The sequence below is a fragment of the Globicephala melas genome, chromosome 20 (genome assembly GCF_963455315.2).
Source record: "Globicephala melas chromosome 20, mGloMel1.2, whole genome shotgun sequence".
In the NCBI taxonomy this organism is placed as follows: Eukaryota; Metazoa; Chordata; class Mammalia; order Artiodactyla; family Delphinidae; genus Globicephala; species Globicephala melas.
Genome location: NC_083333.1, coordinates 31,661,562 through 32,676,389, shown reverse-complemented (window position 1 = coordinate 32,676,389; position 1,014,828 = coordinate 31,661,562). Strand labels below are relative to the sequence as shown.

Here is a 1,014,828-nt window from a genome sequence, read left to right as displayed (position 1 = left end):
CCGAGTTGGGGTCTGGGAGAGTGGCTGATCGCCACATGGACCCAGCACTGAAGGGTTCTTCAGGGTGGGAGGAAGATGGGGAGGGGGGCCAGCCCACTCAGTACTGTCCTGTTCCTTCTGTCCCTGAGTTTGCTGGGAGCAGTGTGACAGCTGCCTTCTCCACGGATGAGCAAGCAGTCCACCTCCAGCTTCTGCTGGTCCTTAATGCAGCATGGAGGGGAGCTGTGGCCCAGCCAGTGAAGGGCCTGCACCCCCTTAGTCTTGTCCCCAGCTGTTTCTGAGGATCATCTTTCTGTCACCTCCCTGAGTGCCACGGGGGAGGATGGAGTGGCCAGTCCAGCCCAAAGGGACCCCCAAGCACTCTTCCCTGCCTCCCCTCTCCAGCTGCTGCCCCAGGCTGTGCGGGCTCCACTCAGCGATTGTCTGAAGCCAAGTCCACTGTCTGGTCAAGGTCAGCAAACAGGAAACCCCTCCTTGGCACCCTGTGGAGCACCTGAGCTCTGGTGCCAGCTTCTTTCAGGTCAAGAGTGCCCCACAGATGAGCCCCCAACCTTCCTGTCCCATATGCCACCAGGGGGCAGTGCAGACCACAGCTCAGGACAGTCACTCGGTCCCTCTGGGGCCAGGCTCCTGCATCTGGTACTTGCACGGTCAGTTGGAGCCCACTTTGAAGTGTGTTGGCCCATTTGGCTCCCAGCCCTTCTTCATTCCTAAGGTGAGGGGAGGCCAGCAAGGTGGGGAGTCAGCCAAGGGGGGCCCTGGGGAGAGACTGGGGAGGGGTCCTTGCTGGTCTTCCCCACCCCCAGGATGCCTCACCCCTTCCTGTCCTCTCTAGCCATATGTGTCCACTCCCCTCTGGAACCAGCTCTGCACTCCTTCCTTGCTGCCCTCCTTTCCCAAAGTGCCTCACACTGGCCAGACTCACTGGAGGTGGGGCTTCAGGCCCCAGGCAAGGGTGGGGGCTGCCCAGGGTGGGGAGAGGGGTGTGGGCTGAGGGGAAGGGTTCATGAGGTCACCTGTGTCTGTGGTCTCCCCCTACTTCAGGCTCTAGACTGTACCCCCAGCCCTCCATCACCCCAGTCCCCAAGGTCCAGGCCAATCCCTGGGGGCATGCCTCTCACCCCACTCCCACCTCCAATGGTCCAAGGTTACCCAGCTCATAAGAGACACTGCCCTGGGTGGGGGTCCTTGGGGACCCAGGGGTTTTGGGTGCCAGCTGGTTTGGGGAGGCACATGGGTGAACCATGGGCCTTGTCCTGGTCATCCACCCTTCCTAGGCTGGGTGGCAGCAGGCTGGTGCAGAGGCTGAGAAGGGTCCTCTCCCCCATGGCTGACCACACAGCCCTGTTTGGGACAGGTGGGTGTCACTTCTCCATCAGGTGCTTCCAGGATTCTCTAAGACCCCGCCTTTGGGGAAGGGAGCAGTGATGTGCGCTGTGGAGACTCCAAAGACCCTCTGACCTACCTGACTTGCTGGGGCCTAGGACCAGGCTCCTTCCAGCTCCCCCACCCCACCCCGGTCCTGCTGAGTAGAGTGGGGGTCCCCTCTCCCGGGCTTAGGGAGGGACGTGCGCCAAGGAGACACAATCCCGGGGGCAGGGGGCGGACAAGAGGAGGCCCGGGACTGGTTGTCCAGGGTGGGGTTGTGGGACGTTCAATCGGCTGGACCCCCCTGGACAAGCCCCAACCTTGGATTTTCTGGGCATGAGGGATTGGGGGGGGAGGGGGTAGTTGTCCAGCGGCCATCGCAGGAGCCCCAGGGCGGAGGGGCCAGGGACTGCTCCTGTGCAGCACTCTGAGACCAGCGAGCCTGCAGACCCTCCGCGCACACCCTTCCCCACCCCGAGCGGCGCCACTGACCCGCGAGCCGCTGGTCACAGACACGGTTTAATGGGGGACAGGAGGACGGCACTCAGTACTCCCAGAGCGCAAACCCGGCCGGTGCGTCTGCGTCCGCGCGCAGCAGCCCCGAGGCGCCGCCGCGCAGGTACTTTCCGCTGCGGGCGCGGATGGCCAGGCGGCCGCGCTCACGGAACTCAAACAGGAAGTCCTCGGCGCGCTCGCCGTCGCTGCACACGCTGCCGTGGCTGCCGGTGTGCCAGAACCCGCCGCCGCGGCCTGGGGGATAAGGGGAGCGGGGGTCGGCGGGCGGCACGCTCCCGGCCCCGCGCTCCCCCTATCCCCCTCGGCGCCCCCCACTCTCTCAGGGCCCCAGCTCCTCGCGCTCCCCCCGCCCCCATCCCGCACGCCCGCACCTCGGATCTGGTAGGCGCCGTCGCTGAAGCTCAGGTGGAACACGTCGTAGACGGAGCGGTTGGTGTCCAGCTGGTTGGAGCCTCGGCGGTGGCAGACGAAGCCGTCCAGGCCCCGCAGCACGAGGATGGGCCGGTTGATGAGCTTGAGGATAAACTCCTCGTCCTCACCTGATGGCGAGAAAGGGGTTGAGGGGCCTTAACGGAGCTCCCCTGGAAGAGCTCCAGGCCCGGACTCACTGCCCAGCTTGTGTGCCTCAATCTGCCACTGCCATTGCCTTATGTGGCCTTAGCCAGGGGCCTGCGGCCGTTGAGCCCCCGGTTCCCCAGATGTGCAGCAGTGATCAGGGTGCTCTGGATCTGCTCCCCCACGTCAGGAACAATGATCTGGACTAGCAAGTATGACTACTGTCATGGACAGCAGCAGCTTCACGGGGAGGGAGCAGGGCCAGCCCTCGTGGAGACAGGGTCTCCGAGCTGGCCCTGTCCCCAGGCAGAGGGCCCCCACCCCAGTCTCCCCAGGGAATGAGGGGAGTGCTCACCCACAAAATCGCTGATGGCCGCCAGCTGCCCATTCTTCTTCATGCACACATAGCGCCCATTGCTGGCCTTGAGGGCCACCCGCCGACCCCGCCACTCCATCTCAAACATGGTGTTCTCAGAACTGGAAGGGGCAGGTCAAGGTCCCCTCAGAGGAGCAGGACGTGGGGGCTTAGGGTCAGGCCTCCCCATCCCCCTCAAGTCCAATACCACTCCCTCAGGGTGAGGGACGGGCACTTGCCTTCCACTGATACCCCCACCACCATTAAGAGCTGTCCCTCACCCCCGTGGGCATTCTTCCCTGGCTGGGCTGCTGTGTGGTCCCCGTGGTTGAGGTGGAGGTGGTGATGCAGGTGGTAGTGGTAATAGAGATGATGGTGGAGGTGATGATGGTGATGGTGGAGGTGATGATGGTGATGGTGGAGGTGGTGGTGATGGTGGAGGTGATGATGGTGATGGTGGAGGGGGTGGTGGTGATGGTGATGGCAGAGATGGTGATGGTGGAGGTGATGATGGTGATGGTGGAGGTGGTGATGGTGATGGTGGAGGTGGAGGTGAAGGTGGTCACAGAGGTGGGGATGGTGCACTCACACTTGTGTGGCTGTGGCCTGGATCCCCCCGTGGGTGACCAGGGTCCAGTAGCCCCCAGTGCTGGAATAGAAGGTGCACTTCCTTGTCTCCCGGTCAATTTGCATCAGGAAAGTTTCATGATCCAGTTCTTCATCTTGGTTGGCTGAGACATTGATCCCTGGAGGGAGGAGATGGGAAGCCCCTCACGCCTCACCCTGGGTGGGGTGGGGAGCAGAGGGATGGGGAGGCATGCTCTTGGGGCAACCCTGAAGTCAGCGGGGGTCTCATCTAGAACCCTCTGGACTCTAGAAGATTTGGAGCTCTGCCCCAGGGCCAAGTGGGTGCGTCATGGACCAATCCACACTGCTCCCTAAAGGTACTTGCCCAGCTCCCACCGCAGCCCCAGGAACCAGGCCCTTCCGTGCTGGCAAATCCCCTGCCTCTGCTAATCGTCAGGTAATCTGCTTGCTCCTGCTCTCTCGACCCAGGACTTACACCAGCCTCTATTTATAACTCTCCCCTAAGCCACTGGATGGACACTGGGGTCCTGTCCTTCCCCAGCCGTGGCTCAGGACACAGCAGGGGCCTGGGGTTTGCTCCTGGGCGCTGAGCAGGGATTGGACCCCTGTCACCTCCCCAGCCCCTCACTCACATGTGCGTGGTCTCCCAAGAACCCTGAGGGAGGGCAAGTCTACTTGGGGCTCTGCCTGGGGTTCCTGGGAGGGAGACGAAGGGGTCATCCATGACCAGGGTGGGGGCAGCAGGCAGGCCGTGGAGCCTCCCCAGTATCTTCCCTTAAACCACATCCCTGTTCCATCACAACTGGCCACGAGATATGGCAGATCACAGAGGTCCCCTGAGGCTGGGCTCCAGTGGCTCCAGCTAGGGGAGCAGGAGGGAGTGTGGCAGACCCCCGTCAGAGCCTGAGGGTCAGGGCCACATCCTGTCCTGCCCTACCCACAGCAGGTAGAGCCCAGACTGCAGAGGCCAGGACCTGTCACCCTTCATGGCTGTGCCCTCCACAGCCCCCCAGGCTGGGGTCTGTCACCCTTCTTACACAGATCATTGCTCAGAGCCAAAGAAGGTGACCCAGCATTCTCACTGCCAATCCCACCGTCCCATCAGCAATACTGAACAAAGTGAGCGCCAGCTGCCCCTGGGCCCGCGATCAGTAACAAAACAGACAGCGGCCCTTGCCCTCCTAGCACTGGTCCATGGGGGGCGGCGGACAACAAGAATGGTGGTACAGCCAGTGCCCATGAATGCTGTGGGTTTTGGCCAGGGACAGCCTCACTGAAGCAGACCCGAGGAGGTGAGGGAGCCATCCCCACAGGGGCTAAGTGGGGAGTGAGGCTGCACCTCCACCCCCATCTCTGAGGCCAAGCCATTGGTGTCCCCAGCATTGCCCCACACACACCCGTTCCAGACAGGATGCAGCCTAGGGGCTCCATTTCACACAGCTGGCTGCTCCTGCGGCCCCGACCTTGAGGCAGGAGAGGCTCCACGGAGTCCTGGTTGCCCGCAAAGAGTGTGGACCCCACCGTTCCAGGGGGAATTGGTCAAGTGGTGGGTGTCTGAGCAAGAAGGGGTGTCTGAGAGCATTTACAGGAGAACTTTCCTTACTCCTGCGAAGACTCAGAAGAGCCAGTGCCCCTCTTTCCTTTGGACTTTGTCCTGTCTGGATGTGAGCCTGGAACAGCAGCAGCCGTCTTGTGACCACAAGGGCACCAGCGTGAGGTCAGAGCTGTCCTGGGAGAGAGGTTCCTCGAAGAGGAAAGAGTGGAGGACTTTGGTGATGCCACTGAGCTGGCAGTGGTGCCTGCCGGGGATCCCACCACCCCCGTGCCTGCAGACTTCCGTTTAGGTGAGATAATCAGTGTCCTTGTGGCTTAAGCCAATTTGCGGCCATTGTTACTTGCAGCAACGAACACTGCCTGCTGGGCGGCCCCACAGCAATGCCACATCAGTGAGGGACGGCAGCGGGCACAGCAGAAACAGAGCCTGGCTGATAGAGGCTGCAAAAGAAAAATATTGGCAGGAGAAACCAGGGTGCTCACAAACACTCCAGGGGGAAGGAGACGGGTTTGGGGGCTGCCTGACCAGTAGAATGACAGGGACCGAGAAACCACCACTCCACAGATGCCGCCACTCCAGCTACCTTGGAATCTAGTGGCACCGCTCCCCTCCTCCCGCAGCACTGAGATGCCACACTCCACTTGCTCGAATCACTGGTAGCCAAGTCAACATCTGAATAGCTCGGGGCCAGGTCCTATGCCCTCAGGCTTATTGTAAGCAAAGCAGGGAGGCGAATGTGCGGTACCTCTGGTCTCTATAGTGGGAGGCAAATCTGGTCCTTTGTGGGGGACATCCCCCATTAAAGGGATGGGGTCAGATGCAGGGTAGTCCAGAGAATGAAAAATGGTTTGTACAGCTACCATCCCTCACCACCACCATCATCATCACCACCATCATCACCATCTCCATCACTACCAGCACCACCACCATCACTAGCAGAATCACTAGCACCGTCTCTATTACCACAGCCTGTCTTACCATCACCACCACCATCACCTCCAGCTTCAGCGCCATCCCCACTACCACCACCACAAGATTCACAAGCTGAACAGGGACAAATACTTTGTATCCAGCATCTCCTTTGACTCACAGAGAAAGCTTTTTCACACTGCTGCCCACCCTTTAATGACAAACCAAGCATATGGGCCTTGGCCCAGGTCAGAAAGCAGTGTGGCCAGACAGTAGGACCTGACATGGGAAGGACCAGGGCTGTCTGTCTTCCCTCACGCCCCAGGACCCGACCACATGCCGCAAGTGCTTGGGGGTGTTTGCTGAATGCCGGTCCCTGCTCTGCGCTAGCCTTGAAGACCTGGACTACAGGCTGGGGCCCCTAGAGCCACAGCTGGGCCACCCCTCCAGGTGCTCAGGGCCGGGTCTCTCCCTTCTGGACCAGGTGGTGGCAGTGAGCCGGCTCAGGGTATGCCCAGCCACTCCTGGGTGCACAGAGCCAGGAGCCCAAGCAGCTTGGGGCCACTCTGGGACCTCACCTTCTTCGAGGGGAAGTAGGAACTGCCCACGTTCACCCCACAGGCATGTGATCACATGTGGAAGGGCCCACCGGTCACATGAAGCAGGTGACCGATGATCCAGGACTTGGGGGGAGCCACGCCACACCTGTTGGGTAGAGACAGTGTCTCCCCACCAAGGAGTCCAGGCCCTGGAGGGGCCGCTTACATCCCGCTGGGCTGGAGGAACCCCAAGACCTCCCCACTCCACTCTTGCTGTCTCTCCTTGCCCTGCCCTTGGTCGCCTTCCAAACCCTTTAAAGTTCAGAAGTGGGGTGATAGAAGGGAAGGGGAGGGGCGGGCAGGGGGCCAGCCCAGTGTGGGCGGGGCCTGCCCTCCTACCCCTCATAGCAGCTGGCCTGGGCCTCAACCACCTCCAGATGAGCGCTGCCCATCTTGCATCCAGTAGCTGTCCAGCGGGCCCAAGGCTCAGCAGGGACCCCATACGTGGCCCACAGCCCACCCACCTACGCTGTGTGCTGCCACACACATGTCCCCACCCATCAGCCGCAGTGCCACTCGCTGCACGAGCCCCACGCTGAGAGCATGGCCGGCCCCGCAGCCTCATTACCTTGCCGCACGGACACGTAGCGGTGGTTGGCGGCCACCAGCACCACCTGCGGGTGACTCTCCTCCAGGTCGAAGAGCTCATCCTTGCCGGGCCGTGTGTTGCGGCCAGCCCTGAGCGTGCCTGTGGGTCCCACGGGCGCCAGGTAGCGGCCGTCACAGTCCTTGAAGGCCAGCTTGCCCGCCTTGAACTCGAGTGTGTAGCGGGTGTGAGCCTCAGGCTCCCAGACGAGGCGGCCATCGCTGCGCAGGTAGCGGCTGTCGCAGGACTTGAGGCAGTACTGCCGGTTCTGGAAGATGAGCGTGACGAGCGCGTCCACGCCCCACGGTGTGTTGCTGTCCGCCGCGATCTCGTCCTCCTGCGGGCACAGGTGCGCGTAGCGCCGCCGGCTCACACTCAGCAGGTGGGCCTGCGGGTGGATGGCCAGGTGCACGGTCCACAGCTCAGCCGGGGTGATGGCTGTGGCGAAGCAGGACAGCTGGTCCTCAGTGCCGCCGAAGAAGCGGCCGTGCGGCTCCGACTGCAGCGCCCAGCGCCCATCAGGCTGCGGCAGGACCAGGAAGCGGCAGTCGGGGCCCGGCCGCTCCGCCTCGCAGGCCACGCGCCCGTCCTCCTCGGCTGACAGGTAACGGCCCAGATGGCTGCTGCGAAACAGCACAGCTGTGCCCTGGCCCGGGTCTGGCTCCAGCAACCACATCTGCTTCCTCTTGAGGCTGGGTGCTGAGGCGTTGACCTTGAAGCCGAAGCTCTCAGCCGTCAGGTAACGGTCAGTATCATTGACGAGGCCGAACTGGATCTTCAGCACCTGGTGTAGGCCATTGGTGGGCATCTTTGGGCCTGGCTGAGGTCCCCAAGAGGGGCCTGGGAAGCTCTCTCTGTGTGCTCACGGCCCCCGAGGTCCCCCAGAGGCCTGGCGCGACGGGGTCGGCCCGTGGCCCCCAGGCCCAGCCGGCGTCATGGACCTGCTGCCCGCTCGGATGCTGCCTCTGGCCAGCGGTCACGGGCCCAGGCTGCTCTTACATGGCCAGCGGGCAGCAGAGGGCGGGTGGGAGGGCGGATCAGAGCTGTGCCGGCTTAGGAACAGCAGCAGACTTTCGTTACCCCAGCTTGGATTTCAGCCACTCCCGGACTGCCCAGGGGCCAGAGCCCAGGGCCGGCAGGGCTGGAGAGCGCCACCCGCCACAGGGCCGACCACCTCCTTGTCCTCGCTGGCAGCTGCCCGGGCCCCAACGCGGGCTCTGTGCCCCGGCCTCTGGCCACTGCACGTCTTGGCCTCTCTCCTTGCCCCCCACCTCCGGGCCCCCAGACCCACTGCACAGACTCCCCAGCCCAGCCCAGCTCTTTCCTGAGGTAGAGAAAGCCGCCTGGTGGAAAACTTGCATGTGGCCGCAACCCGATCGCAGCCCTCCACCCTCAGCCGCCAGATCCAGTTACCGCTTCTCTGATTCCTGCTGCCAGGAGTGCGGCAAGGCCCCCAACCTGGGCGGCCGCAGCTGAGTCGCATGCCATCCCCCTCAGTGGCCCCTGGGTCACAGCCTGCAGCCCTGAGTCTGATGCTTCCCGAGGGTGGCCTGTGGCTGGGAAAGTGGCAGGCAGGGCTGTTGAGTGGGGCCAGGCGCCCCACCCCCATCCTGGCACCCATGGCACCCAGATCCGAACCAGGTGTGGAGAGGCAGCCGCTTGGCCGAATGCACACTGGCCGGGGAGCCTGGTGCGTTGGGCCCCAGGAAAAGAGCCCTTGGTTTGGGCTGAGGTGGCAGCTGTATGATGGAGAGTTACACCCGCCTTGCAGGTTGCACAGTGGGAGGGTGACATGGGAGCATGAACGTGGAGCAGACATGATTCCAGGCAGCACAAGGAGGTGGCAGGCTGTCAGACTCGGCGTCACGGGGCCAGGCTCTGACCTGAGCCCTGTACCCTGAGCAACTCTCAGGGCCCGTAAGGTTGCTCTGTCTTCTACGGGCGAGATCTGGTGAAGCCAGCCTTGATGGTGGCCTTGGAGACCCCTGATCTGCCGTTCACATTGCCAGAGCGACTGGCCTGACTGCAGGGTCTTTATGGGCTGGGTCCGGGGATCACATAGTGCGAAGCTTTCCCAGCAGAGGGACGAGGCCAGCAGGCTAGGAGAAGCCAGAGCTGGCTACCTCTGACCCGGCATCTCCCAGCCCAGCCTCTGGGGCCGCCCCATTGCACCTCCCCACGCCCCCAACGCTAGGCCTGGGGGGCTGTCTTCGGGAGCTGCAGCGGGCCTGCTCAGCTTTGCCCTGCCTGTCTGTCTCTTGCACCTGCCTCAGGGGCCGGGAGCCAAGTAGTGAAACCAGAGCTGCCTGTCCTGGGCCCGGGCCAGCCTTGGTGTCCTCTTCCTCATCACAGCGTGTGACCCTCAGGCCTCCCTGCTCTGGGGACCAGGACTGGGAGCCACAGGGCACTTCCAGCCACGGCCCCCAGAGTCTTGCCCTTGATGTTCTAGGCATCACCCCTCCATCCCTTTCGAGGCCATATGGGGGTCCAACAGAATGAAGGGGCCTTGGGCCGGGCATGCATAGGCCCCAGGGAGTGGGTGGGGCAGAGGGGCACATGGGTCAGGAGTCGTTCCTCCATTTTCCAGGTCCCGGACAGTGACCTCCCCAGGCACGTGCAGACACTGAGGAGGAGACCAGGAGCCCCGATTCCTTGCTTGGGGGTTTCAGATTGGGGTTCAGGGAGGTAGGCCTGCACACAAATCCCCATGACAGCGTAGTGCCCGCCACAGGTCAGCTGAGCGGGGGGCTGGTCTTGCTCTCCCTGGGGGCTACTGCTGTCCACCTCTGCGACCCACACGTTTATAGGGCATCGACTGGGTGCCTGGCTAGGCTGCGTGCCAGGTACCCCATGGTAGGGAGATGCAGTCTGGGGTTGCACCCCCCTCCCCAGAGATGATGCCCACAAAAAATCCCCCCAAGTTCCTATGGGACTGGGTTGCCCAGGGAAATGTCCTGGTTCGGAGGTACAAGCCATGATGCTGTCCACACTTCAGGCCACATGTGTACGGGGGTGGGGAGGTGGGCTGAGGGGCAGCTGTGCCTATGGCCACCTCCAGGCATGGGCACTGGTCTCTCCTCTGCACCCCCAACTCCCAGTCAGGCTGCAAAGGAGCTGGCCTGTTCCGATTAGCATGACGGCCTCATTAGCGCTGACTGGTGCTGGCAGGGCGCTCATGGGCATCACGTGCCCCACGGGAGGAAGCCCAGCCGCCAGGCGCTAAGTGGGCCTGGCTCCAGGCAGCTTCTCAGCAGCAGAGCCAGAAAGAAGGGCCTGTGGCCTCTCAATTCTAGGGCCCCACAGCCCCAGGTGGGGGTGGGGTGGGGCTCCTTGGCACTAACCCAGGGGTGTGAGCCATGGGCTGGCCTTTCAGGCCCCAGGGGGACTCTGAGAGGCGAGCCTTCCAGCCCAGGCTTCCTCGGAGGGAGGTAGTTTGCACAGATGGTCCCCCCTCCCTCTCTCCCCCTCAGGATCTCAGGCCCTCGTCAGCTGCCTGCTAGGGTCATGGTTCCTTTCTGGATCCCCCGAAAGATTCTGGCACACAGTAGGTACTTAAGAAGTGCCTGTGAATGTTTGATGTGGGATTCTTATGTGATGGGCTGAGCCTCTGCTGATAGATGGGGTGGGGTGCATGGGAGTCTGGGCCCCTCGTGTGTGTGTGTGTGTGTGTGTGTGTGTGTGTGTGTGTGTGTGTTTAAGTACACACAGACAGGAACTGGGCAGAGTGCGCCATGGCCACCTGCTGGGTCAGCCCCAGTCTGGAGATGCTGCTCTGGATCCCAGTCTCAGAGCCCACTCGTATCTGCCCAGCAGGGCGACCAGGCTGCGCACAGCATAAGGGGCGCTCCTCACACCCCAGATGTACACTCCTCATGAGAGCCTGTGGCGGGCTGGCTCCTCAGGCGATAGGGAGCACCCTTCTCACAGAACCCCATCCGCCTGCCAGAACTTGTCCACACAGCCGCCCACTTGGGGCACAAACGTGCCCACCACTGCCCTGTCCAGCCTACACTCTGGGGCATCCAAAGTCCCTGCCACTCTGGGACCCCCATTCACCTGCCCCTGCTCACTTCTGAACCTGACACAGTCCCTTCCCAGGGGTGAGGGCACAAACCCAGTGTGTCCACACCACCCTGGGCTCGCATCTGCAACCTGGACCAGGCCTGGGCACAGACGTCAGGCCACCTGACACACCAACTTTAATATGTTTGACTTGAGGAGGGCACCTTTTCCTAAGGTGAGCAGCACCTCTGGCTCCCTACTTCAGGGAGTGGCCACCTGCAGATGGACACAGCCAGATGGCCCCTTATGGCCACAGCTGGGCCCAGAGGGCAGGGGTGGCCTCAGCTGTCAGAGGCTCCAGCAGAAAAGGCTGGGGCCGATCCTCAGCCTCTTGCCCTCTTAGTGTCCAGCTAGGGCCAAGAGCAGAGAGGGCCTTAGAACCCCCCAGGCCCCTGGCATCCACCCTGGAGCTCTCAGGAAACCGTTCCTTTCCTGGGGTGCTGGGGGATGGGCAGGCTTGGCCATTTGGAGGGTCCACCTCCCACTCCACCCAGCCAGGCCCCTCTGGCGCTACCAGGGAAAGCACACCCACCTCCGCATGTCTAGACAGCCAGCCCTAGATGCTAGAGCCCAGCCTGGGCTCCTGCCAGCACACTACCTGCTGCCATGGTGACCAGCGCATGCACCAGGCTCAGTGCCCGGGCAACACTGATGCTGGTGGTGTGAGTTGGCACAGGTGCTCTGTGTGTGCAGGCTGGGGGAAGGGGCCCTCCCCACCTCAGCTGGCCTGGAGCCTGGAAACTGGGAAATGGCCCAGGATGGAGGCCAGGACAGCCCCACCGGCTGAGGGACCTCCACAGTCACACCTTTCCCAGACTAAAGTCTTGGCCCCCTGCGTTGAGCAATGCCAGATAGACCCATCCCGCAGGGCAGTGAGTCTCTGGGAATTACTCCTCACAGAGGAGATCCCCAGTGCCCCACCCCGCTTTCCAGAGCCTGCGCCTCAGCCCAGGCCCTGCCCAGCTGCTGCTCTAGTTGGCATTCCTCTCCCAGGCCATCCCGGGTACTCTGCCCCTCCCATGGCCAGGCCTCCGCCACCCCTTTGGCCCTCTGCCCCCGAACTTCTTGGCCCCGCAAGGAGGTGAGGGCCACTCTGCTGGTCCAGATGCTGCTGGGCACAGCCTGAGGCCCTGATTTCTTCACTCCTGGGCCCATCACCTTCTCCTGGGGTCCAGCTTGGCAGGCACCCAGGGCCCAGCCTCCTGCATTGTTCCTGAAACAGGCCCACAGCTTGGTGTCCTCATGATTTTTTCATGGCAGAGCTCTCCGCTGCCCCACAGTTCCACTTACATGGGCGGGCGGGGGCCTAGGTTGGTTTACTGGAGGCCTGCAGGCGGTTTAGGGTGACAGTTCCCCTCAGCAGGGCAGAAGGGAGGGGGCTCGCACATCTCAGACTACGCTGTGTGTGCAAACACTGGGGATGCCCAGCCTGTGCCTCCCGCTTGCTCCATGTGAAAATCCACACCCACCACCATCTCTCAAGACCCCTCCCTTCCCCCACCCTATATCCCCCTCAAGACCCTCGTCTTCACACACACGCACCCAGATACACACAGTCTTGGCAAAGCAGCTCCTTGCAAACCTCTCCTGCCTGGTCCCCCCGCCCCGCTTCAAGCAGAGAGCTGCTGGCTGGGCTGGGGAGGCCCCCACTTAGAGCTTTCAGGGTACAAAGCTGGTGCGGTCTCCTGGCTTTTGTCTCTTATAAAACCATAAGGTCAGGGGGCGGGGAGAGGGGGAGATGAGGGCTATATCCAGCAGGAGAGGGGAGGGAGAGACCAGAGGCCTCTGGAACCCAGCAAGGCCGAAAGTTCCCGAAGGGACCACGAGGACAGGACTGAGGGCACCTCAGCAAGCTCAGATGTCCCATGACCACTGGGCCATCTTCCAGCACCCAAACCTCAGGACCTTTGCACATTCCTGGGACAAGAGAGGAACACTTGCAATATCTGAGCGTGAGCCCCGGCTGCATGGGGCTGAGTGAGGACCAGGGCAACTTCATCAAAATGTGCATATTTACTGCCCACCTGGGCTTGCAGACACGCAGGTGCCCAAGATGTGTCAACACCTGGCATGGACGATCAGGAGCTCACAACTCCGCAGGTGACCATGGCAGCCTCTGCCCAGCCCCTGTCTATGTGCGCCTTCACACACATGCCCAGACACACACACACACAGACACACACACACACACACACAGACACCCGTGCACAACGCCAAATCTATCTGCAGAGGCTCAGCGCATCGTGAAAGAACCAGACTCCCCACGTCAAATAATCACAGGCACTTATTAAGTACCTACTCCTGTACCTACACTTATTAAGTACCTACACACTTATTAAGTGTGCCAGAAATCTTGCTGGGGATCCAAAAGGGAATAAACTCCATCTCTGACTGCTGGGCCAAAACAGAAATGGTCCATTGCCTTCTACAGTCAAACAGGCTCTGCACGTGGTCACCTTCCTTTGTCAAATGGCTCCCATGGGGACAGTGTCATGCCACTTAGCTCGAGGCATTAGTGCTGGTCTGCTTCTAATAAAAATCTTCTCACCTATAGGTGATGCTATAAACGGTGCAGAGAACAGGAGAGAGGCCCTGGGGATTAAGTATGTCATAGGTTAGGACAACTAAATGCAATACAGATCCTGGATTAGGTCAGGGAAAAATGCTATGTAGGACATTATTGGGACAACTGTCATCACTGAAATTTAGATTTCAGATTAGATGAACTGTGCCATATTCATGTGAAATTGCCTGATTTTGGTTGCTATACTGTGGTTATATAAGACAATGTCCCTGTTCTTTGGAAAAAGACACTGAAATATTAAGGAGTAAAGGGCAGGACGTCTGAGACTGACTCCCAAATGGTTTAGATAGGAAAAGGGAAAGATAAAAAGATAAGGCAAGTGTGACAAATGGTAAAAATTTATTAAGTTTTTATTAAGTTCTCTAAAAAATTTTAAAAACCATAATAATTAGAATTTAAAATCCCACTGCAGGGTCAGAAGAAGTCAAATATTCCAGGAAGTTAAAAAAGATAAATAGATAGAAGAAAAAATAAGACAATTAAAGGATTCAACTAGGAGATATGACCAGCCACTTAACAGAAATCCCCAAACAAAAGAACAGAAAAAAAATAAAACAAGAGGGAAATTATGAAAAAAATAACACAAGAAAATTCCCAAGAACTGAAGGACATTGAGGGCCTAGGGCCTAGAAGTGACCAAGACAAGAATGAGGTCTTCAGCACGGGTACCCCAGAAATCTCAGATCGACTGGAAAAAAGGGAAAAGCCCAAACGCTTGTGCAGAAACACAAAAAACCATGGACGCTGGATCGGGACTCAAATGACAACCATTTCCCAAGAGCAACAGTAGGAAGAGTTGGGAGTCAAGCCTTCAAAGTCTGAGGGAACATGGGACTTCCCTGGTGGTCCTGTGGTTAAGACTTATTGTTTCCACTGCAGGGGTCACAGGTTTGTTCCCTGGTCAGGGAACTAAGATCCTGCATGTTGCGCGGTGCGGCCACACAGAAAAAAAAATCTGAGGGAACATTATCATCTCGAAACTCCCTCCCTTGTTCCCAGGTAGGTAAAACACAGGCACCTGCAGATATGCAAACTCAACTCCTGCTTACAGACCCCAGGCCTGTCCCTTCCCAGCTGGGTGGCTCCCCACCCCGCCCCCCATGCTCAGTCTGTGCCCGGGCAAAGTGGGGAAGAGAATGTTGGGAGCAGGAGTGGGTGTGTGAGTCTGCTCAGCACTGCTGACCTTGGCTGCAGCTCCTGTGGGTCAGGGCTGCTCCTGGGGGCTGGCTCCCTGAGACGATTCACTCACACAGGCCCTGGTAGACGTACAGGTAGGGCCGACCCACCTGTCACCCAGGGAGGTAGAGGTACAGCTCTGGCCACCAGCCCATGGGCATCCTCTGTCCTTCCCCAGGAATGGCCTAACCCCAACCTGGCTCTCTCTGCCCCCCACCCATCCATCTTCAGGGTGTTCCGTGTCTCTCTGCTGCCCTGGTGTGGCAATCCAGGTCCCCCGGAGGCTGCATCCCTACCGGCTCCCTCTCCCACCTTCCTGGGGCTAGCCCAGTCCCAAATGACCTAGCCCCACAGCTCACAGCCCTTGGGCAGCCCCTGGAGAAGAGGAATGAACTCACACCCCTTTGTCCCCCAACCTCTGCCTCCCCATAGCCAACAGGGTGTGTATAGTTGGGGGAGGGGGCTCACAGTCCCACCCCCTCCAATCCTGCTGTGTGACCTGGAACCAACCTCAGCCTCTCTGAGCCTCCCTCTCCTCTCTGAATTGGTTATCTATGGCCATCTGCCCAGGTGGCCTAGCTGCTGAAATAACCCAGTGTGTCCAATGAGCAGACAGCATGGCAGCTGGCATCTAAACCCTCCCAGGGAACCAGCTGTGTATTCAACAGACACACTCAGGTCCAGGGTCTGCCCTAGCTTTGGGGTCCCTCTGTGGGTGCTGCCCGCTCCCTGAACAGAAGGCACAGGGACATAGGGGGGGGCTGGCCCTGCCTGGCTGAGTGGAGGCCCTGGCCCTCCCCTCTTCCGTTGCCCTGGGTGCTGGCTGACCCCAATCCCACCTTGTCACCCTGTGTCAGCACCGGCTGAGGTCACCGGCCACTCCCAAGCCGCTCCCTGTCACCCTTGGGCGGCAGTGACTCAGGGGCCACTGGCAGCATCCTCCCCAGCCCGAGTCAATGGCTGCGGGGGTCGTCCGGGCTCTGGGGAGGGCCGGGGTAGCTGGGATGGGTCGGCAGGTGCGACCCCGACTCCTCTCCCGGCCCGGGCCGCTTAGCCGCGATACCGGGACCCACCTGGCGGCCCACGTGGGAATGACAGCAGCCTGCTTCAGAGCTGGGCGCTCGGGGCCGCCGCAGCCGGCCAGAGCGCCATCTCCTGGCCCAGGCCGCAGAGCTCTCTCCGCGTGGGAGATGACCCCGCACCCAGCCCGTGCCTGACCGCGAGAGGCGCGTCCTGAGTGTGCGCACTGCGCCCATCTCCCCCGTCCGCAGGGCCCCGTGTGCCGTGCCCTGCCCGCAAACCGCCGGGGCAGAGGAGATGCGGCTTGTGCGGTGCAGGGGAGGGGGCGCTGACCCCAGGTCCGAAACCAGCTAACGGAGGGGGTGCAGAATGGCCGCGGGTGGCAGGGCGCCCCAGGCCTCCGGCCCTGGTTGGCACTGCTTCGGTGGCAGCCTGTTCCGCACCCCCTCGGCCGCCCGCTGGACCTAGTCTCTCCCGGGACTCCCGCGCTGACACCAAAGGGCTCAGAGAAAGCTGGTGCTGGGGTCAGGCTCCCAGAGGTGGAGGCGGGCCGGGGCGCAGGAAGGTGCACGCTACGACTCGTGGCCCGGGAACTGCCCCAGGACCAAATTAGGACACGCGGCCCTGAGCCCAGGGCGGGTGTGAGCACCCGGAGCCCTGCCCCCAGCCCGCCAGGGCGATGCGTCCCAAACCGGCTGGAGCGGGCGGGGCTGAGAGCAGCAGGGCCCGCCCCCTGGGCGCCGCTTCTCTGGGAAGTCCAAAACCCGGAAGGAGAGCGCCGGGAAGGCCTGGGTGGCCGGTGCGGAGCCGGGACTCGACGTAAGCCGTGACCTCACCTCCCTCCACTCTGCCCACTCCAGCTGCAGCCTTTGGAGCAGTGGCGGGGAGGACAGAGCGCCCAGAGCAGCGGCCTCCTGTCCGTGTCTTACCAGGGGTGGGGACACCTGTCACGGCAGCCCTGACCTTGTCCAGCTCAAGAGAGTTTGGCTGGCTGGGCGAGCTCCCCGCAGCACTGTGCCAGAGCGGGAAGGGCAGGAGGGGTGCCCCACCCTTGTCCCCTGCAACCCCCGTGAGCCTACCAGCTTGGGTGCTGGGAGAGGGTCCCTGAGGGCAGTCAGGCCTCTGCTCCCTTCCCTCTCAGCTCTAGAGCTATATCCTCTCTTTGAATATTGGAGTCAGGGTTGGGGGAACAGCTCGGCAGCTCCCCTGTCCCCCTTCTGACTCTCAGGGAAGGCCCTTCCCTCTTTCAGGGCTGGAGCCCTACTCTCTCCATTCCTTCTGCCTACATTCCTGCTTCCTTCCCCTGTATAGGTACCAGGGGACACCAGCTTCACCTTGTGTCCAGAGAACCTACACTCTGGGGCAGAGGGCAGGGACAAACTGAATAACCAACATTCAGGTGGGAGGTGGGGACTTGCCCCAAGGCCAGGGGATGACCTGGAGGCCTGCAGGGAGGAGGTGGCCAACGGGAAAAACTTTCTGGGCAGGTGCTGGTCCTAGGCTGGAGGGCAGTGAGTGAGAGGTATAGTAGGTGAAGGGGTGGAGGATCAGGCAGAGCTTGCCATGAAAACCTCCAGCAATAGAGTAAGGGGTTCAGGTTCTATCGAGGCAGTGGGTGGCATGGGGAGCAGGGTGATGTGATTTGTAATATTAATTGTGGGGAACCAGGAGGCTGACAGCTGGACTGGACACAGGTCAGGGATGTGCAGAGTGTGCCATGGTCTGGTGGGCACCCTGGTTTCTGACTTTTTATTTTTGAGCACACCGTGGGCCATGCGGGATCTTAGTTCCCCGACCAGGGATGAAACCCATGCCCCCTGCATTGGGAGTATGAAGCCTTAACCACTGGACTGCCAGGGAAGTCCCTGGTTTCTGGCTTTAGCCACATGCTGAGGTGGAACTGTCATGAAGCAGCTGGAGGCCTGGCCTCCTGGGTTTAATCCTTGGTTCCCCTTTGCAATCTGTGGACACAGCTCACTAAGAGTAAGAACTATGCAGAGGTGAAAAGTGGTGACCTCTGGGGGCAGGGCCCACACAGGTGGGCAGTGTGTGCAGCAAAGATGAAGAGCAGACTGTGACCATTTCTGGACCACTGTACCAGGTCCAGCAGCCTGCTCAGTGGTGTAGGCAGCACTGTCACTGTCCCCCAAGGCCCAGTGGAACAAGGCCTGGGGGGGTGTGCCCTTGAAAGCAGAGTAAGGAGGCCGCCGCTCCTGGTAATCTCAGGTCTGACACACAGAGGCGCTGAGTGAGTACAGCTTAATCATCATCGAAAACTGAATGCCTGGGGACATTGAGGCCAGAGGTCTGGAAAACCTCAGTGGTGCGGCTTGGGGAAAGTTCACTGGGCCACCCAATGGTCTCCTGTCCCCAGACCTATCATCCAGTGCAGGAGGGGTACCAGCCTCAGAGCCTCTGGTGGGCCACACACCCCTCACATCATTGGCCCATCTTCTTTACAGAAGTTGAGGCTCAGAACTCAGGTCCTGACTCCCAACCCAGTGTTCTTCCAGAGGCCTCCTTGGTTCCTGCTGCACCACAGTGGGGCGATGGGAACCTCCAATAAACTCCAGTGGGGCCTGTCTTCAAAATGCCTGGAGCCCTCCACTGCCGGAGCAGTGAAGCCTTGGCCTGGGTGTCTCTGTGTACCTGACACCCCAACTTCATGTGGGGGCTGCACACTGCGAGCCTCAGTTTCCCTGCCTTATGCAGTGAGGACTGGATGACACACGAAGAGGCCTGGCCCACTGCATGCTGGCACAGAACAAATGGCAGGGTTGAGCACAGAGCACCTGACAACTCACCAATGCCTAAGTGCCCGAGCAGCTGGCCGCCAGGGTGGCTCCGCAGGGCGTGGGGCTGGAGCCCTGGCCTCCAGGGTGCCTTGGGATATATGGACGCTCCATGACTGTCCGTAAAGTGCCGGCAGGAGAACAAGCCCCACTGGACACTTAAGACCAGAGACAGAAATGTGTGGCCCTGACTCTGTTCATTGACCTGAAACTCAGAGGCAGGCTGGCCAAGCCAGCAGTAAGCTGACCTTGCCTACCAGGGCAGCCTGGGGACCCTTGTTCCAAGCAGACAGAGCCACTCCACAGGCTGCCCCTGCCCCAGTGGGAGCCAGCCCAGTGACCTGGAGAAGGTTTTAGGTGGCAGAACACTCATCTTGCATTTGATCCACAAGCCTGAGAGAATAGGACAGTGAGCTGAGGATAGGGAAACTTTGGTTTTCCTTGGCTTTTTTTTTTTTTTTTGGCTGCACTGCTCCGCACGTGGAACTTCCCTGACCAGGGATTGAATCCACACCCCCTGCAGTGGAAGCGCGGAGTCTTAACCACTGGACCACCAGGGAAGTACTCCTTGGTATTTTTAAAATGAAGTTTTTATTATGAGATAATTTTAGATTTACACAAATGTCACAAAGGCAGTATTAGCATTTCTGCAGCCTCTCTACCCGGTTTCCCCTAATGTTAACATCTTACACAGTCATGGTACAATTGTACTGAGAGATTGACTTTGGTACTTAATTAATTAAACTCCAGACTTCATTCGGATTTCACCAGTTCTTCCACTACCGTCTTCTTTTGTGTTCCAGGATCCAACTCAGGATCCCATGTTGTATTTGGAGGGAGGGGAAGGAAAGACATTCCTGGCAGAGGCAAAGGCCCGAAGGGGTACTTGTTACCAAGTTCCCTACCCTGTCTGCCTGGCAAGTAACTGGCTAGTTGGGAAGTGGAGAGAGGCAGAAGGCAGGGGTGGGGTGATGGGCTAGGGGTGAGGCTACCAGGTGCAGAGGTGACCTGGATCCCGGGAAGCATCCCTGGAGGCTGGAGCAAGGAGACGCCAGGCTGGTGTGGGTGTCAGAGGGAGGGACAAGGGAAGGACCCTGAGCTGGGGTTGCCTGGCAGTGTCCAGGGCTGGGGAGGCCTGGGGCTAAGTCTCAGCTACGCCAGACTTCCTTGCAAGGTGATGCCACCTCCCTGCACCACTGTCTTCTCAGCCGTTAAATGGATAGAAGATGAAACGAGATGCAGCAAGGTCACAATAAATGCACCAAACCAGCACTGGGCTAAAAAACTCACATCATTTCTCTGAGCCCCAAGTCTGCATCCTCAAGCTGGGAAGGACACACCCACTTCTGGGCAGAAGTGCAGTTGCTGACTCTCCCTCCTCCCAGGGCCTCCCTGCTGACCCAAGCCAGGGGCTGCCACATCCGTGTGGTCCCCTCCCAAGGGGCTCCAGGGCCTCTCCAGCTTCAGGAGGGGTGGGGGCAGCCGTGCGCTTCCACGAGCACAGCCCTGAGATGACCTTGGGCGAGGCCTCGCACTGCCCGATTGCAAAACAGAAAAATCTCAGCGCAGAATGCGGCTTTCCCCAACCCCCTGTTTGGGGCTTGGAGGTCTCGCTCTATCTGGGGCCCGGTCCCTGGACCCACGGCGTCCACTTACTCCTGGTTCCGGATGGTGCTTCCCAGGAGGGTCGTCGCCCCCTGCCCGCCCCCCCCACCGCCAAGCCTCCAGCTCCGCTTCCCCCCGCCCGGGCCACGTGACCTCTGGGCCCGCGCGCACCCCCACGCTGCACTCTCGCGGCCGGGCGTGACGCGATGCAGCGAGGTCTCCCGGACCCGCGGAGGCCCGCGGAGGCCCGCGGAGGCCCGCGGTGAGGGTGGGAGAAGCTGCCGGTGCCCTCCCCGCCCCGCCCCGCCCCGCCTCGCCCCGCCTCCTCGAAGGCGCCGGGGCCTCCCCGCCCCCCGCCACCGCCCCTTTGTTCCGCCGGCCAATCCGCGGCCTCCTTGACTAAATAAGGCTAGGAGCGCGCCCGGCGCCCCCAGTCCATTACTTCCGCCCCCCGCCCGGCCGGTGACTCAGGGCCGGCGGCGGGCGGGGACGGGGCTGCCCAGGCTGCGGCTTCCCGGGCGATGGGCGGGGCTCCGCCGGCGCCGAAATGGCCAAATATGGCCGCGCCGCGCGCCACCACCCCGCACCCGCACACCTGCGGCCTCACCTTGACCCCCGCCCCACCGCGCCGGGTGACACAGCCGCGGAACTGGAAACTGCTCCCCCACCCCAGCCAGCGCCAGGCCGGCTGAGAGCGCCCCTTGCCCTCCCCCGCAGCCCAGCCCTGCTGGTGGCGGGCTGGCGGCCTACCGAAGGGGGAAGCCCCGGAAATCTCGGGGCTCCCAGGCCCCGCCCCACTTCCCCCCACAACCCTTCGGCCGTGCACCCAGCGCCCTGCGGACTGCAAGGTGAGAAAGAAGGAAGGGGGAACGGGGACAGAGGTTCCAACGGCCTCTGCCCCCTCCCCATCTGTCCCACGAAGCAGCCCGGGCACACCAGACAAAGGAGTGCCAGAGGGAACTGGAGTCCGAGGAGGGGAGGCCCCCGCAGTCGAGGGAGCCTGAGTGGAATGCGGGGTGGGCAGACACAGGACGCGACGCCTTGGATACTGGATACTTCCCACTTCTCGTGTGTGACATCTTGGGACCCCCAAATGTTGCAGTCTTCTTCGCACACTGACGCCCCCACCTGGGGGTTGAAGGCCGGTGGTTGTGCCCAGGAGCGCCTGTAAGGGTGGGTTTTCCGGAGGCCCAGCCCCAAGTTCTTCCATGGGTGGAGCACACACCTGATGAACAGTAGCCTTGCCCTACACCCTTGGAAAGTCTGGGGAGTCTGGGACCCAGCTAGGCCTGGTGGCATGGGTGGCCATAGGCATGGCCTTGGCATCTGGGTGACTGCAGTCCGCAGGTGGGCTGGGCGGCTGCTTTACCTGCCTAGCCCAAGGTAGATGTGGACACCAGCTGACCTTTCAGGGCTCTTGGGGCGCCCGGCCTCGCCCCCCATCAGACATCAGCCCGGGTAGAGCCCAGCGCGCCCGGACCTTGGACGAGTCCCCAGACTCACTCAGTCCGGCACCACTGTCACCCCTCATGGCCAGTGTGCTCTTACACATGACTCCTCTGATGTTTAATTCTGTGCTGAGCAATCCCGAAAGCTTACAAGTAAGTCCAAGGAAACCGTAGTACCTGGTTCCCTCCGGGCATAACGAAAGCACTGGAAGCAGCAGGTGTGACCAGGACCCTGCCAGAGATGACAGGTCTTCAAGAGCAGGCTCCTGGGGAAAAGGACGCGCCCTGGACCCGGGAAAACCACAGCCCCAGGGCTGCCGGGGTCCATTGGGTTTACTTCTAGTGTCATAAACAGAAGAGAGAGTTCCCCTTCTCAAGTTTAGGGGTGAGTTGACAGTTCAAGCAGTCAAAACTACTCTTCCCTGCCTCAGTTTCCCTACGATGCCCAAAGATGACTAAAGTGAAACAAAGCTCCACCCTCTCCCCAACGGACAGGGAGGGGGTGGCCCCAAACCCGGAGTGGAGCCCCCGCCTGGGGACAATCGGGCTTGCGGTTTGAGGGGCAGGATGTATTGGGTGTGGTATAACGGGGCCAGTCTCTGCACCGCCAAGGACCCCGTTTCTGCACCGTCACGGACCCCCGAGCGCCCCAACTCCGGCGGAGGGGACTACGCGGACATGGCTGCGCTAGGGAACGGGCGGCTCCTTTCCATCGTGACAGGGGCGAGGTCACGGCTCCCCGGGACTCCCCCGGACCATGGGGCCCACAATGCCGCATGGGCAGCCGGCGGGGACCACCACCCACCCCTCCCCCAGCCCGGCGCCGGGAACCCGCCTTCGCGGCCTGCAGAGCCTCGGGGAGAAAGCTCGAAGGGGACGCCCGGGGAGCGAAGCCCCCCCCTGCGGGGCCGGCCGCGGGCGCACAACCGGCTCCGAATGCCGCCCAGCCCCGGGCCAGGCAGTTTCGGGGTGCAGCCGGGCCCTCCCCAACAGCGCCCAGCAGTCCCGGGGCGGGGCCGGCGGGTCAGCTCCGCGGCATCCTCTGCACCCCGCCCTGCGATCCCCGGGGGCGCCCACCCACCCCGCCCCCGCTCCGGCCAGCGCCAGCCCGCGCGTGGTCTCGCTCGCAGGGTCTCGGGCGCGCGGGGGCGGCGCGGGCGGGGCGGTGGGGGGCGGGGCGGGTGGGGGGCGGGACCGGGCGCGGGGCCCCACGTGCCCCTGCCGGGCGGGCCAATGGGCGCCCGGCGTTCGGAAAGATCGCCATATATGGACATGTTCTGGGGCCGCGCGCGCCGCCGGCCCGCGCGCGCGCCCCGCTCCGCTTAAATACGGGCGGGGGAGGCCGTGGTCGATCTCACTCGCCGCAGCCGGCTCGCCCTCCTTGTCTTCTCGTCGCTTGCCTGCTCGTTTTTTCGCGTCCTACGGCCGCCTCCTCCGCCGGTAAGTGAGCAGGCCTGTGTGGCCTGGCCCGGTATCCGGGCCCCCGCGCCCCTTCACAGGCCCGCTTTTCGCTCCTGGCCCCAGAGGCCCGGCCGCGCCGACGCCGGGAACAAAGGGTAGCCGGGCGGGGTGGAGTGGGTGAGGTGGGACGCGCCCCAGCGGGTCCATGGAGGACTCAGTGGGGGTGCTGCCGGCGGAGGGGGCAGGGCGAGGGCGGGGCCGGGACCGGACCGCAGTACTGAGAGCACCCGGCCGTGTCTTCGCGGAACAACGCTGCTGGGGGCGTTACATAAAAGCCAGTCTCGGTTCCAGACGGTTACTCTGTTGCCGGGGCGGCTGGTCGGGGGGGGGGGGAGGCGGAACGTCTCGCGGCGAGGGCATTTGTGCAGGGGCTGTTCCTGGGCTCCAGGGCGCGCCTGAGATGGTTGCATTTTTGAGTAGATCGCAATGGAAGAAGAAATCGCCGCGCTCGTCATCGATAATGGCTCTGGCATGTGCAAAGCGGGGTTTGCTGGGGATGACGCTCCCCGGGCCGTGTTCCCGTCCATCGTTGGGCGTCCCCGACACCAGGGCGTTATGGTGGGCATGGGGCAGAAGGACAGCTACGTGGGCGACGAGGCCCAGAGCAAGCGTGGCATCCTGACTCTCAAGTACCCCATTGAGCACGGCATTGTCACCAATTGGGACGACATGGAGAAGATCTGGCACCACACCTTCTACAACGAGCTGCGTGTGGCCCCCGAGGAGCACCCCGTGCTGCTGACGGAGGCCCCCCTGAATCCCAAGGCCAACCGTGAGAAGATGACCCAGGTAAGCGTGGCCGGGTCGATTGGGCCGTTCCATCTGTTTCACAAGTCATTTCATGCTCAGTTTTGATTTTTGAAATTCAAGGTTTTCTTTCACTATTTCCAGGGTTCTGTTCTTCTGGCATTTCCTCCCTGAAGTCTCAAGGTTTCTTATTTGTGTTTCTGCTTGCGTCTTTTTCTTTTCTTCACACATCACATTTGTGGCATGCTGGCATGGTGTGTGAGCATGGGGTGGTCCTGGGTCCTTTCCATTGACTAAGGAGCTGTTGCCTCTTGCAGATCATGTTCGAGACTTTCAACACTCCGGCCATGTACGTGGCCATCCAGGCTGTGCTGTCCCTGTATGCTTCTGGCCGCACCACTGGTATAGTCATGGACTCTGGGGATGGGGTCACCCACACGGTGCCCATCTACGAGGGGTACGCCCTCCCCCACGCCATCCTGCGTCTGGACCTGGCTGGCCGGGACCTGACAGACTACCTCATGAAGATCCTCACGGAGCGTGGCTACAGCTTCACCACCACAGCTGAGCGGGAAATCGTGCGTGACATCAAGGAGAAGCTCTGCTACGTTGCCCTGGACTTCGAGCAGGAGATGGCCACCGCCGCGTCCTCCTCCTCCTTGGAGAAGAGCTACGAGCTGCCTGATGGTCAGGTGATCACCATCGGCAATGAGCGGTTCCGGTGTCCAGAGGCGCTCTTCCAGCCCTCTTTCTTGGGTAGGTGTCAGGCAGGCAGCATGACCTCTGTCTGAGGCTGTTGAGAGCCGAGGTGCCTTTCACCTTGAACGTGACCGCTGAGAGTGAGCTTTGTCTCTTAGGTATGGAGTCCTGTGGCATCCACGAGACTACCTTCAATTCTATCATGAAGTGTGATGTCGACATCCGGAAGGACCTGTATGCCAACACGGTGCTGTCTGGTGGGACCACCATGTATCCCGGCATCGCCGACAGGATGCAGAAGGAGATCACGGCTCTGGCCCCCAGCACAATGAAGATCAAGGTGAGTCAGAGGTGGTTGTGGGCTTGGGCTTGGCGGCCTTTCTGGGAAGACAATGCCACTGACTAAAACCACGTTCTTGTTTTTCCAGATCATCGCTCCTCCCGAGCGCAAGTACTCGGTGTGGATCGGGGGCTCCATCCTGGCCTCGCTGTCCACCTTCCAGCAGATGTGGATCAGCAAGCAGGAGTACGACGAGTCAGGCCCCTCCATTGTCCACCGCAAATGCTTCTAAACGGACTGCGAGCAGATGCGTAGCATTTGCTGCATGAGTTAATTCAGAAGTATAAATTTGCCTTGGCAAATGTATACACCTCATGCTAGCCTCATGAAACTGGAATAAGCCTTTGAAAAGAAATTTGTCCTAGAAGCTTGTATCTGATATCAGCACTGGATTGTAGAACTTGTTGCTGATTTTGATCTTGTATTCAAGTTAACTCTTCCCTTGGTATATGTTTAATATCCTGTGCATATCTTTGATTTAAACCCCTAGTTAACACGCGGCTCCGTCACTTTGTGGCTGAGGTGAGAACACATTTATGGAAGAGAAATCCAATGGCTTGATGAGAATCTGGGAGACCAGGAGTCTCTCGATCTGTGCAGGGTATTAATGTGTCAGAGCTGCCTATTCCAGGATTTCTCTAGAGGCTGGCAGGAGTCCTGAACCAGTTGTCATTTCTGTTTTGCCGGTCTTACGGGGTTGGGAAGGTCTGAGCCTTAGGACTTGCTTTCCTTTCTTACCGAAGTTTTCCCGCCAGAACACCGTGGGTTGTTACTTACCTTGAGTTGGAAAACAGTTTGCATTCACACCTGTAAATTTATTCTTTTAATTTATGTAAGGTTTTTGTACGCAATTCTCAATTCTCTAAGAGATGACAACAGATTTTGGTTTTCTACTGTCATGTGAGAACATTAGGCCCCAGCAATGCGTCATTGTGAGGAAATAAAAGTGCTGCAGTAAACTGATCAGTGCCTCCTGTTTTGGGGAATGGAAGGTTGGGTGAGGGTGGAACAACCTCGGCTCAAATAAGGCAACAGTTTGGTTTCACCCAAACCAGAGGTGAGCAAGTGGTCCTAATGAACATCTCTTCACAGCTGGAATCTGCCTCACGTTGTGGGCTTGGGGGCTTCTAGGGAAAGAACCTGGCTGGGATTGGCCCCCAAGCTGGTGGAAGGAGGAATCTTTTTATACTTGGTGTTCTCAATTTAGCGTAGGGCTGTGCTGCCATAGAAGCACTTGGGGCCACGAAGGGCATGGCTTTCTCCACACACAAGTAGTGGTAGGGTGAGACTTGTTCTTTGGTCAGCATATCAAAGTGGAACAACCGTGGGGTTAATAAAATAGAGCCTGACAGTTGAGCCATGGAACCTGCGATCTGATGATAGAAGTGTCATCTGGTGACATGAACATGACTCTCGCAGGCTCTGAGCTCCTTGATGGCTTCTGCCCCAAAACTTTATGTAAAGGCAGGCAGAGTCTTCCTCGGGTATTTCAGATTTTCAAACAATTCTTTGCAGGTTGGGTCAGAAAGGTAAGCTTTCTTCGCTAGATTGAAAAAGCTTAAGGGTTTGGAAGAACATGTTTTTGAAATCTGGAGGTTTCATGCCTTTGCTGTTGGGAAGCAGGTTTCACCAGTGGGGGCTGGTGGTGCTTTCTAGCTTAACCTCCAGGTAGCTGGGGAGAGGGCTTCAGGGTCCAGGGAGGGAGGCCCTGTTAGGCTGGGCTGGATTGGGAGTAAGGGGCCCCAAGAACATACAACTGAGGGAGATGTGGAGTCTCTCCTTTGGGGGGCAGAAGGTGGACCCTGCCAGTCTCACACCTCCGTCTGCTTTGCCCCTGTCCCCTTGCTCATAACCTCCCTGTGACCACCTGTGGAACGCACAAGAGTGACAGGTCAGAAATCACTGTTTTGCCCTGGGCAGTATTCCGCTTTCAGTCAGGACTAGAAAATCTGATTTGAAGCATGAGCAGATTCAGGGAACAGGATAGACCGGACTGAGGAGAGCCGCCGGGGAGGACAGAACACCTTTAGGAACTGGGAGGAAAAAGGTGGCTGCCTGGGTGGCCACGATCCCAGCTCCATCCACTCTTCTTGCATTGGGCACGGTGGGCAAGGCCCTCTACTCCCGGCCTCCGTCTCCTCTGTCCCCTCTGCAAACTGGAGAGCGGTGCCTGCTCCACGCGGAGGCCAGGACACCCTCCCTGTGCGTGGAAGGGGCATGTCAGCCCACCCTCCTGCTCCTGTGGGGTATAGCAGAATTTCGGCAGCACAGAAGACACTGGCCATTCTTTGTGGTGCTCTGGGGACAGTAACCGGATGTCAAACCCAATGAGTGTACCCACTGGATGACGGCCGTTGCCTGGCCGAGCCTATTGGAGAGCTTGGCATGCTGCCATCCATCAAAAGACACTTCACTGCCAAAGGGAGGCACTCACGGTGACCTCTCCCCTCGGGCCCCTCCTCCAGCCCCTGTGGAACATCTCACCTTTTGTCAGCATCGTTTCTCCGGGTAGCTCTGCGTACTGAATGCACGAAAATGCTAGGCTTTGCAAAGGACACGGAGCTTGAGGAAAAGATTGACTGTAGCCACCATGACTTTCCACACGGAATCTGCTCAAACCAAAGCAAGATGTGGCCAGCTCTGCCTACTTCTACAGAAGGAGAAAGGAGCTTTTCACGGGAGAACGTTATCAACAGGCACTCGGGATGCAGCAGCTTCAAAGTGGAAAACAGGATGAATCTCCAGACCGTGGAAGGACTGGAGATCTGCAAGGAAAAGTTGGGAGAACGTGTAGGCAAATGAGAGAAAAGTATTCAAATGGGCCACTTAGGGAAGATGAAACCTCAAAGGCTGATTGTCTTAATGTTAATCAGCTTAATGAATGGAAGCTTCTGGAAGGGCTGCCTCAGAGAAATGTCTCATATCCTGGGGGACTCCATGATGTGAACCCTCGAGAGGCTCCCCTTCCCCAGGTCCCCCAGGTGTCCTGATGCTGAGACAAGTGGAGGATGCCCTCTGAGTGGAGCAGGAAGCTCATGGGTGCCTCCTTCCTGTAGTGCAAGGAGCCTGTCCACATGCCCAGCGGACAGTCAGCAACCACTCCAACTCAGAGTTACCATACCCTGGCAAGAGGTGGACGTTGTGTTTATTGGATGCAATTTCAAGTTCAAGGCCCTTTCATCCCAAGTGGTCAGTGTTTGAGTAGAGGACAGAAACCGTTTCAAGGAGGGAGTTCAAGGATTCACATTAGAAAGGCTGGTCTCTGGTGACCGAGAGATTGTGGCTTCCCAGGACCCTTTCCTGGTTAGAGGCCCTAAACATCAGACCTGGAGAGCTCCCCATGGGGTGTTCCCCCAAGAAGCACATGAGCCGCCACTGCTGGGGCTGCGTGCTGCACCCAGAGCCCCACATGGTCCCCCACAGCTGTGCTGGCCTGCACCATCAACCCCCAATGACCAATGGCCATCCAAGATGTTCTCTCCTGCAGGAAGCTCTACCTCCCCTTTCAGCTCCCTGCTAGGACCAGGAGGGTGCCCTCCAGGGGGGCCTGCCTCAGTGCACGGTTCTCAGGCGTCCTCTAACACTTGCAAGAGGCTGCCCCTCTCTGGTGCCCGTTCCACTTCCCACCCCACTGATGGCGTGTTTGACCCTGGACACGTAGACAGTGAAATAGGAGTGAAGGGGCTTTAGGAGCCAGTGTGGGAGCCAGCCTACTCTCTTTTCCCTCTGCTCTGGGACCACAGTGTTCCAGAGAAGGGCTTCTCCATCAGCCTGGAGGCCTGAGAGACACCATCAGAGCCAACATGGTCAGACATACAGCCTGAGCAAGAAAGAAATCCTTACTGCTGTAAGTTGATGAGATTGTAGAGTCACTTGTTATGCAGCATAATCAAGCCTCACCTGCTTGATACAGCATCATCGTATATATGAGTGGCAACCCCTAGAGTTGTGCAGTGCACCACCTGTGCAGCTGTCCATGGTATCCCTGCACAGCCCAGCCCTGCCACCTGGTGCACCTATCCCCCCACTTCAATGCCTGTGTTATTTGTCTCCCTCCCTGGTCTGTAAGTTTTTTTAGTTTTCTATTTCTTTCTTGTGGTAAACATATGCATCACATAAAACTTATCCTTTTTACAATAGCATCAAAAAGAATAAAATATTTAGGAATGAATTTCACCAAGGAGATGGAAGACTTGTACAATGAAAACTACAAAACATTGCTAAAAGAAATAAGACACAACACATCCCATGTTCATGGATTGGAACACAATATTGTTAAAATGTCAGTATTACCCAAAGCAATCTGCAGATTCAATGCAATTCCTATCAACATCCCAATGACATTTTTTTTTTTGTAGAAATAGAAAAATCCATCCTAAATTTCATATACAATCTCAGGCACCCTGCATAGCCAAAACAATTTGGAAAGAGCACAATGCTGGAGGGCAAACACTTCCTGATTTCAAAACTTACTACAAAGCACAAGTAAGCAAGACAGTGTGGTCCTGGGACTTCCCTGGTGGCACAGTGGTTAAGAATCCACCTGCCAATGCAGGGGACACGGGTTCGATCCCTGGTCCTGGAAGATCCCACATGCTGCAGAGCAACTAAGCCCGTGCGCCACAACTACCGAGCCCATGCACCACAACCACTGAAGCCTGCACTCCTAGAGCCCATGCTCTGCAACAAGAGAAGCCTCCGCAATCAGAAGCCCACACACTGCAACGAAGAGTAGCCCCCACTTGCCACAACTAGAGAAAGCCCGTGCACAGCAATGAAGACCCAATGCAGCCAAAAATAATTAATTAAAACAAAAACAAAAAAACAGTGTGGTCCTAGCATGAAGACAGACATAAACCAATGGGACAGAACAGAGAACCCAGGGGCTTCCCTGGTGGCACGGTGGTTAAGAATCCACCTGCCAATGCAGGAGACACGGGTTCGAGCCCTGGTCCGGGAAGATCCACATGCCGCGGAGCAACTAAGCCCGTGCGCCACAACTACTGAAGTCCGCGAGCCTAGAGCCTGTGCTCCACAACAAGAGAAGCCACCGCAATGAGAAGACCACACACTGCAACAAAGAGTAGCCCCCGCTCGCTGCAACTAGAGAAAGGCCGCACACAGCAACAAAGACCCAATGCAGCCAAAAATTAAATAAATATATAAATTTATTTAAAAAAAAAAAAGAACAGAGAACCCAGAAATACACCCATATATGGTCAAATGATTTTCAACGAGGTTGCTAAGACCTTTCTTTTTTTTTTAACTTTTTTTTTTTTTTTTGGCCATGCCACATGGCTTGTGGGATCATAGTTCCGCAAGCAGGGATTGAACCCAGGCCCTTGGCAGTGAGAACGTGGAGTCCTATCAACTGGACTGCCAGGGAATTTCCAACTAAAACCTTTCAATGGAGAAAGGATAGTCCTGCCAACAAATGGTGCTGGGAAAACTGGATCTCCACATGCAAAAGAAATGAAGTTGGACCCTTACCTAACACCATATACAAAAATTAACTCAAAATGGATTAAGGGACTTCCCTGGTGGCGCAGTGGTTAAGAATCCACCTGCCAATGCAGGGAACACAGGTTCGAGCCCTGGTCCGGGAAGATCCCACATGCCGTGGAGCAACTAAGCCCGTGCGCCACAACTACTGAAGCCCGCGTGCCACAACTACTGAAGCCCGCGTACCTAGAGCCCGTGCTCCGCAACAAGAGAAGCCACCGCAGTGAGAATCCCACGCACCACAACAAAGAGTAGCCCCTGCTCGCCACAACTAGAGAAAGCCCGCGTGTAGCAACAAAGACCCAGTGCAGCCAAAAATAAATAAATAAATAATAATAAATAAACGAATTTATTTTAAAAAATGGATTAAGGACCTAAATGTAAAACCTAAAACTATAAAACTCTTAGAAGAAAACAGGACAAAAGCTTCATGACATTGGATTTGGTGTGCACACATACATATATATTTCTGTATACAACCATCTGTATCTACATTAAGCTAAACATGAGTTCCTACTGTTGTCCCCAACTCTGATCATTACCATTAGATCAGTCTACACTTTGCCCTTTGTTTATCTGTAAACTCTCACTCTGACAGTGAGAAACCTATCTCCCAGCATCCACCATGCGTTCACTTAATCGTTCAGTTCCAGTGTATATGTTCAGGCAGAACTGAGATATTGCAGGTTTGGGTCCAGACCACCAGAATAAAGCAAATATTGAAATAAAGCGAGTCACATGAATTTTTTGGTTTCCGGTGCATATAAAAGTTATGTTTACACTATACTGTAGTTATTAAGTGTGCAGCATTGTCTAAAAGAAATGTATATACCTTAATTAAATACTTTATTGCTAAAAAAGGCTAACCATCATCTGAGCCTTTAGTGAGTCCTGTAGTAACATCAAAGATCACAGGTCACTGTAACACATACGATAATAATGAAAAAGTTTGAAATATTGTGAGAATTACCAAAATGTGACACAGAGACACGAAGTGAGCGAATGCTGTTGGAAAAGTGGGGCGGACAGACTTGCTCAACACAGAATTGTCAACAAACCTTTGATTTGTAAAAATCGCAATGAAGTGAAGCTCAATAAAATGAGGTCTGCCTGCACAGCGGTTTCAGAATTAACCAGTACCAGTGGGAAACAATTTTACCAACTACAGTATGGGTCTGTGTACTGTTCTTTTGCCTTTAGTCTTAGGGATCCACTCATTCCTGAAGTTACTTAGGTCAGCACCTTTCCCCCAACCCATTTAGTGAGGCGGTTTCATCCGTTTGTAACAGTCTGCATTCCTTCCTGGGATCCCTTGATCTTCTAAATGTTTTTTTTGTTTTGTTTTGCGGTACGTGGGCCTCTCACTGTTGTGGCCTCTCCCATTGCGGAGCACAGGCTCTGGACGTGCAGGCTCAGCAGCCATGGCTCACGGGCCCAGGCGCTCCGTGGCATGTGGGATCTTCGCGGACTGGGGCACGAACCCATGTCCCCTGCATCGGCAGGCGGACTCTCAACCACTGTGCCACCAGGGAAGCCCTAAATGTTTTTTTTAAAGCTTGCATACATCGTGGCTCATTTTTTCTGCTGTAAAGTTCTACGGGTTTTGACATTACATAGTGTCAGGTATCTACTATCACAGAACCATCAGGAATAGCCTCCCCACCCACAAAATGCCCTGTGCCCTCATCTGTTATATCCTCTTCTCCACCCCAAACCCTGGCAACCATGGATTTTTTTTACTGTTTCCGAAGTTTTGCTTTTCCCAAAATGTCGTAAAAATGTATGGAGCCTTTTCACACTGGCTTCTTTCACTTGGTAAACATGCACTAAGATTCTTCCATATTTTTGTACTGGATCAATAGCACCTGACTTTTTTTTTTTTTTGCGGTATGCGGGCCTCTCACTGTTGTGGCCTCTCCCGTTGCGGGGCACAGGCTCCGGACGCGCAGGCTCAGCGGCCATGGCTCACGGGCCCAGCCACTCCGCGGCACGCGGGATCTTCCCGGACTGGGGCACGAACCCGCGTCCCCTGCATCGGCAGGTGGACTCCCAACCACTGCGCCACTAGGGAAGCCCGCATCTGCCTTTTTATCACTGAATAGTAGTCAATCGTCTGGATATTCCACAGCTTGTTTATCCATTCCCCTATTGAAGGACATCTTGGTTGTTTCCAGATTTTGGTAATTATGAATAAAGGTGCTATAAACATTTTTGTGGAGACTTTTGTGTGAACGTAAAGGTTTTAGATCCATCGGGCAAAAATCCTAGGAGCATAACCTCTGGATTGTATGGTAAGATTGTGTTTATCTTTGTAAGAAACAGCCAAATTGTTTTCCAAAGCGGCTGAACCGTTCTGCATTCCTGCCAGCAATGAAAGAGAATTCCTGTTGCTCCACATCCTCGCCAGAATTTGGTGTTGTCAGTGTTTTAAAATTTTAGTCATTTGTTAGATGTTAGTGGTCTCTCAATGTGGTCTTAATTTGCATTTTCCTGATGAATCATGATGTTGAGCATCTCTTTATGTGTTTATCGGTCTATTTTATATCTTCTTTTGTGAAGCATATATTCTAATCTTTTGCCCATTTTTACTGAGTTGTTGGTCTTTTTTATTATTATTGGGTGGTAAGAGTTCTTTATCCTGTATACTAATAATTTATCAGATGCATATATTGCAAATACTTTCACTCTATAACTTGCCTTTTCTTTTTCTTTTCTTTTCTTTTTTTTTTTTTTTTTGGCAGCGCTGCATGGCATGCAGGATCTTAATTCCCTGAGCAGGGAATCTAACCTGCGCCCCCTGCAGTGGAAGCCCTGAGTCTTAACCACTGGACCACCAGGGAATTCTCCCATTTTTCCGTTTATAATTAGTGGGTTTTTAAAAAAATTAATTAATTTATTTATTTTTGGCTGTGTTGGATCTTCGTTGCTGCACATGGGCTTTCTCTAGTTGTGGCCAGTGGGGGCTACTCTTCGTTGTGGTGCGTGGGCTTCTGATTTCAGTGGCTTCTCTTGTTGCGGAGCACCAGCTCTAGGCGTGCAGGCTTCAGTAGTTGTGGCACATGGGCTCAGCAGTTGTGGTGCACGGGCTTAGTTGCTCCGTGGCATGTGGGATCTTCCCGGACCCGTGTCCCCTGCATTGGCAGGCGGATTCTCAACCACTGTGCCACCAGGGATGTCCCTCACTAGTGTTTTTTGCATCCTATTGTAAAGTCATCAAGATTTTCTCCTATGTTTTTTTCCAGAAGTTCTATGGTTCTAACTTTTACATTCATATCTATGATTAATTTAAAGCTGATTTTTGTGAATGGTGTGAGGTAAGAGTTCATTTTTTCCCTCAAAGATATCCAGCTGTTTCAGCACCATTTGTTGAAAAGACTTTCTTTATTGAATTGTCTTGAAACTTGTGTCAGAAATCAACTGACCATATGTGTGGGTCTATTTCTGACCTCTTCCTCCTGACCCACTGGCCTGTATATACATCCTCCTGCTCTCACCACACCCTTGATGACTTCAGCTTTATATTAAGTCTTGAAATGAAGCGGTGTGCATCCTCCACCTTGTTTTTTTGTTTTTTGTTTTTTTTTGCGGTACACGGGCCTCTCACTGTTGTGGCCTCTCCCGTTGCAGAGCATAGGCTCCAGATGCGCAGGCTCAGCGGCCATGGGTCCCGGGCCCAGCCGCTCTGCGGCATGTGGGATCTTCCCAGACCGGGGCACGAACCCGCATCCTCTGCATCGGCAGGCAGACTCCCAACCACTGCGCCACCAGGGAAGCCCCACCTTGTTCTTTTTTTCTTAAAATTGATTTGGCCAGTCTAAGTCCTTTTCATTCCATATCCATTTTAGAATCAGGTTGTCGTTTTCAACAAACAAAAGCCTCCTGTGATTTTGATTAGGACCTGCATTAAATCTACAGTTCAATTTGAGAAGAACTGACGTCTTCACAACACTGTCTTCCAAATTATGAACACTTTCTATCCCTCCATCTATTTAGGTCTTCTTTCACTTCTCTCAGTAAGATTTTAGAGTTTTCAGTTGAGGGGTGGTACATAGATTTTATTCAGTTTATTCTTAGGTATTTGATGTTTGGGGCTATCCTGGTAAATGATCTTGTTCTTTTCACTTTCCAGTCGCTCATTGATAGTTAGAGAAATAGTAACAACTGATTTTTGCATCTGCCCTGGCATCCTGCGATCTTGCTAATTCACCTGTTAATTCCAGAAGCAGGTGTTCTACATGCATGACCAGATCTGTGAATAAGGAATGTTTTAATTTTATTCTTTCAGATGTATTTGCCTTTAATTTAATTATTATTTTTGTCTTTTTGTACTTGCTAGCATCTCCTGTGTGATAATTCAACAGACTGAACAGGAGTGATGAGAATAGTACACTATCTTAGGGGGAAAGCTCTCTGTCTTTCATCATTCAGTGTGGTCAGCTGTGGGTTTTTCATAGATATTTTTATCAGGTTCAGGAATTTCCCTTCTATTTTTATTTTGATATGAGGTTTTTAAAAAATCATAAATAGGTATTGAATTTTGTCAAATAATTTTTCTGCCTCATTGAGAAGACCTTGTGTTCTTCCCCTTTACTCTGTTATCACGGTGAATTACAGCGATTGATTGTTGAGTGTTTTTTTAAAAATAAACTTATTTATTTATTTATGGCTGCATTGGGTCTTCGTTTTTGCACGCAGACTTTCTCTAGTTGTGGTGAGCAGGGGCTACTCTTTGTCACGGTGCACAGGCTTCTCATTGCGGTGGCTTCTCTTGTTGCAGAGCACGGCCTTCAGTAGTTGTGGCATGTGGGCTCAGTAGTTGTGGCTCGCAGGCTCAGTAGTTGTGGCGCAGGGGCTTAGTCGTTCCGTGGCATGTGGGATCTTCCCGGGCCAGGGCTTGAACCTGTGTCCCCCGCATTGGCAGGCAGATTCTTAACCACTGTGCCACCAGGGAGGTGCCAATTGTTGAGTGTTAAACCAATCTTGTATTCCTGGGTTAAACCCCACTTTTTCATGATTCTTTTATATATTTTTGATTTGGTCTGCTAGTATGTTAAGTGTTTCTGAATCTGTGTTTTTGAGTGACATTCATTTGTATACAGTATTCTTGTAGTATCTTTGCCAACTTTTGGTGTCAGGGTTTGTGATTTTTCTCTTTTTTTTTTGATCAGTTTTGTTAGTTTGCTAGAGCTGCCATAGCAGATTACTACAGACCAGGGGGGCTTAACCAATAAACATTTATTTTCTCACAATTCTGGAGGCTAATAGTCTGAGATCAAGGTGCCGGCAGGGTTGTTTCTCCTGAGGCCTCTCTCCTAGGCCGTTTCCTCCCTGGGTCCTCACAAGGTTGCCCTTTGTGTGTGTGTCTGTGTCTTCATCTCTTCTCATAAGGACACCAGTCATGTGGTAGATTAGGGCCCATTCACATGACCTCGTTTTAACTTAATTACCTCTTTAAAGACCCCCATTTCCAAATACAATCACATTCTGAGGTACTGGGGGTTAGGACTTCAACACACGAATTTTGGGGGGGGACACAATTCGGCCCATAACACCCAGTGCAGCTAAAGTTTTATCAAAGTTATTGAAGTTCTCAAAGAACTAGCTTTTGCTTTCATTGATTTTTCTCTCCTGCATATTCACTTTCTATATCATTTTTATTGGTTTTTTCTATTTTCTTTGTCCTTCCTTCTATTTTGGGTTTAATCTTCTCTTTTCTAGGTCTTAACCACAGAAGCATAGATCATGGATTTGGGGCCTTCTTTTTTTATATAAACATTTAAAACTATGTATACCTTCTAATCGCTGTTTTAGCTGCATCCCCAAAATGTTGATATATTGTGTTTTTTCTTCTCTGTGATTTAGTTTGGATAGTGTCTATTGTTGTGTCCTCCAGCTCTTTGGTATTCAGTTTTGCTTGTCTATCTATCTGCTGTTAAGTCCATGTGGTTCATTCTTAATTTCAGGTATTGTATTGTTCAGCTTTAGAAGTTCCATTTGGCTTCTTTTAGATCATCTCTTTCTCTTTATTAGGTTTGTGTTTTGTTTTACGTTTGTGAACAAATATGTGATATCTCTTTTAAAATCCTTGTCTGCTAATTCCAGCGTCTCTCTCATATCTGGGCCTGTTTCTATTGACTGATTTTTCCCTGGTATGGGTCACATTTGCCTGCTTCTACATGTCCAGTAGTTTTTCATCAAATGTTGGACGTTGTAAGTGTTATATTGTTGAGCCTCTGGATTTTATTGTCCTTTTTGTAGAGTGCTGAAGTTTGTTCTCACAGGAAGTCAACTTACTTGCAGAGAAGTTTGATCTTTTTGAGGCAATTTTAAAGCTTTGTTAGACTGAGTCTAGATTAGCCTTTGATTCTGGTTTAGCTCTGCTACTAGTATGACTCTTACGGAATCTCCATGAAATGCCCTGAGTGCTTAATGAGGTCTGTTGGGAACCCAAATGTCTCTGAGCTCTGGGAATTGTTCAGCTTCACACCTCTCCAGGAGTTGTTCTTTGCTGAGTCTCATGGGGTTTCCTGTACATGTGCACAGTTTAACATTCATAATTAAGGGGACCTCTGTATAGATTTCCAGAGCCCATTGTCTGCACAGCTACCTCCTTAGGCACTCTGCTTTGCAAATCCCAGCCGTTTCAGCAGCTCTAAACTCCAGTCTCTGTGTCAGCTCACAAGACCTCTGTGTTCTGTACCTCAGCCCAGAAACTACCTCCAGACAGAAAGCCAAGGTAATCGTAGGGCTCCCATCTGATGTTTCCCTTCTCTTAGGAATCACAGTCCTGGGCTGCCTATTGTCCAATGTCTAAAAACAGTGGCCTCATGTTTTTTCTTTCCAGTTTTCTAATTGTTAATGTCAAGAGGGCTAATTCCATACCAATTATCCCATGATGGACAGAAGTAGAAGTCCCTCCTATACTTTGTAATGTATATATTGACATATTTTTATGCATAAAGTTATATTTTTCCATGACCTGATTTTTCTTTTCTTTTTTTTGGCTGTGCTGTGTGGCATGTGGGATGTTAGTTCCCAACCAGGGATCAAACCCAGGCCCCCTGCAGTGGAAGCATGGAGTCTTAACCACTGGACCACCAGGGAAGTGCCTGATTTTTCTTTTACTGACATGTTAGTGACGTCTTTCCATGTCAATACATTTAAATGTACCTTCCTCACAGCTACATAGTATTCTGCTATGGAAATTTACCATCAGTTAACTACCTCTCTACTGATGGTTACTGAGGTGGCTTTAAATTTATTCCTAATTCACATAACACAGTGACAGCCTTTCTTATTTATGCATCTTTGTGAACTTGTCTGGAAATGCTCACTTTTGCAAACCTCTCAGCCAACCAACCTTGAGCTTTCTTCAAGAGCATTTGCTTTTTAAGACTCTTCCTAATTTTCATGGGGAAATTTCTGTTTAAATGTGGAGACTCTTCCAAAACTTTCTGCCAACTAAATACAAATCGGGCAGGCCCATGCAACTGGTTTCTTGCTTTCAGTAAATAATACTTCATCAGACTTTGCCAAGACAACCACAGGCCCATCCTGCTCTTTTTATTTGCCATTTTAACCCAAGCATCTACCCAGATTATTAAATCTTCTTTGTAGGGATGGCTGGGCCAGGATTCACATACTCTCCCCATTGGAAAAGGTGGCTGCTGCCACGGGTTGTGGTCATAATCCTCCCTGTTGTGATGACACAGGTGTTAGCGCTTCCCCACCATTCCTACCACCATCCTGGAGAGAGATTACCTAACGTGAAAGCACTGGGCCTAACCCTAACCCCAATGCATAGTGGCTAATGGGGGGGGGGCGTGGATGATGGGAGGTCACCCCAACAGGCAGGAAGCAGTGAAGCCAGGGGTAGGGGCACGGCTTCAAAGCCAGCCTGAGGGCCTGAATCCTGGCTCTGCCACGCGACAGCTGTGGGATCTTAGATGGGTTCCTCGGCCTCTCTGAGCCTCAGTCTCAGTAGTAACATTGGAGCACCTACCTTGTGGGGGTTGCAGGGACTATTGTGTGAACCTGTGTAAGTGCTATTATCCTCCTCACCACCTCCGCCTTCTGATGAAAAATAGACTGCAAGTTGCTACTGCCTGCCCCGAGTCAGCAACGTTTATTAAGCACCCACTGTATGCCAGGTGCGGTTCAAGCAGATCCTTGAACTTGGGTAATGCCTGCTGCAGGCCGGGGGGCAGGGGGATGACTCCATGGCGGAGGGAATGCCTGTGCAGGCAGAACCTCCCTGGAAGGTGGGCAGGAGAGGGCCTTCCAGTGCACAGGAGGGCCGAGAACTTTCTGGGCAGAAGGAACTCTATGTGCAAGAATGCCAGGATGGGGAATTCCCTGGTGGTCCAGCGGTTAGGGCTCTGCGCTTCCACTGTAGGGGGCACGGGTTCGATCCCTGGTCAGGGAACTAAGATCTCACAAGCCTGGAGTCATGGCCAAAAAAGAATGCCAGGGTGGACAGCTGACCACAGAGTTGGCCAGCAGCCCCCAGGGAATGGGGACCTGCAAGGCCTGGGCCAGGACTCCACCCCAGGGCTCTGACCCCAAATCCAGGCTCCACCCGCTGTCGCTTGTCAGGAAAAGAAAACCATGTAGCCACGGGGTCCCGTCCCTTCTGTCCTCTTCCGTTTTCATAACCCACTCATCGAGGATGCCGGGCTCTGTCTATGCGGTCTGCTGCTTTTGGTGGTGGGCGGGTCTTCTCTTTGTGTAACCAACTGCCCCAAAACTCAGAGTCTTAAAACAACCATATCCGAGGGTCAGGAATCGGCCTCCCCGGGTGGTCCTGGCTCAGGGTCTCCCACAAGGTTGTGGTCAGGCTGTGGGCTGGGCCCATGGTATCTGAAAACTCAACGGGGACCGGCTCACGTGACTGTTGGCAGGAGACCTGTGTTCCGTGCCGAGAGGAGGAGGTGATGGAGAGAGCCGCGGTCTCACAAGCTGCTCTCAGAAGTGCCATGGCTCCACCCTCCTCTGCTGGCCACCAGATCTGCCCTGGCCCAGTGTGGGAGAGGATGGGGGCTTGAGGACCAGGAGGCGGGGCCACTGGGCCACCTTGGAGGCGGTCACCACAGTTGGCTGCTGTTGCGTGTCTGCCTATCTATGTGTTTGGGTTTTTGTTTTTTCTTTCTTTTGGCCTCACCTCGTGGCTTGTGGGATCTTAGTTCCCTGACCAGGGATCGAACCCAGACCCCCCCGGCAGTGGAAACAGGGAGTCCTAACCACTGGACTGCCAGGGAATCCCCTATGTGTTTGTTTTAAAAGCTAATTAGCCAGTTTTATTCTTAAGACACCTCAAGTCCATCTGAAGCAGGTTAATGCTCTCCTACTGGCATTATTCCAGAATCCTTTCTTGGGAGGTCCTATGGGCTCAGATGGCCTCAGCCTGTCCAGTGTAGGCAAAGAATTACCTTGGATTCCTTCTCCAGACTTCTTTTTGCTGAAAACACTCATTTGCTGCAAATAAATCCCTTTTTGTGATGCTCACAGATCTTGCCTGTCTTGGTGATTTAGGCAAAGAAGTAATCCAAACTGTCCCTGCAGCTTTGTCAGGCCCAAGGAGGGGTCCACACCCCCACCCCTACTCCAGCCCCAAGACCGCCTATCTCCCTGGGAGGCATGGATGAGAGAGGCCCGGTCCAGGAGTGCCGCCTGACAGGGGTCTCCTGGATTTTATGGGTGCCCACAGCTATGCAGAAATGAACCAGCTGCCAAGGACAGCACCAGCTCTGATGTCACTGCACGGGGAGTGGCCCAGAGCCAAACTGAGAAGCGTCCAGGAGAAGGGGGCGGGGCCTTCAGCACAGGGGACCCATTACATCAGTCATCCAGGGTCAGGAGATGACTTGTCCGCTTTTTGCCCCACATGGCCCCTGTGGAAATCAAACAAGCAGTCTTGCCCATTTTTAAAGATAAATTAAATGCATCAATATAGAACGTCAGGCAGCAACATGGAAGGGAGAGGGTAGAGAGGTGGATGGAGTTGTGTGATTTACCGGCTCTTTAATAAGCATTTCTGGGGCTGCTCTGGCAGCCTCCCACCGACCACACAGTGCCCGAGGGCCCCTTCACTGAAGCTGTGAACAGAGCCAACCCCTGGTCTTGGCACCCACTGGCCAGGCCAGAGACGTGTGTGTTCTCTCAGCTGGTGTCTGGGAACATCGAATACAAACTGCATTGGGGAAGAGATGAGAAGGAGCAAGGGGCGGGCAGGCGGGGGGCCATCCTGGCCGGGGAAGGTCTCACCAGCTACCTTGGGGCCAGGCCCGGCTCTCCTGTGTGGTTACACTTTGGGAGCCTTAGCACAGCTGAGTGCCTGTTGGAGCTGGAGCAGAGCGGGCCCCCGCTGGCTGTGCTCTCCGGTGTCCTCAGTGAACCTGCAAGGGCCCTTCGAGAGCTTCTGCCCTCCCTTCTCCTCTCTCCCACCATGGGCACCTTTTCCTCGCATCCCACCAACACCAGCTACAACCACCCAGAAAATGTTTGCCAGTCTGGTAGGTGACAAACGACACCTCCTGGCGCCTGACTGACTTTTGGAGGGCTACAGCATCTTTTCATTTGTTTGGGGCCGTCGTGGAATGTCTTATCGTAACTGTTGCCTATTTTCTATTGAAGTACTGCTGTTGTTCCTTGATGGTTAATGAAGACCCTCTGCTGTGTGGAGAATGTTAATGTTACTCTGTGTATGTTATACACAGTGGCCTGGCCTATTGCCACGGCACTGGCTCTGGTGTGTAGCTGGGAGGAGGGTCGACCTTGATCTGAAAGGTGGTCTGCAGACTTTCTGGGTTTATATTCACTACTTTATTGTCAACAAATACTTAGAGAGGGCCTCCTGGGAGCCAAGCAGGATACAGCCAGAAACGCAACGGGCAGAAAAAACTCACATCCTAGTGGGGTGGTGGTGTGTGTGGGGGGAAACAGACTCTTAAAACAAGAAAACTGCAGTGCATTGGAGGGGATGCTAGCTGCAGGGAAGCAAAGCTGGGGGACTGGGGAGGGGGTGAAACTTTAAGGGGGGTTAGAGGAGGCCCCTCTGAGAAGACAACATTTGAACAAAGGAGGAGATGGCGGGCAAAAGAACAGTCCCCAGAGAGATGGACAGTGCAAATGCCCTGGGATAAGCGCAGGCCTGGGTGTATTCCAGGAACTACAGGGAGGTCAGTGCATCTGGAGGCCTAAGAGTCTGGGGTCGTGAGATGCTGGTGGACAAAGCAGGGAGTTCAGATTAGGCAGGGCCTGTGGGTTCTCTCAGTGGTGCGTGGGCGGGCTGTCAATCCTCTGCAGGGCAGTACAGCTGGGGGAGGGGGCATTATGCACAGGGCCGAGGGGCTGCCTGCCCTGCTACCCATGTCCTTCTCCACAGGGCTCCCCAACCAAGCTGGGTTCCCCGGAAGGAGTGGGGCAGGGCACATGCTCGCCAGCCCTCTCACTCAGCCCATTCTCCTTTCTGGAGGCGCCACTGGCCTGGAGGGCCCCCTGTGGTCTGCCCTGGGGCCTCACTCTCAATCATCTGGGACCAGGTCACACGCGAGGGCCTGAGGTCGCCGGTCCCAGCAGCCTTTGTGCAGAGCCCCGCCCTGGCCACCTGGGCTGGCCTGAGGCGGAAGCAGTGGCGCCCTCCGCCCCGAGACCTAGCTTGCCCGACGGGTGGAGAGGGGGCGGGGGCCCGCGAGGGGCCAGGCTCCCAAGGGAAGGGACAAGATCCTGTCCAGGAAGTGCCCTGTTTCCCGAGGGCCCTTCAGAACCCCTGATAAGTTATCTTCACAGAAGGGGAGGGGGTCGCGGCCGCCCTTGATTCTACTAGTTATTCCCTGAATCAGAGCTGACTTAACGAAAATTCTCCTGAAGCTTTTTCTCTTAACCTTACCGCTCGGCTGCGGGGCTGGGGGGAGGGAAGGGAGGCGAGCGGAGGGAGGGGAGGAAAAGAGGGAGGGGAGGAAAAGAGGGAGGGGAGAAGGGGGGAAAGGGCGGGAGAGGCGGAAAGGACCTGGAAGGAATGGGAGGGGGAGGGGAAGGGGGAGGAAGGAGGGGAAGCAAAACGCGGGGGTGGGGGCAAGCCCGCCCTGAAGTCGAGGTGGGGGAGTGGTGGGACGCGATCCGCCACCAAGAGCCCCCGCCACCCCCAGGTGCCGCCTACCCGCGCCCGCCCGCAGGACTGACAGGGGCCCCCCGCCGCTGCGGCCTCGCAGGCCCGGGGGCTCCTTTGTCTCTGGATAAAGGGACACTTCTCGCAGCCAGATGTCGCCCACGGGCTCTGAGGGGGCCATCTCATAAATTCTGCGTCTCCCTTTTGTACTGAAGCGTTTATTCTTTTACAGTAACGACAGTTCTGCAGCAAAAGAGGCTTCCACCTCCCGGTCCTGGTTAGAGGGTCCGGGGGATGCGTGGCCCCCGGAAGGGGAAGGGAGCCCGACTCTCGGTCAGGGCGGGGGCCTCCATACGGCCGGGGAGGGGCGACGCATCTGCAAGACTCCCTGCCCGCGCCCCCCAGGTCTAAAGCCTGGAGGAAAAACTGGTTAACACGCGGCGCGAGGACCCTAAGATAGCGACCCCCGAGAGGCGGGGGCGGGGCCGCGCTCAGGGCCCAGTGCGCACGCGCCCGCTGCCGCCCGCCAGCCTCGTCCGCACTGGGCGAGCCGGGCCGCCGTCCCCGTGATTGGCTCGGGCGGCCGCGCTCTCCGCCAATGGGCGCGCGGCTCCCGGAGCTCGGCCGTAGAAGAGATGGCGGCGGGGGCGGGCAGGGGGTTCAGCCTGGCGCCACCTTCCCGGGTTCTCGGGTCTCTCCTTAACCTTTCTCCGCCGCCCTTCAGTAAGGGAAACGAGGCTGCGAGCGAGCTCTCGATCCTGGTCGCCTCCAAAGGTCGCCTCTCCTTTGCACAGAACTGCAGTCTGCCGGATGTGAAGACCCCGTCCCAACCCACGCTGGCAGCGGGTTGCCCTCAGCCTTAGAAAATTAGCAAACGAGCCTACACTTGTAAAAACCGACAGTATCACCCAAAGTTAGCCGTGGTCTTCTCTAGGTGGTGGGGTTGGAGATGAATACAAAGTGTTTTTCTTCTTTGTAGTTTGTAAGTTATTTTCAACAAATAGATATTTTGTAATGAAAACATTACTTAAAAAATTCATTTGTTTAATGATGAAAGTAACAAGTGTTGGTGAGATTGTAGAGAAATTCGAACCTTCATACAATGCTGGTGCAGCCTTACGGAAAACAATTTGGTCACCCTCAAAAAAATAAAGATAGATTTCCTTTCACTCCTAAGTACACACTCCTGAGCAGGGGCTGGAACAGATACTTGTAGGCCAGTGTTCCTTGTAACATTATTCACAATGGGGAAAATGTCCACAAACAGATGAATGGATAAACAAAATGTGGTCTATCCAGACTAAGGAATACTATTCAGCCATGACAAGGAATGAAGTTCCGCCATACACAGCAACATGGATGGACCTTGAAGACATGCTGCGTGACATAAGCCAGACATAAAAGCACAAATATTGTATCATTTCACTTATATGAAACATCTAAAATAGGCAAATTCATAGAGACAGATTAGAGGTTATGAGGTACGGGAGGAGGGAGGAATGGGAAGTTATTGCTTAATTGGTACAGAGTTTCTCTTTGGGATGATGAGAAAGCTCTGGAAATGGATAGCGGTGGTGGTTGCTGAACACTGTGAATGTATTTAATGCCACTGACCTGTACACTTGATAATGGTTTTATTTTTTTAATTATTATTTTAAAAATTAATTTATTTATTTCTTGCCGTGTTGGGTCTTTGTTGCTGTGCACGGGCTTTCTTTAGTGGCAGCGAGTGGGGGCTACTCTTCATTGGGGTACGCAGGCTTCTCATTGTGGTGGCTTCTCTTGTTGCTGAGCTCGGGCTCTAGCTGCGCGGGCTTCAGTAGTTTTGATGGGAAGAACTCTAGAGCGCAGGCTCAGTAGTTGTGGTGCAGGGGCTTAGTTGCTCCACGGCATGTGGGATCTTCCCCGACCAGGGCTCGAACCCGTGTCCCCTGCATTGACAGGAGGATTCTTAACCTCTGCACCACCAGGGAAGTCCTGATAATGGTTTTTAGTGTTTTGTTTTGTTTTTTTGCGGTACGCGGGCCTCTCACTGCCGTGGCCTCTGCCGTTGCGGAGTACAGGCTCCGGACGCGCTGGCTCACATAGCTCACGGGCCCAGCCGCTCTGAGGCATGTGGGATCTTTCCGGACCGGGGCACGAACCCGTGTCTCCTGCATCGGCAGGCGAACTCTCAACGACTGCGCCACCAGGAAAGCCCCTGATAATGGTTTTTAAATGACATATTTTGTTACACATATTTACCACAATTTAAAAATTTAATATACCCAAACTATGTAATTGTACACTTTAAACGGGCGAATTGTATGGGGTGTGTGTTATATTGGAAACAGTGCTCACCGTCTCTTTGCTCCGAAAGTGCTCTGGGCCTAGGTGTGGCAGGATTTGAGTTCGGAGGTGTTGATTGTTCCTGGCTGGGCTAGGACCCGCTGCTTTATTAGGTGAGTGTGCTACTACTCTTCTCCACTCCACCTGGTGAGCTGCGAAGGGCAGAGTGCCTCATGGGGTAGCTCCCTTTTTAGTTACCAAGTTACCTGCGATCCAGTCAAGAATACTGGGCGCCGAGAGGGGCGGGGGCGCTGGGGTGCGGAGGGGCTCCTCAGGCTGGATCCGCGAGGGCCGCCAGCGTCCCCCGCAACCGGTGCGCTCCCTGAGCCGCCCGCTCTTCGGGTCCTTAGGTCGGCCGCCGTCCCGGCCTCAGCCGCTGGAGGGCGCCCCCGCACCGCCCCTGCCGGCCGCCTGCTCCCCCGAGGAGAGCCCTTGAGGGCGCCGGAGATTGATCTCTTGGTTCACACGAGGATTGGTAGACCGAGGGTGGGAGCGGGCGGGCGGCGACTTCCCGCCCCGAGGCTGCACCGCAGCTGGCGAGGTCGGGGCCTAAAATGCAGCAAAGGCTCAGTGGAGGAAGCAAGCGCAGTTCCTTCCTTCCAGGGCCCCGTGCCTCCCTGTTAACTGCTCCTCTGCAAGCAAACCTGCACTAATCCCACCCTCCTGAGGGGGTGCCTGCCAGGAGGCCTGAACACTCACTTCCCTTAAGACAAGGCACTAGATGGCCAAGACCTGATATCCCTCTCGGGTTCCTGTGGCCCATCCTCAACACCTCCATGCCTCAGAACTCTATCCATGGGGGAGGTGACGGGGGTCTGAGTTTGGGGGTCCTCAGCAGGTGACATGCAAGCAAAAACCAGGAAATCGATTGCCACCTTCTCCCCCCCTCTCCTCCCCTGGCAGGACCCTTGGCTATAGCAGTTGGGCCCAGGATTCGGCCTGTGTCCCTGTGGCCTCGCCGGAAAAGGGCAGCATCCACACTGACAGCTCTGGCCAGGGGCTGTGGCAGCTGCAAGAGTCTCCTCTTCATCTCCCAGTGAATTAACCCTGGTCCCAGGCTAATTTATGGAAGTGGGACTCTCAGCCAGTCCCCGGCCCAGACACTGGTCAGTGCCCTTTCTCAGCCTCTGCCCCGTGAAAGTCTCCCAATGACCAACCCCTCTGTAGAAGTTTGCTGATGAGACACCGTCTATCTCAGGTGGCCCAGTAATGGTCATTTGACATCAAGGGTCAGATGTCTGGCTGTCCAGAGTGACAGTGAGATCATCACCACCGTGGCATTTGAAGAGCAGGGCAAACGTACTTTGGCGAGTGCCTGTACCAGGGTGGCAGCTGGGGGTGGGTGGGTCCTGGCCCAACTCACAGAAACCCTGCCCCTGCAACAGCAGCCGGAGGAGACAGCACCCACCCCAGGACTCTGGGGAAGGGCATTTGAGGAGATGGCTCTGCTGCCCTTGCTAGAGTTAGGGAATGGTGCAGCACTGGCAGGGGGACGCTCCAGCAGCTGCTTGGCCTCCCAAGCGCTGGCCAGCCCTGGGTCAGCTGGGTCACAGAGCAGCCGGCTCCTAAATCATTCTGGGCCTGCCCAAGGGGAGGCTTCCGCTCCAGGTGGGTGACCAGCTGCCCTTGCTATCACCTCCAAAGTCTGTTTCCTCTTCCCTCTGCTGGCTCCTCCAACCTCCCTGGGCAGCCTCCTCTCTCTTGGGTAGAGCCTCCAGCTCCCGGAGGCCTCCATGTGAGAGCAACAAAATGCCATTGAAAGGAGCCTGTGGTGTTGGGGAGCTCTGGTGCCCCAAGGATCTGTAGGGCAGATGGCTGAGAAGCCCAGAGGGCCTACATCCTGGATGGAGAAATGGGCCAGTCCCTGCTGAGTTTCCTCCCTGTCACCCCCTCGTAACTTGCTCCAGCACCCCTGGCTGGCTTTTGCTTTTGCCCCATGACCCTCCCTCCCTGTGGTCTGCATAGAGGGTCCCTGCCCCCAAACAGCCAGAAAGGGGGTGTGTTCCACTTGCCTCTTCACCCTGAACCCTCACTGGCGAGATGCCCCTGAGATGGGCCGTGTTGCCCCCTTGCCTCTGCTCCTCTCTCCTTCCCATTCACTGGGCTCCCGGCCACCCCGATGGGGCCTGTTTCATTGATTCAATTTGTCCAACAGTGAAAAACAGTCCGCAGATGTTAGGCTCCCAGCACCCCACCCCCAGGGAGCCAGCAGACACCTGCCAAGGCCCTGAGGCTGGGAGTCCTTCCAGGGGCCACTATAGCCAGGCTGCGGGGAAGGCCTCTGACCCCCATGCTGCTTGCTAGGAGCTGGAGCGGGTGGCCCAGCACACCAGAGAAGAGGAGTCACAGTGGCTGAGGGACTGCTCCATTGATGGCATGAAGAGGCATTCTGACCCTGATCAGATTCGAATCTGTCTTCCTCAGGGAATTACATTTTTACAGACTCTTAGGTCCGGGGTGGTCTTGGAGGTGACTCCCATTTTGGTCAAGCTGCTGTCCCTGAGCCACCATCAGGGCTCCATCTTCTCCATCAACACTGGTTTGGGGGCTTTTCCAGGTTAATGGGGGTTGGGAAGGGTGCTGAGGAATCCCTGGGGCCTGTTCCTCCTGTCATTCAGTGGTCTCCTTGGTTACCACCTCATGGAAGGAAAGGGGCTGAGACTCCGGGCTCCCAGGGGTCGGTACGGGACCCTGAGCAGGAGGGGGCCTCAGGCCCCAGTCTAGAGGTCGGGGCCCTGTGTCCACAGCCTGGGCAGCAATGCAGCCTGGCTGCCTCCAGAGATTTGTATGTGGCCACCATCTCACTGGGAATTGCCGCCAGGCACTTTCTGGGGGAAGGTGTTGGGCTGGGTGGGAAAGGGACCAGACCTGAACCTCTGACCCCCAGCCCAGCCCAGGGCCCTCTCTCCCTGCAAGGGCCCCTGGCTCCCGGGGCCACCACTTTCCACCCCAGAGGGAGGCCACTGTGAAGTGATGGAAGAGGGAGGATGATTTAGGGAGAGTTTGCACAGCTGGCCAGGCTGAGGCAGGGTCTTCTGCCCCATCCCCCACCCAGCCCCTCTGATTAGGAAAGGACTGTCACTCTGAATACAGTCTCAAGTTAGCAACATCCGGACACTTCGTCTCCTCTCCTCGACCATCTTCCCCTCAGAAAAAATCAGAGACTTTCTATCACTCACTGGGTACATTTTAGCGAGAGCCTGAGCTCTTTTTTTTTTTTTTTTAATTATTTATTTATTTTTGGCTGTGTTGGGTCTTTCTCAACTAGGGCTTTCTCTAGTTGCAGCATGCGGGGGCCACTTTTCATCGCGGTGCGCGGGCTTCTCACTATCGCGGCCTCTCTTGTTGTGGGCTCCAGACGCGCAGGCTCAGTAGTTGTGGCTCAGGGGCCTAGTTGCTCCGCGGCACGTGGGATCTTCCCAGACCAGGGCTCGAACCCGTGTCCCCTGCATTGGCAAGCAGATTCTCAACCACTGTGCCACCAGGGAAGCCCCTAGCTCATTTTTTATGGGCTCTCCTTGTCCACAAGTCCTCTGAGACAGAGAGAAAGCAAGGGTAAGGGAACCGAGGGAGAGGGACAGAACTGAAAGGGCTTGTCCAAGGTCACCCCTGGGCAGGCCGCGTTTCAGGCGGCTGGTTCTTTCTCCTGTGTATGAGCAAGTTGTGGGTGGGGAGGGGGCTGAAGGGGGGCCGTCCCCCGGAGCGGTCAGCTAGGAAGGGCCTCGGCTGCTGCCTGCAGCCCCCCGGCAGCACCCGACGGCCCCAACCCCGGCTCTGGGGTGGGGGCACCCGCGGCGTGCAGCCCAAGCAGCAGGGGACCCCGAGGCGGGGCTCGTGGTGCCGCGGAGGAAAGAACAAAAGGAAGCCCCGCCCCTCCCTGGCCCGCTCCCCTCAGCCAATTGGCGAGGCAGCTGCTGACAACGCCCTCTGATTGGCTGCTCTTCGGCCAATCGGGCGCCGGGGTCGCGAGCCCGTACGGCCCCACGTGGGGCGCAGTGCCCGGCGGTTCTCTGGCCGAGATGGGCGGGGCGCGTACACTTTGGTGCGACGGGGAGATAGGAGAGCGACCCGATCCCTCGCATCGCGCCGCGCCGGGGACCCCCGCCCCGAGGACCCCCGGTCGTCCCCGAGGGTCCCCGAGTGCCCTTTGTGCGCAAAGCCCTGTGCCATCTTCTGGGTCATCTGCTGTGCGGGGCCGGGGTCGTGGCTGCTCCCTTTGCACACGTGAAGTGACAGCCTCAAAGCCACCCAGCCTGTTAGGGTGAAGGCCCCTGGAGACCCGGTTCCCGATGCCGCTGCTCGGCCGCGGGCCCTCGTCTTCCCTGGGGGCTTGGGCACAGGGCTTCTCCACTCACCCACCGCTGTATCCTGCCCCCTGCCCTCAGGAGATGAGGAAGGAAGGGGCGTTCCATCTGGGCTTGGCCGTGGAGGCTGAAGCGGGTTGGGTGGAAGGAAGGAAGAGGCAATCTGCTGTTGGTGGTGGAGGGACCAGGTGGGATCAATTCATTCATTCATTGAGTCAGTTATTGACACCTCCTGCTGTTATCCTGGGGACACAAACAGCGGTGGCCCCAGGGGAGGCTTGGAGGCTAACCTCCCCCTAGTTTCCATTAGTCTCCCCTCTGAGCTACTCCAAGTGGAACATACAAAAGTGTTCTTTATGGGCAATTGACGTGGTCTTAGTCTTACATTTTTATGGCACCCTCAGACAGGGTATTTGAGGAGAGTTGAATAAATGGAAAATGAATGAATTAAAGGAGAGGTGGTGCAGCCCAGGGCCAGCAACAAAGGGGAGCTATTACCGCTTTGAACTGAAGGGTAGCTGTAGCCATAGGAGAGGCCCATCCAGCATGAGTCCTGACCTTGGAAGGAGGGACACAGCAACCTGGTTGGGAGGAGCCTGGTGATATATATACCGACCTCACTTTCCTCCTGCCTGCTCCTCTCATCTGCAGGCTCCTTTTTGGCTGAATTCCTATTAACACTGTGCCCACAGGTCAGCCTCAAGCCACAAGGTAGGGCAGCTGGGGCAGAGAAATGAGGAGGTGTCCAGCACCTGTTCTGAAGTGTGAATAAAAGCATCTTAGAAACATTGCTGTTTTGTAGGCAGTGACATAGGCTGTAAGTGAAACCCCTGTGTAATCCTGTGCAGAGGTAGTTGAGAAATGAAGGGGCCAGTGTTGGGCTGAGCCCCTCCCTCCCTGGTGCAGAACCATTCCAAGCCTTTCAGGAGTGGGAAGACAACATGCAAGTGGTGAGTTGAACACAGAGACAGAGCAGTGGATGTGGAGCATGCCTGTCAGTGCACGTGGGCCGTGCAGTTCAAGCGCCTCCTCCTCCTCCAGGAGCTCTCCCTGATGCTCCGTTTCCATAAGCAGTTGTCACAGGGCACTGTTGGGACCGTAAGTTCCAGGGGCAGGGACTGGTCTTGCTCACTGTTGTCTCCTCCTGGTGCCTGCACCCATCCACAGGTGCTCAGCACACACTGGAGATGGATGGCCCATGTGTTTTGCCTTGGCGAGGTCTGACAGGCTTCCCTCTGAGGCAGGGAGCGTTTATGCACTCAATACATCTTTTCAGGGGGCCTTTCTCTGCCAGGCCAGGTCTCAGCCCCAGGAGGCTCCAAGGAGGAAAGGATGTGTTCCAGGTGTGTTCATGGTCCAACAGATACAGCCAGAACAAATTCAGGATGAGGCGCCCCGAGCCAAGGACCCCTGGGAGGTTCGGGAGGGAGGGGACTCCTTGCAGAATGGAGATGAGGGAAGGAGGTGGCGCTTGAGGTGGCTTTGAAGGGCAGGTGGGAGTTGGAGCACTGGAGAAGGTGAAGAAAGGCACAGGGCACAGAGGTGAAACCTCGAGGTCCAAGGATGTGGCTCTGGGGAGTCTGGCTGTGTGCACACCCCACTACGTGGGAGTCAGGGGACCCGGACCAGGTACCCCCACCTTGGTTTCCCACCTTGGTTTCCCACCTGTCATATGGTCATAATAACAGGATTATCAGGCAGGTTGAAAGAGAATCTACGTGATGTGCTTAGCAGTCTTGTACTTGGTAATTATGGGCTCAATAGATACACGTGCGCTGTCATTGTAAGCATTCGTTGTTGTCAGGGAGGTGGTGGGTTTGGTGGGATTCAAGGAGCCTGTATGGGGGGCAGTGAAGATGGCCCTCAGGGACAGCAAGGTTGCCTTGCATTCCTCCATCACATATGGCAGATGTCACTAATCCATCAGCCACTCTTTTCTGAGGAGCCCAGAGGTGGCCTCAGAATCCTTCTCAACACATTCTCCGGGCAGCCCTCTAATCAGCACATTCTCCGGGCAGCCCTCTAATCAATCGCAGCTGGCACATAAGATGACATAAGATGACCGATTTGCCATCCCTGACTTGGCCGAGATCAGAAGTTGGGATCTGATGGCCTGGAATCAGGAGTGCCAGTTTCAGACCTGGGTTCTCCCACTGTGTGGAAGGAAGCCAGGGCAGGTGGACGGGATACTGCTCAGGAGTGGGGAGGGTGTGTCCTTAAGAGCACGAGCACCTTCTGGCGTGCAGGGTCAGGATGTGCATGTGCCCTTGGCTCTGTCAGAACAGCCCCGACCCAAGGCCAGGGAGGCCAGTGTGGTGGTGCCTGTCAAGGTCAAAGAGAGAGAACGGATCGGAAGGAGCATGAGAGCACAGAAGCACACGGCTGCTGGGAGTGTGGGGCTTGGCTGGGGGACTGTGCAGAGTCCAGAGCCTCAGGGCGGGAGACCAGCGAGTCCTGAACAGAAGAGGGGATAGAGGAGGAGGAGGAATGAGGGCTGGTCTGGGGGGTTACAGTGACAAGACTGTCCTGTGGACCCATGTTCTGTGTCCCCAGACCATGCCTCCTCTTTTTAGAAATTCATCTATGGACTTCCCTGGTGGTCCAGTGGTTAAGACTCCGCACTTCCACTGCAGGGGCACGGGTTCGATCCCTGGTCTTGGAATTTCTGCATGCTGCGTGGTGTGGCCAAAAAAAGAAAATTAAAAATCAATCAGGGACTTCCCTGGTGGCGCAGTGGTTAAGAATCCTCCTGCCAATGTAGGGGACACGGGTTCGAGTCCTGGTCCGGGAGGATCCCACATGCTGCGGAGCAACTAAGCCCGTGCGCCACAACTACTGAGCCCACGCGCCACAAGTACTGAAGCCCTGGCGCCTAGAGCCCGTGCTCTGCAACAAGAGAAGCCACCGCAGTGAGAAGCCAGCACACCGCAATGAAGAGTAGCCCCAGCTCGCCACAACTAGAGAAAGCCCACGTGCAGCGACGAAGACCCAACATAGCCCCAAATAAACAAATTTATTTTTAAAAAATCAATCAATCAATCAGTTCATCTAAAAATCCTGAGGTGAGAACACGAATCTCAGATTTACGGGTGGATGGACTTTCCATTTGTGTTCACCATGCAACCACCATCCCACCCAGATAACTGCCCACCAGAGGCTCCGTGGTGCCCCCTCTCATCCCAAACCCCAGAAGTGCCCCCTAGAGATAAGTTTTGCTTGATCTTTATATTCCTGTTAATGGAGCCACACCGCCTGTCCTGAGGCTGGCCTCGTTCCTTTCTCCCATGCTGGGTGTGTCCGTGCTGTGTTCTTTTGCACTGCCGGGTTGTATCCTGTTGTATGGGCATGCCAGTTTATTCGCCCAGTCTCCTGTTAATGGACATGCAAATAAATCTCCAAAGTTTGCAAACAGTGCTGCTGTGAACATTCTAGTGCACATCTTCTGAGTTTGTGCCTGGCAGCGGGGTTGCTGAGGAGGCAATATTTAACTTTAGTGGATGCCACCAGTTCTCTAAATGTCAGTCCTGACCGCCTCTCTTACCAGCGGTGTGGGTGATTTCTGGTAGCCCCACGCCTATGTCAGCACTTGAGATTGTCTGTCTTTTACTGTTAGCCATTGGGGTTTGGGGGAACATGTTCCACCTCCTCATCTTCCTAATGCCCCTGTAAATAGGATGCTTACCTGGGTGGGGGTGGTATTATCCCATTGATAGGACAGGAAGAGGGGGAGGGCCTGAGAAGTGAAGCCACACCACCAGTAAGCACTGGATCTGCTTCTGGAGTTCCAGTGTCAATTCTTTCCTCACCTCTGAAACCAGAACTCAGAAACTGAAATGTGGCTGATGTGGATAGCTGGAAGGCCCTGGGGCTTGGAGATCCAGTGCAAGATCAGGACTGGTGCAGAGCAAGGAGAGCTGTGGAGGGAACTCTGGGCATTGGGGGAGGGAGGGCAAGGGAGGATGGTGGGAAGCAGTAGGGGCTGTGGGTGCTGAGGAGTGGGGGTGGGGAGGACAGTGGTGTCAGCAGGGCCAGCACCCACCTGGTGCACACTTGTGCCCAGGCCCTGAGCTGGGCACAGGGACATAATGTTGAACCCACACAGGCAGGGGCCCTGCCCTCACATTAATGACAGTCCTGGGAAGCAGGCAATCAAGGAAATCCACAATAAATACATAATTACAGGCTGTGATGAGCGCTCTGTGCTGTGAGAGGGCCCGAACTGGTAGTGACGTCAGGACTGAGAATGAACCACATCAGAGATCACATTGCCCGAGGGACTCTTAAAAGAGGTGTCCCAGCAGAATGGGGGTGGGGGGTCTGGGAGGGAATGGCAGCAGGAGGTGGAAGTGGAAGTCCTCAGCACTGACAGAGAAGCAGCAAGAAAAGGAGAGCCCGAGAGATGGGTGGTGGAGTGAACCAGATCCAACACTCAGTGAGGATTAGATTTCATTTCCACAGAAACTCCAAAATAACAGTGACTTAAAACAATGGAGAGATTTCTTTCTCTTTCACATAAAGCCTCCAGGGCAGCTTTGGAGGCTCCAGAGTCATCCACAGTTCCTCCACAGAAGGAACCCAGGCTCCTTCTCCTTCTGTCTTGTTGCTCTACTGTTCTCAAATGTAGCTTCCTCCTCATGATCCAAGATGGCTGCTCAAGCTCCAGCCATCACATGTACATTCTAACCAGCAGGAAAGGAGAAAGGACAAAGAAGAGCACAGCCCCTATGTTAAGGACACATCCCATTGCACATGATGTTGCTGTTCACCCTCATTGCCCAGAACTCAGAATAGCTGCAAGGGAAGTTGGGAAATGTGATCTTGACTCTGGACAGCCAGGTGCCCAGTTACAAGTGTGGTTCTATTACTGAGGAAAAAGGGGAAGACAGATATTGGAGCAACACAGTCTCTGCCTCTTCTGGTAACTGGAAACGAGGAGATGATGCTGAAGACAAGAAATGACCAGTGGACTGTACCTCTGTTCCTCCCTGCAGATAGTGTCATTGTTTAGGCCCAGCAGCTCAGAGACCATGGGGTACACAGAGCATGCAGGAGTCTCCACCAATGAGCTGTCCTGTTGGCCTCACATTTCATCTCATTTTCACAGACAGGAAAAGTAGGTCTCAGGCAGGAAAGTGGCTTGTCCAAGGGTCCATAGCTGGGACACAGGCCAAGAGAAACAGACCCTGCTAAGAACTTTGCAAACTTCCACCCATCTGGTGAAGGGGGCTCAAGACCATGGAGCTCCCATCACTTCCTTCCCCGAGATGCCCAAGGCTGTCCCCCTACTCTTTAAGTAGGACACAGGAGTGGCCATAACCACCCCCCTTGCCCCCATCTTCCCAGAGCATAGGAGGCAAGGCAGGGACTGGAGGCAGGTGGCCAAGCTCTGGATGACTGATGTGCCCTTGGTGCTGGAGAGGAGCACAGGCAGAGAGGGGAGGACATGGGAGCTGCCCCTCTTAGTCCCAGCACACACCCCAACCCTGGCATTAGCCCCTCATTTGGGCTGGAGGGCGGTGTCCTCCCCCTGCCAGAACTGGGCTCTTCTTCCTTAGTCAGCAGACCATAGGGCTCCACGGAGGCCATGGGTTTTAGGCAGGAGCAGAGGCTCCAGTGGCTCCTGTTCCTTCAGGGCTTTCCTGGCCTCCTCTGTGTGCACCCTTCCTGTCCCATGACGGACAGCTGCTGGGTACACCTGCTTATGGCCAGGTGGGCTGGGGAGCACCCAGTTTATATTGAACAGTTGGGTTTCAAGTTCAACCCATTGTCCCGCAGTAGCAAATAAATATATGATGTCGGGTTAAATTTATTATTTATTTATTTAAAAAAAAAATTTTTTTTTGACAGTGCCACGCGGTATGCAGGACCTTAGTTCCCTGACCGGGGATCCAACTTGTGCCCCCTGCAGTGGAAGCATGGAGTCTTAACCACTGGACCGCCAGGGAAGCCCCAGGATGTTGGGTTAAATTTAAATCTCAGACAAACATTGAATAATTTTTAGTATAAGTATACCCCTATTACTGCATGGACCATACTTCTACTAGAAGTTATTTGTTTATCTGAAAGTCGAATTAAACTGGGCGTCCTGTTTCTTATCCAGTGGCCAGATCAGGTCAGGGGTTGGTTCTGCAGGAGGCTGGTCCAAGCCAGGAGATAGAGGCTTCACCTGCGTTACCGTGGGCTCATGCACCCCACCTGGCTTTCGAAGCAGGGCTGTGCTTACATCTCCAGCTCACCTGAGAATCCCAGGATTAGACCCTGATTGGCTCAGCTTGGGTCACATACACACTTCCAAACCAACCACTGTGGCAGAAGCACCCTGATTGGCTAGGCTGAGGTTATATGACTAGAGTGTGGCCTGGCTGCCCGCGTGACCTCATATGTGCTGTGTGATGCAGTTCTCCCTGGTCGTCTGGGTGTGGACTGCAGAGGAGGCTCTTCCTGCTAGGCCAGGGGCTTCTGGGCCCCTGGGACAGTGGCCTTGGGCAGCCTCCAAGTGCTTTGGCTTTCAGCATGCACGGGTGGCCTCAGGAGGGAGTCCCGTGGGGCTGGGGCGGCGTGGTTTCCCTGCTGATCCCACGGAATTTTTGGTGGCTTGAGCAGAGGCTGCCCTGGCGCTGTCCTGTCCTTGGCAGTGGGCTAGTGTCCCCTTCTTGCTGGGTCCCTCCACACCCACTTCCAGCCTGCGTCCAACGGGCACCCCAAGAAGGGAGACATTGCAGGAACCTTGGGGAGCCCCAGGGCCGGGATGCTTTGCCCAGGATCAGAGGGGTCGGCTGAAGGACCTGGTGGAGAAAAATATAATTGCCCTGTCAGTGTGGAGTCTCCTGACACTCCCCCTGCTCACCGGTGGCCCCCGAGTCTGTTTTTTATAAGTGAAAACAGATTTCCTGACAAGGGGCAAGATCTTAAACTTGTTCAAAAGCTCCCAAATAGGGACTTCCTTGGTTGCTCAGTGGTTAAGAATCCGCCTGCCAATGCAGGGGACACGGGTTCGAGCCCTAGGTCCAGGAAGATCCCACATGCCGTGGAGCAACTAAGCCCATGCGCCACAACTACTGAAGCCTGCGCGCCTAGAGCCTGTGCTCCGCAACAAGAGAAACCACTGCAATGAGAAGCCCGCGCACCGCAATGAAGAGTAGCCCCTGCTCGCCGCAACTAGAGAAAGCCCACACACAGCAACGAAGACCCAACACAGCCAAATAAATAAATAAAATAAAAAGTACTCTGCCCTTAAAAAAAAAAAAAGGGTGGCTTTAACTTTCCCCTCTTAGCAAACCAAATTGTGAGGAGGCCTCTGGACCATTCCATCACTGCGGGTAGGACTGGGGAGCCTGAGGCTCCTGACTGCTGGGAACCTTGGGGCAGAGGGGCTGTGGGAGGCCTTGGGTTTAGCCCACCCCACTGCCATCTGGAGCGCTTTTCCTCAGTGGAGCCCCAGTCTCCACTCCCAGGCTCAGGAAGAGCAGAGCTCCTGCTGGCCTCAGGGCCAGGCTACCCCAGAGCTGAGAACTCAGGCCTAGAGTTGTTCTCCGTGTCACTGTTTTCTGGGGTGATGCCAGTGGAAGATGGTTCCCACCCAGCAAACCCCTAGTCCTGCCGTCCCCTGAAAGCTGCTTCAGCTGTAATTTTTTTCTTCAGATTAAACCAGTTAAAGGAAGCAGCTGTGGATGCCCCTAGAAGCACTTCTGTCAGGGGCTGAGTTTCCTGGGAGAGGAGCTCCCCTCCCCCGCACCGGGTCCTTGACCTGGATTTCTCGGCCCTGCAGCTGCTCTGTGCTAAGGAGGGCCCTGCACAGCTTCTGAGTTCACTGGATGCCGTGGTTTCTGTGCCAGCCTTCTTCCCTGTTGAGCTCAAGCTCTTGGAGGGCGGGGATTTGGGGTAATGCCCTCGACGCTTCATTCTGGTGCCTGGCACAGGGCCCAGCACACAGTAGGTCTTCAGCACATACTTGTTGAAATAATAGACGGATGGATGGATGAGTGGACAGATGGAAACAAGTTGTGCTCTTGCCAGGAACAGATCACATCTGCGGGAGTTGAGAAATGATGTAGGCCATGTCCTTCTCTGATGGGCAGGATGGCTGATTCTAGGATGTTTGGAAAGGGCGGGAGGCGTTGGCTGTTCTCCCGCTAGCCCTGGGTATCACCAGGGGCCCCTGTCCTCCATCGAGGGAGTTAGGACTGGTGAAGTTTTTCCCCGAACAATAGTCATTGGCCCAGCAAGCGTAGGGTGCTGGGTCAGTCTCTTGCCTTTTCTTTCTGAAGATGGATGCAGTCTGCCTCCGGAGCCCCACAGTCAGATGGGAAACTCATTCGAGTAGGCCCCGCTGACCCTGAGCTGGGGTGGCTTGCGACGGAGAGCGCCTGAAAGCTCAGTTTAAGGAGAGGAAGGGGGCAAAGGATGCTGTCAGGGGAACTTGGAACCTAAGAAAATAAAAGCTTTGCCAAGCTCTGCAGTGGCATTAGGTGCCCACAGCTGTGTGGCAAGCTTGTTCCAAGCCCTTCTCTCGGTTCTGAGTTGCTCACTCTCGGTCAGCAAAGTAACAGGACAATTCTTCGACTGCTCTTCCGAGATGGCTGGTTCTAGACGCTGCTTCTTCCTCTTGGGGAGGGCCTTCTCCCCAGCCGTCGAGATTCGAGTTGGCCGAAGACGAGTTGAAACGTGTCTGAACTTCAGAGCTGATGTAAGGCCCGGAGAGCTCTGGCTCCAGACTCGATTCCTTCAATATGGCACCAAACACAGAGGAGTAGTTTGGAGACCAGCCTGTCCTCTTTCTGCCTGAACTGGGCCCTCCCAGGTCTCGTGAGGGTGTGGGGCGGGGACAGGAACCTCTGAGGAGGGGGCGTTAAGACAGCAGAATGTGGAGTCAGGGAGCCGGACAACTCAGGGGCCTGCCCCTCCCAGGCTGTTCGGTTTATGGCCTTGGTTTCCATGTCCTGCAGCGGCCTCGCGCTGTGCTGGCCAGCCTATCTAGATGTGACCGAATCTGCCATGCCTTGAGTAACCGACCTGCTTTCTGTTCTCACCAGAGCTGGTCTGGGCTCCTGGTGAGGGGGGTGAAGGAAGGTGCCCCATGCTGTCCGTCAGGGCCCACACCACCGTCCAGCACCACAGCTCCCAGGGGGCTGGTCCCTGGCAGATCTGGTGGAGGCTGTCCCTGGGGCCTGGGCTGGCCTCAGAAGGACACAGAGTTTGACAAATGAGCAGCGCACCTGTCAGGCTGAGTTCTGGGAGCTGGAGCCTGGCGAAGGGGCAGCCGGTAGGTGGAAGGGGGCCAGGCAGGAAGGAGGAACATTGGCCCCCAGCCCAGTTTGCTGCTCAGAGCGCTCCCACCCTCGGTCCCTCTGCTCACCCCGTTTCTCTCCCTCGGGTCCTCTTTGTCCCAGAGCGCTGTTCCCAGCAGCCCCCACGCTCCTGCCATCTTCAGGGCTGGGCTGGGGGCTGCACGGGGGCCCTGGGGTCCCAGGATAGCGCGGAGGGAGGGAAGTGTGGCTTTGGGGACCCACCAGGCGTCCCCTCTCACATAGGGCAGCGAGTGGGTGCATATCTGACATCTAGATGGCTCCGTGAGTATTTGTTGGGGAGGGTAGGCAGTGCCCCCAGGGCAGCCAGAGGGGAGCCCCATCAACCCCCAGCCAAGCCCCTGGGGAGGCCGGGGGCTCCTTGGTGGAGTTGCTGGGGCAGCTTCCTGGGTGTTGAGGCATCCCCAAGTGGGGGAGAGCCAGGCCCCTGAGGCAGACAGTGGGTGGAATCCAGCTCCACTATGTCCAGCCCGGGGCCTGCGTGTGTCCCCACACTCTGAGCCTTGTCACTGCCAGCCAGGAGGGCATAGAGGGGTGGCGTGGCAGACAGTGTGAGGCGCCCGGCCCAGGGCCCTGACGGTCACTCTCTTCCTACCTGGGCAGTGGCGTGTGGCCCACAGAAAGGGCTCTGCCCACATGTGGATCCAGAAATCCCTTGCTATCTCCCATGAACCTCACCCCGTTCCCATAAGCGGGCAAGCGTCAGGGACCCGGTTCACAGACTAGGACTCTGCGCTCCCACCGGCCACCTTGCCCAGCCCGCTTCCTCCCGTCCTTCTCTCCAGAGGCCCGAGTCACTCGGGCCTCTTCTCGCCCCTGCTAGTGGCACTCTGGTCCCGGAGGCCGCGCTGAGTGGGGCCTCACCTTGGTGATCCCTAGCCTGTCTGTCTGCCTGGACCTTGTGCACCGAGCAGCCCTGCTCTCGTCACTGTCCTGGATCTCAGAAGGTGGCCTGACTTTTAGAGCAGAAATGGCTTGGAAGGGGTGCTAGCTTGTCACCGGGAGCCCTGGGGAATGGGGTGGGTGGCAGCAGAGGGCGGGGGCATGGAGGTTGGAGGTCCGGACCCCAGCTTCTCTCTGGGAGCCAGGGAGCCCTTAGGGTCACCCTATTTGGTGCTGCCCTGGTCCACTTCCTCACTCAGGGGCCCCAGAGGTGGGTCCCTCCTAACCTGGTAGGGCCTCTGCACAGACTCAGGAGGCCGCCCAGGGCCTGGCTGGTCATCGGCCTTTGGCTGGCTGAGTGCCCAGGTGACCTCTTAATGGCTAGGCTGCAGAGTCGAGCTCCCCCATCCCTGGCCTGGGTCTAAGCTCCCCACCCAGCCCCCAGCCACCTCGCCCCAACCAGGCACGAACATTTCAACCCCTGTCCCCGGTTGGTTTGTGGTATTAAAAACAAATTGTGATCAGCCAGATTGTCATTTCTACCTGATAAAACATCACTTTTATTGATCTCACTCACCCAATGCCATCACTTATCTTGCTTCAGCGTTTCACATAATGGCTCGTTTGTCTTGATTCAAGTGTAGTCCCGTGTGTTTAACCCTTGGGGCTCTGCAGCCTCACGTGCCCACCGCCGTCCCTTGCCCAGGCCCTATTCTGGGAGGCAGGAGGTTCTGGAAGGCAAGGGCCACCCTGTCTGAGTTAAGGTGGGAAGAGGGGGTGGGTGGGGGAAGGGAGGAGGAGATGGGGCCGCTGGGGATGGACCCCTGGGGGCTCACCTAATCCTGCTGTGGTCCTCACTTGCTGTGACCCAGTAGTCACCTGCCTCCCAGCTCACCCCCACCTGCCCACATTCCTGGGCCCATTGGCACCCCTCCCTGGTTTCTGGCCCTCAGGGCCCCCTTACCCCCCAGCCTAAAACTGTGCACCTGCGCCCACCCCAGGCCCTTAGAGTCTCTGGTGTCAACTCCTCCCTCAGGTGCTGGACAAGCCCCTGTAACTCTGACTCTGGGGTCACAGAGGGAGTGGTCTCAATCTGATTTCGGACTCTGCCTAGAGCCTTCGGTGTGTCCCGTTGTCCAGCAGACAATGCAGACCCTGTCTAGGCCCCTCAGGGTTTAGCCTCTGCCACAGTCCGGCTCCAGCTTCCGGCCCTCCTGGCCACCAGCTGTGCTCCTCACCTATCCTCTTCCCTGCTCTGGCCCAGGTCCTGCGTGGACTCTGCTGCAGCACGTAACCGAAGGTACTGAAGACGGGTCTTCCATGCCCACAGGGGGTCTCTGCCCCCTTTCCCCCCGACAGAGGGGCTCTGAGCCAGAAACCCTGGTCCGCAGGCATTCCCTTCTCAGACCTCTTCTGTCACTCGTCTTGGTCCCAAGGCCTCCTCTGGACCTACTCGCTCCCTCTCCCTGCTGCAGCCCTTGGAATTGGGCTTCCCTCCTGAGCAGCTGGAGGGCTGCACTTTGTGCAACTCACCTGCACAAAGTGGAGGCTGCTGACTCACGGACGGAGAATCCAAGGGCTAGGTCGCCTGCCTTCAGGCGCAGCTGAACCTGGGCACTCAGACTGTTTGTCCCAACGCCTTGCGGCCCCAGGCGGCCGGCTCAGGAGTCTCGCTCTAACCACTCTCGCTTGCTGGGCTCGGAAGGGGCCAAGGGAAGAGACTGTCAAGCCTCGCCTGGCCTCGGTCCCCATGCTCTGGGCCCTGGCCTGTCCTTTTGCATCCCAGGGAGGGGTTTTGCCCCTCTGTTCTCTCGGAGGAAAGGGGCGTGGTCAGGGCTGGCCCGGGACAGCCCCCGAGTGGGTGGGCTGGCAGTGTTGTCTGTGCATATGTGAAAATGGCCCGCAGCTCCTGACACGCCAGCGGGGGTGGGTGGTGGTGGTGGGGGGTGGCGGTGGTGGGGTGGGGGTGGGGGGGGTTGGTGAGTGCCGGTCACACTGGTCACAGCCCCACGCCCCATGCTTATCTGCCCTGACCTAGGGTCCCCTCATCAGGGTCCCCAATCCCAGCTGAGGGGGTCACTCCCCAGGGGGTCCTAGAGGTGGAGGAAAAACAGCACCCCCCCCAAATTGGTAGGGTTCCTGGAAAGCCCTCGGGGCTGCAGCCTCACTGGGTGGGGCTCTCTGGCTGGGGGATGCATTGAGATGGACCCCCGCCCAACACCCCTCAGGCCCTGGGGGGCCAACCTGCTGTTGAACGATCAGGACTGCTGTTTACTCCTGCACAGCTGAAAATGTTTCTCAAATGAGTCAATTCATGCCTTCCTTGAGGAGGGCGTCTGCTGTCTGGTCTGCACAGACCCCTCCCCTGCACTGTGGGGACCACCCTTCCTCCTGTGTCTGGGCCCTCCACTCCTCCCCTCCAGGGGCACCCGGCCTGGCCACGTGGACTGGTTCAGGCTGAACATCTCACCCACCGTGGGGGAGATCTACTAAGATAAGGGACCCTCATCCTGGGGGGTTTCAAAGGCCAAGGCCACCCCAAAATCATTCTGGTTGCATGTGCCTCTCACGGGCCCAGCACCCCAAGGGGCTCTGCTCGGCTGCCGCAGCCGACGTAGCCCTGACCCAGATGTCCCAGTCCCTCCAGGGAGTCCCCATGGGACACGCACACGGACACCGGGGTGAAGTTAGGATTCCGGACCATTGAAAACCTGCACAATAGTTCATATATTTATTCTTAAGCAAGTTATCAATAAAAAATTTAATACTAAAATGCCTTTACATAGAGTTTGCTGTTCATAAAACCTTTGTGTTTTTTTTGTTTGTTTTTAGTGTTTACATTGAAAAACAATTCAACCGTCCTCTTAGTTTACACATGTACAAGAGTCGTGCTTTTGCCAGGTTTAACCATGGTGGGAAGGGCCGCGCTGTCCGCACGCACACGGACAGAGGGGGATGGGAAGAGAAAAGCAAAGGACAAAAGTCCATGGACTAGGGAGAAGAACCAATGGGAGGGCGGGAGGCCAAGAAAAGGCTGCCTGTTCGTTCGCTCCTGCCTCGGTGCTTGGGGTTGGAAGTAGCCTCAGGTTCTAATTTCTGTGGTTGGGGCTTCCCCACACACGCCTTGGCACTGGCCGCGTCGCCCCACAGCGTCTTGCCACTTCCCCAGCCGCCAGCAGGACCTCAGCCGCCTCTCCAGGACGACCACCAGAATGAAATATTGCACTCGAGCCGAGACAAAGTGGAGAGTTGGGGTGGGAGAAGAAAGCTGCGGTGCAGGGGAATCCCTCCATGTCCCTATACTTCCCGTGGAGCCACCAGGAGCGGGGGAGGGGTGATTTCCTGGTTGGAAAGAAAAAGGGGCCCGGGCACCCACTGACATCCCTTATTTCCCAGGTACCTGGCCTGTGCCTGTGGGTCACACAAGAGCCCGTCCTAAGGAGCAGTGGCTAACTTGGGAGGCCTTCCTGGGGCTCCCATTGTGGCCAGGGGAGACTTAGCATGGTGAGACATGGGAGCACGTGGCCCTCAGTGCGTATTTTCGGGGACAAGGGCTGCTGGGCCACGGGTCTGGCTTGCCCTGCTTGTCCCTCTTGGCCTCAGGAGAAGTGGAGGTGTGATGAGTTCTCCAGGATTACGGGGGTGGTGCTGAGGGTCTGGGACACCCACACGGCACAACGGTAGCCAGGGCGCTGGGCAGAGGGCTGCTCCGTGCACCTGAGGCTGGGTTGTAGGCAGGACGGAACCCTGCTCTGTGCCCCAAGCACTACCCTGCCAGGCCAGCGGCCCTGCCAAGTGGCCGCAGAAAAGTCCCAGAAACCTCCACATGAGTTGGCGGGGGCCAGTTCCTTCCTTGCTCTGAGTGAAGGCTGGACAAGCTGGCCATTGAGACGGAAATCAGAAATAACTTGGAACATTCAGGAAATAAAATCAAAACATCACTTTTTCTTATCGATAGTTTAAAATATTTGTTCATTTTTGCTTTGTTTTAAACAGAGGTAAGATACACATATGGCTGCCGTCACACTCTCGGGCTGGGGAGCCTGCTCTGGTATCCCTTCTCTCCCCGAGGGACCCTTATCGTCAAGCCCGCCCCCCAATCCTTTTTTTCCCAGGAGATGAATTAAAAGGAAATAAACTTGAGTGTGACTTCCATATTAGACAGTCCCCCCAAGATATCAACAGGTGTAACCTAGGGTCCTGTCTGACCTCTCCTGTGCCCTCCGGCCCCCCTGCCCCCACCCCCAGCTGCCTCTGTCGTCACAGACGCCCCAGTTGGAACTCAGCTAGGCTGAGGAAAACAGTGCATTTTCAAAGAAACCCACCCCCCCCCAAGAACAAAATCTCTACACACACACACACACACACACACACACACACACACACACACACTCACGCACGCGTACCCTCGTTACGCATGTGAGGAAAAAAAAATCCTTTTCGGCTTTTTTTCCATAAAACTTTCCCGCAGAAATACAATATTTACATAGAGAAATAAATAGACAACACACCTGATTTCTGCTTTCCCTGGTGGGAGACAGTCGGAGGTACTAGGGAAAATATGGCTTGGATTCTAATCTCTCGTGAACTGCCGATGTGGGAAAACAGAGAGGGCCGGTAGGTCCCAGTCGGGGCACAGCTGACCCTCCGCAGCAGACGGATGAACTGGGTTCTGATGCCCAAAAGCTCTCTCTCCTTCCAGGGAAAATAATAAAAAAGCCTGGATCTTGCCTTGGTGGGTTTGCATATTTGCTCAGACCTGCCCCTCCGAGGTGTGGGCCAGCCTCCCGCTCGGAGGCATGGGGCTGGGTCCTCACGTCCTCACGTCCCTGTGGCTCTGTCACTGGGCATGGCGGGGCAGGTGGGTCACCTGCAGCCGGTCTGTGCAGGCTCAGCACAGGATGGGCACACCATCGGCCGTCACCAGGCGCCCGGTGGTGGGGTCGTAGGTGCCCGCCAGGTAGTAGAGGTCCCGCCGGTCCTGGCACTTGCGGCTCCGTGTCATCTGCTCATACTGCTCGCGCCCCACTACCTGGCACTTGTGGGAGATGGTCTGCACGTCGTTCTCATCCTCGTGGCAGGACTGGTACAGCGCGTTCTGCTGGGGAAGGGGGCGAGGAGCGCTCGGCGTCAGGTCTGGCCTTGGCCAGCGGACCCCACCTGACCCAGGACCCTCAGTTCTGGACAAGCTCTTAACTGTGTGGCCGGGGTCTGCGCCCGGACCCCCAGCAGGCTGGCAGAATTGGAGGAACACTTGTTTCTGCATCGTCTGCAAACATGGTTCTCAGGGAAGACTGGAGAGTGAGCTGGGGGCATTTTCTGTCTTGGGTTGACCTTGGGAGGCAGGGATCAGCAGGCCCGTGGTGGGGGACATGGGCTGCTGAGGGCAGGTGCTACAGGCTGCTGTGGGCCACAGCCCCCCACAAGGTGAAACTGTCACCCATTGCGTGGGGAGCCACAAAGGCCCAGCTGGGGAGGGATCCAGGTGGCCTGGCTCTGGGGCCTGAGTCCTCAGCTGTGTTACTCTCTGTGGGGCCCACGGCACCCTTGGGCCGGGAGGCCTTGAGGTGTGGGAACCGGGGGCGAGGGATGTCCATAGATGACCACTCCCCTTCTGGCTGCTGGTGCCAGTTGCTGAGATACCCCTTCCCAGGCCCCCCACTCTGAGCCTGCCCATACCCCCGGACCCCCTGCCCCACCCCGGTCCCCACCTTCCCGTCGCTCTGCCGCTTCCCCAGCTTGGTCTCCTCTGGGTGGTAGAACCACTTGACCTTCACCACCATGTTGCTGCCCCACGACTCCCACATGCTCTCAATGCGGCCGATGTAGGGCAGGTTGGGCCGCCCAGCTGACAGGAAGACGGCACAGTCCCCGATGCGAAGCGTCTCCTTGCCCCGGACGATGGCCTTGTAGAACAGCTTCCTGGCCTTCCCCTTCATGCCGCGTCTCTGTAGGAGACAGCCAGGGGCAGAGGGCAGTGAGGACAGGAGCCTCGGGGACAGGCGGCGGGCAGGGGACACAGGACAGAATGACAGAGACAGACGCAGGGAGTGTGTAGGAGAGAAAGATGGTGTGTCTTGTGTGTAAGTGTGCATGGTCGGGCCCACCTACCTGTGTGGGGTTCCCCGACCACTTCCAGAGCTGCCGGGCAGGCAGGAAGGCTGAGATCTTTGGCCGGTTTTCCACGGAGGGCAGCCGCTGCCTCCGGGACAGCTCTTTGGCTTTGGAGAAGCTCAGGGCCTCCTTGCGCTTGAGCCTGGGTCTGCCACTGCTGGGGCCCGCGCCCACGCCCCCACCGGCCACCGCGGCCCTGGACAGGAAGCAGCGCTGGGCGTGCGGGTGTGGGCCAGCCCCCTTGGAGCGCAGGGCCTCGGGCTGGGCCAGGAGGGCGGGCACCGGGTGGGTGAGGCAGGTCTGCAGCAGCAGGGCTGGGTCCTCCTCGTCTGAGCTGTAGGAGGAGCCCTCGTCATCCGAGGAGCAGAGGCTGGAGGTGGACAGGGAGCCAGAGGAGGAGGAGGTGGATGAGCCCGAGGAGGAGGAGGACACGGAAAGGCGGGCGAGGAAGCGGGAGGGCACGCCGGGGGCCAGGCCAGGCCCGTCCTCCTCCTCGTCCGAGTAGGAGCTGTGGCAGTCACTGTCGCAGGGCAGCGGGTACTCGGCCTGGCCTGCGAACTTGCGCAGCGCCAGCCCCATGGGCAGCGGGTGGACAGGCGACCGCCCCTTCCTGTCCTTGCCCACAAGGGCCGGGTGCCCATAGCTGGGGCCGGGCAGGGGCCTCCCTGGCCTGGGCCCCACATCCTTGTCACCCGCGTGCAGCGCCTTGCAGTTCTTGCTCTTGGGGGAGGTCACGCCCTCATGGTCCAGCTTGACCAGGAACTCGCCGCCCGCCCGCCGCCGCCCGCCCTTCTCGGCCTCCGCCCGCTCGGCCTTCTTGGCCCGCAGCAGCTTGTGGGCACCCCCGGGCAGGCCGGGCCCGGCCCCGCCGACAAAGGGAGCGTAGGAGCTGGCCAGGCTGCTGAAGGAGTCGGCGCGGAAGCCGTTGCCAAACACGGGAGCAGCCACGCTGTGGACGGGGAAGAGCGCCTCGCGGGCCCGCAGCTTCCTGGCGCTGCCGTTGAGTTGGAAGAGGTTCTGCAGCACGCCCGGCCCCTTGCCACCTGCTGCGGCCGTGGCCACCGCCTTCCGCTTGGTCTGCGCCACCGCGGACCAGCTCAGCAGCGGGCTGCCCCGGCGGCCCAGGAAGTGGTCTGAGGCCCCCGCGGAGGGCTTGGTGCCAGAGGCCAGGAGCTCCGCTTTGCCTGGGGAGAGGCCAGGGAGAGTCAGAGGAACTACCTGCCCGCCCCTTCTGGCCCCCCACTCCCGAGGGTGCCTCCCCACCCGAGGTCCCCGCAGTCCCGCGAGTACCAGCTTTGTCTTTGCCTGCGGATTTCTTCCCGGGGGTCTTTGAGGCTTCAGGGCCATCGTGTGCCTTGGGAGACAGGCTGGGAGCGGCGGCCTCACCAGGTGGGGGCGCCTCGCAGGAAGATTTCTTGGTCCTTCGGCAGCCGCTGGACACCAGCAGGGCTGGCGAGGGCTCTGTGCCTGCAGAGTGGACCAGTGGCCTCAGCGCCGTGCTGCCAGGGTGACCGCCTCCCCTTGCTCCCTCCTTGGGAGACTGTCAGCCCGACTCCAGCCATAGGGGCCGACCCAGAAAGGTAAGGACCCCACGCTGGAGGGCCCTGGGGCTCACACTGGATCTTGAAGTCCGGAGGCAGCAGCCTGATGTTGGAGACAGCAATGTGGCCGGTGTCCCCATCGTCAAACTCCACCACCACGGAGTCCAGGTCGTCTTCCTCATCACTGGAGGCGCCTGGAGACAGGGCCCACCTGAGCACGGGGCCCTCTGCTCGGGGCCCACGGGGTTCTCCCTGGTGGCCGGGTGGCCAGGACGGGAGGATGACAGGATGGGCTCCGTAGCGCCTGACAGATGATGCTGGGATATTCTGCTCCCTGATCACATTTGACCTTGGAGCTGCCATGGCAGCTGGGAGCAGCCTGCCTCCCCTCCACCTCCTGGAGTGCGGCCGGAGAGGCAATATTACCGCCATCCATCACCCGCATCCCAGGGCACACTCACAGGGACGTGGGGCCCCGACCTCCCCCTATGCACACGCGCATGTGTGCAAACACATGCCTGGTTGAGGCCTGCCCGCCCCCCTGCCCCCGCACCTGTCAGACCGCAGGGTCCCCACGTCCTGTGCCTGGGGGAGGGGGCAGAAGGATTTACCCCAGGAAATCTGGTGCCCAGGTGACCAGTTTATAACCCCCAGGTCTGGGGCTCTGGGGCCCCTTCTCTGCTAGGCCTTCTGGATAGCCAGAGGCTCCACCCTGTCCTCACCCCAGGTCCCCCCTCGCCTTTTCCTGGCGACCAGGGAGCTGATGTTATCATCTGCTCTGTCTGACCCGCTCCAGCTTGGGAAGCAGGGCTGGCGGGAGGCCCTCCTTGAGAGACAGGGTCTTCTCCCTGGCACTCGGGTCTCTCATCTTCAGCTTCGCCTAAGGGGAGGGGCTGATGGGCCTCCCTGGGGGTCCTTGGGCGGGGCTTACCTCGCACTACGCTGCCTGGGTACAGGCAGCGGGACTTCTGGCTCCAGTAGGCACAGACCCTCGTGCCGGGCGGGAGGTACCTGCTGGACTGTGGCCGGACATCAAGAACCTGCGGGACCAGTGGGGGCGGCGGCCGTGAGTGGGCGGGGCTGGCCAAGGGGTGCCCGGGAGGGGCTGGGCGCAGCCAGGTCCACCTCCCTGGGGTGGTGAGCCGAGCGGGGGCTGTCCCCTCACCGCCTCCTGCAGCAGCTGCTCCAGTGAGTAGATCCTCTGCCGGTTGCCTCTCTCACCCTCGATGACGATGCTGTAGCTGAGGGGCATGGGTGGGGGAGCATGAGACAGGCCTGCGCATCCACCACCTCCCGCTCAGGCCTCAGCCCACACCCCTCCCTGCGCATGCCCAGGCCTTACATGTCGGGGGGCTGCAGGGTCCTGACGCTGCCTGCGTATAGCAGACTGTCCTCTTTGGGGATGAGCACGGGCAGCCCGTCCTGTAGGTCCTCCTTGTGGATGGTGCATGAGCGTGCTGGGGAGATGGGGGTGTCAGCACCTGGCCCTTCTCCGCCCACTGCTGGCCCCAGATGCTCGGCATCCCCTCCTGGCCGCTCACCCAAGGCGGCGCTCTGCTCGGCGCTCAGGGGGCCCCTGGCCTCCTCCTCCTCTGAGAGGCTGCTGCTGTCTTCAAACTCAAAGTCGTCTTCCACTGCGAAGCTCTCCAGCAGCCGGCTCACCGCCCGGCCCTTGCCCTGGGGGGTCAGAAGTGTCAGCTCTCTTGGGAGGGGCAGGAGAGGTCAGGGCTGGCTGGGTCCCAAGGTCGGGGTGGGGATGCTACCTGTTTGCCGGCAGCCTTGGTTTTCACCTTGCCCGCTTTCCTGCCCCTCCCCAGGATGGCCTTGGCGTTGCGGGGCGACAGGGCGATGGACAGGGCCCCGTTCTTCCGCTGTCGGAGGGGAGGGGCTGAGGTGAGGGTGGCACCAGCCTTCCTGCCCCCAGCCTGACCATGGTGTGACTCAGGCCGACCCTGAGTGTGACCCTGAATAGGAGTCCCAGAGTGTGACTTGGTGTAGCAAGTGGAGAGAAAGAGTGGAGTAAATGTCCCCGAAGGCCCTTCACATCTGGCACCCACCCTGCTGGGCCCAGGACCCTGGGGTGCCCGCTGGCCCTCACCCGCAGCCCTGGCTGGAGCACCGTGCTCTTGCGCGTGGCTCTCTTGAGGCGCTCACTGGCCAGCCTGCTGCCCTCCTCGTGGCAGGTGAAGGCCCGGGTGGGGCTGCAGAGGGCTTCCCTGCCGGGTGTGGCCCCCGGCTCTGCCCGCAGGCTGCCCTTGGCCTTGCCCTTGGCTTTCTTCTTGCCAGGCCCACCTGGGGGCCTGCGCCCCGGGGCCCGCTCCAGCTTGCCGCCCACCTTGGCCTTCACCGTCCTCCTCTTGACCTTGACCTCACTCTCGGGGCTGGACAGGCGGCAGGCCCCTGGGGAGGGAGGGAGGGAAGCCGTTGCAGGAGCCCCAGCTGCCTGCTGGGGCCCTCGTCGGCCAGGCCTGCCCCAGCCCGCCTTCACCCCCTGGGTACCTAGCAAGCCCTGCCTCTCCTTCTTCTTCTTGGCCTTCTGGTTGGCCTCCATCTTGACCACGGAGGAGGGCGAGGGCCCCAGCACGGCCACGCGGGCCCCAGCGTGCAGTGCCAGCCCGGGCTCCTTGGGAGGTGCCTCTGTTTCCAACAGACCCTCGCAGTTTTCACTGTCCGAGCCGCTGCCTGGGGAGAGGCGGGTGGTCCAGGTGATTTGGCACCAGAGCAGTGCCATTTTGGGGTGGGTTCGGGGGGGCGGATGTGTTGGGGGCTGAGTGGAGCCCGTCACTGTCATCCCGGGGCTGCTTCGAGGGCAGGCACCTGGGCCAGGTGTCCAGGTGAGGGTGTTTGGACCAGAAAGGAGAAGGGGCTGCCTCTGACCTCCCTTTTTCTGCCTCAGTTTTCCTTTCTTATGCGCTGGGCAGTGGAGCACCCGCCTTGCAGGGCTGGGGACCCCCTTCCCCAGGGCAGCCCCTTCCCCTCCCTCGTCCCCCTGCCAGATGCCCTCCTGTTTCCTGCTTCCTCTTCCCTCCCTTTGTTCTTTCTCAGTCGGGACCTGGGGGAGGGGGCAGGGGCTGGCAGGGAGGAAGCATCTATTTTTCCAGGCTCCTGTTTCTGGACATGTGTGTTTGCTGGGGGCCAGATAACCCCTCCAGGTCACCGGGCCAGACGCTGCAGGAAGGCAGGCTGGAGCAGGCAGAAGGGCTATTTTTAGCCCCTCTTTCCAGGATGCATCCAGCAGCCTCTTTTCTCCCTGTGGCCCCCCCCGTGTGGGGGTGGGGCACGGAGAACCCATCCTGGGCCAGTGAGAGCTTCTCCCTGTGTCCGGCATACGCAATGAGCCCTGACCAGGCTCTGATGGCTGTCCCAGCTCCCGCCCTCCCACTCCCCCAGCCTCCAGTGACCGTGGAGGTCCTGGCTGTGCAGCTCAGACCGACAACTTGCCTGCCTCATGTGTTGTGGCCGCTGCCGGCTGGGCTGGGAACTTAGGTGTCTCCCTGCCAGCAGCACCACCATCTGGCTGTGGGTGCCGGGCTGCCCCAGACACCTTGGCGCTCTTGGCTCGCGACAGCTTCTTCCGGATGCGACCCCCTGGGGTGGCCTCCTTCCGCCGGAAGGGGCTGAGGCTGGTGGGCAGCCCCTTGCTCTTGACCTTCGGCTTCAGCTGGGCCACCTTGTGGGCCACTGCAGATGCCAGGTCGCCCTGACCGCTGCTCTTCTTGCACCGAACCTTCTCCTGTAGTAAACGGGCAGGTGGAGGCTGCAGTCACCGGGTCCCCCGCCCTGAGCCACGGCCCTGCGGCCTTCCGCCTCCCCTCTGCCAGCGCTGGGCCTGGAAGGTGACACTTCGCTGGCCTTGCCCTCCAAAATGCCCGAGAGGGAATCTGGCCCCGGGGCACAGGGCCTGCCCACTGGAGCCTAAGCTTGTGCCTGTCCTGTCCCCCATGGCACAGCCTCCCCGGACGGCCCAGCCTACTCAGCTTGGCGGAGGGTGGCCAAGGGCCCAGGTGTTTGTCATGTCCTAGAGAGAGGGACCAGCGTCCTGCTCCGGGAGGGACAGGCAAAGTGACAACAGACTCAGACCCACCTCTCACCTGTCCCTCCCAGGACCCTAGAATAGGTGAGGGGTGGGAGGCACCCACTGTACTGAGAAGGAATGGGGTGCTGGCACCCCTGGGGAAGCCTGTCCCAAGGGAGGGGCAGTGCCCTCGGTCCACCCACTACACCAGGTATGCACCTGACATGGTGGACATCGTGAGCCCTCCCTCCTGTGACCTGTGATGACTGTGTGTTGCTTTCCTCCCGCTGGACTGAGCAGAGGAAAGCGAGGGGTCGTGGAGCATAACCAGCCCCGGGTCATACCTGCAGCCTCACAGGCTCGCCTCTGTGTGACGCACACGAAGCTCGCCGGACCTTGTCTGCTCATCTGAGCAGTGGGGCCCCAGCCGGATGGTGACACGGGGCAGGGCGGGGTGGCAGTGTTTGGCCTGGGGCTGGTCTACCGCCTGCCCCCTGTCCTGTCCATCTGACATCCTGCCCCCGGGCTTGAGGGTGAGGCTGCTGTGGGACTCACCGCAGATGCGGGTTGCAGGCCCGCGTAGGTGCCCTTCTCCAGCCGGCCTCGCTTCTTCGAGGGCTCATCATCGCCGCCCCGCAGCTCGGTGCACAGCAGGCTCAGGCTGGACCGCACTGCCCTGGGAGCACGGGGGGCGCGGGTCACACCTGCGCACCTGGGCCTTGTCCCCGAGACAGTCCCTGTGGCAGCAGCCAGGGCACTGCGGTGGGTCGTGTGGTGCAGCTGCATGTCTGGGAGACCCACTTGCCCCTGTAAGGGCCCTGCTTCTTTCCTGGCCAAGGCTGTGCCCCTGGGCCAGTCTCCTCTAAGCACACAGAGCTGCTGGGAGGCCAGGGGGGCCAAGCCAGTGCTGAGCCCCCTGGCCCCCGCTACCTAGCTAGCCCCCTCTGCCCACTGACTGGGGAGGGGCAGCCCACTGCTCGGGGGCCAGGGCTCTGTGGCCAGCTGGGCCACTGTGTGACCTGGGCTGTGGCCTCAGTCTATCTACCTGGAAAATGGGGATGCTTTAAATTGTGCCTCTGTGCAAGGCTGGGGTGGGATCATGCTGGCCTTTGCACTCACTGAGGTCACTTAGTGAGTGCAAAGGCCAGCAGCTACCTCAGTTAGGAACAAAAAGGGCATCAGGAGAGGCACCTGAGAAAGGGATCCACCCCAAGCATCTTTGCCACCGCCAGGAAGAGGATGTGGGGGACAGCGGCCAGAGAAACTCGTGCCCAGGCTCTGCCTCCTAGCCCCCAGGGACCCCCAGTGCTGGGCTCAGACCCCTCAGAGCTTTGTCCCCTGCCCTCAATTCTCCGTCTCAAAGGAGAAACTCTGCACCCCCCCCCCCCCAGCTCCCAGATGGGGCCCTGGAAGCTGCTGACTCTGAGCCTGTTTCCCTGTGTCCCACAGGTGTGAGGCTGGGAGCTTGGCTGCCTGTCCTTTGCCAGACAGGGGCTGGGGGCTAGGCCTCTCACCTACTCCCTCCCTTACCCACATAGCATTAATGAAAATGAGTCACAGATGGAGGCTGAGGGCCCTGGCCCGGCCCTGGCCTTGTGCGGCCAGACGTCAACTTTTACCTTCCTGCCCAGAGAGGCCAGGCAGGAAGCCAGCCCGGAACCATGCTTGGCCCCCGGGCCTCGGCCCTCCCACTTCCTGCCTGGGTCCAACTGTCAGCAGCTACTGAAGGGCAGGGGCCCCCCAGAGGGATGGAGAGTGGGCAGGAGCCTGAGATGGGGAGAGGGCGGGAGGGAACCCCGATCCTTAGGAAGGGAGGGCCCTGGCCTTGGCTTCCTTCCTCGTCCAGCCAGGGTCTGTTTTCTCAGGTCAGTGGAGAAAGTGGCCACAATGCAAGCACCAGGATGGGGCTTCCAGGGTCAGGCAGGGGCTCGGCGCCAGGCGGGCTCGAGCAAAGCATGGGGCAGCTTCGCCAGGGGCTCCCCAACAGGGCCCCCTGCCAGGCCCTGGTCTTAGCCAGCAGCCCCTACAGTTCTGGCTGGTCCTCAAAGGGAGGCCCCTGGAGCCCCCGCCGGGTGACACCTGGGCAGGGCGGAGGGACAGCCTGGGGAGGCCCCCCAGCCATATGGTGCATCCCCTCCCCGTCCGCAGCAGCCTACGCGAACTCCCCTCCCTGTAACCTTCTCCGCGTTTGCTAATGTTTTGTGACATAAAGCCCTGAGATTAATTTTTTGCCTCTGTCTTAATTGAAGGAACCATTTAGTGCCGATTTAACTATTATTACCAAATCATCAGGATTGATGCAGTGCGCACACGCCGCGCCAATCGTGTTTGGAGGAGCTCGAGGATTTATGCAAATGAGCCTGCCGGGAGAGGCAATTTGTAGCCGAGAAGGACAATTATACCAGGCCCGGGAGTGCGCCAATGACTGCGCCGGGCGGGTAATGGATAATAACCGCGCGCCGGCAGCCGTGCGCAGCACCGCAGCGTGACCAACGACTCTATACGGTGCAGATAAAGAGGCTTTTACGCAACGCCGCCTCGCACTCGTGGGGCCGGGCTGGGGCTGGGGCCTGGCAGGAGGGATGCCACGGCCCCAGCCGGCCACGGCCAGGTGCGTGGAGCTGGTGCGGCCATGCCCCAGGCCCAGGGGGAGGGGCTTGTCTGCTACGGGCTCAGTGCCCCAGACGCTCCCCACCGCGGCTGGTCCGGGGTTCTGGATCTTCAGGAGAAGCTGTGACGGAGGCCCAGCGGCCACGGAAGCCAGAGAGGAGCCCAGTCCCCACTGCCCGGGCCTCAAGGGCACCTGGGCCAGCCCAGCGCCACTGAGTAACCTCCGGCCCCACGCACCCCACGGGGCCCATGCATGCAAGACTCACTTGACTTTCTTGCCTTCGCTGGGTCGCAGGGCAGGCAGCAAGCTGGAGTATTTGCGCTTCCGTGGCCGGCCGGGGCCTCGCCTGGCAGGGCTCCGCGAGCTCTCGTCTCTCCTGGGAGCCACAGGAGGGGTGGTCAGAGGCTGACGCCTGTCCTGGCTCCCTGACAGGGGTCCAGGAGAGGGCAATACCCTTGGGGGCTGTGGCGGGGGGCGGGCCCTCCCAAGATTTGGCGGGAGCCTGGTCCCCAAACGGAGGGCAAGGCTGAGCCAGTGTCCCGGCTGCCCCCACCATCCCTGCTTCCCAGTTTCAGCCGTCCTGCACACTCTAGTCAGGTGAGCTCCCCGCACTGCTACGGCAACTTTAGGGGCTCCCTCTGCCCTCCCACACCCCAATCCTGCCCCGGCCTCCCAGCCCCCTCTCAGATACCACTATTCTCACCCTTTGCCCCCCTATCATGAGGACCGGCCTCTGCCTCGCACCAGTCTCTGTTGGGTGGTCCTTCCACCCCTCCACTCTCCCTTGGTTTCTCCACTGAGTGAACGCCTCAACCTTCCACTACCTCTGGGGACCCTCCCAGGCCCCCACTTCTGGCCCAACTAATCCCAGCATACACAGGTTGACCTCTTCCCACAAGGCGGTGGCCCTGGGCTGGGCTGTGCCCACATCTGCCCCAGTGCCTGAACTGGGGGTGTCTCCACAAGCCACACTCCAGCCCTCCCCACCCCACTGCCAGCCTGGGCCATACTCATGGTCATGCCTGCGCTGCAGCCGGGCCAGCTCCCGCTGCTTCTCCTTGTAGCGCCTCTGCAACTCCGCCAGCTGCACGCGCATCTCTACCTCCTGTGTGTCCAGCCGGTCGATGGCAGCCTTCAGTGGGCATACCTAGTAGGCAGGGGCACAGGGGCCTGTGAGCCCAGCTAGGGGACCAAGATGGGGTGGGTAGGTGGCCAGCCTGGGCACTCGAGGCCTCCCCCAGGTCACGGCACTGGGCCATGGGGGCGACCAGGGCCCCCCACTCACAGGCTTGGTCTTGGGGGTCCAGGTGTCCTTGCGCTGCAGGATCTGCATACGGGGGGTGAGCGTGGGAGCCCTGCAGGAGTCGGCAGTGGAGGGCTGGGCCAAGGAGGCGGGGCTGTCCAGGCCAGCAGCCTCTACCAGGGACCAGGCTGAGGCCAGCGTGGCCAGGCGCTGCAGGTTGAAGGCTAGCACATCCTCCTCCTCTGCAGGGGACATGAGGGTCAGTGTGTGTGCAAGAGGCTCCTGATGTCAGCCTGCATCTCAGCACAGCCCAGACTACTCCCTCCTACCCCATGTACCCACCCCCACCCCCAGACGCCCGGAGGCAGCCGGACTCCCTGAGACATGCAGGGCGAGGCGGCCTGGAACAATGAGATGGGCACCTAGCACTCGCCTCTGCTCTGGGTGGGAGAGATGTCACCCTTGGTTACTGTGGGCCAGGCCGGTTGGGATGGCACAAGTCCTCAGGACAGTGCCCAAACCATTCAGGCACGTGGCTTGCTATGCTCGTAACAGAAACTGCCTTGCATTTTTGCCCTCTTCCAGATCCATGAAAACCCGGAGAGTCAGCCGGTGGGTGGGGAGGGATGGCCCAGTGCAGGGTCAGAGCCGAGCCAGTGGAGGGCAGTGTCCATCCAGGGGACAGGCCTGGAGTGGAGACTTGGGACTGAGCGCAACCACGGGGAGAGGGTGGTGGCAGAAATGGGGGTTGGGCATGCACAGGTGGGCTGATCGTACGAGGAGTTACAGCTGGGGAAGGAATCAGCCAGGATGAGCCCTGTGGGGTCAGACAGGGTGCCTAGAGCTGGAGGTGTCAGTGGGCAGTCGTGATTTCTAGAACACACAGCCAGCTCTGCCCTCTGAGAAGGCCTGAGAGCAGTAACACCCCAGTAGCAACGAGCACACCTAGCACCCTGAACTTGGCTTCTAAAATTCTCTGAGGAAGCGAACTGGGCTCCTTGGAGAAATGGCTGATTCCAGGGACTGGGACGTTCGGGGTGAGCTGGGAACACAGGAAGTTCTCAGAGGATGATCCAGCTGAAGGGGCCAAATCTGAGATAATTCAATCACCAAAATTAAATAGTGACAGTGACAAATTATAAGGGATTGAAGCGAATAAAACTCCACAAGTCACACTGATATAGATAAATGAATCCAATGTTTGAAGGGGAAGGGGATATCACACCATTTCAAAGTCCCTCCCCACGAAATACTTAGTAACTACAAAAGGGGAAGTGCCCAGCCATAGCCTTGATGGAGTTATCACAGTGACCCACCCTCAGTAATGGGACAAAGCACAGGTGGACACCGGAAGTTCAACCCTCTGTACGCAGTGCTGGGTCAAGGCCAGAGGTGGGTTGCTGGGTCAAAGGTGCCCTGGGAAGGTGGGGGAGGCGCTGAGGGGGCTTCCTCCTCCCATCTCCAGCTGGGGCAGGGATATCTGCAAGCCCCATTTCAGCTAAAAGTTCCACAGGGTCTCCTCATCTCTTGGGGTCCCTGTGACTGCTAGGAAGCCCCTCTGTTCCTCCCTGAAGCCCCCCCACCCCGGCCCCCACTCCTCAGGCTAAGCCTGCTGAGACTGCAAAGTCCTGCAGGGTGAGCTCTGCGAGGGGATGGTGGGCTCGGGGAGATGGCGGGCGTGGTGGTGCTGCTGGGCTCTTCTCTGGCCTCCAAACAACCGGCCTTGCTCTCCAGTTCAGGGAGCTGTGCGGCAGACAATAACAGCCCCACCCCCAAGCCTCGGGGGTCTATAATCCCTGTCCCGGAAGAGATGTAGGGCTGGGCTGTCCAGGCAGATTGAGGGCTCCACAGGCACAGAAGAGGCCGAAGGCTTGGACTTCCCCCAACCAGCCAGGCCGGTAGAAGCTGTTGGGGCCAGGAGAAGGTGGGAGGAGGGGTGCAGGTCAGCAGGGAAGTTCAAAAGGGGGGTCTGGGATCTTGACTCACCTAAACCAGGTGGGTCACTCAGGAACAAGGGGCAACCATACTCCGGAAGGGACAGGGCCTGGCCTTCCCAAAATTCCAGGGTGGATGGGAAGCCCAGTGGGCACCATGCCCCCCAGTGGCCCCTCCAAATGCAGAGTGGAGCATTTTGGGTGTCTTGGGGATGGGCCCTTGCAGGCAGGCCCCAGCATCCACGCCAGCCAAGTGAATGGCCAGAGAAGTGTCCGACTCCCTCCCACCCCAGGGCTCCATCTGGGGCCTGAGTCCCTGCCCCCCTGCGATGGCAGTCCGCGGGCTGGGCAGCCTGCCCACTGAGCTCCCTAGACTTGAGCCCAGGTGGGGGATAAGCCAGGGTCCTGCGGCCAAGTCCTACTGGTGCGGGGTGTGAGGGCTCTGGACGCCCACATCAGTGAGGGTGGGGCTGGCCCCAGCCTGGGAGCAAAGAGCCCAGGACCTGAATACCAGCTCCACTCGGCCCGGCTATGGGAGTTGGGGGCCATGTCACCTTTCAGAACCTGGTTACCTCCTCACCCCCACTTCTCAGGGGCCGCCACCTGGCCTTTCACCAGCTCTGCCTGGCCTGGGAGGTACTTCAGGGGGTCTCCTCTGGGAGGAGGGGGTAGGAGGCCCCGATGTCCCTCTGGATCTCTACCCCTCCCTCTCCCCTCTGTACCCGGGCCCGTTCCCGGCATGGTCTTCTCCCGCCTCCTCTGTCTGTGAGTCCTGCCTTTTGCTCAGAAAATGAACTGATTTCCTAAGTAATTTCAGGCAAAGCAGTCACTGAGCTTGTAGGGAACGGCTCTAGAGCTGAGAGGCTGCGCAGACGGGCCAAGTAACTGGGACAGAGGGAGGGTGGGGGCCTGGGAGCAGCAGGAGGGGAGGGTGAAGGCCTGAGGGCTCCAAGAGGGGAGGGCGGGGGTTTTGGGAGAAACAGGAGGGGAGAGGGGGGTTTGGAGGTTCCAGAAGGGAAGGGTTGGGTGGAGACCCAGCAGTGGCAGCAGGGCCTGGCCTGGGCTGGCAGCTGCAATACCCACAATGGGACACACGTGGTCTACACGTGAGCATCCATTCAATGAACGGGCACGGGTCCAGCAGGCATTCACGTGCACAGACCGGTGGCCACACACATGGCGCCCGGCAGCCTGCTCGGTGCACCCGCACGCCAGCCACACTCGCTCGGTGGCTCTGGGCAGCAAGGCCCTGACTGGGGCAGCCCCGCCTCACGCTACAGCTCCAGGCGAGGCCCTCCCAGAGTTCCTGACCGGCAAGGGCCCCCCGGCTTACTCTCTTCAGCACAGTGGTGGCCCCTCTGGTCAGACAAGAGAGGAGTGACACAGAGACCTTCAGGGAAATTAACTTTACAAGAACCTTCCCGTAGCTCCACGCAGCACAAGAGGCGCTGGTGGCTGGCAGTGGGCAGTGGAGAGCTTCACGCGGTGGGAAAACGAGTGGGCCAGCTGAGGACTTTGTTGGGTTCTTTCTATAAGTATCAACGGGGCACAAAGCCTGGCTGGGGGTGCTCCCCTCACCGCCTGAGGGGTTCCGGCAGGGAGCGCCTGGGAGGGGTCCCTGTGGGGGACCTAAGTGCTAGAGAGGCCTAAGCAAACACCTGGCCCTTGGGCTCTGGTCCGAGTCAGGGCGGCACCAGCCCTGGGCTGGCACCCTGGGGACCTTGGGCAGGGTGCAGGGAGCCCAGGAGCATCTTGTCCCACAGGTCAGCCCCAAGGCCTAGTGAGGCTGAGGGGGACGTGGGGGGTGCCACCTCCCTGGGGCCTGGGAGGCGAGATTGCCACGTCCTGAGCTGGGCCCCGTGCAGGCTAGGTTCGGAAGCTGCAGAACCCAAGGAAGTGAAAGCTTATAGCGAGAGCACCGTCTTTCCTACCGCTTCCTGGCTGTGAGGCCGTAGTTTAGTGACCTGACCCCCCCCACCCCCACCCCTGTGGGCCTTGGCATCCTTGTGTGTAAACTGGAGACACCCTCAAGCCCCTTCAGGGCACCGTGAATACACACAGCCACCTTTCTGACACCATCGTCAGGGTGCAGGCCTGGCCCTGAGGCCCTACCCCATGGCTCACCCTGCAGCCAGGGCTGGGGGTAACACCGTGTGGGCACACCTGCCTGGTTTCCTGACAAGGGGCCACATTGTGGGGACAACGGAGCAGGGCTGAAGGCCACTGGCCGGCTGACCCTGAGCCTATGCCCAAAGGTCCAGCTCCTGGGGCTCCGGAGGGATGGGGCTTACCTTGTAGGTCTGGCTCAGTCCTCTGCTGCTGGATTTCCAGGTCGGCCAGCTCGCTGAGCAGGGCAATGCCATGAATCCCTGAGCTACGGGGCAGGGGAGCTGTGCTGGGTGGCCCAGGGACAGTGCGGGGCTGAGGGTCCAGTGGGCTGACAGCGGGCAGATCCCCCAGGTTGATGGTGGCTGCCACCAGGGCGTCCAGACCCGGCAGCTCCCTGGGCGGCTGGCTGTTTTCGGGAGTCAGCCCCCAGTCCTCCTCCTCCTCCTCCTCCAGCTCGGCCTCCTTGAACTTGGCCGCCTCCTCCGCCTCTGCTTCTGCAGGGGCCTGCTGCTCGCCCGGCGTGGCCTGATCCGGGGCACCCAGGCTCCTTGCCGGCTGCTCTGTGGCCTGGGGGCTGGCCCCCAATGAGGGCCCCTGCTCTCCCTCCTCCCGTCCCTCCTCTGTGGTCCTCTCCTCTTGGGCCCCTCCCTGAGTAGAATCAGCCTGGCCAGTGGCCTCAGGTCCCCCTCCCTCGAGGAGGGCCCCACACTGCAGTTCTCGCAGCCCCTCCAGTGGGCTGGGGTCCGCTGCCTTCCCCGGGGGTCCCCGCTCGGCAGGGTTGGGGTGTGCGGCAAGGTCCTGGGTGGCCTCCCTGGCCCCTGAGGGCAGCCCAGGCTCCTCCAGGTTCTGGGGGCTGTGTGGGCCCAGCTCCCCGGGTGGGAACGTCCTGGCCAGCTCAGGCTGGGCCCCCGGCGGGGCGGTTTGCATAGTTTCGGGGTCCGAGAGGTCAGATGAGTGCACAATGCGGGGCAGGGAGAAGCCCGAGCCCGCCGCAGGGCACGTGTATCCGGGAGGCAGGTCTGCAAAAGAGGGCGCTGTCAGGAGAGAGCAGCTGGGGGTGAGGGTGACCTCAAACACCTCAGACCCACACCTGACGGGGAGGGTCCCCAGCCAACCCTCTGCCTGTGAAATGTGTGAGGCAGGAATGGGGACGTGGTATGTCGAGGGGGGCAGCAGGGGAGCACCGGGTGCAGGAGGGGAAGCCCCCAGGCCCTCCTCCTTGGCCAGGACAGCTGTGTGCTCCCCAGCTCGAGCCACTGCCTCGTGCGGGGGTGGGGCGGGGGTGGGGGGGTTCATGGCGGTCCCTGGAGGCCATCTCTGGTCTGTGTGGTGTGGCTAACCAGAAAAGGGGGATTTTAAAACAAGATACTTGAATCAGGGCTTTCCCTGAACCAGAACGAGCTGGCAGCCTGTCGGAGGCATTATGCCCCATTAACTACAATAAAAGAAAAAAAAAAAAGGAAAAAAACTCTGAAAAAAAAAACCCAACAACGTCGGATGGCTTCAGCCTCCTTCTTGTGGAACTGGGACGAATTTTATGTTCGCCACACGGGCTTCCCGTGTACACGCTCAGCCTAATTCAGAGAGAATCGAATAGCTGTGGAGGAGCTGTGGGGCGGAGGGTGGGAGGGCAGCTGCAGAGGCCGAGGCTGGGCCTGGACCCTCCACCACAGGCTGCCTCTCCTTGCCTTGGGCCCAAGTGGTGGCATTTCGGGCCCTGACAGTGAGGATGAGCTCCCTTGCCCAGCTTCGTGCCTGCTGCCCTGTGGTCCTGCCACTGTCCCCGGCAGGCCAGGCGCTTCCTTATCCACAAGGCTCCAGTGCCAGCCGGCTGGGCCTGACCTTCATCCTGCCCCATCTGCCAGGGGCGGGGGCCCTGAGTGCCTCCCCTGTGGGTCCCCCAGAAGGACTGTGGAGAAGAAGGAAGAGAAAGAGCAGAGGGACAGGCGACCTTGCCCCAGGCCCTACTGGGGGGACTGGGTCTGTGAGGACACCCTTGAAGGTGCTAAGCCAGGCAGCCCTGCCCACCAGACAAGTGACAGGCCTGAGTGGAGGGGGGCAGGCCAAGGCCAGCCCAGTGCCGCCCGCTCTCACCTGGTTCCAACGTGTTGAGGTCGGCTCCGGGCCGCTGGCCCTCCCCACTCTTCTCCTCGGCGCTGGGCAGCTTGGAGCCTGGCCCGGGGCTGCCGGTGGGGCAGACGGATAAAGTGCACGGGGCGCCAGGATGCGGCGGTGGTGTAGGGCAGCTGGCGGCGGGGGGCTTCGGGGCGGGAGAGTGGCAGCAGGGTGACAGCTTGGCAGGGCCTGCGGTGGCGGGTGAGGGGGTGCCCTTGGCCGTGGGGGTTAAGGCAACTGGCTTGTGGGTGGACTTCAAGGCCTTCTCCTGGGCGGGCTCCTCCAGCTCCAGGTGGCGGTCCTCAGGCTTCTGCTGTTGGGTTGGGGCAGAGGCTCAGCCCGGCTGGGCCCCCTGCTCAGGGCATCACATTAGCGTGGGGCAGGGGTGGGGGGAGTGTGCAGTGGGGACTCCTGGGCCAGGCCAGGTTGCAGCAGAGAGGCAGCCAGCAGTGTCCTGGGTCCCAGCTGGGTGTGGCCGAGGGGGCAGGTACCTGGAACTGGGTGGCCCGCTGTTGCTCCAGAGCCTGAGCGGCCCGCTGCTGCTGCTGCTGCAGGGCGTAGAGCTCCTGCTGCCGTAGGAACTGGGACCGCGAGTAGACAGGGAGCTGGCCTGGGTGCTGCATGTGGGAGGCAGGGCCCCGGCCCCCGTACATGGGGGGCCACAGTGAAGCCTGGTCCATGACATCAGCTGTGGGCCGGGCCAAAGGGCTCGTCAGCCCCCGGCGGCGACAGAGCGCCGGGCTGCATCCCAGCCACCGAGCTGGCCTCTGCCAGCCCTCACCTCCCGCTCGACCGCCTCGCACCTGCCTCCCGGGCTCTGGCCGGGTGCCTGCCTCCCTGTCCCTTCCCCTACCCCCGTGGGGGGCTGCTCCCTTCCTCAGACCCACTTCTGACAGCCGCACACGCGAATAGCCTGGCCCGGGGGGCCCTTACCAAGCGCATGGGGGGCGGCGTGGGGCGTGGGCTCAGGAGGCAGGATGACGAGCTGTGTGGGGGCATCCTGGGAGAGGGGGAAGACGGGGGGCATGGAGCCAGGCACGGACGCAGGGAAGCCGGGGGGCAGGTTCTGGTGCAGGGCAGGGTGCCCGAGGCCTGGGGAGACAGGGCACTGAGGTCAGGCAGTGCGGGGCAGGAAGCAGGGCTCCAGGCTGAGGGCTGTCAGCCCCAGGCCAGCAATGGCCACCACGCCCGGCCAGGACTCTTGTCCTGCCCCATGCACCCCTACCTGCCCTCAGAGCACTGACCGTAGGAATGTCCCCCCATCCACAGGGAGGGGCTGCGGGTGCGGGGCAGCCAGGGGGGGTGGGCAGGGTGGGGATGGGGGGCTGGGTCCCCGCCCAGCTGGCTGCTCTGCAGGGAGGAGCCCCCGGCGATCATGAGATGGGGGGCCAGGTCTCCAGGGCAGCCGCTTGACGGGTGGATCCGGGCGAACTCCACGAGGTCCTTGTTGTCCCTGTACGTCACGGGGGATGGGTGGGGGGCTCAGCACAGCTGCCATCCCTGGCCCAGCTCCTCCACCTCACCCCTCGGGGTCACGCTCAGCGCCAGAGGTATCTGTCCCAGCAGCAGTCCCCCAGCAGAAGGAGAATTAGCAGAGGAGGGAGGGGGAGTTAGCAGAACTCCCTCCAACAGCGACAGAAACGCCAGCAAAGCCTGGGGTGGGTGCACAGCTGTGCCTGAGACAGGCCACAAAACCTGACACAGCGGCCACTTAATCCCACACGGCAATATCGGGTGAGCCCAGAGGCACGGCCCGGACCCCACCCCGAAGGCTGCAGCCCGGTTCTTACTGCAGCAGCAGCTCACGGCCGGCGAGCCCCAAGCGGTCCTCGCACAGACGCACCCTTTCCTCCTCGGCCTCCAGGTCCAGAGCGTGGGCGGAGCGGGGCCCACCGCCAGCTGCACAGGTTAAAGATGGTAGAAAGGGGCGAGGGTTGGGGCGGCTGGGGAGCCAGCAGGAACCCTACTTCGAGCCAGGGGGGCCGATGAACTAAGAGAGGGTTTTCTGCCCCGTGGCCCTCGCAGGGAAGGGGCAGGGCAGGGCAGCCCTGGGAGGGCCTGGAGACATGGGGAGGTGATGGGCACAAAGGCCCAGGGCACAGCCCTGGGAGCCTCAGGTGCGTGGATGAGGGCAGGTCAGCAACACAGCCCCACGCCTCCCTCTCTGTGGAGGGGCCATACCTTTGAAGGCGGGGGCTGCCCGGCCCTGCCGCCCTGTGTTGGCACTGTAGGCTGACTCCGCCCGGCTCACCGTGTCCTTCTGCCGGGCCAAGGCCACCGCAATGCCCACAGGCGGCTGCCGCACCTCCCCATCGCCATGCGGAGCGTCGTGCTCTCGGCTTCGGGCACAGTCGGGCCTTTCCATGTCGCCGGGAGCCTGGCCCGTGCCCTTGGAGGCGGGGAACTTCCCGTCCTGCTGGGCACAGCTGGCCTTCAGGCCCCCCAGGCCCACGAAGGGCACCTTCTGGCCGACGACCAGTGCTTGGTTGCTGTACTTGAGCAGGTTCTTCATGGCCGAGACCTCGTCAGGCGGGGCGGGCAGGTCCTGAGGCAGGAGGGCGGCCTGCTGCAGGGTGCCGCCAAAGGGGTCCAGGTAGGCGCCAGCCTTGCACTCCTCGCTGATGGCCACGGCGGCCCCCTGGCCCGACTGGACACTCCAGGGGTGCGGGGGCGGCCCGCCGTAGCCCAGAGACGCCAGCTCCAGAGACTTGCGCTTGGCCTCAGCCCCGCTGCCCCCCGGCTCTACCTCGGGGGCCACCGACTGCTGCTGATGCCGGATACGAGCCACCTTCTGGGCCCCGGGGGCACCCACAGGGGTCTCCTTGCTGGCAGTCTTGTCTAAAGTGCAGCAGGCCTGGGTGACTTTCCCGCCCAACGGGTCCTGGTGACTTGGCCGGGCGCAGTCCTGTGAGGGGGCGGGTAACTCAAAGTAGCCGCTTTTGTCCAGACCTGCTTTGGGGAGCCCCGGAAAGGGGGCCTCGGGGCCTGCGCTGTCCAGGTACTCCAGGCCCTTCAGCCGGGGGTTGAGGGCCGCCTCGAAGCTCCCGGGCCGCCGCTCGCCCTTGCCCTCGGCCTTCAGGTGGGCATAGGAGACCCCATAAAGCGCAGCATGGTCAGGCACTGCAGCCCCATCCAGGTGCCGGTCCTTGCCCTCACCCGCCACGGCACAGGCCTCGGCCACCTGGAACGGGCGGCTCTTGTCGGCCAGGTGTCCCACGGAAGGCACGAAGGTGGGCCCGCTGGCCTTCGGGTCCCGGGGGACTTTGTCCTGCAGGGGGCAGAGCCCATCCGGGCCCCCATGCAGCTGCAGGCAGGGGAAGGAGCCGGCGGCCGTGCTGAGGGGTGGGGGCGGCCCGGCGGGCAGGCCAGACGGCACCGTGTAGGGCACGGCATGGTGCAGCAGCTGCCTCCGCTCCAGGCACTCGCCGAAGGCTGGCCCAGGCTCCACGGGGCCGGCTGCCTCCTTGGTGCAGCGTCCGGAGGCCGGCACGCCCACACCCGGCCGCCCCAGCACACCCCCCGCGCAGCTGGCCAGCGCGGACCTGCCCAGCTCACCGTCGAGCACCTTGGTGTTGAGAAGGCAGGAGGCCAGGTGTTTGGGGCGGCCCTCGCAGGCACCCCGGGCCACGCCACCCTCCTTGCAGTGCGAGTCCCCCGGTATGGGCAGCACCAGCTTGTGCCGCCCCCTGACGACGTCCTCCTCCACCGCCGGCCGCTCCTTGCCCTCGGCCGCCTTGCCGGCTTTCTCTTTGCCCATGAGGAAGCGGTCGAACTCCTTGGCGCCCTTCTGCAGGTGGCCGGCCTCGCCCCGGTCGCGGCTGCAGGAGCCGATGGGGTGGCCGGGGGCGGCCCGGGCCACGCTGGGGAAGTTGTGGTTGGCGGGCAGGAGCGTGGGCTGGGGCGGCAGGTTGCGCAGGTAGAAGTTATCTGTGTGCCGAGAGAGCTGAGGTCACCGGGAAGCCTGGGGCAGGGGCTGGAGGGCTCAGTGCCCCCAAGACACTGTGCCAGGTGCCTCCCCACTGCCAGCTGACACTGACCCACTGGCACTTTATGAGGAAGGTTTATAATTGTAAAATACACGTGATGTAAACCTCACCACTTTAACCATTTTTAAGTGTGCCGTTCAGTGGTAATTAGTACACTCGTGTGATGCAGCCTTCACCACTGTCCATCTCCGGAATTCTTCATCGTCCCAATCTGAAGCTCTGTCCCCATTAAACACTGACTCCCCATGCCCCAGAGCTTTTGACTTATGTTCAGCCCCTAGGAGATGGGAGCTGCAAAGAGCCCAGCCCCTGTGCCCGGCTGTACCCATGGAGATTAGTGAAGGGAAGGCAGGAGCGGGCGGCAGTGTGCCCTGACCAGAGCCAGGGGGTGAGGTCTGGGGCCACGGGCCTCTCCCCCAACCCCACACGATGCTGGGGGAGTGTAAACTGGTTGGGTCTCTACAAACAGCTGTCAGAACCTTAAAAGCTGCGGAGGCTGTGGGCTCACAGTTGGGGAATGGCTAAGTGCACAGCACACAGCTCAGGATGCCCAGCCACGTGGAGAGTTGCCTGAGAGACGCCCCTGTAAGCAGGACCGTGCACTGTGGACAGTAAAGTGGACAGCCTTTAGTAGCCCCCTGTAAGTGCTAAGACCCCCAGGAGGAAGTGAGGCCCAGGGCAGGTATGTGTCTGAGAATGGGCCGGGTGTGAAGGACCGGGCCCACCTACCTCCTGAATACCCTGGGAGGCCCCCAGCCAGGCTGGGGGCCTAGGATCATTTAAAGAAAGGAAAATGGTCCCAGATGGCCGTCCCCACCTAGTCCACTATGGGCTCTCAATGCCTCTACAGCTCTGGGCCCATCCAGCTTGGGTGGGTGGCAGGTGTACCCCAGCTCCCTGCGCTGGGCCACGGCTTGCTGTCCAGCATGGCCCCTCAACCTGGGGTGCCTTGCTCTCTACCTGGGTCCCCAGCCCGCCCTGGGGACACCCACAGCTCCCTAAGCCTGTCTCTGGGGACCCTGGAGGGCCAACCCCATCTACACCCAGCTGGCACCCTGGATGGCATGGAGCAGAGAGGGAACAAAAGAAACCTTCAGAACTTGTAAAACCGTCCTGAGTCATGTAAATTACTTGTCAATTTCCTGCTAATTAAAGCAAGGGGGAAGAGTGTAGCTAAACCTAATTAGCTCAATTTCCAAAACCGAAGTGTTCTTGGGTGGGGCTCCACCACAGCACTGTGAAAGCAGGAGGCCACCAGCCAGTGAGTGCTCCTGGAAGCCAGGGGCCCACACCCTGGAGGGGGTCCCTAGCTGTGGGTCCGATTTCTGGGGCTGGGACCACCTGCTTGCTCCTGACAAGCACTGTCAGCAGCACACAAGCGGCTGATGTGGGAGTTTGAGGTGCTCAGCCTGACGCCTGCGGGGGGCTGTCCTCTGGGCAGCAGTGCACCTGGCCTCCAGCCCCGAGGAGACTTGGTTCCCTGGGAGCGTCCAGCGTCCATCCCTACCCTTGATGGGGCTGGGGAGCTCTCCTGGCCCTGTCTGTAGGCGGGGTCTTACTTGCACCCATCAAAGCTGGCCAGCCCTGGGCTGGGCCAAGGCCTTCCCTAGCCCTGCCTGGACAAAGATGCAAGATGGGCTCCAGGACATAGACAAGCTGAGGTCACAGAGTGCGAGGCTGTGAGAAGGGGCTGGGGACGGCGGTGGAAGGGCAGGAGGGCTGGCCACAGGCCCGCCGCCAACCTGCCTCGCAGGGTCACCTCTCTGGGGTCCCCTTCCTTCTGTGAGACCCTTCAGGACTCTCTTCTGCTTAGCTGCTGCCACCTGAAGCCAACCCCCACTCAGAGCCCTGATCTTGGGGATCCTTGGGCTCCCCGGAGCTGCTTCTGTCCTTATCCACCCTCCTTACCCAGGTGGTCCCTCTCCTTGGCCTGGGTCAACCTCTTAACCTGCCCCTCTGGCACTGACCCCCCACCATGAATGTCCAGTCACCCCTGGGAAGGCAGGTCCCCCAGTCCCTCTGCAAGGAAGCTGAACTCACCCCTCCCCTCTGAACTGCTCCTCTGCAGGTGCGCCGCCCTCCTACAGCCTGGGCCATAAATGGCTGGTTATCTGGGAACCCCCTGACCCTCATGCCCATTTCAGGTCTCCCATGGGATCCCATGTCCCCATTCAAGTCCATTATTTGTCATCTAAACACAGTAACTAACCGAAAAATCTCTCTGCCCCAGCTTCTTGGGCACCACCCCCAGAAGATCTTTATAAAATGCAAATGAGACGTCACCCCACCAAGGAAAATCCTGCAGACAGGGCAGCAAGGCCTCATGCCACTCCCCACACCTGTCTCATCTCCAGGTGGCTACATCTCCCACGGGCTCCTTGAGGCTGGGCCTTTGCACGCAGACGTGTGAGTGTGTGTGCATGGCATGAGCATATGCCCTCTTCACGGAATGCCCTACTTTGCACGCAGACGTGAGTGTGTGTGTGCATGGCGTGAGCATGCCCTCTTCACGGAATGCCCTCCTTTGCACGCAGACGTGTGAGTGTGTGTGTGCATGGCGTGAGCATATGCCCTCTTCACGGAATGCCCTCCCCATGGCTCCACCAACCCCGCCTTCTCATCAGCAAAGCCTCAACCTCAGCATCCCCTCTCCAGCGACACCTCCTGCCAACAGGGTAGATGTTCCTCTGTCTGCTGGGGGCACGCTATTGCCCCCCTTCCCTGCTGCCGCCCGCCCCCCCCCCGCCACCCGTCCCCTGCCCTGTCTTGACCTCAGGCCCAGGTGTGGGGTGGGTCCTGGGCCTCGTGTTGCCTAGCTTGGTGAGGCACGAAGTACAGGCTTCTGGGGGGCCTTCCCTACTCCCACCCGATGTCCCTGGGACCCCTGTTGGGGCGGGGCGGGGGGTGCTACAGCAAAAGGCCAGGTGCTGAGGGACCTGGGTGCCACCCCTCAGGGCCACGGTTGTTTGCGATGCTTCCATCTGAGCCACGAGAGCTCAGGGAGCTCGGCTGTGTTTTCAGCGAGCTCGCCTGACCCCGGCATGTAACCTGCTGCTTGGCTGTGGTCCTGGGCCCTGCAGTTCAAAGTCTCCAGTGGCCTGAGAAGCAGGCCCACCCTCCTCCAGCCCCTATCCCTGCCGTGGCCTGAGACCTGGAGGTGAGGGTTCACCCAGGCTGGCCACGTTTACCTGGCACCCCAGAAGCCCCCAGCCCTGCCCTCCACCCCTCCAGGATGACCTGTGCCCCAGGCCCCACGCAATCCCTCACGGCCCCACACCAGCACTTGCCTTTTTGGGTTCCATAGAAACGATGTTGCCCATAGAGAACATTGCTGTTTCCATGGTGATCCAAGTGGCTCATGGGTAGGAAGGTAGATGCCAGACTCCCTGAAAATCTGGGGTACCCTGGAGCTAGAGAAGCAAGGAGACAGCTGTAGAGGCACCTCCAGGCCCCAGGCTCGCACCCGCCCTGACCCCAGGGAGGCGAGAAGCTGGCGGGTGGCCCGGGAGCGATGCCCCGTGGAGCCTGGTGCGTGCAGCCCGCCGGTGGGAAATCAACCCATCAATACATCATATTAACTCTGACTCGACTAATACCATCCCTCCGGTGTGGCACAAATTGAATTGCTGATGGGCTGGGGAGAGAGTGGAGGATGGAGGAGGGAGCCTTTGATTTCTCACCCAGCAGCACTTAGCAGTGCGGGAGCTTTGAGGCAGGGCAACAAAAGGGGCTCTGAAGAGCGTCCTGGGAGGAGGGAGACGCGGTGGTCACACACAGTGGACAGAGGCCCTTGCAGCCCTGGCTGAGCGTCTGGCCAGGAGGGGCAGGGCTGGACACGACCTGGGCCTGCACCACCCATAGCCTCCAGGTGAGCAAGCGGCTCTGGGGTCAGTGACCCACACCCCGGGGCTGACTTAGTTGGGTGTGACAGGCTTCTGCCTTGCTGGAGGCCGCAGGTATGGGGCTCTCCACCAGCCGGGCCTCCTCTGTGCTGTGAGATCTGCAAAAGGAGCTGGTGCCCAGCCGTGGCAGCATCGCCCCCAGGAGAGTTCCCTGCATTGGTCCCCAGCCTGAGACCCTCCCTGGAGCTTCCCAGTCAGGTCAAGCAGGCCCCTCTCTGTCCCTCTGAGGGGCCTGGACTTGTCCTCCTGGCCTGGCCCTGCCCAGCACAGGAACACCAGCCACACCCTGGACCTCGCTCTGGCCACCTGGGACACACACCCTGCCCCCCAGAAGGGATGAAGACAGACAGAACTAACACTTGGCCGGGGAGGCCCATCTGGGCACTGGCGTCCTGGCCAGGCACATCCAGGGGAGGTGTGTCTGCTGGACGCCCAGAGCTACCAGCCACTTGGAATGTGGCTCCTCACAGCTGGTCCTTCCCCACCAGGCCCAGCAGTGAGGGGGCAGGGGTGGGTGGAGGGCCTGCAGCTGGGATGGCCGAGTTGGCTGGGCTGGGGTGGGCAGGACGCTGTCTTACTCCACAACTCATGCTTTGAGCTAATGCTCTGAACATTTTCCCCATGGAAAATGAGTTTGTCTTGGGGACCCCATGATTGTCCCAAGAGTGACCGGCTGCTGGGAGCGGCTTCCCACCTGACTTCTGGGGCTCCTGGGCTTTGACGAGGGAGTAGGAGTCACCGGGTCTCCCCAGGGAGCAGTGGCCTCAGGGACAGGGAGAGGGAGGGGCTGGAGCAGGGCCCTGAGGCAGCAGTCCCCGAGGGGAAGGCGCGGGCCGCAGGGCAAGTGTTTGAACAAGGTCATGACTGTGCCTTGAAACAAGGGAGCTGCGAGCCCCATGCCTGGGGAGCAGGGGTGCCAGCACCCCACTTAGTGCGTCGTGTTGAAGTCACGGACGAGTCTGAGTCAGGGAGTTCCGTGTGAACCTGCTCATTAACTGTTTTCCAAACTCCTTTTAGGACAGAAGCCCTTTGCCGTTTCAGTGGAACTCCTTGTGGCAACTCATGGCCGCACGCTCCGCTCCGCTCCACAGAATACACGAGACAAACACCTTTCCAGAAGGGGAGGCTCAGAGCCATAGCACAGACCTCCAGGCCCCCAGGCGCTCAGAGGCCTGGAGGCCGGCCTGCCACGTTGCTGCAGCTGTTGAGATGGAGAGTGAAGGCCGGCTCTGTCTCAGCGCGGGGGGCATCTGTGGGGGCATGGGGGGCAGCCCTGGAGCTCACCGTGAGCGTGGGGGGCCCAGAGGCCCCTTGGCAGGTCTGAGGCTGAGGGGGAGCTATGCCAGCGTGGGTGGGGCTGTGGAACCCAGCTCAGAGGGAGGGATGGACAAGGAGCCCCAGGAGTACCACTCAGAATGGGAAATGGGCAGGCATCCAACAGGGACACTCTGGGATGCCCCAGGATCAAGGCCCCCAGTCCAAATGGCGCACCCTGCACCCTGCTCCTGGCAGCCCCCTCGGCAGTAGCCACCGTTCAGCCCTAATGACGCAGTGTCACGTTCTCTAGCCCAGGGGATCTGAGGTCAAGCTCTGGAACGCTATCCCCAAGAGGTGCTCCACGCAGAACACGGCCCGTGCCAGCCCCATTCGGAGGCTCTCCACCAGCGTGCACGTTGTGAAAGCTCTGAGAAGTCCCAAGACGTCTCCCCACTGGGGGTTCACATCCCAGGCCCATCTGAGGACGCAGGGAAGGTGCCCACCGCCCCCCAGGCCTGTCCCCCTGCAGCCCCCTCCTGCGAGGGCACGGCTGAGTTCGGAGAGCCTGGCCAACTGGCCTGGTTTGTGTGCAGAGACACATCTGGAGCAGATGTTCCCTAGATTAAACGCAGCTCCTGGAAGACTTGACAAAAGCAGAGAGCCGGACGGGGGTGGGGCGGGCCGGGGCAGGGGGGCAGAGGCCTGTGTGTGTAGTATGGGGAGCGGTTAAACCACCACAGCTGTCCTCCTTTAATTGGCTGCTGTTAAATGTTTTACGGGGCCTCGTTTTGGTAAACAGAAGTCTGTAAATTCCTCCTTCCCAGACGCCGTTTCCCAGGCACAGACCCCCATGACCCCTCGGGAGGTCTGGGCCTCCCGCCCACCCGCCCTCCGGGGAGCAGGCATTCAGCTGGCCAAGTGGTGGGCTCCTTCCTGCCGCACCCTTTGGGGGCAGTGGGAGGGCGATGGCCATGCACGTCCTTCCACTTCTGACCCTGAGATGGTGGCCAGGGATGAGGGGACAGAAATCTACCAGGGGCCCTTCCCCCATCTCCAGCCTGCCTGAAGCCCCACCCTCTGGGACCCCAGAAGGGGAATTAAGGTTCAGGGAGGAAGGAGGGAGCAGCTGGGGGAGACGGAAGAAGAAGCAGAGGGGGTATGGGCCAGGGCTGAGTGGGGTGGCCGGGGCGAGTGTGAGGAAAGAGGCCCGGACGGGTGGGTATCTGGGGTGGGGGGCAGCGAGGGAGGAAGGGGAGAAGTCCTTCCAGCCCAGCCACAGAAAGGACCCTTTCTTTTCCCAACAAGACTGTACTCTCTGAACTGAAGAAGAAAATAAAAAATGATTTTCATGAATCAGAGCAGCTGTTCTGAAACCAGAAGCCAGGGCCGCTGCGTCCAGCCTGGGAGAAGGGGCTTCTGCAGAGGAGAACGTGGTGGTAGTGCAGGGCTCTCGAGGGGGCTCAGGGAGCAGCGGACGGGTGTCAGAGTTCCTCTACCCAGTACTCTTTCAGGGGTGGTGTGGTCCAGAACCCCGTCATTCCCAGGCCCTCACACCCCTTGAGGTCGGGCTACTGTGATCACCCCAACTGACACGCGAGCCCACGCTGTATCCCTGGGCCCTGCTGCCCTCGGAGACCTGGAGGCCCCTGGTGAGCTCCGGGGAGAGGCCCTGGGCCTCAGGGAACACCTCACTGAGGATGCCCCCCATCCTGGCCCCACGCTCTGAGTCGCCAGGAGGCAACCCAATCCTGTGACATAAGTGGCAACGGAGGACAAAAGGTTGACGCCATCAGCACCTAATGAGGTGCAGTGAAGTGGAAGCAGTCTTGAACGGGGCAGGGGCAGCACAGACCAGGTCCTTGGGCTGCTGGGACGCCCCGGCACCCCGCCCCCAGCATCCCCTATGGTGGGAGTGCTCCTGGCCAGGTCCTGGGGGAGGGGTGCATGGCCAGCCAACAGAGGACCAGAATCCCCGGAGCGGGGTGGGGGTCAGGGGTCCTCCCACCACAGGGTCCCTCGAGATCCCCACCCCCAGGCCCACAGAGCTCAGTGCAGACACTGAAGGCTTAGCAAACTCTTCCAGGGGCCTGACGCACAGGGCTCTGATCACCCCCATGCTACCAGGGTCCTGCCCCAGCTCCCTGTACGCACACCCACGAGGGCAAGGCCTTCTGCAACGGATGCCCCCTGCCCCCCATGCCACCTTGACAAAGGCATTGCCACCTCTCTGGAGGCTCAAGTTGCTAGAAAGTTCTCCCCACCACTGAGCCCTGAGTTAAGGCCAGGGGCTGCCAGCAGGGTTCTGGCATCAGGTCCCAAGGGCAGCTGCCCACAACATGACTGGCTGAGCCCCCAACCCCTGGGACCAGGAACCATCCTTTTACATAGCCAGCCATTCTGGGCAGGCTCTGGGAAACCTGGATCGGACCATCTCAACTACCCATCTCCTCTGGGTCGGGGCCACCCTCCAGGGCTCAGCAGAGGCTAAAGTCCCTCTGGATAGAGCCCCACCAGACCACGCCATCCCTGCACCCATGTCCTGCCAGCCCTGAGAGATCCCATCCTTTCTCGACCCACAGCAATCCCTGCAGACAGCTAGGCAAACCACCCTTGCTCCTGGGGTCCTGCACACTCCTGTCATTTTGAATTCTGCCACACGTGCCAGGCTAGGGGTCCCAACCCAATGCCCAACACTAACTGGGTGCTGGCTCTCTCCCATGTGACACCCCTTTCACTCAGGGTGCCAATGGGTTTCGACTGTGGTGCGTAAGACTACTAAACGATAGTGACCACCCAGAATGCTGGATTAAGAAGGATTCTGAGGCTGCATCCACATGCAGTTTAGAAAGTGCTGCGATTGACTAATAATGTCTGCCCTGGGTACAGGAGGGGCATTGGCAACAAGTTGGGAGGACGCTTGCCACCACCCCGGCTCTAGTATCTGAAGTGGGTAACCTTGCAACAGCCCCCTCCCCATGTCCTCCCTCTTCCTTGCCAAACACTCCGGCTTCTGTCCATAAGCCCTCTCAGGTTTACAGTGGTCAGAACCCATGGGTGTCCAGGCCGTGCATCAAAGTGCAGCTCCCAGGACCAACCACCCTGGGCTTTGCTGGGAGGAGCCTAGCGAGACCCCTTCTGGGGCTGAAGGTGGCTTTGGAAGCTGGGCCCCTCAGGGAGTGGCCAGGCCTCAGCCTCTCACAGTTGGGGGCTGGGGTGGGGGCCCGAGGGCGGCACAGGATGATTCCTGTTCCACTCCATCCCATCAGAGTTGGCCCACCACGCACGCACACTGACCCCCAGTCACCCCAGGTTTGGGCCTGGCAGCCTCGGTCTGTTCCCAGGCCGGGAGGAGTGGCTCAGAGCCGGGGGAAGGTGCCAGGCTGCCGCGGGCACCTCTGGAACAAAAGCAGCGGGCAGCTAGCCCAGGAGCCAGGCGGTTGTGGACAGTCCTGGGCTCCTGGCACGTGCTGCGCAGGGAGGAGCTGGGCTCAGGCCGCACAGAGCAGAGATGCAGGGCTCGGCAACAGTCCCTGCGAGGGAGCAAGGCCTGCGGGCTGGGGAGGGTTGGGTCCCAGGGCTCGCTGCAGGACTAAAGATGGAGAAGATAACAGAATCTCAGAGCTTGGAGCTGGGAACAAGCTGGCACGACCTCCCAAACCCTCACGAACACCCCATCCGGCAGCTCTGACTGCCAGGGAGCTCAGCTGGAGGGAACCCTTGCACCGCCCCTGCCCAGGCCTCCTGCACCCGGCTCCGCACGCTGCCTTCTTGCACACTCCAAGCCTCGCCTCCCCCCGCCACCACCCCGGGGTGTCTAAGACACGGGGCGTGGGGCCACAGGAACAATGCAAGCCAGCCCCACACCCGGATGTGACACCAGGCCTCTCCCCAGCCCTGTCAGGCCCAGGGCTGCCCACACACACCCCTGCTGCAATGTCAGCGCAGGAAGGCACCACGGCCCCCGGCCCAGCAGTGGACAGTTGCTACAGGGGACCTGCAAGGACAGAGGGGTCCCCAGAGGCTGAGACCCTGATGAGGAGGCGGGCTGACGCAAGGCCAAGTGAGGGGCCAAGGTCACAGGGAGGGCTGGCCCAAGAAGGCTCTGGAGGGGGTCAGAGGTCCGGACGGGACAGGCCTCCTTCTGACTAAGATGAAGCTGGCGGGAGAGGGCCTGTCTGGCAGGGCAGCCCTGATCCCCACATCTGGATCTGGGTAGCTCGGGCCCTTCCCCCATGCTGTCCAAGATCTCAGAGGAGCCAGCTGCTCCCACTGACCCAGCTCCTCGCCTCCAGCATGGGCAGGGCCAGGTGGGCAGAGTGAGGGGTGCCGCTGAGACGTGGGGGCATCTTCACTGGGCGGGGGGCAGGGATCGTCAGCGGTCCTGTGGGGGCCGATTCAGAGGCCATTTTGGCCACCAAGAAAACTGAGGCCAGGAGAAGGGGTTGGAGCTGCCAGGGTCTGGGGGAAAAGGACCAGGTCCAGGGCAGGGACCTGCCTCAGAGAAGGGCTGGTGGAGGGCTTGTCTAGACGGTGTCACCACACACAGATGGTGACACTGGCTGGGACCTTTGTCCCTCACACAGACATGCTCCCAGAAGCCCTGGTGAGCCCTGAAGCCTCAGAGGGGACAGAGGGGGACAGAGGGACAGCTGACAGGGCTCAGGGAAGCTGGGGCGCCAGGAACGGCAGGGGGTGCCCAGTGGCCCTTTGGTGCAGCCCCTGCCCCCACGGGAGGTCAGCCCAGCCTTGGATGGAGAAGTGGCTGCCGGGGTGGGTGCGGCTCTGACAAAGAGGTCAGGCAGGCTAACGGCCAGCGCTGGCACATGTGCCTGCTGCCTCTCGAGGCTCCCCCTCCAGGTGGCACAAGAGACCATAAGTAGCCCAGGCTGTGGGAGCACAGCAGCTCCGGCCCCCATCCCTCCCCAGCTGAACCCCCAGGAACAGAATCCCCTTTCATGGCCCTGTGGGTGGTCCCACCAGGCCGCCGGGGGTGGGGTAGGGAGGGAGGGGGCCAGGCTTGCTGACAATAGGACCAGCTGTGCTGCACCCCACCCCCGCTAGGACCCACCCAGGACAGGCTGGCTGGACACTGGTTCACCCCTGCCTTGGGCCAGTTCCGCCGCCCACCCCACCCCAGGCCCCAGAAGGGAAAGTCTAGTCTCTGGCAGGACCCCTCACTTGGGTGAACCTGGGGGGCCAGGAGGCCCGAGGGCTGCACAGACGAGCTCTGCCCCAGGCCAGATGTTCCTGGGCGGCTCCTCCAGCTCCGGGGTGCTTCTCCTGCACCCCAGCTGCTCCACCAGGGAACCAGGAAGCTCTGGCCCCTGCTCTAGCAGTTGTCCCACAGATGGTGGACTGGGTCCACCCACGGAGAGCTGGGGGGCCCTGCCTGGAGTGGAAAGGCACCTGGGCCCATACCCCTCCTGGCCCACGCTGACAATCCCCGAGCCCATCCTGGTCTCCTTGCCCTTAAGCTAAGAACCCCTTCAAGGGCCTAGCCCTGACCAGCCCCAGGCTGGGGAGGGGGCGGCAAGCAGGCTTTGCCAGGCACCTGTCTTCCCACCCATCCCGGGGGTGGTGAAAGGATGAGGGTGAGGTCAGACCTCTGAGCAGCCCGCCCAGGCAGCCCACCGTGCCTGCCGGCCCCCGCTCTCCAGCCATGTCGCGTGCCCCCCGCCCACCTCTCCCCCCTTTCCCCTGAACACACACGGCAGAGAAACAGGCCCCGGCACGCAGGGAGCCAGCTGGCACCCAGTCAAACTAGCAGCCCGGCAAGCTGCCAGGGCAGCCCGCCAGCAAGCACTGCCACTCGGCCCCGCCCGCCCGCCCGCCGGCCTCTACGCCGGGAGCTCACAGCGAGGCAGCCACACCACGTGGCCTGTCGGAGCGAGGCTGCAGAGGGCGGAGGGCAGGGGAACCCCGTAGGAAGGGGATCCCAGGCTGGGCAGCCTACCCGGAGGCAGAGAAGGGGGGAGTGTGAGGGGGAGACCGAGGCACAGGCCTGGGAGGTGGTGTGGTCCCCAGGACAGATGCACTAGCTACCTCAGGTGGGACCCGGCAGGTTGGGGTGCTCTCCCCAGGGGCTGCTGCTCTCCCACACTCATCTTTAGCCCCGGATGGGCCCTGCTCCCCACCCACCCCGTGTTGCAGAGGCTGTGTTGAGGTGGGAGGCTCGGAGGCCCCATCTGCTTCCCCTTGTCCTGCATCCACCAGTGTTTGCCCACTGAGCCCAGTGCCCCACACGCGTGCCCTCCCCCGTGAGACCATGGGCACGTCCAGCCTGAGGAGGACCCGGGGCTGTTTCAGGGCTGCTCAAACTGCCCTTGCCTCGAAGTAGCTGCCTCCCCAACATGCAGGATGGGCAGGGTGGGTAGGGGGCCGGCACAGCCAGGGTGCTACCCCCACGCTGGTCCCATCCCACTGGGTGGTGACAACTGTCACTGCCAGGTGGCTCTGAGGCTGTGGCTGTGGGCGGCGGGGTGTCCCACAAGCAGCTCCGCCGAGGCAGCCGTTGGCCGGGGGAAGTGAGTGTCTGGAGGCCGTTGAGGGTGCTATCTGCAGGCTGCCTCCCACCCGCCTCTCCCCAGCAGTCCCCAGAGGGGCAAGACAGGGGCACCTTCTCCCCGGGCCCCAGGGCAGGTGGCACTGCCCACAAACTGCCCTCCTTGCCGGCAAGGTCCCCAAGGGTGGGCCGGAGCGGCGGGGGATATATGTCTCCTGACGCAGAGCTCTGCCATCCTGACCCTGACCGGGGCCACCGTTGCAGCCAGCCTGGCTGTGCCCACACACCTGTGGCTGGGCCAGGGCAGGGCAGCGGCCGTTAGTTCGGTCGAGGTGGTCCCACATGGCTGCTGTGGGTATCCCCTGCCCTCGCCACAGCAATCGGCCCTCCCCTCCCTCCCACAGACGTCCTGGGAGCCAGATGCTCCCACCAGGGCCAGGAGTGTGCCTGACAGCCACAGAAGGCGGAAGGGCTGGAAAGAGCAGGGGAGCGAGGGGTGCCACGAGCCTGTGGGGTCCACCCATGGCCGGCCCAGGAAGCCCCGAACCAGGGCCTGGCACTGTTGCACCAGGTCTCCCCCGGGGAGGCTGCTAAGAGGCAGGGGTGGGAAGCAGGCTGCAGAGGTGTCTCGGCCAGGGAGCCTGCTCTGCCCACCTGGGTCCTCAGGGCCAGCCCAGCCTCCCCTCCACCGGGGAGGAGAACTGCTCCTTATCGCCTGCCCAACATGTGCGCTCCACACGGCGCTTAAAGCCCAGATTATTTTAACAACTGTCCCTCACTCGTCACCTGTCCTGTTTGGAAAACAGCCCCTTTCTTGTTGCACAAAGAGAAGTTTCTCTCGCTCTCCAGCAGCACTGGGCGCTAATCTCCCCGCCTGGAACGCGGGTGGCAGCGGGCGCGGTGTGTGGGTCCACGTGCTCTGCAAACACAACGCCCGCTGCTCAGCAGTCATTGAGTTACGGCGGTGCCGGTGCCAGGAGCGGAGAGCCCTCTGTGCCCGCTGCCAACTGCAATTACCTCTCCGTGTGCCAGCCGCTGGCGGGTTTAACCCTTCCCACGCTGTGGTGGCCAAGCCAATACCAGGAAGCTCGGGTGGGGGACACTGGGGCCCAGGGCCTCTGCCCACGTCACAGTGCCCAGGGGCTGAGCGGACAGTGGGGAGCTGGGCGGTGCGGAGCTCTGTCCCTCCGTGGGCAAGCCAAGGGGACCCCCAGGGTCCTAGAAGGGTCTGCAGGGGCCCTTCTCCAGCTACGAGGCCTGAGACACATGAGGCACCTACTGTGTGTGTGAGGCTGCAAGCGAGGGGGAGGAAGGGGCCGGGAGGGGCTCTGTTCTCGGCCAGGCCCCCAGGGTGGCAGCTGGAGTCTGCTGACAGCTCTCTCCTCCCCACCCCTCCCTCCCAGCTGACACATCTGGAGCCCATGCCTCCCCGAGTCTAGGAGGTGGGCGCAGCCCTGCCCGGCCAGCCCAGCTGTGTTCCACATTTCCTCGGCTCCCCAGAGCCTTCCTGGCCCCACCCCCTTCTTCCCTCTCTGACCATCTCTGGTGCACATCTGGCCAGGATCACTGACTGGCGAGACTGGCCCCCTGTTTCCAACCAATTACCACCTCCCCCGTGGGGGCTTCCTCAACAGGGAGGCAGCCCCTCGCCAGAGTGCTTGGCATGGTCTGCCAGCTGGCTCTTGCCAGCCACAGCGGGGGAGCCCTTTGCCTCACCACTGGCCCTGGGCACCACAGTCAGTGGCTCCAGCCGCGCGGTGCGGCTGGGAGCCCCGGCCCCGACTTACCTTCGTGGGAGTGGGAGAACCAGATCTGGGAGGTGGTGGGGTGGGAGCCACGGTAGGCCTGATCCGAGGGGGAGGGGTTGGGGCCACTGGGATGCGCGGAGGCCGCTGAGCCCAGACTGCTGGTGAGGAAACTGCCCATGAAAGAGGAGGCCGGAGAGTTCCCCATCAGGCGGCTGCTGGCTGTGGACACAGGGGGCAAGAGTGAGTCTGGGCAGGGACAGCGCTAAGGAGCCCTTCTCCAGGGCTGACTATCAGGTCCCAAGCTCCCTGGGCTTCTGTCTTCAAACAGCCAAGAAGCCAAGGTGGGAGAAGCTGCCCGCTCAGGCCCCTGAGGCCCTGACACCCTCTCGTTACTGCAAAACCCCCAAGAATGGCACTTTTGCCGAATGATCCACCTTCACCCCCACCCCCATCAGCCAGGTGCCACGTACTGTGGGCCCCAGGCCTGTAGGAAACAGGTGGCCCTGTGGGCGGGCCTTCGACTCGGAGGCTCTGACTCTGACTCTCGCAGGCCAAGGCCTCTTAGCTGCCGGCAGACCTGCTAGAGTAGATATCTCCTGGATAGGTCCAGGAGCAGCAGGTGCACGGCAGTCTCTGCCCACCCCCTGGGTGGCACTGGGAGGGCCGGCCTTTCCCCCAGGCAGCATCTTCAACCTTCTCCCCAGGTCCAGTTAACCACCTCATCAGACTGGGGTGCCCTCTCCCAGGTGACCAAGAAAAGGAGCCAAGACAGAGGAAGACAGACATGCAAGAGGAGCCCGAGGATGGAAGTGTCAGCATCTGCTTTAACGCCCCCAGGGTTTCTCAGGGTCAGGCCCTGACCGGCGGCAGCGGGATGCAGGCAGTCACTTATGGTCCAGGACACTCCTGGAGTTTCCCCTGGCAGCCAGCCTCCGTAGCCTGCCCACCTGCACCCTCCGACACTGTATACCCTATCTGCCCAAGCCCAGTGGCCAAGGCCAGGATGATCAAGCCTCCTCAGGTTACCGTGGCGACCAGTGGATCGCATAGGAAGGATGTACACAGAGTACTCCGCGCAGAGCAGCACCCGGTGCCTGGTGGGTGGTCTGGGCTGCACTGCTCAGCCCCCACCCCAGCAGGGCCCCCGGCACCTTGTCTCCTCTACTCCATGGGCAGAGAGCCTAGCTTGGGACCATCCCAGGGGACAGGGAACTGGAACCTGGGGGCCCACCATCCCATTAGGCTGAGTGTAGGGGCCTGGCGGGGTTTGCAAGGGTTTTGGGGGCCCCAGAAGGCTGCAGGCCCGGCCCAAGGTGAGTCAGGGCAGCTGTTTCCCTGCCCGGGAGGCAGGGGGAATTTGTGAATTTGTGATGCCTCATCCAGCCTGGCTTGGCCCTGGGAGCTTCCCAGACACCGGGTGACTCAGCAGAGAGGCAGCACGGCCCTGAAGCGGGGGAGAGGGAGGGGCTGCCCCGCGGGGACCCTGGCAGCTCCCCTCCCCTTCCCTCCACTCCCGTGCGGGAATGGGACATGTGGACGAGAGAGGCCTCTCCTGGCCACGGGCCTCAGAGGAAGAGTCTGTGAGAACTGCCGGGCACCAAGGTGTGAACTGACCTCTGTGGTGGGTATCAGGCCAAAGGGAGACCGTGCGAGGACCCAGGGGCAGGGAGCAAAGGTGCCCAGGAGCCAGGGACTTCCCAGACCGCAAGGCTGGGACTTCCATGGGCCCCAGCCAGACCACAGGCATGTCCAGCCAGGGGAGGGGACTCTGGGCTGGGAAGGGAAGTGCTGGACTCCCAGGCGGGCGGGTAGAGCCTGCAGGAGATGGAGGGCGGCCCCTGCTGTGCTCCAGGGACCCTGGAGGCAGAGGGCCATGCCTGTGGGATGACTGAGGCCTCTTCCTGCCTCGCCCGGGCCCACCCCATGTCCCCCAGGCCTTCCCACCCCCGCACCCTCCCAGGGAAGTCCCTCCGCCCTGCCCTTCCCGGGGACAGTGGGAAGCAACTGAGTCCAGGAGTCGGTCTGGATAAAGGATTTCTCCAGGAGCTTGGCCTGAGAACCTTGAGTTCTCCCACACCACGGTGGGTGGGGGCCGTGGGCAGGCCCCAGGCTGGGTGGAAGAAGCGGCCTGGCGTCCCATAGGGCCCTTCCGGTTTGAGGATCCAGGAAAACCGAGGCTCAGAGGCTCAGAGGGTCTCCCACACCTGGGGGCCCTGCACGGGCAGCAGGCCACCTCTGCAGACCCACCACCCACACCCCCAAGGACCACCCACCTGGGGCAGGGGCAGGTAGGAAGCAGGCCTGAGGCTCAGAGGGGTGTCTGACCTGACTGGTCCCCTAAGCTGGAATTGGGGTGGGGGTGGGGGAGGCATGGGACTTCATGCCCTCCTCCCCCGGGAGACCGATCCTGGCCCTGGGTGGGGACTCTCAAGGGTGCCTGTTTTGACACCATCCCAGAAGGGGGTCCCACTGCATGGGAGATTTGTGGGGGGTGCTGCAGCTCAGCCGGCCCCAGTCCCGGCTCCACGGGGCAGGGGACAAACCAGTAACAGGCAGAGTTTCCTGCTGTGTGCCTACCTTGCCCCATGCCAGCCAGTCTCCCAACTTGGGGCACCCTCTTGGGGCCCTTCCTGAGTCCATAATGAAGGAATCTCTGTCCCAGAGTGTGGTAAGTGAGCAAATGGGACAGCGCTCCAGCCCTGCCCTCTGGCCTCGGTTCTGGGCTCTCCAGGGCCCCCCTTTGCTCCGAGCCTTCTGGGCTGCCCCTGCCGCTCCACCTCTCCCAGCCTCGTGGGCAGCTTGCAGCCCCCTGTGTCCTGCCTCAGTCTGGGCCATTTGTCTGGGGTGTCTTTTCCTTCCTTTTTCCTTTCATGTTGAAAACGGAAGAGGCTTGTCACATGAATATTATGTCTTTATATCTTCACTGTAAGACGTTCCAGTGATAGACACAGCAAGGAAGAAAACAGAGGTCACGGGAGACCCCACTGCCCTGGGGCAGAGCCACACACGTGTCCCAGGGACCACCTTCTGGGCACTCACCCACTCGCCCTGGTGGGAGACCTGTGCAGGTACCCAGGTGGCCTCTCCTCTGAAAACCCCAGCCCATGGCAGCAGGTCCTGCCAAGGGCTCTCATACTCTCTGACCAGCAGGCCAGCCCTGGGGGATGCACGCTGGGCAGGTGCAAAGACAGCTCCCTGATGGGGCCCCCAGCCTGGGCCCGCACGATGGGGCTCCATGAGCCTTGCTCGGAAGGGGTCCGTTTCTCCCCCGCCATCCTGGGCTAGAAGTTTGGAAGCAGACAAAGTCCTACAGGCTTTGCTGGGCGGGCACTGCCATGGTGGGTGTGGGGGAGGGGACTGCTGGTACCCAGAGTCCCCCCATCCCCCCCAGCTGGCCCCTGACCCTCAGACAGAGCGTGCGGGCTCCTGTGTCACTTCCACCTCCAAGGAGTTTGGCCATGGCACCGTGCCCAGCCAGCAGAGGCGTGGGCAGACCTGGCTGCCACCTCCCCAGCCCCCGCCCGCCGACCAGCAGCCAGGCCCAGACAGAGCCTGAGCAGAGGCGGCCTGGGCCCTGGCCAGGGCTGGAGCTGCACGGCCAAGTCTGGCCGGGAACTGGGCTGGAGGCTTCTTTCCTCTTGGCAAGGTCCTTGCCCACGGAGTGCTGTGGTTAGCAACCTGGGAGGGGACAGTGGGAGCCCCAAGCAGCAGGGAGGGCCAAAGGGGCTTTCAGCTCAGAGCCCCCGGGCTGGGAGCTCCGAGCCTGGCACCATCTGCACTAGCCCTTCTCTCGGCAAGGGCTTTATGAACCTTGTATCAATTCAGGTCTTCGCAATCCCAGGTGGCGGTCCCACCACGGGGCTGACAAAGGAATGGGCATCATCAGTGCTGGCCCCACGGCCCCAAGTGCCCGGGCTGGGGTTTGGATGAGGCTTGTCCACTCCAAGGCTGCCCTGGCCCCTCCAGTGAGCATGGTCACGGTGGCCAGTGCCCTGCATCCTCTGCAGGCTCTCATCACAGCGATCTGGCCAAGGTTAGCATCGTCTTGGGACAGGGACCCGAATGCGGTGTGAGGTGTCAGGCTGTGTGAGGCAGGCCGTTCTGTACTACGCACCAGCCCCCAGCTGGCCATCCCCACTGCCCGGCTGGCCCAATCCAGGGTTTGCGGCCCCAGACACAGGGCTCCAGCCCCAACTCCAGCGCTGCCTCAGCTCTGCCTAGGACACCACGGAGGCCTGGCCCGGGTGCCGGGCTGGCTGAGAAAACCACTCCGGAAGCCAGAATGCCCAGGAGGGCTGGTCGACATCCCCCACCCACTGCCATGGCCCAGTTCCTCAGGCCAGGCCCCACCCCCAGAGGCCCAACCTTTCCCACGCTCCAAGGCCCAGACAACCTGGACCGGGAGACAGGCCGTACCTGGACCCTGGCTGTGTGGCTACTTCCCTCCCAGCTGCCCCAGCTGGACGGAGCTGGGCGGGAATGCCCTGACCACTAAGCCCAGCCTTTGCTCACAGGGCCTCTATGTGCTGGCCGTGGTAGAGGTGACCGCACATGCCCAGGCAAAACCAGGGGAGGGGCCTTCCTCTGTCAACCTGTGCCAGGCCCACCTGCTGCAGCCGAGACGGTCAACAGATGCTGGGCGGGCCCGAGGGGTGCTGAGGGCATTCCTGGAGCCCACGTGCTACCCCAGGGAGCCTCCAGTCCAGGGAGGGGCTGACCGGCAGCAAAGCCCCAGAGCGCGAGGGGCTGGCACACCAGAGGCCAGGTCCGGAGCCCTGGACAGCCAGGTGCGCACCGCGCCTGCTCACCCCCTCTCCCTCCAGCCTCCACCTTCATGCCAGGCTGACAGAGGGACAGAGAAGGGCCTCGGAGAGCTGGGGAGAGCGAGCGGGAGCGCAGAGCTACAGCAGAACGAGCATTTGTTTTGACTTAAGTGAGCTACCTTTTCTGGAAACGGTGAAACGGGTTGTAAAAAACAAAAAGGGCCTCGTTGCGACGGCTGGCGGCCGCTGCTGAGAAGCAAGCCCCTTCCCAGGCTCTCCTGATGCTTCTGGAGGCCCAGCTGACAGGCTGCTGGCACCGGGCTCCCCAGCTCTGCGTCTGGCGGCTGCACCCTCCGCCCGAAACAGCTCCCGCCCTCCTGCTCACACCTGCTCAGGCTCCCCACGGCCTCCAGCCCCCTGCAGAGCCTGCCTGGGCGTGGGGACACCCAGCTCCCCTGAGGCCATCCCTGGGTCTCCCTCAGGACACCAGGGGCGGCCTGCCTAGGAGGCCAAAGTGCCCCTCCAGTGCTGGGCCAGGCTCCAGAGGGAGCGGACTGGAGAAGAGGAGGCAGGAAGGATAACAGCCCACTGTGTGGACCCGGCCCACATTCCTCTCATTCCAGGAGAGGGAAGGGGAGGGAGGATGTCCACCCTGGGTGTCCGCGTGGACGGGGGTGGAGAAGCTTCAGTCCAGCCTGCTCGAAGGCAGGTGGGTGTCCATCTGTCTGACCACCCAGGAGCAGAATGGGGGGAGGGGGACAGGGATGGGGATACCAGGCCCTGGTGGGAGGGGCCGCTTTGGACTGCCCCACAGGAAACCCAAAGTGGCCACAGCAGGGGCCACAGAGGCTGCACCACACCACCGGCCACCAGACCCACTCTAGGTGTACACGAGTTTGCAAGCTCAATTCCTGATGCCACCAGGGACACTCCCTGCTGGGCTGGAACCCACCAGTGGCCCAGGCATGAGATAATGTGTGTGCCTGGGTGTGTGTCTGTGTACAGGGGCACAGAGGCAGCGATGGGACTATGTGTGGGCACTCAGGGTGTGTCTGGGTGTGTGTGCATGGCTGAGTGTGCATGTGGGCAATGGCCGTGCACACAGGCACAGATGTGCATGCAGGTCTGGGGCAGAGGCTCCGAGGGTGCACTCGACGTGGGTGTGCACACCTGGCTCCAAGTGTGCGCAAGGTGGTGACTTGTTCTTGTGTGAGGGAGTCACACACGGGTTGGGCCGGCCCTGAGGGATGCTGCTTCCCAGGGTCACACTGCCACCAAACCGGTCTCCTTCCTGGCCCAGACTCTGAAAAAGGCTCCTGGCCTTTAATTCTGCCTGATGCCTGTGGTGGCAGGCGAGAAACAACAGGACACCCCCCTCCTTCTCCACCCTGGGGGGCACATCCAGCTTACTCACGGTGGAAGGGGAACTCTAGTCTCAAGCCTGTACCGAGCGGCAGCACCAAGACCCCCGACCCCCTCCTGCCTGGGAGTCGGCCCCCTCCCCAGCCCAGCTGCTCAGCCCCCAGCCACCCGGACCTGAAAGCGGGTCCAGCGGTTGTGTGGATTCTGGGGGCAGTTGGCAGGTCACGTGGCTGGGGCCATCTCCCCACAGACAGCCTGATTCCTCTGTGGTGGAGAAGCAGCTCAGAAGCCCCCTCCGATCTGGGACCCGCTCCGGGCAGGCCCAGCCTCACCAGGCAGGCTCTCCAGGACACAGAAATTATCGGGATCTGCGGCAGTCCCCTCCAGCCACAAACCGGTGGCCTCCAGATGTCGGCCTGTCTGACCCCCCTCACTCACTTGGTCTCACCGGACATGGAGCCTGCCCTGCTTCAAGCCACCCCCTGCTGCCACAGTCCCAGAATCCCTGAGGATGCCACCCAATGACCCCAGCTGCCATCCACAGCCCCGAGAAGACAGGGGGACAAGAAGAGGAGGCCGAGACAGGCACGGGGAGGAAGGAAGGACAGAAGAGAAGGAGGAGGCTGGAGGCAGAGAGAGACAGCTGCAGCCGTGGGAGAGGGGGTGCTGGTGGGGGAGGGGCGTGGGGGCGGCAGCAGTGGGGGCAGAACGCGAGCCTCCGCCAGCCCGGCCGTGGGACGCAGGGGCAGCCCCGGTGAGGGGTGCCCGCCCAGAAACATGAGTGCGTCACAGGGGAAGCCCCTCTCTGCTGGTCCAGGAGAACCTTCTAGAAGACCCGGTTGGCCCAAAGGCCGTGTCTCACAGGCCATAATAGGAAAACTCTGTGGTTGCTGAGCCACCAGGCCCACAAATATAGAGGCAACGATGACAGGGGACGGGCCCAACCACCAACAGCCCAGAACTAATAAAAGAAAAGGAAAACCGGATATAAGTCTGGTTCTTATTAAAAGGGTAAATTTAGTCTTTTGGCTAGGCGGGGAGCGCGGGGTGGCCAACACTCCCCACCAGGGCCGCCTCGGACTCTGGCCGAGAGTGACTCAGAGGGCTGCCCCCCACCCCCTCCTATTCTTCACACCTTCTGTGGTCTCCGCCTCCCTTCCCTCTCACACCCTCCCTGGCGAATGACCAGCACTCCCCCTCCAGGACGCCCCTGAAGGCCAGCAAACAGGCGGGGGGCGGGGGGGCGCGGGGAGGTGACCAGGGCTGGTCGGCGCCACCCCCTCCAAACCCCGCCAGCTGGAGGAGCGTCTCCAGCCAAGGCAAGGCTTCCCTTCACACCATCCTGAACTAAGCCAGCTGCAGGGAGACAAACGCCCTAGTGGTTGCAGTCCAGTGCAGACGGCAGGGTGCACACTCACGCCCTAGCCCCACCGGTCCCCTCAGAGGGAGAGCCCATCTGGACAGGGTCGGAGGGGCCCACCCCGCTCTCCTGCATCCCATCCCCTGGACCCAGGCACCCAGCACCTCGAGCTGGCCTGAACACGCCTCTTTCTCAGCTGTGGGCAGGCAGGGGAAGAGGGCACCCAACACTCCCAGTTCATTCCCAGCAGATGGGGGGGTACCCTGTGCTTCTCCCGGCAGAGCCTTCCAGGGAGCCCACATTCTGGAATTTCTGACAGGCCACCCTCTGCACCCCATCCCTGCCTTCTGAGGCTCTCAGCAGACCTGCCCTCCCAACCCGACTCTAATGTCTGTGACCAGAAGCAGGGAAAGGCCTGGCACCGCGGCTGCCCACGGCTCCTGGTGGGAGGAGCATTTGGGGGGCAGCCCGCTGGGGAGCAGGGATCCCCCCCAGTGTGCTCCTGGGGGCAGCGCTACACCCCCATAAGAAGGGAGATGGGGTGGGGGCAGGACGCACCCAGGGCTCTGTATCCTTGTAGTTTCTTCTAACAGCGCCGCTTTGACAAACCACCCCACTTCCTTCGAAGAACGGAGAGAAAGTATTTTAATTTCTAAAGACGGTGAGTATAAGTAGGGAGAAAACCTCAATTCTCTGACGTAAAACTCCGGTGTTTCTGGGAACTCTTGAAGTGAACAGGGCAAGGAGAGCTGTTTCTGGGGTGAAGTGCACCCCACTGGTCTGGGGGTCCCAAATGGGGATGGAGTGCCAGCCAGCCCAGGGGAGCCAGCGGGGAACCAGCCTCGGGGCGGCCCAGCAAGAGCTCCCAACGGAGGGAAGACCCCTGCCCCGTGCAGCTCACCCACAGCCTGGGGCACCCAGCCCTGTGCTCCCCCAGCCCCACCCCATGCCAGGGGCGGGGGGCTCAGGCAGAGAACCAGCCTTGGACCTCCAGCCCAGAAGCCTGTGCTCCTGGGTGGCTCCCGATGTGACCACAGAGCAAGCACGTGGCCTTGCTGAGCCTCCACCTGGACCCCACCTGCCTCAGGACCAGGGGGCAGCAGGGGACTCAGCCCTGAGCCTGAGGACTGACCCCTCGCCCGATTCACATGCTGGGCTCCGACCAAGTGTCGTGTGTGGAAAAGGCTCTGCTGCCAGACCAGGGGAGGGGGCTCTGGGCTGGGCTGCCCGGGTGGAATGAGGTCTCCAAAGGGTGCCCCCCACACAGTCTAGAGACCTCAAGATGCACCATGCCCTCCGGCCACCTGGTCCAGCGGCCCTCGGGAGCCAGGGCCTGGTGGGGCTGCCCTGAACCTCCATCGGCTCCAGGCAGTCCAGGAGGAGTGCCCAGGTAAGCCCGGGGCACTTGCTGACCTCACTAGGGCAGGCAGCTGGCGTGGGAACATCGGAAGAAAGTGCTGTCCAGACCGGACAGCACAAACGTCCTTGTCACCCAAGCCACAGACTGGGCCCTGAGCCCCGTCCAGAGAATGGAGTTCTAACCCAGCTCACTCGTTACACAAACAGTTACTGAGTGGCTGCAGCGTGCAGGGTCACTCACCCTCACCCTGGAATCCCAGGAAGTCGCGGGCTGCCCGGGCACCCTGGCTTCCAACAATGGCCCTCGGACCTCTTGGTGACCCACAACCTTGCGCAGCTGCTTGGGGCCGTCTCACTGGCCTGTGTCTTGGAGCAGATGTTTGACAGGTGGAAAGATGACGCTGCTCGTGTGCACCTTCCCAACTTTTCTTGATTTTATCTGTATTCACACTCGTTAAGGGCTTTTTAAGAGTTCGCCTAAAGATGCATTGCGATTTAATTTAGATTTAATTTTAATATTAATTTAAAACAAATTGAAAGCTTATTTTTAGGAGACCCAAAGGGATGCAAAATGTCTCAAAAAGGGGACTGGCTTCAGGCAAACTGCCCTCAGGTGACCTGCTGGCCAGGCCTGTGGGAGGCCAGCTGGACAGGGCAGCTGCCTCACCAGGCAAACAGGCAAGTCCTGGGGGGTCACAGGTCCGGCTCCTTCCCCGGCATCCTGTGTAGGGTGAGAAAGGCTGTGCACACAGGCCAGGCACAGAGGGATCTGCTGGCACCCTTCTGCACGGTGCTGCTGAGGCCAGGAGGCGGGCGGGAGCCCCGGTCCTGCCCTCCCCACGTCCATGTCCAATACTGGGTCCTGAATCCCCACCTGCCGGCCGCCAGGACCCTATAGGGAGTGATGGGAAGAGGCATCAAGGGCCTGTGCCCCACTGAGTACAAAGTGCAGGCGTGTGAGCGCTGCCTGGGGGAGAGAAGCGACCAGGATCTGGAGACTCAGGGCTTGTGGGGAAGAGCCGCCACGAGATGTGCAGGCAGGGGTGTGCCACTAACTGGCACCAGCCCCGGGCAGCCACGCACCCCTCCCAGACCGGGCACTGGGGCCCAAACCAGGAGCGGCTCCGAAGCCTCCTGGTGTGTAAATGCTGGAAAGCAGAGTGGTGCGGCGAGCGGGCCCCACCTGGCAACTCAATGCTCCAGTGCCTGCAGCCCCTCGCTGCCATGCCTGACTGCCCGGGATGGAGATGGAGCAGACGGCGAGGGGCCACAGCCCTGCTCCCTCATCTCTCCTGTGCCCTCATTTCCCTTTTGTTGGTTGTCCACCCCCCCCAGCCCCTGCCTATGCAGCCACCCACACAGCCACCACAGAAGGGAGAGGAGGGGAGCGGGCAGCTCTCCCCCAGCGTCTGTCCCCCCTCGCCCACCAGGCCCTAAGGCCCAGGTGAAGCCGCTGGCTTCTGTCCTCCAATCTATCGTAGGTGCCCCACCACACATGTTGACGGTTAGGGAGTCACCTGCAGGGGCCAGTCAGGGGACAGGCAGAAAGTGGTCCCACCCGGTGCCCAGCTCCTGCACCACCAGGTCCCTCCCTTACTGCAGGGGGAGGGGGTAGCGGTGTCTCCGCAGGGACAGTCCCATCCTGAGCCTTGTTCTATCTCCACTGGTCCCCCTCTCCACTGCACAACCTCACACGTGCGCCCAGAGGCCAGCCCGCATGCCACAAGGATGACGCTGGGCTGCACTGCCCAGTGGACCTCTCACTGCCACCCCCTCACCCCGTCACTGGGTGTGACACTAAGAAGGAGGGGATTGTCCTCTCTGCCAATCTTTTTAGCTCTGACACCTCTTTTAAATGGAGTGCACAGAGTCTGGGAGCCTCTGCGGACGAAAGAAGATGCTTCTGGAAGGTAAGGAGATGCTGACCTGGCCCCTGGGAGGTGGCCACACAGGCTGGAGATACTGCCCACGTGAATGTCCCCATGTATGTGTGGTCGGGTGTCGGGCGGGCATCTTGGTTTTTAGTGAAGAGACCAGGGCCAATTCAGAATCCGGTGTCTCCTGCCCTTCTCTTCCTCGTGAGGTTCTCCCAGAGGGTTATCGTCTCGATTTTCCAGTGTGGGGTCAAAATTGCAGGAGAAAAAAAACGAACAGGGCTCTTTTCATGTCCACAGGCATGTGTGTGCCTTACCCAAGTGTGGACAGGCACGCACACCCCGTCTCGGCCCCAGCCATCCTGCACGGGAGGGAGGCCAGCAACGGCCAGGCCCAGCTCTGGGGGAACCAAGGGATGGAGGGCACAGACACCCAGACTCAGGACGCTGGGGTCCCACGGGGAAGATGGCCCCGCGTGGAGAAGGGCGGGGGTGCTGCAAGGCCTGGGGGGACAGACTGCCAAGGGCGGTCAGGGCCGGAGGTCACGGACCATGCGGGTGGAGCCTGGGCACTGGTGGCTGTAGGGGCTGCCCAGGTGGGGAGACTCCAGGAGAGACAGGGGAAGGGGAGCAGAGGAGGTACCTGGGGCAGCAAAGAGGGGAGTACAGGTGGCCAGAGCCTGTGGGTGGCTTGGCACATGTGCTGAGTGTTGGGAACCTTCGGGGACAGTGATATGACAAGGGTGGTAGGTGGGAGCTGACCTACGGTGTAGGGGGCTTGGGTAAGGGAGGCCCCAAGGGAAGGAGAAGCAGGGCTGAAGGCTCAGACAGGCTTGGGGCTGACCTGCAGGTAGAGGCAGAGCAGGGAAGCTGACCGGCACCTCCTGGAGGAATTGGACGTGGGGATAGCTTCATTCGAAGCAGAAGCCTGGGGCGGGTGCTGGGAAAGGACCAGCTCCAGTTCAGCAGAAGCCAGTGACACAGTGAAGAAGGGGGCTGAAGCGGGGGTGGGCAGCTCACCAGCACCAAGCTCTGCACATCAGGCCCTCAGTCTGCCACCGAGGGTCACTGGGGACCTGCAGGCTCCATCCCCGGCAGGTGGCCAGGAGCTGAAGGATGGAGCAGGTGGCGGGAACTGGAGACAGATCAGAAAGCACATTCCGACTGCGGGGCGGGCTGGCTCTCCCAGGGGCCAACCGGGATGTGACTCCTTGAAGGCCAGTTGTGAGTGTCCGTGAGCGAGTGTCTGCATGAGTGTGAGCAGGTGTGGGTGTAAGGACATGCCTGGGGGTGTGAGCACACGTGAGCAGGTGTGACGTGTGTCCATTCACTGTGGGCTCATGTGAGCTCAGCCAGTTAATGCCCTGGAGGGCCTGTGGGGACGTTGGGGTCTGCAGGGTAGGTCTGTGCCTCTGCCCCCAAAGGGGACACGGGCTGAGCCAGGCAGCAATGCCTGTGCTGAGACGGAGCCTGCCACAGGGTGCTGTGAGATGCTCGTGAGATGCTGGTGGACAGCGGCCTGGGAGCGCAGCCCCTTCCTTACACCCCCACCGCGTCCCCACCCTGGGTTCCGCCCCTTGGCTGTTCCCAAACTGCCTTCTTTTCACCCCCATCCAGCTGTGCTCCCAGCATGCCTGCCTTGATGGTGGGGGGCCCTGCCTGGTCTGGCTCTGTGATGATGGGGCCATGGTGCCCTCCCCAGAGTTGCCTTCAGAAGGAAGTCCCAGGGAAGAAAGGCTCTGGCTTCCCTGAAGGAGGAGCAAAGGGATCCAGCCAAGACTGCCTCTTCCCAAGAAGATGGCAGAGCGTGGTTTAGTTAGTAAACCGCCACTAAAATGTGTCTGATGGGTCTGTCTTACTTGGCGAGGCTCCCCAAGAAGACACCACCCCAGGCCACCCTTGGGGACCCCAGCCTACTGCTCAGAGGCCTCTCTCAGCAGCACACCTATCCTCTGCCCCTTCCCTGCATTTCTGGTAATTTCTAGAGGAAACCAAGTTCCTATACTTAGATGAAGCAGGGCTGCTTGAACTTTCCTTCCGGTTCCAGGCACACAGTGGGTCCCCCCTTCCCCAGCCTCAAAAGTCTCTGGATCTAAAAACACTGGACTCTTTGTTGGGGGCCCCGGGGGAGGGGAGAGGGGGCAGGGAACCCAACCCACCTGTTCATTCCCTCCTCCCCCTCCCCCACCCTAGGTCAGAAAGAAAAAAAAAAGCTTCCTGGCTGATCCAATCTGGAACCTAATCGTCTGGACAGCTGCAGCAGCCCTCAGATGCCAGCCCGGCTGGCTCCCAGCTTGGGCACTGGATGCCTCTCCGCCAGGCCCGCAGCCTACTGCAAACCCACACCAATCCCATAAGCGGGGAGGGGGCAACTCCCACCCGGCGCCCCCCTACCTCCTCTAAGCCCACACCCAGTTCCCACCGACCGGTCCCCGTCCTCCAGTGGCAGCTGCTGGCAGGGCCACAGGAGGCAGTAATATTATATATTACAACAAACAGGGGCGGCTCACTGACAAATAGGCCTGCATGATCCAAATGGTATATTATCCCATAAAAACGTCATCAGGCAGGACGTCAAAGCCGAGACGGAGCAGCAGTCTTGGAGTGCGGGCTGCAAAACCCGAACCTTCCTTGGCGTGGCCCGGGGCTTTGGGGACATGTTCTAGACAGTGCATGCTGGTTGTAATTTTGTTGTTTGCTTTTAATCTGGAGTCTTTGGTGGGAGAAAGGAGGTCCCAGAGGTTAATGGGGACAGGGGAACCCCGGGGAGCCATCCCCTGGCGGGCAAGGCAGGAGGAAGCCCTGCAGTGCAAGTTACCTACTGCCAAACAGACAGGGCACATGCTGCACCCCAAAGCCCTGAGGTCGGCCTCAGCTCGAGAGCTGTGGCGCAAGTCCCAGCAAAGACCTCCAACGAGGGCCTTTCCCAAGGCGTGCCCACCTCTCCAGGAGGCTGTCGGGAGCGGCAGGAGTGAGAACTTTCTCTGGATGGGTGATGATGGGCTAGGCCTTCCTTCCAGAGGGGCTAGGGCAGCACCCCCGTCCTGGGGGGATGGTTTCTGTTCATCAGAAGTCATCCAGGTGGATACTGGTCAATACGGCATTGATAGGGTTTACTGCCGCCTGTCAGTGGGAGGCTGGGGAGTGGGGCGCTGCCCCAAAGTCTGTGCAGGGTTTTCTCATGGGACTCTCTAGGCAGAGATGCCCTGATGCCACCCAGGTGGAGTCCCCACGTCCCTTCCAAGCTGACCCTTTGCCAGTGTGACCAGGGCCCCTCTGAGAAGGCCACGTGCAATGGGCTGGGATCAGGGCATATGGTGGGAATCCCCCTGGGACTCTGGCCACGCCAATCAAGGCAGCTGCCCTCTGCACAGGGTGCCCCTGGGGCAGAGGGGCAGCTCCCATCTTTTGGGGCCTATATTCAGATATTTATGGTAGGGAGGAAGCCAAGCAGGGCCCAGAGGCCTCTTTCAGGAGGAAGGGCAAGGGGTTACTGGAGGTGGCAACCAAGGCCCCCTTCCGCCCAGAAAGCACTCATTCCCAGTGGCACTGGCTGAACTCTATCTGAGCTTGGGAATTCCCAGCTCAGGGCCGGTCCCAGGCTCAGACCCTGGAGCTAGACCAGGAGCATTCTGGGAAGTGTAGTCCTTTGGGAGTTGGGAGGGCCTGCTGGGATTTCCAGGGGCGTCTCATCAAGAGCAAGCAAGAGGACAGAGCGAAGGAGGTTACCCTGACTGTAATCCCAAGGTGGAAGTTTGACATTCCTGGGAAATGGCTGAACTTAAGACATCTGCTCCCTGAAAAGATACCAGCCAACGCTGGATTCCAGCCTCAGATCATACCTGCAGTGGTCTCTCTGAGCAAGCCATCTGGAGCTCTTATTTTGGTGGGAAGACCTGGGAACTCCCCAGAGGGAAAAAAACCCTGCCTGAAGTGCCCCGACTTCTATCCTCCTCTGGCAGCTGCCCCCAGACAGCAGGAGAGACAAGGGTGCTACCTGCCGGGCTCCTGGAGAGGCTGTAGCGCATCCCGCACACTCTCGCACATTATTTATGCTCACAGCCCCCGCTGATGACATATGTAAGTTGACAGCGAACATCCTATCAACTTGCTGGAGTGTATCTTGATTGTTAAAACACACTCTTAAAGGTATACGATCATTTATCAAATTAAAATAGCGGCGCCTTGCCTGTCCTCTTTTCTGCCTTCCCTGACCACTCCCCTGCAGCCTCCCTCCTCTGGCCTCCTGGGCATCCTGCCCTTGCACCCAGGCCCTGCTCCTCGGGTTGGTGGGGAGACACTGCCCTGCTTCCAGGGACCCAGACTCAGCACCCCATCCCCACCCTACCCCAGGCCAGGGCAAGCCCACTAATCGCCAAGAAGTGACAAATGCCAGAAGCCCCACCAATTAAATCTAAACTCAAGCAAAGCTCAGTGGCCAGTAAATTATTATTTTTATTAGCTTGAACCAAGTTCCCGTAAGAGAGAAAGTCAACTTGCTCCCATGAATGGCTCTTGTATAATTTATTTAACTCTGTGCTCTTTGCCAAAGCCTGGAATATTTTTAGCTCGTTCTGTTGTTGGATTTGGCTTTTTTATGTGTGTTTCTGAGGGGTATTTTTAGCTCCCTCCATGTTATTCTAACAGCCTCCTGTGCGTTTTGTCCTGTCTGTGCGGGCTGTTGAACCCAGTCTCACAGCAGACGAGGGAGATTTCTAAGAATACACGGGAGTGTTTGGGGGTGATGAGGGATGGCACAAGGCTGCTCCCTGCCTTGCTGGCTAATTTGCCTTAGTGCTCACATGACCTGGATATTCCTATAGGAATATCCTTGTAGGAAAAATCAGACATGGGGGCAGTACAAGCCCCACTGAGAAAAAACCCACATTCCAAAAATGGCTTCACTGGGGTGGGCGAGGCGGCCACAGCCTGGCCGATACACGAGGCCACTGGATTCCTGGCTCCGCAGGGCAGCCTTGGCTTTGATGTCTGCTTCTGTCACTTAACAGAGCAGGATGGGTAGAGTCTTCGGAAAGTAACTCTTTTCACACCTACTTAATGTTGGTAACTGTTGCAGAAACACTCCACCGTGTCACTGAGTTAATGAGGTATTTACGAAAATGTATTTTTTTTCCTTTACAAAAAAATATCCCATGGGGGGGGGGACCCTTTGATGGGGTCTTTTTACACCCGGAAATTATCTTTTTTTCCTCTGCATTTTTCTTTTCTTTTTCTTTTCTTTTCTTTTCTTTTTTTTTTTGAGATTGGCAATCAGAAGCACTGTTAGCAGGAGAGAAGTTTGTGGTTCTCCCACCAGAAGGAACGTGCCGTCCTGTTTACTCCCAACAACCGCAGGCCCAGGGCACCTGGCTTCCAGGCCCGGCCATTTACACCCCAAAGAAGCCGGGAGAAGGGGCGGAGAGGAGAACCCACCCGCTGTCACATTGCTGAAACCAAGACTTGATCGGCTCCTCCGCCTTCCTCGGGTGGAGACCCGGTGATTCTCGAAGGTTCAGCCCTGAGGGGGACGTACAGAGAAGGATGGAGGGCAGGAGCTGACCGGCTAGAAGAGGGGGCGGGGACTGGGCTTCTCCCAGGCCGGGCTGCCTCCTACTAAACGCGCTCGGAGGAGAGGCGCGATCCCCAATCGCTCCAGGCAGTAGCGCTGATGAAAAATCTTGGGTTGGTGCGTTGTTGATTTTCCTTTTTTTTCCCCTAGATTTCACAGCTTTGCCTCCGGACCATCTGTATTAGAGACAAAATCTAACACTGCACTAAAAATAACGATTCCAAACATTCTAATTACACCTTTTGGTGACAAGGTTACTGGAACAGCACTTTACCATAAAACCCTTCAGCCCGATGGTAAAGCTATCGGCACTTTCAGTTTTAGAAAAACAATGGAAGGAGCCCTGGAGCCCAATATCCCATCGGGGTCCCTCAAGCTGACATTTTGAAAGCACTGGGTGGGGACGAGGAAGGGCAGCACTGGCGGAGGGCAGGGAGGGAGACCCTTGGCCAGGCCGTGTGTCTGTGCCAGGGACGAGCAATCCTCAGAAGCCAGGGACTCAATCTCCGGTGGCTGGATCTTACTCCCATGTTAGAGCCGGACAAATAGGAAGAAGCTCGGAGCAATTTTCCTTTCAGCAGGGTAGTCAGTGCAGGGAGGGGCGGGATGGGCTGCTGCAGCCGTGGCCTGCGGACCCGAGGCCATCCGCGAAAATGGAAGAAAGTCTGCCAAACTGGCCGTTTTGAAATCCATACAAGAGATGCAAAAAATATTTGAACTTAATTATACCTTTTTCTTTTTAAACTAGATCATATACAGATACAGACCAAAGCAAAGTAGTCTGGGGTATAATTCCTTTTAAAAAAAATTGATGTAGCTATATTTTAAAACCAATACAAGATACTGGCTTTCAGCAATTTCAAAAGGCTTTCAGCGGCAGATGTTTCTAGCTGGACGCCCTGTAGGCCAGCCTTCCCGTCACAAATGGGTTGAACATCTCCAAGCACAATAGGTCTCTTTGGTCCCCCGGGAGGTGCAAACAGCCTCCAGGAGCAGGGGACACGTGGCCCTCCAGCTCCCCCCCCCAGGGTGCCCTGGGGACCTCCAGCGCCCCCTAGAGCACCCTGCATATGGGGGAGGTGGGTAGGGTCTGGGTCAAGGACACAGACCAAGCCAGCACCCATCCAATTTCTCCAAACCCTCCATGGCCTACGATCCAAGAACCACGTGGTCAAACTTGGAATGAACAAGACAATGGTTTGGGCCACCCAGACCACGTTCCCACCTGACTCGGTGGTGCGGGCATCTGGATATAAGAACAGAAAGGGGAAATGGCGGCTGACCAGGACCTGGGGAGGGCCGTGGGCTGTTGAATGGGGACGAGAGAGACAGCAGTGACCTGAACTGACGGGGAATCTGGTCTGGCCCTGCCCCACCCCATGGGGGGCACAGCCCCAGCCTGTCTGTGTACTACTGGGAGAGCCTTGGTGTCGGGGGCCCTTCTGGACCGGTTTCTGTACCCTCCAGGCTAGAGGGTATGGCATGTGCGGGGTGTGTGTGTGTATGTGTGTGTGTGTGCAGCCAGAAGGGGCTAGGGAAACTGTAGCACTGTCCCTGCTGCCACCACAAGCCCCCAACCTCAACCCCCCAGTGTGGGCTGAGCTGGGCGGGCAGCATCTCTAATGCAGGGGCAGGAGAGACAACCACAGGAACAGCAAGGACAGATATTTAAAATCACCAATTGCCCAGGCAAGTACTTTTGCTTTTTTGAGTTATAAATCTATAAGAGAAAAAAGCAAGGGAGAGGAAGAAGGAAGAGCAAGGAAGAGAAAAAAAGCAGCCTTGCAGAAGGCTCGCACTGGAACAGGAAACGCGGGCGAAGGGCTGATTCCAGGAGAGTGCTGAGTCCAGCCCCTCTACTCCCAGCGTGCTCGAACTTTTCGTATCTCACGTTGTAAATGCTAAATGCCCATTAGTAATCAAGCAATTTCTCGTATTTTTTTTCTTTTTAGGTAATTTATGTTTTTCTTTCTGACTGCCCTCCCTTCTGACATTTTCCCTTTTAGCCTGACTCTGCCATCCGTTTTAATCCACACACTAATTGTAATCCCATTAAAGCAGATATAATTTTATTAGTATTCACAGTTCATCAAGCTAGCAATAACTGTTACTGCCAAATTAACAACAACAAAAAAAGCGGCAAACAACATTTCTGATGTTTAGAACAAACTGTAAACAAAAGCAAGCCAACCTTTCAGGGTGACCAGCGGGTCCCCATACGCGCAGCCCCTCCAGCTTCCTGCAAACTCAGCCGGCACTGGCCAGTAACCTCCAGGGTCTCAGGCGAGATCGCGGCCCCTTCGCCACCCTCTGCCCGGCCCTGCTTCTCTTCTGACCTGGCTCGACAGTAATATCAAAGCCACCCGAGACGGGGACTGCTCTGGAGGCCTGGGTCAGCTCTGCCAAGGAACAGCTCTCTCCGGGAGAGAACTGGAGAAGACCCGAGTGCAGGGCGGCCCCAGCTCTCTCCTCCTGGAGCAAATTTGCTGCGAACTCGCCTGCACCGAAATCCGTCGGCGGCCCCCGCGCCGCCCCCAGCCGAGCCGGCGCCGGCGCTGCGCTCCCCCAGGGCGCAGGCCGCGGGGCTGGGCCGCGATCTGGCCACGCTTTGTCCGGCTTTAGCAGGATACCAGAGGCACTTGTTAAAGCAAATGCATCCCCTGCAAACCCATTCTCGCCCTGACACTTCAAGGCTTTATATAGAAACAGGATTTGCTCGTCTTACACCAGCAGTCCCTATTAACGCTCACCCCGCGCACACACCGCCCTAATCCGAGAGACCGCGGCACCCCCCCCCCACCTTCACAACGGCCGTTTTGTTCCCGCAGAATGTGCCTCGTTGTCCCAGCCCCGGAATGTTTTAAGGATGTGAATGCAGAATGCAGAATGCAGAAATGAGGTTTCCGCGGAATTTAGTTCTTTTGCAGGAAGGGGTGGGGGAGGGTGGCAGGAGGGGAAAGGCTTTATTTTTAGCCGGCTCCGAGGCTGCCCCTCCGAGACACTGGGGGACCCTGGGGAAGGCCGTTCTAAACCGCGATGATCCGGCTCGGGGCGCCCATAGGATGCGCGGGCCGCCACCGGTGCCGGTGCAGGGAAATGAAACCGAAGGCTTCTCCGCAAATGCTCCAAGGAGAGGAGGGGCAGGCTCCCGTACGACCCTCGACCGTGCCCACCTCGCGGCAGGGCCTCCTCTCCCGCGCCCACCCGGCCGGCACTGACCTGTGTGCGAAGCCATGGGCAGCGGCGACGGGAAGTACTTTCCGGGCTGGAAGTGCGCCGGGGGCTGCGCAGCGGGCCCGGCCGGGGCGAGGCGCGCGGCAGCGGCGGCGCTGCGGTGGCCCAGGCTCCCGCGGTCCGACAGCAGATGCGGCGGCGGTGCGAAGTCGCGGCCATCCATGCCGGGCCCCGGCCCCGGCCCCGGCCCGCCGCCGCCTCCCGGGAGCAGCGCGGCCGGGGCCCGGGGGCGGCTCGGCGCGCGGACGGCGCGCGGGAGGCGCGGAGGAGGCGGCGTCCGGGGTCACTGGCGGCGGCGGCGGCGGGGCCGGTCAGCACGCCGGCGGACTGGTCTCCTCGGCGGGCGGCCGCGTGCCGAGCCGGCGGCCGCCGTGCGGGTCCATAGTCTGCGGAGGCAAGCAGAGGAGACTTGGTGACTCTGGGGCTCGGCTCGCCCGGGGGTCTCCGCCCCGCCCGCCCCCCACCCCCCCACCCCGTCGGCCCGAGCCTCGCGGCCAGGCCCGGCGGCCGGGTCCGGAGAGCTCCGCGCGTCTCCCCGCTGCACGCGCGCGCGCTGGCCACCCGGGCCGCCCCGATCCCCGCGCGCACACGCACCGTCCCGGCCACGCTCCGCCCGGAGGAGCCTGAGGGAACCCGGCCGTACAGCTCGACGCTTCCCCTTCGCGGATCCCTGCGGCGAGGGCGCCTCGGCGAAAGGCTGCTGGCTCCTCTGGGTGATAAAAACCCAAATCTGCGAAGCCATCACGCACGCACACACACACACACACACACACACACACTCACACGCACACCCTCTCCCCTCCCCCGCTGCCCAAAGGTGTCTCTGAGGGAAGGCCTGGGGTCGACGCTAGCTTTTTTCCTCTCCCCCCATTCCGAGGTTCAGCTTTTACTGCATTCTGCTTAACCGAATGACCATGCTAATTAAGCGAGTAATTTTATTGATTGTAACTCAAGAGTTGTTTTTTTTTTTTAATAACCTTCATTTTCTCCCCTCTCCCATCCCCCTCATGCGTCTTTCGGCCCATTCTTTTGAACCCGCCGCGCCCCCCCCAACATCCCTAACGGGACCAGGCCCCCACTCCGCATTGCCGAGCCAGGACCCCGGGCCAGCTCCCCGGAGCCCCAGGGGTCTACGTCCGCCGGCGGCGTCACCTGGGCCGCCACGCCGCAGTGCCCGGTCGGCCGTCCCGGAGCCGGGAGCTTCCTGGAGAGCCTGGAACAATCACCCTGCCCCCCAGTCAAATTCGCCCAGGATCTTCCTCTGAGGATTGGAGGTTTGGAGAGGGGCGATTTGAGAGTCAGAAATTGTTTTCTCTCAACGCCCCAAATCGGCCACATTATTTCTCCCTTCAGCGCCTGCCCCGGGTCGCCGAGCCGAGGCCTGTCTCTGCACGGCCGGGGGACGTGGGGTTTGCGACGCTGGGCTGGGCCCTGGGGAGGCGGACAAGTGCCCGGGCCCAGCGCAACCTTCACCGCTGCCCAGGTCCCAGCAGACCCCCGGCCTCCGTCGTCCACCTCCACCTCCTGGCTGGGCACTTAATGCCCCCCACCTCCCTTCTCTTCCACCCCCACCTAACGCCGAGAGTCCACTCGGAAGCGAAATTGGGGGTAATTTCAGACGCTGAGCGCGGAACGGCGGAGCAACACATAGACTGGACGGCTGTGCGCCCGCGTGGAGGACCGCTTTCATTCGACACATTTCTCCTCATTTCCTAAATCTGCATTGTTTTAATGTTTGATATCACCTTAACAACAGGGAGATGGGTAGGCTTAATATTCTTCACTGTGAACTTTGCAGAAAGTCTTCTGATTTTTTTTAGCCGTCCCATCGTGACAATAAAGCGATTAAGATGTTTTCCATTTTGTGAATACCATTTTAAATTGCTATATTTAATGTTACAGGTTCTACACGTCTTATTTGCAGATTATTTTGTGTTTGATTTAATCTACAACCGAAAACATAATGTATTAAGTGAATACATATTTGCTCAGCTGATAAGCTTTTTAATATTTATTCGGAGAGCTTTTGCATTGTAAATAAACGGAACCTACACAAAGAGTTTTCTTTGTCTCTCAACTTTATACAAAGGGGTTTGGGGCTTCCTCCCTCTGGGGATCGTCAGCTCTCTACCCCGGTCTAACAAATAACTCGGCTCGCCGCCGCTCCGGCCTGCAGAGCAAGCGCCCGGCCACCAGGGCCGGGGGAGCGCCGGGCGAGGGGGCTGCCCGCGCCGGGGTCAGGGGAGGGAGGGGCTGCCCGCGCCGGGCTAGGGGCCGGGGGGCACGGGGAGGGACAAAGGGAAAGGAGGGGAGGGAGGTCGGGAACCTGCGGCTTCAAAGGCGCGGAGGGCCCGGGGCTGCGCGCGCGGGGGGTGGGGGGCTTCCCGGCGGCCTCCGGGGAGCCGTGTATGCTATGCTTTTGTTTTGTGGGGTTTCTTTTTACCGATAAGAAATTCCAAAATTGTCGAGAAAGAAAGAGTTGCTCTCGATTCTCGGGACGCGGGCTTGGTTACCAGCAGCAATTTTAATCTTCACCTTCAGCGGGTGGATCGCGGGCTGGATTGATCCTTCCCCACTAGCCCGCTAGACTTTTTACGCGGAAGGAGGTGGGTTATTGTCGCTCGTCTGTGCCGCAGAGATTCTTACCAGGTCGGAGGGAGCTTTTCTTTGTGTTCTTTGCTCGCGGGGAGAGGCCGCGCTGCGCCTCACCGCCCGCCAGAGAGCGGCTCCTGGGTGCCTGCGGAACACGAGCCAGGCAGGGAGCGGGGCGGCGACGCACGGCCGCCCCGGCCTGGGCCCGGCGCCCCGAGCCCGGAGCTCAGGCGCCGCCATTCGCGAGTCCTAGGGCTCCGAGCCCCCTCCCCCCAGCTCCAGGAGAGGCCGCAGAAAAGGACAGCTCCAGCCTCGGATCGAGCCGGACTCAGAGAGGAAACGGAGCGAAAACGGTGGCGGGCACGGGGCCCCATGCCGGCTGGAAAATCGCTGACAAGGGTATTTTGGAAACAGCCGAACCTCGGAAAGCCGGGCTCTTCCCCAGGACCCCGCGGCGCGGTCCCTGGAGCCGCCCGTTCCTCTGCGCGTGGCTCAAGCGCTCCAGGATGTGGGGCTCCTTCGGGTTTCCTTCGGTTTTAACTTATACACGGAAAAACCTGCCCTTGCTTCGGCCTCCCGCATCCCCCGGCGCCGTCTCCGAGTGCGCTGGCGTTGTGGGACCTGCAGGCTGGGCTGGGGCCCGGCGCGCGCGGGGCGCGGGCTGCTCGGGCGCCGCCACAGAACCCGCTCCCTGCGAAACGGTCGCGCCCGACACCATCCCCCCCGCACGCCGGGAGAGGACCGAGGCCCTGGGCCGCGCCGGACTCCCGCACCCCAGGGCGCACCCGCCCGCAGACCCCGCCTCACGGGCGGTGGCCTGAGCCCCGCACACCGCCCGGAATGCGCGCGGGGAGAAAGCCCCGCTGCGCTAGCCTCGCTTGGCCACCTACCTCCTCCACCCCCACCCCCCCCGGAAAAAATTTTCTGAAATGCCCTAAAATGAATTAGGCTCTGGGAAACGAACCCCCCAAAACCTCGCGGTTACCCCTTTCCGCCCGGTCCCTCGCCCCGCACACGGCCGGCGGCCGGCAAGCCCCTCTGTTAGGCGGCTCGGGCCGCCTCGGCCAGCGCGAGCCAGCCGGTTCCCGGCGCCGCGGAGCGACCGGGCGGGGCTGACCCGAGGCTGCTCGGGGGAGGGGAGCAGGGTGTGTGTGGGCCGAACAACTGGGGTTCGTTCGTGGTGCCGCCAGAGCCAGGAGCGCGTTGGGTGCGTCGGGGACCTCGCCGACTGTCCACCCGGAGCCGCCCGCGCGGCTTGCGCCAGACGCAGCCTGGCGGTCCCTGTCCTGTCGCGATCATTTATTTTTAATGCTGGGTGTCGATCGAGACAACAAGCGCTCAGAGCAAAGCAAGGACGCATTACGGGGGGAATTTTAAAGCGATCGATAAGATTTTTCAAAGGGAGAAAAAATCGCTCTTATATATAGTCCATCTTTAAAAAAAAAAAAAGCCTGCTCGACATTATAACGGATTTTTTAAAAGGGAAGATATATACTTCTTAACATCGCAACCCTGAATTTCTCTTACTAAAAAAATTGTAAATCCCCAAAGCCAAAATAAAAAATAAAATAATAAAAATACAAAAACAAAAAAATGAAAGCAATTTCAGTTACTTACTGGAGGCTGTTTCCTGGATACAATTGAATGCAATACAATTAAACCAGTAAATGTGACTTTGTTTTGTATTCCTATTGGTATTTTCAATGTGCTGACTGTTGCACTGTAAATGCACCGCTTCCACAACAACGACTCTAGCGAGCCCATCCAGAGCGGCTCTCAAACCTGCAGCCCGGCGCGGCGAGCCACGGGCCCTGCATACTAATAAGCTCGTGCCACTCAGCCCCGAGCAGCCTGCGCGCTGATTGGCCGCGCGGCCCTCCTCTGCCGGGAGCTCATGCCACTCATTCAGCGTAAACAGGCCTCCCAATAGGCTGGCGCCGGGCCAGGGAGCTGCCAATCAGGGAGCAGCAGGGCTACTACTGAGCCCGATGGCGCCTAATTCAAGCCCGGCGACTGCGCAGCTCCTTTGCGCAGATCGTTGCTGCTGAATGGGAATGTGTTGGCGCAGGGCGGGAGAGGGAGCAGGGGCGAGTGGGAGCCCGTGTCCACGCCGAGGGGAAGGTTTTTGCTTTTTTTTTTTTTTTTTTAATTTAACCCAGCAGGTATAAAGTTTGGCGTCTGGAGCACAGAGGCCAGGAGAAGAAACAGCAACACGCGTTGAAGCAGATGCTCTTTAAAATACCTGGGATCTGTCTGGCAGGTGGCTGAACCCGGCACAGGTAGGCCCGAGTCCCAAGCATGGAGGCCTCCCCGGGTTGCCCGGCCCTTCCACCACTCCGAGGCCTCCGCCTGCTCTGACCGAGCTCAGGAATGTCCCATGCCCACAACCTGGGTATCACGGGCTCTAGAGTCGCCTGCCTGGTCTTCTCCTCCCCCTGCCCCAGGAATCAGACCCTGGGGAGAAGGGTCTCCCTGTATCTCTGGCCACCTATCTGCGGAACCTCAGTTTTTATCTCTCTTGGCTACATTTTGCAACGCAGCACCGATCAAAATGAAAATCGGGGGTTTATGGCCATAACAAAGATTTCCCCTTCTTCATCTGCAACTAGATTTTTAAAATATGTTCACCTTGATACCCACGGTGTGGAAACCATGCATGGTATTTTTCAATGTTGCTTTCCTGCATATCTGCTAAATTCTATGTTGCTTTCCTGCATATCTGCTAAATTCTCGCCTCAATTAAAAGAGCCACGGAACGAATATCTTCATCGTAATCAGATGCAAACTACTTTTAAAGATATTCTCCAAATATTTCTGTTAGATTTGGTTTCCCAACAATATGCTATTTATTCTCTGGAGTCAAGGCGATGCCTTAGTGGCGATGGCTACATTATTTTTACTTCTCTTTCTCCACGTGAAGCTCTGCCTGCCCCTCTGGGGGACCAAAAAAAAAAGGTATTTATACTAGATGCCAAGCAACACAGGCACACGCGTTAGAAATTCTCCGCCGGCTCATTCCGGTAGGGACACGAAGGGGTTAAGCCGGAGGCCTTCTGTTGTCACCTTCCTTTCCCCGCCCCCCCGCCCTCTCCCGCAGGACCTCCGGGATTGGCTGGCACTCCGCCAGTAGGCTGTCAATCACCGAGTGTAAACAAGGCGCTGATTGGCTGTTGTCTAGTCCGCACAGGGCCTCCTGAAAAAAGCAATTACTGGCTCCGCGGTTTCAAGGCGGCCCGAGGCCGCTTGATGAAAGGAGATAAGCTGGGGACCGTTTCCAGGACCCCCGCGGGCCGACCCCGGCAGCCCCGGAGCCGAGGTGCTGCAGAGAGCCAGAGGATCAAAGGAATTCAGAGAGAAAGGGGAAGCGGGCGCACGGCCCCGGCCGGCCTTTCCCTGCGGGTATCTCTGACCTGGGTGGGGGCTCGGGCCGCGGGCGGGGCTCCGGAATTGGGAGCCCGCTTCGGGCGGCACGGCCGGCGGGGCAGCTCCGGAGAGCCCGGGGCTGGCAGGTAAGCGCCGGGCTCCGCGGGCCGGGGCCGGGGACTCAGGACAGGGCGCGCGGCCCCGAGTCCCGGCTCCGGCGACACCCCTACCGGGCGATGAGGACCCCCGCCCCCCATGGCCCGAGCTCCTGGCCAGTCCCACTTGGTGCCTTCGGAAGCGACCCCGGGTGGTGCGCGTCGGCCGCGAGAGGAGAGGCGGCACGCATAAATTCATAAGCGTTCGGAGATCTGATTAGCGCACGGCTATTCATTAGGCCGGGGGCGATTGAATTAGGTCCCGGGTGCGGGCCCGGGGGGGCCGGCGCGGGCTGGGCGCAGCCTTCAGGACAAGGAGGATGCGGTTATGGCGCGGACCACCGGGCTTGTGCCATGGCTTCCGGAGGAAGAAGTCAAAGCATCGGCCCCGGAGTGAGTGTTGAGGGGACGGGTTCCTCCAGGTCCTGCCCTAGCGGGTGCGTGCGGAGGCCGCCCGCTTCCCACGCACACCAAGGAAAGCCAGCCTGAGCCTGGCCCGGCTCCGGAGAAATCGCGCCCTCGGAGGGGTGGGTGGGTGGCTGGCTGGCTGGCTGGCTGGCTGGGTGGGCGGGGGCGGCCTCGGCTCCTGGACCCAGCGCAGGACCAGGTGGGGCCGGAGCTAGGCCTGGGAGCAGCTAGCTGTGCCGTCCCTGAGCTCGCTGGGCTCCCACCGCCCCTGATCCGGTGGCCTGGCGCGCCGAGGCGGCCGGGTCCGCACGCCCAGGGGCCCCGCCAGCTTCCCTCAGCCCTCGGAGTTCCGGCCCCCAGCAGGGCGCCCCTAGCCCCCGCACGTTTCCCACTCTCGTTTGGAAGCGGAATTCCCCATTACTTCTCCGATGAGCTTGTTTTCTGGCCCAGAAACTTTTTTTTACCTTAAGTTTTAAAGCTCCATTTGAAATTTTAAAAAATTATAAAAAGTGTATAAGAGAAAAATCCTCCATCCAAGAGAAAACACCTTGGCAACCCGCGGCGTCCCTGGAGTTACGCCGAGTTCCCGGAGCGCGCGCCGCTGCTATCCCGCCGGCGCGCAAGAGTCAGGAAGGGGCTCCAGCCTGTGACCGCCAGGTGGGGGCGGGGCCTCCAGACTCCCACTCTCCTTCCGAGTGTGTGAGGAGGGGCATCCGCTGCGAGGCCCCTCCGGGGCCCCCAACCCTGTCCCCATCCCCCGCGGGCAGTATTGTCCGAGGGTCCTGGAGCCTGGCTGATGGGCCCCACCCCAGACACAATCCAAGACACGCAGGGTGCCAGCGAGATGGGAGGACAGAGGACGGCAGGGGTTCGGGTCCGCCCTCCCCTGCGAAGGCTGCCTCAGATCCTTCCAGCTCGCCTTTGCCACATTCCTAATTCAAGGGGTGAGAACTTGCTTTCAGAGCCCCCAGTTCTGTCTCCTGCCCCTCCTGTCGCATCCTGAGAGAGAGGCTGCCCGCGTGGGGAGGGCGAAGCGCAGCCCCCTGTTCACCTGGCTTCCCCCCTTCTCTCCCCAGTGTCACTTGAAAACAAATCTAGTGGGATTTTTTTTTTTTAATACTGTTTCAAAACAGTTGTTACAGCAAATAGCTGCAGACGGGCCTGCTGGATGTGGCAGGGGCTGGCAGCTGCCCAGCGCAGGCGCCTGGCCGCTCGGCAGCTCCCGCAGTACCAAAATAAGCTCCCCGTGTTCCCCCTCGGAAGACGCGGCCTACCGAGGCTCCGGCCGGCCGGGGCATGTTTGGCTGGGCGCACTATCAGGTCAGAGAAAACCTCCCTGGTTTCCTTTTTTACTCTCCCTGCTGTCCAGAGCTAACAAATGTTTTTAATTTTAGAGGAACATGGTGTAGGGATCTGCAGACCAGCCTTCCACTGGGGAGGGAGAGAGAACCAGGGTGGGGAAGGAGAAAGGAGAGGGGATAGAAATGTGAGGTCAGGGTTGAGCTGGGGTGTCCAGGTTTCTGCAGTTGCCCACAGTTTCACAAATGAATGGGCTCCCAGTCAGGCGAGGCCCACCCACCCTGGCACACTACCTGGGTGTCCTTGAACCCCCAGCTCTCTTTTTCTCTGGCAGGGCCACAGGCCTGGCAGGTACCTGAGCTTGGCCTATGGCTCCACGCAGCCAGCTGTACCCTGACACCTGGGCATGCACCCTTGCAGATCACCCATCCACACTCCACTCTCTCACATGCACACACATACATACACAAACATCACATGGGCACATCACACACCGACACGTTCACAGCACACACTGGCACCAGTGCTCTGGAGAACCTGCCTTCCCTCGCCCAACCTATCCCCAGCCCTAGGGCCCCTCCCCGAACTTGCCCCCGCACACTGTTCCCCTGAGAGCAGCAGCAAATCCAGGGCTCCTCGCTCCCGCTCCCGAAAGACCACCATCCCGCTCTGTCTGAAATCATGAAATTAATCATTTTTTAACGCAAGGGGGTGGAGGTGTTGGGTGAGTTACATAAAATTGTGAATTAGTCGCCGCTCCGAATAAACGCCTGCTTGGGCCAGAGAGCAGCAGAGCTGCGCTGGGTAATTGTGTGTCGGGTGTCTCTCCATTGTTCCCTGGGCCATTAGTCAAAGGGCAAATTAGAAACAATTTCTTGACAAAGATTGACTCTTAATTTTTCCCACCAGAGGCACAGGGGGCGAGGTTCAGAGGCTGGGCCAGGGCGCAGGCAGGCCCATCCGGAGGGGCTCCGGGATCACTGGTTTGCACTTGCCCAGCCTGCAGCACGGGGAACTGGGGCCCCAGTGTGGTTCATGGTACCCCCCACCCTCCCTCAGCTGGAGGGCAGCGTTACCCCACCCCACATGGCATCTGGTGCAGGGATTAGGGGTTTGCTTCTCCCTCTCAAGTAAGTGGGGTAGAAGAAAAAATAAAATGCACTCCCAGAGGTGCCTGGGCTGGAGGAGCTCAGCCTCAGCACCACTCCAGCTCCAGGAAGCAGGGCTGGGCCCCACCCCATCCCCTGAAGGAGGTCTTCTGCCACCAGATGTGGGAGGTGGTTCTTTTCACTGAGGCCTTTGGCTGATCGACTGAAGGGGGCAGGGGTGTGGGGGGAAGGTCTGAGGGTGCCAGCCCAGACCAGGCCCCAGAAGTCCCCACGTCCCACCCTGGCTCCCACTCACTAGGCACTCATTAGAGCAGCCTGCGCCCCTGCCTGCCCAAGTGCCCTCAGCTCTGGCTATGAGTGGGGTTGAGAAGCCACCACCCCATCCCCGAGGGTCCTCTCCAAGGTGCTGCAGGGGGAATTTGTGCCTAGACCGGGGGTGGCCTTCTTTTCGGCCCATCTTCTGTCTGCGGGCTTAAGCTTTGTTGGGGCAGGCCTATGTTGGAGGGGAGAGGAAGGCAAAGATCTCCCAGACACCCCCTACCAAGGGAAGGGGGCTGCCCCCACTGAAAACAAAGCCTCCAGTCACAGCCTCTTCATTATCTAGCAGGGCCTGCAGGGACCCAGGGGGCTAGGTGGCAGGGGAGGGGGCCGCTCTGAGGCCCAGGGTCAAGGGGAAGCAGCCGACAGAGGATGAAGAGTTGTCAGGAGCCAGGCCAGGCGGGAGGGTCCTCCAGTCACACAGCCCGCCCACCAGGCCTTCCTCCAGCATTTCCCAGGCCCTGTGCGCTGGGCTGAATCCCTTCCTAGAGGTCCCAGCTCAGGCCCGAGCAAGGGGCCTGCATGCTGAGGCCTGAGCCCTGCTCAGTTGGAGCCCCCGGCATGTCAGGGAGGCACAGCTGGTCTCTGCAGGCCACAGACAGGCTCCAAGACAGACTTGGGGATGTGGCTGGAAGTTTTAAAAGGCAACAAGAGCAGCAGGGGAGCCAGACTTTGAAGGCAGATGAACAGCTTTCCCCGGGCCCCGCCCTCCTGGGGGGGGTGTGATTCTGTCACTGGTTTGTCCAACCAGGTCAGGAGGCTGCCCAGCCCCCTCCGCTCAGGAAAGGTTAAACACAGAGTCGTAACTTGCGGCTGCTGCTTTAAATATAAGCCGGTGTGTTCACACGGAAAGTATAATTCAGGGTGCTGGTTGTGTGAGGTTATCAACCAGGAGGCCCATCTGGGTTAAATTGAAGTGATTTTCATAAATGGGTAGGAGCACCCCATTGCCAGGCTCCTCCCTGACCTTTTATTAGTGACAGGGTGATTGTTATTAGTGTTAAAGGGGATAATGGGAGTGGGGGACTCCTGAGACCCCAGGGGAGGGGGAAGGGGAGCCCCCCACTGCCCTCCCTACTCCCCTCTGTCCTGTCCCTCCAGCCTCCCAGTCACTTTCTCATCTAGGCCGGAGGAAGGCAGGGGACTCGTCAGGGAGTCTTGAAAAGAACCAATGGTGCCAGGCTGCCCTCCCCAAAGGCCAGCACTGCTCCTTCCCCACAGGAAGTCTGGGGGTGGCCGCGGAAGGCAATGGGAGGGAGAGGGAAGCAGGTTCTCTGGGGACCTATACTCACCCTCTAATGCTGAAATTGGGGGTGATGCACTGAGGCATCTCCTCGCAGGCGGCTGACCCAAACTGGGCCCTCTGTCTTCCTGCTTGTAAGGAAGGACCCTACTGCCCAGAGCCCAGACCCGGCCTGCGGGTATAGGGGCAGATGGCAGTGGCTGGAACTGCCCCTCCTGGGGACAAAAGCTCTGCAGGGCCTAATGAGGGGTGGGTTACAGGTTACTTGGTGCTTCCAGGCACACCCCCAACCAGACCCTGGCTGCCGCCCTCCCTGGAAAGACACCTGCCTCCCTCCAGACCCGTCCTCGGAGCCCAGCCACAGGAAGTGCCGAGTAAGCATTGCTGCCCAGGCTGCTCTGCTCATTCACGGCTGTGTTTGGGTGTGTTTACACGTGTCACTGTCAGAGTATGTCTGGACAGGGCCTCCAGGGCTGGACTTCCCAGGCCTGGTCTCACACTGGCGGGAGGGCCCTGGGAGAGGGGCGCAGGCTGGGTGTCAGGGTCTCCCCTGATGAAATCCAGCTGGCCCCGGCAGAGCCAGAGCAGGCCAACCGGGCCAGGAGTAGAACCTAAAGGACAGGGACTGGGACTGGCAACCCCTAATCTGCTGGGCCACAGCTCATCAGCTCCCACCCCCACCACTCTGTCCAGCAAATTCCTCTAAGCACCAATTTCAGAGCCCAGGCGGCAGGAGCGGCATCTGCCCCTTCCACCTCGAAGTCAGCTTCCCCACTGGATTTCTTCAAATTCCCAGACTTGGAAAAGCCCCAGCCCCCAGCAGACTCCCCCTCCCAAATCTGCCCCAGCAGCGGGCTCCAGAGGGTAAAGGGCTGCCCATTCAGACTTGCTTCTGACACGCAAAATGGAGGCCTGGGCGGTTCCTGTCTCAGGGGCCACACACTCCACCCTCCAGTTCTCATCCTGCTCTAAGGTTGTGCCTGCCAAGCTCCCCACTCACACCCGGGCCCAGCAATCTGGGCCCCCACCCCACAAACCTGCCCTTGGGCTGAGTCACACCCCCATCCTGTCCTGTAGCCCTAGGACTTTCTCCTGTGTCTGATGACCAAGTCTGGGGGCTCCCTCCCCAGGCTGCCTTTGGGAAGAACCCAGGGCTGGGCATGAGGGCTGGGAAGGCGACAAACACACCTTTTCCTCCTGTCTCTTATTTCTGGGGAAGGTGGGTGTTGAGTCCTTGGCCTGGTTACCTGCAGCATATATAGACCAAAAATAAATTACTCCCATCAAAATTCCCACAGAGCAGCCAGGGCCTGCAGCAAAGCCCTTTCCCCCCAGTCCTCAGAGGCAGGTAGCCCGTCTGGTGGGCTCAGCTACACCACCACTGATCAGGCCTGGCCTAAGCACGGCCACCGCCTCTGGCCACCGCCTCTTACAGGACAGTCGAACCATTTAATTAAAAATCATTCAATAGGTCTGTTTTCTTCTGACCTCTACAAATACATATTCCACCCCAATTCATGATTCATCAATACCCGCTACAGGCGGTAATGGGGGGGGCAGGAAAGTGTCCCAAAGGGTGACTCCCCAGAAAACTCCCTCTTCCAACGATTCAAACCAGGATGGCCAGAGGAGTCTACCCTGGGGCCAGCACCAAGCCGGGCTCTGTGCTGCCTGCCCCCAACCCCCCCGCCCCCCCCCCCCCGCCCCCGCCGCTTCTGCCAGAGCCTTTCTGACCACCTTCCACCAGGACTGGGTCTCTGGCAGGCTCTGGGCCCAGGTCCATCTCAATAAGCACTCCCCAAGGCTGGCCGGCCGATTTCTGCTCTTGCGGGTGGAAGCGCAGACGCAAACATGGGTTTTTCTTTCCACCAGAACTGATTTTGTTTAGTTTGCATTTGTATTTTTTAATAGGAGGAATTTTCGATGCAAAAACCCTCCCGAGGCGGGTGAGGAAAAATCAGCGTCCGTACATCCCAGCCAGAAACAAAAGCCCTTTGGAACTGCGCCGCAGGGCGGGCGGAGCCGGGCGCCCCTGACCCGCGTCAGGAGAAGCGGCGCACAGCACCTACCGCTCGGCGGCTCCAAAGCGGTTCCGGCTCCGGTCCGGGCAGCCGGTGTCCGATCTGCTCGCCCGAGTCCGCCCGGTCCCTAGAATGGGAGGGCGGCCGGAGGCGCCATAATCGCAAATTTATGGCCTGGGTGACGTGCTTCCCTCTCCCACAATGGGGCCCGGTGACATTAAACAGAAAATTGATGAGAGCGGAGCGAAATCTAATCTCTCCCCCCCACGCCGGCTCTCCGCGCCTTCGGGGAGGGGCTGGGGGACAAGAGGCCGAGTGGTCGCGTTAGTTGGTGCGCTCGGAAGCCCCGCGCCAATGCTTCCTCCCGAATTCAGGCTCCTGGCCGGCGTACTGGGGGAGGGACCGCGACCCTCGCCCCGGCCCCCATCTCCCGCGGCCCGCCGACTCTCCGCCGGGTTTCGGGCGGAATCTCCGCTCCTTTCCACGCGCCCCGGGCAGAGCGGAGAGCGAAGCACCTCGTTCTCTCCTGCTCGGAGGGCCCCGGGCCGGGATAGGGGCGCCAACGCGCCCCCGGCCCTCCCCACCCCTCGCATCCAGCGCGGAGCTCCCCGCCCCCACCAAGACGAACCGGCGCCGGGAGAAGAGGGGAGGACCCCGGCCACCCAGCCCCCACTCCAAGGAAGTGGGGAAAAGAGGGCAAGCGACCACGCAGGGCACTCCTGGGGCCTCTGGCCGAAAGAGCCCGCTCTCCTCCGCCCGCTGCACAGTACCCGCCGGGACGCCCCGGGCCCTTTCAGTCACTGACCCCGCCGCGCCACGTCCTTAAAGGCGCCGCCAGTCCTCCCGGCCTTTGTCCCCTTGGCTGGGAAGGTCACGCCAGGGACTCTGGGCAGCCGCATGGCCCCTCGAAGCACTTGCCCCCCACCCTCCTCCACCTCCAAAATTTACACCATGGCCCTCCCTGCCCTGCCCGCTGGCCTGGAGGAGGTCCCCACTTAGCAACCACCTGGCCACGTGCTGCCTGAGACCTCCAGGCTTGGACAAGTTACGTTGTCCTGCTGGGGTACACAGCTGGGGCTGAGGAGCTGCCTTTTAACAAGTGGGGGTTGAGGGGGGTGCTTCTCAGAGAGAGAATGAATGAGGGACCCCCAGTGGGGCCAATGGGAGAAAGAACTGCCAATATTCCCAAGAGAGAACACAGCCCCACCAGGTAGCCTTGCTGCCTTGCTGCCCACCTCCCCCATAAGGGGCAGCCCCAGGGGATGGACAGAGTCCTGGTTGGGGGCCCAGACTTGGATTCAGAGGGCAGGCTTTGGGCAACTCTACTGGTCTACCTCTTTGGCCTAGATGACAACATGTGCGTTGGGGTGCCAGATGGTGTCCTTAACACCCACTTAATCCTCTGGACAGACTGGGATGCAGATGTAGTGATGATCATGCCCATTTTAGAGATGGGCAAACAGACTGAGACAGTGAATAACTCTCCTATGTTCTCACCCAAGGGCTAGGTACCTGTGCCCCAGGTTCTTCTGCAAAGTCAGGACATGGTTGGCTGGTCTTGGATCCCTGACAGCCCCAAGACTCATGGGGGCAGACTTGTGTCCTGACTTCCACATGCCTCCTACCCTTGTAGATGGAGAACAGAAAAATGTGGGCCTCATGACCACAGTTGGGTGCTTTGGGTTGCAGCACACACAGAAGGGTGCCACCAGGGCCCTGTTTTCCCTGGAAAGCCCCCTCTGCAGGCTCTGCCAGGCCAGCCTGTCTGAGTCACTGGGATGAAGGTACAGCAAGGCAGGTCATCATTGCTGCAGCTGGGAAGAGCTGCTGATATATGGCAAGAGTCTGGAAGCCAGATTCCAGAAGGTCACATTGGACTGAAACCAACAAGATTACGTTTAACAGGCTGGATGTGAACCTCCACTTTTAGGTTCAAAAATCAGTTGTAAAAATGCGGGCAGCTTCCCACTGAAGACGTGATGAGCCGACCTGCAGCTGTCTTTACCATTCAGGCAGAACGGGCTCCCCAGTGCAGGCCCCTTGTGAATTTCCTGGAGCCCCAGCAGCTGAGCCTGCACCCTCAGGGGCCCTCCCGGGATGTCAGGCTCGCTGGGGAGGGAATGCAGCTGGGGACAGCAGAGAATGGGGTCCTTGTGCTGCTATCATCAAACCCAGGGCTGGATGAACACAGCTTTGTCTGCACCAACACTCCCGTGGTGACCACGGGACCAGGGATCAGCGCCTGGGGCTGGGGGCGCTTCAGAACTAGAGTGGCTGCTTTTTGGCCTCCGTTAACCCTGGAGTGGGTGTTGGATGCACTGTCTTTCCCCAATTCTGTGGCTGGGATCCAGGGGGCACAGAGGACCAGGGTTAAAAATCCGTGTCAAGTCCCAAGGTTCAAAACAATGTTGTTAAACCCAATATTTTCCCGATTTAAATAGTGGCAGTCTTTGGGGGAGATGAGAGGGTGGCCCTGGGTGAGGGGACCCAGGTGGGGGGAAGGCTGAGAAATACTCAGCCTTCACCACAGAATCCCCGTCCCACACCAGGTCCAGCTGGGAGCAGGAGCTGCACGTGGCAGCATCCCAGTCCTGGCCTGGCTCTGGCACGCGCTTTGCTTCTGAGGAGTTTTGGGTCATCCAGAGGTGGGCGCCGCATACTAGGCATCCATTGGCCAGGTTTGGATCTCAGCCCCGCTGGGGACAGCAGGGAGACCCAAGTACAGAGGGGAGAATTGCTAGAGAGCCTCCCCTGGAAGCCGGAGGACCTTGCAGTGACTCCACAGCAAGCGAAGGCGTGGGTCAGGAGGGACTTCCAAGAGGCAGGAAGGGCAGATGGAGGTGGGGAGGGCCGAGGGTTATTTGCGGGCCTGATGGCTGGAATCCGCTGCAGTGGGTCTGGGCTAGGCAGTGACTAAGCATTGTCCCTCTCAGTGAGCAGTGGAGGCGACAGTGGGGCCCACAGAATGCCGTCCCGCAGCCACTCTGTTGGGGAGACCTGGGGCGCCCACTCCCTCACTGGCTGCCCTGTGAATCTGCCCTGGCTCAGCGGTCATGGTTCTCCCGAGGCCCCGGCTTCGCCCCACAGGTCATAGGCCCTGGGGTGCCTCAGTTTGCCCTACCTCTTCCCCCAGGCCCTATGGAGGCTACCAGCTGGACTCAGGGAGGGCACCATCTGCTCTAGCTCTGTGCTCCTCAGTCCACAGCATCCAGGGGAAATGCAGACCAGCCCCCAGAAGTCCTTCCCACTCCCCCAAAGCTGGGGTGCAGCTGGTGACTGAGCGCTTGTCTCCTGAACACCCACAGTATGGTGAGCCCTGGGCGGCTAGGCCCCTGCCCACCAGAGGCCCACACCCCGAACATGCTATGCCATGGCCGAGGGCACTGGGTGTCCAGTGATGGTGGGCTATGTGGGACCCAGTCCCTTGGGCTGAGACCAGGCTCCCCCGCAGGGTCAGGGGCCTCTGGAAAGGCTCACTCAGGAGTCAGGATCCACCGCTGGGAGGCACGCAGGGCACAGCGCTCCCCCAGCCATCTGGTTGGGTTGGTTGCTTCCCCCTCTCCCCATCCATATCCCCTCTCCCGCTCACACAGGCAGAAAGGAGGGGAGCCAGCACTCGGACGCAGGCCATCTGTCCCAGCCTGAGCTAAGGCTGCTGCCCACCTGACCCCCAACCCAGCCCCACAAACCTCAGGAAATGCAGGATTTGGGTTCTGGTGGACGAGCCTCAGAGAGGGCCGCTACTGGCCTCTGGCTCAGGACAAACAGAGTGGACCAGACGTCCACATGGCCAAGGGGGGCTCTGAGAAGTGTTGGGGGGCTGTCCCCCTCCTCGCTGGGCCCAGCCCTTAGAAGCAGGTAGGGTGGGACGGGGGGGAGGGGCTCTCACCTTCCATCTACCTTGGCTCCAGGTGCCCATGGCCTTCCTCACCTGGGAAGGCCTCTGATGGGGAGGCCAAGGTTGAGCAATGGGGTCCCTGGGGAATGGGCTGAGCCAGAGGCAAGGGTGCCTGGGAGAGAACAGGGTTGGGGTCCCGCCCTAGGGTGGGGGGCAGGCAGATGGCACACCTGGCAGGCCAGGCCCAGCCCAGTTCCTGCTTCTTTCTCCTGTTGGGTGATTTACATTATTAATGAACCCGAGGTCCAAAGTTCAAAGGTTTGAGTGGCATATCTGCAGCAAAAAGGCCAGTGGCTCCCAGGCCTTGCCTGCTCGATCCATCCCTCGCTGATCAAGGAGAGAGGCGTCCCCAGGCCCCAGCCAACCCTGCCCTCCTCTGTGTGGCCAGGAGGTTGACCCCATACACCCCTCATGTCTCAAGCTGTCCGGGCCATATGTGGCCCCCGTGGGCACCCACACCTGTGCCCCTTTCTCCCATCGAACATCGTGCAAGACCACACCCAGGTCCCACACCACACCAGACACCCACAGGCCTGCCGTGTGCCCTGGATCCCATTCCTGCTGGGACACTCCTGAGGCCCTTCCTGCTCTAGTTTCTAAGGAGCAGCCTAGCATCCACAGGGCCCAAGCCCTCCAATGACATGCGAAGGGACCCTTCACTTCCTGTGTGCCCAGCGGGAGCTGCAGGGCCTCCACCCCCAGACAAATGCCTCTTTGGTGTCAGGAGGCAGCAGGGCCCCGGGTTCAGACAGACCCAGGCCCAAACCCAGGTCTGCCAGGTACTGGCTGGGTGAGCCAGGCAGCTCACTTCACCTCTCTGAGTCCACCTGTCCCCCCACGATCACGGGGAAGACTCTCTCTAGGTGGGGATTAGAGGAGCCAGGTGGATGTTGGGGCGGCCCTGGTGACACGGGGCGGCCCTGGTGACACAGGGAAGCCTGGAGGCGGGGAGTGTCTGTGGACGAGGGCCTCCCATGTGCTCATTCTCCTCACTCTCCTTCTCGGTCAGAACCACAGTCATGGTCGCTGAAGGGCCCCCTGGGCCAGGCTCAGCCCCCACTGCAGGCTTGTTCACGCCTGGCATTTTGGTTAAGGAATTTGGTGGCTTGCCCACAGCTCTCAGACCCCACACCACACATTCTTCTTTTTTTTTTAATTAATTTATTCATTTATTTATCTTTGGCTGGGTTGGGTCTTCATTGCTGTGTGTGGGCTTTCTCTAGTTGCAGCGAGCGGGGGCTGCTCTTCATCGAGGTGCACGGGCTTCTCATTGCTGTGGCTTCTCTTGTTGCGGAGCACGGGCTCTAGGCACATGGGCTTCAGTAGTTGTGGCGCGTGGGCTTCAGTAGTTGTGGCTTGTGGGCTCTAGAGCGCAGGCTCAGTAGTTGTGGCGCATGGGCTTAGTTGCTCCATGACATGTAGGATCTTCTTGGACCAGGGCTCGAACCCATGTCCCCTGCATTGGCAGGCAGATCCTTAACCACTGAGCCACCAGGGAAGTCCCCACAGCACACATTCTTAACCATATGGCCAGGAGCAGCTCTGTTCCTGAGCCTGTGATATCTTGGTAATCCCACTGCAGTGGGTTGGACGGGGGCACCCCAAAGATGTGTCCACCCAGATCCTGTGAATGGCACCTTGTTTGGAAAAAGGCTCATTGCAGATGTAACTGAGGTGAAGCTCTCAGGACAAGATCATCCTTCATGAGGAGGGGCCCTAAATCCAATGACAAGTGTCCTTTCAAGAAAGAAGCAAAGAGGGACTTCCCTGGTGGTCCAGTGGTTAAGGATCCGTCTTCCAATGCAGGGGATGTGGGTTTGATCCCTGGTCGGGGAACCAAGATCCCATGTGCCACGGGGCAACAAAGCCCATGCGTTCTGGAGCCTATGTGCCACAACTAGAGAGCCATCGTGCCGCAACTAAGACCCGACGCAGCCAAATAAATATAATTAATTAATAAAAAAGAAAGAAGCAGAGGGAGATTTGGGAGGCAGGAGAAAAAGGCCATGGGAAGATGGGGGCAGAGGTTGGGGTGATGTGGCCACAAGCCAAGGGACTTGTGGGGCCCCCAGAAGCTGGACGAGATGAGGAAGGACGTGCCCTCGCGCCTTCAGAGGGAGGTGGTCCTGCAGACACCTGGAGTTCGGACTCCCAGCCTCCAGGACTGAGAGAATCCATTTCTGCTATTTTAAGTCACCCAGTTTTTGGTCATTTATTATGGCAGCACCTGGACACCAACTCCCTCACTGGCCCTCGCAAGTGGGCTGCTCTCCCCATCTTGGGTGGAAGGCGAGGACGCAGTCTGAGAGGGCTCATGGAGGCAGAGGGGAGCACACGCTGTGGGGGAGCGACCACCAGCCAGTCAGGGAGGATGAGGGTCCCAGACCTGCTCCGAGGAGGAGAGGGGCTCTGAGTTGTGGTGAGGTCTGGCTGCGTTTGCGGCAATTCAGATTGGGCTCAGACAGCAGTTGATTTTCTCCCTGGAGAAGGGCTGTTCTTTCCTCTGGTCACATCCTCATCCTGTCCTCCTGCTGCTGGTCTCCTCCCTGACTCATCTTTTAGCGCTGTGCCATCCGACAGGAATATTACGTGACCCACACCTGGGAATTTAAGCATTTCTAGTGGCCACAGGTCTCCATCTCCCCCTTCCCAACATTAATTTCCAGTTAAAATATTCACGCATGTGCACACATGAGCACGCGTGCTTACATGTGCACACTCATGCATGCACACCTGCAAATGCTGGTTTCGGCCTCCTGCCTTAACCTGGCCCTGGTCCCTTCCCCGGAGCAGATGGAGTTAGAGGCAAACACTCTGTGTGCACCTGTGGGAGTTGCCATCTGTGAGGCAGGGCTCACACGCCCATTTGACTGATGGGGAGACGGATGTTTGAATGGTAGAGGGAAGTGTCTGAGGCCAAGCTTTGAACAGCAGAGTCACTGACTCTCCCCCCCTCCCCTGGGTGCTCAGCTCCTGTCCAGTCTTAGGGGCTGTGAACGTCCTTGCTCCACATCCGGGCTCCTGGTGGGCTCAGCTACTGGGAAAATCCCTGGAAGCAGAGTTGCTAGTTAAAAGCACTCCCATTTTGGGGACAACTATTGCTAAATGACTCTCTAAGAAGGCTGTCCCAATTCTCAGTCTCTCCAGCAAACACTGAGGGTGCCCCACATCTGGGCCACTTCTCAGGAAGGTTTGGAGAAGGGGGCTCTGGAGCACGGTGGGCCATGAGGTGTGGCTCTCTGGGGTGTGGACATGGCCGGGAGGCTCACACAGCTGAGCCACCAGGGCTGGCCCGGCCTCCCCACACCAAGGCTAGGCCCACGCGTGAGCTCGAGCCACATGGTAGGGAGGCCACCTCCGCAGGCGGGTTGATGGACGTGCAATTAACCTGCCTGTGGTTATGTTGGCAACTGAGCTGGAACAGGAAGTTAGTGTTATAAACCAGAGCCTTTCAAGTTATGACAAATTCATCAAACAAATGAACCCATGAGCACAGAGGGCAGGCGCCTCCCTGTGTCGGGGATGAGGAGTGCTCCAGCCATTTCTAGTCCCTTCCCCCGAATCCAGGCCCCAGAAAGAACCATGAACTGGGCAGAACATGGGGCTGGTCCTGGTGTCCAGACTGGCAGTGATCTCGCTCTGACCCCATCTCTCTGGTGAGAGCCCCCTCCCCCACAAATGGCTCAGCATCTGGTTTCCTTCTTGAGCTCCAGATGCCACTAACACCTGAACACAATCCCCACCCCCGACACACACGTGAGAGCAAGTTCTCTTGTTCCGGACCCCCCAGTCTCTCCAGGGGCTGGCAGCGCTTAGCAGTGCCTCTGGGGAGCACCCCTGCTTGACCTCCAGACATACGGTCCTCTCATCCCCAACAGGCCTGAGCAGCCGACATCTTTCTGCTCAGAGCACGTGCTCATTTGGCCAAGGCTATCTTTTAAGTTTTAGGCCCTGGATGGGTTTCAAAATGGCCCTGATGCCACCACAGAGCCTGAATGCGGGGGGAGGGGGACACGGCAGCCGTCCAGGTTAGGGGCCTCAGGTCCAGCCCCTCATCTTACAGGTAGGAATCTGAGCCAGGGAGGGTTTGGCTCTTGTCCAAGGCCACTCAGCTGTCACACCTGGGGGCAGACCTAGGACTGAGAGAACCTGCAGAGACCCCCTCGGCCAGCATGCTGCCCACCTCTCCCCCAGCCCAGGAAGAACCTCTCGGGCCTGCCCTGGCCCATCCAGACCCCAGACCTTAGGCCTCTGCAGCGCCGAGGCTGAAAGAACCAAGACACAACCTCCCTCCTGGGGCTTGGGGCTCAAGGCGGGCTGCGGAGTGGAGGGTCCCCGAGCCAGCACTTCCCAGGCTACAGGCAGAGTGATCAACGTTGTCCCAGACGGGACTCCCACGCCCTGCCCGCCCTGCCCACAGCCCACCCCATCCGTCTCCAGCGCTCCAGGTGGGCGCTGCCCGTGGTTCCTCTGGCTCCTCCCAAAGCCCTGCCCCAAGGCTCCCCCTCTGCCCTCTGGTTCCAGGGCCTCCTCCTACTGAACTCGGACACCAAGCCCAGGAGTCCTGCGAGACTGTGCAGCAGTGAGCCCCTGGGCTTCTCACAAATACAGGTTCCACCGTGCTGTGGGCTGAACTGTCCAAGTCCTAAACCCCCATACCTGTGAATGTGACCTTACTTGGAAATAGGGCCTTTGCAGATGTGATCGAGGTAAGATTAGCTAACCTGCCTGTGATTACGTTGGCGACTGAACTAGAACAGGAAGTCAGTGTCATAATCCAGTGACTGGTGTCCTTATAAGAAGAGGGATTCTTCATGCAGACACACAGAGGGGAGAAACCATATGACGATGGAGGCAGAGACTGGAGTGACGTAGCCACAAGCCAAGGAACACCAAGGGTTGTCAGCAGCCAGCAGAGCTGAAAAAGGTACGGAACAGACAGATTCTCCCTCAGAGCCTCCAGAAGGAAGCAACCTGCTGACACCTTGATTTTGCACCTCTGGCCTCCGGACTGTGAGAGAATAGACAGACTCCTGTTGTCCTAAGCCACCCAGTTTGCGGTAATTTGTTACAGCAGCGGCAGAAGGGTAATACCCTCTCCTCTGCTTTGCTCTTCACTTTTTCTTTTCCATTCCTTTCAGTCGGGGCCAAGGAACTGGCCCACGCAGGCATGTGGTTGGAGAGCTAGACACAGGGCAGAACGGTCATTGGTACGTGTTTTGAAGATGAGAAGCCAGGCTTCTCACCTTTGGAGAAGGGAATTTCAAATGTGGGAAGGAGGAAGCCTAGAGTCAGTTCCATGGAGCTAGATTACAATTGCGGTATTGGTATGAACTCATGTTTTTTAATATAGATGTAGTGGTGTGTGTGTGTGTGAGTGTGTATGTGTTTCTTGGCTCTGTTTGCCAAAAGGACCCAGAAACAGTGAAATCACAATAGCAACGAGCACACCTAGTGCCCAGATCTTGGTTTCTAAATGCCCTTATCCACTAGAAGGAACCAGTGCTTTTTGGAGAAATGGCTGATTCCAGGGCTGGGGCAGGGAATCTCCAAATGGAATGTCTTGGGGTGGCAGAAGGTAAGGAAGCTTCAAAGAACGATGGGGGTCAAAAGGTGGGAAGTAGCTTGAAAGGGCTCCTGCTGCCCAAATCGAGAACAATCTGAGCAACAAAATAAAGAGAGTCATGGATCGTTATCTTTATTTATGGTATAAATAACTCATGATATAAATGAATGAATGAATACATAAATGGGAGAAAAAGCTGACTCTTAAATGTAGAAGGAATAGTGGAATTAGAAAACTTCCATTTGGCAAACAGCACATTAATAACTGATTCAGGGAAGAATCAATGACAAAGGCTCAAACCGCTGGTGAAAGGCTGATGGGAAACAGGATATTTACATAGAGTCCACTTTTCTCCTCACCGACTGTTTACTAATTATCCCTTATTCACTAGTGAGTTCAAATTCTTATTGATTAGCTTTACAATGGAGAAACCTGGCAGACGCGACCTTACCTGAGTGATGAACGTTACTGCCACCAGCGCTGGAACTTCAGATGTTGCGTGCCTCCAGATATGATGCACCGAGGAGAAAGCGGCATAACTTCTGATATAGTCCTGCCAAAAGCGAAGAAGCGGAATCCAGGCACTGACCCAAACTAAGGGATATTTTACAAAGGCACTTCAAAAATATCATAGTCATGAAATATAAAGAAAGACCAGTTCTAAAGGTAAAGTTTTTTTTTTTTTGCGGTACGCGGGCCTCTCACTGTTGTGGCCTCTCCCGTTGCAGAGCACAGGCTCTGGACGCGCAGGCTCAGCAGCCATGGCTCACGGGCCCAGGCGCTCCGCGGCATGTGGGATCTTCCCAGACTGGGGCACGAACCCGTGTCCCCTGCATCGGCAGGCGGACTCTCAACCACTGCGCCACCAGGGAAGCCCTAAAGGTAAAGATTTTTAAGATCAGATTTTTAAAAATAAATTTATTTATTTATTTGGCTGCACTGGGTCTTCGTTGCTGCGTGTGGGCTTTCACTAGTTGTGGCGAGCAGGGGCTACTCTTCACTGCGGTGCGCGGGCTTCTCATTAGGTGGCTTCTCTTGTTGAGGAGCACAGGCTCTAGGCGCGCAGGCTTCAGTAGTTGTGGCACTTGGGTTCAGTAGCTGTGGCTCGTGGGCTCTAGAGTGCAGGCTCAGTAGTTGTAGTGCACGGGCTTAGTTGCTTCATGGCATGTGGGATCTTTCTGGACCAGGGCTCAAACCCGTGTCCCCTGCATTGGCAGATGGATTCACTGCACCACCAGGGAAGCCCTAAAATCAGGTTTTAAATTAGATTTTTCAAAAGTGATCCTCTCGTCTTCTGACTTTCTGGGTTGCCTTATCAGCTGACAGAGATATTCAGAGTCCTAGCTTGGGATCTATGTGGTCTTGGGAAGGGGCTAGTGAGCCTGGAAACCGCACTGTTGGCCAGTTGTACCATTCGGACTGAGCCCCTCCACTTGCCCACCTCAGTTTGCCCATCTGATACACGTGTTTTGTTTGCTCTGTCTTCCTCCCTGAATTCCAAAGTGCTGACCCTGACCATCAAACCAAAGTGTGGAGGGCTTCCCTGGTGGCGCAGTGGTTGAGAGTCCACCTGCCAATGCAGGGGACACAGGTTTGTGCCCCTGTCCGGGAAGATCCCACATGCCGCGGAGCGGCTAGGACCATGAGCCATGGCCGCTGAGTCTGTGCTCTGCAACGGGAGAGGCCGCAACAGTGAGAGGCCCGCGCACCGCAAAAAAAAAAACAAAAAACCAAAGTGTGGAACAAAAGCTTTCTCAAGCCTAAGTGACAAAACCACAAAGAAAGACTTTGATTTTGAAATTAAGTAGACTAAGGACAAGTGACAACAATCCAACGTGTAATCCTAGATTGGCTTCTGGATAAGACATTATTGAGGCAATCTGTGAAACTCTTCTGGGGTCTGTGAGTAAAGGGCAGTATCATATAAATATTAACGTCCTGATTTTGAACATTATGTGGGTGCTTGTTTCGGGAAATACACAGGTGAGCATTAAGAGATAATGGGCAGGGGCTTCCCTGGTGGCACAGTGGTTGGGAGTCCGCCTGCTGATGCAGGGGACACGGGTTCGTGCCCCGGTCTGGGAAGATCCCACATGCCGCGGAGCGCCTGGGCCCGTGAGCCATGGCCGCTGGGCCTGTGCGTCCGGAGCCTGTGCTCCGCAATGGGAGAGGCCACAGCAGTGAGAGGCCCGCGTACTGCAAAAAATGGTTCCAAAAATTAAAAACAAAAACTAGAATAAGAAAACATGGTAAAATGTTAATACTTGGGGAATCTGGGTGAGCAGTATCTAGGGACTCTTTGTACTATTCTAGCAACTTCTGTAAGTTGGAAATTATTCAGAAGTAAAAAGTTTAAAAAGAGAAACAAACCCAAAACCCACCCTGTTCAGAGGCCGAAAAGACGAGCTGCAGGCTGGGGGAAGAATTCTGCAAACCGCAAATCCAACCAAAGACTAGTATCTAAAATATGTAAAGAATTCTTAAAGCTCAGTAGTAGAAAAGCAAACAATTGAATTAGAAAATGGGCAAAAAACATGAGCAGACATTCCCTGAAGAGGCCACACAGATGGCAACTGAACACAGGAGGGGATGGTCCAAATCCTCGTCAGAGATGCAAATTAAAACCACAGTGAGAGGGACTTCCCTGGTGGCGCAGTGGTTAAGAATCCACTTGCCAATGCAGGGGACACGGGTTCAAGCCTGGTCTGGGAAGATTCCACATGCCACGGAGCAACTAAGCCTGTGCACCACAACTACTGAGCCTGTGCTCTAGAGTCCGCGAACCACAACTACTGAGCCCACGTGCCGCAGCTACTGAAGCCTGCGTGCCTAGAGCCTGTGCTCTGCAACAAGAGAAGCCACTGCAATGAGAAGCCCACGCACCGTAACCAGGAGTAGCCCCTGCTTGCCACAACTAGAGAGAGCCCGCGCACAGCAACAAAGACCCAATGCAGCCAAAATAAATAAATAAATTTATATATTAAAAAAAACAACACCGTGAGACGTTGGTACACACCTATCAGAATAGCTAAAATAAAAAACAGTCAGAAAAGCAAATGCTGGTGAGAATGTGGAGAAACTGCATCACACGTGCATTACTGGTGGGAACATGACATATACAGCCTCCCTGGAAAACGGTCTGGCAGCTTCCTTACAAACTAAATATACAGGACTTACCTGGTGACACAGTGGTTAAGAGTCCGCCTGCCAATGCAGGGGACATGGGTTTGAGCCCTGGTCCGGGAAGATCCCACATACTGCGGAGCAACTAAGCCCGTGCGCCACAACTACTGAACCTATGCTCTAGAGCCTACGAGCTACAACTACTGAGCCCGTGTGCCACAACTACTGAAGCCCACGCGCCTAGAGCCTGTCCTCCGCAACAAGAGAAGCCACCACAATGAGAAGCCTGCGCACCGCAATGAAGAGCAGCCCCTGCTCGCCACAACCAGAGAAAGCCCGCACACAGCAACAAAGACCCAACGCAGCCAAAGATAAATAAATAACTAAATAAATACACAGCTACCTTAAATCCTGCAGTTGCGTTCCCGGGCCTTTGTCTCAGAGAAATGAAAACTTACGTTCACACAAAATCCTGAACTTGAGCAGCTTTATCTGTAAGGGCCAAACGTAGGAAACAACCCAGATGAACTTCCAGGGGTGAATGGTTAACCAAACTCATCTGTCCACACTGGGGACCGAATCCTTCTTGGCAATAAAGAGGAAGAGCTGTCCACACGTCCAGCAACCCGGATGAATCTCGTGAGAAAAGCCAGTCCCAGAGGTCACATTCTATAGGAGCCATATACCTAACATTCAGGATATGACAAAATTATAGAATGGAGGAGAGGATGGTGGGGGGAGACTGAGGTGGGGGAAAGAGGGGAGTGGACGTGGCTATAAGAAGGCAACTAGGGGGGCTTCCCTGGTGGCGCAGTGGTTGAGAATCTGCCTGCCAATGCAGGGGACACGGGTTCGAGCCCTGGTCTGGGAAGATCCCACATGCCGCGGAGCAACTAGACCCGTGAGCCACAGCTACTGAGCCTGCGCGTCCGGAGCCTGTGCTCCACAACAAGAGAGGCCACGACAGTGAGAGGCCCGCGCACCGCGATGAAGAGTGGCCCCTGCTCGCCGCAACTAGAGAAAGCCCATGCACAGAAACGAAGACCCAACACAGCCAAAAATAAATAAATAAATAAATAAAAAGGCAACTAGGGGATCCTTATCGTGATGGAATGTGCTGTATCTTGACTGTATTGATGCCAAAATCCTGGTTGTGATATTGTAGTATAATTTTGCAAGATGTACCATGGGAGGAAACCGGGTGAAGGGTGTGTTGGATCCTTCTGTGTGTTATTTCTGATAACTGCATATGAATCTATAATTCAAAATAAAAAGCTTAACCAAGAAAAATCCTGATTTTTTGTTTGTACATATAATGTTTATGTATAGTATAATATTATATATAATAATATAATGTGATTTTATATGATTGCTAAATATATATTGCTGTATTTATTACATACATTTGCATACACTTAAATAAAATTATAAATGTTTAGAAAAAAGGGCTGGTCCCCCATCCTCCAGAGCCCCTAGACTGGAATCTCCAAAGGTCTGGACTCTGTGTGTCAGCAAGTTCCCAAGTCGATTCTGATTCACACTCAGACAGAACCATGAGAGCTCCAGGGTCTGCAGAAAAGAAAAATGTCATCACAAGCCCTCAACCTCCATTAAGTCACAGGCCACCATTCCAGTCCACTCACATTCTCTAGAATGTGCTATGAGAAGGCACTGGGCTAGAGCTGGGTTCCAGAAACCTGCCCTTGGCTCACAGGCTAGGAGGGGAGGTAGGTGTGGTTAATTCACAAAAACAACCAGGAAGCAAGGCCAGTAGCCAAGGACCAACGGCCCTCTGCCCCAGCTCCCATGTCTCCCATCTCACACCTATGCTCTGTACTCTCATGGACCCCTTGTTCACACTCCACTCACCAGTCCACCCTACCCAACCAGGTTCTGAGAGCCACCCTTCAATCACTCATCTGTCCAGCACTGCATGAGGGGTTGGTGTGGCAATCTTGACCACTCACGGATTGGGAAAAAACAGAAGACGCTGATGTTTCTCAAAGTGAGGTTCCTCTGGGAATCTTCATCAAAATCACTAAGGGAGCATGTTACGTAAGCTTCCCGGATCCCACCCCAAATTCATAGACCAAATTTTAAATGAATTTTACATGAACTCTCCTGGGAATCCTTCTGCACATGGAGTAAATCTCAGCAGTTAGACTCTTACTCGCTGGAATTTTGACTCTTGTGCAATGACTGAAATTTGGACATTTCCCTCGTGTGTTGGTTTGAAAAAAAACAGCATGTTCACAAATTCTCTGATACTCCTTCCATGGGTCTCTGTCCCTTTGCCCCTCAATCAGGGCTGACTCTGCAGACAGCCTTTGCTCATTCAGAAAAGCCTTGTGCTTCTACCCAGTTCTCTTGGGAGAACTTTTGGAGCTTTTGGAGCCCTGAGCTAGGATGTAGGAAGTCTGACACCCCTGAGGCAGCCATGCTGTGAGGAAGCCCAGGCCATAAGGAGAGACCACAGCCAACAGTGGGCATCAACCACCAGACATGTGACTGAAGGTGTTTCCAGATGATTCCAGTCTCCAGGCCCTTCAAGTCATGCCCAGCTATTTTCTCAGCTGGCCTGAGACATCATGGAACAGAGACAAGCCATCCCCACTGTGTCCAGTCCAAGTTCCTAACTCACAGAATGTGTGGGCATCATGAAATGGTGGTTTTAGCTGCTGAGTTGAGGACTGTTTGTTATGCAGCACTAGAAGCTGGAAAACAGATGATACATCCTGTGATGAAGCCCAAGCAGAAGACCCACAGGTTCCTGCTACTTGGATTTCAGGAACACCCCTGCTTCCTGTTCTGTTGGAAGCCTGGGTGTACAGCTCTCTGCTCCTGTCTGTCAACCAACCTACATCTTTCCAAGTTAGGCCCAAGAATTCTAACGATGCAGCCATGCTGACCATGAGGTGCTGTGAACATCCGAGTGGAGGTGACCAACAGACCAGGTGGTAGTGAAAGTGGCGGGAGTACAAATTTGGGAATTCTCAGCTCATAGGTGTGGTCAAAAATGCAACCTGCAATGTGAAGATGCAGAAAAAGCATGCGGAGAGAGAGAAAATGGGTCCATGGTACCACATTTCAAAGGGTGGGCGGAGGAAGAAGGACCCATGAAGGACATCAAGCTGGGGAGACAGGAGAGAACAGTTCGTGAAGAAAGGGAGCCCAAATGGACAGGGAATTGTCCGGGGAGATAAGGGCTGAGAAGCCACAGGAAGTATTTGGAGACTTTTGCCTGAGCAAGGAGGGCGGAAGCAGAAGCCAGATGGTGGTGGACCCGAGAGCCTGTGGGTGGCTGCTGAGTGGGCAGCACCCTCCACGTGTGGCCGCAAACCAGGGCCCCATGTGGGCTGCATCCACGTTGAGATAAGTACAGAAATCGAGAGGGAGCGTTTAGCAACATTTATAGCAGTCGGACAATAATTTATGTCTGTTGAATCCAACAATAAAAAATTAGGGCCTGCCTTTTGGATGACTTTGGGCTTTTAATTTCATTTTTCTAGTAATTAATTTTATTATATTTTACAGAAGTATTAGTCTGCATAGAATTGGGAAAACAAAACAAAACAAAACGAAGCACTGGCGTAGAGAACCCTTGCCAGATGTTTTGCCGGGAAGAGAGCGAAAGAGCATCAGCTGAAGGGCGTTCAGTGTTAAAGGAGGGGTTTTGGTTGGCTGGTTTGTTGTTGATGATGAAGTTTACTTTTAGGATGAGAGGAATTTGAGCACGTTTACACACTGAAGATAAAAAGCCAGTTGAGAAAGAAAGAGATGACAGGATATAGCCTATATGACAGGGAAGATATAATTGATGGAGTGAGGTCACCTCTTGAGCTAGTGGGAAGAAGAGAAATCAAGAGTGTGCACACACACACACACACACACACACACACACACAGAGTAAGAAAAGCGACCAAAAATACAAGTGCAGAATTTATTTTATTATTATTGTTATTATTATTTGCCACACCACTCAGCTTGTGGGATCTTAGTTCCCTGACCAGGGATTGAACCCAGACCCTCGACAGTGAAAGTGTGGAGTCCTAACCACTGGACCTCCAGGGAAGTCCCCAGAATTTTTTTTTAAATTATGATAATGCTAAGTACACCTCTGCACCAACAAAATAAAAAGAAATCTAGATTAGATTATTTTCTAGGGGAAAAAAAAGCTAAAATTGACTCAAGAAGAAGTAGAAACAACCATTGGAAGTTGGAAAGGTGGTCAAGAATCAATCCATTAAAATGTGACCAGGCCCAGATGGTCGTAAGGCAAGGCTTACCAAATTCTCAAGGAGTAGACAATCACCACGTATGTAAACTCCTCCAAAGCATAGAATAAGACAGGATACTTCCCAACTCTTCTACAGACCCAAAGTGGAAGCATAAAAAGAAATCTGTATCTCAACTTCCTTTATGAACAGACAGAAAAATTCTAACTAAAACGTTGGGATTTGTCCTTTTGTTCACAAGCTTCACCAGTTGAAAGCTTGGTTTGTTCCTCTTCAATTTTTCTTGATTTCCAATAAATGTACTTAATGGTATACATTTTCAATTCTCACTTTGGGATATCCCACAAGTTTTCTTTTTTTTTTAATTTCTTTTTAAAAAATTAATTAATTAAGTTATTTTTGGCTGCGTTGGGTCTTTGTTGCTGCACGTGGTCTTTCTCTAGTTGTGGCGAGTGGGGGCTACTCTTCCTCGTGGTGCGTGGGCTTCTCATTGTAGTGGCTTCTCTTGTTGCGGAGCACAGGCTCTAGGTGCACACGCTTCAGTAGTTGTGGTGCGTGGGCTCAGTAAGTGCAGCTTGTGGGCTTAGTTGCTCCATGGCACGTGGGATCTTCCCGGACCAGGGATTGAACCCGTGACCCCTGCATTGGCAGGTGGATTCTTAACCATTACGTCACCAAGGAAGTCCCCCCACAGGTTTTCGGATACAGTATTCTCATTGTTTCTTCATTTATAAACAGTTGGCAATTTCTGTTTTGATTTCCTTCTTTTTTTTAAAAAAAATATTTATTTATTTGGTTGCACCTGGCCTGTTGCAGCAGGCGGACTCCTTAGTTGTGGCATGCGTGTGGGATCTAGTTCCCTGACCAGGGATCAAACCTGGGCCCACTGCATTGGGAATGCAGAGTCTTATCCACTGTACCACCAGGGAAGCCCCTGATTTCCTTCTTTGGCCAAGAGTTACTTAGAAGGGTGTCCTTAAATGAGCAAATGACTAATTTTTATGTTATCTTCTTCCTCTTAATTTCTATATGATTTCATTGCAGTCAAGGAATGTGAATTGTATGTTTTTTGCTCTCTTAATCTATCAGATTTCTGTCGCCAAGTGAATGGTCAACTTTTTGTGATTGGTCCACATGTATGAAAATAATAGAGTCTCAGTTCATTAATTACAAGGTTCCACTATATGGATCTGTTGGATCAAGTTTGTTAATTGCGCTTTTGGAATCTGCTACATCCTTATTTGTTTTCTGTCCACGTGGTCTCTCAGCTTCTGAAGCTGATGTGTTAAGGTCTTCTACTAAATGTGGATTTGTTAATACAGGCAGGTTGTCATTTTTTGCTCTATACATTCTGAAGATATATGTTGGTTGGTCCATAGCAGTTCACAATTGGTGTGACAGGCTATAGAAAGAGGTTCGTTACCTACTCCAACCCCTTCTCTTTTGCCTTCCTCTCCTCTATTGAAAGGAAATACCCAGATTCCTGGTGTCGCTGGAAGACAAAGGGTGACCATATGACCTAGTCCCGGCCGAGGAGATGTAGGCGGAAATCTCTGAGGACTTCTCTTCCTAAAAATGAAGGACCAGATTTGTGGAGATAAGGCTTAGGCTTTATCCCTTGGCCCTTCCCCCTTCATTTTTTTGAAACAGGACATAACTAGAGGTGCAGCAGCCATCTTGCAACCATGAGGACAAAAGCCAGATGCCAGCAAAAGCCGGACTCTGTATCTCTGATGAGTTCCTCCAACAGCTGTATTAATCTTGGACTCCACCTTCTATACTTCTTCCCGCTTGAGACAAACTCTGCTTGTGCCGCTCATTATCTGTTGTCTGGTCTCTGCAACTGAAGCTACAGAAACAGCTACTACAGAGGGCCACATATCTCTGTGATGGCTGCAAATGAAATACAGTGGGGTGTTTTTTGGGGGAGGGTCTCTTTAAGTGCTTTTTGCCTTGAGTTCTTTTCGTCTGCTCTTTTTTTCTTAGCATTGTCTGATATAGCACGTCTTTTGTAATCCTACAAATTTTGTTTGCTTTTTGTTGTGGTAAAATATACATAAAAATTTATCATTGTAACCATTTTAAAGTATGCAATGCAGTGACATTCAGAACATTCACACGGCTGTGCAACCATCGCCACTGCTACAGCACTTGAAAACTTTGTATTGAAGTACAACATACACGTATGTAAAAATGCACCTACGTTAAAGGTGCAGCCCTACGGATTCTGGAATATGAACACACTTGTGCAATCCACACCCAGACCAAGAAACAGAAGCTTCCCCTGGTGTCACCTTTTCCCCTTTTTCTGGGGTGTTTTCTTTTGGGTGGGTGTGCTGGTAGCAGAAACACTGCCTCAAACTGGAATCGACAGTAATGGAGTTGAATGTTTTGCAGGACAGAGGTGGGCAAGTGCCGGACTTGGCAACTCAGAATCCAACAGTGTCTCCCAGAACCAGGGCCCTGCTCCGACTCAGGGAAGTGGGGAGGCGTCGGTTCTGGTCTTGGCCTGAGCGAGGTGCCTGGAGTTGCAGGCTTCCTGCCCAGGTCGGACAGGATCCGGGAAGACCAAGGCATCTCCTCCTGCAGCGCGTGCAAAAACCAAGAGCTTGGGCTTCCCTGGTGGTGCAGTGGTTGAGAGTCTGCCTGCCGATGCAGGGGACACGGGTTCGTGCCCCGGTCCGGGAAGATCCCACATGCCGCGGAGCGGCTGGGCCTGTGAGCCATGGCCGCTGAGTCTGCGCGTCCGGAGCCTGTGCTCCGCAACAGGAGAGGCCATAACAGTGAGAGGCCCGCGTACCGCAAAAAAACAAACAAACAAAAAAACCAGGAGCTTGCCCTGGAGTCCTAGCACACGTCCCCTTGCACGTGCTGTGCCCCCCCTACCCCCCCAGCCCGGCTCTAGCTTCAGCAGTGGAATCACCATGATGGGCCTGGGCCCTTCCTGGCACCTGGTGAAGTCTATGGACCCCATCTTTGAATAAGCGTTTTTTTTTAAAAAATATCTATTTATTTATTTATTTGGTTGCACTGGGTCTTAGTTGCTGCAGGCGGGCCCCTTAGTTGCAGCATGCAGGCTCCTCAGTTGTGGCATGAGAACTCTTAGTTGCGACATGCATGTGGGATCTAGTTCCCTGACCAGCGATCAAACCCGGGCCCCCTGTATTGGGAGTGCAGAGTCCTAACCACTGCGCCACCAGGGAAGTCCCTAGAATAAGGTTTTTAAATATGTAAAATGCATAGGATTATAAAGGAAACCAACTATATGATAAGACAACAATCAAAGTCTTTACATGACTTGTGTATGTTTTGTACACATGTATTACTATATCACAAAAATTGTGATATTTGTGCTTCCTCGTTAACACATTAAATAACTACCAAAATTTTGAAGTACTGATGACAGAAACAGTACTTTAAGATACCTGGAATCATTGCAGTGTGATTTGAAAATAACTGTCATTTCAGTTGAGCCATGGATTCATGATAGAAGGAAATGCCAAATTGTAGAGATTAGAGAAAAGAAAGGGGTGATAATGTGGTTCTATCGAAGGTCATGGACGCCCCCAGACTCTGTCCATGAGCCTAGATTAGGGACCCCTGGCCCAGACCAGTCATTGTTGGGGGTCAGCCTCATTGACAGCACCCTCTAGATGTCAAATTTTAATCTATTCCAAGTGTTTCTGTCTTTTAATGCAAGACTTTTAACTTATTAGTATTTATCATGATTACTGATATACTTAAACCTGTTCCTGTGACCTGGTTTCAGGTTTTCGTTACATGTTTCCTGCTGTTCCTATGCCCTCTGCTCCCATTTCCTGCTCTTGTTAGATAAGTCAAGATGTCTTCCTTCCAATTTTTCCTTCTTATGGTTCAGAAGTTTTACTTTATATTTCTATTTATCTAGTAGTTACTTAAAATTTTTAACATGCATATCTGAACTTAGCTTTCCCCACCCATGTCTGTCCCCATGAACAAGACACACCATTTTTCAGTTTTATTTCTCTCCCTCCTCTTCCCTCCACTGCCCAGGATGAGATCATTTGGATTTTCCTCCCAGACTGTTGAGTGTATTTTCCAGCCTGCGTCCCCTGATAAAAATAGTTTCACTGGCTCCCGGAGCCTGTGCCTTCCTCTCGGATTTATTTTTCGTTTTGCTAGAGTCTATAAGCTAGTAATTATTTTAGATGGTATTTGTTGGAAATAAACTCTCTTAACACTTGGCACGACCCAAAAAAGTGTTTGTTTTCCCTCCCAACTGAATGGCTGTTAGGCCTGGCGGAGAATTCAGGCTCAAATCATTTTCCCTCCGAACTGTGAAGGTACCCCTCCATTGCTTGGAAACAGAAGTTATCTGATGTCAGGCTTATCCTCTTCTTTTTCTTCTTTTTTTTTTTTTGCAGGTAAGGTGTTTTTTCCCCACTGGGAGCTTTTCTTTGATACCTCTCTCTGCTGTGTTCTAAAATGTCCTCCTGTGTCCTCTTCAGCCCAGGGCTGTTCCTGAGTATTCTTTCCTGAATCATTCCTTTCCTTCTTGTCTCTGTCCTTCGGAATTCCTTTTCAATAACTGAATGCAGAAAACTGTGGGCTTATGTCCCATGTTTCTTAACGTTTCCTTCCTACATTATAACTTTTTGTCTCTGACTCTGTGTTCTGGAGAATTCCACAGCTTGACCTTCCAGCTCACTAGTTTACCACTCAGCTGTGTCCATTCTACCTTTCAGCCCACCTATTGAGTAGTTTTTATTTCAGTGTCCAAATTTTTTTATGTCCTAAGATATCTAGTTGACTTTTGGTAAGTATCTTTTTAATTTTTTTTTTTCACTTACATTCTGGCTCTTTCCTATCACCTCCCCAGTTTTCCCAAATGTTTAGCCATGGCATAACAAGGGAAGCACGTTATTATTTCCAGCTCACCATATCCGTTTCCCTGCCATCCACAAGCCAACCACTAAGCTAACGCCACATATTTTAGGGTTTTGTCACATCGGCTCCCTGGGTACACATTTCTGCATTAGTTAGGCTGGGCGTATTAGTCAGCTGTTGCCACAACAATGCTGCATAACAAACCACTCCAAAGTTCCGCGGCTTAAGCAACAGTCACTGATGCTCACACTCATGGCTCTGAGAGTGGATGCGGGTGTGTTCAGGTCTGCTTCGGGGCTCCCTCATCCTCCTTGGACCAGTGGCTTCCCATTAGCACATGGGAAGGAATTTGGGAGGAAGCGGGGTGGACAGCTGCAGTCTTGGCCCTGCCTCATGGGAAGTCCTTCATGCGTGGTGTTTGGTGCTGCTTCCTCTTCGTATGCAAGGTTTCCTATTTGTCCATCAACAAGTGGTCAGTGGCCTTGAGACTGTGGAGGGTCCAGCCGACTGCTGGGGGCATCAGTGACCGCTCTGGGGACGTGGGGCTCCCTGCTCTTCTACGTGTTGTTCATCAGTGGGATTTCCCCTCTGTCCACTGCCTGCTGATTGGCACAGCCAGGGTGGGGCTGACCCTGGACACCCCTGTGCATCACCCTGACAGTCGCCCAGGGCCCTTCAGCTGCTGCCTTCGAGCCACCATCACCTGCCAACAGTTTCTTCCCTCGAGCCAGAGCAACAACCCTCCACCCTCAGGATTTCTGCTCCCCAAGGGCACCCTTCTTGTTCTCCTAGTTATAGTGGGTCTTTAAATTTTTCTGTCATTTCCAGGCATTGAGGGTGGAAGTATAGGCTGTTAGGAAACACCTGGATCATCAACTTGATTTAATCTCTTTGAGGCATCTAAACCTGTCCAGTTCTCAGGCCTTGGACGCTTAGTCCCTGGGAGTAGAATTTCCAAGGACCTGTTGATGGGGACTGGGGGCTACAACCTGGCCTGGACCAGGGCAGGCTGCTGGGAGGGGATACCTGCTCCCACCTGGCTGCTGCTGGCCTCCTGGGGCCTAGCTCAGGATCCCCATGACCCCTGCCTGTAGGGAGTAACTCCAAGGTGGAGCCTTGGAGGTCACTGTCTAGTGGCTTTAGCAATGGGGAACTGGATCGTGACTTCGGTGGCAGCAGCTCCAGTGACGTGGACACCGAGAATCCTCAGGCCAAACCCGGTAGTTCCTAGGACATGTGTAACATGGCAGGTCCCTCTGCCATTGGCACCTTACTCACGTACAAGGTTCAGCTCACCCCTGGATGGACAGGGTCCTGCAGGGAGGTCCTTCCCTCATCTTTATGTCCAGTGCTTCCACTGACAGTTTTGCTAGGGTTTCTACTTTATTTGTGATCAAAATTTGAGTGGAGGTTTGGAAACCAATGGAAGTTTGTAAGCCGCCCTCCCTAGGCCTGGGACCACGTGCTGTGGTTCCTCATCCTCAGGTAATAAGACGGACCCTGTCTGCTGCTTTTAAGGAAAGTGCAGGACTGGGGTGGGCACAAATTCTCCTCTAGAAGCAAGCCAACCTGCTTTTTGTGAAAAGATGGGAACTAGCAATTTGGGGTCCAAAAGAGGATTTATCACTGTCCCTCTTCCTTGGGAGGCAGCAATGAATTAAAGGGTCAGAACCCTGCTCATCTCCACAAGGCTGAGGTGAAGGCACCTCTGGGCAGGGTGCAAAGAGCAGCAGAAGTGCAGCCCCAGCCGTGGAGGCTCCATATCTCAGAGCCTGGGGGCCGGCTTTTCCCCCTCAGTATGACTCAGCCCAGGGGAACAGGGGGCCACTCCTCATTCGGGGTGACCCTGAGACAGTCACCAGGCAATAAGTGCGGCCAGGACTGGCTCCTGGGCCCCAATCCCATCCCAAGGGACTGTTCGGGGCGAAGACGCCCCTGAGCAGCGCCTCCCTCCGGGGCTCCGGAACGCTCCCAGGGCATCCTTCCGGAGTGCTGCATTTCTCTGCAAGTCCCCGGAGAGATGCGCGGGGCGGCCCCAGGCGCTGGACGCGACGGGCGGTTCTTAACCAAATCCCCAGGGTCCCTGGGGTCCCACTCCGCCGCCGCCACGAGGTGTCATCCCCACCCCCTCCACACTCCGGGGCGTTTTTCCGGACAGCGGAGGACGGTTTCCGACAGGGTAGAAAGCGCGGGGTGCTGGGGCGGTGAATCACCCGCTTCTCAAGACCGTGCGGTCCGCGTGAGCACGCCCGCCCGAAGGCGCCCGCCGGCGCACGACTCCTGAGCTGCGGTGTCTTCCCTCTCGGCCCGCCCGACCCGCCCATTGGCCCAGATGCGCACCGCCCGCGACTCCGCGAGCTCCCATTGGCCTGCGGCTGCGGCCTAGACAAAGGAAGCGGCGGCGGCGGGCGGCGATTGGGCAGGGCTCAGAATGAGGGGAAAGGCGAGAAAGGGGCGGGGTGGGAGGGGAGAAAGAAAGCCGGGGCGGAGGCGCGGGTAGCGGGGAAGACACGCACAGGAGGGGGCGGGGTCGCGGAGTGGGGGCCGGACTGAGGGGAGGGCGGGAGGAGAGCGAGTGGGGGAGGGGTAAAAGAGAGCGGGGAGTTGCGAGAGCAGCGAGGAAGGGGTGGGGGTACGGAGCCGCGCGGGCGGGGTAGGACCGCGGGGCTCTAGGTCCGGGGTAGAGGCGAGGGGTTTAACGAGTGGAGGGTGAGAGTGCGGATGTTCGAGAGGGAGGACTCCAGTGCGGGCGGAGGCGGGGCGTCGGGGGCGGGGCCTGTCCTCGGGGGCGGGGCCGGGCGCCCCTGGAGGGCGGTGGCCGTGGGGCGCTGGGCGACTGGAACCCGCCCGCCCCTCCGCCTAGCACCCCTCCCGCCCCGGGGCTTCTGCCCGGACCACGGCCGCCGCTGTTTCCTCGTCTTCCCCAAGGGCTTCGCGTCCGTCTCCGCTGCTCGGCCGGGAACGTGGGAAGGCAGGATCCCGGGCCGAGCAGGACGCGCCCGGGCCCAGGTCTGGACCTGCAGTCGGAGCCGCAGCCCAGCGGCGGAACGCGCCGCCCCTCGGCCTCGGAGCCCTTCTCCGGGACTGCCGGCCCGCGGGGTTCCTCTGCGCGTCCACGCATAGGGAGGAGACGCGGGCCTTGGCTCTGGAAGATGTACCCGACGCCCGGACAGGAAGCTCCTTGCGCTTCCTGGAGAGTTGGCTCGGCGGGGCGCGTCGCCGGGGAGGGAGGGACGGGCCGTGGGGCGACCGGCCGGGCGGGGAGTGGCTTCTGGGGGCCCCCTCGCCAGCGGCGGGCCCGCGAGGCCGCCCTCGGAGCGTCGCCAGGTACGTGCGTTTTCCTTTTTTCCCGCTCCCCCAAAGCACACTCCGGGTAGGGAACGAATAAACCCGGCTGGTGTGTAAGAGCCTTTCGCTGCAAACGTGTCTTTCTGTAGGGCTCAGGGAGGGACGCTAAACGCGGGGTGGACACTGGCCCAGGATGTGCCTGCGGCCTCGGCCACAGGACTGTCCTCCACTCCATCTCGGGGCTCGGTGCAAATGCCCCTTTGGAAAAGCTTGTCCCTTTTCTCCAGGTTCCGTTTAATTTGCCGAGGAGTCCATGCGCCCTTCCTCCGCCCCAGAGCTGGGACGATGGGGCTTTGTTCGTGCAGTCTCTCCCACCCCTACTCTCTGGAACCCCGAGGATTTTCGAGACGGGACGCTCAGTACTGAGGGAGGATCGCGGGAAACTCGGTATGGGGAGACCAGACCTTGGTCCCGGGGTGGGCGGGCAGCTCCCCTTGTCCTGTAGTTAGCCCCACGAGCCCCGGACTTGCCGGTTAGGGGAGGCCCTTAGGCTTTGTTTTTTGGGGGTGGTTTGGGGAGGCCCGGTAGCCAGCCTGGAGCGGGCTCCTTCCCCTCCCCCATGACCACTTCAAACAAAAGAAGTCCTCGGAGAATCGTTTCCTGGGGAGAACTCTTCTGAATGTGAACGTGTATTTCCCCCCGCTCCAGTTCTTAGGATGGCACAGTCTTTACAACAAAGGGGAAGGTTGGAGAGAGTTGAAGGAAAGGGCGCGCTTTTATTTAGGGAGACTTTGAGAGAGAATGCACATTCACTTTCTCCCCATTTTCTTACTTGATTAATGGGGCTTTAGGTGATGTTTGCATTTGGGGTGTTTTTGTTTGGAGACTTTTTCCGGAAAGGAAGAGTGCCAGATAGGTGGGAAATTGGTAATTTGGTCTCTACCCGGTAGGGAAAAATCCCCTATGGAGTGAAATATATTCCTTGCCATTTTAGGCGAGACTGAAAATTAGGGATTCGGTGGTTAAAGGGGAGGGGGTGATTTTGTGTAATTTTCTACCGCCCCCCCCCCGCCGTAAGTCAGAACAAAGGGCCGAGGTGAAAGGGGCAGAATGGGGTCGGGGTTCAAATAGGGCACGCTGTAAAAACCTCCCAGTCCCCGCGCACCCCCGAATATTCTCATTAGAGTTTGGGTTGGAAAGAAAAGGAGGCAGCCCCCCAGAGTCGGGATCTGTACATACCCAGCTCCCGAGAGCCTCCCCATCTTTTCCCGAGTCCTGGTTACCGGGCTGGGGAGCAGGGGCCCCGAGGGCGGGAAAGAGCTCTCCTTGGGGTAAAGCGCGCAGTTTCGGTTTCCACCTTCCCGGGACGAGCCGAGAGGTTCTTGGTATCCTGGCTGCGCTTGTACCCGTTCGTCCCGGCGTGGCGCTCCCGACGCAGACCCGCATCCACCAAAGCCCCGGACCTCATTTCTCTCGAAATAAAACAAAACAAGCCATAAAAGGCTCCCGATTCCAGTGGAAAAGGCGCCGAAGATATATGGTCCCCCGAATTACTCACACTCTAATTATCCCTGTTTTTAGTTGACTTATGGGTGGGTGACCACTAAAATCATTTTCCATTTTGGATTCTTTTTTTTTAAACGTGAAAAATGCAAGCTTCACTCTTTCTTACCCGCTTGGGCGGGCCTTTTCCGTGCGGGAAGAAAAATCCGGCCTCCCTCTGCCTTCTCTGCCGCCTCGGGCTGGGCGTACCGGACCTGTCGAACTCCTCCACGGCCCCCTTAATTGCAATTTAGGGAAAAGTATTTTTTCTTTCTCCCTCCGCCCAAGGGCGTTAACAAGGCTTCTTCCCTAGAAGCACTGCCCTGTGGCGCGCTAGGTTCGGTGGGGGGACTACGTGGGCCTCAGAACCCCACTCCCGAGCATCCGCTCCCGCCCTGGCCCAGCGGCTGGGGGTGAGCCGAGCTGGAGAGTGAGTCCCCTCCTGGTCCCAGCCCCAGTCTGGTCACCCTCATCCTTCACCCTCTTGGGAGCCCGCGCAGGACAGGAGCCTGGGACGTTGAAGGACCCCACACACACACACTGTTCTGGGGGGGCGATCCCAGACCAATTCCATGCCACTGACTGGCGGCCCCATCCCCCATCTTCTTCCCTTTGTTCGCCTCACCGGACTCTGAGTTGAAAGTGGCAGGAAAAAAATAATTACATGGAAATCAAAGATTAGACGGGGTGCGCTGGCGGCCTCCACGAGGCCTGGCCCACACTCCGACCGACAGCGCCTGCGCCTCATAAATCTTCGCGGGACTGACAAAAGCTGCGTCCTCCGGTTACCTGGGAATTTGGGAACTATGGATCGCCTCCTCCCAGTCCCCCAACACGCCTCTTCAGGGGCGAGAGTGAAGAGTCCTTGGGGGCCTCAATTTCTGGCCAGTGCAGAGGCTTAGTTCTCAGAAACGGAGGAAGGTGTTGTAGGGGGAAGGGGTAGTCTGGCCAGGGAGTGACTAGGGTCCAAGACCCCCATCCAAGGAAGGGCCACAAATACCCTCACCCAGTTTGCTAACCAAATAAATATTACTAGGGTGCTGCATTTCCCTATCCGAACTGCCTTAGGAGGGTGTGGTGGGGAGGACTAAGAAGGGGGGGCGGGTGGCGGCGGCCGTTAACCCCTCGCTGGTGACTCCTTTGTCTGGCCTGGCCACTGCTGAAGCAAGCGCCCTGGCCTGAGGGCGGGGTACCGAAGCTAGAGAGCCAGCCTGGCTTCCGAGGACCCCTTCCCTGGCTCAGGTGTGCAGGCTGTGGGTGAGGACCTCTGATGCAGGTTCAGCTGAGCCAGGAAGTCTCCGCGCCCTTCTCCAGAGGTCCTGGGGCCCACCTGCGATCATCCACCCAGGAGCTGCGCCCCAGACCAGCCTGGGCAGGAGAGAAAGTGAAAGAAGTCTTGGCTCGTTTAGATTGTTTTAAAAACTCGCATTAATTGGGAAAATAGTAACTGGCTTCCCAACACAGAGAAGAGGTTGAGAGAGGTGTCTTTTTTTAATTATACCCCCTTGTTGTGGCGGTTGTTTCTGACCCTTTCATAGAGTTAGAAGAAATGTTGCCACATTTAATTTCTGTTGCCGTTGGATATGGAGAGGGTAGTCCAACATTTTGAAGTAATTTGATAAGGCTTCGAGTAGCAAATCCGAAAGGGAGGCTGGTGGCCCAGGTATAGTTTCTTTATAACCTGAATTTACAATGAAAGCATTCTCCTTTATGGATATAATAGATTAGATTTCACAACTTAATTCACCGGAATGGCTCCGTTTAAGGGAGCTCCGGCTGATTTTATTACGCCAAGCCAAATTGGATGTTTGTGGTCTTAACGAAAAGTGATTGTGACATAAAACATAAAATTTTTAAAGTAAAAAAACCAACGGGTTCTGCCCTGTCCCCTCCTCTCTCCGTTCTTCTTCCTCGCCCCCGGTTCCCCAGTTTGGGAAATACCGAGAATTATTTGTTAATTTCTGCGGGAGAGACACGAACTCACACCCGGGAGGGGGTGGTCCGGGAAGAGACACTCGGGCCGAGCGGGGGGCTCCGCGGAGCAGCGGGCCTTATCTCCCCGGCTCCGGCCCGTTGGCGGCCCTCACCACGCCGCGCAGGCCTCGGCAGCGGCGCGCACGCGGTGCCATTTCCCCGAGAAGCCTTGGGGTCCTACTCCTTGGGGTCTTTGGAAGAGTCGAAATGCCCAGCCAGGCTCCGGAGTCTCGGGGCCGTCGGAGCACCCACCGGGGCCGAAGCCTTTGACCGCCCTCGGCGCCGTACAGCTTCCCCCGGCAGCGCGGGTGGGATGGAGAAGGCGCGCCTCTGAAAGCCAGGCGCGCGTTCCCCTGGTAGGGCCCTCGGCAGGACACCGGGAATGGAGCAGGCTCGCGCTACTTTGTGCAAAACAACTGCGCTCCCGCTGGGTGTGCTCCGCGCCCGCCTCGACCAAGAGGGCTCGCCCCGACCGTGAGGGTTCGCCCAGGGCGACCGCAGGAGCTGGCCCCAGGACCCGCCTTGTCCTCCACCTCGTGGCCCGTGGGGAGTGGGCATCACGCGCGGAACTGCCCAGGGCCGGTCAACCCCCGCCTCTGAGCTTATCCCGGAGGCCGCCCTCTCCGCGCTCAGCGGTTGACAGTCCCTCCCGGCGGCGGAGAAAGGCGCGGCCCGCGAGGCCAGCGGAAGACCGAGGGGGGGATGGGGGACTCAGTGGCCCTGCCCGGGCCTGGCCCGCCAGCGCCCGCGGCCCATTCTACTGTCACTTCCGATTAAGGTCGGGCTCAATTCTCCAGACTGCGACGTCCTCCCACTTCTCTCTCGCCCCTCCCCCATTTAGTGGGCGGTTTGTTGAAGTCAGATTTAGCCCCCAACCCCTCCCTGAGCATCCGGGGCCGGTAGGCAGCCCCAAGTGCGGTCCACCCTTTCCCAGGTAGGACTCCGACCCGACAGCCAGTCTGCGACGGGGGAGCCAGGCGCGAGCCCAGGACCCCGGAGCTGAAGGTCCAGCCGGACGCTCCACGTGGCGCCCGCGCGGCCGGGAACCCCGCACCCAGCACTGGGAGGACCGCATGCATTCCAGTGAGCGGCTGGCGGGCTGCGGGTGCGCTCCTTAAATTGAATCTTCGCAGCGCCTGACCTTGTTTTTTCCTCGGCCCGATAGCGGCAGCAGCTGTTTTTTCCAGAATTCCTGCTGCTGGGGGAGGGGCGTTATTATTATTATTTTTGGTTGTCACAACCTCCTGGAAAAATTCCCTGGTCTCGGAAAGCGTAACAATAGCCCAGCGGATTTCTGGAGGAAGCGCCCCCTGCCCTAATTTCTCCTGGGACGCTTCTGCCCTCAGGCAGCTGCGGGCATCTCAGCTGGGGACCACCTCCCCTGCTCTGGCCCCAGCCCCCTCCTCGGCCTTCAGAACCTTCCAAATCTACCTCGGGTCTGGATCCCAAACCAACCTCGCCTTTGGGGTCTTGCCCCTGCCCCCATCACCCCTGGGAGAGGTCTCGTCTCTCCGAACTGGGGAGATGTAGTTTCCTCCAGTATCGGTGGGGGTGGGGCAAGAGGTAGACCTTTCCGCACCACCTCACCCCCACCCCCAGCCCCTCCAGGCGACCCCTCACCGGGGTGTCCCTTCCCCTGGAATCCTACCCCTGTTTGCTTTGGGTGTCGGCTCTATACCAGAGACAGTTAAAGATTAATGGGCCTGGGCCCTGGGGGATGGGATGAGGGGGCTGGGGAGGGAGGCTGGCCCCTCCCTGGGCAGTCAGGCCCCTGCTGTCCTCTGCACTCTCTGTTGGGCACATAGTCCTGTTCCCTAATGCTGCCCCCCCCACCCACAGGGCTGAACAGTGGCTTCGAGCCGGCAGCAGTTGGTGGGCCCACCTGTCTGGCCGGGGAAGAGGTCGGGTGACTCTGCTGGCCAGCTACACACAGGGCCCGGCTTCCAGCTTCTGCCCTGGGGACTCCTGCTGAGGAGGGGACTCTGGCCCTCCTGGCCCCCTCCCCCAGTGGCGCGAGAAGCCCAGAAAAGTGGCCATGGCTGCGCCCAGGAGGGGGCCAGGGAAAGCCAGGCTGGCCAGCTGGTCTTGCAGCGTGTGACTGGTCTGGGCCTCCCTGTGTCAGCCTCACCAGTCTTCTCTGTCCCTGGGGGAGTGCTGGTGAATGTACAGGGCCTTCTGGGGGCCTTCACACAGCCCAGCCTGGGCCTGCCTCTCCTTGCCCGCCCTCTGTGCGCCCTCCTCGGTTAGGAAGGGGAGGGGGGCAGGGGAAGAGGCCTCTTCGCGTCCATTCGTCCCCAGGAACCCCTGACCCCTCACTCAGGAGGCAGGGCCTCCACCACGGAGTCCTTGGGAGCTTCCCTGAAGCTCCTCATCCTGCCTGTAAATGTATTTACACTTGTGTTACGCCAGTGCGTGGCTGTGACGCACAGGTCCCGGGCCTGCACTCCGACAGGAATTGAACTTTAGTCTCCAGGCAATTAAGGTGGCAGGGACTATACTTCATTAATGGTTGTTATGCAATAAAAATGATAAAATGGCCCCTATTTTGTGATTTACAAATGCAATTTATTTTAATTTACGTTTCTAAGTACTTCTGGGGTTTGATGGGGGGGCAGCAGCTAGGGCATAAATTGAGGGGGTTAGGGGCCGCAGCTCCTAATTTGGAGGATTAGGGAGTGGCCGAGGTGAAATGGGATGTGGAGCAGCAGGAAATGCAGAGGACACGGCCGTGGCCTTAGGCTGGCAAGAGATGGACATTCTGGGCTGCCTTTTTTTTTTTTGCGGTACGCGGGCCTCTCACTGTTGTGGCCTCTCCCGTTGCAGAGCACAGGCTCCGGATATGCAGGCTCAGCGGCCATGGCTCACGGGCCCATGTGGGATCTTCCCGGACCTGGGCATGAACCCGTGTCCCCTGCATCGTCAGGCGGACTCTCAACCACTGTGCCACCAGGGAAGCCCTGGGCTGCCTTTTAAAAAGCAATGAAAAGTCACTCCAAGGCCTTGCCCTTCTGTCCCTGGCTGCTGCAGAGTGGGCCGGGGAAGAATTCCTGAGCCAGCTATCCGGAAGCCTGCTGGGCAGGACTGTCTCCTAGGACCCTGGGACCTTTGGCACAGCGGCTTCCCTTACCCCACCCCACCCCACTGTCAGTTGGGCAGGTTCCTCAGGTCCCGAAGCAGCCTGTCTTTGGAGACTCTGTGTCAGGATCCCTGCTGTGGCTCTGTCCCCCTTTTCCTGGCCTTGTGTGTGGATCAGATGTCCGTTTCTACAGCCTCTGGAGGGTCCAGCTGTCCCGTCGTCCCGGCGCTGTGTGCTTAACCGGGACACCATGTGCACTGCCAAGGCCTGAGGGCCCAGACCGCCTTGCAGGTGTGTCTCCCTGGTTTCCTTCTGCGCTCCTCCCCCTCCCCCTCCCCAACCCACAGACAGACCTCGGGCACTTGGAGAACCCAGGATCAGAACAGCAACATTCCAAGCCCAGCCACAGCCCACAGTGGGCACGGGCACTTGAGAGGTCGAGTTGCCTGTGGGAGAGTTGGAATCCAGCCTCGAAGGTGGAGGGGTCTGGCTTCGGACAAAGAAGGGAAAGAAAGTGCGGGAAAGACCAGGGCGGAACATCGGAAAGCCTGAAACACACTTCAGCCCTGGTCGTCACAGGATCCTCCGCCACCAGCTCCTGCCTTTCAGACCCAGCGTTAACTTTGTCGGGCACTGTCAAAGCCAGGGCTCCCAGCCCAGCCTGTCACCCTTCCCCCAACAACACACAACACCCCCCCACACACACACACCCTGACATCTTGCAGCCCCAGCCAGAAAGACCAGGACTGAAGCAGCCTTGACCTCTCCTGCGCTCGCTGCCACGGGTGGGCTGGGCTGGGAGCAGCCTCCTAACTCCTCCTCACCCTCCAAACTCCTGAGGAGCATGGAATCTACACCTGATGCCCCCCTCACTTCCCGAAAGGACTGTCCCAGGCCTCCTCCCTCTCCCTTTTATTCTGGGCACCTTGGCATGCCGACTTAATTGGCAAACTTTCCCAGAAGTAAACTTGATGAATGGAAATTAATAATTTTCCCAACGACGCACTCATTGCTAATCATGCCGGCTGGGAGGAAGGGGCAGGGGGTGCCTCACTCAATTTAGGGGCTCTGCAGCCCCAGTGCTGGGTGCAGTGATGGCGGGCTTGGTTGAGCCACCCCTGCACTCCCACTCGGGTCTCTTGCCATGTGACCTGGGCCCCATGGAGTCCACTGGGGTGCTTCCAGCTGGGGTCTCTTACACAATAGAGGTGAGGGAAGGGGGAGCCCTGACGGCATACATGGAGACCTGTGGGGGGATGGGGCCCTTGGGATCCTTAGAGGAGGGGCAGGAGAGGATGGCCGTGGGGGCCACGTGCGTCATCAGGGCCACCTCCCGGCTTTGGAGCTCTTCTTCTGGAAACGAGTGACCAGGGTCTCGCTGGTCCACCCAAAGCAGAGGGTACCTCATGCTTGGGGACCTTGTTCCCGGGACTCCAGTCCTATAAAGAGGCACAGCCCCGCATCCCCATCATTCTAGAACCCTGGTCCTGTTGGGGCTGAGTGGAGAATCAGCGCTTAGACAACACAGGCCTCTGCTCAGGCCTTTGCGTCCCCGGGAGCAGCAAGGGCACAGCGCACAATGGCTGGGTCCCCAACAACACTTCGCCACAGTGCAGGGGTACTCAGGGGCCCCCAGCAAAAACCCATGCTAGAGAGTGGCCTGGGAGGTATGGGTGTGACCAGCACGTACCCCAGATGATTCTGACTCCGGCAGCCCAACTACTGCCCAGGAGACCTAGACCGGCTACAGGGTCAGTGATGGGAGGCAGGCAGAGTGGGGCGGGGTGGGCAGTCTTCACGGAGGAAATGTTTTGTTGAATGAATGGTGGATGGATAGATGGATGATGATGTTTCACTAGGTGCAAAGATGATTTCCTTGGCCCTTTTAGTGTCTGCAGCCCGTTTGTGGCGGAGCTGACCTCAGTGGTTCCACCCAGAAATTTTCTTTGAGGATGAGATTAGATCAACCCCCTAGGGAGACAGACAGGGGTTGGGGGAGGGGGGAGAGGGCTTCCTGGCCTCTTCCCTGCAGTGACCAAGCTCACAAGGGACACAAGAAAAACCTTGCCTTGACAAGGGCAGGGGCATAGCGGGGCCTGGAATGCAGTCCAAGCCAATCTAGCACCCCTCCCCACCCCGCTACCCCAGCATTCCCATGCTGGTGAAATGTGACCAAAATGAAGCTGGAGGAGCCGGGATATGACTAAGGAGGGAGGGGTGGTGAAATTAGGGGCTGATGAAAGGAGGAGAGGCGGGTAGGACCCACTTGTTCTGGTGGAATCGGCTCCTGGCTGACTGCCATAGCTGGACAGGGCCTTTCTGCCCACCTGGCAGGTGCAGACCCCCCCCTTGGGCTTGGTGGACTTGTGCTGGCCTACACTGCCAGCCCCAGGCACCATATGGGGATTGCCAAACAACTTTGTCCTGAGGCTGCAGGAACATGGGGGAGGAGGGAGAGGAGAAGGAAGAGAAAGAAGCTGACTCTGCTGGCACCCGTACTCAGGCCACTTACAGCCTTAGCATGTTAAAGATGAAAACAAGAGGCAGAGGTTCACTCACTTGCCCAAGGCCACACAGCAGGATTTGAACCAAGCCTGTCTGGCTGGGAAGCCCGCCTTTGTCCAAAACATGACATATTGCAGATTAATTAAAGTGGTCACTCCAGCTGGGCACCTAACGGTGCCCCACCCCACCCCACCCCCACCTGAGACTGTGCCCATGGCCCCGAGCCAGACAATTGACCCAGCTTCCTGGGCTGGGCAGCTTCTGAGGGGGAGGGGCTCACGCCTCACCACATAGCTCTGGGGCCTGGAGCTGGCCAGGGCCTTGGGGTGGGGAAGGTGGGAGGCTCCACCTTGAGGACATCCCTAGGAAAGGGGGTGCCTCCCCTCCAGGACCATATCTCCCTCTTCACACTGACCACCCCCCCTCCTGCGGAGCCTTGTTAGGTGCCTGGGTTAGATTAGCGTGGGACTCACTGGTCTGATGCTTCCTTTACACCCTTAACTTGGGAACGTGGCCCTTTGGAGCAGACACGCTCAAGCTCTGGCGTTCCAGCTCTGGTTGAGGTCACATCGGACCTGTTTGCTTTCTAAGTTTTGCCGTGACCCTTTGGCCATTCGGCTCTGATCTGGGTCCCCTCCTCTCCCCTCGCCGCCACCACCAGCATGACTGGAGGCCTTGAGCACCTGGGCTGGGCCCCTGTCCTGGTCCCTGCAGGTAATGGTGTCCTGGCCTAGGGAAAGCTGAGGGAAGTTTCCATGGACTTAGGCATATGTTGCAGATGCAGCCATCCTGGCGTGGTCCCTGGTCCTGAAGACATTCCCTCCCGGGCGCCATGGGGGTGTGGAGCAAAAGCATGGAAGCAAAGGGGTGTCGGCTCTCTCTCGAGTTCTGGTGGCCCCCCTCTCCTTGCCCCTGACCTTGGGTTTCACTGAGTCCTGCCCTTTCTGTCCCCTGATATCTTGTCTCTAGCTCAAGGTCTCTCTCTCAGCCTGGTCCTTTATGTGTCACTAGGTCACTGCCCTCCCCCCACCCTGGCCTCCTTCACCCAGCCTTTCTCTGCAGTGGTCCTTGTCCAGCCAGAGCACCTTGACAACCCACAAACCATTCCCAAGCTCCTGACGCAGAGTTCCTCTGTCCTCCCTGGCCTTACCTGCCCAGCCCAGCCTAGGATAGCTGTTCCTACGTTGCAGCACCGTGGGACACTGAGAGGGCGCTGCTGGCCTGGTGGGAAGGCCTGGGACCGGGGTGGACAGTGGAAGACACAGGCTCCTCCCCTTCCCATCAGCCGGGATCCTAACAGGGGTGTGAGTGGCCCCAGGTGGGGGCCCTCAACTCTAGGAACGCCAACCTGGGGCTTAGGAATCTGCTGTTTGGTGATGTTTCATCAAAATGGAATTTGTTCTATGCCTGTTTATTGATTTGAGTCAATTGATGGGAGTGGCTTGCTGGCGCTGGACCCGCTGGGCGCAGAGCCCCACTCCGTGCCCTGATCTGACCTGGGGGCTGATCCTGTGGCCTCCTTGCCCTCTGGCTTCTGGGCGGGTGCGGCTGGGGGAGATGCAGGCTGGAGAGCTGAGGGCAGGAGGGTGGGGAGAGCTGTGTGCACCCCACCTACGTGCACCCAGGCTCTGGGCCACAGTGCCCTCTATGTGCTCTCCCGCCAGCTCCAACAGCACCTTCTCTCCTGCCCTTCCTCCCAGGAGGGTGAGGGTGCCTGGCCCTGCCCACCTCTGTGCACTAGGTCCTTCAGCAAGCTCTCGCTCCCCTCGTCTCGCTTTGGGTGGGTCTGCGGGGCCCTGACAGACCCAAACCGCACACCTGCCTGATGACCAGAGGCCTGCTTGGGAGCAGCAAGCCCTACGCACTTGGACTGCCTTAGAGACAGCACCGTGAAGGTGCCCCAGAGGCCTCAGACCCCCCACAATGAGCTGACAGGGGTCCCTCCTCTTCCAGCCACCTTTGGGATTCTGCCTTCGTGGGAGAAGATCTTGGGAAACTGGTGATGCCTTCCCCCCCTCCCACCTCCTTTCTGGGCACTGGGGCTGCAGAGGGAGGAATGCAGGCTGGTCCCAGCCAGACTGCGGGTCCACCCTGCGCCCCAGGGGCCTCAGCCTGGGCCCTTTGCATCCTTCTTGAGACTTCTCTTAGGAAAAGGATATGCAGATTCCAGTCTGGACTTTTCCTGGCTCTGCTCTGCCCCCAGTCCTCCAAGGAGCTCTGGCTTGAGCCCCAGATGCTTTGGTCTGAGGATCAGGTGCCCTGGGGGTAACCTTGACGAGCTCCTTGGGCACCCCACCCCTTACTGCCAGCCATCCCAGGTCCTTTCTGCTCCCTGCTGGCTCTGGGCCAGCTCAGAGGTGAAGCAAAAGACAGGTGCCAACTCAAGGAGCCCCAAGTCCACAAAAGGGATAGATATGTGAGCAAACAGCTACTGTTCCAAGTGGGAGCCCTGCCATCCAGGCCTGCAGGTGGCGGACAGCACCCATCGGAGCGCCCGCAGCAGCAGGTGGGGGACCAGGCCCAGTAGTGGTGACTGTGTCACTCCAGCTCTCTGAGCCTCAGTTTCCTCCAGGTAGTTCACGGTGCCACCTGTGTGATGCTCTTGTCCAGGACGCTTAACCTGAGTCAAGCCACAAGGGAAGAATAAAGGAAACCCAGAATGAAGGACATTCAGCAGAACAAGTGCTCTGGATGCTTTGAAGTGATCATTGTTAAAAAAGACAAAAAGAGGGCTTCCCTGGTGGCGCAGTGGTTGAGAGTCCGCCTGCCGATACAGGGGACACGGGTCCGTGCCCCGGTCCGGGAAGATCCCACATGCCGCGGAGCGACTGGGCCCGTGAGCCATGGCCGCTGAGCCTGCGCGTCCAGAGCCTGTGCTCCGCAACGGGAGAGGCCACAACAGTGAGAGGCCCGCTTACCGCAAAAAAAAAAAAAAAAAAAAAAGACAAAAAGAGGTGATACATATATATGATGGAATATTACTCAGCTATAGGAATGAAATAATGCCATTTGCAGTGACATGGATGGACCTAGAGATTGTCATACAGAGTGAAGTATGTCAGAAAGAGAAAGATGAATATCATATAATATCACTTATATGTGGAATCTAGAAAAATGATACAGATGAACTTATTTGCAAAACAGAGTCACAGATGTAGAAAACAAACTTATGGTTACCAAGGGGGGAAGGGAGGGGTGCGATGAATTGGGAGATTGGGATTGACATATATACACAACTATGAATAAAATAGATAAATGAGAACCTACTGTTTAGAATAGGGAACTCTACTCAATGCTCTGTGGTGACCTAAATGGGAAGGAAATCTAAAATAGAGTGGGTATATATGTATGTATAACTGATTCACTTTGCTGTACAGCAGAAACTAACACACCATTGTACAGCAACTATACTCCAATAAAAATTAATTTTAAAAATAAAAAATAGTAAAATGAACGCTTCTAACGCTACTCTTATATACAAATGTTTGCTGAAGATTTTTGGTAGATACTCTTTAATAGGCTAAGGAAGTACAACTTTTCGTTAAAAAAAAAAGACGAAAAGGTGAGGTATCTGTTCTAGAGGAAAAGAGGTTAGTGCGAGACCCTGGAGAGGCTCCAGACGCCACTAGGCATGGGGGTTCGGCTCTGAAGGATTTCAGAGAGAACTGGGGAGTTTTGCACAGGGGCTGCGTGGGATCTGAGAGATGGTGCCAGCTACATTTCCGGGGCATGATGAAGTTAGAAAGACCTTCTTGGACTTGAAATGCTGAAATAGTTAGGAGTGAAGTGTCATGGTGTCTGCAACTCACTCCCAAGTGGTTCAGCAATTTTGTATAAAGGGAGAGAAACAACAAATGCAACAGTATTGCTTAAAAAAGAGCTGTTGGGTACAGTCAATATACACAAATACATTTTATTTATATATATTTAAAAAAAGATGCCTTCCGAGGCCTGGAGGGGCCAGATCCCAGATGCTTCCGCAAGACCCCATGCCACTGTTGCCCTGCCCACGGGACCTTGGGAGGTGCCCAGAGAGGACAAGAGAGAGCCACGCACAGCCCAGCGCTGTGCTGGTGTTTGCACTGTTCGTGGCGGGGCAGGGTGAGGGCAGGGTCTGTTTGCTCAGATGCTCCTGGAAGGAGCGCTTGCATCTCCCTGGGTGCCTGTCCTTGCACCCTGAGACACAGAAAGGCTCCTGGGGCTTACAGGAAGGTGCTGGAAGAGGAAACCAGTCACGAAGTCTGGTCGCAAACGCTGACATGCTAGGTCCCCATGGCCACTGGGAGTTTGCTATTATTAAGCCATTTTTAAATAAGGAAACTGAGGCTAAGAAAGAGTAAAGCTCAGGGGAAAGGACAGAGCAGCTGGCGTTGATTTAAACTTCACTGTGCACAGGGCCCTAAAACAAGGCTGCAGACACGCGGCCTCTTCCAACCCTCACAACAACGCCGTGAGAAAGGTGTTGAATACTGATCCCATTTCCCAGATGAGAAAGTTGAGGTGTAAGGAATTTAAACGCCGAGCCCAAGGCCCCAGCCAGGGAAAGGGGAACCGGGCCTGGGCACTCCAGGTCTCAGCTGCAGAGACACAGACTTGGGGACATTCCCACAGGTCAATGCCCACAGACCTGGCACCACACAGGGGCACCCACGCCTCCAGGAGGAGGTAGAGGGAGCCTGCCCAGGGGGGCTTGCTCTAGGCCCTGTGCTGGGCTGAGTGCGTTACCGCCATGTGCACACGGCATCTCATGCTGGCAAAGTGCAAACCACAGAAGAGGAAACAGGCTTGTTGGGCTGAGGCGGATTCCCCGGAACCTCGAACACGCCCTGCGCTCCGCAGCTCCGGGCAGGTTCCTATAACCCAACTGGCCATGGGCCACTAGGGACTAGGGTCCGTCCCTGTGAGGAGGGCGCGGTGAGCCAGCTGTGGCTCGGGCAGCCCGGGCCTTCTGCATTTTCCTAAGGCCCATGCAGAGTCTCCTCACCACCTTTGTTCATTAGAGCTTGGAGCCTCCCTTCTCCTGCTCCTCGGGACCCCAGTCAGCCTGCAGAGACCCCGCAGCCTCCCCAGGGCAGCCTGGAGGCCAGGGTCCCTCCTTTGATTTGCTTTCATATGTGTGAATGAAATCTCTGCCCCTGCAGGTAGCTGTGGGACCTTGTGGGGAGGCCAGGGCAGGGGAGGGGAGGGAGAGAAGGAGGGGAGGGAGAGGGGAAGGAGGGGAAGGGAGAGGGGGAGGGGACGGGACAGAGGCTCTGAGTCCAGCCTCCAGGCCTGGCTCATTCACTCTCTGCAGCCCCTGCTCTGCATGAGGTCAAGGAGCTCCACAGGGCCGGTGTGGGGTGGGGGGTGGGGGTGGCGGAGGGGGGAAGGTGGGGGGGTGGACAGCTCAGAAAGCCGTCCCAGTGCCCTTCTCTGGGTAGGTGAAGGGGTGGGCCCCGGCCCCCAGAGCTCACATCATAGCCCCTGTCCAGCTCCAGGCTGGTGGCTGCCCCAGGCCCTGATTCTGCCAGGCACACCTGAGGACGTGGCCATGGCTGGCCACACTGACCTGCCCCTCCTCAGCCTTCTTCCTGGTCAGGACCACCCTCCTCTCCTCCCTCCCTTGACGTCCATTCCTGGGCACCCCTCTAGCCAGTAGGCACCCCTGCATCTGTGGCAGTGGTCAGTGGGCCCAAGACGAGAACCCGTACTCTCTGAAGATGCTGGGTGGGCCTGAAACCCGGGATACTTGCTATAAATTCAGATGCCCACCTGCACCTGCCAACTGGGACCTCTCAGCCAGGGCTTTTGGCAGCACCCCCCAGCTGGGGGTGGGGGGAGACTCTAAGCCCATCCCCCATCTCCTGGGTCTCGCCTCTCTCCCCATCAGGACTGCTAATACCGTGGCACCCTCAGCCCTGAGGACAGGAGTGGGGCCCCCAGCCGGAGACGGAGGCAGGCAGGGGGCTTGGCACCAGTGGGTGCTGGCCGCCCCCCACCCTGCTCCCTGCAACAGCTCCCACATCCTCGTTCTTAGTCACCCCCCTCCCCCATCTGCGCCGTCCTGCCTGGGAGCCTTTGCTCTGCCAGGAGTCTGTTCCATGCCCTCCAATAGCACCTCCTTTGTGAGTCCTCGGCTGCTTGGAGAGGCTGGGTGTCCTCGTGCTGCTGGGCCTCCCTTGCTGCTGCCGGAACCCTGCCCCACCCTCCCCGCGTATCCCCAGTGTCAGCGTAGTGCCCGCAACCAGTGGAGGAAGAAAGGAGTAAAGGGGGGACCTCAGCGGCACCAGGCCTGGCCCTGCCCTGGGCTCTCAAGGCAGCTCCCGTGGGAGGGGTTCCCGGGTGGGAGGCCACCCAACTCCTGCGTGGTCCTGGTCCCTCCACCAGGGAGGGTGTGGGAGAGCTGTGACTGTGAAGACCCTGATCCCGGCCCCCCTCCCTCCTGGTGCTGGAACACCTGGTCCCTGAGACATAGGGGGCAGAGGGGAACAGGGCGGGCAGCCTCCAGGTCTCAGGAGCCTGAGGAGGTCACCTGTAAATGCCTGTTGAGCAGGTGACCCATCCAGAGACAGACACAGAGGCCCAGAGAGACAAAGCAACTTGCTTGAGACCTCACAGCTAACTGCGGATTCGGGTGGGAAACCCGGTTCCTCAGGCCTGCCATCAGAGCAGGTGTTCCCTGCCCAGGGCAGAGCCCCCGAGCCAGAGCGCGAGCTCACCGGGAAAGCGGCCTGGATCCTGGGTTCCAGGCCTGAGGAGCTGCAGCTGCTGTGTCAGCGTGGGGACATTGCCAAGCTGGGCTCAGACGCCCTGGCCCAAGGCCTGTGTGGGCGTGGGAGGGAGCCCGCAGCCCAGCCACACCTGTCCCGCTGCGGGCCCTGCGGTGGGGTTTCCCATCTGTGCTGGAGCCTGATCAGGTTTCTCACCTCACCCCGAGGCAGGGTGCAGGGCAAATAGTCTCCGGCCAGCCGTGAGTCATCGCCCAGCCTGCGGCCAGCCTGCCAGGGCTCCTGACAGACGGAAAAACCTGTAGGGAGGGGCCATGCTGGGAGTATCCTCGCTGGGCCTGGGGCGGTGGCGGGGTGGGGGTGGGGGGCGGGGGGGCGCGGGGGGGCCCTCCCACCCAGCCCAGTATCTCCCTCCCTCCCCAGGCCCCTGCGTGGTGGGAAAGGGGGACCTCCCAAACCTGAGTCAGTCAAGGCCCGACCATCGCCAGACCTTGTACCACTGCTTACTCAACAGAGTTCTGTAAGTTCACCTGATCTTGTCCCAAGTGTTAAGATCTGTGAAATCGCGGGCTTGATCTGTTGGTTTTGCTTTTTTTAACAGACGCTAAAAGAAATCACGTGTTTTAAAAAAGTTTGTCGGGACCATCTGTGGATCAAGTAAGGCACAGCTGGCCTGGGGGAAGGCCAGCTCCTCCTTTGGAAACGCAGAGCCCAGAGGGGGTCTGGCTGCAGCTGAGATGATCTGGGAAGGGGTTCTCCCCAGGGCAGCCCCAGAGCGTGGAGGCTGTGGTCTTGAGTCCAGTCCAGAGCCCCTCCCCGCTACACACACCTTCCACAGGCCTGCCCAGAAGCAGCCTCTCCAGGCAGCCTGGGGTCCCCTCCGCCCTGGGAACAGTGGGCAAGGTCAGGTACACTCCAAGCAGGCTCCCAGTTGGCCTCACACACACTCACATCTCCCTTCGGCTCACCCCTCTGGGCTGCACCCCTCCTTCATCTCCAAGCCCCTGCCTTCCAGGCACCTCCTCCTGTGCGGGATGAGGCTTCAGCCCCTGAGAACCCTGCAGCTGGGAGAGCCCCCACATGGCCAGGTGACCAGCTTTGTACTGGCCCTACCCCTGGCCTGCCCCAGGCCACTGCCAGCTGATAGAATCACTAGACCGAGAAAGAGTCCCTGCAGCCCCTCAGGAAAAGCAAGGGTGAGGCCGAGATGCAGAGCGCACCCCCTACTGGAGAGACCCTGCATGGCATGCAGCCCCCCCAGCCCTTGGCCACTGTGAAAGCAGAGGACGGAGGAGGCCCCTGCCCCATCTGCTCACAACCTTGCCCCCAGGGTCCCTCCTCCGGGTGGCAAGTAGGTCTTCTTTCTGGGGGTTAGTGAGCTCAGTCCCTGCCCTGGGGTCCTGGAAGCAGTTTAGAGGCAGGAAATGAGCTGATGAGGTCCTTGAGACACAGGCCGGGTGCAGGGTTGGCTAGACCGGCCCACCGTGGTCTGTGTCCCCAAGAGCGAGGCTGTGGGCAGTGAGGGCTGATATTACTGGGGGCTCACGACATACCAACGCTGGCCTCCACGCTGTACCTGGCTTCTTGCGCTGAGCCTACTAAGAGGTGGGTGCTGTTCTATCCACCTTTGACAGACGAGGAAACTGAGGCACTGAGTGACGGAGCCACCCACTCAGGCCCTGCAGAAGCCCCGGAGGGTCAGAGCTGAGACTCAGAGGTAGAGCCCACAGGGCCTGGGCTGCTGGGGTCCCCCTGCTGGCCTGGGTCCTGGGTGTGCGGCCTTCCAGGCCCCCTTGCCCACCTGCAGCAGCTCCCCAGGCATTTCTCACCCTCACAGATTCCCCTCTGGCCCAGGGGAGGGAATGGAGACAAAATGTTTTCCTCTAAAAGGTTAAAATCTGGGTTAGGGGACTTCTCTGGTGGTTCAGTGGTGAAGACTTTGCCCTCCAATGCAGGGGTGCAGGTTTGATCTCTGGTCAGGGAGCTAAGATCCCACATGCCTCGTGGCCAAAAAGCCAAAACAAAACAGAAGCAATATTGTAACAAATTCAATAAAGACTTTAAAAATGGTCCACGGCAAAAAAAAAAAAAAAAAAAAAAAAAAAAGAAAAAAAAACCATGTTAATAAATAAATAAGAATCTGGGTTGAAAAAGGGAGGATTGTCTGGTGGTTCCTCGAACATAGAATCACCATGTGACCCAGAAATGCCACTTTGGGGTATATTCCCAAAAGAACTGAAAGCAGGGACTCAAGCAGATATTTGTTCACTGGTGTTCACAGCAGCCGAAAGGTGGAAACAACCCAGGGGTCCACTGATGGAGGAAGGACAAACAAAATGTGCTCTGCTCCATACAATGGAATAGCATTCAGCCTTAAGAAGGAAGGGAATTCTGACACATGTCACAACGTGGATGAACTCGAAGACATTATGCTTGTGAAAGTGGTCAGACCAAAAAGGACAAATATTGTATGATCCCACTTATATGAGGTTCTTAGAATGGGCCAATTCATAGAGACAGAAAGTAGAATAGAGGTTACCAGGGGCTGTGGGGAGGGGGGAAAGGGGAGTTATTGCTTAATGAGTAGAGTTTCTGTTTGGGATGATGAAAATTTTAGAAATTGATAGTGGTGATGGTTGCACAACATTGTGAATGTAGTAAAAGGCACTGAATTGCACACTTTATTATTATTTAAAAAATTTTTTTTGCCATGCCACGCAGACTGAGGGATCTTAGTTCCCCAACCAGGGATCGAAACTGTGCCCCCTGCAGTGGAAGCGTGGAGTCTTAACCGTCGGAGTGTCAGGAAGTCCCTGAATTGCACACTTTAAAAAAATACTTAAAATGGCTAATTTTATGTTATATGTATTTTTCCACAATAAAAAGAAAGATTCTTTTAGAAGGAAGGGGCCCAGTGAAAGACATGTAGGCGACCCCCTGGGGCCTCCCCGTCCCTGTCCCATCCCTCTGAGAGTCAGAGTCCACCTCCCTGGCAGCTCCCCTGCCAGGCAGGTCCAGCTTAACCGGAGATAAAAAGCAGTTCTGGGGCTTCCCTGGTGGTGCAGTGGTTGAGAGTCTGCCTGTCGATGCAGGGGACACGGGTTTGTGCCCCGGTCCGGGAAGATCCCACATGCCGCGGAGCGGCTGGGCCCGTGAGCCATGGCCACTGGGCCTGTGCGTCCAGAGCCTGTGCTCCGCGGCGGGAGAGGCCACAGCAGTGAGAGGCCCGTGTACCGCAAAAAAAAAAAAAAAAAAAAAGTGAAAAAGCAGTTCTGTCCACTTTGCTCCTTATTTAAAGACAGATGGAGGAGAAGTTGACACCATCGGCACATATGAGGTTTGGGGATCTTGTGTGGATGTCTCACGTCCTGCACCCATAGCAGGAGTAGCTGCCAGGAGGCGGCATTGCTGCCACCATCCTCTTTGCCTGGTTTCGGGGGTGGTATCCTCTCTACCATCCCCCCCTACCTCTGTCGCCAGAAAACCTGTCCTGGGGGACCTGATGCTGCGGTCAGTGTGATCCTGAGTTAGGACCTCTTCTGCGACTGCCAGCTGTGTGGCGTTGGGAACACCTGCAACCTTTCTGGGCCGCTGATTCTACACGGAGTCACCCACGGAACATGCAGGGAATAGTCATCTCCGCATGTGAATGGGAGTCACCGGCTTGTGGTGGTGCGTGGTGGCACTCAGAGACGCTGCTCCTCCTCGTGGGGTGTTTCGGTGTGTGTTCAGCGTCTTCTGTAACGAGGCCTTATTGCCATTTTTCAAGCTTTATTCTGTAACAGAGCACAATATCCTGTAGAAAGAGCACAGGCCTTGTTAGAATAGGCTCCACTGTTTCCAAGCTGTGCCATTTCCAGGAGGCTGCTTAACATCTCTGAGCCTCATTTTTCTTATCTATAAAGTAGGATAATAACATCTGCATCCCAGAAATATTGTGAAAATGAATGTGGGAAAGCGCTTATTTGCATGGTACTTAATATAGACTGTGCTCTCAAGGGTGGTTACAGGTGAGGCTGTCACTGTGTTGGGGGTTGAATGGTAGGTATCAGCCCCCCCAAGAAAAAAGCTATGTCCACCTGGAACCCGTGACTGTGACCTTATTTGGAAAGAAGGTCTTTGCCAGCCTCCCCCCAATACCCCACTGAGGGTGGGTTTGTGGAGCTCACTCTTGCGCTGTCTTTCCTGCCCATGGACACAGCGTTTGCCCTCAAGGCTGAGCTCAAGGGCTGCTATGGGGGCCTTCCAGCCTCCCAGGAAGGGATCAGAGCTGCCTGCTACTCCAGCACTCAGATTCTGCTTTGTCCCCTCCCCTGGAGCTCAGGACCCAGGCCCTTCCTGGAGGGCCTGTGTCCAGTCCAACTGGCTGGCAGTGTGCAAGGTGCCAGCAGGGCAACGAGGACCTAGGGAAGAACCGGGGGTGGGTGCCCCAGCCCGCCAGCAACGGGCCCTGGCACATCAGGGGTCCTCTGTGAGCTTCAGTCTCCTGGTCGGCTAATCGGAGGGTATCCTCGGCTCATGTGAGTGTTGGAGGAATCTCTCAATCGTATTTACCAAAAGACCTCAGTGCCTTCAAAGGCAGTTGTGTTACTGCAGTGGGCATGCCAGTATTTCCCAAAGGGGTGAAGTCCCCAAGGCCCCAGTCTTGAGATGGGATGGTCAGGGAGCAGAGAGGATGCTGGGGACTCCCTGGGCCCTCGAACCATGGGAAGACCTTGGCTTTAGCCCCAGTGTGGCCCCAGCTCCCTGGCTGACCCTCTGGGGTCTGGACGGGTGTGACAGGAGGGGCTGGCCCTTCCAGCTCTGCCCTCAAGAGTGGGATGGGGGTTGCAGAGAGAGGAGGAGCCCCCTGACCGTTCTCACCCCCCACAGGAAACAGGCCCTGGCGGCGGTGGCCTTGGCCTGGGCGCCTGGGTTCACGCGCCAGGCTGCCCGGCCCCACGGGTGTGGAACCGATTTATTCGGTAGCTTTGCCGCTGATTAGTTGCAGGTGAGTAGATGGCACGTGGTTTCTGTTGTAACAATATTTTGGGACAATTAGATTGAAACCACATTGTCTCGGCCCTGGTGGTGGCTCGCCCCAGCGCTGCACTCTCCATGCCCTTTGAGGCTCCCGGGCTGGCCAGGCCACCCCAGTCTTCCTGGGGCCCCGGGGCGCAAGGCGAGGGGCCGGGGGCCCTTCTGCTGGGGAGCAGGGCCTTCCATCCTCACCCTCACCAGGGCTCTTCCCACTGGCCTCCCACTGACCGCAGCCTCTAGTTGTTCCAGAAAACAGCTGCTGGGAGGCTTCCCAGGGCAGGTAGGGAGGGGGCCCTGGGGGGCCCAGAGTGGGACTTCTAGGCTGGAAGGCCACCCCCTTCCCCCCAACATTATCTCAGGACATCCCTGTCCCCACCCCGCAGAGGAATGCACTAAGCATCCCCTCGCCCCCCCTCCAGCCAACAGCACCCCCAGACTGCATGCTCCAGGAGCGAAACCCAAACCCAGTGACCCCAGGGTGGGAGGGGACAGCCAAGGCCAGGTCGGCCCAACTCCTGGGTGGGGGTCTCTTGTCCTGCCCACCCCCCTAGCACCACACCATGGGCAGAGAGGCCTGGATGCCAGGTTATTCCTCTCACTTTTGGGGAACCACACTCCCTACCCAGCCTCTCGGGAAATGCTGAGGGCTCAGCGTCCATCTACAAGGGGTGAGGGGATGCAAGGGGGCCCCTGGGGCCAGGCCCAGGCTTAGGAAGGGGATAGCTGACAAGACCCAGGCACAGGGAGCAGAGTGGGACCCAAGGCATGCTCCCCTACAAACAGCCAGCAATACCCCGGGCAGGGCCACGTAGAAGGGCTGGTGACTGCAGGTGAGGATTTTATTTTATTTTTATTTATTTATTTTATAAATTTATTTATTTATTTTGCTTATTTATTTTTGGCTGCGTTGGGTCTTCGTTGCTGCGCACGGGCTTTCTCTAGTTGTGGTGAGCAGGGGCTACCCTTCATTGCGGTGTGAGGACTTCTCATTGCGGTGGCTTCTCTTGTTGCAGAGCACGGGCCCTAGGTGCACAGTCTTCAGTAGTTGGGGCTCGTGGGCTCTAGAGCACAGGCTCAGTAGTTGTGGCGCACGGGCTTAGTTGCTCTGCGGCATGTGGGATCTTCCCGGACCAGGACTCGAACCCGTGGTCCTGCATTGGCAGGCAGATTCTTAACCACTGTGCCACCAGGGAAGCCCCAGATGAGGATTTTTAAATTCAGGTGTTACCCGAAACCAGTTTGAGTCTGGGGACTTGTGCAGAATGGGAGATGGGGGTGATGGGGGTGGAGGTGTGGTACCTCCCTCCCTTCAGGAGGAGCTCAGGTCACACTATAGGCAACAGTTCTGGCACAAAGCATTCTGGGACAGCCTCTGGGGTGAAGTTGGAACCAGGCTGGGACCCTGGGGTGGGGGCGGAGCCAGGCTGGTAGCAGGGCTGCCCCAGTTGGGTGGGCAAGTGTCACTGGGGCTCCGCTTCTCAGCCCCCCAAATCCCCCCAGCTCTCAGACAGTGGTGTTCCTGCAGATAGGATCTTCCAGCCTGCTGGAGGCCCTGCCCCGGGGTGTACCGGGGCCGTTCCCTGCCTCCCGCCTGCATCTTTGGTCAGGACCTGTGTTGAGATGGGCATGTGGGTGCCCCCACACTGGAGAACAGAATTAAGGGGAGGATTTGCCTTCTGCAACAGGATCACAGTATCTATCAGGTTTCCAATTTAATTCTGATAACGCTCGTTTGCCGTTGGAATGTTTCTAATGCTTCCTGAGCACTTGAGGGAAATTTTTCTGCATGGGATTTTCCTGGAATTCTGCTCACTTGCCCACTTCAGCCCGTGCTGTTCCTTCGCCAGAACTGCAGCTCTCTGCCCGGCCTCTACTCCAGCCCGGGGCAGCTTCATGCTTCCCAGTGACTCTTGCCTTATGACACGAAACAGAAATACAGGTCCAGGAGCTGAAACCTCAGGTGTGCCTGGCAATGGGGAGGCTACCTGGCTGGGCTGGGAGTTGGTGAGTGGCCTGTGGGCCCCAGCCCAAGGCACATGATGTGGAAAGCTACCTCTCCCATCCTCCCCAGCATTTCTGCTTCTTCAAGCCCCACCCCCGCCCAATCCATTCTGGGAGGCCCAGCTGTGCTCTCTGGGCACTGGCACTCTGCTCTCCTGGCCTCGGGTCCTGTGCCCATCTCTCAGAGGGACACTGCCAGGTCTCTGTGTCTTTGCCTACCACAGCCCTTCCTGGCCCAGGTTTGCAGAGGGGAGAGGGGGCGTGAGGGCCAGGGCATGGCCTCTGACCCTGTCCTGTTCAGCCCTTGTTCCCACCAGGCAGAGGCCTCTCCGAGCCTTCTTCCCTGAGGCTCTCTGCTCCGTACAGTAAGGACGGTGGCCAGGGGTGGTGTGCCTGTGCCCCATGACCCTCTTCAAACCCTTTTCCAGGTGAGGACCCTAAGGCAGAGGAAGACTGAGCAGCTTGCTTGGTTCTTGGGGAGATGGGGGGTTTTTGAGCCCGGGTGTCAGTTCCATCACTTTGGAAACTCCTAAAAATAAGTGGGATCAGCCTGAGGGGACAATTTCTGGGGACTGAAACCATCACACTTGGGGTATAAAAGGAAAATGTGATGAAACCCCAAAACCACAAACAGAAAAAGAAATTTCTCACACAAAATGTTTGAAATTTCTCCATGATAAAAACATCGTTATTGACAAATGTCAGACAGCAGACTGACCCAGGAAATGCAAGTTATAGCCACAAAGAGTTGCCGCTGCGCACCTCCCCATGTGAACAAATGCCAGAAGCAGTCGGTATCAGATGCTGGTGAGGGTGTGGAAGGCTGGGCCTCTTGCTCTGCCTGAGGCAACGGAAAATGGTGCAGCCTGGTGGGCGGAGGGGGGGGGGAGCAGGTGACAGCGCTGGAAAAGGTCACATCCATCTGCCCTGTGACCCAGCCGTTCTGCTCTCAGGTGTTTGCCCAGGAGATGAAACACGTTCACATACAGCCTTGTACTTGAACGTGTTCCTAGCAGCCTGGCTTATTTATAGCCCCAAACTGGACCTGCCCAAGTGTCCAAGCACAGGTGAACGGTGCAGACACGGCCACGAGGCCGTGGACGCTACCTGGCAGTGAAGAGGACACACACAGCAATGGCCTGGTTGAGTCTCAAAGTCATTTGCTGAGCAAAGCAGCCAATACATTCTGCATGGTTTCTTCATTTATCTGAAATTCTAGAAAAGGTGAAACTATTCCGCAGGGGCAGAAAGAGCAGGTCGTGGTGGCCCGGGGTTGAGATTGGGCAGGAGATGGGGATTGACCAGGCGCCTGAAGGAAGATCCCTGGGCTGCTGGGAAGTTTTGTATCTTGACTGTCGGGGTGGTTACACGACTGTACCCATGTGCCAAAACTCATCCAACTGGACACTTAAAATGGGCACTTTTATTGTATCTAAGTCATAACTTAAAGCTGATTAAAAAAAAATCCTACCAGACACTATTTGTCACCTATCAGATGACAGAGGCCAAAATGACCGATCATCTCTAGCTTTGCCAGGGACGCAGGGAAGCGGAAGCTCTCACACTTGGTGGGTATATATTGGCACACTTTTGCCCAGAAGTTTGGCAATAGTAATCCAAATTTGAAATATGCATGCTTTTCACCTAGCAGTTTCTCTTCTAGGAATTTTATCTTCCAGACACATGTGCATAAGGGCACAAAGATATGTGAACAGAGATGTCCTTCGTTAGGTTGAGAAACTAGCAACAACTGAAGCATCCAACAGTAGCCGCTGGCTGAATACATGGAAGCTGACCCATCCTAACCAACCGTCTCAGTTTCCCTGGCACTAGCACTGACAATCCCACGTCCTGGGACCCCAAGCCCCCTCATACCAGGACACACCACGGTATAGACAAGCTAGGGAGTAATACAAAGTCAGGAAAAATGACAGGTGGGTTTACGTGTGCCTACGGGCGAGGTGTCCGAGAGCCTCTGTGAGTGAGATCAAACAAACAACCAAATGGCAGGTGGCGTGGGGCCGTCCACAGATGCCACCTCTGGAGAATGAGGCTCCGGAAGATACTACTTTCGCTTTGTATCCTTCGTGCCGTTGGCTTCATTTGTTTTGTGCGTGTATGGGTTGTATAATTTAAAAATAGATTCTAAAGGACATGTGACCTTGGTCTGTAGTCAAAGGCAGGTGGGTGGGGCCTCTGAGTTACAGCCACAAGGAGGCAGGTACAGGGCGAGGGAGGGGCCCGAGGCCTCTTCAGCAGCGGAGGAAGTTCTGGAGGGGAGGGGGGAAAGAGGCATCCCTAGATCAGGGCTTAGAAGATCCCTTCGGTCCTCCGGGCCCCTCACCCAGGACCCGCCTCCCGGAAACTGACTCAGCCCCTCTTGCTGCCTTTGAACCCCTTGCCATGAGCAGGCAGCCCCTGGGCCCCAACCAAAACACAGCAGCCCAGGGTTGTTACGCAAATGGACTGGTGGGGCCCTGAGCCTAGCTAATTCCTGTGTCTTAATGAGTGGGAAGATGAGGTTTTTATTCATCACTGGGGCTTTAAAAATTGCAGTAAAGTGGCCCAGTTTATAAAGAAAAAAATCAATAGCTAAAAGAAAACAGGAGTATGTAAATGGACAGAGTGACAAAAAACAGGCCAATTACCCCCAAAATGAGACACAGTTATGGGTCCATTAACTCAATTAGATTTTCAAAAGGATTTCTTACGTGGGCCCCACCCCACCCCAACCTCACACGCCTGTAATTTTTACATCAACTTCAAGCCATTAAGTTGCATTAAATTATTTTGTGGGAGAGAGAGGTGTGTTTGGGAAAGGGGAGCTGTGGTCCTGCCCGGCTTCCCTGGGGGCCCGGGGTCAGGTGTGACAAGTCGAGCCTGGGGGAGGGACTCCTGCTCTCAGCCCTGAGAGATAGTGAAGAGGAACCGCAGACTTCCCCCACGTAGCAGGACCAGCCTGGGAGTCCCCAGCCCCAAGGTCCCCTATGCATGCCCCCCGCCGAATTTTTATTCCCAGATGATTCACTGCTCTGTAACTACCCCCCACAGTGGGACAGTGGGTGGCCCTGCAGGTGCCAATCCAGATGTGGGCACCTAATCCCCTTGGCTCTGTGAGTTTTCTCTTTGTCTCTTTACAGTTAGGAAACAAGTTTTTGAAGGCATGGGAAAATACAGTGTATTAAAAGCAACCACACCACCAAAATTGGGGCCTAAACGGGGATATATTCGATGCCTGCTCTTCATGCAGCCCTTTGCAGGCCCAGAGCCCCTGGATGAGAGGATCCTAAATGACACTGGGAATTGTTTATTCAGCTGCCCCGAGATGCCAGGGAGGCCCTGGAGGCCTGACAGTGCCCACCTGCATTTCCTGATGCTTTCTTAAGAACGTGCCGGCCCTGAGGCTCACTGGCTGTAACCTGCTTTTCTGAGTCTGCTGCCCCCCGGGGAGCCGAGGCCTGTCCTACATAAGCCTGTGCCTGGGCCGCCCAGGACCCAGCACTTAATATCAAGGATTTCAGGCGGAGGCGAGGAAGAGGAGGAGGAAGGGCTGGGGCCCAAGGGCTGATCAGACAGGCTGTTGCTGGGCAGAATGACCAGGGTCACTGGGCCAGGTCGCTGGCCAGAGAATATAAAACCAGCCAGTGGACAAATGGACGGGTGGAGACTCAGGCTGAGCAGCAGGGGTGGGGGCGACCCTAAGGCACAAGCCAGGGCCCCCCACTTCCAGGACTGGGGCAGTGAAGGGTTAAACTACAATACAGACACAAAAAAACAAATAGAATCAACACCCCTCTGCCCTTTGGGGTATCAGACCCAAGACAGGCTGAAGAGAGGGCCAATCTGGGCATGCTGTACAGAGGGGTCCTCAGAGGTTCCAAAGGGCTGTAGGGGGAGGAGAAATGAGGGAGGGGGTCCCCTTCGACCTGGAGAGGGACCATCGCAGGGTGACCTGTAGGGAAGATGGCACCATGGGGGGTGTGAGTGAACTTTAGGCTCTCATAACCTCCATCACCCCACGAGCACCCCAAACTTGCTGTGCCCATGCACCTGGGAGACAAGCCCTCACTCCGTCGGGCCCTCAGCCCCGTTTGAGAGCCTGGGGCAGGAGATTAACGGGGGCACTTCCCTGGTGGCGCAGTGGTTAAGAATCCGCCTGCTAATGCAGGGGACACAGGTTCGAGCCCCGGTCCGGGAAGATCCCACATGCCGCGGAACAGCTAATCCCGTGCGTCACAACTACTGAGCCTGCGCTCTACAGCCCGCGAGCCACAACTACTGAGACTGTATGCCACAACTACTGAAGCCCGCACGCCTAGAGCCCATGCTCTGCAACAAGAGAAGCCACCTCAGTGAGAAGCCCGCGAACCACAACGAAGAATAGCCCCCGCTTGCCGCAACTAGAGAAAGCCCGCGTGCAGCAATGAAGACCCAACAGCAGCCAAATATAAATAAATAAATTTATTTAAAAAAAATAAAAGAGAGACTGATGGGGAGGATAGGAAGGGGCCACATTCCTGGATGCAAGTGTGTGCACACGTGTACATGTGTGTGCGGCTGAGACAGGATCCACGCCGACTCCCACTGCCTGCCCCCATGTCCTTGGGAGCCTGAGGCTGGGGCAGCATGCGCTCCCAGGCCCAGAAGTGGGTGTGCAAATGAGTGGTGAGGCTGCTTGGAAACGGATCATCACCTCCATTTAGGGTGTGATCTTGGGGCTTCAGCAACAACAGGAAGGAGTCCCAGGGAGGGAGAGTAGGTGCAATGGCTGGGGCCACAGCAAGCCTGGGAGAGCCCAGGAGAGGGAGACACAGGGCTGGGAGGGTAGCTGTGGAGGCCAGCAAGCAGACCTCTGGGCAGTGGAGGGGGGCAGAGACTCAGCCCAGGGGAGCAGGGGTTGACGGGCCGCCTGAGTGCTGGGGAAGGTCCTACAAAGAGGGCGTTGTGATGTTGGGAGAGCCCCATCCCCACCCACGGCTCTGCCCTACACCAATGCTCCCCAGCTTGTGCCTTTTCACCCACCACACCAGGGCCCTCGGGCTCACCAATCCTCATGACCCTCGGGGACACCCCTTAAGCCCCCCAAGCCCTGAGGATGGAGAGTGGCTCAGAGGGAGTGGCTGAGCCCAGGCCTCTTTAGCTGCCCTCCAGGCTCCAGGTGCCCACCATCCCAGGGGTCTGGGGGAGTGGGGGACCCCGCCTTCCCTGGGAAGGTATCTTCCGGTATCTTCTCACTCTCTCTTATCTTATCGATCATCTACCTGCTCACTGCCAGGCCCCAGGGCCGGCCCCCAGGCCCCCAGCCAGGCCTGCCTCTGCCAGTGAGTGGCCTCTTGCCCACATGCTGAAAGAGCCATTGTTCCAGACGGGATGAAGGGGAAGGGCATGGGGACACATCAGCTGTCGGCCAACCAGTCAGGGTCAGACTCAAGGGCCTGGGCTAGGCCACACTCAGGAGACTCCCCAGGACCAGCCATGCCTGGGCAACCAACGGGGACCCAGGGACAGTGCTTGGAGTGAGGCCTGAATTCAGGGGCTGCCTTTCCTGTTCTCTGCCTCTTCATCCCCATCTCTGCCTGAGGGAGATTTGGCTGCTGTGGCAAGTTGAGGGCCCAAGTCCCCTGGAGCCTCTGGTCCAGCCGAGACCCTGGGGGAAGAACCTAAGATTACTGACTTCCCCGGCAGCGCAGGGCCAGGATGGGGCAGGGGTGCTTTCTGCCTGGCTCTGCTCAGTGCACAGCCATCCGGCCTCTGCCCTCTGCCCTCTGCCCTCTGCCCTGCCCGGTGTTCCTCCTGTTGGTCTCTCCCTCCTGTCTCTCTGTCTCTGGATATCTCTCCATCTCTGCACCCCCTTCCCACACTGCACCCCAAAGCACATCCTCCAGGGCAGTCAGTCTGCTGGAGGGACAGAGGGAAAGCACTGCCTAGAGATCCGCGCCCTAGGTGACAGTTTCCCACTGGAGGCCTGGCCCCTGATTCTTGGCCTATGTGGCCGCCTGCCCATCCCCCGCACCCTGACCTGCTCCCCAGCCTTCAGGTCTCTGTGCCCACCCCACCCCCAGACACCTAGGCACCTTCCAGAGAACCTCGAAGGCTTGTGCTTACTTAGACCCTTCGCTCCTAGGGGATGGGGATGTTTGCACCTTTTTCAGTCCCTTGTTGCAGGAAGATGTGTGTGGCTCTCCTGCTGTCTTCTCCCCAATCCTGTGGGAGGCTGCACAGTGCCTCAGGACGAGGCCCCTCCCTTAATCTCTCCTGGCTTTTCCCCTCAGAGAACAAGTGGCCATTCCCCCCGCCCCCCATCACAACTCTAGCAGGTGATGGAGTCCCCAGGAGCCATTAAACAGTTGCCCGAGACCCGTGGCTACAGGGTGGGGCTGTGGGAGGAGGCCAGAGTGCCCCCTGCATGGTTCCCAGGAGCAGACGGCCGCCAGTCTCCTGCCTTTTCCTGGAGATGGCATCCACGGGGCCCAGGTCCCACATCAGCCCAGGGCAGCCAGAGTTGCAGGTGGTGGGGTCACCTTGGAGCTGGGTTCTGCTCCCCCCCAACCTTCCACGTGCTGGCTCGCTGGCCAAGCTCTTCTCAGCTTGGAGCTCCTCAAGGTGAAGAGGGCATCCTTGAAGGCTCTGGCGGCCCCACGCCAAGGTCCAGGCACCAAGGTCACTGCCAGCCCACACCGCAGGAAGGGAGAGGGGTGATCAGGAGGTTACAGCGAGGGAGGAGGGGGCCGGGGGAGGGGAAATAAAAAAAGATTACATTTTTTTAAAAGGCACTCTAGCTGTCTGCTGACACCATCTCTGGTCTCCATCTGTTTTATAGCCTGACGGCTCAGGCCGCTGGGCTTTGCCGTCAGGGCGTGTGTGTGTGTGTGTGTGTTGGGGGGCGGTGAGGAGCCAGACCCCCACCAGCCAGACCAGGCGTCCTGGTAGACGCACCTCCTTTCTGCTCCCGCCCCCATCCCTGGCTTCTGCTACGGGACTGCTCCAGCCACGGGCACCCAACCCTTGGCAGGGTGAAGGGCATCCGGTGCAGGTGAGATCCCAAGGGTGGAGGGGAACCTGGCCCCTGGCTGGCGGCCACTATCGCTGCCCATCTATCCCCCTGACAGGTCAATTTTCTCCCGTGTTTTACAGGACCTTTCAGAGCAGGAAATGTGATCTGGCGGCTGATTTATGTCTTTACCTGGTCTTTGTTCACAAGCCTGCTCTGCGGTCCCCTGCTCTGCAGTGCTGCGCCTGTGCAAGTGTCCAGGCCCTGAGTTCCTCCGCAGGGGTCCCCACCCTCGGCTCCTCCTAGGGACTGGGGCCGACTGTGCCCAGCCTGAGCTCGCCTCTGACTTGGGAAGAGGGTCCGAGCGGCTTGTTTCCTGGGAAAGGGGTGGTCTGGGGGCACTTCGAATTTCCTGGCAGAGGGGCTGCCCTCTGGGGGAGGGGAATGGTGATGTGGGGAGAAGGATGGGGAACCACATCTGGGGAGGGCCGTGTCCCTTAGCAACGCTTCCCGGGTTTGGAAGGAAGGGACGGTTAGGGTAATTGTGTTCTTTACATGTTAAGTTGACTTTTGTTTCTCAAACTGAGTTCTTCCCTGGTGTCATAGTGCACATGGGGCCAAGGTGGGATGCGGGCCTCTCCCCTGGTGTCCTCTCGGGGGGGCAGCAGTTGGAGGATTTTAGCAGCCACCTTCTGAAATAATGAACATCTTTTGTGTATAATTGACAAACTCTCAGTCTTTTAGAAAGTGGCGCAGAGCACGTTTAGAAAACTTGCAGCGGACATTCCAAGTGAAAACAGCTCTTGGCTCCTGCCCCGCCTCCACCTCCCCCAGGTGCCACCCCCCACCCCTTCCCAAGAGGATTCTGGGAACCTGAGACTGTGGTCTCTTCCTCCGCACCATCCACAGGTTCCGTGTGGTTTTGTCACATACTCCGGGTGCTAACCGAGGTGACCACTGCTAACAAACAAGCTGGATGCCACCTTCCTCCTGTTTCCACCAATGCCCAGGTCTCGCCCCCAAGGCGCTGCCACCTAGCACCCAGGGGCCCACGATATGATGATCACTCGATCGGTGGTCAAACAAGTAAGTGGATTAAGATCCTCAACCCAGAGTCTGTGTGGGTGTCTCCAAGAAGAGGGTGAGTCCTGCCCTGACCACCAGGGCTCCCCGAGGTGGGGAGATGCAAACATGGCACACTGGGGGGCCCGGCATGGGCAGATGGCCTCCCAGCAGACCCCACTCCTGAGCAGTGGGCTCTGCCTCGAGATTAGCAGGGGCCATGCATGATTCTTGCTGAGGTAGGACCCCCATGGCCATGTGGTCTCTGCCCCCACAGGAAGCCCAGACACACATGCCCAGCCAGGACCTGTGTGTGACCCAAACCTTGGCCAGCAGACTCTCCCTGGCTCTTGGTGTTGATGCCTGACCGAGTCACCAGGTAAAGGGACAGGTAGAATCTGCGGGTGTGGCTGACCAGGTGTCCTGGCCCGACTGTACCTGACCAAAGGTGAGTAACGTTACTCCTGCTTCCCGCCTCCCCAGGAGGCCGTTTCCCCACTCCACTTTCCAGCCACCTGTTTCAACTGTGAGATCCTGTTATCCTTCCAAACTTATCCTGTTTAAATGGTGAGAACAGTGTTGGTTTTTGTCTCCAAAAACTGAAAGTATTTTGCTGATTCAAGACCCACCAAGATGAAATTAACAGGGTTGGGACTTGCGGTTCCACTTGGAAAGGACTATAGTCCAGGTCACGCCCACCAACCCACCCATTTATCTCTCCATCCATCCATCATATGTACATTTACTCACCCATCTGTCACCCACCCACCAATCCACCAACTCTCCCCTTCCATCCACCCATCTACCCATGATCCACTTATTCATTCATTCACCTGTTCACCCACCCACCCGTCCATGTGTCCATTCATTTGCTCATCCATCCTTTATCTATCTAGTCCCCACTCCAGCAAGCCACCTTTCTATGAGGAGCACTGACAATATTCCAGGCCTGGTATCAGGTACCAGGGCCACAACAGTACATGAGACCTTGCATTAGTCCCAATCTTGTGGAAGAAATAACATGTAAATCCAGGGGGCTCTGGGGCACGTGAGCAGGGCATGTATAACCCAGTTGGGGGAAAGAGAGGGCCAGGGAGTCTTCCAGGAGGAGGAGTCTGTGGAGCTTCAAGATGGGTAGTGAGGAAGGGCCTGCTGGGCAGAGGCCAGGAAAGGTGGGTGGCTTGAGAAGCCTGAAGAACAGAGTAGGGGGCCGGAAGTACAGCAGGATGCGAGCTGGAGCTGCAGAGCTGATGTGGCGGGCCTCATTCCCAGGCCATTTGGGAAGGGCAGAGGCGTGACCACCGACCAAGGAACCCATCATATCCTTCCTTCCTGGTGTTCCATCTCAGTATCAGCCAACCACTCACGCTGGAAATGATGACATGGAAGGAAAGAGGGGCCACAGCCCCTCTTCCGATCCTTCCCCCATCAGTTTGCTGGAGGAGAACTCGGGCACAGCAGGAAGTGAAATAAAGACAGCAGAGTTAGTTTTGTGGCCTGTCTGTACTGTGTTCATAACAACGGAATACGAGAGCAGGTACCAGCTACAAAATACGAGTTGTGTGATTTCAGTGATTCAGCCTATATTTGTGTTTCAAACGGGCATCACACATTATAAAGATGAATGTTAAACGCATGCTAATAATTTAAAGTTTTCTTTACTTAGAATGACATTACATAGCAACTAAAAAACACCATGACAAGTGGAGAGACCATGGAAGAAAGAGAAAACGTTTATGCTTTCCCTCCTTTGATGGAATTTTCCGTGACTTTTGAGCAGGGTCCACACTCTCCTTTTTTTTAAAAAAATTATTTTTTATTTTTTAATAAATTTATTTTATTTATTTATTTATTTTTGGCTGCACTGGGTCTTCGTTGCTGCAGGCGGGCTTTCTCTAGTTGTGGCGAGAAGGGGCTACTCTTCGTTGTGGTGCGCGGTCTTCTCATTGCGGTGGCTTCTCTTGTCGTGGAGCACAGGCTCTAGGCGCGCGGGCTTCAGTAGTTGTGGCATGTGGGCACACTCTCCTTTAACTGGGCCTCATAGGTTTTGTAGCAGGCCCTGCAGATGACGGAAGGGACTCACTTTTCCCTGTGGGTTTTGGGTGCAGTGTTAGGAAGGCCTGGCCTGCTGGGGCAACTCTCCCCCCTTAGCCTCAAACACAGGTGACTTCAATCTCTGTCAGCGCGAATTGAGGTGACTGTGGCCCAGCTCCCAGGGAGGAACTCACCAGACAAAAGGGCCCTTTCAAGACCCCTGCTTGGAGCTAGGGGACCCCAGGAAGAGTGGGGGCAGCATCCTGCAGCTCCGTCCTGTGACTGCCTTCCCCAGGGGCTGGAGGATGGGAATGAGGCCAGAGGCTTCTTGTCTGCTTGGGCTTCACCCCCAATCGCCCCCCCACTCCCCCCCACCGTGGTCTTGGCTGCTTCCATCCCCAGGGATGCTGAGCACAGGAGTCGTCTGTGTGAAGCCTGGACGGGTTGGGGGCTGGGCTGATGTGTGACCGAAGGCTGTGCGCTCTAAACCCTCCTGGATCCGTATGCGGCCAGTCCGACTGCCTGCCCTGCGCAGAGGGAGGAGGCCACACCCCCAGGTAGTGTGGGGACAGCTGGAGGAGCCCGGGCTGGAATCTGAGCCTGGTGGCCCTTGTCATCATCACCAGTCCCTGATGGGCCCTGGACGTGCAACGGGTGCCTGGCTTGGGGCTCAGCACCTGCTAGCCTGGAATTTCATTGGCTCTCCTGTTATCTGAAAACTCGGCCTGTGTTTGGGCACCCAAACAACGGTAATAACACTAGCGGGTAGTGACAGCGCCCACGTCCCATGCATATCTGCTGCTTCCCAAACACGTGGCCCACTCCACCTCCATGGCACCTGACAGAGCAGGCGTGGTGACCACCTCTCCATCCCCGGGGTCGAAGGCCTGTGAGCTGCCAAGTGTCCACAAGCGGAGGCCGGCCTTTCACCTGCGGAGGTGGTGGCAGGGCCCACTGTGGCCACTTCTAGAGGAAGCGGTGGGCAGTGCTGCAGCGGAGGCGGCTCCTCACTGATTAAGCACGTGCTGTGTACCAGGCCCTCTGTGGGCCTCACTTAATTGACTGCTATGGCTGTGGGCGGTGTGTGTGTGTGTGGTTAGCGCTATATTTCGGTGAGGAAACCAAGGCCAGATGAAGATGATTGTCCAGCCCGATGGCTGGAAGATGGGGAGAGGCTTTGAAGGTCGCCTGGTGGCTACAGCCCTGTCAGCAGCAGCTCTTCTGAAGGAGAGACGAAGAGTGAGTCTACCCTCGGGCCAGGCTCCAGGTGGGGCTCCTCCAGGTCCTGTTGGAGCAGATACTGTTCCTCACCCTGCGAGGGGGTCTGAGGATTTGACAAAGCCTGGGCGCGGATCCAGAGGGCCCGGCCAGGCCCCCTGCCCTCAGCCCTGCCCCCCCGCCATCTGTAGCCTCCCTGCCCGGGACCACTGCCTTCGTGAAGGCTGTTGTCCCCTCAGGCCCAGCTCCGGCCCTCTGCCTGGGGAGTGGAGGGGGCTGTGTCCCCAGGGACAGCCCGTCCTGCGCTCCCTGTCTCCATCAGCTCTCGGCTGTCACCGGCTCTAATTACCCAGGCTCCATCTGCCTGGGCCTCTGCACAGCTGGGGAAGCTCTCAGAAGCTGCACCCCACGCCCGGGCATGTCACATTCCTGTATACCTCCCCACCGCCCCGCTGTCCTGCCCAACTGCAGGGCAGCCACGGGTGCAGGGAGCCTGGGGCGGGGGGTGGGGGCTGCCGCTGCTGGATGGGGGAGCCTGAATGCGGCCCAACTGTGCCCCAGGTCTCCCAGCTGTGTCTCCCTCCCCCCCCACCCCACCATCCTAGTCCTGTCCCCCGACCTAGCAAAGAGAAGTCAGAAATTTATCACTCTGGGTCTGTTGGGGCCACCTGGCGGAGCTCAGTGTTCTAATGGCGAGGGCAAGGGCAGGACTTCCCCACATGAAGGGGACCGTCTGACCTTCCAGGTTTGCCTCCCACCCTGTGGGTCACAGCCTTCCCTGGAGCCCGAGCAGGGCCCATGGGCCCTGTGGTGCCTGGGCAAGCCGTGTTTGGGGCACACCTTTTAGGAGAGATAAGTGACACTTTTGATCCCAGGGACGCTGCCCTGGAAGGGGGCCCATCCTGGGGAGATCTCCCCGCTTCTGTGGCCTGGGAGGACCAGATGCAGAAGGGGCTGAAGAAGGCGGGCATTTGCCGGGCTCCGGCCACCATTGCTGGCTCCTCCCTTCTGGAGCATGAAATGACAGTTTCCTGCCGGCTCACAAAACCTTCGAGGCATTTCACCCTGGCAAGCCTGGGGCACGCACATCTGTAGCCAGAACACCCCACCCTTTGTCCCCACTCCTCAGATGTAGCCTGGGGAGCAGGCGTGAGGCCTCATGCCTCTTGCTGGCCTGCTCCACAGAGGGTCCATGGGGCAGGGAGGAGGGTGAGCTGAGTGCATGCTGGGATCTCAGCCCGGCTCTGCCCCAATCTGCCAGGCTGAGGCTGAGCGGAAGGTGGCTATGGTACAGCCTGGCATCCTGGCTTAAGGAGGATGGAATCCCAGAGCAGGCGGAGCGAGCACATGGCCTGCTGGTTAGGGGTTGACCACTGCTGGGGTCAAGTACCAGCTCCTAATCTGCTTGGTGCGCCAGGAGAATGAGCTCAGACATGGCCCTGACTTTCCTGCACCCCCAGATCTGCCTCCAGCCCCAACAGGAAGGGAAACACCTTGTGAATTTCCCAGGGACCTAGGTAGGGAACCCACCCGCCCATGCAGGGCCTGCAGGGATGGTGCCTGGGGGTCCCTGTGTCCAGACGTGCGACTCTGCACCTTATGTGCCCAGGCAGCTCTCGCCTCGTGTCTGGAATTTTTTTAAAAAGGTGGGGGGGGGAAGATAAAGTAGATGAAAGCAGTTTTTCCATCTTGTCAAATTCTCAACCACCCCCTCTAATTACAACATGATAATGAGATTCAGGGGAAGTTTTCTCTTGGTGGCCAAGATTACAATCTGAAGCTTTTGTCTGAGCCCCGGGACATCATAAAGGTCACACTGTCTCTCCAGCTCAGCCTGGCTGCACAGAAGGCTCTCCCTGGTGGGCCTGGGGACACACTTCCCATTCCCCGCTGCTGGATAGGACCTGGCCAAGGGCTCCCCCCTCAGACCAGGGAAAGGGGAGGCCCCAGGGTAGACCAGGTCTACAGAGGCCACATGAGGCCCCAAAGCTTAAATGAAGGCGAGCTTGGAGACGGGTCTGGAGTGGTGCAGTAGTGTTCTCTGTGTCTCCTTTCCCCTAACGTGGCCTAAAGCATCCCCAGGAGCCAGTCCCACAGGCAAGGTGCTGGACTCCACCACCCGCTAGAAGATGCTGCCTCCCTTGTCTCAGCTCAGGGGGCAGAGGCTAGCAGCCCCTCATGCAGGGAGCTTGGAGCCACAATGACCTGTGCCCAGGCACTTGGCCTCCTGTTACGTGGCCTTAAGCAAATCGCCTTGCCTCTCTGAGCCTCAGTTTCCCCATCTGTAAAATGGAGAGGGTAACAGTTAGGGACTACCATTGGCTGCCTCTAGTAGGAAGTCGAGAAGTTTGCCCTGGCCAGGCTGCTACCAGGACCTGGGCTCTACTCTGAGTGAGAAGAGTTGGAGCTCTGACTTTCTGCCTGCCATGTGATGAACAGACTGCGAGGAGGCCAGGAAGTGCCAAGTGAGGAGAGCATTGCAGTGGTCCAGGAAAGAGATGATGATGACCGGGACCATGGTGGAAACAGAGGAAGTGGTAAGATTCATGGGTATCTGAACATGGACTCAACAAGATTTCCTGACAGATTGGATTAGGGTTCTGACTGAAAAGGAGAAGTCAAGGATGGGTCCAGGGCAGCTGCAGGAGTTCCAGCCATCACATCTGCATTCCAGGCAACAGGAATGAGGCAGGGAGAGATAAAAAGGACCATTGAAAAGGCTTTCCTGAAGTTCACCCAACACTTCTGCTAACATTGGTCAGGTCTTAGTCACATGACTGTCCTGACTGCAAAGGGGGGATGGGAAGAGTAATCTCTTTGCTGGGTACAATGCCATTGACAAGGACAGAGAGATGTTGTTAATAGGGAGAAGGACAGCATGGACACTGGTCAGGAAGCCGCTTGGAGATGCTGATCACTATACACTTAGCCCAGGGTCAGTTCCCAGTGGGCACAGGTGATGCCCTGAGCGCTGACAACCTGGGCCAGGTGGCATGTCCCACGGACCCTCTCCACCTGCAGGAATTAGGCGGGAGTTTCTGTGGTTCTCCAGATGAGCACTGCAAATTAGGTGGTGTTGTGAACTTGGCCCCATAGGAGGACATGGATGGCTTGGGCAGCGAGGGGTGGCCAGGAAAAAGGAAGAGACAGGGCCAAGGCAGGGTTGCGGGGTGGCTGAGAAGGGCACCAGGGAACCATTGGCCAAGGAGGGGAAGGATGAACCTGTCAGACGGAGCAGGTGAGGCCGTGGCAGGGGCTATGTCTGCGGGAGGCCTGCTGTGTGGACACTGAGGGGCCTGAAACCCGGGAGTGTCCAGAATGGGCAGCATGGTAATGTTCGTGTCCTAGGGCTGCTGTAACAAAGTTCCAGAAACTGGGGTACTTAACAAATTTATTCTCTCCCAGTTCTGGGACCAGAAGTCTGATATCAGGGTGTCAGCACAGTCAGTTCTTTCTGAGGGAGAATCTGTTCCACGTCTCTCTTCCAGCTCCTGCTACTGCCGGCCATCCTTGGCGTTCCTTGGCTTGCAGGTGAATCACGCCAATCTCTGCCTCTGTGTTCACAGGTGTTCTCTCTGTGTGGGTGCCTGTGTCCAAATTCCCCCTTTTTGTAAGGACACCGGTCATATTGGATTAGGGCCACCCCCATATGCTGAGGGACTGGGGTTAGGAATGCACACATGAATTTGGGTGGGGGGGTCACATCCACCTTAAACCTGCAGGGTAGGAAGGTGAGGGTGGAGATTGCAGCAATGGCCCCAGGCTTGGGAGGTCACAGGCCCTCATTAGCGGATGTGTGGGGTCCTGGGACATTGGGAGGCAGCTCTGCTGATGGCAGCTTTCTCAATTTCTTGTAGAAAACACCCCTTGGCCCTCTCCCTCCCCCACCAGGCATCCTGGGATGGGTCTGTCCAGTGAGGTCCCTGGGGAGGGCTGTGGGAGGGCATCTGGGCCAGGCTGTTGGCTGGGAGAAAATGTAGGTGCCTCTCCCCCGTACCCCATTCTGGCTTCCTGCCTTCCAGGAAAGGGAAGAGGGGGGCCTCCCTGGGTGCCCCCTTGGGTCCCAGAGCCACCTGAGGAGGGGAGACCTGGTCTACCCTTGGCCCAGCTGGCTACTGGTCTCCCTCAGGTCTGGGTCAGCTGGCTGGCCCCTGGTGTGGACAGGGTCTGCTTGCCTCCTGGGCTTCTGGCCTTCCCAGTCTCCAGAGATTTGGGACCTGCATGGGGGGCCCTGGAGGACTGGATGGTTAGTCTGTGGTTTTTCCAACAGAGGGTCTCATGGCTGCCCCTGCTCCAGACAGAGGCCCCTGGAGGCAGAGGGAACCAGTGTCAAGACCACTGGAAGACCCTGCCAGCCCCCAAGGCTCTCCCAGGCCCACTCAGCCCAGGTGCCCATGAGCAGCTCCTCTCCTGTCTTCCTCTCCCGGGCTGCTGGCCCCTAGCCCTCCTCCCAGAGCCCGAGCCAGCATTGGTCACCAACAGCTTGAGATCTGGGAAAAACCCTTGGTCCGTGGCTTTAGGGGCTGGGGCCAAGGATGGACTCTCAAAACTGGGCCCACTCAGTGGGGGGCTAAGGGTGGCCCACCCAGCTCCCCCTTGTCAGCCCCAGCGAAGCTCCCTTGCACCTGGGCAGCTCCCCAGGCATCTCCAACTTGGGCAGCCCCTGACAGAGGAGGAGGGGACATAATCATTATCCTCCAGGCCACAGTGGGGCCAGCCCCTGCCTCCCCACCTCACATGCTCCCCTCTCCCAACACAAAGGGGCCTATGAAATGAACTGAGCAAACGTACTTTGGAAAACACCAGGGCCTCCCCTCTCCTCTCACACCTCATTAAGACCTTACCACCCCCACCCAGAAAACCAAGGTCACGGCCAAGTGTGTGTGGGGGGCCAGGGGGCGGGGTGGGGGGGGGCGGCAGTCACGAGGTTCCCTGTGAATGCAGTCACTCCACGTGGTTCCAGCACTGCCCCTTCCTCTGAGGAGGAGGCCTGGCGGTAGGACGGGGTTGGTGGATTCCCCCAAGCATGTGATCTAATTGCACCCCGCCCAGCGGATGCTAAATGAAATCCATTCCTGTCTGCTGGACCTGTTGTCAGTTTTATGGCTCTGGGGTTATATAAACAGCGGGAGGAGAGTACAGGGAGTCAGGGCCAGGGGCCTAACAGGCCTGGGCTCCCTCTTCTTTCCCTCGGCCACCTCCCTGGGCTCAGGGCAGCCTCCAGGCTCTGCTCGGACACAGCCTGAAAGAGGGAGAACCCAACCAGAGAGGGGGATGGGAACTTGGATATCTGGACAGTTCAGCCACTGGGCTGGCATGAACATTTAACTCCTGCTTGCTGGGGTGATGAAAGCCCAGACCCCATGCCAGGGTCCCTGACGCTCAAGCCCCCCCAGGGCCCCTAGTATTCATTTCCAAGGGACCTTCCTGGCCCCCCATCATGCCTCTGGTTTAGAAGCTAGAGACACAGATGAAAAAGCAGAGGATTGCCGTAAAACAATGATGCTCTCCAGGAGAGAAGGGACCAGCCCTCACTGGGGCTTATACCTGTGACCTCACAGAGAATCGGAGAGCAGGGTCATCAGCCCCATTTTACACCTGAAAACACTGAGGATTGATCCGGTGTCCTGGTAGCCAGGGCACAGCCAGCTCCATGGCCCTGGCTCTGCTTACCACCAGCTCCTGGGGCCCAGGCCACATTCTCCAAGAGCCCTTCTCTGAAGCAGCCACAGCTCTCATGTGGATTTAACCCAGGCTGGGTCCCTGCATTTCTCTGGTGAGGACTGAGGTGGGGGAGAGGGAGGGGAAGGGGAAGGAGGTGGTAGAGGGGCTCACCCTTGGTAAAGCAGGCACCACCTCCAGCCCCCCACCCCAGTGTGGGAGAAACAGGATCCTTCTCCTCACTACAGACGTGCCAGGTGGGGTCAGCATGCCCCTCTGTTTGACGACCTAAGTCGCCAGCCTCCAGAGATGGGACCCTCATCCAGCCCCCTTCCCCTCCTTCCCCCGCTGGTGCCCATGGCTGTCACCTCCAGCAACCAAATGGAAAGTTGCTGCCACTTTCAGTGATGGGTGCCCCAGGTGCCCCAGAACAGGCTCAGAGCAGTTCATTAACATGCCAGGTCACAAAGCCTTGGTGCTCCAGAAAGCTCCCATGGAACAGTGGTGTCCTGTCAGCTCTGCTGATTGAACTCATGTGTCGCTATCGAGAATGGAGGGGGTGTAGGTTCAGAAATAGCTACAGCCCTGCCCTTCCCTGCTTTACACTTCAGTCCCTAAACCTTTAGGTGGTGCAGGGCGAGGTGAGTGACTGTGTCAGTGGGAATTGCAGGTGGGAGGCCACTCAGAACCAGAGTGGGAAAGAGAGGGAGTCCGGGATGGGGGTGGGGCAGCCCAGGGGAGGGTATTGGAGCCCAACTAAGGTGGGGGAGCATCAACTCGGGCGTTACAAGTATGGAAAGGGAGAATACCAAGATGAAGGCTGTGGACCTGGACCCTCAGGGTTATTTGGCGATGTTACTGTGAAAGTGTGGCTTTCAATATACTTAGATGGATGTTGGAAGAAGCCTGTATGTGAGCGTGGTACACACATGTGTCTTCTAATTCTGTCCATTGAGGGACCAGGAGCAGTGGCATCCCAATGGCTGAGCACACACCCAGGGCCCAGATCTTGGTCTCTATGACTAGTCTCCCACTGGAAGGACCCAGGGCTCCTTGGAGAAATGATTGATTCTGGAAAAGTACAGGATGAGCTAGGAACATCTAATTGTGCAGGAAAGCAAGGAAGTGCTCAGAGAATGATGGGGACGCAGCACAGGACACAGGAGCCAGCTGAAGGGGCTCTCACCGTCCAAGTCTGGGAAATTTGAGCATCAGAATAACTAGTGATAGTAATGGATGATAACCCATTGAATACAATAGGAAACCACAGTGATATCGATACATTAGTACGTTGCAAGTTTGACAAGGAGAAGGACAGTTAGTTTCAAAGTACCTCCCCACAAACCACTCATTTTTTATAAAGGAGAAAGATGTAACTTTAATGTAACTATCTAATCAAGCAATCAGAGAGAACATCACCAGTAATGGGACAAATCAAAATCATCCGGCACCTGATAGGATTCAGTGGAAACGCAGCAGCACATCCATGATATTCCTGCCAAAGAAACGTAACTTGAATTTCATCATGGGTGTGGGTAGGCAGAATACTGGCTCCCCACAAAGATGTGCACCCCTTAATCCAGGGAACCTGTGAATATGTTACCTTACATGGCAAAAGGGACTTTGCAGCTGTGATTAAGGTTACAGACCTTGCGATGGGGAGATTATCCTGGATTATCCGGATGGACTCAATCTAATCACTTGAATACTTAAAATTGGAAAACTTTTCCTGGCTGGGTCAGAGATGTGAAGCGAGAGGGAGCTGACCCCCTCACCCTGTTGCCAGATTTGAGGTTGGAGGAAGGGGGCCATGAGCCAGGGAATGCAGCCTCTAGAAACTGGGAACGGGCCTCAGTTTTCAGCTGGCAAGAAAACGGGGGCCGTGCTCCTACCACCCGAAGGAACTGAATACTGCCAGCCACCCAATGAGTAGGAAATGGAGTCTGAACGAGAGTTTCCAGAAAGGGGGCGACCTGCTCGCATCTTGATTTCAGTCCGGTGAGATCCATTCTGGACTTCTGACCCCCAGAACGGTAAGAGCAGATTTGTGTTGGTTAAGCTGCTAAATTTGTGGTGATTTGTTACGACAGCAATGAAAAACTAGTATAATGAGGAGACATCAGACAAACTCCAATTGAGGGACACAGGGCTACTTACTAAGCACATTGAAAGAACGCAAAATTCGTAAGATCAACAGCTAATTAGAAAAATGGGCAAAAATGAATAAGCATTTCAAGAAGAAATGTGAATGGACAGTAAAAATATGAGTAGATGATTAACCTCATTTGTAATTAGGCAGAACAAATTAAAAACCACAGTGAGATTCCATTTTATTCACCATATTGGCCAAACTGATGATACCATATGTATGTGACAATGGAACTCTCAGGGTCGAGTTCCTTGTGCTCCAGGCCCGGAAAGACACGGCTCAGGATCCCAGGTCCACAGGAGGATTAGCGGGGCGCTGGGACAGGTGAGCGGCCGCCCGGCCCCGCCCCGCATGCCCTAGCCTGCAGACCCAGCCCCCACCTCTCATTGGTTTGCGCCTCGTCAAGCCCCGCCCCCAGGCCTCGCCCTCCCGCCTTCCCCAGGCCCCGCCTCCGCAGGCTCCACCCAGGCCCGCCTCTCGTCTTGAGCGCCTTGCCCGAGCCCCGCCTCCTTGTCGTCACTTCCGGGAAGAGGAGCCCACGGAAGGCGGAAGTGTGTGTGCCAGGGGGGCTGCGAAGCCGGGCTGAGGGGTTCCTGGCTGGCACCCCGCGGCTGCTCTGGGTCTGGGCGTGGGGACACGCGGGTGGTCAGCGAGAGCCAGCGGGGAACGAAGCCATGAGGCGGCCGCGGGGTCTGGCGGGGTCTGGAGGTTGACTGCTCCCGCCGCCTTCCCGCGAGGCCGCCTCTTCCAGGCAGCCACCCGTTCCCCTCAGGGTCTCGCGCCCCGCCGTCGTCCCGGCGCCTTGGACTGGGGCTCCCGGGCCCCCAGCCCCCACGCTATGACTGCGGCCGCCGCCTCCAACTGGGGGCTGATCACGAACATAGTGAACAGCATAGTAGGTGTCAGTGTCCTCACCATGCCCTTCTGCTTCAAACAGGTGAGTCCAGTGGGCAGTGGTCGCCGCCCTCGCCGCCCCGGGCTCATCCCCTCACGGGAACTAGGGCTGGGGGAGGCGGCCCTGCAGCTCTTCCGCCTCGGGACTGCAAGAGAAACCGAAGGAATTTCCTCAGTGAAAAACTTAAGCACAATTAATAACAGACCGAAGTGCAAGTGTAGCAAAAGAAAATGATCCTTCAAAAATGGAAAGTGACCACAGGATTCAGTGTTCTTTTTCTTTACTATTATTTTTTAAAACTCTGACCTGACTGCACTTGTATTCAGAAGCACACAAGTCAAACCCCCAGGCCCTGGAACTAGATTGGGATGTTGGTTACAAGGTGATTACTAAATTCTCCAGAGTGTACGCTTAAGATCTCTGCGTTTCACTGTATGCCAATGTTACCTTGATTGAAAAAATCTGAAATGTTAAAAAATTGGTGTCATCCCAACATTAAATACTGCATGAAAGAAACTCACCTTTTTTTTTTTTTTTTTGAAACTCACCATTTTTGAGGTGTGAATTCATTTGGCTTCTGTTTAATTCACAAATAGACAGGCATTTGGTACGTTAGAAAAGGGAGATTGATGGAATTATCAAATTGGGTAACCTCTTTCCTAAAAATGAACTTCTTAGCTTCCTGTGTGCCACGGTGGAGGTGCCGCTCCACCTGCCTCCTAGGACAGGAGCTGTCCACTACCTGGGTTGCTTAAAGCTGGGGGAGGAGGAGTGGGACACCAGAGAAGAACAGGTGGCCAGCAAGGCTTCAAAGACCAGTCTTATATGATGAAACCAAATAGGTGGAAAAAAGTGAAAATAAGATGGACATTTTGGAACTGAAAATGGGCACCAGTCGTTTAGTTTTAGATTAAGACTTTGCATTTTTCATATTTAGCATCTTTTGGATAAAACTAGCAAAAAGAAAGAAAATGAGTTTATGGTTCCCATGTGAGTGGTTGATCTGACTTGATTGGTGAGCATGTTGGCAGGAGGACAGAGACTGCAGGCCTATGTGGAAGGCCACGCTGGCGGCTTCTAGAAGCCCTGGGGCAACATCTGTGTCTCGGTATGTGAATCCCAGTGTGAGCCGGCCACCTCTGTTTCTGGAAGGACTACATGTCCCAGCGTGCGTTGCGACTTGCCTGGGGCAGAACTGCATCCTGGGATGTGTAGTTGGCTGGTCCTGCGTCTGTAAATGCAGTGCTGTCATCCTTGATGCCTGTGTGTCAAGTGCCACCATGGTAGGGCTCTGGTGATTCAGATTTGAGTATCTGCCATGTGCTGGGCACGAGGCCCCTGCCAGAGCATTTAAACATGGGCCAGGCTGACTTGCCTGGGGAAGAGCTTAGAGGTGGGGGTCTGCATGCAAGCCAAGACCTGGAAGTGGTTTGCCCTGCCCCGAGGGCCTGGCTGAGTTAGGACACTCTCACCCATCTCTCAGCATCTTCTCCGTGAGAAGCCGTCAGCCAGAACACAATGTGAGGCCAATGGGCAATTTGGAGATGTGTGTTTTGATCTGGCAGCCAGGTCATTTAAAAAAAGTTTTGGTTTGCATTTTTTGTTTGTTTGGTTTTAGTAATTTGGGTACTTTTCCAAAAGAATTAACATTTTATTGAAGTGTAACATGCGTATAGAAAAGTGGACACATTTTAGGTGTACTCTTGATGGATTTTCCTAACGTTAACAAACACATGTAGCCAGTTCCCAGCTTAAGGAGCACAGCATTGCCAGCACCCTCCAGCCCTGCCTTCTTACTGAGGGTCCCCCTCCTACCCCCAGTACCACAGGTCAGTGTTGCCAGATTTTAACTTTACGTGAATGGGTCATGTTGGTACATTTCGATGTCTGGCTAGCATTCCTCAATTTATCTGTTTTTTAACCTTTACTAGGCAGGCATGGTGTTTCCTATTTGGAGTGCTTTGGAACTTGTGCACAGGCTTTGACCCCGTGGACGCATTCTGTGGGGTGGTGACCTGCGTGCAGGAGAGCTGGGTCGTGGGCTGTGTGTGCGTTCCGCTCTGCTAGATGCTAGTAGGACAGTTGGTTGTTTCTTCAGTTTTTGGATTACAGATAAACCTGCTGTAAACATTGGCATGCAGGTTTGTGCATGAACACATGTTTTCATTTCTTTTGGGTAAATACCTAGGAGTGCAATTGCTGGTCAGATGGTGAGTGTCTGTTTAACTTATAAGAAAGGCGTAAATGTCATTTTTAATCTCTTCCTTCCAGAATGTGTTTATCACTCGTAGCTGTTGATCCAAGTGGCTGGAAGGTGGTTTGCTGTAGGGTGTCTGCAGGGAACTGGGGAGACTGGCAACCCCTTGCTGTTCCTTGAGACTCTGGGAGGGGCTGGGAAGGAACCAGTGTCCCTGGTGCTCTTTTGGGGTCATGCACAGGCTTTATGTCTTTGGACAGAACCTGTGGCCACCACATCCAGGAAATTGTCCTTTTAATGCTAGGAACCGCTGCCCATAGGCACGGGAACTAAACAGAGCTGGGGTCTCGTGTCTAGGGGGCGGGGGCCGTGGGGAGGGCTGTTGGTCGTAGCACATGCTGTTCAGTGTGAGAGGTAAAGATGCCGGGTAGCTTTATTTTGTTAACATCTCTTTCTCTCCCAACCCTACAGTGTGGCATCGTCCTGGGGGCCCTGCTCTTGGTCTTCTGTTCTTGGATGACACACCAGTCGTGCATGTTCCTGGTGAAAGCCGCCAGCTTGAGCAAGCGGAGGACGTACGCTGGCCTGGGTGAGTGCTGGACCAGGGAGCGCTGGACCTTTCTCAGTACCTTCTTAAGAAGTGCAGTGGTTTGGGCCTTATTTTTTTTTTTTTTTTTTTTTTGGCCGTACATGCGGCACGTGGGATCTTAGTTCCCCGACCAAGGATTGAACCTGTGACCCTTGCATTGGAAGCATGAAGTCTTAAACACTGGACCGCCAGGGAAGTCCCTGGGTCTTATTCTTTTAATTACTTTTCTTCCACTTTATTCTTTATTCCTTTGAACAGCAGTTTCTTATTTTAAAATTTAATGCAATTAAAAAAAAACTGTTAACATCAACACACATTTTAAAATTGAGGTGATACTCATTCTCCTGTCTCCCCTTTATGCATATCCACACAGAGAGCCCTCTCTCAGTTCAGGCAGCCTCAGCAGCCTCCGCTCCTGTGCCCAAGAGTCCCCAGAACCTTCCTTCCGAGCTGCCTGACTGGGATCTTGCTGCACATCCCCACTTTGAATGCCATGGGCACACTGTCCTTGGGCTCGGGTTTGTAGCTGGGAGCAAGTCACCATCTCCTCAGTGCCGTCCTCTGTTTCCTGTTGTTAGTTGCAATTTCGTTTCCTCTAGATTTTTCTTGCTTCCTTTGATTTCAGCCGAGGCAGAGAAGGCTGTGCTTTCCGCCTCCTTTCAGTTTGACTATTTCCTGGGAAACTTGGCTCTGAGGGCAGGGTCCCTCATTCTCCTGCCCACCTCAGGGTGATGTGTGCAGGCTGCATTCTCTCCACTGCCTCGGAACTTTCAGCTCTGCACTCCATTCTGGGGATACGTGGTGTGGGTGTTGAAATACCAATGCACGTGGTCTCAGGAGCCGGCCCTGAGCACTTCTAGGGAAAATTCCTGTCCTCTGGCTGGAAGTCTCTGACCCTCCAGCTAGTGTGTGGCCAGGATGCTGCGTCCACTCGTGGAGGGCCTGGTTGGGCCCTCAGCTCACAGCTCTCACGGCAGAGAGGAGGCAGCAAGAGGAAATGGTGTGCAGAGTTCCAGGGGCCAAACAAAATAAAAACATCTGCAGGCCCCACATGTGGGCTTTTGGCAGCGTGACCTCTGGTTTCCTTCCAGTCTGCCTACTTTGCATTGGCATGGAGGTACTTACATTTGTTCTGACCTCAAAACTGAAGGGCTGCTTCCTTCTCTCTCCGTTCTGATGAGAATGGTGATGTCAGACCTTTTTTATTCTTTAAGTTTTTTTTTTTAAGTAATCAATTTATTTATTTATTTTTGGCCATATTGGGTCTTTGTTGTTGTGTGCAGGCTTTTCTCTAGTTGCAGCAAACGGGCTACTCTTCGTTGCAGTGCGTGGGCTTCTCACTGCGGTGGCTTCGCTTGTTGCAGATCACAGGCTCTAGGCGCGCGGGCTTCAGTAGTTGTGGCATGTGGGCTCAGTAGTTGTGGCTCATGGACTCTAGAGCACAGGCTCAGTAGTTGTGGCGCATGGGCTTAGTTGTTCCGTGGCATGTGGAATCTTCCCGGACCAGGGCTCGAACCCGTATCCCCTGCATTGGCAGGCACATTCTTAACCACTGCGCCACCAGGGAAGTCCCTGTCAGACTCTTATATTGCTATTGGAGTCATTTGGGGAAGTGAAATTTATCAGCTAAATTTGCGCCCCGCCCCACCCCACACATGAGACCAAATTCTACTTGGGATTAAATGTGCTCCTGGGCAGGTTCCTTCCTCCGTCTGTGGGGCCATGGCCTTTAGGGTGACTCTTTCTCCCCACTGAGGGTTCCTGTAGCAGACATCCCACGAAGTGCTTGGCTGTGCCCTGAAAGAGGATGGGTGACCCTGGCCTGGGCAGGCCGTGGTTTTTGACAGCTGCCTGTCTGAGTATTCTTAGAAAGTCCCTGAGAAGGCAAACTGGTTTGGCTAGTTGTGAAAGATTGAAGAAAACTATCCATGGACACCCTTCTGCATGGCTGGCTGGGGCTTCTACCTTTAACTGCTTGTGGTGACTGCAGCCCAATTCTAACTGCTAGAAGCAAAAAGGATCAGAAACCACCAGTGGTCTCTGGTTATGTCTTTGGTACCAAACAAGATGGCTCAGTTGTGTGAACTTCCACAGTCCCCCAGGCAGGCCCAGCCTGCAGCATGAGCTGCCCTTCATCTTGGCTCTGTCTTGGCATAGTCTCAGAAATGGACAGGCCCCACCGCTTGGAAAGGAGCCCTAGACAGGAAGAGATGGGAACCTCTCGGACCCTGTGGGCCAGCAACCCTCCCACACTTCCTGAGCCACCTCCTGCTGCCTGCAGGCCTTTCTCTTGGCCTCTGCCTTCTCCTGGCCCAGAGCTTGCGCTGCAGCCAGAGAAGGTGGCCCAGGAGGAGAGTGCTCACTGCATCCTCGTGCCTCGGGCCTGGGGAAATACAGTCTCTGTCAACGGAGCCCCCAACACATGTTGTCTGCTGGGCCCATGGGCATCAGGCAGGTGGGGGTCAAGGAGATGGACAGACCTGGAGACAGTGCAGGCCATGGTGCGGAAATTCCTAGAAAGGCTGTCGCAGCTTGAACAAATAACCTTTTTAAACTGTCCACGCTCCAAGGAACGGGTCGGTGGTTTTCTAGCGTTTGAGTTTGCGATATTTCTGTTTGGTCCCTCCCTGGAAATAACCATAGCTCTGCTCACTCCGCTCTGGCCAGTGCGTAGGCATCGCTGGAGAATGGACTTTGCCAGTTTGGGGAAATAAACACTGGTGGATTTTTTATTGGTGTTTTGTGTGTGTTTTTGTGGTGTCTTGTTTGCTGCTTATGGGCTGGTCCACTTCTTACCTGCTCCTCCTTTGCCCTGCATGGCCTACTTTTGAGTGGACTTTTCAAACCCCATTTTCAGAAGATATACAGCTATGTCAGATAGTCAACTGCCCCTAGAAGTCGTGGCCCCCTCGAGGCCACTCTGACCCGGGCCCTGCCCGAGGAGGGTGGCCGGGCCTCGCCGCCACCTCGGAGTGCTCAGTTGTGCGCAGCAGATGCTCTGGCACCATGTCTGTGGTCCTGTCAACCGCCCGCCTGGGTTTCTGTGGCCCTGGTCAGCCTGCTGCCCGCTCATGGGTTGGGTGGGGCCTGCAGAGGACCTGTCCCTCCCTACCTGTCTGCGGTTGCGTGACCTGTACCTGTGGATACTTGGCTTGGGAAATGAGGGTCGTAAAACCAACCTTTCTAACACCCAGGATTCTCTGCACCCCCTACCCCTCATTTATCCAGCAAATGCTCATCACCCCCTGGCGGATGGCCTGGCTCTGGGGAGGGCTGGGTTGAGGTCATCACCCTCAGCTTGAACAGCACGATTTGCTGCGTGCTTCCCCGCTCTGCCTGCCGGGCAGGAGGCTTTGGACTGTGGGTGGTGAGTATGGGAGTGGGGCTGGGGTCCCACACTCAACGAGGTGGGCTAAGAGTCAGTTCTGTGTGCACAGCGGCCATGGAGCCATGAGCGAGGCCATGGCCCCAGGAGGACGAGCTGAGCCAGCGTCTCCGGGGAGACTGGAGAGCCCCTCCTGACACCAGTCCTGGCTCCGCACCTGGTGGGAGTGCCGGCTCCTGGCCCCCGTGAGGCCTGGCCCGTGAGCCGCAGCGAGCCTATCACAGATGGAGAGGGAAGGCCCGACCCAGGAGCGTGGGGAAGGGACGCACCTTCTCAGAGACCACCCCGCACACTCCTCCCAGCCTCTCGGGGCAGGTCTGGTGCTGTGGTTCCGGCCCAGAGGGGCAGGAGGGCAGTCCCCGGCTTGCCAGGCAAGAGGCTGAGGGCCGGGGGGCTGCCAGGGATTTGTACCTGTGACTCGGGATTAGAGATTACTGAGGGATGGACACTTGAAATGGTGGGTGGGGTGTGTGTGGGGCTGGCCCAGGTGAGGAAAGGGCGAGAACGGGGCTGGAACCACAGGCCGTCTCAGCACAAGCAGCAACTTGGGGGCAGCCCTGTGAGGGTGTCGTTCTAGGAACCAGTCGAGTCTTTCTGGGTGACGAGGTGCCACCTCCCGACTTGACCTCTGGCTTCCTGGAGCAACATTAGCTTCCTCTGTCCAGAATGCAGGTGTGTTCTGGAACTTTCTGTGGCAGGGTGCTCTGAGCATTTGGAATACACTGAGATGCTCAGCTTCTTTTTGGAGAAGGAAAAGGAATGGGATGGCTGGGCCCCAGGCACCTTCACGGTTGGGGCACCGGGCTCTGTGTCTTAGATGACCCTGAGGTGCGAGTGTCTGTGCAGTAGTCAGACAAGCTGGGAGGCTGGAGTGACCTCCCCAGCAGAGTGACCCCCTTTGCTTCTCAAGGCCACCTGCCCTGTGGCTGTGTAGCCCGGGTCAGGTGCCACGCTCACTTGCTTTTGGCAGTGTCATGCCTTTTCCTAAGTAATTTGAAAGTAACAAGCATCTTTGGACTCATTCATATCAGTCGGCCTTCATGTTCCCTACTTTCCCAGTCTCCTGGGTGGCCCTGGCGCTGTGTGAGGGAGGGACAGGGGCAGGAAGCTGGGGCTGTGCTGTCACACGCACCCCCTTCTGCTTGCTCCTGGGAGACCAGAGCTTCTCTCTGCTCTCGTCCTGCTGGACTGTGGGGATGGGACACAGGGGTTCCCGGCCACTGTTAGGTCCTGGGAGGGACCTGCTGAGTCAGCTCTTAATCTCGCTTCTGCTAGAAGCAGCTCCACTGTCAGGAAGGAAGGGCAGAGGGGCTCCTCTCCGCTGTAGGCCGCACTGTTCACCAGCAGAGCAAGTGGGGGCAGGCCCGAATGCACTTGTCCCGTCCTGTCCCAAAGTACCACATCTGAGATTTTCTTCTGAAATCACAGAGGAGACATAGCGGCCCTTAGCCAGGTCCCCTTGGTGTGGCTGTGAAAACCAGATGTACTGGGGCTAGGCTGAAAGCCCTCCTGGGCACCCCCTACCCCTGTGCAGCTCCTGCCCCAGGCAGGCCTCTTTCAGCTTCCTTCACAGCTGCCCGGCTTGCCCAGAGATAAACTGTTACTTCGCTGGGATCGTTTTTCTTGTCTTTTTTTCTTTCCTTTTCTTTTCTCTCCTTTTTTTTTGTGTGTGAGAAAACCAACCCACACGGGCTTTGTTCTTATTTGCTGTGATTCTTGTTTGTTGAAGGTAGATCTGAAAAAGAGTATGGGACCAAGATTTTAAAATACCCCCTTTAGGGCTTCCCTGGTGGCACAGTGGTTGAGAGTCCGCCTGCCGATGCAGGGGACACGGGTTCGTGCCCCGGTCTGGGAAGATCCCACATGCCGTGGAGTGGTTGTGCCCGTGAGCCATGGCCGCTGAGCCTGCGCGTCCGGAGCCTGTGCTCCACAACGGGAGAGGCCACAACAGTGAGAGACCCGCGTACCGCAAAAAAAAAAAAAATAAAATAAAATAAAATATCCCCTTTACATCCATGGAACTCCAGACGTGCAGGTTTTTGTCAAATTGCCTTTCACAGCTTTTATTGGTAACATTTTTACTGATGTGCTTCTCCCACTGTTGGACTGAGCCGTTCATTTTCTCCCCCACCCTCCGCCCACTAGCGTTGCACGCCTACGGAAAAGCAGGGAAGATGCTGGTGGAGACCAGGTAGGTGGTGCCATTCTGTTGGGGTAATTCTCTCTGTTCTTCACCTGTGGCCAAAGAGAAACTGGAGGATTGTTACACAATGAGCCGTATGTTTTAGATGCGGATTGGTTCATAGCTTAAAATATTTCTCTGAAGTGTTACTTACTAAATAGCTGAAAGTTCAGTTTATTGTACTCTTAAAATGATTAGTGTCAAGGCTGAAAGCCTTATTTAAGTCTTACTAAGAAAAATATAAAAATGGAAAACCCAGGGAACATAGCGAGGGGGCGCTCCCACGGCTGCACTTCATCTCTTGGTTCTGTTCCTGAAGCTCGTACGCACCCCCCACCCCGCCCCCTGCCCCGGACACTGTTGCATAAAGGTGGCATTAAACTCATATTCTCCCTTTGGAGTAAAATTTTATGAGATGAAAAAATGGCTGGGAAATTGCACTTTTAGGCTTCTAAATTAGGGAATTGCAAACTGAAAAGGATAACCTTTTCTAAAGCAGTCGATTGTTCTTTTAACTTGTCTAACATCACAGTGCATTTTTGTAGCACCTGAAAGAACTTTTAGAACCTCCTGTAGAGAGAAAAATGTAATGCCACATAAAGAAGAGTTCAGTGTTACTCAATATTCATTCTGAGTAAAATAGCAAACTCCACAGCCAAACCCTGTAAACCGCTGAATGTTGATACCACGTCTCCCACTCCGCCCCTCCCTTGGGTTGTTGCGTGTCAGCGGTCACCCAGCAGGGATGGGGGCACGTCTGGGGCTCCCCGGGACCCTGGTGCTCAGCTCTCAAGCCCGCGCCTGCCTTCCTTGCAGCATGATTGGGCTGATGCTGGGAACCTGCATCGCCTTCTACGTTGTGATTGGCGACTTGGGGTCCAACTTCTTTGCTCGGCTGTTTGGGTTTCAGGTAAGGACATCTGCAGGTGCGTTGGAAGGCTTGTGGCTGCTTGCGTGGCAGCCCAGGGACACTGTTTAAGTCCACATCTCAGACGGGTAGTGGGAGGGGGGCCGAGGCCAGCATGCTGTGTGGTGAAGGGCCTTGGGTCAGTTCCGGGGCTCTGGGTGGGAAACCCAGGGATTAACCGGGGCAACGCCTGGCGCCCCCTGCAGGTCACGGGCACCTTCCGCATGCTCCTGCTCTTCGCAGTGTCCCTGTGCATCGTGCTGCCACTCAGCCTGCAGAGGAACATGATGGCCTCCATCCAGTCCTTCAGCGCCATGGCCCTCATCTTCTACACCGTGTTCATGTTCGTGGTGAGTGTTGGGCTGCCAGCTGCCTTCCAAGGATGACAGGAAGGTGCTGCAGAATCGTCCACAGGGGCGCGGTGGATAGACAGGGCCGGCAGGGGAGGGGAGGCCTCCAGGGCAGGGAGTGAAAGTGTGATGCTCCTCAGTTCACGAAAGACCTTTCATATGGGGTTTGTGGCCAGGAGTCAGGAGGCCAGCCTTTTGTCACAAGGGGGCGAGCAGCTGTTTTCCAGTGAGTGTTTATCACAGGCTGGGGGTGGGATACAGCGTGGAGTTGACACTCAGGGTGCCCCTTTCCTCCCAAGCCTGGGAGGCCCTCAGTGGGAGCCCCTGGACCTGAGCCCCTGATCAGTCCTGCGGGAGCAGAACGTGAGAATCTGTGCAGTGGGCTTTCCTTAGAAGACCAAGCACCCGGCGGTGTTCCCAGCGTCCCTTGGCTGTGAGGGCCAGCCCAGTGACCATTCCCCTCCTTTCCAGACAGCCCTGTCCTTGATGGGTTTGTCTTTTTTTTTTTTTTTTTGATGGGTTTGTCTTTTAAATCATGTCCGTGCAGGACTGGCGAGGACCTGCCAGGTTGGGGGACTGTCCTGTCCCGGAGGCGACTGGGGCCCACCAAGTGGGCCTCGTTGCTTACCGTCTGCGCTAAGCAGCCCTGGACAGGCAGCTGCCCCCGATGTCAGGAGGCCCTGCAGCATGCGCTTCTCTGGGCAGCACCCGGCCAGCTTGCAGCACAGCAGAGGGCGGTGGCCCCGGGACCGTGCACCACCCCCGGCCCCTCCAGCTGGTGGCACCAGGCGGCACTGTGCCAGAGGCTGCAGGCTGTCTCTTTCCCACTGTGGTGCAGGCAGCATCCATTCTTTGCCTGGCTCTGGCCTGAGTCCCACCTGTGTCTGCTGTCTGGTGCCAAGCTCCGCTTTCTTCTCCTCACAGATCATGCTCTCCTCCCTCAAGCACGGCCTCTTTGGTGGGCAGTGGCTGCGGCGAGTCAGCTACATCCGCTGGGAGGGTGTCTTCCGCTGCATCCCCATCTTTGGCATGTCCTTTGCCTGCCAGTCGTAAGTACTGCCTGCTCCCAGGGCCCCGGGTGTGAGTGTGTTATGAGGTGGGGCTATGATCCTGGGAGAGGGAAGCACTGTTTTGTTCAGTGGTTGATCCAGGCCACGAGGAGTAATGTGTTCTTCACCGTGGCCTTCCTGCTTTGGGTTCAGGGTGGGAGTTAGATGTTTAGTGAGGGAGAAATCGACTTTATTCCCAAGATGTGTTGCCGGCACGTTGGTGAGACCGCCGAGTTTGCCAAATCCCCCACGAGTAGAGTTGGCTGTGGGGAACACAGAACAGCCCCAAACCATCTGACTCACAGAGTCCCGAGCATTTTGCCAGAATTTAGCTGCTCGTGTGAGAATATTTAAGAGGAAATTGCACAAACATTGACTTCAGACTGCCGCTGGGATGCTTTCGGAGGCCTGTGTGTGTATGTGCGCGTGCACGTGAGCAGGCGTGCGCTCTCTGGCACGCAGGGCTTTGTAAATGCAGAGCAGCTATTTCCTTAATTCCAGCAGCCTTATCTTCTCTACCAAATGACAGGAGCCTGTGATTCATGCCCAGTCAGGTGGTAACCCGCTCAAAAGAGAGGCATAAATCCGGCGGGGATAGGAAGGGACCATCGGTGGCGGGGGGCTGGCAGAGCAGCCCCCCACAACTCTACGGGCATCAACTGTGCCAGTCGTAAACTAATGTGACAGATGAGACTGTTCAGACTGCTGTGTTTACACCCACACGCGAGATCCAAATCATGGTTTCCCACTTCTCGTCTCTCTTGGCAGCTTGGTTTCCACCAGAACACTCTCCACTCTTGCTGTTTAATGTCCCCGTTACAATCAGTGACAGAAGTTACATCCTTTTGCCATGTACCTAGTTACCGGTTGTCCTTTTTGTCTGAGTTTGCTTCTTTGAAAATAAACCCTGGTCGGGCTTTTGGTGGTGGCTGCTCTGTAGTCAGGCACGTCTGCTGGGTTTGGTTCTCAGGTGGAATTATGGGTTCCGGAGGGGTTGTGAGCACATGTCCCGTCTGCTGCTCATGGAGGGCACGGGGCCTGCAGAGGCACTCACGTTCCCTAGGGAGCGGTGCTGAGGGGTCCAGAGCTGGGGGCATCCAAGGGCAGAGACGGCTCTTCCCTCCCCTGCAAGTCTGCCCCAGAGCACGTGTGGGGCGGGGACCTTGCTGCTCTTGCCGAGTGACCACGGGCCCGGCTGTGTGGCTGGTCTCCCCATCCTGGACAGGCCGTGCCTCCACTGTGCCATCACTGTATGGCCCTTTCTGGTCTGACTTCGCAGTAAATGAGTACGTGTTGGTACAGGACCACTTGGCCCTGCGGCCCAGAGAAGCTCGGAGAGAGCACTGAACACATGGAGGCCCAGGCTGTGCAGGGAGACAGGTGGACTCCTCTGACTCAGGTAAACTGAGTCACAGGGCTGCTCAGCGAGGTGGGCAAGTGCTCTGTGGGTGCTGGGTTGGCCCACCACGGGGGTCTGGCTGCCCCCATCAGGGGTCCTTGGGGCCCAGGCAGGATGGGAGCAAGGCGGGGACCGTGGTCGTTCCACACACATCCATCCCCACTTTCAGGGCACAGCCGCCTCCCCTCAGTGTCAGCGGCTCTTGGGCAGGGACTTCTCCCTGTGTGCTGGGGGCTGGGGCTCCCTGGCATGGACCCCACTCTGGTGCAAGGAGCTGGTCAGCACCCAGATGATGGTGCCAGTTCCCCTGCAGGTCCTCTGCCGCCTCCCTGGGCTGCATGGGCGTGTGGCCACCCGCTGCCCTCTGCCGGGCCGAGGTGAGGACAGCTGTCTGCTGTGACCCCTGCCCACTGGGGGTAGCTGATGGGATGGTGTGCAGGGCCGGGGGATGGTGCCAGCTTCTGCCGGCCAGGCCTCCCCCATCCTCATCCTTGTCGTTTGCTGTTAATAACGTTAGCGGGTCCTCTTTGTTCTCCTTTCACTTTTTTAAAGGCGGTTTTGGGATTTGGCTCCACTGACTATTGTTTCATTTATGTCCTGACGCGCCCCCTCCCGGCCTCCCGCGTGGCGTGACCGCTGGCCCCGTCTCCCTTGGTGCTGAGCCTGAGCTTTCAGCATAGCGTCACCCTGCTTTCTCCTCTCAGGGCTGCACAGGAGACCCCCGTCCCCCCCCCCGCCCCTTCCTGTTTGCCTCCGTGGGGCCCACGTCTCGCAGGTGCAGGGTCCCTGCCTGCTGTTTGCAGAGAGCCTGCATGGACGCATCCCTCCCAGGCCTGGCGGCACTGCCCTGCTGGCTGTGGGCCGTGGGACTGAAGCCACTCTTCCCGTCGCAGAGCTGGGTCCACGCCGGCTCTGAGCCCCTCGCTGAGGCGCTGAGATGGGCAGGCAGCCCGGCTTGTTTGTTTAACTTTCCATTCTTTTGACAGCGATGCTCTGAACCGCTTCCTGCTTCCCCTGTAAACACGGGGTGCTTCAGCCCAGCCCGGAGCGGTCACGCTCCTGCTGCAGTGGAACAAACGGCCTTTCATCCTGTGGCACTTCTGAAATGTTTACAGAGATCACGTTCAGGGAGGGCTCTGAGTACTGTCTGTAGTATTGTGAGAGCTCGGCCTCGGCTCCAGTGGTGGCCAGCGTGGTGGGAAGGCAGGTGTTGGAGACTCGGCTGGGGCTCCGGGGGAGGTGTGTCTGTCTCTGGAATCGGCTCCGTGAAGTCGCTCATTTTTATACAGCCAGGTCCTGCCCACCTATGACAGCCTGGATGAGCCATCAGTGAAAGCCATGAGCTCCATCTTCGCCTCCTCCCTCAATGTGGTCACCACCTTCTATGTCATGGTAGGAACCCTTTCACACCCCACCCCCTTGCACAGTTCCTCCAGTCCCCCAGCGCAGGCCTGCCCTCTCTCCTTCCCATCCCAGTGCCCGCTCAGCTCCAGGGCCACCTGTGAGCCCGCTCCCCAGGTGGTGGTGTTGTCCCCATCCCGGGAGGAGCGTGGGTGCCTCAGCGCAGGGCCTGGAGCCTCCCCAAGAGCTCTGCTGATGTGCTGTAGAAAGGTGGTCCATCAGTGAGAAGTGGGAGACAGTGAAATAGCAGAGAAAGGATATCACAGGTTCCAGCCCACAGATGCAGATACAGTTCATGTTTTGGGAGATTTTCCCTCCAGTCTTCTTAATTCTCCTCTTTGTTGTTGTTGTTGTTTTTTTCCCCCCGGTACGCGGGCCTCCCACTGCTGTGGCCTCTCCCGTTGCGGAGCACAGGCTCCGGACGCGCAGGCTCAGCGGCCATGGCTCACGGGCCCAGCCGCTCCACAGCATGTGGGATCCTCCCGGACCGGGGCACGAACCCATGTCCCCTGCATCGGCAGGCGACTCTCAACCACTGCGCCACCAGGGAAGCCCCTTCGTTGTTTTTTTACATGGCAAATAGAGATATAAATTCACTGAGAGTCTGGCTTGTTTCCCTGAACTTTGTGGTTCCACCATTCTTGTTGGTTTTTACAAATGGTCCGTCAGATTGATGTCCACGCTGAGCCTGAGCTCGTGGGGACCTTGATTTACCCCATGGTTTGGGTTTTGAGCCATATTAAGTCCAGCCCCTCTGCGGGGCTCATGGGGCATTCCGATGCTCCCTTTCCATGCAGGCAGCTCCCTTCTCTTGGTGCCCTGTTGTCCAAGTGGGGAGAAGCCACATCGGACTCTCACCTTTAGACCTTCAGCCTCTGCTTGTCAAGGAGGTTGTTTACGAGCCAGGAGCTGGGGGGCCTTGGTCTTGCTGCAGCTGCTCGTGATGAGGCTCACGGCTGTTCCGGGGAGGGTGCGCCCCTCTCACCACATGCTCCCTCCATCCCTCTGTCGTCCCCCTGCAGGTGGGCTTCTTCGGCTATGTGAGCTTCACCGAGGCCACCGCGGGCAACGTGCTCATGCATTTCCCTTCCAACCTGGTGACCGAGATGATCCGTGTGGGCTTCATGATGTCCGTGGCCGTAGGCTTCCCCATGATGATCCTGCCCTGCAGACAGGCCTTGAACACGCTGCTTTTCGAGCAGCAGGTAAGGTGCTCAGGGCCCCTCGGACGGCGTTCTGCCCGAAATTGTCTCTGCCCTGGTCTCAGTTATGTTGTCCTCAAGTGGCTTTTGCTAGTTCTTTATTTTCCTGGGCGGTAGTAGGAAGAGTTTTTCCTAGTTAAAAATTAAAAACTCCAATTAAAATGAGATCTTTTAATAGGGATCTTTTTTTTTAACTAACTTTGGAGAACAGAGCCTCAGATCAATTGGGTCGATTCCAGCAGGAGATGTGGAGTCAGGCCCAGTGTCCAAGCAGGTTAGGCTCGTGTCCTGTGACTTCCCTGCTGTCCCCCACATCGGAGAAGTAGCAGGAAATCAGGGGCTTGCTTCAGCACAACCCTGTGGGAAAGGAGTGGTTGGGAACTCAGAAGAGCTGGTTTAACTGACAGGAGCTGATAATGGCTGGCCGGGTGGGCAGATGAACGCTGGGCTCAGGCCACCATTCTCTTTACATTTGTGTAAGGGAAAGTTTTGATAATTTGACAAAGGACATCTGAACCTTGAGAGAGGCTGAGTTTTGTTTGCTGTCGTGTGTGTAGGCCCAGCGCCATGTAGTCCTGTGTAAGCAGTTTCCAAATGCACAGTGGGAACCCACATTCCCCGGCTCTCTAACTCCTGCCCGTTGACAACAAGAGGTGCAGGTGTGGCAGCTCGTGCCCAAGGGCGAGGGCATGGGGTTGGCCCTGTCTCTCTGCGGTGGTTCTTGTGTTCCTGCCCGAGTCCTTGAGCCTGGTCTGTGGCGTCAGCCAGGACTCCTGGTGGCCACTTGAACTGCTTAGGCCATGGTGGCGGGGAGGGGAGAGTCTGGTAGGCAGACGGGGTGGGTGGCTGCCTAGGCCTCAAGGACAGCTGGAACTGGGCTCGTCCATGTGGCTTGGCGCATGGTTGAGGCAGCCTCCCACAGATTCTGCCACCAGGGATAACACCTTGAGGCAGAGCTCCAGTCCTGAAGAACTGGCTGCCTGCCCCACCCCTGTTAGCTGTTCAGGCACCTGGGCACCAAGCAAGGCTCTGTCCCCTGGGGGGCGCGGCAGGCTAGCTTATGCGGCCATGGGGTCCTCTGATGCAAACGTGTACTTCATATCTGAACAGCATTTGTGTTTCTGTAAATAACATGTTTTTGTGATTTTTTAAATTAGAAAATCAGTAGCGGTATTAAAGGAAACGTTAATTCAAGTGGAAAACTTACCTGCATGCCTCCATCCTCATTCGAATGACCCGTTCTGCTCCCCTTGGCGTTTGTGTGCATCTCTTTGCAGATTTCCTCTCGCTGTGTTTTCTCCCGTCTTTAGTCCATGTGTATCCATAGAAACCCCCAGCATCACTAAGCCCTTGCTCTCACTTCCTGTTCATTGCTGGTCTTTCACCCTTGACCTATCACGGGTGACTCTCGTGACACCCTTCCTGCATGTAGCTGCCCATTTCTTCTTCTCCTCTTGGAGTGTTTCTTGGGTAAATTTCTGTAGGTTTCTGAGTCAGAGGGTGTAGACCTAACAACCTCCCTCACTAGTCTGTCCTAAGAAAGCTGCCTGTGCAAGTCAATTCTGGATATTGGGTGCCTCCAAACTGTAGTTCTGGAAGGGTCTGAAGCTTCACTTGAGTGCTGTTTTCCTAGCCCAGCAATAGTAATCATGGCTAGCCCCTCCTGTGTGCACAGCACTGTTCTAGAAGCTTCACTCCCATCACCTCCTTTGGTCCTCACCACAGCCTGATGAGGTGCTTCCGGTGCCCCTGTGCCTATGGATGTGGAGGTGAGGCCAGAGGTGGTCTCTTTGGCTTGATTACAGCATGTAATGACTTGACTTGTCCCCTTGTCTTCTTCCTGGACGCGCCTGCTGGAGACGAGGATGGCGCAGCCGAGCCTGTCTGCGTGCATGGGGGGCCCACTGCACCCTGAAACCCACTGCGTGTCACTGTGAACTGGGGATGTGTTCTGTTTCCCGTGCTATGCAGTATTTTTAAAAATCTCTCTCACAGCATTGCTCTAAAAGGAGAACAGAAGGATTTGTTCTTCGTATCTCAGAACGAAGTTGTTATTTACCACCGTAGCTGCTGTGAGGAGCAGCCTGGACCTTCCTGGGGTCCGCAGTTCTGGTTGCAGGTTCACGTTCAGGCACGTCTGCCTGTGCCCAGAGTACTCGCCTGCCACCTCCCGGGCAGACCTACCTGGGGTGTTGGCAGAGCCCTTTAAGGACTTGCTCACTGCAGGGTGGAGAGGAAATTGGTCACTTCAGAACCTTGTTTTTATTTTCTTTCATGTAGCAAAAAGATGGGACCTTTGCCGCTGGAGGCTACATGCCGCCCCTGCGGTTTAAAGCCCTCACCCTCTCGGTTGTGTTTGGAACCATGGTCGGTGGAATCATGATCCCAAATGGTAAGTGGGGCTGCTGCAGCGGCTGGCCTCCTGCTGGCCTGTTCTGCCCCGTGCCCCCTTCCTGCTGTTGTGCGCCCCTGCCTCAAGTCTCGTGTTCAACCAAGACGCTCAGAATCTCACCACCATCCTCTCTGGTCAAAAAAAAGTCTAGAGACTCTTGGGCGCTTTTTTCTTTGGCCTGAGAAAGGCTTGGGAGAAAAGGCCGCAGCTTGATGTGACCACAAACATGTGGGTGGAAGCTGCGATGCGGGGTCCCCGCCTGATGTGTGAAGTTAGTGATTATAAAGAAGCTCCTGACTGCTGACTCCTGATTTCGTTGACACGTCACCCAGGGAAAAGGGAAGGGCCCTGGGCAAGATTTCTGTTGTCCGATGTCCTGCTGCAGCACAGACAGAGCTCACTGTCCTCAGACATCGAGTGGGCCCCGCATGCCCTCCAGGGAGCGACCCCCAGGCCCCACACTCCAGGCTCCCAGCTTCCCCACGCAACCAGGACAGGCCCTGCTCAGTCACTTGCTGGGCAGCAGGTGGGGTGATGTAAGATGATCCGGCCCAGAAGCCCCCGCTGGCCGCCCAGACGCTCCGCGAGGAGCCGTAACAGCGTTGTGGACCCAGCATGGGGCGGGCAGTGCTGTTAGCCTCACCTCACTGGCGAGGAAGCTGAGGTACAGAGTGGAGGGGACTTGCCTGAGGCGCCTGGCCCGACGCTGTCAGATCGGACACCCTAAGGGTCCTTGCAGGCACAGAAGGCTGTGCCCCGCTCCTCGCTGCTGTCCGGCGGCACGCGTAGATGCGCCTTAGTGGCAAGGCTCCTCACCCTGCTCGCTGGAAGCTCACCCCTCCCTGTCACTCTTGTTCCCAGTGGAGACAATCCTGGGCCTCACGGGCGCCACGATGGGAAGCCTCATCTGCTTCATCTGCCCGGCGCTGATCTACAAAAAGATCCACAAGAACTCCCTCTCTTCCCAGGTGCGTGCTGCACGGCGCTCTCAGCCCCACTCAGGGCGGGTCTGGGTCGGGGAGAGCAGGAGGCGGTGTTCTCTGAAGTTCCTGTGAACTCGTTGTGTTTCTTAGCACAAAATGATCGTGGTCCTGTAGGTCTGAGAAACGTGGGGTTAAGGCAAGGTGAGCAGCCTTGCACCGCAGGGCCGCCGAGCCGAGCTGCTGACCACGCTTATCTGAGCATTGAGTGCTGAACCGCTTTCCCCCGCCTCTGTACAGTGACCGGATTATCTGTGTGTGCCACACGCTCACGTCCCCGTCTCCATCCCCTACTGAGGACATCCACACTGTCTCGCTGGGGACTGTCCTGTTGGTGTCACCTCTCCAGTCTTTCACTGTTACAGACAATGCCAGGGTGACTATCTGTGCCCACGAGCATTTCCGTATATTTGAGAAAGTACCTATAGGAAGCTCTCTGGGCCCCGGGATCCCTATGTCAGGAGTGGGAGCTTTCCCCCAAGGGCCCGTGTGCAGGTTAGCAGCCAAGCTCTGCCTCTCCCCTCCGTCAGCCCGAGGATGGTGGCAGGTCTCGGCTGCTCTGGAGTGAAGGTGAGCATTTCTCTTTCCATGAACTGTCCGTGCTTTTTGCTCACCTTTAATGGAGTTGTTGAGCTTCTTCTTATCGGTTGATTTTGGTAAATTTTTTAGGAGCGTAGTATACATATGGCAAAACACATAATTCTCAGGTACAGCTTGATACATGTCGGCTAAGTTCCACACCTGGAACCACCTCCAGGCCAGATACAGAACATTCCAGCACTTGAAGCTTCCCTGGGGCGCCCCACAGTCTTTCCTCCACTAAGGTTACTGCCTGTCTGTCTTCTAACATTTTGGAATAATTTTACCTGCCTTTCAAGTTAGTACAAATGGAGTCTCACAGGAAGTGTCGGCGTGTGTCTAGCCTCCTTACTCAGCATCATGCCTGAGTTCCTCTGCGTTACTGCCAGGGTGGCCAGGGGTGGTTTGCCCGTCTTCCCTGCCATGTGATTCTCCACTGTAGGAATCTACAGTCACCCAGAGCAGGGTGTCCTGGACGGGCCGTTCTGCACGTCTCTCCTGGTGCAGCGTGTGTGCACTTTTGTTCGTTATTCACCTAGGTGTGGAATTGTTGGGTCCTGAGGTTATGTCTGTCCAATTTTAGTAGATTTTGCCAGACTTTTTCCAGCTTTCCAAAGTGGTCCTCAGGCACCATATTGGAATTTTAGTTGCTTTAACATCTACTGTCCCTTTGTTAGATTCTAGCCCTTCCGATGGACGTGTAGCAGTACCTCATTTGGGTTTTAATTTGCAATTTCCAGATGACTGTTGAGCACCTTTTCATACTCTTGTTAGCCGTGTGGGTGTCTTCTTTGTGAACGCCTTTCAAGTCTTGCCCATTTTTTAACTATTGGGTTATTTTTTTCTTATTGATTTGTAGAGGTTTGTAAAAGATTCTAGATATAAGACTTTTTTCAGAAGTATATATTACAAATGTTTTGTCTCATTCTTGGCTGCCTTTTCACTTTCTAAATGACACCTTCTGATCAACAGATGTTCGTAATTTCAGTGTAGTTCAGTTTTTTGAGTTTTTCTTTTGCTGTGTGCTTTTTATGTACTACTTAGGAAATTTGCTTATCCCCAGGTCCTGAAGACAGTCTACTCTGTCATACTGTAGAAGCCTTGTATTTTCTCTTTCACATTTAGATCTACTTTCCATCTGGAACGCTTGGTGTGTGGCAGGGGTCAGGGGTTGTGTTCTGTGTGACTCTCCAGTTGAGCAGCAACCCCTTGCCCCAGCGTTGCTGGGCACCGTTGTCATCAGTCACCTGTGTACGTGTGAGGCTGGGAACTCCCATCCACTGGTCTGTCGGTCTCTCCCACACTAGCGCTACACTGTGTTGGTTGCTAAGGTTTTGTAGGGAGTTTTGATGCTGGCTGCTTTAAAGATGGCCTTTTCTATTGTTGGCTGTTTGCATTTCCAACTCAATTTTATTTTTTTTAATTTTTAAAATTTTTTGACTGCACCACGCAGCATGTGGGATCTTAGTTCCCCGACCAGGGATGGAGCCCGTGCCCTCTGCAGTGAAAGTGCAGAGTCTTAACCGCTGGACCGCCAGGGACGTCCCCCAAGTCAGTTTTAGAAGTGGCTTCTCAGCTGTTGGCATTTGACTGGGATTGCATCAAACTATAGATTGAAGACTTGACATCATCATTTTGCAGTTTTTCCTAATTTCCATCCTTATTTCTTTTCTTTTTTTTTTTTTTTTGTGATACGCGGGCCTCTCACTGTTGTGGCCTCTCCTGTTGCGGAGCACAGGCTCCGTACGCGCAGGCTCCGCGGCCATGGCTCACGGGCCCAGCCGCTCGGCGGCATGTGGGATCTTCCCGGACCGGGGCACGAACCCGTGTCCCCTGCATCGGCAGGTGGACTCTCAACCACTGCGCCACCAGGGAAGCCCCATCCTTATTTCTTATTTCACCACTGGCTTCTTTATTTATTTATGTATTTTTAATGCTAATAATATAAAATTTTAACTTTTTCTCTAACAGCAAAATCGCAAACAGAAAAAACACTGTAACGAGTTATGAGAGAGACCACAGAAAAAAGGGAAAACATTCTAGTACTTTTAATGGTACTGTTTACCTGATTTTTGGATAAAAGGCCACACATCTTCATTTTGCACTGGGTCCTACATATTAGGTTATATTAGCTCTGCTCTTGACTGCTGTGCTCCTCCTGAGGCAGATCTCAAACCTTTCCTTATCGGAATCCCCTTCTGTCTACAGCCCTTTGGGGACTCCAGCTGATTGTCACCAGTAGCTTCTTTAGATTTCCAAACTTTGGGGGATTTTCCAGGACTCTCTTTTATTTCGAGCACAGTCCCAGTGTGATTCGAGAACACAAGCTGAAGAACTTCAGTCCTCTGACATTTCTTGGGGCCCAGCAGATGGTCTATTCTGATGGCTGTTTAGCTGTCTGTAGAGTCTGCAGTTGTTGGATGCAGTATGCATCCAACATGTGGTTGAGTTGAGTTTAGTAACTGTGATTTTTAGATTTTACATATTCTTACTGATTTTTTAATCTTCTTGTGTATCACTTATGAAAAAGGTATGACAGTTCCCACTTTAATTATAGGCTTATTTGTCTTGTTATATCAATTTTTGCTTTTTGTTTTGAAGCTATGTTATTAGGAGCATACAGTTTTAAAATGGCTATATCTTATTAAACTGACCCTTTTGGTTGTGAAATGTCCCTTTTTATCTTTGGAAATGCTTCTCTCCTTATAGGCAGCCCTGTCTGAACAGTGTAGCTAATCCAGCTTTATTTGGGGTTTATATTTGCACAATATTGTTTTTATTATCCTTTCTCTTTTGATCTCTCTATGCCTTTATATTTAAGGTATGTCTCGGGTAAGAGCATTTAGTTGGCTTTTGTTTTGTTTTGTTTTGATCCATCCTGATAATAGGAGTATTTAAGACTATTTACAGTTAATAAAATTACTGATTTGGGGGGATTAAAGCTTCCGTCTTACTCTTTGTTTTCTATTTGTCCCATATGTTCTTTTTTCTGTTTCTTTTTTGCTTGCTGCCTTTTGGATAAATCAAGCATTTTAGGTATTTATTGTCTGTTCTTCCATTAGCTGCTGTACGTTTCTGTTCTACTAGTGGTTATACGAGGCAGTTTAATGTGAATCCTCGGCTTATTAGAGTTGACCATAAGTTAGTTTTTTTTGACTGTTTCCCAGATGAGGCAACTATCCAATGATATTTTAACTCCATTTACCTTCCTCTGGCCTTCGGTGGTGTTGTTTTTATGTATTTTAATTTTACATATATTTTAAACACCACAAGACATCATTATTATTGTTCAAATAGTCAGTTTGTTTATATTGATCCTTTGCACCCTCTTGGTTTTCTGGGGCCTGGTCCTGTCCCCTGACATGCTTGGTACTTTGTGTAGGTGTATGTGAGAAATCGTGGAGGCTCTGGATGATGTTGTCCTCTGTCCAGCAGATGGAGAGGATGGGCAGAAGGCCTGTGTCCACTTGAGGCCAATCTGTTTCAGGTTTGCCCTCACCACTAGAGTGGAGCCCTTCCTGAGTCTCAGTGCAGTCCCCCGCAGATTGCTAACTTATCTGCTTAGCTTTCATCCTCTTGGCAACTGCTCTCTGCACAACTCTGCCCAGCTGGTGGCTGGCACGTGCCTCAGGGGAGAACTGAACACAGAACGTGGGTGCATCCTTGGAGGGTTCCTCTTCTCCAGGATTGTAGCCGCTCCGGTTCTGGCTGCCGGGGAGCCCTCACTTCTAATGCCTGGGGCCCAGTCTGTGTGTCTGCAGGCTCCAGGGCTGTTCAGCACTGCTGACTGGGGAAAGCCTGGCCTGGTGGCCCCTCGGTGCTTATCTGTTCTCTGGAGTCTCTCACCCTTCAAGTCTTAGCTGCTGAGGTTGTTCACCAGTCTTCAATTGGGGATTTTGGTGAGTTTTAGGAACTCCTTATAATATGAGGAAATTGGCCCATTGCCTGCCAAATTGCAAATGTTTTTCCCAGTTTGTGAAGTACCAGTGTTTTAGTCTATCAGACTCTTTGTAGGAGAGAAAAAAGTCATTGTTAAAATGACCCTTCCACTTCAGTATTATTTTAAGGAATTCTTCCCTCAGTTCTTTCAGTAATTCCATGATTTCATTTTTCTATTTAAATCTTTGACCCATCGGCATTCTATTTTGGTGTAAGAAACAAAGTAGGTATCCTCAGTTTTTCTAGATGGCTTTCTAGTTGTCAGAACACTGTTCGTCCATCAGTGATACGAAATGTTACTGCTCCTGTATATTAAGTTCTTGTATGTATTTGGGCTCATTTGGGACTTGTATTTTAATTTCCTGGATGTCCCGTCCAGTGACGTGGCCGTCCACGCTGTTTTAATTACCCGGCCTTGTGATGGTGCTCCCTTGTTGTGTGGCTCTGAAAACGTTTGAATTCTAATCTCTTTTCTTTCATTAATGACGTTTCTGGATGTTCTTGCTTGCTTACTTTTTTTTTTTTTTGGCTGCGCCATGTGGCTTGCGGGATCTTAGTTCCCCAAACAGGGATTGAACCCAGGTCACGGCAGTGAAAGCCCGGAATCCTAACCACTAGGCCACCAGGGAACTCCCTGTTTACTTTCTGTGTGAATGTTCCAGTCAGCTGATCTGACTCTTAACAAAAATAAATCCACCTTTTTGGTTTTGGTCTAATTGGAATTCGTTGAAGCTGTAGATAACTTTGGAGAGAATCATTCCCTTGATGCTCTGGCTAATCTGCAGAGTGTATTTGTGAGCCTCCCAGTGTGATAATGGGGTGTGGCGTTCAGTCGTCACAGCTGCACTCAGCCCCCCTTCCCCGTCTCCGTCTGCTGCACCAGCATCCCTCTGCTACATGTGCCTGTGATACTGGGACCTCTCCTTCCTCTGGCTTTCCTGATTGTTTGTACGTAGGGAGACTATAGATTCTCATATATTAACTTTTTTTACCTTCTGACCTTACAGCATCTTTTGTTAATTTCACCTCCCCCTTTCCAGTTGTTTCTCTCTCATCTGTGTCGTCCTACACCTCTCGCCGTGGCGCTGGCGGGGGCGCGGGGGGGGCAGCTAGTCGTCTTCCCAACTCAGCTGGGACAGCTTCCAGTGTTGAACTGTCGAGCGTAATGCTGGTTTTGGCTTCATGTACAGAAATGAACATGCGCATTCAAACGCCCCCACGTGTCTGTAGACGTGAACACATGCAGAATCGCGTTAAAGAGACGTCTATCTGTGCCTGTGTTACTATGGATTTTTAAAACTGGAAAGCATATTAAATTATATTAACTACTTTCGGACTACGTGCACAGAAGATGGAAAGTTTCCCCTTTGGACTTAGTGTCTTGGTGAGGTACATCGCAGATCAGTCGTAGAATCGACCATCTGACTGTGGCATACCGTTTATATGCCCTGCTGTTTTATTTCCCACGGAGTTTTCATGTTTTGAGGAAAATGAACCTTGCAAGGGGCATGCTCAGAAATGTGGCTGGTTGAGAGACCGCCTGCCGATGCAGGGGATACGGGTTCATGCCCCGGTCCGGGAGGATCCCACATGCCGCCGAGCAGCTGGGCCTGTGAGCCATGGCTGCTGAGCCTGCGCGTCCGGAGCCTGTGCTCCGCAACGGGAGAGGCCACAATAGTGAGAGGCCCGCGTACCGCAAAAAAAAAAAAAGAAATGTGGCTGGAGTCTGGTGTGCAGACCTAGGGCCCGGAGGGTACCCGCTTGGAGTGTGTCCCTCCTGTCCTGGGAGCCCCGGCTGCTGCTCCCTAGGATGGCACAGACCTGGCGTTAGCCCGAGTCTACTTGCCCCAGATGCCTGAGCGCTGCTGGCACAGAGGTGCTTGTTACTGGCCCCGGACCTTGGGAAGAGCCAGGGAAGGTAGGGGGCACGGGTGATGGGCCCATCATAGCTGTGCCGGAGAAAAGCATAAAAGAGTATTCTGAGAAACGTCCTCAGAAGAATAAGCAGGGACCGCGAAAACACAGTTGGCCCCTAGCAAATCGAAAAGAACCTTATCTGTCATCACTAGTTCATCCTTTATCTTGAAAATTCGAGAACTCAGAGGGTCTCTCCAGTGGGGCTGAGGCGGAAGGGGTGGGTTTCACCGTCCGGAGTTGATGCTGCGGCCGGGAGCCGGCAGGGGTAGCAGGGCCACCTGGGACTCACGAGAGGCAGTGGAGCCCTGAGCCAGAGCGGCACCGGCCTCCATAGCTGTCCTTGTGTGGAGCACTGGGGAGCATCCGCAGGGAGGGCCAGAAGGCGCCGCTGTGCTCCTGAGACAGGGACACAAACGCGCACCAGGACCTGTTGGACCCCACCCAGGCTGTGACGCCCTGGCCTCTGGGCTAGGATGCCTGCCATGCCCTGATCACACTGCCCTGAAGACCCAAATTGGGGTGCACAGGGCGGGCTCCGGAGCCCCTGCCTCGAGGTGGTTTCGTTTGAACGTGTACATCTTCAGTCTCATATGTGAGCAGTGAAAGGGGACACCTTCTTCCCAGCCAGGGCTTGTCTCTGGTTCTGAGTCGGGGACCCCAGCAGATTGGGAGCCTTGGGGTGTCGCATCGCACATGGTCCCCAGGCCAAGCCCCTGGTTTTGCCGTATGTACCTGGGCTGAGACGTCAGGATGTGTTTGTGTTTCTCCTGGCGGCTCTGCAACTGGTTAAGAAGAACAGAAGTCAGGGCTGCGTGATCAGACGTCTGGTGCACCCGGCTCGCTCACCAACCTTGTCCCGTTTCAAAGCAGCTCTGGATTTGCAGGAAGTTGTACCTGGAAGACGGGTTCTGCAGGCACAGGTGCCCTCCTGTCCCCGTCTTGAGGCCATGACAGCCCTGTACCCCAGCTGGCTCCCCCGTGTTCCCCATCATTCCATCACTGCTGGCTGGTGTGGTACAGACCTCAGCTGTGGCCCCTTCTTCTGGGAGCAGCATCTCTTCCTTATCAGGACTTTGGGGGAACTGATGACTGTCCCTGTTCACACATGTGCGGCATCAGCCTCCCAAACTTCATGGCAGAGCGGCAACCTGGGAGCTCTGGCCTCTTGTGACCCTGGGGCCTGATGGACGCCTCAGGCCTTTGGTGGGGTAGTGGTGGGGGTCTGTGGTCAGTGCATACTTGTCATGGCTGCCCCAGGGAGTTGGCCAACACCTGTGCCCTTTCCAAAGTCTGGCCCACCTGGAGCTCCTGACACTGCCCTGGGGGCCTTGTGCCCACCGTGGCTCTGGCTGACTCTTGCCTCCCCACACATGCCTGCTTGCAGACTGTGATCTGGTCACTGCATCAGCATCACCCGTGGACCTAGATTCCCTTGGTGTGAGGCATGGCCCTCCCGCGTCCTCACTGACGCCAGCCTGCCATTAATCCTCTGCTCCCCTCAAGCTGGGGTGGCTTTGGCTTCCCTGCCTGGAGGTTTCTGCGGACCTGTGGCATTTCTTCAAAGCAAAGGGTGAGAGTGGAGAGCTGGGACTGTGACCAGTTACAAAGGCTCTGGCAGGGCCAGCAGGCTGCTCATGCTCAGACAGTGGTCAGCTGGCAAGTACCCCGCAAAGCCCAGGGCAGCTTGAGAGCCAGGTGTGTCAGGGGACGAGGGGGGGTCTCGGCGAAGGGTGGGGTGGAGACTGCCGCCGGGTGGGGGAGCGTGGGTGGGGTATCTTCTTGGACAGGGTGGAACCAGGGAACACACTTGGCTAGTGGGCTCGTGGGATGTCTGGGCCGGGGGCAGTGGCAGGTGTGTGTGTGACGCCAGGCGGAGCTTCCTGGCTCTGTGCAGGCTCTTCTTCGTAAATTGAATTTAAGTTGATGCTTTCTTGGTCTTTTTTTGGGAAGCTTGCTGTCTCCCAGCATTGATGGAGTTAACGTTTTTTATTTTGTGCGCAATTTGTTTCTTTAAGGCCAGAAAGCCAAGGGTTGAAATAAATCATTCAAAGCCAGGGATGAAATGTTGCCTTTGGCTTGTCCGTCTCCCGTGGAATGTTCAGTGATGTCCCCGTAAAAAAACCCAACAAAAAACAACCAAGCAGATGTCTTCATCTCTGTGTCAAAACCATTTTAGGGGCTGTCCAGATCAGGGCCTGGAGGGGAATGGGGTTCTCCTGGTGAAGCCCAGACTCATTGGGATCCCCACCTGGCGCTGTCCTGGGGGCCCTTCTGGAGCTCTCATCCCCCCCTCTGGCCGGCCACGCAGGCAGAACCACTTTGGCCGTTTGAGTATTTCAGGACTCTCACTCGGTCTTGTCCTCATCCTGTCAGTGCTACGGGGTCCAAGGCGGGACGTGAAGTTCTTTTTGTTGTTTCTCTGGAGAAATGCGAGATGCAAGGGATTTAAAGTTTCTTTTAAATTTTTTAAAACTACTTTGGTCGCCTCTGGATACCATTGCTCTTTGAATCTTCCCTTCATGGCGAGTGGGTATAACATGCTACTCTTTGAGCACACAGCTGAAGCTGGGAATCCACACATTTTTAAGAAAATAACTTGGGGTGGGGGGCGAGAGTCAGGAGCTCTTGACCCCAAGCTGCGTACAGTCTTCTGATGCTGCTCAGACCCCAGGGGCTCAAATCCAACAATGTCCCCATGTGCACCTGACTAAGGCCGGCTGGTGGTCAGTGCCGGAGGGGCCTCTCAAGTCCATGGTACTGACCAGGCCTCCCTGAACCATGGCTGATCCCAGAGCACGGCCAGCATTTTGCTTCCATGAGCCCTGAACCAGCTCAGTGTTTTCAGAGTGGCAGCGGTTGAAACAGACTTTCTCCCCAAGGTTCCCCTCATTTGCTGGACCCACCTTCAGGAGCACAGGTCCTTTCTTCCTGCACAAAATCTTTCTTCTCTAATTGTGTTGGGCCTGGGAAAGTCTCAGCGGTTCTTTTGAACAGATATATTTCAAAGAGTCAATGTGCCTTTCGGAAAAGGTTTGAGTTCTGACTCTGAGAGCACGTGGAGGTGGGTGGTGGGGCCCCCTGGCTCTTCAGGCAGGCTGCCTTGTGGTCCTCTCTGCGGCACCAGGAGTTACGGCTCCTTGGGCAGAGCTGCATGGGCTGGGCCTGGCTGGGAAGGGCAGAACAAGCAGTGTCCACTGCTGTGGCAGCAGAAGTAACATGGAGAGTGTCGGCCCAACGTGTATAGGAGCTGCAGGGGAGACAGTTACACAACGTGGGGTTCGTGTACTGAGTCACCGAGGGCAGCACTTATGATCAGCCTGGGGGCCACAACAGGAGGGACCGGGTGGGGATGAGGCCCCTCGGCGAGCAGTAGTGCCTTCAGCTCGCCTCGCTGGGCAGCACCGATGGGCACCGACGGCCAGAGGGGGCGAGGAGCCACCTCCTTCCCAGCCGTCTCCCCGGCTGTGCCCTGCAGCTGCAGGTGTGTCTGGCTTGCTGGGTGATGTTGGGGATAGGTCATTTGTAGCCGGGCACCCAGTGGTCTGGGCCCTCTACTGGGTGAGGGGGTGGGATAAGCAAGGGCCCCCTTCAGGTTAGGCAGATGCCCCAAGATTCTTGCTCTCCTGGCCAGAACCATCAAGGGACCCAATCTCTGCAGCATTAGGCATGGGGAGGCGTGGCTGCTGGGTTCTCCAGGGTGCCTGGCCGGTGGGCTTGGGTCTCTCCAGCCAGCAGGCCCCTCCACGTCATACTTGCTGCCCCTGCTGTCTTCAGGCTCCCTCACGGCACCCCTGCCACCCCACCGGCCCCATCACCAGTGTGGCTCCTGCAGATGTAGCCCATGATTCGGTCACGCTGATCAGGTAGTGACCATCATCTAGTGGTCAGTGTGGTTGGGGCCTCTGTGGGCTGTGCCCCACCCCCCAAGAAGGGCAGGGGCATAGGGACTGCATGACCCCTTTAGCTCTTGGGGTCTTTGTCTTGTCCAGGTGGTGCTCTGGGTCGGCCTGGGCATCCTGGTGGTCAGCACACACACCACCCTGTCCGTGAGCCAGGAGGCCCCTGTGGACTTGGCAAAGGAAGCCCCAGGCAGCAGACTTGGAGAGGCTGAGGGCGCGATGAAGGCAGAGGCAGCCCAGCTCCCAGGTACGCGGCTCCCAGGTACGCGGCTCTCAGGTATGCACACAGGCCTGCAGCCTTCTTGGGGACACCCCAGCAGCGTCATCTTGGGGTCACGGGGACCCAGGTGGCACTTCCCAGGCTGTCTCACCTGCCCAGTTGCCTCCATCCTGTTTGGGTGATGGAGGGGGTGGGGGGCCTCCAGGGGGCTGGCGGGTGCGGCCACCTGCGTGCAGCGGACAGACAGATGGCAGGCAGCCGGGCCAAGATCTGAGCACCCCGTTCAGAGCGCTAACAGGTGAGTAAACTTGGGGGTGTCGTTCACGTTTGCCTGTTTTGTTTTGAGGGTGTAAATTTTAAGCTAGGTTTTCCTGGATAAAGTCAGTTATGCCCCTCAGCTTTGTTTCGTGTTTCACTTTATGTATTACTTGTTGACCTGCCCGTTGATAGAGGGATGAGCCACACTCCCTCATGAGCTGCAGGCCTGCCTTGGAAGGCCCCCCAGTGCAGTGGCCCCATCGCCCCTATGTGGCAGGGCCCATGGGGTGCAGGGTGGTTTCTAAGTGCGGCTTTCTGGGGTACAGCAGGAGCTCCGTTGCGTCTGGGGGGATTGGGAGAGAAGAGGTGTCTTGGAGCCTGTGGCCTTCCCAGGCCTTAGATGGGAGGGGTGCGGGGAGGGCTCCCTCCATCTGGCCTCTCGCCTTCTAGGAGCTCCGAGCGGCATCAGGTTCGGGTACTGGTCGGTGGTGCTGTCTATGATGACGTTCATTCCAGGGGCTTCTGCCCTGACAAGGGCTGGGTTTTGTGTATTCATACTAATGGTGTGTGCGTGTCTGCTTACCTTCCCTGCAAAGAAACCCCTGGCTTGGATTGAGATTCCCCAGGCTGCCTGCCTGGCATTCCCCTCTGGGGGAGCAGTGCTGGTTGCTGGTGGATTCCAGGTCCCTTTGAGTGGTGATGGCTAAGAAGCCCACAGGAGCCCTGGTCTCCTCAGCTACTGTGATTGACAAAAGGAAAGGTCCCAAGGGCTGTCCAGGGAGGCAAGCGTGCTGGGTGCTTGCAGGGCTGGGCTACCCGCAGTTGGAGGTATGGGGCTCTTGGATGTGTTGCTGTCTCTGTTCCAGCCTTACCTCCCTGTGCTCAGAAAGGCCCTGCAGTGCCAGCACCCCACACCAACTTCCTGCAGAACAGTCTATCCTGGGGCTCTTTTGGGGGAGCTCTGAGCCCAGAGTAGCTGGGCATGCTCTCCTCTGCCTTCCTGGGATGGCGAGAGCCGGCTAGAAGACTCTCCCTTTGGGGGTCCCCTGCAGAGAGGACCCCTGGGAATAGCGGGGCTCAGCAGAGAAGTTAATCAGAGTGGTCAGAAGCTGCCTGGGGGACTTGCCTGGTGGTCCAGTGGTTAAGACTCCTCGCTCCCAATGCAGGGGACCCAGGTTCGATCCCTGGTCAGGGAACTAGATCCCGCATGCTGCAACTAAAAGACCCTACATGCCACAACTAAAGATCCCACATGCCACAACTAAAAGATCCCTCATGCCGCAACGAAGATCCCGCATGCGGCAACAAAGATCCCGCATGCCACAACTAAGACCTGGCGCAGCCAAATAAATAAATAAATATTCAAAAATAAAGAAGAGGGCTTCCCTGGTGGCACAGTGGTTAAGAATCCGCCTGCCAATGCAGGGGACACGAGCTTGCGCCCTGATCCGGGAAGATCCCACATGCTGCGGAGCAACTAAGCCCGTGTGCCACAACTACTGAGCCTGCGCTCTAGAGCCTGTGCTTCAGAACAAGAGAAGCCACCCCAATGAGAAGCCCGCGCACCGCAGCAAAGAGTAGCCCCTGCTTGCCACAACTAGAGAAAGCCCACATGCAGCAACGAAGACCCAATTCCGCCAAAAATAAATAAATAAAATAAATAAATTTATAAAAATTAAAATAATAAGCTGCCTGGGCATCCCACAGCAAGTTGCATGGATTCAGTACTTTGGATGGGAAAAAAGCCTCCTTGAAGAGGGAGATAGGTGTTGCTCCTCCACCCCTGTTGACAGCCCCACTGGGTCCCTCACTCTCGGGTGTCCTGGCCCTGTGTGCTTTAAGGGCACCTCCAGCAGAACTAGACTCGGACACCAGTTTCGCATCTCAGCTGGCTGTGGGCCCGCCCAGTAGGGCTTCTCGGCATCAGTTGACATAGTCGGCACTGGGCTACCCGTCCCCACGGCGCTGTGCAGCCTCCAGCCCACGGCCTGCACGAGCAGCTGCATCCTGTCGTGGAGGCAGGCCCCCGGCTCACCTGGAGCTGCCGCGGCCACATCTGGTTTCCATTTCTTCCACGAGTCTGTAACAAACACATGGCCTCTCTTGGAACCACATGCCGTTTGTTTAACTCAGTCTCCGTGTTTCTTGCCCCCGGCCTCCCCGTCATTGATGGGTTGCCTCGTTGAAGCAGAGCTGGGCCCGTGGGGCCTTGGCCACGTGCCCTGCAGACGTCTGCCCATCAGCGTGTGAGGTGGGTTTACTGGCCTCTTAGATGTCGAAGAGGCCAAAATGGTATGAACTTTCCTTAGAGCCCGAGCTGGCCTTAGGACTGGGGGAATCCTGCTCTCCTGGGGACATGCGGGACTGGCCACCCCCAGCCTGTCACTCTTAGCAAGTGCAGAGCCCAGGACGCACCTGGTGTGGACAGAAGAGGTGGCCGAGCCCTTTAGGAAAGGCTACGAGGCTGCTCACCTGAGGCTCATGGCCTGCTCAAGGCTCTGGCGGGTGGGTTCAGAGTTGGTGATACTCTCAGCTCCTCCTTTGAATGTGGCCTTGTCCCCTTTCTTCCTCTCCCGCCCAGCCTGCAGCTTCTCTTGGTGTTTGCGGGCCGCCTTGGCCACACCCATTACACAACTCATCCCTTTCCCCATCAGGGACACGGCCCGGCTTCTGCTGGATGGGGAAGAAGAGGAAGGGCCAGGACGGGGCCTGTGGGCAGCAGTCCGTTCGTGTGGGGACACAGGTGACCTGAGCGGGAGCTTGCCCCCCACAAGCTCCTACCTAATTGTTCTTCCGAGGATGTGTCCCTTGTGCTGCCACGCCAGCTGCCGGTGCACGCAGACAGGAAAGCGTCCAAACTCCTGTGACAGATGCCGGCATGCCCACGGGGAGGCCCGGCTCCACGCCTGCCTTCTCTCCTTGGTCCCCCACAGCTCTCCCTGTGCCCTGCAGAGAAGGGGCTATTAACACCGCTCTGCCGAGTGACTTCAGTTTTTCTGCCCGTTTGTCAGGACAAGGCTGTGAGCTTATTTCACCGGTGCTAAGATAACCACGCCAGCCGCGGCTGAACCCAGAAGGACTCCTTGGGGGCGGGAGGGGTGCTGCCTCCCATGTCCAGCCCCGAGTGACCGGCCCATGCCCCCTCCACCTGCTGCCCGCGGGCAGACGTGCCTGTCTGCAGGAGAGCTGTGACGGTGAGCCAGATGGGGCCACCAGGCCACCCGGCTAGGACTTTGGGTCAGGGGCCCATTGGGATTCCTGCACATTCAAAAGGGTGTCATAGTCAGAGTTTCTCTTGCTGCCTGCCGAGAAGAGTTGGGGGTAACAAGTAAAACCTTCTCAGGGCAGCAGCGAGGCGGGCACTTCGAAGGCTGTCAGGAAAGTTACTCAGGAGCAGCGTCTGGCCTTTTAAAGGAGCGTTGGTGGCTGCTCCTGCTCTCCGCATGGCCCTGGGGTCCCGTGTGTCTCCTGAACTTGGGGTTCCCCTCCAGTCAACAGGGACTCCATCTATGGGACTCAGGTGTGATTTTGAAAGTCACTTCATTTTTGTGCTTGGCAGTCAGAGAGGACTGCTTCCATCTTTACTGATCACAAGATACAGAAAGAGACGCCCCTGGACTCAGAATGGGGTCCTGCAGGGGAGAGTCGACAAAGAGGAGCCCCCAGCCCAGACCCTGTCTTCCAAGGTGGAACCAGCCTTGAAGGCAGATTCTCGTTGCCGTGGACAGGCCTACTCAGGACGTCGCACCTGCAACCTGACACACATACCCAGATTTTAGAACTGCAGGTGTCTATGGCCTTTGGTCCCCTGTCTCCCTAAGCCAGTTACAGAACCACCTGGCGCCTGCACTGGACATGGGAAGGAGAGTCTGATGGGTGACCGTCCATCGGCCTGTGTGTCTTGGGAGCTCCTGGCCAGAAGCACCATCAGGAGGGTCTGAGTGTGGGATGAGGCCGTGCATGTCGGGATACTCTACCGCCTGGCAGAATGAGGCAGGCATGGCGTATGTCTGTGTGGTTTCCACTTTGGGGAGCGGAGGCCATGACCTTGAGAATGAGAGGAGGCCCTTCCAGGCCGAGGCGCCCTCTGCTGGCCACCCCCTGCTGACCCACTGCCGCCTCCAGGAGGAGAAACGGTCCAGGGTCGGCCTGGCAGCCTTCGTCCTTCCCTGGGGTGATGACCGATGACCGCACGGGCGATTTCCTGTCTGTGCCACCGCGGGCGCCTCATTCCAGAGCCTAGCTGCAGGGCAGACGGAGTGTGGGCTGGTTTTCAGTTACTAATTAGGAAGTTCTGTGTTAGTTTTACTGTGGCCCAGAGGCATTGCTGGCAAACTGTCCTCATGAGGAGCTCCGTTCCTTTTAGGAAGCGCTATGTCCATTGCCAAGGACAGCTGTGAAGTGTCGGAGGCCCGGCCGCTGCAGGCAGGGTGGCTGCGCTGTGCACTCTGTGCCCCTTGCACACCTGAGTCTCCAGGTTGTTCCTTTGCCTGACGACCAACGGGTTTTGTTCCCTGCTGAGAACATGACTTGTTCTTATGACGTAATGGAGTGGTTTTCTGTTTTGTTGTGTTCTTCCTTCCCTTCCCGGCCCCCTTTCTTCACTTTGTGATCCGCTGGATAGACACCTCTTGATTTTGAGCACAGGGCTCTCTGCGGGCTGGGGATGGGGGTGTTAACTGTGGTGTGGCGAAGAGCCACATGCTTATTAGAATCAGCTGCTTGATGGAACTGTGGAGTCCCGAGTCTGGCTCCTGCCCAGCACGATCCCCCCTACAGTTTGGACACTAAACCTCAGCTGCTGAAGGTGCCCCCGGCCAGCATGGCAGGTCAGCCTGGTCCCTTCTCCTCCTTTGGGGGAGGGAGCAGGCCCACCTGAACAGGACTGTTGTGAATCCCCCCAGAGGCCCTTTCGGGCTTCCGCCTCCCCTTTTGCAGGCAGCTTGTGCCCTGAAGGGGGAAACCAGTTGCTTTAGGCCTCTGGGATGAAATGATTCTTATTTATTTATTTATTTATTTTTATTTTTGGCTGCGTTGGGTCTTCGTTGCTGTGTGCGGGCTTTCTTTAGCTGCCATGAGCGGGGACCACTTCGTTGCGGTGCGTGGGCTTCTCATTACAGTGGCTTCTCGTTGCGGAGCACAGGTTCTAGGTGCACAGGCTTCAGTAATTGTGGCTCGCGGGCTCTAGAGCGCAGGCTCAGTAGTTGTGGTGCACGAACTTAGTTGCTTCGCGGGATCTTCCCGGACCAGGGCTCAAACCCGTGTCCCCTGCATTGGCAGGCGGATTCTTAACCACTGCGCCACCAGGGAAGCCCCGAAACGATTCTTTTTACACGTGTTTTTTCCCCAGATAGTTTTTTAGTTTCTGCCACGTTTGCCTAACAGGTAGAAAGTGGTTTTGTTAATGGAGAGAGTTTCCTAATAGGCTCCATTTTGGCCCAGTTCGGCGGGCCATCCTCGTGCACCTCTCCCCGAGGACCCGCGGTGACTGTGCAGGTGAGCTGTTGGACCTGCTGGAGGATGAGATGGCTTGTGGGATGCAGGCATGTGTGGGAGGCAAGAGGGTCCAGCTTTGTGGGCTACACCTCTTTCTCACCTTCCTTTTGATAGGAATTTTCACTTCTGCAGCAACAAGTTGACAGAATTGCAAATCAACCTCCCTCAGGCATTTTCCTTAAGCATCCCTCGTCCTCCCCTCCCCCCTTGGCCTACAGCAAGGGGTTGGTTGCGCTTGGGCAGGATGGCTGTCCCCAGGCCTCAAACGGTGGGTTCGTGCTGCCACCTGGTGGTGATGGCCAGGCTTATGCAGGATGTCGCTCTTCTGCACCCAGTTAGGTGTAAATTGTATTTTGACGTATTTTTGTTACGAACACACATGAAAAATGACAGGTTTCTATACTACTTAGCTGCTAATGATTGAACAGGAAATAATATAATTGCTTAGGCTCTGCCATTCGACTGGGAAATATGATTACAATCCAGGGAAAACTGCCCAGTTGCCGTGCTGATTGGCGGTGTGGCCATGTGGAAACACCGCTCAATTATCTGTGCCGTGCTTACAGGCCAGAATCCAATTGTGGACGTGGCCGAGGACAGCCGAGATAAGCCGAAGCTACCAAATGAGAAAGATGAGATGGAGCAGGCCCAGATTAAGGGCCCCGTGAATGTGCCCCCAAGGGAAGACGCCAAGGAGAAGCAGGAGGAGGCACAGCTGGATCGCCCTGGTCAAGGTGCTGTGACGGCCCGGGCGGGGGTTGGGGGGTGGTGTCCACGGGGGAGGGACCTCAGCTGGACATCAGCCACGTGGTTGGTCGGGAACGAACTCAGTTCACAGGCCTGGAGAGGGAAGGCCACCCTGGGAGGGAAGGCCAGGCCACCCCACCCACCCCACCCCCACCCACTCCCCCACCTCGGCCGTCTCCTTCCAGGAGTTGCAGTACCTCTGGGCGAGGCCCACCGCCATGAACCCCCAGTCCCTCACGACAAGGTGGTGGTGGACGAAGGTCAAGACCCAGAAGGACTGGAGAAGGAGCATCCGTCCAAACGTGTGGATGAAAGGGCCCTGGGGGGCAAGGGTCAGATGGTGCTACCACTGCTGGATTCAGAACGAGAGAGACCCAGACAGGACCAGGCTTTGGAGGCAGCGGGTGGTCTTCCTAAAGATCCCCAGAAGGTTCCAGAAGAAAATGGTCAGCCAGCCGTTGAGCCCCTGAAGGAGGACCTGGGGCTGGTCGACAGGGGTGCGCATCCAGGGCCCCAGGCAGTGCTCCCTGAGGGGCAGGACGTCCTGGTGGCAGGTGCAGGGGCCATAGCAGACGGTGCCCTGCTGCCCGGCCATGCCGTGGGGGCCATGGGCAAGCTGGTGGAGAAGAACGAGCACGGTGGGTGTGGGCTCCTTCCATGTGGGGCCTGGGAGAGGCTGCGGAGGGGGCAGAAGCTGACCGTCCTCACTTCTGTCCTACTGCCTGTCTTTTCTCGCAAGATTGGCACGTGCGTGCAGCAGCCCTTCTGCAGCTGTCGGGGGCTTGGCAGCTCTCCTGATCAATCTGTCACACGCTTGTTTGCCAGACCCGTAAACGTCAGGTGCTGAGCCAGTCCTGTGTGTCTGGGCACACACGGGGTGCCTGGGCACACACACGGGGGTGCGGCGCACGCCTGACCGGGTGGGTGGTGCATGGTTAAGTGCCGTCTCAGAGCTGCTGAGGACGGTCCCTGCGTGTTAATTGGCGAAGGTAGTTAACACTGGCTCCCTGCCGCCAGCCTGTGACATGTTAAATATCTTTTATTACCTCCCTGGTACTCATCGGGTTGAGTATACACTGCCACAGGGGAGGGAGGGGCGACGTGGAGGGTGATTTTAGGAAAACTCTGCCTCCTTCTCTTGTCCCTTCTCTACGTTCTTCTGAGTCTCCTGCCAGCCTCCTGAGTTTTTGCCGTGTGTGCAGGTGGGAAGGCTCCCCTCCCGGAGGAGAAGCCAGGCCCAGGGGCAGTGCTGCAGGCAGAGCCTCGAGAGCAGAGGACCTTGGAGGGACAGGGCGGGGACCACGCCGGGGACCACGCGGGCAGCAAGCTGGAGGGTAAGGCCTTCACTTTCTCTCTGCATCCTCTGGGGGCCTGGAGACACCTGCCCCTTCCTTCCAGAAGCGGAGTGATGTAGGGAAGGAGCCACAGGTGCCCGTTGTCTTGGGGGCCTTTCCAGGGCCTCAGCCTCTACACTTGCCAGTTTCCTGCTGAGGAAAGATCTTAAATAGCTCCTGTGCCCACTAACAACCTTTTCTGCTCCTTTTTCACCTTCCTAGGAACGTTTTCTACCTCCTTTTCTCTCCCTTTTTAAAATAACCTTTCACTGTCACGTGACTTTCTGTTACCATTTGGATCTCATTTCAAAATAGATATGTTAATATTTCCAACAAGTCGGCCCAGTGTGGGGGCATTAGTGAGGGTGGGAGGGCTGGTGACTCACTGCTGTCTTAGCTCTCCCCCCAACCCTGTGGCAGCGGCTCCCACCCCTTCGTCTTAGCTGGGGCAGGGGTGGGGGAGGGGGGACATTTGTGTCCACCTGCAGTGAAGACCCAGCACCTGTCCCAAAGCAAAAGCTCGTCTTTTCTCTCCAGTGAACAAAACTTGCTCTGCACCCTCCTCCATACCTTCATGCCCATTTTGGTGTGCTCCCAGCTCTTGGCTTTTGACTACCCTCCTCGTGGGCCCACCTGGTTGGGCACTGCCCCTGCGCTAGAGGTGGTGGCGGCCGTCCCAGCGAATGATCACCCATCCTGGTTTCTTTGGTCCCCGCCCAATCTGAGTCGCTGCGGTGTCACCATATTTTGTAGCAGTGTCCACAGAACGGCCCCTGGGTGTTTCATTCTGTGCTCTGGGAGTCTTGATCTGTGCGTGGGGATGGCGGTACAGCAGACTTGGGTGGGTTCATGGGATGCTCGTGCCTTGCTGCCCCATGAGCTGCTTCCCAGCGGATCCTGCAGCCTCGGGATAGCTGGCCCAGAATACTGCGCAGGGATGCCAGCCGAGCCTCTGCACACCAAGGCTAGGAAGGCAGAGCCAAGGGTCCTGGGGTTTCCTGCAGCTCGGGAGCCGTGGGAATTCCGCATGTTACTTGGTTTCAGTCTGTTTACTGGTCCCGGTCCTTATAATCTGTTATGTAAGCCTGTTTGATTCTTTGGCTTTTTCTTTTCTGAAAAGAACTTTCATGGTTTCCTATTCTGCCTTTCTCCAAACGCCTCTCAATGGGACACGCACAGCTGAAATCAGAAAGATGGTGGCAGGTAGGAGTCGGGAGGAGCATCACAGTGAATGCGTCTGTGGGGGGTTTAAAGACGCGAGAGCAGATGGTGTGGGCCCCGCATCCAGTAGCGCCTCGCATGGGGCGCGTGGGGCAGAGACCGGGAGCCACACACGGTCTGCCCCCCACCCTGGCTCAGCCACAGCCCCTCAGGTGGGGTCCCCCCGATGCCCCAGCCCACTCCCTTCTTGTACAGACACCCTGGTCCCTCTTAGCCCTGCTGGGGCTCCACTGCCACCGTAGGACAGCCAGGTGCAGCCTGTGAGCGCCTGGACTCCCCCAGAGATGGGGCGGGGCCTGTGTGTGACTTCCACCGTGTGCATGGCCTGGTATTAATGTGCTCTGCACGTATGTTAATATCCGTGCAGCTCTCATCCCATCCACGAGCCTGGTCCCCGTGGTCCTGGTGGGCCGGGCAGGAACCCAGAGCCACATGTGGGGCTCTGGCTGGGAGCTCACTTTGTCACCTCCACTCTGCTTCACGCCTGTCGCATGTTGCTTCTGGCTGGACATGGCACACTTCCCCCCTCCTCCAGCCTCAGTCCAGGGCTGGTCCTCCGAGGAGCCAGTGAGGCAGGGGGCCTGCTCCTCAGGAACCCTCCCTGGGGGCAGGCGGTATTGGCAGCACGTGGGACCATTAGGTGGTCATGAGCCACGGGCACCCAGGGTGACAGCATGGCCATGGCCAAGGGAGCTGGTCTAGAACCCTGTGGGATGGCACTGTGCACATCCCTTGTCTAAAGGGGGTGTGAGGAGCCACGAGCCAATCTACGGAACATGGGCTTTCTCAGGCAGGCATCTTGGTCACCTTAGGGTGTCTGGATGTGTGCCTGGTGGGGAGCAGGGGGCTGGAGCGCCTGGGCTGGCCGAGGGGCCTGTCCTCCCTGTGGTCGGCCTCAGCATGTTCTTCATGGGCCTGCCCGCCTGTACGTCCTGGCACCGGCCTCTGCAGGGGAGAAGCCATGGCAGTCCCTGACAGAAGGCCAAGCCCACTCTATTCTGGTGGGTCACAGATTGCCGTTGGGGAGGACACGTCAGCACATCTGCGTGTGCCCGGCACTCGGGGCCCTCGCTGGGTGTTAGCTCTCACCACTCACAAAATGTTCTTCTTTCTTTGGATTTGAGCTTCTACATCTGACAACCTGTACAGTTACATCATCTTTCAAAGCTTCCTGTCTAAAGACGGGAAGCTGTGTTGTAAAAGTTACTTAAACCCAGATTGCTGGCTGTAAAGAACTGACCCAGCGCTGAGGTGTTTGTAGTGCAGTGGGAGCTCTCCGCACCCAAGGTGTCCAGCCTTGGGGCCTCCTCTTGGTCCACAGTCTGTGGGGGGCCCTCCTACACACACCTGCTGCAGCCGGCCTGCCCCTAGCTCACCTGGCGCTCCTCCCGTGCCAGCTGCAGCCATCTTCCTGGGGGAGGTGGGGCCGGTGGGGGCACTGTCACAGCCCCCATCTCAGTGAGGTCCCAGCTCTTGTCTCTGCTGAAGAGGAAGATGGTTCTGTTTGTTTTTAAAATACACACCTTGGAGGAAATTTTCTTAAAGCACCGATGTTCTTTCTTAGAGTAGTTCATAGTTCACGTCACCCAGCCCAGATCACCATCATTGTGGTTATGGCGCGTGACCTCTCTCTTGGCTCTCATAACCCCTGAGCCACTGTGGGAGTGAAGCAGTAGGAAGGGTGTCTGGTCGCTGGAGAGAGGCGATGGCTGTGCCCCAGGGTGGCCTGGGCGCCAGCTCAGCCGGGTGGAGAGGAACGCCCGGGGATGGTGTCCCGGGGGTGGTGTCCCGGGGAGGGGCCCACAGGCCGCCTTGGCATTGCTGCATGCATCATGTCACCCTCTGCCCAGCAGAGCGCCTTTGCAGCCTTCAGGCTCTGACTGCGTGTGTTTTCCGAACTCCAGAAGCTGGCCGGGCGGAGATGCTGGACCATGCCGTTCTGTTGCAAGTGATTAAGGAACAGCAGGTGCAGCAGAAGCGCCTCCTGGACCAGCAGGAGAAGCTGCTTGCAGTGATCGAAGAGCAGCATAAGGAGATCCACCAGCAGAGGCAGGACGGCCAGGACGGCGAGGACGGCAAGTCCGGGGGAGGCGGCAGGGGGAGGGGGCCGGGCCTGCAGGGCAGGGGACAGTTGCTGCATCTGCTCGGGGAAGAGGGGTTGTCCCTTAGTGCACGAACGCCAGAGTCTCCGGGGGTCCCTGCGCGGTTGGGTCTGTGGCTCCATGCCTAGAGTCCTGCTGGGCAAATTTAAGCTGTGGTTTGTGTTTCTTGATTGCTGGCAAGCTGGGTTCTTTAGTCCCTGCATTGGTAGCTTCTGTTCATTTCTGTGGCTAAACCGGTGACTGACTTCATTTGCAGCGGACGTGCAGCTTGAGCTGGGGGTGGCCGGGCCCAGAGGTAAGGAGCAGGAGGCCCACGCCGTGGGGATGGCAGAGCGTCCCCCACCACAGCCTTTGGGAGCTGTGCTCGGTGCTCCTGGGCGTCCCCCCGCTCCTCCCCAGGGGCACAGCCAACACTCTGTGGAGAAGCCCGAGGGGGCCTTGGGTAGAGCCCCAGCTGCGCCTCCTGGCGGCGCTGACCTGCAGCCCCGGGCAGCCCAGGCTGAGCCGAGGGAAGGCCGGCGGGGCGCTGTGCCCGAGGGCGTGGACGCTGGCCTGCAGGAGCGGGTCCCTGTGCTGGACCCTGCCAGGGCACCCGGGAGCCCCGAGCAGCACGGCGCTGGAGGCGTCGCCCGGCAGAGTCGGAATGTTTTTGGTGGAGGCTCCCACGAAAGGAAGAAGTCTGGAAAGGACGAGGCAGCCGCTGGCACAGACGCTCAGGAGGCAGATGTGCTGGGGGCGGGGGCAGCAGCTGGGGGCCCTCAGGTAAAGTTCCAGCAAGCAAGCCAAGACCGGGCACCCGGAGGCCTGTCCAGCAGGTCGGGGGGAGCAGCCCCTCGGGCCCAAGCCGTGTTACATCAGCTGGAACAACAGGCTGTCTCTGCCGGAGGGCAGGGCGGGCAGCAGGGCGGTCATGAGGAGGCGAGGAAGGAGCACGTGCCCACTCCCAGGGAGGACGCCGCCATCCAAGAGCCCGAGCAGAGGCTGGACCCTGAGCTCGGGCCCAAACCAGCCATGCTGGGGGATCAGAAGCCAGACAATGCCAAACCCAACCGCGACCTGAAAGTCCAGGCCGGCTCTGACCTTCGGAGGAGACGGCGGGACGTGGCTCCTCGTGCAGAGGCGGGGCCAGCCCCAAAGGACAGGGTCATCATCAGCTTCAACCCCCTGCCTGACGTGCAGGTCAGTGACCTCCGCAGCGCCCTGGAGACCCAGCTGCACCAGGCCGCGGGGGGCGCCCTGCGAGTGGTCCCAGGCCGACAGATCAAACAGCTGCTCGGGGCCCTGGAGGAGCCCTGAGCCCCGTTAAGGCCACAGTGCTCCCTGTCAGCCGGCGAACCTGGACCACGGTGGGCGCGAAGTCCTGGAAGTCAGGCCCAGGGTGGAGTGTGACAGCTCTCCAGCTGCACCCTGCTTCCAAACCAGCTTTGCCATCCCTCTCTCCTCTTACACTTCCCGCTGACTCAGCTCCCTGAGGCCACCGGGAGAAAAAGTGGCCTCAAGAAGAAATAGCCGCTTGCTGAGACCCAGGAAACGTGACTGGCCACCAGCCACACGGCTATTGTTACCCTGAACTTTCTTTATTGATGTTCTCTGTGAGTGTCATACAAAACCTAAGGAAATGCTTCTGCCTTCACCCTTCTTCACAGCAAATGCTGCTTCAAATCTCAGAGGCTGGGCAGGCCTGTGAGTCCAACTGCTTCTGCCCTAGAGCTCTGCTCTGCATACTCTGGTCTCCCAGTCGAGTGGTTGTGAGATTTAAAAAGTAAAACACACCGCTGACGTCTGGTTAGTGCGGTTGGTGTGGAGGTGAATCACCCAGAGGACCCCGTACCACAGACATAAGCCATGACCGTCAAACCCCACAGTGACACGTGCTCGGAGCCTCAGCTGGGTGCCAGACCCGCAGGTGTCGGGGGTGGGAGTACACAGCCAGCAGAGGCTGCTTCTCACTTCTTCCGGGGCAGCTTCTCCCGAGTCTGCACCTCTGGCACCTGCTCATCTGTTGAGAGGGCTGCGGTTTTGTGCTGTACTTTGTTCTCAAGGGGCAGAAAGGCCGATGGTCACGCCCGACCCCTGAGGCTGGTCAGCAGGTGACCCGGCAAGTATGCCAGGCCGTCCCGCTGCAAGCCCGGGGCCTTCACCTGCTTTGTGCTGTGTGTGCCTCGCTGCCCTCTGGGGCTAGGGGCAGCTCCAGACCCTGCCCCGAGGGGTCCATGAGTGGGCCACTTACTGACCACTGGCCAGGGGTGCCCAGGGCATGTGGCAGCTCCAGCCTCGGCCTCAGGTCACACTCTTCCCCTGCGCCTTCTGAAATTTCTGTGTCATCTTGAAGACTAGAAATGAGTAATAAAAGGAGTGGAATCTTCTGGAGGCCAAGCTGATTCCCCATGAACCCCGGGCACTGCTAACATAGAGGGAAGCTCTGTGAAAGGGGGCCGGGTCTCAGTGCTTCCCACCCTCCATTCTTAACTAAAAGCAATTCCAAACAAACTGTGCTCAGTGGAAGTTTCCCTCAGGTTGGAACTCCATTTGTTAAGGTCTTGTAGTGGGACTTTGTTTCCAGCTCTCTCTACCTGAATGTCTTACCTTGACCCAGTGTTCGTGTCCTCTGGAGGTCACACCACCCTCCTGCTCTTTCTGCCAAGATAACTTTCTTAGAGCAGGGCGGCCCGAGCCTAGGGTGAGAGCAGCAGTGCAGGGCCTCTTGCTGCGGCCTGCCATCCCCACACACCCTGACACTCGGGGTCCTCTGTCCCAGTTAACGCTTGTTCTCTCCTCCTGGCTTTCAGCTCCACTTCCCTCCCCTTTTGGCAGCCCCTTGGGAAAGGAACCCGAATCTTCCCCAGAATCTGGGCAGACCTCTGGGTGGGGTCACCATTACCAGTAATGCAGGGAGCTAGGAAGGGCCCCGGGACAGTGCTTTGCTTTCTGACCACAGACCACTCCTCCATCTGGGTCCCATGGCTGGCACGTATGGCCAGGGGTCCCAGCCAGAGCAGCACACTGGGCCACCAGTGGGCGACCTTCTGTGCTGGCAGCTACACTTGGCAGACATGGGGCCATGCTGGCCTGGGTGACTGGGACAGCACCCTGTCCATGCTCCTGTTCGAGAGCAGGGCCACTGAGTCCAGACCAGGGTAGGAATAAACCAAGGCCGAGGCTGTATACTGCCTCCACTGGTGCAGCTGAGCTCTCGGTCTAAGGTCAAGACAGGTGGAGAGTACAGAGCCGCATGGGGTGACTTCTTCATGGTGACGCAGCTGCAGAAGCAGCAGAGACCATCTTTCCTGCATCCTGACACAACTTGGTTGAATTCCCTTCAATAAGTAGTCTTGAAGACAGGGTGAGTTTGGGGAGGCGAGCCGGGGAGACCTGCCAGGTGACTTCAGTGTGTGGTGAGCGGCCTGGCCCCGTCAGTGGACCACATCCGCAGCCCTAGGCTTGAGACGTGAGGTGGCAGCTTCATGTGCCTCCAAGAACTGGAGTCTGAAGGGATGGCAGGAGAGAGCACTTGGCGGCACAGTTCTGGAAGGGGCCAGAGCACCTGTGCCCAGCAGAGATGCCGGAAGCCCTAGCCAGCAGGCTGTCAAAGGTCACGAAGGATCAGGAAGAGAAGGCCATCCTCAGGCCGGAAGCACGTGCTGGGCAGACGCTAGGTCCGGGTGGACGCCAAAGTGGGGAGGCCCACTCCTCCCCACAGCCTTCAGCCTATCTGTGGGTTCGTCACCCCTGGCAGGGGTGGGGGTCGTGTCATCGGTGTCTAGTCCTGAATTCCAGTGTTGACTGTGACATGTGACCGCCCAGCGGGACAGTTTCTAACAGCCCTGAAGCCCTTGAACGGCGTGTGGCTCCCCTCCGAGGCCGCCCTGGGAACTGCACTTCACTGGGATGATGTCTCAAGAGATGAGGGGTTTCACCACCTGGGGGAAAGTCGGGCTGATTCTGGAGGAGCGTTTACAAGAGGAAACAGCTCCAGGACTCAGGGCGAGGGTGCCCTGGCACGAGGCTCTGGGACGCCATGGCCTGGATAGAGCCAGAGGACAGTGTGACCTCCACACCCCGGGGAGGGGGCTCTGGGAGCACAGTCCCCACGCACCCAGCAGGCGGTGCTCAGGACCTTGGAATCTTCAGGCCATGGCACCAGGGTCCTGTCAGGTCTCCCTGGACTGCGCATGTGCATGTTGGGAGGGGCGCTGCTGCGGCCTAACCTTAATCTCAGGATGACAGGTGGAACCAGAGCCGGCAGGAGCCTGGCAGGGATGGGCTTGGGCTTGGACTCCAGAGGCTGCAGAAGGGTGGGTAGGAGACCCCACGGGGAGGGTCTCACTACTGGGTTCCTAAACCGGACCCTCCCTCGACTCATGCCTTAGTCTGGAAGAGCAACCCCTGCCTTTTTTCCTCTCCAAGTCTGAAAAAACCATCAGTATCAGATTCCTACAGCGGTTACCTTTCCCTCGTGGTGTCGCTCTTCTCTCTTTGGTCCGTGCTGTAAATTGGTAGTTACTTCTAGAGGCCTCGCTAGACTCAGACGACACGCCTTGGGTGAGAATTCTTTAAAAAATGAGACTCGGGCTTCCCTGGTGGTGCAGTGGTTGAGAGTCCACCTGCCGATGCAGGGGACGCGGGTTCGTGCCCCAGTCTGGGAGGATCCCATATGCCGCGGAGCGGCTGGGCCCGTGAGCCATGGCCGCTGGGCCTGCGCGTCCGGAGCCTGAGCTCCGCAACGGGAGAGGCCATAGCAGTGAGAGGCCAGCGTACCGCAAAAAAAAAAAAAAAAAAAAAAAAAAGAGAGAGACTCGAGAGGCAGGGTGTTCTATGGCCCGCGCGCTCACCCTGCAGACAAAATAGATCTTATAGCATCTGATCTGGTCTTTATTGTGAGTTCACTTCATCTTATTCTCCCCTGAATCCTTAAGTGAGCAAAGTTGGAAAACCCATTCCCCTCTGCCCGCACTCGCCTAAAGTGTTTCCGGTCCTTTTAGCCTCAAGAGCTTTTGAGGTTTTAGACAGTTGCCCCTCGGGGCCATCAGTACCACACACCCGGGGACGTGGAGTGGAGCTCGCAGTCCTTCCTAATGGCTTCCTGTCAGGGTCTTCTTGGCCTGGAAGAGAAAGTTCTTTGTCTGAATGAGTTGTTTTCAAGTTAGACGTGGCTCTAAAGTAAGAAAACTGCCACACCAAATGCCATCTTCTGGCAAACAACTTACAAAGAGCCTGGCCATGGATTGCAGCAGGGGGCCCCTGGGGCTGGGTCTCTGCTCCCACCTCCACAGGCCACAGAGCTCAAGCTGCTCTGTGGCCTCAAAGCCACGCCCACCTGTGCCAGGCACTGTGCACCAACGAGTTACGTTTAGTTTTCCCCCTGTAGCGGAAACTCTGAGGTCAGAGATGCTGAAACACTTGCCCAGGGACAGGGCTCCCAGGGACGGAGCTGGAAGTGGCGCCCAGAGCCCTCTGCCTCCTCGTTCAGCCCCGTGGAGTCTCAGGGTCCAGGCAGAGTGGGCAAAAATGCGTTCACCGGCTTGTGTTCTTAGGTGAGAAACCCCCAAGTTCCCTGTTCTGAGCTTCCAGTGCCCAGGGCCTGCAGTTAGGTTACCCTCAGTGGAAAATGGCACGAGAGGCAGCGACATGCTCCCGGGGGCAGGATGACGTGACAGAGGCAAAGGAGCGTAAGGAATCACAGATGACCAGATACCTGTAATGGGTGATTCCTGACTAACGATAGGCGGTAGAGAAAAGCCTCGCGTGGCCAGAAGTGTGTGATCTTTATCTCACGTGTGAATCCTTCCAACCAGTGACCACAGAATGAAGGTTTGTCCCCTCCCCGAGGGAACACTCTAAGTAAAGCAGGGAAGCTGCCAAGAGGCAGGAAGCAAGTCCAAGGGACACATGCAGCTTGGGTGAAGGGCACATGTCAGATCAGAGGTTGGTGACAAGGGCTGAGGCCACACGTCCCAGCCACAACGATGGCAAGGAAGGTGCAAGGAGTTCTCTGAGCCCTCCAGGAAATGAGGGATAGCCCACGCATTCTCAACCATCCTGGAACATCAGGAAACTGCCTTGGATTCCCTGAATTCTGCTAGGCTGACCCAACTGCCCCTTCTTGGGTCCAGTTCTCGAGATCAGCAGTTCTGGCAAACAGAGCTGACCACTGGCATCGTGGCCCACCCCAGACCCACTGGGCCAGGGGCACCCAAGGCCATGACACCAGCTCAAAACCCTGTGTTAAAGCCTCATTACAGGCGGTCTCCACACCCTCCTCTTGAGAGACTGGAACTCCCATCTCGGTTCCCCAGAGAGCTCCTCTCCCTCAGTCAGTGTGGGTCTCTTCCAACCCTACTTCCTCCCCATCCTTTATAACAAACGCATCAACACAACACCATAAATCTTTACTTGTGCACGGTGTCTATTTTCACTGGCATAGCATTTGATCAGATGAGGATCAGAAAACGCCACAGCTCAGAAACAGAAACCACCTGTTACAGAAGGGTTAGAGGCAGAACTGAGTCCAGAGCCAAGGAACACAATGTTGTCACCACAGCCCGCTTCTGCGCCAGTGAGAACCAACCAGCGCGGCTGGGTGGGGGACTTCTCAGCCTCTGTAACCTTGGTCATGACAACAAACCTAAAATACACTCGTTTTTTTCTCCTTTCACCCTCTGTGAAATGGGGTAGTCGAAAGGAAGGGGGGGGTCGGGGTGCCCGGTTGCAACTGCCCACGCACAGCACACACGTGGGGTCCTAAACACCAGAGAAACTAGGACAGCAGGGGCCGGGACCCCCCACCAGCAACAGTCCCGCAAAGGGTTACAAGGCACTGGCAGGTACACGTTGAGAGCGGTGCTCCCCCAACCTGACGGACACTGGCACGCGCGCTCCATGGCGGCGGGGGTCGCGCCGGCTGATGGAGGGTTTGCCGCGTCTGAAGCACTTGCTGGCGCCCAGCACCGCACCCAGAAGGAAAGGAAGCCGGAGGGCCCGCGCAAGCACGTGGGTGCCAGCCTCCCAGGGTCCGTTCCCCGGGCGGGGCCGGCGCCCACCTACCGCGGCAACGAAGCAGCTCCGTAAGGCCTCGAACTCCTGCGCGCACAGATCCTTCCTCAAGCGGCCGCCCGGGGCCGTGGACGCCTGCACGCACCTGCCGTAGGCCGCGGCCTGGGGGCGGGACGGGAACGGGCGAGGGTCGCGGCGGCCCCCACGCCCGCCGGTCACCCGGGCAGACCCCGTCGCCGCTCCCCAGTCACCACCACCCCGCCAGCCCGCACCCCGCCCCGCGCGGCCCTTCCTGCCCCGCCTGACGACTCCGCACCTCGGCCCCACAGGCCGCCAGGCGATCGGGGAAGGCGCGGAGGCGGCTTCGCACGCGACCCCACACCGCTCCGTTCCCCGACATGAGCAGCTCTTCCTGGCACCCGTGGGCGCCGCCATCTTAGGTCCAGCCTCTTCCGGCACCCAACAGCTTAATAGGTCGGAGCTTCCGCCCACAACCTTTCTTGCGCTTTGTCATTGGCCAGGCTTCAGCCCTCGCCTCCGCCTCTCCTCCGGAACCGCTCCTGGTGTTCCAGAGCCTTGCAATTGGCTCGCGGTTTTGTCTGTCTTTGTCCTTGGACTTTGGATTGGTTCATGTGCAAATTGTTTCCCGAAATCAGCCGCAGGGCCCGCCTCACGCGAGTGATTGGCCAGCGGGGTCAGACGCGCGCAGTTATTGGAAGGGGCTCGGGCCTGGCGGGAGCTGGGCGGGGCCGGAAGCTGACCGGCACCATGGCGGCCACGGTGCCGCTGCGGGACCGCCTGAGCTTCCTGCACCGGGTGAGTGCGGGGGGCCCCGGCCCCGCCGCGCGCCGCCTCCTGGCCTCGCCCCCGGCCCGAACCGGCCGCCTCCCTGGCTCCGCTCGACCCTCGCGGCGTCCCCGCGCCGGGCTCTCCGGCTGCTCCTGAGCTCGGCGTCCCCTCCGTCGTCCCCCGGCCCCTCCCACTTATTCTCTCTACTCTTTTTCACCCCCTTCCGTCCCCTCCTACACCCCAGACCCCTTCTCCTCTCCCCTCCTACTCTTCGGCCCCTCCCAAAGCTGGGGGATCCCACAGCACGTACGTCGAGGGGGCAGGTCAGGCTACCCGTGTGTCAGGTCCACTGGGGACAGTGAGACCCCCTTGAACAAAATCCAAGTTGGAGAAGAGAGCTGTGGGACCCCAGTTTTTGTTTTCTTACCCAACTTAAAGTATCAATAACCTTACAGAAAAGGAAACATAGTGACCCCAAATTCTGTCTAAGATAAACACAACCAGACACTGGTCCGGGAAACAGGGGAAAACCTTTTATTCAGTGGCTCAGGCGGTGGGGGAAGCCCTGAGCTCCACTCCAAATTGTGCAGAGAGGACTGAGAGTTTTCAGGACAGAAGGAGGGACGGGTGGAGCTCAAGTGAAAAATTATAGGCAGTTGGGCAGTGTCCACGGGATACCGGCTGCTGTGCTGATAGCTGGTGGTTACAGAAGCTAGGATCCCATCGTCCAGTAGCGACTGGGAGACAGCCCCTGTCCTTCCTGATGGTTACATTTAGAGGAGTGGCCTTCAGGTCCTTGAGAAAGATACTCCCGAGTTGTAGGAGTTCCGTGTTCACAATTGTAGGTCCTTCTTAGAAAATGCTTCTGAAATGACCCAGTAAATTCTCCTGGCACGTCGAGCTTCCTCAGGCAGGCGGTGGGGATGGGGGTGGGGGGATTCCCGGTTCACCCTCGTGCTGCCAGAAGCACAGTCAGTTCTCTTTGAGCAGAGATTTCGCTATGTGCCAAGCATTCTACGGTTCTGCAGACCTTGCCAGCTCCCCTCTGGGTCTTGGTGGACAAATAGCTAAAGACTGTGTACACACACAGCCTCGTGCGACATTCAGGCAGACCGTATCTGTGGCCAGCACCTCCCGGAGTGCACGTGAAGTCTGTCTACACTGAGGCTTGTGCCCCCCAGATGTTCAATGATGTGGAACGGGTGTTTCTGGGTTTTATCCCTATAAGCTGTAGGTCTTTGTGCTGAGTCAGCTCTTAATTTCTGCTAACAGGTAAACGTGAGACACACAACTAAGTTGGTTGTTCTTGCTTTGGGTTGTTTCCGTGGAGTCCTTTCATAGAAGTGGAGCTGTAGGTCGGTCAGGCTGAATGGTTATGTCACTTTGCTGATTTGTGTTCCGGAAAAATGTAATCTTCCCAGTGCCCTGCGTGGGAAGTGGGAAGGGGGCTGACCCCAAGGGCTTTTTTTTTTTTTTTTTGCCAGTCAGTAAGTAGGTAAACTAAAGGTGGTTTTAAGTTGTGCGGCTGTAAGCATAGGGGTCTGGGGGCCATGCCGAATCCTGACCCAGAGGGCCCGTCACCATGGAGACCACCACCCGTTTCCTCTTCGCAGGCGTTCATGCTGACCTCCACAAGGGAGGCTCCTGCAGGCTTCCTGTGGCCAGTAGGACCATAACTGCCCTCTCTGGGTCCCCTCACCCTGTGGCATGCCAACAACGAGATGTGTGGAGACCGGTGCCCCGAGAACGAGGGCTCCTGTGGCCCATCTCAGGAATGGGTGGCCCCTTTGGTGTCCGGGGGCCCCCTGTGTGCATGGCCACTCACTGTGGGCAGGGCTCTCCCTCCCTTTCAGCTCCCGATTCTCCTGAAGGGAACGTCGGATGATGACGTCCCGTGTCCAGGCTACCTGTTTGAGGAGATCGCCAGTATCCTTCCTTGTGGACACATGTGGGGGCCCTGGAGCAGGGTTCCTGGGCTTCTACCCTGAGCGGGCCACGGCTCCTTTTCCATAGTAGCCAGGTGTGAGCGGGCTCTGAAAGCCGCACTACTGATGATATGAGGCCCAGGAAACCCTCGAAGCCTGATGCTCCTGAAACCAGGGCCTGGGTGGGCGCCTGCTGGGGGGACACGCTGAGGAGCGTGTGGCAGGAAGGCCTGGCTTCTCTCCCAGGCCAGCGGCCGTGTGCGGCCCAGGGTCAGCTCGCCCCTTCCCTAACCGAGCGCCTCCCAGAGATCACCCACGAGTCCCTGGGCAGCAGCCAGTGCCTCCTGGAGTACCTGCTGAGCCGTCTGCAGAGCGGCTCTGGCCGCGTGAAGCTCAAGGTGAGTCCGTGAGCGGCTCCGCAGACTTTCCTGGGGGTTAGTTTAGGGCCCAGTCCTGCCCCCGGTGGTGAGGCTGGAGGGGAGGGGTGAGCCGGGGGCGCGGTGGCTGTGTCGGGAGGGGTGCCATTCTTTGGGCCCGGCTCTGTCCCATGTGCCTGCTCCCCCAGGTACTGAAGATCATGCTGCACCTGTGCGGTCATGGCTCCTCGTCCTTCCTGCTCATCCTTAAGCGCAACCCCGCCTTCATCCAGGAAGCCGCAGGTACAGCACCGGCACAACCCAGTGGAGGTGCAGGGAGGAGGGTGGCCAGGGCAGGTCTTGGCCAAATCCCATAACCCAGGCCCCCGCTCCCCCACCCCTTACTCATGCTCCCACCCTGTGCTCCGTCCACCCTGTCCTCTGCTGCCAGCTCCTCTGTGCCGGACCCTTCCCTCCTCCCCAAAGGGCCAGGCCAGCTCAGCTGGGGGCTCCTCCAAGCCCTCCCTGCGCTTAGCCCCCTGCTCCTCCCCTGTGTTCACCGCACTGTACAGAATGACTGGTGTCTGTCCGTGAGCCCTGCCAGGCCCTTGTGGCCTGGACCTTTCCTGTCCTTGTGCCCTGCACACGGTGGGCGTTCGGCAAGCGTCCGCACTGCCATCCCTGCCACGGGCTCTCTCTTCTCCCCAGGGCTGCTCCTCAGGGCCCTAGTAAGCCTTCCGCTGTTGGAAGGGCTGTGGGAGGACGGGACTGGTGAGGCCGGCAGGAGAGGTGGGGCTCTGGCCTGTCGTGGTCCAGGCGACAGGTGGGTCTGGGGTGGAGCCCCATCACTCACCCACCCCCAGGCCGGAGGTGTCCGTGCGTCTCTCATCTCTTGTTAACAAGGACTTGTGGGGACATGGCCTGAGATCTTCTCCTCGGGTGGGGCAAACTGAACAGGAGGGCCTTGGTGTTCAGGCAAGAACCCACCCTGCCAAGCTGTCCCTGAGGGGCAATGCCACGGAGGGGACTGAGTCCCTCGGCCACTGCTTGCTTGCAGGAGACCCTCAGCAGTTAGCGAGTTAGTCCCACCCGCCAGGTGCTGGGACTTATCCCACCCACACCCCAAATCCACTGTCCCCCCTTTACTGCAGGCAGGACTGAGGCTGGGGTGGGGCTGGGCTGCCCATGGGCCCTGGGCCACTATGCCAGCGCCTCGGAGACAGGGAATGGCCTTGAAGCGGGCACAGACCATGACTCAGCAGATGCCCAGAGGCATCCAGGGGGCTGGGGGTGCACTTGTCACGGCTTAGCTCCCTGGAGCTTGTGCACTGAAGCAGCACGGCTGGTTCATACTCACCAGCCAGCTGGTCAGAATGGGCCTGTCCCGCTGGGCAGCTCATGTGACCATGGCTGGTGCCAGATGTCACCTCTATCCTGGTCTCCAAAGAGGGCAGATGAAGCAGAACAGGGACAGCAGACCGTGGTTTTCTGTTGGCACCAAAATCGCTTGAGCTCTGAGCACTGCCCCCAGAGGACGGGTGCCCAGATAGGCCTGCATAGGCTGTGAGAAGAGATGGTGCTGGGAGCAGGAAGGTACACAGAGAGGACGGCCCTACTTTGGGGGCCAGGTGGGGGTCCCCTGCAATTCGAGGCTTGGGCCCCACAGGGAGGGTGGGAGCTGTGGCACGGCAGCAGGGAGGTGCCCGCCCTACCTGGTTGCAGGGCCGTGGTCTGCACACCCCGGGGCTGGCCTGCCAGGGTGGAGACAGCCCCAGATGGGTGAAAAGTGCGATGTGTTTGGACAGAGGAAACAGAGAGGCCCTGCTCTTCCTCTCAGCTCTGAAAGGATGAGGTGGAGCCAGGCATAAGGTGTCCTCCAGCTAGTGCAAGGGCCCTGCGGCAGGGAGAGCCCGCGAGTGGCTTAATGAGATTTAAGCTCGTTTGATTCACCACATCTGAAGTTTTATGAGCAGGAGACTTTTCAGACGTGGTAAGGAACTTGAGTTTTATCATCTTTGAGCCCCTGGAAGCGCTAAGTGTTTTGAATCGGACAAGAGCCCCCTCTGGTTGCCTCTGGGTGGAGAAGGGGTTGAGGGGAGGCAGTTAGGCCGCGGGTGCAGGAGCTCAGGCGGGGGCGGCAGTGGGGTCAGGGAGTGATGCAGCCCATGATGTTCTGGAGGTCGGATTGCAGCCTCGCCGCTGGGGGTGTGGGCCGGGGGAGCCGAGGGGTTGTGAGGGCATAGCCACCTCAGGCCTGGGGACAGTGGTGCATCTGTGCTTTAGGAAGCCCCCAGGGACTCGGGGGGGATGCTGAGCAGGGGCTTCCTGGGGGGCTGGGCGGGGCCGAGGCTCACCACCTGTGTCGGGGGTGGGCTTTGAGGCTGGGCCCCTCGGGGTGGTTGGCATAGCCCAGTTCAGCTCTGCTCCCCTCTGCCTCCGTCCTGCAGTTTTCACGGGACCCCCGGATCCTCTCCACGGGAACAGCTTGTACCAGAAGGTGCGGGCAGCCGCCCAGGTGAGCCCAGGACCCAGGTCTCTCCCTGCTTTTCCCACCCGGGACTCTGGTTCCACTCCTGCTGCGGGACGAGAGCCCCTGTGTGTGGCCCTCAGAGGAGAAGGGGACAGGGGTGCAGAGCAGAGGGGTGGGCGGGAGGACAGCGGCGTGTGGCTGTCCTGAGTGTCCTCTGCCTCTGCCTAGGACTTGGGGGCTGCCTTGTTCTCGGACGCCTTGTCACCTCTGCCTCCTTCCCAGCCACCCAGGGCCCTGCCTCCAGCAGGTATGCAAGTACGTCCAGCCCCATCACCAGGTTCCACTCTGCGGGGGCTCACGGCCTCTCCTCCCCTGAGTATCCGGGACTGAGGGTGGGGGTCCCCGCCGCTGCTGACGTGGGCCTCCCCACAGGCATGGGCTCCCAGTCCAGGCCCCAGAGCTCCCTACAGGGCTTCGGCTACAGCAAGGAACGGGGCCACACAGGTGAGTGCTGTGGGGATGAGGGGCCGGGCGAGGGGTGGGCGGGGCCTGTGCGCCCCCCGACTGACTTCCCTCCCACCCTGGGGCGGCAGGGCAGGTGCAGCTGGCTCTGTTTAACCGACAGGTGAGAAGCCAGGCTGAGGGTCAGCCTTGCACTCGGGCCCCCAGCGCTGGCTCCTTCAAGGAGCCGAGGGCGGAGGGTGGTGGTCCCGGCTGTGGCAGGGGTGATTTAGAGCAGGCCGGGTGCCGGCCCTGCTTGCTGGGAGAGCCTGAGGCCCCAGCAGGGCCACTGGGCCGTGTCAGGCTGCTGTGCTGACTGTGTGGTCACGGCTCCCAGTTCCCTGGCACTTGTAATTCCCGAAGTGGGTCTGCCTCAGAGGCCCCACCTGTTCCTAATTTGGGGGTGGCCGCCGGATCACCCTCTGTGGGGCACTCGTGGGAAGGCCCTTCAGCCCTGGGCGTGAGCACTCCTTAAGCGGCCACGGAGATTGTGGTTCTCAGGACAAGCACCTCAGGTGGCCCCTGCTCCGAGGCGGGGACCCAGGGGGCACAGCGGCACAGCTTTGCTGTGGGCTGCCGAGCGTCCAGGTTCCACGGGGCCAGGATGCACTGAAGTGGATTCACCACGGAAGCTTCCGGAAGGGCCCTGTCCCTCCACACGGTCTCTGCTCTGTGACTGCAGCTTGTGTCCTGCTTCCAAGTCCTGGGTGGGGAGCAGGCAGGGGCACCTCATCCTGGGAAAACGGGGCAGGACTGAGAGGGGCTGCGCCGTCTCCTCTCCGTCTCTGGTGCAGGCTCTGCAGGCGAAGCCTTCCTGTCCACCATCCAGAAGGCCGCAGAGGTGGTGGCCAGTGCCATGCGCCCTGGGCCTGAGAGCCCCAGCTCCCAGAGGTCCCTTCTGCGAGGTGACGCCTACCAGCCGGCTGTGACACCTTCAGCCGGCCTCGGCCCTCCAACCCCTGGGAACCCTCTCCCCACAGCCGGCCCAGGTGCCCGAGGTATCCAGCGAGACTCCTCCCCTGGAGGGGTCTGGCTTCCCCCTCCCAGGGCCCTGGGCTTCCTGTCACCTGTTCGGGCCAGGCCGGAGCTGATGGGGGAGGAGGAAGAAAGCAGCCCACCCATGGTGGGAGGGGGTACGAGCCACACCCTGCCGCTCCCACGACATCTCTCAGAGCCAGCATGCTCCATTGGCCACGTGGGAACCCCCACAGAGCCGGCCGCCCACACGACTCGAGTTCCCTGGGGCCTCTGCGGTGGCTGCCTTGTCCCTGCACTGTCTGACGTCTCTGTCAGTCTGCTCTGGGTGGGAACTTGGGTGGTAAGGCCCCACGAGAAGGCGGGGTCCGCCCAGGATCCCAGCTGCTCAGACACAGAAGCAGGACTTGAGCTGGGACGGGAGCCCAGCCCTAGCTCTTGTGCATTCACCCAGCGCGTTCAAGCGGCTGTGCAGCCCATCAGGGCCCAGGGACAACAGGGAAGCCCCCCACAGGGGCCAGGCTCCGTGGCACGTGCGTTCTAGTGGTGAGCTGTAAGAAAGGAAGGAGGGGCATCTGTCTGTGATCTCCGCCTTTCCCAGAAGCTGCTGTCACGTTTGTCTGGCTAGAAGGAAGAATGTCAGGACTCACTGGGATTTGAGAGCTGCTGTGCTGGGCGCCGCCCCACTGCCCCAGCCCGCTGCCCTGCGTGTCCTGCCTCCCGCCTGGCCTGTGGTGCCTGGCACTGCTTCCTGCATCTTCCAGGCTGGGCGTGTCCCGTGCGGGACCCCCCACCCTGGCCCTGAGGCAGAATGTGCCCCATTCTGTCCCGTCTCCTCTCGCCTGGTGTTTCCTGGAGCTGGAGCCCAGGCGGCCACCCTGTCCACATCTCGGGACCCAGCCCCCAGGCCCTTCCCTGGGTCTCCCCATCCAGGGCTCCTGGAAGATGGACATGGGGCCAGTCTGAGGCCCACAAGGGTCTTACCCTTGGTCACTGTTTCTTCCAGCCATGAGACACCAGCCTGGGCAGGCCGGAGGCGGCTGGGAGGAGCTGGACAGCAGCCCAAACTCGCAGGATTCTTCCCAGGAAAATGACGACCTGGGCAAGGCCTCGGACTCAGGTAGTCCGTCGGGCAGTGACAGCCCCTCAGGGGCCAGCCGGGCACCCAGTGACCTGGCAGAAAGGTGAGCCAGCACCCCAGGGCACCCCTCCCTGCCCTGCTCCAGGGTCCTACCCCGATGGGGGAGACTTGACCCGGAAAGGCTTAACCCCTCCTGGCATGGGTGGAGTCCACTCTCTTTCCTGACCTGCGTGCCCCCGACAGGGTCGAGGCCGTGATCCTGAGTGACTGCCAGCAGGAGCTGAACCTGGTCCGGGCCGTGACACGGGGGCCACATTGCTTCCTGAGCCGAGAGGAGGTGCAGCACTTCGTCAAAGAGTGAGCCCCGGACCCACTGCAGGCCCCCCAGCCCTGCGCGCCCCCCCCCCCCCGCCTCTCACCCTGGCTCTGCACACCGCCCCCCTCTTGCTCTGCTGGCCCAGCCCCATTGCCCGGTGCCCCCTACATGCAGGTGTGGACTCCTCAACTGTGAGGCCGTGCTGGAGCTGCTCATCCGCCACCTGGGCGCAACCAGCGAGCGTGTGCAGATGGTGAGGGGGGGAGCGGGGGTGGTGGTGGGTGAGGGGGGAGTGAGCACGGGATTCTGGTGGACCGCCCAGCTCGGCTGAGGGCCGAGAGGAGGGAGGGAGCTGGTCAGACAGCCCTCCCTGGGGGTGGACCCTGCTGACATCAAGCCCGCCCCGCAGAGAGCCCTGGGTGCCATCGCCTCCCTCGGGTGCACCGACCTGCTCTCCCAGGAGCGAGTCCTGCTCCTTGCCCGGCCTCGGCTGCAGGAGCTCAGTGTGGGCAGCCCTGGACCCGTGACCAACAAGGCCACCAAGGTGGGCAGCCTCTGGGACCCAGAGAAGCGGGCACAGGACGCCTCGGCAGCCCCACACCGTCTCCCCCACCCTCCACTGCCTTCCCTAGACCCGCCCCTCCTGCCCTTGCTGGACAGGAGGGACAGGTCATGCCCTTAGGACAGCGGTCGGGGGCCTGGCCTCTCCCCCGCCCTTCTGCCCAGCAGCTCTGCCCTTCGGGCGACTCGCTCTCCCTCAGGGCTCGTCTCCTGTGGGAAGCTCTCCTCGAATGCTTGGATGCATCTGTCCCTCTGTTCTGTACTCTGGGTCACAGCTCGTGGGTCTGAGCTCTGCTCCCAGATCCCCAGCTCCAGGAGGACAGAAATGGTTCCGTTCGTCTGAGTCTTCTTTCCACTGATGAATGTGGGGAGGCCACCCGGGATCTTCGCTGGGGGCCCCTCGGCAGCAGCCAGGCCCCCGCACCTCCGCCCGCTGTTGGCATCCTTCGGCTTCTGGTTTCCTCTGTGGTGGCTGAAGATTCAGATCCTTAGTCACCTGTCCCTAAACTGCCCTTCTTCAAAGCACTAGTGAACCTGCCACACACGAAACACGTTGTGGGCATGTCACGGTGGTGTTTCTAAAACCTGGGAAGGACCCAGGAGTCTGGCAGGTGGGAACGATCAGGGGGTTTAGACATGTCTGTTCTCTCCGCGTGTGTGTCAGGTGCTCGTGTGGCACCTGACCAGGGGGGCTTTTCCTGCTCTGGCAGGTCGCACGGCAGCTTGACGCCGGGAAAGTGTCCATTTGTGTGACAGTGGGTGGGGAGCAGCAGCGCTGCAGTTGGGGGAATGACACGAGAATAGCTGTGAGCGGCTAGCGGCCCTGCCCCCTGCTCTGGGCAGCGGCATTGAGGAGGGAACTGGGAGGGCCATGTCCTCTGAGATTCCTGGAGGAGCACAGGAGCCCTCACTGATTCCCCTCTTCTTCCCTCGTTCAGATCCTGAGACACTTTGAAGCCTCCTGCCGACAGTGGCCCCCTGCCCGGAGGCCCCCAGCCGAGCCTGGCCCCGCAGTCGCCCGTGTGGGCCCATCAGACCTGCTGACCGACACCCTGCCTTTCACGGGGGGCCAGGGTTTCCTGCAGCCTCTGAGTTCAGCTCTGTTTTCGCCCAAGGGCACCGCTCCCCCATCGGGGCTGCAGCCCGGCCCTGTGCCCCCGACTTCCCTGGAGGGCTGCCCCCTTCCAGCCCGTGCGGATGCCAGGGAGGCCAAGACCAGACTGGCAGGTTCCAGAGAGCAGGGGGCTGGATCCGAGCGGGGCCCGTTCGGCACAGACACTGCAAAGAGAGGGCCAGAGCTTGACCCGGGCCCCGGGGATAGCTGTGACTCCTTGTTCGCTGGCATGGAACTGGTGGCCTGTCCCCGCCTGGTGGGGGCCGGGACTGCTGCAGAAGAACCCCTCCCAGCCTGCCAGGCTCCCTGGACATCGTCACAGAGGGTGGCAGCAAAGGAGCCTTCTGGCTCTGAGCCATCAGCTTTCGCATTCTTAAACTCATGATCTTGTCAGCCTGGGCCACTTGCAGAGTCTGTGTCCCCCAGCCCCTCACTCCTAGGACTCTGTGACTTTGTGCTGTCCCCATGTGCCCACAGCCTCTGTGTCCCACCAAAGAGTGGCTCCCCTCAGGTGTCTGCAGTCGGCCTCGCCCTCCTCTGGCCTCCTCCCCTCACCCACTGAGGCCTTGGTGAGGGTAGCCACCCAGCCAGGTAAGCTCAGAGTGGACAGCCCACCCAGTGACGAGAATAGCCACCAGTAAAACACAGATAATATTTCAGGAGTCCACGAACCAGCAAGAGCCAGGCCGGCACTGCTGGAAGGGTCATCCTTGCCCGTGGGGGCTACTCCCCAACCTTGTCCCTGAGGTGGGTTCCCCATTTTTCTGCTGGGGGGCAGGACCCCCCCCCAGCCCACCCCGTGGGTGTGATGGCCGAGGAGCAGCCCCCCAAGCAGCCCGCAGGACACACAGGGAGGGCGGGACGGGCACAGAATGAGGAGCCGAGTGCTTGCTGAGACTGGCAGCCGGCGGGCCCTGGGCTGCCGGGTCCCCCACCTCACAGCCATCTGGTCTGGCCGGATGAGCACACCACCCGCTTTTCCCAGTTGCCAAAGGGATCCTAAGGGAGGACAGTGGGGTGGGTGTATGGCGTGGCCTGCCTGGAGGGTGTGGGCGGGAAGGCCTGCTGACCGAGCTCAGAGACCAGACGCCCCTTGGAACTGTCCTCAGTCCCCAGGGTCCTCACGGGCACACAGAGAGGGGCACCAGGGGGAGACAGACAGGTCCTGTCTGCAGGCTGAGCCCAGGCCCGGCCCCCAGCCAAGCTTCTGCTGTTTCCAGACGACAGGCCTGAGAGGAGGACCGCAGGGCCACCTCAGTCATTCCCCCCTGCCCCCACTGTCTCCTTGGCCAGAGACTGGCCATTTGGACTTGAATTCCTATAGCAGCAGGCAGGCACAGGGCCTCACAAATGCTGACCTCGGGGTCCCCTGGGGAAACCCCTGCCTGCCTGGCCCTCAGAAACAAGGATTTTTGGGTGGATTTGGAATCACTGCTTGGGTCTTTGAGGTCAGATCCCTCTCTCAGCGGGGGTAGCGGGGGTGTCCTAAGCAGCGTCACACCTTCTCGTCCAGCAGGATGGGGTCCTTTCCAGCACTGGGTCCCTGTGTGACCCGTGTCAGCTCCCCCCTGCCGTGACCACTGCCTGCAGACTGTACGGCCACCTCAGAGCAATGGCTGTGGTCCTTCTTGGAAGAACTGGGGTTGACCTGGGGTCACACCTCCTACATAAACACTGCTGTTCACACAAAGCTGCACTGTTTGCTTTTTTTTTTAATTTTCCGTGTGTGTGTGTGTGTGTGCGTGCGCGCGTGCGTGCGTGTGTGTGTGTGAGAATGGCCCTAAGGGGCACACAGACTTCTAAAAGCAGGGACAGGTATTTCTTCCTTAAATGTTTGTTAAGACTCCCTAGTGGAACTATCTTGTCCTGTAATTTTCTAAATTGCAAGGTTTTTAACTATGAAGTTCAATTTCTTAAGTAGATTTAGGATGATTTGGGTTATCTATTTCTTCATAGGCAAGCTTAAGTAATTTTTTTTTTTAATTTATTTTTGGCTGCATTGGTCTTCGTTGCTGCATGCGGGCTTTCCCCAGTTGCAGTGGGCGGGGGCCACTCCTTGTTGCGGTGCGCGGGCCTGTCACTGCAGTGGCCTCTCGTGGAGCACCGGCTGTAGGCGTGCGGGCTTCAGTAGTTGTGGCATGTGAGCTCAGTAGTTGTGGCTCATGGACTCTAGAGCACAGGCTCGGTAGTTGTGGCGCACGGGCTTAGCTGCTCCGTGGCATATGGGATCCTCCTGGACCAGGGCTCAAACCTGTGTCCCCTGCATTGGCAGGCGGATTCTTAACCACTGCACCACCAGGGGAGCCCCAGCTATAGAGTTTTTCTAGCCTACTTTTCATTATTCTTTCAATTTCTATAGAGTCCCACCTGTCATTTCTGTTACTGATAATTTTTCGCCTTGGTTAGTCTGATTAGAGGTTTATTAATATTACTGACCTTTTCGAAGAACTAACTTGGTTTAATTCTATCTACTAGTTTTATGTTTTCTATTTCATTGATTTTTGCTCTTTATTATTTCATTCATTCTGGTTGTTTTTCTTTCTCTAGTTTTCTAAAGCTTAGATTATTGATTTGAGAACTTTATTCTTTTCTAATACAAACGTTTTAAAAATATTTATTTATTTGGCTGCACCAGGTCTTAGTTGTGGCATGTGGGATCATTTTCTTTTTTTTTTTAGTTGTGGCATGCAGGATCTTTAGTTGAGGCATGTGGGATATTTAGTTGTGGCATGCAGAATCTTTGGTTGAGGCATGTGGGCTCTTTTAGTTGCGGCAGGCAGGATCTAGTTCCCTGACCAGGGATCAAACTTGGGCCCCCTGCATTGGGAGCATGGAATCCCACACGTTTTCCTCTAGACACTGCTTTAGCTGCATCCCATGAATTTTGAAATATTTTATTTTTATTCAGTTCAAAGTATTTTCTAATTTTCCATAAGACTTTCTTTTTGTCTGATGGATTATTTTAAAGTGTGTTTTTTTTGTTATTACTACTTTAACTCTGATGTAAGAGAACATATTTTGTGAGACTTCCATTATATTGTTAAAGATTTCAAACTTTTGTTAAAGTTTGTTTAGTGGCCCAGAATATAGTCTATCTTGGTGAATCTTCCATGTACGCTTGGTCTAGAGAACTACAGACCAATCTCCTTCATCAACATAGATTAAAAAAAAAATCCTCAACAAAATATTAGCAAAACAGGGCTTCCCTGGTAGCGCAGTGGTTAAGGATCCGCGGGCCAATGCAGGGGACATGGGTTCGAGCCCTGGTCCGCAGAGCAGGATCCCACATGCCGTGGAGCAGTGAAGCCCGTGTGCCACAGCTACTGAGCCTACGCTCTAGAGCCTGCAAGCCACAACTACTGAAGCCTGCGCACCTAGAGCCTGTGCTCCGCAACAAGAGAAGCCACTGCAATGAGAAGCCCGCGCACCACAACGAAGAGTAACCCCTGCTTTCTGCAACTAGAGAAAGCCCGCACGCAGCACCAAAGACCCAGCGCAGCCAAAAAATAAAAATAAATTAATTAATTAAAAAAAATTAGCGAAACAAATCCAGCAATATACAAAAAGTAATACACCACAATAAGTGGAGTTTTTCCTGGGGAAGGAAGGCTGGTTCAACATCTGAAAATCAATCAGTGCAATTCATCATATTAACACACTAAAGGAGAAAGAATCACATTATCATTTTACACAGAAATAGCAACAGAGAAAATTGAACATTCATTCATGATTTTTTAAAAAACCAAGCTAGAAATATAACAATTTCTTTCACCTGGTAAAGGGTATCTACAAAAATCTCATGGCTAACACCATACTTAATGGCAAAGGACTGGATGTTTTCCCCCTAAGATTGGGAACAAGGCCAGGTTGTCCACGCTCATCACTTCTGTTTAGCATTGTCCTGGAAGCTCCAGCCACAAAATAAAAGAAGAAAAAAATAAAAGGCAAACACATTGGAAAGGAGGAAATAAAACTTTCTATTCACAGAGAGCATGATTGTCTATGTAGAAAATCACATGGGATCTACACAAAACCCTAAAACTAATAAATGAGTTTAGCAAGAATACAGGCTACAGAGTAAATTATACCATGAACTGTATTTTCGTATACTGGTGATAAACAATTGGAAATTGACGTTTAAAAAGCTATTATTTATGATAGGGCTTCCCTGGTGGTGCAGTGGTTAAGAATCCACCTACCAATGCAGGGGACACGGGTTCAAGCCCTGGTCCGGGAAGATCCCACATGCCGCGGAGCAACTAAGCCCACGCACCACAACAACTACTGAACCTGCGCTCTAGAGCCCACGTGCCACAACTGCTGAGCCCACGTGCTACAACTACTGAAGCCCGTGTGCCACAACTGCTGAGCCCACGTGGTACAACTACTGAAACCCACGCACCTAGAGCCCGTGCTCCACAACAAGAGAAGCCACCGCAGTAAGAAGGCCATGCACTGCAAGGAAGAGTAGCCCCTGCTCGCTGCAGCTAGAGAAAGCCTGCACACAGCAACGAAGACTCAACACAGCCAAAAATAAAAATAAATAAAATAAATTTATTTAAGAAAAACAAAAAAACACTATTATTTACGATAGCATCTGAAAAATGAAATAATTAGGTATAAATCTAAAAAATATATGTAGGGTCCGTATGATGAAAATACAAAAGACTGATGAAGGAAATCAATGAAGACCTACATAAATGGAGAGATATACCATGTTCACAGATTGGAAAATTTTACTGTTAAGATGTCAATTCTCCCCAGATTGATCTATAGATTTAACATAATCCCCATCAAACTCACCTTGGATTTTTTTGTAGATGGAGACAAGCTGATCCTAAAAGCTACAGCCAAAGTCAAAGCAATTAGAATAGCTAAGGTGATTTTGAAAAAGAACACAGAAGGCTCACAGTACCTGATTTGAAGTGTGAGATGGGTGAAAGTTCAGACACAGATCAATGAACCAGTACAGACAGTTCAGAAACAGACCCACACAGATATGGTCAATTGGTTTTCCACAGGTGTCAAGGTAATTCAATGGAGAAAGGATAGACTTTCACCAGATAGTACTAAAACAACTGGAAGGAAAGAATGAGGCTTGGCCCCATCTCATATCTTACACAAGTGTTTTTTAAAATTCATTTTATTTATTTATTTTTGGCTGTGTTGGGTATTTGTTGCTGCACGGGCTTTCTCTAGTTGCGGTGAGCGGGGGCTTCTCTTCATTGTGGTGCATGGGCTTCTCATTGCGGTGGCTTCTCTTGTTGCAGACCACAGGCTCTAGGCATGTGGGCTTCAATTGTTGTGGTGCATGGGCTCAGTAGTTGTGGCTCACAGGCTCTAGAGCGCAGGTTCAGTAGTTGTGGCTTAGTTGCTCCGCGGCATGTGGGATCTTCCTGCACAAGGCCTCGAACCCATGTCTCCTGCATTGGCAGGCAGATTCTTAACCACTGCACCACCAGGGAAGCCCCTCTTACACAAAATTTAAAGTGAGCCACAGACCTAAGTGTAAAACTTCCAGAAGAAAACCTAGCAGAAAATGTTCTGTCCTTGGATTAGGCAATGGCATCTATGAGATACAAAAAGCTCAAACTGTAATAGAAAAAACTGGGCGTCATCAAAGTTGAAGAACTTCACTTTGAATGACACAGTGAAGAGGACAAAAAGACAAGCCACAGACTAGAGAAGATGTTTGCAAATCACAGTCCTCAGGAAGGACTTGTATCGAGAACATATAATGAACACTCAAAACTCGATGATAAAACAAAAACCCCAGTTTACAAAGTTGGCAAAAGATTTGGACAGACACCTCACCAAAGAAGGTATATGAGTATAGGGCAGAGAAGCGCATGAATAGATTTTCGACATCATTAGGGAAATGCCATTGAAGACCACGTGGGATACCATTACACACCTATTAGTATTACTTAAAAAAATAATAATTAAAAAACCCAGTAATATCAAGTGTGAGAGCAATGGGGAGCAACTGGAACTCAGCCGCTGCTGGTGAGAATGTAAAAAGATACACCTCCTTTGGAAAAGTTGAGCGGTTTCTTAAACAGTTAAACATGTACCTACCATACAATTTAGTAGTCCCCTCCTAAGTATTTATTTACCCAAGCGACATGAAAACTTATGTTTATACAAGAGCCTAAAAGTGAATGTTTACAGCAGTTCCATTCATAATTGTCCCAAACTGCAAACAACCCTATGTCCTTGGGTTGCTGAGTAATAAAGTATGGTTCACGCATACTGTGGAATACTAGTCGGCAATGAAGAGGAACATGGATGCCTCTCACACCGCTAAGCGAAGGAAACCAGACCCAAAATGCTACACACCGCAGGACTGCATTTCTACGACACTCTGGAAAAGGCAAAATCATAGTGACAGGGGACAGGTTAGTGGTGGCTGAGGCAAGGGGTGGGGAGGGTTTGGCTACACAGAGGCAGCCCAGGGTTTGGGGAGGGGAGAGAATGTTCTGTGCCTTGTTTGTGTGGTGGTACAACAACTCTAGGCATCATCAAAACTCAGCTGTACACCCCAAAATGTGATTTTTATTGACATAAATTTAAAAATTTTAAAGTAAAAAAGTATTTGATTTGTAAAAGTGGGGCAAAAATCAGCAAAGTGCTGTTATTTTGAAGGGAAAGACGACTTGTTGGTGAGATCAGAAGTTTCGTGGAGGAGAGGGCGCTTTCCTGGTGAAGGGATCACAGACCGGTGGAATCTGACCGAGCAGCGCGGCGCTGGGCGTGCTGGGTCCACCTGCGCGCTGGGGAGGACGCACCGTGCCGTTCGTGGGACACCTGGGACACCAAGGAGGAGAGGCCCTGCCAGTGGGGCCTGTGGACATGGGTTATAATAGGAAACAACCCCCAGGTGCGGGGGTGGAGGTGGGAGGATTAAAACTTTCGAGAAGGAGGCCAAAAAAAAAAAAAAAAGGCATCGTCAAGACAGAAAAGATGGAGACAAAAAGGGCAACGCCACTGCGCACTGGGTGTGGGAGTCAGTGTCAGGGCCGCCCGAGAAAGGGCACCCTATTGACAGCTTCATGTTTCCCCCAAGGCGGGCCTCCCTGGGACTCGCAGGTCTGGACCCTCAAACGGAGCTTTCAGAGGGTAGCGGGACCCACGTGTGACAGGTCTCGGCAAGGAGGGAGCCCGGGGACCGCGTGGGAGCCGAGGTTCCGCGTGGGATCCGGGGGGCGGCGTGGGAGCCGAGGTATGCGTGGGAGCCGGGGGACGGCGTGGGAGTTCGGGGACCCTGTGGCAGCCGCGCAAGCTGGCTGAGTTGGGGTGAAAGAGAAGCTTGGAGCGACCACACACCCCCGGCTGCTGTCCCCGTACCCCGCCCCTTACTCCTCCTCCCCCATCCCTCCCCACAGGCTCCGCCCAGGACCCGCCCCCACGTCTGCTGAGACCCCGCCTCCCGCAGCCAAGTCCAATCGGCAGCCCGCCGCCACCACGGGCTCCCAGCTCTCTGCTGCTCCTCCCACGCCTGAACTTCCCGAAGGACAGCCGAGCGGCCCAATGAGCTCCCGGGATGTCCGGAGCGGGCGGCCGGAGGGCCAATTCGAAAGCGGCGCGGGCAGGAAAGGCGGGCCTCCGTGACGGACGGGGAGGAGGTGCTAGGCTGTTTGCTGGTTGCTAGCTGCGGCTGCTCGCCCGGCCTCCCGGCCGTTTCATTGTCACCGGGCCTCGGAGTCAGCGCCGGGGCCGGGGGCGTGAAGTCGCCGGCCCGAAGCCTGGGCCCCGCCGGTCCCCGCCTGGAGGGCCCCGCGCACCCCTCGCCGTTCGGCCCCGCAGGCCCAGAGTCCCAGGCCCGACCCGCGCAGGTGAGGGGATCCCTGTGCTGGTGGGGTTGCCCTCGCAGGTGAAGGGGGGTCCAGGGCCTGCGCAGATGATGGGGCCCGCGCAGGTGAGAGGGTTCCTGGACCGCGCAGGGAGGGGCATCCCGGGCTGCGCAGGTGAGGTGGAACGTGCAGGTGAGTGGGGCCTCGTTCCGATGAGGGCGTCCCCGCGCAGGTGAGGTGGTCCTGGGCCCGCCCAGATGCGGAGGCCAGCGCAAGTGAAGGGGTCTGGCCCTCGCACAGGTGAGGGGGTCCACGCAGGTGACCGGGGGGGGTCCTTATGCGGGTAAAGGGGTCTGCCCAGATGAGGGGGAGGGTGCAGGTGAGGGCCCATCGGTGCCCCCGCACAGGTGAGGAGGGGCTCATGCCCCAGGGCCATTGAGCTCCTCCTGCCTTCCCAGGAGGATGGGGTGGAAACCAGTCAGCAGCAGTCCGGTCTTACCACCTTGAACCAAACCGCAGAGAGATGGGGAGGTGCCGGGCAGAGAAGCTGCCTGGGGTCCTGGGACAGCCCATCTTGAGGGGTCCAGGCAGAGACTCTGGACACCCACCTTCAGGTCCTGGGAGGGACACCTCTATATGCAAGGTGAGGTCTGGCCTGGAGGTTTCCACGGAGAGGCGGTGTTTACCATCCCAGAGCCCTGCACGCTCCTTGAGTGGGCCAGCCTGGGTCCACGTGGGTGTGGCCAGTGCCTCGAGGAGAGGAGGGTGTTAAATTTCACCCCAGGACCCGACCGGAAATGCATAACTGAGGACACTGGCCTGGTGAGTGGCAGGGACAGCCTCTGCCCTCACGCTGGAGAGTAGGGGCAAAGCCTCTGCTGTGGGTGTTGGGGCTGAAGGAGGCTGCAGTGCTGACCTTGGGGGACGATGGTGTGTGCCCGCTGGCCCACCAGAGTCCTCCCTGGCACAGAGGGCTGTGCTCATTCCTCTCTGGTCATTCCTGGTGCCGCTCACCCCCTCTTATTACCTGAACACCTGCCACGTGCCGGGTTCTGGGACTGCATGGTCCCCACGCTCATGGACCTTACATTCTTACGAGGGCGTCAGGCAGTGCACAGACCAACCTGTGTGCGCAGGTGGTCAAGTGAAGAAGAATGAAGCAGGATGAGGGAATGAAGAGTGACAGCGACAGGCAGCCCTCTGAGTGAAAGGGGGCCTCGTGACATCCCAGGGAAGGGTCTCAAGCAGATTGAGGAGGAAAAAGGGAGGCAGTGAGGAGGTTACAGAGGTTAGGCTCAGGTCTGAGGGGCATTAGGCATGTGGACTTTATTCTCCCTGCCTGGGAGTCCTCGGAGGGTCTTCACTGGGGGCATAACCTGATCTGAGACCCGGTTCAGAAAGATCAGCTGTGGCTGCCCTGCGGGGAGGGGCTGGGCTGGCCAGGCAGGGCCAGAGGAGGGGCTGCTGCGGTTGTCCAGTTTGAGGAGATGGGGGCTCGGATGGGGGTTGTGGAGGGAAGGGACTGACGGGGAAGGGGCATCGGCTGGGTTGCTGAGGGGGCAGGTGTGGAGGTGAGGGGGAGGATGTCGGGACGAGACCTGGATCTTCGGTCTGAGCCGGTTTCAGAAAATGCCCTCCAGGGAAGGGCGCTGGAGGTGGTGGTCAGGAGTCCGCTTGGGTCTGAGGTGCCAGGGGCTGCGTGGTTAGCTAAGTTGGGAACTAGGGGACGGGGGGCGGGAGGTATACCTGTGGGAACCGGCAGCCCATGGATGGTGTTTGAAGCCAGGAGGCCAGAGGCAGTCCCCCGGGACGAAGAGAGAGGCCCAGGGCTGAGCAGTCGGAAGAGGAAGGGCCAACACGGGCCGCTGCAGAGGTGGCCAACCTAGGAGGGGAGGAGGGGAACCTGGACACGAGAGCAGATGCTGCCTCCCAGGAGCTCGTGGATATTCTGGGTGGTTCTGAGGAGATGGAGGGGGTTCTGTGGTCAGATAAGTTTGGGGGCCCTAACCCCAGTTAGAATATCGCCTGTGGGGTGCTCACCACGTGCCAGCCTCACAGCCGTCTTGTCTGAGCCTCATGATAACCCCTGGGGAGGCACTTTTAAAGGCCCATTTTACAGGTGAGGCATATGTGGCCCAGGCGGGTGGAGTACCTGCCACAGGGTGGGGGCTCACAGCCATGACTGCCGCAGCCCCCAGCCACCCCCAGCAGTGCCCCTCCGGGGAAGGTCGTCTTGACCCCAGGAGGCCCTCCTTTAGCCGTTTGTGCTCGGGGTCCCACTCTGTCACTCGCTTCTTCTCCTGATGAGGAGATGGCCACCCAGTGAGGAGGGTGGTGGGCGTGGCAGGCTTCTGGGGAGCTGGGTGGCAGGCAGACTCAGGCGCCCTGGGCCCCTGCGGCCGGGCCAGAGGTTATGTGTGCGCATCTGGTTCCTCGGAGGACACCTCGCATCTCTTCTTCCCTGCTCAGGGCCTACTTGTCCACCATGAAAGGCTCCAGGGCCCTCAGCGGCCCCTCCGGCCCTCCCGAGGGCAGCCCGGAAAGCATGGACCTGAGTCTGACAGGCCTCCCTCCGCCCATGTCCCGGCGTCCCAACAGTGCCTCCACCGCCAAGCCCATCGCCCGCTCCATCTCTGTGGTCACTGGCAGCGAGCCAAGGAGGAAGATGCTGGTGAGTGTTAGGGCTGGGCCTCAGGTCCAGGGGTGTCCAGGGCCCCCTACCTCGGGGTGGCGTCTGACTCCTGGGTAAGCTCCACACCTCAGCAGGCACCTTCATGTCCATCATCCGGTGCATCCCTGGGGCCACCCCGGGGCAGGAAGGACTCCGGCTTGGAGACCAGGGAGCTGACTCACCAAGAGGTCAAGACTGGGGTCGGCTGGCCCCGGGCAGAGCCTAGATCCTGCCGGCACCAAGCCCTCTGTCCCTCCTGTTCCAGCAACATTTGGATTTGTGTGATTCCTCTGTAAACGGGGTTGATGTGTGGGGAAGGAGGAGCTCCTGGTGGCCTTGAGATACCAGGCAGGGCAGGGCAGGCGGGCAGCAGGATGGCCATGGGAGCTGCGGGACGAGAGCTGCAGGGGGAGGGAGCGGCCAGGCTCGTTGGTTAGAAGGTGATGAGGAGTATGGCCAGCCTTTGTTGCGGCTCCCGGGCGGGCCTCACACGCTTCCTCTCGGACCTTCCATCTGCCAGGGGTGAGGAGCTCCCACTTCGTGTGAGAGGCCGAGGACCTGCCCCCGCTCAGCAGGTCAAACCCAGGACCCCCATGCTGCTCCCCTGCCCACCTGTCTACGTGTGACCCAGGAGGGCCTCTCCCTAAATCTGTGTCCACGCCTGGCCTGGTGCCGCGTGGACTGGCGAGGGTCTAAAACCTTGGCCACATGGTTGGTTGCTTCCCTCCTTTTGGCAGGAGGCCCCAGGGCCCGGAGGCTCCCGGGCCATCAGCAACCTTCGCAGATCTAACAGTGCCACGCAGGTCAACCAACCACAAGCCAACCAGGCATGGCCTGGCCCCCTAAGGTAACCTCTGACCCCTCAGGTACCCCCGGCCTGCTCTCTCCTCCCTCTGTTAGCCCTTCTCCCAGCTTCACTGGTGTGAGCGCTGGCTGGACGGGGGGCCAGCCCTGGGCGGGGCGGGTGGGATGAGTCTTGGCCTGTCATTTCCTGCGCAGGGATGTGGACCTCAAGGCCACCATCCCCCTGCCTGCACCTCTTCTTTGTCCTTGCTGCGCTTTCCCTGAGGTGTTGTGGTGGCCACAGGACAGGTGTGAGCACCTCTTCCAGGCGCGGTTGTCAGATCGGGGCTGACAAATGATATTTTATGCTGTGGGCTGGGGAGCAGGAGTCCCCACCGGTGACCTGGTCCCTCCTGTCCCCTCGTAAGATGACCCCTGTCCGGGTTCCTGGAGCTGGGCTCCCCGGGCCCAGTGACTATCCCTGCTTGCTGTCCTCTCTGTGACACAGGCCAGAAGAGCCCCCGGACTTCCTGACACTCTTCGAGGGCAGCCCCGGTGGGAGAAAGAGGCCTACCGGTCTGAGCAAAGCTTCCAGCGAGAAGGGAGCCACGTGGAATGTCCTGGTGAGGCTGCAGCTGAGCTGAGCGGACAGGACGTCACGCGGCCCATGTCCGTTGGGAGTGACACCTGGTTCCGGCTTCGTTCTCGTTGCCCCTGCAGGGTGGGCCAGCAGGGGGTGGGGGGCATCAGTGTTAGTTAGCCAGCTTTGACCACAGCGGTCAACGTAAGAAGGAGCAGCAGAGAATGTCCCAGCCCTTAGGCCATCCCACCGCTCCCCATGTGTGTGTGGGACAGTGGGGGCAGGGCAGGGGCCCTGTGTCAGTGGCGTGTGCAGCGAGGTCACAGGCTGTCGTCTATGTGCAGGATGACCAGCCCAGGGCCTTCACCTTGCCACCCGATGCCCAGAGTCCTGGCACCCTCGACATGCCGGTGGGCCCACGGAGGAGAGAGTGCACGGTGCCCCTGGCCCCCAACTTTACCGCCAACAACAGGTGCGCCGGCTGCAGGGCCACACGGCCCTGCCCACCCAGAGCTCCCGGGGGTGGCCGCTTTGTCTTACTTGTGTCTGGACCAGGGTGCCTTGGAACATTTCTGTGGGCAGGTTGCTTAACCCTCCTGGGCCCCAGGATCCTCATTTATACCAAGGGGATAATGGTTGTGTTTGCCCCTCAGAGTCAGGAGGATTGAGGAATCCAGGATGTGAACCTCAGAGCAGAATCTGCTCAAGAGACGTTGTTGATGTTTGGGGCACACTTTTGTTTTTACCGGAGTTAAAAATGATCTCTCGTTTTCCTCCTTGGTTCGTCGTCTGTGTGTGGGTCACTTCTTCTCCCAGACTTGGCAAGAGAACCTTAGAACTCCCCTCCAGCAGGCCAGCAGGTGCCCTGCCCGTCCACCTTCCTCCAGAGAATCCTCTCGGAGCCCTGTCTTCTCTTGCCTGGGTCCGAGCTGGCCTCCCTCTGCTACCCCCTCCCTCCTGGTAGGCCCTCCGTTTCCTCCATCTCTCGGGGAGCACATCCTCCCGTAGATTCCTCGGGAAGGATGTGTGGGAGGTAAAGTTTCTAAGACCACGTGTGCCTGAACATGCCGTGACCGTTCCACCGACTGAGAGTTTGGCTGGCGCTGAGTTCTAGATTGGAAAGCCTTCCTGACATCTTGAAGCAATTGCTCAGTTTCCGTGGAGAGCTGTTGTGAATTCACTGCCTTCCTGATCCCCCAGTCCTTTCACGTGTCTGTTTTCCTCCCTCTAGAAGCAGTTTGAGTCATCTTCTCATTTCTCTGTTGTGGAAGGTCCCAGGGCCAGGCCTTCGACGTGCTTCTTTCACTCATCACACTGGGCTTTGGTGGCTGGTCCATGTGCACACTTGTGCTGTTCGGTCCTAGGAAATTTCCTCTTGTCATTTCTTTGACAGTTTTCTCCCTTTTCTTTTTCCCGTTCTTTCTGCGACTGCGGTTATTTGCACGTTGGGCCTCCTGGGCTGGTTCTACAAAGTTGGCGTCTTCCCTTTTCTTCCTCTTCAGCTTTGGGATCTGCTTTCTGATAGATGCACTTAACTGTGTATTTCAACCCTTTGCTCGCTCTGTTTCTTCTCCTGTAGCTCCTCTTGTTCTCGAGTGTCTCTCCATCCTTCCTCTTTCGTAGCATCTTGTTCTTGTTTCGTCTCACGTGTTTGAGGATTCCACGCAGCGGCGGCTGGAGCTGCCGGCACCGGCTCACTAGGCCGACTGTCCTCCTCTGCCTGGCTCTGGTTCCAGGGTGTCTGAAATCAGCCATGGTGGGAAATATTGTCACTGACAGTGGCAGATGCTGCAGATAAGAGCTTTTCTCTCTAGAGACTTGGCTGTTAAAGATTTATCAGCACAGCCTGACACTGAGTGTACATTTGTTGAAATGTCCTGTTCTTTGCTTGGCCTTATTTCCATCATATTCTGTTTGTTGAGTTTTTACATGTGGGTCTTTTCCCAAATGTCTGGAATACTGGCTCTGTCAGAATTTAAGAGGGAGGCCCTAAAAGTTGCCTGGAGGCTTCACTTTGGGGTGATTGTGTGGGGACCAGGCTGCTGTGCTGGGGGCTCCCCACCTGTCTGCGTCTGGGACTTTTCTGCTGGGGCTGCCCAGTGTCTCCAGGGAGAGATCCTCCTGTCTCCCCCGTGGGGTTATTTGTGGGCTGGCAGGAAAGGGCTGGGGGTGTCCTGGTGCAGTGCACAGACTCTCACCTGGAGACCTAGCTGCTTGTCTTCTGCAGGAGGAGGGGTGGGGCAGGGCGGGCTTGGCCTGATGCTCAGTGAGGAAGGGGGTGCAGGCGCAGCTGCTGCTTTGGAAGAGCCAGGTGCCCTTGCTTCCCGCACCTCCCTGGATTCTGGGGTGCAGACCAGCCACCTCATGGCCCCTGCGGCACCCAGGTTTCCCCTCACTCACTTTGCGAGTCAGTCACTGCTGGGCTCTCTGTTCCTCGTCCTCAAGAACTTTGTGGACATCTCTTTGCCGCTGTCTCGTCTTCTCATCCTTGTGTGTTTGTACATTTTTTATTCCTTCTGGCGGGTTTGAGAGGGGCAGAGGGGAAACAGTGTGTATTCCATCCATCACATGTAACTGGCAGGGGAGGTCCTTTCTCTGTTGACTGGTCTGTGACCGTTCCCCCACCCTGTCGCAGGCATGTCCGAAGTCAGGGGCCGCAGTTTTCACCCTCAGACCTTGGGTTCTGCTCGGTGGAATGCCCTGGCGGAGCTTTCTCGGGTCCCAAGAAGGGCCCCACCGGCAGGGACGCTGAGACGATGCCACAGTGAGCCCTGGCATCAGCAGCACGACTCGGGGGTGTTTCCCAGAGCCTGACCCCCCTGCCCCGGTCTCTCCTGGCAGGAGCAACAAGGGCGCCGTGGGCAACTGCGTCACCACCATGGTGCACAACCACTACACCCCCTCGGAGAAGGTGCCGCCTCCCAAGAGCTCCAACCACATGGCTCCCTCCCTCAAGTAAGGCCCTGGCTCCAGCCTTGCACGGTGCACAACCTGGGCCACACAGGTGGGCCCGGGCTCACTCCAGCCTGAGGTCCTGCTGAGGAAGCCGCAGCCACCCCCTGAGTCTCCGGTCCCCGGCTAAGACCAAAGCCAAGGAGGGTCTCAAGCAGGGCTGAGCTGAGCTGAGCAGAGCAGCCCCTAGTCCGTCACCCCTACATCCGCTGTATAGTGTGCTCAGGTCAGGGACGGCCCATGGGTGTCTTGAGTCACCATCTGGCTCTGGGATCCTGTAACATTTGAGACTTTTCTGCTGTTTTAAATGCAGTGCCCATTAACCCTGGGTGCCACCAGACGGGCTCTGGTGGGGGCAGAGTAGGTGACCCGGGCAATGACCAGCAAGTCAGAACAGGGAACAGGATCTCTGGGTGCCTCCTGCCAGGCCCAAGGCCCCAGGACCAGGCCGAGGCACCTCCCCGGGCTGCGGGCAGAGCCGTCCCCCGGGGGCCAGGAGATGGGGGCCCTGTCAGGAGGCTGTGAGCCTTTCTCTGCCCTCCCGGTCAGCAACATCATCAAGGCAGCCACGGACGAGGGCGAGGGCAGCAGCCTCGGGAAGCCGCAAAAGAACGCGGCCCGTAGCAACCACACGGTCCAGAACAACTCGGGGGGCACCGCCGGCCAGCTCAGACGGAAGGAGGTGACCGAGGAGGAGGCTGAGAGGTGACCGCAGCTGGGGCTGGGAGGAGCCCGGAGGTACCAGTGGGAGAAATTTCCATTTAAGAGTTGTTTTAAGATATATAGGCTGAAAAGACCACACGCACAATTCTTTTTATGTAAAACGTCAAGAAAGGCAAATCTGCAGAAACAGAAATTAGAGCGGTGGCTGCCTGGGGCCAGGGGAGTGCTTTGGGTGGCGATGGAGACGTTCTCAGACCGGACCATGCTGGTGGTCGCACAACTGTAAATTTACTAAAAACCATTGAATCGTATACTCAAAATGGGTGAATTTTATAAGTATGTAAACCATACCTCAGTAAAACTGTTAGTTAAAAAAACATTAAGCAGAAAGAAGATATAAAACTGAAAAACTCCAAACAACTGATGGAGCCGCCCCTAGAATCTTGCCCCAGGGGAGCGCGGAGGGTGGGCGTGGTGGGACCTTTTGCTGCAGCCCCAGGTCTGTGACGTTGTGCCCCGTCAGGAACCACTTAGCGATCAGAGGCTGGGCTTTGAGAGCCTCACCTGGCTGAGCAGTCACCCCTGCTGTCCCAGTAGAGCTTGGGACTGGGCCCTGGAAGTGGGCAAGCGGGACGAGCTGGGTGAGGCCCGGGGGTCCCCGCCAGGGCTCCCCTCTGCGTGCATGTCCCACGGCCGGTGACTGCTCACATCCTAGATGGTCCATTAGCACCTTTGCTGAGTGAATCAACAAAGTGTCCCTGAGAGCCAAGGTGAAGGCTTTGGGTTTAACCCGCTTTACTGAGTATAGTTTACGTACAACAACACACGCCCCCTTTAGGGCACAGGTCTATGAGTTTGATGCACGTGCAGACGGAATGATGTCACCCCCTGGGATCCCCTCGCATGCCTCTCACCCAGCCCCTTCCGGCCGAGACCCTGGCCACACCAGCCTGTCCCCGGCAGCTTGCCTTCCCTAGCAGGCCCTGACTAGAGCACTGGCCTGTGGCCTCCTGTGCCTGGCCTGCAGAGTCCCTGGTTTGTTGCTGTTTGTCTGTGAGTAATGTCGCTGTCAGGAGCACACGGTGCTCACCCATAGGTGGTGGGCCTTTGGGTTACTTTCTGTTTCTAGCAATTGTGAATAACCTGTGTGGATGAGCATTTCTATTTCCCTGGGGAACGCTGGCACCTGAAGAAGGGCCACGTGCACAGCCGCCGGCTTCTCTGCCTGCCAGGCCTTCTGGAGACCCGGGGAGGGAGGCCTTGGCTCAGCCGCCTCCATCCTGAGCCCCACTTTCTGGCAGGTTTATCCACCAGGTGAACCAGGCCGCCATCACCATCCAGCGCTGGTACCGACATCAAGTGCAACGGCGCCGAGCTGGAGCCGCCTGCCTGGAGCACCTGCTGGCGTCCAAGCAAGAGGTCAGCGTGGGTGTGTGAGCCATACCTTGAGGGCACGGGCGAGAATCCCAGGGGTCCAGCTATATGGCAGGGTTTCTCGGACCAGTGGGGTTGAACCTAGAATTGCCCCATGGGTCCCCCCCATCTGGGGGCCCAGCTTCCTCCCTCCTGAGTCACTCGGTTGGCAGGGCCTGGGTGCCAGGTCACCCCTGCTGAAAGGTGGGGTGGGTTTCTGGCTGGGATGCAGAGCCATCTCCCACCTGCAGGAGCCGCTGGCCACCTGGGAGAGGGGGGGCTTGTCCTCTGTGGGGCAGAGAAATGGCAGGATGGGGCAACCCCATCTTCCCAGTGAAACCCACCATGGCTCGGCTTCTGCAGGGGCAGCGGCAGCGGCTAGGAGAGGGGACCCTCCTGGACCGGCACCAACAGAAGGAGGTGGCCAGGAGGAAGGCCCGGGAGGAGAAGGCGCGCCAGGCCCGGAGGGCAGCCATCCAGGTGAGGGGTGACCTGAGCCACATGGGGAGCCCGGTGCTAAGGCAGGACCCCCGGGTGCCGAGAGCACCACTGCGCTCCTGGGGGCCCCGCCGCCCCCTTCCCTGAGTCCCTGGGTGTGGGGCCTTGGGCAGCACGGCTTGGGGAGGACAAGGGGCCGCCCTCTCCCCTGGGCGGGGTTGCTCACAGGTGCTCCCCACGGCAGGAACTGCAGCAGAAGCGAGCCCAGAAGTCAGGTAACGCTGACCTTGGGCTGCTGAAGGGGCCGGGGGAGCCGGGGAAGCCCCAGACCACCCAGGAGCCAAGCCTGAGGCCGGGGAGCGCCGCCCAGCAGACCCGCAAGGCCAATAACACTGGTGAGCAGGTCTGAGAGCCCGGAGGCTGCCCTGCCACCTGCCCACCTCTGCCTCCAGCTCTATGTACAGGCACCCCGGGTATGGTGACCCCAGCTGCAGCCATCCCTGAAGGCGGACACCCCATGCCCAGACCTCTCCATCCCCTTCCCTCAGGGAGGCCCGTGGCTGAGAAGGAGGTGTGGCCTCTGCCAGTGTCCTCTGGCCCCCTGTGCCACTGCCCTGTTTGTGGCTTCCATCCGTGGAGGAGGGGCGTCGTTCTCAGCAGACGCCAGGCCCTGCTCCTCCACCTGTGCCCCAGTTACTCTGGAGCTGGACACAGGGTCCCTACAGAGCAGCTGCACCAGCTACCTGACCTCTCGCCCCGGGAGGTCAGGGCTCTCCATTGTCCCCGCTGTTCCATGCGGTCCACTGTGGCACGTGCTGTCCCAGGCCTGCATCCCCCTTCCCTGGCCTCTTCCCAAGGGCTCCCCCGCGTTCGCTGCCCCCAGGTGGGCTGACGCTGCGTTCCTTTGTGCAGGGGCTGGCCTCTGCACTGCGGGCCCGGAGGACCCCTGCCAGCCTGCCCGCGACTCGTCGCCAGAGCCCCGGCAGCTTCCAGAGGACAAGCCTCAGGTCTCGGCACAGCCCTTCCTGCCCTCCCTGCCCGGCTTCAGCTCTGGGGTGTATCTGTGCTTGCCCTTTCCCTGCCCCTCCCCGGCTGTGGGGTCACTCACACCAGGAAAGGCCACCCAGGATGGGTCTTGTCACTCCAGCGGAGGGCTGGGGTCTCAGTGGTTGCTCTGGAATCCCACTGGGTCTTCATGGACACTGGGGTGGAGCCTGTGCAGACCCACAGAAGAGAGCTGGAAGCTCAGAGGTTAGGTGTTGGCCAGTGCCTCCAGCCTGAGGGACGAGGAGGCCAGGTCCGGACCCATCTCACTCGGCCGCCCTTTTTGTTTCCCTGGAGGTGGGTTGGGGGGCAAGCCCAGTCCCTGTGGCTGAGCGGGCAGGCACCCGTGTGGAGGAAGCCTCACCCCGGCCTCTCCCCACACCGTTCTCTGGTGGTCTCTGCCTCTAATGGCCCATCTGCTGCAGGATGCCAGCTCCCGGGACGTGGCTGGCGAGGGCCTGGAAGCTTTGGGCCCTGCTGGGAGCAGGGCCAAGTCCAGGGCAACCCTGGACGAGCTGCTGGACACGCTGAAGCTGCTGGAGCAGGAGCCTGAGCCGCTGCCCCGCCCCCAGGCCTACCACAAGGACAAATACGCCTGGACTGACGAGGTGACCGTGGGCCTTGCCACTGTCCACGTGGTCACAGGGGCACTTTGGGGGCCAGGGAAGTCCACCGGGCTCCTCCCTGCTCTAGTCAGGATGCTAACGAGGGCCAGATGGGACCTTGTTGAACCCCCCTGTCATCCCCGGGCTCACTAAGGTTTAGGACCCCCAGAATAACCCAGGGGTGGAGATGGGGTGGGCACCACCTCTCTGCCAGTGGTGCCCCCAGGTGATGGATGCCCTGCCAGGGTCTGGGCAGCCCGAGAGGCCCTCCCTCCAGACCAGGCCCTCCCCTGCCCCAGGGGGCCCTGAGCAGCTCCTAGAAGGCCATCCCAGAGTCTTCCGCTGCGCCCCCGCCCCCCGCAGGAGGACGATTCCAGCTCCCTGACAGCCGACAACCTGGAGAAATTTGGGAAGCTGAGTGTGGCTGCTTGCCCCCGCGAGGACGGGCCCCTGCTTTCGGAGGCCAAGCTGCAGAGTATCATGAGCTTCCTGGATGAGATGGAGAAGTCTGGGCAGGGCCTGCCGGCCTCGGCCCCCCAGGTGTGGAGGGGTCTCCAGGGGCCCGTGCCGGAGGAGGGGCTGGGGCGCCTGGAGCCTGCGTCCGAGGTCAGCACATCGGTGATGCGGCTGCAGCTGGAAGTGGAGGAGAAGAAGCAGGCGATGGTGCTGTTGCAGAGGGCGCTGGTAACGTCGCCACCAGCACTGCCTCCGTCCCCATGTCCCCAGCTGGAGCAAGTGCCCGGCCTGCCCCCTGAGGGCCTCATCTCTGTCTCATCTCCCGCACCCCCCACAGGCGCAGCAGCGCGACCTCACCATCCGGCGGGTCAAAGAGACGGAGAAGGAGCTGGGTCGGCAGCTGCGGCAGCAGAAGGAGCACTACGAGGCCACCATACAGCGGCACCTGTCCTTCATCGACCAGGTGGTGCTGCCTGGGAGGCGGGGCTTGAGGGCAGGGCTATCAGGACCTGAGCAGTCAGGGAAGAGAACGGGACTGGGTTCCCGACCAGCTCGGGCCTCATGGAGATTTCTGGAGCCATTGGCCTCCCCTGTGGGTCTCCTTCTCCTTCTGTAGAAATGGGCAGCATCTTCCCCTGTGGGGACCAGGGCTGGTCCTGTCTGTGCACACCAGCCCCACTGGGTGCTGCTCACCAGCCCCCAGCAATGCTCCCCCCAGCCATAATCCTCCCCCCACCCATGGCCGTGCTCCCCAGCCCAGCATGGTGGGCGGGCAGCAGGAGCTGCTGGGCAGAGCACATCCAGGGTGGGGTCCAGGCATGTGGGATCACTCAGAGGACCGCTTGGTCCTCTGGGGGCCTGGTGGGAGGCGTCCAGCAGGACACACCCTGAACTTTCCTGTGCCTTCCAGACTGTCCGTGTCCCGGGGAGGCCACTCCTGGTCTGCTGGGGCTGGTGGGGCAGCCAGAGCTCCCTTGACAGGGTGGTGGAAGCTTCAGCCCCACGCTGTGTTCAGTCAAGCCCCCTCATCGGGTCCTTTTCTGAGGAAAACTCTGGTGCGGGGTCTTTGAAGAGAGGCAGGCGCCCAGAGGAACCGAGCGGCCTCCCGTGATCATTAGCGACACTCTGCCTGGTGGTCATAGGTGTCTCCAAATTGGGGGTCTGCCTGGAGCCCTCAGTGAGGCTGGGTGCCATCCTGGGGCTTCACAGAGACCCCTTGGCAGGCGACGGGCAGGCCCTTCTCCACAGGCCAGGTGACGGGGTCAAAAGAATGACCCCCATTCCAGGAAGCTCCTGATGTGGCCACAGTGGAGGGCTTGTGGCCAAGGCACCGTCCCTGCCTGAGCTCTGCTGACACCAGCCAGGTCTCAGGGGGCTTGAGGGCCGGGGGCAACTGCAGCCCCTTGTCCATGTGTGCACACCCTCCCAGACCCAGGGTCCCGCACAGACCCAGGAGCAGCGGGGTGTTTGGGGATTTGGTGCGCTGGCCCCCGGGTGAGGGGAGGCGGGATCTCCTGGCCTCGTGGGGCAGCAGCTTCACCTCCGCCCCTGGTCGCAGTTGATCGAAGACAAGAAGGCTCTGGGTGAGAAGTGTGAGGCCCTGGTGGCCGAGCTGAAGCAGGGGGACCAGAGGCTCAAGGACAAGGAGGCCCAGATGCGGGAGCAGCATGAGCTGGTGAGCCCCTCGCCCTCCTGACACCTGACCCCAGGCCTGCTGTGCCTGCAGGCCCTGTGCGAGGAACCCCAGGACAGGTGGCCCCGGAGCCTCATTCCCCGACCTCCGAGCTGCTTCCCGCAAGCCCAGCAGGTGGCACACCCCGGGGCAGGGACTGAGGGACTCGCGTGGCCCCTCCCATGTCACAGATGAGGAGGTGGGGTTCAGAGGAGGTGACCGAGGACATGCCGCCGCTCTGGTCCCTGGTCAGAGGGATGCCACTTACTACTCCTGGCTTTCGTTCAACAACGACCCGCAGCCCCTGGTGCTTCCTGCTCTGCCCGAGGTCACTGTTGAAAGGCCGCCTCCTGAAACCCAGAGGATGGCCAGAAGGGGGCTGTCATTTGCATCTTCCCGCTTCGCACAGCTGCTCTGTTGACTCTTGTTTCCTTGCTGGTAGGAGATTAAGAAACTCAAGGAACTCATGAGCGCCACGGAAAAAGTCCGCAGGGAAAAGTGGATCAATGAGAAGACCCGGAAGATCAAGGAGATCACGGTCAAAGGTGGGTGCCGCTGTGCCCAGAGCTGCCACTCGGGCGGAGTAATCGTGGGGGTCTCGAGTGAGAACAGTAGTTCCAGTTGCACACGTGGCGGAGAGGCTTCCTGGGAAGCAGTGAGACTCAGGGATGCGGCCCAGCTGGCTCGAGGCCAGGAGGAGCAAGGGAGGCTGGCGGCACACGAGCTTGGCCACAGACCAGCGTCCAGACAGAGGGCCCGGTCCGGGTTGGGGGGCCTCACCTTCCCTTGGCTCCCCTTGCTGGGTCTCCTGGTCTCCTCCAGCTTCCAGGGGAGCGAGCCATATGGGGGTTCGGGGTGGGGGCCGCCTGCTGGCGGCACAGTCGCTCCTCTCCCACTTTGAGATCCCTCTGAGGGCTGATGGGGCAGCCCCAGCTGTGCCTGCCCATGCCTGGCCCTCCTGCCCCAGGACACCCTCTCCAGTGAGCCCCCTCCTCCAGTGGGAGACCCAGCAGGCCAGAGCACCAAGGAGGGAGTCTTGGTGCAGTGGGCAGGGAGAGATGCCATGGGCACTGGTGGACTCAGCTGTGCTTTGGGCTGGAGCCCGGGGTGGGGGGGTCCTCTACCCGGACTGCAGCCCTGGTGTCATGGTGGGTAGAGGTCAGGGGTCCCCCACAGTACAGAGGGGCGAGGGGCAGCGCCCCCGCAGTGGTGGAGGAGGGTCCCTGCAGCACGGTCTCCCTCCACGCCCCCCAGGCCTGGAGCCTGAGATCCAGAAACTGATCGCCAAGCACAAGCAGGAGGTGAAGAAGCTAAAGAGCCTGCACGCGGTGGAGCTGCTGCAGGCGGACGAGCGCGCGGCCCAGCGCTACGGACGCCAGGCGGAGGAGCTCCGCGAGCACCTGGAGCGGGAGAAGGAGGCGCTGGGCCGTCAGGAGTGGGAGCGTGCCCAGCAGCGGTGAGGGGCCCAGCCCTCTGGGGACGTGGAGGGTGGGGGTGAGGCCTGGGGTGTGCGCAGACCCCCCCAGAGCGAACAGCACTTCCTCCGCAGTGGCCTCCCTCGGAGGACAGAGAAAATGGGGCGGTGTAGGACACCGAGGGATGCGGCTGTACTGGACAGTTCAGTTCTGAGGGGCGTGCCCGGCTGGCGGCTGGGGTGGATGGGGCGGGGACTCCAGCACTCCGGCGGCCCCACCTCCAGCGGGTCCTGTGTCCGCAGCTTCGAGCAGCACCTGGAGCAGGAGCAGCGGGCGCTGCAGCAGCATCGGCGGCGGCTCTACAACGAGGTGGCCGAGGAGAAGGAGCGGCTGGGCCAGCAGGCCGCCAGGTACCGCGGGGAGGGGAGGGCCCCCGCCCCGCCCAGCCCCGCCCCACCCCGCCCAGCCTGACAGAACTGGCCTCTGTTCACCTGCAGGCAGCGGGCGGAGCTGGACGAGCTGAGGCGGCAGCTGGAGGAGAGCAGCTCGGCAGGGGGCCGGGCCTTGAGGGCCGAGTTTGAGAAGGGGAGAGAGGAGCAGGAGCGCAGGCACCAGGTCAGCCCCGCCCCATCCCGCCCGGGCCCCGCCCCTCCAGGCCAGCCCAGCAGCAGAGCACCCATACCACCCGTGGAGAGGGGCCACTGCCAGGAGCAGCGCCCACCTGCCAGGGTGGCAGCCACTTGGAGTGCTACGCTGAGCCTGGGTTCCTGTGACGGGGCTCCCCAGCTAGCTCACCACAGACCCCCAACTTGACCGCAGGCCCCATCCAGGCTCTTGCAGACACTGCCCTGGGTGGGGAGCAGCCAGCGGGGGCTGCTCTCACCCTGTCACTGGCCCCCAGATGGAACTGAAGGCCCTGAAGGACCAGCTGGAGGTGGAGAAACAGATGTGGGAGGCCAACTCCGCCAAGAAGGAGGTGGGAGGCGGGTGAAGCTGGGGCAGGGGGTGGGGTCTTCCTTCCCTCTCTCCCCTCCTGCCCGGCACCCCAGGCTTCAAAGCTGGCTTGTAGGCTCCACCTCTGTGGCCTCCCCTTGGGCACATGTGGGTTCTGGCTGGCCAGGGCTGGCGGTGTGATTCTGACTGTACTTGAGTGAGCTTCCAGGTGGCCTCGGGAGAGACCAGGAGGCTGGAGCGAACCCCACTTGATGGTGGCGGGCATTCCTCACCCTCCCCTCGCCCAGGTAGCTGCTCTCAAAGTTGACAGGCTGACCTGCAGCCAGTGTAAGGGGCCCACGCAGGAGCAGGCTTTTCCTTGTCCTCTCATGCCTTTTACCAGGTGTGCTGTGTCACCTCTCCTGTCCTGGAAGGAGGCTGTGGTGGACAGGCACCCGGGGCCACACAAGGCATCAGCCTGGGGACAAAGCCTGAGCAGTGGCCCAGCAGCCATGCTACTCCCCACCCCCAGCCACGCATGGAGGGGTCCCCGTATCTGTGGGACACGTTCCCAGACTGTTTGCTGAGTTAAAGGGTGCGGCATGTTAAACCTAATGGCGCTTTCCAGGTTGCCTTCCAACAGGCTGCCCCACTGACGCTCTTGCCCCCAGCTGGGGGCACCCGGCCCTGCCCTCAGCAACCAGATGAGGTCCCTTCTTGTATCAGGAGGGTCAGTTTGGCAGCAGACGCGGTCTCTGTGGCCTTGGTCCCAGGTCTCTGGCGGGGGAGAAGCACCAGGCTGTGCTAATGGTTCTTACTCAAGCCCCTGTTGTGTCCCACGCTGGGTGCTGATGACAGGACGTGGCCTCCACCCCTGAGGACAGGTGGGGCCTGGGGTAGTGCGAGGCCTCTCCTTCCCTGCCATCAAGGCATTCCCAAGAGTCCATGTGGCCATCCCTCGTCCTCCGCCAACCTCAGCCGGCCCCCCCAAACCCCCTGGGCCTCCGCTGCAGGAAGCGTGGCTGCTGAACCGGGAACGGGAGCTGAAGGAAGAGATCCGGAGAGGCCGGGACAAGGAGATCGAGCTGGTCATCCACCGGCTGGAGGCCGACATGACGCTGGCCAGGGAGGAGAACGAGCGGGCCGCCGAGAGCCGGTGAGGCCCCGAGAACCCTGGAGCGAGGCCCAGAGACTGGCAACGGGGCTGCCTCTGACCCTGCTTCTCCCGCCCCCAGGGTCAAACGCCTCCGGGATAAGTATGAGGCGGAGCTCTCAGAACTGGAACAGTCGGAGCGGAAGCTCCAGGAACGGTGCGCAGAGCTGAAGGGGCGCCTTGGGGAGGCCGAGGGGGAGAATGTGCGTCTGCAGGGCCTGGTGCGGCAGAAGGAGAAGGAGCTGGCGGATGTGAAGGCGGTGAGCAGGCGGGAGGGGTGGCCGACCACCAGCCCCCAGCCCCCGCCGTCCCCTCACGCCGTCCCTGTCGTCCCCCCCGCCACCCCACCCCAGGTAAATGAGCAGCTGGCTGGCGAGCGCAGCAGCCTGGCCCAGGTCCTTCGCCAGGAGTTCGCTGACCGGCTGGCAGCTTCTGAGGAGGAGAACCGGCAGGTCAGGGCCGAGCTGGCCGAGCTGCGGGCCCGCCAGCGGCTGGAGCTGGAGCAGCTCACGCGGGAGAAGCAGGCGGAGCTGGAGGAGGTTCACGGGAGGTGGGCCGCAGGGCTGACTGGGGTCCTGGGGAGCACAGGGCAGGGGGAGGCAGGCGGGACCCTGTGGCTCCAAAGAGGACGCTGGGCCCAGGAAGGTGAGCAGGCTGTGTGCCCTCCTGCCAGCTTCCTGCCGACGCAGAACTGGGCCCCATCACCGCAGCTGCTCCAGGCTCTGTGTTTGAGGCTCTGTCGTCCTCTATGTGATGCTTGGCCCCAGAGCCTGGGAAGAAGCCCAGCCAACCCCAGCCAGGGCGGGTGCCCTATGTGTGGGCATCCGGAGAGGAGCTCCCTGGCCCTTAGCCCCCTGGGCCTGGGTGGAGTGGGTGCTATGCAGAAAGGATGGACACCCTCCACCCACTACTCCCCCTGTCGCCGTGGATCCCTCAGTCCTTCCCTGGTCCCTACCTGCCTGCCCTCCGTGGGTGCTCTGCAACGCAGGCACGTGGTGGGGGCTTCTCGTCCTCCTCTCAGCAGGGAGCCCTTCCCAAGGGGCGTGGATTCACACGGGGTCAGCCGTGGGGTCACAGATCCTGTCATTGGCTTCTCCAGGCGGCCCAGTGCCGCAGTCAGCAGGGCGGGACAAGGTGGGCAGGAGTGGCCCCTCCTGTTCTTTGGGGGATGGAGGCCCCCCACCGGCCACCCTGCTGCACTCAGAGCTGCAGGCCGGCGTGGGGGTCCGGCAGGGGCATCGCACAGAGGCCCACCGTGCGCTCCCCCGCAGGGTGAAGCTGGCCCTGGCAAAGAAGGAGGAGGCCGTGAGCAGCCTCCGGAAGCAGCACGAGGTGGGTCCCCAAGCCGGCCTTCCTTGGGGGAGCGGGGGTGGCTCGGGCCTGACAGGGTGGACGGCCTGTTGCAGGCCGCGATGAAGAGGGCCGACCACCTGGAGGAGCTGCTGGAGCAGCGCAGGCGGCCGTTCCCGAGTGCCAAGTGACCGCCGACAGCAGCAGGCTGAGGGCGACTGGCGGGAAGTGCTCTGGCCGCCCCTCAGGTGGAGCACCGAGGCTACGTCGTAACAGTAAAGAGGTGTCTTTTAATACTTTGTGTGACCCTGATTTGTCTCTCCTGGGCTGGGGCCTGGGGTGGCGGGGCTGGAGGCTGCTCAGGGCCAGGTGTGAGGTGACCCGACCTAGCTTTGCTCTTGACCTGCCCCCCATGTTCCCTGCCTGGCCCTGCGGTTCCGCAACTCAGGCCCCAGTCCCAAGCAGAGAGAATGGCCCTCTGTTCCAGCCTGGGCCTGGACGAGCCCCATGACGCTCGTGCCCCCTCACCGCACCCCTCACCCCTGGGGACGGAGCTCTGAGCCTCCTCCCCGACCCCTGCACAGGCTGCTGTGTGCCCCCTCCATGGTTAGAGAACTGGCCAGCCTCCCTGAGGGCCTCTCCTTCCTTCCCCCACTCAGGACACCCCCTGGAGGTGACAACCTGGAACCTGTGAGAAATGGGCACTGGACAGGCCCTGCCCACGAGGAGGGTGGAGGCCCCTCCTGGAAGGTCTGGGCAGGGGAGCGGGAGGGCAGCGGAGGGGACACTCCCCCTCTGGGAACTCTCCCCCGCTGCCCTCCCGCCAGGCACTCGTCGCTGCTGCTGCCCTGGCCGAGGGTGCTGGGACCAGGTCGCTGGGGAGAGCCGGCGCTGGCCAGGACAGCCCTCCTACTGGCCCAGGCGCCACCCTACTTGTGGGAAGGCGCAGGGCTGGCCCTAGTGCAGGTGGAGCCCCTCCTGCGCCCTTGAAAGGCCCTGGGGCTTGGCCTCTCGCTAGTGTGAGTCCCGGCAGCGATCACTCTCAGTCTCAACCACCAGGAGGGCATAGGCAGACGCCCCATGGGCCTGAGGCAGCTCACAGGAGCGCTGACCTGCAGGCCCTCCCGGCACCCGCATCCCCTGCTTTGGGGTACCGGGGGCTCAGTTTCCTCATCTGCACGGGACGGCTCCTTCCTTCCTTCGTGCCAGAGCTGATTGCTCGCAGAACCCCAGGCCAGAGCTGGATACAGCAGTGAGACGAGCAGGGCCGCTCTGGGCCTGACCCCTCCTAGGTGGAGTGCCTGGCCTGGTCCCTGGGCAGAGCACATGTGTGCCATCCATGTTCCCTCCCTTGCGGGGCTGTCTCATCACCATGAGATGACCGGGCAGAGAGCAGGCCTTGCAGCCCCTCCAGCTCCAATTGGGGCTCCCAGTCCTGGGGCTCAAGGTGAGGAGGAGGTTTGCTTAGTCACCCACAGCGCTCCTGGCCCCTGCCTGTCTCCCCTTGGGACAGCTTTGCTCCTAGAACCCTTCCCACTGGGCCTAGAGCCCCTCCCAGCTCCCCACCCACTTCAGCCAACCAGCTGTCTCTGCCTGCTGTTCTAAAAGCCAGGCTGGCCATTTGAGGCATTCCTCCTGAGTCCCAGAAAAGAGGTGGGGAGGGGCTGGGCCCCAGGGGCAAGGTCTTGGGAGTGAGCTCTGCCAGGCGAGGGGCGGTGGGTCACCAGCTCAGCAGGCTGCGGGCTTCAGAGGCTGGGTCTGCTCGACCCTCCCTGAGCTGCACAGAAGCAGAGGGCGCTGGCTGCTCCCTGGTCTCCAGGCCAGAGGCTCTGGGGGCAGGGCAGGGACCAAATCGGGGAGAAGCAGCCTCTGGATGCTCTGATCCACCCCCAAAATGTAGTTTTACCTGAAGCTGTCGTTGGGAGTTTCTAAACTATGGTATTTTTGCAAGTAAGGTTTTCAGCAGACGGGAAGACAGGTACTTGGGGTGACTTTCAGGGAAAGATGGTGGCACAGCCAAAGAAGCAGAGGAATGGATGGTGGTGACTTTCCAATCAGGGAGATGGTGCCTGACTCCCTAGCTTCTGATTTACGGGTTTCCATTCATCTGTTCATTTGTTTGTTCATCCACCCACCCATCCATCCACCCACCCATCCATCCACCCACCCACCCACCCACCCACCCGTCCACCCACCCACCCGGCCACCCGTCCACCCATCCACCCACCCACCCACCCACCCACCCATCCACCCACCCATCCACCCACCCACCCGCCCATCCACCCACCCATCCGCCCACCCACCCATCCATCCATCCACCCACCAACCCACCCACCCACCAACCCACCCATCCACCCACCCACCCATCCACCCACCCATCCACCATCCACCCATCCACCCATCCATCCACCCACCCACCCATCCACCCACCCATCCATCCACCCATCCATCCACTCATCCATCCACCCACCCACCCATCCACCCATCCACCCACCATCCATCCATCCACCCACCCATCCACCCATCCACCCACCCATCCACCCATCCATCCACCCATCCACCCATCCATCCACCCATCCATCCACCCATCCATCCACCCATCCATTCATCCATTCATTCATCTGTTCACAAGGACAGGTTGGGTGTCCTTCTGTACCAGTCTCTGCATCCCTTATACTCCTTCATTTCTGCTATTATCTGAGCTCTTTGCTTTAATTTTATTCAAGTTTTTGTTGTCACAGATAATTTGCTCCTGACATTAACTGGTTTGGAGCTTTGTGTCATCCTGGGTCTCCGTCGTGCCCATGAACTGCCCATGGGCCTTGTGGTGGCATCTCACACGTCCCAGCTGGTGGAAACGTGTCCCTGAGAGACTACAATGCTGGGGGTGGGGTGGGAGGCCTGCCCCGCTGGACTGTTCCACCTGCACAGGTGTGCCCCAAAGAAGGGGGGCTGAGACGCCATTCCTGTTCCCTGGGGTAGGGATAGTGGGCTGGGTGGCACCGTACGCAGGGGTGAGGGTATCTGTTAGGCCCCAGCCTCCCAAGAAAGGTCTCCTTGGCCTTCTAGCTCCTCTGGTTAATCCATTGTGTTTTTTTAAGTCTTCTATATCCTTGATGATTTCTTTCTTACTTGCTCTATCAGTTCCCAAGAGAAGAATGCTAGAATCTCCAACTGTGATTGTGCATCGTCTCTTTTTCATTTTAGTTGGCCCATTTTTGCTTTATGCTCTGAGACTATGTTAGTAGGTGCATACAAATTGAGAGCTGTGTGTCTTCCTGGTGAGTTGACTGTTTATCTTTACAGACTGTCCCTGTTTGCCTAGCAGAGCTTCTGGCCTTAAAGTGTTCTCCATCTGATAGTAGCAGCCACACCAGCTTTCTCTTTTTCTCTACCAGCCACAGACAATATGCAGACGAATGGGCACAGTCAGGTGTGGCCTGCATTGAGCTGAATTTGGACCCTGGTCCAGAGGGATTACTTTTGCTCTGGTGGCAGTTAGGACAGGACTGGGCTGGCTGAGGCTGGGCTCCAGTCTCTGTGAGGACTGGCTTCATACTCCTGTCCTCCCTCCTCACTCCTAGCCCCATAGGACCCACAAGCAAAGACCCTCCTCCCTGGCAGGTACTGAACACCCAGGAGACTGCCGGACGCCCTCCTCAGCCACTCAGCGTCTCCACCAGTTGCAAACCCTGGCAGGGACCCTGTGCCAACGTCAGGCTTGCTTCTTGGGTTTTCCTCTCCGGGATCTCAGAACCCATGTCCTTGATGCTTTGCTTGCTCATAATAGACAATAAATAAGCAACTCATATGGTATATTAGAGGATGCTAGTGCTATGGAGAGAATAGATTAAGGAGAATGCGGAATGCTGGGCAAGGTAGGGTGGAATGTGAAACAGGGCGGAAGGGTTGACCTCTTTGGGATGTTACATTTGAGGAAAACATAGGAGATGAGGGAGTTAGTCACACAGACAGATGTCTAGGGAAGAGCATAGCAGGCCCAGGAACATGCAAAGGCCCTGGGGCAGGGTGGTTCCTGGCTGGGGAGCAGTGGGGTGGCCAGTGTGGCTGCAGTGAGGGTGGGAGGGTCTAAAGTCAGGGAGCATGTGGGTATCCCAAGGACTTGGCTCTTCTGCATGAGAGGGGAGCCTCTGGAAAGTTCCGAGTGAAGCCACGGGTCTGACTTGTATTACAAAAGGACGTCTCTGGCCGTTATATTGAGAACCCACTGTTGGAAGGTAGAGGCAGGGAGGCCAGTCTGGGGGCCAAGGTGGTCCTCTGGGCAAGAGCTGGTGGGGCCCAGATGGTGGGGGAATGGGGCTCTGGGTGCATTTTGAGGGCGGAGCTAGTGGGATCACCTTGCAGGTGGGTGTGAAAGGGAGAGGAGCCGAGGATGGTGTGTGAGCTTGGCTCACAGGCTGCTCCTGCGATAGCCCAGCCTGGGGGCTCCTGAGAGCAGTGCCTTCACCCTGGGGTGATCCAGCCACCTTTGGCCCCTCCATCCTAGAGAGTCTGGAGTCCCGTGGCAGCTGGAGGAGGGAACCCATCACACGCACGCGGATGCAGGGGGCTGAGATGGGGGCCTAGTGCTCTCCCGGCTACCCGTCCCCAGGATGGAGTGGGAAGCACATCCACACCCTCTGCATGGTGACCACAGAGCTCCTGGCCTGAGCAGCAGAGGAACGACGCAGCTAACAGATGGGAAGACTGAGGGTGGGGCTGTGGGTGGAAGACGGGAGCTCAGCCTTGGGCACGTTAAGCTTGAGACGCCTCCATCACATGAAACGGGGTGTCAGGCAGCCAGAATGGGCACAGGAGTCTGGAGTACAGGAGAGAGGTGCTTAAGGCACAAGAAGGGAGCCCACCGGGTGGGCGAGTGTGGCTGGCACAGAGGCTGGGGCAGGCGGGTGGGGTGGGGGAGGACTCCTACAGGAGGATGAGCTTGGGGAGAAGGGGAGGAGGCCTCAAAGAGAGGGAGGTGGGGGCTTCCCTGGTGGTGCAGTGGTTGAGTCCGCCTGCCGACGCAGGGGACACGGGTTCGTGCCCCGGTCCGGGAAGATCCCATGTGCCGCGGAGTGGCTGGGCCTGTGAGCCATGGCAGCTGAGCCTGCGCGTCCGGAGCCTGTGCTCCGCAACGGGAGAGGCCACAACAGTGAGAGGCCCGCGTACCGCAAAAAAAAAAAAAGGGAGGGTTCTCAAGACCGGGAGGAGGAGGCGAGGAGATATCGGCAGAGATCTGAGCCCTGGACACGTCCAGCCCGGAGTGCAGGGTGCAGGGCTGGTGCCAGGACACCTCAGAGGCACCCTGGGGCTGAAGCTGTCCCTGCGCTGTGGACTCCAAGCGGCCTAAGACCCAGCCTGGTGAGCAGCCTGCGCAGAGCCCAGTGGAGGCCGGGGCTGGGTGTGTGGGGGGGGTGGGGGGTCTGGGCCCAGAGAGCACCACGCTGGGAGGGCAGATCCAGGAGGTGCCGGGGCTGGAGGGGGGACTGCCCTCTGAGGGTGCCCCTCGTGAGGCAGGAACAAGAAGGGGCAGAGGAGGCTGGACACACCCACCACCCGGTCTTCCATTTTCCCTCCTGCACCCCCCATGCCACCCTGCCCGCCACCTGTCGCCCAGAGACCCATGACCCTGCCCCTGCCCCAGCTGACGCTGCAACACCCAACAAACACATGGGCTGCGGTTCATTTAATGCTGTTTTTCTTCCATTTTCCTGGCTCAGGCTGCGTCCGCTCCCATGGCCTCCATGGGGCACTCGCGAAACCCACGGTGCCCCTCGGGGGATGCTCAGCCGGCCGGGGCTGGACGTGGTGCTACTTCTTTGCAATGTTCTCCTTTTTGATCAATTCAGAAAATTCTAGAACAGGAGACAGATTTCTAGTAAATAACCCCCTGGCTCGTGCCCCACCAAGCCCTGCAGGCCCAGCCAGAAGCCTCCTTTATGACGGGGCACCTCGCGGTCCAGGGGGGCCCTGCATCCTGCCCTCCTGAGTCCTGGGTGGGGAGCAGGAAGGACCGGAACTTGGCTGCCCGAGTGCCCCACACCGTTGTCATGTGCCCTGTGCCCGGCCAGCTTGGCAGTGGGGAGTTCACCCACCCTGGGTCTTACGATCAACCCTCAGCAGTTCCCCTCAGAGTCTCTGAGCTGGTGCTCCTGTGGTCATCATGCCTTCAGTGGGGAAACTGAGGCACAGAGAGGCTGGGCGGCTGCATCCTAAACAGACCCCTTGGCCTGGCTGCCCCTCTTTTAAGTCTTGCGACCACCCCACAAGTCAAGGTTTGCTGGTATTTGCGGGCAGCAGGTGGAGGCCTGGGGGGTGAGGACAGGTCCCCAGTCTGTCTGAGGCTCTGAGCCTGTGCTTGCCTGTTCCCAGGGCCATCCTCCAGGCTTCGGGTCAGCATCTGGGTGGGTGGGCAGCAGGATGATGCAGACCCCAGGGCAGCCATGGGGAGACTCAGGGAAGGCCTGCCCCACAAATGCCTTTCCTCCTGGGCACCCCCCTCCCGCCCGCTCAACTCACACACAGCTGTTGGCCCACCTGACCTCCTTCCACCTGCGTCCACCTCTGCAGCTCCTCAGGCCCTGGTCTCTGCCTCAAACCTTCCTCCCCATCTCGGAAACCCCCCATCTAATCTGCCCCCTTGACCTTCCCCAAAGCCGGCTTGGGCCACCTCTCCCCTGCTCAGAAACCTGCAGCAGCTCCCCTGGGCCTGGTGAAATGCCCAACCCCCCTCAGCATCCCGGAGACTCAGCCTCTCCATCTGTGAACGGGGACGATGGTGACCACCACAGGTGGCTGTAAGCTTTGGGGGATGGGGTCCCTGCCTGGCAGTGGGGATCCTGGTCAGCCCTGCACAGAGACAGGCTCTGGACATGGAGCAAACTGAGTGCGAGTGACGGGCAGTGGGGGGCAGGAAGGTCCTGAGAGGTATCCCTGCCCCTCTCATCTCTGCTGCCCCACCTTCAAAGTCAATCCTCCCGTCCCCATCCGTGTCGGCTGCTTGGATCACGGCCTCAGCCTCCTCGTCCGTCAGTGGGGTGGTGGGCCCGCTGCTGGGGATGATGTGCAGGAGGTACCTGGGGCCGGGGGTGGGCTTGGGTCAGGGCTGAGGGGGCATCTGGCTGGTGCCCAATGGTATACAAGGTACCTGCTCCCCTCTTTACAGCTGGGGAAACTGAGGCCCAGCTGGAGTGGGGTCTCTGGGCCTAGGCCCAGTGCTGTGCCCCTGTTTCTAGCCTGGCCCCATCTCCCACAAGGCCTGCTGGAGCCCAGTGGGGGTACCAGGTCTTCTGGGGTGAGCGTGGTAGCTGTAGGTCGGGGAGGGGGCCCAGAGCTCAGTACCCCCTCATCCCCAGCCACCACCAGGGAGGGGGCCCAGGGCTCAGGACATCCTGTCCCCGGCCATTGGCTGTTACTTGATCTCATTCCACTCGATGAAGCCGCTCTTGTCCTTGTCCAGGGTCTGGAAGGCCTTGCGGATGACACTCTCCTGCTGCCCCGAGGCCGGGAACTTCTGCATGTACTCGAAGAACTTGATGTAGTTGAAGGAGCCTGGGGATGACCGGGCGTGTCACTAGGGCCATCCGCCTCGGGGCTGGACTGCCAGGGCCTGAGCCCAGAGGGGGACTCCTGCCCTGCGGTGGGGGCTGCCGGGTCCTGTGCCCTCCCCCAGCCCGGGGGGGCTCCTGCGTCCACAGTGGGCTGGCCCAGGGCGGGCGGGGGTGGGCTGTACCATGGTGCCTCATGTCGGTGGGCAGCAGGTCTATGTCCTTGTCCGACAGGGATGTGCCCATGGCCAAGGCCATCTTCTTCATCTGGGAGGAGAAGTCCTCGTCCATCCTGGCCCTGCAGGGGACAGGGAGCCGGCTCGGCGGGTGTGCTGGGCAGGAAAGGGTGCTCTGCCTGGACCCTGCCTGGTGCCAGCTCCTGGCCCTAGACTGGGGACCCCAGGCACCCAGACCCAGGCGGGCCTCTGGCTGCAGAGGGCGGCTGGAAGGGCCAGCTTTCTCAGCACCCTGGGGCCCTGGCCTTGCAGAGGCCTTCGTGGCCAGGCCCTGAGGAAGATAGCTGGCCACCCTGAGGTGTTACCCCACTTCACAGAAGAGACCGAGACTTTGAGATGATAAGTGATAGACACGAGGTCCTTCACTCTGCTCGGAAGAGGTGGAGGAGGCGTTGTCTGACCCTTCAGTGCTGCTGGGTAATTTCCTGTGTCCTTCCAGGCTCACCTCAAAGCCACCCCCTCTGGGAAGCCTTCCTGGTTACCTGAAGCACCACCTCCTCCTGCCGGGACTCAGGGCCCAGGGCCTTAGTCTCTCTCTCCCGCACCCCAGACCGGCGGGCCTTGGTCATCCTGGCTGGGCACTAGCCGCCAGCTGGGAGGCATGCTGCGCGCAGGCCAGCCTTGAGCCGGCCCTGGACTGAGCAAGGCCCAGACCCGCTCCAGCAGGATGGCCCCACCCCCTTCCCAGGCGCTCAGGAGGGCGGCCCGCTGTGCATCTGCCCTGAGGAGGTGCCCGCGGCAGTGTCCCCCCTTCTTGGGGGTTCAGGCAGGAGCCACTGAGGCAGGCCGGGATTCCAGCTGGGCAGGTGGGGTCTGGGCACAGGGACCGGGCTGTCCCGTGCCCCCACCCAGTGCCTTGTGACCTGCGGAGCTCTCGGGTTGCTGTCCCCAGGGCGGGTTGGGTTCTGGGGCTTGTGGCAGAGCAGCTATTTCAGAGGCTCGTTGGCCTTTTCTGAAGTTCACGGGGTGGTGAGCCTTCTGGAACCTACTCCCGCCGCCAGGGGAGGCAGCTCGGTGACCTGCGGGGCATAAGCCAGCCGGGCAGTGGCCGGAGGCGGCTCCTTCCTCCCAGTGGAGAAGCCACGGGTCAAAGGTTGCAACTCAAGCTGCAGCGGAGGGGCAGGGAGGGCTGGATCCTGCCCAGGGCTGTGTCCTGCTTCCTGACCTGGGCGTGCCTCCCAGCTGCACTGGACCTCAGGCTTCTCATCTGTGAAATGGAGAGACCCCTGCCCGCCCTGCCCTGCCCCTTCACAGGGTCATGCAAGGAGCCACGAGGGAAGGAGATGGTGGGGAAAGGGTGTTGGATCCTGTGGTGCGAGTCACCCGTAATGGCAAGTCCCTGCAGCCAGACCGGGAGGTGGGGTGGGGGTGGTCAGCTGGGATCAAGGGCAGGCCCAGGCCTTGGAGGCCCAGAACAGACCCCACTACCCTGCATCCCATGGTGAGACCGTGATTCCCCTCTATACCCTGGAATCATGGGGTTCATTCTGGAGGGAAGGGATTCCCTGCCTGCCACTCGGGGCCTTGCCCAGGGCCAATGTCACCCTCTTTATGGAAGAGGGACAGGGCCAAATTCCAGGCCAGGTCTGGCCAAGCCTGGGGTTGACATCCTGACTGCAGAGTGCTGTGGGCGCCCTGTGCTGGGCTGTTTACCACCCTGCTCCCACCCAGTTGCTCTCTGGGGCATCCCCCCACCCCCACCCCCCATGAAGGCAGGGGAGCCTGAGATCAGAGCTGGAGACAGCAGGAGAGGCAGGGCCTGGGCCTCAGGCCGTGGTTGGTGTATTTATAGCATCTGGTCCAGGGCCTGGGATGGAGTCTCACTTGGCACACCTAGTCAGGGCAGGAAGCGGGGAGGGGGGTGGGGAGGGGGCTGCCTGGCACCTCCTGGGGTGCCCCCAGCGCCTGGAAGGGCCCTGCCCTCTTCGCCCTTCCCCCGAAAAGGCCTTCCTCCCTCTCCTCCCCCCTCACTGCCTTCCATAGCCAAAGCTGGTCATAGCTTTAAGGCCTGGCTCCGCCCCCCCGCAGACCCCCACGTATGCCCAGTATTGCTGCGTTCTCTGTGCCCCTTCCAAGGCTGGCAGGGCCCTCCCCTATCCCCAGACCACTCTGGACCGCCCATGTGGCCCTCCTGGGGGCTGTGGTCTGCATCTAGCCCCTGAGACTGAATCACCAACTTCAGATGCTCAGTGAGAAAAAGGCCTCATGGGCTGGAGGGAGGTGGGAAGCGGTGATGGAGGCCTTGGGGCCCCACTGGGACAGGGGCTGGGCATGTGGGCCCAGAGCTGGCTCAGCATGCCTGCCAGAGCTGGTGGGTCTGGGGGCCTTGGAGCCTCTGTTCTGCCAGGCCCTTCCCCCACTCAGCACTGGGAGCCCTGTGAGGTGGTCTCAGCCTCCCCCTAGTGACCCCAGCTTGCAGCCATGCTCTCAGAGGCCTGCCTAGGCACGTGCGTGCACACGTGCCCACCCCTGCAGACTCAGTTACCTTGGGGCTGCCCCTCTCCTTCCCCTTCTTTTTCTTCCTCTCCTAGACCTCCCTGGGGGTCCCTCAGCACCCAGGGCCTCCCCTTGTCCAGCGAAAGACGAGGCCCAAGCCCCTGCCATGCAGCTCGGGCAGCTCTGGCCTGGCTGGGTGCCCACACCACCGCTCCCCGGGCAGGGCTCACCTTCGCCTGGCTTTCTTCGAGGGCTCTGGGAAGGCGGGTCAGGCTGGGGCTGCTGAGAGGCTGTGGGGGCTCCAGCCTTTATACCTGCAGCCGCTCGGCCTGTTTACATCTTGGGGCTGCAGCTGTCCTACCGCCTCTCCTGGGTACTCCAGCCTGGCACTGGCCGCCCCCAGGGGCTCGTTGGCACTTGGCACGTCCACACCAGGCTGGGCAGACTGACCATTAGCAGCGCCTGGCCTCCCCGAGCCTGGGGTGGGGGTAGGGAGAGTGATGACATTGCCGAGTGAGTAGACTTGCTATCTGTCGCAAGAGGTCCCACCCTGCCTGCTGGCCTCGTGGGGGTGAGAGGGGGCGGCGGTCCAGGAGATGGCCCAGGGGGTACAGGTTGCCAGCGTGTCCGAGATGGCAGCAGAAGACTGGACGACTGGGCCTCCTCTGACGAGAAGTCAGGCTGGGCAGCTGTCCTTTGTCCCTGGGTCACTGTGGTGGGCTGGGAGCCATGCCAGGGCTGGCTGTCAAGGCGAGGGGAGGAGAGGGAGGTCTCCGTCAGGCAGGATGACTCCTGCAGGCACAGGGAGCAGGGCTGTGTGACCCCGGGCGGGGCTGGTCTCTGTCCCTGGGAAGGACCCTCACAGGGCAGTCACCAGGGTGAGGACGGGGGACCAGAGAGGGACACATCCCCAAGAGCCCCCCCGGCCGTGGCCCACCTGGAGGGGAACGGCTCACTGTCCATTCACTTTCTCGGCCTCAGTATTTTACAGAGTGGTGCCCCTGACGGTGCAGACGTCTGTGCAGCCTCTTTCCAGCCCTCCGTCACCAGCTGTCCCCTGCGGGGATTTCTGCCCCCGTCATTTTACATGGCGCTCCTATAGCTCTGAGATCTGCTTTCTCTGCACAAAAGTTTATCATGTGTCGCCGCACTCTGCCATGACGTAAGACAGCTGTGTGTTAGGCCAGCAGGCTGAGGATGTTCTAGTAAGTTCCTTGACTGACCACCTGCTGCTGGACCCGGAGCAGGTCCCAGTGCTTTCCTTTCTTTCTTTCTTTTTGGCCATGCCACGCGGTATGTGAAATCTTAGTTCCCCGACCAGGGATCAAACCCGCGCCCCCCTGCAGTGGGAGTGCAGGGTCTTAACCACTGGACCACCAGGGAAGTCCCAGGTCCCAGTGCTTTTGTCATCAGAGACACTGTGGGAGACCAGAGTGGGAGGACCAGGATGAATGATGGAAGTTTCCATGGTCCTGCCACGTTCCTCTTCAAAAGGGTTACCCTACAGATTCCCAGCCGAGGCTGGGTGCCCCGCGCCCCCTGCACACCCACACCTGCACTGCACTCTGGTCCCCAGCAGGCAGCAGGGACATCTCTCAACACGTCTGTCCATAGAGTTGAATGTTATCCGCATGAAAGGAGCAAGGCACCAACGCTCTCCAACACGAATGAGCCCTGACAGCCCCACAATGAGTGAAAAAAGGCAGTCACAAAAGGCCACATATTCTGTGATGCCGTTGGTATCAAATGTCCAGGAGAAGCAAATCCATAGAGACAGAAAGCAGATTGGTATTTGCCGTGGGGCTGGGGGAATGGGGAGTTACTGTTTAACGGGTACAGGGTTTATTTTGAAGTCATGAGAATGTTCTGGAACTAGATAGAGGTGACGGCTGCACAATATCGTGAATGCACTAAACGCTACGGAGTTGTGCACATTAAAATGGCTTATGTTATCTGAGCACCCCCTCCGCCGGCACCTTCCAGAAGGCCCTATCCGTGCCCACCCCTGCCCAGGCCATGAAGCGAGGGCTGGGGAGCGGGTGGGCGGGCTCCTGGACCAGCACCTGCCCGGAGCTGACAGATGGCCAGTCCCCTGGGCAGTCCCTCCCGTTTCATTTCGGTTCAGAGTTGGGCCGCCCCTCCTCTCCTGAAGCCCTGGCCGTAGCTTACCGGCCCCCCTCTGGGCTGAGCTGGCCTGGAGGGGGCCACGGGGACCAGCTCACAGCTCTGGGGATACCGTTTTCCCCTGTGCCCAGGCACGGCAGGCTCTGTCCCCTTGGGACACTCTGGTCTCTCGGGACCTCAAGAGGCTGGCACTGCCCCCCGCCCCGGCCTGCCTGGAACAACTTCGCGGGAGGGGGGCTGGTGGGCTCTCGGCCCTCCTGCTGCAGACTGGAAACCCCTGCAGAGACCCGCAGCCCAGCCCTGCCCCATGACGTGAGTACTAGACACCTAAGAGGAATTAGCTCTTCTTTTCCAGGGAGCCGTTTTTATATAAGGACAAAGCTCTTTCAAGCCACAGCCTCCTCAGAGCATGGCGTCTCCCCCTGGCTGGCTCAGCACGCCAGGCAGCATCTTCCCATTCCTGGGGAGGCCGGGCACCCTTGGCGGGTGCACCTGCTCTGAGGTCTCTTTGGCAAATGCTGGAACCCCTCTCACCCCCACTTTGCAGAGCACAGCTGTGGTGGGTGGGCTTGTGGGGGAGAGGTTCGCCTGAGGTTGGGGCCTATCTGCGGGCAAGTTCGGGTGGGGGACAGCATTTCCCCTTGGCACCCCTCCTGTGCACACAGAAGTGGGGGTGGGGAAGCGTGATTACAACAAGAGACATCTGTTTCCCTGCCTCCATCCCAGGCCGGGACCACATCCCCGTGCAGCAGAAAGGGGTGGGCTGGGGGAGCCCGCTGGGGGGTGAGATCCCGGCAGGCAGGGGGGTCCCTGGGGCCCTGCACTTTGGTGCCCAGCGTGTGGGTTTGTGGGCTGAATCCGGGGCAGCCTTTCGTGCAGAAATGCTGATGCGGGTTATTACAGGAAGGATTCAAGAGGTGCTGGCCATCCCCATGGTCCTACCCCTGTGTCCTTTACCACAAAAGATATGTCCATGTCCTAATCCCAGTACCTTGAATGGGAGCTTGTTTGGAAATAGGGTCTTTGCCGATGTGACACTTAAGACGAGGTCACACTAGATTAGGATGGGCCCTAATCCAGTGACTGGTTCCTTATAAGAAGAGAGACACAGAGAAGAGGGAAAGGCCATGTGGCGACGGAGGGACAGAGGCAGAGGTTGCAATGATATGGCCATGGGCCAAGGAACACCTGGGGCCGCCAGGAGCTGGAAGAGGCAGGGAGGGTCCTCCCTTAGACCTTTGGAGGGAGCCCGGTCCTGCTGACACCTCAGTTTTAGACTTCCAGCCTCCAGACTGTGAGAGAATCTATTTCTGTCGTTTGAAGCCCCCAGTGTGTGGTCATTTGTTATGGCCGCCCCAGGACACTCAACAGCCCCTTCCCGGGACCCTCTCATGCCCCCCTGCTTCTGGCCCTCTCTCCTACCGCTGTCTGCCCGACCCCCGGCCCACCGCCCCCTCTGACCCCCTTTCTGAGCCTCGGGTGAGGACCCAGGTAGGATGTAGGCCTGGGGCCTGGAGGTTCCTGGAGGGACACAGAGGCAGCTGTGTCCACCAGGCTGACCAGGTGCCTACCAGGGCTGTGACTTTAAGGGGCACCAGGCCGACAGGTGAGCCGTCCAGAGCGTCTCTGGCCTCAGGCTCCAGATGGCTCACCACTGTTTCTGCTCCTGCCTTGATTCAGAATTGCGATATGTTGCTCATAACAGATTTTTCTCATTAATTTTGATTCTTTAAGATATTGCATTAAAATATTAGTTACCTTGAAGACCAAGTTTTTTTGTTTTGTTTTGTTTTGTTTTGTTTTTTCAGTATGCGGGCCTCTCACTGTTGTGGCCTCTCCCGTTGCTCCGGACGCGCAGGCTCAGCGGCCATGGCTTACGGGCCCAGCCACCCCGCAGCATGTGGGACCTTCCCGGACCGGGGCGCGAACCCGTGTCCCCTGCATCGCCAGGCGGACTCTCAACCACTGCGCCACCAGGGAAGCCCCCAAGTTTGTTTTTGACAGCTTCATTGAGATATAATTCATATGCTGTAAAGTTGACCATTTCAGGGTGTACATGTCATTGTTTTTAAGTATATTCACAGGGTCGTGCAACCATCACCTCTATAAAATTCCAGACCATTTTCATCACCCCCAAAAGAGGCCCCGTACCCCCATTTCCCCTTCTCTGGGCCTCTGACAAGCATCCATCTACTTTCCGTCTCTGTGCATTTGAATAGCCTGGGTCTTTCCCACGGGTGGAATCCTGTGGTGTTTGTCCTTTTGCTTTTTCCACCGAGCACGTTTCCAATGTTCATCCGTGCTGCAGCGCGTCAGCGCTTTGTTCCTTTTTACTGATGGTAATGTTCCCCTGTACGGATCCACCGCATTTTGTGTGTCCATTCATCTGTCGATGGATGTCCTTACTGAGTTTTTGGTGCCCTGTGGTGCCTCCCTCGCCTCACCTGAGCCCTGGTCTGGCCCCCATGTTGCTCCTGACCTGGGAGGCCTCTCCCCTCTGTCCCAGGGCCTTGGGCCCTCTTGGAAATCCTCTAGGCCCAGACTCCCTGGGGGTTGGCTCCTTCTAGGGAAGGTGCTCCCCCCCTACTACTCCTGGCTTGTCCTTGACTCCATATTGTCTTTCCTGAGGCTCCTGCCCGAGGCTTCGGTCGCCACAGGCCCAGGGTGCTCTCATGCCCGTGGAAGAGAAGCAGAGACGAGGCATCCCCACCAGCCCGGCCTTTGAAGGTGGAGGCATGCCTGAGGCAGTGGTCGCTCCACGTGGGGCACCCCAGCCCTCACCGCTGTCAGGCCTGGCCCCTGACCCGGCTATGTAGGGCTCTGGGGCATTGCCTCCCTCCAGGTGGTGGGGCGGGGGGCACATCGGCAGGGATCTCGTACCACTCCGGGATTGGCAGAAGCCAGTTCTGTAGGAGTCCTGGGGCAGGCTGGCCACTGGTCACCCCCGATTGGCAGGTCTACCCCTGTGAGTCCTCACCCCTGCACACCCTGACCCCAGCACTGGACAAGCCAGGTTCACGTGTGGGAGCTTTGCCCCTGGGGCTCAGGTTTCTACCTTCTCTGTCTTTTCTCACAGAGGTAGGGGTGGGTGTGTGTGTGTGTGTGTGTGTGTGTGTGTGTGTGTGTGTGTGTTGGGGACGGGTCCTTGGGTCCTGTGGTAGCCAGTGAGTGCTGGTGGCCGGCCACACACGGGAATCGCTGGCCAGAGGAACAGATCAATGGTGGAGGAACTCAGGGCACCTCTGCTTCAACGGTCACCACGGCAGGGGAGCAGCAGGGCTCCTGGGTCCAGTGAATCTCAGAGGACCCCAGTGCACGGGGGGAAGGTGTCACTCGGGTCAAATGGAGTAACAGTGCTGGACCTGCAGCCCTGGGTGGACTTCTCCTGCCCCACCTGGACCCTGGAGGATATCTGCAACCCTAACGCCCTCGAGATCTGGCCTTCTGTATGCCAGTGTGTGCACTGCATGTGTGTGCACTGTGTGTGTGTTCACTGGTCAACCCATGTCACGGAGGTCTTCACAGAGGGTCTTCTGATCCTGGTCACTGAGGCTGGCCATGGTGGCGCTGAGAATCTGGACAGGGACAACTTAGGGCCACTGGTCATTTCCCTGCTTGTCCCTAGGGAGTCCCCCGGTTGTGTCGAGGTCCAGGTGTCTGGGGCATCTTCCTGGTGGGCAGAGGCAGGGCCCATGGTATGGGGGTGGGCAGTGTTGGGCTTTCCTCCTAGGTGGGGAGGGGAGACCCCCCACTGTGGATCCAGCCCCCTCACACTGTGCACTCCTGGATCACAGCCCTCAGCCCTCCTTGCGCCTGTGGCTGCTGCCCCTCCAGGCCCCTGGGATCTGAGCCCCTCTCCCAGGCCAGGCCCTCTGCTGGCCACTCCCCTGTGGCTCCTTCCTCGCCAACAAGGCCTTTGGGGCAAAGCTGTTTAGGGTAGTGGCCACAACATCAGGGCCAGTAAGAAGGTTCTGGATGCCCCATGCTCCTCCACAGGCTTGAGGTTGTCAGGGCCACCCACAGCAGGGGACCCCGAAGGTCTGAAAGGAGAGGAGGCCCCTTCCTTTGCCCATGGGGGAACTGTCTACACGACGGGCCATCTTAGGTTAAGAAGGATGTGTCCTGGCATCCTCTCCTGAGGGCTGGCCCTCACCATCCTTTCTCTGTCCCTGGCCACCCCTGTTCCATTGATCCTTGCTCTTCCCCAAAGCCTTAGGAGCCCCTCCTGCTCCCACAAACCCCCTGCCTTCCAGCTGGGTCAGCCAAGCAGCTTTGCTCATCTGGCCGGAGAATGAATGGATGGACGTAGAGTGAGTGACCCAAGTTACATAAAACTCAAATCCTGGCTACATAGTAACACTCTCTCCTATCTCAGGGGGTGGGGAGGGGACGGTTCCCAGCCCCCTGCGCGCTCAGCCCGCCTGCCCTCCTGAAGCCGCCTCATCCACGCAAGATGGCGCGGCAGGGCGCGCAGCCGGCGGGGAGGGACGGTCCCTCGGTGCCCGGCGCCGCCGCGTCCGCCCTAAACGCCCGGCGCTGTTCCCTCCCGGGCGGGGGCGGCCGCTCCTTCTCCACGGTTGTCGCAGCGTGGCACAGGCGCGGGCGGTTTGGGCAAAAATAGCCCCCCCACCCCGCCGGCGCGGGCGCCGCCCAGAGGGCGCGGGGCCGGACCCAAGCTGCCTCCGAAACCGGCGTGTGCAGGCCGCGTGCGGGGCCCCGACCCCCGCGTGCCGGGGCCCGCGCCTCCGGGCCACCCAGCGCGCGCTTTCGTATTGCTCCTGCGTGCCACCGTGCCCACCCCCGCGCGCGCCGCCGCGCCCCCGCCTTCCCGCTCCTCCCCCCACGCCTCTGCCCACCCCCGCGCCTCGAGGTGCCCCCTCCCTGAGTCTCCGTCCCTCCCCCCTCCCCCCCGCACTTTTCGCCTCCGAGCACCCCTCCCCCACCCTCCGTGCCCCCGAGCCTTCGGGTCTCCCATCCTACGTCTCTTGAGCTCCCACCGGCGCCTCAGTATCCCCCTCCCCGCCCCCTTCCCCCCGCACCTTCCGCCTCCCAGCGCCCCCCCATTCTCCGTGCCACCCCCGCGTCTCCGGGTCTCCCATCCTGCGTCCCTGTGTCCCCTCGTGCCTTCGTGCCCCCCCACGTCTCCGTACCCCCCCAGCCTTCGGGTACCCCCACCGCGCGTCTCCGTGCCCCCCCAGCCGTGTAGAGAGCCCCCCCTGCGCGCGCGCTCCCGCCGGTGTTTTCGGACTGCACCAGCCCGGGAGCCCCGCGGCGCCGCGGCCGGCCGGGGGAGGCGCCTCGTCTGTCGCCGCCGCCCGCACACGCACCGGCACCCGCACCCGCACCCCGCCGGGCCCGCGGCTGCGGCTGTGGGCGCTGGGCGGGCGCGGCGGCCAAGGCGCGCTCGCACCTGCGGCGGCCGGGTGATGGCGCGGCGCGGGCCGCGGGCGTCCTGAGCGCAGCGCCCGCCGAGGGATGCCAAGACGCGCTGCTGGCCCTGGCCATGTCGTCGTCCTTCTTCAACCCCAGCTTCGCCTTCAGTTCTCACTTCGACCCCGGTGAGTCCCCTGGCCGCGCCCCTTGCCGGCCCTCTGCCCGCTGCGGCTGCCCCTAACCTGCCCAACTGCGGACATGATGCTTCCAGAGCCCCCGGTTTCCTATTTTGCATGGAAGTTAACCCTTTCCCCACTCTGAGTGGAGCCGCAGAAGGAGCGGCTTTCCCCGCAGGACCCCCTGGAAGCCCGGAGGCGGGCAGGCCTTGGGGCTGGCACTGCACGGCTGCGGCCTCCAGCAGCGGGGGTGGGCAGTGGGGCACTGCCCTGTCTCTGTGGAAGCTTCCGTCTCAGGTAACGGGCAGGACGGCCCGTGTTGGCCCCAGGTGTCCAGGGGAGGAGGTGGCCAGGATTAAGAGCCCCTGGGAGGTGTGGGAATGTCGCCCCCCCAGGCCCAGGTGACCATGGCCCCTCGTGGATTTACGGTCTTAGCATGGGAGGCATCTCCCCAGGCTGGGAGCTGGTTCTGGGGAGCCCTGCCAGACCACCCAGTCGCCCGCATGGGGAGGTGGGAGCAGTGGTCAACCCACAGGACAGAACCCACTGAGCAGAGGCTCGGAAGAGATGGGCCTCAGTGGATGCCCAGGCCCTCCGGGCAGGGAGAGGCCCAGGTGGCGCTGTCAAGCTGGCTGCAGGGGGCGTGGGGCCAGGCTGGCGGCCCTGGCAGCCTGTTTACCCATGGCTGCCTGACCTCCTGGCAGCTGTGGGCGGCCGTGGTGGGCAGAGGGACCAGGGGCAGCTGGAGGCCTGCATCTGTCATCAGGAGGTGTAGGCTTTCTTCCCTCTGTCTTCGCTGGCCTCACCACCCCCCTCCTTGGCCCGAGTGGGAGATAAACCCCTGCCCTGGAGCCTTGGCCGAAGGGCCCAGAGTCCTACCCACATGTCACTGGGGCTCTGGCACAGGCTAATCCAGCCAAAACAAAGCCGGGTGAGCACATGACGGCCTCTCCTGGGTCTCCCTCCCTGGAGTAGGGTCCAGTTCGTGCAGTGATGCACAGGGTCCCCTGGATTCGGCCCCATCTGAAGGCATTTGCTCTTGGGGGGGGGACCTGACAGCAGGTTCCTCTGCTGGGCTTAGGGTGTGGGTGTCACTGGCTCAGAAATGACTTCCCAAGGCGACTCCTGGAGCTTGGAGAACGTGGAGTCACCAGTGGATGGCCCAGAATCTGCCAGCGACAGCCCTGGCTGGGCTCTGAGGGCAGGGGCTGGAGGTGGCCCTGCTCAGCAGTCCCAGGCCCAGACAACCTTTAGGGACACGTGTCCTGCTGGCTCCGAGCCAGCGCTCCATGCAGTGTGGCTGCTGGGGAGTGAGGGTCCAGCCTTGGAACCGTTGGCAGTGTGGCGGGGCGTGTGCCAGGACTGACCCAGGGTTGGCGACGCCCTCCCCCACGCCCTGCCGCTTGCACTCTTTGTGGGGCCCAGACTTGCCCTGTGTGTGTGTCCCAGCACGAGGCCCTTCCCCCATCTTAGAGAGACAGCTGAGCTTGGCTCCTCTTGCAAGTGGCCCTGTAAACAGCTGTGATCAATGTAATTATAATGTGTCAGTTTAAGGACTTATGAGGGAAAGAAGTTGTCAGGAGGCAAGGGGAGATCTTCTGTTTGCAGGTGGAGTGAAGGGGAGAACTGTGCCCCACTGTGGGAGGGGCCACCCTGGATGGTGGAAATGGGTTGCTGGCTGGGGTGCAGGGCTCTGTGCTGGCCCCCAAGTGGGCATTAGGGAGGGGGTGGGGTGGGGTCCGCTGCCCTCCTGCTAAATGCCCAGTGTTCAGAGCCCAGCTCCCACCCCCTGGAGTCCCCCCCGCCCACCCTTGCCTTCCAGACTCAGTTTTCTCACCTGTAAAATGGGATAGCTGTGCCTACCCCAAGCTGTTAGCGGTTAAGCGCCTGGTGAAAACTTGACTCTCAATGAGCAGAGGCTGCTCCTATGGGGGGGCGGTGTGGAGACCATGCCACAGTGGCGCGCGGCTCTCCCGTCCTCACAGCGGGGAGAGATGGTTCTGTTTGAAGTTGGCTCCTGTCTAAGGGGGGGACCCTGCTCGGGGTCCTCCAAACTCGGAGGGCAGGGGACAGTCGTGTTTGTGGCTGTCTCGGAGTTTGTTTCTGTGGTCACTCAACACTCAGGGATGGACAGAGGGGCCTGGCCCAGGCCGAGGGTCCTCACAGTGTCACCAGGCCAGGTCTGCTGCCTACCGCCAGCTCTTCGTCCGTCATGGGTCCTGTGGCAGTTCTCCACATAGGTGGTGAAAATGGTGCGGTTATGTAGAGAGTGACAGGGGCTGAGTTTGAGGCACACGCTTGAGTGAGGCCTGGGGGCTGGGGGACCTCATTTAAACTGCTCTCCTGCTTGGGCCACCACCACCTATCAGATAAGGGCAGGGCAGGCCACTGGAGGGGGCCAGGCCCAGCATGTGCTCCTGGGGCGATGGGCCGGCGCAGGTGGGCATCCGGAAGGGCTGCCTCCTCTGGGGTCCAGCTCTTCCTTAGGATGTGGGTGACCCTGGGGGATTTCTGGGCAGTCACAGCCCTGTGACCTCAGCACTGTGTGGCCTTGGGCCAGTCACTCAAGCTCTCTGAGACTCAGCCCCACATAGGTGAAACCTCACTCTGGGGAGACCAGGTGGTGGGGTATGGAAGCCAAGAGCTGAGGGGTGATGAGGGTGCCACGTGGGAATCGGGAGCACCTGGGTCTGGCTGGTGGGGGGAAGGTGTGGCTTCTCAGGGGCGGGGCGGGGGTTGCCTCTCCTGCTGGAAGGCTCTGAGGCAGGGAGCTGCCCTTGTTTCTTACCCTCTCCGGCCCCGGGGGGACTGGGTACAGCCCAGGCCCTCAGCAGGTGCCTGCCAGGTGTAGGCCTCAGTCAGAGCTCTGCAGTCCTGAGCCTGGGGGCCTGGAGCTTCTGAGGACCCCGTGGGGCAGGTAGTGGACCAACCCCTCCCTGATCCCATGGCCCTCTCTGTGCCTCTGTTTCTTAATCTGTAGGTGGGCATTACTGTGGTGTCCCCTCCTGAGGGTCACGTGTGGGTGACTGGAGCGCTGGGTGAGGGTCAGTCCCCAGGGAGCACCACTCAAGGCTGACCCTGGGGCAGGGGTCACCGTGGACCATTTGGCGGGACCTGGAGTTTGGGGAAGCTCGTGGAAGACAAGGCAGCCCCCAGCCTCTCGGTCACATGCTGCTGCCTGCCCGCGTCCTCGTCCTGCGCCTGGCCCCCCTGGGAGCCGGCTCACCAGCGTTAATGTGTGCGAGGTGCCGGCTCAGGGCTGGGCATGCCCGGGCCTTAGGGTGAAGGTGTCGCTGGGGAACAGGGCGCAGGGAGGGCATTCCGGCTGGGCCTGGTCTATCCTGCACGGGGACAGGTGCGCTTGGGGACTTGAGGACTGAGAGGCCCCCAGGAACGGGCTTTTGCAGCCCTGGGGGTCCCTGTCTCTGGCTGACGGACACGTGCTGGCAGTGGTTCTTGAACTTGGTGGCCCACCGCTCGCTGGCTGCTGCCCACGGGGCCTAGCTGAAGGCAGAAGCTGCCTGACACAACCCGCCCCCCGTCCCCTCCATCAGGCCCTCCCCAGATCGACTCAGGCTGGGGGGAGAGGGCCGTCAAGGGCCGGAGTGTTACTCCCTCCCCACGCCCCGAGAAAGGCTGGCCCCAGGGTGGAAGCTGTGGCTCTGGGGCTGAGTCTGGGGGTGTGGGCCAGCTCAGGCAGGAGGGAGGCCACAGTCCTCCCCTGGGCAGTTTCTTTGCATTCTAGCACATTCTCCAGCCTATGCTCTTCTCACAAAGGGGCTGCTTCTCCCTCACGCAGGGTAGCTTTACATGCGCCGGTGCCCGGGCTCACGCAGGCACTCGCACACGTGAACACACATGAATGCACGCATGCTCACAGATGCCTTCACCTGTGTGCGAGCCTGGGCTGGGCCGTGGGCGCTGTGGTCTCCTGCGGGGGGTGGTCAAGGTCATGGCTGAGGGGAGCCAGACCCCCGCCCCACCCTTGGCCCTCAGCCTCACCCCTGCTCTCATTTCAGTTGATGGGCTGAGTCACCGGGTCCCGGTGGCCTGAGGCTTGAGGAGCCTGGAGCCGTCCCTCTCGGTGGCTGGCCCTGAAGGACTGCCCCACTGTCACCCGGCCACCTGCAGTCACTGCCCTTGAGCAGGTCCGCCCATTCTCCATCCTCCTCCCTGTTCTGCACCTTCCCCAGGTCAAGGGCTCATGGGTGGAATAGCATCCCCCCAAATTCATGTCCACCTGGATCCTCAGGATGGGACCTTGTTTGTAAATAGGGCATTTGGAGCTGTAATAAGTTAAGATGAAGCCATCCTGGATTAAGGTGGCTTAATTCCATGGCTGGGTCCTTACAAGAGAGCAGGGGGAGATTCAGGAGGGAGGAGGATGTCCCATGCCACATGACAATGGAGGCAAAGCTGGGCTGATGCAGCCACGAGCCAAGGAAGGCCTGGGGCCTCCAACAGCTGGGAGAGGCAGGAAGGGCTGTGCCCTGGAACCTCTGGAGGGAGTGTGGCCCTCATGCAGGACGTCCGGCCTCTAGAACGTCAGACACTCCATGTGCGTTAAGGCCCCAGTTTGTGGCACGTTGCGATAGCTGCCCCAGGACACTCCTGCAGGGCGGCTCTGAGCCCCACGGGGCCTCATCTGGGGCCGAGCCTGCCTCTGCCTTGATGCCAGCCTCCATCTCCTCTGTGTAAACTGGGACAGCCCTACCCACCTGGACATGTCTTAGGAGGAAAGCAAGGTAACACGTGTGCAGGCGCCTCAGAACACGCGAGTTCACTGGACCGCAGTGAAAGGAAGGCAGCTGTGGCCCAGGCCAGTAGCCCTCATCTGGGCACCTTGGGGCCTCGCTCTTGGCGTCCAGCTGCGTCTTGCAGAGGAGCCAGCACCAGCAGGACAGGCGGCCCGTGGCCTCCCCTCCCCCGGCAGAGGAAGCCGGCAGAGGAAATGAGGGCAGCGGACGCCGGGCCAGAGCCAGCTCCCAGGCAGCCTGTCTGGCCTGTCGCAGTAGGCAGCGTCCCCGCCGGGTCCCTGCCTTCCTCTGCCAGTGTCAGCCTGAGGGGCAGGGGCCAGGGTGCCCTGGGGTCAGGGAAGGTCTGCTGAGGGTGACTCTGGAGTTAGCAGTTGGAGCCGCGCGGGAGCGGCCGCCAGAGCTAGGTATGTGGGGGTTTCTGGGAGGGTGTGGGCTCTCCCACTGCCAGCCCTGGGGCCGGGCATGAGCGGACAGGGGCTCGTACTCGCGAGGTCCCCAGCCCCTGCTCTGGCTCTGCCAGAGGAAGTGGCAGGACAGGAATGGGCAGGGCCAGGGCACTGGGTGGTTCTGGGCAGCCTGGGGGTCACTTGCTACAGAGGGTGTGTGAGGTGGGGCAGCAGGATGCTGGCCAGCATCTGGAGGCTGGGGTGGGTCCCCGGTCGCCTCTCATGGTGGGATATGGCAGGTGGTCGCTTGTAGAGGGATGTGTGGTGACTGTGTAATGGGCTGGTGGCTGTCTGCGTGGAGCTGCCTGTAGTCCCGGGCAGGTGGTTCGGCTCCACTTGCTGTGAGGCCCACCTGGCTGTCCGGGCACCCCCCTGGGAAGAAGGAATCCCGCTTTTGGGGGACGTCACCCGCACAGGATGCTCATAGGAAGGAGTCTGGCTGGGCGCGCTCGGCCTCATGCCCGAGGTCACTCCTTGTTGACAGCGAAACGGCAGGTTCTCTGCCCAGCCGTCGACAGATACTGCCTTCTGCCCAGCTCCAGGCATCCCAACGCCGTCTCTTCCCTCTTCTTCTGACAGCTTTATTGAGATATGATTCACGTACCGTATGATTCATCCATTTCAAGTGTACACTTCAGTGCTTTTTACTGTATGTACAGAAGTGTGCAGCCGTCACCACTGTTCCAGCACACTTTTGTCCCCCTCGTGCTAGCCGCACACCCACCGGCAGCCCCTCATGTGCTTCCTGTCTCTGGAGATCGCCTGTCTCTGGAGATCGCCTGTCTGGACATTTCCTACCTGCAGGCGTGCAGCTCAGGTGTGTCTGTGTCTCTCTCCATGGGCCCTCCGTTTTCTATCACTGGAACATAGGGAGTGGGCCTGGGTCTGGGGGCAGCTTTCGTGGATGCTGAGGGCTGGGCCACCACACGCAGGCCCCTGCCCAGCACTCAGCATTGAGGCCCTGCTCCTGCAGGGCCACAGCGTGGCTCGCCTTTTCTGCTGCCTGACGCCCTGGGTGCCTTTCTGGGGGCTTGTTGGCCATTTGAAGTCGTCTTCTGGGATTCCCCGTGTGAGCCAGTCCTGCCCGGCTGTGGGTGGTATTTATATGTTCTGGAACTGAGGTCAGAGGTGTGCATCAGGGCTGATGCTTTCACACCTTAGCCGTCTCACTGGTCTGGGGCAGGGTATGCAGGCACCGCTGGGGCGAGTCTTTCCTGATCCCCGTGCTCAGTGGCATCAGGTTGGTGGCTTGAGACGGGCTGTGGTGGGAGAATTTGCGCCCCAGGAGCCTGCAAAGCCTCCACGTCAGAAACCTCCTCCGTCTCTTTCTTCCAGAGAGCCGGTTGTTAAGCATTACCAGCAAACCAGGGGTGTAGGCCAGCTTGTTAATCCCAGGAAGCCGCCTGGAATCCTTTTGGCATGAGGCAGGCGTCCTCAAGAGGCAGTTTCTGGCCCCTGGGGATGAATGACCCAGAGGGATGGTCGTGCCCCTCTTGGGCCACTCAGCCCTGGAGGGAGCCCCTGGCTGGGGCCTGCTCAGGGAGGGCGGGGCCTGCTCAGGGAGGGCGGGGCCAGGGCTTGCACAGTCCTGCCCCTGGCTGAGGCCGCACCTGACCTGAGCCCTGCCCCTGCTGCCCCAGCCCACCTCACCCCACTCTCTGCCCGCACTGGGTTCCAGGCAGAAACTTGGAGGCCAGGATGGCAGGAAGTTCTGGGCTTGGGCTGCCCTCCCACCCCTCAGCAGCTGGTGCTGGAGTGGGAGCCAGTGCATCGGATTCTGCTTTATTTTTCCTTCTTGTGATGGGCGGCCCTGCAAGTCCTGTCTGAAACTGACTGGCTGCAGTGCTTCCTGGGTCTAGCCGTGCATCTGTAGGTTTTCTCCTGGGTGGATCTGAGCCTGGCTGCCTCTGGCCTCTGCACAGCTGCTCCCCCGATGCTCCCCCGCCCATGCTTGTGAGAGGGACTCATTCATCCAGCTCAGTACCCCTCGGGTCGACCCCGTGCCCAGCAGGTGTCAGGGCAGGGTCCTCAGATGAACAGGGTGGGCAGAGGGGGTAACCCTCAAGCCCCTGCAGGGAGTGGGGGCCGAGGGACGTGCAAGCCGTGGAGGGACCGGCAGACGGAGGCTGGGGGCCAATGAGAGGCCGTTTGTGTAGGGGAGATGGTGTCAGTGGGAGCGGCCCCGGGAGCGGAGAGACGGGACTGCAGTGCCCGTGTTTCCCTGTTCTCACCCAGCCACCCCCCACCCAACCACTCCTGCTGTGTGCCTTGGGCTGCTCGGTCACCAGGGCTTGGGGGGCCAGGGCTGAGGACATCCTGCGTGCCCACCCTGCCCCAGGACTAGCCTTGGGGTGGGTCCTGGGGCTCCTGGGAAAGAGTCAAGGGGCCTCTGGTGGTGACCAGGCTGGCCTGTCACACGCCGGCAGAAGGGGTGTTGCTCATTGGTGCTGAGCTCGGGGCACACACGGCGACTGTGTTTATGCCCAGCGCTGGTCCTGGCCTGAGGGGGACCGGGCTGGGTGTCCAAACCCATACTGCCAGCACGTCTCCTGGCGTGAGAGGTGTGAGAGCGCGTGCACGTGGGTGGGTGTGATGTGTGTGCTGGGAGTGTGTGAGTGTAAGCATGTGTGCAGGGGTCTGAGTGGGGGTGAGGATGTGGGGGGAGTGTGTGTGTGGGAGTGGGTGAGCACACGTGTAAACATACGAGTGCACCTGTGTGAGGACGTGGGGATGTGTGTGTGAGTGTGTCCCCTCTCTGGTTCTCCGGGGGGAGGCCCAGGCCCCCGGCTCTCCCCTGCCGCTGGGCAGTGAGAGCCCTCGGGCTCCCCTCTTAGGCTCTGGGTGATGGTGTAGTTCCTGACCCCCTGTGGACGGCAGGAGGGGGGATGACACCCCCTTCCGACCACACCGACCGTCCAGCCACCTGCCAAGGGTCTGCGGTCCGGGGTTGGGGAAAGAACCCTCCTGTGTAGGCGGCTGCTGTGACCCGTGTGTCCGTGGGGGCCTTGGTGGGGGGCCTCCCAGCTGCTTGTTTGTGTGTCCGTGGACTTTGCCGGGTCTAGGTCCGTCACTTCAGGTTGACACTTAAGCCGGCAGAATGGCTGCAGCCACTTAGCCGCCGGACATTTGAGCTTCGTCCCCCGGAGGCAGCGCCCTCCAGCTTCCAGCCCTCCCCTCAGTCCTTGGGGTGCAAGACTGTCCAGGATGCCTGCTTGCCGGCCCCTTTCCCCCAGTGATGGCCTCGGCCGCATGCGGCCCCAACGCCGTCTGTACTCCACGCTGCAGGTGCCATCCACACCTGTCTCTGTACATTAGGACATCCAGACTGCAGGTAAAGAGGTTTGGAAGGTCCTGGGGTGGGGGCAGTGGGGCGCAGCCTCCCCATGGAGACGTGTCTCGGGCCCCTCTCACCTGCCGGGGTGGAGCCTGGGCGGCCGCGGAGGTGGGGTTGCTGCACCCCTGCCCAGAGCTGTGTTCTGAGGCGGTCAGGGTGAGCCTGGTGGGGTGGCGGGCTGGGACTGAGAGCCGTCCGTGACTGCCCCACCCAGCGCCAGCTCTTGGGGTGGGGGCATCCTGCAGCTGTGGCTTTCATCCTGGGAGGCCCACGGGGAGGTGGGTGTGCCGGGGCCCAAGCGACCCCTGTGTCCGAGCAATCAGGGCTCTGATATCAGTCACCAGCGTCCTTTCATTTCTCTACTTGACCTCAGAGATTTGGGGGAGGAGTGAGGACATGGGCCTGGGTCCTCCAGGATGGGGTGGGCCTGGGTCCTGCCTGGGAGGCGCCACACAAGTCCAGTGACCTGCTTCCCTTCCTCCGCCAAGAGGATTCTGTTCCTCTCCAGGGGAACTTCCATGTCTGGGCCTTTGGGCAAACATTTGCCAAGAAACTCCACCCCACGGGCCCCTCAGCGCTGGGCCCACCTTCCGGATGGTTCATGGGGGTATGAATGCCCCTCCTACTTGCCCTCTGTCCGGGGAAGCCCCAGACTCTTGCCACTTGCCCCAGCTGTGGGTTGGGAGGTGGGAGTATAAGGGACAGATGATGGGCCCCTGGAGGCCTGGGCATGCAGAGCTCTGCCCCTCGTGCTGTCCGCTCACCTCGGCCTCGTAACTCAGAGATGCCCGCCCAGGTTGCACAGCTTCTTCCTGCACAAGATCCTGTTTGCATCGCCGGGCGGGCTTGTTGGGCAGGGGCTCTGGTGCCAGGATGCCCTCCGATGCCCTGCCAGGGCCCCGCCCCAGCCTGCTGGTGACCCCGGGTGTGAGCCCCTGTCGGCTGCATCCGCACCAGGCAGGCCGGTTGGGGCACTGGGAATACCAGGGGGCGTGGCTGTCTCGCTCAGAGCCAGGCTCACTGCCTGGGCTGGGCGGAGCCCCTCGGAGGGCCTGGTTGCCCCCACTGGAACCGTAGGCCAGTGGGGGCTGGGCCGGCTGTTCTGTGTCCTCATGTGGTACCGTGGTGCCGTGGGCTTCAGTGTGAGCCACAGGAGCAGATCCTCAGGGCCTCAGAGCCTGTGGCCGGCCCTGGACTAGGTGCGGTACGAGGTGGGGGCACGCAGGCAGCTGCCAGGCGCTCAGAACAGCAGTTTGGCTGTACTTGGGGTGGGTGACCCCGTGGGGGTATTCGAGGCTACTCGGCCACGGCGGGGATCTGAGACCTCCCCTCCTTCCACAGGGGAACATGTTGGGGGCCAGGAAGGGTGCTGGGCCCTGGTGGTAGGTGGGCACAGGGTGGACGAGCGGACAGGGTCCTGGCCTGTGTGTTCCTGAGTAGCAGGGGTGGGGCCGGGTTCCCCCTGACTTCCGACAGTAGGATGCAACGTCCAGTGAACCTCAAGGGCCAGACGGGGCTGTAGCAGGGAGGCAGTTGGTGTTCTGGCCTCGGAGCCCACGGCCCCCGGCAGAGATGCTGGTCGAGGAGTGGGCTCCCCATGGTGTCTGGCCGCGATGGGGGGTCGTCCAGGACCCTCACTCTTGTGGAAGTGGCCTTTGTTCCAGGAGGGTTTGGGCAGCGCCCCAAGGGAGTGGGTGAAGGATGAGGCTATGGGCGTCTGGTGCAGATTGGAAAGGGGCTCTTGGGAGGAGCAGTGAGCCAGCCAGGGGCGCATTGGGGGTGCCCGCCCATGGGGGCCGGCAGGGTTGGCACACCCCTGACCCGGTCTCCACAGGTGTCAGACCGCTTGCTTAACATCTTTGTAAATTGAGGTGAAATTCATATAACGTGAATTTAACCCCTTTAAAGTGTACGGGTCAGTAGCATTTAGTACGTTCACAGTGTTGTGCGGCCACCACCTCTCTAGTTCCAGAGCCATTTCATCACCCCAAAAAGAAGCCCTGTGCCACTGCAGTACCCGTCCCGGCCCCTGTCCCCTGGACCCGCCTGTTCTGCACACTCCATAGGGATGGACCACGCAGTGCCGTGGAGGGGCCGTCGGACTCGCCCACGGCTTCTCCACCAGCTGCGCGGGGCTCCTTTTTCTTCTACATCCTCACCAACACTGGTTATTTTCTGCTTTAAAGATCATGGCCGTCCTAGTGGCTCAGATGGCTCACTTACTCTTCAGAGTGGCTGCTGAGCCAGGCGGCAGCACGCGGCCCCTCCCAGCAGACTGGGAGACCGAGGCACTGGGCCTTGAGGCTGGAGGAGGCTGACTGGAAATGCTTCCTGAGTGCCGTGTGTCTCAGGCTGCTAGGGATGTTGGGACGGGGCCAGGCCGAGGGGCCAGCGAGGATGAAGGTGCAGTGGGGGAATGGCCAGCAGTGGGCAGGCAGGCAGGTAGAGGGCTCGGAGGGGGCTCATGGGTGGCGCTTTTGGAAGATGGCTTCAGTCCCAGGTGAGGAACCGCCTGGAAACCACAGACCCCCGAGGAGGTTGGGTAGGGTCTGGGCCATGGGGTGGAGCTCACTGGCCTCAGCAGGGCTGGATGTGGGGAGGGGGCAAGAGGAATCCAGAGGCAGTTGGGGTCTCCCACTTGGGGAGGGGGTGGGAGGGACCCAGGGAGCGGGTTTGCCTTGATGGGGGACAGGGACTCCATGCTGGCTTTGGTTTGAGATGCTCCAGGACACCCAAGGGAAGGGCCAGGGCCAGGTGGATATCGGGGTCTGGGGCCCCAGAAGAAGCTGGGGACCAGGGTGGGAGCTGGGGCCCTGACGGGGTCAGGAGGGGATGTAGGCCAAGCCTGGGTCCACTTGGGAGGAGGATGGTGTCTAGCCCAGGACAGTGAAGGGGGCGGCTGAGGAGGTGGAGGGTGCAGGGGCCACCCCGGGACCCAGAGTGAGGCACAACCTGCTTTCCTTCCTGCACTCTGGCCGCGAGACGTGGCTCCACTGACCTGAGGATGGCTGGAATCACTGACCCTTCTCTTCGCCGATCCAGGCCACCTCCACCTTCCACCTCTGTGTCCCCATTGTTTCCCTGGGGAAACCTTACTGACCTCCAGCCATGTGGCTCCCCCAGGTGGGGTTTGAGTGTGGGGTGGGGGGCAGACAGAGACCTGTGGAGACCCAGGACCCTGTGACGCCAGGACAGGATCTGGGCTCCATTCTGTTTCTGGTGAGACCGTGGGGGTCTTTAAAGACGAGAGGGGTAGGGTTAGGCGTGGGTGATAATTAAATAAAATTATACACATCTGACTCTCGACGTAGTACATGCTTATTGTAGAAAATATGAAAACTGCAGACGAGAAGGTATTAACTACCCAGAATTCTACCACCCAAGACAATCACTGTTCACATTTTGAGATATTTTCTTTCAGTTAGTTTTTTTTTTTTTTTTTGACATGGTTGTGATCAGGATTTATAAACAATTCTATGTCCTGCCTCTTGTTCTCAAATTTACTGAGGCATAATAGAAATAGACTAAACTGAGCATGTTTAAAGTGTTGGGTTTGATGGGTTTGGTGTACGGATATGTCAAAACTCATGAAGGATATATATTTGGGAGACCCCATGAACCCTTGACTCCGTAGTCAAATAACAAGCATTTGCTTTGAGCCCAACCGTTTCCTTGTGTATCCACTTTTTAAAATTAGCATAAAGTTGATATTTCCTCATTTATTTAAAACATCTTAAATTCACTCTCTGTGGCTTCTTTTGCAAATGTACTATTGTTTTTACGGAATCCTTTTATTGTGACTATTTAGGCTGGTTTTTACTCTTATAAACACCACTGCAGGGAACATCTCTGTGTGAAGCGATTCCTGCCTGTGATGTTAACTTGCTCCTTCCTTTGTTTTTAGTCTGGATTTGTGTGCCATCCAGGCTGCTCTCTCGTTTAAATTCCCAGACCTGGAATCACTAGGCCTGGGAGTTGGCAGGTCTCCCAGGCCCTGCATGCATGTCTCCAAATCGCTTTCCAGAGGCTGCTCCAACTTACGCCCACCAGAGCGCCTGGGCAGCTGGTCCTGGTGTGTGGGCTTCGGCCAGACACCAGCTTCTAAGAATTCACGTGGTCGAGAAGCTGACATCGGGTGTGACATTTCGTTTCTTTTATTATGGACGAGGCTGCACATTTTCCTGTGGGCTGGTCAAATTGTATTTCCTTGTCTGTGGGCTGACTGTGTGGTGTTTGCTTGTTTCTGTTTTGGGGTCTTAATGTATTTTTTTAGTTTTTGCTGATTGTGTGCTCCCAAAAGTAGTCACATCAGTCCTTGACAAATTTTCTGTCAATCATTCGTCCTGGTTTGTTGTTTCCTTTTAATTTGGGGCTTTTATGGAACATATGTTTCTATGTGGCCAAACCCATTGATCTTTCATGATTCCTTCCGTTGCTTTTAGCTTAAAAATCCCTCTCCATTGAGAAGCCTGATATTTATCTATTTTCTTCTCAGATGCTATAATTTGACTCACTGATGTCGATCTGAAGTTATTCTGGTGTGTGGTCTGAGGCAAGACCACACGGGGCCGGGCATTCTGTGCAGGGTCTTCCGCTGAGGCCAGGCCTGGCTCTGGGCTGTGATTTCGCTCTTTACCTGTTGGCCCATCTCTGCCGCAGAACCATATGGTTTTAATGATTGTAGCTTTTGGACATGTTAAGAGTTAGAAAGGCAAGATCCCTCTCTCTGCACTTTTTCTAGTTTCTCTTGTTTAGAGCTTCATCCACTACAAGGCCATGGGTCTTGTTGATGGGTGCCTGGGAGGGGGTGAGGGAGGTGGGGTGACCCAAGTCGTGTGACAGCCCCCTGATGGACACCACTCACCTGACCTCACCCCCACTCATTGGTGGAACAAGTCACTCCTTTTACAAGAAGCCCGGCCTGGTACCTGGTTCTGTTCAGAACTGCTCCCTCCCCTCCTCACAGCTCCCCCCACAAATGGTCCATCCCCCTCCTCCCACCAGCCCCTCGGAGCCCTCCCTGGAGACGGACCGAGGCCAGGACCAGAGAGCACCAGCACCGAGGGTGGTTCACCAGAGGGATCTGCTGGGTACTGATGTCCACCCCCTTTGGGGAGCTGTCACCCCTCCCGTGTCACCTGCAGGGCCAGGCCCCCCAAAAAAGGAGCCCCTGTGAAGGGCCCTGAGACCTCCAGGTTGGGCCATGGGGGGATCTGTCCCCAAGGGACACCCAGGTCCTGGCCCTGCAGCCTCCACCCCAGCTTAAACCAGCTTCCCTCCCCCCTCCCCTTCCATGTCCATCCACTGAGGGCCATGGGTGGTGTGGCTCGTGCCCAGACCCTGACGCTGGACCCCACTCCTGCCCCCTGCTTACCCGCCCTCCCAGTGGGATCAGGCTGGTCCTGGAGAACTGGATAGGACCTGTCATGTGGCGGGTGTTACAGTCGTGTACTCGAGGGAGAGGGTGGGGGCAGAGTCCCAGAGCCAGCACCTGGCAGGTTTTATGGGGGACTGTGGGATGTCCAGGAGGCAAGGAGGGCTTGGGGACCTGGGACTCTAGCCCTGTGGGGTCTGGAAGGAGGGTCTTCTGGCCCACCTGTCTCTCTTGGGTTCCCTACCCCAGTTGCAGGTCCCTGAGGTGATCTGGGGGACAGCAGAGAAGGTGTGGGAGGGGGGAATCCTCAAAGAACGTGTTGAACTTGAAAACGAAGCAGGAAAAGCAGGAAGGGAGAAGGGGGAGGAAGGAGGGGGAGGGGAGGGAAAGGAGGGGTGGGGACCCATTGGTGGACCCGGTGTCCCTGCCTTGGGAGGTGGTGCCTGGCTGCAGCTGTGTGGGGGGCTGTCACCCTGAAATGGCCTGCAGTTCAGACCCCCACATGTGCCTGGCCCAGTGGAGGTGGGGTGGGGCCAGAGAAGGGTGGTTCCAGGCGGGAAGCTGGGTGGTACGGGTGAGATCTGACCCATGAGGCTGGGGGGTGGGGGCGGGCTCTGTTTGCTCCTCATGAACTGGAAAGGGGCCCCTCCTGGCAGAGAAAGCGTCCACAGGAGACCCTCGGGACACAGCAGGTGCCCGGTAAGCGTGAGTTACTCTTCCTAAACGTGGCCATGCAGTTTTACCGAATGCTGTGCCTCCTTGGAAATGGCTGGGCCTTGCCCAGCAGTGCTCATCAGGCCACCGGGCTGGCCAGGAAGGCAGGGTCCCGTTCAAGCAGCAGAATTGGGCCGATGGAGCCATAGGCCTGCTGGGTCGGGGGGAAGCTGGTCGTCTCTGTCTTGTTTTCTCTGTTGCTTCTGCAGGTGGATAGAATTATTATTTTAAGAAGTATCTAACGAAACAGGGTCCACCATCAATCATCCCCACAGGAGGGCGCCGCAGAGGCGGGACCTCAGAGGAGCGGCCAGGAACGCGGGGTGGTTCTGGTCTACCTGCGGCTCTGGCTCAGATGCTGCGTGGGTTTTGGGGTGTTGTAGGGGCTGGTGGGTGTCAGAGGTGAGCTGCTGAGCATTTGTTACCCTGGGGTGTGAATACTCCTGGGTGTCAGGGAAGATGGGACAGGCGCCTCTTGGCTCCGCACACACCACCTTTGTTGTGATGGTCGATGGATAACAGGTGTTTGTATCGTAGGACCACGTCGGCTTTCACAACCTGCGTTTTCACATAAGTGAGCTGAACTCTCAGTCCTTTCCTGTGTGAATTCATCTGATTAAAGTAGAGCCTTAATCACAACAAAAAAGAGCTCCTCTTACGCCAGAAACGTGACCCCTAGTGGAGGTGGGGGTGGGCTGGCCGCTGCTCTCAGGGAGCACCACCCCAGGGACCCCCCACCCCCACCCCGTGAGGTTTCCTTCCAGAATCCCCGGCCCAGCCCCTGCCTCTTCCAGCCCCGTAGGCTGTGGGCCCGTTGAGGGGTCTGGGCCCAGGGTTTGCCCTGTGTGCTCTCAGCCACCCACGGGCGCTGCTTCTCCCTGTCATGTCACCACCCTGTTCCCAGTGTCCTGGCTCCCTGGCCCCAGTTCTGCCCACAGAGCGGGCATGGGGCACTGGGGAGGGCAGGGAGGGGTCCTGGCCAGGGGCCCCAGGCTCCTGTCTGTTACTTCCTCACCCCAGCCCTTTGGGTGAAGACAGGCAGGCTATGTGCCTGCCCGGTGACCCTGGCTGTGGTGCCCCCGGTTGTGGGTGCCCCCCACGGCGAAAGGGGCCTTGGGGAGTGAGCCCTACAACGGTGGAGGGCTGTGTGCCAACGCCCACGGTCACTTGGCAGGAACCTAGCCCATGGCTGAGATGCTACCCATCCCCCTCCCAGTGAAGGACCACTTTGGCCACCTGCCCCTGCTTAAGGAGGCTCTAATGGGGGCCACCTGCCCCTGCTTAAGGAGCCTCTGATGGGGGCCACCTGCCCCTGCTTAAAGCAGTTCATATTGAGGCCACTTGCCCCGCCCAGGGCGGCTCGGATGGAGGAAGCTTGCAGAGCGGCTCCGGGGACGCGGGCAGCTCGGCGTCCGGGACGAGGCTCCAGGGACTGAGGAGCTCACCCCGCTGTGGGGCACACAGGACACATGGGGAGTGAGCAGACCCTGGAGACCCTGGAAGGCAGGGTCTAGAGTTCAGAAGGAGGCGGGTGTGAGCTGAAGCAGTGGGAGCCTCACCCCACGCCGTGGAGGCCACACCGCATGAGTGCCCTGCCCCCACCTTGATGCCCCCGAGGCTTGGACACGCCGGAGGAGGTCTGCACAGCCCCAGGGCAGACCTGGACGATGAAATGGACCCTAAGAGAAAACTTGCCAGCACTCAGCAGTCCTGCCTGCCCTGCCCCGTGTGTAGTGGGCCAGCCCTCCCCCATCCCAGCTGGACAGAGATTGGCGAAGTGGGGCCTGAAGGGGCTCTGGGATCTGGGTGCCCACGGGGGCTACGTTTCCTGCCTGGAGGTGAGCGAGTGCAGGGGCGGGGGGCTCACTGAATGGGGTACAACCAAGGGCTCGGGCTGCAGGGCCACCCTTGGCCACTCCCAGGTGACTCCCGGTGGTGTGAACTTCACCTGGGTCTGTGGGTTATTTTTATAATCTTGGCGTGCCCTCTGGGCAGGAGTATGGGGGCAGAGAGGAGCAGGTGGTGAGTGGCCGCCCTGTGGCCTCGCTGCGGGACCAGCCTCTGCCCCTGTTCCTCCTCTCCTCGCCCTCCGCTCAGCCAGCAGGAGGCCTGGGGCACCTTTTAGCCCACCCTTCACCCCTTACCTGGGGCTGAGCTGGAGTGGGAAAGGGCGGGGGGTGGGGTCTTGTGGTAGGGGGTCTGTGGTGTGTGCCAGGCCTAGCTGACATCTTGGGTTGGTGTTCCTCTGTTGCACACTCGGTGTGGGGTGGCCCCATTTCCAGATGGGGAAGCTGAGGCTCGGGGTCCCACAGCTGGTGGAGCTTCCAGCCCAGCGAGGCCCTGAGCCCCCTCCCAGCCTGGCCTGGAGCTGCCCCAGCGCAGCCTGGGGAGGGCGAGCAGGTAGCTTCTTCCCACCATGACCAGGAGCCCCCTGACACTGGCACATGGTCACAGAGACGGGCCAGCACTTGCCCGCCAGGTGCCCATCTCCTGTGGGGAGGACCACGGGGCCAGGCCCCACGGTGGTCGAGTGCCCCAGCGTGCAAGGGAGGCTTCTTGGCAGGGGATGGTCTTCCTCTGCTGAGCAGGCTCCCGTCACCTCCGGCCCCGGCACCCTCCCTTCCTGGAGCTGCACTGGGCAGCCCAGCCTGCGGCCCTTGACTATGACCTGACCTGGGAGCTGCTGCCCCCGCCAGGGCCCTCCGAGGCGGTGCCTGTCCACGCGTGGCCACTGTGCTCTGTGGGGCTGGGCAGTAGCTGTGGGTGCCGTGAGGGTCTGGCCTTCCTTTCTGCTTTGGGGGCAGGGTCTGGGGGCAGGGATGGAACCTCTGGTGACAGTGCTGCAGAAATGGGTCCCGGAGGCATTGGGTGGACAGAAACACCCGTGGAGGCCTAGGGTCCCCCGAGTGGGGCCCAGGCCAGGCACGGCCAGCCAGCAGGGCAGTGCCTCAGGGGACCCTCCTGTCACAGGGTGTTAGCTGAGGCCATGTGCCACGATGCTGGTGGGTCCCAAGTGCAGTAGCCCCAAGCTTGGACCCCCGGGTGGCATGCACCCCTCTGAGCCAGCCACCAGCCGCACAAGCGGGGCATTTGTTCCCCACATCCAGGGGCCTGGTGCCTGGTACCCAGCCCTGCAGCCCCCAGACCTTGGCTTCAGTTCTGGAGCCCCTCACGGTTACAGAAGGGGGCTGGCACGGTGATGTATGCGCTGGGCTTCATGGCCATGTCCAGGGGCTGGTGTTCTGATCCTTTCTCACCTGCCCAGAGTCTACAGGAAGGCTCTCCCCGCTGAACCCTTGGACATAAAACGGCCAGAGAGTGCCACCTGGTGGGCGGTGAGGAACCCCCCCCCCCCCGACCTGTGTCTCACTGCCAAGCTGCCCTCCTGCGGGCTGTGTAGTTGTTCCCCAGGCCAAGGGTAGAGCGGCAGGCGTCTGGGCTTGGGGTACGGTTGGAAGTGGGCCTTCCCGTGCTGGGCTCGCATGGGGCTGACGGTCACGGTAGGGTGAGTGGCCACAGAGAGGTGAAGGCTCGGAGTTTGGGATCAAAGCCGTGGCTGGATGCTCTGCTGCAGAGGTGAACGGCCTGAGGTTTGTTTGAATGGGTTTTTCATTTCTGAAACAAACAACAAAGCCATTTGCAACTTTTGTCTTCCCGGGCACTCGTGGTGTCGTTCTGGTGTGTGAGTGGCCTGGTACTGGGGGGATGGTTTCGGGGTCACCGCTGCCAGGCCCCCTCAGTGGACAGAGCATGGAAGGACATGTGTGCAGGTGCACGAGTACAGACACACAGGTCAGTGCCTGTGCGCTATAGGTGTGCCAGGTGCCCATACGCTGGGGTCATGCAGGCACCGCCACCCGCCGCGGGCACCTCCGGCTCTTCCCCATCCTGCACTGGCTCCAGTATGTTGCTTATTTGCTCTGCGGAACCAAATACCCACCTGAGGCTGCTCTGCCCCCTCCTCGTGGCCCCACTGCCCCAGCGTCAAACCTGATGGGCTTCTGCGCCCTTTGTGGTCCTGGCACTGTTCTCTTTCCTCCATCAGTGAACACAGGCTTATTGGTGTTTCCAGGCCCTGAGTGTTCCTCTAGCCCTTGACACAGAGAGCATCCCTGGGCTGTCACAACTCTCACTGAGGTTGTCAAAAGAATGAAACGAGGTGCTGACCCCTCTGGCCCTCTGGGAAGAGGTGGGGTGTGAATGGGACCCCATATGGGCCTCTCAGACTGTTAGTGGGCGCCGATCCTAAGGGCACGAGCGGGACCTTCCCCGTAGGCATCTTTGGTGGATGGTGGAGGAGCAGGGAGCCAGGAGTCAGGAGTGGGTCTACCCAGGCCCCAGGCACCAGCCCTGTCGGTGTTTGGGTGCATCTATAACTTCCTTGAGCCTCAATTTTCTTACCTCTAAAGTGGGCACAATGATACCTCCTGAGCAGGCCTGTCGGGGGGACTGGAAGAGAGGGTATGTGTGCGTGCGTACATAGTGTGTGTGCCCCCGTGTGTGTGTTCGTTCACGCTGTGTTGATACAACAGGTGTCTCTGCCAGACACTGGTCTGTTTCAGGAGTTCACGGCCAGCAGGGCCCAGGCTGTAGGTGCCGGCCTGCGGGCTCAGAGAAGGGCTCCGGGAGCCAGAGCTGGAGGTGCTGAGGGCGTTGGTGGCTCCCTCCTGGGGGTGGCCAGGGTGCAGTGAGTGAGTGATGCCCATGTGTGGGCAGGGGGTGAGCGGCCCCTGTGCGGCCTTGGGATCTGGGGGTGACACTGGAGGGGACAGGTCCGTCTGACACCGAGGGGCTGTTGGAACCCTCCTTCTCCCACCAGGATCATCCTCTGACCGCGGAGGGCAGGGCAGGGGCTCCCTGGGGACCGAGAGCAGTCGCCTAGCTTCTGACACGGACCTCCGTGTCCTCGTCTGCAGAGTGGTTCTGAGGGTGACACTCCTGTCACCTGCTGTAGTCTCGGGGAGGGGGGCAGGGTTTCAACTGTTCCAGCATTGGTGGGGCTCCAGAAACTGACATGTTTCGTAGATTTGAAAATTCAAGTCCACAGCCTCTCAGCCGCTTCTGCCTCTGCGCATCTGTTTGGTCTTCTCCCCATCCCCGCAGATCCACCTTCAGGGACGTGGGCATTGGATGGTGGGGGAGGCCCACTCGGGGCCCCACCCGCCACCTTCCTCTGCTGCTGAGTCGAGCACATCATGCTGAGTGCCCACCCACCCTCAGCCCAGTTCTGTGACCAGGGCCCGCCAGGGGCTTGGGAGGGGACCCACAGGAGGGCCGCACCCCAGGACTAGCATCAAGGAGGCTGAGGGCAGAGGCTGAGGCTGGGCCATCTGAGGTTATCCTGCCCTACAGCAGCCTGTGCGGCCCAGAGGGGCAGGTGGGTGATGGGCCTGGTGCCTGCTGCCTTCTTCCAGGCCCTGGGACCATCCAGGAGATGGAGATGCAGGAGTGCGCGTGCAGGCAGAGGTGGCGGGAGGGGAGCCTGCTGAACGCCCATGGGTTGCCATGGCAACAGCACATCCTTGGGGGCTTTCATGGCTTCTTGGGGGTGCGGCAGCCAGCGCTGCTCAGCAACCTGTGAGTACACGCTATTTGGGTGGGAGAGCCCAGTTGGGGGGGTGATGCTTACACAGTGGGTGGGCCCCCCACCCGAAACCTGGCCTGTGGAGGCCCCTGTGAAAGTATCTGCTTGCAGCCCCACGGGACTGGGGAATACAGCCAAAAGTTCCAGGGTCTCTTCCAAGGGCAGGCTGAGCTGGTTTCCCCTGCCATGGTGACCCTGCCCTCCTGGGCCCTCAGCCTCGCCTCTCTTCCCTGTGTGTGGGTATCTGGAATGAGCTCAGAAACTTGAGTAGGAGTCCAGGCCGCACTTGCCATTGTTCCAGCCTCTTGGGCTCACACTGCCTCCAGGAAGTCTTCCTAGATACCCCATTAACTGGTAGCTCTGGCTTCCCATGTGGGCGCAGAATGCCCAGGAGCAGAAGCACATCAGTCAGAGGTCAGCTGTGCCACCTCGGGCAGGCTTCTCACCCTCGCTGAGCCTCCATTTCCTCCTGTCCAGTGGAGACAGGCATGGCAGCCACCTCAGTGCCAATTAGGACCCGGTGAGGCGCTGCTGAGACCTGCTCTGACCTGAGGGACCAGTGATGGCAGGTGTGCTGGGTGGGATGATGGGGTCCTGAGGAATCAGCCATTGGGAGCTGGGGGGCTGGGGTACACAGTGGGCAGAGGAGCTGGGGACAGGCAGGAAGCCTCCAGGGTCCGAAGGGAGGACGGGCAGAAAGAAAGTCCTCGGGAAAGGGGCATGCACTGGAGCCGGTATTGTGGGACAGGAGGGCAGGCCAGGGGTGCAACTGCCTGCCCAGCGTTTAGGGGACCCCGGCTGGCCCCACCACATTGTCCTGCGGGCACCAGATGGGCCAAGCTTCCCCAAAGCCCTGGCTCAGCGGGGGAGTGGGGGCAGCTTGGATCCCTAATTTGGGGGCCATGCTTGTGTGTTGGAGGGCCACGTTGTGCTGTCCTGGGCACCACAGTTACCCCATCACAGTTACCCCACCCTCATGAGGGTGAGCCATGAGGGGCTCACATGGACCAGGTGCTGCAGAACGAGGCACCCTGCTGTCCTCAAGACAGAAACAGCACCGGGGGTCCCTTGGTGGGCGTTCAGTAAGAGGGTGACTTGGAAACGCCAGACTGCATGGAGGAACTCTGCTGCCTCACCTTGGGGACGGTGACATCCCTGTCCTCAGAGGTTGGACAGGTCCCGGCCCTGACCCCCAGCTGCCTGGAGCCTGGCATGTGGCCAGCAGCCAGGTCCTCAGTCTCTCCCGCTTAGCGGGGCCCTGGTCCGTCTCCCAGCAGCCCCCATCCCGGGTCTCACAGCCTTTACCAGTGCCATGCCATAGCTATGGCAACGATGACAGCCCCCGGGGCCCACTCCACAGGGGTGAGTGGGCTGGCCAGTCTGAGAGAGCCGTGGGAGAGGGTCCCCATAGCCCCAAGACCCTGAGCTCATGAGGGATGTCCACAGCCCCCCAGAAGTGGGAGCTGAGCAGGCCTCGCCAGCTCAGCCAGCCCCTTGTCCCTTGGCAAGGCCAGTGTGGCACCCAGGGGCCGGCCATGGACTGCAGGCTTGGGCCACCGTGGCCAACCCGTGTGTCCACCGGCCCTGGGCCGGCGGCTGTGCCTCCGAGTGTGGGGTCTTGGAGCAAGGGCAAGGGTGCTGAGGCTTAGACCGCAATGAATTGGGGGGCCTCGGAGCCCGGCGTGGGGATCCGGCTGGCCCCGGAGTGTGCCTGGGGGACTGGGTGCAGATGGGGGCCGGGTCGCAGAGCTGCCCTGTAACTCTCTCTCCCTCGGCAGACGGCGCCCCGCTCAGCGAGCTCTCCTGGTCGTCCTCCCTGTCTGTGGTGGCCGTGTCCTTCTCCGGGCTCTTCACCGTCATTGCCCTCATGCTGGCCTGCCTGTGCTGTAAGAAGGGCGGCATCGGGTTCAAGGTGAGGGCTGGGGGTCGGGGGAGGCTGTGGACGAGATCCTGAGGGCTGGCCCTCTGGTGTCCACTCGGCACTGGGCTTCCTTCCCTCCTAGGGCCCTCTGGGGACTATAGAGGCCAGGACCCCACAGCCCTTCCTCTGGGGGCAGCCGATGGGAGAGGCCTAGGGGCTGTCAGGGACCCCTCCCACTGCCTCCCCCATTTTGGGTCCCCCTGTTGGGGGGGCATGGCCTCATGCTGTCATGTCCCAGCTCAGGGTCAGGCCTCTGTGTGCGGTGTACCCCGGGACGGTGAGGATGGGCCTCAAGGGGGCCACGGGGGCTCCTGAGCCGCTGTGGGAGGGGTCTCTATGCCTAGGGGGTCCTTGAATCCCTGCTTGTTCGAATCAGCAAAGGGAAACCAAAGTTGCCCAGACACGCTTCTCGGCATCAGAAGCACCTCTCTGGCTGGGGTCACCTTACTTTGGGTGTCTTCCGCCCCACGAGGAAAGGACTGTGCGCCACGTAGGAATCAGGGCGGTAGGACAGCAGGAGTGATCATTACTGTTCATGGAGCATCAGCTAGAAGGCTGGGCCCGCCTTCTCTCTGGCCGCCCTGGCAGGGCTAAGCTCCCGGGGTCATCCTGGGCGGGATTCCAGGGCTGAGGTGCCCCTCCTAAGGATGGTGGCCCAGAGGCATCCCTGGGGCGCTGTTCCCCAATCCTAGAAGCGCCCATGGCTGCTCCCTACCTTTAGCTGCAGCTCTGAGCATGGAGGACCAGGAGAAAAAGCTGGGAACTGAGGGGCCCAACCAGAGCCCCCCCCAGCCCTGTGGGCTGAGTTCTGCCGACTTAGCACATAGCACCGCCTGTGGTCATTCTCCCGCCCACTCAGCTGCCCCGCCCTTGGCTGGAGGTCAGATTCCCGGGCCTGGCGAGGTCAGGAGGGGAGGGGCTGTCCTGTGGCCCAGCACAGCAGCCCGCCACCCCAGTCATCTCCATACTAAGTGACCCACATTGCAGCCTGGTCACCCCCATTTTAGAGAAGCAGTGCCCTCCGCCTCCCCCTGCTGTGTCTCATCACAGAGGGGCCGGGGAGCTGGCATCTGCGCAGCACTTGCCTTTTACAAAGGTGTCTTTGCCACATTTCACGGCAGGGCCATCCAGAGCTGTCTGAGGGGTGGGCTGGTGGAGCTCAGGGCCTGGGCAGCAGGGCCATGGCCCTGGGAGCCTCGGCTCTGCATCCAAGCCCCTGCCTGGGGATCCGCATGCCTAGCCCTGTCTCCCTGGCCTGCAGGAACACAGTGGGCTGGGCCAGGCGATGCTGGCATTTTCCTGGAGGATCCTGGGGCCAGAGAAGCAAGCGGAAGGGGGAAGGGATGGGAAGGGGGATGGGAAGGGGGAAGGGATGGGAAGGGGGATGGGAAGGGGGCAGGGGGATGGGAAGGGGGAAGGGGGATGGGAAGGGGAAGGGGAAGGGAGGGTGGAGGGGAGGGGGAAGGAGGGAGGGGAAGGGGGGGCCAGGGCTGGGCCTTGAGGCTATTGTATGTCAGCCCCTTCTCAGGATGCTGTGAGAACAAGGCCCCAAACAAGGGCCAGTGCGGCCCCCTCCTACCCGTGCCCTCCTCACCTCCTGGGAACATGGTGCCCGGAACATTCCAGCACCAGTGCGCCTCAGTGGGAGGGCCTGCCTGCATAGCAGGCTCCCGCCTGGGCTCTGGGGGGCCAGTGCTGGGCTCTCCCACCTGGAGCTGTGCTGGGAGAAGGGGCTGGGCAGTGATGCTCACACTGTCCTATCTGATTACCCGCTCTGCTGGCTCCATCCGGTGGGCCTCCAGGTGGCACCGTCAGGTAACAGGCTGGGGCCAGGGCCAGACCCCGAGGTGGGTGGGTGGGCGGGCGGGCGTCTGTGCCTCTGCGGAGCCGCAGCTGGGATTACAGGGCGAGGGGGTTGGTTCTGACAGCCCCGGGGCCCAAGGGTGGTCTCCCAGGCCCTGGAGAGGGGGAGTCCCTGCAGGCCTTGTCCCCAGTGGCTCTGTCATCTCTAGGTACAGGCCGGGACCGGCCCGCAAGGACACCCAGAGGGCTCTCAGCCTCCCTGTTGCAGCCGAGGAAATCGAGGCCCAGAGAAAGGAGGGTCCTCGGGTCACAGGGCCGGGCAGGGAACCTAGGCCTTGCGGCTCCTAGTCCAGCCGCCTGGCCACAGGGGCGGCCCCGCTGCAGCTGCTTGGAAGTCCCTCGGCCTGTTTCCCCACCTGGCAGCGGTCTGTCCTGGTCAGGCAGGCAGGCCTGTGGCGCTAGTACTGTGGTTCTGCTTGTGGCCCAGGGCTCCTGGGAGACTTGGCCATGGCTCAGGAATGTGAGGGGGCTTCCTCAGACAGACGAAGGGGCAGCTGAAGTTGAAAATAGCGGGGCCAGGTGGGGCCCAGCCCGGTGCCCGGGGCCCAGCCCGGTGCCCAGGGCCAGGCTCTTAAGGAGCCCGGGGAGCGGACAGACGCCCGCCCTCCTGGGTCGAAGTCCAGGGGCCCTGCAGGCAGATGGCCGCAGTAGGTGGTGCTGCCAGCTACCACCTGCTTGGGGGTGAAGCCGGGGGGTGGGCTCTCAGGAACGCTCCTTGTCTGGGAGGAGCAGGGGCGCTTAGTTTCTTATCTGCTGGGTCAGGGTGGGTGGGATGATGGAGCCCCTGTCCTGGATTCCCCAGCCACGACCCTGAAGCCACTGACCATGGGGTACCCCCGCCCAGGGCAAAGGCTGCTGGGAGGTGGGGTGGCTGAGCGGCGTGGAGGGCTGACTCTGGATGGGCAGGGGCAGCTGGCCTCCAGCCGCCCCCCCCCCCACCAGTGCTGCCTACCCTGCCCTGAGCCTGGTAGGCGTGGATGTGGGTGGGCTGAGGCTGGGCGAGGCATGGCTGCCCTGGGGCTCACGGCCACCACCCTTGAGGCTCTGCCCGTGGGAGGTGAATCCCCACTCCCCACCCAACACAAACCAAACCCCGCCCTCCTGGGGCAGCTGGTGCCCCTGCGGAGGGGGCAGCCGAGGAGTGGGGTCTGTTCTCTGCCCTGAGGAGCGAGGAGGTGGGTGGAGGGGGCAGCTGGCAGGGCTGCTGGGGGGAGCGGGGCTCTGGGAAGAAAGGGGCCTTTCAGAGCTGGCCTGCACCCCTTGTTCTCTCCCTGCCCTGCCCCCTGTCCCTCCCCCTTCTGGGGAGCCCTGGAGCTCACCGCGTGTGTCACCCATTTGGCCCAGGAGTTTGAGAATGCCGAGGGGGAAGAGTACCCGGCCGACTTCTCGGCACAGGGCTCCCCGGCAGCAGCGGCTCAGAACGGGCCCGACGTGTATGTCCTGCCACTCACCGAGGTCTCCCTGCCTATGGCCAAGCAGCCCGGGCGTTCAGGTGAGTGAGCCCCCAGGTGGGCCCAGGTGGTGGGCATAGGGTGTGGCTCTGGGGTCAGTGCTCCCGGGGAGGGGAGGCAAGGAGCTGGTGTGTGTCCCCTTTTGCTGGGACCTGGGGCGCTGTGAGCAGGCTTGGGCCAGCTGGGGCTACTGTGCAAAGGGGGTGGGGGTTGCTCCCTCTGGTCCTGGGGTGGGCACCTATGTGCTGGGAGGAGGGACTTCTCTGCAGTCCCTGGGATGCTGGACCCCGTACATGGGTTCCGTGGTGCCCAGGAGCAGGGCCCACCCACTGGGGGGGAGGGGCTCTTTGGGGCTCCTTCTGTGGGTGGAGCCTTTTGCTCAGGACCCTGGGGTGGGGGAAGGAGGGGCCTGGGTCCCCCCAGCGCGTGCAGGTGCAGGTGGGGCCTCTTCCTGTGGCTTCCTTGCCATGTCTCCCACTCGCCCCATCCCGTGGTCCCCCCAGCAGGCTGGCAACCCACATGGCAGATGCAGGGCCCACACTCCAGAGGTTAAAGGTCAGTGGCCAACCTGGGCTTTGAACCCACATCTGCCTGATTCAGCACTGCAAGAACCCCCCAGTTGTGTCTGGAGGCTGGTGGGTGGGGTCCCTGGCCCCAGGCCCCCTCCCTGGCAGCTCCTAGGTCAGGCCTGCGCCTACCCCCAGCTCCTCCAGGCTCACTGAGTAGGGTGTCAGGCCCAGGGGGGGCTCTGTTGGCACCAGGGCCTGTGATGGGTAGGCCTGCCCCGCCTGCGTGTGTTCTGGGCTCTGCTGGTCCTGACCATGGTGCTGCCCACCCCGAAGCCCAGCCCTCGCCATGGGCTGGGGGCCTCCAAGGTGCTGGCCTGGGCCCAGCACCCCCTGCACCATGGCTGTCACTCCCCCCCCCCGCAGGTGTCTCCTAGAGGAGCCCTCACCAGTTAGGCAGGAATTTCAGGTCCCACTCTGTTGAGTGACTCAAAGGTCCACCCCATAAAATCTTGAAGGTGGGGTCTCTGCTATAGGAAGCCCCCCAACCTTCCTGGGTGACCATGGGAGTTTCTGAGCCTGTGCTGACAGTGCTGGACGCTAGGAGCTGTTGTGGAGCAAGGGGTCCCCTCAGGGGACACTGTACCCCTGGCCTGGGCCTGTCACCTGCCCCTGGCAGTGTGTGCCTGGGACCCCAAGGAATCTTTGAGACCCAGTGTCTTCCACCGCTTAAGGGACTGTCCCTGGGGATGCGGGGGGACAGGGATCCAGGAGGGGGCAGTGATTGCATGCTTTTTTCTAGTTTTTAGCCCTGTTCTGTCCTTTATAGGGTGCCCTGCTTCTGGGGAGGGGAGAGATTTGGGTGATGCTGGGAGGGCAGCCCACCTGGAGGTCAAGGATTAAAAACCTGGGCAGCAGGTACTACCCCTCGAAACCGTGGGGGAAGGTGGCCCAGCCTTCAGGCTCCCCAGCCTTCAGGCTCCCCAGCCTGGCTCTGTAGGTGCTGCCCCTTGGGTGCGGACCCCAGAACCCCGGGACCCGGCCTGCCACGCCTCCTGCAGCTGCCAGGAGACCTTTCCCATTGGCTGGCAGTCAGCACGCTCCACCTCCATCACTGCCCCACTGTCAAGACTGCTGAGCCTGCTTGGGGAGACCCCAGGCTGGACCTCAGGGGGAGGAGCCCCGGGACTCAGGGCCCCAGTGGGACCCCTTACCCCCAATTCTGCTCAGCATCAAGGTCAACATTCCATAGGGTCTCCAGTCCCTGGGAGCAGCCCCTCACCTTGGAGTCTACTGGCTGCTAGGCTCAGCCTGTCCCCTGGGCCCTCCGGGCAGTTGGCGTGGGAGCAGAATTCGGGGAATCCCTTGGGGCACAGGCGGGGTGTGGGTGGGCTCAGCAGCTCTGGCCCTTCCTCTGGGGCCCTCACTGACCCTTCCTGCCTGCTGACCTCACCCAGCCCAGCCTGCAGGAGAATGGGCCCAGTGTGTTCCGTACAGGGCTGTGCCAAGCAGCCCCCAACAAAGGAGCCTTTGGCGTGCCTGGCGCTGGAATGCCAGCCTGCGGCAGGGGTGAGGGGACGGGCCACTCCACTGCCCTCCTCCCCATGGCCTCCGCCCCAGCCACACTGCCTGCCCAGCGTTGCCTGTGCGCTGGTCCCGGCTCCAGGCCCTGATGTTTCCAGCCTGGCTTGTCCCTGTAGCTTGGGGCACAGCCTTCCCAGACCCACTCAGAAAGATGCATGGATGCGGCTTGCAGATCCACAGCTCCCCTGGGCAGCAGGTGCCCTGCTCCTGATGGCCGTCCCCATCAGGAGGGAGCAGGGGGCTCTGGGTGGCTCCCCAGAACAGGCCATGCAGGCAGCCCCTCTAGGGGCCAGGCGAGAGAAGATGGGGCAATGATGGAGGCTGAGCTGGCCTCTCTGAGCCCCCTGCCCTGTTACAGTGCAGCTGCTCAAGTCCACAGATCTGGGCCGGCACAGCCTCCTGTACCTGGAGGAGATTGGCCACGGCTGGTTTGGGAAGGTGAGTTGCCGTCCCAGGGGTTGGTGGGGATGGGGGAGGGACTGGCAGCGTGGTCCGCTCTTTTGCCTGGCAGGTGGAGAGGGTGGGTTGGCGACCTGCTTCTCCCAGAAACTTCCCCAGCCCTGGGGTCCCCTCTCAAGGCGCAGTCTACTGGGCCCCTCCCTGGGGACCTCAGGGTCCGGCAGCCTCTTCTCTGCAGATCCTGGTGTCATGCTGGGAGATGCCTCTGAGTGGGCAGGGATGGGGAGCAGCGTCTGGCTCCTGGCTTCTCCCTGACCACCAGCCTGGGTGGGACAAGGAGTCCATCTTCCTCACTGCAGACCCCCAGAGCTCTGAGAACAGCCGGGGACCTTAGGGGAGGCAGACACAAAAGACGGAGTATTACAGCCACGAGGGCTCGCTCTCCCAGGAGCGGTCCAGAACCCATTTTGCAGATGAGTACGTTGAGGCACAGAAACAGACTGCTTTGGCTGGAAGAGCAAGGCTGGGGGCAGAGCTTGGGGACGGTGGAGTCCGCCCACCTGGTGACGCCTGCCCCGCAGGTATTCCTCGGGGAGGTGAACTCGGGCATCAGTAGCACCCAGGTGGTGGTGAAGGAGCTGAAGGTGAGCGCCAGCGTGCAGGAGCAGATGCAGTTCCTGGAGGAGGCGCAGCCCTACAGGTGGGTGGCACCTGGGGACAGGCTTAGCCGGAGGAGGGGGTGGGCCACTGGCCGGGAGGTGGGGCTGTGGGCCCTGTAGACAAAGGCAAGCTCTGTGCTGCCCTGCTCCTGCCCTGCCCTGAGTGCGAGTCAGGGGGCAGCCTGTTGGCTCCCGCAGGGCCTTGCAGCACAGCAACCTGCTCCAGTGCCTGGCCCAGTGCGCCGAGGTGACGCCCTACCTGCTGGTGATGGAGTTCTGCCCGATGGTGAGTCGCCCGCTCCCTGGCCCTCCAGCCCCTGCCCTACGCTACTGGAAGGTGGGCCTGGCCTTCCTGCTGAGCCGGGGACCCCTCACCCCCACCCTCTGGGCCTCACATGCCCCCCAAAGTGGGGTCCAGGTGGCTCTGCACCACTACCTCCCAGAGGCGGCCTGGGGGAGGAAGGAGGTGGCCCCCGCTCAGAGACAGCGGCCGTCCGGGCTGGGATTCCACTGTACCCTAGGGGAGGGGGGCTCCCCCATCTGCCTGTGCTGCTCCCAGTCACGGAGGTTTTCCTGAGAGGCACCCCGGCCCGCTCGGGGGGCTCACGGCCCTTGCGTCGAGTCCACGGCCTCGCCTGTACTTTGCTCTCAGGCCCCCCGCCACACACACACACACGGCTGAGCCGCTTGCCGACAGGGAGGCGGCCTCCACAGACGTGGGCCCCCCCACCATCTAGTTTCTGGACTCCTGGCGTAGCCTCCCAGGGCTTCCCCAGGATGCCTGGGCCCTCCCTGGAGCTGAGCGGCGTCAGCAGGTCATCAGCGGGTCAAGGAGTTGCCAGAGGACACTCTGGCCACCGGCTCTGGGTTCCGCCCAGGCTCAGCGTCACTGCTCGTGTGGCCTGTCTGCCACCCACCAGCTGAGAGGTGGCGAGCATCTGGGCCCCAGGGGTCTGTATGCGGATGTGACCCTGCTGGCCCGCAAGGCTGCCTGGGGCTGGGGCTGTCAGCGTGGGGAAAGTGTCCGCTGCCTGCGGGGTCATCCTACTGAGAGCTGGCCCCTGGGGGGCGGACACGGGCTTCTCTGGGCAGCGGCAGCCCTGTGGCAGCAGCAGGATGCCTGGTCCCCCCGTGGGCCCTGCTGAGGAGGGCGGGGCCGGGTGGTGGGCTTGCACGGGCACCCACTCCCCACCAGCAGGTGACAGTGCTGCCCTTCTCGGCAGGGGGACCTCAAGGGCTACCTGCGGAGCTGTCGGGTGGCAGAGTCCATGGCGCCCGACCCTCTGACCCTGCAGCGCATGGCCTGTGAGGTGGCCTGTGGCGTCCTGCACCTGCATCGCAACAACTACGTGCACAGGTGAGGGCGCAGGTGGCCCACGAGCTCTGCAGGGCCTCCGCACCTGCTCCGGGGGCCGCGTGAGGTGGATCCTCAATTAACCGGGTTAGTCTTTGTTCAGCCTCTAGGGACCACTGTACAAAGGGATCTTGTCAAATAATAACCGGGCAGATGGGAGTTGAACACCTGCTTCTGCAGGAGGGTTAAGCCAGGCGACGTCCACTGTCCAGCTGGCCTGGCTGGGCATGCGGTAGGGCCTGAAGCCCATCCTCTGTCCCCAGGGTGGTCAGCGCCGCCTGGTGGCCCTACGGCGGCCCCTACTCTCCTCTGTCTCTCTCAGGCCCGGAGGGAGGGGTGGCTCTGTCCTGCTTCCCGCCTTGGCCCCTGAATTCGGACAGACGGGCCAGGGCCCAGCGTAGGGGGACATGCCGGAAGAAGTGGCGCTGCGTGGCCCCGCCGGCCCCGGACAGCACTCGGGCCGTCCTCCCCAACAATATCCTGGTGCTGAGTGATGACAAGGCAACTCCAGCATCAGTGATTTTGTTGAAGAGGGCCGCTGCCAGCCTCCCGACCGGCCCGCCGAGCCCACCCAGCCCCAGGCGCCCATCTGTGGCCCCGGCACAGCAGCATTTTGGCCGATGTGTGCTGACCCCGCGTTTGCCCCAGTGCCCTGGGCCCCAGACACCCATGGGGCCACAAGGCAGGCAGGGGAGGAGCCGGCAGCCAAGGCCGGCCGTGGGTGGGAGGCAAAGGCGGGGGTGAGCGGCACTGCTGGGCGGGCACTCCACACCCCCACCCTGCCAGGGGCCGTGTGTGCACAGGGCAGGGGCAGGACCCTGGGGCACTCAGTCTCCTCACTGATGCCTGCCTTCAGGGAGCTGAGGGTGGCAGTGTGGCGGGCGGGAGGAGACTGCGGTGTCCCTGGGCTGGCTCGCCCCCGAGGGACTGCTCAGCAGACTGGTGTCCCAGGAGAAGCAGGGGAGTAGACTGGGGTCAGGGGATGGGGTTCCAGTGAGGCAGACCTCGTCCAAGGAGAGCCCTTGGGCACCTTCTAGCTGGCCCTGGGCCTCGTTTTCCTTGTCTGCCTTCTAACGTGTGTGGCCCCATCCACTCAGACCCTCAAAGTGTCCAGTGCTGGGTGAGGGGCAGGGCGGGCAGCCTCTGAGATGCCCCTTTCCACCCACCCACCGACCGAACCGAGCCCAGGATGCCCTCGGCGACAAGCGGCCCAGTCCCCTCAGTGCCCTGGATGCCCCAGCCCGGCACTGCCAGCTGACCCCACCCTCCCATCCTCCCACCCTCAGTGACCTGGCTCTGAGGAACTGCCTGCTCACAGCCGACCTGACGGTGAAGATCGGCGACTATGGCCTGTCTCACGGCAAATACAGGGTGAGTGGGCCGGCTCGGGCCGGGGCAGGGCCGGCCACACTTGCCCGCGGGGTACCACTGTCCCGTGTGCCGACAGGAGGACTACTTTGTGACGGCTGACCAGCTGTGGGTGCCACTGCGCTGGATCGCGCCTGAGCTGGTGGACGAGGTGCACTGCAACCTGCTGGTGGTGGACCAGACCAAGGCCAGCAACGTGTGGTGAGTGTGGGCCCGGCAGTCGCCATGAGGACTTGGACCCCTGAGAGCCGACAACTTGATGCTCACCTGCGGCTGTCAGCCCTCATGGCTGCCCTGTCCGGTGCCGCGTGAGTGTCCAGTGAGGATGCGGGGCGCTGGGGGGCTGAGTCCCACCCGCCTGCCGGCTCCCTGGTGTTGGAGGGGATGCAGGCTGGCCGCGCCAAGCAAGGCCACAGGTGTGAGGACGTGTGTGTTTGTGCAGCCCTGTCGCTCTGTGGGAGGTGGCCACATACACCCCCAGGTGAGGTCGTGGGGGTTCTGGGGCCCCCTGTCGCTGCCCGGTGCCACGGCCCACAGCACTTGGGCTGGCAGAGCGGTGGGGTCTGTGGAGGAAGCCCTGCCCCTCCCAGGGCCCGCTGGGCCGATGCCCGAAGACATCAGGGTCAGAGCACTCGGGCAAGTTGATGAGACATGGGGCCTCGTGGTAGCACCTGTTCCCATTGAGAGGGGACAGTGGGGCTGGGGTCTCCTGTGACTGCAGCCTGGAGGCTTGGGGCTGGGCACAGAGCGGGTGCTGGGACCCAGGACTACAGCCTCTAGAGGCTTGGCTGTGGTGGTCCCCTGTCCCTGACCTTGACTAGCCTCTGCTTCCCCCTCCTGCTTCCTCCCAGCCTCCCAGGCCTGTCTGGCCCCCCTCTGCTCCTGATAAACCCTCAGGGCCTGGATCCAGGGCCCAGTCCCCCTTCCTGAGCTCTCCAGGGGTCTCCCCTGAGCCATTAACTGTACCCGTCACGGACACTCCATTCCCCCACTCGCCTCTTCCTCTGGCTGACCTTTCCCTGCCTGCCCACCAGCCCACACTGACTGGGGTCCCTCCCCTAGACGGCTTTGGCCAGGGCCACTGTGACGTCTCTGTCGCCAAATCTGCTGTCCCTCATGCCCCCAGTTTCGTGGGACAGCCTGGGGTTCCCGGGAGCTGGGTGAAGCTGCCGCCCACTGGAAAGATCCCAGCTGCCTTCTCACAGCCCCGCGTGCACTGGCTGCCTGGCCTGCTGGCTGGGGTGTCCCTAGACTCACCCCTCTCTCTGCCTCACACCCTAGCACACTCCCTCCCTCTGGCCTCCACAGGTGCCTGGCAGGACTGGGAGCTTCTCCAGGGCATCTCCTGCACCTGGCAGTGTCTGCGCTTCAGCCCGGCACGGGAGTGAACGAGTGAACAAATGGACTGGGTTTGTGGGAGGCCAGTCTGGCGTTTATTTGTCCAAGCACCTGGGCGTGGGCTCGGACCCGGCCAGGGGGCACACGCTGCCCATTTACTGAAGGAAGGTGCCGTCTTCTGGCTGCTGGTGTGATGACAGGAGCTGCCCTTGGCACCCAAGTCTTCGAGACCCTTTGGAGCCGTGCGTTGGCCAGCCGTGCCTGCCCTCTGATGGCTGTCACCCCCACAGGTCCCTGGGCGTGACCATCTGGGAGCTCTTCGAGCTGGGAGCGCAGCCCTATCCGCACCACTCCGACCGGCAGGTGCTGGCCTATGCGGTCCGGGAGCAGCAGCTCAAGCTGCCCAAGCCCCAGCTGCAGCTGACCCTCTCTGACCGCTGGTGAGGACCCTGTGAGGCCAGGCGGGGCTGGGGGTGTCCCCAGCAGGAAGGACAACACAAAGGGGGGTGCTTCGAGTCCCCAGAGCGTAAGTGGCTCCCCCCGGCCAGCAGTGACCTCTGGGCCCCACCCTGTGCCTACACTGGAATGGCCGCTTTATCCAAAACACAAACTTGCCTGCAGCCCTGGCAGGGATGAGCTGAGGTAACAGTGCCCTAGTCCACTGCTGTCTCCCACACCACCGCGCCCACTTCAGGAGATGCCCGTAACTGCCCTCGGGATTCTGAGTGTGAGAAGGGGCGGAACTCAGACCCTCATGCTGAGGGCGGACTGGCTCACTCCCTGGGGGTTGGGGTCCTGGCCAGGCACTACCACCCGTGGGGGGGCAGGGACTGAGCCCTAGGGCATCCCTTCCCGCAGGTATGAGGTGATGCAGTTCTGCTGGCTTCAGCCTGAGCAGCGGCCGACGGCCGAGGAGGTGCACCTGCTGCTGTCCTACCTGTGTGCCAAGGGTGCCACCGAGGCAGAGGAGGAGTTTGAGCGGCGCTGGCGCTCACTGCGGCCTGTGGGGGGCAGCGTGGGCCCCGGGCTGGGGGCGGCAGGCATGGCACTGGGGGGCATGGGCGAGCTTGCGGCCACCTCATCCTTTCCACTGCTGGAGCAGTTTGCTGGCGACAGCTTCCACACGGATGGTGATGACGTGCTGACGGTGACTGAGACGAGCCGTGGCCTCAACTTCGAGTACAAGTGGGAAGCCGGCCGCGGCTCCGATGCCTTCCCGCCACCTGAGGGCGCACTGAGCCCGGGCCGAGACGCGCGTCTGCAGGAGCTCTGCGTCCCTGACGGTGCTCCCCCAGGCGTGGTGCCGGTGCTCAGTGCTCACAGCCCCTCGGTGGGCAGCGAGTACTTCATCCGCCTGGAAGACCCCGCGCCTGCCGCAGGCCACGACCCCGACTGTGCCGGCTGTGCCCCCAGCACCCTCGCTGCCACCCTGCGCCCCGACGGCAGTGACCATGATGACGACTCTGACGGCAGTACGGCCGCCTCGCTGGTCATGGAGCCACTGCTGGGCCACGCGCCGCCCGCTGATGGCCCCTGGGGCCACTGCGACTACCACCTATGCAGGAGCCATGCCCGTGACCTGCCTTGCACCTCACGCTCACCCCCCCCGGAGACCCCGACGCTGGCGGAGCCCAGAGCAGAGGATATTGACTGGGGCGTGGGGGCATTCTGCCCGCCCTTCTTTGAGGACCCGCTGGGCACATCCCCCTCCGCGAGCTCCAGGGCCCAACCATCCCCAGGTGGGGAAGAGCTGGGAGAGGCTGGGATGCCCAGGACTGCCCAGCACAGACACTGGAGCTCCAATGTATCTGCAAACAACAACCGCAGCAACCGAGCACCAGAATTCTGGGTCCCGGGCCTCTCAGGTTACACGGACTGCTGCCCTGGTGTGAAGCAGGCCCTACAGACCGTCCCTGAGCTGGGCCATCCTCTGATCCCAGAGGACCTCAGAGAGTCTCTCCTTGGGCCAAAGGGGGCCTCCTCTGGTAAGGAGATGGGCCGCTGCCTTGGCCTCCCCCATCTGTATCCTACTGAGGGCCTGACACCTGCCCCGTGCCTGGTCACATCCCCGTGGACAGAGGCAGCCAGAAGTGGTGGTGACAGCCCCCAGGCAGAGCCCAGGCTTGCAGAGGAGGCCGAGGGCTCTGCTGGACTCCAGCTGCCCCTTCCCTCCATCCCATCCCCATCCCAAGAGGGAGCCCTGCTTCCTGCCGAGGAGGCCAGCACCCCGCCCACCCTGCCTGCTTCACCCACGCCCACTGGCAGCCCACAGCCTGCCACTGAGCCAGTCCAGGCCCTGGACAGCGACAGTGGCAGCAGCTCCCCTGAGCTGGAGGCACCAGGCAGTGAAGACGAAGACACGACTGAGGCCACTTCTGGTGTCTTCACTGACTTGTCCAGCGACGGCCCGCAGGCTGAGAAACCAGATGTGACACCAGCCTTCCGCTCCCTACAGAAGCAGGTGGGGACCCCCGACTCCTTGGACTCCCTGGACATCCCATCCTCAGCCAGTGATGGCGGCTCTGAGGTCTTCAGCCCATTAGCTGTTGGCCCCCCTGGCGGGCAGCCCCGAGCCCTGGACAGCGGCTATGACACAGAGAACTATGAGTCCCCTGAGTTTGTACTCAAGGAGGCCCATGAGCCCTGTGAGCCTGAGGCCTTGGAGGAGCTGGCCTCAGAGGGTGAGAGCCCCGGGCCAGAGACTCGTCTCTCCGCCTCCCTGGGTGGCCTCAGCGAGAAGAATCCTTACCGCGACTCTGCCTACTTCTCAGACCTGGACACGGAGCCAGAGCCCCCCTTGGGCCCCAAGGAGAAGCAAGGAGGTGTCCCAGTCCCCGGGCCAGAGCCCGATCTGGAGAGCCTGAAGGGCCCCAGGCTGCCGTCTGCACTGCCCTCCCCTGAGTTGGGGATGCTTGGGGAGGCACAGGGCTCTGGCCCCAGGGAGGTGCCGCCACTGCCACTGCTTGAGGACTCTTCCCCAGAGCCAAGCGCCTGCCCCAGGGGCCCCAGGCTGGAGCCTCCCTGGCCCCAAGACCCAGCCCAGGTGCCACCCATGCCCAGCCCCGGGCACTCTAAGATTTTCCTGCTGACTCCGGTCCGGCCCAGCTCAGAAGGCCACCGCCCCGAGCTCCAGGAGACCCTGGGACTGCTGTCAGGGTCGGGCCTGCAGGAACGGACAGGGGGTCCAGGTGCCCCCAGAACCCCACTCTGCCTGGCCCTGCCGGCAGTCCCCGCGGCTCCAGAGGGGCGGCCGGAGGAGGAAGAGGACGACAGCGAAGACAGTGACGAGTCGGACGAGGAGCTCCGCTGCTACAGCATCCAGGAGCCGAGCGAGGAGAGCGAGGAGGAGGCGCCGCCTGTGCCAGTGGTGGTGGCGGAGAGCCAGAGTGCGCGCAACCTGCGCAGCCTGCTTAAGATGCCCAGCCTCCTGTCTGAGGCCTTCTGCGAGGACCTGGAGCGCAAGAAGAAAGCCGTGTCCTTCTTCGACGACGTCACCGTCTACCTCTTCGACCAGGTGGGCAGCCGCCCTGGGTGGGCTCTGCGTGGCGGAGTGGGGGTCTGCGGCGGGACGGGAAGCCATGGGAGACTCGTGCTGTTCTGATCCTCCAGGAAAGCCCCACCCGGGAGCTCGGGGAGCCCTTCCCTGGCGCCAAGGAGTCGTCCCCCACGTTCCCGGTGGGCAGCCCGGGCTCCCCCAGCACCCCCGGCCGGCCTCGGCGGGCTGACCGCTCCCCCGACGGCCCCGCGGCCGAAGAGGGTGAGCTGGAGGCGGGGTGACGCGGCGGCGAGGGTGGGGCAACGGGGGTGGGTGGGGCAACGGGGGTGGGTGGGGCCCTCATGGAGGCGGGGCAACATGGCGGGGTGGGGGTGGGCCTGTGACTTAGCTGGTGGGCGGGGCCTGGACGTGACTTTTTGCTCCGGGCGGTGTCTCCCCCATCCGGTCCACAACTGACGGCGGGCATCTCGCAGGCGGAGGGTTCGAGTGGGACGATGGCCTCCCGCCGACGCCGGCCCAGGAGCCTGCCCCGTGCGTCCCCGCTGCGCCCGCCAAGCCCAGCCCCTTCTCTCGCTTCACTGTCTCACCAGCGCCTGCGTCCCGCTTCTCCATCACACACGTCACCGACTCGGACTCCGGGTCCGTGGGAGGTGAGGCTGCGGTGGGGCTGGCGGGAGGGGATACTGAGTCAGGACAGTGGTGAGGGCGGCTGGGAAGGGCACCTGCTGGGCGCGAGGCCCTACGCTCGTTATTTCGTGTTTTCTGGACAAGCTCAGTTTTCAGACGGGGGAACTGAGGCTCAGAGAGGTCAGGTCACGCCAGGCCTCTTTGTTGTGGCCACCTTGGCACGTCTCCTCACCGCCCTGAGGAGATGCGGTGCCCCAGACAAAGCTGGCTCAGCACTCTCGGGATGTAGGTTGGATGTCCACTCCCTGCCCCAGCCCCACCCCCCGCACCGCCCCGCTCTTTTCTCCCTCCTCCGAAGGCACCAGGCTGGACACTGAGTGCCCCCCACCCTGCTCTCTGACCTGCAGCAGCCTCTCCTGCCAGAACCTTCCCAGCCCCTGCTGGTCTGCCTCATCCACCAGCCCCCCATCTCAGATCTAATGGCTTGTCCAGAGATGGTGGTGGTGGCTCAGGTGCCCACGTGGGGCCCTACTCAGGGGCCTTAGCTCACTCTTCTCTCCAAGCTCTACTCCTGTCAACCTCAGACCAGGTGGGCTCATACCTGCCCAGTTGCCACCACCCCATTCTACTAGGCTTCCCTGAAAGCTCACCTCCACTAAGATGCCCCTACTTATCTTGTCCCCCTGGCAGACCCAGCCCCTCCCTTGCGGCCCTTGGCATGTGGCTGCAGCCTCTAGGGAAGGATGTGCTGGTCTGTTTGTGTCACACAGTGTGCCCTTAATGGATATCTGAACAAGCAAGCAGGTCACCAGGAGGCGAGTGTGTGACCCTAGCCAGCCCAGTCCTGCTCGGGTCTCAGTTTTCCCACCTGTAAAAAGAGGACTCAGAGGGCTGACGTTGAGCTTTGTTGGGCCCGATCCCTGGTGATGTGGCGGGAAGGATAATGGTCTGGCTCCTACCTAGATAGGCAGGCAGGCAGGCCTGCTGCAGCCCCAGCTGCTCAGTGGCCTGTAAGCCAGGGATTGAGGCCAGGTGAAAGCCCTGGGCGAGGGGACTCTGGCTGTCCTTGGAGGGGAGGGTGCTCTCAGGAGTCCCTGTGGCCCCAGTGTCTCCCTAAACATGTTTGCCAGGTCCTACAGCAGGTGCTGGGGGCAGCTGTAAAGAGGCCTGAGCCCCAGGCAGCCCCTGCTTGGATCCCCTGCCGGTTCTCTCCCCGGCAGCAGCGAGGATGGTGACCAAGAGTGGTGGGGACTTTCATCTTGGCAGTGGTCAGCAGCAGCTTCCAAGCGCTTCGGTGCCCCATGCAGCACCCTGGAGGAGCAGGGCAGGCGCTGGACATAAGAGCATCTGTGCACACCAGCCCTGTGCTGCCCTGGGGGCAGGATTTGTCCTGGACACTTGGGTTTGCTGCTAGGCCCTAGGGATGCCCTACAGCCGCCCCTCACCCTGAAGCTGCCCCCTCCCCCCCGGCCCCCTGCTGTCAAGACTGCTTGGCCTCTGAGGCCAGGGGCCCTCGCACGCCCTGCCTGCAGGTTCCTGTGGTGTATTACAGGCTGCTGTGTCCTCACCCCAGGTGAGAGGGCAGGTACAGGCCTGCTAGGACGGCCTCTCCCTGCCCCCTTTGCCCCTTCTGCCGGTTCAGGGTTTGCTCAGTGCAAGAAGAGGACACCGGGCTCGTGTGTCCCCGCTCCAAGTCTGTGGCTGTTTCCCCTTCACTGAATCAGTTAGACCGTAAGCTCTCCCTTCCCACAGGGTATGGGCCAGCTCCTGCCTGGGTCCCACTGGAGCCCTGCAAGGGGACTGAGGTGGGCAGCCCGAAAGATGGGGGGCTTTCAGGTCGCAGTCCTGCTGCTTCAGCCCCTGTCTAGAGGTGTCTGTGGCTCCCCTCTGCAAGGTAGGGCCCAGCCCGGCCCAGCTGCCAAAGGAAAGTGGCGGCTGCCCCCCACGGTCAGTGTCAGGGGGTTCCTACTGCAGGGATGGAGACAGTGGGAAGGGGTGGAGCTGGGAGGGAGGGTGGGGCAGGGCAGCACAGGGGGTATTTTTGTAACGCTGTTGTCAGAACAGATGGAAGAGGGATGCTTTTAAGTTATTGTTGCCAAAGAGACATAAAATTTATTGTTGCTTTTGGGGTGGGGGTGTGGGTGGGGACTTGTTTTGAATTTGTTTTTTGTTTATTTGAGGCTTATGATGCTGGTACAATGATCGTCTTGTTCCTTTCTTGTCTGTTTGTTTTTTAAGAGAAATCAAAACTAAGGAAAAAAGCCTTCATGCTAAGCGTGTTTTCTTTTGGAGTCTGCAGATAAAGCCTTGGGCAGGAGGGGGCATGGGCTGTGCTGGGGTGGGGGTCCCTATAGTCCCTTCTGACCACTGGGGGATGCAGGAGGGAGACCACCCCTTCCTCTAGCTGTCCTTGGCACACCTTGGTGGAGGGACACAGTGACCTTGGGCCCCTAGGGTGCCCAGGTTGGGGTGTCTTCCCAGAACAGGGCCAGCGGACTGACGCCTGCAGCCCTCACTTCCTGCCTGGAAGCTGGCCCTACCTAGGTAAGGGTGAGAGGGAACCTCTCCGGGAAGCTCTTCCTCCTGCCTCTCCAGGGGTGGCCCCTGTCCCTCAGCACGGGGAGGCCGGGTGAGGGGGCGGTGAGCTGGGAGCAAGGTGGGTTGTGAGGAGGTGGGGCTTCTGTGCCCCTCCACCGCAAACATCTGCCCTGTGACCCTGCCTCGCCTCACCTGGCCTGCCTCCAGCTTCTGCAAGGTGAGAGCCTCTGGGGCCCCACCCCCTGTGCTTCGTGTTCTGGGCTGTGCGCAGAGCCCCTCCTGGGAGGGTCTGGGAGGAGCAAGCGAACGCTGCCCGGAACTGAACGTCTCCTGAGGTAAGGACTGCTGTCACCAACGTGGTTATTAGCACGGCTGTATTTCAGCCTTAAATGTCAAACAGCATGGATCCGATAGCTTCTAAAATCTTATATTTCAGCTGAAATATGGAAACAGCCAGAGCATTGAGGGGGCCCACCCAGGAATCCTGGGGTAGGCCCCCTCAATGGCACACAGCCTGGGGAGCCAGGCCACAGCACCGACCACCCTGGGGACAGGGAGGAGAGCTGGGGGCCCTGCAGCCAGTTCTGGATGGGAGTTAGTTAGGGTGTGGGCAGGGAGAAACTGGGACAGAGAGGCCCACAAAACTGCCAGTGGCAGGGGGGAGACCCAGCAAAGCCCCAATCAGGGGTCTGCCAGGAAGTTGTGCTCATACTAAATCCAAGGAAGGGAGGCCGGCCCTCGCTCTCCCCTTCCCCTCCCCTCCCTCCCCTTGCCCCTGCATTGCTGCCGCAGGCACGTACTACAGGTGGGCGGCCTCATTACTGACCAGACAGGGGCTCCCCTTACAGCTACAAGCTGATGCGATGGCCCTCCCTGCACCTTGGGGGCTCCCTGGCCCACACGACAGATGGGCCTGATTCAAAAGGTTGGCCGCCCAGCCCAGGCAGCAGGTCCCTGCTCCCCTCACTCTCCTTGGCCACGGCCATGCCACCTCCTGACCCTGTAGGAACAGCCGGGGTCCAGCCCAGGCCAGATTGAGGTGGGGGCAGAAGGGCTTGGAAGGAGACAATTCTCTAAATGGGGAGCAAGCAGATTGTAACAAAACAGGTTACAGGTCAGGGTGTGGGAGGAGGGGCCCCACAGGCAGTGGGTGCAGATGTGGCCGTCAGCTGAGGAGTGGGGCAGACCTGTCATTGGTCACCGTCGGCTTCAGCTGGACGCTGGCGAAGGGATTCCTGAGAAGAGGAGAGAAGAGTGGTTTGAGTGGTTTTCGGGAGGGGTGCTGAGTGCCGCCCTGTGGCTACAGACGGCACCCACCTGGACCCCGATGGCCCAGCCTCTGAGCTCAGGGCCCGGGGGTGGCAGAGGCCACGGGGGAGAGCCAGAAAGGGGCGCTGTCCACAAGGCCAGCTAAGCCCCAGTGCGCCACCCTCTGCTCACCCCCCCCCAGGTGCCCCACCTCAAACCGTCAACCCTCCCACAGGCAGGGTGGGTGGGCATGGGGGGGCCCCGCCACATCAGCCCTGGTCCTTTCTCTGCAACCTGAGGCAGCCCCACATGAGCCGCACCCGAGCTCGGTGCACCGCCCCCTAAGGCCAAGCGCCCCCGCCACCTGCCCGGGAGCAGCAGCTGAGCCCATCTGCAAGGACACAGCTGTTGACACATAGAGCCACAGCTCAGCAGAGCGCACAAGCCCAGCCCATGCATCCTGGGGGCCCAGAGAGTGGCCCGTCCCATGCCGACATGACAGACACGAGGCGCAGGCACCCCAGCGACAACGGGGCTGGTAGGAGTGGACGCCCGCAGCCCCTGCGGAGGGGCTGACCGCCTCCTCAGAGAGGAGCCGTGCCTGCCCCTGCGTGCCGAGGCTGCGGCTGACAGACAGACGCACCAGACAAGGGGCTGAGATGGAACGAGATGAGTGCAGGGTGGGGCTGGCACCTGGCCTCGTGCTCACGGAGGCCTCTCCTCCTCGGCGGGCTCCGAGGACCTGCCCAGGTGGAGACGGCACAGGAGAGCAGGCCAGGGGACGTCAGGCAGTCCCAAGGGTGACAGCACGGATGGCACGTGGGACACGGAGGGCTCGGCCTGAACGGGAGCCGTTACCTGGGGCGGGAGTGGCCTCTGACATGGCTGGGCGTCCACAGGAGCTGGGTGGGCGCTCTGTCCAGGTGCCCAGGAAGATAGAATGTGGGGTGGGCAACCCTGTGTTTGCCTGAGGACCTGGCATTTTCTAAAACACTGAGGCACTTTGAACAACTGAGTCCAAAGGATGAACTAGTGAGAGGAGACTGATCTGCATCTCCAAGATGCTGCCTGACAGTTGGCAGCACCCGCAGCCGTTCCACCCCTGCCTCGGAACATCTGCACCTGATGAAAGGCCCTTCCAGCCGGCGGGGCCTCAGTCTCCCTCATTCAGGTCCTCTCTGGCCTCCCAGGCTTGGGTCTGAGCAGATGTGCTTCAGCCCCACTGGCCCCAGGCAGGGGCAGCCTGGAGGTTCTGAAACCGAGGTTCTGCTGTGACCAGCGTCATCTGCCCTGGGACGGAGGATGCAGGGCAGCCACGGGGGCGGCCGCCTTGACTGGACTCTTGTCCTAGAGGAGGGCTCCATGCCCTTGGCAGTCTGCAGCCAGGGTCATGGCGGGGGGTCTTGTGGGGCTGGAAACGGGGCAGGTTTGTCCATCCAGAGTCGGGGACCCAGCAGGGGAAGGGACCCAGAGAAGGGAGGATGGCACCTGTGCTGACCAGAGCCAGGGGCAAAAGGGAGTTCCAGCCGGGTGTGTCCTGACGCACCTACATTCTCATCAGAAAGGGTCAGTGACCAGCCACGTGTAAATCAACGAAGTTACAACACACCCTCAAACCATATACAAAAATAAACTCAAAATGGCTTATAGACTTAAATATAAGACATGACACCATAAAACTCCTAGAAGAAAACATAGGCAAAACATTCTCTGACGTAAATCGTACCAGTGTTTTCTTAGGTCAGTCTCCCAAGGCAATAAAAACAAAAGCAAAAATAAACAAATGGGACCTAATCAAACTTACAAGCTTTTGCACAGCAAAGGAAACCGTAAACAAACAAAAAGACGGCCTACAGATTGGGAGAAAATATTTGCAAATGAAGCAACTGACAAGGACTTAATTTCCAAAATATACAAAACAGCTCATACCTCTCAACAACAAAAAACCAAACAACCCAATCGAAAAATGGGCAGAAGACCTAACTAGACATTTGTCCAAAGAAGACATACAGATGGCCAACATGCATATGAAAAGATGCTCAACATTGCTAATTATTAGAGAAATGCAAATCAAGACTACAATGAGGTACCACCTCACACTGGTCAGAATGGCCATCATTAAGAAGTCTACAAATTACAAATGCTGGAGAGGGTGTGGAGAAGAGGGAACCTCCCTACACTGTTGGTGGGAGATTGGTGCAGGCACTATGGAAAAGAGTCTGGAGGTTCCCCCCAAAACTAGAGTTGCCATGTGATCCAGATGAAACTAATTCAAAAAGATCCATGCACCCCTATGTTCACAGCAGCACTATTCACACTAGCCAAGACATGGAAACAACCTAAATGTCCACTGACAGATAAATGAATAAAGATGTGGTATATACACAATGGAATATTAGCCATAAAAAAGCATGAAATAATGCCATTTGCAGCAACATGAATAGACCTAGAGATTCTCATACTAAGTGAAGAATGACTAATAGCACATGATATCACATATATAAAATCTAAAAAAATTATACAAATGAACTTATCTACAAAACAGACTCACAGACATAGAAAACAGACTTGTGGTTGCCAAGGAGGAAGAGGGGTGGAGAGGGGTGGATTGGGAGTTTGGGATTAGCAAATGAAAACTATTATATATAGAATGGGTAAACAAGGTCCTACCGTATAGCACAGGAAATTACATTCAGTGTATCCTGTGATAAACCATAATGGAAAAGAATATAAAAAAGAACATATATGGGTATAACTGAATCACTTTGCTATATGGCAGAAATTAACACAACATTGTAAATCAACTATACTTCAATTAAAAAAAAAGGGTCAGTGGCAAACCCACACTACCACCTGAACCAGGAAGACCTCCCTGAAGAGGGTGTCTGGCCTCTGACCCACACCGTCCCCCAAAACAGTGTGACCATGGAAGAAGCATGTGCTGTCCACACTGCAGGTTCTGAGGAAGGAGGTGGCAGCTGTAATCACTCCAGACCTCTGGAGCGACTCCCTCCTGCAGCCCCAGCCAGAGACCCCTGGGTGGGACACTCCCACCCTTCAGCATCAGAGGAAGTGTGAGGCCCCCTTGGGTGCTCACCACCTTCTGGGATGTTCTGTGAAAGAACAGGCTTAAGAGCTACCCCCGGGGAGGGCACCTGAGTGACCCCAGGTGAGGGACTTGGGTCAACACTGGGATGACAAAACATGACAAGATTTGGACCTGAGGCACTGCTGATCCTGCTGTCCTGCAGACGTCCGTCACTGCCCAGGGGTGGACGCCGGGGCCAATCAACAGACGACCACCCAGACACAGAACAAGCTCTTCTTGACCCAAATGGGAGACGCTGGAGTATGCGAGAGCCAGTGCTGTCAGGATGCCAGGGCCCCTCCCCAGGCAGGGCCACCAGGCACTCAGGTGCCCGACTGGTGGCTGGGCTCTGTCCCCCTCCTGAGCAGGGACACAGGGACAGCCGGTAGCTTTTATACGGAATGGATTTGTATCCTCCGGGGGGCAGGCCTGAAGTCCCGGGCATGGTGAAGGGAGGCATGAGCCAGGTCCCCCGCCAGGAATGGCTGTCCCCACCACCCAGTCCTCTGCAGACCCCCACAGCCTGACGAGGTGGGACCCCTGCAGCCAAGCAGCATTCGGGTCCAGGCTCATGAAACATTCGTCACTGAGGATTTGGTGGAATCACCTTCGGTTATCTTCTGAATCCACTTCTTGAATAAGAAAGGGGGTGGTTCTGAGAACAGCCCGGTCAGCACAAAGCGTGGCTTGTGTCCTGTGGTGACTCCGGGGCAGAGAAGGAGCGAAGAGCAGTCACAGCATAGATTTCAACTTCCTCCACGTTTTCCTCTTAAAACGTGGCACAACTTCAGAACGTCGGCCCTTCTGGACTTGAGTCGTTCTCCTCCCCGGCCCTCCTCCCAGGGCTGTGAGCTCTGGCAAAGTTGAGCAACGTCCCTCAACCAACCAGAGGTGGCTTGTGACACCCCCGCACCTGGTAGGATCATCAGGACAGGCAGACCCTGCGGCCGCCGTGCTGTGAGCTCCCAGAGATGAGTGCACCCCCGCCCGCCGTGCCCCTGGGGCTCTGCCCTCCATCCAGGGGTGGGGTTCTAGGCAGAGGCCATACGAGCCTCCCTGAGCCTTCACCCCCTTCCAGTACCTCCAGTGGGTGAGATCAGCTGGGCTCCACCAGCTCAGAGGGACCACGAGGGCAGCAGAGGTGGGGGCGGGAGATGCAGGTGTCTCAAAGCATCTCGGAAGAAGAGGGATAGATGCAGGGGAGGAGAGTGGCCCAGGTCACCCACTGCTGAGCCAGGGTCAAAGTCATTTCTCCCATCCCCCAATTTCAGGAGCACTTGTCTCTAGAGTTTTCCAGAACTCACACTGCAACTCATCAAGAGAAAGGCAGGAAAAAACAAACAAACATATATATAGATAAAAAAAAACCCTGGCAGTCCAGTGGTTAGGGCTCTGCGCTTCCACTGCTGGGGGCCCGGGTTTGATCCCTGGTCAGGGAACTAAGATCCCACAAGCCACGCAGTGTGGCCTAAACAAACAAACACACACACCAAAAAAAAACCCAAGAAAGGCAGTGAAGGAGGGAGAGGGAGAGTCCAGGACCTGCTGCCCACAGGGAGGGAGGATGGCATCTCCATGACACCCAAGGAGGTGAAGTGATGACCATCTTTGTAAAGGGCCCACGTGCCAGCTTCGCGCAGCAGGCTTCTCAGTGACAGGGCTGGGGTGGGGCAGAGGGGCAGCAGTGCTGCCCAGACCCAGGCACAGGAGCCCAGAGCAGTGGGCTCCCCCTGCACGCCCCACCCCAGCTGTTGGCGCTTGCTTTCCAAGGGCACAGGGGAAGGGACCATCACCAGTTGGGAGCTGGAGGAGGCCCCTGGGGCCTGCTCTGGAAGCCTGGAGTAGCCCCCTGGAGCCATGTCGGGGCAGACAGCAGCTGAGCCTGCGCAGAACGGGGCCACTGCATCTGCTCATCCCCTGCGGGGCAGATGCGTGCTGCTGCTCCCGCGTGCCTGTGGCTCTCACCTGGGCACAGGCCATGGCGCTATCCCCACACCCATCCTGGTCTCCCCAGCCCTCGAGGGGCTGCGATACTCACCAACCCAGGAGCCAGCCAGGCCGGGCTCAGACCCACGCTCAGGGACCGGTCTGAGGGGCACTCAGCCGAAGGAGCCCAAAGCCAGCCTCGCAGCTGATCACCAGGCTTCACCCCGATTATGGCCAAAGCACCCAGCAGAAGCAACAGGGAACCCAGACAGAGGGCCAGGACAGACCCGCAAGCTTCCAGAGGGAGGAAATCCGAGAGCCCAAGGAGAGGTCCAGGGAGGCAAAGACCCAGAGCCGAGAGCAGACGCAGGCTCAGCAGACCCTCGGACCCCAGCATAAGAAAACCAGGGCAACTTACTAACTCTAGTCAGGGGCCGCTCAAAATCTGGCCACTTCCACATCGGCACTGCAAGGAAACACAGGGCTCAGTTGATGCACGTGGAGCAGGTGGGAGTGAGGTCTGAGGACTCCGAGGGGACATAAGCCGGATGGAGGATGGGGGGACGCCTGGCAGCTAGCATATGCTGCCGGGAGCATGTACCACCAGCCACAGGGCAGAGCTGGCTCTCCAGCCCGCGGGAGGGGTCTGCAGGGAGGCAGCTCCAAGGAGCAGCTCAAGCAGGGCGTCCCTGGATCAGGCCCACGTGGCTCTCCCCCAGGGTGCGGGCCTCCCCAGGCGCCCCCAGGGAGAGCAGTGTGGCCTGGCACGCTCTGCACCTTGGTCACTCTGTCGGCGAGGAGGCCAGGCTTTGCACGTGGCCCGGACACACGCAGAGGGGCTGGAAGGAGGCGCCACACCCAACTCGATGCAATAAATAAAACTTTTATTCAAACGACTGCAGTACAGGGCACAATTCAGATTAAAAAAAAAAAAAAGACGAAAGGAAACAGGAAAAATATTTTCAGCACTTTACATCTTCATACAAGTTTTGCGGTTTTGTGTCTACATTCATCCATTGAGCATGGAATCCCCTGGATTTGAGATCTTTTAGCAAAATTAGAACACCAACATAGAAGGCTCTTTTTACAAAGGTCCATGTTCTGGCTTTGTTTTTTCCTTAATTATAAAACAGGGTCTGTCTGCGTCTTGAGCTGCTTCTCTCACAAATGCTACCAGCCATGTTCTAGTCCACGGGAGGGGGTGGGAGGGTTTTGCTAAATCACATCAAAAAAAGGAGCGTCCACAGCTTCACGGGGGCTCCCGTGGCGGGAAGGACGGAGCGGCTGCGCCCTCGCTCACTTCCCAGATTCAAGGCGTGAAGAGGCAATACCAGTAGCCAGCCACTCAGTCCAGCATGTCTGTTTCTGAAGTCACCAAGACACACAGAGAGACGAGAGCGTTTAGGGAGGACTGGGCAGGGACTGCCTGCTCCCCGACGGCAGGTGCAGGGGTGTAGCGCCCAGAGCCGCCCTCACTCCTTCACAGGCTGGTTAAAGAAATGATTTCCAGAACACGTGGGGTTGGGGGTGGTCTCTGGAAGTCTTTGGAATGTCCGAGTGCGGCCGGTCCCCCTCCCCGCCAGTGCACTGTGCGGTCACGGCGCCCCGAGGCTGGCGCCGTGCTCTGGTCTGTACATCGTCCAATGGCGTCCGGGACAAGGAAGCGGTCAGGAGCCCGGCCTGGCGGGCAGGCAGGGCTGGGGGCTGCGGCCTCCCTCACAGGAGCGGCCAGCTTCCTCAGGAGGCCCCCCGGCTCAGCCCGAGCCCTTCTCTGGATGCGGCCTGGAAGGATGCCCCCGGGGCCACAAGCCTTGTGGAGCCCCCAGCACCCTCCCTCTCCTGACACAGGTGCCAGCGTGTGCTGGGGGGTCAGATGCAGAGATAACAGTACGTACACCGGAGTCCATGCATATCTGTTTTTGTTTTTCAGGAAATAAAAGTCCTTTTCCTGTTTTTTATCTTTTTGTTTTTTTGTTTTTTAAAGATTTTTCTTTTTCTTCAAACTTTTTAGACCTGGCTCACGGTGAGCCTTCAAAGAGGGACAGCGTGTCATGAATACGGCGGATGGGGAGTAGCGGCGAGGACACCCCGCCCGCGCTGCCCAGCGGCAGGTCCCAACACACGGGTGGGGGCGTGTAAACACAGGGAGCGGAGATGGGGCAGCACCATGGACCCTGGGGGATCACAGAGTCTGGGGTCACGAACCAAAAGGCGGGGGTGAGGGGGCAAGTGGGAAAGAGAAACAACCCAGGAAGAAACCAACGAGAGCCGAGGAGGAAACCGATGGAGACCAGACAGACCGGGGTGGGGGGGGGTGGGGAGACGGCGGAAGCTCTTCTGAGCAGCAGCTGCCCGGGGTCAGCGTCCTCACACCGTGGACACCAGCGTGCCACTGCCGCTGTGAAACAAAGCACAGGACAGCTGCCGGGCCGCACACCTCCCCCGCAGCTGCCCTCCCAGCCGCGCGACTGGCCACCGGCCCTGGGGGAGTGGTGACAGGAGACCCCCAGAGCCTGGACAAGGGCTGCGGCCGGGTCAGGGGTTCAGGAGGCTGCAGCCCTGAGCCATCTGCACCGGCCTGGGCTGGTTCCGGGGAGACGAGCCCAGGGGCGGGCCCCCCTCCTGGCCGAGGTCTGGACAAGCAGGTGTGGACGCCAGGAAAGAGCAGGGCCACAAAACCACCAGGTGAGGGGGTCATGCTGCGGCTGTGGGCAGCCCGAGGGCCCCACCAGGAAAGAATGGGAGCCCCAGTAGTGGCTGCAGTGGGTCCCTGACTCTGGCCTGGGCACAGGGCCAGGCCCGGCTTGCTCCAACCCACCCACCTGCCCGCAAGGGGAGCATGAAGGCAGCTCCAGGAGGGGCTGCTTCCCCCACTCGGCGTTATCTGGGGACCCTGGGCTACTGCCAGGGGACAGGGCATCCTGCACCGAGGGCCCTGCCCTACAGAGCGGACTGGGGGAAGGCACAACGCGGTGAGGGGCAGAGAACAGGCACCCTGGGCCCCGCTCACTGACTCAGAGTGGCGACACCATGGTCTCCAGCCAGGCCCCAACAGAGCAGGCCTGGGAGGGGAGACACCCAACTCCAGCCTCCGGTGGGACAGCTCCCCAAAACCCACAGCTCCCCAAGACGAGTCTCAAAACCCCTTACCTGCTCACGGCCCGTGCTCCGTAATCATCCAAACCCTGGGGAGGAAAGGAAGAAACAGGTCAGGCTGGGGTTCAGGGGGTGAGGCCAGATCTGCAGGGCAGGGTCCCCTCCTAACCCCAGGGTGTGCAGTGCTGCCTGCAGCTGAGGACATGAAGGGGCCCCTCCCCTCCTGAGCAGTGACCTCCCCAATTCACAGGGATGTCTCCTTATCTGGCCAGCGGCCGACGGTGAGCTCACGCTCCCGGGCACACACAAGACAGATCACCTGATGACGCCCTTCCACCCATGTTCCCTATGGCTCTTAGGCCCTGCAGGTCACATGGTAGGAACACCTGGCAAGTGAGGGCTTCCTGGGGAACCCAGAGGCTGAAACCACTGACGGTGGGGCATCGGGGAAGCCAGGCTGGCGGAGGCTGGCGTGGGGAGGGCGGCTGCACCGAAGGTCACCCGCACGCCTGCCTCATGCACGCCTGTGCCGGCCCCTGAGCGCCCCACACCCAGCTGCAGCTTCCTGGCCCTGAAGCAGCTGCCGCCCCAAAGCCATTGAGGGGTACTGGGGACACCCTCCTCAGCTCTCTAAGCATCAAAACCAAAACCAGCAACCAGGAAGCGAGAGCAACAAGCAGTGGTCAGACCTCTCCAGGCCAGGCCAGCCGAGGCCTGGGTGAGGCTGCAGAGGGACTGAAGTGTCTCACTGCTCCGCAGCCTGGCCCTGTGGCCCCCCGAGGCGCCACGCCTCTCCCAAGGTGGGATCAGCCTCTCCCTCCCTGCTGCTTGCCCTGGCCACTGGTCCCAACATCACCTTCTCTGAAAGGTTCCATCCAAGGGTCCGGCCACACCACCTCGGCCTTGCCCCTCTCACCACTTAAGCTGTCTCGAATCACGTGTTCACTCTGCCTGAGCCGTCAATTCCCTGAAGACGGCTCCCTCCACCCTCGACAACTCACACAGCATATGCCAGCTGAGCCCTCCTCACAGGAAGGAGAGGTGGCCCAGGACAGGACAGGGACAGCTGGAAGGGAGAGTCGGCCACCACGCACCCAGAGCCCTTCCCTGCCTCACCCACTTCTGACATCACACTGTCAATATGGGAGCCCCAGCTGTTGGGTCAACTCTCTGGCTGCTCAAACCCTAGAGAAACCTGAGTTCTCTTCTCTTCTCTCCCCTCTGCCTGGGCCCCCCAACCCCCAAACCGAGGGAGGCCCTGCCCTAGAGAGCGGCACCGGAACAGAGCTGCTGGCCCCCGCCTACCACGCAGCCACAGCAGATGAACGTCCTGGAAGCCTGGGCCCCCTCCACCCCACGAGCTTCCCCAGCAGAGCTGTGCAGCACCGTCCACACTCACACCCCAGCCCCGCCTTGACCTCAAGACCGCCAGGCACACGGGGGATCCATCAGGGGATCCACCGGGGACCCAAGCCTCAGTCTTCTGCCTCTGGTCGCCTGGTACCAGGTGGCCTGACCTCACGTGCCCGGCCCTGCCTCCTAAGGGCCCCAGAAACACACTAACTAGAAGGTTCCGGCCACGTCTCAGGCCCTGAGTGGCAGGCACTCGTCTGCACTCGGACCCATGATGGCAGGAGCCCCACGGCTCTCAGGGAAGGGGCTCCTCCCGAGAGGCAGCGTCCAGTGCAGTCTCAAGGCCGGCAGCACCCGAGCCCGAGGGAAGGGCAGGCACAGGGGCCGCCGTGCCTTCTCTAGAGCCCTGAGACTATAGAGGACGTCTGGCTGTGCCCCCTGAGGTGGCCACAGCAGGGGTGCAGATGCCAGGCCCAGACCCCCGAGCCCACGGCCTTCCAGTGGAGGTGCCAACACAGGACTGCAGCCGAGCCCACCCATCAACGGCCCCTGCCAAGGCCCCCAGCTCACCTGGGAGAAGGCAGGCATGGCCACGCTGTAGGGCCTCTGCTTGAAAGGGCCGGCCGTCTGGGCAGGGAAGGCCCGGGACGATGTGCCGTAGTCGGGGGGCGGGAGCGCCAGGTCTTCCTTGTCCAGGAGGTTGCCCGTGCTGCTGCTCTTCCCCTGCTGCAGGCTGTGGGGACGTGGCACAGGGCCGTCAGCTCGGGCCCCCCACCTCGCCGGGCCCCGCAAGGGAGGCGGAACGAGAGGCTGCTCTCTGGGGCCTGGGGTGCAGCCACGCCGCCCCGGTGGGCCAGCCCCCTCCTAGGAGCGGGGTGTGAAGCGTGCAGGCGGGAGGGGAGCCGAGCCCTACGGCAGCCGCTCAGCCCGTTGCTGGCTCCCGCAGCGAGTCTCCTGCTTTCCCGAGGGCCAGAGGGACCTGGGGGGCTCACGGGGCCCCCACCCCGCCCCCCACAGCTGGCAGCGACCCCCGGGGCTCTCAGACGCCGCCCTCAGAGCACCTCCGCACCCCTGCACCCTAGGGCCTCAAAGGCGCAGCCCCTTCCCAGAGCTATGGGCCACCTGCCCCTGTCGGCATGCTCACCTCATGTGCAATCTGTCACCGCCGTCGCCGTCCAGGACCCGGGTATAGGAGAAGGGAAACCAGCCCCGCCTGGAAGAGCAGACCCTGTCAGAGTGTGCCAGGGCCTCTGCGTTCCGGCGCCAAGTCCCACCCATTCCCCGACCTGGCTGCACCTGAGGGAGCACGTGTGCGCGCTCCAGGGAGACCAAGAGACCGCAGCACCCACGCGGGGCATGCATCCAGCTCGGAACTGCCCTGCTCCGGACGGGAGCCAGGCTGGGGGTGAGGGAAGGTGCCAGGACCCAAGCAGGGCTCTTACTTCTTCAACAAACAGGGCTGGTTTCCTGCCACGTGGCCCAGCTGGGCGGAGCCCCAACTGGCCACACAGAACCACGGCACCAACGTGAGAGGCTGCCTGGGGGAGGCAGGTGTGGTGTTGGGGATGCGGGTGCCCTGCCGGTGCCCCCGCTCCTCAGAGCTGCCCCTCAAGGGTGGCGGCTGCCAGTGGGCCAGAGCCAGGCTCCGCGCAGCATCTTCCTCCCGGCTAAGGCAGGCTGCTTCTGCCCCGGGGCAGGGGTCTCTCACCCGGCGGACAGACGCATGCAGACAATGGTGGTGGCGGTGGAGTGGGGTGTGAAGTGTGCAGGTGGGACGGGACAGCCCCTGACCTGGGCGGGCCCTGGCTGAACAAGAGCCAGGCGTTGGCACAGCCTCTTGGCAACAGGCGTTCAATTAAGCCGTGACGGCGCGGCCCATCCGGCTCAAGGCCACTTCTAGAACCCCAGCGCGAGGGCTGCTCACATGCACGGAAAGGTTTTGGGGTGGAAGGCTGGCCTCTGCTGACTGGGAGGGCACACGTGGGATGATGGGCTAGGTCAGGGGATGTGGAAGTGAGGGACGGTGGGGGGCCCTCGGCTACATCTGTCCCTCCCAACAGAAGCGTGGGACCTGGACCATCAGTTCAAAGGAGGACCCAGAGCCCAGAATCAGGACGTCTGAGGACCAGGTCATGAGGCCGAGGTTCCCACTGCCCACACAGGACTCACATCTTGGTCTTCTCGCTCTCGCCATAGTGCCAACCGTCACGGGCCTCAGGCACCAGCAGGGTGATGAAGTCGCCCTCCTTGAAGCTCAGTAGGGTGCTGTTGTCCCCAGCCGCGTGGGAGAAAATGGCCTTCACCCGCATGCGGCCATTGCGCTCCAGACCAGCTGCCATGGAGCTCGAGCGGGGCAGGGTCTTGTTCTCGGCTGCCGGGACGACAGGGCAGGTGTGAGGGGGATCTCTGCCCCGAGCGGGTAAGGGCACGGTCACCCTCCCGTCAGCTCAGCTGCCCGATGGTGAGCGGCTAGGAGGCCCCAGGTGGGCCTGGAGGTGGACTGTCCATCCTGATGGGCGACTACCAGGCCTCCAGGGCTGCGTGGCTCACACTGCGGAAGGGCCGGGAGCTGGGGTGCGTGTGGATTCAGCCTCTGACCTGCCACTCATCAGCAGGGGCAATTCTCTGGGCCTGAGCCTCAGCTTTCCCATCTGCTACTCAGGAGACCCTCACGGGCCGAGGCCACCGGTGGGGCTGCAGGAGGGAGAGTGCCGACCACGGCAGACGTGGGAGGGCGGGAACCTGTGCCACAGTCAGCAAAGCCCTCCCCAGCGTCATCCACCTGCTCCTGTCACCAGCTGAGCTGCTGGCGTCCCCACACTGCCCCACCCTATCATGTTCACTTAATGGGGGAGCCTGGCCAAGCCCAAGGGTCCAGGAAGGCAATCTCAAAGGGGCCCCCGGGGTGCTGCACACAGGCATGCACACTTGCGAGCCTCTGGACCTCCCCAGCCTCCCCTCAGGTGTGATGTTACTACTACGGGCAGGGCCGGGGCCCCAGCGGAGCTCTTACTGGTGGCGTAGCTGTTCTTGGGGGCCACGCTCTTGCGCACAGGAAGCGTGTTGGAGTAGGAGTCGCTCAGCTTGCTCTGAGACTGCGGAGGAGATGTGGACTTGGGCTGGGCGGCCTTGCGGTCAGCCCAGGGGTTGTAGTCCTCGTTGTCGGGGCCTGAGACGCCATTCATGACCGGCGTGTTCTCCTGGGCAGACAACCGCTGTCGGGAAGAGGCGGCATGGGGGCGGTGTGGCAGGAGGGCCCGGCCCGGGTGAGGCCAGTGTGGAGAACCCCTTGCCCCCAGCAGGGGCGCACCCCAGCTGCTATGGGATGCCAACCGTTGGTGCCAAGGGGGGCCATCCCCCCACACCCCCATAAAGCTTTCCAGAGCAAGGACTTACCCCCACAAACGGGGCCAGCTCAGGGGGCACCGGCAGGGGCTTGGCCCCCGGAATGGGGTCTGAGATGACCAGGTTGGACTTGGAGGCCGACAGGCCGCTGGGGAGTATAGACCCATTGCTGCTGGCCATCTGCTGCATCAGCTGCACGGCGCGGTCTGGGATCTTGTTGGGGTCGGCACAGGCCTGCTGCCACAGCGGCAGCTTCTGTGCCAGCAGCTCCTTGCCCTGAAGCGGAGAAAGCCAAACAGGGTGGCAATGAGGGCCGGCCGCAGGCTCCTATAGCCTGCCCGCAGGGCTGGGGGAGCCCAGGGCCTGCTGCCGACCTCACTGATGCAGCCCCCGGCTCCCGCCTGGCACCCCGGGAGGGGCACACCTGGCTAGGGCTGCTCTTCACCAGGTGGGTACCTTACAGCCAGATGAGCCACCTGTAAGTCCCTGACCCCCGACCTAGGAAAGGGGCTGAGAAGATGCAGTGAGCTGTGCAGTCGAGGGACCCTCAGGAGTGAGATCAAACCAAGGCCTGATCAGGGCGGGCCTCCCCAGGGGCCCGAGGGAGCTGAAATGGACAGGTGCTCAAGTGGTCAGCCACGGAACAGAAAGGCCCTTTGTGGGCAAACCATGAGATACTAGGAAGAGCGCCACTTGGGCAGACTTGAGGGCCAGGAAACCTCGCAGGGACAGAGGAGACCGTGGGGAAGGGACAGAGCTGCCCAAAGCCCAGCTACGATCAGGGCACCACCCAGGGGCCCACAAGCCCAGCTGTCCCTCCAGTGTGCACCAGGGCCTGCCCAGGACACAGCTAGCCAGAAGAGCACAGGGCCTGACCAAGGATGAGGAAGCCACAGGCCTGACCGGGGCCCCAGGATGGGGGTGCAGCCAGAGTGAGACACCAGCCTGAGGTTCCCTGCAGCCCATTCAGGGGCCCTGTGTCCACGACACGGACACACTCAGGGCCTGGGGTGCAGCTGTGCCCTCCCCCTCTCCTGGCCCTCTGACCAAAGTGGGCTACCCTACCTGCAACAGGTGACACAACCCATGTTCCACTGCAGACCCCAGACCCCCCCTGGGTGGAGCTGCCCCCCAGCTTGGGGCAGTCACGGTCTCCAGGACCTCGGAAGGGTCTGTCCAGCCCTCACTGTCTCTTCCCACTTTTTTCCCCCCCCATTTTTTGGCAGTGCTGCGCAGCATGAGGGATCTTAGTTCCCTGACCGGGGATTGAACCTGCACCCCCTGCAATGGAAGCGCCGTGTCTTAACCACTGGACCGCCAGGGAAGTCTCTCTTCCCACTTCTTCTGACCTGTGTCTGGGGCAGGGAGGTGGCGCCCACATGGGGAAACTGGAGGTTGCTGGACAAACAGCCCTTTGGAGCAGGCCGTGGCCCCCTCTACCACCTGTTGGTTTAAACCAGGGGCCAACAAACAACCACCCGAGGGCTGGCTGCTCGTCTGTGAACAAGGTTTGACTGGAACACAGCCACGTCCGTTGGTTTACCCATCTGTGGCCACTTCTCTGTGCAATAACCAGAACGAGATATTTACTAACTGGCTCCTGGTTGAGAGAAACAGCTGATGGGTCTGGGCTGGTGGTGAGAAAGCGGGTCAGCAGGGACCCTGTACTAACAGGGACAACCCAGGATCAGGGCGCCGCAGCCCAGGGCTCCCACCCTGATGATGGCCCTGTCGCTGTCGGGCCTGACCCCAGGCACAGGGAAATGCCGGGCGCCTGCTGCTGGGAATAGGCTGGGGTGGTGCTGCCTTCGTGCCCCGGTGCCCCAGCCCGGGGGCTTGTGCCTCTTTGAAACCTACCAGGGGGCTGGCGTCCAGCTCCCTGGAAAGTTAGCTGTCGTGTCTCGCATACACGTGATCAGGCCCCCCAGGAGACGGAGATGGTGGCATCCTGGAAAAGGACTGCTTTCCTGCCCTTCCTGCACGTGTGGGCCTGCGCTCTCCCTGACCAGTCACGGGGCCCAGCCGCCAGAGGGCGCATACGCCTGCCACAGTATTGCCTGGGGCCGCGTGGGCGCTGCGGAGGCCCTGCTGCCAGTGAGCCCTCGGGGCACAGGGCCTGCCGGCCCCGACCCCCGACCCTGCAAAGGACGTAAGTCCTGTCACCGTCCTTGCTTTGCACCTGTGGTGGCGGCAGGCCCTTGGGCAGGCCCAGGCAAGCAGGAGCCTCTCCGCGGAGGGAGGGCATCTGTCTCCTTGGCAGCTCCCGCCTGGGGACCAGAAGCTGAGTCAGATCAAGCATGTGTATGAGGTGCTGACCCGCAGAAGCCCTTTATGGAAAAAGGACACAAACGAGGGCCTCCCTGGTTGGCTGAGCTGCCTAACCACACCTAACTCTCAGAACGTTCTGGAATGTTCCCGCAGACAGCTCTGACCCCACCCCAGCTCCTACCTGTGGACTACAGGAACAGAAGCCTCAGTGAAGCTACCTGTCCCTGCAGGGGAGGTGTGTCCTCTGGGTCTCGCTGGCCCCGGGGGCCTAAGCTGGCCTCTGTAGGGGTTCCCTGGCACTGCAGCCCCTCCCAAGGAGCTCGATCCCTGGAGGAGACCCTCTTAGTGGGCTGTTAGTGTAAGTGCTCTCAAAAACACAGCCCGCAACTTCTAACGGGAGTCTTAAAGCATCTGCAGCTTTAACCTGGTAACTCTCCTTCCAGAACTCCCGCCCTGGGGAAATCCAAAACACATGGGATGTTCAGCACAATGTTCCTTCACGACAGCTCCAGGCTGGACGCGTCCCGGTGCTCCCGGGGGAAGCAGTCGTTTCGCCAACAAGGGCTCGGCCCCGCGCAGAGTGAGCACCCACCTTGGAGTGGTAGGCGGCGGAGTTCTTGGCCACGGCACACTGCTTCTCCACCAGGAAGCAGAACCTCCTCCTCTCCTCAGTGAGAGCAGTCTTGTAGCCGTCGGACACGTAGCTCTCCAGCTCCCCCTGCTTGTTGCCGATGGCGTCGATGTACTGGGGGTGGGAGAGGGGATAGAAGAGGCAGATGAGCCAGCGATGGGACAGCGCGCGCTCACCTCCAGTTCTGGGTGGCCCCACGGAGGGGGAGCACACCTCCCGGCCGGCGCACTGGTGTGGGGCTTGGCCGTGTGACTCACCCTGGCCATGGGGCTGCCCTGCTGTGCCACTGCCCCCTGGTGCCCCAGCAGCCGTCCATGTGGGGACCATGCTGGCAGGTTGCTTGGTGAGGCTGGTGGCGGTGGTCACCTCCCTCGGACCCGGACTCCAAACCTAATAAAAGCCACCCTAATGCTCGGTAGACCAGGAAAGCTCAGCTGGCACTGTGCTGGAGAATGACTAATTCACACCCAGATCCCATGGGGTGGGCAGAGAACGCAGACACAGGAGACCCCGCTTGATACTGGGGCACCCCAGAACGTTCTCTGCAGGTTGGAAAGTTTCAGTAATAAAGTACCAGCAAGACTAGGGGCAGCTGTCCCAGGGGGGCCTGCAGGCCCCTCTCCACGTCTGGGTGTGGGTCTGCAGGGCCCAGCTTCCCGGGTGTGGGAGCCCTGCCAGCCCCTTCCTGTCTCCCCTCTCACCCCTCCACGCTCCACACGGGGCACAGACTCCCCGCCCCAAGCTGGTGTCGCTGTCCTTTGGCCGGCCAGGGAGCAGCCTCTGCCCAATCAAGCCCCATCCCCGGCGGCGCGGGCAGGTCCAGGCCACGAGGGGGCGGCCTCCCCCGCCTAACTCGCCCGGCTCCTCCACCAGCTCTGACTCAGCGTGGGTGGGCGGTGCGGAGCCGGTGGGCGCAGTGCAGGCTGTTCCTGTCACCTCCCCTCCCCTCCCCTCCAGCGCGCTCAGCTGGAGGGCGAGGGCCGTCCCCAGCGCTCTCACCAGTGCACAGCTCAGCTCAGTCAGCGTGAGTGAGCACACTACCCCAGGCAGGGCCTGCCCAGCGCCCTCACCAGGACTGGGACCCTGCTCCCCCCTCCAATGCCTGCAGATCACCCCGCCTTCAACACTGAACCCCCTCTCCTCGCCCTGGGAGGGCAGCCAAAATGGGCCAGTCCACTACCCCAGCCCTAAAGGAGCCGGCCCTGGTCCTCCTGAGCAGCTGCAGGGCCGCCACACCTCGGGGTGGGTGTGCCTGAGAAAGTCTGTGCAGGAGGAGAGAGGCCTCCAGGGCAGCCCTGCCTCCACTGCCGCGGCCCCCCACCCCAGCAGCCCGAGCAGCTCCAAGTGCTCTCCTCCGGGTTCTGAGACGCGTGCGCATCAGAGCCTGCAGCCCCTGCTCCTGCAGAACACCCCCTGCACCGTAGCTCCTCCAGGAAGTAGGGGAGCAAGTCTGCAGATTTGGGGTGCTACTGGGGGCCTGTGGAGGCCACCGTGGGCAAGGCTGTGCTGTGTGGGGAGGTCCCTTCAGATGCCGCCCACCAAGGGGGAGTGGCTCACACCCGAAGCCCTTATGCGGACAGGAAGCCTGGGGGCGGGAACACCCTCTGGACAGAAGGGCCTGGAAGGGGCAGGGCTCCCTCACAGAGAGGGGGACCCTGATGCACAACCCCGCTGCGCCTGCCCTATCACCTAAACAATACCCAATGCTAGACTGAAATCCCCCGGAGGGTCCCATGCCCGCTCTGCTCCGTGGCTGTCCTACCACGTCCAGGGGATGGTGGGACGTCAGCGTGGCCTTGCAGGCTTCAACCAGCCCTGAATAAAGACGCCTCCCTTGGCCTGTCCTGCCCATCCTTGCATACAGGGGCACATACAGGGGCTCGGCTGGGGTCCTGGGAGTCCCTTAAGGGGCAGCCTCAGGAAAAGTTGCTGCGAGGCTCCGGAAGGAGTTTGGCTTTTAACCCCAGGGTAAGCCCCAGACGGCCAGCCCTTCACCGGGGTCACCACCTCCTACCCTCCCTGGGGGCTGCTCCAGTGCTGGCCAGGGGTGGGCGCGGGGTGAGCCAGGCACGTGGAGACCCCACGCCCAGGCAAGAGGGGCTGAGACACTGAGAGATCAGCACGGAGCCTCATGCAGGAAGGCCCAAGGGAGACCTCCCACTGTACCCTAATTCGGGACTTTGGGGAGGGCAAGGCACCTCCTCCAGCGGTTACCCCAGGACAGCAGCGTAAACTGGGACGTGGGCCCCCAGGGTCCTCCCGCCCTGAGCCCACTGCTGAGGACGGCTCCTCCTCGTGCCGGCCCGGTGTCCCCGTCCGTCCTGCCGACGGTTTCTGGGTTTTCAGGCTGCGGTAACATCTTTCACCTCAACGCTCCCACTCCCTGGAGGGGAGAGAAACCAGCTCTGGACGAGATGACGCGGGGCACTGGCCTCATTAGCTGCCTGGCAGCCTCCCGTGCCAAGGGAGGGAGTGGTGGTTTATTTTTAAGATTTCCATTTATTCAAACGAGCCCCAAGAATGGTCAGGAGCAGCTCAGGTCTCAGGCAGGGAACCTGGGGCTACGAGAGCCACCCAGTGTCTTCCCAGGGACCACAGGTGCCTGCGATAGGGCAGGAGAGACGTCGAGCTACACCGGCCAGGAGGGCCAGCCCAGGCGGGGGCCACAAGGACCTGGAGAGCCGACCCTTCCTCCACGGTCCCCACACCAATCATCTGGCTTGGGCAGAGAGCTAGCCGGCCAGGACACTGGCTGCCACTTCTGTCAAGGAACGACGGCAGGCCCTCCTGACCTCCTTTCCCAGGACGCTGCCTCCTTGTGGAGAGAGGCCACCACTTCACGGGCAGATCCTAGAAATCCAGGCCAAGTGAGGAGCTTCGCCCTCGAACGGGCGGAGGAGGAGGACACACACCCCCACCCCGCCCCCCGCTGCAGCCTCCAGGCCAAGCTGGCTGCTGGCCGCTGTCGGCAGGGACACTCCTCAAATGTGCAGGAGTGGCCGCGCTCTCTGGGACGTGCAGAGGACAGAACGTGCCTGACCCTACAGCTCTGATGACTTAGCAACAGGCCCCAGAAAACGCCCCAAGCCGGTCCCTGCCACAGGCAGGCACCGTGGCCAAGCTCCTGGCGTCCTGCATCCTCCCTGCCCCCACCTTCCCCTGCTCCTTGCTTAGCGGGTGCTATGGAGACCACACTATAGAAACACCCAGCTGAAAGCATTTAAGACCCACAGAACGCTCCCACTTAGTCACCCTGGGCTGAACAGCCCTGTAATCCGAGAAGACAAAAGTGATCAGAACACACGTCTCCTCTCCTCCGTGGAGCAAGCCAGTGACTCAGAGCGGGGGAGGGGCATTCTAGAAAACACCCGAGGCTTTGGTTTCCCTCACCGGATAGGCCATCGTGGCTTTCCCACGTTTCTCAAAACCCCAACGCTGCCCCTAACCACTGCAGCTGGTGAATGACAGCGGAATCCTTGGGCCTCAGCTGTCACCACTAGTAACCATTACTCCAAGGAGACAAGGAGGGGACCCGATTAGCTGCGATGTACAGGAAGGTACAGCCAGAATCTGCCGCCCCCAAGCTGCATTCATTCAGCCACGGGGCACCTTCTGGGGGCAGCCCTGCTGACCGGGCCCGTGCCCACTCCCTGGTCTGATGCACCTGGCACCCAGGCCAAGAACAGGGAGGACAGCCTGGGTCAGTGGGTGAAGCTTGGTGAGGGCTGTGGCAGCGGTTCAGTGGATTGTTGGAGGACCCTTAAAAATCTCATTTAAACACAAGAGCTCAGAGCAAGGCTCGGGAGAGGGCAACTGCGCCCTCCTGCCCACGGTCCAGCAGATGCAACAGCTAGCAGGCAGCTCTGCGGGGAACGTGCTGTGGGCACACCCTTAGGCAGAAAGTGCAGTGCCTCTTGCAAGCATCAGGGACCCATGGGCCCCGGGCTTCCCAATTTCCTGAGAAAGGGCCCACAGCCATCACTAGATTGGGGGGTGGGGTGGGGTGGTGGTGGTGGTCCGTGACCAAACAGATCCCACTGCCCACGCCCTGCGCAGCACACTCACACGCTGGCGTGTCCAGAAAGGATGTGCTGGGAGGGGTGCGCCCATGGGCATCCCCATGCCCAGACCCCAGGAGAGAACGTGGGGCCACTTCTGTCCACACCAGTGGGCTGGACATGCTGACAAAGGCTTGCGGTCCAAGGGGACGGGGTCTCAGCAATCTGTGAGCACGCTGAGCCGAGGCCTCGGGTGGCCACCAGGGAGCGCGCCAGGCCTCCAGGACCCACGCCTTCCAGTTCTGGGGTCTGCTCTGCTGCCCTGGGACCTGGAGGAGGATGGAGCCCGGGCTCCTGTGCCCACCTTGCTGGGTGGTCCCTGCCAAGTCTCTGGACCCTTTGGGTCTCAGTTTCCTCAGAGGCTGAGCCAGATCGTCAGCACCCGACATGGCAGCCCCTGCCTCACGTGATCTTGGAGGTTCTGCAGGTACAAAATTCACATCCAGCTTCAAAGACTCAGCAGAAAAACAGGAACGCAGAACACCTCACTAGTATCTGTTACAATGATTGCGTGTCTAAATAACACTCTAGACATGTGCCGCTAAATAAAGCACTTCACCTGTTTCTTCTCACTGTTTTACATGCCCACCTCTCAGGGTGAAAAGACAGGTGCCGTGTGCCCGGTGCTGCCCCCGAGAGCCCTCCCAGCTCTGACAGCATAAGATGCTCCCGATTTCCCACGGTGCTATCCAAGTAGGCAGCCCAGTCTGGAGGGGAAATTGTGTGGCTTGATCTGGTGAATTGGGGGTAGGTCTGGGGGGGACCAAGGGAAGGGAAAGAGTCCCCCAGAGGACTGAGAATCCTGATACTATCTGTGGACACAGAAGCCCCAAGAGGGCGCAGTGGCTTCTGGCTTCTCAGTTGTTCTTTTCCAGGAAGACCCCTAACTGCTTATACCCCAAGGAAAGAAGATGTCCCACTGCTGGGATGCGGTGCCTTGTCCACAGACCGCCTTTCACACTGAAGAGCTTTTTAAAATGAGAACAGCAGATGCATAAGGGGCTTAAACCACGGCCATCAAACTCCACGGGTTAACAGGAGCAGCCTCTGCCATTATCTTTTTTGAAGATCTAAATTATGGTTATTTTGTTTTTGCTTTATTACACATCCCTTGAAATAGAACAAATCTCTCTCTCCCCTTTCTCAGAGGGCAATCTGGAGGCGCCTTCCGGAACAAGGGAGCCCAGTGAGGGGGAGCCAACTGCAGGAACCGCCTGCTTTACTCAGCACAGGCCCCGGCAACAGCCACACCCCACACCCAGAACACTCGAGGCCCCACTCTCTGCGTCTCAGAGAGGGAACGGGGAAGATGGATCAGGGCAGAGGAGGGGGCCCCTGGCAACCTAAACCCCAGCTGGGTGGGTGGGCCCTCTGCCGTCCCAGCAGCAGAAGCCTGCCTTGGAGCTGTCAGCAGCTCCAAGTGCTGGGCTGCTGAGAGCCTGGCACTGGGCCGGCAGGGACCATCCAGGGCCCTGGCCCTCTGCGCTCGGGCAGAAGGTTTGGCCCACACTGGGGGTGACCCCGCCCCACACCCACGCCCATCCATCTGCCTCCAGCCTTCTCTTCCTGGGCTCTCCCCTCTGCTGCAGTCTTGGCGGCCCCTCCCCTCAGAGCTCAGAGCCTACACAAGGGGTGGACAGGGCACACTGCCTCCCCGTGGCCCCCACCGGCCGGCCACACACCAACGCGAATCCCAAAGGCACAGATGACTGCTGGGTTTTCTAACAGTCATGGTGTCCCTTGGAGGACGAGGACTCCTGCCTAATCAGAGCTGGGCTGGGGGTGGGGCCAAAGGAAACAGAAACGGGAGAAATCCTTGGCCAAGCCCCTCCGGATCTGTAAGGGGGTCGTGCACCCAGAGCCTAACCAACTCCACCCAGCACTGCTTCCCAAAGTGCTTCATCCGGGATGGCTCTCGGCACCAGTCCCACCCCAGCCCGGACCCTTCCGTCAGAAGCCCTGGAGACCGCCAGCCAGCCAGGGGCCGGCTGTCCATCAGAATCACCCCGAAGCTTTGAGAACCTGACAGGCTAAAGTACAACCACGCACCCGCATGCCTGGGGAGGGGGACCCTGGGCCAGAGACAGGGCGCCAGACGAGGCCTGTGACCACGCCCTGTCAGACACACGGTACGTCCTCCACTGACTGTCCCCTGTAGCTGCCTCCACAGAGATGCGCGCTTCGGTCAGTGCCTGGTCCGGCGAGCACGGCAATGACCAGAGGTGCAGGGCGTGACCTCAGCCGTGTGGGCAGTACTTGGTGTGCTCCCTACTTCTAGAAAAAACCCTCTGTCCTAGTTTGTGCCCCAAATGCCTCTAAGTGCCTGTTCCCTGACCTATAATTAAAATCAATTCTCTCGCTGGAAATCCCAAAACACAGTCTCAATTATCAGCAGTTCACGAAACTGGCCCAGTCCCACTCACGGGGAGCCCATCCCAGACGGACTGACAGACAGACAGACACGCTCACGGGGGACAAGGCTCCGCCCCATTCAGGAGCTGAGGTGCCTCGGGGGAGGTGTGTAGGTGCTCCAAGGGTCAACCCCTGCCTGGCAGGTGCTCGGGGGCCTCTCTACCCTCCCTAGCGAGCATCCTGCCCACACTGAGCTCCAGTCAGGGAGGGAAAACACATGGACCAGGGGCGCCAGAAGGCTCACAGGTGACCCCAGGGATTGACCCAAGGAAGTCCACCCATCCTGGGACCACTGAGTCAGCCCACACCTGCATCCACTTGTGGGAGCCCTGGGCAGCATATCCATACCTAGAAAACAGAGCTGCATGGGCTCCGTTGGTCTGGGGTCCCACCTCCTCTACCAAGAGGCGCTGCAGCTCACGTCAGCCCAGGGGCTTCTGTGGCTCGGTGATGCCCAGGTGTGGCCCCTGTGCCAGCTGTGGGGCCCAGGCCCACACCCACCTACACATACTGCCCACTGGGCTACATGTGACCCAGGCCCCGGTGAAGGTCCCCGGAGTGGAGACCCTGGGGATACAGAGGGGGCTTCAAGAGAGCGGGGGGGGTGGGGCACGGGTGCCTGGGGTCCTTCCCCACCTCCCCAGGGGCCCAAACAGTCTGGAATCCTGCCCCCACTTGGTGACAGCGTGCAAACACATCTGCTTGGAGTAAGCAGGTCTAGTGGCCAGGATGTCCTGGGGGTCCAGGTGAGGCCAAGCTCTCCAGGGCAGGGCCATGAACTACAGTCTGGACGGACAGAGCTGCCCCCACGGCTGATACGCTACAGGAGTGGACTGCGTGAGAGCTGGGGTGTCGGCCGTTCTACGAAATGGAGACAGGGAGAACAGAGTCCTGCTCTTCCTCAGGAAAAGAGTGTCTTGGGCTTCCCTGGTGGCACAGTGGTTAAGAACCCGCCTGCCAATGCAGGGGACATGGGTTCGATCCCTGGCCCGGGAAGATCTCACATACCGCGGAGCAACTAAGCTTGTGCGCCACAACTACTGAGCCTGAGCTCTAAAGCCTGCAAGCCACAACTACTGAGCCCAAGTGCCACAACTACCGAAGCCTGTGCGCCTAGAGCCCATGCTCCACAACAAGAGAAGCCACCGCAATGAGAAGCCCACGCACCGCAACGAAGAGTAGTCCCCACTCGCCGCAACTAGAGAAAGCCTGGGTGCAGCAACGAAGACCCAACACAGCCAAAAATAAATTAAAAAAAAAGAGTGTCTTAAACAGACCATTTCCTGTGACTAGCAGGACCTCAGGCAAGGCGAGGGGCAGGGACGGCTCAACACACCTGCCCTGCCCAGGCATTTCCTCTAGGGGAAACAGTGGGGAGGGGAGGGGCTGTCACACCAAAAGGTGCCTAAGGCCCTCCCAGCCCCCAGCAGCCACACCTCAAAGGAGACATCAGGTCCTGGCTCCTGGCCAGGTCTGCAAAGGTTCCAAGAACCAGAAGGAACAGACCCAGGTGCCAAAGGACCCTCACATGCCCAGGTGGGCTGGGCACCTCCACAAGGCCACCAGGTAGGCCAGAACCGTCCACGGGACAGGTGGCCAGCATGCCTTCCACGGTCTCACAGCACACTGGGCACCCACCCCCTCCGGCACAGACGCGGGATGAGGGACTCTGAGGGTGCCCCAGCCTGGCCTCTCAGGTTCAGCGCCACCAGGGAACAAAAAACACACTGGCTGGACTGTCGCTGGAAAGACAACCACAACCGGAATAACATCACATGCCACCTATCACCGCGTCAGCAGCCTGGGCTGGACGGCGAGAGGGACAGTGTGGAACACAGGCCCCAGCCCTCCCTGGGAGGAACTCGATTACTGGGGGAGAACCACTGCAGTAACACCCTCAGGAGGCCAAGGGGGCAGGTAGAGAGGGGGTTGGGGTGGGTCTGGGAAAGACAAAGGAAACCGAGGAAGTGCACAGAACGGGGAGGGGTGACCTCGCTTTGCTCAGGCCCCAGGGCCCTTCCTGCTCTGAGATGGGAGGAAGGCCGAGGTACACCCCTCCGAAGTGGGGAAACCGAGAGAGGACATGGAGCTCACCGTGACCACACGGCCAGTGCACACGGGGCACAGCTGGGATCCAAACCCAACGGCCAGGGCCTCATGGCTATGCCCAGGCGGTGACAGGCCACAGGGGGGTGAAGAGGAGGCCCCTGAGCGAGAGCCTCAGGGCAGATACCCAGAGGGGACTGGGCCTCAGCGGGGGCAGCAGGGCTGTGCTGAGGATACAGGGCAGAGGGGAGCCTCAGTTGTGGGGTGACCCTTGGACATGGGAAGAAAGGTCAGCACTGGATGTCTCCCAGGTCCCAGGAGGCCAGGCTGGACATGGCTGGCCTCACCAAGCTGGGGAACTGCTGGGAGGCCCCCCCCAAGGAGAGAACCACCACCCAACTGCCCATACGGAAAGACTAAGGTTTGCAGAGCCTGTGCTGTGTCCCCCTGGCCCTGCGTGGCTGGGGGAGCAGATCCCACCCTCTCGGCCCTGCAGGCCCAGACTCCAGAGTGGAGCAGTCAGGGCTCTCCAGAAGAGACAGGTCTTGCAGTGGGTGGCAGGGGCTCTGGGGCAAGGGGAGTGGGCCACTGGGAACCACAGGCAGCAGAGCCACGATGACCCAGGCCTGTGTGGCTCCGAGTCACGTAGGAGTGAACACCATGGATGACGCCAGCCCACACGCACTGACGTCTGCCCGGCCTGTTCCCCTCCCAGCCACAGGATGCACCGGCCGCGACACGGTCCCTTCTGACGGCTCTCAGCAAGCTGGTCACAGCAGCACCAGCTCATCCAGGGAGAGGGCCTCAGCACAGGACGGAGCCTCCAAGTCCATGGCCATAAAGGGGAACGAAGCACGGGTACGTGATGATAAAAAGGAACGAAGCACTGACACACACACGTGGACGAACCTCAAAAACGTCACGCCGAGGCCAAGAAGCCAGACGCAGGTCACGTGTCGTCTGATCCCGGTCATGCCGCCGGGGGGCGGGGAGGGACCGGTGAAGACGGGCTTTCTTTCTGGGGCCGTGACAACATTCTAAAATGGACTGTGGTGACAGTTACACAACGCTATACGAATGTACTCAAAATCAAACGGGTGAGTTATATGGTATGTGAATTACCTCTCGATAAAGCTGTCACCAAAAAAAAAAGCACCTTAAGGAGCGGGGGGTGCACAGGCTGAACCCCTGGAAAGCCAGCCTCCTGTCCCTGTCACCAGGCCTCCAAACCAGTCCCCAGGGTTCCCTCAGATAGGGCTCTGAGGAGGCCACTGCCCTCCCAGGCAGCGGGTCAAGGTTTTCAGGAAACAAAATGGCAAAACACGTCAAGGATGGGACAGAACAGAAAAACGGACACACACCAGTGCAGGTGTCTTTCCAGCCCCGACCTCATGACCCTCTCCCAGGAGCACATCCCGGGCGGGGGTGACTCGGGAGGGTTCCCTGCAGCAGCGCTCTTGCTGCGGGGAGGGGAGGCCTCGAGGTGGTGACGGATTACAGACGGTCACGAGACTGCGGATTACAGATGGTCACGAGACTGTGGATGTGGGGAAACGCGTCTGACTTGGGGAAGGGATGCTACAGAGAGGCGAGAGTTGAGTCACTGCGACTACATGAGGAACACACCTGAGTAAGGGGCTGCAGGAGACTGGCGGCTGCTTCCCACACGGCAGGTTGCGGTTCTCAGCTGCCGCTGCGCCCCCCCCCCCCATCCTCTCCACTGGGTGCCCCAGGCACAGAGGGACGCAGAGGCCGGGCCGCCCCGGGGGAGCAGGAGGCCTGCTCGTCTATGCCGCACTCAAGTGGGCAGGACCGGCCTCTTGGCCCTGGCGTGCTCCAGAGGTGCTTGCGGGCAGCGGTGTGGGCACCATGGGGCATGCGCGGGCACCATGCAGAGGGCCCCAGGCAGTGCCCCCAGGCTCACTGCCCTGATCACTGGCAGGAAGGGTGGGGCTTCAGGAGGTGAGGGGTTCACCCCAGGGGTCACCCCCATGCCTGTGCCCACGGGAAGCTTCCACTGCCGACCACTGGGGGCTATCCTGTTCCTCCTTATCTGAGACGTGCGACCTTGGAGAGCAGCGTCTGGGCCTGATCTGTGTCAACTGGCTGCAGGGTTCTAGTGAATCAGGTGTATCAGGGCCGTGCCCGTCACAGGCCACGCTGTCCTAAATCCTTGCCCCTCACCACAGCACGTAACGCCTACAACCAGGGCTGCCCCTCCCGTGCCCTGCAATGCCACCTGCCTCACGCAGAAGAGTCACTGAGATGCTGGACCAGCCAGCATCTGCCTGCCCCGCGGTCTCTGGGTCTGTGCTGGGAGCAGGCATTCACAAGTCAGTCAGAGTAACGGTCTGGGATCTCTGGCCGAGGGAGGAATCAGAGCAACAGGCAGGAAGATTCCGTCTGGGTTCTGCTCCTTCGGTGGAGAGCCCTCTGGCACCCACCGAGGCTACAGGATGGGACTGCTGTCCTGCTGGCTCTGGGACGCCGGGCACCCAACCACCCAAAATCCCCCAGGAGAGCGGAGCCTGGCTCTGCCCAGTTTCATCAGGAGGGATCAGCCTCGCCCCCCCGAGACCCAGAAGGGTGAGTGCTGGGGACAGACAAGAGCGCCTGCCCTTCACCGCTCACTAAAAGGCCCGAGAAGTCCCAAAACCATAACCGGGGACCCAACACTCCTGTGTCCCCAGGCAGAGCCCCCAGCACGCGGCGGCCGAGTCCCACCTGCAGCTCCTTGTCCGAGTACTTCTGGGGGTTTTTGCTCCCTTGGCTCTTCTTGCGGAGTTTCTTCAGCTCGGCCTGGCACTTGTCCAGTGCATCACCTTTGCTCCTTTGCTCCGTCTGGTATTTCTTCAGCGCAGCCTGAGATTCAAACAACAAAACCACGGGCAATGAGCTGGTGCGCCCCTCCCGCTCTCAACTGGGCCACAGCGGCCCGGACCCTGTGGACAGCAGGAATTGTGCAGCTGCAAACCTGAGGCCTCAGCTCTGCCCACCCTGGAGGCAAAGATCAGGGCTGGGAAAACCAGCCAGCCTCCCTCTCTCCCACCGAGCCGCCTCGCTCTCTCCCACCGCAGGGCCGGAAGTGCCTCAGGTCAAATCATGTAATGAACACTGACAGAGCCCAGCCCCTCGCCCTTCTTGTCAACCTGGGAGAGGTGACAGGGCAGGGTCAGGGCATGAAGAACTCCAGGAAACGACAGCGGGTCAGAGGAGTTCACACAGGTTCCACAGGGCGGCTGCCTCACATCGTTTTTACAAAAAGCGGCCGAGAGGCGGGAGTAGTGGAACCTGGCATGTGGGGCATCAGACACAAGAGTCCACTCACGGGGTCACATTTAGTTTCAAATGGGCATGAATGTCAGAGGAGCTGCAGGAAACCCACAGGATGGAGAGCTCACAGGAAGATGAAAACCGTTCAGACAGGGAAGGATTCACACACAGCAGAGCCCAAGCAGCTCAGGGTGACCAGCAGGTACAGGGTGGGGGCTACTTACGCTCAGGTACCTGGAGTCCAGCTCCACCTTCTGCTCCAGCTGCGTTAGCAGCTCGTTGTGAAAAGACTTCAGCTGGACATGGAGAGAAAAGAGCCGTCAGCTCCGACGTGTGGCTGCCCCGGGAGAGGGGGGGCGGTCACCACGACCATGGCACCTGGGACGCTGGGCACCCCAATGGGCAAGAGGAGCTTGTCTGATCCAGGAGCCGATGACCCCGCAGCGACAGGTGGGCCCCGCGGGGCCAGGCGGCCCCGGGAGTGAGTGCTGAACTGAAGCCTGGCCTTTGACAGGCATGGAGCCTCGCTTCCCTCGGGGAGACAGAGACCGCCTCCCCACTGTCCCTGCTCTCCCGTGCTGGTGGGTAACACAGGCATAAGCTGACGCGAGCCGTAGACCTGCTAGGTCCTGGCAGGACCTACAGTCTCGGTGCACCTGTGCTTCCCCAGGCCACCGCTCGAGATGTCCCCATGTGGCCCTGTGGCCAGCTGAGAATAACACCCCATCTTGCCCGTGTCCTTTTCTTCCAGGTCCGTCTGTATATCCTCAGCCCCCATGGTGGTCACATCCCTGGGGTGTGACTTCTCTCTCAGGCCCTGGGGACACCCCCACCTCTCTGGGTATGACCACAGGAAGGCACATACTTCCCTAGTGGATGCACGGCCACAGCACATGCCCGGCTCTTCCCCTCGCCTCTAATAGCACCTGCTCACCTCACCTGCATCTGCCCCTCCCTCCCCGGGGGTCGTAGTGGGAGGCTGGGACTCACCATTTCTTCCAATTGATTTTGAATCTGCCTGTGGACTTCGGCCATCTGGAAGAGAACGTCCCCTGGGAGGCAGATGGCAGGAGAGAAAAGCAGGAGGAAAGTGAGCTACTCAGAATCAGTCTTATCACTCCCTCCACGGCTGGGGAGCAGGTACCAGTGGGCCAGGCACTGGGGTTGCTGTGGTCTGGGGACCGGCGGGCAGGGGTGTGCTGGGGGCAGGGGGAGGGGTGCCTCTCCAGGTGATGCTGCCAAGAGGAGATGGGAAATTCTAGAATGACAAGGATACACAGTGGCTTGGTGTCTCTGGGGGTTTGGGGGCCTCAGGCATCTGCACTGGATCTGAGATTCATGGCAGAGGTAAGAAGACCGGAGACCCTACGTTTGCAGGTTTCAACCCTGCGTGCGACCCTGTGAGCACATGCATCTCCTCTCACAGGCGCCAACCACCAGCGGCCCACCTACCTCGGGCCCAGGCAGAGGTAGCCACAACACGTAGCCCCCGTGCGTCCCGGGACGTGGCGTGGAAGGAAGGTGGCCGTGAAAGGAGGGACCTCACGGCCCAAGACACGTCATGGTCAGCAGAGTCCCGACACCCACCCCAAATCAACACTGTGGAACAGAAGCTCCGAGCTGGGGCACTCATGGTACCTGCCTCCGAAGACCCTCAGGGCCACTGCCCACACCCACAGGGTCAGCGTGAAGGACTTCCTTGCACAAATGGCTCATTTCCTCCTCTGCAGAGGGTGGGTCTGGAACGGGCAGTGTGAGCTCCATTCATTTCATTGGCAAATATTTGCTAAGCAGCCCTTTCTGGCGGCAGGCACTAACCATGCGCTGTGGCCACATGGAGGAGGGCCCGCCCCTGCCCTCGGGGGCAGTCACCTGCTGACTAACCCTGTCCCAAGGTGCTGCTTACGCCAGGACGACCCTCCCCTGCTCACATCCAGGCCACTCAGGGGTCACGTGACCCAGAGGATCCTGTTGGGGGCAGCCACAATGAGCACCTCTGGCCCCCATGAGGCCAGCCAGAAAGCAGAACAGTTCCTGTGGCCCCTGCCCTAATGGGGTGACGCTGCCCACCCTCCAAGGTCACAAGGACAGCACGTAGATGATCCCCTGGGGTCGCCTGCCCTCCCAGAAGCACAGCTGGGTTCTGGGGACGGCCAGCTCCCGGTCATCGGGCCGTTCGGTCAGCTGCTGGTGCTCTTGTGGCCCTGACGACCACAGAGCACGGTGATCACCACAGGCAGAAGCCTTAGGGACAGATCGCCAATCCTTGGGGCAGGCTGCCCGAGGTCAGTGGGCTGTTAAATGGCCGCAGTGCTGGCCTCCGCTGGCAGGCCCCGGGCCCTGCCTCCCAGGGTCACTCTCTGTTGCTGGAGTGCACGCGAGGGCGGCCTCTCCAGCCAGCGGGTGCCCCGCCCCCGTCTGAGTTCTGAGTTCTCACTCTCAGTGCGCTGCTGGGCTGAGTGCCCAAAGGCCTGGCTTCGCCTCGGATGCACAGATTTCTGTCGAGGGAGGAGGAGGAGGGGAGAAGAGTGCTTCCGAAGGAGCCCCAAGGGTCACCTGTCAGCTGGGAGGAGCCACGGCGTGCCAGGGGCTAGGCCCTGCAAAGGCAACCGTGTGTCCCTGTCAGGAGACAAGGTGGGGGGAGTTCCCTGGCGGCACAATAGTTAGGACTCCATGCTTTCACTGCTGAGGGTGCAGGTTCGATCCCTGATTGGGGAACTAAGATCCTACAAGCCATGGGGTGTGGCCAAAAAAAAAAAAAGGGAGACACAGGCATGCTGGTGGGTCCCCTCTGGATGGGGTCAGACCACACATAGTTGTGGTTCGCTGGACCCTGGGCTGAGTGTCCAGCAGGCTGCCTGTGCCGACAGTGCGAAGACCCCTTCCCAGGCGCCACATGAGGAAGCACAGACCCCTGGGGGGCCCAGGCTGGCACCCAAGGCACCAAGTTGCTTACAGCTACTGCAGAGAGAGGAAGACGCCCAGGCCCAGCCCGAGGCTTCGAAGGATGCTCGCGGTCAGGGCCAGTGCCACGCCGTGTGAGCGTGAGTGAGTGGCTAGTGTCTGTGTGGTGTGAGTGGGGGAGGGCATGTGTGTGCCAGCGTGTACACGTGTGTGCGTGTAGGTGCACAGGGTGCATGGGGGTGAGTGCGTGCATGGATGCAGGGGTGTGGGTGTGAGCGTGTGTGGCTGTGTTGGGCGTGGGTGTTGAGTGGGTACACGTGTGGCTGTGTGTGTGCGCCTCAGTCTCCATTCTCTCTCCCCGCAGCCCTGGGGTGCTGCTATGGCCCCGTGGACGCGCGGCTCCAGGAAGCTAAGTGACCGGGCTGTGACTGGGTGGGCCACAGGGATCAGAGCCGTCCACACAGGTCTGCCTCTAGGACCATGCTTGTCCATGAGCCGGGAGGGAGAGGACGGAGCGGGGAGATGCACGAGCAGGGGCAGACACCAGAGCTCCTGCTGCACAAATCCCCTAATCCAAAGTGATAAGCATTTACTGAGCGCCACGCATGCTGGCAGGGCCACGGCCACCAGCACCAGGGCACAGGGGGAGGCCTGTCGCGGGCCCAGAGTCCCTGGAAGTTACTTTCCACTCAGGCTCCAAATGGCAGCCTGACCTCAGGCCTGACAGTGCTGTTGGGTGTGGCGGGGCAGGGGGGGCGGCACCTGGGGACAAGAAGGCCCCGCCCCCACCGCAGCTGCCTGGGGGCAGCATGGTCGATGGTCAACCAACCATACACTGAGGGCTGAGCTGCGGCTGAGCAGCCCCAGCAGGATAGGATGTGAGTCTCACTCATCCTCTCCTGGCCCTGACCCCACTTCTACCCCATCCCGACCCCAGGGGGCGGTCTGTGAGTCAGGGAACTGGCCGAGGACAACAGGGGACAGAAGGTGCCTGGTCCCCGCCCTTGGCTGAAAAGGAACCACCAGGACAAATACAAGCAGGCAGCCCAGGGGACAAGGCCAGGCTGCCACCACCCTGACCTGACCTGCTCAGACCCGCAGCTGCCGAGTGGGATGAGGCTCCCGGCACCGCCACGGCCTTTCAGCATCCCCAGATCCGATATGCTTGGAGGGGATGCTGTCCTGTGTGTGAAGGGTGGCACGCACAGAAAAGCCAGACCCACAGGTCACCCTCTGGCCCTGTGGGCTCTCTCAAGGGACATGAAGTCCATAAATAAGACACAGAGCAAGTGGCACCGTTGGTCACGCTTGAGGCCCCAGAATCGTAAATTAGTGTCCGGATCAAACTGAACACATGCATTTCCTTGAACGGCCACACAAAACTAGTTGAAAGAAAACATTTGAAAAATAACAACAACAAACACCAAGTCCTTTGGATAAAGAATTCCTGTTGCCAAGAAGAGTGTGTGAAGCTTCTTGAGGATTCTGGACACTGCACCGCATCGCCTCCGCCCACCGGAGCCTCCGCCTGTGTCCCTGCGCACGCATGCGGGGAGTGGGCACATGCTCTGAGCTGCAAGCCAGTGGCTGCCACAAGCCGGTCCACAAGGGGAATTTTTAAGGTGCGTTACACAAGCAGCTGCAGGAAGCCACGTGTACATGATGGTGGTGTGAGCGTATGGACCCTGGAGCACTGTGGGGGCACTGGGCCAGCAGCAGGGGGCGGTGACCCCTGCCCAGGGATGAGGCTGTGCCCCGAACTAGGCTTCCCAGGAATGCGGGGGGCCTCAGGCATTGGCACGGACACTCTCTCGTCCTCTCACCCAGGTCCCTTCTGGGTCCTGGGAGGCGGGCGAGTGAAGGTCCTTGGAGCCATGGGGCCGGCCAGAGCCTCCCCCCTTCTCTGGGCTCAAAGGCCAGCACGAGGTGGGGACACCTTCCCAGGCCCACCCCATACGTGGAGGAGGAGGCCACCGGGCTTTCTACCAGGCCTCATCTGGGAACCCAGGTCTCGGTCCACAGCACAGGTGGGCCCTAAACTCGAAAAACCAGGTTTAAAATAGAGCCCAGACCCAGCCTCGCCAGAGCAAAGAGCGGGGGAGCAGGGTCATCAGTTGTCACCACCGATGGGACCGCCGGGGTCTCGAGGAGTGTGAACAGAGCGGGAGGCAGGCAGGTGGCCAGGCCCCAGGGCGCCACAGGAGGGGAGCGGGCAGGCCACCCTGGCACTGAGGAGGGGTTGGGAGCAGGCCATCGGGAGCAGGGACAGGAGAGGGCACACTTGGGTGCCATGAGGCTTCATCCAGGACAAAACCACCGACAGAAACACAGGCATCTGAGAACGAGGCGATGCCCTCCCACCCAGTGTTTACCCTGTGAGGAGGCAGCCAGGTCAGCTGTGAGTCACCTCCGGCTGCACACCCTTCAGCTCTGAGTGTAAAAATTCCTGGTACTCTTGGTAACCTTTAACACCAGCCTTGTGTCTTTGGGTTAAGAGTGGAACTCGGTACACATGGCAACTCCCCTCCCCCAGGGAAGGGGCTGGGGCAGCAAGCGCAGGAGCGCGAGTGCGCGCGCACGCGCACACACACGCACACACACACACACGCACACGCACACACACACACACGCACACGCGCACACGTCGGCACATGCTGCGCTTCCTCACCGACACAGGCGACATGCTGTTCACCTCCCTCCCCTCCAACACAGTCTGGCTGGACACAGGCTGCTTCTGGCTGGTGTGGCTAAGACAGCACAACGTCGGGACAGCCGCCACCACCTTTGCTCTGCACGACTGCGGCCTGGGAGCCTGCGCATCCTGCAGACGGTGCGTGTGCCCCTGAAGAGAGGCTGTGCGGCCTCGGGAGCCAGGGTGTGCCCTTGTCCCCCAGGGTGGTGGCCTTGCCCTTGGTGACAGGGGCAGAAAGAACTGGTCCAGCCTTCCAGCAGGGACAGGGTCCCCAACAAGGACACAACACTGGAGCTGGGGTGGCTGGACAGGGAGGGCTGAGGCCCAGGCCTGCGTAGCCCCTCACAGGCCACTCTGTCCTCAAGGAGCATCCACCACTCCCTAATTCCAGAACGTTCTTGTCACTCCAAAAACCTGTCCCCATCAGCAGTCACTCCCCTTTCCCTCCAGCCTCGGGCAACCACTAATCTACTGTCTGTACGGATCTCCCTGTCCTGGGCGTTTAGTATCAGTGGGATCCCGTGACACAGGCCTTGGTGTCTGGCTTCCTCGCCGAGCATGTTTTGGGTTTTGAGGCTCACCACGTGGCAGTGTGGCAGGGCCTCATTCCTTTCCCAGCTGGATGACATTCCAGGGAATGAGCCGCATTTTGTTTATCCAGTCGCCCATGATGTCCATCGGAGGACATTTGGGCGTTTCCACTTTCAGGCCGTTACAAATAGTGTTGGCTGTTGTGATAATCAGCTCTCCTTAGGAAGCAGTTTTATTTTATAATAACTCTGAATTCTTTTTGTACACAATCTTCGCAATATGATTTTTGAGGTTTTTTCCCATCGGCTTAGAGCAAGAGTCCGCTAGCCAGCAGACCCTGGGGGGAGGTGAGTAAAAGGGGAGTCTCCAGCCAGTACTGTGAGCACGTGGGGGCTGGGGCCTCAGAGCCGCCAAGCCCTCCCAGGTTCCTCCAGAGCCAGACCGAGCCCTCCACTGCCAGGAGGGCGCCAGGGTCAGCGCCCCTCCAGGCGCCCACTGCCATCTCTGAGGGGACCGCTCCCTGCTCCAGGCTAGTCCAAACCCCCCTGGGAAGATGAGGCTGCAGATAGGAACAGGAATTGATTCCACAACGAGGAGCCCGCCTCTCTAGCAAGTCTGGGTGACTCAGCAACCCTCTCCCTTCCCAGCTGAGTGGGGAGGTTGGGGACTGTCTGCGGGGGACCCTCTGCCCCCGCTGGCCACCCCCAGCAGGAACTGGCTTCTGCCAAACCTTGGGATCGTGAGCCAGAACGAGCACCACGGCTCAGTCGCTCTGCTTCTTTTCCTTAAGTGTTTTATTTCACCACCGATATGAAAAAATTCCCAACAGACTCTCAAAAATGTTCACAGCCCCTGGCAAGAACCTCAGTACAAGGACAAGGTGGAGGGGCCTGGCACTGGCCAGTGTGAGTGCTGGCCAGCACCTGGGGACCGAAGGCACCCACTGAGGGGAGAAAAAGGCAGAAACTAGAGACCCCGTCAGCACAGAGGGGCCGGGGCGATAAGCTGGAAGGTGCAGGGCACAGCTGAGGAGGGGGAGGCCCAGGTGCAGGAAGGCCCCACACCCGGGAGGATGGCAGTGGGGCAGACTCTCAGCAGAGCAGTGTTGGCAGGACCACAGCTCACAGGAGGGGAAGGGGCGGAGCTGCTCTCGCTTGGAGCTCCAGGCAAGGTCAGGACTCGAGTAGGGCAGCACCCCGCTGTGATATGGCCCCGTCCTCTTAGCAGACGACAGAGAGGGATCAGCCACCCACCCCGGGTGCTCTCAGAACTTGTAGACGGTTCGGAGGAGCAGTCGATTTACACGTGTTCAGGGACGTAGGACCCACCACTGACATCTCAGACCTCAGAAACATTCAAGTGTTTCCCCAAACTGGGCTCTTTGGGAAAAGATAAAAGATTCCAGAAGACTAGAGAAAATTACAGGTACCAGATTTTTAAAAGGGACCGACTCTAGAAATTGCAGGTTGGTGTCTTCATGTGAGAGCTGTTACTGAGATAAAGGTGACCCGCTCGCAGCCTGGGGCACTCGTTCACCTTCATCGTCACCACACTGACGACTGCGCTGTGAGCACCTGCTCCGTGCAGGTGCCGCTCCAGGTGAGACAGTTAACCAGAGGCCCTGCCTCTGTGGTGCCTGCATTCTTTCCTGGGAGAGGCAGACAAAACGTGGGCCAGTGAGGAACGAGGAAAAGTGAGGGGCAAGTGGGCCAGGCAGGTCGGGAAGGAGGGCCGCCAGAAGGCCGGGAGGACGAGGATGCCTGTGGCTGCAGATGGCACAGAGACGGCGGGGAGGTCTGGCAGGGGGTCTCATCTCACTGATTCTCGAGCCCCAGACCAGCACAGGTGTGGCCCCACCTCCTACCTGAGCTCCACAAGGCACCAGGCAGTCCCCCAGGGCACTGAATACTGACACAGGGGACCTGAGTGTGGCTGGAGGCCAGGTCTACAGCCACACCCAGAGGGTTCCATCCATGGCCCGGAGATCAAAGGGGCCGTGAATTTGTTCTTATCAGCGCTTAGAAGACAGACACTCTCCTCTCAGCCCAACCTCCAAACCTCCCGAAAGCGGCCAAAATAACAGAGCGGGTACCCGCTCACCCCTCACCAGGTTCCCCGGCTCTCTTTCCGACACATACACCCAGGTAGCCGTGCACACACTTTTTGGCGGAACCACCTGAGACAGTAGTGAACACCACGGCGTGGCCAGCATGTCAGCTTCTGCACCTGGATAGCACGGACTTGTGTGCACAGGCCCACGGCCATCCCGACCCAAGGACAGCGGCCACCGACACAGACCCTCTTCCTTCAGCACTCGCACCTCGGAGCCTGGGTGCCCCAACTCACTGCCGCCTGTGAGCTGCTCCCCAACCCTGGACCTCACGCGCGGCTCTTCAGGTCTCTCTCTGTCTCTGTCTGTCTCTCTCTGTCTCTGTCTCTCTCTCTCACTCTCTCTCTCTCTCAATAAGTCAGCGTACTGTTTATCTAAATGCTGCTCTGTGAGCATCTGGAACAAGTAAGTCATAAACAGGCTTAATCGTGGGTTATGAGGACTTAACGTTCAGCGGCACCGGAATTCTTATCTTTCCTCTGTGGAGTCGGGAGTCTTCAGCCTTTCTAATCCAGAAGAGTCCTCTCGAGTTGCATCTCTCACAATGCTGACATTTTTAAAGGCTCAGGCTGCTTTTCTGGTTTTTTCTTTCTTTTTTTTTTTTTTGCAGAAAAAAACACATGTTCTTATAATCTGCAAATGACAAGAAGCTGAGAGGGAGCGTGGATCTGGGAGACTGGGAACAAGCCGGGGTGGGAGCGGGGCTCAGGCCCCGGAGTCTGGCCGCTCACAGGCCGGCGCCCGGCAGATCTGTGCAGCTCCCCACCTTGTTCTATGAGCCGAGGGTGGACCAGACTCCACCTGAGGGCCCCTCCTGGGCCATAATGCTAGACTCCTAATCCCAAAGGAGCGAGGACAGGATTTCAGGAGAAGATGAGTTATCACCATTTAGGCTTAAAAAAGAACACATTTTTGCCAAAGCAACACAGACCCGAGAAAGCCTGCTTTGAGATGGTTCTCATGAAGACAGCCAGCGGCCTGAGCTGACCCCCAGCAAGAGTGAACAACAGCACGGGATGAAGAGGGTAAGGACCCGGCTGCCGGACCCCGGGGCTGGGCACAGCTGCATGGAGGGCCAGGTCCCCCAGAGCACTGTGACCCCCACAGCGAAGCATCACCCCCGAGATCAGTGTCCAGGGGGCAAGCCGGTGAAACTCCTAAAACCTGATTAACCCAAGAAGCGGGAGGAAGCTGGGGACCTGAGGTGGGGGAGGTCACAGAGGGCAGTTTCAACCTCTGCAAGGCACAGGTGGCTGAGCCCTGGCTGGGGGAGGGGTGGGAAGTGTGGAGGTGGGGAGGGGAGTCCAACACCACCTACGGAGGGGGCCTCCTCCAAAACCCACTGCCACAGAGCAGGACCACCCCCCAGGGCAGAGACCAGCCTCCATCCTGGTGCCCGTCCACCAGCCAGGGGATGCCTGTCAGGGGGGCCGCCTGGGGGTGACAAGTCCTGATGCCTGATATCAGATGCCTGATAGTCCAGGCATCTGCGGGAAAGGGCTCCAGGCCTGCCTGGGCTGACCTCACTGTCTCATGGGTTACACGTACATGTTTGTACCTCATCCCGGGATTAAATCAGTAAGACCACGTGTCTCCTGATTAGGGGGTTGGGCTGACAAGGCACACGGCACAGCCCCTGCCCCAGAGCTGGGCAAGTGTTTGCCCCTGCCAGTAACAGTGACAAGGACAGCCAGGAACCTGGGTGCAGCTCCACCTTGACACCAGCGGTCCTGCCACACACCCCCTCTTTCTTTAAGCAGGAGGATGGTGGGTGAAGAGGTTCAGGAACTGGGCAATAAGGTAGGGAAAGCCCCTGGCCCACATGCATGTTCCGTCCTTTTGAGGAGCTGGGCCCCGGCCGGCAGGAGGGTACCACCCACGTGTGGTCAAGGGCACCACTGGTGCCCTTTCTTCCCCTGCCTATGCCCTTCGTCCCTGATGCCAAAGTCAGGCCTGGGCAGGGGTCCCGAGTGCTTGGTCTCTTGCTCACAACCCCCATCCTCACACCTGTGTCCTTCCCACTGTGAGAGGGCCGTGCCTGTCTCTGGCCCTGGCCGTGAAGATGGGACACTGCACAGGGCTCTGTGGACAAGAGCCCGGGGGGCTCCCATGAAGGCACAGTGTCAGGGTGCAGGGGGAGCTGATGCTACGAGAAAGTGGGTGTCTTCAGCAGCATTACAAATGTGGTGAACGCTGATGAGAGCCCGGCTCCCCAGCTGCCTGGACCTGGACCTCTCAGACCATGCTGGGCACTCCCAGAGCATAAGCCTTCCAGGACAGGATCTGAGAACATGTGGGAAGGATGGGAACATCCAGTGCCAAGTCCCTGCCCACGCGGCTCATCCTTAAGGGCTCCCTGTAACCTGCTGGCCCCCCGCCTAGTAGATGTCAAGCCAGATCACCCCAGGACATGAGCACCCCAGCCAGATTCCCAGTCCAGACGGGTCCCCAGGAGCAGCCTTATCGTGCGTTGGGGAGGGTCCTACCATCCCTCCACGGCCAGGAGCCGCCTCGCGAGGCCCCGCCCCAACTCCAAAGTGGCTGACACTGCTCCCTCCTGGGGATAAAATTGGGTGACCGGTCAGGGGGCAGCCGAGCCCCGATGCAGCTAGAAATGAAGCCGTCTGAAAAGGCAGGGTGGCCCAGGGCTGTCGGCTGCACCACAAAGATCAAAGTCCTTCCACACCTGGGGTTACAGTGCCAGGTCTCTCCAAGGGAGAGTGGCCCTTCTCTACCGGCACTGCCACGTCAGGCAGGGGCTGGGGTTCACCGAAACACCAGGCTGGGGTGGCCAGGAGGCTGTGGCCCAGGTGGAATTGAGAGCAGAACGTCCGCACGGTTACTGACCAGTAACAAGCCGACTGACCAGTGCAGGTGTCACATGAAGGATGATCTGGGTGGGGTGACGAGGCACGACTGCAGGGGTGCCAGGACGGCCCCTCTGCTCCCTGATCAAGTCCAGCCAGGGCCACCTTAGCAACCCTCCCCCCGACTAGAGGAGCCCAACAGAGTGTGAGGGGTGGAGCTTGGGGGACCATGGTGAGGACCAAAGCAGCCACAGGCCTGCCGGGAGCCCTCACCCCACCTGGGCACTGACACCAGACCCCTGACTACCTCTCCAGGAGAAGCAGAGGTGAGACCAGCACAGTCGTGACTCTGCGACCACGAGACTCACGTGTGCGGGCGTGTGCTGCGTTGGGGTGGGCAGGAGTTCTCCGCCTCCTCCCAGGTACAGCAGCCCCAGATGGTGCTGGGGGCACAGAGAAGGTGTCTGACCTTCCTTTAGAGACTAAACCTCCAGCCCTGTCTTCGCAGAGCTGGACTTGAACCTGGAGAGCAGGACGCACTATTACTGCCAAGTGGTCATGGCGTTCCTTTTGGTCACTGGCAGCCACCGAGGGCGCCAAAACACTCGTTTCTTGAGGATCTGTCATTTCAGGAGGAGCCAGAGCTCCCGTTCCCTGCTGGTGGCCAAGGGGCTCTTGAGCCAAGGGGTCAGCTGCTCAAACTTGGCTGGGAGCGCCCGCTGCCTCCTGAAGCCTTCTGAAGCAAATATCCATAATGCTCAATTATTCTGGCGGCTTCCAGAGCGGAAAGGCGCCTCTGAGAGCTCATTAGCATACGCCTGAACAAGGCACAAATATAGAGCTCTCGCGTTCTGGGAAGACAGACAGCCAAGGGCTGCGGGGGTGTCGCGTCGGCCTTGAGAGCCAGCGGTATGGGATGCGGAGCTCAGACAGCACTGAGGGACCCCTCTGGGATCAGCCACCAACCCCCCCATCCTCCCTGCTGGCCTCAAAGCCACCAGTTCCTCCCTGGTAGAAGCAGGGCTCTTCTCTTGCCTACAAAATGGCAAAAAATGGCAAGTGGCCAAAAGGATAACCAGGACAAAAATCGATGGCTGTTGCCATGGTGATGATAGCGGACAGTGACCCTCCCTGACTGCTGCTCTGAAGGAGAGCAAGACCACACAGCCCCTCGGTGTCGGTATCAGTGCTGTGTCCAAAGTGGACGCCCAGGCACTGGAGTGTCATGGAATGAGGTGGAGGAGGCACCGACCACACGTGGCCCAACCGTCTGGGCTGGCCTCCTTCCTGTCCTGAGCCTCTGCCCTACCTACTCCGGGTCAGGTCCTGGACCGGCGTCGGCCACACCGGGAGTCTGATCAGATCTCAGAAGCTCAGGCCTGCCCCGGGCCTTCTGAAGCCAAACATGCATTTGGACGTGTCCTCGGCCAATCCACAAGCTCTCAGGCATCCACAGTTACACTCGGGGCTTCGGGGGTCCCAGGCTGGCCGCCAGGCCGACTGGAGGGCTGCTTCAAGGAACTGGCCGACAGGAGGCTGTGGAGCGCGTGGGCTGAGCCTGGGCGACAGGGAGGCGGGGACTTAGGGTCAACTCGGAGTCCTCTGCCCATGGTCCGGGTAGGCGCTGGCTGAGCCAGGTCCCCGCAGCAGCAGCAGGAAAGGGCACGCTGCGAGACACTGGCTGTGCTGCTGGGAGACAGTGGGGCAGGAACTCACATCGACAGACCCTCCACCCGCCAGCATCACCGTGCTTCAAAATGCCGTCTTTTCTCCTGCCTGACGCGACTCACAAGGGGACAGGGAAACGTGGGTGTGCACAGAGGGAGGGGTTTTCCTCCCACATTCCCACCCAGATCAGGGACATGAGTGGCCAAGGCCACAATCCCCGACCACAGGAGGCCACCTGGACCTCGGCAGGGCGGGCAGGCCAGGGCCAGAGCTGGAAGGTGCGTGGATGACCCTCCTCCAGGGCGGCCACACTCCAGGGGTCACAGAGCCCGTGAGGCTGCGCCCCAGGCCGGGCAGGCACTGCTGCTCTGATCCTCACCAAGTGCCATGAGGACCCCCATTAACCTGCCCACTCATGCCCCCGATTAACTGTCCAAGTGGACATCAGCTCTCCTGGGGACGGTTTCTCAGGCATCAACTCGCTCTAAATCATGCGAGACACAAACAGGAACAGGCCCCGTTCCTGAGGACCGTTCATCAGGGAAGCAGGCCTCTGCGGTCAGAGCGTCCACAGTGCCTCTGACACACCTGCCCTCCTGCCAACGCCGGGGACCCAGGGGCCAGCACCCCTCGGAACAGGTGGAGACCTGCCACAGAGGCTCCCGAGCCGGCACCTGTGCCCACCAGGCCCCCCGCCATGTGTGGGATGCTCCAGGGCCACCGGCTCCCTGCTGGAGGATAAACAAAGGACCGCTTCCTCCGCCCTCTCACTTGGGGGCGGGGAGCTGCAGACACACTGAGAACACAGCACACGCTGCCGGCGGGACCTCAATTCACGGGAGACACGGCGGGGTCACAGGACTGGGGGCCCCCAGGGCCCTCCAGCCACCCAGGCACTTGAGTCAGACTGGCCGTGGTGGGAGAGCCCTCACAGGCGTGCTGCTGCAGTATGGGCTTTAAAAGACCTCGGCGAGCCTCCTGCTGTGGACCCCGGTCAGGTCACATGCCCCCCCACCCAGTGGGAACAAGCCCCAGGCCCGGTCCTCACAGACCCTGCCAGCCCTACCTCACCACCAGAACCAGGCTCAGAATGAACCACAGCTGGGGGCCCCCTTCCCCTCCTCCCAAGCAGGACCCCCAGGAACCAGGCCAGAGGGTGTAGGGTCACCACAGCCACACACCGCTGTTCCCTATGGATGTTCCCACCCTGGAGTGGGCCCTTGGACACCGAGGAAGCATGAAAACACCCTGAGCCGTCTCTCCTGCTATGGCCAGAGTCGCTGAGAACAGGCAGATCCAATTAAGACGTTTATTAATCCCTCCTGACAAAGGCTCGAGCCTGCCCCATAAAGCTCTCATCAGGGCAGGCCAAGTGGACACGCTGGAGCCCCTGGCCCTTCACAGCAGTCATGTGAGTGCAGGGGGCCCTGAGAGGGGACCCAGGTTGCCCTCTTACCCTGTGCTCAGCCCCAGGCTTTGACCGGTCTAGCGTCCACCCAAAGCCGGACATGAGGGCCGCGACTCTGCAACATACCTGCCTGGTGTCAAGATCTGCTCGAGGCCTGAGGGAGGCCAGGAGAGCGTGGACCCTATTCCTGGGGCTCCGGTGACCGCCCGTGTGCCGGCCACTTCTCCCAGGGGCTAAGGGACACTCCCTCCATGTGCCATGGCGGGGGCTGCTGGTGTTATCAGCTGGGAAGAGGAGGTGAAGGAGTCCACTCCAGGCCAGCCTGGGGACGCCAGGCCATCATGGGACCACAGTGTAGGGTGACGTGGGGCCTCTGAGTCGGGACCCTCAGGGATGTGAAATCGACCTGGCTCCCACTGTGCGGCTGTAATTAAGTCCTCCAAGTGGCGTCTGTCAGGTTTAGCAGTCAAAGGTGGGTCCTGCTGTTAGGGTCTGACAGCACGTGGACATGAGACAGACCATCACCCACCTGCAGGGAAGGCAGGGCCACACTCGGGCTCCCCAGCCAGGTGTTGACAGCTCTGCATGACATGGAAGGGGCCGTGATGCAGCCCGACAACCTCCCGGCCTCACAGGGAGCACAGGAGCCAACCTGGTGGGCAGCCCCCCGACCTGGTGGATGGCCTGTGGCACCATCTCAGAACTACCTCTGCCAAGGAAACTATCCGGCAACAGGCTCAAAGGCCCCTGGGGTCACATGGCCCCTGCATTTCAGTGACCCACACGCAGGAAAGGGCCACCCCGTGCCTCTAAGCATGAGGCAGTCGTGGGAAAGTCAGCCGGCATCTACAGGAACCAGAAGAGGTAGCCAAGTCCCACAGGGCGAGTCTCCAAAGGTGGCATGGGACTGCCTGCCTCGGTTCTTCACTCGGGTAGCTGGGCGTGGACAGCAGCCAAACGCCAGGGGAGTGTTCAGGCCACACCTTAATCCAGTGACTCAGCGGCCAAACCTGGCCCAGTTTCAGGTGCAGGGAGCCACCTCCTGCCCCAAGGCCCCGCCCAGCACGGAGCTCCTGCTCTCTCATGGGTGCGGTGCAGATACCAGTATGGGTGCAGGCAGGTGGCGGCCAAGCACAGGCTCAGGGCACCTGCAAGCACACACACGCCCGGGATCACAAACAAGCGGGCTCTTCAAAGGCAGAGAACGCAACAGAGGCCTCAGGAGATGGTGAGGCCCAAACAAAACAGCCGCTCAGCCGCTGGCCCTCGGCTGCGCAGAGGGACGAAATGTCCAGGTGAGGCTCTGGCAGAGGCCCCGGACACAGGCTCGGGAGGGACGGGCCCAGCATGAAGGTCGGCCACGCACGGAGGAAACAGAGGGCTCAGGGCAGGCTGGGCCCTTTGCTGCAATGATGGCCTCATGTTAGTGCTGCCGGCCAGGAACGCCTAGAATACTCCACAGGATATGTCACCTTAACCTCCTGCACAGACACAGAGCAGCTGACTGACCCTCTTTTCTTGCATGAATGATTCTGGCACAGAGCCCCTGAGTCACCTGCCCACCTGAGCACTGTGCCCGGAGCCCAGGTGCACTGGACTCTGGCCTCCACCTCCTACTCCTGCCTGTGCTGGGCTCAGCCCTGCTCTTTGCACAGTGGCTTTGGGGAGTAGAGCTGGGGGCCTGGCTGCAGGGGGCCACCCAGCGGGCAGGATGTGCTCAGGAGTGCCAGCTCCCTGGGGGCTCCTGCAGATGGTGGCACGGCTTTCGGGGAGGGGGACAGGACAGTGGCCTCCCCTGCACAAAGGATGAGGTCAAGGTCCATGGTGGCACCCCCAGGAGCAGGGCACCCCAGGAGCCAACACTGGGGAAGAATCCAGCAAGCAGGACAACAGAGACTGATGCTGCACCGGGCCCATCCGGCGTGGCCATGATGCTGGAGCAGAGGGCCCGGAAGCCAGCCTGTCCACTGCCTGGACTGGGGTACCTGTGTGCTTTCAGCCCCATGGCCAAGGCCGGGCTTGCCGACGGTGCACAGGGAGGCTGGATGGAGAAGCGACGGGGTGCCATCGGGATCACCCCAGGGGAACAGTGACAGGGTGCGGCTGAGATGCCGCCGTACTTGGTCTGTGCCAGTAGGTGACAGGCACCGGTGGGGGGGTCTCCACCTGTTCTCTCTGCTTTGACGTGACCTGAGTGTCCTGTGACTTAAAGCTTAAGGCAATGGGAGAGCCCAGAGGGGACATGGCACTGCTGACAGTGCCTAGGATAAAAGGACAGCATCTGCACTGTTCCCTCCTTCAGGGCAAAAGGAGCCTGCCCGCCTGGAGATCCAACCTCCTCCCCGAGCAGCCCCGGAGCCCAGGCCGGAGCAGGCTGGAAATGCCCACTCTGCGCCATGCTCCCCACCATGCTGGCATTTCAGGCTGCCCGTGTCAGGGGGACGGGGAGAGGCTGGGTGCACCCTGCTGTGGCCCGCAGCAAAGGAGCCACCTGCCCCCTCTGCCCTGTGGCCCCCAGGCTCAAGGTAGAGACAGAAGCAGGAGAAACAAACATGAAAACATGCTCACTCCCAGATCTTAGCAAACCCCCAAGTTTGTGGTCAACGAGTTTGGAGAGTGAGCCCCCTCGGGGTGCTGTAATTGGGGTCGCCCTCCCTTGGGCCACCATCCTGGCTCCTTGGCCTGGGGAAGGCCTGGGTCTGCACACACCGGGGACTGGCCTGGAGCCTCGGACCCAGATGGGACACCCCTGCTGCCCTGAGCTGCCGGTCAGTCCCACGAGCACAGAAATCCGTGAGGAAAGCAAGCAGACAGGGCCTCGGAAAAGCTGCCCCGAGTACACAGATCAAAGAGACGGGGGTGGCACCAGGTGTGCCTCAACGGAGCCGTGAGGGGGGCGGTTAGGGAGACAAGTCCACGGCAAGTGTGAGTGGCTGGTGGCGGGGGATGAGAGGGCGGCGAGGCGATGGGGAAGGCGGGCATCCCTGCACCCCGACTAAGCAGCCTGCCTATCAAAGCGAACCCAGAGCCGAGTGGAGTGAAGATGAGAGGCCGTCTCCTCTGTGAGGTCTGGAGCTGCAGCCCCAAGCCGCCTCCTGGCCACGGGACCAAAGGCAGAGTGGCCACTCGCTCTCCACAGGGACGAGGAACAAAGGGGCAGCAGCACAGCGACTGGGCTGTGACTTCTGACCTCCACAGGCCTCAGCCTCGCTCACAGCAGGAGACCTCACGTCAGAAGCCTCTGCTCTGGTGATAAGGGGTGCAGCTCTGGGCAGTACGTGGTTGGCTGACGTGGCGGGGGGGTGACGTGCTGCTCGGGACCCTCACTCTATGCAGGAAGGATGCAGCGCAAGGCTCGTAGGGAGATGGGGAGGGGGTGCAGTACCCCCGACGCATTAGACGAGGGTCGGCATGGCTGAATCCCACACCGTCCTAGTGGGCTGTTGGCCCAGGGAGCAGAGCGGGAGCCATACAGCTCCTGCCCTTCGTGGCAAAGAAAAGGCAAGAAGAGCTGGTAGAACGGGGCAGGGATCAGCGGAGGAAGGAGGGGGACCGGGGAGTGGCCGGGGTGTCTGCCACTGCTTGCCTGGCAATCCCTGACCCCAAGACCATCAGGGGCCACACCCAGAGGGATCCCAGCAGGAAGTGGGCAGCAAGAGGGCAGATGAAGCCCCACTTTGCAGGGCCTCGAGATTAAGTCTCTGGTCAGAAGCCCGGCGCCTGGCTCAGGATGTCATCAGTGTGAGCAGAGCTCCCTCCAGGCTGCTGCCACACCTCGGCTGGAGCACCACCTCCCCAGAGGCACTCACCCCTTGAGGGCTCTGGTTGATCCCCAGGACAGCAGAGACCTTGCATCTCTTCCCTTCCATCCTGGGGAGTAAGGTCTATCGAGAAGAAAGTGGTCAGAAACGAGTAATTCCCCAGGGCTGCAGACAGGAAGGGTGGAGGAAAACAAATTCAGCATGAAACAGAACAGACTGAAAACAGGGTTACTGAGAACAGAGGAGTTCCCCTCATAAAGTTCAGCCTGTCAGGAAAACACGACCGCACATAACTTGTAGTTTACGCACTCAATAACTCAGCTGGAAAACACATAAAGCAAAAACCTCACGGAGAAACTGATGAGCCCACCTTCCTGGCGAGTAAGAAAAATGCCTCTCACTTACTAATAAGGAGGTGGAATTACTGAAGATTTGAACACAATTAGGAACCCTGCACCCAGAATCGGAATAAGCAGGGAACATATGTTCTCTTCAAACATAACAGAAACCTATAAACATGGGCCACATGCCAGACCAAACAGCCTGTCAGTGAATGCCCAAGATTCAGATAATTCAGGACTCAGCACAGGCCCCCCTACCTGGGGTCCCGACCAGCTTTTGGGGAGGGGGAGCTCATACAGATGCCCAGGGCCACGGGCAGAGCTAACGAGACCAAGAAACTGAGAAGAAAACGTTTCCTACCAAGTGACCCAGTGACACTGTTCCATGAGGACAGTGGCCAAAGTGCACCACCAAACCCCAATCCCCACCACACTCCAGCCAAGAGCAAAGGTCCCCAATTTGAAATTTCTGCCACTTCTACCAGGGCCTCAAAGCTCAGAAGGACCTGGAAGCCCTCAGCTTTCTCAGCAGGTCACTGCAGGGCAGCCCCAGGACGGGCATCCCCCCTGGGCTGGGTCATTGGCCCCTGGTACACCGGCACCCAGCACGCCCCAAGTTACAACAAAGCGGAAACAATTGTCCTGCTGGTATCCGAGATGCTGGTCCCGGTTTGGTTTTCCCCTCCCCTCCAGCACCAGGTGGACCAGAGCTGCTGCCTCGGCGCCTGGGGTTTGGGTGGCCTGCCGGGTGGGACTCGCCCACACAGAGGGGGACACGAGGGCACGGGAATAGAAGGCAGCGGTGTCCAGCCTCACTCAGACAGGAGCAACGCGAACCCTCACACACCGGTCATGTGGGAGGACAGCAGGGCCAGAAGGGAGAGCCCCGTGGCGTCACACCGGTGAGCCCCGGGGCAGCGGCTGCTGTGGAACCACGTGGAGGTCACCCCACGGTGGGCTTGGCATCATGGTCCTGAGGACTAGCTCGTTCAGAGCAGCAAACCCACCCCCACCGGGAGTAACCCAAGCGCCGATCGAGAAGACAGAGAAATACACTGTGTTCATCACGTGTTCACGGAATATTCTACAGCAGTGAAAACGCAACACCCGCTACTGCAGGCAACAGGCGGATCGGAATGCGGGTACAACAAGCAGGCTGCACAAACCCAGCTTCCCATGGCCAGAAGCCCCAGCTCCTGCCAGGCCCTGCCCCCTTCCCCCAGCCTCGCCCCCCTCCCTCCTCTCCAGACTTTCCCATTTCTGCCAGAATGCCTCGTTTTTGTCCACCTTGCACTTGTGGACATACCCTTGCTCTTGTCCTCCGCCCCTCCTGGTGCCCTTGCTGGCCTCACCCAAGGTCGGAGTTGCAGCTTAACCCCTGCCCCCTCCTGTGGCCCGGGAGGCCACACACCACACCCACCCTTGGGATGCTTTGTTCTCCAGGCCCCCTTGGGCCCTCCCCCAACATACACACTGGAGCTACGTCTGGAAATTTCACAACAGCCAACCAAGGACAAAGATCTCAAAAGCTTCCAGGAGGGAAAAACAAAAAACTCACGGTTAAAAAAAAAAAAAAAAAAAATCAGCCAAAACGACAGTGAAGACTGCAACACCAGAAGTCAGAGGACGGGGGTGAGGACCCCGAGGGAAGGCGGTCTCCCACCTGGAATTCTAAGCCATCAGTGCGAGGTAGAGAAACACCCGCAGACAGACATGGGCTCAGAAACGTTATTTCCCCTCTTCCCGCTAAGGAACCATTAAAAGGAAGGATGATCTCCCTAATTGAGGGAGTAAAACAGGACCCACGACCCAGAAAACATGGTCCCAGACTGGAGAAGGGGTGTCCCATGCATGGCCCAGCCACCGGCCCAGGGTATCAGAGCAGGTCGGGGCTCCGGGAGGCAAGTTCCAAGAGGGGAAGCAGCAGCCAGATCAACGGGACTGTGGCCGGCAGGGAGGAGTCCCAGAGCACGGTCTTGGGTTTGGGAGCGAGTTAATGATCGCAAACTGACGACTATGCAAATGAAGGGAAGCAATTATTAACTCCAGCAAAAACAAAGTTGTCAAAATAGTAACAAAAACCTATGGACCACAGTTCAAGAAAAAATATCACTCAACTGGACTTCATTAAAATTAAATATTTCTGTTCTAAAGCCACTGTGACAGGGGTTTCCCTGGCGGTCCAGTGGTTAAGACTCCACGCTTCCACTGCAGGGGGTACGATCTCTGGTTGGGGAACTAAGATCCCACATGCCATGTGGTACGGCCAAACAAATAAATAAACTACTGTGACAAGAATGAAAGGCCAGTCTGGGAGAAAATATCTGCAAAGTATGTATCTGAGAGAGCACTTCAACCTAGAATACACAGATAACTTTTTTTTTATATAAGATTTAATTTTATTTATTTTTGACTATGTTGGGTCTTTGTTGCTACGCACAGACTTTGTCTAGTTGTGGCGAGCAGAGGCTATTCTTCGTTGCGGTGCACGGGCTTCTCGTTGCAGTGGCTTCTCTTGTTGCGGAGCATGGGCTCTAGCTCTAGAGCTCAGGCTCAGTAGTTGTGGCACATGGGCTTAGTTGCTCTGCGGCATGTGGGAATCTTCCCGGACCGGGGATTGAACCCATGTCCCCTGCATTGGCAGGTGGGTTCTTATCCACTGCGCCACCAGGGAAGTCCCCCACAGAGAACTTTTACAACTCAATTATAAGACAAAAACCCAACTGAAAAAAGGGAGACAAAGATCTGAAGAGACATTTCACCAAAGAAGATAAACAAACAGCAAACACTATGTGAAAAGATGCTCGATGTCGTTACTTCGTTAGAGAAATGCAGACATGGAAATGCCCCAAACTGGAAACAACCCAAATGTCCATCGACGGAAGAATGTATAAACAACGGGTCACCTCCACGCGGCGGAAACTACTTGCCACGCAGGCAGGATGGTCTGGAGGTACGTGGAACATTGGGATGACTTTCAAAACAATCATGAGATAAAAGAGGCCAGACCAAGAGAGAGCACAGCACACACTACTCGAGTCCATTCACACAAAACTTGAGCAAATGCACACCGAGTCTCAGGGCAGAATACACAGCAGTGGTTGCCTGGCAAGGGGTGGGGGGCACGGAGGGAGAAAGGCACGAGGTTTTCTGGGGGGCCCCAGGAAATGCTGGGGGTGACAGGGCCATTTGCTAGCTGGGCAGGTGTGTACTACCTAGGCAGGTGTGCACGCACGTCCATCTCATCATGCTTCCACTTCAGACGTGCAGTCCGCTGCACTGCAGTGAGACTGCTCTGTCTGAGCTGAGTATTCCCGCCAGCACCGCACAAAGGCTATACTGGACACCGATTTAAGCAAAAGTTGTCATCGTTCTATTGGGTGGGGTGAGAAGCGGTATAAAAATGCTAAATCCAAACCTCCTAGAAAAACATTAATTAAATAATGTCCAAAATTAAAAAGAACAGCACGGGGACTTCCCTGGCGGTCCGGTGGTTAGGACTCCGTGCTTCCACCCCACGGGGTGCGGGTTTGCTCCCTGGTCGGGGAACTAAGATCCCGCATGCCGCACGGCATAGCCGAAAAAAAAAAAAAAAAAAAAACATGAAAAACAGCAGCACAAACCTGCCTGTTTACATGTATGGAAGCAAACACAGGCAGACGACATGCAGGGCTGAGAAGAGGGCCTCGGCACGTGGGGGGCAGGGAGACTTATTTTTAAACCAGGGTGTGTGCTGCTTTAATATAAATTCAACTCCAACCGTGTGACTCAGTAGTTCCCCTCCCAGGCATACATGAAGTGTCCACACAGACACTTGTGCCGACTGCTGACACCAGTGCTATGGAAACTGGTCAAAACATGGAAACAGCCCAGATGTTCATCAACTGGGGAATGGAATCCACACAATGGAATATTACTCAGCTATAAAAAGAATGGAGCCGACACGCTACAACGTGGATGCACCTCGAAGACACATGTTAACTGAAAGAAGCTGGACACAAACGGTCACAATGGGTCAGTGCACGCTTCCATCCATACGAAACGTCCAGAGCAGGTAAAGCCACAGACACAGAGAGCAGATCAGTGGCTTCCAGGGGCTGGGGGAGGGGGAGGGACTGCTAATGGGGACGGCTTACATTTTGCGGGTGAGGAAAAGTTTGGGAACTAGATATGGTGATGGTTGCACAACTCTGTGAATACATCAGAAGCCAGTGAATTGTACACTTTCAGTGCTGAGTTGTATGGCATGTGAATTACATCTCAGTAAAGCTGTCGCCAAAAGAAAAAATTCAGTTCCCAGAGCAGGGCTGACAGTGACCTGAGAAGAAAGGCACACTGATCTCTGCCCCCGTTCCTGGTACAGAGCTCCTAATCCCTTGTTATCTCCTGGTGATAGCAGCATCCTTTGTTCTAATGAGGCAACTCTGGGTGGGCTCCTGGATGGGGGTGGTCACCAGAAAGACCGAGCCAGGGCTAGAAGTGGCACTTTGGGCCCCACCCCCATCCTCTGGGAGAGGGGCTGGAGACGGAGCCAACAATCGTTCATGCCTGGAAACCCTTAAACCACTGCGTTCAGAGAGCTTCCAGGGTGATGGACACAGCCATGGACTGGGAGGGTGGGGCACCCCGACTCCACGCGGACAGAAGCTCCTGCGCTCGGCACCCTCCCAGACCTTGCCCTGTGCAGCCCTTCCTCCGGCCGTTCACCTGGGTCCTTCGTTATACCCTTTACAACAAACTGGGACTCTGAAGTAAGCCTCCCCGAGTCCCGTGAGCCGCTCCAGCAAACTACCAGGTCTGAGGAGGGAGTGGTGGGAACCCGATTTGTAGCCAAATTGGACAGAGTTGTGGTGAACTGGGGACCCATGACTTGTGCCAGCCTATGGGGTGGGGGGCAGTCCCTCGGGATGGGGCCCTCACCCTGTGGGTCTGCACTGACCCTGGGTAGATGGTGTCAGAAGTGAGCTGAACTATGGGACGCCCAGCTGGGGTCCTCAGAAACTGGAGGGCTGGCTGGTGCAGGAAAACCCACATCTGGTGTCAGAACCGTTGGGAGTAGAGGAAACAGAGTCCTCACCAGCCACCTCCGCAGATGCACAAAGCCCCAAAAGCCCCTGGAGAGAGTTCAAAAACCCACAAGTAAACCAGAAGCTCCCTGATTCAGGCCGGAGCCCAGACAGCTCCTAGAGTGGTGGGTGGAGGGATGCTCCAACCCCCCGCCCGCCCCTTCCATGTGCGGACTCCACAGCAGAAGTCTGCCTGCTGTCCTGCTCACGGGGCCTGCTGTAGCAACAACTCCCAAGCACTCTGCCCACAGGAATCTCACTGCAGTTTCGCACATGCCCACCCTCACTATGGGGCCACGTGGGACCCGATCTCCCCGTGGACAGACCCTCCCCTTCCACACGTGTGTGTGACTGCGGGGAGAAGGCCACCACGATTAACCACGATAGGAAAGCGCCCCTTTCACAGACAGGAGCCGTGTATAAACACACAGGATCACACACAACACCCAACTTTCTTCCAAGGGGTCCAGACAGTGGCTGCAGGAGTCGCAGCTGGGATGCCCAGGAGTGCTGGGCGGGGCCCATGCGTGGCCTCTGAGCTCAGAGTCGGTTGGTTCACGGCCATCGCTGATCACAAAGGGGTCCAGGCCTCCATCTGCCCAAACATCCAACACGTCACCAGCCAGGCCGAGCCCGCAGGCCTGACCACAGCACCCCGGCCTCCATGTCCTCACGGGGCTGCCCAGGGCAGGTCAGCTGAGCATCCCCAAGAGGCCAGCAGGTTTCCCTCTAGAGCCACAGAGCCGGACACCAGCCAGCTCTGTAGACACTGAAGAAAGGCCCACATCCAGGTGAGCAGAGCCCAGCCCACATGAGGAGTCCAGCCCTGGTCACTCATTCCGCCCAGCCTCGCCTGCACATGGTCGCCTGCCCCTGCTCCCAGCCCAGGAAGGTCCCATAGTTGTGTCTGGCTTTTACACTGTTCTCTGTTCTCAGGAAAACCCGGACGCCACTGTTGCTCTGCTGGGGTGGCAGTCACGACACACAGCACACACACCTGGCAGGCCTGCTGGGGAAGGTGTGGACCCAGGGCCGGGACGGCAGGGCCAGCTGGGCCACCGTGTCCTCAAACAGGGAGCAGCAGAGGGCACCACAAAGTCCGGCAGTGGGCAGGCCTGACTTACGGGGTAGGGCGGTGTGAAAAGTTTGAAGGGCGGTGCTGCGGGCGAGAGCGGGCAGCCTCTGCTAAAGGCCGCACCATAGATAAGACAGAGGCACCTCTGGGAGCTGGAATTAATGGACACACAGAGAAAACAAACACCCTCCAACCTGCCAACAACCGAGAGCCTCTCCAAGGGAGCCCACAGCTCTTGCCATTTCACACTGTGTGCCTCGACTATAAAAGTAACGTGAGCTCATGCTGGAAATGTGCAAAACCCAGTAAAAGCATAAAGAAGATAACCCATCCCGGGAATTCTACCTGCTGAGCTTCTGGGGTCTCCTCCTGTATTATGAGACAAACGGCCCCCAGTGTATTTTTACAAAATCTGGTCACACCATGCTATGGGTTTGCATCCTTTTTTGCTCATTTTTTTTTTTTCCTTTTTGGCTCATTTTTATACCAAGAACCTTTCCCCACACCATTAAAGACCATCATCTGAGTCCAACTTTTCACATGGCTCCCCTATGCCGACCATTCAAGTTTTGCCACAAACACCCCCGTAAACGTGGATCTGCCTGTCTCCTCATCCCCACACCGTGCTTCTCAGGGGACCTGGAGCCGCCCGGTGCGCCCCATTCTCAGCAGGGTGTGTGCCCCACAGCCCTCGCCAGCTCCAAGGGAACTGCCATTTTAGGAAGTCTTCCCTTGTTGGACAGGGAAAACTTGATCCCAAATCAAAGGACCAGACACAGGACAGGGCAGGGTCCCAGATCGGCATGGGGACATCCAACGACTTCAGGGACTTCCGGGGTCTCTGCCACATTTAGGGGTCTTACCGAGTTCTTTGGAGCCCTGGCTCTCGCTAGCCAGCTCGCCCATCTTCACCAGGGCATCGAAATAGCCTTTGGCAGCATACGTCACACCTGAGAGAAGAGGAAGGGGCAGTCACTTCCCTCGCTGGGAAGTAGCAACACCCGCAGCACCTACTCGGCGATCCTGCCTGCCTGGCAGTCAGCCGCCTCCCCTGTGCCCAGCAGGCTCCAGCCCCGGCAGGACCTAAGCCCGTTTCTTGTTGATGTTCTCTCGTTCCAATCCTGAGAGCTCCTTCTCTGTGTAAGAGCACAGTGTACCGCTTGGGTCCAGAGCTTTTCAAGTCAAATCGCAGTGCGCCACCCTGACCACACGGCCTGGTGTCTTGACGAGACAAACACCAACCTCAGGCAGGAGACTTGCAAAGTAGGTCGGCAGGAAGACCCCCCCCCCAGCCAACCTGGGTTGAGGACTCTGTCCCCGTCTGTGGTCTCAGAGAGAGCAAGTAAGTGGGAGTGAGTCACACGCTCAAAGTGGGCTAAAGGCAGCACCACGGGGACGGAGCCGGGGGACTCACACCACTTCCCAGGGCAACTTCTGCTCTAACCTGACTTCGCAAGGGACGGGCACGGGAAGCGCCGGGCCTGCTGACTTCCTGGGACCACACCTGGTGCCCGCTGCCCGCTGCCTGGGATGGAGCTTCCTCCAGGAACTCGGAGACCCTTCAAGACCCCGGGTGTGCCCACAAACTCCTTCATCAGAAGAGCCCCCCCCCAGCTGCCCTTCACGCTGGAAGGAGGACGAGGGCGCCTCTGGAGCAGGACCATGGGGAGCACCCGCCAGCAGCATAATTACTATTTCTAATCCGTTTTCTCCAGAACCCAGTTAGGGACTTATTACTGGACACTTGATCACATTTTATTTAGGTAGTTTTCAATTAAGCACACGCAATTTGCTCTGCAGTCTGGAAGTGCGTGCGGGCTCCGCACCCCAGCAGCTGGAGCGCGTCTGCTGCCGGGCAGGGTGGGCTCCTTCAAAGAGATGAAAGGAAAGCCTAGCGGGCCCAGGCCTGGCCTTGGGGCGGCCGAGGGCAGCTGAGGGGCTCTGTCCTATGGGGCAGTCCAGGAAAATGGGGAAGGGAGGACACCTCCAGGCCCCCCCTCCACAGAACTTTGTTGGGGGCCCAGGTGGGGGTGGAGGAGCCTGGAAGGAGGCCTGTGCCTCATGTCCAAGGGCTGGGGCATGTGAGTGGGAGACCCCAGGCCGGGCCTTGACGGATTCACCCTAGGCCGTTGACGTTGGGCAGCTGAGAATGAAGTTACGTCACTCTGAGAGAAAACCCCCGGGGGTAAGATGTCCTTGGGTGATGCTTTCAGGAAAGGAACCACCATCGGCCTGAAATGTGCAGGCCGATCCCCCCAGCTCCAGGGTTGGAACCATCCTGCCACTTTTGGCCCCATGTCCACAGTGTGCGCTAAACATCTTGGCCCTCCGTGGTGCAGCACCTACACCTTCACTCTGCCACGGTGTGCTTCTGGAAACACCGCAGTCCCTCCCTAATCAGGCCCCAGGAGCTGTCCACCTACTGAGATGTCCTCACTCGCACCCGCGGGCCAGGGACGTCAGCCTCACCTGCCAGCGCCTTCTCGTAGTTCTTGCCCATGGCGATGAAGTTCCGCAGGCTGGGGTTGAACTGCTCCATGATGGTCTGGAAGAGAGCAGGGAACGGCATCAGAGGCAAGGCACCCGGCGGCTTGGGGGCCTGAACGGCGAGGGGAAAATCCCACAAGCATCACATGCGGGGTCAAGACCACGAAGCCATGGCCGGGCCCCGGGTCCAAATCCCAGCTCTGCCCCTGTTGAATGTCCTTGGGCAAATGACCTTCCCAAGCCTCAGTTTTGACACCTGTACAATGGGGGAAAGAACAGAACCTGCTCCATAGGGGCCTTGCAGATTAAACAAGTGAGCACGCGTATGACACGTGGGGCAGTACCCGACATACATCCGGCGCTCAGATATGCTGCGCTGAGGTGCCATTACCCCGTCTGGCAGGGCTGAGTCAGCGAGGAAGGTCCCTCCGCAGGCCACACACAAAGGGTTCATCGCTGCCTGGAGCCCCCTCCCACCACGATCTTCATTCAACACATCAATTACGAAACGTCAGCTCTGATTAGAGCAATGCACAGCCTGACTGCAAACACCACACGATGAATAATCCAGCAGGCTCTGGATCCGCTCGCCTGATGGACTCAAGTCTTGGTGCCAACACCACTAGTCCTTAGACTGAAGAAATTAGATTTTCACTGCGAAGGCCAAATAAATGTTTTAATTACAAGGCATAAAAACAGGCACACACAAACAACAGCCAAACGTGAGCGCTACTGGGTAATGTACCCTGATGGTTGGGTGCCAACCCCAGCCAGCGAGAACACTGCAAGGAGCTTCTAAGGAGAACCCCACCTCGGCCACATCCTACATCTTCGGGTCAATTATCGTGATATGTGTCTGATCTTTCCGCAGGGTAAGAGAGAAACGTCACCAGGGAGGGAAAGTTGCCTGGCCCCGTGGGCAGACCGCAGAGCCCCAGGTGCTTCTGCATGAACAGAGGCAGTGCCCGCCCCATCCCGGCCAACAGGCCAAAGGCAGCCCCGGCCCCAGGTAACACCCTTCTATCCCTGTTCCGGGCCCTCAGCCAGCAGGACCGACAATGGATTCCGAGAAGGGCTGTGGGATCTGGGCTCCAGAAAAACCCACTACTTCTGTCGCCCACCCTGAGGAGCAGCCTGGAGTGTCAGCACAAAGAGGAACAGAGACCTGTGCCCAAGGGTGATGAGACCCCGAGCCTGAGCCACCACCTCCTAACATCCGGGGCTGGGTGCCCACCTGCTCTACGCCGTGCAGGGAACCTGGGAAGGAGATACACCTGACACATGCCTGAGTCCAGAGAGCAGGTGCACCTTCCTTTCTGGACACGACAAAGGCGAGGGCACCTGCCACGTGCTGCACCGGGGCTGAGGCACACAGGGGGACGCAGCAGTGACCCCATGGGACAAAGTCCCGAGAGGGAAGGCAGGCCCACCTCACACACCGGGCAGGACCCCGTACCTGGAGAACGAGACAGCAGGACACGGCTCAGGGGACAGCAGGGGAGAGAAGCATGTCGTCGAGAGAGGAGGGCTGCAGGCAGGGGCATGCAAAGGCCCCAAGGCCAGGGCCTGCTGGTGTCAGGGACAGGATGCCAGGAGCAGGGTAAAGGGTGGCGGGAGGTAAGAAGAGGCAGGAAGTGTGCAGTTAATGGCCCAAACCTACTGCCTCGCAGCCCGTGGCAGGGACACCTGCTTTCCCTGACAGGAAGCCGAGGGTCGATCCAACTACATTTCAAAAGGAAATGTACCCCTGACTGCTCCAGGAAGCCCAGGTTGTAGCTGAGACCGCACAGACGCGGGAGACCCCTCAGAGCCGCACAGAAACCTAAGATGTGAAGGTGGATCAGAGAGCTGGCTCCACTGCAATGTGGGATGGGGTCAGGGGGCAGTACGAAGCTCAGTGGTCTGGGGACGACTCTGCAGGGGGGAACCCAAGTCTGGATGCATCCAGTCTGAGGAGTGCCCAGCAGTCAGGGCAGGGATGTCACGTAACAGGCAGCAGACGAGGGACTGGCGTCCGGGCAGGGCGCGGAGGGGAATTCAGTGTGGGGCTGTCTGCCAAGGGTACACGCACAGGCTGGCTGAGCCCTCAGCCTCGCTGCTCAGCGCCACCCAGACCTGTGTCGGGGCAGAAAAGCACTGGAGAGCGCATGTGTCTGCTCAAAGGAAATGGACCGAAAGCAGGGTATAGACCCAGTAAGGGTGGCTTCTGTCCCCGATTCTGGTGTTCCAGACATGCACATGCACATCTGTGCGTGTGCTCGCGCGTGTGTACAGCATTTCAGTGTAAGATGCATTTCTCGCTGCAGCGATGGGCACAGGGCTGAAAAAGGCCCTGGGGTGGGAATATGTGAGGGCAGACCTGGGCTGCAGAGCTCTAGGACTGCAGCCCCCACCCATCCCGGGGGCAGGAGAGGAAGCTCCACAGCTCCCTCCCTAGAGCCCCAAACATCCTCAGTGACAGCAGGAAATAGGCCAGCAGCCACCCAGGCCAACAAAGAGGGTCACCTCGGCAGCCCACCCACGGCCGCCCAGTGACACACGGGGACAGCCGCCAGGTTTCGCTTCCTTAGCACAGCTGCTGAGCTCAGGCACGAGGAATGTGGGAGCGAGGGGCAGGGCAGGAGGGGTGCTGGGGTGTCGGCCAGGACACCTGGCCAGGGCACTGCCGGGTCACACAGGTGCCGCTGACTCGCCTGCCTGGAGGCAGTGGCAGAGGCATAAATGCTGTGGGGCTGGTGTCCCAGGGAGGCCCTCCTTCCCTGGCCAAAAGCCATTCTTCCTCCCGGCTCCTCACAGATGCTGCCCTGGCCAGAGAGCGGGCTCCCATCCACCTCCAGGTCACCGATCTCCTAGAACCGCGACCACCAGAGACCAGCCAGGTCCAAGACGACCTTGTCAGGAGGGACCCTGGTGGCCCAAAAAGGGCCTAGCCCCTCTGGTGGGGGATCCTCTCTGCAGGGGATTTCTCTGTGGGAGGGGGCCCCCGACACTGGGGGCCTCTCAGAGCCTGAGTCCACTGCCATCCTAGGGCTCAGGCAGAGGCATTTGGACCCAGGGGGCCGTGCTAGGCCCATGATGGGCCCAAACCCACCATCAGAAGCCTGGAGTGGGGCCCTGCCACGCCCACTGCAAGTGAGCGCTCCCCTAACCAGGGGCCTGCGCAGCCCCTCCACGCACCAGGGGGCCCTGGGAGGGGAAGCCGGAAGCCAACAGAGGCACGGTTGCCATGGCGAGGAGGCCGTGGGGCTCTGCTACACGTTACCCGCCCCACGATACTTTTTCAGAAGTGATGGAACGACGGTGTCTTTCCATGGGACTCTTTACTGGAGCAATGGAGGGAACTGAGATGCAAACCCCAAGACGTCCTCCCACGGAGGGCGGGAAGAGGGAGACCTGTTTACTTCCCAAAGGGAAGGGAATGCGTTTCCTTATCGACGCCAAAGGGTGTGTGCAAACGAAGGCCAGGCCAGGAGGGCGGCCTCCCCGCACACACCTCTGTCGTGAAACGCCTGTCGTGAAACTCAAGGGCCTGGGAGAGGCTCTGCATCCTGAGACCGCTTTTCCGCAGCCGGGACAGAGACCCGACAACGTGGGCAGTGACCAGCGCCTTCTCCAAACTTGACACCTGTGCTACGCAGATGAAACCAAATCCCTTCAAACGCCATGCCGTGGCACGTGGCGACTGTGTGTGCGACCCCCTTGCAGGGGGCGTGGGCCAAGCACTGCGCTCAGCACCTTCTATCACTCCTTGGTTGGCTCAGTACCTACGAGGTGCCCTCAGGAAGCTGGGCTGCCACAAGGGCTCCCTGCCACCCCACCACACAAGCGCCCCAGAAAGGTCAGGGAGAGGAGGGATCTCTGCCAGAGACCCTGGCAAGCTCAGGCGCGGTTCATGGTGGCCCTCTTGCCGAGATGTCCCCACACTGGATGTCCCTGCCACCCCTGCAGTCCCAGGAATCCAGGCCTTAAACCAAATCTCCACGGTAGGGCTGGCCCGCCCACCCCCACCCCGGGCCTCCAGCCCTGCATGTCCAGGGAGCCGATGGGAGGGGCCGGGCCTGGCTGCAGGGGCGGTGGTGTCAGCACCCCAGCAGCCGTGAGCGCAGAGGCCTTCCTGCCTGGCCGGCTCCTGGGCAGCCCAGCGTCTGCACAGTGATGCCCATTTTGAGTGACCTGGATCACGGGTCTGCCTGGCCAGTGAGGACAAGGGGCAGCAGGACGCCCCTATCCCCAATTTGGGGTCGCAAGGAGAGAGGGGGCTCTGTCCAGGGACTGTGCTCCAGTTGCTCCCACGCCCGCGCCCAGGGTCTGCCACTCGCCAGCGCGGGAATTCTATTTATCCCTCACGGCTCTGGTTCCTGGCGACAGCCCCCCTCCAGCACTTTCCTGGCAGGGCTGCCACAAACAAAGAGCAAAGTTTCTCTGCTGACACAGGGAAGTGACGTGCCTCCTGCTTCCCCTCCTGCAGTCAAGGAAGGCAGGGTGGGGTGTCTGCCTGCGTCCAGTGCACACGTGCGTATGTGTGCATGTATGGGTGTGCACGCGTGTCGTGGCCAAGCCAGGCTACATCCTCCCTACACAGTCGACGCCTGTTATAACAAACTCAGGGGATGAGACCTCGCTGGGCTCTATCTGCCATCTGGGGAGGGGCGGCCTTACACCCCATCACCCCGAATCTTCACTGGACTGGTGGGGGGCACCACTGTCCATTTTACAGACGGATGGAGAGAGGCTCGGGGAGGCTAAGAGCCAGCCTTCTGGGTCCTGGTGGAGCCAGTCCCGGCTTCGACTACAGGCTGGCTGCACAGCCCAGCTTGTCCCTTTCTCCACACGGGCCTCAGTGCTCTCTGGACAGGTCACCGAGGCAGGCAGGACAGGACCAGGTGCCACACAGCAACTCCGCCTGCCCTGGGCTCCCTCACAAGCCACGTTCCAGCAACGTCAGAGCAAGGGCAAGGGCTGATGCCAGGATACCTGGTCATCTGAGGGGGGGGCCTGGTGCCTGACTACCCCTGACCACCTGTCCTCTCATCCCACCTCTGTGGCAGGAAGAGCAGGCGCCAGCTTTGCAGCCAACAACCCACATCCAACGCGGGGCCACTGTCCAGGCACTGCCAGGGGAAGGTGGCAGCCGTCCTTCAAGGGAGGCTGTCCTTGCCTGCTGTAACTGCCCTCCACAGGAGCACCAACTACCTGAGGCTCTGGACAGAGGGCCCAGCTCACACTGCAGCTCTGCATGACTCCTGCCTCTGCTCCCCTATATTAACTGGGACATCTGTCCTGGGGACCATTCTTAAGGGAAGAAAACCAACTGGAGTTCAGTGAGTGCTGGGAGGGCTTCCTGGAGGAGGCAGAACTTGCGCTGGATCTTTCTTGGTTACAGCCAGAGAGAAGATAACAATGGGTCTGCACTTGACAAAGTGAGTGGACGCAGCAGCTTCCAGAATGAAATGGCCTGTGAGGTGCGGACAGGACAGTCAAAGCTGGTGGTGGCTGCAGAAAAGTCCCCCGAACGAACAAGAACAAACCAAGCAGGGATCAACTCCGGCTGATTTCACTTTAACAGCACTAGGCCCCCCTCCCCACGTCCTCCATGAGACGCCCCCCATGGGCCATGAGCCCCCCACAGACCACAAGAGCACCCCTCCCCCGCCCCCAGGCATGCATGTTCTCAGCCCAACCACCTCCAGCGGGGACAAGGGCCAGGGCCCCACCAGTGCACAGAGAGGCCAAGCTCACCACCACAGCCTCTCAAGAAGGGCGCACAAAAGAGCATTTGCAGCAGGACCCAGCATCAGGAATCAAGGCACCCATGCTGCCCAGGACAGTCCCCTGCCGCCGAGCGAGGGGTAGGCGGTGGGAGCACAGCTGGCTCTTTTGGGAGCCAGAGGAGAGGCCTGGGGGGCAGCCGAGCTGGCCCTCATGCTGCGGGGGGCGCTCCAGCTGGCCTGGCAGCCCGGCCAAAGGGTCGCCCCGGGGCGTGAGAGGCTGACAAGCGGCCCTGCAGCGAAACGTTGGTTCTCGGCCTCCGCCAGCTTCTGGGGAAGCTGCCAACATTAGAATAAAGTGACAACTTATGTCTTTGGCATGGAGCCCAGAGTGACACCAGGGAGCATGGCAGCCTCCCATGAGGAGGGACCAAGGGGCGGGTACCCCTTCCTGTCACCCCTACGGCCCTGAGGCAGGGGGCCCAGGAGGCCCTGAGCCACGGGCTGGGCGACACCAGGAAAAACAAAATTCTGGCCAACTCTCCCGGTCCTGATCTGAGGGCGGGAACTTTCTGGGCCCCTGCAGGGGATGGGCATAGGTGATGCAAGGTGAGGAAGGGGCAGCCAAGCTCCCACAGCCCCAGAGGCCCACGTTCAGGGACCGAGCACCATCACCGATTCCTGGGGCTGTGGACACCCACCTCCCACCCCGCTCTCCCTCAGGACCTGGATCCTCAGGTGCCCCCAACCCGACTGACCCCTCCTGGAATAGGTCTTGGGGGCAGGAAGCCACAAGTGGGCTCAGGTTGGGGAGGGGGCCAGTGAGCGCTGGGTGGGGTCTGTGCCACTGGGAGAGCCTCCCCCTCAGACCAGGAGCCGCGCAGCAGGGTCCACACGCGGGCCCCACCAGCCCGGCCACTTCCTTCCTATCCAGAGGCATATCCGGCCAGTCCCGACTTCAGAGGAGCAGGACGCTGCAAGGCCCCAGACGCCTTCCAGCATCCAGGCCCTGCCACACCTGCCTGACTTCTCAGCCCTGCCCCAGGGCACGTGGCCCCCCACATACCAGCCCACTGCACCTTGAGGTGGGGACCTTACGGCTGCTGGGTGTCAGGGACTGAATTCGTCCCCTAAGAATTCATGTGTTAGGCCTAACCCCAGCACCTCATTGGTGACTGTTTTTGCAGGGAGTCTTTACAGAGACAATCAAGGTAAAACGAGGTCATCTGGGTGGGCCCCACTCCCACAGGACTGGTGTCCTTCTAAGAAAAGATCAGGACACAACACTTAGAGGGAAGACCATGTGAGGACACAGGCAGAAGGTGGCCTGCACATGCCCAGGAGAGAGACCACAGGAGGAACCACCCTGCCCACACCTGGACCCTGGCCTCCAGGCCTCAGATGAGACACACCTCTCTGCTGTTCAAGCACCCGTGGCGCTCTGTTTGGCTGCCCGAGCAGACCCAGTCGCTGGGCCGATCCCCACTTGCCCTATGAAGGCCCAACCATCACTTCTCTTATCATCTGGTTACTGCTCAACTGGTTAGAACATTCTAGGGCCGCTGACCTGTCCTTGTCCCCGACAAGGCTCTGACCCGAGTTTCACAGGGCTGGGCTCCCCGCTGGACGAGGAACCTCGATGAGCAAGCAGGGACACAGCCCCGGAACACCCTGGAGCTGCTTCTCCTCCTGCCGCCCTCCGCCGGGTGGGATGAGCCAGCTGGGGAGGCTGTCATGCCGGTGGGTACACAGGCCACTCAGCACCCAGGAAATCAGACGGCAGCAACAGAGGCCTTGGCTGGGCCTCCCTGCCCTCTCCACGGACTTCCAGCTCCTCCAAGAACTTTCCATCCTGAAAGCTACCAACCATAGCCACCACTTTCCTGATGCTCCCTGCGGCCAGGAAGGGTTCTCTGGTTCCAGCTAATCACGAATGAGAAAGTGGTGGCACAGAAGCTAAAAACCCTCGCCCGAAGCCCTCAGGGCTCCCAATGGAAAAACAGAGAAGCAGGATTGAAGCCATAGGGCCCAGCTCAAGCAGGCTCTGGCTCAGCCGGGCACCCGGGACGGGCTGCGATGTGCTGCTTCATGGCTCTGAGCCTCCCCCACCCGCTGGGACACCTAGGGCCCCTCGTGAAGCAGGTTTAGAGATAAATGAGGCGCACACACCACTCCCAGCATGGTGCCTGGACCGAGCAACCCACTGAAGGTTCTTCACGATGATTCAGGATTACCAGCCAACTGCAAAGCCCAGGCGGCCACGGCACCTCCCACAGCACAGAGCCAGAATGAGAGCGTGAGACGGTCCAGCCCCTTCACCCAACTTCATGGTCCCCTGCCCAGGGGGGCCTGTGCAAGAAGCCTGAAATCAGGTCTCCTGCCGGGGCTTGACTGTAGCCCCTGGCTGCCTCCCTGCCTGTGGCCAGCAAGGCCCTGGATCCCCAAGGGCAGGACTGGCCACAGCCTGAGAACCACTAGTCCCTGGATTGCAAAGGATGTGCCTTCCGTGGGAGGGGCAGGAGGGAATAAATAGAGGTGTGGACAACTGCTTCTGCCAAGGTGCTGGCTAGGGCAGAGGGGCTTGACTTGCCCCACAGTGGGTTCAGAGGGGCAGTGGGTGTGGAGGGACCCCCGGTCCCCTCCACCTGGGGCACATCAGCACCAATGCAGGCTCTACCACACCCCCTTCTTTTAATAGCCCCGCTGGAAGCAGCAAGGCCACTCTGGCTCAGCAGGTCAGCTCTGCCCATGCTTGGCTCCCAGAGATGCAAACGCCCTGCTGGATGGAATTCTAGCTCCCAGAGGTAGGGGGCACAGCCTCTCCTCCACAAAGCTCCCACCCCCATTCCAACATCAGGATGTCGATTTCTTTCACAGCACAGACACCTGTGAAATCCCAGCACGTTTCACAACCTGTTACACGTGTGTCGTCACCCGGCACAGGGCTGCTTGGTGACTGTTCCTGGCACCGCTGGGCAGGGGCAAGCGGGGACATTACATCTACAGACCACTTAGCGAGTAAGAAGGAACAGAGATCCTGGCTGTCGTGGGGAAACCTTCTTTGGTCAAGAAACAAAATGCCAGCAAACGAAAGTGGCAGAACAAGGGTTTGAGGGCTTGGAAGAAAAGCCCACAGCCGTGCTCAGGAAAGCCCCCATTTCTCCAACACCTGGACGGCCAGAGGTGAGGCCCAGGCGACACCCTGACCCTGATGACTGTGAGCTGAAACAAAGCTCCGAAGAGTCAGACTCTGAATCTGAAGAGGTTTTAGGAAAACCCTACCAATTAATCTCATGTATTTTTTAATTTATTAATTTATTTTATTTATTTTATTTTTGGCTGCATTGGGTCTTCGTTGCTGGGCGCGGGCTTTCACTTTTTCTTTTTCTCTTCATCGCAGTGCCTTCTCTTGTTGAGGAGCATGGGCTCTAGGTGTGCGGGCTTCAGCAGTTGTGGTTCACAGGCTCTAGAGCACGAGCTCAGTAGTTGTGGCGCATGGGCTTAGCTGCTCCACGGCATGTGGGACCTTCCCGGACCAGGGCTTGAACCCGTGTCCCCTGCATTGGCAGGCGGATTCTTAACCACTGCGCCACCAGGGAAGCCCTATGTCATGTGCCTTTGACATATGACTTTTAAAAAAACCTGTCCAAATAATTCTAAAAGAACTGTTTTCATAACTAGAAAATAAATATCCCAAGCAAGAAAAAAAGCACGCTGTTCCCGCTGTTGGCCCTGATTCCTCCTTGCGGTGTACAACCTCTCCCAGCCCCTTGCGGCACAGGGTACTTGTGACCCAAGGGCGCGGGTCCCTCTCTCACGCACATGCCCCGAGGGTCTGCAGGAGGCCCTCGGGATGCTCAACTCACAGCCCAGGGCGTCAGGACTGGCTCCACCAGGCCCCAGACAGGCACTGGAGCTGCAAGGGGAGCCTGCAGGGACCTGGGGCCATCCTGGTCATTGTGCTCGCTGCAGGAGCAGAGCACCAGACAAGACCTCCAAGGCAGAGGATGGCTCCTGCGGTGAAAGTTGGGAGGAGGGGCCAAAGGCAGCTGGAGGGGCCAACCTGCCACCCCACTGCCCCTTGACAGACAGAAAGGGGTCCTGCTGACACCCACTGCATGCTCACTCGCAGGTGCAGATCCCCTGCCTGCTCTTGAGGTTTCCAAGGTCACCTCTTAGAGACAGGACTCCCATCAGGCCCTGCCTTCACACCAACTGACCCCTTGGGCCCCCAGGACATGGCAGGACCAGGTGCTTCTGGCTAACACCCTGGCTTGCCTTCAGGCCCTGAGAAAAAGGAACTCTGCGTGGGGACAGGAGCCTGGCACCACCTTCAAAACTTGCGGGGGTCCTGGGCCACTGCTTGTGGAGCAAACAGCTAAGAGAGCAGACTCACGACAGAGATGGTCACAGTGAGCAAAGCGAGAGCCCCAGAATCAGAAACGAGGTCCATCCATTCCCAAGCACTGACACACATGTGCTGGCCACCCTTCCAGGCCAGGGTCCCCACAGTCAGGGGCCATGTGGGTCCTGAGTCACCACACCTTGTTGCTCGGGAGCACGTCAGGTAGGCACAAAAGGATCTTCTCCAATAAGAGAAGCCTGGGTGCCAACCTCCTCCCAGGCCCGCTGGCTGGAGCCCTTGGGAACCCACCTGGTGGGGGAAATGGGTGCATACCCTCGTGCGCCCTGCACCCTCTGGTTGGGGCCCCTTGAGTCATCTCACAGCTGTGCAGCACAATCAGGGCCCAAATGAATCAGAGCTGGGGGGTGGGGGAAGTACAGGGCAGGCACAGTCCACACCCACCTGTAATTGCCACGGCCGCAGGCAGCAGACAGTAGCAGAGTGCTGACAGCCCCACCGGGCACGCCGGCGCAGCGTGTTCAGCGGGCACAGGCCTGCACCGTAATGAGGACAGCCTCTCCACTCTGAGGCCTCATGGGAAACTGCCCGGGCACAGTGGCCAGGAAGGCCTCATGGGGTGGGCCCTGGCCCGGTGCACTTGAGGGTTGAGGAAGGAGGACGGGAGCCAGCCAGTGCCCCAGGGAGCCCCCCACCAGATCACTGCTCAGGTGTGCCTGCCCTTGGAGGGCAGCCCAGGCAGCGCCCGTCCCGGGGGCCATGCAAGCCTGAGTGGGGACCGCCGAGTGAAGGCCAGCCCTGCCCGCCACACATTCAGTCCTGTGCAGGGCTCCCCTGAGCAGGACCCAGACCTGCAAACTGGGGGGGGAGTGCCAGGAGGGCCTCGGACTCCCTGCCAGCCTGCCTTCCTGCCCGGAGGGGACGGGGCCCTCTGTTCAATGGCCTGTCCTCCCCTGAAAGGCCCCAAAACCTGGGCAGCCCAGCCAGCACCACCTGTGCCGAAGAGGGAGGGGAGGGAGGGAGGGAGGTGGACGGACCTGCTGGCTCTCAGGCCTAAAGGAGCTCTGGCCTAAAACAAGGTGGCAACAAGCACGCAGCTTCCACAGCACCTCCCATGGCCCTCCCCACTGATGCCCCGAGAGCCCTGGACCAGTACCCAGAGCCTCAAGTGCACATGGTCTGTCCCGAGCAGCCTCCCCAACAAAAGACACGTTCTCCAGGAGAGACCAATAGGGATGGCAGCGCAGGCAAAACACTCCTGGCCCAGTGAGGAACTCTGCAGAGCCACCACACCCCAGGCACCAAGCCACCTCATGACCATCAGCAAACTTCGGCAAGGTCCAGCAGCAACCTCAGGGACGTGACCTGGGCACAAGCAGCTGCTGAAGCCAGTTGCCCAGAGATCAGTGCGACAAAGAAACTGCCCTGGCTACTCCAGAAGGGATGGAAGGCGCAGTACTGCTGCTGCGCTGGCGGTGGAGAGTGGGTACCACATAGCGTGCTCCATGGAAGGGCAGCTCTGAGTCCACTCAGGGACATCAGGCTCCTCTTTTTATGAGAAGATTCTACCCCAATGCGGCACTCGAGTCACCTTTAAAGCAAAACAAAGCACCACATGCACGCACATGCGTGCACTCAGGCACACACGTGCTCACTTGGACAGACTTGTGAATATACCAGCAGGCACCTGCATGCATGTGCTCGAGCTCACACACGTCTGCACATACACACATGTGCACACATGTTCCTGGTCACACAAGCACACACTCACATGCACACACACAGCCCTCAGGGCTGCTCCCCAGCAGGCGTTTCTGTTGCCAAGGAAGCGCCTGTCAGAGCAGCACTTCACCATCCCCAACAGGGAGCCGGCGGAGCTCTGTCCACTCTAGGTGCCAGGCTTCTGATGGCGGCCAACAGTTTGCTGTGACTGCTGAGCAGTGGAAGGGGGTCTAGGGTCAGCAGTAGAGGACCTGGGCCCTCGTGCTTCCCTCTGCTCCCACCTGGAGGAGGGTGGCGGGCAAGACGTGGCCAGTAGTGGGCTCTCACCTACCAGGTGGGGTCTCTCCTGCCAGTGCTGACGCCCACCACCTTGCACCAATGGTGGCAAACCTGACCGACTCCGGCTGCAGGAACCTGCTGGCCACAGCAGCCTTCGCAGGGCGGGTACGCAAGGCCAGGCCAGCTTCCCCACACAGCTGCAGAGTGAGGACCACTGGACGGCCTCTGGTGACCAAGGCCCAAGGCCCACGACACCCTGAAGAGCCATGCCTGAAGCTTTCCCAGAGACATCCTTCTCCTCAGGCTGTCCCCCACCTTCCCACATCCTCAGGACAGGACGGAGACCCGTGGTGCTGTTCCTACAAAAGGTGCCAGAGCCGCCCCCCTCCCAGGTCATCAGGGTGCCTGGAGCCAGGGCTTCTCTTGAGATACAGGACCGAGAGAAATACACGAACCTGACAGTCACTCTCCTGAAGCCGGGGTCTACGGTCAGCTGTTAAAGAAGGCCCTCTCTCTCCAGCACAAGGGGATGCTTGGCGGCCTCTCCCAAGAGAGCTGCAATTTGGGCTTAATCCTGAGCAGCAGACTCCCCACCCCCACCCTGCAACTCTGTTCCTCACCCCAGGCAATTACCCAGGGCTGCCTGAGAGCCAAGTCCTGGGCTCCAGGCTCTGCTGCCTGCACCCCCATCCCCTGAGGGGCCCAGCCCAGGGAGCCCCCAGAGGGCTTCAGTCCCTGTCCCTGCACCCGCGGTCTGAGGGTGAGCTCTCAGCAGATGTCTGGAAACCATTCCATTTCTCGCCCCTTCATCTTCCATGAAATTCCCCGAGGACACAGCTCCCACGGGAACCGGGCCACAGGGAGAGAGATTAAATCCGGCGCTAGGGCTTCTTCCAGGGAAGAGAATCAAAACTGTACATTTTAGTCTTGCATTTTTAATCAGCAAGGCCAAGGACAAGCGTCCCCACCGTTCCCTTCTCTGACAAGACAAACACCACTTAGAACTGCAGCTGATAAGACACAGGGGCCAAAACAAACAGCTGAGCTGCAGCTTGGGGTGACACTAAGCAGGGCCACATCTCAGCCACTCTCCCACAAGTTGCCAACCCAGGCACAGAGGCAGTAGCGTCCCTGGACAGAGCAGAGGACCAGCCGGACCGGCCTGGGTCCACACACAGTGGCTTTGGCTGTATCCTGACTGCGCCTCAGGTGGCCTGGTCTCTGCCCAGCCAGTGTGCTGAAGCTGCCCAACCTGTCCTGGCTCTGCTGCAGAACCCGAGCTCCCAGTGACAAACCACAAACTGTAAGAGCACCGGACCAAAAACCCACCAGTCAGGTCGCAGAGTGGCAGGGGAGCACCGCCCACAAACCGACCTGCCCACGGGCTCTGCAGCCGTCACCAGCCAGGAGTGTGTGAAGTGCCCAGCCTGTGGACACCCACTTTCCGATGTGTCCAACGTGAAAGTCCTTGGTCTCAGCCACACCTTCCCGTGGGAGCTCAGTCATCAGCTGACCCGCCGAGCACAGACCGCAAACTAGCCTGTTGAACGTGTGCCCCAACCCCCCAAAGCTGGGATCCTAACCGTTTTCTGCCACCATCCTGCCGACAGATTTCACTTCAGACCTACAGACAAATCATAGCTCCATCCAGAAGCTGCTCAGCTGGAACAACACGCCTGACTGCTCGGTTTTAAGTGTTTTATTAAGGCTGATCATGGGATTCTCCAGAGCAAAGCCACGCCACACACTCCCTCCTAGTTCTCGCCATTAAAGTTCCTGTTTGGTGGTTTCAGTGCAGAAGCAGGGAAAACGGGAAAAAAACCTCCAAGCCAGCATTTCTCTTCTACCCCTGCAATAATGAGCAAGTCGAAATAGAACTAATGACTAATAATTTAATAAACCTCCCTCCCCTGAGAGCATTTACAGAGCAACACAACCAAAAACCTATGCCACCGACTCTACGTGAGACAAATATAAAACCCCCAAGAGCTGTTCCTTTTACGTGCTGCTTCTTCGTCAGTCTCCTGTTTACCAGCACCTCTAACATGGCTTCAGAACTGACTTAGTCTACCCTGACCCAGCTTCAGGATTCTTCCAGGTGACCTAGCTACAACTTTAAAAACCTTTATTAGCAGCCATGATCGACTCCAGCCGCGCCGGACTCCAGCTGAAAGCTAACGGCCCCCCAGAGGCCTCTCCCCGCCCTCCCCCGCCGCGCGCAAAGAGGGCTTGGCAGGCCGCTGGCTAAAGAGGCACAGCGTAGTTGTTTAACACAATTAGAAACTGTTGCTCTGCCAGCGCGCTGCAAACCCACTCCGCCGCCATGAACCAGCCGCCGCCGCCGCCGCGTAAATACCAACTCCGAACACCCCACCCCTCCCCGCCCCCGACCACCGCTTAACCCCGAGGCACAGTTTTGAAACAGAGCACGGTTTTGTAAGAGGACTGCGTGGACCGCCCAAGGAACGAATCTCCCGTGAGGAAATACTGCCGGGAACAGCCCTGAGCCACCGGAGCCTGGGTCTGTGCTGGTGGGGGCGGGGGTCCAAACCGAAAAAATGGATGCTAAGAAACTGAAACTCGGGTGTCTGCCCACGTGCACACAGGCGCAAAACATGCCGGGGCGGGGGCGACGAGGGTCCGGCGGGCACACCCGCGTTCCGCACCGGGGGCTGCGAGCCGACTCCTCACACATCAGAAGCAGAGGCGGGCGCGCCAGCCTCCTACACAATTAGTCTTCTCCCTCCGCGGTTACATAAGATGACGGATTATCTGTCCACCCATCGAAGCTGCCCCTGCGCGACCTCCCACCCGGCCACGTCCACAGACGCCCGGGAAGGAGTTGTGGAAAGGAAAAGCCTGTTGAGAAAAAAGTGCCCGAGGCTTGCGTAACCGCGCCCGGCGGGACCACCACAGAGCGCAGAGCGACGAGGAGCCACGGCCCCGGACCCCGGCAGACCCCGGACACCGCAGCCCGCGCCCGTGCCCCCACCTCACTCGGGTCCGAGGGCTCCAGCCCCCGGGAGCGCGGGGGCAGCAGGGGGCTGTCTGGACGAGGGCGCCCGCGCCAACTTATGCCGGGCCGGTGCTGGGTCCCCGCGGCCGCGCCGGGACGACCCCCGAGAGCCCAGGGACCGCCCGGGCGGGCGCGAGCGCGCGGGTGGCACAGAGCTCACCTTGTAGACATTTTCCGTGAGCCTATGCATCTCCTCCGACCGAGAGAGCGACATGGTGCTGGTCCGGTTACACCACTGACCGGAGCGGGGGCGCAAGCAGCTGCGACTGCGGACGCGGCAACGACTACCAACGCGAAGCGCGCAGAGCCAAACCAAAAGCGCGGCGTCCAGCCGGCGTCCGCCTTTATAGCCGATCAGGCCCCGCCCCCTGAGGCCCCGCCCACCTCGTGCTCGCCCCCGCCGCACCCGGATCTCCGCCCCCGGCCTGGCGCCCCCGCCCAGTCGCTGCTGCTAGGCAACCGACAGGCCCCGACCCCGCAACGCCTTTCCCATTGGCGGGTTCCGGAGCCCGGGGAAGGGGGCGGGTAAGGGGCGGGGCTTGTGGGCCGGATTCAGGCAGCGATTGGCCCTTGGCGCCGTCGATCGCGGGGGAGGAGGCGGAGGCGCGGCTCAGGCTGGGGCCCTGGGAACAGCCTTGGGGGCCCGGGCGACAGCCGGGCTGGGGGCGGGGAGGCGGGGGCGGGGTGGCGCAGGAAGAAGGGAGCAGAAGCGGGGGGGGGCACGCCGGCCGCGAACGCGCGTGGGGGAGGCACTCAGCAAAGTGGCGAGTCGGGGTGGCCGTGTCCTGGGCGCCGCTCCCCCGAACGCGGTCGGGGTCGGGTGCCCTCGCTGGGTAGGGGAGGGTCCCTGGGCGCTCGGATGCCTGCCGCACGGGCTTGGTGCAGGATGGTGAGAGGCCGCCGCTGTGCCCTGGAGGTCCGGCCGCGACCCGGAATTTTAGTAGGTAAGTTCACTGGGTGGCTGCGATCCCCGGGCCAGCCCTTCTGGGGAGGGAGGACCCTGAAGGAAGTCTCGGAGGAGGGAGGACCCTGGGGAGAACGCTGGAGAAGGGTGGACCCTGTGAGGGGTGCATCTTGAGGGGGGCCTGAGGCTGGGATTCTGGAGAGGGGAGGGCCCTGGGTTGCAGAAGAGGACTCTGGGGAGTGGGGATTTGGGGGGCAGATTCTGGAGGGGGTGTGGGGAGACGATCCTGTGGGAAGGATTGAGGGCGAACGCTTAGGGAAACAGAGGACCCTCGTAGTGGCAGAAGATCCTCTTTGGGGGCAGTTTCCTTGGGGAGGGAGGACTCAAGGGGAGGGGGGGCAGGGAGGACCCTGGTGGGGTGGGAAAACCTGGGGGAGGGGGAACCTTCCTAGGTGGATCAAGGGGTCAGAGATGCCTGGTTTTTGAAGGCGATTCCTGGGAGGTTCTGCTGCATAAGCTGACCAAGTTGGCACAGAGGGTTCCGTACAATTCCCTTGGAGAAGTATTTACGTAAATTAGACTAACGTAGAGGAATTAATTGCTTTACATCGTAAAACACCAGATCTAAGTGTTTCCCTTTAATTAAACCTGACAGTCTCTGCCAGCATCCCATCCCTGGACAGTCATCCCTTCAAGTGCAGGTGCCCCAGGAGACAGACTCCCTCCCCACCCCCGCACCCCACCCCAGACAGGTGGGGGAGTCCAGAAGACAGCAGGGACATAAGACAGGTTTCTTCCACAGGGTCATTGACTTGAATGGACTACACTCTGCTTCACGTGGATTTGAAGAAAATGGAAGGGATATTCAGGAAGCATTTGCCTTCTGTCCTAACCTCCAGCCTTCGTTCACAGAGATTCTTGGTTTAATTTCCTTTCTGCTACCAGCCCCCGTTTTATTGCTTGCAGTGTTTTAAGGTAGATTCCGGTGTAAGTAATTTCTGGGATTCTTTTGGTTGCAAGTAACAGAAAGCCAGCTCAAACTGGCTCTGACAATGAGGGCGTTGTTGGCTCAGGTGACAGAAGTCAGGCCCGTCTTCCTCCCCCAGCTCCCTTTCCTCCAGGCCAGCTAGATGCAGCGCATGCTTACATCCTTCCAGCCCTAGGACTGACATCCATTGACCTGCATGGAGTCATGGGCCAACATGGAGCTGGGTGGGTGCAGGGCAAGAGCTGTTGCTCGTCTGAAGGGAGTGGAATGACCAGGACCAGGGGAATGGTGGGTGGAGGCTGGCCGGAGAAAACAGGGTCTCATCACTCTGGGAGGGGAATTAGCCTGGGGAGAATTCTCCCGGGCTGTCTGCTCCCATCAGCCACAAGACAGTAGAGAAAGGAGAGGGGCCTCACCAGAAAATCTGCCATGGCCCTGAGCCCCGCCCCACCCTCTAGAAGGCCCTGCTCCTGACTGCCCTCCTCCTGCCCAACGGGACGCTCACATTTGGTAGCAGCTGAGGCAGGAGACCCACTCAGCCTGGCCTGCCTGATTTGGGCTAATTGCTTTGCAGCCTCACCCCTGGCCTGCACCCTCCAGCTGACAGCTGGGCAGGAGGTGAACAGTTAGGAGGGAAGCCATCAGTAAGAAGTGTGCTCACAGAGCACCTGGGGCGAGTGAAAATAAGCGCATTGAGCCCAATAGCACTGAGAAACGCGGGGCTGATGGCAGGTGCAGAGCAGGACTGGCGAGGGGGTCGCACCTGGGCCTGGAGAACCGCAGCGAGAAAGTCCGCCCCCTACCGGGCGGCTTCCCCCAGCCACCAGCCTGCCGAGGTGCCCAGCGCTGGGTGCTCACCCCTTCAGCTGCAAGGAGGTCAGAGCCTCGGGCCAGGAGACCACCAGTGTCCTCTCAGGCCTTTCTTAGGTGGGAGGCCTTTCAGATGGCAGCAGTGTCTGGGCAGGGCTGAGTACCACAGGTGAGGACCTAGAGCCTGAGCAGTGCCCAGGGCCAGGGGGTGGGCTGGGTGCCAAGGCAGCCCCAGTGCCACTCCTGGGAGTCAGGAGGGCCTGCTTGTCTCGGTACCTTTACCAACCCCACCTCCTTCCCTTCCCCTGGACTCTGAGAGTTCGTCGGGTGCTGTGGGATCTAGTGACTTGCCTGGAGGTTGGTGGTCAGTGCCGCGGGGGTTGTTTAGACTTGGGGTCAGGCCCATCCCTCTCCTAGACCCGTAAGAAGCCATTGTCATGATGGAGAGCCTTTGCTTTTCCCGCCTGCTCTGCAGGGACTAGCAAGAGGGCCAGGACCAGCCAGAACACTCAGCCCCCAGCACCCCAAGCCCACTGCTCTCACCCGGACCAGGGTGTTGTTCTTCCTGCACTACTTGGGGTCGGGGAGCGGCTTTCTATAAATGAGCAGCTCATCAGGAATCACTGAGAAAGCAGATGGGCTGGAATCTGCCCGCTGCCGGTTTCCCGTCACTTCTTACTGCCGGTCCTCACCTCCACAGGCCGAGTGACGAGGGAGGTGTGTAGCCATGGCGACCCACAGCATCCCACTTCTGAACCTGAGGTCCCCCTGCCCCGTGCACTGGTGATGGGGCCTCGCGCACACAGGGTGCGGAGCAGGGGTCGGAGGCAAGAATCTGACCACGTGGTGCTGCGGACACTGACCCCGGGTCAGCTGACCCCAGCATGGGTGGCCCCGGAGAAAAAGGCTAGAAGCAGGGAGAATCAAAGTGCATCTCTTCATCAACTTATTTTTAGTTGCGTTATGTAAGTGGTTTCATTTCAACGTCACGTAGGGAGGGGGGGTCTCAGATTTAATTACAGGATGACAGCCTCTGCTTTTCAAGCAAGCTGTTCTCCTGGCAAGGCAGGCACAAGGATTTGTGAATTTCTGCTAAACAGAAGGAGCCCTTTCTGAGGTGACCGCAGAACTTTGAAGGGTTTTCACCACCATCTCTCTCTCTGACCAGCCCAACCCGGTTTCTGCTGAGCTTGGCCTAAGGGGGTGGCGATGTGTCTCAGATCACAGGGAAATTTCGTGCCTGTCAAGGGAGCTGTTTCTCCACCGCCCCCCTCCTCCTGGCAGCCTCCCCGTCTCTCTAAGAGAAGAATCCACCCAATCAGAACTCCTCTTCCTTTTCTCCTTCCTGGATTAGAGCACTTGTAATCAGTAACCAGAAAGTTCCAGAGCAGGAGAGAGCGGAGGCATGGGCACTGTCTCATCTTCACCATCCTCTCTGGCCACTGCTGCCTCTTCCTTCCACGCCAGGTGCTCTGGGCGACCGGCCCGGGCAGGGTCACTGGGCAGAACTGTCCGACTTGTGTCCAGAGTACTGTCTTTTTGGTCCTCGGCCCACATTCTTCACACTGTCGGCGTTGTCAGCAAGAAGGCATGGGGGTGCCTGGAGCCAGAAGCTCCGGGGTGGGGGGAGGCCTGTGTCCTGCTGTCAGGAAGGTAACCTCAGCGGCTTCTCGCACACTGTGGCTTTGTCCAGCATGAGGCAGGGCCATGTTGCCTGCCACAGGGCGAAGCCTGGCGTCTACCTGGGGCTGCTGCTGACGGCATGACCACCGACTTGGGGAGCCAGTACCCGGGGCCAGTTGCTGGGACAGCAGCAGTGTGACGGCCATGGGGGCCTGGGTAGATTCCAGGCGGGCAAGGTACCTGAGCAGGGTGTTGGGAGAGCCGAGGTGTAGGTGGCAGAAAAAGCACCGAGAACTGTGCCCGGCACATGGCGAGCCCTCGGTGTGTCTTAGAGATTGTCATCGTCAGTGGTTAGACAGGACCTTCCAGAGAGCACCCGAGTGCCCGTGGGAAACCACGTGAGAAGCTGCCCTTTACAGCGGCTGCTCCAGGAGACCCCCAGCTTCGGTGTGGGCTGCGCGGTGACTTCCAGAGAGCACAGGTGCCAGGAAGACGTTGACAAGCACACCTCAGCCAGGCCAGCCAGGCCACACGCGCAGGGTGAGCCACGGGGACCGTACGTGGCCTTGACGTGCTGAGAAAGGCACTTCGCTGTACTCTTCCTCCCCAAACCTATCACCCCAGGCTTATCATGAGAGGAACATCACCAATCCCAGCAGAGGGACAGTCTGCAGATCCCTGCCCAGCACATCATCTGAGCCAGGGAAGCCTGAGACCGTCCTGGCCAAGAGGAGCCCGAGAAGACATGATGACTAAATGTCACCTGGGGTCCGGGACGGGTCCTGAAGCAGTAGAAAGACACGAGGTAAAAACTAAGAAAACCTGAATAAAGTCCAGACTCTAGTTAACAAGTGATTCCATGTTGGTTCTTTAATTGTAGCAAACACATCACAGCAATGTGAGATGTTGACAATAGGGGAGACTGTTGGGTGTGGGCTATCTTTGCAGTAATTTTGTAAATGTAAACAGTCCTAAAATGTAAAGTTTACTAAAGGGGGGGGCACCCATGACCTTGGCACAAGCCTTCATTTGGCCTGGGGGTCTGAAGGAGGGCACCTGCACCTCACCCCAGAGTCTGGTGCCTGTAGGTTCAGTAGGCAGAGCAGTGGCCCTGTCCCCACAGGGTGCCCCGGGCCCGCTCTGCCACGTGTCTTCTGTGCAGGAGGCTGGCACGGGGGGCGTGGGCCCAGCTGATGGCCGATCTCCTGCCACCCAGATGCGGCTCTTAGCTCCCTCCTCCCCAGGCTTTTACTTAGATGTGCTCTTCCCTCAAAACCTGCTCCCCCTTGAGCTGAACGTGGTTCAGAGGCTTTCATCTCTCTGATCAAAATGTTGGCTGCAGATGGCACGGGCTTCACCCTGTGCCTCCAGGGATCAGTGACATTGCCCTCTTTGCCCTCGCAGGACCTCTGAGCCGGGCCCCGCCTGAGAGGCGGGGACGCCTATCTGCCCGGCCATGGGCACCGCCTGGACCAGCAGGGCCCTCTGCCCTCTCCGAGATGAAGGAGTGTGGCTCCCATGCCCTTCCTGGTTTAGCTTCAACCCTCTTAGCAAGGCAGCTTAGAAAGTTCCCAGAGCTTCCCTACTGGCCAGGCCCAGGAGGGGCCAACAGGGGCTTCCACTGAGGGTGGAGGGGCCAGAGGAGGTGCCACCCTGTCACCGGGCTGGGTGGGGAGAGGTTCGCCAGCAGCGGGCCCTCTTACATAATCCGGCGCATCGGCGTGACTCCAGGTGCCTGTGGGAGGCAGCGTGGGGGTGAGCGCAGGGGCGAGGACGAGTCTCAGCTTCACTCGGTGTTTCTCCCCCTCTTATTACATTTCAGCGTCATCCTGCGTCTGCCAGCTCGGTCACCCACTCGCTTGTTCGAATATATTAACTGACAATGCAGATTTAGATAACTTGGGCAGGTGATGAGGCCTTGGGCAGAGCCCCCTGTACCTGGGCCTCCTGTACTGGCCCAGGTGAGGCAGGAGGGCTGGGTCAGAGGAAGGACGCCAAGGCAAGCTGCCTGCTTGGGCCTTGTGTCCAGAGCTGGACGGGGCGGGCTGGGAAGGGCAGCCCAAGCTCAGGGGCCAGGTCTGGGCTGGGTTGGGTGGGGAGGGGGAGCCGAAGGCAGGCAGCCGAGGAGCCCACCCAGACACCCCCCCCCACCCCCATCTCGGGCACACTCACCACCTTATGTGCAAACCCAGCTTGCGACAGGGTTCTGTGAGCGGGGAGACCGCAAACTAAGGAAGCCAGCGTCGGCCCTCGTGCAAGCCCCTGGGTCAAAAGAACACGGCATTTTGGGTCAGGAGGCCAGAGGTGAGCGACTCGAAGGGCCCAGGGGCTGAGTGCTGTGTGCCCAGGCCGGCCACCGCAGGCACACCGGCTCGGTGGTCACTCGGCTTCAGGGGAAAGATGAGGAAAGACGCTGGCTTCACCCTCAATGTAATTACTTCCTTTACCCCTGAAATGCCATTTTTTCTTATCACTCTGCCTCTTAAATGACTTAAATTGCCTTGAAAGTGATCTCAAAGGTATGTTTGGAGCGGAGAGGAGGAAATCTGTTCTTTGGAACGTGAACTTAGAGGACACTCCAGGAAACAAGCCTGGATGTCCCGGCAGAGAGGGCAGACCTGTACCTGCAGCGCCGGCTCCTGGTGCTGCTAGCGAGGCCTAGGCTCTGCCTCGCGTGCGCAGATGGCTTCCCTGCCCAGGCTGCTGCTTCTAATTTCAGCTGCTGGGGGCTCCGCACTCTCTCTCTCTCTTTTTAAATTCCATGTTTATTTAAAGCCAGACTAGAAAATGTCTTCAGCCCTGAAATCTGACTTTCTCCTTTTGCTGCAGGTCCTAAAACCCCACCTAGGGTCCCACAGCTCCCGAACGGGGAGCTTTGAGGCCGACTTGCGTGGGTCTGTGGGTCAACTTGACGGTGGGACAGACGCTCCCCACCCCCACCCCCGGTTGTCCAGCACGGTGGCATTTGGACAACTGGAGGATGTTTTCCTATCAGGGCAGTCTCGTGTGGTGTCGACACAGCCAGAACACGGAGAGCTCCGCCCCCGCCCCCCTGACGTCCTCGGTTCCCAAATGCACGAGAAGCAGTGTACGGGTCTCGGGAGAGGCGAGCACATCCGCCTTGGTGCCAGGTGTTCCCAGGAGATGGGGGTCTGGAGCCACCCGCCTATCATCTCCTTGTCTAGGCCCTAAGGCAGCTGGGCCTGCCTGGTCCAGGTGTGTCCCCTGGAGGTGGGGAGGGACCAGATGGGCAGTTCCTGCGCACTGGGCAGCAGCTGCTGGCCTGCAGTGTGGGCTTCTCTCCCACCTCTGTTCTTTCTGGCACTCAGGTCTCCCCGTTTCTCTTGTATTTGGGAACCAAGGGTATTGAGGGGGCTCTCCGTGTTCTGACTATGTGGACACCAAACGAGACTGCTCTCATAGGAAGACATCGGCCCACTGTCCACCTGTGGGTTTGTACAGTGTGGGACAGCCAATGCTGGATGGCCACTGTGGCCATCAGACGCCGATGCTGGACAGCGGGGGCTCTGTCCCACAGGCGAGGTGACCCACGGACCCAGCCCAAGTGGTGGTGGGCGCTCAGGAAACATGAGGTCCCGTCCCTTTGAGTAGCACGTAACCACCCGCACCTGCTTCTGTGGCTCACCCCAGAACGTGCTAGAAGGACTGTGATGAAACTGGATAGTGAGAAGGCAAAACTGGCTGAGGGGCCAGGCTGGGCTCCACGGGCCTGGGGGTGCTGGCTGGACCCCTGTGTGGGACCGAGTTTATTTGTCTGACCACGAGCTCCTGCAGCAAGTGGCAGGAAGCCTGAGAGCAGAGGGGCTGGGGTCTTTGGAGAATCTGCGACGCCCCGAGTCCAGTCTGTAGTGAAAGCAAACCCCAAGCCCCAGAACCACCCAGATGCCTGGGCAGGTCCCCCCAGGAGGCCCCACGGTGGTCCAGCGAAGACTGGGCTGAATTGATGCCGGCTGCAGGGACACGGTGGGGCACCCCTTTCTGTCCAGAACCAGGCAGCTGTCTGAACAGTACTCAAACTGCTGCCCGAGCTGTCAAAGCCTCAGGAAGCATGGAGTGGTTTGGAATTTCTTCACTGACAGGTCCGGTCAGAAAGTAGTAGGATTTTGAAAAAAATTATTTTAGTGTCAAGCTTGAGAATATCATTTGCCCCGTTAGGCTCTTTTTTCCCCTCAAAAATTGGAAGAGACAGACATCTTTGTAGAGGTTCATGGAAAACCTTAGCTGTTGACTAGCTGTCCAAACAAAAAGAAGATTCCATCCATGGGGGAAAAACAATTTAAACAGATCCAGGTGACCTTTAACCCCCAGTCCAACCAGACACTGGCTCCACGTGACCTTTGCAGTGTCGCTCTGTTGCTGGCAGAAACGAGGCCCCTGTGGAGATCTGGCAGCTCAGCCCCTGGAATCTGCTGTTAATTCTCACCCAGATTTTGAGATTTTCTCTGCGGCCGCAGGAGCCAATAGTCCTTTGTGCAGCCTCAGGTCTTGGGTTTTCAGAACCCCTGGGGCTGGTGGTGTTGGATTCGGTTGTAATTTTCCTTCATTCCTTGGCTCATAGATTTCCCACCAGGAAAACCCCAGAGACCTTGATTCCACCTCAGGAAAAATCAAAGCCAAGCCTCCCCACCAGGCACAGGCTCCCTGCTGGAAAGTGGTGGGCTTGCTGTGCAGCCCTCCCGGAAAGCTGAGGTGGTGGCTTGCAAGTGGTTCCGGGCAGGTGGGGTCTCATGGGGTGTCAGCTGCAGGAGCACGGCCCTGTGGTGTTTTGCGGGACAGACTCCAGCCTTCAGGCTCCCAGTGCAGCGTCTGGAGCTCGGCCTCCCGAGTTGGGCAGAGAGGACTGAGGTTGCGGCCGTGCTCGTGCTGATGACGAGCTCTGCCCTGAGGGAGATGTGATCCCGGCATCTCAGCTTCTGGTCTTCAGAGGACGTGGGGTGCTGGTGTTGCTGGTAGGCAGGGACTCCACATGGGGAGCCTCCGCTGCCACCTGGTGGACAGCATGGAAAGGTGATGGGACGTGTGGCAGGCGCAGAGAGTGGTGGCCCCAGGCCAGAGGAGGACACCCCGGTGGATGGGCTGCAGGGAGCAGAGCGGTGGAGACAGGGAAGGGGCCACCTGGCCTAGGGTGGCGGTGTCCATGCTTGCCCCTGAAACTGGGCAGTCAGCAGGTGGCTGTCAGGGCACTGGCTTTGGGGACCAGAACTCTCCTAAGACGCATCTTCAGGAGGGGAGTACCACCCTGCCAGGACCCAGCAGGGATGAAAAGATAGTGCATGGGAGAGGCCGCCTGGAACCTCCAGAGGGAACGTGGGGATTGTGCGGACCCCCGGCCACTTACGCTCTATGAGAAAATTGCTCCCTGTGACGTGTATTTTCAAAGGGTCCTATGACATCTTTTTTTTTTCAAAATTGAGATAAAAGTTACATAACAGAAAATTAGCCATTTTAAAGTATACACTTAGTGGCGTTTTGTGCATTCACAATGTTGTGTAGCCACTAACTCTATTTAGTCCTGAAACACTTTCATCACCTGAAGGGAAACCCCGTGCCGTGCCCATGAACAGTTAGGTCTCGTTGCTCCCTCCCCCAGCCACTGGCCTGTCTCTGTGGTCACTTCACATCAGTGGAATCATACGAGGTGTGATCTTTCGTGCCTGGCATTTTTCACTCAGCGTCTGAGGAGCATCCATGCTGTCTCATGTGCCAATGCTTCATCCCTCCTCAGGGCTGAGTAAACATTCCAGTGTGGGGAGGACCACATTTTGTTCATCCATTCATTGGTGGTGGGTATTTGGTTGTTACCACCTCTAGGTGACTGTGAATAGTGCTGCTATGAACAGTCAAGGACAATTTTGGTTTGAACACCTGTTTTCAGTTTACTCTAGGAGTGAATTGCTGGGTCACATGGTAGTTTCATGTTTAGTTCTTGAGGAGCCACCGAGCTGTCTTCCTAGCGGCTGCACCCTTGAGCACTCCCACCAGCACAAGGGTTCCACTCCCTCCATATCCTCACCAACACTTGTTATTTTCTGTCTTTTTGTTCTGTTTTAATTCTAGCCATCTTAGTTGGGTGCAATCTTATTGTGGTTTTAACTTCCCCAATGCCTAATTGAATGTCTTTTCATGTATATGGCATCCTTTTTATTTACTTTAATTAACTAATTTATTATTTATTTTTGGCTGCGTTGGGTCTTTGCTACTGTGCTTGGGTTTTCTCTAGTTGTGGCGAGTGGGGGCTACTCTTTGCTGTGGTGCGCAGGCTTCTCATTGCGGTGGCTTCTCTTGTTCTGGAGCACGGGCTCTAGGAGCGCGGGCTTCAGTAGTTGTGGTTTGTGAGCTCTAGAGCGCAGGCTCAGTAGTTGTAGAGCACGGGCTTAGTTGCTTCGCAGCATGTGGGATATTCCTGGACAAGGGATCAAACCCGTGTCTCCTGCACTGGCAGGTGGATTCCTAACCACTGCACCACCAGTGAAGTCCAGCACCCTTTTTAAAAGGAACCAGAATTCTGTAGAATTTCAGTACCTTTCCTTGAGAACTCCATCAGGGGAGTGAGCCTGGGATACTCCATGGAGGCCAACCAGCCTGTACCTGGGCCTCCTCTCACAGGCTTCTGACCAAAACTTGGCTTCCCCAGCTGAACGAGGGGCTCCCTGGACCCAGTTCAGCTGCATCTTCCAGCCTAGCAGAGTTCTAGAAGCAGCAAGGACCACCAAAACTACTTCTATGAGTTGAGCAATTCCTGTGTGCCTTTAAGTTGAAGCCCGTGGTCTGATGAGAGTGGTGTGTGGACTGGGGGTTCCCGAGCAGACCGGGCATCTGAGATGTGTGTTAAGAAGGCCCTACGGGGCTTCCCTGGTGGCGCAGTAGTTGAGAGTCCACCTGCCGATGCAGGGTACGCGGGTTTGTGCCCCGGTCCGGGAAGATCTCACATGCCGTGGAGCGGCTGGGCCCACGAGCCATGGCCGCTGAGCCTGCGCGTCCGGAGCCTGTGCTCCGCAACGGGAGAGGCCACAGCAGTTAGAGGCCCGCGTACCTCAAAAAAAAAAAAAAAAAAAAAGGGCCCTACGGCCCCCACCCTTGGCCATGCGGAGTGAGTGGAAGTCCTGACCTGCTGCCTTGGGTGGGAACCCAGACTGTCTGAGATCCTGGCAGGATTGTGCTGCCAGGTGGTGGCCCGGAGCCAGGGAGCCGGGCTCAGCAACCCCCCAAGGCCTCTGACCACCAGCCCACAGGACAGGCGGGGCGGGACAGACATCCATTAGCCTCATCGTGCTGAGGCACCGGCTGGGAGGGGCTTTCCCAAGGCCACGCGGCTGGCCACGGGGAGTTAGAGCCACCCCACCTAGGGCATGGGCAGCTGCATCTGCTGGCCCTGGTGGGCGAGAGCCTCAGAGACTCCAGCAGAAATGGGCTTTGTTGAAAGATCAGGTAGATTACTGGGTTTCCAGGAAAGCTGGAGAGCCACCTGAGCCAGGCCTGGCCCAAGGACCACCTGGTCCATCAAGCAGGCCCAGCTGGCCCTGCGAACCTGACCCGGGGGCTGCTGCTGTCGCCGCCACCTCTGCCCACTGCACTCCCACAGCTGGCACCACGGCTCCCCCTGCCTCCCAGCCCCCTCCCATCCTCTGGTGGCCGTCTCCACAAACTCCCCACACTGAGGGGCCCCCGACCTGAGAGGGGGAATCTGACACCCGCTGTGCCAACTACTGACTCATGGCGCCCTCGCTCACCTGCCCTGACCCTGCACCATACACAGCTCCCAAGATCACACCTGGGGACACACACATCGTACTCATGCAGATGGTTTTAACTCTGGAAACCCCCAGAGGCCCTGTCCTCCCTCAGTAAGCCCCAGTCTTCCTCAGGGTGCTAATCAAGGGACCCCGAGCCTGAAGGTTTCCTGTGAAGGGCTGCCAGTATCGACAGGCCTAAGAATCAAGTTAATTTCTCAAAACAAGCACAAGAAACGGTTGCAGACTGAGGCACCCGAGGGCCCCAGAGCAGCAGGAACTGACCGTGACTATTTCCTCCACGGGCCACACCAGGTGCCTCTCCACAGCTCACAATGTCGATTCGACTGAGGCCCTCATTTGCTGATGAGGAAACTGGCCCCAGGAAGGAACTGCCCTGGGGAGTGGGGCTGACCAAGACCCCAGGCAGGGAGTCAAGAGGCTGCCTCACCTGCTCCCCTGGGACCACAGAGTGAGCCTGGTGCAGGGCCCCTGCCTGCAGGCCCGCCCCTCACTCACCCCGGCTCCTGGTAGAGCTCAGTTCCCCCCTTTAAACTCAGATGGCTCCACAGTATGTATTTCCTGCCCAGACCTCTTCCTTGGGCTCCAGCTCTGACCACCAACCCAGAATCCCCTCTGTCAGTGCCCCTTTGGGGACCAAGTCCAGGTCCTGTCCCACCACGGCTTCTCCACCTTGGGTGAGTTTCTCTTGCTTTACCTGCCCCCCGCCCCGCCCCCAAGCCCCTCAGCTTTGTGCTCCTACTTCTCCAATCCGCCCCTCCACCCTAGACCCAGGCACTGGTCCCTCCCCTGATCCCCGCGTTCTTCTGCCCCGTACAAACCAGTCCCTACACTGCAGCCCCGCGAGGCTCTCAGATGTAGCCCTGACCCCGTCCCCTGTGGTGCTGCAGTGCCATCCCACAGCACCACAGGGATGAGGATGAGATCCTCGAGCAGCCCCTGCACTCCCACCTCACTGCCTCCTCCCCCCAGGGCCATGAGAGTGACCTTGGACGCCTGTGTGGTCCTCTGTCCTTGGCCTCCTCACACCAGGCTGCTCACAAGCTCCCCCAGAGAGCAGGCACACAGGAGAGGGGGCAGGGAAGGGGGCCTGTGACCTATGTAGGACAGGCTCAGCCCCAATGGGGACCCTCACCCCCACCCCTGGCAGGCAGTTAATGTCCTCTGGCCACTTATGGTCACACGAACAGCTTCATTTATCAGGTGAAATATCGAGACGCAGACTAACTTGCCCAGGATGAAGTGACTTGTGCTCAGACCTGCTTGGACAGGGAAGCTTGGGGTTTGCAGACTCTTAAACGTTTGTTTATATAGATTCCGATTCTCCATCTTTTAATCTACTTTCTCCACTGTTTCCTCTATTTAGAAAAACGTTCTGGTTCCAGGTCTTTCAGAGTTCTCACCTGCTACACCACTGCCCAGAGAACCTGTGGACCTGCTGCCACTGATGGGTTTTTCCTCTTGGTTTTCAGTCATCTGGCCCTCTGAATGCATGCTGGTGTCAAGTATTAAAGATGGTGGGAGCAACGGATCAGGGGTCAGCTAATTAGAGCCCAAGGGTCAGATACCTGTTTTTGTAAATAAAGTTTTATTGTAACACAGCCATGCCCATTTGTTTACACAGCATCTCCATGGAGACAGTAGAGTTCAGTAGTCAGAGACCATATCTCCTGAGACATTTACTATCTGGCTCTTTAAGGAAAAGTTTGGCAACTCTTCCTCTAGATGATGATGTGTTCCAGCAGGTAAGAATCAACCTTTTCCTCCATAAGAAGGCTGACCACCTTAACCCAACCAGGACGGAGCTGCACTTGGAGTGGTTTATGGTTTTGGTAAGTCCATCTGCTTCTCCTTCCAGGGGTTGGTCCTCCAGGACATTAACCAGAAAGCCCGGGGTGAACACCGGCGCCTCCCTTGGTGGGTCTTTGTGTCCTCAGCACTGAAGGATGGTAGACAACTTTCCAGAGGTTCTCACATTAGCTCTTTAACTAGCATCCTCGTATGTTCCTAAATTTGTCAAAGTCTTGAAGGAAAGATCGGCCCCCAAGTCTCCATTCTTCTCATGATTAGATGCCCCTCAAATCTCCAGGTCTGTCACTAAACCCAGCATAATCCAACGCTTGGCAAGCACTGCCTACAGATGGTCAGCTCATCTTTTTGTTGTTCTGCCCCCTGTTCATTTCCATTGCTGCTGCAGTTCTCTGATACATTTAAAGAGATGATTTATATATTTTGTCTAGCTTCTCTAGTTCTTAGCGGGAGCACTGATCTGCCACACACTGTCCCATCCTGCTTGGGAAGTCTGTTTCCCGTGTTTAAATTTTTAATTTCAGTTTCCAGTTGTTCACTGCTAGGAAACAGAAATACGTATTGAATTTTGCATATTTGCATTCTGTCATCTTGCTAAATGTACTGATTAGTTCTAGTAGATTTCTTATAAATTCCTTTGGGATTTTGTACATATGTAGTCTTGTCATCCACAAATAGAAACAGTTTTGTTTCTTCCTTCCCAACATGTATGCGTTTTCTTTTTCTTGGTTATTATGCTGACTAGGACTTCCAATGTGATGTTGAATAGAAGTGGTAAGAGTAGTCATCTTTGCCTTGTTCCCAATCTTATGGGGAAAGCATGCAGCCTTTCACCATGAAGTGTGGTGTTAGCTATAGGGTTTTTGTAAATGGCTTTTAAAAAAATATTTATTTTATTTATTTATTTGGCTGTGCCGGGTCTTAGTTGCGGCACGTGGGATCTTTGTTGCCATGTGTGGGATCTTCTTTGCGGCATGCGGGATCTTTAGTTGCAGCATGTGGGATCTTTTATTTGCGGCATGTGGGATCTAGTTCCCTGACCAGGGATTGAACCTGGGCCCCCTGCATTGGGAGCGTGGAGTCTTAGCCACTGGACCACCAGAGAAGTCCCTGTAAATGACTTTTATAATGTTAAAGAAATTCTCTTTTACTCCTACTTTGCTAGGAGTTTTTAAAATGCTTTTCTGGTATCTGTTGAGATATCATAAGGTTTTTCTTCTTTAGTCTGCTGATTTGGTGAAATATATTAATATTTGAAGGCTGAGCCTACCTTGCATTTCCAGGATAAACCCCATGTGATTTATCCTGTAAAAAACAGGTTATTCCAGGACAAAGACCCCTGTTTATATATTGCTGGATTCAATCTGCTAATATTTTGTTGAGGATTTTGCATCTATGTTCATGAGGGATAGTAGTCTTCAGGTTTCTTGTGATGACCTCATGTGATTTGGTATCAGGGTAATGCTCAGGTTGACCATATCCTTAATGACTTCCTGCTGTCTCTCACTTAGTGAAGGAGGGGTGTCTAATTTCTAAGAGACTATTTGTCCTTTAATTGTCAGTTTTTGCTTTCTGTATGTTGAAGTTCTACTGTTAGGCAAATACACATTTAGGATTATTATGCCTTCTTTTATTATTATGTAATTATCTCTGTATGATATTAATATACCACTTCAGATTTCCTTTGATTAGTGTTTCCATGGTATATTTTCCCCATTTCTCTACATTTAACCTATCCCTGTCTTCCTATTTAAAGTGGGTTTCTTGGGGCTTCCCTGGTGGTGCAGTGGTTAAGAATCCGCCTGCCACTGCAGGGGACACAGGTTTGAGCCCTGGTCTGGGAAGATGCCACATGCTGTGGAGCAACTAAGCCCGTGTACCACAACTACTGAGCCTGCATGCCTAGAGCCTGTGCTCCGCAACAAGACAAGCCACCACAACGAGAAGCCCTCGCTCGCCACAACTAGAGAAAGCCCACACACAGCAACAAAGACCCAACGCAGCAAAATAAATAAATAAAATAATTTTAAAAAATAAAGTGGGTTTCTTGTAGACAGCATATAGTGTTTTTTTTTTAAATTCCAATTTGACTGTCTCTGCCTTTAGTTGGTGTGTTCAGACCATTTACATTTAATGTAATTATTAAAGTAGTTGAAATTCGGTCTCCCATTTTATTGTTTTCTATTTGTCTCCTCTGGTCCCCTTTTCTGCCACCTTCTGGATTATTTGAGAATCTTTTGACTATTCCACTTTAACTTACCTACTGACTTTTAGGCTGTATCTCTATTCTTTTAATGGTCACACTAAGGATTTTGATATATACATTCCTATCCTTTCACAGTTTATTTAGTTAGTGTTATACCATTTCAACTAAAATGTGGAGGCCTTACCCCCATGTAAGTTCCTCTACCTTCCCCATTTGTGTTATAGTTGCCACACCTATTACATTTACATATGTTGAAAATCCCACCAGGCAACATTATAATTTTTGCTTTCAACAGTCATACATACTTTTTAAACCTTAAAAGGAAAATTTATCTTTTTCATTTACCCATATATTTACCATTTCTGTTGTTCTTCCTTCATTTTCCATCTGGTGTCATTTCCCTGCAGCCTGAATAATTTCCTTCAGTAGTTCTTTTAGAGCAGGACTACACAGTGAATTCTCTTAGTTTTCCTTCATCTAAGAATGTCTTTAATTTCCCTTCATTCCTGAAGCATATTTTTGCCAGATATTGACTCTGGGTTGACAGTTCTATTCTCTGGTACTTTAAATTTATTTATTTATTTTAGGCTGCATTGGGTCTTTGTTACTGTGTGTGGACTTTTCTCTAGTTGCGTCGAGTGGGGGCTACTCTTTGTTGCGGTGTGCGGGCTTCTCATTGTGGTGGCTTCTCTTGTTGTGGAGCACGGGCTCTAGGCATGCGGGCTTCAGTAGTTGTGGCATGCAGGCTCAGTAGTTGTGGCACATGGGCCTAGTTGCTCTGCGGCATGTGGAATCTTCCCAGACCAGGGCCTGAACCCATGTCCCCTGTATTGGCAGGCAGATTCTTAACCACTGCGCCACCAGGGAAGTCCTTCAGTACTTTAAAGACACTGTTTCACTATCTTCTAGCCTCTGTGGTTTCTGATGAGAAATCTGTAGTCATTCACATTGTTGTTCCTCTGCATGTAATGTTTCATTTTTATCTATCAGTTTTTAAGATTTTTTCTTTGCCTTTGATTTTTAGCAGTTTAATTATGATATGTCTAGGCATGTTTTTCTTTGAATTTATCCTGTTTGGGGACCCAAGCTTTTTGAATCTCTAAATTGATATCCTTCACCAATGTGGGAAATTTTCATCCATTATTTCTTCAAATGTTTTTTCTGCTGTAATCTCTTTCTCTTCTCCTGGGATTTTAAAAACACATGTTAGTCCTTTTGATATTGTCCCACAAGTTCCTGAGGCTCAGGCTCCCCCTCACTCCACCCCACCCCAATCTTTTCTCTTTCTCGGTTCTACCTATTATTTGAGTAATTTCTGTTGCTCTATCTTCAAGTTCACTGAGTCTTTCCTCGGTCATCTCCTTTCTGCTGTTGAGCATGTTCAGTACTTTTTTAGATTTCTGGCACTTTATTTTTCAGTTCTGAAGTTTCCATTTTGTTCATTGACACAGTTTCTCCTTTTCAGCTGAGAACGTCTACCTTTGCATCTGTTACAGGTATGTTTGACCTTACCTTATATGATGCAGTCACAATAACCACTGTAAGGTTTCTGTCTGATGATTCTACCACCTGGATCATCTCAGAGCTGGCATCTGTTCATCGTCTCTCTCCTTGCATAATTTGGGGTTGTAAATTGGACATTTTGACTGTTGTGTAGACTCTGGGTCTGGAGAATGTTGTTCTGTCTCAGCAGCCCATCAACCTGGTTAGCTCAGACCACAAGCCCCACTTGCCTTCAGTGGCCAGTGGTTCCCGTTTAAGTTCAGTTATCAAAAGCTTTTTGTGCTGCTTTGGGTCTGTCCTGCGCATGTATAACTTGGAGGTGAGCCCAAGACTTCTGCTGGTTTATCTAGAGCACAGGTCCCTTTCTCCAACTCTCTCCTCTCCAGGACCCTTGCACTTTCCAGAACTCAGCTCCTCTGGTAGAGTTCCTCTTGCCAGAAAGACAGAGTTCTATCAGAATTTTTGTTTGGTGTTGCTGTGTGGTCCTGCAACTGAGGCCGCCCACGGCAAAAAGAAAAGAGAAAATAAAATGGGAACTCCTCCCCACATGGGTCACAGCAGCAAGTCTGAACTTGCCTCCACAATCCACCTGCTTTGGTTCACTTTGCAGAGTCCTTAGGGAGCTCCTTTTTTTTTTTTCCCTTGAGTTTTCAGTTGTAACAGTGACAGAGATGGGCTGAAGTGGGCTTATGCTACCATAACAGAGCCAGACACTCCATATATTACTTTAAAATGGAAGAAAAATAATCTGGAGATGATGCAGTTAATCCCAAACAATTGATTTGTAGAATTTCTACTTTGTTTGAGGTTTCAGCTTTACCTATTATTCAGAACTTCACTACGTCCAAGTTCCCTTGCTGGCTGTGTGCCACATAAGTCAGAATTAAAGTGTGTTTCTGGGCATAGAGGGAACATACCTCAACATAATAAAGGCCATGTATAACAAACCCACAGCTAACATTACATCAATAGTGAAAAGATGAAAGAATTTCCTCTAAGATCAGAAACAAGACAAAGACACCCACTCTTGCTACTTTTATTCAACATAGTATTGGAAGTCCTAGTCACAACAATCAGAGAAGAAAAAGAAATAAAAGGAATCCAAATTGGAAAGGAAGAAGTAAAACTGTCACTGTTTACAGATGACATGATACTATACACAGAAAATTCTAAAGATGCCACCAGAAAACTACTAGAGTTCATCAATGAATTCGGTAGTTGCAGGATACAAAATTAATATACAGAAATCTTTTGCATTTCTATACACTACCAACAAAATATCAGAAAGAGAAATTAAGGAAGTAATCCCATTTACCATCACATCAAAAAGAATAAAATACCTAGGAATAAACCTACCTAAGGAGGCAAGAGACCTGTACTGTGAAAACTATAAGACACCGATGAAAGAAAATGAAGATAACACCAACAGATGGAAAGATATACCATGTTCTTGGATTGGAAGAATCAATATTGTTAAAATGACCATACTATCCAAGGCAAACTATAGATTCAATGCAAAACCTATCAAATTACCAATGGCATTTTTCACAGAACTAGAACAAATAATTTTAAAATTTGTATGGAAACACAAAAGACCCCAAATAGCCAAAACAATCTGGAGAAAGAAGAACAGAGCTGGAGGAATCCCACTCCCTAACTTCAGACTATAAAAGCTACAGTAATCAAAACAGTATGGTACTGGCACAAAAACAGACATATAGATCAATGGAACAGGATAGAAAGTCCAGGAATAAACCCACACACCTACGGTCAATTAATCTATGACAAAGGAGGCAAAAATATACAATGGAGAAAAGACAGTCTCTTCAATAAGTTGTGCTGGGAAAACTGGAAAGCTACTTATAAAAGATTGAAATTAGAACATTCTCTAACACCATATACAAAAATAAACTCAAAATGGATTAAAGACCTAAATATAAGACTGAATACTATAAAACTCCTAGAGGAAAACATAGGCAGGACACTCTTTGACATAAATCAAAGCAATAATTTTTTGGAACCGTCTCCTAGAGTAATGGAAATTAAAGCAGAAATAAACAAATGGGACCTAATTAAACTTAAAAGCTTTTGCACAGTAAAGGAAACCATAAACAAAATGAAAAGACAACCTGTGGAATGGGAGAAAATATTTGCAAATGATGTGACTGATAAGGGATTAATTTCTAAAATATACAAACAGCTCATACAGCTCAATATCAAGAAAACTAATACCCCAATCAAAAAATGGGCAGAAGACTTAAACAGACATTTTTCAAAAGAAGACATACAGATGGCCAACAGGCACATGAAAAGATGCTCAGTATTGCTAATTATTAGAGAAATGCAAATCAAAACTACAATGAGGTTTCACCACACACCAGAATGGCCATCATCAAAAAAGTCTACAAATAAATGCTGGAGAGGGGTGGTAAAAAGGAAACCCTCCTACACTGTTGGTGGGAATGTAACTTGGTGCAGCCACTATGAAGAACTTGATGGAGGTTCTTTAAGAAACTGAAAATAGAGTTACCATATGGTCCAGCAATCCCACTCCTGCGCATATATCCGGAAAAGACAAAAACTCTAATTCAAAAAGATACATGCACCTTAATGTACACAGCAGCACTATTTACAATAGCCAAGATATGGAAGCAACCTAAGTGTTCACTGACAGATAAATGGATAAGATGTGGTGTGTGTGTGTGTGTATATATATATATATATATATATATATACACACACACACACATACACACACACACACACATACACACACAATGGAATATTACTCAGCCATAAAAAAATAATGAAATACTGCCATTTGCAGCAACATGGATGAACCTAGGGATTATCATATTAAGTAAGTAAGTCAAAGACAAATATCATATGATATCACTTATATGTGGAATCTAAAAAATAATACAAATGAACTTATTTACCAAAGAGAAACAGATTCACAGACACAGAAAACAAACTTATGGTTACCAAAGAGGAAAGTGGTGGTCGTGGGGAATAAATGAGGAGCTTGGGATTAACATATACACACTACTATATATAAAATAGATAAACACAAGGTCCTACTGTATAGCATGGGAAACTATACTCAATATTTTGTAATAACCTATAATGGAAAAGACTCTGAAAAAGAATATCTATATCTATCTATATTTCTATATATATCTCTCTATATATCTGAATCACTTTGCTGGATACCTGAAATGAACACGACATTGTAAATCAACTATACATCAATTAAAAAAAAAAGTGTGTTTGCTTCCCCTCACTTCCCTTCATGCCAGTACACTGAGGGTAGGCAAAGCAACAGATGCACAGGATAAGCCACAGGTCACCTCCTCCACATGAGGCTGTTCAGTCGGTAGTACAGGCACGAGATGTGCCTCAGTGGGTCAGACGAACGGTCTGTGGGAAAATGGGTTTCCTCTGGGATATCACCCTTGATAAGGAAATGCCCACTTCCCCTTGTATAGACGAATGTGTTCTTATGGCTTCTTTAAATCTACAGCTAAACTTAGGTTAAATGCTACTGATTTGGAACTAATGTAAAGAAACTGAGACGGGTATATTTTTATATTATTTATTAAAAAATAAGTGGAGTAAGAAATAAGTGGAGTAAGCAAGACTACAAGGGGGAAACTACAGTACTAAGGCAATACTGTATTTAAGAACGTATTGTTTTTTAAACACACGAGGAAAACAATATATAAAGACACACTGAGACCCTCTCTCGCTCTGCAGACGTCACTGGGGAATGACACGTTCTGCCTGAGGAATTAGACGGCTGCAATCTGCCTGTTTAGCCAGTGAGCACTTTGGAAATGTCGATCATCGTGAATCGAACACAGCTGTGGGGGTACCTATTATATGAGCACATCAGCACTCAGGAGGCTGGGACAGCACAGCAAACACGTCAGACCCGTCTCTGCCCTTCTCCATGGCACTGTTTGCTGAAGCAGAACATTCAGAACCTAGCCTTTTACTGCTGACGCAGGGGCAGCACTGTAAACGTAAGCTGGTGAGGGGACTGCAGCATCCCACTAAGAGGATATTCTATTGGTGAAGCCTAAGGTTCCATCGAGGATTTAGCAGCTGCACCCACAGTTCACCTGCAGAGTTTGCAAGCAAAATTCCCAGACCTTCTTCAAATACATCGCTACCAAACAAGGCTTTAACCTATAAACCCATACACTGGCGGCCTTTATGGGACTTAACACGTCCTTTGTTAACACATTTGTCTGGGGGCTTTGGTTACCACTGGGGCCATCATCTTGAGTGTTACTCACCCTCTTGCTGCCCCTCTCAGCTTGGAATCACAGCATGGGAGATCTTCTCCCTCTGCTGCTGCAGAGCCACTGGCCAGTTCCCGCCTGGCAGCAAACCCACCCACGATGATGCCATTATCAAGCTCACATTTCACGACGGAATCCACGGGAACATCTCAAAGACTGACAAGTGCAGCTTGAAGACCGGGTGGGCCAGGCGTGACCTGGCCTGTCAGCCCCACCCCACCCTGCTCAAAAAGAAAAGTAGAAGAAAGGAGAAAGGTAGGAAGGGATGAATGGGAAAGGAAAAAGAAATGAGCTGGATTTTGTTCAAAAACTTGTAAGGACTTGTTCTTCCTGTTTTTAGTATTTTAGGGGTGGGAGTGGAATAGAAACATATAAAATGAAGATATCCATTTCTAGTCAACCCTGCCCTGGAGGTCTCCGCCAGGGAAATTAGGCAAGGAAATGAACTAAAAGACATCCAGTTTGGGAAAAAGTAAAACTATCTCTATTTGCACATGATATGATCTTGCATATAGAAAATCCTAAGGGTTGCACTAAAAACCTACTAGAACTAATACACAAGTTCAGCATGGTTGAAAGATACAAGATCAACATACAAAAATCAATTTTATTTTTATACACTTGCAGTGAATAATCTGAAATTGAAATTAAGAAAAAAACTCCATTTACAATAGCATCAAAAAGAAGAAAATACTTAATAATAAAGTTAACAAAAGAAGTATAAAACTTACACTCTGAAAACTATAAAACATTGTTGAAAGGAATTAATGAATAAATGAAAAGACACTTGTGTTCATGGATCATAAGACTTAATATTGCTATGATGGCAGCACTCCCCAAATTCATCTATGGATCCAACAAAATCCCCATCAAAATCTCACCTGGCTTCGTTCCAGAAATTAACAAGCTGATCCTAAAATTCATATGGAAATTCAAGAGACCCAGAATAGCAAACACAACCGTGAAAAAGAACAAAGTTAGAGGATTCACACTTCCTGATTTCAAAACTTACTACAAAGCTACAATAAGGATATAAGGATAGACATATAAATGGGATAGGATTGAGAGTCTGCAAATAAACTCTCACATTTGGTCAACTGATATTTGACAAAGGTGCCAAGGATTCAATGGGGGAAATAACTGTCTTTTCAAATGGTACTAGAATGATTGGAAAAGAATTAATCAGTAAGCTTCCACATTAATGAAAGTTGACCACAGTTATTCCCGAATAAACAGAAACCAACTCTAGCCGTGGAGCAACTAAGCCCATGCGCCACAACTACTGAGCCTGCGCTCTAGAGCCTGTGAGCCACAACTACTGAGCCCGTGTGCCACAACTACTGAAGCCTGTGCACCTAGAGCCCGTGCTCCGCAACGAGAGAAGCCACCGTGATGAGAAGCACGGGTGCTGCAATGAAGACTAGCCCCCGCTCGCAGCAACTAGAGAAAGCCCACGCACAGCAACGAAGACTCAACGCAGCCAAAAATAAATAAATGCAAAATAAATTTATTAAAAAAAAAGAAACCAACTCTAAAAAAAAAAAAAGAAACCAACTCTTAAAAAAAAAATCCACGTGCATAACAATGAATTGGACCACCAACCTAACATCATATAGAAAAATTAACTCGAAATGGATGAAAGACCTAAATGTAAGCGCTAAACTATAAAACTCTTAAAAAAGCCCCATAGAAATAAATCTTCATGACCTTGGATTAGGTAATGGTATCTTAGATATGACACCAAAAGCACAAGCAACAAAAGAAAAAATAAACTGGACTTCATCAAAATTAAAGAACACTTGTGTTTCAAAGGAAATTATTAAAAATGTGAAAGGACCAACCCACAGAATGGGAGAAAATTTTTGCAAATCTTATATCTGATCAGAGTCTAATATCAAGGATTTATAAAGAAGACTTGCAACTCAATAATAAAAAACAACCCAATTAAAATGAGTAAAAGATCTAAACAGACATTTCTCCCAAGATGTACAAATGGCCACTAAGCATAAGAAAAGATGCTCAACATCATTAGTCATGAGGAAAATGCAAATCAAAACCACAATGAGATAACTCCTACTAGGATGGCTATAATGAAAAACATATGAAATAGCTAGTGCTGGGCAGGCTGTGGACAAAGTGGAGCCCTCACACCTGCTTCTGGGGATGAAAGATGGTGCAGCCATTGAGGAAAACATGCAGCACTTCCTCCAATGGCCAAACGTTAAGAGTCACTGCATGACCCAGAGTGGAACTCACTCTGGGTTTATACCCAAGAGAAATGAAAACTTGTCTACACAAAAACGTGTACAGAAAGAAGCATTATTCATAAAAGTGAATAAGTGGAAAAAACGCAAACGTCCATCAGGTGATGAACAGATAAAATGTGGTCCATCTACAGAATGGAACATTATTCAACCATAAAAAGGAATGAAGTACTGACACACACTCCAACATGGGTAAACCTCAAAAACATCACACTAAGTAAAAGAGGCCAGACACTAAAGGTCATTCATTGTGTGACTCCATGTGTATGAATGTCCAGAATGGGCAAATCCATAGAGACAGAAAGCAGACTAGTGGCTGCCAGGGACTGTGGGGAGGGGACATGAGGGCACTAGCGAGAGGGTACAGGGTTTCCTTAGGGATGATGGGACTGTTCTAAAATTGATTGTGGTGACGGTTGCACAACTCTGAGAACATAATAAAAATGACTGAACTGCACAATCAATGAAGCTTTTACCAAAAAACCCACAAAAACGAAGTGAAGATCACTCTTCGGGTGTCAGAGCGCCGCCAAGCACCTTGCATCCACAGTTCAGCTTCCACGGTCCTCATTCCCTGTGCTCTTACTCTTTTGAGTTCGTTTCTGAACTTCTGCTTCTTAAGGAAGGTTTACTTACTCCATAAGCTAGATCAGAGGCCAGTGTCGCTCATGACCCTTAAATGCCTTCCCTACACTAGCCCGTGCCTGCCTCAGGAAAGAACACACCTTCCTTCCTTCCAAGACCAGTCCTCAGACTCCTCAGGAACAAGATCACAAGTAGCGAGAGCAGCCCTGGAGGACGCCACAGCCCCCAGCCTGAGACCTGGTCCTTGGGGAGGGCGGGGCACCAGGGATGAGATGGGGTTGTGTGCAGGGTCACTCAGGAAAGCTGGGCGGAGAGGGGGCAGATGACTTAAGGAAGAAACATCTGGAGTTTCCCATTTTCTCACTGAGATCCCCAGACACAGGGCCGCAAGGATGCTAGGGATCGTTGAAAGGGTGGAGCACATGCCAAGGTGGCAGCTGTCCTGGCCAAGGGGTGCAGGTGTCCACTGGGGAGGCCCCAGGCTGGGTGTCTTGGCTCACGCAGTCAAGGCTCTGACTGGGGCCATGAGGCCAGCTCCACCTGCTGACCTGCTGCCCCCACCCCAGTGGCCGAGCACCTGCGGAGATGGAAGGGGTGGTGGGGTCTCCTGCTGAGTTTGGTGATGTGGCCAGTGACCTGGCTCTGGGCCTCTCCTGGGAAGGCAAAGCTCCCGTGTTGTCATGACAATGCCCCACTTGACATCACCAGGTTCTCCCCATGGGCAGGTGGGGGTCACCGGGAGACCCCATGGGGCAGCAGTGGGTAGGGGGGAGGGCAAACACCTCCCCAGGGCAGGGCACACAATGCAACCAGGACACGGCCCCCACCCTGTCTGGGCACCTCCCATTCTGTCTCCCCTACCCTGTCCCAGTAGTACCCCCACCCAATCCTGGGTGCCCTCTTCCCCCAACTCCCCATCCCCTGCTTCTCTACTTTCCACGCTGCTTGTACCACAAATGTGCCTCCAGCCAAACGGTCCTGGTCCCTGGGTCCTTTTCTCTACTGTCCCGGTCTATCCCTTCTGGATGCCAGGCTTGCCTGGCTTCCAGCTTCCCAGGAAGTCCTCTCTGTGGTCAGAAGGCCCCCATGGCTCCCCCTTACACCTCTCTCACCCACCAGGCACAGCTGCTACCAGGCCCTCTGCAGGTGGCTCACTGCGGCCTCTCCTTTTCCTCCAAGCCCCCCACCAGGCCCCCACTGATCTTGGGCAGGATGCCAGCTCTGCTCCCAGATTTTGTACTTAACTGTGACTGGTTTGTGATCGTCATGAGTTCTATGCCCCCCAGATTAGGAGGTCAGGTCAGGCTCACACAGCTGGTATTTTAAGACCGGGGCTCAGCGCTGGGCAGGAAGATGTGAGTCTCATCCTGGCTGCATGGGCTCCCCCTGCCCCAACACACACACAGGGGGCCTATGAGCCAGGTGACCTCCAAGGCCGGAGCCTAGGAGTCAGCTCTAGGTCAGCTGGGTTTCAGAGTACGGCCTCCCTAGGTCCAGGAATGAACTTTTACAAAGAAAAAGGCATGTTGGTTGGTACGTGAAATCTCACTTGTTGACGGTGAGAGGATGAGGGTCCCCTCCCCAACTCTTGGGTTGTTCCACACGAGGGTACCCCTTGCCCAGGTCAGGAGGAGGCTGGTCATGACCTTCCGGTCCTGGGAACGGGTGTATCCCAGGGAGCTGGGCCACACACACCCATGGGCAGGTTCTCCAAGCGCTCACCAGGGCCGGGGGTTGGTGCCCCACAGCCCACCACACAGCTCCCAGTGGTGAAACTGTTTAAGAGACGAGGCAGGGCACTGCCATGGGCAGCTTCCCAGGCCGCCCCAAGCTCTGGGTCCTGGGAGGCAGAGGGAAAGGGGAGGTGTCCACCCTGCTTGTGGGGTCCGGAGAGGCTGCCCCTCCCTCCCCCGGCCTGGGACCCACTGCTGCAGAGGGACGGGTCACTCACAGGCAGGAGAGGCAGGACCTCCTTCCCCTCCTCAATCAGAACTGCCCCTAGGACTGGGGTGGGGCCCAGCAGCCAGAGTGGCGCTGGAAAGGTCGGCTTCTGGCAAAATCCCCCAAATCAGCTGGCACAGAGCCCCCTCCTGGCTGAGGTGCGCATGCACCTGGTAAGGGTGCTTTCACACAAAGCAAGACTGTCCGCTGAAAGCCTGGGTTTCTAGCTCCTCTTGAAGAACTCCAGACCTGGCAACTTGGCCACAGCCCACCATACCCTCTGGGTGGAGGGTGTGGAGGCCCCCCCTCAGGTGGGACATCCACTTGTCTGTCCTTGCTGTTGCCTGCTCGCTCCCTGGGGCATCTGGCTTCCTACCTAGACATCAGGACTCCAAACCAGACCCCCACACCCCAGAGGCACCAAACTGCACGCCCTCCCAGCCACCAGCCACGGGAGTCACACAAAACCCCTTGAAAAATGAGAAACCACCAGCACCCTTCTAAGGGAGGTGGGGCCAGAGTACCGCCCTGCACCTTGCTGCAGGCAGGTGCCCACAGGTGACTGCCTTCCACCCACAGCCGGGCAGGGCTAGAACCTCACTGGCTCCTGAGGCCCCAGCCCGTGTGGCACTGACCAGCCAGGTGCCAAGTGCCCCGGGAGGGTCAGGGGACTGTGTTCCAGGGACCTGAGGGAGGAACCACACCAACCCGCCCTTCCACGGCCCCCAGTCCACAAGGCAGCAGGCTGTGTGGGTGTCAACTTTAATAGGGGGCTGGCTTGTCTGGGGGGCTAAGAGGGTCCCCTTTGTCTTCCTGTTGGGAGTGAAATCTCAGGGAGATTGTCTAATTCCAAAACGAACCGTGAACTAGGGAAGTCACTTCCATCCTTCCCAGTCTCCACTTGGCTGCTAACAGCTCGAAGCTGGCAGCTCGGGGACCCGCAGCCACACCGGCCGGCTATCCTGGAATGTCCGTCAGCAGGACTGGGCCTCTGTACGGCCCCAGGAGTGATGGGGTGGGCAGACCTCCTAGAGTCATCAAAATCCAGCAGGGACGCACCCCTCCTGGTCCACCACCCACAAACGCCGACGTGGAAGCAGAGAGGTTACCACCCCCAAGTCTACATGGAAACTGGGCACGTCCGGGAGCCAGGCCAAGGGAGGGCCCCCTTAACCAAAGCCCTGCCAGCTAATGGGAGCAGCAGGAAGAAGGGAAAGGGAAGGGTGGGGAGGCCAGGTCTGATGTGCCTTCCACAGAAGACAGGGTGGCGGAGACACTGGCCCGTGGAGCCGCGCGACCCGGGACGGGAGGTGTGACCAGCACCAGGAGCGTTGGGCCTGGCCGTGGCCCAGGGGAACCACAGCTGCAGAAGCTGCGTCTGGCCGGAGAGTTTGAATGTTGCCATTTAATCCAGAAACGAGAGCAAGACAGCAGCGCCAGGGAAACGCTCCGTAGTCATCCTGATCAGGAGCCCTGTGTGTGCTGTGCTGCTCCGTCAGCTCCCGGCCCACCTGGCCCGGCGCCAGCCTCCTGGGAGCCCGGCCAGGGCCGGACACGCACCCAAACTCTGTGGGCCCCAGTCCTCTGGAATCCCCGTGAGTCCCACACAAGTTACGAGGCTGCCACCACTTCCGCCTGTCGGGGCCTGGCCTTGACGGGGACTTTCTCTGTGGAGGAAACATAGAGATGGCTGTCGCGTACAGAAGACCCCAGAGGCGGGAACTTCCCGAAAAGGACAAGAGGCAGCAAGGAGCCAGGTCAGGGCTTTGCGCTCTGGGAAGAACGGGCACAGCTCTGAGAAAGGCGAGTTACACACAGAAGCCGGGAGGGATGACAAACTGCAGGCACTGGGCACAAGCACTCAGGACGTGCACCCCTAACCCACGGACCCCAGAAAGGAGGCCAAGCAGCAGCAAGGGAGCAGAGAGAACTGAGGAGGAATCGCGAAAGACGAGTCCGGGCGGATAGAGAATTTCTGAAGGCGTGTTATGCGATGCCGCGGGGAAGGTCGTCCCAGTGACGTTTAGTGGACGGCTGGTCCTGGGCTGGACCCAGAAGAGCCTGCACAGCTCAACTGGCCGTTTCCCGACTCTAACTTTGGGATTCGCCTCTCTGAACGGGGTCTGGCTCTTACAAGGTTACCGAAACTGCTCAGAAGCCTGGGCTCAAACCCAGGGCGAGGCCCGCACTCCGCCTGAGCTGGTGCCAGCGAGCACGCCCACCAAGCAGGGGGGTTGGGGCCCGACCCTCACCAGGCAGGAAGGGCAGGGCCCAGAGGCCAGGATATTTTGCTTTGCTCTAGAACGCACGGTTCTCCAAAGGACATAACGAGGAGGGTACCTGGGATCTTTTCAGGAAGGGGTTCTGAAGGAACCTCTGGCAGCTCTATCTGTTCCTGCAAGAAACAGAGGATAAAGGCTGTGAGATACAATCACCTTGTCCTTCTCTTGGAGAGAACAGCATCCTGTTCACTTACGCTCTCAGCGGAATTTACATAGGACACAAATCCTCCAGCACGCAAGCCCAGGGTGCATCCTCCCTGGCTTCTGGCATCTCTGCAACTCATATCACCGGGGGCACAGTGACCACAAAAGGTGGCTGCTTCCAACGGCCCAGAGCCTGAGGGGCTCCCAACCCGAAGTTCCATTCTGAGTCTGAGACAAGGGCTTTGAAACAGGCACCCATGCAGGTCAGGGGCCCCAGTGGCGCCTCTGCCTCAGGTGGTGGTACCTGGGTGCACCCGCTGTTCCAGCGAGTGCTGGTCTACCTCTCGGGCCTTGGGAGGAAGTAGTTCAGCAGGCAGGTGCACACAGGGCCCCCAGGCAGCGAGCAGCAGTGCTAAGGACCTGCTTGCCTGGCCTGGTTTATGGCTGGGGGTGGCAGGCTGGTGGGCACGGTGTGAATTCGGCTTGCTTAGGCAGGGGCCCACAGAGATGGAGACGCCCTCCATCAGGGAGCAAACACAGACTCAGGGCCTGAAGTGATGGCTGCCTGGTTAGAGGCCTCTGGGCCAACACATGGAGGCCCTGTGTGTGACAGCGAGTGACCGGCCACAAGAGGGAAAAAGCCCCCATTTGATCTAAAACCCACACACTGCCCACTGGGGAGGAAAGGGCTGAGGGAGCTAGGAGGGTCGGTATTCCGCTCTGTCCTGGCACCTGGTTCACTCTGAGGCCTGCAACACCTGGGTGGACAACCTGCAAAATGTTCTTTCCAGGCCAGTCCTGCCCTGCAGTCAGCCAGGTGGATGGGGAGAAGGGACCTCAGTTTAGCACAAATGCCAGTTGTTTTAGGGAAGAAAACCAGCTGCAGAACCAGGGCTGTGTGCTCAAGTGAAACCTGACACAGTCGCTCGCCGAGGCCAGTGAGCAGAGCCCTCCTGGGGGGGTCCCTACACCTGGGCCTGTGTCAGTGCCGGGGGTACTGTTACCTGAGTGATTGCGTCCAGCTCCTCCAGGATGGCATCTTCGTCCTCCTGAGTGAAGCTTCCTGCCAACAGCTCATCTATTTGCTGCAAAAGGAGGAGCAGAGGTGAGGAGCATGGCTGGGCTGGGGTGGGGGAAAGGTGGGCCCTCGTGGAGGAAGGAGACAGCCCCAGCTTAAGGCTCCTCTCACTCGAAAGAAGGAAGGCAGCCCCCACGTGGTGCGGGAAGGCCTGGCCCTCGAGGGTGGCGCAGGACATTCAGCGAGTTGGCCACTGTCCTCGCTGGCTGCCAGATGGCGGGCCCCGTGGTGCGGCAACACCTACCCGCTGGTACTCCACAGCCTCCTGCGTCTCGTCCAGTATCCGCTCCACCTCTTCTATGGACATCACCTGATCGGTTACAAGTTTTTGAGCCTTGTCAGTGAAGCACGTAACAGAACCCCCTACACGAAGGCCACCTGCATTGGCAGGGCGCACGGCCTAGCCCCTCTGTTCCTGTTTAAATGAAGCCACGCCAAGCGGGATATAACACATCTTTGGTTATTTCTGTCCCAGGCAGGGCCCGTCCACAGAGGCATGGAGCTGTCAGACAGTCTTTTCAGAAGCCTCAACTGACCTCCTTGGACCCCTGCTGGCCCTTCTGGCACCCAAACCAACCCTAGCGGTAGTCAGAAGTATAACAATTTTTCTCTGGCCAGGTGACTTGATTTCTTTTGGGTTCAAAGCGGCACCTTTGCTTGACTGGTCACCATCACATTGGACAGTCAGAAAGGCAGTGTAACCTCAGCTCTCTGCCCAGCCCCACTGCCATCCACTCATCAGGAATGAGATGGGGTGGGGGCCGGGGCACGCCATCTCTGCGCCTCACCTCTCCTTTCACCATCCACCTCTGTGCTGTTTCTTGAAATGAAGCTGTGTTCACCTCCTCTGGGAAGTCCTCCAGATTAGTTCACCCCCCCCCCCCACTAAAACCAGACTGTTCCTCTAGTCACTTTAACATCTCTGGACACGGTACAATTTTTTTTTGTACCACTAGACTGTCACTCTCTCCCATCACCCTCTCCCGGTAGTGACTGGCTTTCCCTCATGCCCAAAGGCCTACGTGCAGGTGTGGCCTCAGGGACTAACCCTCTCCTTGTTCCACTGGCTGCCCTTCCTCTCTTTCCCCAGTCCTGCAAGACTTACCTGGTGCATCTTATTCAGACACTCATTTCCAAACTGCAGCCCCTCGATCACCTTCATTTCAATCTGGGTGAACTCAATACTCTGGACCTGAGGAAGAAACCCATGTGGTCAGGGGCCCACCTTCTCTGCCGCCTCATGCAGACCCATGGAAGGGAGTTAGGATCACACTATCACTGACAAAGACTGCTGGGCCTCAGAGCAAACTGTCTCTGCCTTCCTCCTCCTTCTATCCTTTCCCGCTGCCCTGACCAACACTTGGGCAGAACTGAGAGGGCGTGGGAGGAACCGCAAAGTAGACTGCTTATAACCAGCAGCTCTGTTAGCAAAAGAGCAGAACTAGAGCTCTGGGTCCTGAAACTGGATCATTTCGGGAGCCTCCTGCAGATCCCAACACCTCTTCAGTCACTGGGGCAGACTCCCCGCCCACTCCACCACCCATAAGTGGCCTAGTCCCCCAGCCACCATCCTGCAAGACCCAACCTGCTGCAGCCCCTTAAGACGGTCAGGCTCCCATCAAAGATTCTCCTCCACCTCCAGGCCTGACCCATTCCACAGCCGCGGGCTGAGAGGTCCAGGAGAAGAAAATGATAGGTTTCAGTCCTCCGAGGGGACTCTGGTGCCTACATGGTCCATGGCCCACACCCCCCGACCCCTACTAGGCCTACCATGGTCTCCAGGCTGGTGATCTGGTTTTCTGTTTTGTCCAGGAGCTGCTCCCGGTATCGCTTCTTCTTGAGCAGCAGCTTGGCCCGTCTGCAGAGGGAACCCAAGCAGTGACCCAGCAGCCATGGCCATCAGCTGCCCTGGCCTGGCACTGACCAGCCTCCTGGCCTACCCCACCTCTGCTCTAGGCCGATGGGGGACAGAACCCATCTCCCGAAGACCGGCCCCCAGCCCCACTCACTCCTTCCTGCCGTCGCGCAGGAGCTGCCGGGCAATCTCCCGCTCCCGCTCCAGCTGCTGGGTGATCCTCTTCTGGTACTGCTTCAGCTTATCCCGCTGCTGCTTCAGTTGCTGCCGGGAAAGCAGGCCTTGTGTTGACACCAAGCCCCCTCAGGGCACGCTGGACACTCACCGGGCTACCCGGTGTCCAGGAGAGCCAGTACAGAGGTTGCTGGGGTCACTGAAGGGCCCCCCACAGGCCAGGCTGCCCCAACTGTCACCAATGGAAGCACATCCTCTGAAACTGAGTTCTCCATGGGGACAAGTTTGCCCCCCAGGGCAAGTGGGACACTATCTGGAGACATCCCTGGCTGTCACACTGGGGATGCCACTGGCATCTAGGAGGTGGAGGCCAGGGATGCAGCTCAATATCCTACAAATCTCCCCCACCCCAGACAGAGAGCCAGTCCTAACGTCCTCAGCACCGGGGTGGAGGGCATGCTCTCACCGCCGTCATGGCGCGGCATCGCCGTCATGGCAGGGCATCGCCATCAGCGAGGAGTGTGAGCGCTGGTCAGGGAGTGTGGCCAGCACCTCCAAGGTGAAGAGACGACGCAGAAGTCGCTGGTGACAGTCACCCGAGTGCCACCATCCCAGCCCAGCCATGGCTGGAGACTGGGGCCTTCCCTCCCAGCTTCACTCCTCTATGGACTTCAGCCATTTGCCATCAGCTCCCCTGCTCTTGACACTTATCACCATACGTGAGTGGACAACAGATGGTGCACTGAGGTGAGAGGTTCACGTGACCGTGCCAATCACCTAGGACCCCAGTGTCCCAAAAAGGATGCAAGGCCATTTTCAAGCCTTAGTCTCTCTTTCCCTATTTTAAGCCATTTACATTTCTTCCAGATTTCATCATTTCAGGTAACGCTACAGTGAGCACCTGCAAGCACAAGGCACTTCTCAGATAGAAGACTATGTCTTCAGGGTCGGTTATGGGGAGTGAGTTAACTGGGTCAAAGGTGTGCACCTCTTTAAAACTCAACATGATGAGAAATTAGCCCCCAGTGTAGACGTGGTCAGTCTGTCTCAAGCGGCCGCTCCCCAGTTCCCTCCACAGCTCCATTCTCTTTAGAGGCCGTCTGCCCCAGCGCAACCCATGGCCGGTGGGTCAGGCTCAGCGACAGCCGCACGTCCTGTCCCTGCTGCCGTGAGAGGCGCCCGCCTTCCCACCCCGTGACCAGCCTGCCCGCTGACAAGGTACAACCAGGAAACAGTGAAACGCGGGCACCGCCTCCCGAGACCCGAGGCACAGCTCAGTCGCCGCACTGGGACCGCCTACACCCGCAGCGACCGGATTCGCTCAGACTCGCTGGGAACCGGACCCGGACACGCTCCCCACCGGGAGCCCACCGCTCACCGCCCCAGACGGGCTCTGGGGCTGCGGCCCCGGCGTGGGGCTGGGCGGCCGGAGGGGCCGAAGCCCGCGGCGAGAGCGGAAACGCAGCCGGTAGCCGCCGTGCCTCGGTTTTCCCGCCCGGCCCAGGTGTCCCCGGCTCGCGTCCACCCGCCTGCAGGGCCCGGCGTCTTACCAGGATGGCCTTGTCCTGCTCCGTGACCCGGCTCTGCTGCTTCTTACGGCCGAACAGGTTGCCCATGGCGGCCGGCGCGGCCCGGCCCGCGCCCCGCCGCCCAGCCCGGTCGGCTCCGCACGTCGCGGCCCCCGTAGTTCGGACCCAACCCACCCCGCTACGGCGGCCGCGCGGGGCCAAGCGCCGCAGAACGCGGAACGCGGCTGTCCGCAGACGGAGGCCCCGCCCCGAGAAGCGGCCGGGGTTCTGGGGCCCTGGATCGCGTGGTTCACGTGCATTTCCAGAATGCCTCACCTGCGCGGACTTCAAGACTAAAAGTTCCATCTCCCACTACGGTGGGACCCTCTCAGGGTGACAGCGTGTACCGTCTCCCGGGCGGTCAGAAATCTTGTTCACAAGTCACTGCGCCGCTGGCTCGGACCACAAAATGCTGCGTTTAGTGATGTTACAACCCTGGGCGTCAGAGTGTCCGCTGAACCGCGCCCTGCGCAGCATGCTACACCCGCTCTGGCCTTCGGGCCGGTGACTAGGCCCCGGAGGAGCCCACCTTCTGGTTCCGTGGGCCCGGGCAGAAGCCCCTACGGGGCATCGGGGATATAGGGCGGGGCGCCACGTACACCTGCAGCCTTGGCTCCCACCCGTGTGTCCTGGCTGGGGTGGGGGTCATAGGATGGCACCCAGCCCTGTTTGGTCTCCCCAACTGATCCCGCAGCCCAGTCTGCATGGGCCCCGCCACCTTTCTAGCAGCCTAGCAGCTCCTGAGCGGTGGGTCATGATAAGATGAGGCGTCCCATGGCATGAGTCCAGCGCTCACCCCTTTCTGTGAAATGAACTCCTTGATCAGAAGCAGTGCTGCGAGGACACCACGATGGGCCTCTCAGTCCACAACAGTGCCGCTGGCAGAAGCCCCCTGGGTGAGGGGGGAGGCAAATCTGTATCCAGAGTGTCTGTTCCCGTGAGGACACGTCACTGCGCCCTGAGGGAAGAGTCCTAATTAGCTAATCTGCTGTTTGGCAGCTGGCTGGTCCCACAGGTAATAATGCCATCTGGGGGGCTCAGTGCTCTTGACCCACTGGGCCCTCAGCAGCGGTGGCCAGGTGAGCCTCAGTGAGGGGAAGTCCATGTAACTGAGCCCCGTAGAGCCTCCATCCCTGCCCACATGGTCACTTTGTCCATACGCCCATTGACCGAGCGCTGGGGGCCTTGGAAAAGCCGTTGGCTCATGTCCAGAGATTGTGCATTGCATCCACCTGGCCATGGAGAGCCTCCTGGGCAGAGGGTGCTCTTTTGTGAGCCTTCCCTGGGACACAAATATGTTGTGTCCACTCTGAGAAGTCCATCCACATCTCTCTCCCAGACTTCCTGTGACCAATCTTCCAGGTCCTGTTTCTTCCAAGTCCCTGCCCGTTCAGTCAAACCTTAGCAGCTGCCTGTGATTCAATACAGATGTAACTTCTTGCCATCCCTCACTGCACACATACAGGCACGACTCTGAGATACTGAGGGTTCTGATCCAGACCACTGCAATAAAGCAAATATTGCAATATTTCACAGGAATTTCTTGCTCTCCCAGTGCATATAAAAGTTATGTTTTATGCTATACTGTAGTCTATTAAATGTGCAATAGCATTATGTCTGAAAAAAAGATGTACATACCTTTATGTACATACATTAATTTTTTTTATACCTTAATTTAAAATGCTTTATTACCCCCAGTCCATCAAGAGAGACATTGGAAGAGAGAAATTGTGTTCTATGGCAGGATCCCCAGGGGCACCTGTCTTGAAATACTCAGAGGTCTTTTTGTATAACTGAATCGCTGAGTTGTCCACCTGAAACTAACACGATATTATAAATCAACTATACTATTTTTTCGATTTTTTTATTACATTTGGACCTTTAAGAAACATATACCATCAGTCATACCACTATTCAGTAAAAATCTATTTTAGTTTTTAGAATTAGAAAATAAGACTCAAAAGTATGAAAACCACATGGGCATATATAGTAAGTGCTCAACAAATGTTGGCTTTTATTATTATTAGGTGATCATGGGATTGACTTTCACTAATTTGCTCTTGAGTTATAAGCTGCTGTTGACCCAGGGATAGTTTCTAAGAAGACCAAGTTCCTGCCACTCCAAGGAATATAAGGGAAATACAACTTCCCTTTAGTGCAGTCTACCCCAAAGATGGACTGGATAAAGCCCCAAAGAGCTTTATCCAGACTACTATGTGGGATCCTTCAGGTGATTTTAGAGGGTGTGCAGACCTTTTAAATAATGTTCTTTAAAATACTATGTATTTAAGGGGCTTCGCTGGTGGCGCAGTGGTTGAGAGTCTGCCTGCCGATGCAGGGGACACGGGTTCGTGCCCCGGTCTGGGAAGATCCCACATGCCACAGAGCGGCTGGGTGCATGAGCCATGGCTGCTGAGCCTGTGCGTCCGGAGTCTGTGCTCTGTAACAGGAGAGGCCACAACAGTGAGAGGCCCGCGTACAACAACAACAACAACAACAACAACAACAACAAAAAAAAAATACTATGTATTTAAGAATAAACATAACTGGTAAAATATCTATGTTTAAATATATTTTTATGACAAAAGACAACAGTTTTGCACTAATGCTGATATAAAGTTTCCTTTTAAAATAAATTATTAAAGTGTAATAAGTAAGTTGATTCAAAGAAAGCTGTTAAGTAATCATAGTAGAGGTGGTACCCAGAAACAGTAAAAATTGAGGAGGTGGTATGCAAATGATTGCTCCTTGAGAAGTGCTGTGTGATGAAGCGAACCTGCCTCCTCCCCATTCTGCTACATACGAAAATATTAACACTCATTTTATGGAGTTTACATATATCACACAGTTATAAAATTTTCGTACTGGACAAGACCATGAGATCATCACAGAACAACCCTCCTTGTTTTAGTTAGGTGGATTCTGAGGTCTAGAGATGCTGTGCCTTGATTAAGTGCAGTACGTTCTGGAGGAACTGGGATTTCACCCTGTTAGAGAAAACATTCATATTTTCTGGTGGTCTAGACCCCGAGTAGAAAAGGAATTTAAATTAAGGTATAAAGAATGCTTTATTGGGGCTTCCCTGGTGGCACAGTGGCTGAGAGTCCACCTGCCGATGCAGGGGACACGGGTTCGTGCCCCAGTCCAGTAGGATCCCACATGCCGTGGAGCGGCTGGGCCCGTGAGCCATGGACGCTGGGCCTGCGCGTCCGGAGCCTGTGCTCTGCAGCGGGAGAGGCCACAGCGGTGAGAGGCCCGCGTACCGCAAAAAAAAAAAAAAAAAAAAAAAGCTTTATTGCTGGGACTTCCCTGGCAGTCCAGTGGTTAGGACTTTACCTTCCAATGCAGGGGGTGTAGGTTCGATTCCTGGTTGGGGAGCTGGGATCCTTCATGCCTTGCGGCCAAGAAACCAAAACATAAAACAGAAGCAATATTGTAACAAATTCAATAAAGACTTTAAAAATGGTTCACATCAAAAAAATCTTTAAAAAAATGCTTTACTGCTTAAAAAAATGCTGAAACAGGGAACTCCCTGGTGGTTCAGTAGTTAGGACTCCATGCTTTCACTGCTGAGGACCCGGGTTCAATCCCTGGTTGGGTAACTAAGATCCCATAAGCTGTGCAGTGCAGCCAAAAAAAAAAAAAAAAGGGGGGCCAAAACAATTACAATACAGGTGTACCTCGTTTTATTTCACTTCACAGATATTGCATTTTTTAACAATTGAAGGTTCATGACAACCTTGTATTGAGCAAGTCTATTGGCACCATTTTTCCAACAGCATTTGCTCACCTCCTGTCTCTGTGTCATGTTTTGCTAATTCTCACAATTATTTCAAACTTCTTCATTATTATATTTGTTATGGTGATCAGTGGTCTTTGATGTTACTACTATGACTCGCTGAAGGCTCAGACGATGGTTAACATTTTTCATTTTATTTTTTTTGAAATTTTTTGCCAATTGGGTCTTTTAAAAAAAATATTTATTTAGGCTGCACCGGGTCTTAGTTGTGGCATGCAGGATCTATTTCCCCCACCAGGGATCGAACTCGGGCCCCCTGCACTGGGAGCAGAGTCCTAACCACTGGACCACCAGGGAAGTCCCCTGGGTTTGCTGCTTTTTCAGTGACCTGCCCACCTTAGCTCTGGGCCTTGACCCACCAGGTTCCCAGGAGAAATCAGGGACCCTGTTTTGATGGCAGCACCTCTACCGTCACGCCTGGCCTGCAGACTTTGGAGGGCTTTTCAAGAACCCGAGGTCCTCACCAAGGGCTTTCTTGCGGCCTCTGTCCAGTGTGTGTGCTTCGGGGCCACGAGGGGCTCAAGGAACGGGTTGCACCTGATAAATTCATGTCAAGTCCTTGTCTGCCCCAGCCCTTGTAGTCTTTCCTCTGTATTATACCAAGAAATTCCTGGCACCTTAGCTGGGCCATGTTAAGTCCAAGTTTCCAGCAACAAAGGAGCTTCTCACAGACGCAAGCAAACAGTGGGGCCCGAGTCTCAGGTGCCCATACTCTGTCCAGCTCCCTGGGGGTCGGCTGCCACGGGCACCTGTGAGGGACGCCCCCGCAAGACTTTCCAGTGTGAGTCAGCAATATCTTGGTATTCTTGGGGCGTGAAGCAGGTAGCTGCTTCGGTGGGGTCTTCACGAGTGGGGGCGGGAGGGCTGCCTCAGACAGGGAGCAGGGTTGCTTCTGCTGGGAGGCAAGGCTCAACGGATTATGGGGGGTCACGATCAGTCCACTCAGCTCTCTCCATCTGACTCTTTCACACTTAAAGCTCTGACCTGGTGAGGCTGAGAATTCAATTTACACTGTAATCCTACAACCCACAGGATAAAACTTGGGGAATGATCTCCAGACACAACAGTCTTGCTACAAGAAACAAGATTTTCTTTTATAGTAGTCCTACACATTTTCTGCTTTTCTGACTCTGCCTTGAACAGAGAATTTAAAGCCCCTTGCTTGTCATTTAAAAAAAGGAAATCTTCCCAGTGTGGTCAGAAATCACCAGCCCACCCCACAGTCCTGATTTCCCCCAGGATGTTGCTTTGCAGCTGCTTGGGCTCCCAGAACCTGGCTTTCAGGAAACACTTCCTTCCAGGTCATCACAGAAAAGTGTGTGGCTGCAGCATGTCTCCACCACCCGCGTCCAATTTGCCACAGACTGTGTTAGTCTCCCTGGCTGCCATGACAAATTACCACGGGCTGGCCACTCAGACAACAGAAACTTATTGTCTCACAGTCTGCAGGTTGGAAGTCTGAGATCAAGGTGTCGGCAGGGCCGGCTCGCTCTGAGGCTGTGAGGGGGACTCTGTCCCAGCTTCTCTCCCCGCTTCTGGTGGTTTGCCAGCAAGGCCTGGCATGTGGAAGCATCACCTGGCCTCTGCCTCCATCTTCACGTAGCCTCCTACCTGTGTCCAGATTTCCCCTTTTCATAAGGACTCCAGTCATGTTGGATCAGGGCCGACCTGAATGACTTCCTTTTAACTTGATCACCTCTGTAGAGACCGTCTCCCTAAATAAGGGCATATTCTGAGCTATTGGGGGTTAGGACTCCAACATCTGAATTTTGGGGGGACACAGTTCAGTCCATAACACAATAATGAGATCATCGCTGCGCACAACCAGTTCTGGGTTTCCGTCTTCGAAGGTCTCTGTCCTGGACTGACTTCTGGCACTAACTATGCATCAAGCAGGAAGATGTTTATTACAGAGATTATTACAGAGATTCAGCCCTTCAAAACCAGGGTTTCAGGAATGAAGGTCAGGGGTCCCATCACTGGATCCTGGGGGCGTGGGAGCTTTCGTAGACTCGAAAGGAAAGGCTCGGCACAGTGACCCCCTGCCTCACAAACACACCTGCCAAGGCCCCAGTTGGCCGCCCCTACACCTCTTCCACCATCCACAGCTCGGATGGAACACTTAGTACCAGAGGAAATTAACCTGGAATCCTGATGGGAGGCCTTCCAGTGAAGGTACAACGGGATGGCCCTTACCTGACTCGCAGACTGGGGCAAGCAGGTGGAGTGCAAGTGCGGCCGCGCGGGCCGGTTTGCTCACAGGTGTAGCTGACAGGGCCTTGCGGGCCGGGGTGGCGGGCCAAGGAGCACATGGCAGGACTTGAACCTCCACCAACTGAGGCCGCCTTGGGTGACCAGCGCGGGAGGCCATCCGGGACCTCCTGCCCCTCATCGTTCCTCGGCCTTCATCCTCCGTCCACCTTCTCTGCCCACCTCTCAGCCTCCGCTGGGTGCCCACCTTCCCAGGCCTCCAGGGTTCACTCCCAGAAAAGGGCTCTGATTGGTTCTCTCCAGGCCAATCAGCTGTGGCCTTACGGGCGTCATGCCTTCACCTGAGCCAATCCGCAGATGGGTGGGCGGGTGCTCGCGGGCAGAGAGGAGGGAATTTCCTCCAAAATAGGCGCTCTTCGAGGCCACGAAACGCCAGCGATTCTGGGACAAGCCCAACATGAGAATGTGGGTCATGCCGATGCCTGGTCGGGCCAGGACACCCCAGGGAGGACGAGCTGGGGGGCTGGCCGGGGGTGAACGTGCAGCATGTTAAAAACTGTCAGGGTCCTGGTCAGGGGTCCCCAGGGTCAGGGGTCCTGGGGGGTCAGACTAAGGAGGCGGTGGGTGACAGCAGCAGAGAACGCGGGGTGAGCCAAGGAATCTTTTGGAAGAAGTCGGAAGAATCCAGGCCAAGTCCCAGACATTGGGTATGAGCCCAGGAAATAGTGCTGAAGACACAGATGAGGTGTTGGCGGGACCAGCTGCATGGACGCTACGTGGGCACAGAGGATGGGGCAGCCCCGGGTGCGGGCCAGTGGGAGTTCCCAGGTGGGCGTCCTGGGAGGGGGGACGTCCTGGGGAAGGGCGGAGCTCAGAGAGGCCGCGGGGAGAGGGGCTGCAGGGGAAGGCCCTGCCTGCTGGTGACCCTCGAGGGACCCATGAGTGGGGACGCTGGGCCGCAGCGGGTCAAGGGTTGAGACACATCTTTTGGGGGCTTGAGAGCAGAAGAAACGCGGGGCCTCGGGGAGGGGTGCAGGGCCGCAGGGGCGTCCACCTTCCTTCCTGGAAGTGTAGCGCAGGACGCTCAGCCGGGCTGCGGGAGGGCAAAGGCTAGCCCCGCAGCGGCCACGCGGTGGCGCTGCAGGACAGCCGGTTGGCCGCGGGACAACACCAGGGCCTGGGATGTGGGCCGGCTCCCCGCAAGGCGGTACGGATACCCGTCCCCCAGCACTCCGCATCCCAGCACTGGGCACCTCAGCACTCCCACACCTAGAACCCCGCACCTCGCACCCCACACCGGGCACCCACCCCCGGACACAGGCCATCTGGTACCCCAGCACTTGGCACCCCTCACCTCGGCATCTCGGACACTGTGCCCCGTGGGGAGAGCACCCCACATCCCAGCACCCTGCACCGGTCCCAACACACCAGCCACCTGGCACCCCAGCATCTGGCATCCCACACCCAGCATCGTAGCGCCCTGGCATCCCTGCACTACAGCACCCAGCACCAACAGGCAGCAACCCCTGCAGGGCTTTCAGGAAGGTGGGTCCAAGAAGAACAGATGGGGTTGAGGGAGGATCTGTCATGGGTCTGCCCTAGCTGGGAGAAGCTGGGAGAAGCCACGTCCTTTGAGGTGTTCTGCAGATACTGAAACCCCCACCAGGTGGAAGAAGTTAACTGTATGCTGCCCACAAGCATGGAGACCCCAGAACGAACGATTGGAACCAGAAGGTTGATGATGTTTACTCCCAATTACCTCACCTCCAACCAATCAGAAGAATGTTCACGCGCTGATCACCCCCTGCCCCCCCCACCCCCGCCCCGTCTTTAAAAACTTTTCCCTGAAAGCCTTCAGGGAGTTTGGGCCTTTTAAGCACTAGCTGTCTGGACTCCTTGCTTAGTGCCTACAATCAGTGCTGCGCTCCTTCACCACAACCTGGTGTCAATAGACTGGCTTTACTGTGTGTGGGCAACAGAGCCAAGTTTAGTTCCATAACACATCTTCTTTGGAGAAATGTCTGTTCAAGTCCTTTGCCCAGTTTTGAATTGAGTTGTTTGTTTTTCAGTTGGTGAGTTGTGAGAGCTCTTTATGCGTTCTGGATATTAAACCCTTATCAGATATATGATTTGCAAATATTTTCTCTGTAGGTTATTTTCTTTCACATTCTTTTTTTTTTTTCACATTCTTGATGCATGAAATTGTTTCACTTATATGAAGTCCAGTTTATCTGGTTTTTGTGTTGTGCTTCTGGTGTAAAATCTAAGAATCCATTGCCAAACCCAAGGTCATGAAAATTTACCCCCATGTTTTTTTCTTAGGAGTTTTATAGTTTTAGCTCCTATATTTACGTCATTGATCCATTGTGAGTTAGTTTTCGAATATGGTGTGAGGTAAGGGCCCACCTTTTGTGTGTGAATATTCAGTTGTCCCAGCACCATTTATTAAAGGACTATTCTTTCCCCAGTGAATGGCTTTGTCACCCTTTTTGAGAACCAGTTGCCTGTAGGGAACTCCACGTGGTTCTGCCTGGGCTTTGGTGATGCTTGTTGCTGGCGGCTGCCACCTTCCCTGTGGAACTAGGGCTGCTGTCCAGTGTGGCCGGGCTCTCTCACAGCACAGCCCCCAGGCCACTCCTCCTGCAGGGCAGGGCACAGTGGGTGCTGGTGACAAGCTCTGGACCGGGGCCCCTCCCTCCTCACCCCAGTCCCTCCCCCGCAGTTGGGGGGGCCTCTCTGGGAGCTCCCCTGTCTTGTCTCCTGTGTGGAGAGGCACTGGGCAGGCTCTGCTGGACCAGAACCTGTGCCCCCCGGGTGTCTGCCCCACACTCAGGCAGTGGCTTGTCCCCTCAGCTCCTCTTTCACGGCCTCTCCTCCTTCACACAGCAGCAACGTCTGGGTCGGTGTGTTGGATGCCTCACCCGGATTTCTGATCCTCAGCCACTTGTCCCAGCTGCACACTTTCAGGCCGTGTGGACGTGGGGCTGCGGCTTCCTGTGCTGGCCCCTGGCTCCCTCCCTGCACATCAGCCCTGGGGACCAGGGGGGCTGGCGGGTGGGTGGGTGTCTCAGGATGTGCCTGCTGGCTGGGGAGAGGGGTGGGGACATGAAGCCCACCTCCCACCATCGGAAAAAGTCCCGGCCCCACCAGGTGGAGGCAAAGGAGACCTTTGCTCCAAGACGCAGATCCAGGGGCTGCAATCAACCTGCCAGGGTGTCTCTTCCACCTGATGCTGCTGAGGAGAAATTGGTGGAAACCAACTAGCTCAGGGGCTGACAACAGCCCAATTCGATCTCTCCCCGAAGCCCCATCCTGACCCTCGAGGCCGGGCCACCTGCCAGGACCACAGGGCTCGGGAGGGGTCTCTGCCCTCCCCACCCAGCCTGGGTCTCCCACATCCTCCCCCACTTGCTTCTGGTCCTATGAGACTCGGCCTCAGAGCCACCTTGTCCGTGCCTGCACCCCATGCTTTCGCCAGAGTCCCTGTCCCCACCCACCAAGCGCGACTGTCCCCCCTGTCCAGCACATGGCAGGGGCTGTGCCGAATTGGCCCTTCCAGACGGGGCGCTGGGGCAGGGCTGCAGGGAGTTAGGGGGGTTCAGACTTCAGCCTGAGTTTAGAGGACACAACTGGGCACATACCAGCTGCCATCCTCTCTCTGGTCCCCCTCTTCCTTCACCTGTTCTGGTCGTACCCCATCTTCACCTGCCCCAGGCTGTGAGGCACTGGCCACTTTTGGGGGCACATGGGCCTCCAACGAGCTTGTGCAACTGAACCTGAGAAACAGAACAAACTTGAGAGGTCAACCCCTCTGACCCCTTCCCAGAGGAGCACCTGCAGAAATTCCAGGAACAAGATAGGGGCCGGCCAGCCTCATGGCACCCCCAGCCCTTGTCTGTAATCACCTTCTCCCAAACTCCCTCTGCCGGCCCCACATCCTGAGACTGGAATCACCACCGCCCGCCTGCACACGCATGTGTGTCTGCGTGTCGGCCGTGGGGAACACGTCTTTGCCGGGAATTCTTGGCCCCTCCTGTGTGTGGAAGCACAGCGTCAGCACCAGCAGCAGGACCAGGCTGTGGCCACGTCTCAGGTGGTCCTGTGCCGAAAGCTGCTGAGCCAGGAGGGACCTTCCTGGTTCCAAGTGACCCACAGAGCAGAGCCTTGCCGAGCTGGATGACCTCATGAGACGCCACTTCCCTGCCCACTCTCTCCTCGGCTGGATGGCTGTCTCTGCACAGCTGCCCCATACAGTTGTCCCTAGCTCCTGGCCTGCAGGCCGACACTGGTCATTTGGTGCAGCTGGGCTCTCTTTTCCGGCCCTTCACCGCGGCTGTGCGGCCGAGTGGAGGTTGTGGGCCTGGGCCTGGCCTGGCGCCCTCCTGTGGTAGCTACTTCCACGTGCCCATCTTTCATTTTTATGAGCACTTGGTTTGTACTCAAGTGCTGGTGACAGAATAACTGATGCTAATGGGAAAAATATTACTCTCTCCACTGAAGCGTGTCGGGTGCAGCTGAGTAAATGCTGGGTATCCTTCTTGTTTAAAACAAACCATAATTTAATTCAGGAGTTCCAGCTGCTCAGACCCTGGGTTTCTATGGCAACAGCTCCCCTCCCCACCTTGGAGCAGGCGCTGTGCTGGGGAATCCACCCACTTCCCGGCAGCCTCCCTCATGCGCCAGGCCTGGGGGCCTCCCCAGGGATGTGGGGGCAGCTGGCCCTGCACGGATGGCTCTGGAGAGCAGGGGCCATGGCCTGATGCCCTTTTCCCAGTCCTCTCCTGGCACTGAGAACAGGGATTGACGTCTTCCTTCCCATCTCAGCGTCCATCCACCTCCTCTTGGCCAGCCCCCGCCCCTCGGCCTTTGGGGGCTCTGCTTGGTGGGGGACTTGTAGACAGAGAGAGTGGTCAGCAGAATGAAGTCTCCCAAAGGGGCCCACATCCTAATCCTGGGAGCTGGGACCTTGTTAGGTCAAGTGACAAAGGGGATTAAGGTTGCCAATCGGTGACTCGTGTGGGGAGAATCGTGGATTATCCTGTGGGGCCATGTCATCACAGGGTCCTTGAAAGAGTGAGGGGGCAGAGTCTGAGTCAGAGTGATGCCCTATGAGAAAGACTTCACCAGCACCGCCGGCTCTGAAGGAAGAGGAAGGGGCCACAAGCCAAGGGATGAGGGCAGATTCTAGAAGCTGGAAAAGGGGGAAGAGGGATTCTCTTCTGGAAGCTGCGGAAGGAACCTTGCTGACTCCTGGTTTTAGGTCCAGCGTGGGGCTCTCCAGGATCGGGAGGGTAAGTCTGTCCTGGCTAACACGTTTGGAGTGATTTGCTACAGCAGTCATGGGGGCTGACATGGAGGCTTCATTGGTCTGGGACCAGGGGCCGGGTGGCCCGCCTCCTTCCCAAGTCCTGGCCCCTTTCTTCCCCCTGTGCCCCCGGCAACTCAGTCCCTTGTCACAGCCTACCTGGTCTCCCCTGGGGCCCGCCCCTTGTCCTTGGTCAGGTCGGCCCCGTCTAGCCCAGTGAACCCCGTTCACTTCCGGTCGCCCCTTCAGCCCCACTGTACATGGCTGGTACCCGATGCCACCTGCCTCCCCGCCCACCACAACCCCTTTGCGGAGCGAAGGTCTTTCTCCGGGCCTTGAGGTCAGGATGCCTGGCTGGGATGCAGGTTCCTGCCACCACCCAATGGGTGTGGCTTTGGGTGAGTTACTTAACGCCTGGGCCCCATTTCCTGTCACGGGGGCAGCAAGAGCCGGTGCCCAAGCCGTCTCCAGTGGGACCCACATCTCAGTGGGACCCCTGAGATGTGAGGTGTGCTTGAGGGGCCGGGACCCCACGGGCCTGTTGACCGCATCTGTGGGAACATCCCCACCCAACCTCAGGAAGTGTCTAGGGATGGCAAGGCCTGCGGAGCCACAGGGTCCCGTCTAGAATCAGGAGCCATTTGGAGCAGGGGGGCCCTGCAGGAGATGACGTTCCAGCCCCCAAAGGGGGGACGACCCTGGACCACCAGGTGGCCCTGAGGAGTCACGCGCTGACAGTGGAAGACCTTTTAGGCTGGGGTCAGAGGGGATGCTTGCTGAGGGTGGAGTTGCGGTCCCCGAGCCATGGGATGGGCGTGGGAAGGCAGATGCCCAGAATAGAGCGGACGCAGGCTCCTGGCCTCTAACTGCAGGTGGTAAATAAGAGACACAAGAAGTGGCAGCAGGAATCCCTCTGGGAGCCTGGGCTCACAGGTAGAGTGGGGTGACCCCACATTTAAAAGGCACCCCAAGTGCCTTTTCTTGGACCAACTGTCCAAGCCACAGGGCTGGGGCTGTGCCTAAGGGGAACGAGGGCCGAGAACCACCTGCTTGGTGCCTGGAGTCCCCGAGGGCACAGAGGACTTGCCTTAAAAGACAGAGCCTCCAGCCAACCCTCTGCATATTTATCTTTTATTAACAGTTTATCGCTCTTACTCTCGTATTACAATTCCATGTTTCATCAAAGTCTTTCAATTCTCATTTTGGTAAAATAAATAGAGATAAATGAACCCTTAGGTCACGCTCTCTCGAGACTCTGTAACTTCATGATTGAATTTTCGCATCAGACCTGTGAAGACAGCCCCTCTGCGGGGCCTCTGCGCTTGGCCAGGGGATGGTTTTGTCTCAAAACAAACAGAACCGCATATAAGCTCAAAATCTGGAGTGGAACCGCTCCGTGAATTGGCTGTGGGTAGTCAACTCTGCATCTGTGGGTGGAGCTCAGCTTCTGGAAGGTTCCCAAGTCGCCGTCTGGAGCGCCGGGTGGAGGTGACCGGCTGTGTGCGGGGGAGCTGAGCTTTCTGCGGTCTCCCCGACCCCACGCTGCTCGCTTGCCCAGAACATGGCGGACGCTGTCCTGGAACTTTCTCAGGGGAGCAGGCATGGCCTATGGGCTGCAGAAGGGCTGTTCCCCTTGCCCAGCCCTGCGCCCCGCCAAGCCCACCCACATCCACAGCATGGCTCTCCCTCACATTCTCACTATTATTGGTCTCTTATTGGCAGAAGTAGCTAAGCCAGCTCATCCCTCTATTTCTGAATAATCCTGATTCCCAAGGAGAATGGAAAAAATGCTTTTCAAAATATCATTGTGGCTGCGTCTCGTGTTCCAGGTGTGGCTGCTCAGCGCGCCGTCCCAGACGCGTGTGCATGGACATATGTGAAGCTGCTGCCCTCCCGGGAGCTCTCCCGTGTCCCTCGCAAGCATGAGCTGCACCCCTTTGTGTGGGGACAGAGGGCTGGGGTGGCACCGTTCACCCCGATACTCTTGGGGCTTGGTGGCCCCTCCATGTGTGCTCGTGTGATGCGTGTGGGGTGCAGGTGGGGAGGCCACGGTTCCCACACCTGCTGGGGAAGAGCAGCACTTGAGAGAAACAAGCTCTGTGGCCCACGGGACCTGTCTCTCCTTCCAAACCAGGGCCCCTCCTGCTGACAGACCTGCAGCAAGAACAGCTGACACTCAGACGGAAGTCCTGCCTGCGGGGAGGGTGGCTGTGTGGGGAGGGGCACGCTCGGCCTCGCCGTTTGGCCGGATGGGCCCGGGGTGAGGACCCAGTGGGTGGCAGGCCGCCTCCATCTGTCCTTCACTCCATCTCAAGCTCATCCAGTGCGCTCAGACCATCCCCAGGAGGACACCCGGGGGTGGGGGGGAGGAGGCACGGCGCGCAGCCCCGGGAGGCTGGCTTCCGTCTGGAGCCTTTGTGGACTAATGCATCACTCGGAAAACAAAACAAGTGTTTCCCCCTTAAAAACCTCAGAAGAAAACAGGACGGGAAGGGGACTGGGATGTACAGCTACTGTGTCCTCAGGCCAGGAGCTGTGTTTCATCAGAGCAGCAACCATCACACCGAGGACTCCAGCAGAGCCCCCTTCTCTGGGCTCCTGGGCGTGACAGCGAAGACAGACAGACAGACAGTGCGGGCCCTCTCGAGCCCTCAGCAGCCAGGTCAGGCAGGTGCTCAGGGCAGTGCGGTGGGTCCACTATGTACATGGCGGCCTGTGGGGAGGGGCCGCTATCTGACGCGCTTCTCCACCGAGTACACGGAGATGTAGTAGTCGTTGCTGCCCACGGCCAGGTGAGGCTGCAGGAGGGAGCAGAGAGCAGGCAGTGAGCATCCAGGGGGGTGCCGGCCGGGCCTTGACACCCCAACTCCGCCCACGAGGCAGGCGCGGGAACGAGGGCCCATCGGCTGCGGCTTCTGCAGAGATGCATCATCTCCTCCCTGTCACAGGGAATCCGCACACTCCCCATGCCTCCCACACTTGTTTTTTCAGGATGGCCTCCCAGGGACAGCTCTGGGAGACTGATGTCGTGCGTTTAGGCAGAGAGCCACACGCCGGGCTCCCAGGGAGCCTCACGCTGCACGAAGGCAGGTTGGCAGAATCCTAATTTAAAACACAGCAGCCCCCAACCACACGGCCGACTGTAACGAAGGACGGTGCTGTCAGCCGGGTCACAGGGGTCTGGGCTGCTCCTACCCCAGTGGGCTTTACAGGGGGAGGTTTCTCCAGGACTGGGGTCTGTGTAGGGGCCGAAGGGGTCAGAAAGGGCGGGGCTACTTCACATCTGCTTTGATTGACAGGGAATTTGGTGCTGCTTCTACAGTGAGTGCAGTCTGGGGGCTACGGCCCCTGGAGACCCTGGGCCACACTGTGGTGTGGGGAGGGGCCTGGCTGCAGCACCCCTCCTGCTGCTGCTGCTAGCCTCCCGCCCGCCCTCCTCGCCTCCCGCGGGGACACAGACCCAGTGCGGGTGGAAAGCCAGGCAGCTGATGGCGCCGACTCGCTGGCCCATGAAGCCGTCGTAGTACTTGATGTGGTTGATCAGATCTCCGCTGCCATTGTAGATGGCGGTGAACTGGTTCATGGAGCCACTGCACACGAGAAGGCCTGGCAGTCAGCGTGGGGAGGCGGGCGTGTCCACAAGGAGATGGGGCTCCTCTCTGGTCACCCCCACGAGAGGACTTGGGCCTCAAGGGCCGGGAGGCCAGGCAGGTGAGGAGCAGCAAAGGGGCCGCACACTCAGTCCCTCCACCCAGCTCTCCTCCACAGGTGTGGGGGCGGGCAGTAGTGCCTGCTGTTTACACAGGGCCCCGGGAGTTGGTCAGGCAGGGCGGGGAGAGAGAAGAGGGCCGGCACCTACCACGCGATCAGGTTTGCCTGGGGGTGGATGTCAAGGGCCGTCAGCCCCTTAATGATCTGCAGGACGTTCACGGACTCCGGCATCCGAGGGTCGAAGAAGCGCACGTCCCCGTTGACGCTGCCAAGAGGGTGTTGTGGTGATGCTGGGCGGGCCTACCGGCCCCAGGACGGGCCATGTGTGGTCAGGGGCCGTCCACACGTGCAGCTCAAGGCCATGGTTCCCTGGACCCTCAGAGTGTCCAGGGAGGCCCCTGGATGGCACATGGGCCCACCCCACCGACCCTGGCAGCCAGGCCTGCCGCCGAGCCCCTTGGACCCCTCCCCAGAGCCAGAAAGGGCCCAGCTGCCGAGGCACGAAGCAGCGGTGAGCAAAGACACAGGGGAGGCTGTGAGTTATTCATTTCCGGCCAGAGATTAGATTTTGTGCAGCTGGGGATGCGGCGACGGGCGGGAGGTGAGGACAGTAGGCCACCTCTTCCCTGCCCTGGGCCTGGCGGACATCGTTTTGAGAGCTATGTTCTGTTTTCACGTTACAAACAAGGGAAGAGCATCTCTTTGAAGAAATGGTGGCTTTGTGACAGTAAATTACATTTTCTGTCCCTTTAACGGGCAAATAAATATGCGCTGCTCTCAGCACAGGATTTACCGGCAGCAGGAATGGGCTTATGGGCAGACAACGGATCCGCAGTGATACTGGCACGCGCCAGGCAGATGCCGCTGTTGCGCGGAGGCTTTGCCCAGCCGCCTTGCCACCCCATCCCCTGCCGCTGCAAGTCACCCACAGGCAAAGTTCTCCAGTGGGAGGACCTGCTGTCCCCACCCTTGTGCCGGCTCTGACCTTTCTGGCCTGTCCCAGAGCAGAAGTTAATTACTACCCTGAAATGCCATCATTTCCCAGCTGTTTAAATATCAAGGACATATTTTAGATGGAGGGAAAATAATGTTTTTACAGCAAAATGTCTCATGAATATTCCATGCTCATTACCTGACGCTCATGATGTGGCCCTCAGGGTGCTTCTGGAGGTAGGCCTTCACCACCCAGGCCGTGTGCTCCCGGTATGTCATGACGCGGCTGGAGGGGAGGAAGGTGGGGTCAGGGCCCGGTGACAACTGTGGGTGTCCCTGATGCTCCGAGGCATCAGGATGGGAGGCAGGGTGGACTTCGTTTTGAGCAGAGGGAACAGAGCATTTATTTAAAGCGTCCGGGGTCCGCCGGTGCTGCGAGGTCTGCCCTCACCCTCTTGTGTTCACTGTGAGTGACTGAACCCCCCAGGTACGCCCCTCCCTGGGGGCCTCCCAAACACCTTGGGCCACGCTGGGACCTCCGGAGGCAGGGTGGCTGTCATGCCCTCCCGGGGCCTGGGCACCGCCAGCCCCCCTACCAGGACTTCACACTGGCATCTCCCTGTGGGTTTGAGGGTCAAGACCAAGAACCCCAGACTCTAAGGCTGTCGAAATGGAGGGACACAGGGGCTTTCCTGGAGGCCTGGTGAGGGTCTTTGACAGGGAGTACGGGACTGGGATGCGTGTGCTGGGGAGGTGGGGGCAGAGTGTGACATCTGGGAAGGCATCCAGGACTCAGGTCACACCCAGCACACATAAGTCTCGGTGCCTGGGGATGCACAGGAGACCCCATGTCTCTGTCCTCAGACCTTGGGCCGAAGAGGGGGCTCTGGAGACCCCAGCCCCTCCCTCACGGTCGTTCTGTGACCCTCAGGTCTTCTTGGGTTGGTTTGCCAGTTAACTGCCTGCCTAGAGAGGCTTCTTAAAATAACAGTTTGACTGAGATTTGATTCACATACTGTAAGACTCTCCCTTTAAAAGCACATATTCAGTGACTTTCGCACATCCTTACAGCTATGCGCCCATCACACATCTAATTTTAGAACATTTTCATCACCCCAAAAAGAAACCCTGCTCCCCCACCTCCACGATGGCTGCTTTTGGTGGGTAGTGTGGGCTTTCAGTGGGCACCCTCCCATAGAGACCCGCAGGGAACATGCAAGCCAGGGGCTGCCTGGGCCCACTCGCCATCCAAGCCTCAGGCCCAAATTCCCGCCACAGTCTGGCTGACGCCTCTGCTGCCTGCCTGGGTCCTGTACTGACTCCCCCGACTGCTCCTGGCCCTGCAACCTCACAGCTGCACTCTCTTCCGGCTGGGGTCACTGATGGTGCTCGCCTGCTCTCAGGCCCAGCTCAGTCCTGTCCCCTCGTCCCCTCCCACGAGGGCTCCTTTAGCTCCTGTGGCTGCACATGGGCCCACCTGCTGCTTCCCATTCAAAGGCCAGGCCTGTTTTCAGGGACAAGGTGGGTGTTCAGTAAACATCACCCGGGAGCCCGCGACGGCTGGGCCTGGGTTCCAGCGTTGCTCTGCCATTTACCATCCGTGTGTGACTGGCGTCTGGACCTCCACGCTCACCGGCTCACACAGGGCACGGCGCTGGGCCCCACCTGGGCCTCAGCCCAGGGCTGAGGGGCAGTGCCCAGAAAAGCCGTGACAATGCATGTGGCCCAGCGCTGCACAGCACCCACGCGTGTCCCTGACGCCATCTTCTTGGCTATTCTTGAGTTCAACCCGGGAGGCGGTAGCCTTCTCTATGTTCAGGTGGGAATGGAGCCCAGGAGGGCAGCACCTTGCTGGGACCTCCCGACCCCCAAACCTGTGTTCCAAACAGCCCATCCACGGCTGGTGGGAAGCCGTGCTCCTCCACACGCTGGGGGATGTGGCTCTGCGGGGAGTGCCCAGCTGGCTCTGGGGGCTGGCTCTGTCTGGCAGAGGGAGGGGAAGGCGTAGCCCAATTACCATTCGCTGAGCGCCATCCTCCTGTCGTAGACGCGGATGGAGCCGTCGCCGAGCCCAGCCACGATGAGGGAGCGGTGGGAGTCGCAGGACAGGCTCGTCACGCAGCTGTCGGCACCTGTGGGGATGTCCTAGGGCCGACACAGACCCCGTGAGGCACCCTGGCATCAGGCCCCCCACCCCACCCCCACTAGCTGCTGGATCCCTTTTACAGCCACCGTGGGTGCGTTTGTCACTCTGGCGTGGAGCTGCTGCCTTTCTCTCCACCCGGGAAGCTGTCAAGGCCTGAGGAGCTGGGCCCCAGAGGGAGTCAGGCTCCATCTGCTTGAGTGACAGCCCGGGCACCCGAGGCCCGCAGCCAGGAAGGCAGGGCAGCAAACACCTCTGCGCCCATTAAACTTTCCAAAGTCTCCCTCTCTCCTAAGAAGGAAGACGAAGCATATATTGGCAGGAGGAATCATCGTCGGCTCCCTCTTAAAACTCCTAATTAGTTCAGGGAAGGGTCTAGGGGGAGTCCTGCCGCCCATAAACCATCTCCTCGCCTCTCCTCCTGGCAGCTGTAAACGCTGGAGAAGGGAAGGAGGCGTGATAAATGCGCGGCAGGAAAGAGCAGGAAACAGGAAATGGGCCCCCAGACGGGGAAAAGTGCTTTTCCAATCAGAAAAGTTTTTGCTGCTCTCAGGCACACACAAGGAAGAAATCCAACACGGATGGAAACCGAATCATCGTATCCCTTTAAAAGGTGGGAGGCAGCCTGACTTGGTCCCGCTTCCCCTGCCCCCCCCACCCCGAAGACACCACCTGCTCAGAGTACTTGCGGCGGGGTGGGGTGAGGGCGCTCAAGGACCCTCATTCTCAGCCCTCGACCTCGAGGGCAATCGGAGCTGGGGAGGACGGCAGGGTCTGCGCCCACTGGCCCGCCTCGCCCCCAGGGAGGCCGCATGAGGGACGGTGTGCTTACCTGCACCTTCATCTCACGATCCGTGTCCCAGATCCGGACGATACGCACATCTCCCGAGCTCATGAGGAGCCCGGTCTCCTGTTCCCAGTCCACCACCATCCCAGCTCCTGGAGAGACACAGACGGGCACCGGTGTCACCGAGGGAGCCTGTTCTGGGCAACAGCTCAAGCAGTCGGTGCCAACCCATAGGGTGGGTCCCCAACCTCATGCAAGCTTGAGGTCGGGGTGACAATTCAGAGCCTTCTCTATATCTCTGCTGTACCCAGGCATCTACCAGAGAGACAGCAGGATCTTAGGACCGTTTGTCCAAGATGCCCACCTTCCAGGACACCTGGGCATGATCGGCAGGTCTGGAGACTTTAGAATGGGTGTCAGAGGCACAGAGATGTGAGTCTCCTGGGTCCCGCAGTCCCCTGGGGGTGAACAGCTTTGCAGCTGCCCCTCACGGAGGCAGGGGGCTGACGACAGACGGTCAGTGGTGAATGAATCGAGGACTGCCCTTCCCTACACTGGACTGGGCGGGGGGGGCGAATGCCTTCAGCATCCCTAAGGGCAGCACTGACCTCACAGGAGGGACTATAAGATTTAAGATGTTTAATTATAATATTTCAAACACACAGAAAAAACACAACAGAAACCCCTGTACCCACCACCCAGATCTAAGAGCTGCTAATATCTTATCATTTTTGCTCTTTTTTTTGTTCTTGAAGTGAAATTTAAGACAGTGAAAGCCTCACTTGCCTGTCCTGTCCGCAGACAAATCACCCACAGGCCTTGGGCGCCCTCCTAGGCTGGCCCCCGTGCACTCCCCTGTAGGGGCACGTGTCCAAAACCATGAACCACATCTCCCACATTTCAAAAACGTCGCCAATTTCAAACGGGGGTATATTTTCCAGCAATTTGCGTTTTTCCAGTAAGGTTACGTTTTGAGGGTTTATCCAACCCAACGGATGCAGATCTGGTTAATTAGTACTGAACTTCTGGGTAACACGCCTTTGGAGAACGAGCCCATCACTTCCACGATTCCCTGCCTGTAAACCACGCCACACTGACGTTTCCACACGCCCTTGCACAAGGAAGTGGCAGCACCGGGAAGGGGACATATCCCTGTGCGTCCCACCTCCCCAGGCGAGGCCGTTTCACTCCCAGAGTGGATGCTGGTCTGCAGTCTCATCAGAAATGGACACAAGGTGTGATTTCCCCAAATCCTGGTCGATGTTGGTGTGTGCAGCCTGTATGTTTTAATATACATTCTGACACTGATGGTTTAACTCATATATTGCAAATATCCTCTCCTATTCTGTCACTGACATTATAACTTTGTTTATGTCTTCTTTTGGTCATACTGAAGTCTGAAGTGAAGTCATCATGCTTTTTTATACATTTGTCTCTGCTTTTTGTGGCAGCAGCTCCTGTGTTTGCCTCTGTGGTTTCCCCTTCTCTCTGTGGGTGCCCACTTTTCTCCTGACTTCCTGAGTTGGACAATGTGACCTTCACTTGTTCTTTTCTGATATGCCCCTTTCAGGCTATGGAGTTCCCGCCAAGTGCCCGATCTCTCTCCCGAACTCCAGACTCTCATCTGTATGTGTCACTTCAGGTTCCTGCTTGGATCTGAGCCCCTCAACCCTCACTCCAGAGACCCCCCCCCATGGCTTCCCATTCTGCCCTGGCCCCTGCAAGGTTCGAGCTCCAAAAGTGACCAGGCTGGTCCTCTTAACTGACAGTGGGCCCTGTGCCTGGAACGCCCCTCTCCTGACGTCCATGCAGCCCCTCCAAATTGTGCTCATTCACCTCCTCGACCATGTGAGGCTACGACTCACCCTGTTCCGTCTTCTACCTGTTCCAGATGTGTCACCTGGCACACCCCCTCCCGTCCTCCCTGTTTTGCTGGCGGCTGCCATGTCTACCCTGCAGAATGTCAGCTCCACACAACAAATGGACGAGCCTTTGTTTCACCTTTTAGAATGCAGTCTCCCCACTGCACCGCCCCTGACCCCAGGCAGGAGAATACACCCTAATGTGCCAGAAAGGCATCTACTGGTGACAAGGCTGCAGGCGAGGTCTCTCACCTATCACCACGATCAGAACTGGTAGGGGAGAGGGCAGGGCATGTGGCCCCCACTTCTGTCCGGGACAGCCCAGTCACACTGTGACCAGTCAGCCCACAAGCAGAGCCTGAAACCACGCCACCAGCTTCCCCTCACCATGTGCCCGGTGTTCATGATGTGAATGAATCGCAGAGGACGCGCCCACCCATGACCTGACTTGGGGTGCCAGGTCACTGCAGAGGCTCACAGACTCCTGTATCCATGGACCACCGATGGGGTGGCCTGTGTTCTCGGGCATCCTTAACTGCACTTGGAGCTCTGTGTCAGCCCCGTGGGGCTTTCAGGAGCCGTGTAATTAAGGAGTGGTCCTCCGATGAGAGCATGTGGCCAGGTGACATCTGGGATGCTCTGGGGTCACAGGAACAAGCTGGGGAGGGTCTGGGGGGACCACAGAAGGACTGGGAGGGGGGTCTCAGCCCCATGCCCATGCAGGAAGCAGAGAGGAGGCCGCGGCCACTCCCAATGGGGTAAGAAGCCTGACCTGGCCTCCAAATGAAGTGGTGGTGGCTTCCTTCTTGCTGAGTCTCCTTCATGATGGATTCAGAGCCAGTGGGGGCCCGCCCTGCATTAGTGCCCACCCAAGTGACCTCATTTCAACTGAATCCTTCTCTCAAATACAGTCACCCTCTGAGTGCTGGGGCCGAGGACTCCACCACGTGAATTTGGGGAGACACAGCTCCCACACAGGGCCCCAGCGTCTCCATCTGCACTGGAGGCTCTGGAAGGTGTGCCCATGTGGCCGTCAGAGGACCTGGGGACGTGCATCACGTGAGCTCTGAGTCCTGTTTTAAATCTAGATTCTCTGATGCGGACCAAATGCTGCTTTAAACCAGTTGTAAAGCATGGCGAAGCCAGCAGAGACAAGAAACGTGTTTCCTAAGGTCTTCCCAAGTCCTGTACACGCCGGGGAGGCAGGCGTCCTATGTATACAGACAAATCTGGGCGAGGCTGCTTCCTTAGCTCTACCAGACTGTTTGCGGAAGCTGTGTCACCTAAGACAGTAAGCTCCTATCCATGGAAGAGTCTCAGATCAACGTGAAAACTGCTGGGATAAAAACAACAGTCTGCTTGCACCCTGACCGACCTCCTGCGCCTGCCGACCCTCACCTCATTCTCCTGTAGGTCTGGGGTCCTGGCCCGTCCTCCTGCCCAGAACAGAACGCAAACACTGGCCTTCTCACTCGAGACCTTTCCCAACCAAGCCTGTGTCTCGACCTCCAGACACAGCGGAGGAGAGATGATCTGACTCATCACGAGTTGGTAAAAGATGATAAAAAGGGTGACGCTCTTCCTTGACGTGTTGAGCACAAGGAACAAAATTGATGGCTATGATTTAAGTAAAACTCATAAGACAGGAACATTGTGACTTTGAACCACAGTGAAGATTCCAATCACTTCGTTCCTGGGGAGCACGGTCTCAGCAGTGTCTCCTCCTTCCCCATCCCCAGAAAAGTGGCAGCTGTGGGCAGAGCCTGTGCCCCTCCTCCCTCCCCCGGGCCTCCTTGGCCTATTTTTTCTTTGGCAGCAGGCAGGCTGCTCTGGGCTCCCCCCAGGAGGGCCCCTCCTCCCTGTCGACGCTGCCACCTCGACACGGAGAGTGCTCGACTGATGGAGGCTCCGCACGTGCTGCAGCCTCTCCCCCACTGGGCGAACTCCAGCACCCTGAGTGCCTGAGATCACGGCCCATCCATCTCACTGCCTGGGGCCAGGGGTGGTGGGCAGCCCCCAAAAGGATGCAGAGATTCCCGTCTGACTTTATCCTGGATATGAGCTCTGCTCACATGTTCCCATCCAAAAGCTGGCCGTGAAAAAGAGGGAATTTCTTCATTAAAATATAGACGTATGGCACAGGGATGGCTGTAGACTAGGAAGCTGGAACGTGTAAGTCAGGGACCAGACAGAACCCTAGGCCCAGCAGACAGTGAAAAGAAGAAACACGTTGTTTCAGAGGCTTGGGTCCCTGTGATGTCCATGATCAGCCCTCCAGGCTCAGAGGCCAGTCCAGACTGACCTCTAAGGACCCTGTCGTCTGGAATGGACCTCTGAGAACCCAACATGGGGATCTGACCTCTGAGGACATGTCATGTAGACCTGATCCCTAAGGACCCATCAGCCCCAACCTGAAACGCCCTTAGGAGCTATGGTTCTGGAACTCCGAGGAGGAGGGGCCAGCCCCTGCCCAACCAGGCATGTGTGAGAACCTCAGACCTGTGGGATGGCGACCTCCACTCCCTCCCCAGGGATGCAGATGCAATGCCTCCCCACGGGATCAGGCCTCCCTCAGGGCCCATGAACACCTCCTGGACAGCCGGCAGGTTCAGAGACACAGGACAGGGCTGGCAACAGAAAACTGGGCTCCTCGGGAGCAAATGATTTCACCTAAACTTCCATTTCTCACCTGGGAGGTGGACCAGAACACGTGGCAGCTGCTTAGGGTCAGAGGAGACAGGGTGGGGCACACGCCTCCTGGGAGAGGAGGGAGCCGTCGTTCCCCACGGCCAGTGCCCCGTCCTGCGTGGGCCCATGGGGGCTGCCACCCGGCCCCGCGTCCTGCCTCCTGCACTGAGAGGGCTTCCTGCTCACCAGGTCCTGCTAATTTTAGACTCTGGATGTGCTTGTGACCCCGGAGGAGGAGTAAGGCTGGGAGGGGAGGGCAGCCGTGACTCCCCCCGCCAGCCACCCCTGTGCTCTGCCGTCGGTGCCCTGCTTGCTGCCCAGATGATCCAGGCAACGAATACTAACAGCTGCCCCAAGGCCCAAGGTTTACGTCCAGTTCACACACACACCGGTGCTGGACGATCTGTTCCCTGCCCTCCGGGGTGGCTGCTGCCCCCTGGCAGCTGACAACCAGGGGACGGGGCTGCCCTCCTCTGGCCGCCCCAGGTCCTGACCGTGAAAGGTGTCCCCTGGCTCCTCTTCAGGATTTCAGGGCAAGTGACCCTGTCATTCCTCTGAGAACCCAGGAGGCTCTTTCTGAGAGAAATCCTTCCTGTTACAACCACCGCCATCACTGCTGGCGGGAAGCAAAGGAGTGAAGATTGAGTCAGTCTCGGGTTTTCTCTTTTTCCTTCCTTTTGAACTTTTTACTAAAAGGGTCCTTTGTAAAATACGAAACTGTGAGTTTGTACATCTGTAAGGACATCTTGTTCTCAGCCTCCCGGGACCTGCTTCTCTACCCACTCCAGTTCTGATGGCACGAGGGACCCCGTCAGACCCATAGCCACATATGCCTTCCTGCAGGGAACCCTTGTTTAGGGAGCGACTAAAGAGAGACCAGAACAGAAAGTTCACCAGAAGGCTGGTCATACTCTAAACTCAGATGCTGCAAATTAAAGGTCAAGAATTCTACCTGCTGCCTGGATTCATAAGGCTCCATCTCTTTACAATTTACCTGACTAGTGAGCTTAGGAGAGAAAAGGGCTCGTTTTGAGCAGGTATATGGGTTTGCTAACCCAGTGTTACCATGTGTATCCACAGTCAGTTGCATATAGGTGTTTTAGTAACTATCAAACTTGTATATGGATTTTCAGATGGAAACAGATGCTTTAAGAGACTTTGCATTAAATTCTGAAAAAGATTCTTTTTTGAAAAATTTGGTGGGAACGCAAATCTCAATCTGGAGCGACTTTTCTGTCCTGATGGAGTCGTGAGATGTGCCTCCTCTCTGCGAGCCTGCGGAGCTGCGCCATCCTCACTCCAGCAGGCTTGGATCTGGACTGTTTTCCATTCCCAGGCTGTTGTGAAGGTGGCCTGGAACAGAGAACTGAATTGTCCTTGAGCCAGCCCAAGAGTGACTGAGGCCACCAAGGAGGCCGGGAGGTGCGACCATGAGGCCTCGGCTCCCAGGGAGAGTCCTGTCTATGGCTTTCGTTAAGATTTCTTCCCAGAGCCTCACACAGTCAACCTCATTCATCCCATGAGATCTCAGTGCTCAGCTGGTGATGATTTTTTGTATTGGAGGAGACTGTGCAGATGGAACGAATAAGAAAAACCACAGCCCTGATCCTCTGCTGCCTGAAGAGCACAGCGGGCTAGCGAGCGTCCTCAGGCAAAGCAGAGGAGCCGGCTCCCACCCCTGGCACTCACAGATAAGGGAGAAGGCACTCACCTCCCTGCTTACTGCGGTCAAGAAAGATTGAGACCTTTCGGGCCAGACCTGCGAGGAAACAGGGATTATGGGATGGATGCAAGGGAAAGCAGGCCAGCCAGAGCCAAATCAGCCAAAATCACACAAACCACAAACAGGGGAGCAGCCGAGAAGGAAACAGGAGGGAGGGGCAGACGGTGGCCCAGGCCACGGCTGCAGTGGGAAAAAAGGGCCAAATGTACCTCTGAACGTGAAAACCCAATTATCAGGGGTTTTGGCTAAAAAGACTCTCTTTCTAGACAGGAAATTGGAAGCGCTATGACTTGGGGGAAACATGACCCGACACGGCGTGGGCACTTCCAGTGAGTGGAGGTTAGTGGCCGGATGTGCACACAGTGCAGCCCAACCAGCAGGAGCTGACCCACTGGCCACGCCCGGAGGAGGCAGACACTTCCGTTTAGGTCCTTAGAGTGAGGACAGCTCTTCATTCATGGGGCCCAGCGGTCAGCGAGGAGGCCTCTGGGGGGTGGGAAGTGTGCTTCCATCTGGGTGTCTGTGGGCGCCGTGGCCCAAGGACGGGCGGTCCCACCACCGGTTCTATTTCAGAGCACGGCTCGCTCAGTTCCGGGGATGGCTGTGAACCCAGACTGACTTCAGTTCTCCTGACAGCGGGGTACCCCATGAGGGGAGTGTCCCCAGGCTAACTGCACATGCATGCACAGGAGCGTGTTCATGTGTGCACATGCATGCATGCATGCCCATGCCTGTGTGCACATGTACACACGGGAGCCAGGGGCATGCTAAGATGATGCGGAGACCCTGCACATTTCACATGACTTCTGAAAAGCAGGGGTAGGGTTCCCACAAGAAACAGTCTCTTTAGTCACAAACCACGGAATCAAATCTTTGCTAACAAGCTGCCACGACAGCGACTTGGCGAGCAGATTCTGAGCTGGAGAGCGCGCAGGAGAACCTCACAGGCAGACTTTTCTAACTGTTCAGGGAGTGCCAAGTCCTCCCTCCCACGTGCCCTACACAGCAGCATTCACAAATGAGACCCCCTACGCCCTCTGTAGCTGAAGGACACGGTGGGCCAGGCCTCATGGGGTGCACAGCTGTGCAGGATCCCCCGTCACAGGCGCGTGGAGGAGCTGATGACCACAGCCCCCCCGAGGGTGCCTCTTCCCCCCCCACAGCTCGTGGCTGCCTGGGACCTGAGACCAGGTGGAGGACCTCACTGCGGAGCACAGGGAGCTTCACGTGCCTGGGGGGGCGGTAATCTGGAGCAGGGAGCGGGGGCTGCTGCTTCTGCCCGACAAGGTCCCGGGGGAACACAGCCAGAGCTCTGAAGCTGTGGGGGTCCCCCCAGACGCTGACAAGCAACTGCTGTGGAAGCTGCTAGCTCTCCCCACAGGGTCCCAGCCCACAGCTCTGTAACTGTCAAGTCAGAGGCCAAGGCGGGTGAAGAAAAAGAAACAAGGTGCTGATGGGCAGAAGGCAATGAGAAGTTGGCACAGGGGTCAGAATTCCACCAGACCTGCCCCTCGGTTACTGAGCTTGAGCTCCTGAAATAGAAATTACAATCAGGGGTCTCTCCAGCCCTGCTGGGGCTGCGATCCCCGTGCTGCAGAGGGAAGCTGTGGAGACTGAAGGATGTGGGGCCCGGAGAGGCTCCCCGGTTCTCAGTGTGCCCCTTCTGGGCCCTGCAGCACACAAGCCCTTCCTGTCTTGATCCCTTAGAGCAGTCAGCCTCCCAGGCTCACCACCCCTTCCACCTTCCATCCCCCTGAAAGAACAAGGAAATAATGTCTTCCTTTTTGCTAAGCCCACAGCTGCCTGGTCAAAAGGCAGGGGGCAGACCAAACGAACTCTGGCTTAGCCGCCGAGGAGTGCTGCGTGCCTGCCCAAAGCCCCCCTCACCCCACCTGCCGATAAAGACCTGGAGCTAAGACCCCCACCAGCTTCCTGACCCCTCAGCAACAGTGCCTCTCCTGGGGGGCTTTCTGAAACCCAGGAAAGGGAGAGGGTCCAGCAGGAAGGAGTCTGTAGCAAACATGTCTACAGCAGTGGAACCACTCTCAAGTTAGGGCTGTAGTGCACACCTGGGCCAGGAGCAGCTCACACAGGTGACATTTGGGGGAGACAAGTGCAGGGGAGCCCTGAGACTGTACTGCTGTCACCTCAGCCTCCTTTCCTCCCAGCTAGACTCTCTGCCCCCCTCCCAAACTGCATGCTGTCCACCCTTGCTTTCACCTTCACTAGAGCAAAGGCAAGTGGCATCGCGGGTAAAAAACCACAGACACATCATTTGGGGGTGGCAGGTATTTGGGGGCGGCAGGTAGGTAGGCCGCTGCAAGAGGAATAAACTAGACAACAGTGTATCCACTGGGCTGCCAGTGGGCTCCCCACTTTCTCATCCTCTGGCCCTGCCGGGAGGCTGACCCTGCTCTCGACCAGCCCCTGCCTTCCCTGCACAGGAGTCTGCAGAACGGCGGGAGCCTGGGGTGTGTCCCGTCCTGCTGGACGGCAGCAGGAAGCTAAGGACTGAAAACCACGATTCAACTCGTCCAGCGTGTCCCGCAGTGAAACAAACCTGTGAGCGTGAGCACCTGAGAGCCACGGGGAGGCCGTCAGCCACCTGCTCTGCCGCAGCCAGCAGCACTGAGGCGGGCCTGAGGTGGGGCTGGGGGCTGAGCGGGTGGGAGGCGGGGGCGCTGCAGGGCAGGGATCAGGCTTTTGCTCCAATGTTGGAAAAAGCAAGAGAGAGACAGAGGGACCTGTGACGGCAGCTGTCATCCACGTTAGCCCAGGACTGGGCCCAGAGGGGCCTGGGCAACAAGAAAACGGCTGTGTTGGGTCCTGTGGAGGTGGGTATGCATGACCATTTTGTTCCTGAAGAAAATGTAAAAACATGGCTATTTTAAAAATTAACACATACGGAAGTGTCTGCCGTGGAGCCAGCTGTGCCCCCAGGGGTCGGCGTCTCCCTAGGACAAGTGCTCTGACGGAGGAGACAGAAGCAGCCATGGAGGCACCTATCGGCCACGCGAGGACATGCGAAGACCCCAGGCCAGCAGGGGGCCGACAGCAAGCCGCTCCCGCCTCCATCTGGCAGCGGCTCTGCGACCACACTGGAGGGCGGCTCCGGCTGAGGGTGTCCCTGGAAATCCAGACCCGCGGCCGCATTAATGCTGTGTGAACAGCGAGCGCGGGGCTGAGAGGTGCTGACCTCCTGACAATGGGCTGGACCCAGAGACCGGAAGGCGGTGCTGGTGTCTCTCACCCTGGGCGTGGGGCAGCCATGCACACCGACAGGCAGCACGCACAGCAGTGGCCGGTGGGTGCTGCAGCCGCGCCTCTGTCAGCCCAGGGCGGGCAGGCAGCGCACTGGCCTCCCCCGTAGGACCAGACACAACTGGGGCGCCTGCTGTGTGCTCATCACCGAGAGGCGATTAACTCGGGCACGAGGGGCACAGAATGCAGCCCCAGGCCCTGCCGCGGCCACGCTCTCACAAGCAACACGAGCTTCCAGCCAAGGACGGGGGCTGTGGGCTGGTCAGAGCTCGGCAGGACTTCCACCCGCGAGCAGAGTCTCCCAAGGTGGAGGCTGGCTGGGTCGTTACTTGGGGAGTCTGAGTGGACTGAGCGCCTGCAGGACCCCGGGGAGCACCCACCTCGGGTGGTGGGCAGCATGTCGGAGAGCCCCTGCCAGGCCGTCACCATTTCTGGATTCTTTTCCAAATCAGCAAAGTTCTTCCAGACTCTGATGGCACCGTCATCTTGGGGAGACAAGAGAGGATATTCAAATGCAGGCCTGGCTGCTCTGGGAAGGGGAAGAAGGCCCTCCCCCGGAGGCACAGGAGGACAAAGGCTGCCCAGCCCAAGGGACAGATGGGTCTCTCGTCTGGTGAGGAGCCTATCAGAGGCAGAGTGAGGCCTCTTCTGGCCTGACCTTGGGCTTCAGGGCTGTGCCTCCGCCTCAGCATTCCCGATCCCCCCCGAGGGGATCACCTGCCAAGAAGAGGCAGTCTCAAGGGGACGGTGCTCAGGGCCTCTCTCTCCCCACCTCCCCTCACACGAGACTCAGGAAATGGGCGGGTTGTTCCTCCTGCCTCTCCAGGCTCAGAACGGGGCAGAGGCCCCAGTGTTCTCCGGCAGATGGGCAGCCACGTGGGCCTGAGTGTGTGGGTCCACCACCTGGCTGTCTGTCCGTCTGTCCTTCCTTCCTTCCTCCTGGTGTTGCTTGCCCCCAGGACCCTGCTCTCTGGCCTCACTAGCCCTTCACATGAGGCCCTCAAGGATGACCTTGCCTCAAGCTGCAGAGGGAGGATGAGGTCATCTGGGGACACACTGGGAAACACTTGCCTGATCTCTGCTGAGAAGTGAAGCCTCGTGCTGCACCTCCACTGGGACCCGACTCCTGAAGGGCCCTGGGTTCCTCTGCTGTGTCTCTGCGTCCGGGGAATCACCCTCTCTGCCTCCTCTTTGGCGCTCAGAGAGGCTCGGTGTGATCTGTCCTCAAACCCCCAACTGACCCTACTGGCTGCCCGCACCACTCTGGGTTTTCGTCCTCCCCCTCCCTGCCTGATGTCTGCCAGTGGGCTGGCTTTGGACCGGGGCTGGACTTTATTTTCCTGGGGAGGGTGCCAGCAGGACCTCTCCCCATGGGTGTGCCTTTAATGATGGAGGCCTCCACTTGGGAGCGGTTAGTCCCCTTTGCCAGAAGAAACAATCGAGGTCACAGGAAGCTTTGTGCCAATTCGTGCTGGGGTCTTGCATCTGTCCCCCACCACCTCTGCATTGCGGTTTAGGTCCCCACCACACAAACCCCACTCACCTGTGGCTGTGAGCAGGAGTGAGCAGTCCTGGCCATTCAGATACTCCATGGCCGTGACCCTCGTGTACCGAGGGTTTCCGTTGTGGAAATAATCCAGCTTCTCCCCTTTCTCCCAGTCCCAAAAACTTCAGGGAATAAGAGAGGAATAAGGCTAGTGATCAGGGAAATACAAAAGCCACAAGGAAATACCACCTTACACCCACCAGGTCGGCCACCAGCAAAAACACAGAAAGGGACAAATGTTGTCAGGGATGTGGAGAAACTGGAATGCTGTGCCCTGCTGGTGGGAACATAAAATGGTGTAGCTGCCATGCGAAACAAGAGTGGTTCTTCAAGATAACTAAACACAGAACTACCGTTTGGCCAGGATTCTACCTCTGGGTATACACTGTGCACCCAGGTTATATCAGTGTCACTCACAACAGACAAAGGGTGAAAGCAACCCAAATGCTCATCAATGGAGGAAGGATGTAACAAAATGTGGTCCATACACATGGACTATTATTCTGTCTTAAAAGGGAAGGAAGTTCTGACACCTGCTTTGTTAAGTGAAATAATCCAGTCAAAAAAAGGACAAATACTAGATGATTCCACTTATATGAGGTTCCTGGAATAGACAAATTCATAGAGACAGGAAGTAGAGTGTGGGGTGCTGGGCCTGGGAAGTGGGGAGGGGGAGTCAGTGTTTCATGGGGACAGAGTTTCAGTTTAGGGTGATGAAAAAGTCCTGGAGATGGACAGTGGTGATGGCTGCACAACAAGGTGAATGTGCTTAATGCCACTGAACTGCACACTTAAAAAAGAAGACAGTAAATTTTATGTTATGTATAAAAAAAGGAGAGGAATAAGAAACAGGTAAGAATTCTATCCATTTTGGGTTTCCCCGGTGGCGCAGTGGTTGAGAATCTGCCTGCCAATGCAGGGACACGGATTCGATCTCTGGCCCGGGAAGATCCCACATGCCGTGGAGCAACTAAGCTCGTGTGCCACAACTACTGAGCCTGTGCTCAGAGCCTGTGAGCCACAACTACTGAGCCCACGTGCTGCAACTACTGAAGCCCGCGCGCCTAGAGCCCGTGTTCCACAATGAGGGAAGCCACTGCAATGAGAAGCAGCCCGTGCACCACAACGAAGAGTAGCCCCCGCTCGCCGCAACTAGAGAAAGCCCGTGTGCAGCAATGAAGACCCAACACAGCCAAAAAAAAAAAAAAAAAATTATATCCATTTTATCAGCTATAAAAAGAATCGCGTCCATGGTTCTCTCCCATCAAGTGAGCGCTTTCTCAGTGACATAAGGGCAATGGTCACTATGAATTAACATGGTGTCTTGTTACTGACACTTCCCCTTCACACACTTGCTGCCCTTGCACACAAGCGGGTTCCTCACATGTCCTGTCACTGTGGGATCCTGATGAGCCCCTGTGCACCGGTCTCTGTTCACTGCACAGGAATGGCTCCATCTTCGTACCAGAAGCTCCCGTCCCGGCCCACACATAACCGTGCTCAGGCCTCTGGAACACCCGTGGTAACGTGGCCAAGTGCAACCCTGGGAGGGCGCGGGCAACACCAGGAGGAGGGACGTCTCTCTGCAAGTTTTCCAGCCCCCCCTCCCCCCCTGAAACAGCCCAAAGGCCCGGGCTGAGGAGCTTCCACACCAGGAGGGTGCAGGGGCATCCTGCCCACACCCCCCAGGGGCTACCTGTTCTCCAGCTGAAACGCCAGCCCTGCAAGTGCCCCACGTACCAGATGCTGTCTTTGTCAGCGACGGCCACACATGGCGTAAAGGGGTGAAACTTGACCACGGAGGGGACACCAGGGTTCCTGTTCAGAAATATCTGGTCGTCCAGCCTTGTGATACCTGCCCAGGGAAACACACGACTATGGGTCTCAATTTGCAGCAAATGTCAATGATGTATTTTACCAAGGCCGACACCAGTCCCTAATGTTTGGGGACCTGGAGGGGCCCAGAGGAAAGCAGGGGTTACAGCGCAGGGGTGGGCGCCTGACAGCAGGGCCCTGCCTCTGCTTGTACATGGCTAGCATTCGATATATAATTGCGACAACCCGTCAGCAATACTCAGATCAGTGCACACTGGTTAAGGTTTTAGGAAAAGAGCACCAAACATTTTGGAATAAAGCTCAGTAAGGCTGAGATTCGTAACTGAGACCCAAGGCTGAAGCCTCGGTTTGGCCATCGCTGTCTGCAATCCAGCCAAGGATGTGAACGGGGATTTGTTCACCAGGCCCCAATACAGCCACTTGGGAAAAAACCCTCGTGGCCCTGAAGGAGCTTTAGAAGAACAACGAAAAGAGGATAAAACTGCTAAGAGCATCCGACAGGTTCACACACATTTCTGGAGAATGACACAGGCTTATGCAGAGGAGCCAGGCATGGTGGCCCCTCTTCCCTGCACGTCGTAGAGGGTGAGCAGCCCTTGTGACACTCAGGTCCTGGAGTCACCCCCTCCTCAGTGGCTGGACGCAAGTCTTGGGTGACACAGAGGAGCTGCTCACGCTTTGTGAACCTGGCGCCGGCCGGGCGAGCTACTGTCACCCACAATTTCAGTCCTTTTCCGCCTCCCTTTGCTAAAACAACTAACACAGAAAACCACTCAACAATCAAGACAGGGTTAAACTAACAGGCAAACAGGTCCCAGAGGGTTTAACTGTTGCCCAGAGGTGCCTTCCCCCACAGCCATGGGTTCCTCAGGACAGAGGCGTGATTTGACCCAGGAAAGAAGAGGGGATACCCAGGTCCTGAGTCACTGCAGGTGTTCTGCAGACATGCAGAGATCCATGTATGATGGCAAAGACATGGTGTCATGGGGGGTGGCCGGAGGGGTCATGGATAGAAAAGGCAGCATTAACTTTCTCAGCTCGTATTCCGGGGCCTCGCTGACTTGTCCGGCGACTTTGCTTGGCCTGCAGGTGTGATTCCCGTACTTCTACCGTTCACAGCCTTCCCAGCACACCGCTGGCCTCAGATAAAACTACAACTTCATGAGGAGTCCAGGCTCTGAGTGCGGCAGGTAGCGGAGGAGGCTGTGGACTCACTAGAGGCCCTGTCCTCCCTGCCCACGTCCACCGGCAGTGATGCTCCCGTCAGCAAGCTCACTTGCTAAGGTTTTCAGCGGCTCAGCAGTGCCTCTCGGTGTGTGTCTGACAAGCAGACCTCTTTTTTTCCACAAAGACTGGAAAAGAGAACCCCTGACCCTAATTTACAGAGATACTTTTTTTCTTTTTTGTCTGGAAAACCTAGTTGTTTCTCGAGTGGCTGGCTCTAATTTCACCCCGTTCAGATGTCCGACTGCACGCAGCAGACTGGCTCCCAGGTTGCGCCCGTGGGTACAGAGAAACCAATTTGTTCTGCTGTCCCCGTCCATAGGCCTGGGGTTCTAAAGAACCACCAGCTTCCAAGAAAATAGGCCCTTGACCCCATAATGCGGAGAGCTTCTATCATGCTGGGCGGCTCGCTCTCTCCTGGAGAAAGCTGCAGACTCTCAATTCCACACCCCAGAGGCTTTACATCCAGCTGCGACAGTGCTTTCATAGAGGCGAGTTACAAACAACCAAGATTGGTTTTAGCAGAAGTGACCGCACATTAATGAAACGTGACCCGAGCATCTCACGGAGAGCACTGTGAACACGTGCCGAAGTGCTTCCGAAACAGCATTGCTTCTGGAAGTACTCAGTGGGCCAAGGAGTGCGATGGGCCTGGGCAGGCAGGCCAGGGACGAGACCCCGACTCCAGGCTGCCTGCAGGCAGGGACGGTCTCATGGGTTCTCACCCTCAACTTTAAAAAGTAACCGGTAATAATCAAGAGAATTTGACAGGACAGGGAGGCAAGGTCACGACAATAATTCAACAGAAGCGTTAAGAGCCTGCTTATCCACTCTGTACGGTACCTGGGCAGGGTCAGTCCACCGCCCAAAGCTGGCCCAGCAATGAGGGCTCAGGCAGAGCCAAAAGACCAGCCCACGCCCTGTGCACTCACAGCTGTGGGACTGGGTCGGTTCCCGGGCCAGCGGGGGCTGTACTGCTGGGAGAGGGAGAGGAGAGAGGCTCGTCTCTGGGGGATGGTGAGGGCCCCAGTACTCTGTCCCTGTTCTGATCACAGGGTGGAGGCCCTCAGCTGCCCCCTCCCACCCTGCTTCAGTGCCTGGGGGGCTGCTGCAGCCAATATGAGGAGGACCCGCGGCCCAGCAGCCCTCCCTGTGGCAGCCACTTGTCCACGCTGCTCACTGCCACTTCACCGGGGGGTGGGGCTGGGGGGCATGCAAAGTGGGCGGTTTGGGCATCTGTTGGCAAATTTAGTAAAAGGTTTGGTCAAAATGTGACTGATACACAGCTTTGGGTGATAGAGAGCAATTATTTGGGGGCCTGGTGGGGTCCAGGTAAACACAGCCAGGGCCTGGTGTTTGTCTTCTGTCCCCATGGGGAGGACACAGGCCCACTCCGCCGTGGACCCCAGGGCCTGCGGAGGGCTTGCTCCTTCCTCTCTGGAAACGACAAAAGGCAGAAGACACAATTGCCCAGAAGCTGCCAGTCAAGACAGGAGCTTCCCTGGACGATGATCCCAGAGAGCTTCCAAGTCTCCCTGAGGGCAAAGGCACAGAGTCTCCTGGGACCAGGCTTTGTCAGGCAGGCGGATGGTGCCCCCACCTTGGCACTCCTCCCTCCCTCGAGCATCTCTGCCAGCCTCACTTCTCCCCTGCACAAGGGCGGGTGGGCGCCTGCTCAACGACCGCGGTGGCCCCTGGGGACACTGCTTACCCTTCTGGATGAGCTGCTGCGCCTGCTTCCTGACGCGGGTGTTTCGCAGAAACCGCCACTCCCGCTCCTTGCGGATCTGACTCTCCAGGTCATGCTCTTCCGGGATCTTCAACAATAAAAAAACAATTATTTCCAGATAAGAGGATTCGTCCTCCGCAGGTGCTAAAGAATCTGGGTTCTCTGGTCAGCCCAGTGTCCAGTGTCCTACCGCAGGCTAGAGCAGAGCATTACAGTCAGAGGTTGGTCACTGGACCCCCGAAGCAGCTTCCCTCTCTATGCTGGGAGTGCCGCTCACTGCTGCCCGCTGGGCTTAGAGGCTCTGAGACCTGGGACCGGGTGGGGGGAGGGCTGGCCGGCGCGGGGACACGGAGTGGAGACTTAGGAAACCCCTGCCCCCACGACGGCCCAATGGTGGAAGCCAGAAGTCTCGCACTCTGACAGGGCAGCAGGGGGGCTGGTTTCAAAGCAGACAGATTTTGAGGGGAGATTCAGGGATTAGGGCTGGGTGTTTTCCGAAGGAGGGGACACAAAGGGCCCTGCTGTGCCAGACACTAAATTTGCTCCTTCTTGCCCTTAAATGCAAAATCGGAAAAAGATGGGCTGTGCTCAGAGACTTTTGCTTTTATTCTTTGATGCCAAAGGGAACAGAGGCATCTGGTTAGAAGATGAACGAGCTCATGAGAAGTGACAGAGGACAGCAGCCAGGGCACGGCTACCCTGTGACAGCTGCGAGAGGCAGGCCGGGCCTGAGGGTGGGGTCTTCTCTGGGAGTTGCTGCCTGCCCCACTCCACCTAATGCAGCAGAGGGTGAAGCTGGCATCGGATTCCGCACAGGTGGAGACTGAGGAAGGAGCTTCGACCCTTCTGCCCTCCCTAATCGGCTTTCAAGAGACGGAGTTTATCTGCACGTGGAGTATGTGGATGCTGCGGAACAGTCCCCTTTCCTGGATAAGGGCCCTTCTCGCTTCATGGCTGGCGTGTGTGCATGGCGTGGGTGCCTGTGGGCTACGGATGGGTGTGCCTAGGAGAGGGCCACACTTAGCAAATAATGAGTTATGATTTAAGTCTACTTTATTCATAACAATCACTTGTCATGTAAAAAAGATGTATCTCCTAAATCACATAGTCAATCTGGCTAACTCTGGTTCCCTGCTTGAAAACTCAGTTGTAAAATCCCAAAATACAAAAGGAATCGAGTAAACTAGGAAGAACCCTTCTTCCACTTAGCTGAGTTAACCAGCCTTGTACTCAGCCAGGCAACACCACACAGGCAGAAGGAGCCCATATTCATCCTGGAGAAAGCATCAGGATGAAGGACAGTGAACGTGGTCATGTGCACGTGCCCGTGTGTAAGTGTGGCTGAGAAATGAGGTGACGTCTACACGGAGAGGAGTTCAGCTCACGTTTTAGGCAGTTATTACATGAAATGGTCATGGAGCACTTTCGTGTCTTCTCCTAGAATGCTCTGTGTTATCTCTGATCACAAATGAACAACCCCAAACCTCACCTCGTCCCTGTGTACAGGTGCCGAGGCCTCTGTGTTCCAGCATTTCACTGCTACACTCCTTTTTTTCTCTTAAAAATCACAAAACTACACCCAGCAAAACAGCAAAGATATCCTGACACAGAGACAACCGAAGAAAAGTCACCCAGAGCCTCCAGAGCACAGTTAGTGCTGTAGACATAACCCCACAAAGGTACTTGGGATAGACGGTGGGTTTTTACCAGTTGGTTTTGTTTCATGACAATCCAGAGATTATTTGAAAACAAATAACAAATAACCAATAACGTAGAACAATAATAAGAAAACCCCACATGAAAAGACTGAGACTGCACCTGAATAAATCTCTTGTTTCTGCGGGAATATATTAGAGGAAGGGTCTAGACAAGCAGGAAGGGAGTGGGACAGGCAGGCATGAAGTTCTGGACTGTACTCCCCATGGTGGGGGCAGGTGGGAGGAAGGAAGGGGGACGGGAGGCAGCTGTGCATGGGAGTGTGGCCACACGTGCCTTGGGGACACAGACAGGCTGACCTCCACGGCACAGCCAGGCATCACTGCCCTGGGCTGAGTCCTAAGCAGCAGAGCGTGGCGCTCCCGGGAGCAGTCCCACGGGCATACAGGCTCTGCTGAGCTCAGAGAAGGACTTGCAGAACTGAACTGAACTAAACCGCAGCCCAGGAACCAGTGCACGCATCGTCTTGGGGATAATTGCCATGAAGTACTAGGATAAGCAGGGGCGGAGAGCAGTGGGACAGTGTGGGAGGCGAGGGTGGAGTGAGACGAGGAGAGGACAAGAGAGTAGAAGAGGCCATGAGAAGCAGCCGGCGTTGGCCGGCCGGGATGGACAAGGATGTACGGAGGGACCAGACAGACGATTTCCCACTCAGCCTTTCTTAATCATCTGCTCATGTGCTCCTCCCCTCCCCCATGGCTCTGCAGGCTGAACAAAAGCTTCTGACTAAACAAAAGCCCAGACCCACACTGTGCTGTGCTTTCCTCTAAGCAGAGCTGGAGGGACGTGGGTGTGGGAAATAGTGTTACATGATTAGGATCACGACACTCCTCGAATTCCTAACACCTCCTGGCTTTTCCTCAAACAGAAACCAATTACGGTGCTGAAGCCTCCTGAAGCCTCCTGAGGAGCTGGCGGCTGACAGCTGGTGAGGGTGTCCCCCTCGCTCCTCGCCTGTCACTGGGGCAGGCTGGGCTTGGGAACAAAGGAAGACCAGAGGGTCTGCAGAAGCCTGAGGGCGGGCATTTCCACGTGGAGCAGGTTCTCATATGATGAATCTGTGAATCACAGGGCTGGGTCTTACCCTCAATGCCTCTGAATTTAAAGAGGTTCAAGTGCACGGGATAAAATTCATGACAGGCACGTGACTATCATGATTGCAGCATGACCCCTGGGGAAGGCTCATGATGTCAATGCTAAATTCTCAGACACCGAGCTCCCTGGGTTCCCACCAGAAACAAAGCCGAGTTCTGTGGCAGGACAGAGTACCTCTGCGCTTGCCTCTCACCTCGTTTAATAACAAACACCCTCCCCAAACAATGACGGGGGTCAGCAGTACCGGGAGGGTGTGCACTGGCTGCGGGCTGACCCGGCTCAACCTGCCACCTCTGGGCACGACATCTAAGGGGTGAAGACCACTGACTGCCAAGGAAAAAGCTCTGAAGTGCAGATCAGAGTTCACTGCAGGTACTGATACCCAACTATGGGCATTTTCATCATCAGGCCACACTTCTCGTAAAGCATCAGGGTGACCCGAGATACAGTTCACATGCATTAAATTTCACCCTTTTGGGCACAGTATGTAACCACCACCACAGTGAGCATGTTGAACAGTCCCCCACACCTCAAACTGCCACGTGCCCTCTGTAGTCAAGCCCTCCCCCCAGCCCCAGCCCAACACCCTGCCCTCTGTTCTCTGTCCCTGCAGCTTTGTTTCGCCTTTTCCAGTGGTGGCTGTGGGTCTGCATCTGAGTGAAACACGTGAACATGTAAGTAGAGGTCCCCACAAACCGCAGCCCTCGCCTGCGGAGCCTCCCCCCGCGGTCAGCTGACGTGCGCTGCTGGAGGGCACCTGCACTCTGAGTCTGAGTACCCGGTGCTGAGGAAAGGAAAGCAAATTCTTAGGGAAAAGTCAAGTTCATTTCTAAGTTTAAGAGAAACATGTTTTGGATTACCTATGCCACTTCTCCCCACAGGTAGATGACTGAGAACAGGCATCCCTGGAGACTTCAAGGACAGCCACTCAGCACCCCACCAAGTAGCTTCCGAGAATTACAGTCACTGCCGTTTCAGTGAGATGGCAGACCAACCACCTAGAGTCCAAGTCACTTGACCGCACTTGCCTTAAGCAGGAGACTGTATCAACGAAACTGAACTTCCATTACTACTAGACTAAACCCCCTTAACTTTCAAGCAGATGGTATGTACCACAGATCTAAAGGACAACTCGCTACCTACAGCACCAGTGATGAACTGTCTCCTGGGACAAATTCTGGTGTTTGCCTACTCCCTCCTTCCTTAGCCAGAGGAGCCCGAGATGTCCTGTCTGCAGGCGGACAGGTCAGCAGCAGCAGGCCGACCCTGGCGTGGACAACACACTTGGTTGACTGTAACAGGCCTCAATGATCTCTTGGGGTCATTTCTTTATTTTTTATTATTTTTAAAAATTTATTTTTGGCTGTGTTGGGTCTTCGTTTCTGCATGTGGGCTTTCTCTAGTTGCAGCGAGTGGGGGCTACTCTTCGTTGCGGTGCATGGGCTTCTCATGGTGGTGGCTTCTCTTGTTGAGGAGCACGGACTCTAGGCGCACGGGCTTCAGTAGTTGTGGCACGCAGGCTCAGCAGTTGTGGCGCACGGGCTTAGTTGCTCTGCAGCATGTGGGATCTTCCCAGACCAGGGCTCGAACCCTTGTCCCCTGCATTGGCAGGCAGATTCTTAACCACTGCGCCACCAGGAAAGTCCCGGGGTCATTTCTTTAATATATTTTTTTCCTGATTATAAAGGTACTTCGTGCTAAGTGTAGAAAGTATGGCCATCCTGTGGCCAGTTTACATCCTGCTTTTTTTTCCCTTTTAAAAAAATTTTATCATGAGCATTTTCTTATGTTACTAATTTCAAAGCTTTATTTTTTAATAGCTCCAATAATATCGTATCAAATACTTCATCCTTTTTTAACCATTCCCCTCCTGTTGGACATTTCCGTGGATCCTAGTTTTCGCTACTGAGAGGGTGCTTCTTTTCAGCAACGGGGCTTGATAAATGAGAACTCTATCACCTGCCTCAGGCACTGACAACCGTTATTCTGTGTTGTAACTGACAAAAATCAGTATCACTACAGGGAAACAGGAAGGCCAGAGAAAAGTTGTAATAGAGTCCAAATACTCTGCCTGGAAATTACTTCGTTATGTAGCTTGATATACAAGTGAGAATAAACTGCAGTTTTCAATTTTCCATTACCTATGAGGGAAGAGGAAGGTGGTTTTGTAAGAACGTGCTTTAGATCAGCAAGTCTAAAATGAACCCCTGCAGCACTCCCTGCAGAAAGACGGGCACAAAGATTCAGCTCTGACAGCACTGCCCTGTCTCACCCTGGCACCCTGAATGTGTGGCCTGAGTCTGTAGCAAGAGGACACACGTCACGTCATCAAACCTGGAAGGCAGTGTCCCGGAATAAGCCAGATTACCCCAGTCAGCTAGCTTAGTCCAACAGTCCCCAAAGCCAGAAGCGGCCCAAGTGAGGCCTGGGGACCACCTGGATGACCTTGCTAATCAAGACAAAATGGCACATTTTATACTGGCAAGCTCGGAAAAGGCAGGTAAGTGAGGTCTGTTTCTTTTACTGTTTTTTACCTGTTAATACCAGCTACCATGACAGCAATCTGGCGTCCCCTCAACAGCCACCCTCGGTGGGACAGGAGGCCAGTGGGCATAGCAGGGCCCTGTGCAGCCAGCACCTGCCCCGGGCCACGGCTCAGGGCAGGGCCTGCGCAACTGCACCTGGGCTGCTAGGAGTCACAGCATGTGGCCCCCGAGGGTCACAGTGAGCAAACCAGTGAGGATCAGACCTTGAGCTCAGAGCAGAGGGGTTCAGACACCCAGGCCTGAGGCCGGGGCTCTGGAGTCCTGTGTGCGTTTGCTGAGGAGATGGGGGCAGTGCATGCCAGGGGATTCTGGCTTTAAACCCAGAGAGCTGCTGACACACCACTACCTTCATGACAGGCTGGGCGAAGTACCGCGCGCTCCAGTCGCAGAACCCTGTCTGCATTGTGGCCGAAATGAAACTTTTGTGCCCGGCAGCATCATCCGGGTCGTCAGTGGTCTTCGGGGCATTTGGAAAGGAGGAGGGGAGGAGAAGACAGAAACAGAGTTAGTCACGTCACCCCCGAACTTCTTTGTGAGCTCGAGACAGTCCATCCCTGGAGACCAAGGCACAGGGGTCAGGCTTCTGCGGGCAATATCTCCGTGGTTCCCTCACTTCTGCGTCCTGGTGCCCAAGGAACCCCGACTGTCAGGACAGGGCTCTGAGTCTGCGCTCAGAGGTCGAGCATCCCCCAGGGCTGGCTGAGGTGGCCTGGGCTGCAGAGTCCCTGACACTTGCCATCGGTGCTGAGTCAGCAGCCCCACGAGGACTTTGTTGCTTGGTCCCAGGGCCGCCACTCCCACCAGGCCAGTCATACACATAGGACCTTGGCCTACCCTCTGGCTCCTGGATAAGAGCACAGTAGAGCTTGGGCCAACTGGGACTTCTAAGCATTAAAACTTAAAACACGTGGCTCTGCTCACTGGGACAATGGTTCAGTTTGTTCCCCGCTGCAGAACCAATGGGGGCCAGGATGGCAGAGCAGGGGTTTGCCTCACTGCACGTGGTCAGGCGTGAGAAGTGCCTCACAGAGCAGCCCCCGCTACCCAGGGAGACACGCTGGGTGGAAAATCCCACAGATGGGGTCAGCAATAAGGTCTTACCTCCCGCCTGACAGGGGAACCGCAGCCACCTGCCGCCACCTCGCGGCTCTGCTGGGCCAGGACCCACGGATCATGGTCCAGCCACTCCTGCCTGGCTGCCCCATGTAGGGTCCAGCCGGGAGGCTAAACATGGCACCTGGCGTTGTGGCCGTTTTTGTTCCTCAGCCATCGAGGCGAGGGGAGCAGGCAGCTCCAAAGCCAGGTGGGCGGGGCCGGTGGCAGGTGTGGACACCTGTCCATCCCCAACACCTGCATCTAGTTCCAAAGTCAGGGTGCAGGCTGCTGTGACCTTCCTGTTAAATTGCCGGTCACTGGTGAGCTGAGACGTGTCCTTGGCGCATTCAGAACACCCTCGCTATACCGTTTGTGCTTGGCCGGGACAGCAGCAAGCAGTCTGGACAAGACACGAGGCCCCAGCTTTTGTGTCCACCTGTTATGTGTTCTCACAACCCTGACAAACAAGGACGCCAATTCCTCCCTCTCCTGAACGGCCTCGTTTAACTTAGCGGCTGAGACCACACCCACCTACGGGGCATAATTGAATGTTGATGGAAAAAGCAAACAACCTGTCAGAATAAGCGCTTCTGTGGAGCAGCTGCCACGTTTAGTGGAGACACATGCGATTGACTGAGAAGGGAAAAAGCCAATCAGCCCATGTGCTGCTTGTTACATGGAAGCTGCCAAGAGTGAACCCAGAACAAGGGGCTGCAGGAGGAAGAGGGACACCCTGCAGTATCTGCCCAGACGTGGGGGCAGGAGCCCAGAGCCGTCGGTGGCTCACGGCTTTCTGCACCCGGGCCGAGGCCACATGCACCCCGTCGCCCGAGATGGTGCCTCTCCTCTCAGGAGCGAACGTCCCAGCACCCAAGCCCATTAGAGTTAGTGTTTAAAACCACATCCGTACCTGGTCTGGGCCCTTGTCGAACATCTTCCGTGTCCGGGGGAACTGGTGGGAGTGGGGTGTGTACTGCACCGCCACGGGGCCTGTGGTGCCTGGCCGGCCTGCAGGCAGGTCTCGGCTGACCGGCTGCTTGGCCACGTCGTTGGTCAGGCTGGAGCTGCTTGCACTGGATGTTGGCGGGGAGCCTCTGCCGTCGGGAAAAAAGAAACACTGTGTTTTACCCAGAACGCACTCCTTTGAAACCAAACCCTAAGCAACTTCCCCTGGTACTGCCCACTCCCAGATCCTGCGAATGGGCCCAGGGTCACCAGCTCGGACCACCCTCAATCGCATGGCTTGTCAACGTGACTTCCAAACCTGAGCTGCTGATGCTGAATTAATGACCCCTTCTAGCTTCTGCCTGCAGGTTCTAAGAACCATCTTCCCCTGAAAACCAATGCAGCCGGAGGCAAACTCAGTCAGGACTTTGAGTAGGCTCCAGGAGGGTGCAGGGCACGTCTACTCTCGAGATCCAGTGCACAGCTCTGTGAACACTGATTAAGTGGAGGGTTCCACCCCGCTGGTCACTCACTGGAAGACACGGACCCTCTCTGATAAAATTCTGAATGGAGTCAGGTTCAGGTCAACTTTTGCTGTCACAATTGTGCAGATAAAGGTAGGAAAGGATTCTAGGAGGGGCTCAGATGAGAAGATGTCGGGGTGTGAGAGAGAGCCTGCAGGCTGGAGAGGGAGGGGGAGGCGGGGGGAGGCCGTGCTGGGAACCTCCCCAGACCCCGGAAGGCAGCTGCCCACACTCACCCCGCCTGGTGGATGTGGATGCCCTTGTTGGTGGGGCTGGCGGGTGCCGACTGAGTGAGGGAAGAGGTGGTGAGGATGCGCTGAGGCCGGGCGTTCACTGTGGCCTGAAGGAACAAAGGGACAAGTGAGGTGGGTGGTCACTGTGACAACCTGAGGCTACAAGACAAGCACAGGTTGGTGGCTGCTTTTGAGTGGCTTCCAAATCACAGAAAAAGGCTTTTGGCTGAGGAAATCTCATAGGAATGGAAGGTCCCAGTTAAAATTTTCCCCGCAAATGTCACCCGCTAGATAAAATGATATTCTGTTGCTTTTCTGGAAAGTATTCACTGGTTCAGTGAGGCTCCAAGGACGCCCCCCCCCCCCGAAATGCTGTCACAAAACTGCACTGGGACTAATGAGGAGTGGGGGGGTCTGGAAGTTGGGGAGAAGGCTCTCCAGGCTCCCTCTCATGGCAGGAGCTCCCCTGGAGGGAGCAGCTTCCTGGGCAGAGCTGGCACTTGGGAAGGAGCCCGCCTAGGCTCAGCCTCGGTTGTTCGTTGTCATGTTTCGGCACAGGCTCAAAACAGCACCTTGGGTGCAGCATTTTGTGAATGGAGACAAGACCCAGGTCTGTGCACTTCCTCCCATGATCACGTGCAGGTTTGGTATTTTACCCAGCAGAGGGTCTGTGCCAGCCTGGGCTGGCAGTCAGGAGGGAAGCAGCTTTGTTGTGATTTTTTTAAATGGTGGAGGAGACAATAAGCAAACAGGGGTGTCACTGCGTAGCTACTGGTGGACCCACTGACGCCAAGTTCTTTCCTGGACCTCTGTTCTGAGTGCTGGACAGCTGGATGGGCCTGCTGGATCTGGACATCCAGGGTGAAAGGACCAGAAAGGGGCTGATGCTGTGGAGGGGGTGCCACTCTGGCAGGAAGAGAACAGGAATGGCGGCTGTTGGCCACCACTTGCCCAAGTGTGGCTGGTGCCAGGCTCAGTTCTCGAAGATTGGGTGTCACCCAGCGAGATGGGCGGAGCCTCGACCTTCATGAGGTGACGCTCCAGGGGAACCCTGGACTGGCTACTTACAGAAGACCCTCAAATTCTGGCTTATTCTCTCAGCAGTTAGGAAGGCCATACCTCTATTCAGCTGACAGGTAGAAAATTACAGAATACAAAACCACCAACATAATACCAATGTGTCCCAGATAATCCTTCACTTTGAAATGCAAACAGCAAGAACTGAATCATAACCAGCCTATAAAAACTTTTTTATTTTTTGAATTATAAAAGTTGTATTGTTTGTGTTTGTTTTGCTTTGCTATTTAAGTTATTTGGCCTCCACACACATGCAACCCCAACAAAGCCTGAGAGCCAAATGATCCCTTAAGAGGTCTCAAAGGAGAAAAGAAATTTAAGCTAAGAAACTATAAACCGAATATGTGTCTCCTCAAAATTTCTAGAAAATCAGTGGGAGAGAGACAGAGGAGAGACAGAAAACTTTGGGGTTGAAATGCAGACTTCGGTTGAATCCACGACCTTTCAAAGTTTCCCTGAGCACAGAGGCTCTGCCACTGCCTGAGCTGGAGCCCACGGTGCTGATCTCCCCTGAGACCCCCACCCCGACTGCTCCCCTCCAAGGAGGCTCCAAAAGGGAAGAAGCGCGTGGGCCTGGGGTGACTAACTCTGCTTCCTTGCTCTTCCCTGGGGGTGGAGGTGGCACAGCCCTGGCTTGTTCTGTCTCAGCCTCGAGGGCAAAGAAGACAGCCGTGATTTTTTAATGCAGTTCACGCTGACGGCTGCTGCACACAGCTCTAGTTTTGCATCCGTTCTGGAAATCCTGAGAGGTGGGCATGTCACTGGTTGGGGAGGCCCCATGACTGGTGATCGATCCTAGGGTTTCAGGCTTAGATGAAGCTTCTTTGCCTAACGTTTCCTATTTGTGCAACAAACATTCACTGCAGCAGTGCTGCAGTGGTGAGCATGAGTGGGGGGTGGCCACGCAGACCTGCCTGTCCGTGGGATTGGTGTGGATGGAGGCTGCTCCGGGAGCAGGTGGCGAGCAGGTTGTGGGAGATGCCCTCCAGGAAGGCCCCTTTCTGTGCTGGTTCCAGTCGCCGTTTCACACAGAGAGCACACTGCCAGGAAAGGGTAACGGAGAAACACCGGTGTGCTTGCTGGATGTCAGGCTTGGGCTGTATATGGAGGAGGATGGAGCGTGGGTCTGAGAGACCCCAGGACCTCACCGCGAGCCCCATCCACTGCAAGCACACTTGCCCATTGTTCTCACGGTGTCAACACCCTGTCATTCTCCCTCCATGACGCTGCACTGGAGTCACTGGACCAGCAGACGCGCTTTGATGATGGCCTGAGGTGAGTTCCCTTCCCAACAAGTGTTGAGTCCAGAAGAGGAAGGGCAGCAGTGGGAGGTCATAATTAGGGCTACAAGCCAACTTTTTAGAGAGTGGCAAACACCTTGTTAGTAGGATTCTAGGTCAGATGTACCCTCTTAGCCCAGTGCAAACATAGAAATGATTTGCAGGGACACTCACACAGCCCCACCTGTGCTCTCCGCCCCCATGCAGTTAATGGGGGTGGTCGCTGTAACGGGAGCCTGAGGCCGCAATAAGACACCCCCTCTGTCTCCCGCTCCCAGCGCTTTCTTACTCTGCAGATCTTCCACTAGAACACGTCACCTCACAGGGATGCAGGAAAGCGTGATCCAGTGCAGAGAAAACACCCTACAGAGGTGATGAGGACAGCGAGTTTCCCAACTGGATCTCGACACAGTCAGGGTTTAGGATACCAACGGAGGCTTTTGGCTGCTCTCTCTTGGGGGATGGAGTATTTCAGAAAAGTCCCTGTTAACTGCATACCAAAGATCTGGATTCATGTGGGAGGAGGTAATTCCCCAAAGGATCGTCTACAGTTAATTCTGGGCTAAGCATGAGGCAGAGCCTCTGGTTGCTGGAGCACTGAGAATGGACACCTATGAAAGCACATGACTCTATTTATCTAAAGAGTAATTTTTCTGTAAACCACACTTCCTAGATAAATAATATAAACTTTCCTTTTGGACTCTAAGTCCCAGGTAGAATTCACTTAAAGCAACGGTGGTGACTGTGATGAATTAGCTGGCACTTGGGAGAGCCGCTCTCCTGGGTGCCTGGGTACCCTCAATCCTCGGCCTCGCGGGAGGGGAACTCGCATCAGTGAGGCCAGGACCGGGCAGAGCAGGGAGGCTCCATTTTCACAGACGAGGAGGACGACACCCACTCGAGTCCGCTGTGCCTTTCTCCAGGACCTCCTTCCTTTTCCTCTGTTTCTTTCCCCAAGACTGTACTTCCTCCCTCCCTTGGTCACAGGCCCTAATATGTTGTAACAAACATATATTTTAGAAAAGTTTAATTTTTGAATCAATCCTATTCTTAGTTGAAAAAGCAGATAATTAGACTATTTCTTAGTTTTGTATTACAGAATGAAAAAATTAACTTAATTCACTGGCCTCTTTTCTATAGACACTGAGAAGACTCCACACTCCCTGAGGATGGAACAGCACTCAGGTGCCTTTGTGGCGCGTCATGCAGTAGGATGATGAAGAAAGTGGGCGAGGGGCTCACTGGGCGCAAGGGGAGGTCAGAGTGGAATAAACTACCCGATAGTCCCGAGTCGGCCAACAGTAATGCCTAGCACTTCAGCCATGAGGCTGGCAGTGCTCACAGGCAGGAAGTGCAGTGAACACTGTGTACCTAGGAGTCTCCGCTTCCAGAGAGAGTCACACGTGTGACCAGAGGCTGGGGTTAAACCCAGAATGTGCTCCTGAATTATCCTCATTGCTTCTTTAAGGAGGAAGAGGAAGCTGACTGCTACAACAGTTTAAGACTGGGTACACGATGAGGCTGTGTTATTACTACTTGTGATGCTACCAGAAGCTGAAGTAGCAGCCACAGACAATGAGATGATTCAATCATCCAGGAAAAGACAGAACTTCACCAGTGAAGAATAACGTCGGTGGGGGAATTGAACACCACACAAATATGGTGCCAACAGGAGGCCAGGTGCTGCAGGAGGTTGGGCTACGTGGGAGGCCAACCCCAGTGAGGCGGCAGCAGATAGGAGGGCTTGATAACCAGTTTGGAAAAAAAATAACAGCCCAGGAGGGAAGCTATGAGTAAGCCACGTACCTTCAGGCAAGTGGCAGCCTGAGGACGACCCCTCGTTAGTGATTAGGGTCAGATGAGGATAGAGACACGCCAGGTAAACTGTGACACGTGACAATATTTCCCTGTACTTTTCCTGTAACTTGTCTGCAAGCCTAAAATTTAATCAAAAAGTTACGAAAATCTTTAAAAATGCTATAACGAATGACTTCTTTGTGGCATTCATTATTGTTCCATTCATGAAAGATTAACTGCATGTAAACTGTCCAACTTCCATAAACAGCTGGAAAACAGAAAAAAAAAAAAGAAACAGCTGTTTTCGGACATTGGGCACTGGGTACTGCTGAGAGAAGGGGAATCACTGCCCAGCTCCTGGCCTGCAGTCAGTTTCCTGCAGACCCGGCTGTGGTGGGGGAAGGGTATCCAGACAGAGCCCAGCAGTGCAGCTAGCAGAGGGGACCAATCGGAGTGACATGGAAGCCTAGGTGGCTAGAATCTGCAGGGCAGAGAGGAGAGGGCTTCCAGGGTCTGCAGGGGAGGCCCCTCAAATCTGCTTGGGGGTGGCGTGAAAACCCATGAGGGTGGGGAAAGAACCACTGAAAGGCCAAATAATTCCCAGAGCTCACAAAAAGAACTGGGAGAGTTTACAGTCCCTAAAGAAGAAAGGACTAAAATCAATGACCTAAGCTTCCATCTTAAGAAACTAGAATCAGAAGAGCAAATTAAACTGAGAGTAAGCAGAAGAAATGAAGCAATATATATAAAAGCAGGTATCAATAAAACACAGAATGAAAAACAACAGAGAAACACAGCTGACTCTTAGACAACGTGGGTTTGAACTGCACGGGTCCACTTATACACGTTTTTCAATAAACACACACTGCAGTACTACAGAATTCAGGGTTGTGGAGACATGAATCGGAAAGGCTGATTTTTGACTGCGGGGGGTCAGGGTTAGTGTCCCTAACCCCTGTGTTGTTCAGAGGTCAATTGTACTAATGAAACCAAAAGCTGGTTCTTTGAAGAGGTACCTTTAGCCAGAAATAGTCATGAATAAGAGAAGTTGTATGTTACTGGTGCCAGGAATGAAAGAGAGGACATCACTACGGGTCACACAGATGTCCTTACCTAATTTTCTGCTGCCCTGATGTGGGTGTGCAGAAGCAGTGACACATGCCCCACCTGAAGCTACATGCACATGGAATTTAGCCTATATTGTGAATCTCTGGATTCAAAACGCTCGTTCAAAGTTTCTAAACCTAAACCATGCGTAGACCTGAACATGACTGGAGTTCTCTGCTTGAACATTCATGATTGAAAACCAGGGTCCTGAGAGCTTCACAAAGAACGCCCTTCACACGTACCTTGTAGGCAATGCTGTTGAGTACTTTCATAGCCAAATCGGAAACATCTGGATAGGGATCCGCAGCCAGATGTAGCAAGACTCTCCAAATTTGAGTGTAAACACTATTGAATGAAACTCCTAGGAAAGAGAAATGGGAGCTGTTTTAACAACAAGGAGCTGCCGCTGCATGCTGGGGCAGCTTCTGGGGTAGCTCCCTCTTCTGAAGACCTAACCATGCATCAGGGGTGGACACTTAGAAGAGCTGGGGTTACAGGAAGCTCCGGTTTTGTTATCTGATAAGGGGCCCAGAGATTCAGAAATCCCAGGTGGTGAACAGGCTTGATCACACAATTTCACCTCCTGTGGCTGGATCTTTCTAGAAGGAAAAGTTAGAAAAGGGCAGGACTTCCTTTCAGGCCTTGGCTGCCTGGAGAGTACTATCCAGCACTGGATTTAACGCCTAGATTTCTAGGAGCTGTCATGGCCCACCCGAGTGGAGAATGTTGGCTGAGTCCCCGTCCACACCTCCCTCTGCATTCATGGCCTGCTCTGGTCTCGGTGACTCACTGAGTCTTCTGCCCATGCCCCCCAGGACCTCCCCAGGCATCCAGCACCTCCCGAGTGTGCTCTCCACATTAGGGCCTGCCGAGTGCCTGGGTGCCAAGGCAGATGAGACGGGACATAAACACAGATGGGGTAAATCGTGGATCCGAAGGAAAGGTAAGGAACTTTTTTTTTTTTTTTTTGCGGTATGTGGGCCTCTCACTGTTGTGGCCTCTCCTGTTGCGGAGCACAGGCTCCGGACACGCAGGCTCAGTGGCCATGGCTCACGGACCCAGCTGCTCCGCGGCATGTGGGATCCTCCTGGACTGGGTCATGAACCCGTGTCCCCTGCATCGGCAGGCGGACTCTCAACCACTGTGCCACCAGGGAAGCCCAGGGAAGGAACATTTATGAGGGATGGGAGGCCACCCCCAGGGAAGGCGGCTCAGTCCTATTTAACCTCACCGTCCTAGCTGCAGGCATCACCCCAGGCTTTACAGAGGAGGACAGCAAGGCCTAGCATCCAAAGGACGAAGAGTTTGAATGCACGTGGCCGAATGAGGAGGCCGCCATATACCACTGCATCCTTTTTATTTGGGGGAAGCTGGACAATTGGTTTGTTGAAAAGCAAGTGCTTGTTCAACGACAGACAGGGAGTAACAGAGGATTTCGAACAAGCTGTGATCTCATGCCATCTGACCAGCCAGCCCCTAGTTAACAAAGTCCCTCTAATTATGAAGAATTTAAGCACAAGAAGGGCCACTGGAGGACAGTGTTTCCTGATGGACACCATTGTTCAAAGGGTTTTATACAACATTCAAATCACAGAAGAGGGATTGGACGAAGGTTTAGAGTAAAGGTCAGCTTCTCTTGTGTGTCCTACGTCGATGCTTACGGACAAGTCCTAGCTCACCGCACCCGACACCCTCTCATTTGTAACGGGAGGCGACAGGGTCCCAGCCCCCTTTCCACAGGGACTGTGGTGCCTACGTTTGCAGGGCCTGCCCGCTGTACGCCTGCCTGTTCACAGGGTGATGGAGCTGGAGGAGGCCAACCCCTCAATCGCATGTGGCGTGGCCGCATTCCCCAGGGGACCACCACACATAAAATACCTCCCAGTGAGCGTTCACAAAACTCCCGTCGCCTTATCCTTCCACCCTAGTTCTGGGAAGAGGAGCTGACAGCTGCTGCGGCCTCTAAATAATTCTGCAGGAGCACAGCTGCCTGCGCAGGCCAACCTCCGAGAGGCGGGGCCTGGAACGCACCTCCCGCCACCAAGGGCGAAGAGTGTTCTATGGTCAGAGCAACGCCCCATCAGGTACTCATTTGGCATGCGTGCATCAGCACCAGTTTGAGCACCTACTGTGTGCGAGGAAAGTCACTCTCGAAAGCTCGTGGCCCACAGGAATCAGGAGGGCACATCCAGGGACTTGGGTCTAGTATAAATTTGGACCTTCGTTTGGTGAGTAACGTCAGGCAGACGCACTCTTGCACAGAGGGGACCATGAGCTAGGGAACAGTCCACATGGAAACACACACCTGTCCTCCCTGCTGTCCTCTGCCCTACTCAGTGTAGAAACACAACAAAAACCTCTTGACTCTCAAATGCCATGGCTCATGACAGCTGCCCAGATTTACAAATTCTCAGGGCTGTTTGTCAAGGCAGTCGGAATCTCTTTGGGGAAATTTCCTAGAAGCTGCTTTCCTGTCCTAGCAGATCGGCTGCCATAGGAACCTGCTGCGGTGAAGGGCCACCAGGCCACTGCTATTTCTTGTCTCCCCAGAGGAGGAGGGTGGGAGAAGCCGCTCCACACTCACTCTGCAGACGGTCCCGATTCATGACGCACGGGGGAACGAGGCGAAGCACGTTCATGGACGTGGCTCACTCAGACGGGAGAACTGGCCCCACGGATGGGACGTTCCTACAAAGACCCCACACAGTCACCACAGCCACTGGGCAAAATTCTCTCCCCTCCGTTGTTTCTGAGCTCAGAGTGATCAGGGCAGCAGCCGACCTGTGTGACAAGAGGGCTGTGAAGGGCACAGTAAATCTGCTTGACTACAGATGACGGACCCGTGGTAACAGGTCCGTGGGGAAGTGGGGGGAACAGTGGGGGCCAAGGGGCCTCCTTACTAGGGTGATGGTCCAGGGCAGACACCTGAGCACACAAGGGCCTTAATCAAGGCACCTTTGGTATAAACGTGAGGAAGGGGTGCAGCGTGGCACTGTGCAATGAGGAAGGGGTACTGTTCACTTTACAAAATCTCAGTTTTTATTACTATTGTTGACTCTTGCAGAAGATTTCGACTTTGATATCACTCTGCTTGTGATTCAACAGGGAATTTTTAAAAATCTAAGTTTTGTAGTGTCCTTGACCACAGTGAATGGTATACGATTTACTTGTGAAAACACAGAACAGGGACCTGGAATTGCTGTCTCCACGTCACTGCTCTCCTGGGGCTGGCCACCACCCCCCAGCCTCTCTGTTCTGTGAACTGTCCTGGTTTTACATCTGCTGTCTCCAAATCGGAACATTCTGAATCTGTGCAGCACAGAGCTCGGGCCTCTGGAACGACGAGAACGCGGGCGTAGCCCCCGTGGGGATGGGGGGTACCGCTGGGCTGAGCCAGCTCAGACAGGGTGCCGTGTCTGGCACTTGCCAAAGTCCCCATAAGCGCTGAGAGCCTATTTTCATGTCTAGACTAAAAGTAATAAAAGATCATAACTAATGGTTTTAGGATTTATTTTTCAGAGCAATGGCCACAACTTTCTAAATAGCACTGGACTCAGGAAAATTTGCTCAGAGCTTTGTGGTCAACTCTGGGCCCCAGAGTCCCCGGGGGCTGGCAAGGCAGCTTGGAGAAGGAAGGTGGAGCCCCCTGGAGGCAGGAGCTATCACTTGTGACCTGTTGCCTGGGTCTCAGGGGTCACCAACCCTGACGCTCTATCGCATGATGCGGGCCCGGGCGCCTCCCTGGGAATCAGCTCCCAGGGCCTGGGGCTTCTGCATTTCCCCTCTTGGTGACCCTGACTCTGAGCCCCTCTGGGAGGGTCCTAATCACGTCCTCCCTCGCCTACTGGACAGAGCCCTGGCTGGACTGGGAGGTGTGTTTGCACAACCCTTTCAAGGGGCTCCCCTGTGTCTCACCTGGGGGACAAGGTAAGACAAAAGCACCAGGGCCCCCCCTTCCCCACTCTTTGCACTCCCACCTCTGGACATCAGGAATGGGGTGAGGCTCAGAGAGGGAGGGAGGGAGGGAATGAGGGGCAGGATGGTGACGGGTGGACAGGTGAGGGACAGAAGGGCAGGTGATGGAGGGAGGAGAGGCTGCCTGCTACACACAAGAGCAAGAAATAGCAGCTTTACCAAACCTGTTGATCAAGATGGCAACTTCACGGCCCGATGTGACGCCGCAGGTTTAGTGTGCAACACGAAGGCGTCTGATGGGTCAGGGAGGGCCTCCTGAGACGCCGCAGAATGCCAGCGTGGAGAGGAATGGGCGAGCACTGCTGTGTGGAGAGGCGGGTGCGGGAATGTGGGATAAAGGCAGAGGTGTCCAGGCCTCATTCGGGGGCCAGTGGCCAGCCTGGGGTGGTGGGCACAGTGGGCGGAGCTATGGTGAAGGCCAGGCTGCTCTCAGAAGGAAGGTCTTGAGTGTCAGCCACAGCTTGGACTTTACAGGAAACGAGTTTCTGCAAAGGCATCAGCCAGACAGTGGTCCGTGCAGAGCTGATGTTGGGGGGATCTGCTCTGGACAGGTGGTGGGGTGTGAGAGCCAAGGCCAAGTCCTGGGGTGGGGGGCCCGGAAATGGAAAGAACTGACTGGGGACACACATGGAGGTCAGGCCAAATGGCTGAGTGGGTGAGAAACGTGCGAGGGAGACATCAAAGAAGATTCCAAAAGGTGGTGACAGAGCTGGGTCCCAGTGCAGATTCACAGACATTGGGCAGATATGCTTAGGCACATGGAGAAATGCGTGATCAGGTTTTGCCCCTGTGGGGGGACAGCACCTCGCTCAGCAGGCGAGACCTCGAGTGCTTTAGAGACAGTGGGGACGGAGGGGGAGCCTGGGAGGGGCTAGTTTTCTGGGAGAAGATGGCAATGAATGGATGTCCTAGGTTGCCATGGTTTTGAAAACCTCTTTTGCAATATTCAAAGAGGCTAGAGATTGCTGTTCTTTAGTTGAAATGAAAGAAAAAATTGACTTTAAACAGGCGAATGCTGCAAGTAATGGGATTCGGTGTAGGCTATGAATTTTAAACACTTATGTAAGCACCGCGGTTTCCAGGTGGACGCGCGCACTCAGGTGCACAGCTACTTTGTCTCCTTAACGCTCCTTCCAGCTCCGGCTCATTGTGAAACTTTCCCACTGAAGTTTTCAAAGATATGAACCACATACAGATAAAATTCAGTTTTCTCCAGTAAAAAAATGTTCAGGAGTCAGGTTTTGTGTGAAGGAAGGAATCAGTGACGTGGCTCTCAAGTCCCTGGAGGACATGGAAGGCGGCAGGGGTGGGAGGTGCGGGCTGTACCCTCCAATCTCATGTGGCGTCAAAGAAACACCGATTCTTCACCCCTTACATCCCCAATCCAGGGCCAAGGACAAAAAGATCCCCCTTTCTGGGTCGTACTGCTGGGGGTGGGGCATGGTGACCAGCTCTGGACTCTACAGTCCATTCAGACCTTTATGGGCGCCAGACAGACTCGTCTTGTGGAATGAGAGTCCTGAGTCCTTTCTAGGGCCAACAGAGGGCCAGTCTTGAGGCTCATGGGTACCGCTGGCAAGCACGTTTAGACTGCCCTCCCCCTTCAGATCACAAAAACGGCAAGTCAGAAATATCTAACACTGTCACGTGATGCCAAGAGAGTGTGAGCTCTAAGGTAGAGGGATTATCATGGAAACAAGCAAACAACCAAGAACTGAATGTTAATGAAAAATAGTACCAACGAAATAGGAGGGTAACTAATACTGTAAATGATTGCAGGAGTGGGAACACAGGAGTCCAATGAACACGTGAGCTCAACCTCATCATAATCGAGGGACATACAAATTAAGACCACGAGGAGTCGGTTCGCTCACATCAGACGGGGTAGCCTGACCAGAACAGGAGTGAGCAGGGCCACGGGAGCTTGTCCTCCTTGGAACAGAGCCCTTTGTGGTCAATCTCCCTCCACGTGGAGCTGTCAGACCCCACATGTGTCAGGCTGCAGTGTGTCTGCTGCGGCCCACACCTGTGCACATTATGGGGGTGCCTGCTGTGTACCAGGCACGGGGTGTGGGGGTCTGTGGCAGGAGACAGGACAAAGTTCCTGCACTCGTGGCTCTGACCCCCTGAGCAGAGATAGAACCGAGCTGAATAAATGAGATCCTGCATCATAAGTCTGCTGGGGAAAAGTTCTCAGGACAAAAGCAAACAGAGAGGGAGAGACTCAGAGCGACTGCAGAAGGCTATTCTGGATTGGGGTGGGAGGAGCCTGGAAGACTTCTTTTAAGGTGACTCTGGAGCAGGACTGTGATTGGACTGAGGAGCAGCCTGTGAGGTGTCTGGAGGCAGAACCCTGAAGCCAAGGGGAGGAGCCAAGGAACCCAGGAGCCCAGCACTGCCAGGTACAAGGGGGAGGGCAGGAGGTGGAGCTGGGGCCAAATCCTGAATTTGCTTTTTAAAAAATGAGAAAAGGGCTTCCCTGGTGGCGCAGTGGTTGAGAGTCCGCCTGCCGATGCAGGGGATGCAGGTTCGTGCCACGGTCCGGGAAGATCCCACATGCCACGGAGCGGCTGGGCCCGTGAGCCATGGCCGCTGAGCCTGCGCTCCGTGACGGGAGAGGCCACAACAGTGAGAGGCCCGCGTACCGCAAAAAAAAAAAAAAAAAAGAGAAAAAAGAAAATGAGAAAAGAAGGAAAAATCAGAGCAAGGCTACTGTCCGTTAACAGGAGAATGGACAAGTGAATTGCAGCAGATCATGAAAGGGTGTGAACAAGACTCAGGTGACCAGTGTGGACACACAGCCCTCTGGGCAGAGTGAGGACACAAGACGTGTGGCGCCATTCACATGACATTTAAACCCTGGGAAAGGGCGCGAGTCCATGGGGATCCACAGCCAGAGAGTTAAGTGTGCAGGGATCCTGAGCAGGGAACCAGGAGGGGCTCTGGGCGCTTTAACTCTATCTGTAATTCCTTAAATTGGGAACAAAACACACACGGGGAGGTGTGTCACATTAGTCTACGTTTTTATGCATCTACAGCATTTCCTAGTATTATGTAAAGCTTCAGATGAGGCCTGGTAAAGCACCGGGGTGCCAAGAACAAGCGCAAAGGGGCTGTCTGGTTGAGTCCTATGTGTGTTACCGGTGACACAGGGTCGATATGGTTGGTCATGCAGCGAGGACATGCGGTGAATTCCCACCGCTCAGCGAGCCCAGCAGCAGAACCAGGGGCTCACCACTCAAGGCAGAACACGAGACGATGCTGACCCTTCACTCAAATTTCAATTTCCAGGCAGCCAAGTGTGAAACTGCTGGACTGGCTGAAGGCGAAAGCACACAGGGGGCCCTGGATGGGGGTGATGGGGGGTTCCAGCCAGGGAACTTGAGAAGGGAAGGGCTGTCTGCGGCCCTGGAGCAGGGCTCTGATCTTGGACCTCGTACACGCATTCTCTGGGGGACCCTGGGCACCACTGGAGGCCACTCTGCCTACTGGATGCTGGGAGCCCCCTTGTGCCCTGGCCGTGACACACCAAATGTCTCCCGGGGGCAGAACCCCCCTGCTCTGCAGCACTGGGAGTTCTGCAGCCTTTCCAAGCGACAAGGCCGGCTCGCCCAGATGGCCTGGATCAGACCAGTAACCAAGGGCGGGGGGTTCCTGCTGCCACAGCAAGACGCTCCTCACCTCCTCCTACCCCGTTCACTTTACTCTCCCACTGAGCGTGTCCCAGCACCGTCCACTTGGGCGGGAACCCATGGGTGCTGAGGGGACAGGTGGAGACGTGGAGGGGTGGGACTCACCGATGAGGGAGTTGAGGGAGGAGTAGGAGCTGACTCGGCGCATCTTGTCGATGGTCTCAAAGGACAGGATGTACTCCTCGTTCTCGGGGCTGCCCAGGGTGCTGCTGGCGCTGCTGCTGGTGCTCAAGTTCCCAGGGGAGAAGGCCACCGAGCCGCCGGCTGGTGGGGCATCGCCACGGGCAGAGCGTCAGTTAGCACACCCACCCCCGCCTCCCCTGGGGCTGGGCTGCTGGGCACGGGGTAGGGGGGTGCTGCGGGGCTCAGGAGCGGCTGTGCCCAGAGGTGCTGCAGGATCATCACTGGCCACCCTGGGGGGTTGACCCACGACTTCTGCTCACGCCCAGGCGAGCAGATGGCAGGAGGGGGCAGGGGCACATCTAATAAAAGGTCCCAGAAGATGACCCACAACCACCCGACTCGAGCACCCAGCCTCTGGGGTCTTACATTCTTCTGTCAGACTCAGATTTTGCAAAGATTTGTTCAAGCTTCTAGCCGTGGTGACGGCGCGGATGTTTCCGTAGGAGCTCACGGAGCGCAGTCTGGGGGTGCAGGGGCTGTCCCGCACGGGGGTCAGACTCCCACCCTCTGGTAGGAGAGAAGGAGAGAGAAGAGTTAATGGTGGGCTCAGGTGGGAGGCGGCCAGACGGCAGGTGACAGTGGCTTTTACCTGGATGATGTGACGCTACAACAGGGCCCTTCTGCTCAGCAGGGTCTCTGACACATGTATGTTGGGGTACAAAGCTGGACAAGGTCCTGACTGGGGTGAGGGGAGCATGGGAGCAGATGACCATGATCCACGCTTGGCGTTTTGTGAGAGTTCAACTACAGAGGCCCACATGGGTCTCCAAGAACCATACCAGGTGCTCTGGGACTTGCCTGCGGCCGCTGCCCACGGTAGCACCAGGATGGCCACCTCCTGGCTCAGCCCCCCGCCTTGCCACTCACCAATCCCACCCTGCCCAGGCCCGCCAGCCGTTTCCCTTCCCCGATGTACTAAACGCAGCAATGGTCTCATGGCTGATCACAAGCCCTCTTTCCTGAAGACACAGCTGTCTGAGGGAGGGGGCAGCTCAAGATGATGAAATATAAATTCGGTAAAAAGGACAAATGTGAGACAAGCAGCTGCCTGACGTGACACTGACGTGAGGACTCATCAGGGGAAGAAAGAGAATGTGCCTTCCTATAGCCCCTATGGCAGCACTTTGTACCCTCCAAGATTTCCATGCTTTGATTTCCAAAAAGGGTAAAAAGGAAAGAAAACAGTCAGAGGGTCAGTGTGGCCCCCTTTCCTGCCCTTTCTATTCTGGGAAGATGGGAATTGCAGATATCTGAGTAGCCCTGACTTGACACATGGGCTCAGGACCTAGCAGAACGAGGGGCCTGCTGACAGTCCTGACCAGGGTCCCCTGGGCCAGCGAGCCGCATGGGCTCCACCTCAGTGCCGTACCCCTGGTGGCTGTACCTGTGGTGGCTGGAGAGGGCAGTGGGTAGTTCTTCTCCTCTTCCATGAACTGCAGGGCCACGGTGCAGAAATTGCTTTCGTATTGAACGACAAGGTGACTCAGAGCCACCACCAGTTCCTGCCGGGAGGAGAAAGGACAGCGACACTGACTTGGGGCTGGGAGACAACTCAGAGTAGCAGTGAGATGTACATGTTGGCGCTGAGTGCTTGAGCCACTGTGGGGGGCCGTGGGACAGACAGCACTCGGCGCCAAGACAGGGGCTGCGCCCTCAACGCAGCACTCTTGAGCCCCCGGCGTGAGCAGAAACCTCTGAACAAGCCATGTGGTCAAGATCAGGGCCTCCGAGGGATGCCCCGGACACCCGGCAGAGAGATTGCTGACCACTAGGTGTGAGAGGGGGGCCTTGTAGGGATGCAGGCTGAGGACACCGCAGAGCGGGATGGGGAAGAGCCCTCACGGCTTCCCATGGTCAACACCGTGGAGAGCTACCTGAACCCTGGGCATTAAGGCAGGATACCCCGGACAGTGTAGCACGCTCTTCTACTAAATGTGAAATTTTCAAAGATAGATTACTTTCCAGCCCCCAAAAGGGTAACAGGAAAGTTCTACCTGACTTCAGGCCAGTTGCCTCAGTCCAAGGAGAAGAATACAATTTACCTCTTTTGGGGCAGTTGGTGCTATGACCTGAGTACCTGGAGATCCTAAAAGTCACGGGAAATAAAACTGGATGTCGGTTTGCACTACTTTTCCCATCACTATTCAAATGGTTTCCACAACTTTATTTTACTTTTTAGAAAAATACTTAGCAGAAGACCAAGGTCTGAGAGCCCCTTCTTGTTCCGTGAATCCCCCAGACCCCCAGGGCCAGGAGAGCTGTGCCGAGGTGCTGATAAGCTGGGCTCGGATGGGGCCCCCGGGTCCTCTCTTCGGCCGCCCCCTTCTCTCCTGAGAGGGTCTCTCCCACCTCAGCCTTACGCACTCCTTGGCCTCCCCAGCACATGTGTGGGTTTTACTCCCAAACCTACCTTTTCAGGTCCCATCTCTGAGTTCCAGGCTGGCCCTTCCAACCACTGACCATGTGTGTCCACCAAGTGCTCTCCAAACCCCAACTCGACCTGCCCAGGACCTGCTGCCCACTCCTTTCTGTTCAGCCCTTGCTGGGGACCCTCGGCTTGTGCCAGGAGCAGAAATCTCTGGTGGCTTCAGTTAGACCCTTGAATCATCCTGACCCATCTCTCTCTCTGGCGATCCGGATGCCCACCCAGTGGGTCCTCTAGTCTAACAGGCGCTGAGTAACAGGCTGTCGAGGGACTGCTCGCCGGCCCCTCCCAGCGAAGATGAAGCCTGAGCCGTCTTCAAAAAGCACAGGTTTTCCTTCACTCTGAACTGGTGAAAGGGCTCAGCTGGACCTGAAGCAGATTCCCAGGTCTCAGACCGTTTGATCCAGGGACAGCTGTGAGGACAGGAGGCTGAGTGCAAGGCCCACATCAAGCAGCCGTGGGTCAAGCCCCTCCTGCTGGGCGGCAGCCATGGGCTCCAGCCCTCGGAGGTCTGCAGGCATGTCTGGCTGGGGCGCAGGCCGGGCATGAGGCTCGAGTTATTCTCAGACCTTGGAAGCAGATCAGCACGGCGACTTGAGCCCCTCCAGCCAGCAGCCTCACTCCCTTTCCCGGCAGAGTGGTCCCGCCATCTCCACACTCCAGCCGCCTGCTCACACTCGGACCAAGCAGGCCTCCCGCTCTGGGCTTTGGCACCTGCTGCCCCCTCGGCCTGGAAAGGCCGATGCCTCGCCCTGGGCTCCCGACTCTCTACCTTCACTCCCGACCTTCCTTCGGAGCAGGTCACCACCTGCCACATCACACCCTGGTCTGCCCTATCTCCAAGTACAAGTTCTGGAGGCCTGGTGACCTAGGGCCTGGCACACTGGCAGCGCTTAATAAGTATCTGCTGAATGAATGAAGCCTCTTCCCTTCAGATACACTATAATTTTTAACAAATGGTTTGATTTTTTAGGTGAGTTGTCGTCAGGATTCAGGGACATTACGCCTGGGCACACACATGGCCCGAGGCGAGTCGGCTAATGCTCCTCTGTGGTCGCCTGGAAGGCTGGACCACACGCGTTCCCAGGTCTTTCCCCAGGGCCATCCCCACTCCACGTTTTCAACAACGAATTACTGGCTAACATTTGTTTTTGGCCCATGGCCATGGAGCATCAAACTCAGCTCCCAGGACGACAGAGCAGCGTTCTGGGGAAGGGAGCACATCTGCTCCGCCTGGACGCCCTCTGGGCTCGCCTGCGGGAGAAGGCGCCCCAGCCCTGGCAGCTCATCCTGCCCCGTCGCCTCCACCTGAGACGTCCTGGGCATCAATGGGGAAACACCCTCTGACGCCATTCATCAGTTTCGGCTGGAGTCAGATGTGTGTTAAGGGAGGAGGATGCCGGGTACTGCTCCTCTGTGTCTGTGGTTACTAAATAAATTAATGTAAACTAGAGATAAAGGATTCAAATGTGTCCCGCTTTCCTTGCTAAGGTAGACGGCACCAAGTAAGCTGCAGACAAGGGTCGCGGGGCTGGACTGGTCAGCCCTTGAGAACGGTGGGGTGACAACAGGATTGGGGGGGGTCACAAACCTGCTTCCCTGGCCTGGCCCTTCTTGATGAGGTGTGGGCAGCTTGCTGACTGGATGGACAGTCTGGATCGTGTACTTCCTGGACAAGCTCAAGTTCAAAATAATTTGGGAGGTTGACATGAATTTACTGACTCTTGATTTTATCAAGTAAACTCCTTAAACAGGTCAGCAAGCAAAAACCTTCCATCTCTGTCATTATGGCCTCCCCCAGGAAAGGATGCTTTCATCGTTCAGGAGTCAACAGAGGCAATTTTTTTTTTTTTTTGCGGTACGCGGGCCTCTCACTGTTGTGGCCTCTCCCGTTCTGGAGCACAGGTTCCGGACGCGCAGGCTCAGCGTCCATGGCTCACGGGCCCAGCAGCTCTGTGGCATGTGGGATCTTCCTGGACCGGGGCACGAACCTGTGTCCCCTGCATCGGCAGGCGGACTCTCAACCACTGCGCCACCAGGGAAGCCCAAGGCAATCTTTTTTACATTGAATACATGTGACTTTACGAAACCCTGCCACAATACCCTGACTCTTCTCATTTTGCCACGAGCTGGAGACACCAGCAGTTGGTTACAGCTGGGACTTCTTAAGCCTTAGCTAAGGTCAGCTCGTGGAGTGCAGTGCCCAGGGCCGAGTCCTGTTTCATACCCTCAGGTGCCCTAACGCTGGGTCTCCTGGGCCAGCAGGCTGGGCCTGTATTCCTCAGACCACCATGTGCCACAACTGTCACCACGTGCTCTGGACAAAGACGGGAAAAGCAAGCTGCCAACAGCATTAGGATTCCGTGAAGAGAAGGAAGGCTCAGCCTCTGAGCTGGTGTCACTCACCCTATTAAAGCCTGGATCCTCTCTCCAACCCAAGGGCCTCAGTCTCCCTGAAGCTCCGTGTTGCCCATGTTTCCATGGCAAACATAGCCCCCTTGACTTATTTAACAGACCTGCATTGCTGTCCGTCTCCCCATTAGAGAGTAAAAGCCCTGGAGGCAGTGATGGTCCCGAGGCCTGACACAGGACCTGGGACGTGGCAGACGCTCAGATGTGTTGAGAGAAGAACACGGTTACAGAAGGTGCGCTCCTGCCCGCTCCCAGACTCTCCCCCACTGCCCTCCCGCCAGCTCCACGCTCCAGCGCACACAGGATGGGCAGCCCCGGGCGCACCATGGTCTTTTGTGCTCCTGGACCTCTGCACATGCTCCTGCCTCACTTGCTCTCCCCGTCCCTTACCCATCCCTCACAACCCAGGCACGAGCTCCCCTCCTCCCCCTATGGGGCCAGAGCCCCTGACCTGGGCTGGCCTTTGGGGTGCTGCTCATTTACAAGGGCTTCAGTACAATTCCTGGTTCTGTGCCTGCCTCTCCACCTGGACCCTGTACCTCTCAAAGGCAGGATGCCTGCTGCTCCACGTGCCGAGCCTGGTGTGCAGAGGCAGCTGTGAGCTGAGCCCGAGTGCTGGGCGAGCGAAGCAGGCCTCTTCTCAGCACCCCTGTCTGTGGACGTGCTGACCCCAGGCAAGGCCAACATCAAGTGCCCACAGGAATGACCTGGCTACACCCGAGCATCCCAGTGTCTGCGGAAGGGACAGCCAGTGGATTGGGGCTGGGAACGTCAGGGCACCTGGGACATGCTCGAGAGGGCGGTAGTCCCCGTGTTCCTGATGACCTAGCGACCATTCTGATACTGGAGACTCAGATGGACATTCTTTCTATTTTTATTAACATTCTTTTTAAGTTTTTTTGGGAAAGAACTGAAACACAGCTTTCCTTTCTTTAAAAGGAATCTTAACAGACAATTCAGGATACTACTGATGTGCTGCTTTGGTCACTGACGTCCACATACAGGCAATTTGACTCGGGAAAAAGAAGACTGACTCAAGGAAGCCAGATTCAGACAGATGCTAATGATGAGAACCCAAAATAAAAAAGTAAGGGCTGTGAAAAGGCACCTCCAGGATCATTCCACATTGTTAACATTTCTCTAGATAACCTGGCCTGTTAGCAACTGGGTTCACGGCCCTCTGAGGGAACTCAAGATGAAATGAGTCCTTCCTGGCTAATGTGAACTTGCTCTGACAACGTCCCTGCCACCAAGTCAGTGGGGTCTGCTCTCCAAACAAATACCCTTCAAAACCACACCCGCCTCTGACAAACCCAACCTCCCTTCCCTGGCACAGGGATCTCAGACATGCCGAGAAGCAGCCCGGCACCTCTAGGTGATGAGAGGTGACTCAAGGTCACACACAGAACGACGCTGCCCTCCTGGTCCTAGAACAGTCTCTGCTCCCAGGGCAGGGCTCCAAGGCCACCCCAAAATGCGGCCAGCAGACATTAGGGTTCCCCCCCACGGCCCTTTTTGGCTGGGGGAGGGGGAGGGTTGACCGTTCTGGGCCAACTTTTGACAGGGGTGTGAGATCTTGGACGGAAATTGTGGTACTTCTACGTCGAAACAGACAAGTAAAAGTTTCAACTGCAAAGAACTGCTCCATTCATGCGCTGACAAACATGGGGGCAGGGAGGGGAATACACTAAACAAACCTTTCCGTCTGTCTGTGGGTGGCTACTGCTCTTTTGAATCTCCTGATGTGTGTAAGTGTTGCTCCCAGGCAGGAAGGAGCCTATTATACAAGCTGCCAGAAGACGCAGCCTGTTAAATGCCTTTAAATGAAGCAAACACACAAGTATCTGGTGAAGAAACTATTTTGGAGAGAATTAAACAAACATTTAAAGCCTGCTCTCAGCAGGATGCACACCGGTGTGGCGGGGACTGAGTGCTCGCTGCTGTGGTCGGGTCAGGGTCATGGCTCAACCTGGGCGCCAGGGAAGCCCGGCCTGGAGGCGCTCGGTGCTGCCTGGGGGCGGGGGCCACGCACCTTCCGGACCACGGGGCTGCCATCGTTGATGAGCTGGGCCAGCATCATGGCCACATTGTGGTCGATGGTGGTGGAGTGGTCCGTCCTCTCTGCGGAGTTGCCCACAAATGTGCCGAGGGCAAAGACTGCTGCGCAGCGCACCTGCAGGTGGGACAGGGGGCAGTCACCCAGCGGCCGGCTGTTTGGCTCTAGCCGGGGCCCCTGGAGCCGACCTGACGCAGCCCGGTCTCGTCCACGGTCCTCTTGGCCCAGCTCCACTCGCGTAGACGAGCAGGAGCAGGGAAACAAGAGGTAAGTGGCGGCCCCGCCTGGGGGCCAGGTGACAGGCTGTGCAAGCATCAGAGACCACACCAGGCACCGGGGAACCCACAGAGGGGGACGCAGGGGTCTGGGGCCGGGGCTGGGCCTTTCTGGCTGTGTGGTCTCCAGGCATACCTTGACCTCAGTTAGCCTGAAGTGGCCGTGGGTGTGGACTCACCTCAGGGATGGGGTCGGAGAGAAGGCTGCAGAGCTTCTCGTGAGCGCTGTCCCTCACCCCGCACCACCGGGCCGAGTCAAAGTTCTGCCAGATCCGGCCCAGGCAGATGGCCACCCACTGGCGCAGCAGGGGGTGGGGATCGTTGAGCTGCTCCAGGCAGATGGCGATCAGGTTTCCCTGGAGGCAGGCTTCCTGCGAGAAGGCAGGCAACACACGGCATCACCCTGACCACTGAGGAGGGAGGGGTGCCGGGCTGGACCCCAGCTCCCAGCGTTTCTCAGGGAAATGTTGCTTAATCACATTGCAAGATGGCCTCAATTTTCCTCATTTTTTTTTTTTTTTTCTGGCTGTGCTGCACGGCATGTGGGATCTTAGTTCCCGGACCAGGGATCGAACCCGTGCTTCCTGCAGTGGAAGCACAGATTTTTAACCACTGGACCGCTGGGGAAGTCTCTCAATTTTCCTCATTTTAAATCCCACCAATATCAATTCACCCTGGCTAAACAAAGGGTCCGGACCCCACTCCTCCCATGGAGCCCCTTGGGTTGGTGTGATCCTGCAACACCCCCTCTTCTGAGGTCACTGTTTCATCAGACATTCAGAACAGTTCTGCTGGCCCCCAAATACTGGAGCTTGGGGCTGTGCCTCTGCAATCCACAGGGAGGCCCTGCAGGGGTGGGGACATGACGTGACACTCACCTGCCCCGTGTTATAGCTGTTAACGATCACAGCCAGAATGAAGGCTGTCATGGTCCTGTGCTCAGCCTGGAAAACAGAAATCACCTGCTAGTTTGCACTTTTTTCATGGTGGAAACTCATCACTCCCAAGCACTAGAGTTATCCTTCCAGAATCTTTATGATTATGCTTGGTGTGTAATTAAAAGTAATGGGAGCCAGCTTTATTGTCTTTTGAGTCCACAAAAAGGAAGAGCACTTTTAAGAGGGTCTGACAGTTTTGGGTTGGCCTCTCAGAGGACAGATGGGTCCCTGATGTCTGATGCTGCAGGAGGGGCATGGGCCTCTCTGATTCTGCTCCATCAGAGGCCGCCCTGTCCTGCCCAAGTCTATGGAAGCAAATCACCCTGGTCGTAAAACGACCGACCACAGTCCCTAACTTGGCTTCATTATCCCTTCCTCGTGGTCTTCTAGTGGACGGATCGATTCTCATTTTCTCCTCTCCTCTGTGCCTCTACTGACTCAGAGATCAGTGTTATGTTAACTATTAGTGGTACCTAGTCATTCTTTAGAGAATGAATAAAGTTAGTCATTTCCTGTGTCTCCCTTGGATTCCCAATACTCCTCCTCACGTGTCAGCCCCTCACGTGAGTGACTGTTTTTACTTATTCTTACAGCCGATGCTGATTTAGATACATGACAAGTTTGCAGCTGTCTGCTTTCCGATGCTTCCTGCATCCTACTGTCCCCTGGGCTCCATCTCCTCCTGAAGTGCGGTCCTCCTGGCTGCCTGGGTGGGGTCAGCGCATGGGAAGCCATCGGTCCTGAGATGTGCTGGCTTCGCCCTCTCCCTGACTGACACCGGGGCAGGCACAGGGTCCCGGGGTGACGGTTCCCTCTGTGCTGTGAGGGCCTCTCCTCAGTCTTCCACCCGTTACTCTGGTGACTGCTGTCCAGATCTTTGCAACAGTCTTCCTTTTTGTCCTGGTTACTTTCAAGATTTTTCCTCTTGCCTTTGACATTCTATACTTTCATTACGATAAATCTTTGTGGGGATTTGTTTTTATTTAACCTTCTCAAGACTAATGGTGCTTTATAAACCTGAAAACTCATTTCTTCCTCAAATCTGGAAAATTCTCCGCTAGACCAGTTGGATCGTGTGTCTCCCCCACCGCCTCACCTGCCCCCACCATCTCCCTCTGGCCTGTGTTGGATGCAGCGAGCCCTCTCAGCCCCTCCGTCACGTCTCCGCTTTGCTTCATCTCACGTGATTTCTCTACGGATTCCTTTACCTGTTGTGTCGATTCTGCTGTTTAATTCATCTACGGAGCTTTAAATGACAGTGACTGTCTTTCATTACAGGTTCTTTTTTCCCCCCCAAATCTGCCTATTTATTAAAAGACTCTAGTTGGTCATTTTTTGAGGAGGAGTAAAAAGGACAGAATACATTGTTCTTTTATAATAGTCACAAAAGTACTTATGAGGAAACATAAGAGTTTATTTTTGGATGTAATTAAAACAAATTGTTTATTCACTAATTTTAAACATACTCATTTGTATTGATTGTCAGTCTTTTTCAGAGAATCCTATTAGTTTCAATTCTTGGGGAGCCAACCCTCTTACATGCCAGCTCTGCTTATGTCCCTTGAACATGGGTTAGGAGCAGGCCAGCGCTCCTGTCATGAGTCTCAGTACCCTGGCTTCGTAGGTGTCCCTGCAGAAAGGTTCAGCCTTTGCCGCTTCCAGGCAGGCCCTGGAGATTTCATGTTCCTCTCTTAGCTGGCGGCTCCCCCCGCAACGGGGGGTTTCTGTTTCTCACGGGGGCCTTTCCTGACTTTCCGTCCAGACGTCGACAGACAGGACCAGCTCTTCTTGTCCTTGTCTGGTGAGTGGGCGGCTCGCCCCACAGGCCCGTGTCCTCCATGCAGACGGGGCTGCACGCGCGTGGAGCGCCAGGGTCACTGTGAGGTCTGCCTGTGAGTCCCACCGTGCCCCTCCTCTGACATCGGTTTTTGGCATTTGGGGATTTCCTTTCCTTTCTTTCACATCTATGTCCTCAAATCTTCAATGTTTTTGTAGTTGAAGTGGGGCCCACTTGTGCTGGCTTCGCTCACCACTTTACTGCATTTTATCAGCTTAGATGTCTTATTTGTTTGATTTGTATCTTACCCTGAAGAACAGGGAAGTGATTATTTCCAACATTTGTATAAAGTCTAAACTTTAACTGCCTATGATAATGTTTAAAAACCACACTTCAGTTAAAACACACAAGTTCTACTTACCTTTCATAACAATCCTGTTTTTGACGTTTTCTGTATTTTGAAAAATGTGTTTGTTTTTTTATTATTGTCATTTAGTTCAGAAAACCAACTAGAGGGTGAATTTACACACAAAAGTTCCTTTACACAACCAAAGCCACCTAAGACTGTGTGAACAAGCTGTTAGACTTAATTAAACATTCTGATAAAAATAAGTTATATTAAGTAATTATTTAGGGTGTCTATTTTGTTCTTTTTACTATGCTAGGAGTTAGAGGTAGGGAACATAGAAATTAATTAAAAAACACTTATAGGAAGTTATTCTATATGCTATTTATGGATTACTAATTTTTAAACAACTTAATACAATGAAATATATTTAAAATTTAAACTTTCAATCTCTTCTTTCCACCTTCCCGCCCCCCTCCCCGGCTTTCCTTCCTGATTGAGAAGGTGTAACAGCCTCCTGTCATGTCCAGAACCTGCACTGGGCAAAGGAACTGCCATATTATGGATGTACAAGTACTCATTGATCTAACTTGGCTGACAGGTTGTGAGGCAGAGTGGATTCTACTTCACTACAAAGATGTGCTCGGAAAATGGACTCACTGTAAACAAAAATACAGCCTGTGTGTCAAGTTTCACTGTAACTCTTTACTCAGGGAAGCAGCTACTGAAATATGATGGGAAGCAAAGGGCACCATCTGAGTGAGGCAGAGCCGGGGTGAAAGCGGACCCCCTCCCGCCACCATGCCGGCCCCTCTGCGTGGAGTAACCTTCCCCAGAGTCCCCGGGAGACGCGTCACCAGAGCTGGTCCTTACTGGCATGTACGGATCTGCCAAGACCGAAAGGAAGTACTTGTGGCCGTTGTCCTTCACCAGGTCAGCTTGGCACGACTGGGGAGAGAGAGACACAGGAGAAACAGTGAGTGCAATTCCGGGAAGGGACTTCTTTTTCTTCTTGGGATGTGTGAACAAACGAATGTGCAATGAATATTTTATGCCTTAATCATTTTCTCCTCTCAAGTCCAATTTTCATCTGAAAAAATAATTCCGACGGCTGTGTGGAGACACATTTTTCCTTGGCTGTGGGAAAAGGGCTGGCATCTCACACACTCTCAGAAGTGCAGCAGCTCCAAGGCGTTCTCGAAACCATCTTCTGGGTACCTGCTGAATGGGGGCGCCCTGGCTGCTGGATGGCTCCTTTGGAGACCGTCTGCATCCTGCAGCCTCCGCACACGTCCTCCCTCCCGCGTCAGCCCGGGGCCCACGTGCCTCTCCTTGCGTCTTTCAAGCTGGGACGTGCCCTGGATCAATACCCAGAAAAACTGCTTTGTGATTTAGGGTAACGTGTCCACAGGGAGACATTGAATTCCATCAGCTCCCAGCATGCTCCACTCTAGGGGAAAAAGGCCATTCAAGAAGAGAGAACCGGAATTTTAAGATCTGAGTTTCTGAGAATAAAAGGAGAAAGTTATGCACTGCAATACATCTCTACCTCTGCAGGGCACTGCTGGCTCAGGGGCACGCCCTGTGTGAAGCCCTCTCAGGGGCAGGGCGATTTTGCAGACAGAACTTGCTGTTTACTGCAGCCCGGAGCCCTGATCCCCTCTCTCCCACGCTGGCCCACTTCTCAGGGTGCTTTGATAATGAGGTGTTTCTTCCTCACATCAATAAACTAATAAGGTGGCGACTGGACTCAGCTGTTTAAGTGGTAATTGAGCGAGATGGAGGGGGTGGTCAGGAAGCAGGGGCACCAGGGGCTCGGGTTAGCAGGATAATAATCCCCAAGAGCCAGGGAAGCCAATAAAGCATGCAGCTTTCAAGTCGCTCCCATAAGGGATGCCTCACTTTGAATGAAGGTTTTGACAAATGGACTAAAAGGCATCAGCGTGATGCCCTCTGCAGAGACTCGTCCAGAAGGGGCTGGGAGGGAGCACTCATTTGGTGCCTGTAGTGCAGTGCCCGTGTCCAGGGACAAGGCTTAGGCGCCTGCATCTAAGAATGAAGCCAATGTCCTTTGATTTGAAACCAGAGATTCCACAAGTCAAATCCAGGCCCACACATTTACAGCTAAGCTCATAGCACATGTCTCATCATAGAGTAAACGACGTGTCACTAAGTCATATCCTGCTAATTCGGAAGCTGAGGCACCTGTGGGAGTATGTGAAGCTATAACTTTAATACGTCTTCAGTATCAGAAACGGCAATTATCTTGTCCATATTGAAAGACCTCTGTCTAGACGAGGCTGCCATGCAGGTGGGAACCACAATAATGCTCTCTGGTCCTGTCCATCCTCACTCTCAGGTCTCAGCAGGTGTCCTTTATGAACTGGTTTAGAAGAATCACCCCATCAGCCATCCCAGCCCTGTCCGCGACCGGGGAGCCAGGGACTTGCAGGGCTCTGACTTCTGAGGATGCTGGGACACAGGCCACCAGGCACCTGCTTGCCCTCTTGACTTGGCCAATTGCCTCCTTATAAGGCAGAGAAAACAGTCCTTGAAACTACAAAGGCCCAGAAATGCAGGCCACAGATGCAGTGCACACACAGGCCAGTGGAAAGCTCCCAGAGAGATGCAGGGCTCTGGCAGCCCAGACTCCTCCACACAGCCGCTTTCCAAGGGTCCCCTCTTGTGTCTGCTTTCCCCCAGATCAAGCTACAGATTTGACATATTAAGGCCGGGGTAGAAAGAGGGGGGAGGCGAGGAAGAGCACGACTATGAAATGGTGTTTCCTAAGCAAGCCCCTCCCCCACTACACACCCAACAGCTCTGATGCTTCTGTCTCAGGGATTTCATGGAATTATATTTTTAACATGGGGAAAAGGGAGGGAGGCAAGGAAGAGAAGAAAAGCAGAAGGGGAAGCAAGCACATAGTTCCTTGTGGCAGCAGCTGAAGATGCAGTTTGCAAGCAGACCCCTCTCAGGAGGGAGCAGAGACCAGGACAAGTCCGACCAGAGACCCTGGCTTCTGCAAGGGTAAGTTCACCGGGGGAGGGCAGGTGCTCCCCCTCGGAATATTCTGGCAAAGGATGCTGTGGGGGAGATCCCACCTTCATTCTCCTTAATGCAGACTATAAAGTCTGTTTCCTGGGGAGTGGGAAGACACAAACTGAGCACAGACCAACAGACCACCAGGCATGACGCATCAAATGAGGCGCAATCGGCAGGACAGTCCTGAGCAGTGTCGCCAGTGGACGCAGCCACTCATGTTCTGATGTGAATATGGAGAAAATCACACAGAGGGAGGGTCCTGTTTCCTGTCCTCGGGTCGCAGAGTTCACTCCTCGGGATGAGGAAAGGATGCCGGAGAGGTAAGCCGGGTTCACACAAGAGACAGCGACACCGGAGTACACCTTGACCCACTGCTACCAGAACATTAGAATCGTCTGGAGACAGATGTAGGACTATGCTGGACTGTTTATACATCCAGAGTTTTAACAACGGCACGTGGCCATAAAACTAGTAGCGCCTGAGAAAATAATCCCAGAGCAGGGATTCTGCTCACTGCTCACAAGAGCTCACTGTCCTTCACAAACCCAAAAGCACAGTCACAGGCAGTTAAAGACGCACGTCCCTCTGCACGCTTCAAAGCCTCGGCACAACGGCCTTCCCACTTGCCAAGTGTAGCAAGATAGTTAAATACATACAGGTTTTCATTTTCCAACAAATGGTTTATTACTTTAAATATTCTCGTCAGATGCTCTTGTGTTGAAGGTAAACTTCAGAATGAACAGACACCGTGAATGCTGAAATAACTGATATCAGTGGGAAAATCACTGGGATACATGAATGCTTTTATGCCTTCCATCTACTTTTCTGTATGTGTTCTAAAATTTGTAAATGCAGGGACTTCCCTGGTGACCCAGAGGTTAGGACTTGGTGCTTTCACTGTCGTGGGCCCGGGTTCAATCCCTGGTCAGGGAACTAAGATACCACAAGCTGCTTGGTGCAGCCAAAACAGAACAAAATTTGTAAATGTATTTCAAGGCTCAAAATCAAAATGCTACAGAAAGGTATAGATTGAGAAGCTTTCGTCCATCCCCTGTCCCTGTAAGGGGTGGCGGAGTCAGTATGATCATATCTTAATGTAGAAAATGTGACATCTGGATACAAAATGAAAATAAATATTAAATTAGATGGGGGTTTTTAAAAAAATCTCTTCCACTGCTATATGTAATCTCTTTACTAGTTTCTTATTTATTCTCCACACATCCAAACTGTGGTTGCCCTTCTATAAAACTTCCGAGACCTGGTCGTGTGGGCTACGGTCTCTGGCTGAGTAGCCCCTGCCCACCTCTCCCAACCCCAAATGGAATCAGCACTGCAGAGCTAGTGAGTCAGCACAGCCTGACAATTAATCACGCGGCCCTTCAGCCTCTGGATTGCCCTCGGTGACGGACTGATGCACCGGGAAGTCCCCTGCAGCCTGAGTCACTGCACCCATTCATCCTGCGAAAGTGTGATCTGTCACCTCCCTGGCAGCACCCAGTCCAATCTGCCTGTGTGGGGCCGAGTGGCCTGCGTGGGGAGGGCAGGTGAAAGCCTCCTGCATCCTCCTTCAGCTTTTCACTTCACTCTTGGCAAGTACAGGCATTTGAACAACTGCCTCCCTCCATCCCTCCTGCCAGCCAGCCAGCCAGACACATACATACCCAGCCGCAACCTGGCCTGTCATCATCATCAATGTGCACGTCTAGCAGGGCCTGGCCTCCTCCCAGGTGGGTGGTCCTGCAGGCTAAACCAGTGTTGGGACAGGCAGACCTGTCTGGACGTGGCAGGGGTGAGGTCTCTGCTTTGCTAGCCCACAGTTTTCCAGGGACCCCAGGAGGGTGGATCTGAACCTCTCTCCAGAGTAAAACCCACTCCCGGCACTTCTGAAAAGCAGCCACCTCATTTAACCAGAATGACGGCTAAGAAGAGGCCATTCTGCACAACAGTTCTATTTTACCAAAAAATGAAAACAACACCCGGAATCACTCACACAGCACAGCCTTGCTGACTACAGCTTCTGGGTAAACATGGGTCTCTGCAAACTGTGTTCTCCAACGCTGTGATTTTGTTTTGTGTTCTAAAACCTATAGTTTAGAAATTAAATGGACCATCAATGCAATTAAGTTATTTACATTAAAATGAGGAGGTGGGAAGTGCCCACGGCAAGGCAGACTTTGGGTGGGAGTTTCACAGGAAGCCAGGCCTGGCTGCCACTAAACACTGTGTGACTGACAAGACAGTTCGTGGTGATAGCGAATCAGTCCCTTTGTCCATTTGCAGGTAGTTGCAAGATGGGACAGCTGGACAGTTGGCTCAATAGGGGGCAAACTGAGAGAAGGAATATTAGAAAGTCCCAGAAATGCAAAACAAAACAATTCCAATACTAAGCCTTATAAAATCAGACTCAATGAATAATAAATAAAAGAAATTAAAAGAATGAGATTCATGGGACTTCTCTGGTGGCGCAGTGGTTAAGAATCTGCGTGCCAATGCTAGGGATGCGGGTTCCAGCCCTGGTCTGGGAAGATCCCACATGCCATGGAGCAACTAAACCCGTGTGCCAAAACTATTGAGCCTGCGCCCTAGAGCCTGCGAGCCACAACTACTGAGCTCATGTGCCACAACTACTGAAGCCTGTGCGCCTAGAGCCCGTGCTCCGCAACGAGAGAAGCCACCACAATGAGAAGCCTGAACACCACAAGGAAGAGTAGCCCCTGCTTGCTGAAAAGAGAGAAAGCCCACGCACAGCAACAAAGACCCAATGCAGCCAAAAATAAATAAAAACAAATAAATAAATTTATTAAAAAATGAGATTCAGTTTTTAAACAGATCATGAAGGTGAATAAAGGAACAGTGGTCAACAACAGACATAAAGCAGGTCATGCAAAAAAAAACAAAAAACAAAAAACTCAGCGCATCACAGTGATGGCACCCCAAAGAGAACAGGATGGAAAGGGGAGAAAGAGGAACTTCCCAGCAGTGTCACCTGACAGACACACCTCAGCCAGGTGACCAAGGGACACCTCAACCAGGTGACCAAGAGCCCAGCCACAGTGAGGAGTCATGTTGAGAGCATGGACCCTGATGCCTGATGGGATGTGATGAGAAGGGCACTTTCCCTCTGTGGTCTCCCTCCCCCAAACCCACAAGCCCAGACTAACAACGAGAAAAACATCAGACAAACCAGCAGAGGGACAGTCTGCACATCCCTGCCCAGGCCTCCTCTAAACCGTCGGGGTCATTCAAATCAGGAAAGTCTGAGAGACCGTCCGGTCAAGAGCAGGCAGAGGAGATGTGATGACTGCCATGTGGGGTCCGAGAGAGGTCCTGGAGCAACAGCAGGGCATGAGGTTAAAACTGAGGAAAGCTGAATAGTGTAGACTTTAGTTAATGACAATGTATCAACGTCGACTCCTTAGTTGTAAAAAATGTACCATGTTTTGCTGTTGTTGTTGTTGTTTTTGTTTTTGCGGTACGTGGGCCTCTCACTGTTGTGGCCTCTCCCGTTGCGGAGCACAGGCTCCGGACGTGCAGGCTCAGCGGCCATGGCTCACGGCCCAGCCGCTCCGCGGCATGTGGGATCTTCCCGGACCGGGGCACGAACCCGTGTCCCCTGCATCGGCAGGTGGACTCTCAACCACTGCGCCACCAGGGAAGCCCTGTTGTTGTTTTTTTAATGGAACAGCTTCTTTTATTTCTTTTTCACACTGAATCCCAAGTCCTCGGGCTTATCTAAAAATACAGAATTTCAGTGAAAAGTAGACTTTTGGTCCTCCTTTTAAACTGTTAGTCATTAGAAAGGAAGTTACAGTGGAATAATCAAAGGTGAATAATCAAAAAATGGGAATTTCATCGATGAATGGACTGCATATGCCCCGCTGTGGTATGGTATATAGAAGGGCTCTGAGTTTTGAATGAAGATGGGAATTCTTACCCAGATCTGATCACCAGTCAGCAGAGTGAACTTGGGAGAGTTGCTCATCCTTCTCTGATCCATGCTTTCCATCTTCTCCTGGAAATTCCAAGGCTTCTTTACAAATAAGGGACATTTTTGTTGTCCCAGAGAATCCATGGTAGGGGATCGTAGATGATCCCTTCCTTCCTTCCTGCTAGTGTTGGAGGGTCCCCTGGGAGGCAGGGGGCAGCTATGGCTCACTATGGAGACAGGGATACTGGCAGTGGCAGCTCTGGCAACTGCTCATTGGCATGGGCCCTATAGGAGGCCGCCACTTTCTTACCAAGCTGTACCATGTTAATGTAAGGTATTGACAACAGGGGAAACTGGGTGTGGGACATACGGGAACTCTATTTACTATTGTCTTACGTTTTCTGTAAATATAAAATTATGATTAAAAAAAATCTTATTAAAATGAAAACTGTTTAGAACAATGCATTCAGGACACAAACTCCCAGCACAGGAGGTACGTTTGCCCCGGGTTGTCATAGGACCAGCCCCATGGGCTGCCCTGCCTTCCGTGATTGGACCATTAAGAAAGCAGGTTCCAGGGGCTTCCCTGGTGGCGCAGTGGTTAAGAATCCGCTTGCCAATGCAGGGTACATGGGTTCCAGCCCTGGTCTGGGAAGATCCCACGTGCCGTGGAGCAACTAAGCCTGTGCGCTGCAACTATTGAGCCTGTGCTCTAGAGCCCGCGAGCCACAACTACTGAGCCCATGTGCCACGACTACTGAAGCTCACATGCCTAGAGCCCGTGCTCTGCAACGAGAAGACACCGCGATGAGAAGACTGCGCACCACAACGAAAGTAACCCCCGCTCGCCGCAACTAGAGAAAGCCCGCGTGCAGCAACAAAGACCCAACACAGCCCAAAATAAATAAATAAACTAATTAATTAAAAAAAAAAGAAAGCACGTTCTGGATGGCAGATCCTCTGGCCCACCTGATCACACTCCAATTTGGGTGATGTGAATCATATTTGGATGGGAGAGGAAGTTAACCCTGCTCACTTTTTCAACTGTGAGCTGGCAGCGGGGTAGGGGGGAAAGGGGGGATACAGGTGCAGGAAGAGAGGCTGTGAACGTCAGAGTCAGTGAGCTGGGATAAAATCACTATGCAGAGAAAACAGCAGAAGTTTTGAGACTGAGAAGGAGAACTAGCACAGATGTGGGGAGGACGGGGGGGGGGGCGGCTACAGAAATTAAACTCCACTAATCTCTGATCTGCTTTTCACTCACACAACGTGTTCCTTCTTGGGACTGGGATAGCTGGCACACACAGTGAAGCTCTTTGTGTCCCCACATCTGGATGTACTTCCTCTATACCGACACACAATGTTTTTCCAAATTCAGTGACACTGTGCCCTTGGAATCCCCTGGTGGCACTATAAATAAAACTTTATCAGCTGTAACTAGGGAAGGTCTGCCTGAATTACATATTAGCTGTGTCTATGAAAAAACCTCTATTAACTGGAACCTAGCTTATAGAAATCTCTAACCGTCTCCCCTCTCTTTTTTTTATAAATGTATTTATTTAATTTATTTTTCTCTGCGTTGGGTCTTCGTTGCTGCTCGCGGGCTTTCTCTGGTTGCGGCGAGGGGGAGCTACTCTTCACTGCGGTGCGTGGGCTTCTCACTGTGGTGGCTTCCCTCGTTGTGGAGCACGGGCTCTAGGGTGCGGGCTTCAGTAGTTGCGGCATGCAGGCTCAGTAGTTGTGGCTCGTGGGCTCTAGAGTGCAGGCTCAGCATTGGCAGGTGGATTCTTAACAACTGAGCCACCAGGGAAGTCCCTCCCCTCTCTTAATCTTGTTAATTAGCAGAGAAACAAATGATAACAAACAACTTAAGGTATTTATTAAAAGACAACCACCGCCATCCTCCCAGAGTAGGGTAGATTTTGCCACATTCTCTGGACTCTCTCATCTACGTGTAATGTTGCTTTTGATGGCTGATTCCATCACACAACCTGAAGGACAGTTAATAAAAAATATTCTGCTGCATTTGCTTCTCCCTTTCCTTTCCCCTGTATTTTTCTGCACTTTTTGAAAGCTGCAGATAGCATGACATTTTGCCTGGAAATTTTCTTAAGAAAAAGGACATTATCTTACATAACCACAAAACCATGATCACACTCAAGAAATTTAACATTGATACAATATTATTATCTGATATTCAGTCCTTATTCAAATTTCTCCCAATTGTTCAAATAATGTCCTTTATAGCCTTTGGTTTTTGATCCAGGATCCAGTCAGAACCTGCCCTTAGTTGTCATGCAACATTAGTCTTAATCTGGAACAAGTTTCCCCAAATTTTTTGGTCTTTCTTGAATTGAAAATCTAGATAGGACAATTACAGTTTTTTTGTGGACTATTCTACAATTTGAATTTTTTAACAGCTCTATTCAGGTATAAGTGATATACAAAACCCTGCACATATTTAAACTATGTAATTTGACAATATTGGATGTATGTTTACACCTGTGAAGCCATGCCTACAAGCAAGGTAATTAAGCTATCTCCTGAAAAGTTTCCTTATGCCCTTTGGAATCCTTCCTCCTATTCCACTAATCTGCTTTCAGTGGCTATAGTTTGCATTTTCTAGAATTTTGTTTAAATGGAATAATACAACATGTATCCTTTTACACAGCATAATTATTTGGGGATTAGTTTACCCTTTTTTATTGCTGAGTAGTATTCCATTGTATGGGTAAATCACCATTTGCTTATTCATCCACCTGTTGATGGACATTCAGGCTATGTCCAGTTTTTGGCTGTTACAAATAAATCTGCTATAAACATTCATGTAGAAGTTTTTGTCTGGACCTATGCTTTCATTTCTCTTGGGTGACTATCTATGAGTAAGATGACTGGATTCGATGGTTGAGTATGTATGTTAATCTTTATAAAAAACTGTGAAGAAACCTCCCAGGGTGGTTGTGCCATTTGCATTCCGAACACAATTTATGAGAGTTTCAGTTCCTCCAAATCCCAGCCCACACTTGATACTATCAGTCTTTTTCATTTCAGACATTCTGATAGGTATGTGGTGGTATCTGACTGCAGTTTTAACTTTGTATTTCTCTGGTGATGAATGATGTTCAGCACCTTTTCATGTGCTTATCTGCCATCATACTTCTTTAATGAAGTGTATGTTCAAAGCTTTTGCCCATTTTTTTGGTTTGCGTGTTTCTTTTCATATAGAATTTTGAGAGTGCTTTACATATTCTCATTTCAAGTTTTTAATCAAATTAATGATTCACAAATATTTTCCCATTTTGAATTAATTTTTGTCATGGTACATGGTGTAGATTGCGGTTCACTTTTGCAGATGGATGTCCAATGGCCCCAGCACCACATGTTGAAAAGACTATCTCTAACTCCACTGAGTTGAACTGTCTTTGTAACTTCAAAAATTAGTCGTCCGTATATGTGTGAGTCTATTTCTTGACTTTCTATTCTGTTCCATTGATATTTTGCACATTTTGATGCCACTTCTACAGTCTTAATTGCTGTAGATTTATGATAAGCCTTGAAATCAGGTAGTAGTTGTCCTTTAAATTTTTTTTTTAAGTTGTTTTGGCTATTCTAGGTCCTTTGCTTTTCCATATGGATTTTAAGATCAGGACCCATGATAATTGAATATCTCTCCATTTATTAGATTTTCTCTAATTTCTCTTACCAATAGTTTGTAGTTTTCAGTGTATGTCTTGCATATCTTTGCCAGAATTTATCCCTAAGTATTTCATATTTTTGATACCATTGTAAATGTTCTTAACAGTTTGTATAAATTGGTTAATAGTGTATATAAATAAGACTCATTTTGGGGTATTGATCTTATAATTTGCAATGTTACTAAGGTCACTTATTAGTTCTAGTATTTGTTTGTTTGTAGATTCAGTCAGATTTTCTACATAGAGAATTGTGCTGTTTGAAAATAAAGACAGTTATACATCTTTCTCTCCAAACTGGATGTTTTCTTTCTTGCCTCATTGAACTACCTAGAACTTCCAGCAAAAATTGGAAGAGAAGTGATGAGGGCAGATGCCCTGGTTTTGCTCCTGATCTTAGTGTTCAGACTTTTACCACTAGGTGTGATGTTGGCTGTAGCATTTTTTGTAGATGCTATTCTTCATGCTGATGAAGTTCCCTTATTGGTTTTCTGAGAGGTGTTTTTTTTTAAATCAGGAATAGATTTTAGTTTTTGTCAAATGCTTTCTTTCTGTCTATTGAGATAATAATATGGGTTTTCTTCTGCTAATATGATAAATTACATTGGTTTTTCAATCTTTAAAAACTTTACATTCCTGAAATAAGTCCTTCAAGGTCATGATGTACTATCCTTTTTATATATTGTTGAATTTGATTTGCTAAATTTTGGTTTACAATTTTTGCATCTATCTTCACCAAGGACACTGGTCTGTAGTTTTCTTGTCTGGTTTTTGGTATCAGCGCAAAGCAAGTATCATAGGATGATATGGGAAGATGCTTGTTTCCCATCCGTATATTTCTTCATTAACATTTGGGCAGAATTCACCAGTGAAGCCATCTGGACCTGGAGCTTTCTTTGCAGGAAAGTTTTTAACCACAAATACAATTTTAAAAATTGATACAGTGCTATTCAGATTATATATCTTCTTAAGTGAGCAGCTTGTGTCATTCAAAGAATTAATTTCATCAAAGTTATCAAAAGCTTGGGCATCAAGTTGTCTACAAATTCCCTCACTATCCCTTCAGTGTCTCCAGAACCTTCAGTGATGCCACTTCTCTCATTCCTGATTTGGGGTTTTGTGTCTTCTGTTTCCTTATCAGTCTGAGCAGTTATTGATCTGCTCAAAGAACCAGCCTTTGGTTGAGTGGATTTTCTCTACTGCTTTTCTGTTCTCTTTTGCATTGATCTCCACTGTGATCTTTATTATTTCCTTTCTCCTACCTACTTTGGGTTTAATCTGCTTTTCTTTTACTAACATCTTCAGGTTGAAGCTGAAGTCAGTGATTTGAAACCTTTCTTCTTCTTCTTTTTTAATAGGGGAATTAACATTTATTTATTTATTTGGTTGCACCAGGCCTTAGTTGCGGCAGGCAGGCTCCTTAGTTGTGGCACATGGGCTCCTTAGTTGCAGCATGCTTGCGGGAACTAGTTCCCTGACCGGGGATCGAACCCAGGCCCCCTGCATTGGGAGTGTGGAGTCTTAACCACTATGCCACCAGGGAAGTCCCTGAAACCTTTCTTTATTACCTTTACAGGACTATAAGTAATTATAATCTTCCATATTTATCATTTAAAAAATTATGTTCACGAGAAGTTCTTCCCTTGAAAGATTCTGGAATAATTTTTATGACACAGAATTGTGTATTATTCCCTGTGTCTGCCTAAAAGAGTATGTGAAAAATATCAGAAGAAAGATTAGATCTGTCTAAAGTCATATCTGCACAGGACCAAGAAAGGTAGATATTTGATCTTTATGTAATTAATATGATTAGTGAAGATAACCCATATTTTTCCTGGCTATGTATCACTTTGTACCTTGTGTTTTTGCCTAAATGTTGTCTTTCTTCTTTTCTATTGTATGCATTTAGTTCTAGAAGTTTCCCTCTCAGCACTGCTCAGCTGTGTCCCACAGGTTTTGATATGTTGTATATTCATTTTTATTCAGTTTAAGGTACTTTTTACTTCCCTTGAGACCTCCTTTTTGAAAAAAATTATTTTAAAAAGTTTTATTTCATTATTTTACATATTAATATAAATGTTTATATGATTATAAATATTTATAATTATATACAAATTATACTAAAGTATATAAATATCAATTACGTTATAAAATATACATCAATATTCTCCCAGATTTACTGAGGTATAATTAACAAAAATGTATATATTTAAGGTGTAAAATGTCATGGTTAAAGTATGTATTGTGAAATGATTATCACAATAGAGTTAATACATCCATCACCTCACATAGTTACCTTCTTTTTTCTTAGAGTGAGAAGAGCACTTAAAATCTACTCTCTTACCAACTTTCAAGTATACAATACAGTATTGTTAACTAGTCACCATGCTGTACATTAGATCCCCAGAACTTATTTATCTTATAGCTGGAAGTTTGTCCTCTTTGACCAATATCTTCTCATTTCCCCCACTCCCCAGCCCCTGACAAAAACCATTCTACTCTGTTTCTACGAGTTGACTTTTTTAAGATTCCACAAATGAATGAGATCATACATTTGTCTTTCTCTTGTCTGGCTTATTTCACTTAGCACAATGTCCTCCAGGTTCAACCATGTTGTCATGAATGGCAGGATCTCCCCCTCCTTTTTATGGCTAAATAATATTCCACTGTGTGTGTGTTTGTGTGTGACATTTTCTTTATTCATTCATCTGATGATGGACACTTAGGTTGTTTCCACATCTTGGCTATTGTGAATAATGCTACAACTAACTTGGGTGTGCAGGTATCTCTTTGAGATACTACCGACTTCATTTCCTTTGGATATACACCCATTAGTGAGATTGCTGGATTGTATGGTAGTTCCATTTTTAAATTTTTGAGAACTTCCATGTTATTTTCCATAGTGGCAGCACCAATTTACATTCATACCAAAAGTGCACAAGCGTTCCACACCCTTATTTTCTCCACACCCTTGCCAGAACTTGTTATCTCTTGTCTTTTTGACAACAGTCATTCTGACAGGTATGAGGTGATACCTCATTGTGGTTTTGATTTTCATTTCCCTGATGATTAGTGATGTTGAGCACTTTTTCATGTGCCCTTTGGCCAGCTGTATGTCTTCTTTGGAAAAATGTCTATTCAGGTCCTTTGACCATTTTTTAATCAGGTTTTTTCTTTTTGAATTGCAAGAGTTCCTTATAGTAGTATATTTTGGATATTAACCCCATATCAGATAGATGTTTGTAAATATTTTCTTCCATTCTGAAGGTTGTTTTCTCATTTTGTTGACTGTTTGTTATGCAGAAGATTTTAGTTTGATGCAGTCCCACTTATTTTATACATACTTATAATTATAAATATGATTTTACATATTTATGCTGCTTATACATTTATTTATATAACATTTATACTTTAATATTGTTTTATTTTATACAATATATTTATATTTATTAAACTTTTATAATTAAAATATTTTAATCATTTATTTAAAAGTATGCAGTTTAGTTTCCAAGTGTTGTTGATTTTCCTATTACCTTTTTTTTTTTTTTTTTTGCGGTACGCGGGCCTCTCACTGTTGTGGCCTCTCCTGTTGCGGAGTGCAGGCTCAGTGGCCATGGCTCACGGGCCCAGCCGCTCTGCGGCATGTGGGATCTTCCCGGACCGGGGCACGAACCCGTATCCCCTGCATCGGCAGGCGGACTCTCAACCACTGTGCCACCAGGGAAGCCCTTACCTCTTTTTAAAAAAAAATTTTTTTTTTTTGCCCTATTACCTCTTTTGATTTTGCATTTGATTCCACTGTGGTTGTAGAATATGCTGTGTAAGATTCCAGTTCTTTTAAATGTGTCATGGTTTGTTCTACGACGCAGGATGAGGTCCATCTTGGTGTACGTCCCTGGCATTTGGAAAGAACATGTAGTTTACAGTTGTGTGGAGTTTCGTCCAGCAGGTGGATGGTGTTGTTCAAGTGTCTGAGAGAACCTCCCTGGTTCCCCGTCTACTCGTTCTGTCATTTACTGAGAAGAGAGTGCTGGATTCTCCAGGTGTAATTATGGATTACCTATTTCCCCTTGCAGTTCCACCAGTTCTCATTTTATGTGTTTTGAAATACTGTTACTAGGTGAATAAACATTTAGACTGTTCTATTCTCACGATGGGTAGACTCCTTTAGTGTCAGGAAACACCTCTGTGTCTCTGGTAATATTCTCTGCCCTGAAACCTACTTTGATATATTAACGGGGGCATTGCTGCCTTCTTTTGCTTAGTGGTAGCATGATATGTTTTTACTTTTAATCTATTTGTGTCTTCACACTGAAAGTGCATTTCTTTTAGGCTCATATAATTTGTTCTTTTTTTCTTTTAAATCCAATCTGACACTCTCTGCTTTTTAATTGGGTATTTAGACTATCTACATTGTGATTATTGATATGGTTATGCTTAAACCTATTGCCTTATGTTTGTGGTATTTATCTCATCTATTCTTTGTTCCCTTTCCCTCCTTTTCTTCTTTCTTTTGTGTTGCTTGTATATACTTATGATTTCATGTTATCTCCTTTGTTAGCTAATTGGCTATAGTAAAAAAAATTTTTAGTGATAACTTTAAGGTTTACAGACTACATTTTATCACAGTTCACCTTCAGGTGATATTATATCACTTCAATAAAGTGAAGAGAAACTAACAATAGTATTTCCTCAATTTCTCTCTTCCCAACCTTTTTGTTACTGTTAGCATACATTTTGCTTTTACATATGCCATAGACTCCACAGTACACTGTTATTACTTTTTGTTTAAACAGTCAATTATCTTTTAAAGAGATTTAAATAACAAGGAAAATAAACCCCATACATTTAACAGTGGAGCATTCTTTCCTGGTGCTTTTCACCATATGGTGTTCATGCATGTTTCCTCCAGGTATTATTTTCCTTTGCCCAAAGGGTTTTCTCTAACATTGCTTATACTGTGGATCTATGAGTGATGAATTCTTTCAGTTTTATATGTCTTAAACAGTCTTTATTTTGCCTCCATTTTTTAGAGATATTTTCACTGGGTACAGAATTCTACGTTGATGGTTTTTCTTCCAGGACTTTAAAGATGCAGCCCCACTGTCTTCCTCTGGTCACTGTTTCTGACAAGTGATCTGCTGTCATCCTTATCTTTGCTTCTTTGTTCCTTTTCTTATTGTCTGAGTTTTTTAACTTGCTGTTAAAAAACAGCAACTTGCTTATATTCTGAGTTTTTTAACTTGCTGTTTTTTAAGCAATTTGATTATCAGGTGCCCTGGTGTAGTTTTCTTCATGTTTCTTGTGTTTGGGGTTTGTTGAACTTCCTGCATCTGCGGGTTTATAGTTTTCATCAAATCTGAAAATACCTTAGCCATTATTTCTTCAAATATTTTTTCTGCCATCCCCCGTTAGGGGCCCCCAGTACCCATATATTCGGTCACTTGCAGTTGTCCCACAACTCAAAGATGTTCCTTTAGTTTTATAAAAGTTTCTTTTCTCACTGTGCTTCATTTTGGAGTTTTTATTACTATGTCTTTAAGTTCACTAATTTTTCTTCTGCAACATTTAATCGGTTGTTAATCCCATCTAGTATACTTTTCACGTCACGTATCATAGTTTTCATTTCTAGAAGTTTGAGTTGGGTCCTTTTAATATTTTCCATGTCTCAGTGGAGCTTTTTTATATGGAACAGACTTCTAATGACCATTTTAATGTCCTTGTCTGCTAATTCTAACATCTGTGAGAGTTCAGAAAAAGTTTCAGTGGACTCATTTTCTTTTTCTCCTCATTATGGATCATATTTTCCTCCTTCTTCACATGTCTGGTAATTTTTGCTTGGTAGCAGTAAGTGTAGAGTAACATGGTGTATGGGTGATTTAAAAAGAGATCCTCTGGGACCAGATCTCTTGGAGATTATCAGGGCACTGAGACGACAGGAAAGGGCTTTCCTAATGTGCTGTTATTAGATTTCCTTGTCCCGAGGCACGCCTTCTCTGTACATCAGTGCCCCCACAGTGCACACTGCCCCTTCAGTCAAATGGCACATGATCCTTCTGAGCCTGTAGCTCTTTCTGGAGTTCCCCTCCTTGCTTCCTCCAAGACTGAGCCTACCTTCTCTAAGCCTGAGGTAATTCCTGTGCCTCAATCAGTTTGAAAACAGGGGCCCCCCGCCCGCAGACAAAAAGAAAATCCAGGCCCTCCCCACCCCGACCCCGTGACCAAGGAGCACTTAGGCTCCAGGCTGGAGTGCCCCGTGTGCAAGGACGACTACGGGTTGGGCGAGTGCGTGCGGCAGCTGCCCTGAAACCACCTCTTCCACGACAGCTGCATCGTGCCCTGGCTGGACAGCTGCCCCATCTGCCAAAAAAGCCTCACAGGTCAGAACACGGCCACCGACCCCCACCCCCCACCCCCGGGCCTGGCGGTGGTGAGCTTCTCCTCCTCCTTGTCCTCCTCCTTCAGCTCGCCCGGTAATGAGAACCCAGCCAGCAGCTCCTGAGCATCCTGGCCGGCCCCCAGGGCGAGCACTGGGCCGCGGGCCAGGACTGCGGACTCTGCGGCCCCCTGCACCCCTCACGCCCATGGACTGCGGTGCCACCGGGTCTGCCGCGGTGGAGGCTTGGAGGACCTGCCCCTCCCGGCTGCGGAGGGAGCCCGGCCTCCCCAGGGCGGGGAGTCTGACTCCCTTCCCGTTTGTATCCGACCTCACCCTCTACGTGTTCGACGGCGGGAAGGTTTTTATAATTTTAAATTATTACTGCTTTGAAATAAATGGACGTTTGAGCTCAAAAAAAAAAATCAGGTAATTCTCTGAATCCTTTAGGAGCCCCTCACATAATGACACATAGTGTGTGCTCAACATATGCTTGTGGGATAAAGAGGGGGCCCAAGACTCATCCCTTAGCTGGGAGTACAGCCTGAGTGGGGCCCACACCTTCTTAACTCTTGGGGAAGTGCCCTGAGGGTGGGAAGCTCCGCAGCCCAGGGACAGCTGAGTGTGTTCGAGTGCTGGGACGCCTCGCCTCGTCTGTGCCTCTGTGCAGGTTCCTTCATCCCAAGGTGGGCGTCCCTGTCACAAACAACATGCCTTCTGACCCTCATGGTGGCCACATCAAGGACTCACTCTGGGAGCTCTGAGCTTTGCGGGAGGCACATACCATATGAGTACGCGGAGGCCAGATGCCAGGAGGGGAGGGGAGGAACAACTCCTCAGAAACACACGGAACTTTAATCTCTTGGAAACTCAGGCCAGGGTGATCATGAAAAGGAAGGATGAAGTAAATGATGCTGTCTCAATCGGAAATACTAAAAAATGTCTCTCGGTGGGATGATTGCCCTTAAATAAACAGGTGCTACAAGCTGGTTAAGGAACTAATTCAGAGGATGGTCCCAGCGCCTGCACTTACAAGAACATTGCAGGCTAGGACATTTCCAGCTGGGCCCAGGAACAGCTCCTCAAGTGTTATTAAATGTGTAATTCCTCCAGCATCGAGCAGACAGTGAACGCAGGCCCTGAGATGGCCTTAGAGCAGGTGTAATGGAGGAGCACTGCAGCATCTGTGCTGTCGACGAGCTCTCCCATATTGGGCTCCAGAGATAAACAGACCCCTGGAGACAAATGTGACCAAGAGGCAGTTTCAAACCAGATTACGATGATTAACTGCAAATTCCATGAGAATTCAGCAGCAAAGTGCAGTTCTGAAGGGTCATCTACCTTCATGTAAAGAAAAAAAAATTAAAGCAGAAATAGCCACTCCAAAGACTAAATATAAAGACATTCTCTATTTCCAAGTACTAAAAGCTACTAAAAATCCTGATGAGTACAAGAATCACAGTTGGCTGAAGGTGTTGCTACTGTAGCACTGGTGGCCCCGGGGAGCAGGCCTGGGTGGCCGATTGCCACCCCTCATCTCTTAGGGGAAATCTTTTCTGTCCCTCCCCTTCATTGGGCTTCGCGTCATGGTAGTCTCTCCATTTTATGCATCCAGAACCTTTGCACATGGTCCTTAATGGCCAGGTACCAAGAGCAGTGCCAGTGAATTTCTAAACACGTGATACAGATGACAAAGGTATTGAAGTAGGAGAGAAGCAAGGAAGGTTCTGAAATAACTTCCCCAGAAAAGCCCTCTTGTTTATGTAGCTTGGCTTTTCAATTAAATTTGACAAAGGGCAAAGTAGAAATGACCAAAAGGTACAGTTTCCTGAGCCACAAGACCAGGCTTTCCGATCAGCAACAAAAGGCTTTAGTGTAGCAGAGACGGGCTGGGTAGAAATGAGGTTTTACCGCTACTCGCTTCACTCTAAAATTTCCAAAACTGCTTTATACACCGTAGTTCTGATCTCTGTAACCATACTGCAGGCAGTGTTATTACCACAGTTATTACCACTGGAGCAAAGAGGGTCACGTGAATGGGTTCGGGCAGCAGCGTGCAGGACTGATGCACGAAGGCGGTAGGGACAGGACCAGGTGGCCGGATCTGCCTGACGCATTTGTCACCTCCAGGCCCACCGGTGCTAGGGAGTGGAAGCCCTGTGGGTGTGTGAGCTGAAAAGAGCCCCAGGTAGCGGGCGGCCTGCAGGGCTATCTCAATGGCGCAGGGGTCCTGGACAGGAAGGAGGGGCTGACACTCTGAGCTGAGGTCCCCCACTCTCTCCTTTTACCCCTTGCAGAGCAGAGAATGGTCTCTCCCTTTGCATGGTGATGCCCTTGCTTCCTGCCCTCCTTCTCTGTGGCTCTGCTGATCCCCCTTTCCTGTGGGTGGAAAGGGCTCCACTCAGCTCACAGCAAATTGTTACACGTTTGCTATGGGCTCCTGGGCAGCTCCTTAAATGAGCATTTTCTTATCTGCAGATAATCTACAAAACCACACTTATAGCATGGAGTTGATGCAAGAACTAAGAAAATCTTCACACAAGAGCCCCTGCCACGGGGTGTCACCCAGATACACACGTGTGTGCACACGCACGTGTACAGAGCGAGCGGGTCAAAGTCCACTTAGATGTATGGCTGTTTCTCTGCTGATTCTTTTCTCCCAACTAGACCCCATTTAAGTCACCATTCCTTCAAAACAAGCAAGCAAACCCAACCACTGATGCCAACTCGTCTCCCCACTTACAAACCCCTCAAGCAAGCTGAGGGCCGCACCCTGTCCTTCCTCCCCAGAGCCCCCATTTCTGCCTCCCTCCCCACATACTTCTGAAGCCTGACTGCCAAGTGCAGCAGCCTCTGTGAGGGTCTCTGTCCCGCTCCCAGTGCTCTCCCTTGTTCCGGAGCCTCCTTCTTCATGTTCTGTTATCAGACTTCCCACCCTTCCCCTCTCTGACAACCTCCTTCTACCCTCCCTTCTCTGTCCCCCGAAGAGCAGACCCCGAAGCTCAGCCCTCAGCGCGCTGGGCCTTCGTGTCACATTTCCCCTCGAGGACTTGCCTGCCATCGTCATCGGGTAGACGAGGGCCCTAGTCTCCACCTCCCAGGCCACGAGGCCCCATCACCAGTGGTCCCCTGAGCACTCCCCTCACCACGCCTCCCCACTCGGCGCCCCTTTGTCACTGACACAGCCGGCCCACTCCCCACACAGGTTCAAACTCGAGAACCATTTGTTCTCCACACCTGCCTGGCCCTCCTGTTAGCTGTGCGTCCCCTACCCTGGCCCTTCCTGTCCAGCAGCCCCCACCTTCTGGCCACCCTCACCCCTCCCTCTGGGCATGAATTCCTGCAGCAGAGGCCTCGGTGGCCCCCTGCCACCTGGGTTAACATTATAATCTCCTTTACACTGAGGCACACAAATGCAGCCCTGCCCACAAGATTTCTCGACTTTTTGAAGAGTCACCCTCATGCCAGGCATGTGTGCGGATTCGGCCTCATAGCAGAGGGTTTTGTCCCCAGTAGACAGTGTCGTGGGCAGGGACGGCTGAGCTCTGCAACACCTATGGCCTTCAGCACAGTTCTGAGTACAGGGCCTTGCCTAGGACTTCGAGCAGTGGCCATGTGACTGCAGACCCACAGGCACGAGGACAGGGGTGGGGAGGTGCCTACTGGGAGCAGAGCTGGAGACGTGGTATGGGCTGGGCTGTCATGGCTGAGAAGTGACCGCTAGTGCCGCGGCCTGAGCCTTACAGGTGACAGCCTGGGCCTCCACGGGACTGTTCCCAGGGTCAGGGTTGGGGAGGGAAAACACTGGCTGGAGACAGGAGACTGATGGGGTGAGGTAGGGCCGAGCGTCAAGAAGGAAGCGGGCAGGGTCATTCGCCGGCTGGAGGGGTGGTTGTGGGTGAGGAGGGGACAGAGCACAAGAGACAACAGGTGAGCCAAGGGCCAGCGTGACAGACCAGGACTGGGCCCAGGGGAAGCACAGCCTTTCCTGGGAGGGAGGGAGGCCATGGAGGGTGTGAGGCCAGGAGGAGGGAGAATGGACGGTGGGGCCGGGCCCCCCACCCTACTCTCAGCAGCTCTCCTGTGGTGGGGGGGGACAGACATTACTCACACTGTCCACGGCGAGGATCTTGGCCCAGATGAAGACAAGGAGAGGCCGCAGCTCCCTGGCTGAGCTCTGGAGCAGCTTCAGCACGTAGGGGAAAATACCCACAGACAAGGCCTGCGAGAGAGAGCACGTCAGCCCCGCGCCGGAGGGAGCAGAGCGCATGGCGTCCTCAGCACTAACGGAGCTGCATGGGGAAGGGTCGTGCCTCCCTCACCTCCAGTCCTTCTCCTGGAAGCGACCCGGGCCTGCCTGCTTGGGCTGCATGAGCTCACGCAGCTAAGAGACATGCCAGGCCTCCACCTGAGTCTACCTGTGGTGAGCTACATACGGCCTCCCTGCTGGCACCTGGGAGTATAAGAGGGCTAGCAAGGACTGCTCGTGCATTCTTCCTAATTTTTAGGTTTTCCCTCTTCTCCTTCATGTTGAACTATCAATTATGACTCTTGGTTGACAATATACAATTAAAAAATCTTAAATATACATCAATGGAGATAAAATAATATGCTGAACTCCCATGTGCCCATCACTTGGCTTCAACGCCATCAACTGAAAGGGCGCGGCATCCTGGCTGGCCCTACCCACCGTCCTTTCCTGAATGTTCTGAAGCACGTCTTAGGTATCACATTGTGTCATCTGTAAACACTTAAGTGTTTATCTCTAAAAAATAAGGTCTCTTTTATGAAAACATGACCACATACCACTACCACACCTAAAAAAATGAACAATTACAATTATTGTTTTTTTTTTGGCTGCGCTGCACCGCATGTGGGATCTTAGTCCCCTAACCAGGGATCGAACCTGCGCCCCCTGCATTGGAAGCAAAGAGTCTTAACCACTGGACTGCCAGGGAAGTCTCAACAATTATTCTTTAATAACATAAAATATTCAGTTCATGTAAAATTTCTAATTGTTTCATGATTATTAATTTTTCAAATTTTAACTTTCAAACTTTCATTTGCAAATAGAGCCCTGTAAGGTCCAGACCCTGCACCTGGTGGTGGATCTCCTGAATCCCCTTTTATCTCTAGGTCCCTCCTGATCTCTTTCCCTGGTGACTTATGTGTTGAAAAAATGGATCACTTTTGACTCTATTTTTGTCAGTGTTTTGAATGGCTGTTTCCATTCTCCTGTGAATAGAATGATAGAAAAGCGTTTCAGAGTTGTGCCTAAAACCACAGTGAAAGGACGGCGAGTGAGGCTTCGCAGGCTTCTCCTAGGAGAACACATGCCGCGGGTGGCCGGGGACTCAGCCCAGAGGCTGCCAGCTTCCTGGCCTGGCAGGGGTGAGCCCCTCCTTAGAGTGTCCCTAAAGGACACTGTCTGTCCTGCAAAGGTGAAGCCTAACAGCGGATGGGAAAGGGCTGCCCAACAATGTGACAATGAAGGTGCAAAAAGCGAGGTCCACGGGAGCTTGCGGGCTTAACGGCCACCCCCACAGTCATCCTTGGCCGCATGGCCAAGGTCCCTTGATTTGTCAGACGGTGACGTGGAGTCTCGTGCCCCCCACTGCGGACACAGGAAGCACGCACCAGGCTCACCGCCCAGGGACCCAGGTCCAGAAATCTTCCCAGCAGGTCCAGGGCTCTCAGCCGGTGCACTTGGCTCAGCAGCACCTGGAAGGGAGAAGAGGCGGTGTCACCGCAACACCCCTTGCCCCGCAACACGGAGCCAGGATGAGCATCCCCAGGGGCTGTTCTCCCAGGTCAGCAGGTGCCCCTTTCTCTATGGCTCATGCTTTACACAGGCTGGGAATGCTCCATTTCTTCATGAACAGGTAAACTATGTGTACGCTGTAGGAACTAATAGAACAGACACTTTATAACCTCATTTAAGAAAATATCCACTGATGACACTGGTCTATCCACTTCCAGACACTGTTCTCTATGTACAACGTCCCGTTTGTTCTAAATTCGATAAGATACTATTGTGTTTCTCACCTCCTTTCTGACTAAATGATACACCCTCACTCTCACTCCACATAGCTAGATACGTCTGACCATTATGGCTGCCAACGGCAGCACTGAACTTTTCTGTAAATGTGCATAATTCATTTAAACAATCTCCCCATTGCTAGATACTTAAATTATTATCAAATTTTTGCTATTGTAAACAATGCTGTGATAAAAATTCTACCAGGTAGATCTCTGCACATTTACGTTTTTTTCCCCTTCCCCTAGGATAAACTTGAGAAGTAAAATTACAGGGTCAGAGCATACACACTTATATCACCAGATTGCCCTCCAGCTGAACCAACTTGCCCACCAAGCCTTGGCTGAATACCGGGCACCAGGACATGTTTGCTCTGGTGCTCACGGGCTACTTGGCCTTGGGAAAATAACTTCTCTGAACCTTAATTTCCTAATTCATAACACAAGACCCACCCACAAGAGTTCTATTAAATATCAAATTAAAAGCTACCAGCAAAATATTAGCCCACGTTACACTATTATTTCCCAACATGATAGGTAATAATAAAATGCTCTTTTAATCTGAATTTCTTTGATTACAAGTGAGGTTAAATATTTTTTCATAGGTTAATAGGCTATTTCTCTAGTAAACTGGCCATGCATGTCCTTATTTTCCTACTTAAATGTCTGGCTTTTTCTTTTTGATATGAAAGGATTCTTTGTAAATTAAAAACAGCGACCTCTGCCACGTATTTTTTTCTTTCTTCCTGTGTTATATCAAAGCTTTAAACTTTAATGGAGTCATTTATATTGAGTTTTCCCTCACGATGTTTACCCAGAGGTCACATGAACAGAGCACTTACTGTGTGCGGGTGTGGTGCTGGGTGCAACTGGGAACAGCAGGGCCCCTCCCATCACCACCTGGCCCAGACACAGACATTCCGCAGCCACACTGCAATAACCATCGAACAGACAACTGGGGGCCACTCCCTACCTGGGGGTCTGAAAGCTCTCCCTCCCAGTGGGTGACATGTGGGGTTCCTAGGTTCCAGGCAGAGGGGCTGGGAAAGTGTGGGCCTTCCCCAAGGAAGGGCAGGTGGCCAGTCTAATGGGGGAGGCTCCAGAACCAGCCAGACCTGCAGACCAAGCTAAGGGCTTCAGCTTTTCCTAAGAAGAGCAGCAGAGGGACCCATCCAATGTGCTTGCTGAGGGCAATAGGCTGGCAGGAAGATGGATGGAGGGGTGGGATGGGTGGACTTGACCGTGGCCATGACCGATGGGGAGAAACAGACTCCAAGACAGCTGGCGGGCATGACCGACAAAGCCTGCTGGAGGAGGGGGAATAGGGGTCAGGGAAAGGAGCCGCTGAAAGAGAAGATTTGGAATGAGGCAAGAGGAAAGAACAGATGGACGGACCAGCCAGCCTGGGGTGGTCTGCAAGGGAGAAGCTGGGTAGAGAGACCAGCGAGGGAGGTGGGAGAGAAGGCGGGGAGGTTTTAACTGTGTACCTGCTCCCGGGAGGTGAGGATCAGTAGTGGGACTCGTGAAGAGGACCCTCTGGCTGCAGGGATGTGGACCGTGGTGTCGGGACTGAACAGGGGTGAGGAAATGGCGCAGCCAGAGCAGTGGTTCAAGGGGCTACCCTCTGAGGGGTGAATACGGGTTGGCGGGAGGAGGGTGGGGAGCAGGGAGGGTCAGCAGGTGGGGGACAGAAGAGATGGCAGGAGATGCTGGAGGGAGTGGAAAGTGGGGAGGGTCCCGGCAGCACGAGGCTCCTGAGGAGGGGTTCCCGGGTGGAGGGGGGAGGCTGGGGAGCTTCCCCAGGTGGACGCGCGGCCCATGGCTGCAGAGGAGGCGAGAGCGTGTGTTCCCAGCCTGCGGACAGCCCAGGGGTCAGGGAAGCGGAGGTGGCTGGGTTCAGCTGCTGGAATGTCATTTCCCACTGGTTTGGAGCCTGTTTCCACATCGCTATTTCGAGACGGATGATCGAGTGGTTCATTTTATGTTTGGAGAAGTTGAGGTTCTCCAAACAAGAAGCTGGGAGAGGTTATGTGGGGCTGCTCACAGGGGCCTATCTGAACGGGCACTGATCCCTTTCCCATGTTTAACTCATGGGTTATCTCATGCCACTGCAGCGGAAAGACAGATCTGGAGGGCAAGGTTAGATGGCTGAAAGGCATGGGCTTTGGAGTCAAGCTGACGTGACTATCTCACTTCCTCACAGTGTGGCTTAAATCACAACCTCTGGACACTTCAGTTTCCTCATCAAGAAGAGGAGAGATAACATGTGACTTGGGCTTATTTTCAGAATCAAATGAGATGCAGCCTGTCTGGTACAACGCGGTCTGGTATGAGGGGTGTGATGAATGTTAGTCTCGGTGTCAGCATCCAGCTACAGGATGTCTCCATCTCTCAGAAGCGATTTGATTGACTATTTATTTATTTATTGCCGTGCTGTGTGGCTTGTGAGATCTCAGTTCCACCACCAGGGACTGAACCTGGGCCCTGGCAGTGAAAGCGCCAAGTCCTAACCACTGGACCACCAAGGAATTTCCTATTTTTTAAACATCTTTATTGGGGTATAATTGCTTTACAATGGTGTGTTAGTTTCTGCTTTATAACAAAGTGAATCAGTTATACAGATACATAGGTTCCCATATCTCTTCCCTCTTGCGTCTCCCTCCCTCCCACCCTCCCTATCCCACCCCTCTAGGTGGTCACAAGCCACCAAGCTGATCTCCCTGTGCTATGCGGCTGCGTCCCACTAGCTATCGATTTTACGTTTGGTAGTGTATATATGTCCATGCCACTGTCTCACTTTGTCACAGCTTCCCTTTCCCCCTCCCCATATCCTCAAGTCCATTCTGTAGTAGGTCTGTGTCTTTATTCCCGTCTTACCCCTAGGTTCTTCTTGACCTTTTTTTTTTTTCCCTTAGATTCCATATATATGTGTTAGCATACGGTATTTGTTTTTCCCTATTTGTTTTTAAAGAAAACGGAACTGCCGGAGGTTCAAGTCTCTAGAGATCCAGGGCGAGCAGAACCTTCCATTTACTAGGTTTGTGAAAGCAGGTGTAATTCCTCAAAAATCAAAGACATCAAACACATCTAACACTTTTAAAGATTCTATTTACTGATTCCCTTTGTTATTTAAAACACTGTCAACGTGAATAAAGCTCTGTGTTTTCAAGTAAATAGCAGAGCACTTTGCAGTGGAAGAAATGGCAACTTGGGCCAAGAAACCTAACCACGCGTAGTTCGCATTGTTTGTTTCTCATGTGCACTGACCAGCAGTAAGAGGTCTCCATTACAACGTTATTTACAGATGGCAAAAGTAAAAGGGAAACCATCACCATCACTACTGCAATCTTTCCTGACTCTGTTGTCCGTGTTGATGAAACACACATTAAAGCATCAACAGACAGCCCACTTGTCTCAGAGACTCAAGACCCTCAGCAATGCAGGGTTTTGTGCTGTGGGTATTGATGTTTCACTGGAAAATAAACAGCATCAATAACAAGTCCTAGGGAAAATGTCAAGTACTGGTTTTTCTAAACGTTACTGCTTCCTGTGATTCCTTCTGTTGATTTACATTTTAAAAATATTGAGGCCCAACATAAATTAAAATTACTTTTTTAAAAAAGGACTGGCTTTTGTTTGTTTGTATTTGTACTTAAAAAAAAAAAAAAATTCCTGTTTCAGTGTGCCTCGGGCCCCGGGGAAATTACAGAGATAAACGTTGGTGAACTAAATGAGTTACTGGGATTTCTTTCTGTCTGTGGCAACCCAAACTGAAGATTAATAATGGAGATACAAATACCCAAACTAAAACAGAGCTGCTAGGGCAACAACCTTTCATTTGCTTTGTGCACAAAAACGCACTCAGGCTTCTGCGCTGAGACTGCTGGATAGAGCCGCTTCTTAAAAACCAGATTCTCAAGCTCCAGTCCTGGCCTGGTGGACCCAGGAATCTGATGATCAGAGATGCTGGAGCCACCGATGAATATAATATGTGTAATAATAACATCCCAGTTATTATCCTGATGCCATCTAATAATAATCCTGTACTTTCAGACCAAAAATTCTATTTGTAAATAAAATGATGGCATGAAAGCAAACAGGGTTTCCTAATGAAATGCCCACACTGACTTGTAGTATCTGTATAAAGGTACTAACATGGAATCCTGTAAAATTTCTCTCTTCCCTCTCTTTTTCCACAACATTGATTCCTCCTTCTCTGCCTGGGGCTTCTTTGCACATGGGCCACTGAGGGAGTGCAGACAGTAATGCTGAGTCCAGGCAGGGCCACCAGACCAGGAGACCACGGGGCCAGGCCTTGCAGTGTGGCAGGGCTCAAGAATCTTCCTTCCCGTCCTTTCTGTTGATTTGTATTTTTAAAAGGTGAAAAAGGACATCAGGACTGGTCAGGAAAAGCGTACGTTCACGCTTACATCTACACGAGAGGCTGCAGATCAGCCCGAGGAGACAGTTCATTTTACCCCAATGATCCTCAGTTAATGCCTCTGAGTTTTCGGAGGGAGAAAACGCTCTCTGGCAGTGGAAAAAGTAGCAGGGATTGGAAAAGCTGTGACGTCTCTGTATTAAAATTCTTTTTCCCTTCAGCAACACTTCCTGACTCACCAAGGCACTGGGGATAATTTATGGATAATGGGGCCCAGGTTCTGGTAAAATAACTGAATTAATGAGAAAGAAGCCAACACCGCAGGCTACCCCAAATGAAGCAAGCTCTCCTTTGCATTGTGTTGGGTTTTCTTGTTAAGTACAGGTTCCTGTACTGATCCAGGTGGGACACAGCCCAGACAGATCCCCCATCAGAATGATGAGGAACCTATGGTTTCGTTCGTCTGAAAGATCGCACAGAAGATGCCCCTTTCTTTTCTTTCAGAGTCATTCCCTCATTTTGGCATCAGGAAGTTGGGTCTTCTCTTTCCCTGAGGGCGTGTGGGTTGTAAATGGGACATTAAAGAAAAAGTCAATAGGAGGCCATTTACAACAGGATTGTTTGCCAGGCAGGATTCAGTGCTGGGCATTGTGCCCCTGCTTGGGAAGGACCAATTTTATCTATCACATTATTGAAATAATAGGAAGGTCAGTGGAGGCTGGCCACAGTCTCCTCTCATGAAAATTCGGATGACCCTAGGAGCTGGGGAGCACAGCAACCAACCGGTTACTGCTGTCCCATAGCCCCGTCAGCCTTCCACTCGCTGCATGAGAACTCGTGGGCTCCTGCCAAATGGCGAGTTTTCTTTGTTGTGTTATCGTTGCTTTTCATTTTGTTTTGTTTTGAAAATTTGTTTATTGCTCACCTTGCAAACTCAAGATAGTCAAACTAATCTAGAAACACACATGAGGAATACTAATAATTTCTGCATTCTTTTCACAATGTCAGAAAATAAGCAGTCATAAGACAGAAAAAGCACCAAAATATCTCCAGGGAAGGATCCTGACCAACACCCTGTGCCCACGTAATTATCAAGCCACGAGGACAAGGCTGTGTGGTGGCATTTCCACAACTGCACAAACTGCTCTCACTGCTCTGCTGCCTGGGTCCCGGCACACAGTCCTGAGCCAGATGAGACCTCAGTTCTGTCGTAGGCACCTTCCCAGCCCACCATGCGGTCAGCACAGAGCAGGAGAGCAGACCATGCAGGGAGGGGGCCCGCCACGCTCCAGGTGGGACAGGGATCAGCCATTCACCTATTTTTCAAACTGTCCTTGGCGGCGGGAGCCGCTCAGAGAGCGTGTTGGGCCCAGTGAAGATGAATGGTACTTCTGCGAGACGTGGTCAGCAGCATGGTGAGAAAGTGGGGCCCTCCTGGGGGGAGGCAAGGCCTCGTCCTCAGGCAGGTGAGGCAAAGCAACCTAATCAGCTTTCTGAGGGGAAGGTGATGGTCTTCCCAGCCAGCTCTCAGAATTTAAGACCCCACTTCCTAACTGGACATGCAGCCCCTCCTGCTGCGGGCACGGCCCTTCCCACAACCGTCCACAGTTCTCACCCAAGTCCAACTGCCTCATCCCCACTGCACACAATCTCTTCCAGGGCCTAAAGTGAATTATTAGGCCTTGGTGTCTACACTGACAGTGGTTTTACATCTCATTTGACACTGTCTCAGAGCAAAACAGCTTTGCTTATGTCATGACCTGGTCCCTACACCTGCCCCATAAATATACATTAACTGAAACAAAAGTTCTGTGAAAACTTCCTAAACTTCCTGCCTGTGACGAAGTTTGGTATTTTGCCATCTCATTACCCAAAACTTAGCTGGGTGAGACCCACAGAACTGATCTCCCAAACCACTCGTGGGGCACCAGGTGCCGCGTGAACACTGACACAGGCCACACGGCTGACTGCGCTTGACGGCACAGCCAGAGAGTGCAACAGCCCACAGCTACCGCGGGGCACAGCCCCCTGGAAGTGAGCAACCCACAGGTGCCGGGAGCGGAGCCACGACCTACGTGTGTAATTTGCTCAGGCTCTCCCATTTTCTCTGCAGTTGATTTGCATCTCATGTCCTTCCAAAGAGAAGGGGCACTGATGCCAGAGCCGTGCTGGAACGGAGCTTGCTGGCAGCAGCAATGGGGGGAGAGGGGAGGGCAGCTGACGACAGCCCAGATCAGTGTTTAATTGGGGGGGGAGAGGCTTCAGTGACTTCACCAGGCGAGCCCAGGAGACAAGGAGGCATTAACTCCAAAGCAGGAGGGCTGTCACACACCAGCACACTCAGCCCCAATAAACTAGTTCCCTCCTGGGCGGCTGCGGGGTTTTCTAGCTCCTTCATCAATCTGGCTCACCTGGAGACACTCACCTGTAAGACAATGGGAAGCTGCTCAGGTGGGTTCCTGTTCTCCACGCCCATCGTGAGCCACACCTGGAAGGCGGTCAGCTGCTCAGCAAAGAAGGGGCTGTGCTGTGGGACGAGCAGAGGGTTAGTCAGGGGCTCTCCTTCTTCACCCGGCTCTGCCTTTATACGCCACCCCCACCATCGATTCAGCCGTGTGTCTTTGTGAAGCCCTGACTCCACTCGGCCACCACCATCCAGGCGAGGGGACACAGGGCTGGGCCATACCAGAGGAGGTGGTGAGACATGGTCAGACCAGGACGTTTCATACGGCAGAGCCAGAGGCTGCAAGGACAGACTGGGTGTGGGTAAGAGAGGGTTGCAGTAAGGTTAATGCCGGGGCTTGGGCCTAAACACCCGGAAGCGGGGTCCCAAGACCTGAGGCAGGAAGACTGAAAGAGGAGCACGTTTGGGAGGAGCACGTGGGGAACTCAGCTTGGACACACTGAGTTTAAGGTGCCTACTGGACACCCGACCGAGACATCTGGGGGATGATGGCCCACGTGAGCCCAGGAGATGGGTCTGGGCTGGAGAGACAGATCTAGTTTAAAGTTAAGTGAGAAACAGAGGGGACCCTGGGCTGAGCCCTGGAGCCCCCCAAGAGCGAGAGGCCAAGGAGGTGGAGACACAAGGGTAAGGCCAGCAGAGGGGGATCAGGAGTGGGTGGTGGCCAGGTTGCCAGGGAGGAGTGTTTTAGGGGGAGGACATGGTCGGCACCTTCCATGACTGTACAGGGTCAGGCAGGACCAAGGTCCAGAGCAGATGGTGACAAGGAGGGCCCTGGAGACCATTAAGGATGTAACAGGAGGGCCCTGGTAGTGGGCAGAAGCACAACCGGACTGGGTTCAAACAGAAGAAAAGATGATTCAGAGGCTCAAGAATAGACAGTTCTTTGCAGGAATCTGGCTGCAAAGGGGAAGGAGAGACATGGGGAGGTGGAGGCGGGAAAGTGGATGGGGTCACGTGACTAGGAATTTCTTTTTAAAGGTGGGAGAATAAGGGCGTATTTGTAAGAGGGGGAAACTGCTGATGAAGGAGGGAGGTGCTGGGCTAGGGCCTTGGCGAGTGGACGCCTGGCGCACAGGTTGGGGGTAGCACTGCTGGGAGCAGGAGATGCAACACAGCTGGGCCAGGATGCAGGACAAAGGCCAATGTGGCAGGACTTACAGAGGATCCCTCTATCGCTCCTGTCTCTCAGCGAGGTGGGAAAAGGAGGTGCTGTGGATGGAGGGAAGAGCGAGCGGAGAGGCGACGGGAAGGAAGGAGATGCGTCCGGGCAGCCTGCCAGGCAGCGTTTAAGGCACCTGGAGGGTCGTGACCGCAGCAGGTCACAGTGGGCTTCCCCAGCTTGGCAGTGGGGGTGCGGAGGGTGGCTTGTCCTTGCGCAGGCACTGCGGAGGGGATGCCTTTAGTGGAGATGACGAGGACGAGGGAAACTGCAGAAGTAGCGGCTCAGGTAGGAGGGGGCCCAGGCTGTCAGAAGGAGGTCCGGGAACTGAGAGACCAAGTAGTAGGACTGCTGGGTTTCCTGTCTTACATAGGCATTTCCACTTAATACCCAGCTCTGCTGTCCCTGAGCTCCAGACAGAAAGAATTCCAAATCTCTGCCTCCAGCCCACTCCTCTCTGTCCCACTCTGTCTCCCCAGGGGGAAAGCGGGTGTTTGTGTAAGGAAGGGTGGGTGGGAAGGCAGGGATGCGGGCTGCAACCCCAGGTTCCTGCACGTGTGGAAGTGTGCGCATAGAGGACTTCAAACCGTGGGCACGGCTCCAGCAGAGCTGTGAGCCAGACCAGGCGTGTTCCCACCGCACCCTCCACAGAGGGGCCTGGTGGTCAGAGCCATGGTGCGTGCCCTTGTAAAGAAGTCAGTGTTGCATGAGAATTCGGCAGAGGACTTTCACACTTAGGAATGCGTGTTCTTGCAAAGTCAGTGTACGTGAAGTTAATCAAATTTGGAGGGCAACTTGGGGATTGGGATGGAGCCCCCAAAGTGATTTTCCTGTTTTTAAGTGTGAGTTATTCACAAATTGGTTTAAAAACAATAATCTTGTTAAATGCTCCCTCCCCAGCTGTACTGAGTGAGGGGGACCTTCAGTCTGGGAGGGGAAGTCGGGAAACTCAGATAATTCCACCTCCCCCCATTTCCTTCACTTAGTTTTGCCTTATGGATGCAAACACGCTGCTCATTGCTGAAGAAGCCGCTCAGTCCCGAATGACAAACATTCCTGATCTTTTCACCTAAAGCTGACAAAGAGGGAAAAGCCTTTGCCCATCGAAGTATGCTGTGAGGTTTGTCATGCTTCTTAAAGCCACGGGGAAGATGACAGATCAGATCAGCACCCCACCATAAGTGTGGTTCAGCATTTTAAGTAACACTTCACAGAACAGCTCAAGAGTTGCCCCATGAGTGCCTGAGATTATTCACAGAGTTGATGTTTTGGGCCAAATCTTCATGATTACCTCCCGGAAATACCGTGTAGATTCTTGGGGGGGAAGAAGCAGAACCCAGGATGAGTGTTCTGGAGGAGAGCTCACAGATCGTGGGCAGAGGCTCTGAGTCATGTGGCCATGTGGCCTGGGCCTCCTGGGACGATTCTGATGCCAGGTGGTCAACCCTGTGGTTAGCCCATGTGTCAGACGGGCTGGGGGGTCTGAAAACAGGCGCCAAGCGCGAAGGACTAAGAGCAGAAAGGCCAGCTCTGAGCACAAAGAGCCACGCCTGACCCTGGGGCCAATCCACCGTGACTTGTGAGGTCACTGTGGGGAGGGAGGAGAGCTAGTTCATCTCAACACACTCCTACTCTTCTCACCTGCCATCCCCAGTCCAAACACACTTATGTTGGCTGTTTCACAGTAAGTGAAGATTTCTTAAACGGATACCAAAAGCCCTAACCATAAAAGAAAAAACATTGGTAAACTGGATATGGTAAAACAAGAAACTTTTGTTCATCAAGTAAAAACATTAAAAAAGTGAAAATCAAGTCTGCAGAATGAAGATATTCACAATGTGTGACAAAGGATTTGTATTCAGAATATAAATAGAACCACTACAAATCGATAAGAAACATAACGCAAAAGAAGAAGGATCACATGGCTTGAACAGGCAATTTATAAAAGAGGATATTCAAAAAGCCAATAAAAACACGAAACAGGGCTCAACTCTATTAACCATCGGGGAAATACAAGATAAATCTCAATGAATACCTTTACATAATGAACCAGAATAGCCAAAATGACAAAACAAAAGGTGGAAAACATCCAGTATTGATGAGGACATGGGACAACTAAAACTCTCATACATCGTGGGAAGGACTGGAAATTGACTCACAGCCACTTTGGAAAACTGTCCGGCAGTTTGTACTGAAACTGAAAATATGCACACCTGGTGACCAGAAAGCCCACTCCTCGTGTGCACACCTGACATTAACACACCAGAGCACGAGGAATTCGCAGTACCTGGCCACACCCACCCACTCGCCTCAAGCACAAAATTTAAGGGGGCACCAAAAAACATAGTAATTCAGATAAAAAAAACCTTAATGCAATACTTAAGAAAATAAAAATTAATATAAAAATCTATAATGAACAAAACATCAAAATTTCATAGAAAGACAGGTCCAGCATGACTGATTTCTCCTTCTGTCTCAGGCTCCAGCGTCTCGGCTGGGCAGTGGCCAGCACAGTTCGTGAGGTCCATGGGATAGACCATGACCTTTGGGGTTTCCACACTGTGATAGGAGTGAGCTGCAAGTGAATGGAGCAAACTTGGCATTGAGTGGAGGCAGCCAGACACAAGGATTCTATTTACCCAAGTACCAACCCCTCAGGGCAGCACACACCCTGGCGGAGGTGGTGGCCAGAGCAGGAGGGGCATCGGGGGACCGCTGATGTTCTAAGTGGGTGCTGGTTACGCGAGTGTGCTCAACTTGTAAATTCACCAAGCTGCACGTTACGATGCCTGCAATCTTCTATGTGTATGTTATGCTTCCAAAAGAATGAAAACTAAATAAAACAGCTAGCGTGTGGCCTCCACCAGGTATCCCTCCCAGTGACAATTTGGTGAGATTATTCCCAGAGGCAGAATCCTGAATCTAGTAGATGAGAAATGAAGCTGAAGACGCTTGAAAGGAGGCCTGGCACTGGAGGGAGGGGTGAGGACAGAACCGTGGGGCTTTATCTGAGAGGTGTGCAGCTCTGACCCCTTGACGGTACAAAGGAAAACCAGGCACACAGCACAAAAAAGCATGAGTTGAACGAGGTTCCCGAACGCATGTTTGTGGTGACAGGCCCTGTCCCTGTGGAGGTGGAGCGTGTGAGGAGCTGGAGGCCAGGACTGTTCCCCACGGAGACTTGTCCCTGCCTCAGGGTTTAGGGTCTCCCAGGCAATGCCAAACATATAGGCGAGAGCCAAGTGAAGGCCCTGCCGGCGCCCACTTCAGGGTTCAAGACGCAAGGCTGGCTTCGACTCCCTTGTAAGTGCGTTAAAGGAAAGGTGGGTGGAGAGCGGCGAGCTGCTGGAGCAGGCACCGCAAGTGCTGGTGGAGAACCCAGCAGTGGGCACACGGGTGCTCGATGCAGAGTTCTTCCAACTTTGCTGTAGGTTTGAAAATGTTCATAATACAATGGGAAAAAAATTCAAGCAATGAAGGAGGAAAGATAAGATAGAGAGGGAGGGCCTCATAGCCCAGTTACCCCAGTCTCGGGGGGAATCGAAATCACCTGAGTTAACACACATGCATACAACCCTCCCCCTCCGTCACAGACATACACGCACGTATACACATGTACACGGACACACACCCCACAGAGAACACACACACTCATACCCCATAGATATACGCAGGCACACAAATATATATGCACATACACCCCCCACAGAAATACATATGTGTACACACACACACACACACACACACACACACGCACCCAGGCCCCTGACTCAGTAAGGTTGAAAGCTTCCCTTTCAATCTTACTGATGTGATGTGCACTGAAAGTTAAAAACCTCTGCAGTGAGACGTGGGTGCCTCTGGCTGCAGTCAGGGCTTTGTGAATACACCAAGGGCCAGGAACCCTTGTGTCCAGCATGTACCACGTACCAGGCTCTGTCCTCCAGTCCTCACGTGCTCCTTGAATTGGATACAACTATAGTTCCCGTTTTAAAACAAGGAAACTGAGGCACCGGGGGGCTAAGCTGCCCACTGTGGTCTCTCCAATGGCGCCCAGAGACGACGGTGTGGGGAGAAAAGGCCAGTGGCTCCGATCTCCAAGCCCCACCCTCCAACCCGTCCCCTCAGTGGACAGCTTGGAGCCACCTGCTTCCTCCCGGCTCCCCCCACCACTCCCCCAGTCCTGAACACCTGCCCGGTCCCTTGGAGGGTCAGATGGGGGATCTAATTGTGCTCTAACTTGATGGGTAGCTTTTCTCTTTTCTCAATGGTTACTTGAGGGAAGGGACCGGGTCTCACCCACGTGCACCCAGACGTGGTGTCTGACGCACAGCAAACGCTCATCAAATGAACAAATCTTGAATGAAAACAGGAGGGGCTGTATGTGCAGGGGATGCAACAGGGGGTTCTTGGTGAGCTGATGTAACGACCCCCGGCGGGGTGGGGGGAGAGTCGATTTGCCTGCCTCAGGAGCCACAAGTGAAACGACATTAACTCGAGGATGACCAGACCACCACCTAGGAAAGTACATGGGGACCAGACATCCCCTCAGGGCCAAGCCTCAGCCTTAGAGGCTTCACCTGGCCACTGGGCAGCAGGGCCGCAAGTCGAGAGCATCCGTTCGTGGTAAAAAGGCTGAGAACCTGGGATCAGGGAGTGCACGTCAAGAAAAGCAGACCTATGACAGCAACACTGCAGAGAAGACGTTTTTAAGAGCTGACCATTTCATAATCTAACTTTAACCCCTGGTTGGTGCAATCTTTTAAGCTTCTGGATAATGCATGTTCTCCCAGGTGGGTGAGGGCTGTCTCTGACACCCGACCAGGGGCTCTGCAGACCAGGTGGCCAGAGAAGCAGCTGCCGCAGTGGACCACGCAGGATGCCCTGGGAGGACTCACCCGAAATGCCGTGCCTTCTTCGATGATGGTCGGCAGCTGGGAGAGACAAATGTCGACAGCCAGGTCCCAGGCCTGCCTGGGGAGAGCAGAGAGGAACCCAAAAAGCATTACTGACGGGCTCACCCAGAGGGACCCAACAGCAGAGCAGCCTGTGGGTGGCTGAGTCGGGGCAGAGCCGCTGGTGAAGGGCACAGGAGGTAAGGAACTCTCAGCTAGCTAAAGCCATTTTGTTTATGATAGTTTTTCTCTTCAAATTGAAAGGAGAAAAAGCTCAGGAAAAATAAAGAGACTTGTCCACTTTCTAATGCAGTTTCTTCCCCCAACTTGAGCCCACCTAGCGCGGCAGCCTGCCCATGCTGATGGCAGCTGGGGTACTGGGTGACCGGACCATGGCAGCATCACACACAAACCTGCCATGAAAAGCCATGGTCAGGCCAAGGCGCTTCACCAGAGAAGGGCCAGGTGGGGCTGGGAGAAAGGGTCCGCCTCGGCCCACCCACTGCCAGGCCCCTGCACCCCTCTGTGGGTGGTCGGCACCTGTGCCCAACACAAACCACTTGGGACAAGACAGGTGGTGCTCTGTATGCTGGGGATGCAGCAGCCTCTTTGATGAGTAGTCCTGGCCACCTTCTCCAACTTCTTGTGGCGCCGGACCCAGCTCCGCACGCTTACAAGATGTGCAAGACAAGGTGGTGCCGACTGGGTCATGGTGTCACCTTCCCAGGGTCAGTTTCACCACCTGTGAGGCAGGCTAAAGATAGCGTCTCCCACACGGGGTCCCATGAAGGCCTCGGAGGGTGGCTGACACGGAGGGACACACACAGAGGCCTACTATTTCCTGGCAACGTTTAACACCGATTCTAAACTGGACACAAACGATCCTCTTACTTTCTCTGTGGTCCCAGATTCAAGTGCGGATTCCCAAGGATATAACGATTTTCTAACTCTGACCCCCCTTTCTTTTAGAAACGTGCTCCTCGTGGAAAGAAAGTGATGGTCAGAACAAGGGGTTTAGTTTCTGGTATTGCAATCTCTTCCCAGCGCAATTTCCTGACACACTCAAGGATTCCATGTTAGGTTTATTTAGACTAATAACTGCCTGTTTGTGTGCAAGAGGCACCTATTCATGGGTCTTAATAAAGGATCAAAACAAGAATGAAAAATGAAAACATGCAGAAAAACAGTAAAAATGTAAGATGAACAAAAGAGTAGAGAACTCGTTTTCATTTTTCAAATATGTGGAATATATTTCTTTTTTCCCAGACTGGCCCCTTCTGCACAAGCACGCCCTTCCCCCACCAATCTAATTAAGAGGCAATCAGGAGATAATCAAAAGTTCCTCAAAGTGCGGGCAATAAATAGCTCCCATATGCTCAGTAAGTGCCCAGACTGCAGGCAAAATGGTTATTCTGCAGCACTGAGGGAGACACTTACTCTCTGTTAAGGCAGAAGTCAAGTCAGTTATTGCAATTAAGCTCTATAAAGATTCCTTGAACTTAATCAAATAAAAAGTTTTAACTTCAAGAGTTAGAAGAAAGTGTGTACCAGTTGGGGGGAGGTGATGTGGGCAGAGGGGGTCCAGGGCAGCTGATGGTCTTGCTACAGCTGCTACACAGTGGGCACCCCGAAACTGCACCTTCTGTAAAGCTGGCTTCTGTGCCCTCTTTCAGAACCATCTCCTCAAAATCACGAGGCAAGAAGAATTCTAACCTATTAAAGACGTCCCTACTGGGGTGTCCTAGACAGAGTATCAGAGGAACTAGGCTGCCCTAGCGAGACCTACTGGGGCGGCCTCAGTCCTTTCCAAGGAGTGAAACAAAACCTGACGCAGCTGCAGCGGGGCCTGGGCGCAAATCTTCTGAGTGTGGCCCGTTGGGCCTGCCGGCTCCCCAGGGCTGGCCCCCCACCTGGGTCCAATCACTCAGTGGGGTTGAGTCCCCACCAGCCGCACTCTTCTGTGCCAGAAAAGCAGCTCAGAGGAGACTGCTGGCTTGAAAGGAAGCCCCGGAGGAGGGATCCGCCTGTTGTCACCGGGACCAAGGCAGGGCCATGACTGGAGGGGCACACCTGTCTAACTGAGAGGGGACAAGGGACTCCGTTCAAGGCACCGAGGAGGACAGGAGGAAAGCAGAGGACGTGGGAGAACACCTAAGATCTACTGGACACCGAGTGGCCAAACAGACTGCCAGCCAGCAGTGAGGCTGCAGCAAGCCCCAGGCTGAGGCCGGCAGAGAGCAGCAGGCTGGCACCGGGCTAGCCGGCCTCCCTCTGGGGCCTGTGGTCATTGATTCTCTACAAAAGGAAAGGGTCAGGTTGGGGACCTCAGAGTTCCCATCAAGCCCTAGATCACATGGCAGCCTTTTCAGCAGCACAATGGTACCCTCTGCTGAGCATTTACTCAAGTTGGTTAAAAGTGGCTACATTTTCTAGGGTAAAATCAAAACAAACTTGGAGTCTTAATTTGGGATTCTCACTAAGGGAAAGTGGGAAAGCAAGTCCTGTAAAACCTTGAGCCATGGCACCCAGGCGAGCATGGAACTTGGGAGGTGTCCGCGTTCACACTTCCCACAGCCCCTGTGACCAGCCGCACAGGCTGCGCCCCCAGGGAGGGAGGATCCCGGGCCTCCCCACCCCGAGGCGCAGACCAGCCGGGCTCTGAGCCGTGGGCTGCCGATGAATCACGGCCTGGAGAACGTGCCATCCAGGCAAGAGCTCGGGTTTTCAGGAAACGGGCCTCAGATGGCAGGCACCCAAGGAGTGGGCTGGGAGGACAGCCTTCCAAGAGCGCCCGGCTCCATCTGCACCGATCAGTCAGCCAGCCAGGCTCGCTCGATGGGAAGGAACGCACAGGTTATTACCATGGAGAAATGCAAGGTTTCAGGACCTGCTGAAATTGAAAGTGAAGGCAAACGGCTCCCTGGTGGCTTTGCATCAAAAATTAAACAGAAGCCGGGTGCTGAGCATTTCATCATTGGCACCCCTGCCTGAAGCAAAGTGTGAACGTGTGTGACTTTGTGTTTTAACCTCAATTTTTGTTAGGCTTTGTTCCCTTCCTCCCCCTGCTGAAAATTCAACCTCTCCATCACCACCCAAGGAATATAGTAACTAGATGGCAAATTATTTATTCCAAATGCTCTTTCCGACTACCTTGGCTGTGCACTCCCTGGGGACGTACAAACTTTCGTCTATTTACGAGGAGGGAGAAAGAGCTATGGGCATTGTTGTTGAGTGTTTCAGCACCCGAAGGAGCTCTGCTGAAAGCCCACGGCAACGCTTCACTGGCAAGGAGCCCATGCGGCGCCTCAGACCTCAGGGGCAGCTGGCAAACCTGAGTGCAGGCGAGCATGACCTTCCAGGTTTCCGGGCCTCACATTCTCCTGCCTTTGCATCTGAGCCCACTGCCTGTTCCCTCCGCTCTCCCACCTCCCCTAAGGCCAGGACTTTGAGCAGGACACCTGCCACCCAGGACAGAGACCACATCCCCAGCCTCCCTAGACCAGGCACCACACACGGCTGCGGGGAAGAGCAGAGATCCGTGTCCCTCCTGTGAGCCACTCAGCCACACAGGAAAGAGGAACAAATCCCCATTTGTAAAGCCATTGGATCTGGTGTTACCAACTGATATTCCAACCACTACCTCTAACTATCCCCAGAGGAGGAGGGAAAACATGTGGCAGTCTTTCCATCGTAACCAAGTCAGTGGCCCTCAACGTGGCTGCATGCCCTATACAGCTGCCTGACCCAGTGTTTACACCAAGTATTTCCAGTCTCTGACTTGGCATGAGACAATTCTGCATGATGTCATAAAGAAATAAACGTTGTCACTCACCCTGAGTGGTTTTCTCCTCCCTAGATCTACAACACAGTTGCACGGTCCAATCAGAGGGCCATGTTAAATGTGGCAGCTGGACACAATACCAGGACCCCACATGGTCTGACCCTGAGTCTGTGTCTGCAGTGACACGAGGAGGATTGGGTGTGCAAGGGCGTGACGCCCACCTGGAAACGCACAATGTGCCCAGGCTGGGTCGCCAGTGCTTGATACTCAATAAATACTCAGGCATGATTTCATGCCTTTTTAGAACGGCTTTTTATGTTCTTTACAAGGCCTCCCAATGCCCTGTGCATAGTGAGTATGCAACTACTTGTTAAATTAAATTATCCCTGCAACTGTTGTTTCAGTAACAATCCCATTTGGTTTGCTGTACGTTTGCTGTACAGTAACAAATATGGGACGAGTCTAATGCATGTGAATGATTTCCAACTCAGGATTTTAATGAGCTCTTTCTACAACATTTAAAAAATACCAAATGAGATCAAGTGCAGGTACTAAACCTCAGGGAATTCTACTAGTTACATTTTTTTTCATGCAAAGAAGCACACAATGATTCTTCTGTCTCCAGCTTTGCATTTTTGACAAGGGAGACTTCAACCTGAATAACTTAATTTTAAAAAATAGCTTTTAGTGTTTCAAAGGCTTAAAACATCTACACGTAGATTTTTAATTACAAAAGTAATATCTACCAACTTTTTTTATTTATTTATTTTTTTGCGGTACGCGGGCTTCTCACTGCTGTGGCCTCTCCCGTTGCAGAGCACAGGCTCCGGACACGCAGGCTCAGCGGCTATGGCTCACGGGCCCAGCCACTCCGCGGCATGTGGGATCTTCCTGGACCAGGGTGCGAACCCGTGTCCCCTGCATCGGCAGGCGGACTCTCAACCACTGCGCCACCAGGGAAGCCCTCTACCAACTTTTAAAAGGGAGCATTCTCATTCCAATCCTCCTGTCCTGGTATTAGCACCATTAGCATCTTGTTATAATTTTATCCAGCCCTTTTCCCATGCATAATATAGAGGTAATTATACTGCTGATACAGTCTGGTGTTCTGTTTTTGTCATTTAACATATATTTTGTATAATAATAAATAATCTTCACAAAGTTTTAAGATGGTTTACATTTTTTCAAATATATGTATCTCAATTACATCCCCATTCTGTTAGGTACTGGGATTCTCCCCGGTTTCCCCTTTTATAGCTAATGTTCTGACAAACGGCATTCTTTTTCAAAGCCTCTCTGACTGTCTCACCAGTCCCGTTCCTCGGTTCTTCCTCAGCAACCTGCTTAGTCCCTCTCCTGAGCTGGAATGGGTGGATGCAAAGTGGACAGGGCAGCAGGGGCTGGAGTGACGCGGGAGATGTCAGGGTCCAACAATGCCGGCTGGGAATGTGCTGGTCCAGGCTGGGTCAGGGGTCAGGCCGCCTCCCTGTCCAGGGTTGTGATCCCCAGAGCCCTCCCTCACAGCATCCTAATGCTGACCCCCACCTCTGAGTCCGCTTCCCACAGAACCCAACGTGCAACAACCAGGCTTCGCCTAAAAGGGAGCGGAGAGGGTATCAGGCCACAGACAGTGAGCTTTGCAGGATGGAGGACCATGCAGGCTGAGGGACTAGATTGTACTCAAGTCTTCAGGGTGCATATCAGCTGCAGAGGGGGCCTGGAATGCGCAGGGAGGTTGGAACCAGGGAAGTAGAAAGACCCCAAGGGTGCATGTATGACTGCTAGCAATTCCATGCGCCCCGGGATACCCGGGAGGCTTTCCACATGTTCATCTGGGCCTCTGTGGGTTGCTGTGTTAGCTCACGTTTCTCTGTACAACAAATAAATACAAATGAGGATTTGTTTTATGAGATTCATGGAGAGCTAAACTTGCAGGCAAGAGGGCCATGTTCCTAGTTTTAGAGTAGGGCATGGAAAGGTATCAGTAACAGAGACGGGAGGGATTATGAGACACTGCTGTTAGACTTTGGACCTTATATTAAACAGCACTTATACAAATCCCAGAATTCAGAAATGTTCTAAGAGGCCAATACTAGAGAAGGATCTATGGCATGATGAAGAGAGACAGGTGTGACTGTTCCGTACCAGCCATCTCTGCGTGCTTCCTCCCTGGGTCCCCTTCTCCTGCTGTCATCTTCCCTGTCTGTTCTGTCTGCTCTCTGCTCAGGCTGTGCTCCTTACTCTCTTCTCTGGGACAACACGTTGTTTTTTACCCTTTGCAGCTGAGCACATCTTAGAGGAGGCAGTTTTATACCCAGAGAAACATGCACAAGAAGGAAGACTGTCCCACGGACTTGTTGGTGGGGTGGGCAGATGGAGGGAAGGACTAAAAGCTCGCTAAAAGCTGGCGCCTCGCGCCCACCCTGTATTTCTTCCTCCTGGGGGGAACTGCTTGGCCAGTGGCCCCAGTCACCCAGGAGGCCATTCACACTGGGCAGCTGGTGTGATGCCCATTTCCTGTGGCTTAACTAGTTTTCCATCCATGACTAGTCGCAGCACTGACCCTGTTCAGCTCTTTTTTCTTTCCTTTTTAATAATAAATGTTTTATAAAAACCTGGTTCAGAAAAAATAGAATTTAAGGCATCACTTTACTTAAAGGATAAGGCTGTTTTAGGATCTCCTTCTTCAGAAATGTGCGTTTTCTTTCTAATTATTTATCCTAAGCATTAGAGAGGCTTTTCAACCCCACCTCCCCAGTTCTAATCTTCATGGAGTGAAGGAAACTGCGTCTGCTGTCCTGCCAGTCTGTTCACACAGGATCTAAACTGCTGCACAGAGACTCTTCGTGCGGTCTACTCCTATTTCTCTGTTTCTCCAGTTTATTCCATAAGCTCTTCCAAAGGGTATGGATGAGGCATGTTTTAACTTGATTTCTGATTATAGTCTGGTGCTTGGCCAGCATAGTGCATCTTGATTTATCTCACAGATAAGAATGTTAACTCCTGATTTTCCTTGAGTGGATGAGAGCAGGTGAGTTTACCACCTCCTTCTTAGTTCTCTGGGTTTACAGAGTCGGGGGAAAGTGGTCATGCACATATTAAAAAAAAAAAAAAATCACTACTCTTTTTAAGTATTTTGTATTAGGATTTCTCTCTGGATGTGACTAAGACACATTTTCCTTTGTTACCGCCCCATTTTAGTACTTCCTCACATTCTGCTTGTGTCACAAAAGCAAGGAAACAGGAAGAAACCAAACACCTTCAGATATAATGTCTAGATTCAAAACAATTTCCATTATTACTGCTGTTATCATACTGTACTTACTACTAGCAGTAGTGTAAAGAGCAGTAATCCAGTTTTTTTTTTTTTAATATTTATTTATCTATTTGGCCATGCCGGGTCTTAGTTTGGAATCTTCGTTGCAGCATGTGGGATCTTTAGTTACGGCATGTGGGCTCTTAGTTGCAGCATGCGGGATCTAGTTCCCTGACCAGGGATTGAACCCAGGCCCCCTGCATTGGAAGCATAGAGTCTTAACCATTGGACCACCAGGGAAGTCCCAGTAATCCAGTTTTGAAGGAAATTTATAATCAACATACAAGTATCATAAAGATCACACTCGTGCGTGTGTGTGTGTGACAGCATGTGTATGTGTGTGCAATAAGCATGCAAATTAAGTGGTCACGAACCCAACAGTTTTAATTCTCTGGAGCAATCTTGGATACACTTCATGAATTCAGCTGGCAGCTTCTTTCCTCAATACAAATCCCTACAGAGTCAGAAACTCACCCGCAGGCCCTCTCCGCCCCGAGCTATGAACTGCAGGGCCTCTGTAGGCACTGGTCCCGCTCAGCCCTGGATGACCCTTAGAGGCACCTGCACTTCTGCAGGGGACTTAGGCAGAGCTGAGGGTCGACCTTGTTAACTCGTGTACACCACTCAGGCCTCCACGTTTGGAGCCCCGTCTTCCTATTTTGTTCAAATAATTCCCTTACACTTGGACTATCGCAGAAACGGGAAAACCATGCTCCTTAGAGAATCTGATGCTGGTCTGGGGAGAGACACTTACCACATGGCGTGCATGTACGTGGGGGGCAGGCGTGGGCTGCTGACGGGGGTGCAGTTATATGACCTCATGATCCTTTCCGCCAATAAAAAATTTCGAAACAGACTAGCCACCAATAGGTCCTGTCTGAAGAGCTTTTGGAAGAGATCTGAGGGCAGAGAAAAGATAAAAAGGTGACTTCATTGACTCACGTCCAGCATTTAAAGCCAAATATACAACTTTACTATCCTTCTACCAGAAGTTGCAACAAGCAGGTTGGAACTGACATGCACATTCTCCACTGGCAGCACCTACATGACACATGTAATGTGAACAAACAGCAGAATCCAACCAACTGGTCACAGAAAAACATAAACGTGTCTTATACTATAGTAGTAATTTGGGTTTTAAGAAATATGGATGGTGTGTGACTCTGAAGGCAGATGAGCCCTGAGTCTGCCCCGAAAACACTAAGGACCCGAGCAGATACCACTTTGAACTAGCCCTGCAGCACTGCTCTCGACCTGATGCGCGATTCACTTCATCCTCTCAGAACCTTTGGGGTCCCTGCCTTCTCCCGCCCACATCCTCAGGTTTCTTCACTGAGGGGAACTCAGTCCTCCCATTTGACTTCTCTCACATCCCAGCGCCAGAGTCTCCTGACTCCGGGGCAGCAGCCTTCCCACCAGTCCACAGCTGGGCAGCCTCACCCCGAGGAAGCACGTTCCATGCAATGGTGTCCGTGATGGCCGTGAAGATCCAGTTCAGCTCGCCCAGGGGAGTCCTCCTGTCGTTCAGCCGCCCGGGAATCCTAGGAAACAAAACAGTCACGGAGATGGAAACAGGTGACAGAGGCAGGAGGAGGTGGGAAGAGAAGGGGTGAGGGGACGACGACGCGTCAGAAGGGGCTTGGGGGGCGACTTGGCCATGCCAGGAGGACCTCCTTGCCTTGCTGTGATCTTTGAGACTCCTGTACGTCTAACCTCACATCTTAAAACTCAGCCTCCACTTCACTTTCTTCCCTTCCCCATCTGCACAGGAGCAGCGGGTGGGCCCCTCTGGCACCCCCGTGACAGCAGGCACAGAGCTCTGCCGACCAGGCAGGCCCCCGGGGCCCTGGAGCCCCCCACAGCCTTGCTCTCAGCCTCCAAGTGGACGGGCCCCACACCCTAATCAAGACACTCCTGTCAGGCAGGACACGGGTCACCTCCCAGAAGCTGAGGGCAACGGGAAGACCTCTGTGGGCCCAGCTCTTCACCACACAATCATTCACCTGTTCAACATCAAAACAGACCTAGTCAGGCCTAGATTCCACCTCTTAAATTCACACGTAGTCCTGGGCGCAGCATCGCTGGACTGAAAATGCCAGCGGTGAGGATGTGAGAGGTGGGCCAGCAGCATCACAGGCCTCCCAGTGGGGCGTGTGAGGGGAGCTGGGCTTGCTTCCCCGCCCCCTGTGGGGAAATTCGAGCACAGGAAGAAAAAACACAACAGACAACTGGGCGACACTCTTTTGAGTGGTGCTCCATTTGTGGCCACTCACATACGACGCCTTTGGGTGTATCAGCTGGCACAATCCTTCTGGAAAGGACAGACACATGAAGGACAGAAAACATCTGTATCCTTTCCTCAGTTAAGTCTGCTCCCAAGAATCAATCTTGAACCAGAAACGAAGAATGTGGAAACAAGGTATGTTTTGCAGTGTTTTATTTATAACAGTGAAAAGTCAGAAACTACCTATGTGACCAATAATAGAGAAATGATTAATTATAGAACAACCACAATGAAACAACTACAAGCTATTAAACTGTTGTTTATGAATATTTTAATGATATGGGGAAAAGACTGCTTTGTAACATTAAGTAAAGAAGTGGGACAAATATCGTGCCGTCATAATTACACAGAACACATACAAGGAGAGCCGATCAGGAGGAAAGCCCCGCAGTGAGGCAGTGGCGACACTCTCCTTGTCTTCACATCTGCACGCAGTCAGCATTGGATGCCACTCCTCTGCCCACTCACCTGCCTCTCGTCCTGACAGCTGGTGGTGACAGGACAGTGTTCTTGGAAGAAGGAGGGTCTGCTGAGGTCTATTTCCAAACCTGGACCAAGCGCATCATGGGTGTGTGCAGTGCCCCTTAAGTCAGGTGAAGCAACACAGCCCCAGCTGGCTCCTTGGGGTTTGACCCTTGGGAAAGGCCGCTGCGTCCCCAGCAGTGAGGAGCTGCCTTGCTGCCGGCACTGTGGCTGAGCCATCGGAGGGAACAGAGGCCACTCCTTGTCAGGTGGAGGTCAGTGTGCATTTAGGTGTGTTTTTTAAATCCTCATCTTGTGACAATCGCTGGCAGATAAATGCAAAACTAAGACTCCCACTATGATCTCCTGAAAATTCTACTGATGTCTTTCACTAAAGCTCATCATGAAACCACAAACCAAGCCATCTGCCCGACTGATTTCAGACAGACCTGGGAACCATTCAAAGTGATCAATCAACCAATCACTGCCAGACCCATCTGCATTCGGCAGCCTGGGATGACAAAGGTGGAAGTGAGTCCCACTTCCCTCCCTTTTCATGTCATTTAGAATTAAGTCACTTCAAAAAAAAATAAAGAAAGAAGTAAGTCACTTCAGAAACTACTTGTTTCCGTTTTCCTTTCTGTAATTGATCCTAAGGACGTCAAAACCCAACCCGCTCTGGAAGCTGTCTGGGTCAGCGATGCAGGGCCACGAAGAAAGGCACCGCACAGAGTGTCAAGCCCAGGACACATTTCATTACACAAGTTTCTTTCACCTACCCCTCCCCCCAATTTCATTAATAATCAAGGTGGTTCTTTTAAAATTTAAACCCACAGTGTTAATCAAGGACTAACTTTTATGTGAAAAGCACAAAAGGCTATAGTTTAGGAACAGATCATGGAACTGGGAGATGAGAAAAACGAACTCTAGTCCCAGCAGTGCATGTCTGGGTAACTTCTGGTGTCTTGTTTCTCTGCTCTGAGTCACCCAGGTTAACCTCATATGCAAAATGGAGATCAAAATAAAGTGGATAGCACTTCCAAAGGAGATGCAGCAGAGAGCCAGCAGAGACTTCCTTGGAAAATGCATGCCACCTCCTCAAACTCCTCATCACCGCTGTCTGCCATTGGATTTATTCTCACCTCCTCCGACATCTGGGTTCACCCACAGCTTCCAGCACTGCCCACTGTGTGGAGCCTGACTGCAGCAACGGCGACTCTGCTTCTGGATCTTACAAGATGACCCAACCTGCCTTCACCCCTTGCTTGCTGTCTTCACAGCTCAAATTTAACATGTCTAAAATCAAGCTCATCCTCATTACTGCCATCTTCTCCCCTGTAGCATGTGTCCTCACTCCAAGAGTCCCCGTGGATTCTCTTCCATCAGAGCTCGAACCCTCAGAGACAGGGCCCACTCATCTCTTCCCCAAGTGTAGCTCGTGTTTCCTGCTTCTTGCAAGGCACCTCTTCCACTGCCTTTTGGTAACCACTCCCACTGCAAAGGTATCCTCAATGGCCTTCTTGATCCAATTCATACTAGGCAGGGTGACAGCCCCCGGTATACCTTTGTTCAAAAATCTACAGGGTTCTCTGCTTACTGCTGCAGTGGTTTCAAATAGTTCCCTCTATTTCAACAAAATCTCACTTGGAATAAAGGAAAGCAGAGTTCCTATGGCTGGAGGGGTGAGGGCTGGGAGCCACCAGCTTCCCAGTGGCCCACGCCTCCCCAGATGGGCCACCGCGAGGCCTCCAAGGAGCAAGGGCGAAAACTCTGCCAATGGACTTAGGTAGAAAGTTTCCACTTGGCTTCAAAGCCATCACCTTGACACAATAAACTTTGAAACTAGTTCCCTCTGTTTGGGTCCATTACCTCGCAGTTGGACAAAAATATCAAACTCAGTCTCCTCTCATTTGCCCACTTGGAACAGCCTCCCACGTGTCTTGGGCTGGTTCTGGCTCAGTCTTCACAAGCGAAGCCCAACTTCCCTGTCCATGAAGATGTCTTGACCACAGCAGCCTTTGCTCAGGTCTTTTTCAACTGCATCTCACTTGGGATTTCTTTGGCAGCCCACCAATTGCTTACTTTTCTTTTTATTTATTCAGTGTTGCTCCATGCATGTTAATTATCTGTGTAACTAGGTAATAAATTCCTTGTAGGCAATGACTTACTTTCCTCGATGTAAATCAGTCTCTTCACAGATTCTGGCGGAGTGCTGAGCACATGCACGAGCTCACAGCCCACACATCTGACTCACGTTACTTCCCTACTTAAGAACATTTGCTCCCACTTGGCCAGCAGCTCCCTGAACCCCGTGTGGTGGAGTGACTGACATGGAGGGGCACCGCCCAGACCCCCCAAGAGGGGCTGGCTGCTCAGCGGGAGGAGTATGTTCGGGTACACCGTCCAGCTGGGAGACGAGCCCGTCTCAGCTGTCAGGTTGGCCTCAGCTGATGATCCCCAGGGCAGAGGTGCAGGGCCTCCACAGGCGGCCCATGCTCTGCAGCTCAGCATCATGGCCGCTGCTTCTTCGCCTCCCTCCCGTGCTTCTCCCCAATACGCTTGTGTCCCTTGTCTCTGTGTCTGCCCCCATCAACCAGCCAGCACCGTGGTCTGGGGTAGGTGTCTCACCCTGCCTGTCCTCACCTCCATTCGTTACTTTGTGTCTCCCCAGCTTCCTCTCTCGCCAACATGCCGATGTCTAGCTACACAGAACTTGTCCTCCTCAAACAGCTCACATGCCTCCAGACCTGCGCAGACGCCTTCCTGCCTCCCTGGCCCAGTGGTCCCCCCAGGCTTTCAGGTTCTGCTCTGAGGCCCCCACAGAATTCCGCAGATGACAGCTGGTGCCCAGGCTACATCTCCCACTAGGCTCGGGGCTCTTGGATGGCAGGCCCACGTGCTTCCTCGTGCTAACCCAGTGTTCACACATAGCATCTAATGCATAACAGATACATATTTGATGAGTGAGTGGATGGATTCTAGCTGCATGATCACAGCTCTGTGTAAATAAAATGCTAAATGAAAAACTATGGTTTCCAAGAAAATGACACAAACTCACTAAAAATACTCAAGTGATAAGAAGATAACACAAATCATCCCAAATTTCACCATCTAAGAACCAGTAGAAACATTTTGGTGACCATTCCTCCAGATATCTCTTTATGTACAAAATCAAATAATTTTAAATGCACTCAAATAACCATATGAAAAGACATGCTACATTTTTGTTAAAAACATCCACAGGGCTTCCCTGGTGGTGCAGTGGTTGAGAATCCGCCTGCCAATTCAGGAGACACGGGTTCGAGCCCTGGTCTGGGAAGATCCCACATGCCGCAGAGCAACTGGGCCCGTGAGCCACAACTACAGAGCTTGCGCGTCTGGAGCCTGTGCTCCGCAACGAGAGGCCACGACAGTGAAGAGGCCCGCGCACCGTGATGAAGAGTGGCCCCCGCTCGCCACAACTAGAGAAAGCCCTTGCACAGAAATGAAGACCCAGCACAGCCAAAAATAAATAAATAAATAAATAAATATTTAAAAAAAACCATCCACCAATACACTTAGGAAAAAAGTCTGGGAAGGTCTGCACCAAAGTAGTAACAACGATTATCTTGGCATGGTAGAGATTATGGATGATTTTAATTCTTTTTGCTTATCTGTATTTAATAATATACACGCTGAAAACACACTACTTGCATAATAAAGAAAAATAAAACTTTTTTTTTAATAAGAGGGAAGCCAAGCAAGTTTACCCGAAAAGGGAAAACATTTGAAAATTTCATGTTTTATGAATTTACATTATCTCATATTCAGTTCAAATAAAGGAGGATGCACTTTTACTTTGTCTGCTTTAAATGGCTTTATGAAAATGATGGTGCAGAGAACTTTGGGCTAATTCATTTACTTAATGCAAATAATTCATTACTTAGAAATGCTCTGTGACTAAGAAAATGGGGAGGTGAACCCAGCAATTAAAAAAAAATTCATTCATTCATTCATTTATTTATATTTTAGCTGTGCCAGGTCTTAGTTGCAGCAAGTGGGATCTTTGTTGTGGCATGTGGGATCTTTTTTTAGTTGCTGCATGCGGACTCTTAGTTGCGGCATGCAAACTCTTAGTTGCGGCATGCCATGTGGGATCTAGTTCCCCAAAGAGGGATCGAACCCCAGGCCCCCTGCATTGGGAGCATGGAGTCTTACCCACTGGACCACCAGGGAAATCCTCAGCAATTTTTTTAAAAAATAATTCTTTTGAATATCCAGCTCCGTATGTACTGGTTAGATATTTGGTTAGACAAAGACAGATAAACGAGATCAGGGTTCTCAACCTGTGGGGTAAGGGACAGTGCTCATGATGTCACCAAAAGGAGTCCCTGAATATGTATGCAGGTACATTTTCTCAATCAGTTAATGCTATACTGAAATCAGATGTGTGTGCGCGCGGACACACACAATCTCAATCATTCTAAAAATTCAGCTGAGTAGGAAAAGAAAACTACTTGACATAAATGAAGGTTGGGAACTTCTGCCCTAGATAGTACATTTTGGGACATATTTCTTCATATGCTGACATTCTGCTGAACCGGACCAAGCCACATGTCTGTAAGACTTCTTTCTAATGTCTCTTTATTTAAAATTGTGTACAATTCAACACTAATATTATCTGTATTTCCTATTACACAATGGCTTTTTTCTAGCCATTCACAGATTTCAAGTGATGATCATCCAAGTCCATTTCAGTGTGTATGGAACCTGCAGTTTATAAAGTGTGATGTGGTTTGTTTGCAGCCTGAATGGTTTGCAGTTTTACAGAGGAGTCCCCCTTTAACTGGACTGCAGGACTACGTCTGAGTAGTCAGGAGGAAGAAAATGAGAAACACGCAGTGAGAAAGCCTGGTTGGAAATGTAGCCACACTTGTTTAAATGCAGAAAGCCTGTGGATGATGCACTCAGCTCTCAACACTCACCCAGAGACACTCAACTGTGCAGCCACTGGGATGCTATCTTAGTGCTGAGTCAGCCGGGCCCTAAATTACATCTGCAAAGCCTGGGGTGCACGGTTCAATTACTCTCTTAGGGTTTAGAAGACCTCCTGGCAATGGCAGGTGAGGTGACTCAGACCATTCTCCCACTGAGAACAACCAGAAAGGCTGTGTGTGTAGGGGGGTGTGTGTGTGTGTGTGTGTGTGTGTGTGTGTGTGTGTGTGTGTGTGTGTGTGTGTGTGTGTGTGTGTACATCTTTTTGAAGGCAATGGAAGGCTGGCAAGTTTGTGGGGAATCGTGGGGCCAAAACCTGAGAAAGAAAAGCCCCAGGCTTGAGCCGGCACCTGGGGCTCCATTTGTCCCAGAGGTACCTGGCAACTCTGAGAGGCAGAGAGCCTAAGCTGAGCTTGGTGGACTCACAGGCTGGAGAACAAAAACTGAGGGCCCACCAAGGAGATGGAGCTCAGGTAAAACCCCCAGTCTTGGAGCTGGGTGCAAAGGATGAACTAGAAATAACACAAACCTCACAGCTTCAAATCATCCCAGATTTCTGTACAATTTCCATTTTCAATTTGCAACATTCAGTAAAAAATAACCAAGCATTTATAATAAATATAAATGGAATATAATCGATAATTTTGAATCACTACATTGTACACCTGAAAATAATATAATATTGTAAATCAACTATATCTCAAAAAAACTCCAAACAAAAAACCAAACAAAACACCCCCAGGCATTTCTAGGTTTAAAACCAAGAAAAACAACTGACAAGAGAAAGAGATGGACAGAGGATTCAGATAATGGCAATATCAGACACCAACTTCAAAATAATTTTACTTAATATGTTCGTGGAGTTAATGCACAGGATGAAAAACTCTGGTAGAGAACTGGAAACTATAAAATAAACTCTGGAAATCCGGGAACCTCAAGAACTTAACAATACACTATATTAAATTTAAAAACTCAATAGATGGGCTGAACAGCAGATCAGACAACATTGAAGACAGAAATGGAAGACAGGTCAGAAAAAAAATACTCAAAATTAAGCAAAAGAGACAAGAGATTGGGACATAAGAAAAAAATACAATAAGAAAGAGTGGATATTGTGAAAAGACCTAACATGTACATACTGGCATCCCCAAAAGAGAAAATGGAATAGAAGCAATATTCAAAAACACAATGGCTCAGGGACTTCCCTGGTAGTCCAGTGGCTGGGCTCCACACTCCCAATGCAGGGGGCCCGGGTTCGATCCCTGGTTGGGGAACAAGATCCTGCATGCATGCCGCAACTAAAAGTCCCCATGACGCAACTAGAAGTCCACATGCCGCAACTAAAGATCCTGCATGCCGCAACGAAGATCCCGCATGCCTCAACTAAGCCCTGGCACAGCCTAAATAAATAAATAAAAGAAAAGCATTTAAATAATGCAAGAAAAGAGTCACTCTTTAAAAAAAAATACAATGGCTCAGAATTTTCTACAACTGATGAAAGACATCAAGGCACAGTGTCTTAGTGAGCTCAGGCTGTCGTAACAAAATACCATAGACTGGGTGGCTTAACCAACTGAAATTTATTTCCTCACAGTTCTGGAGACTACAAGTCCAAGATCAGAGTGCCAGCATGGTCAGGTTCTGGTGAGGATGCTCTTCCTGGGGGCCATAATTCAGTCTATAGCATTCAGGTTGAAGAAATGCCATAGTCATAAAGCACGACAAACACAAATAATGCCCACATAGGTACATCAAAATAAAACCGCCAAAATCCAAGACAAAGAGAACTTCCTAAAAATAGAGGAAAAAATGCATATAGCTTTCAAGGGAACATGTATTAGTAAGGGTCTCGTCAGGAGACAAAAACCATGCCAGTAAATTAAGCAGAGATATTAAGCAGTATATTAAGCATTTAATATTAACTGCTTTAACTAAAATATGGAGATTAACTAACTACTAAGAAGGACAAAAAGAACTCTAAAAAAGACAGGATTGGTATCTGTAGGGAGCAGCTACTACCTCTTCAGCTCAGGGAGTACACCCAAAGAAGGAGGAAATTTGGAAGAGGCCCCACCCAAGGCTACGACTTAGATCTTGCTGGAGAGGGTGTCGCTGCACCCCACTGGATTATAGAGAAAATCATTATCCCTCAGAATACAGGTGCATAAATCTTTAATAAAACATTAGTAAGTCAAATCCAGCAGTATATCAAAGGGTAATACACCATGATCAAATGAGGTTTATCACAGGAATGCAAGGTTTGTTTAAATTAACATTTGAACATCAATAATGTAATGAAACTATTAACAGAATAAAGGAGAATAAATTATTATCTTAATAGATGTAGAAAAAGCATTTGATAAATTTCAACAGCTGTTCATGATAAAAACTCTCAGGAAACTACTATATACAGAAGACAACTTCCTCAACCTGATAAAGGATATCTATGAAAAATTCACAGCTCACATTACCCTTAGTGATATAAGATAAAATGTTTTCCCCTAACTGATCCTTAATTAGGATCACAGCTTGGAGGCTCAGTTTCATCACTTCTATTTAACTTTGTAGTGGAGGCATTAGCCAGTGCAATAAAGTAAGAAAAAGGAATTAAAGACATAAAGATATGAAAGGAAGAAGTAAAATTGTATTTCTTTGCAGATGACACAATTACATACATAGAAGATCTTAAGGCATCTATAAAACAGGTATCAGAACTAATTAGTGAGTTTATTAGCATAGTTAGAAAAATGAGGCTAGTATACAAAAATCAAATGCATTTCTACATGCTATCATTGAACAATTTAAAAACTGAAATTAATTTAACAAACTATTTGCAAAATATACACAGCTCAAACTACAAAGCATCAAGACAACTAAGTCAGTATGTGATAATGATCATGGTAGATGAACCCACTTAGTGCTACAGAAACACCACGAATAAACATCTAAATTAGATTGAGGACTCCAAGAACTAGAAAAGAGTAGAAGGGAATATACCACAGTTAAAAACACAAGTTTGCAGCTATAAAGTTTGGGTTTGGTTCTTGAACTTTTACTTACTATTGTATGACTCTACTTCTTTTATGCTCCATCCCTTGAAAATGCCAATAAGGACCCACTTTTTTTTTTTTTTTTTTTGTGGTATGCAGGCCTCTCACTGCTGTGGCATCTCCCGTTGTGGAGCACAGACTCCGGACGTGCAGGCTCAGCGGCCATGGCTCACGGGCCCAGGCGCTCCGCGGCATGTGGGATCTTCCCAGACCGGGACACGAACCCGTGTCCCCTGCATCGGCAGGCAGACTCTCAACCACTGCGCCATCAGGGAAGCCCAGGACCCACTTTTTTGGATTAAGTTAAATGAGATGATGTATGTGAAGCACAATGGCTGATATATAGTAGGTACTCAGGTAGATGCACATACAGCTCTAATAATAAACTGACTCTCAAGGAAGGTCCCTTGTCAGGGAACTAAGATCCCACAAGCTGTGCAGTGAGGCCAAAGAAAAAAAGAAAAGAAAGAACTGTTGGGAGGATACCCAGTGAACTATAACAAGAGTGTTCAGTAATGATGGTGATACAGGTGAAATGCCTCAATGTCCAGCAGATGCCTGCAGCTCTGTCACTTCTCTGTGGTACTTAAAATTCCAGAAACTAAATACAACAGTCAGCAACAAAAGAGGAAGATCTGGTCCAGCATCACTACATGATGGGGGTTAATGTCCTCCTGGGCATGTGACATGCACTGTTGACTGAAAGCTTCTCTCTGGACACCCAATCCTGATCTCACTGACCAGACCTCTGACCAGAACTAGGCAGAGGCCTGAGGATCTCTCCTGCTCTCACACAGTGACCTCGAAGCACCTGTCTCTGACTTCCTCGTTGTAAGATGTATCCCCTCGGAATCCCCTTGAACAGCTCTGACCACTCCCCTCAACAGAGAACTTCACTTTATACTGCATTTGTCACAGTCAGAGATGTTTGATGCCATTTGATGAATTCATGGGATTAAAATTAAAAGTAAACAACAACAACAAACTACAAAGTATTGCTGCAGTAAATTTTTAAAAGACTTAACTGGGGAGACACACCACGCTAATGGATCAGAAGACTCAGTATTGTTAAGACGAGAATTCTCCGAATTCTCCTCAAATTGGTCTACACATGCAACGCAATCACAGTACAAATCCCAGCAGGCTTGTTAGAAACTGATGAGCTGATTCTAAAATTGACATGGAAATGCAAGGAGCTAGAACAGCCAAAACCATTTTGAAAGGGAACAGATTTCCAGTGAAGCTACAATGATCAAGATAGTGTGGTTCTGGCATAAGGACAGACATAGAGATCTATGTCATAGGACAAAGCAAAAGGACTACACAATTATATTCAAATGATTTTTGTCAAAGGTACCAAAGTAGTTTAATGGGAAAAAGACTTTATTTCCATGATGGTGTGGGAACAAATGTACATCCATACAGAAAAAACTGACCCTTGACTCACTGCACGTCACGTATAAAAGTTAACTTGAAGCAGATCATAAACTTAAACATAAAAGTTAAAACCATAACAGTTTTAGGAGAAAATCTTCACTACCCTGGGGTACACAAAGATTTCTTAGGTGGGACACAAAAGTATAAAGCGTAAAAGAAAAAACTATTAGGTCAGATTTTATTCAAATGAAAAACTCCTGGTCTTTAGGAGATTGCTGTGAAAATGAAAACAAAAGTCAGACTGACCAAAAATACTCACAAGATGTAGATCTGACAATGACTTATATCCAAAATATGTAAAGGACTCTTGAAGACAAACAACACAATTAAAAAGTTGGCAAGAGATATGAATATACATTTTATTAAAGAATATAAATTAATGGCCAATAGCACACGAAGAGCCACTTAGCACCATTAGTCACTAGGCAAATGCAAGTTAAAGCCGCAGGACACAGCATCACACACCCATTAGACAGCTAAGATTAAAGAGACTAAGAACACCAAGTATCAACGTGGATGCAGAACCTCTGACCACTCACACATGACTGGGGCGAATGCTGAGCTGGGAAGTTTCTGATAAAGTTAAACATACACCTGCCATAACACCCAGCCATTCCATTCTTCAGACACAAAAGAATACAGTATCATCTTCTATTTATCTGAAGCTCTAGAAAAGATAAATCTAATGTATGAGAAAAAGCAGATCAATGGTTGTTTGGGTCTGGGGGCTAGGGTGGGGGATTAACTGGGATGAGGTACAAGGGAACTTTTAGGACATATTTTGAGTGTGATGGTGGTCCCATGGGTGTATAAAGCTGCCAAGACTCATCAAACTATATACTTAAAGTGAGGTCATTTTATTGAATGCAAGCTATACTTCAACAATGCCAATTTAAAAATGTAAAAACAGGGGCTTCCCTGGTGGCGCAGTGGTTAAGAATCTGCCTGCCAATGCTGGGGACATGGGTTTGAGCCCTGGTCTGGGAAGATCCCACATGCCGTGGAGCAACTAAGCCTGTGAGCCACAACTACTGAGACTGCGAGCCACAACTACTGAGCCTGCACTCTAGAGCGTGCAAGCCACAACTACTGAGCTTGCGCATCACAACTACTGAAGCCCACGCACCTAGAACCTGTGCTGCACAACAAGAGAAGCCACCGCAATGAGAAGCCCGCACACTGCAACAAAGAGTAGCCCCCACTCGCCACAACTAGAGAAAGCCTGCGCGCAGCAGCAAAGACCCAACGCAGCCAAAAATAAATAATTTTTTTAAAAAGTAAAAGCAAATGAAGGTGAAATTACAGCGTTTTCAAACAATAAAAATATAACTTTTCACTGGCAAACCTGCACTAAATGAAATAAAGAAAAAAAATGATCTCAGATGGAAGCTCTGAGGTGCAGAAAGGAATGAAAGACAATAGAAGATGTAAATACGTGGGTAAAAGTAAGTATTAACTCTGTAGAATATTAATAATGTTTATGGAAATGATAATATATGGAGAGTTAAAATATATGACAGTAATTGTATACAACTAAGGAAGTGAGTAAACGAAGTTAATTGTTCTAAGGTCCTTGCATCACCTGGAAAGTGGTAAAAGTACTAATTTATATTAGACTTTAGTAAGTCAGGGGTTGCTAAAACTATGGCCCTCGGGCCAAATCCAGCCAGCAGTCTATTTTTTGTATGGCCTGAAAGCTAATAACAAGCCTTATAATTTTAAAGGGCTGTAACAGAAGATAAAGAAGAATAAACAACAGAGACTTTATGTGGCTCACAGAGGCTTAAGTGTTCACTGCCTGGCCTTTAACAGAAAGCACAAGGAGACCATGGCTCTGGGTAGCCACTCGAGTGTAGGAAAAGAACACATAGTTAACAAGCCAAAAGAAGGGGAGGAAGGGTAGTAAAACTGTTAATCAATCCAAAATATGGCAATGCAGGAGAAAAAAAGGAAGGTGTAAAAAAGAAATGGGGGACAAAACAAAAAAGAAACAGGGTGGCAGATTTAAACTCAAATATGTCAATTATTATATCAACTATAAAAAAACTTGATACTTCAATTAAAGTCACCAGTTTTGGGGACGTCCCTGGTGGCTCAGTGGTTAAGAATCCACCTGACAATTCAGGGGACACGGGTTCGAGCCCTGGTCCGGGAAGATCTCACATGCCGTGTAGTAACTAAGCCCATGCGCCACAACTACTGAGCCTGTGCTCTAGAGCCTGTGTGCCACAACTACTGAGCCCAAATGCCACAACTACTGAAGCCTGCGTGCATAGAGCCCGTGCTCTGTAACAAGAAAAGCCACCGCAATGAGAAGCCCGCGCACCGCAACGAAGAGTAGCCCCCGCTAGCTGCAACTAGAGGAAGCCCTCGTGCATCAACAAAGACCCAACACAGCCAAAAATAAATAAATAAATTTATAAAAAATAAAATCAAAAATTTTTAGTCTGGATTTAAAAACAGAACAAAAGTCAACTACATCCTGCTAAAAACAGATACACTTTAAATATATAAAGCTATAGAAATATATATAAAGATACCTGCTTAAATATATATAAAATTATTTATATATCATACATAAAATTATGTACACACACATTATGTATATACATATGAAAAGACACACTCTACAAACACTAACCAAATGATAGCTGTATGGGTACACTACTATCCTACAAAGTGGACTCTATGGCAAAGGCATTACCAGAGATGAAGAGTGACATTTCTTGGTGACAAAAGGTTCAATTCATTCTACCAGGAAGGGGAAATCAGTCATGGCTAATGTGTCCTTCTGCAGTTCTGAAGGACAAAGCATGTGGTCAAAATGGGAATGGGCTTTTAATTTAAAGTAAAATGACAATAAATTTTCAAAATTACTTCTTGAACAATAAGAGAAGAGGAAGTTGAGGTATATGTATCAGCAATCATTTAATTAAAAATGTGGCAGGTTATAGGAAACCATAACATGGCATTAGGCTGAGGGCACAACAGGCATTCAGGATGCTGGAAGAAATTTTCACATACTGAGGTATGGGTAAGTCATTCTGGCTTATACATGATTTGGCCTGAAGTTTATGTTAACTAGAACAGCCTGTCTTATGGCCTGTTTATCATACACTGTACAACTGCTTTAACCACTAAAGAAAAGAATGCAATATCCAGGGAATTCCCTAGGGGTCCAGTGGTTAGGCCTTGGCACTTTCATTGCTGGGGCCCCAGGTTCAAGCCCTGCTCGGGGAACTAAGATTCTGTAAGCTATGTGGCACGGCCAAAAAAAAAAAAAAAAAAAAAAAATGGAGAGTATCCAGAAGAATGTCCACTTGAAAACAGGGATAAATGCCTCCCTTCCTATGACACCCATGCTAGTTCTCCTTCAAAGATAAGTTCCCTTCTCAGATGCCAAGGTCATGCTGATTTGCAGTGTAGCTGTTAATCTGTCTCTTTTGAAACCTTGAAGGGATGTACCTCTGTCATGTTTGGTGTATATTCTTTGTTCTGACAGGATATAAAACTGTGCTAAAAACCATGCTTCTCTAGAGCAGCTCCTCAGAGCTACTGAGAGGCTGTCCTGGACTATAGCCCTCAGTTTGGCTCAAATAAAACTCTCTTCTATCCCTTATTATACATTGTTTATTGATTATTTGCATCAACAGGGACTACCGATAGGAAAAGATGAGCTACATATTAAGAGCACTGACAACTCGAGGTTGGACCATTAGGGAGCCAGTATGTCCAGGTCCTTAGGGAACATAAGAGGCTTTCAGACTTTTTTGATCACAACTCCTAGTAAGGAATGCGTTTTGCATGGTGACCTGATATACACAATCATACGTAAATATACACATTCAAACAATAGGGCCAGAGAGCATTCATGTTGCTAGAAAAACAAGGATATTTTCTAACCTTTTCTCTTTTTTTTTAATGCAAGGCTGTGACCCACCAAACTGATTTTACAGTTACTAATAAACTATGACCTGCAGTTTAAAAAAATGTTGACTTAAATGAAGCTCTTGTTAATTTCTTCTGGAAGATATTGGCTATCAAAATAGTTTGATGGTGAACAAAGCACCTGAAAGATGTGAGAGATTAGAAAATTATATAATTCTACCTCTGAATAAGCTGACTGATATTTTTCAAAAGCCACACAGGCAGCTTGTTTCCTAATGATTTTTAAGAAATCTGTACTGAGCCTTTATTTTATTTTATTTATTTATTTTTAAAAATTTTTTTTTACGTGGGCCTCTCACTGTTGTGGCCTCTCCTGTTGCGGAGCACAGGCTCCGGATGTACTGAGCCTTTAAATCGAATGGTTTATGTGTGCAGCACTGCTGTTCTTCACATCCCTTTCCTTCTGCCTTTAACAGCTCCCACAGAACAGAAGTCTGCCAATCTTTACTTGTGAAGCAAATGTAAAAAAATGTATCTTAAAATCCTGGGGGCAAAGGAGTGATGATTTCCAAGGCTCAGTGGTGAGCAGGAGTTAAAACAACACTGAAGATAATCTCCCTTTTACTGAATTTATTACAGAATGATAAACTATTGTCCATTCCCGGAGCCAGCCAACAACAGCACCAGTACTGGCACGAGTCCCTCTGGAGACTGAGAACAAAAACCAGAGAGACACGGGGTCAAAGAGAGGGAAGGAGCAGTTTCCCACATGCTTATTCAACATGTTTACAACACAATGAAAATAGGTTCTTTTCTATTAAATAGTACAGAAATAAATCTGAACCTAAGATTATTTTTTAAGCATTCCCTGAAAAAACCTGATTTTCTTTGGCCTTCCTGGTGTCAAGGCTGATCTTCAGACAGACCCTTTACTGAGAGCTACAGGCCCAGGAGCCAAGCAGAAGTCTCCTCCAAGCAGAGTTATCTGAAAAGCTGCTAAAAAGCCTGTAACATTCGGAAAAGGCAGCTTCTAAAATGAGGGGAAGAGGTGAAATCCAGACGAGCAAGGAGCACTTCCCTCCTGAGATGCTCCCCTACCTTCAGGCTGTGCTCTCCAGGCGTCCCCCCTTGAATGTACTGAAGCACCCTCACAGGGAGCTTCTCTGTAAAGAAGGTGGGAGGAGGGGAGGGTGAGGGTGGGGCTGGTGGAGGGCGGAGCTGGCCTGCTCAGCAGCAGACTTGGATGTAATGCCTCCAAGTGTTTCATAGAGACTGATCCTAACTCCACACCTCGTGCAGAGTAGGACTGCCGGCAGCCTTGCTGGAAATTCTGTCTCTTCCTGTCAATTTGTTAAAACACCACAGAAACAATAGTTTCCAAATACAATCAGGTTGTGTTTGCTGTTCTTGATCTTCCGGGATAATTTTCCTCTGAGGTTTTCCTGGCAGGGCTGCATTAAACAGACATGAGTGCTCCTCTTCCTCCCAGGTACCTGGTGCCCCGGAGACCAGACACCTAGACTCATGAAACTCATGCCACCTCCCTTGTAAGACCTTTCCTGATATGTCCCCAACCAAAATGAACCCTTCCTCCCTCTCAACATCCACACATGAACTTGCAGGATGTTAAGGGATCCTTCAGTTTACTCGCAGCATGGAGATAAGGGGGTGGAATCAGAGAGGCCTGCGTGTGAACCCTCCAGGCTCTGCCACTTCTCACTGTGTGACTCTGGGCACGTTACCTAACCTCTCTGCGACTCAGTCACATCATCTGTACCACCCAGCCCCACAGGAACTAGAAAAGTGGAATAAGTTAACACCTAACAAGTTCGCACAAAACCTGGTACATAGTAAGGGCTCAGAATTTATAGCTGCTTCTATTTATTTGCTACAAAACCCCCACAAGTTCTAAAACAAATCAAATCAGAAATTTTGGAAGTGCACAAAAAAACTCAACCCCTAAGTTTAATATAACAAACATGATAATTTTATGAGCAACCTAAGTTACATGTAGCACATTTTCACTTTTGTAACTTGTAAAGAGCCTTTGGGAAAATAATCCCAAATTATATATCTGAGAAGAACTCATATCCAAGATATATAAAGACCTCTTACAATTCAATAATCAGAAGACAGGGCTTCCCTGGTGGCGCAGTAGTTGAGAGTCCGCCTGCTGATGCAGGGGACACTGGTTCGTGCCCCGGTCCGGGACGATCCCACATGCCGCGAAGCGGCTGGGCCCGTGAGCCATGGCCGCTGAGCCTGCGCATCCGGAGCCTGTGCTCCGCAACGGGAGAGGCCACAACATTGAGAGGTCTGCGTACCGCAAAAAAAAAAAAAAAAAGAAAGAAAAAAAAGACAAACCCCTCAAATGCCCTAATTGGATATATAAGTGATACTACAAAACCCACTTTATTTTCAAAATGTCATGTTTTCTGCATTGACCCAACAATGAGGCAAGCGGGAGAGAATCGTTTGTTGTTGAGCTACTTAATTTTGCTACACTAAAATTCTACTTTTTTTTTTTTCTTTTTTCTGGCTGTGCCATACAGCTTGCAGGATATTAGTTCCTGGGATTTCCCCAAATTCTACTTTTTAGTAGATGTAAAATTTTCTCTCTTCCCATTTTTCCTTTCTTTCCCTTAATAAACCAGTAGTTTTTTTCCACTTGGAAGTAATCTATTTCTTGGTTTTCCTGGCATCCGCAAAACTCATGCTGCCTGGGTCGGAGGGGCCTTACACATCGTCTCCAGTACAGCCACCCTCCTGGTTCACCTCGCCCCTCACAGCCCTCACTCTGCCTGGTGTGCGCTCCCTGCTACTCAGTTCGTCTCGGGTTCTGACCACCGGGCGGTTCTTCGGGATACCAAGACCGCTTTCGCTGAAGCTCCCGCCCAGCAGCTCTGACGCTAGCACTTCTTGGTACCAGACAGATAATGTAATTCACCTGAATCTCATGAGTTTTCCATTATCTAAAACAGTTACCTGTCATTCCAGAGCCTTCTCTGCTCCAGGCTAAACATCCCAGTTCCTTAAAGTGCTTCTCACATGGCCGCCTACTCCATGTCCCACCCCATCCCCTCAGGGTCTATCACCTCCCTTCTCTAGATTTTTCTATTTTTGGAGCAGTCATTTCGAAGAGTTGACCCAAATTAAATTCAGTTTACTAAAATACTGACTTTTTCCACAGGGGCTAGTGTTCTATCAAATTTTCCAAATCCCATACTTATACATGTGATTTCTGAGGACCACTGTGAGATCTATATACACAATTCCGATCATCTGCATTTAGCTACTCAGCCTGTCAAGACCTTTTTATATTCTAGTATTGGGTTCACCTCAAAGTTTTCTTAATATGAGCAAATTTTTAGTTTAGCTCTCATTACTTCTAATAAAGTATCGTTACTGTTGAACTGAATTTCTGAAAACTTTCTGCATCATTTTGCTCTACTTTCTATGGTTAATTATTAAACGCATGCTTGTTGTAGCAGAAGAATGGTGCCATCATAAAGATCATGCAATGGTGAGGCGAGTTGTTGGTGCTGTCACATCTAAACTGACTCCTGCTATACCTGGAATAGAAGGAGGAGCATTCTGGCTGCGATCCCAGTAGTAAAAAGCAAAGCTTTACAGCTCTAAGATATGCTACATGGCACACCAAATTGATCTGGGCCATCATTAATGGAAGTAATCTTACAGATCTCGCAAAAGGACCAGCTGACCGCCTTCTTCCAGTAAGATGAGGGACAACCCTTCCTGTGGCTTTCCAGTTGTACCCATTCTCCATCTTGCAAACAGAGCGCATCCATCAGGCTTTGTACTACCACTCCCTTTGGTGGAAAGCTGCAGCTAACAGACTTACAGAGCAAAGCATGGCCGGTGTTCCTTGCCACTGATCCAAATACTGCCTCCTCTGTGAAGCCCAGCCCGTGGGTCCTCCTCCATGGAGTTGGCCCCAGAATCTCCAGCTTGCCGAGGGCTCTCTCCTCTCTGGACAACTATCCACTCACAGGCATTCACTGACTGCCCACTACACGCTGTCCACACAGGAGAGGAGGCCAACCAACCTCCTACCGACCTCTTACTAAGCGTCCAGTCCAATCTCAGCTCCAAGAGGCTTGCAGCCTAGTGAGCTCAGGCCTTCCTTGTTGATGGTTCTACAGATATGAACCTGAGCCCCCGATCAGTTTTTACTGATCAAGACACCCTGATCAGTGTGTCTTGAGGACACACCATCTCATACACTGTTAGTCTTCTCCCATCATCACCCCCTAGCAACTGGTGTGGTACACACCACCGGCACTCCAACACTTGCCAGTAGCTGGCATGGAAGCGTAAACGTCACCGCATACCCGTACAGCAACCCAGCAACTATAGTTGGAAACAATCTGGCTCCATCCCCTATTTAGGTACTAACCAAGCTACTAAGTGCTCAGCTTTACCGTGTGAAGTAGTGATTTGAGTCAGACTTGAGAGGCCACTGTGAACCCTCTAAGTGCATTAATTCTAAATACCAGACCTACGAATGCCCTTCCAGGGTGGCACTTGGAGCACACCAAACTTGTGCCCAACTCAGTCTGCGAGGGTCCCGGTTGGGATGCTGTCCCCCACCTCGTGTGGCTGGCTCCTTCTGGCCAGGTGGATCGCCCTCCAGGAGACAGGCCTTCCTGGCTGCTCCATCAGAGAAGCACCAGTAACTATGTTATGGCTCCATCTAGCACACTTTGTAATTTCATATTTTTAAATTTATGTTTTCATGTTTCCTTCTCCTGATAAGAATGCAAGGGCACACACCAACTCTTTGCTGAATGAATGAATGAACAGTCCAAGAAAGAGATGCCTGGTTCCTAGGCGCATCTAAGCTTAGAATCTCAGATGCCCCTCTCAAAAGTAGGCATCTCACGTGTGACTCATTGGCTTCTAGTTCAGAAGACACGCTCAGATCAGTGTGGGTGAGTGCTGTCTCTGGAAAGAAAACCCGGCACAATGACCAGGCGGTTTGGCGGATGGAGCAGGCAGGAGCTGGCTTTGCCACTTACAAGTGACTGAGCAAGACACTCAACCTCCTCTCGTCTTGGTTTCCAGGGTCTGAGATGGAGATGGTGCCAATAGTCACTCCCTGGACTGGTGTGTGGACCAAAGAGCCAATGCACCTCCGACAGCTTGGGCTCACCAAGGCCTGTGCCAACACGGGTGACAGTGCGGCTCTGAGTCCTGTATTGAGGGACAGGTCTAGGGACCACAGCTTAGTGTAACTGCCCCCACCGCAACATAATGAAGCAGCGCCCACTGCTGGGCTGTAAGGGAGAGGATCGTGTTGCAGAGCTGGACTTGAACAAGCTCTCAGAGACAGGTTAACAAGAAGTAGACTAAGAAAGGAGGGAAGCAGTGCCAGCTTCAACAGGGACAGAAATGGGATGAGGCACTGACTCAGCCTTATCTTCTCCGTCACAGGCCTGCTGCAATAAGCGTCCCCGGAGGCACCAGCAAGACTCAGGAGACAATGTCACCACAAGGAAGGCCAATCTGAGAGTAACTGGTAGGCACGCGCTGAGCCCCCAGTAGCCTTCCCCTCTCACCCCGACGCCTGTCTTCGATTAAGAAAAGCCGCCTGCACTGCCATCTGCATCCCCAGATCTCACGGATTCAGCATCCATTAGAGACCCACAGACACATTTTCTTCAGGACACCAGGGGGGCGCTGAGGGCACCAGGCGCCAGGAGATGAAATGAGTGCCGCAGATGTTTAAACGCCCTGAGCGGCCGTGTGCAGCCTTTGCTTGGATGACAAAAGGCCAGGATTTGGTCCCACTGAGAAGGAAAGAGACTCTCTCTGCACTGTGAGCAGGTGCCCCACGGAGGCCTCGGGAACCTCTCATGCTCCCCGGGCAGCTCATCCATGGCTTCCTCCCAGACAAGCCTCCTTCACGCTGGCTGCTCAGCAGAGGCCAGAGAGACCGTAAGGGGTGTGGGGACCCACCCTCCTTCCCCTTCCGACCTGATCAGGATCAGAGCGCAGAAAAGCCCGGTCCCGCCCAGTCACTCTCTCTGGTGGTGGCACTCCAAGACCAGGCTGATTGATGCCTGCTTGTGGGGCTGGGGAGGATCTGTGACTCTGTTCCACCTCAGTGTTCCCATATTTCCGCCAATTACTCACATTCTCTCCACTGCACCATCTCTTGGGGTTTTGTTTTCCCCACTTCATTTCCAAATTAGCTTCCAGTGAATCATTACTCTTCTTCACAGCGACTGGCAGGCGTTAATGAATTACTGATTTTCACCTTCAACCAGCCAATACAATATATTTATGTTGGAAAGAAAGGTACTTTTTGAATCAAGACTGGTATCTTTTGACAGTTTTCCTTTGAAACATAATACATGTGTACAATTACAGCTTGACAGCAGAGTAAGTTCTAATCACAGCTACCGAGCAGCAGCCATCAGCCCTGGACTTCTCTGCCCACGCCAGCCCCATGGGACGCCGCTTCCCCTCCTGCCACGATGCTGGAACAGGTCATTCGGCAAGGCCCGGGCAGTCAGACACTGGGCTGGCTACTTGCCTGCTGGCGCCTCGCTTTCCCCGTCTTTGGAATGTGGACAATAATAGCACCTCCCTTCGAAAGGCTCTAGGGAGGACTAGAGAGTTAATATAAGTAATGCACTTAACACAGTACCTGGCACATAGCAGGTGCCCAATGAACGTCACCTATTATTCTTCCTAATTCTCAACTAAAGAATCATGGGTTACCCTGTATTCTCAAGCCACAATTCATGTATGTTTTTACCTCTTCCTCACTGTATCCACAGGACTCAGATGAGACCAGGCTTCTTTTTTTTTTTTTAATTAATTTACTTTATTTATTTTTGGCTGTGTTGGGTCTTTGTTGCTGCGCATAGGCTTTTTCTAGTTGCGGCGAGTGGGGGCTACTCTTCGTTGTGGTGTGCGGGCTTCTCATTGCGGTGGCTTCTCTTGTTGTGGAGCATGGGCTCTAGGCGCACGGGCTTCAGTAGTTATGGCACGTGGGCTCAGTGGTTGTGGCTCGCGGGCTCCAGAGTGCAGGCTCAGTAGCTGTGGCGCATGGGCTTAGTTGCTCCGTGGCACGTGGGATCTTCCCGGACCAGGGCTTGAACCTGTGTCCCCTGCATTGGCAGGCAGATTCTTAACCACTGCGCAACCAGGGAAGCCCAAGACCAGGATGCTTAAGATGGAGACTGCAGCTAAGTTAAAACGTTCAAGGTTTCAACGGAAAATCAAGCTCCAAATCCAGGCTCAGCTTCAGCCACTGCTCCTGGACTAAACAGGGGCTAAACTACTATTCAAGGTTCTGAGGAAGCAGGACACAGCAATTCACTTTATTCAAGACAGTGGATTGTTAGTTATTTAAAATATGCTGTTTACACAATAGATGTTAATTATGAATAATTTTTTGGTGCGCTCTGCACCTCCAGTGATCAGAATACCACCTAACAGCCTCATGGAATAGCTTCCACGTCTTTCTGATTCCCGGGACCTTTCTGAGTATCCTAATATTTCTAGCACGGTTTAAGCGTTTCATTACTTTGTTTCAGGGCTGAAAAATGTCCCTTAATTTCCAAGCATGGATCTTATTGCCAGTCTCTCAAAGGATTCAGAATATTGTCAGAATATAAATATGTACCGCAGTGGCAACATGCCTATTTATCAGGCTGCTGAGTTCGCTTAGATAATTAGAAATCGGGAGATTTCTCAGAGAAGGTTCACTATAATTTACTTCTAGACACAGCAGCTTAATTAGAAAACAAATTCCTTGCCTAGCTTTAAAGATTGCTAAATAATTACAACACACACGCCGCCCATGTATTCTCTTTGATCTTGTGCTGAGACTCTAAACAACACATTTTGCACATCTGACAAAGGTGGCCGAGACTGGGAAGGGGTTAATCCTTGATATCCTGCGGAACCTTATGCTGAGCTGCTGCACAGAGGCAGCTGTTTGAAACAAACCACATTTATCAAAGAATTACCATGCAGCGAATCTGAAGTGTGAAACTTTTCAATCAATTTCTCCAGTGATGGCAAAGAGGAGGGTGACGACAGGATCGGGCTGCATTTCTGACTGTCTACTGGGAGTAAGGGAAGGTGCTGGAAGATGGCTGGAAAGGCAGGTCACGCAGGTGAAGCCTGGCGCCACCCTCAAGTCCCCATGCCTGACGCTCCCAACCCCGAGGCTCTCGGGCGCTCCTTGGATGGGGTCGCCTGCCATGCAGCGTGCAGGGCAGGTTTCCCTCACCAGCTCACGCTGACATTAAGAGCCGGCGCCGGTCCTAACAAGCTGTGGCCCTGGAAACCTGGGTGTGCACAGAGCCACACACAGGGGAAGAAGTGGCAGCTCGGGTCACGTGCCTGCCATCCCGGTCCACACACGACAGGCCTCGGCATGGCCACTCGCCAGGCTGTGCCAGGACCATCCTTCACACATGCAGAGCAGGCACCCGGGAAGGGAAGGGGTGGGCAGAGGACCGGATAGACATTATTCTTATTTTCTGCAGGTCATTAAACTTGAAGGAAACAAAACCCAACAACACAGGCCAGTGCCCTTCCTGTTTTGTTTCATCTCTGTATTGTGACTTGTCACCCCAGTCAGGTGGTAGGGTGATCAGGGACACCTTCACACTTAGGGGTGACGGAGAGGTTCTCAAGTTTAAGATTTTCCATGTGGTGAGCTGAAACCAGAGTCACACTGGATGCAAAATGCCTTAAAACGCTCGTGAGGGCTTCCCTGGTGGCGCAGTGGTTGAGAGTCCGCCTGCTGATGCAGGGGACACGGGTTCGTGCCCCGGTCCGGGAAGATCCCACATGCCGCGGAGCGGCTAGGCCCATGAGCCATGGCCGCTGAGCCTGCGCGTCCGGAGCCTGTGCTCCGCAACGGGAGAGACCACAGCAGTGAGAGGCCCTCGTACCGAAAAAAAAAAAAAAAATGCTCGTGAAACCAGCAACATGTCAGTGGAAGCCCCATCATCGCTGTTGATATGTCTCCAGGAGCTCCCTGACATGGGTTTATCCACACCATCCACACAGCCCACGCCATCCACACACGGATACTTTCCATGCAGGAATACTTTCTTAGGTGCTTCCTTGCTGATAGAGTTTCTTCCTCTCCCCCACCAATCGACAGTGCTTAGGATTTTGTTAGGAATAAAGAACTGCTGAAGAATAAATGAAATGGGACCAAGGGATTGAGCAAAAAAGCCAATTTCTGTTTGGTCCTATAATTGTAAGTAAGCACAAGTTATCCTGCCAATTAACCTGGACCCACAAACGAGCTGCACTGGAAGCCCATGTGAAGGTCTCACTTTGCCCCCTGAAGGCTCAGCTTGCTCAGTCACGCTGCCAAGAGGGTGGGGTGAACCTCCCTGGGAGAAGCATCCACGATTCTCCGCTGAACACTCCCTGCACCTCTTCTGGTGAGTCACAGCCACGTCCCAAAGGCGGGCTGGCTTGTGCAGAGGAGGGGCATCCAGTGGACAAAGGGCACTTGATATGGTGAGAATCGCCATCCAAGGAGAGGACTGCCGACAAGACGGAGGAAAAGGGTAAATCAGCCTGGACAGCCTGGCCCAGAGCAGCAGTTCAGGCACTCAGCATGGCAAGGATTCATAAGTAAGGAATCACCTCACAAGACAGTTCCCGAGTGGACCTGCTTCACCAACGTGCAGGTAAACATCACGACGAGTTATGACCCTGACGGAACCCCAAGCAGCCCCAGCGCAGCGAGTGGAGACCAAACACAGCCCCAGAGAGGTGGATGCCAAGAGATCGCTATATCCAAGAGCTGCATATGTTGACCAGAAATCTCCAGAAAATGATGATAAAATAGGTGAAAAATAATGAGACACTGTCCCCAGGAATGTTCTCTGAATACAGAAACCTCAGCAGCCTGGAAGACTCTACTGAACACAGACGTGCTGCATTTCTCTCTAGCCTTGTAACTGCAAAATCACATCTGCTTCTTGAAATTTTTTCTTCTTACAGACTGTAAGCACAGTTGGGGAAAAAAATCTAAAAATTAAAAAAACAGAATAGCATTTTAAATGGAAAAGTCTCTCAAGTAAGCTACAGAAATTAAGAACTTGTATCTACTCAGAAATAGATCTCACGTTCTAGTGGCTGGGTATCTTAAGGAGCTGCACATCTGGATTTCTACTAGCGCCATATAACTAAAGTTTGGAGTTTGTCCTGGCATAAAAAATAAACATAATTCAACCCCACACATTCACTCTAACCTTGGCCAGGCTACGAGGGGAGCAAGCCACGTGGCACCTCCAACTGAAAACGATAATGTGTGTGCATCTCAACTGAACTATACTTTTGCTAAGTTGTATTCAGAGAACGATGACTCAGGCCCAAATCAATGTACCTTGAAAAGTTATTCACAATAAAAACTCGAGGTTTCTAAAATGTCTTCTTCTTACTCTCTTTTTGTCACCACCATCACAAACCCACCCAAATGAAGCTCCATCTGGGGGGAAAAGTGTGGTTCATTCTGGATGCTTGTAGCCTGTCCCAACTAATCTGGACAACACGCTTTTCTAAAATGCAAACCCCTCTGGAATGGGAATGATCTCTCTTTTTTTTTTTTAAAGAAGATGTTGGGGGTAGGAGTTTATTAATTTATTTTTGCTGTGTTGGGTCTTCGTTTCTGTGCGAGGGCTTTCTCCAGCCGCGGCAAGCGGGGGCCACTCTTCATCGTGGTGTGCGGGCCTCTCACTATCGCGGCCTCTCTTGCTGCAGAGCACAGGCTCCAGGCGCGCAGGCTCAGTAGTTGTGACTCACGGGCCTAGTTGCTCCGCGGCATGTGGGATCTTCCCAGGCCAGGGCTCGAACCCAAGTCCCCTGCATTAGCAGGCAGATTCTCAACCACTGTGCCACCAGGGAAGCCCCGGGAATGATTTCTTTTTAAATTGCATAGCTAGCTGGACTTTGGGTACACAATCTTCCAAAAGTTGTGTGGCAGCATTCACCTGATGGTGGACAGGGCCGGTGTATGAAAGACACTTTCCCCCTTCAGTCTTTATCAGAAATCCGAATGGCTTCAGAAATGCAAAGTAGTATTAACCATTATCCCCACTGCAGCTCGGCGGAAAGTGGTAAAACAACAGAAGTATTTGTGGGTTGACGCCCACAGAGCCGACAGTACCACATGCTCCTCAGTCCGACCTGTATGACAGGGACAGATGTGGGGGTGACAGGGGTGTGCCCAGCGAGTGCGACTCCTGAGGGTGAGGCCAGGACCCCAGCCACGTCTGTCCATCTGCAGTCTTTCCACCACATCCCCTTCCTCGCCTCCATTCCCACTCAGGATGCTATTAATGATATTTTTCTTTTTAAATTAAAACACACAGACTCCCAGTCTTTTAGCATTTCACCAGCGTTGTAGTATCACCTGGCACAGGAGATGGGGAGATGGAGAAAAGAGGACCCTGTGAAACAACCTTCATAGGCCAAAGTGTAGACTCACCAGCTGAGAAAGTCACTTAGCCCTGGGGTCTTGACCCCTGAGGGGTCAACACTGGGTGTTTCCAGGAACACTGGTGGCTGCAGACTCTGAAGTCCTGATTTAGGAAAATTGTGCTTGATGAAAAATACTAAAATCTTATTATATAAGGGTATTTGCTTCTATATTTCAATCCTCATTAGCCAGTTTAAGTAGTAAGAATAAAGGTTTCTCCCCAAGAAACAATGGAGCACATTTCATGGTAGAAAGGCCACTCCCCTCTCAAATTCTGTTCTCCATTTCCTCTGGTCCCCGCTTCCCCAGTTCAGGTGTTTCTGCTATGACTTCCTTTAGTCATTCTGACCTGTATCTCTTACAGGGTATCTTATTTCCCCCACATTCTATATTAATCCTATTTTTGAAGTTGTCGTATAGTTCATTGGTTTGGGGTATGCGGCGCTATGATTTTAGCATGTGTAGGTTTGTGGAACCAGCACCACACTCAGGATAGTGAAGATTCTATCACTTTCATAGCCTCTCTCTATAGTCCTGTTCTCTGACCCTGCAGTTCTGTCTCTTCCTGAATGCCACATGAATAGAACCAGATCTGTGTCACCTTTCACTCCATGAAGGACCTCTGGGACCCTTCGTGGCTGTGGACCCAGGGGCCTCCCTTCCCCCTGGAGGTGGTGCTCCTCTGTACAGATGCACCACAGCCTGTTTATCCATTCACCCCCAGGACATTCTGGTTGTTCCTAGGTTTGGATGGTGATGAACAAAGCTACTATAAACATGCTTGTACAGGACTTTGTATGAATCTAAGTCTTCACTCCTCTAGGGTAAACCCCTGGGACTGGGACTGCGGGGACATATGGTAAGGTATGTTTTTTGTTTTGCTTTGTTTTGTTTTTGCGGTACGTGGGCCTCTCACTGCTGTGGCCTCTCCCGTTGCGGAGCACAGGCTCTGGACGCGCAGGCTCAGCGGCCATGGCTCACGGGCCTAGCCGCTCCGCGGCATGTGGGATCTTCCCGGACCAGGGCATGAACCTGCATCGGCAGGCGGACTCTCAACCACTGCGCCACCAGGGAAGCCCGGTAAGGTATGTTTAAAGTGACAAGAAGCCACGCACTTCTCCAGGGTGGCTGCACGGTTTCAAACATGTGCTCGGCAGCCCACCATGGGTGTTGGTCTTTAACAACATGCCCAACAGGCCACTCCCTGTCAGTTCAAGGGTAGCCACCACATTCTCTGTATTTGCCCGTGAGAATGCACATGACTGAGTGAACTGTGCCCTTACAGTGGGTGTTCAGGCATAATATTTTTGTGTATTTCCCCTGACACACAGGCAAGTTGTTTTCCAGGAGAGAAAACTAGAAGATTTGCTTTTCCTACCTAATGTAATTAAAATCAGGCTTTAGCTGTTTTAGCACAAGATTTTGTATATCAAGACTTTGGAAACAATTTGCATGTTAATTCTAGAAGAAACGGGGTTTGGAACAGAAGCATTAGGAACTACCTAGGTGAATCAGGATGAATGAAATGAACACGCAAACAAATAAAAAATGCAGGTCAAGTTTAGAGCTGTGAGATGGTGTACTGACCCAAAGAGGCTCACGACAGGAGCAGACAAGCCAGCCCTGTGACCTGGGAGGACAAGCAGAGGCCGAGCAACCGCAGCACATCATGAAGGACCCCTCCTGCAGGGACCACTGCATCTGCCCTGAGATAGAATGTAAAACTGGGGGTGGGGGGATGGAAGGTTGCAGAACGTGAAAGGGAACATTGAAGAACATCGGGAAGATGCTAAGCTGTGATCTGACGTTTGCAGCTGGGGAGCAGAGTGATGATCTCTATGTGCAGAGTGATGGATCTGCATGGCAGTGACCTGTATGTGAAGTGATTGGTCTGTATGTGTAACGATATGTTTTTACTTTGGCTCAGTGTTGGAAGTATTTTTAAATGTTCAAAAGGATTCAGCTTTTATTCTTTTCATTTTAATATGGCCCCAAATTTAGCTGTGTTCTATGTAACAATCACAAACATGGCCTTAATCAGAGAACAAAAGAACACACCCACATGAAAGGGAAACAACCTGTGCGGACAGGAAGTACTTCTGAGAACCAAGAGTGAAAAAAGGAGACTCCCCTCACACCAGAAGCCACAATAGTTTAAAAATCTGACTTACTTTTCTATCAAATCCAGTGTGACTCCAGGCACCAGACTAACGCATTTCTGCATGCAAAACCTGCAGAGAAAGAAAAGAAAGTGAATCACAGCAATAGGATATTTAACAAGAGAGTGCAACAGTCCCACAGAAAAAGCAAAGAGAGAAAGGTGAGGATGGGGATTGCCACGGTGAAAAAGTAAACCCTGTTTTTCTTAATTCTGTCAGCTTTTAGGTTTATGAAGAAAATCTCCCTGCAGCCTCTCAAAGGGGCAGGAACACCGAGCTGCAACCACAGGTCTTCAGTGGAAGGAGAGAAACAAGTCTACGGGATGGCGGGGCAGAGCCCCCACTGTGGCAGGGGCTGGGGGCATGTGCGCACAAGATTCCACAGGACAGGAAGGTTCCACCTAGATGATGAACAGGCTCCACTTTTCTATTTTTCCTTCTTAGGCAAGTAAGCTGGGGAGAGTGATAGAAGAATCAGCGAACCACCCCCAGGTACACAAAAGAAATTCGTGAGAGAAGACAAAAGTGAATTCAATTATATCATTTTAATTATCATAAAATCATAGGAGTCAGAGCTGCGAGACTTAATCTTCACTGCAGAGCCATCCTGGAGAGCTAGGGTGGGACTGTCCAGGCTTCACCTAATTTGTACGCACCAACAAGAGGTCTCGGACCATCTCTTTCTTCCTGTCAGGGCTATTGCCACGCAGCAGGACAGAATCAATGGTAGCATGGAGTGAAGAGGCAACTTAGTATCAGTCGCAGGAGAAGTGTAAAACATTTAATTCATCGGCTTTAAAAATTAAGAACAAATAATGCCCTCCATAAAAACAGCATCAGGCACACAGCAAATACACCCACAAAATGCATTTTAGTATCACTAGTGGATGTGAGAAGTGGAGGAAGGTCAGCGAATACCAGTGGGCTCAAGGGAGGGGACGAGTACAAGGAACCGGCCACATTCAGGACACACGGAGTGAGACGTGTACGGTGGGTGGGTGGAGGTGGGGGAGAAAGACAAGGAGACAGAGAGAGACCCAGAGGCTGGAAGACGACAGACAAGGCCGTGAAGATGGCGTCTGGTGGGCCACTGGCTCCCAACACGTAGCCCTCCAGCGGGGGGAGGGTGGGGGTAGGGGAAGAGGGGACTCTGTGCACCCTGCCCCGCCAGGCTCATGGCCTCGGGGAGCAACGCCTCGCTCAGCCAGCAGAGGAAGTTATCTTCCTGGCTGTGGCTGCGCCGGTCGGTGCTCTCTATTCACGGAGCAGAAGAAACATAAATGAGGGCTGTGTTTGCCCTACACAGACAGAGGCCCCTCCCACCGGCACAAACGGCTGGGCTGACCAGCTGCTCCACCGGGCCAGTCAGTTCCTCCAGACAAATCCTTCTGTTTACTCCTCTGGCAGAGAACTCGGCCCGTCCGCTCCCGCGCATCACCGCAACCGCCGAACCAGCCCACATGCAGCTCTGACAGCGGCTCCATGTGAATCAGGATCTCTCCGTGGATAGAAATGGTCTACAGGAAACACATTTTCCAGTCCAATTCTGAGGCCTATGCAAACAGGGCTGCTCTGTCATCTTTCTCTCTGTAACGCACTTACTGACTGGACCTCTGCCTTCCCATAATGATAGTCTGTGCCAGACTAATCCTTTCGTCAATAACAACAATAAGCTCTGGACAAAATATAAAAAACAACCACTTGAAAGCACCAAAGAGCAAACAAATACAGGCAGAAAGGGAAGCCATGACCCTTAAAAGAAGAATAACAAGGTCTGCCTTAACCAGCTTTTCCCAGGCGTGCTCCCCAATTCACACAGCGCCGGGGACACTGCTCAACGGAAAGGAGATCAGAACCCCAGGCTGCCAGGAGTTTCAGGGGAAGTCTTAGAAAGGAGGAGTCAAACTCTGCGAGCAAGCTTTCCTAGGACCCTGGGCTGAGCCCGGCACTGCACAGGCATGGGCCCAGACCCCGAGGAGCCCCGGGGACACCAGAGCTGAAGTGCTGAACACAATGGGCAGAGGTTTCCACAGTTGCTCACTAGCAGACATGCATGCAGATGGGGACAGCCAGTGCCACGTTAGGGGGCTATCAACACCTGGGGCTTTCCACTGACACCCTGTGGGGTGGTGCCTCAGTTACAACCATGGTCCAGGATTCAGAGTCTCACCCCAGAACTAGGAGCAAAATCAAAGGAGGCCAGTCCTACAGCTAAGAGACCTCAATCAATTAAATCATCTACAAGAACAGAGCTAAATACTCCTCAGAGGAAGATAACAGAATCCAGACTTTCTCAGTGTCTCATCCACAATGGAAAGTATTCTACCTAAAATCAAGAGAAAAATTGTTAATAAAACCAGATTCATTGCTGGCCACATTTTGGAATTAGACTTTAAAATTATAAAAATAATTATTAACTGGGAAATAAGTATTATGATAAATCTGCTGAAAATACAAAGTTCCATTAAGTAGGAAATTAAAAATAGGGCCATGATGCAACTTTAAAATATCTATGATATGGTTATATGCATTAAGAGCAGCATGGATAAACCAGTGACTGACAAGCCACAAATTGTACATCAGCCAATATTTATTCCTTCGCACCAGGCAAAATCAGAGGCAATAAAAATGGCTTGACAATCCCACAAAATTGGATATTAGTAATTATGACAATAAACACAACAGCTGGAAGTCGGTTAGTGCTTACTCTTGGTGCTAGAGCTCTCATCAACAGGCTCTGGCCACTTTTGAATCTTCTTTGTCCAACTTGCCCTTTCCGAACTTCGAGTGAACAGTTACACAGCACCAGACCACTGCTTACTGCCTGCCTGCTGACCCTCCAGGCCAGGGTTTCTCAGCTGTGCACTAAGGACTCTTAGGGCCAGATCATTCTTTGCTGTAAGGGCAGCATCCTAGCCTCGACCCACAGGATGCCAGCAGCACCACACCCCAGTTGTGACAACCAAACATGTCTCCTGACACTGCCTAATGTCGCTGGGGGGCAGAGTCACCCCACTGAGGCCACAGCCCTAGGCCAGGCCCCAGTGTCTCTCACATTTTCCAGAACAGTCTCTGCTTCCACTCTTGCCTGTGCTTCCTATTCCTCTCCCAGGAATTCTCTACCCAGCAGGCAAAGCAACCCTTTTAAGAGGAAATGCTGTGATAAGTCATTTCATCTTGACCCTCCAGAGGCTTCCTGCCATGAAGGATGAAATGCAGGGTGCTTGCCTAGCCTCCCAAGGCCCTGCCCTGGGCTTCCAGTCACTGCTCTAACTTCACTTCCTCACTCTCATTCTGCTTACCCAGCTCCATTCACCCTGACACACTTCCTGCTCCTTCAACACGCCAGGTACAGCCCCACCTCAGGGCCTTTGCGCTTGCTGTTCCCTCAGCCTGCAACACTCTTGCCCCAGATAACTGGAAGGTTTACTCCTTTTATTTGGACTTCTTCTACCTTCCCTGACCAGCCTAAGGAAAACAACACCTTCATTCTCTACCTGCATACCCTGCTTTTTAAAAATAACATTTCTTGCTACCTTATTATATATTTGTTATTGCTTGTCTTTATCATAGAAGATAAGCTCAATGAGTACAAGGACTTCTCTTATTTTGTTCATCAGTGTGCCCCCAGTACTTAGAAGGGTGCCTTAATATATAGTTTTGATAATCCATAAATGTGTCAACAAGTGAATACGGTATAAGATTAATTTCTAATATTTCACATATATCTTTTTTTTCCTGTTGCTCTTGAAAGTGAGTGGCTTCAAGATTTTTATGCAGAACAAATTAATTAACGTTAAAAAAACTCAACTGTGTAACCTTGTACACTATCATATAACTGTTGGATGCTATTGTTTCTGAGAATGGAAATACATTAATTTTTTTTCTAATTAGAAAACTCCCCACATATTTACCATAAAAAATTAAAAGTACAGAAAATTACAAGTAAAAATTACCCCCAAACCTAAGATAACCATTAACATTTTCACATTTACCTCTTAGAGAAAATTGAATCATGCTGATTTATTTTGTTCTAGGAGTCACAGTCACTGGAACATCCCAAACAATACAGATGTGTGTAATGGAAAATTAAGAGTCTGTCCTGCTGCCCCATTCCACTGCTGACCACTGCTGACTGCTCCTCTGCATCCAGAATGTGCCCAGCACACGTGCACAACCAATATCTACCCTTGGGTTTTGTTCAGTTTTTTTTCTTACCACAAGAGAATTTGCCATACACACCACAGCTGTGGTTTTTTTTTTTTTTAAACATTTGTTTTCCAGCATTTTCCAACATTCAACAAAGTTGAAAGAATTTTAGAGTAAGTTCCTGCATCCCACCACCTAGGTTCCACCATCAGAATTTGATTGCATTTGCTTTATCACATCTCTGCCTCTCCGTCCATTAATCCATCTCATTTTTGGTGCGACAGAGGATATGGTACACTTGCCTTTAAATTCTTCAGCACACATACTGAGATCTCAGTATCTGTTTATTGTTTTTGTCTTTTGATGTAAGATTACATACAATGAAGTACACACATCTTAATTGTTCGTTCACCAGGTTCTGACAATTGCACATGCCCGTGTACCCAAGCTCCTACAGGGACCACTACCAACATCCCAGGGAGTTTTCTCTCACCCTTTCTCGGCCAATTCCTACTTCTTCCCATTGCGCCCAGAGGCAAAAACACTGCTCTGATTTTTCTACTTATTTTCGTTCCTCTGTTCTAGAGTTTCACATACATGGACTCATCAAGTATGTACTTTTGTATAAGGCCTCTTCCAGTCAGCATAATGTTTTGGATGTTTATCCATGTTTTTGTTTGTATCATGAATTTATTCTGTTTTGTTGCTGACTGGTATTCCATTATATGAAAAGACTGTAGTTTATACACTCTGTTCTGTAACTTGTCCTTGTGTATCATGGACAATATAAAAGCTGATGCATAGAACATTACCTTTTTCATGAACATAAGTGTGCTGTCCTCAGGATGCATTCATAGCAATGGAACTGCCTGACGAATGGGTACACATATTGAATGACCACTCATCTGATGCTCTCCAGAGGGAAATGCCATTTACTGTCTCATCAAGGCTGAATATACCCACTTTTTAACTTCTGGAAAATACTGGGTTTATCAAAATAAAAGAAAAACAAACCCTCTGTTCTACTGATAGGTGAGAAATGACACATCATTGGAATTTCTTTGATTATTATTGAGGTTAAATGCTAGCTAATAATTTTTCCAGTTCTTTGTATTTTTCTTTTGCTTGTTTCCTGTTTATGCCCTTCTTGTCTTATTGAGTTTAAAAGTGCTTTATACATTAACGGAACCAACAGTGGTTTTGTTATATATTACACAATTTTTCTCAATTTATAATTTTAAGTTTTGTTTTTTGTTTTCTTTGCCATACAAAACTTAAAATTGGTGTTTAATAAAATCTATCACTTCCTTTATAGCTCTTTAAGTCTCCTGACAGTTTTTCCAGTACTTTTGTGAGTTTCCTTTTTTACATTTAAATCCTCGGTATATTTGGAGTTTATTTTTTCAGGTAAGAGGTAAGGATTAAAAAAATTCAAATGGTTAGCCATGTGCCCCATACAGTATTGAGTAATTCATTCTTTTTCCAAATGATAAATTCTTATACAGCAGATTCTGTTTCTGGAACGCTCTACTCTGTTCCATGGCCTCAAATGTCTGCTCTTACTCCACCTGAAACTTCAAAATGCATTTTAATAACAAGTAGGACAAATTTTCTTTCACACATTTTTTCAAAAAATTCTCATGGGACTTCTCAAACATTTATCCTTCTACTTGACCTTTAAAATTACTTTATCAATATGTGACAAATTTATGGTTTAATTTAAGGAGAATTTATATCCTTAATCTTCTGGCTCTCACCATGTAATAATAATGTGGTCAATCCCTCCATTTATTCAAATATCCTTTCGTATCAATCAGTAAAGTTTTATGGAATTTTCTATACATACATCCAATACACTCTTAGCTTGTTTATGTGTTTTTTTTTTTTTTTGGCTGTGTTGGGTCTTTGTTGCTGCACGCGGGCTTTTTTCTGGTTGTGGTGGATGGGGGCTACTCTTCGTTGTGGTGCGTGGGCTTCTCATTGTGGTGGCTTCTCTTGTTGTGGAGCACAGGCTCTATGTGCATGGGCTTCAGTAGTTGTGGCACACGGGCTCAGTAGTTGTGGCTCGCAGGCTCTAGAGCGCAGGCTCAGTAGTTGTGGCGCACGGGCTTCCTTGCTCCGCGGCATGTGGGATCTTCCCAGATTAGGGCTCGAACCCATGTCTCCTACACTGGCAGGCAGATTCTTAACCACTTTGCCACCAGGGAAGCCCCTTGTTTACGTTTTGTCATTGTTACTGCTGCTACTGTGAATCAGATTTACTTTCCTTCCCAACATTTCCTTACTGGCTATTTTTAATATATAAAAAGGGTAACAATTTAAAGGAAATTATTGTGAAGTATACCATATACTTATGGTATACTACTTATGTATATAAGATACAGATGTGAGTTTAAGGAACAATAAAGTAAATATAAGCACCACACAGATTAAGAAATAGCACATTACAAAATCTAAAAGGCCCCATGTGTCCCTGCCATGGTGTCTGCTCCCGCTCCCTCCCCAGAGGTAGCCTGTACTTTTAGGGTATTGATTTGAGTCACTTAGCATCAGTGCATGATGATAGCTGCTAGTTTAGAAGGTTTCTCTTATGTAAAGGAAGTATTCTTCTATTTTTATTATAAGGTTTTATTAAAATTCATTTTTAATTTTATCAAATAACTATTCTTTTCTCACCTATTAAGATGATGCATTATATTAATAGGCAGCCTAACAGAAAGTCATCACAACAGTCCTGGAACGAATCTCACTTGGCCAAAGTTTATTCTTCTCTTACTATACGGCAGGATTCTAAATGCTAATATTTCATTTTGAACTCATCTGCAGTGTGTGTCTGTGTATGCATATGTGTGTGCCTCTGTGTTTGTGCATATGTGTCTGTGTATGTGTATACACACTGCATTCGTCAGGCTTGGTACCTCAGTCATGGTAACTTTATGAAGAGAATGAGAAAGCTTACATCAATACTTGTTGAAATATGGCTTATGCTTACATACTATTTTATTACCATTTGTTTTATTCCATATTTCAAGGATAATCATCTATATGTTGAATCTTCATTGTTTTATTTTTCTTGTTTCTCATTAGTTTTTACTGCTTTCTGTTTCCTGTACTCCTGACCAATTTTAAGGTCACAAACTTCAGAATTAAATTTGATTTCTTAAACTTTCTCTTTGCTAGTTCTCTTTTCATCCTGATGTACTGTTTTGTCAATCTCAATATTTATTCATTTTTTTTCAGAGACCATTTTTCTGTAATTTCATTGAGGATACAAAGCATATGCTGTCTCCTTTCTGGAGCCCCTTGTAACCACACCTGAGTTTATGCTGATGAGGTGACTCAGGGTGGGGGCTGGTCACCAGACAGACCAACACTGGATAACAGCAGGGAACTTTCAGCCCCATGCTGACCTCCAGCCTCTGACCTCAGGAGGGAAGGGGGCTGGAGACTGAGCTCTAAAAAGAATCTTGAACAAAGAGATTCGGAGAGCTCCCGAATTGAGCTCCAGGTTGGCACTTTGTGGAGGGGGTGTGCCCTCCACTCTCTCCCACATGCAGGTGACCCTCCCCTCCAGTGAGAAAGAGGGGCTTCCCCAGTAGTCTTGCTCTCAGCACTCCCTGTGCAGGTCTAGTCTGCACCTGGGTCAGAGCTGGGAGACACAGGGCAGGAAAAGACACGCAGAACTGATCCCCACTATGAGTGTTATTCACGGTTTGATTTCAGTCCCCAAGGTGCCGCTCACTTTCTGGAGTCCTCGGGGTAGCTGCGTTCTGAGCAGAGGCTGTACTGAGTGTGGCTGAGTCCTTCTTATGGGCCGACACTGGGGTCTCCACGGATGGAGATGCCACGGAAGCTTCACAGATCAGACTATTTTAACCAAGTCCTTCTGAACATGAAGCACACTGCCAGAGATGTCAGGCTTTTAAAGGAATTTTGGGAAACAGCTCAAAGTGGCAATACACTGTTAAAATAAGACAAGCAAATTCTGTGACATTTCATTTAATGTAGCAGGTTAAAAAACAAAGAAACCCACATGAAACAGTGTGCCAATCATCTGGTATTTGTAACTAAATTAAAAAGCATGCCATGTGTATTATTAGGGAAAAAAAAGTAGAAGAAGAGACTTTTGTAATTTACAATCTTTAAATAGCTACCACTTTTAAATGCACAGAAGGGCTCACTCTCCTCAGGAGCTTCTAGACCAGTAACCAGGACAAGACACAAATGAGGTTCAGGAGCCAGCTGTCTCAGTTGCCCTCTAATGCTTCAGAGGCAAGCATCTGAATGATGGTCGGAATGAGCCTATCCTGTCTGTCTTGTTCCCAGGGCCAGAGCCTGGAAGACGTCCCAGGGGTCCCTTAAGTACCTGCCCAGTGAAAGCAGAAAGAACTTTCAAGGGAACAGTGCTAACTCTGCAAGGGTGCTGTCATTTTGGTTCAGGAGAGGTTAAAAGGTCAAAACAATTGTCATAAGGAAAATGTCTTTTAGAAAATGCATATTTAAGTATTGGAGGGTAAATATCATAATTTCTGTAATTTACTAAAAATAGCCATAAGAAGAAAATGATAGAGCAAGTAACAAATGTAAGATTTGGGTCATGAGTACAAGGGGGTTTGTTTTATTATTCTCTTGACTGTTTTGTTAGAATGGCTGAAAACTGTCCTGCAATGAGAAGTAAAGAGAGAGAAAGAGAGGTCAAAGCAGATGTTCCTACGTTGATGAGTCAACGTCAGGAAAACACTCCAGGGAAAGATCTAATTTCTCAAAACCTGAGCAGTTTGTTTCTGTTTTTGAAGAATGTCAAGATGTAAAGAGGGGCTCCCAGCCCCTCCCAGCCCAGCTCATCTCCATGGTCATTAAGAGTCGGTCCTGACAGCAAAGCCCCTGTACTGATCTGCAAAAGCAGAAAACCAACACTCTCTCCTAAAAGTGCAGCTCTCTTCCACAGAGGTGACACTCACGACCCCCAACCACAGGAGAGACGCAGAACACACAACAAGCTTCCATGGAGTTCTTCCAAACTTTCCGGACCCTGTTTCCATGGAATTCACCTGATAAAGAAGTTAGAATCCAGCTTGTCCAGGACAGCCTCCTCAGTCTGATTCAAATCTTAAGGTGTAATTTTACCTGATAAACTGAAAACAAGGACTGTGTTTACACTGCCTACTGACAAAGCTGAGGAGTGAACACATACAAACCTGCCTGGAGGGAGTCAGCAGTCAGGAAGGGGCGGCCAGAGAAAACAAGAATTTCACACGGAACACACAGAACCCCAATCCTCTCACCCAGGGAACCTCCCTGTGAGCCCTGCTGCACAGTTCTGATTTAGTAGGCGTCTTCATGCGCTGGCAGTGCTGAGGAATGGTTGAGAGGTGGTGGCGGAGGCTGTTGTCCCCTGGGAACCGAAGTTCTCTAGTATAAAGGGAAAACAGGGCCAAATGGCTGAAGGGAGTGTTTCCCAGTAAACACACCTGTTTACTCACTCTCACACACAACAGCTGGGCCCTCATCTGTCCTTGTCTAGGATATAGGATGGCCTCATGGCAGACCCAGAAAGTTAAATTTATGTAAAAATTAAGTGATTCTTTTAAACTAAAGAGCCGAACACCACTTAAATTACAATCTTCCACCGTATTTATTCTTACTATATTTTTCTTGCTGCCTGATGTGCCCTTTCTGTATTAAGAAGCTATGTCCTTGACCCCCAATCTTTCCTCTACATCCAAAAGTTCACTCTGGGGGTCAATTCATGCCTGTGTGCACAAGGATGGAGGAAATACAGGTGAACCGAGGCCACCCCTGCCCCAGTGAATGAGGAGGGAAGGTGCTGCAGCACCAAATTCCATACCACTTACCATTCAAGTGACAACTTCAAAAGAGCTGACCCTATTTAAAAACATAAGCCCATGATACGCTGAGAGCAGCAGTGCTCGTGAGCTACACAGCGACCTGCGTGGATCATTTTAGAATCAGTCAGTCCCTATTACAGGGGACTGAAGCTGATGTCACTGCAGAACTCAGAAGTCCTGGCGCGTCTGGTGGCCCCAAGCCAAGCCCTGATTCTTCTCCAGATACAAGTGAGAGAAGAAATCGGCTGGAAGGAATTTTAAGCAGGATGGGAGACCAAGATGAGCTGTGCAGTGTCACGCTCCTTCCATGATCAAAAGATACAAATAAACCCCTCCAGCGAGTTACAGACACTTTACTGGAATAACGCAGATGTTCATTTCTCTTCTTTCCTATGTAACCAGTAGACTTCTCCCTGCAAGGAGACTCCTGAAAGCCGGAGGTTGGCTTAGAAATTCAGTCAGCAGTTAATTCAGTGTTGTGCACGCCTGGTCAGTTCAGACTCGGTCACCAGGCTCCCATCGCGTGTGAGGCCACACTCCAACCCCGGAGAGAAGGGGAGCTTCTCAGCTGCAGCTCACCTCCCGCCTGCCAATAGCACGGCAAAACCCATGCTTTAAAACAGCCACAAGGGGCTTCCCTGGTGGTGCAGTGGTTGAGAGTCCGCCTGCCGACGCAAGGGACACGGGTTCGTGCCCCGGTCCGGGAAGATCCCACATGCCGCGGAGCGGCTGGGCCCGTGAGCCATGGCCGCTGAGCCTGTGCTCCTTAACGGGAGAGGCCACAACAGTGAGAGGCCCGCGTAACACACACACACACACACACACACACACACACACACACAAAAAAAAGGCAGCCACAAGAAGGAGTCTCTGTAATAAGCCCCAGGTGTTTTAAACGTGGGAAGTTCTTCCCGTTAAAAAAATTCGCATTCTCTGACTCAGTTTCCAGGTTGAACTCCTAAATGACTCCTGGGAAGAAGAACACAACATGGAAAAGAGGCAATGGGTTTGGCGTTTTAGGGCAGAAGCTGTGAGCCGAGCTATGACTCCACCATCTGCTGGTCCTCCCGGCAGCATCTCCAGGGATTCCAGGAAGATTAAGATAGGGACAATGTCATTTATGAAGTACCTTCTGTGTTCAGACAGCTTCTTCGTTTGCTATTATTATTTCTAATTCAGGGGAGAGAGCTGAGGTTCAGAAGGTTCTGAAACTACCCAGTCAGTTACGTGGCCAAGCATGAGAGCGCACCTCTGCAGCCACGTGCCACAACATTCACACGGGGGCTAAGGCCACCGGACCCAAACTCAAAAATGATGTACCACTGTGCTCCTCTAGACAATTCAATGCATCGTCTCAAACTCAAGCAGTGAAAGCAGGAAGAAAAGAGGGAACAAGTAGTAAGATGAAAGCCTATAAAGAGAGACTCCTCCAGCTGTGCGGGGGAGGCCACAGGTGGAGTGGGAGCCACCAGGCAGGGTGAGTGGTCCAGCCATTGGCTCAGGAGAGAACTGACAGAAGTAGCTGCACATCCCTGTCTAACAGGTAAAATAGAGGCAACAGAGAAGTAGCTTAAACAGCAAACAAATGAGAAATGTGCACATCTCAGGTCCAGGTTTGGTCCAACCTGTGCTCATTAACAAAGGCCAACAGCCTTGCAGGAATACTATAGTCAAGTCTCTCCTTCCTGCCTGGACCACGGCTGGCATGCCAGCCGCCCAAGTCTAGTCTCGGGCTGCAGTCTATGCAGTTGTCTTCCTCGGGATTTAAATCTTCCTGCTTTTTAGGTCTCATATTTAAGGTTGGACTGACTTTGTACCCCCCACCCCCATCCTCTCCTGTTCCTTCTAACACCTAAGCTCTCCCTACATGCTTTTCTGCACTCATGTCTCCACTTATACTGAAGGAAAAGAAAACACCCAAATATGTTTCTGAACATTAATAGCACCGATATGATTCTAATTCTTGTAAGACATTTGTCAATTAAGTACCCCGATAAGTACCAGATATTCCAGCTGCTTTATGAACCGTGAGTCTGTGCCCATTAACTTAGAGGCAGGTGGACATGATGATAACATTGCTGGTCTGAGGACCATGCGGGGAACAAGCAGAGGCACCAGGCCAAAGCAAGTTTCCTCTGCAGACCAGAGCCTGGCAACGCCAGGTCAGGTGCAGGGAAGGAAGCCCAGACATTTCATTGGCTTCTCCGTGCTCTCATGGTATTGAATCTACCAGAAAAACAGTTCCCAGGGGGCGGGGGTGAGGAGGAGCTCTGCTGAGAAACTGAGCCAATTCCTGGTATTCTGGCAGCAAATGAGCGAATTCAGGTTGATTTTCCAATTATCTTTTAAATGTAAATTGTGTTCCTTACAACGTCTGATACACAATCTGTCCTTGGACTCCCAAGCCAGGCAGGAAGCTTGGAAATCACACCACGAGGGTGTTCACTGAGTCATGCTTGCTGACTTTACCTGCTTGTACTCCTGGACTCTGGTTTAGGTGTCAGGTCAGTGACCTTGGGACATTACCCTCCACTGAGATTCTTCCAAACCTGCCCTCACGGCTTCAAGAAGCAGATGAACCCCACTGCTAGGAAAGGGGCAGCCTCAGCCTGCCTCAATTGCTTCCTCTCTAAAAGATACCTACCTTCCAGTCTACAAATGTTTGCCTATTAAAAACAAGAACACTAAAAAAGCAACTAACTTAAAGCCAACAACCTCTTTCCTTAAGTCGTCCATTTTCCCCTCAAAAGAGCAACTGATCCTCTGCCCCTTTACTCCTCACTTCCTTAACATAGTTTATGCCTGTGTTGCCTCCCCTTTCTCAGGGTAGCCCTGTGCCTTCTGGCTGCCACTCCAGTGGCTCTAGAACTGCCCGAGGTGACTGAGGACTTCCTAACTGTCAACTTCAAGGCCTCTCCCAATCCTCAACCCTGAAGGGTCCTCAGAGGGATGTGGAGGTCTGGCTGCCCTCTCCACTCTGCCCCTCCGATCACTCCCTCCGGCCAACTTCCTTCCTACATTAGGACTCGCAGAACCTGGTGCTGTGTTCTTGGCCCTCCTCTCGGCTTACATTCTCTATGAGTAACCTCAACTGCATCCAAACCATGGTGATGGACCCCAGTGAAACAACTCCCCTGGGACGAGCTTTCCTCTCATCTCACGCACCTGTTCAAGCCTCACGTGCTGTGCTCAAAACAAAGTGACAACAACCACAGACCCTCCACCAGATAGCAAAGAACCCGCCCGCCCCACCCGACAGAGTCCAGCTCCCGCCTCTTCCTTCCCTCCAGGCCCTCAGATCTCCTCCACCTGGAAAGCAACCTCTCCATTCCAGTCCCATTTGTTTACCTCCGTCTTTCTTTTTGGTTTTGGTTTTTTTTTTTTTTTTTTTTTAGTAGGAGGGGGTTATCAGAAGGCCCTGAAACACCTTTATGAGTCACATCCACAAATCCTGCTGCCCTCCACTGGGGCGGTGGGTGGGGCTGGGGAGAGGCCAGCTGGGAGCACCCAGGTGTCCTGAGCTCGCCCACGCCCACCAGAGGGCCACTGCTATGGCCGCCTCCAGGTCTCGCCCACCTCGGGAAGCTGCCCTGTCGGGTGTGGGTCTGCATCTCCGTGTGCCCATTTCCAGCAGCACTCGAGTTACTCTATTACTAATCCACGTACACGTCTCCCGAATCAGCCATCACACTCCTGGAGGGGAGAGATCAACCCATCTCACTGGCTCTGGAGACGGGACCCCAGACCCAGCACCATACCCCTGGAACAAGGTCCTACGGAACAGCCCACCTTCAAGCTGCACATCCACGGCTCCACCCTCTTCCCACTTCATGGTCACCTGCCCCCCCTCAGTCCTCAGGGCCCCTGCCACACTGGACGCTCTGCCATCGCCCAGACGTGGCCTGGCGGTGACTGTGCTCAGGTGCCTCTTCCTCCTCACTTGAGCCAGACTTTACTCGTCACAGGAGGTCAGGACCAATGACCCCCCCAGAAATGCTGGCTGCCTCCACGGCGAGCAGAGGAATGTCCTCATCCTCTTCTCCAACCCCAAGAGCAGCATGGATAAAAAGTGTCTCTTTAGCAGACTTTGTCTCACAGATCTTTATAATTTTAGTACTTATAATAAGGCTGACTGAACAGAACAGAACACATGTTCAAAAGAAGTTATTTCACAAGTCCATTCAGTCTCAGGATAAGCAAACAAGCTGTTCTGATGACCATGGTGACAATAGTTAACACTAGAACGAGGTTTAACGCCCAGTCTCAGTGCCTTAACATGGCCTCTGCATCCAGCTTCAACGCTCAGAATAAAGTGTGTAAAATAAAGAAGTAAAAAAAACAAAGAGGAGGCTGACATCTCGTGGCTTAATTTACACTATTTTAGACACTGATGGGGTCACTATGCTACCATCTGCATGGGTTTTACATGGTCACACTATTCTGGTATTCAAAACGTGATGTTGTTTAAGAGGGACCATCAATTCCATCATTCCAGCAAAGTAAAAAGAGAATGAAATTGGTTCATGCAATACACCGCCTAGTTCAGCACCAATCAAAGGATTGCTTTTTTATGTCCATAAGGGTCATGAAAGTGTGCTGTCAAGTATGCAGCTGTATACATTAACAGTCTCTGAAGCAATGTGATTTACTGTTACTGATTTTGCATCCTTAGGCACACAAATCAGATTAGAAGTCAAAGTACCGTTAAAATGCCCAAAAGTTTAAGGAGAAGATACAAATAAGCAAATAAATAGTTATCAGGTAATCATTTTATAAAAAGTGATATAATTAGTTGCTCTGCACGTATGATTTCAAACAGGGATTAAAACTAATTTGGAACATAGTGATGATGGTATCAAAGCAGCAGAGGACAAATGACTTTGCTTCCACTGGCCGACGATCATGAGGAGGACCGGGAGGAAGGGAGGGAGGCCGGCTGGCGGGGGCAGAACACTATTTTATAAGCATAATTTCACCCAAAGTTGACTTCCTGTAACTATATTAATAACTCGGTGGCTGTAAGAGTCCCACTGTGAGCTGAACTGCATATAATCTTTATTCTCTTCTGAACACTCCTGTTATGTTAAAAGAATATTCTGTTCACGCTTGCTCCCCTCGAGTCTTCCACACACATTACATACTGATTCGTTCAAACTCTCACCAAAGACTCTTGGACTCACTGAACTGCCTAGTGAGATCCGTCTGAGATAATACATTCCACGTACTCTTGTTAGGTAAACACTGGAGGAGAAAGGAGAATGTGAGCCAACAGCAAATTACTAGAAGATAAATAAACCCAAACGTGAACAATAATAAAAAGGTAAGCTGCCCTTTAAAAAAAAATTCACTTAATACTTTTTCTCAGGGAAATAAGATGATTCTCAAAAGGCCCTATGTGCCTAAAATTTGGTCAAATTGGTCAATATTTAGACAGTAACTCTGTAAACATTATATTTCTTAGCTTTTTACCATTATTGATTACACTGAGCCTTGGGACAACACTGACACCTGATATTTAAAAGAAATAAAAGGAGACATGATTTTAAAATCCTGGTATCTTGCAAAGGGTGGTCTGTCTAGTCCGTTTCATATATGTGACTTTCTAAGATGTTAGGTGTCCAGAAGGCTGCTCACAGTCCCGAGTTAGTGGAACACATCATCATCGTGTATGAGCCTTCTCTTTTGTTTTGCCGTTTTCTTCCCTACATCCCCAGCCTGTCTCAATACCCCATAGGCACTCACATCTATTTAATGTATGCCCTTCCATATTTCAAGTATATGTGCAAACTTGTTTATACTATATTTTTTGCATTTAATTTACAAAACAGTATCATTTTTTCACCCAATATTATGCATTTTAAAACATTTAAATCAACTTTAATGAGGTACAATTTGCATACAATAAAATGCACCCATTTCAGATTATAATTTGAAGTATTTGACAAATGTGTTATGTCTGTGCAACCAACCACCACAATTCCCACACAGGACATTTCCACCCCCCAGAAGCGCTGTCCATCTCATCCCTGTATCTGGCTCCAGCAAGCCCAGATCTGCTTTCTCTTGTTGTAGTTCACTCTGAGAACTTCACAAAATGATAAACTATGTACTCTTTTGTGCTTATCTTCTTTTCAAGCAGTGACTCATTCATGTTATATTGATAGCTTGTTCCTTTTTATTGGTAAGCAGTAACAGACTAAGTGTATGTCCCAAAATTTGGTCCATTCACCCATGGATGAACATCTCTCTGGACTGTTTCCAGGTTTTGGACACCATGAACACAGCTATGACCATTCATTGCACATTTTAGTGTGGACACATGTTTTCATTCCTCCTTGGTAAATACATAGAATAGGTGAGTTGTATGCTATGAGTATATTTAAAGTTATTAAAAATGGCTAAACTGTTTTCTAAAGTGGCTGTACCATTTTCATCCCCACAGCAATGTATGAGCGTTCCAGTTACTCCACATTCTGGCCAACACACGAGCACCTTTTGTGGGTCTGTCGGTTCTTCCTCTCTCTTTTTGTCAAGTGTCTATTCCAATCATTTGGCCATTTATTTAAAATTTGGGTTGTCTTCTTATGATCGAGTTTTTACAGTTCTTTCTATATTCTAGATACAGTTCTTTATATATTCTCAGATACATGTATTGTAAATCTTTTCAACTAGTTTGTGGCTTGTCTTTTTATTTTCTTAACAGTGTCTATCAAAGAACAGATGTCTTTATTTTGATGAACCTCAATATATCAATTTTTAATGATTTATGCTATTTGTGTTACATGTAAGAAATCATGAACATTTTCTCCTATGTTTTCATCTATAAGTTTTATAGTTTTTTTATATATAGAAGATCAGAAATTAATTTTTCTGCTTTGTGTAAAATAACGGCTGGGGTTTTGATTTTATTTTTGTTTTTCCCAAATGGATAGCCAGTTGTTCCAGCACCATTTGTTGAAAAGACAGTCCCTTCTCCACTGAATTATCTGGTACCTCTGTCCAAAATCAATTGATCATATATGTGGGGGTCTAATTCTGCTCCATACTCCATACTCTGTTCCATTAATCTACATGGCTATCCTTATACCAATACCACAGTCTTGATTACTGTAGCTTTACATTAAATCTTTTTTTTTCCAAAATTTTAATAGCCACTTCAAGTTCCCGTTTCATGAGTTGTTTGTTCACACACATTTCTTTCTTTTTTTTTTTTAACATCTTTATTGGAGTGTAATTGCTTTACATTGTTGTGTTAGTTGCTGCTGTATAACAAAGTGAATCAGCTATATGTATACATTAAATCTTGAAATGAACCACACGCCTGTTTCCCAAAATTGTTTTGGCTAGACTCTTCGCATTTCTATATAAACTTTAAAATCAACATCAATTTCCAAAAAAAAAAAAAGGTGTAATTTTGACTGGGATATTGCACTGCATCTATAGATCAACCTGGGTAGAATAAAAGTTTTAAAATATTGAGTCTTCTACTCCATAAGCACAGTATAATTCTCCATTTATTTAGGTCTTTCTCTCTGCAATGTTTCATAGTTTTTGTGCACAGATCTTGCATATATTTTGTTACATTCACTCCCAAGTATTCCAGAATTTTGATGCCATAGCTAATAGTATATATTTTTAAAAATTTTCAATTTCCAACTATTAGTTTTTACTTTATAGAAATGTAGCTGATTTGGGGGTATTGATCTTATATCTTGGAGCGTTGCTAAAATGCATTAGTTCCAGTGACTTTTTCGTAGACTTCTCATGATTTTCTACGTAGATAATCATGTTGTCTGTGAAGAGATTTTTACTTATTTGCCAGTCTGCATGCCATTTTATTCTTTTCTAGCTTATTGCACTGACTATGACTTCCAGTACAACGTCGAAAGGAACGGTGAGAGTAAACATCTTTGCCTTGTTTCCAGTCTTCTGGGGAAAGTGTCTTTCATCATTTCAACTACAATGTTAGCTGTAAGTTTTTCTTAGACGCCTTTTATGAGCTTGAGAATGTTCTCTTCTATTTGCAGTTTGCTGAATCAGTTTGTCATAAAACCGTGCTGAATTTTGTCATATTCTTTTTATGCATCTATTAAAATAATCATATAGGTTTTCCCCTTTATTCTGCTAATGTAATGAATTACACTGATTGATTTTCACGTTAAGCCTTGCATTTCTGAGGTAAGCCTTACTTGATCATAATACTTTATCTTCTCTCTATATGGTTGGGCTTCATTTGCTAATATTTTGTTAAGAATTTTTATACCTGTTGGAACTTCCCTGGTGGTCCAGTGGTTAAGACTCTGTGCTTCCACTGCAGGTGGAGAAGGTTTGACCCCTGGTCGGGGAGCTAACATCCTGCATGTTGTGCGGCAAGGCCAAAAATTTTTTAAAAATTGTCTTAAACAAATAAAATAAAGAAAAACGAAGAATTTTTATACCGGTGTTCATGAGAGATCTTGACCTGTAGCTTTTTTCCCCCCCTTGCAGAGTCTTTGTCTGACTTTGATTTTTAAGATAAAGTCAGCCTATTAAAATGGGATGGGAAATGTTCCCCTTCCTGCATTTTCTGAAAGAGTTTGTATAAGTGTTGGTATTATTTCTTTCTTAAATGTTGCTAGAATTCATTAGCAAAGATATCTGGGCTTGCAGTTCTCTTTCTGAGGCTTTTAACTAGGGAATTCAGTTTCTTTATGAGATATAAACTATCCATATTTTCTTTTTCTTTTTGTGTCAGGTTTAGTATTCTGTGTTTTTCACGAAATTCATCCAGTTCACCTAAGACATAGAATTAATTGGCACCAAGTCCTTCATACTTAAAAGGATTCCATTACTATCCTTTTAATGTCTGTTGGATCTGTGGTGATGCTCCCTCATTTCTGAAATAGGGGATTTATATCTTCTTTCTGTTTTTCTTGACCATTCTAGTTAGAGTTTAAAAATTTTATTGAACTTTTCAAAAACTTTCATCTATTTTCATGGGTTTTGTATATTTCTCTGATACATTTTCTATTTCGTTTATTTTTGCTGTTTTCTTATTCCTTTCTTCTACATACTTAGGGTTTGATGTGCTTCTCTTTTTCTGGTCTTATGGAGAAAGCTTAGACCATAAATTTTAGACTTTCCTAATTAAAATCTATAAACACCATTACAATTTTGAGATTATTTTTGGTACGTGTAAACCGAGTTCAGTAATTTTACCTCTTACAAACATGATATTTTACCCATGATCCCTAGTGATAAACCCTGAGTCAGTTATTTCACAAACAGTGCAATGAGAAAGGTTATAGCACACACCTTGACGTGGGCTTTTCTAAGCATTTCTATGTACACTAAGAAAGAAAAAGTGCTTCCAACTAAACAGGCACATTATTTTTCAAAAGATGGTACTGGGTCTCAGATATGTTCAGATGTGAAAATGTACATCCTAGAATCAATGAAATATGAAAGATGATCCATAATGCACAGAGATAATTACAAATATTGTATCTTGTCTTACTGATGACCAGGACTTCTAATACTAAAGTAGTGCCAGAGAGAACCCTTGCTTTACTCCCAATGTCAAAGGGAGGGCATCTCAAGTTTCTCCACTAAGCATATTGCTGAAAAGCCCTGTACAGCCTTTACCAAGTTAAGTAAATGCCCATGACTCCACTTAAATATGCTGGATTAAACATGCACATGGATCTCAACTCCCTCCAAAGAGGAAGAAAAAGAGTAAGACACGGACAAAGAGTACCAGGGAGAAAATACAGCAAATGGGAGAAGCCAATCATCACACAGACAGTCTCAAGTGTCAGCGCTGGGGTCAGGACAGGGTTTGAATCCTGGCTCTACCAGTCACGACCATGCAGCCTCAATCCCCTCCTCCTGAAAGCAGGGCTGAAGGCAGGCCATGCCACACAGGCTTCCTGCAGGGGCTGAACGGGTTAATTCATGTAATGGCACAGCATAATGCTCAACAAGATCGAGCTACTTTTATTACCATAATTTAAAATTTCAACCAATTAAGAGTTGGGCAAGTTGTGGTGACTAAGCAGAGAGAGAATGGAAGCCTTAAACCTCAAAGGGGTAAAGCCAAAAAGAAGTAAGCACCCTCATAATGCAGAATCTCAGAAAGAATGAATACTGAGGTACTGGACTCACTTGAAGGAGGAGCTAAGGATGAGAGTGCTGGTCCAGAATTTATATAAAGAGTGATAGAGCCCTAGGGCTGCTCCTCATTGCTGGGAGAATTCTGGAGAAACTACCCAGAGGTACTCTGGATGTGGAGACACTATGAACAGCTCAGGACTGCCTTCATCTTCAGGACTACCTTTCTTCATATTCCTTTCTGTTTACTGCATTTCCCCCCGGGCTCCTTAAGGTGAACATTTGAGTTTCCTTTTATTTTTTAATCTTCGTTTTCTGCTTTAGCTACATCCCACAGACATGAAAAGTTGTGCTCTCACTGTTACTCAGCTTTGAGTATTTCATAATTTTTTAAAAGTATTTCCTCTTTAAGGACTTTATTTTTTAAGAGTAAGATTTTTAGTTTTCAGGCATTTTAAAAGCTAACCTTTCATTATTGAGCTCCAACTCTATTGTATGGTGGTCTGAGAATAGAGTTTATATGGTATCAATTCTTTGGGATTATTAAAGCTTCCTTTGGAACCTGGTACACAGGTTTTTTGTTTGTTTGTTTGTTTGTTAGCTGTGAATGGTTCACCTATGCTCAAAAGTAATGTGTATTCTGTGCTTGTTGGGTACATGGTCCTATATGCCTATATTAGACCTAGCTAATTAGTCCTGCTATTAAAATCTAAACTATTTTTCTTACTTTTTATGTACTTGGTCTCAGTACCTATGTTCCTGGTGTATCCGTTTCTACCCAGAGTCCTTTTGGTTCCCATCTTACATATTTCAAGGCCATATTGTTTGATGCATAGAGAGCCATGATCAGTGTATCTTCTTGATCGTCTGCTCTTTTTACCACAATAAAAGTTTTCTTTGTCCTTTCAATATTTTTTAATCTCAGATTTTTCTTTGATGCATATTAAAATTGTCACTCCAGCTTTCTTTTGGTTTCCATATTTCTCCTCTTTCATCCTTTGATTTTCAACCTTTCAAATATTTTGTTTTAAACATGTATCCTGTGATACATGCTATATCATGATGATTTTTATCCAACATGAGAATCACTGTCCTTTGAGCGGTGAATTCAACTCACTAACAATTAAATAATCACTTACATTTCAAAATTTATTTCAGCCATCTTATTTCACATTTTCTATTTACCATGCTTTTCTTGTTTCTTTTTCTACCTTCTTTTGGAGAGAAGAAATCCTCTCTCCTCCTGTGTCTTTTGGTGGTTACCTCTAACATAGTGAGGCCTAAACCTAGACTTATTTTTCATGATCAATATCTCAGATATTCAAACTTTAATTCTATCTTTCTGGTCTCTCATTCTTTCCATCTCTACTTCTTTGGTGGGAATTAATCAACCCAGCCTTCCAGCTCTCTAATTTGCCGTTTGGTTATACCCATAACGTTGCCTTTCAATCCACCTCCTAAATTCTTTACTTCGTCAATTGTATTTTTCATGATCCATACCTCCAACTAATCTTTCTTATTTCTTCTTCCTATTTCCAATATTCTCTCTTATCACTTTGGGTATGTTTATCCTCACTCTGAATTATTTTTCTGTAGTGTAGTGCTTCTGATTTTTAAAGGTGTAGCTTTTTCTACAAAGGAGAGGTGGTACACCTTCTTTCTTTCCTTCTTTCCCTCCTTCCCTCCTTCCTTCCTTCCCTCCTTCCTTCCTTCCTTCCTTCCTTCATTCATTCCAAGCCCCAGATACAGCAAGGCAAGCTGCACTGTCCAGGGCAATGATGGAAAGAGTGATGTGCACACCAGAGGGCCCACCCTCGGCCTTCCCTCAGCTGCACCTTCTGGTCCTCACCTGTTCCACTCCCCACCCCAACAGTCTCAACCATCCCCAAGGGCTCCACACCGTTTCTGACTTGTTGAGTGGACTCACTGTAGGACCCATCAATCTTACTCCCCTGTGGCAGCCCGAGGACTGGGCTCAGGGGAGGGAGTCAGCAGCCTGTGCCATTCTGTCTGGTTCAGTTCATTTCTTAGCAGCATAAATCAGGTTTCCGCATGTCAACTTTTTTTTAAAGGAGCTCTATTATAATACATTATGATATTTATCTCAATTGCGTGTATGTCAGAGACAGGAACACTGAGAGTACATTGTCTAGTTTGGGGAGAAAAAATAGTTTCCTCAGAGTGGGCACATGACAAATTACATAACCTGAAAGACTGGAAATTACCCTGAAACTGTCCTGGGGTTTACGGAGCAGGACCAGATAACAGTTATGACCACATTGTGAGGGCCTCCAGATAAGAAAACCGTTTAAATAAATCTCAAATTAAGTTTACTACCACCAAGGTTTATGACGCAAAGTGTGACATTACTACAAAGTAAACTGGTAAGACAATTTCATTCACTAATGTGTCTAGATCACCTGCCTTCAAACATAAGATACTTCATTTTAATTCAGTTTTTACAAGAAACTGAAAAAGATCACAAACAGAAAGCACTGATTAAATGCATAGGCAGAAAGTTTGCTCTCTAGCAGAGAAGTTGTATTTTAGAAAACTGTACAGAGAATAAATGGTTAACCCCAGTAACAAACACCAGCAGGAATTTATGTTTCCAAAAGTAATTCTGACTGATTCTTGGTTGAGTCTTCAAGACAAAACACAAAGCAAATGCCAGAAGTGTCACAAAATGCAAAGCAAGCATCTGCAGTGAGACAAGCAGGACACAGCGCGGGGCCCAGCTGGATGGACGATGCAGGGTCTCACAGTGCAGCTGCAGGGCGGGGTGTCTCTGCAGCTGCCTCTCTATCTGGGCAAAGATGAAGACAAGGCTTTCCGTGCTGGCAAATTTTCGGTAATACTATGCCATTAACATTTAAACTCCTTGAGATTACTCAATTTAATTGAAATGAAGGAAACATGTTTCTTGACCTCTATTCAATCCAAAATGATGCTGCCATTTTCATTAACAGACAATATAACTGCATGACACACAATGCAATGGGCATCAATCTATTTTGCAGCAAGTCCCACAGCAAATTAAGTACCACTGAGTTATAATTTCAGTAGCACACAAATATATCCATAATAAATTTAAGATGGTATTCTGCCACTCAATCTAGTAAGTAGAAAACAGCCTAAGGAAAAAAACATATTTTGGATTCTTATCCTATATTGATGTATATGGTGAGTAAGGAAATCACTTACAGGGAGAGTAATGTAATTGCTCACTTCAGAATTACTAAAATTATCAGTTTCTGAAAATAAGATTGAGGCAAAAATGAAACAAAAATCAGAGAATGATGTCTTCCAACAACTACTTCATCATCAAATAAGATTTATAAGCATACTTGCCAGCAAATATATGTACACATATTTTGTACATATAAAGTAAGGCTGTATTCGGTTTACAAGGTATATAACTTTCTTTAGCAACTGTGCCTTACATGAATGCAGTTTTGTTAAAACCATCCTCTTAGTTATACAGGAACCTTCCCGAGCAAAGGTTTTTCCTAGGTTATTTATTGTTTGGGTTCACTGACCAACAGGTAAGTTTAGCAGTCATTTGAAGGTAAAAGCCTGGCTCCATTCTCGAAGGCAGGGGATGGCAAACTATGGTTCCCAGGTCACATGTGGCCTATTGCCTGTTTTTGTAAATAAAGTTTTATTGGAACACAGTCATGCTCATTTGTTTACATACTTTCTATGGCTCTTTCATGCTATGACAACAGAGCTGGGACCCTCGGGCTCACAAAGCCTAAAGTATTTACTATCTGGCCCTTCACAGAAAAAGCCCATGGACCCCTATTCTAGAGCTACTCTGAGCTTACCTGAATCATAAAACCTAAAGCCCTATACTTGGTTGAATAACACAGAACATCAGTACAGTGAAATATTATGCAATCACTACAAATAACATTTACTAAGAGTTTCTAATGGTCAAGGATAAATAAGTTTGTTATGCTAAGGTTTAAGTATATGAAATTGTAAATTTAGTCTAATTACATCAATGCAAACATGTACCTACACAAAAAAAAGACTGACTTTTTAACCAAAAAGTTAACACTAATTGTGGTAATGGTGGTAAAATCTTGGACAATTTTTTCCTTCCTTTTACTTTTTAGTAAATTTTCTAAAAGAATGTATATCCCATTTTTCACTGGAAAATATTAAACTGACTTTTAAATTAAAAAAAAGAAGCTTAACCCTAAAAATATAAGTATTAATACTATCTGGCAAACTGTCTCCTCTCTTCATGTATAAAAAGGCTGGTGCCTTTTTTTTTTTTTTTAAAGCTCAGCTGTTACAAAGAAGTACAGAATTCCCTTGACAATTCTTCCCATGAATATGGTTTACTGCCATTCACAGGCTAAGGACACTCAGTGAAATGTCATGTTCGATCTAATTTCAATCCCTCAGTATGCAGAAAGTGGTTAATTGTAAAAGATCCACCCATCTGGGACTCTGCTTAATCACTCCAGGCAGTGCTTATCTGACGACCATCATCCACAACTGTGATGTACTGACCTCAAAGTCCATTCTCTGGTAACTGTATTAGTTTGATTTTTCACTGTGCTTCCTACTAAATGCTTACTTTAAAAAAATTTAATTATATATTAACTCCCAAAAGGATTTCGGGTAGGTACCAAGACAATGTATCGCATCATGGTGGACTGAAAGCCTACTGCCTGACCCCTGACCAGAGGGCAGGGACCCACCGCTGCCAGTGAAGGGACGCCACATCCTTCTGACCCCTGGTGGAGGACGACAGGGCCGGAGACACGGGGGAGAAACAGATTAAACTCACTGCGCTGGCAGCAGAGTGTGGAGTGGCATGGGCAGGAGGCCCCGTCTGTGCTCTTCCTGCTTCTTCCCTCGCCAGTCCACCCCTCCACCCACAGCCCCTTCAGGTGTAGCACCCAGCCCGGGGTCCCGGAGCACAGCTGGTGTGCACCGTCAGTTCCAGAGTCGGGGTGCACAGGTGCAGTAAGGGCAGAAAATCCACAGGGAGGGGCAGGAAAATGAGTGGGAATGAGGCCTGTTGCACCGCAGATTCTGGGGTGTGTCTGTGGGCCCTCCCACCGAGGGGTCTACGGCCATTTCCACCTTCCCGCTTTAGTTTGGATCCTGATCTCACTGCTGTGATAAAGGCCTCATTTGACCAAGGTCTCCCCATCCTTACATGGATTATTTTCCTTAAACACTATTCTTAAGTCATTTCCCCACATAAACACCTTCCCCCACCAGTCCTAGAAGCCAAGGTCCTTGGCCCAACATCAAGGCGGCCCACCCTTTGATGCCGGCCCACACTCCGACCTCACCTCACCCCTCTGGACGATGTCCTCTCTCTACTGACCCACTCTCGCTACTCAGGGATGGTTTCTTGCACTGGGGGCCACCTGCCTGTGGTGCTCTCTGCTCCCCTTCAAATCCCACCATCTGCCCAGACCCTGACTCAACTTTCCTCTCCTCCGAGAAGCCCTCCCTGATCCCCTTGGCCCTTAGGGATTTCTCTGTTCTCTGGAAACACAAATAGCCCTTGGTGCCACAGATCCATTTAGTCCTTGCTCATACATTGCCTGAAATGTTCAGATTTCTTTGCCTGGCATGAAGCACCCATTTAGATAATGAATTTTCAGGTCACATCTTGTCTCCTCAACGAGACCGTAAATTTTTCAGGACAATATGCTTCTTTGTGTCACCTATAGTGCTTACCCATGGGCTTACACAGTTGGTATTTAGTAAATTATTTCTTGGACGATGAATAAAATGAACAACTTCCTGAGTCATCTGAATCAGAGATCTTTCTGAGGTCACATTAAATGGCACCATAAACCTTTTCTAACAGCAATCACAGAGTACAGAGAGTTAAATAGAAAAACTCACTTATAAATGAAAGAACAAAAAGCCCTACAGTCAAGGGCAGCGCAGCCACGAAGAAAGGAGTGATGCTCAGAGGCAGTGTGGGTGTGGCTGCCGTGCAGCCTCAGCCTCACCCCGAGGTTGGGTCCCCACTCCCCTCCCTTCCCATCAGCCCTAGCCTCTCAGATCCTTCGAGCTTTCTCCAGTTCTGAAGAATGTGTCCGCATCACCTTCAGGTATTTCCAGCTCTACCACGTTCCCCTTCTCTCTCCATGGGGGAGCTTCCATCTCCCCCGTGTCTCCTGCTCTTCTTCTGTTTTCTGTCTCTCTCCTCCTGCTGCCTTCCCCAGTGCCTAGCCCCTCGCTGTAATCTCCCAACGTGCTAAGTCAGACTGCAGCCACCCCTCCCGCTAGGAATCCCGTCCACTGTGTCCTTTGTTTCAAACACCATAGTCCTCTCACCTGTATCTCTATGTGGTTCTTTTCAACATCCCCAGGTCGTAGTCTCACTCTGTTACCAGCCAGCATCTTCCTCCCTTCACCTCCCATCACGTGCACTGTGCTTCATGACAACAGTCCTGCCTCGCACGATGACTAGCTCATCTCTCTCCCCTGGAGTCTGCTTTTGCCATGTGTGCTATGCTTTGTGGGGTGCAGTGGGGAATGGCCCCGGTCAGGCCCTGTATGAGTTGGCTGAGTCGGGGGGTGAGCTCGGCAGCTGGGGGACACCTCCTCCACTAGCTCCTTAGGGATCAGGCATGTTAGAAGAGGCCTCTCCCTGGGGGTATCCACAGCCGGGATTTGGGAGGGCTGGGGTGGGAGGTGGATGCCCTCACTCAGGTGCCGTGGGTCAACCTGATGCTGCTACAGAGGTGAAGCTGCAAGTCCAAGTTCTCATCCAACCAGCAGCTCAAGGCAACCACAGGACCCCCAACCCAGGCTGTAGTCAACCGAGGGGCCTCCCGAGGGATTGAGTACTGTGTCGTTGCCCCCAGAGTCCTTGCTTGTCTCCCCACTTTCTCCAGGGCTGTGGGGGAGGAAGCAGGACCCTGTGCCTCTGCGCTGTTAGGACACCCCGGCAGGAAACGGAGGAAGGCGCCTCCACAGAGTCCAGTGAACCCACGCGGCTGCACCGTCCCGCCTGTGCCTCACCAAGAGCTACTTACCTCCATGTATATGGGTTCCAGCAAAATATAAAAGGGAAAAGTAGATATTAAAAGAGAGCAAGACGGTCTAGGGGAGAAAACTGGATTTGGAGACAAGAAGCACACACACTCCACTGTGAGTCCTGCCAGTGATGGAGGGTCTTAAATGCAGGTCCTACTGTCTTGGAATATTCCACACATTTCCTCAGTCATATTCGCAAGAGCTCTCAACTTCTCAAAAGAGTGGCGGTAGGAAAAAAAATCATTATTATTATTTTTTTTTACTGCTGGGAATAAACTGAAAGATTCTACTTCAACTCAAGCAAAGAATTCTATAACTAATGAAGGCTTTTCTTTTTTCAAAAGAAAGTCCACTTTCCAGCATGACCCACATTGGTACTATCTGAGGGCACAGCCACAGTTAGCCACGAAATGGAGAGGGTGCTCCTGGAAGCCACACACGCACCTGATCCGGGGGACAGCGCATCCTGAACCCCAAGAGGAAAACCCCAGCATCCACCTGGGGTCCTGAGCTCACACCTGTAACTTGGTCCAAAAGACCCAGGTAGATTCCTTGGGTCCCTGCAGCAAACCCCAAGGGGGTTGCTGGGAGTCGAGGTGGGCGCCACTTACCAGCGCAGGGCGATTTTGATGGGGGTGGTGAGGCATGACGTGAATAGGTCGGCTGGAAGGTCGGGGATCATGGGCAGGAGCTCGTTGGCCTCACAGGCTGCCAGCTGAATGCAGTTCTTCATGGATGGGGGCAAAGGCATCTGGGCCAGTGGGTGGTTTGGGTTAATAGCAGCGACCTGCAGGGGGACAGGAAGGAAGAGAGCAGCTTAACTGTCACGCACAACTGGAGACTGAACCGGAAATGTGACACGAAGGAAAGGACCCATCAACCGAGGCTTAAAGCTTGGGGGTTCCTGGCCAAGTCCTCTGGAGAGAGGCCCAGCTGCTAGATCCTCTCCTGGAGTCGACCACAAGCTCCAGCCCCAAATCACTTTTTAAGGACTCCTGGGTTATAAATGCCAGGGGGCGGGGCTCCATGAAGACCAGGGGCTGGGGTTTCAGGTGATGATGGCATTGAGGAGGACAGATGGGGCAGGAAGGGATAATTTTAATCACTGACGGCTGCTCGTTTGTTTCCCAACTTGAAAAGAATGTTTATGTGTCTTGGGTTTTGCTCCTTACTAATAATCCCCTATGTCTGCATGATTGTGTCTTTTTCACACTGGCTATTATTTCATTTGCTTTTTACAACATCCCCATGAGGTAAGTCTTCTTTCCAATTTTAAAAACCTTCTACAATGAGGAAACAGAGACCCCAAGAAATGACGTGAACTGCCGGTCACCGGGCGAGTCCTAGTCATGAGTACGGGAAGCTGGTCCTGGCCTGAGGGCCGTTTTCCACTCCCTCATCCCATCCGGACCCTCCTGAATCTATACCACACACCTGTGACACTAACATGAGTGCTCTGCAGGGTCTTTTCCAAACAGCAGTCTCGGGTGAACTTTGTAAGTTAAATACACACAAAGCTGTGTTCACTCATATATACCTAACATTGATTACGACATGTAAAGTGTTGTCATTATTAATGCTGATAAAACCTTCTCAAATGGAAGGCAGTAAAAGCAGTACTTCTATTAATAACCTCTTCAGATTATTAATAGAAGGAATAGTAAATCCAGAATACAAATCAAATTCTAGTATACTTAATACTAAATAAAAACTGCAATTTCTAGAGGAAGGGGTTTTTTATTGTGGCAAAATATACATAATATAAAAGTTACCATCTTACCCATTTTATTTGTACGGTCAGTGGCGTTAGGTACACTCACATTGTACAACCATCAGCAGAGTGGGTTTTTTAAAGCACAGAGAAAAGGGAAGGCAGAATCACTTTTAATCCTTTCCTTGGCTCCAGCTCTACAATCTAAAATAGCACCAGTGAAGCAACCTGCTCCACACAGGAAATTAGTTTCCAGGTCTGCTGTGACAACACGCTAGGAAAGATGTCGGGTCTGGGTGCCGTGTGGGTCTGCGGCTTATCAGACCTGAGTCATGCGGAAAGACGGAAAGACGCAGAGGCTGCAGATGTGTCAGAGCCAGGGGAGCCTGCCGGAAGTGGTCTCGACTTGTGTGCTCTGTGGAAGTGCGTTCTCCCCAGCCCAGGAGGGAGGATGACATCGGCAATGGGTCAGGCTCCGGGAGGGGAACAGAGTGCACAGTCTTCAACGGTGAAAGGGGCATTGGAGAGGTGGCCTGGGACTGAAGCCAATGCACATGCTTCTTGCAAGCCTTACCACAACTGCGCACAGACGTGATGATTACAGGAAACAATGTAGGAAGAAACAATCATTTATGTAAAACCAAGATTCAATATTCTTAAATGTTGGTGTGGGTTACTAGTTTTAACTTCTCTGTCTATAATCTGCTTCCACAGTAAATTTACTTTCTGAGAAGCGAAGAGCAGGTCCTCTGGCTACAGCCCCCAAATGCTGCAGCCCTTCCATCTTTGCTGTTGCCTGTCACTGAGCTTCTACAGCCTCAGGCTCTCAGAAGTGAAGCAGTGTGTCACACCAAGGCCACCTTTCTCCCAAGCCGGCCTTAGACACAGGCCCCCAGGGGGAGGCGGGGGTGGGGTGGGTTCCCATGCCCTGGCAGCCACGTGGGGTGCTCGGTGGGTTAAGGGCATTTCTGCTGATGTCAGGACGTCTGTGCCCTGTCCTCTGTGGAGGCAGCGCTCCCGTAGCCCTGACACAGCCGGGTGGTGCTGTCAGGTAGCGATCTGCTCAGTGCCTCTGTGTTAGGTCTGCCTCGGGCTGCACCTTGTGGTCCACGAGCATTTGGCCCAGAGCCTTGCAAAGTACCTGAGGCAGAGGAGGCACAAGGAGACAGGGAGACGATGCAGGAACATCTTCATCCCAAGTAAGTCCACTAGAAACTAAATTTCCCAATTCACAGTGATCATTGATAGAAACCTCTATTTCTTAAGCCCCTTGCAGTATGCTGATGTATAAACTGGCAGAAAGCATTAAATGTGGCTGCAGATAATCTGAAGTGTGGTAACACACAATAATAGTCCCCTCAGACTCATATGGGACCTGTTGTCACCACTGGGCACATGACAGCTCTGCGCTGGGGTTAATTAGAATCAGTAACATTTTTAAAAAATGACATTCAAGACAAACAATTCCACCAACGATTCATTTTTCAAGCTGCTAACCCAGGAATACAAAAAAACAAAACAAAACAAAACCCAACAGATGAGCTACTTCCAATATATTGTTTTGGTTTTGTATTTATCTAAGATATTGACCTTTTAATTGAAATTAGTCTTTGGAAACAGCTTGCATGTAAACCTAACTACCAGTGATTCAGAGGACTTTTCAAAGGCACCCAGGCTGAGAAGAGAACAGGTCCAGCTGGGAGCCACCACTCACCCTGAAGGGCACACCCCAGATGCGCTTTTACCCAAAGGGGCTTCTCCTGGAGAACCTAGAGGCTCAAACACCAGGAAAACTTTAATCATTAAAAGCTCACTAGAGGGCTTCCCTGGTGGCGCAGTGGTTGAGAGTCCACCTGCCGATGCAGGGGACACGGGTTCGTGCCCTGGTCCAGGAGGATCCCACATGCTGCGGAGCGGCTGGGCCCGTAAGCCATGGCCGCTGAGCCTGCGCGTCCGGAGTCTGTGCTCCGCAACAGGAGAGGCCACAACAGTGAGAGGCCCGCATACCGCAAAAAAAAAAAAAAAAAAAAAAAGCTCACTAGAGCCTTCTGGAGGATTTGGGAAGGATCCAGAAAAATCTTCAGATGTGATACACAGCAACCAGATCCAAGAAAGACATCTGCTACCTCTTCCACACGTGTGGATAACGTGGCACTCATGCACTCAGAGCTCATGGGAAGGCTGGCCAAGCAGCTCACACAGGCCCGGAACCACCCGCTCCAGAAGCACGGCTGGAGGTGAGTGGGGGTTGCAGCGGGAGCACCTACACCTCTCATTTTCTAAATGAAACTCTGCCATTGTGCCGCTTCTGTTCTCCATATACATATACAAGACATCTTGATAAAGAGATGAAGGCAATAATAATTTATTTCAGAGGAGTCTTTACCAAGCGACTTTCTGAAAATAACATCTACTTGGTAATAATTCCAGTTCTAGCTTAAAGCAATTTTTATTCTCAATTCAATAACACCTACTTACAGTGGACATTTTTACAAAGTTCAGAGAGAGACTGAGATCTGTAAAGGAATCAGGTATTGCTTACCCAGCTCATTTCAAAGTTGTTAATGGAGCATCTATCATGCGACAGATACTGTACTAAAAATAGCAGATACAAAGTGGCAGTAGTAATTTTTAATATATAATTTATATAATTCTATATATATCAAATATTAAATAGTAATTTAAAAAGAAGTGGTACCTATTGCTGGGAACTATGAAATCTAGGCCAAGAGAGCAGGAGTCGTCTTTGTTGGAGGAAGACTTGTAATCATACCGAGAACCCCCCCCCAATATTTCCCCTATAGGGCGGCTAAAGAACATGATTATCCTGAGAATTTGCCTAAATGGACCGTCCACTATTTTAAAGCCATTTAGTTGTTAGCAATCATTTTCTAAAATGCTCTAGAATCATTCTATAACTCAGTAAAGATGATTAATTAGAAATTATAACCAGATTTCTCCATTATTACTCTTAGATAACTAAAAACAAGGAGATACTAAAAAATTCCACAATCCTTTACATCAAGAAGAGAATTTCCATTGGGGGCTACTGTGAATAATGCTGCTGTGAACATCTGTGTACAGGTTTTTGTGTGGACACATCAAGTCTCCTGGGTATAAACATAGGAGTGGAACTGCTAGGTCGTCTGCAGCTCCAAGTTTAACATTTGAGGAACTGCCAGACTGTTTTCCAAGGTGGCTGCACCATTTTACCTTCCCACTAGCACTGTGTGAGGGTTCAAATTCCTCTACATCCTGGCCAGGACATGTAATTATCTATCTTTTTTATTCTACCCATCCTAGTGGATGTGAAGTGCACCTCAGTGTAGTTTTGATTTGTTTCCCTAGTGACTGATGATGTCCTTTTCTTACCTTATTGTGCTGGCTAGAACTTCCGGTACTATGTTGAGTAAGAATGGTGAGAATGGACAGCCTTGCCTTGTTCCCGACCTTAGGGGGAAAACGTGGTCTCTTACCATTAAGGATGATGACAGCTGTAGGTTTACAGATGTTCTTTATCAAGCTGAAGAAGCTCCCCTCTAGCCCTCATTTGCTAAGAGGTGGTTTGTTAGGTTTTTTTTAATCATGAAAAGGTGATGGATTTTGTCAAAAGCTTTGTGTCAACTGATATGATCATATGATCGTTCTTCTTTAGTCTGTTGGTATGATGGATTACATCAACTGATTTTTTTGAATATTAAGCCAGACTTGCATACCTGGAATAAATCTCAGTCGTAGAACATAATTCTTTTTATGGATTGCTAGAACTGATTTGCTATTATTTTGTTGAGGACTTTTGCATCTAAGTTTGTGAGAGATAGAGGTCTGCAGCTTTTTTTTTCTTTTGTAATGTGTATCCATTTTGGCATCAGGGTAATAATGACCTCATAAAATGAATTGGGAAGTGTTTCCTCCCTGTTCTATTTTCTGGAAGAGACTGTAAAACTGGTGTTAATTCTTTAAATATTTGGTAGAATTCTCTAGTGAAACTAGCTGAGTCTGGAGATTTCCTTTCAGGAACTTTTAAATTACAAATTTAATTTCTTGACCACTCACATTATCTATTTCATCTTGGGTGGATTTGGTAGTTTGTGGTTTTAGAGGAATTGGTCCATTTCTTTGAAGTTGTCAAATTTATGAATGTAAAGTTGTTCATGTTATTCCCTTATTATTCTTTCAATGGCTGTACGATCCTGAATCTTCTCCTTCTATGTTTGTTAGTCTTGCTAGAGATTTATCCATTTTATTGATTATTCCTGAGAATCAGCTTTTTGTTTCATGGAGTTTTCTCTTTTTCTGTTTTACATTTCAATGATTTCTGTTCTTATCATCATTTTCTTTCTTCTGATTGCTTTGGGGTTATTTTGCTCTCCTTTTCTAGTTTCTTGAGGTAGTGCTATGGTCTGAATGTTTGTGTTCCCCCAAAATTCACATGTTGAAATCCTAACCCTCAAAGGTGATAGTACTAGAAGGTGGGGCCTTTGGGTGGTGATTAATGCATGAGGGTGAAGCCCTCCTGAATGGGATTAGTGTCCTTACAAAAGCAGCCTGAGAGCTCTCTGACCCCTTCTACCATGTGAGGACACAGCGAGAAGGCCTGGCCATAAACTAGGAAAAGGGCCCTCACCTGATCAAGCTGCACTGTGATCTTGGACTGTCCAGCCTCCAGAACTGAGAGAAATAACTTTCTGTTGTTTAGAAGCTACCCAGTCTGTAGTATTTTGTTACAGTAGCCCAAATTGATTAATACAGGGAGGAACTTATAATTTGATACTTTTCCTATTTTCTAGCATAAGGATCTAGTGCTATAAATTTCCCTTTCAATTGCTTTAGCTGCATCTTTTTTTTTTTTAAATTTTTGGCTGCGTTGGGTCTTTGTTAGTACACGCGGGCTTTCTCTAGTTGCGGTGAGCAGGGGCTACTCTTTGTTGTGGTGCGCGGGCTTCTCACTGCAGTGGCTTCTCTTGTTGCAGAGCATGGGCTCTAGAGCACAGGCTCAGTAGTTGTGGCACACGGGCTTAGTTGCTCCACGGCATGTGGGATCTTCCCGGACCAGGGATCGAACCCATGTCCCCTGCAATGGCAAGTGAATTCTTAACCACTGCACCACCAGGGAAGTCCTAGCTGCATCTTATCAGTACTGACATGTCGTACATTCATTTTCCTTTTTTTTTCTATTTATTTTTTAATTGAAGTGTAGTTGATATACAACATCGTATTCATTTCTGCTATACAGCAAAGTGACTCAGTTATACATATATATAAACATTTTTTTCTTATATTCTTTTTGACTATGGTTTATCATAGGATATTGAATATAGTTCCCTGTGCTATACAGTAGGACCTTGTTGTTTATCCATTCTATATATAATAGCTTACATCTGCTAACCCCAACCTCCTACGCCATCCCTCCCCCTTCCCCCTCCCCCTTAGCAACCACAAGTCTGTTCCGTATGTCCATGAGTCTGTTTCTGTTTCGTAGATAGGTTCATTTGTGTCATATTTTAGATTCCACATATAAGTGACATCATACGGTATTTATCTTTCTCTTTCTGACTTACTTCACTTAGTATGGTAATCTCTAGTTGCATCTATGTTGCTGCAAATGGCATTATTTCCTTCGTTTTTATGGCTGAGTAGTATTCCATTGTATGTATATACCATATCTTCTTTATCCATTCATCTGTCGATGGACATTTAGGTTGCTTCCATGTCTTGGCTATTGTGAATAGTGCTGCTATGAACATAGGGGTACATGTATCTTTTTCAATTATAGTTTTTCTGGATATAGGCCCAGGAGTGGAACTGCTGGATCATATGGTAATTCTATTTTTAGTTTTCTGATGTACATTCATTTTCATTCAGTTAATGTAATTCCCTAAAATTTCTTTAATTTCCCTTGAGACTTCTAACCCATCAATTACGTGTTCTTTTTTTTTCTGAGATTTTTCTGTTGTCTTTTTATCGCTGACTTCTAGTTGATTCTACCATGGTCAAAGAGCACACTTGTGTGGTTTCACTTATTTAAAATATGTTGAGGTTTGCTTTATGACCCAGGATATGATATATCTTGATGGATGCTCTATGGACACTTGTGTATTTTGCTGCTGCTGTTGGTTGGAGTGTTCAGTTACTGTCAATTAGATCTTTATGATTGACATTCAACAAATATAACTGTTTCATCTTCAAAAAAAGATAGCTTAATTTCCTTTTTCCCAGTCTGTATACCTTCTGTTTTTTTCCCTTGCCATATTGCAAAAGTCTTATTGTATAATGTTGAGGAGGACTAGTGAGAACTAATATCTTTTCCTTGCTTCTGACCCCAGTGTTAAGAAAAACCACTTACCTTCTTGTCCCTCCCCTCAAGTGGGTTGGTAACTTCCCACCTGCCCCTCTCCCCATGCATGGCTCTGTGATCACCCAGTTTAGTGCTGCCATTTTTCTGGTTGCCACCAGAAACACCATGGTCTGTGCTACCACAGATCCTTTGTGAGAGAACATCGGGCCATTACCTCCATAGCCTCTGGCTGATGGAGGAGAGGTCCTCCTGTGATAGCAAGCAGGACCATGCAGATGGGTCCTGCTGGGAACCACAGTACCCTCACGATATCCCAGGGTGTTGGTCATGATCTGGGGTCCAGGACATTAAGCAATTTCTGGCATATTTTAAAATAGACGAAATTAGGAAAAAAAATTAAATTCTAAGACTTAACTTGAAGAAGCTCCCAGTTTTATGATGGCTGCAAAAAGTATACTATATTCATGGATTTGGGTGAATAATTTTTACTTTGTTTCTTTTTACATTTCATACAAATCAACCAAAGATTAAACATATTCAGTGAATCATAGATACATCTAAGGAAGACAACTAAAGGTAGTTTATTCAAATGTACAGTTATTTATGAGACCAAATCCATAAATAATTACTAAGCAACTACTTCATATGAAGCATCCTTGATAGGTTTACATAATAGACTTAAATATAGCTGACAATGCCAATAGAAGAGATACTGCAAGACAATACATAATTAATTGTCAAATTAACTGCATAAAAATTTGCTATATGAGGTCAGCTGAGAAAGATTTCAGGCTCAGGGAAGTAGAATTTTAGTTATACCCTGAAAGTTGACTGTATTAATAATACAATTTGCTTGTCTGTGGATTTCATTTAATCTACAGACAAGAGATGAGAGTTTCTGAATTTTTAATGCAGCGAAATCACTTTTCTTTCACCCAAAACTTTCAAATTCCAGGACTAGGAATAGTAAAAGGTGCCAACAGAAAAAAACTGGATCTCCTGGTACAAACTGCAGAAGGGATTGTTCACAGGTGCATAGTAGCAAAGACTCTGGAGACTGCTTATGTACCATCCTCTGTTGCACAGGCTGATGACTGGACTAAATGTAAAAAGTGCTCTGCAAACCACAAAGGGTCGCACAAATAAAAGGCGGTAGTAGGTAGTGTCCATCAGCTAAGGCCGTCAGGTGTTCTGGCCTCCCCTGATGCTACCTCTCCATCTTGCACGGCCCCCTCCTCTCTCACCAGCTCTCAGTGGCGGTAAGGGTCCTGATCTTCTAGAGGCTGCTTTTCTCATCAGCGTGTTTCTGTGACCCCTTCCACTTTCTGGTTAGCACGTCAGCTCCCAGAGCACTCGGAGGACCAGCCTCCCATTCCACTCTTCATTTCCATCATGGCTTTATTTTCTCCAGCCGGGTGCTCTGGGTGGCTGTGTGCAGCCCAATGAAAGGGATTTCTGCTGTATTTGTTTACAGGTTTACCCCCACTTACTCTCCTATAAACAGTGGACATGGTAGCATTTCTCCTTAAATTAAAATTGTGTGTGTGCTGTGGAGGGAGTGTTTCAACTACATAATAGGTTTCTTATTGATATTTGTTTTGAAAATATTCACTCTTACGAATTGTTACAGCTTGCTATATAGCTTGCTATACATAGAGTATAAGGTACAGAGGGGTGAACTTGGCCCGCCTTTATTAAAGAAAAGGGCATGGACCTGCACAGAGTGTGTGCAGAGAAGCAAGCGGGGAAGGTGGTTCACCGCTGAAGCCGGGGGTGGCGCAGCAGGATGGCGAGGCTCCCCTGAAGACCTACCATCAGGACAGCCCCCTGCTCGCCCTTGTGCCCGAAGCCAGGTGTCCTGCAACCACCACAGCCACCCCTCCCCAGGAAGCACGTGGTGGTATTCTTCTTTAAAGAGAGTTACTGATGTGTCTGGGGAAAACTAGGGTGGCTAGTGTCGTCACCGGCTCCCAGAGGTAGAATGCTCTCCGCACTGTGAGCAAGGGTGCCCCAGGAAGCCACCTGCCTTCCCCGCCATGGGCACACAGCAACAATGGGTAGCTTCCCTTCAAATTAATATCATTTAAAAAGTAAAGAGAAAATAAATAAGATTATCACATAACAGACTTCCTGTTTCCCTACTACCTACAAATGGTAACTATGAAGCTATAGAAGAGAAAGAATGGAGACATGAAAAAAATTATAACGTGAAAGCTAGAGACGGACAAGCCTGAGCTCCGTGTAGAATCAGCACCGTGGACCCCTGTTTTGTAGCGTGAACACCCCGACAGCAAGTCCACGGAGAATGTTCACAAATTCACACACACAAACTCCATTTAGTAAGCAGTCATCCAAGACACATACCTTTCTAAAGATAACCTTAGAATTAACATGTGATATTCAAAAATCACAGACAGACATTGTAACACTACAAATATTAACCTTAACACAGAGCGTCGACTTCTGTTGGGTTGGCCAAAAGCTTCGTTTGGGTTTTTCCATAAGATGTTACGGAAAAACCCAAACAAACTTTTTGGTCAGCCCAATATTTTCGAATTCCACAGACATCCACACAACGTGCTATCTACAACAGTAGCAAAGGAACCACAGGTTTCCAAATATGAATTCTCTAGTTCTATGGGATGCACATTTGACATTTTTTGAAGAAACCTGAAGATTTTGATGTTAGTCATTTTTGTTACAATTAGTTTAAACACTTGGCATAAAATTTAGCCACACTGATGAATACATGAGAATAATGTGTCATAAATATCAAGTCGAATACAGGATTTCAAACGGAAAATAGGGTGGTTAAGTCACTGCGAATCCAGTGATGCTGCAGGACCAAGCCTGTTTCTGTGAAAATGAGTATCCGCTGGACAAGGTCCTGAGCTGCTGGATGCTACTGCTGGAGCCAGCAGGAGTGGGTCACACAAGGAAGTTTACAGATTGTCAGATCAAAACATGATTCGCGGAACTGCCCTGGCGGTCCAGTGGTTAAGACTCCTTGCTTCCACTGCAGGGGGCATGGGTTCAATCCCTGGTCAGGGGACTAAGAACCTGCACGCCACGCGGTGCAGCCAAAAAAAAAAAACAAAACAAAAAACAAAACAAAACATGATTCATTTGGAGGCATCATGAGAAAAGCCTTGCCAAGTACAAACAGGCAGTAAGAGGAGAGAATGGTGCCACCAGAGTGATGGCCTGAACCTCAACAACAGACTCCCTCAAAGCATGTCGACCATCCTTGGGGGAAGAAATTGTCCCACCACCGCTGTGGCTGCCACCGAGAAACTATCTGGGCTCCCATCCTACACCAACGAGGATGATCGTGCTGAGGATCAAGTCTTACTGGGATACAGCTCAGCCCCATCAGTCTCTGTAAAAGAGAGGCAGTCCTGTTCCCACCACCAGACACCAACTCACCTCCCTGCCTCCAAAGAAAGAGAGGAAAAGGCCGAGATTTGACCCCTGCTTCATTGCTGTCTTCAGTGAAGAGAAGAATCATAACTGCCCGTGGGAAATATCCAATGGAAGTAGAACTAATGGATAAGACTTAATAAAGACTATTTCAAAGAGAATCCACTGAAGATTTAGTCTCCTCTTCTAGTTACAAAGATTTTATAACCAAGATAAAAGCTGTTGCAAAAAAAAAAAAAGAAATCTGAATTCTCTCTTTCTCTCTCAACATATATACCGTGTACTGTGGATATAAATACTCGTTCTCTGGCTTTTATCATGAATTCTTGGTTATGGCTACAACAAGGCCACCTTCTCATCTATTGCAAGAAGTAAGGGTGATATAGTTTAGTGAAAACAGCCTAAAATTCCATACCCAAACTGTCCATAATGCATGTGGACAAAATGAAGACAATAACACATGCAATATAGCTGACACTCACTGTCAGACAGACCAGTACTCATCCCAACTCCACTCCCTTTTGCCACCCCCCGCCCCAACTATGAGGGGCGGGGCACATCGCATATGACCCAGCTTTAGCTAATGAGACATAAGGGTCTCATATCTGCACTTGCTTTCCTAACAAGAGAGACAAATGTGATAGCTCTGCCCTGTCCCCACCTCATCCAGGCTCAACGTGGAAGAATGTACTGTAACCATCAAGATAAAACATCAGAGTGTAGAGATTAAAAACAGCCTGGGTCCCTAATGGTACTGCTGAATAATTAAATCATTTGCCTCAGAGATCTTAGCAAAAATGACAAACTGTTACTTGTTTAGAAAGCAATAGTGAGATTTTTCATTACTTTCAGCTAAAAGCAGTCCAAATGCAAACACTTAAAGCCTGAGAAAAATTACTCCCATACATCAGTTCTTGGGTTGTTATTTGAGGATTTGCCCTAGCAGAACAAAGGAGAAAACTGAGAAAGAGACAGAGGTGGGATCTAGAAAACAGTGGATGCTTCCAGGAGAGTGATAAGGAGAAATCCCAGGATGACAGCTTTGGAGCAGGCCCATTTAGAACAGCTGATTGAAGCAGGCAGTGGAGAGCTGGGAAAGAAGAAACTTTGGGAAGAGGTATATTCTGAGATTCAATACTACCCTTGCAAATTTAGGAACTGAGGAAATGTTAAAGATCTAATTCAATAAGAAAAGAGAAAATCTTCAGGAAAATCAAAGAAACAAAAACTGTTATAAAAATGGAAAGCATAGCACCCTATTTAGCCATTCAATGAACAATATTTACATGGTCATAATCAGGGAGTTGAAGTTTAATATTTGTCATATTTTAGAATCAACTCATACACAAAGCATGGGGACTTAATTATGGTCAGAGACTAGAGAATAATCATAAAAGTGCAGATGACAGAAGTTGGAAAGGTCCAGAGGTAAAAGAAAGTCCAAGGAAGCTAAGAACCTAAAGCCAGAGGATAGTACTGATTACTGACGAAACTAGAAATAAAAACGTCAGGGTATTATTTCAAATTGCAAAGGTTACAAAGTATAGGGAATCCAAATGTAGTGACACAACTAAATTGCAGTGGGGAAACAGGAGGGGGCGGTTAGTGACTCACCCTCTTCAATTTCTCTTTAGAATTCACAATTTAATACAAACAACAAATATGACTTAAAACTATGTAACATGTCTCTTTACTATCAAAGTTCTATATAATTTCTCCAATTCTTTAAATAGAATTTACTAATGGCAACTCTGTTTTTGGTTTATACAGTAGCAGAAAGCCTGATAATCTAAAATTTATGAATCAAGCAGTAGTAGTATAAGCATATTATTTACATTTATAGAGATACTCATAGAGGAACTAGAAATATAAACAGTTAAAATAGGTTCCCTATAGTAGCAGAGTCTTGGCCAAGGAGGTGTGGGCCAGGGCATATTTCATTCATTATAAACCCTTGGTACTATTTAATTTTTAAAATCATGGCATATACTAATTTAGTAAAAATAAAAATATTTATCTTAGGGCTTCCCTGGTGGCGCTGTGGTTGAGAGTCCGCCTGCTGATGCAGGGGACACGGGTTCGTGCCCCGGTCTGGGAGGATCCCACATGCCGCGGAGCGGCTGGGCCTGTGAGCCATGGCCGCTGAGCCTGCGCATCTGGAGCCTATGCTCCACAACGGAAGAGGTCACAACAGTGAGAGGTCCACGTACCGCACACACACACACACAAAAAAAATTTATCTTAAAAAAAAAACATGGAAAGCAGAGAGAACTGAAGACTTTCCTTAGTTTTCAAATTACAAAGCAATATGACACAAGGAAAAATGTAGAGACCATTACTGAGGGACAGACATGCATTTTTCCTGGCTATGATGAAGTTTCAATTGTGTGCAATAATTTATGCCATGCTTTCATGGAGGCATCTTCTACTTCACCTGCAGTATTCCTTTGAGATGGAAGTCCAAGAATATGAAAGCTGATAACCCTCTCTTAAAATTTATGTCACTCATATTTGTGTTAATGTTTATTACTTGGAGGCTTTCTGGTCCAGGTAACTATTTTCTTGCATTATATTTAATCATTTTTACCCTCTTTATTTTTTAAACTCTGGCACAAACCATTTTACCCGCCAGTTTTTTTCAGTTTCATGTTATCATCTACCCAATAAAAGTGTTAAAATGTATCATAAATTTACAAAGAATCTGGCCAACTGCAGACAGGGAAAGAATTTTTTAAAAGAATAAACCTAAGAGGCCACACAGGATTGCTGTTTCTACAGCAGATAAAAATAATAACTAACATGAACATTAAGATATTAGCTGGGAGCCAATTTTATCATTTTAATTTCCGCTGTTGATGCAAGAGACCAGCTGAACAACAGCCAATAATAGTAAGTGTAATGGAAAACCGTAAGACTTATCTGCACTGTAATTAAGAAAAGAATGAAGATAAAAGTCAGAGCTAATTATAAAACATATGGTATAACTTTGCATTGCCATCTATTTGCCACTTCAGATAACATATTTTTCATTTATTCTCCTCCATTAGGAATTAGTCAATTAAACATTTCCCTCCTCACCCCAAAAAGATGCATGGAAAACTTTTTTGTCGCATTCAATGAAATGAACAGTTTCTTAGGCTGATTAATCCTTGGCAACATACAGAGAACATTTACAGAACCGACAGAGCAGATACTCCAAGTGCTAGAGCATAAGAGGGAAATGCTTGTCTTCTGCTGAGAAGGGTGGGAGAGGGACTATATTTAACATGTTTTTTTTGTTTTTTGTTTTTTTTTGAAGTACGCGGGCCTCTCACTACTGTGGCCTCTCCCGTTGCGGAGCACAGGCTCCGGACGCGCAGGCTCAGTGGCCATGGCTCACGGGCCCAGCCGCTGCGCAGCATGTGGGATCTTCCCGGACCGGGGCACTAACCCCGTGTCCCCTGCATGGGCAGGCGGACTCTCAACCACTGTGCCACCAGCGAAGCCCTATTTAACATGTTTTAATTAACAAAGGTGGATGTATTGGTCTTTCCTTAATCACCCTGAAGCTCATAAGTTGGGGATAAATATCAGGCTGGATTCTTTGGCATTTTTATTTACACATTTTAAATGGAAAACAAAAAAAATATTTTTTCAAGATTTATTACTTGATGCGAGGAAAAGCAATTACCTCTTGGTGCTTTGAGTTTTTAGCACTCATAAGATAACCTATCCCTTGGATAAACTTAGATGAAATGCCTAAAAGCAAGGTAAAAATTTAATGATATAAAACTTGACCTTTCCCTTCTCTTATTCTAGAATGCAAATAATAATAATAACAATAACAACTTGTGGCACTGGGATAAAGGGTAATTTATCAGTCACTCTGGTGCAAAGTTCTGCATAAGGGCTTAATTTATAAACATTTTAATTTATAAAATATTTATAAATTAACTGTATGACATGTTAAGTTCTCCCAAGTAGAATTTCAAATTTTATTGCTGATTATTTCAGCAATATCCTCTGATGAAATGTGAAAAACATAACAATACATTAAAATTGGATAGACCCAAAAAGGCTTGAGGAAACATGTACTCAGTGCCATTTCTGTTCCTGAATTGAGAATTTCCTGCACTGCAACCAGTTGGAATTCATGACCCCCTGGAGGCTGCAGAATATTTTATTCTCACTCTTGTGCAGGCCATAGGATGGAGGCCTCTTAACTGAAAGTGCCTCTTCAGTTTCTCTTTAGAAGTCACTGTTTAATTCAAACATCAAATATTAATTAAAACAACCAAGTAAAACGTTTCTTCACGATCAGAGCACTACACAGGCTCTCCAGTTCTTTAAATGGAAGGCACCAACGGCAGCTGTAGCTGTTTTGTTTTCTGTATTTAGCATAGTAGGGGTTTTTTCTAACACAAAAGACAAAAAATGAGGTCAATAACTAAGATGCGGGTGGAACTGAAGACTGTGCCCAGACAGGGGTCCATTTCTCCAAAAATAAATGTGTCTGCTTTATTTTCACATTTATCTCGAAGGCAGAGCCCACTGAAGCACAATTCAACTCTATTAATTTTATCGCTTAATTAAAATTCGGATTAAAAATGATGCTGGGTAAAACGAGGTGTAAAAATAAGCCCAAGAGCTTGTCCTGAGTCCTTTCCAAGTTCTTTGTCGTGGACCCCACCACCTTGCGCTGAGCACTCTGAGCCTGCCCCACCCAAAGAAACAAAACCACAGCTCCAGGCCAATAGTCCCCCATGGCCACCCCCACCGCCCAGTGTGTTCAGGGCCTCACCTCCAGCTCCTGCTCCCTCTGCAGGGCAAACTGTTTGAAGGACTTGACAATGAGACCAGCGTTGGAGCAGTCGTAGACGAATATGGAGGGGCTGCCCATCCATGTCTGCAGGTCATATATAGACAGGGGGATGTACTGAGTGTAGTTCTGGAAAAGAAAACAGTGCATGTTTGTGACTCACACATGGCGAACTCTGCCTGCTCACCAGCACCTGCACCTCCAAGAGGGTCCCATGCATGGGGCCCGCTGCACAGAGCGTTCCTGAGCTGCCATCTCTACCCACTGTGAACAGCAGCAAACTAACCTCCCCACCATCTGCCCACACGCTGTTTCATCAGGTAGAACCAGGCGGTGGCACAGTTCAATCCCGAGCTCCTCTCCTCCCCTGTTCAGTTCTCGCTGCCCCCTGGGAGCGCACTCACTCCACTGAGGGATTTCCCTCCACGTGTCCCACAACGAGGCCTTCACACCCACCCTTCCTCTCCCACCCTCTTGCAGCCAAACCACAGCTTTCTCTTATAAATCCCAAGGCTACGCATGCTACTTCACACCATTCCTGCTCACCCTTTACTCCGTAACTTCTCTGGGCTTATACAGCAGAACACGCTCCTCGATTATAAAGAAGATGAGCTCAGAAAAGTTGATCGGGTCCTCAAATGTGCATGTTTTTCCCTCTTGCCCCTTTAATTTCAGAGCTACCCATAAGCACTTTATCCTCTAGATGATTTAGATCACATTGAAGGAGTACAAATAGATTTGGCTCCATAATTTTTTTTTTCAAATCACAGAACAATAACATATTAGCATGAATCTGCTAAGTGAAATATTTTTCTGGACACACTGTACTCTTCAGTACTTGAAAACACTCCAGCTATTACTGGTAAACATAGAGAGGAATGGTCCTCATCTCACCAGAGAAATGACTAAAATTCTCACTCAAAGGTAACATTTTTCTTTTTTTTTTTTTTTGCGGTACGCGGGCCTCTCACTGCTGTGGCCTCTCCCATTGCGGAGCACAGGCTCCGGACGCTCAGGCTCAGCAGCCATGGCTCACGGGCCCAGCCGCTCCGCGGCATGTGGGATCTTCGCAGACCGGGGCACGAACCCGTGTCCCCTGCAACAGCAGGCGGACTCTCAACCACTGCACCACCAGGGAAGCCCCAAAGGTAACATTTTTAAGCAATTCTTCTGCATAGAACGCCATCACTTATTTATCCTTCCTCAGGCACCAATAGTTTAAGTAGTGACACTCTAGCAGAAATCAATTCTGTGCACTTACAGTAAAGGTGACTGTGTTTCCTCAAAGCTAAGCCACAAACATTGCCTCTGGTATTGCCAAGAGGATTGTTTCTAATGCAAAGGGGAAAAGGAACAGAAGACAGAAAGACCAAACCAGGCCTGGAGAAGACTGTCATCAAGGTGGTGGCGGCAGAGGCCTTCTTGATATGCACACACGTCACCAGATGCAAGTCCCATCCCAGACGGGGAGGATGTGCCGACAGCACAGGTGTGGTGGGGCTGCAGACATCTCTACCACGAGGGGACCACCCTCTGCTTACGCTGTGCCATTTCACCTTGCTAAACTGCCATCACCTGGTGTCTTGTTCTTCGTCACTGCACGAGTAAGAGAACACTTGGATATGCTCTAAGTAAACTCTCACAGAAGGATTCTAAAGACGGCAGTTCTTCCCTAATGAACCTATAAAGGCAGTGCCCAATCAAAATACCATCAGGGGTTTCCTTAATGGAATCTGACAAGCTGATTCTAAAGTTAATGCTGAAGAGAAAGGTATAAGAATAGCACAACACAAAAAAAATTATAAAGAAGGAATAATGAGTGAGGACTCACGCTAGCAGATATTAAATACACTATAAATCTATGGTAATTACAGGATGGTACTGGGGAAGGCGAGACAAACAAATCAACAGGAGGGAAAGCCCAGGAACAGAGCCACATATATAACTGTAATGAAGGTGGCATTTTAACTCAGCGAAGAAAGAATGAACAATTCAACAAGTGATACTTGTAAAATCCAACTAACCATTCAATATTGCCATCTGAGATTCCACACACAATCAGGACAGATTTTAAAAATAAATACAAAAGCAGAATAAAAGATTTAAAAATTTATTTTGGTGTAAGAAAGACCTTCTTAAACATATAGAACCTAGAAACGTTAAAGAAAAATAGAGCAATGTAAAAATTATATAATTCTGATAAAAACACATACCTGTGACAAGCAATTTAAGAATAAAGTAGGTACAACATATGTGACATAGGCTTTATATTTAGAATGTGTGTGTGTATATAAGCTTCTGCTGCAGATCAACAAAGACAAAACAACAAAAACAATATACAATAGGCAAAAGCTTCACACAGGCAATTCACGGAAGAAACATGAATGATCAACAACTATGAAAGTTTCACGCTCTCGATTAATCATGGAAATGCAAATTACAATGAGAATCATCCATCTACCTATCTTCATCCAGCAAACTGGAAAGAAGTTTTAAGTATGAATAATACCCCATGCTGACCACAATGTTCAACAGGGTGCTGGCTTATCGTTGGTGCGAGTATAAATTGAGGAAGCTATTTTTGGAAGGCAATTTGGGTGGTTCTTAAAATTTTTACTGTACATACCTTTGACTTCTAGGCGTCCATCCTATAGAAATACTTGCATTTGTACAGAAATGTACATACAAGGATGTATAATACTTTCACTGGTAAAAACCTGTAAGCTGTCTACATGCTACTGTGGAAAAGACTGCCAGTCTAACATCTATTTTTCCCCTCTTCATCCTCAATGCAAGTTTAGCTGAGCACAGTTCCCAGTTTCCTTTGCAGCTAAGTCTGATCTTGCAGCCCAATTCTTGCCAATGGGACATGATCAGAAATGTGTCTAAATTATAAGTGCCGCCCTCTTTCCCTTCCCGGGAGGAGTGAACATGGCAGAAGACATAAGCAGGGGGACAACAGAGCTGTGTGATGGAAGGGGCCTGGGCCCCATGTCATGACGATGCCACAGCAGTCCCAGACGGCCCACAGGGACTATCACAACCAGTCTTGGATCCTAATATATCCAATATGAAGGGATCATTAAGCAAAGGGGGCCCATACACCCACGTTATGGAACACCATGCAAGGTTATTTATATGCACTGACATGGAGAGATGTCAGAGGCTTGTCATGATTTTAAAAATGCAAGTCTTAGAATCTCACATATAATATCCTGTTTTGTGTGTAAAGCACCACATGCCCAGCACTTAAGCTGAATGAAATGAGGACTCAGCAGAAACGTGCTGAGTGAAAGGTCCTATAAATGGTGCTGAAAGAAGAACACAGGACTGCTAAGGACTGCATTCTCTGACTGGGGAGGTGACAGGAGTGTCTGGTGGTAAGAAAGTGTCATATCTATTCCTTTTAAAACTTCTGTTCTCTTGGAACCTTTTAGAATAGAAATTACTTGTATTTTTTTAAAAGACAAAATGCACACAACTATTAAAAGGAGGAAGGAAAAGGGTAAGCTCCAGGGTTCACTATAACATACTTTACGTTCAGTCAGTGTTTCATAATGAGCAGGCATTACATGTTATCTGCACAAGTAAAAAGGCTTCAGCACATGCTGCATTGGACAGAGCAGGACACAAGTCAGCGCCTCCCTGGGCCCAGCAGGGAAGAGCGCTCCTCTCCGGCCCTCTGCCCAGCAGCATCCCTCCCCTTGTTCACCTGCAGCCCCCACTGCTATGGGGGAGAAAAGGGCCAAAAGGAACCCTTTAATTGGGCAGGGACACCCTTACACCAATGCACTTACAAGCATTTTCTAATGCTTGTCCAAGGGGCAGCATACAAGGAGCTTTCGGAATTGGTCTTTAGCCTCATGATTTTTAGTTGTGAGAGGGTCTGGCACCTAATACCGTCCACAGGGATGCTCAGCCACAGAAAATGGCTTGGACCCACACCTCCACACAGATGGGCTGCATGGTGGGTGGCAGCCTCTGAGCAGCAAGGGCCTCTGTGGCTGAAGTGCAGACACCCCCAGCACTGTGGACGTTTGAGGCTGGTCAGTCAGTGTGGGGCTCATCCCGGGCACTGCATCAGGCTTGGCAGCAGCCCTGCCAACAGCACTTCCCCCTCTCTGCCCAGTTGTGACAACCAAAAAGGTCTCTGGACACTGCCAAACGCACCCTGAGGGGGAACCTCCCCTGGTGAGAACCAAAGCCTTTGAGGAGAGATGATTTCATTTAAAGCAGTAGCTGTATATCTGTAGTTTAGTAAGCCCGTGAAACTTGGAAGTCTGTTTTCCTTAGGGATACAAAATCAACTCTATTAAACCATATGGAGGAAAATGGCCTTTGAGAACGAATCCTTATTGGAACACGAGCAGGTGGATCTCATTTCCCATCTCAGAAGGATCCTGGGGAGTTTGTCAAGCTTCGGGCCAGAATCACGGTCCTGCAAACCTGCAAAGGGAGGCCTGCAGGATGACAGCCCTGGTGCTGCAGCGAGTGAACAGAACAGAAACAACACCTGAAGTGCAACTGTTTCCACCCCGTGCAATTATCCCTGTGTCTTCTAGGCTGAACCAACCTACGCAAGCTGGAGAAGTCGAAGTCCCCCACGCACTGAAGGCTCCCAGAAACACTCCACAGCCTTTCAGGCAATGGTTTGGTTTCTCCCCCCACCAAAAACTATGAGCACAGAGAATTCCTAATCAAAGTGTCTTTCCTTTCTCTTGAAAAAACATACTCAAGGCCATGTTTTCATTTCCAACATAGAAATAGGTTTTAAATAATTTATTCATTACACTCTACTTTATCTGTCAGGTTATATTAAACATCAAAAAAAAAAAAGCCACATGCTTCATCAGACTGTCATCACAGCTGAGTCAACCACAGAGGCAGCCAAGCACTGAGCCCTGGGACAGGAGCTCGGAGGAAGGGCACTTTGTTCTCCAGGTAAAGCCGGCGACCTCCTAGGAAGCAACTCTCCATCTCCGAGCAGATTCTAAGTTCAGACAGTCCCTGACTCCCGATGGTTCAACTTACAGTCTTTGATTTTACATGGTGCAAAGCAACACACATTCAGTAGAAACCATACTTTGAATGTTGTTCTTTCCCAGGCTAGCGATATGCGGTCTGATCCTCTCTCATGATGCTGGGCAGTGGCAGCGAGCACAGCCCCCAGTCAGCCCGAAAGCACGAGGGTGAACAATTGATACACTTACAACCATCCTGTACGCAGACAACTGTTCTGTTTTTCACTGTCAGTATAGTATTCAATAAAAATTACATGAGACAGTCAACACTTTATTATAAAATAGTCTCTGTGTTAGATGATTCCACCCAACTGCAGGCTAACGTAAGTGTTCTGAGCATGTCTGAGGTAGGCGAGGCTCAGCTATGATGTTTGGTAGGTTAGGTGTAGCACAGGTGTTTTCAGCTTTTGGTATTTTCAACCATGATGGGTTTATGGGGCATAACCCCACTGTAAGTTTAGGAAGGTCTGTACATCTTCTGCCAAAGAGCTCAGAATGTGAGTCAGAAGTCTTAGCCATAGTAAAATGGCATCCTCCTAAGGGCTTTCCGGTAAAGCCCCCAAGGATGCATGCTTCCTCTGACCTCACAGACAGGAACCACAGGCATATCTGGATGTGTCATCCTGGCTTTCCCTGGACAGTAAGGGCGTCTGCATACAGCTGTCCTCCGAGGAGAGCAGAGGAGCATGGGTAAGCAGAAGATTCATCTTCCTTCTGAAGGAACCGGTATTGGGAGGTGATGGCCCAGAGATGTTAGGTATGGGGCAATGGTACTTGTGAACCAAACACTGCAGGGTTTAAGTCACAAGCAAACTCCTAGTCCCTTAAAATCCTTAAGGCTGAAGGTTTATTGGCTTCGCTGATACTTTCTCTGCCTTTCCTTTACTACAGTTCAATAATTGTTTACCTTATGAGTAATGCTAAATAAATGTTATTTAAATAATAGAATTTATTGGTTTGGAAAAACTGTGCATCACTATCAAATAGATGCCTCTTATTCTGATTTAGTATATAGTTCATTACTGAGTCTGTTGAAAGATGGATCATAAAGGTTTTTAAATGTGCTATTATCAAAAAGATGTATTTGTGATTTTTTAAAAGCAATATTTGTGCCAGACCACATTTAACATTTGTTGTAATTGTTACTTTATCCATATTGAGAATACAGCAGTTGTCCCCCTCTCCAAGAAAAGCTGTTAATTTTATTGTAAACTTGACCTTTCTAGCATTTTTGTGTTTGCTTGCAATAGCTGAAGACCATCAGTAAAAATTCTCTTTCTTCAGGAGAAGTGATAGAAAACTTTGGGCTATCTCTTTATAAGAGCTTTAAAGTTTTTAAAAAATATTGTTTTCTTGATGCTGAGACATAAAACCTTAGACCATACCTTAACTGACTTCTCAGATGTCCTATATTTGAAAACCAGATTTATGGAGGAAGGATTCTCAAATGAGAGTGCATCAGAATGGCCTAGAGGGCTCGTTAAAATGCAGATACCTGGGCCCCTCCCCAGAATAGGCTTCCATAAGTCTTGGGTGGGGTCTGATAATCTGCATGTATTATAAATTCCAAGAATACTGCTGCTACTGGTCTGGGACCTGTACTTTGAGAACCCCTGGTGCAGACAGTACAAATGTTGATGGAAACAGAAAACATTCACTTTCCAGTTTTGGTGTAAACTGTACTTCCCATGCATCATGAAGAACACTTCTCTTTTTCCATCTATGATTTAACACTTTACATATAGTGATCAGGAAACACTTTGATGATAAGATGATACTTACATAAAAATATCCATTTATCCATGAGTCAACATGTAAGAAGGTTTTTAACTGTGAATTCAATTTCTTTGATTGATCTAGGGCTATTCAGATTTTCTATTTCATTTTGGGTCGCTTTCAGAAAGCTGTATTTTAAAAGGCATTTTCCATCTAATTTAAGTTATTAAATGTATTGGTATAACATTATTAACATTCCCTATCTTTTCAATGTCTACAGGATATGTGGCGATATCCCCTTTCATTCCTAAATGTTGATTGTATCTTCTTTTTTCTTGCTACCTAGCCAAAGACTTGTTAATTTTACAGATGTTTTCCAAAAACCAAATTTTAGCTCTAACTTTCTCTACCACCTGTTCTCTATTTTACTGATTTGTGCTCTTTATTACTTCTTCCTTCTACTTCCCTTGAGTTTACGTTGCTCAACATTTCCTAGTTTCTTAAGGTAGATATTTAGATTTTTATTTTAAGCTTTTCTTCCCTTCTGTATAAGGATTTAATAAAGCTATACATTTTTATACAAGCACTGCTTTAGCTGTATCCTACAAATTTTAACAAGTCGTCTTTTCATTATTGTTTAGTTTGAATTATTTTTATTATCCCTTGTGATACCTTTTTTCATACATGTGTCATTTAATTTCCAAATATTTGAGGATTTTCCAGCTAGCCTACAATTTCAGATTCTGTGGCCAGAGAATAGACTCTGAATGATTTCAATCCTTCAAACTTTATTATGACATTTCTGTGACCCAGCACAGGCCTTTCTTGGTGAGTGGTCCACCTGCCCGGGACCATGTGTGTTCTGTGGGCATTGGGTGCAGTGTTCTGTTAACTGAATCGGAGTGATTGATAGTCTTTTTTTTTTTTGCGGTATGTGGGCTTCTCACTGCTGTGGCCTCTCCCACTGCGGAGCACTGGCTCCAGACGCGCAGGCTCAGCGGCCATGGCCCACGGGCCCAGCCGCTCCGTGGCATGTGGGATCTTCCCCGACCAGGACACGAACCCGTGTCCTCTGCATCGGCAGGTGGACTCTCAACCACTGCGCCACCAGGGAAGCCCTGATAGTCTTTTATAATAGTAACTGATTTTTTTTTTAATTAGAAAAATATAATATACCATGACTGGAGTTTTCCTTGTGAGAAAGTTTTTAATTATCAATTTTATCTTCAATTTTAACACCAGTTTTAACCTATCAATAACTGCCAGATGGTTACTCAAATATCCAACTAGGATTATGGATGTGTTTCTTTCTCTCATTGGCCCTCGTAATCTTGCTTTATGTATCTTTAACTCTCCTATTAGCCGTCTACATATTCAGGGTAGTTATGTCTTCCTGATGACCTGACTTGTCTGTCATTGTGAAATGTCTCTCTTCATCTGTGACAAAACTCCTTGTCTTGAAGTCTATTTTCTAATTAGTAATATGTCCACTCCAGCTCTCTTTCAACTAGTATTTCATGACATACCTTTTTACATTTAACTTTTATGTGTCTTTGTATTTAAAGTGCATCTCTTGCTGACAGCACAAAGTTTGATTTTGCTTTTTATCCAGTCTGATACAAACTCATGAAAAAAAACAAAGAATGGGGGACATTTTAGAGGATAACTGGTCTGGACTCTCCAAAAAGTCAGTGCCCACTCTTCAGAGAATGGAAACACAAGTAACAGAATGGGAGGAAATATTTTAAAAACGAATTTCTGATAAAGGACTTGTACCCGAATATTAAAAGAACTCTTAAAACTGAGTAAGAAAACAAATAACCCTATTTAAAAGTGGGCAAAAGATATGGAAACCCCACCAAAGAAAATATATAGATGGCAAATAAGCATATGAAAAGATGCTCAACATCGTATGTCATTAAGGAATTGCAAATTAAAATGCGATACCACTATGCACCTAATTAGAATGGCTAAAATCCAAAACACCACCAACAACAAATGCTGAGGAAGATGTGGAGCAACAAGAACTCCCATTCGTTGCTGGTGGGAATGCAACCGACAGAGCCACTTTGGAACAGAGTTTGGCAATTTCTTAGAAAGCTAAACATACCAGCTGGTCTAGCAATGGCTCTCTTAGGTACTTACCCAAATGAGAAGAAATCATGTCTATACAAAAATCTGCACAAAAGTTTAGAACAGCATTATTCACAATTGCCAAAAACTGGAAGCAACCAAGATGTCCTTCACTAGTGGAATGTTTTTCAGCGGTAAAAAGAAAATGAGCTATCTAGACATGAAGAAACCTTGAATGCATAAGCCTAATTGAAAAAAAGCCAGTTTTAAAACACTATATACTATATGATTCTAACTATATGACACTATGGGAAAGGTAAAACTATACAGACAGTGAAAATACCAGTGGTTGCCAAGGGTTGGGGAGGACAGGCAGAGAAGGAGATATAGGTGGAACACAGGATTTTTAGGGTAGTGAAACTATCCAGTATACTATAATGGTGTATACATGACATTATGTATTTGGCAAAACCCACAGAACTGTACAAAATGAAGAATAAACCCTAGTATAAACTATGGACTCTAGTTAGTAATAATGTATCAATACTGGATCATCAATTGTAACAAATATACCACACCGAGGCAAGATGTAGGCCAGGTAGGGAGTGAGAATACAACTGACCCTTGAACAACACGCGTTTGAACTACACAGCTCTACTTATAAGCAGATTTTTTTCCCACTAAATACATACAGGACTACATGATCCTCAGTGGGTTTGATCTGGGGATTTGGAACTGTGAATAAGATGGGCCAACTAAGTGACTTGAGCATCCACAGATTTTGGTAACTGCAGTGGGTCCCGGAACCATTCCCTTGTGGAGACCAAGGGACGACTGTTATGTGGAAATTCTGTACTTTTTAATTTTCCTAAAAACTAAAACTGCTGTAAAAAAAATAATGCCTATTTTTTTTAAAAAAGACTGACATGTAACTATGATAACTTACTACAAGAAGACAATAAAATAACCTCACTAAAAAAAATGTCAATAAAGAAAAATAGGCAAAGAGCAATCTCTTTTTCTATATATCCGAGGAGACTGAGAAAGATGACTAACAGTTCAATGCAATGCACGAACCTGGGCTGGATCCTGAATGCAAAACCAAATCAACAAACATAAAATGCTTACTAACACACATTTTTGAGGCAGTGGGAAATTTTGATTATGGACTTCGTATTAAACAATATTATAGAGTTGATGTTAAATTTCTTGAGCAATTTAAGGGTATTATAGTTATGTACTAAAGTGTCCTTGTTTTTAGTGTCATGATATCTGTAACTTTCAAATGGCTAAGGTAAAAAATATTTATCTATACAGAGGTATAAAGCAAATGTGGCAAAGTGTTAACTGATGAATATAGATGAAAAGTATAAAAGTATTCATTCGATTGTTCTTTCAATCCTTCTGGAGGAGGGAAAGTTAAATGTTGATTCTTTGAAAAGACTAATGAAATATACAGAAACCTCTGGTAAGAGCGATCAACAAGAAAAGAGAAAGAAGGTAACCAGTATCAATATCAAAAATGAATGAAGAAACATCACTAACCCAGACTCTGATAAATTAATAAGGAAATATGAGTCACGTTTTGTCAACAAATTTGAAAATTTAGCTGAAATGGACAAATTCCTACAAAAGTAAGTTAGCAAAGCTGTCTCAAGAAGAAACAGAACATCTGGATAGCCCTTTAGCAATGAAGGAAACTAAATAGGTAGTCAAAGATCTCTCCACATACAAAATACCAGCCCGACAGCTTGATTTGTAAGCTTCACCCAATATTCAGACAACATGTACTTCAAATCTCACAAAAACAATCCCTGTGTATCTAAGTGGAGCACTCTCTCAACTTATTTTCTGAGGCCACAGTTACACTGATTATCCAAAGACAACAAGAGAAAGAAATATTCCAAGCCAGTCTCACTCATGAACACCGATGTAAAAATACTAAACACAATACCAACAACAGAATTAACCCCTGTATGAAACACATAATTGATAAAGGCACACTAGGTTATCCCACAAAGGAAAGGTATATTTAATATTAGAAAATCATATACCTTTCAATGCATTTCCAGTTTAAAGAAGAAAAATCATACCGTCATCTAACACACACACACATAATGGCTTGGGGAAAAGCAACATCTATTCATGATTTGAAAAAATAAACTAGGAATAGAAGGGCACTTTTTTAATCCGATAAGGGGTTTTCTTATTTTTTATTCTTTTTACAAATATCTATAGCAAACATCATACACTGACGCACAGGAGGCACCCCCCTTCGAAATGAGGGGTGAGATAAGGACATGCAGTCACCACTCCACGCTCTGTGAGGCGTTGGAGGCACAGTAAGATATGAACAGTAAACACAAGACGGGAAGGAAAGAAATAAAACTGCCACGATTTGCACACCACGTGGTAGTCTGTTAAGAAAGTTTTAAAATATGTACAAATCATTAGAATCAATGAGAGAATAGCAAAATTAGTAGACATAAAATAAATGTACAAAAATCAACTGCCTTGCCATATACCCTGATAAAAACTTGCAAAATATATTTTTTATAGCAAACGTTTTTAACAACATCAAAAAATATAAAGTATCGGGCTTCCCTGTTGGTGCAGTGGTTAAGAATCTGCCTGCCAATGCAGGGGACACGGGTTCGAGCCCTGGTCTGGGAAGATCCCACATGCCGTGGAGCAACTAAGCCCGTGGGCCACAACTACTGAGCCTGCGCTCTAGAGCCCACGTGCCACAACTACTGAAGCCCGCAAGCCTAGAACCTGTGCTCCGCAACAAGAGAAGCCACCGCAGTGAGAAGCCTGCGCACTGCAATGAAGAGTAGCCCCCGCTTGCCGCAACTAGAGAAAGCCTGCGCACGGCAACGAAGACCCAACACAGCCCCCCACAAAAATATATATATAAACCTTTATGAAATTATAAAATACTACTGATAAACGCTTAAAAGAGCATAGTTTGGAAACTCAACAATATAAAGATGTTGAGTCTCCCCCCATTAATCCACTGATTGGCAAGTTGATTTAATATTTTCATGGAAGATCAAAGGACCAAAAAGAACAAAGGAGGGAAACTTGCCTTCCCAAATGTCAAGAATCATTGAAAACCTATACTCATTAAAATAGTTTACGGGGGCTTCCCTGGTAGTGCAGTGATTAGGAATCTGCCTGCCAACGCAGGGGACACGGGTTTGAGCCCTTGTCCACTACTGAGACGGCTGGTGGTTCATGACATCATATTTCTTTTTTTTTTTTTTAAGAAGATGTTGGGAGTAGGAGTTTATTAATTAATTAATTTATTTTTGCTGTGTTGGGTCTTCGTTTCTGTGCGAGGGCTTTCTCTACTTGTGGCAAGCGGGGGCCACACTTCATCGCGGTGCGCGGGCCTCTCACTATCGCGGTCTCTCTTGTTGCAGAGCACAGGCTCCAGACGTGCAGGCTCAGTAGTTGTGGCTCACGGGCCTAGTTGCTCTGCGGCATGTGGGATCCTCTCAGACCAGGGCTCGAACCCGTGTCCCCTGCATTAGCAGGCAGATTCTCAACCACTGTGCCACCAGGGAAGCCCGACATCATATTTCTTTTAATTCTACTTCTTTTATAACTACAGTTTTGAATCTATATAATAATAAAAATGATTAAAATCAAGTTGGTATCTAGGTACATACAAGGCAGAGAGGGCACTATCCTGAGGGAGGAGCTGGGTCCAGGCCTCTTCTCCACTCTGTCTCCTCTAGGTCCCTGACTGTCCCATCTGCCTACCTGTTGGCCACCTGTGGAAGAGTGGACGTCCCCTGAGAGTTCACTATGTGAGTGGTGTGTTGGGTACTTTAATCCTTCACTATGAAGGTGCTTCCACAATAAGGAACAGAGATCTAGGAAGTCTTCTCATTTGTCCATGTCCTGGGGCTAACAAGTGGTGAGGCTGAAGTCAGAACTCAGGTGTGATGAGCTCCTGTCCTGGTTCATGTGTTCCAGTGTGTAAGGAGCTGCCAGGTGGGCTGAATGCTCACACCTACAGGCACCACCTCTTGGAGGATGTGATAAGAGCCTGCAGCACAGGACCCAGGATGGTGGGAAGGGGTGTCGTTTACCCCTCACTTTCATTTACAGTCTTTAAAATATATATATATATATATATATATATATTTTTTTTTTTTTGGCTGAGCAGGGTCTTAGTTGTGGCACGTAGGATCTTCGTTGCTACGTGTGGGATCTTTCAGTTGTGGCGTGTGGGCTCTTAGTTGCAGCACGTGGGATCTAGTTCCCTGACTAGGGATGAACCTGGGCCCCCTGCACTGGGAGCATGGAGTCCCAACCACTGGACCAACCAGGGAATTCCCTTTTTAAAAAAAAAATTTTTTTTAATTTATTTATTTGGCTCTGCCAGGTCTTAGCTGCAGCACAAGGGATCTTCATTGCTGCATGTGGGATCCTTAGTTGCGGCATGTGAACTCTTAGTTGCGGCACCTGGGATAGTTCCCTGACCAGGGATTGAATCTGGGGCCCCTGCATTGGGCGCATGGAGTCTTAGCCACTGGACCACCAGGGAAGTCCCTCATCTACAGTCTTTTGATTAAGGGACTGTAGGAGGCTGGCTACACTGACCTTGGAGAGAGCAGAGCTGAAGCCCTGTCTGCAGACTTGCTTCGTATTAGCTCTTTGGAATACTTATACCATTTTATCTTCTAGGAACATGAGTGATTCTCAAAGGAAGATCCCCAGACCTCATGACTTCCCTAGATAGCCACTTCATTAACATGTTTCGCAAAAGAAACAACTCCCTGTGCCTGACTATTTTTCAACTTTTATCACTGAAATACAAAAGATCCCCAGGACTTCCCTGGCAGTCCAGTGGTTAAGACTCTGCGCTTCTACTGCAGGGGGCACAGGTTCAATCCCTGGTCAGGGAACTAAGATCCCACATGCAAGGCCAAATAAAGAAAGAAAGAAAGAATCCCCAAACTTCCACCAGATAACTGGTCCAAGTCCCTATTCAATCTTCCTGCATTTGGGTTTGTGGAAACGGATTAGCCATCAATGGTTCCACAGAAGCTACAGGGGAATAGGACCTGTGGCCAACCAGCAAAACTTACAGATTTTCTTGTAAAAAGAGAAACAAATTCAGTTCACAGGAACCTTTTATGGCATGCCCACCTTGTTGAAGACCCAAATCTCGCCGTTCACAGTGGGCCTGGGCACCCCATGCCCATTGTAGTGGAAGAGGACCCGCTCCTCCTTGGCATTTCGACGTAAAGACGTGCAAAGCTTCTTCACTTCATCCACAGTTGGATCGAGGCTCTGCTTGTACCGTGCCTGTTGCAGGAGAAAAAATTAAGAAACTTATCATGGATTCATGGGAATACCTAGAATTAAAACTCCATCCTGGGGCTTCCCTGATGGCACAGTGGTTAGGAATCCGCCTGCCAATGCAGGGGACAGAGGTTCGAGCCCTGGTCTGGGAAGATCCCACATGCTGCAGAGCAACTAAGCCCATGTGCCACAACTGCTGAGCCTGTGCTCTAGAGCCCATGAGCCACAACTACTGAGCCCACGTGCCACAACTACTGAAGCCCACATGCCTAGAGACCGTATTCCACACCAAGAGAAGCCACCGCAATGAGAAGCCCGCACACCGCAACGAAGACTAGGCCTGCTCACTGCAACTAGAGAAAGCCTGTGCACAGCAACGAAGACCCAACGCAGCCAAAAATAAATTAATAAATTAAAAAAACAAAACAAAACAACTCCATCCTTTACTCCAAGTCTGCATTTAATGGACCCTGCACAAGTGACCTCAAATTTCTCTGTCTATAAACTGGGATGATGACTACTTCACAGGGTGGTTGTAAACATTCATTTACTCAACAAATATTTATTGAGAACTACTGTGAAGATCTCATGAGATTAATAAGTAATGCCTGCCACATGGTAACACTAGTAAAAGGTAGCATCCCTGTGAAATCAAAAGTATTTCTTAGAAGCATTGAATCTGTTTGGAAAAACTGTCTGGAACATGGAAGAGAATTTGCTTAAACACAGGAAGCTATAATATATATGGTAGCAAGGGAGAATAGTTTCAAAAACACAACAAAGTAAGGAAGCAAACTGCCCCTCTCTTGCTTAGTCATATTCGCCCTGCTTACCCCCTCCCACTACTCCTGCCTGGACCCTTGCTGATGAACATAAAGGATTCACTGAATTAGCAGGACCTAAAGTAAACACACAGAAATCAACAGCCTTTATATATATATATACATAAATGACAGATGGTTAAAATCATAAGGAACCCCCACTTCTAAAGCAACAAAGAAGATTGAACTTAACAAGAAATATACAAAACCCTGACAAGGAAATTTTGTAAAACTCTCCTGGAAAACAGAAGGAGGCTTGAACAAATGGGAGATGCTCCCTGCCTGGGTAGGATGCACCCACATTCTTAAGACATCAGTTCTCCCCAGGTTAAGAGTTCACACGTTCCCAATAAATATAACAAGCAGCTATTTTGCGGAGCTTGACAAGCTGCTACTGAAGTTCGCGTGGAAAATAAATATGCCAGAACAGCCAGGAAAACACTGAAAGGAGAGCTATGAGGGGTCCTGCCCCCCGACACTCCAACCTCCTCTGGGCCTCTCTAAGTAAAAGGTGAGGGTCGAGGCCCAGAGAGACCAGCAGGCCAGGGAGCTACTACAGAGTCCAGAATTAGGTCCAAACACATTTCCTGGCTTTTTGGAGAACAGTGTTCACACAGTCATAATGTTACGAACACTGATTTTATTTCATTAGAAACTGTGCAAACTTCAAGAGTGTGGTGAGGACGCTGAGGCTGGGTGAGGGGTACACGTGGTCATCAGAAGAGTCTCTCCACTTTATATTCATTTCCTTTTGTTTGCTTTCAAAGAACTTTCAATGGTAAATTCCCAATAAAAAAGAACTGAAAGTGTAAATTTATAACCGTACTAGATGGTCACGTGGAAATGATGTGTATAAAACCACTAAAGCCAAACCAGGAAGTCAATAAAAACACCCCAAGTTGATAAATCAGTAAAAAGCAGCATACACATATTGTTCTAAAATATGGGCATATCTGCCCAAAAAACACAGCTAAAAGGGTTTACCTCTAGGTAGGGATTATGTTCTGACTTTCAAAACATAATGTGTATGTTTGTTATTTTGATAAAGTTCTCAAACTTTGTTTAAAATGTTAAATTTAAAACAAAAAAAACCCAACCCAGTGCCATGATATCACTTGAAGAAAACAGTGGTGAGAACAAGAAACATGAACGGCGAGGAAACTATGTTTGAAGCATCACGGCTCCCGCTGTGGGCCTGCCACCTGGCGCAGGGCTCAGCACACAGTGATGGGTGCTGCTCAGGAAGCATCCGCTGAAGTTGTTTCAAGAGAAGAGCAGGGAGGTGGAGGGAGCAGAGATGGAAAGCAGACACATAGGCCTGAGGATGACCTGCGGCCTATGTTTAAGAGAGGCGTCCTGAGGCTTCCCTAGTGGCACAGTGGTTGAGAGTCCGCCTGCCGATGCAGGGGACACGGGTTCGTGCCCTGGTCTGGGAAGATCCCACATGCCGTGGAGCGGCTGGGCCCGTGAGCCATGGCCGCTGAGCCTGCGTGTCCGGAGCCTGTGCTCCGCAATGCGAGAGGCCAGAACAGTGAGAGGCTTGCGTACCACAAAAAAAAAAAAAAAAAAAGAGAGGCGTCCTGACCTTTCAGAGGAAAATGAAGAGCTACACGGGAGGAAACTACAGGAAAATGTGGCTCACCTCGCAGAGCATTAGTTCCTCCATGTTTGAGATATGACATTTGGTTTCACCTAATTAAATACGTGCTAATAATGCAATTTCTGACAGTAGAAAATCCTGGTGAAATACTGCATCGTGTGTTCTGAGAGCGTTGGGGGCACAAACACAGAAGCTTCAGGATGATGAAACTCAGAACAAAGTTCTTCCAGATTCCCCCAATTTTTTCCAACTGTAAGTAAACTGATACAAGGATAGCAACACTATTCCACTGCAGGACAATTTTAGGACCCTGCCCTGAGGTGGCAGGTTAGGGTCCAGCAAAGTGGTCTCTCCCTGTGTTTCTTCCATAAGGTCCAGAATGCTATTTGTAAAATAAAACTGTGTCACAAAGGAGACTAGAGAAAGCCAACACATAATGCGATGTTTTCAAATTCATTCTCATTGAGGCAATGTGCATTAATCGGACACTGACAGAGGGGCTAGGCATTACCCAGGCTACCAGAGCAGGGCTGGCCCCAAGAGAGACGGGGTCTGTGTGGATGTGGGGGCTGAGGACATGGGGCACTCAGGGGCATGGAGCCTGTGCCCGGCCTGGGGAGGCAGCCGTGGCACCTGCTCCCTCCGGCCAGGTGGGCATCTCAGCCTGTGTTGGCTCACCTAAACCACATGTTCTGGGAGCACCAGTTCAACATCTAGCTCTTGCGCAGGATTCCTTCTTGGTCCCCTTTGGCAGGAATAATCTTTTCTGTCTCTAAACTAACTTATACTCTTTGTCATGTGTTCCTGTGAAGCTGTCTAAGCTCCATGGACACTGTAAACCCCATGAGGGCAGACACGGATTATAGTTTCATGTGTGCCTTTCAGTACCCAGCTCTGTTTTTATATTCTTCCCATGGCCTCACAACACGCTCAGTTATTAGCAAACAGTTGCTGAGTGACTATCAAACTTTTACTGACACTGATTACAATAATCTGTAATGAAACAAACCAAAATGATGAATCCTATCTGACACTGAAGTGACACAAGTGAATTTCAGCACAAAATTAGAAAGTGTATATGTAAAAACTGTTGTGTCTAGGAGGTTGGTACTTAGATGTTCAATAATTCTTCTACTTTGCTATATGGAATTCTGCATATTAAACAGTTAAGAAAAGGGTAGAGGAGGGAATTTCCTGGCAGTCCAGTGGTTAGGACTCCGAGCTTCCACTGCCAGGGGCCAGGTTTGATCCCTGGTCGGGGAATTAAGATCCTGTGACCCCCCACCAAAAAAAAAAGGATGCAGGAAAACATTCCTGACTCATCACCAATAAACTACTTATTTGTGCTCTGCGTTGGACAGAAACAGGGCACTGAGCCTTAACGCTCTAAACAACTAAATTTTGGCTAATCCCATAAAACTAGATGAGAGTAGTTGATAAATGAAAATCTAGTTCTGGGGGCAAAGACGGAAACCTTTTACTAAGATGTCATGACTTTGGACATGTGTTCCAGAACCAAATCCACATCAGCACAATGAGAAAAGTCAGAGAGTCCCCGGCCCAAAAACACCTGCCGGAGCATAGGACCCAGGTAAACTACTATTTCAGCCCAAATCCCTCAGCCACTGTGACATGACCTGCATAAATCTAGAATTTAGATTTTTCTGTGAATCAGAGCTGCTGGAATGGCCAAACTAGGCAGCAAATCACATCCCACCTTGGTAGACACGTTGACCTGGGCCTTTATGTAAATTAAAATAAATACCTATGCTTTTTTGATACATGTGTTTTTTAAAAGACATCCTGGCTGGGTAGGTAGAAATAACCAGAAGAATTCAGAAGACCATTTTATCACCAGGAGCTTCAATGACAAGGCCCAAGGGCTGAAGGGAAGTGTGAGTGTAAGCATTACCAAGTCTCACTGGGCTGTGCTGGAGTGGAGGGAGATGCTAGGAAATATCGGACGTGTATTTTCCCTACTCCCAGGAAGGCTTCCAGGTGGCTCATAGAGGGAGCAGCAAAACAGCAAAGAGGGAAAGGCTGAATCGCAAAATAATTTTAATGCGTGCCAAAAGGAGTTCTGAATTTGTTACTTATTTTCCCTGTGAGCACAAAAGAAATGAAAGCATTTTTATTTACTACCAAGAGCAGTAACAGGGAATCATACTGGAAAGGAACTCAGTTCAAATGAGGTTAATGGCTTTCGAGCTGTCTCCCCTCCGAGGGGGCTCTGGGGGGCCAGCTCTGAGCATGTGGGGCTGCTCAAGGGTTAGGACAACAGTACGTGAGACAGAAACTGCTCCCCTCCCAAACCAAAACATTTCCACAAAGGTGTGAGAAAACCAACTTAAATCAAACGGTTCCATTAGAAGAAATGAGGGAAGGGGCCTCCTTCCCACGCATTCAGAGGGCACCCCGGGAGAGCCGTGTGGGGATGTGCCCTTTCTTCCCCGCCACAGTGATGACCAGGAGCAGTAGGGTGGTGGGGAACTTCTAGAGAGTGCAGGGTCTGTGCCTGGTGAGGTAAGGGCAGGAGGCAATGGTGAGGGGAACCACCCCTCTTGCACCCACCTCTCCTGCTATGCGGGTACGAAAGCACTGACTGATCGTCAATAACTTTCAAATCACAGCCGGTTTTATCAGACAACGTGAAGAAAACAGCAAATAAATCTTCAGTGTATATGTGTTTATTCCCCTGCCCATACTTACTTCCGGAAATTTCCCGCCATCAGTAAGTGTAACAGTGATCACTGTTGGTAAGCAGCACAGCCCGCTTTGCGTGCCCCCTTCATCACCACTCACAACTCTACTGAGTAAGAGTGGCCGTGGCGCGGGAGCCCGATGCCCCTGCAGCTGCCTTTACGAGCTGGTCCCGCAGGAGCCTCCTGCAGCCTCCCGTGCAGGGTGGAGAGTGGACTGCCTCGGGTCCATGGCCTGGCTCGGCCGAGGCCAAGGGGCACCAGAGTCACACACAGGCACCCTCCCACCCCTCCTCTGGGAGGCCTGTGCCCACCATGCCGCCTGGAGCTGGCGGAGGCCCCCTCCTTTCACACAAAAGCCACGTCACCCAAAGGACCCATTTTCAGAGTCAGAAGACCTCTCAAGTCAGAAGTTGCAGGGACACGGGAGAAAATACCATGCAGAACTGCCAGAGAGCAGGGCGGCGAGGAGGGAGATGACCAAAGACCACAAGCTGAACCCTAGGGATTGGGGAGCCCCTCATTTTGTGACCTGCCCCACGGAGTGGAGTTCTTGCTCCTGGGGCTAAGGAAACCTGGCATACAGTTGTGAAGAAGTCACTCAAAGACAAAGCGCCCCAAAATATGAACAAGCCGCGCCGCACAGCATCTCCCAGGCTGGCAGGGCTCACTGGGTGCCCATGTGCTGCGAGGCACTTATCCCGCGAGGCGACGGTACTTCCTGCTCTGTCTGGGCCCCACATTTCACTGCTGCTGCCCAGCTTCCCTCAGGCCCGCCCCTCTGCACTGCTATCCAGCTAGGATTTGTGAAATCTCAGCTCCGCTGAAAGATCATTCGCTGTCCCCCGAGGTTAGTCCTAAACAGGAGAGTTGTTCTTCCAAACCACACACAAGGTCAAGGGGCTGACATTACTCGGAGATGTCAATAAAGTTAGGGATTCGCTATTTCTGACCTTGGCTCCATCAAGGTCTTCTCCTGTGGGATGCAAAAAATGATTTAGCCTCATTTTCTTACCTATCACACAGAAAGGACACATTAATGGACCAGCATGAAAGGCACTACAGATATTAATAATAAGCCTCCTGGGGTTTTATGGGAATTAATTAATATTTTTAAGGGCTTTGAAATGAGAAGCACTAAATTAAATGTCACCACACCATGTTAAGGTTTTGTTTCAAAACTAGAATGCCCGGGATAATGGCTTTGTGGCTGGAGGGACTGCTGTGGCACAGGAAGCATCTCACCATTTGGGAGACCTGTGACAAGTGTAGCTGGGTGTACTGAATGACAACGCAAGTCTCTAAAATACTGCCTCTTGTGCTGGGCACTGCTACTATAAGTCCAAATCTCAAGATCTAATAAAAAAACAAGCATGGAAGTTTCGGGGGATGCGAGAGAGGAAGAAAACAGAAGAATGAACAACGGGACGAAGGGTCAAAGGAAGACTGGCCCTGGGCTTAATGAAAGGGAATGGGGCTCCAGGTTTCATTTCCTTCCAGGATGGTCTCCTGCTGACTCTACATGCTAATAAGGCCTAAGCAGTGCTGTTGCAGACTCCACCTTCCCTGTGGATGTGGCCCCTCCTCGTGCACATTCCAGAGGTTAGAAGGTGTGGCGGCAAGAGGGGCTCTGCTCCATGTGGTCCAGTTGGCAGCGGTGGCCCTTCTCGGTCTGGTGAAGCCACACAGAACGCTGCTGTTGTGCTGCAGGAGAGTAATGGCAGCGCCTGGGGGAGGAGCTGGGGTCTCTGCTTGGTGGGTCTTCTCATGACAGAATCCCGTAACGAGGAAACCTGTGCTGCAGCAGCGGCACTGCCTGTGCTTCTTTGGGGTTTCTAGTAAAGATTACTGCACATTACTCGACTAGGAATGTGAGTATGAATAATGCTATTTCCATCCTTCTACGGCAATGAGCAACACCTCAAGTTCAGATCCAAGAAACAGAAATGCCTGAGAGATTTTCTCAGAACTGTCCAGGAGGAAAAAACATAATGTTAGACTTTGGGCCAATTCTGCCTTTGGTCTGGGGTCTTGCAAACATTTCACCCCATCCTTCTCCTTCCCAAGTAGGAAGCAAGGGCTTCCAGGGAACTGCTGGGTAGGAGGAGGAAGGTCAGGTCTGCTCAAAGGACACCTGTCTTAGGTGGTGGTCCCATGTAAGAAAGCTCCAGGCCCCTGGAAGTTCAGGAGCTTTACACCACCATCCCTCACAAAACACTTATTGTTGCTATAGCCCTTTGCATCCCCACTATCATTACCTAGGCCAAGCTGCTGCCATCACCACCACCAACACCATCGTTGTCATCATCACCATCACCACTACCGTCATCATTTTCATCACCGCCAAGACCGATACCATCACTACCATCACCATCGTCACCTCGCCCCCTCCCTTCCTCTCATCTTCCCTCTGTCCTCCCCTCTCCCCCTCTTTCTCCTCCTCCTTCTCCACCCCTCTCCTCCTCTTCCCTCCCCTTTGTCCGCCCCTCTCCTCCTCCCTCAGACTGCTCTGACTGCTGTCTCTCACCTCTTCCCTGGTCCATCCTCCTCCATTAATCCTCAGATGTGGCCATGACTCAGCTTCCCTTCTTTTCTCACACTACATGCGCCTCCTGGACGGCACCTCCGAACAAATCCATGGCCGAATTCCTCGTCATGCTCCACACATGCCCACCCTCTTGGCTCCCTACCATAATCACTGGCATCAGCCTATACTGAGTCACCCAGACCACACTCCCCAGGCCTGTCCTTTGTGCTGCTCTCCTTCTCACCTCCCCTTCATCGAGAACTTGTTCAGTGGACCTAACACGTGGCTGTACCACCTCTGCCTTTATCAGGGGTCAAACACGCCCCAACTATCCCCAGGCCTCCAGACCATCATCTCCAAGTCTCTCCATTCGGTCACAGACTTCCCTCTCAAATACACAGCAATCAGGCCACCTGCCCTCTAAAAATGAGTCCTCAATGGGGGTGTCTGCTGCTCCCAAGACAGCATCACCATGCCTGAGCACAGCACAGCCACCTCGGCTGCATCACCCTCACAGCCCTCCGTTCAGCCACCGTGTCATTTCCAGGGGTCCTGAGCAAGCTGTGCCCTTTCACAGACCTCAGAGCTACTCTGTTGTTAGGAAGGACACAGGGCGAAGTGTTGTGTAGCACAAACACGCTGTCCAGTCCATTTGCAAGTTCTATTTTCTGTTTAAATGTTTTCACGAGGGACATCCCTGGTGGCACAGTGGTTAAGAATCCGCCTACCAATGCAGGGGACACAGGTTCGAGCCCTGGGCTGGGAAGATCCCACATGCCGCCGAGCAACTAAGCACGTGCACCACAACTACTGAGCCTATGCTCTAGAGCCCGCGAGCCACAACTACTGAGACCACGTGCCACAACTACTGAAGCTCGCGCACCTAGAGCCTGTGCTCTGCAACAAGAGAAGCCACCACAATGAGAAGCTCGTGCAGCGCAACAAAGAGTAGTCCCCACTCGCCACAACTAGAGAAAGCCTGCACGCAGCAACAAAGACCCAACACAGCCAATAAATAAATTAATTAATTAAAAAAAATGTTTTCACTATTTCATAGTAAGATACTATCTTGTATAATTTTTTCCCAGTGTTATCATTATAAGACTGTTCCCCTTCCCCAAATCTCTTAATTAAAGAATAAACAAAAAACAACTACTGCTTATCTTATAAGCTGAAATGGAACACTTGAGTCCTTGAAGTATAAACAGGAGGCAGGAGCCTCCTATAAACAGGTGTTCAGTCTATAAACCTGCCCAAGAATCTACTTGGCCCAAAAGGAACTCACAGACACTGTGCTGGCTCTCAGCGTCACACCTATAGAAACAGTTGCAGTTTTCATCTAAAATAAAACCAGATCCTTCCCAAACTCATCACCGAAATTTGGATCTTGAACAAATCAAAACCATCTCACCAAAGAAGAAGGGAGCCCAGAGCCCTTCTGCAGAGCAGAAGCAGGGCCCACACCCCACCCCGGCTGGCCGGCCTGCAGGCCTCGCCTTGGCTTTCATGCTCTGCATTTGCACCTGTGCAGCCTGAGTCTGGTCACTCAGCACAGGTAGAACTGAGTTTACTTGTTTTTCAGAAATAAAGGGGGTGACCCTTAGAAGAAGTCTAGAAACACAGAATTTTCTGATCACTTTCCAATTGGTTCCAACCTTTTCATATTATTTTGGAATTTTAGGGCACATTCAGAGATAGAATGCATAAGCCATAATACTGACCTCTTAGGAGGACCTTGGCTCTGAGAGTGGCTGACAGATAAGGGCCATTCTACCTGCCTGGGTCATCACTACAGTAAGAGGCTCACGACATGTGGTCTGCAGAGAGATCTGACCTGACTTAGATTCATGTTTGCTTCAACAATCCAGGGCCCCCCTTTGACCATTAAGTAGTAATTTATTTTCTGTCTTCTAAGAATCCCTCCTCTTGACTCACAGTCTTCAAGGCTCCAGCACAGACTGTTCTAGCGATCTGCTCCACCCACTTCACAGTTCTAGCTGAGCAGCAGACACAAACATTTTCAGGTATCCCACCGCCCATGCCCCCGCCAAGATGTGCCAAGGGCAGTGGTGTCTCAAAGGAGGCTCTGACTGGGTTAAGAAGTGAATGAACCGCCTCACTGCGGCCCACCCTAAAAGCAAGTTCCAGTCCATTTCTGGGGCTGACAGGAATGCCGCTGGCCGTCAATGCTGTATCACACCTCCAGGGAGAGACAGGCTGCAAGCAAACCAAGTTTCAGTAAAGCCCCCCCAGGAAGTTCAGGAGTCCTCCTGGCCACCTCCCCTCTACTCCCTCCGTATCCATGACAGCCCTGTGGTGGCTTCATTCCCCTTGGTGCAGTCTCCGCTGTGCCTCTGTCCCTCCCCCCTCGACACTAGAGGTGAGCCACACAGGAGTCAGATGTGCCCACTGGTGAGTCCCTCCCCTCTACAAGAACTGGGGTCCCCAAGATGGAGGGCTTGGGTTCAGCCCCAGAACAGTGATTTACAGCCATTCAACCTGGGAAAGCTCACGAACCAAACCCAACCTCCATTTCCTCCTTTGTAAAACAACTAAAATACTAGTGCCCCTGACTACTGCGCAGGCTGTGGGGACCACGTGAGAAAGTATGTGTCATTAAACTGAAGGGAGGACGAGGATGGAGATTGGCGCCCACACTGCACTTTTGATGTGCCAGCCACCTGACCTTCACAACCATCATGCAAAGTAGGCGTTATCATTGTCCCTGTCTTTCAGATAGGGAGGGGAGGCACAGAGAGGTACAGTAACTACCACAAGGTCACACAGCGGGTGTGTGGCAGGGCCCATTTCAAAGCCAGGCAGCCTGAGGACATCCATGGAGACCCGGAGACTAATGGTGAGCTTTCTTGTGTTGTTGCAAACTGGGGACAAGCAGGGAGTAGAAAGACAGAAGGACCATCTCTGACCATCCTCATGTGCTGGCATCCCTTCTTGCTTCAATATGACCTCTGGGCTCTGACACCACACTAACAGAAAGCCCTTCCTCTCAAGAGGGGCTGATACCCTGAGCACCTGCCTTGACTGAGCAGCAAAGCTGAGAACTGCTTAGGAGACTTAGAATAGCCTAAGTCACTCACTGCTACTGATTTTTCCAAACAATTCCACATCAACACTGAAAAAACCCACTCCGTCCTGACATTAATGTTGGACTACCTCCAAGCAAGATCAATAACTGCTAGTGACCTGGAACACTCAATATTTATTAACCTGCCTGGCGAGCAGAGAAGGAGAACATTCAAACTGTAATAAGTTGTATGCAGGAGACAGAGGGAGTGGGAGAGGGGAGACTGGACCCCAGTCACTAGGACCAGAACATTCAGTGGACACAGGAATATGGGCATTCCAGACCTGCAATCGTGCTCTGAGCCACTGCCACAGTTGCAGAGAACTTCTGGAAACAGCTCATATATGTTATCTTCAACAGTAACAAAATGAACAAGGGAATAACTAAATACCTGGCAGTGTGAGGAGGAAATAGGTGTTGTTAAATGGTTGCCAAACCAGGCAAGCACAAGCAGTCTGCTGGGGTGTGCCCACCAACGCAAATCAAGCTGGAATTCATTCAAAGAAACAGCCATCAAATTGACTCATGGGAAGACGTCCCTGCCTTATACCTCCTACCACCAGAGTTCACTCTGAGTCAAGCCCCAAATAGGGCTGTGCCAGGGCCCAGGAGCCAACGGGAGGGTCGAACTGTCAGAGTCTATCTCCAACTGGTCTATGGCTACAAACTCAAATCTTTAATTGCCATAGAGGCATTCTTGCTAATGCAATGTACTTACTTTTCAAAGAAATTTCTTACTTCTTATTAGATTTCTTTTAATATTCAAGATGATCCTCTCTGTAGGGGTTAGTCTGATTTCGGCATGGAGCCTCAGAAATCTGGGGGTGATAGGACGGGATGTGCTGCTGGCTCCGAGGCAGCTCCGGAGGACGCTGGTGACCTCTGAGCAGGGCCCCAGCCTCCACACTCAACGTTGAAGGAGTCCACCTTCCAGGTTCGGGCTCATCTGCTCCACGGGATGTTTTCTAGACTACTAGTTTGGGTAATTTCATTGCCCCATGGCAAAATGCCCTGGCTTCTTTCCGCTTACCCAACAGTACAACCTGACTTCCACCCTGTGTGGAAAGAGAGCGGCTGTGACTGTAGTGCCCAGGTCATGGCACAACAGGAGCTCTCAGGGCCAGCAAAGCGCGTAAGAAATGGTGAACACTAGCATTGAAGGGCTACCATACAAGGTCAAAGTAACTCCTGGTGTTTTCAACACATATCTTCCCAATAAGAACAGTTTTACATGAAATTTGTAACATCACTGCCTCTCTTTCCTTTATGCATTATTCAATAACAATTCTTCTTTCCTTCCTCCCTTAATTTGCAAAAGAGGCAGGAGAGAACTAGAAGAGCTGGTTTAGTATTCAAAGTCCAAAAATAGAAGCTATAGCTTCTAGATGGGGTCTGAATCCACTTCTGAAATAAAGGGCTCATATGGTCTCTGCAGACATGCTAAGAATCTCCCCTCAGTGGTCGTGAGAAATGTTGTTCTCATCAGGGAGCAATTCTGTCCCCTGGGGCACATTTGGTCTGGAGATAGGCTTGGTTGGCACAATGGAGGGTGGGAGGGGTAGTTCTACTGGCATCTGATAGGTAAATGCCAGGGAAGCTGCTAAACATCCTACAACTATCCTCACAGCATGTGGGGACATTATCGCCACAAAGGTAAATTATCTGGATCAAAATGTCAATAGTGCTGGGTTTAAGAAAGCCTGCTTTGCAGGAAAATAATGAAGCTTTGATTCTAATGAAGACACATTGATTCTAATCTAATAAAGTGAAAAAAAGCAAGGTGGAAAAAAATGTGTATAATATACTACCATTTATCCAAGAAAGAGGGCAACAAATGTGTGTATAAATATACATATATTTACATATGCATATACTGTTCAAATGTTTAAATGGTTACCTTCTACTGGAAGAAGTCCACTCATTATTTTGCAATCAGGTAAATAAAAGAAAATAAGTATTCATATTGGCTTTCCTATATGAACTATATCTCAAGATACCCAAATAACAGATGAGAGGAAGTTTCTCTTTATAGAGATATACCAGTTAACAGACAAAGAGGTATAATAGAATTATAGCACAACCTTTTTACAACCTCTAACGGATGGATCCAGGTACTGATCATCAATGGCTGCTAACTTAACAGAGAGAAGACAACCAATCATTATACACATCCTAAAGGAAGTACACATTACCACCTATGGAATGTTGTGCCCCCAAACACCCCCTCCAATTGGAGGAATCTGGTCAAACCTGGGGGGTGAGGGAAGGATCGACAAAATCCAGACCTCAAGGAATTCTATAAGGCACATGACCTGGTTTCTCCTTTTTTTTTTTTTTTTTTTTTTTTTGCGGTACGCAGGCCTCTCACTATTGTGGCCTCTCCCGTTGCAGGGCACAGGGTCTGGACGCGCAGGCTCAGTGGCCATGGCTCATGGGCCCAGCCGCTCCGCGGCATGTGGGATCTTCCCGGACCGGGGCACGAACCCGCGTCCCCTGCATCGGCAGGCAGACTCTCAACCACTGCGCCACCAGGGAAGCCCTGGTTTCTCCAAGCAAAAAATTACAGTAAGAAACAAGAAACAGAGAGATGGATGATTGGAACAGGATGGGGGTGGGGACTGACTTTTAGATTAATTTTATGGATTAATAAGGTAGATCAATCAATCACAATGTAGTCACCTTATTTATGTCCTGATTCAAATAAAAAAACTGTGTGTGTGTGTGTGTGTGTGTGTGTAGCTTTTTAAAGTCATAATTACCTTTGAGATACACTGAAATATTTACAGATGAAATTATATGATGTCTGGGATTTGCTTCAAAATAAGCCAAGGGAGTGGGTGGGAAAGGGGAGTGGGTGGTGGCATAGATCAAAGAGGACTGGGGAAAAGTTGGTAACTACTGAAGACAGATGATTGGGAGATGTGGAAATTTCCCACAACAAAAAGTTTTAAAATTAACAAATGAATAAGCCACAGAAACAAAGAGACAAACAGCATTTTAAAATGTTTCCATGATTAAAATGGAACTGCCCTAGAATTGTTTTGACACATAACTTAATGTCAGAATTGGCTATTTTTGATTACAATTTGCTTACATGAAGCATTTTGGCCAGACACTTAAAGAAGGTATCCAGATAGGTGAAAAACTTAAATGTGTTTTTAGCACAGGTAAGATATACATACAAATAATCTGAAAGATGAACACATCTGGGGAAAAAAAAGTTTCATAAACGTAACACAGATATTGGTATGTCTCAGAAACTCCTCTCGTGTTTTCTACATAATAAGAAAGTATAATAATGGTGTAAGATATAGTCAGCTTACTCTGAACTAGGAAATCCGTCTCCGATTAAGTGTTGATTTTTTCACCGAGGGTCACATTCCCCAGCTGACCCACGAACGCAGTTTTGTGCAGCCAATGCCTCTAACGGGGTTGACAAAGCACTCCGGACACGTCATCTCCTCTGCCTGCATTAGAAAAGCACTCAAGAGTCCTGCACTGGAGGCTAGACTCAGGGAGGAGTGTGCCCCATCCTGCTCATTAGAGGCCGGCACGGCCTGGGGAACACAGGACAATGGGGGCACAGGGACCGCTGCCCCGGCCAGGCAGTCTGTGGTTTCTGTGAGTAAATAACTGAGTGACCATTGTGCAAGCTGAGGCCTGCTGTGGTGTCTCTAGGAGCAGCACTGCCGTGGGGTTCATCTGCTCACTGGCCTCTGCTGTTTGGGAGCGAGAGGAGTATTGACTGGCCTGGGAAGGTAATCCTACTCACTTTAAAGGGTGAAATAAAGACCACAAAACGTGATAATCAGATAAATATTTATGAAGACTCTAAGTAACATTTTTAGGCAAAGTCTTGTCCAGAATCAGAAATGCCACTTGCTAGTACTTCTCTTGCAATCCCTCAGAACTGCAGTGGCTAGCTGCTGTTTTGCTTAACAGGCCACGACGGGGGCAGCTCCACACCAAGAGGGGCCTCTGTATGCATCAGGAAGCCAACTCACCCGCCAGGGCTCAGGGCTGGGGAGCAGAGACTGGGCTTCAGCATCACTTTCCCAGTCAGGCTGCAGCCCTGAGCTGGCAAAAGACCACATTCTTGCCACTGCCCTAGAGATACATCTAGTCTCAGGAACAGGAACAAAGAAACTAATAAAAAACTAATAAAGGGCTTCCCTGGTGGCGCAGTGGTTGAGAGTCCGCCTGCCAATGCGGGGGACATGGGTTCGTGCCCCGGTCCAGGAGGATCCCACATGCCGCGGAGCGGTGGGGCCCGTGGGCCATGGCCGCTGAGCCTGCACGTCCGGCACCTGTGCTCCACAACGGGAGAGGCCACAACAGCGAGAGGCCCGCGTACCGCAAAAACAAAAAAAAAAAAACTAATAAAAAAGGATGGGCAGGGAGTCACCTCTTACTCTCTCCAGCAGAGCACACCTTGTACCACCAGAGAGGCTGCTGGGGAGGAAGGAATATTTCTCTACCCTTCTAGGTCCTTCTGGCTGGTCTCAGAATTAAATTGACATGAGACATTAACAGGAGAAACTCAAACAAAAGTTTAACAGCACAATATACATGGGAGAGACCCAGGAAAACTGGGTAACTCACCAAAATAGCTGAAGCTCTCAGCTTAAAGCCCTCACCTCACTTTACCATCTTCAGCTAAAGATAAGAGAGGATGTTGGTGTAGTGGTCAGAACTTAGAAGGGGAGGAAGGCAATTCACATGGAGATGGAAAAGTAAATGTTCGGTAAACAAATGTTTGCTGGGCCCTTGAGACAAGAGACAATGGACACAGAGAGGAATTTTAACAGACAGACTTTGATGGGTTCCTGGTTCACACTCTAGCTATCTACGGGGGTGGCTTCCTTCCTCTAACAGGTCCTCTATCTCCATTCTTTAAGTTCAGGGGAAGGTCTAAGTTTCTTCCTGAGTCTTTTAGGCATCGATTGTTTTCAGTTTAAAATAATCCGCCTGCCAAAGAGACATTTGGGGGTGGCAAATTTTGTTCCCACACAAGGCTGAATGTTTCCGGGCATCAAGCCCGAGCAGGGAGACCTGAGGGCAAGCCAGCTGGAAGGCATCTGGAACAGTGTTCTCACATACAAAGAGAATGGTTGTTCCTCCTTCTTTCTCCCTTTGAACACAATTACATGGATGTGATGTTTGGAGCTGCAACAGCCATCTTGTAATCATGAGAGCAAAGTCAAGAAAACACAGAATCCTCCAGAATCCTGACAATACTAAACCATATACATAACCAGTCCTAGAACCATTTACCTTCAGACTTCACAATAAACTTATATTTGTCGAACCAGAGAAAAAGTACGTATAAAGACTGAGAGGATGAACTCTGGGGACAGAGAGAAGCCCAGCTCATACTAGCTTTGTGATCTTGGCAGATTATTTAACTTCTCCATGCCTCCACTTCATCTGTAAAATGGAAGGGCGGGGGGTGGGGGAAAGAGGGAGCTCACAGTTTTTGTGAAGATTAAATGAGTTAATACATAAAAGTTCTTAGGGCTTCCCTGGTGGCGCAGTGGTTGAGAGTCCACCTGCCAATGCAGGGGACACGCGTTCGTGCCCCGGTCAGGGAAGATCCCACATGCCGCAGAGCGGCTAGGCCCGTGAGCCATGGCCGCTGAGCCTGCGCGTCCGGAGCCTGTGCTCCGCAACGGGAGAGGCCATAACAGTGAGAGGCCCGCGTACCGCCAAAAAAAAAAAAAAAAATTCTTAGAATAGTGCCTGGCACACACCACCTACTATGTGAATGGTTACTAATATTACTTGTAAACAGGAGCATCCGAACTAATCAATTTCCTCCTCCCAGCCCAACACAGGGTCCTCACCCCTGAGTCCTCCTTTTATGCTCTGCCCCCTAAACCCCCCATTCCTAAAGTATTCTGACTACTTTTCTGCAGATGCCTGGTTCTGCAGGCAACCAGTCCTGACTCCCTTCCTGTCATTCCCAGCGCCCCCATCCCTGCCCACTCCGGCACACTCCATGTGAGCTGTCTCCTCCAAATTGGTGCCTCCTCCTGACTCCCTATTCCTTTGCATTTCTCCCAACACTGAACACACTGACTCACACATACTGCACAGCCACTTAATATGAAATATACGTAAGTGAATGAATATATGTCAGTAAAATCCCACAACTTTCCATAAAATTAAAACTTTCAAATATGTAATGGTTACAACCAATAGACTAATGAAGAATGAAAACATAGTAAATCTGACCTAGACTCCCTGTCTGTTCAATTTAACCAGTATTTACTGAGCCCGAAGCTTGAAGCTCTGGGCACTGGGCTGCAGGGCAGTGAAACAAACGCCATAGAATGGGAAGCCTCAGGAAGTGATGTGAAGTCAGCCACAGCCTGTGAGGTGGAGGCCACCAGGCACTCACAGGGCAACAGCTGCAATGGATGCTGGGGGCACCGAAGATGGTGCAAACACACCATTTCTGAGGTTCAGAATTTACTGCTAACCTCACTTTGTTTCACATTTTTAAACTTAAACATTACACTGTGAAGCTATCACTTCATTCCAGTGAATAAATACTCCAGAACAGGAAGCAGTCAGAAATAATCAACATAAACCATGCAGACTCTTTTCATTTCCCTTTTCTAAACCAATGACAATTCTGTGGCTTGCTGTGGCCCTCATTTTACACAATTCTTCACAGGTGCAAAAAAGAACAGCATCCAGTGTGAGACACACAGATGAGCATCCACCAAGTGGAGTAAGTGCTGGCACAGGGGGCCGGGGCCGGGGGTGTCTGGCCTGTGGTTGCCCCTCGCCTGTGGTGGCCCCTCACCTGCGGAAACAGAGCTGTTGTCCCCATGGAAACAGGCCACGAGCTGCCCACGGGGATGCATTTTAGTTATGGAAGACCTGGATAAACAGGTTGCACTCCTTGTTACTGACTTGAAAAAACAAGAGCTGGCCTTCAGCTCTAGTAAGAACTGATAGATTCAATAAGCTACATGATTTTCACCTTCACAGCCTCCACTTTAAAGGCTCCCATTAAAATAAATCACATGCAAGATTTAAAATAAGTTACATTTAAGGGTCCAAATCAGCATGGCTCAGAATCCCCTGGCTAGGCTGGGGAGCTCACCACCTATCCTCGTATACATCTAATTCTTTCTATTCAGCCAAGTGCCTGAGACATGTGGCCTCATTAACAGAGAATCATTCTTTCCAACCTTCCCAGGAGGAAGACTTTCCAGAAGACTGACTCACTGCAGAGAAATCTGAATTATGCAAATGGTTCAGGAAGGAAGACCTAGGAGTAGAGTCCCTTTTCTCTTCATTTTGTGAAGCATAAACATGCCACAATTACAAGAGGGGAGAGCCACGTGGGATGAGAAGGAATAAGTCTGTTACCTAAACTGCAAACTGGGAACTGCTCCCAGGGCTGCTGTGGAGAGGATGTGAGTTTGTGCTGTGAGAGCTGCACCTGGGGTCGGGACACAAGCTCTCAGTGACACTACTAAGCCATGGACCCCCCCCTCCCCCGCCCACCCACACACCCAGTTCTTCATCTCAGGGACACAGAATCTCAGAATTAAGCAGTGCTGGATGGCTCAGGTGGCTGGACAGAGTTGGGAGGTTTGACTCCTTCTATGAAAGTGTCCTGCCGACATCCACCCTCTCTGGGCACAGGATGACCCCGCCCTCATCAAAGGCCACCATCACACTGACAACTGGAACATCCTTCCACATGAAGACAATGTGCTCCTCATAGGGAATCTCTGCTCTGCTCTCCAGGATGACTCTGATTTATCTTATCCTCACTGCTAGAAGGGATTCAGCAGTCAGAGGCAGCTGGGAATTTATGGGGTGTAGCGGCTATCACTGATGAAGTTATGGAAAATTATGGAAATAAAAAATATTCTATGAGAAAAATGGACAAAAGATTTGAAAAGACAATTCACAGCTAAAGACAAGGAAATGGCCCATAAATATTCAAAATTGTTCAACTTCACTTATAATAAAAATGAGAGAACACTGCTCACCTAGCAGACTGCACACATTGGCATACATTAAAAAGCACCACAGAGTACTCTGCAGATCAGGTGCTTTTACATATTGCTGGTGGGAATGTAAAATGGTACACGATCCTTAGGCAGAGGGATCTGACAATAACCCCAAAAACCTTATATATGGATTATTTTTGACCCAGTGATACTATTATTACGAATTTACCTTAAAGATACACCCTTAACTACACAAAACACATCTGAACGAGGTTATTCAATGCAGTATTGTTTGTAATTGCAAAATATTACAATCATAATGGCATCTGCAGGAGACTGAAAAAAACAATGGTACATTCACATAGTAGAGTGCGACAGAGTTCTAAAACACAATGCGAAAGCTTCCTAGAAACTGATATGGGGTGATTTCCAGGATACACTGGGAAGTAGAAAAAAGCCAGGAAAGGAGTATATGTAGTATAACACCTTTTGTATAAAAAAGAAAAGGGAAGAAGAAGATAAACATGTATCTCCTTATTTTAAAAAAGAAACCTAAGAAGTATAAACCTGAAACTAATGAAATTCATCACCTACAGCAGGGAGATGGGAATGGCTGTAGGGAGATGGGAATGGCTGTGGGGAGATGACGCTACTCTGAGTATATAACTTCTTATATTATTTTGACTTGTGGGATTATGTTAATATTTCTTGAGTGTGTTGTAGGACTAACCCACTGAGTAAATACATGGAGAATAATGGGAGCCAAGAACAGTGAGCACACCAGAGCCTGTATTCTGGTTTCCAAACACCACTCTCCAGTAAAAAGAACCGGGCTCCTTGGAGACATGGCTAACTCCACGGCTCAAGAGGGGAGGGACAATATGAGCCTGGTACATACATCCTGTGGTGTCAGAAAGCAAGTAAGTGGCCAACATCATCTTAATCAATGATCAAACTTAGCATCACCAATAATGGGACAAATGTACAGCAAGTTTCCTGTCGAGCCTGAGACGGTGACAGCATCATGTCTGCTGTACTCCTGCCACAAATGCTCACCCTGACTCTAATCATAAGAAAATGAGAGGAAAATGCAAATCAAGGATTAGAGGAGCACTGGCCTGCACTTGTCAAGAACAGCCCGGAGGTGAGGGGGGGGGGTGGGGGGGCAGTGAGGGGAAGGAAGGGTGAGCGTGAGGTGGGGGTGGAGCTCAGATGGGGGTGGGGATTTAGGACATTCCTGGAACAACTGCCAACATTTGATTACGAGACAAATTAAATCATAGTATTGAATCAATGTTACATTTCCTAATTTTGATAAATGTACTGTGGTTACGAAGGAGAAAGTCCTTGTTGCTATAAACTGCACACTAACGTATTTATGGGTAAGGGGATATGATGCTTGCAAATGACTCTCGAATGGTTCAGGAAATATATATATATATTTTTTAATACATTTGGGGCATGAATGATAAAGAAGACAGATCAATGTGATAATTCAAAGTACTGTTTATTTCTTAACAGTGCTCCAAAAGAGGGGCGCTCCATGGGGACATGACTATTCTGTCAGTGCCCTATCCCAGCCCCTAGAAGTGCCAGGGACACAGCAGGTGTGCAATAAATTTTTGTTTTGTACATGAATAATGAATATATATGAAAAATAAATGAACAAACAGAGCAAATACCCATTTCCTTCCAGAGAAAACATACATTTCCTACCAGGGTGTCCGGGCTCCCGCCGCAGCAGGTGAGGGTGGGAGCTGCATGTGCACTGGGGCTGGGATGTGCACTGACTGAGGGGAGAAGAGCTCTCCATCAGCGCCCCGGACAAAAAGTGATGACAGCCTAAAGGCAGTGAGAGGCTGTGGGGACTAAACGGAGAGGAGAGAGATTTAGGAGATGGAATCCACAGGACTTGATAATGGACTAAATGTGGACTAAATGATAGAAGCCAAGCGTGACCCCAAGTTTCCAGGCCTGGGCAGCTGAGAGGACAGTAACTGTGCAGAGAGGAAATATAAGAGGAGGGGCAGATGCAGATTAAACAAAGCACACTTATTCTGGACATTTACCAACATCTCACATGAGGCCTAATTCCGAAGCACATGTTAAAGTCACATCCCTCTAGATCACTGCTCCTTGCCTGTGCTAACGACACATGTGGCAAAGTTCACTGGCCTGCCAGAGGTTTACTTGTCCAGAAGGACCCTCTGTGGCCTTACCGTCCTCCATAATTACAGGCAGGAAGGTGACACACCCAGGGGACCAGCTGACAATGCTGAACGAGAGGCATTCTAGTCCACGCTAAGAACACAGAGGTATCCGATTTTTTTTTCTTCCGTAAGTCACAGAGTGGTAATAAAACCGAGCTTTCATCAACTGTAGTCATATTAATTGTGTCTGTACGTGAAAAGCAAGATTTCTTCATATCCCACTTGTGTCAGTGTCCTGTGGCTGCTCTAACAAATCACCACAAAGCTGGTGGCTTAAAACAACAGAAATTTATTCTCTCGCAGCTGTGGAGGCCAGAAACCCCAAATCATCATGTCGACAGAATTGCGCTCCCTCAAAGGCTCTGGGGACGAGTCCTCCCCTTGCCTCTTTCAGTTCCCGGTGGTGGCTGGCGCGCCCAGGCATCCTGAACGTGTGGCCACATCACACCCATCTCTGCCTCCATTTTCACACGACCTCATCCTCTGTGTCTGCCTCAAAGCTCCCCAGCCTGTCTCTTATCAGGATACATGTGACTGCATTTAGGGACCCCCGGAGATCCAGGATAAGCTCTTCCTCTCAAGATCCTTGACTTAATCACATCTTTAGTCACATAAAGTAATATTGACTATTTTGCCGTATAAGGTAATATTCACAGGTTCTGAGGATTAGGATGTGGTATAAGTCTTTTGGGGGACCACAATTCAGCCTACCACATATTTTAAACGAGTAATGGGATTATGTCACATTTAATACAGGAAGATCCCATATCACTGACCAATATTTTAATAAACTGACATGGTAATAGACAAATTCATTCTTCTTCGTTGTTCATATAACAGGAAAGAAGATCATAACTACAATAAAATTTTTCTTTATTATCTAACTACTCAACCAAATATTTCATGAAAATAAGTAAAATAAAGTTTAATCTCATAAAGGTATAACAAACTTCCAGGGTATTGGTATTTATAACTAAAAATGTTAATACATACACATAAAATTGGTTTTCAACACTGGATATTATCAGCTTTCCCTTCTATATGTGCCAGCCACACTCTGACAGTCTGTTTTTAATTGGATGTTGTTGAAATAGACTTAACTACGGTGTTGGATTAACTGTCACCTGTCTGGGGATCACACTGCAGTGTAAAACAACCACATAAAACACATACACTCCAGCCAGCAGCATGAAAAACTGAGCAAAATCTGCACTGAGCAACTTGAAACCTTCAGGCCTAGATAAAAACACTGACAATGGGACTCCCCCGGTGGCGCAGTGGTTAAGAATCTGCCTGCCAATGCAGGAGACATGGGTTTGATCCCTGGGCTGGTAAGATCCCACGGGCCGCGGAGCAACTAAGCCCGTGCACCACAACTACTGAGCCTGCGCTCTAGTCTGCAAGCCACAGCTACTGAAGCCCGTGCGCCTAGAGACCCTGCTCCACAACAAAAACAAGCCACCATGATAAGAAGCACGCACACCGCAACGAAGAGTAGCCCCCACTCGCCACAACTAGAGAAAGCCCGCATGCTGCAATGAAGACCCAACACAGCCATAAGTAAATAAATAAATAAATTTATTTAAAAAAACAAAAAAACGGACATTTCCGCAAGCACAGTTATTCTGCTTTTTATTTAGTTTGAGACAACTCTTAAAGGTGTTCTTTTCCTAAGATATCGATCTGAATCAAAAAAATAAAAGGAGTTACTCCACTGCTAGCGTTTAAGAGACCATGTTTTACTGACACTTAACCGACCTTCCACAGAGCTCGTGACACCACTATAAAGACCCTGCTCTCTGAGAGCCGCAATCAGTACACCTGCAATCAGGCCACCTACCCCAACACGCCCACACTCGCATCAACGCATGGCTATTGGCATTGGAAACAAGCTGTTCTCTCCGTTACCTCGTCCTGTTTTGCAATATCTGAGAGGGAAATTATGGCGAAAAACAAATGCCAGCTAGACACGAGAAACACATACTTCTAACCCCATTTGTTGAGTTTAGAGGGGTTCTATCTCACTATACATAGTAATAGCTGTGCTGAGCAAGGCAGAGGATTCACCCATCAAATACTTAGGAGGCCACAACCTTAGGATCTGCACAGAAGCCAACTCAGGAGGACGGGTAGCAGGGGTACTGTTAGGATACCGACCTACAGGAGAGGGGGTGTCACGTGAACCCTGCTGGGTCACAGTACTGCCATGCTTGGTATTCCCTATCATTCACCAAAGGGAGCTCCACCTGGAATTACCGTGGGATTTCACGGGAATCAAACTTGTTTCTCACTGAGAAAAGGAGACCCCGACTGCCATGGCGGGCAGGAAATCACGACTGAGCCTTGGGAAAGAATGGGCATTTAGAGGAGAGGAAGGAAGAAGACTGAGAAATAGAGGCTGAAAGACAAAGCCAGGAACTCAACACAGAAGCTCCTACCCCAGAGAACATCTTGATTTCTCCAGTACGAGAGCTCCAGGGAAGAAAGAAGGCCGAGTTTTGAGACAAGCACTGCAGTAGAAACATTTCATGGAAAGTCTGAAACACAGAGTTGGCGTTTGGGCAAAGACTCGCCTGGAAGTGGAGAGCGGGGCACGCACATCTGTAAGTCCTTCAGTGGATGAAGCCGCACTACAAGGTGAAGAACAGGAGACACAAAACGACCACTACGCTCCCAGGTCCTGAGTCTAACCAAGAACACTTGGAGGTGTTTAACTCTATGACAGGGACCATCTTACCTCCTTCCCTGTCTCCGGAGCTCTGGGAAAACAATTGTAGACAGACTGGCACCAGCTTTCTTCCTTACCGTTAACCCCTCAATATGCTGGAAAAGGGGGTTAGTAAAGTAAGGTCAGGTAACTGATGAGATCTGGGTAAACTTGATGCAGAACTGAGTGATTCCAAATGTGATGAGCTTCAAAATAGAAATACTAATTCTGAAGACACTTCAACTCCTCATAAACCATTTATGATTCTCTTTTTCAAACTCTGCCTTTTTCAAAACAGGATTTAAGTAAGTAAGTTATTTTCACCATAGCAAAAATTAATCATTTGCAGCTCAAAATTTAGGCTAAGAGACACAAATGAAAGAAATCCTTAAGTTTAAATGCATTCAAGTAGTTCTATAAAGGTATTCTACTATTCCTGAGCCATAATCTGAGGAAAAAGTAAACAAAAACTTTTAGCAACATCATTAATTACCACCCCCCATCAATCTTAACTCAGGTAAGAGTAAAGAAAAGAAAGTCATATGTTGAGTGGGCCTTTCCTTACTGACGTGTGGCTCGTGGTGGTGGACCTCAGGGTCAGCTGTGACTCTTCACACGGGAAATATGTCCCTACAGTTTCTTTCCCATCATTAATTCTCAAGACATCAAACTTTCATCCAGAGGAAAGAAAGGAGAAGAGGAATAATCACTGGGGGACACTATGAATAATCAGGAAAAGAAGAGGCCATTTCTCCTGAAGTGAGAGAGAAAAATGCGTGGGAGATGACAGTTACTGCTGGAAAAGCAATAAAAAGAAATTGCCCCACCAGATGGAGCAGTAAAAACCACTGCCTGGGAAGCGAAGAAGCAGAGGGCTGCAGTGACACAGGCAAGTAGAAAATATCTGCGGAAGGCTCCAGTCCATACGGATGAGAAGTCACTGAACAGATGACAGGCTCGATCCACGGTGACTAAATCCACAGTTCTGGAACCCCAGCCCATGGTTCGCTCCACCCTCTTTGTGCATTTTTTTTTTTTATGTGTACGTATTTTGAGTTAGAAAACATGAATGGGTGACTGGTCTACTACGTGTCAGGCATCGTACAAAGCACAACTATAAGCAGACATAATTCCTGTTCTTTCGTTTTTTCTTTTTCTTTTGAAATAAGTTTAGACACTCAGAAACACTGAAAAACTAGCACAGAATTCCCATCTAGCCTTATCCCAGCATCCCCTAAGGCTAGCATCTTACATAACGACAGTGCAATTACTGAAAGCAGAAAATTTGCCCTGGCACAATACTATTAGCATGTCTATAGACCTTACTTGAACTTCACCAGCCGGTGAAGGGTGAAGTCACCGTGGCTGCTTCCTGTTTGGGAGTCAACACAGGACCCACATAACACACGGCCCTCAGATCTCCTTTGTCTCCTCTAATCTGTGACAGGTCCCCAGTCTCTGGCCATCATGAACTTCACAGATTTGAAAAACACCAGGCAGTTATTTTGTAGCCTCTTCCTCAGTTTGGGGTTCTCTGATGTGTGTCCCCTTGGTGCATAATCAGGTGGGCCAAAATGTCTTGTTATCAGTGATGAGAACTCTGAACATTTGATTAAGTAAAGCCAAATTTCTATAGTGAAAAGTTGCTATTTTCCCCTTTGTAATTAATAAGTATCTTCTGGGGAGAGACTTCAAGACCTTTCAACTATATCTCAACATTCCTTCCAAGACTAATTCTGGCATCTGTCAGTGATTCCTGCCTGTAAACAAACAAGGCTGCCCTGAATGACCTTGTGCACAGTTTTTCTATTTTGGAGGTGCATCTTCAGGGTCAATCCCTAGAATTGGAATCTAGGCCACAAGGTGAATACAAGTGTAATTGTATTCAGAGTTGCCAAACTCCCCTCCAGAGTGAGGTGACAATTTGCACTCCCACCAGCAATGAGGAGGGGGCCTGTCTCCCCACTGCCTTGCCAACAGAATGTGTTGTCATCCTTTTTAATTTTCACCAGTTTGATAAGTGAAGAATGACATCTCAGTGTAATTTCACTTTGCATTTCTCCAAGTATGAGCTTCAGTGCTTTTTCGTATTTTAGGGCCAATTTTCATATCTTTTATATGTGTGTGGATTATCCGTTTATCTCTTCTTCCTGCTCTGTATCACATTTTTGATTCCTTGATATTTAGCAGTTGCTTGTACATTATGGACACTAGCCCTGTGCCTGTGGTTTATGTGCTATTTCCCCCCAGTTTGTAATTAGAAAGCCTTTCGCTACACTGAGATAAGAGGAACTCACCCAGGTTTCCTACTAGTGTTTGCATGGTTTCACTTTTTACATTTACATCCCTGGCCCATTTGTAGCTTATTCTTCTATATGGTGTGAAGTATGGATCTAGTTTTATCTTTTTCCAAACAGGCACCCAGTTGCCCCAGCACCATTTATTTAAACGTCCATCTTTGCTGCAGTTGAGATGTCATATTTATGATATACTACGTTTCCATTTGTACCTGGATGATTTTAATTGTACTGTCAATGATTTTAATTCTATGCCCCTGGTCTATCTGTCTCTTGGTGAGCCAGCAGAATGCTGTTTTAATTACAGAAGCTTTTTAGGATGTTCTCATGCCTGACAGGGCCAGTCACCCCTGGTGGATTTTAATTTTCAGTGTTTTCCTGGCTATTCTTCATGATTGTTTTCCCATATAAACTTTAACATCAACTTGTATAACTTCATTTTTTTTAAGTGTTGGTATCTTTACTGGGATTTCATGAAATTCATCAATGAACTAGGGAGAATAGAAACCTTTATAAATCCAAGTCACGCCCATCCAGAAGGGGACGCCTTCCCAATGCGCTCAAGTCATCTTCCGTGGTTTTCAGGGGAGTGTTAAGTTTACCTCAGAGAGTTTCATACATATCTTCTTTACTTCTACAACTCTGCTGTGGCCCCAAAGCAGCCACAGACAATATACAAACAAATGGGTATGGCTAAATTCCAATAAAATTTTATTTGCAAGAAAGGCAATAGGCCTGGGGGCCTTAGTTTGGTGACCCCTGCTTTCGTGAATGTTTTGTTGGTGAGAGGAAAAGTTATGTGAGTGCCAATTTTTTGGTTCTCTTTTATTTACAAGGCCCTAAATTTTCCCCTTTTGCTTCTCCCTCCCTTTTTGCCTTCTCCTGCAGACTCTTACCCATCCTTTTAAGCCCACAACCTATAATCCATGCTCTACTTTACCTGACCGCTTGTTACAGTGCTCTCAGACTCAGAGGGTTCTTGGCCTTCCGGGTAGTGGTTTCCAATCACCCTCAGGCCCTGCTCTGAGCTCCCTTCTTCTCATTTTCCAGCAGGTGTTCCTGGCCTGCCTTTGCAGAGCCTGTCGGGGGGCAAGAGTAGGGAGGGGATACTAGAGATTATACGTTGAGATTTGAGTTTCTCTTTACTTTCAAGTTTGGGCATATCATGTCTTTATGCTGAGGGCACAGTTTTTATATAGTTTAATTTTCCCCTTCTTATTTTGCTACGTTGTTTTGGAGGAAATATTTGGAGACAGCGATGTAAGACACAACCACTGTCATCAGCTATGGGAAGTCTCCATTCCTTGTTTTCTTGAAGCCTAGAGACCAGTGAGCAATACTGATATCAATACTAAAATTAAGATGATGATGATAACAACAATAATAACAACATATATCTTACAGTATAGACATCTTATGGAGTAAAATAACATCCCTTGGGAGAACAAAGGGGCGGGCATCTTTCCTAGGGTTTGTTTTGTTATTATTTTTTAAGATGCTAATGATTAAGGATTCAGGGAAGGCTCCCGAACAAAATGACATCAAAGATGAGACCTGAAGCATGAATAGAGTTCAGTGGGCACAGGAAGAGAAAACTTGGCAGCACCAGGCAGGGGGAAGGTCAAGCGCACTAGTTGCTGAAAGTTGGCTGGAGTCGGTGTGGGACGCAAGGGCTGCAGCTGCAGTGAGAGCAGGTACTAGATCAAAGTGACTTTTTAGCCCAGTTGAAGAGTATTAGACTTTGTACTGGGGTCAATGAAAAGCCATTAAAATGCTTTAAGCAGGCCAAGATCCCTCTGAAATGAAACCCATAATGTTCCCAGAGTGGAGAATAAGTGCCAAGTTCAGGAATTACTGCACAATTTTAGGGTTACACCTTCTTTATTGCACTTCAAAAACACAAAGAAAAGTTATGATAGTTTGAAAAGCACAGAATTACTAAGTATCTCTAAGAGCATGGTGTTAAAGGCAAGTATTAAGATGACAGCTAAGAGGGCCTCCCTGGTGGTGCAGTGGTTAAGAATCTGCCTGCCAATGCAGGGGACACGGGTTCGAGCCCTGGTCTGGAAAGATCCCACATGCCATGGAGCAGCTAAGCCCATGTGCCACTACTGAAGCCCGTGCGTCTAGAGACCATGCTCCACAACAAAAAAAGCCACCGCAGTGAGAAGCCCGCGCACTGCAATGAAGAGTAGCCCCCGCTCGCTGCAACTAGAGAAAGCCCTTGCACAGCAACGAAGACCCAACACAGCCTAAAATAAATAAATAAATAAATAAATAAATAAATAAATAAATAAATAAATAAAAAGATGACAGCTAAGAGAGAAAGAGGTATGTTTATTGCTAACGGTAAGAAAATGCTTATTTTCTTATCACAATTAGAGCTTCTCACAACTAACTCCTGTCACAATAAACAAGCAAAAGAAGAACACATACGAAACAACATCTTCTTCCCTGACACCCAGGGGCAGCCTCTGACCACGCCAGGCCTGCAGACATCAGACTCCAGCTCTGGTTGTTGGAACCTAAGCCTGTTGTCTTTTTATTGCTTTCGGGTTTCAAGGTCTACCTTAAGCTGATTATTAAAATAACCTTTCTACAGTGTTGGCTGTAATTAAATAACACGAGGTGGTGTTATGTAGAGACCACGAGCCTGTAAACCCAGACATCCGGTCCTGGTTCTGTGCTTCCCAAGGTGAGCCCGCCACCTTCCCGGGCCTCCAATCTTCACAGGACACACGAGGAGACTAAGCCAGAGGCCCTCCGAGGCCCTGGTTCCAGTAGTCACGCAGGTGCCCAAGGACTGACAACGGCCCCCCGCACATGCTACCCTGCATTTAGTTGCACTTACCTAGCTAACTCTCTGCCCCCAAATTCTACTTTACTCAAACTTCCCACTGCTACCTGCCAAGCCCCCACATACTCACTGGCACAGGGTCAGTGAATGGACATTCCAGCAAGCAGCACCTAACATGGTCATGGCATGGGGACAACCTTTGCTACTCCAACTGCCCTCTTCAGGCTTCAAGTCAAAGATGACTAGGGGCCTTGGTCTCCGGTGATCCTAGGGCGCCGTGATGTCTGGCGCTTGTCCTTATGTAACAAGAAGAGCTGTGGGGTTTTTGACATGCTGGCCATTTTCTCTTTCTCTTGATACTGTTTCCCATGGTTTAAATCAAAGCTGGAGGTGATTCCATCTCCGCAGTGACTCACTTCCCTCAGAAATGTTTGAGTTTAATCAAATTGCATTCACCACTCATCTGTGCTTAACCACTTCTTATCTTCTGGAACTTTCTATGCCAACAAAGTAGAAGCAGGCCGTTATGCATTCACATAAATTGTGAAAATGGCTATCCTTGATAACAGACGCTCAGTTACCTTTTCTATTTCTTTCAGAACTGTTAGGTTGTGCCATTCAGACTCGTGATTTAGTGCAATTCACGTTCTCGAAAACATTTTATCATATGGCTCAATGTTAAGGTTACGACCTGGAACTGTTATGTCACTGGAAGAAACAAGCAAGGAAATGACATCTGCAACAACACAAAGACCCCAGATAAGAAAATGTCCAGCAACGTGGTGGACCTGGGTTCCTAAGCTCCTCTCTCGCCACAAACGATGGGAAAGGCTTGGAGGGGGGAAGCAGATGGGCAGATGGGGGGACACCTTCTTAAAAACAGGGATGAGCTGGTATGAAAGTGAAGAATACTCTGACCGTACACTGAAGTTGGGAACCCAGCTATGTGAACAGAGGCAGAAGCAGGATCTCACCTCAATGGCGACTGCCAAGCCTGGCGCTGGAGTGTGGGTGTTTGCAGCCACAAGTGGCCTGAGGACAGGAGACAATGCCCAAGGCCCAGCTCAGCTGGGGAGTCCAAGAGATGTCCCTTCAGAAAGGTGTGCCTGCAGAGGACTACAGACTCAGAGTAAAATTTATCCAAAGTAAAACCACCCCACAAAGCAGCTGCACAGAAAATGATCTGTCTCTAACCCTGGGAACAAGTAGAGAGGGAGAAAAAGCACATTTTCAATGCAGCTCAACTTCCTAATGTTCTTGTTCCTCAAATGTAATCTGAATCTAATCCTGGGAGAGTTATGAGACAGATCAGATTGACAGGCAGTCCATAGAACAGCCAGCCTGAACTTTTCGAAGTTGTCAACATCTGCCATATGATCTAGCAACCCCACTCCTGGGCACATATTTGGAGAAAACTCTAATTCAAAAAGATACGTGTACCCCTATGTTCATAGCAGCACTATGTACAATAGCCAAGACATGGAAGCAACCTAAATGTCCATCGACAGATGAATGGATAAAGAAGATGTGGCACATATACACAATGGAATACTACTCAGCCATAAGAAACAATGAAATAATGCCATTTGCAGCAACATGGATGCAACTAGAGATTATCATACTAAGTGAACTAAATCAGATAAACACAAATATCATATGCTATTGCTTATATGTATAATCTGAAATACTTCACAAATGAACTTATTCACAAAACAGAAACAGACTCACAGACATAGAAAACAAACTTATGGTTACCACAGGGGAAAGGGGGTGAGGGAAGGATAAATTAGGACTTTGGGATTAGCAGATACAAACCACTATATATAAAACAGATAAATAGAATCTAAAAAAGAGTGGATATATGTATATGTATAACAGATTCACTTTGCTATACACCTGAAACTAATACAACATTGTAAATCAACTATACCCCAATACAAATTTTTTAAAAATTCAACATTCTAAACAAACAAAAAGATAAATAACAAGGTCCTACTGTTAGGACAGAGAACTACATTCAATATCCTGTAATAACCCATAAAGGAAAAGAATACAAAAAGGAACATGTATATATATGTATAACTGAATCACTTTGCTGTACACTTGAAACTAACACAACAGTGTAAATCAACTATACTTCAATAAAAGTTTTTTTTAAAAAGGGGGAACCCCCCCACACACACATACACAAAAATGTAGGAAAAGTCTGTAGAACAGAGTGAGAAGGTCCAACACAGTTTTAATAAGATTCATATAGAAGAGGGAATAGGACACAAGCAATATTTGAATAGGTAATGGCTATGAAATTATCAGAAATTATGAAAGATGCCAATACCTAAATTTTAGATACCCACTGAATCTCCAGTAGAATGACTAGAAAGAAATTTACACTAAACATGTAATAAAGAATCCGCAGAGCCCTAAGCAAAGAGAAGCTCTCAAAGCAGACAGGGAGAGGAGACAGACCACTCTACAGGAGAAGCAGTTAGACTGACTTCCCAAAAGCAATACTAGAAAACAAAAAATGTGGAATCACAGCTTCAATGTACTGAGAGAAAATAAGTGTCAGACAACTCTATACCCAGTACTTTCTAGAATAAGAGTACATAAAAATACATTAGGATGACAGAAACTAAGAAAGTTCATCCCAAAAGAGATAATATAGACAAGGAAATTCTAAAGGATGAGCTTCAGACAAGAGAAAAATGATAATCATGGGAAGTCTGAGATGCAAAGGAATTGGCAAATTTCTGGAATATAAATATAAATAAACACTAAATGTATATAAAAATAATAATACAATTCGGGCTGTCTCCTCTAAAAAGGCCTAGAAAAAAATGGCCAATGCAGTATCAGTGAATATCTCCAGCTCTGAGATTATGGTATTGAAATACAAATTTCTAACCTAAGGAAACCAAAATTTATTGGAAAAATGGGACAGGAAATGTACAAGATGAACATACCATCTTGTCACACCCAAGAGCAAGGAAGCTCTACAGGAGCATGACAGACAAGGACATGTCAAAATGACTTGGCAACCAAGCCAACTAGAAGAGGCCCCTACTAGATAAGGATGGGACAACTTGAGCTTCAATAAAAATCAAAATTGCAATGAATTAAAAAGCATCAAATATGTTTAAACCTGTAAGTTTATAATGACACTAAAAAAAGTATCGGTGGCTCCTAATAAACCATGCCTTCCTGTATTCATGTCCTCTGAGCTCCCCTCACACACTAACCCTCATCTGTGTGACTTCCTTAACCAATGGGGCATTAGCAAGTGTGTGTGATGCAAACAGAGGCACAGCCAGCAGAGGGGAGCTTGTCCTTTAGAATGCTCCCTCCTCAATGCCCGAGCAAATAAAAAGGTTAGCTACCACTGGAAGGAACACTGGGGTGGGCTGGAGGGATGGGGGGTGAGAGATGAACTGCCAGCCCATGCCATTCTACCACATCAGCTGATGCACCAGACGTATAAGTGATGTCCTCTTGGACTTCCAGCCCCAGTCAAGCCTCCAGATGGTGACAGGAACATGAATGACCTCTGGAGAAACCAGCAGAAGAACTGCCAGTGGCCCAGCCCAAACTGCACAACTGTGAGCAAATAAATGCTTATTGTTTTAAGCCACTAGGTTCTAGGGCTCTTGGTCGCAGAAGCCACGGAAAACGGAAACAAACACCTTTGTAATTCACTATCCAAAGAAAAAAGTTGGGTTGTTCTTAGCATTTATGTGGAGCCAAAGTAGCAGAATTAACAAATTAACAGAAAACTCTAAAGCACAATATTCTACTCCTGACTACACTGGCAGTCTCCTAGCTCTTGAAAAAAAAGGCTAGGACTGTCCTATATTTATTGTTTATTATTTGGAACTGATTGCCCATAGGTGGTAGTCTTCTATAACAGTTGCCTTACCTATGTCTCACCTTTAGCAACGATGACATAGGCTGGCAACCCCAGTATTTGGCCAGTTCAGCAGTAAATCATATAAATTACAAACCCCATGTTTTTTAAGAGGAAATGGAAAAATAAATAGTAATTCTAAATTCGCTCCCTTGGTAAATTATGTCATTTTTAAGTTTCAAATAACAAAATGAGACCCAGAACCATGAGTACATAGACAGCAACCCAGCAGCCAGTAAAGGAACAAAGCCAGAAGCCGACAAGCAGACCCAGAGATAAACCTTTGAAAATTAAAGAAAAAAGACTAACAGGGCAAAAGCAACAATCTACCCTCCTTCCCCCAAATGGAGAAAGACAAGCTAGTATAAGATATGTTCCTAATTGCCAGGCAGCTTCTCTTCCTGCACCTCCTCCTCCTAGAGTTGTTGGCTTGTCCCTGAAGCCCCAGCCTACACGACGCAGGGACGAGCAGGGCTCTCTGAAGAGAGGGCCAGAGGGCCCACAGGGTCACGGCCCCTAACCGACAACTACATGTTGTCTAGATGTGGTCTAGAACTCAGAACTGTTGCATTTTAGAAAGATAATAATGGTGAATAAACAAACATAAATATTTCTGTGGACAAACCTACAGACAGTCATATTAATTGGCTTTTTTTCCCTTTAATTCTGTAAATAGCCTCATGTCATTCAGGTCTGATTTTGGTACCAAATATGTAAAACTTCAGCACCAAATATGGAAAAAGTTTCAGAACTTCTGAATTTCTGAAGTTACTTTTTGACAGCTCCTTCTTAAGTCTCTGGGAAAACCAAACAAAATATTAATGAGAAAGATTAATACCTTTTACATATAAAAGGTATGAATAAAAATACTAATAGCTAATGTTTAGTGAGTGCCTTTTATATATATTATGTCTTCAGTGTTTGTAGCAGCCCCGTGGTGAACACTGTCTTCATTTTACAGATGTGCAAAATGAGGTAGAAGGAGGAAAAGCACTTGCACAGGGCCTGGCTGCTGGTGAGAGGCAGAGTTAGCCCTGAGCTGTCACCCCACCCACCCTACTGACTCCCAGGAAACCCTAATATTTCAGGGGGCTGCTCCAAGCGCCGCTCCTGACCATCCATCTAAGAAGGTCTAGTATTTATTCATCTCATCTAGGAATATTCTATTAGCCCCTTAGCAATCTCTTTCCGTAAGAATTTTTCTCAGAAATGCTAATAAAGAGGTGAAGCCAAAACTCAAGGCAATTTTCCCAAATTTGCAATATATAAAAAACGACTACAGGCAATAAATAATCTTGATCGGCCTAAATCAGAGAAATGTAAAAAGAAAAGGTCCCCTTAGCAGCAAAGACAGTTTTCTCAAATGTGGCACCAGTTTCCACGTTGTGCCAGAGACTGCTGTGAATCGTCCCAAATCTCCCCCATTTCTCATAGCTTGGCTCTTCCCCTTCTACAGCCTTCGGGCTCGGGTCCTAGTTAGAAGCATAACTGGTCACCTAGGTATTTGACCTCCAGGCTCTCCGGGCACCATCACCAGGACAAGTCATCCTCATATTCTCAATGCACCTTTGATTACAACCTGAGATACGTCAGACTTAGAACCAATTCAGAAGGATTAACAAACAATCCAATATGCAAAACCATTCTCTTCTTGGCATGGGGGCAAGACTTTAGCTAATAAGCATCAGCCAGGATGGTGCTTATGCCAGATGCTGCAGGTTTTCTCCAATATCTGCTCCACACTTTTCCTGAATAACAGAACCCCTATTTTTTTTATGTGGGCACAGGGCTACCCAGACAGTTTTCCCAGTCTCCCAGTGAGAGTGGTAAGTGTAACTTTTAAGAAACATCCGAAAGGTAAAGAGAGGGGGCCTTCTTCCCTACATATGGTGAAATGCGTATGTCATGACTGGAACTCTAGCAGTCATCTTGGACAATGAGGTGACAGGAAGGGTAGAGTCCTAGTTAGGTGCCAAGGGCCCTGATATTGTAGAGCCCCTAAGAGCCCTGAATGGCTACTTCTGGATAATCTTCATGTGAGGGAACTTCAATTTTATTTACACTACTGTTATTTTTTTCCCCCTGTAATTCTTAACCAAATTGAATCCTAATACAGAGAGATGTTAAGGTGACAATCATGAAGGGAGTATGCAGGTCACGACTCCTTCCTTCAGTCTCTGAGTCTGAGCAGATTTCTTAGTCAAGTAAGTATCTGCTTAAAAACCTATTTTGTGACGTCAGTCCTTTTTTCTTCAAAGATAAGTCCATGTATTAAACATCGTATTTTAAAAAGGAGCAATGGATTCAATGTACAATGGAATTAATTACTAGAACGTAGCCAGGGGGATGTAAGGCTACGGCAGCTACTGTGAAATTGAGCCTACAGTTAAGTGTTAGTGACAACAACTGCCTCCTTCACAAGCTCCGCGCTCACTTCGTGCACAAAGTACGGCACGCACATTACACTTCTTCCCCATACTGTTTACAGGGTACCGCCCACTACCTCACACAAAGCTGCTTCTCTTCCCATTCTTTTAAGGACTTTTGAAAATATCCCTTTATAATTTCATCAAGCCCCCTTCTCCACCTGATTCTTAAGCATCTTTTCTAAAGGAATCCTAAGCTATTGGAAATCACTACAAACATCAGCTGGTCATTGCAGTATTTCACTCAGCACTGTTGACACAGGCCATATAGATACGTCGTCAGGAGAAGAGGAAAAAAACCAATAATTAGTGAGCGCTCTGATTTACCCAGGAAGCCTCAGCAGAAACACACACACACTCACCCCCGTAAGTGTGATTATCAGGAACCAGGCAGAGGGACAAAGGCCCTCGCCACAGCCTGGGGCTCCGGTGGAGAGCTGGAGCGACACCAGGCAGACAGGAGGATGCAGGTCACAGCAGCGCTAAAAGGAAGGAATCACACTGGCAGAGGGTGAGACTAGAGAAAGGACCATGTACTTTGGACTCTGAAAAATGAAGAAAGAACAGGGGAAAGAAACTCAGGAGATGGCCGGGCAGAGTGAAATCCCAGGCCCCACTCCAGGGCCAGGCGGCAGGAGCACAAGGCCTGCCGGGGTGGCAGGGGCTCTGGTCTGCACAGGGGCACGAGCTCGGGCTCCTCGCGGCCCGGCAGGATCTGCGCCTCTGATGGAGAAGACCCTCGTGGCTACAGAGAAGGGTTATGCCTTAAGAGTGACCAGAAACGTGTAAGGAAAAGGGGGAGGGGGGGAAAGCCAGCTAATTCAGGTTAAAGGTCAAGATGAGGATTAAGCACATTCAACAACGACTAATGAACACTTCCTATGTGCTGGGCCCTATGCCAGGAGTTGGGACACATCTATTATCAAAGCAGAATGTTCTTGCCTTCCTGGAGCTCACAGTCTGATGCAGAGAACCAGACACCAAACATAATAAATACCAAAACTGTACAGTGAGTCAAAACCACAGAGACAGGGTTTCCCTGGTGGCGCAGTGGTTGGGAGTCCGCCTGCTGATGCAGGGGATGCGGGTTCGTGCCCCGGTCCGGGGGGATCCCACATGCCGCAGAGCGGCTGGGTCCGTGAGCCATGGCCGTTGAGCCTGTGCGTCTGGAGCCTGTGCTCTGCAGCGGGAGGGGCCACAACAGTGAGAGGCCCACATACCGGAAAAAAAAAAACAACAAAACAGAGACGGACAGTAGAACGGTGGGTGTCAGGGGCTGGGGAGTTAGTGTTTAATGGGCACAGAGTTTTACAAGACGAAAAGAGTTCTGGAGATGGATGGCAGTGATGGTGGCACCACAGTAAGATGTACTTAATATCAATGAACTGTACACTTAAAAATGGTTAAGATGATAAAGTTTATGTTATATATATATTTTACCATAATAAAAAAAACAGGGTGGAAAATTGCCCAGCATGTTAGAGGTGACAGGTGCTACAAAGAAAAAGAGGGAACAAGCAGAACAGGATAGAGAACCAGTCACTGTTAGGCGTTCTTCCAGTGGGACCCTGAAATCCAGTGGTGGCAGCAAAGTTCTGGACGGACTGAAGGTGTCAGAGGTTGGAAACAGTTAAATCTAATGGGCAAAGTTGGCAAGAAACTGAGTCCTACATTAAAGACCTAGAGCTACACTAGGAGGTCGGGTGGGAATGGAGAGGAAGGGGCAGATTACAGAGACACTGGAAAGGAACTGCAGGACCTGGTGGCTAAGTGGACAATGGTCAAAAGAACAGCGATGCTTTAAAGGAGACGTTCCATGTTTTCTAGGCGAAAGATAACAAGAATGATCCTTGCTTACAATGAGCAACGAATCAAGAAATCTGGGTTCCAGTCCTGAGTTGACTCAACTGGCAGGCACTTGTCCATCCAGGCTGCATGCCCTATCAGGTGAGGGTGACAGCTTTAAAGGGTTATGAGAGCCCTTCTGGATCTAACGCACCCAATTCTAGGATGAATTCCAATCGGACACGATGAATCTGGAGACAGTGAAGTGAAGTGATGTTACAGACTGTCACAAACAACCTGGGAGAGACAAGAGGTCAGGCCTGGAGAGGGGCCCAGAAACCACAGCTGTGGTGACTGGTGAGAAAAACAGATCAATTCTCTAAATTAGTGTCAGATCAATGAGGGGAGGGGAGGGGAGGGGAGGGGGAGGGGAGGGGAGGGGAGGGGAGGGGGAGGGGGGAGCGGAGGGGGAGGGGAGGGGAGAGGAGCCATGGGCCCCAGAGGAGGGAGGCGCCAGTGCAAAGACAGAGGCAGAGCACTCAGTCGCCCAGTTGCCATCGAACAGTTTGGGCCAACCTGGGCTTAGGGAGGAAAAACATCACAGGGGCACTTTAAGAATGAAAGACTATGGACCAGGGATGGTGTTCATTGGTGGGGTGGGGTGGGGCGGGCAGTTCAGCAGAAACCACTCAAGCAAGCACTCACACAGCAGGGCTGCATTACCAGGGGTCCCATAGCCTGCAGAATCCTTGGAAGGACAGAGGGCAGAATGTCACACTGAGCTTCCAGGGACCCAGAGCTGGACACAGATCCTGCCCGTGTGAGCACAGCTGATGGGCAGGCCCAGCTGGCAGGGAGTGTGCAGCAGCTCTGGCCTGGAGGGCACGGGGCAGAGTGAGCGGCCCTCAGCACCCTCAGAACTACTAAGCCTCTTCCCTCAGTGATGTTCAACTTGTCCTTACAGAACACTGGCAGCGAACGAAATCTCACATTTAAAATGGTTGTTTTGAACAAATTCAACATGTTCAACACTCCGGCCAGCAAAGAGCAGAGCAGCTGTCCTCACACGGCTCCACAACAGGACCTCCTCTGCTCACAACCCCCAGGTGGCCGATCTGCTGCACAGAACACTGAAACAGAAGGTTCTGGGAAATAAACAGTGAGATGTAAAGGTTGCCAGGAAACCAGACAGAAAAGAAATATAAAACATGAGAGGGAGCACCATATTCTTCATTGTCTCTCTTTCAAAATTAATGAGGGGAAGGACTATAAAATTTATCACAAACCTTTAAAACACCAACAGGGCATCATTACCGTGCAAACAGCAGGCACAGCACTGTTCATTTGTAATGGTGGGGCACATGGCAGAGGCCCGCTGAGGCAGGCGAACTCAGGGAGGGTCACCCTTTTGCCACTGTGTCACTGGGGCTCTGTGCTGCCCACTCGAGCCAGCCCTCCCCGCGGCAGCCTGGAAGGACACACCCTGCAGGCTCCATCTGGAAGGAGCGCCGCCACGGTGAGAAGGAGAACAGCACACGCCCACCTGATCAGCGTCAGGGCACTGAGCCCACTGAGCGCTGCCACCTCTTCTCAGAGATCCTCCTCCTAGAACACGGGGAGACTTAGAGACCGGTCCGCAGAGGTCCTAAGGATGATAAAACGTAACTCTGTACTTTACAAAGGCTAGTCATTGGTAGAAACAGATGGAGTTGAGAAGAACCTTGGAAATTATCAGTGCAACCTAAGCCTGCTGGACAAGGTGAATTATGAACTGCCCCCCCTCCCAGGTCCCTACCCGGAGACAAGATAAACTGCCCTTTCACCACAACATTTGCAGTCTTCTAGACCAACAGCCCCAGGCTAAATGCCCCACTTAAAAACCGGATGGGGGCTTCCCTGGTGGCGCAGTGGCTGAGAGTCCGCCTGCCGACACAGGGGACGCGGGTTCGTGCCCCGGTCCGGGAGGATCCCACATGCCGAGCGGCTGGACCCGTGAGCCATGGCTGCTGAGCCTGTGCGTCCGGAGCCTGTGCTCCACAACGGGAGAGGCCACAACAGTGAGAGGCCCACGTACTCAAACAACAAAACAAAACAAAAAAAATCCAGATGTTTCTGCTGTGCTGTTCCCATGTCACTTGTTGGCATGGAATCTCCCTTGATTCTCAGATTCCAACAACTGAAGGTCATTCTTCCCATCTGAAGGTTTTCAGCAAAATGGGAGACACTTGAGGATTTTCCCATTAAAATGATCTCACAAAAAGGTTAACTTGTGTCAGAATATTGGGCCTCTGATGGGAATCAAATGAATAAAAAGCTACAATGAACTGGTTTAACATGCCTTATCATAGTCACAACTATACTACTCATTTCACTAAAATCTTTCAAATCAGCTCTGTGATCTCATGGCCTAACTCCAATTATTGGAAAGCAAACCGAGGAGCCCTGTATTTGCCCCACGAAAACTGAAAGAATATTAACGTTTGTTAATATTTGTCGTCAACAGGTTATGCTGGCCCCCAGAGATGCGGCTAAACAAAGGTGAGGGTGAGTGGGAAGGACATGACTACAGGGAAGACAGGCTCACCATTAGGGCCAACGAGTCACACACAGAACTCCATGGAACATCTCTAAAATGGGAAAACAAATTACCATTCAATTTCAGCTATTAACTCTGTACACACTGGTGAAATAGCTAAGAGAAATAAACTTTGAAAATGGCACGAGCAGAAAAAATGACATGGCAGAGGGTTTTCAGTGGGAAAGATGACCTGGTCCTTACTGGATGGATACCTCTGCAAGCATCGAAGCTTCTTCAAGTGTGTAACTGAGCTTCAGGCTGGGAGGCCCTCTTCCCGTGGGCGGCCCTGCCCTCACCTCAACCACTTGGCCAGGTCAGGTCCCCTTTTCTCCTGGCTCAGACATTGCCAATTCTGTGGAGTTTCCCTGAGCTACTTCTCTTCCTGCCTCTCAAAGACTAACAACTCTTCTAACTCGGGGCGGCCTCGCCCCCTGCACGTACAGGGGAGGCAACAAGATGTAATGGAAAGATGACAGATGCCTGGGGAGGAGATGAGCAGAATCTCCTCTTGGGGCTGGTATCCTGGGAAAGGTAAGTGGAGATGAAGCTTCTTACCTTCCCAGGTTACTGTGAAAATCCATGCCCTATAAATTATGCCCTAACCACACAGAAGGCACCACAAAGGACATCTTCTTCACACTCTCCTGCGCATACAAAGAAGGGGAGTTGCTGGCAGGCTCTAAAGCCTTCTTTGGGGTATGGGGGGAGCACTCTGGCCTGTCAAGCATTCGATCAGGAACACAAGAGGAATCCCACATGACCTCTGGTCAGAATCGCCATTATCCGTGTTCAGGGAACATATTCCTTGCTTTCAGGCACTTCTGGTTTGCTGTGAACCATCCCTAGTATATTCTGTGACTGTCATCTGTCTCACCCACTAGACTCCGTGTTCTACAATGGCAGGGACCATATTTGGTTTTGCTCAGACTCTGAGCTTAGTATAATCCTGATAAACATTGTTGTTGAATGCATGAACCAATCAGTGAATCAATGTCTACCCTCCCTATAAGACTTGGAGTTATCACCAGTAGGAAGCTCTTTTTTTCACATCCACAGCCACCAGCAACATGCCTTGCATATGGCACACACTCAGTGATATTTTGTTGTGTTGAACCAGGTAGGAATGGTTTTCATGCTTCTGCTTTCCCAGTTCTCTGACCAGTATGGCAACTGGATTTTGGGTGGCCTCACTCAAACTCACAACAATGATCCTAATGCTTCTAACTTCTCCTGAAGACCCCAGCACTTTGTCATACCAGGGAGAAGGAAAGAACAGTAAAAATGGTCTATTTTCACAGGCCAAATTTGGAGAAAGGTAATTCTTGAGGTAATAAAGAATTCCTAGTATTCCATACCGAAGGAGATAGAAATTCCTAGTATTCTATATCAAAGGAGACAGAAAATGCAGTTCTTCTCTGGAGAGAATCACTACAAATAACTAGCATGCCCTCCTCACTCCACACACCCCAGGTCCCATGAATGGGATGGTGACAACACTACAACACATGCAGAATTCATAGAGACAAACAGACTGGAAAGAAAGATATTGAATGGTTTTGAGGGTTAATAGACAAGCAAGACTTCTTCCATGCTTCCTATGAAGATTTTCCTGGAGTTTTTAATAGTTTATATCACTTTTAAAGGAAAATTTTCTCAAGAAGAAATAAGGGTGGGAATGTAAATTGATACAGCCACTATGGAAAACAGTATGGAGGTTCCTTAAAAAATTAAAAATAGAACTACCATACGACCCAGCAATCCCAATACTGGGCATATACCCTGAGAAAACCATAATTCAAAAAGAGACATGTACCACAATGTTCATTACAGCACTATTTACAACAGCCAGGACATGGAACCAACCTAAATGTGCATCGACAGATGAATGGATAAAGAAGATGTGGCACATATATACAATGGAATATTACTCGGCCATAAAAGAAACAAAATTGAGTTATTTGTAGTGAGGTGGATGGACCTAGAGTCTGTCATACAGAGTGAAGTAAGTCAGAAAGAGAAAAACAAATACCATATGCTAACACATATATATTGAATCTAAAAAAAAAAAAAAAGTTCTGAAAAACCTAGGGGCAGGACAGGAATAAAGATGCAGACGTAGAGAATGGACTTGAGGACATGGGGAGGGGGAAGGGTAAGCTGGGACGAAGTAAGAGAGTGTCATGGACATATACACACTACCAAATGTAAAATAGCTAGTGGGAAGCAGCCACATAGCACAGGGAGATCAGCTCAATGCTTTGTGACCTCCTAGAGGGGTGGGATAGGGAGGGTGGAAGGGAGATGCAAGAGGGAAGAGATATGGGGATATATGTGTATGTACAGCTGATTCACTTTGTTATAAAGCAAAAACTAACACGCCACTGTAAAGCAATTATACTCCAGTAAAGATGTTAAAAAAAAAAAAAAGAAGAAATAAGAACAGTAGTTAGGAGGCACCCAATAATTAGACAGTGTCTTCAATTAGCTTCCCTGCCTTACTTGGTTCTCCCTGGGAAACCTGCAAGTCTTTGATGTGGAACAGCCAGCAAACCACTAATTAGGATGGCAGGTTGGAATCCCAGGCCCACGGTCAAACAACAGCAGAAGTGTTTCAGAGATTTCCTTTCAAATATCTTAATTGACAGAGAAAAAAGAGGGAAGAGAAAAGGGAGAAATGTGGGAAAATACTGGATAGAAGGAAGTCTCCATAGTGCAGAAAAACAAAACAAAACTTTTTTTGTTCCTTGTGAGGAGTAATGCAGATTAAAGATCTATCAATATTCTGGACATAAAATTTATGGAAGCATATTTCTCCTTGTGAGAAAAAGTCCAGGTCCTTCTGAAGGAAATGAACACTATAAATTTATCTCAGGCACTTTACAGTTAACAACCCACATTATTATAAATGTTCCATCTCCTAATCAAGCCAGCTTTGAACAGCCTGATTCCTTTAGAGACGTGCTCTTTTCTCCTCCTCATCTCTTCAATAACCAATACTTCCCAAAACCTGCCAAGGTCAAGGATTCCGAATACTGCTAAGTGCTTCTTAGGAGACCAGCTGGGAGGAAGAAGGGGGAGATGGGCAGGGAGGGGAGGAGGAAGAGAGAAAGGTAAGGAGGGGAGAAGGAGGGCAGAGGAGGAGGGCAGGGAAAGATGGAAGTGGGGAGGCGGGGTTAGGGAGGAAGGGTGTGGGGGAAGGAGCAGCAGCTTTGGGAGGCGGGGGGTGGAGCCCTACCCCAGCACCTGAAGCAGAAAACCAATACTGGGCATAAAAATGATTTTCTCGGTTTTGCTTCTATTCCTTAAAAAGGGAACAAAAATGAATACTGCTAAATGTATTTGTTCTCAGAATTTAAATGGGTTTGTATTTCTTGCTGTTTATCATTAAGAAAGCAGGATGAGGGCTTCCCTGGTGGTGCAGTGGTTGAGAGCCCGCCTGCCAATGCAGGGGACGCAGGTTCGTGCTCTGGTCCGGGAAGATCCCACATGCCGCTGAGCGGCTGGGCCCGTGAGCCATGGCCGCTGAGCCTGCGCGTCTGGAGCCTGTGCTCCGCAACGGGAGAGGCCACAACAATGAGAGGCCCGCGTACCACAAAAAAAAAAGGAAAGCAGGATGAGATGCCTCCAACACCCCTTTCAGGAAGCTGGGAAGCCTAGACCATTCAGATTGAGTGAGCTAGCAGCTGTCCTGCAGGAGGACTGCAGAGAAAGGCGGCCTTCCAACAGGGGCCCTGCCCCAGCAGCAGAGCCACCAGGACCAGGTCAGCAGCTGGCCCTCACCTGCAAAGGTGAAGATGCACAGACACAACCAGCAAGGCCTTTCCCAGGTAGAGCCTAGAAGCAGTCCTGCGTTTTGCACCAAAAGACGCATAGTCCTTCTCAATAGATGTCTGTGACAGCAAAAAACTGTAAAGAGCCAAACTTTCATTCTATCGCTCTTAGGGAATATACAGAGCAGGGGGAACCTAAGAACCCAAACCAGCCAAATGAGCCTCAAAAACAGTGCTGAGCGAAGGAGACACGAGTGCCACAAACAGGGCAAGCTGACCATGATCCAGTTAGGGTCTTGTTCACACCCACACACACACCACTCTTAAAAAAAACAAGTGAACGCAGTTGAGCTATTTGTAATGAGGTGGATAGACCTAGAGTCTGTCATACAGAGTGAAGTAAGTCAGAAAGAGAAAGACAAATACCGTATGCTAACACATATATATGGAATTTAAGAAAAAGAAAATGTCATGAAGAACGCTGGGGTAAGACAGGAATAAAGACACAGACCTACTACAGAATGGACTTGAGGATATAGGGAGGGAGAAGGGTAAGCTGTGACAAAGCGAGAGAGAGGCATGGACATATATATATACACTACCAAACGTAAGGTAGATAGCTAGTGGGAAGCAGCCGCATAGCACACGGAGATCAGCTCCTGTGCTTTGTGACCGCCTGGAGGGGTGGGATAGGGAGGGTGGGAGGGAGGGAGACGCAAGAGGGAAGAGATATGGGAACCTATGTATCTGTATAACTGATTCACTTTGTTATAAAGCAGAAACCAACACACAATTGTAAAGCAATTATACTCCAATAAAGATGTAAAAAAAAAAATAAACAAGTGAAGGCACAGGACAGGGCTGCCTCTGAAAGATGAGGGGGCTGTCAGGGACTCAAAGGGGCTTTAAAGCCACAAGTCACTTTCTCTTTCCTAAGCCCAATAATGGGTAAAAACAATTTATTTGATTAATTTCTAAACTGTGCATGTATTTAGGTGCATGATTCCATAATAAGCATAAATAGCCTAATTCACTCCCCACAGCAAAGGAAAGTATATTATTTGAGAGGAAAATAACGCCCAATATCTAACCTAAGAATTCATTCAAAGACAACCAAATGTCTCCAAGCTCATTTATGTTCATGTTTTCATGTCTTCTGAGTATGTGGAGAAAACTGTAAATAAGATTTCTCTGCAGATTGCCTGGCAAAGAAAAACAGATGATTTTTGTCATTGTGTCAATTTAGTGCTGCTTACAAAATATAATGGAAAACATGAAACTATCCCACGACCTGCAATCCCATTCCTAGCTATTTACTCAAGAGAAATGAAAACATATGCCCACACAAAGGCTTTTACATGAACACTCATAGCAGCTTTGTTCATCACAGCCAAAAACTGGAAATAATCCACAGGTGCATCAGCAGGAGGATGGAGAGAAAGGTTGTGGGATGCTACTCAATAATAAAGGGGGAACGGATCACCGGTAAGTGCAACAATGTGGATGAACTTCAAAATCATTATGTTGAGTAAAAGAAGGCAGACACCAAAGAATACTCAGTGTGTGATCATTTGTACAAAGGTCAAGGAGATTCCTTTGGTGATAGATGGTGATAGATGGCTTCTAGAAAGTGGTTTCCCTTGGCCAGGAGAAAATGGCTGGGAAGGGGCACCAGGGAACTTTCCAGGTGATCAAATGTTCTTCATCTTGTTTTGAGTGGTGATTAAAGGGGACTGTACAATTGTCAAAATTCATCAAACTAAATACTTAAGTGCTGTACACGTTATTGTATGTAAATGACGTCTAAAACTAGGTTGTAAAAAAGTTCGTAGAATGGCTTATAAAAAAGGGATGTTCTGAATAAAGACACAGACCTACTAGAGAATGGACTTGAGGATATGGGGAGGGGGAAGGGTAAGCTGTGACAAAGCGAGAGAGAGGCATGGACATATATACACTACCAAACATAAGGTAGATAGCTAATGGGAAGCAGCCGCATAGCACAGGGAGATCAGCTCGGTGCTTTGTGACCGCCTGGGTGGGATTAGGAGGGTGGGATTAGGAGGGTGGGAGGGAGGGAGGGAGACGCAAGAGGGAAGAGATATGGGAACATATGTATATATATAACTGATTCACTTTGTTGTAAAGCAGAAAGTAACACACCATTGTAAAGCAATTATACTCCAATAAAGATGTTAAAAAAAAAAAGGATGTTCTAAATTTTTAGAGATTTAAAGAGACATGAAATATATAAAACTGAAAACAGGACAGACTTTCTGGTGCACCTCCAAGTCTGGTGTTTTGACTGTGAATTACTGAGCCCCGATGTGCAGGGCTGTGAGTCCCTAACAGTGCAGAACACCATCCTGATGCCAGGAGACTCTGGACAACACTCTTTGTCACAGCTGGCGCCCCTGAACGACACAACAGGAGACCTGTACTGGAAGAACCCTAAAAATCAGCGACAATGTAACAACCAACACGGAATAACAAACAGCATTCTTATACTGCATTCTAGAAACCCATTAGAAAAGGGAAGGGAAAAAAGATCCCTTTAGCAGGAGCAACAGAAACTCTGAGAAGAATCTTTGTGGAGAAATCCTCAGACCCCATGCAAAGACATAAAAACAAGTGCAGAATAAATGGAAAAGTACACCCTAGTTATGGTTGTAAAATCACCCAGTTTTTCTCAAGCTGACCTATAAATTCAGTACCATCCCAATCAAAATCTCAACATAACAGTGGTGAAGGACGGGCGTTAGGGGCTTTGCCAAGAGCAAGGAGAGTTCTGGGGCCCCCATTCAGCTCTCCCTGAGGAGAGCTCCCACCTCCCCTGAGACACACCTGGAGTCTCTTGCTGGCCTCCTCGTGCCATGACTCGGAACCACTCTGCCCTCCCAATCCGTCTAGCTGAAGACTCCAGGAGCAACCCTGACTCAGCGCAAGTCCCTTCCAATCTCCCCCAGATCTCCAAGTCGGCCACCCCCGATCCCTAACTCAGGCTCAAGCCTGACCATCACCATCTCCATTCCTGCTCTGGAGCTCCAGAGTCCAGGGCTGACACAGAAGACGCATGAAGAAGAGAGGCTTAAGCCAAGTGGGTAAGCAGCCGCCTTAGAACCGTGCGAAAGATGAGCAGGTAGCAGAGGAACTGGGGAGAGGCAGACGGGGGTGAGAGGGACGAACACCCTCCCGCAGGCAGTGGGGCTGGCAGGGAGGAACGCCAGACCAGAGGGTGGCTGGGGCGGGGGCGGAATGTGATCCTGTTTTGACTTGTTTGTTGTAAGCAGGAGGCGAGTAAGCGGCACCGGAACAAGACTGACCTTGAGGTACCTGGGGGAGGGGGGCGGGAGAAGAAGGGGGCGCTGGTGTCACGGCAGTGGGAAGGCTGGGCTGAGGCGGTCTGGGGAGCAAGAACAAGGGACTCCAGAGCGACAGGACGCTCAAGCGCGTCTCCCTCACTGACTGCGTGTGTGGCAGAGATGGAGGCATTCGCACCTCAGGAAGGGACGTGACGGACTGGCACCCGTGTATGCACAAGGGGATGCCGCCGGTGGCCACGGTGGAGAGGGGCTCCCCACATCATTAAACTTCACGGAGCCCCTCTCCCAGCTCGGCTCCTCAAGGGGTGTGGTTGTATTTATATCAAATAGATGTTCTTTCTTCATAGAGTCTAAGAAGCTACAGACTGAAAGACGCGCCACTGCTTCATGCATCACGAAGGGAAGATGCTGCCGACTCAACGTAGTACGACACTTCCTCATCGCCTGGAAATTACACCTGATACTTCGTGAAAGAGCTACTGTAAACTGAATCGTACAGGTTTATCATTTATCACCCTTGTATGGATACGTAAAGAAAAAATAAGCCACAGCCACTGACTCGGGTATTCCCACACTTTCCTTCACGCTCAGAAGCCCACTCTCTGCACCAACTTGCCCCTCAGAGCCATCGACACACACAATTTCACTCAGTGTCACCCCGTAGACCATGGGCAGGGGGGTGTGACATCTCCATGGCGGTCTCTGGGGGTCTTCCAGGTCACAGACCCCCATTCAGGGGATCTGATTCTGTCCTTTGCATTTGTCATCCAGGACTCCTATTCTCTGCACAAGTGGGCCTTACAGCTAGTTGACCGACTGACCCCTGTCCAGTCACACCCCGGAGTCCACACCCGTGTCAGCATTGGTTATGACACACATCCCGATTCCAGAGATGTTAATGTGAAGAGAATGGGCACCTTAGAATTGACAGCTGATATCTTCATGAAAATAGGTTACAAGGTGGAAGGATATTTTCACCAGAGACCAGGAATCATTAAGAATCAAGTGGAAATTATGGAATAAAAAAATATAATCAAGAATTTGGTAGGTCTGCTAAATAGCAGATTAGACTCCATAAAAAAGAGGATTTGAGAGCTATAAAATAGGTCAGCAGGCAATATCCAGAACTGAACAGAATGTAAGAAACATACGGGACACGGAGAAAAGGCCTAACATACTCTTATTCGAGTTCCAGGAGAGAAGAGACAGAGGTGGCATTTGAAGTGATACTAACAAAAAACATTAAGCCACAGGGTCAAGAAGCACTAAACAGGATAAAGACGCAGTAAACCACCCCAAGAACACTGCAGTGAAATGATGAAAACTAAGAAAGAAGCTTTTAAGTCAGGGCGGGGCGGGTGGGGGTTTACCTTCAAAGGACAAATATTAAGACTCACAGCCAACTTTATAACAGAAAGGACAGAAGCCTGAAGATGAAGAAGAAACACTTTTAAACTTGTTTAAACTGAAAACAAAAACTAAAAACCAAAACAAACAAACAAAAAAACACCCCTTTACACCAAAAGAAAGAAATTGCTATAGAATTCTGTGCCCAGCAAAGTTATCCTTCAAAAATCAGACACAGGTAAAAGTAAAACATTTCCAGATGAAGAGAAACTAAATAAATTTGTTTCCAGCAGACTCGTGCTAAAAGAAACATTAAAGAAAGTTTTTCAGGTTGAAGGAGAATGACCCCTAGCAGAAGGACAGAAATGCAGGAAGGAATAAAGAGTGTCGGAAAGGGTAAATAAATGGATATATCTAAATAAATATTGAGTGTATAAAACAACACTACTGTCTTGTAGGGTTAAACTAAAACACATGACACTGACATCACAGTCAGGGGGAAAGTGAGTAAAGGCGGGAGGTGTGATGTTTTGAGCTTCCTGCACTGTATGAAAAATGGTAGAAGCACTAACTTAAAATACTCGTGTGCAGAGACCTCTAGAGCTACACTAAACCAACACATAAGCTGATATATCAATACATGCTCATACAGTCTTCAGTGTGTCACTAACAGAAGGGGAAGATGGGATGATATTATAAAACCTGATTGCTACAAAAGAAGTCAAAATAGGAGAAAAAAGCAATAAAACCAGGTGAGACAAAAATAAAATAAACAATGAAATGCTAGGCTTAAACCCAGATGTGTTGCTAATTACATTAAATGAAAACGGACTAAACATTCCCATTAAAAGACAAGAAAGCCCTGTAACCCGGTAGGTGAATGCAGCCTCCAGAAAGCCTGTGCGCTCAGGGCCTCCTAGGGCAGCTACACTCCTGGCTGCACCTCAGACGGGCCAGGTGGAGGAGAGGGCAGCTTGACAGAACCAGCCTCAGGTCACCCTAGTAAACTAAGACTAGCCCATCCTTTACTCATTCATTTGAACCCCTACTGAGTGCTTTGGGGATATGAGGGCAAGTCAGCTGCTTCCTCTGGCTTCAAAACAAAAGTCCTGACAGACCAAGACAACAGCCAAAGGAATAAAAGATCAGGTCCCAAGATATTAAAAACCTGGATTCCTTCTTCCCTCAGAGGCAGACATCCCTGCTGTGGCCCTAGGTGCACTCTCAAATGTTCCTTTGCAAAGCTGGGGCCTGCTCTTTCCTGGAGTCCCCTCCTGCCATCAACAGTCTCCAAGGTCCCCCACAGGCCCACCAGCCCGAAGCCCTCCCTTACAAGCCCAATGGAATTCCACAAGGTCCCCGGTCAATCGCTCTGTTTTTTCTCCCTCAGTTTAAAAGGTGACAATTTTCGTATCTGCTGAGTAGAAACATACTCAAATTAAAACAAGGAATAGTAGAGTTTTAAAAATAAAGGCGCTTCTAGGGCTTCCCTGGTGGCGCAGTGGTTAAGAGTCTGCCTGCCGATGCAGGGGACACGGGTTCGTGCCCCGGTCCGGGAAGATCCCACATGCCGCGGAGCGGCTAGGCCCGTGAGCCATGGCCGCTGAGCCTGTGCGCCCGGAGCCTGTGCTCCGCAACGGGAGAGGCCACAACAGTGAGAGGCCCAGTTACCGCAAAAAAAAAAATAAATAAAAAAAAAATAAAAAAAAATAAAGGCGCTTCTAATCTTCAAGACGACTAAAACACTGAGAGGAACTGTATAATCCCTATCTCCTACTCCTGTGTGTCCTGCAGAAATCAGACCCAATGCTGTCCAAAATGCTTGCCTCTAAAAAGATCATCTGACTTTAATCGTTAATACAGACTATTCTGTCTCATTAAATAGATAAGAATAAACTCTTGTTGGAGCGAGAGCATTTTAAAGTTGAAATGAATTTTAGAGATTTATCCAAGGTCGCAAGTATTCAGTGTAATTAAAACAGGTCTCCTGACTCCCAGGCAAATGCCCGTGTTAACTGTTAGGGAGTTTTCACTAAGTACATTAATTAAAGAGCAGCTTTGTAAAACAAGAAATTTCTTTAGGGCAATGAAGGCAGGAACACCCTTTCCCCACACTAAGCTACCCCACCCAGATCGCTCTCCCTCTGAGTTCCACATCTGCAGCTCTAGGATGAGTATGGAAAAGTATAGACACCACTAGTTAGATGGTCATCTTCCTGAAAAGAGGACAGTAAACTAATGGTCACTTCCATTACCTGCAACTCTCTTCGTCAATGAATTGGGTGTTCACTTACCTACTTTTTATGTATTAAAAACAGTGACTTTTAACAATGATGAAAATATTAAAATTATAAGTAAAACCACTATTTCCTCTCATTTGAGGCTATACCAAGAACCTATAATTATTAAAGAAGTGTCGCCCTCACACTTGCATTCAGCCCCAAAGTGTCCCCTCACACACCTGTGACCCACAGCCAGCTGGAGTCTACACTGCATGTACACACCCCCAAAGCACCGGGACCACTTGGACAGGTACAAGTATCAATTTTAAGATGATTAGCCATCTCTGTTCTTTGGGTTGTAAACCCCTTTAAGACAGGCTGTTATCTTCTGACTACAGGATCCCTCACATTAACAGTTAAGGTGCTATACATAACCGATGTTTATTTTTTTCAAGATGTTTATCTTTTTTTTTCCTTAGAGTATTCAATATAACACTTTTCCTTCCACTAAGACAAACTGATTTCTCACCATTTGTTGTTTTTCTTGGGTTAAATGCCCCTAGTAAGCTTAGCTACTTTAATGCATGGAGCTGGTAAAAAAAATCAAAGGGAACAGGTTTGCTGAGCAGTGACCCTTCCACCTGCCCCCCACTGCCTCAGGGTGGTGACTGCAAAGATTGTGCTGCCCTCAGGCTGCTGCCCTCTGGGCGGTGCTCCCCCCTAAACAGCTCTCACTGCAGTTGGTCCTACAGACAGAGGGACCAGCCATCTCTGACAGACTCAAGTCAACCTCTGTGGAAGGGAGAGTAACAAAAGCTGACCCCAAGGCATAAATGGCTGAAGGAAGGCCCCGGGCAATAGCTTCTCTAGCTGCTTACATCACACACACACACAATGCATGGAAACAAGAGAGGACAGAAGTGGCAGAACGCACTGCATGTGGATTTCACAACCCAGGCTGGTAACATGTGGGTCCTTCTGCCTCACAGTCTCATTCCTACACGAAGTGATACTTGGAGAACAGGTATTTTAAATCAGATGTCTATTATTAAAGTCATACATAGTCATGATTTTTAAATGCAAGGTATACGGGATTTAGGGTAAAAGTCTTCTTCTGCATCTACCCCAAACTCACCATGACAAATGTTTTGTGCATCATTTCAGGGATTATCTGTGTAACTACATGTTGGTGGGACTAGAATTAAGCAACACAGCAAGATGCCACAAGGCAAGTGGAAACAGTGAACAACTAAGGGAGCCACAGGCTCATCTCCCATTATGTTCACTCCAGGGCACTTGAACGAGTGGAAGGATGGGCAGATCAAGCGACCGACCAACCTACCTACTCATACATATACACGAACACATCCATGTACACAGATGTCACACACACCTACACTATTAATCTGACAAGAAGAAACAGCTGAATTTCTGTAAGTTACATATGCATATTCTAAGACTGCTGAATACATTTTATTTTGTGCTTTGCTTTTTAAACTTACCATATTTCAGTATCTTCTCACAATAGAAGTCAAATAGCCTTAGAATTCTGTGTTCCTCCAAAGTTTGAAATCTTTTGGAGGGAGGAGGAGTGGGAGAAGACCCCTGTGACAACATTCTCAATTTCTTCTACATTTATTGATTCATTTTGAGTTTCTATCTTTTCTGAGGTCAATTATGGCCATTTGATTTTCCTAGAAAATTATGCCTTTCATACAGGTTTTCCAATTTATTTGCAATGTTTTGCAAAGCACTCCTTGATGATGCTTTCAATTTCCTCAAATCTTGAGCTATTTCTCCTCAATCATTTATGATCTCTCCTTGAATTTTATTGAAATTTGGCTTTTTAGCCAAATTTTAATCAAAACGAAGCTTATAACTAAAAATCTATCAAGGAATCTGCCCTACATGCAGCCCTTTAAAAGAGAAACTTCCTTGATGACACTGACACAAGTCCTATATAACCCTCCTGGCTGGGCCATGTGCTTTACATCCTGTTCACAGCAACATTATTCATAATAGCCAGAAGGCAGATAAAACCCAAATGTCCATCAACAGATGGATAAACAAAGTGTGGTCTATTCAGCCAATGGAATGTAATTCACCTATAAAAAGGACTGAATTACTGATACATACAACAACATGAAGCACATGGATGAATCTTGAAAACATCATGCTAAGTGGAAGAAGTCAGACACATAAAGCCACACAGTGTATGATCCCATTTATAATTTTACGCTATGCGAACTTTATCTTAATTTTTTTAAATCTCCATTATATATCACACCAACAAGTAACTCCTTGACATTTAAGAGGGGGTGTCCAGAAACCATTGTGAAGCCCCAACTCACGAATATCACTGAGACATACAGTCTCCCCTGTAAAATGAAATCAAGTATAAGAGAAGTGGCCATTCCCCTCCAATCCATTCTCATTTCCCCCTTGATCAGCACTCTCTCATTTGGCTGGAATATAATTTGACAACTCTTCACAGTTACACATGGTGAGCATACGGTGGGCTCCTTGCCATCTCCAAGTTTCACATTCCATTCTTTAAAGCACCACATCTTCTACTTTCTGACTTAGAACCAGCACTTCCTCAGACATCTTTATTTCCATCCTCACACGTCCTCCAGAGCTGTTTACACAGAGCCCTGCATCTTGGGCCTCCAGGTTAACTCAGGAAACCAGCCCTGCACATGAAATCTGTGAATGCCAGACATCTGAGCTGCAGTCTTAGTTTCAAACTGACAGCATTTGGTCCTCATTTGCAATTTGTCACACACACACAGATAACTGTCTTGTTAAAAGGAACATGAAGATGAGAGACGACGTCCTGGAGAGGCTAGTTAAGGACAGAGTTAAGCCTGTATTTGTCTCTAAAAATACAACCCCTTCAAGTAGGTCAGTTCATAGAGGAGAGCAGGGAACAGAGGTGGTTAGGCAGGAGCGGGGAGCTGGAGAGAGGGTGTGCCCCTGGGGGATGCCTTTGTTTGCCATCTTCCACAGAGAGGGCCTCCAACTCTCATGGAAAGCAGGGATCTGCCCATAGCACTGTGGCCCCTCCTGGTGCAGACACTTTCCCCATTAACCCTCCTTTCACACTTACAAATCTTTTTTTTTTTTAATTTGTTTTATTTATTTATTTTTGGCTGTGTTGGGTCTTCGTTGCTGCGCGCAGGCTTTCTCTAGTTGTGGCGAGCGGGGGCTACTCTTCGTTGTGGTGCACAAGCTTCTCATTGCGGTGGCTTCTCTTGTTGCGGAGCACGGGCTCTAGGCACGTGGGCTTCAGTACCTGTGGCTCGCGGGCTCTAGAGTGCAGGCTCAGTAGTTGTGGCGCACGGGCTTAGTTGCTCCACAGCATGTGGGATCTTCCTGGACCAGCGCTCGAACCTGTGTCCCCTGCGTTATTAACCACTGCGCCACCGGGGAAGCCCACACTTAACAAATCCTAAAAGTTAAGTAGCAACTTCTCAAAGTTACATTTCTAGGAAGTAGCAAAGCCAAAATCCAACAAGCCCAGGTTCTCTGCCTGGTTACCAGGCCGTGAACTCACCCCTCCCCAGAAAGAGCCAGAGTTCTTCTAGTCCCAATAGGCTATTCATCCTCCAGATGGGCTGCAAAATGATTTCCTTCTTCTATTTTAATGTGTTTATTGTGTTTTTAAAAGAATGCCCAGGTCAGACCTCTGAGGGTTGGCGGAGGGATGGCCAGGTCTTTATGCTCTCTTAGGAAAAGCAGTCAGAGATGGATTTAGTAGGGGAGTTTGGCTAAGATGCTTCAGAATCTAAACTCCACATCCAGAGGCTGTTTCCAATACCTTGGACTCTGGGGACAGGGCAAGACGGAGGTGTGGGGGCAGGGCTAAAGAGAAGACTTTCAGCTGATGAGCATAAATCAGAATTCTCACTGAACCCGGTACATGGAAAAGCTGTCAGGTGAGCAGTGATTGAAAAGAGGGGTAAAGATGAAGTCTGGGAACACTGTCAAGGCCAGAGCAAAATATAAATAAAATGTTTGTCACAGGTACAAATCTTAACATTCCGGGCAGAAAGCAATTAAGTGAAACTGTGAAAACATAACAGTTAACCCCAAGAAGACCAGAAGACTTTGTCTACAATGTCATGCAAATTTAATGAGTACAGGATGCAAAGTGCTTCACAGCAGCTACTGAATTATGTAAACTGTGAGCCATTCATCCACAATTCTGCCTTTGGCTATGAGTCTTTATTTGCAGTTTGTCACAAAAACACAAACAAGCCCAACCTTAGGACCCAAGGAAAGGAAAGGGCTGGTAAAGGCAAGAAGACGGAGAGTTGGCTGGCCTAGGGGACAGCAGAATGCGAATGACAGTGTGACAATGGCATTAGGAGGGCTCTCGATCTCCCTCACAGGGCCATTTTCACTGGCTGAACTGCAATGTCAATTTGGGACTTGGACTTGGCCCCAAGCAGCGTCACTACAAGAAACAATCCACCTTGGTCTATTCTACAGATCTCTTTGGAGCACCTCCCAGGTGGGAAACATAGTCCTAGGGCAAACTTGGTTTCTTCCTCGAGTTTCTACATTTGACTCTGAAAATCCCAAGAAAAGGGAGAACCCACTTGCGTAAGGTTCTTTGCTGCATCCCTGTAGAGAACGCATTCCAAAGCACTGAAGGAGGCGGGTAAGGAGAGTTGTCTGTATTAACAATACCTGCTGCTCAGGCGCCATAGCCTGTGAGTCACAAGCACTGTGACCACCCCAGGAAGGAGGCCAGCAGCGGCAAGTCACCCAGCAGTGCAGTGGGCTCCAAAGCCCGACCAAGCAAACTGGACTGAGAGCCCGTTCCCTAACACCCACCAATTCTACAGTCAATCCCAAGTGCCTGGCAGCTTGTCTAGAGGCCATGGGGTTCCCTCTCCTTGGGGTGGGCAGGTTGAGCTGTCAGGCACATTTTTGGGAGGAGGCAAGGAGCCTGACTCCAGAATCCTAACCACAACCCCACCAGGAGACACTGCTGCACAGAAGTGTTAGGGTCTGCAAACAGCAGCTGTGCCTAAACCCAAAGGACGAGCTGGCAAATGCCCAAAACACAAACGAAGCTGTCCACTGGCCCTGGCAACCGGCTTCCTCCTCAAACTCTCTCCTCCCACCGTGAGGTAGAATCGTCACTGCAGTTCATTCACGCATGCTCTGAGAGGATGCAGACGACTCTGTGATCAATACGAAGGAAAGGGTGATTGTCACTTAAATTAAAACGCAACAATTATTTCTGCTCTGATGATGGCCCGGGTGGTGAAGTCTTGCTTTGTTTCAGGAAGACACCTGTCCCTACACATATTCCACCTGGCAGGAAACTCTGTGAAAACGCATCTGTCTAACGGTAAAACCAACTTTCATCCCTTGACCGCTTGACAGAGACTTGAGAGGCATGATGAACCGAAGGGAAGGCTGAAATTGAGAACCTGCTACATGCAATGCACCAAATGTCCTGCATGTGGTAACTAAGATTGGTCCCGCGAGGATTAACTGAGGCTGTCCAGCACCTCGGCTTCCCCCACAGCCACTGTATGGGCCGCCCGAGGCCTGGCTGGAGGAGGGCGCATCACAGCAAGGTGCCAAAGGGCACTTTCCGTCCCCTTTCGTGGACATGCACACCGGACAAAATGGGCTCAGTCAGGGTCACTTCAGACACCTGCCGGCAGTGGAAGCCTTGCCAAATGTCTTCACCTACCTTAGGAAGTTATCGATATTCCCATTACATTTGTTTTCAAGCCACCCAGGAGAACCGCATTTCAGCCCAAGGAAAGGTGCTGTGGCTTCGCTGGTGGCTTGGAAACTCTTTGGGGAAAGAACAACGGAGAGACAAGACCCTTTGTTTGCCATCTTCCACCAGCCCCAGCCCCTAAATCACACCCTGTACTAAACTGCCAGAACCCCCAATTTGTTAGTAAGTCTTAAAAAGATAAATTCTTCACTGTAGACGCTCAGCTTTATAATCTCCTGCTCCCATCTCCCAATAAAACTTTCAGTTAAGACTTATGTTGAACTGAGTGACGTTTATTTAACTGCAGGATTTTCAGCTGAAACAACAGTTGGCATTTTTCCTTCAATCTCCCGCAGAAACACAAATTTATGTACCTACAAGGTAATAAGGCAAAGTCTTAAATTTAATCAGAAGAAATATTTCACCCATGGCAAACTGATAAATTATTTAGAAAAGGGCTCAATCGGCCTGTCAAGGAAACCTGGGCCAGATAGTCTGGCAGCTTCAGAAAAAAACATCATCATCATGGTTTCTCTAAACTCCTTCTTGACCCCAAATCACCTTTATCAAAATGTTTAATCTTTAATAGTTAAAGCTAGAAAAGTAAAGAGGAAAAACCAGAAGGATTTTAACCAGGAAGGATATCAGCTCATCAAGGTATCACTCTTATGATGCTGACAGGTTTTCAGTGGTTGATTTTCTGCACTCCCTGGACGAGATGGAAGTCACAGGATTCCCCAGCCTGCTCCCATCCATGGCAACGTGGAGGCATGCAAAGATTTCTGCAAACACTAATGAAAATGACCTTATTTCCAGTGGCCCAACCTTTGTGAGTCTTGCAGTACAGGACACAGAGAGAGAAAACCAGATCTATGGGTATCTACATCAAAGGTCTAGAAATTTAATAACGTTCCCATTGTTTTATTGCAGATGCAACCAACCTCTCTTTATTACTGCAGAAAACTCGAGAGCCCTGTAGAGTGCAATGAAGTGGTGTGTGTTTTGCTCTGCAATGTTTCAAAGGACCCTGATTTATAGTTAGGAACCAGGCGCCCATGCACAAACATCTGAGCTTGGTGACTGCCTCACGTTTTGTGCAAACTCTATGAGGAAGCATGAGGCTGCCACACTCTGAAAACCACACCATCGGATGCCAGGCCTCCCTCCCTCTCCCGTAACCCACGTGAAGGGGTGCAGAACAGAGAAGCGTGCACTTGCACCAGGACACGTGCCATTATTGCCCAGTGAATACTGCACAGCCCCATGACTGATACCAGCGAGCCAGTCAGGCATCCCGCTGCACTGTTACCTTAGGCTTGTCTCTGAAATATATAAGTCCCACTAAGAGTCTGTAGTAGCAACATTTTAAACATTTTTATAGTACTTAAAAATGAATGTAATGGTCTTGGCATTCAAAAAAGAAAATATTAAGGATTCATTGTTGTGTCTGCTTCCTGAATGCAGGCAAAAGATCTCACCCTGTCTGCAGGAACTGCTTCTTTCTAGGCTATAGCTGATACTTTATTCCAATTCTACTTTATAAACCAACCCAGATGGAATCCCACCCCACACTGGTACGCTGGCACCTTTTCCTAGGCATCCAATAATCTGTAAACATTCTCCCTCATCAGCCCTTTGAACTCTCTCTCCTTCAAAAAATTACATTATAGATCTGTTCTTGAAATCTCACTAACTTTAACAAATTTTCTCAGACTAACAACCGTCTACCCAGAGGACTATACTCCTTTGTACTGCTACTGGCCACCCAAGGTTAGCCCTCCCACTATCCTGGGAAGGTAATTTCTCTGTCCTATATGTGATTCTACACTGTCATTTTTGGATCTGCAATCATTTCTCTCTATATAATGTTACCTGCCTTACACGCTAATGCCTCTTCCTGATAGCATGGAAGAGATCTGCTCATAGACAGAAATTTAGATTAAAAATAATAATAATCCTAGTGTAGAAGATTCCATTTACTGTCAGCTAGCATGAACTTACTAATACCTACCAAGCTAAACTAATAATAAAGCTAGCAGTAAATCAACTCTTAGCACACATACACACGCACAAAAATTACACACCACACCAAATGTAATGAACATATAATGTCTTGATATACTAAATATGCATTCTAAAAGACTGTATCTTCTATATAATAATTCTTTAAAAGGAAGAAAGTAATTAAAACAGCAGAGACCCTTCCTATGAAGAATACAATCAGTAGATCTGGTCACGTTCTTTTTTAAACAAATGTGTCTAGCAAAGAGCAAAAGCATAAAGTCAAACCCAGAGGAGGGTCAGAAGTAGCTAAGTCAGAAAGGCATTCTTTTAAATTTTAGTAGTGCTGGTTCTCAACCTTCCATCTGCCAGTGACATCGTGTCTTCCGGTATTACCTGTGCACGTTGCCCCACGTGGACGATAAGGTCTGTCTACGCCTCTCACTCACCCCTAAGTGCCTGTCTAGCCTGGAGTACCTTCAAAGTCCTCAAGGAAACTATTTTCTACTGATAACATGCGGCATCTCAACTATTTTTAAAGGAACACACCATCTAAATATCTTTCTGGTCCTCATCCAAGCCCCAAACACACTGTACTCTCAAGAAAAATGCTACTGAATTTTTATATAAACCACCAAGAGGTAACAAATTCAAGGGAGGAAAAAGCAAAGCCTTTAGACATAGATGAAAATCTCCACTAAGAAACTGCCTTCTAAAGAACAAGAGCCCAAGGACTTCCCTGGCGGTCCAGTGGTTAAGATTCCACGCTTCCACTGTAGGGGGCACAGGTTCAATCCCCAGTCAGAGAACTAAGATCCCACATGCCACACAGAAGGAAGGGAGGGAGGGAGGAAGGGAGGAAGGAAGGAAGGAAGGAAAGAAAGAAGGGAGGGGAGGGGAGGGGAGGGGAAGGGAGGGGGGAAGGAAGGACAAGAGTCCATTACTACTGACTTGAAAAGTTAGAAATGCAAAGCACAAGGACACAGCAGCGGCACAGAGATATTTTGTGACATTAGTCACCTGGCACCATAAGCAACAGTAAAAAAATTACCAAGGGCACCATCACAGGCAGGAACAAACTTATTCCTGGCCATTCTCTTCTCTTGGAATGTAAATAATCCATGAAGAATTCCTAAATCCAGATCACGTGGATAAATAATCCACGAACGAAAATGCCAGACAGGCAAGTGTTTGCTGGTTCTCCAAGACATTCCCATTAGGCTTACGCCCGAAATGGAGAAGCAAAGACCCATGGGAGGCATGCCGGCAAGGCCACCTGCTCACCACCCCCTCCTTGTCACGTCCTATAGATAATTCCAGAACCAGCATCACACAAAGCTGTATGGAAAGGCACCTCCATAAACACCCCAGATTTCTAATTTTCTATTAGAATTATTAAATCCTCAAACTAGTTAATGAGAAAGACTAAATAAAATATGTCTTCGGGCGGTTTACAAATAACTTGAGATCTAAAGGCAATCTGACAGAGTTGTTATATTCTATACCACTTTTCTTTTTTAAAAATGGTAAGATATAGGCAACAGAAGACACAGTAACTGGTAACTGACTCCCTAAAAAGAACCTTACCTTTTGAATCAAAGGCAAAGCATATAACAGGTGTCACCTTTTGAATGTTGACTGCTTTTTTCCTCAACTATTTGAAAATTGAAGATGGGAGAAATAGCTCTAAGTAGTTGAGGTTGCAGAAAATGACTGAAAATACATTTCCTGTGTAAAATAAAAACCGCGATTTAAGAGTAACATGAAAAACACTTTTTCTTTTCCAAATATTTCAGGGGAAAGCGTAGGCAAAATAAATAACAGACCATCCAATTAATGGCTCATACTAGGGCATGTGCTTCATTATGAATCCATGGAGCACATCAACAGACAGAAAGGGGTTGCAAGCCTGCCACGGGGAGTGTCCAATCACTGGATTATATGAGGTGAGGATCTGGATTCAAAGATTGTTTAAAACCAAGAAACTAAATTTCCCTGTAAGAAAGAAAAAGGAAAGCAAATAAAGAACTTACCCTTGGCTGCCAGTTCTCGTACTGCTTCTGTAAATTCGCACCAATGGTTTCCAGGGCTTTCTGAGGACCCATTGACAGAGGATCTGGGAAAGCAATGAGAAGGAGAAAGTTCTTTATTTGTGCATTTCCTCCTTGCTAAATCTCTCTTTCAGAGTTTCCTCTCACACAAGTCACTTCAAAGTCACCTCTGACTAAAGACAACACAACAGGGCTTGAGGTTTACCTGTGTTTAGCCAGACTTATGGAACCGCTAAGGCACCCGAATAGACTGAAAAGCCACAACTCTTCACCTTTCTAGAGAAAATTGTTTTTATTAACATCACTGGCCCCGTGATTGTTTCCTTTCATCCATGTTTGTTATTTCAGCACCTATGGTTCTCTTGCCCTCTTACTGCTTTATCTTGTGCTCCTATTCAGGCCCAGGCTGTGATTCTGTGGAAAAGAGACCCACCCTGTGGACAAGGGGTCCTGTACACCTATTCATTCTGGGTTTACCTATTCACTTCAGGAGGAGCTTCTAGAGCAAATAACTCTAGACCAGCAAGTCCTGAAATTTATCTGGTCTTGAGACCTTTTCACACTCTAAAATCGTGGAGTGTCCCAAAGAACTTTTGTTTATGTGGCTGTACCTATCGGCATTTACTATATTCAAAATTTAGATGAGAAAATTTTAAAATATATCTTTATTCATTTAAAAGTAATAGCACTCTGTATGAGTCTCTAGATCCATCCACGTCTCTACAAATGACTCAATTTTGTTCCTTTTTACGGCTGAGTAATATTCCATTGTACATAGGTACCACATCTTCTTTATCCATTCATCTGTCGATGGGCATTTAGGTTGCTTCCATGACCTGGCTGTTGTAAATAGTGCTGCAATGAACATTGGGGTGCATGTGTCTTTTTGAAAGATGGTTTTCTCAGGATATATGCCCAGTAGTGGGATTGCTGGGTCATATGGTAATTCTATTCTTAGTTTTTTAAGGAACCTCCATACTGTTCTCCATAGTGGCTGTATCAATTTACATTCCCACCAACGGTTCAAGAGGATTCCCTTTTCTCCACACCCTCTCCAGCATTTGTTGTTTGTAGATTTTCTGATGATGCCCATTCTAACTGGTGTGAGGTGATACCTCGCTGTAGTTTTGATTTGCATTTCTCTAATAATTAGTGATGTTGAGCAGCTTTTCATGTGCTTCTTGGCCATTGTATGTCTTCTTTGGAGAAATGGCTATTTAGGTCTTGTGCCCATTTTTTGATTGGGTTGTTTGTTTCTTTAATATTGAGCTGCATGAGCTGTTTATATATTTTGGAGATTAATCCTTTGTCCATTGATTTGTTTGCAAATATTGTCTCCCATTCTGAGGGTTGATTTTTGTCTTGCTTATAGTTTGCTTTGCAAAAAATTTTAAGTTTCACTAGATCCCATTTGTTTATTTTTGTTTTTATTTCCATTACTCTAGGAGGTGGATCAAAAAAGATCTCGCTGTGATTTATGTCAAAGAGTGTTCTTCCTATGTTTTCCTCTAAGAGTTTTATAGTGTCTGGTCTTACATTTAGGTCTCGAATCCATTTTGAGTTTATTTTTGTGTATGGTGTTAGGAAGTGTTCTAATTTCATTCTTTTACATGTAGCTATCCAGTGTTCCCAGCACCACTTATTGAAGAGACTGTCTTTTCTCCATTGTATATCCTTGCCTCCTTTGTCATAGATTAGTTAACCACAGGTGTGTGGGTTTATCTCTAGGCTTTCTATCCTGTTCCATTGATCTTATATTTCTGTTTTTGTGCCAGTACCATATTGTCTTGATTACTGTAGCTTTGTAGTATAGTCTGAAGTCAGGAGTCTGACTCCTGACTCCTCCAGCTCCACTTTTTCCCCTCAAGACTGCTTTGGCTATTTGTGTCTCCATACAAATTTTAAGATTTTTTTGTTCTAGTTCTGCAAAAAATGCCACTGGTAATTTGATAGGGGTTGATTGCATTGAATCTGTAGATTGCTTTGGGTAGTGTAGTCATTTTCACAATATTGATTCTTCCAATCCAAGAACATGGTATATCCATCTGTTTGTGTCATCTTTGATTTCTTTCATCAGTGTCTTATAGTTCTCTGAGTACAGGTCTTTTACCTCCTTAGGTAGGTTTATTCCTGGGTATTTTATTCTTTTTGTTGCAATGGTGAATGGGATTGTTTCCTTAATTTCTCTTTCGGAATTTTCATCATTAGTGTATAGGAATGCAAGAGATTTCTGTGCATTAATTTTGTATCCTGCAACTTTACCAAATTCATTGATTATCTCTAGTAGTTTTCTGGTGGCATCTTTAGGATTCTCTATGTATAGTATCATGTCATCTGCAAACAGTGACAGTTGTACTTCTTCTTTTCCTATTTGTATTCCTTTTATTTCTTTTTCTTCTCTGATTGCCGTGGCTAGGACTTACAAAACTATGTTGAATAATAGTGGCGAGAGTGGACATCCTTGTCTCGTTCCTGATCTTAGAGGAAATGCTTTCAGTTTTTCACCATTGAGAATGATGTTTGCTGTGGGTTTGTGGTATATGGCCTTTATTATGTTGAGGTAGGTTCCCTCTATGCCCACTTTCTGGAGAGTTTTTATCATAAATGGGTGTTGAATTTTGTCAAAAGCTTTTTCTGCATCTATTGAGATGATCATATGGTTTTTCGTCTTCAAGTTGTTAATATGGTATATCACGTTGATTGATTTGCGTACATTGAAGAATCCTCCATCCCTGGAAGAAATCCCACTTGATCATGGTGAATGATCCTTTTAATGTGTTGTTGGATTATGTTTCCTAGTATTTTGTTGAGGATTTTTGCATCTATATTCATCAGTGATATTGGTCTGTAATTTTCTTTTTTTGTAGTATCTTTGTCTGGTTTTGGTATAAGGGTGATGGTGGCCTTGTAGAATGAGTTTGGGAGTGTTCTTTCCTCTGCAATTTTTGGGAAGAGTTTGAGAAGGATGGGTGTTAGCCCTTCTCTAAATGTTTGATAGAATTCATCTGTGAAGCCACCTGGTCCTGGACTTTTGTTTATTGTAAGTTTTTTTAAATCACAGTTTCAATTTCATTACTTGTGATAGGTCTGTTTATATTTTCTATTTCTTCCTGGTACAGCCTTGGAAGGTTACACCTTTCTAAGAATTTGTCCATTTCTTCCAGGTTGTCCATTTTATTGGTATAGAGTTGCTTGTAGTAGTCTCTTATGATGCTTTGTATTTCTGTGGTGTCCACTGTAACTTCTCCTTTTTTTTTTTTTTGTGGTACGCGAGCCTCTCACTGTCGTGGCCTCTCCCGTTGCGGAGCACAGGCTCCGGACGCGCAGGCTCAGTGGCCATGGCTCACGGGCCCAGCCGCTCCGCGGCATGTGGGATCTTCCCGGACCGGGGCACGAACCCGTGTCCCCTGCATCGGCAGGCGGACTCTCAACCACTGCGCCACCAGGGAAGCCCCACTTCTCCTTTTTCATTTCTAATTTTATTGATTTGAGTCCTCTCCCTCTTTTTCTTGATGAGTCTGGCTAAAGGGTTATCTATTTTGTTTATCTTCTCAAAGAACCAGCTTTTAGTTTTATTGATCTTTGCTATTGTTTTCTTTGTTTCTATTTCATTTATTTCTGCTCTGATCTTTATGATTTCTTTCCTTCTACTAATTTTGGGTTTTGTTTGTTCTTCTTTCTCTAGTGCCTTTAGGTGTAAGGTTACATTGTTTATTTGAGATTTTTCTTGTTTCTTGAGGTAGGGTCATATTGCTATAAACTCTCTTAGAACTGCTTTTGCCGCACCCCATGGGTTTTGGATCGTTGTGTTTTCATTGTAATTTGTCTCTAGACATTTTTGGATTTCCTCTTTGATTTCTTCAGTGATCTCTTGGTTATTTAGTAACACATTGTTTAGCCTCCATGTGTTTGTGTTTTTTTATGTTTCTTTCCCTGTAATTGCTTTCTAATCTCATAGCACTGTGCTCAGAGAAGATGCTTGATATAATTTCAATTTTCTTAAATTTACTGAGGCTTGATTTGTGACCCAAGATGTGATCTATCCTGGAGAATGTTCCGTGTGCACTTGAGAAGAAAGCGTAATATAGGACATTATAGGATGGAATGTCCTATAAATGTCAATTAAATCTATCTGGTCTATTGTATCATTTAAAGCTTGTGTTTCATTAATTTTCTGTCTGGATGAACTGTCCATTGGTGTAAGTGAGGTGTTAAAAGTCCCCCACTATTATTGTGTTACTGTCGATTTCCTCTTTTATAGCTGTTAGCAGTTGCCTTATGTATTGAGGTGCTCCAATGTTGCGTGCATATATATTTATAATTGTTATATCTTCTTCTTGGATTGATCCCTTGATCATTATGTAGTGTCCTTCCTTGTCTCTTGGAACATTGTTTATTTTAAAGTCTATTTTATCTTATATGAGTATTGCTACTCCAGCTTTCTTTTGATTTCCATTTGCATGGAATATCTTTTTCCATCCCCTTACTTTCAGTCTGTATGTGTCCCTAGGTCTGAAGTGGGTCTCTTGTAGGCAGTATATATATGGGTCTTGTTTTGGTATCCATTCAGTGAGCCTGTGTCTTTTGGTTGAAGCATTTAATCCATTCACGTTTAAGGTAATTATCGATATGTATGTTCCTATTATCATTTTCTTAAGTGTTACTGGTTTGTTTCTGTAGGTCCTTTCCTTCTCTTGTGTTTCCCACTTAGAGAAGTTCCTTTAGCATTTGCTGTAGAGCTGGTTTGGTAGTGCTGAATTCTCTTAGCTTTTGCTTGTGTGTAAAACTTTTGATTTCTCTGTCGAATATGAATAAGATCCTTGCTGGGTAGAGTAATCTTGGTTGTAGGTTCTTCCCTTTCATCACTTTAAATATATCGTGCCACTCCATTCTAGCTTGTAGAGTTTCTGCTGAGATACCAGCTGTTAACCTTATGGGAGTTCCCTTGTATGTTGTCATTTTTCCCTTGTTGCTTTCAATAATTTTTCTTTGTCATTAATTTTTGTTAATTTGATTACTATGTGTCTCAGCATGTTTCTCCTTGGGTTTATCCTGCCTGGGACTCTCTGCGCTTCCTGGACTTGGGTGGCTATTTCATTTCCCATGTTAGGGAACTTTTCGACTATAATCTCTTCAAATATTTTCTCGGGTCCTTTCTCTCTCTCTTCTCCTTCTGGGACCCCTATAATGTGAATGTTGGTGCATTTAATGTTGTCCCAGAGGTCTCTTAGGCTGTCTTCATTTCTTTGCATTCTTCTTTCTTTATCCTGTTCCACGGCAATGAATTCCACCATTCTGTCTTCCAGGTCACTTATCCGTTCTTCTGCCTCAGTTATTCTGCTATTGATTCCTTCTAGTATATTTTTCATTTCAGCTATTGTATTGTTCATCTCTGTTTGTTCTTTAATTCTTCTAGGTGTTTGTTCTTTAATTCTTCTAGGTCTTTGTTAAACATTTCTTGCATCTTCCCCATCTTTGCCTCCATTCTTTTTCCGAAGTCCTGGATCATCTTCACTATCATTATTCTGAATTCTTTTTCTGGAAGGTTGCCTATCTCCACTTCATTTAGTTGTTTTTCTGGGGTTTTATCTTGTTCCTTCATCTGGTACAAAGTCCTCTGCCTTTTCATTTTGTCTATCTTCCTGTGAATGTGGTTTTCCTTCCACAGGCTGCAGAATTGTAGCTCTTCTTGCTTCTGCTGTCTGCCCTCTGGTGGATGAGGCTATCTAAGAGGCTTGTGCAAGCTTCCTGATGAGAGGGACTGGTGGTGGGTAGAGCTGGCTGTTGCTCTGGTGGGCAGAGCTCAGTAAAACTTTAATCCACTCGTCTGCTGATGGGTGGGGCTGAGTTCCCTCCCTGTTGGTTGTTTGGCCTGAGGTGACCCAGCACTGGAGCCTACCGGGCTCTTTGGTGGGGCTAATGGCGGACTCTGGGAGGGCTCATGCCAAGGAGTACTTCCCAGAACTTCTGCTGCCAGTGTCCCACGGCGAGCCACAGCCACCCCCTGCCTCTGCAGGAGACCCTCCAACACTAGCAGGTAGGTCCGGTTCAGTCTCCTATGGGGTCACTGCTCCTTCCCCTGGGTCCCGATGCACACACTACTTTGTGTGTGCCCTCCAAGAGTGGAGTCTCTGTTTCCCCCAGTCCTGTCAAAGTCCTGCAATCAAATCCCACTAGCCTTCAAAGTCTGATTCTCTAGGAATTTCTCCTCCCGTTGCCGGACCCCAGGTTGGGAAGCCTGACGTGGGGCTCAGAACCTTCACTCCAGTGGGTGGATTTCTGTGGTATAAGTGTTCTCCAGTTTGTGAGTCAACCACCCAGCAGTTATGGGATTTGATTTTATTGTGATTGCACCCCTCCTACCATCTCATTGTGGTTTCCCCTTTGTCTTTGGATGTGGGATATCTTTTTTGGTGAGTTCCAGTGTCTTCCTGTCGATGACTGTTCAGCAGTTAGTTGTGATTCCGGTGCTCTCGCAAGAGGGAGTGAGAGGCCAATGACATCTTAATGTTATTACAACATAGTCTCAACCCCGTGGATCCCTGAAGGGGTCTCAGGAACCCCCAGTGGTCCACAGACCACACTTTAACAGCTGTAGGAAACTTTTCAACAGTGTCTCTAATTTCAATCAGAAAGCATTTTTTTCAAAGGAAGAGGTTAGACTACTGGATAGGTAGAATACTTAAGTCTTTTATCTAATTCTCCTCCAAACTGTGACTAATTCTTCCACTCTATGTTCTGGATTCCAGACCGTTCCACTTTCTCAGACACTAAACTCCATGCTCTAGGATATTCAGCCTCTCCCTTTTAACCAGAGCATTCCCATGGGCTTCTTTAAACTCAAAGTTATACATATATACTTGGCTTAAGGCAGATAGCATCACAAGGCTTTCAACAAAACAGCAGCAGTCCTGCCCCTCTGTAAGGCCAACTGGCCTGAGGCAGGGGAACACAATCAGATTCACAGGTTGCATCAGAACGAAATTCTCCGGACCACCCAGTTCCAGAAACTGCCCTGGAGACATTCCAGACCACCCAGTTCCAGGAACTGACCTGGGGATTTTGAAACCAGCCCAGCCTTCCCGCCTTTCCAGGGGCGGGATTAACGGTCCCCCAGGATACCCGAAAAGACCACCAAATAAGGAATACCCTGCGCCCTCCCAGATTCACCACACCCCTTTCCCTTCTTCCCCTATAAAATCTTGCCCAACCCTCGCCCGGGCGCGACTTCTCTGGCCCCCTTTCTCTCGGACCAGTGAACCTCGCCTGGGAGCGCTCCCTAATAAAGCTCACTTGAAGTTTTCCTCTGTTTCATGGTGCCGTTTGTTAAGATCCAAACTTACACCCCTCCATCCACATCCCAAGCCTCACTTCTCAGAGGACAGAACTGTCCTCTCTTCAGCCACCATCCCACTCCCCCATTCCCTATTCTCCCAACATAACCACATCACATTTTTATTAAATTAATAGTCAGTGTTTTACATTAGTAATGCCTATGGAAATATTATTCAATGCTGAGCCAAGTAGTGTATGAAAATGACATCTTTCTTGAATTGTTTTTCAGTCTCCTTGTTTTCCATGTATTAATACTAACTCTGCCCCAACTCTCCCTCTCAATATACTATCCCTCTCAAATACTATCTTCCACAAAGTATATCAGCTCATCTCTCCTCTCCTCCTGGCCACCACTGAACAATCCCGCCCTGGTAGAGAATTCGAGATTCCTCTTTGTAGAAATGGAATGACTCCCAAGAAAGGAGCCTAAAGGGACTGGGGGACAATAACAAAAGGTCTAATGTTAGTGTCATCAGAGTCTCAGAAAGAGAAAAGTAAGTGGAGAGCTCAAAAAGTAGTTTAAGATATAATGCCTGTTAACTTCCCCAATTTGGTCAGCGATATAAACTAACAGATTCCAGGAGCTCAGTGAACCACAAACAGGATTAACCCAAGGACACCCTGACACATCATAATCCAATTGTTAAAAAACAAAAGACAGGGAATTCCCTGGCAGTCCAGTAGTTAGGACTCTCACTGCCGGGGTCTGGGTTCGATCCCTGGTCAGGGAACTAAGATCCCACAAGCCGCATGGCACCACAAAAAAAAAAAAAAAAAAAAAAGAAAGACAAAGAAAAATCCATAGAGAAAAATCAGATCACAAACACAGAATCAGGAATGGGAAAAGCTCTGGATTTCCCAACAGCATTATAAGCTGGACAAAATAGAGCAATGCCTTCAAATCCTCTGTGAAAATAATTTCAACCTGATATTCAAGTCTGAGGGTAAAATACAGGTCTTTTCAGACATGTAAACACAAAACCTGTATCTCATGCTCCTCTTCTTGGGAAACAGGCCACAAAAGAAGGCAACAAAGGATCCAGGAAATGAGAGAGACAGTGAGAAACAGACAGAGAGAAACAGAAAAAGAAAAAACACAAGTCACCCATGTACCAGATCCAGAGACCAAGGAGCCCAACAGGAGCTAGAGGAATGTTTTTTAAAAAAGTAACAGATTATCTGAGCACTGGAAAAAATATTGATAGCATTTGACAGATGTACTGGAATATACGTAAAAAATAAAATAAACTCATAAGTTCACAGAAAATTTAGCAAATTTGTAACTACAGGGGAAAAGGTTATATATACATGTATAGACAAGAAAGGACTCAATCAGAGTAGCCCCTCAGGGAAGGGTGGGAGCAGGACAGAGCTCTTTCTTAATCTACCTTTTAGTACTATTTGAATTTTAAGATATGCATATGTTACCTTGATAAAAATAAAGTAACACAAAAATGAATTATAAAATTAAGTAACAGGACTTTGGAGTTGGAAGGGGCCTTTACCATGGACATGTCAAAGTCATCAAGGACTCTTCACAGAGATGCCAGGCCCCACCCTGGAAAGTCTAATTCAATAGCTTCAGAAGAGGCCAGTGACCTGATGAGCAGCTCTGGCTGAGGGAAACCTGGTGAAAATTGGGTTGTAACTAACTTATCTGGAAGAATTATGGTAAACTTGTTTTAATCCATAACTAAAGAAATTAGATGTTAATCTTTAGCTCTCTCTGATATGGCAGGAACAGAGTGTTAAGGTCTCAAAAGAATTATAATGACAGCAATCAACGCTGCTCTAATCTGAATCACAAGACTGGCAAGAGACAGGAATGAATTGGGATCTGAAAAGTTAAAATTAAGGGCCACCTAAGTGCATAGGGAAGGGAAACAGAGCAAAGGGAACCAAAGCAAAGGGAAGCAGAAAACAGCTTCAACAAACTGAAGCCGTCAAATAGCTGGTCATGTCCTGTGAATGATGACCAACAGAGTAAATGTCAGAGCTGGTCTGAACACGTCTAATTCATGCATCCACACTTCCATGCAGTGCCCTTGTGGTCAGCACTCTGGCCATAGGCAACCTATGGCTAAGAGAACAGAAGTGGTTTTCTCTGTAAAAAGATAAAGGCCTGCCCAGGAATCACATTGATCAGTGGCAGCTCTTAGGCACATCCTCTAAAGAACCACGACAAAGGCAAAGGGAGGGAGGGAGTTCCAAAGGCCCAGAGTGCAGGGAGGACAAAAACTACACCTCCTCCTCGGACTTCACCCTCTGGAAAGTCCAGGCCCCCACCTGCCCCTTCCTCCCCGCATTGTTCCCAGCAAGGGCATGTGGAAAGCATGTGGGAGCTGGAGAGAGGCACACCACACTTCTCTGTGCACCTCACCGACGGCCCAACAGACACTGGAGCCTCATCAGTAGTGGTGGCCGACAGCAGCACCCACTCTTCTTCCCCTGGTCTCGGATCAAAATACCACCACCCAAGGGAGGAGCAGGGGCAGCTACCAACCATCAGGCTGTGATCAACTAAGTGAGGCTGTCACATCTGACCCACTGGGAATCCCTGCGGTCAATTAGTTTTATGGTTTCCTCCCAAGAATATGACAGTGAGTGGGAGAGGGGAGGTGAAGAGAGGGAAAGAATGAGGATGACTAAAATGGTGCATTTAATACTACATTTACTAAAATAAACAACTAAATAACTTAAGTAAACTAAAATTAAATTCCTGGGTGGATACTGCTGACAATGTTATCAATCTGATGTAGGGTGAAGTGGACAGAACGTAAATTTAAAATTGTAGTTCTGTCTTAATAAAACACTTCTCTTCTAATGCCTTCACGGGTTTCTACTTAATGAATGAAGTGAATTAGTGAGTGAGTGAGTGGGTGGGTGGGTGGATAGATGGATGGAAAGAAAAGTAGATGGCAATTGGCATTTGTATAAAATTTTAGCTCTTGATAAATCTCCCTGCCTGCAAGCTTTTCAGCATAACCCTCTGTATTTCATAACGCTTAGAACTTCACAATGACATGGACTTAGTCCAACCCACCTCATAACAAAGAAGAGAAAGCTGAAGCTTAAAGCGGTCAAATGACTTAGTCCAAGGTCACAAAGGTTCCTGGTGGTGCTGGCATTCAGCCAGCCTAAAAAGTGGAGCCTTTTTTACCTCCCCATCTTCTTCACATTTATACAACCCGACTACCATGTCCTATCCAATTTTCCTTCAAAAGACCCTGTGTCCCATCACCGCAACTACGTTGGTCACTACGTGATGGTCACTACAACCATCAGCTACGACTGTATCGGTCCAACCAGCAGCACCTCGTGTTGACACTACTGAGACTCCCTGCTCCCAGCCAGCTCCTGAAGACGCTGCAGGGAGCAGAGGGTAGAGGCCAGGGAGCGCAGTAGGGCTCACTGCCCTATCTCCTCAACCCACTGACCTGTCTTCTCTCAACAGACCAGCAGAGTGCATCCTTCTAAAATAATACTTCTATGATGTCACTCCCCCAAAAGGCCTATAGTGCCTCCTGAATGCTCCCATTTAGATAACATGCAAAATCAGCGGAGATAACAGGCGCTGTCAATACAGTGGAGCCCCGGGCCTGGGTGACTAGAAGGTGACAAGAGACAAGATGGGCTTCCAGGCCGCTGATAATATTGTTTCTTGATCTGGGTCTGATCAGTTTGGGAAAAGTTATCAACTACATATTTGAATCAGTGCATCTTCCTGAACGTATGCTATCCTTCAGTACAAATTGAAATTTTAGAAACATGTAGAGCTCACTGCTCAAGGAACGTTTGTACTTCTTTGTAGCTTGTATTTAGTGGACATTTCCTAAGTATTTGTTCATCGACTTATTAACTGAGCACTGCCTCCCAGATCAAGTGCAAATTTCTTTATATGTCTTTCAAGGACTCTGCCACTAATCAGTTGTGTAACTAATTTTTCCTTGAGAAAGTACATAATGGCAAAAAGGCCACTGAAATCAGAAACGGTTTTTAATGGCTCTGTATTCTATTAGCCATAATATCATCTACATACATTTTATAAGTAGTAGCACACAGAGTGACAGGCATTTCATCTCACTGAGCTCAAGGACAGAGCTGGGAGCCCCTCAGCTGTATGCACCGTGGCAGTAACTCTCTGGCTAATGGCCCAACCCCGATCCTCCCAGTACCTGAGGGTCCTAGGAAGGGAGCCAGAATCCTGCAGGAGTCTTCTCTACAATTAAGCCCCATCCTAACCACTCAACCTCCCTCCCCAAATATCCACAAGTAGACCAGGTCCCTGTTGTCTTTTGCTGTGTTGTATACAAACACCAAGAGCTGGATGTGTTCTCAAAAGAGCTGAGGGGGTGGTTGGGACGCCCTGTTTTAAGTATGGGCCTCGCTGTTTACACAAAAGTCACTTTGCACAGTAGAGAGGAAGGGAGGCTCCGAGCAGTTACACAGTCCTCCTTCGGGGGAAACCCAGACACTACTACAAGAGGCTGGTGTCACCGAACAGAGAAAACAGGGTTTAAACCAGGAGCCCCTTAGAGCAAGGGTCCCAGGTGCAGGCATGGGGCGTGCCCCAGCATCCAGCAGCAGGGCCCGGGCGAGCCCAGCAAGCACTCCCAGGGCTCGGTCCCCACTGCCAGGCTCCTTCTCTTCCGGGGGTCCTTCACTCTCACCTCCCGTGCAGCCCCCCCAACCCGTGTGGCCCATTCCAACTCCCCCACATCTGCTGAGCTCGAGGGGTCTGTCTCCCTTGCTCTCGTCTTGTCTCCAGCGAAATCCCAAGGATCACGACCTACATTTCTTCTGTGTATACCTCTACACTTAACACGTAGATCTCTACTTAACAAACATCTGTTGACCAACTCGACTATCTCTCAAGCCCAAGTCTGATGTAAGAATCAGATGACAGTCTGTGAAAGTGTCTGTAAAACCAAGAGCGACACGCAAAGGCCTACCACCACTATTTTTAGCTCATCAACACAGGTCTCTTAATGCCCACTTGTGTGGAGGGAAGAAGAAAATGCTTTTCTCTAAGGAATAAGGGAAACAAAGCAAAGTGCCTCCCAAATATTTCCTTAGGATAACCAAATTCCCAAGCATCCGACAAACCCATAGCCTTCTTACCTGTAATACACGGCTACCATTAGCTAGACATAAAAGACATCAAGGCTAAATTATACTCCCTCCTGTTCAGCACTCAGCTCATCTACACTGTTTTAAAACACAGATTCCTCCAGCAGGTATAGGAGCACCGTTCTTTAGCGGGATTGTTTTTACTTTAATGTGGGGCCATAAAACAAAACAGCTTCCCCCCTGCTTCCCTGAGTGTCACCTCCAAGAAATAAAACAGCATCTTATTATCTACAGGAACAGAGGGGTAGGGCGGGGAGAGGCGTTTAGCTCCCGGACCACTCCTACGGCCTCATGTCTGCATACACACTCCTGCCGGGCTACTCAGGGCCTGTGCGCCTTTCCTCCTCCCTCAGCCGGAGCTCGGAAGCCGGGCCTTGGCTGTGCAACAGTCCAGCAGGGAGGGCAGGCCATCACTGCAGAGTACTGTGGTACAACCTCTACTCGCTTGTTCTGGCACCACACGAAAACCTAAAAGGCCGCTTCAGGGACTCTTACATCCTCTGAGCCTCTGGAAGTAGGATTCTCCCCAACGTGTATGGAGACTGTGCACACACAGGTACACAAAAAGGGACTGGAAAGTAAGAATCTGTCTATTTCTCAAGCTCCCAGACCCCTTGTCCCTGAGATCAGGGCAGTTTCAACCAGCACAGTCTCACCAGTTTGATGTGTGTCTGCAGCCATAAAGCAATCAACTCGTAATCCCTACCCAGCCCTGTGCACAGAAGCACAGGGTTCTTTCCCCTCTCTTTTGGGGCGAGCACACAGAACGGAGCAGAGGTAGCACAGACGCAGGAAGAGCTCAAGCTCCCACCCTGCACCTTGGCCTGCTGGGTGGGGTGGGGAGGCGGGTGCAGGCCCGTGGGGGCTGCTCCTGGCTGAGGGCAGTCCCCATGCTAAGCCCAGTTCACGCTCCAGTTAATCGCCCTCCAGCCAAAAGATGGGCGCCATCATCAGCTCCATTTTGCAGATGAGGAAACTAAGGCCCCAAATGGTTAAGGAACTCACTGAGTGAAACAGCTGGAATGAATAAGCTGGGGTCTTGACGAGTGCAAAACCTTTTGAATTCTGCTGACAGAGCACAAAATGCTAAGACCACATATAAAACATCGATTGGTTGCCTTCTAAACAGAAACAGCTTTTTAGGTTATATGAGGGCACCAACCCCTGCAGGGGGTCTTCCTAGGGACTCCTTCCCCACCCATGACATACTCCAGGTATTCCCATCCTGAAAATGGCAGAACCAACCCGTCATCAAGCCTGGGTCTCCTTGCCTCGCCAGCCAAGCCTTCACTGTACCTCTCCCCTTTGCCTTCCAGGCTCCCAGCATCTCTCACTCAACTGCAGCCACAGCTTGTGACAATGCCAACCTGAAACTCTCATCCAGTGGCACCTGGCCCTCCTCCTACCTCTGCCCACCCAGAGGGGTCTCTGTCACAGGCGGCACCCCTCCCCACTCACTCATGGCCTGGCTCTGCTCCTCTCCCTCTAGTCACTGCACATTCTCAGCAGGTGACATCCCCCAAATCCCTTTCTCCAACCAGAGAGGTCTTTCCAGCTGTCTGCTGGAAGGTGGCTCTACTCTGAGCATTCCAGAAGCACCTTACCTTACACAAAATGTAATCCCATTATCTCCCCAGCCCAGCTGGCCCCCAACTCTCCATCTTGGTTACTGATAATATCATCATCCCTTGAGCTAGCCAAGCCTGAAACCTAAAGCACTTGTTGAAAATGCTGAAATCCCTTCTTGAACAATCCTAAAGCCATTGGTGGGAGAGGCAGGTCTGGGCAAGGTTGGTACCTGCTCTAGGATGAGGGTAACTGTGGTGGCCCAGAATGAGCTGTCAAGTCCAATCAGGGGCTCAGAGCCTGTACGGGGGAAGGAAAGAAGGTATGTCCATGGAGTGGTGACCCATATGGGGTATCGGAGCCCAGGCAATGAGGAGCACGGACACCTGTGGGGGAAGAAGCTGGGTATAAAATAAAGGAGTATGATGACAGGGATAAGAAGTTGGTTCACAGAGGAGGATTCATCAAATTAGTAAATATATTAAGGATGAAGGATACCAAGGTTCTCACTGTCAGAGGAAGAGTTATAAATACGGAAAATTCCTATTGGTTTGGAATGGGAGGCACTAATGTAATGCATGTTTTTTATTTGTATAGATAATACTGAAATATAGATATGAATGTGTGTCCACACAGAAACACATACATATATTATGCACATGTGTGCATGTGTGCATTCCCTTGCTCCGTCCAATGAGAGAGGCAATGGGAGAAACAACACAGTACACAGCTCCAATAAGAACACCTAGAACCCAGATCTCGGTTTTCAAATTCTATTTGCCACTAAAAGGAACTGGGCTCCTTGGAGAAATGGCTGATCCCAGGAATGGAGCAGGGAAAGACAAGATGAGATAGAAAGTACAGCTGTAACTCTAAGGACGATGGAAGCAAGACAAAAGGCCATATAAGCCAGTGGGAATGGGTTCCCACTAGCTAAATGGGAAACAAGTGGAGTATCAAGATAAATGATGGTAATATTGGACTATAATCCACTGATTATAATATAAAATAGGAATAAAAATATATAAAATATAAAAAAGGAAACCATGACTTCAAATTGAATAAACTGAAAGTCTGATGAGGAAAGAAATATTAATGCAGCCAAAGCACCTCTTCCCTCAAAATACTTATTAACTACAAAAGGGAAGGGGGCGGATTTCACAGCTGAAGTTCAGGTACCACACCAACTTAATCAAGTGATAAAAGAGTTACATAACCAGCAATGGGATAAATCAAAGTCATGTGCCACCTGACAGGACACCACAGAGGAAGGCGGATCTCTTCCATGACACTCTTGCCAAAGAGGCATAAACAAAATTTAATCCCGAGGAAACATCAGCGGTTGTTCTGCTAAACAGAGCACTGGTGATCTTCTGAATGTCAAGGTCATGAAGGTTAAGGAAAGACTGAGGCCTGCTGCAGCCTGAATGAGACTAAATTAAGGGCAATGGGTGATACAGCGAAGGGTCCTTGTGCCATAAAGGACCTTATGGGGACACCTGGCAAACTTGAATGCAGCCTGAGGCTAACCCAGTAGCAGGGCATCCATGTTAATCCCCTGTCTGTGAAGACCGAGTTGTCATTATGAAAGAGAAACTCTTGTTTGTAGGAATCACACACTAAAGGATTCCAAGGTGATGGAGCATCATTTCAGCAGCTTACTTTCAAATGAATCAGGAAAAACACTGCTTAGTGCTCTACTTGCAACTTTTGAAAATGTTTTTCCAAAATAAAAATTAAAATACAGGCTGCTAGACACCATTACAAATTTGCTGAATCAAATCTCTAAGAGTTTTTTTTTTCTTATCCCATATTGTTAAAATCACCAACATAAGGACCCACTTTTTAATAAAAGCCAAGCGAAATTTTTTCAACTTAAAAAAGGCAACGTGGGGACTTCCCTGGTGGCGCAGTGGATAAGAATCCGCCTGCCAACGCAGGGGACACGGGTTTGATCCCTGGTCCGGGACGATCCCACATGCCGTGGAGCAACTAAGCCTGTATGCCACAACCACTGAGCCCGCGGGCCACAACTACTGAAGCCTGCACACCTGGAGCCCATGCTCCGCAACAAGAGAAGCCACTGCAAGGAGAAGCCCGCGCACCGCAACGAAGAGTGGCCCCCACTCACCACAATTAGAAAAAGCCCGCGCAGCAACAAAGATGCAATGCAGCCATAAATAAACAAACAAACAAATAAATAAATAAAGTTAAATCTAAAAAAAGGCAATGTGCCCTTTTGAATTCAAAATCCATCGAAATTATTACAAAGTAGATTGCATACGTGAATTGCAAAATTTTTTTAAGAACACAATATTAAAAAATCTATTCGTTTGCTGGATTTCACACCAAGAAGGAAGTAAGGAATTCTTTGCGTTTTCATTAACATTGTCCCATAAATACTGATCAAAGAGACTGGGTGAGATGTGAGGGAGGGTTCTTTGATTTCTATTTGGGGACAGGAGGGTAGGATGCAAAGGACCCCTAGAGAATCTAATAAAAACCAAGGGCCCTCAGCCCGGAAGGTGCAATGCTATACTCAGACACCACCGCTCACACAATCCCAGCGGGCTCACGCATCCCTAGGAGTACACACCAGGATCCAGGTTGAGAAGCCCTGTGTTAAAAAACCTAACAGAAGAGTAGATAAAGAGGGAGGAAATAGAAAACAATTGATTAAATTCAGCTTTGACAAGGGATAAATGAAGTGGAAACAGTCAGTGGTGGCTAATAAGAAGTCAATTTCAATCGGCACAGTCACCAGGGGATGGCAGAGAGCCAAGAAAGCATCTAAGGAAACTGACCACAGAAAACAGCTACTGACACCGGGCTTGGGGAACAAGGGGCCTATGCTTCAGGCAGGAGGCTGTGAAACAAAGGCTGTCATCCTAAGACACCCCCAAAGAGTAGCGAGACAGGTAAGTGGGAAAAATAACTTTTTTTTCCAATTCAGATTATAATAAGTTTGTAATTTTTACTATTTAAAGTAGATAAAGGGAACTTCTGCTTTTGCTTAGAATAGAAAAAGCTGGGGGTGGGGGGGTTGCCCTGATCCTACCAACAAGAGAAAGCTGAATAATCAGTGACGGAAACAAAGGAAAATTCATACTGTGATGGCTTCATTGGTAAATTACACTAAAATTCAGAGAAGAAATAATACCCAAATCAATACAAACTCTTCCATAAAAAAGAAAAGATGGGAATACTTCTCAACTCATTTAATGAGACCAAGCATTATTTTGGTACCAAAACCAAACAAATATGTTAGAAGATGAGAAAACTATAGACCAATATCCTTCATAAACAGAGATGCAAAATTCCTTAACAGACTATTAGCAGTCAAATCCAGGAACATATGAAAAAGATAATACAAGTGAGGTTTATGCCAGAAATTCAAGGTTGGCTCAACAACCAAAAAATCAATCCATATAATTCACCACATCAACAGACTAAAGGAGAAAAGCCAGGTGATTATCTCAACATGTTGAGAAAGCATTTTATAAGATGCAACATTGATTCTTGACAGAAACTCTCAGCAAACTAAAAATAGAAGTGAACTTCTTACCTTAGAAAAGGCATCAGAAAAAAACTTTGGCTAATGCCCTATTTAGTGGTGGGAGCCTAATGCATTCTCCCTAAGACCAGAAACAAGTGAAGGTTGTGCACACTCACCATTTCTAGTCAGCACTGTGCTAAGATGCTCCGAGGAGGATGACGACAAAGAACAGCCTCGCCTCCTCCTGGAAAGAGCTAGGTGGGACTCCTCACTGTGCACTGTGCATGCAGGCATCAGTCATTCAGGTTTAAGTGTATATAACTTGTACTGGGCTTCCCTGGTGGCGCGGTGGTTGAGAATCTGCCTGCCAATGCAGGGGACACGGGTTCGAGCCCTGGTCTGGGAAGATCCCACATGCCACGGAGCACCTAGGCCCGTGAGACACAACTACTGAGCCTGCGCGTCTGGAGCTTGTCCTCTGCAACAAGAGAGGCCGCGACAGTGAGAGGCCTGCGCACTGCGATGAAGAGTGGCCCCCGCTCACCGCAACTAGAGAAAGCCCACGCACAGAAACGAAGACCCAACACAGCAATCAATCAATCAATCAATAAATAAAGCTTGTACTACATGCCAGATGCAGGACAAATTTAAAGGAGAAAATTATATAATCCAATAGTCATTATCTTATCAATTTTTCTTGAGACACTTTCTCCACTGCAAATCATAAGTGAATGTATCTAAAATAGCCTAAAGGTTATATAACTGCAAAATGAAATAAAATCTTCAGATTTACACAAAACAATCACAGGCCTGCACTGGACCAGGACAGTGGAGGCAAGTCCTGCCAAGCCCAGAACGCCACGCAGTGACCCCTGCAACAGGCTGTAAGAGAGGGACCCACGCTTACCAATCCAGCATTCCAAACGTGCACAAGGAGTAGTCTTCACCACATCTGGAGGGTCCACACCAACATTCAGGCACAAAACTAAGGCAACGCTGACGGTCTTCATCTAGAAACACAACAGAAAAGACAAATAATTCAATATGAAATTCACTGATGAGTTTTCCAGTTGTTAAAATGTTCCCAGACATACGGAGCCCTCTGCTTCTACAGCCGGTCTTCAGTCGCCTGTTACCTGTGCCACCCCAGGGGTATTTCACAAGTAAGACAGGGTTTCAGAGTCAAGTAAGCAGATGGGGAAGAGTACATGGCAGGAGAGGCTTTTCTCAGGCTTCCTTATGATATACTTCCAGAAACAGAATTATTTGATCAAAAGATATAAACATGTTAAGACACTCTATACATTCTGCCAAATTACTTCGCAAAAACTCTGCACAAATTTACATTCTGACCAGTTCATCGCTATTCTCATTATTTAAAATTGTTAATAATTTGATGAGAGAGAAATTGTCATACTGATTTAGTTTGCATTCTTTAGTATTAATAAGGCTGAATATTTTTTTCAAATATTTGTATCCTTTGTGGATTTTCTACTCATGTTTATACTACCATTTATTTACTAATATTAGTGATCTTTTGTAATTGGTTTTCATGTACTCTTTACATATTAAAGATGGCATCCACATAATTTATTGTAAATATTTCCCTAGTCTAGTGTTTGCCATTGGATTCCTTCCTGATTCTCGACATACCGAAGCCCTGGACCCATCAGCTGATACATCTTCCTCCACACCTGCTCCTGCTCCAACTCCGACTTCCCAGTGTTAGGAAACGTCAGCCCCACCTATCCAGCTGCTCAAGCCAGAAATCTGGAACTCATCCTTCATTAGTTCACTTGTTCAACAGATATTTACTAAGCACCTACCAGGTGCCAACCGCTATTTTTACAAAATGAAGATACAGTAGTAAATCAAAGAAATAAAATCCCTGGGACTTCCCTCGTGGTCCAGGGGTTAAGACTCCGTGTTCCCAACGCAGGGGGCACGAGTTCGACCCCTACTCAGGGAACTAAGATCTCGTATGCTGCACAGCACGGCCAAATAAATAAATAAATAAAAGAAAAATCCCTGCAAGGAGGGGCAAGATATCATTTCAAATAGGGTGGCCGCTAGGAAGACCACCTGAGCCTCTGCTCCCTCCACCAGGCTCCCGAGCGCCAGTGCCCACTGTGACTCCCCGTCCATCTCTTTTGTCCTGCTCCTGAATGTCTCTGAGTTTGTCCACTTCACTATCTGCCAGCTCTAAGCCACCATCACGTCCAACCTGTGCTCCACCATTTTCCTAGGACCCCTTCCCCTGCCTCCCCCAGTCCAGGCTTTCAAACACATTGGCACACTGCCCTGTTTTCAATCAGTTCCCAAAACCTTCAAGATTCACTGTGAACTGCTCCACATGCTATTCAAGCCTCATAAGCTCCAGATCCTGCCAAGCTCTTCACTCACATCAAGTCTCACCCTTGGTCTGCCAGCATGACCTCTGGGTCTTCAAACACAGCCCCTCAGGGCTCCTTGCACGGCCTCACCAGCTCGGGGTCTCTCGGGTTCAGACCTCCACTCCTCGGGAAGGCCTTCCCAGACCCTGTCAGGGCAGAGCCACCTGCTCAACACCACCCCAGCATCCATGTCTTCCTCTTGGTGGAGCCAGGCCCATTCACGCTCCTCTGTGCACCTGCAGCTCCTCCAAGGTCAGAGTTGACATGCAGGAGCAGACACCTGGCCCAGGCCTAGCTCAGTGACCATCTGCTGAGTGGGTGAATACAGGGATTTTCCTCTAATGTTTTCACTTGTTTCACATTTCACCCTCCCCTTTTTTTTATTTTTTGGCGGTACGCGGGCCTCTCACTGTTGCGGCCTCTCCCGTTGCGCAGCACAGGCTCCGGATGCGCAGGCTCAGCGGCCATGGCTCACGGGCCCAGCCGCTCTGCGGCACGTGGGATCCTCCCGGACCGGGGCACGAATCCGTGTCCCCTGCATCGGCAGGCAGACCCTCAACCACTGCACCACCAGGGAAGCCCACGCTTCACCCTTTTAATCCAGCTGGATATTATTTTGGTATATGGTACCAGGTGAGGATTAATTTTGTCTCAAAAAACTACCCAATGGTGCCAATTCCCCCTGTTAAATAATCTCCCCAAACTCACAGGTTTGTAGTGACTCCTCTAGCATATATTCCCACATAGACCAAATTCTATTTCTGGGTCACATACTTCACTGATTTAACTAATTTATCTTCACAACATTTCACAATGCTTGGGAGAGCCTGGTTTTCTTCTTCACAATTTTTTTTAAACTTTTACTTGGCTACATTTATATTCACCTATTTTTTCCAAATTAATTGTTATTCAATTTCTTAATCCCATGGAGATTTTGATTAAAGTTGTTTAATCAAGCTGCATATTGATAACACTGAGTATTTTAAATTGTCTTCTTTGATCCAATAATTCCACATACGAGAATCTGTCATAGGAGGTACAAAATATAATGAGAGAACTTTCTATGTGTAAAGATTTTCTTCACAGCATTTCTTTTTTTTTTGCGGTACGCAGGCCTCTCACTGTTGTGGCCTCTCCTGTTGCGGAGCACAGGCTCCGGACGCGCAGGCTCAGCAGCCATGGCTCACGGGCCTAGCCGCTCCACAGCATGTGCGATCTTCCCAGACCAGGCACGAACCCGTGTCCCCTGCATTGGCAGGTGGACTCTCAACCACTGCGCCACCAGGGAAGCCCTTCTTCACAGCATTTCTTATCATGAAAAATAAGTGGGAGCAACCTAAATTTTAAGCAAATAAGGGAATATTTAAGCACACCATTATATACTCTTAACAGAATGACACTTAGATTAAATTCTTAAAATGTTAAATGAATAGAAATGGATTCAAAATACAAAAAAATTTCATTAAACATATAAACTAAACTTGGCAAGACATGACATCCTTATGATATTCTATTTTTCCATACAGGAACACAGTGTGTTTCTCTGTTTATTCAAATTTTCTTTTTTCTTTAATATTTATTTAATTATTTGGCTGTGCTGGGTTGGATCTTTAGTTGCGGCATGAGGGATCTTTAGTTGTGGCACGTGGGATTTTCAGTAGCGGCAGGTGGGCTCTTAGCTGCAGCATGTGGGATCTAGTTCCCTGACCAGGGATCAAACCCAGGCCCCCTGCATTGGGAGTGTGGAGTCTTAACCACTGGACCACCAGGGAAGTCCCTCAAATTTTCTTTTAATTTTTCTCAGTAATGTTTAGTTAAACATTACCTCTTAGTTTACTTCTTTATGTTTAGTTAAACATTACTTCTTAGATGTTTAGTTAAACATCTTCGCCAAGTCCTGGTCATTTCTTTTAAGATTATTCCTGGATTGTTCATGACTATTTGGGGGCAATGTGCTACTATACATGTATTTTGCCCATAGGAGTTTCTTACTGATAATTGCTGATATACCAGAATAATGTTTTGTGTTTTTTTTTTCATCCCCACCTTCCCAGGCTTTATCCACCAGAGAATGTCCTTTTCTTTAATCCAGAAACAGGAGATAAAACCTGCGGCAGAATCTACACTCATTAGCTCTTCTGCAAGAATATAATTTGGGTAACAGTGACTTTTCTTTATAGAGATTCACCAATGGAATCGAAATTGTTTATTTTACTTTGGAAACTTGTTTCCCCAGCCAAAGCGAGGTCCCTTTGAGGATTTTCTGACTCCCTAATCAGTTAACAATTTTGAATACCGTATTCTCTTACCAGTGGAGATCTTTGAAAACTAAGAGACAGAGAGCAGAAGGGATGGGAGAACTCCCACATGGACCTTGGGAAGTGACCTTTATTCTTCCCCTCCACCCCCCCCAACCCAGGCATCCTATTTTTTTTCCCATATTTAATTTTTTTTTACACAGCAGGTTCTTATTAGTTATCTATTTTATACATATTAGTGTATATATGTCAATCCCAATCTCCCATTTCATCCCACCACCACCAACCCCCCATCAGAATAATGTTTAAGTCACTTTACTAAATTCTTAATTAAACGTAACTGCTTTTAGGTGACTCTCTCCAGGTTTTGTTAGTATACAAACATACTGTCTGTGACATGATGAGTCTATCTCATTCTTTCCAATAGATCATTCCTTTTTCTTTTTTAGGTCTTATGGCATTACATAGATCTTCCAAAATCATATTACTAATAATTACAAAATGATGATAGTGGTGATCTTTGCACTTGGTTTTAACAAAATTGTCATAAATGTTTCATCACTGAGAATGATGATGGTTACTGATTTGATATAATCTTTATTACAGCAAGAAAATATTCCTCTGTTCAAACAGAATTTAAAGTTATATGGGGAAGAAAGGAAGTATTTTTGTCTCTTCTCTCCCAACACTTAAAAAAAGGATTTATTGAGACTTCCCTGGTGGTCCAGTGGTAAAGAATCCACCTTCCAGTGCAGGGACGTGGGTTCGATCCCTGGTTGGGGAACTAAGATCCCACATGCCGCGGGGCAAGTAAGCCCGCCCACCACAACTACTGAGCTTGTGCACCTCAACTAGAGAGCCCGCGTGCCACAAACTACAGAGCCCACGCGCCCTGGACCCCGCGTGCCACAACTACAGAGCTCACACGCCCTGGAGCCCGCGCACCACAATTAGAGAGAAGCCCGTGCGGTGCAACGAAGAGCCCATGTACCGCAACTAAGACCCGACAGCCAAATATATATATATATTCTTAAAAAAAAAGAAACAAAAAGCATTTATTAATAATAATTTCACTCTTTAAAGGAACTGCAACCCTGCCTCCAAAGACATACTGAAGAGAGGAACAATATCTTCCCACAGACATGCCAGAATCTTCTCATTATGAGCCATAAGAAACAAATGGTCCCTTGACCTAATGTCAGGAGAAAGGGCTGAAAAGTAATCAGAGAATAACAAAAGTTTTATTTATTAGTCATTTTCCAATATTTAATTGATCAGTATCAATAATCCCATACAGATGATTGATTATTTTACAGCAAACTCACTCTGAGTATAAGCTGCTTAAAAGTAGAAGTTTCTGGAAACATTTCTGTGGTCTTCCAATGGCCATGGTGAATAACTACTAATACCTGCCCTTTACCATTTTTAAATCAAGAGCATTTTTTCTGTGCTCTATAATGTGGAACTTTGAGGTTTCCATGAGGTGTGGATTAAACCCGGGAGCAAGTTCCAAGTTGCTTCCTAAGGAAAATGTTGCTTTTCTTACAGTCATGGGACGGCCCCTCTGGGTGCAAGGGAAGGCTTCAGGGGAGAAAACATTCCATACGGATCAGGGTCTCTCTTAGACTGACTGTGCCACCACAGTTTTGTGTTTTGTCCTCAATCTGCAAAGACAGCCTACTCTCGTTTCTCTCACAAAGCCCAGGTGAAGGACACTACACTCAGGGGTCTGCTCTAAGGCCCAGCCCACCCACTGCTCCTCAGCCAAGCCCTGCCTGCTGTGGACCCAGGAGAAAGAGGGTAAGCCAGCCTTCCAGGCTGATGAGAGCTCAGGAACACCCCACATTACCCCTTCTTCTTACCTCCAGGCGTTTACGGCCAGGTCTCAAGCCCAGTCGTTTCTGATCATTTCTGAGCAAGAATGGCCTCCACATGCCAGTGCTTACTCCTTAACTGGCACTGTGCTACGCCGTCACCAAAAGGCCATGAACTAGAAAAGGTGGCTGTGTGCCATCCTTAGGGAGGCATGGAGAGAGTAAAGAATTTGGGCGGAGGCGCCAGGACTGTACCCTGGTCACTGGGATTTCAAAGCTCCATTGCTGGAGCATCTGTTTCTTCTTCTTTTTTTTTTTTTGTTTCTTTTCTTTTTTGCTGTACGCGGGCCTCTCACTGCTGTGGCCTCTCCCGTTGCGGAGCACAGGCTCCGGACACGCAGGCCCAGCAGCCATGGCTCACGGGCCCAGCCGCTCCGCGGCATGCGGGATCCTCCCGGACCGGGGCACGAACCCGCATCCCCTGCATCGGCAGGCGGACCCTCAACCACTGCGCCACCAGGGAAGCCCTGTTTCTTCTTCTTAATCTCTCTGTTGTCAGGCAGGTGGTGCAGGATGAGATAGGGCATTTACACAGCATTCCTATGCTCTCTGATCATAATCCTATTTCTTCTACCTCAGCTGACACTCTAGACAAATTGCATTCCCTCCACCTCTACAACTGCAGTTAATGAACTTAAAATAACAATTCTCAGTAAAATAAATAATTTCTAATTTCATTATAAAAAGTATGATCTCTGAGGCTCTCCAAGTCCTTAGACAGAAATACTAATAGAAGCACTATTATCGCTCTTTAGTCCTGCAAGGCAGCTAATGGGCCTCACCTCACCAGGCCTCCACCAAGTGTAGTGTTCATTACTAATCAAACATTACTGACAGCAACAGTTTCTCCGTGATTGCTTTGAAGGTGAGCAATAGGAAAGCATGGCCCTCAGAGAGAAAGTATAAAATTAGCTACACTCCATAAATTAAGATATTAAAGGAATTAATTTGATTCATCCTGGCGTATATAATACACACCTAACCCTACATCCTGCCTTTTTATATCTTTTAAGAAAACAAGGGAAAACATCTCAAGAATATATTGACCCATGAACTACAAACATGTATTTGACCTAACACCTAGCTACCAATTTAATTCCACAATTGGGCAAAAGACAATACCAGTAAATATCCTTAAGCCAATCAAATATGTCTTTGCTCCCCTGCAAATTGTCATGGCATTGGCTTGATTTCAAATGTGGTGGATTTTAAATTCTTAGCTATACCCTAAAGTGTCTTTTTGGTATTTTATTTTCAACCTCATTCCAAAAATTCTAGATTCATGTTTTTAATAATACAGTTATAGCATTAAGAAAATATAAGGGCTATCAAATTTACTGTGCCAAAAATTGCATAATAGTACATAAAATAACCATTTTGAATTTTAAAACATTTCTTCTCCAATGTCATATAATTGAAGATGACAGAGTTATATCCCTAGAGGTTAATTTCGAATTTGAAAAGAGTATCATTTTGAGAAGCTCTAAAACATTAAGTGATCACTGAAAACGTATGACCTTGGACATGTCGGTTAATTCCAATCTCTCCTGAACAATTCTCTCACCCTAAAATGAAGTAGATGATCTCTCGGGCCCCAAGATTTCTCTGATCCTAAAGTTTTGACTCCAGGACTGGTCTCTCCAGCCATACCGGAAGTATCCCTAAAGGCATGGAGCACCCTGCCTTACGATTCTGAACCCAACCTAGAGGGCTCAACATCACCTTGGCTACAAGGTGGGAGAGGCTGGGGACAGTCGGGCAGTGGGGGCCTGACGCTGTTGTAACAGCCTGGGCAGTTTCCCATACAATCCTCTGGTGCCAGATGTGTTGTGAAATTCACGATTTTTCCAATTTACAAAAGGATAATATGGTATATATCCCATATCCCATGTAAAATACCAAGAAGGGTCTGGAGTAACATCCTATTCAAAACCATTAAAATTTCCACTGAAATGCACAAATATCAACAATCCATGGAATAAAGACTATCAATAACCTCATACCAGCTCACAACCCAGTTGTGCCCCCAAATGAGTTGCAAAAACATTTCCAGTATTCAGAGCTTTTGGATTTCAGAATTGCAGATAAGGGCCTGTGGACCTGGATCACTGCCTCTACTTGAAAGCCTCTGTATACTGCTTGTCACCTTGCTGATTAAAAATACATTAATGCCTGTCACCGAAGAATTCAAAACAAAATCACAAGGAATTCCTTTATTGGTTTCTTCCTACTTAATTATTTGATAACTATATATTTTTTAAAAGATACAGTGGATCAAACCTGAGTATAAATTCACAGGCTGGCATGCAATGACACCCAAGCTGTTATACAGAATGAAGAAATTATGCAGCTTAAACTGGCCAATCACTGCTTTCTGCTCCCCAAACCGAGAGTCTGACTCACTCCTATTCCTTCCAACATAAACAACTGAGCGTAATGGAAAATAAACAGAAAGCAAGACTAGGATTTGCCATATATGCCACAACATTCACTATTCCCCTGTTTGTCTGAGGGCAAAGCCACCCAATTCCCGGCAGTGCTCATTAAGATTCAGAGCATCAAGCAAAAACTTTGAGCAGAGCCGAAGCTATACAAATGCATAATTTATAAAGAAAGTCAGAAACTAGAACATATAGCAAACAGAGTAGATACACTACAGGAGGGGTGGGAGGAATCGAGTTGTTGAAGAAAAGGAAAAACCAGTTTGCCTCCTAACTCCCATCCCAAAGACTGCTAGAAAGAAGTGAACAATAAACCTAGCAAGAAGCACATCAAATGGAATTTTTGCAACCAAGACCAATAATACAAAACAAGATCCTCATCACCAGCAGCAACTGTGTGAACCTGGGCAATCCCAGTTGTCTATTCCTTTGCTCATTTCAATGGGAATTGGCAATGAGGGAGTGGTTCTTGAATGTCTGAGTTCAGTTTGTTACCTTGAGCCAGAGGCCTAACTTGGGTTTAAGGACTCTTTTTTGAGGCCAAATTCTGTCTATATTCCCCTGTTTTTAAATCTACGTTCACTCCTATAAAATAGCCTAATAAAAAGTGAAGACACAAGAGGTAACTTTTCAACATCGAAAATTAGAAAGTCTCGTCCAGAGTTACTGTCTTAGACGTGTGCAGATCCCTCCCTCCCTCACCCTTCCCACCCCATCCAAACGTTCAGGACATGTGGAGTACGTGTACCTCCAACATCACGACGCTTAGGAAATTTATATTTCTAAAAGCCAAATTAAAGAACTGAATACAAAATAGGTTGATTATAGGGACTTCCCGGTGGTCCAGTAGTTAAGACTCCACGCTCCCAATGCAGGGGACCCGGGTTCGATACCTAGTCAGGGACCTAGATCCCACATGCCGCAACTAAAGATCCCTCATGCCGCAATGAAGATCCAGCATGCCGCAACTAAATATCCCACATGCCGTAACAAAGATCCTGTGGGGGAAAAAATAGGTTGACTATAGAGATCATAACTGCTTTAAACAAACTAAAGAAATCCCTTCTCAGAGGAATCCTATACGAAATCTTTTTGTGATTCCTTCATGAAACAGATGGTCTTCCCTTGGTGCCACCTTTGCAAACCTGGGCGTCTGTGATATGGGGTTCTACATGCCCCACCTGGTCTGAGGAGCCAGTCTACTTGCACTAATGAGCTGAGTGAGGGACCAAAAATGACTTCCTTGCCTTTTCCTGTAACACCTTATGAAATGAAATTTAAGTGTGTATACACACAGAGATAAAATTTACTATCCAGTCTCCTTACTTAAAAAGTGAAAATAAAAATACTTAATTGTCGGGCTTCCCTGGTGGCACAGTGGTTGAGAGTCTGCCTGCCGATGCAGGGGACAAGGGTTCGTGCCCCCGTCCGGGAAGATCCCACATGCCGCGGAGCGGCTGGGCCCGCGAGCCATGGCCGCTGAGCCTGCGCGTCCGGAGCCTGTGCTCCGCAACGGGAGAGCCACAACAGTGAGAGGCCCGTGTACCGCAAAAAAAAAAAACTTAATTGTCACAGAGGGATAATAAGAAGATGGGCATACTGACAAATTAACTCTAAATAATTCGACTATATAAGGTCTAAATATGGTAAACCATTCTGTTGAAGCCGAAGGGTCTGACTTGAGGGCACAGGTTAAAGAACGCTCTGTGTCATGTGCTGGAACATTACAGCATCTTTAAAGCACATTTGCAGGTTGCACAACTCTGTTGGTAGAGGGTGAACTTTGTAGCACGTGCACTATATCTCAATAAAGCTGTTAGAAAAGACATCTTTTCAAAGAATGTTAAACAGCATGGGACATACCCAAACGTAACCTGAGTGAAGAGAGAAGGTACACAACCAGATCCATAATTATTATCCCAAATGTGCAAGTATACATATGCAGAGAACACAGAGTTAAAAAACAAGATGCCACAAGTAGTTTTGACCTCTGGGGAGTGGAAGATGTGGATGATTCCTCTTTTCCTCTTTCTACCTGGCCCTTCTGTGTGTGTATTTTCAAATTTTCTACCGTGAACATAAGTTATTTCTATAAGTGGAGGGAAAGGTTATAAAAATTATTTTATCACAATAGTCAAGGATTTTTTACATGTGTGCATATATGTATATATAATTTTTATTGTATCCTGAAAATAAAGAGAGTGGCTTGTTCGGTTAGCTGAAGTTTAGACACTAGTCTAACTTCCAAGGCAACAAGTGGGCCAGGACTGAGGAAATGCAATGCGGGTGATTCCCAGCATGCCTGCGGAGACAGAACTCTGCTAACCAAACTGAATGTGGCCTCATAATCAACAATATACCTGGTCTTGGCAAAGCAAGTAAGTCAAAGGGCTCTAGTCTATTTCTTCTCCACTCCTTCCCAGGTCAGGACACAAGATAAGGCCCACTGCTAAAATTGCTTTCAACAAGATTCTCCAATTCAATAAATGGATTGATTTCAAGGCTGTTTAGAGATTTCTGTTATTTGATAAAACACTGAACAGCTGCTTTACCACTCCTAATGTAAATTAAAATTAGCAGCAGGAGCATGGGAGTGAGTCATTCATTCAGGACTAATTTTTCTTCCACTCTTTATTATCCAGCATATGTTACCCATGGTACAGATTTCATAAAAACAATCTCAAGGCAAACCAAAGTACACACAGCTCCCAGGTGGCTGAAAAAATACACCCGAGGTGGTTGGAACACCTTGATAACAGGCATTTCACCACTAAGTCTGAGGATGCTACGTGTGGCTGTTATCTTCTGCTACCATCCACCCTCTTGGTTGGGACAACATATGTTATGAAGCTGTTCTCAAAGGTCTCACAGCTCCAAGTGGAGGGTAGTGTGGATTCTGCTAACAAAGGCCTTGAAGAGCATCACAGCCAGGAGCTGGAGTGTGGGCCCCACTAAGTTGTCGAGGCAGAAATGTGGCTAAACAGATGTTTTTCAGGAAGACTAACTCATGACAACGGCTAACATTTACTTGGGAAGGAAGAGGCTGGAGGAAGGGAAATTAGCCCGGAAGCTGTTATAGTGAAACAAGAAGACCTGCACTGGGTGCGGGGAGAGTGGGAAAGAAAGAAACCTCTATTTCAAAGAGAACAGGGGATAGCATGTGCTGCTAAGTGGGTGTCGGAGATGAAAAGCATAAAGGTCCTGTGTGGCTGAAACTCCGTAATAAGCCATCCATTAAAAGCCCCCATGGGGAACTGTGGTAGACACCTGCCATCTGACTCCCCATAACCTTTTTTACACCTTCCATCACCTTGATAACTTCCTATGCTGTGGGTCCCACCTTCCAAAAGTAGAAAATAAGAACAATTGTGTCTTAGACTCTCTTGCAGCTAAGGGGCCAGCATGTGGCCTGGGCTCCTCCAGTCAGATACACCTGCCCGAGAATCAAGTTCCGAATCCAGCAATGCCAAGCCCCTGCTCCACAGGGAGCTGTGTGGCTGAGGCACCTGACTCTGGAGGGTGGCAGCCGCACAGCTGCTAAGCTCATCCCAATGTCCCAGTGGTTCAGCAGCTACTGAGGCCCCCTTGGGATCTTCAGAAGATCTGGGTCTGGCCCTGGGTCCTCCCAGAGATCTTCAACACATTCCTTTTCTGCTTAACCTCCCAGCATGGATTCCAACGCCTATAACTAAGAATCCTTAAGGCTCTTTAGGGGAGAAAACATTCAGAGGCCAAAATCATCACTGGATTTAACTACGTGGGCATCTTGTACTAATCGCCAACTCAACCGTCGTCAAACCAGGGAACTGAAGACACACAAAGATTTTGCCAAGGTGCTGTTATCCCAACAAGCGGCACTTTTGCCTCCAATCTCACACAGACTAGCTGACCGTATCTAAAGGAGAGAAGAAGGAAACGAAAGGTCTTAGCTGAATCATCACTGAATCATCACTATCAAGAATCTTCCTGAGCCCTGAAAATACTCAGTCTGAAGGCAGCAAAAGTAGCATCTTGACCTCACAGCGATTTAGATCTAAAACTGGTTCTGGCAACTCCTTTTCCTTTGATTATAAAAATGTAGCCCACTAAGTTCTCGGCACAGCACTCCCTTGCCTACCCCCTTGTATCTCTCACAAGCGTACTATACTAATAAACTCTTCCCTTACCTGTCACGCTGCCTCTCACTGAATTCGTTCTGTACCAAGACAGAAGAACCTATGCTCTACTGAGCCCCCAAACATGTTCTGTGGTTTCAGGACGATGGCCCGGGGAGTGCACAGCAAAAGCAGCATACCTGCCAGGAGGTGAGCTTCATCTACGGGAATGGGGCCCACAGAGGGTCCCTGGCTCTGGGGAACTGTGGTGATGTTTATGTACTGTGAGATTTGATTTGCTTTTTGGTCTTTTTAAAAATACATGCACATACTACTATATATTGGAAACAACGATTGGCTGTAAGTGGAGAACACAGGTTTTCGCTGTACGCTTCTTTCAACTCTTCTACTTGTATGAGAGTTTTTCAGAATAAAGGCTTGGAGGCAATCTACACTGAAAAAACTAAAACTGATCACAACAAGAATCCAAGCAAAAATATATTCTATTGCTTGAAACTAGTTGCCAGGTAATAGAAAGCATTTTTGTTTCCATGAAAGGACAGTTCTGGAAACCATTCTCCTCAGCAGACTGCACACAGAGCTGTCCCACTCTAAAACTCAACAGAAAAGGCAGGGGTGCCACAACATCCAAACATCAGACACACTTTCTACCATTCAGCTTAACTGATGGGGTGCCTGACGGTACCCTGAGTACACGCACTAAGCCTGGAAATCAGAGAACTCTCTGGGTTTTCATACATTCATTCACGCCACGGCAGGTCTTTGTTGCAGCACGCGGGATCTTTGTTGCGGCACGCGGGATCTTTGTTGCGGCACGCGGGATCTTTGTTGCGGCATGCGGACTCTTAGTTGCGGCATGCGGACTCTTAGTTGCGGCATGTGGACTTCTTAGTTGTGGCATGTGGACTCTCAGCTGCAGCATGCGGGATCTAGTTCCCCGACCAGGGATCGAACTCGGGCCCCCTGCATTGGGAGCTCGGAGCCTTACCCACTGGACAACCTGGGAAGTCCCCAGGAGTGAATTCAAACACATCAGGGATGGCAGCACTTCCTGTGGCCTTCTCTTCATCAGTACATGAAGCAGAAGCTTTATCAGTAAGACTGGACGCTCCCTCAGCTTCTGTCACGTGGGTCAAAGGACCACTCAGGAAGCTCTACCTCACATCCCTGCCCTCCCAGAGACAGAGCTGCACAAGAACCACAAAGGGGCACAGCATGAGACCGCCACCTCCTGCCCTTCCCCAGGCAAAGGTCCCACATGTGGCACCTCCATACCAAACCAGCTCCCTCCCCGCACCATCGCCACCAGCACGACACCTCATCATTCTGTAACTACTGTGAAGTAAATTAAGTCCACTGACTAACAACAACAACCAAACACTTGCTCACTTTAATAAGCTAAGGTAACTGACAACAATGGGAACATTCCACGTTACATGAACAAAATTCAGAAATGCTTTCCATCTACATCATCATCGTGTTGTACAATTGAGCTTCTGCTGCACGTACCAGGACTAGGAAATGTTTCACATTTTGCTTAGTTGACTGTGTAATGAAAGTAGTAAAACTGAACAAACACATGGAAAAGGAAGAGGGGGGGAGGAGGAGGAGGCGGGAGGCTAATTCCTCCTCGAAAGTCTCTCCTCCTGTGGCTTAGTGCCCTCCTGTCCGCTGACCTCTCCTTGTCATCATCCCCTGCCTCCCGCAGCCCCAAACCTGCTCCACCCGTGTCGCCTCCTACGTGAGTGAAAGGTACGGACAATTACCCAGCTCTAAATCTGGACACTTCACCCCAATCTAATGTTCCCAAATTGATGTCCACGCTGCCCGTCTCCATACCCTGAGTTCAAGCCTCAACCTGTCTCTCCTCCATGACTCCAACTGCTCCCCTCCAATCCAACCTCCTTTAATACATCTCCATTTTAACACCATGGGTGCCTTCTACACTGACAGACTAACCATGCCATCCCATCACCCGGAGAGCACAGCAGTGCAGGGCCCCACAGGATCGCTCCTTTACATTCATATACATGGCCAACGACTCCCCAAACGTGCAACGCTCTCTCACATTCTTTGCCTTTTTTCTGGTCACCCTGTGCTTCACTGCGCACACGCATGCACATGCGCACGTGCGCGCGCGCACACACACACACACACACACACATGCTGCATGCGGATTTAGGGGAAATGTCCACCTCTACACCTAACTAAACTATTAACATCTATTTTTAAAAAAAAGAAAGAAAGAAAGAAAAGAAAAACTGAGAAAAAAGACAAATATCAAAAACTAGGAAAAAGAACACAAAATACAAACAAGCACTTTCCAGAAGAAAAAATTCAAAAGGCCAACACACATACCAAAAACTGTGCAAGCTCACTATTTCTCAGAGAAATAGAGACAAGATACCATTTCACATCATAGTATTGGAAAAAACTTCCAAGTCTGACAGTACCTATACTAGCAAGGTTGTGGGTGAACAGGAGCTCCGGACACTCCTGGACGCGGGAGCTTGAACACACTATTGCCTGGAGAGGATTCTGGCAACACGATGGAGTGGAAGAGTGTGCGTTTCCTACAGCTCTGTTCCATTCTAGGTAAATACCCTAGAGAAACACTCACACGTGCAAATGTAGGCACGATAAGGACATTCACTGGGTGCTGTCTTGAGAAGTGAGAAAATTAGAAACAACCTAAATGTCCAACAATGGGGACTGGATGCATTACATGTATGTTCATTTAGAGAGTTCTTCTCCTCAGGGGATGAATGAAAGTCTTCTACTGAGATATCAATGAGACCATAAATATTTCTACGTTTTTTCAAATGAATGCAAAGATTGGAAAAGAGTTTATAAAAGCTATGAAAGTGAAGGCAGCACAAAGACTCCTCTGACTCTTGGAGACCGAGTATCCCGCCCATGAAATCACCATGGCAATATGGCCAGCAGGGACAGACGGCACATGGGAAAATCTGCATCAAGCACATTAGGAAAGCTTTCTAGTTTTCCGGGAAGAACCCCATTCATCGTTGCTGAGATGACAATAACTAGAAACAGAAACTGTAGTGCATGCAATTAACCTCTACGACCACAGCAGCAAATTCCAGCAATTACAGGCACTTGACCATGACTACAAGTCATGCACCGAGTGTAGTGGTCCCATCAAAACCACACGAAGCAGCACCTGTAAAACGAGGGCACCCAATACACACTGACTCAGAAAAGAAATGTTGTCAGCGGTTGTGGCTGGACCCTGGCACTTCACCAAAGGGGAGGAACAGCTCCAGACCATGTTGCACTCAAAGTGGTCACGGTGGCTGTGAGCCTGGCCCACCTATGTTAGGTAGATTAGGTGTAGCAAATGTGTTTTGACTTACAATATTTTCAACTTATGATGGGTTTGTGGGACTTAACTCCATTGTAAGTCAAGGAAGATCTGTAATGGGTCATTTTCCTTGTTAGAAAAATGAATCTTTAACCTGAGTAGCTCCCTCTAGAAACCTAGAGTTGTGTTTCAATCAGAGAATGGCCCTACTGATTGATAAAAGATATTATTCAGAGGTAGATCTGCAATTCGACACTCCTCCCACCACAAAAGACCTTTAGACCTTTAAAATGAATGAATGGGTGGGTAGATATGTAGGTAGATAAATAGGTAGGTAAACAAATAGATAATAAATGAATAAATGGGTGGGTAGGATGGATGGATGGATGGATCAAAACAGAAGCCTGAAACTTGCCTTAGGTATATAATTTCCCACAGTGTCATCACTAAAACAAAATCATGCAAATATAAGCAGAACAGGACTAGTCCCAAAATCCAAAATTAATCAACTACTTCAACTAAAGAAAGATAGGGGGAGAAAACTGTCACTCACTATGAAATTTGTTACATAATTGCATGTATTTTTAAAAATCGTGTGAACATTTTTTAGTGGCTAAGGAAATCACCTCCTTAAAAACTCTGCTGGTAAGAGACACCATAGAAAATAACGGCACCATGACTGACATACCTTGAGCTTCACACAACTACCGGCATTTCACAAACTTAGATAGTAGAGGACAGTCAGATCCAGAGTTACACCAGTTCCCAAAGAGCAAATCCACTGCTTTTCTGATTTAGCCACAGCTTGTTCTGGAGCCAGTTCACACCATGGACCCAGGGCCTGAGACAGACCCTGATCATGAACAACTGAACAGATGGGTTTGTGCGGGCCTACTGTGTGACAACTGCTCTGCTGGATACTTTATGTACATAACTTCATTTTCAAACATAAGTAAATATTATCACTTCTATTTTACACTACAGAACCCATAGTTCGGGAAGAGAAATGCCCGTGTGACCCCAACTGGATTCAAACCTCCTTCTATCTATCTACTTATCTACTTTGCAGCCAGCATTTCCCTGCCCATGTTCTCCAGCCCCAAGCAATGTATTTTCACTGACTCCTAAAACTTGGAAAGGGTTTACATATCATCTGCTCTGTCATCATCACATCCTCACATTTTTTTTAAACTCCAAAAAAATGAAACCTGAGAGGTTACATAACTTTCATCTCAAAACAATTACTTAGTAGTAAGAGTAAGACAAAATCCCAAGCCGTCAGTGACTTCACTCCAAAATGCAGAGTTAAAAGTATTTAGTCTTGGGCTTCCCTGGTGGCGCAGTGGTTGAGAGTCCGCCTGCCGATGCAGGGGACACGGGTTCGTGCCCCGGTCCGGGAAGATCCCACATGCCACGAAGCGGCTGGGCCCATGAGCCATGGCCGCTGAGCCTGCACGTCCGGAGCCTGTGCTCCGCAACGGGAGAGGCCACAACAGTGGGAGGCCCGTGTACCGCAAAAAAAAAAAAAAAAAAAGTATTCAGTCTCTCTTTCCTCTTTGTCTGGCTGAAAACTTCACCTTGAGATTTACCCAAACTTGCCCTTAAACCCCCAGCCCCAGGGTCAACTGAGAGTGATGGTGAACTGAGGACCGCACCTCAAGACCTGGATTGTATTAACCCTCCTTTCACCATATTTTACTCAAATCCACAAAAGCCATGTTTCTCTTAGACCCACAGCAAGAGTGGACCTCCACTCCAGGAAGAGACTGTGAAGGGCAGCCGGAGAGGGACAGAGGAGACTGTGGGAACTCTCCATGGCTGCATGCAGGTGTGTCCTGTGCACAGAGTGCACAGCCAGTGTGCAGATTTCACCTCTGGGCCAAGAGAGCCAGTACCATCAGCAGCCCAGCTCTTGACTCTGCTTCCCTTCCCTCAAAAGACTAGCTCATTCCTTCGTTAAATGATATTCTCTAAATTTACAAAGATGGAGGAATTTATTTTACACACTTTTGTAATGCAAATACACTGTATAGGTACTCAATATTTAGTTACAACACTGTTCTCACAAAAGCGACTCTGCCTGTAGAGAATGGACTTGAGGACACGGGGAGGGGGAAGGCTACGCTGGGAAGAAGTGAGAGAGTGGCATTGACATATATACACTACCAAATGTAAAACAGATAGCTAGTGGGAAGCAGCTGCATAGCACAGGGAGATCAGCTCAGAGCTTTGTGACCACCTAGAGGGGTGGGATAAGGAGGGTGGGAGGGAGATGCAAGAGGGGGGGATATGGGGATATATGAATGCATATAGCTGATTCATTGTGTTATACAGCCGAAACTAACACACCATTGTAAAGCAATGATACTGCAATAAAGATGTTTAAAAAAAAAAGTAAAAGTGAAACAAACAAAAAGGGACTCTGCCATCATTTAGTACCTGCACAGAACAGAAGCTCAGGAAAGTTCAGTTTCTATCCAATACTTAACACAAAATTCTAAAACACTAAGTCTCTTCTTCTTCCAACATTATCTATCTATCTTCCAACACTTCCCTTTTGTGACTATATCATATTTCAGTATTTGGCTGAAATTGGCTTCCTGCTGAATACCTGTTTTCCTTATGGGGGTCTGGAATTTCAGTACCTGCCACTCAGAGGCTGCCTACATGACCAGCCCCAGATAGGAACCTTTAGTGCTGAGTCTTTACCAAATTTCCCTGGCCATTAACATTCCACACGTCTTGTCCTAACTCGTTCCTGGGGGAGTGAGGCATGTTCTGTGTGACACCTCTGGGAGAGGACCCTTGGAAGCTTCTGCCTGGCTTTCCCCAGACTTCGCCCCATGCACCTTTTCCCTTTACTGGTTTTGCTCTGTCTCCTTCCACTGTAATGGTCATAGCCATGACTACTACAGGCTGAGTCTTGGGAGTCCTAGTGAATCATCGGGGAGGGGGGGAGCAAGGGGGTGTCTTGGGGACCTTTGACGCAGACCATATGTGTACAATCAAACAATAATCAACTTTTCTCCCGATCCTTCCCTCAACCCTTCAAAGGATATGCCAACTCCTACAAATAGCACTGAATGGGTCAGAAATGTATCTTCCTCCCCAGGCTCTCAGATTTAATGCTTATTAGTACCTGATTACAAATTAGACCTTTAACCAACCAGTCTTAAGCTCTCGGAAAAGTAACCATTTATGCCAAGTCCTCCTCATCCTGACATTTCACTGCTGAAACAGTTTCTTGATAGGTTTCTCTTGGCATGAAACAGGATAAATTAGACTTAAATCATTTTCAATTTGCTTAACAAAGTCCACAGGATAAATTGCCTGGATAAAAGTGAAATTATTCCAGTTGACTGAGATATTTTTCACAACAAAAATAAATGGCATAGTGAGTTAGGCAGATTGCAAATCCAACCACCATAACAGTTCCTACTTCTCACTGTGTGTCAAGAAAAATACTCCAAAACATATAAACATGGAAAGGTACAAGGCACAAAGCATCCCATCTGTGATGACCATCAAATGGAAAGACCTAAGAAAACTCAGTGTTCTTTGGCAGCAAAACTATGGAATCATATGCCATAGAAAGTTTAAGGAAAACTGGAATGTATGAGATTAAAACTTCATGAATCTCTGTGGGGCCTCACACCACCTCTAATACATGAGTGCTTGCCGCGATGCGGAGAGATTGGGTTCCACGTCCTGTGGGTGCACAACAAACTACCCAATTAGTGGCGATTCTACAGGTCAGAGATTCACAAAGGGACGAAGGGGACAGATCATCTCTGCTCCTCAATGTCTGGGGCCTCAGCTGGCAAGACACAAAGGCTGGTGATGACTCACAATGGAACCACCTGGAAGCTTCTCTCACACACCTAGCAGTTGATGGTGGTGTGGGCTGGGATGACAGGAATACCAGTGAGTAGCTTCCCAATGTGGTCTCCCAAGTGGGGCTGGTCTGGGCTTCCATGGTGGCTGGGTTCCAAGCATGGGCATCCCCACGAGAACCAGGCAGAAGCTGTGTTGTCTTTAGCCCCCAAGGCACAGAGCATCATTTCTATCATGGTCACAGATGGCCCAGGCCCCAGAGGAAGGAAAAAGGATGTGGCCTCTCAGTGAAAGGAGTGTCACCACCACACTGCAGTGGCACTGTGTGGGATGGGAGATGGCTGTGTGGTCCTCTTTGGAAAATACAATCCACCAGCCCAGTCTACCCTCTGGCCACAGTTCACATCCGTCCACATGCAAAATGCACTTGGCACCTCCCCAAGGCTCCAAGGCCCACGAGGTTACCACCTCAGCTTGAAGACCAGGATCTCATCATCTAAACCACGTCAGGGGAGCATGAGGCTCGTCACGTGTTCCCTCAGATCTAAAGGCCTATGAACTAGAAACATACACATGGCCCGCACACATGGAGGGGCCGGCACAGGACAGCAGGGGCACACACACCCAGAGCCATGATTAGGGCCCTGGTCTGCTGCCTGGTGCTTGTGCTCTGGGGCTCGTGGTTCCAGCCTCTCAGATGTACTTCATTTCCCATAAAAAGTAGCCCCTGTTTGCAGCTGGGGAGTTTTCTCAGCCTGCTTCCTGCCAGTACAAGTTTGGAGGTCCAAAGGCCTTTTTTCATTTTGTTCTGTTTCAGTTTAAGCAGATACGTAATCTCTTACAATCTTTGTGGGCTTTTTGTGTAACAATTTATAATCCACTCCATCAGACAAAGCTACACCCATGAAGAGGGGAGCCCTTTGTCCCCGGCTCCCTTTCCAGGCTGAGGGTCAGCATCCTTCTGATTCTCAGAGGCCAGCCGCTGAGGGAAAGACCACAGCCCAGATCCAAGGCCTCAGCAAAGGCTCCCACAGACCAGCCTAGATCTGCGAACTGCCTGAAGCCGTTCCTTCATTTGAGGACCCTCTGCCTGGAGGAGAGGCTGGAAATGAGAAAGTTTTAGTTTTGAACCCAGCAAGTCCTGTCTCTTTATACTGAAACGCTGTTCTTTAGCTCACCTGCCTCCTCTCCAGTTCTATCACAGGCACCAAGTGGAAGCCAGGTGGCTCTTTGAATATTCTGCCTGGAAATCTCCTGAACTAAATTACTGGGTTCATTAAATACATTCTGTGTGTTCTGCTCTTTATCACAGCAACAGCAACCCCAAATGCGCCACCACCACATAACGAGGAGCTCCTTTCCTCCAGTTCACAGTAAAACGTACCTCCTTTCCTTTCAGGGATGTGGCCCAAATCCAGCCAGGCCCACAGGCTTACTTACTGTCCATCCAGGCAGAGGAGGGAGACAGACACCACATGCCCACCCCATCCCCAGCCCTAAAGCTTCTGCGAGGCCCTTAGACTTTTGCCCACCACCTGGACCCTAAGCCAATGCCAAAGGCTTTAGGATTTTATCATGGCAATACCTGTTTCCAGCTTCCAAAATGTGCTCACATCATCTACTGCTGCTTAACAAACCCCCTTACTCCGTGTGTGAAACCACCACTGTGCTCACAGCCTCCACAGGTCAAGAGCTGGGAAGAGCCCTGCAGGGGGTGAGTGACAGCTGGGGAGGAGGGGGCCTCTGCACGCCTCTCACATGGCCACAGGTGTCCTCACAGCAAGGGGGCGGCTCCAGAAACAAGGATCCCAGCGGATCAGAGGAAAGCCTCGCATGACCCAGCCTCTAGGTCACAGGGCCCATGGTCACAAGTGGCCCCGATTCAAGGGGAGGGAACAGAGACGCCTCCTCCATGGAAGAAACAGGAAAGTCACAGTGACTGTATGGGGAAAAATACAATCTGCCTTCATTTCCTGTTGTCTCTTTGTTCACCTCCAAGTCCTACACTGTAGTAAGAAATCTCATTACAAGCACACCTGTGTACACAGGATTCCATTTTTCATTAATTCCTCAGTGAAGACAGGTTCTAAACAGAGTTTAAGGTTGGTTCATGACACGAGCCTTGGGCTCTGCCCCTGTTGCTGGGCGCCTCAGCTTCAGTGTCTCGGCTCAACCACAAACTGCCTCATAAGTTTCTGCTTCGCTGTTTTGGGTGACTTAGTCCCACACTTGGATCCAACAATATAAGCTATGTCTTCTCCTTCTTGCAAACTCCCTCCAGTGTCAAACCAAACACCATGCCAAACAAAAGTTCCCACGGGATAGATACCCACTGGACAAACCGACTGTTACACACCGCAGACATCTGAACTGTTATCATGCTACCTGAGTGCCTCTCAAGCGCAGCCAGGTGCACGGAAACCCCCAGGCCAAAAACAAGAATCTTTATCCTCTTGTAAGAGCAAATTATGCTGCATTTTGAGAACATGTGATGAACCTGTGACATGACAACCAGGTCCCTTGCTGAACTCTACCTCTCCCAATTCCACCTCAGCAAGAGTCCATTTAAACAAGAGGAAAACATCATCAAAATTAAAATGCACGGGGCTTTTCTCCAAAATGCTTTCTACACTGGAGTTCTTAAATACCAGCACCATCATCAATGATGAAAGAATAAAATATAAAAGGTACACAATCTAAGAAATAAGTCAAATAAAATACAAACCTGGGTATCCTCCTCCTCATCACAGAGAAGCACCACAAATGGTCCCATAACTAGCTGTAAACCCGAGGTATCACATGCCCTCTGGAAGACCACAAATGTACTAGCCCATAAGAGGACCCATAGCTGTTAAGGCAAACATTTAAAACAAAAAGTTGCAGCCTAACAGTGCCTGCCAGACCTTGAAGAGAGGAAAAAGGGAAATTCAAGAAAAAAATTTTATAGTAGATGTAGCCAAAAAGATAAACATACTTCTTTCTGACATTTTTTTACCATTTGCAAAGTAATGATAGGTCAATCCTCTATTATTAATTCCAATCCCAACTTGAAAGATGTGAGAATGAGGATATGGCAGGGATAAGCAGATTTCCTTAAAATAAAATGTAAATATGAATGATACGGATGTAAACAAAACTGCTGCCCCACAAAAATTGCTTCTGGAGGACCCTGGCTTCCAATGTGCGTTTAATCACAACCCGAGTCCACATTAATAAACCCTTTCAACCTAAGACAGCATGAACTAACATTGAAACTAATCTGCCTTAGTTTTAAATGGCAATACAATGAAAATGATAACAACCATAAATGTTATCAAGACAAACTTATATCAGTCCAAAAAATAAGTAAATATTATATTTTAGTAAACTTCCTGGAAACTCCCCAAAACACTGCAACCCAAAACAGCAGGGCAGCTGGTTGATGGCCAGAAACCTTACAAGAAAAATCCAAATAGCTGGGCAATATTACTGAAAATATCAAAACCAAAACCATATCCCACACACCTTATAAACAGAGGGGATGCACAGACTCATAAAAATGTTTCTAGGACTTCCCTGGTGGCACAGTGGTTAAGAATCCGCCTGCCAATGCAGGGGACACGGGTTCGAACCCTGGTCAAGGAAGATCCCATGTGCCATGGAGCAACTAAGCCCGTGTGCCACAACTGCTGAGCCTGCGCTCTAGAGCCCAAGAGCCATAACTACTGAGCCCACGTGCCACAACTACTGAAGCCCGTGCACCTAGAGCCTGTGCTCCATAACAAGAGAAGCCACCTCAATGAGAAGCCTGCACACCGCAACGAAGAGTAGCCCCTGCTTGCCGCAACTAGAGAAAGCCCACACGCGGCAACGAAGACCCAACACAGGCAGAAATAATTACATTAATTACTTAAAAAACAAACAAACAAACAAACAAAAAACCTGCTTCTGCCAAGACGGTGCTGCCTACCTCAGCCGGTAACCGAATACCCTGCGCATGATCACGACCATCTAACACACTGCAAATCCTCTCCATGGAGAGTCAGAGATTTTACTGCAAGTTTCCAGGCTTCCATTTGTTGTGCTTTTGTTTGTTTTCTATCTAATAAAACTAGATGTTTAAGAAGTAAGTTGGGGGCTGGTATAAGGCTCGATTTCTTTTTATACAATCAGAAGATCCATCTGAATCCTGCTGTTACGCTGCAGTAGAAACCCCGAAACAACCCACTTAATAAGTCTTAAAAAGTTTTAAAATTCTATCATCCTTCCCCTAATCTGAGCAACTTTTAGGCACAACAACTTCAAAGGCAGAAAACTCAAGCCCAAATTCTACCGTATCTTATTAAAATATATATATATAAACAGAACAAAGAATCATGATATCGACCCTTTTGCCAATTCCAATCAAATAATTTTGAAAAAAAAAAAAGTCAATGTTCTCTCAAAGGTAGAAGATTTAGGGACTTCCCTGGTGGTCCAGCAGTTAAGACTCTGCGTTCCCAACACAGGGGGCCCGGGTTCAATCCCTGGTCAGGGAACTAGATCCTGCATGCCGCAACTAAAGATCCCACATGCTGCAACTAAAGATCCCACATGCTGCAACTAGAGATTCCGCATGCTGCAACTAGAGATTCTGCATGCTGCAACTAGAGATTCTGCATGCTGCAACTAAAGATACTGCACACCACAACGAAGATCCTGTGTGCCACAACTAAGACCTGGCGCAGCCAAATAAATATTTTTTTTTTAAAAAGTAGAAGATTTAGGTAGTGTTGACTGCCTCTCTATAACACCTGGGTGCCTCTCACACCCAAATAACTAGTCAATCCATCAATTAATCCAAGTGAAAAACAAAGTGAACAGAAAGGATTACCACTGAATTCATGTGTTAGTCACGTATTTTCTCTTTCTCTGACCCTCAGGCGCACACAACAGAGCAGGCATTTACTGAGCTCCTGCTGAAGGTCTCATAACCCCCTAGCTCTAATTTCTGAAATATACATAAACTAAAATAAAAAAGGGATAGTTGTCACCAGAACAGATGTTGCAGGGTTTTATCTCTAAGCACTTCATGGGAAGAAATCCCACTCACCAAATGGCAGTTACCATGAACCAAGTGCAGCCACTGTTGATTAACGTCCACCACACTTGAGAAATAAAGGAAGAGAAGAGCTACCCTGTGATGGATATTTTTAATTAAAATGTTCAGTTTTCAGTAATGGCTAGTTCTCTCAGCTTTTTTTTTTTTTTTTTTTTTTTTGTGGCTGCGTTGGGTCTTCGTTGCTGCGCATGGGCTTTCTCTAGCTGCAGCGAGTGGGGGCTACTCTTCATTGCGGTGCACAGGCTTCTCATTGCAGTGGCTTCTCCTGTTGGGGAGCACGGGCTCTAGGCGCGCGGGCTTCAGTAGTTGTGGCACGAAGGCTCAGTAGCTGTGGCTCGTGGGCTCTAGAGCACTGGCTCAGCAGTTGTGGCACAGGGGCTTAGTTGCTCTGCAGCATGTGGGGATCTTCCCGGATCCCCTGCATTGGCAGGTGGATTCTTAACCACTGCGCCACCAGGGAAGTCCTCTCTGCTGACTTTTAATGGCTTTATTCTTTTTTTTTTTTTGGTGGTACGCGGGCCTCTCACTGTTGTGGCCTCTCCCATTGCGGAGCACAGGCTCCGACGCGCAGGCTCAGCGGCCATGGCTCACGGGCCCAGCCGCTCCACGGCATGTGGGATCTTCCCGGACCAGGACACGAACCCGTGTCCCCTGCATCGGCAGGCGGACTCTCAACCACTGCGCCACCAGGGAAGCCCAAATGGCTTTATTCTTGAGCTGTGCTCGAGCCCTCAGACAAGCTCTTCCACACACAGGTAGGGCACACAGTTCCTGATTTAGGTGGCAGAAAGGAAATACTGCAAGTGTCAGTCCCATGCTGGCGTCACATGCTGAAGGGCATGGTTTTGCCCAAATGCAAGCACTTCACGTAAAGCATTATATGGCAAGAACAGCAGCACAGAAAAGAGTCTGCCTTTGATGGTCGGAAATGTTTGTGTCAGATTGAGAAGCCCAGGTTTACCTCCTACATTGAAAGAACTGAGGGCTTCCCTGGTGGCGCAGTGGTTGAGAGTCCGCCTGCTGAGGCGGGCGACACGGGTTCGTGCCCCGGTCTGGGAGGATCCCACATGCCGCGGAGCGGCTGGGCCCGTGAGCCATGGCCGCTGGGCCTGCGCGTCCGGAGCCTGCGCTCCGCAACGGGAGAGGCCACAGCAGTGAGGGGCCTGCGTACCGGGAAAAAAAAAAAAAAAAAAAGAAAGAACTGAAAGATCATTACCATTTCTGTTTCTATAAACCAGCAGCTCTCAACCTTTTTGGTCTCAGGACCTCTTTATACTCTTAAAAATTATGGCAGGTATCAAAGACCTTTTTTGCCAATATTTATCATGTGATAAGTTAAAACTGAGGGTTTATTTTTATTAATTCATTTAAAATTAATTACAAGGCTATTATGTATTAATATAAATGACATATTTTATTTAAAAAAAAAAAAAAAAAAACCTCTATCTTCCCAAACAAAAAAACTTTAGTGAAAAGTGTGGCAATGTTTTTATTTTTGCAAATTGCTTTGATGTCTGACTTAATAGATGGCAGCAGGATTCTCTATCTCCTTTTGTATTCAGTCTGTTGCAATATGTTCTTTTGAAGTATCAATATATAAAGAAAATCTAGCCTCACCCGGGTATGAAGCTGCATATCTATATGTAGTCTTTTCAAATAATTGTCAATATTTTTTGATACTACACCAAAACTCAACAAGTGGTAGTTTCTCAAAAGGTTATTTGCTATGTAGACCCTGAAGCCACTTCAAGACCCTTTCCAACTCTGTTACATTAAATTCCAGCATTCCATTTTGTGCTTTAAGTGGCTCTTTGACCCATATGTGATTTTATGACACCATGCACCGGTCATCTAGAAAGACTGGGTCACCAAGGGATGTGGACCTTCCAAACGCTGACGCATTTCATTCTCCAACATCAAACCACCACACTGAGTACCGTCACAATTGGTCTCATCAGAAAAGGCTTTAGGCATTGGGAAACCGTCAAATTCACAGTTGCAGATACAAGTTTTCCAACATTTAATTTCCAATCAAAAGTTCAAATTTTATCATTGCCAATGCAACAGATACCATCAGTTGTTTCCCTCAAAGTGACAGCTCACTTTTCATTTTTGAGAAAATTCTTACAGTTGTTCTTTCAAGGAAAAACAATGTTGTATGGAAAAAAAAAAACAGTTCAGCTCGTAACTCGACTGCACAAGTGCTCTTCCTTGAGACAACCATCAGATCTCAATATGCAGAAGTGCTTTAGGCATATTATAAATAAGTGGCCTAAAGGGTCAAGATTTAACAGTCTCTTCCTGCTTCATCTTAATTGAAAGTGGCATTATTTTTTACTGCAAGTGAGTGCGAGACTAGGAAGAACACAATGTCCAGCCCAGGGTGGGGTGGCTGCCTGAGCCACACTCAGACAGCAGCTTCACCGGCCACTCCTGCATCATCAGGGCACATGTCAACAGGGGGGAAAGCCAACAAAGTCTCAGTAACTGACTGCACGGAACCCTGGAAGGGTCATGGAGACCTCCCAGGAGTCTGCAAACACACTCTGAGAATTGTACTACTGAGTATGTAGGAATATGAAAACATACTGCACTGAATTTTCTTTATTTATCACAAGAATTGCAGGAATACTTAAAGTAAATGTTCCTAGAGAGCTGTTTGCCCGAATAAATCTCCTGTTCTGTTAGGACACTAAATAATCATGGAGGAAAATGAAAAGTAACAAAGCTGCAGCTTACTGAGAGAGAGCAGTTAATGATCTGTCCAATAAAGGTTATTTTTATAAACAACTTGCTCAACTGTGTGATACTGTCCTGTCACCTCTCCCACAATGCACATCCCAAATCTGCCCTCCTCTTGCCATCTCGCCGCCTCCACCCCAGGGTGAACCAGCAGCACCTCCTACCTGTAGACCAGAGCAGCCTGAGTCTCTCCAAGCATCCCTGCCCCTACAATCCATTCTCCAGTCTCTTAAGTAGAAGTCAAATGACACCACTCCCCTGATAAAACCCAGCAATGGATCCCTAACACACGTAAAATAAAGTCAAACTCCTAACCAGGGTCCACATGCCCCAGCATGACAGTTCAGGCCAATCGCTCCTTCTCCTCACCAGCTACAGTGAATCCAGCCTACTTTCTATTCTGAATCCAGCCTTCTTTCTATTCCTCGCCTGGGCCATACTCGCTCCAGCCTCAGGGCCTTTGAATGGGAAGCAGATGGAGAGATCACAGCTTGGGGGGAGGGGTGGGACAGAGTAAAGCCACACTGGTGAGGGGAAGGCATAGCCATGAACACAAATAGAAGAAAAGAAGAAAAGCTGAGAATAAATGAATAAGCACTGATCACAAGAAGTTAGGGGGAAAGTAGATAAACCCAAAGATACTAAAAGGAAGGAAATAAAGATCAGAAATTGATAAAATAGAAAAAAATATACAGAAGAGAAGACTGATAAAGACACAAATTGGCTTTCTATAAAAGACTAACCTCCAGTGAGGTGTTTCCCAGCCTTCTTTTCACCACTGCCCCCGCAAGGAGCCTTTTTAAACTTTTTTTTTCCTGATGGCCCTCCCCATGAAATTCTAATACTGCAGAAATGCTGCATATCTGTGTACTAGATGAACGTCTGTGCTTCATGCATGAAGAATAAGAATTTTTCTGTTGGGACTTCCCTAGTGGTACAGTGGTTAAGAATCTGCCCACCAATGCAGGGGACACGGGTTCGATCCCTGGTCCAGGAAGATCCCACGTGCCGCGGAGCAACTAAACCTGTGAGCCACAACTACTGAACCTGCGCTCTAGAGCCCGCAAGCCACAACTGCTGGAGTCCGCGCACCTAGAGCCTGTGCTCTGCAACAAGAGAAGCCACTGAAATGAGAAGCCCGCGCACCGAAACGAAGAGTAGCCCCCGCTCGCCACAACTAGAGAAAGCCCACGCAGCAACGAAGATCCAATGCAGCCAAAAATAAATAAATAAACAAAAATTTTTTTAAAAAAGAATCTTAAAAAAAAAAAAAAGAATTTTTCTGTCCCCTCCACCAAGAACCAACTTTTCCCCTTGGGGCAGTCCTGCCCCTGTGGAGAATGGATGTTCCCACGAGACTAATCAAGAAAAAAGAGAAATGGCACAAATAACCACTATGAAGAATAAAAGAGTAAGCTCTACAAACATTGAAAAGATAAGGAGAGGACACTTTGAACAATGTTATACCACTAAATTTTTTAACTTTATTAGATAAAAAGTCAAATTCCTAGAAAAATACAACTCTACAAAACTGACTCATGAAGGCATAGAAAACATGAAAATTCCTATAACCATTTAAAAAACAATCATAATAAAAAACGTCTCACAGAGATAACACTAGATCTGGATGGGTAACTGCAAAGTTCTACATATCTTACTGAAAGCCAGAGAATGAACAAATAGAAAACTTGCATTTTTATGTTAGCATTACCTTGGTATTAAAACCCAACAGACAAAAAGTACAAGGGGAAAGAAAGGTCCCTCTTATTAAGAACACAGGTAAAAAAAACTTAAGCAAACCAAACAGAGCAATGCATAAAAGGCATGAGACATGATGCCCAAGTAGGGTTATATCTGAAATGTGAGACAGGTTTCACTATTAAAAACACTGTGTGTGTGTGTGTGTGTGCACACGCACTTGTGTGTACATGCACACTTCAATTTCACCACATTGACAAATAAAAAGAGAAAAAGCATATGATCATCTCAATAGATGCAGAACAAGTATTTAAATAAAATTTAATAGCCACTCAATATAAAAACAACTTGTGTAACAAGAAAAGGAAAATTCCTTAATCTGATCAAGACAGTCTATAAAAATTGTAGCAAAAAACATCTTTAATAGTGAAAGATTGAAAGTTTCCCCTTTGAGATAAGGAGTAAGCTAAGGATACCCCCACTGCTATTCAACACCAGTCCTAGTCAGTGTAGCACAGTTAAAAACAGAAAAGAAAATGTACATATAAAGATTGGAACAGAAAAAACACATCTGTCATTAGTTGCAGAAGACTATGATTATGTTTACAGATATCCAAAAGAATATGTGGATAAATACTCAAATACTCAAATTAACAAGCAAGGCTGCTGGATACTAAATCAGTATATAAAATCAACTGAGGGCTTCCCTGGTGGCGCAGTGGTTAGGTATCCGCCTGCCAGTGCACGGAATACAGGTTTGAGCCCTGGTCCGGGAAGATCCCACATGCCATGGAGCAACTAAGTCCACGTGCCACACAACTACTGAAGCCTGCGCACCTAGAGCCTGTGCTCCGCAACAAGAGAAGCCACCACAATGAGAAGCCCACGCATCGCAACGAAGAGGGGGCCCCCGCTTACGGCTACCAGAGAAAAGCCTGCGCGCAGCAACAAAGACCCAACGTAGCCAAAAATAAATAAATAAATAAAAATTATTTTAAAAAATAAAATAAAATAAAATCAACTGCATTCCCATGCACCAGAACAAACATTATAATGCTTCTAAGACACCATCAAAATAGCATTTAAAAATTCAAATATCTGGGAATAAATTCAATGAAAGACATGAAAGACTCCGACATGGAAAATTAGAAAACTTAATATTGAAAGATGTCAATTCTCTGCCCAAATGATGTACGGACCTACAGATTAGATTAAATCACAACCAAAATCTCGACATCTTTTGCCCTCTCCGTGGAATTTGACCCACTGATCCTAAAATGTATAAAGAAATGGAAAGGGACAAGAAGAGCTAAGATACTCTTGAGGAGGATCAAGATGAGACCATTTGCATGGCCAGATTACACGAAGCCATATAGATGAGAGAGTGACACTGGCACAGAGACAAACAGGTCCCCAGAACAGCACGGAAAGACCAGAAACAGACCCAAGCATACTCAGCACTTGATTTATAACAAAGACAGCACCACAGGGGAGTAATGGTGGTCCTTGGAAATAAAAAGTGCTGGTGCATTTTCACATATTCATATGAAACAAAACAAAACTGGACCCCTACCTCACACCATATGCAAAAAGCAATGCTGGGTAGGCAATAGATAGTTTGATTATATAATTTACCCTCAAGCTGGACACTTTATAGAGTGAAAAAGGATGCTATGAATAATTATGCCAGGACAGCAGGTATAAACTAGGACTGCCCTCAGCATGCTGGGACTTATGGTCATCCTAGTTATAGACCTAAATATAAACAGCAAAACTATAAAGCTTTTAGGATACATTATAGGACAAAGTCTTGACCTTAGGGTAGGAAAAGACTTTAACATAAGCACGAACTATACAGAAAATATTTATATGATTTTCCAGTCTTTTTATGGACTCCTTTGATAAACAGAAATACTTAATTATACTATGGTATAAATTCAACTATAGTATAAGTATTTCTGTTTATCAAAGGAGTTCATAAAAAGACTGAAAAATCATATTACAGAATAGGAAAAGAAATGTGCCACACATCAAACCCATTTAAAAAGGACTTAATCTAGAACATGCAAAGAACTCCCACAAATCAATACAAAACAACCAACAGAAAAATTGGCAAAACCCTGAACAGGCACTTCACAGAGAGGCTAGCCCAATGACCTGTGAGTAGATGAAAAGTCAATTTCATTAGTTACAAAAGAAATGAAAATTATCTTTATTTTTTGATTTTATTGAAGTATAGTTGATTTACAATGTTGTGTTTAATTTCCACTGTACAGCAAAGTGACTCAGTTATACATATATATATTCTTTTTCATATTCTTTTCCATTATGGTTTATCACAGGTTACTGAATATAGTTCCCTGTGGTATACAGTAGGACCTTGTTGTTCATCCATCCTATATATAATTTTTTGCATCTGCTGATCCCAAACTCCCAATCCTTCCTTCTACCACCACCCCCTCTCCCTTGGCAGCCACAAGTCTATTCTCTATATTTATGAATCTGGTTCTGTTTCGTAGATATGTTCATTTGTGTTGTATTTTAGATTTCACATCTAAGTGATATCACATGGTATTTGCCTTTCTCTTTCTGACTTATTTCGTTTAGTATGATAATCTCTAGGCCCATCCACATTGCTGCAAATCAAATTATTTCATTCTTTTTAATGGCTGAGTAATATTCCATTGTATATAAACCACATTTTCTTTATCCATTCATCTGTCGATGCACATTCAGGTTGTTTCCATGCCTTGGCTATTGTAAACAGCACTGCTATGAACATAGGGGTGCATGTATCTTTTCAAATTAGCGTTTTGTCTGGATATATGCCCAGGAGTGGAATTGCTGGATCATATGGCAACTCTATTTTTAGTTTTTTGAGGAAGCTCCAAACTGTTTTTCATAGTGGCTACACTAATTTACATTCCCATCAACAGTGTAGGAGGGGGCTTCCCTGGTGGCGCAGTGGTTGAGAATCCGCCTGCCAATGCAGGGGGCACGGGTTCGAGCCCTGGTCCGGGAAGATCCCACATGCCGCAGAGCAACTAAGCCTGTGAGCCACAGCTACCGAGCCTGCGCTCTAGAGCCCGCGAGCCACAACTAGTGAGCCCACGTGCCACAACTACTGAGGCCCGTGCACCTAGAGCCTGTGCTCTGCAACAAAAGAAGCCACCGCAATAAGAAGCCTGCACACCGCAACGAAGAATAGCCCCCGCTCGCCGCAGCTTAGAGAAAGCCCGCGCACAGCAACGAAGACCCAATGCAGCCAAAAAAAACCAAACAAACAGTGTAGGAGGGTTCTCTTTCCTCCACACCCTCTCCAGCATTTGTCATTTGCAGACTTTTTAATGATGGCCATTCTGACTGGTATGAGGTGGCACCTCACTGCTGTTTTGATTCAAACTTCTCTAATAATTAGCGACGATGAGCATCTTTTCATGTGCCTATTGGCCATCTGTATGTCTTCTTTGGAGAAATGTCTACTTAGGTCTTCTGCCCATTTTTCGAGTAGGTTGTTTGTTTTGTTGTTGAATTATAGGAGCTGTTTGTATTTTGGAAATTAAGCCCTTGTCAGTCACATCATTAGCGAATATTTTCTCCCAGTCCATAGGTTGTCTTTTCGTTTCGTTTATGGTTTCCTTCGCTGTGCAAAAGCTTATAAGCTTGATTAGGTCTCATCTGTTTATTTTTGCTTTTATTTCTATTGCCTTGGGAGACTGAGCTAAGAAAACACTGGTATGATTTATGTCAGAGAATATTTTGCCTATGTTCTTTTCTAGGAGTTTTATGATGTCTTGTCTTATATTTAAGTCTTTAAGCCACTTTGAGTTTATGTTTGTGTATGGTGTGAGCGTGTGTTCTAACTTCATTGATTTATATGCAGCTGTCCAACTTTACCAACACCACTTGCTGAAGAGACTGTTTTTTCCCCATTGTATATTCCTGCCTCCTTTGTCAAAGATTAATCATCCACAGGTGTGTGCATTTATTTCTGAGCTCTCTATTCTGTTCCCCATTGATCCATATGTTTGTTTTTGTGCCAGTACCATGCTGTTTTGATTTCTGTAGCTTTGTAGTATTGTCTGAAGTCTGGGAGTGTTATGCCTCCTGCTTTGTTCTTTTTCCTCATGATTGCTTTGGCAATTCTGGGTCTTGTATGGTTCTGTATAAATTTTAGGACTATTTGTTCTAGTTCTGTGGAAAATGTCATAGGTATTGATAGGTATTGCATTACATCTGTAGATTGCTTTGGGTAGTACAGCCATTGTAACAATATTAATTCTTCCAATCCAAGAGCATGGGATCTCTTTCTAAGAAATGAAAACTAAAACCACAATACAATCATACCTACAAGAATGACTACAATGAAAATAAGAGCACTGGTCAGAATGCAGAGCAACCAGAACTCACACACAGCTGGCAGAAGAGTAACAGCCCTTCTGAAAAGCCATGTGGCAGTACCTTCAAAACTGAATTTTTGTATACCCTACTAGCCTGAAATTATACTCCTAGGCATCTACCCCCCCAAAAAAATTCTGTATATGTGCTAACCAAACGACATATATAAAAATGTTTATAACAGCACTGTTCATAATATTAAAAAACTGGAACACCCCCAATATTCCACACCTGTGGAATGATGACTAAATTGTGATCTATCCGTTGAACAGTACCTGTACTACAGCAATGAGTAACTACTGCTATGGGACAACAGGGATTCATCTCAGGTACCCTATGTGCAAGGGGATCCTGACAGGAGGGCTGACAGGGCATCTTTCCGGATGTGATAGTAATTACCTCAAGTGTGCTTTCTGGGTATCCATTTCACTATGTATTTGTTTTATGTCTCTTTTCTGTGTATATAGCACATTTCTAAAACAGATAAAGGTTAAGAAAACATAGATGAAGTGGTACATGACTGGTTCATGTTTTTACTCAACAGACATTTCTGAAGACCAGTTAGAAAACCGTCTGTTCACTAATGGGGGAGGGAGGAGTTTCTCACCATCAAGAATGCTAAAAGCCAGTCTAACTATAATACCAACTATAATACATAGGAAAAAAGTGATAAAGACCACGAGAAACAAAAGAAGTTTAGCAAAGGAAACATTAGGCATTTGAACTAAACCTTAAAGAGCTGGGAGCAACCAGACACTCAGCCCTGGGAGCGACTTTCAGCTGTTCCTGAGCGTGGCTTATGTGAAAGGGGCAGAAGTCACTTGGGGCTGCTCGCTGTGTCCACCCAGGAGCTTGAACCTAGGCTCTTGGAGGCCAGAGGTGAGGAGAGATCTGGCAAAGCACAGACACAGCACGTGATCAGAGGAACTCTTCAGGGCTATAAAAGAGGACCCCATGGCACTTTGCATGCCCAAACCGTTCGACCATGTTCTCTCTTTAATTCCTTAATTCTTACTTTCTCAAAAAGGGAATGTCACTGTATGGTTTACAGTGTACAATGTACAGTTGGACCATATAGAAAGTGGAATGAAAACAGACATCCCCATCTGGGCAGGTAACTCTCCCCAAGATGTCATCTGGGGTCGTGGCACGCCAGCTTACACAAGAGAGTGTGGCCCAGGTGGTCAGAGGGCATCCAACCAGTTCCACAAGTCTCAATCCAGCAACATCTATGACAACTTGAGCACAAATTTTTGTCTCTCAGGCTCAATTTCAGAGAAGAATAGGCCTGTATAAAACTAGCATCTGTAGGAGAGCTCAGGATGGGCTGAAGTAGAAGTTAACGTATGGCTTCCCACTTGAACCAAACAATTAAATCTGTGCCAGAAACAGAGGATTGATGCCCTCACAGATCCTCGGCATCCTGCCTCTCGGCCCCTTCATCTGCCCGGCTGCCCAGAACCTTGTGACAAACTGCAAAGAGCATTATGATGTGTGCTGGAAATGTTACTTCACAGTCACGACTGAGAACACGGGACTCAGAAGACTTCAAAGCAATATTTACTGCACTACGTTGAAGGACTCTGAGCAGACTGCGTATATGACTAGATTGTAAAAGGAAGCAGATTTAGAATGACTATTTTTCATAAATATCACAATTTTTGAACCTCTAGTTACTAGAGAATTTATTTAGCAGGCTTTCAAATATTTTAAAACCCAAGCCCAAAATAACTAATTTCTAGATGAAGTAAATCTCCAGGTTACTCCTCACAATTACACATTATAAAATGCCTTATTTCTAAACTCTATGCAAAAAGTCCTAAGTAGAATTCACGTTGAGAACACCATTGTCCTTCAACTATATAGTTCCTTAAGGCACACAAACTTGGGTTTTGACAGCACTATGCACAGTGATGTGAATGGCACGCCCTGGAGTTGTGTGGCAGAGCTCATCCTATGGACACAGCAGCCCTAGGTGCTTCATAAGGCTAAGGAAAAAATGGCAAACTAAAGCACTGGAACAATAACAGGATATTATAAAACCAAGGACATTCTTACACAATTTTGTTTTAATTCAATTTCCAGTTGACCCCCTTCCCCCGCTTTCTATAACTAGAAGCAAATTCTCACTTTCTTTTAGAAAAGCATAAAGAAGTTGGGGGAAAGGATAAAAAATCCAGATAGCCAGCTCATCCTCCTTTATATTTTATGAATTGATATAAATAATATGTGGCTCCTTTTAAATGTTTGAACTCTGGTAGCATCTTGTCAGTAAGTATCCCACACATCTGAGATCATTCATTTTAATAAAGTTTCATGACTCACCAGCTACCAAAGATTTGATTTAAAGTCCAAAACATAATTCCCATTTTCTCATGATAAAAAAACTTTCTAAATAAATAACAGTAAAAGTAGCATCACAATGATGGCAGCCACATTCCATAAGGCAGAAAAGTGAGGCGATGGATCCTACAGTCAGGCAGTCCTTGGAAAAGGGGAAATTACAAGGAAATGGAGGGGGAAACATTAAGAAAAAATGAAACTGTGGAAAAGGACATTCTCTGTCACCTCACTGGGACGTGATAAAGACAGTAACACACAGAAAAAGAACCACACTCTTACTAGACACTCCACTCCATGCAGAGGTATACTATATGGGGTCTTGTAGTGCTCTACATGGGTAGGAAAACTCCACTGTTCTTTTTCCCATAAGAATTCCACTCATCCTGAAAGGCAGTTATTTATGAGTCACCCTATAAAGTTTAAATGCTTATATTTTTACATATTCTTTTTAAGTTCCCAAGAGTTCCGACCTTAAAAGCTCAAAGAAAAATCCAGCGCTCCCCAGCCCTCTTCTGAACCCCCACATGAGTAGTTTTTCTGTAGCGCTCAGCAAAATCCTAACTAACAAAAAATAAAGTTCATTAAAGTGTAATTCAGGATGCTAATTTATTCCCCTTTACAGCTTAGAAAGAACACTGCATTCAGAATGAAAAAAGTTGGAGATATAAAAATGCAGGTGTGCCTGGCTCCATCTCACCTGGCACAACCCACACAGCCTCCAGGCAGCCTGTTCCACAGGTCCAATGGCTACAAAAACCCAACTCTCTGTAGAACAACCCTGTGATGGTTAATTCTGTGTGTCTACTTGGCTGCGCCACAGTGCCCAGATACATGGGCAACGATTATTCTGTGAAGGTGCTTCTGGATAAGACTAACGTTTAAATCAGTGGACTCTGAGCAAAGCAGATTTCTCTCCATAATGTGGTGGGCCTCATCCAATCAGTTGAAGGCCTGAATAGAACCAAAGCCTGTTCTCCCCCAGTGAATTCTGCAACAGCCTCCAAGCCTGAAATGCAACTTCATCTCACCCCTGGGTCCCCAGCGTGCTGGCCCATCCTGCAGATTTTGGAGTTATCAGCCTCCACAGTCACATGCGAGCCTATGCACACGTAGCCTGTTGGTTCTATTTCTCTGGAGACCCTGCCTTACCTAACCCCAAGCAAGTCAGGGCCACGTCCTGGTGGTGTTACATGTAAACAAGAATAGCCCTTTCCACTCTTCTCAGAGTCAGGGCCATTGTGCCCAGCCACAAGGGTCCTAGAGGTACAGGGAGACAGGCAGTAGTGAACAACGTCCTTGCAACTGAAAACACATCTTCTCTGGCCTCTCCCTTCAGTAAAATGGAAACTAGGCAAAGGTATAATTCTCTACATGACACAGTCCAAAAAAGAAAAATTAAATGTCCTTGTCTCACCCATGACCATAACAAGCTGAAAAACATGGGCTCATGAATATCATCATGATTATCACCATTATTACGGTGGTTGATATCTCGGTTTTTATTATGCAGTATCTACCTCTCCTCTGAGGAACTCAAGCACTTTCCAGATAGGACCTAATTATTCCTCCCTTCCCTTCCAGAATTAGGAGGGCAATATTATTATTATGGTTTTATAGACAAAGATTCTGAAGAAAAGAGAAGCTCAGACGTTCCTGTAAGCACAGCAACAGGCCCAGAAGCAGCACAGGCCCCACCACTTGGCCCTAAAGACCCCTCACTAGGTCCCAAGTGTTGACAGGCCTCAGAAAGAAGCAGTGGACAAAGAAAACCCAAGAGCATGTTTTTATTGATAGATGCTCTTATGTGCAATGAAAGTATTGATATAAGTGAAGCTAAAAATTCTGATATATGTTCTAATAAGAAGGCCACAGGAACTTCCCTGGTGGTCCAGTGGTTAAGACTCTGCGCTTCCACTGTGGGGGGTGCGGGTTCGATCCCTGGCCAGAGAATCCCTGGAAAGATAACACATGCTGCACAGTGCGGCCAAAAATTAAAAAAAAAAAAAAAAAGGTCACAGATTTAAAACAACCTGTCTGCCCTGCTGTCATCTTCATAATAAGCATGTGTGCCGGATATTCATACTATGTGTGCACTAAGACAACCCCAGGGCCGTGCAGTTTAGAGCAATGCGGATCTTGGATCCACACAGTGTAACTTTTCAAGAAAGGAGACAGAAACTGCACTAGTGGGACTTACCAGCATTGCCTCTTTAGATACTCACATCAATCACGGCAAACAGGTATCAGTACCCCATTTTACGGGAAAACCATGTTCAGAGTGACTAAAGAATCAATCATCCTAAGGCCACAAAGCCAGGAATCTGTGAGCTGCTCTCTGAATTCAGGTCCACCTGGTATCCCTCTTCCATTACATGAAGCATCCTCCTAGCAACACAGAAATGCTAATATCCTGGGAGATGGCTATCCAATTACTCCTGAGTATTTTCAGTAGGAATGAGATGACACAGCTGGTTGTCCCAGTGAGGGACAAATCTGCTGCACTGGGCCACTGGGGTCTGTTCCCAGTCAGCCCTCAGGAGCCACAGGCTGCTCTACTCCCTCTCAAATGCCCAGTGGCAGTCCTTCTGGGGTTGGAAAGGAGCCAGCCAGTCCCTCTCTCACTCTGCATCCCCACTCTTTACAAATCACCCTAAGGGGCCTCTGCTTCCAAGCCTGTTGGGATCTTAGTCACTGTCCTTGGCCATCCTCTGTCTGGTATATTCTGTGACTGCCTCTCAAAAAAGAACATCCAGCATTAAATAAGATACTCCACATGTGGTCTCAAAGAGGCCCACGAATGGAAATCAGTAAGGCAAAGACTTAGCTTTTCAGCATCCCTAGGTCTTTGCACATGAACTGCTGAACATTTATCTGTATTTATGCAATTAGCGGGAAAACAGGAATTGAAAAAAGTGGAGGTGGGGGTGGGGAGGAAGGGCAGGAGGGAGGAAAGAAGGAAGGCAGGAAGGATACAGACTCAGGCCTTGCTTGCAGTGCATCCTTGTTCTGTTTTACCACATTCTACCAGCATTTCGCCCTTTCAAGATCATGTTCAATCCTGATTCTGTCATCTACATTATTACCTGTCCTTCCCAATTCTGTATCATCAGCAAACATGGTAAACACACCTTCCAATTCTTTATCCAAGGTACTGACAAGACTGTTGAACAGGACAGGGTCAATACGTGAGCATGGAGCCACGCTCCTAAGGGGCCCTCGCTCTAGGCTATCAGAGAGTTACAGGACAATTCTCAGAGTACAGGGCGTGCAGAGAACCCGGGGCTGATGCCCTGCAGCTCACCTCATTCACTATCTTACTCATAAATGGGCAAAGAGCACAAACAATTAGTAAAAGAAGTAGTACAACTGACCCATAACGTGTGTAAAAATGTTCAGCTGTACAAGCACTTGAAAAGTATAATTAAAACAATGAAATGATCAGGTATCTAATTCAGTGCAAATATATTTTAATGGCAATGCTGAAGGTTGGAAAGAAGCACTCTCAGACCCTGCTAGCAGGCATGTAAAACAGTAAAACCTGTTTTAACCAAGTCCTTTGTTTCCTGTACTTCTGATGCTTTGATGCTTTGACTTGCTGACCCTGGAGTGACTGCCCTCCCAGGGTTAGCCAATTCCTGGAGACAGTAAACAACTCAGCTCTCAAATGCAAACCAACCACCACATCCCCAGAGCCCACACCCCCAACTACCTCCCACAGGCGCTCTCACAGTCCGGCCACTGTCCACCTGCCCTAACCACTGCAGAGCCAGGTATCTGACAACTCAGGACAGTCCCTATGCCCCAGAGCCTGCTGAAATTACTCAAAATAGCCCATCCCAAGCCTGCTTGCCCTGCCTTGCCCCTTCCTTCCAGCAGAAACCCCAGTAAAGGTGCTTGCCCACAGGCTCTACCCACCCCCACATCCTGACACACCCCAGTGCTCCCTGACGTTGCATGGCAAGCCCTCTTCTCTTGGGAACTGTGAGTAATAAACTGTCTTTTCAATGGCAATTGTCTCCCGATCTGCTGGCCTTAGTATGAACAGCAATTCTGCAAAATATGTCAATACCCCTTAATATGTTCATATCCAGATATTTATGACATCTAGAAACTTACACTAAGAAAACAGCCAGCAATCTGAACAAAGATTTAAAGATTCTCATCATAACATAATATTGAAAAATCAGAAGTAGCTTACATGTCTTATAGAAAAGTGGTTTTAAAATTATAGGTACAGGGCTTCCCTGGTGGCGCAGTGGTTAAGAATCCGCCTGCCAATGCAGGGAACACGAGTTCGAGCCCTGGTCCGGGAAGATCCCACATGCCGCGGAACAACTAAGCCCGTGCGCCACAACTACTGAGCCCGCGCTCTAGACCCCATGCTCCGCAACAAGAGAAGCCACCGCGGTGGGAAGCCCGCATACTGCAACAAAGAGTAGCTCCCGCTCGCTGCAACTAGAGGAAGCCCACGTGCAGCAACAAAGACTCCCACCGCTTTGGGAGAGAGGAAAGGTTTGATCTCCCCCATCCTCTTCCATACACAGTGACAGTGAGCATCCCAGGCTTCGAAGGCTCTGGTGGGATGGGCGACATGTTGGGGTGGCAACTTAAGGGGTCAACAAGGTTTCTGAAGCCCCTCATTTGGGTGAGGCTATTAAGTGCCTATGATTAAGCAAGATTCTGCATATGACTAAGAATCAACCACAGAATGACTGTGGATGAAGAACAGTTGCGCATCTACAGAGCAAACCCTAAGATACCGTCAGTGTGCATGTGTAGAGGCCTGAACATCCCAGGAGTGGCCTTCACTGGGGTCCAAGCAGCTGGTCTCTGCCATGGGATGCGGGCACCAGGGTTGCTGGCCCCAGTTCTCCTGTCCCAGGGAGGTTTCTTGGGGTTGTGCCACTAGGGACACTAGAGGGAGATGACAGGTGACAGGAGGAAGACCGTCCTCTCTTTCCGCCCGCACTCCCAGGACCCGCCTCACCACATACCAGCAGAGGCGCCAGCACCCTGCATCCCTACCTCAGTGGCCTTGTTCCCCAGACCTGGGGGTGTTGGCTGCCTCTGGCCGTAATGCCTCGAGGTTCCCTGTTTGCCCTTTCAGCTCCTCTGAAACAAATTGCCCACCTAAATGTTCTCTGTTGAAACACCCAGGATGTATTGTTTTCTTTACTGGATCCTGACTGATAGGCCTTCACCTCAAAGAGAAAAGAAGCACATAATCATGTTAAAACTATAGAAACCATGTAAAGTACTGAGGTGTGTCCCATTGCCTAGCCACACACTGAGAAGCTGGTCAGTTTGTGCGTCAGAAACCGTGACTTTCCCCAGCCCATCCGCCACCTGGAAGGCAGTCAGGCCTGAGTTCAGGGGACCCCATGCAAATCACTTCACCTCTCACACCTTCAACTCCCTCCTTTGTAAACTCGGATAGAAGCAGCACCTACATCACACAGGACCGCTGACATCCAGGAGGCACCTCCCCTCCCCACTCTCCCACAAAGGAACACTGCTCCAGGCAACACTCCCCAGTTCCTTGACTGAACCTCCTCAGCTGACACGGGTTTGAATCCCTCCACAATCTCAATGGCACACCTTGAATATCTCCTGCTTAAGGTTGGATTTTTTTTTTTTTTAAGAAATTTTATTTTATTTATTTATTGTTTTGGCCACGCCAGGCAGCTTGCGGGATCTTAGTTCCCGACCAGGGATCAAACCCAGGCCCCCTGCAGTGGAAGTGTGGAGTCTAAACCACTGGACCACCAGGGAAGTCCCAAGGCAGGTTCTTTTTAAACAGTGTTTAGGAAAAAGCAGTTCATAAACATGAAGACCCTCCTGCTCGTTCTGGACACTGCATTCTATCCATACAGCAAAAGATGACACCCATGGTTTGATTCACTTGTTTCCAGCAGCACATCACAGTTAGGTCATATTGTGCCTTCAATCAACTAGGACACCTAAATACGTTTTCAAAGGCATGAAAGGTGTTCATACTGACCATCGTTTCATTTAGTACATGATTTCCAGAATAGGAATGAAAAACATTCTGCATTTTAGCCATTTACTTCTCCCTCCCAGGAGGGCTCTGCTTTCAAGGTTCTTCTGAGGATGGCACTAGAGACAGACTGAACTACAGCGCAGTACCAAAGCACAGCCCCCGCAAATGCATGGCCAGGTCTGAACGCTGGCTCTCCCCCTTACCAGCTGTGTGATCCAGGACTAGTCAACTAGCTGCTCCAGCCCTCATTTCCTCATCTGTAACATGGGTATATCCACCTCACTGGGTTACCGTGAGGATTAAATGAGTTAATATATGTAGAGCACTTAAACCGTGCCTGGCATATAGTAAGTTTACAGAAATATTGGTTCTTCTTAACCACAAAGCGAGCTACCAATAATAATGCCGTTTACATCCACATTTGGACAAGCTTCCTCAAACTAACCTTATGGACAAAATTTAAAAATTGAGACTGGGAGCTGCTGCGATTATATGGGAACCCAGCAGGCAGAGACGTAGAAGGGACTTTCCAGACAGCATGATACCTTGGCCACGCCTGAGGCTGCATTTTTATCTATTACTTGATAAGAGGTTTAGAATGTACCCTTATCCATTCTTTTTTTTTTTAGAAATTTCATGTAACGTCTGAAATATTTATATTAACATATTTCCATATAAATAACCCAAAGAAAGTTTAGTATTAGTTGGTTTTTTTGTTTGTTTGTTTGTACTGCAGGTTCTTATCAGTCATCAATTTTATACACATCAGTGTATACATGTCAATCCCAATCGCTCAATTCAGCACACCACCATCCCCACCTCACCACGGTTTTCCCCCCTTGCTGTCCATACGTTTGTTCTCTACATCTGTGTCTCAACTTCTGCCCTGCAAACAGGTTCATCTGTACCATTTTTCTAAGTTCCACATACATGCGTTAATATACGATATTTGTTTTTCTCTTTCTGACTTACTTCACTCTGTATGACAATCTCTAGATCCATCCACATCTCAACAAATGACTCAATTTCGTTCCTTTTTATCACTTAGTAATATTCCATTGTATATATGTACCACACCTTCTTTATCCATTTGTCTGTCAATGGGCATTTAGGCTGCTTCCATGACCTGGCTATTGTAAATGGTGCTGCAATGAACATTGGGGTGCATGTGTCTTTTTGAATGATGCTTTCCTCTGGGTATATGCCCAGTAGTGGGATTGCTGGATCATATGGTAATTCTATTTTTAGTTTTTTAAGGAACCTCCATACTGTTCTCCATAGTGGCTGTATCAATTTACATTCCCACCAACACTCCACACCCTCTCCAGCATTTCTTGTTTGTAGATTTTCTGATGATGCCCATTCTAACTGGTGTGAGGTGATACCTCACTGTAGTTTTGATTTGCATTTCTCTAATAATTAGTGATGCTGAGCAGCTTTTCATGTGCTTCTTGGCCATCTGTATGTCTTCTTTGGAGAAATGTCTATTTAGGTCTTCTGCCCATTTTTGGATTGGGTTGTTTGTTTCTTTAATATTGAGCTGCATGAGCTGTTTATATATTTTGGAGATTAATCCTTTGTCCGTTGATTCGTTTGCAAATATTTTCCCCCATTCTGAGGGTTGTCTTTTCGTCTTGTTTATGGTTTCCTTTGCGGTGCAAAAGCTTTTAAGTTTCATTAGATCCCATTTGTTTATTTTTGTTTTTATTTCCATTACTCTAGGAGGTGGATCAAAAAAGATCTCGCTGTGATTTATGTCAAAGAGTGTTCTTCCTATGTTTTCCTCTAAGAGTTTTATAGTGTCTGGTCTTACATTTAGGTCTCGAATCCATTTTGAGTTTATTTTTGTGTATGGTGTTAGGGAGTGTTTTAATTTCACTCTTACATGTAGCTGTCCAGTTTTCCCAGCACCATCTTATTGAAGAGACTGTCTTTTCTCCATTGTATATCTTTGCCTCCTTTGTCATAGATTAGTTGACCATAGGTGCATGGGTTTATCTCTGGGCTTTCTAACTTGTTCCATTGATCTATGTTTCTGTTTTTGTGCCAGTACCATATTGTCTTGATTACTGTAGCTTTGTAGTATAGTCTGAAGTCAGGGAGTCTGATTCCTCCAGCTCTGTTTTTTTCCCTCAAGACTGCTTTGGCTTTTCGGGGTCTTTTGTGTCTCCATACAAATTTTAAGATTTTTTGTTCTAGTTCTGTAAAAAATGCCACTGGTAATTTGATAGGGGTTGATTGCATTGAATCTGTAGATTGCTTTGGGTAGTATAGTCATTTTCACAATATTGATTCTTCCAATCCAAGAACATGGTATATCCATCTGTTTGTGTCATCTTTGATTTCTTTCATCAGTGTCTTATAGTCCTCTGAGTACAGGTCTTTTACCTCCTTAGGTAGGTTTATTCCTAGGTATTTTATTCTTTTTGTTGCAATGGTGAATGGGATTGTTTCCTTAATTTCTCTTTCGGAATTTTCATCATTAGTGTATAGGAATGCAAGAGATTTCTGTGCATTAATTTTGTATCCTGCAACTTTACCAAATTCATTGATTATCTCTAGTAGTTTTCTGGTGGCATCTTTAGGATTCTCTATGTATAGTATCATGTCATCTGCAAACAGTGACAGTTGTACTTCTTCTTTTCCTATTTGTATTCCTTTTATTTCTTTTTCTTCTCTGATTGCCGTGGCTAGGACTTACAAAACTATGTTGAATAATAGTGGCGAGAGTGGACATCCTTGTCTCGTTCCTGATCTTAGAGGAAATGCTTTCAGTTTTTCACCATTGAGAATGATGTTTGCTGTGGGTTTGTGGTATATGGCCTTTATTATGTTGAGGTAGGTTCCCTCTATGCCCACTTTCTGGAGAGTTTTTATCATAAATGGGTGTTGAATTTTGTCAAAAGCTTTTTCTGCATCTATTGAGATGATCATAAGGCTGCATTTTTATCTGTTACTTGATAAGAGGTTTATAATGTACCCTTATCCATTCTTTCTTTTTAAAAAAATTTATTTATTTATTTATTTTTGGCTGAGTCAGGTCTTAGTTGTGGCACACGGGATCTTTCTTTGAGGCGCACGGGCTCTTCGTTGCAGCATGCAGGCTTCTCTCTAGTTGTGGCACGTGGGTTCCAGAGTGCGCCGGCTCAGTAGTTGTGGCGTGCAGGCTCCAGAGCGTGTGGGTTCTCTAGTTGTGGCATGCGGGCTCAGTAGTTGTGGCACATGGGCTTAGCTGCCCCGCGGCATGTGGGATATTAGTTCCCTGACCAGGGATTGAACCCACATCCCCGGCATTGGAAGGCAGATTCTTAACCACTGGACCACCAAGGAAGTCTCCCCTTAACCATTCTTGAATGGTATAGCTGGAGAGGATTTTAAGTAAGCTGGATAAAAGAATCAGAATCCACAAAAGATCTGGCCAAGCAACCAACTCTAATGAGATAAAACTTAACATTAAATCCTAGGTTCTGCACCCAGAAGAAACCAAGTGTATGGGTACGGGCGGGACAGGTGTGAAATGATGCCTAAGGAAAGTTTTGATAGAAAGTACACCATGGGTCAACAGCAGGATGAGACCTCCGAGGCAGGCAGTGGACAGCAAATGTCAACTCCCCAGATGAAGGTGAGGATGGCCACCTCCCTCCACTCTCACCCATCAGCCAACACCATGAGTGTGGCAACCAGTTCTGATCACTGTACTTACAACTTTACAATCATTTTATAATAATTCTGATTACCACAGAAAACCCAGAAATAACAACCATTCATACAGTTGTGTTTTACTCTTTTTCCCTCTGTACCACACAACACAGGCAGTGTTAGATCCAATGTTTTTCTCACTTTGTCATGTTGTGAACATTTTCCTATGTCATTAAAGGTAGATCAAAATCTTTTTTTTTCCAACTAGGAAAAGTTATTTTCACCTTTCAACTCATCTTTCCAAGCACTGGTTACAGTAAAATCAACAGTGTAAATATACTGCATATTACAGAAAAATACATTTCATTTAGTGATCAAATGAAGAGCTTTTGGTACAGATTATATTGACATAAAATGTGCTTCAATTGGAAAAAAACATCTCAAATCTCATCAGTAATAAACTGAAATGATACAGAGATGTGCAGAAGGGAAGGGAAGGCTGAAGAAGCCCCCTCCTCCTCCTCTGAGAGCCTCGGGTGTGCTTCCAGGCTCCCACTGCCATGCACACACTCACACACAGACACGCATGTGTGCAGCTGAAGCACAACTTACATGACACTGTACACATTTTTCTAGTTTGCTTTCTTCACTTTACAACATGCCCATCAGCTTACGTGCCCTATCCCCCATTCTAAAATAAACGAACTTCGCGGCAATCTTACAAGGCTGACATTATGCCTGTTTCATAGACAAAAAACTGAGGCTCAGGCCAGGCAGCTAGTTACGTAGTAAATGCAAGATGTGAAGCTGGCCCTCACCCCGGACCACCATGACTTCATACCATGCCACCTCCCTTACTTAGGGACAGAGCAAGGAGTAGGAAGAAAGGGCACAAAAATACCCACACTTCAGAATATTTGGCAAATATTCCCACTAAGAGCTGGCAAGAATTCCTATGGTAAAACCCATGTAAAAGAATACACAGTAACAAGGCCAAAAACTTCTGGGCCAACAACAACCTCACTTTTTATTTCATTCCGCCCACAGACCAAGTATTAAAGACCATTCATCCACACTCCTAGCTGCACACTGCAGGCTGACTATTTTAACAAGTGGTATTGCACAGCAGCACGGGTTCGCTATTATTCCATGAATAAAACATTTCTTTCATCCAAAAATGTAAGTATGAATACTTTTTCACTGCAAACTCTGACAGGGACACCTTGTCATGAATCTAGGGGTTCTAACTAAATAAGGTGTCCCCATCTCTGGAAAAAAAAAAGTGAAAGAAAAATGTATTAATGAGAACATTCTGGAACAGAGAGATGACATTTCAGGTAGAAGGGGTAAGCACAGAAGAACCTCTAAGCAAAGGGAGCAGCACATGAAGGCGGAGGCGTGAATTCAGGGGCTGCGGTCTCTTTCACATCCTCCCTCCAAGTGTCCTTTCCCAGCTCTCTGACTTCCAGAATCCACACTAATGAAATAATTCTTAACATGGGGGAAGGGAACCGTACAAGATGAAACCTGAATAGCCAACAACAGGAGACTAAAGTGTCGACTAACAAGGAGCCATCAAAAATTAGTGAAAAGAACATTTAGCAATCTGGGAAAACTGCATATGATGAGATAAGTACAAAAAATAAAACATAAAACTGTATCATGATGACATCAGTGTGATCACATAGGCACCTGAAAAATGACAGGAAAGGAAACCAATATTCAAATATCTCTTAGTATTATTTCATTATTATTACTACTTTCTTCGACTTTTCAAATCTTCTATCATATTGCTTTCTTCTACAAATTTTATTAAAAGGTAAGAAGAATATAACAGTAAACTATAAAATGAAAGTAATTTATGTTCCAAGGCACAAATGTGTACAAAATGCTATGAGATTTAAAAAGGAAGAGGTGGGGACTTCCCTAGTGGTGCAGTGGTTAAGAATCCGTCTGTCAATGCAGGAGACACAGGTTCAAGCCCTGGTCCAGGAAGATCCCACATGCCGCGGAGCAACTAAGCCTGTGCGCCACAACTACTGGGCCTGCGCTCTAGAGACCATGATCCACAACTACTGAGCCTGCGTTCTAAAGCCCACAAGCCACAACTACTGAGCCCATGTGCCACAACTACTGAAGCCTGCACACCTAGAACCCGTGCTCTGCAACAAGAGAAGCCACTGCAATGAGAAGCGTGCACACCGCAATGAAGAGTAGCCCCCACTCGCCACAACTAGAGAAAGCCCACATGCAGCAGTGAAGACCCAACACAGCCATAAATAAATAAATAAATAAATAAAAATAAAAGCAAAAAGAATCTGCCTGCCGATGCAGGGGACATGGGTTCGAGCCCTGGTGTGGAAAGATCCCACATGCCATGGAGCAACTAAGTCCATGCACCACAACTACTGAGCCTGCACTCTAGAGCCTGTGCACCACAACTACTGAAGCCCGCACGCCTAGAGCCCGTGCTCCACAGCAAGACAAGCCACCGCAATGAGAAGCCTGTGCACCATAACGAAGAGCAGCCCCCGCCCGGCACAACTAGAGAAAGCCCCGCATACGACAACAACGGAAGACCCAATGCAGCCAAAATAAATAAATAAATAAACAAACAAACAAAAGGAAGAGGTGGAGACAAGGATTCAGGAAGACATTAGCATTTGAAACAGACTTGAAAGATGCTACAGGTCTACCAGGATTGGGAAGCAGGCACACTATCGTGTGTGATCAAATTTTTATATGCTTTGCAGTTTCAAAGGGTGTGTATGTGTGTGTGTATATCAACAGCCAGATAACTCTGAACCCCACGTGCCTTTGTCACACAGGGATATAAATTTGTGGGAATAAGTAGAAAGCCTGGAATAAAAAAAGATTGCAACACAAAAAAGGAATACCATTTTTTAAAGTATGATTATTTATATGCAAGTTAACAAACTGTAAATTTTGAACTCAAACATTTTATTAACCTGATTTTAATTCACTAACTCTGTAAATACAGCCTTTTGTGTTTTTAATTTAACGGAAGTACTATTTCATATGTTTTATTGTCAATGCCTCTGTAGAGCTCTCTCCCTCTCACTCTTCATACATCTGGTGTCTTTGCTCAGCTATATCATTTATTTTCCTGTCCTTACCAAGAACGGTGAAAAGCTATGGGCAATTCACAAAAACCAAAGCTTAACACATCTAAACAAAAACTCTAAGAAACAAAAAGAATGGGAATTATGTAATCCATAATAATAATTACTACAACAGTTATTTTCCTTATTAAAAAATTCTAGCATACCAATGTGATCACCTTATTTCAAACCCTCCCCCACTCCATCCCACCCCCAATCAACTCAATTCTTTAAATTACTCTGGTAAAAATAAAATGCAGATGTTTAGAATTAGATAGATTACCTCTGATCCCCAGTGCCAGCCATCACCCCACCATCAAAACCCACTGAAATCGAGGAACTATTTTATGAGATTGAAGATCTATTTTATAACACCTGTTTGATTAATAAATGGTAGAAAAGGGGCCCAAAAGCACGGGAAATGTTTAATAGGACTGTGGGAAACAAGTGAACAGGGGAGGACTTCCACATCCAGTGACAAGGGCAAGGTCTTCCAGCCCTGCAAGGTAAGAGGCAGGGGCAGTACAGGCAAGGAGGGGGCAACCTGGGCCAAATGTTCTGCTTTCTTTTGATTTGCAACCTCCTCAAAAGCACTGAGGAGCTGTCAAGCTAGCAAGAAACTACAAGGTGAAAATCTGAGGGAGAGCAGGGACCCGGAGGCAGCAGCAGATCAGAAGGGATTTGCAGGTGGGCAGGGGAAGTCACGGCGCCCAGGCAGCCCAGAGCAGGAACCGAGGAGGCGAGGCCCCCACGTAAGCAGGGACCCCAATGGGCTGTGCCAACGGGGCACCACCTCGCCTCTGCCCACAACCACCACCCTGGGGAGCATGGCAGTGACAAGAGCAGAAGAGGAGTAAGAGGAACAAAACATGGCCCTGAGGACTTAACAGCCACATGGGACCTTCATGCATTTTCAAAACAGCTTTATGAGTAATATGTTATATATCATAAAATTCGCCTGTTTTTTGTACAAATGAGGGGTTTAGAATATTTAGAGTTCTGCCACCATCACCACCATCTCATTTTAGAACATTTCCATCACTCCAAAAAGAAACTGTCGTGCCCATCTGAAGTCATTCTTCACCCCCCACCCCTGACCCCAGCCTAGTCTGGACATTTTTCATTGAATCATACAACATGCGGTCTTCTGCGTCCTTCATGCACTTTGCAAGCTGGGTTCTCAGTTCTAGATGGCCCAGGGAACCTCAGGCCAAGACCACAAAAAGCAGTCCCAGACTAGGACCAACTGCCGGGCAAAAGAAACAACAACCCACCCTGGAGGAAACTAACTTCACCCTGGGCCTGCCCAATGCCCACAGATAGCTTCCCGAAGCAAAGTAGTACACAACAAAAAATAACAAAGCACACAAATAAACACAGTAATGGGGCAATGATCAACGTAAGCAGCAAACAGAAGACCCAAAGATCTTCAAATTGTAATACTAGACAGGGAAAAATGCTATGCTTAGAGTCAAATGAACTAAAAGGCAAAATGAAAATAGTTGCAGGGAATGGGAAAAATTTTTAAGTGACCTACTAATATACCAAATAAAGTTCTAAAAAATTAAAAACACAAAAAACAATATTAAAAACTCAGTGGAGGGGCTTCCCTGGTGGCGCAGTGGTCGAGAGTCCGTCTGCCGATGCAGGGGACACGGGTTCGTGCCCCGGTCCGGGAAGATCCCACATGCCGCAGAGCGGCTGGGCCCGTGGGCCATGGCTGCTGAACCTGCGCGTCCGGAGCCTGTGCTCCGCAACGGGAGAGGCCACAACAGTGAGAGGCCCGCGTACCGAAAAAAAAAAAAAACTCAGTGGATTGAAAGAATTAAGCAGAATGCAGAATGTGAAAAATTCAGTGAATGACAAATGGCAGCTTAGACATAGCTAAAGAGAGACTGCGTGAATGTGATAAAAAAGAAGAAACTGTCCACAATGCAGCTCAAAAGAACAAAAAGGAAGAAGATATGGAAGAGAAATATGGAAAAGAGAGTGAACATAAATCTAGTTAGAGTTTCACAAATAGTGTGTGGGAAGAACTCCAGCAACTGCCTGGCAGCTTCTAAGCCACAATAGAAGCAGGAGGTGGTGGAATGACTTCTTCAGGTGCTAAGAGAGAGTGCCAGTCCAGGATTCCACACCTGGTAAAAGTGTCCTTTAAAGAATCAGGACTTAATAAAGACATCTTCAGATTAACAAAGAGAATGTGACATCAGCAGACCCTCATGAGGGGAAATTCTAAAATTTTTCAGTCAAAATAAAAGTGATTCCATGGGACTTCCCTGGTGGCGCAGTAGCTAAGACTCCGCATTTCCAATGCAGGGGGCCTGAGTTCAATCCCTGGTCAGAGAACTATATCCCACATGTGTGCCGCAACTAAGAGTTCACATGCCACAACTAAGGAACCGGTGAGCCACAACTAAGGAGCCTGCCTGCCGCAACTAAGGAGCAGGCGAGCCGCAACTAAGGAGCCCGCCTGCCACAATGAAGACCTGGCACAACCAAATAAATAAATAAATAAATAAAGCAATCCCATATGGAAGTTCTGAGATCCAAAAGGAATGAGAGCAAAAAGTCATAAATGTGCATTAATCTAAAAGAATGTTGGCAGTATAAAGCAAGAATAATTGTGCTAAAAAAAAAAAAAAGAAACAGAAATAACATACACAATACTAACAATTAAGAAATAAAAGGTTAGGTGGATTTTTCCAGTCTTACGTTGTCCAGGAAAAAAAATAAAGGTCCTGATTAACTTTATGCTTTTTTTGAGTATTCCTACTGTCATTGCTAGGGAACTATTACAACAAGAGAAAAATAGTATGTTACTTCAAAAACAGCAAAGGAGAAGAAATTAAATAATAAATATTTTCAATCCATAAAAAGGCATGGGGGGAGAAAAAGAAGAATACAGGCAGGACAAATAGAAAACACAAAATAAGATGGCAGATTTAAGCCCAAATAAATGTAAATAGACTAAATGCTCCAATTAAAAGACAAAAATCATCAGACTAGACTTTTTTTTTTAACTCTAACTACAAGCTGTTTACAAGAGACATACAAAAAACATAGGGTTGAAAAGAAAGGTTGACGTATATAAAAGGATAGAAAAATAAACAGTGCAAATACTAAGCGAGAAAAAACTGGTGTAACTATATTAAGGAAACATACTTTAAAGCAAAAAAGCATTATTAGGGATAAAGAGAATGACTTCATAGCAGTTCAGGCTCCCATTCACCAGGAAGATACACAGTTTTAAATTTGTATGACATAATAATATAGCCTCAGAATATAAACAAAGCACAAACGTAACTATAAGGAAGATTTGACATATTTACAATCATGGTGAGAGGTTTTAATATACTTCTCTCGGTTATTGATAGAAATCAAAAAAATCAGTAAAGACATAAATCATCTGTACATGACAAATAAATATCTGATTTAACGCTCACGTACGGCACCCAGCTATTACAGATACACATTATGGTCAAGCACACGGGGAACATTTACCAAAATTGACCCTATACAGGCCCAAAAGGCAAAGCTCAACAAATTTCAAAAGACTGAAATTTGGAGTATATGCACAGAGTTGTGCAAGTCACATGATCCACAACAACAGGGGGTGCCACTCACATAAGACAATCATGTAAATGGCTCCCCTAAGGATGCCCAGTGCATCTGTTACTACTTGCTGAAATCACATACATGTTCTCTGATCAAACCGTAATTAAGCAAGAAATCAAAAAACAATCCTAGGAAAATTCCTCTATTTTTTAAAATTACAAAGCACACTTTTAAATAACTCATAATGAAGTCAAAATGAAATTTAGAAACTTTGAACTGAATAACAAAAATACTACACATCAAAACTTGTCGAATGCAGCCAAGTATTTAATTTACATATTATAGTTTATAATTTTAATATTTCTAAAATGCCTATATTAGAAAAGACAAATGACTGGAAATTAATAAGCTAAGTACCCATCTCAGGAATTTCCCCCTCAAGAATAGGGGAAAAGGCAATAAAATGAATCCAAGGAAAGTAGAAAAAGGAAATAAGATTTTTAAATAAATTAATAAAATATTAATGGTATAGAGTATCAACAAAGCCAAGAGCTGGTTATTTGAAAGACTAAAAAATAGACAATCCTCTGGCCAGAACTGAGAAAAAAGAGTGGACACACAAATACTCAATGTCAGGAATAGAAAGGGTACATTACTACAGTTCTACAGACTTTAAAAAGATCACAGGAGGGGCTTCCCTGGTGGCGCAGCGGTTGAGAGTCCGCCTGCCGATGCAGGGGACACGGGTTCGTGTCCCGGTCTGGGAAGATCCCACATGCCGCAGAGCAGCTGGGCCCGTGAGCCATGGCCACTGGGCCTGCGCGTCCGGAGCCTGTGCTCTGCAGCGGGAGAGGACACAACAGTGAGAGGCCCGCATACAGAAAAAAAAAAAAAAGATCACAGGAGAACATGATGAACGACTTTATGCTCCTAAATTTGAAACCCAGAAGAAATGGACAAAATTCTCTAAAAATACAAATTACTAAAACTGACTTTAAAAAAAAAATACTGAAAGGTACAAACTTCCAGTTATAAGATAAATAAGTGCTAGGGATGTAATGTACAACATAATGAATATAATTAACACAGCTGTATGTTATACAGGAAAGTTGTTAAGAGAACAAACCTTAATAGTTCTCATCACAAGGAAAAAATTCTTTTCTATTTCTTTAATTTTTTTATCCATATGAGATGATGGATGTTTACTAAACTTACCGTGATAATCATTTCATGATACATGTAAGTCAAATCATCCTGCTGTACAACTTAACCTTATACAATGCTGTATGCCAGTTATATATCAATAAAACTGGAAGGAAAATAAATAAATAAAATTTGGGGGAAAATATACCATTTCAAAAGCCTAAATCATATTTTAAAAACTCTTTTTACAAAGGAAGGTTTAGGATTGCACGGCTTCACTGGCAGGTCCTAGCAAGCATTCATGGAACAGATCATTCAAGTGTTGAGGGATCACTCTCCTTGGCTTGAGTAACCACGAAGCCTGAACCTGTCCCCAGAGCCATGCAGGAAGGTGCCTGAGTGGGGCTGACATCTCACAGCACCAACCCCCTGGAGATGCACCAGGTAAGGAAAATGGGGAAGGCTGGTGCCCAGAGCCACTATCTGATCTGCGGGATGACAGCACCTGAAACAAAAGCTGTCAAGCGGCCCTGTGATTAGAACAATATTAAACCAGTAAGAAGCCAAGGCATGGCTTCTCTGTGTCCACACCCCCCCACACACCCATCTCATCCCCAGCAGCTTTACACACGCAGCACAGGGGCGGAGGCAGGAAGCTGTGCACATGGGCTGCCAGGGCTCCTGATGAAATCGAAGATGCTGTGAGCACTACATATAAAAATAAATTACTTTCTAGTACACCAGCAAAAAAAAAAATTAGATTTTTAAAATATGCTATTTAGGAAAGCATCAAGATAATATCAAGCACCTAAAAGAAACTGAATAAAAGACAGGCAACAGGGTATTCCCCGGTGGTCCAGTGGTTAAGACTGCGCTTTCATTGCTGAGGGCACAGGTTTGATCCCTGATTGGGGAACTAAGATCCCACAAGCCACAAGGTGAGGCCAAAAAAAGAAACAGAAAAAAAATGGCAACACCTCTACAGGGGAAGTATACAGCTTTACTTGGGGAAATTCTCAGACCTACCTAAATAAATGAAGACATGCTGTTTTTATGGACTGGAACACTCAATTTTGTAAAGATGTTAAATCTCCCCAAATTGAAATACAGGCTCAATGCAATCCCAATCACACACCCAACAAACTTTCTTTCTTTGAACCTGCAAGCTAATTCTTAAACTCACATGAAGAGCAGAAGAACAAGAAGAGCCAGAAGTTTCTCAAAGAAAACAACTGTGAGGACTCCTCTCAGTCGATTTCCATACAGCTCGTAATTAAGACAGAGGAGTGGTGCAACGGTGACCATGTGGAAAGAGCAGGAAGCCCCCGAGAGACCCACACTGACATGGCCTCTGGACAAAAGACAGAGCCCTGCAGCTGAGGGAAGGATGAGCTTTCCAGCAAAATCCACTAAGACAACTAGATACTTACATGGGGAAAAGAAAAAAAGAAAATTGGACCCCTTCCATAGACCACACACACAAAGTGCATAAAAGACCCAAACTGGGAGGGAGCTTTCCAGATAGGACTGGGGATCACCTTCATGCTACCAGGGAAAAGAGTAGGGAAGAAGTTCTTAACGAAGATGGAAAAGAGCACGAAGATGAAAGAGAAACAATAACAAATCTGATGACATTAAAACTGAGATGTCAAAAGACCCCTCACAAAGAAAGCAGAAGGACAAGCTTCAAAGTGGAAAGACACTTACAGTAAATATCCAAAATATATAAAAGCTCCTAAAATCAGTAAGAAAAAGACAACTCAACTAAAACATGGGCAAAAGACCAGAACAGGCTTTAAAAAAAAAAAAAGAATATATAATTATCCTGTACCTGTGCCCTATGCCTGCTATGTGTACCAGAATACATAAGAATGCTCATTTCAACATCATTCAGGAGTAGGATGTATAAGTAAATTGTGACATATACCTGTAATGAGATACTATACAGAAGTAAAAATGAATTAATTACACACATATGCAACAACCTGGGTGAATCTTACAAATGTAATACTGAGAAAAGCAATGCAAAGAAACATACATGCAGTATATCAATCATATAATCTTCCCAGTGGCAAAATAAGCAGTTTTCTAGATATGCATGCATAGGCAGGAAAACCACTAAAAAAAAGTGAAGAAATAAGTATCATCCAAAAAAGTAAGAAAAATATTTGCCTCTTGGAGGGAGGAAGTAATTGTGATGAGGGTAGGACACATCAAGGGTGCTTCCAGGGTGCTGAAAGGGTCTATTTCCGGACCTGGGTAGGGGGTACATAGGTGTTCTTTTTATTAATATGAGTTAAACTGTAAGTAGATGTTTTATGCATTTTTTTACCTCATAATTTTTTTAAAAAGAAAGTAAATCAAATCAAATAAGACTAGACCCACTTAACCCCACAGTTAAATGAAAAGAGCAATTTGACAATTCCTTCTAGGGCTCTAATGATTATTAACACCAAAGAGGATTTCTGTACAATTAACTAAACCCTTAAGGTAGTAGGTCAAATCCGGTACTCTAAGACTGCATGACAAAGCGCCCAATTTAGATCTGTAACACCAAAACAGGAAAGGATTTTATTCTTAAATCCTCTTCCATGTTTAACAGTTATTTCAGTTTCAAACTCTGACCCACCTGGCTTTATAAAGCCCAAATGAAATGCAAAGGATGTTATCAAAGAAAGGAGGACTCTAAATCCCGACTTGTAAATTACCTGTCTTGGGATCACTGCAAGTGCAACTCTTCCCAACAGTTAATCTGTACTATCAACTTGATACAATGTAATCTTAAATTTTAATGCCACGTTGAAGTTAGAAAGTAAAGTTCCACTGGCAAAAAATAAGGTTCAGTAAAAGAACAACTACAACACATAACTATTAATTGTAAAGAATCAGCTATCAACTACTCTACTGAATAAAAGGTGATCTAGTCATGCATCATTAATCTCTCCAAAACCTCCTGTCCTCCCTGGCTCTTCCAAATCCTACTTAGGGAGACCTCCCCTTCCAGGAAAGATGGAGTAACAGTATCAGAGTAGTCCTCGCACCGTGCACAACTAGAAAGCTAAACAAAACATATAAAACACTTTTGCAGACATTAAACTACATGCAGTATCGGAACATGATTGCTGAAACAAAGAAAGCAAATGAAGTGAGCCCCATGATCACTGAGCTTTCTGCACAGAGAGACAGGGCCCTGAGCAGAGAAAGCTAGGATCACTGAGCTGAGAAAACAGAGATCAGAGTTCACGGAGGCTACAGCAGCTGGAATTGGTGGGCCCAAGGACCAAAGAGGAAAGCACTATACAGAAAGGGTGTGCCAGAAATCTACATGGGGTCCCTCGTGTCCCTGGCTGAGCATGTAGTTGGCGAGACTCCAGGAGGCCAAGCAAAGAACTACTGAGCGAGGGTGGGAACCATCCAAGTTCCAACAAGTCAGAATGAAGAGACCCCACTGACCACTCAGAATATTCACCCAGAAAGGTGGCCCCACCTTAGACATAGGGCTAGACTAGACTCAGAGCAAAGGCTTCTCTAGAAGGGGTCATCCACTTTTTTCCATAAAGAGCCAGATGGTAAATATCTGGGTTATACAGTCTCTGTCGAACTACTCAACTTTGCCAGTGTAGAACAAAAGCAACACTGACAATACATAAAAGACAATGCTGTGTTCCAAAAGACTTTACTTACAAAACCAAGCAGTGGGTCATAGTTTGCCAACCCCTGATCTAGACCTGCTTTAGCAAAGCTAGAAAACAACCCTTGAAAGAATGAAGCTGATACGAGTACACTAAATTCCTTCCAGAACAAAACTCAACACTGTTTAAATGAAGACAATAACACCAGATTCGCAACAACATAACAGTCAGTGTGTCTGGCATCCAATCAAAAATTACCAGATATAAGTAAAAGCAGGAAAGTGTGATCCATAAGCAAAAGAAAATCAATCCAGAGAAACAGACCCAGAAATGACAGTGATGATGGAAATAACAGACAAGAGCTTTAAAATGGCATTACAAATTTGTTCAAGGATTTAAAGGGAAACATGAACACAAAGAGAGAAAAATAAACTATAAAGAAGACCCAAGTAGGATTTCTAGAAAATAAAAACATAATATCAAAATGAAAACTACATTGGGCGGTGGGAATTCTCTGGTGGTCCAGTAGTTAGGACTCCATGCTTCCAATGCAAGTTCGATCCCTGGTCAGGGAACTAAGATCCCGCAGGCCATGCGGTGTAGCCCCCCAAAAAAAAGAAAAAGAAAAGAAAAAAGAAAACAAAAACTACACTGGGTGGGCTTAACAACATATTTGACACTGCAAAAGAATAGACTGAGAGAACTTGAAGACACTGCAATAGAAATGAGAGAACTTGAAGATACTGCAATAGAAATGATCCAAATTAAAACACAGAGCGGGGAAAAAGGTAGGAGTTGGGAGAGAGCCTCATGGAACAATATGAAACATCTAAGATTAATGTAATTGGAGCTCTGGAAGACTGAAAGGGAGCAGAGTGAGAAAAATAGAAAAATTAAAAATATATGGCAGCACATTTTCCAAAAATTTGCTGAAAACCATAATCCTACAGATCCAAGAATCTCAGTAGACCACAAGCAGGCTACTCACAAAGAAAAAGACACCAATGCACATCATAATCAAACTGCTAAATTCCAACGATAAAGAGAAAAATCTTAAAAGTAGCAGGAGGAAAAAAAAGACACATTACATCCTGGGGAACAAAAACAAGACTAGAGCACACTTCTCATCAGGAGCAATGCAGGCCTGACCACAATAGGGCATCTTCAAAGTGCTGAAGAAAAAAAGTCAACCTAGAACTCTACATCCAGTGAAAACATCCTTCAGAAATGATGATGAGGGCTTCCTTGGTGGCACAGTAGTTAAGAATCTGGCTGCCAATGCAGGGGACACGGGTTCGAGCCCTGGTCTGGGAAGATCCCACATGCCATGGAGCAACTAAGCCCGTGCGCCACAACTACTGAGCCTGAACTCTAGAGCCTGTGAGCCACAACTACTGAGCCCGTGTGCCACAACTACTGAAGCCCGCGCACCTAGAGCCCGTGCTCTGCAACGAGAGAAGCCACTGCAATGAGAAGCCCATGCACCGCAACAAAGAACAGCCCCCGCTCGCCGCAACTAGAGAAAGCCCGCATGCAGCAACAAAGACCCAATACAGCAAAAAATAAAATAAATAAAATTTTGGGAAAAAAAAAAATGATGATGAAATAAAGACACTCCCACACAAACGAAAGTTGAGAAAATGTATCGCCAGGGGACCCAAGTAATAACACTCTCCAGACGGGAGAAAAATGATTCCAGATTCAAACTCAGAGCTACACAGAGCAATGAAGGCTGGGAACTGAACTATGTGGTAAATATAAAGGATGTTCTTATTTTTCAAATTTCTTTAAAAGATAATTGACTTTTTAAAAAAACAGTAACAACGTAGTCTGGGGTTTATAGCATGCAGAAGTAAAATGTATGACTCGAACAGCAAAAGGATGGGGGACAGAAGCACCAGGCTGTCAGGTTCTTACCTCACATGTGAAGAGGTGTACTGTTGTTATTTGAGGTACAATGTGATAAGTTAAAGATGTAATACGGCAAACCTTAGAACCACCACCTCAAAAAATAAAACAAAGGTATTGCTAATAGGCCCACAGAGGACATATCATAAGGGTAATCATGCTTTTAACTAACATTAAGATAACCATGCAAAAGGATATAATAATTAAATACTGGAAAATATAAATTTTTATAAATATAATTCTACTGATGCCTATCTCCTATCCCTGTCCTTAAGTGTGTAACTTTCCACATATTTTTCACATAGATAAGCACTTATTTTTATATGTATATATAGCTTTTTAAAAACACAAATAGGATCATACCAGTCTGCTCTGTGCCTTAGTTGTTTTTTTTTTAATGTGTGGTTTGTTTTTTAATTTAATAATATGTCTTAGAAACTTTCCCATAACAGCACACACAGAATTACTTCTGTATTTAGTAGCTGCATGGAAGTCTAGTATATGATGCACCAAAAGTTAATTAATCAGTTCTCTATTGATGGATATTAGGTTATTTGCAGGCACTCAATAAATACAGACTAAATGAATGAATGAACGAATGCTGTAATGAATATTCTTGTAGAAAACTGCGATAATCTTAAAATGCCAGTTTTCTACATTTCCTTGGATTTATTATTCCTAAATTTAAAACAGGCTCACAATTCTATAAAGACAATTCCATATAGTTATGCCATTTAAAATGAAGAAAAAAATAATCTATAGAATCAACCATAATCTACTTAGCATGAAATTCTTCTCAGAGAAAAGAATACTGTCAGGGACAATCTGGCAACTATTTCTCAAATATATGCATTTAAGTGAAAATATATTTATTTAAGTGAAAACTATCATTAATTTTAATAAGGCAACAAAACAGATCATAAATTAGGATCCACTGTCTCAAAGTTAAACACAGTAACATAAGACATTGATATGGCACTAGTAAATGATCCATAAACAAGCATGTCCTGGTACAGCTTGCAATAAGCAAGCGCAGAGCGAAGGGCTCGTGGTCAACACCCACCCCCGCAGTAGGACCAGGTGAATGTTAGGGATGGGGGCAGCGGTGGTAGCCAAGGGAATGAGTCAATCTCCAAGTCCATTTCAGGCATACTTCTGGCACCTGGGGTCCTGGAGGGCATCTGAGGGGGAGACAGCACGTGGAGCCCAACACAGCTCAGGGGCACCACTCCATATACTGAGTTGCAGGACCCAGGCAAATCCAGGAAGTTGAGAGCCCACCAGGTGCCCAAAACCAACACTCAGAAGAATATGAAGCAAACCAGAACCCATAGAGGGAACTCAAGCTCTGGAACTCAGTAACAAGCTCTGAGGCTATGTGAGAGCAGGGAGTCACTGAACTTAAGAGTGAATCAGCATCTGGAGACAAAGAACCAAATGTAGGTTACAGGAAATGCGGCCCAGGCACAGTTCCAAAGCCCAGCGGGCAGAGCCAGGCCCCCAACTTCTGGGTCAGCCCCCACACCGCTACTCCCAGAGAGGCCCCGGGAGAGCTGAAGTACCTCCGACTTGGCTCATTTCTCCCGGAACCCAGGAGAGCGCTAGGCCAGTGAGCCCACCCACGGGAAGGCAACAAAGTAGGAGTCAAGGACAGTACCAGCAACGAAGAAGGGCTTTGCAGCAAGCACCTGTTCAGAGAATTTCCCACAGTAGTGCCTGTTAAACCCAGCAGTTTGCCTCACAGACCACATAATACGGAAATAAAGCATTTCATCTTCAGAGCACCTTTACTAGGAAGAAGGGAACAGTAATGACCTCACCTTCCCAGTCTGATTTGGTAGATTCAGAACTGTTTTTACAAGAATACTCATTCTGAATGAAATGAATTTGATGTCAGGAAAAAATGTGTGAGCTATTACTGAAGCCCTAATACTTGCCATGATGGCCTGCAAGAATCAATTCATTTTCTGTAGTGTTCACAAACACTGATTTATGGGAAGTGTGCCATAAAGTCTAGTTTTTGATAAACTATAACATTTACCAGAACCTCACATAAACACACTCAGGCAGAGCATGGATCTTAGGAGAGCTCCCATCTTACTCCGGAGAGGGGCCAGGGTGGGTGCAAAGGGTCTTTAAAAAAGAAAGCTAAGCCTGCCCAGTTTGGAGCTCCTCTTAGGATGGTGGTCACCTGAACTTGTGCCCCTTATCAACTGATGAAAGCTGCAGGCACAGCTCGCTGTCTCGACAGGGGCAAATCTGTTCTTTTTCTTCCAAATAGTCAATCACGTGCAACATCTGCACCACCACACAGGAGGGGACGGGGCTCCTTAGCAGCTGTGCAGTAAGGAGCACATGGGAAGAAAAACACAGCCACACAGGCTGCCCCTCGAAACACTGGGCTCAGCTATGCATCACACAGTCCTCCTGCTTCATAAATATGATCACATTTAATCTTTGCAACACCACCACGAGGTAGGTAGTCTTAGACCCACTTTACAAATCAAAACACTAAGATCTAGACCAAGAACAGACAGAAAAGAAACCAGCTTAGACCAAGGTCATTCTGACACCAAAGTCCATTCTCTTAGATAAAACCTCAGCTGCCTGTTCAATTTTTAGAAAAAGTCCATCATGAGTTTCTGAGTCTTGGGACTTCCCTGGCGGTGCAGTGGTCAAGAATCCGCCTGCCAACACAGGGGACACGGGTTCAAGCCCTGGTCCGGGAAGATCCCACATGCCGCGGAGCAACTAAGCCCGGGCGCCACAACTACTGAGCCTGTGCTCTAGAGCCCGCGAGCCACAACTACTGAGCCCGTGTGCCACAACTACTGAAGCCTGCACACCGCAACGAAGAGTAGCCCCCACTCGCTGCAACTAGAGGAAGCCCAGGCGCAGCAACGAAGACCCAACGCAGCCAATAAATAAACAAATAAATGAATAAAAATTAAAAAAAAAAGATTTTCTGAGTCTCCATAAGGAGGGACTTTGAGCCAATGAGAAATCTCGCCCAAAGCTGCTCTGCAAATGGGGTGAGAAACAAGGTGGCAGCCCGGCTCCTCAGTCGTCAGACTGAGGCCTGGACTCCTGGCTCGGCTCCTCAGCAGCCCATGAATTCCATGGGGTTGGATGCCCCCTCTAAGTGGCCTCAGTTCACTCAGGTAACAACAGGTGCCTGCTAGGGGTGTTGTCAGGATTAAGTAGACTAAATCCATGTGAAAAAATGTTCACAAACTGTAAAGCAATAAAGTAGGAACATTATAGCTTCTACCCACACTGCCTCCCCTCCCTGGGCCTCTTTCCACCACATTCCATCTCTCCCTCTGATGGTTCCTCTGCCTGGCAAACATTTGTTTGCTATTGCCCCCAATGCCAGCCACTTCTCTCCTCCCAAACCCCTGCTCTGTGACCACTGCCTCACTCTCCCCTCAACCCCTTGATGAAATTTCTGTTCCCAGAAATTCAGCTTCCACAGAATTTTCTATTCAACCAAGACATCACTCACAAAAGTCAACAAGGGCCCTGGCTCCGTCATGCAACAAATATTTATGAAGTCCGTGCTATGTCACAGACACTCCCTGGTACACACATACTCATTAGCTTTTCTCCAGAAGCACACCTATGTCTGACTTCACCTTATGTTACTAACCTCTTGGTTCCAGATTTACAACAACAACAAAAGACAGAAAAAACAAAACAGATTAGACCTGAAGACATCACTACAAATGCATGTTTTGCTTAATACAGATAGAGATGATTACATATAGAAATGTTTACAGATGTGTATATATACAAAGGGGTCAGTATATGCACATATATCTCCTTGCTCTGTCACCTGAGAGGACCTAAAAGTAGTGACACCCCAGTAGCAATGAGCGTACCCAGCACCCAGATCTTGGTCTCTAACACCATTCTCCAATAACAGCAGAAACACCTGATTTTAGAAGTGAGGCAGGAAATGTACAAGATGATCCCAGAGCATCCTGTGCTCCAGAAAGTAAATAGCTGCTTTTAAAAAAAAGTCCACAATAGTGGGGCTTTGTCAAAGTAGCACAGGAGCCAACTGAAAGCGCTCCCACTGGCCAAAGATGGAGCAACAAAGTAAAGTAGTAGTGGATTATAACCCAAAGGACAAAATAAATACCCATGAGTCCATAGTGATATAAGTAAATGATTGAACAGATTAATAAATGCAGAAGAATAGATAAATCTCCCATACAGAAAAATTCCAATTAATATATGCAGATACTCTGACCTTAGGGAGATGGAGCACAACCCTCCTCCCCTTAAGTGTGGGCTGGGCACAGTAAATTCCTTCCAAAGAGAACAAGATGGGGCGAGGGGATATCAAGTGGAGACATCTAACAAACAGGACCTCAGCCAGGTAATCAAAGTCACATCAACAGTGATGAGTTGTGTTGAGACCATGGACCTTTGATGTGATGTGATACGAAGGGCACTTTCCCTCTGTGATATTCCTCCCCAAAACCTATAATCCCAGTTTTATCATAAGAAAAACATTAAACAAATTTCAACAGAGGGACAGTCTATAAAATCCCTGACCAGTACTGCTCAAAATTATCAAGGTCATCCAAAACTAAGAAAGTCTGAGAGACTGTCACAAGCCAAGAGGAGCCTGAGGATACATGACAACTAAATGTAATGTGGCATCCTGGATGGGATCCTGGAGCAGGAAAAAGATAATAGGTAAATACTTAGGAAATCCAAATAAAGTATGGATAGACTTTGGTTGATAATAATGTATCAATATTGATTCATTAGTTATGACAAGTGTACAATCCTAATGCAAGATGTTAACAACAGGGGAAACTGGGAACAAAGTATACAGGAACTCTATCTTCTCAATTTTAATAAAATTCTAAAACTATGGACAAAAAAAGAGAGAGAAAGTCCATTTCCCCTCTGCCACAAAAAACCACCACACAGTTTTTCTTTCTCCCAATTATTCACCAAATCCCATGATTCTCTCCTTATGTCTCTCAGAATGTTACTACTCCACTTTACACCCCCACCCCTACTCAAAAACCTTCAAAGATTTTGTTGCTTTCCAAATAAATGTCATTTCCTCACGCTACCATTCAGGCCTTTAAAAGATGTGGAGCAGACCACCTCCTGCCTCTGGAACCTGAGGCTTCCTCTCACTCTGGGCAAACCCTTCCCTCCCAACTCCAAGCTATCCTCAAAACTCCACTTGCCAAAATCCTGCTCTGTCCTTCAAATGTTTTCTTGCTTCCAGAGCTTCCCTGACACCCACCTACATTTAACACCAGGTATGTGAGCCCCCCTGAGGCCCATGCTTCTGCAGTATCTCACCTGAGCACTAGTCCTCACCACCAAACCTCCCAGGGATCCGTGCCCACAGAGCAGAAGCTGGTCCTAACTGGACCAACTCTTGCTCATGAAAAGCTTCAGACGCTTAGGTGTTCTGCCCACCTGTGTCCACCTAGAGAACGCCCAGTTAACCTTGGTAGGATGCTGCTGTCATCATCTCCCCGCACGTCCATAACTGAAGGAGAAGGGCCAAGCCTTTCTACTGGGCACCCAAAGGGTCACACTGTGGTTCCACTCCCCGCCCGCCAGCACTGTGTCCCACTGTGTCCTCTCACCTAAACTAGAGGCCGTGTATACCCCACCCTAGAAGGTCTTTTCCTCTCCATTCCAGCCAGTGCAATCCTTCCTGTCTCTGTGCCCAGCTCAGGTCCTCCCTCCCTCCTCCAGAAGCCTTCCTCAGCCAGACCCCTCTCCTGGAATCCCTCACCAGCCATTGGCCACACCACTACTTCTCACTGGTATTAACACAGCCTTGAGCCACTAGTTAGATGTTTCAAGATGCTATCTGATTCACTAAGCTGGTCTGCAGGTGTACTGATTTCACAGTGCTCCCCAGGGTTCTGGACCAGATCCACTCCTTTCTCATTCCCACAGAGGAGCTGGTACAGCAGAGGCTCTGGCTCAGGGGTCAGTAAACAGCGAGTGAGCAGGTGCTCCTGAGAAGCCAGCAGATCATGGTCTCCCAGGTTCGACCATTAACGCTCACGCTCTCAGAGAGGCGGATAACTCGGCACAATGGGGGCACAGGTGCCAGGGCCAGATGGCCAGGGTCCAAGTCCAGGCTCTGCGGCTCACTAGCCACGTGACCTCTGAAAAATCATCTAACCTCTCTTGCCTCAGTTTCCTCAATCACAAAGTGGCTGTAACAGTACCTGCTCCCAGGGCTGTTTGGAAATTAAAGGGATTGTCAACGTGGGCAGCCTGGACAAGCCAGACACACGGTAAGTACGACTTAAAACTAAGCTAGTAGTGCTACTATTTTCCCAGAGGCATAAAGATGTTAAGAGCTAGTGCCTGTGACAGTCTTGATGATGATCTAGTTCCTGAGCGTGGTGGGTGTTTTCCGAGTGCTTATTTTATTGTTATGCTTCAGATCTTACAAGGGTAAGGATGTCAAAAATAGATAATTCAAAATAATCCTTTAACAACACATACAGTATACTCCTGGTTGTGGGGAAGGGGGAAAGGGAAGACAGAGAAGTGGAAAATACACCAAAATATTAACAGTGGCATACAGGATTTTATATAATTTTTATTTTCACTGTTGTGTTTTTCCATATTTTCTAAATATTCTACGATGACGTGTTATTTTTATAATCTGAAGGAAAACAGCAAGTTTTCAAGGAACTCAGTTACTCCAGTAAAAAAATGTTAAAATAGTTTTTAAGTACTAAGACCATTTTCAGCATAAAGTTTTATTTAAAGAACAAAAACTGGGACTTCCTTGGTGGTCCAATGGTTAAGATTCCACACTCCTGATGCAGGGGGCCCAGGTTCGATCCCTGGTCAAGGAACTAGATCCTGCATGCATGTCGCAACTAAGAGCCCGCATTCCGCAACTAAGAGCCCACATGCCGCAATGAAGATCCCACGTGCCGCAACTAAGACCGGTGCAGCCAAATAAATAAATAAATATTTTTTTAAAAAAATTCTTCAGGGAAAATATTCATGCCTGCTGGTCAAGTAAAAACTCACTTTCAGGAGAAGAGCTGTATGTATAAAGGAAAAGACTGAGAAGCAATTCTCTGGAACCAGGCCCTGAAGCCAGACCAGGGTCTGATCTGGGCTCTGCCACCTACCAGGCCAGGCTGGCAACAGATGGGAAGAAACACAGTCTGCCCTTGAGGTCCTGTGGCCAGAGACTCAGGGAGACGACAGTGCCAAGCCAGCCCACTCAGGAAGTCCACTACAGCAGACAGGAGGCACCTTGTGTCCCTGCAGTGGTTTCACCTCTGTAGAAACTAGTCCAGACAGAGGCCAGGGCTTAGAGGGAACGCAGAAAGAGGAAAAGCTTGATTTAACATTTTGACTGTGGTTTTATTTTGATACACCTTTAAACTGCTTGTCAGATCAACCTTTAAGGGTAAAAGAAGTCACGCAAGAAAACACCAAACTGAACGGTATTCACTGTGCACAGCTCATCACCAATACCCTCAGGCTTGGGGACAAGGGGTGCGGCGGGGAGGGATGAAGACCAGATGCCAAGGGGACAGGAGGCTGGGAACCACTGAAGCAACACTTTCAACATTTCCCACCTAAACATTCTTTAAGGAAAACTTTCTCCCATTTCCACAGCCAGATACATGCTCTTTCCCTCCCAAATGCTGGTAGTGGCTCATTCCTCTCCCTTCTACATCCAGCCAGAACCAGCAAGACATTCTGTCGCCTCCTGAAGCCAATCAATGGCCAAGTGCAATCAATCCTTGTTCCAGGGAGAGCTTGGGGCCACCCACGTCCGTCACCTCCCTAGCTGGAGCTATGGCCAGCTCTTCCTCGCTCCCACCTCCCCCTACTCAGGACGCTCCCGCCCCACACCCCCTCTCTAACACACATTCTCACACACACACACACACACACACACAAACATATACATATGCACTCACACACCTACGCAACACATACACATAAACACACACACACAAACTAACCCGCCCTACCCGCCTGACTCTATAGCCCGAAGAAGCTTACTAATCCTGATCATTTCACTACCCTCCTTTAAAACCTTCCTTAATTGTCCTTAAGACAAAACCCAAGTTCCTAGGGCCTTACAAAGCTTGTCAGGACCTGCCCTGCTTGCCTCTCCACCATCATGGGTCTCCCGGCACTTCTCTCCGAACAGTCTCTGCTCCATTTATTTGCTCAACAAATATTCACTGAGCACCTACCACCAGCCAGTCATTATGTGAGAAGCTGGGGATGTGGCACGAACAAGACAAAGTCCCTGTCCTAGTCAAAACAAATGCATAAGCCAGTGTCACGGGGTGGACGTGCCAGCAGAAGATAAAGCAGGTGGGGCTGGAGCATGGCCCTGAGGAGGAAAGAGGGAAGCGCTGTTCAAAGACCGGCTCTCTCCCCTCCCCACCTCTGCACACCTGGCTCCTCTGCCCTCCCTCCCACCCTCTTCCTTCCTTGCCCAGATCACTTCTAGTCTCTTTCAGGTACTGGCTCAGTGTGCCTGCCTTCCAGGAGGCCTTCTCACCACTCTGCACATAGCCACCACCACCCCAACCCATCTCCCCCAGAAAACTGGTAAACTCCTTAAAAGCAGGAGTTACGCACCAATGAATTGCCAACACATAGCGTGGTGCCTGGCACATAGAGGCCCTCAATAAATATTAGCTGAATTACTGAATTCTTTAAATCAGTTTTTGTGACTTCACCACTCTTTCCCCTCACTATACCCCCAGCTTTGACCTGCACACATTTTCATCTCCCCCGTTAGGGACCCCCTACTGCACACAGCTTAGGCAAACAGATGCCACCAAAATGTCCAGAAAGCAGAATTCCTTAAATCACTACCTTATTACTCAAGTGCAGATACATAATTACTGCGTTGGGCTTTTACTTAACTTTGTATAAGGATGCCATTTTCTCTAATAAGATAAAATTCCTCAAGGGCCACGCCCACATCTATACCTCCTGAGATCCCACACAATCCCAGGCTCAGTGCCATGTAGGTAAATGGTACAAAGTGCTCATAAGAACAATTATTTCCCCACAAAACACTGAGAAACCCTGCAACTTGCTTTTAGATAGCATACACTAATAGTTAGGATCTGTGCATTTCACTGTATGTAAAGTTTGCCTCAAACAATAATGTAAGTATTAACCTCTTAGTTAATAAGTGTGCTTCCTCAAGTGCTATGGGTTAGCAGTTCAGAAACTCCCCTCTGTGTATTCCAGCCAGCAAATGAATCAGTGAGGACAAAGGAGCCAGGTTCTCACTGCTGGGAAGTAAGTGACAAACCTGAAAAGGGGAACAGAGGAGACGGGCCTTGTGGTAATCACCTCTGTGCATCACCGTACAATGCACAGCAGTAAGTAAGCAATAAATACAAACATGGATGTCTCCACCCTACCTCTCTGCCGAGGGGACCCGCAAACAGTGGCACACCAGCAACAATGGGCACACCTAGTGCCAGGTCTTGCTTCTAAATTCCATTCTCCACCAAAAGGAACTGGGGATCATTGGAGAAAAGGCTGATTCCAGGGTTGAGGCAGGGAAAATACAAGATAAGCCTGGAACATCTTACAGTGCCAAAAAGCCAAGAAATGTTCAAAGCCTGGTATGTCAAAGGGCACTGACAAAAACATGATGAGGCCTTGCTAAGCTAGAAAATAAATAATGACAGGGACGGGCCAAATGAACAACGGCAACAAAGTTGGGACCAAGCAACATGATGCGATGCTCTGGAAAAAGCAAGTGACTTCAGTAGCATCCTCACCCAAAATGCATAACCTGCATCTGAGTACAAGGAAACATCAGGCAAACCCAACTTGAGGACATTCCAGGAAATAACTGCCTGTATTCTTTTAAAATGTCAAGGTCAGTGAGTTCAGAGACAGAAAGGAGGATGGTGGTTACCAGGGGGTGGGGGAGGGGGAGGGAGAGTTAGTGTTTAATGAGGACAGAGTTTCAGTTTGGGCAGACAAAAATGTTCTGGAGATGGACGGTGGTGATGGCTGCAAAACAGTATGAATGTACTTAATAACTGTAGCCTTAAAAATGGTTTAAATGATAAACTTCATATTATGTATATTTTACGACAATAAAAAAATTGTCAAGGTCAAGAAATTCTAAGAAAGCCTGAGAAACTCCTTTAGATTAAAGGAGGCTACAAAGACGAGACTTCTAAGGCAGTTAAGTGAACCTGGATGGGGGGAGGGGCAAAAATGGCACAAAAATGGCTCATAAAGGGGCAAACCACAACATTTTAATGTGAACTGTGGATTAATAATAGTATTATATCAGGAGTTCCCTGGCGGTCCAGTGATTAGGACTTGGCACTTTCACTGCTGTAGCCTCAGGTTCAATCCCTGGTAGGGGAACTAAGATCCCGCAAGCTGTGTGGCAAAAAAATATATATATATAGTATTATACCAATGGCAAATGTCCTGACTTTTACAACTGTCCTGTGTTTATGTAAGAGGATGTCCTTGTTCTTAGGAGAGATACACACAGTAAGGCATAAAGGAGCACAGTCTCCAACTTACTCTTCAATAGTTCAGGGGAAAGAATTACATATTCACATCTATAAATAGAGAAAAGTAAATGAGGCAAGATGTAAAAACGGGTAAATCTGGGTAAGGGTATATGGGAATTCATTACACTATTCTTGCAATTTTTCTGTAAGTCTGAAATTACATCAAAACTAAAAAATACAAAATAGTAGTAGTCAAGAACAGAAGACCCACCTGGAAAGCACACCGATGGTCGGTAAAATTAACACGTGTCACTGGCTGTGTCTCCTCAGCTGTCTCCCCTTCCGCTGTAAAGGCACAACCCTCTCTGCAGAGTTGGACGTACAGGGCAAGTTTAAGGTTCAAGAACATGATTAAAGCATTAACATATCATGCCATATATTTACTGGACTGGCCTTTTCTATGTATTTAACTAGACTTACAAAAAGGAAACAGGCGCTTCCCTGGTGGCGCAGTGGTTGAGAGTCTGCCTGCTGATGCAGGGGACACGGGTTCGTGTCCCGGTCTGGGAAGATCCCACATGCCGCGGAGCGGCTGGGCCCGTGAGCCATGGCCGCTGAGCCTGCGCGTCCGGAGCCTGTGCTCCGCAATGGGAGAGGCCACAACAGTGAGAGGCCTGCATACCGCAAAAAAAAAAAAAAGGAAACAGTATCCACCTTGTGCTCCACGGAGACAAGCATGGTGGATGCCCCAAGCACTTTAATGGCTTCTGAACAAAAAGAGGACAGAGTCAGAAACCTAGAGGACACCCTCTATATGTAAGCCACATGGATATTGTTAGAGCTCTAGCTTTAGAATGCCACAAGAATTCTAATAATTTCTACCTCTAATAATGAGGTAGAAATGTTCTCATCCATTTCAGGACTCTTCCACAGCACGTTGTTCAAAATGGAACATGGCACATTTTTTAAAGCAGGTTAAAAAAAATCTATGTAGATGTCCCTTTGTGGCTCCTGAGATTCACACGACAAACGCCAAAGGAAAGTTCATATACTTCAAATGCAAAGTGAGAGAGTGTTATAAACCCCACCCGCTTTTATCCCCACATCCAAACCAGACTCCCTTGATTCTACCTTCTCGATTCTACCTTCTGGACATCAGCAGAGGCCCTGTCCTGTCCTCCACCCCTCCCACCACTGTCTCCTCCAGCCCTGGTGGTTCTCACCTGGATTATCACACTCCCCTCCCCAGCTGGTGATACCACCTCCAGTGTCACCCCTCTTCAAACCCTCCACTCCACCCACAGTCAAAAAGACCTTTCAAAACACAAATCTATGTCTGACATTCCCCTGCTTAAATCCTGAAGCAGCTCCCATCACCAACTACATCAACAGTCATTAGTTGCTGTGAGTTTAAAGCTGGGTCGACCTGACTGATTTATGTTTCATAAATGTTGTTCAATGCAAATGATTCACTTATTTATTATAAACTAAAGGCTTTCGCTGATAACCATGGTCTCCTCCCCTATAAACACACATTGTACTATAATTTGATGACACGGCACACTGTCAATAAGCAATAAACCTCCACTGAGCTCAAGTGAAGACGTCTGGCTACCTCCCCTCGCCCCACTGGATCCATTCTCCTCTCCTCACAGAACAAGGCCGTCCTGGGTGAGTGACAGTGTGTCTTCCTACAGGACATGCAACAGGGGCAACAGGAGGCCCTAACGGTGCCTAAAGGGCTACATAAAAGGCAAATGCCTTCACAATCACAAAGGCTCTCCACGAGCACAAGCTCAGACGATGGAAAGAGTGTAACAGATCCCTTTTAGGTCTGTCACTTGATTTCTGGTCAAGCTTGGTATTTTTGGCCAACCATCTGATACCTCAAGCCTTCTTCCTAGTTTAAGTTTGATGCCCACTTTTTTTTTTTTACACTTGTTTCTCTCTCTATTTTTTTAATAGATCTTTACTGGAGTATAATTGCTTCACAATACTGTTTTAGTTTCTGTTGTACATCAAAGTGTACAACAGAATCAGCCACATACATACATATGTCCCCATATCCCCTCCCTCTTGAGCCTCCCTCCCATCCTCCCTATCCCACCCCTCTAGGTCATCACAAAGCACAGAGCTGATCTCCCTGTGCTATGCTGCTGCTTCCCACTAGCTAACTATTTTACATTCGGTAGTGTATACATGTCGATGCTACTCTCACTTCGCCCCAGCTTCCCCCTCCCACCCGTGTTCTCAAGTCCATTCTCTATGTCTACATCTTTATTCCTGCCCTGCAACTAGGTTCATCAGTACCATTTTTTTTTTTTAGATTCCATATATATGCATTAGAATACGGTATTTGTTTTTCTCTTTCTGACTTACTTCACTCTGTATGACAGACTCTAGGTCCATCCACCTCACTACAAATAACTCAATTTCATTTCTTTTTATGGCTGAGGAATATTCCATTGTATATATATGCCACATCTTCTTTATCCATTCATCTGTCGATGGACATTTAGGTTGGTTCCATGTCCTGGCTGTTGTAAATAGTGCTGTAATGAACATTGTGGTACATGTCTCTTTTTGAATTATGGTTTTCTCAGGGTATATGCCCAGTAGTAGGATTGCTGGGTCATATGGTAGTTCTATTTTTAGTTTTTTAAGGAACCTCCATACTGTTCTCCATAGAGGTTGTATCAATTTACATTCCCACCAACAATGCAGGAGGATTCCCTTTTCACCACACCCTTTCCAGCATTCACTGTTCCTAGATTTTTTTGATAAGAGCCATTCTGACCAGCGTGAGGTGGTAACTCATTGTAGTTTTGATTTGCATTTCTCTAATAATTAGTGATGTTGAGCACCTTTTCACGTGCCTCTTGGCCATCCATATGTCTTCCTTGGTGAAATGTCTATTTAGGTCTTCCACCCATTTTTTAATTGGATTGTTTGTTTTTTTGATATTGAGCTCCATGAGCTGTTTGTATACTTTGGAGATTAATCCTTTGTTGTTTCATTTCCAAATATTTTCTCCCATTCTGAGGGTTGTCTTTCTGTCTTGTTTATGGTTTCCTTTGCTGTGCAAAAGCTTTTAAGTTTAATTAAGTCCCATCTGTTTACTTTTGGAGGTGGGTCAAAAAAGATCTTGCTGTGGTTTACATCAAAGAGTGTTTTTCCTATGTTTTCCTCTAAGAGTTTTATAGTGTCTGGTCTTACATTTAGCTCTTTAATCCATTGGGAGTTTATCTTTGTGTATGGTGTTAGGGAGTGTTCTAATTTCATTCTTTTACATGCAGCTGTCCAGTTTTCCCAGCACCACTTATTGAAGAGGCTGTCTTTTCTCCATTGTATGTTCTTGCCTCCTTTGTCGTAAATTAGGTTACCATATGTGTGTGGGTTTATGTCTGGGCATTCTATCCTGTACCACTGATCTGTATTTCTGTTTTTATGCCAGTACCATACTGTCTTGATTACTGTACCTTTGTGGTATAGTTTGAAGTCGAGGAGCCTGATTCCTCCAACTCCGTTTTTCTTTCTCAAGATTGCTTTGGCTATTTGGGGTCTTTTGTGTTTCCATACGAATTGTAAAATATTTTGTTCTGAAGAATGCCATTGGTAGTTTGATAGGGATTGCACTGAATCTGTAGATTGCTTTGGATAGTATAGTCATTTTCACAATATTGATTCTTCCAATCCAAGAACATGGTATACTTCTCCATCTGATTATGTCATCTTTGATTTCTTTTATCAGTGTTTTATAGTTTTCTGAGTACAAGTCTTTCGACTCCTTAGGCAGGTTTATTCCAAGGTATTTTATTCTTTTTGTTACAATGGTAAGTGGGATTGTTTCCTTAATTTCTCTTTCTGATTTTTCGTTGTTGGTGTATAGGAATGCCAGAGATTTCTGTGATGTCCACTTTCTTTTAACTACACTAACAGGTCTCAGACATTTGATAACAGGACACCTAACCACTCTTAAAAATTACTGAAGACTCCCAAAGAGCTTTTTATATGTTACATTTATCAATATTTTCCATATTAGAGGTTAAAACCAAATATATATATATATATATTTCCTTATTAATTCACTTAAAAATTGTTATATTTTCAATAAAGATTTCTATGAAAAATAACTATATTTTCAAAAAAGTGTTAGACAAGTGACATTGTTTTTCGAAAATCTCCTTAATGTCTGCCTTAACAGAAGACAGCTGAACTCTCACATTCTGCATTCAATCTGTTGTGATATGTTTTGGCTGAAGTGTGTAAGAAAAATATGGACTGAAAAAGACACATAGTTTGCAAAGAGCAGGAGTAACAGTAGAGCAAAATAATTGGAAATATTCTTCTATGATATTACATCAAAACTCAGTAAGTGGTAGTTTCTTAAAGGTTTGCTGCAATCTATCTGAATAGAATAGAAAATAGAAAATTTAATCTGTCCAAAACCAAAGCAATAACTCTTCATACCCTATTATGTTAAAATCCATTGGCCTAACTTTGGATCTTTTTCCCATGGATGATTTTATAATATCATGAATTGGTCATTTGGAAATATTGGTTCAGTGAATTATGCAGATGTTCCAAACGTGGACACATTTCATTCTACAATATAAAAAAGATCATATTCATTAATATCACCATCATCTCATCAGAAACATCTTTAAGTACTGGGAAGCCGGGAAGCTCACAGTGGCAGATACAGCTTTTCCAAAACTCTAATTTTCACTTGAAAGCTCAAATTTTATCACTAGCAACAAATATTGTCAGTTGTTTTCCTTGAAGTGAAGCTCACTTGGTTCGTTTTCCAGAAAATGTCCGCCAGAACCCAAGCCTGACCGTGCAGGGCCAGCCTGCCAGCCTCCTCCAGGTGCAGCTTGTGTTTCAGGAAGGGTAGCAACTGGCGCAGCCGGCAACCGCAGGTGCTCTTCCTCAGACAACCATACCTCGTGCAAAGGATAAAAAAGGCGTGTACCAAAGAGCCAAGATTTAAGAAAACTAATCATTTTAATGCTTTATCAAGGGCATTCTGAAGAGAAACTGGGATTTTTTTTTTTACTGAGAGCATGTGTCAATGAAGAAAACAATAACCACCAGCACAGTCAGATGCCACCATCTTGATTCAAGCTCAGGCACCAGCAGTTTCACCCACCCACAATCAGCGCAACTGTCAACTTGGGGAAAACGCCAATAACTAACATCTTCTATTATTATGAAAACAGTGTCACCTCGGGGACCCGAGCGAGAACCGAGCACACGGTGAGAACAGCTAGGCTGCACCATCAGAATCGTTCAGTTGGTGGTTGACCACCACCCGCCTCATCTTCTCCATACATTTTGTTTCAGCCTCCATGGCCTCTCAGCAGGATTTTTCCAGTGGAGACACTGTGATACAGTTTTGCCTGTCTGTTTTTACCTGGGCTGTGTTTCTCAGATTCTGCTTCCTCTGTTGGAGCCCTGTAACTATGTCTCTTCACGCAAGCCTTTTAATCAAGCCCCAGTTTCCTCATCAATCACACATAGATAACGATCTCTACTACTGAGCCTTAAAAGACATAATCTATGTGGAAGCCCTTGGTGAATGATTCATTTTTTTCATCAGTACATTTTTATTGAATCCCTATTGTGTGCCAAGCACTGTCCTCTATGCCAGCAGAAACAAGGTCCTTGTTTTATGATTAAAAAGCTCACTTCTGGGGGTCAGGGTATAAAGAAAAATATCACAGACATAAAGAGTGATCATGAGCAACTGGGGAGCTGCTTAAGATGGGGTGATCAGGAAAGGAAGTGACCTAGGCGCTGGGTGCAAACTACAAGAAGGAGCCAAGTATGCAAAGGTCAGATAGAAGAGCATTCCAGGCCTTTCCATCCAAGAAGCAGAAAAGGCAGGCAGGGCCAGATCATGAAGCTTTGTGAACCAGGGTGGAGTTTGTGTTCTACTCCAAGCGGCCTGGTAAGTAATGGAATCTGATTTACACTTTAACAAGCTCCCTCTGACCAATACGTGAAGAATCGATTGCAGGACAAGAGTAGACACAGGAAGACCAGTCAGGACACGATTCTAGCTATCCAGATGAAAGATGGTAGTTGCCTGGACTGGGCTCACATCAGTGGAGACAAAATGAGGTGGTCCGATATAAGATACAATTTGGAGGCAAAGTTGACAGGTTCTGCTGATGACACAGTACAATGAGGAGAGGAAGAAGAAATAATTACAGATAAATTCTAGATTTACAACCTGAACAACTGAGTGGGTGGTGATGACAGTGTGTTGTGATGGAGAAAACCAAGGCAAAGCAGACAATTAGGTACCTGAGACAAGAGTCATAGCATGTAGACGGCACATAAAACCATGAGACTAGATGAGATCAGCTAGCAAGGGTACACAGAGAAAAGAGAAAGGGCTCCAAGATCAAGTTCTGGAACACTCTACGCTCAGCTGTCAACCAGCAAAGGAGTCTGAGGAGGAGCAGTTAGTGACCTCAGAGGAAGACCTGGAGTTTCAGGAAGACACAGAAGCAAGTGAGGAAAAAGCTGTGTGAATGAGAGAGTGGTCCACCCTGGAATGCTGCTGAGAAGTCGAAAAGATAAGGACAGAGAAGTGACATTTAGATTTAGCAGCAAATGGTGACCTTGTGGAGGGCAGTCTGAGTGGCATGGAAGAGAGCCTAAATGGAGTAGATTGAGAGGATGCAAAGTGAGGAAACAGGAGTAAAGAAGGGTTATAAAGTATTACTATTTCCCCTTGCTCCAAAGACAACCTAAACATTTGACTATCCATATATCAGTTTAATGTATCTACTCGGCTTCCTCCATGGTTTATTCAAATACAGCTACAAAGCAAGGTGACTAAGTCTAAAGACTGGTTTGGGAAATGGCTTCATCATTTTATAGCTACATCGCCTACATACAGGCAGGTATAGTGTCTCTGTCGATGGTTTTCTTTCAGAGCAATAGCTCTCAGGCTTCCCTGATTCCATCCCACATATGTAAGGTAAAGATCCATCTGAGATCAATTATCTCCACATGCCCGCTTTCCGGAAAATGAACTCTGTGATAACTATAAAGTATCACAGTAAAACATAAATGGCGGAGTTATATACAAATCTGTTTTAGCCATAGGTCTATGAATGATTCACTTTGAACTGTAATTCACATGTCTAGTTATTTGAAAATCACAAGTCAAAAATGCCAGTGAGGCATATACATATTTACTACACACAGAACTAACCAAACAACAAACTTGATAATTTGATAATAACAGTATTAAACTTACAGTAACTTAGTAATTAAAATGCGACAATAGTGGCATCTGAAAACCAGGAATGGTTCAATACCAAGACTGTGGGAATCCCAACCGAGAGTGGGCATGTGCTGTAGTTCTGTGAGGATGCCAAATGCCAAGAGGCAGAAAACTTGGAGTCATCACTCAACTTTGGTAAAGTTGTCAATTTTAGGAACCCTTAACAACTCCACTAAATAGGACAAAAGTAAGTAACTACTGATACATATACAATAAAAGTGTGTGCACTTGGGACTTCCCTGGTGGCACAGTGGTTAACAATCTGCCTGCCAATGCAGGGGACACAGGTTCGAGCCCTGGTCAGGGAAGATCCCACATGCCGTGGAGCAACTAAGCCCATGTGCCACAACTACTGAACCTGCGCTCTAGAGCCCGTGAGCCACAACTACTGAAGCCCGCGAGCCTACAGCTCGTGCTCCACAACAAGAGAAGCCACCACAATGAGAAGCCTGCGCACCGCAACGAAGAGTAGCCCCCACTCACCACAACTAGAGAAAGCCTGCGTACAGCAACAAAGACCCAACACAGCCAAAAATAAATAAAGAAAATAAATAAATTTATTTTTTTAAAAAAAGTATGTGGACTTGCATACGGATCACAGAAAAAAGCAATGACTGAGTCTGCGTTTAGGGCAGTCAATTGCCCACTGGAAGAAGTAGCCTACACAGGTCCTGGTACAGGACAACCGGGTCCACACCTGTTGCCTTACAATGATGCTGCATCATCAGACTGCTGGAGATCACCTCCAGCACAGGGAAACAGTCTGGCATCATGCCCATGTGCTCAAGAGTCCTAGAATCTTGAAGTCACATATGGGTAACCCACAGGCCAGAGCCAACCCCACAAATGGACTGCTTCGTGTTTTGTAATATCTGAATTAGTTCCAATATTTTAAAATTGGCAAACTTCACGTTTAAAAAAAAAAAAAAGTTTTCTGGCTTCTCAAAGAAAAGAGAGAGAGAGGGAGACCTGGCCAGGACCAGCTGCCCCTTGAGCTGCAACCTGTGCTCTTCAGCGCCTCACTGATCTCAGCCTCCAGAAAGTCAGGCACGAGTCAAACCTCAGGGGCCATTTATCTATGAACCTGTGCCATTATTCTCCTTCTGTCTGGCCTGTTTCATTCATTTACGCTACCTTCCAATTCTCAGCATCATTTGGATCTGTACCCTTTATCCTAGCATAGTGTGCTGAAAAGGTCCCCTCAGGGTCTAACCAGGCGAAAGAGAATACAAGGATGTCCAGAGGCCAAGCTCTCACAAACTTAACTAAAAATGTTAGCTGCTGATCTTCTTTAAACAACTTGCGAAGGTCGGACACAGCAAACTTTCTCCCCTGGATCTTTCTAAGTCAAAATCTCAGTAATTACTCGGACTCCCAAAACTTTTCTTCCTCTTAATAACCTATGAAGAGCTTATCAGGGAATGTTAATCATTCACCAATTGTTGTAATTAAAAGGTCAAAAATAAATCCATCAATCAGTTTTGAACAGTTTAAGCATGGGTTTAGAGTAGCAAAGGGAACCACATTTCAGAAGAAAAGAAAAAAAAAAGCCCTCCAAATAGAATGGGGAAAAAAAAAAGATTACAGTTACTTTTAAAATAAGTCTCTTCATATATGCATAGGAACCACAAAAGCTTTAAACCATATAATTAGTACTAAAGATGTCCGTAAGACAGACTTTATACAATCTCTTCCAATGACCATCTCTTTTTAGTCCCTAAACTACTTTTGGATGAAACAAATTTTCCTAATAACAACTGAAGCACAAGTTACTAGTGACTGACTAGCTAGAATTACCACAAGGGTAATCCTATATACGTTCAACATCATACACTAAAAACAACAATCTTATATAAACATATCCATAAACCCAGAGCAAAGCACACTGCATTACACCACCAACTACCCCTCTTAGGCTAAAATGTTCAAATCAATAAAGACAGTCTTGAAGGAGAAAACAAAGCACAAAAAAAAATCCAAAACAAATTATAAGCGTGTATGGGTGAGACGGTCCCACCCTTTTGCTATGGAGGCCAGGAAATAGATGGTGGTTGATTAAGGACAGGTTTAACAAAATTGACTGTTTTCTTTCCTACTAACTTCTTAAGTCACTATCCACGCTCCAACACCACGAGGACCCCCCACCAGACCCAAGTTCCAACCCATCATACTCTACTATTAGAGAAATTGTCTCCACCTAACAGTATCGCGACACCACATAAAAGTATGAAAGTCTTGATTCAAGACAAACTGTTTAGAAGTCTATGATGAAGTTCACTGTAACTGTAAAATAACTTTGCATTAATTTGTTACTAGCTGAACATTTGCCAGTAATCTTGTTTCCTAGCATACTATATTAGACTTCTGCACTCCACCTAGCTTGGGCAAAAAAAGTAAACTAGCCACTAAGTAGACTAACCACGTTGGGACAAATATTATATCCCAAGTTGTCTTTCCTCTAAGTGTTAACAGTACAAAGTTTAACAGTACAAAGTATATCAAAGAGCATGTAAATAGTTGCAATGCTGTATTTTCTAACTTGCTTAACTTCCATTGTCTGAATTAGAACTTACTTTGAATCTAATTAACACTATCCAGTGAATAACTACTAACCAAAACAGACTTTTCCATTTACAATAAAAATATGGAGTCTGAAATGGTTTGTGCTTTTTGGTTGACTTGCAACATGTGGCTGAGAAAAAATATCGCTGCTCTCCCAAGGACATATTTCTGGCTCTGAACTTGCAAAAGCTATCAAGGTCTAAGAGACGCAGGCTCAATCCACTTACCCGATCCTTCATCCTCCAGCTCTGAGCTAAAGATTTGGAGCCTTCAATTTTCTCACAGTGCCTCTTTTTCATGAAAGCCAAAGGCAGGTTCCAGTCAGTAAGATCAGCCTCATCTTCGTCCCCGAGTCCCAGGAGAGGCGACTGCAGCATCTCGGATTCCATCAGCGGGGGAGGGGGTGGGGGAGTCCTGGGCAGCAAGCGCTCGAGAACCTCCAGCCTTAAAAACTAGTGTGTACCAGAATTGGTGAAATAAAAAACAGAGAAGGGCAAAGTAGAAAAAGAAATGGATGGAGAGTGTGCGGAGATCCTCGCTGAGGCAAGAAGTCTGAGATCCTTCTCTAACTCTGCGCGAGAAGTCAGAAGGGGTGGGAAGAGCGGTGGGAAATGAGGGAACCCAAGGAGCTCCTCACAGACACACACGCCCCCAGATCCCAAGTCACCGGCTGCTTCTGAGGCTGTCCGTTCCCGGAGGGGCTGCGAGCGGAGCTGTCAAAGGCGTGCGAGATTCCAGGCCTCACGATGACCCTGCTTTCGGTCTCCAACGCCTCAGCCGATCCGAGGACAGGCAGGCCGCCCGCTCTTGGTGCCGGTTTGCCGACTGGGCTGAGGTCTTCGGCCGAGGGGAAGAGGTTCAGAGCGCCTCGGGTCTCCTACAGCCACTTTCAGCCCTGCGGATCTCGCACTCGCCGGAGCTGCTGCAACCAGAGCCAGGACGGGCCCATCGTGCTTGCCCGCAGCCGGCTCCTCAGCCCCGGGTCCGCGCGGCCTGGCCGGTCCTGGCCTCCGGCCCCGTGGCTCTCTCTTGCCTGAGAACGAGTCCTAAGAAACAGGCGACACGGAGCCGCGGAGAAAACGCGTAATGTGGGCTTACTGGGTTTGGGGAGTTTTGCCCTCTGGTTTGAAGCTACAGTGAAACTCCTCTCATCAGCACATCAAGGAGGACGCCATATTGCCAAGACCCAGAATGCAGCGCGATCTACGGCGTGGCTAATAAGCCAAACTTCCTCAGAGTGTCCTGGCCATGCTCCCCAGGAGACAGCGAGAGGCGTCCCTGCCTCCCCGTTACCATCGTTACCACAATTAAGCTTTCTAGAGTTTATGGCAATTGGTATAATAGACGCGTCATATCAAAGTCAGTCCTATAAATGAAACTGTGTTATTTGGAAAAAAGCTTTTTATTATTACAAATGGACCTACATGCTTCTGAAATTAAAGGATTCAACCCCTTCTTTCTTCCAGATTTTGAAAAAGCAGCAAAAGCTTCAGAAAGAACAATTGATAACATTACAAAAGAAGATAGTATTGGGGGGGGGCGTAGTATCCTCCACAGTATCAATCAGATTTTCTTTTTTATTTTCAAGGAACACTAAATGAAAAAATTAATTTCGACAATTATATTTTTTGTTTAATCCATCTTATTTTCTGCACAGTTTATTCTTATTATGATAGAGCTTCATGTGCAAACAACTAAACGCTACAGATTTCTATGCGTGGCACGCCTCCTGCCTTACTTTATTGCTGTATTCCATAAACATTGCGTATTTACAGTTTGTGGATAACTATGTCCCGTGCGGAGGGATTATAAACCCCAAGCAGCATGCGGTGCCTGCCTTCAATAAACATAGTGTCTAGTGATACACAGATGTAACCGTTAGATAAAGCCGGGCAGAAGGCAAAGAGGCTCGTCTTCCCCTCTGCATTTAGGTTTTGAGGTCAGGCCCACCTATATCTGCATCTCAGCTGTATCACTTTCCATGTCTGTGACCTTGGTCAATCCCATAACTAGTTCAGCCTCAGTTTCCTCAACTATAAAACTGGGTGAATATAATACCCACCTTGAAGGATAAAATTAACCCGTGTAGGTATCTGGTATATAGTGAGTGCCCAATACAATTCCAGCAATGATGCGTCTGTAGCTGGAGCGAGATCTAGCAGCCCTGTGTGCTTTACTAATCTAAAACCTCAGGGTGGGCTCTGGAAGAGACCCTTTTTCTCAGTGTGGTTTCCTAGGGCTTTGACACAATGTGGCAGCCCATATAAGGATCCTGATGGCATTTGTGTTCCTTTCAACAGCTGAGTGAATAGTGCAATCCCAGATCGTTCTCACCTAGCACATCACAGGTATTTAATTAAAATTCTTGGATTAAATCATTACCATTCTAAACATTTATATGGTTATTACATCCTGATGAGCCCAATCCTCCCATTAAAACTCAGGGCAAATTCACCAGAACAGAAATAGAGGCTAAAATCTGCCTTTTCCTTGCTCTCTGTGTTGACAAAATATCCCCCACAGTCACCAGCAGAGGCTTCAGGACTGCAGGGTCCTGAGAAGACCCCACTCTCACCTGAGGGCAGCAGCATAACTCCGGCTCTGCCCCATCACCCTGCAGCACACAACAGTGAAGGCCAGTGTCCCCAGGCACTCTTGCAGGAAGCAGCAGTTACAGAAAAGCAGCAGCATTAAACGCATTCATTCCTTACTAGCCCTGTGACAGGGGAAAACCCACTTAATCTGTGTGAGATTCAGTTTCCTCACCTATGAAGTATGTCACCTGGGGAAATCTACTCACCCTGTCTGACATTCTAAGCGAAGGTAGTAACGGAGCCCGTGGAACCCAAAACTGGCAGGTTGTCAGAATTACCTGGGAAACTATTTTAAAATAAAGATTCATCCAGACCTACTGAATCACAGCGAGAGGGAGGACAGGGATTCAGGATCTCTATTTTTTAATCAGGTAACCGTGATGATAACTTAAAATCAGTCAGATGTGGGGATACTGGACAATATTCTCGTTGAGGATATTAGGCCATATTCTCCCCCAATGATTCTGTTCCAGCCCCATGGTGGGCCCTCAATAACTATTCGTACTGAACAAATGAATACTATGAAGGAATTATCCAATCTTCCATCTAATACATCAGAACAAAACACCCAAACTACATAACAAAACACGCCCTCTACTGTTTTACAAATGTGACCCCAGAACCAAGAGGTCTTTGGGGTCCATGTCCCGGACTGAGGGTTAGATGAAAACATTCTGTCCCCAGCTCACCACCAATTCCTGCAGAATTGCCAGAGCCTCTGCCCTCCTCTGTCCTCAGTCTCCACGTCTGAGACAACAGAAACTTAAAGAAGGTGAACCTCTAAAGACACTTCAGGGTCAAAATTCTGTGATTCATGTAAAAACGAGAAATGGGCAGATGAAAGCCCAGCTCCCAACCTGAAGTTTCAAGAAGGGGCTTGAAATGCCATGAGCGGCTCTATTCAAGTCCCAGATAAGCATTTGGAAGCATGGCTCCAGGTTTCCAGAAGGCAGTGAGCGTCGATGACTAATGACAGGCTGGAAAGTCAAGGGCTAACTTTTCTCACCTGGGTGATCTCATTACCACGGCGTGTGATCGGCCAGCCACTTGGACCTGCCGTTCTGATTCCCAATATCTCCAATTCTTCACAAGAAAGGACATCTCCTGCTTGCCCCAAAGCCTCTAAATAAGATACTTTAATCATGAAAACAAGTTCTACAAATCTCAAAAAATGCGTAAAACCTGATCTTGTTCAAGCTATGGAAGGGGAGAGAGTGTTAATGAAATCCTGCTGGGGGTAAACATCAGGCTGCCGATGTGCAGCTGGGAGAGAGAAGGGGCTTTTAGGCCCAGCTCTGATGTGAAACTACAGAATAACATTTGATCTTCCTGTACAGGGTGGGGGGCCCTTGTCTTACAATATGAAGGTCGAGCAGAAGACCCCTTCCAGCCCAAAATCTCAGGCTATTTGGCAACCAGAAGCCAAAGAAACAGCAAAGTGAGCAGAGAACAATTATAAAAAACCTGAGTGTGTAGGTCAAATACAACAGAAGTCAGGGGTACATGTAGGGGTAAATTTGGGATAACAACTGGGGCAGGGAAAGGATCTGAATAGATGCCTTGGGAACATAGCACGTTGCCCAGGAAGAACAAAGGAGGCTGGGTTTTCACAGCCTTCAAGCTCAGCTGTTGGCTAATCTTCTCTCAAAACACAAGACCATCACAGCCGAGGCGTTCCATTTGCAGGCAGGACAGGCTGCGTTCCATCCTCCAATATTGCAGTTTCTCCGCTAAATCAATCAAGGGCACTGAATGTGTTTTGTCATCAAGAATCAGGAGCAAGCCTGGAGGTCAAGCAACTCAAGAAAACCGGTGTTTCGCTGAGCTATTACTTTCCATGCAGGGAGACCAGCCAGCTCCCACCCTTTCCAGAGAAATCTGTAATTAGCTTAAAAGAAACAAAAATAAAGTACTTTGCCATTGTCTGAGCATCATTACTCTGTTTTTAGCAGAATCCAAGCCACCCCCCACCCCTGCAGGTCAGATGTTTTGTTGACAGCGAAGTGAGAAGAGAGAAAGGGAAGTAACAGCACCCGCAGTTGGAGACGCTGGCTTTGAGAACCCAAACGAGCCCGTCTCCCTCTCTGCCCATTCCACCGTCTAAAAATATGGTGGTGTTTGTGTATGTGCTTTTCACCTCCTATTGCATATCTTTCTATTTTATGTATACATTTTTACACTGAGCAACTAAGGTTTTGGGAAGCACAAACAAACAATAATATTATTCCATTTTAAAAAGGAGTGACCCCTGAGTAGCATGGGGACTATGGTAAAAGATTTCTCTTATTGAATAAACTTCACCTACTATCCACACTTCTCCTTTCAGAATTGAGAATTTTTGCATAGCCTCAGCCTTAAACAGCCAGATGAGAAGGAAACACACAAGGAAGGGGACAGAAGTGGATCCTTCACCCCCGGCCCTTTCCTTCCCACTCTGGGGGCTGTTTTGCATAGGGTGGTGAAGAGCTGTCTAGGGACCCTAGAATTTGGAGCAAGGTGAGGAGTGATGGAGTTGGAAGGAAATGTGTCTCAGGCCCACTCACTATTGGGCCCAGCTTGCAGCACGAGAGCCCTGACCCATCAGTCTGGAGGCCTGGTGCTCCCCGCTCCGAGCTTCACTGAACCAGACACCACTGTCCACAGCCCTTGTAGAGAAGGGACGAAAGCTAGTACCTTTCCCAGTCATGAGTTCATTAATGTGAGCCCTGTCTTCCTCCCCTAGAACCTGGAGGTAGAATCACTGGGATGTGGTCTAGGCCCAGAGCAGAAAGAGTGCTTAAAAAAAAAGGAAAAAAGGAAAGCTTTTATGATAGAGACTATACTGAGAAAATTTGTTATCCAATAAAAAATATGCAAATGGAATTTTATAAGCTTTTATTTTAATAATATTGCCTACAATAAGATTCTACCTTTATGAAAATACAAATAGTGTCACCACTGTCTCTTTTTAAATTCCCCATTTGTTATTTTATGTAATATTCACATCTCATCAATGATTCTCAGGTTCTCAGTGAGCACGAGGTCCTGGGGGAGCCAAGGCTAACCCAACCGTTGCCTCTGCCTTTAATGGGGGGCATTAGAGAATGTGCCAGTAACTAAAATATTGTAATCCTGATAGTGTTTGTGGTGAGCCAAGCCCTTTTCATGAGAATTAACTCCTTTAATCCTCCTAATAACCTCCTTTAAGCCTCCTGTATTAGATCTACTTTACCAGTAAGGAACTTGAGACAGAGAGCAATTAAATAGCTTTCTCAAGATCCCCCTGCTGGCCAGGGCTGGGCGAGAGTCCAACCAGCATGTCTAAGGCTAGGACCTGGGAGCCATGAGAACCTCCTTGGGCCCTTGGGAGTCACACCTACCAAAGTTCAAATCCCCACTCTGGCGTTTCTGTGTCCTGGGACCCAAGAGAAAGGTGCTGAACACATCCCAGCCCCAATTTCATGTGTAAAATAGGGAAATTAATAGTTTCTGTTTCGTAGAGATGTTATAAGTGTCAAATCAGCTAGTGCCAGGCACACAGTAAGAATTCAGTAAAGGCTGTTTTTATTAACAAACTGCTATAAGAATAAATTCCATCTAGGAAGATTAAAGAGGCTTCTTGGAAAACACAGCATGCGTGCCTGAGCCTCAAAAGTGGATTTCTTTTTTTCAAATAATTTAAATTGTTTTTTTCCAAATGAAAACCTTACACTTGGGGTGGGAGGGAGACGTCAGAATGGGATGTCTCGTTTTTCACGGGAGATGTCAGTGGATCAGACCGTAAACTGATTTTTAAAAAGTAAAGAAAGAAACACACCATGTAGAAATGCTGAACTGAATGTTAGAAGAAACAGCCCAATGTGTAGACCATCTGCTCCAGGGGTGGGGTGATGTGGGGTAGGGGGCAGGGACCACCACCTTCCCTGCATTGTAATCCCAGAAATAATATTTGACATTTTAAACAGTATCACATAGTATTTTGACAATTTTTCTTAAATTTAAAAAATAAAAGTAATAGATATTTGCTGGAGGAAATTGGAAAATGTCAATGTCAAAAAAAAAAAATTACCCATCAGTTCACAGCCCAGAGTAACTACTGTTTCCATTTTATATATTTCCTTCTTGCCTTTTCTTTTTGGCATATATATATTTAAAATAATATTTGCTTTTTACATTAAAAAATAACATTATTCTGAAACATCATTTTGAAAGTAAAGAAGAAACACTTTTAATTCTATTGCACACACATAACTGCTCTTAATATTTCTTTGTATAGCCTTCCAGTATATGTTATAAATATTTATTATAAATGGACATACTTATTTGTAAGGTTTTGCAAAAGAGAATCATTCAATTTTGTATAAACACTGTTTAACAAAACCTTTCATTTTGTGCCTTTTTCTCATAGCAGAAGCATTTTCCCGAGTCTACACTTCCTAGCATTCTGCAAATCAACATCATTAACCATTGCCATGTATCCTGGCACAGACAGTAACTGAAAAATGTGGAGGGGTGACCCATAGAGAAGGACTTTAATTTAAAAAAAAATTTTTTTTTTTATTGTGGTCTAACCCTTGGGGCTGCTGCCTTAAGTCAGGACTTTCACTTGGTTTAATGAAATTCAACAGGCTAGACCTTTGGTTACAAAGACATATGGCAAACACCCTCCAGTTCATTTCCAAAAACATCCTGAGGGACCTTAAGCCTGCTTGTGGAGCCATTGGAAGGTTCTTAAGTGTTCGATTTAGTACTTATTAAAATAATTATTGTAATAATGATGGCTAACATAGCATACTTCCTATGGACCAGACCCTGTTCTAAGCACTTCACACATATTAACTCAATGCCTACAACACACCTATTGCCCCCATTTTACAGATAAGGAAGCTAAGGCACAGACAGATTAAGGAACTTGCCAAGCTACACAGCTAACAAGTGGTGGAACCAGGATTCAAACTAGCAGTTTCTCAAATTTTGATACATCAGAATCACCCGCGGGCCTTTAAAGACCTGATGCCCAGGCTGCACCATTAGAATGTCAGGGGTGGTAGCTGGCAGCAGCCTGGAGCCCCCAGGTGCTCCCAGTGCTGGGAAGTGGGGGACCCACGGCCTCGAGGTCTGAGTTCTTAACCACTGTGTTAAGCGCACCCAGGGGCTTGTCTCCAGCCCGCCAGTGCCAGCATGGAGGCAGTGACATGGCTTCCTGAAAAGCGTGATTAGGTCCAGTCTTGGGGAAATGTGCTGTTGCGGTGACATGTCCAGGCTGTGCTATCTACGCATAGCTATGGGTGAGGGCTGGTTCAAAGCTGGGAGCAAGCTGGCCAGAGAAGGCTTGTAGTGGGCTGGATTAAGTCTCTCCGGGTAACCGGATGTCCTGGTTTCCTGGGGCAGCCCCAGCTGTACCTTCTGCCTGGACATATTATTAACACTACCCTCTTACATTCCCAAAATGTCCTGGTTTGGATGATAAACTACAATCACGCTACCTTTACCCTCTCTCATGGGACCCTATACTTTCTACTCACAGCATACAGAGTAGTTCTAATCAAACCAGTGTTTATTTTTTATTTCTTTTTAAATTTATTTATTTATTTATTTATGGCTGCATTGGGTCTTCGTTGCTGTGCACGGGCTTCCTCTAGTTGTGGCGAGCAGGGGCTACTCTTCGTTGTGGTGTGCAGGCTGCTCACTGCGGTGGCTTCTCTTGTTGTGGAGCACAGGCTCTAGGCGCACAGGCTTCAGTAGTTGTGGCACGTGGGCTCAGTAGTTGTGGCTCGCGGGCTCTAGAGCACAGGCTCAGTAGTTGTGGCACACGGGCTTAGTTGCTCCACGGCATGTGGGACCTTCCCGGACCAGGGTTTAAACCCGTGTCCCCTGCATTGGCAGGCAGATTCTTAATCACTGCGCCACCAGGGAAGTCCAAACCAGTGTTTATTTTGATGTCCCTTTCCCTACCTAGGTAGAAACTCCGTGAAGACAGGGACCACGTCTTCTGATTCTGCCCCGCAGGGATCACAGAGCCTGGTAGGGTGGCAGACACACCGGCAGTGTTAGTTGAATGACTCAGACGAGAAGGGCTGCCCTGCTCCGATGAACACCAGGCACAGGCACACTGACCACACTTTAGGGCCACAGCAGCTACTGTTACCCAAAAACTGGGTTTGCCTCTTGGTGGGTATCAAGCCAAAACACACAACGCACAAGAGCAGGAGAAGGAAGGATTTATTTCTTGCAATAAGTAAGGAGAACACTGGGGATCTTTCCCAAAGCAGTGTCTCCCCGAGCAGCAAAACTGGGGAAGTTTTAACCTAAGGGTACATGCATATTCATGAAGGGGCTGAAGCAGAGGAGAACTCAGCATAGAATTGGGGCAAAGGTCGACAGAGTCCGAGCTTTAGTTGATGGAAGTCACAAGGGTCAGCAAAAGTCAACATCATCATTCCGTAGGCTCTAGTTAATCTGGTGGTCCAGCACTCAAGCACTCAAGGGGGCTTGGATCCTGCAAAACAGCTCAGGAATGTACTCCAGGCTAATCTTTACCTTTACAATTGATTTATTGTTTCCAATATGGTTATTTCCCTGGTCTGGTAATAGCTGTTTGTTCTTACCTTCTTTTCTTCCCTTGAAATCATTAACTACTGAGGCCCATTCTTGTGCAAGGGCAAACACTGTGGCCAGGCTCAGATCACAAAATGGTTTAGACCTGAAATGGCTTCTCTTGTGTCAAGAAAGCGATGAATGCCTGGTTCTCTTCCTCCCGGGACCCCCTACCATATCTGCCTACACTACAGCTGACCCCTTGGAGGCAAGAAGCAGTGGGGAAGGGCAGATGTGGGGAGTATCTGAGAAACCCCCAATGCCACCCCAAGAAGAATGGCCGCCCAAGGATTCAAAGGACAAAGACTTGGGGCCACGCTGACCTGATTATGAAAAGAAAAGTGACTTTATTTTGAACCCCCAAGTGAGTAAAATGGGGCATAGGAACATCTTGGTCCCTGAATCTTGGCTTTTATCTATCTCTGATTACTTCCTTGTATTAGTCAAGCTAGGCTAAGTTCTGGACCGCCCCACACACACACACGAAATCTCAGCAGAAGGCCATTGTTCACCCACACAACAGGTGAGCTCAATACAGGTGTTTGGGATGATCTCTTTCCATCTTGTGGGTCCCACCACCCCCAGGACTCGGGGTCCTTAGCTAGGTGTCTGCTTCCAGCCAGAGGGAGCAGCTCAGAAGGGAATCCAGGTTTCTATTGGCCAGGCCTGTGGCTTACGTCACTTCTGGCCGCATTCCACTGGCCAAACTCTGTCATGTGCCACAACTAACTGCAAGGGAGACTGGGAAATGTGGTGTATGTGCCTGGGAGGAAATGCAATAAATTTGGTAAATAAGGAGCTATAGGGACTTTCCTGGAGGTCCAGTGGTTGAGAATCTGCGCTTCCACTGCAGGGGGCATGGGTTTGATCCCTGGTTAGGGAACTAAGATCCCACATGCCGAGCAGTGTGGCCAAAAAAAAAAAAAAAGGAGCTATAAGATTTCTTCCTAAAAATTAGACAAAAAAGGCTATATTTGTTTCCCAGGGCTGCTGTAACAAAGTACTACAAACCGGAGGGCTTAAAGCAACAGAAATTTATCATCTCACAGTTCTAGAGGCCAGAAGTCTGAAATCAAGGTGTGAATAGGTGGAGCTCCCTCTGAAGGCTCCAGGAGAAAATCTGTCCCATGCCTGTTAGCCTCTGGTGTAACCCGCAATCCTTGGTGTCTCTCTGCTTGTCCCGCGTAACTCCAGCCTCTGCTTCTATCACTTCATAGCGCCTTCCCCTTGTGTCTCTGTGTCTCTCCTCTTCTTACAAGAACTCCAGTCATATCGGATTAAGGGCCTACCGTAAATCATCTTAAGTGACATCTGCAAAGACCCTATTTCTAAATAAGGTCACACTCATGGGCTCAGGATCTGGATGTATGTCTCTGGGGGACACAATTCAACCCATAAGAAAAACAAAGAGAACGAACTTTTTAAAGGTTCTTGAGACATTCTCACATTGCTTCCAAAAAGCTCATTCCAATTTGCCTATGGACCAGCAGAGTACCGGTATCATCCTCCCCAAATCAAATAAGAGTATTTTGGTTTTCTTCCTGAGTTTTATTATCTTGATTTCTGCAAATTCGATAAGTGAACAATGGCATCTCATTTGCGTTTTGGTAAGGAAGGACACAGAAAGTGCACAAGGTACTCAGGACTCAGGTTGGTCATCCATTACGACTGAAGGATGGTGGGCAGTCAGGACCAAGGGCAGGGGACAGACAGGAACTGGGCCAGTGTGTGTGGAGTCCTCAGGGCAAACCTGGGAACTGGAGGGTGTTTGCTGAGCTGGGAGTGGCCATCACAGGACACCACCCAGGCAGGGATGGAGAAACATTTAACTAGCCGAGATCGTAGCTCTCTTCTTACAGAAAGCAAAAAAGGCAGAGAGGACAGAAATTTCCATTTCTCCATCTGAAATTAATGTTTCCAGCAAGGAGCCTGGATGGCTTTCTGCAGACAGCCCAGCTGCTGAGGCTGGAAGAGGCTTGTCTGGTTTGCTTGTCACAGTGGCGGTTCGGACCGATCGTTGCAGGGGATGAACGTGGCAGCAGACGCTCGGAGTAAGACATTCACGAGGCCGTCGGTGCCACCACACCTCAGAACGCTCTGTGCTCGGTCCAGAATAACCCCGGCCCCTGTGAATTATTCATACCAGCCACCTTATGGCATGTGATCACATTCCAGGCAGAATGTCAGCCAGGGGGAAATTTGTAAATATAATTTGTATTCTCAATTTTTGTCATAGTTTTGTTCGTTATTTTCCCCTCATAACTCTCCATCTTCCTCCCATATTTTCCCTTCTCGGGTTTTTTATCAGAGGGATCTGTCAAGAGTGACTCTAAAAGTCTCTGCCTTTTCTCAGAATGTGGTCTCTCCGGTGGCGGAGCGTGCAGCCTCCAATCTCCGAGTTCATGTTTACAATACATATTTTTATTACCTTTGAGTGAAAGTGATTGCTATGGTTATCTCCTTCTGAAATGTATATTTTCCTTTCAGTTATTTCGAGTATGGTTTGAATTTTTATGTATCTTTCAATCCCTGTTCCCCAAAGAGGTAGGTGGGGCAGCTGAGCCAGGGGGGCCGCGGTTCTCCCTGCAGCACGACAGCCCCCTTCACAGCATCCCCAGAGAGATGGTCTCCCTTCTCTGCTCCCGTGGGCACCACCCACTCCCAAGTAAGCCTGACGAGGGCTTTCCAGGGGCTTCTGAGAGCCCAGCCTTCACCAGAGCATAGGGTTGAGAGAGTGAGCTTGAAATGGGGGGAAAAAATGTGTAACTGTCAAGCTGATTTCCACTGGATGAAAAAGAATTTTATGATGAGAGATGAGAGGAGGGCCCTAGGCCAACTCAGAAATTCATTTCTAGAACCAGAGGCTGCATCATTGACTTAAAATGGTCCAAGGTTGACAACATAATCAAAGTCAGAACTCCCCATCTCGGGTCTACGGGTCTGTAATTCCCATCTTCCTTTAGCCTTTCACCGTAGCCACTATCATCATGCAATTTCCCCCCAAGCACTTGGTTAGATCACAAAGGTAATGAGATCCAGTGAGAAGGCCAAATTTCTTGTGAGCCAATTTACTTTCCAAAAAGACAAGTTGGGCTTTGGAACCCTTCACCTTGACTCTGACACCACCTGGTGCGTGGGCCTGTGGAAGAGAGTGGTAGAGCCGGGCACACAGACCGAGAGTCGACCGGGCTGTGAGGTGCTCCCATCCTGGGTCTCTGCTCCCCAGATGCTGATGGAAACTAAGGAAGGTGGGAAGAGTTTGACTCAGGGATCAGAGGAGGTGATACAGCGCTGGCACGTATGTGCTCCTAGCTCTCTGGAGTGGAGCTGGGCCCAAACAGTTACATGGGGCAGGGTACCAGCTGCAGGAGCTGGGACTGGGGGACTCTGGGGACTCTGGGCATAAGCAGGGCTGCTTGGGGGCCCTGGTGACACATTGTGGCATAGTGTTGAGGGGGTTATTCCCCAAAAAGCAGCTTGAGTGTGTCCAGGGAGCACATGGGCACAGTCATAGGCTCTCCCTCTAGGCTGAGAGCAGAGGCAGGTGATATCAAACCACAGCAGGACAACCAGGAAGGATGACAATCCTCTGGGTGACCACCTGGTTTGTGAGCTCATTTGAGGCTCCTGGGGGTTGTGGGGCCACCTTGCTGTAATTTGGGGCAGGGACTGTGGGTATAGGGGGGACAGAGGGAGGGACTTTGGGCAACCGCTGTTCTGTAAGTTATGACATTGGGTGACATGTGTGAAATGGCTGCATTTATCCCTGCACTGTCACAGCTACTCAGGTGAGTCAGCGCCAACCTGTCCCCACACCACTCAGGCCAGCGTTCCTCAGCCCCAGGACTACTGACATTTTGGGCAAATGATTCTGTTTTGTTTTTGTTTATATTTTAGCATTTTTTAAACATTGTGGTAAATGCAAAGGACACTTTTAACCATTTGTAAGTGTGTAGTTTAGGGGCATTAAGTACATTCACATTGTTATACAACCTCATCACCATCATCTCCAGAACTCTTTTAACTTCCCAAACTGAAACTCTGTCCCCGTTAAACACTGACTCCCCATTCCCACCTCCTCTCAGCCCCTGGCACACACCCTCCTACTTTCCGTCTCTATGGATTTGACTGCTCTAGGGACATCATATAAGTGGAATCAGACAGTGTTTGTTCTTCTGTGTCTGGCTTATTTCACTGAGCATAATGTCCTCAAGGTTCATCCACGATGTAGCAGGTGTCAGATGATTCTCTGTTGTGGGGTGTTCTGTGCGCCATAAGATGTTTAGCAGCATCCCAGCCTCTAACAGCTAGATGCTAGAAGTACTTCCCTCCTCTCAATTGTGACAACCCAAAAATGGCTCTTGAATTTGCCAAATGTACCCCTGGTTGAGAACCACAGCTCTGTGCACAGTCATCTCTGAAGACTTGTGTCTCCCCTTCATGTACCTGAGCTCCACAAAGGGGCAAGCGCACCTCAGGAATGTGTCCCCAGCCCCCCGCTGCAGCCCAGCTCCCAAATCCCATCAGAAGGTTCCAGCCACACACATTCCATGTCAAGATAACTTAATAACATTAGGTCAGATTTTCAAAATTGCCATTTTTAATAATTTTTTAAAAACCCTCTCTTTTCTTAAATCCACATTAAGCATACGGCAAGCCATGTGCTGGCTGCATCGCCTCTTGCAAACTCAATGCTGGCCTCTTGTTTTTTACCTTCCATATGGGGAGACATAAATCCTACTTAGAGACAAACCTCAGGAGATGTGAGAAGCATGTACGAGCCAAAGATAAACAGCCTGTTTTGCCCTTGGACACATAAGCTGGATTTTCTTCAGTAATCCAGGCCCTTCTCAGAAACAGCCAAGAGCAAGGAAACTTTACAGCATTATCCATAGCCACACACACACACACACACACACCTCAAAAAGAGCGAGTCTGGCAGTCAAGGCAGATGACAGCCACAACCTGGGCAGAATTTCAGCACACCACTTCTTCCTCCCAGACCCTGCCAGCACAGCTCGGGCTGATCCACACATTCCGCATTTCCACTCAAGCCCCATATAGCTCTGCTAATACCCATCAGCCCGCAGACAAAATCTTTTACTTCCCAGTAAGCCTGGAACAAAAAAGATGCATTTGCACGGGCTTTGGGAATAAAGGAGAGACACTGGAGGCCTTCAGGATTATCTTGGCAGAGAATGAATTTTGTTTGCATGTGTATGATTCATCAGGCATTGATTAAGAGTCACAGGATTTGGGGATTGTCATCAATCAGAGCACCTTACAGTGGAAACAAATAAACCTACCTTCCAGGGCCAGAGGGGAACCCAAGAGCGGTGGCCATCCAGATTTTGTTGGAACGTTCTGGAGAGGTGGCAGATTTTTCTCCCATTCTTCACCCCTCTCTGTGTCCCCATCCTCTGTCAAGTGACCTGCAGCTCTTCCCACAGAGGTAGAACGTGCTTCCCTGACCCCGGACTTCAGGCTTGGCCTTGAGACATGATTTGGCCAGTGAGATGCTAGCGGAGCAGCAAAAGCAGGGGCTGTGAACATGCGGGGGGGGGGGGGGCGGGTAGACTCTCCCCCTTGTTTGCTTCTTTCTCCAGAACAAGAAGCCACCCCAGTGAGGCCACCCACCTGAGGAGGGCGAGAGAGCCAAGATGCCGCGTGAGGCAGCCCCCAGCCACCCCCAAATCCAGGAGAGTCAGCGCTGCCATGTGAAGCCATGAGTTGGGCTGGCTTGTTATGCATCGTTATTGGGCCGGTAGCTGACCAATACAGACACTGCAACACCACGCTTCCAGGGGCAGGCCTCTGAGGTCTCGCCATTACTTTTATGAGGAACTCACTGACTGGTTCTGATGAAGAAAGCTCACCTTGACAAGGATGGCATTGCGTTGTCGATATCATTGTCATTGGACAGTGACATTTCTGCTGTGCCAGCTTTGCCCCTCTCCACCAGGCAATGGGTGGGCTTGGTCACTGAAACAATCCAGAACAAGGGTAGTCAGTCCTGGATTCGGCTGCCTGTCAGCTAGGTTGTGATAGCTCTCGAGTCTCCCCTGCATCTCCCTCCCTCCTTGGGATGCTGGGGGAGACACCACTTATGGAGAAGATTGGTCTTGGCACTCAGGGTGTCCACACAACTGAGGAACTTCACAGGGTGAGCGATGATCAAGCCAGAGGCAGGTCACTTTGGAGAAGGCAGAGCCCCCACTGCAGCCCGGCAGCTCTGGTGACCCTTCCCTCCACCCCGTGCCCTCTGGCTCCCATCACAAGTGCTCTGTCCTGAACAGATGCTTGTACCCCTAGGTTCATGTCAGCATCACTCACAACCACCCAAAAGTAGAAGCAACCCAAGTGTCCATCAATAGATGAATAAACAATGTGTGGTCCATCCATTCAATGGAATATTATTCAGCCATAAAAGGAAGGAAATTCTGACACAGGCTATAACATGGATGAACCTTGAGGACATTATGCTTAGTGAAATCAGCCACTCACAACAGGACAAATACTGTATGATTCCACTTATATGAGGTCCCTAGAGGAGTCAAATTCACAGAGACAGAAAGGAGGATGGTGGCTTCCAGGGGCTGGGGAGCGGGAATGGGGATCTATTAGGTAATGGGCACAGAGTTCTAATTCGGGATGATGACAAAGTTCTGGTGACGGATGGTGGTGTTGGTTGCACAACATGAACGTGCCACTGACTGTACACTTAAAAATGATTAAAATGGAAAATTTTATGTTATAAATATCTTACCACAATTTAAAAATTGACCTGTCCTATGTACCAGCTCCTTGAGGCCCAGCTCCTACCGAGCTGTCAGAGAGTAAGGCCGTCTGGGAAGTGGAACCATCATGGGGTGGGCATGGGGAAGGCACTGTTGCCACCGCCACCCCTTCCTCCTTGGTTTCCTTGGTTTCTGCAGGAATCTCTAGCACCCTCATTGCTTTAACTCAAATGAACTGACTGCTAACGGGGACCACCCAGGCATAGGGGCAGGCCAGTAGGAAGATACTGGGGCAGAGAGAGTGTCCTCCTGATGCTCCTCTGATCCCACAGAGGCAGCAGTCCGCCGCCCCCGCCCCCCCGCGGTGGCAAATCTGCATGGGGCATGCTTATCGCACACCCTCAGTGGAAGGGAGGGCTCTTTGTGGCTGGTGTCTGGCTGAAAGTTGGAACTTGAGCAGGTGGGGTCCAAGTTGCTGATCCTCCTCAGAGTTGCTGAGCATGTCAGGGGTCTTCCATCATGACATCATTCCTGTGTTGTCACAACGTTTTCCTCTTGCTTTAAAAGAACATCCTTCACTTGACCCTGCTGCCCAAGAACTTTCCTCTAAAGTTCTGCCAGGCTACGGAAGGCAGATGAGAATGTAGGCTGTAAATCAGGGGCCCTCATGACATTTAGATCCATTAATCCATCAAAAGAAGATTTGCTACCTCTTAGCATCCAGAGGGAAACCAGAAATCCTCTCCCATGATTGCCCGGAAGCTTAGGCACCAAAATACTACTACTCAGCACTTCGTATCGGAACCTTCAGGAATTTGCGGGATGTCAGTGCTCTTCCCTGTGTCTATCACTTGCAGGTGTACCAACCACCCAACCCAAGCTGAAGGAGTTTGCTACCAGGTGCCTTTGCTTGTCCCCAGATTGTTTGTGAGGGAAGAAACTAATCTTGAAATGTCGAGGAGAACATAAGCTACCACCGTAACCTACAGGATCCAAACAACCTTCCAGACTGGGAGTTCTTTGAGAGCCGGAGCCACCTCTGTCCTCCAGCACTTAGCCCTGGCCTGGCAATGGATAGGTGGGTGGCTGGGTGGTGGGTGGATAGATGGATGGATGGATGGATGGGTGAATGAGTGGATAGATAGGTGGATGGATGGATGGTGGATGGGTTGGTGGATGGGTGGATGGATGAGTAGATGAATAAATGAATCTCTGGCCAAGGAGCAGAAGTTCTTGCCCAGAATCTACCTCAGTAGCCTTGCATCTTCCCTCATTTGTAAAATGGGGTGAGGGTAGTTCTTTTTCTACCCATCCCATAAGGTTGTTGTGAGGAAAAAGTTAGATGATATAAAATCCTTTGGCCACCTCTATAGAATTATACCAATGAGAGGAAGTATTGTTCAAAAGAAAATGTTTTCTTCAGCCTAATAAATGCTTCTTGGAGAACTCACTGATTCAATTAGTGACTTAGGGAATCCTCTGAGGGTAAACAGCACTTTCTATGTTCAGAGGCAGGATTCAGAACAGTGGAGACTTGGTCGACAAGCCATCTCACGTTAGAGCTGCACATTACATTATATTATTACACCTGTACCTCCTACAAGACTGTGAGCTTGTCGGTACTATGTCTTAGACCTATAATCCTCCCATCAGTAAAAATGAGTAACTAATAGGCACTCAGATACCTACTACAGTGATAACCAAATCATATCATGAAAAAAGACATGACTTTACAAAAACAATGCACAAATACTAGGGTGAAATACCTGTGTGAACTGTGTCCTTGTATGACTCTGAATTTAGAGATAGACATTTGAAGTGGCTTTTTACCCATGTAAGCCTTATATGGACATGGGGCTTGTGTGATCGTGAGGGGGAACGGGCACGTGCAGGGGAGGTACGTGAGACAGTCTACGCAAAGAGCCCGATGCAGGGGCTGACATATAAAAATGCTCCATTCATAGCAGCTTATTATGGTCTCTGTGACTTGGGGGTTACTTGCCACTGTGGTCCCAAACCCTCTGTCTTCTTTCCCTGTCTCGCTGGCCTCCCCTCCCCTTTGGATGGGGCAGGAGGTGGTAAGAGCGGTCCAGGTCACAGGGGGGACAGGAGCATCCAGCCACGCAGGAGGGGCTGAAATCCCTGCACCAATGACCCTGTCTCCTCCTCCTCCCCACTCCAGGTGTCGTCCAGCTGGACCCCAACTGCCAGGGCTGGAGCGTCAAGCGTTCACTTCTCCTGGGTGTACACAAGGGTATAGAACCATCCCTGGACTTATTTGGGTCTCCGGACCAAGGCAAGCTGGACGGGGAAAGAAAGGGGATGAGACTGTCACGGGCTTGTCCTCAGACCACCCCCAGTGTGCTGGCAGCCACCTGCTGCAGGGCTCACTGGGGGGGTAGGAACGAGGGAACACTGTGGCAGTTTTTATGCATGACAGCTCTATGAAAAGGGCATAGCATTTACTTTAGCAAATTTGGGACTGGGGATTGATGAACTGACCGAAGTTGGTAAATATCAAGGGTTAAGCAGCAGGCCCCCCATTATCCACACTGCCTCTGAGTTGCAGATATCAGGCTTCCTAAAGGACAGGAGCCAGGGATCAGCAGGGACTCGGTCACATTAGAATTCCTAATATCACAGTCTCACACTTGGGGATGAAATGAAACAGCTCTGTTTTAACCACATAATGTCCCCGGGAGCTGGACCCCAAATGATCTCTAATCATTACAGAAATATCTGATTTCTGGGCCGGTTTCGAAGGCCGTTATTGTGGCCATTCATCAGAGGCAGCCACAGTTGGGGGCCCTGGACTGATGGTCGGAGAATCGGACACGGAGGGAGTGCGACGTTGCAGGAGGCCCACTGTGAGCTCAGGACCCACCCTGTGCTCTTGGAGGACACAGGCGAGGAGGCATTCCCTAGGCTCAAGACATTAACCCCCAGTTGAGCAGAAAAGCTAGATGCTCATGGATTCTAGTGCCTGAGGCACTGGCTAAGGGTCCCAGGTAAATTTCGGCTCTCTCACCACCTTCCCTAAGAGGTTCTCATAGGAGACCCCCCTCACCCCTGACCCAGGGCTCATTCAGAAGTAGAGAGGGGACTTGTCTTTGGTTGTCACAGGTCTGGGGACACTATGGTGCTGAGTGGGCAGGGACCAGGGATGCCAAATGTCCCACAAGTGCACACACAGAATCGTTGCAATCGTTAAATTTTCTGTATCAGCTTGGCTGGACCATGGTGCCCAGTTGTGTGGTCAAACACCATCTAGATGTTGCTGTGAAGGCACTTTTCAGAGGCGATTAATATTTAACTCAATAGATGACCCTCCCTAATGTGGGTGGGCCTCATCAAATCAATCGTAGGCCTTATCTTAAGATAAGTTCCCAGAAGAGGAAGGAATTTTGTCTCCAGACTGCCTTTGGGCTCACAACTGCTACATCAACTCCTGCTGGAATGTCCAGCCTGCCAGCCTGCCCTGCAGACTTCAGACAGTCCAGCCCCACAATCTCAGGAGCCAATTCCTTAAAATAGTCCCTCTCTCTCTCTCCTCCTCCCCGACTCCCCACTCCCCCTCTCTGTATATATATCCTACTGATTCTGTTTCTCCGGAGGACCCTGACTAATACAACCTGCACCAAATACCAACAGTGCCCCCCCAGAAAGCCACTGAGTGGCCTGGCCCAGTCCCACGTGGACCCCCTATTCCTTGCCTCTACAATGAAGGGACAGGACAGAAGTCCACTCTGCACTAAAGTTCTGTGATTTGACATTAAAAGGAGAACCCATGGGGCTGCCTGTGGGAAAGTGCCTGACGTGTAGAGGAGACCAAAGTTCCAGGTCATGAAATGAGGCCGAGTCCCCTCAAAGCTGGCCTGTGAGCCTGCCCACCGGCCCCCAACGACCAGCAGCCCCTTTGCAAATGGCTCCAGCCCATAGCCCTTCTCCCACACACGTGGAGGCTTGGATCTCTAGTTAATTGTAAGACTGGATTGTTCAAGGCAAGAAAATCAACAAAATCTCTTCAGTGTGAAGGTCCCACGGTGGATTTCTGGCCTGTATTTTCTAGTCAGATAGTCCTGGAGGTTGTTTTTGTTCTGAAACCTCAGAGCGTGACCTTGCTGGGAAGGGCAGTTGTGGATGGAGCAGAGGAAAGCCAAGGAAGGAAGGTTAGCGCCCAGGAGCAGAGGTGTCTGTGACCTAGGTCACGAGCCCCCTTGTGAGAGCTTTACAGACTGGTCCGTGTGTTTAGGAAGCCCAGTTCTCCAGGGTGGCTCCAACCAAAGCAGTCCAGTAGAGGGACCTGGATTCTTGACTCAGAGGACCTGGGTTCTGGCCACCAATTTGCCATGTGACCTTGGACAAGCCACTTGCCCCCTGGGTCTCAGCTTCCTCATCTGGAACATAGGCATTGAGGTCTCTGGGTGTTGGTTGCCCCTAGTAACCAACACGATGCTGGCCTCCGGGGGCTCTCGGCAGCTGCCCTGCAGCACAGCCTGCCAGTCCTTAAATCCCACCCATACCTGCTCCACACCAGCCTCGCTAGTCTCACACGTGAACAGACAGCCCACTTCCCTGAAACAAAAGCCTCAGCATGAACAAGAAAGCCCAAGGTACCAAAGTGACACAATGACTGGAGTAAATCCAAGATGCAGCGGCAAAAAAGAAAGGTGATGAGAAATCCAGGAATAACAAAAGTCTGCGCCAGGAAGTTCTGGTACAAGTGTGGAGCCCCTGGTCTGAGCCTTGAGAAGGATGGATAGAGTCCAAGCCATACATAGAGGGTCACAGGGATGAGATAGGGTCAGGGCAGGGGCTTCTTCTCTGCAAAAAGGAAGGAATAAGCGATCAAGATGCAGGAGAAAATGGAGTGCCTATAAGAAAGGCCTGGTCCAAAGTATGCAAATGAAAATGAGAAGGAGTGATTCTGAACCCCTGGTGGCGTGACAGAGCCCAGGTGAGCAGTCCTGCAAGGGGCCTGGAGCGTCAGAACCTTAAGGACCAGGAGCCAGGCCCTGCCCTGCTCGCCATGTAGTGTTCACGTGCATGTGCTTTCGAATGTAGAGCGTCACTCTGGGGCCAAAGCCTGAGACATGAGAGTGCCTCGGACTGGAATGAAAGACCACCAACCAGGGCAGCGTAAAACTTGAGTGGAAGTAGGAAGGCAAGCCCACATCCCCCTTCTCCCCAGGAGGACAGAGAGACTGCAGAAGCCCATACCTGAGACAGAGCCGAGCACAGAATCCAAAGTCAGGAAGCGGCAGAGGGTGAACCGCACGGAGACGGGGACGGGGCCAGGCGCTGTCAATGAGGCAGCCTCACCCAGCACAGCAGATAATCTCTACAGCAGATAAATCAAGAAATGGCGTTATGAGCGTATTATTTAGGCTCGCGGAGCGACCACCATATAACTAAAAATGAAACAGTTAAAAGTGCTTGCCTTCAGGGCTGAGAAAGGAGGAAGAGGAAGAGAGTTCTTTATAAACCTCTCTGAACTGTTTGACTTGTTTTTTCTTTTTTAATTTGATTTTTCAAAAGAGCGTACACATGATAAAAGGAGGAAAGAAAATGAGGAAGCCTGAACTTGGATCCCAGCTTTGTATGGTTGTGGCCCTTTCAGCTGATGCTGAGTCTGTGTGTGACTCTCAGTGCTGGGTGTCTTCCCCTGCCCCCCACCCACAGATTCCCCCACCCCTGGTCTCCCACAGGCCTGCCCCATAGCCCCCTGAGAAGGCGGACCTTACGTTGTCCATTTTAAATGGAGAAGTCTTGGGAGTTCCCTGGCGGTCCAGTGGTTAGGACTCAGCACTTTCACTGCCCTGGGCCCGGGTTCAATCCCTGGTCAGGGAACTAAGATCCTGCAAGCCTTGCTGCGTGGCCAAAATGAATAAATAAATAAAATAAATAGACAAGTCTGTAGCGAGGGATGAGGCAGGCAGGCTGTAGGAAATGAAGAAAATCAGCCATGTGAAAGTTTTTTCTAAGCCCTCAGCTCTAGGGACTTCCCTGGTGGTCCAGTGGTTAAGACTTCGCCTTCCAGTGCAGGGGGTGTGGGTTCGATCCCTGGTTGGGGAGATAAGATCCCATATGCCTCATGGCCAAAAAATAAGAAACAAAACATAAAACAGAAGCAGTATTGTAACAAATTCAATGAAGACTTTAAAAATGGTCTGCATCAAAGAAAAAAATCTAAGCCCTCAGCTCTAGGAAGGCAGCAGGAATTCATATTACTGTTAACAGCATCTTGTAAAGCATTGTCATCACTTTTGCCTGTGTTCTCTGGTGATGGGGGATTCACAAGGGTTGGGTCCAGTCCCCATCTCTATCCTCCTGTACCGCATTCCACCACTGAGTGATGATGCTACCGAGCCTGGCTAGATCAAGGAGAATGAGCACAGGCTAAGTTAGGACCAGGCAGGGTTCAAACAACAACTCCACTCCTCAGAGGCTCTGGCCTGGGCATGTCTTTAAGGTTTCCCATATACCTTCCCAAGGATCCCCTCCTGAAGAGGCCGGATCAGTTTCCACTCCCACCAATGGCATAGAAGGGTGAGGTTGGCTCATCCAGCTGTGGACCCTTGAAGCTTCTTTCAGCTGGTCTGCAGATAACCCAGCAGGTTGGGAGGGGGCTCTTCAGCCCCTGCTGAGCTGTCATGAAAGAGCCCTACCCCGTCCATGCATGTCTGAGCACTATCCACAGAGAGCAAATGAGTCTGGTCCCAGTCAGGGGTGACACACTCAGGACAGGAGGCAGGTGTGCTTAGTGATGTTTTTAGTTATTGCTTTTCATTGTGGTAAAATACAGATAACATAAAATTGACCATATTAACCATTTTAAGTGTACAGTTCAGTAGCATTAAGCACATTCACGTTGCTGTGCAACTGTCACCACCATCCATCTCCAGAACTTCTTCATCTTCCCAAACTGAAACTCTGTCCCCATTTAACACTAAATGCCTATTTCCCCTCCCCCATCCCCTGGCATCCACCATTCTACTGCATCTCTATGAATCTGGCCACCCCAGGAACCTCATATAAGTAGAATCACAGATTATTTGTATTCTTTTGTCTAGCTCATTTCACGTAGCATAATGCCTTCAAGGTTCATCTGCAATGTAGCATATGTTAGAATTTCCTTCATTTTTAAGACTGAATAATTTTCTGTTGTGTGGATGGACCACATTTTGTTTATCCATTCATCCACTGATGGACAACTGGATTGCTTCCACCTTTTGGCTGTTGTGAATAATGCTGCCATGAACATGGGTGTGCACATATCTCTTGAAGACTGTGCTTAGTTTGGGGGACTTTGGCTGTTCATACAATGGCCCTTTCTCTTACAGAATTCAAAGTACTTGTTTTAAAATCAGCATAGCAACCACAGCGGAGCCCTTTCCCAGACTGGCTAATGCTGAGAATATCTTACCTAATGTGCTCAGGAGGGCATTTCTACGCTTACTCCCATTCTATAGATGAGGAAACTGAGGCACAGAGAGGCTAAGAAACTCGTCCAAGGTCACACATGAAGTAACCTCTGGGGAAGGTTTGGACAAGGGCAGTCTGACACCTGAGCCCACGTTCTAAACCATTCGGCTCAATGCTTTTAGTATCCTCCCTGAAAAACAGAGAGGCCGGCATAATTGTCATTCAGCGGGAAAACTCAAGTCACAGACAACTTAAGTGGCTCTGAAGGCCACACAGCCTTACCTCTGATTCCCCTTCTGCATCTTAGAAACCGCAGTACTGTTATTTGCAGACATTCTGACTTCCTTCTCTCCTCCCCTCACTACCTCTTCAGACACAGTGTTGCTAGGACTTTACTTTTTCTGAATCCAGCCTGTGTCAACCATCCCACAGCTCAATAGAGGCATCGTGACATCATCAATCAACAAGAGGCAAACTGTCTGCTGAAACCTGAATGAATCAGACAAGAGAAAGGTTAGGCGGCCAGGGGAAGCTAAAAGGCCTTAAAAGTTTAAAGAGATCCTGCCAAATGGGTGATTGGCTCCCACTGAGGTGAGTTTTAATCAATTATTAAGCAATAGTTTAATATTTTAAGCATTTGCTCAATCACAGAGACATGAAAACATTTCATGATTTTCTTCCCCTGTACCTTCCAAAATAAAAAACTTAAAACAAGTGTAGGTACAGTGGCATGGATTTTTTAAAAATGCTTTCTATTGAAATAACTGGATGTCTTTTTTTTTTTTTAACTTCTTTTGTATCCCCCACAAAGCCTCGCCCAACAAGAGCCCGAGTAGGTGCTGAGTTCTGATTGCCCAACGTTCCAGCACCGGCTTTGTTCGAGGAACACTGGGAAACATAATAACGTCCTAAAGTGCCCTGGCTCACTGACAGTGGAGGGGCAGCCTGGCTTCTCAAGGTCTCCAGGTGGGCCATGTGGGAGAGTCTAGCATCGGGTCCTTGAACTCTCACTGTCTGTCCTCTGTAATTCTGGTCTCTCCTACTCCTTCTCCCTGCTCCCCAAGCCTTGCCTTTCCAGCCAGTAATGCAGGAACTGGAAAGCAAAGGATAGAGGGCAGCAGGAGAGAAGGATTAAAGCACATTACCACGTATATGATCAACCCTGGAGTAATGGAGTGACTGGGCTCCCATTTTTATTCTGTGATCAATTCCCCTTTGGAATCTGATACAAGGTGGCTTTTTCTATCCACGCATCCATCCATGCACCCATCCATCCATCCATGCACACATACTCCCCATCCATCCACCCATCCACACATTTATCCATCCCCTCACCCATTTATCCAACCATCCACCCCTCCATGCATCCATCTACTCCTCCTCCATCCATCCACCCACCCATCTATCCACTCATCCATGCATCCACCCATCCACCTATGCATCCACCCTTCCATCCATCCACCCATCCATACATCTATCCACATACCCATCAATATATCCAGCCATCCAACCATCCACCACCCATCCACCACCCATCCATCCACCCATCCATACATCTATCCACATACCCATCAATATATCCAGCCATCCAACCATCCACCACCCATCCACCACCCATCCATCCACCATCCATCCATCCACCCATTCATCAGGGTGCCGGGTGCTAAACCAAAATCTCCTCAAAGTAAGCTGAGCACAAGGGAGAGAGTGGCCCATCCTCAGGGCAGGTGGGCCTCACAGGCAAGGGTCTCTGCGCTCAGTCCAAGGAAACCAGATGGGGTATGGAGTTGCCAGTCCAGGCAGAGAGACCAATGCTGAGACATCGGCCCCAAACCCCATTTGGTTCATCTGTCCTAGCTTCAGCATACGCTGCCCCTTCAATATCCAGTTTCCTGCCCTGTTGAGTAAAGACTCTCAGCCATTCTCTTGGGACCTGCAGAGTGGGGCTTATTTGAAGTGGTCTGCATGCTGGGCAGACCCCAGCATTTCCTGCCTGCCCTGTCTTCCATGGGAAGATCATAGCGGGGAGGAGGCGGTCAAGATTGGGAGCTGTTTCTGCAGATTATTCAGATTCATTTGCTGTATCTAGATCATGCCGTGTCCTAATTAACGCAGACCTTCAAGGTTATACTGCATTTGCAAAGTTTTCTGAAATGGGCCAGCGCTTTAAACTCCAACCACTTCCGCCTCCCCACCCAGAATTTCCTCTCCCTCCCCGAGACTGCCCCCAGATGCCCCCAGCTTCCGCTCACAGAGGGGAGTCCTTCTGTACAGTGGGAACATGAGAACTTGCTTTTGGCTTTTCTGAACTCCGAGCCGCACTTAGCCAAGGGGCATCGGATAACTGATTTGCCTCCATCAAATTTATAGGTGACTAACACGCCCAAGAATTCCCAGGCTGCTCCTGGCTGGGAGTTCCGTCAGTACTGGTGCAGGCTGTTTTCAGTGAACGTCACTGAAGAGGGGGTGGATCCCGGTCAGGAGCTGTGGCTGCAGGGACGTCAGGCTGAGCCTTTCCTACAGTCTTTGGGCTCGATAACAGGGTTTTCTTTAACTCTCCAGACAGGGGATCTGTATATTCTAAAGACAGTACGTAAAATATTTATTAAGAAGAGTATCTATTTTTAACTGGGGATGATTTCAGTTCTATTATTCATACAGCCTCGGAAGGCAGGCTTCATGCTTAGCAGCTTACGGGAGCTGGGAGACCAAGCAGAGGTGATTCTGAAATTGGGGGGATGTCTTGAGGAGGGGGCAGTGGGGGGATTCCGGGCGTGGGTGTAGGGAGCAGCTGATGTCGCCCGCCTGATTTCAGCCAAACCTCCACATTCAGGGAACTGTTTGCAGGAGCTGGTGAAAGTTTTGGCCCCGTTTAAACCCAAAGCCATCTGTGCCCCCCAGCCGACCCTTTCGAGGCTCCCTCTTACAGGGACTGGCCCCAAGCCCTGTAGGAATCAAGGAACATGCCTCTTCAGATCACAGCCGGGTAAACATCCCTGTTAGAGACAGGCACCTGTTTCCCTGGCAGCCCCATGCTGACAAGTCTCAAAAAAACAAGCTGCAACCTGTCAGAATCCAGACCTGGACATGCTCGGCCACCCACAGGACTGGTGAAGGCGCCACGGTGGTGACCCGCTTCAGGACAAGTTTTCCTCGCCCTCTACCCCCCCAGATAGCCCCAGAGCTGCCAAACATCTGGTCAGCCCGGAGCAGGGGTGAAGAGCAGGGGCACAGGGGTCGGTCACCGAGCTTGAATCCTGAGTCCAGCGGGAGCAGCTCTGAGCCCTGGGCACAGTCCCTTTGTTATTCATAGCCTCAGGTGCTCTCACCTGTGAATGGGGAACCCAAGAACACCTCCCCCTGCAGAGATGTTCTAACCGGCAGAAGATGCTCCCATCTGTGCTGCTCCAGCACCAGCGCAGATGGTCAGTGTCCTGTAGTGGACACACGGTCCCTGCGGGAACAGGGCTCTCACCGGGATGTCCAGGCCTCCATTCTGCAGGTGAGGAAATGATGAGAGAGGGAGGGAGATGGACAGACAAATGGACATTCTCATCCGGTGCCAGGCCTTGTGCCCCCCACGTGTTATTTCAGTTGAGCCCGAGCACTTTGCATTATTGCTGCCATTTCCAGATGAGGAGTTGGTCCCCGGAAACCCTTCCATCCCTCCTCACACACATGGGGACCCAGCATCAGGGAGGAGGCCCCTAATGGGGTCACGCTCAGGCCATCACCTGCTGCTCAGCTGTCCAGGGTGCAGACCCGGGGCCTCACTTGTCTCATTCCCAGAGGTGGGTCCAGAGCAGGGTGCCCTTGAGAAGCACATGCTATGCCAGGCACCCTGAATGCCTGCTCCAGGCTCCGGCACCAGCCTGACCTTGGCCAGCAGAATCAGAGTGGAGGATGAAACCAGGACATATGAAGGCACAATGCCTAGGGTTTAAAGAACATCAGGGGCGAACACACAGGGACAGAGGAAGGCGGGAACCAGGACAACTAGGTCAGTGCCAGAGGGCCCCGTGTAAAACCCAATTATCACGCCTGCTGTGAAGGGAATGTTGGGGGAGGGAGGGGGCGCCAGGAAGGTTGCCAGGTCAAAGCGGCTCCGGCCCTCGGCTGACTTGGCCCACCCTGGCCTAGCGCACAGATCCCTAGACAGGCAGCTGCGGCCACCCAGGGCCCTGACTCCTCAGTGGAGAGCATGTTGGGAGGGGAGGGGAGGAAGACACAGAGCTTTGTCCTACTGCTGCCCTGGGGGCTTAGGGGGAAACACTCACCCCCTTCTGCGGACCTCCTCAGCTGTCCCTGTGTGCTGCCCCTCACCCCTCTGCCCCCTGCCCCCTGCCCTCTTCTGCTCTCACTTCTGGGGAGCTCACAGCTGGAGTGAACCCACAGATGCCAGGATGTCACCCACCTCAGGCTGGCCTTGCTCTCCAGCCTGCATCCTGGGATGGCCCCGGGGCACCCTAAGTGATGTCCTCTCCTCTGCCACTCTTCCCCCCGTGTCCCACCTTCTGCTCCCTTTCAGCTTTGCAGCCCCGAATCTCCCCGCCCCCGCTCCCAGGCTCAGCAGCCCCAGGAAACCCCCAGGGAACTGTCATAGGATTTGGGGCCACACAGTCGCATCTGAGGGGCCTCGACAACTATCCACACAGTGTGAATTGTTTCTCACGGGCACCTAGTTTTGGGGCTTTTAAAAAAGTGTTATTAAGCATAAGATTAATAAATGAAAATGTGCTGTCACAATTCTTAAAGGAAAGAAGACAGAGGCCTGGGGTTGGGTGGGGGTAGAAGCCCTCGGTGGTCAGATCAAAACAGAGGAGTAGCCTGGGGACCCTCTGAGCCCTCTCAGGCCCAAGCCTGTCAGGTTCAATGAATCCAGCTTGACTCCAGGCCCCCAAGCGTCCCTGCCACTATGGAGCAGCGGGACTCCCTCATGGGGAGCTTTGCCACCAGCCAATATTGTCCCATCTTTGACCTAAGATGAGGTCAGACCCCCTCCCTGCCAGCAGGCAGGCCCAGCGCCTCCTCTGTGTTAGGGTGCGCGATGGAGAGACCCCACGAGCAGCCGGGCCTCAGCCCAAACATCCTGCATGGGACAATCCAGGTCAGGACAGAGCTGAAGGCTGCACGTGTGCCAACCCCCTCTACGGGTGCTGGTGGCTCTGGGCTCAGTTTCCGGGAGTGGAGACCATCACCGTCTCTATTCTATACACGGGAGACCAAGGTTTATCGAGTTGGTGGGACCTGCCCAGTGGCACAGACATTGCACAGGGACGAGGACTTGCACCAACATTGGCCTGGTGCCAAAGCCCACACCCACAGCCACCAGGTTGCACTGCCAGCCCCAAGCCTCAGCTCTGGGCTCTGAGTGATACGCCCCACCTGCAGGCTCCACGCCCAACTGGGGGAGGAAGGAGGGCCGTGGAGAGCAGCACTCAGAGATGTCACCCTCTGTCCTGCCTCACCGCGCTTACTGTGCTCCATCCTGGGCGTGGCCTGCCCCGCATCCCTCCCACGCCACCCTGACGGGGGGCACATTGCCTATGCCCACCCCCCACTCTGTTTGCAGCCCAGAGAATAAGAGGTACCTGACCCAGAAAAGAGAGCACGAGAGGCTTCTCACCCGTCCCTGCGCTCGCTGTCGAGGGCTGCCTCGCAGCATGCCAGGGCGCTCCAGGGTGGACACACCTGGCGAAACTTCCTAATAGCCAGGTTATTACCTTTATTTATGTCCCTCCGTGGAGATGCTCGAGGCTTCCCAGCAGCAAAACACTTTAACAACAGTAAAAGAAGCTGGCATCCCAAACACAGGAATCCTGGAGGCTGCAGACACTGAGAGCCCGCAGCTGGCACTCAGCTCTGTCCCGGAGGGTGGGCTGGAGAGGATGGCCGGGCTCCCTTGTGGAGGGAGGGGTGCAAGTGGGCAGCTGGGGCCAAGGGCTCGCAGATGGCAAGGAGGAGGCGCAGCCTGGCTCCGCGGGTTGCGGCTGCTGCACACCACCCTTGGCCTTGATGTACGGTACTATGACGGTGAATTGGGAATATGTTATGTCCAGACACTGTGTCAGGTGCTTCACGTACTTCCTCTCCTGCCGTCTTCCCAACAATCCCATGTCTTGTTATCACCATATTTCAGATGTGCTTATTGGCGTTCAGAGAGGTGAATTTGAGCCAGGACCCACAGCCAGTCATCGGTGCACTAGGATCCAAACCCAGGCTTGTGGGGGGAGGTGGAGGGCGGGGGGTGTGTAGGCAAAGCTGTGCTTCTAACCGTTCAGCCACATGGCCTTCAGAGGTGGCAAAGTTCCTTTAGCGCTCTTCCCAACACACACACCACCACACCACCTCTTCCTCCAATGACCCACATTTGTGTCTGAAACCCAGGCCCCCTCCATTCCTCCCAACTGCCTCATCCACATGCAGTGATAAGCTGCTTGGTAACAGCTGAAACAGCCTCCTCCACCAGGCCAGTCTCCCTGTTGCAAAGAGCAAAGCCTAACTGGGGTCAAGTTAAGTAGAAAAGAAACTTGTTGGACGGGTATCGGTTTCCTCAAAGGAAAACAGAAGCCAGGAGAACGAAGCATGGGAAGCTGGGCTGACCCCTCAGCCACCTCGTCAGTCAGGACGGCAGGACTAGGCGGCCGCTAGGTCATACCAGTCACAAGTATCCCGAGATGTCAGTTACTACAAATGACGCATGTCCTTTCTTTTTCCCTCCCAAGGTATGTCCCCCGCAGGTCAATCGAGGCCTTCTTTCACCTTGGTCACTCGGGGACCCAGTTGCTGTGCCACAGGGACGAGAAAGGGCTGGTGTGTGGGGTTCTGAAACGCCCTGGGCTGAAGTGACGCTCAGACTTGATTCACTGACTGCAGGAGGCCTCGAGCCACAGGGGACAGTGTGGTTCCACCTGTACCGGGAGATGGAAGCACTCGGACAACACACCAAGGACGGTCACCAGAGCCACCTGTCAGCATGGGGGTTCCCTGGGAAGCGAGAAGCCCTTCAGTTCTTATCAGGAAATTGAAGAGACCTTGGGGGCAGTCCCTGGCCTCTCCAGGCCGACTGCGCTCTGGGGCTGGACTGGCCCTGGGGAGGGCAAAGCCCGGCATCTCCACCAAGACCAGGTGGCTCTGCTGACCCTGCAGAGAGCTAAGCAGGCCCTGGGGACAGAGGGCATGGAAGCAGAAGCCCCTTCCTGCCGAGCCCCCTCACCCAAGCCACGGAGAGCCATCTGGGCCTCCCATGTGGGGTATGGGGAACCCCAAAGGTCCAGCAGATGCTGAGGTGGCCGCCAGGGGCAGATAGCACCCACTTGTGCCTCGGGTGACAGGCCCAGATGCAGAGGGGACCGGAGCCTGCGATCCTGTGCTCCTACTGCTGCCTTTGAACTTGATTCTGGTCTGTCTCTCCCCTTGGGAGACCTCGTCTGGCTCTTCACAGCTGCCTTCCCAGCGCCGAGTCATGCCTGGCTGGTGACGGTTCACTTGCCATTCTGGCCCAGTACTCCCCTGCCCATGATGACAGCATCACAGCTTCAGTGCATCCATCGCAGCTCACCTCTTCCAGAGAGCCTTCCCGAAGGCCTGGGAATAGGCCACAGAGGAGCTGGAGGCCAGGCGTTGGGCGGTGGGGACGCTGGGTCCCTGGTCAAGCCTCTGAGCTCCTCTGTGTAGCCTCAGTTCCTGAATTTGTAATGAGGGGTGGGGACCATATGATCCAGAAATTCCCGCTTCTGGGTATATATTTAAAATCAGTAGAGGCAGCGTCTAGGAGAGATATTTGTATACCCATCTTTATAGTAGCATCGCCCACAATCACCAAAAGGTGGAAGCAACCCAAGTGTCCATCATCAGGTGAGTGGGTAAACCAAATGTTGTCCATCCATACAATGCAATAGGATTCAGCCTTGAAAAGGAAGGAAGCTCTGACACCTGTTACAACATGGATGGACTTTGAGGACATTATGCTAAGTGAAATAAGCCGGTCACTACGGGACAAATATGCATGATTTCACTTATATGAGGTCCCTAAAGGAGTCAAATTCATGAAGACAGAAAGTGGAATGATGGGTGCCCAGGCATGGTGGGAGGAGGGATGGGGAGTTAAGAGTCTCATGGAGACAGAGTTTCAGTTTGGGAGGATGAAAGTTCTGGAGATGATTGCATAACAATGTGAAGGTACTTAATACCACTGAACTGTATACTTAAAAATGGTTAAAATGGTAAATTTTATATTATTATATATTATCACAATTTAAAACATTTTTAAATTAAAAAATTTAAAAGGTGGGGAGGGTGCTGTTGTGCAAGGGCCCAGCCTGAGATGTTGCTCAGAGGCCCACGTTCCTGCCTTGTCTGTGGCTTCGCAGGAGCCCCCTAACCCCGGGACCCCTGGCTCAGCCCCTCCTTCACTCCCCTGTGTTACTAGTACCTGAGCATCTTGAGGGAGGGAAAGACGAAAAAAATCATAATCAGCATTTACTAAGCTTTATTAATTTATTTCTGTAGACCAACACCATTCTCAGAGTTTTATGGGTCTTGTCTAATTTAACACTTGACACAGCTCAGAGAGGTGAAGTCACGTGTTTGAGGTCACACAGCAGCTGAGCGGAGGAGCCGGCTCTGGCCCAGGCATGATGCTGAAGCTGCCTCTCACTGCCAGGATCCCTGACCATTTTTCCACTGCCCAGAAGTGTCTAGAGGATGCTCTAGACACTACTGGCCAGTGCTCCCAGAGTGCCTGGGAAGCAGGCAAAGAAACCAGCGGCGCCCAAGGGCCTGAGTCCTGTTTCCTGGGCTACAGCCAGGCCAAGATGCTCCATTACCAAGTATGTGCTTTCTAATGCACAGCAGACCTGCCAGAAAGGAACCATCTGTCCTTTTTCTATCTGGGTGGTGATGCCAGCCATGTTTTTCTGTCTGGATGGACCCCTGGCCCCAGCATGTCCTCCTTCCCTGGATGGCCCTCAGCAGCCAACTGTGTGGTCCATGGGTCTCATCATACCATAATCCAAGCTCACACATTCTTTGAAAACCACAATATTTGCCTTGTCCTATTTCCCCAGGAATGCATAAAGGCAGCCCAGGTGTTGCAAAGGCCCCACCAGGGTCCAGAGACCCTGGTCCAGCACTGGCTCTGCCCCTCTTCTTAGGGAACCTTCAAGTCTCAGATGTTTAGATCCCAGCTCTAGCTCCTGTGGTACCCATGGCTATTGCCCACGGAAATGGACCCCTCCAGGGGTCTTTGGGACAAGTCTCCCAGCAGGCCGCAGCTGTGGGTGGCCATTGCCTCGTGTGGACATTTGAGACACTGAGGATTCACCATGAGCCCACCATGAGTGGACACAGACATGCGCACTGAAGTGAGTGGTGCCCAAGTCATGTTCTGGACACATGGCGTGTGACTGGTGTACACATGGCCGGTGAGACCCCCGTGTGAGGGAGGGAAGGGCACCAACGCACCTGCCAGTGTGGATATGCCCCGGGCACGCTGTAAATGCTACGGCAGCAAATCAATTTTACAAAGCAATTTGTCCTCTCTCTCCAGCTGGCCCCAGGAAGCTTAACTTAATCACTCTGGAACAATGTCAGAAGATAGCCCCGGATGCACAAATCCCTGCCTTCCGAGACAGTCAGTGGCCTCGCCAGGGCCTGTGGGCCTGAAGCGCCCTCAGGCAGAGGCGCCCAGGCAGCGTTACAAGGTTGCCCAGGTGTCTCTTCTGGCCCATCTGTGCTTGCTCCCACTCCTCACTTCCCTTCTCTCCCCTCCCCCACCAGAATCAGAGCTCTCACGGGCCTCCCCTTCCCTCTCTGGAAAGAGCAAAACCAACCCCCCACCCCCCAGTGAAGGCCCCTCATTGGAAACGAAATTCCAGTCTATAAGCTGCAGGGCTGGTGGCATCACCCAAGTCCGCTCCGGGAGGCAGTGAGGTCCAGATAAAGAAATAAGACTTATGGTGGCCTTTCAGACACTTGTGATCCCCAGCAGGGGTCCTGTGGACAGCCACTCTGTCACTAGGGGCCACCTGCCCTACAGCCACATGGGGGTGACAGTGACACAGGCTGTGCTGACTCAGATCTGGGAGGCCCTTCACTCATTCTCAGGAAATCATGGCACTGACTTTATGGGGCAGTGGGGGTGACCAGAGTTCAGAGAGGGCAGGTAACTTGCAAGAGGCCACACAGCCAGGAGTTCAGGGTTGGGTGGCAACTCTGGTCTGGAAGGGCCCAGGGTCTCTGGTGAAGGCCTCCCCCACCGCCACCCCAGCCCTCCGCCAGCGTCTGGGTTCCCGGGAGCTGCCCTTTCTGCATGGCTGACATAGAAAGGGAAACAGTACAGGATTTGGAGAAATAATTTCTATGAATGGTCCAGTCACCCCCCCTCCAGCAACAGCATCTGCAGCTGTGGCCGGCGGCCAATCAGAGAGGGGCCCGCTGTTCCCGCGCTTGGAAGGCCCCCTCCCTCTCCTGGGGCTTGGGATCCCTGCAAGATCTGCTCACCCCCGACACAAAGCCCCTCCCTCCCTTTATATCCTTTTAAAGGGAACGCTGCAGATTTAAACCACAAATTAAATTTTTAATGAAACCACATAACAGTAGTGCCCGATGCCATGCAATATTGATGAGATCACAGTGTCCAGCCGGCGGGAGCTTGCCCTGGAAAGCTTTTTAGGATGTTACGCAATATGGAACCAAATTAATTATTTGCAACAAAGGGATCCGTGTCTCTGTAGTGCTGCTGGGGCCCAGCGAATGTAAAATGGGTGCCTTGGGCTTCCCTGGTGGTGCAGTGGTTAAGAATCCGCCTGCCAGTGCAGGAGACACGGGTTCGAGCCCTGGTCGGGGAAGATCCCACATGCCACGGAACAACTAAGCCCGTGCGCCACAACTACTGAGCCTGAGCTCTAGAGCCCGTGAGCCGCAACTACTGAAGCCCACGCGCCTAGAGCCCGTGCTCCACAACAAGAGAAGCCACCACAATGAGAAGGCTGCACACCACGACGAAGAGTAGCCCCCGCTCGCTGTAGCAAGAGAAAAGCCCGCGTGCAGCAACGAAGACCCAACACAGCCAAAAATAAAATAAAATAAAATTATTTTTTAAAAAAATGGGCGCCTTTCATTACTGCCAGCTATAAATGGCAGTCACGGGAAGGAAGCGGTGACTTCACAGACCCAAATACTATGAGTGTGAGGCCGAGATAAAAGGATGGAGAGGAGGGAGACGGGAGTGTGTATGCGTGCGAGACAGAGAGAGAGGGGCGATGGAGAGGCCCCACCAGGGAGCACTGGGGCCTGCAAGCCAGATGCTGCAGCAAAATGGAGCTCAATTCTTCCAAGCAGGCTCTGAGCTCCCCCACCCAGCTCTCTGAGGCATCCCTCACTTAAAGGGGCAGCAGGGCTGGGTACCTCCAGATGGGGTCGGATATGATGCTCCCCACCTGGGATGACAGCTGTCCACGCAGCAGGGCCTAAGTTTGCCCATTAGAAGGTGGGCTTCCCAGTGACCAGGTCTCTGCCCTGCTGCGTTACTCTCCCACCTGTGCCTGGTCCAACTCTGATGGGGGTCCCCTTCTGCAGGGCACCCACAGCCCGCCTAGGACCTGGAGAGCATGTGGCTGGACCAAGCAGCCTGGCCCCTCCAGGCCGGTGGAGCTGGGCCTGCAACAGCCTCCCTGGAAGCACCCCCTGAGTGCCTGGTCACCTATGGTCAGAGAAGACTTTGGGGTGGGGTCGGGGGATGAGCCCACACCCTGAACAGGAGCTGCCCTCCTGGACCCCCAGAACCTCTGTGCCAGTCCCACTGCTGGTCCACCACTGGTCCATGCTGTGCCCTTGACATGATTTCCAAGGAGGCAGAGAACATCCCTCTTTCACAGATGAAGAAACCAAGACTTCAGAGATTGAGTGACTTGTCTTAGGTTTAAGACTAGAATGTGCAGCCTACACCCCGGCCGGCCACTAAGGGGCATGTACGAGACATTTGAGCTGTTTTCCACGTGGTACGGACAGGCAGCACTGCCGTCCCTCCTCCACTTCTGTTTAAAGGCCAGGGGTTATGACAGCTTGAGTGTTGGGAATGTCCCCAGACTGATCTGAGGGATAAGGAGACAGGAAAGGGGGCAGCAGGGCTGTGTCAGAGGCCTGTGGAGGGGAGACCAGGCTGCTGGGTCCCTGAGAAATCAACCAGGACAGTCATGGAGGCCAGAGCTAAATACGGTCAGCCTTGGACTTCACATAGAATGGGTGCTGGTTCCGCACATGGCATAATTTTGGGTGTTCTCCCCACCTCCACCCTTGTTCCAAGCCGTCATCCCACCCGGTCACCAGGACAGCCTCCTAAACGGTCTCCTTGTCTGTTCTGGTGCCAGTGCTGGATCCATTCTCCACTGAGTGGCCAGAAGAAGCTTTCAAAAATAGTCACCTGCACCCTCCTACGCTGTTGGTGGGAATGTAAATTGGTGGAGCCACTATGGAGAACAGTATGGAGGTTCCTTTAAAAACTAAAAATAGGGACTTCCCTGGCAGTCCCAGTGATTAAGACTCCACGCTTCCACTGCAGGGGGCACAGGTTCAATCCCTGAATGGGGAACTAAGATCTCACATGCCGCACAGTGCAGCCAAAAAAAACCCCCCAAAATTAGAGTTGTCATATGATCCAGAAACTTCACTCCTGGGCATGTATCTGGAGAAAACTCTAATTCAAAAAGAAACATGCACCCCAATGTTCATAGCAGGACTATTTACAACAGCCAAGACATGGAAGAAACCTAAATGTCCATCGACTCGACAGATGAATGGATAAAGAAGGTGTGGTACATATATACAATGGAATATTACTCAGCCATAAAAAAGAATGAAATAATGCCATTTGCAGCAACATGGATGGACCAAGAGATTATCATACTAAGTGAAGTAAATCAGACAGAGGAAGACAGATATATAATATCACTTATATGTGGAATCTAAAAAAATGACACAAATGAACTTACAAAACAGAAATAGACTCACAGACATAGAAAGCAAACTTATGGTTGCTAAAGGGGAAAGCAGGGTTGGGGGAGGGATAAATTAGGAGTTTGGGATTAACATATACACACTACTATATATAAAATAGATAAACATCAAGGACCTACTGTATAGCACAGGGAACTATATTCAATATTTGTAATAACATATATAATATATATATATACACATTAAAAACTGAATCACTTTGCTGTATACCTGAAACTAACACAACATTGTAAAATCAACTGCAATTTTAAAAAAACAGTCACCTGCTCCAAGCCCTTCTGTGCCTCCCCATGCCCCTAGTGCAGTCCAAACCCTTTAGCGTGACCTACTGAACTCCGCGTCCACCCCCTGCTCATCCAATGATCTGCTCTTGCCACTCTCAAACACCTCGCTGCCTTGGGGCCTTTGCACGTGCTGCCTTTCCTCACCTAGAATACCTCTTTGCCTAGACAAGTCTCACGCCCGCTTCAGAGCTCAGCTTAAACGATACTCCCTTGGGAAGGCCTTCCCTGATCCCCTGCCTGGGTGGGAGCCCTGCTGTGTGCTCCTCAGATGCCCCTGAGTCAGCTGGGCTCTCCCAAAGCTACAGCCTGAGGCTGGTAGGTGGTTTATCTGTGAAGTGGTCCAGGGGGAAAGAGGAGTGCAAGGATGAGTGACAGAGTTGGCTACTGCTGTGGGCACCAGGTGTTCGATCCCAGGGGACCTCCTGAGAGAATTATGAACCACTCAGGGCCATCCCCCCAGGGGCAGGAGAAGGTTCTTATCCATTGACTCTTTACGCCATTGGTCCAGTGTGGCCTCACCCCACACTTCCAGGTGTGCACTTGAGTGTGCAGAGCAGAAAGGAGCCCCAGGGCCTCAGGAAGCGAGGACCGCTGGGCTGCAGCACGGTCGGGGGTGGGGGCGGGGAGCTGGCCGCAGGCTGTGCAGCCCAGACGCCAGGCAGTGGCCGCTATGAGAGGTGACAGGTACGCTCCTGGCCGCAGCTCCTCACTCTTCAAGAATCCCTTGTTAGGTCGATTTACCCCGGCCTGAGGGTGGGGACAGCTTCTCCTCCCCATGCCACCCCCTGTGCCCAGCACTGTCCTGGCCCATGGGTATCACCAAGTTAAGAGCCATGGCAGAAGGAATAAAAATGGACACTTACTGGGACTTCCCTGGCAGTCCAGTGGTTAAGACTCTGCACTTCCACTGCAGGGGACAGAGGTTCAATCCCTGGTCGGGGAACTAAGATCCCACTTGCTGCACAGTGTGTCCAAAAAAAAAAGGGGGGGACATTTACTTCCCACCCCACTGGAGACGGATGGGATGACCAGGAGGGGTCAGGAAGCATGGTGCTCGGTATTCCCTGGGAGGTCGGCCTCACCTCAGAGTCTCAGAGACAGTCATGGCTAAGGCTAAGCTTCGACTGGCTTGGGGGACCGGGGAACCCTGCCGGAGTCACTGTCAGCCGATGGGGCTGGTCCTGAGTGGGGGTGGGATGGAAGGGTGAGGGCTGGCTTTAACCAGTTTCCTGCTGCAGCCCTGCCTCCCAGGGCACTGGGCTGTCCCTGTGCAGACAGGGAATGAAAATCTTCCCAGGAAAGAGGCTTTGCAACCCTAAGACAAGCAACAGGAGGATGTCACTCCTTCATTCTTTTGTTTTCTTCCCACTACATGACAGTTTAAGATTTCTCCTCTTTGACCACGCCCCCACCCCAAACCTCTCTCTCTCTCTCTCTCTCTCTCTCACATACACACACACACATACCCTACAACGGGTGTTTAAAGAGGGTTCCTCTCCCAAGAGCTCCTGTTTCATCCCCATGACATGTCCACATGCCGCAGGATCTGAGAGGTTTGGACACTAACTCTGACTCAGCATCAAGAAAAACAGAGATGGGAAGCACAGCCACAACGGAAAAACAGCTCTCTGCTTCCTGCACGTCCTGTCAGCTCCCCTCCTGGCTTGGAGACCCTCCCCGGACTGGACCAGTGCTGCCAACAGCACAAGGACATCACTGTAAAAATGATAACCTCCATCACCACTGATCATGCGCTCGTTCCATGGGGTGCCTCCCCTGTGCCACCTGATGTCATCCTCACATCCACCCAGAGTCTCGCAGCTGGTGGCCAAGGCCGTGACCCTGGAGCTCACACGCTGAGCCTCTTTCCCTCCCAGGGTGCCTCACCCTGCCCCAGAGGGGGCCCACCGCATTTTTTTGATATTGATAGACCAGAAAGCCATGGGTTCATGCTTCGGCCCAGCCAGACACCAGCTTAGAGGGATCTTAATACAACTGCTGGTAGCAGATAACAAGGTTTTAAGAAAAGTGCATGAAATTGAAACTTAAAACCAAGAAATCAACTTTAAAAAAATTAGCTGGAGGGCTTCCCTGGTGGCGCAGTGGTTGAGAGTCCGCCTGCCGATGCAGGGGACGCGGGTTCGTGCCCCGGTCCGGGAAGATCCTACATGCCGCGCAGCGGCTGGGCCCGTGAGCCATGGCCGCTGAGCCTGCGCGTCCGGAGCCTGTGCTCCGCAACGGGAGAGGCCACAGCAGTGAGAGGCCCGCGTAACGCAAAAAAAAAAAAAAAAAAAAAAAAAAAATTAGCTGGAAAGCTCTTGCATCTCCACTGTCTGGGAGAGTTCCTGGCAGCACACAACAGATACTGGAAGATTGACTGTTCACTGAATGAATAAATGAATGAATGATTGGAAACAGAAGGCCAGTTCTTACAAGAATAAGCTGTGCTGCTTAAGCCAAGACACTGAAACGTAAGGAACCTCGATTGCCTGGTCTGTAAAATGGGGGAAATAAAATGTAATAGCCCCTGCTGTGACCGCTTCACAGGTTCCTCCGTGATCAAATGAGGGAACGAAGGAACTGGTCTGTGTCGTGTTCTCTGGTGCACTGGGAGGTCCCCCAGGGCTCTCAGGACCTCGCCGGTGCCTGGCAGCCTGCGGCCTCTGTCCAGTGAGCCTTGTTCGCGGTGGCCCAGTCCCCAGAGGAAGAGGCTAGAGAGGCAGGAGCTCATGCCCTCCCCTCCCAGGTATGAGTGATGGCAGCAGGCACAGACCTTGTAATAATTGTAATCCCTTGCTGGTACATACCATTTTTATTCCAAAACACTTTTATGCCTCGGCTCATTTTATATTTCATATGCCCTCTCCTGGCTGTGGCAGATGGTAAAATTGATGTGGAAGGACACAGCGGGCTGGCGGCCCCAGCACCCACCGCACCAGCCAGATGCTGTTAGCTCAAGGGAGCCAACCAAAGGGATGCAAATGGGGTTCTGGAGTGGGGGCTCCAGGACCGCTCCAGACCTGGCTTTTGAATTTACCAGTTCCTTTGTCTGGAGGGAAGGGACGCCAGTGCTGGGAAGCACGCTGGTGTCCGAGGGCACCATGCAAATGGCTGGGAGTGCCAGGACCTGTCACCAGTGGCGTCACTCTCAGAGATCAGAAATCTTAACTAATCTCTTGAGCAGTGGGGTCCCGGGCGCTCTCCTCCATCCTCTCCCTGGGCCGTCTCTATACTGGTTGGCTATAACTCCACCGTGCTGAAGATGCTCTCGGGGTTCCATTGTCAGCCCCCGACCTCCCCACTGACCCGTAGTCCCTGTTGGCTCAGGACCAGTCTCCTCAATGGACAATATGGATAGTCTAATAAGTACTGGGTTTGGGGCCAAGTACCTGGTCCCCATCATTTTAATTTCCTACTGCCTGTCGAATAACCACTTCAAACGCGACATGTCCCAGCAAGAACTCACGGTCTCTCCCTCCCTCCAGACCTTCCCCTACTCAGTGGGCGGCACCAGTCAGGAAGCTTCCTAGGTTCCTCCCTCTGCTCACTCCTCACACCCAAGTCATCACCAAGTCCTGACGATTCATCTCCTCAAACGTTCTCAAGTCCGTCTCTCTTTCCCTGGCTCCTGCCACAAACTCCTTCCCACCCCTTATCACCCAGCAGCAGCCTCTCAGCCAGTGTCCCCCTCAAGTCTGCCCTCCCAGGCAGGTTCCCAGGCAGAACCTCCTACATACACTCGGCACCGCAGCTGTGCCTCCTTGCAGACAGGATGAAATGGACAGGACGGAACTGTGGCTCCTACACACTTGCCAGCCCTCACCCACGCCTCTTGCCAGCCAGCTCTGCAGTTTACACTGCGAAGATGGAAGACGTCCCCGCCCGCCACTCACGCCCCTCCTCCATCACCCGGCATTGCTCGTGCCAGCCACCTCCCTCCCCACTCACTCCTCAAGACCATGCTCTGGTATCACCTCCTCAGGAACTGCCCCTGACTGCTCGACCCCAACCCACCCACCTGCCCTGGCCTGGGGCACTCACGTGCCATCCCGCCCTGGAGGTACGTGGTACCCCATCTGCCCACCAGGCTGAGCACCCTCAGGATGGAGAGACTGTTGTGTTCATCCCTGGCCCCGGCACCGGGTCTGCCCCTCAGTAGATGCTCTGGAAATATTTGCTGAACTGAGAGCACACTTGATGAATATTTACACTGTACTAAGTGCCCATGGTTCTGCCTGGGGCCAGAAACCCCTGCTTGGAGAAAAGTGAGTTTTCACCAAGACAGGATGGTAAGTTTATGCCTGTAAACTCCTGTTTACTGGAGTAAGCAAGTCATCAAGTTCAAAAGTACCCGTTCCCCACCTGATCCCAGCATTGGGCTCGGTCCAGAGGAGGGCAGGCCACCCAGGGCTCTGTTCCAGCCAGACTGGGCTGACAGCTGCCCAGGCTGGCTCAGAGGAAGGGGGCCCTCAGGGTGGGAAATGCCCCTGGGTGCAGGGAGTCTGGAGGCCCGGGGTGGGGGGACCCCACTGTCCAATGCTAATGACCATGGCCCACGACTAGTTAGTCCCCAGGTGGCTGCCGCAGGGACATTGGTATTCACACAATGGGCATGAACTTGAACACCCTGTGGTGGAGCAGGGGGCTTCTCCTCCAAGGGTAGCAGGTGAGCAGCTCCTCAGCCCGGGGTCTGCGGACCTGGCCTGATCTGCTTCCACCACCAGGTGTGGGCAGGATGGGCCACTGTCCCTTCTTGGGCCTCCTCTCTGCCACTCAGTCCTGCCAGTCTGAGAGCTCTTTCCTTTGTGGGTTCGGGGTTGAGGGGGGGAGTAGTGGGGTGGGCAGGGAGAAAGCTGGGTGGGAGTGTGAAGGCCAGGGCTTGCCTCTCAGCTTTGCCTTCACTGCACGTGTGGGAGACCCTGGACTTCCCTTGGTTTCCTTATCTGCCAAGTCAGGACAATAGCCCCGCCATGCCTTAGGGAGGCAAATGAATGAACATGGACAGAGGGCTTTGAAAAGGACAATTCCTTGTTTATAAGATAAGGCTATTACCGCAGGGGTGTCTGAGGAGAGGGCAGAGGGGACGGTTCTGGTGTGGTCCCTCCCCCAGCAGAGCTGGGCAGCAGGGACGTGTCCCCGTCACACCAGAGTGGGTGGATGGGGCCTGTCAGGAATGCCACCCCAGGCCAGGGGTCAGAGGCCCCGTGGGACTTGCTGCTGTCAGAGTGGCCCCATCCCCAATCCCTTGGGCCCAGGAGCTTCTCACATAGGAGTCACATGGCCTGGCTCTGTCGTGAGGGCTTGGCTGCCAGAGGTACCTACTGACTCTCACCTGGTAGCAGCCAGAAGCCTGTCTCCTCTGCTCCAGGGACAACCTGTGGGTGCTGCCTCCCCCCAAATAACCACACATAGAGTGGCGCATAAGTCATCCTCCTGGACACAAAGTGAACACCCCTACGAAAGCAGCACCCAGACTGAGAAACAGATCGTAACCAGCACTGTGGGGCTGCTGCAAACAGAAACAAACCAAAAACAGAAACAAAAGCAAAAATCAGCTCAGGAGCATGGCAGACGTGTCCCCACACATTTAAAACAGCAGCCCCTTACACTACCGCAGCGCCCTCCCATCCCAGGTTAGATGCCAGCTCACCCAGCAGGGTCCACGGCGTGTCCTCAGCAGTGACATGGGCCTGACTCTTGTCTGAGGAGCCCACCCGTGTCCAGAGCCAGATCAGTGAGGACTCCTGCCTTCTTCTCTTCCCAGATGGGGTCCCGGGGCCTTGCCTGGCCCTCCCCCTCCACTCCTCAGCCTCCCCCTCCACTCCCTAGCCTCCCCCCTGCAGGGAGAGCTATTTCAAAAGGCAGGGTGGACCCTCATGCTAGATGGGCTCAGAGTCAAGTGGTGGGTGGGCCCTGGCCTGGGTCCATTGTCCTCCCAGCTCTTCCCAGTGCCCTCCCAGGTCCTCCCAGGTTCTCCTTGTGCCCTCCCAGCACCCACCCAGCGCCCCCCTATTGCCTGCCATGAGGGTAACTCTTTCCTTCCTAGGCTGGCCCATGGCCTTGGCCCTTGAAGAGAACAGGGCCAGGAGACACCACAGTATGGGTGAGGGTCCTGGGCACAGCACCAGGCTTGGGCACCCTCCCTGGGTGGGCTTCCACCATCCACTGGGTAAAGACCCTCAACAGCACTGATGTGCTCAGAATAGTGCCCGACCCACCTGTTTAGCCTTCCTATGCCTGCCTGCCTTTACTACGCTGGCCACAGCTGGGGAGCCTCCGGCCACACTTCTCCACCAGTCCCCTTTGCTTTCCCTACATCGAGGTACCTGCCCCCCCCCCAATTTAACCTCTGAAGGCCTCTGTATCCTCTTCCACCAGTGATGTGCCCAGCTGGCTGGCTCCAGCTGATTGCTACATTTCCAGGAGTTTGCAAGCTGATTGTTAAACACAGCCATCATTAAAATTTAAATTATACAAACTTACAATTATATAAATTATATTAAGAACGAAGGTAATACATAGAACTCATCACTTTCTAATGTTTTCTACTACATTTTACTATTATCTATGCTTTTTAGGTTCTTCGCATCTATTGCATCCATGAGGTGGGAAAACCATATACTTGTGTGATCCTGCCACATCTTTTCCCAACTCCACTGCAAGTGTGTATACAACACTTCCTCCCCCCCACCCCCACCTCCATCCCTGCTGCAGTTCTGACATACGGGGCTCAGGTCGGGAGAACAGGTGTACACATATGAGACCTTCAGACCACGTAGCTAGGCAACTTGTTCTTCCTCTGAGGGTTTTGGGCAAGGCAGTCCTTGATTTCTAGTCCCCAACTTCCAGATATCTCCTGAACTCTAGGGAGGGAGAGGACGCTGCAAACACTACCCAGATTGAATCTCTCCTGCCCAGGGTCTTGGGTACAGTTAAAAAGATTTAAAGAAGGCAGAGGGCTGCCATAGTGTGCCCCCTACCAGCCCCTCAGCACAGCCCAGCATTTCTGCGCAGGTGTCCCACATACTGCCTTCTGGCAGACAGAGAGCTCCACAGAGGTCGCCCTTGGGACCAAAGGGTCCTGGGCCCTTGACCGCAGTGTCCTCCCCTCAGGGTTCCATACTTCCCTGTCAGAGATCCCACTGCCCCTGGACATTGCCCCAGGGTCCCTCCTCCCCTTCAGACTCAGTCTACTCTATCTTCTCTGTGTGTGTGTGTGTGTGTGTGTGTGTGGCGATGGCGGGGGGGCGGTCGGGGTCTGGCCCTCAGTGCCCAAGTGCCGAGTGCCAACCGCTGAGATCTCCTCTGGAGGTAAAAGCCCAGGTCCCTGCCTTGCTCAGGCAAGCCCCGGCCGCTCCTGGGGCTCAGGACGCAAGGCCCAGCCCAGGGTTCCCGCTCTGTCCACACCTTCCTCCCGGCCCAGCTGGGCTCCTCTCCCGCGCCCACACACGATCTCTGCGGAGCGCCATCCCTCTGTGCCCTCAGGGCCCCACGGAAATCAGCCTCTGGCCACACACAGCCCTGGCCCGGGGGAGCGCGCCGGCGGGGGGGGGGGGCGCTGACCCGGGGGTGACGGCGTGGGGGGTGTGTGACTCCATCCGGTCTCAGGATGGGAGTTGGGGCAGAAGCCGTGATGCCCCTCGCGCGGGTAATTCCTCCCGAGTCGCTTGCTGACCTGGGGCGCTCCGGTCGCAGACACGCGTGGGACCCTCGTGGCCGGCCCCCTCCCGCGGCCTGGGGCCGGGCGGTGAGCTGCGGCAGGTCTCAGGGCTCAGTGGTGGGCGAGCGCTGCCGCTGGGGCCGGAAACCCAGCACAGCCCAGGACCGAGGCGCGCCAAGCCCAGGACAGCCGCTTGCGGGTCGCGGGGTCCCTCTGGCGCCGCTGAAAGACTCTGGCCGCGAGTAGCCCGGGGGGCAGCGGGTGGGAGGAGGCTGCGGAGAGGGAGGAGATCGTGGCTTATCAAAAAGGTCTCAATAGAGCTGGCTTCATCTCCCACCCGCGGGGCGGAAGTCAGCTCCGCACCCAGGAGCTGCCTGTGGGTCCCTCCGGGCAGGGACCCGCGCACTTGCCAACGGCGGGGCCATCGCAGAGCCCAGAGGAAGCGGAATGAAGGGCTCGGGGCGTGGGGCGGGGGTGTCCGCCGGGCGGCCCCGACTGCGACTGTAGCTATGGCTCGACCTGTCGCATCGAGCCGGACCCCGGAGTCTTGGTACCTCAGTGCCCTCCTCTGTACAGTGGGAGCTGGGAGGGGCGGCTTCCGAAGCGCGTTTGGCTCTGACCGCCAGGGACTGGCCAGGGTCTCAGGCCCTAGTCGGGAGCCCCGAACCGGGCACTGAAAACTGGACGGAAATCTGGGAGCCGAGCCCCGCGGCGCCGCTGCCCAGAAAAATGGCTCGAGTGTGTGGGCGGGTGAGTGGGGTGACTATGAGTAACCTACCATCGTTTGGAGCTTCGCAGGTGCGACGCCCCCCTCCCAAAGTCCCGGACCCCTCCCCAGCGGCAGAGAAGTGGGCACAGCTGGGGTGAATGGGGTCCAGAAAGCCCAACACACACGCGAACACACACAGCCATGGACACACGAACGCACCGCAACTCGCACACGGACACACACGTGCCCTCACATCTCCGCGATGGGAAGGCGCTCGGAGAGCGCGAAACCGTCCGCCTGCAGGGCCCCCTCGAAAGCGTGGCACCTCCCCCGGGGCTGGAGGGACCGTCCAGCTCCGGCAGCGCCGTCTGCCCGGAATCGGGCACGCTCGGCTGGCAGGAAAGGCTTAATCCGCAAGGGACGCCTCCGAAAGTGCCCGCCTGCCCCGCCGGCACGAGGTGGGGGCTGTCAATCCCAGGAGACGTTGCCAGTCCCCAAAGCTCGGAGCTGGGGGGTGGGGGAGGGCACAGGAGAGCCAAGAACGAGGGCGTGGGAAGCCCCCAGACCTGGGGTGTATAGCGTCTTTTTAACCCCATACGGACATCTAAGAAACTTGGAGCGGTCCCGCGACCCCCTCTCGGGACTTAGCGACGTAGCGAGGCTCTGCTCCCGGCGCTCCCCACCCGGCACGCAGGTGTGGACGACTTGAGTCCTTGGGGACCGGGTCCGGGCCCCGCGGGTGTTCAGTGCAGCCGAGCAGGTTGAGCCGAATTCTGTCTCCCGGGTCCTCCGTGGCCTCCCACACGCCCCGAGCCCCGTCGGATATTTGGGGACACCATGCAGGTGGCCCATCCAGGAGTCCGAGGCCGCGGCCCGGCCCACCCTCCTCTCCCCACCCCACTCCTTCTGTTCTCGGCTGGGATCAGGGACGGGCCGGTAGAGGGTGGTGCGAAGGCCGCGGCGGCGCCGGGGGTTGGGGGAAGTTTCCCCCACTACGCACCGCTACGACCCCAGCCGAGCAGCGGGCCCGGGCCGCAGACAATTAAAGCGGGATTCCTCCCCCGCTGACGTCGGCAGCGCGAGGCCCCTCCCGCGGTGGCATAAAAGGCGCGGGCTCCGCAGCGCAGGCGGCAGTGGGGGCCGGACAGCGCGGCGGTGCGGGCTGCGCGGCGGAACAGTGAGCAGCGCGGCGCCCAGAGCGCTGGCCGCCCGTGGAGCTCCAGCCGAGCCGAGCCTGGCCCGGAGCGCCGGGTCCCAGCGCCCGCAGCCATGCTGGCCGGCCGCGCCGCGCGCACCTGTGCGCTGCTCGCCCTCTGCCTCCTGGGCAGCGGGGCCCAGGATTTTGGGCCAACGCGCTTCATCTGCACCTCGGTGCCGGTGGACACCGACATGTGCGCCGCGTCCGTGGCCGCCGGCGGCGCCGAGGAGCTCCGGAGCAACGTGCTGCAGCTCCGCGAGACCGTGCTGCAGCAGAAGGAGACCATCCTGAGCCAGAAGGAGACCATCCGCGAGCTGACCACCAAGCTGGGCCGCTGCGAGAGCCAGAGCACGCTGGACGCGAGCGCCGGCGAGGCGCGGACGGGCGGCGGCCGCAAGCAGCCCGGCTCGGGCAAGAACACCATGGGCGACCTGTCTCGGACGCCGGCCGCCGAGACGCTCAGCCAACTCGGGCAAACTTTGCAGTCGCTCAAAACCCGCCTGGAGAACCTCGAGGTCCGCGCGCGCCGCTGTTTCCCCTCTGGCTCGCGCGCCCCTCTGCCCTCCCCCACCTCCATTCCCGACCCGGCCCGACATCCCCAACCCAGGCCTTGGCCGGGTGCCGATGCCTGGCTGGGCCCTCCCCAAGCGTGCGGGGCCCCGCGGACGGCCACTCGCCCGAGCTCCCCACCAGGCTGCCCCCGCAGTCGCCCTGAGGGGACCGCGCCACCGGCCTCCCGGCACGGCCCCTGCTCCACGCGTAACGATATGGTTTCCCCCCCCTCCCACCCTTGCACCCTCGCAGCAGTACAGCCGGCTCAATTCCTCCAGCCAGACCAACAGCCTCAAGGATCTGCTGCAGAGCAAGATCGATGACCTGGAGAGGCAGGTGCTGTCTCGGGTGAACACTCTGGAGGAGGGCAAGGGGGGCCCCAGAAATGACACCGAGGAAAGAGTCAAGATCGAGAGTGCCCTGACTTCCCTGCACCAGCGGATCAGCGAGCTCGAGAAAGGTAATGGTCATGGGGAGCTGGGGGGTCATGCATCCTGTCTCAGCTCCCTGGACCAGTGGGACCCTGCCTCTGGTCCTGGCTTCCTGCATAGCTCAGGTTGGGAGTGTAGAAGCCCTCAGCTCCTCCACCCCTCTAGCCCCATCCCTGCCCCAGGTTCTCCAGTTGGTGTTCCTGGCAGGACTGGGGTGCCCTGGGCTTGGGACATCTCAGGAAGCAGAGTGAGGAAGGGATTGCCTGGGGTTCCCTCCCCCCTCCCCCGCCACACTCACACACTCACACACTCACAGGATTTTTCCAAGTCTGATTTGTTTAATCTTCAGCAACTTTGCACTATAGCTTTGGCTGGCTCGAGTCCTCCCTGGCTAGGAAAACCTGGCTCTAGCCGGTCCCCATCCACAGCAGAGAGCAGGGCATGGGCTGGGGCTGGGCCCTCGTGGTCCATGGCACATTTGGGCCCTGAGCAGGTTTCCTCCCAGCTCCTTGGTGCCCCTGGCATCCTCTGGGGATTTCCGGGTCCTCCCCTCCACCCTGAGCACACCCCCAAGGTTTTCTCTTCTGAGTGACCCAAGCCCAGGCATCTTGCATGCAGCCCCGCGGTTCCCGAGTCGCCAACTCCAGCCAGCCCCAATCTCACCCGAGGCCCACGAATGAGCTCAGGAGGCTCAGCCTTGAAGTCGCAGAAATCAAACAAGGTTGTAAAAGTGTGTGTGGGGGGGTGAGACTCGGGGCTCGAAACAGGGCCACGTGACCCTTCTCGGACTGCAAAGTGTGCTGGATGGATTTAAACAGTGCCATCTTAAGGCACGTTATGTAACTGAAAAACAGATCGGGGAAGGGAAGGGGGGGGAGAAAGGGGAGATTGGGGAAATGAAGAACACCCCCTGGAGAGACCAGGGACCAGATGTGCTCCAAGGGCAGGGGGCTGCCAGCCTGAAATGGAAGGAGAACACTGAGGGCCAGCCCTGCTCTGTTTCCTGACACCTGGCTTAGAGGAAGGGCGTGGGGTTGCTGGCCCAGCAGGATGCCTTCTAGAAATAATTCTTGGCCTGGAGGGCCGGTTTAGTGCTGGGCTCCCTGGCAGCACCCAGCGTACACCCTGGAGCTGGTGGGTGTGTGTTCCTGGCTCTGGGCCTGGTGCCCATGCCCACTGCTGGATTGGAATGTTTTGCCTGGAATCAGTCACACCATGCCCAGGGCCACAGCCACAGTGTGTGTGTAGGTTGTGAGAGGGCAGAAAAGCATTCCCTGGAGACGTTGCCAGCAGGCGGGGAGCTGGTGGCCGTGTATAAAGGGAGGGTATGGGACCAGGAGCCTGATTTTTCAGGAAACGCACAGGAAGCTCGCCCTGAGAATGACTGGCATCATCCTCAGAGAAGTCACCTTAGGGGAACCTGGCTTTAGGGCCACCTCCCGGCTCCCTGATGTCCTGTCCTCTCTGCAGGGGCCCAGACAGAGTTGCTAGAAGAGCCTCGGGGGGTACAACTCTCCCTCCTGTGGGATGGATGGGATTCTGGAAACAACCTGAGTCCTCGGGGCAAATCGGCTGGGTCAGATGAGTGACCAGGGGCTGCAGTGTGTCCTGGCCTCACGGGAAGTGTGACGGGCACTGGGGGGCCTGCACCGTCAGCAGTCAGCATCCTGGAATCAGGTTGGGCTCCTGGAGGGGCTGCTCTGACGAGAGCTAATAGCCTCTTTACTGGCCGGGAGGAGACCTCCTTGCTCTGTGGTGACACCTTCGAGCGTTGCTTTACAGGGTGTGCACTGACCCACTCCCTACCCATGCCCACTGCCCAGCCCAGGTGCAGATGCTCAGAGCCCAGAGTGTGCGGGCGGCTCCCCACACCCCCATCCCAGCCTCTCCACAGGGGTCACCGTGTGGGAGCCACCTTATGGGAGCCAGACCGGGAGCAGAGACCTTGGGTCAGCTCTTTCGTCCTGGCCCAGTGCCCTGGGGCAAAGCACTTGACCTCTCCGAGCCTCCTTTTCAGCATCTACAGAACAGAGAGGAGTCTGCTTTGTCTGCATCACCAAGCCTGGTTGGGGGCAGGGGCACTGGCAAGCCTGCTTTAGTCAGGGACAGGCGCTTCGTCAAGGTGCAGGTATCTGGACTGTGTCCCGTCCTCCCCAGGTCAGAAGGACAACCGCCCTGGAGACAAGTTCCAGCTCACATTCCCCCTGCGGACCAACTACATGTATGCCAAGGTGAAGAAGAGCCTGCCGGAGATGTACGCCTTCACGGTGTGCATGTGGCTCAAGTCCAGCGCAGCGCCAGGGGTGGGCACGCCCTTCTCCTATGCTGTGCCCGGCCAGGCCAATGAGCTGGTCCTCATTGAGTGGGGCAACAACCCCATGGAGATCCTCATCAACGACAAGGTAGAGTCCCCACCCTTCTGGACTTGCAGAGCAGCAGGGCGAGGCCCCCAGGGCCCCAGTCTGTGCCAGCTGCTGGGACAGGTCTCGGTAGCATGAGATATACAGCCTCAGATGCTACTGTGGCCCCAAGAGGAGAGCCTGCCAGGCAGGGCTGAGGGAGGTGCAAGGTGAGGCCTGGGAGAAGTGGGCAGGGGTGCCCTTGCCGTGCTCCATGAACAGGCCTCCCAGACAGAGGCCTCCTGGCTGGTGGTGGAGGAGGATAATCCCGGGGGACAATCCATCTGACAGACTCCTCCTCCCCCAGCTGGCCTTGGAGCTGACTTTGCTCCCCCATATTTGGGAGACCATAGATGCTGGGGGGGGTAAAGATGCTCCTAGAGAGTCCAAATCAATCCTGCTTAGCCCCCTACCCCTGGGAGGAGGCCGGATCTGGGCGAGTCCTTGGGAGAGGGCAAACTTTCCCTCCAGGGAGCCCGTCTCCATCTTGGCCCTCGTTAGCTGTGGGAATAGCGGCCAACTCCCGAACTCCCTCATCTCTATGGCAGCTTTGGTAGTGAACGTCTAAAACCTAGGCTGGGAATTAGATTCCAAGCCCTTGCTCTTGATGCCTTGCCTAGAAAGGGCTGTGCCTTTCTGGGGCCCCATTTCCCCCAAGTTAAAAGGGTGTGAGGGTTCTTTCATTGGCTGAGGCAGGCTCCCTGCCTGAAATGTTAAGAGCGTGAGTGAAATTCCAGGTGAGAGGCTGGTCTGAGCATTAAAAGGCATGGAGCCATCTCCCCTGGCATCTTTCAGAGTCTCTGCAAAAAGGCTGGGCGGGTTGTAGACCCAGAGATCTGGCAGTTAGAGATGGAGTGTTGGAAGAGAGGAGAGGCTCAGAAAGCAGCAGTGAACTCAGCCCCCAGGGGTGGCCCTCCTCCATCAGAGGGCCTGTTTCATAGACTAGCCAAGAGGGAGGAGATTGCATGCATATGCAGATCGATCTTAGGAGCCCCCTTGACAAATCTTCCCATTTCCTTTGTGATTTTGTGCTCCATCAATGGATGGGCCTGACAGTCCAGAGGGGCAGGTGCTGCAAGAACTCAGTAACAGCTCTTGATATTTATTGTAAATGCCTATGAATATCGGTTGAACTACTAACTAGTGATGATAATTGATTCTAATTGTACCCCTGTTCCCATAATGTCCTGTATGTTGTTCTCCTTCCCAGGTGGCTAAGCTGCCCTTTGTAATCAATGATGGCAAGTGGCACCACATCTGCATCACCTGGACCACCCGGGACGGGGTCTGGGAAGCCTACCAGGATGGCACCCAGGGAGGCAACGGCGAGAACTTGGCGCCCTATCACCCTATCAAGCCACAGGGCGTGCTGGTGCTGGGCCAGGAGCAGGTACAGGCCATGGGGGCAGGGAAAGGGGGGGCAGCTGCAGGGGGAGGAGCCCCAGAACCAGAGACTAGGCAGGAGAAAGGAGAATGAGGGTGTTGGGAGAGAGGGCAGAGAGGCAGCAGGGAGCAAAGTGGGAGGGAGCTGGAGACGCAAGTGGTTTCCGCTAGAAGCAGCTGAGGGAAGCAAGTGATGCAGCAGTTTGGGCAAAGTCCCTGCTCTGAGTGGGCACTTTCAGGAAAGGCGAGCAGGAGTGGGCTCTGGTCTCAAGGCTCTCCACAACTTTCTCAACAACTGCAGCAATGCTCTTTGGCACCGGAAGACCAAATGTGCATTTAGTGATGCATAATTTATTTCCTGGAAGTGGTTTGTCTCCCATTGGGCACCCAGGAGGGAAAGGCAGGCAGGAGAGCCCCAGGGCTTCCATTCTCATTGGGCCGCTATTGCTGTTAAAGAACGACATCTGAGTTTCTTGACTAGAGGCAGGGAGTGTAGGGGAGGCCCTCCAGGCACTGCTCCCACAGTTGTCCATGGACCTGGCTGACACCCTCCCTCACTGGGCAGCTCTCAGGTGCCCCCAGGAGAAGCTCTGCATCTAGGGCAGAGGAGGCCAGCATCACTCCTTTTCCTGAGCTTCCCACAGGGGAGGGACTGATGGATAGCTGAAGACCAGACACAGGGAGACAAATGGACCAGAGGTAGATGTGAGAGCCTTTCCCCCTAGGGATGCCCTCCTGATAGGCCCACACTGCTATGACCCCCTCCACCCTCATCCTCTGCTTTTCTCTGAAGGACACTCTGGGTGGCGGGTTTGATGCCACCCAAGCGTTCGTGGGCGAGCTGGCCCATTTCAACATCTGGGACCGCAAGCTGACCCCGGGGGAGGTGTACAACCTGGCCACCTGCAGCACCAAGGCCCTTTCCGGCAATGTCATTGCCTGGTCTGAGTCCCACATCGAGATCTACGGCGGAGCCACCAAGTGGACGTTCGAAGCCTGTCGCCAGATCAACTGAGGCCCAGGGCCGGGCTGAGCCTCCTGGTCCCCAGGTCCCCAGCCCCTTCCCGCTTCCCCCCTGCTTGTGCGGTGATGATCCGTCGTCTCTTCTTCTCTCCCTTTCCCCCAGGAATGACTCAAGGCCATCGCCCTCGTACATGCGCACACGCACACAGCCTGGTTTCGTCCTCGTGCACGTGAAGCAGGCCCGGCTCCCATCCGTCCCCGAGGTGTCCCCACTTCTCTCTAGGAGCCCGCACTGTTTCTCAGGCATGCCCTGTTCACCAGTAAAGCCGGCAGCTGCAACATTTTGAAAAATGCACACGTAGGTGAGAGAACCTGTGTGTGAGTGTGTGTGTGTGTGTGTGTGTGTGTGTGTGTGTGTGTGTGTGTGTTTGTGTGTCTACAAGGGTCTGTCTCTCTGGGGAGGCCTTCTCTTTTTAAATGAGGTATTTCATTTCTTCTTTCTCTGTGGCTTTGGGAAATCTCATGACTGGTCTAATATCTGCATTGCCAACTTTGGTGTCCGCCCGTGTGCCTTGGGGCTGGTGCATCTTCTTCTGCAATGCGTTCGTCTTTGTTTGTAAACGTTTTTCAGAGCGACATATCTCTATATTGATAAAATAAATATCTTGTAGCAGTTTGTTAAAGGCCGGGGGCCTCTCCATGGAGAATTTGTATCTTGTCATAGAAGGAATTCTCTCTGAAGGGTTGAAGGCAGACAGTGTCCTGTAATGGCACCACGTGCTGGGCAGGGGCAGAGTAGGAGGGACCAGCCTCAGGATCCGGGCAGTCCCTCCCCCAACCCCCAGTGCCTGGCCAGCATCCTGCTGTTGGCATCTGAGGGCAGCCCTGGGCCTGGGAGGCCAGCCTGCATACCCAGCTCGGCCAGCTCTGGCCCAGGATACCGTCTGTGGCCCTCAGCCTTCCCACGTCCTCAGACTCCCCTTCAGCTGCCAGCTAGCGCCCCCAAGAGAGGAACATCCCATCCACAGCCCAGGAAGCCAGGACCCCTGGTCTCCTCCCCTTGACCTCTGGCAGTGGGAGACCAGAGGCTTCGGTGGGTCAGCTTGAGAGCAGACCTTTTAGACCAGGAAACCCACACTCTGATTACGACCCAGCCACACAGGGCCACTGGAACTTGAACCCAGCCAGTCGACGGGCCAGGTCCGTGGTAACTCTGACAGCCATATTCTTCACCCGGGCCGAGGCGAGCCCTCCAAGGGGGCAGGTCCTCCGGAGACCTCTTCTGGGGAGCCATGCATGGCTAGGCCGGGGCCTGAAATCCACTCCCCCATCTTACAGAGCGCAAATCCTATGTAGCCCCCAACCTGTCACCAGCTGGTGACACTGAGACCCAGCCAGTGTCCAGAAGCTTTGACATTTCTTTCCCTCCATGAAAAACTAACATGTGCGCCTCCTTCTAGTCCTTCCAAGGCGGGGAGAAAAGTGCGTGTGTGTGTGTGTGTGTGTGTGTGTGTGTGTTGAATGAGAGCGAGCAGAATAGCACTCAGACGGATCACACCCAGGGGAGGGTGAGCTCCCTGCTTTGTTGCACCATCTGGGGGTCGCACACCCTGAGGGCAACCTGGACTCTGTCACCAGGAGTCTAATTAGCAAAAGGCTGGCAAGTCTTTCTAGAAATTTTACTGCACTGCCTGGCTCATCTACAGCTGCAGACATTTCTTCAGGAGGAGCAGGTGTTTCTGTCTTCTGTTCCTTCCAGGGCACCTGTCTCCTTAAACGCGGGTCCGTGTTGTGTCAGAAACCTAGTGCATCTGTGTGTGTCTGTGTTGGTGTCTCTGTGTTGGTGTCCGCGTAGGTGTCTGCACGGTACCCAGTCACCATTCTGCAATGCATCACTCTAGTGCCGAGGGTGAGGTCCAGGCGCCAGGCTACGTGTTGTGGTTCAACGGTGGCTTCTTCTGAGATCGCTGTGCTTTGTCAGAGCCCATCGGGCTGTGGCATCTGTGGATCTGAAGGGATCTTCTCTGTTTGCATGTTCCTTGGGGTGGCATGTCCCTTGCTTCCTCAGTCTGGTGTGTGTTCCCCTGCCTGCATGAACTTCTCTGGTTCTGTGTTGTGTGCCCAGTGCCACCCATTGTTCTGTGACCATCCATGTAGCTACTAAAAATGGCTGGGTAAGCAAGCCAAGGGTGTCGGAGGAGGTCAAGGGAGAGATCGATTCCCTCTCCCCCTCCCCACTCCCCAAACACACCAAGAAGTATTTTTAACATGTAGGTTGAGAACAAGCCTAACAATGCTTGTGGTTGGGAAAGAGTGAGAGCTTAGTATCCCCCTCTAGACCAGATCGGCCCCACCCCTCACTTCAGCCATCTCAGAGCTGTTGGCAAGGCCCAGAGTGTGCTAGGTGCTCTCCCATCAGCACCTCCCACCAGCCCCTGCCGATCTATGGATCTACCAGACCCCGGACCACCTCCTGTCCCAGTGGGCGCAGTGGGAGCTGTCCTTTCAGGACCACAAGCCATCCTCTGCCCTAAGTAGAGAGGGGCAGAGCACACCCCAGATGCTTACGCCTGTGTCCCTTCAGCCTCCCGACCTGTTCACCCTCCTCGCCCCTCCCCTGACACACCTGCGGTGCCAGGGATGGAAGCTGATGTTTAACTCCCTCCGCCCTCCCCAGCTGGAGCCTGTGCCAAGCCCCGGACTCCCTTACTGTGGTAACACTTGGCACTGTGCCAGCCCGGAGGAAGGCCGATTACACAGCCACAGATCTAATCCACATAGTTTCCATCTACCCCTTAATCTGACTGATGTTCCCTCTTGCACTGAAATAATACATGCCTATCTCAGGTAAGCCATTTTATAAAAGAAGAAGATAAAAAAGCACTGTCGAGACAGTGTTTGCTTTCACCGAGCTGGTGTCCCACAGCTCCCTGGGTGTCCGAGGTGGGAGAGCTGCTGACAGAGGCTCTCCGGGCCCTCGGGGGATTAGAGCCCACTTGAATCGTAAGCCTTTCTTGCTTTTGATAACAGTATTATTTCTCTTACTCTAGACGAAAAAGTTTATTACCAAACAAGAGTATTTTTATGAAAGAAAAGGACGAACCTATAAATTAACTCAACCTATATTTCCCTTGAAAATACTTTCAGGCTCCGCCAAAAACGTAGAACTGAAAGCATGTTATTTTGGAAGAAAGAGATACATTTTGTATGCTTTCTGTTCCTTTTGTAGATTCACAGTTTTATTTTCTAAGACTGCAAAGATCACTTTGTCACCAGCCCTGGGACCTGAGACCAAGGGGGTGTCTTGTGGGGAGTGAAGGGGAGGGAAGAGGCTGGCATGAAGGTCACAGTCATTCCAATGTGCTCCAAAGAGGGGCCACCTGTTCTCAAAGATGTGTCGGGGATGGGATGCACACTGGCCATTTATGGTGGCCCCTCTGTCTCGAGCTGACTTGTTAAGTGGAATGAGTTGAGGACTTGATGGTCAGTTCCAACCCTGATAGAAGAAAGTAGGGTTCCGAATTGTAAACATTAAGAGGATAGTATCCTTTGTAACCTTATGGCAACCAAAATGTGGCTTAAAGCAGTCATGGTTTCATCTCTTAAAACACAGTGTGTAAATTTATTCAGCTAATGACGGGAAATGTATCACTTCCATGCACAGTGGACTTAAGTGCCATTTGTTGAAGGGGAACAAGTCAATGAGGAGAAAAAAAGCCCAAATACTTAAAGTCCCAATTTTGTCTTATTTGCCAAAAAAAAAAAACAAAAAAATCAACGACAACAAAGCAAACCCCCTATGGTTGATATTGTTATATTGTATATACTGTATAATAGGAAACAGAATTGATGTATCTTACTTTTTCATTATTTGCTAACCAAAGCTGTACATTTTTCATATGATCCGCAGCCTTTTGGGTATCTAATGGGTCAAAACCATGGGACCTGCCACCTCCCATAAGCAGTTCTGGAAATGCACTATTTCTACTGGTATTCTTGCTTTTTTCTTTTTCTTCATTTTCTTGCTGAAATGACATGAATTGTTGAGTTTATTTTTACACAGTAAAGAGTGAAGAAAGACTGTGGTCTCCTTGGAATATCTCTTCTTTTCTCAAGCTTGCAAATGTCACCTCAACCTGCTGGATGACCTCAGGGGTCCTCCCAGGGGATGCATGCCTGCCTATTGCCCTGTGCCCCTTGAAAATCCCGCAGTCATCTGGTGACACTGGACATCAGAGCTGGGGAGGGGGCCTGCCCAATAGCCAATACCAAGGCAGAGTACCAAGGCAGAGAGAGGTGAAGTGATTTCCCAAAGTGTGGAGGCCACACTGGGGCTTGGGGTGCACAGTAACTGCCCGTTCCTCACCTCGCCTGCAGCCCTGCTCCCTACTGAGTGAATGCACTGCCCACAGCACACCTGGGCACAGGTCCCAGGTGGCCTGGGCTTGTCCTTCCCAAACAGCCCTGCTCTGCTCTCCTTTGCCACATCCCTGCTGACCCATCCTTGGCCAACACCTGGTTACCTCTCCTCTTTTGGGGTTCCCAGGCTGCTTTCCTGCTCTCAAGCAAGACAGCATCTCTAGATTCACATAACAAAAAGATGGGTGACGCGGGAGCCCTGGGCACTGAGAAGAACTTACTTCCCTGGCCCCTGGTGGACCAAGCTAGACTCTGGATGAACAAAGAGCTTTGGAACTGTTCCCTTCCAGGGGACAAAATTAATGACCAGGGGCCAAAGTAGCCTGCCTGGTTGGTGGGTCTCCCCCATGCCCCAACACACATGCCCACATGCACACTGGGTTAGCAGAGGGGACTTGGCCAGGACTCAGGACCTGGGGTTTGGTGGGGTGTAACTGAGCCGTCCATTGCCTGGGGTGGTACAGAGGGAGGGGATTTGGCCTCAGAGCAGGTGGCCACTCTCCCTATTGCCCCTGCAGGAGGAGCCCCAGTTGGGAGAGAGAAGCCCCTGCCAGGTTGAAGACCCTGGACCTGTTTTCTCCAGAGTTGCCCTTGGCGGGTGGTATCCACCTCCAGGCTGCACACGTGTGGCCAGGGCAAGGGTTGTACCCAATCTCAGCAGCTTCAGCCAACACACCACCTCTTTGCCTCCCACTCAAGCAAGTGCATAGTTATGCCTTTAATAACATCATTCTTACGTTTCTAATCTCTATGGAAGTGCTCATTCAAAAACTTGGGTATTTTAACTATCATCAGAAACAAGTTACTTTCTCCACCTCTCACACCTGTATTGGTACATCAGTGACTGACTTTAGGGGCCATGGAGCTGAGAACAGCAGCTCGCAGGGAGGCAGTCAGGCCTTGCTGCTGAGCTCGCTTGCGTGGGAGCCTGGGGCAGAGGGACACAGGCTCGGGATTTCAAAGCTGGAGAGTGTCTCCAAAGCCATTGACTCCAACGGCCCATCAGGTGTACAAAAATGTTCTCAGCTTGCACATTTCTAGTGATGGGGAACTCACTATTCATAGAGAGTCTGCCCCATTTTCAGACAGCTCCAGCTGGGAGTTTCCTTTTTTTCTTTTCTACCTTTTCTATTTCTTTTCTGTAGTGCCCCGTTCCTTATACTGAGCTGCAGCATCCACCCACCTGTCTGCACACAGGGAGACAGCCCCCATGCCCCCTGGGTCTGCCTTCATGTCTCTCCTGCAGCACCTGGCTGACCTGCTCTACGGTCACACTCCTCCCACCCCAGAAGCCCCCCAGGGAGCAGCATAGGAGTGTAGACCAACCCCTGGAGGGTCCAGGGAATGTATCACCCCACCCCCATCCTTGCTCCAGGAAGCTGGGGCTTGTGCATCAGCTGTGGGCCCCCAGGGTAGAAGCAGCACAATTCAAGGAGTCCCAACCTGCTCCATCTCCTTGTCTGCTCCCCATAAGGCTCCCAGCGAGTGGGCCTGTCCGCAGCAGCCCCCTCTCTGCAGACCTCCAAGGAGCACAAAGCCACATGGGCTCTGGGAAGTTAACTACTTGCTGCAATGAGGAAACAAGAGAGGATAAAAGTGGTGGCTGGGGGGAAGTTACAAAGGTTCTGGAATTCTTTGAAAGGCCTGTGGTTCTGAGCTCAGGGCTTGGCTTCTTTGTAGGAACCAGATGCCCTTCGGAAGAGGCTGGAATGTTCAGCCCAGCCAACGAGGGGCCGTCCCTGGGATGGAGTCAGCCAGCACTGCTGCCTTGACCTTAGCAGAACTGCTAAGGAGAATGGGAAAGGAGATTCTTTCCCATTCACAGCCGGTGGTGCCCATCGGCTAGCTTTGCCAGGGGCCCAGACCCTCACGACTCTCCACAGTCCACCTCTGGAGGTGCCCCGGCAGTGCTGCTATCCTCCAGGGGCCATTGACATCCACACTGTGCATCATGCTCTGTGCTTAACTCATTCCTACGCTTCATCTCACGTCATCCCAATGGCCACCCTGATGATAACACTGATTTTGCAGATGAGGAGCTGGTGGGGAGGCCGGGTGACCTGCTGAGCTCATGAGTGGCAGGGCGGGCGATCAGACTGCAAAGCCCCTGTCTTTCCACACTAGCTATCAGGTTCCGAGTTCATCTGCAGGGGTCAGCAGCTGGCAGGCCACCTCCTCACAGAGGACCTAGTCCCAATCTGAGCCCGTGAATCTCTGGCCAGACCTGCTCTTCCCTCGCACTTTGCTGCTCTGTCATCCTTGACCCCTCAGGTTCTCATGCACCCACGTGTGATGCACGTGGTAAGTCCCTGTGGCCTCAGGTTCCCGAGATGCCCCTCCTCACGGAAGCAGAGCCTCCCTCCTCTCCTGACATTCAAATAAATTGTTTCTAACAGTCTGATCCCTAAAAACTGAAAATCCTTTCATTTCTTGGTTTCCCCATGAAGCACACTTGCATTTCCTGAGACTCACATGGTCACTCAAGGAAGTGGACAGTGGTCTTTAGGGCCATGGTTTTCCCCAGCATAGGAAGACAGGGTGGGACCAGCTGGTCTCTGCAGTCCCTTTGGGCTCTCCCTCGAGCCTAGGAGGCAACCTCCCCAATCCGTGGGGACCAGCAAGGCCCTCTGTGCAGGACGTCTGACCTACCTGCTCCTAGACCCTTGCTCACACAGGACCCCTCTGCCCCCTGCCCCACCAGCAGTCCAGCAGCCATGGGATCTGCCCTCACCAGACTTCTCAATGTTAACTGCCCTCTCAGGGTCCCTGTTCAGGCTACATGAGTTCATATTTCTGATCATTGTTGGTGGACCTGGGTCACACTTTCTCCCCAGAATCTCTTAGCTACCATATAAATCAGGGTGCATGTAGGTACTTGGGGTGGGGTCCACAGGCCCTGAGCCCACTGTCATGACCTGGACTCATCAGTCTCCCTTTGGGGACAGGGGCAGAGAAGTATATTAAGGAAATGAAGAACCACAACTGACCCTTTAGAAAAACGTACACACAGGAGATCAGCCAAGATGGCGGAGTAGAAGGACTCTGAGCTCACCTCTTACAAGCACATCAAAATCACAACTATTTGCAGAACAATCATCAATGAAAAAGACCTACCAGAAAAGATTTTCTACAAATGAAGACATAAAGAAGGAACCTCAACGAGATGGGTAGGAGGGGCAGACGCTCAATAAAGTCAAGTCCCATAACCCTGGGTGGGCAACCCACAGACTGGAGAATAATTATGTTGCAGAGGTTCCCCGACAGGAGTGAGAGGTCTGAGCCCCACATCAGGCTCCCCAGCCTGGACGTCCTGCACCAGGAAGATGAGCCCCCAGAACCATTGGCTTTGAAAGCCAGCAGGGCTTAATTTCAGGAGTCCCATAGGACTGGGGGGAGAAAGAGACTTCACTCTTAAACGGTGCGCACAAAATCTCACATGCTCCAGGACCCAGGGAAGAAGCAGTAATTTGATAGGAGCCTGGGCCAGACCTGCTAGTCTTGGAGAGTCTCTTGGAGAGGTGAGGGTCGGGGGGTGGCTCACCCTGGGGACATAGACTCTGGTGAGAGCCATTCTTGGGAGCTTCTTCTACCGCGTGGACACTGGTGCTGGTAGGCACCATTGTGTGGGATCCTCCCTCTAGCTCATCAAGGCTGAGACCTGGCGCTACCTAACAACCTGTAGGCACCAGTGCTGAGATGCCTCAGGCCAAGCAACTAACTGACACAGCCCCACCCATCAGCAGACAAGCTGCCTAAAGACCTCTTGAGCCCACAGCCACCCCAGACACCGCCCTGCCCACCAGAGGGCCCAGGACCCAGCCCCACCCACCAGTGGGCAGGCACCAGACACAAGAAAACCACAATCCCACAGCCTATGGATACAGCCTGCCCACCAGCAGGCTAGACCCTGCCCTGGAACCAGCTGGGTCCCAGTCCTGCCCACTATCAGGCCAACACAAGCTTCAGGACAGCCTGGACCCTGTACCCAACTGTTTCAAGAACCGCCCCTCCCCACCCCAACAGTGATGTGACACCAGCTCTGGGATCCCTGAGCCAAGCAACTAGACTCCGGGACCTGGCTCTGATCACTAGTACGCAGGCACTAAACCCAGGGTTAATACCTATCCTTCTCAAATTATTCCAAAAAATTGCAAAGGAAAAAACACTTCTGAACTCATTCTAGGAGGCCAGCATCACCCTGATACCAAATAACAGACAAATATATCACAAAAAAAGAAAACTACAGGCCAATATTACTGGTGAACATAGATGTAAAAACTCTCAACAAAGTATTAGCAAACCAAATCCAACAATACATTATAAGGATCTTACACCATGATCAAGTGGGATTTATCCCAGGGATGCAAGATTTTTCAATATCAGCAAATCAATCAATATGATACACCACATTAACAAATTGAAGAATACAAGCCATATGATCATCTAGATAGATGCAGAAAAAGCTTTCTGACAAAATGCAACACGTATTTATGATTAAAAAAAAAAACTCCAGAAAGTGGGCATGGAGGGAACATACCTCAACATAATAAAGGCCATGTATGACAAACCCACAGCCAACATCATACTCAACAGTGAAAAGTTGAAAGCATTTCCTCTAAGATCAGGAACAAGACAAGGATGCCCACTCTCATCACTTTTTTGGGGGGCAGGTGGGGGGCAAGCCATGTGGCTTGTGGGATCTTAGTTCCCTGACCAGAGATTGAAGCTGGGCCCTCAGCAGTGAAAGCACAGAGCTCTAACCATTGGACTGCCAGGGAATTCCCTCTCATCATTTTTATTCAACATAGCATTGGAAGCCCTAGCCACAGCAATCAGAGAAGAAAAAGAAATAAAAGGAGTCCAAATTGGAAAGGAAGAAGTAAAACTGTCACTGTTTGCAGATGACATGATACTACATATAGAAAATCCTAAAGATGACACTAGAAAACTACTAGAGCTCATCAATACAATACAATACTGAATACAGTAAAATAGTAGAATACAAAATTTATATACAGAAATCTGTTGCATTTGTATACACTAACAAGGAACTATTAGAAAAAGAAATTAAGAAAACAATTTCATTTACCATTGCATCAAAAAGAATAAGATACCTAGGGGACTTCCCTGGTGGCGCAGTGGTTAAGAATCTGCCTGCCAATGCAGGGGACACGGGTTCGATCCCTGGTCTGGGAAGACCCCACATGCTGTGGAGCAACTAAGCCTGTGTGTCACAACTACTGAGCCTGCGTTTTAGAGACTGTGAGCCACAACTACTGAGCCCTCGTGCCACAACTACTGAAGGCCACGTGCCTAGAGCCCGTGCTCTGCAACAAGACAAGACACTGCGATGAGAAGCCCGCGCACCACAACGAAGAGTAGCCCCCACTTGCCGCAACTAGAGAACGCCTGCACACAGGAATGAAGACCAAACGCAGCCAAAAATAAACAAACCAAAAAAAAGTATAAGATAGCTAGGAGTAAACTTACCTAAGGAGGTAAAAGACCTGTACTCAGAAAACTATAAGACACTGATGAAAGAAACTGAAAACAACACAACCAGATGGAAAGATATACCGTGTTCTTGGATTGGAAGGATCAATATTGTTAAAATGATCATACTACCCAAGGCAATCTACAGATTCAATGCAATCGCCATCAAGTTACCAATGGCATTTTTCACAGAACTAGAAAAAACAATTTTAAAATTTGTACGGTAACACAAAAGATCCTAAATAACCAAAACAATCTTGAGAAAGAAGAACAGAGATGGAGTCTCTGATTATTCTTCAGTATAATCTGAAGTCTCCCTGACTTCAGATTATACTACAAAGCTACAGTAATCAAAACAGAATGGTACTGGCATAAAAACAGCCATACAAATCAATGGAACAGGATAGAAAGCCCAGAAATAAACACTTATGGTCAATTAATCTATGACAAAGGAGATAGGAACATACAATGGAGAAAAGACAGTCTCTTCAATAAGTGGTGCTGGGAAAACTGGACAGCTACATGTAAAAGAATAAAATTAGAACATTCTCTAACACCATATACAAAAATAAACTCAAAATGTATTACAGACCTAAATGTAAGACCAGAAACCATAAAACTCCTAGAGGAAAACATAGGCAGAACATTCTTTGACCTAAATTGTAGCAATATTTTTTTGGATCTGTCTCCTAAGGCAAAGGCAATAAAGGCAAAAATAAACAAATGGGACCTAATTTAACTTAAAAGCTTTTGCACAGCAAAGGAAATCATCAACAAAATGAAAAGACAATCTACTGAAGGGGAGAAATTATTTGCAAATGGTATGACCAATAAGAGGTTAATATCCAAAGTATACAGACAGCTTATACAACTCAACATCAAAAACACAAACAACCTGAATGAAAAATGGGCAGAAGGGACTTCCCTAGTGGTCCAGTGGTTAAGACTGCACTTCCACTGCAGGGGGCATGGGTTTGATCCGTGGTCAGGGAACTAAGATCCCACATGCCATGCGACGAAAAAAAAAAAAAGGGCAGAAGACCCAAATAGACATTTTTCCAAAGAGCACATGCAGATGGCCAACAGACACATGACAAGATGTTCAACAGTGCTAATCATCAGGGAAATGCAAATCAAAACTGCAATGAGATATCATTTCACACCTGTCAGAATGGCTGTCATCAAAAAAGACACAAATAACAAACGTTGACGAGATGTGGAGAAAAGGGAACCCTCATACACTGTTGGTAGGAAAGTGAATTAGTGCAGCCACTGTGGAAAACAGTATGGAGGTCTCTCAGAAAACTAAAAATAGAACTACCATATGACCCAGCAATTCCACTCCTGGTATATATCCAAAAAAACCCCAAAAACACTAATTCGAAAAGATATGTACACCCCAATGTTCATAGCAGCATTATATATAATTGCCAAGACAAGACACGGAAGTAACCTAAGTGTCTATCAACAGATGAATGGATAAAGTAGACGTGGCGTGTATATAAATGTATATGTATACTACTCAGCCATAAAAAAAGAATGAAATTTTGCCATTTGCAACAACATGGGTGGACCTGGAGGGCATTATGCCAAGTGAAGTGAGAAAGACAAATACTCTATGATATCACTTATATGTGGAATCTAAAAAATACAATAAACTAGTGAATATAACAAAAAAGAAGCAGACTCACAGATATAGAGAACAAACTAGGGACTTCCCTGGTGGTCCAGTGGCTAAGACTCCATGCTCCCAGTGGAGGGGGCCCAGGTTCAATCCCTGGTCAGGGAACTGGATCCCACATACTGCAACTAAAAGCCCGCATGCCGCAACTAAAGATCCCGCATGCCGCAACTAAAGATCCCGCATGCCACAACTAAAAGATTCCACAACTAAAAGATTCCACATGCTGCAACTAAGACCTGGCGCAGCCAAATAAATAAATAAATAATTTTTTTAAAAAGAGAGAGAGAGAACAAACTAGTGGTTACCTGTGGGTAGAGGGAAGGGGGAGGGGCAAACGTGGGGTAGGGGATTAAGAGGTACAAACTACTATGTACAAAATAAGCTACAAGGATATATTGTACAGCACAGGGAATATAGCCAATATTTGATAATAACTATAAATAGAGTATAACCTTTAAGAAATGTGAATCGCTATATTGTACAACTGTAACTTATACAATATTGTACATCGACTATATTCCAGTTTTAAAAAAAGAGAAATAAAGAAAAACGTACATTCATGCATTCATTCACTTATCGAGGACCTGTTTCCTGAGCACCTACCATGAGCAAGTACTTGGGGCCAGGTGCCCGGTGGGTGGTCTGAGGGGCGGAAGAAGAAGGCTCAGCTCAGGCACCTGGGCCAGCTTCAGGCTTAGAAACACCGAAGGCAAATGGTGCCAGAGGATGGGGGAGGGGGAGGAGGGCGGGTGTGAGCTTGCATGCTTGCGTGCCTACAAGGCATTGCTAAGGAAGCCGTCTGTCTGCTGTTTGATTTCTGCGCTTCTCAATTCAGGCCAAGGTGGGGGGCCATCTGCTAAAGTGGACACAGAGAAAACATTTTCGCTATGTAGAAAACTGGCTTCTGAGGGGAGGCTGTGTGCCCAGCATAGAACCAGCCTGCAGAGGAGGTGCTAGAGGCAGCGGGCAGGGCTGGGTGCAGGGAGGGAGGGCTGGAGACACACCCCTGCTCCTGCCCCATCCTTGGGAGGCCTCAGGCCTGCCAGTGTCTCCAATGCATCAAGCCCCTGCCTAAAACTTCCACGTCTTTGCATGGGACTTGCATGGGAGGAGGGCGCCCCTCATTTTTTGTGTGTGTGTGTGTGGTTTTTTTTTTTTTTTTTTGCGGTACGCGGGCCTCTCACTGTTGTGGCCTCTCCCGTTGCAGAGCACAGGCTCCGGACGCGCAGGCTCAGCGGCCATGGCTCACGGGCCCAGCCGCTCCGCTGCATGTGGAATCTTTCCGAACCGGGGCATGAACCCGTGTACCCTGCATTGGCAGGCAGACTCTCAACCACTGCGCCACCAGGGAAGCCCTCCCTTCATTCTTAATACCTTCATTAAGATATAATTCACATACCATAAAATTTACTCATTTAAAGTGTACAGCTCAATGGCTTTTGGTATATTACTAGTTTTAAAAAATTGTGGTAAGTATATATAACATAAAATGTACCACTTTAACCATTTTTAAGTGTACAGTTCATTGGTATTGATTATATTCATAATGTTGTGCAAGTATCACCACTATTTCTAAAACTTTTTCTTCACCCCAAACAGAAACTCTGTACCCATTAAACATTAACTCCCTACCCCCTTCCCCAACCCCTGGTAACTCTAATCTACTTTCTGTCTCTCAAAATTTACCTATCCTAGGGACCTCATTTAAGTGAATCATACAGTATTTGTCCTTTTGTGTCAGGTTTCTTTCACTTAGCATAATGTTTTCAAGGTTCCTCCATCTTGTAGCTTGTGTCAGAATGCCATTCCTTTATGGCTGAATAATATTCCACTGTATGGATAGACCACATTTATTTATCCATTCACCTGTTGATGGACACTTGAGTTGTTTCCACCTTTTTGTGAATAGTGTTGCTAAGAATATGGGTGTGCAAGTATCTGTTTTAGTCCTTACTTTCAATCCTTTTGTGTATATACCTAGGAGTAGAATCATATGGTAATTCTATGTATAGGTGTTGAGGAACTGTCACACAGTTTTCTACAGTGGCTGCACCATTTTACATTCCTACCAACAGCGTACTAGGTTCCAACGTCTCCACCCATATTTGTTATTTCTGCTGTTGCTGTTACTTGATGGTAGCCACCCTAATGAGTGTGAGGTGCTATCTTATGTGGGTTTGATTTGCATTTCCCTAATGATTAGTGATATCATGTGATATCACACAATGTTAGTGATATACTGATTATTTAAAATAAATAAATTTATTTATTGGCTGTGTTGGGTCTTCGTTGCTGCACGCGGGCTTTCTCTAGTTGCAGTGAGCGGGGGCTACTCTTCGTTGCGGTGCGCGGGCTTCTCATTGCGGTGGCTTCTCTTTGCTGTAGAGCACAGGCTCTAGGCACGTGGGCTGCAGTAGCTGTGGCACGTGGGCTCAGTAGTTGTGGCTCGCGGGCTCTAGAGCACAGGCTCAGTAATTGTGGCACATGGGCTTAGCTGCTCCGCGGCATGTGGGATCTTCCTGGGCCAGGCCCCTGCATTGGCAGGTGGATTCTTAACCACTGCGCCACCAGTGAAGTCCCTGATATACTGCTTTTCATGTGCTTATGGCTATTTGTGTATCTTCTTTTGCAAAATGTCCTTTTGAACCCTTTGGCCATTTTAAAATCGGGTGCTTGGTTTTTTGTTGTTGAGTTATAGAAGTTCTTTATATATTCTGGATATTAATCCCTTATTGGATATATAACTTGTGAATATTTTCTCCCATACTGTGGGTTGTCTTTTCACTCTCTCAATAGTACCCTTTGATACACAAAAGTTTTTTATTTTGATGAAGTCCAACTTAGCTATTTTTTGGTCAAAGCTGCCTCTGCACTGTGTTTTTGGTGTCATATCCAAGAAATAATTTGCTAGACTAAATCCTACTCATCTTTGATCCCCCGCCCGGTGTAAATTAGTCCTCCTTGCGATCCTGTCTCATTGCACCTGTGTTCCCTTGGCAGTGCCATCTGCACCCAGTTGGTCTGCACAGCTCCGAGTCTCCCCAACCCAGAACCCCAACGGGCAGAAGTCATGTCTGTTTCCTTCCTCCTAGAAGCTCCTTCTGGATTGAACATTCTTGGCTCTGGGCTTTACTCTTCAGAATTCTGGTTCTCTAAGAATCACAGAATGTTAGCGCAGATGTAGAAAGAAGAAAAAAACCAGAAACGCTCTTTGAAATAAGAGCCAACTGCTTTCAGGCACCAGGGGAGCTGGTACATGTCACAGGCTGGCTTGACTCAGTTTAGGAAAATACACCAATGGCTTTTGTTAGTCTGGAAGGGGAACTCACCCTCTCCCCTACCTGCAGGGGTTGAGGCAGGAAGCAAAAGGTGAAGGGAGCTGCTTGCACAGCAGCAAAAGGGACTGTGGTTTTCACAGACATCCTGGGAGAGAAGAGGTGAGAATCTGCAGAACAGAGAACTGGGGAGAGAAAAGACGTGACGGAGTGGAGAAAGACCAAAGGGGGAAAGCCCAGTTGGCCAGAAATGCCTGTGTTGTCATCTGTAACGAGTTGCTCCGTCACCCCAAACACCGGTGAACGTCTGCTCCCAGAAGGGCCCATGTGAACGATGCTTTGCACAAACCAAGTTGGGTGGTGTCCAGTGTAGACCCCTCCCGCCATCGAGTGTGCAGCAGAAGCAGGGAACGTGAAGGCAGGTGACCCAGAGAAACGTGGGGTTCCTCATGGGACTCTGGGTTTTCCACTTTATATGGATGGGGGCTGTACTGGGGTAAGTAGTGTCCCCCCAGAATTCATATCCACCCAGAACCTGTGAATGTGACCTTATTTGGAAATAGGGTCTTTGCAGGTGTCATCAAGTTAAGATGCAATCTTACTGGATTAGAGGGGGCCCTAATTCAAAGACTAGGAAATCTGATCAAAGACACAGGGACACAGGGAGAAGGTCATGTGAAGACAGAGCAGAGACTGGATGATGTGTCTACTAGCCAAGGATGCCAAGGATCGCCAGCAGCCACCAGAAGCTGGGGAGGGGCCTGGAACAGATTCTCTCTCCGAGCCTCCAGAAGGAACAAACCTGCTGACACCGTGATTTCAGACTTCTGGCCTCCAGACTGTGAGGGAATACATTTCTATTGTTTGAAGCTCCCCTGTCTGTGGTATCCTATTATGGCAGCCCAAGAAATGAATGGAGGGGCTAACGTCCTTCTGTTTTAAGAGCAAAGGAATGGGAGGCCCCAAGGCTGGAGGGCTGGGAACATCAGTGGCCGACCCTGGCTAGCGTGGGGTCCTTGCCTCCAGCAGAAAGAGCCAGACTGGCTTCGGGCAGAGCCTCCGAGCTCCAGTTTCTCTGCTCTTTAGGGCTCAGGGTCACCAGACTGTTGGCTCCTTGGCAACTGGCAGTAGAAAGGGGAGGCTGAGAAGCCGTCTGGTTGAAACTGCCTCTGCACGTCACACACCCACCACAGCCAGCTTGGGTCTCTTAAGTGCTGCAGCAGAAACAGCAGCGCAGAGTGGGGTCACCAACCCCGGAAAACGCCCGAGTGCTTTGGGAGGACAAGAGCTGCCCCTGAGAACCATCCCCTGCCCCCAGTAGTGTGACACCCTGGCGTGTGACCAGACTCTCCCTGTTGTGGATTTGGTGGCGGCCTGGGGAGAGGAGCAAGAGATGAGGAGGGACCAGAGGATGGAGGACTCACTTAGCAGAAGGGAAGGCGATGGTGAGAGCCCAAAGCAAGATAAAGGGACAGAGAGTGAGGTGGGGCAGGGAAGGGTTCCTGGGCAGATGGACCAGGCAGAGGGCCTGAAGGGGCAGCAACATGGCAGGAAAGCACAGAGCTGGAGGCGGGCAGGGGTTGGGGGGCTGGTCAGGTCACACAGGGGCTTGAGAAGGAGAAAAACACCTGGCCTCGGTGTTGTGCTGACAATTGCATGGCTCAACAGCGTCACTGTCGGGACTTCCCTGGTGGTCCAGTGGTAAAGAATCAGCCTTATAATGCAGGGGATGCAGGTTCGATCCCTGGTCAGGGAACTAAATGTCACATGCTGCAGGGCAACTAAGCCCTCACATCACAACTACTGAGCCAGCGCGCCTAAAATAGAGAGCCTGCGCGCTGCAAACTACAGAGCCCACACACTCTGGAACCTGCGCGCCACAACTACAGAGCCCACGAGCCCGGGGGCCTGCACGTCACAACTAGAGAAGAGAAAACCCGCATGCCACAACTAGAGAGAAGCCCATGCACAGCACCGGAGATCCCGTGTGCTGCAACTAACACCCGACGCAGCCAGAAATAAATTAAATAAATAAATAAATCTTTTAAAAAGAAAACAAACAACCAATGTCACTGTCATCAGACACAGCCACTCTGTGACTGAGATGGATGGAGACAGAGACAAGAGGCCTCTGCAGTCATATCTGAACACAGAACGTGGACACTGTCCAGACCTAAAAATGGGCCCTGGTCCCCTTTCCTTGCGGACTGGCGTGGGTTTATCAATTTCAGCCTAAGCTTTGCTCTGTTCTCCTGCCTTCTAGACACAAATTATTAAGATACCTGATTGTGGCATCAACCCTGCTTCCCGACAGCCTCCACCCCAGCCCCAGTTTCCCCAGCACAAGCCCGTCTCCAGAGTCCTTCCTAACACCTACTACGGACATCCCCCCCCCAGCTCCCCACGGTGTGCTGTTGCCCTCACTCCATTTCACTGCAGTTGTGTTCCTGGGGGTCCTTGGATGGAAGGTAACTGATACTTCATACACCATGGAAAGAACTGTGGGTTTTACTCTGAATCATACGGGAAGCCACTGGATGGTTTTTTTTTTTTTTTGTGGTACGCGGGCCTCTCACTGTTGTGGCCTCTCCCGCTGCGGAGCACAGGCCCCGGACGCACAGGCTCAGCGGCCACGGCTCACAGGCCCAGCCGCTCCGCGGCATGTGGGATCCTCCCGGACCAGGGCACGAACTCCTGTCCCCTGCATCGGCAGGCGGACTCTCAACCACTGCGCCACCAGGGAAGCCCCACTGGATGGTTTTAAGCAGAGAAGTGTGCCGCAATTTTCGAAAGGAGAACCACCCAACTTGGTTTGTGCAAAGCATCGTTCACATGGGCCCTTCTGGGAGCAGACGTTCACCGGTGTTTGGGGTGACGGAGCAACTCGTTACAGATGACAACACAGGCATTTCTGGCCAACTGGGCTTTCCCCCTTTGGTCTTTCTCCACTCCGTCACGTCTTTTCTCTCCCCAGTTCTCTGTTCTGCAGATTCTCACCTCTTCTCTCCCAGGATGTCTGTGAAAACCACAGTCCCTTTTGCTGCTGTGCAAGCAGCTCCCTTCACCTTTTGCTTCCTGCCTCAACCCCTGCAGGTAGGGGAGAGGGTGAGTTCCCCTTCCAGACTAACAAAAGCCATTGGTGTATTTTCCTAAACTGAGTCACAGGGCTGTTTGCATCAGCTCTAGGCAGCCAGGGAGACAAGCATCCTAGTGGACAGTGCAGAGGCGCCTACCCACCCCCTTTCTGAGCAGAGGGGCCACCACATTCAAGACACCCTTTAAGACAGCGTTTGTGGAGGGAATTCCCCGGCGGTCCATCGGTTAAGACTCCACGCTTTCACTGTCAAGGGCCTGGGTTGATCCCTGGTCGGGGAACTAAAGGGCGGCCAAAGGAAAAAAAAAAAAGAGTTTGTGGAAAAGACAAAATCAATCCACACCTGCAGGTACCAAGGAGCCAAGGACATAAAGTCCTACACAGATGTCTGATGTTTCGGTCTGGATGGGTGGTGACGTCATTCTCATAACCCTGTGTGTGCTCAGCCAGGAGAGCTAAGGGGTCAGACTTGTGAATAACTGGCCCCCAGGTTAGGAAGGGAGCTCAGATGAGGAGGTGTATCTGCCTCCCCTGCACCAGTGCATATACACATTGCTTCCAAATTGTGACCGGGAGGGTGGGCTAGCTGGGGGGCTTCTTCCAAGGTGCCAGGCTACAATGTGTCCCCTTGTCTGGTGAAACCGTGTGGTGTGTGTGTGTGTGTGTGTGTGTGTGTGTGTGTGTGTGTGTGTGGGGTCCTCCTTTGGTTATTGGTCCAACAGCATGCCCAGTGGTCCCCAGGGAGGGCAGAGGCAAAGTGTTTGTATTGGGCCCCTTGCTGCCTCCCCATCTGACCTGGCTGCTTCTCCTATTTCTCCCAGGACCCTCTCATGCCTGGAAGGTGGAGCCCTCTGTTAGACCTGCTTGCTTGAATTTCCCTCCCTCACCTGGATTGGTGGGTTCTTCAAGCCTCATCTTGACCCTGTCTCCCACCGCAGTGCCCCTAACCTAGAAGAAGGTGGAGAAAACTTGAGACTGTAGAAACAAACATGGAGCATGGAGAGCTTGCTGTCACCCCCAGGACAACCTCTACATTTGGAAGGTGGGGTTCTGGGAACTAGAAGCTACACTGGTTATCAGCTGCATCAGTGCACCTGTGTGTGCCCTTGAGTGTTGTGTGTGTGTTGGGGGAGAAACTGAGATACTGGGGAGGGAAAAGCCTTCAATCAAATCAGGAGCCTCCATTCCCATTCACACATAAGGGTCTATGAGGCACTGCAGCGCATGCATAAATTTTATCTGAAAAAAAATGTGTATGCAATATATTGAGAAAAAAAGACTAGAAGAAAATATTCTGAAGTGTCAACAGTGGTTTATCTTGCGATGGGATCTAGGATTTTTATACTTTCGTGTTTTACACCAAACGTGTTGGTTATGTAATTTAAATTTTATTTATTTATATTTAAACCAAATTCTCCAGCCAACTGTGCTCTTCCCCAGTTGCAGTAACTTTCCTTTGAGTTCGTTTTCTGGGTGAACCTAAAACAACGACTCCCTCTCAAGTTCACACTACTTCATACTCGTGCTTTCATTCCTCCTTCCTTAGCCTTGGACAATCGATGCGTTGGGCCGGGGGTCCCCGTCCTCAGAGAGTCTGCAGCCTAGGGGCATTCTCTCCCTACGACCCGCTCCTCCGCGAGGAATCGGGGTCGCAAGGGGCGGCGAGCATGTTCCGGGGTGGGTGGTGTCCGAGGGAGGCGGGGTAGCCCTCCGGGAGGCGTGGGTGTCGGCCTTGGCTCCTCAACTTCCGGGACAGTGGGTGTAAAATGTTCGGACAACGTTAAAAGGGTCGACTGGGCTTTCTGCGGTCTCCTGCTCCCGAACCCTCCTGAGAGGGCACCCTGGGGAGGAGGATGCCCGTGACCCCTAGCGCGGGAACGGCGGGACCCAGACCACACGTAGACCTGGGTTCCGAGGCCCGGAGGCCACACTCTGGGACAGAACCTCGGGACCCAGACGCCGGGCGGGGTTGCCACGACAACGCTCTCAGGCGCGCGACGATTGGCGGAGCGCAGAGGCGGGGCCCGGGAGGTGCTCCCGCGAGAGCTCGGCGTCCCGGCTTCCGGTCGGCGCGGGACGAGGGCGCGAGGGAGCGTAGGGCAGCGCTACCGGCCTAAGCTGCCACCTGGACTCTACTGCCGCGTACCGTGTGGTAGCCGACCCTGCTGGCTGTGCCACCGAAATGTGCCCAGAACAGGAACCTTCTCCCTCCTCCGCTGCGACCACCCTGGTCTGGGCCACCTTTCGTCGCCTAGAATACTGTCCAACCTCTCGCCGGGTCTCTCAGCTGCGCCCTTCAGTCCGTGTCATCTTGTGGTGCCCTGCTTCTCTCAAGAGAGTCAAGGCCCTGCCCCGTTTGCCAGCCCCTCCCTGCTCCCCCACTTCAGCTTCGCTGACTGCTTGACTCTTGACTGACCTTGCTCCATACCCCGCCCCTTCCCCCACCCCACCTTTGGACTTGCTGGTCCTTCTGCCTGGGACACGCCTCCCCAAGACGTTAGCAGGATGCTCGCCTCTTTAGTGAGGTGACCCACCTGCTTAAAGTTACACCCCACAGTCCCCATACTCCCTGCCCTGATTTTTCTCCGTAGGTCTTGTCACCATCTAACAGAGTTAATAATGTACTTATATGTTGTCTGAAAGCTCCATGGCCAAGAGTTCGTCTTGTTAGACCAGAGCAGGTATTCAGTGTTGTAGACTGAGCAGGTGGAAGAGGGGTCTTCTTTTCCTTCCCAAGAAGGGTGGTGAATCCCTTGGGTCACCCTCTCTGGAAGGAGAACCGGCCAGGACTGGCTGACTGCCCACATGCCAAGTGCCTTACTTTCAACATCTCACTCCCAGAGTAGCCTCCCATTCCTGCGGGAGGCCCAAGGCGTCTCAGGGAGCCCTATCCTCGAAATACCATCAACCTCAGCTCAGAATCCTCTGGGCTCCAGATGTCGCTGGCTGGTGCCAGCAGCCCCTCCTACGTGCCTGGCACTCTGCTTGGTGCTGCCCTCAAGGCTCTCAGTCTAGTGGGAGGGAAAGAGGAGAGTGATTACCACCACGCGTAGGGCAGTGCTGAGGCCGGGCGTGTGAGGCACAGCGTAAGGAGGGTGGGCTCAGCGTCCAGAGTGGGGCCTCTGGAGTTCCTCCTGGTGGTCCCCGGAGGCCTTTCTGGCATGAAGTGTGCACTGTGGACGACAATCACTGGTTGTCTACTCTGTGCTGATGCGATTCCTGGGATCCAGCTCTTTGTGGCTGAGAAGGCTGTGCTCTTCCCAGGGCCCAATGCTGCTTCTCAAGCGGGAAGCCAGACAAGCATCCAGGGCTGCCCAGAATTGCATCCAAGTGTCCAGACAACTGGCTTCCCTGTGGGTGTGGGCACTGGGAGAGGAGCTCTTTGCATGGTGTGTGGCTGGGTGAGCCAGGGCAGCCATATGCCGCCAGCCTTGTGGGGAGCAGGGCACAGGCCACCCTGGCAGCCAGATGCTCCTGGGCCGATCTGTGGCTCAAAGGCGTTTCCTTCAGGAGAGGAGCCACCTGGCTCCTCTCCACCTGCCCTCCTGCTCCTGCCTCCCTCTCAGCTCCAAAGTCTAGGGTTCTAGGGCTGTGTCAGCATGGGGCCATGCTGCACTGTCCTTCTGGCGTGGAACGGACATCTGGTCTGCCTCAGCCCCCGCAGCCATGGCATCTGTGGCCCCATGGAACGCAGTGGCACGGAGGAGAGCCGGAACCAGGGGAAGGCCATACTCTACTGTGATCGCCAACTGGCCGAGCATTCCTGGCATGACCCACCTGGCATTGCCCTTTCCACTGAGGCTTACTGAGGGCAACCCCTGAGGGCTCTCCTTGTCAGGGATCCTTCTGCCAGGCGGTGTCCGCTCAGGCTGAGGGAGGTAGGGAGGGACACTGGTTACAACTGATGATGCCAGGCCAGTGGGATCTTGAACCCGCAAATAGTAGGAGAGGAGGGCAGCCCCTGCCCCTTGCCCATGATGCGTCCTCCAGCTGGCAGAGGCATCCAGCCTGCTCTGCAGGAGTTGGGTCTACAGCCTGAGAGAGGGCTTCATTTTACAGATGGGAAAACTGAGGCTCTCAGAGAGGAAGGAAGCAAATGTGTGCTCAGTGGGCTTTATCTTGTTTGCAGGGCTGAGGTCGGCGTCATAAGCTCCGTTTTACAGAGGAGGAACTGGGGATTGGAGAAATGAAGTGCTGTTTGCCAGTTGTCCTGGTAAGCCCCTTATCTGGCCCGGGATGGCACGGATCTGAGAAGGAGCCAGGGCAGTGCCAACGCTTGCTTGTTTTGCCACAAGATGGAAAAGTGAGCCCAAAGATGCAAGGCTGAGGGAAGGGAGACCCAGGATCAAGGTGACCCTCCTGCAGGAAGCAAGAAGTCCTGAGGCCCAGCTGGGTTGGGAAGTTCAGAATGAGGACGCCAAGTGCAGCAATGTGGGTCCTCACTGTGGTGGGTGCCCTGCCCCTCCCTGGTGGATGGAGTTGCACTTGGTCACTAGATCCTGAAGAAATGAGAAAATGGCATCTTTGGCTTCTACCTGGGGTTCAGACGAAACCATCAGGGTGACCCCTGCCTTCCTCTGCAGGCTCTCCCCTGCCGAGCCTTCCCCCACAGGCCCTTCCCTTCCTTTACATCAACCATGGGAACCTATGCCCGAGAGACATGGCACCCCAGGCCTGATGCCATTCCAGACGCAGAGGGGAGCCCCCACCTTCACCACCGTATCATCCATCATTGTCAACAGTGACATGACTCGGTCACACCCCTTCAAGGGCCGGGCGAGTCCAGTTGGGGACAAAAGGAGCAGCCTGTGCCAGGTGACTGTGACAGAACAGACGGCCGAGGGGCACAAGATGGGTACAGACGTCCCCAGGTCCCTCCACAGGGGCCAGGGAGGAAGGGGCTGGTTCCAAGATGGGAGGGGACACCCCAGGCCCAGTCACCCCAGCAAGCTGCCCTGGAAGGGTCTGTCTGAAAGCCGGGTGCACACTGGGTGGTGGGGCAGGCTGCCTTGGGGGCCAGGGCCGGGGGGCCCCGGGAGCCAGGTTGAGCAACGGGATAGTGTCCATGGACTTTGAGCCCAAGGCTGAGGGAGCGCGACCCAGCTTGCGGAAGCAGCTTTTTAGTAAGTGTCTTGAGCTTTCTTAGAAGCAGGCTGAGTTTAAATTATAAATAAACAAACGAGAACTCTGCAGCAAGGCAAGGCGTGGGCTGGTAGGAAGACGGGAGAGACTGGAGGCAGAGACCTCACTTAGGAGCTAATATTCCCCCCTGAACTTGAACCCTCCTGTTCTCTCTCCCCACCCTGCCTCTGCCTCAGGGGCTCGTGGGCCTTCTGCTGAAGGCATCACCTGGGGTCTCAGGCTTCAGGGGCTGACCCTGGCTGGTCTGCAGGAAGAGGCCCAGCGCGGACCCCCACGGTGGGGAGTCGGGAGGCCCACCTGGCTTACACCACCCAAGGCGTTCAAGCCCGAGTCTCCCTCGGACAAAAACAGGCCCCGGTGGACACTCATCCGTGTGGGAGGTGTCTTACCAAATGTTTGAAGGGGAAAAAAATCCCATTTTCTTAGCTTTTTTTTTTCCTTTCTATTTTTTGATTATTTTTCTAGATGACTTCATTTCCAAGAAGGGTGTAGGGGAGAGAAGGAGGACAGAGGGAGGGAGGACAGGGGCCCTGAGGAGGGATGGAGGGGGGAGAGTGGGTGCCAGGCCCAGGGAAAGCTGTGGGGAAAGTGGGGGCCACCTTGTCCTGACCGCGGTGCTTCCAGCCCAGGCTGTGTCCTCCTCCTGACCCCCACGGACCTCTTGGCCAGCTCCACTCCCACAAGTCCCTGGGGCAGAGTTCAGCTCTCATCCAGCCAGGATTAGCAGAAGAAGGGCTTCTAGGAGCTTCTCTCTGGGGCATGACCTCCCTGCCCCATGGACAGAGGTCTCCTTACCCCTTATACTGCTCAGAACCAGCAGGACACACTCTGGCTAGCTTAATGGCAAAGAAAGTCTCTGCTCAGTGGCCACACGCCCAGGAGCAAGGCCCCAACCACAAGGCCTCCACCACTGGGCACAGACCCAGCAGCCCACGCGTGACAGGGCACTGCTGCCCATAAGCCAGGACCTTCCACCACCACCCCCCCCGCCGCCGTTGCTAGAAAAGAGATGCGGGGGGATCTGCTTTCTGGTGTTGGCTGCTTCTGAGTCAGTCTGTTCAGGTGAACCTTGGTTGGTGAAGCCCAGGTCACATTCCCCCACTCTAACTGCAAGGAACTCAGAGAACACCAGCAAGGTAGCAGCCACCCCAGAACCCCTTTTAGTTCACAGAGCCCAAACTCCCAGCAGCTGCTGCGCTCTGAGGGAGAAACCATCCCAGGCCTCTCTCCCAGCCTCCAGTGGCTGCTGGCCATCTTTGGTGTTCCTTGGCTGGTGGGCACACCACTCCAGTCTCTGCTTCCAACTTCACACGGTCGTCTCTTGGGTCTAAGTCTCAAATCTCCCTCTGCTTTTCTCTTCTGACACCTGACACTGGATTTAGGACCCACTCTAATCCAGGATGATCTCATCTCAAGATCCTGAACTTGGTTATATCTGCAAAGACTCTATTCTAAGTATGGTCACGTTCTGAGGTTCTAGGATTCCATCTTTGGGCCCCCAGCCATTCAACCACTCCAAGAGGCATGAGAAATGGGCACTGAGAAGGTGGCAAGGGAGAAGAGGAAGAGGTGAGGTGGAAAGGGACGTTTGGGCAGGAGAAACCAGCTGCCCGAGCCCAGCATCCATGGGGCTGTCGAATCTCCTTTTGCTACTCAAACCCCAAGTCAGCTTGTGGCTGCCCAGACAGAGCTTCCCACCACCTCCCGTATCCCCATCATTGTCTTTTCCCCAAGGCCAGGCATCATGAACACCCCATCTCCTTGAGGGCTCCCAGGCCCCCCTGCGCCTCAGACCCCCAAGATCTCCAGGTCCAGGAGGCAGGAGAAGCTGCCCTGCCCCTCCTGCCCAAGGGGAAGGGTGGGTCCCACAATCCCTTCATCTTTTGACTTCCTACCTCCCAAAGTGCTTCCTTTCCTCTTCCCCAAATTCTCTGTTGGAGTTTGGGCCATTTCTTCTGATGGGGCTCATTCCCATCCTTGGCAGAAAATGCTCTCAGAGATGGAGAACCTTCAAGATGCAAGATGCATGGGTCAGAAACAGAATATAAAAACATCTGTGTGCACTCTGCAGTTTACACTGCCCTTTATCCTACACTGTCTCCTCGGATCCTCACTACTGCCTGTGAAGGAAATACTAATCCCATTTTACAGAAGAGGAGACTGAGGCTCTGAGAGGTTTAATGACTTGCCTGAGTTTACACAAACCTGAGATTCAAACCCGAAACGTCTAACTCCAGCTTTTAATGCTCTTCCCACCAACTCCAACACACTGGGCTCAACCCCATAAAGAATCCTGTCCATGTCACAGCTTCAATCTTCCTAGGAACAGGAAATTCACCACCTAACAAAACAGCGAATTCCACTGACAGTCCCAAGTATCAGGGAGTCTTCCTTCATTGAAGGAAAGCCCTTCCTTCTTCATGTAACTCACTCCCCCACCCCCCGCCTTGGCAATGGGCAATGCCCCTGCCCCAGTCTTCTCCAGGACACATCTCTCCATTTCTTACCCCCTTCTTGAAAAGTGGGGCTCTGGCCATCCCCTCCGGGTCACCCTCCCTAGAAGGGTTTCTGGCCTCTTGATGCCCAACCTACAACGTCAAGGACACAGGTCCTTGAGGCAGCTGCGAAGGGTGACTTTGGACAGGTGTCCCCTGGCACTGTGCCCGAGTCAGGCGGAACTAAGGTGAGGACTGTGCCCGCTCTGGAGGTGACAGTCTCTCTTCCCATGACCAGAGTCTGGGGGTGAGGCCCGGCCATCTGGCCACCTCAAGCTGGGGCCACCACGGACAGTCCCGGGCAGAGGTAGTCACTGTGCCACAGCACAGTGGCAATGTCACACGTTGGAAAAGAAGAAGAAAGGCAAGCACCAGCAAGCAGAGTGGCTGAGGAACAGCTGAGCTGAGTCACTGCAGCCAGGCGGGTGGAGGCGGCTGCAGGGGTGGGGTGGAGGCCTCCCAGGGACGGAGGAAGGAGGAGGGGACACCAGGCACCTGGCACCCTCCCCTGGGCTTCTGGAGCTGTGGAGGGTCAAGGCACCTAGCAGCAGGGTGCCCAGGGGGTCGAGCTGACCATAAGGGCTGTGCAGCCAGCTGGCCTCGGGCTCCATTCCCAGCTCAGCCACCAACTGGCCCACAGGCCTCCACCAGCCACGTAATCTTTCGAAGCCTCAGTCTCCACCTCTGTCTAGTGGGGTAATGGCTGCCTCCCCCGCTACTGGGCCGATTACTGAAGGCCACGGTGCCAAGTGCTCAGGGTGGCATCTGGCACACGAGGGGGGCGCTGAGCCAGGCCCCAGTGGCTCTGCTCATCATCATTATGAATGAGGAGCCTTTAGGTTTTCCCAGAGCAGGATTCTGGGGTTTGCCCAGTGGGCCTCCCCCACCCCTGCCCCAGGCCTTCCTGCTGCCCCATGGGTGCGTTTCCGAGGCTGTCGGTGGTCTTGGGCTGTTTCCTTGTCGACTTTCCCACACTTCCCCCTTCATGGGCCCCAGGTCCAGGTCCAACAGGCTGGGCTTTGGGGTAGCCATGTCTGTATCAGGGCAGGGCTCCCACCTCAGCTGGCATCCTGCCGCCATCACCTGCCAGGACCCACACTGTGTGGTTCCCGCTGCCGCCAGGCAGGGCTGCAAAAGCCGGCGCTGAGTCCCACTCTGCAGAGTGATCAGCAGAGTGACCTCACCTGACACACAGCACTACCCCAACCTCTCTAGGAGCCACAGCAGGCTGTGCTGGTGTGTCGCCCCCCACTCCCCTGACACACAGGAGGTCCCTCAGATGGCAGGATGCCCCCATCCTGCTGAAGCTCAGGGTTTAGGAACTGGAAGGCATCCTGAAGACAATCCAAACTCATTCCCTCAGGCCCTGAGAGGAAAGGGACCTGCCCAAGGCCACACAGCCAGTGGTGACAGGGGGGTTGCTTCCAGGCTTCCCTTCCCCTCGGCGGTCCTGCTGGGATTTCCTTGCCCAGGAACCAGCACCACAGGCCTCACCCCAAACGGGGAGCCCATGCGATCCTAGCCCCTCCCTCCTGTGTGCTCGCCGCTCTCCCTAGGCAGGCGCCTGCCTCTCCCGCCCCCATGCCACCGCGGGAAGGGGTTCCTATGGCACCCCTTCCCCCGCACACACTTAGCTCACTGGCAGCCCATCTGCCCGGAGACAGTGAACAGCAGATGCCTCTATGTACAGCGGTGCCTGAAGCGCAGCGGCCCTGCGCCTGCCGGATGAGAGCATGCCAGCCAGGCACAGGGCTCACGTGACACTTGGCTGGGGCAGGGGCCCCTCATCCAAGGCTGGGCCAGGAGGGGGTCAGGCCACCCAGACAGCCTACCAGGGCTAGGGACCAGGGTGTCCAAGGCCAGAATCAGAGTGTCCTGCGGGGGAGTTGCTGGATGGGCAGCTCTCTAGCAGGCTGCACCCTTGGGGGACAGGCTTCTACAGCTCCCTGACTCCCTGGGGAAGGCCTAAAGTGAGGGGGTTGGTGGACTCCATGGACAGACCCCACAGGGTCAGCCACTGCACACAGCGCGTGTGAAGGCTTGTGGAAGAGGGTTCAGAGCATCCAGCTCCTGTACAAGTGTGGGACCCTCGGCTGGGCCTCATGGGGCTCCTCATTCTGTCTTGGCCCCAGCCTCATCCCAGGCTCCCTCAGCAAGCTTCTCTCTCTCCTGAGTTCTTACAACCAATGGGGGTAGATGGCAGAGCAGGGTCAAGGGACCCTAGGGCTGGGCCTCCTGGGAGGTGGTCACAGTTCCTGGACCCACTGGCTCCTGGACTCACCTACTGTTTCCGGGATGCACGGGGCCAGTTGGCAAAGAGCCTCGTTTCCATGGCAGCAGCCTCAAGCCCTGGGTCCAGGAGGAGGGGCTGGCTGAGGACCCCAAGAGCTCGGCCTTTGTCTCTGCTCTGCCCTCCCCAGCCAAGGAACAGAGCTTTGTAGCCCGTGGGTGGCCAGCAGAGCACTGGAGGGCCAGCCCAGCCTGGGGGAGGGGAACTGCTGGGTGGTGGTGCACATACTTTTCCATCCTCTATAAAAACAGGAAAATAAATTGGCTAAGTCTGGAGCCCTATGGACTCTGGCTTGACATAAGCTAAATTTGTCTGATTCTGGAAAGAATTAGAACATTTCAATGATCTGCAAATGGGGCTGCTGGCTGCTGAGCCCTTATCTTGTTCATGGCCTCTAGCCCAGTGTCCCATGTGAGAGGTGAGGGGGAGAGAGGTGAAAGGGGTCTTAGGCTGGTGTGAGCCAGCCTGCCTGGGGCAGAGGGATGGACAGCTTGGCCTCTGAGGACCCCGTTAACTGAGACGGCAGAAGCCATGACAACCAAAGCTCACTTCCAAGCCCTGCAGCCTCCCTTTCTCCCCCGCCTTCACCCTTTGTTTTCCTCCCCTCCTCCCGGCGCCCCCGCGGTGCAGGCAAGCACAGGCACACGCAGGCACACACACGCACGCCCCCAGGCCGCCTCTGCTCCCCTCACATCTTGCGTTTGTTTTCCTTCAGCAGGGCTCCAATGGGGACACGCTGCACTCTCACAATTGGCAGCTCCCTCCGATCCCCCCCCCACGGAGGTGCCATATGTCAGTGTCATGAATAAGCATGAGGCGCTGTAGCTGGGGGGCTGGGAAGTGGCAGCTGCCAATCACCTGCCGAGCAGACATGGGGTGGAGGCTACCACAGGGTGGGGTGGGGGGGTCACCACTACCAGAGGGGCGGGCCAGGTGGGGGGATGGTGTGGGCAGAGGCATGGGAAGAGGGTAGGATCAGAGCATGGTCACTGGTCCTCACCAGAGGGACCCACCTCCAGGTGACCAGTGTGCTTTCCTGAAAACAAGCAAAACCCAAATGGCATGGTGTGACCGTGTGGGGTAGCCCTGAACCCTGCCCCTCAGCTTTGTGTCTGCCTGCAGGCCCGCTGGCCAGCCCACACCAGCCCCTCCAGGATGCCCTTCTCCTCCCAGGCTGCGCCCGCACCCTGTGCCTCTCCCCAGCACGTGCTCCATCTGAGCCTCCCACTAGTGAGCTGGGGACCAAGGCTTCACCTGCAGGGAGAAGGAGGGGGATCCAAATTCAGCCAGCACCTGTGCTGGGCCAGGCATGTCTACACAGGGCCCCATTCGCTCTCACAACACTCCTGGGAACTGGGGGTTTTTAGCCCCATTTTACAGGTGAGAAAACAGGCTTAGAAAAGTTTGAAGAAACTGTCTCCAAGTCTTATGGCTCAGAGTCGGGTAGCTGGATTGTGCTCAGGTCTGCCAGTTGATTGCCAAAGGCTCCGAGCACTGGGACCGGGGTACTGTTCTGTCTGCGCTGCCCTGGGTGCCCTCCACCTGACTGCCACCCAGGACCTGGCCACTCCTCCTTCACCTCCCTGCCCTGCCCTCACCCCTTTAGAGTTTACCCTTCCCTGAGGATACTCTTATCCATATTGGATCCTGTGGAGACCACGCAAGTCATGGACACCTGTCTGCACATTTGTCCTTCCCCAGCACTGTCCCACCCCCTGACCAGCAGTGACCAGTTCAGGCCTGACCCAGCAGGTGGCTGTGGAATGAATGAAAGAATGGACAGAGTCAGGCTGCAAGGCAAGAGCCATGTGCTGAGCACCCCAGTGTGACTGCAGAAGTGTGTCCCAGGGAGACGGAGGCCGGGCCCCGCCTACCCCACACCCTAGGCCTTTTTCCTCACTCCCAGCCCAGCCGGAGGCTGAGGCAGGCGATTGCGTGGATTGCATTAACCACTCCGGGTTAATTGGCTGTCCCTCACCACCAGCAATGACAGATCCTGCTTGACATTTCTCTAGATAGTTAATTGACACCCAAGTAATTTGTCACAGAGACCTCGTTATATGCCAACTGGGTCCCCTAAGCCGTCAGCATCTGTGCCCCAGAAACAAGATTGGCAAGTTAATAATGGAGACTTAATCATGCCATTCCCTGCTGGTATGGGAAGAGAACTGCCCGGAGACAAGATGGGGCACTGCTGGGAAGAGACGGTGCTTTCTTAGGGCCTTGGGAACAGAGCATCCTCAGAGAGCCTGGAGTCCCCTCCCCTCAGTTTCCCCAACCAGGTGTGCCTTCTGCTGACAGTGGTCTGTCCACTGAGGAGCGCCCCTCCATGAGATGGGCTGTGGCTGACTCCACTCCCCGGCTCCAGGCTGGACACATGGCCTCCCCTCCCCTCCAGCCGCAGTAATAAAACTAAGCAGTGATCACAGTCCATCCAGAACCCAGGGCCTGGGGCTTGCGATGGAGCCTTTAGGGTAGAGGCTGCGCTTTGCCTGGGAACACCACGGGGGAGAAAGTAAGCCTGGGGCTGCTGCCAGCCATCTAGCACCCAGAGGGGAGCCCCCCTGGGAATGGCACAGAGGGAGAGGGTAGACGTGTGTTGCAGCCAGGCCACTCACAGCCAGCTCTACCCTGGAGTGAACTAACAAGGCCCTATTATTTGCTTAAGGTGGTTTAAGTTTGCTTCTGTCACATGTAATCTGGAGAGTTCTCAGCTCAAACACCTACAGGCTCTTACTTCAGGATTCAAGCCTGTCTGCAGAGCCCATGTGGGGTCTGCTTACAAGAGCGAGAAGGAGCCCTGAGCAGGAAGACACCCTAGTGCAGAAAGGCGAGGCCTGGACAGAGGGGATCTGGGTTGAAGAGGAGGAAAGCTAGAGCCGAGGCCACCCAGCGTCTGGGGCTGGCACCCGAGGCCAACATGACGGCATTGAGTTCAGCACCGTGGACAGCGGTGGCCTTGCCCCACACAGCGCTGCAGGCCCAGAGGAGCGAACAGATTTCCCACCTACCTGGGAGACCCAGGACAATGTGGCTCATCTTGAGGCTATTGACAGACTCCTGAAAGATGTCGTGGTGCCCTTGTGCCTCAGAAATAAGGACTCTTCTGGGTACTTAAAAAAGCCCCTTTCCAGGGTCTCCCCAGTTTCTACGGTGGGGCTAGGGTGGGGCTGTAGTTCTCAAGCAGACGCTAGATGACGCACACCACTATAACAGGAGCAGGAGCAAAACGAGGGTGGAGAGAGGTCCCTGGAGACGGATGTGAATCAGGTATACAAGGCAACCAAGACAGGTGGGCATGGGAGGAGTGGCTCTGTATTAGTTATGTTTTGCTGCATAAAAATATTATTCCAGAACAAAGGTCTATTATCTCACAGTTTCTGAGGGATAGGAACCTGGAAGCAGACTGACTAGCTGGTTCTGTCCCAGGGTCTCTCATGAGGTTGCAGTCAGATGACAGCCAGGGCCGGAGGGTGCACTTCCAAGATGGCTCCCTCACATGGTGACGGGCAGGTGGGCTCAGTTCTCTGCCACGTGGACTTCACAGAGCAGTTTACAACACAGCAGCTGACTTCTCTCAAAGTGAATGATGAGGGGGGAAGAGAGAGGGAGGGGCACCATCAAGACATAAGTCCCAGTGTGTTTTAGGCCTAGTATCAGAAATGACATACCCTCACTTTTGCACCTCCACTGGTCATACAGACGGACCTTGTTCAGTGTGGTCATAGGGCTACACCAGCCCCAGGAGGCCATATTGGAAGCTGGCTACCACAGGCTCCGAGAAAAAAATAAATTCAAGATGGCCTGATGCTTTGAATGTACCAAAAAGAGATTTATATTTCCATTGCAGGGTTTGGGAATAAGTAATGGATACACAGAAAATAAACCAAATCCAAAACATGAGGCAATTATCAAGTGCAGGAAAAACAAGAGGTTGTACAAAAAAGGAGATGTAATTACATTACATTACTCAGCTACGAACAGTACGTGCAACGAAAGAATAACGCAGACATTGAATTCTGATTCAACGAAAATGAGAAGATGGGTGGAAGGAAAGTGTATGAGAGGCTATGTGAGAGGGAACAAACTCTCAACCTCCATGGCAGAAAGTCAATGGATAATTTCTAAATCTAAAAAAACAGAAAAACAAAAAAGAGAAAGGCAGCATTAGCATGTTATTTAGAAGTAAATATGAAAAACCCCCACACTAAAGAAAACTAAAATAACAAAATTTTGCCTCTGAGCAGGGGAAGTCAGGAGAGGAGAGGGGTGAGTGAATGAGGAGCTACTGGGTTTTCGTTACAAGTCTTATAGAACTATTTGACTATTTAAACTATGTACGTTTATAACCTCGATTAAAAATCAAACAAACACCAAAACACCAGTGCAATTTAAGTAACTAAAAGACAAAACTACTCCAGCCTGCTCTCTACTCCCAGCTCTCTATCAGGTCCCTGCAGCCCCAAGGAAGGGCCTAGGGAGCTGTCTCCTCCTCCAGGGCAGGACACCCCGTGTGGTGGAGTCGGGTCTGGATCCTTCCTCCCCTGCCCCACCACGGGCCTCCAGCGGTCTCCCCCAGTATCTTTCTCTCTGAGTCCCTCCAGGTCGGCTTGCCTATCTGTCTTGGGACCACATCCTTCTTCCATTAGCCCACCTTCCCTGCCCTGTTCCCAGGTCTTCTCCCGGTTGGGTGGAGAGCAACCAGACTGGGGAGGACCCAGCCCTGTCCACAAGCAACAGCTGTGCCCCGGCCCCTCTGGCCTACACTCCCTACCCCGCCTCCAGTGCCGCCCATCGTGGTAGGAAACGGAGAAGTTGCTCCTGCTTCCCAGGGAGGTGAATTGGGGATAGCGGGCCATGCTCCATCATTTCCCTGACACCTCTCCTAATTACCCAGTATGTTATTCATTTGGATGTCAGAGCTGCCGCATGCCTGTGCCTTTAATTAATAATTTGGTAAAACTCTACTCAGGCCTGGCTAGGGCAGTGCAACAGGGACTGCTGGGGCTGGGCCAAACCTGCAGTGGGTGGGCCAGGCCAGTGAGGACCCCCCACCCCCAGTCAATGCAGAGGCCTTGGGCGGGAAGCTTGGCCCTGCTTCCTGTCCCCAGCTGTTCACTCCAGGCCACAGAGCCCCAGGTGAAGCCCCTTTAGGGACCCTTCCAGGAGGAGGCAGGAATGCAGACCCTGAGGGGTGTGTGTGCACCAGTGACTGGGGCCTAAGTGAGGGGATTTGCTCCCCTGGAGCCCAGGCTGGCCCTTGAGCCTTGGAGAGTTGAGACCCCAGGAGCCTAGGAGGGGAGGGGAGGTGTTTTGGTCAAAGGGGCCAAGAAGCCTGGCTCAGACCCAAGCTCAAACAGGCCAATGCCTGTGATCAGAAAATAGGGGGGCAAGGGAGGTATCCTTGGGACAGCTAGGAACATGGCTGGGCCTCCTCCTTGACCTGATCATAAAGGACTCCCAGCCCTGGGTGTCCTCCATTCCTGACTGCTCCAGGTGAGGGGAGCGTGGGCAGACTGGGGTCCTGGAGGCGGGTGTCCTGAGGGGCCAGGGTGTGACCTGCAATGGTCAGGCCAGCCCACCACCTCGTGGGAGCCTCTCAGGCTCAGCCCCTGGGGACCCAGGGAAGGGGCACAGAGGCTGCCAGGCTAACAGAAAAATCTATTTGGATCCAACTTGAATTATTGAGTGTTTCGAGATTTATTCTTGGTTCTGGGGTGGGCTGTGATCTGCGAAGATGGATATCATCTCGGCCCTATTTTTAAGGTTCTGTGAGAAGCCCAGATACCACTGCACTTAGGGCTCCTGTGCAGCCTTCTGCAGGGTAGAGCCTCTGGGGGTGGGGGGTAGAGGTGGGCAGGACATGCCACCCCCAAGCACCCTCCCCATTCCCAATCCCACTGCTTTCCTGCTCTCCCATGAATGACCCCAGCCAGTAGGTCCCCAGGTACCACCTCAGCCCCTTCTAGTTGATTCTGCACTCCCCCAGCCTCCCCAACCCCTCCACATGAACTCTCAGCATGGTCCATCCCTCGAGATGCTCAGGGCTATAGCCACACCTACCACCCTGGGGTGAGCCTGGGGTCCCAGCAAGCTGCTGACATGCTCTACCTCTTCATCTTATCTCTGATACGGCCTTGGTGTAGCCAGTAGACAGGGCCAAGGGGCCAATGGCACTGCCCACTGCTGCAGATTCTCTTCCATCAGGCTGTAGCTGAAACTCGTCCCTTTAAGGTTCAGACGCCCCCACCTCTGCCCACAAGCCTTCCATGCCAGGCTTAACCCCCCCACTCAGCCCACCCAGGGTTAAACAACGTCTCTGCTATCTTCCAACTGGTTCTCCTGGAACCCTACTCCCCCCCTGAGGTCAGGCCCAGGATTTATTGGGGCCATAATTAGTTTCTGATGGGGTGGGATTTACACCCTTTGGGGCTTCTGGGAAGAGAGGGAAACCCTTGAAAGCAGAGGTAGGTTGAGTCTTGACCCTCTGAATCTTGCAGGGGACTCTGCCCTCCCACTCCCCACTCAAGCCAGGGGCACTACCGAGTGGCATCTTGGGGGTGGGGAGAGGGCTCCTTAGAAAAACCACTCACAGCCAGACTAACCCACTAAAGTCAATAAGCACAATGGAGACACTACTACCAACCTTATTGAAATAGAAAGAAAATATCACAAACAATTGTAGGCCAACACATTAGATGATCTGCATGACATGGACAAATTCCTAGAAACACACAAACTACCAACTGATTGAAGAAACAGAAAATCTTCATAGATCTATAACAAAAGAGAGTGAATCAGTAATCAAAACCCCTCCCAACAAAGATAAGCACAGAGCCAGCTGGCTTCACAGGTGATTTTACCAAAGGTTTAACAAGAATCAACACCAATCCTTCTCAGAGGAGGGAACACTTCCTAACTATTCTATGAAGTCAGTACTACCCTCATATCAAAGCCAGACAAAGATATCACAAGAAAAGTACAGACCAGTATACCTTATGAATATAGATGTAAAAATCCTCAACAAAATACTAGCAAATCAAATTCAGCAGCTTAGTAAAAGGATTATACACCATGACTGAGAAGGATTTATTCCATAAATTCAAAAGTGGCTCAAAATATGAAAATCAATATAACACACCACATTAACAGAATGAAGGAAAATGATCATTTCAATAGGTGCAGAAAAAGCATTTGATAAATCCAACACTCTTTCATGATAAAAACACAGAGAAACTAGGAATAGAAGGATCTTCCTCAACCGGATCAAGGGCATCTATGGAAAACCCACAGCTAACATCACACTCTAGTGAAGCTTCCCCCTAAGATCAGGCACCAGGCAAGGACGTCCACTCTCCCTACTTGCATTCAACATTGCACTGGAGGTTCCAGCCACGACAACCAGGCAAGAACAAGATATAAAAGGCATTCAGATTGGAAAGGAAGAAATAAAAGTGAAACTATATTCACATAAGACATGATCTGATATATAAAACCCTTAAAGAACACACACACACACAATTAGAGCTAATAAATGAATACAGCAAAGTTGCCAGATATGATACAAAAATTAATTGTATTTTTATACACTAGCAATGAACAATCCAAAAATAAAATGAACAAAACAATTCCATTTACAATAGCATCAAACAGAATAAAATACTCAGTAATAAATTTTACCAAAGGACGTACAGGGAGGGCGTGGACAATGAAAATTACAAAACATCATTGAAAGAAATTAAAGAAGATCTAAATGAGTGAAAAGACCCTGTGTTCAGTGATTTGAAGACGTAATAGTGTTAAGACAGCAATGCTCAGGACTTCCCTGGTGGCGCAGTGGTTAAGAGTCCGCCTGCCAATGCAGGGGACATGGGTTCGAGCCCTGGTCCGGGAAGATCCCGTATGTTGTGGAGCAAGTAAGCCTGTGCGCCACAACTACTGAGCCTGTGCTCCAGAGCCCATGAGCCACAACTACTGAGCCTGCGTGCCACAACTACTGAAGCCCGTGCGCCTAGAGCCTGTGCTCTGCAACAAGAGAAGCCATGGCAACGAGAAGCCCACACACTGCAACGAAGAGTAGTCCCCGCTCTCTGCAACTAGAGAGAAGCCCGCGCGCAGCAACGAAGACCCAAAGCAGCCAAAAATAAATTTAAAAAATGAATTTATTAAAAAAAATAACTTATTAAAAAAAGACAGCAATGCTCTACAAATTGATCAGTGCAATCACTATCAAAATTCCAACTGCCTTTTTTTGGGGGCAGAAATGGACAAGCTGGTTCTAAAATTTATATGGAATTTCAAGAGACCCAAATATCCATATACAAAAATTACCTCAAAATGCGTCAAAGATCTAAATGTAAGAGCTGAAACTATTAAACTCTTAGAAGAAAACATAGGAGGAAATCTTTGTGACATCAGATTAGGCAATGGTTTCTTCGTTATGACACCAAAAGCACAGGCAACAAGTGAAAAACAGATAAACTGGATTTCATCAGATTTTAAACTTTCATTCAAAGGATGTTATCAAGAAAATGAAAAGACAACACACAAAATGGGAGAACCTATTTGTAAATTATATAACTGAAAGGGGTCTGGTACCCAGGACATATAAAGAACTCGTACAACTCAATGACAGAAAGACAAACAACCCAATTTTAAAAATAGCAAAGAATTTGAGTGGACATTTCTCCCAGGAAGACATACAAATAGCTAATACGCACATGAAAAGGGGCTCAAGATCATTAGTCATTAGGGGAATACAAATCAAAACCACAATGAGATACCATTTCCCATACACTAGCATAGCCAGAATCAAAAAGACAGATAATTACAAGTGTTGGTGAGGATGTGGAGAACTTGGAACCCTGTGTTGCTGGTGGGGTTGTAAAAAGGTGCAGCCACCACGGAAAACAGGAGGAAAATAGTACGGCTATTCCTCAAAGAGTTAAACAGAGAGTCACCAGGAAATTCCACTCCCAAGAGAACTAAAAACGTAAGTTCACACAGAAACTTGTACGTCGATTCGCACAGCAGCATTATTCATCATAGCCCCAAATAATCCAAATATTCATCAGTAGATGAATGGATAAACAAAATGTGGCCTATCCATACAACAGAATATTATTTGGCCATAGAAAAAAGTACTGATCCATGTTACAGCACAGATGAACCTTGAAAACTCATGCTAAGGAGAGACTCCAGACATAAAGGTCACATACTCTGTGTGACTCCATTCCTATGAGGTACCCAGAATCGGCAAGTCCACAGAAACAGGAAGCCCATTAGTGGTTGCCAGGGGCTGGGGCAGGGGGGAGGGGTGGAGGAGAGTGACTGCTAATGGATACGGGATGAAAAGGTTCTGGAACTAGATAGTGGTGTGCCTGCACAAGATTCTGAATATACTAAAAGCCAATTAACAGTACGCTTAAAGATGTTAAAATGGTGACTTGTTACATGACTTTAACCTTGAAACAAACAAAAACCACTCAGGTTTTCAGTTGTCTGTAAACTGATCTCAGGCTCTGTCTGCTTCTCACTGAAGCGGAGGGGATAGGGATGAGGGACCCCACAGCGGTCCATGCCTCAGCCCAGGGGGCCCACTTGACCCCTCTGGTCAGTGAGGAAGCAGTGGCTTTAAGCAGAGCCCCAGTCCCACCCCAGTAGGAGGTCTCGGCCATCTCTGTGCCTGTCTTAGAGATGGGTCCCCAGGGGATGCTGCTGCAGACATCACCCTGAGCCTCCCGGCACCATGGGAAGCTCTCCTGTTGGCATGTGCGTGGGGCAGGCATTGAAGGGGAAGGTGCCACTGGGGCCGAGGAGTCACGGTCCTTCCTGCCCAGCCCTTGCGGGACCTGCATTCTGGCGGCTTGGGGTGGTGGAAGGAGCTCAGTAGGAAATGAGGACCTTTACTTCCTGTTTCTCCCTTCCCATTGGTGCAGTTAGCACAGCCTTGCAGACTGAGGACCATCAACCTTGGCCCCTGTGGGCCCCACTTCTCCAAACCTTCTCACTTTCTTTGCAAGGACTGACTGCGTGCCAGGTTCTGTGCCACGGCCACTCCACACAGGGCTGCAGCTGTCCGGGGAGACAGCACAGGTATGATCCCCATTACAGGCTCGAAGCTTTGCCCAAGGCCAGTCAGTACAAAGCCGTCAGGCCCAGCCAGCTCTGCGTGGCTTCCATCCTGCGCTCCGAAGTCCCCCCCACCCCCTCGTCCTGATGAACTCTGGGCAGGGAGAGACCTGGAAGAAGAAGTTAGGAGGGCAGTGGTTGTGGAGCACCAGGCAGGGCCTGCGTGGGTGGTAGGCTGGGACTGAGTCTCCTGAGGGCCACCCTGGCACAGAGTCCTGGGCACCAGGCTCGGGGCACATCTGGGGTGGCTCAGCACCCTTGTACTCAGCAGGGGTGTGAATGAGGCAGCAGCTGCCTGGGACCCCAGGCAAGTGCCACTGTCTCCCTTGTCCTTGGGCAGCCCCCAGGACTATGGCTGCACTTAATCCAGCTGTGGCCCCCCGGTGGAACCCTGCCCAGGCCTGTTTGTGCCCAGTGACCATCAGGGATTTTAGGGAGATGGTTTCACCATGGCCCTGTGCTCCTGCACACCTCAGACGGGACTCCACGCTGTCCCTGCCTCTGACCACTAACGACTCAGCGTGGCGCCCAGCTGGTGCTGGACGCCCCCATCCTTCATTAACTGGGAACTGACTGTGTCACCGCCGGCAGGGACTCCACGTGGACCCTCACACTCAATCCCCCAACTGGACTAAGCAGGTGCTTGTATCCCCGCAAGAAAACAGGTTCCGAGAGGGAGGACCGGTCCCTCTCGGAGCTCCATCAGATGTCACATTCCACCTCCTATCCCAGGACACAGACCCGTGCCTCAGTCCAGAGGCAGGGAGAGTTGGGGCACTGCCGGCACAGGGGAGCCAAAAGCCGCAGGTACTGAGGTGCAGGTTCTAAACAGGCACAGCATCCCAGAGCCTGGGGTGAGTGGGCAGAAGGCCCAGGGCCTGCTAGGGAGGGTGGGGTGAGCTGGGGTTCCCTGTGTACCACCGGCTGTGAAGAGCAGGTGTTTTTCTCAGTCTCAGGATTGGGTGGACAGTAGAAGCTGAGGTGAGAAAAAAGATGTGCAGCGAGGACATCTGGGGAGGACCACAGATCAGAACCTGGGATAGGCCTTCCTGCCTGAAGGAGTTCCCCTGAAGGTACCTGTGGAACATGCTGGAAGCTGCTGAGCCCAGTGGGCCATCCGGTGGAGCCCATAAGCATGTGGGTGGCACCCAGCAGCCCACCTGGCCCGTGTAGGCCCTCTGTACCCCGAAGCCCCCTGCCCTGGAATGGCCCTGCTTCCTACTGCAATGTCCTGACTAGGGGCTACTACCACCATGTGGGGCAGCCCCTGGCCCTGCCTTACAAAGGGTTTTGGAAGCACAGGTTAAGTGGGAGGGGAAGGGGGACAGCTGAACCCAAATAGCTGGCTGCCTTGCTTACTTGTCCCCTTTGCTTCTTCCATGAGCCCGGGCCCTGGAAGAGAGCTCCCTTCTCACTCTGAATGAAAGGAGAGACACCAGAGCGGGGCGTGGAAGGAGCGCTGGGACCCGGGGCCTCCCTGGGCTTCCATCCCAGGCTGTCAAACCATGACAGGCAGTTCCTTCTTGAGAGGCAGGATAAACGGCAAGAAAGGCTTGCCTCCGAGGATTCTTCACACCCCTCAGCAAAGATTCCAGAGTCCTTAGGGAACCTAGGGGTGAGCTGGGAGGAGGTGGAGGACTAGGGCTGCTTGGGAGGCACCCAGGGGCTGTGGGTGGGGCCGTGCGCCTCCCTGGGACTAGCTCACACCAAGAGGAGTGGCCAGGCAGGGTGCCAGAGTCAGGGCTGCCCTCCCACAGCAGAGACGCGTTTTGAGGCTGGGCCTCTGGGTGAAGAGGCTGGCGGGGGGGAGTGCGCCGGGTTGACAGGAACAGGGGAGAGCTATTGGCACTTGAACACAGTGGGCTGCCCGCCCTCGGGGCCCGTGGCCAGGATAGCAGATCCCAACACCCATCTCCTCGGGTACGGGTGCCAGCCCTCTGTCTGGCACCCCACCCCTGCAGCCCAGAATGCCCCTGTATGTCCCCCAACCCTCAGCCTTTTCCAGGCTCAGACACTGCTCTTCTCCCCTCCTCCTGGCCCTGCACGTCCCAGCAGCAGGCAGTCTGGAGACCGGCTGGGCAGCCAGGGGCCAAGCCTGACAGCAGCCACCCCAGTCTGGACCCTCCCCGGCCAGGGCAGAAGTGGCTCAGTGTAGCTGGTCGGCAGGGAGGGACGTGCTGGTTTATAAACAAACACAAAGTGAAAGCGGCACATGTACTCAGAGGAGCAGATGGGCAAGGAGAAGGTGTGCATGTATGTGCAGTCTGGCAGCTGTAAGCCCACCTGGGCGCTTTCAGAACAAAACAAAAAAACACCAGAAAATCCCCTATGAACTCTGAATCCCTTCCTGTGCTCCTAAGAAATTAACGTCATGTGCTCTCTGGGCCTGGCACTCTGCCATGTGAGCTCTGTCTTCCACTGAGCTCTCTCCAGGCCCCTGTGCCTCATGACCGTGGAATGGAAAGGTGGCCACCCCAGTCCATCCGAGCAGGGCTGTGCCTTCTGCGTCCCCATGTCCTCGGGCCAGGGTGCCCCACCTGCTGTGGGGGCCGCTCCCCCAGTCCCTACAGACGAGCTGGAGCAGGGCCACAGGCGGCCCAAGAGTCTTCCTGGCATCCAGCTCGGTGCCAGCCCCAGCCCTTGCCCTACTGCCCCTGGGCACCTGGGCCCAGGGCTTTCCGGTGTGTCCTGGGGTTTTGGCTGTGGGCTTTGAGGGGCCCGTCCTTACCTGCGGGCTCTTCTGAGGCTCCCTGAGGGCACGCCTTTGGCCTCTGTGCCTTCTTGCTCCTGGTAATGACATCAAGAAAGGACAGCATCAAACGTCAGAGCCCCCCTCGATCCCCAGGTGGTCCCTGGAAGCTGTGTCAACCTGGATCCTCAGGGGTGCGAGAGCCCAGGCCAGAGGGGGCAAGGCAGATCCCGACGGCCAGCCCCCACCGTTGGGAGAGTTCAGGGGTCCCAGCCACACCTTCCCACAGTTCTCAAAGCAGCTTAGCCAGGCCCAGGCCAGCACGGGCTTGGAGGAGAAGGGAGCACAAAGGAAACGCCGTGCTTGTAAGGACTCCTGGTGGGAGAGGATGGGCCTGATGTCCAAGCTGCCAATGGAAACCCTGCTATCTCAGTCTCTTCATCGGCAAAGTGATCACAGTGCCTGTCTCATGGTAAGTGCCGTTAGGATTAAGTAACCAGCCACTGCTGGCTGTGACTGTACCACAACATAGTGGGATGAGAATCACCGTGCACACCACACAGGTGAGGAAACAGGCTTTGAGAGCGTAAACGACACAGCAGGTGCAGAGCCAGGACATGAACCGGGACCACCTGACTCCCTCACCCTTTCTGTGGAGACCACGACATAAATGGACCAAGGTAAGCAGGGAGCGCCCTGGTGGGAGGTGAGCTTTGGGCTTTGGGGGTTGCTGGACAGTTCCCACTGAACATGGAGTCCACACTGGCCCCCAGCATTCTGCTGGCTCTTCTCCTGTCCCCTCAGGAACCCTGCGCCCCCTGCCTGGCCCTGCCTGTCTGGCCTGAGCCACAGCGCCACCGCCGAGAGGCCCAGCCACCAGAAGTGGCCCCACGGGGGCATGACCCAGCCACCCCAGCACTCACCTTTCTGGCCGCAAGGCAGGGGCCCCTTGGACTCCCAGGGTCCTGCGGATGTAGTCTCGGGAGCGGATGTCAGCCTGAAGAAAGGGATGGCTCGAGTGAGAGGGGTGGCTGGGGTCCCAAGCTGGCCTCTGGATCAGTCCCCACCCGATAGGGTGGCCCCTCCTGGAAAAGCCCACGGAGGCCCAGCCTGAGGGAAAAGGAGCAGCGGCCCCATCATGCGTGGGTGCCAGGAGGTCAGGCCCTCTGGTTGGGGTGCTTGACAGCATGTCCCCGAAGGGCCTGAGGAAATGGGCTGGGTGCCTCGCTCCTATTTCAGTTGGCTTTCAGTGGGTTTATAGCTTGTGCTTCCCTGTAGGTTTTGCTTGAGCCAACAGTTTCTCTGCTAAAGCCCTCTTCTCTGAAGGCTGTCCTCAGCCCAGCTTGTCTGTCCTCACTTTTGGTTCATCTGACTCCCTGGCTAGTGTCAGCTGCAACCTCTGTCCCTGGAGAAGTGTATGGAAAGTTCTTCAGAGTCACCAGAATGAAAGGGGGCTTCTGGGCCACAGGCTGGGATCAGGGCACATCCTGGGGAGAGGGGAACAGGCCTGAGTGGGGCCCCCAGGACCTTGCGGCACAGGCTCTCCCCGTTCCAGGGGGCCTGGCCTCAGGGAGGCCCCTGATCCCGGCTCAGATGGCTCAGCCCCGCTTTGGGCTGTGTGACTACAGGACACAACAGCTAATCCCCCCGACTGTTTCTACTTAAGAGTGAATGGGCAAGTGGGCAGGGTGGGCGGCAGGGTGCTCCGGGAGAAAGGCCCCGGAGACGCGAGGCAGCAGCTCCCGCCTTCCCCTGCAGCAACCGGTCCCGGCCTGGCCCGGGAGCTGGGGGCAGCGGGCCTGTGACCAACGGAGCAGGCCCTAAGCCGTTCTCTCAGCTTCTCCTCAGAGCTTACAGAAGTAGTCAGGAGGGCAAAGTGTACACAGGTGAGTGCGCCAAGGAAGAAGATGGACCAAGAGATAACCAGTGCCACTGGACAGGGCCACACCCCGTTCCTGGAAACGACAGGGTTGGTAGGCTCCTGGGTGCAGACGTCTGGCTTTTCTCTAGGGCAGACACACGGTCCTTGCCCACCTTTGAGGGGTTCACGGCACTTTACAGGGCATCCCCCCACCTGCAAGGACACAGCTATCATCCACTCTGGGGCAAGGCGAGACACAGAAGGGACAGAGACCTGCCCACCATACCAGCTCAGCAGAGTCCCTGGCTCTGAGGGCCTGCGGAGAAATCTCGGGTCGTCACCCCACCCACCACAAGGTCGCACAGGTGGATGGGAATGGGGGAGGAAAGGCTTCCTGGGGCCAGGACACGTCACAGGCTTTTGCACCTACGAACCCTGTACGGGGAGGGAAGGAGGCTGAGGCTGGTGGACACTTAGAAAGTCCACCCTGGAAGCCACCCTAGAGGCCTTGACTCTTCGCAGCCCAGAGAGTTGCTGGCAGGGGCGGAGAGCCACAGCCGCGTGCGTGCCGCTGCTGCCACCTGGAGGCTGCCCTGCACACCAGCAGCCGGGGGGGGGTCCCAAACCCTGAGGTGGTGGCTACGGGGGCTCTTGGGGTGGTCGAGGCAGAGCCAGGACCCTCAGGTTTGCGGTGTCACCAGGTGGTGCTGAGTTGAGAGTACCGAGCGGGCCTGTGGCACCTAGGCCAGGTTGCCTCTAGTTGACGCAGCACAGGCCTCAGGGACACACGGAGCAGCAGGCGACATACAGTCCCTGCTGGGAAGGCAAATCTGATGGTGTCCCCTCCCAACTCACATCCAAGGCCCTGTGGTAAATCTGAAGTTCAGGAGTACAGGAGTCCGGGAGTACAGGAAGAGCAGGTGCCATGCGCTAGCCTACCCACCTGGCAGCCCACTCACCTGGCAGCCCACTCACCTGGCAGCCCACTCACCTGGCGCACGGGCTCCGGGATCCGAAACTTGCAGCAGCCATGGGTCAGGCGCACGGCTGCCTCCAGGCTCATCTTGTGGCCCACAGAGACATAGAGGGGCTTGGTGCTGTGGTCGTGGCTCTTCAGGGCCTGTGACAGGGAGGGTGAGGTCAGGGCACTGGGCAAGCTCTGTGGGCTGGAGGACTGACATGTCCTGGGCGGTAGGCAGGAGCTTGGGAGACTGGCAGCACCCTTGGGGCACCTTCCTGATGTTTGTCTTAGGGACAGGGTGGGGCGAATGAGGGCCCAGAGGCCCCCTCAGCACAGTGGGGGAGGGGAAGAAATAAAGATGCAGGGGCAGCCAGAGTGGCAGGAAGATAGGGAGAGGCGGACGGGTTCTGGGGCACACACGTACATGGGTACTGACCCCAGGCCCTCTCTGGCCCTCAGCTGAGGGGTCTGCCTCGGTGGGGCGCAGGCCCCTGGCCACTCACCATGCCCAGGACGGTCCCGGAGCCTCCCATCAGAGGAAATGAGTCTCCTCCAGCCTTCAGGAGCCGTACCTGGAAAACAGAAAAAAGACTTGGAAAAACACCTTTCTTGGTGAAAGGCTTGAAGGCAAGCCTGCTCACCTTTAAAACCTGAGCAGCCGCTGGGCGAGGAGATGAAGGGCCCATCGCGAGTGGACCCTGCGTCCAAGCGCGGCCTGCAGCACCATCTCACCTTGACGAGGTACTCTCCTCCCCATTCTGCAGCAGAGAAGAGGCAGCAGCCTGCCCAGGCCCCAGTGCTGCAGGGTGGAGGCACCAGGCTGGTGCACACACAGGGCCACAACCCACTCGAGGCCACTTACTTCCTGCTGCTTTCTCTCCTGCTACAAATTTGAGCACTTCTGATTCAACCTGACAAACTTTTTGGAGTGGTGGTGGTGGGGACTGGCCCATTGGGTGGGTCGGGGCCCCTGTCAACTCAACAAACAGGCACTCCACACAGGCATGGGGGAGCTGGAAGGATGAGACAGATGCAACTGACCTGTTCTCAGAGTTGGCTGTCCAGGTTAGAGAGCCACGTGTGTCACCAGCTCCCGCCAGAGGGGGTCCCAGAGGAGGGAGATGCCCCAGGCAGATGGGGGTGGCACGGCAGGTGGAAAAGTACAGAGTGTTGTACAGGCCCCGAATGCCCGGTCCCCGATACCTGGAGGCTCTACCCCCACGTGGGGTGCCACAGCAGCACGCAGGCAGGGGTGGAGAGGAGGCAAGTGTGCACCCAGAGGCTGGGAGAGGAGCTCTGAGTCTCCCGAGATGACCCACCACCCACAAGGCGCGCAAAGAAAGCTGGTCTTCCTCACTCCAGGTCAGCAATCCAGGCTGGGAGGAGAGCGTCCCAGGTGGAGCTGGTCTGCAGCGGGGCGGACTCTGGCCCCCTCACCTTCTCCTTGTGCAGAGCGTTGTTCTCCAGCCCATCCACCTGCAGGAGTTTCTTGGCCACCCCGATGCAGGGCAGGTCTGTGACGACACCAAGGTGGCAGGCTACCCCAAAGCCTGTAGGGGCAGAGCAAGATGAGGCTGGGGAGGTGAGGCAATGAGCCCAGCAGTTTAGAGACAGTGTGGGGATGGGGGCCACACCAGAGCCTCGCTGAACTTTTCCACGTGAACAGAGGCCTGTCGGTGGGCAAGGACTTGTGGGACAGGGCTCTAAGCCCCACCCTGACCTCGGACGTGGCCCTCTACCCTGACTTCCGGGCTGGCAGGCTGGGTGGAGGACGACTCCCCCTCCCCCCCACCCTGTTCTGACAAGATTAGGAGCCTGATTATAATTAGTGTGCTCACATGCTTCACCTGCTTCTTTCATCCTCCCCTCCCCTTTGTGGCCACCTTCAGGCCTCTGCAACTCTGCCCTTAACTCGCCCAGAACTTTGGGACTCCTGCCAGGGCACAAGGATTGCAGTGACTGGGGGCCAGGCCCAGGGCTGGCCTGCTGGTCCTCCACTAGTGTCCAGGGTGGCTCTGGGCCCACAGGCTCCCAGGGCAGGGGCTAAAATCACAATGCCACCCCTTCCTGACTCCCTCTGCCGCCCAACCCCCAGGTTTGTATCTGAGGGTAAGACAGCCCCTCCCCCTTGGTGGTTCTCCCCGGGACAAGGTTCTAGCACCCAGGTGGGTGTGGGTTTCCCTGTGTCAGTGGGGAACAAGCACACCTGTCTGTTCCTGTTCCGTTTCAGGCAAGGGTCTGTTTAGGACACAGGGCAGGCCGCCAGTGGGACAGGCTAGCTGGGCTCAGGGCCTGAGACTTCTGGAAGCGTCAGGGCCAAACTGGATGTTGGTACCTGAGCTGAGCCAGCAGAGGTGGTGGAGGCAGGCAGGAAAGGGGCAGGGGTGAAGAGAAGTAGGGGCTCCTTACTAGGGGGCCTTGACAAGGGAAGCAAGGCCAGAAGGAGCTGCAAGGCCAGGCTGGTGGCAGAGGGCCTGGGGCCTGGTGCAGGCGGACTGCACCCCTCCTGGTCCCTCTCTTACAGCCCTCTCAGGGAGTCTTGGGAGCAGATTACCTCGGTGGTGGAGCACCCCATTTCCATCCACAAAAAGGACCTGGAAGAGCCACAGGGGAAAGTCACGGTCAGCTGAAGTGCCCCTCGCCCATCAGGTTGGGGCATCCCAGAGCAAGACGAGGGCCCCAGCTCTTTAGGTCTGATCCCTCTTGAGGCAAAAGCACTTCTCCAGGAAGCTCGTGGATATCTCCCTGCAATGGGGCGGGGCCTGTGGAGGGCCTTTCCTCCAACCCAGTGAGATACCTGCCTGGGGCATGAGGCGGGGCTCCTTCTCCTGCAGCTGCTGCACCGCGTCCACCAGGAAGGGCACCTCTCGGAAGGCCAGGAAGCCTGACACGTAGGGGGCTGTCAGGCTCACCATGCGACAGTCCTCATACATCACCTGCCACCAGGCACCCAGGTCACTAGGCACGCGCGGCCCTGGCCACCTCCCCCGCACCCTCGCATGCCCTTGGCCCTTATCTGACAATCCCTGTCACTCCGTCTCCCAGGCCCACCCCCAAGTCGCCCCCTTCCCTGCCTCACTAACTGGAGACAGGTGATCCACCCTGCAGATGGGCAGTGGGGATTCAAATGCTGCCATTTCAAAGGTACTGGCCACACCTGGTCTGTAACAGGCCCTCCTCAGGCTGCCTCCTTTGTAAATCAGACCTGCTGCCTCCCCACCCCACCCTGCTGCCAGGCTTTTTGGAGGCTCACAGAAGACAAAGCACAAGAAGCACCTGTGAATAGACACCATAGTGCCATATTAGAAGGGGCCTCCGGGAAGAAAAGGCCAAGTCTTCACAGAGGCTACAATAGCAAGAAGGGCAACTCTGGCTTTAAGAAAAGAGATTACAAATATTTCGGAAAAAGGACAGGCACGATCTCAGAGTGAGGCAGTTTGGAAGAGAACTGGGTCCCAAGGGATGGGAGAGTCCAAAAAGAAAAATTCTGAGGCTGCAAATAACCCCAGAGAGAGAAGAGGGGATACCCCTGGGGATGTTGTGCTAAAAGGCCTGGCTCACGCTGGGAGAAGTAGGGGCCAGGAGTCTGAGGCAGACCTGCTGGGGACCACCCAGAATTTTCACACGCTCTGGCAGACTCTTCTTCAAACTGAAAAGTCCTAACACAGCATGGAAGAGGAGGCCCTGTTGGTACTTGATTAGCATGTAACGACCCGCTCAGAGCACAGGACGGCAGCCCTAAGCCCCTTAAACATTGAGTTTTCATTACAGCCAGACCACCGGAGGTGAGAACGTTTCCCACTAAGCACACATTCTCCAGAACCTTCAGATGTCCTGGATTGTTACTGACCATCCCACCCCCCCACCAATCTCTTGGTGATAGCTTTCAAAATCATACTTCCACCTCTCCCTTGAAGCCAGGTCATAATGACATGTCCCTAAATGAAAAAATTACTCTAATAGCATGGAGGAAGGGGCTCGTCCTTCCAACATTTTTATCAGTGACTCACAGGAAACTCATCAAACTGCCAATGACCTAGAGTGGGCAGGGTCCAACCGGATGACAGACCAGAGAATTCGATTCACAGTGAACCCGGCAGGCTGGAGTGCTGAACCCCATGCAACAGGATGACTCTTCACGGGGACATGTGTGAAGTGTGGTCTGAGTTCCCACAGGATGATGGTGGCTGCTTACGTTTGAATCCCTCTGCACAAGCTCCAGGAACCAGAGATCCACAGGAGAGGAGATGAACCCCCTCTACCCCATGCCCACAGCATAACAGGGAGACAAGCCAATTACAAGCAACGGTGTGCATCTACGGGCGGAAATAAACAGCCCAGACTCACAGAGCCAGCTCTGGGCCCCTCGCCAGAAAGGCAGGTGGGGAAGGGACGAGGGCAGGGGGTGTGGTGGGGCATAGTGGTAGGGAGCCTGATGGAATGAGACCTGGGGGGCAGCCCCAGCCTTATCAGGAAGATGCTGCTCTGGGGAGACACAGGTGAGCCCTGGGGGCTTGTGGAGAAGAGAGCGAGGCCAGAAGTGTAAGGTCCCTTGGAAACGAGAGTATCAAAGAATCAGAAGAGACACTGGCCGTCTTTGCTTCTGAAAAGGATGCCATTTATTGGCACGACGATACTTCACCGCCCCTCATGATTTAAGAAACCCACTGAGGCACCCAAACCCCTGGCCCTTGAGTTTCCTGTTTAAATACATTTTTTTTTTTTAAGGCCACACCGTGTGGCATGCAGGATCTTCCCTGCAGTGGAAGTGCAGAGTCTTAGCCACTGGAACACCAGGGAAGTACCTAAGTACAACTTAGAGTGAACAGAGAACTCAGAAGGCAATGATCAAACCTTGTGAGTTGATGAAATACTGCCCCCAACCAGTTGTGCAGCAGAGGTAAGTTAACTAAACGCCAGACAGAGAGCACAACCTGGCAGAAATAAAAACAGAAACACAAAAAAACCTGACAAGACAGAAAACCCAGCATATGCATGACTGAAAAAGAGAAACAAAACTATGGAGCTGAAATAATAAATATAACTAATACTTAAAACCACAAACTAAGAAACGTTCCAAAAATAAAAGAAGATCTGACCCCACATATTGAAAGACCCAAGTGGGAACTTGGGGAAACTGACATGGAAGTCAACTCAAGATGTATCTTAGTGAAGATCCACCAGAAGGCAGGCAGCAGAAGCAAGAAGAACTACAATCCTCCAGCCTGTGGAATGAAAAACTGCATTCATAGAAAGACAGACAAAATGAAAAGGCAGAAGACAATGTACCAGATGAAGGAACAATATAAAACCCCAGAAAAACAACTAAATGAAGTAGAGATAGGCAACCTTCCAGAAAAAGAATTCATAATAATGATAGTGAAGATGATCCAGGACCTCGGAAAAAGAATGGAGGCAAAGATGGAGAAGATGCAAGGAATGTTTAACAAAGACCTAGAAGAATTAAAGAACAAACATCTAGAAGAATTAAAGAACAAACAAACAGAGATGAACAATACAATAACTGAAATGAAAAATACACTAGAAGGAATTCATAGTAGAATAACTGAGGCAGAAGAACGGATAAGTGACCTGGAAGACAGAATGATGGAATTCACTGCCATGGAACAGAATAAAGAAAATAGAATGCAAAGAAATGAAGACAGCCTGAGAAACCTCTGGGAAAACATTAAACACACCAACATTCACATTATAGGGGTCCCAGAAGGAGAAGAGAGAAAGGACCCGAGAAAATATTTGAAGAGATTATAGTCGAAAACTTCCCTAACTTGGGAAAGGAAATAGCCACCCAAGTCCAGGAAATGCAGAGTCCCAGGCAGGATAAACCCAAAGAGAAACACACTGAGACACACAGTCATCAAACTGACAAAAATTAAAGACAAAGAAAAATTACTGAAAGCAACAAGGGAAAAATGACAAATAACATACAAGGGAACTCCCATAAGGTTAACAGCTGGTTTCTCAGCAGAAACTCTACAAGCCAGAAGGGAGTGGCAAGATATATTTAAAGTGATGAAAAGGAAGAAGCTACAACTAAGATTACTCTACCTGGCAAGGATTTCATTCAGATTTGACAGAGAAATCAAAAGCTTTACAGACAAGCAAAAGCTAAGAGAATTCAGCACCACCAAACCAGCTCTACAACAAATGCTAAAAGGAACTTCTCTAAGTGGGAAACAAAAGAGAAGAAAAGGACCTACAAAAACAAACCAGTAACAATTAAGAAAATGGTAATAGGAACATACTTATTGATAATTACCTTAAATGTGAATGGATTAAATGCTCCAACCAAAAGACACAGGCTCGCTGAATGGATACCAAAACAAGACCCATATATATGCTGGCTACAAGAGACCCACTTCAGACCTAGAGACACATACAGACTGAAAGTAAGGGGATGGAAAAAGATATTCCGTGCAAATGGAAACCAAAAGAAAGCTGGAGTAGCAATACTCATATCAGATAAAATAGACTTTAAAATAAAGAATGTTACAAGAGACAAGGAAGGACACTATATAATGATCAAGGGATCAATCCAAGAAGAAAACATAACAATTATAAATATGTATGCACCCAACATAGGAGCACCACAATACATAAGGCAAATGCTAACAGCTATAAAAGAGGAAATCGACAATAACACAGTAACAGTGGGGGACTTTAACACCTCACTTACATCAATGGACTGATCATCCAGACAGAAAATTAAAAAGGAAACACAAGCTTTAAATGACACAACAGACCAGATAGATTTAATTGATATTTATAGGACATTCCATCTGAAAACAGCAGATTACACTTTCTTCTCAAGTACACATGGGACATTCTCCAGGATAGATCATATCTTGGGTCACAAATCAAGCCTCAGTAAATTTAAGAAAATTGAAATCATATCAAGCATCTTTTCCAACCACAACACTTTGAGATTAGAAATCAATTACAGGGAAAGAAACGTAAAAACCACAAACACATGGAGGCTAAACAATATGTTACTAAATAAACAAGAGATCACTGAAGAAATCAAAGAGGAAATCAAAAAAATACCTCGAGACAAATGACAATGAAAACACGATTCAAAACCTATGGGATGCAGCAAAAGCAGTTCTAAGAGGGAAGTTTATAGCAATACAATCCTACTTCAAGAAACAAGAAAAATCTCAATAAACAATCTAACCTTACACCTAAAGGAACTAGAGAAAGAAGAACAAACAAAACCCCAAGTTAGTAGAAAGAAAGAAATCATAAAGATCAGAGCAGAAATAAATGAAATAGAAAGAAAACAATAGCAAAGATCAATAAAACTAAAAGCTGGTTTTTGAGAAGATAAACAAAATTGATAAACCTTTAGCCAGACTCATCAAGAAAAAGAGGGAAAGGACTCAAATCAATAAAATTAGAAATGAAAAAGGAGAAGCTACAATGGACACCACAGAAATACAAAGCATCATAAGAGACTACTACAAACAACTCTACGCCAATAAAATGGACAACCTGGAAGAAATGGACAAATTCTTGGAAAGGTGTAACCTTCCAAGACTGAACCAGGAAGAAATAGAAAATATAAACAGACCAATCACAAGTAATGAAATTGAAACTGTGATTAAAAATATCCCAACAAACAAAAGTCCAGGACCAGATGGCTTCACAGGTGAATTCTACCAAACATTTAGAGAAGAGCTAACACCCATCCTTCTCAAACTCTTCCAAAATATTGCAGAGGAAGGAACACTCCCAAATTAATTCTACGAGGCCACCATCACCCTGATACCAAAACCAGACAAAGATACTACAAAAAAAAGAAAATTACAGACCAATATCACTGATGAATATAGATGCAAAAATCCTCAACAAAATACTAGGAAACAGAATCCAAAACACATTAAAAGGATCGTTCACCATGATCAAGTGGGATTTATCCCAGGGATGCAAGGATTCTTCAATATATGCAAATCAATCAATGTGATACACCATACTAACAAACTGAAGAATTAAAAACCGTATGATTGGACTTCCCTGGTGGCACAGTGGATAAAGAATCTGCCTGCCAATGCAGGGGACACGGGTTCGATCCCTGGTCCGGGAAGATGCCACGTGCCATGGAGCAACTAAGCCCATGTGCCACAACTACTGAGCCCGCATGCTGCAACTAAGGAGCCCGCGTGCCGCAACTAAGGAGGCCATGTGCTGCAACTAAGGAGCCCACCTGCCACAACTATGAGCCAGTGCAACCAAATAAATAAATAAATATTAAAACACCACCACCACCACCATATGATCATCTCAATAGGTGCAGAAAAAGCTTTTGACAAAGTTCAACACCCATTTATGATAAAAACTCTCCAGAAGGTGGGCATAGAGGAAACCTACCTCAACATAATAAAGGCCATATACAAGAAACCCACAGCAAACATCATTCCCAATGGTGAAAAACAAAGCATTTCCTCTAAGATCAGGAACAAGACAAGGATGTCCACTCTCACCACTATTATTCAACATAGTTTTGGAAGTCTAGCCACAGCAATCAGAGAAGAAAAAGAAATTACAGGGATACAAAAAGGAAAAGAAGAAGTAAAACCGTCACTGTTTGCAGATAGATGACATGATACTATACATAGGTAAATCTGAAGATGCCACCAGAAAACTACTAGAGATAATCAATGAATTTGGTAAAGCTGCAAGATACAAAATTAATGCACAGTAATCTCTTGCATTCCTATACACTAACAACAAAAGATCAGAAAGAGAAATTAAGGAAAATTAAGAAATTAAGGGGAGGCGGGGCTGGTGGTGGTGGTGGGATGAATTGGGAGATTGGGATTGACATATATACACTAATATGTACAAAATAGATAACGAATAAGAACCTGCTGTATAAAAAATAAATAAATAAAATTTTTAAAAATGTATCTTAGTGGGAAAAAAAGTAAACAGCAATATACTGGACCCCCCCCTCAAAAAAAATCTCCACAGTAATCATAATCTACTATCAACAGCAACTATAACATAACACATGTCAAAGTTTTACACATCAGAGAAAAATACAAAATCAGCTTTCAGAGACATGTGGGGACAACTGGGGAAATGTGTTATGGAATGGGATTCAGGTGGTGATGGAATAATGTATGTATATTTTAAGGTATGATAATGACGCTGCCATTATGTAGGAAAATATTCTAGGACAGGTTTGCTGAGCTGTCACAACCTCTAGGAGGCACTCCTGAATCTCAGTGCGCACACACACAAAGACTACAAAATCAGCTGAATCTTAAGCAGAGGGTATACGGGTGTTCAATGTATTACTCTTTCAACTTTTCAGTATGTGCACACATTTTCAAGTTAAAAATCTGGGAGAAGGGATGAAATGAGAGAGTAGCACTGACATATATACATTACCAAATGTAAACTAGATAGCTAGTGGGAAACAGCAGCATCGTACAGGGAGATCAGCTTGGTGCTTTGTGACCACCTAGAGCGGTGGGATAGGGAGAGTGGGAGGGAGGGAAACGCAAGAGGGAGGGGATATGGGGATATGTGCATACATATAGCAGATTCAGTTTGTTATACAGCAGAAACTAACACAACATTATAAGGCACTTATACTCCAATAAATGTTAAAAAAAATTCTGGGAGAAGGAAAAATCAGTTGTATAATTAGCGTGTGGGCATGATCTAGTCAGTAGTCTCTGTGAAGATATGCAAGTTTCAACCTAAGCTGGCGTTGTGCATTAGGCCCACCAAACGTTTGAACCAAAAGGCTGAACTGCACTTGAGGTACTCGATTCAGTTCTGGGTGCTGGATGTAAAAATGGGCCCTACTCACTGAGGGCAGGCTGGAGGACAAGCAGCAAGTGAAGGAGCTGGAATCACCTCAGTGAAACTCAGGAGAACACAGGACTGTCTTCAAATAGGAGGGTAGGAAAGGTTTGTCCTGTGCTCTGCACCTTAAGGCAGAAGTCACAAACAACTAAATTTCAGCTCCATGTGGAAAAGAACACACGAACCAGGCTTCCAACTATGGAACGGGCTCTGGTGTGAGGCCACGATTTGTCAGGGATGGTGAGGAAAGGATTCCTGGCTGTGCGAAAGGAGACCAGTGATTCACAGCCTGGCTTTGCTTTGGAATCACAGGAAGGATTGTTTAAAAAGGTAAATATCAGTAAAGGGAGTGGGGCCCTGGAATCTTTTTTTTTTTAACAACTTTATTGAGATATAATTGACTACCATAAAATTACCTGAAGAGTATAATTCAACGCTTTCTGGTATTTACAGAGTTGTGCAACCATTATCATAATCCAATTTTAGAACATTTTCACCACCCCCAGGTAATTCTTATACCCATTAGCAGTCACCCTCCATCCCAATCCCTAGCCCTCGGCAACCACAAATCTACTTTGTGTCTCTATGAATCTGCCTATGGAATCCATATTTCTAAATGCACTTCCAGGCGACTCTCATTGCATAGATCCATGGTTGGGCATTTGGGAGTCATTGGACCAGACTATTCCAAAATCATTCCCTAGTCTAAGCTTCCATAGCACAGGATGACAAGTGCTGACTACATCCAAGTAGCAAGCACTCTGCTCAGTGCTGGGGCTCCAAAAGAAATACAGTATAACCCTGCCCTTCAGAACCTACAGATGGTGGGAAAACCAGAATATACCAATAACTTTTCTTTGAGGTAAGGGGAACTATTCAAAACTATTATTGCAATGAGGGGAGGAAGACTACTGCAAAAGGAGAGTGCTCCGTTAACAGGCTGTAAGATCTGCGAGTACCTCCTAAACTGATAACTTTAATACAGTGTGAGAAGCACTGTAATAGCACATGCATAAGAAACAGGCCTAGGACAGAGACAAGGGGGTGGTTAATTCTGCAGGTACGGAAAGGTATAGAGCAATGGGAACAAGTGAACTGGGTCTTGAGAAGTGAGAAGTCATCCTCAGAATTAACAGTGGCTTAGCATTTAATTTTTGAGGGCTTACCACACGCCCATTATGCTAATTGCTTTCCATACATGATCTCAATTATTCCTCACCAAACTCTGAGTCAGGTATCAATATATTTCTGCTGAATTTTGACTAAAGGATCTTCCAAGTAAAGCACAAAGACGCTGAGGCAGGAAGGTAGTAGCTTTGGGATCAGGCAGAGGAGCAGGGAGGGGGAAATGCTGAAGCTGCAGAGCAGAGGTTTCCTCGTCAAGCTCTTCTTTAGCCAAGGCTTCCTGAGCTGTTGACTCCAAAGGAATCGTGGGCACGCTGTTCATTCATTCACGTATCTATTCGATCGTCTTCTATGTGTCAGGCATTGAACTAGGTGCAGAGGCTACAACCGGCGGGCAAGACAGCATGGTTCCTACCATTGTGGAGTTTACATTCTGGTAGGGGAGACACACAGGCCAATTCCATCCCAGTGTGATAAAGAGGAATGAGAGGGTGCTGAGAGCAACTCCTGGTCTTGCAGGACGAAGGGGGGCTTACTGGAGGACCTAAGAGATGAGGAGCAGTTAGCCAGGAAAAACATTCCAGGAGAGGAAACTTCACTGCTAAGATCAGGCAGGCAGATACAGCAAGGCGTGTTTGAGGAAGCCAAAGGCCTCTGGAGTGGGGAGTGGGTGAGGAGCGGGTGGTAGCCAGAGGTGAGCCTACAGAGAGTTACGTTAAGCAGGGGTCAGATCACGAACGGCCTTTATGCCTTGTCCATGAGTGTCACTTTTATTTACCATGAGATCACAGGATAGGCACTTAAGTGTCTTAAGTGGACTAGGTGGTGACCTGCTCACATTTGGTTTTTAGAAAAATTGCTCTGATGGCAGCATGGAGAAGGGACCCAGGAAAGATTCTGCCTGTCACCTACAGGAGAGGTGACGGTGGCACAGCCAGGGAAGGGACAGCAGCGATGCAGACAAGTGGATAGATAAGACTCCAGTGATTTTAGGGGGGAGAAAAAATGGAGTTCGTGTGTGACCTGCTGTGAGGGGTCTGGGAAGACAGAGATTTCCAGCTTGGGCAACTTGAGGGTGTGTTGCTGTGGGCCCCTGACATGGGGAGCCCAAGATAACGGCCACACTTGGAGATCATGAGTTTATTTGGATGTAAGTCACAGAATGGCTTCAGTTTTTGTCCCCTATCCTCTTCTTTTCAAAGGCTTCCCAATTCATTAATGAACTCCCACGAAAGGAGAAGCGGGGTTCTACCCTAACACTGTTCCCTGTCCAGAGCCCCACCTCTCTCACTAATGCACCCCGGGGCCCAGCGTAGCGGCCCCTAGCCAGCGTCCCCCCGGGGTTACCTCGAGCTCAGGGTAGCTGAGCACCACCAGGGAGGCGCAGGCGCTGACACTGTCGCCCTTCACAAAGGACACATCCACGCCCCCGACCCTCTGCAGACCCGAAAAAGCGGGGTCCCGTTGCCACGCCTCCGTGTCCCGGTCCACGACAAGTGTCTTCAACAGGGCTTGCTCCCTGAGGGCAGAAACAGGTCCAGCGGGCAGCCCAGCCCAGATCCCCCCACCCCGCGGTACGGCTGCGGCCGCCCACACACGGAGCGTCCAGGCCCGGGGTTCGGGGCTGTACCCAGGGACCCTCCCGGTCTCACCCCCTCCCTTCCCTGGGACCCAGACGCGTCGCCGGAAGCTACAGCTCCCGAACGCCCTTTCGCCCGCACGCCGGAAACGGTCGCAGGCCCCCGCGGCCCCAAGCCGGGGATTACGAGGTCGGAGGTCCGCGGGGAACCTCGTCGCTCCAGTCCCCGGATCTTACGCGTCCTCTGGCCCCATTACCGTTTCCAGAGCGACAGCGTTTCCTCCGGCGGCCTCCCAGCCGCCTTTCGGGCCATGGCGCGGCCCTGAACGCCCCTTCCTGTGGCGTCACTTACGGGGCGCCGCGCGCAGGCGCCGGACCGCATCGTTGCCATGGCGGCGCTCAGGTCGGGGTCCGGGACGTTGCCGCCTCGTGGCCTGAGGCCCTGCTGGGGACCAGCGGCTCGGGAGTAGCGGCCGCCGACCTCAGAGTCAGCCTTTCCCCGCAGCCGTGGGGGAAGGAAAGTTGTCCCCGTCCAGGGCCCCTGACGGGATCTGAAAGTTACACTGACAAACAGATCTGCAGGAGAAAAGCACGTGTACACATTTTACTGAATTTCTACACGTACATGACACCTTTCACCGGAGAGTGGAGACCTGAAGTGACCAGAGCGGGAAGCTTTATACCCTTTGGATAAAGAAACAATGAATTTGTGAAGAATTGTTAAGGCAGAGGGGTTTGGGCTGTGGGTAGTAAATGGTGAAACCAGATGGAGGTTTGCTCACCTTGGCCTTAAACGCCCTGTCTCTGGTGATGAGAATGTCTCTCTCCCTCCTGGTACAGGGAGGGGACCTTTCACGTGGGAGATTTGGAGTGAAAAATGGGAGAAGCAGGAGTGATCTTGCTGCTTCTGCCGTTTTCTCGAATTTCTCCGGCTTAAGATCAATACACCAATGTGCCATATTTTGGGGTAGTGTGTCCTGAACGCCATCACCAAGCATCTGCCGCTTACATGACACCTTGACCTCCGTTTCAGGGACTCTTTTTGAGGACAGGACACAGTCCTTAGTGGAGCCAGACTCGTAAATTTGACCCGGTGGATCTTGGTGAGCAGAAAGACTTACTACGGACAACCTGTGGAACATTGACTGACCCCCTGCTCTTCAATTGAATGAGTAGTAATTCCATTCTCTTTGTGCTAGGTGTTGTGTGAGGTGCTGGGGTTACAGCTTCCTCATGGTGGAACTGCAATTGTGTTAAGTGCTGGAGTGAAAATAATATGGGAGCATTTCAAGGTCTGAGGTAGCAAAGAGGTTGGTGTATTTGAAAGGCAGCCAGCTAGGCTGAAGTGTAGCAATTTAACCCGTGGTTTATATTATACTAGGGGAATTAAGAGAAGTATATGGGTAAGTAATCTAGTCTGAATATAGCCCTCAAGAGGAAAATACAGGATTGGAGTCTGAGGTTCAGGAAAAGCTTCATATGGCATTTGACCACTGGCGGCAAATGGGAGAGCCAAGATTTACTCTGCGGTCCATCTGGGCTGTACTGTGTGTCAGCCTTGTTGTGTTACAGAGCAGTCAGGACACAGAGGCATTTCGCTTTAGTTATCAGGAGTCATTCACTCCACAGGAGTCACTCCATCTCCACAGGAGGCAGTTACTGGGTGCTGAGGAAGGAGCAGTTCTCTGGGTTGAGGTTCTGATGTGCTTCAGGGTACAGGCGTGGTGATGGGGAAGGAATGCTGGGGAATGTGTAACACTCCAAGTGGGTCTACGTGTGAAGGAAGGGGAGCAGGGTTGAAGGCAGGCCTTTATAGGATATGCAGTTGCAGGGGTGGCTTCCATGTGCTCCAGCTGGGCCCTTTCCCCTCCAGCTTCTCTCTGCTCTTGCCCCAGATGGCTTCCCAAAATAATCCCAGCTCCTCAGAAGGAAGCACAGTCCTGCTGTCCCCAGAATACACTTCAGTCTGATGAGGTTTCAATCTTGTCAGCATTTGCTTTCTCGGGAGAAGGCACTTTCTTGGTGTTTTTCCAGTTGGAAATGAGATTCATAATGTTCGAGCAGGGGATTAATTAGTGGAGAGGGATTAGAAAGAGCAGGAAGCAATAAAAATGCTAATCATGGTTGGATGGATTGTTATTCAGCTCAAGGCCTCAGGCTTTCTTCTACTTTCTCATCTCCTGTCCCTCTAGACCCAGCTGATACAGCGACCCTACACTTGTTGCGAACATATGAAGTCAGAAATGTAGCAGTGCCCTTGCACGGGGCTGGACATGGGTAGCTTTACCTACTGAGCAAAGCCCTTTCTTCACAGTGATTGTTTATCACTAGAAGTTTGTTTCCGGGTTGGAATTGCCTGAACCTAGGAGTGACTGAAATAGCTCATGACTTGTCTCAGTTAACACGTGACGAAATCCTACAGCCACTGATGAAAGGTAAATAATTTACACACATAGTAAGGTCTTAGAAAGAAGGAGACAGTGATCAGTTGTGAAGATTTTCAGATTAAGTCATCACCAACCTAGTGAATGTTTCCTCCTGGGCCGAAAGCAGACAGAACTGTGGAGCAGGAACAATCCAGAATATGAATGGAAACGAGAATGAGTAGGCAGGGCTAGAGGGGAAGGTCAGGGTCAGTGAGGAGCTACTGAGGAAGGGAGAGTAGGTGGAGTTGACACAGACGCTGTGGGGAAGAAGACACAGGGCGGGGGGGCACGTCTCCTTCGTGAACCAGCGCCTCTTCTCCTTGCTGCGGTTCCAGACCATGGGGTTCTCTCCTGGAGGAACCTCTTCATTTTAGAAGAGGAAAATGCAGTTTTCCCCTAAAGCAGTGTTTTGCCACTGGAACAAAAGCGGGCTGCTGGAAATTTACTGTTTCTCCTTCAAGTGTCTATTTCCTTTTCCTGAGGAGCTGTTTGCCCATCCCACAGCCCAGCCCCCTGACAGAATCAGCTGTTACTCATCATTGGCTGGAGCTCTGCTATCCTCCAGGAAAGTCCTGTTAGGCAGGGAGTGGGAGGGCAGCCCTCTAGGATTAAGCTTTAGCCCCTGAGCCTGGCGACGGGGGAGCAGTGTGAAACTCCACTTCAGCTCTGCTGTCATTTTGTCCACAGGAAAAGTTTACCCTGTCACATTCTAAACCAGAGTGTATGTTTTCTGTCAAGAACCTTCCACTTTGGGACTTCCCTGGTGGTGCAGTAGTTAAGAATCTGCCTGCCAACGCAGGGGACACGGGTTCGAGCCCTGGTCCGGTAAGATCCCACATGCCACGGAGCAACTAAGCCCGTGCGCCACAACTACTGAGTCTGCACTCTAGAGCCCGTGAGCCACAGCTACTGAGCCCACGTGCCACAACTACTGAAGCCCATGCGCCTAGAGCCCAGGCTCAGCGACGAGAAGCCATTACAATGAGAAGCCCGTGCACCGCAACGAAGAGTAGCCCCTGCTCGCCACAACTAGAGAAAGCCCACGCACAGCAACGAAGACCCAACACAGCCAAAAATAAATAAATTAAAAAAAAAAAAGAACCTTCCACTTTATGGACACCCCTGCAAGGACATCTCCACGAACACATGAAACCATTCCCCAAAGCCTCTTCCCCAAAGAGGATTCTTTAGCAGCAAAATTCAAGTTTATTAAAACAGCTATGACAAGTATAACAAAATTTACATCTGCCTGTGCTAGGCCAGTGTATTTCTGTACAAACAACAAGATAATGCTAGATAATGACAGTTAACACTTTGAAAGCATAGCATACAAAACAACATTATCTTCATCAAAAAAATAAAACCTTCATAAAAGTGGGAAAAAAATTCTCCCCCCCATCCACCAAAGGAGGTCTTCACAGGCTGGCCAGCTCTATCCCAACTCTGAGGTATCAAAGGAGTTCCAAGTGCAAACTGAAGGGATGAACAAGCAACTCCCCCACTCTCACGTCCATTAAATGCACAATCCAGCTGATATTGTGGCAGAGTGCCTTTGCATGGAATGATTCAACAATCAGAGGTTACTACATGCAAGTGGATATTGTATCAAATCCTGGATTCCTGTGCTCCCCTTTATCAAACATGGTGAAGAGAAACCAAAGTAATAGAAATGGAGCACGGATTCTTCTACGGCTCCCTCCAATGGTGCTGAAGGGCCCATGGTGTCCTTGGCGAGCATTTTCTATTTTTGTAGCTCTCCCCATTCCATGGGCCCAATTTCAAGTTGATTGAGTCATCATCTCATTCAGAATATGTATGAAAAGACATTTACCTCTGACTTGTAAACAACTGTCATCCCAGGGCTAACAGGTGCTGAGCTATCTAGGAATAGGAATTAGTCCAGAGAGGTCAGAAGCATCAAGTAGATTTTGAAAAAAAGGCACAACACAGTGAGAAAAGCAGCGCAAGATCAGGGTGTGTTGACTATTCTTTATTTCCTTTTCAGAAATGTGACTGGTTTTATATTCTCTCTGAGTGTTATTATGCCTTGGCTGAGACCCAAAGAAAGGACCAGATAGTCATACACTTGGGGAAATCAAGACCACACTAAGAGTTCATGTTTATTTGGCAGAATGGTAGAGAGGCAAAAACTTCCCCAAGAAATGCCAGAACCATGCCTTTGATCCAAATTTACACTGATAATCTTTCATTTAGAATTTACTAGAATACTAGAACTGGCAGGAAATCAAACTAAGACACCGAAAGTGTCCTTGACTCTTGGCCCAGTGCTCTTCACAATGAAAGCTTGTGGGCTCTGACCCTGGAAATTTGGCAGTGACTCATTTGCGGGCTTGGGTGAGGGCTGGCTAGTTTGGCCTCACGGCACTCACAGAATGCCCTGACTTATATTTGTGAGAAGACAAAAAAGAGTCTGGCACTTTTTCATATCTTCTTGAAAACCTAGAAATATTTGTACAATTTTCTGAATTTAAAGGAATGGAAGAAAGAAGAAAGCCAGATTCTCGTTTGTGAGTGCAGAATAAACTAGAAAAGAAGACAAATTAATAACCCCATTTTCCCTCCCTGTCACTATGCAGTGGTCTGAGGAAGAAGGGCCTGGTGGGCTGGGTACGTGCATGGTAAGAAGCTAGGACATCTGAGGCACAGATTCCTATATGTGAAGCTGAGAAGCTATTTTTTGGTTTCTCCTGGAATGCAGAGGATGGTGGTTTATTCTAGTTTCATATAATCTTCAATTTTCACCTCCTAATGAACGGTATTCAGAATATGAGAAGATAGTTTCAGAATATACACATGTTCCTGAAACAGCTTGGCTCTCAAAAAGTTGTCAGCCGGACAGCACATCTTGGTCTCAAATTTAGTGCTGTGCCAATAGCTTTCCTTCTAAGCACGCACAAAGGCAATAGCCCACAAAGGAACCCATCCCACCAGTGAGGAGGCAAGAGCCTTCTCTGCCCAAGTCTCTTGCAGAGATAGAAAATGATTCTATCTCATCTGTCGATTCCGTTTCAGTTCAGCAGCCATTTTCCACACAGAGACACAACTGGAAAGCAGTATCTCTTCTGGGAACTGAGATTCCATTTCGGGAAGAATTTCACTCTCTTTAGTCTCCATGTAACTCACCAGTGTCTCTCTCAGGCTGAAAAACCAAGGAACAAGAGACAGCGTTAAACAGTCATGTGACATAAGGAGACCATCACTGGTTGCTTTTTCAGGTCGTCAGAGAACCAAAGTGCTCATGAAGGCCAGAAATAACGAGAGTCAACCAACTGCTGAGTTACCGACCTGGCACTAGAATCCTAGGTTCAAGGTTCTAGTACATCCCTGCTGCTCCCCACACTGCAGTACACATACCCTATGGGATGGAGCACCCCTTGATAGGGGCCCCGTCAGATGGTTCTAAGCACTCTAGTGATACACCTGCTTTACAAAAAAAGCCTCGCCATTCAAAGAAAGCTTATATTCCAGTTCATCTGTATCAACAAAGATCGTAAATTCTCTAGAAAAGGGATCTTCTTTCCCTACACTAAAAGTCCAGGATAGTAAAGACTTCTTGAATAAGTTCAAAGAATACAAATGTAAATAGGCATATGCCATATACATAATGGAGGAAAACAGCAATTACGAAGTGTGTCGGTGAGGAGAACGGGAGTTTCACTATCTATTTAGAAAAACAGTAAAGCTAAATCCCTACCTCAGGCCACACATAAAAATAATTGGTTAACAAAACAAATGTAATGTATAAAACTATAAAAGCACAGGAAAAACATGGGAGAATATTTTATAACCTTGGGATAAGACTCGTACAGGGATATTTTTCCTAAAGAGTCCTTGGAAACTTCTGTAGGAAAATTCTGCCAGATTTGGCTTCATAAAATTAAAGATAGAGCATTTGTAACAAAACAGATAAAAGATTAAGAAAAAGACAAATAGCCCAAAAGAAAAATAATCATAAGATATCAAGAGGCAATTTGGAGGAAGATATACAAATGGCTGATAAATATTTTCAGCCTCACCAGTAAATAGGAAAATACAAGCAAAAATGAGATCCCATTTTTGGGCCATTAGATTGGTAAAAATATAAAAGACGAATAATATCCAATGTTGGGTATTCTTATACACTATACATTGGCGTAGTTTTTCTATCAAATTTAAAATGCACATCTCTCTGACGTAGGAAGTCCACTTGTTATAATGAGAATATATGACTTTTTTGCAATTGGTAATGGTACATCAGCAGGAAACCAATTTCTGCAGTAACATAAGAATGATTTTCACGTCTGTGGAAGATCTCGGGAGACGTGGCAGAATGTTGTGTGTGTGCCTCGCTCAGCAGGCTTACAAGTCTGTACCTCCACTCAGGGTTGAAATTCTCTGCGGTCTTGGGGTTCTTTAGCTTCAAGACTATCATTTCGTGAAGTTCCAGGAGGAAGGCATCCAGGCCAATCTGATTCAGGAAGGTGTTGAGCAGCTTAGCATTTTCAGGGCTGAGATCAACTTTGTACCTTGGACTGATTTCCCCAAATGGCTCCTGGAATGAAATAAGAACACATGACACACGGAAGCCAGGGAAGGGAGCGTGCAGCTCCTTTCGTCCAGGTGGACAGGAAGAGGCCAGACTCACTTTTCTCAGTCGAAGCAGATGTTCAGACTTGTGGGCAGAGAGGAACTGCCAGAGGGAGATGGTGTGTTTTAACTGGCATCTGTTTAAGGCCTGAAAGAGAACAGAACTCCTGAATAGGAGGTGCTGTTTTCACTTGGCCCTGCACTGATTCCACCTCCCTCACCACAGAGGCACCTCTGCTTCGTCCACTAATTCCCTGCCTCATCTCCAGAACGTCTCTGAAAGCCCTCTCCCCGCTGCAACATCTCGGGATCCACCAGCGGCGTGCAGTTTGCAGGCACGCCTCCGCATATTTGTGGCACTCAGTCTAGATCTTTAAGTTCCAAGCACATCTCCGCCTTTCCCATCAGTGTGTTCTGATTACACTGTGGGCTGGCTCGGGGAGGGGGTGTTCTTGCCTCCCCTCCTTTTCAGGGGCTGCTTAGATCAGTACTCCCTGGGTGGTGGTATCCCAGTAGGAAGTGGGGAGACGATGGAGGGGGACAATGCTGATTTCCTTTGGAGAGAGGCTGACATGAGACCCACCTTTGAAACCTGTGAGGCCTGATCAGCCATCCGCAGCATGTCTTGGATATACACATTTAAGTGCATGTTTGGATCCCCCCCAGCTGTGCTCAGAAACCCCAACGTGACTTCTATGGCAGACAGAGCTTCACAGGCATCGCTGTAGGACTGCAGTTGTCCTCTGATGGCACTGATGGCCACGTTGGGGAGGGGGCTCTAGGAAGTCAAAAGCAGGATAGAGTTCATGGTTGGGGCTTCCTGTGCACTGCTACTCGATAAGAGTGCTTACCTTCTTCACTGCTAAGGCCACAAAATGGGACAGACTCTCTAATTTAAATGGCAGTAAGACTTCCCTGGGGGCACAGTGGTTAAGAATCCACCTGCCAATGCAGGGGACACGGGTTCAATCCCTGGTCTGGGAAGATCCCGCATGCCGTGGAGCAACTAAGCCCGTGCGCCACAACTACTGAGCCTGCGTGCCGCAACTACTGAAGCCTATGTGCTTAGAGCCCGTGCTCCACAACAAGAGAAGCCACCGCAATGAGAAGCCCACGCATCACAATGAAGAGTAGCCCCTGCTCACCGCAACTACAGTAAGCCTGCGCGCAGCAACAAAGACCCAAAGCAGCCAAAAAACCCCAAAACCCCCCCCCCCAAAACAGCAGTAGTTAACACTTGGTGCTTGTTAAGTGTCAGCAGTATTTAGGTATGTTACAGAAAGAGAGATGAACTCACTGAATCCTCAAATCAACTTGGTGAAGATATGCATATGGACATATACATACATACAAACCACACACATATACATCACCCCCCCACACACACACATAACACACATAAACCAGAAAAGCAGGAATAAATAAATTCTCTGAACCTTTTGCATCAGCATACACAGTCATGACATCATTGCTAAAAAACTACAAGCACAAGATTTCAATCTGTTTATACTCAACAAGAAAACTTCTGTTGATCTGCTGTCCTGCTTGCCGTCTGGCAAGAGCACTGGGCTCTGAACGTAGGGAGGCCCTGAAACTCTTTGGTGCTCATGGCAAATGCCAGGAGTGAGGGTGGAAGAGTCCTAACATGGATGGAAACACTCTGATAAGACAGAGGCACACGCAAATAAGATTGATCATCATCACCTGTGGCATTTTGTTCTTGATGTCCATGAAGAGATGTTCATAGTTCCAGTCACGTCTGTACACCAGAGTGGGTATTCCCTAAAGTGAGAAAGAAAAAAGTCTTTGGAAATGGAATCCACTGTGGAGGTTTCCATCAAATGACAATATATGCTTGAGCAGAAACTCAAATGTAGTCCCAGGCTATTCAGTGCATCACCAGGCAAAGCAGGCAGCTCCTTGTTGCCACGTGATGTCCGTGTTTAACCCGTACTCTATGGAAACAGTGACATGAGGAACCCAGCCTGGCCTTTGTGGCCAAGCAGATACTGTCACATAGAATACTGTGGCCTGCAGGCCGCCGGGGGAAGTAGGTCCTGAGGACCTCCCAATGGGACACTGAGAACAGACTGAATGAGGGGGCACTCTGCTAACAGGGAGAGCAGAGTGAATTAAAAGCAGCCTTGAGCTCAAACAGTTCACAGTTTAACTGCGGGCAGGGAAGGAGCATAAATATACTGAAGTACCATACCCTTGACTGGACCTGGAAGGAGCAAGTACAGCCCAGGTAAAGAACAGATGGGGAAGTGCAGGGTGCATTCAGGGGAGGGAGAGTGATCCAGTATGTGAGGTTATGGGGTTCAACGTGGGGAACTGGCTGGAGACAGGGTCAGGGCAAGGCCACAGGGCCTTTTGTGCCACATGCGCATCAAGGTTATCCAACAGGGTGGTGGGATGCAGATCTGGATGTAAGAAATGTGGGCTAAAGAGCCTGAAGGCAGGGACCAGTTGGGAGCTACCGTAGCAGTGGAACTTAAGGACAGATGCTTTGAACTAGAGCAGCGGGCTCTGGTGGTGAAACGGGGGTGCCTGATGGCTATGGTGGTGAAACGGGGGCGCCGGATGACAGACTGTGTGTGCAGACTAAAGGAAAAGGGGGAAAACAATGAGGTTTTGGTGGTGCCATTAATTATGGCATAGAAATCCGCACGATGAGTCCATTGAGACCTGCAGACACCCTTGGGGTAATGTGTGGATCCAGATGCATAGACAGCTCCGGAGAGCCGTCAGCCCCAGTGGCAGGGCTGGTCATGGACACTGGGGGTGTGGAAGAAGGGTCCGTTGGTCCCTCCTCACTTTGAAACCACTGTGATCAAAGCCACACTCAGGGCAACTTTTGCAAAACAGACACACCGACCACGTAAATACAGCAGGTCAGCCTTGCCTTAAGGGTTAGCCTGGGCTTGCCCTGCAGGAAGCGGCTGATGATCTGGCGCTGGATCTTCTCCAGGTCAAACTCCTGCAAGGTCTCCCCGCCCTGCTCCACGTGGTACTGGCAGTTGGAGAGAATTAGTGGAATCAAGTCCCGCTCCACTTCGTAGCTGATAACGTGCAGGTCAGCGACCTCGGAGGCATCGACGGAGTAGCTGGGGGACAGATAGATAGAGCTCAGCACTCCAGTCATGGCCTGGTGATATGGAGTCAGCTCCTGTCTGATGTTGCCATGGGCTGTGCAGATGAAGGGACATGCAAATCTGTGACACTTGTGAGGGTGGCCGAAGGGTATCTGTTCGAGAAGGACCTGAAGCCTGGCTCGCTGTCCCCACGCCTGGGGACCCTGCTTCCCTGCTTGTGCCGCCTCAGAAACGACTTCCTGGGCTGAAAGGGCGTCCCCTGCTGCGGGCCTGCACGCTCACCTGTTGTCTTCCTTGGAGAACTTGTCTACTGCGTAGACAATTTCGTTGTGCAAGTTAATCAAGTAGCTGACTAAGGCAGTGGAGCAGAGGCCCCGGCCCTGGCGGCGTGGCAGGATGACTTCAAAGTCAGTGTCCAGATCAAGGTTGCAGCTGCAGTAGTCTTTAGGTAGCTTGATCTCACCTTTAAATGACAGAGGGGCAGTCACCTCCCTGCTGTTTCTTTCACAGCATCAGGACTGGGAGCCCACCACGGTGGGAGTGGGAGCAACGCAGAAGCCACCTCAACAGAACAGAACAGAGCTGGGAACCAGGCGTGCTTTTGCTTCCCATCTCTATTTTATGTGCTGATAAGTTTCAAATGTTCTCAACTCCTTTTTGATACCGTATTTATAGACTCAAGAGGACTGAGGGTTTGCTCTTCCTGGTATGTTATGTACTCATCTCAGACACCCCACCAAGAGTCCTCAGATCCAGCATTAGATGCACACAGCATGGCACTGTGCAGACGTGGAACAAGAAGAGTTAGGCTGGAGAGAAAGGGCCTTCAGAGAGGTGCTCCTATAATGTTTAGTGTTAAAGGGGATTTGACACTTTACCATTGGTCTCCAGCGATCGCCTCAGCTTGTTCCACGTCGACAGAAAGATAATGATTCTGTTCTGGGATAACTGCTTCAGCCCATCTGTCAAACAAAACACTTGTTAGAACTCCAAGATAACACCTACCCCGTCTAGGTCAAACCAACAGACTTACTTGCTCTTTGACCCCTACCTTCATGCCATCACCAACACGTTCTAAATGCTGTTTAAACTAAAGCTGAGTTTGAGGAACCAGAGAGGGAGGTGTCTGTCTGTTACGGCAAAAGCCTCTAATGTGTCCCAGGGATTCACAGCACCTACTGCCTTATGCTACAAGCTTAGGGTACAGAGCACACGTTAGCCCTGAACTGGAGTCTCCGAGTTGGACTGATCCTTTTGAACCACAACAGGGATCGTCCTGATCCCCTATGAGAGCAGAGACCTACCTGAATTGTGACTGCTAATGAAACTTTTGATGGATCTGTATTCAACTTCTGAAACATTCTGGAATCGTTTCACTAGATTCCTTTGCAGGGCCAGAATCTCAGGCAAGAATTTCACCAGTCTCAGTTCTGCTTCCTAGAGAAGGGAAGACCGCCAAGAACACTTTTTAATGTACTGGGGAAACAGACTTCAAGGCTGGCTCAGGATGTGTATTTGTAGTTTAATCTGGCCAATGTGCCATTTTACATGATGACACATAATGATACTTGAGAATGGGGAACAGGCCACACCATTCTTTCAGCAAGTACCTAGTGACTGCTTACAACGTGTTGGCCGGTGTTCTTCTACCCTCTAGAGGTTGGGGAACAAACCCGTAGGGCCGACACATCAAATGCGTTTGCCAGAAGCTGATGAAAGAAAGCAGCCTCTTGAGGCCATGAGATGGGCTAGGTGTGGCGAGGAGCTGCTGAGACCAAGCTTTTAGGCAATGAGGCTTGGCGCTATTCCGGTGTTGTTCTGAAGACCTAGGACCTAAGCTTCTTCAGTTTAATGGACCTGTGCATATCAGTGACAGATCACAGTATTAACACAATGGCCTTCCCACTGGGAATTCATTTTCATTAACTGACCCACAGAAATTTCTGAGTCATCTTACTTCTTCCTAGACTGCATATATTGGTCCATGCAGGGAAATGATTAGAAAAATCTATTGTAGAGAATAAAAGTTCAAATGGATTAAAGTTAGGAACCGTGTGTAATTCTGGTTCTAAAAGATATGACACACACTTTACTGCTCTCCTCCCCACAATCCCACCACCACCCTCACTCCGAATGGTTCGGGAACAGGGAAGATTCTTTGTTTGTTTGATTTTGGCTGTGCATTCTTAACTCGAGTTATTTTATTCAACAGACACTCATTGGTGACTAACTGCTCCAGGCACTGGGGGCAGGGGTGAAGATGAAAAGACAAAGGAAACATTTTCATTGTATTCTTTCTTGCTGAGTGATTGGGAGACACCCTGCTGGCCCTCAAGTTCTTTACAGATACCTGCTCATTCCAGCTCGTGTACATATTTCACCTGTGACTTTATGTTTCAAACAACTCATATAGATTGATGTGTCGAGAGATCTCTGCTCTATCCCTGAGTCTTCTGCCAGAGACATTCTATTCAAAAATCAAAGTAGTCTGATGGCTGTCCCATCCTCAGGACTAATCAGACTAAATGAGAGTGGGGCCTTCACGTCTCCAAGGGACATGTAGGCAGCATTCACGGAGAGGCAGCCTCACCTTCTGTAGGAACTTCCAAAGGACGGGCACTGTTTCTTTGCCATTCTTCTGCTCCACAATGTGCTGGAGGTTCTCAATGGTGATCCTTTTCCTGCAGCTCCACATCTTAGAGCAGTGAACCACGCTATTCTGGGGCAGGTGGGGCAGGAAGGCCACTGGATCACCGTACACGATTTTGGCCACAGGATTGGAGCTGATGCGCTCATCTTGGCTGATCCGAGTGTTCACCGCCAGGAGGGTTTTATCTAGATGCTAGGTAAGGAAGCGACATGGGATCTGGAAATGAGATGCTACTGCAGACAGGCTGGACACCTAGTGACCTTACCAGTGGGCAGATTCAGAGACCCGCCCTCCTCGTTTTAGCCCGTAATCAAATATTCATATTTGCCATCTTTTATTATAATTTATGTGATCCTTATTTGTAGGTTTTTATCTTCCCAAACAGAACAAGTCTCAGAGACCTATATTTAATTCATTCATTCATTCATTCATTCATTTATTTATTGATCTTGCCACACAGCATGTGGGATCTTAGTTCCCCGACCAGGGATCAAACCTGTGCCCCCTGCAGTGGAAGGCAAGGTCTTAACCACTGGAACCACTGCCAGGGAATTCCTCAGAGACCTTTATTTTATTACCATTATTTTACTTGATGACTTCTATTTCCTGACCGGCCTAGTTACTCTCAGTAACATTCTTACCTGACAGGGTTTATTTCTCTGCCTCTTGCTCTCACATTCTGCTGTAAAAAGTAACGGAGAGACAACTACTGCCTGCACTTTCTGAACTCCCAGTAATTCCTCAACCTGACACACTGACCAGCCTTGGGAGGGGATAGGATGGGGTGGGGGCAACAGGAGGGTGGGGTGACCGGATAGAGAAACCTAAATCTGGGGCTTAGCCTAGGGCTTCAATAAGGGACACTTTCAGAAGGGGCAACAGACCGAGCACTCAGTAGAGGCCCAGGAAACACGCTCCCATACTTTCCCAAAGTAGCCCTGTAGCTCTGCATCACTTACCTTTAGTTCCGGCAGAATAATAGTCTCAACAAGCTTTTCCCAGCTGTTCCTCTTTTCTCTGGTTGACAATTCTGCGTCAAAATTTAAAGACCCTACAAAGAAAAATGTGTCTGTTACCAAGAAACAAAAGCAGTCTGCATAAACACTAAATAAATGTTAAATTGAAATAATGCTCCTTTTGGGGTTGGGGGCGGGTATATCTTCCTAAATTAATCTCAGCATTTAAAAATGGTTCCTGCTGCTACCACCAACCTCATGATCTTCATGAAGAAACTTAGAACTCTAAAAACTCTAACCCACATAATTATCATCTTAAAACCATTCTGAACAAAATTACTGAAAGGACAGTACTTTAAATCAGAAGCCCACGGGCAAAATAATGGTGGCCAGTGGTAGCACCAGCTGCCTCAGCTGCTGCCACCTGGGCTTGAGAATGGAGGCGGGACCCTGTGGATGCCCGCGTGATGCAGAGTCCTGTGGAAACTGTTGGCATGCTTCCAGAATTTGATCACTTTGTCAGTATGATACTGGGTGAGCTTACCTAGTTTGAAATTGCACTAGAATGAGAGGCTTAAAATAAAATGAAGTTTTGCTAAATGGAAAATATATACTGATGTTGGCTTCTGGCAAAAAAGCTCCTGAAGTGGGAATGGATTTTCTTGTAAAGTAGCAGAACATTTTATTGCTATTGTTATTATTTTAAATAACATTGTCATTACAGTGGTAATTTTAAAAGGTTTTTGCAGATAAGCAAAAAGAAAACAAAACTGTTCTTAATTCCACCACTCAGAGATAACCCTCTTACTAACTTGTCTTACAGACCTTTTCTTTCTGTGTGGATTTTAAATTTTAAAATAGAAAAATTAGCTTAGCGAACATAATAGACAGCCTGCTTTTTCATGTAACAAACTATGGACACGGACATATATTAAGTCAGCCCACAACGGCAGTATTTTTTAGGAAAAGCAGATGCTGCCCCCGCAAAACAGGACAGATGTACAAAAAGACCAAGCTCCAAGCGCTTATCAAACATTAGTCTCTCTGATGGTGATGTTTCTTTAACACACATCACTTGTTTGGGATGACAACAATATGTTCCCTATACAGTGGGTAAACTACAACGGAGGCTGACTTTTGAAACTTAAGCCTCCCCAGTACACTGGCATTTAACACTCAGAGCACACTCAGCAGGGGATCAATGGAAAGGCTCTCCCCTCCGCCACTCTCTGGAAGGTGCATGTCTTCCTGCTTCCCCTTCCTCTCGCTCTGGGGTCCGGACGAGTGCGCTGCTTCCTCTGCTGGCCGTGCCCCACGCCCCTCGGCCCCATGCCCGGCTCCTCACTGTGGCCGTGCTCTCTGAGGAGGTGGCTGAGGACAAGATGCACCACGCTGGCGGTCTCATCTGCACTCCTCCCCAGCATCTTCATTAACTGCTCCAGGTCTCTCTGGATATGCTGCAGCAGAAACCCTTTTGGATCCCTCACCGGAGGCTTAATGATGTTCATGAAAGCCTGTGGGGGCAAGGGGACAAAATGTCAAGCCAGATCTTGTTTGTGGAGGAGATGGCAAGTTCAGGAGAGGTCAGGAGGGGTGAAGAACCAGCCCCGAGCCAGAGGAGAGTCTCTAGGAGGGATGTCAGTGTGATTCAAACAGCAGTGGCGAGAGACGGCTCAGGAGCAGAAATGACTGCAGTCTGAAAACAAGTGCCTTCCATATCCTCAATGTGAAGTAAAGAATTTTCAAAGCCTGAACTTTTTGCTATCGTGGTTAATTAACTTAGAGGAAATGCAGCCTGCTCTCTTTCTTCCCCAGAGCTGCAGCAAAGACAGGTAAAATCATGGTTATTTTAGCCTCTCCATTCCCAGGTGTGGACCGGAGACATAGAGCCGTTCATTAAAAATTGATTTTACATAATCTGACAAGTAGTTCCCCCTTACCACCATAGACCACAGTGAGAAAAATTAGGATATGTGAATTTTATATTATGTTTTGCATTAGGTGACAATGACGTATTTGAAATCCACAAGAAGTGGCTAGAACTTTTTATTTTTTCAACTATTTTAAATAATTTATTAAACATTTTAAATGTTTATTAAAATTTAAAAGTCAAAGTACAAATTATAAGAATGACAATTAAAAATTCAGACCAAAATAGTTTAAATAATGCTAAATTTTTTATTTCAATTTTGATTTTAATTAAACTTTCTAAAATATTTTCAGGGCTTCCCCAGTGGCGGAGTGGATAAGAATCTACCTGCCAATGCAGGGGACACAGGTTCGAGCCCTGGTCTGGGAAGATCCCATATGCCGCGGAGCAACTAAGCCCGTGCACCACAACTACCGAGCCTGCACTCTAGAGCCCGTGAGCCACAACTAGTGAGCCCACGCACCACAACTACTGAAGTCCACGTGCCTAGAGCCCGTGCTCCGCAACAAGAGAAGCCACCGCAATGACAAGCCCGCGCACCACAACGGAGAGTAGCCCCCACTCGCCGCAACTAGAGAAAGCCCTTGTGCAGTGACGAAGACCCAACACAGCCAAAAATAAATAAATAAATAAAAATTTAAAAATAAATAAATAAAAAATAAAGTATTTTCATATTAAGTGTTTTAATTCTAATGTTCGATATCCATCTAATTGTCAAAGTAAAGAATTGGTATCATACACAGTTAGCTTGAGGTCATATTAATATCACCCTGCTGGTTATCTTTTACAATTATTTCCTTTTTTAAACTTTCAACAAGTTACTTTTAGAATAAACCTTATGCCTTCTATGGAAAAAAAAAAAGAATTCATACCAGGCTTCAACATGTTTCATCTGGACCTACATGCACTAATAAATGTAAGCTAATAAGATTTGTTTTATATTGTAAAGCATTCCTTGTGTGTTACTATTGCCAATAATATTCTAATGAATGAGAACACCTAGAACCACAGATTGGACCTTCAAAGAGGAGTAAGAAAACAGTTACTTATTTCTACCAAGTATCCTAGCTAAGGATACTTAGTTATCAGAGAAGCAGTACATTCATACTCTCTGAAAGGAAGGAGTGGACCAATTCATTAATCTCTTTTCCCTCACCCAAGCACTCTGCCACTCAGATCTTCCCCATACTTCCTAAATAGTTTCTGCCTCTGATGTCAGTAAGGGCACAACACACGAACCTCACAGCATTCAAACCTAGGAAGTAGTCTTGTGTTTCAAGGGGCAAAATCAGAGAACTCTGGAGCGGGAAAGGGGTTAGTCACAATGAAACCAAGCAGGACCCTGCAGGGCCTTCCCAAGAACTGGCTAGGACTTTTTAGACAAAAGGATTCACCGTGAAAAAAATTACTGTAGAAACTAAACACATGGTTGGGCAGTACAATGCTCTACCTGGGGACTTTGGGTGGCTCCCCAAAGCATAGCCAAATGAGTGAGTAGCCGGATGAGAAGGAAGACCACTGGGGACAGCTCTCGGTCAGATACCATGGCCTCGCCTCTCAGTGGTGGGTTTCCCAGCACGTGGCCAGTCTGAGTTCTGTCCATCTTGTTTCTGGAAAGGACAAGAGAAGACAGGGTGAAGGCTGAAGATCACCATTTCTTCTCAGCTCTGGGGGCACACTTCCCATTCTTAGAACCTGGAGACCAGGTTCAGAGTTTTGAAGAAAACAATGTTAAATTACATATTCTACTAAGCCTAGACTACTTTCCTATATTAGAAGATTTTTTTTTTTCTGCGGGGGGCCACACCATGCAGCATGTGGAACTTCCCTGACAAGGGATTGAACCCATGCCCCCTGCAGTGGAAACATGGCATCTTAACCACTGGAACACCAGAGAAGTCCTAGACCACTGTCCTAAGAGTCTTCTTCTTTATAGACTGACCTTTCTGGCTGACTAAAAGCCCACAACAGTGTAAAGTGGCTGTTTGTGAAACTAGTGGTTGCCAGTGGGGAGAGGGAAGGGAGGAGGGGCAGTATAATGGTAGGGCGTCAAGAGGTACAAACTATTATGTATGAAATAAGCTACAAGGATATATTGTACAATACAGAGAAGATAGCCAATATTTTATAATAACTATAAATGGAGTATAACCTTTAAAATTGTGAATCACTAGATTGTACACCTATAACTTATATAATATTGTACATCAACTATACTTCAATTAAAAAATAATAATAACTTTGAAGAACTTCCCTGGTGGTGCAGTGGTTAAGAATCCGCCTGCCAATGCAGGGTACACGGGTTCAATCCCTGGTCTGGGAAGATCCCACATGCCACGGAGCAACTAAGCCTGTGCGTCACAAATACTGAGCCCGCGCATCACAACTACTGAAGCCCGCGCACCTGGAGCCCGTGCTCCACAACAAGAGAAGCCACCGCAATGAGAAGCCCGCACACCGCAACGAAGAGTAGCCCCCGCAAGGGGGCTTCCCTGGTGGCGCAGTGGTTGAGAGTCCGCCTGCCGATGCAGGGGACACGGGTTCGTGCCCTGGTCCGGGAGGATCCCACATGCCGCGGAGCGGCTGTGCCCGTGTGCCGTGGCCGCTGAGCCTGCGCGTCCGGAGCCTGTGCTCCGCAACGGGAGAGGCCACAACAGTGAGAGGCCCGCGTCCCGCAAAAAAAAAAAAAAAAAAAAAAGAGTAGCCCCCGCTCGCCACAATTAGAGAAAGTCCGCGTGCAGCAACGAAGACCCAACACAGCCAAAAAAAAAAAAAAAAAAGTTTTGAAAGCATAAAAAAATGGCTGTTTGTGCTAGTCCTGGGGCCATGTGTCAGGATGGAGGTCTGGACCCGCTTCTTCCACTGAATCATTGTGGGGGATCGGGGGAGCAGGCGGGCAAAGGACAGTAAGAGTTTGGAACGGCTGACATTACCCTGGGAATATGTACACACTGTTCTCCTTTTCCCAAATCAAAAACTGGGATCCAAGGTCTGGCAAAGGATTTGGCATCACACCCAGATGGGAGGTATAGTGTGATGGGTACATTCAGTTGCAAAGCTACTGAAGATTCTAAGACATTCTGATAGTTTATGGAGATAACAGATTAGCATATTTTAAACTGCAACAGCACTAAAAGAGCTAGAATATATGATGAACGTAGAGAGGTCACACCTCCTATTAAGGGAGCATGTATAACCATACTCATCTCATGAGCAAGTGTGGGATTATGAGATCAGATTTTTAGCTGGATTCTGAAGTATTTGATAAGATTGACTATGTCTCCTCTATTTTTCTGGGAAAAAAAAGAGTAAGCTAAGAGAGTTTATAAGTGACAGACTTAAATGTGCCTCTGAAATTGGTCACCTGTTTATGTCAAGCAATTTCTACAGGGGTTGTGCCCAAGATTCAGATGGAAGACATCTGAATTAACAAGTATTAATAAGTATTAACGCGTGGTCTGCTTTGCATTAAGAGCCCAGTTAGCCAATAACAGATCAAATGCCTCACTACTGAATGACCACAGGGACCTTGGCGTTGATATCAACAAGACCCAGGTCCAAATGTACAATAGTAATTGATACTATATTTAGTATTGATTTATCAGCTGGAACAGAAACAGTCCCAAAGCCCATGGTTTGACTACTTAGAAAGGAGATAAAATCTCACATACTCGATAACATGAAATCCATCCTTTGGTTTGTGATTAATCCCTCCAACTGGAACACCACAGTCAATACAAAAGCTCTGTTCCATCGGCAAGCCACACTAGGATGAACACAAATGAGACCCCGGCTCAGTTTGGACAAATGCCATCGTGCAAATGAGCACATACTTACCACAGGAGGTAGCGGACGCCACTACGATTGCTTCCTTTAGCATATGTGTGTGTCAGGTGGGGCTACAGGAGCCCTGGGAGACAGGGCAGGCACTCCATGCCAACTATGTTGTATGTGGGCAAATATAGACTTTTAAAAAATAGAGACAATTTAAGTTTTATTCCTAAATAGTCACTTTATAGACAAATATATAAAACTCAATCCTCCTTTCTCATATTCATCACTGTTTTCCATTCATTCCCCCACCTATCACACTGGCCTTACCGCTTCACTATCTAACACCAGGAATACTATAGCAGCTTCCAAACTGATTTCCCTAACGCCATTTGGACTTTTTTATCTAAAAAAAATGTAACCATATGATTCACTACTTCCAAAGGCTCATTTTTCAAAATCAGATTGTGTGCTACTACATACACTGAATAACAGTCTATCACAAACCAAACCAGTCTCAGGTTCCCAGACCACAGAATTTCAGGAGCAGTTTCAGGAAGAACCTATTTTAATCCTGTTTCACAGACAAGTAAGTGAGAAGCTCAGAAAGATAAAGTAAAATGCATATATCAGGTTTATCCTCCAGGTCGCTTATTTATTTATTAAATAACATTTGTCTGTTTCAATTCAATAGCCTGTTCTGAGCAAGGATGGATGACACTATGAAGGGCCCTGGTTGATGCTTTGGGATTCAGAGATGAACAATACACAGATCTTCCCCCAACGGGCTTACAAGATGTGTGTCTCATTTTCCTATCCTTTGGTATCTAGACCCTATCTCCTCCCTGGGACAGTAATCCAGCCTACGGTCTAGTCAACACTTTGTTGTCACATAAAGACCCGTGTCACTGATCTTGTGATGCAGTGGCCAGGAAGGATGGCCAGCAGTGGTTCCTGTCCTGTAGTTTTGTCTTTCAAGGGACATTTGGCAATGTACGGAGGCAGTTTTGTTTGTCACACTGTGTGAGATGGGATACTACTGCCATCTGGTGAGTTGAAGCCAGGAATGCTCCTAAACCTCCAACAATGCCCAGGCCAGCCCCACAATAAGGCGTTATGTCCACAGGGCTGAGACTGAGAAACCCTGGCTGGAAAACCTTAGTACCATTTGGATGTTTAGTCGTAATACCTAGAATAGCCGGCAAAATGAGTCTATGTTCTCCCAAAAGGTCCAGACCCTCATTATCCATCCTCCTCCTCCACAGCTCCCCTCCTCAGACCTGGAGGAACACACATTTTGAACCCCCCAAACCCCACCCTGAATACCAAGACTCACCTCGCCTACAGAGCACGCGTGACCATTGGGACATGCTGTTAAAAGAACAAGACACATGTTGGCTGATGAGGTTTCACCTAATGACCCACGGTTAAAAGGGAAAGCTAACTCCCTCCTCTCTGGTCTAACCAAATGCTGACGTGGACCTGATTTCCCAAGCACATTACCAGAAATCTTGAACTTTGCTAGATATTAGAACTCATTAGATATTTGACACATACCAGGAGCTCAACCGGTATCACTGAAAAATAATGTCTGTGTTTAATTTCACAAAGCAAAGAGAAACTAGATTACAGGTTCATACCAGGGTTTACTTTTGGAGGCAGGGTGGATAGTATTTTATACCCTCCTATTCACTCTCTTTGATTTTTTCCTTTTGCTATGAGCAGGTTTTATAACAACTTTTAAAACTAGTTTTAAAAGATCATCTACTCAAGGCAACAGCAAAATTTACATAAAGTCATGGGTTATATTATTTTCTCCTTCAGTTCTATATTTCTAAAAGAACTATCTTTGGGTCAAAAACGTGGCTGTATTGTGAGCTGGCCCTTGACTGAGCCTCTCATGTGGTTCCCAGCACCCCCTTCTCCCCAAAGGGCATATTCCAGGGAACAGAAGTGCACCCTAAAAGACCCTCTCCCTGTGACTAAGAAAAAAATAATCTGGCTCATCCACAGTCAGCAGGGTACCAGTTCCTGCAAGCTGTTCATGTTCTGCAAAGGCAACCACGGCAGAAGGAGGTAGGCGCATAAGGACCTTCAGGGACAAACCCGTGGACCCCAATTCTATAACAATGTCTCATGTGGTTTTAGGATGCTCTTCAAAGCTCAGGAGTGGGATTCCACCTCAGGCCAACACTTACTGTACCAGTGGACTCCTTCCAGACCCATCCACTTCCTAGCTTGAGCAAGCAAGTCTTCAGGCATCGTTGGAAGAAAGGCATTCTGAAAAGTCAAAAGAGCAGGGCTGGCTTTAGCTAAGTGAGCATATCGACGGGCTGTCACTGATCAGCAAGAGGTCTCAAGTAAGAATGTGACCTTGATTTTCTTTCTTCTTGACCTAAAAAACTCTCTATGAAGAACACAGAACAGCTCCCTGTGAGATAACAAAGGGCAAGGCAAGTTTTTCACCATCATTGTGGACTAAAGGGTCAAGTGAGACAGAGGCAGATGGAGAATCTAGAAGATAAACAGGTTCAACAGTTTCTGAGGTACCGGCTGGGTCTGTAAAGTTTTTCCTGTGAACGCAGATGCAATCATATCCCAATCTTACCGCCATGAGTTCTGGGGAGAAGGCCAAATTCTTTAGGGGTTCCAAGACTTTGCTTTGTCCACAGAGAAGGATGGTTACAACATGAATAGCCATTTCTATTACTGTCCCTTCAAGGCTGTTGTCCCCAGGGCCCGTCCTCAGCAGGGGTAGTTCATTGTTCACAAGGGATATTGCAAAACGTCTCATATCAGGAGACAAGGTCTTTCTTTCCTCAATGAATTTCTTCATAGCCTCACATTGCTGACAGGAAAGAAATGAAAATACAACAAAGCAGAGTATCATGTGAATAGTGAGAGAAAACCAAAGGTTTGCTCTTATGTCACTCATACATTTTTGATTGCAAATACCTATCAGATATCAAGGTTAAGGGGAATTCCCTGGTGGTCCAGTGGTTAGAACTTCATGCTTTCACTGCTGAGGGCGCAGGTTCAATCCCTGATTGGGGAACTAAGATCCCCGCAAGGTGAGTGGGGCAGCCAAAAATAAATAAATAAATAGATAAAGTTTTTTGCATTAAAATAACTTTGACTTTTTTAAAAAAAATCAATGTTAGAATGGCTAAATGGTTGCTGTTTGAAGGGAAATTATCTGGAGAAGAGAATTCTCCTCTACAAACACAGAAACCACATACCCAAGCACTAGTTTTCATAATTTTGGAAAACATTATCTTATGTTCTTGACTGTGTTTTAACTGTTACTCTAAAAGCTTTGGATGAAACAGAAAGTAATTGCTCCACATAAGAAGGCTGGAAACCCCAATCCTAGAATTTTAAAAACTGGGGGCATAACTGGTCTTTGTAACTTTTACCTCTATTCAAAAAGTCCATCCAAATTATGAGACTATGAACACAGCCCTGAAGGCTGATACTCACCTGTGGCTTAGGATGGAGGTTTGCACTGTGCGATCTGTACAAAGTCGTGACCTCTCTAAAAAGTGCTAACATTAGGTGGGCAGCCTGCTGAGTTGTGGGGCTCCTGCAGGCCTGAAAAAGCAAGGATATCAAGTGAGACTTTAAAAAATCTAGCTCAGGGCCAGAATCCCATGTGATTCGTATATGAATATGAAATGAGATCAGCCCTTAAGCCTTGGAGAGGTTGAGGGAGCCTTTCCCAAGACCCTGGGCGCCTGGGACCCTGCACCTCAAGGACCATCTTCTGGAAAAACAACTGTTCATAAACATTCTCATATTAAACTCAATGCATATTTATCAGATAGCTTACAACAGAAGTAACAGAGATCACCACCTGTTCTCTTTCTGACTACTTCACTGGTCCTAGAAACTTTTCCTGAGCAGAGATAAGATACTTATTTCCTCTTTTCCCAGCAAAATGCCAGGGTAAACAAGGACTCAAAAAGGAAACATGACCAGAACAATTGAAAGATTAGATTCTAAAAACCCTGTATCTATTAAAATAAACACATGCATACGCCTCTATGGGAATTATGAGGCTACACAGACACAGGTTTTGCTTCCTGTGCCATCACTTGTCAGAGCAGAAGAATCTTGGAGGAAGTGACTTTTTAGCAGGGTCTCAAAGGAAGTAATGGACATAAATGAATCAGAAAGGAGGTGCCGGTGGCCTCGTGCAAACCCACCACCCCAAATCAACCACTGATGCTCCCCTGTTTGCCAGGCGAGCCCGTGAGGCCGTGAGCATAAGACTTCTGATGCAGCATGTCACCCTGTGGGGCCTCTTTCGCTGCATCATTTGACACCAACAAGACAAGACTTAGGCTCTGAGGGGCCGCTGTGTACGCAGAGCAGTCTCCCAGTCCAACATACCTCCAGAGCAGTCTCAATGGCCAGGGGCTCGCACTCCAGAATGGCTTTGCCCAGTGCATCGCGGAGAGCCTTGTAGCTGTCCCCATGCACCAGATACTGATCCATCTGGCCTGTATGATCCTTCTGCAACCCCAGGAACACAGGGGTTAATCATGGTGGGGACAGTGTGAGGAATGCTTAGGAAAGAAGCTTCTTGATAGGTAAAGGGACCAGGCAATCATAAGAGGTTTAAAGGCAGCTGAACCCAGTTTCCGGGTCCAGACTGAGGCATGACATCCCACTGCTGTTTGGGAAGCACCTCCTCAATAGATGAAGAGCAAGGAGTGGGTGAAAATCTGGGGGAGGTGATCTTGTGGCTGCTTTCCTTCTGCACTCAGAGTAGAGCACCAAAGGACTTCAATACGTTAGCCCTAAGCTCCAGTTGGGAGCAAACAAAAAGCCAGGATCTTTAGTGCTATTTTTGTAACTCCAGGACAGTAAAAATTCATTTATTTCTGAGCACTAGGAAAGGACCACTGAGCAGCCCTGAGGCCAAAATGGCTGCAACTCTGTCATCCTTAGTCCTTTCCTATCTCACCTGCCAAGGATAAAAAGGGCTTATTCTGAAAGCTGAAGGATTTTTTAAAAAAATATTTATTTATTTATCTGGTTGTGACGGGTCTTAGCTGTGGCATGCAGATTCTTAGTTGCGGCATGCAGACTCTCAGTTGCGGCATGCATGTAGGATCTAGTTCCCTGACTAGGGATCGAATCCGGGCCCCCTGCATTGGGAGCATGGAGTCCTCACCACTGCATCACCAGGGAAATCCCTGGCTGAATGACTTTCAATCTGCTAAAAGCCAAAGCCACAGAATCATTCTTTTGCTTTCCCTGTGTCAAACTCTATCAGAAGTGATATCTACATATGCTGTGCAGGTAGGTGACAAACACATCACACATACACACGCACGCACACACATATCTTTCCCCTAGGCAGGCAGTCTAAATGTGATCACGAGCTGGGTCAATCAACTGAAGCACAGAGACAGAGGAGAAGACCAGAACAGATGCACGCATTTTCCGTGATGGGTGTGGGAGAAGGTCAGGGAGGAATGGAGAAGCAGCAGCCCCGCTCCTGGGGTTGGGGGGCGGGCAGCGGAGCTGAGACAGCACAGGGGCTGCTGGGAACACCCTTCTTACCTGCTGTGCAATGACTCCCCTGGGAAACACCCAGTGGGCCGGATGGCCCTGTCTGGAGAGGCTCTGCACAAACTCCATCCCCTGCTGGCTAGTGAGCTTCCTCACCAGGTATACTCGGTACCAGTCATTCTGGACCCGGGCACAGAAGTGCTCCACCTGCCGCAGGTAGCGACGCTTCTCCTCCGCCATCTCTGCAGAGCCAACGAGAAAGGCTGAGTGATGGCTGAGGGTACTTGTTAGTTAACTGTCTGGAACAGAGGCTAGTAAGAGCTCTGGGGCCTCCCCTTTAGGAATTCACAGTGAAAGAACTAATCTAGAAGAAAGGGGACATGGTACAGACCAGTATTACTCCAAGAACCAGCTTCCCACACTTCCTGAATTTCTAGATCATGGGGGCTCCCGGCCTGTGGTCAAGAAAGTTTGGGAAGAAGACCTGCCTGAGCCGTCCTGAAGCTCAGAGAGGATCTCAGAAGCCTTGTCAAGACAGAGGCGGATGCGGGCCATCTCCTGCAGGTACTCCACCGAGGCCTCGCCAGCGGGCTCTTGGCTGCATCCCACTGGTCGGTACGTCTTAAGGAACTGGCCTTCCTCTCTTAGGTATTTCGATTCATCCCTCATGAAGAAAGTATTATTCTTCTCATGTATTGAATCCTAGGGAACATAGAACCAGAAAGAAAGGATATTATTCTTTTTTATTTGCGAGTCTCCCACCTTCGAAATTTCCACAGTCTGGTCGTGGAGAATGCAGGAAGGATAAAGAATAGTGTTGTGGGTTTGCGTGTACATTTTTTGAATCATGGAAAACTAATATCCCTTTTTATTTTAGGGGCAAGAAGGAGGGGAAAAAGAAAAGCTATGATGAAAGATTTTATTATCTAATATTATTTTTTCATATGCATTGTAAGATTTTTGGAAGTAACAAAAATATGAAGAGAATAAAAATTAAAAGTATTCACAATCTCACCACCTGGAGACAACTCTGGTGGCATATTCTTCTATGCTTCTTTTTTCCCCCTCATGCACGTGCGCATAAATGCCAATATATACAACTGCTGAGGGCAGAAGCAACGTTTTTGAAACTTTTTTTCCCCTGCATGGAGCAGAGCATCTGTTAATGTTACCACCTAATTTATATTCTGTAAATTTTCAGAAAAACACTATTCCATCACATAAACCACATGGTTTGGAGAGTTTGAAAAAGAAATGCAGGGAGGTGATAATCAGCTTACCTCCAGGCAGCTGCTAAAGAGCACATACAATTCAGCTTTATCTTCAGCCAGGAACGGTTTCTTTTCCAACTGGGACAAATAAGCCTGAATATAATCCTTCACGTCACGGAAGCTTTGGAAGGAGAAATATTATACCTGGTTAGTTCAGGTCTGGAAACTCATTTTGCCAAAAAAGAAAGAAAAAAGGTATGTATGTATGTATCTATTTGCCTGTTACCCATCCCCCCCTCCCTGTATAATTATATATATATATACACATACATACATGTGTATGTATAGTTTGTAACACGATTTTATGAAAAATATTCTAGCACCAACTTGGAGGAATATAAAATTCCCTATTTTAGACTAGCTGTTCTCAAACTTTTTGGCTCCAAGACTCCTTTACAGACTTAAAAATTATTGAGAACCCCAGAGAGCTTTTGTTTCTGTGGATTACATCTACTGATATTTACAGTATTCGAAATTAAAACTGAAAAAAATTGAAAATATTTATCAATTCATTAAAAATAACCATACGAAACTCATTACATATTAACATAAATAATATTTTTAAAAAGTTTTTCCAAAACAAAAATTCATTAGTAAGAAGAGGGGTACTGTTTTTCATTCCTGCAAATCTCTTTAACACCTGGCTTAACAGAAGTTCACTGGATTCTCAAATCTGCTTCTGCTTCTAATTGGTTGCACTATATTGAGTTATATGAGGAAAAATCTGGTCTCACACATTATGTAGCTGGAAAAGGGAGAAATATTTTAGTAGCCTTTTCAGGTAACTGTGAATATTCTCCTTTGACACTACACCAAAACTTGATAAATGATAATTTCTAAAGGTTAGTTGCAATGTGCAATCTGAAACCCTATCAATGCACGTTTCATAGTCAATTACATTAAAATCAAATGGTCTGCCTTGCACTTCAAATGGATTTCTTTTTGATCAATGCAAAATTCTCTGACATCAAGCATCAGTCACTTCAAAAATACCGGTCCACTGAGCTGTGCAGATCTGGCAAATGTTGACACATTTTAATTTTATGATATATTTTAAAAAACCTCACATTCATTATCATCAAAAGGTCTGTAAGTATTAGAAAGCTGATAGGCTCCCGGTGGAGGATACAGGTTTTCCAAATTTTTATTTTAATTTTTAAAAAATGTATTTTTTTTTTGGCCACACTGCATGGCTTGCAGGATCTTAGTTCCCCAACCAGGGATTGAACCCAGGCCCTTGGCAATGAAAGCGTGGAGCCCTAACCACTGGGCAACCAGGGAATTCCCGCCAAAATTTTAATATTTGCTTAAAAGCTTGAATTTTATCATTAGCAACAAAACCATCAGTTCTCTTCCTTGATGTGACAGGCTCACATCCCTTGGTTTCAAGAAAACACCTGCCAAATGCCCAAGTCTGAATAAGTGTTGTTTGTCAGTCATTCTTTCAAGTACAAGTGGTATTCCACAAAAAAAGCAGCCAAGTTAGCATGTAACTCAAAAACCGCATGAGTGATTTTCCTTGAGATAATCCTGTACCTTGGTGTGCAGCCGGAGTGCTTTGTGTGTATCTCTCATTTCAACAGAATATTAAAAAGTCATATCCTCGAAGGTGGAGATTTAGTAAAATTAAGACTTTTTATAGCTTCGTCAAGGACATTAAGTGAAATTGGCATTTTAAAAAACTATACGTGGTTGGTGGTGACGGAAACAATGGCCAATACCGGGGTTTTCCTCATGCTAAGATGCTACCACATTCACCCTTCATTACTTTAGTAACATCAGTGCAAATATCAACATGTTGAAAAAGCCAGATAATATCTTAGTGTTATTTGCAGTCTCATCAATGTTGTCCCCCACACAGGTCTGCCTAAAGAATGGATGCCTACATTTCCACAAAGTATGTCTAAGTCTAGTCTGAGTGATTTTTTTTTCTTTTTGGCTGCGTTGGGTCTTCATTGCTGCACACGGGCTTTCTCCAGTTGCGGTGAGCGGGCTTCTCATTGCAGGGGCTTCTCTTGTTGCGGAGCACGGGCTCTAGGTGCGTGGGCTCAGTAGTTGTGGCTCGCAGGCTCTAGAGCCCAGGCTCAGTAGTTATTGCACACGGGCTTAGTTGCTCCGTGGCATGTGGGATCTTCCCTGACCAGGGATCGAACCCATGCCCCCTGCACTGGCAGGCGGATTCTTAACCACTGCACCACCAGGGAAGCCCCTGACTGATTCTTAATACATGAAAATACTCGAATCACAAAAGCAACGACACAAGTATTTCTCAACCCAGGGAATGACAATGCAGATTTTTAAATTGTGTTTTATGTCTCAAGATTTTTATTTCAAAATCAGTTCTGTAAACTTTACTCTCTAAATATTTCAAAACAAAGTGTTTACCTTTAAGCATTGTTTGTACTCATGTTAATGTGTCTACACTATATGTCAAGAGGTATGCATGTTGATGATACTGTTCCCTTTCTCTAAGCAAAGAGATTCAAATGAATACAGATTTCACACATTTACCAAAATTAATAAAAATCACAGAATATCAAAAGAGGCTCTTCTCACATCTCAAGTCAACTCTTTCCATGTATGCCTTAAAAGCCATTTTCAGGTACAGTAAGATACTAGTTCTGTAAGAAAATGTATTTTAAGAGTATTTTATTTGAAAATCCTCCAGGAATCCTGTTTGAAAAAACTATTTCACAAATAACGGGGGGAAAAAATAGAAGCAAAATAAAATGCCCGTGGACAAGGCTGCAGCAGATCCATGCTTAAATGTAAATCTAATCTCCATCCTGAGTCACCTTTCAGACATTTAAGTTAGAAACAGTTGTTTCTATTGGAACTTTTCTTACAGCATCTTGATTTTGCCATCACCTCAAGGTGTACTCTATCAAGTCAGAACACAGGCTAGGGATACTGAGTATCTTCCAAAAGAACCTCTAAATACAGATCAGCTTTCTTTCTCTCTCTCTCTCTTTCTTTCTTTCATTTTTGGCTGTGTTGGGTCTCTGTTGCTGTGCATGGGCTTTCTCTAGTTGTGGCAAGCAGGGGCTACTCTTTGTTGCGGTGCGCAGGCTTCTCATTGCAGTGGCTTCTTTTGTTGTGGAGCACGGGCTCTAGGCACACGGGCTTCAGTAGTTGTGGCACGTGGGCTCAGTGGTTGTGGCTCGCGGGCTCTAGAGCACAGGCTCAAGTAGTTGTGGTGCACGGGCTTAGCTGCTCTGCAGCATGTGGGATCTTCCCGGACCAGGGCTTGAACCCGTGTCCCCTGCATTGGCAGGCGGACTCTTAACCACTGTGCCACCAGGGAAGCCCCCTACAGATCAGCTTCCTAAGAATTTTCTAAAATAGCATAATTTGACAAGACCATTGAGCTGAAGCACCATATGGACTTCTCTGTCCATTTATAGAATCAGAGAAACTTAAGAGCTGAAGCAAAACTTAGACAACATCAAGGGCAAGCAGGGTGAGGGGAGAGTCTAACTTATCATCCAAAAGACCACAAAACTTTGCAGCTGTGGAATTGAGATGAGAACCGCAGATTCTTGACTCCCGACTTCCCGCACGTGTTACAACACCTTGCACCCTTCCCCCAAATCTGTCTTCTTCCTAACCACGTGCTTGTAGGCATGCTGAACTCATAGCCAGTATGTGAATATGTCAAGGACACAACCCATACAGATAAAGGAACAAGGGGGTCTCTTGCTGAAAAAGCTTCCCCAAATCATGAACTAGCTACAGGTTCTGCAAAGAATGCTTGGCAGCAAAGAAAAAGCCACGAGGAGAATAAAAAGTCAAGGCGTGCTAGAGGCAACTCCACGTTCGTGGTGCTCTCACCTGTACTTCAAAAGCAGTTTCAGTACCACTGAGCGGATGACAGGGGTCTTATCCACAACGTCATCAAAAGGAGAAAGAGATTTTGTGTGTTCACGGCGTCCTTAAACCAGAAGGAGAAAGGTAGATCATCGTTCACATCAGACATAAAGAGTGAGATGAAGAACTGAATTTTTAAGTCTATAGGAAGAAATCCACTCACTTTGGGAAGCCTCTCGAAAGAGCTCCTTCTCTACAAAGAGTAAAGACAGCAGAACATTGACCACATCCTTCTGAGGTGGAGAATTGTCTTTGAAGCACATGGTAGAAACTAGGTCCACAAAGAAACTATTGCACATCTGCCGGAAGCGAGCATGTTTCTTGATGACCTCCCTTAGGAATCGTTGAAAACCACGGTCAAAAGGCTTATAGAATGTGTTCCAGAATCCCTCCCTACAGAGTGCTTTGGGATTTGGACAGCATTTTTTTTTTTAATTAAAAGATGCAAGTATCTCCTTACATTGATTAGAACCAATCTCCAAAACTGCAGACAGTACATACACTTGGCTCTTTTGAGAAATACTTTGATCATTTGGGCCATCTAGCAATAGCCTTCATATCCCAAGAGCTTCTCAAAGATCCCATCCACTGGGCTTGCCTTGTGCTCCGCTTTCAGGAGGCATCAGAATGGAGGAAAACGGGAAGGAAAACCAACCACTTAGGCTAATTTTAACTACTGCCCTGAAAGGCACTTAGCCAGATAAGAGCTAGCTTTATCCTCAGGACATAGAACATGGATGGAATTTACATATCAAGAGGACAAACCAGTTGCATCTAAATTCTTCGGGTCTCTTGTGATGGCTTCATTTAGTTTACGAATTTCTGGTTTATTTCCTCTAATTTTTCTATCTCCCTAATCTGTATACATGTATGTCTTGAGGAGAGGATAATTTTCAGACACCAGGTGTTTATAAAGGTACATAAGTAGTTAGTTGTCTTTCTTAGAACACTTCTCTGTCAGGCTTTCTAAGATTAATAATTATATTTCTGAATACTGTATTTGCAAAAAAGGAAGAAAAAAGAGGAAGCTTTCTCAAGAGAAAGGGTGTTTTACCGGTGCTCCTGGGAAACAGAAGGAGAGAAGCTGTCTGGCAAGTCAGTTAAACAATAGGGGCATCCCATCTGCCCTTGGGTGAGGTGAACTTTGACGCAGCGCTGGCAGAATACATGGTCACAGGGCAGGCAGACAGGATCCTGTGCATCTCCCAGGCAGATGGGGCACGGCTTCACCCCAAACCTAGAAGCCAAGAAGGGTGACCAATTCTGAAGCAGAGAAGCTGGCCATGAGAAGCAAAAAATACAAAAGGTTCTGAATTCTCTCCCTTGCAGATCCCAAACCCAAGATCTCACCTGGTGAGGCTCTTGCTGACCTGGTCCTTACATTTACAAAGAGTGGTCATCACTGCGACGAAAGGCCTGTGAGTCTTGATGTCAGAGTCCTCTTGAAGGCACTGAAGGAGAAAGGCAGCGGGAGGAGGAGGGAAGCTAATTAGCAGTGAGGAAGGGCAGGAGTCAGCCGGGCAACAAAGGCAACAAAACACAACATCCCCTCTGCTGCTGGTGAAGCTGGGCAGTTAGGGCTCTGGTGTCTGCAGTGCAAGGCTTTTTTTTTTTTTTTTTTTTTTTTAATTTAGCAGTTTCTTTAACTTTGAATGCCCTTTGTGACTATGCTGCTTTGGGGAGAAGGTTGATATTCTCGGCTTCTGATTTTTCCCCTCTTCCTTTTTTTCTTTTAAGGTCTATCCCCCTCCTCCCGTTATGAGATATTTCAAGCTATAAAAGATAATATAATGACCACCTGCGTATCCACCAAACTTTAAGTAATCATAGCATTTTTTTTTGAATATGTGCTTTATCAGTTTCTAAAGAAACAAAATATTACAGGTGCAGCTTCAAGTGTATCCTTTTCTGATCATATTTCCATCCCCCACCCCCCACCCAGCCCCAGAGAATCACATTCCTAAATTCCCACTTCCACTAGACTTGGATGCATGCATAAAAATCTTGTTGCTTTGAATGTTGTAAACTTTCTATCAGGGGCATCACACTGTACCTAAGCTTCTGCAACTTGCTTTTTTTGTTGATACAAGTAGGTTCAGATCATTCATGTTAACTGCTGTATGGTACTTGTTGATACCGGTCACCTGTTTTCCCATTAATGGACATTTAGAATGTTCCCAATTTCCTGCACTTACAAACATTTCTGCACCCAACATTCTTCCATGTGTCTGAGTACAAATGGGAAAATTCTCTAGGATATATATTTAGAAGTGGAAACACTGTTTTTTAGGAAATGCACATCTTTAATGATATAAGATAGTGAGTTTAATGGGTGTGCTTAGGGAATTTTCTGGTTAGGTATAATGTTTGCTATAGATGTTTTTCTATTAGGTATACCCCTTGGGCATTATCCGCTGAAGGAGAGTTCCTTTCTATTCCTAATTTGACAAGAGTATCTTTGTACCAAATTATAAATTTTATCAAATGCTTTATCTGCACCTTTGGAAATAATCGTTTGGAGTTTTTCTTTTAATTTGTTACATAACTGATGACACATCGATTTTATGATTTTGAGCTATCCTTGAATTCCCAGGATTAATCTTACTTGGCAATGATATTAGTTTTTAATACCCTGCTAAATTTGATCTGTTAATCAAAAGATTGAAAAAAGATTGAAAAAAGGCCAAAGGACTTGAATAGACATTTTCCAAAGAAGATATACAAATAGGCAATAAGCACATGAAAAAATGCTCAACATCACTAGTCATTAGGGAAATACAAATCAAAAACCACAATGAGATATCACTTCATACCCATTAGGAGGGCTATTATTAAAAAAAATGGAAAATAACAAGTGTTGGCAGGGATGTGGAGAAATTGGAGCCCTGGGGCATTGCTGGTGGGGAAGTAAAATGGTGTGGCAACTGTGGAAAACAGTACGGTAAAATGTCAAACACAGAATTACCATATGAGTCAGCAATTCCACTCTTAAGTACACACCCCCAAAAATTAAAAGTAGTGACTCAAACAGATACTTGTACACCCAGGTTCAGAGCAGCATTATTTACAATCACCAAAAGGTGGAAACAACCCAAATGTCCATTAACAGACGGATGGATAAACAGAATGTGCTCTATCCATACAGTGGAATCTTATTCAGCTTTAAAAAGGAAGGAAATTCTGACACCTGCTACAATGTGGATAAACCTTGAGAACATGATGCTTAGTGAAATAAGCCAGTCACAAAAGGACATTTCAAAGGCTGTACAGCAAAGCTGCTGGCAGTGCTTGTGTGAGGTTCCCAGCGGGCAGACACTGTCTTCCCTGAGTGGCCACTGATGCTGAAAGGACAGTCACTTTTTCTACAGAGTACTATCCTGTGTGTCACCAACTTTATAAAGGGTGTAGAGGGACAGAGACATGGGCTTCCTGACCCCTTGGTCCCACCGACAGCACTGTGTTTGGAAGTCCACAGGCCCAGCAGCATTCTCCTACACCCCCGTCTTCCTGACCGTGGCCGTGGGAAGCAGCTCCCTCCGCGGGCCAGGCTGCTGGTCTGGTCTGGGGCCACTGGAGGCCTGGCTGGAGCCCACCTTCAGTCCTCCCAAAGGTTTCCCAAGTGTACTTGCTGCATGAATAGTTCCTTTTCCTGCAAGGAACCCTAAATGACACACCCTGACTTAACACTCAGGAGAGGGTAAATATTGAAATATTAAACACCAAAATTTTAATGGCCTATGTGATGAAATATAACTCACATAAAACTCTCAGAGCAGAAAGGGGATATACCACCAAGATGGTAAAAGTCAGGTCACATTTCAATTGTTCTTTGTCTTACAAAGAGGCAGACCAGTGTTTGACAGGCCAAGCCTTCGCGCTCACCTTGTTCAGCAAGAAGACATACTCTGTCACCAGCTTGCACAGCTCGGGAATATAGCTCTCGGTCCCCAGGAGCACATGCTCCACAAAGAGCGCAATGGAGAAAATGCGATTCCATTGGGTTCTGTCGAGAGAGGGGGTCCCTCACTCAGCTCTGACAAAAGCGCCTGAGATGAATGAAGAGGGGCAGGGAGGCAGTTCCAAGGCACAGGGGTTGAAAGATAAGAAAAGGACCGGGCGTGAAGGTGGGTGAAAGAATTAGGTAGAAGCCCTTTGTGATGTGCTCCCTGACCTCCACACACTTTGTCTCTTTCCGCCCCTCCCCTCAGACTCTCAGCTGGGACATCTCAAGTTCTATGCCTCTGACTGTGTCCGGTGAGTCCCACCTCGCCCTTAAAGGCCAGCACAGGATATGTCCCCTGGAGAGTCTACCCTGTGTGTTCCCTCTCTGCTGCCCTGCTGGGGTCCTTTGCAGCTGCTTCTTCTCCCTCAGGATCATCATAATCTGCTGCCTTTTTATCACCCCCATCACTCCACGCACTCCCTGAATGTACACCTCTCTAAGATCATCATGATGCCTGGCATTTAGTAAGGGTTCAAGAGACGTTAAAGAATGAATGAGGACAGGCCCACCTCCTGTGGCAGGAGCATCTGCTCTCTCTCTCATGTGCCCGGGACTCCTGGATCTCACCTGACATCCCTGATGACGGTTACCATCCTGCTGCCCTGCAGGTACCCATCTGAGCAGAGGAGCTCCAGCGGCATGCGAAGATTCTTCACCATCTGTAACCAAGCTTGGGGACTGGGCTTCAGGAGGTTTTCTGTCAGCATTTCAGCACAGGCCACTGCAGCAAACACATCCAGACTCTGGGGGGCAGAGAACAGGCCTGTGACTGAGCAGCCTGTCCCCTGACCCCCACTGGGCTGCTCTAACCATTAAGTTGGAGGCCCTGGCTGTTAGCCCAGTGTGTTCTTGTGTTCCAGGCTTGTAGCTTCACCTTTCATTGTCTTGGGATCTAGGAAGCATGAGCTAGATGCGTTCTAACTGAGGAGCCACACTGACATGTGTGCCCCATGAAGATGTTTCCCATTTGGAATGTGGTCCATAAGCTTTCCCTTCCCAGGGCGGCAGTAGGAGCAACCGCCCAGTCGCCTGAGGAAGCCAAGCCTGGCTGCAGGCACGTGATGTCCCTAAGAGGGGCCATACCATCTCATGTCCGGCCCAGCTGTGGTTCCAGGTGCCTTTTGTAAGGCTCTGTAGAACTTGGGGGTAGATGGTCAAGATCCTGGAGAAGTTCTGTAGCCGGCTCCTGAAATGCTGGTAGGCAAGGTGCACGGACGGTAAGGAGATCTCTTCCGCTGGCCTTCCTGCCTTCAGCTGATTGATGCAGGACCCCAGAGCCATCTGCAGAACCTGGGATGAGAAACAAGCTTTTACTATATACTTGTAAATTATTTTTTTTAAAAAAGATACACTTTCCTTGTGGGAAACCGGAACTATTCAAAAATGACAAAAAAGAAAATTAAAAACCATGCACACTATTAGTATCCGTCGTTTACTTTTTGGTGTCGTCCCTTCTAGACGTTTGTGATCCATACCTCTTCTCCCCGTGGTCCCCAATCAGGGTCACAGAGTATTCCTGATTGTTTTCCACTTTACATTACAAGCATCTCTCTATCACGAGCATGCTCGAAGACATCGTTTTTAACCAGTCAAATGGCTGTACAAATATTTGTCCAACCCTTATTTTAAGACAATTACATTGTTTCTAATTTTCTGTTTTTAGAAATAAAACTGCAAAGAACATTCCCGTGAATAAAATATTTGTTCACGTCTCCGACAACGTTCTCAGGACAGAATCGCCAGTTCAGATTTTGTGAAGTTTTTCATTCATCCCGACAGATGGTTTTGCAGAAGCATCACGCCGTTCACACCGCCACTGGCAATGGAGGAACTCCTGGCTGTTTTATAGCCAAGTTATTATTATTTATTTATTTATTTATTTTTGCGGTACGTGGGCCTTTCACTGCTGTGGCCTCTCCCGCCGCGGAGCATAGGCTCCGGACGCACAGGCCCAGCGGCCACGGCTCACAGGCCCAACCGCTCCGTCCGGGACACGAACCCGTGTCCCCTGCATCGGCAGGCAGACTCCCAATCACTGCGCCACCAGGGAAGCCCCCTCCTGGCTGTTTTAAAAACCAGTTTTGCCACAAGAGCAAGTAAAGATCGTATCTAAAAGTTGTTCATGCCTTGCTGATTTACTAGTGAGGCTGAGCACTTTTTCCAGTGTTTTCTGGACATCTGTATAATTATTCTGTTAATAGTTAATTTCTAACTTTCCCTCATTTTTAAAAATTAGAGGAGATTTTCTTATTGTACCCTAAGAATACTTTATTAACCCTTAATCATGTTGGCTGTTAAGTATGTTTTCCTCAAATCTGTCAGTTTCCTTTTTTAGGTACTGAAGTTTGAAATCTTCAATATTTCCATTGAAATTTTAGTTAATATCATTATTATTACCTTGCTGTGATCAGTTAAATATTTACCTAAGTTTCTTCAAGAAAAACTAAACATTTAAAAAGAAGGTGTCACAGGAAATCGGAGGTCTTCTTCCTGTTAATAAAAGCTCCATGTTTTAGGGGCGCTGGTCAGTGGGCTAAGCATCCAGCCCCGAGAGTTCTGAGGGGGTCAGTGGCATTTTCTCATACCACTGTCCTCTTGGACCACATTCTGTTCCACAAACACTACAGCTCCAGAAGTTGAGGAAAAGTTCCCATGTTGGCATCTTGTCCACGTTATACCAGCCTCACCCTGCCCCCTAGTCAGTACTCACGTTTAACTCTTCCCAAGTGGACACTCTCATGGTCAAGAGAAGGAAGTCCTTCAGGTAGCACTGAAGAAGTTCTTGCCGCTGGTCTACAGTGAGCTGAGCAAGAAACCTGCCCAGTGCGGTCTGCTGAAAGAGCTCCACTAACTTCTCTGCCAGTCCTGCCGGGGGTGGGTGAGGGGGGAGATGGAGAACGGCTTGGGGTGAGGATGTTGACCATGACTCCCCTTACCCGCTGAATGCAGGGACATGGACATGGTTCTAATAAGGCTGCCTTTTTAATCATCATTTTTTATCATCATTTCTGGACACTTTAGATATCTTCTCAGTGGAATAACAGAAACAAAGTCAGAAGGAATGTTCCATTCCGGTCATAAAAGCCTAGCCAGCCCCAAAGAGAACACAACCTGGGATAGATCAAGTTTATTTCTACCAAGTCATAATGTGCTTTGGGAACCCCGGACCCAAGCGAACCAGGAATGAGTGGGTTGCCCTCCAGGGGCTGGGATCATATGCTGCTCAAATCAAAAAGATCTGCCGTCTAGTGGATGCGATGCTGGCCCCCAAGTCACATGCTATTATAGAAAAGTAGGGTCAGTTAGGATATGGTATGAGAAAGAGAAATACTCTCTCTTCAGGAGAGAGACTGCTTCAGGTTTGTTCAGAAAGAGTGGCAGAATGCTTACCTAGAAAAATAAGTTCATCTTCAAGTATTTTGACCAGTATTTTTTTAAGAAATCTTTCCTTTTTTTAAAAAAATTGAAATATAGTTGATATATCATATTATGTTAGTTTCAGTGATGTGACATCTGCCTACCTTATGAAATGATTACAAGTCTAGTAACCATCTTTGTCCTGTATTTTTAAAAAGCAGTACTATACATAAACTTTGAAAAGATTACTTCATGTATGAAAGATGACTTTCCCAAAAGTGCTATGTGACCATCGGTTTTCCTGGAATGTCTGTGGCCAGACTACTTGGCACGTGACAACTGAGCAAGGTGCCCTGTGACTCAGGGCAAAGGTATTACTCTACTCTGGTCACTGGCGGTTGCTGAGAAGGGCCCAGCTGGGGACATCTTGAGTCCTGGTGCCTTAGTTGCCCAGGGAACTCAGAATGGGGGTGACCACCTATGACGGGTAGCAGGGTCTCCTCCTGCCAGAACACGTCCCCTCCCACCATCGCTGGGCTCACCTTCATCTCCCGTGATGTACTGAGTGTGGACCCACAGCTCCTCCAGATAGTCCTTGATTCTCCAGCTAAACGGGACACTGTTGGAAGTGTCCTCTGAGAGGTTCATGTAGTTCTGCACTATGATGCAGGACATCTCCCCTTTAGACCTGCAATCGGCCAAACAAGGACCAAGAATGTGGTTAGTGAGACGCCGCTCAAGACACAAGACGAGATCCACTCCTGATGCCAATTCCTCTCCATCCTTAAGAACTGGGAGGCTTAGTGGGCTACAAAGACAGTTCCCCGGTCTATTGAACAGCTCACCTTTATGTTATAAAGGAACTCAAGGATGACCTTATGTTATCTCTTGGTTTTACAGACAAAACAAAAACAAACCACAGCTGGAAGGGGTTAAGTAGGTTGCTTGAAGTCTTGGGCAGAACCAGTCTGGTGGTGTCTGAACCCACCCTTACCCTATACCTAGGCAAAGAGAATCGAAGCCCCCTGAAATCCAAACAGGAAGGTTCTGGCAGGCCAGCTGAGCTTGAGTTACACAAGATCGGGTCTAGGGATAGGCTCTGTGGTTCCCGCCATTGGCAGGAGGAGCAGGAAAATCAACACAAACGCTCTCCTACGTGCAGCTTCGCCAGTGTAGACGAGGTGGAAGCTGGCCATTTTAACTGCAAAGGGTGCTCTGAGAACAGGGAAATGAGGAAAGCCGAGAATGAAACAAGTATTTCTCAGAACTCGCGTCAACTCTTTTGTTACTGTAATGCCATGACCCTTCAGGCTACAAAAACAGCCAACTTAAATGTGATTCTAAAACCCATAACTATATTTCATCAAACACCTGGGAGAGCCTATTAAGTTTGTTGCTATGTTATGGGTTTTTTTCCCTTCCCATGAAAAGAAAGTCTTCTATTCACCTTGTATCATTTGCCACAAGAGGAATGTTCAGAAGCTTAACGTCACTGAAAATAAACATCCAAAGATCTCTTGCCCAGGACGGAGAATGTGGGTTGGTCAGCAGCTCGAGGTTGCCATCTCTGTCCATGAAAGATATCATGCTCGCCAGGAGGGGAGTCACAGCACCCTGGACCCGCTTCCAGATGGTCTGCCTATGTTGGGGAGAGAAGCAGGCCTGCTCAGGTTTGAGGGACCACAGATCACACTGGGATGCCTGCATCCTTTTCACATTTTGTGCCTTCTTCGCAGTAACAAAACATCTGCTCTACTACTCCTACACTGTAGCTGTGTTTTTCATGTTTTTTTACATCATTTTTAAGTACTAGAAGAAAGACTTGCAAATCGAAATAAGATTAGAGGCAGAATTGGAAAGGTCCTTAATTCTACCTCTAATAAACTGGAATTAGTTCGTTGAAAAGGCCAAGTAGTATTTGTTTTATTTTGTTATGTAGCTGTTTTCCAGAACAAGTCATCCAGGCTCTATAAATAAAGAAAAGAATGACCAAATTCATTTGAAAAAAATGTTATTTTAAGAAAAAAAAAAATCAGTTGGGAATAGAATATAATAAAGAGACCAAAGTAAATTCATTCCAGGTACGTTAAACAAGAAAGCATATCTTTATCTAGAACTTAGTTTTTATTGTTGATGGTTTTGTACATTAGATCTGAATATTTATATATACGTATATACACATATATATAAACTTGACTGCTTATATTAACTCATACATGTACAATTATATTTAGTAATAAAATATATTTTATTTTATAAAAATAAACTTAAGTCATTTAAAAATTCTTATGGTAAGGCCAAAGAAATCTACTACTAGGTAATTAATATTGGGGAGAAAAATGCATGTTCCATTTTGAAAAGAAAAAGAAATACTTTTTAAAAATATTGAACCAGAAATGTGCAGAAAACTGTGAGAGTGAAAGGTAAAAGCTGGCTGCAGGGAGAAATGGGGGAAGCTGTACCTGGTCACATATGCAGACTTTGGGTGCTGGAAAAACCCTAGTACAGTCATCCCTCCATACCCATAAGGGGTTGGTTCCAGGACCCTGACAGATACAAAATCTGAGGATGCTCAAGTCCCTTATATAAAATGGTGCAGTATTTGCATATAACCTACGTACATCCTCCTTTACACTTTAAATCATCCTTAGATTACCTATAACACCTAATACAAAGTCAACACTACGTAAACTGTTGTAAATACAAGGTAAATGCTATGCAGATAGTTGCCAGCATGTGGCAAATTCAAGTTTTGCTTTTTGGAACTTTCCGGATTTTTTTTTTTCCCGAATATTTTCGGCCCGCAGTTGGTTGAGTCTGTGAATTTGGAACCTGAGGATATGGAGGGCTGACTGTGTAAAGACTATCCCAATTTGGATTATTTAATGCCAAGAGGGCAAATGACTGAAATCCAAAACACATGGAGGGTGAGCAGTCAGCTTCCAAACCCTTGTGAGAACGGGCCAGTAGGCCCCAGAGCTCCACCTGGACTCAGATGCTGGTCGGATCCATGGCGGCCCCTGAGTGCAAGGAGGCCAGTCCTGACGCAGAGCAAACAGCAGAGCAGTGACAAGTGGGGCCACCCTTGCCACTATGAACACCCTTTGAACACTGGCAAATGTGGGAAGTGCAGTAAGTGAAGGGGTGGTGTCAAGGGTACATTGAAAATACAGATTTTAAGAAGCATTTATGTAAAAACAAGCATTTAGTAAAATCCATACAGAGGAACCAAGGGAAATGAAAATAATTCTAGGTCCAAATCTAATCTTATAAAGTTCCTTCAGAAGGTACAATTAGGAAAGAAATGAAGGCTAACTACAGAAAAACACAGAAGCAGAAAAACCCTACAGTCACAAACCCAGCATCAATAAGCTCACATGGTCCATTTAACCCTGGATGTTCCCACGTGTCCCCCCTGCCAATGGCATGAAGGCGACACACCCCTGCTGAATCCAAGCCTCCGGATGAGTTAACCTTTCTCTCAGAGATGAAGAAACTGAGGGCCAGGGTGGTGAAGTCACAGGTCTAAGACGACCCTGCCGACAGGGGCGGGTGGAATCTTCCATTTGGGATACAGAGCAAATGCCCCCTGCCTCAGCCACAAAGGTTGTCACGGGCTAGTCTTGAAAACAATGTCAAGTTTTGCAGAAAAAGGACCAGGGACAACAAATGAATACTCTGGGTCTTATTTTCGTAGTAATCAAATAACTTCACGCAGGAGGCCTGGGAAAACAACTTCGCTTCCCTCCCTTAATTTACTAACCTAAAAAGGCACCCATTTCTATGGTAATGGTCATGCTGGTACAAGTTTACATCCAACAAGAACAGATGTTCTGGGTTGTTTTGTTTTGTTTTGTGTTATGAAAAAATTTAAACTCACACAAAAGTAGAGAAAAGAGTCTGGCAAACCCCATGTAACTGCCGCCCAGACCATCTTGTGCTCTGGGGAAAAAATATTGACAGCTCTGAATTTCTCAGAGGTTTGGAAAGAAGCGTCTCCTCGGCTGGAAGAGCCATGCATCCACCCCCCAGCCAGCCCTGGTTTCCCTTCACGGCAGTACCTGAACGTGCCGGCTTCCTGCAGAGCGTCCTGATTGGAGGCTTCCCTCACCACCCAGTCTTTCACATTGTAGAGGTAGTTCTCTTCTTGCTTCTTTAAAAGGACAGAGAGGCGCATCTTGGTGACCCGTAAGAAAGCGGCTATGGAAAAGCAGAGCAGATGGGCACTCAGCACATCCCTGGGCACCGAGTGGTAGGCTCTGCATCCCTGACCTGCCCCAGCAGGAGGGTAAGCCCGTTTCCTTTGGGCAGGCCAGGTCTACAGAAATCCCGGAGGTGCACTTAGATTCCCAGGGGGCCAGCTGCTTCTGGGAGCCACAGAAAGCGGCAGCGGGGGGATGATTCATGGTCCAAAGAAGGAGCCCAGGCTGGCGTGCAGGCAAGAGGGGCCCCACGCCTCTGTACTTGCCATCTTTGTCTAGGAGGCTGAGGAGAATGGACACCCTCCGCATGCTGCGCTGACAAGCCTCGTTCTGGTCTCTGAGCATGCCCACGGCGCCCTGGATACAGCTTCCCAGCAGCCTGGTGGTGTCCAGGATCTGCGTCTGTCGACAGAGACAATCAAACCTTCCGTTTCTGTCACTTACAAGTCAGGAGAAGCCAGGCGACACATGGGAGACAAGGTCTAAGCGCCTATGTACAGGGGGCACAGTGTTCCTCCTGCCCAAGCTCCCGCCACGTGCCCTTGCCAAGTTCCCCTTAGAACCACTGTGAGGGAATTCCCTGGCGGTCCGGTGGTTAAGGCTCCGGCACTTTCACTGCTGTGGGCCTGGGTTCAATCCCTAGTCAGGGAACTAACATCCTACAACCCACGTGGTACAGCCATAAAAAGTAAAAAAAAGGAAACCACTGTAACATGATCCCGTGTGCCTGGGGACCCCGTCAGTGGTCAAGGATCAGAGCAAAACTGACCAGGGGACACCAGGAAAAGCCAAGGTCAGATCTGGTACTGGTAATTCACCTGCACTTGCAGTGGCAGGGGGAGGAGTGTTGGGCTAAGCCCTGGACAGCTGAGTCCACTCCTCAGACAAGTCTAAGGAAGGGCAGCCCAACAGCACGGAGGCTCAGAGGACTAGAAAGAGCAAGAACTCACATCACTTCCTGGTCCAGAGGTCGGGCTGTCCATTGCCTCAGAACTTTCTGTCTCCATTTCCACCTCTGCCACTTCCCCTGATGTGGCCACCTCAGTTTCCATCACCTCCTCACCATCGTCTTGGGCCCCGTGTTCCACCTCCACTGCATAGAAGCAAAACAATGGAGTTACTGTTCAGAGGTGGAAGGGGAGCACTGGCAACAGCCTCTACGTGGCGTGCTGGGGCTCTAACCACTGGGATTTCCCTGGCAACAGCTCGGGAGAGGGTCCCCAAAGGACAGGCCGTCAGTCATGCAGATCAGCCTCTGTTCGCCCACTGGATGTGGTCCATCAGTGCAACCCGAACCTCCGTCCTGGGCTCGGATGGCTGATCCGGGAGGCAGGGCAGACAGAATCTGACATGTTCCACAGGCACCTGCAAAGACCTACCTTTCCTGTGGAAATACTGTCTTCTCCTGGCCTTGGAAAGCAGTAGACAGTGCCCTCGATTCATCATCACTCAGTTCAGCAAACATGTCCCGAGCTCTTGCCGAGGGGCAGGTGTTGGACCCAAGGGAATGGTAGCCTAAGGTCCCATCCTCGCAGCGCCGCACACACCTCCCTGCAGCCACTCCCACCATCCTGTCTCCCCGAGGAACTTTCCTCCACACTCACACTCAGGCTGATCTTCTGGTTTAAACAGCTGGCTGATGGCCACATCCTGCAATTTAGTCACGTCCGAAACCATCACTGTGGATCTCCGGAGGTCGTCGATGTGTACAGACTGCCACAGCCCTGGGAAAACAAGCCCCAGAAGCTTCCCTGTCTCCTCTGGTTTCTTCCTGTCAGTCATAAGCAGGGATACACTACCAACCCTATGTTTCAACGCACTGCGGAATGAACAATTTGTATCCTGAAGTCTAATTCCTTCAATATACACAGGAACCATATAGATGTCATGCTACAGCTGTTAGCAACTTTAGCATAAAATTCAGTTTTAAGAACTGAGATGACTACTTTGTAAAAAATGTTTGAAGAAGGCTTGTGATTCTTTTATAAATTTGTTATTAAACTTGCTGTATCATAATTAGTAGAGGGGTGTGAGACAACGGCAAGCTTTGCCCCCCATTAACTATGAAATTATTAAAGTAAACTGTTATTTGCCTATTTCTAGAATACTAATTTTCTCATACAGGGGATTCCTTGGAGATACTTTGAGATCAGGTCCAGACCATCACGAAAAAACAAATATTACAATAAATTGAATCACACAATTTTTTTGGTTTCCCAGTGCCTATAAAAGTTATGTTTACATTATACTGTATTTTATTAAGTGTGCAATAGCATTATGTCTCAAAAAACAATGTACATGCCTTAATTAAAAAATACTGTATAGCACACACAAAAACAAAACAACCAAAAAAATACTGCATTGCTAAAAAATGCTAACCCTCATTGAGCCCTCAGCTAGTCGTAATAGTAACATCAAAGGTCACTGATCCCACGTCACCATAGAACATATGATAATGAAAATGTTTGAAATATTGCGAGAATTGCCAAAATATGACACAGAGACATGAAGTGAGCAAATGCTTTCAGAAAAATGGCACCGATAGACTTGGCATAAACCTTCAATTTGTAAAAAACGCAGTATCCGTCAAGTGTAATAAAACAAAGTGCACTTAAACGAGGTGTGCTTGTGTGATAAATATTTGGTGGCTAATTCCTCAGGAAAAAAGAGAGAGAGAGAGAGAGATTTAAGATAGCATTTCCCCACCCCAGAAGCAGGCATAAAGTATCCATGCATTCGTAACACTGTTAGCTGGAACTCTCTCTCTGCATTATCCATATAGTAAAAGGTGAGGAACCAGAGATTAATCAAGTGTTTATCAACAAGTGATGAAAGAAGTGCTATATGTTGGAACAGCCAGTCCAAAGATGAGTGTTTTTTGCATTAATCAGCAGTAAGAAATCTCAATGAAAAAAATATTGTTGAGATTAATATTAATGTTCCAATGTCAGACTTTGTACATCATAGGACCAAATTAGAAACAACTTAAACATCATTAAACAAACATATTCACTAATATTTTGGTCCTACCTCCATGGGATCCTACAAAGGACGTTCCACTTCCCATCCGGGACAGTTTTGTGATGAAATAGACTAAGACGTAGTCCTTATTTCCTTGTATCTTGTTGATTTCATTTATAGCAGAATACCTATTTTAAAAACAAACAAGCAAAGACAAAATAAATCAAAACAAAACCCAAGAAAATAAACAAAATGGACGTTGTAAAATGCCTGAAGGGTGTCCTCGGAGCGGTCAAGTTCCATCTCACATTTTTTTTAGCTTTAAATAGATTTCATACCCTCAAGCTTGCTATCCTCTCTTACAAGAGAATGGGAGCAAGACCTCTCTAAGTAGGCTCATCTCTTTCCCCCATTCTTGCATCCCTCTGCTTTGAAATGGCATTTTTTTTTTTATTGGTCAGGAACCCTATCTTACAACCCTTGATGGGCTTGCTCTGATGCTACTAAGGTAAGGCTGGCGGACCTTTCCATTTCAAGAAACAGAGTTCTGTGAACAGACAACCAATGGCCAAAGACAACCAAGATATGAAATATGGTTTCCAATGCTTTAGAAGGTCCAGAAATTACTTTTACTTAAACATCAAGTAATAAGGGAACGTAGTTAATTCTAAAAGTATCAAATTTCCCCTACAAACAATATAAAGCTGCCCAAAAAATACAACTGAAAGCATTTAAATACCATTATGGCCCTTAAACTTGCAATAACTTCATATCATGTAGTTTAAAATGAATAATGACCAAATTATGTCTGCTAACATATGTTCCAAGGATACTCTTTTATATCCTGCTAATATTCTGTTATTTACACTTGTTGCATTTGGCTATTTTTGTGTTGTTATGAGCCTTTTCTCTCTTTGTTTCTCTAGTCCACATTTAGAGGAATAAAAAGGGAGAATAATTTTTATTCTTATTTTTAATGTTCATTCTGATACTATACAGTTTTCAGGGAAGAAATTCTTTAGGAGCTCCTGAATAAATTTGGAGTTTCCTACGCAGTTTCCGAGAAAAATAACAAAAACATACTTTGCTGAAGCGATGAGCTGAGCACTGTGAATTCCATCTTCAAAATCTGTTTGAATAATGAGGATTTTATAACTGGCTTTGTGAGCTAAGCAGTTTCTGAAAGAAAAAGGAAATTATCCAAGTGAGTTTTCTGTCCTAAAAATTGGTGATAATATTCTCCAAAGTGATGGGAAATAGAAGGGGTATATAGAAAAACTATTCAGGTGGGATTTTCCTCTGCAAGTAAGGTGCGTAGACAATCCAGCGGTGAAAGAAAAAAGCCCCAATAAATGCCTCCCAATGAGGCATAAGGATGCTGGATTCAGAGAGGGCTGTTTTTGCAGAGGATAACAGAGATGAGAAGGACACCTGGAGAATTTAACAACATCCTTTTCAGAGTCACATGTCCTCAAGGTTCACTAACCAAAAGTGGTGAGAACACCAGTGGTTACCATAGCCATACATATGAAATACAAAGTGATGGATCCTGAGGAGGGAAAGGAACGGGAGGGGAAGGCAGAGACCCTCACCGAACTTCCCTGAGGAAGGAGTACTCGGTGTCAAAGTGCTGCAGTGACAGGATGGTGAGTTTCAGAGCCCTGTCCATTACTTCTGATTCTAAAAGTTCACAGTCATGACTGGTTAGCAGTCTGGAGAACGTTGTGATCTGCAAAGGCAGGAAATGCAAATAATTCGCTGGAATGCAAGAAAGGGTTGCACGTCCGCTAGGTTTAGATCCCAGAAACATGAGGATGTTCAGCAAATATCTTCCATGGGCTCCTCAGTGTGCAGTTGGTACACAGACAGAAAAGAATACAATACTCCCAGTGGAGTTTTCCAAAACGAGGCAGTGCTGAGGTAAACAGAACCTACAGGATCAAACGTATTGGAGAGAAGAGTCACCCTGTCCCTAAGAGGCCTTCAAGTCTTCTTCCTAGACTCCAGTGTCTTTTCCTACTTTGGATCCTACTGACAGTTCTGATGATACCTTAGGGCTCAGAACAAATGCCATTTCTCCTTTGCAATCTTACTTCATACTTTCAGATCGAGTTGGCCATTCATGTCCCTTCCCACAGCTGTTAGCAATTCTCCCCTGCCACTGGATCACACCGCACAGTGCAACAAATACACTCCTTAAGGGCATGCTGATATCCTAGGTCCTGAATCGTTATCTCCAGGCTGGCCTTACCACTGAGTTTCCTATTCCTATATCCAACTGCATGATAGTCTACCTAGATGTTACAGGAACATCAAAGCCCATCCCAAATGGAATTCACCACTGCCTCTGCCAAACTTGCTGCTCATACCTAGATTGTGATTAACCAAACTTTTGGTCATCCAAGGAAGAATCCAGGGAGCCATGTCTAGCCTCCTCCATCTCCCAGAGCCCCTATAAGGAATCAATCATTACCTCTGCCAATCTGCATCCCTACTATGTCTCAATTCCACCCATCCATCCTCTACTTTGACTGAACTGGTACTGCAGCCTCCCTACTGGTCTATCTTTTCTGTGAGTCTTTTATCGGACTTTTTTCCTTCCTCTCTCCACACACATTTCTCCATCACTCCCCTCTATACAAGGAAGACAAAGCTCCTTGGTGCTACTGACAAGATCCTCCATGAAGTCTCTCCAGTTATATCTCATCCCCATCTCTCAGCACTCGCAGCCTTGAACTTTAAGCTTCATCAGCCTTTAACTCCTGGTTTCCTGCACAGACTGTGTTGTTTTAAACCTTGACATCCTTGCTCAAATAAGGTCCTCTGCCTATAATACCTTCCCAACCATACTTTACAATTAGCTTGACGGTCATCTCTTATTAAAGATGGGTTCACGCGACCTCGTATCCTGATCTGTGTTGCTCCTCTTTGCCTCTGTGGATAGCACTGTCATAAGATATCAACAGTACCCGTTCATGAGTGTCCTTCCACCTTACACTGTATGTAGACCAAGGCCAAGCCCTGTGTTAATTCATCTTTATATCCCCAGTGTACTCGAACCTCATTTGTTGAAGTGAACACTGTGCACAGCACTGCAGAAAAATGGGCACTCGAAACTTGGTTAAACTAACATGTATAAATATATAGGTCTCCTTGCACTTGCCAAGGAGAGGAACCAAAAGTCTCAACACATTCATTTACGGTTCCTATACACTGACTTGCAAAGACTCTTGAATTCTTGATTCAGCGAGTCAAGGATCCTGAGGTAAAAGAGAAAAAGGGTAAAATATAGAAAGATAATCACCTCTGTGAAGACGGCACGGCGCCCCGCATCCATCGTGCAAAGGTGAGCCTGGAAGAAGTCTGCAAAGGAGTTATGCTGCTGCCTGTAATAGTATGCTTGCGACAGGGACTGTGCGGTGAACAGGCCTAGTGAGGAAGCGTTCAGCCGAACTACAGCATCAGGTGTGGCACAATCCAGCAGCACCAGTTTGGCGTGCTCAGATACCTCCTGGTAAAGCTCATCCGTCAAGACCTTGTGCCCCAGCCGCTCTATGACCTGGAGCACCACAGAGGCACACGTGTCTGAGTGGTAGCCTATGAAGACATCGGAAGGGCTGTACTTGGGTCTGGCTAGAAACTGCTCTGCTTTCACGTCTATGAACTTCTCCACCCAGACCTTAAGCTCTTCCACGATATTCTTCTGCCATTTCTCCAAAACAGTGTTGATGTCCAGATAGTGCTTCTCTAGCCGGTTAATGAGGGGGATGGGAAAATGTTTGTAGACGACATCTTTCTCCTCGATGACTATCAAGCGGAAGTCTGGGTGAACCCGACATTTGACCCGATGGGTCCCCAGACCGAGGTCCACGTACTTCTGGCCGCCGAGGTAGACGTAGTACTGATTGAGCGCATCATAGAGGCTCTCATAGAGGTTCTGCAGATTGAGCAGCACCACCATCTTGCCGGTTTCCATGCATATCTTCACTCGGTTGATATTTCTGCAGATCTGGGTGTACTCTTGGTCCTTGGGAAAACTGGATCCAAAAATAATCTCTGGCTGGTCTGCACTGAAGAACGCCTGCTGCAGGATCTGCAGGGCCACATAGTTTCTGGTCAGCACGAGCAGGTAGCGGGATTCGGAGTCGTCCAGCTCTCTGCCAGATGCCTTCTGAAGATCACCATATATGTTCTGCTGGATCAGATGCATGGTGCTGATTTCTTCTGTGCACTTTGCCTCAGGTAAATTGGATGAAAAAATATCCAGGGCGTGGATGTCGTCTTTGCCACTGAAGTTCCGAAGGACAGCTTGTGCGATGTCTTGAGGGGAAGGCTCTTTATTAGAGGCTTTTGCCGCGGCAAACACCATTTTGATGAGGCTGTAGTAGTCACGAAGCCCAAAGAACTCCTTGTCCTGCCTCTTACATACTGTTTCATAGGCTTTGGCAAAGGATGCAAAGTATCCTCGGATTCTTTCTTGGACGAGGGGCTCTGAAGAGCAAATTCCCCTGGCGCTCTCAATGAGCTCTCTCTTATTGGGGCTGCCACGTGACACAAAAATACCCCGGTTCATCTTGGCGGGGTCCAGGGCCCAGTTGGAAATGCCTATGAAGCCAACTTTTTTGTGGGGGGCGGGATCGTCTTCAATGCATCCATCTTCCAGCAGTGGGTGCAGAGCCTTCAGGGGCATTTTGGGCGAGTCTTCTGCCAGTCCAACCTCATCTAACACCACCACGGAGACGTACTGCTCCAGGTCTTTCCCCTGCTGGAAGCGGGCACACTGCTTGAAGGTGCCTATAATGCCCTGTGGGGTGGAATGAGGGCTACACTGGAACGACACCAGATGGACCTGCTTCAGGCTCCGGAATAGGTCCGAGTGCGCAGCCTGGCCTTGCATGGCATCTGCCACGATGGTCTTGGCGAGAGATTTGGAGCTGCCGGGCTTGCCCACCAGGAAGAGAGGAATCTTGAGCTCGATGCAGATAACCATCATGAAGACATTCTCCTTCAAAGCCAAGTTCTTAGCGATGGTTTTCCTCAGAGATACGTCATTCAGAAAAAGATCCTGGGTTTGTGTTATCTCATGCAGGATAATCTTGCTATCATTATATGGTTCTGGAAAGAACCTGCAAATGGCTTTCCGATAAGATTCCTTCTTCTCTAAAGAGGCGTGGTAACATACCCCGATGGCCAGCACCAAGGACCAGAGGATGGGATCTCTCTCAAAGTCATTTTGGATGACATCAGACTCGCAGAGAAAGGAATCCAGCTTAGACAAGAGCATCTCACTGTGGTCGTAAAACCATTTGAAAACTTTCACACAGCGTTCCACATCCCTGAGGCTGACAAAACTGCATTCATTTTGTCTTTTCCTCATGAAACCCTGAGAGGCAGAAAGCACTTCGGTGATCACACGAGTCTCGCTCTGCACCATCACGATGGAGTTCACTAGTCTCTGGACAATCTGCTGGATGTAGAGCTTTTCTGCTGAGTCATTCAACTGTCCGAAGTCCCACACCAGGGGGATCAGGCTCGGCGGCAGAGCGTGAACGCGGTACACCAGCTGCCTCAGGGGGATGGAGCCAAGCCTCTCCGCCGTCTCTTCTGCACTAACCCTGTATCCCAATCCAGCTGACTCCAGACGGCAGATCATCTCCTGGGTGTGCTTCCGGTAAGGGTTGCAGGCTGCTATGATATGCAAGCCAGAATTCTTAACCAGGGGCTTGCCACCCACTGTGTGGTCACACAGGACCTCTTTGATGCAGCTTATGGCCTCTGTGGTGTTGGCTTCATCAAAGAACAAGATGGTGTCTAGCTGAAATTGGTCCTTATTGAAGCAGGCGAGTGCTTCGGCCTCCCTGACCTTGGAGTAGATCATGTCGGCAGCTGTTCCTCCGTGAACCTTGACCAACTTCATGGTGTCAGCGTCAGCACCCCCACGCCGCAGGTCACTGAGGAATTTAATGAGTCTTGTTTTCCCACAGCCGGTTTCTCCCATGATGATGACAGGGATGCCACACCGGAAACGCATCTCGATGGCAAGGATCTTAAGCATATTGTCCGTTGTAAGCTCGTATGTTTCATCAGGGTCGATGGGCCACTGGATCCCCAAGGCCAGGCACAGCTTTTCAAGTTTCTCATGTCGGGGCAGCTGGTCAAAGTCCACATTGAAGGGCACCCTCTGAAGTAACAGGCCCTCATACAGTTGCACTGTCATAACATCCTTCTTGATTACTTCCCCACTCAAGCGGTCAATGGCGTCAACACCGCCGTTCTGATTGGGCTGGAAATGGAAGCCTATGAACGTCATGGATGTGTGGTCACTGTTGAAGAACACGTACGGGTGGGGCTCTGACTCCCACCTCTTCCGGAGAGTAAAAGGGGCAAGATCTTTTTCCTTGACCCCGTCCATGGTGACTGTGTACTTCCCTGGGCTTTGGTCGGATGTGTGAAGTGTAGGCGTGGCGAAATCTCGTGCCATGAAGATCATGAAGGTGACCACAAAGTTCTTGAAACCCACCAGAGTGTCACCAACAAAGCTGGGATCGCAGAAGAGAGAAGCCTCACAATCTCGGAGCTGGTAGTTCAAGAACCGAGCAAAGTTCCGAAGCTCTGACCAGGATGGGTTTATCACCCCACAGTAAATCAGGAGATGTTGGATGCATTCACCGGGGCTGCCCTCAACAGAGCCTTTTTGGTACTGAAATGTGTCTAGGTTTTCTTTCTGATGGAACCGCCTTAGATATTGGTAAGGTCTCTGGAATGTTTCACTGCAGAACGCTCTCTGGTCCATTCCTGGCTCTTCATAGCTCCACTGAGGATCCAGCTCCATGCTGATCACTTCTTTGGGAGGCCTGCACGTGACTTTGGGGAAGATGTCTAGAAAATTGAACTGGGGGACAAGTGTACTCTGGAAAGAAGAGACACAAATGAAATGAGTTATGGCTGAATTGCCTAAAAAATGCTTTTGTGTTTTAATCCTCCACATGGTCTAGACTGCATGGACCTTTACGAAAAATCACTTTCCATGAAGGGATTTCTGTAGATTCCTCTTTGCATGGGGTGTTACCTTTTGCACATTCAGGCATCATATGAGCTGCACTGTCGATCACAAAGCCCTTTTCTACCCAACCTCTTGGAACTAAATCTCTCCATCAAGTACATACGCGTGCACGTGTGTGTGTATGTCCGCATAAAACTCCCTTTTGTTAAGAAACTGAGATGATGAAAGTCTCCTTTCCCTGTCAGCTACCATTAAGAAAGATGGTGCTCCTCCTAGCAAATGAGTTTTCTGCATTCCCAGCACCACTGGCATTTAACCCAGACATACAGCATCCATCCCGATGAGAACAAATCTAAGATACTGCTAATTAATAAAAGAATCTTTTTATTCCAGGCATTACTTAAAAATAAGTTTAAAGATCTGTCTTTACTAACATTGCACTCAGCTACTTTGCTAAGGCAAAAGTGGGGAATCACAAAAACGTATCGAAGCCCCCACCCCAACAGTAACATGAAAGTGCCCTGATACACACCAGCTTCAAAGGCCTCTGTGGCAGCGAACTCCCTTCCAGGATTTCAACGATATATAAGTGGCATGGGTTCCGAAGCCACATCTTCCCATTTACATCCATTAAGTACTGGAGAATGAGGAGTTTGAAAAGAAACACCCAAATTCCAGTCTGCACCTAAAGACAGAATGACGTGGGTCTGTAAATACGTACACAAAAGACACCAATCCTCCCAACCCTAAGGACCCTCTTATTCAGCTCTTTGATAACGATGATACTGAGTATCAATACATGTACGAAGAAGCAAGTCTTTATACTGGGAAGGGGGCAAGGCAGGATGTGGGAGCTGTGTCTTTCCCAGCACGGCCACTCAGCTAGAACCTGCGGGCACTTACTGAAGAGGTCACGTCAAAGTGGAATACAATGGGTCTCCTCTGATACCGGGCGTCCAGGAAAGGCAGGAGGGAGCCCAGGACTTCATTCTCATCCACCTGAGGGTTGATCAATCGAATAATTTTTAGAGGCACTTTTTCTCCATTAAACTTCATTTTCAGTTGGCCGTGCAACCTCTTCACAAAGAGAGACCTTCCTGTGACGTGAACATACAAAAATTAGGCGCCAGGGCTACGGATCAAGAGTGAGAATGACCAGAAAGAGTCACTACAAATCGTTTCTCTTTGTACAAAATTCAAAACCGATGCAACCTAACATCAGGTTAAAGGACGCACGTTCGAACCCTCAGATTTCCTTGCTGTTACCCACCCACCATCCTTGCTGCTTCCTGGGACTAAGGATGGCAGTCTGAGCATAAGGACAGAAACAGCAGAGTTCGCTCCCGGGGGCGGGGAGCAATTTTCACTGGAAGGAAGGTAGTAATGTTAAAGGGATACAGTCAACAGAATGAAAATCATGATGGTGACTGAAGGCAGAGGCATCCGTTTCTTCTCAAGATGGGGTAATTATACCTCAGCCCGCTCAGGACCCACATCAACCCCAAAGTAGCCAACGGACTTAAAAAAAAAAAAAAAAAAGAGGAAACTGCAGAGATGCTAGTTTAAAGGGGGAAGATGGCTCAGCCAAGCTGGAAACCATGTGAGAAACGGTGTCCCGCTCCAGTATGGGTCACGATTTACAACTTCAGATGAGTCAGTCCTCTGGAGACTCAGTTTCCCCACCTGCAAAAGGGCTCATCTGAGCTCACCCCCCACCCCATTGGACAGGGAAGGGCCATCAGGTGGTCCCTGGGACTCAGGGACCCAGCAGCCATCATTACCGACACCCGCTCTCTCCGAGGCCACGATCCCAACACACATGTGGTCCCGGAACGTGGCAGCGGCTGACGGGGTCTGTTCCGGGACCCGGAAGTGGTGAGCCAGGTAGGCCTGGATGTCCTTGAGGGGCGCCTGGGGGGTGATGAGAACCTTGTGCTGGCTGAAGGCTGAGGGGAGGTAGCAGTGCTCTCGCTCATGGTCACAGACCATCACGAGCCGGTAGTGCTCCTGGTGGCGCTGCATGCACAGCCTCAGGAAGAGCTCCTCCGCCCGGCAGGCCACCTCGTAGCTCAGCTGGTCTGCGTACAGCAGGCTGTAGACCCTGAGTCCCTGGGAGCCCGGGGTCAGGCAGCGACGCAGGAGCAGCGCCACCTCCTCGAACGTGGTCTCTGGGGTGCAGAGCAGCACCTCGTCGTAGGTGGGCAGGGGCTGGTTCGGGGTCTGCATGTAGATGGCCAGCGCGGCTGGCAGCACCTCAGAGTGGCCACAGACGACGAGATTCGGCTGGCCGTCCTGCAGGCCTCTGGGGAGCTCCCGCTGCACAGGGGGCCCAGCCATCCTCGCCAGGCGAGCCAGACAGTGGCCAAGGGCCTCCAGGTCCAGGCAGTGAGGCAGGAAGACACTCATGCACGTCATCGAGTGCTTCATGATGACCCTCAGCTTGTCCACCAGTCTGGACTCAGAGAAGAGCAACAGTGGCAATTCTTCAACCACTGTACTCTCCTGGTGTGTGATGGCCCTGCCATCGGGCCCCCGGCAGGCCTCCGAGACGTCCCTTGGGGTGCAGTTGCCTTTGATGAAGGAGAGCATGGTGAGGGCGGCACTGCTGGGCACCTGCTTCCTGAGTTCCGAGCCCAGGTAAACCAGCTGCTCGGCAGTATAGTAGTTGAGGTAAAAGTGCTCAGCTCGCTTCTCTGCCACGAATCTCTCCCACTGGTCCAGGAAGTCCTCCATCTGCCGGCAGAGGGTCTCGAGCAGCTCAGCGACTGGCCCGCTCTCCACGAGCTGGCGCACGAGCTGCAGACCGAAGTCCATCCGGATGGAGGCACCCTTCCGGGGGGAGCAGTACACCTCGGCCGTCCAGGTCCTGAACAGCATATTTCCGGCAGAGTACAGGTTTATAAAGGACTGGACAAGCCTCTGCACGTTGCAAAACACCTGTTGCAAATGGAAGCAGGAGGCAGACGTCACAGAGCTGACCGCAGAGAGAAGGACACAACAGTCTAGAATAACACAAACAGATTGATAATTTGAAGGGCTGGGGTTCGTGTTTTCTCCATGGTTCACTGTGTGATATCGAGCATGAGACTGATCACAGAAGGCCTTCCTTCCTCATTTCCACAGTCTCTTCTTTAGGAAGCAATACGTTGTAAAGATAAAGGAAACCATTTATAAAATACAAATGAACTTTAAGGACAAAACTCATAATCAAAAGGAGAGACCATGACATAAATCGACATGCCTTTCTCATCACGATTACTTCGGATGTTGATGAAGGATGTCCATGTACATCGTTAAGTACTTGGGGATGCTTGCTGATTTACAGAGTAAATCAACATCTCTTTGGGTCATGATTTCTGAATACATGCATTCTGCAGACCCACTGGCTCCACTCTCCATGGGTTTAAGAGCAGAGTGATTCCTATGAATTAAATACAAGCTCAGGGCTTCCCTGGTGGCGCAGTGGTTAAGAATCTGCCTGCCAGTGCAGGGGGCATGGGTTCGAGCCCTGGTCCGGGAAGATCCCACATGCCGCGGAGCAACTAAGCCCGTGCACCACAACTACTAAGCCTGCGTTCTAGAGCCTGTGAGCCAGAACTACTGAAGCCCGTGCGCCTAGAGCCTGTGCTCTGTAACAAGAGAAGCCACCGCAATGAGAAGCCCGCGCACCTCAACGAAGAGTTGCCCCCGCTCACCGCAACTAGAGAAAGCCTGCGTGCAGCAACGAAGACCCAACACAGCCAAAAATAAATAAATAAAATTTTAAAATAAACAAATAAATACAAACTCAAACTCTTCTGACTTTCCCAGGCACCTCAGCGGTGAGAGTCCTCAGCCCAAACAGATAGGAATAGGATACCTGCTCCAACATAGATACAAACCCTTACCTCAGAAAATACCTCTACGACTTCAACATTGTTGTGATCTTTCTTGCCAGACATCAGCATCAATTTGTTCAAAAGCTCCTTCAGCTCTTCTAAAGAGTAGTCTCGCACCTCCTCGTGGCCTCCGTGGCCCTCAGGAAGGATTAAGTGTAGAACTGTGTCTGGGGAAATCTGTGGAACAGTACACAATCAGAGGTCATTTTTGAGAGGCAGAGACCCCCCCCACCCCCGCCCCTGAGGACAGCAACCTGTAAGAGCCAGCTGCAGCTGTGCCTGGGATGTGATGCTCACCTTTTGGCCATCCGCGGGAGCCTTGATCACATAGATGCCTCTGCTGTTGATTGCTGTCGCCAGGGACAGGGATGAGAGCTCCACAGACCCGTGACTCTCCTTCACTGTCTTCAGCCACTCCAGGTTCCGGGCAGAGTCACACTGTTGGGACAGGAGAGAAAATGGGCCGCAGCTTACAGGTGATCTTCTTCCTGCCACTCTCTCCACCTCTGCCTTCCAGGGGCAAACTCCTCCTCCCCTTCTCTGGCTCAGCGTGCCATCACCCACAGGGGGGGCCTCCCTCACCCGTTGCCCACCACTGCCACGGGCTTTGGCTCTCCCTCTTGGGACACTTGTCAGGAGGTGTTGCTGCAATGGGCTGCTCCCCTGTGTTCTCACCCGGTGCCCTGGATACATGGATGGGGAGGGACAGGCATGAACCCAGCTCTCTGTGAGAAGGCAGCGTTCTGCCGGGCCCCCAGCTGGGGATAATGCTGGCTATAACAAGGCTGTGAGCTCTGCTGCTCCTTCCATTCCTCTTTTCCTCCCCCATCCCCTGTGGGGCTCCAGCCACCCTGTTACACAAGCTATGTACTGGGTTGGCCAAACAGTTCGTTCGGGTTTTTCCGAACATCTTACAGAAAAACCTGAATGAACTTTTTGGCCAACCCAATACTATGGGCCTGCTTGGGCCCTGTGCAGATGGTTTAACTTACAGTGAAATGTTTATTTTTTCTGATTAAAACTGAATCTGTACCAATTGCGGAAAGTATGGAAAATACCAAAAAGTATAGAGAATTAAGTAACAATTACCACCATTAAGAGAAAACCACTGGTAACATTTTAACATATTTCAGTCTATTTTTCCCATTCTTTTCGCATAGTAGAAATCACTCTAATTTACATGCAGTTTTGTATCCAATTTTCTAATATAATAAGACAGAGAAAGCATTTCCATACAGGAAGAAACTGTTTTTAAACATCCTTTTAAATGACTGCATTAAAAACCTGCCATGTGAGAGTGCAATAGTTTGCAGTCCTGCCCCTAGTGTTTCTAAGCGATGCTTTATTACACTTATCTATTTTGGAGCCAGAAATAAGACTCACCAGTTTTTGGGGCAGGTGGTGGTCATTATCCAGAGCCTTCCACAGCTCTTTCAGGTGTTGCATGAATTCATCGAAACCCGCACTCGTGTCCAGCTCATACAGCAGGGGTGCAAAGCCCTGCACAGCATCGTGGAAGCAAGCCACCCGATCCACGTCGATGTCATTCTCCCCCGCAGAGATGGAGGCCAAGTCCACGAACACCTTCAGCTCAGTGATGCCTGGGGAGGGAGAGGCAGGTGAGTGCAGGGCTACCCCGTGATGACATGAGCCTCAAATCCGCGACAATGGTCCTTACTGAAGCTATAAATGGATACTCAGTGGATTTTTAGGGGTTTTATCCACTTTTTGCTTTCGATAAGAACCTGGGGCATTTTTTTCTTTCTTGCCATTTATGTTGATACTGCTGACCAATACCTGACCTTACTGAACAGCATCAATGTCCAGGCATTGCATGGGGCTTTTGTGTACCTTACTTCATATAATCACACAATATTGCCATTTCGTTACGAAAAAAACAGTAACATGTTGACAGTTATCTATAAAAAATGGCTGCTCACTAATCAAAATCTGTGCATCACTGTGGCCCGAGGAGCCCATCGCTGAAAGCAGCGAGTCTGTGATGAGCTGAGCAGGCGGCCCCTCCCCTGTCCCTGCACACCAGGGCTGTCCACCTTCCCTCTTCCCTGGCTCCATCTCCCCTCCATGAATTAATTCTGCTAAAGTCACCAAAGCCACAGAGTTAAAAAGACTGCCAAGCCCTTGCACAACGACAGGAAGAGGTGATTAAGCCAAGACAAGTTCGCCTTGGCTTCTAGTAAAAATCAACTGGAGGAAAAAGCTAAAGGGACACAGTTTTAAAGAAAATGATCCCTTGCTGTTCACAGCAAGCATCCAGAGTGAGAGGGAAAAAAAGTAGCCAAGGAAATAGTTTTTACACCAGAAAATGAGCTATACTGTCCTGAAATAAATGCTACCTACAATCAACGAGGCACACCCTGCACATTTACCAAAGAATACAGATGAAAACTTGCTAAGAGACTAGACTTAATTATTACAATCACTAAGATGAAAGGAGAATTATAGGGCGTGATAGTGGGGCTAATTATTGTTACAATGGCAATCATATTACAAGATATAAATGTATCAAATCAATGTGCCATACACCCTAACTTTACACAATGCTACCTGGCAAATACATTTCAATTAAAATGTTTTAATTTAAAAAATGCAGATGGCATCTCATGGTCCTTTACTCAGAACATGATCAAGGGGAGGGGCTGCCCACACGTTTAGGAAGACCACCCTATGAACCATCTAAACATGCTCCAGACTTCCGGCCACCACAGTGATGGACTGTACCTCCGAGAGCCTCCCGGACCCAGCTGATGAACTCCTTCCTCCGGGACAGCTCCTTCAGACACTGACACCGGGTCTCATTGACGTCCTGCAGCAGCTTTTTGGCACGGATAAGCTGCTGGTTGATCCGGTCCAGTTTTTCATGGCGAAAGTTGTCCAAGACAGTCTAAAAAAGTCACCAAAGCAAGTTGTCAAAGAGAGTCTGCAAGAGAAGGTTGTATGTGCACTGGAACTGGCTCCTGGACCCCCCAAAACAACAATGTTGACCGTCCCAACAGTCCTTCCCACCAAGCTTCCAGGATTGGCAGGTGCATAAAGCTCTTATCCCAGATTGGACACTGTAGCCGCTCTTCTGTCCCGCCTCGATCCATAGTAACTACAGTTCCTCCGCACCTGGCATTCTGCTAAGCAAACCTACACAAGAACCCTGCCAGGTGCACCTTGTAATTTTTTCTATTTTCTAGGTAAAGAATAGAAGGACCAGGACAGTGACCTACTCAAAAACACGCTGCTAGGCTTCAAGCTTACATGTGCCAGTCCCCATCATACCTGTCTATACAATAATATAGGTCACCATATACCTTATAAATGCTCACCTAAAAAAATCAGAAAGCAGAAGACTCACTTCTTAACTGTAACAGATAATGTACCACGTGCCGCTCCCAGGTAAGCACTAGATGTGCAGAGCTGACAAAACAAATGGCTTTTAGAACCTAAAGAGCTCAGGTGACTCTTTACAAATACCTGATGACTAAAAGAGGATCATTGCCTTTTCCTAAATTCACGATCCTCCTGCCGATCCAAGGAAACCCTCACTAGCCAAAACAGTCGCACTGTTGGTAAACAAAGGTAAGAACGAAGCCCTTGGCATATGCAGGCATCGAATAAAATACAAATAACGTTGAAGGAAGCTGCGGAATCATCTTGCCCAGTTTTTAAGAGCTCGAGAGCGGCATCCCCGCCACCCCCACCCCCAGTAGTCCCCAGTAAATAACTTACAAAGCTTAGTAAGATGTGGAGAACACCAAAGTCGCCGGTCAGGGCCAAATTCTCTTTGACCTTCAAGATGACCTTGGCTGAGTCGACAGCCTGATGCAGGTGATGGTATTCCTCGATCTGCCGGACTCGCTCCTTGATCCAATCTTTTTGGTCACTGGGGTACAGAGCACACATGGTCTGGAGGTCTTTAGTTAGGTCGCTGTATTTATTCACAAAGTTTTTGAAGATGTCATCGATTTCCCCAAAGGTGACTTCCCCTGACTTCAGATCCTGATACAGTTTCGTAAACCTTTTGAAACAAGGGCCATATAAACATTGATACATCTCTTCAGGGTGGAATAGTTTCCTTTCCAGCTCCTCCTCTGGCTCACTCAGCTCCTGGGCGGCTTCTGTCCAGAAGACCTGGAAGACGTGGCTGTCCTTCAGCAAGTCTGCATTTCTGGCCATTTCTTGGACTGCAGGGCTCAGGTTGTAATGCGTTGTCCACGTTGAGTCGAGGGAGGTGGCTGACAAGTTCACCATCACGACTTGGTTTAATCTTTTCCCGCTGAGGTCTTCCGAATGTCTTTCAGCAATCTCTCCAAAATCCACTTTTGAAACCATAAGAGAATGTCAAAAGTGAAACCTCTATTCATGATATCATTTCATTTTACTTTCCCAGTTTTTACTCCCCTCGCTGCTCTTAAGGAAATGCAAGTGAACACACTTGCTGGCATTGTTCTCAGTAAGAATCCCTAAGTCTCCACCCTCACCTAGCTCGTCAATTTTCATGACAAAGAAAGCTTTGCAACTTCTGGGAGAAGATGACAGTCTGACATCTGCACATGCTTCCACTCCCTCCCCATATTCTGTTCCAATGATAGAAAAGAGATTGTTGTTCAAAAGCCATAAAGCAACAGGGCTGGGAAGGACAGAAAAGGAGATCACAGCAACAAAATTTTGGAACTTGAAAAGCAGATGTGCTAGGGGGTAAATGACGTCTTAAGCCTCAGAACGTGGGGTCCTAGCCCATGGTGGGGAAACCTGAGTCTGCCACGTGTCTGGTGTCACAGACTTCCCCCAATGCACAGACACTGGCTGCACAGGTAACTGAAATTTGGGAGGTGGTGATAAAATAAGGAGGACTGGGCTGAAAGTCTGCTTAAGAAGTCATCAAATAGCCTCATTTTCATCCCCACCCGTTCCATACGGCAGGTTGATGGCACCTCCTCCACCCTGGCAAGCAATGGGCGGTTTATATTTTAGACAGGATAACACGGAGGGCTCTCTGGATTGGGGGTCTCAGGTATATGGCAGAATAAAGGCATTTCCAGGCACGTATGCTTTGTCAGGAAGCTAACAGACGGTACGTACCATTAAATTTAAGAAGAAAGGAGAACAGAGGATACAGGAAGAAGGAAGGCAGTAAGACTAGATGTGCATATTGGATGCTGAGAACCCTCCAGACCTCATTTCTCTCTTGACTCCCAGAAACCTGGCAGCGGGGCCTATACCTTCCAAGCAAGAGACTGGCAATCTAAGCAGCCCAAGAGAGAGGAGCTAAAGATACAGGCTATTTCAAAGCCTAGCCACGCCACCCTCAGAATCCTCCATTAGCATGTTAGGCACCTCTCTTAATATAAACAGATAAACAAGCATTTCTAGACAGATGGGGAAAGTCTTTAACATGAAAAATAGATATTAAAACATACCAAGAGATAAAAGCAACTCGGAGGAAATAGGAAACTATTCAAGATAAAGAAAAAGAAAACCTCTAAATCAAAAATATCAATAATCTCAGAAAGATATGATACTGCAACCATGAACAAGAACAGGATAGCAGAGAAAAAGGATCACTCAGAGGAAAAAAAGAGTTCTTATAAATTAAATACATAAGAAGAGAAATTTAAAAATTTACTGGAAACGTTAGAAGGTCAAATTAAGGAAACTGCTCAGAAAGCAGAACAAAACACAAAGAGATGGAAAATAGGAGAGAAAATGTATGGAAGTCAGATGACCATTCCAGGAGATCACACATCCAACTGTGAATTCCAGCAAGAGAAAAAGTAACCACTTAACTAACACAAGAAGTTTCCCCAGAACTCAAGGACTTGGATTTCCAGATTAGAAAGACCCACTTAATTATGCCCAGTACAACAGATGGGAAACAGACCCATTCCAAGGCACATCATTAGGAAATTTCAGAATAAGGGGGACAAAAAGATATCAAGAGCTTCCTGAGAGAGAAAATATGTCATCCACGAAGGATAAGAATCACATCTGACTCTCAACAGCAACCCTGCAGAGACCATGGAGCCACAAATCCCAAATCCTGAAGGAAAACGTTTCCAGTCTGTACCTCTGCACCAAACAACAGATCTCATGTACGGGCAGACATTTTCAGACAGGCAACGACTCCTGTGCCCCCTTCTCAGGAGGGACCAGAGGGTGTGTTTCACTAAAACACAGGAGTGAAAGCAGGGAGCCATGGGACCCAGGACACAGATCCAGCCGAGGACAGAAGCAGGACATCCCTAGGACTGCATCCCTCCAGTCTGGGGAGAGTCCTTCTGAAAAGTCAAACTGATTGCCTTGTGAGGAAATTCAAATGGTTGGTAAAGAGTCTGGGATTGAATTTAAAAACAAATACATTGAAAACAAAGCATAGGACAAGACAAGAATTTTAAATCTAGAGAAAACGGTTTGCACAAGAAATGGAAGAGAATCATGGTATGTTTCATGGCTCAGGTATGAACAGTGCATTTACACAGTCGTGACTATTTAAACCCTGAGGACTGATCTAATTAAAATTATGATAAAATTGGAGGAAAGGGAGGTTGGAAAGGTTATGTGTGTAAGGCAGAAATTGGAAAAATAAGGAGATTTAACATTTAACATGGATAATGCTTAAACCTGAAAAATCAAGGAGATATTTAAGCATGCTATTTAGAGATATGGCAGTAATCGCCAAAAAAATTTTAACTTTGTTAAAAATTAACACATTTAAAAAAGGCTCCCGTCCAAGATAAAAGGCTGCTACTGTGATACATTTTTATCATATTCTCTTTTGACCATTCTCCCCTGGGGACCCCTCAATTTTGTTTATTTTAATGCTTAAGAATATCACCTTTAATCAGGTCTTTTACCCTCCCATACAACTTCAGGAGAGAGTCAACATATGTTTTCTCATTCTTTAGAGTGACTAGTTCATTCTTTCTGAGACTCAGCACTTCCTTCATAGCGTGTCTTTTCTCATGGGCTGGAAGACTTGTACTCCCTGAAAAAAAAAGAAAAGGAAACCAGTAGAACACACAAACATTCGCTTGTAGCAAGACATTTCTTCCACCCACATGAACATGCCCCACGTGCTGAGCTATGTGGAGGGTGACGCAGGGGGCTGCGTGCAGGGCCACTCCAAGATGTCCCCGTGTCAGCAGCATGGAATAAAAACAGCCAGTGCTCTGACACAGTCAGTATTTTATCACTTTCCCATTATTTTCCTAAGGATTAGAAGCCATCGCCTGTCAACTTCCTGGCGAGAAGAGCCACTAATCATAAAGACGACAAAGATCGCCCCTCTACAAGACACACAGGCAAACACAGACGCTTCTTACCGTCTAACCCCTCATGAGCCTGAAGTCCACATCTCAACTTACTTAACTGCCAGATGTCAAGGAACTGATTGGTGTGTTTTATGATCAGCTCCAGTTGTCCAACTAAAATCGCTCTACTGATGAGGTCATTAGTAACTTTTCTGAACACAGAGTCAGCAGTGGCCATCAACTTCTTCCCTTCATCGGTAATATTTTCTAATATTTTCTCATTGGTTCCTGATCAAGTTAAGAACAGAGTTAAAACGGTGGGCATCCCACTTCCTTCCCACGTTATTGAATTCCCAGTAACTTCCTCATTGCTCTGACCCAACTTCCATACAATAAAGCAGAGTCATTCCGTGTTTCCAGATGTGCTTCTCACATCCCTCGATTCTGCTTTGCCCAGGAGGTTTACATCTCACCCAAATTCATCTCCCAAAGGACTTCCTTCTTCATGAAGACGATTCCTCAAATGACCAAGGTCAGCCAGGAGAACCACATTTCTCAGTTATTTTAAACCTGTGCCCTCTTCAGTATACTGAATATCTTTCTTAAACTAGACATCACCGCCTTTAAAATCTCCCATCTTGAGAACGCTTAGAGAAAAATAAACTGCACTAGGGATGCACTGACACCCCGTGAGGGTTATCTACGTGGTCTTAAGGAGGCATCGTCACAGCACATGGAAACAAGATAAACATCAGTGTAATGGCTATACTCTACACATCTTGGCTATCTTGCAAAATGTTGAATGTGAATTTTAGGATCAATTTAGAGGGCAAAATTTTCAAACATACTTAACCACCAGAAGGTTTCTCTCCCAGTCATACTAGGGTCATACAGTTGGGTCATGCCATTAAAAGCAAATAAAGCAGCTTTATTCACAATTGCAAAATCTTGGAAGTATCCAAGATGTTCTTCAGTAGGTGAATGGACAAACTGTGGTCCATTCACATAATGGAACATTATTCAGTGGTAAAAAGAAGTGAGGTATGAAAAGGAACCTTCAATGCATGTTGCTAAACGAAGAAGCCAATCTGAAAAGGTTACAGAGTGTGTGATTCCAACCATATCACTTTCTGCAAAAGGCACAACTGTAGAAGAGGGGAGAGGGGAGGGATGAACAGGTGGAACACAAGGTTTTAGGGCAGTGAAACTATTCGGTATGATACGGTAATAGTGGATGCGCATCATTAAACATTTGTCAAAACCCGCAGAAAGTACCAGAGTAAACCCAATGTAAACATTGGTCTTTAGTTATTAATAACATATCAGTACTGGCTCATCAGTTATAACAATTGTACCACACTGAAGCAAGACATTAATAATAGAGGAAACTGTGTGTGTGGAGGGGCTAAATATGGGAAATCTCTGTACTTTCTGCTCAATTTTTCTATCAACTTAAACTGCTCTAAAATATAAGGTCTATTAATTTAAAAAACACAAATGTAATATTTTCAAATGAGTAGTTTTTAATCATTACATAGGAATTCCACATCAATCTTCTTATTTTATCGCTACAACAACCCTGCCATTGAAGAAACTTAGCTTTTTGTTTTAAGGCTGTCCCAGTAATTTGATGAAACTGAGACGCAAAATAATCTAACTGTGGTGCTTTTCCACTAGATCTGAATCTAACGACTCACACATAAACCTGAATATAATGTTTTTAGGGAAATACACATCTCTCCCTCTTTGGTCACAAACGCTTGGGTCATGGAATGTACGGGTGGAAAAATCAGGCAGTACTTAGTTTTTGCTAAGGTCACCAGTATTGGATCGGACATTTATATGGATCTCAGAACAACAAAGAGAGGGTTTTAGACTCAGACACACTTGGGTTTTGATTTCAGTTCTTAACACTTATTCTTGGCAAGACCTTGGGTAAGTCCTATTACATTCTCCACCTCAGTTTCTTTGTCTGAGGAGCCTCAGGACCACTTCAAGTATAAGACATCAGCATGGTAGCTGGTGTTCAGCAGCTATTCTATGAATGGTGGATTTCAGTGTTAGCTCTCAATTACAATACAAGATACTATGAACCTTCCTGGGTCCTTCCATCCAGGCTGCTGCTTTTGGCAAACATCAACCCATTCGAACTGACTCACAGGTCAAATACTCTGCCCTACCCTTAGGTCAGGAGGCACCACTGGACAGAGCACATGTTCCCAGCACCCTCTGTGAACATACCATACAACTTGAGGAGATGATTGACTTCTGGCCAAGTGAGCAGGTGATTCAAAACCTCACCTAAGTCATCTACAAATTCCCCTCTACTTCTCGGCCAGGACTTAGTGATCACAGCAGACACAAGGGTGCCACATTTCCTCAAGTCGTTATAAGAGATTTTCTCAAGGATACTGGTCTGAGACTACAAGAAAATGAATAAAGAGAGGGATATTTAGAAGGTTTTTCTGGTTGGTTTGTTTTTGAATAACAGAAGTAAATTACCCACCCAACAGCATTTCAGAAATCCCTCATAACTAGTTTTACAAAGCCTCAAAAAAACCAATTATAAATAAAATGCTTAACTTTTCTTAGGGCACTTCCATTTTCCTGTGCACTGTCTCCGTAAGTGATGAATACTGGGGATGCGGAAACAGGTACCGACAGACAGATACAGACACAACCCACAAGTCACCCCTCTTTCCTCTGGCTCAATGCCAGTTTCTACATTTTTCCTGGGACTTTCACATTATGAAAAACATCAAACATAATACAAGTAAACCATTAATACTGGTATCCTTTGTATTCCTAACTGTAATTCTTGTAAAGCTACCTACAAACAACACATAAATTTTAATTCTCTTTCTAAGTGAATTGATAAAATCTTTTCAACTTCATACATTTTTCTTCCATAATGCTTTGCTAACCTTTGGGGTCTTCTACTGCATGCTAAGCAAGTGTTATTAGCAAGCAATAAAACAAAGGCTGGGTAGGTGGCAATGATAATAATGGGGCATTTAGGAGCAGCCTGTGAGATTTCTGGAGGTCACCCGTGAACTGCTATGATACCATGCAGTAGCAGGAAGCTGAGTGGCATTTCAAGGAGTGGGTACAGGGTACTGGATTTCAGGCTGGGGAGGGGGATGCCCAGAGCCCATTCTTTGCATTGGTGCAGGGTCTCAGAACCAGCGGCACTTAATAGCCTTTAGTTGATGAAGACAGAAGGCAGGTGTGAACCCAAACGCAATTCTTGAGTGGGAAAGGTTGTTCACCTGGCAGATCGAGCTCACGGCTTCAATGGCACACATCTCAAAGCGTTTCGACACACTGTCTTCTGCACCTGCAGCATCCCAGTTAGTGCTACAGAAGGCAGAGATCTGGGAGAGAGGCTTCTCCTGCAAGAAGGGAAGATGAGGGTGTTATAGGTTTGGGGTGCTGCACTCTCAGACACTATGGAATGAAAACACCCTAGTAATTTTCGCTTTCCTACTACTGTATCAGCTCCCCATTATTTTGACCTTCTTCCCATCCCATGCTAAGCATGTCCTCCCTGCCTCTAACCATTAGACCAACAAGGCAAAAATTCAAACAAGACCAAGAAGGCTAAAATTCCCACTTTGCAGAAAAAGCATCCGGCTCAGCAGCTTGCAAAAGCAGGTAAATTTAAAAAAAGGGCTTCCCTGGTGGCGCAGTGGCTGTCAATCTGCCTGCCAGTACGGGGGACATGGATTCAAGCTCTGGTCCGGGAAGATTCCCACATGCCGCGGAGCAACTGAGCCCATGCACCACAACTACTGAGCCTGCGCTCTAGATCTTGCAAGCCACATCTAGTGAGCCTGTGTGCCACATCTACCGAGCCTGCGTGCCACAACTACTGAAGCCTGCACGCCTAGAGGCTGTGCTCTGCAACAAGAGAAGCCACCGCAATAAGAAGCTCGCACATTGCAACGAAGAGTAGTCCCCGCTCGCCGCAACTAGAGAAGGCCTGCGCAGCAATGAAGACCCAACGCAGCCAAAAATAAATAAAATAAATGTATAACAAAAATATAAATTTTTAAAATTAATTAATTAAAAAAGGTTTCTTCTTTGCTTCTCTTTTCCTAAAAAGATCCATTTAACAGTTGCGTAGAAAACCCTCATATCCCGTTTTTTAAAACCCGAATTTTCTAGGGTCACAGGCCTTAATTAAAAATGGGGAGCAATTTTGTGTTGTCCCCACTTGTCACTGGGTTTAATAAGGCTCTTGTCACCAACAGGCCACTTAGAGCCACAGCATATAGGGTTAGTGCCAATTAGAACCCCATGCATGCTGAGGGTTCCCCTGGTGCCCAGACCTTGTGCCCTTATTCTTCTCTGGAATACCATCTGCAGTCAAACTATTAAGGCTGAATCAGAAATCATATGACAGAGTCATATGAACCCCATGCCCTGTCCCTTCAAATGCAGTCATCACGTGTCTTGGTTGCTTCTCACGGTCTGGTTTTACCGACTTCCAAAAAGAACATCCCCCGACTTTCAGTACCTGTTTGAGCCTCCCTTCCATGTCCCCCAGCAAGGATTCCTTCCAGCCATGCTCTGCAGGGAAGTTTATTTCCACCAGTCGCCTCCAGACCTGCAAAACCCACATGTAAGGGACAGCCACTAGGACACCTAGATGCCACAGTGGAATTCTATGAAGGAAGATGATTATGCACAGCGCTTCAAAGACACCTGGGTTCTGACTCATCTTTGTCAATGGTCTGCTGTGTCACTGGTGTGTCAGGGCAACCCACCTTAGCCTTATAAAACGAAGGGTCCTGACTGGGACAGGTCATCTCTACAGTCTCTTCCACTGTGTAACTGGTTTTTAACCTGAAAGGATTTCCCTCCATTGTTTTATTTCAAAAAGTTTCAAACTTAACAGAAAGTTGCAATGACAGCACAAGGACACTCATATACCTTCAGCTAGGCTCCCCAGTGTTTAAAGCGACTGCTTTATCTCTTTCTCTTTTGTGCTCCCTTTAGTCTCTCTAGAAATAGGCATTTTCTCTGCTGAACCATCGGAAGGAAGTTGCAGACGTCATGTCCCTTGGCCCATAAGTCCTGGGCAGGCATCCCCAACACCATGTCCCTTCTGCTACACATGGTAGTACAGGTGTCATGCTGAGGCCAGTTCACGTGGGTGTGACCTTTCTCGAGGAAGGGTCCATGTCCACATTTCTCTCATTGTCCACAGGTGTCCTTCCTGACTGTTTGGGTCATGGATTCAACTGACGGACAAACACTGCATTTAGTTACCATGTCTCTTTTCTAGAAGAGTTCTCTGGCCTTTTCTGTTTTCCTTTCTGTTATGATGATGACAAAGTTGTTTTCTTTTCCATTATGGTTTACTACAGGATATTGAATATAGTTCCCTGTGCTATACAGTTGGGCCTTGTTTACCTATTTTATATATTAGTAGTTTGTATCTGTTAATCCCAAACTCCTAATTTATCCCTCCCAGACCCCCTTTCCCTTTTGGTAACCACAAGTCTGTTCTCTACGTCTGTGAGTCTGTCTCTGTTTAGTAAATAAGTTCATTTGTGTTGTATTTTAGATCCCACATGTAAGTGACAGCATATGGTATTTGTCTTTCTCTGTCTGATTTACTCCACCTAATACGATAATCTCTAATATGATAATCCTCTTCTGGTCATTACTCATTGTGATACTCCAATTGCCTCAGATTTGGATAGTGGGAACCCCTGCAAGCTAGCTTCTGTCTCCTTTTTTTAAAAATGTAATAATTTTAGATGTACGGAAATACTGCAGAGATAGTATGGAGAGTTCCAGATACTCTCAGCCCAATTTCCCCGAGTGCTAACACGTTACGTAGCCATAGTACAGTTGTCAAAGCTAAGTAATTAGCATTGCTAGATTACCACGAACAAAACCACTGGCTTTATTTGGATTTCACCACTTTTTTCCCATGAACATCCTTTTACCATCCAGGATCTAACCTAGGATATCACCTTGGATCTAGTCCTGCCTCCTTGTGACATGTCACCACTAGACTTCAAGCACTTCTACTTTCTGGCAATACAAGGTGTTTCAGGCTGGCCTTTCACTTCTTCAGCCCCACCTCTAGAATCTGCTGTTCCTTCCAGAAGCACAGGTTTGGGGGGGTTTTGTTTTGGTTTGTTTTTCACGGGAAATGACATTTAGAAGCCATGACTAGGGCTCTGGGTGTGCTCACGGACCTCGGTGTCACAATCTCGAGGCCCTTTCAGTGGATGGAGTCAGGAACTGTGGTTGCTTTTTATTTTTTTAATTTTTACAATATTTATTTATTTATTTTTGGCTGCGATGGGTCTTCGTTGCCGTGCACGGGCTTTCTCTAGTTGCGGCGAGCAGGAGCTACACTTTGTTGCAGTGCACAGCTTCTCATTGTGGTGACTTCTCTTGTTGCGGAGCACGGGCTCTAGACACGTGGGCTTCAATAGTGTGGCTCGCGGGCTCTAGAGTGCAGGCTCAGTAGTTGTGGTGCAGGGGCTCAGCTGCTTCACGGATGTGGGATCTTCCTGGACCAGGGCTCGAACCTGTCCCCTGCATTGGCAGGCGGACTCCCAACCACTGTGCTACCAGGGAAGCCCCTGTTGTTGCTCTTTATTTATTATACAGCAGGTTCTTATTCGTTATCTACTTTATACATATTAGTGTATATATCTCAATACCAATCTCCCAATTCATCCCACCACCACCACCACCCCACCCCCGCTTTCCCTCCTTGGTGTCCATACGTTTGTTCTCTACATCTGTGTCTATTTCTGCCTTGCAAACCAGTTCATCTGTACCATTTTTCTAGATTCCACATATATGTGTTAATATACGATATTTGTTTTTCTCTTTCTGACTTACTTCACTCTGTATGACAGCCTCTATGTCCATCCATGTCTTCACAAACGACCCAATTTCGTTCCTTTTTATGGCAGAGTAATATTCCATCGTATATATGTACCACATCTTCTTTATCCATTTGTCTGTCGATGGGCATTTAGGTTGCTTCCATGACCTGGCTATTGTAACTAGTGCTGCAATGAACATTGGGATGCATGTGTCTTTTTGAATTATGGTTTTCTCTGGGTATATGCCCAGTAGTGGGATTGCTGGGTCATATGGTAATTCTATTTTTAGTTTTTTAAGGAAGATCCATACTGTTCTCCTTAGTGGTTGTATCAACTTACATTTCCACCAACAGTGCAAGAGGGTTCCCTTTTCTCCACACCCTCTCCAGCACTTGTTGTTTGTAGATTTTCTGATGATGCCCATTCTAACTGGTGTGAGGTGACACTCATTGTAGTTTTGATTTGCATTTCTCTAATCATTAGTGTTGTTGAGCAGCTTTTCATGTGCTTCTTGGCCATCTATATGTCTTCTTTGGAGAAATGTCTATTTAGGTCTTCTGCCCATTGTTTGGTTGGGTTGTTTGTTTTTTTAATATTGAGCTGCATGAGCTGTTTATGTATCTTGGAGATTAATCCTTTGTCCATTGACTCGTTTGCAAATATTTTCTCCCATTCTGAGGGTTGTCTTTTCGTCTTGTTTATAGTTTCCTTTGCTGTGCAAAAGCTTTTAAGTTTCATTAGGTCCTATTTATTTTTGATTTTATTTCCATTACTCTAGGAGGTGGGTCAAAAAAGATCTTGCTGTGATTTATGTCAAACAGTGTTCTTCCTATGTTTGCCTCTAAGAGTTTTATAGCGTCCAGTCTTACATTTAGGTCTCGAATCCATGTTGAGTTTATTGTTGTGTATGGTGTTAGGGAGTATTCTAATTTCATTCTTTTACATGTAGCTGTCCAGTTTTCCCAGCACCACTTATTGAAGAGACTGTCTTTTCTCCATTGTATATCCATGCATCCTGTGCCATGGATTAGTTGACCATAGTTGCATGGGTTTATCTCTGGGCTTTCTATCCTGTTCCATTGATCTATATTTCTGTTTTTGTGCCAGTACCATATTGTCTTGATTACTGGAGCTTTGTAGTATGGTTTGAAGTCAGGGAGTCTGATTCCTCCAGCTCCATTTTTTTTTCCTCAAGATTGATTTGGCTATTCAGGGTCTTTTGTGTCTCCATACAAATTTTAAGATTTTTTGTTCTAGTTCTATAAAAAATGCCACTGGTAATTTGATAGGGATTGCATTGAATCTGTAGATTGCTTTGGGTAGTATAGTCATTTTCACAATATTGATTCTTCCAATCCAAAAACATGGTATATTTCTCCATCTGTGTGTGTCATTTTTGATTTCTTTCATCAGTGTCTCATAGTTTTATTAGTACAGGTCTTTTACCTGTTGTTGCTTTTTAAATCATGAGTTCACACTATACCTCTAGCTCCTTCCAAACCACAGACCTCCTCCTCTCTCCCCTGGTCCACACGTCCCTCCTCCAGTAAGAAAGAACCTGGGCTTCCAACAGCAGCAACCCTGTGTCCATCTGCTCAGCCTTAGAGTACACACAACATAGCTCCAGACTTGCTACACCCATTCCACTGCCAACAGCAAAACTTCTAAACCAAGTTCAAGATGTATGTATGTTTTCCTTGTTTTGACCTTAGACTCTGCCCCGGTGAGGGTGAGTGGTCAGAGTTCTGGGCTCTGGGTATTTGGATTAATGATCTTCTCCCCTCTGTGTAGATAGGTAATAAGTTTGAAGAAGTCTGAGATGGAGTGAGAGTCATTTGTCTCTGCTCATGCACAGTCTCAGCTATATGATTTTATAATGACTCCATTAAAGTATCCCTGGAAGGCAACAGCCTATTGAAGTCTGGTTTGATGACGTCAGAGGGCCATTTGGTTGGTTTGCTTATATCACTTTCTAGAACTTTGTCCTGGAGCCAACAGTCTTTAGGCCCTCCCTCTTCCTCCTCAGTGGCACAAGATTCTGTCCACACCTCGGTTTCTGGAAGCCCTCCCTGCCTCCCAACATTTTGGAACTGATTTCCAGTTTCCTCACATTCAGACGCCACTCTGCCCAGTTTCCCTTTCAAGTAGCTCTTGCTTCCATCTTATTCTTCCACTTTCAACATCATAAACCTGACTCATAACCTCAGCACTGGATCACTCGAATGCCCCTCCCCGCCAGCCCAACAAGGTCTGTCCTCACCATTCAGCAGCCTCACCATCGGTGTGGGGACCATGGCCCACCCACCAGGGTGCCCGTGCCCTTGGGTCCTGTTAGGGGAGCAGCTGCCCATTCTGCAAACAAGACCCACTGGGTTCCCTGCACTCGGCAGGGCTTACCTCAATCTCCTCGCAGTAAGTGAAGGTGACAGAAAACGAATGCTCAGTCTGGAATATGCCCTTTTGAAAAATTCTCTGAAGCCAAGATCTTGTAGCGGCGAGAGTCCCCTGGAAGACTGTTTTTACTGAATTCTTCTTTCCAGTTTCATTTCCCTGTCCTCCTGCTGAATCCTGTCACCACAAGTGAGAGACAGAGAGTTTAATTGTCCCTGCGCTGTGGACCCAAAGGATCGGCCAGATGCCACTCCCTTCCCCCCTGCACGCCCGACACCACCTGTGCGCTCAGACTCACCGGCCTGGCCAGAGCCTGCACATTCATAGCACTTTCATTTCCCCAGAACATTTCGGCTTCTCTCTGGGTGGGCAGCATGGGGGAACGAGGCAGGAGAAGGAGTGGCATGGATGCCCCAACAAATGACCCCAGGCAACTGTTAACAGAGGCAACTCTGCCTCGCCAATGCACAGACTTCCTGGGCTCTGAGCCGAGGAAGAGCTGACAAGCTTCCTCTGGACAGGGTGCGAAGGAGGCACCCAGGGCTCAGAGCTTCCAGCAGTTCAGAGAAGCCGAGCTAGTGTAAACCCTGCTCCTCAGTGACATGTTTGGTCTGCGGGCCAGGAGGTAAACCCACGTCCCCAACCACTGGTGCTCTTTCCTTGAGGTTCTCCCTTCATTCCCTCTCCCTGAAAAGCCCCTTTTCCCCGGGGTCAAGGGCTCCAAGGATGCCTCCCTCCCTCTCTCCCTCTCCTTCTCACCAGAAGCACCTTTACCACAAAGCAGATACAGCCCAGCCATCAGCCCCACTTAGAGGTCTCTCCCAGTTCTGTGTGTGTTTGCTTTTGCTTCAACTGAGCCCCTCAAATTGTGTGTCAGGACCCCCCAAAATTGAATCTGTTGGTGTCACTCCCTCCCTCCAGAGATGCCTGGCCCAAGGGCTAAAGACGCGGTGGCGAGGCAGCTGCCCAAGGAGCTGACAGCACGGTCAGTAACCAGAGCAAGTGCCAAGATGAGAAAGCACAAGCTATTTTCAAGGCACATAAAGGGTGCTGTACCCAGCCTGGTGGGGGCAGTTCTTCCCTGAAAGATTCGGGGAGCTCTGGGCAGCATGGGAGTGGTGGGCTGGGGTACAGGTGTGACGGGAGCATAGCACTCAGGATGTGGGTGGCAAGGGCCAGCGACAGTTCTGAGCTGAAAGCAGGACACGCTGACCCATGCGGAACATCCCCGCATGGTGCAACAGCTTCTAGAATAATCTGGAAGCTTTAGCAGGGTGTGCATGCCATCTGTGATCTGGCATTGCCTAGATCTCAGCTCCATCTCCAGCCACACTAGGCTACCTGTGGGTCCTCCGGAGCAGCATGTTCCTCTCCTCCCTGACACTGCACGGGCTGCTCTCTCGCCCTGTGGGAACGTCTGCCCCTCCGAAGGCCCTTTGTTCCCAGGGCACCTGATCAACACTCCAGCTTAGCATTAAGCCACTGTGCTGCAATTATGTGCTCACAGGATGGTCCCCCTCCTACGCATCCCTGCTGCCAGGGACCTGTCTTCTCCATCTGGGTGTCCCCTGCACCCAGCACAGATGATGGACGTAAGTGGATAACCCAAGTCTGAAAATCTACTCTAGAACCTTCAGCTTTGCTCCTTGTTTTTCTCGATCTGATGTCCTATCAATCCTATCAACCCTTTATGTCAGCATGCAACCAAAAGCTTTGCAAAAACTCTTCATATACTTTGGTTTTATTTAATTTCAGTTCTGCAAAGCTTTCTGCTTTTATGGCACAGGTAGAGTATTTGGATCAGACTGTGGATTGCACTAATCTGAGATCCCAACCAACATTTAAGATAGTTATTTCTACAGGGACATATACCCTAAGTAACTGACAAATTTCAAATTTCTTGAACACAGTTTATCTAGACGTTGGCACCTGCCTATGATGGTTTAAATAATACCCACTTCAGGAGAAAGCAATCATCTTACCAATAATGTTTATTTTTAAATGTATCCTTGGTATTTTAAAGAAGAAAAACGAAAAGGAACAAGTTAAAACATATACTTAATTATTTTATATCACTAACGTCCCAGTTCTGACGTGTCAAATGCTTAACAAATAATTGGTCGATCTAAATATGAAATCATCTATCACCTTCATGTGGAAGCTCAAACTCAAGCTGGTGAAGATCACACAACAATGGGAAAATATAAGCTGCGCACAACAAGCAACGTCATGGATGGAACTCAGAGATGTCACGTCAAGTGAAGAAAGCCAGACACAAAAAGGAAAGAGTTCAAAGATGGGCAAAACTAATCCGTGGTGGTAGAGATCAGGAGAGTGGTTACCTCTGGGAGGTGTGGAGCGAGGGGGGACAGAGCTCTGGGATGTCCCTACAGCTTGATGAGGGAGATGGAGCCTGTGTGGAAAGGCTCTAAGGTGGGCACTTAGGTGTGTGGACCTCGCTACTGTATTTGAGTTTCAGTGAACAGGAATAAAGCTCAGGTGGGAAAGACTAGGCATGAATATGCATTTAGGTGGGGAGGTCCTTGCCTGAAGTCCCAGCCACTTGCAGAGCTCTTGAATTAACCCAGTCACAGCTGATACTCTACACTTGAGATCCTGCACTGCCTCCTTCCCTCCAACGCAAGCCCTGAGAGCAAGCACGCAGACCCTAGTTCACCAAAATAGCCTCGATGCACAGAACAAAACCTGGCATCAAGTAGGTACTGACAAATATCTGATGACACAATCAGCCACTCTGTGTCATTCCAGCAATCCTAGAATTAGCCTATCTCCTTTTTGAACTGAGGGTGCTTCAGGTTCCATAGCTCTCCTGGGTACAACATTACGTGTACGTGTTCCACTTACCACTAGAAGTTTAAGTATAATAATTCTGCAAACAATCTCAGCAGATAAGGCAGGCATCTCATAAAACGTGTATTCTTTTGTTATTCTGCAGGTAGTTTCGTGAAGTTTCAGGCACACAGTCAAGTAGGACTGTATCAAGGGCTCCTCAAGAATCCTACCCCACAAAGAGTTGAAAGAAATCAATGAAGTAATTTAGGAGGAATGAGAAAACAGTACCCCTTATCCATGACGAGTTCCTTCCCTTTAAAACACCTACAAGGAAGGCGTGTACTTGATCCCATATAGGTTAACATCCAGGACATTTCCATCTATCTTGAACTTGGGATTAAGATAAAAAGGAAACAAAGTCCTTGTGGTTTGCCTCCATGGTCTGAACTATTTTAACAAAAGCAAGTTAAACTATTTCCAAGTGTATTCCTTTGTTTGAAAAAAATCTTAGGGATGCATATTACCAAAGATTCAAATACCATATAAATTTTTTAAAAAATCAGGAAGATACAGGGAGGGAGAAAGAGAAAGAAATGCTAGAAGAATATATCCTGGGATATCCTGTGCATGAAATCTCTTCCCGCTCTGTGTGGACTTGCTTACTGGTTGACACATGACCAGAGCTGAGAGTTAGGGAGTTGATCAGAGTGGGGTTTAGAAGGCAGCATGAGAAAGGAATTACCTGGGTCAATTCTGTAATACACAGAATTAGGTGGGGTCCCTGAAGCCCCAGGTGCTTGATGTTAATGAAGACCTGACACCCCCACCTCCATCCTGAACACCCTACTAATTCAGATGAGGTGATCCTGGCAGTGCTCCAAGTATCTCGGAAAATACCTTCTCTCCCACAGGTACATTTCTATTGTTCTGCATTCGGTACACTGTGCCTTCTGGGTATCAGAGGTCACACAAATTTGCAGGAGCAAGTAATCTCAGATGATTACGGAAAGCTAACTTTGATTTTTATTTTCAACTTCCCTGACTTGTAAAAAAAATTTGAAGACTAAGTGCTGACGAAATGCAGGATGCAAGCATGAATATGTAATATGATGGTGATCACTTAAAAATAAATGACAAAAATGCACAGGAAAAAAGACCAGATGGAAATAAACCAAAATCTTAGCAGCTGATTTCTATGCTTTTCCCTTTTTTAAAAAGTAGCATGATTACATTAATACCTAGAAAAAAGAAGTGGGATATATATTAATTTATGACCTTCCATTAATGACAGCAAATATGGGATACAGCCAATCAGTAGGCGATAACCGTGTGCAAGAGGAGAGAGACTACACTTTACTTTTCTACTTACTTTTCCCGAAACATATCCAGGAGGTGCAACAGCATTTCAAAAGTACTCTTAATACTCTAGGGTGGGGAAGAAAAGAAAAAAAAGAGAGGATTTAATCATGATGCCACCATCTTTGCTAAAACAGACCCCCCAAAATCCAACATAAATAGAGCATAATAATTATTTTCTTTCTATAAACAAATTTTAAGGGGCTCAAGTACTAATCTTATACCTTCTACAAATAAAACTCAGGATTTAAAATTATACTGTTTTGGGGACTTCCCTTGTGGTCCAGTAGTTAAGAATCCGCCTTCCAATGCAGGGGATGGAGGTTCGATCCCTGGTTAGGGAACTAAGATCCCACATGCCACAGGGCAACTAAGCCCACGCCACAACTACTGAGCTCACGTGCCACAACTAGGGAGAAGCCTGTGCGCTGCAACAAAGAGCCCGCACGCAGCAACAAAAGATCCTGCATGCCGCAACTAAGACCCAAAGTAACCAAAAATAAATAAATATGTTTTTAAAAATAAAATAATACCATTTTATCCACCCCCAAAATGGGAAAGGACAGAGAGCAATTAGGAAGTGGACCAATACTCAGAATAACTTCTAGCCCTGCCCTGCACAATCACACATACCCAAAGGCTACTGTTTTATTGAGTTCTATTTACTGAAACAGAATAACTCAAGTAAATCAACCCTTTACCCTATGAAATATTGACCCCTCCTGGTTCTCTTTTTTCTAAATGCTTTACCCTGTCAGGTTTTCAGAAAAGGAGAATCACACATTCTGACTGATTCGGTTTTGATCTGCTTTTGCTAAGCAAGGACTCAAGAGCCGATTCCAGACAACAAACCTGGGAATTTCTGTCGGAGATTTCCTCAAGTCCTTCAAGCCGGTACCAAGTCCCTAGAAGACAGTCCAGGATACGAGGGGGTGAGTAACTCAGGTAGTCAATGAGGTCTTCCATGTAATGAACCAAGTTACTCAGAGGGAGCAAACTGAACCAGGATCGGAACAGATACTCATCCACATTTAGCAAATGTCTGTTCTTTCCCATTAGCTGGAGTAATTGTTTCCTATATAAGGGAAAATTGGAACAGAAAAAAAGGGCAACAGTGAGATCAGTAAAACAGACCAAGTTAGTTAAAATTATGTTAGAAGGGATCTGAAAAGTTCTGATTTCAAAAATGATTTAAATGCTAAGAACTCAATCAAATGAGAAGTAAACAATAATATATTAAGGATTCAGCAACATGGATGAACTCTGAGGACATGATGCTCAGTTAAATCAGCCACTTACAAAAGGACAAATACTCTGATTCCACTTATGTGAGGTCCCTAGAGGAGCCAGATTCATAGAGACAGACAGTAGAGTGGTGGGTGCCAGGGGCTGGTAGTGAGGGAGGGAGTAGACAGTTGTTGTTTAATGGGGACACAGTTTCAGTTTTACAAGATGAAAAGTTCTGGAGACGGATGGGGGTGACAGTTGCATAACAATGTGAATGTACTTAATGCCACTGAACCGTACACTTAAAATGATTAAAATGGTAAATTGTAGGTTAGGTATATTTTATCATAATAATAAAAGAATCCACCCAAAATTAAGCACTTTCCAGCTTTACTGAGATACAACTGGCATATGACGCTGTGTTACGGTTAAGGTTAAATGTGTTGATTTGATACTCTTTCTTATTGCAAAATGATTACCACCATAGCATTACTCGATAGCTACACCCATTGTGTCATATAGTTACCATTTCTTTTCTGTGGTGAAAACATTTTTTGTGGTGAAAACATTTAAAAGTTGCTACTCTCTTAGCTTACTATAAGTAAACAATACAGTATTATTAACTATAGTTACCATGCTGTACATTAGCTCCCCAGAACTAATTTCTCTTCAGAGTACTGAAGTTTGTACTCTGACCAACATCTCCCCTTTTCCCCACCTCCCAGCCCCTGGTAATCACCATTCTACTCTCTGCTTCTGTGAGTTTGACTTTTTTACATTTCACATATAAGTGATATCATACAGTATTTGCCTTTTTCTATCTGACTTATCTCACTTAGCATAATGCCCTCAAGGTCCATCCATGTGTTGCAAGTGGCAGGATTCCCTTTTTTTTGTGGCTGAATAATACTGCGTCATATATACATATATATGATGATATACACAAGTATATATACATCATATATATGTATACACACACACATATACACACCACTGCTTTATTTATTCATTTGTTGATGGACACGTAGGTTGCTTCCAAATCTTGCCTATTGTGAATAATGCTGCAATGAACACAGGGGTACAGATATCTCTTTGAGATACTTATTTCATTTCCTTGGGTTACATACCCACAAGTAGGACTGCTGGCAATCCTATGGCAATCCTATGGCAGTTCTTTTTTTAACTTTTGATACTGTTTTCCATTGTGGGTGCAATAATTTATGAACTAAGCATGTTGATGCGTGAATAAGCAAGCGCCCTGGATCAAACAGTCTATGCAAACCCAGTCTGGGGAAGGTCTTTAAATTATGCTGTTCTGTAACACTGTCCTGGAGACCCGAAAAGATGACAATGGGAAAGTAAATACAGCCGAGTGACACAGAAGCGACAGAGGCTACGCGAAACATATGGATGGATAAAGCTTCACTACATACTAAAGGCCACTTTTGCCTAAAAGACACGATCTTTAAGACCAATGCTAATGTTTGTCATTCTCCAGCTAAATTTCTTCTAGATAGTCAGTCTTCTAGATAAATGCCCCTTGAAGGGCAATTTAAAATATATATAATTATATAAATAATCTTAATTTGGCTTTAATTTCAAAACGTTCCAATAATAGTGAAGAAGAAATAATTCAGCTCACTCACTATTTCAATCCCTAAAAACCTATAGGCTAGATCCTATTGGATTAGGGGCGGGGAGGGCAGATGAGAGACTTGGAATAGTTTCTTTGACAAAAAACAAAGTAAATGGGGGATGTCATCTGTGCTTGGAAATAAGTGTTAGTATTAATTTTTTTGTACTGAATTTGTATTTTTTATTTAGCTTTTGTACTTAAATTTGATTTACCATTCTTCTTTTATGGATTGTGCTTTCTGTGTCTTCTCTAAGAAATCTTTCCTTGCCTCAAAATAGTACTTCACTACCTCAAGATGTGCACCTACAATGTGCAAAGCCTCTGACCTGTGAAATTCTACTTTCAGGAATTTATCTTGAGGAAATAATTGGACAGGGAAAATTACAAAGAAGTGCATCAAAGCATGCTTACAAAGCGAAAGTGCAGAAGTAATCCAAGCGTCCAGGCACAGAGAACCGGCTAAATCAAATTTGCAACACTAAGCAGTCATTACAAAAGTAGGTATATATTTACTGGCAAAAAAAATCGTTCACAATATACTGTTAAATGAAAAAAAGAAGGTTGGAAAACAGGATAAAACTGAATCAATAATCTATCATAGCGGCGGGGCAGGAGGGAATTGCATGAAACCAGACAAAAGGTGCAAACTTCCAGACATAAGATAAATAAATGCTACGGATATAACGTACAACATGATAAATATAATGAACACTGCTCTGTGTTATATATGAAAGCTGTTCAGAGAGGAAATCCTAAGAGTTCTCATCGCAAGGGAGAAACTTTTTTTCTATTTCTTTAATTTTGCACCTATGAGGTAATAACAGATGTTCACTAAACTTATCGTTGGTCATCATTTTGTGATGTAAGTCAAATCATTATGCTGTACACCTTAAACTTATACAGTGCTATAGGTCAATTATATCTCAATAAAACTGTAAGAAAAATACATAATCTATCTTTTGTGGTTGATTTTTTTTTTTTTTTTTTTGCAGTACGCAGGCCTCTCACTGTTGTGGCCTCTCCGTTGCAGAGCACAGGCTCTGGATGCGCAGGCTCAGCGGCCATGGCTCACGGGCCCAGCCGCTCCGCAGCATGTGGGATCTTCCCGGACCGGGGCACGCACCCGTGTCCCCTGCATCGGCCGGCGGACTCTCAACCACTGCGCCACCAGGGAAGCCCTGTGGTTGATTTTTAAGCATATAAAGCACCCACATATCGACATTTGGACAAAACCCTGCAGATACACAGGCCAAAGTGTCAACAGCAATGATTAGCTCTGGGGTTGCAGGCCATTTTTGTATTTTTCTTTGTATTTCTTGCTTGTTTAAAATTCTTTTTTTAAAAAAAATTTAATTAAAAAAAAAATTTAATTTAATTTATTTTTTGGCTGCGATGGGTCTTCATTGCTGTGCACAGGCTTTCTCTAGTTGTGGGGAGAGGGGGCTACTCTTCGTTGCAGTGTGCCGGCTTCTCATTGTGGTAGCTTCTCTTGCTGTGGAGCACGGGCTCTAAGCACGTGGGCTTCAGTAGTTGCAGCACGCAGGCTCAGTAGTTGTGGCTCATGGGCTCTAGAGCACAGCCTCAGTAGTTGTGGTGCACGGGCTTAGTTGCTCCAAGGCATGTATCTTCCCAGACCAGGGTTCGAACCCGTGTCCCCTGCACTGGCAGGCGGATTCTTAACCACTGAGCCACCAGGGAAATCCCCTAAAATCTTTAAAGAAGTAATTTAAAAAGAAGTGATACATTACTTCCATCACTAAAAGCAGGAATGAGTGGGTACTAAAAGTCCACTGGAGATCTTGGAAGCACAGTTATGATTCCAAGATTTACATATGTTAAGTGCAGGTCTGTAACTTACTGATCTGCTCTTTTTTCCCGAAACTCCGAGAAGGAGATGCCTTCAAGGGCTGCCCAGGTGTCCTCGGGCTGCACGCCTGAGTCCTGGGCTGGTGAGGACAGGTCCATGCAGTGGTGCAGCACAGGCAGGGCACACACCCAATGGTCAACGTTTCTGTCCATGCACATTTGGCACAGGTTTACCATGGATGCTCGCCAGCTAGAAAGGGAACAGAGATCCCATGTGAGCCCAGCACGGCCAGTGTCAGGCCAGCCCCGGGGGTCTGACACCCACCAGCGAAGGGACAGCTCCTCGCACAGAGCATAAGATAAGAGCGCTCCGGGTGTCTGAGCACAGAGTGACCAGATCAGGGAGAAACCTCAGGGGACCCCTCGGCACCCCCAAAAAGCATCAGGCACTGAACTGGCCCTTTCGAAGCCCCAGAGCAAACTCCTGGTGGCATCTTTCCATCCTCCTTGACAGTGGAGGAGACAGAGGTTCAGAGAGGCATGTGATCTATGCAAGGGCCCCTGTGCCAGAGCTGGGGCTTGAACCCAGGTCATCTGGCAACAGTAAATCTACATATAAAGCAACTTTTTACATGTAAGGAAGGAGCCTATAAATAATACACGGCATGTTCCCTACAATCACAAAACACGGATGTTTCTTAAGACCTGGAAACACTTGTATATTTGCCAGCATTTCTTCTCTCTTTCAAAATGAACGGGGTTTAACTGGGTGTTTTAAATTTGTAAAACCACAAGGCAGGTGTTCCATAAGACTGACTGCTCAGAGAAGGCTGCCCAATATCACCCTAAAGTTCAATTCAAACAGCTCCAGAAAAAAGACCTTGGGACCATCAGAGGGTTCTGGGGCGGCACCTCCACCCAGTGAAACATGAGTGCCTTCAGGACAGGCCGCGGCCTCCACACCACGAGTGCTCCGGGCCCAGCGCAGTGACACTCTGGCTCGTGAACTGGGCACGGCAACTGCAGAGGCCACGGGGAGGGCACCCACAGTACTTCCACAAACATCCTCAAGTCCGGCTTCGTTGTCTTACCTTGACCCCCCCCCCCCAAGATACACGCACGTGGGGCTGAGTCATGAGACACCTTGAAGCTGCTCAAAAGCAGGGTACTCAGGAGAACGTGAATAAAATGAAAACTGGTATATCGGCTAGAAGAGGCCAGCGGGACAGACACTGACGCGACAACAGTGAGCAGTAAAGTTACGGCTAGTTTTTATTCCTTGCATGTCTTCATCCATTCTCTGACAAGCACTTATTTTTATAATCAGATAAAAACCATTAGAGAGCTAGAAAATCTTTACACACACACACACACTACCTCTGAGATGTTTCAAGGATGTGGATCAGATCCTTGCGAAGGGCATCCGGTGAACTGGCATTCGAGCAAAGGAGGCAACAGAGTGAGCTCAGGTCACTTTCCAGTAAGAGAAAGTGAAATTTTTCCACTGAGAAAAGGACAATCAGGCCCATTCTCAATTTACTCCTCACCGGGCAGTCTTCAGGCAGAGGGTCCGCCCTCATTTCCAGAAATGGTGCCATTTTCTTTGTCAAACATTCCCACAGGTGCTTTCTCACCTGCTCCCAGGAGAAAAGGGAGATACAGAACCACGGCATTGAACCCACCAGAGGTGTCAAGAGCTGCCCATCACTATGCTTACTTCCCCATCAGTTGGGCAGGGAGGGCTCTGTGGAGGGGTCACCCACTGCCTGCCTCCCCACTAAATCCTGAGCATCCCCCTCGCCCTGGGTCTTTGGGAGGTGCCGCCACTGGCACGTCCAAAGGCCTCAGCATGATGGAGGCGCTATCAAGTGGGGGCTCCTGAGCCTTATAAGGATATACTGGTCATCTCAGGTGTGGCTCCAGGTCTGTCTCAGAAATGCCTAAGCCATACCACAGAGCAGGTGGAGATGCAGTGAAGGGCACCAGCCTTCTTGTGGTGGAGGGGAAGGGCAGGTGAGGGGGCGGGACCAGTGGGGGAGGGGGGCAGGTGAGGAGGTGGGACCAGTGGGGGAGGGGGGCAGGTGAGGAGGTGGGACCAGTGGGGGAGGGGGGCAGGTGAGGAGATGGGACCAGTGGGGGAGGGGGGCAGGTGAGGAGGTGGGACCAGTGAGGGGGGCAGGTGAGGAGGTGGGAGGAGGAAGAAAATGGGGAGAACAAAGAATTCCCAAGAGGTGGTACTAGGAGAAAAGGGACTGAAATATCCTGCCCCCATCCACCTGGTCCACTGATTCTAGGGGTCATCTGGCCACTAGGAGGTGGAGTGATGCTGAGTGCCCAGGAGGAAGAGAAGGGAGCTGTTGCTGACACCCCTGAGACCTGGTACCTCCTTCTCTTCGTACTGCAGAGTGCTCCACAGCTGTTCTTCTCCTTCATAGATCATGGGCACCCGAATGACAGAATAAAACTGCTGGAACTGGGTGAAAAAGTTCTTTAAATTGATGGCATTCCAGGTCTCAAGGATGCTGAAAATGCGGTCCAGCATGACCGCAGCCGCGATCTGCTTCCCTTTCACCAAGTCTTTCCTTCTACGATCTGTTAGATAATCCATCAATCTCTGGAAATTCCCAAGGGGCCTCCTACAAATTATATCATCGTACTGGTGCCAGTCTAAGATTAAAAGAGCAATGTTATACTTAGGAGCATCAAAACCACTAGACCTGGACACTCCACCCTGGAAGGCTGATCTTGACCAGAAGAAATAGGATGAAGAAAGACAGGAACGTCACAGAACGTGGTAAATGGAAGGCAGCCAACACTTGCTCCATCCAGGTACCCATCCACAGATAAACAACAGGGGGCCTGGCCCCTGGGTGGAGCATGGCTGTTTAGGACAAGTAACCTGGACACCCTACAGTGAATTGAGTGAGGCACACGATTCAGCTGCCCTGAAAATACTTGAAACATGTCTTTGTCGAACTAGATGGTTCAGCACAATTGGTACATGAGTTCCTTAGAAAATGACCACACAGGGGTCAAAAATTTCGTACTGAAACTGCATCCCTCACTAGCACTTGTGCACCATTTTGGTATGTTACTTGGTGCAAGGGCCCATTTCCTCTGTCCTGGGAACTGTGGTGCCCACTCCATGAAGGACGGTACAGGTCACATGGCAGACAAAACAGCCCTTGACATGGGGCAAGGGCTGAACCCATGGCTGCTCTTATAACTAGCTGAAATGATATGAGTACAGACCTAGAAAACCCAGGAAAATCAATTGTCAAATAATTAGAAGGCAAAGAGGTCAGTAAGGCACCAGAGGCAACACAAGTACATAAAAACAGCCATGAAAATCAGGAAGTCCAGCCTCTGAACAGGTCTCCTTTTCCTCACTGTGCAGTCTGCTCTTTGCTGGAAGTCCCCACTCAGCCATCCCTGCCCCATCCTGGCCCTGCCCAGCGATAACTTGGAATCACTGTTTGGATCTGACCTCAGGCATCACCTCCTGTGGAAGCTTTTCCTGCTCCATATGGTGTGGGACACAATGGCTCGCTCTCGGTTTTATAAAAATGCTCTTCCAGACAAAAGGTGAGTGAGAGCTGCTGGCCTGGAATGGCCAGTGCTGTGGAGGTGAAGGGAGTACCAATCAATGTCCTGGGCATGGGATACCCTCGACGCCAGGACGGTGGGACAGGGAGGGCCATTAATGGTCTTGGCCTTGAAGAATCTACTAGCAGAAATAAAATATTTAAGTTCCAAACCCCCAGAGAAAAGAGAAAGAAAATCCAAAAGTTAGAAAAAGTACAAAAAAGAACAAGGAAACAAGGTAGAGAGAAAAGACATGATTATTTGTCAAAAGTTGAGTCTTCCACTGACAGTCTCAATTCATGCCAATGGGCTAAATTCACCCATTAAAGATGATTAGATTGGGAATTCCCTGGTGGTCCAGTGGTTAGGACTCCGTGTTTCCACTGCACGGGGCACAGGTTCGATTACCAGTCTGGGAACTAAGATCCAGCAAGCCATGCGGCACGGACAAAAGAAAAAAAAAAAATGATGACCACATTGAATGGAAAGAAAAAAAAAAACAAACCAACAACAGTCCAGCGCAACAGAGACGGGGCTGCAAGAGTTGAACTTGAGAGCAAACAGCAAGAGTTGGGACAAAAGCAGAGAGGCTAAGAGGGTAGGCAAGGAATGCAGACACAGCAGAATCAGTTTCAGGCAAAACACAGCACAAGGAAAAAGGCACTGGAAGGGACAGAGTGCTCGTGATGGCTGTTTCTGCCACCAGCACACATATCTGCCGTCTGGGTCTCCCCCATGTCACAGGGCTGGAGCCCAGAACCTCCATTCTGCCCGCCTTGCCACAGTGGGTTCTACTAATGAGAGCACCCACAGGAGGCTTAGAAGGAGGGAGAGGGGAGGGAAGTCATCTCTCTCTCTGTTTATTGGGACTGATGAAAACTACATTTATTTAAGATAAACCACCACCACACCAAATAAAACAAAGCACAAAACTTCTCTCAATCAACAAGAGTGCCTTCCAGACACTCCTCCCAAATCACCTGCATTGATGATGTCAGGGGCTGGGGCACTTCCCCACCTGGGCTCAAGTAGTGACCTCCAGACCCTCAGAAGCCAACAAAGGCCCTCCCTGGCACTCCCATCAGGCCTTCCATTGGTTACTATGACTGACCTCCTTACTGCTTAAAACTCCTGATTTAACCCAACTCACCAGGGTACCATCTCCCAGGGAGCTCCAATGTCAACCTACCAACAGGGCATCTAAATAGAACGGCCCACACCAAGAAGTAGGCAGTTTAAGTGCCCGTGCAACAATAAGGAAAAAGCTTTAACACTCATTTTTTTAAAAAGCTTGCAAAGTATAATTATTGAAAAACACTAGAACAATATCACGATTAAGAAAAAAGCATCTGAAAATAATCTGGCAATTCTGAGTTACTCTACAACCTAAAAATCTGCTTAATGATAAACAGCTCATACTACTCAATATCAAAAGACAAACAACCCAATCAAAAAATGGGCAGAAGACCTAAACAGACATTTATCCAAAGAAGACATACAGATGGCCAACAGGCACATGAAAAGATGCTCAACAGCACTAATTATTAGAGAAATGCAAATCGAAACCACAATAAGGTATCACCTCACACTGGTCAGAATGGCCATCATCAAAAAGTCTACAAATAAATGCTGGAGAGGGTGTAGAGAAAAGGGAACCCTCCTACACTGCTGATGGGAATGTAAATTGGTACAGCCACTATGGAAAACGGTATGGAGGATCCTTAAAAAACTAAAAATAGAGCTACCATATGATCCAGCAATCCCACTCCTGGGCACATATCCAGAAAAGATGAAAACTCTTATTTCGAAAAGATACATGCACACCAATGTTCACTGGAGCATTATTTACAATAGCCAAGACATGAAAGTAACCTAAGTGTCCATCAACAGATGAATGGATAAAGAAAACGTTATATGTGTGTGTGTGTGTGTGTGTGTGTGAGATAGAATATTACTCAGCCATTAAAAAAGAACGAAATATTGCCATGTGCAGCAAGTGGATGGACCTAGAGAATATCATATTAAGTGAAGTAAGTCAGACAGAGAAAGAAGAATATTATACGATATCACTTGTATGTGGAATTGAAAAGATAATACAAATGAATTTATTTACAAAACAGAAACAGACTCACAGACAAAGTAAACAAACATGGTTACCAAAGGAGAAAGTGAGGGGGAAAAGGATAAGTTAGGAGTATAGGATTAAGAGATATACACTACTGCATATAAAATAGATAAGCAACAAGGATTTACTGTATAGCACAGGAAACTATATTCAATATCTTATAATAAGCTATAATGGAAAATAATCTGAAAAAATATATATATATAAAACTGAATCACTTTGCTGTACACCTGAAACTAACACAACAACTAACTATACTTCAATGAAAGAGAGAGAGAGAGAGAGAAAGAAAGGAAGGAAGGAAGGAAGGAAGGAAGGAAGGAAGGAAGGAAGGAAGGAAGGAAGGGAAAGAAAATCTTTTTAATGGACTTTAAAATGATTGTCTCTGTGTTGAAAAGCGCATCTCTATCTGGTTTGACAGCTTAAGTACCAGGACCCAGCCAGATAAAATCTGAAGTGACTAAGGCAGTGCTTCTTAAATAAGAGCAAATGGGACCTGCTATCCCAAATCACTACCACCTCCTCCGGCAAGATTAGATCAGCATCAGCTCTTGTCTGATGAGGGGTCACCTCAAGCATGGAAACAGCCAGTTTGGATCATCCAGCAAGTACAGGGCAAAACCAGAAAGTATCGCAGGGCTCTGTTCTTTGGTCAGCCCATACAGAATAGAGTCTTTTGGAGGCGATCAAGTCAACACTTGGGCACATTTAAAAAGAGAGCATGACTCTAGTTTCTTCTCTGTCTCTTTGGGCCAGTTCAAAATGACCAAGCACCTGCCCCACTGACCTCAATCGCTGTCAGCCCAACAGAGGTCCTAGCCACGGGCAGCATCAACTGCAAAGACCCCTCCAGATGATTCCAAAGCCCAGCCAGCAAATCACTCCCAGCTTTCAGGCCTTCCTAGCTGAGGCCCCAGACGTCAGAGAGCAGAAACCAGCCAGCCCTGCTGTGCTCCATCCAAACTCCCAACCCACACAAGTCATGAGTATAATTTAAAAAATAAATAAACAAAGCACCTGGTCTTGGTGACAGACTGGAACATCTCTCTCAAAAGCTGACAGATGGATCTTTTTAAACAAGGACTTTAATATTAAACAGGCTTTATCTAATAGATATACATACAGCTTTTGAGTCACAAAATTCATTATCCATTCTTTCTGAGCATACATGGAATATTTATGACAGACCAAGAAGTCAGCCACAAAGAAGATCTAAGCAAGTTCCTAAAAGTAGAACCCATATAGACTCGCTATATAGAACACATGCACATGTACACACACACACAAATACACACGCACACTGGACACACACACCTGACACACACACAAACACCACACACACTGCATACAGTGAGTAGAAAACAGAGCACAGAAAGAAGAATTAGATAACAGACAAGAGAAAGAAAGAGAAACAGAATAAAGTGAAAAAAAGAAAATAGAAGAGTGACACTTACGACAGACAGCAGCGGGCAGTGGACCAGCCCTTCATGGCTTCTGCTGGATGTCTTATTCACAGTCGCCATTTGGAAATCTGGGAAGGGCTTGTGGTCCTGGCAGCCCTGTTTCCCTTGCCCTTGCCCCTGCTCACTGCTGCCCCTCTAGGCCCCAGTCCCTTTACTTCCCAGCAGCTCTATCTTCTCTCCTTTCCCTTAGTAAAAATCCTTTCCCTTGTTTACTCTTGTGAGTGGTTAAGCCAACCTGATCAGAAACATGCTTCCAAGCTCAGGTTTATGAAACATAGAGCTGGGGGGGTAGGGCAGAGCCAATGCCAAGCAAAGAGGACCCACACGGGCCAAGGAAAGCCTTTGATCCCCAGGAGGAACGTCCAGCCTTCTGAGCTCCGATCAGGAGCCCAGCCTGAGGCTTACCTCCCGAGCCCAGAAGGGAAGATTTCACATGGAGACAGCGGTTCACGTGCTCGCCTTCCTTCTGCTGACATTTGTAAATGAACTCATACTCCACAGGGCCCTTGCCTCGCCAGAGGACGTACTTGTATGGAATGGGCTTATCCAGGTGCTGCTTAGAAATGATGGTTCTGCCTTCAACAAGGAACCCGTTCTCATGTAGGTCTCTGTGAATAAACAGGACACCAGCCCGTTATCCAAAAATCCTCTCCCAGAAATCTTCATTCTTCTCAAACATAGCACGGAGTGCAGACTCAGAGCTATAAATCGATGCTGACTGAGAGGATGTTTCCGGAACAAGGCATGGTTTTCATGCAGAGACAGAAAACAGGCCAAGGTGAAGTATGACAAAGAAGTGCATTACAGGGAAGAGTTGTTTGAAATATTCATCTTCCCAAAGTTCTAAGGGTTAATCAACTTGATAAAAACTATGATTTCAATGTATTTCAAAGACTGGATGTTCTATACATTTCCTTACAGGCCTGCTGGGATATACTCACTTGGTGTAGTGCATCTCGCAGACATCATGATTCCATCCGGGCTTCCCAAATTCTTCTCCGCCCCTGACAAACACTTTGTGTTGCCCGGGGTTGAACTGGAAATGTTTTGAAATGATTGCATGGAAGTACACCGTGATTCCTTCCAAGGAGCTCAGTGGGCTGGGGGAAAGCCACGGAGGAAAACACCGATTATATCTGGATCAGTCTACCTCTCTGCACACACACACACTCACCCCCCCACACACACACAGGCACACGTGTGCACACAGGATCCTTGTTTCTTGACTGTGCACTAAGACACACCCCAACAAAGTGCAAGAGCGTCCACACTTCAGACAGGCTGTCTGCTGTGTGGGTGCCCTCGGCTCTCCCTCTACAGTGGAGGAGGACAGTGGGCGCGGTGGGGGGGGGGTGATCTCTGCCCAGCTCCGAGGGGCTGAGGGCTGTGGCAGGAGGGGGTGGCTGAGTACTCTGGGACGTGACAGCCTCTCTCCTGACTTCTGTAAGGCCCGTGCTGCCTCAGGGACCCCAGGGACCATATTACAGAGCATTTCACCTGAGCAAGGAATTGGAACAGGTGCCCCTCCACTGCCTACCTCCTGAGTGTTCCCCTTTCCCCCAAGACTCAACAAGAGGGCAAGGTGGGAATCTCCTCTGGGGTGACATGGCCCCTTCCAGCCCCCGCTCAGGGTGGGGACCAGGCCTGTGCCGCCCCGAGCCGGGTCACACCCACCACTCCTTAGCTCCGTGTGAGCTCTCCCTCTGGCTCCTTTGCTCCCTCTCATTTTTCACGGTGGTTGCATTATTTCTGTTATTCCCCTCTGGCTTCTTCGGGTCCTTCGGCTTGGCCTTCTCATTTTCACCTGCTTTTCCTCCAGAAACACCCGTCTGGTCCTTGGTTGCAGCTTCCTGGAACAAGCACCCAAACCCCAATCTTGATGACCAGCCTCCACATTTGCCCCCAACAGGGGATGCTTCTCATAGCCGCCAGAGTGGTCACATTCCTTCCCTGCTCAGAACCTTCGAATGCCTTCTGGTCCACCTACCACAGCCTCCCAGGACTCCTCTCCGCACCGCTGTCAATGGCCCCTCTTTCCTGCTGCTCCCTGAACAGGTCCACCACACTCTACCTGGGGGCCTTTGCTCGTCCCCAGACAGCCACGCGACTCGCCTGTCACTCTTTCAGATCTCCTTGGAAGGCCTTGCCTGGCACCCACCTCCAACACCCCAGCCCCTCGCCCTACTTCTCTCCGCGGCACTTCTCACAGCCTGACTTCACTTTCTCTTTCTCCCCACTAGAATGTGAGCTCCAAAAGGCAGGAGCTGGTCTCATTTCAAATGTTAGGCTGCACCCCCAGCACCTAACACATATTCACCAAATGATTAAATTGAGCTGTGGAAGGAACGGGGCCAAAAGGAGCAGCCCATGGGACAGACAGCAAGGACGGGGACGGCTTCCTGGAAAGCCGACCAGGTCGGAATGAGACGCTTTACCTGGTGGTTGTCTCGGGAAGCAGGGACACTTGTGGGAGGCTGTTTCATTTTCTCAGTCTGATTTTTAACTTCTTTCCCAACTCTTTTCCCTGCATCAGCTGGCTCAGCTGCAGCAACACTTGCCTGGAAGAAATAAAGACCCCAAAACATCAGGGCCAACAGGACAAAATGGACAGGGAAACTCTGACTCAGTGGCATAAGGGTAAGTATATGCCACCAGCCCAGTGACAGGGGTCAGCAGCTCGGGGTGGAAGGGCAGCCCCTTCCACAGCCCCCCTTCCCAGGGAGCAAGTGCCAGGGACACCCTTCCCAGACAGTGAAGTACTGTCAGAACTGCACTGCACAGCAAGGTGTCGAGACATAGCAGGCCAACCCCGGTCGTCACTCCCCTAACAACTCACCCCAGAGGCAGGGGCCCTGGCCTGCTGCCCAGTGGCCCGCGGCTCTTTCCCGGGCCTGGAGTGGTCCCCCTTTGGCTCAGGCAGTGGGAGCTCCTGAGCAGCATCTCTCTCCATAGGAGGGCCTTCACTGGCAGAAGTGGGGAGGCCTTTGCCCTTGGAGGGGTTTGGGGAGTGGTGGTCCTTCCCTTCCGGGAAGGCTCCTCCCAGAGTCTGGTCCTGGGGTACCGGGCTGCTCAGAGACTCGGTGTCCGTAGCTGCTTCTACTCCTCTCGCAACCTGGCCCTGCAGAGGGCGGCCCACAGCCTCCAGCAGCGTCTTGTCCACACTTGGGGGCTGGCTTGTCTGGTGGGTGGGACCACCCTGCTGAGCTGGGCTTTGGGGTGGGGCTGTGTCCGGGAGCTCAGGGTTTGCAAGCGAACTCAGACTACAGGGGCCCAAGAGGGATGAGGACAAGGGATCCAACTCTGCAGACGTGGAAGCATTCTGATTCCTTTTCTTCCTTTTTCTCCTTTTTCTCCCTTTCCTCTAAACAGAAAAAGAGACACACATGTTATTTCTCAGGTTTACTATACTCTCACCAATGTTTTCCTCCAATTTCCTTTCAATTTCTGAAGTACGTCAAGTGTAGCTCGACCAAACCACCTTACATCTGTTAAATCTACCATTTCTTTACCTTGGAAAGAATGAAATTGAGACACAAAGTGAATGGGAGTGGTGAACAGAGGGGAGGGACAAGTGGGGAGCAGTGATGGTCACATGCTTCATTCTGTCCAATCCAAGCTGAGACCCTCACATGGAATTCCTTCCCATGGGACATCCTTTAAGGATGGCTTTCAAATGTTAGAAAGCAGGTACAGGTCCCCACACATCATACTCCATATACGTATTATGTACAAAATAGAGACGGAAGAATGAACAGAAGTCTAAGTAGTTCCTTCCTGCACCCGCACTGGCATGTTACACCTCTGCCTGAGATCCTTGCTCAAAGGCAAGAATCCTCAACTTCAGAATCAGAGATGGAGCCTGTGAGAAGCAGGAGTGGCAGGACCCTTTGAGGACCCCATGGGGCTGGATGCCCTGCACGCTTGGGGATCCTGCTCTGGAGCAAGTATTCATTGGTTCATTAAGTGCTAGTAATCATGCCTGGGCTGAGTCCCCGGGAGAGGGAGACGGAAGGCCTCGGGGTTTCTCTGCACATGGAGTGGGGCAGCCTTGCTCTGGGTCAGCTTCCAGATTTTCTCCAAGAATCCTGACCAAACGTCGTGCCCATCTGCTCGAAACAAGCAACACGACACACAGGCCACCCTGGATGGCAATTTCCCAGTCTGACACTGACCCCTGCTAACATCGCAGTAGAAAGAGGCTTAAGAAAGGTCATTCGAGGCAGTCACTTCCCCAGCTTCCAGGGCGTACAGATCTCTGAAGATTTTGCCAACATACTGATGGTGACTCAGCATGTCTGGAGGACCCAAGGTTCTACATTTCCATGGTGCTGCTGCCAGACCAGGCCTGCTCTGTGAGCACGAGGACCAAGCAGCTCCCTACCCCAGGCGCCCGACTGATCCGACTGGCCTGGGGGCACGGGCACCAGCATCTCCATTAGCTTTCCTGGTGGTCCTGACATGAAACCTCACTGGGAACCACAGGTCAGACCAGCAGAAAGCTGTGTGTGGACCCCACAGCCCCAAGCCCTTTGCAGAATCTCCTCCTTTTTCAGCGTGAGGCTGGCTTAAATCAAGTCGCTTAGTTCTACACTGATTTACCAAGGAACGTGGAACGTTGTCCTAAGCGCATGGAACAAGAAAGTAAGACACGTTCCTCCCCTATGAAGCTGATGGTTTAGTAGGAGAGAAAGACCAAAAACAAATGGTTTTAGCATGTTGGAAGGACTCGCAGGCTTCCCAGGGAAGAGGCGCAGGTTGAGTCTGAAAGCCACCAAAGGCCGAGGAGGCAGTTTCATCCATTCGGCAAAGATTCCCGGGTCCTACACGTCTGAAGGTGGCCAAAGCCACAGGCTGCCTCATATGCTGACTTGCCCATCCAGAATCAAAGCGTACGTGTGGCCGGAAGACCCTGCAGGACTGGCCCTCACTGCCTGCTAACCTCATCCCCTGGCCTCCAGTATTAATCCTGTTTTTCACTTTCTGTGTTTTAGGATGCTCTGGCATTTGCGGGGGCCTTGCTAATCCTGGAGAGACTGCCCCTCCCAGGGCTAGCTAATTCCCAGAGAGAGGGATCTCTCTGAGCAGATGAAAGATCTGAGCAGATCTTTCATCTGCAAACCAACTAACACGGAGCCCTGCCCCCCACCTCCTTTATCAAACTCTCCCTCCAAGCCAACATTCCCTGCCCTGAATCACCGCAGGGCCAAGTACAGGACAGCTAGACAATCCTATAACCCAGAGCCCACAAAGAGTATTCAAACCAGCCAAACCTAAACCTGCTCGAACCTGCCTGCCTTTCCCCACAAGGCAGACTCTGGGCCACGTTCTCCCCTTGCGCCTTCTCCCTCCCGTGGGGCCCTGTGGACGTGGCCCCCCTGCTGGAATCCATAAGTACCACTGACCTCTCGTGTCATCACCAGTTATACGAGCAGGGCGCCTCCTGCCTCAGGTTCTGTCTTTCCCCAGACACCTCCTTCACTTAGTCCTCTGCCCCACACCCCTCAGCAGACCACCTGGACACCCTCAGTAGGAAAGCAAACCTTCACAGCCCCGCATCTGCTTTATTTCCCTCCTTAGCCACTGTCAACTAAATATGTCTTTATTTTCTCTCCCCTCCAGGAAGGAAGTCCTTGTTTTCTTCACTGCTGCATCCACAGTGTCCAGAACAATCCTTGACCCCCTATAGGTGCCTAATCACTTCTGTCTCATTAAATAAATTCCTTGGAAAGTCCCGTGTTTCCCTGTAGCACCAGCATGTTTCCTCTCCCCCTGGGACCCCACACCCCTCAGTCGGCTCTGTGATCAGATCCAAGAACAAAAGGTTTTGACTTCTGATTTCCAATTTGCCTTTCTCCCCTTTACCTTGCTTTCTCCTTTTCTTATCCTTATTTAACTGTTCTTTATATAAGCTGCTTCAAAACACTAGAATGAGATTTAGATTTTGCACAGGTGACTTAGAGTTCTCTCAACACACGTCTATGGGGGCACGTGAGTGCCCGGCCCCCTCATGGGTCTATAGACAGGACTGGGATGTTGGCAGATCTCAGGCTGCTGGCACGCCTGCCATATAGCAAGGCTTGAGGCTAAAGTCTAAAATTTTCCTTGACAAAAATCAAGTTTATATGTATGATACTTGTTACATATTTACGTATTCCTAATTCTTGTGGTCTGTCATTTGACCACATTAGTCAGGAATATGCACACTAAAACTAAACACTGCTGATTGGGAATGCATGCACGGACCTGGGTCACAACCTCTGGATGTTGGCAGCAGATGGGGGCGGTTGGGAGGAGATCCCAATAGTTGCCCACGTTTACAATGGATGGTAGGGGGTGAGTATTCACTTAGTTAATCCTGCATTTATGTTATACATACCCTTTATAGTGGGCATAATATTTAATTAAAACATTTTTTAAATGAAGAGTTTATTGACTTGGAAGGGATGCTACCGAGCTTTCTGGGGACTGCAATGTCCTGTCTCTGGATCTGGTGGGGGTGACAAAGCTGTACACACAGCAGAACATCTAGGGGGCTCCGCCCTGAAGACCTGTGCATTTCACTCAATACCAATTATACCTCAGTTCAAAAGCTATGCTGCGGGAGCTTCCCTGGTGATGCAGTGGTTAAGAAATCTGCCTGCAAATGCAGGGGACATAGGTTCGAGCCCTGGTCCGGGAAGATCCCACATGCCGCGGAGCAACTAAGCCCATGGGCCACAACTGCTGAAGCCTGCGTGCCTAGAGACCGCGCTCCACAATAAGAGAAGCACTACAAGGAGAAGACCGTGCACTGCAACGAAGAGTAGCCCCCGCTCACCACAACTAGAGATAGCCCGCGCGCAGCAACAATGCAGCCATAAATAAATAAATAAATAAATTTATAAAAAAAGAATGTACAACATTATAAAAAAAAAAAAAAGCTACACTGCGCCAGCTCTATATGCATACATAAAGGCTATTCCTATTCCTGTCCAAAGAGAATTAATTAGAAAAAAAGAACAGTTTGCTACTTCTTGAGGGGGGGGGTTTGGTCAGAATACACCTCTGATTTTATAATGAGCATCAGTTTGTTTTTCCATCAAAAGAACAAAGGCTTCCCATACAGGGAGAGCAGAGAGGAGACCCCAGTCTGGGGGAAGGCAGGCCAGCTCGTTCACTCACCTGAGAGCTGGGTCAGGAGCACACAGAAGGGTGGTGCTGCGGACCCTGAAATGGTACCTATAGCAGGATGCGGGGGTGACAGGTGGGAACACTGACTTGTTGGACAGAAAGTCAGTGAAGCCGCTTGACAAAAGCTGACGTGTTGGAGGCTAAGTGGGCCCACTAGCTCTGCCCCAATTCCCAGGGGTCCTCTGCCTTCACCTGCACTGATAGTGACAGGGAGAGAGTAGAATAATTAAAGTTAGTTTAGAAATCCCACTAGGGCATTAAAGACAGAAAAGGAATTTTAAGGGAGCTTAGGAAGCTGTTGCAGGCCAATGACCACTCAAGAAAAGAATCCAGCAACCTAGCAATAATCTGCGCTACCTTGAAGGAAAACCAGGCACATCCAAGCACCAGGCACACTCAAGCCACAGGTCCTGAGAGTTAAAACACAAGACAATAGATATGGGGTCCTGGTCTTGTTACTTGAAGTCAGGGAGTTAATGGTCCCCAAAGAGTAGCATTTCTGCATGTAGTCAAGACGGGAGCATAGGTGAGGGGGGGAAAGAAACTAGGTGAAAGAGGACACTATACTGAAACCTTAGATGAATTACAATATTTTAGTGTATGTTACCATCCTTTTGCTAACACATATGTGATTTAAATAGTGCTATGATTGTCCCTGTTAGACCATATATAGGGTCAAAGGAGGAACTAATGATGTAAGCCTTGATGTCTACCCAAAAATGAGGAAGAAGGTGGTCTTCTCCCCTCCCCACTTTTTCTTTGATTATAAAAATGTAGCCCTCTTTGTTCTTGGGGCTGCGCTCCCTTGCCTGCCCACTTGTATCTGTCACAAGTGTCCTATGCTAACAAACCCACTCTTTGTCTATCGCTTTGCCTCATGCTGAATTATCTCTGTGATGAGACAAAAGAACCTGAGTTTCATTAAGTCCTGAGACCAGGTGAGCAGTTTCAATTAAAAGACAGTGGGTTCGAGTCCCCTCCTAAGCCAGGGATCGTGGGTTCAAGGCCCAATCTGAGGTGCAGCTGGGTTCGAGTCCAATCCGAGAAGGAGTGCGGTTTCAACAGCAAGTGCTTTGCCAATTCAGGGAGGACGGCAGGGCTGAGGAGAGTGTCACCTTTCCACCTGGCATCTGATCAAGCACTTCCTTCTAGTAAACAGGCACTGCCCAAGCTCCCTCTCTGCAGCCTTCCTTCCCACCGTCTCCAGACCCAGGTAACCTTTCTCAGCTTCAGTTTCCACTTCTGTAGAACTGGGATGACACATGTGGGCAGTGCTTCAGTGGGGGGAGCAGGGTGGGGGGTCTGTCTACAAACATAAGGTGGGCTTTACAGAATCAGCAAGAGAAAAGAAACTGGGATGAGAACTAGAAAGATCAGGTTGACCCCCAGCCTGACCTATCCCAACCAGTGGTATCATTAGGACCAGGGCTGGCCTCTCAATTAGACGCTAGCCAACTGCAAAAGGGAACTAAGACTCCATAGTAGGGAATGCCGAGGAGGAAGTGAGGGTCCATCAGGAAAAAGTCCAACAAGAATCTCTACTAAGGGAACCACACGATTCCTGGATGTGCTGAGGAAGCCTGACTGGACCAGTTCTGGAGCCTTGGAGAGGTGCTTGGACCATCCCTGCCCCGCCAGCTGCCTGGCGTCCTGCTCCCACTCCCCAACTCCAGGAAATGGTCCCCTGAACCTCCCATTCTCAGCCAAGTGGCTTAAGCAGGATTAACTCTACTCCAGCTGCAGGGTCAGCATACCACCCTGGCCACAGTGACTGCTTCAGGGATGGGTATGTATTCCAACCACAGCCACTGAGGTTTGAGGAGAGCTTCCCCTGGGAAAGAGACGCTTCCTCTTCCTTCTCTGGAAGCCCCCGAAGGAGGCATTCTCTTGTCCCCTGAATGATGCAGTGGGAAGTGGATAACTGTGGAAGGGTCCACAGTGGTGGAAACTGCTTCTGAGAGGCCAAGGAGCTAACTGACATGAGAAAGGCAGTGCAAAGACACAGAGAGATACCCGGACTTTGGGAATATCATCTAGGTGCCCAGATTAAACCTCGCATGCAGCTAGGTCTACCTGAGGATTTCTCAGTTACGAGAGTGACAGATTCCCTTTATTGTATTAATTAACCAGAGGTGGGTTTCAATTATTTGCAACCAAAAGATTTCTAATGGTTAAAATACTCAAACTTCCGAGTAGGGTGTTTCCTTTTTACAGAAGCCCCAAATAAGTCAAGGTAATCATGTTCTAACAGCTTTGGTGCATAAGACGTCAGGCTCTGGTAGATATGCTTGGGCCACAGCATCCTCAGGGCTCCTGTATCATTCATGGCACAGTACAGGAGGATCCCTCTGTGACACGTGTGTGACCAGATGCCTTCTGGGCATCACAGAAGTTGGTGGGAGGTTTCTGACCTCATGAACAGGTGCCAGCCGCCCCCCAGGGAACATGGGTCAGGTCTGCCTTCTAGAAGGAAGGGCGCTGTCAGCAGGGAAAGAACAAGGAAGCACACACCACAGTGAGCTAGGCGACCCCGCGGAACCAGGAGGGTCTGGGAGGTGCGGCTGTGTAAAGATGGCAGTAAATGCAAGACGGACCCCTGGAGGGATGTGACCCAGTTCCTGGAAGACAACCATTGGGAGAAAGGGTGACACGATAACAGCCCATCACGCGGACCCCAGACCACACCCCAGCCCCCAAGAGCAGACTGGTGGATGTCACCACACCTGTGGTGGCAGCCACCAGCCCAAACCCTCTTTTTAATATAACCAAAACCCTGGAATCTAAAAACATGATACCAATGAACTTATTTACAAAACAGAAATAGACTCACAGACATAAAAACAAATATGGTTATCAAAGGGGAAATGTGGGGGAGGGATAAATTAGGAATTTGGGATTAACAGATACACACTATTATATATAAAATAGATAAACAACAAGGACCTACTATACAGCAAAGGGAATATAGTCAATACCTTGTAATAACCTATAATGGAAAAGATTCTTAAAAAGGATCTATATATGTAATATATACATAACTGAATCACTTTGCTGTACACCTGAAACATTGCAAATCAACTATACTTCAATTTGAAAAATAATAATAAAATATGTAAATAAATAAAACCAAACCCCACCCATCTGAGAGGCACACAGGGCAGCCTCTGGGCGGTGGGCATGTGCTCTCCTCTGATCACCCCTCCAGGAGAACTATCCCACATTTGCTGCCCACTTATCTCTTTCTCCTGGGAACTGCCTTTTATGTCCTTCACCCATTGTTCTGTTAGTGCGTGGATGTCTTATTTCTTTGAGAGAACTGATTAGGTATTCCAGTCGTGAACCCTTTGTCACATGTTGCAAATGTTTTCTAGCCATCTGCTTTTCCACTTTATTGCTGAATGGTCCCCTCTAACTCAGAATCTGGAATATTTTTGTGCCCCTATCAGCATTTAAGGGGTTGTTTTGGTGAGCCTTAGGAATATCTATATAATTTTATAAATAGTCACCTATATTTACAAGAACTTTTAGGGTGTATTTTACTTTAAAATGGTCAACCAAGCTGTTATATATTTTAGTGTTTAGTATGAGTAAAGAACCGTTTTTTCCAAATGGTGAGCCACGGTTCAAACACCCCTTACTTAACACAACTTTACTCTCTGATACATGATGCCACCTTTATCATGTGCTCAACTGCCATAAATGCTCACATCTGCGTCTGAATGTTCTACGTCAACCCTCCCTGATGGGTCTCTGTTACTCCATTAGGATGTTATATTGCTATGTTTATAGCTTATGATACATTTTGATGTCAAATCTCCCATTTATTTTTCTACTTTTCTACATTTTTCATAGGAACTCTTGCCAATTTATACTCTAGATGGACTTTAGAGTCTTTTACCTATTTCAAAACAAAAACAAAAGCAAAAACAAACCCACTGGGAACAATACTACTTTTACACATTAATTGGCTAATTGGATGTATACATCTGAGGAGAGAACTGACATCTTTACGATATTAAACCTTCCTTCTGGGAAAATCTATTTGCAGTTTGGTTTTCCTGTTTGTGTAGATCATGAAGGGGTTCTCCACCCACCCCACCCCCCCCATTTTCTGTTAGTGCTCGCACCCTGATGTCCGCTGTATTTACAAGGTGCTTTTTTTTTTTTTTTCCTTCGGTACGTGGGCCTCTCACTGTTGTGGCCTCCCCCGTTGCAGAGCACAGGCTCCGGACGCACAGGCTCAGCGGCCATGGCTCACGGGCCCAGCCGCTCCGCAGCATGTGGGATCCTCCCGGACCGGAGCACGAACCCATGTCCCTTGCATCAGCAGGCGGACTCTCAACCACTGCGCCACCAGGGAAGCCCTACAAGGTGCTTTTGCTTTTTTTGTTTTTGTTTTTGGCTGTGCCACATGGCTTGTGGGATCTTAGTTCCCCAACCAGGGACTGAAGTCCGGCCCCAGGAGGTGAAAGCACTAAGTCCTAACCACTAGATGGCCAGGGAGTTCCCAAGGTGTTTCTGTTCTTAACTAACCAACAGACCCAAGCCCAGAGGCAAGACCACACCTGGTTTACATGCTTCCCCCTCACACCGAGCACCCAGTGCCCCACAGGCAGCAGCTGCTCAAATAAATCTTTGTTAAATGAATCAATGGCCATCTTACTCAGGAAAAAAGTCACCACTCTGTAAAAGACTGATAGGTAAATACCACAAACATCACTCTTCAATGTCTGAAGCCTCGCTGCTTTTCCTCATAAGCAAAAATACTTCCATTACATATATTAGGTAGTTTCACTTTTGATAGTATTCGTGAAATCTGCAAGACTCACAAATGCTATAGAAAATGAAAGAAGTCGGATTTGAACTTCCAGAAACCAGAGACTAAATTTAGCGGGCTTCCTCTGCACAACCGGGGTTCAGAACACGAGCCCATAACCTCAGGCGCTGGCAGTTGCAGAGACTGGGGGTTTTCTCTAAGCCCCAGCAGAGGCTCGGCCTTTGACCCCCACCAGACTAGTCCCAGCTCCCACGGAAAACCCAGGCCCCCGCTGCTCTTTTCCATGCAGAGAATCTGTATGGCCTGTGGGGCTTTCAGGGTAAGTTTTCCCATGAACCAAAGAAGACAGCTGCACAAGAAATTAAAAGATGGATGGAAAAGTGGGGTAAGGCGCCACATACAATAAAGCTGAAATTCAATGTTAGCAGAACATCCTCAGAGTCACAAGAGCTGACACCTAAAGGCATGGCTCCTTCCTAGACCAGTCCAGGTAGGAGTGAAAAGCACCTCCCCACCAGCCATCCTCAGCATCAGAGAAGGTGTGGGGCTCAGTTTCATGCAAGCCTCGGCGGGAGGCATCGTGTGCCACTATTTATGCAAACTACCTGCTCAGAGTCTGAAGAGCACGCGTCAGGGACCTCAAACGGGGTTGCATCCTCTTTTCTTCTTTTGCAGGCAGAGTAACTAGCAGCCTCCAGCTCATCGGATGTGGATGTGCCGCCTGCCGCATCTACAAAACCCTCTGACGCAACTTCCTGTTGAAACATGACCCCCTTCAGACAGGACAGGGTGACCACAGGCCCCACTCCATCAGGACCTAAGGGACCCCTAACTCAGCCCCAGGCAGAGAGATGCTCTCGAGTGAGGACTAAACCAGCCCCCCAGCCTCCGGGGCGTCCAGGCTCAGCAGGCACAGGGTCCCGGGTGTAGGGAACCCAAGAAAGGGTCCTGCAGGTGGCAGGCAGAGCAAATCCATGCAGGCAAGCTGCCCCATGCTAGAGCTTGTGCCTGTAAGCCTTGGCACACCAGACCTCCCATACAAGCAGGCCCAGGCCCTGGTTCCCTAAGCTCCATCACAACGCCTAGGCCAGTGCTTCCACACAGATGCAGCTGCGGGGACACTCCTGGAGGAGCAGGCAGCCCAGCACCTGAGGCCAGGCCTCGAGGGGGCTCTCGGGGACGAGGGGCACGCAGGGCAGTGCCCAACCCCTCTGGATGGCACACCCCAGGCAGCACAGAGCCAGTCCTGTGCCATTCCCCTTGGGTGCAGGTCAGGGGAGGGTACCTGGGCCTCCCACATGGGGGCCTCATGGCTGGCACTGCCCTCAGGGACGGACAAGGGGAAAGACCACGAGCCTCTGACCGAGTGTTGGGGAGGGCAGGCAGTCAGCGTGAAAAGGGAAGGGGAGTTCTCCGAGGGGTACTTGCAAAGGCCCAGTGGGTGAGACGGGTCAGAGCACATGGGTGGCCCAGGCGCAAAGCCCACCCCAGTCAGCGCCAGGTACCCAGGCTGGCTCCATCCCCTCCCAGAAGGAAGCCGACGATGGGGACCGAGGCGACACTGGAAGGAACCACAGGGTCAGTAGGCGCCTTCAACCCAACTCTCTGGGCTCCATCCTGTGCCCCTCTTCCTCACAGGGCGGGGGAAGCTGTCCCAGGGGAAGAATGAATCCATTTGGAAGCAAGAACCACCAAAGCCGCCCTGTCAGTCAGCACCAAAGGGCCACCACAGGAAGGGCAGGTAGGGACAGGTGCTCCCCACGGCCCGTAACCCCAACACCCCTGCACCCACTGCACGACAGCCGGGTGAAGGGCCCACTCACTCAGCAGCTGGGGATGAGGCCAAGTGGTCCGGGTCCTGGTTCTGGCCTTTTCCCTTGGTCCCCCGCATGTCATCCCACCACTGTTAGAACATCACGGCCTCGCCCGCAGGCCCTTCCGACCACGCACACGCCACTGTCTACTAGGATTATATAAGGTCACTGCAGGGACTGGCAACAGTCACAGAAGCCCTCAGGAGCTAATCACCAGACAACCCCCCAGCGTTCCTGTGTTCACTGCATCTGGCTTCTCCTGTGTGGGTAAGTGTGCATTCAGGCTTTTGTTTTTAAATCCCCTTCTATGACAATATTACACAGTTTTCTTATATCGAGGTGAAGATCATAACATAACCTAAAGTTAACCACTTTAAAGTGCACAACTCAGTGGCATTTAGTACTGTATGGCCAACGCCTCCATGTAACTCCATCATTCTCGTCCCACCAGGAGGAACCCCGTACCCAGCCCCTGGGTGAGCTCTGGGCACCTGCGTGGCTTTCTCCAGATTCCTCACCAATCCTGGTAGCTGTTTCAAAATCTTATTCCCCAGAGGAACCTTCTTCTCAGGCTTTTTACTCCAGGCTTCCAGCACATCTGCTGGTGACCCCAGCTGGAACCTTCCACCCGGGGTGGGGGGAGCGCAGGTAGCACCTTTCCATCTGCCTTCAATGCTTTTGAGGAACACCCTCTGCACAGCTGCTTTTCCACCCTTAGAGAGTTAGTTCCAAGTCAGGTGTAAAAAAGGCAAGTGCCCTGTGTTATTCCTTCTGGGAACTCCCAGACAGGCCACAACATACTTCCTTGGGGACAGGTCTGCTCGGCCCCCTCCAGAACAGGGAGCCCACAGCAGAACATCAGAACGAGGCTGTCATCCTCAGACCACCAGCACGCGGGAGAGGAGGGCATGGCTGAGTTAAGGTTGAGCTACGGCACCACAAAGCTCTGCTACCAGGTTAAGCCCCTTTTTCTTGATTCTGCGCTCACTTGGTTACTGCAAACCTCAGACTACTTTCCAGAGTTCCAGTAAAGTTTATTCTTACAGTTCTCACTTACTGGGGTGTTTCTCTGAGGGGACAGGCCCTCGGAGTTCCCTTCTCTGCCATTTTTGCTGATATCACTCTACTATACGTTGTCCTTTATCTTTTTATTTATCTATCCGATTTGATTACAAGAATTCCTTCATATCTTTAATCTTTGACAGTAATAACAGTTGGAAGCCACAGTACTTTCTGCCATAAGGATGATACAAATGACACTCCCCAGGGTGGAATATTCAGGTGGACTCCAACATTTGGCCATAAAACACTAAGGCTGTGATAAAATCTTCAAATGAAATCTCACATGCCTGAGGTTATTTTCTGACAATGACAGTAGAGAAGCAGAAGAGCAGGGGGCACCTGCCTCACAGGGGGTCCCACCACATTACTCTCACCTGCAGGGAGAAAACTGCCCCATCGCTGCAAATGCTGACTTTTAGTCAATTTGTTCGTTTGATAGGTTTAATACAAAACCTTGCAACTCTTTTGAGTGTTTGATTCAGAGGTGGGACAGTTATACGTTTAATGGCCATTTCTATCTTCTCTATTGTGGACTATATCTATTGTTGGCCCATCTTTCTATCGGGTTGGTTACTGTTTTCTACTTGATTTCGAAGAGCTTTTGACATATTGAGGCAACTCACTCTTTGCTAAAAAAAAAATGTTATGTAAATATAAATCTTTTTATGTATATACAAGTACGTAAATACGTATTTTTCCTAAACTGTTTGCCCTTCATTTGTACTCATGATATGAGGTTTTTAATTCTTTTAAGACTTTTTCTGGAGTCACATATACCAATCTTTTATTTGTATTTTTCACCTTTGCTTTAATTACTAGAAAATCTTTCCCCATCCATGGGTCAGATAAATATTTATGTATATTTTCTCCAACTGTTTTTATACACATTAGGGTTTGTTTCTGGATTAGCTATTCAGGTACATTGACTCCTCCCAAGATTCACTGTTTTGTTTTTGTGTGTGTGTGTGTGTGTGGTACGCGGGCCTCTCACTGTTGTGGTCTCTCCCATTGCGGAGCACAGGCTCCGGACGCCATGGCTCATGGGTGCAGCTGCTCCAGGGCATGTGGGATCTTCCCGGACTGGGGCACGAACCCGTGTCCCCTGCATCGGCAGGCGGACTCTCAACCACTGCGCCACCAGGGAAGCCCCAAGATTCGCTGTTTTAATGACTGGCTTTGAAACATGTTTTTGTTCATCTAATACATCAAGTCCCACTCAAGGCTTTTCTTTTTAAAAATTTTCTTGGTTATTCCTGCTCATTTTTTCTTCCAAGAGAAGCTTAAACTTACTCAGTCAAGGTTAGAAAAAAAAGCCCTAATCCTGCTGGGCTCAATACCATTTTCAATCACAGTGTCATACACTTACTTCCTAATGGTGTGTGTTTCTTGATACTCACTTTAAGAGTGTACCCAAGGGACTTCCCTGGTGGCACAGTGGTTAAGAATACACCTGCCAATGCAGGGGACACAGGTTCAAACCCTGATCTGGGAAGATCCCACATGCCATGGAGCAACTAAGTCCGTGCGCCACAACTGCTGAGCCTGCACTCTAGAGCCCACATGCCACAACAGTGAGCCTGTGTGCCACAACTACTGAGCCCACACACCACAACTACTGAAGCCCCATGCCTAGAGCCCGTGCTCCACAAGAGAAACCACTGCAATGAGAAGCCCGCGCACCGCAATAAAGAGTAGCCCCCGCTCACTCCAACTAGAGAACGTCTGCACACAGCAACGAAGACCCAACGCAGCCAAAAATAAATAAATAAATTTATTTAAAAAAAAAAAAAAACCGTTTACCCCAAATTTCAGTGTCCGACGTGGCCCAGGATGGGAGCTGGCCATCCTGCTTTGGACAGGATTATTGTCCAAGGGGAAGGATACACTCACATATACACATCACAACTACCCCACACACTCACACACACGCATATACCACACACGCATTCTCATACGAGTGCATACACATATACTATGTACACACATTTGCTCACACATGCATGCACACACACACTCACAAAGGGCTGCAACACTGCCAGCTGCAGTACCTCCCACACTGTCTGACCACAAAGAACAACTGAGGACCAGACAAGAAACCAGCCCCCACCAGGCAGAGAGACAATGTCCCTCCCAGTCCTGTAAGAAACCTGGGAACAGACCCGGCTGTCTGCATCTGGACAGGCTAGACTTCAGCGTGGGGAGCTCTCCCCCATCATTCTCCCTGAATCTGCCCAGGTAACTCTCTGCAAGCCTCGCCTGGACTCCAGTCTGGTCACTTACTCAGGAGACGCTCTCTCGGGGTCTGACACTTACAAGGAGAGCAGACAGCTTGGCTTCCCCTTCAAGGAAGAACGTCTGGGTAACTGGTGGCATTTCCCGAGCACCCCCCTTTCCTCAGAGCCTGGAGGCACCTTATGGACTGCATGGTCCATGCAAAACGCCCAGAGAAGAGCCAGATACCCACGTGGCAGAAGCTCAGGCACCCAGCCCCAGCCCAAGCACAGCATCTGGGAGACACGATGTGCTGGGTATATGGTGGGAGGAAAAGGAAGGGGGATGGGAAACCAGAGACCCTGCGATGAATCAGGCACAGAAGGGGCGGCTCTGGCACAGCCCAGCATGCAGGGGCCAACGGGCTGCACATCAGAGTAATAACGTTTTCCCGGAGAGGATGCTGTGGGGACATGCGGGACCTTGTTCAGCCACTGATGAAACCACAGCAAGAAACAGCATCCTTGCAGAGCAGGTGGATGGGCAGAACCATTCCTCCCAGACCCACTTCCCCAGGGGCCAGGCACTCACTCTCTGCATTTGCCAGGAGATGTCCGAACAGGGCTCATCTGGGTTTTCTTGCAAATCACCTGAGCCCAGCGACAAGAAAAGGCTGCTGTCCTCCCTCAGCTCTTGTCCACACTCCATTTCTCCCTCCGGGGCCGATGTCGCCTCGAGGCTGTTCTCAGAATCTACAAAGGCAGACGCACATGGGTCACATCTCGGAAAAACAAGTGAACGTCACGAAGGAAAACTTGGACTCCTCCCACGAGCGTTGTCCAAGATTAGCCCTCTCCCCACTCGAGATCCTGCCCTGCGTGTGGTGAGGCAAGCCTGGTACAATTTCTGCTGTCTGGTGGGCAAGAGGGACCCAGGACCCTGGCCCCAGCCCAGCAAGAGAGCACAGTCCAGTGCCTCCTTGTGTCTGCATCAGCACAGCCCCAGACCCTGATGTCTCAGCGACACCTCAAACTCTACAGAGCTCCAAACCGGGACTGCCGCCCGGCCCTCCCTCCCAAAAGCAGCCCCCCTCTCTCCCCAGGGGCGGGCTCCCCCTTCCCAGCCCGTCTCCCAGCAGGGCCCAGGGGTCTCCCAACACCTCCCTGTACTCATCCATCCGTGTGTCCTGGGGGTTGGTCTGTCTCCAAATTCACACCCATTTAGAGCTGACACCCACAGCACCAAGAGCCTGATACAGTGACCCCACACACACACTGAATCCTTCAGGGGACCTATTTTCAAATCTGGGTCTCGACGCCCCCCCCAGAGACACACACACTCCAGATGGTTTTCTGCCAGGAAGACTCCCTTAGACTGATCCCCAAGGCCCCAGGCCCACGCGGGGAGGAGGGTGAACTTCCAAAAGCGCCTTCCACTCCCCTCTCCCGGTGCCCAGTCGTATCACTGCCCTCCTCTGTAAGTTCTGGAAGGCAGGGACCAGTGGCCTTGTTCTTGGAGTCCCCAGCGCCTGGAACATAAAGCCCCTCAGGAGCCTTTGCTGCATGATTTCAATTAACAGGAATCAGAATTTCTAACAAATACATTAAACAACTAAAAACACACTCTGAACCTTAAGGCCAAAGAACTAAATAAAGCTGGGAGAGTATTTGTAACACACGACAGCCCGGGGCCACTGTCCTTTGATGATAAACTGTGGGCATCCTGACCTCCTCTCTCTTCCCCCAGCCTCCACTGCGGGGGGTGGCCCCCCATTAGCCTGATCCAATCAGAACCTGGCATTTCCGTGGCCCCAGTGATTGGCAGAAGTATAGCAGGGGTCCAGGGCTGGTTACTGGGGTTTCGAACTCATCAACTCCTTCTTCCCAGTCAGACAAATAGACCCTATGCTTGAAAACGACCAGTCTGCCTCCATGAGGGCAGCAGCATAAGGACAAAGCAGGGCTGTCAGGACCTGAGAAAGATGCAGAGCTGTGCATAGACCTGACCCTCTCGGTCTGGACACAGAGCGTGTGCGGCCCAGTGTACTCCTGCCGAGGAAGCAGGGAGCTGGGTTTCCAGTTGCCTCCAATATAAACAGCCCCAGTGACTGTGAAAATCAGTAAGAATAACCTAAAAAAGGAAGAAAGGGATCTTCCCAAAAGAAAAGAGGCAGTTCAAAGAAAAAGAATTATAAGTGAGCTCTTAACCCTTAGTTTCCCTACCAATGAAGGAAGTGACAGTGGAACCCAAGAGGTACCCGTTTCTACCCATCTGACTGGCCCAAACCTAGACAGGGTATGGCTGGAAATGAAACCTTGGAGACCCTGCAGACAAGAGGGGCCGGAAGAAGCCTTGTGTGGGGGAGATTTTGAAGGTTTCCATTGTAAATGCACCGGCCCTTGGGGGCCAGCAGGCCGCTCCTTGGAGCTTGTCCTCCAGACAGACTGGCCTCAGGGCAGATCCCGTGCAAGGATCCAGCCCAGCCCTGTGCATCTGTAGCAAAAGAACAGGAGTCCAGGACGGGGCTGGCTGCTGTGTGGCAGAGCTGAGACCGGTCTCAACTAGAGGCCACGGAGCGGTGCCACATGGGGGAAGCAGAGTGCACCAGCTTATAGAAACGCATGTGCGTGTGTGCATGTTTCCACGCGGAGGAAACATCTGGAAGGCGACACACCAAACAGTTAATGGTGTTGTGTTAATGAGGGATGTGAAGGGCCTGGGCTGGGGGTAAGCTGAGGGGGCTTTACCATTTTTTATATCCTCCTGTAACATGCTGGTCATTTGCACCAGCAGGTACTTCGTCTACAATCATCAAAATAAAAAAGAAACTAGCTGGACTCAGTAGGAGCAAAACTTAACTAGCATCTACTCGATACTCTGCGTGCTAACCCGTCAAGTACTCACAGCCACACTGTGACTTGCTCAGGCCCCCAGCTGGCAAGGGGGCGGGCAGGGCTTGAACCCAGGCTCAGAGGCGAGGATAGGCCCCGGGGACAGCGCTAGGGCCACGGTCCTTCCCCCAGGACTGTGGCTGAATCAGAGCAAATTCCTGTCCCTGCCCCATGAAGCATGGGCTCACCAGGTACATGCACGCTGGGCAGCATGACCTCCTATTGCAGCGCCCCTGCAGACAGGTGTGCCTGCAGGTAACAGACACACAGGTATCCAGAGAGGGCTAAGAGGGTCTGAGCTCCCCTTCAGACAGATCCCCAAATCAAGTCAATGGCTGATTACCACATGAATAGGGGAGAAGGGCAGGGACCTCACAGGCAACCCCAAATCACTGCTACAAAATTAGTTCAACCTAAATCAGTCAGCTGCACAGACTCCATGCCTAGGCTCCCAAATGAGCCCCGACAGCAGCTCTGGGTCTGCCACCCTCAGCAATCCCCACCCCTCCCTCAGCTGGAAAACAGGGGCTGCAGCTGCCTTGTCCTGAAGGCTAAAGAAAGTACTGCATGCCTCAAGCTTTTATATGAGGTCCCTAGAGCAGCAGAAGTCATAGAGACAGAAAGTAGGAAGCCAGATGCCAAGGGTTGGGGGAGGGGGAGGGGCAGTTAGTGTCTAATAGGGACAGAGTTTCAGTTTGAAAAGAGGAAGAAGTTCTGGAGATGGATGGTGGTGATGGCTGTACAACATCGTGAATGTGCCTAATGCCACTGAACTGTCCACGTAAACGTGGTTAAAATGGTAAATTTTGTGTGTCAATGCAAATAATCAATCTATAATAAGAAACAGAAGAGAGTTTTATTTGACCAAAACTGAGGACTATAGCCCAGGACAGCCTCTCAGTAGTTCTGAGGAACTGCTCCATCGAAGCACAGTTTTCAGAAGTTTTATATCTTGTCAGAACAAAGAACACACACCAAACGTGACAGGGATACATCCCTTCAAAGTTTCAGATGAAGTAGGTTAGCACGTACACTGCAAGGCAGTATGACCCCGGTGTCTAGGAAGTGAATCTTAAATATGGGGGTGGGGGTGCTGATGTGGACGCCACAGCAAGGGAGGCATTTATCCTTATCTTCAAAGTGGAGTCGCTAATGGTTAAAGCACATGTGTGAGGTATGTTTGACAGGCCATGAGTCAGGCTGTTCCAGTTCACACAAAGTTCAGGCTGAATCATGTATAAGCCCAAACGACTTCCCCATACTTCAGTTTGTGAAAATCCCTTCCATCATCGTTTTAAATATTTTATCACAATTTAAAAAAATTAAAACCACCACATAGAAAAACACAACTCTCTCAGCCCATGCACTCCTCTCACCACCAGGCAGCCCCTGGGTCAGGTGTGGTGGGCATTGAAGGGGAGCAGAATTTCCCACCCCAAATATGTCACTTTGGCACGAGGATTATTTTGTGCTAAAGACAATTAAAACTAAGCAGATTCAAGAAAAACTCTTGGCCTCCCCCTCAACGGCCTAAATTTACAAAAAAATTTAGGTCTATACCTAAATTAGGTCTATACCCTGGTCTATACCAGGAAGAGAGCCATTACTATAGTTACCATTTACCAAAAAACTTATCTGCATAATAGAGCAACCTCTATTTTCCAAACTTCTCCTCTGCCTTGCTGTGAAAAGCCCTCCTCTTTGCAGCCCCAGATCCTACCCCTCTCCTTAAGTAAGGGTGTTACAGAAGCTTCAATTACCTGGCTGCCTTTTGGGTCTCCTATTTTTATGGGCTCCCGTACACATGAAATATTAATCTGTCTCTTATGAATTTAAGTGTTAGACCAGCCAAAGAATTTAGGAGGGAAGAGGGAAATGTTATCCTTCCCTGCAGCACAAACTCAAAGGCCAGTGCAGGCAGCCACAGAAATCAAGTGGCCGCATCAGTGGACCCACAAGTGCTGGCAGGCGGGCAGCTCTTTCCCTGACCAGTGAGGCCTTCACAGCTACATCCAAACCCTGGGGCCACCCCTCGCCCACCGCAGCTGCCTCCAGAGCTCCCCCAGCAGCCCCCAGTCCCTCCTGGACTCCTAAGGGGTCTCAGCCTGCTTATCTTACTTTTTTCCATTATAAAAACAGCGACGGGGCTTCCCTGGTGGCGCAGTGGTTAAGAATCCACCTGCCAACGCAGGGGACACGCGTTCAAGCCCTGGTCCGGGAAGATGCCACGGAGCAACTAAGCCCGTGTGCCACAGCTACTGAGCCCGTGCGCCTAGAGCCCGTGCTCTGCAACAAGAGCAGTCACTGCAATGAGAAGCCCGCGCACCGTAACAAAGAGTAGCCCCCACTGGCTGCAACTAGAGAAAGCCAGCGCGTAGCAATGAAGACCCAACACAGCCAAAAATAAATAAATAAAAATTAAAAAAAAAA

The 1,014,828-nt window shown here is 52.3% G+C and overlaps 15 protein-coding genes and 1 non-coding gene across 68 annotated transcripts; 7 read left to right on the top strand and 9 right to left on the bottom strand.

Moving 5' to 3' along the window:
- Nucleotides 1-1,912: 1,912 nt before the first annotated feature.
- FSCN2 (fascin actin-bundling protein 2, retinal) lies at nucleotides 1,913-7,839 on the bottom strand. Its single transcript, XM_060291083.1, has 5 exons — nucleotides 7,014-7,839; nucleotides 3,384-3,540; nucleotides 2,795-2,916; nucleotides 2,256-2,423; nucleotides 1,913-2,118 (listed from the first exon to the last, which is right to left on the bottom strand). The coding sequence occupies exons 1-5, from the start codon at nucleotides 7,837-7,839 to the stop codon at nucleotides 1,913-1,915; spliced, it is 1,479 nt and encodes a 492-aa protein (XP_060147066.1).
- Nucleotides 7,840-23,000: 15,161 nt separating this feature from the next.
- ACTG1 (actin gamma 1) lies at nucleotides 23,001-25,928 on the top strand. The gene is made up of 5 exons (XM_030843137.2): nucleotides 23,001-23,158; nucleotides 23,600-23,968; nucleotides 24,244-24,682; nucleotides 24,784-24,965; nucleotides 25,054-25,928. Exons 2-5 carry the CDS (start codon nucleotides 23,606-23,608, stop codon nucleotides 25,195-25,197), a joined length of 1,128 nt encoding a protein of 375 aa, XP_030698997.1. The 5' UTR covers nucleotides 23,001-23,158; nucleotides 23,600-23,605; the 3' UTR covers nucleotides 25,198-25,928.
- Nucleotides 25,929-63,753: 37,825 nt separating this feature from the next.
- Nucleotides 63,754-118,153, bottom strand: BAHCC1 (BAH domain and coiled-coil containing 1). Of its 7 annotated transcripts, none has more exons than XM_060290294.1 (27): nucleotides 117,976-118,153; nucleotides 98,509-98,688; nucleotides 88,348-88,470; nucleotides 83,256-85,001; nucleotides 82,865-82,973; nucleotides 82,319-82,527; nucleotides 82,008-82,166; nucleotides 81,566-81,762; nucleotides 81,054-81,387; nucleotides 79,142-79,978; nucleotides 74,959-75,158; nucleotides 74,684-74,820; nucleotides 73,939-74,049; nucleotides 71,618-71,738; nucleotides 70,485-70,780; nucleotides 69,547-69,725; nucleotides 69,146-69,447; nucleotides 68,811-69,035; nucleotides 68,589-68,724; nucleotides 68,390-68,504; nucleotides 68,213-68,288; nucleotides 67,979-68,087; nucleotides 67,122-67,241; nucleotides 66,797-66,973; nucleotides 65,504-66,690; nucleotides 65,104-65,340; nucleotides 63,754-64,493 (listed from the first exon to the last, which is right to left on the bottom strand). In XM_060290294.1, exons 1-27 carry the CDS (start codon nucleotides 118,151-118,153, stop codon nucleotides 64,284-64,286), a joined length of 8,010 nt encoding a protein of 2,669 aa, XP_060146277.1. In that variant the 3' UTR covers nucleotides 63,754-64,283. The 7 variants fall into 7 exon arrangements, with proteins under 7 accessions (XP_060146277.1, XP_060146278.1, XP_060146280.1 ...); XM_060290295.1 differs by having other exon boundaries at nucleotides 63,754-64,490; XM_060290297.1 differs by having other exon boundaries at nucleotides 68,811-69,011.
- A 79,789-nt stretch (nucleotides 118,154-197,942) lies between these two features.
- SLC38A10 (solute carrier family 38 member 10) lies at nucleotides 197,943-240,543 on the top strand. 7 transcript variants are annotated; one of them, XM_060290222.1, is made up of 17 exons: nucleotides 197,943-198,350; nucleotides 200,977-201,094; nucleotides 206,625-206,670; nucleotides 207,478-207,571; nucleotides 207,775-207,918; nucleotides 208,843-208,967; nucleotides 211,656-211,758; nucleotides 212,790-212,972; nucleotides 215,250-215,361; nucleotides 216,223-216,329; nucleotides 226,766-226,922; nucleotides 233,216-233,383; nucleotides 233,582-234,034; nucleotides 234,599-234,730; nucleotides 235,910-235,933; nucleotides 237,856-238,026; nucleotides 238,310-240,543. In XM_060290222.1, exons 1-17 carry the CDS (start codon nucleotides 198,252-198,254, stop codon nucleotides 239,347-239,349), a joined length of 3,276 nt encoding a protein of 1,091 aa, XP_060146205.1. In that variant the 5' UTR covers nucleotides 197,943-198,251; the 3' UTR covers nucleotides 239,350-240,543. The 7 variants fall into 7 exon arrangements, with proteins under 7 accessions (XP_060146205.1, XP_060146203.1, XP_060146207.1 ...); XM_060290220.1 differs by having other exon boundaries at nucleotides 226,766-226,937; XM_060290224.1 differs by having other exon boundaries at nucleotides 226,766-226,952; nucleotides 233,582-233,893.
- Nucleotides 240,544-242,904: 2,361 nt separating this feature from the next.
- On the bottom strand, nucleotides 242,905-245,498 carry NDUFAF8 (NADH:ubiquinone oxidoreductase complex assembly factor 8). Its single transcript, XM_030843115.2, has 3 exons — nucleotides 245,363-245,498; nucleotides 245,098-245,208; nucleotides 242,905-243,155 (listed from the first exon to the last, which is right to left on the bottom strand). Exons 1-3 carry the CDS (start codon nucleotides 245,444-245,446, stop codon nucleotides 243,126-243,128), a joined length of 225 nt encoding a protein of 74 aa, XP_030698975.1. The 5' UTR covers nucleotides 245,447-245,498; the 3' UTR covers nucleotides 242,905-243,125.
- A 235-nt stretch (nucleotides 245,499-245,733) lies between these two features.
- On the top strand, nucleotides 245,734-256,813 carry TEPSIN (TEPSIN adaptor related protein complex 4 accessory protein). 11 transcript variants are annotated; one of them, XM_060290785.1, is made up of 14 exons: nucleotides 245,734-245,862; nucleotides 247,689-247,761; nucleotides 248,069-248,158; nucleotides 248,326-248,419; nucleotides 248,825-248,939; nucleotides 250,564-250,631; nucleotides 250,815-250,901; nucleotides 251,019-251,090; nucleotides 251,882-252,085; nucleotides 253,069-253,246; nucleotides 253,387-253,500; nucleotides 253,634-253,712; nucleotides 253,869-254,003; nucleotides 254,959-256,813. In XM_060290785.1, the coding sequence occupies exons 2-14, from the start codon at nucleotides 247,717-247,719 to the stop codon at nucleotides 255,517-255,519; spliced, it is 1,842 nt and encodes a 613-aa protein (XP_060146768.1). In that variant the 5' UTR covers nucleotides 245,734-245,862; nucleotides 247,689-247,716; the 3' UTR covers nucleotides 255,520-256,813. The 11 variants fall into 11 exon arrangements, with proteins under 11 accessions (XP_060146768.1, XP_030698969.2, XP_030698961.2 ...); XM_060290786.1 differs by having other exon boundaries at nucleotides 245,791-245,862; nucleotides 247,689-247,855; nucleotides 248,007-248,158; XM_030843109.2 differs by lacking the exon at nucleotides 248,825-248,939 and having other exon boundaries at nucleotides 245,740-245,862; nucleotides 248,067-248,158; nucleotides 250,815-250,893.
- Nucleotides 256,814-262,751: 5,938 nt separating this feature from the next.
- Nucleotides 262,752-281,695, top strand: CEP131 (centrosomal protein 131). 5 transcript variants are annotated; one of them, XR_009560384.2, is made up of 26 exons: nucleotides 262,752-262,969; nucleotides 265,397-265,598; nucleotides 266,336-266,445; nucleotides 266,890-267,004; nucleotides 267,306-267,433; nucleotides 269,803-269,916; nucleotides 270,463-270,618; nucleotides 271,878-271,995; nucleotides 272,353-272,469; nucleotides 272,672-272,822; nucleotides 273,340-273,434; nucleotides 273,897-274,079; nucleotides 274,440-274,760; nucleotides 274,870-274,998; nucleotides 276,091-276,207; nucleotides 276,647-276,749; nucleotides 277,459-277,660; nucleotides 277,922-278,029; nucleotides 278,117-278,234; nucleotides 278,521-278,595; nucleotides 279,566-279,708; nucleotides 279,788-279,965; nucleotides 280,059-280,255; nucleotides 280,977-281,037; nucleotides 281,112-281,278; nucleotides 281,655-281,695. XR_009560384.2 is itself a non-coding variant. In XM_030843151.2 (25 exons), exons 2-25 carry the CDS (start codon nucleotides 265,413-265,415, stop codon nucleotides 281,184-281,186), a joined length of 3,297 nt encoding a protein of 1,098 aa, XP_030699011.1. In that variant the 5' UTR covers nucleotides 262,752-262,969; nucleotides 265,397-265,412; the 3' UTR covers nucleotides 281,187-281,291. The 5 variants fall into 5 exon arrangements, 3 of the variants coding, with proteins under 3 accessions (XP_030699011.1, XP_060146686.1, XP_060146687.1); XR_009560385.1 differs by lacking the exon at nucleotides 281,655-281,695 and adding an exon at nucleotides 280,727-280,839 and having other exon boundaries at nucleotides 281,112-281,187; XM_030843151.2 differs by lacking the exon at nucleotides 281,655-281,695 and having other exon boundaries at nucleotides 274,870-274,995; nucleotides 281,112-281,291.
- Nucleotides 281,696-286,603: 4,908 nt separating this feature from the next.
- On the bottom strand, nucleotides 286,604-298,960 carry PVALEF (parvalbumin like EF-hand containing). 4 transcript variants are annotated; one of them, XM_060290310.1, is made up of 6 exons: nucleotides 292,152-296,451; nucleotides 291,445-291,691; nucleotides 288,728-288,840; nucleotides 288,411-288,546; nucleotides 287,956-288,071; nucleotides 286,605-286,850 (listed from the first exon to the last, which is right to left on the bottom strand). In XM_060290310.1, the coding sequence occupies exons 3-6, from the start codon at nucleotides 288,831-288,833 to the stop codon at nucleotides 286,807-286,809; spliced, it is 402 nt and encodes a 133-aa protein (XP_060146293.1). In that variant the 5' UTR covers nucleotides 288,834-288,840; nucleotides 291,445-291,691; nucleotides 292,152-296,451; the 3' UTR covers nucleotides 286,605-286,806. The 4 variants fall into 4 exon arrangements, with proteins under 4 accessions (XP_060146292.1, XP_060146293.1, XP_060146291.1 ...); XM_060290309.1 differs by lacking the exon at nucleotides 291,445-291,691 and having other exon boundaries at nucleotides 286,604-286,850; nucleotides 292,152-296,453; XM_060290308.1 differs by lacking the exons at nucleotides 291,445-291,691; nucleotides 292,152-296,451 and adding an exon at nucleotides 298,749-298,960.
- AATK (apoptosis associated tyrosine kinase) lies at nucleotides 298,733-345,428 on the top strand. 8 transcript variants are annotated; one of them, XR_009560296.1, is made up of 14 exons: nucleotides 322,896-324,372; nucleotides 324,835-324,886; nucleotides 326,780-326,859; nucleotides 327,402-327,520; nucleotides 327,678-327,765; nucleotides 328,703-328,836; nucleotides 330,120-330,204; nucleotides 330,281-330,402; nucleotides 331,830-331,979; nucleotides 332,398-335,053; nucleotides 335,149-335,296; nucleotides 335,509-335,685; nucleotides 336,793-338,206; nucleotides 338,408-345,428. XR_009560296.1 is itself a non-coding variant. In XM_060290305.1 (14 exons), the coding sequence occupies exons 5-14, from the start codon at nucleotides 327,489-327,491 to the stop codon at nucleotides 336,831-336,833; spliced, it is 3,633 nt and encodes a 1,210-aa protein (XP_060146288.1). In that variant the 5' UTR covers nucleotides 322,896-324,372; nucleotides 324,838-324,886; nucleotides 326,780-326,859; nucleotides 327,180-327,297; nucleotides 327,402-327,488; the 3' UTR covers nucleotides 336,834-345,428. The 8 variants fall into 8 exon arrangements, 7 of the variants coding, with proteins under 7 accessions (XP_060146287.1, XP_060146286.1, XP_060146288.1 ...); XM_060290305.1 differs by adding an exon at nucleotides 327,180-327,297 and having other exon boundaries at nucleotides 324,838-324,886; nucleotides 336,793-345,428; XM_060290304.1 differs by lacking the exon at nucleotides 324,835-324,886 and adding exons at nucleotides 298,733-298,896; nucleotides 320,875-321,008 and having other exon boundaries at nucleotides 324,225-324,372; nucleotides 335,509-345,428.
- On the bottom strand, nucleotides 338,968-409,212 carry BAIAP2 (BAR/IMD domain containing adaptor protein 2). Of its 2 annotated transcripts, none has more exons than XM_030843190.2 (14): nucleotides 409,043-409,212; nucleotides 393,777-393,852; nucleotides 392,171-392,257; nucleotides 367,935-367,996; nucleotides 367,169-367,240; nucleotides 366,396-366,533; nucleotides 355,117-355,269; nucleotides 352,308-352,532; nucleotides 351,925-352,126; nucleotides 351,081-351,282; nucleotides 350,056-350,124; nucleotides 349,482-349,644; nucleotides 347,613-347,647; nucleotides 338,968-339,435 (listed from the first exon to the last, which is right to left on the bottom strand). In XM_030843190.2, exons 1-14 carry the CDS (start codon nucleotides 409,094-409,096, stop codon nucleotides 339,366-339,368), a joined length of 1,608 nt encoding a protein of 535 aa, XP_030699050.1. In that variant the 5' UTR covers nucleotides 409,097-409,212; the 3' UTR covers nucleotides 338,968-339,365. The 2 variants fall into 2 exon arrangements, with proteins under 2 accessions (XP_030699050.1, XP_030699051.1); XM_030843191.2 differs by lacking the exon at nucleotides 338,968-339,435 and adding an exon at nucleotides 345,330-346,860.
- Nucleotides 409,213-427,519: 18,307 nt separating this feature from the next.
- On the bottom strand, nucleotides 427,520-442,810 carry CHMP6 (charged multivesicular body protein 6). The gene is made up of 8 exons (XM_030843116.2): nucleotides 442,678-442,810; nucleotides 441,108-441,217; nucleotides 440,869-440,956; nucleotides 440,204-440,290; nucleotides 439,343-439,408; nucleotides 439,025-439,105; nucleotides 437,935-437,989; nucleotides 427,520-437,261 (listed from the first exon to the last, which is right to left on the bottom strand). The coding sequence occupies exons 1-8, from the start codon at nucleotides 442,741-442,743 to the stop codon at nucleotides 437,206-437,208; spliced, it is 609 nt and encodes a 202-aa protein (XP_030698976.1). The 5' UTR covers nucleotides 442,744-442,810; the 3' UTR covers nucleotides 427,520-437,205.
- A 12,317-nt stretch (nucleotides 442,811-455,127) lies between these two features.
- Nucleotides 455,128-797,676, bottom strand: RPTOR (regulatory associated protein of MTOR complex 1). The gene is made up of 34 exons (XM_060290007.1): nucleotides 796,720-797,676; nucleotides 717,538-717,640; nucleotides 699,086-699,168; nucleotides 639,076-639,234; nucleotides 625,085-625,231; nucleotides 609,487-609,662; nucleotides 581,775-581,834; nucleotides 553,461-553,561; nucleotides 552,775-552,919; nucleotides 544,927-545,002; nucleotides 538,831-538,932; nucleotides 531,626-531,709; nucleotides 530,100-530,210; nucleotides 509,821-509,895; nucleotides 506,765-506,830; nucleotides 506,066-506,257; nucleotides 505,588-505,728; nucleotides 500,103-500,220; nucleotides 499,085-499,225; nucleotides 498,641-498,799; nucleotides 491,111-491,229; nucleotides 485,611-485,714; nucleotides 484,816-484,999; nucleotides 483,157-483,267; nucleotides 477,436-477,541; nucleotides 474,405-474,519; nucleotides 472,662-472,786; nucleotides 471,499-471,603; nucleotides 461,630-461,736; nucleotides 460,672-460,799; nucleotides 458,854-458,940; nucleotides 457,870-457,986; nucleotides 457,471-457,600; nucleotides 455,128-456,808 (listed from the first exon to the last, which is right to left on the bottom strand). The coding sequence occupies exons 1-34, from the start codon at nucleotides 796,879-796,881 to the stop codon at nucleotides 456,740-456,742; spliced, it is 4,008 nt and encodes a 1,335-aa protein (XP_060145990.1). The 5' UTR covers nucleotides 796,882-797,676; the 3' UTR covers nucleotides 455,128-456,739.
- ENDOV (endonuclease V) lies at nucleotides 717,538-904,904 on the bottom strand. Of its 16 annotated transcripts, none has more exons than XM_060290008.1 (14): nucleotides 904,753-904,904; nucleotides 904,264-904,435; nucleotides 894,756-894,890; nucleotides 894,509-894,548; nucleotides 893,392-893,504; nucleotides 892,458-892,526; nucleotides 891,985-892,113; nucleotides 890,056-890,129; nucleotides 889,172-889,230; nucleotides 873,423-873,535; nucleotides 817,620-817,740; nucleotides 811,539-811,644; nucleotides 810,969-811,153; nucleotides 803,901-805,086 (listed from the first exon to the last, which is right to left on the bottom strand). In XM_060290008.1, exons 1-14 carry the CDS (start codon nucleotides 904,884-904,886, stop codon nucleotides 804,884-804,886), a joined length of 1,653 nt encoding a protein of 550 aa, XP_060145991.1. In that variant the 5' UTR covers nucleotides 904,887-904,904; the 3' UTR covers nucleotides 803,901-804,883. The 16 variants fall into 16 exon arrangements, 14 of the variants coding, with proteins under 14 accessions (XP_060145997.1, XP_060145991.1, XP_060145992.1 ...); XR_009560214.1 differs by lacking the exon at nucleotides 803,901-805,086 and adding an exon at nucleotides 805,271-805,564 and having other exon boundaries at nucleotides 810,969-811,205; XR_009560215.1 differs by lacking the exon at nucleotides 803,901-805,086 and adding an exon at nucleotides 805,271-805,564 and having other exon boundaries at nucleotides 810,969-811,181.
- TRNAR-CCU (transfer RNA arginine (anticodon CCU)) lies at nucleotides 782,925-782,997 on the top strand. The gene has a single exon. It is a non-coding gene; the product is annotated as a tRNA-Arg (tRNA).
- On the top strand, nucleotides 842,620-852,501 carry NPTX1 (neuronal pentraxin 1). Its single transcript, XM_030837935.2, has 5 exons — nucleotides 842,620-843,207; nucleotides 843,497-843,704; nucleotides 845,833-846,077; nucleotides 847,285-847,464; nucleotides 848,251-852,501. The coding sequence occupies exons 1-5, from the start codon at nucleotides 842,764-842,766 to the stop codon at nucleotides 848,470-848,472; spliced, it is 1,299 nt and encodes a 432-aa protein (XP_030693795.1). The 5' UTR covers nucleotides 842,620-842,763; the 3' UTR covers nucleotides 848,473-852,501.
- Nucleotides 904,905-908,115: 3,211 nt separating the features above from the next.
- Nucleotides 908,116-995,408, bottom strand: RNF213 (ring finger protein 213). Its single transcript, XM_060291226.2, has 67 exons — nucleotides 995,310-995,408; nucleotides 994,909-995,031; nucleotides 994,867-994,872; nucleotides 994,148-994,323; nucleotides 993,415-993,573; nucleotides 992,879-993,081; nucleotides 987,684-987,967; nucleotides 986,678-986,934; nucleotides 985,353-985,550; nucleotides 981,484-981,706; nucleotides 980,645-980,700; nucleotides 979,348-979,501; nucleotides 976,489-976,659; nucleotides 971,751-971,840; nucleotides 970,501-970,623; nucleotides 969,473-969,653; nucleotides 967,346-967,519; nucleotides 966,817-966,966; nucleotides 963,711-964,300; nucleotides 962,715-962,877; nucleotides 961,356-961,573; nucleotides 960,270-960,410; nucleotides 959,982-960,149; nucleotides 957,876-959,031; nucleotides 956,998-957,191; nucleotides 956,627-956,779; nucleotides 952,396-956,001; nucleotides 950,684-950,820; nucleotides 950,175-950,270; nucleotides 949,161-949,279; nucleotides 947,735-947,854; nucleotides 947,081-947,223; nucleotides 946,385-946,532; nucleotides 945,990-946,128; nucleotides 943,376-943,567; nucleotides 942,471-942,616; nucleotides 941,282-941,436; nucleotides 939,655-939,861; nucleotides 939,139-939,314; nucleotides 938,451-938,571; nucleotides 935,919-936,019; nucleotides 935,623-935,805; nucleotides 934,732-934,901; nucleotides 934,533-934,632; nucleotides 930,711-930,822; nucleotides 929,919-930,132; nucleotides 929,473-929,672; nucleotides 928,303-928,425; nucleotides 927,391-927,501; nucleotides 926,519-926,758; nucleotides 926,109-926,190; nucleotides 925,247-925,281; nucleotides 923,811-923,905; nucleotides 921,590-921,749; nucleotides 919,555-919,723; nucleotides 919,345-919,359; nucleotides 918,213-918,304; nucleotides 917,194-917,445; nucleotides 915,908-916,040; nucleotides 915,482-915,565; nucleotides 914,886-915,066; nucleotides 914,414-914,615; nucleotides 913,213-913,290; nucleotides 912,092-912,286; nucleotides 911,567-911,656; nucleotides 911,295-911,473; nucleotides 908,116-910,081 (listed from the first exon to the last, which is right to left on the bottom strand). Exons 2-67 carry the CDS (start codon nucleotides 994,954-994,956, stop codon nucleotides 909,928-909,930), a joined length of 14,691 nt encoding a protein of 4,896 aa, XP_060147209.2. The 5' UTR covers nucleotides 994,957-995,031; nucleotides 995,310-995,408; the 3' UTR covers nucleotides 908,116-909,927.
- Between the last annotated feature and the right edge of the window lie 19,420 nt (nucleotides 995,409-1,014,828).

Excerpts from the sequence above, each read along its gene's own strand:
- FSCN2 (XM_060291083.1), bottom strand. The coding sequence starts at position 7,839 with ATGCCCACCAATGGCCTACACCAGGTGCTGAAGATCCAGTTCGGCCTC. Across the intron at positions 2,917-3,383 it reads CAGGCCACAGCCACACAAGT|TTCTGAGAACACCATGTTTG; the intron begins GTGAGTGCACCA and ends TGCCCCTTCCAG. Across the intron at positions 2,424-2,794 it reads GGCCATCAGCGATTTTGTGG|GTGAGGACGAGGAGTTTATC; the intron begins GTGAGCACTCCC and ends TCTCGCCATCAG.
- CHMP6 (XM_030843116.2), bottom strand. The coding sequence starts at position 442,743 with ATGGGCAACCTGTTCGGCCGTAAGAAGCAGCAGAGCCGGGTCACGGAG. Across the intron at positions 439,409-440,203 it reads GTCTGAATAAGATGCACCAG|GTGATGTCCATAGAAGAGGT; the intron begins GTAAGTCTTGCA and ends GTAACCGATCAG. Across the intron at positions 437,990-439,024 it reads AGCTGGACGCAATCACTCAG|GAACAGATAGAGCTGCCAGA; the intron begins GTAACAGTACCC and ends TGTTTCTTGCAG.
- AATK (XM_060290301.1), top strand. The coding sequence starts at position 323,779 with ATGGGCAGGGGCAGCTGGCCTCCAGCCGCCCCCCCCCCCACCAGTGCT. Across the intron at positions 328,837-330,119 it reads CGCAACAACTACGTGCACAG|TGACCTGGCTCTGAGGAACT; the intron begins GTGAGGGCGCAG and ends TCCCACCCTCAG. Across the intron at positions 330,205-330,280 it reads TGTCTCACGGCAAATACAGG|GAGGACTACTTTGTGACGGC; the intron begins GTGAGTGGGCCG and ends GTGTGCCGACAG.
- ENDOV (XM_060290008.1), bottom strand. The coding sequence starts at position 904,886 with ATGGCAACGATGCGGTCCGGCGCCTGCGCGCGGCGCCCCGTAAGTGAC. Across the intron at positions 894,891-904,263 it reads TCAGCTACCCTGAGCTCGAG|GTGATGTATGAGGACTGTCG; the intron begins GTAACCCCGGGG and ends GCCTGGTGGCAG. Across the intron at positions 805,087-810,968 it reads TTCCCCTCTGGCCCTGGAAG|GCTCTGTGATCCCTGCGGGG; the intron begins GTAGGTTTATTT and ends CCACCCTACCAG.
- NPTX1 (XM_030837935.2), top strand. The coding sequence starts at position 842,764 with ATGCTGGCCGGCCGCGCCGCGCGCACCTGTGCGCTGCTCGCCCTCTGC. Across the intron at positions 843,208-843,496 it reads CCCGCCTGGAGAACCTCGAG|CAGTACAGCCGGCTCAATTC; the intron begins GTCCGCGCGCGC and ends GCACCCTCGCAG. Across the intron at positions 843,705-845,832 it reads GATCAGCGAGCTCGAGAAAG|GTCAGAAGGACAACCGCCCT; the intron begins GTAATGGTCATG and ends CGTCCTCCCCAG.
- TEPSIN (XM_030843101.2), top strand. The coding sequence starts at position 245,815 with ATGGCGGCCACGGTGCCGCTGCGGGACCGCCTGAGCTTCCTGCACCGG. Across the intron at positions 250,632-250,814 it reads AGGTGCGGGCAGCCGCCCAG|GACTTGGGGGCTGCCTTGTT; the intron begins GTGAGCCCAGGA and ends GCCTCTGCCTAG. Across the intron at positions 254,004-254,958 it reads TGACCAACAAGGCCACCAAG|ATCCTGAGACACTTTGAAGC; the intron begins GTGGGCAGCCTC and ends TCCCTCGTTCAG.
- SLC38A10 (XM_060290219.1), top strand. The coding sequence starts at position 198,252 with ATGACTGCGGCCGCCGCCTCCAACTGGGGGCTGATCACGAACATAGTG. Across the intron at positions 206,671-207,477 it reads AAGATGCTGGTGGAGACCAG|CATGATTGGGCTGATGCTGG; the intron begins GTAGGTGGTGCC and ends CCTTCCTTGCAG. Across the intron at positions 216,330-226,765 it reads AGAACTCCCTCTCTTCCCAG|GTGGTGCTCTGGGTCGGCCT; the intron begins GTGCGTGCTGCA and ends TGTCTTGTCCAG.
- PVALEF (XM_060290308.1), bottom strand. The coding sequence starts at position 298,843 with ATGGCCAGGGCCAGCAGCGCGTCTTGGCATCCCTCGGCGGGCGCTGCG. Across the intron at positions 288,547-288,727 it reads CACCGACATGAGGCACCATG|GCTCCTTCAACTACATCAAG; the intron begins GTACAGCCCACC and ends GGTCATCCCCAG. Across the intron at positions 286,851-287,955 it reads CGGGAGGATTGACTTTGAAG|AATTTTCTGAATTGATCAAA; the intron begins GTGGGGCAGCAG and ends CTCCTGTTCTAG.
- RPTOR (XM_060290007.1), bottom strand. The coding sequence starts at position 796,881 with ATGGAATCCGAGATGCTGCAGTCGCCTCTCCTGGGACTCGGGGACGAA. Across the intron at positions 471,604-472,661 it reads ACTCCTGCTCACAGCCACAG|ATGACGGTGCCATCAGAGTC; the intron begins GTGAGTGGGGTT and ends TGTCTCCCCAAG. Across the intron at positions 456,809-457,470 it reads TGGCTTTCCACCCGCACTGG|CCTCACCTGGCCGTGGGCAG; the intron begins GTCTGTGTCCCC and ends TCCCTCCTGCAG.
- BAHCC1 (XM_060290294.1), bottom strand. The coding sequence starts at position 118,153 with ATGGATGGCCGCGACTTCGCACCGCCGCCGCATCTGCTGTCGGACCGC. Across the intron at positions 85,002-88,347 it reads TTTCTATGGAACCCAAAAAG|ATAACTTCTACCTGCGCAAC; the intron begins GCAAGTGCTGGT and ends CTCGGCACACAG. Across the intron at positions 68,289-68,389 it reads ACCCTGCAGCCCCCCGACAT|CTACAGCATCGTCATCGAGG; the intron begins GTAAGGCCTGGG and ends CATGCCCCTCAG.
- BAIAP2 (XM_030843190.2), bottom strand. The coding sequence starts at position 409,096 with ATGTCGCTCTCTCGGTCGGAGGAGATGCATAGGCTCACGGAAAATGTC. Across the intron at positions 366,534-367,168 it reads TGGACTCCAGGTACCTGAGC|GCTGCGCTGAAGAAATACCA; the intron begins GTAAGTAGCCCC and ends TTTGAATCTCAG. Across the intron at positions 347,648-349,481 it reads CCATGCCTGCCTTCTCCCAG|GGTTTGGATGATTACGGAGC; the intron begins GTGAGCTGGGGG and ends TTTCCTCCCCAG.
- RNF213 (XM_060291226.2), bottom strand. The coding sequence starts at position 994,956 with ATGAAACAGCCTCCCACAAGTGTCCCTGCTTCCCGAGACAACCACCAG. Across the intron at positions 985,551-986,677 it reads ATCCTTGAAACATCTCAGAG|CTGGCGAGCATCCATGGTAA; the intron begins GTAGTGTGTGTG and ends TTCCCTTTCTAG. Across the intron at positions 950,821-952,395 it reads GCCGTGCCGTCTTCACAGAG|ATCACAACGTTCTCCAGACT; the intron begins GTGATTATCTTT and ends CTGCCTTTGCAG.
- NDUFAF8 (XM_030843115.2), bottom strand. The coding sequence starts at position 245,446 with ATGTCGGGGAACGGAGCGGTGTGGGGTCGCGTGCGAAGCCGCCTCCGC. Across the intron at positions 245,209-245,362 it reads TGGCGGCCTGTGGGGCCGAG|GCCGCGGCCTACGGCAGGTG; the intron begins GTGCGGAGTCGT and ends TCCCGCCCCCAG. Across the intron at positions 243,156-245,097 it reads GGAGCTGCTTCGTTGCCGCG|GCCAAGAAGACCCTGACAGG; the intron begins GTAGGTGGGCGC and ends TTTCTCTTCCAG.
- CEP131 (XM_060290703.1), top strand. The coding sequence starts at position 265,413 with ATGAAAGGCTCCAGGGCCCTCAGCGGCCCCTCCGGCCCTCCCGAGGGC. Across the intron at positions 273,435-273,896 it reads TTCCAGAGGACAAGCCTCAG|GATGCCAGCTCCCGGGACGT; the intron begins GTCTCGGCACAG and ends CATCTGCTGCAG. Across the intron at positions 278,596-279,565 it reads CCAACTCCGCCAAGAAGGAG|GAAGCGTGGCTGCTGAACCG; the intron begins GTGGGAGGCGGG and ends CCTCCGCTGCAG.
- ACTG1 (XM_030843137.2), top strand. The coding sequence starts at position 23,606 with ATGGAAGAAGAAATCGCCGCGCTCGTCATCGATAATGGCTCTGGCATG. Across the intron at positions 23,969-24,243 it reads ACCGTGAGAAGATGACCCAG|ATCATGTTCGAGACTTTCAA; the intron begins GTAAGCGTGGCC and ends TGCCTCTTGCAG. Across the intron at positions 24,966-25,053 it reads CCAGCACAATGAAGATCAAG|ATCATCGCTCCTCCCGAGCG; the intron begins GTGAGTCAGAGG and ends TTGTTTTTCCAG.